This window comes from Scyliorhinus torazame, chromosome 14, assembly GCF_047496885.1.
Source record: "Scyliorhinus torazame isolate Kashiwa2021f chromosome 14, sScyTor2.1, whole genome shotgun sequence".
Classification (NCBI taxonomy): Eukaryota; Metazoa; Chordata; class Chondrichthyes; order Carcharhiniformes; family Scyliorhinidae; genus Scyliorhinus; species Scyliorhinus torazame.
Window position 1 is genome coordinate 43,428,559 of NC_092720.1, and position 1,153,433 is coordinate 44,581,991.

The 1,153,433-nt window shown below is 46.2% G+C and overlaps 8 protein-coding genes and 1 long non-coding RNA gene across 40 annotated transcripts; 5 read left to right on the forward strand and 4 right to left on the reverse strand.

Moving 5' to 3' along the window:
• Window positions 1-41,858: 41,858 nt before the first annotated feature.
• On the forward strand, window positions 41,859-528,296 carry LOC140389677 (disks large homolog 1). 26 transcript variants are annotated; one of them, XM_072474027.1, is made up of 26 exons: window positions 41,859-42,777; window positions 43,083-43,214; window positions 59,626-59,789; window positions 74,976-75,041; window positions 188,064-188,228; window positions 304,309-304,407; window positions 309,297-309,350; window positions 319,949-319,999; window positions 326,358-326,482; window positions 332,952-333,121; window positions 336,800-336,936; window positions 340,977-341,121; window positions 367,540-367,675; window positions 429,156-429,312; window positions 431,239-431,341; window positions 463,434-463,548; window positions 474,719-474,895; window positions 486,116-486,182; window positions 492,168-492,267; window positions 497,733-497,774; window positions 509,779-509,829; window positions 512,732-512,833; window positions 513,816-513,988; window positions 514,822-514,931; window positions 525,683-525,774; window positions 526,470-528,296. In XM_072474027.1, exons 1-26 carry the CDS (start codon window positions 42,759-42,761, stop codon window positions 526,574-526,576), a joined length of 2,859 nt encoding a protein of 952 aa, XP_072330128.1. In that variant the 5' UTR covers window positions 41,859-42,758; the 3' UTR covers window positions 526,577-528,296. The 26 variants fall into 26 exon arrangements, with proteins under 26 accessions (XP_072330128.1, XP_072330129.1, XP_072330130.1 ...); XM_072474028.1 differs by having other exon boundaries at window positions 492,171-492,267; XM_072474029.1 differs by having other exon boundaries at window positions 304,312-304,407.
• On the forward strand, window positions 78,967-90,170 carry LOC140389679 (uncharacterized). Its single transcript, XR_011934447.1, has 2 exons — window positions 78,967-79,197; window positions 85,307-90,170. It is a non-coding gene; the product is annotated as an uncharacterized lncRNA (long non-coding RNA).
• Window positions 528,297-577,367: 49,071 nt separating the features above from the next.
• Window positions 577,368-663,305, reverse strand: meltf (melanotransferrin). Its single transcript, XM_072474054.1, has 16 exons — window positions 662,949-663,305; window positions 656,353-656,507; window positions 639,235-639,334; window positions 636,937-637,122; window positions 633,804-633,960; window positions 631,412-631,479; window positions 625,022-625,209; window positions 617,530-617,704; window positions 614,370-614,521; window positions 611,151-611,247; window positions 606,591-606,785; window positions 603,276-603,432; window positions 595,075-595,139; window positions 586,858-587,045; window positions 582,114-582,303; window positions 577,368-580,734 (listed from the first exon to the last, which is right to left on the reverse strand). Exons 1-16 carry the CDS (start codon window positions 663,025-663,027, stop codon window positions 580,667-580,669), a joined length of 2,220 nt encoding a protein of 739 aa, XP_072330155.1. The 5' UTR covers window positions 663,028-663,305; the 3' UTR covers window positions 577,368-580,666.
• A 50,927-nt stretch (window positions 663,306-714,232) lies between these two features.
• On the forward strand, window positions 714,233-724,692 carry LOC140389681 (GPI mannosyltransferase 4-like). 3 transcript variants are annotated; one of them, XM_072474055.1, is made up of 4 exons: window positions 714,233-714,480; window positions 718,087-718,194; window positions 718,386-718,527; window positions 721,780-724,692. In XM_072474055.1, exons 3-4 carry the CDS (start codon window positions 718,410-718,412, stop codon window positions 723,414-723,416), a joined length of 1,755 nt encoding a protein of 584 aa, XP_072330156.1. In that variant the 5' UTR covers window positions 714,233-714,480; window positions 718,087-718,194; window positions 718,386-718,409; the 3' UTR covers window positions 723,417-724,692. The 3 variants fall into 3 exon arrangements, with proteins under 3 accessions (XP_072330156.1, XP_072330157.1, XP_072330158.1); XM_072474056.1 differs by having other exon boundaries at window positions 714,233-714,442; XM_072474057.1 differs by lacking the exon at window positions 714,233-714,480 and adding an exon at window positions 714,666-715,038.
• A 29,496-nt stretch (window positions 724,693-754,188) lies between these two features.
• On the forward strand, window positions 754,189-789,590 carry LOC140389683 (GPI mannosyltransferase 4-like). Of its 3 annotated transcripts, XR_011934449.1 has the most exons (4): window positions 780,301-780,391; window positions 780,477-780,660; window positions 782,188-782,305; window positions 785,199-785,326. XR_011934449.1 is itself a non-coding variant. In XM_072474058.1 (3 exons), exons 2-3 carry the CDS (start codon window positions 780,277-780,279, stop codon window positions 786,806-786,808), a joined length of 1,725 nt encoding a protein of 574 aa, XP_072330159.1. In that variant the 5' UTR covers window positions 754,189-754,245; window positions 780,262-780,276; the 3' UTR covers window positions 786,809-789,590. The 3 variants fall into 3 exon arrangements, 1 of the variants encoding a protein (XP_072330159.1); XM_072474058.1 differs by lacking the exons at window positions 780,477-780,660; window positions 782,188-782,305 and adding an exon at window positions 754,189-754,245 and having other exon boundaries at window positions 780,262-780,391; window positions 785,199-789,590; XR_011934450.1 differs by lacking the exon at window positions 780,477-780,660 and having other exon boundaries at window positions 780,260-780,391.
• Window positions 789,591-807,503: 17,913 nt separating this feature from the next.
• LOC140389685 (protein NCBP2AS2-like) lies at window positions 807,504-809,738 on the reverse strand. Its single transcript, XM_072474062.1, has one exon. It carries the CDS (start codon window positions 809,535-809,537, stop codon window positions 809,259-809,261), a length of 279 nt encoding a protein of 92 aa, XP_072330163.1. The 5' UTR covers window positions 809,538-809,738; the 3' UTR covers window positions 807,504-809,258.
• A 126-nt stretch (window positions 809,739-809,864) lies between these two features.
• Window positions 809,865-831,639, forward strand: LOC140389684 (nuclear cap-binding protein subunit 2). 2 transcript variants are annotated; one of them, XM_072474059.1, is made up of 4 exons: window positions 809,865-810,039; window positions 820,689-820,870; window positions 822,483-822,621; window positions 831,274-831,639. In XM_072474059.1, the coding sequence occupies exons 1-4, from the start codon at window positions 809,965-809,967 to the stop codon at window positions 831,370-831,372; spliced, it is 495 nt and encodes a 164-aa protein (XP_072330160.1). In that variant the 5' UTR covers window positions 809,865-809,964; the 3' UTR covers window positions 831,373-831,639. The 2 variants fall into 2 exon arrangements, with proteins under 2 accessions (XP_072330160.1, XP_072330161.1); XM_072474060.1 differs by lacking the exon at window positions 809,865-810,039 and adding an exon at window positions 810,111-810,303.
• A 10,062-nt stretch (window positions 831,640-841,701) lies between these two features.
• On the reverse strand, window positions 841,702-886,856 carry LOC140389686 (uncharacterized). Its single transcript, XM_072474063.1, has 10 exons — window positions 886,756-886,856; window positions 878,941-880,444; window positions 863,225-863,330; window positions 862,243-862,390; window positions 861,887-861,934; window positions 860,893-860,970; window positions 858,755-858,892; window positions 849,089-849,172; window positions 847,402-847,452; window positions 841,702-844,195 (listed from the first exon to the last, which is right to left on the reverse strand). Exons 2-10 carry the CDS (start codon window positions 880,427-880,429, stop codon window positions 844,085-844,087), a joined length of 2,253 nt encoding a protein of 750 aa, XP_072330164.1. The 5' UTR covers window positions 880,430-880,444; window positions 886,756-886,856; the 3' UTR covers window positions 841,702-844,084.
• Window positions 886,857-893,281: 6,425 nt separating this feature from the next.
• anos1b (anosmin 1b) lies at window positions 893,282-1,112,869 on the reverse strand. 2 transcript variants are annotated; one of them, XM_072474064.1, is made up of 14 exons: window positions 1,112,546-1,112,869; window positions 1,046,445-1,046,492; window positions 992,892-992,954; window positions 985,597-985,804; window positions 982,915-983,099; window positions 974,381-974,510; window positions 967,243-967,448; window positions 936,335-936,470; window positions 934,868-935,023; window positions 931,295-931,389; window positions 914,452-914,623; window positions 911,780-912,018; window positions 901,352-901,494; window positions 893,282-900,938 (listed from the first exon to the last, which is right to left on the reverse strand). In XM_072474064.1, the coding sequence occupies exons 1-13, from the start codon at window positions 1,112,720-1,112,722 to the stop codon at window positions 901,354-901,356; spliced, it is 1,956 nt and encodes a 651-aa protein (XP_072330165.1). In that variant the 5' UTR covers window positions 1,112,723-1,112,869; the 3' UTR covers window positions 893,282-900,938; window positions 901,352-901,353. The 2 variants fall into 2 exon arrangements, with proteins under 2 accessions (XP_072330165.1, XP_072330166.1); XM_072474065.1 differs by lacking the exon at window positions 1,112,546-1,112,869 and adding an exon at window positions 1,057,252-1,057,425.
• Between the last annotated feature and the right edge of the window lie 40,564 nt (window positions 1,112,870-1,153,433).

The following is a 1,153,433-nucleotide window of genomic DNA, read 5'->3' on the forward strand; positions in this document are numbered from 1 at the left end:
AAGGATCCGGAGCAATGCGGGTCATACAGGCCAATTTCTCTACTGAATGTGGATGCCAGACTGCTGGCTAAGATACTGGCCACAAGGATAGAGGACTGTGTCCCGGGGGTGATAGGGGAAGACCAGACGGGATTTGTTAAGGGCAGGCAACTCAAGGCCAATGTTCGAAGGCTTCTAAACGTCATTATGATGCCCTCAGAAGGAGAGGAGGCGGAGGTGGTGGTAGCGATGGATGCGGAGAAGGCTTTTGATCGGGTGGAATGGAATTACCTGTGGAAGGCGCTGGGAAGGTTTGGGTTTGGCGTGGGCTTTATTGACTTTATTCTCAAAGAAATTCTGATCAATTGTCTAAGCCCTCATTTACTCTCATTGGTTTCTAATTCTCAGCTGAAGCTACCTGATTTATTCAAATAACTGTATATCACTTAGAAAATGATTTGTTGTCCAAGCATTGGTCATTACTACAGATTTATTAATGTCCATCATATTAATTAAATGTCTTACCGCTATCAGGCACCAGTAGAGAGTATGCGTACGAACCGGCTGAGGTTGGGGTATTTTAAACTACACCGAGGGACGAGGCAAGGGTGCATCCTCTCCCCGTTACTCCCCATAGAGCCATTGGCCATGTCGTTAAGAGCCTCTAGGAACTGGAAAGAGCTGGTTCGGGGTTGGTTGAGCACCGGGTCTCGCTCTACGCAGGTGACCTGGTCTTGTACATTGCGGACCCGTTGGAGGGGATGGGGGAAGTAATGCGAATCTTGGGGGAATTTGGCAATTTTTCGGGGTATAAATTGGACATGGGGAAAAGCGAGATGTTTGCGATCCAGGAAAGAGGACAGGAGAAGAGACTGGGAGAGCTGCCACTTAGAATGGCAGGGAAGAGCTTTCGATATCTGGGAATCCAGGTGGCCCGGAAATGGGAGGCACTGCACAAGTTAAACCTATCCCGGTTGGTAGAACAAATGGAAGCGGACTTTAAGAGATGGGACATGCTCCCGCTATCACTAGCAGGGAGGGTACAGACCGTGAAAATGACGGCCATCCCCAGATTTCTGTTTGTCTTTCAGTGTCTCCCCATCTTCATCCCTAAGGCTTTTTTCAAGCAGGTGAATAAGGTTATTTTGGGCTTTGTGTGGGTGGGTAAAACCCTGCGAGTGAAGAAAGTGTTGCTGGAGCGCAGTCGGGGGGAGGGTGGGTTCGCGCTGCTGAACTTCTGCAATTACTACTGGGCGGCTAATATAGCCATGATTAGAAAGTGGGTAGTGGGGGAGGGGTCGGTGGGGGAGCAGATGGAGGCGGCGTCGTGTAAAGACACCAGTCTGGGAGCATTGGTAACGGCACCTCTGCTGTTTTCACCGGCCCGATACTCCACAAGTCCGGTGGTGGTGGCGGCTCTGAGGATCTGGGGGCAATGGAGGAGATATAAGAGAGTGGAGGGAGCATCGGTTTGGACCCCGATTTATAATAACCACAAGTTTGTACCAGGTAGGCTAGATGGCGGGTTCCGGAACTGGCAGAGGTCAGGAATTGGAAGAATGGTTGATCTATTTATAGATGAGAGCTTTCCCAGCTTGAAAGCTTTGGAGGATAAATTTAAATTGCCAGCAGGGAATGGTTTTAGGTATTTGCAGGTGCGAGACTTCCTGAGAAAACAGGTGCCGGCCTTTACTCTGCTGCCGCCACGGGGGATACAGGACAGAGTAGTCTCCAGTACCTGGGTGAGAGAGGGGAAGGTATTGGATATTTACCAGGAGCTTTCGGAGGGGGAGGAAACTCCGGTGGAGGAGCTTAAGGGCAAGTGGGAGGACGAGCTAGGAGGAGAGATAGAGGCGGGGCTATGGGTGGATGCTCCAAGCAGGGTTAATACCTTCTCATCATGGGCCAGGCTTAGCCTGATACAATTTAAGGTAGTCCATCGGGCACACATGACAGCGGCTAGGATGATTAAGTTCTTCGGGGTTGAGGAAAGGTGTACGAGGTCCACGGGAAGCCCAAGTAATCATGTCCACATAGAACATAGGACATTACAGCGCAGTACAGGCCCTTCGGCCCTCGATGTTGCGCCGACCTGTGAAACCACTCTAAAGCCCATCTACACTATTCCCTTATTGTCCATATGTCTATCCAATGACCATTTGAATGCCCTTAGTGTTGGTGAGTGTTTTGGGCATGCCCGAAGCTTAGAGAGTTTTGGCACGGTACTAAAAACACGGGTGGTGCCGAGTCCAGAGGTGGCGATCTTTGGAGTGTCGGAAGATCCGGGAGTTCAGGGGGCGAAAGAGGTCGACGTTCTGGCCTTTGCCTCCCTAGTAGCCCGGAGACGGATGTTATTAATGTGGAGGGACTCGAAGCCCCCGAGTGTAGAGACCTGGGTCAGTGACATGGCTGGGTTTCTTAGCCTCGAGAAAATAAAGTTTGCCTCAAGAGGGTCAATGTTAGGGTTCTCCCGGAGGTGGCAGCCGTTCGTCAACTTTCTCGGGGAAAATTAAAATGTCAGCAGATGCGGTATTCCAAGGGGGGGGGGGCGGGGGGGGGGGGATTGTTGTTGTATGGTTGAGGCGCGGGAAGATTGGGCTGGGGGGGGGAGAAATGTTTATTTTACTACGTTGATGTCATTGTTTATGTTACGGTTATAAACATTTTCAAATAACTTAACAAAATAGTATTTTTTTAAAAAAGTGGTTTCAAGGAACAATTTACTTTCTCCACTCTAATTCTTATTGCCTGTTCTGGACCACGAGTCCCCAATTTGTTTACCCTCTGTGGGAACAATATTAGCACGATGAGCTCCCAGTTTGGTTCCAATGTATATTCCCGGACGAGCTCCCAGTTTGTGGCGGCGAGCCCCAGTTGAGATTCACCGAAAGTTGTTGAGCTGGGTGAGACCTCTCGGTTCGTCCCCTCAGGGCTCAGACACCCCAAATTGTACAAACCCGGGTGAGGAGGAATAACCATCTCCACAGGTCTTTATTCAACCTGCCCTCTACTGGTAGCAACATAGATTTAAAATAACAGGGTTTCCTTTCTCTTCAATACCATTTCCAGACCCAACTGTTATGTTTACAAAGGAGCAAATGTAACCAGGCTTTCTTGAGTTAAGATCGAGTAAGTTTATTAAGTATTTAAAAGGTATGACAAAATGTTAAAATGCATGCATTTAAATTCATACATATGAGAAGGATCGAGTCCAATAGGAAGTAAATATTGATAATATGTTATCTGGAACAATTCTTGAGTTGCGAGGAGTAGATAATGACGCGTTGCGGCCGATGCAGGTTGATTCTTCAGTCCAGGTGTTCGGTAGTTCGGCAGAGAGATTTCAGTTATTTTCTAACTGTGATCCTTCTGCTGGCTGATCGACTTTCACAGTCAGAGAGATAGTTTAAGAAGTACCGGCAAAAGCTAGCTATTTTGCAGGGACCCTGCTTCGGTTACAGTATCACCTTCAGTGTGACAAACTTCCAGCTGCTTTTCTCACAGCACACACAAACGTAGACTGACAGACAGTCCCTGGACAGCTCTCTTGGCTATTTTTGAACCCCTGTCTTTCTATATTGGAACTAGAGTCCAGTAGTCAGTCTCAGCAATTATACCCAAGGTCTTCAGATGAGGCGGTCATTGTGTTCCTTTGTCTTTTTTTATAAATTTAGAGTACCCAATTCTTTTTTTCCAATAAAGGGGCAATTTAGTGTGGCCAATTCACCTACCCTACACATCTTTTTGGGTTGCGGGGGTGAGACCCACGCAATCACGGGGAGAATGTGCATACGCCACATGGACAGTAACCTGGGGTCTGGGATCGAACCCGGGTCTCAGCGCTGTGAGGCAGCAGTGCTAACCATTGCGCCACCGTGCCGTCTGTGCTTATTTGTTTTTACCAGAGATGGTAATCAGATTTGGATTCTTTTACGTTGTCTGGAACCACAGGGAGGGGTTCCATTGTTCCTTAGAGAAACCCCTCCCAGCCAATCCTCTCAGTGGCTATTCTCAGCCATCTTCAGTGTCTGTGTCCATTCTAAAAATATAAAACTCAGGTCTTTTTTAAAATGCAATATTTCCATGTATAATTTCAGGGTTTTTTTCCCCCTTCATCATAATAAAGTGATAGAAAATTAGAGAGACTGGCAAGATGAGGAACATCCTTGATGGGCTGAAACTATCAAAATAGTGCTGCTGGGAAGGTATACCAAATAAGTCAGTAACTTGACCTGTCCAGCAGCACTATAGCTACCACTTCCTCTGTTGTTCCTCAGCATCTGCAACATCACTATCATCAGTATTTCTGTTACCCCAAGCTTGTTCAATTCTTAGCTTTGTCTTCATGGGCAGTCTTACAAAGAGATTGCATAAGCCATGGGAGCATTATTGTCACCCGCATTCATACTGTTCTTAACCTCATGGTTGCAACAGGCTACACGTGGGGATGGCAAGAAAGGAGGAGCAGTTGGTGGCCATTTTGAATGGCCCAAGAACAGGGGCAGGCCCATTGGACAGGGTTGAGTATGGTTAACCCCACAGGACCGTCCCCCCTCCCCCACCCCCCCTCCATTCACTTAGCTACATGGAACATTAGGGGCCACAGTGGGCTGGTGAAGAGTTCCAGAGTCCTCGCCCATGAGGACGGACATAGCCTTCCTACAGAAACACACCTGAGAGAGAGGGATCGACAGCGGGTAAGGAAGGCTGTGTGGGACAAATGTTTCACTCATGTTTCGACACCAAGACGAAGGGGGTGACTATATTAGTTAGCTGGAGAATTTCATTCACGAGCACAGTGATGGACTCGGGAGCAATTCGTTATGGTTGGCAGAACCCTGAGGGGGTAGTTCTGGTAAATATATACGCCCCGAAGTGGGAGGACGAAGAGTTAGTCCAGAAAACTATGGCTGAAATCCCGGACTTAGCCACCCACCAACTAATCATGGAGGGCAACTTTAACTGTGTATAAGACCCCACACTAGATAGATCCGACCCCAGAACAGGTAACCTGACAAGCATGGCCCGCGAATTGAACACCTTCATGGAGCAGATGGGGTGGGGGGTGGGGGGAAATAGACCCATGGAGGTTCCACCACCCGAGAGAAAAAGAATTCTCCTGCTTCTCCTACGTGCATAATGCATACTCAAGGATAGACTTTTTTGTAGTGGAGACGAGGGTGCTTCCATGGGTCACAAAGGCAGAACACTCCGCAATCGTAATCTTTGACCACGCACCACATTACATGGACTTGTGGCTGGAGAAGGGACAGGCACAGCCCTCCCTTGGAGGTTGGATGCAGCTCTCCTTGTCGCTAAGGAATTCAACACTAAAATATCTCAAGTCATCAACAATTATATATCCTGCAAACAGAATGGGGAGGTCTCGCCCTCCACGTTCTGAGAGGCACTGAAGGTGGTGATCGGGGGGAATTTATAACTTATAGGGCCCTTAGGGATGGGGGGGTGGAGAGCAGCGCAGCCAAGCTGCGGCTGATCGACACCATACTGGAGGTGGTACTCCACGGCCCCAAGGAAAATACTACAGATGGAATTTGACCTGCTCGCCACACGGAGGGCAGTGCATCAGCTCCGTCAGGCATGGGGGGCCTTCTACGAACAAGGAGACAAAGCCAGCCACATGCTGGCACACCAGTTAAGAAAACAGGTCACTGTAAAAGAGATAGCTCCGATTAGGGACAGCGATGGTAGGATAGTAGCGGACCCAAACGAGGTCAATAAGGCCTTTACGAACTTTTACCGAGGGCTATACACCTCCCAGCCCCGGGTGAGGGTTTCAGAGACGGAACAGTTCCTCGACAGACTGGACATACCAGTGAGGGGGGGAGAACAAGAAACAGGCGCTGGAAGCTACTCTAGGGCTGGGCGAAATCATGGAGGGCATCAACTCTGTGCAATCAGGGAAAACAACAGGACCAGACGGGTTCCCGCAGACATTAACAAAACATTCTCAGCAGCGCTGGCCCTGCGGTAGATGTTTAACGACTCACTATTTAAGGGGTGCCTGCCACCCATGTCATAATATACATCTATGTATACAATAGAATGCAGACAGGCAGTGATTGACGCACAAGATGACCAGTAAGCACACAGAACAGAGCAGCCAATCACCAGACAGGACACGACCACTATAAAGCCAGAGGGCACCAGTTTTCCTGTTCTCTCGGGACACAGCCTCTGAGACAGTCAGAGTTAGTGAGCTGGCCAGTGCAAACACCATGTGGTAGCTAGTAAGTCTGGTTAGGCTAGTATCAGGTCTCCAGTCAAGTCAGCATAGTGTCAACCCACAGTTGAACATGTATAATAGTTTAGATGTTAAATAAAATCGTGTTGCATCTTATCAAGTGTTGGAGGTCTGTCTCTCACTACACTGCATCAGGTGCAGTCCACATCGACCCAGCCTACCCAACACATCAACCCACACTGGCACAGGCCTTGATCTACTTGATCCAGATGGACAAACACCTGACAGGGTGTGGATTATACAGAACTATCTCTGTCATAAACACGGAACCGAAAATCTTAGCGAAAGCTCTGGCAAGGTGACTGGAGAGCTGCCTGCCAGGTGTGATCGCAAACAATCAGACTGTGTTTGTTAAGGGATGATCCCTAACAGTGAACATCAGGGGCAGGATTCTCCGATCCCCCGCCGGGTAGGAGAATCCCCGGGGGGAGGGGGCGTGAATCCCGACCCGCCACTCTGACGCCGGCTGCCGTATTCTCCGGCGCTGGTTTTCGGGCAGGTGTGGGGTTTTGACCATGCCGGTCGGGGGCCGTTGGCAGCAGCCCCCCCGGCAATTCTCCGGGCCCCGATGGGTCGAGCAGCCGTCGGTTTCTGGCCTGTCCCGCCACGTGAAATGGACATTGTCCCACACGGCGGGACCTGGCTGGTAGGCCGTCTAGTGGAGTCATCACGGGGGCGCGAGGGGATCTGGCCCCGGCGGGGCCCCCACGATGGCCTGGCCCGCGGTTGGGGCCCACTGATCTGCGGGTGGGCCTGTACCGTGGGGGCTCTCCTTCCGCGCCGGCCTCTGTAGGGCTCCACCATGGCCGACGCGGAGAAGAACACCCCTGCACATGCAGGAACACACGTGGCCGGTCTGCACATGCATGGAACCATACCGGCGGTTCTGCGCATGCACCAACGCACGCCAGCCCTTCAGCGCCGGTTGGCACGGCACCAACCTCTCCGCCGCCGGCCTAGCCCCCGGAAGTGCGGAGGATTCCGCAACTTCCGGTTGGACCGACGGCGGAGTGGTTCGCGCCGTTCTTGGCGCCGACGCGGGCCATCCCGTCAATTGCAGGAGAATCCCGCCCCTGATGTCTGCTAAACGTAGTAATGGCCTCATCCGGGTGATCATCTCCCTGGATGCCCTGAAAACCTTTGATCGATTAGAGTGGAGGTACCGCGTGGAGGTGCTGAAACGGTTTCGGTTCCGAGCGGGATTTACCATGTGGGTGATGTTTCTATACAGCGCTCCTATGGCGAGTGTACAGATTATTGGCACCAGCTCCGAATGCTGTCGGCTGCACAGGGGAACGAGGCAGGGGCGCCTGCTATCCCGCTCCTGTTCGCGCTGGCAATTGAGCCACTGGCCATCACCCTTTGAACAGTGGATTGATGGACGGGCATTTGGAGAGGGCGCAGAGAGCACAGAGGCTGGCTCTATTCAGGTGACCTGCTCCTCTATGTGTTGAACCCCCGAACCAGCATGGTAAAGATAACTGGACTCTTCAGGGAGTTCAGCACCTTTCCCAGGTTACAAACTCAACCTGGGAAAGAGCAAAATCTTCCCGGTAAACCTTCCGAGAGGGAGGAGTAGAGCTGGAGGTGCTACCGTTTAAAGTAATCCAGACCAAGTTCAGATACCTGGGGATCCATGTGGCGTACATCTGGAAGAGGCTCCCAGTCGGCGGGAATCCCCTGGCGATTCTCCGGTCCGCGATGGGCTGAAGTCCCGCCGCTGTCAACCCACGCCAGCCGGCATGGACCTGCAAAGGTGGGACTCACTCCCCCTTACTCTAGCGGGAAGGGTACAGACAATCAAAATGAACCTGCTGCCTAGATTCCTCTTTGTATTCAGATCGTCATCCCCAAATCCTTCTTCCCCAAGATCGACAAATTAATCACGGCCTTCATCTGCGGGAGGGTGGCACTTGGGAGACCTGACCCTGCCGAATCTTCTGTTCTACCACTGGGCGGCCAACGCGTAGAGGGTAAGGGTGTGGCTAAGGGAACCGGAGGCCGACTGGGTCCAAATGGGGGAGACCTCCTGCACAGGGACCTCTCTCCAAGCGCTGGCCACCACGCCACTCCCGACACCCCCCCACATGCACTCCAGGAGCTCAGTGGTAGTAGCCACCTTAAAGACGTGAAACCAATTTTCTGTTTATAATTATACAATGCATCCTGAAACTTAACAGCAGCAAAACTAAGATAGTCGTACCCAGTGTTTTTGGCCCTGACAAAACTTTCTGGCTTTGCAAAAAGGCTTAGGCAGTGTCCAAACCCAGACCTTTTAGGGCCATTATATCCAAATCAATATCGCAGTAACACTGCCATTGATTTGATTTGGTAACATTTTGAAACATGAATTTGGCAGCTCACAACAGAACACAAAAGTAATGAGGGAGGTATTATATTGCATCATGTTCTCCTGTGAAACGCTAAATAAACAGTGTCTCTGTCTGGGACACCATAAACTGTTATATAAAAGCAATTAATACCGTGATATGTCTGTCCCTGTGATAAATAAACTGACTGCCTTGGGATCAAGTAGCATTTGGTGGAATGTATTGTTTATTTGCAATGCTGGACATACCACAGTAAAGTCTTTGTGCGGTACTATTGTGGGCAGCAATACTCGAGGATCTTTTTTTTAAATGTTTTTATTCAAGATTTTTCCATAATTTTTTACAACACACTACAATAGAAAATATAATGCAAATAAGGCAAAACACTGCGCCAACAAAACAACTTAACCCCCTAACCAACCAAGAATTTAATAAACAAAAACAAAGCAAAGTAGGGCATCCGCCCCTTACAAATAAAATTAGATCCCCCCCCCCCCGGTTGCTGCTGCTCTGACCTCCACCTAACGCTCCGCGAGAAAGTCAAGGAACGGTTGCCACCGCCTGGAGAACCCCTGCACAGACCCTCGCAAGGCAAATTTTATCTTCTCCAACCTGAGAAACCCCACCATGTCACTGACCCAAGCCTCCACACTTGGTGGTTTTGCATCCCTCCACATTAACAAGAGCCTTCTCCGGGCTGCCAAGGAGGCAAAGGCCAGGACTCCAGCCTCTTTCGACTCCTGCACTCCTGGATTGTCCGATACCCCAAATATCGCTATCCCCCAGCTCGATTTCACCCGAGTGTCCAAAACCTTGTACATAGCCTTTGCAAAGCCTTCTCAAAATTCCGTAAGTGCCAGGCATGTCCAGAACATATGGGCATGGTTTGCTGGGTCCCTGAACACCTCACGCACAAAATAGGGGCAGGTCATACAAAACTTAGGTAAGGAGGAATTTCTTCACTCAGAGGGTTGTGAATGCTTGGTGTTCCCTACTCCAACAGGCTCTGGAAACTCAATTGCTGAGTGTGTTCAACAAAGACATCGATATATATCTGCATACTGATGACATCAAGGGATATGGGGATAGTGTAGGAAAGTGGCATTGAGGTAGATCATCAGCCATGATCTAATTGAATGGTGGCGAAGGCTTGACATGCTTACTCCTGTTCCTATATTCCTCAGTGGGAAGGCTGGGTAGCATTAATTACCCATCCTGAATTGCCCTTAAGAACATGGTGGTGAACTGTTGCAATCCATCTGGTGTAGATATACTCACAGTGCTATTTGGGAGGGAGTTCCAAGATTTTGACCCAGCAACAGTGAAAGAACAGCAATACAAGTCAGGATGGTGTACGATTTAGTGGGGTGGTTGCAGGTAGTGATACCCATGTGCCTGCTGCCCGTGTCCTTCTACATAGAATTTACAGTGCAGAAGGAGGCCATTCGGCCCATCGAATCTGCTACGGTCCTTGGAAAGAGCACCCTACTTAAGCCCAAGCCACAATCCTATCCCTGTAATACAGTAACCCCACCTAACCTTTTGAATACTAAGTGGGAATCAAGCATGGCTAATCCACCTAATCTGCACATCTTTGGACTGTGGGAGGAAGCCGGAGCACCGGGTGGAAATTCACGTAGACACGAGGAGAAAATGCAAATTCCACACAAACAGTCACCCGAGGCCGGAATTGAACGTTGGACCCTGGAGCTGTGAGGGAGCAGTGCTAACCACTGCCACCTTGCCGCAGGTCAGGAACAAATGTGCTGCAATGCAGGTTTCACCATAGAGAGAAGAACACAACTGAACATGGTTGACATTCAGTTGCCTTATAATTATTAGGGTGTCCCTTCAGTCAGCCAATTGTGCTGACCTTGAACTCCACTCACTCAAAAAGACACTGCACTCGCTTAAAGAGAACTCATTGACTGACTAACTGCGTGGTCAAAGTCAATTTTGAAAAACATGATAGAGGTTACAGTTTTGAAAGGCTGATGGAAACAGTTGAAATATGAGTAGCCAAATGTAACCTTAATGAGATACTTAATATATTTCTGATAGGTAAATGCGTAAAGTTACTTCAAACTACGTTGTAAAAGAAAGACAAGTGAACACAGGTTCAATTAGTAAAGGTAAATTTAGGACTGACGTCAGGAGGGATGTTTTTCTTCAGGTATAGAGTTACCAATACATGGAGTGGACTTTCAGAGAGAATAATGGAAGCAAAAATATGGGATCTTAGAAGCCCACCAACGGTGCACCTCTGCCGCGGGCTTCACGGTGGTGAGGGGTGCATTCATGGGAAACCCCATTCTGACCAGCATCCTGCCAGTTTGACAGATAGCAATGTGTGTAAAGCTTCAATGATGTTGCTGAATAGGATGGCACAGTGGTTAGCACTGCTGCCTCACGGCACTGAGGACCCGGGTTTGATTCCGACCCTGGGTCACTGACCGTGTGAAGTTTGCACATTCTCCCCATGTCTGCGTGGGTCTCACCCCCACAACCCAAAGATGTATAGGGTAGGTGGATCAACCACGCAAAATCGCCCCTTAATTGGGAAAAATAAAATTGCATTGTTAAATTCAGCACAATTTACCATAGTAATTGATCAGTCCTTAGTTGTGTCACATTTGAGGGCGTTGTACTTCTAGGATTGCTGACATTTTCTTTGTGTAAACCATCTTTGTCAATAATATGACCAAAGTAATTTATGGATGACTTGAAACAAATCTAATTTTTCCTCTTTAACTCTCAGGTTGTGGCTCTGTAACCACTTCAGGGTAGCTTCCAAATTAATCGAGTGTTCCTGTTCACTCAAACTGATGAAGAGAATGTCATCTAAATAACATTGCACTCCATTCAACCCATGGGTCTTTGAAAAAGAGCAGCTCGGATGTTATTCCAAAGAGAAGTCTTCTGTAATGAAACAGACCTCTGTGCATCACTATGGTGAGCAGTGGCTGTGATTGGTAGCCACATTCATCTTCGGTAGCCACATTCATCTTCAGATATGCCTGTGATAGATCAATTTGACTGAATTTCTGTCCTCCAGATAGTCCAGCAAATACATCTTCAGTCAGCGACAGTGGATCAAGTTCTGGAGCACAAGTCTTCAGTACTACTGCCGGGATTTTGTCAGGGCCCATAGTCTTTGCAGTATCCGGTGTCTTCAGCTGTGGAGTAAATCATATTGGCTGAAGACTGACATCTATAATGCTGGGGACCTCCGGAGGAGACTGACATGGATCATCCACTTGGCACTTTTGGCTGAAGGTTGTTGCGAATGCCTCAGCCTTGTCTTATGAACATATGTGCTGGGCTCCTCCATCATTGAGGATGGGGATATTTGTGGAGCCTCCTCCAGTGAGTTGTTAAATTGTCCACTACCATTCGCAGTTGAATGTGGCACTGCTGCAGAGCTTAGATCTGATGCATTTGTTGTGGAATCGCTTAGCTCAGTCTATTACTTGCTGCTTATGCTGTTTGGCACACAAGTATTCCTGAGTTGTAGCTTCACCAGTTTGACACCTCATTTTTAGGTATGCCAGGTGATGCTCCTGGCATGCTCTCCTGCACTCTTCATTGAACCAGCGTTGGTCCTCTGGCTTGGTGGTAATGGTAGAGGGGGGGATATGCTGGGCCATGAGGTGGCAGATTGTGGGTGAGTAGAATTCTGCTGCTGCTGATGGCCCACAGCACCTCATGGATGCCCAGTCTTGAAGCTGGAGCATCCCCGGCAATGGTTTCTATCCAACATCACCTCATCATTATCTATGGAGTCCCCCAAGGTTCTATCACAGGTTCCTTTTTCTTCCTGGTATACATGATGTCCCATGGCAACATCATCAAAAAACATAGGGTCAGCTTCTGGAGGCTGATGACACCCAGCTCAGCTTGTCCATCACCTCTCTCAAACCTATCACTGACAGTACTGTCAATACTCCTCTGATATCAAGATAAACATTGGGAAGACTGAAGCTCCCACCATAAACTGTATATGCTTGTCAATTATTTCATACTGTTCCAGTCCTCAGTACAGCCCAACTGTTTGCAATCTGAGCTTTGCCGTCCAGTCCCTCACTATTACTTCCGCTTCTTTAAAATCACGCACCTTTACCACAACCTCAGCCCTTTTGCTGCTGAAATGCTTATGCCAACCTTTGTCTCTCTCAGGTGCAACAACTCCGATACTTTCCTGGCTGTCCTCCCATCTTCCACCATCTAAAATTCACCCAAACCCTCTGCTGCCCATTTTGTATTCTGTACATCATCCCAATAACTCATCAGTCTCATTCATAATGGGGCATAAGGCAGCACGGTAGCACAGTGGCTTCACAGCTCCAGAGTCCCAGGTTCGATTCCCGGCTTTGGTCACTGCCAGTGCGGAGTCTGCATGTTCTCCCTGTGTCTGCGTGGGTTTCCTCCGGGTGCTCCGGTTTCCTCCCACAGTCTAAAGATGTGCAGGTTAGGTGGATTGGCCATGATAAATTGCTCTTAGTGTCCAAAACAAAAGGTTAGGTGGGGTTACGGGGTTACTGGGTTATGGGGATAGGGTGGAGGTGTGGACTTAAGTGGCATGTTCTTTCCAAGTGCGATAATAACCGAACATTGGGAACCAGTTCCCCCCAACGTCTCAAATTGAAAATTCTCGGGCGCAATTCTCCCATCGGGAGTCTAAGTGCCGACACTCCGGTTTTCACTCCGGCGTCGGAGCCCGCTCCCAGCCCCCAGTCTCCCGCCCCCAGGGGGCTAGGACCGGTGTTGCGTCATTTACACGCGCCGGGCATTGGCGCTGCGTAAAAGCGGTGCCGCGTAAATGACGCGGCCGGCGCCATGTAACTGGCGTCACCCACGCATGCGCGGGTTGTCCAGCGCCAACCCACGCATGCGTGATTGCAGTCCTCCCCGAGGGCGCCCCGCAAAAAGATGTCGGATGGATCTTGCGGGGCAGCAGAGGAAAGGAGGCCCTCCTTCAGAGAGGCCGGCCCGCCGATCGGTGGGCACCGATCGCGGGCCAGACCCCATTTGAGACCCCCCCCGGTGCAGAAACCCCACTCCCCCCCACCACAGACTGCCCCCCAGCGTTCCTGCGCTGTTCCCCCCTCCCCCCCCACAGACTGCCCCCCAGCGTTTCCGCGCTGTTCCTGCCGGCAGTGACCAGGTGTGGACGGTGCCGGTGGGAACCCGTCATATTGGGCAGGCCACTCGGCCCATCCGGGCCGGAGAATCGCCGCTTGCCCGTTGCAAACGACGAGCGACGATTCTCCCAGAGGCCAGCCGTGATTCTCGCCGCGCCGGTTTGGGGGGGGTGGGAAAATCGCGTGCGGGCATCGGGGCAGGGTGGCGGGACTTGCGTGGCGCCCCGGCGATTCTACCACACGGTGTGGGGGGGGGGGGGGGGGGGGGGAGAATTCCACCCCTCATTCTGCTTAAATCTCTTCAAGCACTTATCGTTTCCTATTGTGTAACTTCTCTTGTTCGATAACAGCCTTAAAATTCCCACAGTTTGGTCTGTTCTGCATCCATGCCTCTATTTGTCCCACTACTGTATACGGTGTTCCACATTCTGAAATCATCTCCCTTTGCTTCTCCATTCCCTTTCCTCTTTTAAGATCATCCTTACAATAACAACACCCACATCTTTAATCAAGTTTTACGTCACTCTTTTTTTTATAATCCTTTCATTGGTCTGATCTATTAGTGAGTGTCCAGTTAAGCATTTGCAAACAGCAAGAAAATAAATAAATAATAAAGCATGGTTCATGGCCTTAAGGTGTTCCAAACTGCTCAACAGTCAATTAAGTATTTTTGAATTACTGTTCAAATGTAGGAAATGCAGCAGTCGATTTGTACACAGCAAGCCTCCACAAAAAGCAAAGAGATAATGGCCAAATAATCTGTTTTTGCGGTATTGGTTGAGGAATAGGTATTGGCCAGGATACCGGGGCAAACACCTCTGACCTTCTTCAAAATAACGTAATGGGATCTTTTTTGTCAAGCTCAGAGAGATTGTCCATTGTCTCTTCTGAAAAATAGCACCTCTGACATTGCAGCGCACCCTCAGCATGCACTGAAGTTTCAACCGATATTTTGTGTTTGTACTAATGACTGAATACGGTGTAATTTATTTTAGGCTCCATGGATCACATTCTACTCAGTTTAAGGAGTGCACACTGGAATGTGTATATTGGTTGATGGATACTAATTGAAGACCCAACAGAGGTTAGAAGTGTGAGTTACAAATATGTATTCGAAATAAATCAACCCAACAATGAAAAATTAATGAACTGCGATCTTATAAGATATTCCCCAAATGTACCAACATACAATAACAATACAGAGAACTTTTTATTTAGTCCAAGGAAATTGGAATTCAGATTGCAATCACCACACCAGTATTAACTTAATACACATGCTGCAGCAGCTAGCTTTTCCTTTTAATAGCAAAACAATGTAAATCTTGCCATAACACCCCATATAGCACCATCTGGTATAACAATACTTTGGAGACTCTCTCCTTAATAAAGAAACCACATAAAACACCACCTTTACAACTTTGATATAACCTATTTATAGCTTGCTTGATCTCTGTTTTATTAATACACAAGCCCTATGAAACACCCTCTCATTAACATATCTTATTTAGGAAAGGAAATAATGCATATTCACTGTGACAATCAAAAATACCAAAGATTCAGTTTTATTCCCTCTCTAATATCATGTGTGTTATGGAGGCGGTATTTTATCGGATTTCTATAGAACTCTCTGATATAACTTACATTCCATAGGTTTCACATACCAATTGAGAAACAATAAAAAATATCCTGTCTTTTATGCGCTATACGAATGGCATTTTACACTTCAGAGGTCTTTTGTGTTTCTATGACTCAAGATGCTTTAGTTTCTGTACTTCATGAGAAGTGAATCTTAACTCTCTGTGGTCTTGAAAATATCTTCACAGGCCTTGATGTCTGGGAAGATTCTGATTATCAAGCTCAATATGATGAATACATGACCTTTCAGTGACTTGCTTTCACTGCCGGAACTATTCTATCCCGACACTGGACCTTTCTGGTCACAATCTGATTTTAAACTTAACTATCAAGTGGATTTATTAATAAATAAATGAACAGGCAAACAAACAGGAACAGGCCCTTTGACTCTCCAAGCCTGTGCCAATCATGATGCCCTAACTAAAAAATAAACCTCTGCCCTTACTCGGTCCATATCCGTCTATTTCCTCCTAAAAAGAACAAAGAAAAGTACAGCACAATAAAGACAGTCCGGCTCACACAGCCCAGGGAGTGGGTAGCTGGTAGCCTCAGTGGCCAGGGCACCCGGCCATGGCAGTATGTGGGGCAGCGTGGGGGTTCGGCCGCCCTCCAAGTTTGGGGGGGTAGGGCTACGGGTGTGTGGGACGTGGGTTAGTGCCAGGGGCACAGTGCTGCCTACTCACCCTGGCCACCCTGAGGAGGTTGTGTAGTTTCTTCCAGCACATTTGTGGTTACAGTGCATCAACTCCTTGAAAGGAAATAAATGAATGAAATTTCTATAATAAATTAATGCCTTAACATTGAACTTTATAACTGCTGCTCTTCTTTTGGTCTTTCCACTTGTGGATATTAAGCAGTTTGATTTTTTCAGTCCATAGATTGTAAGCCAATTCACCAAATTGAACAGGCTAAGCTGCTGAATTACCCTCAAAAATGCACCAAGGTTTGGTTGATTTAAATAATTATTGGTTTAATTCAAAGGCAGCTGTCAGTGATGTACATAATTAAAGGTCCACATATTGTAGTGTTAGATCGACGCCACGAGTCGGTCGGGCGGTCTGGTCGTCCGTGTCGATCGCCTCGGCCCCGGTGGTGGTGGTGGTGCTTGTTCCGGTGTTGTCGTCTCCGGGAGCCTTACGGTTTCAGCTTGGGCTTCACTCCTGGCCGGGCCTGGGAGGAGGACCGATCCTCCTGGGAAGGGGGCGGTCGCGGGGTGCGGCGGTGACAGGAAGGGGGTGATTGGTGTCGGGGGGGTGTGTGTGTTGCCGGCGGGCGCCAGATCTCGCTGGGAGACCGTGTCCTGTCGGCCGTCGGGGTACTCCACGTAAGCGTACTGCGGGTTCGCGTGAAGGAGGTGAACCCTTTCGACCAACGGGTCCAACTTGTGCGCCCGTACATGTTTTCGGAGCAAGGTGGGTCCTGGGGCCGCCAGCCAGGTCGGCAGCGAAGTTCCAGAGGAGGACTTCCTGGGGAAGACAAGGAGGCGCTCATGAGGTATTTGGTTAGTGCTAGTACACAGTAGGACCGGATGGAGTGGAGGGCGTCCGGGAGGACCTCCTGCCACCGTGAAACTGGGAGGTCCCTGGACCGTAGGGCCAGTAGGACGGTCTTCCAGACCGTGCCATTCTCCCTCTCTACTTGCCCGTTCCCCCGGGGGTTGTAGCTGGTCGTCCTGCTCGAGGCTATACTGTTGCTGAGCAGGAACTGGCGCAGCTCGTCACTCATGAAGGAGGACCCCCTGTCGCTGTGGACGTATGCGGGGCAACCGAACAGTGTGAATATGGTGTTCAGGGTTTTAATGACTGTGGCCGCGGTCATGTCAGGGCAGGGGATGGCGAATGGGAAATGGGAGTACTCGTCCACCACATTAAGGAAGTATATGTTGCGGTCGGTGGAGGGGAGGGGTCCTTTGAAATCCAGACTAAGGCGTTCAAAGGGGCGGGAAGCCTTAATCAGGTGCGCACCAACCGGCCTGAAAAAATGCGGTTTGCACTCTGCGCAGATGTGGCAGTTCCTTGTGACTGTACGGACCTCCTCTAAAGAGTATGGGAGGTTGCGGTACTTAATAAAGTGGTAGAACCGAGTGACCCCCGGGTGGCAGAGGTCCTCGTGGAGGGTTTGGAGGCGGTTAATTTGTGCGTTGGCACATGTGCCGCGGGATAGGGCATCGGACGGCTCGTTCAGCTTTCCGGGACGATACAAGATCTCGTAATTGAAGGTGGTGAGCTCGATCTTCCACCTTAAGATCTTGTCGTTTTTGATTTTGCCCCGCTGTGCATTATCGAACATGAAGGCTACCGACCGTTGGTCCGTGAGGAGAGTGAATCTCCTGCCGGCCAGGTAATGCCTCCAATGTCGCACCGCTTCCACTATGGCTTGGGCTTCCTTTTCCACTGAGGAGTGGCGGATTTCTGAAGCGTGGAGGGTTCGGGAGAAAAAGGCCACGGGTCTGCCCGCTTGGTTAAGGGTGGCCGCTAGAGCTACGTCGGAGGCGTCGCTCTCGACCTGGAAGGGGAGGGACTCGTCGATGGCGCGCATCGTGGCCTTTGCGATATCCGCTTTGATGCGTCTGAAGGCCTGGCAAGCCTCTGTCAACAGAGGGAAGGTCGTGGTCTGTATTAGGGGGCGGGCCTTGTCTGCGTACTGGGGGACCCACTGGGCGTAGTATGAAAAGAACCCCAGGCAGCGTTTTAGGGCTTTTGAGCAGTGCGGGAGGGGAAATTCCATGAGGGCGTGCATACGTTCGGGGTCGGGGCCTATTATCCCATTGCGCACTACGTAGCCCAGGATGGCTAGCCGGTTTGTGCTAAAAACGCACTTGGCCTCGTTGTACATGAGGTTCAAGGCTTTAGCGGTCTGGAGGAATTTTTGGAGGTTGGCGTCGTGGTCCTGCTGATCGTGGCCGCAGATGGTTACATTGTCGAGATACGGGAACGTGGCCCGTAACCCGTGTTGATCAACCATTCGGTCCATCTCTCGTTAGAAGACCGTGACCCCGTTTGTGACGCCAAATGGGACCCTTAGGAAATGGTATAATCGCCCGTCTGCATCGAAGGCTGTGTACTTGCGGTCACTTGGGCGGATGGGGAGCTAATAGTAGGCGGACTTGAGGTCCACAGTGGAGAATACCTTATATTGGGCAATCCGATTGACCATGTCGGATATGCGGGGGAGAGGGTACGCGTCTAGTTGTGTGTACCTGTTGATGGTCTGGCTATAGTCTATGACCATCCTTTGCTTCTCCCCTGTCTTTACTACTACCACCTGTGCTCTCCAGGGACTATTGCTGGCCTGGATTATGCCTTCCTTTAGTAGCCGCTGGACTTCGGACCGAATGAAGGTCCGGTCCTGGGCGCTGTACCGTCTGCTCCTAGTGGCGATGGGTTTGCAATCCGGGGTGAGGTTTGCAAACAAGGATGGGGGTTGCACCTTGAGGGTTGCGAGGCCGCAGATAGTGAGTGGGGGTATTGGGCCGCCGAATTTGAAGGTTAGGCTCTGTAGATTGCACTGGAAGTCTAATCCCAGTAATGTGGGGGCGCAGAGTTGGGGAAGGACGTAGAGCCTGTAGTTTTTGAACTCCCTCCCTTGCACCGTTAGGGTAACTATGCAGAAGCCTTTGATCTGTACGGAGTGGGATCCTGCAGCTAGGGAAATCTTTTGTGCACTGGGACGGATGGTCAAAGAACAGCGTCTTACCGTGTCGGGGTGGATAAAGCTCTCCGTGCTCCCGGAGTCGACCAGGCATGGTGTCTCGTGCCCGTTTATCAGCACCGTTGTCGTCGTCGTCTGGAGCGTCCGGGGCAGTGCTTGGTCCAGCGTCATTGAAGCCAGACGTGGTTGTAATGGTTGAGCGTCTCCTTCGAACCCCGTGGAGCCGTCGACACTGGGGTCCTTTGTTGCCGTCCAAGATGGCGTCGGGGGTGAACAAGATGGCTGCCCCCATGCATCGCACATGGCTGGGGGGTCACAAGATGGCGGCGGGGGTGGACAAAATGGCCACCCCATGCGTCGCACAGGTCTGGGGTGGTCCAAGATGGCGGCGCCCTTCCTCCCCTCGTGGTGGCCGGGACCCAAAATGGCGGCGCCTGCGGGTCGCACATGGGGCGCTGGGGGGGTTGGGGAGCGTTAGGAACACGCAGGACTCCCTCTTCTCTGGGGACAGCGGTGGCCGGGACCCAAAGTGGTAGCGCCGGCGGGTCATACATGGGGCGCGGGGGGGGGTGTTGTGGAGCGTAAACGGCGTGCAGGGCTCCCTGTTCTCCGGGGAGAGCGGTGGTCGGGACCCAGAGTGGTTGCGCCTGCGGGTCGTACATGGGGCGCTGGGGGGGTTGGGGAGCGTAAACGGCGTGCAGGGCTCCCTGTTCCCCCGGGACAGCGGCGACCTCGCGGGACCGGCACACAGCCGCGAAATGGCCCTTTTTCCCGCAACTCTTACAGATCGCTGCGCGGGCCGGGCAGCGCTGCCGGGGGTGTTTCGCATGGCCGCAGAAATAGCAGCGGGCTCCCCCGGTGCGACTTGGCGTTTGAACCGCGCAAGCCTGTGGGGTGTCCGGGGGGGGTGGTGGGTTTGTCGCGACGGGTGCGTACGGAGCCCAATGGCCTGCCGCGCGGTCGGGGCCGTAGGCACGGGTATTTCACGCGGCCACGTCTAGGGAGGCTGCTAGGGCCCGTGCCTCTGAGAGTCCTAGCGACTCTTTTTCTAGAAGCCTTTGGCGGATTTGGGAGGAGTTCATACCTGCCACAAAAGCATTGCGCATTAACATGTCCGTGTGTTCATTTGCATTCACCGGCGGGCAGCTGCAGGCCGGTCCCAAAATTAGTAGCGCGGCGTAGAATTCGTCCATCGATTCTCCGGGACTTTGCCGTCTCGTTGCAAGTTGATAGCGAGCGTAGATCTGGTTTACTGGGCGAACATAGAGACTTTTTAGTGCTGCGAACGCCGTCTGGAAATCCTCTGCGTCTTCGATGAGGGAGAAAATCTCCGTGCTTAACCTCGAGTGCAGGACCTGTAGTTTTTGGTCTTCTGTGACCCGGCCGGGGGCCGTTCTGAGGTAGGCCTCGAAACAAGTCTGCCAATGCTTGAAAGCTGCTGCTGCGTTCACTGCGTGGGGGCTGATCCTCAGGCATTCCGGGATGATACTGAGCTCCATAGTCCTTTAGTCACGCTTAATAAATTGTAGCGCACAAAGACTCCGAGAGACGAATAGAGTGAAGTCGATGAGGCTTTATTAAGCGTGACTGTTCCCCCGCAGTTCAGTAGTAGACTGCCTGCGGGGGAGGACTCCTGGTACTTATACTCCGCCTTCTGGGCGGAGCTAGAGGTCAACGTCCAACCAGGACCCGGTATCTGTCAGCCAATGACATCACGGCTTCACAGTCCCACATGACCCCTAATGCATACTACCACATTGTGCTGTACCTTTCTTTGTTCTTTGTTATTTCATCCCGAGTCCCCCTTGAGGTCTCAGAGGTATACAGTCCCCGGTACAAGGCCTCAAATGCTTTGTTGACCTGTTTTGGGTTGGCTACCAGTCTGCCTCTGCTGTCCTTTACCTGGGCTATTTCCCTCGTGAATGCCTGCTTTCTCAGCTGGTGAGCCAGCAGGTAGCTAGCCTTTTCTCCCTTCTCCCCGTGTTCATAAAAGGTCTCCGTGCCTGGCAGAGTTGGTGCACTGCCTTCCTGGTGGTTAGCAGGTAAAAGTCCATTTGTAGCTTTTTCTTCTTCGCCAGAAGCTCTACGGTCGGGGCCTTGGAGTACTGTCAGTTGACTCCAGAACGGAGTTGATCAGTTGCTGCCTAGCCGCCCTCTCTTCCCTATCGCTACGAGCTTTGTAGGCAATCCTGTCGCTCTGGTTGGTCGACGCCTTCTCAAACTCCTGGATTGTCTTTCTGTGAGCTTCTTCCCCATTCCCCATGAAGGATCCGCTTTCAACTGGCAACAGCCTAACTTTAACAAAACTGACCTTACCGAAAAATACCAGACTCTAGATTCATCATTTAATCCATATACACATTTGTTCAACTTCCAGAGTACCCCTTCTGTGTTAGCTGCTTCTTTAGGAGGACAGAGAAAAATGTCTCTCTGGAGCTGATGCCCTTGCAAAAAGGCAGCTTTTATATCTATAGATTTGCATTCCCATGCCTTGTGGCTAATAGAGCCAAGAAGATCTTTAAAATAACCTTTCCTGGACTTCCGGTGACGGCCGGCGGGAGGCAGCCGCGTGTTGGAGGGCTCCCGTTTGGGAACGGCATTGTCGGGTGTTAACGCCCGGTCCGAGGGCCAGCGAAGGCAGTAAAAGTCGGGAGACAGCACAGAGGAGGGGAATGTCGAAGACCAGCAAAACAACGGCCGTGAAAAAAGCGGCTGAAAGTCCGTCGGGGAGTGGAAAGGTCACCGCGGGGTCAGTAAAGAAAATGGAGGCTGGAGCACCAGGGGAGGCCGAATTGCTTACGGCTGAAGAAATAACTAAGGTGATGGCTGCGGAATTCGAAAGGCAGTTTGCAAAATGCATGAAGACGGTGAGGAAGGAGATGAGGGAGGTTTTGAGTGTGCTGGTGGAGGAGGCGATTTCCCTGGTGACGAAGGCGGTGGCGAGCGCAGTGGCGGAGGTGCGAGAGCAAGGGGAGGCACTGAAGGAAGTGGCAGAGACGTTATTGCAGCACGGTGATCAACTTGCCTCGATGGGGAAGGAGATGCGGAAGGTGATGGACATTAACAAGGATCTGCGAGGAAAAATGGAAGACCTGGAAAATAGATCCAGGCGACAGAATTTGCGGATTGTGGGGCTGCCCGAAGGAGTTGAAGGACCGAAGCCGACTAAGTATTTTGCCACGATGCTGGCAAAACTATTGGGGGAGGGGGAGTATCCCTCCCGATATGAACTGGATTAGGCTGATAGGTCGTGGAGGCCTGTACCAAAGGCGAGTGAGCTGCCAAGGGCAGTGACTCTGTGCTTCCGTAGGTACAGTGTGAAGGAGAAGGTCCTGAGCTGGGCCAAGCAAAAGCGGGTGGTGCAGTGGGCTGGAGCTGGTATACGTGTATACCAGGAATTTACGGTGGAGCTGGTGAGTAGGCGGGCTGCCTTCAACCGGGTGAAGAGGGCACTGTACATTAGCAAGCTGCAGTGCGGCATTGTATATCCAGCGAAGCTGAGGGTGACTTATAAGCTCAGGATCTTTTATTTTGGAACGGCGGAAGCAGCGGAGGAGTTTGCGAAGGCAGAAGGACTGTGGCAGAACTGACAAATTGAGAAATGGCCATGTGCCGATGTAACCTCATGACTGTATTTTCTTCTTTTTTGTTTCACTGCGTGCGGGTGTAGGGGCTAAAGGAGCCAATGTTGTATATATTTGGACAAGGGAAGGGATGGGACTTTCACTTGAAATGAGGGCTCTTTGGGGTTTAGGTGGACATGCGGGGTGTGTGGGCTAAAAGGGGATCTCTGGGCTTTCCTAGGGCCGGGCAAAGGGGAAAAGGACCCGGGCGGGGGCCTCCACGCTGGCCGGTTTAAGCCGGCCAGTGAACGGGAGTGAGGTGGGGGGAGGGGCTGCGGCCATCGGAGCCTGGCAGAACAGGGTCCGAGTGGTCTAGCCGGGGTGGAAAGTTGGGGGGAAGGAACCGAGGTTGGGAGGAGGAGTTTTACAAGAGGCAGTGAACGGGAGGAGCTGGAGACTTGGGGGCGGGGGGGGGGGGGGGGGAGGGGGGGCGCGGTGTACAACTCTTGGGTATCATGTACGGTACTCTTTCAGAGGCTGGATGGCGTTGAGTGTAGGGGGGGAGGGGGGAGTGGACTCTGTAGGTCAATGGTGACCATGGGCGGTCCCGGACTCCTTTTTCTTTTTCTCCTTTGTTTTTTGTTTCCACCGTGGGAGGGTTTGGTTTACTGGATGCATATATTGACAGGTGGGCCGTTGTTTGGGGTGGTGGGAGGATGGGATCATTGGTATTGTTAAGGGGATTGATTTTGTATTTGTTACCATTTACTGGTAGTGGGTGGGGTGTAAATATTTGAAGGAAAATGTGAAAATGTAGAATAAAAAAATATTTTTTAAAAAAACCTTTCCTGCTGTAGGTGAATCTACCCTTAAATCCTGATCTTCTAAGTTTTCTTCAAATCCCCTTGCCACAAGCCTGGCCTTTGCCTTGTAAGTTCCATCCGGGAGAACCTTTTCCGTGCAAATCCATCTGTGGGATAGAGCTTTTTGTCCCCTATCTGGTACTTCCGTGTATACCCCAAATTCACTCCAACTATGTAATTCTTGCTGTTTAGCTTCTTTGATAACTTTTTCATCTAATTTATTTGAAGCCACCAAAATCTCACGTGCATGTGGGCTTCTACTCCTATTAGTATTCGTAGTCTTACTCATGTTCCGAGATCTTGATAAACTACGTCCCCTCTCCCGCCTGGTATCTCGTTCTGTACTGCTACTGCTTGATCTTTCCCTTCTGCTGTGGGGTGTCCTTTCAATAGTTCTCGACCTTTTTCTGCGGACCTGTTCACTATCCAATGTACTATCTGAACTGGCACTGCGTTTCTGTGCCCTCCATTTTTGAACTTCGTTTTCCCAATCCATTGTCTTGACTCCTTCCCCTGAATGCTGTACATTCAACCAATATTTATACTTTCCAGTGGCCTTTCCTGCTCTCCTAATAATAGTTGCATCCTTCCATTGACTAGACCCTTCAGGCAAGTATGTCATTTTTGTACCAACTTTTGGCAGTTGCCCTTTCGGAAAAATGGCCTTTTCTAATTCATCAGAAGTGTTGTGTTCCTCCACAGAAACCCTGTCTATATCAGTTAATTGGTCCTCATAGTTCTGTAACACATGCGTACCAGATGACTCTGGTTCCTTGTCATGTCTGTTTGCTCTGTCTAAATTTGAAAATTTGTAATCTGTACCCATTATCCTTGATGAATGGACCCTAACAGTTTGATTACCATGTTGCAAAATAATTGTTTTGCCATCTATGCCTATAATCTTCCCTGGGCCTTTCCATTCATTAGAATTGTCTCTCTTATAGTATACCATGCTTCCTTGCTGAAAAACGGCATCTGATGGCCGTACGTTATGTCTTAAATCTCTGCAAATTCTTTCAGAGACTTCTGCTTCCAAAAAAGCTTTTCTACTGCTATGTAATGTATTTAAATGTTCAGCAAAACCAGAGCTAATTGTAGTCCCCTCCCAAGCTGGAGGCTGGTCATCCAAAATGGACGGAATTTTAGGATTTCTACCAAACACTAATTGATAAGGACTATAGCCCCCAACCATCTGCAATGAATTCTCTGCATGTACTGCCCATGCTAAAGCTGAATTTAGCCTGAAATTTGGTCGATCTGGCAAGATTTTCCGAAGTATGTCATCGATGACAGCATGATTTATTTCGCAGACACCATTGCTAAATGGTCTTTCTGCAGCCATATTCATAACTCTAATATTCATGTTTTCACACATATCCCTAAACTCATCATTAGCAAATTCTCCCCCACTGTCCGTAAGGAATTTTGCCGGTGGATCCATTCCTGTCCCTATCCATTTTTCCACGATTTGATCCAGAATTACTCTCTTTTCTTTACTTCGTACAATCGTTGATTGACTAAATCTGGTTGCTAAATCTACAAAATGCAAAATAAATATATTATTTGCTTTATCCCAGATCTTAAAATCCATGGCCACAATGTTGCTAAAATCCCTGGCCAAAGGTAGGGTTACTATCGGTTGTGCTGGTGTCCTTCTGTACTTCCTACGAACTTCACAGCGGTCACTAACCTGTTCTATCAGTTTAGTATAGTCGTCATCCCTCACCCCTGCATCCTTTAATAAATTTTTCAGCCTCCGAGGAGACGGATGTGCAAATTGCCTAAGCAGTTTTAATACCACAAGCTTTTTATCAGCTATAGTCCCATTTTCAACTGCCATTAACACATCCTTAACCACTCTACTTGAAATATTATTTGTCAGTAATGGAATACAATAGTGTCCTGACTGTGTAAATTGTAAGTCCACCATCTTTCCAAAAACTGTTGTCTTATCCTGTTCCATATCCAGTTTCATGTGTGCTTTCTTCATCGACGGTCTGCTCAGAAGCAAAGATATCTCACTTGATACAACATCCGTGCTAATGAAATTATTCACTCTGGCAATATTTCAAGGGATCACCACTCTTTTCAGTGACTTCAGAGTATTATCATCCCCAAACCTGAAACTTGTGGAACTTTCAAATTCCTTAACCTTGTTACAATTTTCAGCATTCAAAGAGCCCAGGTAACATTTAACCAGTCAATTCCACACACAGTAGATGTGCAGCCACTGTCCAATACAGCACAGTTGAAGGATTCTGCAACCAACACCCTCATTACCGACGTAAAACTGCTTGTCAATCGGACAATGCCTTCTTTCTGGTCACTATCTTTTTCCTCTTCTGACTCTTCCATGTCATGTGTCGCTTCAAACACTCTATCATAACGAGTTGGACAGTTGAAAACATAATGGTATTGAGAGTCACATTGAAAACATCGATTTATCATGCACCGTGCATTTATGGGGTTCATCTTCCTATTGTAGGTTCTAACTGGGTTTCTGTCTTCATAATTTCCTTGTCTCGGTCTCCTTCTATAGTCTTGAGCCCTGTTCGTAGCCATACGATTTCGCCATCCTGTTAGTAGTGTATCTTCCACGGCTCTGATGTGGGTCATCAGAGCCATCGGAATTGAATGTTTCCCCAGAAACTTTTGTGAAGCTTTTGTTATCTGTTCGAATAAGGTATCCTTATCAGTAAAATGAACTCCCGTCAAAACCAGGAGCCTATCCATGTTGCTCACTCTAGCACAGTCAAGTAATTTAAAGGCCAACATTGACTGTGGAAATTCCAGGTTGTTTTCTGCAGCCTTTTATATAGTCTGCCAAATTCCATTATATAGTCTTCCATGGAGATATCCTCCATTTTCCGGAACTTATCAAAATCCGACCATGCTTCATACGCACTTAACAAGTCATCTTTCTTATAAATCTTATCCATATAATGTAATAAAGTCTCCAGACCTTCTTCTGAGTCTAACTCTTCCAATTCCAGCTCAGAAAGCACTTTGTTTCGGATTTTACTGCCATATGGTAGAGAAAGAGCCAATGCCAGACCTTGTTTTCTCTTTCCCAAGGCAGTTACCTTAGTCCACATAACTACTGCACTTCTCCATTGGTCGTATGATTCCCTTTCAGAAAATAAGGGAGGATAGTCATATCCAGCCATCTTCATCCTCGGTTCAGCCATATGTCCCTTTTTTTCTTCTCACTCAATCCTTGGTTTGATCTGGAAAAGTTGTATCTTTCAACCCTTCACATTTACACAGCAACCATCCTCTGCTACCAATTATTAGATGTTTTAGTTGCTGTGATATGAAGAGTCTAAAATTCTGTCCCTTTTTCACAAACACACATTTATTTCCTTCCAACAGCCTTTGCATAAATCTCTCACTGTACACCACCTGACAGAGGCCACCTGAAGCCCCTTTACATATCAGTGCCAATTAATGGATACTTAACATAAATAAGACAACTAATTGCAATGTCTCTTAACCCATTACTTAACATTTCTGACTCCGTTTAGATCAGAAAATTGTCTTGTAAATAAAGCAAGACGTTAAGTATATAAATCCTATCTGTTTTTATATCCTTGCTACCTCGTGCAATTTGTATGACCTTCAGTTTAACTTACCCAGATTTGTGCAGTGCTTTCACATGGCCATTGGTGTCACGTGGTGCACAGCCAGGAGTGTTTCTATATACCATGAAATACAGGACCTCCCATGAATCTATTTATGGTTTTTACAATAGTATTTCATACAGTGGTTATCACTTGCTTTACAGCGCCAGGGTCCCTGGTTCGATTCTAGCTCGGGTCACTGTCTGTGCAAAGTCTGCACGTTCTCCCCGTGTCTGCGTGGGTTTCCTCCGGGTGCTCCAGCTTCCTCCCACAAGTCCCGAAAAACGTGCTGTTAGGTAAATTTGACATTCTGAATTCTCCCTCTGTGTATCCAAACAGGCGATGGAATGTGGCGACTGATGTGTTCGGTGTTCTGGATCACAAACAGGTCACCAACGCTGGAAGTGGTGCAACTCTATTTTATTATAAGGTTAACTATATTAACATACTTGAACTGTGGGTAAATGCAGTACCAGCTTTAACTGTTGACCCTTGCCTAGTCCTAACCAGGTGATGCACTCAGCACATGGTGACTGTCTGTGTTGCAGGCTGTGAGCTCTGTGCTCTGAGCTGGCTGCTACCAGAATGAGTGGGAACTCTCCTGTCCCCTGTCTTTATAGTGCGTGTGCTCTCACTGGTGATTGGCTGCGGTGTTGTGTATGCTGATTGTTCCCACTGCATGTCCATCAGTGTGTGTGTGTGTGTCTGCACCATGATATACTGGTGTATCTTATGACAGCGACTACGGGCTTTTCACAGTAACTTCATTGCAATGTTATGTAAGCCTACCTCTGGCAATAAAGATTATTATTAAAAGTATTATTATTAATTAAGAACTTCAGCTGCAACATGTTATAATCACCAATACTCAGATCAATACAGCATAACAGCATAGCATATTGGTAAATGATGTGCCATGTTTTTGTTTCACTTTAAACTTTGCTTGCATTGTAATTGAGGCTTTCCAATGTAAAAGCAATTACAGGCTTTAAAAAACAAAGCTGTTGCTTAGCAACCAGAGGCTCACACTGAGCTCACACGAGATAGGGAGCCCGATGATCCGGACAATGGGCTGAGGCTCCCAGTAAAAGACAGCTGCAAGATATAGACCTGGAGATGTTGGCAAGCAACAGCTAAATATCCGAGGTGGTCCTAAGGTTGGTGACACCTTAATACAGCCTGTGAAGCAGTGGTGTTGTGTTGGCATGGCTGGGTATCTGAGAGATTATGTGGAAGCCTGAATGCACATGGTGTTCCAAGACAGAGGGATACTGAAATCCTGAATGTGGATCCTTAGTGAAGGCATCCAAGAGAACGCGTTTGGGAGAAGATACTTTATTTTTTCAATTACAGAGAAATTTAGCATAGCCAATCCACCTTCCATGCACATCTTTGGGTTGTGGGGGATGCAGACACAGGGAGAATGTGTAAACTCCGCACGGACAGTAACCTGGGGCCAGGATCAAACCCAGGTCCTCGGTGCCATGAAGCAGCAGTGCTTTTAAAAAATATATTTTATTAGAAACATGTATCAAAGCAGGTTGCAGCCAATAAACACCCGGGAAACATACTTCCCAACAATCAACTATATAGTCTGTACAGATTTCTCCCCTTTTTCACCCTCACCCCCCTCCCCCACCATCCAACCCCCACCCCCCTGCGACGAACAGCTCCTCAAACACGGTCACAAACATCCCCCACCTTTTCTCAAACTCCCCTGCTGAGCCCCTTAACTCATACTGTACCTTCTCCACTCGCAGGAAGAAGCAGCAGTGCTAACCACTGCACCACCGTGCACCCGGGGAGAAGGTTCTAAGTGTGTCCTTGGAGAGCAGAATTTGTGTGGAAGTCAGAGTTCCAGTGAGATCAGCTGGCCCACAATATGACAAGTATCTGGGGGTTTTTGATGTGAAATCCACAGAAGTTGGTTTGGGTGGTGTCTGTCATTTGTTTCAGAGTGTGGTGTGTCTGACTACATTTTGCCCATTGGTTTACATGGATTTGTATTTACTGAGAATATCAGAGGATAACATTTTGTAACCTGTGATATGCTTCTAAATCTGTATAAAAGTTTAAAGGGAGAGCTGGGGTGAAGGAGTAGTGTATGATAGTTAATCTTTTCTTGTTTAATAAATTTATTTTGTTAAAAGTTAATTGGCAGTCATGTGATTCTGTTCATCCTCGTCTCTAAACAAAAAATAAAAGTTAGGATCTATCAAACCAGGTTCCACTCTGGGATCCAATAGTAACATCAGTTGGGATTGTAAAAATCTACATACTGGTACTGAATCAAGGATAATGGTTATATCTATCTTATCACACACTGGGGTCCACTTGCTCTTTATCGTGATATACTTGCTAACCTAAGCTGGCTCCCTACCCACACCCACTCACTCTCCTCTCTTCTACCCACAACATGTTAATACAAAATCTTTGTCTTCATCTATAGATCCCTCCATGGTCTTGCCACATCTCCACAATCTCGTCCAACACGACATTCCCTTCAGAATGTTCTCTAATTTTGGCCTTTGAATTCCACAGGTGGGATTTTCTGGCCGTTTATGCTGGCGGGATCTTACAGTGCCACCGACGGCACACAAGGGGTGCATTCAATGGGAACTTCCCATTTACAACGACGGGCCCAGATGATCCCTCTGGCAGCCATTGGCCATGAAACACGCCGCAGAGGAGGAAAATCCCGCTCCATGTCTTTTGTCACCATTCTTAGCATAGAATTTGGTTGCCTTAATTCTTCTCTTTGGAATTTCTTCTCTAAACTTCGCCATTTCTAAAACTGTCTTCATCTTTAAAAACGTCCTCAATAACCAACTCTTTGCCCAGATGTTCAGTCACACACCTTCTCATCACCCAGATGTTCAGTCACACATCCTCTCCTCAACTCTATCCTTCCAGTTTCAGCAACTGTTTCCATGTGTGTATCTGTGAACCATTTTTACATTAAAGAGCTATAGAAATACAAACTGTTGTAACTTTGCATTCAATAGCAAGACTTGTAGATCAAAATCAAAAATGGAACAAGTTGTCGGCTGTCCTTTGCTTCGAGAATGACATCTACTCAGAATCATGAGTTTTAGCTATCGCTTTTCCTGTGTCTAAACTGGCCAATTTTTGACATGCAGATCACTGGCACATTGCTCAGAATGTCCCATGAGGTAGTGGGATCTGGAATGCAGAAATTGCTTCCTTTTGTTTCCTTCTCTGTCGCTGCTCTATCTGAGCATTATGATTGACACAAAGTGTGTTACAACCTTGTAGACAAGTTGATGCCATTCTGAACGATTAATCATACGCTCCTCCCAATTATTAATGTCAATGCTGCTGGGCTTCAAGGAGATGTTCAGTGTCTTGAAGAATTTTCTTTGCCTTCCCCCTGGAACATTGGCCATTTGAGAGTTGAGAAATCAGGACCTGGCTGGTAGATGCTCTTTGGCCATTCAGACACATGTCCAGTCCATCCAAGTTGATTTTACAGGCTTTTTACCTGAATGTTTGTGCAACTGCAGGCTTCAAGAAGGACACTAGAATTTGTTCAACATATCTCTCGTTAAATCCAGAGAGTATTTGACAGAGGTATTGCTGATGGAATTTCTCTTGCACTCTTATGTGCTGTTACAGAGTCCAGGTCTCATGGCAGTACAGGGTGTGGTGACGACAAGGGCTCTGTACACCAGGTGCCATGGATTTGCCTAGTACCAGCAGTAACACAAATTGAACAAGGCATCATCGGATACGATATGCCCAGCAACAGGTAGAAATCTGTCTAGCACAGCAATAGCCAGCCTGCAAAAGGCCTGATGAGATGCGTCTTTCCCAGTAACAAGATTGGAAGGCATTTAGATAGAATCAGATGTGAATAGTTTATTAATGGAAACAGCTTACCTGGGCGATTAGGAGATCAATGAGGTAAACATATGGTAGTATCTAGAGTAAAGGAATTTGATAGGAGCAGACAGTGAAATACACAGGAGGCAGAATAAAGGCCAAACAAAGGTATAATTGCCAGGAACCCCAAAAGCAAAGAAGGCCAGTTGACACCGAACAGCCTTAGAAGCAGGCAAGTCAGTCTCTAGCCTGGAGGCCAAGCTTTGTGTCTAACCGCCTCTAAGTCTTAGAGCCAAAGCAGTGCAGAAACCTTTGTAAAAGGAGTTTAACTATCTTTGCTGGACCAGGACAAGATGTTTCCCAGACTTGATTATCATCCCTGTTTCATGAGGTAACTGTAAACTGGTTTTAACTTATAATCCTATTTAATTTGAGGGTGACACGTGGAACAGTGGTTAGCACTGCTGTCTATGGCGCTGGGGACCCGGGTTCGGATCCCAGCTCTGGGTCACTGTCCATGTGGAGTTTGCACATTCTCCCTGTGTTTGCATGGGTTTTGCCCCAACAACCCAAAGATGTGCAGTTTAAGTGGATTGGCCACAATAAAATTGCCCCTTAATTGGAAACAAAATAATTGGGCACTCTAAAATTAAAAAAGCTTTTTTTTTTTTAAATAAGCTTAATTCTATTTACTTTGGAAGTTGTTTGGGGGAAACAGGGAAGTCGTAAGGAGTTCAGGGATTGTCGATATATTTTGGAACAAGGGATACGTTCTACATAAACTGTGTGTGTTTAGTAATTCATATACTATTGCCTTAGCGCAGTATAGTTTGTGTGTAGCTGTCTTTTCTTGAATGTAATAAATAGTCTTTAATACTTGCTATAAATAGTCTTTAATAACTGCTATAAATAGTCTTTACTAATTTCTATAAATAGTCTTTAATAATTGCTACATGACAACTGGACTGCTTATTCTTACTGGGGTTTCGCTTGACTCCTCACATCATTCCAAAAACAAAACTATACACCACCCCCACGAACCAATGTTCCAAGTTGGAATACCCTCATAGATAACATCAGTGTTCTTCGTGACATAGGATTTTGTTGACTTGCAGAGGTCTTTGTTGTCAAACACTTGCTACAGTAGGCTGAGCTGGCTTAACCGATCTGGTGTTTATGTCCTTGTCAATGGTGGCCTTTTGAAAGAGATGGCTGCTAAGGTAAGGGAAATGCTCCCCATATTCCAGAGACTCGCCTTCAACATTTATGGAGTTTGAATATTTGGCTGACCAGGTTTGGACAACATTCAAGGACAAATCAAGTTTCTTGTGTGCAGAATTGAAGAGATTGAGAGTGGCTTACAAATCTGATATAGATGGGCAACAAAACTGTAGTCATCCGCATACCATAGATCATGTATATCTATGGTGGTCAGTTTAGTTCTGCAATGGAGGGGACTTAAAGAGTTTTCCATCCAGGCAGTATTTAATACTCACACCAGAGGGCAGCTGATTTTTGTTGAGATGAATGGCCACTGTCGGGTAGATTGTGAACAGAATAGGGGCTATCACAAACTCTGGCTTGAAACTGGTCCATGTTCTGAAGACATCTATTTCAGATCACCCACTCAGGACATTTGCAGTAGTATCATGAAGCAATTACAGGATTGTGATGAAGTTTCTTGGACACCCACATCTTTGGAGCACAAATCACAGAACCTCTTGATTTACTAGGTCAAATGTTTTAGTTAGGTCAATCAAGGCAATGAAGAGTTCCTGGAGTTGTCCTTGACATTTTATTTGGATTAGTCAGACAATAACGGCCGTGTCAGAGATTCTTTTGGAAAGTCAAAAGCCATGCAAAGTTAAGAGCCCATGGTGTTCAGGGTAAGATCCTGGCATGGATAGAGGATTGGCTAACTGGCAGAAGGCAGAGAATGGGGATAAAGGGGTCTTTTTCAGGATGGCAGCAGGTGACTAGTGGTGTACCACAGGGGTTGGTGCTGGGACCACAACTTTTCAAATGGTCTGGAGGAAGGAACTGAAGACACGGTTGCTAAGTTGGCAGATGATACAAAGATCTGTAGAGGGGCAGGTAGTATTGAGGAAGTAGGCGGGCTTCAGAAGGGTTTGGACAGGCTAGGAGAGTGGGCAAAGAAGTGGCAGATGGAATACAATGTGGAAAAGTGTGAGGTTATGCACTTTGGAATGAGAAATGGAGGCATAGACTATTTTCTAAATGGGAAGATGCTTAGGAAATCAGAAGCACAAAGGGACTTGGGAGTCCTTATTCACAATTCTCTTAAGGTTAAAGCACAGGTTCAGTCGGCAGTTAGGAAGGCAAATGCAATGTTAGCATTCATGTCAAGAGGGCTAGAATACCAGACCAGAGATGTACGTCTGAGGCTATATAAGGCCAAGGTCAGACCCCATTTGGAGTATTGTGAGCAGTTTTGTGTCCCTTATCTAAGGAAGGATGTGCTGGCTTTGGAAAGGGTCCAGAGTAGGTTCACAAGAATGATCCCTGGAATGAAGATCTTGTCGTATGAGGACCAGTTGAGGACTCTGGGTCTGTACTCGTTGGAGTTTAGAAGGATGAGGGGGGGATCTTATTGAAACTTACAGGATACTGCATGACCAGGATAGAGTGGACGTGGAGAGGATCACTGAGTGTCTTTAAAACAGGGATAGATAGGTTTTTGATCAATAAGGGGATCAGGGTTTATGGGGAGAAAGCAAGAGATTGGGGACGAGACAAATATCAGCCATGATTGAATGGCGGAGCAGGCTCGGTGGGCCAAGTCATCTAATTCTGCTCCTATGTCTTATGGTCTTATGCTGTGGTTCTAGGAGGATTTGCTCAGCCGTAAGAAGTAGACGATTCCGGTGAATGCATGTCAGGATTTGTCTCCTTTCTTGAAGGTAGTTACAATGATGGTATTCCTGAAGTCGAGGTGAGGGGGGGAGGGGATTTCTTCAACTCTGCCTCCCAAACCCATAGGATGCATGGATCTTGATGTGAGCAATGGTCCACCAGCTCTGAAGACCTCAGCTGGAGTATCACTAGGACTGCAGGCTTTGTTTTTTTTCATCCATTTGATTACTTGTTGAAACTCTACCAAATGGTGGCTCACCCACACGTACTACCACAGGGTAGTTGGGGGATAGCCCAGAGAATATCAGCTACCACGGTAGATTTATGGTTGAGTTGTTGAAATTTGTTTTTCCAGTATTGACAATGTCATTGTCATTCTTTAGAAGAGACACACAATCCTGTAAGCAAAGGGGATTTTGTCCATTTGTTTTTGATCTACATATGGTTCTAGCAGTTAAAAAAATGTTTTGCATGTCATGGTGGTCAGCCATTTTATCGGATCTCTCAAGCTTTCTCTCTCATCCACGTTTTTCTGGATTTATTGTTAGGCATAATACTTGAGCTCTTGGAATGTTGCCTTCTTGACTTGTCATCCTGATTTGTTCTGCCACGGCATGAGGTCACAAACTTCGCCATATTTTTCTTTGAACCAGTCCTGGTGGTGGAGAAGCTCAAACCCAATTGTGCGGACACAGGCGTATAGGACAGGTGTCTTTATTTTATCCCATTGTTCTGGATTGCGTTGGATTTCCCAGATTCGTTGTGAGCTGCACTTAGACTTTTTATCTTTGGCTGGGTTGCTTTAGTGCTGAGACATTAGTCACCTCTCTCTTTAATTTTGGACCTTGTGATGATTTGGTGCTGGGTGATGTTCATTACCAGTATGAAACAAATGACCTTTAGAAAAAAGTGGAAACACTGAGTTGAGTTTTCATCCATCTTTAGTCTAATTAATGGAATACTTTACATCTTTTTGAATACAGTACATCAAACTTGTCAGGGGAGACAAAAGTGTTGTGTATTGAACTAGTAATCCAGGATCTTGGGGCAACCTCTGGGGGGGGCTGGCTTCAAATTCCACCAGGGCAAAAAAATCTGGAATTAAAAGTCTGAAGATAACCATGAAATCATTGTTGTGGAAATCCATCTGCTTCAGTAATTTTCCTTACCTGATCTGGCATACATGTGGCTCCAGATCAATAGCAAATTTAAAACAGAGTTGAGGAGAAACGTCTTCTCCCAAAGGGTTGTGAATCTGTGGATTTCACTACCGCAGATGTGGTGGATGCTGGGTCAGTTAGTCAATTCAAGGAGTTGGACAGATGATTTTTAATGGGTTGAAGGGTAAGGGAGAACGGGCAGGACGGTGGAGTTAAGGCCAGGATGAGATCAGCCATGATCGAATGGTGGAACAGACTTAACATAGAACATAGAACATTACAACGCAGTACAGGCCCTTCGGCCTCGATGTTGCGCCGACCTGTGAAACCACTCTAAAGCCCATCTACACTATTCCCTTATCGTCCAACCAAGTGGCCTAATTCTGCTCCTATATCTTACAAACCTATGTGGTTGACTCTTAAATGCCCTCAGAAATGGCCTAGTAAGCCATTCAGTTCAATTGGTGATGAATGGCAAATGCTGGCTGGCCCACTCATGAATGAATAGCAAAACATTTACATTAGATTTTGCTTGTAACTATCTTTAAAGTTTATCCAAATCAATACATGAAATACAAAGATTGTTTCAAAGAAAACTTCAGAATGCTACAATTATTTCCTTAACACGTTGTGAAATCTTTTGGAGTTTGTACAACATGGAACACTCCTTACAATATAGCATGCAATTATACTTCAAACGAAGAGTTACATTTAAAAGAATGTGCAATTTTGTATAATAGTAGAGCATAGTTGAAGGAACCATAAAGGGCATAGATATCTCATAAATGTGAACCGATAGTTATAGGGAGACAATGGGGAAATCGCCGCTTGCTAAATGCAAGCTTCAGGGTAGATGCAGCATGTGTAGTGCATAAAATTGCTCACAGAGCTAAGTTTTTACTGATGCCCAGTCTGCTACCAACATTTCCAACCATTTCCACAACTTTTTTTTTCATTGAATTTTTTTCATGAATGGAATACATAATTATCTAGTATGTTTGTAACCGAAAAGGTTGCAGTATCTGTTAAGAGGGTGAGCAACATCACAATCAATCATTCTTGGTCAGAGCAGAAAATGTTAGAAACTCTCAGCAAATCCAAACTGATTTTTGTTTTTATGCATTTTCTTGTTTTTGGTTCAGATTTCCAGCATTTACAGTTATTTTTATGATAAACAAGGGGCGGGATTCCCGACAAACCGCCATGTCGGAGAATCCCCGGGGTACCGCGCGAATCGCGCCACGCCGCTCCGACGCCGGGATGCAATTCTCTGCTCTGCGGAGAATCGGTGCCATTGGCGCCGGCGTGGTCAGCGCGGCGCCGGTCGGGGGCTGCTCCACGCGGCCCCCCGCTCAATTCTCCAGCGCGGATGGGCTGTGCGGCCGTAGCAAAAATCCCAAGTCCTGCCGGCACCATTCTAACATGCTCTGAGCTGGCGGGACCTTGGCATTGAAGGGTCTGGGGGCAGCCTGTGGGGGGGAGGGGAGTCCGATCCCGGGGGGGGGGCTCCGTTGTGGCCTGGCCCGCGATCGGGGTCCACCGATCGGCGGGCCGGCCTCTCAGGCTGGGGACCTCCTTTCTTCCGCGCCAGCTCCTGTAGCCCTACGCCATTTGGCATCGGGGCCGACATGGTGAAGAAAGCCACTGCGCATGCGTGCGTTGGCGCCATGAGGAGAAGAAAGCCACTGCACATGCGCGAGTTGCCGCCGGTGCCACTGCGCATGCACGGACCCCTCGGCGCCCAGTTGATGCATGGGCCACTCCAGCGCCATGCTGGCCCTCTGTGGCCCGGGGAATCGGGCGGCGGAAGGCCTGTTGACGCCGGGGTAAAACACTCCCGTTTTTACACCGGCGTCCAAACGTAGTCGCCCGATAGGAGAATCCTGCTGAAGGTTATTGATTAGGTTATTAGACATTTGTCTACAATCATTCAGTCCTACTTGCAGTCATTTGGTTGCAATTTGACTTTCGATGATGAGTTAGCCACCTTATTTAGGGTGGTATTTGTAGTAAAAAGAGGTAGCAGATGGGATATGTGAATGTATGATGCAGATGATGACTTAATACTGTCTCTGTAGAGAGAGATTGGAATCCTGCCTAGGAGCAACATGATCACACTATGTAGATGAAGTACGATTAACAAGTGTGAAGCAGATATTAGAGTATGACTACAGTCTGTCTTAGAACCAATTCCCACACCTAGTGCCCAAGATAGAAGGACCCATCTCAGAATAGTATTATCATCACTGAAGACATAAGCAATGCCACTTCTGAGGAGATCCACCAGATTACTGACAAGAATGAGATAAATTGTCTAATTGTGATCCCATGGGGCCTTTGTAGTGATCAGAACACAGATGCTCATTTATCTTGATCCTCTTTGAACTTCTGAAAAAAAGTCATCAAGAATTTTCTCTGGCAATGCACCAGATGGATCACAAAAGGTTTGTTTTCCCTAATGAACCTGGATGTTCAGAGGAGTGGGACTTACAGGGTATGGCCAAGGACCTTGATAAACTGTAATAAACTATAATACTTACTTTTTACGTCCAACATAATCAAAATACAACGGCTGCCTGAAATCTGAAATAAAAACATAAAATGCTAGAAATACTCAGCAGGTCTGGCAACATTTGTGGAGAGAGAGACAGAGTTAACATTTCAGGTCGATGCCCATTCATTAGAACAGATTACAGATGTGCCTATCTATCAGTGAAAGGAACTGTTGTCCCCGTTAAGCCTGATTTAAGCTGTTTCAAAAAAAATACCTCTCCCAAATCCTCCAATTTACCCTCTTTACTGGACAATCGCTTGCGTTTTTATAATGTACAATTACCTCACGAGTTTATTAGTTCACAGATATTGCAGATCTTTAATGAAAGTTTTGTGTGGCTCCGTGCTTCCAGAGGCTAAAGTTACTCTCCACTCCCTAACAAATCCTGCTTCTGCCTCCAACATTCAGGCGTTCTAACTTTATTGCATTTTTCGCTCAGGTGACCGCTGAGGGACCAAGGTGTTGAATTTTCACGCCTGACAAACATATCGCGAGACTGGCCTCAAATTGGGAAGGATTTGCATTTTACAGTCAGTCTTGTTGGCATTTGAGTGCGCGAAGGCAAGAAAACCTCCACGTCTATCGCTCTGGGATCAAGGCATTTCAAAGTAACAGCTTTAGTCGCCGTCATCTGCTTGTTAGAAATCTAGCTGCTTGTTAGAAATATAGCTGTCTCGCCTGGTTCCGTCATTTCCAGCTGTCGGGGGATTGATTTCCAATCCTATCCAGACAGCAGTGGAAAAAAAAGCGTCTGGTTACAATCCGGAGGGAGAGAGCCCGTTACCCCGAGGTGGCCACACATCCAGGTGCTTAACGTGTATGTGGTGTAGTAACACAAACCCACCGCCTACAGTCACTGTATCAAAAAAATATATCCTTACTTTGTAATTCACTAACAAACGAACGCTTTGTAAACAAAGTCGCACATTTAAAAGTGGATATTCACTGAGTGAATCAGCATTATCCTTTCCACAGTACAACGCGCGCAATTCCATCCATTTAAAATCATTTATTCCGTTGAACTCCTGTGATTCTTTTACGGAGCATTTCAGTTGCCTGAAGCGGCTTTGTAAAATAAAATAATGAAGGAAATATATCTCAGAGCAACATTTTATACTTAATACAATCTTTCCAAAGATTATTTCATGTCCATTTTTCGTGACCTTAACATAATCAGTAAACTTTCTTTTTTGATGGACAGACATTAGAAAAAGTGATTAAAATGTCATCAATGATGTGATGTTTAACCATAAGACACAGGAGCAGAGTTAGGAGCTAACAATGGAGGTGCTGGGGGTGAAACAGCTTTCAACTTCTTTCAAAAATATAATTGACAACAAAGACTGGGGCATGGGGTGGCGATGTTATTTGTGGGAAAATAATGTTGAAAGAAGTGTTTGAGAACGAAATGGGAACAAGGAAGCTTTTTCCAATTTGGTGCATGGTGTATGATAGCTGAGCAGCACGGTAGCAGTGGTTAGTATGGTTGCTTCACAGCGCCAGGAACCCGGGTTCGATTCTCGGATTGGATCACTGTCTCTGCGGAGTCTGCACGTTCTCCCCGTGTCTGGGTGGGTTTCTTCCGGGTGCTCCGGTTTCCTCCCACAAGTCCCGAAAGATGTGCTTGTTGGGTGAATTTGACCTTCTGAATTCTCCTTCAGTGTACCCGAACAGGCGCTGGAGTGTGGCAACGAGGGGATTTTCACAATAACTTCATTGCAGTGTTAATGTAAGCCTACTTGTGACACTAATAATAAAGAAGAAGGTGGAAGTAGGGTAAGTTGGGAGGGAAGAAGTGAACCATTGAGTTAAGAGAGCAATTAGATTGGTTTATTGTCACGTGTACAGTGAAAAGTATTGTTCTGCGTGCAGCTCAAACAGATCATTCCAAACATGAAAAGAAAATACATAATGGGGCAAACATAAAATACCCAATGTAAATACATAGACACGGGCATCAGGCGAAGCATAAAGGAGTGTAGTACTACTCATTAGAGAAGACGTGTGAAGAGATCAGATCAGTCCATAAGTCCATCAGTCCATGAGAGGGTCGTTTAGGAGTCTGGCAACAGCAGGGAAGAAGCTGATTTTGAACCTGTTAGTGTGTGTTCTGACTTTTGTATCTCCTGCCTGATGGAAGAAGTTGGAAGAGTGAGTAAGCTGGGTTGGAAGAGTCTTTGATTATGCTGCACGCCTTCCCAAGGCAGCGGGAGGTGTAGTCAGAGTCAATCGGTGGGAGGTGGGTTTGTGTGATGGACTGGGCGGTATTCACGACTCTGTAGTTTCCACGGTCTTTGGTCGAGCAGTTGCCATACCAGGCTTTGATGCAGCCAGATAGGATGCTTTCTATGGTGCACCTGTAAAGGTTGGTAAGAGTCAATGTGGACATGCCGAATTTCCTAAGTTTCTTGAGGAAGTCTAGGAGCTGTTGTGCTTTCTTGGTCGTAGCGTTGACATGGGTGGTCCAGGTCAGATTTTTGGTGATGTGCACACCTAGGAATTTGAAGCTGTCGACCATCTCCACCTCAGCCCTGTTGATGCAGACAAGTGTGTGCACAGTGCTTTGCTACCTGAAGTCAATGACCAGCTCTTTAGTTTTGCTAACATAGAGGGAGAGATTGTTGTCATTACATCACTCCACCAGGTTCTCCATCTCCCTCACTTGGGAAGTGAGTGATTGAGTTGAAGAGGCAGGGAGTGATTTATTTAGGTAAGGGAGTGAGGATAGAGTTAGAAAGGGAAAGAGAGTTTATTTATTTGTTCACATTATGTGGGCATTACTTACGAGGCCAGCATTTATTACCCATCCCTAATTGACAGTGAGTAGTGGTGAGCTGCCTTCTTGAACTGGTGCAGTGCATATAGCGTGGTGATCTGCACAGTGCTGTTAGGAAGAGTGTTCCAGGATTTTGACCCAGCAACAGTGAAGGAACAGCAATATAGTTCCAAGTCAGGATGATGTGTGACTTGCAGTTGGTGCTGTTCCATGCATCGGCTTCCTTTGCCTTTCTACAATGTCGAGGTTGTTGGTTTAGAAGCTGCTGTCAAGAGCCTTGGGGAGTCGCTGCAGTACATTATCACTGCTGCCTCTGTGCATCAGTGGTGGTGGAAGTAAATGTTTTAGGCGATAGATGGGGTGCTAATCAAACAGGCTGCTTTGGCCAAGATGGTGTTGAGCTTCTTGAGTGTTGTTGGAGTTGCACTCGTCTAGGCAAGTGGAGAGTATTCCATCATACTCCTGACTTGTACTTTGTAGATGGTGGGGGGTGGACAGATTCTAGGGAGTCAGGAGGTGAGTTACTTGCTATCGAATTTCCAGCCTCTGGCCTGCCCTTGTAACCATAGCCAAGGGCAGTCACTCTCACTTCACCTTAAGAAAGTTGCCCTGATCTTGCTGCATATGGACACAGATTGCTTCTGTATCTGAGGAGTCACGAGTGAGGCTGAACATTGTGCAATCATCAGAGAACCTCGTCAGAGAGCATCTCCACTTCTGACCTTATAATGGAGGGAAGGTCATTTTTGAAGCAGTTAAAAATGGCTGTGCCTAGGATATTATCCTGAGAAACTCCTGCAGCGATGTCCTGGGGCATGAGATAATTAACATCCACCAACAACGACCATCTTCCTTTTTGTTAGGTATGACTCCAACCAGTGGAGAGTTTTCTCCCTAATTCCCACTGACTCTAGTTTGGCCAGGGCTTATTCATGCCATACTCAAGCAAATGCTCTGTTGATGCCAAGGGCAGTCACTCTCACCTCAGCTTAAGAGGAGGGAAGGAAGGATTGGGTTAGAGTGAGGGATGGAGTGATTGAGTTGGAGGCAGGGAGTGAAAGAGTGATTGAGTTCAAGGCAGGGCGGGAAGGAGTGACTGAGTTCAAGGCAGGGAGGGAAGGAGTGACTGAGTTAGAGGTAGGGAGGGATAGAGTTCAAGGTGGGGAGGGATGGTGTGATTGAGTATAGGGAGGGAAAGAGTGATTGAGTTAGAGGGAGGGAAGGAGTGATTGAGATAGAGGCAGGGAGGGAAGGAGTAATTGAGTTGGCGGAGGGAAGGAGTGATTGAGTTAGAGGGAGCGAAGGAGTGATTGAGTTGGAGGCAGGAGAGATGGAGTGATTTAGAGAAAGGGAGGGCAGGATAGTGATGAGTTGCAGGGAGGGCAGGATAGTGATGAGTTGCAGGGAGGGAATTATAATGATTGAGTTTGGGTGGGATGGGGGGTATTGCCAGACGGTGAGAACCCCTCTCCCGTCGCTGAGCAGCATCTCCACGTACCTTCCTTTAAACCTCAGCGCCGCCCCCTCCTCGTCCAGCTCACTCCCGATTGGCGGGAGGCCGGTCACGCGGCGGAGATTCCCGGTCCCGGCCGCCATTTTGGTGGAAAGTTTGGAATTTCTCAGTCACTCACCGGGAGGAGGAGGAGGAGGAGGAGCGGCGGTGGGGAAAGTTTGTTGTTTCGGTGGGAGCTGGTTTCTCCCCTCCCCCCTACCCGGGGCACCAGGATCGGAGCAGGCGGCGGGAGGAGGACAACAACAACAACTCCCGGCCAACCGGGGAAAGGGAGCGCGAGCCCGGAGCCGCCTGAGGAGAGAGTCAGCCAGGCAGCCCCGCCTCAGGGCTGCACCGGGAGGGGAGGCCGCTGCTCCCCGGATACTGAGCAGAGAGGGAAGCCCAAATAAACCCCCTCCCCTCGGAGAGAGAGAGAGAGGGGGGGAAGCTCCCCATCCCAGTGGGTGACTCTGAGTGTGAGGAGGAGCAGCAGGGACTGGGACACCCCCCCTCAAGGTGGGGGAGGAGGGTCCCTCCAGAACCCTCCCGGAGTCACCTTGAGAAAGTAGGACAAGCAGTGAGCGGGCACCGGGAGAACTGGATCATCCAGGCTTGGGGAGGGACAACCCAGACGGGGATGAGGTGCTGAGGGCGGAAGACCTCGCAAACCGGTCAGCCCACTTGTGTCTATATAAAACAGACGAATGTTAAAGAGAAACTAAATAAAATCCCTTCCTCGAAACCGGCCAAGCCCAAGTTTGTTTTCCAGCGGGAGGAATTGCCAGCGATAACTAATTGCCCTCTGTGCACAGCTCCTTGGGGCAGAGCTGGAGTCAGTCTCCCTCTCTCTCTCTCTTCTGTCTGACACACTTGTCAGGACACTTTTTTTAAATATAAAGAGCCCTGAAGAAAGGAAACTGCCCGTGGGATTTCTCTGAGGATCATTTGGAACTGGGACTTCCCAACTGTGAACCTTTTTTAAAATCTGGAGGAGGAAACCTGAAGCAGGAGGATGCCGGTTCGAAAGCAAGGTGAGTTTCAAAATGTTAACTTTCCTGATCTCTATTCAGCAATAATTTGAGCTTCAGTGTTTTAATTTCAAAAAATAATTTCGCTTAAAGGTGCGGTAACATGTTTTGCATTTAACACCACGTTTTGCATTTAACACCACTGAAGTGACATTTAAAACGACCGGATTTTAGCCAAGGTTTCAAAAAAAAAAAGCTCAGACCAGGTGGTAAACAACGCTGGATAAAGTTGTGTTACTTTGCAGTTGCAGGAGCTGGTGTAGGAACGGGTCAGTAAATGGTCGTTTTTGCTTCTCTCTGTTACTCAGATGCTCAGAGAGCCCTGAAGCTCCTGGAGAATTACCGAGCCAAGCTGGGCAAGACTGAAGACCGTCAGCTCCGTGCCTCCATCGAGAGAGTCATCAACATATTCCGCAGCAATCTCTTCCAAGCATTAATAGGTATGTATGCAAACCACTCTGCACCTAGTCTTCCTTCACCTACATTAGTTTTGGGGATTAACAGCAGAACTGGTGCATGTGAGGTTTTAAAACATCAGTAGGTAATTCTGAATTGGAAGGGTTTTTAAAAAACGAATTCCTGAGGTTAGACGTTTTCAGACGCGGACATCCCGTGGCTTCTCTCGTCCAGTAACAGTGCCATTCCCTCCCCTCTTGAGCTGACAGCCTGTTGCCGAACGATTCTCCCTCCCACCAAGGAGAGGAAAGCGACCAGTGAAACACGGCAGATATTTTAGGCGACCCTTACCGAGGCATTTCTACTGCACTAACATGAGAGCAACAGGAGCGCGGCATTTCTGATCCACTCTGCCTAGTGTTGAACGGTCATATTGCAGGTTCACGGATGTCATGTGTTTGATGCCTTCATGAGCACTTGGGCGGTTTGTGTGCGGTGAACAGGAAGCATTGTGGAGTGAGGGGCGTGATTTGTGGATGTAAACAAACTCGGCTTGTGTGGCCCCTCTGCAGCTCAGGCTTTTGAGTTGCAGACATGTTGAGATGTTGCTGTGAAACGGGATGGCTACTGCATGGAAAATCCTATCATTTGATTTCAACCTTGACACCCCCCCCCCCCCCCCCCGCCAAATGATAGTTGCCGTTTTTAAGTAAAAACACGGATGTTGGAAGTTGCACTGAAATTCTGAATGTCACTTTAGATTTTGCCAAAATGTGAAGATCCTTTCCTCATTTGAAAATTCTTCAACGTAATCACCATCTCGCACTCGGACAGAGTACCGTGCAATTCATTCAAACCCCATCTCATTGTTCCTGATCAAGAGGAAGAGAAAATTGATATTGCAAAGTCTTTGCTTATTTGTATTCTGTAGTAACCTGACTCGCATTGGACAGTCAAATACATTGAAATAATCTAGCATTCAAATTGTAACTTCTTCATTCGTTCATGGGATGAGTATCACTGGCAGGGCTGCCATTTATTGCCCAAGCTCCAGTCCGCATTGTAGGGCCACCCACAGTCCTGAATGAATGACTTGTTAGTGCTGATATGAGGTGCATTTCACTGTTTAAATATAAGTCCAACATGCAATGTAAAAGGGCCAGTAGCTACGGTAAAAAAAAACTTACTTCACCTCCCAGGTATTGGTTTTTGTTTTGTGCTTTGTTACAATCAAATCAGCCATGGTTTTATTGAATGGCGGAGCAGGTTCGAGGGGCCGAGTGGTCTACTCTTAATTCATATGTTCACATTTTCTGATGATAAATTGTGGAATTTTGCCACTGACCCAGCCAAAATGAGCTTAGTGCAGACCTTTATCCAACAGAATGTGAGAATAGAAACCGGCTGATGGTGACGTGAGATTTCTATAAATTACATAGATTTTTCAGAAAGTGTTCGTCTCCGGCTTGATGTATGTACTGAGTTGTTTTTTTAATGAGGGAGAATGGATTCAAAGTTGGTTAGACCTCAAAAAAGGTAACGGTTAATGAATTATGCTTGGATTGACAAAGCTTTAGAAATTGTGTATTATAAACTTATGGGCTCAATTTTTCCTGTTGTAATTTGGATGGTTTGGATTTGGGCATAAGGAATATAAACTTGAATTTGTTGACTGCACAACAGTAGATGGCTTGGCAAATGGCAAAGGGGTTTGTCAAGGGTTATGGAAGGACATGACAAAGTTGGCCAAAAGGGCAGATAGGTGGCAGAAGCACGTTAAATGTGGAAACTTTTGATGCATTCTAAGAAAACATGAACAGTGTGATTATAAGCTCAACACAAAAACCTGTGTATGAATCTGAGATGTTTAAGTTCAGTTGCAGGTGCATAGCCGTAATAAAGGTAAATATATATTTTTGTTATAAGCAGGGGTGTAGATTGTATGGAGCTTTAGTTTCTGAAAGACACCAGTTAAGCACCAAGTACTGTCCACAGTTTACCCATAATAGAAAAGACAATAAAATCATAGTGATCACTTGTGTAAAATTGCAAGGTTGTCGCCTGGAATGAAAAGCCATGGATATGAAGAGAGACAGCCCCCCCCCCCCCAATCCGACTTGAACAGTGGAGGCTAAGAAGAAACTTTTAATGCTTTTTAATATTCTGAAGAGTAAAGACCATTGCTATTGGAGTGAGAGAGAAAGTCAGTGATGAGGGGCCATTTATTTAATATCACAAGATGAACAAGAAGTTAAGGGAGGTTTCTTTTAAGTACTGAAATATTTGAGAATGGAAATTGAGGATGAGGTGGTGCAGTGGTTAGCACTGTTGGCTAGTGCTGAGGATCTGGCTTTGATCCTGGCCTCGAGTCACTGTCTGTGTGGAGTTTGCATATTCCCCCGAGTCTGCGTTGGTTTCACCCCCATCTCAAATATGTGCATGGTAGGTGAATTGGCCATGTTAAATTGCCCCTTAATTGAAAAAAAAATTGTGTAATAAAGTGCTTGGATCAGGGAGCATATGGGGGGAAAAAGGAAGAAAGTGGATTGCTCTAGTAAAGAGCCATCGCAGACATGGTGCATTAAATGAGCTGTTGTAAATTTGTCATTCTTTGCCAAGTAATAGTGTTAGCATTTCTAATTCTGAATGTTTGTCCAATTAGCATTTGTTTAAAGACAGTTCTCTTCTGCTGAGCCAGAGGCTTAATTACAAATGGCCTTAATTTTCTGTGGAACTTGCTTTTTGATATGCACTACAGAATATAATAGAGATGGGGGAGCGAGAAAGATACCATATGAAAATGTTGATGGGTAATATCCTTTAGTAAGTTAACGACTGAACACCAATTCTAGACAGGTTGGGAAAGGTGACAACACCAATTCTGAATTGCACCGTGAGTATCCTTTAAAGGACACTTGATGGTACTATGATTTCCGATACCAGCACAACCCCCTGATTCAAATTCCTGAATGGTCTGAAGCTTTTCCCATTCTTTCCTCTAGCTGTAAAGATTGACCGGCGTATTTTGTTCCCAGAGGAAGTTGGGGTATTTAGCTTGGTGTGGGTTGCATCATGCATTCTTACTAGCTCACCATGTTGTTGCCTCTTTTGGGAAAGTGCATTCTCACTAGCTCACCACATTGTCTCTTTTGGGAAGGTGGCGATGTCACCTACATATTGCCCCACCAGCCAAAGCTGTGGTATAAACCCTATGAGGTTAGAAAAACAATTGCCTACAAAAGTGACTCACTCCTTGGCATTGTTCCAACAGACTGATATTTAAGCTCCATTGATATCAGTTATAAATTGGGTTACAAGGTGCCAAATATAAACAGGGCTGATGGTCTTTACTCCAGATACACACAAGAACAAAATGAAATCACCAATGAAGTAGTGTAAATTTGGTGATTCTACAAAATTGGGAGAATGGTGCTGGTTTAGCACAGGGCTAAAGAGCTGGCTTTTAAAGCAGACCAAGGCAGGCCAGCAGCACGGTTCAATTCCCGTACCAGCCTCACCGAACAGGCGCTGGAATGTGGCGACTAGGGGCTTTTCACAGTAACTTAATTTGAAGCCTACTTGTGACAATAAGCAAATTTAATTTAATTTCATTTTCATTCATTCATGGAGCAAGTCTGGGAGAAGTGATTTTTCTCATGCTTTTGCTATGCCCACAAAACTGCATTGAGCTCATGAAATATTGACTTGAACTTTATGCATTTTTGGCAGGGTTGACGGAAACCGAGTCCTGAATATTAAGGGGATCAACCAACATATTTGTTAGCTAGTGTGACTGTCCATTACAACCTAAATTGATTTATGCTCTTTAAACCAGAAACGTGAACTTTGCAGACCAGATTAATCTTTGGATTTTCAACATATAATCAAGTGGTTGATTGATGTCACCAATACAAAAGTAACATTAACAAATATTAGAAGCTTAATTACAACTTCTGGGAATTACCCTTAAGAAAAATAAAGTTGGAAGAGGTATTTAGTGAATAAGTCAACATAATAAAGTTGACTGACACCTTGTAGGATGATATCTGAAATGAAAATCGCTTATTGTCACAAGTAGGCTTCAAATGAGGTTACTGTGAAAAGCCCCTAGTCGCCACATTCCGGCACCTGTTCGCTAATGTAAAAATGCAATTTGTAAAATGATTGAAGTTGGGACTTTTTAAATGAACCACCTGTTGTAATTGAAGGTCATAGTTGTATCTTGGTAAATTGCACGGCAGTAATCCACTCAAGGTTTTACAACAGATGCATTTTTAATTGCAAAGCTTAAGGTCGGTACAGGACCATTGATTGGACTGCAGTGTTCAATTTACTGAAGGATATCTGTTGTAATGAAGTTGTGATTTAAAAAAAAAAAAACATTCATTCTTACTATTGTGGTGTTGCATTTCCATTTCTGTTTGAATATGCTGCATGACTTAGGACCAGAAGGTATGTTGACTTTTGTTGCATTATCAGGTTATTATTTGTGATGCATTAGGAATTTTCAACCCAAATCCAGATGGCCGATGGTGGAATGTATGGTGGGGAATATTGCCAGTGTCTTTTTTTTTTAATAGTTGGCAAATATATTGGAAAACGCACAGAATAACCATGTTGAATTTGATCTTAACCGTTCCATTTGCTTTGACTTGGTTTAGCTGCTGATCTTTTGGGATGGCGGGAAAACAAACTGTCTATTTTGTTTCATAAGTGCTAATATGTTAATATGTTTATAATTGTATGTTTTCCGTGCTGAATGATTGATTGCATTAAAATACAGTACATGTTTAAACCATGTACAGCGCATGGATCATAGATTTCACTGTGCAGAAGAAGGCCATTCGGCCCATCGAGTCTGCACCGGCCCTGGGAAAGAGCACCTACTTAAGCCCACGCCTCCACCCCATCCCGGTAACCCAGTAAACCCACCTAAACCTTTTGGACACTAGTGGGCAATTTAACAGAGTCAATCCACCTAACCTACACATCTTTGGACTCAGGGTGGAAGCCGAAGCACTTGGAGGAAACCCACGCAGACACGGAGAAAGTGCAAACTCCACACAGTCACCCGAGGCCGGAATTGAACCCTGGAGCTGTGAGGCAGCAGTGCTAACCACTGTGCCACCGTGCTGCCCTTTAGTGAATGCAAAGTCCCTAAACCAAGCAGTTTCTTTCAGTCCTGTTGTGTTCAGTGTGGATAGGCCTCTGCTGAGTCTGTGGATTGGACATTCTTCTAGGTTGTGGTGCATAGTTTGCGCTCTTCCACAGGCGCATAGGAGGCTGGCACTAATGCCCCATCTTTGGAGGTTGGCCAAGCAAGGGCCATGGACAGTCCTGAACCTGTTAAAGGTAGACCACTCTTTCCTTGGAAGGTCAAAACCAAACAGCTGTTGGGTTGGTTTGAGACAAGGTACATGTTTGTCATGTCCAATGATTCCCATTAATTTGTCTAGGTGGAATTTGTGTTGAAGTCCTGCATGGGACTGTTTTTTCACATTGACCTTCTTGATGGGAATCAGACCTTGGGTGGGCTGAATAGATCAGCATGAAGTGGCAGTGTGGGGCATTGTGAACTTTTATTATTTTGTGGCAAGTCGGTGTGGAGGAGTGATGTTTGGCAGCACCGAGAGCCATAGGAATGGTGTTGAGCAGAATGTTCCAATAATAATACACATGGTAGCATTCAGCTGGTTGTCAACTGTGTATGCGTGTGATGATCTTGACCAAACAGGGACGCAGCATTCTGCTACTGAGTATGAGCGTGCAAGTGTTAAGGTTTGGAGGGTGATGGTAGCAGCATCCCACACTGAGCCAGGTAGTTCGGCAATTAAGTTGTTTCTTGGTCCATTTTATTTTCTATAATTTATTGTTGGGAAGAGTAAAGCACCTTGTCATGGAGCTCTCTGCAATATTTTGAGTTTGAATTGCTCACAAGTCAAGGATGTCAGAAATTTCGTATAGGTTGGCAGTGCACACTATTCATTTTGTATTATGGAGCCACTTATAGGCGTGTTTTTTTATAAATAGCACCTCTTTTATTCTTGCCTTTTCATATATCTGTAATGTTACTGCTGCTTTGTAGTTTAAAAAAAAAATCTGTTATCTGACTCCTCCCATTAGAATTGAATTTAACTAGTTACACATAGAAAATGTACATTGTCTTGAACATGGAACTCTGTCTAGGGCCACTATTTTCTATAATTATAACTTAACTACATACAAACTTAAAGGAAAAAAATTGCAGGGCTCTGAAGAAGGAGTGTGTGAGTAGGACTAATTGGATAGCTCTTCCAGCTTGAGGCTAAAACAGAATGTTTGTGACCATAGTGCCCCATCTGACCTTAATTGAACTTCCAACCCCATCATCACCCAAGACTGCCTACTTCTAACTCTCATTGCCTGTCTCTGCTCCCACCTCAACTCATCTCATTATTTTTCTAGATATGACTACTCGTATGACTATTCCAGTGTTTGCTGGTCAGCCTTCTACCTTGCATCCTCTCAAACTGAGTTTATCTGAAATCTTGCTGCCCATATTCTAACTTGTCCCAAGTCCCATTCACTCATCACTTCCTGTACTCACTAACTCACTGGAAGAGATAGTGGAGAGTAGTCATGTCACTGGGCTAGTAAAGCTAATGCCCTGTCTGTGAGCTGGTGGAATTTAAATTCAATGAATGAATAAAATCTGGAATTGAAAGCTAGTCTCAATAATGACGTCCATGGAAACCATAATTGATTGCCATCTAAAATTCATCTGGTTCACTAATGTCCATTCGAGAAAGAAATCTGCCATCTGTGCCTGTATGTGGCTCCAACTGCCCTTTGAAATAACCAGCAAGCCAGTCAGTTCAAGGGCAATTAGAGATGGGCAATAAATGCCGACATTACCAGTGCTGCTCACACGCCATCAAAGAATATTTTAAAAATCCTTTTAATCCAACAATGCTTCTTGATCGACATGTTCAAACCCCCCCACCTCCATCCCTTATCTCTGTAACCTTCAACCTCTTGAGGTCTCTGCTCATCCAATTTTGTCACCTTCTCGATATTTGGGTACAGTTGATTGATTGGCCCCCTGCGTTCTAAGATTCACTAGCTCCAATACTCTTGTATTCAGGGTAAATGTGCTAAAAAAACATTTTGGAGACTCTGATCAGTTGGAGGGGTGGTGACATTGGATAAATGTTACAGGGTATGCTGTTTCATTGCACTGTAACCTGATATCACACTGCCGTTGAAATTTCATGTTCTGGTCATCAGCCAGTTGGTGTTGATCACGGCACCTGCTCCTGTGTATTTCTTGTGTGTGTGTGTGGGGGGGTGGGGGGTCTTTAAGGAATTGTTTATTTAATGCCAATTGGAGTTTGAAGGATGGCAATACTGTTGGAACTTCACTTGTAGCTTGATATCTGACCTGTCCCGCCTCCCGTTCCTGCTGCCAGATATTTGTGTTAATACTCACTCAAACCCAGTGTTCGATAAAGAGTAATGACTGTCACGTTTAATTGTGTATTGCATTATTAGGAGTTCATATTATTCTTATTGCATAATAATATTGAATATATTTGGATTTTTCTCCTGCTTTTAAGAACGTCCATTTTTTAAATCTTGGGAGTGATGGAGATATTTTTAGCCCACAGTGGACTGGAATAGATTTCCAGCTAGTGCACTTGCTGTTTTAATTAACCGCCTTCAGAAAAGAGCTGTTTAATTCTCCGATTTAGGAATGGTATTGGATTATATAAGGGCAAAGACCGAGTGAAATCAAATACTGTATGGAATTTGGTTTCTTAGGTACTCAGTAAATGGATATGACCTGCTCAGGCAAATCAGCTTTGGGTGCATGTTGTGGGATGTAAAGTTAGACGGTAAACTTTGAATTGTGTTCATTATCTTTTGGGTGCAGAAAAAAATTTGGAACTTTTTTTTAACCACTTTGAATGTTGAGGTTTCTTCAGTTGCTGATTACTTGGTGATTAACTTTGAATTTTTAATTGGGTGGTATGTAGTAACCGATTGTAAATACCATTATTTGTACAGAATATATTTGATACGTTCATTCCAGGATGCAACTAAAAATGCAGTGAATATGATGTGCATTAGGTAAAGAAAGCTAATTGAGGCCAACCAGACACAAATTGAGCAGATGTATCAAGTTATTTTATTTGCTGGGGCATCACGGTGGCACAGAGGTTAGCACTGCTGTATCACGGCGCTGAGGTCCCAGGTTCGATCCCGGCTCTGGGTCACTGTCCATGTGGAGTTTGCACATTCTCCCCGTGTTTGTGTGCGTTTCGCCCCCACAACCCAAAGATGTGCAGGGCAGGTGGATTGGCCACGCTAAATTGCCCCTTAATTGGAAAAATTGAATTAGGGACACTAAATTTATTTTTTGAAAAGTTATTTTATTTGCAACTCCAAGTTATGCACATGCATTTTATATGTATTGTTATTTTACTCTTGTTTGCTGGCTGGTGGTAAAATAAGAAATTCTATGTTTGTGCTGGACTTGTAGCTCTGTTACTTTAAGTTCCATTGTTCGCATTGAAGGAGCTTTATAAAATGGAGAGAAATTGCAGTCCGTTAAATACTGAGAATTAGAACATTGTTGTGGGAGTGGGGAAATAATGGACGTGAGCTCAAAAAGAAATGAATGCTACATTAGTTTTTAGTTTTAGGGAGTGGGAAGGAAACTTGAATTCAATTGGGTTCAGAAGTTGTCTGTGGGATTTTGTTCAAACCAAAACTCAGCGCACAAAAATATCATGAAGATTAGGTGAAGCAACAGGAAAAGTGCTTTTTACTTTGTACATGACAATTTTCGCTTTTAGATTTGTTCCCTTTAATAGTGTGTGAACAAAAAATGCGCTGATGAAAAGCCTATCCATGAATTGGTAGTTAGATGAACAAACAGTCTCTTTCCTAAAGAAGCAATCCTGCAGTTAAAATCAAGCTGACTTATGAAAACACAATTGGACTGTTAGTATCACATCCACTAATGGAATGATTGGTACAGGCAGATTTCAGCTTTAATACTGTATGGAGTTGATTACTTTCAGTGGCAGTGGTGCTGAAAAAAGTGTTGTCCTTGGGTTGGAGAAATGAGAAGTTGCACACACACTTTTCATCAACATTCGAGTAACCCCCTCTTTTACCAAATCGGACACTCCAGACTTCACTATAATTAATTCTTTCTTTTTACATTTTTAGAGTAGCCAGTTATTATTTTCCAATTAAGGGGCAATTTAACATGACCAATCCATCTAGCCTGCACATCTTTGGGTTGTGGGGATGAGATCCACGTAGAACTGGGAGAATGTGCAAACTCTACACGGACAGTGACCAGTGGCCGGAATCGAACCTGGGTCCTCGGCGCTGTGAGGCAGCAGTGCTAACCACTGCGCTATCGTGCCACCCGATTTATAATTTCTATTCACCATTTATCCACTTATCTCCTGCAACAGTAATTGCATAGTAAAAGTGCATCATAGGTTGTAGTGCTTTGAGATGTCCTTAAGGCATTATATAAATGCAAATTTATTCTTTCGCTCTGCAAGCTTATTTGTCATCTTGTACCTTGTTGCAGTTTCCACATTATTACCCATGCACTGCCTATCCTACCCCATCCACTCATAAATTTGGTATTGCCTGAAAATTGCAATGCTTCGGTAATATATCCTAATGCCTTTATCAATTCCCACTAGAATTCCAGCAAAGCATATGAGCAGTGTGATTCAAAGTGCAAAACACAGCAGAACGATCACAGATCTTGAGCACAAGGATGGACCACATGTGGTGCTAGCGAAGGATCAATTTAAAGTGTTAAAGCATCTTTCGTAAAGTGTTTCAGCAATGTTGTTTTCTTTTGTGGTTTGCTAATGAACTAAAGTCCTAGTGATATATTTTTTGGGACCAATTACAAGAGTAGAAGAAGATGACTTGACCTTTTGGTCTAGCTGGGAGAGGACCTGCAATGGGGTTCAGATTGGCAAAGCTGTATAATCGTGCTTTGTAATACCAAATGTGTGCTGCTATTCAGCATCCATCTATTATAGCTTTCTCCTTGTCCTGTATCTTGTATGACCCTCTTTGTGCAATTCCAATTCTCTTCCCTCAACTAGTGGTGCACTAAGGTAGACTTTCATCTGTTCCCATAGCTAGTAATCCCTGGGACAGGTTGCAAAGGGGTTTGTAGCTTGATGGGTGCCACTCTTATCAGGCGTGGCTGACCAGAGGCTGTCCTGCTCTTACCACCAGCCATTGGCATGTTTGGAAGGATTTTAACATGTTTGATTGTGTTTTGAATGCACCTTCCTTGGCCATCAAGTCCTGGGGTGGGACTCTAACTTTGTGAACTTGCCACACTCTAATTCCTGCTGTATTTATGTTGCTATTCCTTTTTATAAAAAAAAAAATGTACTCCATTCACTTTTTTCCAATTAAGGGGCAATTTAGCGTGGCCAATCCACCTATCATGCACATCTTTGGGTTGTGGGGGTGAGACTCACGCAGACACTGGGACAATGTACACACTCCACGTGGACAGTGACCCAGGGCCGGGATGTAACCCGGATCCTTGACGCCTTGAGGCAGCAGTGCGAGCCACTGTGGTACCGTGCCGCCCTGTATAATCTTTTATTGTCAGAAGTAGGCTTACATTAACACTGCAATGAAGTTACTGTGAAAAGCCCCTAGTCGCCACATTCCGGCGCTGTTCGGATACACACAGGGAGAATTCAGAATGTCCAAATTACCTAACAACACATCTTTCGGGACTTGTGGGAGGAAATCGGGGCACCTGGAGGAAACCCACGCAGCACGGGGAGAACGTGCAGACTCTGCACAGAGTGACCCAAGCTGGGAATCGAACATGGGACCCTGGAGCTGTGAAACAACAGTGCTACCCACTACTACCGTGCTGCCCTATGTGTGCTATTCCACTGCAAATCCAGTGTATGCCTTTGTTCCTTTGGTACACCATAATCAACCTTTCACCATAGGTGTGAAGGTTGATGTATCATACTGAAGTACAGTATGTGTATTAATTCTTCTTCCTAGCCCGTCTCCCCATCTACCACCATGGGTGCTATTGATTTGTCCTATTTCCCGATTTGGTAGGAACACTAATAATTCATATTATTCAACTAGATCTTCTTGGGTCTTAAAATAGCAGTAAGGAAATAATTCAGTTCTGATAGACTTACAAACTGCAACTAAGAAGTTTGAGCTTTAAAATGCATTATCGAAGGCCATGATTTTCACTGATTTCAAAAAGGGAAATTTCCTATCATCATCAGTTTGCAAAATTGAGCTTAAAACAACTTGCATCCATAACACTGCTATTGATGCAGAAAAGATCTTAATGAACTTCAGAGGCACAATGGGTTAAAAACAAGCCACGATTGGTCTTTTTTTGCCCAAGTTGACTTTTCACCTTTCTAGAGCAGTGTTCTTCAAACTCGGTGGCGTGACCCGAGGGAGGGTCAGGAAGCCGTCCTTCGCGGCGCTCCAGATCGCGCAAATCCCCGCACAGCAGCCGGCTTTTAATAACGTCGGCTGCAAGTGGCATTTAAATTTTTTTTTATTCATTTAATTTTTTTTTTTTTTTTTTTACAAGTTCGGGGGGGTTTTATTTAATAAAATTTTACGGAAAAAAATGCACAACTTTGGACGGATGGAGGCTCCATGCTTTCCGACACCGGAAGGCTTCCCCTTCATCCAACAGGTTCCATTGGAGGAGCATGTATGAGGGCCAAAGGGACCCAAAACCATTTCCTCCATTTTTATCAGCAGCAAGCAAGGTAAGAGAAAATGGTGGGTCGGCTGGCGTGGGTCACGAAGGCCGGCTGGCGTGGGTCACGAAGGCCGGCTGGCGTGGGTCACGAAGGTCAGCCGGAGTGGGTCGCTCAGGTCGGCCGCTTGGGTCCTGAAGGTTGGCCGGTTGGTAAAAATCGGTCCCCGGAAAAAAAGTTTGAAGAACACTGTTCTAGAGCACCTGAATAGCAAGTTGCTCGACTACTTTATTTCAACCTTCTGTGTTTCTGCAGAATATAATTACATTATTTACAAGTTCGTCTTTACACATACTTTGTTTGCACTTCCTTTAAAAGGAAATTCAAAATCTGGGCAGGATTTTTAAAAAAAAGATCCTGGATTTTTTTAACCCATTGTGCCTCTGAAGTTCATTAAGATCTTTTCTGCATCAATAACTGTTATGGATGCAAGTTGTTTTAAGCTCAATTTTGCAAACTGCTGATGATAGGAAACTTCCCTTTTTGAAATCAGTGAAAAGAACAATGTAATTGAGTATGCAAATTCAATTTAACCTTTGTGGTATTTCAAAAGAGAATCTTGCAGATCACGAAGGTATAAGATAAACAAGAGCTTTATTAGGAAGGTGTTGTCACACAGGCTGCTTGTGTAGACTTTCTGCTAGCCCCCTCTAACTGCTGATGACATCATCAATAGGTCATTTGATCAAACTCTTAGTGACCTTGTTCCAATTAGGAACAAACATGAATATGCAGCACCCTTGTGTTTGTCATTTCCTGTTGAAAACATTTGCAAACTTCAGACAAATTTTGATTGAGTTTGAGATTTATTTTAAGTGTCAGGGAAACAATTCTATGGCTTTATATTAATATTTTGTTATTCTGAAGTATAAATCGCCAGTGCATTCCCGGCTGTCGGCCATCTATTTTTGCCATTCCATTAACCTGAGATCATTGGCCTGTACTCCCAACTCAAGCCAAGCCCTGTTCACCCATTATCCATGTGCTCACTGACCTGTCCATCAATGCCTCAATTTTAAAATGTGTTCAATCCTTCCTTAGCCTCACTTCTGTCTAGCTCTGTCAGCTCCAGCATTAAAATAACTCTGCATTCCAAGAGCTCTGCCTTTTGTGGGTAACCCACTTTCTTTGTCCCATCATTTGGAGGCTGTTGCTTCATCCACCTAGGTCTTGAGCTCTGGAATTGCTCCCTCGATCTCTCTCCCTTCAATTACTCCATAAACCGTAGCGCCCTATTATACTTGACTGCGTGGCAAACATTTGGTTCCAACTCCATTTACAAGTTTGCCGACGACACGACCATAGTGGGTCGGATCTCGAATAATGATGAGTTCAGAATACAGGCGGGAGATAGAGAACCTAGTGGAATGTTGTAACGACAACAATATCTCCCTCGGTGCCAGCAAAACTAAAGAGCTGGTCATTGACTTCAGGAAGGAAAGTACTGTACACACCCCGGTCTGCATCAACAGGGCCGAGGTGGAGATGGTTAACAGCTTCAAATTCCTAGTGGTGTACATCACCAAAAATCTGTCCTGGTCCACCCATATCGACCCTACCACCAAGAAAGCACAACAGTGCCTATACCTCCTCAGGAAACTAAGGAAATTCGACATGTCCATACGGGCTCTTGCCAACTTTTACAGATGCACCATAGAAAGCATCCTATCTGGCTGCATCAAAGCCTGGTATGGCAACAGCTCAGCCCGAGACCGTAAGAAACTGCAGAGTGTCGTTAACACAGCCCAGTCCATCACGCGAACCCGCCTCATATCCATTGACTGTCTACACCTCCTGCTGCCTTGGGAAAGCGGGCAGCATAATTAAAGACTCTTCCAACTTCTTCCATCGGGCAGGAGATGCAAAAGTCTGGCAACACGCACAAACAGATTCAAAAACAGCTTCCCTGCTGTTACCAGACTCCTAACGACCCTCTTCTGAAGTGACCTGTTTAATACTACTCTCCTGTATGCTTCTCCTGATGCTTGTACCTATGTATTTACATTGTGTTGCCCTATTATGTATTTTATTTTATTTTCATGTACTAAATGATCTGTTTGAGCTGCTCGCAGAAAAATACTTTTCACTGTACCTCGGTACACGTGACAATAAACAAATCCAAAACCTAACGCAGGTTTTTCTCACCCGCTGTATTATTTCCTCTTTTGACTCGGTGGCTGATTATGCCCTTGTGTTGGATTATGCCCTTGTTATGTCTTAATGTTTGAGAGTTCAAATGCTAGTTGTTTTTTTCAGCAATACTTGGGATGAAATTGATATTTAAATGTGGAATAAAGTACCGGAGAACTATTCCTAAGTTTTTCTGAGATGTGCATGACTCCCTACAATGCGGCTATCTGATGTGGAATTAAGAGTATTTAAATGCTCTGTTATGTTTGAAAAGTAAGGTTTAAGCATACAACAATAGCAGTGTTTAATATTGTGTTAAAGATGGAGTAAGCACTGTCATATGTGTAGCATGAAAAAGCAGGAAAGGTAGTACAGAACACCTGAAAATTACTGAGATGGACGCAGGCTACGAATGTCTGTTCAATGAAGTTCTGATCATTGTAGATTTTTATGGGTTTTAAGAGTTTTTCAGTGAGGATCCGGTCAGTAAATAAAGCAGGATATGAGAAGAGACAGTGGATAATCCTAGTATCTAAATTATAGAATCTCTACAGCGCCAAAGGTGGCCATTTGGCCCATCGAGTCTGCACTGACCCTCTGAATGAGCACCTTACCTAGGTACACTTCCCCAACATATCCCTTCAACCCCACCTAACCTGCACATCTTTGGAGTGTGGGACAAAATCAGAGAACCCGGAGGAAACCCACATAGACACTGGGAGAGTGTTTGCACAGACACCCAAGGCTGGAATTGAGCTCTGGTCCCTGGCACTGAGGCAGCAGTGTTAACTATTGTGCCACCGTGCTGCCCATAAATATCAAACAAAATTGGACTCATTCATTGTCGGAAAATCTAGCCTTTTAAATTTGTTTTTCACACATGAGCAAGTCTAGTACAATTATTGCTTGGAAATGTCAGCAGGGCGGCATGGTGGCGCAGTTGTTAGCACTGCTGTCTCACGGCACTGAGGACCTGGGTTCAACCCCGGGAAAGCCCCGGGTCACTGTCCATGTGGAGTTTGCATTCCCCCCCGTGTCTGCGTGGGTCTTGCACCCGCACAATCCAAAGATGTGCAGGGTAAGTGGATTGGACATGCTAAATTGCCCGTTAATTGGGGCAAAAAAAGAAAATGTTGGCAGGTAGAAAAACTAGTGCAGGACTAATAGTGGAAAATTTCTCATGTTCCAGAACTGAGCACCAAATCTAGCTTTACACCTTAGTGCAGTGTGGAGACACTTAAATTCAGTGAGGCACTGAGGGAATTGTTACATTTTTGACTGAGATATTAATCTCTCAAGTCCTGTCCATTTGAAATCTCCAGGCACTATTTGAACAAGTGCATGCTGCCCAAAAATGCATCTCTCAACCAACACCAAAACGAGTTAACTAGATTCTCATCTCCATTTATGGGATTTTTCTGTGTAATTTGGCGACTGTTAGCCAATGTGGTTACTGTTAGCCAATATATCAATGAGAACGCTTCAGAAGTAACCCATTGGCTGTGAAGTGCTTTGGAAGATCCGAATATATGAAAGGTACTATGAATGCAAGTTAAATGTTCAATGGTAGGACTGTTTGGTAAACAAAAGTTTCAGCTGTTTCTTTGTTTCTGATGACTTTTTAAAAAGAAAAACATTTTGACTTTGTCAGATTCTGCAGAAGCCTGTTTGAATGTGTGGGATGTACACATGAAATTCAAGCTGACTATGACATAAAATTTTGATTGAAATTTTTTTGCGGAAAGTTCTTTAACTTAGCTGGGAATAATAAAGACATTTTGACCAGCATTGTTCACAGAAGCCTATGGGAGTTTTTACTCCTTGTGGGCATAGTGCGCCTCCTGCTTGAAAGCTTGTGAATTTTTTGTTTTAGTTTTATAAGTTTAATATTTTATTGTTACCACTTTGTCATCAACAGCTTTGAGTACTTTTTTTAGCTTAGTTAATGAGTGGCACCACATGAAGAATAGTATTTAAGTGAGACAAACCCTACCTCAAGAAGAAGTATTGAAAATTAAAATAAAGGCGTATTAAAGGATCTCAATTTTAATATTTTTATATTTGGCATTATGATGCTCAAGATAAATTGACACTACAAGAGCAGATATGTAGATGTCTAGCTGCATTTCTCTCTACAAACATACCAACGTTCAAATCCTAATACTATACCTTCACCGTGCCATTATGTAGCTTTATTGTTGGGATAAATCATTCGGCCAAGTAATTGTGAAGTGCTGTTCCCAATAGATTAGCACGAGGATGTTGCTTCTGAAGGTGCAGTGTTGAGCTAGAATATTGAAATGTTTTAAGGTTTGTTTACATTAATGGTGCTAGTGCTTAAAAGACTTTTGATAATGACTCAACAATTTAGCTATGTTTCCTAACTCGTGAAGTTTGGGTCATTTCGTAATTGCACTGGAATAAAGATAGGGAGACTATAGATGTAATAGATGCAAACGTGGAGATTCCTGTAGTATGTGTATCCTAATTTGGTTGTGGACTCTAGAAACATGTTCTTGTTTTCCAGATATTCAGGAATTTTATGAGGTGTCATTGCTGGATAATCAACCGGTTCTTGCTCAAAAGACAACTGGCATAGTTCCAGCAGTCCATATCTGGGATATTTCCAACCTTCCAAGCACGACTGTTACGTCGGAGGCAATCCCCATCAGCCTTAGCCCTAGTACAGAGGTAAGCATATGGTAAGGTAGACTGACCGAATTAAAACATATGTTAATGCAGTAATGTTTAAAGATGGTGTTTACCAAATGGGATCAAGTTGATTGTCATTGTGGTAATGGACTAGTGACTAGTTGAAGTAACTGATTGGAGCTCAAAAGGCTATTCCTAAGATCCCTACCTGAAACTTTCAACAGCTTAAGTTATCTTCAATAATGTAGCAGTGTTTGTGTATCTGTTTATCTGATCATTTTTAACTTCTGCCAATGTAATTCACAAGGTGAAGAGCTGGATGTCCAGCCATTGTTAAAACTTCACTATTGAAATTTCTGCAGAAATTAGATTGATCTGTAATCTCTTGCATGGCTGTTCTCTCCTAGCACATGTGAAGTGGTACCATCACCTTGTATAAGGCAAGTTGACAGATCATCTGAGCATGTACAGTTTTCCTTCAAAGTCAATGTATTGGATGTCTCTTCTGGAAAGATTCTATTCAATGTTTGTATTGTTTTTCAGAAGTGAAGTGATTTTTCTCCTGGATTGCTTCCTCATTTTCAGATTTGAGAAAATATAGCCTTCGTTAATTGCTGATGAAAACTTGTACTGTGTAGGCTAAGTTCAGTCTAGTTGTTCATATATCTGAATTTTATATAATTGATTCGAATCTTGACTATTTACTACCAGAAAATCGCCTGAAATGGCTTCTGTTTCCACTTCTTGCTCTCTTTTTTTTTTGGTGGGGGGGGGGGGGGGAAGAGGAGGGAGATGTCCCCAAGGATCTATCTTTGTTTCCCTTCTGTTTGTCATCCTATACTTGGAAGATATTATCTGAAAATAGATATGGTCCCATATTTATGCCTGGGACACTGAACTCTATTTCTTCACCATCACTGAGCTCTTCAGTTGTCTCTGATTTGCCACATTCTTGCTAACATCCAAAATTCAACGGAAGATAAAACTTCCTTCAACTAAACATTGGGAAGACTGAAGCTGTTGCCTTTGGCCCCCATCATAAGCTGTCCTTGTTCACTGTTTCTATTGCCAGTAACTCTCATGAGCTGAACAAGGCTGTTTGCAACTCCCCAGGTGAGTTTTCCAATCTCACATTCGCACCAGCACCAAAAGTGCCTCCTTCCCCTTCCTGTAACATTGCTTAACTCCAACCATACCATGGTTCATCTGCTGAAATCTTCATCTATGACTTTGTCACCATGAGACGACTATTCCAATGCTCTCCTGGCCGGTTTTCCGTCTTTCACCTGGCATAAACCTATACTCCCAAAACTGACTGCAATTTAACTAGATCCAAATTTCATTCACCCATCACCCCTGTGCCTGCTGACCTGGTCTAGCTCCCTCTTTGACACTGCCTACATTTAAAGATATACATTTTCAAATCTCTCCAGAGCTTGGTCCCTCATCTAGAACCCAAAGGCATAGCCTCAGACTGAAGGGACAATCCTTTAAAACAGATGAAGAATTTTGTCAGCCACAGGGTGGTGAATCTGTGGAACTCTCGGCTACAGAAGGCTGTGGAGGCCAAATTACTGAAGGTCTTTAAGACTGAGAGAGATAGGTTCTTGATTAATAAGGGGATCCATGGCTGACGAGGGAAATCAAGGACAGCATAAAAGCAAAAGAAAAAGCATACAAAGAGGCTGGAATTAGTGGGAAGCCTTTAAAAGTGAGTAGAAGACAACTAAAAAAGCAATAAGGGGGGAGAAAATGAAATATAAATGCTAGCTAGTAATATAAAGGAAGATAGGAAGAGTTTTTTTTTCAATATATAAAAGGTAAGAGAGAGGCAAAAATAGACATTGGACCACAGGAAAATGTGGCTGGAGAAGTAATAAGGCAGAGAAATTGAGTAGTTACTTTACATCAGTCTTCATGGTGGAAGACACCTGTGGGATGTCAGAGGTCCAGGAGAATCAGGGGGCAGAGGTGAGTGCAGTGACCATCACCAAGGAGAAGGTTCTAGGGAAACTGAGGTCTGAAGGTGGGTAAATCATCTGGACCAGATGGACTACACCCCAGGGTTCTAAAAGAGATGGCTGAGGAGATGGTGGTGATCTTTTAGGAATCACTGGAGGCAGGAAGGATCCCAGAGGACTGCAAAGTGGCTAATGTAACACCCCTGTTTAAGAAGGGAGGGAGGCAGAAGATGGGAGATTATAGCCCGGTTAGCCTGACTTCAGTCATTGGTAGGATTTTAGAGTCCATTATTAAAGATGAAATCGCGGAGTACTTGGAAGTGCATGATAAAATTAGACTGAGTCAGCACGGCTTCATCAAAGGGAGGTCATATCTGACAAATCTGTTAGAGTTCTTTGAGGAAGTAACAAAGAAGTTAGACAATGGAGAACCAATGGGCGTGATTTATTGAGATTTCCAGAAGGCCTTTGACAAGGTGCTGCATAGGAGATTGTTAAATGTTAAGAGCCCATGGTGTTGAGGGTAAGATCTTGGCATGGATAGAGGATTGGCTGACTGGGAGAAGGCAGAGAATGGGGATAAAGGGGTCTTTTTCAGGATGACAGCCGGTGACTAGTGTGTGCAACAGGAGTCTGTGCTGGGACCACAGCTTTTCGCAATATACATTAATGATCTGGAAGAAGGAACTGAAGGCACTGTTAAGTTTTCAGATGATACAAAGATCTGTAGAGGGACAGGTAGTATTGAGGAAGCAGGTGGGCTGCAGAAGGACTTGGACAAGCTAGGAGAGTGGGCAAAGAAGTGGCAGATGAAATACAATGTGGAAAAGTGTGAGGTTATGCACTTTGGAAGGAGATACGGAGACATAGACTATTTTCCAAGTGGGGAAATGCTTAGGAAATCAGAAGCACAAAGGAACTTGGGAATCATTGTTCATGATTCTCTAAAGGTTAACGTGCAGGTTCAGTCGGCAGTTAGGAAGGCAAATGCAATGTTAGCATTCATGTCGAGAGGGCTGGAATACAAGACCAGGGATGTACTTCTGAAGCTATACAAGGCTCTGGTCAGACCCCATTTGGAGTACTGTGAGCAGTTTTGGGCCCTGTATCTAAGGAAGGATGTGCTGGCTTTGGAAAAGGTCCAGAGGAGGTTCACAAGAATAATCCCTGGAATGAAGAGCTTGTCATATGAGGAATGGTTGAGGATTCTAGATCTGTACTCGTTGGAGTTTAGAAGGTTGGGGGGGGGGGGAGAATCTTATTGAAACTTACAGGATACTGCGTGGCCTGGATAGAGTGGACGTGGAGAGGATCTTTCCACTTGTAGGAAAAACTAGAAGCAGAGGACACAATCTCCGACTGAAAGGGCAATCCTTTAAAACAGATGAGGAGGAATTTCTTCAGTCAGAGGGTGGCTAATCTGTGGAACTCTTGCGGCAGAAGGCTATGGAGGCCAAATCACTGAGTGTCTTTAAGACATAGATCGATAGGTTCTTGATTAATAAGGGGATCCGGGGTTATGGGGAGAAGGCAGGAGAATGGGGATGAGAAAAATATCAGCAATGATTGAATGGTGGAGCAGACTCTGTGGGCCGAGTGGCCTAATTCTGCTTCTGTGTCTTGTGGATCAGGGGTTATGGGGATGAGAACATTTCGGCCATGATTGAATGGCAGAGTAGACTCGATGGGCCGAGTGGCCTAATTCTGCTCCCATGTCTTATGGTCTTGGAAGACCCTCCCTGAGTCCTGCTAGCCGTTGAGATCTCTGAGCTCTTCCAATTCTGATCCCTTGCGTATCCTTAATTTTAATCATTCACTCCACCATTGGTTGCTGTGCTTTCAGCTGCTTTATCTCTGATTCCTTTCCTAAACATCTCCACATCTTGCTCCTCGTTTATGCTGCTCCTTAAAACCTACCTCGAACATAAAGCTTTTGATCACCTGTCCTGATTTCTCCTCCTGTGGCTGTGTCAAAGTGTTTTTATTTTTATTGCCCTTGTTAAGCACCATTGGGACATTTGCTATATTAAATGTGCTATATAAAAGCAAGTTGTTGGTTGTACTGGACAGTTCCTAATTGATTGTGAAATACATGCACTGCTCATAATCTGGCATAAATGGCTCCTGTCCTATAACCAATACTACTTTTTAAGAGATGTACTGATTGGGTCGGATTCAATGATCTGAGGTTTAAGTTCTTTTTGTGGATGTATCCAGGCCAAGAAAGTGTGAACTTCTACCACTAGGTGTTTCAAATTCACTAAAGCACAATTTTTGAACCTCTTCTAAGATTTTTTAAAGTGTATTAATTAATGGGTATGTATCTGTTCACCTAATCCTTTTTGCCTTCTGTCAATGTAATTGCCAAGGCAAAGAACTGGATGTCAGCCTCATTGCCCTTTTAAGGTAGTGGTTTGCCAGGCCTTGAACTGGTGCAGTTTGTCCTCACGGTGTGATGCAACTGAATGGCTCACAGGTCATTTCAGAGGACCGGTAAGAGTCAACAATATTGCTGTTGGTCTGACACCTTATTAGGTCAGATCACGTAAGGACAGCTGAAGTTTAAATAAAAAAAAAAAAATAAAAATTGTTGAACTGTTTGGATTCAAACTGTTGGTTAATGGTCATCATACTGATACTTTTTTCAACAATTCCAGATTTATTTAATTCACTGAATTTAAATTCTCTGGTTGCTGTAGTGGGATGTTAATTCACGTTTCCAGATTATTCATCAAGGCCTTTGTCCAGTAACACAACCACTGTGCTACTGTACCTGATCCTTGATAGTATAAATGCTATTGCAAGAGTCAATGTGAAATCGGTAAAACTTTGGATTAATCTTTCAAATTAATTGGATATTTAAATTCATGTATATATGACAAATGTCCATTAACCAGAATGCTTTAACACAGTGTTAGAACATGCTGTTTAGTTTTTTATCTCGTCTGTCTGTCATCCTTCTTGGGGAGGTGACAGGAGAAGAGGGGAAAATGTATCTCACCCTGTGTGTGCGCAGGCCGTTTTTGCTGCAGCGCATCCCCACCACATGCTGCTTCTGTTCTAGAACTGGTTACTAGTGGCTGAATAAAATCAGTCCACTGTGACTTTTCATACCCTGATGCTATGGGCAAGCACCAGTAGATGTGAGCTTGTATTTTTTTTGTAATCGTCAGGGTTGCAACATGTTGGTAAAACAGCTAAGGCAATGATTGAGAGGTACAGATAACACCCTAAGCACACAATTATAGCTGGATAGCTTGTAAATTTTGTGTTTTAAGTTATGATGCCAATATTTAACATTTGCAATCTTGCGATTCTCAAAGAGAAAATCAGTTTGCATTTACAGCATGAAATGTTGTACAGTTTTCGTGGTGCTCTTGATTTACCTGTTCTCAGCACTAGAAAACTAGTATGTGTACTCTTTGCCTAAGATTATGCATTTTCAAAACCTGCATCTAATCTGTAATGCAGAAAAGCTAAGTCCAAAGTTGCAATGGCACTATACTTTTCTCCTAATCTGAAATTTTGATGCCATATCCTGTGCAGTACACATTTTATGGTGTTTACCTGACATTGGTAAAGAGCTAATTTGCAAAGAATTAGAAAAATTTAAATTCTCCTAAAAGAGCAGATATAAATGATGAAACTGAATGGCCAAGAAATAATGCAAAATATAAGTGCCAGTGAACAAATTTCTGCCACATGTTTAAATGTTGATTTTAAAATCTGAGCCATTTGATGTGTGTTGTGACGAGGAGCAATGCATGATGAGAACAATGAATAGTCTTAATGGACTGAGGCTGTTTTGGTTCCAATTTAATCGTTAATATTATAGGTTGTTGACATTAACATTTTTGTTTTTGATGGCTTTGGTGTAACAAGCTGCAAAGATCATATTGAAAAAAGCTCTTGATCCATTTCCTGGTCTATACTGAATTAGTTGATTTCAGCAGAGGCAGAATTGGAGTTGTAGAATCTCGTGGCTGATTTTGTTTTTGGAAAGTGAGCCAGGATCTACTTCAGTAGTAAGTGTGCTCAAATATGCAAACTGACTATTTGTTCAAGCTTGTGCAAGAAGAGGTCAATTGGACAAGGTACCGGTTGGTGTGTCTTGAGTGATGGAGTTGATGGATTTGTTTTGGCAAAGAAATGAAAATGGAATTTTTATAAGTTAGTTTTAATTTATTGAAATTGCTACCCATGTGGTGCAGGGTCAGTACTATTTTAAATATTGTAGTTTGACTTGAAATAGAGATGTCAAATAATCTTGTTCTTGTGGCTTGCTTATGTAAGTGACATTTTTTGCTGATGCAAATGATCTAAAATGAATAAAATCTGGAGGTGTTTCTTTGCAGTGTTAGATCTGCAGGATGGCATGTGTGGGCAGTGAGGTGTTAAGTATAGCTGTTCTGTGTTGATCTCTCTGGTGAATGCCACTCTTGTATTATGAGGAAATGCAATTGTATACTTTTGCTAATATATTTATTTTTAGTTAGTTTTCCAGCTATGTGGTTAACCTGTTGGCTGAATCACTGGGGATTGCATTTTCATTGAAGGCATTTGTTGGAATAAGCACAAGAACATGCTGCCTTATGGTTGAGAATCTTCAGCTATTTTGAGGGGTGTGGCGGGTGATAGTCCTTGTACTGTACTCTGTTGCATATGTAATGCAATTGTAATGAAGAAATACTGCATATAATTTGTGGTTAATTTGGGTGGGAAGAACCTGCACTGTTGTCACAGCAATCTCACAATGTTTTTGTGTTCTGATTACAATTTTGCAAAATACCCCCTCTGAAAGAATTGTTGAAAGCAGCTCCTTCCTCCCTCTTGCGTAACCCCCATCCCAGATATACATCTACTGTCTTCATAAAATCATAAAATTTACAGTGCAGAAGGAGGCCATTCGGCCCATCGAGTCTGCACCGGCCCTTGGAAAGAGCACCCTACCCAAGCCCGCACGCTTCCACCCTATCCCTGTAACCCCACCTAATCTTTTTTGGACACCAAGGACAATTTAGCATACCAATCCACCTAACCTGCACATCTTTGGATTGTGGGAGGAAATTGGAGCACCCGGAGAAAACCCACGCAGACACTGGGAGAACGTGCAGACTTCAATCTAATCACTTGGGGAGAACGTGCAGACCAATCTGGTCAGTTTTGGTTTGGCTCTTCAGATTTATAAATCTCCCTTTCCCATTCTTAATGATGCTTTTAATCCTCTTTACTGATTTCTTTTTGGTTGGGACTTGGCTTTTGCACTGATTTAATTTATTTTCTTGATTTACGAGGCTATCTTTACCAACACCTGAGTTTCACCAACTTACCATTGGCCTGCAATAGCATAAGTGCCAATTCAACAATTTTGTTTCTGGATGCAGATGAGGTCGCCATTATGCTGCTGGGTTTGGATTGATATATGGGGAGGGGGAATCTTGAATAGAAGGGCCACAAGTGATTGAAGATGACTCTTGTGCTGGGTGTGACATGAAGTCTGTGCGTAATTTTCAGTAATTTGACAAAATATCTGTAAACCAACAATCTCACGTAAAAATAATTTGCTCATCAATTCCTTTTCAGTCTCTCGGCTCTGCAAAAGTTTTCTAAATTCTGAGATTCTGTTGACCAGAGAAACAAATCACTTAATTTTAAAAATACAACTATTTGATTGCCCTACTGTAAAGCAATGACCGACATCTCAAGTTTCTGAAGTTGCCTCAATCAAAGCCCAAAACATAGTACAAAGCAAACCACATAACTGTTTAAACATTGTTTACATTGACATGCCTTGGAGATCCTAAATGTCCACATTGCTTACTTAAAAGTCCAAAACATTTTGTTGGTGAATTTATTTACTGAGGCCTGCAAAGGTTTTTACTTTTAAACTTGAGCAAATTTTCAACAATTCTCTGAAAATATTGGATACATGAACTCCATTTTACAATCGACATGCAAGTATTTTGAATAACAAATAAAATGAACAGCACGGTAGCCTTGTGGATAGCACAATTGCTTCACAGACTAGGGTCCCAGGTTCGATTCCGGCTTGGATCACTGTCTGTGCGGAGTCTGCACATCCTCCCCGTGTGCGCGTGGGTTTCCTCCGGGTGCTCCGGTTTCCTCCCACAGTCCAAAGATGTGCAGGTTAGGTGGATTGGCCATGCTAAATTGCCCTTCGTGTCCAAAATTGCCCTTAGTGTTGGATGGGGTTACTGGGTTATGGGGATAGGGTGGCGGTGTTGACCTTGGGTAGGGTACTCTTTCCAAGAGCCGGTGTAGACTCGATGGGCCGAATGGCCTCCTTCTGCGCTGTGAATTCTATGATAATCTATGATTGATTATTTACTTACATATTTTGAAACAACGATATTCCTAAATGCTATACACGTGTAATTCAATACTTCAAGCCGTGACACACTCGTATTGCTGTTTGTAATAGAATTGGTATTACAAGTGTGTGTAGTGAGTAACTACAAATGCTTGATGTTATGAAGTTCAATTCCTTGTGTCCCTGGATTCTAAGTTGGAAGCCTGTGTAGATTGTAGCCTCTAAGGTTTCAATCCTTGTTACATTGGTTTCTGCCTAGTAACAACGGTGGGACCCTCTAGGAGTATTTTGATAGGTCATCAGATCAGTTCAAAGGTCAGTGAAAGGCTAATTTTGAGACTACCTGTCAGTCGAAAGTGTCACAGAAATAGGTCCCAATTAATTGATGAAAGAGCTGTAGGAATCGGACATTGAGTAAAGAGTGATGTTGGGGCAAACGTACCTATTTGGAACAGTGGTGTTCAGCTTGCCATGGCCACACGAGTGCTTGTCAGCTAGTTTTGAGTGTAATCTGGAATCCAGGAAGAAGGAAGGTGTGATTGAAACCCGGTGGGCGATGTGGTTAAGGCTGCCTGAGTGGGAGTGACGTTTGGAGTGAATTCCAAGGAAAGATCTTCAAAGCTGGTTTTGGGAAACCCTCGTGAGACCAAGTTTTATGGGATGGTTTGGCTTGGTGTTTGTTGACGTTTGGGTGGTACTTGAGAAATCTGTGGCCTTTGTCCTGATTACATCTGTCATTTATTCTGTAGTGCGGTGTGTTGGACCAGTTTTTCTGTTTGTTCACACGTACCTCAACCTGAATGTCAGAGTATAAGATGCATATTTTAAATTATTTTATCTTTCTGAACTTGTATAGTAAAGCTAGTTCTCTTTCCCCCCCCCCCCCCCCCAAATGTCCTAGGGCCTGGTCAAGCATCTTGGTGTTGAACTCTTTCCCAGGCTTATTACCATTTCTCTAACTGCAAATATAATGCCATTTGGATACAGTGTTTTAATGCTACCCCCTATCATCATGTATATGAAATGGATGGGGAAAATGGAACTAAATGGGTAGCTTTTTAAGAGAACCAATGCAAGTTAGTGATCTTTTAGTTATACAATTGTTCACTCTGGACCCTTCAAACAAAGTTTGGGTGCCATTGTGCCACAAACTGTTTTCTCTTGCTGGTTAAAGTGATGGGTCGTTAATCTTCTTCCTTGATTGTAGTATCCTTTGTAAGTTTCGCGGTTTGCTCTTTTTAACCACCAGAATTGTCACTGGCTGTAGAGTGTCTCTATTTTGTTGATGTCAAAGTGATTGTGAATGCCCCCCCCCCCCCACACACTTTTCCCAGCTCGGCATACAAAACCGTACAAGGTTTTCATTCTCTTGGAACACTCAATAGTGAAATCTACAGAGATATTTAATTTCAATGGAACAGTTGAACAATTAAATTACCTCAGTTTCCATATTTTTATCACAATTTGATAGCCTGAATAAATGGTCAAAATGTTTGAGCTCAAAATGAGATGTTCAACCTGCTTCCTCCTTTGCTTCCTAGTTTTGGGCAGTAGTGGTACATTAATGTGAACTATGCACGGTAGCATTGTGGATAGCACAACTGCTTCACAGCTCCAGGGTCCCAGGTTCGATTCCCGGCTTGGGTCACTGTCTGTGCGGAGTCTGCACATCCTCCCTGTGTGTGCGTGGGTTTCCTCCGGGTGCTCTGGTTTCCTCCCACAGTCCAAAGATGTGCAGGTTAGGTGGATTGGCCATGATAAATTGCCCTTTGTGTCCAAAATTGCCCTTAGTGTTGGGTGGGGTTGCTGGGTTATGGGGATAGGGTGGAGGTGTTGACCTTGGGTAGGGTGCTCTTTCCAAGGGCCGGTGCAGACTTGATGGGCCGAATGGCCTCCTTCTGCACTGTAAATTCTATGATTAATGCCCTGTTGTGGTTGAACCAGATTTTTCTTTCTTGGGATGGTGACTACAGTCATACTTTATATATTAGACATCCTAAATGCATGGTTTATCAGTAGCATTGGTGAGGATGACAGTAAAATTGCTCCGCTGATGTATATAGGAGGGAAGGCATAAGAACATAAGCTAGTTGATGTCATGTGAGCCTAGAATATGTCCAGAGTATTTCCTTGTAACGTGTATAGGGCAAGCAATTTGTGGCAAGATTTATTTGTACCTAGCTTTCACTGCCTCCAGCAATTTTCCTGCTGAATTACATGATGGGACTCAACCAATTAGTGTAGATTTGTTTTGGAGGGGGGGGCACGCACACCTGAAAAGGTTGTGCATTTTGCCGATTTAAAGAATGTTGTTGCGATAGCTGATTAGCAAACATGGTCAAGACATTTTTTTAATCTGAATTCTTTATTAACTGAGCTCTTTATATGTGTGTGTGTACAAATGTAGATGATCCTCCCTTTGGGTAGAGGGGTGAGGAATAAATGTGATTATGCGATTCAGCCCATTGATCCTACTGTCATTCCGTATTCTGTCTCAAGACAGCTCAAACCGTACCTCCTTGACCAAGCACTTGGTTACATGTCCTAATATCTTCTCCTTTTGGGGTTAATTTTTGTCCGTGTCTCTCTCTCTCTTTCCCCCCCCCCCCCCCCCCCCCCGGTGGAATCCCTTGGGACATTTTGCAATGTTATGGGTGCTATGTAACTGCAAGCGGTCTGTTAGCTCAGTTAGCTAGATGGCTGGTTTGTGATGCGATGCAAACAGTGCCGCCTCAATTCCCACACTGGGTGAGGTTATTCATGAAGATCCTGCCTTCTGGCCTTCTGAACCTTGTTCCTTACTGGAGATGTGGTGAACCTCTGGTTAAATCACTACCACTCAGCTCCCAAAGGGGAGAGCAGCCTATGGTCCTCTGGTACTGTTGTGACAAAATGCAAGCCTTTGATTTCTGCTCATTCCCTGCAGTCGTCGTTTGTCTTTCAACTGCAACCAGCATAGAAAGTGGTGCCATCAGTAATCTGAGATCATCAATTTTGATGACACCCACAGAGTCACATGAAAATATGTTAAGCGTGCTTCTTGCGTAGATGCAGAATAATTGTGCATTGATCATGAAGTCTTATTTGTATTATCTTGAGAACCGCATATTTAAATAGGCTGTGATATTCCAGCCTCAAATGGCAAGCTTTCAGCATTACAACTGTAACTTAATAGCTATCAAATCACATTATGACTCTGACTTTTACTTTACAAGACAGAATATTGTTTACTAAGTTGGTACCATTGAGGTAAACTTGTAGGAGTTTGCTGCTGACGCAGCTGGATATGACTATAAGACATGAATTTATCTCTGTTATATTAGACTGGCAGATATTTAGTGTTTATTAGTGTTACTGATGGAAACTGTTACAAGATCACTATTTTGACACAAGTGCATGACTGCCTGCTAGTATTATTATGTTATGACAAAGTAGTTGATTAGGGTAACCCACCATTTCGGTCAGCATTAATTAAAATACCATTTTATGCCATAATTTTATGTGTGATTGCTGACTTCCAAATCCCTAAGACTGTAGGTGTTCCTGATTTGTTGTCCAGTGATCTCTCTTCCACTCAATTGAAATTGCTTGTTGGGCCTTGGATTTCTCTTGCATATCAATACCTCCAGGCCGTGCTTCCCCGAGGGTGTTGGGCAACTATGCCACTTGGCTGAAAACTTGCAGTCCACTTCCACCAGGGGAACAGCATTGTTCTGTGCCAGTTAAGGTCATTACGGCCTTTAATTTATTTGCCAGCAGAGCCTTCCAGGCCAAACTCTGGAGAGCCATTGTGATTTAGAGATGTGGATCAGGAATTGCTAGCTGAAAGAAGACAGAGGGTGGTGGTTGATGGGAAATGTTCAGAATGGAGTTCAGTTACAAGTGGCGTACCACAAGGATCTGTGTGGGGCCGTTGCTGTTTGTCATTTTTATCAATGACCTAGAGGAGGGTGCAGAAGGGTGGGTGAGTAAATTTGCAGACGACACTAAAGTCGGTGGTGTTGTCGACAGTGCGGAAGGATGTTGCAGGTTATAGAGGGACATAGATACGCTGCAGAGCTGGGCTGAGAGGTGGCAAATGGAGTTTAATGTAGAGAAGTGTGAGGTGATTCACTTTGGAAGGAATAACAGGAATGTGGAATATTTGGCTAATGGTAAAAATTCTTGGAAGTGTGGATGAGCAGAGGGATCTAGGTGTCCATGTACATAGATCCCTGAAAGTTGCCACCCAGGTTGATAGGGTTGTGAAGAAGGCCTATGGAGTGTTGGCCTTTATTGGTAGAGGGATTGAGTTCCGGAGTCATGAGGTCATGTTGCAGCTGTACAAAACTCTGGTACGGCCGCATTTGGAGTATTGCATACAGTTCTGGTCACCGCATTATAGGAAGGACGTGGAAGCTTTGGAGCGGGTGCAGAGGAGATTTACCAGGATGTTGCCTGGTATGGAGGGAAAATCTTATGAGGAAAGGCTGATGGACTTGAGGTTGTTTTCGTTGGAGAGAAGAAGGTTAAGAGGAGACTTAATAGAGGCATACAAAATGATCTGGGGGTTAGATAGGGTGGACAGTGAGAGCCTTCTCCCGCGGATGGAAATGGCTAGCACGAGGGGACATAGCCTTAAACTGAGGGGTAATAGATATAGGTCAGAGGTAGGTTCTTTACGCAAAGAGTGGTGAGGCTGTGGAATGCCCTACCTGCTACAGTAGTGAACTCGCCAACATTGAGGGCATTTAAAAGTTTATTGGATAAGCATATGGATGATAATGGCATAGTGTAGGTTAGATGGCTTTTGTTTTTTTGACTTCCCATGTCGGTGCAACATTGTGGGCCGAAGGGCCTGTACTGCGCTGTATCGTTCTATGTTCTATTGCCACATAGGCAGCAGTTCATTGTTATTGGGATTGAGCTAGAAATAATTAACAACTTATGTTGGGTATGAGCCCTTGCAAGCTAACCAGTAATACTTTAAAAAAAAAAGACTACTTCAGAATCTCATGTTTACAGGAGGTTCAACAGGACTAGTTAGAGAACATAGTAAGCAATAAGCACTTTACGTCATGCTATTACATTACTTGTGATGAGCAGCCAGGTGAGATGAGAAAGCTAACAACTGACTTTTGTTTTATGGAGTTTGCACTTTCTACCCGTGTCTGCGTGGGTTTTCTCTGGGTGCTCTGGTTTCCTCCCACAGTCCAAAGGATGCGCAGGTCCTGTGGGTTGGCCATGCTAAATCTTCCAGATGTGAGGGTCAGCCCCCCCCCCCCCCCCCCCCCCCCCCCCCCCCACTGCCCTTCAGCATACAAAATAACAATCTGTCAGCATGACTACTCTGAAATATAATTCAATCCTGTGGCTGTTTAACATTTATTACAGGTATTTTGTCTTGGCTGTTTCAGCCATCCTTTTCTCCTTCTTCTGCCCTCTAATACACCTGAATTTATAAGCCATTCATCAGGTTGTTGCTTGGCTGGGGATAAATGCAAAGTGGGTTTGTAAAATGTGTATTTCAAAATCTCTATGGGCTTGTGTGGTGGACAGGAGGTGGTAAAGATGGGGTGGTCATTATATAGTACCCAAGGACTGTTGTCAAAACTGAATCTCCATTGTATGACCATGTTCATAGGTTCCATCGCTTCAATTGTTCAATTTTCTCAAATGGAGCACATGCTCCGTTCCAGTGTACCAATTCCTTGACCGTGTCTTAGATTTTCTTTATGTTTACATTTGTATCAGCCTAGTTCTTTTGTTTAGGTATTTTGTGTGTAAGGACTATTGAAACGGAGAGTTTAACTTGCAGTTGAAGTCCATGTGATGACAGTAATTCTGGAACTTCATGACTGCTTGTTTTCACTGGTGCCTATAATTTTGATAAGCTTCAAGGAACGTTGAGCTAAAAGTTTTGGACAGAAACAACGAATGACCTGGTTTGATTGAAGGTTAAAATGTGCACAGCTGTTTTACACCTGAGAGATTTTACAAGACCACATGTTCAATAAATAATCAATTCTAACGATATTTGATAGGTAAGTGCTATTTTTGTGTAAACAAGTTGATGTTGTTTCTGAATATGTTGTGCCCTGCCAATGGACAGCATGTTTTCTGGTTACTGGACAACTAATTGTTGCCAATTCTTATTCTAAAAATCATTTTTGTATGTACTGTTCTCAACAGATTCTAGTTCAATTTCAATTATTGTACTCTTGTCATGATGAAATCTTTAAATCCAACGACAATGCACTTTGCCCCACCATACTTACTTTGTTTGCTTTGCGGAGTGAGTTGGGCAGCCCCTGCAGCATTCATTGGCCATAATAATTGAGAACAACATTGGCTAATCAAGCAATTGGGAGATTGCTGTGTTTCTTTTCTCTCCTCTTTTTATCCCACCTTCCCCAGAACTATCTTCCCATAACCAACTACTGTAAACTCCAACCAGTTATCTGCTCCTAACTTGAATTTGAAATGTTCATAATTTGAATTTTCTTGCCCCTAAATTTCTATTTTGCAGTAACTATCTTTAACATGAGTTGTTAGATAATTACATTTTTCCTGGTGGGGAAAATGGCTTTGTAGTATTGGGAGTGCACTATAATTGGATCAGGCGGGTTAAGAAATTACTTAAGATCACTAGCTTTTCTCATTGATCATCCCTGTTTATTTTGTTGTAATGCATTTTTTTGGGAGCCAAGGAGTAATATGTTCCTTGAAACGTGTGTGAGATCATATATGGCTATTCAGAAATTTGTAAGACATTTTCTGGAATGCTGCCCTTCTGGATTGACCAGATGTAATCAGGTATGTTGAGAGCACTTAACAAGAGTTAAATTGTTGGTGTATACTGATCCCTTCTTGCAGTGATAACATTAATAAGTTGAGACTGCTGGTCCCTGCTGACGTTTGTGTCAATTCTCTCACTGTCTTTTGCTTCTGAAGGACAACTCTCTGCTGAATGAAATACTTGATGTTCTTCAGACTTCTGTCCCTACTCAGGTTATGCATGTAAGTACAATGTACCTGTAACATTCTCCATCCTACATGTTCAGTGGCATTTGTTTCTCTCGAGTGTATGTTTTTTCACGAGCACTAAATTCATTCATTTTTGAGACAGTGTCAAAGAAAATAAAGCAGTATTAGTTAACACTATTTGTTGGATCTCATCACATATTTTATGAAGTGGAGTGGCAGGATGTAGTTTTCCCCTCGCTGGGGATGATGGGGGAATTCCTGCTGTCTGTTCTGCATTTGAATGTGCTGAAAAGCTGCGGAGATGCTGAATACCTGTAGATTTGTTTTACATTCGATAGGAGGGAATCAGTGAATTAATGTGAATTTTGGGCAAGTAAGAAATTAATACAGTAAGTATCGCCTAATTTAATTGCCATATATAAAATGATCAGTGCTCTAGATATTTGATGGGAAGGATCTCTTTCCCTTAGCGAGGTCCATAACCAGGGGACATCAATTTAAAGTTAGTTGCAGTAAGATTGTCAGAGAACAGAGAAATTCTTTCACCCAGCGAGTAATGGAGGGAAGGTGGAGATGCGCACTGGAAGCGCCATAACCTCCAGGGCTCTTGACCAAGTGCTGGGAAATGGAATTAGGTTGGATATGCCTTTCTTTGACCAGCATAGATATAGTGGGCTGAATGGCCCCTTATGTTTTTGTTTTAATGAACTTCTTGTACTAGAATGTAGTGAAGTTGTCTCTAGGTGGGAATGTTAATAATGCAACCAATAATATGATTATCCAAAACTGCATACAATATGAAATTTATTCACGTACAGGCAAGAGGGGGACCTAACTGAAACTTTGTTGCTGTAACGTTTTATCATTTGGGGAAATAACTCAAACACTTGTACATCAACATGTAGCTTGCTCTTATTCTTACATGGGATGTGGGTGTTGCTGTCTAGGCCAGCATTTGCCCATCCATTCTGCCCTTGAGAAGGTGGTTCTTAACCACTGACTTGAACCACTCCAGTCCATGTGGTGTAGGTACACTCGGAGTGTTATTAGCAAGGGCGTTCCAGTATTTAAACCCAAAGACAGTGAAGGTATGGCCAAATAGTTCCAAGTCAGGATGGTGTGTCTTGTTCCCATGCATCTGCTGCTCAAGTCCTTCTAGGTGGTAGAGGCCGAATGTTTGGGAAATGCTGTTGAAGGAACCTTGGTGAGTTGCTGCAATGCAGCTTGTATATGGTACGTACTGCTGCCACTGTGTGTTGGCGGTGGATGGGGTGCCAATTAAGGGCTACTTTGACCTGAATGGTGTTGAGCTCCTTGACTGTTGTAGGAAGTGCACACATAGAGGCAAGTGGAGAGTATTCCATCACTCCTAGCCTTGTAGATGGTGGATAACTTTGAGAAGTCAGGAGGTGAGTTGCTTGCTACAAAATTCCCAGCCTCTGACCTCTTGTGGGCACAGTATTTATATGGCTGGTCCAATTCTGTTTCTTGCCCATAGTAATCCCAGCTGCAACCACTAGTGTCAGGACCAAAAGGCTTGCTGGCTTCATGAAGCTGATGCAACTACAAGCACTGATTAATAGTTGTGTGCATTTTCCAATCTAGCAATCATAGTTCATAATATTAATATTGCTTTGGAGGCTTAACAGATGTCAACATTAATACAAAAGGTAAGTTTCTAAAATTTTCAACAGTGAAATTTGGATACATCTGTTGCATGAGAAACTTAGTGCTTGCTAAGTTCCACTTGGGAAGGAATTCTGTTTATGCTTGTTGCAAATAAACATCACGTTCAGAGCTTCCAGTGGCATATTTTGTATCTAATTAATATTTTGTAAATAGTTGTAAATCTGAAAGCTTGACTGGCCTGCCACTGTTGCCTGTCGTTTAAGACTGAGATACTTGTCAGTTTGCTTTTCTGGAAACTCATTATTTTGTCCCATCATATTTAAAAATTGCAACCGGCCTTACCTTTGAATCATAACAGCAACGTAAAGCAAAGAGTACAGATTTGATAAAGCATTGGCATTGCATCTAAACTCTATCTTGTAAAATTGAAATTGAGCATGCCAAACAATTATAAAGCGACTGAACATGTGTAAAGGTTTAATTACTGTGAATATAAACATGCAATTCATGTACCATCAACTAATTTTAAAACCCCCTGTAAAGGCATCTAATCCAGCCTATAAGAATGCAGAATTATTTTGCCCAGAAGTAGGAAATCGATTTCTCCATATTTAATGTGTAAATTTAGAAACTTCATTGCAGTGGTATTTCACAGCCGTGATTTTAGAAATTTGACGTTTTAAAGATGTTGACTGGACACCATTTGTAGTTCAGTGCTGTATTTATACTGGCTAATTGAAGCATCCCAATATGGTGCAGTTGGACAATGACCAACTGTTTACCCCATATAAATATACTATAACATATATGAAAATGAAGGGCAGGAAAAGATTATCGAAGCTACTCAATAAAGTCACGAATCTTGAAATATTGTGATTGAAAACTCCATACCGCCTACTAGAATACAAGAGTAGGGGATGTACTGTTGAGGCTGGTCAGACCTTGTTTGGAATTTTGAGAGCAGTTTTGGGCCCCTATCTAAGGAAGATGCTGGCCTTGGAGAGGATCCAGAGGCGGTACACCAGAATGATCCCCAGAATGAAGGATTTGTCATATGAGGATCAGTTGAGGATTCTGGGTCTGTACTCGATGGAGTTTAGAAGGATGATGGGGGGGTGATCTTATTGAAATTTACAGAATACTGAAAGGCCTAGATAGAGTGAACGTGGAGAGGATGTTCCCACTAGTAGGAGAAACTAGAACCCAAGGGCACAGACTCAGACTGAAGGGATGATCTTTTAAAATAGAGGTGAGGAGGAATTTCTTCAACCAGAGGGTTGTAAATCTGTGGAACTCCTTGCCGCAGAAGGCCGTGGAGGCCAAATCTGAGTGTCTTTAAGATCGAGATAGGTTCTTGATTAATATGGGGATCAGTGGTTATGGGAAGAAGGCAGCACTGTGGCTTCACAGCGCCAGAGGCCCAGGTTCGATTCACTGCTGGGTCACTGTCTCTGCGGAGTCTGCACGTTCTCCCCGTGTCTGCGTGGGTTTTTTCCGGATGCTCCTGTTTCCTCCCGCAGTCCAAAGATGTGCAGGTTAGGTGGATTGGCCATGATAAATTGCCCTTAGTGACCAAAAAAGGTTAGGAGGGGTTATTGGGTTACGGGGATAGGGTGGAAGTGTGGGCTTAAGTGGGTCGGTGCAGACTCGATGGGCCGAATGGCCTCCTTCTGCACTGTATGTTCTATGTTCTAAGGCAGAAGAATGCGGATGAGAAAAATATTAGCCATGATAGAATGGCAGAGCAGACTCGATGGGCCGAATGGCCTAATTCTGTTTCTATGTCTTATGGAATTATTGTCTTGTGGTCTATACCCACCATTAGCCAATCAATCTCTTGAGGGAGACAAAGACAGAGATACAACCCCAAAACCAATTTGGGGAAACCCACCCTCCTGTCCCAGCAATGGTGATAACTAGTCCAGGAGGCCACATTAACCATGTCTGATATTTGACATTTTCAAAAATGTGATCACCACCGCTACAGCTGGCAACTGGCCCAGCTTGCCTTTGAAGTATGCAGAGCGTCCGTATTTATTGCACAACCTGGCAATTTGTTCCTTGGGTGTACTAACCTCTGAGAAAGGCATATTTGCCTAATATCTATCTTGGTTCTCACCTTGCATGGCTTATATGCATGTCACTGTGTCTCTCCCAATCTAACAGTAGGTACAAAGGTTAGTACTTTGCATTTTTTTGTTTATATATCTGCAGCAAATCACCCCAAAACCCACGCATCCCAGAAGTGAATAGACTCTGTTTATTTAAGGCTTATATGGGTTTAAGATTGTTTCAGTTGGTAATCATTCTTGTGCTCCTTCAGAATTCTTATGAAGACTCTCATTCAGTATGTGACTGGACCAAGAATTACTGGAGTATTCTGAATGTGGTTTTACGAACACCATTACTTGTATAAAGATACAGTAAGAAGTCTTAGAAGCGCAGCGCTCTGAAAGCTAGTGACATCGAAACAAACCTGTTGGACTTTAACCTGGTGCTGTAAGACTTCTTACTGTGCTCACCCCAGTCCAACGTCGGCATCTCCACATCATATATAAAGGTAGAATTGTGTACTTCCAATTTATATTGAAAGTCAGACCCTGTGACAGCCAAACAATCTACACCCAAACAGCCTTATTTGTTTTGGATGTGGCTTCTTGACAATTGTCATATCTCAATTATAAACCATAATGCCAATATCTATTTTTCTATTTTAACTGATTTCAGATCTGTTTCATATGAAACAAGCATGTGCTTGGTGTTGGTCTTGCACTTATCGATGTTTCATCAGTGGTTAGCACTGTTGCTTCACAGCGCCAGGGTCCCAGGTTCGATTCCTGGCTTGGGCCACTGTCTGTGAGGAGTCTGTGTGGGTTTCCTCCAGGTGCTCCGGTTTCCTCCCACAAGTCCCGAAAGATGTGCTTGTTAGGTGAATTGGACATTCTGAATTCTCCCTCGGTGTTCCTGAACATGTGCTGAGTGTGGCGCCTAGGGGATTTTCACGATAACTTCATTGCAGTGTTAATGTAAGCCGACTTGTGACAATAAAGATTATTATTATTATTGCTCGCCATTGGTGGGTAAGCTATTCTAATTTTATCCCCAAAGCTAGGATCAACTAGCTGGATGTTTTTTAATGTAATGAAGCTACTAAATCTGCCTTTTAGCCAAAGGTTTAGATTTAGAGACCGTCTTACCTAGTGGCATACAAGGCAGTCATTTCATCCACTGCTTTCTACTAGAAAAATACATTTTAAGCTTTCTGCACACTGCATCTGTTGCAGCAGGTTGTTCTTTGCCCCCATATGCCTTTTTCACTGCAGGTGGAATTTAGCTTTGTGATTCTGCAAAGGGATACTTTGTTGACTTGACTGAACCACCACGATCTGCTTATTGAGTTCAGTCAGCTGACCTGTGAGCTCCATATTCTCTCATCGGTTACACGTAAGGTTCCCCTTCAAGCTGGTGCAATGCATTCAGATTCTTAGGGACTGTACCGAGACATGTTGGAAGACTTGTTTTCATATTACTGAAGTGTGATGGCAAGAGTGTAACTCCTGGTAAAACCATGCAAGCTAGTTCGCTCTTAAGAGGTGGAGACGAGAAATGAAAGTCCACATGTCATCTTGATAGGGGTTACGAGTCAGTTTGGTAGCTTGTTAGGGAAAATGGCTTCTGTTGTGAAAACAGTACTATATCCCCTTTGTTCAGGAGGAAAGTAATACCCAGTCCAAAGATGTGCCGGTTAGGTGGATTGGCTATGCTAAATTGCCCTTAGTGTCCAAAGAAAAAGGGTTGGTGATGTTGCGGGATAGTGTGGAGGTGTGGGCCTAGGTAGGGTGCTCTTTCCAAGGGCTGGTGCAGACTCAATGGGCCGAATGGCCGCCTTCTGCACTGTAAATTCTATGAATATAAGCCAAATCAGTTTCACATTTGGATATTAGTGATTATACCCAAATCTTGGTTAAAATATGCACTTTTCTAATTAAAAAAAAAAAAAAGTACCCAATTATAATTAAGGGACAATTTAACGTGGCCAATCCACCTAGCCTCCACATCTTTGGGTTGTGGGTGAGACCCACGCAAATGCGGGGAGAAAATGCAAACTCCACACGGACAGTGACCTGGGGCCGGGATTGAACCACTGCAAGACCGTGCCGCCCTTGTGATTTTCTAATTCAATCTTTGTACCCAAGTCCAGTTTTCAGAGTCTGAAATGTGCATTGAATATTAAAGCAATCTTTTGAACTGGTGACCAGGCTAAGCCCCCTGGATTGTATTATTTGTTGGTGCCTTCACAGGGTTGAAGCAAAAACAGTAAATCTTGGGCCATGCTAAAGAGTTGCGCATATTGCGTTGCGGAGGCAATAAATGATTTCTTTGCATTTTTATGTGCCGCAGTTGACTGTAAATCTTAAGCAATTATAGTATATGATATAAAGGATATGGGTTCTAAATTATTTTGGGGGCTTAGGCTTATGGCTTGTAAAGATCAGAGCTATTATATAACTGAATGAATTTGGTGCCAAGTGATATTTCAAATGTCCACATCTTTCTGTTCATTCTCCATGATTGACATTGCATGATCTGTGCTTGCTAAACTTTTGGAATCTTGTATTAGACTGGTTCCTCTAAGGATAGTTGATCATTGAGAAGGTATAATGCGATAGCAAAATTGTTGTTGTATTGCTTTCTGAGCAGCCAATTATTTTTAAAGGAGCAGTGGGTTTCCTGAATAATTAAAGGTAAACACACCCAGTGTCCCTTTAGAGGCAGTGCATTGACACAGAACCAAATCCAGTTCCATCATTTGTATTGATTCACTGGTACCTCTACTTGGAAGATGAATGGAAGAGAGAAAGCCACTTCAAAGCAGGTGGAATGATGCGCAATCACCATTCCTTCCACCCTTAAACACCAGAAATTGTGGTGTTGTAGGAGTAGCTGGAACATCAAGTACATTTTTGAAGGAAATTAATGAGTGGTGAAATCATAATCTTAAGTGTGAAATACTGCTTCTTTAACAAATTGGCGAATTGTAAAACATTCTCATTGATCAAAATCTATGTACACACATGAATAAGTTGCGGTAGTATCCTTTTCAACTTCCCCTTTTTCCCTTAGAGAAAATTACTGAGCAGTGATTCTTCTGTTATGAATGATTTGTTTTGATCACTTGAACTGAAATTCACTCCCATTTGATTAGCTGCTTTGATCAGCATGGCTTGGTTTTGTAATCAGTGGATGAGATTTCCTTGTATATGGACAATTTACCCTGCTCCCCTTCGCATGCTTGAGTGAGCCTAACCAGCTCATACTAAGAGAAGAAAGATTCAAGAAGAAAAAAGAACATTGAAAAAAGAAAAGCTCCATCTCTCAAGACGTTTTAATATCTAATGTTGGAAGTATCCACCTGCACTGTTATGTATAGAGTCACTAGAACATGGGAAAAAAACATTCAGCCCAGCAAGTCCAAATTGAGTCTTGGTAGGGCAGATCTGGCATCCCATTTCCCCCCTGCTATCCTCATAGCCCTGCAGGTATATTTCACCCCAGATGACTATCCAATTTCCTTTTGATAATCTCAACTTCTAATTCCCTTTGCCCCTACCAAGTTATATGCACTCACTGCATAAAAAAGCTTTTCCTCACATTTGTGTCTCTTAGTCCTTGGACAGTTAGCTTTTCATTATCTGCCTTACAATCTTCCCTACCTCTATTTGATCTCCCATCAATCTGCTTTGCTCCTAGCTTCTCCAACCTAGCATGTAGCTAAAATCGTTCATCCCTGGAACTGGTCTGGCAAATCTTGTTTGCATACTCTGAAGGACCCTCTCATCAAATTCTGGTGACGAGAATTTAATGCAATACCCTTGGGTTGTGGCCTAATCGGTACTTTATAAAAATTCAACATAACTTCCCTGCTTTTGTATTTAATATCTCTGTGAAACTGAAGATCCAATATGCTTTCCTAATTATATTCAATGTGTTCTGCCACTTTAAAACCATAGGAAGGTTACTGTGCAGAAAGAGGCCATCCAGCCCATTGTGTCTGCACCAGCCCCCCAAAAAAACTACCTGCTTGTTTTAATCCCATTTTCTGGCACCTTGTCTGTAGACTTGCAGGTTGTAGCCCAGATGCGGATTCAAGTACCTCAGTTTCAACCACCAACTTAGGCCAAAACATTGTATGTTTTTCAGAAGGAGTTGGATATAGCTCTTGAGCCAAAAAAGATCAAAGGATACAAGGGGAAGGTGGGAACAGGCTATTGAGTTGGATGATTAGCCATGATCATAATGAATGGAGGAGCAGACTCGAAGGGCTGAAAGGCCTTCTGTTTTCTATGTAGGCAGTGAATTCCTGATGCCCACCACCAACTGGGTGAGAGGCGTTCCTTGTGACCCTCTAATCCTCCTACCAATCACTGCAAATCTGTGCCTGCAGTAATTAACCCCTCAGCTATGGGAAATAAGTCTTTCTTGTCTAGATTAACATAGAATTTACAGTGCAGAAGGAGGCCATTCGGCCCATCGAGACTGCACCGGCTCTTGGAAAGAGCACCCTATCCAAGGTCAACACCTCCACCCGATCCCCATAACCCAGTAACCCCACCCAACACTAAGGGCAATTTTGGACACTATGGGCAATTTATCATTGCCAATCCACCTAACCTGCACATCTTTGGACTGTGGGAGGAAACCGGAGCACCCGGAGGAAACCCACGCGCACACGGGGAGGATGTGCAGACTCGCACAGACAGTGACCCAAGCCGGAATCGAACCTGGTACCCTGGAGCTGTGAAGCAATTGTGATATCGACAATGCTACTGTGCTGCCCCTGTCTACTATCTAGACCCCTCAGAATTTTGTACACGCTAATTAAGTCACCCCATAACCACCAATGTTCTAAGGAAAGCAAGCCTAGTCGATCCAATCTCTCCTCCTAACTGCAATTTTCAAGGACTGGCAACATTCTTGTAAATCTTCTCTGCATTCTCTCCAGAACAATTGTGTTTGCTGAATTGTGGTGACTAGAACAGTGTACCCAACTCCAGCTATGGCATAACCAGTGGTTTGTACAGTTCCATCATTACATCCCTGCTTTTGTATTCAATACCTCACCCAATAAAGGAAAGCATTCCAAGGTGTCTCACTTCCTCAACCCCTCTTAATATCTTCCTGTTAATTGAGGATTCGCTTGCTTTGTTTGCGTTCCTCAAACGCATTACCATTTTTTTTTTCTGGATTGAATTCCCTCTACCCACTCAACCAAACCATTGATATCATTCAGGAGTTGACAGCTAGCCTCTTTACTATCAACGACAGGGCCAATTTTTGTGTCATCTGCACATTTCCCAATTATGCCACCTACATTTAAATCTAATTCATTAATATATGCAACAAACAGCAAAGGCCCCAACATTGAGCCCTGAGGGACGCCACTGGAAACTGTTCTCCATTCACAAAAGCATCAATCGACTATTACCCTTTGTTTTCTGTCACAGAGCCAAATTTAGATCCAACCAGCCACCTTCCCCAGTATCCCGTGAGATCTCTTTTCTGACCAGTCTACCTCTAAACAATATCCACTGTACTTCACTCATCAATTCTCCTTGTTACTTCCTCAAAAAATTCTATCAAGTTTCTTTTTAATTCAAAGAACTCAATTCATTCTGTTTCCAATTAAGGGACAATTTAGCGTGGCCAATCCACCTAGCCCTCACAACTTTGGGTTGTGGGGGTGAGACCCACGCAGACACTGGGAGAATGTGCAGACTTCACACGGAAAGTGATCCGGGGCTGGGATCGAATACGGGACCTCCACACAGTGAGGCAGCAGTGTTAACACAGCACCACCATGCCGCCCTTAAAATTATTTTAAGCTAAAAGATCCATGCATATGATATTCATGTTCCCAATGATTAATGTATTTATCCTTTGCAGTCTGATAGTAATAAGTAAAATGAAAGGTGTTTGGATGTCTGTGGTGTGAAATACATGATTCAAATTTGTTATGAAATATTCAAATATTTTTACTATGAAGAGTGGCCACAGAACATCTGATTACTTTAATGCATGAACTTAATATGCCAAATTTTGGGGTTTTATTTGCAAGCAAACAACTTTTCTATTTGCAAATCTTTTTAAAGGTAAGTACAAGTCGGGTTTGGTGGGAACTCTGGTCCATTGCCCATACTGTCAAGGCTCCGTGACAGACAGCAACTGGTTGGCCTAGCACTTGTCATTTATTCACTGAGAGCGGCCATTGTTTGGTGCTTCCTATCTACTGAGCTCTGTGCAGTAAACCTAAATATTTAAATCATGAGAACATGAGAGCGCAGAATGACATTAAGTTTACGAAGAAATCTGAGAACCATTGAAGTAAACCGGTCTGTTTGCTCTACAAAACTGTCCAGGTGTAGAGTGCCCAAATGGTGAGTGGCACTCAGCCATCTTGCCAATAGGTGACCAATTGAAATGTCCTGGCATGTATAAGTTTGTTTTGTTATTGATGATCTTTGTAAACAGTGTTGTGTCCCAGGATTTCTATATTACAAGTCAGTGAGATAACCATCACTCCTTTCTATGTGAGTGGAGAGTTAGCTGAATAGTGACTGTCTCACAGGTCTGAAAACATTCTCTTTCCTTTCTATGTTTTTCTTGGACAGGTTGCAGCAGAAGATCACGGTGGTTCTGATATAGTAGTAGAGGAATGAATGTAAAATGCTCTATTTTGCCTTCAGTTCAACTTTCATCCAGAGAAGAAACAAGAGTTGAAGTTGATTTATTTTTTTTGTTGCCTTTTGGCCAAATTCAGAGTGGGGAATTTTACTTTTGCACAAAGTTGAAACCATCTAACGTACCAATGCATTTTATTCACCTTTTCTGCCCATAAAAGGGTACTGTGCGATCTAGAAATAGATGCAATTGTTGTCAAAAAATAAAGCTAGATACAAAGAAAGATGTATGGAGAAAGGAAGAAACCAATATCATTGTGTCCCTGCCCTTTACAATATTACATTCCCTGGTGGGACGTGTTTGTGTAGGTTGAGCTAGAGAGCAACATGAAACACCAATGCATGTGGCCTGTCTAAACTGGAAGCTTACTACACAGGTGGCAATAACTCCTAGTTGTTCAGTAATGGCTGCTTGGGACTAAATAAGGGAATTGTGCACACTGGGAACACCGTTCTATTAATCTATTAACTCACCTATTTCACCTTGGTAGCTGGATGATTTTGTTTTTACTGAACATTATTTCTGCTTGGTGTAACTAATGTCTATCTGAAATCCAGTACTGGATCAGCAGAAATTTCCTCAAATTAAATATTAGGAATGCATCATTGAAGCCAGTATTTTTGGCCCCTATTCCCTAGCTAGTGACTGACCCCTCTAGCTGGCCACCGAGTTTGAATGAGGTTTTGACTGCATACTGACCCATCACGAAGACCACAGATGATTACATTTATCATTTTTCTTCTGCTCCTGTCTCTGCTCATCATCTTCTGAAACCCTCATTCATAGAATCATGAACCCTACAGTGCAGAAGGAGGCCATTCGGCCCATTGAGTTTGCACCATCCCTTCAAAAGAACACCCTACCTAGGTCCAATCACTGCTGTAGCCCTGTATTCCTATCCAACTGTTAGACACTTTAGCATGGCCTATCCACCTAACCTGCACATCTTTGGACTGTGGGAGAAAACCGGAGTAGACGGAGGAAACCCACACACACATGGGGAGAAAGCGCAGTCACCCAAGGTCTGAATCGAACCTGGGTCCCTGGTGCCGTGAGGTGGCAGTGCTTGTCACTGCTGCCCCAAATTCATGCCTTTGTTCCCTCTAGATTCAACTATTCCTCTGCACTCCTGGTTGATCTCCCACGTTCTGACCGCCCCCCCCACCCACCACCACATATACTTGAGGTCATCCAAAATACGGTGTCCTAACTTGAATCTCATGTGATCAATTACAGAACCAGCCCCTGTTCACCCATCTCCCCGGAGCTCCCTGGTCTACATAGGCTTCCTGTCCAGCAACATCTTGATTTTAAAATTCCCAGCCTTTCCACCTTGCTCCATGGCATCAGCCCTCAATCATTTTTATCTCCTCCAGCCCCACAGCCCTCTGAGATTTCAGCGCATAACTAATTCTGGCCTCGTAAGATGCTTGAATTTTAGTACTGTTAGTTGCCCAAGCGCTGAGCTCTGGCATTTCCTCCTTGCACCTCTCTGCTTCTGTACCTCTTTGGCCACGCTTTAGGTCATCTGCTCTATTATCTTCTATGTATCTGTGTCAGATTTTGCTTAATAATGTGTCTGTGAAGGTTAAAGAAGAGGTACATAAATATAAGCTGTTGATGTAATTCTCCTACAAGGAGTATTTGGGGCCCAGCTGACCACTGGTGGATTCTTTTTGTTTTTTGGGAAGAAAGGGAGTTTGGGGGGAGGTGGTAGTGGTGGTGGAGCAGGGGAGTGGCGACTAGCTGTGTGATTTTTGAGCCTGAGATAGACCATTGTGCCATCAAATGCTGAATTTACTTTAACTAGAAATTTAAAAACCTTTTCTTTGGGTCACTGAGTCATTTCTTAACTGAGGATGTGTTGGTGACCTGAGAATTTTGCAAATGCTGTTCTGTAATTGACTACTTGAGGTGAGGTGTACAGGAATGACCTTGGGTGACTTTCCTTCTAATTTCCTTCTCTTTTCCAGAGATATATCCAAAATGTTGAGCAAGAAATTGCAAAATAAGCTTAATGATGCCAAAAATGTGGGTTTTAGCAGCAGTTGAAATGAGGCTAGAGTGCAATGAGATATGAATGAAGAATGGGTCATGTTGTGAAGGTTAGCTTGGGAAGGATAGATTATGGGTCATCTTGTGGATCTTGGGAAGAATTGATTATGGGGTCAACTCATGGATAAACTGGAGATCAAGGTTGCATTTTACCTGAAAGAGCAGCAAAGGAGATGGATAGAGTTGATGGCAACAGATTGGCGTTCTTACAAGGGCTGAAAATTGTACCACCCCCTCAGCATGTCGGGCAATTTGCCAGAAAAATCTGTTGAGGTCGAAGGATGTGGTGAGGTGATAAAGCTGGGAGAAAAGAAAGTATCTAACCCTAGTACAGTTTATAATTTCCTGGCATGGGTGGAAAAACTGGAAAGCGAGACTGAACAAGTTTAAAATGGATTCAAGATTCTAGTTAACCCTGGTGATGATCCTATTTGTTTTGTGTGCAGTTAAATCCCATAAGCATTCTGCCTTGTATTCTTTAGAGAAACCAAGATGGCCAGGGCAAAATGTTTTAATCCAAGAATTTTAATTTTGTGTTTATATAAAAAAAAAAAATAGCATTGAGACAATACTTTATGTAAATTAATTTTTTCTCGCGAAACAATTATGAATTTCTGTCTATCAACTGAATCTTGACCAGTCACTAAATTACATCCTGGTTAGAAGGGCTGGTCAAGCAGGCTAGTGATAAACTATTGCTGATGCACCAAGAAAGAGAAGGATTAATTTTAATACACTGCAAATTTCTCCGCCCCCCCCCCCAAACAAAACCCCAATCTTGCCAAAACGGAACAATGATTTTTCCATTGATTCCTGATGCTTCCATTTAAATTTAAAAAAAAAGAAGTACCCAATTTATTTTTTCCCAATTAAGGGGCAATTTAGCGTGGCCAATCTACCTACTATGCGCATCTTTGGGTTGTGGGGGCGATACCCACATAAACACGGGGAGAATGTGCAAACTTCACACTAACAGTAACCCAGGGCTGGGATCGAACCTGGGTCCTCCGCAGTAGGCAGCAGTGCTAACCACTGCCGCCCCCCCCCCCCCCCCACGTTGCTTACATTTTGCACTTATTTCAGAACCAAATATTTAACGTATGTTGAAAAAAGTTATTGTGAAAGCTGTCAAATCAAGCAATATAATTGTAATGTTGAAGTTGCATTTTTGTGAAACAAATGTTAGATTGCCTTCATACCAACACTTTGTCTATAAAGACGAGTAACAAAGCTCTCTTATTTGTACATCAGTTCAGGCTTGAAAGGTGACCTGTTCAGAACATAAGTGCTTGTGTCTAACTGGGAATGTTTGTAAAATATACCAACTATATGTTAATAAAAGACTATTTGAGTATTCTCTTATAGAACTTAAAACATGTTAAGATTTGAAGTACTGTGTACTGTTATTTTTGTTGTGTTAGTGGACATGGTCTACAAGCTTGTACGCTAATTGTTTCTAAAGTTTAACAATTATTGTTCAGCAACAGTATATGAATATTTGTAACATGTGCTCCATACGTTATGTGTAATTATGGAATCAAGTGGCTGGTCAAGATTAAATTACAGGCTTGAATGTGGTGCCCCTGAATTGATTTGGTAGTTGGTGGATGCATATACCCTGTTCCAGTTATACAAGTATACAAACCATATGTCATGGGTAATATGTTGAATTATTTTGCTTAAATTTTCTTAAAGCTTATGAAGTTTTTCTTATGAATTGCAGTCTTCAAATTTCATTTGCACGTTTTATGCATTTCCGATAGAATCCATTAACTTCCTCAATTTCCAACTTTTTGAATCACTTGTATTCCTTCCCTGATCGTTTAGTTACTGTATTATGGCTAAATGGTTGGACAGATGACTGACTCTTGGGATTCTGGACCCTCCATCTCCTCCTATACATCAGTGCTTAATGAAACCCGTGTCTATACAGGATGTGCTATTTATTGCTTGTGTGGAGAAGTTCATTGCACCTCTGACATGATCAGGTGTAATTATGATCATTGTCGATATCTGAAATAATTTATGCAATCCAGTGTTTTAAACAAAAGAGAATTTTGCATGAGTGCATTTGTATGGTACTTAATTAGTTTGGGGGCATTGTCTGCAAATGCACCTAGAAGTGGGCTTGCAAAAAAACAAAAACAAATCAATGCTGGACCCCACCACTCAAATACAGATTAATTTTAACCAGCTACTATTTTGTGTAAGATGTCTGTGTAATTACACCACCAATTACTTTTTATATTGGCCTTGAAATTAGGGTTAGTTTCTCTTGGTCTACTCTTGTGTAATGAGGTTGATTACACAGTGATAGTATGAGGAAGAAGCCTCACCTAATTTATACTTTCCTTCCAGCGCGAGCAGCGATATTACTGACATCAAGAGATGGCTTAAAGTGAGCAATCAAACTATCTCTCACTACATGGGTGAGGGAATGACTCACAATAAGTTTTCAATATTATGCAATGTTATAAGGTCTAAAGATAGAGAAGCAAAATAATAAGTCTTTGTATTCAGTAGGCTTGCTACATTTTGTTTTCTCTTCTAGCCGTATATATTTTGTGCAAGTCCAAATGAAGCATTATGTACCCATTGTGAATGATGCTGTTCAACTTTTATACCAAAAAGAATTTTGTGTATTTGACTTGCTGGTCTGGTATAAAGGAAAAATCTGAATTCTTCTCATGTGCAGTTAAATGTATTCTGTATACATGAATAAAATATTATTTCTCCAAAGGTGTATGCTTCAGATGAAATTTGTGTTGGTCATATCTGGTGTCAACACTTACACACTCGGATCCTGATCGAGTGATTTAATATACTAGCCATTGGTTTCCTTGTCGGCAAGGAACCATGGACTCCAGGCATCCTGCTAAATCTACAGCTTGTGCTAACTTAACTGGTTTTATAGGCAAAGATCTTAATGATCTATCTTGACTGAGTCAGATTCCTGTAATGTGTTAGATTGTTGAATGGGATTCCAGCTAACCTACATAACCTGTATCGTCTCTGAAGTATCCTCTGCAGGGTGAAATATCAGAGCAACAAGCCCAGAGAACCCTGGATGTCTAGGAATATTCAGGAGTGATGAGAAAGAAAGGAGAGGCTTTTAGCAGGTACAAAGAGAGCCAATCAGTGGAGGCCTTAGTGACTTATAGAAAGTGCAGGAGGGAACCTCCGAGAGCGAAGAGGCGGGTATGAAAAAGCTCAGGTGGGTGCTTTGTTATGGAGAATCTCAAGATATTCTGTAAGTATATTATGGGGAAGAGGATAAACCAGGGAAGAGTTGGACCCATTGGGGACCAAAGGGGTAATCTGTGCGAAGAGGACATTGGTAAGATCACTACTTCACATCTTTCTTCACTTGGGAGAAGGAGGATGTAGTTACAGAATTTGGGAGAGGGACTGATGTTCTTCAACAGTTTGACATAGGGAGTGAAGAGGTATTGGAGGTTTTGGCGGGCTTAAAAGTGGACACATCACTAGGCCTGGATGAGTTGTATACCAGGCTGCTGTGGGAGGCAAGGTAGGAAATTATAAGAACTCTGACCAAAATGTTCAATTCCTCTCTGGCCACAGGGGAGATTTCAGAGGATTGGAGGACAGCTGATGTGTTTCCACTTTACAAAAAGAGCGGTAGGGATGGACCTGGAAGGGTGGTAGGGATAGGCCAAGGAATTACAGACCAGTGAATCTCATCAGTGGGAGGGAAACTATTGGAGAAAATTCTGAAGGAGAGAATTAATCTCCACTTGGAGAGGCACGGTTTGAGCAGGGATTGCAGGAAGATGTAGACTGGCTGGGCAGATCAGTGGCAGATGGAATTTAACCCTGAAAAGTGAGAGATGATGCACTTTGGAAGGAGCAACAAGACCAGGGAGTACTCAAATGAAAGGCAGGTTACTTGAAGCTCAGAGGAATAGAAGGATCTTGTTGGTCCACAGATTCCTGAAGGTGGCAGGTTAATAGGGGTGTTAAGGCATGCAGGACCTGGCCTTTGTTATGGCATAGATTATAAGAGCAGGGAGATAATGCTGGAGCTGTACAGAATTTGGTTAAGCCACAGCTGGAGTACTGTGCAATACTGGTCGCCCCAATATAGGAAGGATTTGATTGTACTGGAGAGGGTGCAGAGGAGATTCACTAGGATGTTGCCTGGGATGGAGAATTTGAGCTATGAAGAGAGGCTGGATAGACTTGTGTTTTTCTTTAGCGCAGTGAAGACTGAGGGGGGGGACCTGATTGAGGTGTATAAGATTGTGAGGGGTATGGACCGGATGGAGAGGAAGAAACTGTTCCCCTTTGTTGAAAGGTCAAGAACGAGGGGGTATAATTTTAAAGTGTAGGGCAGGAGATTCAGAGGGAATTTAAGGAAAATCTTTTTACCCAGAGGGTGGTGAGAATATGGAATGCACTGCCTGGAAGGGTATAGAGGTGGGAAATTTCGCAACCGTTACCAAGTATGTGGATGAGAACTTGAAATATCACAACATTCAAGGCTATGTATGGGTCAAGAGCTGGAAAGTGGAATTAGTGTATTTGGTGTAGTTTCTGTTGGTGCAAACCTGATGGACTGAAGGGTCTCTTCTGTAATGTATGACACCCATTGCAGCACTGTTCTGGATTTATCGCCCACATTTATTTCTGTTTGTGTGGCACTGTTCTATATTTCGCCTTAATTAAAAGACCTTGAGCCTGAAGTTAGTCAAAGTTACGAAACAGCAAGAAACAAATGCATGGGTGTTTTCATGAGGCCAGTGTATAAAATCTGTTGAAGGGGATTGTGTTGGCTGCTTGAAATTTGTGATATTTTGGCTGAAGGTCGTGTGAGGTGAGTAAACTTAACTTTACCCTTGGCCCCCAAACAAAAGAGAGGCTGTTCAGTACTATTGTTCGTTTTAATGTTTTAATTTTGGTGAAGAACAATATTACTGTGCTCATCTCACCCGTGAATACTTAACTGATAAAATATTTTGGAATTCCATTGCACAGTATTATGAAATGATAGAAAGTGGTTTTCTGCCCGAGTACCAAGAGGTTTTGATTCCATCTGTTGCTTTTGGGGAAGGACACTATTTTAAAAAGAATTTTCCATCTGCTCTCATAAGAGATTGGTTTTCCCTGGAGGTGGTTACCAATTACTATGAGTACTTTTGTAGGAAGATAATCGATTGGATTGGATTTGTTTATTGTCATGTGTACCGAAGTACAGTGAAAAGTATTTTTCTGCGAGCAGCTCAAACAGATCATTAAGTACATGAAAAGAAAAATAAAATACATAATAGGGCAACACAAGGTACATAATGTAAATACATAGACACCAGCATTGGGTGAAGCATACAGGAGTATATCTTCAAACCTGCAAGGGAAGATAAAAGCGAAAGGTTAGTAATAATGTTAAGTGTTGGAATTAAATTTTAAAAGATTAGTACGATTATAAGAGATGCAAAAAGAGGATCTGTTTGGGAGAGCTCGCCGAGAGTCGCCACGCTCCGGCACCATCTTGGAATAATTAGAATTCTATTGTGCTTTGGCGGGGCCGGGGGGTGGGGGGGGGGGGGGGGTTTAGAGAGAAAGAAAACAAGTGCAGCTTCTCCATTTCCAGTGACACTTATTTCCTTCAGCATTGGAAATCAAGGAATGAACTTTATAAGTGCCTGAATTATGTATTCCAGGAAGGAATACTCCATTTTAATGAGGGTAATTCCGTGTAGGCAAAACAGATTGCCGGTCAGCTTCTTGGATAGCATAACCTTTTATACACTCTTGATTGAGTAGTTCATCCATGTCCTAACAGAATTGACTAATTGAATCTAAAAAGAAAACCTGCTTCTTGATTTATTATTAATGCAGTTCAATTCATTTCTCTTTTGACTTACCATTTCATTGAACTCTTGGTTAAATTTGTCAGTAGTTTTCTTTGAGGAATACTCCATGAAAAGGGTTGTCTGCGCAAGCCGTTGCCAATTACAACCAAGTCCGATATTTCAGCTGCATTATGACCTGATAATGTACTTATCAAAATAAAGTTTAGTTTAATTTTTAATGGTCCTATTTCAACCATTTAAAGGTGAGACATAATTGAGGGCCGTAGATCGCTCAGTAACCTGCACAGAAATCAATTAATTTTTCCTCCTACTTTTGCAATAACTTCATTTTCTTTCATTCAAAATGATATTTTCTTCACAATAATATTTTATAATTTGTCACTAAATTTTAACTCTCTTTCTCAACTCTATTAATGGGAACCAATCCATCTGGTTTATTGATGTCCTTTAGTGACCTTGCCTGTGACACCCACTTTCCATGAAAGAATACATTTTTACAAATGCCACTAATGACTGTACAAAACAATAATATTGCTGCACAAAATGTTAAAAGGTGAATCATTGACCCATCCTCTACTTATTGGCTGCATATGTTTAAATTATTCTACTCTTTCTCCCTAGTAATCCTTCTGCCGTTTTTAAGGTAATCTGCATAAAGTCGTGCTTCCTATTTTTGTCTCAAAAGATATTTGATAAATCTCTGCCCATGCATTGATACATTTCAGATTTGCTTCAGTGTAAACACTTCATATCCATCCTTGGGTATTCCTACACTGCATTAAAAAGATTTGTATTGCTTTGCAGGCTAGAAATGGGGCTGGTCTGAGACGAGCTGTCCATCCAGTACTAAATCTGAGAAATCAAATGAGCCACTCTGTTTTCCATTTGTATTAAATCCAAATAATTTTTTATTGTAAGAAATTAGAACAATGCTAATTCAGTGTGATTTGATTGACAATTTTTTCTAGACCTGGCCATCTTTGTTAACACAGGTGCACAATGCAGAGAGAGATTTTTGGCATATGGGCATAATTATGTGATTTGTCTTATGGTGAACCAAAAGCTGGCCTCTAGATCAGGGCTGGGGTGGTCAAACATTTTGACTTGATGCGCTTCTTGGTTACGTGCAATGTAACCCCGTATGCAGCATTTTAAAAACTTGAAATCCATTGCTAATTTTGCAGTGTTCAACTGTTGCTAATTATTGCTACTAATTGATCACCTCTGCTAAATTAAAATGTAATTGTACGATTAAATATAGCATCTCCAAGCTAATTGAAACAAAGATTTAATTTAGTATTCCGAATTTTTGCTCTGTTCTCTGCCTCTATCGTCTTCCCTTCTCTTCGTCCCATCATTCTCCCCACAACGTCCCAGTTAATAGCCAAGTTTTATACTGAATTTCAGAGGGCGCTTGAATTAACTTTTTGTTTCTGGTTACTTGGGTAGATCGCTGGTTTCTCTGTTTGAATTAAGTGGGGATGGCCTTGTTTTCAGTAATGCCTCCTTGGCACATTTAGGATTTACTTACTGAAGGAGCTGCATTATACTTGTCGTGCTGTCAAATTGCACTGGGCAATGCAGATACACAAATGAGTAACTGCAGATAGGTGAATGGTTAGCTACAAGTGGTCTCGAGACTAGTTTAGGAGCTACAGTTTTAGAGGCTCTGAGCCATACAAACCAAATTATTAGAAATTCAGCACTAATATATGTAAAACTTGATCCATTGGCCTATTATTTCATATTGTCTCTGATTGTGAATTTTATGCTGAGAGAATATCTGATCTCCTGCATTTCTTTGAGGAAGTATATCTGATGCTTAACAAGAAAGTTGTAATATTTCGTGAAGCTCTAAAGCACCTATATATTCCATTTACCTTTTGCTTCATCATCATGGCTTCCTCCTCCTCACTATTGCAAATGGCAGCCATGAGCTGGAAAGTAAAATTGCTTTGTGCAACATGCTTTTGTACTGTACTATAGATTTTAAGTGCAGATGGTCTGCCATCTAATGAATCTTTTTTTTAAATTTAGAGTACCCAATTATTTTTATCCAGTTAACAGTCAATTTAGTGTGGCCAATCCACCTAACCTGCACATCTTTGGGTTGTGGGGGTGAAACCCACGCAGACAAGGGGAAAATGTGCAAACTCTATACAGACAGTGACCTAGGGCTGGGATCGAACCCAGGTCCTCAGCGCTGTAGGCAGCAGTGCTAACCACTGTGCCGCCGTGCCGCCCTCAAATGACTCTTTTGCACCACTTCATCTTCAATTACATTCAAAAATACTGCATTGTACAGCACTTAAAAAAAAAAATAAAAAAAAAAAAATGAATTCCAATCAACAGTTGTATAGTGTAACTAAGTGATTTTCAGTTTGGGGTGCATGTAATTAATTTTTTGCTTTGAATTACTTTTATTAATTAATGAAGCTAGCTATCTTATTTGGAGTTGGAGCCAATCAGTGTTCTGCTAATCAGAGATGCAGTATTTTGACGTGCAGCAGCTGCCACGTGTAGACTGAGTGCTGAGAGCCAATCACTAGCTTTCATCTTTTAAATAGGTCTGACTTTTTAGCTGCCAGATTTGGATCTGTGGTCTTTCCTATCCAGTCACAATCTCTAGTTTTAAATCTTTCCCCTTGTGTCCCCGTTTAAAATCACATAGATTGTTCCATTGAATATAAGTTAATTATTTCGCAGACAGATAATATTTGCTTCCATTTATCATTTATTTCACTCTTCCTATAACCTCAGGTGCTAACTGGGATCGAAGTACAAGGCAGATAAAGCTTTCCATTGAGCTGGTTGGAAGACACTGATCCCATACAGTGACATTAAGTGATGAACTGAGTGGGTTAATGAAGCAGCAGAGGTGGGAGTTGTGGTTGCTAACCATTGCTGATAAAACTCTGTGTCTCCTCCGCTTTTCTCGCTGCTGCTGTATAAATTTAACCCTGTAGATCGGGAAAACTACAGCATCAAGTGGATGGCTTTTGAAGCCTTTTATATACTGTGCTGCTAAGGAACGAGTGAACAGCCATGTATGCTCTGGCTTGCATTGTCAGCCCACAGCAACGGTATCTGCTACAAGTTTGGATCTTTTAATCTCCACTGGGTCTTTCTCATCTTTTTCCTAAAATCTCCTGGTATTCCTTTGAGGCCACAAAGTTTTTAAAGGAACAATGAATTGTTGATTTTTTTTTTTAAATGCAGTAGAAATGCTCATAGGATGGACTGCCTTTGTATTGTAACAACAAAGGTAAGCATTTTCTGAGTTGTGAACAGAATGTGTGTCGAACTAGCGAGTGCCAAACTGTATCAAAATTGTGTGCTTTCTTATGTGGTCAGGTACATGTTGCATCAAATTATCCAAGGGGTTTATTGTGACTCTTGGCATTTGATTTCCATATGTAACCCCCACCTTTAGAATTGTTAAGACTGCTGTCAACACCTGTCGCCAGCAATTAATCTTCAGTGTCTGGGTGGGGAAAACTTGAGCAGGAGCAATTTGATTTCAAATTCCTTAATCAGTACAATGTGCAGGAAAGCAGCACAACAACTGGATCTCTGATTGTGCCGGTAAAAGTACATGTTGCCTATTATGTTTTAGCTTATCCTTGAATTGCTTGGCGATTGCAGTAATGCTTCATAAAGCATGAATAAATAGGATTGTTTATTAAGCTTCGATTTCCATTTTTAAAAGACCCCCAACTGCTTATGTTGAGTGATTTGAGTTCATTATACCAGCAGCTTTAGCTAAACTGCTGCATGGCTACTATTAGAGCTGGAACTCTATTGAAATAGGGTGAGAAGTGGCTGGGAATAATCTGGTTGTATGTGAGGCTGATGCATGATAGTGTGGAAATGAGATTTAAAGCATGTCATGAGCAATTCACTAATATGTGGGTGGAAGTGACCCCCCCCCCCCCCCCCCCACCCACAAATAAAATGCATGTTGAATGAAGGTAGAATATTGAGTTGCTTTACATCGCAGCAGCCATGGAAACTGCCCAAAAAAGCTGCTTGGTGATGTATGTTTTATTTCCTCCGAATAACATTATGCTTTTAGCTATATTCATCTGGTGAAGTAAAATACTGAAGCCTTTTTGAACCCCTATGTACCTCGGGGGGGGGGGGGGGGGGGGGGAAGAGAGAGAGAGATCTGTTTTAATTACCAGAGAAATATTGTACTTTTAATGTTCTTGCAGAGCTAAAAAAATTATGTTGCTACTTAAATTCCATTCCTTAAATTGTTTCCTGCATTTGCAATTTACATGGTTTCTGTTTTAAAATTTACAGCGTGTCAAATAACCAGAAGTTATTTTGCTCTGTGCTGGCTTAACTGCATAATTGTTTCAGTTGTTATACAGTTTTCATTGTTTCAATGCAACTTTGGAGCCTTTTTGTGTCACAATTAACCAAACTAAATTTTAGGTATTTAGTATTGTGGTTTTGAATTCAGCGATGTTTTGTTTTGTCTCTGGTGCATGTGACTAGGCATTTTCAGGATACTACATCTGTTGACTTTTTCCTTAATGGAATATAAATTCAAGAATAAGAAAAGGAGATTTGACCCATCAAGCTCCTGCTTCTAATATTTCAACTTGTTAACATTTCAACTGTATTTTAGACTTTCCTAGTATCTTTGGTACTTGACAGATCATTCTAAACGTGTTGTCCTTTTTAATTCAACAAAATGTTTCCTAATACTTGTTAGAAAAATATACTGTTTCCTTATTTAAGACATCCTGTCTTAAACTAATAATTTGGTTATTTCTGTATTGAAGCTTGCTAATTAACCCTCCACCTTTGGACCATTGAGTTTAAACTTTTACAACACTTTATAGGTAGAATCCTTCTTGTTCTTTACACTTTTTCCAATGCATTTGTACCCTTCATTTGGAACATAACAGTACATAATGTGAAAAGCCTCAAGAAATGACACACAGTGCAGGAGTGCCTTTGGTCATTGCAGGTGCTGCGTTCAAAAGGTGGTATGTAATTTGAACTGTCCTGGCAACAATTTGCATCTACATATGTCTATATATAGCACTGTTTCATGTGGTAAAACATCACATGGAGTTTTACAACATCAGTGTTAAAGTTGGACATTTGGCCAAAGAGTGATGGGGCTGTTGACTAAAAGCTTGATTAGAGGTAGGAACATCTTTAAAGGAAGAGAGGGATAAAGAGGCACAGATGTTTATTGAGGGGTGTACAGAGCTTGGGGCCTAGGCACAGCTGGAAATGCGAAATGCTCAAAAGTAGAATCTTGTTGTGGAGTTGCATGAAGCCAAGAGATAAGAGGGGGCAAGGTAGCCTTGTGGATAACACAATTGCTTCACAGCTCCAGGGTCCCAGGTTCGATTCCGGCTTGGGTCACTGTCTGTGCGGAGTCTACACATCCTCCCCGTGTGTGCGTGGGTTTCCTCCGGGTGCTCCGGTTTCCTCCCACAGTCCAAAGATGTGCAGGTCAGGTGGATTGGCCATGATAAATTGCCCTTAGTGTCCAAAATTGCCCTTGGTGTTGGTTGGGGTTACTGGGTTATGGGGATAGGGTGGCGGTGTTGGCCTTGGGTAGGGTGCTCTTTCCAAGAGCCGGTGCAGACTTGATGGGCCGAATGGCCTCCTTCTGCACTGTAGATTCTATGATTCTATGAAGGTCATGAAGAAATTTGGAAACTAAAATGAGAATTTTAAAATTGAGACATTGCTGGGCCCGGAGGCAATAAGTTGGTGAGCGCAGGGGTGAATGAGACTTGGTGAGAGTTGAGATCGTTTTGGATGAATTTCAGTTTATGTAGGATGGAAGATAGAATACCAGCCAGGAGAACATTTGAATAGTCAAATACTGAGGTAGAGAAGGCCAGGACAGTTCAAATTAGAAGTGTTTCAGCAGCAGATGAGTTGAGACTGGGGCAGAGACAGGAATAAGTAGTCTTAATAATGGTACACAAATGTGGTCAGACGCTCGTCTGAGACAAATATGGCACCAGAGTTCTGAACAGTCTGATTCAACTTTGAGTACAAAGCCGAAGGAGGAATTTTGAAACTCGGGGTCATGACCCGCAGGAGGTCCGCGGAGCGATCGGTTACGTTGTTCCCGATTACTCAATGGTCACGACCAGCTTTTCAGAATGCTGGCCACGACAGACCTTTGAACTCCGGAGTCTTCCTGCGACAGCAGAGAGAAGGTCAGGGGCCCAGCATGTACACGGATGTCAAGCGCCCTGCAAGTCCGAGCTTAGCCGCAATCCTCCATAGTTTGTTTTTGCTGCAAGCAACAGGACTGTGAAGAGCTGAAGATGGATCATTTTGTAATGAGGAAGAGGGGGCTAGAGACACAGGCCAGGATCTCACAATTGAATCTGCTGGCGAGAACCGCGAAGGAGAGTCCATGGCAGGACAAAGAAGTGCTGGTGTAAGCTGTATCCAGAGCTCCAGGGCCTCTGGTGAACAACTCTATTGAAATCAGGAACAAAGCAGTATAAATATGATTTATTAAGGTATGGCATTTTTAATTTGCCGATGCAAAGCCCATGTGTGTTATGTGCAGGGAAGTACTGTCAAATGAAAGTTTAAAACCCTCAACTTCAATGGCATTTGAAGACTAAACATGGTGAGTTTGAGGACAAACCTCTTGATTTTTCTTTCAACGGATGCAGCAAGAAGTTAATAGTCAGCTGAAGCCCTTAACAGAAATGTAACATTGAATGACAAAGCAAGTGTGATCGTGAGGACCAAGCAGGCTCACCTGTCACATTAAAGGTAAGCAAAAATGGCATGGGGTGCGAAGGTCGACGAATTGGTAAAAGTGGGTACCAGGGGGAAAAAGTTTGAAAAACCCTGGGTTGGGGAACTATTTATGGCAGGAACCAAAGGCAGTGGTTTGATTCTTGTCAGTATTCAGTTGGAGGAAATTTTTGGTCACCTAATGCTGAATGTGAAACAGATAGAATGACAAATCAGACAGTCGAGGGGTTGGTCCAGGTGGTGGTGAGTTAGAACTGGGTGTTGGCTGATTATACTTTAGAATGTGGCTTCTTTTCAATTGATAATTGAAAAAGGGTAGCATGTAGCTAGAAAAAATGAAGGCCAAGGACTTGGGGTACTTGAGAACTAATGATGCTGGTGTGGGAAGAGAAATAATTATAGTCTATTCTCTGGCAACAAATGGATTAATCAGAATGGACCCAGACCAGGGAAGACCCATGAAGCTGGGGAGTGGCATTGGAGAAGGATGGTAGTCAGCTGTGCCCAAGGCAGGAAAGGTGCAAGGTAGTTTACTGCGGTCACAGCCACATTGGTTGCCATTTTGACTTTGATGCGGACCATATCAATGATCTTTGTTGACCTGCCTATAGCCTGATTGATGGACTTGCTTTTGGTTGCTGTCTAACTGTCAAGCCCAAGTTATTATTCTATATTTAAGTTCGGCCCAATGGTGTAGATGGGGAAGGGGTGGAGGTGTGGTCAAGGGAAAGGTTTTCATTATGATCGCGGCAGAAACTAAATGTTGGCCAAAAGATCCAATTGTACATTTCTATCTGAAGGAAATCCATTGTTGGGAATGTGTGGTAAAGGTTGGAAGTGATGTGTCACGTATGAACACATGCTGTCACAATTTAACCTTTCAATCATAGCAACCAGAAATGGGGTAATTGTTATGAAAGGATTAATTGAAATTTTCATCGGATCATCGGATGTATTGTAGTTTGCAGAGCAACTAAGTGGTTAATGTTGGGCACCAGTTCAAGTCGCCATCAGAAATAGAGCTTTTAATTATTGAATGATTTGGGATTAAACTGTTAATGGGAATGAGTGAAGCCGCAATTGTATTTTATTTTGAATTAAATTTTAGGATTGAACAAATCATTGAAAAGACTTCTGCTATCATGCTTTGTGGCAAATCTGTTGCAGTGATCAAAATAACCACCCATCTGCCTTTCTGGAATAGCTAAAACTCTGCTGAAAGACTTGATTCATAGCCAAGATTTGTCTCCCATTAGTCCTTTTGGATACAGACGTTTGCTCAAAGGCTGATTTGTATCATTGATTTCCCCTACACTTTATTTACAAGATGTTACATTTTAGTTGCTCGTCATAATTTTTTATTGCACTCAATTAGATTAACTTTTTGTGACAGTTAACCCAAATTACTTTTGCTTAAAAGGAATCTGATCACTTCATTTTCGCAGCTTCACTAGGATTTCCAACTCTAGAGATTACATTGTCTAATTTCAGGTCTCGTAGCTACCCAATTAAGCAGGACGTAAATGATAGGGAGGAGTTGTGTACTCTATGCCTTCACAAAGTTCTGTTTAAATACAGTTGTAAAGTTATCTTGAAATTCAGTTAGTAACTGTGATCTGAGAAGGAATTGAGCACACCTATATTCTGAGTTTAGAAGAATATGAGGCAATCTTATTGAAACATTCAAACTTCCAGGGAGTTGTAGGTGAGATGTTTCCCCTGGATTTGGGGGGTGCCGGAAGGAAACTAGGGGACACAGTCTGTGAATAACGGGCAGGTCATTTAGGACTGTTAAGTATTTGTCTTCACTGAGGAGGTGGTGAATCATTGGAATTTTCTACCCCAGAGGGCTGTGGAAGCTCAGTCATTGAGTAGATTCAATGCAGATTTCTAGATCCGTAGGGATAGTGTGGAAAAATGACACGTAGAAGATCAGCTAGGATCTATTTGAAAGGTGGAGCAGGTTCAAGGAGTTGAATAACCTACTGTTCTTATCATAGAATTTACAGTGCTGAAGGAGACCATTCAGCCCATCGGGTCTGCACCGGCCCTTAAGAGCACCCAACTTAAGCCCTCACCTCCACCCTATCCCAGTAACCCCCATCTAACCTTTTTGAATAATAAGGGCAATTTAGCATGGCCAATCTACCTAACCTGCACATCTTTGGACTGTGGGAGGAAATTCCGGGGAGAAAGTGCAAATTCCACACACCAGTCACCCGAGGCTGGAATTCAACCCAGGTCGCTGGAGCTATGAGGCAGCAGTGCTAACCACTGTGCCACCGTGCTGCCCCTATGATCTTGTACATTCTGACATTTGGACGCCATTTATCTATATTGTTGCTGCTAAATGAAACATGTCTCATGAATAGGACATTGCTTAGTAATAGTGATGGACTCCCCGTATGGCATAGTGGTTAGCACTGTTGCTTTGCAGCGCCAAGGACCTGGATTTGATTCCCAGCTTGGGTCACTGTGTGGAGTCCGCACCTTTTTCCCGTGTCTGCTTGGATTTCCTCTGGGTGCTCTGGTTTCCTCCCACAAGTCCCGAAAGACGTGCTTGTTGGGTGAATTGGATATTCTGAATTCTCAGTGTGTACCCGAACAGGTGCCGGAGTGTGGCGACTAAGGGATTTTCACAGTAACTTCATTGTAGTGTTAATGTAAGGTGACACTAATTAAGATTATTATTGTTATTCACCCAGAAAATAAACTGTGTATATAATATATATATATGTATATATATATATATGTCAAATTGTCATCTGTGCAGCACCTGCTGATCTTATGAAGTAGCAAAACCACTCCACTTGACATGGCAGAAATATACGCCACATGGTATGCCATCAAGCAATAGATATCCGGAAAGTCTTTGCTGAAGTAGTCAGTTCTAGTTGTGGTGCAACATTTAGCATTGATATCTTTGCACATGAATGGAAAAAAAATATCTCCGGTTCCTGATTGCGATTTGAGTTGGCACCTCAGTATAGGATTGCACTCAACTGTGATTGACATTATGAAGTCGCCTGATAACATTGTGCTGTTAAGGCTAAAAAAGGAAGATGAGCCATGCTGGAGGGTCTTTGCCATCTGTGTCGCCAAGAGGAAACCTAGGTTACAGGGGCATAAACTTGCGGATGTTTGGCAGTTTCTACTTTCAGAAATTTTGGCTATTAAAGAATTCAAATGCTGTTGAAGATGTGAAGAGCTGTTTTCCCTAATTAAAGTTTTTCCTTTCTTCTTCCCGTGGCACTATAGCACCATTCTGCAGGTTCAGAAAATACTGGTATTGAGTTGACTACTGACGGGTGTGCATGAATTTCACTGGATAATTCTATCACCATTGCATGCTACCATTACCTATTTTTATTTCTATTTGGAGCTTCTCATCACCTATCAAAGTGAATTATGTTGCATCTAACTTTTCGTTCAGCAGAATTATTGGTTTATCAAAATACATGATGTGGAGATGCTGGCATTGGACTGGGGTGGGCACAGTAAGAAGTCTTGCAACACCAGGTTAAAGTCCAACAGGTTTGTTTCGAATCACTAGCTTTCGGAGCACAGCTCCTTCATCAGGTGAAGGAAGGAGCTGCGCTCCGAAAGCTAGTGGTTCGAAACAAACATGTTGGACTTTAACTTGGTGTTGTAAGACTTCTTACTGTATCAAAATGCAGACTTCAGAGTTTTAATTGGGTTAAGTAAATGTTTTCTGGTATTGATGGAATTTTTCATCAACCTGCAAATATTTTCATTTCTGCTGTTTTAAAATAAAAGTTTTGTACTGTACACTAAATGTCACTGACTAAATTGAACTGAGTAAGTAAACACCCATGGGGGACAATGTTTCAAAGTTTTTGTAATCTTTTTATAAAAAAAAAAAAAAAATTCTGTGGTTTAAATGGTGCATTGGCACTTTGGCTCAGTTGATGATTTCAAAACTGTGGATTTTGAGCTGCAGTCCAACAAAAGCTGTCACTTGTATGACAACTTGTATAGCACCGTTAATATAAACATATGTTTTACAAGGGGAAGACCTAAATGAAGGGATGAGGCAAAAGTAATTAACGTCTAACTTTCCTAGGCATGAATGCACAGTAATCGGTTACAGAGGGACGAAACGGAAGGGCTCTGCACACAAGATTGGATGGCTTTGAAATCTTTCTGTTTATCCTGGTACCCAATATGGAAGGCAGTAGATGTGCTTCTACTACTCAAGTCATTTGGCTTCTGCTACTGTCATGGAAACTGTTAAATATGGTTGTTTTCATAGCAGCAGTGATGGAACTTTGGTTAGTAAAACTACTATGTGTCACAGATCTATAGCAAGGTGGCCATTCATAAAAAGCAAGTTCAGACAGCATTGTGCATCCGAATGGCCACACGTTCATGTTTAACCTGCTGCATAACTCACTGACCCTGCTCAACTCTTATTCACTCATTATCCTGAGCATTTACCAGCCGCACGGTAGCACACGTGATAGCACTGTGGCTTCACAGCGTCAGAGTCCCAGGTTCGATTCCATGTTGGGGCACTGTGTGCAGAGTACATGTTCTCCCCGTGACTGCGTGGGTTTCCTCCAGGTGCTCCGGTTTCCTCCCACAGACCAAAGACATGCAGGTTAGGTGGATTGCCCATGATAAATTGCCCTTAAAAGTGACCAGAAAGGTTAGGACGGGTTGTTGGGTTATGGGGATAGGGTGGAAATGAGGGTGTAAGTGGGTTGGTGCAGACTCGATGGGCCGAATGGCTTCCTTCTGCACTCTATGTTCTATGTCAGAATTGTATATTCGTTCTCCCATAGGCCTTTCATAGATGTACAGCAAATTCAGTCTCTTGGTCACTAGAATTGTGTAACTGCAGAAGCACGAGTCAAATGCAGTAGTCAATTTTCACACCAAGATCTCAAATGACAATGACCATGTTTTCAATTTTTAGGTGTTGGCCCAGGTATTGGCCATGACACTGGGAATGACCTCTTTGAATTTACTGAAATAGTGATGGCATTGTTATTTATAGTTATTTATAGTTCAACCGTACACCGTTGTGATTTGTCAGAATCCCTGATTTCTTAAATTAGGCACAAGCAGGCTTCTCCAACTTGTACTAGGTCCTTCGCAAAATATGAATACTGGAAAATAATATCGCAATAATTGTTTTTCAGGAGCACTTCACTAATGAAATAGTATTTTCTTAAATAATTATGTTGCTGACAATTGGATATAACCTGTTCAAATGTAGACGAGATACAGAGCAGCCAAATTATGTTGTCTACCAAAGGATATGGGGTAAAACAATTCAAATGCGATTATTTTTGACTGAAAATTATGCAATATGTTAATGAATTCTAGCATAACCAACAGCTGAGAATTTACAGCATGCAGAATTCATAGTCAGCTATGTTACCCTTAATTCCTGTGACCTTAGTTGATAACATTTTCTGGAATTTGCTTCTCCAGCTGTGAGTTAATAAGCTTGAGAATATGGCATGACATGATTAAAATGTGAGCAGTTTGATCTAATTGTCCTGGAAGACCATGGACTGCTCATAAATAATTGTAGGTACAAGGAGCTTAGGTGGGCATCCCTTTCTTGTAAGGAATGACTATACCTAAAAGGAAATGAACTGCGTTTTTAATTATCAACTAAATAAATTAATTGAATTCTGATTCCACCAGCTGCCATGTTGGGATTCGAACCCTGAAAGAAAGACGCTTTGAGAAGGTAGCCTCATTGGTTAAATATGAGTATCAAATTGAAAGGAGAAGATTGTATAGACTGCATATGGGCACAAACTGCTTCAGCATCTAACGAGTTGGGATGACACTGAACACTGGGCAATCATCAGAGAAGATCCCTACTTGTGACCGTATGAGGAAAGATAATTGACAAAACAGGTGAAGGTGGTTGAGCCCAGGCCATATCCTGAGTAACTCTTGCAGCAATCTTCTGGGACTGAGATTCGCTCCCAACAGCCACCAACCATCTTCCTGTATGCTAGGTATGACTGACTAGTGGAGAATGTTCCCATTGACTTAAATTTGCTGGGGCTCCCTAGATGTCACATTTGATCAAATAATTGCAAGGGTGGTCAGTCTCTCCTCACCTTTGAGTCTTTTGTCCACGTTTGGACCAGGATAATGAGATCGGGAACAAAGTGGCCCAGGTGGAACCCCCACTGAACAGCAGTAAAGTCGCCATAGTCCCAGATGACCAGAGGTTGCTTTTCCCCTTTTGAGGGGGAAAGAGTTGATTGTTGGTAATTTAACCTAAGGATCACCACGCCTCAGGCGAGTGGCAAGTTTGAGATGTGGGTCTTCATGAATAACTTCAGCCGGTATGGGAATTGAGCCTGCGCTGTTGGCCTCGCTGTGCATTACGGACCAGCTCTCCAGCCAACTGAACTAAAAAGCAGGTTATTGCTGCATAAGTGGCACTGTTGACGACACCATCCATCATTTTGCTGGTGATCAAGAGTGGATTGGGATGGTAATTGGCCAGATTAGATGTGTCCTGCTTTTTGTAACCAGGCATACTTGAGCAGCTTTCCACAACGTTCGATAGATGCCAGTGTTGGAGCTTGGCTAGGGTGACGGCTGGTTCTGAAGCATGTCTTCAGTGCAGCTGCTGGGATGTTGTTGGGTTCCATCACCTTTATCGTCTCCAGTGCCTTAAACCATTTCTTGATATCCTGTGAAGTGAATTGCATCGGAGGAAACTGACATTTGTGATGCTGGGCCCGTTATGAGGAGGTGGAGATGAATCATCCAGTCAGCATTGCTGGCTGGAGATGGTTGTAAATGCCTCTGTCTTGCTCTATGCATTGTTTGCATTCTTAATATAAGGAACGGAGGAATTGAACGTCTCCCATTACTTTCTATTTATCCCTTTATTTTTCATTTTATAACTGTCTGTTGGATTTTGCTTGCATTTGTGTCAGCCTTTTCTATTGTTTTCATACTGTCTTTAAATGCACGAGTGAAGCTTTTTGCCATTTAGGGGAAGTATTGAGAGATGAAAGGGAATCCAAAGGTAATTTGAGTAATGAGTGTTCTTGCAGTTACGTTAACATCTTGTGCAAAGGCGGTTTAGTATCACACCCCAGTCCATTTCTGACTTCGCAGACAACTTGGCTTGGGCTACATTTCTGCATGATCCTTGTAGATTTCACCGCTCACAGCTGCATGTCTAACTTAAGTACAGTGTGTCTAATTGCAAATATATAATATATAATATATAATGTTTTTACCACATAATTCACCTCACTTAATTTCTTTTCGATCTGATAAGGCTCACAACACCTTATAAAGGTTCACCTACCACTGGTAACAACACTAAAACTTTACCTCCACTGGCAAAACTACAAACTTCGAATTTCTTGTCTGTTACCCGTTTCATCACTGTGCAACTTTTAAATGTTGTCTAGCCAATTCACCTGCTCTATTTAATCGTTCCCTAAAATTTGATACGTAATCCATATGTAATTTCCGATTTCTCAATCACCAATTTTTCCTTAATCAATTTAAGTGGTCCTCTTACCTCATGACCAAAAATTAGTTCAAAACGACTGAACTTGGTTGACTCATTAGCTGCATCCCTAATTGCAAACAGTACGAATGGAATTCCTTTATCCCAATCCTCTGGATAATCGTGACGATAAGCCCTCAACATTGTCTTTAATGTCTGATGCCACCTCTCTAACACACTCTGCGATTCTGGATGGTAAGCAGTTGATTTAAACTGTTTTCTTCCTCAGCTATTCATAGGTTCTTTGAATAACCTTGAGGTAAAATTTGCTCCTTGATCCGATTGTATTTCTGTGGGTAGTCCATATCTAGTAAAGAATTGAAGTAATTCCTCCACAATCTTTTTAGCTGTAATATTGTGTACTGGAATGGCCTCTGGAAACCTAGTAGGCACATCCATTATCGTCACAAGATATTGATTCCCACTTTTCGTTTTCGGAAGTGGTCCTAAGCAATCAATTAGGACTCTTGTAAAAGGTTCCTCAAATGCTGGAATGGGTATCAAGAGTGTTGGTTTTATCACTGCTTGGAGTTTCCCTATTACTTGACATGTGTGACATGATTGACAAAATTTAACTACATCTTTATGTAGTCCAGGCCAATAAAAATGTTTTTGGATTTTAGCTTGAGTTTTCCTTATTCCCAAATGACCTCCCACTGGTACCTTGTGCAACTCTCAACACCTCCTTTCTATACCCTACCGGCAACACTACTTGATGAACTTCTGCCTACTTTTCATCCGCCTGCATATGTAAAGGTCTCCATTTTCTCATCAAGACATCACTTTTACGGTAATAACATTCTGGTATACACTCCGATTCCTCTTCCGTGTATGCTTTCTGATACATCCGTTTTATTTCTATATTTTTTTGTTGTAACTCCGTCAATTTTCCTGAACTAAAAATATCCGCCTCATCCTCCACCTGTTCTTGTTCTTTTTCAACCATCTGATCAAAAATCGTTTCTGATAAGTGCACTTCAACTTCATCTTCACTCTTCCATTTCTCCTCTTGTCTTAACCTGTGACTTTGCGACCTTGTTACTACACAATCCGGAAAAATCCCAGGATATTCGTCCTTCAACACTTCAGTTGTCTGATTTTCCACTGGCTTATCAACCACAGTAGGCATTACTCCCACCTGCGATCCAGCTATATCATTACCCAAGATAAACTGTATTCCTGGACAAGATAGTTTCTCTATTACTCCTACCATTTCACCACTCTTCACTGGACTTTCCAACCTTACCGTATATAATGGAACACTACTCCTCTCACCCTGAATTTCACACATTACCACCTTTTCTGGCAACATTCTTCCCAACTACATAACTCCAACTCCTCATCTCTTACCATTAAAGATTGACTAGCTCCCGTATCTAAAGTTGTGACTTCTTTACCTACTCCTCCTGATACACATGAGTAAACTTTACCCACACAAGTAAATTCTTTAAAGACATATGGCACCTTCTTATTAATCACCTCTTGAGCAGGCTGTACTATCTTTTGAACCTCCTTCGCTTCACTTGGGCTTTCCTTCAGCACTTTCACAAACCCTACTTACTTATCCTGTTTTACCACATCAGCCTTCCCAGTGCTTTTCTTCAACCACCAACACTGACTTTACATGGCCTAGTTTATTACAGTGAAGACATTTGAAATTTTGCATTTCTTTTCCATCTCCCTGGATTTCTTTTTTAATCTGAGGTACACACTCATTATTATCTCCCATCAGATCACCTTTACCTTTACCACTTGAGTATTTCTCATGTCCCCTGTTTCTATCCCTCACAGGCTGAAACTGATGTCGGAAACCAAGCTTTGATTTATGAACTAATTCATAATCATCTGCCATTTCTGCTGCTAATCTCGCAGTTTTAACCCTCTGCTCTTCCACGAGTTCTCAATACATCAGGAATTGAATTTTTAAACTCCTCCAAAAATATAATTTCTCTGAGAGCTTCATACGTTTGGTCTATTTTCAAAGCCCTTGTCCACCTATCAAAATTACTCTGTTTGATCCTTTCAAACTCCATGTATGTTTGACCAAATTCTTTCCTTAAATTTCTAAACATTTGTCTGTAAGCTTCAGACACTAGTTCATATGCACCCAAGGTGGATATTTTCACCACCTCCTACATCTCAGATACCTCCTCCGGTAGTCAGGCAAACACGTCACTAGCCCTACCGATCAGCTTTGTTTGAATCAGCAATACCCACATGGCCTGTGGCCATTTCATTTGTTTAGCCACCTTCTCAAATGAAATGAAAAAGGCTTCTTCTTCCTTCTTGTCAAACCTTGGACATATTTAAATAAATCCCCACCAAGCCTTCGACTTTGACGCTCTTTCTCACTATCCTCATCACTATCATCCAACTGTACGTTTCCCTTTAGGTCTGCCAATTTTAACTGACTCCTGTTTCATGGCCATTTTCTGAAGTTCAAACTCTCTCTTTATCTTTTTCCCTGATCTGTATCTCCCTTTCTCTTTCTTTTTGTTCTGCTAGGGCTATTCTTTCTGATTTCCTTTCCTCTCTCTTTTTTCTTTTTCCTCTCTCTCTCTTTCGTATTCAAGCTGCTTTAATGCTTTCTCATATTCCATTTGTTTAATTTATAACTGACTTTTTGCCATTTCCAATGAGTCAAACTGTATCTCAGGCAACTTTAAATGCTTAGCCACCACCATAATTACCTCATCTTTTCGCATTTTGTCAGGTAATGTTAACTGCAATGTTAACAGTCTGCTTTTAGCCTCTGTCCGTAAGGTACTGCGGTGTGACCGTCTCCACCCCGAAAAACTTCAGAGCCTCTGAAAGAACCTACTTAAACTAGAATACCACACCTGAAAAGCACCCACAATATGCTCACCCCCTCACTGTCTTTAAGTTCACTAAGCCAATCCAATAGATAGACTTTTATCCCAGTCGAGCCCCCAATTTGATGTGGGCTAGGGTTTAGAGAACCCCAAAGTGTATCATGGAGTTTACCTGACCCACAACTTTTAATAGATTGTGGTATGGGGAGAACACGGCCCACTCTACAGGTGTGGTACAGCAGAAATGGAAAAGTATTTTTTTAAAGCAAAACAATGTTTATTCTATGAACTCAAGTTAACCTTTTTAAAACCTACAGTGAACATCTTAGCAACCATTAATTAAAATACAACCCCCAAAGAATACAACATTAAGTAATCCTTTAAGCTTTCCTTTTAACATCCATCAGACTTGGAACACCTTTTACCAGAAGCACATCAGGTTAACGTCACTACTATCATTAGTTTTAAATTACCAAAGGATCGATTTACATTCTTTAGATTACAGAGAGAGACTCTAATACACCTTCTGGCTGTGACTGCAGCTATCCAGCTCTGAAAACAAAACTAAAACACACCCTGCAGCAAACAGCCTAAAATGAAAGTTAAAAAGCTGACAGACAGCTTAGCTCCACCTACTCTCTGACTTCACTGCAGTAACAAACACCCATTTCTTAAAGGTGCTCTCATGACACAACCCCATTAGATTTTAAATAATTAACTTTATATTCATTGGTTAATATTATGTTCAACTGTGATTCCTAGAGGCTGGGCATTTCAAAATAAAAATATTTAAAGATGTCTGGTACGCAGAGAGAGGGTGCATGTCCGGGTAGGAAATAGTAAGTCAACAAGTGACTAAATTGACAATTGGAGGTTAATAAGTTAAGCACAACTGGTGCTTGTTAGGTGAATTGAACATTGAATTCTCCCTCCGTGTACCCAAACAGGCGCCGTGGTGTGGCGACTAGGGGATTTTTACAGTAACTTCATTGCAGTGTTAATGTAAGCCTACATGTGACACTAAAGATTATCAGTGGATCCCACACTGGAAATATTTGCTGATTTTAACCTCCCGTCAACTGGTTTGTTTGTCTTTTAACTGTAGTGTGTGTGGGAGCAAGAGGTGGGTTTTCCTCTGCAACTCGCCAAATGGTGCTCACGTATTCTATCTGCCAACAAAATGCAGACTTTGTGGATCACTACATTTGCTCCATTGACTATTGTATACAGTCTTGAGGAGTTGAAGGTCCCTGCAGAGATTGATAATTGGAAGTTAGAATTTTTTAAAGCAAAATATTATTGCAGGAAACTTGCACTTTAAACCATAGGATGAAATCCCCTTCCTACCGCCTCCTCCAACCTTTTCGCACAGCTGAAAAATTGCAATTCAGGCATGTTACACTGTCCTTAAGGAAGACATTCCGTTCTCCCAGAATCAGTCCAAAATGATACTTCCCTCCTGAGGGTTTATTTCTGATGTTTTCCTTTCTTAGCCTGGAAGCTTTTAACTCCAGAACTGTCTTTCACTGTGCAAGATTTCTTAGAGACTTCTCCCTCTAGTTAAAGCTCGGGAAATCTTCCAGCCTGATTTAACTCTCCACAAATTTAATCTTTTCAATCTGGCCACCAGCTTCCACCTGCGTTTCAAACTCGATGTTTTTGAGCTCCAGGCTGATCTGTCCCACCAGATCCAGGCAAACTCAAAACACCATCTATGATACTTAGTGATACTCTAGGAAAGCCTGTACTTGACCTTTTGCAATGGCTTCCTCTCAAGCTTTTCCCATAGCAATGTGAATCATACGCACCTTGCATACTAATGTAGAAATGCTAATCTATTCTTGACCCCAACTCTGTCATCTTTGAAGTAAATGAACAATTTACAGCACAAGACCTTTCTGGGACTTTGGGAGATTGAGTCTACCCAGCGAGCTGTCATTTTCTCCAACCTTGAGCACCATCACCATCATTTCATTATCAGAACTCCGATGAGTTGATCAAAATAGTTGGAACTTGCATTAAGTTTTCAGTATTTTAACTTATTTATTTTGCTCTTGGCCAACATGCATTAAAAATGGAACAGTTTCATTTGGAATTTAAGCTAATAACCTCGAGCCATGCATTTCTGATGCTGTTCAGTTAATCTGATTTCAATGCCACTTGTTTTTAGGCCTTTGTAGATTATCACCGTAAAATAAAAACTAGAGCAATGTGCAAACAGATTGAAGGAAAAGCACAGTACACTGTGTATCTATGTTCCAGTTGCAATAGTTTGAGTGTGAATTAAAAAAAAAAAAGCTGTGAAAAGCTATGAAATGGGGAGTCTGAATTCTCAGCCTCAGTTCTATCTTATTAGCCTGATGAAATATTTAAAACTAATAAAACTGGAAGATAAATATGGGTTGAAAAGAAAGTACAGTCACTGATACAAATTGCTAGATGCAGCAATGTCAAACTAAAGGAATAGCAGTAAGTGGGAAAGGGAAGAGTGCATTTCATGTACCATGTCTGAGGGAATGTTGACCATTCAGTCGTGGAGGCTGGACTCAATGATTGAAAATGACATTAATGAGTGGAAGTGGCATAGCATTAGTTTTCTGGATTGTGCTACCTGGAATTGCATCCTTTTGAAAATCGTTCAGTTGCATAAAAATTTCCTGGAAATCCATATTTGAGCCCCTCCAATTGGTTACGTCAGTACCACAGCACAAAATAATTCTCATGAAAGTCACCAGTGACATTCTGAGAGAATATAGCCGAAGGGAAATTATTTCTCCCCCCCCCCCCCCCCCTCTACCTGTTTGCAGCTTTTGACACAGTTGATCACACCATTCAGTGTCATCCAGCTGGATAGGACTACAATTGTCTGCTTCCATTATTCTCTATCCAATCGTAGTCAAAAATTCACCAACACCTTTTTCTTCCTGCTCCCACTATTATCTCTGGTGTTCCCAAGGATCTATATTGTCTCCTTTCTATTTCATCTCCATGCTTCCCATTGGTGGCATCATCCAAAAACCACAGCATTAGTTTTCACATGCATGCTGACTAGACCCAGCCCCCCCCCCCCCCGTCCCTAAATCATCAGACTGCTTCTCTGACATCCCATACTGGATGTAATTTCCTCCAATTAAATATTGGCAAGGTCAAAGCCATTGTCATCTCCAACGTCAATCAGTCTGCTCCCTAGCTACTGAATCCACCCTGACAAATATTTGAGGCAGAACCAGAGTGCTCGCAAACAAAATGAACTTCCAACTGCACACCCATTCCATCACTGTTTCCACTCGTGCAACATTGTGCAACTTCTTCCTTGATCAATTCAGTGCATGTGCTGCTGAAAATCTTTTGTTACCGTGACACTTGACCATTCAAATGCATTTCTGGCCATATCCAGGATTGAGTCTAGGTAGAGTCGTCTTTCGAAGTGTTGTTGCAGACTTGATGGGCTGAATGGTCTTTTTCTGCACTGTACGGATCATCTGATGATCACGCATTCTACCTTCTGTAAACCTGAGCCCAACATTGCCTGCTCCTGTCCTAAATTACACCTAATCCTGCTCGCCTATTACCCCTGCATTCACTGTTGTACACTGGCTCTCAGCTGTCACAATTCTATGTGCTGAAGAGGGACGGCACGGTGGCGGATGTGGTTAGCACTGCTGCTTCACGGCGCTGAGGACTCTGGTTCGATCCCAGCCCCGGGTCACTGTCCGTATGGAGTTTGCAGAGTTTGCACATTCTCCTCGTGTCTGCATGGGTCTCACCCCCACAACCCAAAGATGTGCAGGGTAGGTGGATTGGCCAAGCTGAATTGCTCCTTAATTGGGGGGGGGGGGTGGGGGGGGGGGGGGGGTGGAAGAATTAGGTATTCTAAATTTATTTGAAAAAAATAAATAATTCTATGTGCTGAAGCTGCTCTGTCACCAAAAACACACAATCCAGCTCCTTTCCCCACTCAGTGTTGCTTGGCGATACAGGATAAGTAATTTGTCCAACCCAGTAGCAGCTGAGTTGGGCAAGGTTGGAAATCTGCCACTGCATGCAGTTTTATTTCCAATTCCTTTTCGACTACCTCGCATTCCTCTTGCACATCTGGATTGTTAGACTGTTCCTGCATTTGGGCATGGGTGAAATTTGCCTGAAGCATCAGTACTTACTTTAAAATTGCAAAAGAACCCATTGATGCATTACCATTTAAGCCACCCGGATCTAGGTGAGCATGTCGCAAAAAGTACAAGACTTTAAAAAGCGCAGTCACCTTGGGATGGGTCATGTGTCTCCAGTTGTGTTTAAAGGAGAAATGCAAGCTGGTGGTTATTGTTATTTCCATTTAAATGCTAAATCTTGTTCTCCTGTTCACCTGATATGGTCAAACTTCAATCGAAGTGAACTCTTATTGTCAAATTAATGCAAAACAGAGGAGATTGGTTGTAATTTTCCAGTGAGCACTGTTAAAACCTCATTAGAAACTTGCAAAACATAAAATATTTCTGTGCTACTCTGAAGCAAACTGTAGTCAGACTAGGAATCATTAAGATGTTTTGTATTTCAACATCTATATATCTTTTGCATCTTCACACCCATTCTAATCCATTACCCATGTAAAATAGGTTTTTAATGTAAATTATGGGTGGCATGGTAGCATAGTGGTTAGCACTGTTGCTTCACAGCACCAGGGCCCCAAGTTCGATTCCTGGCTTGATCAGTGTCTGAGGAGTCTGCACGTTCTCCCCATGTCTGCATGGGTTTCCTCTGGGTGCTCCGGTTTCCTCTCAAAGTACCAAATGACATGCTGTTAGGTGAATTGGCCATTCTGAATTCTCCCTCCGAGTTGATTGGGCCCTATAAAATATACCTGAACAGGCGCAGGTATGTGGCGACTAGGGGCATTTCACAGTAACTCCATTGCAGTGTTAATGTAAGCCTACTTGTGACACTAATAAAGATTATTATTAAAGCAACCAAGTGATTAATCTCTAACCTGAGATTTTCAAGCGGTTTTCTGGTTTCTAATTGACTTCTGTGATTTTCAGGAAATACAATTAATTGCCTACATTTCCCCAGGGTTCCTACTTAAATGTTGAACGGTAGTCTAAAGGGGCAAACTTGGTTGGCTTAACTGTGTTGCAGAGCACAATCTCACAGATCCACTCAAGTTAATTTGAATTAGTGTTGTTTCTGTAATGGAACAAAATGTATAGCAAGTTCATGGGATTTATGATTTTAATTCACCTTGGGAGGAGTGAGGTACAGGTATTTTGAATGCAATTACAAAGTGATTGACTCGCTAGACGCACAAGGATTCTTCTACGTTTTCCAGGAGAAGAAAAAGGTAGGAAGGAGGGCTAACTGGGAAAACTGATTGTCAGAATTTGGCCTGTTTTTTCTATCCAAGTTGACTGGCATTTCCTAAAATAACAGTTGTGTGTGTTTCGATTTATTGTCACATGTACCGAGGTACAGTGAAATGTATTGTTCTGCATGCAGTCCAGGCAGATCATTCCATGCATGGAAAACATAACATATGGTATATACATAGACATTTGGTGAAGCATACAGATTATAGTTCTAACAACAGTAGAGAACATGCGTAGAGAGATCAGTTCAGTCCATTGGAGGGTCATTCAGGAGTCTGGTAACAGTGAGGAAGAAGCTGTTTTTGAATCTGTTAGAGCGTTCTCTTGTAAGAGAGAATAACCCAACTTGGAGGGATCTTTGATTATGCTGTCCGCTTTCCCAAGGCAGTGGGAGGTGTAGACCGTCCTGCCCCATCCCATCTCTCTCATTCTCTAAGTTCTCCAGATATGGCTGCTTGAGTGTCTTGAGATGCACTGAGTAGATTGCTTCATGTAATCTCGCCAAGGCCAGGCTTCCAACACCATACCCATTTATTTACATAAAGGAAAAGACTGCAGCCGTGGCTTGCAGTGCACAAGTCCAAGCCTGAGGACCTACATCAATATAAGCCCGCGTTGAAACGGCGGGTTTTAAACTCACTCTCTTCTCATTTCCCATTCGGCGAGCTGCCTGCATAATAGGGATGTTCATACTCTGACACCCACTGGGAGATGTACTGATGATCCCCCTGTGCCCTTCGTGGTCGTCATAACAGTTTATCTTCATACCAATAAGTGAAAACACACCCAAGTCCTTCAAGGAACAAACAATGAAGTATCGTTGTAATGCAAAACAAAAATTAGATAGTGACCATTCAGTTGTTTTTGAGCTTTATTTGGAAAATGAAATTTATACACCCAATAACAAAACATTCCTGGGATGAGTTTACATAGGAACAATCCTAGAGCTTACTCTGCCATTTAGTTACATTTTGGCCGATCTGCATCTTGGTATTTTTCTGCTACTGTTTCGTGTTCCTTAGTGCCCTTTTCTAACCCATCTGTTCTTTGAAAGCTCTAATTGGCTTAACCTCCACAACCTTTTAGGGCATGGGGTAGGGGAGTGGAAAGTTTCAAAATTTCTTTTGCTTCTGAATTTGTTAATGAATAGCTGAGCTCTAGGGTATTGCTAAAATTACATGCATATTGTTAATGTGGGAATTGTGCGGCAATAGAGTACATACGTTAAGGTGATAATCAAGGGCAGCAGTCCCAATTGAAGCGGGGGGCTTATTTTGGGCTTTATTACAAGAGTATAAAAAGATGTTCATACTGGGTATTGGGAGGAATTGGAAGAGTCTGTGTCTTTACTCTGCAGACTTGGAATTCCGGTCTTAAGGTACAAGCTGGCTTGAGATTCATTCTTTCCTCCAAACGAATATTGGATTTAGCATGTCTTCTATGATGTAACAACTTATCACAGGTTTACCTTACAGACAATCTCTACTGCTGTGCCTAATGTATCTGCTTGTTTTGACGTCCTTTAATTTTAACCAAGGCCCATGCTAGTGGCTTTTCCTCCTGATGCAGCCATCTTGTTTAGGTGGCTGCAAGCTAAATGTACTGAGATTCTTTTGTTCTTGTAGTTGGGAAGACCACTTTTGCCAGGCTACCCCACCTATTGGTTCTAGAGAAACCTGGAAGGTTTACTTTCAAGCTCTAATTCCTTTTTACAATTTACATCAATTACTTAGATGATGGAAGTGAAGGCATGGTCGCTAAATCTGCAGATGTTATGAAGAAAACATGGAGTTTCCAAATGGATATAAATGGTTTGAGTGAGTGGGTAAAAATCTGGCAGATGGAGTATAATTTTGGAAAATGTGAGGTTGTTCACTTTGGCAGGAAGAATAAAAAAGCAGAGTATTACTTAAATGGAGAGCGACTGCAGAATGCTGAGGCGCAATGGGATTTGCGTGTTCTTGTGCATGAGTCACAAGCTAGTATGCAGGGGCAGCGTGAAATCAAGAAGGTTAATGGAATGTTATCCTTTATTATGGGAGGAAATTGAACATAAAAGTAAGGATGTCTATGCTTCAGTTACACAGGCATTGGTGAGACCACAACTCGAATACTGTTTGCAGTTTTGGTCTCCTTATTTAAGAAAGGATGTAAATACATTGGAGGTAGTTCAGAGGAGATTTTCTTGATTGATACCTGCAGTAATGAGTAGGTTGGGAAAGCTGACCTTGTTTCCACTACAGTTTGGAAGAGTGAGGGCTGACTTGGATCCTCTATAGTATTGACAACATAGATGTTCAAAGAGGGTTTCCTCTTGTGGAGGGAGTCCAAAACGACAGGTCAGTTTTTAAATTAGTGGTTGCCCTTGTAGGACAGAAGTTAGGAGACCTGTTTTTGCTGACAGTTGGGGGGGGGGGGGGGGGGGAAGAGAGAAAGAGGGAATTTGAAACTCTACACAAACATCAGCCATAATCTTATTGAATGGCAGAGCATACTTGAGGGGCTGAATGGCCCACATCTCTATCGTCTGTTCAGAGTTGGTATATGTCTGGAGCTGGTGAGAGTCGGTGGGTTAGGAGCGGCAGGGTGGCCCCTGTATACAAAAAGAGACCAAAAAGAGGCATATACACTCGTCAAATCTTGAAAGGTTTTGAGCTATTTATTCGTTCTAAACTTCAGACTTTAAAAAAAAAACTTGAATTGTAATCCACCACCATGATATTCCGAATTTAGTTTGTGCTTACTCATTCCCAACACTTTCTTTCTGAAATTCAGGTTTGAGATGAAAAATAATTCTTGGTGGTGTTTCCTTTTGAGTAAAAGGTTGAAGTTGCATTCCTTCCGATTAGAATTTTCATATTCTTTTGTTAGGTATTTGCTTATAAATTCAAGCTGTTTTGCCCTGCTGCAGAAATCCTGTCTTGAGCTGTTATTATTGATTAAAAGCTTTTGCAGCATTGAATCATTCCCTAACCTTAGGTTTTAATCAACTGGAAGGATGGTGATGGTGGGAAACTGGAGCAGTTCTTACTCAAATGTATGCAAACACTCCTAGACTATGACCGAGTTAAGCCAGCAGAATGTATTTACTGCTAAAATGCTGTGAATTCTATTTGATATATTTCCTCATAGTAAAATTGTTTCAACCTTGTTCCAGTGTCTCGCTCTTCTCTTCTCTCTCTCTTTCCCCCCCCCCCCCCCAGTTAAGGCTATGAATGTCAACTGTTCCTCCCACCCTTTAATGTTTTCGACTGTGGGTGGGCTGGTCTGTTTTCCCATGTGTGTGGGGGGGTTTGTGTTCTCTCCCGAGGGTGGCCCTTTCCCCATTCTTTCTCCACTATTTGCGAGCTCCCTTCCATCGAGGTGGCGGTCCCTGCCACACCCCCCCCCCTTTTTTTGTAACTGACCCCTAGTTTACTGCTGGTTGTGAACATATCTGGGAAGAGGCTTGGGAACCTTTTCCACGTGTCATGGAATCTCTATTTGGACCCTCTTATTGCAAATTTTATTTTTTTCTAGTCTCAGGCACTTGGCCAGATCAGAGAGCCATTCTGAGTCCCAGGGTGGTGCTACCGACTTCCAACTTAGCAGGTCTCCGCCTGGCAATCAGTGAGGCGAAAGCCAGTCCACCCCCTTCCCTGTCCAGAGCTCTGGGGGCTTTGACACCCCGAATACCGCTACAAATGCGCACTGCTCCATCTCGACCCCCACCACCTTCAGAGAAGGCCGCCCAAAACTCCCGAGTCCGGGGCGGGGCCTGAACAAGTGGGTCTGGTTGGTCAGGTCTCCCTGACACCGCTCTCACTTATCCTCCACCTCTGGGAAGAACCCACTTATGCGCCTCTTGGTGTGGTGCACTCTGTGCACCACCTTGAGCTGCATCTGGTGTCGCCAGGAGCAGGAGTTGATTTTGTGCAGCACCTTGATCCATAGTCTGGCCCCCCCCCGCCCCCCAATTTCCGTCTGGTCTCGTCCAATGGGGTCCTGACCTTTTTCTATGAGTCGTAGGAAGATGTCACGACACTTGTCATCACCTATCCAATTCAGCCCTAACATTGTGTCCGGATCTCTGGGGGAACGCTTTTGTCTCCATACGGAGAAAGTTGTGCAGCTGCAGGTACCTGAACACGTTCCCTTTAGGGAGTTGAAGCCTCCGAGTTCACCCAGGGTCACCAGTCTGTCGTCCACGTACATGTCCTCCACCAAGGTTGTCCCTCTGTCCTCCCGCCATTGTCGACCCTGGCCAATAAGAATTTGGGGATGAAGATCGGAAGTGATCTGAATATGAAGAGGAACCTAGGCACCATGTTCATTTTGACCGTCTACCCTTCCAGCCAGCAAAAGAGGGAGCGAATCCCACCGTTGCAAGTCCCTCTTCACCACCTCCATCTTCCAGGTGTGGGCCACTTGGATCCCCAGGTACCTGAACTAGGTTTAGGTCACTTTAAACGGCAGTTCCTCCAGCTCCCCTCCTCCTTCTCGGGGGTTTACCGGGAAGGTTTCTCACTTTCCCAAGATTAGTTTGTAACCTGAGAAGGCGCCGAACTCCCTAAAATAATCCGGTTATCTTTCTTGTGCTGGCTAATGGGTTTGACACTTAGAGGAGCAGGTCATCTGCATAAAGCGAGACTCTATGCTCTCTGCTACCTCTTTAAATTCCTGTCCTCCAATCCACTGATCTAAGGGCGAAGCAGCTTGATTACCAATGCGAACCGGAGCGGGATAGTGGGCACCCTGCCTTGTTCCCCTGTGCAGCTGGAATTATTTGGAGCTGGTGGTGTTCGTCTGTAGAAGCGCTATCCAGGAGCTTCACCTGTGTGATGAACCCTGCTCCGAACTCAAACCGTTCAAGCACCTCCATTCTACTCGATCAAAGTCTCCCTGGACGCAGAGGAAGCCTATCACCTCTGGTGTCCTCTCGCCGGGTGTGGTCATTATTATCTTCAGCAGGGATCTTATGTTCCCTGTTATTTATCTGCCCTTGACAAACCTAGTCTGATCTTCCCTGATGACTTCTGGAAGGCAACTCTCCAGGCGCCTTGCCAGTGCTTTCGCTAGGGTTTTCGTACCCGTATTTAGGAGAGAGATGGATCCGCATTCTGTTGAGTCTGTCTTTTTTGGGGATCAATGAGATTAAGCCTGTGCCTGGGTGGCAGGGCCCCCTTTGACAGTGAGTCTTTGAACATCACTTTAATAAGTGATTTCTGAAAATTTTGCCACGTTTTCTCACTTTTTTTGTACTGGATATACTCTGTTTATAAGGTGAAAGATCCCAAATCCTTTTCAAGATTCCGAACTTGTCCTAAATGTCAAATATTTGTCAACGTATATCCCCAGGCCTTGATTCCTTCGCTCTTTTTAAAAATGTACAATTTACATTGATTGGAATTTAATGCAGGCAATGGATGCTTTTCCCATTTGTTGGAGAACCAGTGGGAGTACCTTCGTTCCAGGTCACTCCGCTATCTAATTCTATAAAACCAGCCGCATTCAATGTTCCATCTCCGCAGATGTGGGGCCAACGCTGCTGAGAATTTTCTGTAAAGGTCTACCGGCAACCCAACCGGCCCCGGTACATTCCCTGACTGCATGGAATTGATGCATTCCACGAGGTGCTTCCAGCCCTTGTTTCCTCTTCTCCCCCCACCATCGGGGAACTGTTCCATCCCTGAGCCCTCCAGGCCCGAAGGTGTATAGCCATCGGTAAAGATTCGTAAAGGCTTTGTCAACCCCGTTTGCGTGCGCTACCACCCTACCGTTTCTGCCCCTAACTTGTGCTATCTCTTTCGCGGCTGCCTGCTTTCTCAATTGGCCTGCCAGAATACAGCTGGCCTTGTTGCCATGTTTGTAGAAGACCCCCGTGTCTGGCAGAGCTGATGGACTGCCATCTGGAGAGCACGCCAATTTCAATCTGCAGAATGGCGGCACGGTGCAGTCGTTCGCACTGCTGACTATGCTGAGGACCAGGGTTTGATTCCGGCCCCAGGTCCCTGTCCGTGTGGAGTTTATACATTCACTCTGTGTCTGCGTGTGTCTCGCCTCCACAATCCAAAAATGTGCAGGGTAGATGGATTGGCCAGGCTAAATTGCCCCTTAATTGGAAAAATTTTGAAAAAAGAAAGCTTTTTTTAAAAAAAAAAAAAAAAAACGTTTTCTTTCCGCCAGCAGCTCAGTGGTTGGGGCCATGGAGTACCGCCGATTCCACCTCCAGAATGGAGTTGATCGCCCGCTGCTTGGCTACCCTCTTTTTTTTCTGTTCCGAGGGGCCCTTTCGGCTATAATAATAATCTTTATTAATGTCACGAATAGGCTTACATTAACACTGCAGTGAAGTAAGTGTCAACTTCAACCCTTGGAGAACTGAAGTAATTACAAACTTGGGTTAAATGAAATATTTTGGCTGAAAGTGAATAAGAGATGAGGATTAAGTGAATGTTTTCCACACCATGATTGGGCCTGTTGCTTTTTGAGGTAAGGGTCGAACCAATGTTGACAGCACCACCCCAGTACTATTCTGGAATTGTTGAGATTCTGGACTCCTGTTTCGGTTTGATTAAGAATGAGATTACACTGAGTTGCATTCCGTGAAAGGAAACTGTTGCCAAGTGAAACTGTTGTAGATTATATTCTCAAAATAAAAAAAACCTCTTGTGGGTATGGCACAAATGTAGAAATTGAGTTTACAGATGTGTTTCTCAGAGGCCTAAAGAACAATAAAATCCAGACCAAGCTTTTGAGGTAAGCTGATATGGAAGGAGGCAGGTGGAGCGGCCACAGCCATTGACATGGCAGAAAGAGAGAATTGTAAATTGCAAGAGTTGGGAAGTTCACTGGATTTCAGCGAAATCCAAGCCACAATCAGGTTTACAGTCGTAGTCTGAACCTTTGATGCCATTGTCTAAGCCACTGACCACCTCATTGCCTCCATGTCCAGTCGAAGTACTGTGCCTGTGTGAAGGTCTGTCATTCAGACAGTTCGCCAGAGTAGAGGAAGCAGTAATGGTTGGGTTGTGGTAAAGCTCCAGGTTGCAGTCATGAATCAGTTCAGGTTGAGATCGCGGTAGATCAAAAGCTGGTTCAGGTGTCTGGAAGCAATATGCATATGATGGATGGGGAAACAGAAGTTGATGTTATTGAGTAAGATCCACGTTGCAGAGAGCAAGAAGTAGCACGTGGACGATAAGAGTAAAAGGACTTGGTATAATTCTGGAAGTATAATTCCTACACACAGTAAAATTGAAAATCAAGTTTCACAGCATGCTTTCATCATTGATACAGCTGCAGCTGTGTTTGGTATCTCAAGAAGAGTGCAAGAAATCCCAAAGTCACATTCAGTCATGTAAAACTGGTGTGGAGGTGACTCTTTATTCCAAGGATGGAGAAGTTAGTGTTACGGTAGAATATGATGTTCCGTATTCCTCGTCATTGGAAGTAGTTGGAGGGAACAAATCATCCTGATGGGAAGGAATTGGTTTAAGAAAACATGGTTAAACCTGGCAGTTATTTACAGTGTAGATCAGTAAGAGTATGTCTTACTGAGTATGTAAGAATATTGAGTTCCTCAGGACTTCCCAGTATTGTGCCATTCATTGAAAGGAGCAATTTGTCAAGGAAATATTCAAAGTGTAGCACCTCACACATTTCAGGATTAAATTGTATCTGCCACTTTTCTGCCCATCTGACCATCCTGTCTATATTTTCCTGTAACCCAATATTCTCAGCCTCACTGTTAACCACCCGGCCTATCTTTGCGTCATCTGCAAACTTACTGATCCTACACCTCCCACAATCATTTCAGTCATTTATATAAAGGAGGAATAATAGGGGACCCAGCACAGATCCTTGTGGTACGCTATTGGACAATGGCTTCCAGTCACTAAAGCAGCTGTCTGTCAATACCTTCTGTTTCCTACAGCTCAGCCAACTTTGAATCCACATTTAAATTTAAAAAAATATATAAATTTCGAGTACCCAATTCTTTTTTTCCAATTAAGGGGCAATTTGGCATGGCCGAATCCACCTAACCACATCTTTGGGCTGTGGGGCGAGACCCACGCAGACACGGGGAGAATGTGCAAACTCCTCACAGACAGTGACCCGGGTGCGCGGGATCGAACCCGGGTCCTCGGCACCGTAGGCAACAGTGCTAGCCACTGTGCCGCCCCTTGAATACACCTTATCAAGTTCCCATGTATCCTATGGGCATTTGCCTTCTTTATACGTCTCCCATGTGGGACCATGTCAAATGCTTTGCTGAAATCCATGTAAACTACATCAACTGCACTACCCTCATCTACATACTTAGTCACACAAAATTCAATCAAATTTGTCCGACAAAGGCTGACTATTCCTGATTAAACCTTGCTTCTCCCAAGTGGAGATAGTCTCCTTCAGAATTTTCTCCATTTGTTTCCCCACCACTGACATGAGACCCACTGGCCTGTAGTTCCCTAGCTTATCCCTACAGCCTTTCTTAAATAGTGGGACCACATTTGCGGTTCTCCAGTCCTCTGGCACCTTCACCGTGGCCAGAGAAGAATTACAAATTTTGGATCGGGGCCCCTGCAATCTCCTCTCTCGCCTCCCACAGCAACCTGGGGTACAATTCATCCGGACTAGGAGATTTCTCCACTATTAATCCTCTGAACGCCTCTAAAGCGTTGTCCCTCCCCATGACAACTTGCTCAATAACTTCAGTCTCTATCCCCGAGTTCCATATCTGCCTCCTCGTTCTCTTGGGTGAAAACAGATGTGAAATATTCATTTAACACACTACCAATGTCCTCTGGCTTCACCCACAGATTCCCCCCTTGGTCCCTAATGGGCCCTATTTTTTCCAACTTATCCTCTTCCCATTGATATACTTCTAGAATGTTTTGAGATTTTCACCTACTTTTACGTGCTAGAGATTTCTCACATCCCTTCTTTGCTCTCCTAATTGCTTTCTGAAGCTTAATCCTGCACTTCCTGTACTTCACCAATGCCTCTGTTGATTTGCTCCCCTTATTAAAAGCCTCTCTCTTCCATTTCATTGTATCCTGAATATCTCTGGTCATCCATGTTTCTCTGGGCTTGTTACTCCTTCCTATTACCCTAGAGGGAACATGTTGGGCCCCGACATTTTTTCTTTGACCCCCCCCCCCCTCCGGTTCTGTCGACCTCGCCACCAGTAACCTGTTCCAATCTACGGTGGCCAGATCCTGCCTTATTTTACTAAAGTCTGCTCTGCCCCAATCCAAAACTTTTTCTGCAGTTTGTCTATTTCCTTGTCTATAGTGAACTTAAATTGCACCATGTTGTGGTCGCTGTAACTAAAATGCTCCCGCATCATCACATCAACCACCAGTCTGGCTTCATTCCCTAGAATTAGGTCCAGCACTGCACCATCCCTTGTTGGACCCTCCTCCACCTGTTGAGCTAAAAAGTTCTCTTGTATACATTTTACGAACTCTGCTCCATCTAAGCCCTGAACACAATAACTATCCCAGTTAATGTTGGGGAAAGTTGAAAGCACCCACTATAATTACCCTATTATTTTTTTTTTTACACACTTCTACAAATTGCGTACAGATTTGCTGCTTAATTTTTATTTGTTCATGGGACGAGGGCGTTGCAGGCTGGACCAGCACTTATTGCCCATCCCCAATTGCCCCTTGAGGGGCACGAGTCAACCACATTGCTATGGGTCTGGAGTCACCTGTAGGCCAGACCAGCATAGAACATAGAACATTACAGCGTAGTACAGGCCCTTTGGCCCTCGATGTTGCGCCGACCTGTGAAGCCACTAAAGCACATCTACACTATTCCCTTATCGTCCATATGTCTATCCAATAGCCATTTGAATGCCCTTAGTGTTGGTGAGTCCACTACTGTTGCAGGCAGGGCATTCCACACCCTTACTACTCTCTGAGTAAAGAACCTACCTCTGAAATCTGTCATATCTAGCTCCCCTCAATTTAACGGCATGTCCCCTCGTGCTAGACATCACCATCCGAGGAAAAAGGCTCTCACTGTCCACCCTATCCAATCCTCGGATCATCTTGTATGCCTCAATTAAATCACCTCTTAACCTTCTCTCTAACGAATGCAGCCTCAAGCCCCTCAGTCTTCCCTCATAAGATCTTCCCTCCATACCAGGCAACATTCTGGTAAATCTCCTCTATACCCTTTCCAATGCTTCCACATCCTTCCTATAATGTGGCGACCAGAATTGCATGCAATACTCCAAATGCAGCCGCACCAGAGTTTTGTACAGCTGCAACATGACCTCATGGCTCCGAAACTCAATCCCTCTACCAATAAAAGCTAACACACCCTACGCCTTCTCAACAACCCTCTCAACCTGGGTGTCAACTTTCAGGGATCTATGTACATGGACACCGAGATCTCTCTGCTCATCCACACTACCAAGAATCTTACCATTAGCCCAGTACTGTTATTCCTTCCAAAATGAATCACCTCACACTTTTCTGCATTAAACTCCATTTGCCACACCTCAGCCCAGCGCTGCAGTTTATCTATGTCCCTCTGTAACTTGTAACATCCTTCCGCACTGTCCACAACTCCACTGACTTTCGTGTCATCTGCAAATTTACTCGCCCATCCTTTTTTATTTATATGTCATTTATAAAAATGACAAACAGCAGTGGCCCCAAAACAGATCCTTGTGGAACACCACTAGTAACTGGACTCCAGTCTGAACATTTCCCATCAACCACCACCCTTTGTCTTCTTCCAGCTCGCCAATTTTTGATCCAAACTACTAAATCACCCAGAATCCCATGCCTCCGTATTTTCTGCAGTAGCCTACCGTGGGGAACCTTATCAAACGCTTTACTGAAATCCATATACACCACATCAACTGCTTTACCCTCATCCACCTGTTTGGTCACCTTCTCAAAGAACTCGATAAGGTTTGTGAGGCACGACCTACCCTTCACAAAACCGTGTTGACTATCTCTAATCAAATTATCCCTTTTCAGATGATTATACATCCTATCTCTTATAAACCTTTCCAAGACTTTGCCCACAACAGAAGTAAGGCTCACTGGTCTATAGTTACCGGGGTTGTCTCTACTCCCCTTCTTGAACAAGGGGACAACATTTGCTATTCCTCAGTCTTCTGGCACTATTCCTGTTGACAAAGATGACTTAAAGATCAAAGCCAAAGGCTCAGCAATCTCCTCCCTAGCTTCCCAGAGAATCCTAGGATAAATCCCATCCTGCCCAGGGGACTTATCTATTTTAACACTTTCCAGAATTGCTAACACCTCCTCCTTATGAACCTCAAGCCCTTCTAGTCTAATAGCCTGAATCTCCGTATTCTCCTTGACAACATTGTCTTTTTCCTGTGTGAATACTGACAAATATTCATTTAGCACCTCTCCTATCTCCTAGGACTCCACGCACAACTTCCCACTACTGTCCTTGACTGGCCCTACTCTTACCCATGTCATCCTTTAATCCTGACATATCTATAGAAAGCTTTAGGGCTATCCTTGATCCTACCTGCCAAAGACTTCTCATGACCCCTCCTGGCTCTTCCTAGCTCTCTCTTTAGGTCCTTCCTAGCTAAGTTGTAACTCTCGGATGGCAAATTTCCCCCCCCTAAAGGACATAGTGAACCACATGGGTTTTTACGACAATGGTTTTATGGCCATTATTAGACTTTTAATTCCAGATATTTTGTTGCGTTTAAATTAAGCCCCTAGTCGCCACATTCCGGCATCTGTTCGGGTACATGGAGAATTCAGAATGTCCAAATTAACTAACAACACCTCTTTTGGGACTTGTGGGAGCAAGCTGGAGCACCCGGACGAAACCAACGCAGACGCAGGGTGAACGTGCAGACTCCATACAGACAATGACCCAAGCCGGAATCAAACCTAGGACCCTGTAGCTGTGAATCAACAGTGCTAACCACTGTGCTACCGTGCCGCCAAGACAACCGGGGTCATGCTGCAGCTATCCAAAACCCTGGTTAGACCACATCATGCATAGTTTTGGGCACCACACCTTGGAAAGGATATTTTGGCTTTGGAGGGAGTGCATATAGGTTTACTAAAATGATACCTGGATTATGGGGGTTAAATTACAAGAAGAGAATACATAAAGGCTTGTTTTCACTAGAATTTAGAAGTATAAGGTGACCGGATTGAAGCATTCAAGATATTAATGGGGAAAGACAGGATAGATAAAGATGAACTATTTCCACTCGTTTAAGATTCTAAAACTAGTGGGTGTAGTCTAAAAATTAGGGCTAGGTGAGAGATGTTAGGAAGAATGCCTTCACTCAATGAGTGGTAGAGGTTGGAACTCTCTCCCATAATCAGCAGTTAAAGCTAGAAAAGTTGTTAAATTTAAATCCAAGGTAGATTTTTGTTGAGCAAAGTTATTCAGGAATACGGGCCAAAGGAGGCTACAAATCAGCCATGATCTCATGGTAGGACAGGCTCAAGGGGCTGAATGGCTTACCCCTGTTCCTATGTTCCTAAAAGTAAAGCAGGGCAAGGTTGAGTGGATTTTGTAGTCTGAGATCTGATAGCATAGCAAAGAACAACTTGGAACATTCATAAGCATTGTTGTGTATTATTCAAAGTTTATCTCTGATTTTAACTTGCATTCACTTCATTGACAGCTGCTTAAAGATGGAATATATTGGGAGTGATTTGTTGCATGTTAATTTGAAAAGTACTGGCTAGTGATGCTGTTTGAAATTACTATGATCCCCAAGAAACAATTGGTGTTAGTGTATGATGCCTCACATAATGGAAGACTGTGTGGAGAAGCCTGTAGCATATGCTTCACATTATTTTAATGATGTCTGAGCAAAATTACTCAAGATGGAAAAAAGGCATTTGTCATCATATATTGCATCACTATGTTCCACAGGTACTTATACAGTTCACTTTATTAACTGACTCTTTGGTTCAAAGGAGAGAGTATCATCCCTAGTGGCAGCATGACTTCAGAAACTGGGAGACCCAATGCACATGCAAAAAGAAGGAAAACGCCTTCTCGCTCTGGTATCTGAATCGCCACGCGCCCCCCCCCCCCCCCCCCCCCCCCCCCCCCCCCCCCCCCCCCCAAATCTGCTCCATAAACACTCTCAGCTCCCTTTTGCCACCCCCGATGTTGTAAAGGACTCCGGCCATGACCTATTTAGTCTGGTATCAAGCACATAATTAAAGTTTCCCCCCCCCCCCCCCAACCCCCTTTTTAACTGATGTTAAACATCCATATCCTCCCAGTTTGGTGCGTATACGTTCACCAAGACCACCGGATAACTTGCCAACACTCACTGACTACCTCCCATCTCCCCCCTGAATCCCCCAAAATATTAGCCACCTTCCTACCGATCAGCACTGCAGTCCCCTTTGTCCACGGGTCAAATCTCAAATGGAACACTTGCCCATCCACCCTTCCTCAGCCTTGTCTGATCTCAAACCTTCAGATGGCTCTCCTCGAAGAAAACCATGTCCACTTTCAAACTTTTTAGATAGGCAAACACCCAGGATCATTTAACTGGCCCATTTAACCCCCTAGCTATGATCAGCCATATCCCACCCACAAGGGAGTCCTACTGGGTCCCATCCCATCTTCAGGCCCACCCAATATGGGCACCGCCACCCCCCTCAAAACCAGTCAACCCTTGACAACGCCATGACAAACCTAAAACAAAGAACTTAGATACAAGATAAAGGACATAACGCGAACATGAAATGCAGAGAGAAAGAAATTTTAAAAAACAAAACGACCTTCTGGTGTAACCAATTATTTCATTCAATCTTCCCCCACTCAGTGTTTCTTTATAAAGTCATTCGCTGCCTCAAGCGTATTTAAGTAATGGTCCTCGACTCCGAACGTGACCTGCAGGCAAGCCGGGTACACCACTCCACTCCAAATCTCACTTTGCTCTTCTAATGAACACCACACGCCCTTTTGCCAGTTTTGCCCCAATGTCATGATAGATTCTGACAGAGCGGCCCTCCCATCTGCATCCTCGGGTGTCCCCTGGTCACCTCTGGATCTTTATCCAAATATATGTGGAGTCTGACTGTAGTCACCCATGGTGGCTCCCCAGATATGGGCCTCTGTTGTAATGACTGGTGGGCCCAGTCCACTTCGGGAGGGTTTGCAAAGCCCCCCTCCCTTGCCAGCTTCACAAACATCGTTGCCACATAGTTCATGGCATTCACTCCTTCTATGCCCTCCGGCAGTTCAATGATCCTCAAATTTTGAAGTCTGGAGTAATTCTCCAGGTCGACGAGCTTGACCTTCAATGTCCTCGGCCGCTCCACCAACAACATCACCTCTGCCTCCAACTCCAAGGAGACTCTGATCACCAAGGTCTGTGACCATCTCCTCCACCTTCTGAACCTCCAAACCCTGCACCTCCAACTGTTGTTCCACCCTGTCCAGAGCTGCACAATTAGGCTCAGTCATCTTCGCCAAATTGTCTGTAACCAAAACTCTTCCACCAGCCTCTCAGCTATCCACTGCGACAGCAATGACGACACCATTTTCTTCCCTCCTGCGACGCACGGGCCTTCTGAGTCAGACAAGGACTTCCTACGCTACCTATTCCTCGTGTTATCTCCAGACATCCCACACCGGATGAGGAATCCAAACTCTCCAACTACACCACTTCTCCACCTGAACAGCACACATTAAACAGGCTAAAAACAACCCCCCCCCCCAACAGCCGGAGCCACCGTATGTGCGACTGTTCACTTCATGGCTGGCACCGGAAGTCCTGTTTCCTTTTCAGCTGTGGCACTGCAGATGTGGTTTGCCTTTGCATCGGGGAGCGTTACCTGCAAAAATCATTTGCAAGGGTGTGCTGCTGCAATCTTTCCTCGTGTCTCATGCTGACACATCCAGCACAAGTCAACATTGGCCAAGTTTTGTCGCTGGTTCTTACCAGTCTTTGTATATCCAGGAAGGCGGAAATCCACAAACCGTTCGGTACGTAATTCTGTTTTCCCTCCATCATGACAGCTGCCGAGGTGTTTGTGTGAATGTCACATAATAGTCCACAGAAGAGTTTGAAATATTTCTGAATAACAATGGATATTTCTGAAACACACTGATGCTATCCTGTCACCCAGTATCAAATGATGCTGCAGAAAGAAGTGCATAAATTGGTTTATAAAGAGGCCTTTGAAGTGTTTGCTGGGGGACAAGCTCGACTGTAATTTCCATGTTTCTCTCTGACACGGGCTAGGCAATATTGTGTTGGTTTATGTAATAACTCTGCAAAAAGTTGGTCACCTTGCATGTTTAAACAGGCTCCTCGGGCAAAGTTTAGTTTGTTTAAACTTGACTTCAGTAGCAAAATAAGAGCAGAGCAAGTGAAAGTGAGTTCAGGCACAAAACTTGAGTGTTCATCGCTGATCAGAAGGTCAGGGTGAAAATCCACTAACATGATAGAAATGTATGTGGTGGAGTTGTTGTAAAGAAACAAGGCGCATTCACACATGTAGTGACAATTGGAGAGAGACTCCCAGTGTCATGCAAGATGATTTGGTTGAAAGGAAATATGAGCAAAATTCACCCTATATTTCCAGGTGAAAGTCAGAAAGGAAGTGAAAGTCATGAAGAAACAAAGTTTGCTCGTTCCATAGAATCCCAACCATTAAGTGAATTTGGTGCCAAAGTTTAGGTTTGACACAGTCAGATGTTGAGAGAACAGCTGAAATGGAAGAAGATAGCCAAACGGGAAGAGAAAGAAGTCAGATAGGTTATTTGAAAGTGCATGGGAAGGAAGAAGAATTATCCTGAGGGGTCTTGACAGAGTCGATGTGAAGAGGATGTGGTGCAAGTCAAAGAAAGTGAAAGTTGCAAAGCAACTGAAAGCTTGCTCGTACCACAGAATCCCAACCATTAAGTAAATTTGGTCACCAGGTTTGGCACAGTCAGATGTTGAGAGAATATAACCAAGCTGAAATGGAAGAAGATAGCCAGGAAGCGAAAGAGGTGCGATAGGTTTAAGTATATGAGAAGGAAGAAGAAAGATCCTGAGGGGTCTTGACGGGGTGGATGTGAAGAGAAATCTTTCTCGTGGAAGAAACGAGAACTCTAGCTCACTGTTTAAAATGCCCATTTAACATGAACATGGAGTTGAGGTGAAATCTTTTGAGGATTGAGAGTCTATTGGAATTCTCTTCTTGGAACTTTGGTAAAAGCAGAGACTTTGAATGTTTTTAGTAGAGGTGGATAGATTTGTGGTAAGCCAGGTTATAGGGTCACTAAGTTCTGCCGTGATTTTGTTGTGGCAGAGCAGGTTTGAGAGGCTGAATGGCCTACTCATTTGTACATTTGTATTTTCATTACTTTTGTCAAAAGATATGTTTGTTAAATATGACGAAAGGAAAAAAGTAAATAAATATATATTATATTATAATAATATATTTTTTAAGAGTATCCAATTATTTTTTTAATTAAGAGGAAATTTAGCATGGCCAATCCACCTATCCTGCACATTGGGTTGTGGGGTTGAGACCCACGAAGACACAAGGAGAATGTGCAAACTCCACACGGCCAGTGACCCAGGGTTGGGATTCGAACCCTGGTCCTCAGCACCGTAGGCAACTGTGCTAACTACTGTGCCACATGCTGTCCTTCAAGGAAAAATATTTTGCATGTAAATTACTTTGGAACAATTGGTAATATATTTTATTAAATTTTAGGTATTGATGCTGGGTTTGCCATGCTGTATTCTGAGAAATTATGTGCATCTACTATTTTACCTTTTAGTGTATAAATTCTTACTGTAGGGTATGAGTGCAGGATCGTAATAGCTGAGCATTTTGTTATACTCCCCTACTCTCTTTGTTGGGGGGGGGGGTGGAGAAATGCAAATAAAGTTGGTTCCATAATGACTTTCTGCAGTTGAGCATGTTAAACAAGTCTGTTGTTAAACTTTCCAACAGCAACACTTGAATTCAAGGAGGATTGAATAGGCGAGTGATGATGGTCCTGTAGCTGACCAACGACCTGGTCTTGTTGATGCAGAATTTCCAGCAACACCTTATAAGATATGGGATGAGAAAACTTCAATTTTGCTCAACCAGAGCTGTTTGAATATTTCTGGATCGGGTGTTCTAAGCCTTGGGTTTAGATGCATTGCCTATTATTATATTCAACTTAATATTGTAATAATCAGCATGGCTCTCATTGTTATAGTGTAATGGATTTCTCCATGTGGTTTGGGTTTATAGCTGTAGTATTATACATGGGCAATTTGATATTCCAATGATCATTGTGAGCAGAGATGAACATTTTCTGGAAAAATTGTCAATCCTGATTGCACTTGTGTACCTAGCGTTGCTAAAAGATTGAGAGAAATGTGCTTCGTGGGCGTTTGATCAAATGTTGAAAACCTTTTCAGGCTTTTTCTCCAAATATTAAACCAATCAGTCTCTGTTCATAAAAATGGCTTTCAGCTTTGTACTTTACAATTTGTCAAAAGTAGTACAATTCATAGTGCTAGTTTGCAGTTACTGTGAAATTGGGATGGCCCAGGGGCAAGCTAATAGTCTGTGATACATGTAATTCCTACGCTTTCAATGTGGTGAATTCAAGAAAAACTAGTTTGAAGTCACTGATCCAATCTACTACTGGTTCCACTCCCAAATCTGACTTAATATTCTCAGTCCCTAATTACTGTGTTCCCATGCTGCCATTCCTGTCTATAGGCAGCAAAGTCCTGACAATCTCCTGACTATGGGCATGCTGCTAGAGCCCCTTCATGTGCAAAATCCTTGTAGCCCCAAACTGCTATCACAGTATTATTTTCTTTGATTACCAGGTTTAATGGCAGCTCCTATGGTCCGCTCCCTACTTGCTCTCAGGTTGCACCTTCTACTGTCTCCCTCCCAGATTCCATTCCCGCTATCTTACCTCCTTCATTCTTATTTCTAGATTGTTTTCATCTCCAGCATTTTCTCAGCCTTAAAAAAAAAAAAAGTGCTCCCAAGTGAAACAATTATATATTTTTTTAAAAATCACAAAAAAAAACTTCATATACAAGCAATATATAAAAGAGATGAATAAAAACAGAATAAACTCAATAGAGGGCAGCATCTTTGGAGAGAGAAGCAGAGTTAACATTTTTTTTGGAGTCTGTATGATTCTTCAGAACTGAAGAGGGGTAGAAATGCGATGGATTATATAGTGGTCAAGAGAGGTATAGAAGGTCAGGGATGATGTGTTGGGTGTTCTGGATCACATACAGGTCATCAACACTTGAAGTAGTGCAACACTATTTTATTAAAAGGTTAACTATTTAAACATACTTGAACTGTGGGTAAATACGATACTAGCTTTAACTAAAGACCTTTGCCTTGTCCTAACCAGTTGATGCACTCAGCACATGGTGAATGTCTGTGTTGCAGGCTGTGAGCTCTGTGCTCCGAGCTGGCTGCAGCTGTGCAGCTCGAATGAGCGGGAACTCTGATGCTCCCTGTCTTTATAGTGCGTGAGCTCTTACTGGTGGTTGGCTGTGGTGTTGTGTATATTGATTGGTCCCACTGTGTGTCCATCAGCGTGTGTCTGCACCATGTTATACTGGTGTATTTTATGACTAGGGTTGGGTGGGAGCTATGGAGAGTGACAAAAATACCATGGACACAAGACAAAGGGAGTATTAATGGTAACATTATAGGCTAAAGAAGGTGCTGGTAGTGTCTTAAATGTAAGATATCCGAATCTGTTCACTGGAAAATACCGATCAATGCTCAGTGAAAGCAAAACTGAAGAACAAATGACAGATGGCTCTTTGGGGGTGGGGTGGTATTGGCATTGGAACAAAAAAAGGGTCAAGGTGGAAGAGAAAGTTCAGTCTAAAGTTGTTGAACTCCATGTCCAGAGGCTATAATGGCCTAATTAACATTTGCTCTGAAGAGCCACACAGACCTGACACATTAACTCTGTTTATCCTCACAAGATGCTGCCAGATCTGCTAAGTTCATGCAGCAATTTGTTTTTATTTCAGATTTCCAGCATCTGCAGTATTTTGCTTTTCTTCTATAAAAGAGATGCGGTGGGGGAAGAAAAACCTTCAGTTTGGAATTGAGGAACCCATTAAAAATATACAAATTACAAAAAATGTTTTTTCAATTTACAAAATAACTCCACACTGATCATTAAATATATACCTATACAGTACAAAAATAACATTTCAAACCTACTAACCTGTAGCCCTATAAGTCCTAACAAAGGAAACCCCAAATAATACCTAATAATCCCGCCCTAACAACTGACGGTGACTAACTCTCTGAAAAAGGAAATGAATGGCTGCCGTCTCTAGTAGAACCCACCTACCGATCCTCTCATGGTGTACTTTGCCACATCGAGGTGCTGGCCAGTCTGCAGCACCGGCGAGACTGACATCCAAAAATGGCCACCAGCGGACAAGGCACCAGTTGGATACAAAAATCCCTGACCAGGAGACTCCACTGCCGACAAGTTTCGAACAGAACAAGAATACCCCCGCTCCCAACAAAACCGGACCCAGTTTCCCCTGCCACTTCTTCCTAACCACCTCCAGGGGAGTGTGCTTCGCAGACAGGATCTGACCACGCATGTCTGAAATCTTTCCTTTACCCACCTTGGCCAGAGATAGGATCCTATTCATGAGAGAGGGTGAAGGTGCTAAAGGAAACAATGAAATCTCTTTACGTGGGAAATCTCACATCTGTATATACCTTTTAAAAAAGAAATACCTCGGGAGTTGGAATTTATCCACCAGCTCCTCAGATCTAATAAACCTACCCTCCACAGACATGTCCTTAAACCTCTACAGCTCCTCCCTTCCCCAGGACCCAAATGCGAGTCCAAATCCGCTGGCAGAAAGTGGTGGTTCCCACATATGGAGGTTGACAATGACAGAGCTGAGCTTAAAATGCTGCCTGAACCTTCTCCAAACCCTCAGCTTACCACCACCGGGCTCTGGGTAAATTTTGTAGGAGAATACTGAGAGGCAGTTACCAATGCTAACTTGAACCATGATGAGAGCCCGCCTCCATCTGTCCCCTTATGGAATTTGGACCTTTAAACCACGCCAGCACCTTTTCAATATTGGCTTCCCAATAATAGAATAACAAATCCGGTAAGGCTCAGTCCCCTGACTGTGTCTCTGCAGAAGCGCTCTGCGAAGTTGTGCTTGGAGTCTGAGGAGATAGGAGAGGTGCTAAATGAATATTTTTTGTCAGTATTCACACAGGAAAAAGACAATGTTGTCGAGGAGAATACTGAGATTCGGGCTACTAGACTAGAAGGGCTTGAGGTTCATAAGGAGGAGGTGTTAACAATTCTGGAAAGGGTGAAAATAGATAAGTCCCCTGGGCAGGATGGGATTTATCCTAGGATTCTCTGGGAAGCTAGGGAGGAGATTGCTGAGCCTTTGGCTTTGATCTTTAAGTCATCTTTGTCAACAGGAATAGTGCCAGAAGACTGGAGGATAGCAAATGTTGTCCCCTTGTTCAAGAAGGGGAGTAGAGACAACCCCGGTAACTATAGACCAATGAGCCTTACTTCTGTTGTGGGCAAAATCTTGGAAAGATTTATAAGAGATAGGGTGTATAATCATCTGGAAAGAAATAAGTTGATTAGACATAGTCAACACGGTTTCGTGAAGTGTAGGTCGTGCCTCACAAACCTTATTGAGTTCTTTGAGAAGGTGACGAAACAGGTGGATGAGGGTAAAGCAGTTGATGTGGTGTATATGGATTTCAGTAAAGCGTTTGATAAGGTTCCCCACGGTAGGCTACTGCAGAAAATACAGAAGCATGGGATTCAGGGAGATTTAGCAGTTTGGATCAGAAATTGGCTAGCTGGAAGAAGACAAAGGGTGGTGGTTGATGGGAAGTGTTCAGACTGGAGTCCAGTTACTAGTGGTGTACCACAAGGATCTGTTTTGGGGCCACTGCTGTTTGTCATTTTTATAAATGACCTGGAGGAGGGCGTAGAAGGATGGGTGAGTAAGTTTGCAGATGACACTAAAGTCGGTGGAGTTGTGGACTGTGCGGAAGGATGTTACAAGTTACAGAGTGTCATAGATAAGCTGCAGTGCTGGGCTGAGGGGTGGCAAATGGAGTTTAATGCAGAAAAGTGTCAGGTGATTCATTTTGGAAGGAATAACAGGAAGATCGAGTACTGGGCTAATGGTAAGATTCTTGGCAGTGTGGATGAGCAGAGAGATCTCGGTGTCCATGTATACATAGATCCCTGAAAGTTGACACCCAGGTTGAGAGGGTTGTTGAGAAGGCGTACGGTGTGTTAGCTTTTATTGGTAGAGGGATTGAGTTTCGGAGCCATGAGGTCATGTTGCAGCTGTACAAAACTCTGGTGCGGCCGCATTTGGAGTATTGCATGCAATTCTGGTCACCGCATTATAGGAAGGATGTGGAAGCATTGGAAAGGGTGCAGAGGAGACTTACCAGAATATTGCCTGGTATGGAGGGAAGATCTTATGAGGAAAGGCTGAGGGACTTGAGGCTGTTTTCGTTAGAGAGAAGAAGGTTAAGAGGTGACTTAATTGAGGCATACAAGATGATCAGAGGATTGGATAGGGTGGACAGTGAGAGCCTTTTTCCTCGGATGGTGATGTCTAGCGCGAGAGGACATAGCTTTAAATTGAGGGGAGATAGATATGACAGATGTCAGAGGTAGGTTCTTTACTCAGAGTAGTAAGGGCATGGAATGCCCTGCCTGCAACAGTAGTGGGCTCGCCAACACTAAGGCTATTCAAATCGTCATTGGATAGACATATGGACGATAAGGGAATAGTGTAAATGGGCTTTAGAGTGGTTTCACAGTTCGGCGCAACATCGAGGGCCGAAGGGCCTGTACTGCGCTGTAATGTTCTATGTTCTATGAATCCTCCAGGTCTTGTCTGCCCAAATGAATGAAGATATCAGCTTATTGATTCTGGCAAAGAATAATTTGGGAAGAAAGATAGGAAGACATTGGAAAAGAAATGAGAACCTTGGAAGGACGTTTGCTATGGACAGGAGGAGGTTATTGCACCTCTGTTAAAACAGAGGTGGGCCACCCAGATTCCCAGATAATGCAAGCTAGTTCTGGCAAGGCGAAAAGGCAACAACCCCAGATCGGCTCCCCTCTCTGGGGGGGTTCACAGAAAAGATTTGATCTTGGACAGATGCAACTTGTACGCCGAGAAGGAGAAGAAACTCCTCAGTAACTTCAATATCACATCCATTGTGGAGACTGGATCAGTGATATAAAGACGCAGATCATCTGTACACAGGGACACACTCTCCTCCTCTCTCTATTCCTTTACCCCTCGGGAAGACCTCAGCGCAATAGACAGTGGTTCAATTGCCAAGGCAAACAGCAGCTGAGACGGAAGTCACCCCTGCCTTTTCCCCCATCCCATTTAGACTGAGCTAAAGCCATTTGTCCAGACATTAGTGGTGGGAGCCCTATACAACAAACGGATCCAAGATCTGAACTTTGATCCGAAACCGAACCTCTCAAAAGTTTCAAATAGGTGCTCGCACTCAACCCTATCAAATGCTTTCTCGCCGTCCAATGGAACAGTCACCTCTGGATCATCGCTGGAGAGGGGCACAGGACCATATTTAATCAACGACCTATATTGGCCGACCCTTAAAACCTGTCTGTTCCTCTAATATCACCAGTGGGAGGCAGGCTACAAACTCATGCCAACACTTTAGCCATCAATTCAGCATCCACATTTAGCAACAAAATCGGCCGATATGATCCGCACTCACTCTGTCGGGTCCTTATCCTTATTCACAATCAAGAAGATGAATGCCTGTGACACTGGCTGGCAAAGCAACCCCGGGCAAAGGAATCGTTACAGATGTCCAATATCAATAGGTTCAACCGCCCCGCAAGTTTCTTAAAATTCAATTGGGAACCCATCTAGGCTTGGGGCTTTACCCAACTGCATTGAACCAATACAGTGGCTCCGATCTGTACAGCCTTTAATAAAACTCTTCAAACACTGCATTAACCTGCGTTGGGGCAGAGACCAGCCTGCCACGTGAGGCCCTCAAATGAGCAATTTCCCGGAAGGCTGCCTCAGTTGATGTGTAAAAACGATTGCCCTCCTCCCCATGTTCATAAAAAGTCCCCCTTGAGTGTCGCAGCTGGCCCACTGCCTTACCCGTTGAGAGTAGCTCAAATTCCAGCTGCAATTTCTTCCTAGACGCCAGCATCTCTGGTGTAGGGGCAATCAAATATTGGTGATCCACCTCTAGGATGGGGTCCACCAACTTCTTCCACTCCACCCTTCCAGACCTATCTCTATGACTTCAAAGAAATTATCTCCCTCAAATGACCACCTTAAGGGCCTCCCATAATGTAGAAGGGAAGATGGAGTCGCTCTTGTTGAACCTAATGTAGTCCCCAATGATGGAGGATATGCACTCGCACCCTTGTCCAGTCTCCACAGCGGGTGTTAAAAGTAAGATAACAATTACTGAGTATCCTGCCGCCTTCACTCCAGAAAGAAGAGACTTACCTAGCACAAAGCGAAGAGACCTGATGTACATGGGAGAAGAAGGGAAAATCCTTATCCCTCTGATGTAAAAACCGCCACGGGCCTGCCCCCATACATTATACAGAACACAATTAACTCGCCCCCAGTCCTTCCTCACAAAAGCATCAGCCTCTTCCGGAATCTCAAAATAATAGTCTTTCAAGTTATAAGTCACTCTGAGGGTGCAGGAGAAATCACTCCAAAACCGAACTCCACTTTTGAAAACACTGCCTTGACCTTGTTAAATGCCACTCTCCTTTTGGCAAGCTTCGCTCCCACATCCTGATATTCTAATGGTGTGGCCCTCCCATTTATAGTCACTGTGACCTTTCGCCCACCTCGGGACTCATTCCTCTGCTGGTAACTGTGGAACCTAATGACAATTGCCCTAGGTGGCTCTCTTGGCCAAGGCTTCTGACGGGACGGCCAATGAGCCCACTCCCGTAGTCGCCACATTCCGGCACCTGTTCGGGTAAGCTGGTACGGGAATTGATCCCGCGCTGCTGGCCTTAGTTCTGCCACACAAACCAGCTGTCTAACCCACTGAGCTAAACCAGCCCTTGGCATTTCCACAATATGAGACCCTTATCCCATCAAATTATCCCAACACCGTTCGATAACCAAGCAGAAAAGTTAAAAAGCGAAGTGCCCAGGCAGGAGCTGCCTCGTGCGTGGCCATTTTCTGTATGCCGCCACCGGAGTCGGAATCAATAATCTCGAGTGTTGCCAGTCAGAAGGATAGAAACGGAAGAAGTTAGAAAATAGAAAAGAAGCAGAGACAATTATCTCTGGGAGTTAACCTTGGATTATAATCTTTTTGTCTCCATGAGATTAACCATATTCTGTTATGAGGTATAGTGCCCTTGTCTTTATAAGATATCATTTTCTCACTCTCTGGAACACCTGCATTTCAATTCCACTTATGGCTGGTACTTCATGAAATTGTTTGGATGTGCGCCCCTGCATCTGTACAAAGCTTAATTTACAACTACTGCAAATTAGTTGGAATTTTAATGTGTTTCTTTGATTACATTTGGTGTCTTGGGTCCTTTTGAAAATGTTGGTTACCTGAGTGAGCATGGAGCCTGAATCCAAAGTAAATAATGAAATAATATTGGATTGTCTAGTAATTTGAGTTATAAGCAAGCATCTCTGAAATGTCTTGAAAACTGTAGTCATTGGGTCGTGAGCCACCGCTTGCAGTGTAGATATCCAGACTATAACCTGCAGGCCTCGCATCCTTCAAACGTGAAAGAAAGAATATGCAGTTGGATTGTGCTTTTTCTGTGTCCTTAACCATTGTAAACGTATCGCAAGAAATCCTATACTTTCAAATTATAGATTTGTGCATCAAATTATAGATTTGTGCAGACAAATGTGAAGATTAATTTGTCCAAGTGTGCTCAAAGAGCAAATCCAATAAATGACCAGTGAATGGGGAAATTAATGTTGAAGAAATCCTTGCTGTTTTTCAAGTAGTACCGTGGAATCTGTGAAGCTGCATCAGATGTGGTTTAGTATCTCGCCCAAAAGATAGGGTCACTAGCGATGCAATACACCGGCTGTTCTCCACTGAATTTATCAGCTTAGATTGTGCTCAAGTCTTGGGGCTTGCTCCATGACCTTTTGTTTCAACCAAGAATGCCATCATGGAGATGAGTTTTATTTGCGTTTGGTACTGTCTGTTTTTTGCAGGACTGGATTCTGATTAAAACTGAAAGAAAATTCACTCGTGCTTGAGGATTGCTGCCTTTTTTAGTTTCGGTTATCACTTTTACCAGCTTGACTTCAGCTAGAATTCCACAAATTTATTTATTTAAAAAAATATTTTTATTCTCCTTTTTTTCACATTTTCTTCAAAATTTACACCCACCAACAAACAACAAATGGGAATGAATACAATGTCAATCCTCTTATCAACAAAAACAATCCCATCCTCCCACCAACCCCCAAACAGCCCACATGTCAACACAAAGGTCAAATAAAAATTGAATCCGGAATCACCCATCGTCGTCACCAACATACACCGTACCCACCCCCAACCACGCCCCCCAAGTTTTCGATGTCATCCAATTATTGAAAATGCATAATGAATAACGCCCATGAATTATAGAACCCCTCCATCCTTCCCCTCAGTTCAAACTTAACCTTCTCGTGTTAAGAATTCCAGCAGGTCCCCCCGCCACGCCAGGGCACAGGGTGGAGAGGTTGACCTCCACCATAACAGGATCCACCTTCGGCAATCCAACGAGACGAAGGCTACAACATCTGCCTCCGCATTCGTCTCCAACCCCGGCTGATCCAACACCCTGAATGTGGCCTCCCGAGAACCCGGGTCAGGTTTCACGTGCACCACTTTAGAGATTACCGTCAAAACCTCCTTCCAGTAATCCTCCAGCTTTTTTCCCCCCACCCCCGCAATCTTCACACACATCTTCTACCCCCTCAAAGAGCCGGTCATCCTTACCCTTGTGAGGTGTGCCCTATATACCACCTTCAGCTTTATCAGCCCCCAACCTCGCACATGAGGTGGAGGCATTCACTCTCCGGAGCACCTCACATCAGAACCCCTCCTCCATACCCTCTCCTAACTCTTCTCCCACTTTGCTTTGACCCCTTCCAGTGGTGCCTTCTCCTCTTCCAAAATACGCCCGTAAACTGCTGACATTGCTCCCTTTTCCAGTCCCCCTGTCGTCAGCACCACCTCCAGCAATGTGGAGGCCGGTTCCACCGGGAAGCTCTGTATCTCCTTGGCAAAGTCTCAAACCTGCAGGTATTTAAACATTTCCCCTTGCTCCAGCCCATACTTCGCTACCAGCTCCTTCAATCCTGCAAACCGACCCCCAAGAAACACAACTTTTCATTTCAACTCCCTTCTCCTCTCATCTCCGAATATTCCCATCCCACTTCCCTGGCACAAATTTGCGATTCCCCTGAATCGGCATTTCCCTTGACCCTGCTCCCCACCTGAAGTGCTGGTGAAACTGCCTCCAAATTCTCAACGATGCTATTACTACCAGACTCCCCGAGTATTTCAGAATTTCAAAAATAAACAGTATTTCCATAACTAGATCCCGTGATTCATGTGTAGTTACTTAATCTTAAACATTGCAACTATTGAACCAGGGAGGAACTGCAATATTCAATATTTAGTTCTGATTCTGAACTTGGAAAACTATAACACTATGTAAACTGAATGAGCAGATATAACTTCTCCCTAGTTCCAATCCCTATGGTGCAGTAGATCCCAATAGGAATGTAGTAATTAGATATTTATGTTAATTATACTCTTCTGTCCCAAATTTCTAAATATACACTCCCAAATCTAGCTAATGTATATAATTATTAGATTGATGTTTTTGGTCTTGTGACATCATACATTTCTGTTATGTCAGGGTAATTCCAAACTCTTCCACAATGAACTATGGGCCTTGATGTACATTGAAAAGATTGGCAATTACAGTAATTTTTGAACAATACTTGAAGCCTAGTTTGATATTTCTTTCATGGCATAGTGTACATTATTTGGATTTACACTGCCCTCTACTGCATTGACAGAAAATTTACCAACAGTATTCTAAAGGTTGCTCATCACAACAAACGGATTGCTTATGAGTCAGTTGCTTTTAGATAAAACTTAGTACTAGTGCAGCACTGATTTTAAATCTCATCCTATAATACTACTTTAGTGCATCTTTAGGTGACAGTCTCGCATGTCATCTGTCAACTTTTTAATATGGTGCCTGACTACACTTGTGTAACACAAATGGACATTGGATTGCAGTGAAGTGTAGAAAACGATCTCTGGAAAATGAGATGCTCTAATTGTAAAATAATTAAAAAGACCTTGTTTTAAAAAGAAAACTTTCATTTGTACAGCACCTTTTGCAAATATTGGGTGTCCCAAAGCACTTTATGGCCAACAAAGTACTTTTTGAGGTGTAACTCTGGAAATAAAGCAGATGTGGAGGCATGGTAGATCATCACTTTTTAGGCATTGTTTCTTCTTTCCAAGACTACACATAGCTAATTGTCCATTGCATTTTGGTACCATCTCCTTGAATAAAGAACTGAGGCAAGCTTGAGAATAAGAACCATAATGTAAGCAGTTGGTGTCATGATATTTAGATCAGCATATCATGGTGCAATCAAATACACACTGATGGACATGCAGTAGGACCAACCAACACGCACACAACATCGCAGCCAATCACCAGTGAGAGCACACTCACTATAAAAACGGGGGACACTACAGGTCCCGCTGATTCAGCTCAGAGCCTGCCACTCAGACATTCACCATGTGCTGAGTGCCTCACCCAGATAGTAATAGCACAGGGTCCACAGATTAGCTGGTAATGCACGTACCCAAGTTAGCAGTGTGCTGTTATAGTTAAGTAGTAAATAAAATTTGAGTTACACCATCTTCAACCGTGCTGGATCGTTTGTACACCAGAACACCCAACACGACAGTTGGGTTTCAAGACATACTTGACAGTTCCTGATTGGCATCAGAGGTGATTTCCAGCTATACGATAGGAATGGTACTCCATTATCTTTTGAATTCAAGCCTGAGGAAGATTGTGTTGGAAGCTAATATACCTTTGGGAACTTTGTTTTAGCTGAGTGAACTGATCTTTGTAATGCTGAGGATGTAATGTTGGCCATTTCTCAAGATGATAGGGAAGTTGAATCTAGTTGGAAATTTGAGGGCTTGCCCAACGAGTTTTCTTTTCACCAATAGAAACTGAGGTTGTTTTAAATTATCTATTTGTATTTATCGGAATTAGAAATAAGGCATAGCTTTAAATATTTTTACCTAAGGGTTAATGACTTCAGTTTGGTGTAGATGCATGTATGATAATGAAAGTATATGATGTGAAAACAAATAGGGTTTTAAGAAAAAAATTATTGAAAACCTTTTAATTATAACATAATATAATATAAAACCGATGCATCAAGTAGCAATGTAAAAATAGCACAATCGACAATCAAGAACACGTCCAATCCTAACCCTCCAACATTAAACTAAAAAGCCTCTTAACAAATGGCAGTGACTTCCTCTTTAGAAGAGGAAATGAATGGCTGCCATTCACGGTAGAACCCTTCGACCGATCCTCTAATGGTATACTTGACTGTCTCCAAATGTATGAACTCCCATGAGATTACTCAATGAGATTACTCGGGCAGGCCGAGGCACAGTAGGAAACTCCGCCCATGCAGATCCTGCCTCTGGCCTATTAGCGAGGCAAAGTCGAGGACATCCGTCTACACCCCGAAAATGGCCACCAGCGGACAAGGCTCCAGTTTGACATTGAGAATTTCTGACATGGTGTTGAAGAAGGAGGTCTAAGAAACTAATAACTTGGTACACGACCAGAACATATGAGTATGGTTAGCCCGTCCCCGAGAACACCGCTCACACCTGTCGTCCATCCCTGAAAAAAAACTTGCGCATCCTCGCCTTGGTCAGATGAGCCCTGTATTCCCCCCAATTAAGGGGCAATTTAACGTGTCCAATCCACCTACCCTGCACATCTTTGGGTTGTGGGGGGTGAGACCCACGCAGACACTGGGAGAATCTGCAACCTCCACACAGGCAGTGACCCGGGGCTGGGATGGAACCCGGGTCCTCAGCGACGTGCGACAGCAGTGCTAACCACTGTGCCACCCTGCCCACCCTCCCATTTCACCGTTTCGTCATTCAACGGAGCCAACCCTGCTGGTGGGATTCGCCTGTAAATATCCAAAATACTCTCTTTCCCCCCCCCCCCCCAGCACCAACTGCACCTAGCTGAAAATAAGGGAGCACATTGGTGCCAAGGGAAAAGAAGGAAAGGCCTGCCGCAAGAAAATGCCAAATCTGGAAATATCTAAACAAATTTGGTCCCATGGAGTTTAAATCTTTTTGGCAGTTGCTCCAAGTTGGCAAACCTTCCCTCCACGAACAGGTCTCCAACCCTCTCCAAACCCTTCCGCTCCCATGACCTAAACGTTGAGTCTAAGCCTGCTGGCACAAAGATGGTTACAACAGATAGGTGCCAACAACTACATGGAGCTAAATTTAAAATGCTGCCTGAACTGCTTCCAGATTCTTGAGCTGGACACCATTACCCAATTTGAAGAAAATCTTGCAGGAGAGTACGGAAACGTGACAGGTACTAAAGCATCCGAACCAGAACCCGTACAAAAGCTCTCCTTTATTTTGCCCCCATATCGAACTCTGATCATGAAGCCGTCCCAGTACTTGGCAACTCAATCACAAAATAACAAATTGGGTAAAGCTAAACCACTTGTCCATCTCTCTGGAAGAACGCCCTACAGATCCTTGGGGTCTTGCCTGCCCAAATAAAAGAGGACACTAATTTGTTAACCCTGACAAAGAAGGATTTGGGGAGACACTGAAAAAGAAATAAAAGTCTCTGCGAGACATTATTTTAATAGTCTGAACTCTGCCCACCAAGGACAGGGGGAAATTATTCCACTTCGCCAAGTCCGATTTGACCTCATTCACCAGACTAGCATCATTTAATTTATGGGCCGAGGCTCAATCGTTGTCCATTCGGATTGCCAGACAACGAAAGCTAGATCTGCCAGGCGAAAAGGCAATATCCCCAGACAGACTCCTCTCTCTGGTGGCTTTAACCAGAAAGTATTTGCTCTTGTCCAAATTTAACTTGTACCCAGAGAAGGTGCCAAAACTCCTAAGTAGCTTCATTATCTCATTCATAATGGAAACTGGGTCCGGAATATAAAGAAGCAGATCATGTGTATAAGGACACCCTGTGCTCCTCCTCTCCCTGATTTATCCCCTTTCAATCTACTGGAAGATTTTGAAGCGATGGCTGAGTTTCTATTGCTAAAGCAGATGGAAGCGGAGACGATGGACACCCCTGCCCTTTTTGAGCGGAACATAACCTGAACTCCATACATTAGTGCAGACACCAGCAGTGGGGCGTAATACAGTAAACAAATCCAGGATATGAACTTTTGCCCAAAACCAAACCTCCCGCGAATCACATCCCCACTCCACTCTATCAAAAGCTTTTCGGCATCCATGGAAACAAACCGGTCCAGTTCGGTCACCAGAGTGGGAAAGGTCAATATTTAACAGCAGACATATAATGGCCGATATTTGACGAAGTCGGTCTGGTCTTCGAGATCACCTCTAGGAGGCAGGGCTCCAACCGCCGTGACAGCACTTTTGCGACTAGTTTAGTGTCCGCATTCAAAAGCGAGATGGATTAAATTGACCCACATTCTGTAGGGTCGTTGTCCTTCTCCAGAATCTGGGAAATAAGAGGCCTGTGCAAGTGTGTAACAGGCAACAAACCCTGGGACAATGAGTCATTGAACATATCTTAATATAAAAGGGATCGGCTGCCCTGTTGATGTCCAGAGGATGTCTATGTTTTGCAAACTTCTAAAACTCAATGGGGAATCCATCAGGGCTGAGAGCTTTAGCTGTCTGCAGTAACCCAATGGATTTCATAATTTCCTCAGGACCCAACGGGATTCCAATACTCCCTCCTCTCCCCCTCCACCAATGAGATGGTTAGCCCATCCAAAAACTCAGTAATGGCCAAAATCTTTTCTGGGGATTCCGACCAATCGAGATTCCGATTGAAAGTTTCAGAAGCCGTGTTGACCTGAGGTGGGGTGGAAACCAAGTCACCCGAGTCCCTTACCTGCACAGTATCCTGCAAAGCAGCCTGCCTCAGGTGATGAGCTAACAGGCGACTGGCCTTCTCCCCATATTCCTAAAACGTCCCCCCTCAAACATTGCAGCTGGCTCATTGCCTTATCCGATGATCGTAATTTGAATTGCGTTTGCTGCTTTTTTTCTACTCCTAAGCAACTCTGGGGTAGGGGCAAGCAAGTACTGATAGACTACTTCTTGCCGAGGGTGGTAAATTTGTGGAACTGGCTGCCCCATAGTACAGTGGAATCTGAGTCATTAAGTGGTTTCAAGAAGGAGATGGATATATTTCTACTTTTAAAAGAAACCGGTTAAAGGGATATGGGCAACACGTGATGTGTTCCTGTGTCCACCTCGAGGATGGAGTCAACCAGCCTCTGCCACTCCAGCTTCGCAGTCCTTTCCATGTGTGCTTTGTAGAAATTTACCTCCCCCTGATGACCACCTTAAGGGCTTCCCACAATGTAGAAGGTGGGATAGACTCAATTTATTAAACTTAGTATATTCCCTAATGATGGAGCACATGTGTTCACAAAATGTTTTGTCAGCAACATTGCTGTATCCAATCTCCATGGTGGGCATTGGGAGGAACCTGACTCTAGCAGCAAATGCACAAAATGTGGAGCGTCATCATTGAAATCACAATCTCCGAATACTCAATCCTCTTCACCCAAGGGAGTAGACTAGCAACTTGTTAATAAAACCTCTATCATCCCAATTTGATTTATAGACATTAATCAGGACTACTGAGGTGCTTGCCATTGACCCACTAACAATCACATGTCTGCAATTAGGATCCAACAAGATTTTAGTGATCAAAAATTGAACCTTTTTATTGATCAAAATTGTTGCCCCCCCCCCCCCACCTATCCACCCCTTCCATAACCCTGTCTGGTCCCTTACCCATAAATTAGTCTCCTGCAGGAAACGCCACATCAGTATTCAAACTTTTAAGGTGAGCAAATACCCTCAAATGTTTCACTGGGCTGACCTAATTGGGGGCCTCCCACCCCTCCCCTTGATCCGGAGTCGGCCATTTCCACCACGAGGGGTCATCTGACAACTTGGCCCACCCAAAATGGCTGCCAAACCCACCAGCGAGACAAAACAAAAAGATCTGTAATTCCCGTCAGCAACTATCTCTGCCCCCTTTCCCCATACAATACCGCACCAAAATGTATGTGCGAATAACAGCAAGACAAACATAAATCATTAAACTCTACTCCTAAGAACCCTAAAACCAACAGCTTGATAAAGTCCAATGGTGTGGCCCCCTCCCCCCATTTATTGTCGCGATGTTCCTTAGCCCATCTCAAGATTCCTTTTCCTGGAATTTGTGGAACGTCACAATAACAGCCCGTGGTGGTTCATTGTGACGGGGCTTCCGTCGGTGTGTCCGGTGGGCTCGATCCGGCTCAGGAGGGGATTTGAATCCACCCTCCCACATCATCTTCCCAAATTTCTTCGCCAGGTATTCTGTGGGAGTTGGGACTTCCATTCCCTCTGGCAAATCCACAAATCGACTATTTTGCCTCCTGGAATTAATCTCCAGATCATTCTGCCTCCTGGAATTATTCTCCAAATTATTCGGCCATCGGAGACCTCTCCGCTTCCAGACAAACAATCTGGTCGCTATACCTTGAGATAGCCACCTCCATGTCCTTTATCGCAGCACCGTGCTCTTTTACCGTTTCGTTCGTCTTCAACGCCGACAGGATGGGAGCCAGCGCATCTTCCATCTGGATGTCCCAGGAGACAACCCGCCATTCCTTCTCCAATCCGACCGCCAAGATGCTGGTATGCATCTCCGCCATTAGTGGAGTGGCTGAAGTCTTCGCAACAGCCTCTGCTATTTTCTCCACCGAAGAGCCCTAAGAAGCCTCTGATTCAGTCGCCAAACCTCTGCCTTTAACTTTCTTTGCCCTGTTCCTTCTGGGCATTTCCCTTATGTGGGCACCTTGTACGATAAATCAAGTGTGATTTTAAGCAAAAATACCCCCAGAAACTGGGTGAAAAGGGCTAGAAATACAGTACGCTAACAGGAGCTACCTAGTGTACGTCTTCTACATGCCAACAAAAGCCCAAAAACAAACAGGGTTTAAGGAAAGACTAGGCTGTTGCTCAGCAAGCAAGGGCCACCCTAGGTTAGAAAGAACCTTTTGAGTTTTTAGTTTGAAGATGGATCCAGAAGAAGCTGGACAGGACAAGGGAGCTGCAGGGGGCGGACTTCCCAATGGGACAGAAGAAGATCCAGAAATCAGAGTTCCATGTCTAAAGAAGATAGTTAAGTTAAGGAACAAGAAGTTGAACAAAGTCCTGTTGGGTAAAGTTGAAGTCAAAACCAGAGAAAACACTTGAGTTAGAGACCGCTGCAAGAACCAGATTTTCAAGTGAGAAGCCAGACAACCAAAGTAAAATCAAAGGTTTGGTGACATCTTAATACAGCCTGTGAAACAGTAGTGCTCGGTTAACATGGCTGAGTACCTGAGAGATTGTGTGGAAATTTAAATGTAATAGCAATCCAAGGCAGAGGAATACCTGAAAGGAGAGGTTGAAATCCTGGAAGGCATCGGGGGGGGGGGGATTTGGATTTGTTTATTGTCACGTGTACCGAGGTACAGTGAAAAGTATTTTTCTGCGAGCAGCTCAACAGATCATAAAGCACATGGGAAGAAAAGGGAATAAAAGAAAATACATAATAGGGCAACACAAGGTATCACAAGGGGGGGGGGGGCGGGGTCTTGTTTGGGAGAAGAGTCCAAAGTGTAGGTTTTTTTCATGTGGAGGTTGGAAACACTCGTGGAATTCCGATTCCAGTGAGACCAGTTGGCTCACAATGTAACAAGGATCTGAGGGGGGGGCGTATTTGATGAGGAATCCACAGTTGTATTGGGTGTTGTATTCTGCACTTGGTTTCAGAGTTTGCTGTATTTTACAACAGTTGGCCTGTTGCTTTACATGAACTGTGTACTTAGAGCACTATAGTGTTGGATGTATTTTATAACTTGTGTTATCCTTTAACCTGTGTACATCTGTGAAGATATTGGTAGGTTGATGGAGTATTGTAATGTAGTCACTCTTGTTTAATAAATGTATTTTTGTGTTTCTTAAAAGGTTAATTGGCAGTCCTGTGACTCTGTTCATCCACGTCTTTAAATTAAAAATGGAAGTTATGGTACATTGAGCTAGGGTTCCATTCTGGCACCCGACAGTCCAGTAGTAATGTCAGCTGGGGTCGTAACACCAGGTTCACCTGGTTATGGTCAAATGTCTGTCTTATTACTTGTTTAAATGGTACTTAATTGGTTGTAAATTGTTTGAGATGGCTGGTGGTTGCAAAAAGGCATTTTGAGAGCCTGATCCATTTTGAGGCTTGTATATTTTAAGCCTGCAATAGAACATAGAACATAGAACAATACAGCGCAGTACAGGCCCTTCGGCCCACGATGTTGCACCGAAACAAAAGCCATCTAACCTACACTATGCCATTATTATCCATATGTTTATCCAATAAACTTTTAAATGCCCTCAATGTTGGCGAGTTCACTACTGTAGCAGGTAGGGCATTCCACGGCCTCACTACTCTTTGCGTAAAGAACCTACCTCTGACCTCTGTCCTATATCTATTACCCCTCAGTTTAAAGTTATGTCCCCTCGTGCCAGCCATATCCATCCGCGGGAGAAGGCTCTCACTGTCCACCCTATCCAACCCCCTGATCATTTTGTATGCCTCTATTAAGTCTCCTCTTAACCTTCTTCTCTCCAACGAAAACAACCTCAAGTCCGTCAGCCTTTCCTCATAAGATTTTCCCTCCATACCAGGCAACATCCTGGTAAATCTCCTCTGCACCCGCTCCAAAGCCTCCACGTCCTTCCTATAATGCGGTGACCAGAACTGTACGCAATACTCCAAATGCGGCTGTACCAGAGTTCTGTACAGCTGCAACATGACCTCCCGACTCCGGAACTCAATCCCTCTACCAATAAAGGCCAACACTCCATAGGCCTTCTTCACAACCCTATCAACCTGGGTGGCAACTTTCAGGGATCTATGTACATGGACACCTAGATCCCTCTGCTCATCCACACTTTCAAGAACTTTACCATTAGCCAAATATTCCGCATTCCTGTTATTCCTTCCAAAGTGAATCACCTCACACTTCTCTACATTAAACTCCATTTGCCACCTCTCAGCCCAGCTCTGCAGCTTATCTATATCCCTCTGTAACCTGCTACATCCTTCCACACTATCGACAACACCACCGACTTTAGTATCGTCTGCAAATTTACTCACCCACCCTTCTGCGCCTTCCTCTAGGTCATTGATAAAAATGACAAACAGCAACGGCCCCAGAACAGATCCTTGTGGTACTCCACTTGTGACTGTACTCCATTCTGAACATTTCCCATCAACCACCACCCTCTGTCTTCTTTCAGCTAGCCAATTTCTGATCCACATCTCTAAATCACCCTCAATCCCCAGCCTCCGTATTTTTTGCAATAGCCTACCGTGGGGAACCTTATCAAACGCTTTGCTGAAATCCATATACACCACATCAACTGCTCTACCCTCGTCTACCTGTTCAGTCACCTTCTCAAAGAACTCAATAAGGTTTGTGAGGCATGACCTACCCTTCACAAAGCCATGCTGACTATCCCTGATCATATTATTCCTATCTAGATGATTATAAATCTTGTCCCTTATAATCCCCTCCAAGACTTTACCCACTACAGACGTGAGGCTCACCGGTCTATAGTTGCCGGGGTTGTCTCTGCTCCCCTTTTTGAACAAAGGGACCACATTTGCTGTCCTCCAGTCCTCTGGCACTATTCCTGTAGCCAATGATGACATAAAAATCAAAGCCAAAGGTCCAGCAATCTCTTCCCTGGCCTCCCATAGAATCCTAGGATAAATCCCATCAGGTCCCGGGGACTTATCTATTTTCAGCCTGTCCAGAATTGCCAACACCTCTTCCCTACGTACCTCAATGCCATCTATTCTATTAGCCTGGGGCTCAGCATTCTCCTCCACAACATTATCTTTTTCCTGAGTGAATACTGACGAAAAATATTCATTTAGTATCTCGCCTATCTCTTCAGACTCCACACACAATTTCCCATCCCTGTCCTTGACTGGTCCTACTCTTTCCCTAGTCATTCGCTTATTCCTGACATACCTATAGAAAGCTTTTGGGTTTTCCTTGATCCTTCCTGCCAAATACTTCTCATGTCCCCTCCTTGCTCGTCTTAGCTCTCTCTTTAGATCCTTCCTCGCTACCTTGTAACTATCCATCGCCCCAACCGAAACTTCACACTTCATCTTCACATAGGCCTTCTTCTTCCTCTTAACAAGAGATTCCACTTCCTTGGTAAACCACGGTTCCCTCGCTCGACGCCTTCCTCCCTGTCTGACCGGTACATACTTATCAAGAACACGCAGTAGCTGATCCTTGAACAAGCCCCACTTATCCAGTGTGCCCAACACTTGCAGCCTACTTCTCCACCTTATCCCCCCCAAGTCACATCTAATGGCATCATAATTGCCCTTCCCCCAGCTATAACTCTTGCCCTGCGGTGTATACTTATCCCTTTCCATCATTAACGTAAACGTCACCAAATTGTGGTCACTGTCCCCAAAGTGCTCTCCTACCTCCAAATCCAACACCTGGCCTGGTTCATTACCCAAAACCAAATCCAACGTGGCCTCGCCTCTTGTTGGCCTGTCAACATATTGTTTCAGGAAACCCTCCTGCACACACTGTACAAAAAACGACCCATCTATTGTACTCGAACTATATATTTTCCAGTCAATATTTGGAAAGTTAAAGTCTCCCATAATAACTACCCTGTTACTTTCGCTCATATCCAGAATCATCTTCGCCATCCTTTCCTCTACATCCCTAGAACTATTAGGAGGCCTATAAAAAAACTCCCAACAGGGTGACCTCTCCTTTCCTGTTTCTAACTTCAGCCAATACTACCTCGGAAGAAGAGTCCCCATCTAGCATCCTCTCCGCCACCGTAATACTGCTCTTGACTAGCAGCGCAACACCTCCCCCTCTTTTGCCTCCTTCTCTGAGCTTACTAAAACACCTAAACCCCGGAACCTGCAACATCCATTCCTGTCCCTGCTCTATCCATGTCTCCGAAATGGCCACAACATCGAAGTCCCAGGTACCAACCCACGCTGCCAGTTCCCCTACCTTGTTTCGTATACTCCTGGCATTGAAGTAGACACACTTCAAACCACCTACCTGAACGCTGGCCCCCTCCTGCGACGTCAAATCTGTGCTCCTGACCTCTATACTCTCATTCTCCCTTACCCTAAAACTACAATCCAGGTTCCCATGCCCCTGCTGCATTAGTTTAAACCCCCCCAAAGAGCACTAACAAATCTCCCCCCCAGGATATTTGTGCCCCTCAGGTTCAGATGTAGACCATCCTGTCTGTAGAGGTCCCACCTACCCCAGAAAGAGCCCCAGTTATCCAAAAATCTGAAACCCTCCCGCCTGCACCATCCCTGTAGCCACGTGTTTAAATGCTCTCTCTCCCTATTCCTCATCTCACTATCACGTGGCACGGGCAACAACCCAGAGATAACAACTCTGTTTGTTCTAGTTCTGAGCTTCCATCCTAGCTCCCTGAAAGCCTGCCTGACATCCTTGTCCCCTTTCCTACCTATGTCGTTGGTGCCAATGTGGACCACGACTTGGGGCTGCTCCCCCTCCCCCCTAAGGACCCGGAAAACACGATCCGAGACATCACGTACCCTTGCACCTGGGAGGCAACATACCAAACGTGAGTCTCTCACGCTCCCACAAAATCTCCTATCCGTGCCCCTGACTATCGAGTCCCCAATTACTAATGCTCTGCTCCTCTCCCCCCTTCCCTTCTGAGCAACAGGGACAGACTCCGTGCCAGAGGCCCGTACCCCATGGCTTACCCCTGGTAAGTCCCCCCCCCACAAGTATCCAAAGCGGTATACTTGTTTCTCAGGGGAACGACCGCAGGGGATCCCTGCACTGACTGTTTTTTCCCAGTCCCTCTTACAGTTACCCACCTATCTCCAATCTTTGGTGTAACTAATTCCCTGAAGCTGCTATCTATGACCCCTTCTGCCTCCCGATGATCCGAAGTTCTTCCAACTCCAGCTCCAGTTCCCTAACTCGGTCTTGGAGGAGCTGGAGATGGCAGCACTTCCTGCAGGTAAAATCAGCAGGGACACTAACTGCATCCCTCACCTCAAACATCCTGCAGGAGGAACATTGCACTCCCTTCCCTGCCATTCCTCTAACTTTCTACCAAGATCTGGCTAACAACTAAATTAAATTTTTATAAAAAATAATAATAATATAATAAAATATGGTACTTACCTCAGACCAATGGGTTTTATTATTAGGTTAGAGGAGGAGGGTGGGTGGGAGACACTACACGTGTAGTGTCTCGGGTTTCCTCTAACTTTCCAAAGCGGTATACAAAGGGAAATTTAAAATTTTATTTTTTGTGACAACTTGAGTACTTATTTACAAACCTATTAAGTCTTATGCCAAAACTAATTTAGTGTGGAGTTTGTTAAATGAAGGGGACATTTTATTTTTCGCTGAAGAAGTCTTGCTGTTTTTCAATGTTGCTTTACCACATGCAGACCTTTGAGAGTTGTGTACTGTTAACGACACCCTGAGCTATTCCACAGTCAATTCCTGCTCCTCTTGATCCAGAGTTGCAACACAGTTGAAATTAGCCCTCAATTTAAAAAATATCTGAAGTCTTAGGCTGCCCAATATCAGTCACCAGGTTTGTAAATTTAAACACAATTAATTTTTGTTAATAATTATAATTAAATAGGCAACAAATGCATTTTTAAAATGTTTATTAAGAATCTTTTCATAGTCGATACAACTTAAAACATTCAAACAGGGAGAAAAAAAAAAGGCAAAACATCACAATCAATCCAAACAAAAATGGCAAATAACACACCACACCTAATTAACCGAAATTCAAAAACATACCTGAAGCCCCGAACAACTGATGGTGACGAAAACAAATAAATAGTTGCCATCCTGGATAGAACCTCTCCATCGAAGGTAAACTTGAACTTCTCCAAATGCAGAAATAACATTGAGCCACCCAGCCAAGCAGAGGCACGAGGCGAAGTGGGGGACCTCCAAGCAAAGACTATTCACCTTTGGTCTATCAACTGTGCAAAGGTAAGGGGACATCCGCCGCCTTACTCCAAACTGTATCACCGGCGTGTCCGACACCCTAAATATGGCGACCAGCGGACACTGATCTAAATCTACATGAAATATCTCTGACATGGTGTTAAAATATGAAGCTCAGAAGCCTATGATTTGGGGGCAGGGCAAGAACATATACATATGATTAGCCAACCCAAGAGAACAGCGCTCACACCTATCCTTAACGCTTATGTCTATCCTCAACATCAGGGAAGAACCCGTTCATCCTTGCCCTGGTCAAGTATGCCCGATGCAATACCTTAAACTGAAAGTGGTTCAGCCGAGCACATGCGACATGGAGTTGACCCTATGTAGGGGGCCCAATTCATCCTCCCCTCACCTCTTTTAGGGAGTTAGCTGAGAAATTCTAGCTGCCCAATTCCAGTCTTTTTAAGTATTTCCAATTCGTGATTTTTCACTTTTACTTCCCTTCCTTTGGCACCACCCTCTCTTCCCTGATAAAGATGATCTCTTGGTCTCTCCCTGACTCTGTCTCTGGATATCTCTCTGACGGTCTCTGGATATCTCTCTGACGGTCTCTGGATCTCTCTCTGACGGTCTCTGGATCTCTCTCTGACGGTCTCTGGATCTCTCCCTGACTCGGTCTCTGGGTCTCTCTCTGACTCGGTCTCTGGGTCGCTCCCTGACTCTGTCTCTGGCTCTCTCTCTGACACGGTCTCTGGATCTCTCCCTGACTTGGTCTCTGGATCTCTCCCTGACTTGGTCTCTGGGTCTCCGACTCGGTCTCTGGGTCTCTCTCTGACTCGGTCTCTCTCTGACTCGGTCTCTGGGTCTCTCTCTGACTCGGTCTCTGGGTCTCTCTCTGACTCGGTCTCTGGGTCTCTCTCTGACTCGGTCTCTGGGTCTCTCTCTGACTCGGTCTCTGGGTCTCTCTCTGACTCGGTCTCTGGGTCTCTCTCTGACTCGGTCTCTGGGTCTCTCTCTGACTCGGTCTCCGGGTCTCTCCCTGACTCGGTCTCCGGGTCTCTCCCTGACTCGGCCTCCGGGCCTCTCCCTGACTCGGCCTCCGGGCCTCTCCCTGACTCGGCCTCCGGGCCTCTCCCTGACTCGGCCTCCGGGCCTCTCCCTGACTCGGCCTCCGGGCCTCTCCCTGACTCGGCCTCCGGGCCTCTCCCTGACTCGGCCTCCGGGCCTCTCCCTGACTCGGCCTCCGGGCCTCTCCCTGACTCGGCCTCCGGGCCTCTCCCTGACTCGGCCTCCGGGCCTCTCCCTGACTCGGCCTCCGGGCCTCTCCCTGACTCGGCCTCCGGGCCTCTCCCTGACTCGGCCTCCGGGCCTCTCCCTGACTCGGCCTCCGGGCCTCTCCCTGACTCGGCCTCCGGGCCTCTCCCTGACTCGGCCTCCGGGCCTCTCCCTGACTCGGCCTCCGGGCCTCTCCCTGACTCGGCCTCCGGGCCTCTCCCTGACTCGGCCTCCGGGCCTCTCCCTGACTCGGCCTCCGGGCCTCTCCCTGACTCGGCCTCCGGGCCTCTCCCTGACTCGGCCTCCGGGCCTCTCCCTGACTCGGCCTCCGGGCCTCTCCCTGACTCGGCCTCCGGGCCTCTCCCTGACTCGGCCTCCGGGCCTCTCCCTGACTCGGCCTCCGGGCCTCTCCCTGACTCGGCCTCCGGGCCTCTCCCTGACTCGGCCTCCGGGCCTCTCCCTGACTCGGCCTCCGGGCCTCTCCCTGACTCGGCCTCCGGGCCTCTCCCTGACTCGGCCTCCGGGCCTCTCCCTGACTCGGCCTCCGGGCCTCTCCCTGACTCGGCCTCCGGGCCTCTCCCTGACTCGGCCTCCGGGCCTCTCCCTGGCTCGGCCTCCGGGCCTCGCGCTCGGCCTCCGGGCCTCCGGGCCTCGCGCTCGGCCTCCGGGCCTCCGGGCCTCGCGCTCGGCCTCCGGGCCTCCGGGCCTCGCGCTCGGCCTCCGGGCCTCCGGGCCTCGCGCTCGGCCTCCGGGCCTCCGGACCTCGCGCTCGGCCTCCGGGCCTCTCGGGACCTCGCGCTCGGCCTCCGGGCCTCTCGGGACCTCGCGCTCGGCCTCCGGGCCTCTCGGGACCTCGCGCTCGGCCTCCGGGCCTCCGGGCCTCTCGGGACCTCGCGCTCGGCCTCCGGGCCTCCGGGCCTCTCGGGACCTCGCGCTCGGCCTCCGGGCCTCCGGGCCTCTCGGGACCTCGCGCTCGGCCTCCGGGCCTCTGTCTCTGTCGTTTTATGTGTTTTTAAAAAAAGTAAAAGGATAAGTGTCTGTTTCATTTGGGCATCTTCGAATTAGGTCTTCATTCTAGGCCTCTAGTTGGATGTCTTTGCTTTCAGTCTGTAGTAATGGTTTTCACTGTAGACTCATTAGGGTCTTCAGACTTTTCTTCAGACTCGAACAGCAGGCAGAAAACCTGTGTGTGAGAGAGAGCAACACAACCCCATCATGAGCGTCCAAGAGTTTTCTCTGCTGGGTCCTCTGAAAACCCCCACTTGCAGTCTGTTGCTGGGCCGAATACGGTCCTTGGCCAATCCATTGGCCACGAGCCAACCAGTCAAACCAGATCCCTTGGGTGCAGAAAGTATTTTCTGTTCAAAAACTAAAAATTCATAGCACAGTACTATTTGAAATGTTTGAGTTCCTCACTTTCTCTGCTCGACTTAAAGGTATATGACCATTAAAGATTTATGGACCAAAAATGATAATGCCAAAGTAAAGAAAATAGGAAATAAGGGTATCAATTGGAAGGGCCCTTTCAGTACTTCAAGACTCATCTGGATTCAACAAAATATAATCTATCCCAGGATACAACATGCCTGTTCTGTCCCTTCAATGAAATGATAGTCCGCTTTTGAAACTTGTGCGCACATTCTTCTGTAAGAAAATCTTGCAGTGCAGAGATACTGGGTGATCTTGTGTAAAAAGACTCCGTGATAATTGGAAGATAATACGCCGTTTCGTGTTTGTGTTAGCTGAGCGAACTGATCTTTGTAATGCCAAGAACGTAATTTTGGGTGTTTCTCAAGATCATCTGCTAAATGTTCGGTTAAGTTGAATTTAATTGGAAATTCGAGGGCTTGCACAAGTATGTTTCTTTGTTGCACTTCAAACTTGGGTCAACTAGCGTTATGGACCAAACACGCAAACTCTCAACCTAGTATCTTAACCAAGTTACCTCAAAAGTATCGAAACACTGCTATTAGAGGGTACCAGAAGCTCTGTTACATATAATATCCAAACTCTGCAAAAGGTATCAAAACTAACAACTTTGATTTAAATACTACTCGTTAAGAAGTGAGGTGATCAGACACATTTTTGGTGGACCCCACAGTTCAATCATTGTCTGTTCAAGGTACAGCAACAGCCGTTGTCCAATCAGCTCCTGTGCTCACTCCCAGGCTACACATCCTGTTCTTCACTGCAGACCCCCGCTGTTTATGTTGCTTATGCTGATAGAGATGGCCATTTCTTTTTAAAAAAATATATATTTTATTCAAATTTTTCGGCCAAACAAAACAATACAAAGGTTTTCCTTTTTACAACAATAAAACAATATAAATAACAGTGACCGTTTTAACAAGTAAATAAATAATATATAAACTAAATGGCAACTGCCATAACAAAAATAATAACTCTCCAGAAATAAAATCAAACAATCCAATATACATAACCAAGTACAAATATCTATACAAAAACACCCCTGAGGACCACCCTCCCCCCTGGGTTGCTGCTGTTACCTTCCCATTTCCTTTATCGTTCTGCGAGGTAGTCAATAAACGGTTGCCACCGCCTGGTGAACCCTTGAGCCGAACCCCTTAGTGCGAACTTTATCCGTTCTAGTTTTATAAACCCTGCCATGTCATTTATCCAGGTCTCCACGCCCGGGGGTTTGGCTTCCTTCCACATAAGCAATATCCTTTGCCGGGCTACTAGGGACGCAAAGGCCAAGACATCAGCCTCTTTCGCCTCCTGCACTCTCGGCTCTTCTGCAACCCCGAATATAGCCAACCCCCAGCCTGGCTCGACCCGGAACCCCACCACCTTCGAAAGCACCTTTGCCACCCCCACCCAGAACCCCTGCAGTGCCGGGCATGACCAAAACATGTGGGTGTGGTTTGCTGGGCTTCTCGAGCATCTCCCACACCTATCCTCTACCCCGAAAAATTTACTGAGCCTTGCTCCGGTCATATGCGCCCTGTGCAAAACCTTGAATTGTATCAGGCTTAGCCTGGCGCACGAGGATGACGAGTTTACCCTACGTAGGGCATCAGCCCACAGCCCCTCCTCAATCTCTCCCCCCAGCTCCTCTTCCCATTTCCCCTTCAGCTCATCCACCATGATCTCCCCCTCGTCCCTCATTTCCCTGTATATATCCGACACCCTACCATCCCCCACCCATGTCCCTGAGATCACACTATCTTGAATCTCCTGCGTCGGGAGCTGCGGGAATTCCCTCACCTGTTGCCTCGCAAAAGCCCTCAGTTGCATATACCGAAATGCATTCCCTTGGGGCAACCCATATTTTTCCGTCAGCGCTCCCAGACTCGCAAACGTCCCGTCTACAAATAGATCTCTCAGTTGCACAACCCCAGCTCTCTGCCATGCTCCAAATCCCCCATCTATTCTCCCCGGGACAAACCTATGATTATTTCTTATCGGGGACCGCACCGAGGCTCCCGTCCTTCCCCTATGTCGTCTCCACTGCCCCCAAATTTTTAGTGTTGCCACCACCACTGGACTTGTGGTGTATTTCTTTGGGGAGAACGGCAACGGCGCCGTCACCAGTGCTTGTAGGCTGGTTCCTTTGCAGGACGCCATCTCCAATCTCTTCCACGCCGCTCCCTCCCCTTCTCCCATCCACTTACACACCATTGAGATATTGGCGGCCCAGTAGTATTCACTTAGGCTCGGTAGTGCCAGTCTCCCCCCCCCCTATCCCTGCTACGCTGCAAGAACCCCCTCCTCACTCTCGGTCTTCCCGGCCCACACACAACTCATGACACTTTTCTCAATTTTCTTGAAAAAAGCCTTCGTGACCATCACCGGAAGGCATTGAAACACAAAAAGGAATCTCGGGAGGACTACCATTTTGACCGCCTGCACCCTACCCACCAGTGACAGGGGCACCATGTCCCAGCTCTTAAAATCCTCCTCCATCTGTTCCACCAATCTTGTTGAATTAAGCCTATGTAAGGTTCCCCAACTCCTGGCTATCTGAATCCCTAAGTACCGGAAATCTCTTGTTACCTTCCTCAGCGGTAAATCATCTATTTCCCTGCTCTGCTCCCCCGGATGCACCACAAACAACTCACTCTTCCCCATATTCAATTTGTACCCCGAAAATTCCCCAAACTCCCTGAGTGTCTGCATTATCTCAGGCATCCCCTCCACTGGGTCCGCAACATACAGCAATAAATCATCTGCATACAATGATACCTGGTGTTCTTCTCCTCCCCTGAGTACTCCCCTCCACTTCCTGGAGCCCCTCAGTGCTATGGCCAGGGGCTCAATCGCCAATGCAAACAGTAACGGAGACAGGGGACACCCCTGCCTCGTCCCTCTATGAAGACGGAAGTAGTCAGACCTCTGCCTGTTCATGACCACACTCGCCACCGGGGCCCTATACAGCAGCTGTACCCATCCAATAAACCCTTCTCCAAAACCAGATCTCCTCAGCACCTCCCACAGATAATCCCACTCCACTCTGTCGAATGCTTTCTCGGCGTCCCCCTCTGGTGGGGGCATCATCATTACCCCTAGCAACCTCTATGTTAGTGTTCAGCTGTCTCCCCTTAACGAACCCAGTTTGATCCTCGTGGACCGCCCCCGGGACACAGTCCTCTATCCTCGTCGCCATCACCTTGGCCAGGAGCTTAGCATCTACATTTAAAAGGGAAATGGGCCTGTAGGACCCACACTGCAGCGGGTCTTTTTCCTTCTTCAAAAGGAGCGATATCATCACCTCTGACATAGTTGGGGGCAACTGCCCCCTTTCCCTGGCCTCATTAAAGGTTCTCGTCAAAAGCGGGGCCAGTCGGTCCATATATTTCCTATAAAATTCCACCGGGAATCCGTCCGGTCCCGGGGCCTTCCCCGCCTGTATGCTCCCAATCCCTTTTACCACCTCCTTCATCTCAATCTGTGCTCCCAGTCCTGCCCTCTCCTGCTCCTCCACCTTCGGGAATTCCAGCTGATCCAGGAAACACATCATTCCCTCCTTCCCTTCCGGGGGCTGAGCCTTATATAACCTCTCATAGAATACCTTGAACACCCCGTTCACTCTCTCCGCTCCACGTTCCATCTCTCCCTCCTCATCTCTCATCCCACCTATCTCCCTCGCTGCTCCCCTCTTCCTCAATTGGTGGGCCAGTAGCCGACTCGCCTTCTCTCCATACTCCTACTGTACACCCTGTGCCCTCCTCCACTGTGCCTCTGCCTTACCCGTGGTCAGCAGGTCAAATTCCACATGTAACCTTTGTCTTTCCCTGTACAGTCCCTCCTCCGGTGCCTCTGCATATTGCCTGTCCACCCTCAAAAGTTCTTTCAACAATCGCTCCCTTTCTTTACCCTCTTGCTTCCCTTTATGTGCCCTTTTGGATATCAGTTCCCCTCTGACCACCGCCTTCAATACCTCCCAGACCACTCCCACCTGAACCTCTCCATTGTCATTAAGCTCCAAGTACCTTTCAATACACCCCCTCACCCGTAAACATACCCCCTCATCCGCCAATAAGCCCATATCCATTCTCCAGAGTGGGTGCTGTTCTTTTTCCTCTCCTACCTCCAGGTGGGTCTACCCAATGTGGAGCGTGGTCCGAAATGGCTATGGCCGTATACTCCGTCCCTGTCACCTTCGGAATCAGTGCCCTTCCCAAGACAAAAAAGTCTATCTGTGAGTATACTTTGTGAACATGGGAGAAAAATGAGAACTCCTTACTCCTAGGCCTACTAAATCTCCAGGGGTCTACCCCTCCCATCTGCTCCATGAAGTCCTTGAGCACCCTGGCCGCTGCCGGCCTCCTCCCGGTCCTGGACCTCGACCGGTCCAGCCCTGGATCAAGCACCGTATTGAAGTCTTCCCCCCCATTACCAACTTTCCCGCCTCCAGGTCCGGGATACGTCCCAACATACGCCTCATAAAATTTGCATCATCCCAGTTCGGGGCGTATACGTTCACCAGAACCACCGCCTCCCCTTGCAATCTGCCACTCACCATCACATATCTACCCCCACTATCCGCCACTATGGTCTTTGCCTCAAACAGTACCCGTTTCCCCACTAAGATAGCCACCCCCCTATTCTTCGCATCTAAACCCGAATGAAACACCTGCCCCACCCATCCTTTCCGTAGTCTGACCTGGTCTATCAGTTTCAGATGCGTCTCCTGCAACATAACCACATCTGCCTTTAATTTCTTTAGGTGTGCGAGTACCCGTGCCCTTTTAATCGGCCCGTTCAGCCCTCTCACGTTCCATGTGATCAGCCGGGGTTGGGGGGCTCTTTACCCCCCTCCTTGTCGACTAGCCATCCCCCTTTTTAACCCAGTTCCCACGTACCCGTATATCCCCCCAACGGTGCCCTCCCGCCTCGACCACCCCATCCCATAACAGCTCCCCCTTCTCCTTAGCAGCAGCAACCCAGTCAACTGCCCCCCCCCCCCTCTGCTAGATCCCCCTCTAGCGTAGTTGCACCCCCCATGTTGCTCCCAGAAGTCAGCGAACTCTGGCTGACCTCAGCTTCCCCCCCTTGTCCTCGGCCCCCACTGCGAGGCCCCCTCCTACCTGCGTCCCTGTTCCCGCCACAATCACCATAGCGCAGGAACAAAGCCCACGCCTCCCACTCGGCCCCGCCCCCAATGGCCGGCGCCCACAGTCTCCCCCCCCCCCCCCCCCCAAACATGGGGAAGAGAGAAAAGCCACCGGATCACAAAACTAACAAACTGAAAAATCATCCCCCCCCCTCCCCTTCCTCACCCCACATAATCACCCCACCACTTTGTCCCAGAAGCTCTTCTCTCGCCAGACTATTCCAGCTTCTCGTCCACAATGAATGTCCACGCCTCTTCTGCCGTCTCAAAGTAGTGGTGCTTCCCTTGGTGTGTGACCCACAATCTCGCCGGTTGCAACATTCCAAACTGAACCTTTTTATGAAGCACCGCCTTGGCCCGATTCAAGCTCGCCCTCCTTCTCGCCACCTCCGCACTCCAATCCTGGTATACGCGGATCACCGCGTTCTCCCACCTACAGCTCCGAGTTTTCTTCGCCCATCTGAGGACCGTCTCTCTGTCATTGTAGCGTAGAAACCTCACCACTATAGCTCGAGGTATTTCTCCAGCCTTTGGTCTTCGCGCCAGAACTCGATAAGCTCCCTCCACCTCCAAAGAGCACGTCGGGGCCTCCGATCCCATTAGCGAGTGAAGCATCGCGCTCACATATGTCCCGACGTCCGCCCCTTCTGCGCCTTCGGGAAGACCCAGGACTCTTAAATTCTTCCTCCTCGAATTATTCTCCAGTGCTTCCAACCTCTCCACACACCTTTTGTGCTGTGCCTCGTGCGTTTCTGCCTTCACCACCAGGCGCTGTATTTCATCTTTGTTTTCAGCAGTCTTTGCCTTCACGACCCGAAGCTCCAGCTCTTGGGTCCTCTGCTCCTCCTTTAGCCCTTCAATCGCCTGTAATATCGGGGCCAACAGCTCCTTCTTCAACTCCTTCTTCAGCTCTTCCACACAGCGCCGCAGGAACTCTTGTTGGTCCGGGCCCCATAACAAACGGCCACCTTCCGACGCCATCTTGCTTTGAGCTTCCCTTCCTTGCCGCTGCTCCAGAGGATCCTCCGCAATCCGGCCGCTATCCTCTCCCTTTTCCATGCGTGTCCGGGGGGATTCCCTTCTGGTTTACTGCACAGTGTTTTTGGCCGTTTAAATTGCCGTTGGGGCTCCGAAGAGCCCAAAAGTCCGTTCCAACGGGAGCTGCCGAAACGTGCGACTTAGCTGGTCATCGCCGCACCCGGAAGCTCAGAGATGGCCATTTCAACCATCAGTCTTCGCTGGTGTCTTCACTTTGCGGGTGTCTTTATGAATATCCATCAGGCCACACATTCAACCAGGTTCACTTGGTTATGGTCAAATGCTTTACCTGTTACTTGTTGAAGTGGTACTTCATTGGCTGGCACATCATTGGTTGTAAAGTATTTTGAGATGTCTGGTGGTTGTGAAAAATCACAAATAAATTATTTATTTTTCTATTTCCATTACCCAGATAAATTGCATTTGATTATACCACACTCTGATTATGGAAAGTACTCCCCTTTTGATCGCTTTTGTTTCTGGGATTAATTATTTTGTGTGATAGCTATCCTGTCTTTCCCCTGCAGTGCTTAAAGATGGAACATTGCTTTCCTTTCAGATTGCAATGTACTTAACTAGGATGGAATCTTGAACACAGTTCAGAGTAATTGAAAGTTGAGTCTCCTCTTAGCTTGCTGCATCATTTCTTAGTTTGTCAAATTCTTTAAATTTCACTCCCCGTGAAAATCCCCTTTAGTCTGCCAACGTTTTCAGTTTGCACATTGTCGAAGATTAAATCCCCACTTAAACATTTTGGTCCAGGAGATTTGACTACTGGAATGCACCCCTCCTATGCCGAACACTGGTTTATGCTGTACCCAGAGGTTAATTCTGAATGCTTATTTCACTCACTATCTGTCATATTGACTTATTGTGTAAACACTGCTGTCACTGGGACACATTAAAACTGAGCTTTCACACTAAATTTGTCACTTTGAGCCTAAGTCTTGAAAGTGTTTGCTAAGCTCTGCCTTTTATGAGACATTAAATACAGAACTACGGCTTGGTGATTTTACAGTATTATAGAGGATAAAGGCTAATGTCTGCAATTAACTGTTTGGCAGTGTGGAAAATACAAAATCTGTCAGTGGTGAGGGAAGTAGATGATCTAGCAACCAATTTGAGGATCTTCAATGGAAGATTTCACGTGTGCATGTGCATGTGGGACAGGTGGGACTGGAATTGACTGCGCATTAGCCCAGGGTGCCTTAACACAGCACAAGAGATGGGTAGAGACTGAATATTGTGCAATGAGTAACTTGTCTCATGATCTCAAAGTGCCTCCACTGTCTGCACAGTTCATCAGGCGTAATGTACCATTCTCCCAGCTCACTTGGATGGATTTTTGCTAACTTTTGGTTGGCTCTTGATTCGTAATTTGCTCTGTTTGTTTAACCTTTGCTCTAGAGTCGCCAGGTATCTTTATGATACCGCCACGAGGTTCAAGTAATGATCAATAACTCAACACACCAATTAGTAAGATTCAAATCAAAACACATTTATTATACACAGTAAATCACTACTTGTGCATAAACTCTACTTTCTAGACTATTCCTATCACTAAAAGGCCTATACTTCACTTCGGAATTGGCCCGCCAGGTCAGAGGAGCAAATGACCTTTTGTTCAGGTCCTGAGTCTGCAGGATTCAAAAGCTGGTATGGACTGGTAGCTAGGAGCGCCTATCTCGTAGCGAGCGTTGACTTGAGACTTACTTGGTTGGCAGCCGCTGGACAGTTCACTCTCAGGGGTTGCTTCGTGTTGCTGAGTGACCCTGTCAAGAAGGACGATTTGAACTTGGGGGCTTTACTTTATAGTCCCCAGGGGCTTCCCGCCCTTCGGGGCGGACCCCGTGCCTGGTTCCAAGTGATTGGACTGTGTTCCGATCACTTGGATCGATTTCTCCAATACTAGAGTTGTTCCCTGATCGCTGGACGGTCCCTAAATGTCCGTTGGCCTTCCTTTGTCTTGGCTCCTGCTGGCGCCGAGGAGTCTGGCTTGGCTTTATTCACCTTAACTGTTGTAATTGTGCCTTGGAATTGCTCATTACTATGCAGATGGCTGCTGGTTTCAGTGCTGTCTGGTTTCTTACAGGTTTCAATACACATGATTTCTGTATTTGCTAGTCTTTGCCTGTGTTGGCTGAATTTCCCTTCAGCCTTTGCGGTTCTCCCTTTTAAGTCAGGAAGTGGCTAACCCAGGTGGCTACAGGATACAACTGCAACAGTTTAGCCAAATCCAGGACAATGTCTGGAAGTAAAGATGGTTTTAAATGATCTATGGTTGTTCTGTTGGATATTAGAAATTAAGTGCAGATTTGAGTGAGTTCAGTTTGGTGTTTCTGAGGAAAAGGGGCAAAACACGAGTTAGATTCTTGTTAAACAAAGACATTTGTATGCATGGGGATTTTTTTTGCTGCAGTTGAAACTGTCTGTGCCTAAGAGTTTGATGTGCAAAGTAAATACTAACTTGGCGAATGGATGAGCTGTTGCTTAACAACGAGGGGCCATATTTTAGGTTGAGTTTAGTTTTAAACTGAAACTATAGCAGTCGGAACTACGAAGCCAGAGAGGGAACTGCTTTGCTAGAAGAAAAGCCATACCATGGAGTTAGGGACAAGAAAACAAGTACAGAAGCTAAAGGACAGTTAGTTCTCAACTAGGGAATGAAGAGCAGTTTATAGGAAAATTAAAGTAAAAAGGAACAAAGAAGAACAAACATTGAAACTTCATTGAAGTTAAGAGCTTGGAAAGTGCAGGCACAGCTAGTGAAAAGCCTCTATTGGAAGCACTGCTCAGGCTGGTGACATCTTCCTACAGCCTGTAAAGTAAAAAATTTAAACCAATTGTGAAGCAGTTGGTGGCTGGATCCCTGAGAAACTGTGACAGGTTTGAAAGCTGGCTATTCCAAGACAAAGGAATACTGGAGAGTTGGAAATCCTGCAGGTGGATCCTTGCTGAAAACTGCTGAAGGAAAGCATTGTAAGAAGATTTTAAAGCGTGGCTTTTCTAGAGTGCACTTTGGAAAAATCCATTCGACAATCATCTGGGAGGGATTTGAGGAGAAATCCATAGAAGATCGATCTGAGTGGCATCTGCCACTTGGTTTCAGAGAGGGGTGTTGTCTAACCCCAATGAGCTTGTTGGATTGCAAGGGCTGATTCCTGAAAACCTGACAGCATAAGATATATTTTGTAATCTGCATACATTTGTGAAGATAAGTGGGTGTGAATGAGTAGTGTAGTCTAACTTTGCATGTGTAATTTTTTTTGTTAAAGCTAATTGACAATCCTGTGATTCTCTCTTCATCTACATTTTCTTAAATACAAAGTAAAAGTTATCGTCTTTTGAGCCAGGGTTCCATTCTGGGGAATTTTTCATCCAGAAGTAATACAACAGGGATCCTAACACTACACAATAATCAAAAGAACATGAATATTCACCTTGCATTGTCAATTATGTTAAAGATGCTAAAAGTACAATCAACAGTTATTTCAAGCCAAACATGTTGGAATTGCCTTCTGCACTTTTACTTTTCAATGATCACCAGTCAGATACTTACTTGAATCTCTTGAAGCAGTACTCTGACCAGGTAGTTACTTTTCCAATTGAGCTCTCCGCTTCCAGTAAGATTACACATCAAATCTCCTGCAACTGTTCCACTGCTGCAGACTCCCTGTTTATCGGCGGCAGCAACTACCAGGGTTTCATGTTCTTTAACACTGGAACTCTTGTATCGAAGCTGCCCATCCCACTCTCATACTTGTGCCCGACAGCCTCCCTTGCCATGACTCCGCAGCTCCCCTGCTGCTACTGCAGCAGCCCCACAGTGCTGCCATGGCTCCCCTGCCACCGCCAACCTCTTGTCATTCTGGATCTTGGTTCAGTTGATCAGGCCCATCGCAGTAAGCACTTTTGTCTTGAGAGTGTGCATCAGTGGCAAATGTGCAATTTTCATACTGACAGCACTCAAACCAAAAGCTTGCTGACCTTCACAACCTAGATTTTAATGCATCTTCAGAACAACTCTTGAATTATGCAATTCTTGTCTGGACTAGCAAATGTAGAGAGCTAGCTCCACAGCTCGCCTGGCATCATGACCCTCTTTTATATTGCGTTACAGATGCTCAGAATTCCAGAATTTATTTATATGAACAGATGTGTTGTTCTGTAGTCTAACACTTCGAGCAGCAACTGCACTTCCAAAGGTACTTGGCTGTAAATGTGTCATGGGACATCCTAAGATCATGAATGACATTTATAATTGTTAGCTCTTTCAGCTGATTTTTTTCTCTTTTGGTCTTTTCATTTAAGCATTTTTGTAGACTAGACAAAATGTTAGAATTTAATCAATGTAAAGTGCTCTTCCCATGCAATCCAGGTGAAACCAGTCACTTACCTGTATGGGGAACTGAAAGGTTTGGTGGCATTTATTGAGGATTTCATCTTCGAAGAGTGCTTCCAGTTTACCAATATTATAGATCCCTACAGCCGGGATCGAAGTGTCCAGTGTTGTAGTTAACCTTTTTGTGGCTATTTACTGAGATTATTGGAGATTGACAAAATAGTGCTGTATAATGAGAGCACTGGAAATTAGTGCATGGTGACCGCTGAGGGCACTGGAACAAGGCCAAGGTGCAGCATGGGCTGGACTATCCTCTCCTCCGCAAGGACTGCTAGTTCCACTTGGATAACCTGGCCCTACCCCATCATTAGCCATCTTCTACTGAAACACTCACCTATGCACATATCACTGCCAAACTATTCCAGTACTCTTGCTAGCCTCCACCCTTGATGCAAAAACACCCATAACCAAACACTTCCTACATGTTCTTTGACGACACATAGTGGCTCCCGGTTCTCCAGTGCCTGAAAATGTAAATTCTCATGTTTTGTACTTGAATCCTTTTCATAAACTCCTCCAGCTCTATAAACCTGCCCCCATCTCCATTTCCCTTATTGGCTTCTGGTGCATCATCTACTAGCCGTACCTGTCTTTTAGCTGCCCAGACCCTGTTCTCTACAATTCACTCATCATTGCTGTCTACCACCTTCGCTTTGAAAACCCTCCTTCTTTGATCAAGTTTTTGATGATCGTATCTCACATCTTCTACCGTAGATCCACAAGCTCTGGAGTGTCTTGGGAAGGTGCTTTAGAAATGTTTTGAGTAATTGTGCATGTGTAATAAAGCTGTAGGAGTTGCATGCTGTCCATGGTCCTGAACTTCTTGACACGTAGATATTTTTACTGGGATTTCTCAATTCCCCTCGGTCTTTTCCCCTTGGAATCTTCAGGGACGAGGCAGTTCCCTGAGGAAATGTGACCTATCCCCCAGATGAATAATAATTGCTTGATGAATCCTGATGAGAAGCTTTGCCCCATCCGCTGTGTAGCCCATTGGTGTCCCAATTTGCTCCATCATGTGTCAAAATAGTTGTCTTGTGCATAGCTACACATGAATTTCTTCAGCCATTGGCTTCTATTGGTGCAGGATTACTGCAATTAACTTTTATCGATCTGAAACTGTGAATGTCTTCTCATTAAATTATACCTGATTGCCGTGATAACTGCTGCATTTGCTGCTCGGGAGGAACAAATCATGGATTTGATTTACAGTAAGGCAAGCAACTTCATATTTGAACAGCAAAATTGACAAAGTATTCAGCTGTTCAGTTCATGTTCCAATTTCCCTGCAGAGAAAAATTAGAATTTATTTTCTTAATATTTGGTCAATGAAGTTATTTCCTGTGCTTGCGTGGGTTTCACCCCCACAACACAAAGATGTACAGGATAGGTGGATTGGCCACGCTAAATTGCCCCTTAATTGGAAAAAATGAATTTTTTTTTTTTAAAGTTTGAAGTTACAGCTGGCAATAATTAAATTTTTCACACATGCACCTTCTATAATATATTTCTATTGTAATGCTTGTCATGTTTATTTCTGCACCATTCTATCGCACAATAGATTGCTAATACCTACCTTTTAGCTCATTCTTCCCACATGACTTGGCTTAGGTTGCACTGTTGTTTACAGATCTAATAAACTCTGTAAAATGGGAGTTCAGGAATGGAATACAACTCATCTTAACTTGAAGTGAACTTCGCAGCTCTTAAAATGGCACAAAGGCTGACATTTTAGTGCAACACATGTTCTATTTGTTGTATGTGCAGCCTTGTATGAATCTAGTATGGAGAAATTCATGTATATCTGATTCTAGCCAAAACCTGCTGCATGTGAATTTCCTCAATTTGTATTGGCTCCAGAAGGAATCTGTCTTCATAAACTCTGCTGATTTATAGAGATACATTCCATTTCAAAGAGCAACCTGTATTTTTATTACATTTATGCAAATGATGCAATTGCAGATATTTGCCCAGAAATTGAAGTCCAACGCAATGCAAAGTCATCTGGTACCTGCATGGTGGAACAGTTTCGGCCTGGGATGTGTTGCTAAACCTTGCAACTTTATTTCTGTGGTTTGAAAGCTTTTCTCTTCACTTGACCCACCTGCAGACACTTAAACAAAATGTTGCTGGTCTCTGAACCGAAGGCTTTGCAACCCGACAGCTGCCAGGTTCTCCCCTCCACACTTCACCCCACCTTATCGCTACCCACCCACCCCCCTCACTTCCCACCATGCTTTCGGGTTGGGCCAATCAGCTGTATTGGCCCCCAGGGTGACGCTGAGCAGAAGTGTGCCCACCGAGAAAAGGAACAACAGAGGCAGAAGAACCAAGAGTGAAACAACATTCTCGGAGACCGTGTCCCACTGGTTATTTACACCTATTCCCCACCCCAAATAACTGCTCAGTATGAGCGTGCGGCACATATTGTATCTGGACCTGCAAGAATAATGTACCTAGACACTGTTACAAAGGATGCCCTTGACCATCAAAGAGTTTTGGGGAATACCCCAAGCCATGGTCAGCTGGCAGGCTGCTACTTATCTGTCAAGGTGAAGATCACCATTGTTCTGGATCTTTGTAACACTGGATCTCTCCAGCAAACACTGGTTATCCCTGCAGCATAAGGCATGGTGTTGTACAAGTCTGTATTTGCCAGGCGACTGCTCTTTTCTGCAGAGCATCATAACTCCATGAGGCCTGTGACATGCCTGAAGTAAAGGGCAGGGCCATTCGGTTCTGTGTAATCGCTGATTTCCCCAGAGAGCAATTGACCAAGCCCACTGGTGCTGGAAGCACAAATTCCAAATCCTGTGCCGGGCAATGACGGAGGGTTTCCCTCTTTAATGTGAAAATTGTCTGTAAAAGGTGTCAGCAGCACCAACTGCGTTTTGTGTAAACTCGTTTAGGGCAAAATTTCACTCTGTGTAGTGGCTGGGTAATTGCCATCCAGGAGATTCCAGGGCTTGGTGTCTCAATCTTGGCTGTCAATAGATTTTATTTACAAATTAGTGAAATTATTTGAGTCGGGGGCTTCGAAGGAAATGTGCTGTTTGACAGGGAGATGGAATCAAAACTGGGTGTAATTCAAATGGATCACTTCACCCAGTTTCTCAGCATGTCCTGAGCTAACCTGTTTCAAAATTTGGGCACTGGCCCCTGGTTCACCAAAGTGCTTGAATCTTTTTACTTCAGTCTCCTCTCCTTCCTCTCCCTGTTTCCATTTATATTTTGTTTTATTAGCACTATCCACAGGATGACTGACCTGGACTGCTTTATTTGTGAAAAGGCTCATGGATCAGTTGATTCAGGGCATTGCACAGAGCAAATAGCAGAGTTGCTAATAGGTTGCACTCTTAAAAGAATGCATTAAAGTTTAAAAATAACTGTGCCAGACTAAATTTAATAACCACCCTCTGCCTGCTTGTCAGGTTATTGCTTGTGTAATCTGCTCAGCCACGGGAAAATTATGTGGGTGACAGGTCACGTGTGCCAGCTTGTGTCCAACACAAGGCAGTGTGATTTGATTGGCCAGTTCTGGGATGGAGTGCTGAGACGCGTTTGAGGATGGCATGAAGACGACTGGAAAAATTACCCAAGGGTTTGATATCAGGCTTGTACAGTCACAGCAGTGTGCTTATAATAATAGGACCCCTTAGGTTCAAAAGCTGTGCTGTACAATCCCCACTGTTAATCTCATTGTTATACACGGTTCTCTCGTAGCAATTTTTAAAGTCAGTTGAAACTAAACAGCTTTGATTTGTGGGGGTGGGTAGTGACACTATTAGATGTTAACAGCGTGAATTGATGCTTTCTGTTCAAATATTTCAGTTGATTTTTTAAAAAAGTATGTAAAGAAGCTGAGGGTTATAAAAGCACTGAGCATTCCAATTTAATCTGTGGTGTACGTTTAAAAAAAAAAAAGGCACTTTGTGCATATATGGCATGATCCATAAAATCACTCTGCCGCTTTGATTCTGATGATCTGTGGTTTCACCAGCTTCTTACAGCTCCAGTGATTTTGACATGAAAGTACCTTGCAGGGATGCTGTCGGGTTCATGACTACCAGGGCATGTAATGAGTTTCTCGCTGCAACAAGCTACCCCTCCCCCTCCCCCTCCTGCAATCCAGCATACCATGCCTTTGTGTCTCTGCTGTGCTTCTTATCCTATGGAGGAGATGACATTAGTTGCACTGCAGCAGGTGGAGCTGCTGCAGTGTGTTCAGTTCATCTGACTCTGGCATTCAGACCCGTCCGAGACTCTTTGCCTTGGACAAATTAAGTCCCAGACAGAAATGGCCCCCTTGGAAATGAAGACAACCAAATGATGGCAGATTTACTGTGAAATCGTTTTTGGAGCGTGCATCTGCGTCGGAAGGTGGACAAGAGTTTGTGTGTGTGTGTTGGGGAGGACATGGGGAGGAGAGAGAGAGAATAAAAGTAGAGAGAGGAATGCAAGTCCACCCAAGGAGCTGTCAAGAAGTGAGGATGCCAGAGATGGGAGTAGATGCTGAAAGAGGCTGTAAGTCGCTGTTTACTGAGCCGTTCAGTCCCTCTGTAATCTGTCATTGACCAGCCTGGAATTAACATGTCTCCTAGCATCAAAAACTTGGATTGTTTCTCTCCAATGCTGTGTCACTGTAAAGTGGCGTGTACCAACAGTACTGTATCACTGATGTTTGGATGTAAGGTGGGTGAAAATGGCATTCCTGCATGAGTGTTTTATATTAAAATACAATGAGAATCAGTGGTGCATGTGTAAGTTTTTCAGTGTGCACAAACTGATGTCAATATTAGTTCTGTAGATAACAAGCCATCCCTTTGGAATGGTGCTGACACTGTATACTGCAATTCAGTCAATGGGAAATCGGTGCATTCGACTGTTTAACTGCCTACAAACTATTGAATGTAAAGTGGGACACAACTGCAGCTCATCGTTATGAGAACCCGTTAAAACGGACCTTTATCTTGTTGGTTGTTGCTGGCAGAGTTTGATGGCCTTTTTAATTTTGTGGCGTGAAATTCAGTTGCCTGAGCATTAGTCTTGGTTCATGTTCTCTTCAGGATTTTATTTATGCAACCTTTCGACCAGCGATGAGGACACGCAATCTTTGAGATTTTGTTTTTAGATCCTATAATGTTTGGATGTACACTTGATTTTTAGAATAATGCCAAAGGCAGCTTGGCATTCTAAAACGGTTGGGTTCTTTACAATTCACTCTCAAAATCTGGAGAAAAACAGTAGAAAATCCTTGAAATTGGGAATAGTTTTGCATGCAGTTGCTTTTTTTTGCGGTTCTGTTTGATCAGCTGAAAATGCTGCAGTTGAAGGCGCTTGTGTTCTGAAGTCAGTTAATTAAAAACTAGAAGGCAAGTTTATTCAAACAAGTCGGTGATTAAATTGATTTTCAGCCGTAATCTCATAAGTGTGATAATTATGCATGACTGAACAATGTTGCAAATGTCGTAGGCATCCGTTGCTAGTTCTCAAAATAATTCATTTTAAATTGTAGACCATTCAATAGGTCTTGGTTCCGGTACACTATGTTCAGAGAAGTAAAATTAAAATGTTGGCAAAGTTTGTTGGCCTGAAAAATACATTGTGTTCTAAAGCTGCCATTGGCTCCCTCAGACAGGTACTGCTATTAAATCTGATTCCCAGAGCAAAAAAACAGTTTTTATTTTGTGGCACTTATTTTTTGTTTTGTAATTGTCCTGTGCAAGTGGAGATCTTTAATACTAATGATCTTTATTGTCACATGTAGGTCTACATTGCAATGAAGTTACTGTGAAAAGCCCCCTTTTGTGTTGTGCGGCAATCTGCCAAATGAGGACATATTCGAAAGTGAATGCTGCCTTTTAAAACAAAAGGTCTTCCCTTTATCTCTATGCAGTGGTTTGTGACCAAGAACTCAATTTGGTGAACCGTTGTAGAGGCGGAGAGTAACTTTGGTTCAGTATGTAAATGCATTGTAAGATGCATGCGACATTTTGAAGCAGTCAGAACCGACAGTTAGATTCAAAGTCTGCTTGTTGATATGACATGGGGTAGTGGTACAGTTCAGTTTAAAAATAAACTCGCAGGACTGGTCTGTCATCAGTTTCAAGTGCTAAGATATGACCAGTTCTGGAGCCAGTGACAAAACTGCTGGAATTGGCTAGTTCAGTATCTTGGATAGGCGGTTTAAATATCATTCATCTCCTGTATGAATCTTCGATGCTCTTGTGCGGTGTGTGTATCAACACTCTACTTTTATGATCGCTGGATCCAGTTTTAACTTTGCAAGGTATAGTACAGTTCATGAAGCTCCAATCTGTATGTGATAATTACTGGGATTACCTTTCAAGTGCCTGTGGTTGAACTGATAATATAACTAATCAGTACTTTCCTCTTATAATTGTTGCTGGCATATGTTTCCATGGCTGTTTGTGGCTACTTAGTAAACCAGCAAGGTACTTGATGCATAAGCTGAGAGTCCGTATCAGTGAGCGATTTGACAGTAAGGATAGCAGAGCTGAGTTTGCTGCTTTTTGTTTTGAGAGAGAACTTGCAAATTTTATCACCTTCCTGGCCATACTTTTTCAAGTTTCTTACTGTTGAAGGGGAAACACATCAGCTACTTTGCACACAGGAAGGCCTGACAAATAGCAACTATTTTGGGGTTTAAAATAAAAGCAAATTACTGACTATGCTGGAATCTGAAACAAAAACAGAAAATTCTGGACAATCTCTGCAGGTCTGACAGCTTTTGTGGAGAGAAAAGGGAGCTAACATTTTGAGTCTGGATGACTCTGTCAAAGTTATTTTGGGGGCTGTTGGTTGGAGGATCTGTGCAGTGGGCACCTCAGTTTAACAGCCCTGAAAAATGGCACCTCTGACCTCAGCAAGCCTAACTTATTTGTTGAAACCCTGGAGGATGGCTTGAACTCTTGACCTAACAGGGGTGAGACTTACGAAGCCTGGTAACTACCTGGTCGGTCTCTATGCTTTTCCAGCAGGTAGCAGTCAGGAACGTTTTTTTGCTTCCCAGCTGATGTTTGCTCAAACTGGTTGCTGTTTCCCACTTTGCAGACCCAGTTGAGGAGGGGTGTAACAGGACCATCTTGGATTTCTCATCGAACCATAGAATTGCCGCAGTGCAGAAAGAGGCCATTTGGCCCATCAAGTCTGCACCAGCCCTTGGAAAGGACACCCTTTCTCACCCCACGCCCCATCCTATCCCTGTAGGCTGGTTTAGCGCAGTGGGCTAAATAGCTGGCTTGTAAAGCAGACCCAAGGCAGGCCAGCAGGGCGGGTTCAATTCCCGTACCAGCCTCCCCGAACGGGCGCCGGAATTTGGCGACTAGGGGCTTTTCACAGTAACTTCATTTGAAGCCTACTTGTGACAGTGATTTTCATTTCCTGTTGAGCATTTTAGGAGAAACTTTAGCATAGCCAATCCACCTGACCTGCCCATCTTTGTGGCTGTGGGAGGAAACCCACCCAGGCATGGGGAGAATGTGCAAACACCCCACAGTCACCCAAGGCTGGAATTGACCCCAGATCCCTGTGCTGTGAGGCAGCAGTGCTAACCACTGTCACCATGCTGCTCCAATGTTGCTCATTATTTCACATTGTGATGCAATTGTCCATTCAGTAAGAGTCAGTGGTAAGGTATTTATTTTTAGGGAAGTCCAAGTAGGCATTATTTATGTTTTCTACTAGCTGTCTTCAGTGGAAGCTAGGAGTGAGCAAGAGCTGATTTAAAAAAAAAAAAAACAAGTGAGCTAATTGTGGGCCAACTAATGACATTGTTTATTTGATCATCGTTGCAGTATTTTGAATTATGATCACTAAATATTCACTCATCTGCTAAATTGTGATTAGAGCTTTGCACTGCGGATTAAATTCCAGTTGAAAAGAAAGTAAAGCACCACAAACCAGTTGGTAACATGAGACTTGTTTCATGACGAATGGCATTTTTTGAAGGGTGCAGACAAGTCTCTGTGTTTTTGCTCTGACAATCTCTTTTTTTGCTATCGCTTTTGCCTTGTATTTAGTTGCCTCTGTTATCAAGAAATCTCCTTGCCTGATGAATTGTCCCTGATAGTAAGTTCTGCAGAATCCATGTGTTTTTTTTTCTTTCCCTCCACACCCTCTTCCCAAAACGTATATTATGATATAATAGTGCTACCATGCTACTTGATCATGTTGGTCATCATTACTGGCCTATTGTTTAAGTATCCTCCATTATTTTTGCTGAACATGACTGAACAAGCTGTATGGTCTTTTAGTATCACCAGGTCTCTGACTAAGTTTTGGAATATTACAAATAGAATTATTATCATCAGGGCATGGTTAACCTGAATGTCGGCAGAGCTTTCCTTTTATACTGGTAGTGTTTTGACACTGGCTTTCAACCAGAAGATTTTTCTTCCACACCCATTAATGTAAAAGCTTTTCAAACCCTATCGGCAGAATACTTGATTTTAATAAATTCACTTGTGTTTTATTGTCGCTTCTGAAATTTTCACCAGTATTTTGTGGTATAGTCATAGAGTCACAGCACAGAAAGGGCACTTTGGCCCATCGCGTCTGTGGCAGTCAAAAACAGCCACCTAACCATTCTAATCCCATTTTCCAGTTCTTGACCCACAGCCTCATATGCCATGGCATCGCAAGTGTACATCTAAATACTTAAATGCTATGAGGGCCTCTGCTGCCGCCACCCTTTCAGGCAGCGCGCTCCAGACTCTCATCACCCTCTGGCTGCAAGTCTTTCCTCGCGTCCCCTCTAAACCGACTGCCCCTTACTGTAAATCTATGCCCACTAGTCGTTGATCCCTCCACCAATGGAAATAGTTTCTTCCTGTCTACTTTCATCGATGCCCCTCATAATTTTATACATCTCAATCATGTCCCCCATCAGTCTCCTCTACTCCAAGGAAAACAGCCCCATTCTATCCAATCTCTCTTCATGGCTAAAACTCTCCAGCCCAGGCAATATCCTGGTAAATATCCTCTGCACCCTTTCAATTGCTATCACGTCCCTCCTATAATGTGGATCCCAGAACTGCACACAATAATTTACCTGTGGCCTAACCAACATTTTATACAGTTCCAGCATTGACCTCCCTGCTCTTGTATGTCTTGGCTGATCTAGCTTTCTTAACCACATTATCCACCTGCTCTGCTACCATCTGCTTATGCTGGAGAAATTATTAGGGAAACTGGATGCTGATCTATCAATCTGAGCACGCGGGTGTGGGAATCAGCCGTCTTTGTCAAAGCTCGTTGCGAGATAAATATGCATTGCACCTCAATTTCTGAAACTGATACGGCTGGCACATTAGAAGCTGCCTCGTGAGCTTGTATTGCGCAGAAACCTGATCTGAGATATACAGTGGACAAGGATTCGGACCTGGGGTGCTGTCACTTATTGGCTGTTAATTGGAATATAGAACAAACCATTTCATGTCCAGGTTATGCAACCACCATATCTGTATTACAAGGAGGAAGGCTATGGTGAATTGTGCTCCAGTATTTTCTTGGTGAGTTGTGCTGCATGAGATACTTCAAGGTGCTGCTGATGATCGAGCAGCCAGCCTACCCCCATCTCTAATGGAACATGAATTTAATCTGAGACAAGGGAATATCTTGCAACTCTGCTCCAGGTGTCCATGCAAGCCAGCATTGATCTACTTTGTTCAACGTTCCTGGGCAGACAAAGAAATGATTTGACTCCAGAGAGCTCCTGCATGGACTTTGAAATGGCACAGCCTTGACTACTGCAGCATGCCCCATTCTCTTCATGGTGATAAATGAGGCCTTCACCTAATGGAAAGGATGCTGTAAAAGGAAAGGATATATTCCACGGCAGGCAAACAGAAGCTTGCCTTATGTTCTCAACTGAATTTGGGGACTGTTAAAACATAGTGAGTGTCTGTGTTTCAGGCACTTTGGCAAGAAATGGAGAATATTCATTACGTTGCTTTTTCCAGCCTACAGATGGATTTGTGTTTCATAGACAAACAGAAGTGACCGTATCTTAACCAATCTTTCATTTTCTCCTCTCATTTTAAGTCTGTTTCATAACTAATATTAACCTGTTCACCTGTGTTTGAAAGATTTTGCCTTTCAATAAAAACGAAACTTAAAAGTATCAATTGCATTACGAAGTTTCTGCAATATTTGTTTCTGTGGATGTGGCTGTTACTGGAGCTTAAGTGAAGCTCACAATTAATGTACCAATAAGACCAAGGATATATCCAATGTATGTTTCTGTAATTAGGTATGGATACATTTTCCTAAATATGTTACACTAACATACACATGTTAGTGTAAGTCTGCTAGGGAAGGAAAAAACAAAAGGGCAAGTCATCCATTTCAAAAAATAGTTTTTAATAACTGCTCAATGTCCAAATATGAGTAAGTGACCATATAGATTTGTATCTGCACTGCTGTTTGTATTAGTGTTGTGTTGTTGGTTGCCATGAGGATATCTGTTATGGCAAATAAGACTGAAGATGTAAAATTGCTAGGTTTCTTGATGTATGGTTGCTCGCCCTGCAGTGTCAGGGTATGGTTAATTTTAGATTCTAATTGCTGGTTGGGAATGCTGCAAAATGACATTTTAGTATTTTTAGTTAAAATGGGCTTGTGTATTTTGCCCCATCACTTGCCATTTAGTTCCACACTCCATTGCATTATTCAGCTGTAAAATATGATTGATTTTGTATGAAGGGTGATAAGTAGATGGGAGTGTATTTAAAAGACATTACTGCAGAGACTTTGGAGAAGATCCTGAACCAAGGCACCAAACCTTTAGTTTTATCACTCCCTAAACGGGTGTTTTTCAAACATCCCCCCCCCCCCCCCAAACCACGTTTGTCAATTGGCTGATCATCTTCGGAACCCACTTGATGGTCGGCATAGACCTGATTGGCCGAAGGGCCTCTTTCTGTGCTGTAAAACTCTATGACTATGATTCAATACCTTCACAACAACATGAGTACAAGAAACTTGCAGCCAATGAAGTACAGTCACTAACCAGCACTGGGAAATTTCCTTGTAAATGTATTGTTCTCAGTCGTGCTACCTCTCCTTGTACAGGTCCCATTGTTCCCAGTCGTGCTACCTCTCCTTGTACAGGTCCCATTGTTCCCAGTCGTGCTACCTGTCCTCCTTGTACAGATCCCATTGTTCCCAGTCGCGCTATCTGTCCTCCTTGTACAGGTCCCATTGTTCCCAGTCGCGTTACCTCTCCTCCTTGTACAGGTCTCACCTGTTTCAGAATCATCCCAATGTCTCAGAAATTTAAAACCTCCCCTCGCGCAACATCTCTCCACTCCACATTCATTTTCTCTATCCTCTTATTTCTTTACTCACTCGCACGTCGCACTGAATAATCTTGAAATTAATGCCTGAAGTCCTGCTTTCCCAGTTGTTTCGAAATTGCTTTCAGGAACTCATTCCTCTTTTCTATCTCTGTTTTTGCTACTGATGTTGACCATGACCTGGCTGTTCACTCCCCCATAAGAATGTCTACAGCCGGCTAGTTCCCCTTCATCTCTCTGGTGGTCTTCCATTGCCTTTCTGCCTGCACTGTCTTAACCATCAGTGTGACCATCTCCCTAAACGTGCTACCCAAGTTGTTCTGCGCCTCAAGGGTGCTCAAGTTCCAAAATCCAGAGCTCAAATTTCTGCAGCTGGTGACAACTCCTGCACCTGTGGTCATCTAATCGGTTAATAGAATAGCTCTGCGGGGGCAGCACGGTGGCACAGTGGTAGCACTGCAGTCTCACGGCGCCGAGGTCCCAGGTTCCATCCCGGCTCTGGGTCACTGTCCATGTGGAGTTTGCACATTTTCCCCGTGTTTCCGTGGGCTTCGCCCCCGCAACCCAAAGATGTGCAAGGTAGGTGGATTGAACACGCTAAATTGCCCCTTAGTTGGAAAAAATGAATTGGGTACTTTAAATGTATTTTTAAAAATAGAATAGCTCTGCGAATGAGTGATTCATACATACATCAGTAGTCATGTGCTCGAGACTCTACAGCAGACCAAACAGGCAGCACTTGGGAAAGATATGCCTACTCAGCCTACCTTGTATATATTGTACATGGTGTAAATAAACCAGTTTGCAACAACTACCTGAGTCAAGCTATTATCCCTCTACATAAAGGGCACCATATCGCAAGCATGGGAAACATAGGCCACATGAAACCTACAGTCATCACTCTGGAGAACAAGGGCACATGGGAACACCTGCAAGTTTCTCTCCAAAACACATGCAAATTGACTTGGAAATATGTCACTATTCCTTCACTCACTGGGTCAAAATCATGGAACTTTTGACCTAACAGCACCGTGGGTGTGCTTACACCACATGGACTGCAGCAGTTTAGTACCAGCTGCTTGAGGGCAGTTGGCACCACCCACCTCCTATGAATGAATGAATAAATAAAAGTGTTGCCGTGTTGTCCAATACAATAACAAAATGTGGTAAATTAGGAATTTGGATTGGTAAAATAAACATGAGTAATGGATGGAGTTGGGTATGTGATCTCAATATTGATATTTGTATAACTTATGAATCTGTACTTAATATGAGAGTTTGGTAAAATGGTATCAAGTTTTTCGATCTTTACATGCTCTAATTACTTGGTTACTGCTTATTGGCTAACTGCCAAAGGGGTGTGCAGTACAGATAAAATGTTGGACTTGAGCAACATGGAAACACAAGCATTGTATGGAGAGGGGAACTTTCATTGTCAGCTTGAAATAGTAATTATCCAAGGCCAGCAGAACAAACCAACACCAACTGGGAATATCATGGTGAAGGACAAACTGAATCCAACTGTGGGTAGAGTAGGGCCTGATCTAGTATGTGAAAGGCTGCAAGTCAAGGTTCTCAGCAAACAATGTGCTGAAGTCAAAATGCTGCTCGCATCTGCGAGACAAAGCTGGAGGTTGTAACATGATGTACTTGTTTGTTGAATGCATGTCATAATTCCAAACTTTGGGGAAAGAGGAAAGACTTGTTCACCGAGAAGTAGATGCTTGGTATATGAATACACGCATGGCATATTTATGGATATTGTATAGAAGGCTTATTTTAAAATTAGTGCATTTAGCTAGAGCAATATTGCTGTGGCTCATCGGTGATTTTCCCCCCCCCCCCCCCCCCCAAAAGAAAATACCCCTTAAGACCAACAGTACATTATAGAACTTGTGCCCAGGTAAAAGACACCAGAATGTAAAAAACTGCATGCGATGGTTGTATATTTAAATTGCTTTCTTATTAATAAAGGTTGAAAGATTTTATAGGATTATTTAATGCATTTTGCTGCACATTAGTAGTCCAATGGATTGAGATGATACGTGGGGTAGGGGATGTTGGTTGGTGGGGGCGGAAATATGTGACGGAAAAGGCTCCCCAAATGTTCTTGGTGTTCAATGTCCTGAGAACTCTTAATTCTGCTACAGCAGTTTGAAACCCAATTTTGTTTTGATAGAGACGGGACACAATTGTTGCATGATTATGAATTTGTTCCACTATTCGCAGTAGGTATGATTTCTCCATTCTGGAGGAGAATTAAGATGGTGAGATATTATTGGCCATTCGTATGCATGTCTGAGCACTGGTGATGCTATGTACCTAGGAACAAATCATTATCTCCACTAGGAGTAGGGTGTGCATTGGTCATACTAAAGGGCTGATAGAGAAATTTAGTCAGATTAAATTTTAGTGATAATTGAAAGTTTTTGAATACTTTATTACTGTAATTGTCTAATTTGTAAAAAGTTGTGTGCACCTGTTCACCCATCAAAACTTCAACATCGAGCATAACCTTCCTTCTCAGGAAGACATAATCACTAAAGATCATAATTTAGGAAAAACAAAGTGTGTTCTGTCATCTGATACTCACAGATGTGCTGCGAGGGATGCCTAAGAAAATGGGCACCAGTTCTATTAAGATAAAAGCATAAACTATTTGATATCAGATAAATTTTAGTATGGGCGTTACAGCATTTGTTAAATGATATACATGAACAGTTAACCACCATAGTTTAAAATATTTTCATTTTTGCTGCTTTACCTTGACTGTTGCATCTCTTTGCTTTCTATCATGCTACTCATCTGTCTTTTCATTATAGATATCATTCGGCAATCTCAACATTCACCAATAACTTTCTCAACTGATAGTCTGATCACCTCTGTACCCAGTAGCCAATACTAATACAGATAAAAATTATTACTTGGTGAAATAAATGTCACGCTGAGAATTGGTATCAGAACCTGAACTGGATTAGCCATGTCATTTTTATGGTGTTATGACAAGTAACTCCCAGCCATTTTCTGAAAGTAATTGCTGTATGGCGGTTAAACTAAAACAAAAATATCAAGATATTCAATGGATTATAATTACTTAAGTGTATTGGTTTGGAAAGGCAGTTCTATTAACAAGGCCCTTTTGAAATAAATTGTGATTTGATTGCATTGTATGTAATGTGTCTCGGAAGGCAAATCACTATTTTGGGAGACTTGATGACATGAGTGCACAGTTGCATTTCCTGATGATGCAGTGACCTAATTTTAGTGATGTTTTTGTTCATGTCCAACATATGGCAGGGTGGAAGTGAGTATAATTGATGCCAAAGAGGGAATAAATGACAATATTTGGATGTGGCATTGTTCAATGCTTTATGGCCGTAATCATTTGTGAAGTATGATTTTTTTAACTTGCTGTTTATGTTTTCAAATGTAGTAAAATGTTGCCACTTATCTCTTGACCTGTTCTTGCTAGTGCATTTGTACGAACTAAAATTGGAGAAGCTTAACGTTTGAAGCATGCCATTCTATGTACAGATTAGCTTAAATTTACAGTCATCAAACTTGTGTTGGTGGGAAGTTGCTTTGTGAAAGCTCAAAGGAAATCTCCTTTTGTTGGAACAGTTCCCTTTTCCTTTGACTTTCATACTAAATCCTTTCTTTTAAAAAAAAAAAAAAAAAAAAAAATTTTTATTCCCCTCCTTTCCCCTCGTTCGATTTTATCCAATTCTTGAAAATGCATAATGGATAACGCCTATGAATTGTAGAACCCCTCCATCCTTCCCCTCAGTTTAAACTTGACCTTCTCAAGAATCAAGAATTCCAGCAGGCCCCCCCCCCCCCCCCCCCCCCCCGGGCCATGCCAGGGCACAGGGTGGAGCGGTTGCTTTGATATACATTTGCGTCCACGTTTAAAAGTGATATGGGCCTATACGACCCACACTCCGTCGGATCCTTATCTTTTTTAACCTGGAAATCGATGCCTGCCCCAAAGTTTGTGGTGACACCCCCTTCCCTATCGCCTCCTCAAACATCCTCACCATGAGGGCTTGCCAACTTATCTTTGAATTGTTTATAATATTCCACCAGAAACCCACCTGGCCCTGCCACCTTCCCCGACTGATGCTAGATCTTTTCTAATAAAGGTTTATTTTTCTTGTCTTATTGACCTTGGATTAATCTTAAGCTTTCATGTAGTCTCTTATTTTCAGTTTTAAAAATATGATCTTTTTAAAAGCTATCCTTGCAAAATGACTTGCTGTGAAAGTAATCCAGGATAATTATTGTACTTCCAAAATAGTTTGCTAGTCCATGTGTCATTGATCAGTCTCATTTTGAAATTCATGCCAGAGCTATATGTACTGTACTATTATATACATATATAGGTATTGCCTATATTGACTTCAGAGTAATGTTACCCTCATTTAAATGCAACTATTTTGGTATAAAATGGAAAAGCTACTCCCCAAGACCTTTACTGTTCCTCTTGCTGCCAAGAGTGTCGAATAGGCCAGAGCAGTGCTTGGTGGGAGCATGGAGGTACAATCTATTTAACTTGTCTACCTTCAAAATGGCAGCGTTGGCAGGGATTTGGCGCATACCTGTATACATTAGTGTTTTTATACATTTGATAAAATGGCACGGTGAAAACCTGAGTCCATGTTTCATACTTTCTTGGTTATTGAGTGGTGATTGGTGTTAGGAGTGAAGTAAGGTACATTGTGAGGGTAGGTTTATATCTATTCAGTACAGCTTGAGCATCTCTTATCCGAAATCTGAAGAATTCCAAAATCCGCACTTTTTTGAGTGCTGACGTCACAAGTTGGAAATGCCACAGGGCTCCCAGGCGATGCACAGTTCCCAATGCATGACACGCGTGCACTGGGAATGCGCCGTTATCTGCGGGTCTTGACCAGTGAAATGTGCTGGACTGAATGCTCAGCATGGTCCCCCCCCCCAACTGAGGATAAGATATCTATAATGGGATTGCTCAATTGGCCCCTTAATGCCCCCTCTTGCACTAGTAAAATACTACCATGGGGATGGGTAGGCACCAGGATGATGCCCAATTTTGTGGTTCCATCCCTGGGGGAACCATAAAGTCTAGCCCTAGTTGGTGTTACAAATTCTCAAAAATAAATAATTTTTCAGGATTTCATGGGAATAACTGAGGAGAATTAAAAAGATAAAATAACATCATGGTGAAAATTAGGCACTTGGTAATTTTTAAAAAGTTAATTAAAATCCGATTAGAAATTTCATTAACCTTGCATTCACCAGTAAAATTTAAAAAAAATAAAAAAATTTAGACTACCCAATTATTTCTTTTACCAATTAAGGGGCAAGCTCGGCCTCAAAGACCCCACACTCAAGCATATTTTCTCCTTCCGGCGCTAGGTCTTTGTTTGTCTGGCCCGGGAGGAGGTCCTGGTAGGGACTTTTGAGATCCCATTTGGGGACAAAACCTACTGCATCTTCTGGTTCGCGGGTGTCGTGCGGTACCACGCCTGCAAGAAGGTGGGGCATATGAGAAAAAATTGCCCCACCTCTAACACTGCCACTGATGGTGCCGCCGCCCCCTCTACTTCCACTGGCGTGGAGGTGAGGGGACAGCCGCGTGGCCAGAAGGCTGAGAGGAAGACCAACAGGGCGATTTGCCAGTGGTCCGGTTTGGATCCTTGTGACCCTCTGACCCTGACTGACCCAGTGCCTCTGGCTACTTAAGAACAAAGAACAAAGAAAAGTACAGCACAGGAACAGGCCCTTCAGCCCTCCAAGCCTGCGCCGACCATGCTGCCCGTCTAAACTAAAATCGTCTACACTTCCGGTGTCCGTATCCCTCTTTTTCCCATCCTATTCAGTATTTGTCAAGATGCCCCTTAAAGGTCACTATCGTTCCTCCTTCCACCACCACCTCCAGCAGCGAGTTCCAGGCACCCACTACCCTCTGTGTATATAAAAAAACAACAACAACAAACTTACCTCCTACATCTCCTCTAAACCTTGCCCCTCGCACCTTAAACTTATGTCCCCTAGTAATTGACACCTCTACCCTGGGAAAAAGTCTGACTATCCACTCTGTCCATGTCCCTCATAATCAGGTCGCCCCTCAACCTCCTTCTTTTCAGTGAGAACAAACCAAGTTTATTCAGCCTCTCCTCATAGCTAATGCCCTCCATACCAGGCAGCATCCTGGTAAATCTCTTCTGCACCCTCTCTCTAAAGCCTCCACATCCTTCTGGTAGTGTGGCGACCAGAATTGAATACTATACTCCAAGTGTGGCCTAACTAAGGTTCTATACAGCTGCAACATAGAATTTACAGTGCAGAAGGAGTCCATTCAGCCCATCGAGTCTGCACCGGCTCTTTGAAAGTGCACCCTACCCAAGCCCACATCTCCACCCTATCCCCATAACCCAGTAACCCCACCCAACACTAAGGGCAATTTTGGACACTAAGAGCAATTTAGCATGGCCAATCCACCTAACCACATCTTGGGGCTGTGGGAGGAAACCGGAACACCCGGAGGAAACCCACGCACACACTGGGAGAGCGTGTAGACTCCGCACAGACAGTGACCCAAGCCGGGAATTGAACCTGGGACCCTGGAGCTGTGAAGCAGTTGTGCTAGCTACCGTGCTGCCCAACATGACTTGCCAATTTTTATACTCAATGCCCCGACCAACTTACCCGGGTGCAGCCGTTACGCCTCACCCTGCCACCACCCAGCAACACCCTCACCACAGTGACATTTCGCCATCAGATGCCGGGCCCGGCGACGCTTCTGCGCAGGCCCCTCTGGGTGGCGGAAGTGAGGTGCACGACCTCAAACCAGAGGGTGCTCTGTCCTAGCCACTAATTCTGGAGAGAAGCATTGAGGCACAAGGAGTCAGCCTGGAGGGGCCTCCAGAGATAGAAGTCTCCCCGGTGTGTGACCCTCTCCCCCACAAACCGCGTCAATCTAGGTTCTTTTCCATAGATGTCACGCCCAGTCCCCGAAAGAAAAGAGGTGGGGGGGACACTGAGGAAGCTGCCGCTGTCCCCTGAGAAGGGTGTTTCGGGCTCGGACAGGAACTTAGAGGGCCTGCTCCACTCAGTACAATTTAGCACCCCGGACGTGTTCAATTTCTCAGGGGAGGGGGTCAGCGATAACCCCCTGCTTCTTAGGTTCTGAGCAGGTTATAGTTTGGAAGACCCCCTGTCCCAACCGCTATCTTCGAGCACCTCTGCCACCATCCCAGTCCTGTATCTGGGGCCTTCCAGTGACCAGGCGACAGGGCGGAGCAGGCATCTGCACCACCGCCTCCTCCTGGCATGGGGCCCCATGAGGAGCCTGAGGAGATCCCGCCTGTCGATGATCCCGGTGGCGGGATCAAGGCAGCTCCTGAGTTGATTGGTGGGCCCCGTGTCACCCGCCACACTCCGTGTGATGGTGGATTCGGGCCTGGAGGGCGACTGTCTGAAGGCTGTCAGCCGCCCAGTGTCGGGAGCGCAGGGTGCATATGAGGCGCTCTGTAGCGGGGTGCGGGGCTCACTCGTGCCTGACACTGTCGCCCCTCACCCCCTCTGGGGGACTTCCGGAATCTGGCACATCATAATTGAAGGTTATTTTATTTTTCTGCCTCCGTAGATAGTTCAGGCAGTGCCCTATTGGGCCCCTCCTCCACCAACAACTTGATTTCCTCCCTCCTTACCACCCTCCTTTCCCCTCTCTCCCCACCACTCCCTTCCTTTCCCTTCTGTTGGTACAGAGGCGAGGGTGTCTGGTCTCTCCAGCGCAAAGTTTACTGCTTGTGCCATTTGTTGTTTGTAGAAATGTGTTGCGAACTGTTTTAATATTCAGAGTATCCACCCCACCCTCCCCGCACATTGGTACTGAGGGGAGGGTACCCTGTTTCTCCAACACAAAATTAGTGTTTGTACCGTTTGGCCTTGTATATATTTTTTACTGTTTTAATAAAAAGATATGGCCAATCCACCTACCTTGCACATCTTTGGGTTGTGGGGGGTGAGACCTACGCAAACACTGGGAGAATGTACAAACTCCACACGGACAGTGACCCGAGGCTGGGATCGAACCTGGGACCTCAGCGTTGTGATGCAGCAGGGATTTACCAGCAAAATTGCTCTTTTCATGAGGTTGCACTGAATGTTGAGTTGAATTTGATTGCATCAACGAAACTCCATTGAGAATGGGAATGATTTACAAATTGGGAAGGTCCATTCATGATCCGATATTGTTTGGACATTTCGTTGTTTAGTTTTGCAGTTGGTATGGTTGCACTTGTTTGAAATTATTTAATTGTTTGTTAATGTGCCATTTCTCTTCTGCCCTTGCAGAAGTATCGTTATCAAGATGATGACACATCTCCACAAGAACACAACTCTCCGCAGATTAGCAATGAGGTGAAAGGCCCGGAGCTTGTCCATGTGTCTGAGAAGAACCTGTCTCAGATTGAGAATATACATGGTTTTGTTTCTCAGTCACATATATCCCCGATGAAGGTAAGAGGTTCTGAGTTTTTTAAACCAGCAATTTGACAATTGTGGATCAAAGCTAATTGATATTTAACACGCTCGACTAACATTTTTTGACTTTATTGTAATAAAAGATATATTAGTGTGGAATCATAATTTAATGAACCACCTAAAGGAGATTATGGTATCAAATCACTACCTCCCCATATATTGTAAACGTTAAAACGCTCAGTTTAAAAAAAAAAAAAAAAAAAACCTGATTCATGGGGTAAGTTTGAAAATATTGGCATTTAGCAGACCTTTAACAGTTCTGCAGTGCTCATCTTGCTATGGTGGTAACGTGGTTATTTCAAAGTTTTCAGAGCGGGTTGCTCTACTTGAGGCAAGCTGACAGGCAGCCTCTATGCAGCAAGTGCAAAACTGGGGCATTGTCCTCAATCCATTTACTAAACCACATTTCGAACTAGGGTGGGAGAGTCACTGGTTTGCTATCCCAAAGGCAACTTTTTTCCTTTTTGATCAGTGTTGCACAAAATTAGAGAAATATTTTTAAAAACTTGATCTGAGAGGAATTTAGTTGGATCATGATATTTTGCAATGTTGGTTGCAGTCAAATTAAGAGAAGTCAAGTGATCTCTTTAGATTATATCGGGTCTAAGATCAAGCATAGGATCAAGTGTGAGATCGGGTGTAACGCTTGTTCTTGTCAGTTTGGATCTAGTGTATTTCTTTTGCTGGGTCCATGAATTGGATTCAATTTAAATTGTTTTTTGGTGCAAGCAAGAAGATGGGTTCGGGGCTAATCCAGTCAACTCTGTGCATTGACTTTGTAACTCCTGAGAAAGGAATAAAATTTTAAAATTATATCAGGCCATGTGGTAAAAATGAGATCTCTGTTGAGAGCTGTATATAAAAAAAAAATGTAGTGTTAAAAGTTTTATTTAAGATGGAGGTGGTAGTATTCCATTGAAACTGTTTACAGTCTGCTACGTCTGTAATAGAAGCGGATCAACAGGTGAAGCACCAACCAATTTAGAAACCTCTGGCTATGAAGCTATGATTTAGAGCAGTGGTTTTCAAACTTTCTTTCCAGGGACCCACTTTTGCCAACCAATTGACCTTCAGGGTGACATTCAGGCCCACGCCATGTTCACTTACCTTTAATGCAACAGGTAAGCCTGCTTGGTCCACATGATCTCACTCCAATCCGGTTCACAGGAGGAGAGGGCAATGCGCATATCAGGGGCAGAGTCCAGCTAGTTCCTTTGTGCCGTCTTCACCTTTGTGAGAATGAGAAATACAACCTTGCACATGTTGGTCACTGAAGGAAAATAGCAACACAATGCTCGTTTTACTCAGCAGTGGACAATCCTGGAGGTTGTTACTCCAGAATGCTGACGTTCATGGAAATGCCGCAGGTCGGGTGCAGCAGCTCCGTTTCCTCATTTGAAGTCAGCTGTAAGTTAATAACAGACTCTGGGGGCCTCCAACTCGAAAGGGATTTTTCACCCATCACTTCTCTTTCAAAATCTGAAACTTCTCTGGAAGGTAGCGACAAAAACTGTTGAGCACAGCCGGATGCGACTGAATAAGACACGCCAGTCTACTGACAGTCCCTTTACTAACACTGTTCCTTTGATGTGCCATAGCAGTGTGGGGACCATAAGATATAGGAGCAGAATTAGGCCACTCGACCCATCGTGTCTGCTCCACAATTCAATCATGGTTGATCTCATCCTGGCCTTAACTTCATCCTTCAACCCATTAACAATTAAAAATCTGTCCAACTCTTCAAATTTACTCACTGTCCCAGCATCCACCGTACTCTGGAGTAGGGAATTCCACAGAGTCACAGCCCTTTGGGAGAAGTAGTTTCTCCTCAATTCCGTTTTATATTTCCTACCTCTCATCCTGCGGCTATGATCTCTTGTTCTAGAATGCCCCACAGGAGGAAACAGCCGCACCATGTCTACTTTATCCATACAGTTTATCATCTAGTACACCTTGATTTGATCTCCCCTCATTCTTCTAGAGCGTGTAGGCCTAAATTGTTAAATCTCTCTTCATATGACAAACCCCTCATCGCTGGAATCAACCGAATGAACCTCCTCTGAACTGCCTCCAATACCACTACATCTTTCCTTAAATAAGGGGACCAAAATTGCGCACAATACCCCAGGTGTGGTCCCACAAATGCCTTTATAGTTGCAACATGTGGTAGTTTTGGCCTTGTACTCACACTTGCCAAATTTTCAATGACTTTTGACAAATATTTATTTCTTCAGTGCCGAAAGCCATCATCCTCCTTCCCTTGCAATTTGTGGTTCAGTTTGTTTAGAATTGAAAAGATGTCTACATGATAAGGCATCCAAGTTTCATCATCAAATGAATCAGTTGAGGGCACGATTTCTCAAGGTGGAAAGTGTGGATTTCACAGCTCAGTTAGTAAACTCTGCCAAGCAACTGAACTCTTTATGGAACAATAAATGTGTGTGCTCGATCCCCATATTGGAACACAGAGCCTCGAAATTGAGTGTGCTGTGTTTAATGAAATTCACAACTTTCACGATTTCTTTCAACACCATTTCAAGATCGGATGAAGTTCCTTTTGATGCCAATGCCTCCTGGTGAACAAAGCGATGATTCCAAACAGCGTTCTGACGAGCTGCCTAATTTCTTATTATGACTCCGCTGTTTTTCCCAGTTTTATGTTCGCTGCCCCATTACTTGTGATTCCTTTGCAATGAACCCAGTCAAGCCTGCACTTTCCAACCACGTAACGACATCATGCTTCAATGATCTGTATGCCAGTCATTCAGGTTGGTAATGTCAGGCAGCACAGCAATTCCTCAACAGATTAATTGTGCCAAACGTACCTAATGTAAATTAGCAAGGTTGCACAATCTGAAAAGTCTGTACTTTCATCCAGTTTTATTGAGAACTCCTGTGCTGACTTTTTCCAAGAAATAACTTGGACTTCTAAATTCTCAGCAATATCACAAATTCAGTAAGCCACTGTGTTACCACTAAGTGGAATGAATTTCAGTTTTCCGGCTGACCCCTCTAGAACTGTATGAGCTATATCTAATGCTGCAGGGAGCATTGATCTCTGTTATTGTGTGGGCATTTAGCTACATGGTAAGCTACCATGTAAGAGGATAATTGTGCAAAGGTTTTACATAGAAGCTATCTATGTAAGCTCTCCATGATGTCATGGCAAAAACCACGTACATCTGAGGCGCTTGGCGTCAAGTGTGCATGCAGGGCGTGTGACCTGATCACTGTTGCCTTTCATGGCTGGAAGACTGCAAACAACCTTTCTCAGTTTTAATGCTGGTAGTGATTGTTGGGCACTTCTTTTGGGATCGGAAAAACCGCAGGAACACCGCGACCAATCGCACTTTGAAAAACCGTGACTTAAAGTTTGCTACTTTACAAGTCAACTCAAGTTAGAATCCTCAATTGAATAGGAACACAGCTGAGTTCCTCTGCTTGCCTTTAAGTAGGTGGCATATTTATTTATAAATTTACTTTTCTAACATCTGTTTTGGAAGTCCCTTGAGTCTTTAGATATTAATATTACATGGGATGTCTGCTCAAATCATCACAAACTCCCAGATGTTAGCTTTGAACATTTTAATGGTTTATTTGATGAAGCTTTTAGTCATTTCTGTCTTGGCGCTCAAAGACTTTAAAACTAGTCATGCATGCTATTCACAATGTATATTTTATTTTCCACAATGTATATTGTATTTTTTATTTTCCGCTCACCCCAGTGCCCCTGTAATATGCACTATTTTTTGTGCTAACAAATTGTTACCTTGTTGCCCGATGCCAATTTTAGTTTCTATCTGGTTAAGTCCTGCTTGAGAGTCACCAATGACGGTCAGTCCACCTGTTTCTCACCTTCAGACCTGAAGTATCCGATCTGACGATTGGGCATTTAATTCATGACAATTTACAAAGAAGGCCCAGATTTTCAGATTGCATTTGTGGTTTGCCATGGTTGCATCTTCCAGATCTCCCAACAGGCGCAGAAATAGAAAGAGGTGATGATTAATCTGCAGCAATGCAGACCAATTTTTTTTTAGGCTCTATCCATTTACAATGAATGTAGTCGCTGCGTAAGCAGGAGGCGAGGGCTGTGCGTAGGTTTTTCATTTTCAATTCCCGCTATGGACAAATTTACCAGTCACCATCATGTCAAATTGTAATTGTGCTACTTTGCTTCTGAAGAAGGTGTAGTTAAGTTGTGTGTGTGATGATTGACCACTGCTGTGCATGCATGAGATGGTCCCAATAATACATGAGGGCAATATTCAAAAACAGAATGATCAGCCTCTGATTTGCATTTGATTCGTAGAAGCTTAAAAAATCATTTAATTAAAATTGTAATTTGAGAATTATCTGGTACATGCTTTATGGGTGAAGTGTTGTATTCAAAGCAATGTTTAATGTAAAGGCTTTGAATGCAACACAACCCTATGGCCTTGTTTATTGAGCCCTTGCATGATTAGTGGATGCGACAGCCAGTGTTGCTTTAATTAAAATATGGTCTTTAATTCATTTTGTATTTGTTCCCACCATTGTGGGGAAGAAGACTAGCCATTCCTATTAAAGAATGGAAGAGCTTGTACTTTTATACCCTCCAAAATATGTTTTACAATCTATGAATTTGGGGTGGTCATGCAAGCAGATTTTTGTTTTGTAAAAACGGCATTGGAAGCAAATTTGTACAGTGACATGTGGCACCCTTTAGCTACTGTAGTTATTTATGCATTTGTTTAGGGAATGTAGGGAAGAAAGGTTTTTGAAAATTAAACTCTTAAAACTTCCTAATAGCTCTTAGTGTTATCATATATTTTGTCCTGCGAATTCAATCTTGGTTGCAGACGGAATAAGAGAAAACTACTGAAATTCATGTTGCCTTCCTTACTGTCCGTAATTTGAAAGGAAGATGTGTGCTTTACAATCACCGAGTGTGGGGGCAATTTGAATAACTTTGCATGGGTTAAAATAAGGAGGATAGTTTATTCATGCATGCTCACCCTGAAATCCTCTCATATTACAGCACAGTCTCTCTCAAACACCTGGGGAAAGTGCAGTTGAAGAGAATAGTGCACTTTTACAAGTTATGAACAAAATAAATAGTTCAGAATTCACGTGATTGTGTTATTCTGGAAAACATGCGTTGTAGGTTTGTTTGAAAAAATGCAAGTTTAACAGCTGGAGTTGCTTTTAAGATAAAAGTCAGTTCCAAAATATTCCACACGAGTAAAAGTTATTGAACAAGACTCCTTTAAGAACTAAATTTGATTCAGTAGTAGAATCTTTAACTTGAAAATCCACCGTGGTGCAAGAACTTTTATTTAGTGCCTTCGACATAAGAGACCTTGCAAGGTGCTTCATGGGAGAATTGTCAAATAAAATATGACACAAGCCACTTGCAGAAATATTCAGTCAAATGACCAAAAGCTTGGTAAAAGAAAGGTAGAACGTTGTCAGGATGTTATTCCAGAATTCTATGTTTAGGCGTGGCCATCAAAGGCGGAATTATTAAAATCGGTGGTGCTGAATGGCCAGAATTAAAGAGGTGAAGGCATCCCGGAGGGTTGTTGGGCTGGTGGAGATTACGGAGATGGAAAATTCTGAAGCCATGGAGGGCCTTGGAACCAGGGATAAATTTAAAATAAAGGCGTTGCTTGGCCGAGAGCCAATGTAGGTCAGTGAGCATCAAGGTGATTGGGACTAGGTGCGAGGTTACAACTAACTGTCATGTTATGCCTGTAAAGCAAAGCAACATGGAATGATGGGCACTGTCCTCTCAAAATGAATACCTGAAACTCGGGTGGTATATATTTTTGGTTTGTGGACAGAGATAATATATCTCGGAAGTTAGTTAAAAATGAAAATAGAGAGGACTTCCGGGTGCGGCGATGACCAGCTGAGTCGCACGTTTCGGCAGCTCCCGGTGAAACGGACTTTTGGGCTCTTGATAGGAGCCCCAACGGCAATTTTGATGGCTAAAAACACTGGTAAACCAGAAGGGAATCCCCCCTGAATACGGATGGAAAAAGGAGGAGAAAGTGGCCGGATTGCAGTGGATCCTTTAGAACAGCAGCAAGGAAGGCAAGCAAAAACCAAGATGGTGTCGGAAGGTGGCAGTTTAACATGGGGCCCTGAACAACAAGAGTTCTTGAAATGCTGTGTGGAAGAGATCAAAAAGGAAATGAAGAAAGAGCTGTTGGCCCCGATACTACAGGCGATCGAAGGGCTAAAGGAGGAACAAAAGACCCAGGAGCGGGAGCTTCGGGTCGTGAAGGCAAAGGCAGCCGAGAATGAGGACGACATACAGGGCCTGGTGGTGAAGACGGAGACGCAGGAGGCACATCAGAAACGATGTGTGTAAAGGTTGGAGGCACTGGAAAACAACGCAAGGAGGAACAACCTGAGGATTCTTGGTCTTCCTGAAGGTGTGGAGGGAGCGGACGTCGGGGCATATGTGAGCACGATGCTGCACTCGTTAATGGGAGCGGAGGCCCCGGCGGGTCCGTTGGAGGTGGAGGGAGCATACCGAGTGATGGCGCGAGGACCGAGAGCAGGAGAAATTCCCAGAGCCATAGTGGTGAGATTCCTCCGTTTTAAGGATAGAGAAATGGTCCTTAGATGGGCGAAGAAAACTCGGAGCAGTAAATGGGAGAACGCGGTGATCCGCGTTTATCAAGACTGGAGTGCGGAGGTGGCGAGAAGGAGGGCGAGCTTTAATCGGGCCAAGGCGGTGCTTCATAAAAAGATAAAATTTGGAATGCTGCAACCTGCAAGACTGTGGGTCACATATCGAGGGAGGCACTACTACTTTGAGACGGCGGATGAAACGTGGACTTTTATTGTGGAAGAAAAACTGGAATGAGTGGGTTATTAAAAAGAACGTTTGAACAAAGTGGTGGGGCAAAGAGGGGGGTTAAAAAGGGGGGAAAGAGGAGTTTTATGTACTAATCCTGCGATGTGGTAACTTTTCTCTCTCCCACAGGTGGTGATGGGGGGAGGAGGGGAGGTGGAGGAGATGGGGCATTGGCCATTGGGGGCGGGGCCAAGGGAGAAGCGCGGGCTTGGTTCCCGCGCTATGATAATCATGGCGGGAATAGAGAAGCAGGAAGGAGGGGGCGTCGCACGGTGCGAGCCGAGGTCACGGGGGGAAGCCGAGGTCGGCCAGTGTTTGCTGACTTCTGGGAGCAACATGGGGGGGGAGTAATTACGCTAGCGGGGGATCTAGCGGGGGGGGGGGGGGGGGAGGGAGGGGGGAATTACTGGGTTGCTGCTGCTGGGGAGAGGGGGGAGCTGGTATGGGGGAGGATGGGCGGGGGGGGCACCGCCTGGGGGAGATACAGCTGCGTGGGAACCGGGTGAGGAGCTGGAAAAAGGTGATGGCTAATCGACAAGGGGGGGGGTAGGAAGCCCCCCAACTCGGCTGATCACGTGGAACGTGAGAGGGCTGAACGGGCCGATAAAGAGGGCACGGGTACTCGCACACCTTAAGAAACTTAAGGCAGATGTGGTTATGTTACAGGAAACGCACCTGAAACTGATAGACCAGGTTAGGCTATGCAAAGGATGGGTGGGGCAGGTGTTCCATTCGGGGCTAGATGCGAAAAACAGGGGGGTGGCTATATTAGTGGGGAAGCGGGTAACGTTCGAGGCAAAGACTATAGTGGCGGATAACGGGGGCAGATACGTGATGGTGAGTGGCAAACTACAGGGGGAGACGGTGGTTTTGGTAAACGTATATGCCCCGAACTGGGATGATGCCAATTTTATGAGGCGGATGCTAGGACGCATTCCGGACCTAGAGATGGGAAAGCTGATAATGGGGGGAGATTTTAATACGGTGTTGGAACCAGGGCTGGATAGGTCGAAGTACAGGACTGGAAGGAGGCCGGCAGCAGCCAAGGTACTTAAAGATTTTATGGAGCAGATGGGAGGTGTAGACCCGTGGAGATTTAGCAGACCTAGGAGTAAGGAGTTCTCGTTTTTCTCCTATGTCCATAAAGTCTACTCGCGAATAGACTTTTTTGTGCTGGGTAGGGCATTGATCCCGAAGGTGAGAGGAACGGAGTATACGGCTATAGCCATTTCGGATCACGCTCCACACTGGGTGGACTTGGAGATAGGGGAGGAAACAGGAGGGCGCCCACCCTGGAGAATGGACATGGGACTAATGGCAGATGAGAGGGTGTGTCTAAGGGTGAGGGGGTGCATTGAAAAGTACTTGGAACTCAATGATAATGGGGAGGTCCAGGTGGGAGTGGTCTGGGAGGCGTTGAAGGCGGTGGTTAGAGGGGAGCTGATATCAATAAGGGCACATAAAGGGAAGCAGGAGAGTAAGGAACGGGAGCGGTTGCTGCAAGAACTTTTGAGGGTGGACAGACAATATGCGGAAGCACTGGAAGAGGGACTGTACAGGGAAAGGCAAAGGCTACATGTAGAATTTGACTTGCTGACTACGGGCACTGCAGAGGCACAATGGAGGAAGGCACAGGGTGTACAGTACGAATATGGGGAGAAGGCGAGCAGGTTGCTGGCACACCAATTGAGGAAAAGGGGAGCAGCGAGGGAAATAGGGGGAGTGAGGGATGAGGAAGGAGAGATGGAGCGGGGAGCGGAGAGAGTGAATGGAGTGTTCAAGACATTTTATAAAAAATTATATGAAGCTCAACCCCCGGATGGGAGGGAGAGAATGATGGGCTTTTTGGATCGGCTGGAATTTCCCAAGGTGGAAGAGCAGGAAAGGGTGGGACTGGGAGCACAGATCGAGGTAGAAGAAGTGGTGAAAGGAATTAGGAGCATGCAGGCGGGAAAGGCCCCGGGACCGGATGGATTCCCAGTCGAATTCTATAGAAAATATGTGGACTTGCTCGCCCCGGTACTGACGAGGACCTTTAATGAGGCAAAGGAAAGGGGACAACTGCCCCCGACTATGTCTGAAGCAACAATATCGCTTCTCTTAAAGAAGGAAAAGGACCCGCTACAATGCGGGTCCTATAGACCTATTTCCCTCCTAAATGTAGATGCCAAGATCCTGGCCAAGGTAATAGCAATGAGAATAGAGGAATGTGTCCCGGGGGTGGTCCACGAGGACCAAACTGGGTTTGTGAAGGGGAGACAGCTGAACACGAATATATGGAGGTTGTTAGGGGTAATGATGATGGCCCCACCAGAGGGAGAAACGGAGATAGTAGTGGCGATGGATGCCGAGAAAGCATTTGATAGAGTGGAGTGGGATTATTTGTGGGAGGTGTTGAGGAGATTTGGTTTTGGAGAGGGGTATGTTAGATGGGTGCAGCTGTTGTATAGGGCCCCAGTGGCGAGCGTGGTCACGAATGGACGGGGATCTGCATATTTTCGGCTCCATAGAGGGACAAGGCAGAGATGCCCTCTGTCCCCATTATTGTTTGCACTGGCGATTGAGCCCCTGGCGATAGCGTTGAGGGGTTCCAAGAAGTGGAGGGGAGTACTTAGGGGAGGAGAAGAACACCGGGTATCTTTGTATGCGGACGATTTGCTACTATACGTGGCAGACCCGGCGGAGGGGATGCCAGAAATAATGCGGATACTTGGGGAGTTTGGGGATTTTTCAGGGTATAAATTGAACATGGGGAAAAGTGAGTTATTTGTGGTGCATCCAGGGGAGCAGAGTAGAGAAATAGAGGACCTACCGTTGAGGAAGGTAACAAGGGACTTTCGTTACCTGGGGATCCAGATAGCTAAGAATTGGGGCACATTGCATAGGTTAAATTTAACGCGGTTGGTGGAACAGATGGAGGAGGATTTCAAGAGATGGGATATGGTATCCCTGTCACTGGCAGGGAGGGTGCAGGCGGTTAAGATGGTGGTCCTCCCGAGATTCCTCTTTGTGTTTCAGTGCCTCCCGGTGGTGATCACGAAGGCTTTTTTTAAAAGGATTGAAAAGAGCATCATGGGTTTTGTGTGGGCCGGGAAGACCCCGAGAGTGAGGAAGGGATTCTTACAGCGTAGCAGGGATAGGGGGGGGCTGGCACTACCGAGCCTAAGTGAGTATTATTGGGCCGCTAATATTTCAATGGTGAGTAAGTGGATGGGAGAGGAGGAGGGAGCGGCGTGGAAGAGATTAGAGAGGGCGTCCTGTAGGGGGACTAGCCTACAGGCTATGGTGACAGCCCCATTGCCGTTCTCACCGAGGAACTACACCACAAGCCCGGTGGTGGTGGCTACACTGAAGATTTGGGGACAGTGGAGACGGCATAGGGGAAAGACTGGAGCCTTGGGGGGGGTCCCCGATAAGAAACAATCATAGGTTTGCCCCGGGGGGAATGGATGGGGGATATGGAATGTGGCAAAGAGCAGGAATAACGCAACTGAAAGATCTGTTTGTGGATGGGAAGTTCGCGAGTCTGGGAGCGCTGACCGAGAAATATGGGTTGCCCCAAGGGAATGCATTCAGGTATATGCAACTGAGGGCTTTTGCGAGGCAACAGGTGAGGGAATTCCCGCAGCTCCCGACACAAGAGGTGCAGGACAGAGTGATCTCAAAGACATGGGTGGGGGATGGTAAGGTGTCAGATATATACAGGGAAATGAGGGACGAAGGGGAGACTATGGTAGATGAACTAAAAGGGAAATGGGAAGAAGAGCTGGGGGAGGAGATCGAGGAGGGGCTGTGGGCAGATGCCCTAAGCAGGGTAAACTCGTCGTCCTCGTGTGCCAGGCTAAGCCTGATTCAGTTTAAGGTATTACACAGGGCGCATATGACTGGAGCATGGCTCAGTAAATTTTTTGGGGTGGAGGATAGGTGTGCGAGGTGCTCGAGAAGCCCAGCGAATCATACCCATATGTTTTGGTCATGCCCGGCACTACAGGGGTTTTGGATGGGGGTGACAAAGGTGCTTTCAAAAGTAGTAGGAGTCCGGGTCGAGCCAAGCTGGGGGTTGGCTATATTTGGGGTTGCACAAGAGCCGGGAGTGCAGGAGGCGAGCGAGGCCGATGTTTTGGCCTTTGCGTCCCTAGTAGCCCGGCGCAGGATATTGCTAATGTGGAAAGAAGCCAAGCCCCCGGGGGTGGAGACCTGGATAAATGACATGGCGGGGTTTATAAAGCTAGAGCGGATTAAGTTCGCCCTAAGGGGGTCGGCTCAAGGGTTCACCAGGCGGTGGCAACCGTTCGTCGAATACCTCGCAGAAAGATAGACGGAATGGAAAAAAGAAGGCAGCAGCAGCAGCCCAGGATCGGGGGAGGGGGGGGGGGGGGAGAGGAGGAACCAGAAGGACTCTCAGGGTTGTTAATATATACTGTATAGTATGTATAGGTCGTTGCTACAGATAATTATATATTGGACTGTTAAATTATATTTTTGGAGAGTGTTACTTGTGACAAGGCAGTTGCCAATTAGGGCTAGTTTTCATTTTTGTTATTTATTATTTATTCATTTTTTGTTTATAAAATAGGTCATTGTTATTTGTGTTGTTATAATATTGTGTAAAGAATGCACAATGTACTGTGTTGGTTGACCAAAAATTTTCAGTAAAATATTTAATTAAAAAAAAATGAAAATAGATTTTCCAGGTGCAAATTTAACTGGCCTTCTATTTCGAAGACAGTGGCTGCCAGATTTGTTGACCCCCTGAAGATGAAATGTCCAATAAAGTCTTTCAGTGAGCTAAACATAACTGATATGGTGATGGGATGTCAATCTTTCTTCCCATCGTGTATCAATCACATTGGCTGTAACCTATTGTTTGGATAATAGGATGTGTTGATACTGTCACACATGACTGAAACTAGTAAAGCGGTCATTATGTATTTGTTTTTTAAATTTAAAGTACTCAATTCTTCTTTTCCAATTAAGGGATAATTTAGCGTGGCCAACCCTGCACATCTTTGGGTTGTGGGGTTGAGAACCATGCAAACTTGGGAGAATGTGCAAAACTCCACACGGACAGTGACCCGGAGCTGGTATTGAACCCAGGTCCTCAGCACCATGAGGCAGCAGTGTTAACCACTGCGCCACCGTGCCGCCCGGTGGTCATTATTTATTAGTCCAAAAAGGGAACCCGCAGCACAAAGAGCTCGCACCCGGAGAAGAAAAGAACTCAACCTCTTAAAAACAGTGATCACAGGCAGTGAAAGGGGCTAATTAGTTTTCACCTCCCAAGATCACATTTTTTCTCCACAAAAGTTTGGTTGCAATTTGGTATGAAAAACCCAGACACTTCCAATCTCTCCTCTTAACCACCAACACATGATTTGTTTCTTGTTATACTGTTAGTAGTTTCTTGTTATACTGTTAGTAATCTAAGTGTAAGTTCACCTCCAGAACTAATCTTTTCCTTTTTGAATGTGTGTGCCAGCTATCCCGGTATCCTGGCCACTCCTCAACCTTGAATCGTCATGACGGCAAAAAAACGATTATCTTGTCGTTATTACATTGTTGTTTGTGTCATTGGCTGTAAAACATCATTTGTGATGAGCTGGTACTGTATTTCAGTGATCTGGTATGACATTGAGTTATATACCTCATGTCTGGCAGCACGGTAGCACAAGTGGATAGAACTATGGCTTCACAACGCCAGAGTCCCAGGTTCGATTCCCCGCTGGGTCACTGTCTGTGCGGAGTCTGCACGTTCTCCCCGTGTCTGGGTGGGTTTCCTCAGGGTCCTCTGGTTTCCTCCCACAGTCCAAAGACGTGCAGGTTAGGTGGATTGGCCATGATAAATTGCCCTTGGTGACCAAAAAGGTTAGGAGGGGTTATTAGGTTACGGGGATAGGGTGAAAGTGAGGTCTTAAGTGGGTTTGGTGCAGACTCGATGGGCCGAATTGCTGCCTCCTGCACTGTATGTCTATGTCTATGTCTATTTTGCCATCTGCAAGGTTGAATTAGTACCACTAGATGTCAGTTACTTCCACATCAGACGATATTGCACCAAAATGTTGTCAAATGTTTTTTTAATCAACGTGATACTTTAAAGGAAAATCCATCTTCAGTACATTAGTTTTTACTCAGCTGAAATATATCACTAAAATTAACATAATTACATAACGCTTTGAGCCTTGTGAATTGTGCTCAGTGGTGTGAAATCCGGGTCCTGTCACAGCTAACAAATTTTGTGCCTGGAGCATTGTTTACAAAAAGCTTTCAAATAGAAAAGTAACTGGCATAAATGTTTTAAAAAAAAAACATCAAATTTCAGAAATGGCTTTGTCATCTCACCAACCAACTTTGGAATTGACGTAGCAATTCCAGCTAATCAGTTAAATTACCATGTCCATTGTATATAATCTGTAAACTTGTCAAACCTGACTTGCAAGCTTCAAAGCCATTTTTTTTGCTTAAAAGGAATTGGACGTATTAAGTATTTCAGCTTCATTGCATGAAGTTTCTTTAGTGGGTGCATTACATATTACAAATAGTAGTCATTTTAAGAGCTTTCCTGAAGGAGACGAGAACAAAGTATTAAACCCCCTGATTGCATAAGTATTGTAAATTGCTTTTGTGACTATTAGTTGTCCCCATCTTCCTTTCTGTAAACTGCATTATGGAAGTAAATTCAAGCCAAAGTTTATACTTGGATAAAGTCGATCTAGCTTTCAATATTTGGTGTATTCCAGATTGATGGGGACATGGTTGAGACATCAAGTGAATTCTAACATTGCCAAATTTTGTATTTGTTGGAGACGGTAGAAAATACTGGGAATGCACAACCAGTCTGAAAGGTGATGAGATGCATTTAGTGATGCAAGGTAAAAAATAAAGTTGCCATAGTCCCAGATGGCCATAGACTGATTTCCTCATTGAGGGGGGAGAACTGACCGGTGGTGATTTAACCTGGGCATCACCACACCCTGGGCGAGACGCAAGGTTGAGAAGGCGGGCCATGCACTCTTGATCCAAGATGGAAAGAAAACTTGTGACGTGATTGGAAAAAGTCAAAAGAGATTTTTTGTTTTAATGGTGCGGATAAACCAGGAAATTCTAAACTAGTTGGTCTTTAGTTGCTGGAAAATTCTTAATCTGAGGTACCGAATTAAATGAATAAACACTCAAAGAAACAAGGATGCTATTCCCCCCCCCCCCCAACCCCACACGCTGGGTAGGAGAATCGCCGGGGCGCCGCGCGAATCATGCCACGCTGCCCCGACCCGGCCCCCACACGCGATTTTCCCACCCCCTGGAAACCAGCGGCGCGCGATTTGCACCGGGCCGCTCGGAGGAGCGGAGATTCTCTGGCCGGATGGGCCGAGCGGCCGCTACAACACTAAAGGTTCCCGCTGGCACCGTCCACCCCTGGTCGCTGCCGGCAGGAACTCTGCGGGAACGTTGGGGGGGGCGGCCTGTGGGGGGGGGGGGGGGGCTCCGATGGGGTCTGGCCCGTGATCCGGGCCCTGTTTGTGCCGTCGTGAAACGCAATGGTGTTCACGACGGCACGGGCACTTGGCCTCAATATCGGAGTATCTCCCCCCCCCCCCCCATGACGTAACTGGTGCCGTTTGCTCTGGTTGATATACCTTTTGAAGAAAGGGAGGGGTGAAAATGCAATCCATTGAACGTGTTTTATGTGGATTTTCAAAAAGCACCTGACAACTTGTTACCTGAGCAACCTTTGCAGTGGGAGATGACGCATGGAATTATCTGTCATTTGGCCATTGATGGGAGAACCGAAAGCAGAGTGAAAGCAAGTTATTTGGAATACAAATGTTGCTATCTTTATTAACAAACCGCAAGCAGCGAATATGTTTCTTGTATTGACCAAATGACCCCACAACCAGTATGTTAGTTCAAAGACTTATATCCATGTGCAATGATACACACGGCTATGCATTAAACTACACCAATCAACTAAGATGAGCTTTACTTACCTTCTGGATGACCGGCTCTATGCAGGTAGATAAGGCCTTTATCTGAATCCCCACGTGTGTTGGCGGGAAGTCGTCGGGTTCGTCTCTGCTGCGGCTCGTCATGCTCAGGTAGCTATCGTGGGTCTTGAACTTGGCTGGTCGTTATGCTGCAGTTGGTGTGGGCAGAGGCTGGTCCCAAAAGAGCGATCCCGAGTTGCGCAGTGCCTCTTATCCTTCTCCTTTTTTGCGCCCTTTTGGGCGGTCCCAACTCTGGATGTAATGGATCGATAGGGTCTCGATCACCCTAATCAATTCTGGCCAATTAGGGGCGGGTACCCGATGGCTGGGCCGGTCCTAGTTACCATTGTCCCAAGCATGTATGCCTTTCCAAATAAGGGGAAGCGCGCCGTTGAGTGTGCTACTGTTGCTATCCCTTGATTTGAGTCTATTGTCCTGGAGAAATCGGCGATTTAACTTTAACAGGTGCAAGTTTCAGTTTGGTCTGGTTTTCCTTTGCACAATACACCGGGGCTGTGTACTGTCTGTGTCCCAACTTGGTCACAATTCCCATTATCCTTTGCGGGCGGCCATTTTAGATGCCCACACAAAGTATGGTGATTGCTTTGCAAGGGCCATGTTAAGACAGTTTTTGTTTACATGCATAAATAATCTGGCTTTGAGAATTAAAAAATTAACATCTGGTTGTGGAAGACTGCAGACCGGCAAGCATAGTAATATATGCAGAGTAATGTAGAAAAGGGTGTATAATATAATTTTGAAAGGAATAATGCAAAAGGAAATGATGGATTACAGAAACAGTGGAAAGATGTACATGAATAGTGGTAATTCAAGACAATAGAGCAAGTGGATAAGGCATTAAAATTAAACAAAATCGGGACCAAAATATAAAGCTATGGATTTATTGTTTAACTCCAGCCACAGCTGGGACATGGTATGCAGTTCTTGGCACTCCCTTCATGGGAATGATGTGAAAGTAATGGAAAAGTTAATATACGTTCAGTGGGGTGTTCCTAGAGATATAGTCTTGGGTTAGACAGAACTTGAGTTGGCCAATGCTCAGGGACCAGAGGGTCTGTGAATCAGGCAGATATAGGGAATTAGCATGTAGTGATGGGGACTCTCACTGACCAACAGATACTGTGCAGATGAGAAGGGCTGCAGGGTGGTAGAGCGAACTGACCATGGTGCAGGATGTCAAGTGTGTGAATGAGAAAGAATGTGGTCGTGATGGGCAGTATAATCAGTGGGAAAGATGCTGGTAGCGAACAGGAGCTCCATTGATTGTGTTGGCTGCCCCATGGCAGGGTTGAGGACATCTTGTGACTTGAGAGGACCTTTGAGGGGAAGGGAACCAGTTGTCCTGGTTCAAGTGGGAACGAATGGCATGGGTAAAACAGGAATGATGTTCTGCTGAGAATTTGAGACTTTAGGATCCAAATTAAAATGCAGAGTATCATAAGTAATTATTTCTGGTTTGTTAGCAGAGCCATTTGCCAATTTCTAGAGTCAAGCAAGATTAGAGAATTAGATGTGTGGCTCGAGTCACGTGAGAAAGCGGGGTCTATTTCGTAGGGCACTGGCTTTGGTACTCGTGAAAAGGGAGCTATTCCGTTGGAATTGGCTCCACTTAAACTGAACTGGATACTGTATCCTCGTCAATTTATAACTCGGGCTTTGGATAGAGCTTTAAAATAATGGGGGTGGGGGGCTGTCAATATGTTTGTGTGAGGTTAGTAGGTTTTCTTACCCTGAGAATGATTTCCAGCAGAAAACATTTGTGAATTTACAGATTAAAGGTCATTTATTAACACACACTTCCCCGGAGGTTTATATGCAACAGCTTGCGAACACACAAAGAGGAGATACAGATGAAGAAAAATATACAATCCAACCTGGATTGATTTCAGTCTCTTTTGTAGCAGGCCAGTTTCTTGGATGAATTATTGCTTTAGCTGGAGTGCTGAGGATGCTCAGTAAGGTGCAAGGCTTGTAGTTGAATTCAGATGAAGTTAGAACAGGTTGGGGGTACAGCCCTCCTTCACTTTCGAGGTATAGCTGTTGCATTACCTTGACAACTAGTTGTCTTGCAGCTAGTTCGATGACTTAAGATTCCCCCCAATGTTCGATATAATCCAATTCTCGAAAGTGCATAATGAATAATGCCCATGAATTGTAGAACTCCTTCATCCTTCCCCTCAGTTCAAATTTGACCTTATCAAGAATCAAGAATTCCAACAGGTCCCCCTGCCACGCCAGGGCACAGGGTGGAGAGGTTCATCTCCAGACCAACAGGATCTGCCTTCGGTCAATCAACGAGACGAAGGCTACAACATCTGCCTCCGCATCCATTTCCAACCCTGGCTGGTCCAACATCCCGAATATGGCTTCCCGAGGGTCCGGGTCCAGTTTCATGTGCACCACTTTAGAGATTACCTTAAAAACCTCCTTCCAGTAATCCTCCAGCTTTAGACAGGACCAAAACATATGAATGTGGTCCCCCCCCCCCCGCCAACGTTCACACACATCTTCTAACCCCTTAAAGAGCCGGCTCATCCTCGCCCTTGTGAGGTGTGCTCTATATACCACCTTCAGCTGTATCCCAACCTCGCAGGCGAGGTGGAGGCGTTCACTCTCCGGAGCACCTCACACCAGAACCCCCACCTCCATACCCTCTCCCAACTCTTCCCCCCCACTTTGCCTTGATCCCATCCTGCGGTGCCTTCTCCTTATCCAAAATAGCTCCGTAAACCAACGACACTACCCCCTTCTCCAGTCTCTTTGCCGTCAGCACCTCCTCCAGCAATGTGGAGGCCGGCTCTACCGGGAAGCTCTGTATCCCCTTTCTGGCAAAGTCTCAAACCTGCATGTATCTAAATATTTCCCCCTGCTCCAGCCCATACTTTGCTCCCAGCTCCTTCAATCCTGCAAATCGACCCCCAAGAAACAAATCTTTTAGTTCTCCTCCCACCTCCAAAAATTTCCATCCCCCTTCCCTGGCTCAAATCTGTGATTTTCCCCGAATTGGCATTTCCCTTCACCTTGCCCCAACCCGAAATGCTTGCGAAACTGACTATTTCCCCAGGGCCATCAGGAGCGGCGCTGTTGCTAGCGCCTTCATCCCGACCCCCTACGCAAACTCTCCACCATTCTGACCACTGGGTGTCAACCCTTCTGATCCAGCTCCATACTCATTCGCCGCCCAGTAATAATATAAGATCGTGTTTCTGATGGTATCTGTCAGCTTCTGCTGCTATATTTTAAAAATCAGGTAGCAGACATGGCAGTCTTACCCATGTGACCTGTGACAAGTCTTTTTCCAAATAATGGATGCTAGAATGATAAACAGGTTGTGGCTTTTAGGGAGGCACGGTAGCACAGTGGTTAGCATTGTGGCTTCACAGCACCAGGGACACTGGTTCGATTCCCAGCTTGGTTCAGTGTCTGTGCGGAGTCTGCACGTTCTCCCCGTGTCTGCGTGAGTTTCCTCCGGGTGCTCCGGTTTCCTCCCACAAGTCTTGAAAGACATGCTTGTTGGGTGAATCGGACATCCTGAATTCCCCCTACGTGTACCCGAACAGGCGCCGGAGTCTGGCGACTGGGGGATTTTCACAGTAACTTAATTCCGTGTTAATCTAAGCCTACTTGTGACACTAATAAAGATTATTGTTCACACACTGAAAATTTCATCAGCCAGGGTCTTTGTGTTTGTGGAAGGTCAGTGGGATCCGCTCCATAATCATCTGGCACCCATTGTGTTTCAATGTCTCTATTGGCCAGGCTGCTTTCTGTTGACAGCATATCGTTAACAAAGGGAGATGTGGATTTTAAAGTAGCTGCAGTTGGCCATATGTAATTAATTATTTGCTTGAGTTTCATGACTATTTGGAGCTGTGTATATTGCCAGGTCATGTGATAAGCCACAGCCATTTTAAACCGCTTTGATGCCCACGTTTGAAAATATAGCATTAAACGTTTGATGCCTTCATGCCTGTACTGGGCTGGACAAAAGAGAAGAGTAAGGGAATGGAGTAGCACAGCGATCTGGGTAAAGACGAGCAGAAATTAAATGTGTGTTCTCTCTCTCCATACACAAAGCACTTGCAATAAAATAGTGACACTAAAACAATCCATATCCAAAGACCGCACTATCCAGGCTTGGGCTGAAAAGTGGCAAGTAGCATTTGCGTCACAAGTGCCAGGCAATGACCACCTCCTACAAAAGAGAATCTAACCATCACTCCTTGACATTCTATGGCATTACCATCGCTGAATCCCCCACTGTCAACATCCTGTGGGTTACCTTTGACCAAAGACTGACTGTACCAGCCATATATATATTATGGCTAGAAGAGCAGATCAGTCACGATAAATCCTGTGGTGAGTAACTCTCCTGATTCCCACACAAACCTGCCCACCATCTACAAGTGATAAGTCGGGAATGCGATGGGGTACTCGCCACTTGCCTGGATGAGTGCAGTTCCAACAAAACCCAAAAGAAGCTTGACACCATCCAGATAATTTGGCCCATTTGATTGGCACCCCGTTGGGACAAAGATTCACTCACACCACCGATGCACAGTGGCAGCAGTGTGTACCATCTATGAACGCACCTTTTAACTTATCACCACTACCAACTAGCAGAAATAGGACAGCAGAATCATGAAGATCAGAAAGTAATGTATCTAAGTTTGTTGTTGATACAAAACTAGAGGCAAGCGCCAGGAGACTGCGAAGGGATGTAGATAGGTTAAGTGAGTGGCAACAAGATGGCCGTTTTTATTCATTTATGGGTAGTGAACATCATCGGCAAGGCCATCATTTGTTGCCCACCCCTAATTGCCTTGAAACCGAGTGGCTTGCAAGGCTGTTTCAAAGGACAATTAAGAGTCAACCGCAATGGAGTTGCATTGAGGCCAGACCAGACAAGGACAGCAGATTTCCTTCCCTCAGGGGATGTAGTGAAACAGATAGGTTTTTACAACAATCAACAGTAAAGTGGTCTCAGCCATAGTGACCATGAAGCTAACTTTACATTCCAAGTTTATCAATTGAATTAAATTTCTACCAGGTGCTGTAGTGGGATTTGAATCCATGTCCCCAGAGCATTAGCTGCCACATGACCACCCCACTGTGCAATGTGGGGGAGCGTGCCACATCACCCCCCCCCCCCACTTTACAATGTGGGGGAGTGTGCCACATCACCCCCACCACTGTGCAATGTGGGGGAGTGTGCCACATCACCCCCCCCTACTTTACAATGTGGCGGAGTGTGCCACATCACCCCCACCACTGTGCAATGTGGGGGAGTGTGCCACATCACCCCCACCACTGTGCAATGTGGGGGAAGTGCGCCACATCACCCCCACCACTGTGCAATGTGGGGGAGTGCGCCACATCAGCCCCCCCCCCACTTTACAATGTGGGAGAGTGCGCCACATCACCCCCACCACTGTACAATGTGGGGGAGTGCGCCACATCACCCCCACCACTGTACAATGTGGGGGAGTGTGCCACATCACCCCCACCACTGTGCAATGTGGGGGAGTGCGCCACATCACCCCCACCACTGTGCAATGTGGGGGAGTGCGCCACATCACCCCCACCACTGTACAATGTGGGGGAGTGTGCCACATCACCCCCACCACTGTACAATGTGGGGGAGTGTGCCACATCACCCCCACCACTGTGCAATGTGGGGGAGCGTAACACATCACCCCCCCCCCCCCTACTTTACAATGTGGGAGAGTGCGCCACATCACCCCCACTACTGTGCAATGTGGGGGAGTGTACCAGATCACCCCCAGAACTTTGCAATGTGGGGGAGTGTGCCACAACACCCCCACCACTGTACAATGTGGGGGAGTGTGCCACATCACCCCACCCCCTACTTTACAATGTGGGGGAGTGTGCCACATCACCCCCACCACTGTACAATGTGGGGGAGTGTGCCACAACACCCCCACCACTGTACAATGTGGGGGAGTGTGCCACATCACCCCACCCCCTACTTTACAATGTGGGGGAGTGTGCCACATCACCCCCACCACTGTGCAATGTGGGGAAGTGCGCCACATCACCCCCCCCTACTTTACAATGTGGGGGAGTGCGCCACATCACCCCCACCACTGTGCAATGTGGGGGAGCGTGCCACATCACCCCCACCACTGTGCAATGTGGGGAAGTGCGCCACATCACCCCCAGCACTGTGCAATGTGGGGGAGTGTGCCACATCACCCCCAGCACTGTGCAATGTGGGGGAGTGCGCCACATCACCCCACCCCCTACTTTACAATGTGGGGGAGTGGGCCACATCACCCCCACCACTGTGCAATGTGGGGGAGCGTGCCACATCACCCCCACCACTGTGCAATGTGGGGAAGTGCGCCACATCACCCCCCCCCCCTACTTTACAATGTGGGGGAGTGGGCCACATCACCCCCACCACTGTACAATGTGGTGGAGCGTAACACATCACCCCCACCACTGTGCAATGTGGGGGAGCGTAACACATCACCTCCCCCCTACTTTACAATGTGGGGGAGTGTGCCACATCACCCCCACCACTGTACAATGTGGGGGAGTGTGCCACATCACCCCCACCACTGTGCAATGTGGGGGAGTGCGCCACATCACCCCCACCACTGCAATGTGGGGGAGTGCGCCACATCACCCCCACCACTGTGCAATGTGGGGGAGTGCGCCACATCACCCCCACCACTGTGGAATGTGGGGGAGTGTGCCACATCACCCCCACCACTGCAATGTGGGGGAGTGCGCCACATCACCCCCACCACTGTGCAATGTGGGGGAGTGCGCCACATCACCCCCACCACTGCAATGTGGGGGAGTGCGCCACATCACCCCCACCACTGTGCAATGTGGGGGAGTGCGCCACATCACCCCCACCACTGTGCAATGTGGGGGAGCGTAACACATCACCCCCCCCCCCCTACTTTACAATGTGGGAGAGTGTGCCACATCACCCCCACTACTGTGCAATGTGGGGGAGTGTACCACATCACCCCCAGAACTGTGCAATGTGGGGGAGTGTGCCACAACACCCCCACCACTGTACAATGTGGGGGAGTGTGCCACATCACCCCACCCCCTACTTTACAATGTGGGGGAGTGTGCCACATCACCCCACCCCCTACTTTACAATGTGGGGGAGTGTGCCACATCACCCCCACCACTGTGCAATGTGGGGAAGTGCGCCACATCACCCCCCCCCCCTACTTTACAATGTGGGGGAGTGCGCCACATCACCCCCACCACTGTGCAATGTGGGGGAGCGTGCCACATCACCCCCAGCACTGTGCAATGTGGGGGAGTGTGCCACATCACCACCAGCACTGTGCAATGTGGGGGAGTGCGCCACATCACCCCACCCCCTACTTTACAATGTGGGGGAGTGGGCCACATCACCCCCACCACTGTGCAATGTGGGGGAGCGTGCCACATCACCCCCACCACTGTGCAATGTGGGGAAGTGCGCCACATCACCCCCCCCCCCTACTTTACAATGTGGGGGAGTGGGCCACATCACCCCCACCACTGTGCAATGTGGGGGAGCGTGCCACATCACCCCCACCACTGTGCAATGTGGGGAAGTGCGCCACATCACCCCCAGCACTGTGCAATGTGGGGGAGTGCGCCACATCACCCCCACCACTGTGCAATGTGGGGGAGTGCGCCACATCACCCCCACCACTGTGCAATGTGGGGGAGTGTGCCACATCACCCCCACCACTGTGCAATGTGGGGGAGCGTAACACATCACCTCCCCCCTACTTTACAATGTGGGGGAGTGTGCCACATCACCCCCACCACTGTGCAATGTGGGGGAGTGCGCCACATCACCCCCACCACTGTGCAATGTGGGGGAGTGCGCCACATCACCCCCACCACTGCAATGTGGGGGAGTGCGCCACATCACCCCCACCACTGTGCAATATGGGGGAGTGCGCCACATCACCCCCACCACTGTGGAATGTGGGGGAGTGCACCACATCACCCCCCCCACTTTACAATGTGGGGGAGTGTGCCACATCACCCCCACCACTGTGCAATGTGGGGGAGTGCGCCACATCACCCCCACCACTGTGCAATGTGGGGGAGTGCGCCACATCACCCCCACCACTGTACAATGTGGGGGAGTGCACCACATCACCCCCCCCCACCGTGCAATGTGGGGGAGCGTAACACATCACCCCCCCCACTGTGCAATGTGGGGGAGTGCGCCACATCACCCCCCCCACCACTGTACAATGTGGTAGAGTGCGCCACATCACCCCCACCACTGTACAATGTGGGGAAGTGCGCCACATCACCCCCCCCCCCCTACTTTACAATGTGGGGGAGTGCGCCACATCACCCCCACCACTGTGCAATGTGGGGGAGCGTGCCACATCACCCCCATCACTGTACAATGTGGTGGAGCGTGCCACATCACCCCCAGCACTGTGCAATGTGGGGGAGCGTGCCACATCACCCCCACCACTGTGCAATGTGGGGAAGTGCGCCACATCACCCCCAGCACTGTGCAATGTGGGGGAGCGGAACACATCACCCCACCCCCTACTTTACAATGTGGGGGAGTGGGCCACATCACCCCCACCACTGTGCAATGTGGGGGAGCGTGCCACATCACCCCCCCCCCCCTACTTTACAATGTGGGGGAGTGGGCCACATCACCCCCACCACTGTACAATGTGGTGGAGCGTGCCACATCACCCCCACCACTGTGCAATGTGGGGGAGCGTAACACATCACCTCCCCCCTACTTTACAATGTGGGGGAGTGCGCCACATCACCCCCACCACTGTACAATGTGGGGGAGTGTGCCACATCACCCCCACCACTGTGCAATGTGGGGGAGTGCGCCACATCACCCCCACCACTGCAATGTGGGGGAGTGCGCCACATCACCCCCACCACTCTGCAATGTGGGGGAGTGTGCCACATCACCCACACCACTGTGCAATGTGGGGGAGCGGAACACATCACCCCCCCCCCCCCCCTACTTTACAATGTGGGAGAGTGCGCCACATCACCCCCACTACTGTGCAATGTGGGGGAGTGTACCACATCACCCCCAGAACTGTGCAATGTGGGGGAGTGTGCCACAACATCCCCACCACTGTACAATGTGGGGGAGTGTGCCACATCACCCCACCCCCTACTTTACAATGTGGGGGAGTGTGCCACATCACCCCACCCCCTACTTTACAATGTGGGGGAGTGTGCCACATTACCCCCACCACTGTGCAATGTGGGGAAGTGCGCCACATCACCCCCCCCCTACTTTACAATGTGGGGGAGTGCGCCACATCACCCCCACCACTGTGCAATGTGGGGGAGCGTGCCACATCACCCCCACCACTGTGCAATGTGGGGAAGTGCGCCACATCACCCCCAGCACTGTGCAATGTGGGGGAGTGTGCCACATCACCCCCACCACTGTGCAATGTGGGGAAGTGCGCCACATCACCCCCAGCACTGTGCAATGTGGGGGAGCGTGCCACATCACCCCCAGCACTGTGCAATGTGGGGGAGTGTGCCACATCACCCCCAGCACTGTGCAATGTGGGGGAGTGCGCCACATCACACCACCCCCTACTTTACAATGTGGGGGAGTGGGCCACATCACCCCCACCACTGTGCAATGTGGGGGAGCGTGCCACATCACCCCCACCACTGTGCAATGTGGGGAAGTGCGCCACATCACACCCCCCCTACTTTACAATGTGGGGGAGTGGGCCACATCACCCCCACCACTGTGCAATGTGGGGGAGCGTGCCACATCACCCCCATCACTGTACAATGTGGTGGAGCGTAACACATCACCCCCACCACTGTGCAATGTGGGGGAGCGTAACACATCACCTCCCCCCTACTTTACAATGTGGGGGAGCGTGCCACATCACCCCCACCACTGTGCAATGTGGGGGAGCGTGCCACATCACCCCCATCACTGTACAATGTGGTGGAGCGTAACACATCACCCCCACCACTGTGCAATGTGGGGGAGCGTAACACATCACCTCCCCCCTACTTTACAATGTGGGGGAGTGTGCCACATCACCCCCACCACTGTGCAATGTGGGGGAGTGCGCCACATCACCCCCACCACTGTGCAATGTGGGGGAGTGCGCCACATCACCCCCACCACTGCAATGTGGGGGAGTGCGCCACATCACCCCCACCACTGTGCAATGTGGGGGAGTGCGCCACATCACCCCCACCACTGTGGAATGTGGGGGAGTGCACCACATCACCCCCCCCACTTTACAATGTGGGGGAGTGCGCCACATCACCCCCACCACTGTGCAATGTGGGGGAGTGCGCCACATCACCCCCACCACTGTGCAATGTGGGGGAGTGCGCCACATCACCCCCACCACTGTACAATGTGGGGGAGTGCACCACATCACCCCCCCCACTGTGCAATGTGGGGGAGCGTAACACATCACCCCCCCCCCACTGTGCAATGTGGGGGAGTGCGCCACATCACCCCCCCCCCCCCCCACTGTGCAATGTGGGGGAGTGCGCCACATCACCCCCCCCCCCCCCCCCACTGTGCAATGTGGGGGAGCCTAACACATCACCCCCACCACTGTACAATGTGGTAGAGTGCGCCACATCACCCCCACCACTGTACAATGTGGGGAAGTGCGCCACATCACCCCTTCCCCAACTTTACAATGTGGGGGAGTGCGCCACATCACCCCCACCACTGTGCAATGTGGGGGAGCGTGCCACATCACCCCCATCACTGTACAGTGTGGGGGAGTGTGCCACATCACCCCCCCTCCCCCACTTTACAATGTGGGGGACTGTGCCACATCAATTCCCCACCACCACTACAATGTTGTGGAGTGTGACTTTTTTTGTTGTAAGAATGGAAAAGTAAGCAGAATATTTTTAAAAGGTGTGAGACTTGTAAATGTGTTTTTTTTAAAATTCCAATTACGGGGCAATTTTGGTGGTCAATCCGCCTACCCTGCGCATCTTTGGGTTGTGGGTGTGAAATCCATGCAGACACTGGGAGAATGTGCAAACTGCACTTGGACAGTGACCCGGGGCTGGGATCGAACCCGGGTCCTAGGTGCCGTGAGGCAGCAGTGCTAACCACTGTGCTGTCTGAGACTTGTAAATGTTGATGTTCAGAGTGTGCTCTTGGAAGGAAAGCAGGATGTTAACATGCAGGTGCAGCAAGCAATTAGGGAGGCAAATGTCATGTTGGCTTTTGTTGCAAGGGAATTTGAGAACAATGTGGGGGTGTGCATGGAGGGCAGCACGGTAGCATTGTGGATAGCACAATTGCTTCACCGCTCCAGGGTCCCATGTTCGATTCCCGGCTTGGGTCACTGTCTGCACGGAGTCTGCATGGGTTTCCTCCGGGTGCTCCGGCTTCCTCCCACAGTCCAAAGATGTGCAGGTTAGGTGGGTTGGCCATGCTAAATTGCCCATAGTGTCCAAAATTGCCCTTAGTGTTGGGTGGGGTTACTGGGTTATGGGGATAGGGTGGAAGTGTGGACCGTGGGTAGGGTGCTCTTTCCAAGAGCTGGTACAGACTCGATGGGCTGAATGGCCTCCTTCTGCACTGTAAATTCTATGATCTATGATCTACAGGAATAAAGAAGTATTTTCTGCAGTTGTACAGGCCGTTGGTGGGACTACACTTGGAATGCTGTGTGCCGTTTTGGCCTCCATATTTTAAGGAAGGATGTACTTGCATTGGAGGCAGTACAGTGAAGAATTACTAAATTTATCCCTGGAGTGAAGGGGTTATCCCATGATCAGAGGCGGAATAATTTGGGCATTATCTGGAGTTTAAAAGAACGAAAGATGATCTCATTGAAATCCAGCTAAATTGTGAAGGTAGATGCTCTTTACGAACAGGCTTGTTGTTATGTAAAAATCATTGCCTTTAATGCCTTCAAACAATACACTCACTTGTGAAACAAAAGCACAAAATGCTGGACAATCTCAGGTCTGACGGCATCTGGGGAGAGACAACGGAGCTAACGTTTCGACTCTGGATGACTGTCAAAGCTAGGTCCTGGTCATATTTGCAATAGCCTACTGTGTTTGATTAATTGATTGTAGATGGTCAAATGTTTTTACAAGGGCATTGAATGCAGCAGAATGGTTTATCAATACCCAATCTATATTTTAAGTTTTCTACAAACTCTTTCCCCGAACTCTAGCAGTAGTTTATTTCTGCAGACCAAACGGAGACATGATTACCTCAAAATCTGCAAAACACCCAGCAAATATACCGTTAAACCCATTTCCCTGGTCCTGATGGCAGGAACCCCCCAAAAATGGGCTTTTAATTCTGCTGGAATAAGGGAACTGATTTAGTAGTTGTAAATCAGATCTGGCTCATGGACACCTGTATAAAAATGACTTGGACTCTTTGATGTGTTTTAATAATTGTGCTTCTTGTGCTTGCCAAGAAGCGATATAATCCCACTACACTCTCCACTTTGCATGTAGGAAGCATTTATTTTCCAGGGCACGCATACTGTCACTTTGTGGAAAGAAATACTCATTCAGTGTTGTAGAATAAAGAACCTGCTAAATTTGCAGAAATATTATTTTAACCGCACTTTATAATTATCTCAATTATTTTCACTTTAAGACTTTGGAATGATGACTGGCAGTAGCAAACCAATTAACAGTGTGCTCATAAACCTGAGAAATTGGCAGCTTGAGACAAGACTGCTCGGGTACAAAACTACTTTATACTGTAAAATTGCTTCTGGTAATTAAATTGTATTTTATAAGTCTAATAAAAATGGAGTAGCATTGCTAATACAGTAAGTAATGAGAGCACTCCAGATTTTTCCACGTTCCATTGTTTCTGAACCGGTGTGTTTTAATTCGTGAATGACTGCTATTAAAACAGAGGACCAGATTACCCTGGCAGTAAATCTCAGGCACTAACTTTGCACCCAAGTGAGGGATGTTTGAGTTTCAGTGAAGGCAAATGGCAATGTCTGACCGATTTAATTGAAAAAGAATTGACAAGTTTAGAATATTCCGATTCAATGTTTAATTTGGGTGTATTACAATGTAGCACGAGCTGTGTTTTTTTACTTTGAATTTAAGACACAACAGGGTGCATTTGATTTCTGAAACTGCACTTCCATGCGTAAGGTGAACAAATTTGGAACGGGTTAAAGCTAAACTGTATTTTACAAGATGTGTTTTGTGAATTATATTGGCTTCAATGATTCAAACTGCGTGGACGAAATGGGGGAAAGCGCCAGAGTTCAGTTGAAATGATGTTTCATTTGTTGTAATATAAACAGTCAATTCAATTTCCTATTAACAGCTCAGATTTACTTCACAGGAGCTGAGGTACAAATTGTCTTGCATTAGAGTATCTAAGTAGCTAAGATTCTGTCTGGTCCAAACACTCTTGTTATTCGTTTTATAGATGGGTCAATGACTTGATTAACACAAATTGAAATGCATATTGAATTGCATGGGTTTTTCACTTGGCTTTTATTCACAAGTGTTCTAATTCGGTCCCAAACTTAGGAGCACAGAAATAAAGCACTGCTGGAATAAAGAGCATTTAAGTTGTGCACCCTGAACATTTCCAATACAGCATCTGCTTACTGTCAAATTATTGGACTGACAAGCTTGCTATCATATTTGGTATTTCAATGTTGAAATGTCCCTTTCAACTTTACTCGAGCATTCACTACCTCCACTATTGCTGCTCCATGGTAGTAAGGTGTGCTATATACAAGATGCACTGCAGTAACTTGCCAAAGCTCCTTAGCAGCACCTTCCAAATATACAAACTGCACCACTTAGAAGGCCAAGATGTGGAGATGCTGGCTTTGGACTGGGGTGAGCACAGTAAGAAGTCTTACAACACCAGGTTAAAGTCCAACATGTTTGTTTTGAATCACTAGCTTTCGGCGAAACAAACCTGTTGGACTTTAACCTGGTCTAGAAGGACAAGAGCAGCAGACGAATGGGGGCACTATCACTGCAGGTTTCCCTCCAAGCCACACATCGTCCTGGCTTGGAACTTTGTTAGGATCCTTGACGAGAACCCAACTATTTTTCAATTTGTAAAACTGAGGAAATGCGCCACAGGAGTGATGATACTGACCCACAGGTATCTTTTATGTTAAAACCAACTTTAATTTAAACATAGAATTAACCACATTAGCAGCAAAGAAATAGCGTTACAGCAGTTATAGAGAAAAACCGTAACTTCCTATACCTGCCACTCTATTCCAATTCAGCAAACCAATGTATTTTAGGTACCACTCGGGAGTAAAGTTAACAACCAGGTCTACTTGCTTCTCTCTTGTTGCTCTCTTTGATTGTTTCTAAATATGGCGGTCGATATGGTCGCCTTCCTTAATTCTAATTACGTTTGCTTTCGAGTTGCCAGGTATCTTTCGATACCGCCGCAAGGTTCAAACCCGAATACTGATCAAAGAGTCGGTACACCAGTTAGTTAGTTGAAAGTCAAGACTATTTATTTACATACACAGCAATATCTACTCGTGCATGAAATACTACAGGCTAAACTATCACTACTGCTAAAGCCTATATTTGGCTTCGGGCGCCCACTCAGTCAGAGGAACAATGACCGTTGTTCGGTTCTGAGGCTGCTGGGGTCGAAGTGGTAGAGGGGAACAGCTAAGGTCGTCCGTCTGATAGCGAGCATTGACCTTGGACTTAATTGCTTCTGGTGTAGCTGGTGGAAGGATCTCTCCGCTGTGAGAGCCGATTCCAAGAAAGCGATTCTCTCTTGGGGCCTTCTTCTTATACCCGAAGGAGGCTTCGCGCGCTTTTGGGCGGGCTTTGAACTTGGCCCCAATCAATTGGATCATTTCTTGATCATTCGCATTGATCCTGACAAATAAAGGTGGCCAAGGTGACCAATAAAGGTTCCTAGGTGGCCGTTGGCCTGCTTTGTTTTCTGCTTTCGGTTTGGGGAACTGGCGCCGCGAGGTCTGGGGCCAGATCGGTTACTTAAGTATCTTCCTTTGTTCCCGGAGATGGGCTATCCATGTGCTAATAGGCCTACAGTTTCAGTCTCGTCTGGGAGCTGTTTCTCCAATATTCAGACAGGCTCTGTGCCTGCTTGCTTTCTTAACAACGTCCATTTTTCCCTGCAATCTTTGCAAATGTCCATTTTGTATTCTGGACGTTGCCATCCCAGATGGCTACACTCTGTGCAGAATCTTTGGAGAGCGAGCCTTTCAGGACGAAAACTGAAACGCCTCTGTTCAGATGAGTTCTGGAACTAACTGACTTTTCAGACAGACCTGTCTCCTCCCATTAGTTACACCATCTGTTCCCAAAACATAAGGCATTCTTTTGTCTGTTGCAAGATGCCCCTTGACTTGTTTAGCCAGGACCAAATGCAATACCACTTATAAATTATCTACACCCCTTGGGTCCTTCAAATGTAATCAATACTCCTAGCTATCTGGAAAACAAGTAGAAGGTTCTTGAGCGATTAGCAGAACACTTCACCTGCAAATCAATTATTAACTCACTTTGAGACACCTTAATCACAGCTCTGGCAGTCATACTGTCTGTATGTATCTTATTTAATACATTTGGAGTACCCAATTCTTTTTTTTCCTCCATTAAGGGGCAGTTTAGCATGGTCAATTCACCTAGCCTGCACATCTTTTTGGGTTACGGGGCTGAGACCCACGCAGACATTGGGAGAATGTGCAAACTCCACACGGACAGTGACCGGGGCCGGGATTGAACCCGGGTCCTCTGCGCCATGAGGCAGCAGTGCTAACCACTGCTCCACCTTGCTGCCCTGTCAGCATGCCCTGCCCATGACAATTTCTTGCATTCATTACAAACAATTGCTGTTCCTTTGCTGTGCTGGATCAAAATCCTGGCACTCCCTCCCCAGCACTGTGGGACTACCTATATCACTTGACTAGCGGTTCAAGAAGGTGGGTCACCACCAACTTGAGGGCAATTTGGGATGGACAACACATGCTGGTCTTGCCAGAGATGCCCACATCTCATGAAAGAATATAATAAAAAATTGACTTTGATGTGATGCTTATCAAGTTCAAGCTGTTTGCAGTGATGTCTTCTGTTGAATGATTAAGACTTGAATCTTCTTATTAAAATTGAGGGAAACCCAGGGAAATTGAGACTTTGTTGCAGTCTAGCTCTTCCAACAGTAGATGGCAGCCTTATACATACAATGAGGAGAATCCTATTCTGTTCATACAAACCTTCAGTTCCTTCCCTTTATCTGATTATGTAGAGAGGTATTGCTGCCCAACTGGCCAGCAATATCTGAATCTAGGCAAGTGGGATAAGACGAGGCAAAGTAATCAAACGCAGCCTCTATTACATTTGGATTCATCCATGTTCTTTACAGACCTCTGACAAGTAAAGGTTAAGGAATAAGCTTCATCGGAAATGTCTAGCACAATTTGTGATCTTTGTCACCGGTTATTCCACTGATTTTCTTTTCTTTTAAAGTTGTATTGTTGGGCTCCTCTAGGGTTGGCAACTCTCCAGGATTTAAACATTGATTTTTCTGGAATGAATAGAGAAATACTCAGGTGAAGCAGCATCTGAGGAGAAAGACGGGGATGTACGGTTACAGTTTTTAAAGCCACTGCAGAGGTAGGAGGGGTGCAGGAAGAGCAAGGAAGGTTTGAAATACGACGGATGTGCAGCACAGAGCCTTGTATTCCGTATAAAATTTATGCGCATGTTCCCACTGAAATGTACATCTAAGACTAAAAGAAACTGCTGTCATAATTTAGGATTTATCCATTAAAACAGTATTAATAACCTTTTTGGAAACTCTTGAGTACAAAGTCAAACAGGCCAACCCACAAATTTATGTTACCTGAACTTGGATTGTCGTAGTGTGACACTACGTTTTGGCCTAATTCATGATCCAGCAAATGATTAATTTAAATTCTGTATGTAAAAGGCACATCAAGTTGTAGCTGCTCATTTTTCTAATGAACTTTTCTTGATTTTTCAAATTCAAAACAATTTCTATAATTGCACAAACCTGCATGGTAAACTTGATTAACTCGTCTACAATATCAAAGAGGTATCCTGCTCCCAGGTTGCTGCTGGGAGATGCAAACAGTTTGCATATTAACTTGTATCAACAAGAAAGCAACTCTTGGGCAAAAACCTACAAGCGTAAGTTGGATCAGTCCTTTTAGGCCGAACACCCTTGCAAATGTATTCTGTTTACAAATCAGCCAATCTTTTTTATTTGTTTTAATCATGTGAATCTGGGTACAGCAATGCCTGAAAGAGTCTCCAGAGCAAACAAAAAAACAGTTCAATCCATCCCAAGATATTGAAGAAAAAGCAACATTGAACATTGCTATGCCCGGTTCATGAAACTCCATCTGCCAGCACAGACTGTATAGTATACTGTTGGGATGTGCATTACAACTGCTGGGAAAGACTTTGAACGCTGTATCAAAATACAGCTCATTCATAATTTCTGCACATTCCATCAGGAATCATCAATAAGCAGACACCATCTGTACTGCCAGGTTTATTGCAAAGATTGAATAATTTTGGGTCCTGTAATCGAAACCAAAAATGCAAAGACCAAAAGAAAGGTGTATCCTCATGGGTTCCAGCCTGTCTTTTTGTGGGTTATGTGAAACGCTCCTTGTTCCAGGCCCGCTCCTGCAACTCCTTTTTCCATTACATCGGTAACTGTATTGATGCTTCTCCATGCTCTCGTCTGGATCTTGAAAAATGATCGATTTTGCTTCCAATTTCCACCTCTTAAAACTAGAACTTAATTTCCAGAATGCTGCTTAATTAAGCAAAATATCCCAAAATGTTGAGTGGGAAGAAAAAGCACGCATTATTAGCAAAGGAGGCATGAACAGAAATGAGGTTGGGAGAGAACCTGAACAAAGGGAGACATTTTATAAGGTTCTTGTTGGGAAATGACACTCTTGGTATTCTAAAATTAACAAAGTACAGAACCCAAAGGAATCTTTGTGGGGTTTGCACTTGCAATTATATTGATGATTTATTGAAAAGATACCTTCAACCTGGCTGAGAGTCAAGAGAATTTATCCCAAGCAAGCAACCAGTTTGAGTGATGAGCAACATTGAATATCAATCTTTGCCAGCTTGCTCCTTCAGAATCATTTATTTCTTTATGAGAAATGTGGTTTCGTCAGCAATAATTTTCTCATTTGTCATTTTTGTGCCTTTTGTGATACATTTATACCATATGGGACAGTAGTAGACTGATATCTACTGAGGCTACTGTCCATACTGCTCTTGAGTTGTCTCAATGTTATAATCATAGAATTTACAGTGCAGAAGGAGGCCATTCAGCCCATCGAGCACCCTACCCAAGGTCAACACCTCCACCCTATCCCCATAACCCAGTAACCTCAGCCAACACTAAGGGCAATTTTGGACACTAAGGGCAATTTATCATGGCCAATCCACCTAACCTGCACATCTTTGGACTGTGGGAGGAAACCGGAGCACCCGGAGGAAACCCACGCACACACGGGGAGGATGTGCAGACTCTGCACAGACAGTGACCCAAACCGGAATCGAACCTGGGACCCTGGAGCTGTGAAGCAATTGTGCTATCCACAATGCTACCGTGCTGCCCTGATGATGAAAGTTATGTAATGATGAAAGTTGAAATCCAAGTTATTTATCAAAGGGTCAACTTTGCTCCTTTTGAAAAGTAGTAGGAGGCAAGTAAGGGTAATTTGGCAGCTAAGGTAGCTCCAGCGCAACATGTCCGATGGTGGCAGGCTTAGTTATTGGATACCTAAGACAAGCTGCTCTACAGATCCTTGGGGCTTCTTTCACTAATGGGACCGAGAGGCATGGATCTGTCAGAGATTGGAGATTATTCCTACTGTGCTCGAAACAAAATTGAAGGGCTCTGGCTAATCGAGCAGTGGGGCGATTACCAGTGCTTTATGCCGATAAACGATATGCAATTTTTTGCAATTTTTATTAATTAAGCTCCAGCAGTACGCGTGTGTGCACTTGGCCCTGATGCTGCTGACCTGACTCTCTTCTCAGTTTGAGAAGAGGGATCTATCTGCCTCTACAGGGAGTAACTGTATCATTCGTATCTTGCAAATAATCTCTAGATTTTTAAATCTACCTTACCTTAGTGATGGGTTCTTTATTTTTATTAGGATATTTGCAAGTTTTTACAATTGCAGCAATAAGAGCGACATAAACATGGTACAATAAACATTTCCACCCCATCACAATCTTCATACACCCCAACCACAACAACAGTCCTGGCGCCCCCCCCCACCCCCTTGCCCCCGGACTTTGGAATTCTGCTTTTGCTGACATTTTAATTTTCACCGAGAAAGTCGACGAACCCAACCATGGACCCTCTTATGGTAAACTTTAATTTCTCGAGACTGAGAAACCCAGCCATGTCACTAACCCAGGTCTCTACACTCGGGGGGGGGGGGGGGGGGGGGGGGGGGGGGGGTGTGTGTGTGTGTGTGTGTGTGTGTGCTTTGAGTCCCTCCACATTAATAAGATCCGTCTCCGGGCTACCAGGGAGGCAAAGGCCAAGACGTCGGCCTCTTTCGCCCCCTGAACTCCCGGCTCTTCCGACACTCCAAAGATCGCCACCTCCGACTCGGCACCACCGTGTTTTGAGTACTGGGGGCATTGCCTTAGCGAAACTCTGCCAAAACTCTGAAGCTTCGGGCATGCCTAAAACGTGGACATGATTTGCTCGGCTTCCTGTGCACCTCGCAGACCTGTCCTCTACACCAAAGAACTTGATCATACCTTGAATTGTATCAGGCTATGCCTGGCACATGATGAGGATGTATTAACCCTGTTTAGGGCATCCGCCCACAGACCCGCCTCCATCTCTCCTCCTAGCTCGTCTTCCCACTTGCCCTTAAGCTCCTCCACCGGAGTTTCCTCCGCATCCAAAAGTTCCTGGTAAATATCTGATACCTACCCCTCTCCCACCCAGGTACTGGAGACTACTCTGTCCTGTATCCTCCGTGGCGGCAGCAGTGGGAAGGCCGGAACCTGCCTTCTCAAGAAGTCTCGCACCTGCAAATACCTATACCTGTTCCCTGCTGGCAATTCAAAATTATCCTCCAAGGCTTTCAAGCTGGGGAAGCTCCCGTCTATAAATTGATCTCCTATTCTCCTAATTCCTGCCCTTTGCCATCTCCGGAACCCACCATCCAGCCTACCCAGTGCAAACCGATGGTTATTATAAATCGGGGTCCAAACCGATGCTCCCTCCACTCTCTTATATCTCCTCCACTGCCTCCAGATTCTCAGAGCTGCCACCACCACCAGACTTGTGGAGTATCGGGCTGGCGAGAACGGAAGAGGTGCCGTTATCAGTGCTCCCAAACTTGTGTCTTTATATGACGCCGCCTCCATCTGCTCCCATACCGACCCCTCCCCCACTACCACTTCCTAATCATGGCTATATTAGCCGCCCAGTAGTAATTGCCAAAGTTCGGCAGCGCCAACCCCCCCCCCCCCCCCCCCCCGACTACGCTCCAGCAACACTTTCTTCACTCGCGGGGTTTTACCCGCCCACACAAAGCCCAAAATAACCTTATTCACCCGCTTGAAAAAGGCTCTAGGGATGAAGATGGGAGGCACTGAAAGACAAACTGAAATCTGGGGAGGACCGTCATTTTCGCAGTCTGTACCCTTCCCGCCAGTGATAGCGGGAGCATGTCCCACCTCTTAAAGGCCTCTTTCGTTTGTTCTACGAGCCGGGATAGGTGTGCAGTGCTTCCCATTCCCGGGCCACCTGGATTCCCAGATATGGCAAGCTCCTTCCTACCATTTTAAACGGCAGCTCTCCCAGTCTCTTCTCCTGCCCTCGTGCCTGGGTCACGAACATCTTGCTTTCCCCCATGTTCAATTTATACCCTGAAAAATTACCAAATTCCCCGAGCATCCGCTTAACTTCCCCCATCCCCTCCAACGGGTCTGAGATATACAAGAGCAGGTCATCTGCGTAAAGCGAGACCCGGTGCTCCAACCCGCCTGCCACCCCTCCCCGAACCAGCCCTTTACAGTTCCTGGTTACTCTTCATGCCATGGCCAATGGCTCTATGGCCAGAGCAAACAGTAGCGGGGAGAGGGGGCACCCTTGCTTCGTCCCTCGGTGTAGTTTAAAATACCCTGACCTCAGCTGGTTCGTACGCACACTCGCTACTAGTGCCTGATAGAGCAACCGCACCCGGTCAATGAAGCCCTCAGCAAACCCAAACTTTTCCAGCGCCTCCCACAGGTAATCTCACTCCACCCGATCAAAAGCCTTCTCCGCATCCATCGCTACCACCACCTTAATCTCACCTCCTTCAGAGGACATCATAATAACATTTGAAAGCCTTCGAACATTGGCCGTGAGTTGCCTGCCCTTAACAAATCCCGTCTGGTCTTCCCCTATCACCCCAGGACACAATCCTCTATCCTTGTGGTCAGTATCTTAGCCAACAGTTTGGCGTCCACATTCAGTAGAGAAATTGGCCTGTATGACCCGCATTGCTCCGGATCCTTCTCCCGTTTCAGGATCAATGAAATCGAGGCTTGCGACATTGTTGGGGTGAGGATTCCCTTCTCTCTTTCTTCATTAAATGTTCTACCCAGCAGTGGGCTCAATATCTCTGAAAACTTCTTATAGAATTCCACCGGGTAGCCATCCGACCCCGGGGTCTTGCCCGACTGCTTGTCCTCCAGCCCCTCAACTATTTCCTCAATTTCAATTGCGGCTCCTAGCCCTTCCACCAGATCCTCATCCACCCTTGGGAACCTCGACTGACCCAAAAACTGCCTCATCCCCTCCACCCCAGCCGGGGGTTCCGACTCGTATAATTTGCTGTAAAAGTCCTTAAATACTTCATTCACCCCTACTGGATCCAGGACCGCATTCCCACCTCTACTCTTTACTCTCCCTATCTCCCTGGCTGCCTCCCTTTTTCTGAGCTGGTGCGCTAACATTCTGCTAGCCTTTTCCCAAACTCATAAATCGCCCCCTTTGCCTTCCTCAGCTGTTGCACCGCTTTCCCTGTAGTCAACAGCCCAAACTCCGCCTGTAATCTCCGCCGCTCCCTCAGTAGCCCCGCGTCCGGGGCCTCCGAGTATCTCCTGTCCACCTGGAGTATCTCCTCAACTAACCTAGCCCTCCCAGCCCATTCCGCCTTTTCTCTGTGGGCCCATATCGAGATTAATTCCCCTCTGACCACTGCCTTCTAAGCTTCCCAAACTGTTGCTGCAGAGACCTCCCCGTATCATTTGTTTCCAGGTCGTTTTGAATATACTTGTTCACCCGCCCACAGATCGCTTCGTCCGCTAACAGTCCCACATCCAGCCTCCATAGCGGGCGTTGTCCTCCTCCAAACTAACCCGTAGATCCACCCAATGTGGGGCATGATCCAACCCTGTGATTGCCGAGTACTCGGTATCCACCATTCCCGGTATTCGAGCCCTGCTCAGAACAAAAAAGTCGATGCGAGAGTACACCTTGTGATCATGGGAGAAAAAAGAAAACTCCTTCGCCCTTGGCCGTGCAAATCCCCATGGGTCTACTCCCCCCCCCCCCCCCCCCCCCATCTGTTCCATAAACCCCTTCAATTACTTTGCCGCGGCTGGCACCCATCTTGTCCTGGATTTTGACCGGTCCAATTCCGGATCAATGACTGTATTAAAATCTCCCCCCATGATCAAGTTATCTGGGATCTTACCTAACACCCGCTTCATAAATTCCACATTTCCCAATTCGGAGTATATACGTTCATGAGTACCACCCGCACCCCTTCCAGCTTCCCACTCCCCATTATGTACCTACCCCTCATGTCTGACCTGATTCTCCCTGCCTCGAATGCCACTTGTTTATTGATCAAGATCCCTACCCCCGTGGTCTTTGAGACCAGCCCTGAGTGGAATACTTGGCCAACCCACCCCTTTCTCAATCTAGTCTGGTCTATAGCCTTTAGATATGTCTCTTGTAGCATTGCCACATCCGCCTTCAGCCCCCTCAAATGCGCAAACACGTGAGCCCTCTTGACTGGCCCATTCAACCCTCTAACGTTCTAATCACCCTTTTTAGGCCAGCCTCCAGCTCGTGCCCCCAGCCTCCTCGCCCCCCCCCCCCCCCCTCGGGCATTCGCCGTCCCCAACCTCCCATTCGTCCCCTAGTAACAGTTCCTCCCCTGTCAGCAAAGCAGCTCCCCCCTCCCCCGCCACCTGGTAACAGCACTAGAAACCCAACCCGCCATATCAAGCTCCAGCTTAACACCTGCTCATCCCCCACTGTGCTTCTGTGAGTCAGTTGGCCCAAGCTGACTTGATAGCGCCCACCCATGGCACTAAACAGTCTGTCTCCCCATTGCTCTCTCCCCTCTCCCCCTACTTGGACAAACATATTCAAAGCATCACATTCCCCAGTAAACAAACATCAGAAAAAGCAGTGGAAAACAGCCACAGAAAAAAACAACCACAGAAACCACCCCCCCCCCCTCCAACCCGCTCCCAGTAAGACAAAGTTAACTTTAGCCATCGAAACAGTCCCTTATTGCACATAACACTACTTATTCAAACCAGCATAAAAGTGGTTTTCAACAAATCGCCACTACAATACTCTCCAAGGATTCAGTGTCTTTAATTCACCTCCAGTCTTTTTTCCTTGATGAAAGTCCATACATCGTCTGGTGTTTTGAAATAAAAATCCCGTTCCTCATATATGACCCACAAACGGGCTGGGTACAACATCCCGAACTTCATTCCCATCTTAAAGAGGGCCGTTTTTGCCCGATTAAACCCAGCTCGCCCCTTGGCCAAATCCGCGCCCAGGTCTTGATAGACGCGCAGCTCTCAATTCTCTCACTTGCTGCTCCGTTCTTTCTTGACCCACCGCAGAACGTGTTCCTTGTCCAGGAATTGGTGAAAACGTACCACCATTGCCCTCGGCGGCTCGTTCGCTCGGGGCCTCTTCGCAAGTGCTTTGCGTGCACTGTCCACTTCCAGGGGCCAAGGGAATGCCTCTGCCCCCATCAATTTCACCAGCATGTTCGTTACATAGGCCCCCGTGTCCGATCCCTCACTGCCTTCAGGGAGGCCAGCGATTCTCAGATTCTGCCTCCTGGACCTGTTCCCCAGGTCCTCCAGCTTCTCCTGCATTCTTTTCTGACGGTCATTCATCATCTCCACCTTGGTCTCCAGCACGGTTAGGTATTCCTCGTGCTCAGACACCTTTTTCTCCACCTCCTGAATCGCACGTCCGTGAGCTTCTTGATTCTGCACCACTTGATCAATTGAAGCCTTGATCGGGTCCAGCGTGGTGTTCTTAAGCTTGGCGAAGCAATCTTCAAACAACTTCACCAGCTGCTCTGTCGACCACTGTGCCGTCTCCCCGTGGCCCTGCTGCTCCGTCATGCTTTCCCGCGTTGCCAGCTCTGCTCGCGTCTTCCTTGTAGAACTTTGTCTTCTCTCACTGCCACTTCTGGTCCAATTCTCCATACATTGGAGGGGGATTTCTACTCACTGTCTCACTCTTCACCGATTTACCCAATAAAATCCAGAAAAAAACAGGAGAAAAAGGTCCAAAAGTCTGTCACAGGTGGGAGCTATCAAATGTGCGACCTACTCCTCCATGTCCCTAGTGATGGGGTTCTGACAGGATCAGGCACCCTGCTGACCGATTTCCACCCTACATAACCCCAATGCATGTGACAAAGAAAGAAAGCACTAGCGTATTTAGATGGTGCGTTTCATGACCCCAGGACAACCCGAAGCTCCCTTGCACAAGAATATAAGAAATGGGCCATTTCACCCCTTGGGACCTGCTCTGCCATGCAACAAGATAATGGTTCCGCTTTGACCTCAGCTTGACTTTCCCAACAGTCATTGATAAACTTTTGAAGTGTAGTCACTGTTATAAAGTAGAGATTGTGGCAGCCAATTTGCACAAACCCAGGCCCCACAAGCATTAATATAAGATCAGTTTCTGGTGGTTTTGGTTAAGGGATTAATGTTGCCCAAGAAACCAGGAGGGCCCTCCTACTATTTCTCAACCATTTGAGGATCTTTGTATGACTGCAGATAGTTTAACAACAGTGCAGCACTCCTGATACACTGGAGTGTCAAATTGTGTGCTCAACTGGAGCTTGAACCTGTGGTGTGTTGATTTGAGTGAAGCTGCCATTCAACCAAGGCAAGCTATGTAAATTTAGAATGAAGATTGAAGGCAAAGGGGTACCTCAATGTAAAGGTACCTCAAAAGAAATGTGAAAGCATTGCATGAGAAACTGCAGCATTTAACAGGTTTGAATTGTCTGTTGAGGCTTCTTGCAACCATCTCAATATCTGAAATTAGACTAGTTGAAGTTAGACTTCTGTCTGTCCAACGCTGAAGCTGTGTAAAACGCGCACTATACGTTTTAAACTCCCTGTTATGAAGGCGAATCTTCCTTCTGCATTGTACTTCATCAAATCAAAGCTGGTAGTCAATTAGTATTGTCTACAAGGTTGTATTGTGGTTTTGGGATTCACCACTGTATGGCAGTACTGTACAGTGCAAACAGGCACATGCTGCTTTTAACCAGTAACTGTTGGAAGTTGATTGCTTTTTTTTCTGGTTTGTAACAGTCCTTTTAAGCAGCAGATTTGTAGACTATCCTGAATGCCTTGACAGTTTTGTTCTTCCACGAGATGTGGGTGTCGCTGGCTAGGTTTGGTCAGTATTTATTGCCTCTTCCATAAGTGCCCTTCAGCAAGTGGTGGTGACCTTGCATTAGTAGCTGTCATCCCTGTGGTGTAGGTACACCCACAGTGCTGTTAGGGAGGGGGTTCCAGGATTTGACTCGGTGACGGTGAAGAAACGGCGGCGATATAATTGTAAGTCTGCCTTGGATGGAAACTAGCGGGTGTTGGTGTCCTTGTGCATTTGCTGCTCTTGCCCACTTAGGTGGTGAACGTGCTGTCGACGGAGGCCAGGTGAGTTGCTGCAGTGGTTCTTGTCTATAGTGCACACTGTTCCTCGGTGGTCGAATGAATGGTGGATGCGGTGCCCATCAAGTGAGCTGCTTTATCCTGGATTGTGTCCAGCTTCTTGTGTGTTGTCGAAGCTGTACTTATAGAACATAGAACAATACAGCGCAGTACAGGCCCTTCGGCCCACGATGTTGCACCGAAACAAAAGCCATCTAACCTACACTATGCCATTATCATCCATATGTTTATCCAATAAACTTTTAAATGCCCTCAATGTTGGCGAGTTCACTACTGTAGCAGGTAGGGCATTCCACGGCCTCACTACTCTTTGCGTAAAGAACCTACCTCTGACCTCTGTCCTATATCTATTACCCCTCAGTTTAAAGTTATGTCCCCTCGTGCCAGCCATATCCATCCGCGGGAGAAGGCTCTCACTGTCCACCCTATCCAACCCCCTGATCATTTTGTATGCCTCTATTAAGTCTCCTCTTAACCTTCTTCTCTCCAACGAAAACAACCTCAAGTCCATCAGCCTTTCCTCATAAGATTTTCCCTCCATACCAGGCAACATCCTGGTAAATCTCCTCTGCACCCGCTCCAAAGCCTCCACGTCCTTCCTATAATGCGGTGACCAGAACTGTACGCAATACTCCAAATGCGGCCGTACCAGAGTTCTGTACAGCTGCAACATGACCTCCCGACTCCGGAACTCAATCCCTCTACCAATAAAGGCCAACACTCCATAGGCCTTCTTCACAACCCTATCAACCTGGGTGGCAACTTTCAGGGATCCATGTACATGGACACCTAGATCCCTCTGCTCATCCACACTTTCAAGAACTTTACCATTAGCCAAACATTCCGCATTCCTGTTTTTCCTTCCAAAGTGAATCACCTCACACTTCTCTACATTAAACTCTATTTGCCACCTCTCAGCCCAGCTCTGCAGCTTATCTATATCCCTCTGTAACCTGCTACATCCTTCCACACTATCGACAACACCACCGACTTTAGTATTGTCTGCAAATTTACTCACCCACCCTTCTGCGCCCTCCTCTAGGTCATTGATAAAAATGACAAACGGCAACGGCCCCAGAACAGATCCTTGTGGTACTCCACTTGTGACTGTACTCCATTCTGAACATTTCCCATCAACCACCACCCTCTGTCTTCTTTCAGCTAGCCAATTTCTGATCCACATCTCTAAATCACCCTCAATCCCCAGCCTCCGTATTTTTTGCAATAGCCTACCGTGGGGAACCTTATCAAACGCTTTGCTGAAATCCATATACGCCACATCAACTGCTCTACCCTCGTCTACCTGTTCAGTCACCTTCTCAAAGAACTCAATAAGGTTTGTGAGGCATGACCTACCCTTCACAAAGCCATGCTGACTATCTCTGATCATATTATTCCTATCTAGATGATTATAAATCTTGTCTCTTATAATCCCCTCCAAGACTTTACCCACTACAGACGTGAGGCTCACCGGTCTATAGTTGCCGGGGTTGTCTCTGCTCCCCTTTTTGAACAAAGGGACCACATTTGCTGTCCTCCAGTCCTCTGGCACTATTCCTGTAGCCAATGATGACATAAAAATCAAAGCCAAAGGTCCAGCAATCTCTTCCCTGGCCTCCCAGAGAATCCTAGGATAAATCCCATCAGGTCCCGGGGACTTATCTATTTTCAGCCTGTCCAGAATTGCCAACACCTCTTCCCTACGTACCTCAATGCCATCTATTCTATTAGCCTGGGGCTCAGCATTCTCCTCCACAACATTATCTTTTTCCTGAGTGAATACTGATGAAAAATATTCATTTAGTATCTCGCCTATCTCTTCAGACTCCACACACAATTTCCCATCCCTGTCCTTGACTGGTCCTACTCTTTCCCTAGTCATTCGCTTATTCCTGACATACCTATAGAAAGCTTTTGGGTTTTCCTTGATCCTTCCTGCCAAATACTTCTCATGTCCCCTCCTTGCTCGTCTTAGCTCTCTCTTTAGATCCTTCCTCGCTACCTTGTAACTATCCATCGCCCCAACCGAAACTTCACACCTCATCTTCACATAGGCCTCCTTCTTCCTCTTAACAAGAGATTCCACTTCCTTGGTAAACCACGGTTCCCTCGCTCGACGCCTTCCTCCCTGTCTGACCGGTACATACTTATCAAGAACACGCAGTAGCTGATCCTTGAACAAGCCCCACTTATCCAGTGTGCCCAACACTTGCAGCCTACTTCTCCACCTTATCCCCCCCAAGTCACGTCTAATGGCATCATAATTGCCCTTCCCCCAGCTATAACTCTTGCCCTGCGGTGTATATTTATCCCTTTCCATTATTAACGTAAACGTCACCGAATTGTGGTCACTATCCCCAAAGTGCTCTCCTACCTCCAAATCCAACACCTGGCCTGGTTCATTACCCAAAACCAAATCCAACGTGGCCTCGCCTCTTGTTGGCCTGTCAACATATTGTTTCAGGAAACCCTCCTGCACACACTGTACAAAAAACGACCCATCTATTGTACTCGAACTATATCTTTTCCAGTCAATATTTGGAAAGTTAAAGTCTCCCATAATAACTACCCTGTTACTTTCGCTTTTATCCAGAATCATCTTCGCCATCCTTTCCTCTACATCCCTAGAACTATTAGGAGTCCTATAAAAAAAACTCCCAACAGGGTGACCTCTCCTTTCCTGTTTCTAACTTCAGCCCATACTACCTCGGAAGAAGAGTCCCCATCTAGCATCCTCTCCGCCACCGTAATACTGCTCTTGACTAGCAGCGCCACACCTCCCCCTCTTTTGCCTCCTTCTCTGAGCTTACTAAAACACCTAAACCCTGGAACCTGCAACATCCATTCCTGTCCCTGCTCTATCCATGTCTCCGAAATGGCCACAACATCGAAGTCCCAGGTACCAACCCATGCTGCCAGTTCCCCTACCTTGTTTCGTATACTCCTGGCATTGAAGTAGACACACTTCAAACCACCTACCTGAACACTGGCCCCCTCCTGCGACGTCAAATCTGTGCTCCTGACCTCTATACTCTCATTCTCCCTTACCCTAAAACTGCAATCCAGGTTCCCATGCCCCTGCTGCATTAGTTTAAATCCCCCCCAAAGAGCACTAACAAATCTCCCCCCCAGGATATTTGTGCCCCTCAGGTTCAGATGTAGACCATCCTGTCTGTAGAGGTCCCACCTTCCCCTGAAAGAGCCCCAGTTATCCAGAAATCTGAATCCCTCCCGTCTGCACCATCCCTGTAGCCACGTGTTTAAATGCTCTCTCTCCCTATTCCTCATCTCACTATCACGTGGCACGGGCAACAACCCAGAGATAACAACTCTGTTTGTTCTAGTTCTGAGCTTCCATCCTAGCTCCCTGAAAGCCTGCCTGACATCCTTGTCCCCTTTCCTACCTATGTCGTTAGTGCCAATGTGGACCACGACTTGGGGCTGCTCCCCCTCCCCCCTAAGGACCCGGAAAACACGATCCGAGACATCACGTACCCTTGCACCTGGGAGGCAACATACCAAACGTGAGTCTCTCACGCTCCCACAAAATCTCCTTTCTGTGCCCCTGACTATCGAGTCCCCAATTACTAATGCTCTGCTCCTCTCCCCCCTTCCCTTCTGAGCAACAGGGACAGACTCCGTGCCAGAGGCCCGTACCCCATGGCTTACCCCTGGTAAGTCCCCCCCCCCCCCCCCCCACAAGTATCCAAAGCGGTATACTTGTTTCTCAGGGGAACGACCGCAGGGGATCCCTGCACTGACTGCTTTTTCCCAGTCCCTCTTACAGTTACCCACCTATCTCCAATCTTTGGTGTAACTAATTCCCTGAAGCTGCTATCTATGACCCCTTCTGCCTCCCGAATGATCCGAAGTTCTTCCAACTCCAGCTCCAGTTCCCTAACTCGGTCTTGGGGGAGCTGGAGATGGCAGCACTTCCTGCAGGTAAAATCAGCAGGGACACTAACTGCATCCCTCACCTCAAACATCCTGCAGGAGGAACATTGCACTCCCTTCCCTGCCATTCCTCTAACTTTCTACCAAGATCTGGCTAACAACTAAATTAATTTTTTAATAAAAAATAATAATAATATAATAAAATATGGTACTTACCTCAGACCAATGGGTTTTATTATTAGGTTAGAGGAGGAGGGCGGGTGGGAGACACTACACGTGTAGTGTCTCGGGTTTCCTCTCCACCAGAATTTATTGGTGAGGGTCTTCCCAGACGTCCGCGGGTCGACTTCCTGTTCCCGCCTAAAACACTAATTTAAAAAAAAAAAAAAAAAAAATTCTCAGCTCCTGCTGAAATTGACTAACCAGCCAGCTCCACTCCCGCCAAAATCGACTGGCCTGCCCCTGCAAAGACAAGTGCTTTTAAAGGACAGACTTACCTCCCAGCAACCACTTCCGCACTGCTCCCGCTGAAACTGACTCACAGCTGATTCTCCCGCCGAAATCGACTGGCCTGCCCCTGCAAAGACAAGTGCTTTTAAAGGACAGACTTACCTCCCAGCAACCACTTCCGCACTGCTCCCGCTGAAACTGACTCACAGCTGATTCTCCCGCCGAAATCGACTGGCCTGCCCCTGCAAAGACAAGTGCTTTTAAAGGACAGACTTACCTCCCAGCAACCACTTCCGCACTGCTCCCGCTGAAACTGACTCACCAGCTGATTCTCCCGCCGAAATCGACTATTATCCATGCAAGTGGAGAGTATTTCATCACATGTGTGCCTTGAAGATGGTGGACTGGCTTTCGGGAGGCAGGAGGCAAGTTACTCACCACCGAATTGCCAGCCTCCAACTGGCTCTTATCTTGGCTCCTGTGGCCACAGTATTTATATGGCTGGTCCTTTAAGCAATGCTATCAAATGTTATAGGGAGATCCAGATTTTTCCTTGTTGAAGATGGGCTTTGCTGACACTTGTGTGATGGGAATGCTACTTGCCAATTTTAAGCCCAAAGTTGAATGTTGCCTCGGTCTTGTTGCAGTATGGACATGGACTGTTGCAGCAGGAATCATGATTGATGCTGAACATTGTGCTGTCATTAGTGAACATCATTAATTCTGCCCTTATGATGGAATGAATGTCAATGATGAAGCAGCTGAAGATGGTTGGGTCTGGGACACTACCCTGAGGAACTGCTGCAATGATGTCCCTGGAGAGAGATGATTAATCTGGAATAATTATTACCATCTTCCCTTGTGCTGAGTCTGACTCCAACCAGTGGGGAGTTTTCCCCCAAATACTCTTTGACTTCAGTTTGCTCCATAATGCCACACTGTCAAGTACTGCCTTGATGTGAAGGCAGTCGCTGTCAACTCTTTGTTATGATTGCAAAAATGAAATTGGTGTAGTTGTCCTCAATACATTTTAAAGCTGAGGTTTAAATACCTCCAGCAAAATAACAAGGTTTATAGGGGTTATGGTTGTGGGCAAAATGGATTTGCTTGGTGGGAATCTTTGAATACAACACAAAAAGAAGCCCCTTATCAGCAAGTAGTGACCAGGAATAGGAACTCTAGCGATTTCTCTCCTCCCATGTGTGCTCAAGACTGTTATGGCCAATTGGGCTTGAGTGCATTAATAGGAACAACTTTATTTATGTTGTGCTTTTAACAAAGACATCTTGAGGTTTTTCACTGAAGCACAAGGAAAAGCAGATGTGAAGTCAAGGAAGGAGGAATTGGGAGAGTTGAGTGAGGTGATCTTTGTGGAGACTCTTTCAACTCCCTCTGAAAAGTGAAATTGGATTTCATAGAATTCCTTACGGTGCAGAAGGAGACCATTTGGTCCATCGAGTCTGCACCAACCCTCCAAAAGAGCACCCTACCCAGGCCCACTCCCCCACTCCATCTCTGTAACCCCACCTAACCTGCACATCTTTGGACTCTTAAGGAGCAATCTTTTAGCATGACCAATCCACCTAACCACATTTTGGGGACTGTGGGAGGAAACCCATGGAGTCACTGGAATAACTTGCAAACTCCACAAAGTCACCAAAGGCTAGAATTGAATCCAGGTTCCTGGCGGTGTGAGGCTGCAGTGCTAACCATTGTGCCACAGTGCAGTCCTAATTGTGTGTAAATTTCCAGGGAGAAGTACTCATTCGACTGAACGTATGGCCACAAATTGTGTGCAGAGGGATGCATATAGAGACCAGCATGTTGCATGCATTACTTTGCCATATAAGATGGTAGATGTGTCTTATAGGCAGGAATTGTTAGCCATTTTGAACTGAGCATGGGGGGGGGGGTCAGAAAGAGGTTGGTTGAAATGGGAATCGGGGGTGGTGGAGTGAAGTTTGGGAGGCTGAAGTGAAGGAGTGGGGAACAGGTAGAATGATAACATGTACAAAAAAGACTGAAAGTGGAGGGACTGCCTCCGTGAACTGTCTAGGTGATGAAGTTTGTGCATGAGATGGGATTGGTCATCTGTATGAAGTAAGGCCTGAGGAGGGGAGGAAACCACTTGGGAAAGTGATAGTCTGGCTGTATAAAACCGAAATATGTCATGTTTCGTACAGCCACATACTACACTCCATTCCCTCCCTTCTTATCTCTGGCTGAACAAGTCATCTTCAACCCCCAGCTGAGCTGCCAATGACACACCTTTGTTAAACTGCTAATTTCCACCTCAGCATCTCATCTCCATCCCTGTCCCAATCTGCCAAAACCTCATTCGTGGAGCACCGCACCCAAGCTCACTTTTTTTTTGGAAAGCTTTCCTGGTCTTTTCACCTCTACCGTCTAAAATCCAGTTCATCCAAATCTCTGCTATCCATATTTTATCTTGTATCAAGTCCTGCTCATCCAATTGTTCCATCCTTGCTGATCTACATTGGCTCCTGGTTCCACAATGTTTCACGTATAAATATTATGTGAACATGGAAAATAGGAGGAGAAGTATGCCATTCGGCGCCTCGAGCCAGCTCCTCCATCCAATAAGATCATGGCCGATCTGCCTGTGTTTCAATCCCATCTAATACTGATAACTTTAGATTCCTGTTAGGCAAGGGACCCTATGTACCTCCGCCTTAAAAATATTCCGTGACCGAGCCCCCACCACCTGAGGCAGTGCGTCCCAAAGTCGCACAACCCTCTGAGAAAAAAATTACCCTCATCTCTATCCTAAAAAGCTGACCCCTAATTTTAAAACAGTGACCCCTAGTTCTGAATTTGCCCACAAGAGGAAACATCCATTCCATGTCCACCTTGTCGAGGCTGGTAAGGACCTTATGTACTTTTAAAAAAAAGTTTAGAGTATCCAATTCCTTTTTTTTTCCAATTAAGGGGCAATTTAGCATGGCCAATCCACCTACCCTGCACCTCTTTGGGTTGTGGGGGTGAGACCCACGTAGACACGGGGAGAATGTGCAAACTCCACACAGACTGTTACCCAGGGCCAGGATCAAACCCGGGTCCTCAGCGGTGTGAGGCAGCAGTGCTAACCACAGCGCCACCGTGCCGCCCACCTTTTATATATCAAGCCAACCTTCATTTTTCTAAACTCCAATGGAAACAAGCCCAGTCTGTCCAGCCTTTCCTCATAAGACAAGCACTCATTCCAGGTATCAATCGAATAAACATCGTCTGAACCACCTCCAAAGCATTTACAACCCTTCCTTAATTAAGGAGACCAAAACTGTACACCGTAGAGATGTGGTCTCACCAATGTCCTGCATAACATTTTTTATGTTCAATTCCTCTTGTTCTAAAGGATAGTATTCCACTAGCCGCCTTAATTACTTGCCATACCTGTGGACTAACCTTTGCACGAGAACACCGAGATACCTCTGCACCACAGGATTCTGAAGTTGATCTCTAATTAAATAATGCTCTGCTTTTTTTATTCTTCCTGCCAAAGTAAACAACTTCACATTTTCCCACATTATACTCCATTTGTCAGATCTTTGCCCGCTCACTCAACCGATCTATATCTGCCAACTCCCTCCGTATGTCATCCTCACAACATAATTTCCTACCTATCTTAGCGTCTTCTGCAAATTTAGCTACCATGCCTTAACCTCCCCTCATCTAAATCATTGATCTAAATTGTAAAACTTTTGAGGTACCAGCGCAGACTCCTGCAGAACGCCTCTCATTGCATCCTGATTATCAGAAACAGACCTTCTTGACCTTGGCTTTCTCTATCTCTGTCTTTCATCCATCTCGTGCGCGCTCTCTCTCTTGCCGCTCCCGCTCGCGCGCTCTCTTGCACGCACACTGTCAATTTTCTGTATCCCTGTCAATCCTGCCAGTGAACATGACGCATCAAACCAGATTTGAACATACGGCTGTATTTTTAAACAATTAATATCTTTTGATCAAGAAAATGACAAAAGACTGAACCTTAGTCTGGCGTTTCAAACCCACACACTGCTTTTGCTTTGACAGTAATGAATGAAGTGGCATACTTAAAATTATTGGTAAAGGTATTAGACTACTGATGATGTTTTGGAATGCTATGAAATCAAATGCTTGTGCGATAAAGCCATTTTACCGATCTGGGGACAATTTAGATGCCCAGGATAATTTCTGGTGGCATGGGTTTAAATCCCACCATGACAGATGTGGAATTTCAATTTGGTTAATCCAGTCTGGAATATAAAGCTAGCCTCTGTTATGGTGACCATGAAACTGTCATTGATTGTTGTAAAAGCTCCTCTGGTTCATTAATGTTCATTAGGGAAGGAAATCTTCTATCCTTACCTGGTCTGGCCTACATGTGACTCCAGACGCACAGCAATGTGATTGATTCTGACTGCCCTCTGAAACGGCCTAGCAGGTCACCCATTTCCGAGGCAATTAGGAACGGGCAACAAATGCTGGCCTTACCAGCGACTCTCTCATCCCATGAACGAATAAATAAAGCCAAATGAATTGTTGTTTAAAACATTTTGAAACCTGCTACCTTAAGTGCAATATTGAAATGTCAAATGGTTGGTTATCACACCAGCAGTGAATAATTTCTTTATGCAAGGCTGTATTGTTGCCATTTCATTAGCTACCATATCTTGGCACAATCACATTGATATTCCAAAGCAATCTCATGTCCTTTATGTGGAAGATGTAAGTATGCGACTGATTATCAGGACTCCCCAGCTGCAGCTCTGATTGAGGGGGAAAAAAACATCCGTTTCAGCCAATCGGAACCACTTTCCCATTCTCATTAGATTGAGGCAATGCTGGCTTTTTTGTTCAAAGTGAATGACACTGCAAGTCGTAGAAGTGCCCACATCTTCTGTATGCTTTATTTATACATTTTTATCACTTTTAAAAATGTGTCCTGTTTACACTTGTGTCTATAGGTCCACTGACCCTCACCCACCTTCTCGGTTTCAGTACTGTTACTGTAGGAGGCTCTGAACAGATTGTGGAGAATGAGTCCCGCGGAGCAGCTTGATTGGGTGACATGGAAGGAGAGCAGGAAGCAGATGCTTTTACGTTGTTGCTTTATTATTGACCTCGAATAGAACATTAATCTTCCATGTGTGTTAGTCTTCAGTTGGGTGTTGGTTTAAATTTCAATATAAATATGGTTGTGGGTTCCCCATATTTACTGGGATCAACTTCCTAACAACACCCTAATTTTCATGGGTCTGCTGTGCTATCCATTCTTTAAACAACTGGTTGTCTCTACTTCAAACTGAAAGAACACCCTACCTAGGTCCACTTCCCTGCCATATCCCAGTAACCGAACCTGTACATCCCTGGACAATAAGGAGCAATTTAGTGTGGCCAATCCACCTAAACTGCACAGGAAACCGGAGCACCTGGAGGAAACCCATGCCGACACTGGGAGAACCTGCAAACCCTGCAAGGACAGTCGCATTGGGCCGGAATTGAACCTGGGTCCCTGTCGCTGTGAAGCAGCAGTAACCACTGTGGTGTGTGCAAGATTAAAGTGACTTTAAGGGTGTGTTTGTTATGCTGATAAAGTGAGGGAAGAGAATTGCAACTTCCAAAATTAAACCTATTTAGTAAACACTTGCCTGGAATATGTGGAGCATATGTTATCATACTGACAAGTATATATATTGAATTTGAATCCGTACTTTTCTGGCTCAGTTTGTGACCAAATCAGAGTCCAATTGGTCTTGGGCTGAGCTGAGACTAGATTGAAATGGAGGTTACAGAGAGCAGGGATCTCAAGCATGGATCACATGTTGGAAGGGAATGAGCAATTCTATCTCGGATCAAATCCAGACCTGGCCCAGAAGCTGGCTGTGTTCATTGTTGGGAGGGTGTGTTGTGTTAGTCCTGTTGGAGAACTGAGCACCCCAGTTCTGAGAATGTGCTGAAGCTATTTCCAGGATCTACGACTGCCTGCAGTTCATGTGGTCTGAATGCCTGGATTTTGCTGGGATTGCAAGTGTAGAGCTGGTTTTGCATTTTCCTGGGACAGAGTGAACTAATGAAGCTTTCATGTTTTGCATTTCTTCAACATTTGGACAGAAAACTGGCAAATGATGCTGACCACACTTCAAAGGAAGATACCCAATATCTGCCTGTTGTGTTTTAGTTTTGGCTAAGATCCCAAGATTTGATTGTAAAGTATCTTGGGCAGTGCTAGTAAGAGCCCCCTTTGTGATGTCTAGGTCCTCATAATCATATAACTATATATTTGCAATCTAGTGGTTAGCAGGGACCAATCAAATGTGAGAAAATGGATATTGGAACCGACCAAGATAGTGAGATTGCTGGGTTCAACCACACAATGTGAGATTTCTAGGTAGTGCTTTCTCTCTCTCCCTGTCGATGATGATTATGACTTGCTGCTGTATTCTCAGCCAGCAACTTGGGATCTGATTACTGTTCTCATGGCAGTTATTTTGTGAGTGTGAAGCTAGATATATTTGTCCTGAGGAATCTCATTCACTGCTTACGATTTGTTCTAAATTTAGTCCCTCAGCAAGCGTCTGATTAAATGCTGCTCTGTTTTCCTCCCCCCACCCCAATTAATCATGGCTGTTAATGCACACTTCAATCAACACATCTCTTCCATTTCCCTCAATCCTATCCCCAAACCCAGTATTATATTTTCATTCTTGGTGGGCTCAGAATTAAAAACAGCAAAGTGCTACCTTTCTACTTTATGCATTACCTGAGGGGTTAATTTTTCAATCACCCCATTGCTTCTCCGTATTGGTGCGTGCATGCTATTTGCCGTCACTGCTGAGTAACAAAGTGTTTCATCTCAAGGTGTGACCCTGGTGAAATATTTTGAGTAAGCACAATGCTGTCTAATAGACAGTATAGCCTGATCTAACATGCAGTGTAGTTATGTCTTAACTAAGAGCTGAATAAAATGCCCCTGTCCCCCTCTAATATGCCTTCCACTCTTAGCACTACATGATACTGCACAACCCCTCATAACATGCTTATAACTCTCAAAATTGTCCTCTAAGGCTGTTCAGTCAAACTTTTTTGTCCAGCGCAACGTACTACTTTAATAGAGAAATTGTAGCGTCTCTCTCTCTCTCTCTCTCTCTCTCCCCCCTTCTTTCTTCCCCCCATCCCCCAAACAGGTTTCTGCATTGCTCCTGACATTTTTTAAAATCATGAATTTAAAGTGTTCAGGTCACATGAGCCGGAGTGAAAGCTGTTATAGATATCTTTATTTTATTCATTAAACTGGTGGTGTTAAAATGCTGCTGACAGCCAATAGCTAAATGGATTCTGCCGATGCTCAGACAGCTTACGTTTTAGTAATTAACCTATAGTGCTTGGTGTAGATGTAAAGCTCGAGTGTTTTTGCTGATAGAAAAAGCACACATAATAAAGCATTTTTGTTGCGATCCTTTAGCTACCCATGTTTACATTCAGTTTTGTGCCACAAATTATTCTGCATAAATAGTTGATCAGTTTACCTAATGGATGCAGAAAAGTCACATGTCTTTTATGATGTTTGACAGAGGATTATCTAATGGCAAAGGTTAACATGTGCTCAAACTGCAGTCAAGAATTCCTGAGTGGACAGTGAGCCTACAGAATTCTCATTTGCAGAGCTGATCATGCATCTTATGGTTGCCTGGCATAAGACACCTCTTGTGACTAAGCAGCCTTCACATTATTTAGTCAGCATTCGTAAGACTTACTTGCTGAATCACGGATGCCTCGAGGAACCTAGCTTCATTCACTGCCAGAGCATTACCAGACTTGTTGCAGCCCACCACCTCCTCGCCTCCTAACTGCTGTCTTTAAATTGGATTCAGCAGAATTGTAAATTAAATCTGCTTGTAATCACATCAGCTCATTCTGCAAGCGAGCTCTCATCAGGCTCTGTTTCTAAAGGCAGAAAAACATTAGTAATATAAAGTGGGCATGGGGTTTTGGCATTAGCTGTGTTTGCCATGGTTGCCTGGTGGATATGCAATATAACATAGAATCTGATTTATTGCAAGGAATTGGGTCCCCCTCCCTCCCACAAAAAAAAAACTGACTGTGACGCAGCTCAATCTACTTTATCTTCCTAAAGTACCAGCTTTTGTCAGATGCTTTGCAATAAAGTGAGATCTAATACAGCAGTACTGTTGAAGAGGAGGTGGAATAAAACAACACTAGGAAAAGGATGTTTGCATCTGTATGGTATGCCAAAAAGATGGGTCGTCGGTTTATCAAGAATGTACGGAAATCCAGACAGCAACAACATCTTCTGTCGGTAAGTTAATTAAAACGAGCAGTAAATGCCTGGACATTTGTTCTATATAGACTTCGAATTAAGAGGCATCAAATTGCTATCATGAAGGTAGTGTCGTCTTCAGGAAATAACACAAGTGCTGTATCACTTAATGCTGCTAAAAATTTTAAAATCAGAAATGGTGTTTTCTTTGAAAGCTTCTAGTTTAAATATTTCTGCAGTGGGTTTGGTCTTTTTCTTGGTTCTCTTTCGGTTCTCTCATGCCTATGATGTGTTTGCTTGTTTTCTACATTAAAAAAAAAAAAAAAATTCCAATTAGCAATTTATAGCTAAGTTGCAGACAGAAGCTTGCATGTTCATTGAAGGTGGGCTGCTACTTTGAAGATAACCTTACCTGTGGAAATGCTGAGGAAAATATGAACGGTAGAGACTATTTACCAGAAAATCAGAGGCTGTCAGCATACACTTAAGTTGCTAACCTAGTTTATGTTGAGATATATTTACAAATTGGAACAGGCTGTGAGGTTGGATAAATTCTATTGAAAACTATATATTGCATCTAATCGCAAGAAGCATATATGTATTTCTGGAGCGGTATCTGAAATGCTTGGGTAATAGTGCGTTGCTGTCTGGAGTCTTAACTTGCTTAGTTTTAAAAGTTCATTGTCCACCCAAGCCTCCAGGGTAGTTTGCAAGCTGTATGTTTCAAAAGGCCTTCTGCATCTGGATCAATTACATATGCAGTGTTATAAGTGGCAGCGGTATGCACAGCAAACAGCTTGATAGACCTTTTGACAGATTGTAGGAAGGATGAGTGCTGCAATGGGACGTGCACACAGCAAAAGATCAAGCAACCGCTTGGCTTTTTTGAAACGGGCAATTTAAGTTGGGCCACCTGACAAAGCACTTGATCATTTTTTGTAATGTTGAAATTCAGTGTTTCCATTGCATTAAGTTTTTGCACTTTCATGTTGGAATTTCTGAGTATGCATTCTACTATGTGTTAAAAGTTTACATTTTCTGGACTGAATAATCAGCTAATTTAGAGGTAAGGATTCATTTGATCTTTCATCAAGGGAATTTGAATTTTTTTTTAAGCAAACTAGGAAGGTGCAATTGCTAGCCAATCTGCTGTAGTTTTATTTGTTTGGTGCCAAACTCAATCCAACTATGATAGGCCTTGGAATAAACTTTCAAACCTCAAGGCAAAAGTTGCATTGCTTTAACTGGTTAATGGCTGACCTGCATTTTGAATAGCAGTGCCATAACTCAGCGTGAAATTATACAGCAACTTTTAGATAGTGGCGTGAAGTGATTTTAGGGTGGGCATCAATGAAAAAGTGACAACACAACTCTACCTCACCAGGCTTTAAAACTGTCAGGTGTAACGGCTATTTCACTCCATTTTTGTTTGTCCACAGGGCCATACATATCTACGTTAAATTCTGATTATATTGTCAAATTCCAAAGTCCATTCAGGTGCCTTGTCAATTTTTAGATGTCTCGCATTACACGCGAGTAGTCAAGTTTGAGAAAAAACTGCATGAAGTGGAAGCTACTGTTTTGTCAATCTTTTGAAAGTAGATGGTAGAACCTGGAACTGAGGCTAGAGAACTTTTAACAGATCTGGTCTGCAATCCTTTTTACTATTTGAGGTCATCCAAAACTCTTCTACCAGTGTTTTAATACACACCAAGCCCTGATCGCCATCATCCCCTGTGCTCGCTGACTACATTGGCTCCTAGTTAAGTAGCTTCTTGATTTTTTAAAATTCTCTTCCAGTTTTCAAATACCACCTTCTGATCACCGTCACTCCCATTGACCCTCAGATATATGCACTCACCTAATTCTGACCTCTAGAAAATCTCTGCTTTTTATTACTCCACAATGGACGGCTGTGCCTTCAGCTGCCAGGGCCCTAAACCTGCGGAACCTCCCACTAAGCTACTTCATCTCCCAACCTTGTTTATCATCTCCAATTTGCCCCATAAAACCTACTTTTAGACATTTTATTCCATAAGACATAGGAGCAGAATTAGGCCACTCGGCCCATCGAGTCTGCTCCGCCATTCAATCGTGGCTGATATTTTCTCACCCCCATTCTCCTGTCTTCTCCCCATAACCCCTGATCCTCATAAAAATAAAACTACAGATTCAGTTAAGGATGCTACATAAATCCAAGTTGCTGTTGCATTGGTCACAGAATTAGTTTGCTTCCTAATTTTTCTCTTCCCAGGATATATGTTAACTCCTGTTGAGGTACAATTCCATGGATACTGGCAGCCTCCTGGCACTTCATCAATTTAACATCTATATTTGACAATTTGTCGAGTCTGGATACTGAATGTCAACATGCTGTTCTTTTCTTGAGCAACACAAAGGCACTCGATCCTGACTGCCTGACCTTGGCTCAGTTCATAATTGTATTTGTGCATAAAGGTTTGAGACCCCTTGTATGAGTTCGAGCTCCTCATCTAAGTGAGCACTTTGCTGTGTTCGTGATGGAATGTTGCCTTCTGAGTGATGCCATTTTTTTAGATAAGACATTAGACCAAGGTTCTGATGAGTTCAAGTGGACCTAACTGACCCACTGAACTAATGTTTAAAAAGTAGAAGGTTCTGTATCTCGTCATTCGACCATTCTCAAGTTTATGCATGATGATGTTTCTGAAGGTTGCGATAATGCTCTTTAGAAGTGTAGTTTTTAGCTGCATTTGTATTTGAAGTGGCATGCAAGTGTGACCGGCGTCACTAACTGACACGAAACTAGCAAATACCATGGCAAATCTGGCAAGTTAATAACTATTTCCAACTAAAGATTATAATTACATCCCCATGCCATTCAATGGAATTACCGTGACCATGAAATCGAATTGGATTAGTCACTGGCTGCCTGTCAGGAGTCTGCATTGTTGATGAATCTTGCACAGCATAGAATCAGCATTAAACTTTTTGATCCAATCGGATAGTGATCAGGAATGAGACAAGAGTTTCCTTCTCCCCTTAGTTTGGGTTCTGCCAGAGCCACAGGACTCCAGACCTCATTCAGCCTTGATCCCAACATGGCCGCAATAGCCGAATTCCAGCGTTTGACTTGAGTGTGACATTAAAGAACACTTGGAAAAAGTCAATAGAGTTGGGGAGAAACTTTCCATTGGTTGGAGTCTTACCTGGCACAACTAAAAATGGCCATGGCTGATGAATAGCGAGTATGCATTCTTGAGCTGATTACCCTTTCCAACAAGAGAGTATAATCCCCTCTCCATGCTATAACAATGGCATTACCATTGTCAAGGCCCTCCTCAACATTTCCGGGATTATGATTGACCCAAAACTGAACCAGATCAGTCATATATGTTCCGGAGCTACTAGACCAAGTGAGAGGTGGGGCATTTTATGGCAAGTGGTTCACCAAAGCCTACCAATGATCTAAAGGACACAATTCAGCAATGTGATGGCGAACCCTCCACTTCCCTTGATGGGTGCAGTTTCAGCAACATTCAATGATTGAGTATCCAGAAAAAAAAAAATCTACTACCTTAAACATTCATTCCCTCCACCACCATTTGTGTTTTGGAAGTTGCATAGTGTCGTATATGCAGGATGCATTACGGTACCACACACTAAAGATATTTCAACAGCATCTCTCAAACCAGTGATCATCACCACCTAAAAGGACAGCAGGTGCATAGGAAGACATTCATACAAACATGCAAATTAGTAGCAGGAGGAGGCCACTCAGCCCCTTGAGCCTACTCCACCATTCAAAAAGATCATGGCTGATCTGATTTTAACCTCAACTCCACATTCCTGCCTACCTCCAGTTACCTTTCACCCCCTTACCAAGAATCTATCTAGCTCTGCCTTAAAAATATTCACCTCCGTCACCTTTAGAGGAAGAGTTCCAAACATACTCAGCCCTCAAATTTTTTTTTTTTTTCCTCATCTCTGTCTGAAATGCACAACTACTTATTTTTAAATACTAACCCCTAATTCTAAATTCTCCCAGAAGAGGAAACCTTCTTTCCACATCCACCCTGCCAAGTCCCCTCGGGATCTTGTATATCCTCATGCGACAGCCCACCCATTCCAGGTATTAGTCAAGTTGAAGCATTTATATCTTTTCTTAAATAGTGACTAATACTATACATAGTACTCCAGGTGTGAACTCACTAATGCCCTGTATAACTGAAGCATAACCTCCATACTCTTGTATTCAATTCCCCTCACAAGCAGTAACATTCTGTTAGTTTTCCTAATCATTTGCTGTACCTGCATACTAATCATTCATGCATAGAACACTCCGATCCCTCTGTATCTTAACTCTGCAATCTCTCACCATTTGGAAAATATGCTTTTTATTCTTCCTATCAAAATGGACAATATCACATATTTTCCCACATTATACTCCCATTTGCCAGATCCTTGTGCACACCCCTAACCTATCTATATCCTTTTGTAACCTCTTTATGTCCTCTTGGTAACTTACCTTCCTACCTATCTTTGTGTCATCAGCAAATTTAGCAACCGTGCCTTTAGTCACTTCACCCAAGTCATTTATATAAATTGTAACGGGTTGTGACCCCAGCACTGATCCCTGTGGCACACCACTTTTTACATCCTGCCAACCAGAAAATGCCCCATTTATGCCTACCAGTTTCTTATTGGCTAGCCAAACTTCTATCCATGTTACCCACCTACACCATGAGCTTTTATTTTCCACAATACCTTTGATGTGGGACCTTACCAAATGCCTTCTGGAAATCCAAGTACAGTACACCCACCGGTCCTTCTTTATCCACAGCACACGTTACTTCCTCAAAGAATTCCAAAACATGATTTCCCTTTCACAAATTCCTGTTGTGTCTGTCTGATTACTTTGAATTTATCTAAGTACTCTGCTATAATGTCTTATTAACTTCTAACATTTTTCCCAATGACCGATTGGTCTAGTTTCCTGCTTTCTGTCCCCTTCCCTTTTTGAATAAAGAAGCTACATTTTCTATTTTCCAATGGAACATTTTCAAAATCTAATGAATTTTGCAAAATTAAAACCAATTCATCACTTTTAAGACCCCAGGATGATATCCATCAGGACCTGGATTCTTGTCAGTCCACAGTACCAACAATTTGCTCAATGCTACTTGCAATTTTCTGAGTTCCTCCCTTCCAATTCCTGGTTTGCTACTTTTCTGGGGTATTATTTGTGTCCTTGGTGAAGGTCGATGCAAAATACCTGTTCAATTCATCTGCCATCTCCTTATTCTCTCTGATTATGTCCCCAGACTCACTTTCTATAGAATCAGTGCTCCCTTTGTTAACCCGTCCTTTAAAAATATTTATAGAAACTCTTATTTTCTGTCACTTTCAAGATCCTGTCGAAGTCACCTACCATTTAAACTTGAACATGTATTGCTGTTCCTTTGTTTTCCCTGGTTGAAACTCTAGAACTCCCTGCCTCACAGCATTGAGGAGCACCATCACCATAGGGGCTGCAGTAATTAAAGAAGGTACATGCACCATCACTTCTCGAGGATAAATAGGGATGGGTGACAAATGTTGGCTTTGTAAGTGGTGCCCATATTTGATTTTTGTTTTCAGTTGGCCTTGGGGAGATGAAGCCAGCTGCTGACCTAATTGGCATTTAACTTGGAACAAACCAGGAATTGAACATGGTTATTTTCTTTTTGCATTCAATATCCTCTGCCTGATTGGAACCACAGTACAGTTAATATGTCTTGAACTATTCAGTGATTTCATTATGCTGCAATGCTCACTGGTTTACTAGGTGTCAACTGTGAAGACCATCAGTTCGAGGCTCAGTTCATAGACCTGAATGCAAAATCCAGACTTGTTCGGTAATGAGAGGTGTATTATCAGAGGTGCTGTCTTTCAAATGGGACATAAAATCAAAAATTTGCCTGTTCTATCAGGGGGATATAAAAAACCCACAATGTTATTCACAGAACAGTTAAGTTGACCTGGCTGTACCAATATTTATCCCTTAATCTGCATTGTTTAAACTGATTATCTGATCATTTAACTCATTGTAGGTCCGAGCTGTCTGTAAATTGGTTGACCCATTTCCAAGGTAGCAATGATTATAGTTCTGAAGCACATAATTGGTTGTAAAGGAGTTTAGGATGCCCTGAGATCTTGCAAGTGGCTATATAAATGCGAGCTTGTTTATTGAATATTTGCTTTGGTCTAGCCCATTGTTGCGATTAGTTTTAAAGTGAATGGTTAAAAAATAGAATTGTCCAATTTGGCCAGTTTGGAACTTCTAACTCCAGTCTTGGATAGTACCAGACTTTATCTATCTAGATTCTGTAATTCCACTTCTTTGGCAAATCTTTTTGCCCATGATCATGATGCCTTATTTGCATCTACTGCCTGTAGCAGATGATTCTGGATCAGTGTAGTGCAATCAAAGTGCTCGCTACACTGGCTTGGATACCAATGCATGGATTAGAAGAAGGTTAAAGCTCTTTCTGTTTTATTCCATTAGTTCCTGGGTCCAGCCTCATGCCAACAAATTAGATATAGGTGAAATGTGCCTTGGCTATTACATTACAATAACCTTGAATGCACCGTTTGGAATTTTGTATTTCTTAGTGGGGCTGACAAATGAATGCCAACATTGATGCAGTTAAATAAAAAATGCTGAAACCACTCGACAAACGAGGCAGCATCAACAGACGAGCAGAAGATTAGGTTAATGTTTCAGGTCTTTGTCAGAACCGGCAGATGTTGTCGGCAAACAGATCAAAGAAAAAGAATGATCTGTAAAGCGATTAGGTGGAGAACAGGAAATGATTAAATGTGCATGTGGTCATTTTCCCTTGCTCTGTTTTTCCTCCTAAGCTCGTGATTCGTAATAGCTTCCGGTTCTGTTGAAGTGTAATTCAGTTTCTCTCTACACAGATCCTGCCTGACCATCTGAGTGTTTCAAGCATATTCACAGCAATTTTGTTCAAATTAGAAGCTGTTTTGTACACAGCCAATTGGAGCTTGCTTAAAAGCGAACTAATCTTCATGGCTCTCTTAGCCATCAATAAGGAAACTTTGTGAATTTGCAACCCACTGCACCACGTTTGGCCAAGAAAGAAACTAGGCTATATGCTTTCCAGACAATGATGCAACAGGTTGGTGGCTCAACATACTGTGCCAGCAGTAAGGTATGGGTTTTCCCTTACGATTTTACCCCACAATCCACTTCACAAGTATGTGGGATGGAGGGGTGGTAGAAAATAAGAAAACACTTCTGTAATTGGTATATTAATGTGTTTGTAAATATTCATTTATGGGATGTGGGCATCGCTGGTTAGGCTAGCATTTATTGCCGATCCCCAATTGCTCTTGAGAGGATGCTGGTGGGTTGCCGCCTTGAACTGCTGCAGTCCTTGTGGAGTCGGTACAACCACCGTATTGTTGAGGAGGGAGTTCCAGGTTTTTGACCCAGCAATGGTGAAGGAATGGCGATATACTTCCAGGTCAGGATGGTGAGTGACCTGGATGGGAATTTCAGGTGGTGGTGTTCCCATGTGCCCGCTGCCTTTGTCCTTTTAGATGGTAGTGATTGTGGATTTGGAAGATGCTGTCTAAGGAGCGTTGAAGAGCTCCGGCAATGCATCTTGTAGATGGTGCACACTGCTGCTGCTGTGCATCTGTGGTGGAGGGGAGGGAGTGTGTTTGTGGAAGAGGTGTCAATCAAGTGACTGCTTTGTCCTGATGGTGTTGAGCTTCTTGAGTGTTATTGGAGCTGCACTCATCCGGGCAACAGGAGAGTATTCAATCATAGAATTTACAGTGCAGAAGGAGGTCATTCGGCCCGTCGAGTCTGCACCGGCTCTTGGAAAGAGCACCCTACCCAAGTCCACACCTCCACCCTATCCCCATAACCTAGTAACCCCACCCAACACTGAGGGCAATTTTGGACACTAAGGGCAATTTAGCATGGCCAATCCATCTAACCTGCACATCTCTGGACTGTGGGAGGAAACCAGAGCGCCCGAAGGAAACCCACGCACACACGGGGAGAATGTGCAGACTCCGCACAGACAGTGACCCAAGCCGGGAATCAAACCTGGGACCCTGGAGCTGTGAAGCTGACCACGATGCTACCATGCTGCCCACAATGTTACCGTGCTGCATTACAGTCCTAACTTGTGCCTTGTAGATGGTGGAAAGGTTTTGGGGAGTCAGGAAGCGAGTTACTCGCTGCAGGATTCCTAGCCTCTGATCAGCACTTGTAGCCACAGTATTTATATGGCTAGTTCATTTTTGGATGAGTGGTAACCCCCAGGATACTGCTAGTCGTAGAGCAATGTAATGCCATTGAATGTTGAGGGGATATGGTTAGATTCTCATTTGCGCGATGGTCATTGCCTGGCACGTGGCGTGAGTGTTCATTGCCACATCTGTTAAAATTTCTCTACTAATTTTCGAGCTTGCACCTTTGCAATAATTTCTAGCAAATTAGTTTTTGAATCATTTTTGCATTGACTGTAACTTCATTATAACTGATGCTACTTTAAAGTTTATGGATCATGAAGAGTTGTACTGGGTTGATGGAAACTCCTCCAGTATTTAGAATATAATCAGATTAGCTATAATTCACCGCAGCACGGTAGCATTGTGGATAGCACAATTGCTTCACAGCTCCAGGGTCCCAGGTTCGATTCCGGCTTTGGTCACTGTCTGTGCGGAGTCTGTACATCCTCCCCGTGTGTGCATGGGTTTCCTCCGGGTGCTCCGGTTTCCTCCCACAGTCCAAAGATGTGCAGGTTAGGTGGATTGGCCATGATAAATTGCCCTTAGTATCCAAAATTGCCCTTAGTGTTGGGTGGGTTTACTGAGTTATGGGGATAGGGTGGAGGTGTTGACCTTGGGTAGGGTGCTCTTTCCAAGAACAGGTGCAGACTCGATGGGCCGAAGGGCCTCCTTCTGCACTGTAAATTCTATGATCTATGAATTCCATTGTCGCCACTAAAAGCAATGTAGTGCAAAGTGGTGTCGTGTAAATCCATAGATGGATGAGAATTTTGTTTTCCAAAAAGGAAAGCAAAATTTCTTGGGCTTGATGGTTTTGACTGTGATTCAGGATAAGCAAGCATTTAAAATCTAATTTCATCTCTAGTTCCTCATTCTACTACTGGCCTAATGATAGTCAGAATGTCAGTGATTACTTTGTGACCTGCTGGTTACAGACTGCATCGGTAAAAGCCGGTGATCGAGCAGCTTTTAATTTTGTGAATGATATTTGGCAGGAAGGCACTTAGAATGGCAGCATAAATACTTCCTTAATAAAAAAAAAATTATTGTGCCCGTTCAAAGGGACATTACGAATTTGAGGAAGCTATGTCACTTTGAAGTTTGAAATTTTAACAGCACCGGTGAGGGATCGGGACAAGGGAGGCTTCGTACCATCGTCTTGTAACTGGTGGAGCATAATGATCGCCTGGGAGAAAGCTCTGAGCCCATTATCTGTCTTTCAGATATTCAAATCGGTGGATGAGGAACACATGACAAAGTTGCAAATGGGGAACTCTGTGCAGCAAATAATTTAATGGGAGAGCCCCAGAGCTAATACTAAAATTGCTCTGCACCCCGATGCTTGAAATGATGTGCTCTCAAAAAAATAGACTTTAAAAAAAATGTAATGCGGGCCTGTTGCACGTAATGGTGTCTCAATTGAACTGAATTGATTGCAACAGAAAAGGCAGCAAAAGTAATTGGTACTGGCTGCAGATTTTGCAGCACATCATTTTATGAAGCAATTTATCATTTTACAACAAGAGCTTGTGTATATGTCGCGCCATTAATAGAGTAAAATGTTCCAAGGTACTTCTTAGGAGCATTACTAAACAAAATTTGGGACCAAGCTACTTGTGATATTAGGACAGGTGACCAGAAGCTTGTCCAAAGAGGTAGATTCTAAGGAGCATCTGAAAGGGGCAAAAAGTTTAAACGTTTAGGGAGGGAATTCGAACTGGGAGTTTGAGGCAGCAGAAAGCATAGCCATCAATGAGTGAGAAATTAATATCAGCGATGCATGTGGCCAAAGTTGAAGAAGCCCAAATATTTCAGTGGTTTGTGGGGATGGGTGGGGAGATGTGGAGGGGTGAAGCGATTGCGGGATGTGAAAACTAGGATGAGAATTTTAAAATTGTGGTGTTGTAAGGCCAGGAGCTACAGTCGATCAACGAACACTCCTTGGTAAACTGGTCTTTGTGTGATTTAGGGCATGGGCAGCAGAATTTTATATGGCGTCATGTTTATGGGAGATGAAAATTGGGAAAGGCCAGCCAGGAGTGCAATAGTCCAGCCTTGGGTTAGCAAAGGGATGGATGAATGTTTCAGCAGCAGATCAGCTAAAACGGGGGTGGAGACTGGTAATATTAGAGGTGGGGAATAGATTTTTTTTTTTTTTAAACCCCCCCAATATTGCTGTATTTAAATCATGCAAACATCGTTGAATCGCTGGAAAAATTGCGAGACAGATTACTAAACTTTTGAATCAACCATTGTTTGACTTGGGATGCCACTTGCGTCTAGTGAGTGTGTCCACATTAGCATGTTCTACACTTTTTTTCCCATGTTTCCAATCAGCTCCTAATCGCATAGAATTGCAGGGCGATCACTGCTTTTATTGTTTTAAATATTCTCTGTTTAGATATTCTCTGTTTAGAACTGAGCCAATCTACATTCAGTCGAACCTCACCTAATACTTGCCAAGTGTTCACTGTATTTTTGCTTTCTGTGGTTTTGTTATTTGAGGGATTCTTGCAAGAACTATGGAATATTTCTTGAATTTTTGTCCCCATATCAGTTTCAAACAATCCACATCAAAATGATCACTGGATTGTTGCTAAGTTAAGTTTCCCCCACCTCCAAACATTCCCCAACTGTGACTGCTATTTTCCAAAATTTACATCTTTGCAAAGGTCAAGGTTCTTTCAGACTTTTATCCAACCTAAATTCAAAACCAGCTTCCAAAAAATAAAAATGCTCTTAACTGTACCAGTTAGCATCTCTTTGATCCACTTCTTAACGGAGGGAGTCGGTTTTAAGAAATTTAAAAAAAAAATTAAAAAAAATTTAAGAGTCCCCAATTTGTTTTTTCCAATTAAGGGGCATGGTCAATCTACCTACCTTGCACATCTTTGGGTTTGTGAGGGTGAGACCCATGTAGACATGGAAAGAGTTAAGAAAATGCCTCACTCACTTCAAATTTCTTTGACAGCTTTTTACAAGTTTTGTTACTAATGTGAATACCTTTGAGTGAGATCTGGGGTGGGATTCTCCGCAGTCGGCGCGATGTCCGCCGACCGATGCCAAAACGGCACGAGTCAGTCCGGCATCGCGCCGCCCCAAAGCTGCGTAATTCTCCGCATTGAGGGGCCGAGCCCTCACCGTGAGGGGCTAGGCCCGCGCCGGACTGATTTCTGCCCCGCCAGCTGGCGGGAAAGGCCTTTGGTGCCCTGCCAGCTGGCGCGGAAATGACTTTGCCGTGCGGCGCATACGCGGGAGCGTCAGCGGTTGCTCACGGCATTCCCGCGCATGCGCAGTGGAGGGGGTCTCTTCCGCCTCCGCCATAGTGGAGACCATGGCGAAGGCGGAAGGAAAAGAGTGCCCCCACCCGTGGATCGGTGGGCCCCGATCGCGGGCCAGGCCACCGTGGGGGCACCCCCCGGGGCCCAATCGCCCCGCGCGCCCCAGGACCCTGGAGCCCGCCCACGCCGCCTTGTCCCGCCGGTAAGAGAGGTGGTTTAATTCTCGCCAGTGGGACAGGTATTCCAGCAGCGGGACTTCGGCCCATCGCGGGCCATAGAATCGCTGGTGGGGGGGGCGCCAACCAGCGCGGCGCGATTCCCACCCTCGCCGAATATCCGATGCCGGAGAATTCGGCAACCAGCGGGGGCGGGATTCACACCAGCCCCCGGCGATTCTCCGACCCAGCGGCGGGTGGGAGAATCCCGCCCCTGCTTCTTGCTCAGCATCAAGAATTATGTCAAATTGCAGGTGCGTTGCAAATAGCGGTGTGTACCAGTTTAAAATGACCTTGAAGGCCATTCTTGAGTCACCTGAAGAAAGCCAGGTTAAAGGCCCGGAGTGAAAATTTCACAGTGTTCACTGTGGAATTGCTCAGTAATGTGCAGGGACAGTCCTCCAGGTTGACATTGCCAAGCAACCAACAAGATGGTCGAGCTACTTCATAGAATCATAGAATTTACAATGCAGAAGGAGGCCATTTGGCCCACCGAGTCTGCACCGGCCCTGGGAAAGAGCACCCTACTTAAGCTCACGCCTCCACCCTATCACAGTAACCCCACTTAACCTTTCGGGCACTAACGAGCAATTTAGCTTCGCCAATCCACTTAATCTGCACATCTTTGGACTGTGGGAGGAAACCGGAGCACCCGAAGGAAACCCACGCAGACACTGGGAGGAACTGCAAACTCCACACAGGCAATCACCCGGGCCCCTGGAGCTGTGAGGCACTAGTGCTTGCCACTTTGCTGCCTTCAAGCTGGCAGCTGTAGTGATCTGTACATACATCTGTACATACACCAGGGACTGCAGCACAGATGTAGCAGCCACAGCATCACTAGAGGGCAGCATCAGAGACTGGTATAAAGGTCGAGCCCAAGGGAGGATCCGCCTCTTTTAGAAGCACAGAGCTAGTGAGCAGCAGCATACAGAGACAGCTTAGCATAGGCAGTTTACCTTAGTTTCACTGGTGATACCTCTTGACTGTTTTACATCTAGTGAGCTCTGGAAGCAGAACAAACCCTCTGAATAAAGTATTTGTGTTAATTGTAAGTCTACAATCTTTATTCAGACTTGGAGAATAACATAGCAGCAGTGTGGCATTTTCAAAAAGTATTCATGGAATTTCAGATAAAAGCATTTTCTTTAGTAAAGACAGGAATTATATTGAAAATGAAGTGGTTTCCTTAAATAATACTTTCTTTCAAAGGAGTGAGCAAGAAAGACTGATTTGTAATTCAAAAGTGCCAATTATGATCTGGGGTATCCCAAAGTTGCTTTGAAAAACTATTTTCTGATATAGAACTAAATTTGAAATGAATACATCATCCCATTGTTGTCTTATCAATCCAGGAAAATGATGCATCGCTGTCCTGACTCCTTTCTCTGAAATATATATTTTCACCAAGTACTCAGTTTTGTTCTTTTCCAGCTTTGATCTAAAATTGCAATAATCGGAGCAGAAAGGAAGTCATTTGGGCATTTAAAAAACTGATCAGAAGATAACTATAGAAATTATTTTCTCAATGTTTTATATTTGTCTATCCAGTTCAACCCCAGGTGCCCAATTAAAAATGGATCTCACAAAAATATTGCTGAACACAAGACTTTGTCTCCTCCTTGAATATAATATTTATTGAAAATGACTTTGATCCCTCTTGGGACAAATGCTGCTGAAGTGGTGGTTTGGCATCTAGCATTCATGTGTTTCACCCAAATCCATTAAAACTCACTTTAAGGAGAAGTTTCACTGCATTATGGATTGTTCCTGTGAAATATTGATTCAGTCTCATGGCACTGAAATGGGAAGGTTGACCGCATTGTTCATTTCTAAGAGCTTGATCGTTCCATGCGGTTGATGTTTTAGCCTAAATAGTCCTTAAATGTGCTTTGTTTCCGGTGTTTATTCTCTGTTAAGTTATCATTGGAAAGGATTGTCAATATCTGGGCACAAGCACGATACAAAGTACATCGGGGAAGATGCTTCTTGTGGATTCTGTACATTATACACGCGTCATAGCCAACATTTTAAAACACTAATGAGATTTATCTTTTCGTATTGCAATGAGATAAAATATTCCGAGTTGCAGTTCATGTGACATGGTTGCCACAGGGAGCTTTCGCTTTGTTTTTCTGAAGCTTTTTTTTTCCAAGTGCATGGAAGGATATCTGTCAAGTAACTGCAGTCCATTCTCCTCTTCTTTCACCTCTACCTCACCACCATCCTACCGCCCCTCTGGAAGATTTGGCAGTTCTAAGTTTAGTCCAATGTCTGTTCCTACCTGTTAATTGACCTGCGTTTCGAAATTGTTACAAAGCAACAGGGAACAACGGATTTTATTCTTCTCTAGCTTCTCTGGAAAGGAGAAAGCAAAGCTAAATTAATTAGCACCCTCTGATGCGCTGTGATTTTTCAGGAGCTGCTATTGTGTGAAGCTTTTGAACTCTCATGTATTCTCCAGCCCTGAGGAACTTGCAGTCAAGGTTTTCAATTGCTGCAGGTAGCTAGGTTATGTCTCCTGCACTTAAAAAGTGATGCTGATGTAATTCTACCTGCAGTTGCTTGTATATACTCCAAGCGGCAGCTGGTAGTGGTAGACTCTGCCTGGCAACCACCTGCAGTGCTGCAGAGATGAATTACATCTTCGGCAACAACACGTCGCTTTTGTACTCTCGCCCCAACAGAGGCAATGCTGGTGCCGGGCTGAATTCTGCTGGGCTAAAGCTGAAGCAATGCGCGAAGAGGAGTTCAGCGGATGAGCTGAACTCGCGTGAGAATGAAGCAGAATCTTCTCGCTGGAGGACACTACTTGCATTCTTTACCCGCAGACACTACTTCATTGACTGTTTCTCCACAGGTGGTGGGTGTATTCAGGTAAAACTCTTGCTAACTGAAATACTCAAGTCTATATTTCTAATAAGATAGGCTAAGGTGCAATAATCTGGTGTTATGGTGAGGTGCAGTTAGTCAATTGCTGATGAGATGTTTGAAGGAACAGAAAGCAACTGTTAAACCTATTTTTCATTTTTGCTCTGCGTTTGTGCAGCAAATATATTATCTGCCATGATAACCAGGCCTCCTATAATTCAACTCCGTAGTTTACTGCTGTGATGACGTGCACACAGGCTTCTGGGGGTGTTTGCAATGATCAATGTATTTGAAAGGAACAGTCGTGTTATTCCAATTCTTTGTGATTATCTCAATTTTGAAAATAATTTGAAATAGCTGTTGCTTGCATTGTCCTTCCCTCCAAAGGACTGTCTGTCATCATTGAAGATGAATTAAATTGTACTCTGTGCTAGAGTAAATGCCCTCGTGGCCTCAGATTGGGTTTCAGTTGACAGTACTTGTATTTCAACACAACAGATAGAGAATGTATTAAACTTGCTGGTGCACTGCTTAATGCACTATGTAATTACGTTATCTATGTTCCTGTAATTTCCATATTTGGTTTCCATGTATTCAGAAGACAAGTGGTCATTAAAGTTGTAGCAAGATTGTAATAACATCTTGCATCATATTGGTAATATTATACAGATACGCTGCTGCTGTTTTTGACTCCTTTGTGTTCTCTTCAAAATTTCTGTACAACAGAAGCATGTACATAATACCCTATTAGCAATACGAGAGAGTCGGAGATGACAGCTAGTACAATGCAGCCAGTTGGCTGAAGGCCTTTTTTTTTTCTTAGCAAAATTAATAATAAATAATTTATGTTGATACGCCTCTTGGAATAGGTTTGAAGTTAAATGCACAGGCGGTAATTATTGTCCAATCTAAAGATGCCATTTCACTGAAGCTTGAAACCATCCAGCGCAGTTTGGGTTTTGGCCAGGCAGAATCCTGTTCACACCTTAACTTTCCAGTTAGGTAGGAGCTAACAATTCTGTCTAATAGAGGCTTTTGTTTATGCCTGAATACGTCCATGCACAGAGCTACCTCAAAATCTGAAATGTAAATGTGTAGATAATAAGCGATTTCTTTACCTTAAACTAGTTAAATTAAATCAGATGACTTTACAAAATGTTCAGTGGATCTCTTGCAGACTTTGGCAACTGGGTTCACCACTCCATGTAGTATTTCCATTCTATTTTGACACTTCTCTGATTTGCTCCATGGCTAAGACTGCGTTTGTCTCCTGTATCTCCCAGTGTTGGTGTGAAATGGAAACCGCTTTACACCTAACTGTGATAGTATAAAATGTTCCCGAATCAGTAAGTGTGCACATTATACAATGAGCCAGTGAAATCTCCTTGCCAATTGTTGGCTGAATATCAAAATATATTGGTACCAATTTTGATTATTGGGTAAAATGAGCATTATATATTTTTTAAAGTACACTTGAATTATGCAATGGCAATAAGGTCCTGCCACTGATTAATGTTATTCAACATCTTTGAACAGTTGATCATGGAGGATGAGTATTTCTATTTGAGTGTGCTTACAGTAGATGCATGCATTTCAGCCAAAAGCAATTCCGTATAGATAAAGAAAGAGTTTTAGTGCAATATGTTTCTGAAGTTTCCATTCTGAGCAGGCTAGCTTGTCAATCACCCCGCCACTCCACTCATTGGCATTCAACGATACTGCTACAATGTACAATGACATATAAAGGAAGAAAGTTCAGATGCCGTGACCTCCCATGTAATTGAGATGGGTGTGGCAATGGCCAAGCAATTTTCATTGCTGATAAAGTGATTGTTTTAATATTTTTAGTTGAAAAGTGGATGGGTATCTCTTTGATTTTTGTCTTAAAGTCCTGTGAAGTGCCTGGAGACCTTTTCTGACATTAAATATGTTATTTAAAGGTTAGATGTTGCGGATTTGTTCGAATTAAGCTGGCCATGTAGAACACCATTTGTGGGCAGCATTTTCCGGCCCTTCACGCTGTCGGCATCTTGTGGTCACCCCGCCGGCATACTCCTGCTGTAGGTTTCGCTGCAGCGGGAGTGGGGGGGGGGGGGGTCATTCACCTGGAAACCCCGTTGACAACAACTGGACCAGAAGATCCTGCAGCCGGCCACTGGCAAGCAGAACGCCCCGTGATTGGGGGAGGAAAATTCTGCCCTATAATTTACTAAAATGTTGAGTGTGTAAATTTTTGAATTTGTGGAAAATAGGAATCCAGATGTCCCTTTTCACTGGAAACATCCCCACCATTCTAAATTTGAATTGGCATCCAATTTCCCCATGTGTGCCCCTCATGCGAATGTGCAGTTTCAAAGAAAAAGTTTCTTCTTTAGTTTTGGTGCCCAGATTCAGGCTAAGCGGGGCATCTGCAGTAATGTCCTTGTGTGTTTTGTTTTTGAAACTGTCCTGTGGTATAAAGGGTGTAGTTTCATGAGCCAAGGAGTACGAATTTACAGTTTGTAACTACAAACCTGTAAATGAAAGCCCAGATAGTGATCAGTATGCTGAGCTTTGATGTAAATTCTGGATTTTTAACATCCCACAGCTCACTTTAAGTAAATAACTCATGAAGGCTAGGCAGGAGCCAGGTAGACTTGGCAAGAGGCAGCTTGGTAGCTGGCTGGAGGCGTAGGGGAGTAGTGGGACAATGGTGTAAGGTGATTGTGGTCAAGGAGGGAAGTTCCAGTGGGACCTGCTCCCTCTGACCTGCAGGCAAACATTCACTCTTTGGTCCCCTGCTGGGCCGTCTGCTTCCTTGCACTTGGTACAGCTGCTGAGGCCAACACTAGATGCTGACTGTGACTGCCCAGAGTTAAAATATAGCCAGCATTTGTACAATGCCACTAGACCTTGCCTTTTAAATTTGGTCACGCTGTAGGGATTTAAACCTCATTCCTATTGGGCATCGAGAATGGTGGGCCGACTTCCGGTTGCGGCTATGCGGAGCTAAGTCGCACATTCGGCAGCTCCCGCAAAAAACTGACTTTTGGGCTCTTTTCAGGGCCCCCAACGGAACTTTTTCGACGTTTCCCGCGGTGGGAAGGAGAGTACAATAGTTCCCCGACAGTATATGGCTTTTACCAGGATCGGGGCGACTAAAAAAGTGCTGGTGGACCCGAAGAAGGTGCGAGGGAAGAAGAACAAAATGGCGGCGGGCGGAGACCAGGCAGCGTGGATGTAGTGGGCGCAGGAGCAACAGGAGGTTATCCAGCGCTGCTTCAGGGAGATTAAAGCGGACCTGCTTGAGCCGATGAAGGCTTCTATCGATAAGCTGCTGGAGACACAGATGGCCCAAGGGGTGGCGATCCGCTAGGCCCGGCAGAAGATCTCCGACAACGAGGACGAGATCTTAGGCCTGGCGGTAAAAGCACGAGGCGCTCCACAAGAAATGGCAGGAGTGGTTCGAGGAGATGGAGAATCGGTCGAGGCGGAAGAATTTGCAGATTCTGGGCCTCCTGGAGGGGCCGGATGTGGGGGCCTATGTGGTCACCATGTTGAACTCGCTGATGGGAGCGGGGTCCTTTCAGGGACCCCTGGAGCTGGAAGGGGCCCATAGAGTGCTGGCGAGGAGGCCCAAGGCTAACGAGCCGCCGCGGGTGATGCTGGTGCGGTTTCATCAGCTCGCTGAGTGAGAGTGTGTGCCAGGTGGGCCAAGAAGGAGAGGAACAGCAGGTGGGCGAACGTGGAGGTTCGAATATACCAGGACTGGAGTGCAGAGGTGGCGAAGAGTAGGGCCGGGTATAATCAAGCAAAGGCAGTGCTGCACAGGAAGGGGGTGAAGTTTGGCATGTTGCAGCCGGCGCAACTGTGGGTCACCTACAAGGAACGGCACCATTATTTTGAGTCTCCAGAGGAGGCGTGGACCTTTGTTCAGGCCGCGAAGTTGGACACAGATTGAGGGTCGGGATGGGCGGTTGGGAATTGCGGTTGATATGTTACTTTTTGAGGGGGGTGCTTTGCTTTTGTTTTTCTTTTTCCTTTCCTGATCGATGAGGGTGGTTAGGGCGGGCTGGGCACTGTTTGGGTTGGGTTGGTCAGGGGGGCTCTTGGAGGGGGGTAAGCAAATGGAACAGGGTGGATAGCTGGCAGCGAGGTGGAGGCCCGAGTCGGGGGTGAGGGGACTGGGCCTGTAAAAGGAGCTGCATCAGAGATTGCGGGGCCGGGTAGGTGGAAAGCGCGTTTTTTTTTCTCGCGCTGGAGGGGGTGGGGCCGGGGTGGGGAAGCGAGGGTTGTTTCCCGCGTTTGGGAGGGGAGGGGGAGAGCCTGCGGATGGGGAATGGAAGAGGAGGGCGTGTCACACAATGGGCGGAGTCTAAGGAGAGGCGGGAGTGGCCGGGGTCAGCAGGAGTCAGCTGACTTGCGGAAGTGCAATGGGGGGAGTAAATCAGCTAGGATGGGTCCTAGCTGGGGGTGGGTGGGTGGGTGGGGAGGAATCGAGTTGCTGCTGCTATGGTCAAGGGGGAGCTGGAGCGAATGGGGGGGGGGTTGAGACGGGGGTCTGCCGCCGTGGGGAACGGGCCGTGGGGAACGGGCCGGACGTGGGGTGAGGGCGCGTGGCTGGCCGAGGAGGGGTTATGGCTGGTCCGCGGGGGAGGGGGGCGGGTAGCCCCCTGATCCGGCTGATAACCTGGAATGTAAGGGGACTGAACGGGCCGGTCAAGCGGGCCCGGGTGTTCGCGCACCTGAAGGGGCTGAAGGCGGATGTGGTTATGCTCCAGGCGACACACCTGAAGGTGGCAGACCAGGTAAGATTGAGGAAAGGGTGGTTAGGTCAGGTGTTTCATTCGGGGCTGGATGCCAAAAATCGAGGGGTGGCGATCTTGGTGGAAAAGAAAGTGTCATTCGAGGCGTCGAGCACTGTGACAGACAATGGCGGTAGGTACGTAATGGTAAGTGGTAAGCTGCAGGGAGAGAGGGTGGTACTGGTCAATGTGTATGCCCCGAACTGGGACGATGTGGGTTTTATGCGTCGCATGTTGGGTCGGATCCCAGACTTGGAAGTGGGGGGTCTGATAATGGGGGAGACTTTAACACGGTGTTGTATCGGTTCGAGCCCCCACTGGAGGAGACAGTGATGGGCTGCTTTCTGGACCAACTGAGGTTGCCGATGGTGGAGGAGGGACTGGTGGCGGGATTGGGCTGGAGGAGCTGACCAAAGGGATAGAGAGCATGCAGGCGGGGAAGGCACCGGGGCCGGACGGTTTCCCGGTCAAATTCTATAAAAAATATATGGACCTGCTGGGCCCGTTGCTAGTTAGGACCTTCAATGAGGCAAGGGAGGGGGGGGGTGGGCTTTGCCCCCGACCATGTCCCGGGCACTGATCTCCTTGATCCTGAAGCGGGACAAGGATCCCCTGCAGTGTGGGTCTTACAGGCTGATTTCGCTGCTAAAAGTAGATGCCAAGATGCTGGCGAAGGTCTTAGCCACGAGGATTGAGGATTGTGTGCCGCAGGCCATCCACGAAGACCAGACGGGGTTCATGAAGGGGAGGCAGTTGAACGCGAATGTGAGGAGGCTTCTGAACGTTACCAACGATGCCGGCGAGGGAGGGGGAGGCGGAGATACTGGTGGCGATGGACGCTGAGAAAGCCTTCGATAGGTTAGAGTGGGGGTACCTGTGGGAGGTGCTGAAGAGCTTTGGGTTTGGGGAGGGGTTTGTCAGGTGGGTTAGGCTGTTGTATGATGTCCCGGTGGCATGTGTGGCCACGAACAAAAGGAGGTGTGAGTACTTTCGATTGCACCGAGGGACGAGGCAGGGGTGTCCACTGTCCCCCCTGCTCTTCGCACTGGCGATTGAACCCCTGGCTATGGCACTGAGGGAGTCGAGGAACTGGAGGGGGTTGGTGCAGGGTAGGAAGGAGCATAGGGTGTCTCTCTCTGCGGACGACTTGCTGCTATATGTGGCGGACCTGGTGGGGGGAATGCCAGAGGTAATGAGGATCCTCAGGAAATTCGGGGATTTCTCTGGGTACAAGCTCAACATGGGGAAGAGTGAGCTGTTCTTGGTTCACCCAGGGGACCAGGAGAGGGGGATAGAGCTCCCACTAAAAAGAATGGAGAGGAGCTTCAGGTATTCGGGCATCCAGGTGGCCAGGAGCTGGGGGGCCCTGCATAGGCCTAATTTCACAAGGCTGGTGGAGCAAATGGAGGAGGAGTTCAAAGAGGTGGGACGCGTTGCAGCTGTCCTTGGCGGGTAGGGTGCAGTCAGTCAAAATGACGGTGCTCACAAGGTTTTTGTTCCTGTTCCAGTGCCTCCCCGTGTTTATCCCGAAGGCCTTTTTTAGGCGGGTCAACAGGTGTATAATGGGGTTTGTGTGGACGCGAGGGACTCCGAGGGTGAGAAGGGTGTTCCTGCAGCGGAGTAGAGATAGGGGGGGGGGCTGGCGTTGGCATTGCCCAACCTCTGTGGGTACTACTGGGCCGCCAATGCGTCGATGGTGCGCAAGTGAGTTGTAGCCACCTGAGTTGGCCACTTCCCGACTTAAAATGGAGAACCGCAAAGGCTGAAGGGAAATTCAGCCAACACAGGCAAAAACTAGCAGGTGCAAGTTTACTGTGTATTAGACTCTGCAGAAACCCAGATAGCAGCGATACAAGCAGCCATCTGCATAGTAATGTAGCAGCCATATACATAGTAATGTAGCAGCCATATACATAGTAATGAGCGATCCCCGAGAACAATCGAAACATTTTAAGGTAAACAAGGCCAAGCCAGACTCCTCGGCGCCAGCAGGAGCCAACACAAAAGAGGTTAACGGACACTTAAAGACCGCCCAACGATCAGGGAACCGCTCTAGCATTGGAGAAATCAAACCAAGTGATTGGAATGAAGTCCAATCACTTGAAACCAGGTACAGGATCCGCCCCAAAGGGCGGTAAGCCCCTGGGGACTATAAAGCAAAGCCCCCAAGTTCAAATTGTCCTTCTTGACAGGGTCACTCAGCAACGCGAAGCAACCCCTGAGAGTGAACCCCTGAGAGTGAACTGTCCGGCGGCCTCCAAGCAAGCAAGTCTCAAGTCAACGCTCGCTACGAGATAGGCGCTCCTAGCTACCAGTCCATACCAGCTTTTGAACCCTGCAGACTCAGAACCCGAACGAAAGGCCATTTGTTCCCCATACCTGGTGGGCCAGTCCAAAGCTAAGTATGGGCCTGTTAGTTATAGAAATAGCCTAGAAAGTAGAGTTTATGCATGAGTAGCAATTTACTGTGTATAATAAATGTGTATTGATTTGAATCTTACTAATTGGTGTGTTGAGTTGTTGATCATTACTTGAACTTGAACCTCGTGGCGGTATCATAAAGATACCTGGCAACTCTAGAGCAAAGGTTATAAAACACAGCCAATTGAAACAACCAAAAGTTAGCAACAGGGTGATGGAGGGGGAGGGGACTGCATGGAAGAGGCTGGAAACGGCGTCTTGTGTGGGTACGAGTCTGGGGGCGCTGGCAACGGCGCCATTGCCGTTCCCTCCAAGGAGGTATACCACGAGCCCGGTGGTGGCGGCTGCCCTCAAAATCTGGGGGCACTGGAGGCGGCACGGGGGGGAAGTTGGGGCCTCAGTGTGGACCCCAATACAGGGGAATCACCGGTTCGTCCCAGGGAGAACAGATGGAGGGTTTTCGGGGTGTCACAGGGCAGGGATACGAAGGTTGGGGGACCTGTCTGTGCACGGGAAGTTCGCGAGCCTGGGTGAGCTGGAGGAGAAGTACGGGCTCCCCCTGGGGAACACCTTCAGGTAGTTACAGGTAAGGGCGTTTGCCAGGCGGCAGGTGGTGGAATTCCCGCGGCTGCTGCCACGCTCAGTACAGGACAGGGTGCTCTCGGGGGTGCGGGGGGGGGGAGCGGGGAAGGATCTCAGAAACTTACCAGGATGCCTCAGTGGTGGAGGTGAAAGGTAAGTGGGAGGAGGAGTTGGGAGAGGAGATCGAGGAAGGGTCATGGGCAGATGCCCTTGGGAGGGTGAACTCTTCCTCATTGTGCGCGAGGCTCAGCCTCATACAGTTTACGGTGCTGCACATGGCACACATGACCGGGACAAGGATGAGCCGGTTCTTTGAGGGTGATGATATGTGTGGTAGGTGCTTGGGGAGTCCAGCGAATCACACGCATATGTTCTGGGCATGCCCTGCGCTGGAGGAATTCTGCAGGGGTGTAGCGAGGACGGTGTTGAGGGTGGTAGGTTCCAGGGTCAAGCCGGGCTGGGGGCTCGCAATATTTGGGGTGGCAGAGGAGCCGGGAGTGCAGGAGGCGAAAGAGGCCGGTATTCTGGCCTTTGCGTCCCTCGTAGCCCAGCGGAGGATTCTTCTTCAGTGGAAGGATGCGAGGCCCCCAAGCGTGGAATCCTGGATCAATTATATGGCGAGGTTTATTAAGTTGGAGAGGGTGAAATTCACCTTGAGAGGGTCGGTACAAGGGTTGTTTAGGCGGTGCCAACCGCTCTTAGACTTCCTGGCAGAACGGTAGACATTGGTCAATGGCCGCAGCAACTCTGGGGGGGTTTAACTTTATTTTTTGTTTTTGTTATTTACACTGGGGGGTGTAAATATTTGTTGTGTTAAGTTGGGGTGTTAACGTTAAATTATTATTGATGTACAGTGGGGAGGGGGATATGGAGGGTTGCTTTTTTGGACTGTTTTGTATTTAACCCTGTTGGGTTCCTTTTTCATTTTATTATTGATATTTTATGAAAACCTTAATAAAAATTATTTTAAATTAAAACAAGAATGGTGGGCCAAAGTTAAAACCGGCTGCAAATCTGTCATGTACTTGATTTGTGTTTACTGCAAACCATATTTCACCACTCAGCTTCTGTACATTCAAGAGGTGAAGATGAAGCAATACAATGTACAGAAACAATGCCACATGCCTCGGTTTGCTGTTGATCTGACCATCATTAACTGATAAAGGATGAAACCGTCACAGGGTGTGAAGGCATCAAACCAATTTATGGTACTTACTCAGCATTTTCGCTCTCGTGTGCACTCGTAGGATATTTTCTCCATTTGATGAAGAAATCACTGCAGATTTTCTATATTTCAGGCAGCAAAGTCCCATTTCATTCCTGGTGAAGCGAGTATATCATCAGTCTTTTCTTTTCCCTCAAGTGTTTTGGGCAATAACTACATTTCCTCTTTGTGATGGACAGAATATGCATTGTATGTTATGAAAACAATGTTTTTAGGACTGATTTATGTTGTGAATGTTATGAACCTTAATTAAAGCCATGTCTGAAACCACAAAGTCTGCTTTGGATTCAGTGCAATCTGAGCAAACTAAAATATTAGAATTCTCAGCAAGTTTTGACCATTTTAGGGTTTTTGAATTTTGGTACATTTTTAATATGCATTTTAACCAAAGGAGGCAATTTATTCCCAGAATTTCTAACAAAATTGTGCAATAGCTGCCTGGAAATCTAGATACTTAAAGGTTTATGGTCCTGCCTCTGGGTTAGGAGAACAGGATTTAACAGTGCAAAATGCAGCAGCGATGTCGTCTGGATGCCAGCCTCCAAAGAGTTGGATGAAATGAATACTAATAGTTTTTTTATTAATCTGCTTCCTGCCTCCGTTTATATCCGTAATCACTTCGTAGTCAGTTGCTGTACCAGCACGTGAACAGATTTCTCTAAAATTAAACAGATTTCTTGAAATTTGAACTAATTATTCGCTTTAAATTTTGGAATTGACTTACATTTGTCATTTTACTGCACTGCCAAATAGGATTAAAAAAATTATGGAAGATGCAATATTGCTGGTTAAATGTTCAGCTGTTATTCTGCCTCCACCTCCACCTGATTCACGATATATTTAACAAAAAACTGTGATTATGCAACTTTCCGTTTTGTTTCTTCACACCCTGCCTTCTAATACAAGCCTCATTAAAGTTAACAACTTCAAGCTCATTGATTCAGGATATTGGCATGAAGGGAAAAGGAATTAATTATATTTCCACAGATAAACATTTGAAGCCAATCATTTGGAGAAGGTGGTGTGTTGAGGCCTGTTGTCCCTCCTGACTAACGCATTGAATGCACACAAATAAAAGGTTCTTAACTGCAGGATTGGTTTTACTAGATAGTTTGAGGACTGCAAATGCTGAAATGCTTACCCACTTAATGTTTTTCTTTTATTTCAAATTGCTAAAAGTTGAAATTTCTTTCAGTATTTTATGTTAACTGGACCACGCCCAGGCACATTTGGAAAGGAGATTGTATGGCCGAATTGTGTTCTGTATGATGGAGAACTGCTTCTGATGTTGGGTAGTGGAACATAAGATCAATTAGATTTTCACAAGAATACTGAAGTATATCAGAAACCGTTTCCATTGTTACATTAGAGTTGCCACTATGGTCAGCTGGATAAAGGGACATGTGATCAGAATTATTTCTGTTTAAATATTAGGAACTCAGAAAAAGATTAATATGTACTGGGAAAAGGGAAGGGTAGCAGATATGTTTTTGAGAGCTCAGTCCCTGGTCGGGTTGAATCATACTATTGGCAATGTTGGAAGCTAATTCCGCCTGAGCTTCCACATGCTCTCTTACACAGACTTATTATTTTTGCCTCCATAACATTGTCCATCTCTGCCCCATCTCAGCTCATTTATGAACTAGCTGCAGGTGAAATATTTTATTGTCCTTCTAACCAGTTTCCCATCTGCCGCAGTCTAAACTTAAGCTGATCCAAAATCTAGTGCATGTTTCCTGTCCAGCACAGTGTCCTGCTCAGTCATCAGTCCTGCCCTTGCTGACCTACATTAGCTTTGGGCCCTCCTGACCCTTTGATTACAATTCTCACACCCGTATTTAAATCTCAATGTCTCTTCTCTCCCTATATCTCTAGCTTTCATCTACACAGGACTCTTCTTTTGTCTGGGGGTCCTCTTTTGCATCCCTTCCTCCTTTCAGCCCATCATTACAGCTACATCTTCAGCAGCTTCAGCACCACATTCTGAAATTCTCTCCCTAAACCCTTCTGTCTTCCCCTCTCGGCTTTTAAAACTGTACTTAAATCCACCTCTCCAACCAAGCTTTCAGTCTCCTCCTCCTAATATCTCCTTTAGCTCAGTGTCAATCTTTGTCAGGCGGCGTCTCGGTGAAGTGGCTTGATACTTTTCGGTTTGAAATGTTATTGTTGCTGCCGAATTTCTAGAATCCAACTTGTAGCCAGGTGCTTGCAAAAAATGCATCAAAAATATTTTAAAAGTTATTAGGCTTATTGGTTTGAGTGTGTTTTATGAGCTGCAAACCCATTGATTTACTTGATAGAATAGTAAAATCAGCTAATGGGGAGCTAGAGGGTGAAACATTAAGTTCTTGCACTTCTGGGACCTGAGATTAATTGGCACTGAACTGGTTGTCTCATTCAAATAAGCCACAAGGGTGGCTGGAGTGGAAAATGGAAATATCACACTGGTGCAATAGGTGCACTCCGCTGAGATAAAGGTGGTATTGATGCAGAAAGCTTTACTCGGTATCTAACCCATTTTATACCTACCTTGAGAATTTTTGATGCTGATCGCGAGCACCTGAAATGGAAAACTGTTCCATGTGTTGCTTGTATCATCTGCTGCTAGGTTATGGCATTTGAAATGACGGCCTTATTTGCTAGGAGGGCAAAAGCACGATGAAGTACTGCACAAGCAATGGAATTGCATAAATAAAAACAGAAAATGTTGGAAAAAACAGCAGGTGAGGTTATACCTGACTTATGGCTATTAACATGAAATGTTAACTCAGCTTCTCTCTCCACAAGTGCTGCCGGATTAGCTGAGTCTGTCCAGAATTTTGTTTTATTTTAGATTTACAGAATCTGCGGTATTTTCCTTTTGTATTAATGCAATGTTTTGAACATTTTCCAATGGATGCAGTATTTATGTTGACGTTTTTCCTGCAACAGTTCAAAGCTATTCCCACTGCCACGCCTTTCTCTCATTTTTAAGTTATTTCTTGCGGTAAAGTATTCTATGTTTTGGCACCCTTCTGTTTAACTTCTAACTCTTCTTTCAATCGTTTCCTAGTGATTTATTTCAGTTTAATGACACCTCCCTCACTGACTTATACAACTGTTGACCCATCAAACCAATTTAAAATTCCCATTATATCTTTAAATCTCGTGTTCACTTTCTCTATTTATTCTCCGTTTGAGAATCTCTGTTCTCTTATAACTATAATTTCCCATCCATGGTATCTTGATAAATGTCAGCTCTGTAACTGTATTCAACTTCCGGTGGCGGCCATGGAGTGAGTGGTCTCCTATTTGGCAGCTCCCGCTCAAGGTGGTCTTTTTGTGGCTTTACGCCGTTTTGGAGGAAAAAGTTGCAGAAGCGAGTGACCCCTAGTTTATGGAGCTGTGGTTTAGAAGTGTCCGGGAAAAAAGCGCACCAGTTGGTTGAGAGGCGAGTGAGGAGCGGACAATGCACGCGGAGATGGTGGACGGGCAGGATCCGGCCCTGCCGGCTCAGTGGTCGATGGACCAGTTGGTGAGCTTCCTGAATGGGAAGTTCACCCAACAGCGGAAGGAAAGTTTTGAGGACCTGGCCCGGGCGGTGGACTCTATCAAGGCGGTGGTTGACCGCGTGGAGACGAGACTGGCAGCCCAGGGACAGGCGATCCAGAGGTTGGAGGAGCTGGCAGGGTGGGCATGAGGAACAGTCCACCTTGATAGTAGCAGAGAATGGACTGATGCAAGACTAGCTGAAGCAGCTGTTGGACAACCGTTCTCGTAGGCAGAACATCCGGATTGTGGGCTTGCCTGAAGGAACGGATGCGGGTGTGTATGTTGGGGAGAAGCTGCATAGGTAAGGTGTTTAATCAGCCATTGGAGGTGGCTCGGGCCCACAGGGCACTGATGTTCAAGCCCCAGGGTGTGAGCCGAGGACAATGGTGGTACGACTGTATTGGTTCCTGGATAAGGAACGCATCACGAGGTGGACCAGGCAGACAAAGTGATGCACCTGGGAAGGTGTCGAGATTCAGGTGTACCAGGACCTGGGTGCAGAGCTCGCGAAGAGGAGGGCGAGTTTTAATAAGGTCAAGTCGGCCCTGTACAAGAACGGCGTTACGTTTGGTTTACTGTAACCGGCTCACCAAGGGTGACCTATGGGGGCCGGGAGCTGTACCTTGGCTTGGCGGAGGAGGCAGTGGACTTTATGAAGGAGAATGATCTAGCAAAAGAAAAGAGGAACTTTGATTGAGGGGAACTGAAGTGCGTGGATTGTACTGTGAAAAACTTTTTTTCAGTTTTTCTGTTCTGTTTGGGGTTAGGCTGGTTTACAATCTTTGTTAAGAGATGAGGGGTGGCTCTCTGGGTTCGGACCTTGGAGAGGGGTTGTTTGTTTGTTTTAACTTCTTGCCTGTGTTTTGATTGTTTTGACTGTTTGCACCAAGAGTGGAGGGAGGGGAATCAGTGGGGGGTCGGATGCTAGGCTCCATGGGTGAGGGCTGGCAGGCTAGTTGGGCGGGCTAATTCACTGAGGTAAAGTGGGGGGTGAGCTGAGGATTGATGTGGTGGTGGGGTGGGGGGGGGGGGGGTGATGGGATTATACTGCTGACGGGAAGGGGACTTTCAAAGTGGAGGAGGAGGAGGGTTGATGATGGTAGTTGCCAGACGGCGGGCCAGGGTCAGAGTGGGGCATGGGCCGAAGGCTGGCCCAGGAGAGGTTATGGTTAATCATCAGGGGAGGCAGGCTGGTCACGTGGAACATTCGGGGACTAAATGGGCCAGTTAAAAAGGCCCGTGTGTGTTCGAGCACTTGTGGCACCTGAAGGCGGACGTGGCCATGTTGCAGGAGACACATCTGATGGTGGGGGATCAGATTAGGTTAAGGAAGGAATGGGTTGGACAGGTGTTCCATCCAGGGCTAGACTTTAAAACCAGGGGGGTGGTGATCCTGGTTAGAGTCAATGCATCCTTTTCGTGTGCCAGGCTTAGCCTGATCCGATTCAAGGTGGTCCACGGGGCTCGTATGACTTTGGCCCTGATGAGCAGGTTTTTTGAGGAGGTGGAGGACAGGTGTTGAGCGCTGTGGGGGAGGTCCTGCGAATCATGTACACATGTTCTGGGTGTATCCGAGGCTGAGGGGATTTTAGCAGGGATTTTCGGATGTCTTGTCAGAAGTCCTGGAAAGGAGTGTGCCTCCGAGTCCGGAGGTGCAATTATTGGAGTGTCAGAAGATCCGGGGGGGGGGAAGAGAGGAAAGAGGCCGACGATTTGGCCTTTGCCTCCCTGGTGGCTTAGAGAAGGATTTTGCTGGGATGGAGGGACTCTGAGCCTCCAAAGTCAGGTGTTTGGGTCAGTGACATGGCAGGGTTTCTTAGTCTAGAGAAAACTAAGTTTGCCGTAAGAGGTTCATTATAGGGGTTCCCTCGGAGGTGGTCAGCCATTCATCGACTTATTCAAGGAGAATAAACTGCCAGCAGGGGGGGTGCGGTGTGGGGGGAGGGGAGGCATGGAAGTGACAAATAAGGGCAGGGAATCTAATGTATGGGTAGTTAGGGTGCAGGGCTGGGGGGAGTGGGTAGTTAGGGTGCAGGGCTGGGGGGAGTTGGGTATGTTATTGTGGGTTTTTTTGCGTGTGCTGGAACACTTGTTTAAAATGTTAAAATTATAAATGTCTCAATAAAATATCATCTTTAAAAAAAAAAAAAATGCGCTGCAACTGTGGTTTTAATATTTTTATAATAGACTGCCTAAAATGTCTCGCCTCCTGTAACTGCAGCCTAACCAATATTTTGCGCACATTCATTGTAAGTTCTTTATTTCTGTGCACTCTGTCACCTTGTATAAAACTTCCAAATGCCATCAATTTGGCTGCATTTATCAGCGATTTAAGGAAATCAAATATTGTACTTCTAGGTCCCTAATCATCCTTCTGGCTTGTCATTGCTGATATAAAGCATCTATGACTCTATAACTCCCATTTCTTATTTTTTCCTCCCAAAATTCAGTATTTCCCACTTGCCTGCACTAAATTACAATTGTTTCCTTTTATTCTTTCCTGGGGCATGGGCATCACCAACAAGATCAACATTTCTTCCCCGCCCCTAATTGCCCGTGAGAAGGTGGCAGTGAGCTGCTCTCTTGAACTGCTGCAGTTCATGGGGTGTAGATACACCCATAGTGATGATAGAAATGGAGTTCCAGGATTTTGACCCAGCTGCAGTGAAGGAACGGTGATATAGTTCAAGTCAGGATGGTGTGTGGCTTGGAGGGAAACTTGCAGGTGGTGGTGTTCCTATGCACCTGCTGCCCTTGTCCTTCTCGGTGATAGAGGTTGTGTGTTTGGAAGGTCCTGTTGAAGATGCCTTGGTGAGTTGTTGCAGTGTATCTTGGAGATGGTACACACTGTTGCCATTGTGCACCATTGGACGGGTGCATGTTTCTATCACCACTTTGGGTGTATCTACACCCATGAACTGCAGCAGTTCAAGAGAGCAGCTCACCGCCACCTTCTCACAGGCAATTAGGGGTGGGGAATAAATGTTGATCTTGTTCGTGATGCCCATGCCCCAGGAAAGAATAAAAGGAAAAAAATTGAAATTTAGTGCAGGCAAGTGGGAAATACTGAATTTTGGGAGGAAAAAGTAAGAAATGGGAGTCATAGAGTCATAGATGCTTTATGTCAGCAACGACAAGACAGAAGGATGAATAGGGACCTAGACGTATTCCTGAAAAAAGGTGATTTTTAAACAAAAAATATCATTTTAGCGAACCATGACAATTGATAAGTTGAGTTTTAATTTCAAAGCATTAATCAAGGCATAATTTCTTCAAATGTTGCCTCTACAGTTAGCCTTCCACTTCTAAACCCTCGCACCTGAATTTGAAGCCCCATGAATCTCCTTCAGACCCAGTTCATGCAGCTGAGGATATCCTGTCCCAGTTCTCGTGCTTCCATGGAGAGAGAGACACTCTCGGACCCCTCATTTTATTCTGACCCTCTTCTCTCCTTTGATGCTGCGTGCACTCTCCTGCTGCTCCCCCATGGTTAATGCTGGCAATCTTCTTTCATTTCATTACACTGCTCCAGGTTCTGCACTGCACGCTCTCCTTTAATGGTGTGCATTTTCCTCTTCACTGCCATCAATTATCCCCCTTATTACCATGTATTGATCCTTCCTATGTTGTCATTACTTTATTGTAATGCATTTATTATTTGCCAAGAACAACATCTTTTGCCAAAGTTCCCACCTACACTATGCAGTGCTCTTGATTGCTGCCTTGAGTAGCATTGACTAACTCACTCATTACTGCCTGGGCACTTCTGAAATTCTGGCAAAAAACCTGATCTGAGGCTCAGCAACAGTTGTGATGTTTCCACACCTTAGGCTCTGAAGCGTGACCCATGTGGTGCACTTGGATGTTAGCCATCTTATGATTTTTTAATGAGCATATTTTTATACTAATTCTGAGTTGGGAATAAGCCCATTCCTTGCAAGACATCCTGGGAAAACTCAGTAATGAATTTTCTGAAGTGTGCCGGAAATAAAATTGGAAATGCGGTGTCGAAAAAGTTCAGATAATTTTATACATTTTCAATTTATTGCCCCGCAGCATGTACAATTCAGAAGGTAAAATGCCTGTCACACCACCTGTTCCTGTGCCTTTTAAGCCAGCTGGTGATGACTCTGACTATATTAGAGAATAGTTCAAGGTGCCCTGTTGACTCTGCTCCTCTCTCTCTGCTCAAACTCCTTACCTTCACTTAACTCCCTAACAGTAAAATCTTTACACTTAACTATTGTATCCGGCATAATCCAGCTCCTAATTAATGGAGCATTTGGGAAGGTGATATATCAGGCCGGTGAATAAATATCTGCATTTGTTAAAATTAGGGATTATTAAAGTTTGTCCTGTAGAGGTCTCAACCTGCTCTCTCCTACAGAAAATGCAGCAGAGACTGGCCTGCAAGTGTGTAGCGCCCAAGCCAGACCAGGTAATGCTTACCACCGTTGGCCATCCCAGCACACACCCATCATCCTAGATGGAAGGCTACCACCACTAATCCGTAATACTGTGAATGGAATTTAGCGGTGGAAAATGGTTTGGAGTTGTGGTGGAGCTGGTTCAAGGGTGTGGACTCTTGCATTGAACTTGTGATCAGTCTGTGAAAAGATGTTTAGATGCTTATTGTACTAAATAACCGTTACAATCAGTGTACTGAAATATTGTGTTTTTTTAAATCTTGGCTTTGAGTCCTCAATCTGATTTCACAGTGAGTCCAGTCCATTACGTTTAACTAAATGGGACCAATTTTTCTACCTTTCCTCTTTTTCAACTCTCTCTGATAGTACTGAGATGCTGAAGAAAGAATAGAATCCTACACCATCTGCTGCTTGGTCCCCACCCAAATCAAGCCAGTAGCTATGAGAAAATTCCTTCCTCGATCCAATCTGTTGCCACTTTTTATTTCTTAAATGCCAATAATATCCATAATATCTTCTATGGCAGTGACTCAAATTTTCTGCTTCATTTGGGGAAGAGAAACCTAAAAGAGTTGAAAAGCTTAAAGGAACAAACAACCAAAATAGACCATTTGCCTAATATATATGCCAAAATGTAGTTTTAACCATGATATATTTGAAGGAAGATATTTCAAATGTCTGTCCTTGCCAGTTCAAAGGGAAGAGCATCATTCTTTGTGAAGTTGCTAACACTGTTTAAAGTGAGGTTTAAACCTCACTTTGTGAATTATGCTGAAACAGATAATTAAGCTTATGTGGTTAGTAAGCAAGGGTAAAAAATAATTTCAAGTTTGGAGTCCCCTTCATGTTGATTTCAGTTTCTGTGGCAAAAGAGTGCCCTTCTCCCACCTTGAGTCAGGATATTGTATTGCTTTTTGAAGCAAATCTAATCCCAACACCACATAAGGAAGACTATATTGCAACATGTGCATAGTTTAATAATATTCAAAACTGTATTGTCTATGCGTATGATCTCCAACATAACTTGATGTATGATGACCTTTTGTGACGTTTTGTGTGCTGTCATGATATGCAAACATACAGCTGATGTACACGACCAATGAGCAGTCAGGACACTCGGGTGGCGTCTCACTATAAAAGAGATGAGGCACTCACACCCTGCCTCTTTCCACAGACCAGCATCTACAGAGTGAGACAGGGTGTATCCTCAACATCACACCCCAGCACGTGGCTTAGAGCAAGGTTGGTTCAGTTAGACTGAGTTACTACATTTAGATTAGCAGAGAGTCGAACTCATTAAGAACTGTGCTAATAGTTGAATAAAACATATTGAACTCACTTCAAAGTCTGGAGCATCTTTTACTCAAAACTGTATCAAGTAGCAGCTTGTGTTATTCCAAATTACATAACGCAACATGATACCAGGAGTCTGTTCAATCTAGTTAGTTCAACTCAGCAAGATCTGTGACGACCAGCGAATGTATACCGGCACAATGGAAAAGTTTCCGGCTCCTCACCAGCTCCGAGACCTCCGGCAATCTCAGTGCCAACTGGCAGACATTCAAGCAGAAATTTCAGCTTTACGTCGAAGCATCAGACCTCAATGCTGCGCCTGATGCATGGGAGATAGCTCTTTTCCTCAACCGCAGCGGGTGATCACTCTTTGGAAATATTCAACTCCTTTCACTTCGCCGAAGACCAGGACAAGACAAAGTTTCAGACCATCCTGGACATGTTTGACAGCCACTGTGAGGTGGACACCAACAAAATCTTTGAGCGCTATTGCAAGATAAAGACTAATCCTTCAACTCATATTTAACTAAGCTTAGACTGCTATCGCAATCCTGGAACTCGATGATATCACTGACTCCATGATCAGAGACCAAATCGTTTTTGGAGTTCACTCTGATCCTCTGAGAGCAGTTACTGAAGATCAAGCATATGACCCTGCCAGTCGTGATTGAAACATGCACAGTGCATGAGCACGCTGAAAATTGCTATTCCCAGTACAAAACGGCAGCAAATGATAAACTAGCCTCCCACGAGGCGGAGAGGGTGCAGGCCATCTACCGGATGCAGCGCCTCAACATTGCCGAAAGCGGCCATTTCGCGCGCTCTTCCCGGGGCCCAACGCATGTGCGATGCGAATGGGATAACGAAGCGGCCGAAACCCGCAGGTGCAGATGTCTGAGAACCGCATTCGGAGTGTGCAACAACGCCTACAGGATTCTGATCCCGACAGTGCAATGGATCCAGATGATGAATGCCTGGACAATGCCTACTGTGTGGGCATTATTACAACGTGTGAATATGCCACACCAGACTCATCGCAAGTCCAGTCAATCCTAGCTGTGGATTCCGAGGACGAATGGCGAGCAGTGATGAAGATCAACCACTGCCCCATCCAGTTCAAGCTGGACACAGGTGCCTCTACCAACCTCCTCTCACAGGCAGACTTCAGACGCATTAAGAAGCCCCTCACGGTCCTTCCAGGTGCCTGCAAGCTCCTGGATTACAACGGGAATGCCATCACGGCACTGCGATCCTGCCATCTGCACGTATCCAACCGACACACGCAAGCATGGTTATGCTTTGAAATTGTTAAGCCAACAGGGCATCACCACTAGGTGTGCACGCCTGCAAGCAGCTGAACCTCATTCAAAGGGTTTACACCATGACACCCTCCCATGTGGATCTTCAGGCTGGCATCGACGACATCCTCGCCCAGTATCCAGATGTGTTCAATGGGATGGGCACGCTGCCGTATCGATACAAGATTCTGCTACTACCTGATGCCAAGCCAGTGGTCCACGCACCACGACATGTCCCTACTCCACAGAGAGCGACTGAAGGCACAGCTCAAGGATCTTCAGCAAAAAGGCATCATATCCAAGGTCACCGAACCGACTGACTGGGTCAGCTCGATGGTGTGCGCAAAGAAGCCTTCGGGGGACATGCGCATCTGCATTGATCCCAAGGATCTCAATAAGAATATCATGCGAGAACACTACACCATCCCGAAGCAGGAGGAACTCATGAGCGAGATGGCACACATGCGCTTCTTCACCAAATTGGATGCATCACAGGGATTTTGGCAAATCCAGCTAGAAGAGTCCAGCAGAAAGCTCTGCACCTTCAACATTTCTTTTGGCAGATACTGCTACAATCTCATGCCATTTGGCATCATCTCGGCATCGGAAATATTCCATCGCATCATGGAGCATAAGATGGAAGGCATTGAAGGGGTTTGTGTGTACGTGGACGACGTCATCATATGGTCCACGACCCCTGAAGAACACGTGTCCCGTCTCCAGAAGGTATTCCGCCGTGGACATGCCAACGGCCTAAAGTTAAACGGGTCCAAATGTTGTTTTGGCACATCGGCGCTCAAGTTCCTAGGCGACCAGACCTCTCAGCATGGTGTGCGCCCGGACACAGACAAAATCAAGGCCATCGAGGCGATGAAGGTCCCTGAGGACAAAAAGGCTGTGCTGCACTTCTTGGGTATGTCAATTTTCTAGGCAAGTTCATTCCAAACATGGCCACACACCCCACGGCCCTAAGCAAGCTGGTGAAAAAGTCAACTGCCTTTGAGTGGAAGGCGGCATACCAGACAGAGTGGCTGGAGCTGAAAGCCAAGCTCACCACTGCACCAGTCCTAGCATTCTTCGACCCAGACCGGGAGACACAGATATCCACAGATGTGAATTAGGATGGCATCGAGCGGTGTTGCTTCAACGAGATGACACATCATCCTGGGCACCAGTAGCCTACGCATCAAGGGCGATGACGCCCACTGAAACCAGATATGTTCAGATTGAGAAGGAAGTGCTGGGGTCTTCTCACTGGCATCCTCAAATTACATGATTATGTCTACGGCCTACCGACATTCACTGTCGAGACGGATCATAGGCCTCTGGTCCACATCATCCACAAGGACCTGACATGATGCCTCGGTTGCAGAGAATCCTGCTTAAACTTAGGAGGTATGACTTCAACTTGGTGTACACACCTGGCAAGGAGCTCATCATTGCTGATGCATTGTCCTGCTCCGTCACCTCGCCCAGTGAGCCGCTGGAGATCATCCAGCACATCGAATCACAGGTGCAGCTGCGTGCTAGCATTCTCCCGGCGACAGATGAGAAGGTAGTTTTCATCTGTGATGATACAGCCAAAGACCCCCTCTTGCAGAGCGTCATCCACAACCTCCCCAATGGCTGGCAGAAAGGGCAGTGCCCACAATTTTACAATGTGAAGGATGACCTGACGGTGATTGATGGTATCCTCTTCAAGCTGGACAGGATTGTCATTCCGCTCAGTCTCCAGAGCTTGGTGCTGCGCCAGATTCATGAGGGACGCCTGGGCGTCGAAGTGCAGACGCAGAGCCCGGCAGGCTGTCTCCTGGCCCGGCATCAGCCAGGACATCACGAACATGGTCCTGAACTGTGCTACCTGTCAGCGGTTCCAGCCAGTGCAGATCAAGGAGATGCTCCAACATCATGACATAGTGATCTCTCTGTGATCCAAGGTTGGCATCGACCTCTTTCATGCGAATGGTCGCAATTACGTATTGATCATTGACTATTTCTCAAATTACCCTGAGGTGCTGAAGCTCCCGGACCTCACCTCTCGGACCGTCATCAAAGCCTGCAAGGAGACGTTCTCAAGGCATGGCATCCCATTCACAGTCATGAGCGACAATGGCTTGTGCTTTACCAGTCGAGAATGGTCCACGTTTTCCAGATCATACAATTTCCAGCATGTCACCTCCAGTCACCTCCAGTCTGCACTATCTGCAGTCTAATGGAAAAGTCGAGAAAGGGTGCACATTGTGAAACATCTCATCTGCAAGGCCGCGGACTCTGCTTCCGACATACACCTTGCACTGCTCGCCTACAGAGTGACTCCATTGTCCACTGGCATGTCGCCGGCTCAACTGATGAACAGGGACGTGTAGACGACGCTTCCAGCCATACACGTGCCCAACCTGGATCACCTCCCGGTGCTGCAGAAGATGCAGCAGCTCCGAGACCGTCAAAAGCAGGGCTATGATGCCCATGCCACTGATCTGGCCGTGCTATCCCCGGCAGACACTGTCAGGATCAAGATACCGGATGGTGGGTGGTCTGCCCCGGCTGTCGATGTTCGACAGGCCGTGCCCTGCTCTTATGTTGTACGTATGGCTAATGGCTCCATCGTGCGAAGGAATCGACGGGCACTGCGCAAAGTTGCCTGCCCTCAACCATTTTCTCCTTCATTTCTTCATGTTGAATTGCCACCTCCTGATGTCTCGCACCATGAGGTCACCAGTCAGGTTTCCATCCCGCCTGTCAAGGCGCCGTCGTCCCCTCCGCCACCTCTCCGGCGGTCGACCAGGATCAGACGCAAGCCTCCGAGACTGGACTTGTGAACGCTTGTTTTGTTTGCTCTGTTCTGTTGTCCTCCGTCAGTCACGTTGGACAGACTCATTCACATGTAAATACATTCACATACGCCAACAAAACATTTTTAAAAAGGGGGAGATGTCATGATATGCAAACATGCAGCTAATGAACACATAGAATAGGACACGACTAGTCAGGACACTCGGGGGTGGTATCTCACTATAAAAGGGATGAGGACACTCACCCCGCCTCTTTCCACAGACCAATATCTACAGAGTGAGACAGGGTGTATCCTCCGCATCACACCCCAGCACATGGCTTAGAGCAAGGCTGGTTCAGTTAGACTGAGTTACTACATTTAGATTAGGAGAGAGTCGAACTCATTGAGAACTGTGCTAATAGTTGAATAAAAGACATTGAACTCACTTCAAAGTCTGGAGCATCTTTTACTCAAAATTGCATCAAGTGGCAGCTTGTGTTATTCCAAATTACATAACACAACAGAAGACTATATTGCAACATGCGCATAGTTTAATAATATTCAAGAACAGCATTGTTTATGCATATGATCTCCAACATAACTTGATGTATGATGACCTTTTGTGTGCATAAGAGTGGCTCAGTGGCCGCACGCTTACCAATCTGTGGTTTGGAGGTTCAAACTCTACTGCGCGATTTGAGTAAATCATCTAAGGTGACATTTCAACACCGCGTTGAGGGAAGGTACATTTTCTTTTGCATGAAGTGTTGCGAACTAAACAATGACTACCTGTTCGACTGGATATAAAAGATCTCGTGGCACTGTTCAAAGAGCAGGGGTGTTCTTCCAAATGACTGAGCCAATACTTATCCAGCACCACCAAAGCTGACGAACAGATCACTGATCGTGTTGCAGCTTGTGGGACCTTGCAGCTTGTGAATTGGCTGCCATTTCTGACAACGTAACATCGTGACAGCCAAATAATTACTTCCGAAAAGATTCCTGAAGAATTAAAAATTGCTATTTATTGCAAAGTTTGTTTTTTAATCCATCAGGCAATAATACTGGACCAGAGTACAATATGGTAATCCAGTTAGAAATACAAAGTGCTGGAAATGCACAGGACGTCAGAGCACCAATGGAGAGCGAAACAGTTAACATTTCAGGTCATTGACCTTTCATCAGCACTCTTTCTCTTTCACATAGGCTCTCTGATCCGCTGAGCATTTACAGCAGTTTTTGTTTCTATTTCAGATTTTCAGCAGCATCAGTGTTTTTGCTTTTGTATGACAGGATATACAGCACAGAAACGGGCTATTTGGCCCAACCAGTCCGTGCTGGCGTTTGTGCTCCACTGACCCCCACCTCCATCTTGCCTCATTTCCCTTAGTTTCCCTCAACCACTCAACATTCTTGCCAGAGTGCTGTGGATGCTGGAGATCTGGAATAAAAATAGAAACTGCGGGAACATCTCAGCAGGTCTTGCAGCACCTGAGAAAAAGTTGTGTTCAATATACAGTCTTTTTCAGAACAGGTTCTGCAGAGTCATATTGACCTCCCAACATGAAGTTTGTTTCTCTGCCCAGGTTTTTCCAGCGCACTGTTTTTATTCCACAATCTCACCACTTTTTTGTGAATTCCCCATTGAATTCCCTGGTGACTATATTATTTTGATCACCACTTCTCCAGAAGGGGAAATATTCTCTCTCTATCTACACACTCTATCAAAACCTTTCACAATTTAAAATTCTTCCATTAGTGCCTCCCTCTGCCTTTTTTCAAAAGAAAAGCGACCTAGCCCGTCAGTCCTTTCCTGATGTATATCAATTTCTGAGATTATCCTTTTAATCTTCTCTGCACCCTCCCAGTGCCGGCATATCCATTTTATTATATGTCAACCAGAACTGCATGCAGTACTCAATGTGGTCAAAAAGATTTAATACCATCTTCCCTACTTAAGCCAGCTGGCTAAATTGTGATTGTTGTGTTTGTACTCTGGAATCCCTTTGTTCCTTTAGCCCACCCAGACTTCCACCTTCCAAGTAATGTGACCCCTCTATTCTTCCTACCAAAATGTATAACCTCATGTATTTGTGTGACGAATGCAGGATTTTGGATACATTGGATTATAACCATTTGGCAATTTAAGCGTTAAAAGCCTGAGTTAGTCAGTCGTCAGGTTTTTAAAAAGAATCTTGCTTTGCAAGACCAGAATGCTTTTAGGAGCTAGAGGTGAAATTGACCAGAGTAAAATGCCTGGGCTAATGCACTGTTGTTTGACTAGGGGAAAACATTGGGGAGTTCATTAGTTAACCGTGCAGTTTTGCTCTGTTGGCTAGACAGCTGCTTGTGATGCAAAGCGAGGCCGACAGCATTGGTTCAATTCCCATACCGGCTGAGGTTATTCACGAAGGCCCGCCTTCTCAATGTTGCTCTTCATGTGAGGCGTGGTGAACTTCAGGTTACATGACCATGAGTCAGCTCTCCCCCTCAAAAGGGGAAAGCAGCCTATGGTCATTTGGGACTACAGTGACTTTATTTTTTTAATGTGTTTTCAGCCGGGTGAGTTCATTTGTTTTCAGCTGAAGGAGATGATGTAATTGCTGTGTGAAGGCAAGGTATTCAGCCATTTTGAGAAAGCTTTTAAGTTGAGTTTGGATCTGGCTACCCTTCAGACCATAAATGAAGTATTTTGCTCTCACAGTAGGATAGTTTTTGAAAAAGATCAATATTATTTAAAGCCATGCAGACTTGTCTGAGGACAAGGAAGAAACTAAAACAAATGAGTTGAAATGGATTTTTGAAGACATCCAGCAAGAATGTTGCAGGAGTTCTAACAGGAGCCAAATCTGTTCTAGAAAGCCAGTATTACTCTGTGCCATTGGGATGTAGGGTGGATTGAAAGCTGCATGATCTTGTTGTTTAATTGGGAATAAAGATAATAATTAAGGATATTGTATTTAATGTATTGAGTAGTATCGTTTAAGGCAACTCTCTCGTGGTTTGGATAACTCATGCTGAAAATCTTCAAATTTATATTTTGGAGAGTGTGTTTCTTTAATGTAATGTTCTTAAATTAAGGGCCTGATGTTGAGTGAATAATAATCTTTATTAGTGTCATAGGTAGGCTTACATTAACACAGCAATGAAGTTACTGTGAAAAGACCCTGGTCGCCACACTCCACGCCTGTTCGGGTACACTGAGGGATAATTCAGAATGTCCAACTCACCTAACAAGCACGTCTTTCGGAACTTGTGGGAGGAAACCGGAGCACCCGGAGGAAACCCACACAGACACTGAGAGAACGTACAGATTCCGCACAGACAGTGACCCAAGCCGGGAATCGAACCCGGGTCCCTGGTGCTGTGAAGCAACAATGCTAACCACTATGCTACCGTGCTGCCCCTTAAGTGCAGTTTTTTTCTTTTCGCCCCTTGACCTTTTGGGTCATGCACGGATTTATCTAGAGAAACTGAAGAAATATGTCTTGGGAACAAAAAATAATCTTTGCAGGTCTTAAGTAAAATAGGTGAGTGTGAAGACTTAATTGCTTCTCTCAAATCTGCCACAGATCGAAGCAGTTAAACCAATTCCATCTCTGGGCAAAGGCGCTCATGCATGTGTGTATTTATAGTTTGGTTAATTTTTCTTTGGTCGAAATGTATTTACTGAATTTGGAAAGACTGGCTTGCATTTATATAGCACCTTTCACAGCTGCACGCTGTCCAAGAGCTCTTATTTACAACTTTTGAAGTATTTTTGAAGTATAGCCATTGTAATGTAGCAACGGCAGCAGCCAATTTGTGCACCGAAAGCTCCCACGGATCACAATGTGATGATGTCCAGATAATATGATCCTGTGATATTGGTTGAAGGGCAGGCATTGGCCAGGACATAAGGGATAGCTCCCCTGGAGCTCTTCTGAATAATCCCATGTGATCTTTTACATCCACCAGAAAGGAGAGTCTAGGCGTCAGATAATATCTCAGCCAAAAGATAGTACCTCCAAAAGCGCGCGGCCTTGCTTCAGTGCTACACTGGAGAGCAGCCTTGGTTTTGTGTTCAAGTCCTGGAGTGAGACTTAAACCCACACCCTTCTGACACTGAGACGAGTGTGTTACTAACTGATGGTGCTAAATTGAAATGTTGCCACAAAGCAATCACATGACTTAATGAAATAATTCTAAAATACTACATGTGACCTGTCATTATTGGGAGTGATGGGGAGGGGGGGAAGAGAGAGAGAGAAAGGGGCAGTATTTATAAACTTGTGTCATAACATCTTTCACATCCTTGAGGTGTCCCAAGTTGCTTTCGAATAGACTTTTGAAGTTACTAAGTAGGCAAACGCATTGGCCAATTTTCCATGCACTGCAAATTTAACGAATAACCAAATTATCCCATGATGGCAATAAAAATAAAATACTGCGAATGCTAGAAATCTGAAATAAAACAAATAATGCTGAATAAACTCAGCAGATCTGGCAGTACCTGTGGAGAGAGAAATGGTTAACAATTTTGAGTACATGTGACCATATCCCACGATGGTGACAGGTGATGGAGGAGAACTGGCCAGGTCAGAGGGTGAACTCCCTGTTCTGATGGGGCTCTGGAACTTTTCTGTCAACTTCAACAGGAAATTGGGGCAATCAAATGGTTACCTGAAAGATGGTGTCTCCAGCGCTGTTTAAGCTGAAAATGAAATGAAATGAAAATCGCTTATTGTCACAAGTAGGCTTCAAATGAAGTTACTGTGAAAAGCCCCTAGTCGCTACATTCCGGCGCATGTTCGAGGAGGCTGGTACGGGAAATTTGTGTTGAAGCCCTGGAGTAGTGCTGCAACCCTCAATTTTCTGACTGAGATGTGAGCATCGCTAGCTCAGTCAAGCTGATGTTTATTTTGCCCCTTTAAGAAAGCCTAACGTGGCAGTGGTTTTTGATAATGATATTCTAAGGGTTAGTCCGTCACTTCAACACTGGATTCGGCTGATTTTTAAATTTAATTGCCTGTTTACATTTTTTAGGCAAAAAAATTACATGGTTCAGTGATCACATTGTCTCTTTTGGATGAGTAACAGCCACAAGTATGATGTGAAGTGTTTTAGATGTCAGGGAACGGAGAGGGTAAGAATTTGAACTTCTCTGGAAGAGAGTGATTCATTGCATATATTAGTTTGATGCCTGTAGCAGAAGCCATACTGTTATTATGTTGCATGCTGTAAATCTCAGCAGTAAAATCATACCATATGGAGTGCTGCAATGGAACATTTTTTATGATTCACAAGATTAATATAGATTTCAGCATCTTTTGTACAGGGTAAGTAGCCACAGCCCATTTAATAAATTATTGTCTGCAAGTTTTGAAGCACCCACTCACAATGTTTTTCAACAAAAGCAGTCTATATATCAAATGCTGCATTAATAACTGAAAGATAAATATAGATATTGTTATTAGTGTCAGCAATCCTCTGACAAATGGAACCTGATGGGGCTATGGAATTGATGCAGTCAATAAGATTGATGATTCAATATTTGGTGAAACTTGCCCCAAGTGGTATGAATGAAGATGCTGTATAAACGATGCTGTACCCACTTGACTTGTGGGTACTGTTTAGCTTCTGCAGAAGGTGGTGCATATACACAAAAATTAAAGGCAATGACCACTGATATGTGCATTTACCACAAAATGGTGGTTGTCAGTTAGCAGCTATGATTTTCTTGCACACTGTTCTGAGCTTTGGATCTTTGTCTGGGAAGTGTGAAGTTAAAGCTAGGCACTTCTCCACTCCGAAAGAGATTGCTCACCCAGCTACATTTTGTGTAATGCAGATGATTCTGCTTGGTATAACTGAAGGACTTGAGGCAGATTGTCTCTGTGCTCCCCTGAACTGCGCTTGAAACATGACCCAAACCAAACAAAGGGACCTGTTTCAGCCCTACCATAGTGAAATACTGCAGGACCTGGAAATCAAATTAAAACCAGAATGCTGGAAATATTCAGCCTTTCTCTCTCTCGCTCTCTCTCACACTCCATCTCTTCTCTTCCCCCCCCACCTTTCTCTCCACAGAATCCCCACAGTGCAGAAGGAGGCCCTTTGGCCCATCGAGTTTGTACCAACCCTCCGAAAGAGCACTCTACCTCGGGTCCAATCCCCCATCCACCCCACCCTATCCCATAATCTAACCTGCACATTCCTGAATACTAAGGGGCAATTTAACATGGCCAATCCTTTGGCCCAGTAACCCCACCCTTTGTGTTGGGTGGGGTTACTGGGTTATGGGGATAGGGTGGAGGTGTTGACCTTGGGTAGGGTGCGCTTTCCAAGAGCCGGTGCAGACTCGATGGGCTGAATGGCCTCCTTCTGCACTGTAAAGTCTATGAATCCACCTAACCTGCACATCTTTGGACTGTGGGAGGAAACTGGAGCACCCAGAGGAAATCCACGCAGACATGGGGAGAACTTGTAAGCTCCACACAGTTGCCCAAGGCTGGAATCTAACCGGCCCTTAGCGCTATGAGGCCGCAGTGGTAATCACTGTGCTGTTGCTTAGCAGATCTGACAGCACCTGTGTGTTTCCAGCTTTTCATGTTTGTATTTTAGTTTGATAGTGTTGGTTGAGGAATAATATGTTGTCCTGGACACTGAGGGAGCTCTTTCTCTTTGAGGGTTGCTATGAAATTATTTCCCTTCGCCCAAACAGTGAGACAGCACCTCTGACAAAGCATCCGTTCCTGCATAAACACTTTTAAGCACTTGACCATTCGCCTTGGATTGTGTTCTCAACATGAGGCAAAAGTACCGCCAATTGAGCCAAATTCTTAATCTGTAACGTCCTATTCCTCAGCCACTTCTATCACTTTTTTCAATTTTTTAAAGACAAGACTGCATGAGTAAAAGTACTTTTTAGGCTGGGCATTGCATGCATAGTTTTGGTACATGTGTAGCCAGGTCTGTGTATACCAAAATATCACTCACTTCACCAGCTGCTCTTTAAATATTCAGCATGGCTAGAGTAAACATTCAACTTGCATCGTAAAGATGTATGAACGTTTTCAAAGTATGAATGATGTATTTTCTTAGCAAAGAAGATATCGTATTTGACAATATATTCTGTAGTCAAACTGAATGCTGAAATCTGAAACATGCAGAGTAAATGTTGGAAATACTCAGCAGGTTTGTCGGCATCTGTGGAGAGAGCACAGAAGATGAACACTTCAGCCATTGAGCAATCACCTGAAATGTTGTCTGCTCTGTTCTCTAGGGCACTTTCAGTATTTTCTGGTTGTGTTAATGCTTCGTATCTATTTCTGGTTTCCACGTTATGGAATATTTGAACCATTTGTTCCAGGACACAAACTAGTCCACGTTTAGGAAATGTGGTGTTTGATTTTTTAAAAAATAGTTAATGGGAGGTTCAGCCATTCAATGCAATTGGACTTGTACCACATAAGGTTACCACAGAGATCCTCTAATATATTCCAGTAAAACAAAATTGCTCCTGTGACCCATGAATTGAATCGAATTGAATCAATGAGATTGAGTTTCTGTCTGTAATCATGGGCAGACAGAGAGCTTTTAAGTAACTTTGATTTCATTTTTAAATGTGGATAGGAGGAGGTTCATGTGGAACAAAAACACCAACATGGATCAATTGGGCTGAGGCCTGTTTTTCTGCTGCTAATACTTTGCAATACATTATATTGGAATGTTGATGCTTCTCGAACCCAATGATCACATCCAACATAGGTGTTATATGTGAGAGCGTCAAATTCTCACAATTTGCAATATGTGTTTACCGTAGATTATAAGCACATCTGATGTGAAAGATGATGAAACTGGCAATCCTCTTCTGAGTTAGATTTCTAATTTGTATGGGACTATGAATTGTTTTGTGCTGTGGACCCGTGCCCATGAGGGACTCGATTGGGGACTCCGTAAGCTTGGTTAGGATCCTTCGCAGCCCTTGTTTGAAAGGCTTTGTGGTCTCTTTCTGTGCCATACGCTTCTGTGGAATCACAGAACCTTTGCGTAAATGTTCATTACCTGAAGATACTAACTTATGATGTAGTGCAATTTCATAGATGATTGAAGCCATTTTGCCTAGTGGAAATTTTCAGTTGAGCCTGGAATCCAAAGAATCCTCAGCGCAGAAGGAGGCTATTCGGCCCATTGAGTCTGCACCAACCCTCCAAGAGAGCATTCTACCTCGGCCCACGCCCATGCCCTATCCCCACAGCCTGTAACCGAACGGATACAAAGGGGTAGTTTGGCATTGCCAATTCTCCTAACCTTTAGACTACGTGGGAAGAATGAGTAGTATGGGCATTATTAGGCTGTTTGGTTATGAGACCCATTAAAATCAAGCCGAACACACACTTTTCGATGTACATGTGTGTACTTTTCAGTAGATCCCACTAGGTATCAGATATTATGTAGCACATTGTTTTTGGTCAGGTATAGATCTACAATCGCACCAATCCGCGAGCTGATGGGCTTCAGTCTTGGGATCAAATGTATTAGCTGAATCCTGTAATGGTACCTGTGCTCAATTTTATCTTGTTCAAAGCATTTTTTATCTAAGAGCATTGTAGTTGTATGGAATTATGTACTTAAACCTGGTTTAGGATGATCAAATCTACAAGTAATAATAGTTTCCTGTCTTTCTAACAATGAAAACATAATGTCACACCTTTAACCTAGTGAAATAGCCCAGGATGTTTCTCAAGAGCCTTATCAAAAAACATTTGATGCTGAACCGCCGACGGCAGTAATATAGAGCAGGTGATCAAAATCTTAGTCAAAAAGATAAGTTTTAAGGATTAAGGAGGGAATAGAGGTAGAGAAGAAAATAGGTTTAGGAAAGGAATTCCAGATGAGGTCTAGGCAACTGAAGGCATGGCCACCACTCGTGGAGCGATGAAAATCAGGAATGTCTGAGGCCAAAATTGGTGGAGGGCAGAGATCTTAAAAGGATTCCAGGGTTGGGAGTGGTTAGAGATGGGAAGGGCAGTGGAATGATTTGAAAACCAGATTGAGAATTCTCAAAAAATTGTGCCTGGACTGAAAGCGAATATTGGTCAGTGAGCAGATAGAATAAGGGTGAATCGGACTTGGTGAAAACAAATATGGGCGGAGAGTATTGGATGAGGTGAGCTCAGAGAGTATTGGAATTATAGCCTGCAAGGGGTGTTGGGGTTTCAGAAACACATGACCTGAGGTGGGGCAAAGATGGACAATGTTACGGAGGTGGAGGTAGATGGTTTTGGTGACTGGGTTCAGCCCTATTAAAGTGGTAAGATGTGAGCTCACTATGCAGCTTGCAAGTCCCGTGTGTACTCATGGTCTCATTCTGAATCAACTGGAGTGTCAGGAGGGCCAAATATTTTTCCACAGGGAGAAAACACGGATTTGTTGTGACGTTTTTATATCCTCTAGTGCTGTTTAAATTGCCATTGGCAGGGATTGGCATTAGTAAAATGCATAGGACTGTGAGCATTGAAATATATTGTGCTCTGATCCAATTGGAATCAGCTGTTTTTCTCTTCTAATTTAATAAGACTTCCTTTCATTAAGTACTGGCTGTGTGCCAAATTATAATGTGCTGGAAAATGCCAAGCACCTGATTGAGCGGGTGTGGAGTGCCAATTAAGTTTCTAATTTGTTTATAAAACGGTAGCATTAAAAATTTGTTTTCTATTTCTCTGCAAAACACTATTGACCAGGAAGTGAAAAATCAATGTCATGAAATGAAGCTGACCAATCAGTGTTGGCGTGATTGAGAACACGATTGCATTGCTTAGTTCTCATCATTCCAAAACAAAAAGATGGCATGCAAAAGACATTGCAGTGTAAACTGCAGCGAAGTATATTGTCTTGTCTACTAAGTCACAACTGCTGGGAAGTTGGACATTTTGGCGAGAGTAAGGTTTTCTGAGGGTGACCCTGACTCAGTGGCTCCTATTGGATTAGACACTGTAATTGGAATAGGAAGACGGAATAAAGCAAAATTCCTGTTTCTAAGCTGGACAGCACAGTTAATGTTTGTGCTCGTGGGTCCGAAGTTACTAAATTTAAGTACAACCAATAAGTTTGCACGGCGTGCTATGAGTGGCACCTAAAACTCTATTTGATTTTTAAAAATCAACCAAATCGTATGTTGTTCCGAAAAGTATAATAAAGGAGAGGTAATTATGGAGTTGTCTAATTTATGAGCTGCAATTTTGCCTGAACAGGGTGATGAGGTGAGCAGAAAGACACGCCCAACAACAATAAACGGAAAGTCTTGAAACATAAATAACTTCAAATAGCACAGTTATTCAGAAAGCGCCAAGTGAACTGGCAGATACCACACCTCTGTGCTCGAGGAATATCTAGCCTTGAATCTTAGATTTCTGGAGTAATTAGATCACATGCATTTTACATGTGCTGGGAATTGGAGAACCAATGTAAGGATAGATGAATGACAGCTGAGCACCGTGGGATAGTATATGGGCGGCAGCATTCTGCTCAATTAGGTCTTGTGTAATGTGGAGTAGTAGCTAATCAAGAAAATTATTGTATTTGAGCCTGGAAGTGACACGAATATTTATGAAAGTTACTGGGGTGGCAAAGAATGATTGATGCAGATACCATATGGAGTTACTAATAGCCAGTCATGATGCCACTACCTTCATCTGAAGGCAGATTCTTGCATAAGATGTCTAGTTTAGCTATCCAGTCAGTGGCCTTGTTAGATGCTGCGTGGAAAGAAAATTGAGGTTGCCCCCGCCCCACAGCAGGCTTCTTGGACAAGTTGGTCTGAACAGAGAGCCTTAATCACACTTTGGTCATGCTCATCTCCTACTTGTGGAACAGTTGAAAGCATTGCCCATGTTGTGTGCAGATTTCACTTGAGTGCTGGATCCATTCAAGGGAAATTGAAGCCAGGAACCTCTGCTCTTAGGTCAGTTGGTTCTTTGTGTTGCCACAATTCTGTTCTTCTGGATAGGGTTGATACTAGTTTTATGAACATTAGCTGTTATTTCCCAGAACGACCAGTGGGATTTTAATTGCTTTTGTGGTGAATTTTTCTGGTCTTTGTGAAGGGGAAGGTTGATGGTGCTCACACAGAGCATGATGGTGTTGAGATGAAAAGCAGGCAGGACTCTAAGGGACTGCACTGGGAACTACTCCGTTAACCCAGTGGATTTAATTATCCTTGATGCAGCCCTCGTCACAGTTTAGCTGTACATCCACAGTGGCAGGATCATGAGGCAGAGCAGTATTATATCGCAGAGTAGATTGTAGCTGCCGTGTTCTGGTCGTGCTCCCTAATGATCCAGTGAATTTCCAGCAGTGCAGGGGTTGTAGCTGAAATCCAGAATTGAACAGGTCACTCCGATTGTCCGCCATTGAGTTCATAATGAGCCAGTTGTCGGACAGGGTGATGGAATTGGTGTCTAAGGTGTGAGGTTTTTGACTTCATTTTGATCTTGTCAGATTTACATTGGAACAAGCATTCGTTTGTACGTGATTTACGGTTGCACATCACCGCAACGGTCACAGAGCTAAAGATGGTGGTTGTCAGCATACTTGCCGGACATGAATTCACGCTTGAGGTTAACATCACTCTGAAGGAGCATGAGAATACACACTGGCCGATAGAAAATTGGGAAAACTGGGATGAGCTTGAAGACCCTGCGAGAAAAACCGTCGCAAGAGTCGTTATCTTGCATGAACACTATAGAAACGTTTCAGTGAAACCAGCAAAGCATCATGGCAGAAAGAATAAATTCTCCCTGCATCTCCCTCTGATTGCCACCCGTCTAGGGTTGACCTGGAGTTCCCAGCTACTTAAGGGATGCTAGATAAGGCATCTGAAGTGGACCGAGAGCTGGGGACCCACCGCGGGCGGTGATCGTGAGACTCCATAAATTTGTGGAGAAAGAGAAAATTCTACGGTGGACCAGGGAGTAGCGTAGCTGCGACTGGGAGGGAAATAACGTCCGGATTTATCAGGACATCGGAGCCGAGTTGGCAAAACGGCAGGCAGGGTTCAACAAGGCCAAGGTGGGCAGATCAGGTTTGGGGTGCTCTACCCGGCGAAATTATTCTGAGGCCGGAGTATTATTTTGAGACTGCAGAAGCAGCCGAAGACTTCATTAAGGAGCATAAACTAGGGGAGAACTGAGTGGATAATGCTTGGGAACCGGGGTGCTGACCCTATGTAATGGTCAGGAAGTTGGTGTAGGGATTGGGGCACTTTAGCCTTCTTTTGTGGGGGGTTTCTGTTCAATGTTGAGATTGTTAGGAGTTGTACGGGTGAAAGGTTTATGTGGGGATGGATGTTCCCATCCCTCCTCCTGTTTTATGGGACTGTTTGTGTTTAGCATCTGTTTGTTTGCTTTTGGAGAAGGCTACCTGGAGTTCAGGAGAAGTCCTTGTTTGGGTGGGGAGGGTAAGGCCAGCAGGAGGCTGAGAAGAAGGAGGGGGGAGGCAGAGGTCATTAAGATGTGCCTTTGGGCAGGGACAGCTGCGCTAGCAGGTTGTGCTGGTGAACGGAAGTGAGGTGGTGGGGGAGAAGGGCAAGAGGGGTGGGAGGGGGGAAAGGGGAAGTGTGGGGGGGAAGAAGGGGAAAAGCAGGGATGGAGGGTTTCTGCGATGTGGCAGGGGGTGAGAGGTGACATGGTCAAGGGCGAAGAAAGGGGCCTTCTGGGATGCGCTAGGTACAGAGTGGAATTAAAGGCGCAGGAGTTAAGTGGGGAAGATGACCGACAGTAGAGGAGATTGGAGGCGCAAGCATCCGGTAAGGTTGGTAACGTGGATGTCCGGGCTCTGAATGGGCCGGGTAAAAGGTCGCGGGTGTTCGCGCACCTCAGGAGCTTGAAAGCGGGGATTGTCTTTTTGCAGGAGACACACCTCCACGTGAAGGACCAGGTTAGGTTAAGGAAGGGATGGGTCAGGCAGGTTTTTCACTCTGGGTTTGATTTGAAATCGGGGGTGTGGCGATTTTAATGAGCACAAAAATGGGATTCATGAGTGCGAAGGAGGTGAGGGATCCATGTGGGAGATATGTAATTGTGAGTGGGGTATTGAAAGGGGCACCGGTGGTGTTGGTAAATGTGCATGCCCCAAATTGGGATGATGTGGGTTTTATGATGGGGTTGCTGGCAGCAATCCCGGATTTGGCAACGTACCAGTTGATCATGGGAGGAGATTTTAACTGTGTCCTGGAGCCAAGGGTGGATAGATCGAGCCCCAGGTCGATGGGTAGGGTATGAATGGCAAGGGAGCTGGGGGGGTTTATGGAGAGGATGGGTTTGGTGGATCCATGGCGCTTTCAGAATCCAGGGGGAAGGGAGTATTCCCTCTTTTCACACCTCTATAAGGTGTATTCGAGGATTGATTACTTTATAGTGAGTCGGGCGATTTTGGTTGGGGTGGAGGGGGCAGAGTATGCGGGACAGTTATGTCGGACCATGCACCCCACTGGATGGATATTGGGTTCAGTACGGGAGGAGAGCAGAGGCTGGGGTGGAGGTTTGACTCAGGGTTGTTGGCAAAAGGAGGAATTTGTGTTAAGGTGCGGTTGGCGATTAGGGATTATGTGACGTTCAATCAGAATGGGGAGGTGTCGGCGGGCATTTTTTGGGAAGCACTGAAGGCAGTGGTCCGGGGTGAAATTATCTCATTTGCGGTTCATGCGAATAAGGAAAGGAGGGTGGAATATGACCGTCTAGTGAGCGAGATAGTGGAGGAGGACTGGGAATATTAAAGGGTGCCCACTGTGGAGGGATTGGCGAGGAGGAAAAGGTTGCGGTAGGGCAAGAGGGGTGCAATACGAGTATGGGGAGAAGGCGAGCTGCATGCTGGTGCACCAGCTGCGGAGGCAGGCTGCATCCAGGGAAATATTGAAGATCCGGACTGGAGCTGGGGATGTGGTGTCAGAGCCAGGAAAGATAAATTAGGCATTTAGAGAGTATTACCAGGGACTTTGATGAGGCAGACCCAGGTGGAGAGGAGGGGGACATGGGGTGGTTTCTGGACGAGCTGGAATTTCCCCAGCTGTAGGAAGCAAAGAGGCAGGCATTGGAGGAGCCCCTGGGGCTGAGGGAGGTGCTGGATAGTATCAGGAGTATGAAGTCGGGGAAGGCACCTGGGCCGGATGGGTACCCGGCAGAATTTTATAAGACATTTGCGGCGGACCTCGCACCAGATCTGTTGGGGGGGTTTAATGAAGCACTGGAGAAGGGGGAGTTGCCGGAGATGATGAAGCAGGCAGTAGTCACACTAATCCCCAAAAAAGGGAAGGATCCAGTGGAATGTGGGTCGTATAAACCCATATCACTATTGAACACGGATGTGAAAGTATTGGCTAAGTTGGTGGGGAGGATGGAGGATTGTGTCCCAGGGGTGGTTGCAGAAGATCAAACAGGCTTCATGAAGGGCAGGCAGCCCGCGAGTAATATAAGACGGTTGTTCAATGTGGTGATGAATCCGTCGAGAGCTCTGGTACCGGAGGTGGTGGTGTCCATGGACGCGGAGAAAGCATTTGATCGGGTGGAGTGGCGGTACTTGTTCGAAGTTTTGGGAAGGTTTGGGCCGAGATTTGTGGCATGGGTGCGGTTGCTGTATGTGGCGCCAAGCGTGAGGGTGAGGACGAATGATATGAGCTCACGAAGCTTTGACTTACACAGGGTTACGAGGCAGGGGTGCCCGCTGTCGCCGATGCTGTTTGCGCTGGCCTTGGAGCCATTGGCGATGGCTCTCGGGCTCGGCAGGGGATAATGAGGGGACAGAAGGAGCATCGGGTGTCGCTCTATGCCGATTACCTCTTGCTGTATGTTTTGGATCCGCTGGAGAGTATTGGAAGGATTATGGGCCTGTTGGGGAGGTTTGGAGGGTTCTCTGGATACAAGCTGAATGTAGGGGAAAGCAAGGTATTCCCGGTGAATGAGCTGGCACAGCGGGCTAATATAGGGTGGATGCCATTGACGATAGCGAGGGATAGGTTTAGGTACTTGGGGATTCAGGTAGCGAGGGAATGGATGGGGCTCCATAAGTGGAACTTAACGAAGCTGGTGGAGAAGGCCAGGGAGGATTTTAAGAGGTGGGATACACTGCACTTAACATTGGCGGAGAGGGTCCAAGTGGTGAAAATGAATACTCTGTCAAGGTTCTTGTTTATCTTTCAGGCTCCCCGATCTTTATACCAAAGGCCTTTTTTCGGAAAGTGGACACAATCATCTCTGACTTTGTATGGGCGGGGAAGGTGCCGAGGGTGGGGAGGACCCTGCTACAGAGGCAGCAGGGGGGGTTGGCGTTGCCAAACTTGCTTCATTATTATGGGGCGGCGAATGTGGACAAGATGCGGCGGTGGTGGGAAGGAGAAGGGGTAGGATGGGTTAGGATGGAGAAGGAATCTTGTAAGGGGTCTAGTTTGAGGGCTATGGTGACGGCAGCATTGACAATGGCTCCGAGTAGGTATTCAGGGAGCCCAGTGGTGCAGTCCACGGTGAAGATATGGAATCAGCTGAGGCGGCATTTGAGGGTGGAAGGGACATCAGTGCTAACGCCGCTGTGCGAGAATCATGGGTTTGAGCCGGGGGGGATGGATAGTGTATACAGGGGTGGAGGGAAGTGGGGCTGGTCAAGGTGAGGGATTTGTATTTGGAGGAAGGGTTCGCTCGTCTGGAGGAGCTAAGAGAGAGGGTAGAGCTGCCGAGGGGTTAGTGAGTTCGGGTATCTACAGGTTAGGGACTTTGCACGAAAGGTCTGAAGGGCTTCCCTAGATTGCCGGGATACACCCTGCTGGAGCGACTGCTGCTTCCGGATGTGGAAGGGGAGGGAAGAATTGGGGATATGTATAAGTGGCTGGGGGAGCAGGGAGGCGAGTGGGTGGTGAAGATCAAGGAGAAATGGAAGTGAGTTGGGAATGGAGATCAATTGGGGAGTATGGAGTGAGTCACTGCGAAGGGTAAACGGGTCCTCCTCTTGTGCAAGGATGAGCCTGATACAGTTTAAGGTGGTGCACAGGGTGCATACGACTCGGGCCAGAATGAGTGGGTTGTTTCAGAGGGTAGCAGATGAGTGTGAGAGGTGTGGGCAGGGGCCAGCGAATCATGCGCACATGTTTTTGGGGTTGTGAAAAATTGGCAAGATTCTGGGCGGGAGTGTTCGCGGTCTTAGCCAGGGTAGTGGAAGAGGGAGTGGACCCGGACCCTTTGGTGGCGATATTCGGGGTTTCAGAGAAGCCAGAGCTCATGGAGAGGAGGAAGGCCGATGTCTTGGCCTTCGCCTCTCTGATTGCACGGCGACAAATTTTGCCGGAGTGGTGGTCGGCATCGCCACTGGGGTTAGCAGGATGTTTGGGTGACATGTCTGACTTCCTGCGGTTGGAGAAGATAAAGTATGAGTTAAGGGGCTCAGCATGGGAGTTCGCGAAAAGTTGGGGGATGTTTGTGACCGTGTTTGAGGAGCTGCTTGTCGCAGGGTGGTGGGTGATGGGGAGGGGAGGGGGGTGAAAAGGGAGAAAAATCTGTACAAACTGTATAGTTGATTGTTGGGAAGAATGTTTCCTGGGGTGTTTATTTGCTGTAACCTACTGTGATCCAAGTTTGAATGAAATGCGTTTTAAAAAAATAATAAAATAAAATTAATCTGCAGCACATTTCTGAAAGCAACCAGGGATAAAAATTATTGACGCATTTTAAACAAATTACAGATTATATGTATTTTCTTTTGAACACTTTTGCTTATTAATTATACAGATATTGGGGCTGGGGGGGGGTAGAGAAAGAAAGCTGGCTACTTGATGGCAGGCGAAAAATAGTCATCAAATAGTTTTTGCTTCCTAATCGTCCCCCCCCGTCCCTCCCCCCGCCGGCTCAAATACAGAATAAACCCATCTCTTTTACTAAGGCAAGGGGAGAGAAAGAGATCACGATACAGCTGCAGTTTTTAAGGAGGCAAGTTAAGCAACTTGCAGGAGCAGAGGTAATGGTTTTAATTATTAAAGATATTGTGCTGGTAGCTACATATTATTTTGCGAGCGTCAAATTGCAAACATCACACGTATGCAGTTTTGCAATTATGCAGTTTTCTTCCAGTGATTGAAATGAAGCAGTCTGTTTCTATAGGTCTGTGCAATTTTACATCAGCGAGCTGGTCTGGGGCTGTGGACAAATACATCAGTGGCTTTCAAAGATTATTTTTCAAGCTGCAGCATATTGAACTATAACTCTATACTGATGGAATTAACAGTTTTTCATTGTAATAAGTAAGATTTCTCGTGTTATTAGTTCAGTAGCGCCCCCCCCCCCCCCCCCAGCCAATGAGCACAATCTCAATTTATTTCAGTTTTCTTCTTTCATTTTCAGTGGGAACCTTGACAAAAATGGTGAAACCGCTGTAAAAAATCTACGATAAATGAGAATCTGACAGTAGTTCAGACTGTGGTGTCTTAATTTGTGGTTATTTATTTACCATCCTTTCCTTTTCAGAAATAATTCACCTTTCTGTCGATATTATGGGGATGATGCAGAGTGGCTAGCGATCATGTGATGACAATGAAAGGATCATTTAGGGCCTGAATATTACTTTGACGGATACTAGTTTTAAGCCTTTTGCTCTAAATAACAGATTACGAAGAAATAAACTGAGCCCTTATTATATAGATGGATTTTTGAGTCTAGTGTTTCCCCCACAGCAGCACATCTGCTTCCGTTTGTGCGTCGTTGTTATCAGTCATGAAATACTGGAAAATTCTGTAAGCTGCTGGCAGAGTCTGAACCACCTCTCTGGCTGTTTATTCTCTCCTCCTCCTGGCTCATACTGCTATGAATATTGCATTAGAGAGTGGCTTCTTTAGCCTCTGATTACATCTATGTAGCAAGGAAAATGAGCTGTGGCAGCTCCATGGTGATGAGTGAGGATTGTTGTCACTTTCTATTCATCCCTGAATCGCCGTTCCCAACTGACTGTCCGTTATTTGCACACACCGAGATAGCTCCCAGTGTCTGTTTCGGAGCTGCAATTTCATGTTCTCCGCAGAATTTGAACAAAATACTTTCATTACTTTCTTGTTACTTTTCAAATCACTAAATCTAACTCGTAAACAAGGCAAACAAGATCAAGGTCTGTGATTCTCAGTATTTGGCATATTACCACTGCACAGCGAAGAGGAGAATTTAATTGTGTAGTTAGATCATTTAATGAATTGGGTTCTAAAGGGTATTAACTATAGAATTGAGATATGTAGACCAGAAAGGACTAACCTCGTTTGATGCTTTTTTTTCTCTCCCTCCTTTAGACTGTGTCCGTGAGACAAAGTTGAATACTTTAGTTAACAAATCCCAAGGCTTCCTTGGAAATGTGCTGTTTATAATTGGGGAATTTTCATTTTTGAAGGGGAGTAAAGTACGTTGCCATGTTTAAAACCTTGATTCTATAGCTGCAGCACCTTCAGCTCTGAGCTTTTATTCCTTTTGGGGGAAAGGGGGTTGCTAGTGATGAGTGCAAGCACCTTGTGGGACAGTTGCATGTTAAAATGTGTTGACACTACGTATGTACGGTGACCTTTGCCACCTACATAACAAAATCTGTGCTGTGCATTGATTATTCATGCCTGGAAAAAGAGGGCCGTGATGTGCAGTGCCCATTGGTGCTCATTAATTGGAGAGAGCTACTGGCGAGAATCAGATTCTGCTTCTCTGCTTTTCCTCGCAGTGCCATCCTCTGATAAATGCCCCGTTAAGAGTATTTTTATTTGATTTCAGGCTGACTTGGCAATAAGTGAAGAATTTTTTTTCTTTCCAGACAGTAGTTTATTTTTCTCTCCTCGAGCTGCAAAATGACGACTTACTGTTACAAACACGAATACTCATGTGTGCCAGAAGGTTGTGAATTGGAGAGATTAGTTCATTTTTCAAGTAACCCTAGGTTGCAAGTGAATCAGAGGCAGCAATATCCGGAGCCTCAGCAGCAGCACTTGACTGCACACAAGTATTACACCTCTGCGACTCTGCCTGTGTCCTCCACTAAACATAGAAGCAAGTTTACAAACCTACGTGACAGTGTTAAGAAAAGTCCTACTAAAAGTACTGCCAAAGTGAAAGCAACCAGCGGCTGGTGGTCAGACAGCTCACGGTCGACCCGTTCCTTTGATAAGGTTAGTGTCTTTGGAGCTGTTTGCTGTATTGTCGGTGGCAATGTCATTCCAGTTTTGTATGTACACCGGAGTGGAGGCCGTGGAATTACATCTATGGCAAAACACCCTGATCAATGGAGTGAATCAATTCTAATTATGGGAGCATGCTTCAGTTTGTGTCTGGTATCTGATACCTAGGAGAGATGATGAACTCTTGACTTACTCATTTGTAGTATACGCGTTCATCGTGCAATTTGCATCACACTGATATTCTAATACTTCCATTATTTGGAAAAAGTTGTTTTTTGCTTTGACTTTGTCTGACTGGCTCTCTGCCTACAACAGAGAGGGCAGTTGCATACATGCGCGCGCACGCACACACACACACACACACACACACACACACACACCTGCTGCCAGTGTCCTTTTTCTAGATGTCAGGAAGTACCAAAGACCACCTATGCTTAAGTCACCTTTTGATTTTCCCTTCCCCTCCTACAGGCCTGTGTACTCTTTCTTTATTGCCTCCGATTGTGAATTCAGTAAAGAAACACCTGAACCCATTGATAAATTTTGAAATAGTTGTGCGTATACTGGTAACATGTCGGTGAGGTGTTTCTCAAATGTTGGCATGTGGCAAAGACCATTTTCATATTTGCCAAATAACAGGCATGGTAAGGCAGCACGGCAGCCCCAAATAAGGGCAGCACGGTAGCATTGTGGATAGCACAATTGCTTCACAGCTCCAGGGTCCCATGTTCAATTCCGGCTTGGGTCACTGTCTGTGCGGAGTCTGCACATCCTCCCCGTGTGTGCGTGGGTTTCCTCCGGGTGCTCCGGTTTCCTCCCACAATCCAAAGATGTGCAGGTTAGGTGGATTGGTCATGATAAATTGCCCTTAGTGTTGGGTGGGGTTACTGGGTTGTGGGGATAGGGTGGAGGTGTTGACCTTGGGTAGGGTGCTCTTTCCAAGAGCCGGTGCAGACTCGATGGGCCGAATGGGCTCCTTCTGCACTGTAAATTCTATGGTAAATTCTATGGTAAAAACATTATCTACCCATTTTTATTTTTGTCCATAGGCAGAAATAAAATTAGTAAGTAAACAAAAGCAGAAAAATGATTGATGGGCAGAAATCTTACCACATTGGACCTGTTCGGTTTCAGTTGTTGATTTCCCCAGTGTTCAGTAGTCCAGTTTCAAAACCTGTTCTGTCGATCACTCCTGAACTAAAGTTGTACTGGCTCCATCGTTGCAATGCTTGATTTTGCATAGGGACTTGAAAGGTTTCAGGATTGGGTTGCTTTTTGTAATGCACTTGTATCTAAAGTTCAAGGGACCCGCAGTATTTGCTCCAAGGAGATCTTTTTTATATCCGACTTTTAAATATTATAAAGGATTTAATGAAACGGGACACTTTTTTTCAATATTTAGTTGGATACTTTGTTTTTTCTGGTTATTCGGCAAAGTTGTCATGTCCCAGGGGAGAAATAAAGGCCTTGTCTTCCGATCTTGGGATCGTCGGAGACTGGGCATACCCCCCAAAATTCGCTCCAAGACCCCTCCGACGTCCCTAAACACAGCGTACAGACTGAAAACTCCTAATGTAACTCTTGGGTAACTATAAAATAGTTTCCCCCACCCCCTCCAACTTGTCCCTTGACACCCCAATCTGACTCTCTTCTTCCACTCCCCCAACTCAATGTCCTACCCCCTTACTCGCCCCCAACTCCTTATCCACTTACCTAGCACTGAGAAGCTTAGGGATGTTTAAGCACAGAATGTGGCAGTTAGTGCCACAAGAAGTGGGTTCTGCACAGATTCTCTCTGCTGCTCCCTCCTGAGGTTACCTGTGCTGAGTGAGTTCTGCAGGATCCCCCAGAAACATCGAGGGAGGTTTGTGGGTAGTGCTTTGTCTGTTCAGGGTGTTCAAGGTTAGAAATAGTGGTTCTGACCCTAATCAGACAGCGCTCTCTCTCTTTGTTCCCAAACGAGTGAATAAGTAGTCACTGATTCTTGAAATAAACTCGAAGATAAGCAAGTGGTGGGGGCTAGTTGGACAAATGTGACCATAGGATTTTGTTTTTCAATCAGTGACATTGATTTTTAAAAGAAAGTAATTTGAAAGAGAAAATGAGACCAGCCATGCCTGTATACTTTGCAGTACTGAGATAATTTGACATCAATGCGTCCCATTGTAACATGAGTTGAATGTTGAATAGAAGGTTTGTAGGAAGCCTGAAGGTTTATAATATAGCTGGCTATTTATTAGTCTTCGCATCGGATGTTTAGATAGTGGATTTGATTAGACCGTGAAAATGGTATGTTTTAGGATTACCAAGCTCAGCAGAGTCATTTCCTATTGTTGGAGCAGCATTTGATCCTGGCGTTCCCATTCGCCGTTGGCTGGCATGGTTTCAGATCCAGTGTTTTGGACATAAACTGTGATAGAATCAATATTGCAAAAAAAGTTTAACTAAATTTTACCCATCTCACTTCACTGTTTTATTATTCATTAACCCATTGCTGACCAGTCTAATGTTGCTCCTTGATTGACTCCTCCTTCCAAGGGCAGGCATAATTCCCCTGTCATGTGAAAGGGATGTTTGTACTTTCCGAAATAAAAGCAGAAATTGCTGGGAAAACTCAGTTACTCTTGCTGCATCTGTGGAGAGAGAAACAGTTAACGTTTTGAGTCCAATATGATTCCTCTTTGGAGTCTTTGAGTTCTGAAGAAAATTTCTATTGGACTCTACTTCTCTCTCCAGGGGTGCTTCCAGACCTGAGCTCTCATGGCATTTTATAATGTTTCTTCTGGCATTTCTTTCCCCAGAATTTCTGTAATTTCAAACTTCCTGCATTCACATTTTGTGTGTGCTTTCTATTTCTTGGGTTGGTGGGAAGCGAAAGGAAGGGAGGAGGAGTCTTTATTTTTTTGTTAGTGAAGTGATGTTTAATTGTGTTCACTATCAAAGATTCCAATACCTGGCTTCACATTTCTTGCCAGACTCTGGGCTTTTCACAGTAACTTCATTGCAGTGTTAATGTAAACCTACTTGTGACAATAAAGATTATTTATTTATTTTATTAAAGTAACTCGAGACTATATTGAGTGACAAAATGTTTTAATATTTTGTTTGTATTTACCAAATGAAGCAGTTACTTAGGTTGGATTTTGATGTAAGCGAAGTCTACAGATTTGTTTTAATAACTTAAAAAAACTTTCATTTTTGTCATTGTTGCCTATTGGCTTTCATACATTTAGGTCAGTGGAACTAGACCGTGTTGCCTTTCTTTTGGCAACTCTATGACCAGGCACTGTGGACAATAATGTTGCGTAGCGCCACATTCCCTAATGGCCCTCACCCATGACTCCCCAGAAAACACATCATTTCAAAAAGAAAAACGACTCTCAAGGGACTAGTCATTTTAAACTTTATAAAGGGGGCATGTTTGTACTGTCTATCTTGTAATACCATATGAGCAATGGAATGTTCTTCATGTACAGTTGACATAAAAAGCTTACATTAGTCGTAGGTATGGTAGCTATATGTCCGATGTCTTCAATGCAATGAGTTCTTCAACATTACCAAAGTTAATTTGGTGAAATTATTTGGTATGAAATACAACTTTTCTGTTGTTTGGGAACTTCACTGTCTGAAACCACTCGTCCTTTAACTGCTTCCGAGTAAATGGATTGAGGCAAATGTTGGAGTTTGCTGGTTGAGTGTCTCAAGGTTTTATGCTTACTCCATCCCAAACACACGTTCAGCAATGTTATGTAATACTTCCAGTTTCATCTACTTGTTTTATTTACAATGCTTTATATTTAAAAAATTCTAATTAGTTCAACATGTTGAGAGAAATTCCTGGTTGATGCTTTTATCCCAAGACAACTTGAGTCACCTCCAGGTATTTTGGCCATCTGCTCATTTTTGCTTTGTATTGTTCTCCGGCTGTGTCTCTGCTGGAAAAATATCTCTTAAATTCAATGAACCTAATCAAATCAGATTATAATAGGGCTTTTGGATAAAACTATAGCTCAAGTCTAAGACAAGTTACTTTCAGCTAAAGGAACAGCATGTTATGCACAACTGGAATGTTGCATAAATGTAAAAAAAAAAACGTTTTACAGTAACAAAATCCAAAGAAGATCTCGCAATATTTCAGATTGCCTCATTTAGTCCACTAATCTTTACCAGGTTGTAGATTCATGCTCTTTCCAGGTTTAGGTATGTAAAGTATAGTTGATTTATTTAATTGGGCACCATTTCACTATTCAGTGGAGTAAGGTCTCTTGGTATCCTGGCCAACATTCTTCCCTCGCGTGTTGTGCTGAATGCAAAATGGCTGTCATATTTGCCCAAGTATTAGTTATTGCATTTTGAAGTGATTCAATGTATGCAAAGTGTTTTGGAATTCTCCTGAAAGGCTCGATAAGGCAGTATATAAATGCATCATGCTTGCATGCTCAAAGCGATTTAACCGCTGCTTTTATACGAGGAAAAGATAGCCCCAGTTGATTGCATTGGATATTTTATGTGGGAGTAAATATTTTAAAATGATCATTTATCCAGTCTACACGTATTGAGATAATTGCAGTCAATCTATTCAAACTCCTCATTTGAGTAATGATGTGTTGTTGAACCCACCACACATCAAACTAAATTACTGATTGAAATCAAATTGCTGTGACAATGTATGCTGGTCCTAAAACTCTTTGTGGATTAGTATATCTGTTTTTAAGACTAATCAAGTTGATGCATTTTTAAATCAAATGCCTGACTGATTCACAGTCCATGGCCATTTTCTGTTGACCTTTCTTCCCACTTTGTTGTCCTTGCGTTCCCTCCTTGTCTCCTTGTCTCCACAGTACCTGTATTACGTACCAAAAATGTTGAGTTTGAGGACTAGTGAGATGACTAGAAACATAGAAAATAGGAGCGGAGGAGGCCATTCAGCCCTTCGAGCCTGTTCCACCATTCATAACATTCATGGCTGATCATCCAACTCTGGGTCTAATCTCCCCCCCCCCCCCCCCCCCCCCCCCCCCCCCAAGTGCTATATCAAACTGCTTCTTGAAAACATAATGTTTTGACTTCAACGAGTTCCTGTGGTAACAAATTCCACAGGCTTCACCACTCTGGATGAAGAGATTTCTCCTCATCTCTGCCTACCCTGTGTCGTCAGACTGTGACCCCTGGTTCTGGGGACACCCACCATCTGCATCTACCCTATCTAATCCTGTTAGAATTTTATAGGTTTCTATGAGTTCCCCTCTCATTCTTCTGAATTCCATGAAATACAATCCTAACCTATTCAATCTCTCCTCATACATCAGTCCCGCCATCCCAGGCATCAGTCTGGTAAACCTTTGCTGCGCTCCCTCCAAAGCAAGAACATCTTCCAATAAGGAGACCAAAACTGCACACAATATTCCAGGTGTGGTCTCACCAAGGCCCTGTATAATTGCAGCAAGACGCTCCTGTACTCAAATCTGAAACACCATAAGGAGCAAATGGTGGCATGTGTTTCCTGAATCTAAAGTTAATTGAAAAATTACCACCGAGTAAACAGTAGGACCAGATGGGAGAATTTTTGTTGCTTTTCTGTTGAAGGCATTGCTTAATTATAGAAGCACTGGCCTCATCCGGTTTAAGAGCGCCAATACTGCATGAATAAAACATATTTGTGGATATTAATGCTGAGATTAACTATCACGCCTGGTCTCAATGTTCTACACCCAGTTTGGAGTTTACATAGATAACTTGAAATTTTTTGTTTCTTGTAAAAGCATAGATATTTATAAGGAATGTTATATTTTACAGTGATATTGGTCCATTGACATTTCATGTGTTTAACATGTCAACATAATCACTAACCTAATTTAAACTAATTATTTAATCATTGAAATCGAAGATGCATCAGAGAGAAAATTATTACTATAGTTTACTGTCCAACAACTTTAAGATGGTTCGATTTTAATTATATTTGAAACATGATTAGTTTAAATTGGTTATGTCCAGTATAAAGAATGTTTTATACTTGCCCACTTGACTGCCATGAGAGAATAAGATCTCATGCTTTGGACCATACTTTGGAGTATGGATCTATATTTCATTATTTCAGGAACATTGCTGCCTTTGTGCAAAATGTTGCATATGTATGCAGTTATGGGGAAAGCTATGATTTTCTTAAGGGAGAGGTAGTACATATTTGAACTGTGCAGGAGGGGCTGACCATTTTAACTCCGTTCATCAATTTGATTTTGGTTGGCATTTAATTTTTTCTCATCCCTCAAAAAGGCAAGACCTTCCTGATTGTTCTCTCGTTTTTATTGAGTTTGCCATTATGCTGTAAGATTTTGATATATGCTTATTATGTTCAGTTAGATTTGCTTAAATGTTTTGCTCTGCTGTTGTGTCTTGAAATTTGATCCCTTGCTATTGTTTAGCAGATAGAGGCTACTCCTCCCTCTACTCCTGTAATCCCTGTGATCCCTGTTATGCCAGTCCCTGCTGATGCCAGTGTCTTCTCGTCTGACAGTCAACAGGTTTTGTTCCTATTTCTTTTTCTTTTGAATGTTTTGATTTTGCTGCTGTACATTCAAATTTATTTTGTGCATTGTTTAATCCTGATTAATGTTATTTTGAGGATCACTGGACTCCTATGGTGAGCAAATTAAACCAAGGGGATATATAAAAGCAAAATACTGTGGATGCTGAAAATCTGAAATAAAAACAGCAAAATGCTGGATAAACTTTGACAGCATCTGTGGAGTAACAGAGTTAATATAGAGTCCAAGTAGCCCTTCTACTGAAGCAGATATGTGTCAAACAGTATTTTTGCATTAATCTGCAACTATAAAATTCACTTTTGCTCCAGTGTGTTGCAAGTTATCTGACCCTTTTGCTCCAATGGTTAAACTGAAAATATTCACAATCTCGTTCAACGTGCGAGCCATCCTGAATTTAGGACTATTTCAGTTGAAAATCTACTTTGCTCTTTGGTTCTGGCTGCCCATCATCAGAAATGTGATGAGAGGCAAAGTTTTAGAGAAAAACTAGTTTGATCACAGCAACAAGCAAAATTTGGTTATATTTGAAAATCGATTGAACTCTATATGCAAGTTAAATCTGTGTGATGGCAAAGCAGAAATGTTTGTACAAATCAAATCAAAGTCACCAAATATAGAGAAGATAAAGATGTGAACAACAGTTTTAAATTCTTAAGCAAATTGGTTGGGAGTCCAATCAAAAAAAAAGTCACATACCCATGCTGTGATATAAAATTTTAGCAAGTAGAACATTACAGCGCAGTACAGGCCCTTCGGCCCTCGATGTTGCGTCGACCTGTGAAACCACTCTAAAGCCCATCTACACTATCCCTTATCGTCCACATGTCTATCCAATGACCATTTGAATGCCCTTAGTGTTGGCGAGTCCACTACTGTTGCAGGCAGGGCATTCCATGCCCTTACTACTCTGAGTAAAGACCATAAGACATAGGAGCGGAAGTAAGGCCATTCGGCCCATCGAGTCCACTCCACCATTCAATCATGGCTGATTTCAACTCCATTTACCCGCTCTCTCTCCATAGCCCTTAATTCCTCAAGAAATCAAGAATTTATCAACTTCTGTCTTAAAGACACTCAACGTCCCGGCCTCCACCGCCCTCTGTGGCAATGAATTCCACAGGCCCACCACTCTCTGGCTGAAGAAATTTCTCCTCATCTCTGTTCTAAAGTGACTCCCTTTTATTCTAAGGCTGTGCCCCCGGGTCCTAGTCTCCCCTGCTAATGGAAACAACTTCCCTACATCCACCCTATCTAAGCCATTCATTATCTTGTAAGTTTCTATTAGATCTCCCCTCAACCTCCTAAACTCCAATGAATATAATCCCAGGATCCTCAGACGTTCATCGTATGTTAGGCCTACCATTCCTGGGATCATCCGTGTAAATCTCCGCTGGACCCGCTCCAGTGCCAGTATGTCCTTCCTGAGGTGTGGGGCCCAAAATTGCTCACAAAATTTTTCCAAAGTGCAAGACCTCGCACTTGCCCACGTTGAATTTCATCAGCCATTTCTTGGACCACTCTCCTAAACTGTCTAAATCTTTCTGCAGCCTCCCCACCTCCATACTACTTGCCCCTCCACCTATCTTTGTATCATCGGCAAACTTAGCCAGAATGCCCCCAGTCCCGTCATCTAGATCGTTAATATACAAAGAGAACAGCTGTGGCCCCAACACTGAACCCTGCGGGACACCGCTCGTCACCGGTTGCCATTCCGAAAAAGAACCTTTTATCCCAACTCTCTGCCTTCTGCCTGACAGCCAAACGTCAATCCATGGTAGGTAAAGAACCTACCTCTGACATCTGTCTTATATCTATCTCCCCTCAATTTAAAGCTATGTCCTCTCATGCTAGACATCACCATCCAAGGAAAAAGTGGATGTATGCAAGCAACATCCCAGTATTTCCATGGCATGTCTCTTCTCCGCCCCCCCCCCCCCCCCCCAAACATACTCAAACTTGTCCCAATATAAATGATTTAAATTATGGGTGCTGTAACTCCCCCGGAATCCAAAGCAACTCCCATGCCCTGGCTATCTGTCTAATAGCACTACCTGTGTTTTGCATTTGCTGGCTTTCCCTGTTGAATTGCATAGGCCCTGCAAGTTTGGAAAGGGTTGTTTCTCACCCTGTCATCTCATTGGATAGAATATATACCCAAACAGCAAGATCTATTAGCCACCGAGACCTCACATAAATGCAAATTAATTGGAACAAATATTTAAATTGGGCTACCAAGGCCCCATGTAACGGACCAATGTGGCCCATGAGCTTAGATAGCCATGATTCAAATTACATGGTTATTGGTGGCACCATGCATACTAAAGCAAGTGCATAACACTATTAATGAGGGTAGATTTATTGCATTTTCTTTGCAGTTAAGCCCAAAACTTTAACATGTTAATTTTCTTGAACACCAAGAGACCACCCCTAGAAAAAGCATTGAAATGTTTCAACCCCTTACTCCCCTTTTTTTTTGTTAACGATGTAATTTCTCATGTAGGTGATCGTAAATCAAGCTTGGTTATTTCCATTTTAATCCTGTTGATCCTTGACTGCTTTCCTGTCCATGCAAAGAGCACTGTATCCATTTGAGTGCATAATGGAACTCAAAAGCTAACTTGACTAAACTCTCAGCAATTGAAGGATTGACTTCACTAGTTGGAGCGACACAATGCTGAATTACAGCATTTAGTTATTTGTTTTTATCTGGTTCGAAAGTATTGATTTAAAAACTTTTTGCAGAATTTGATTTCTAAAAATACCACCTTCAAATGAACTCTCCGCATATTTAAACTGATCAAACAGTTTTGTCCATTTTTATCTCCAGATATGTGGAGGAGGAACATTACTGCAGTAGTTTTTTTGCATGATTCTAATGAGTAAATGCATTGGTTATAAATATTAATTATATTTGGCCCAGATTGGTGGAACAAAGAAGCTTTAACTGAATTATTAATGCTCAAAAATTCCCATTTCCCAATATGAATGAACAGATAAATGAAATACATTCTTTATATCTTCAAAAGGCTCCAAGGGTGAATTATTTATGTTGAATTTTTCAACTAGTATGTGTCACTCCAAGGAGTTTTTGTGGTTATTCTGGGTCCACCCACTCTGTGCATAAGGCAGAATATCCTCAAATTGAGGGATCGAAAGGTAATTTATTCCCTAGCCTTTTGTGATGTCTGCACAATTCCAAACAGTTGTTTGAAGTTTACTTGCCCTCTTCTCATTCCTGTATCCGTCCCTCTAAGGAAGCATTTCACATTCATTCAATGCTCCCCTTGACAGATTCTGCTCAAATCCAGTTCGATTAATGTCAGCTGCAGACATTTTATTTTAATCATCTTGACGTGTGTAGTTCAAAATAAAAATAGAAGAAGCTGGCACAGAATCCAAAAGAAATCTGCATCCTTGACCAACCTCTTTGAACTTACTGAGGAGATAATGGTTATAGGGAGAAATGTATTTGGATGTAGTGTACCTGGGCATTAGGAAATCTTTTGACAAAATACACTTTGGTGATTACTGGACAAGATTAAGGGGTAAGGAATTAGAAAGAGGATGGCAGACTGGATTTTAAAATGGGGTTTGAAGGGGGAAAACATTTAGAAAAGGCAGTTTAGCAGAGTGATTGGAAGTGGGTACTAACTAGTATCCCTCCGGTTTCAGTATAGCGGAAAATTCTGTTCACTGTGAATATCAGTGATTTGGCCAAAGACCTAGAGGGAATGGTGTCAAGATTAGCGGATATTGCCAAAATATGTTTTTTTAAGAAAACCAAAGGAAATTGCAAATGAATATTAACATGGGTGAAGAGATTAAACTGGCAGAATTCAAAGTCAGAAACTGAAGTGAGACTTCATTTTTGTTAGCACATGAGCCTAATTGATACTTTTTGTTGAGAGAGAGTGAGGGACTTGGGAGGACATGTTCACAGTATTCAATGCAGCATCTTGCTCGATAAGGCTGTTTATCTTTTGGCAAATAAAATTTTAGATCTTTTTTTATAAGGTACAAAAGCGAAGAGGTAATCATGAATGTGTAAAAATAAAAAACCTTGAGCTAAGCACTATATAGCATGGGAGTCCATATTTGTCAGAAGACTTTAGAGAGTGTAGGGCACATTCACAAAGATTCTGCTTGTATGAGGACGTACTTTAGTTAGGAATATTTTGTTGGAACAATACAGATTTTGGGGCAATACAAATATTTTTAGAATCATGAAAGTATGGGGCAGAGTTGATGGAAGCAGATTGGTTCCAGTTTTTGAGGTGTCAAGAATGCGGATCCATAGATTAAATGTATGACAGGACGAGGATAGGACATGTTGGCCTATCGAATTCACCATCCAGGTGAAGCAGAAACTGTTGACTATTCAAGGGTAAATTAGATACGTTGGGTGAAGGAGTAGAGGCTGAAAGGATATGGGAACAAGAGTAGATAAGTGTGATTTGCTCACAGTGAATCCCGTCAAGGAATGGTTGGACTAAAAGGCCTAGTTGTGTTGAAATTTGTATTTTAAAGCCCATAACCTAAAAAGGGACTGTGTAATACTACACCAAAGTGTTACTTCAATTTTGAATAGAATATGGAACTGAGTTCCGATTTACACAGAAAAAAGCTAGAGATTCATGCAAAGTTTGTATTAACTGATGCACTGTTTAAACCATTTCCCAGCCAGGAATGGCAGGCTGGTTTGCAATTCACATTTATCTTGACCGGTTTTGAGTGGGAGGGAATAGTTAAAACTGATGTAATATTGAATTTTGCAATATTGAATTTTTTGCGTTATAAATTGGAATGGAAGGTTATCTGCATTTCTAACATTGTTCAACTGTACCTTCTTCATCTTTTCTTTAAAGGCTAATCCACCCCCAGTTGTGGTGAATGCAGATAGTTTGGAATCTCAGCCTTATGTAAGTTTTCAATTTTCATTCTCGTGTGAAAATATTTTTTTTAATGCAGTTGAAAAATGAAGAGGCCTAAAGCAGCAGAAAGGCCAGTGGATGTTTTCCAGATACAAACTCATTATTTCTGCATTGCCATTTCCATGAGGAAGAAAACTCTTGGGCAAAACATCAAAATCCATGCCCTGGTCCACATTTTCAGTTAAAGTTTACAATTTGTGAAATTTGATTGCAAAGCAGCGACTTTGTCAGCTGGCAGTCTATGGCTTTGGCATTTAATTTCAATACATTGTTGATTTAAAGTGCAGATGGGAAATGGCTTCATTGTATTTGTGCTTCTCAAGTTGATAAGTTGTATCTGGCTCTCCAATCACAATATCCTCTTACAGATAAACTGTCACATTAGATTGCTCCAAGTCTGCTTGTTTATTACATTAAACATTCAGAAAAAATATGCTTCTTACAAAGTAAGACTCGCCACTTGTGAACGAGTGCTTTTTTTAAAAAATGTGCTTTCCTATAGAAGCTGTGACAAATTTAAGTGATCACCTCCTTGAGTGGTAGATTCCTTGGAACCTGCTGCAGTTGCTAAGCAGGTTACTTTCAGGAAATATTCCAGCAGTTTTAATTTTTCCGGTTACCTGGTTTATAATCAGAATATCTGCGGCCAAATATTTCTTCAGTGAACCTAATTTTTAACGTGTCTCGGGAGCCCTACCCTCAACACATTCCATGAAAACTTAAGATTTCTTTGCATGCCTAAACATAAAGAACATTTTTGTGGCCTTTTCTAATTTTCTTACAATTCTGTGTAAAAACATGCTAAATGACACAGCTAATAATTTCTATATTCTATATCGAATAATTTTATTCTTGGTAATCTCAGTTATCATTCTGCTACTGCCATTTTTATTACTTGCCCTTGTACATTATGCTGCCTTCAATGTCTTCATAAAAATAAAACATTTGAGTATCTTGTTTAAAGCATGTAGAATTTCATTTTTATGGGCCGGTCATTTGAACATCTCAATTTAAATTATCAATTGACAGCTGCTCTTGCTGTCAAATGTTTTTCAATGTTAACTTGCAATAGTGGCAGTAAAGCTGTACTATTGTAGTGTCTGCAGTTTTTCCATTTTCCAACCATCATTACATTCAACATAAGACATCTGTCCTCATTACACGTACTCTCTCTTCCTGTTTTAAGCATTTTGAGGTGTTTTACTTTGTTATGGGTGCTATATAAATGCAACATATATATTTAAAGAAAACTATCAGCTGTCATATCCTGTGTAATGACTGCACCTTGTCTTGTGTTCATCTCTGCACCAATTGAATGACAACCATTTCCTAAGGCCTTTTAGAATTTGTATCTTGCATTCTACCATTTCCACTCATTCTCACAAATTCCTTGGGTAAGACCATAAGACATAGGAGCAGAATTAGGCCACTCAGCCCATTGAGTTTGCTCCACCATTCAATCATGACTGATATTTTCTCATCCCCATTCTCCTGTCTTCTCACCATAAGCCCTGATCCCCTTATTAATCAAGAACCTATCCATCTTTGTCTTCAACACACTCAGTGATTTGGTCTCCACAGCCTTCTGTGGCAAGAGTTCCACAGATTCACCATCCTCTGGCTGAAGAAATTCCTCCTCATCTCTGTTTTAAAGGATCGTCCCTCAAGTCTGAGATTGTGTCCTCTACTTCTAGTTTTTACTACTAGTGGAAACATTCTCTCCATGTCCACTCTATCCAGGCCTCGCAGTACCTTGTAAGTTTCAATAAGATCCTCCCTCATCCTAAACTCCAATGAGTACAGACCCAGAGTCCTCAACCGTTCCTGATACAACAAGCTCTTCATTCCAGGGATTATTCTTGTGAGCCTCCCCTGGACCCTATCCAAGACCAGCACATCCTTCCTTAGATACAGGGCCCAAAGCTGCTCACAATACTCCAAATGGGGTCTGACCAGAGCATTATACAGCCTCAGAAGTACATCGCTGGTTTTGTATTTTAACCCTCTCGACATGAATGCTAACATTGCAATTGCCTTCCTAACTGCTGACTGAACCTGCAGGTACTTCTCGGTTTTTCTATGCCAGTGACAGATATCAATTTTATGATGAGGGAATTGTGATTTATTTCCTTGCAGTTTAATGTTCAACTAATTTTAATGTTTACTGCTTTGCTTTTGCGCCTTTAAACAATGGATGTCAAGATGGCTAGGAACATGAAGAACAAGAGTAGACCGTTTCGCCCCATTTACCTGTTCCGCCATTCAATAAGATCACGGTTGATCTGTGACCTAAATCCATTTACCTGCCTTTGCCTCATATCCCTTAATACTTTGGACTAATGATTATCTATCCATCTTGGTTTTGAAATTAGCAATTGACCTCACATCAATTGTCTTCAGCAGTAGTGTGCCAAACTTCTACCATCCTTTCACTTGTGAGGCCTAGCTCGAATTATGTTATGCTCCCAGTCTTAGTCTCCCCAACCAGTGGAAATAGTTTCTCTCTACCCAACTGTTCCCCATAATATCTTCCCCATAATTTCTAAATTCCAGGGAATACAACCGTAGTTTGTGTAATGACTCCTGGCAATTTGACCCTTGGAGTTCAGTTATCATTCTGGTAAATCTATGCTGCACTCCCTCCAATGGTAAAATGTCACAATCTCTGTGGTATTAAGCCTCCATCCACATTGCTTACTATGCCACCTATTTCTGTTACTCGCAAATTTGGATGTTTAGTGCCCTATTCCATCACCCACGTCATAATAAATATGGTGATTGATAAGGCTCCAACACAGATTCCTGTGACACATCTTCGGTTTTTTAAAGCAGAGAGTATCTGGCTTTTGTAATATTCTTTCAGGGCTATGGGTTTGCTGACTGGGCCAGCATTTATTGCCCGACCTTAATTGTTCTTGGGAATGTGATGGCGAGCTGCTGCCTTGAATCACTGCAACCCGAGTGATGTGGGAACACAATGTGATGTTAGGAAGGGAGTTCTCGTCTATAACTGTACTCTACACTCTCTCACTGCTCCTCTCCAGCCTCCTCCCAGAATCCTGTGAGTCACTGCTTTATATAGTTCTGCATCTAGCTCTATCTAGTGGTTAATTATGATATGACATTAACCCTTTGTATTCTGAATAGTTCACATAATGTCACAGGTTGCATCATTTGTAGATGGCACCCACTACTGCCACTGCATTGGTGGTGTAGGGAGTGGATGTTTAAAGTGGTAGATAAGGTGCCAATCATGCAAGCTGCTTTGTCCTGAATGGCATTGAGCTCGAGTGTTGTTGGAGCTGCACTCATCCAAGCAGGTAAAGAGTATTCCATCAGACCCCTGACTCACGCTTTGTAAATTATGGTAGAAAGGCTTTGGAGACTTGCAGCATTCCAAGCCTCTGACCTACTCTTATCATCGAATCCCTATATTGCAGAAGGAGGCCATTCAGCTCATTAAATCTGCGCTGACTCTCCGAAGGAGCACCCCCCCCCCCCTCCCCCCAGAAGTTTTCATCTTGTGCACAAAATGGTGTCAGAAAATTAATAGATGATCCACACCCCGCAAATTAGGGAACACAAGTAAAACTGATCTCTTCAGTGGAGAAACCCAAAGCATCAAACAGGACAGTTACTCCGATTGTGCTGCCATTTTTCGACAAACGATGATGAATTATACAGATCGTGTATTTTTTTTTTTTTACATGGCTTGATGTAGTTAGCTAGAATTGAATGATCGCCAATGTGCTGTTCTGGCTAAAATTGATTGCATGAAATTAGGCTTCAAAAATGATGACGGGCTTGGCTGATGGAAGCCACCCTGAGATTTGAGTTCTCCCATGATGAGAGGCAAAGTCCCATGCTGGAATTGATGAATTGGACTGGTGCAAGACCAGGTAGGCAGAGTAACCAATCACTAAAAGTTGCACCGCAGGTTAGCAAGACCATAAAAGCAAACCAAGCACTGGGCTTTGTCTAATGACATAGAATTGAAAAGTAGGGAAGTCATGCTAAACTTGAATTGAATCTTGGTCAGTTAACACTGGAGAGGATCAAGAAATTGCAAGGATGATAACAGAAAGGAGTGAACATACCAGGAAAGGATCGACTGGCTAGGTCTCTTCTCTTTTTTAAAAAGACCTGACAGAGGCCTCTAAAATTATCCAGGGTTTTCATAAGTTGAAATCAAAGCCATCAATATAAGATAGTCACAAAGAAATTCATAAGAAACCTCTTTACCTAAAGAGTGGTGAGAATGTGGAACTCGCTACCACAGGGCGTGGTTGAAGCGAATGGTTTCAATGTAATTTAAAGGGAAACTGGACAAGCATGTGAGGGAAAATGGAATAGTGTTAGTGATGAATTTTGATGAAGAAAGATTAGAGGAGGCTCGAGTGGAGCATATAAACACCTGCAATGACTGGGCCAAATGGCCTGTTTCTCTACTGTGTATAGCGTGTATAGTTTCATGGTTTGGGGAAAAATCTAATCCACCCTTAACTTCATTCTTCAATAATTTTCTTGATCTGCGCACTAAAAGTCTCATTGTGTTAAGAACCCTGTGAGAGTGTCTCAAAACGCCCAAGAATAACTTGAAACACTGGTTCTTAGTGGTGTACGTTTGTTTGGAATAAGGTGAGGAGCAATGCACAACCCAGTGAGGAACCAGTTGTTGTGTAAGCAATTAATAAAGAATATTTATTAAAGTAAAAGAAAAAAATGACAAATGGCTAGTACAAGCTAGGACACCTAAGTATATGAATAACAGGGCAGCAGCATGGTGGCGCAGTGGGTTAGCCCTGCTGCCTCACGGCGCCGAGGTCCCAGGTTCGATCCCGGCTCTGGGTCACTGTCTGTGTAGAGTTTGCACATTCTCCCGTATTTGCGTGGGTTTCGCCCCCACAACCCAAAGATGTGCAGGCTAGGTGGATTGGCCACGCTAAATTGCTCCTTAATTGGAAAAAATGAATTGGATACTCTAAATTTATTTTTAAAAAGTATGTGAATAACTAAACAGTGTTATCTGAAGTTACCTCTTGTTCCCAAAATATACCCACATTCCATGAACTCGCTGACCCACCCCTTTTCCCAAGCAACATCCAATATTAGTAACTCTGTAGGTCAAACCCAGCTAATAGTTACCACACAATACCGCTTAGGTGACCAAGTCTGGAAAAAGACTCCTCCTGATTGAGGACATATTCTTCTCTTTCTGATGGACAATTCTCCTCTTTTAGAGGCGAATATCTGCATTATACCATGGGTTCTGAATGTTGATGGAACAGGTCTCTGTGTCTTGGGTCATAGATGGAACTGGCCTGTCTGACTGGATGGAGAACTAGCCTCCTTCCCCAATGAGAGTGCTAGAAGTTATACCGTTTGTTTCTTTGATATCCTACCCTGTGGATTCGGCTGTCTACACGTCTCAAATTTATTCCCTATAGAAGTTATGTTTTGTATAGCCCCACTGATCTCTGGTAAACAATGTTTTTTATATGACCATTTGTACCTCCACGTCTCTAAACACCTGCTAATCTTGTTATTGGGCAAATTTAATTTTGCTTGTTACTTGTCTGTTATTTTGTTTTCATCTCAGTTCACTGTTATCCTTGTTAATTCCCAAATTCCTAACACTTGTTTGTTTGTGGCTGCTTGTGTTTGTGTATACTTTACAGAGTTAAAATGATGACTGTCTTGTTCCAGATATTATTTATTATTGTAATACTACCTCTATTTTTACTAATTTCTTTGGGTGCCTACAACAACAGGTATCATCTAAGGAAGTGACCTGTCAGAGTTGTATGATCTTGGAAACTGGCTGAGATATAAGCTCACAGATTTAACCATGAGCCTCTTTCAGTTTCTCAGACTGGTTGTAGCATTGTGGTCATCATGAAGGTCCACCCAGCTGCTGTAAACTGGATTGAGAAGTTAGCTCGAATTGTGAAATTGCAACCAGGTGCTCAGATGCCCTCCCACATTAAATTAGTTTAAGATTTATTATCACGTGTACCTACAGTGAAAGGTATTCTGCGTACAGTTCAGGCAGATAGTTCCATACATGAAAACATAGAACATACGATAAATACACAATATAGATACATAGACATAGACATTGGGTGCAGCATACAGAGTACAGTGCTACAACTGTAGAGAAGATGCATAGCAAGATCAGTTCAGTCCATAAAAGGGCCATTCAGGAGTCTGGTGACAGTGGGGAAGAAGCTGTTTTTGAATCTATTGGTACGTGTTCTCAAACTGTTGTGATTGGATAGCATCACCTTCCCAAGGGTCATTATGGATAGGCAACAACTGCTGTCCTTGCAAATGATATTCAAGTACCATGAAAGAATTTTTAAAAATTGAGCATTAAACCTAATCAGTTGCCCTCTAACTATCCCTAACATAGTGGATATTATGAGCTGATAGTTCACTCTTCACCCCTGTTAAACTCGAGGGTTTCTTTTTAGAGCAGCAAAAGAAATTTAGTTTTTAATACCAACCCATGGGTTTAATTTGAGTATCTAGTAAATTTGGTTTTGTTCTATTATATTTACTCAAGCAGACCAACCATTACCTTAGGATACCTACAGACAAATGGACAATTAATGCCAACCGTGCCAGAATTAATTTCTAAAAATGTAGATTTTCACCCAGTAGGTAGGGAATGGAGAACAAATGTAATAATTTACCATGTATCACTGTACAATGTGCCAACTGCTGTTCCAAAAGTGGTATTAATCATACACTGCAACATATTTGTAGAATCCCTATAGGTGATTCGGCCTATTGAGTCTGAACCAATCCTCTGAAAGACCACCATGCTTGGGCTCACTCCTCCATCCCTGTAACTCTACCTTACCTGCACACCACTGGACACTGAGGGATGATTTTGCATGGCAAATCCACCTAACCTGCACATCTTTGAACTGTGGGAAGAAACTGGAGCACCCGGCGGAAACCCACACATATACAGGGAGAAAGTGAAAGCTCCACACAGACAGTCACCCGAGGCCGAAATTGAACCCGGGTCCCTGGCGCTGTAAGGTGGCAGTGCTAACCACTGTGCGGCCCCTAATACGGCAATAGATTTTTAATCGTTTTATTTCCCTTGTGTACTGCAATCACACATGAACTTTGAAATTTTTCAAAAGCAACACTTTGACAACTCTGAGCAGCTAGGGATGGGCAAGAAATGTAATAATCTGAAATCAAAATTAATGTATCTTTGCACAAAATTGAAAATTTGATTATTAAAAAAACTACAATTAAGTTTACGTTTTCTTTGTGAAATATCTATAGCACTATTCTGCTGCAACGATATTAAAATCGAGGACTTTATTCAAACATCGCTCTAAATTTGAGACTACTCTGACTTCTCCCCTTTTCCCTCCTGTCCCCTACCCCCCTCATTCTAGTTGATTTGATAAACTTAGAGCAGGTTGTTAAACCTCACATTTTACTCCTCTCCGGAAGTGCTTGTTATGACTTCCTTAGCATTGCCAACCGCTCCAGGTCACAATTCTTTCACAACGGAACCCTCTTCTCCAAACTCAATTACTCCAAAGTATCTTCTCTCCTGCCTCCTATTATCAATAAATTTCAACTTGTGACAGAAGTATCCTGTCCTGTACTAAGTTCAACTTGCCAGCTCTCTCTATCCTCACTGGCCTATATATATATATATATATATATATATATATATATGGCTTCTCATTTCCCAATGCAGTAAGTTATTTGCAGTCATCTACAAGCGATTCCAAAGTCTTGCAGTATTTGCGTGTGCAATCTTAAGCCATGTAACCCGTCCCCATATAATCAGACCCTCAGACTCTGCTTTTTCCTCTTCCACCACGTATTTGGTGACAGAACCTTTAGTTACTGCAACCCAAGTCTTGGGGATTATTTCCATAATTCATCTACTTCAAAAACTATAGCACGTGTATCCATATCTGCATATTTCGGCCAAGGCAGTGTTTGAATGCCAATAATTGACAGCAAAATGTGATTTTACAAGACCTTACCGTAAAGAGCTGGAAACTAAATTTAGATTTAGATCAAGTTCTCCATGGTTCACTTTCAAGTGTTAGATAGTTAACTTTAGAAAAAGAAATTTGAACTTCTAGTTCATAGCTGAAAGGATTACACAGCAATATTTCATGTTTTTTTTACTGTAACAAATTAAAAGCATTAGTGACTAAACATCACTTTTGTAGGCAGATTATTTTTTAAACTACAAAGCACCATTTCTCCTTTTACTTCCAACATAACTGAAAAACCTACTTAAGAGATATATGTTAATTTGCTGCATATTCCCGGTCTGAAGTATCCCATTCTACTGAGAACACAGATCTGTTTCTAACTCACTTCACATCTTATTGCATGGACATCGTCCTTGCTTGGAGAGGAGTATAAAGCAACATCGCAATCAATTTATCTTCTCTTAAAAATCTGCAAAATTCCTACTCTCATCTGATATTGCAGGCGCTGCTGAATGCTTTCTGTGTGTGAGAAGTGTTTCATCTGAAAAAAGTAAAAAAAGTTTCATATTTTCAACATTGTGCTTGTAACATTGAGAATGTTATGACGGTTAAATGGTATTGAGTTATGAATATCTCGGCTATCAATCAAATGTACTTTTAAAAATGCAGCGGCTGGCTGTTGTGATTCTTCGAGGGGACTACTGTAAAGTAGTGCTGAATAAACCAAGTGTCTTGATGTGCTTTACTGTGTTCCGTACACCATACAGAAAATATCAAGTTGGATGCTGAAGTGAGGCTCTCCCATCATTTCTGAATGACTTGAATGTGCACAACACTGGGATTTTGGGTCAGTTGCCATTAGCTCAGGCCAAGTTGCTTCTTAATTCTATTGTTAATTTGTACTGCTGAATAATTCAGACCTGAAAGAACTCATTTAAAGTGGTTCTGTAGTTCTCACTAGAGCCAGTTTAGTGAAAAACTAAACACAGTACATCACTATTGATTCATTAGCTAAATGTGACTCTCAGTGATGCTTTGTAACTTTGTGCCTGTACGCAATTCTTCAGTAAATCCATGATTCGGTTTCTTTACAAAGTTATATTCCGCGTTTCTAAAATGGCCAATAACCTGTTTTATGGCCTATTGGGAAATAGGTGTACATTCTGTAGTCTTCTATGGTGATCAGATCGAGGACAGTCAGAGCAGGAAACGCCGATATGACAGGGAGGGAGAATTCCTACGCAAGCTCCATTGGATAATTCTAGCAGAAACTGCCAAGTGTCCACAACTGGCGTCTGTCTTCAAAGTCTTTTCAGAGTCCAGATTTTCATTTTACCGCCAACTGATGAAATTATGATCCTACTGGCAGCACAGTGGTTAGCACTGTGGCTTCACAGCTCCAGGGTCCCAGATTTGATTCCCGGCTGGGTCACTGTCTGTGCAGAGTCTGCACGTTCTCCGTGTCTGCGTAGGTTTCCTCCAGGTGCTCCGGTTTCCTCCCACAAAGTCCCGAAAGACGTGCTGTTATGTAATTTGGACGTTCTGAATTCTCCCTCTGTGTAGCCGAACGTGCGCCGGAATGTGGCGACTAGGGGCTTTTCACAGTAACTTCATTCCAATGTAAGCCGCCTTCTGACAATAAATTATTATTAGATAGAGTGAGATGCTGTTTCCACCTGGTCAGTGTAGATCTGCAGCACTCCCACCACCGACTCTGGAAATCTCTGCAGTAAAGGAGGAATTGTTGTGCTTATCCATGTTTGGTAAACAATCCAGCCAACCCATGAAAATGTTTGGTAATCAATCCAGCCAACCCATGAAGTAAATATTTTTATTTTATTACTCCATTTTTGGTTTTCACGTCCTTAGATTCTGTCGTTTGGCGGTGAAATTCCTGAACACTGTGCTTTCCCATAACCAATTGTGCAGTCTGCAAGTGTAAATTTCCTTGCTGTGAAGGAAGGACATAGCTTATCCAATTTGCAGCACAGCCAGCATTAAAAACTATTATATTCGACATACCATAGTTAACATTTACCAAGTGGTTATTGGGTATTACTGGAGTAATGTACAATATTTTTTTCACCAGCTGCTTTTAACTAGTCGACAGCAATTGGGTTACAATGCAATTCGTCACTTGGCTACATTGGTTTTTGGTGCCATACAATCTAACATATTCGTATTGGTGTGAAACTTGCTGTTGTGATTTCCATTTGGTTGTCTTAGTGTTATACTGTTGCACAAGTACCTCATTCCGATTTGCAGATTAGGAAAGCCTAGAGAAAGGAGTAATTCATGGATAGAAACGAATGGTAAAGATTGATCAATGGGAATCATCAAAATACTGTATTTATAATTAAGTTCAAGGATGCAAAGTCAGTCATATCAGGTTTGAAGTGCAATCCGTTTGCTAAGTTTCAATTTGTGTGCTGTGAACGTGAATCCACACCCGTGGAAGTAATCAGTGCAATTTTATCACATTTCCTGACCAATGGATCCAAAAGCTTTCCTCAAATTGTGAAGTGTTTTTAGTGTTTTATCCAATGTGACTAATTACTGTTTTCTAAATTGACATTTTACTTGTCTTTGATTCTTTTACAGGTTAATGGTACAGATGCAGATTATGAATATGAAGAAATCACACTTGAAAGGGTAAGATGGTGATTTCTTTTGTACTCTTGAATATTCTCCAGTTATATTCTTGAGAAATTCACCTGAATTTGCACCAAATCGAAATACATTTCATGTGACTAGCAATTATTTAAATATATATATTTTATTAACATTTTTTTGATTTATAAAATGCAAAATAGAAAAGATGAACAAATTTACATACATCAACCATAAAAAAAACAGAAAAATAGCACAACCCTACCAAAACCTATTTCCCCCTCCCCATCAAAAAACAAATGGTGGCCAATCCCTTGAAATAAACAATAAAGGCTAGAAACCCCTCAATTGCTCCCCTCACGGTATTCTTGACGTATAAGAACTCCATCAGTTCCCCCAGCCACACCAAGGCACTGGGTGGAGATGGAGACCTCCACCCAGCTGTACTCTCCTCTGAGCAATCAGCAAGGGTATCGGCCCCGTGCACGTCTGCATCTCCAGCGAGTCTGACACACCAAATATGGCCACTAAGGGACAGGGTTCAGGCTCAATCTTCAGAATCGCCGACATGGTGCTAAAGAAGGAGACCCAAAACCCCACAAGCTTGCGACAAAACCAAAGCATGTGTGCATGGTTAGCCGGACCTCCTAAACATTCCTTACACGTTGTCCTCCACCCCTGAAAAGAAGCAACTCATTCTGGACTTGAGGTCAGGTACACCCTTAAAAACTACCTTAAGTTGGATCAAGGGGCACGGTGGCATAGTCGTTAGCATTGCTGCCTACGGCACTGAGGACCCAGGTTCGAATCCCGGCTCTGGGTCACTGTCCGTTTGGAGTTCGCACATTCTCCCCGTGTCTGCGTGGGTTTCACCCCCACAACCAAAGATGTGCAATGTAGGTGGATTGGCCACGCTAAATTGCCTCTTAATTGGAAAAAATAATTGGGTACTCTTTTTTTAAAAAAAAAAAAAAAAAAAAATTTTAAAACATTTTTTTTAAAGTTGGTTCAAACCAAGCCTCCCGCACGAGAATGTGGAGTTCACGCTACGAAGGGCTTCACTCCACCTGCTCATCCGATATGGGCTCGAACGTCTCCACCTAGTCTTAGCCCCCTTCACTGACACTGAATCATCCGACAAAATCCACCCATAAATAATGGAAGTGCTCCTTTCCTCTGACCCTGCGAGCAAAAGGACCCTCTCCATTAGAGATGTTGTCGGTAAACGGGGAATGTCAAAAAATCCATTTCACAAAGTTGCGAACTTGGGGGATATCTGAATGAATTTAAACCTGAGAGCCCAAGCGTTTCTGTCAATTCCTTTAGACCGGCAAATCGCTCCTCTATTGGAACAAATTGCTCACACTCTCCAGCCCCTTCACTTCCCACCCCCTGGACGGGGTATCTAATCTCGCTGTCTTGCACAGATGGGAGCCAGCTTCGACACTGACCACAGTTTAAAATTATGTTGAAATTGTCTCCATATCTTCAAAGTGGAATCAACCACTGGATTTGACGAATACTTTCAGTGAGAACTAATGCCCCCAGACCACACCCCCTATATGACCTCGATTCGATTCTATCTGCACCAACGTAGCCATGACTTCCAATGATTTCCTCCAATTTCATCCGCTACCTTCCCAGCAAAAAATAGGTCCTTGCTTGATGGCAATGATTACCTTCCATCATCTCAGTCACATGAACCTTTAGTGGTGATTATCAGCAGTTATTGAATTACCAAGTGTGCCAGGTTATCCTGATCCTGCTGTTTTCTGGCACTCATGCGGTGGGGGGCTGGTTTGTTTCTCCAGGCCCCTCCACCCCTTTCTCCTCCTCCCACCTCATAATCCCACAGGCACATGCCACCCGCTCATCCCAATTGAAGTCAACAAACTCGAGACAAACCAGAAATTAAATGTTGAAACCTGGGAGTTTTATGGCTCCGATGCTGAACCATGCAGAAAGCACTTTCTTTTAAAATATTCCACATTTATTTCAAATTATTTGTATTTATCAATATGACTACCACATTTAAGCATGTGAAAATATTCCAATTTTCAAGCATTTGGTAATCTGCTGTAGTTGTAGTCACCGGAATATGGCAACAAATTCTCAAAACTACTGTGCCCCTTTGCAATTGAGTTTCGTCTGTGATGTGTTATGCATAACCAAATGATCATTAAAATTTATTTTTCTGAGAAAGACATTGGGGGATAAAAAGGGATTTGTGTTTTCACTGCAAAGGATATGTCGATGAACAGGAAAAAGCCTGGCCTGGTTTATGGCTACAAATCACCATGTGGTTAGTTCCTGCTCATCAAGGGGATCGATTGAGGAGGATCATTGAAATTAGGCTACATGTCTGACCTTTTATTTCACAAGTGGTACAATGCATGTTAGAGTCTAGGGAGAATTATTCAACCTGTACTAGAGCTGACAACCTGCCCACGTGATATGCCAGTAAACCAATTTGATCTAACTGTTAATTCATCTGCAGTTTGAATATTTATAGAACAAACCGCTTGCTTGCAAATTCTAAACATGTCTGAAAAGGATGTCACAAAAATATCCTCACTTTTATTTAAAAACTCTGAAATTCATCAAGTCTCCCATTATTTAAAAAGCACTATGAAATTCATCAATCCTCCCATTGCTGTAATGTACTATATAGTGGGAATTTTGGTCTGTCACTCGCACTTGATTCATGCAAACGTGACTGTTTTCTATTGTAGGCTTGAGTTCACATTGGTCATTTTTGGTCAACCAGGGCCTGAATAATATGGGAGCCAAATTTCACTGTATGCTTCATGTGACCTTTGCGCAAGGGGATTACTAATTTATGTTACTAGAAAATTTGTTGAATTATTCTGCAGTTGCTTGCTTGAAAATCTTGTGTCCAACTGCATTCCAAACAACTGTGATAATTATTTAATAAAGTTTGTATTTTTGAACCGCCCCTCTTGTTTTTATCCTCCGTAGAATAGTTGTCTCACATGAAGGAAATCTGTGTTTACATTTTTCTTTGAAGATTTTGCAATATCCAGATCATGTTTATCTCTTTTATAACATGCTAAGTCCACATGGTTGCTCTCCCTTGTAATCATCATTTCTTTCCCTTGAGTGAAGCTGAAGTGGATAGAGCACTTGGAAAATTAAGAAATCATTTATCAAATCCAGTGGGGACTGAGAACGAGGCCATTGCCTTGGGGTTCCAACTATGCTGTTGACTGGTACATTGTCATTCAGTCGTAATTGTAAACTGTTGCCAGATAGGAAATAGGTCCACAAATATCATCCTTGCCCGACACCATAAAGTCACATGGTAATCGTAGAACCTACCTGAGCAAGAGTCATTTCAGTGTGTAGTATTTGACCGTGAATCTTTGGGGGAAGGGACCCTGCTTGGCAAATTGCTCAATTGACAAATTATAAAGCCAACATTTCTTTGAACTGAATGCTTGTCACTATCTAAATATCTTTTAGGCCAGTCCCAATCAAAATAGTTTGACATTTATCAACTTTTTAAAAACTTCCCATTCCCAAAACGTCCAGCATACTTCAGCAAAAGCAAAATCGTCTATTGATGAGCTTAATGGCAACCGAGAAACTGAAGTCTACACATGCCATTTATTTCCTCCTTTCTAATTGCTGCATGGTAATTCAAATGTATCCAACATGAGGGAGTTTCCCTTGAAGACTAAGACATTTGCAATGGAGCATTTGCAAAACCTAAACCAGCTTAATTTTCAGCAAAATAAACACAAAATCAGCCATCCTTCTTAACTGTTGGGAGCTGTAAAAATGATGGTGCTGTTGCTAGTGGAAGAATAAAAGCTGCCAGCTGAAAAAAGGCTTCATTATTTCCCCGTCCACAAACAGCATATGCTGAGAACTGTGTTCTTTCTGCCCCTAGAGGAATGTCCCACAAGAGTGACTAAAACTAGAAACCACAAGATCTCTTCATCCTTGAAGTTTCCTTCAAATGGATGGAATGCTTCTATCTTGGGTATAAGGCACACAATAGAACCCAAGATGGTAACAGTGACTAGATCATTCATGTGTCATTTACTGTCTGCTGTTGGAAGTTGCATGCTTTTGACATCAGATAAAGTGGTCCACTCTTCGCCTGTAGGGAGCAGTACTGGTCAGAATAAATCTGTTTGGACGATAAATCTCAGAAATGAAGGGAATATTATCTGCCTGCAAAGACCCATTTCCACCTCTGGAGCATCACCTAACTCCGCCCCTAACTCAGCTCATCTGCTGAAACCTTTGTGCCTTTGTTATATCTCAACTTGACTCAACTATCCCAATGCAGTTCCGGCTGGCACCTCACATTCTTCCCTCTGTAAATATTAGGTTATTCAAAGCTCTGCTGCCCACATGCTTACATGGCTCCCTCATAAGCTACTTGTTGGTTTTGAAATCCTCATTCTTGTTTTCAAATCCCTATATGGCCTTGCCCCTCCCAACTTTGCAATCCCTTCTGGCCCCACAACTCTGAAATATTGCCTAATTCAGTCATTTTTTAATTGCTCTATCATTGGTGGCTGTGGCTTCAGCCGCATAGGCCCGAAGCTCTGGGGTTTGCTTTGTAAACCTCTCAACATCTTTTTCTTCCTCTTAGCACCTATCTCTTGGTCTAAGCCATCTTCCCCAGACATGTTTTATTGTTGATATTTCTGGGCAGTATCTAGGGACGTTAAAGGGACAATATAAATACAAGCCATTGTTGATTTTTCTTGTGTAATTCCTTCCCTGACGTGTGCCAATAGTCAAAAGAAGTGTTTGGTGATTCACGTGTTTGAGTGATGTAGCAGAGAGCAGATTTGTGAGTGTATTTGTAGCATAAGAAAACTGTGGCCAACGTTATGACACCGCTTCACCTTAAAGGACAGGAAAACCTTTCACTCCCAACTTGGGCTTATTTTGCTTGTGTACAAAACTGAAATAACATCTCATTCCTCAATGTCCCTTACTCCTTCACGAGTTGGAGAATCAATTTATTTCCGCCCTTTCGTGTGTGAGCACAGTGGTTAGGATTAATGAGCAGCAGAATCTGCTGATGTTACCCCTGGAAGAGTGTATATTTTACTTCTGAATGGATTGTAGGGTGACTGCATGTGGACTTAGCCAGTGAACGTAGCAAATGAGATTTGAATATAAAATGACCAATATTGAGACTAAAATTGTTATCCTCACTTTTGGACAATTGAGAACTCATAAAAGATGGCCATCAATTTGAATTAAATATTTTCAATAACATCCCAATAATTCAACAGCAGTTTTTATGTCAGATATTTAGATTAAGATTTGGGATATATGTTTACCAGAGCAGCAATGACCTCTAATGGCCTATTCCAGCTCCAATTTCTTAAACTCGTCTCTGGCATGTATTGCAGGGGAATTGACACCGGTGAGAAATTAATACTCAAAGGAGCAATCCACAGCTCACTTGAGTGTACTGGTGAAGCCTGTAGTCTCTGTCAACGATTGCACATGTAATAACCAGCAACAAAAAGATTTTGGGGGGGGTAAAGAGACTTTTAAAAATTATTTAATAAATTCAAATATTGGACAGGTAAATGAATGTGCGAGCAACTTGCCTTTTCTTGACAGTGCATGATTGTTTTTAAGTGAAGCTCTGTCAAATTGGAAAAGAGCATGAATTCAAAAAGTTGTGTTTTTTTTATGCAGCATCAGGAAAATAGAAAAAAGGTGATACATTTTTTTCAAATTAACATTGTTTTTTTAACATTAATTTTCGAAGGTTCAACCTTCCAAAAATGTCGTCTTGGGCATAACCAAAACTTGCTGATCCATGACTCAAATTTATTAAATTACTTGGGTGATGGGCAGTGGGGGGATATGAATACAAGTGACCTCTTTCCAAACCTGTAACACAACTTTTTGTCAACAATCAATGTTATAAGTAGTCTTTTTCCTTTTTGGGAAGCACCTGACCTCTGCTAAAGGAATGAGGAGGAGTCATATGGATGCAAAATGTTAACTCTTTCTCCCTCCACAGATGCTGCCAGACCTGCTGAGTTTTTCCCACGTTTTGTGTCTTTACCTCTGCTAATGGCTATGTTAAGATCAGGTTCTCAATGGGGATTGTGAAGCCACATTTTACTGTCTGCCAAGGAGTGCTTTAGTGCACCAAAATGTTTCACCAGAGCTTCTGATTTGGTGCTATCCTTTTAATATTTTGTTACGAATTCTCAGTTAACGCCATAAAAAGGTGAAACGAAAATATAAGGTACCTTGTTGGCGAATACCCTGCTGCCAACAAAAATGCAGCCTTCACTGATTCCCACTAAAGCATTTTCATAATGACTTATTTTCTCTTTTCAATAAATGAGTTTTATGCCTGATTTTCTATTTGTGCACTTACACATAGGGAAATTCTGGCCTCGGCTTCAGCATTGCAGGTGGCACAGATAATCCGCACATTGGTGATGATCCCAGCATATTCATCACTAAAATCATTGCAGGAGGTGCAGCTGCACAGGATGGAAGACTGCGGTAAGTCCAACTATTAATCCATTGCCTTTTGCTTTCCTACATAAAACAAAGATTGATTCTGTCATGTCTGCTACACAATGTTTGATGGGTCTTATCTTCACAGAAGGTGCTGTTGAGATGTGTCTTTGACTTTCTGAGAGGGGTTCAGATTTTAACCATGAATGAAGCTGTAAATGTAGCCATTAGAATTAGTTCATTATTAAAGGAAAGTCATCATTGAGGTTGTGAATAATTTCAAGATAACCAAAAGCAAGAAATGCATAACCCCCCCCAGTTATTTGGAATTTACAAAACTCAATTAGTAAAATGCATCTTGGGACAAGAGTCTGAATTTCTGCAGCCCATGATTGAAAATTGCCTCCCCAATCTTATTTTATCTTCGGTATTTACTAGCAGTCTTAACTGTAATTAAACTCGAATTGAGCAGAAGCTTGCTTTGTGGCCTCAATAAAGTAATAAGCCTATTAAGCTTTTGGGCATTGCCTGAATGTAGCACTTCCATCCGTATAAAACAACCTGCTGTCTGACTTACTGCGAGTGGTGTCAGAGGGATGATTGTGTGCATGTAGTGTTGCTCATTGGAAGTTTGAATTTGTGCTGTTTCTCAAAGTCAAAGCTGTGTGCCATTTTTGAGGCAGGAATGTGGAATTGCTGTTCATTCTTGAAATGAATACTCCGGTCAAGTAAGTTGCACTATACATCAGAACACATCTTTGTGTGATTGACACATCAGTAACATTTGGAGACATTGTGGAGCCAGTAGGCTCTTAAAGGGAACCGGGGCCGGCTTAGCTCAATGGGTTGGTTTCTGGTGCAGAGCAAGGCCAGCACCACCAGTTCAATTCTCGTACTGGCTGAGGTTATTCATGAATGCTCCGCCTTTACAACCTTGCCCCCTCACCTGAGGTGTGGTGATCCTCGTGTAAAACCACCCCACCTCAAAGGAGAAAGCAGCCTATGTTCATCTGGGACTATGACAACTTTACCTTATCGTAAAGGGAACAATGGTGAAGCATTTTTGGATTGTTTAATTTTATATGGAAGATAACTGAAAAAAGCATTATTTTCAAAATGGTGAGAAAGAAACTCTGGAGGAGCCAATGGATTTGGCTGTCCACGTATGCAAATCACAAAAACTTGGTGGACAGGTACAAAAAGCAAGAAGGCTTTCTTTTGGCACCACCCATGAATTCACGGATGCCCTGAACGCCCAGGCAACTGACTATTAACTTTGGGCTGGAACATACCCATCAAGATGCCAGGTAGCAGGATTCTCTGCCATCTCTGGGATGCCCCAGGTCCAGGGAGTAATAGATGGCACGCCTGTCGCCTTGCATGCACCGAGGTACCAGGAAGTGCACTTCATTAACAGGAAGGGGTTCCACTCCCTGAATGTTCAACTATTGTGTGACCAACTTCCCTGGGAGCATGTTGTCCTGGGAAACTTTGAGATCCCCAGTGTCTTTGAGAACCACCCCAGGATGATGGGTTAGCTCTTGTGGGATAAGGGATACCCGCTGAGGTCCGGAGGCTGATGATGCCTTTGTGGAAGCTGTAGACAGAGGCGAAGATCCAATATAACGAGGCCCATCCTGCCACCCATGCTGTCATTGGGCAGTGCATTAGACTGCTGAAAATGCGGTTCCAATGCCTGGACCGCTCCGGTGGTGCAATGTACTACATCCTCCAAGGCCTTCCTGCTTTGTGGTGATCTGCTATGCCCTCCACAGCCTGGCACTGCAGCGGGTGACATGCTGGAGAAGGAAGGACATGCGGCCTCTGGATGATGGGGAGTAGCCAGACCAGGAGGGGCTGGAGGACAAGCCAGGGGAGGACCCGCGCATCATAGAACGAGGCTCTGTCGATCAGCTCATGCCCTTCACTCTTCTCTCTCTCCACCCCCCTCTGGCCCGGTTCACCCCCACCTCTATTCCCCTCCCTCTCATCATTTCCGCTCTTCCTCTTTTTCCTCCATTCCCTGACCCTCCGCCACCCCCCGCCCCCACTGACTACCCTTTACCACCCTCCCAGGGCCTGTCGAACATCATTCCAGGGTGTTGTGCCTATGTCGTCGGGTGAATATACAAGGCAGTAGAGTGATGATCACCTGCTGTGAGGTTAGCTCCTCAGTTCAAGCCAAAGTCTGACTCCTGTATTTCTGCTGACAACCTGCTCCCCGGCCCCATCCTGAGGTTGTGCTGGTTGGGAGTGGGTTGTGCTGGTTGGGGGTGGCTGGAGGTGAAGTTGTGCTCAGATTACATGAGTGTCTTGCTCAAATATCATCTGGAGTACCAGACTCAGTCCTCAGCACTACACCTGAGGAAAAAAGGGGTGCAGTGCAGATTCACCAGAATCCTATTCCATCTTTGTGAGTTAATTTATGAAGGTGGGCTGTGTTCCTTTAAGTCAAGGAGATTGAGGAGTGATCTGATTGAGGATTTGCATAAGATTTAGAGGATAAACTACTTAAATTTGCCTGGACTCCTTGCTCACAGGATCGATCAAAATCTGGAACCAATTGTGTTTCCATCACAAAATCTGAATGTTTTAGATTAATTTGCTGGTGATTTAAGGCAACTGTTGAACTTCATGCAAAACTGACCCAAAATCATTTCCTAACATTGTCTCCCATTTTTTGTTATTAATTTAGAGTATCCAATTCTTTTGTTTTCCCCAATTAATGGGCAATTTAGCGTGGCCAATCCACCTACCCTGCACATCTGTTTGGGTTATGGGGGCGAGACCCATGCAGACAAGCGAGAATGTGCAAATTCCCCACGAACAGTAACCCGGAGCTGGGACCGAACCCAGGTCCTTGGCGCCGTGAGGCAGCAGTATTAACCACTAAGCCACCTTGCCGCCTTCTCTCCTATTTTAAGAAAATATTATTGTTGTCTCTTGGATCACGTGGCTTAGGTTCATAGCCCTGCCTGAGAAAATTTACAGTGGCTGCAATATGTGATCACTCCAATAAAAAGCAAAGTTTGTGCATTTCTGCATAAAATGCTCATAATGTTTCCTCATCTCTCCTATAGAAATGATTTCTCAGCTTTATATCTGGCACATCTTAACCCAGTTAGTTCTGCTTCATCCTTAAGTAACTCAAAGACAAATGTCAGTATTAAGCTTATTATATTCATAATTTTGCATTGTACTGCCATGGATGTTAGAGTTTACAAATGAGCAAGATGGAAGGACCGCGACAATCTGCTTAGTTTTACTCACTTTAGAGTTATTCTGCTGTTATCTATTTGACATTAATGGTGGAATCTATCATTGCTATTAACTGTATTATATTTTTATATGGTGTACTTAAAATGGCTTTTAGCATTGGCATTCATCAAAGTTTGAAATTTAATAATGGTGTAAGGAAATATATTGATACAGAAATTCTGTGTAGAATACCAGTGATAAAACTGCTCATAATCCAAGCAATGTAGTCATTTGAAGTGCTATGTAGAAGCTTACATGCAGAGTTTAGCAGCACTTGAGGACATTGGAATCTCCATATATCGACAGGACTCTGGGTTAAATTGATCTTCCAACAGTAGTCAATGGAAAAGAAAATTGGGCATGTTGTAAAAACAGGCTGCTATTTTGGTATTAGTCCATTTTTCATGAATGGCGAAGACCAGTTTCTCTCCTTGAAACTTCAGTTTTTAAAAAATCAAGTTAACACGTTCTGTTATCTGGTTAGGGACCAGTAATTTTTTTTAAAAGTAGGCAAAGTTTGAAATCCCAGTTACCCACTAGTAGAATAAAACCACAATATTCCACAGTTTTAAACAAATAAACTTTACAAAGTTAAAGATTGCAAATTTATAAAATCTATTTCATATTGTGACAAACCGAATTAACATGATGCAAATATAAATTAACAGGCACACTTTGGTTGAACACACCACACTTCACATTAAATGGCAGTTGCGATCAAGACCGATCCCATGGATTTTCCAGAAACCCACCCAGATATCAGTGATTATTGAGAGTCATAAAATTTCATTACAACTCCATCTCCTTCACGAGGGATTTTAACTCTCCACTTTCAAAGATCTAACCTCTGAATTCCCTCAAAAGTATCTCTGACTTGGACTATCTCAATCTCTCCGCTTGAGACTACTTTCCATGGGATTCCCAAGTTGCACTTCTGCTTCTAATATGGCACACTTCCAGGTCTCTTGCAGGCTGCAAGCTTTGTTAAGGTAGCACTGCCCCTGGATTTCTCTGAACTCCAGGCTCCCATCTGAACTGAGCTAAAATTGGTTCTCTGGGATTCTCTCGAACCCGAACTGATTCCAGCACAAACAAGCAACCTTCCGCTGCCACCTCACTCCCAGGACTTCTCCTGAGTTCTAACTGCACCTAGCGGCTCTCGGGACTTCTCCAAACTCTTAACTGTCTGGAGTCTGCTAACAACTGCAAATTTTCGATATGGAACACTCCGATAAATTACAATCCGGGTACCCGCCTTATCTCCACCCATCACAATGATAAGACCATAAGACATAGGAGAAGAAGTAAGGCCATTCAGCCCATCGAGTCCACTCCACCATTCAACCATGGCTGATTTCAACTCCATTTACCCGCTCTCTCTCCATACCCCTTAATTCCTCGAAATCAAGAATTTATCAACTTCTGTCTTAAAGTCACTCAACGTCCCGGCCTCCACCGCTCTCTGTGGCAATGAATTCCACAGACCCACCACTCTCTGGCTGAAGAAATTTCTCCTCATCTCTGTTCTAAAGTGACTCCCTTTTATTCTAAGGCTGTGCCCCCGGGTCCTAGTCTCCCCTGCTAATGGAAACAACTTCCCAACGTCCACCCTATCTAAGCCATTCATGATGGTGCAGCCTTTAGGGATTAATTGAATGCTTTTGAATAAATTTAGTTCTAACTCCCAAAACAAAATATCTCGTGGGCTGCAGTTCTTTGCGAAGAGTGTAGACATTACGTGTCCATTTCTCCAGCTAAGTAAGCCCACCAACTGTTTTCTGGCTCTATCTCTTATCCTGACTCAACCAAATATGGGTATCCTTCTGAAGTGTAATTTTCTTCTAGGTGTTCTGGCAATCTCTAAAGCCCAGCAGTTTAGTTAACTTCACAACAGCAATTTTCCAAGCATTACCTCTAAAATATTAACACAAAATTTCCCCTCAAATTGATTTTATTCACCTCTATGAATCTCCCATGCATGGTCTCCAAGGTAGGTAACAGTCATAAAAGTCCAGCACCAGACTTGTGTTGTTTGAGAGATTATTGCAAGGTGAAAGCAATCAAAACTGGCTGAAAGATATCCTGAAAAATGATGACCGCTCCCCATGAATAATCTGTAAAACTTCAACAGTTGCTCCAGTATCTCTGGGTCCATCAATATATGATATTCAGATGCTGTGCTAGTTCTTCATTCTGTTTTCTCCCTTTTTGCACACCTCCCATTCTTCCTCACAACTTATTTATTTTCAGCTCACCTGCTCGCCCCTGCACTGTGTTCAGCAGAGAATAGAATAAAATAAACAAAGCAAAAAAACAAAGCCTGGCATTCACAGACCACTGGGGTTCTGTAGGGACTTTCCAGAGTGGTCCATAAAATAGTGTCAAAGTGCTTATGAAGCAGAGTCGGATTTATGGGTGGGTGCGGTTGTCAAAGCTTTTTTCTCATCATGCCACCATGTCGTCACTCCAGTCCTCCTGCCTCTGCTCAAGACACTGAGCTTTTTGGCTAAAAGGTTCACGTAGGATGATATGACAAATAGATTAAGAGCCTGCAGCCTCTTGCATTGGTGCATTGTTACTCAAATTGGCACAAAGCTGTCAAACTAGTCTCTAACCATCCTCCAGCCAGTTTCCCAGTGCTCTACTGTGCCATTGCTTTACCACACTTCACTAAATCAAATTCTATTTTTAATGACATGGGATTTTCGAGTGTATTTTGGGGGTCGACATTCTGCAATTTTGTTTACTTACTCTCTGTAAAACAAGAAACACTGGCTTTAATGTAGAATGATTTATGAATTTTGTTAAATCTCACACTGCGGACAAATATCTGGTGCAGCAATATGTCTTACTGATATCCAAGTAAATACCCGTTTTCTTAAAAACATTACTATGTCACTGTAAATGCAGCATTTTCACTTTTTAATTTAGATGGAGGACCCATGAAAATTAATCCATTTAAAAAGAGAACCTTCAAACAAAAAATTGAGGCAAACAACTTGTAAAACGATAGCACCCAGCACTGATGCACGGGACAAGGAAGAATAAAATAGCAAGGCTATTGGAGGCAGGAATTAAATTCAGTCATGAAAATAAGTTGCATGTGCAAAATCATAATATAAGACTGACATGAGATTTTTTTTTTTCAGAGACGGTTTCATTAAATGTTTCTTTACATTTTGGCACTAAATTGATTTTCCTTACAAAGGCTGTCCGGCTTGAAGATGATTTGGATATCAAATCTTTTTTATTCTAGGGTTAACGACTGCATTCTTCGGGTAAATGACGTAGATGTGAGGGACGTAACTCATAGCAAAGCAGTAGAAGCCTTAAAAGAGGCTGGATCGATTGTGCGATTATACGTGCGGCGAAGGAAACCAATCACAGAAAAGATCTTAGAAATAAAACTTGTTAAAGGGCCGAAAGGTAGGTTCTACATCAGGTACAAAAAAATGTTTTTGCACACGTTTCATAGATTGCAAATGTTAGTTTGAAAGATTGTCATTGTTTTTTAAAATAAATTTAGAGTTCCCAATTCATTTTTCCAATTAAGGGGCAATTTAGCGTGGCCAATCCACCTACCCTGCCCATCTTTGGTTTTGTGGGGGCGAAACCCACGCAAACACTGGGAGAATGTGCAAACTCCACACGGACAGTGATCCAGAGCTGGGATCTTTGAGATTACCATGAATTCTGAAACGGGCTCCAGTTTAGATCAGAAGCATAGTGTTGACCGAGACCTTGCTCGATCGTCTTAGACAGACACAAGAAAGTCACCTGAATTTAGTGCAGCTACTTTATTCAGAAGAGCTAACTTAATTGCGATTTATGGGAATATAGTACCGAGATGACTCTGACTCACTACTGTATTAGTGAAGGAGGCTGACCAAGGTACGATCACTTGGTGTGGATATCTTCTTCTCTGAGCTCCGAGCCCAGGACTCCTCTGCAATCGTTGCTCCTGGGGGTTTGCAAGTTATCGCTGACAGTGTTCCGATGTCCCTTCTTAAGTTGCGCTAGTGCTGAGACATGATGCGTGTGCACGCACACGCGCGCGTGCACACACAGGTACACGCGTGCACACGCACAGGCACGCACACACAGACACACAATCAACATTTGTTTGACCAGCTATTCGCCCCTTATGGAGTCTGATGGTCTCTTTGTTTTGTAAACTTATTTTGTTACAAACTTGTATCAACGCAGGTTACAGCAAGTAAACACCCCAGGAAACATACTTCCTGACAATCAACTATACTGTCTGTACAGATTTTTACCCTTTTTCACCCCCACCCTCTCCCCATCACCCACACCCCTGTGATGAATAGCTCCTCAAACACAGTCACAAACGCCCCCCACCTTTTCTCAAACTCCCCCGCTGAGCCCCTTAACTCATACTTTAAACTTCTCCAACCGCAGGAAGTCATACAGATCACCCAACCATGCTGCTACCCCAGTGGCGATGCCGACCGCCACTCCAGCAAAATTTGCCGCCGCAAAATCAGAGAGGCGAAGGCCACGACATCGACCTTCGTCCTTTCCATGAGCTCCGGCTTCTCTGAAATCCCAAATATCACCACCAGAGGGTCCGGGTCCTCCTCCTCCTCCACTATCCTGGCTAAGACCACAAACACTCCCGCCCAGAATCTAATTTTTCGCCACCCCAAAACATGTGCGCGTGATTCGCTGGCCCTCGCCCACACCTCTCACACTCATTTGCTACCCCCTGAAAGAACCCACTCATTCTCACCTGAGTCATATGCACCCTGTGCACGACCTTAAACTGTATCAGGCTCTTCCTTGCACAAGACGAGGTCCCGTTTACCCTTCGCAGTGCCTCACTCCATACTCCCCAATTGATCTCCATTCCCAACTCCGCTTCTCATTTATCTTCACCACCCGCTCTTCTATAGTTAATACTTCTTCCTGGGACTCCATTCCAGACGCGGTCTTCGCAAAGGCTCTGTACAAGTGCAACATCACGTCCTCATTTTTCCATTCGAGCTTTCTTGAGCTAATGGCCACCATTCTATTAACCTGTATGTACGTGTGCACCAACTTTTAATGCACATGAAACACCCAAATCGCTATGCTTTTCTTACCATTTAGAAAATAATTTTATTCCACTTTTTCAGAACTAAAGTAGACAGCTTCTCACTTGATTTGCATTAGCTGTTATTTAGCTTGACCCTTTAACTTCCTCCTCCCATGCAGAGCTTACTGTGTCTCCTAACATAGTGCCACTGCAAATTTGGATATACATTTCTCGGACTGCTTCAGATTTACAAATAGCTACTTTATGCGAAAGGTGGTAAATGTGTAAAATAGACAGTCCACATTGGAGGCAGGTAGTGAGCAAATATTTAAGGACGGCACGGTAGCACAGTGGTTAACACAGTTGCTTCACAGCTCCAAGGTCCCTGGCTTAGGTCACTGGCTGTGCGGAGTCTGCACGTTCTCCCTGTGTCTGCGTGGGTTGCTCTGGTTTCCTCCCACAGTCCAAAGATGTGCAGATTAGGTGGATTGGCCATGCTAAATTGCCCTGAGTGTCCAAAAAAGGTTCGGTGGGGTTACTGGGTTCCGGTGATAGGGTGGAGGTGTGGACTTCGATAGGGTGCCCTTTCCAAGGGCCAGTGCAGACTCGATGGGCCAAATGGCGGCCTCCTGCATTGTAAATGATATGATTCTATAATTAAGGAAGAATTGGACAGACTTTGTGGAAAGAATTAAATGAGAGTTAGCTTTGGAACCAGCCAGCTAGATTTTCTGGTTCCATACTTTCTCTGTCCTTGTAACACAATCAAGCTTATTGGAATAATTATTTGCCAGTTACACTCCAGGTGAGCAGTTTAAATTTGCATTATTAGATTCAGATGCCCTTGCTGTGGCGAGTTCTGTTATCTGTTCTGTAACTGGCATCAAAATTGGGCAGATGCTTTCTGGCATTGATCAGTGAACAAGGGAATGACTTGTGATTCACTGATGTAGCTAAAGGTCTTGTCACTATTAAGAAATTAATCTGAGCTGAAGTGTGTGATTTAGAATTGTTCAACTTGTACGAAACAAATCTGTTTTCATGTACATCAAGAAATAGCAGTAGGGCTGCGCAGTGGTTAGCACTGCTGCCTCATGGCTCCAAGGACCCGGGTTAGATCCTGGCCCGGGTCACTGTCCGTGTGGAGGTTGCACATTCTCCCCGTGTCTGCGTGGGTCTCACCCCCACAACCCAAAGATGTGCAGGGTAGATGGATTGTCCACACTAAATTGACCCTTAATTGAGGAAAAAAAAGAATTGGGTGCTCTTAAAAAGAAATAGCAGAAGTAATGTTTATATTTTGATTTGCATTCCATATCCTTTATATCTGGATTTTGACTTCAGATATTGTTCACAAATGGATTAATTTGTTTTTCCTAACAGCTTTTTTATTTCTGACGCTGATTTTCTTGATTCCATTCAGTTGGGAATAGCATATTCCCTTTTAGCTCCCTGTACTGTTTCCCAATAAAATCCTGAGTTGACACAATTGCGCTTGGATTTTACAGATTGCTGGACCTGGAATGCTGGCTTTTACAGAAAGCATTTTGTTGGAATACCAGCATACCTCATCAGGTGACACTTGTCTCCCTAACTAAGATATGAGAGCATGCTGTGCATTTCACAGAAATTTAGAATGTGGAATAAGTGTCATTGAAAGTAAAATATAAAGCTGAGGAGTAGATGATTCATATTTGCAAGTCCATTGGTTTCTATCAATGGGGGAAAGCGGCTATTGAGTTGGATGATCAGCCATGATCATAATGGCGGAGCGGACTGGAAGGGCTGAATGGCCTTCTGCTCCTATTTTCTATGTTACTCCTCTGTAAATTTATTACATTGACGGATCATTGAATTAATGCAATATTGAAAATCAGAGTTGTATGTCATGATCGATTGACATATTTGACACACGCCCTGTGGTTCTGTGTGAGGAATAGATTTCTGCACAATGCCCTGTCACCCATCCCTACAACCTTATCAAGTGTTTTAGTTGAAATGAAATTCAAATTGTACCCTGACTTTATTAATGTTGTTGTTGTTTTGCCTCCTTCTCCTACAAATAAAAGGTCTTGGGTTCAGTATAGCTGGAGGTGTTGGAAACCAACACATTCCAGGCGATAACAGCATCTATGTAACAAAGATCATTGAAGGAGGAGCAGCGCACAAAGATGGACGGCTACAGATAGGAGACAAGATTCTGGCGGTAAGTTCCAAGTGCTCCTGCCAACAGGTTAACCAGTCTTTGTTGCAGAATTTGGTGCGCTGGACTAAATGTAAGCAGTCCATGGATTATACTCTTGCACCTCAGTATTTTGTAAACCACATATCAGGATAACGATAATCAATTTTTAGAGAGGAATTTTAGTTGAAAGGTTAAGATTTCAGTGCATCACATTGAGTACCTTTATTGAGCAAGATTCATTTGGTCATTGCTACTTAGAGATTTATAGCATTGCAGTCATTTCCAACAGACTGTAGTGAGGGAAAATATGGTAGCCAGTTATTCTGGCAAGATGCATAGACCTCTAATTTATGAGGATTCTGACCATTCAATTTACTACTTCAGGTTACTTAAATTATGCGATGATGTTTCAGTGCATTTTTTCCAATGTGTTATATGAACCTCATTGTATAATTGGCCCATTTATTTCCAGCTGTCAGCTAAGGACTTGCCAAGAAAGACTAAGCAATAATAATGCTGATTTTTACTGGATTGATCTGGTTCTTCTGAGAATTCCCATTACGGAGGTAGAGCTCCCCCTCATGAAATTTGATTTCTATAATCATCACTAGTAGCCGATTGGAAACAACAGTACTCGCACCTCCCAAATGTTGACACCACAATTTCCAAGGATATAATTAGTTTTGCAAGAATTTTTTGCTAAACCTATGAAAGCTCACCAATATGATGGGAAGTATTTGTGAAGGTGATGACAAAAATGGTTTTAGTGACGTTTCCTTTCCCAAACGGAACATTTCTGAAACCTGAAAATTCCTTGTGGAATGTCCATTGTCCCAGCTAACCTTTTGTAACTTTGCAGGCATATGAATTCAATGCTGAACATGTCAACATAAATCCTGTGCAACAATGAGTGGGTTGACTTGCAAAGTGGCGTTGGGAATGGTGGAGATATCTGATTGCCAGTCCAAAAAGGAATTATTGAGCTACATATGTGCTCTCTCTCTCTCTCTCTCTCTCTCACACCCCTCTCTCTCTCTCTCTCTCTTTCTCTCACACGCGCTCTGTCTCTCTCGCACTCTCGCTCGCGCACCCTCTCACTCTCGCGCGCCCCTTCCCCCTCGCGCCCCCCTCTCGCGCCCCTGCTCTCTGTCTCGCGCGCGCCCTCGCTCTCTGTCTCACGTGTGCCCCCGCTTTCTCTCTCTCGCGCGCGCCCCCGCTCTCTCGCGCGCGCCCCCGCTCTCTCGCGCGCGCCCCCGCTCTCTCGCGCGCGCCCCCGCTCTCTCGCGCGCGCCCCCGCTCTCTCGCGCGCGCCCCTGCTCACTCGCGCGCGCCCCCGCTCTCTCGCGCGCGCGCCCCCGCTCTCTCTCGCGCGCGCGCCCCCGCTCTCTCGCACGCACGCCCCCGCTCTCTCGCGTGCGCCCCCGCTCTCTCTCGCGCGCTCCCGCTCTCTCTCGCGCGCTCCCGCTCTCTCTCGCGCGCTCCCGCTCTCTCTCGCGCGCTCCCGCTCTCTCTCGCGCGCGCCCCTGCTCTCTCTCTCGCGTGCTCCCCTGCGCTCTCTTGCGCGCTCCCGCTCTCTCTTGCGCCCTCTCTCTCTCGCGCGCGCCCCCTCTCTCTCTCTCTCGCGCGCGCGCCCCCCTCTCTCTCTCTCGCGCGCGCCCCCTTTCTCTCTTGCGCGCGCCCCCTTTCTCTCTTGCGCGCGCCCCCTTTCTCTCTTGCGCGCGCCCCCTTTCTCTCTTGCGCGCGCCCCCTTTCTCTCTTGCGCGCGCCCCCTTTCTCTCTTGCGCGCGCCCCCTTTCTCTCTTGCGCGCGCCCCCTTTCTCTCTTGCGCGCGCCCCCTTTCTCTCTTGCGCGCGCCCCCTTTCTCTCTTGCGCGCGCCCCCTTTCTCTCTTGCGCGCGCCCCCTTTCTCTCTTGCGCGCGCCCCCTTTCTCTCTTGCGCGCGCCCCCTTTCTCTCTTGCGCGCGCCCCCTTTCTCTCTTGCGCGCGCCCCCTTTCTCTCTTGCGCGCGCCCCCTTTCTCTCTTGCGCGCGCCCCCTTTCTCTCTTGCGCGCGCCCCCTTTCTCTCTTGCGCGCGCCCCCTTTCTCTCTTGCGCGCGCCCCCTTTCTCTCTTGCGCGCGCCCCCTTTCTCTCTTGCGCGCGCCCCCTTTCTCTCTTGCGCGCGCCCCCTTTCTCTCTTGCGCGCGCGCCCCCTTTCTCTCTTGCACGCGCGCCCCCTTTCTCTCTTGCGCGCGCGCCCCCTTTCTCTCTTGCGCGCGCGCCCCCTTTCTCTCGCGCGCGCGCCCCCTTTCTCTCTCGCGCGCGCCCCCTTTCTCTCGCGCGCGCGCCCCCTTTCTCTCGCGCGCGCGCCCCCTTTCTCTCGCGCGCGCGCCCCCTTTCTCTCGCGCGCGCGCCCCCTTTCTCTCGCGCGCGCGCCCCCTTTCTCTCGCGCGCGCGCCCCCTTTCTCTCGCGCGCGCGCCCCCTTTCTCTCGCGCGCGCGCCCCCTTTCTCTCGCGCGCGCGCCCCCTTTCTCTCTCGCGCGCGCCCCCTTTCTCGCGCGCGCCCCCTTTCTCTCTCGCGTGCGCCCCCTTTCTCCCTCGCGCGCGCCCCCTTCCTCCCTCGCGCGCGCCCCCTTCCTCCCTCGCGCGCGCCCCCTTCCTCCCTCGCGCGCGCCCCCTTCCTCCCTCGCGCGCGCCCCCTTCCTCCCTCGCGCGCGCCCCCTTCCTCCCTCGCGCGCGCCCCCTTCCTCCCTCGCGCGCGCCCCCTTCCTCCCTCGCGCGCGCCCCCTTCCTTCCTCGCGCGCGCCCCCTTCCTCGCGCGCGCCCCCTTCCTCGCGCGCGCCCCCTTCCTCGCGCGCGCCCCCTTCCTCGCGCGCGCCCCCTTCCTCGCGCGCGCCCCCTTCCTCGCGCGCGCCCCCTTCCTCGCGCGCGCCCCCTTCCTCGCGCGCGCCCCCTTCCTCGCGCGCGCCCCCTTCCTCGCGCGCGCCCCCTTCCTCGCGCGCGCCCCCTTCCTCGCGCGCGCCCCCTTCCTCGCGCGCGCCCCCTTCCTCGCGCGCGCCCCCTTCGTCGCGCGCGCCCCCTTCGTCGCGCGCGCCCCCTTCGTCGCGCGCGCCCCCTTCGTCGCGCGCGCCCCCTTCGTCGCGCGCGCCCCCACCCCCCCTCGGCCCCCGCCCCCCCTCGGCCCCCTCGACCCCCGCCCCCCCCTCGGCCCCCTCGACCCCCGCCCCCCCCTCGGCCCCCTCGACCCCCGCCCCCCCCTCGGCCCCCTCGACCCCCGCCCCCCCCTCGGCCCCCTCGACCCCCGCCCCCCCCTCGGCCCCCTCGACCCCCGCCCCCCCCTCGGCCCCCTCGACCCCCACCCCCCCCTCGGCCCCCTCGACCCCCACCCCCCCTCTTCCCGCCCCCCCTCGCCCTCGCCCCCGCCCCCGCCTCGCCCCGCCCCCTCTCGCCCCGCCCCCCCTCGCCCCCGCCCCCCCTCCTGCCCCCGCCCCCCCTCGCCCCCGCCCCCCCTCGCCCCCGCCCCCTCTCACCCCCGCCCCCTCTCGCTCTCGCCCACCTCTCGACCCCGCCCCCCGCCCCCTCTCGCCCCCGACCCCACCCCCCCCGCCCCCCTCTCGCCCCCGCCCCTGTCATCTGTACTTGTGTATGTTCAGATCTTTTCATTTCTGTTAATCATCTTCCTTGGTCTTCTAATAAGACAGCAGATTGAATGTTACATTTATTTCCTGATTATAATGTTGAGCTGATTGAGTTGGCATGGATTTGTTCTGCATTAATAGCAAGTATGCTATTAATTACTCATGTTAGCTAACTTCCATTTAACTGACATAATGTCATTGAACTGTTTTTTTTTTCTATCAAGTGTTTATAACTACACTTTCTGCATGTGAAAGCTTCAATATCATGAGATACTGCAGATGCCAATCTTCCTGTGGATTTACAGATTTTGTACTTGTTATTTCTAGGCAGGTACAGCTACACTGCAAGATACATAGTCATTTGGGAAGGATGGGCAATACATGTTGTCCTTGTACTCCCATCCTGAGATCAAATATATAACAAAATAATATTTTTGTGAATTTCAGGTCAATACAGCCAGTCTAGATGAAGTTAGCCATGAAGATGCAGTGACAGCTTTGAAAAACACAGCAGAAGTTGTCTATTTGAAGGTTGCAAAGCCCACCAGCATGTATATGAATGATGGGTATGCACCTCCAGACATCACCAATTGTAAGTCCCTCTTTCATCTGCTTTACTGAGTTCAGATTAATTGTGAACATGGAAGTTAACCTTTGAAGGACGTGTTATTGTCTTTAAATTGTGTGTTTTAGAACACATACCAGGCACCAGTAAGTCTGTATCCATCACAAATATTTATTATAAAATAGAATGTCCAACACTACGGTCGTGCACTGGTTAATGTTATTTTATGAAGTTTTACACTTTTCATCAGTGGTTCCCTTCCTTGTGAAGTAGAAAATGTCACTGATTAACAGAGAAAATCCGAGATCCCCCACCTTATATCTTTACTCACTTGCAATTGCGAGTTCTATATAATCTTGCCTAGTCCCATGCTGCACTGAATCTGTGGCTCCAGGCTAATACTCAGTATTTGCCCAATTGGACACTGTGCACCCCTGCTCTCCCAGCAGTAAGAAAGAAAATCAGATTTTGAGGTTTGGCTGAAATTACAGGATTGATGTTCACCGCTGGGGCATTTATTGGTTCAAAGTCAAGGTTCTAGATTTTATGTTCTGTTCTGCCCAACTATTATCCCCTAAAAAGAAGCAAGAATTATCCAAAGAATCCTTCATTGAAGCAGATCTTCAAAGCATGAAATTTTGCCTACCTCCCACTAGAAAAGCATTGCAAGGACTAATACCTTGGTAATAGTATATGAAGAAAAAAATATACATGTTTTCTGAGCAGAATTCAAACGTATTAACTCTACACTACACAGAACAATACTTCCAGAAAGATGATACAATCTGTTGGACTGATTTTTCACAGGCAGTTGGCTGATAGTCTTGGGTTTAACTATGACACTTGAAGGAGAAATGAGGCCCAGGAAACTAGCTACAGTTTTTTAACATCTGTCCATCCGTTAAACAGAAGAATGCTTTCTGGCCCCCTAGGCTGAGCTATAGTTCTTTTGTCAAGTTAAATGTGTTATAATTATGCATTGTCATTAAAGGACAGTGTTTATTTAAATGGAATTAAGTTTTAATTACGAAACTGCTTCTTTTGCTGCATTAATCATGCCAGCATAATTGCTTCGAATGTTTAGGCTGTTTCTTATTTTGGTCAAAGAACTAGATGCTTGCTTAATTAGATCAGCAAGGCATCTTTAGCCAGATGAGAATCGAACATGCCAGTGTTTATTTAAGAAACAATTAGCAAATCCTGCTCAATTTCAGAGCTGACAACTCGGATAATCCTAAACATAAAATCAGCTGCAACCCTGAGGTCAATGACACCCCACTGATGTTGACTTTTGGTAGCGTTGCACTATTTCCATGGCAGATTTATCAATTTTGAAAGTGATGGTCAGCTTTGAAAGCGTGAATTTTGTTTCCGGGGTGGTGCTGAGGAGGTGTCATGTGCATTGATCTAACTATGTTGAATACTGATTAAAATCGCCAGTTTTGAAATCAATCTATTATTTGTCCATTTTGCATTGTTCTTATGTAGTCTTATTCCCAGTCTGAAGGCCAGGTCAAATTACATTTCCTGATTTTTCCCAAATACCATTTTCTATCTATACACAAGACTGTGCTCAGTTTCCTTTTGTTTCCTCCCCTCTTTACTGCCCCCACTGTTCCCCAGAAGGAAGTGAACAGAATACCTGCCAATGCCAGGTCAGGAACAAGAGTGACCAATGTGGGGAATTATACAGATTGCTATTATAATGCTATAGGAGTAATCTAGACATTCATTTAAATCAAGGAAAGTAATTTAAAATATCTCCGATTTTGATCCACTTTAAAGAAAATTATGGATGAAAATGTTGATGTTGAAGGTAAGGGACGGCACGGTGGTGCAGTGGTTAGCACTGCTGCCTCACGACACTTCAGGAACCGGGTTCAATCACGGCCCTGGGTCACTGTTTGCACGTTCTCCCCATGCCTGCGTGGGTCTCTCCCCAACAGCCTAAAGACGTGCAGGGTAGGTGGATTGGCCACGCCAAATTGCCCCATAATTGGAGGAAAAAAAAGAATTAGGCACTTTAAATTTAAAATAAGAGAAGGGTGGCACAGTGATTAGTACTGCTGCCTCACAGCGCCAGGGACCCTAGTTTGATACCGGGCTTGGGTGACTTTGCGGAGTTTGCAAGTTCTACCTGGGTCTGCGTCGGTTTCCTCCGGGTGCTCCGGCTTCCTTCCACAGTTAAAGATATGCAGGTTAGGTCGATTGGCCGTGCTAAATTGACCCCTGGAGTCCAACGTTTCGGTGGGGTTATGAGGATAGGGCCTACATAGGGTGCTCTTTCTGAGGGTTGGTGAAGACCCAATGGGCCAAATGGCCGCCTCCTGTACTGTAGGAATTCTATGATATGTGACTATATTGTTACAGACAGTAAGGGGGATTTAATTTAAATATCCCTGATTCTCCCCTCACCCTTCCATAAACAAAGATATTTTGATTTTCTCCTTGTAAGCAGTGGCCTATTTCCCAACCCCTCAGTTTTGGTTTGATCCAATTTCTATTGATAACCACCCAACAAACTTGAGATGGGGAAAATCAGAGGGCTAGCTGCTTATATACATAATATGTGTGTGTGAGGTCCAATGTCAAAGTACACTTAAAGCATGAAACTATAGTTCAACTAAAACATGAAAGCAGGCTGGCAGTGTTTGGAAATACAAGGCAACTATTTCTGTAATCCCAATTCATAGCTGTGGCAAGCTTTAAAATATCTTCTTTAACCGCAGATGGATTTTATTGATCTGTTGCTGCTCTTTGCCAGACAGGGAGGGCGATTGAAAGGGAATAACAGTGAATTTCAAGCCCTATTGATTGTGTTTGTGTGGCATTTTCTCCCAGCCACCATGTAATGAAATGGTTACAAAGGCTTGATAAGAGACCAGGGAAATTTCAATTTCTGATTTACAGTATTTTTTGACACAATATTCGAACAGAGTTAAAACTGCAATGCTGTACCATTTAGAGATGGAAGGTGTTAAACCTTCAAACCAAGGAACAATAGACATGCTTAGATTATGCTTCTTTGTTCAGTTTAGTTCACGGATTTTAATTAAAATTTAAAGAGGACTGGAATTAATATTACCTTAACGCTTTGAGTGCTGGCTGGTCATGGCAATTTTCAAAGAGCACATTTCACTTCGCTCATCTATTATGAACATTGCATTGTGATTGCTGGCTGTTTACACAAATTATGAAATCAATGTAATTAAACTGAACCATGATACTTGCATGTACAATCTCTCGTGTCAGATTCTATGATAGTGTTTGATTTGATTTTATTGTCACATGTATCGAAGTACAGTTGAAAGTATTTTTCTGCGGCCAAGGGAACATACACAGTGCGTACATAGATTTTAAAAAAGAATAATCAACAGAGTACATTGACAAATGGCACATCGACAAACAGTGATTGGTTACAGTGAGGAACAAGGGACCAAACAAAGCAAATACATGAGCAAGAGCAGCATAGGGCATCGTGAATAGTATTCTTACAGGGAACAGATCAGCCCGCGGGGGAGTCATAACTGTGGGGAAGAAGCTGTTCCTATGCCTGGATGTGCGAATCTTCAGACTTCTGTACCTTCTGCCTGATGGAAGGGTCTGGAAGAAGGCAATGTCTGTGTGGGAGGGGTCTCGGATAATGCTGTCTGCCTTCGTGAGGCAGCGGGAGGTGTAGACAATCAATGTGTGGGTGGCAAGCTTGCGTGATGCGTTGGGCTGAGTTCACCACACTGCAGCTTCTTGCGACCTTGGACCAAGCAGTTGCCATACGAGGCTGTGATGCAGCCAATGTTCCTCACCAATGTTGCTGTTCTCAAATATATGTATAAAATATTGATGTGGACTTGGGTGTGAGATCAAAATATCACAATCAAAGTTTACAAACAAATAAAATAAGTAATTTGTTTTGAAGAGGACAATAAGGATATCGGGTGGGCTTGTGGTGGTTTGTGGTTTAAGCAGATACATGGAAGATGAAATTTAACAGAAATGTGAGCTGATGTTTTTGGAAGAAAAAGCGAAAATGTAGAGACAAATGGTAAAACTTCAAAAGGATGCGGGTCATTAGGTTTTGTAAATGGGGGCATTGGGTAGGAAAGCAAGGTGGCAATGCTGGTCCTGAACATGTCATTGGTTAGGACACAGGTGGAATATGATTACCGTTTTTGGAGATCATAAAGAATATTGAAGTAATGGGGGTACAGAAGAAATTGGCTACGTTGATGATAAGAATGAGAGAGTTTTGTTATAAGTAGAGACTGGAAAAACTTCCTAATAGTCATTTAAAGCATCAAATCCATGGGAAATATCATTTCTATTGGTCAGAGAGCTGGTCATTGTTAACCTAAATTTATATGAGTGCCTTAAATATAATGAAAGGCGCTTCACAAAGGCATTTGCAAAAATGACGACCCTCACATAAGGAGATACACTTGGCCAGATGAACAAAGCTAACTGCATGTCTTGAGGGAAAAATGTGAGGAACAGAGATAGAGGTGTTCAGGCAGGAAATTCCAGAATTTAGGGCCTAGGCATTTGAAGCCATGGTGGGGGGAGTGAAATCCAGGATGCTCAAGCGACCAGAATTAGAGAAGTGCAGCCATCTCAGGATTGTAAGAGGTGGAGCAGATTAAAGAGATAGTAAGGGGCCAAGGCATGGAACGATTTGGAAAATATGGATGAGAATTTAAAAATTGAGGTGCTTTAAAGCCAGGAGCTGGTGTAGGTTAGCAAGTACAGGGATGGTGGACGAATGGTATTTGGTGCGAGTAAGAACGTTGGTGGGAAAGGTTTGGATAGCTTAAAGTAGAATGTGCTGGAATAGTAAGGCACGGCAGGCATGGAAGAGGATTTTAGCAGCGGACAGGGACTCAGATATGCGATATTACAGAGATGTAAATAGTCGGCCTCAGTGTCGATGTGGATATGTGGTTGCAAACTCATCTTTTTTAAAATAAATTTAGAGTACCCAATTAGTTTTTTTTCCAATTAAGGGACAATTTAGCATGGCCAATCCATCTAACCTGCACATCTTTGGGTTGTGGGGGTGAAACCCATGCAGACACTGGGAGAATGTTCAAACTCCACACGGGCAGTGACCCAGGGCCAAGATTCAAACCCGGGTCCTCAGCGCCGTAGTCCCAGTACAAACCACTGTGCCACATGCCGCCCCAGTTTCAAACTCATCTTGAGGTCAGACATGGCATTGAAGTTGTGAACTCTGGTTCAGCCTCCAGAGTGAGGGAAGGAATCGGTGTCTTCATATATAATTGCAGGAAATTTCTGCTCATCTTGTACTGGATGTTGGGTAAGCAGTCTGACCATGATGGAAGCGTCCACAGCAGTAGTATTGAGATAGTGCTACGTGTACTCAGCGAAAGGAACGGTGAAAGAGATGAGAGGGCTGTTTTTAAGCAGCATTTGAAAAATAGCTGTGAAAACAGAATCCATATGGGGGCAGCACGGTAGCATAGTGGATAGCACAAATGCTTCACAGCTCCAGGGTCCCAGGTTCAATTCCTGGCTTGGGTCACTGTCGTGTGGAGTCTGCACGTTCTCCCCGTGTGTGCGTGGGTTTCCTCCGGGTGCTCCGGTTTCCTCCCACAGTCCAAAGATGTGCAGGTTAGGTGGATTGGCCATGCTAAATTGCCCTTCGTGTCCAAATTTCCTTTAGTGTTAGGTGGGATTACTGGGTTATGGGGATGGGGTGGAGGTGTGGGCTTAGGTAGGGTGCTCTTTCCAAGAGCAGGTGCAGACTCGATGGGCCCAATGGCCTCCTTCTGCACTGTAAATTCTATGAAGTCTTTAAAAAGGGAGTGGATAAATCAGGGCAAAAAGTGTTAAGGTTGGGGAACGGTACATGAACAGCTCTTTCAGTAAGCCAATGCAGGCACAATGAGGCGATTAGCCTTCTCTGCTGTAAAATTCCCATATTCGTTTGGCATGTGTGCAATGTGATATCAGGATTGTTTATGCAAAATTCATACGCCATGGCACAGATAATACTCATGAAAAGATAACGTGCAATAGCTCCATAACTATAGCAATATAATTAAAACCAAGAGAAAGATTGAGAATATTTCAATCAAGCAGCTGTACCTCACTACCATTTAAATAAGGGGTATGATAATAGTGAGGCAGTTTGCATCACCTTCCAAAGCTGTTTCTTCCTGCTTTTGGGGGCTGAAAATTGCTGCTAGTTTTCATGCTAATTGACAGCAGGCAGGCTGACCCCTTTTCCTCTTCTTGCAGCCCATGTTACTAGGCTGCACAGAAGATCTGTGACTAATCTGTAAAACAGTCTATGGTATCTGACTGCAATGCAGTATGTATAGTCCCAAAAAAGAATACATTCCTCCCTGCACCAACATTCTATTCTCCAGTGAATTCTGCCTCAATTAACATCTGATTCAATAGGGGTATAAAGGTTCCAGAATAGAAGAGGGAGGAATCATTTTGTTTTGCATGCATTAAATAAGGGGCTTAGCTTGGTAAACTGATATTCCTGCTCCTCATCGCCTTGTATTCCAATTCCTCATGGCATTAATTGTTCTGTTGAAAGACTTTTTCAACATATTTCGATCTGTATTGTATCCAGACCCATTTTTTAACCGCTCAAGAGGGCGAACTAATGGACAGAAACTGTTTAACTGCGAAGCTAGGATGGTTGTTTGGTTTGTGTGATGTGAATAGTGATGAATGTCACATGTATCTCCTCGTTGCGAGCATTCATCACCAGTCTAGCGATGACTGTGGGCAGTAAGCACCAAAGCCATTAGCAGTGGTAAAGTGCTGAGCCAGGGATCAATTTAATGAACAAAGCATTGATTAGTTTTCCCGACTGTCAGGCAAACAGTGAGTCATTTGCTATGATTCAACATTGAGACTTAACTCAATAGGTCCTGAGATCAAGTAAGATGCTTTTTTTAAAGAAAGAGAATTTCAGTGGCTGATTTTCCACCCCTCTTTTCCCTCATCCCCCCCATCCCCAAATAAAAAGACTATGTCCTTCTGGCCTACAGGCACAAGAGAAGACATGATGCACTGGAGAACTCACTCCTTTGATCCCTGTCGGTACTGAGTTAACCAGGCCACTGTTGCATATCAATTGGCATATACATCCCGGGGTATGAGAAGGGAAGGACTGACGAGGGTTCCATCCCAGAGTGTGATCCAGTTACCCCCTGTTCCCAACCAAATGTGTGGTTGTGTTGCGAGGGGAAATTGCAGCATTCCTTTTCACCTACATTGAAGGGCCTGATTGCACACACTGTTCAGGATCTCCCATGACTGAGCATTTGAGCTGGTTGCTGAGGTACTGATGGCCACAGCTCTGTTACTGTATTAGGCATTCTGAGGGAAAATTTGGATTCAAATATATATATTTATATTCTATTTTATATCTAATATATATATATTACATTGATTTTTGCAACGTGTAATAATTTAAGGTGCTTCTGACTTTGTTGAAAGTAGGTAGTTCCAAGCATGTCATGCATATGGAACAATGTGCAGCCCAAAGAATGATTTTGCAAGTTCTTGTATTGTGAAGAACGATGACAGATGCATTTTGAAATAAAATAATTTGATCCATTGTGCAGCTATTACGATATTAACAACCTTGGTGAATTCACAAAAAAAAAGCATTTCAGCTATGTGTTGTGACTGTCTCAACAAACGTATCTCCTTGACTTAACTAATAATGCATTTTAGCAGTGACAATTCAGTAAGATATTGATGCGTGAAGGGTGTCCTGTTACCAGTAATTATGTGGAATGCTGCATGCCAGCACTGATTATATTTATTTCTAGGGGGAGGCAGTGACTAGTCACTGGACCCAGGCAAATGCTCTGGGAACATGGGTTCAAATCCCACCATGGAAGCTGGTGGAATTTAAATTCAAATAATAGGGGATGGCACAGTGGTGCAGTGGTTAGCACTGCTGCCTTAAAGCTTCGAGGACCCTGGTTTGAACCCGGCCCCGGGTCACTGCCCGTTTAGAGTTTGCATATTCTCCCCGTGTCTGCGTGAGTCTCACCCCCACACGCCAAAGATGTGTAGGGTATGTGGATTGGCCACGCTAAATTGCCCCTTAATTGGGAAAAAAGAATTGGATAAAAAATTCAAATAATAAATCTGGAATTTGAAATCTGAAGCTAGTTTCCTTAATGGTGACCATGAAACCAATGTCTACGAGACCTGCCATCCTTGCCTGGCCTACATGTGACTGCAGACCCACCACAATGTGACTGACTCTTAACTGCCCTCTGAAATGGCCCAGCAAGCCACTCATTGTATCAAATCGAACTCCTTAATTGACAGCAGTGCATCCAGTCCTGTCGGAAATTGTCCTTGCTAACAACTGGGGGCTTGTACCAAAATTGGAAGAATTATTGCACAGACTAGTCTGACAGGGAATGATGCCGTGTACACAATGTTTCAGACCCCACCATCTCCACTCTGGATGGAGTTGCCCTGTGAGTCCTCAGCATTGACTCCAAATCCTACGCAATCTGTGGCATCCGGTCAGACATGGGCAAGGAAACCTCCTGATTACCATCTACCTCCATGTTGAATGCCACTTGGTAGCACTGAATGGCGAGTCATTCATCTACTTACTCCCCAAGGTCTGTCCACTATCTACAAGGCACAAGTCAGAAGTCTGATTGGAATACTCTCCACTTGCAACTACAAAAACACTCTAGGCTTGGCACCACCCAGGACAAAGCAGCCTGCTTGATTGGCAGCCCATCCGCAAACATTCAATCCCTCCTCCACCAATGCACAGTAGCAGCATAATATACCATCTACACCATACACTGCAGGAACTCAGCAAGGTTGCTTCGTACCTTCCAAACCCATGACATCTAAAAGCCAAGAGCAGCGGAAAAATGGCACACCACCTGGAAGTTCCCCTCCAAGCCACACGTCATGCTGACATGGGAGATATAAAGCCGTTCCTTCATTGTCACTGAAATGCTCTCCCTAATGGCACAGTGGGTGTACTTACACCACATGGACTGCAGCATTCAAGAAGGAGCTCATCACCACCTCCTCAAGGGCAATTGGGGATTGGCAATAAATGCCAATGAAGCCCACATTGAATGATTTTTTAAAAAAAACATTGAAGATACCCTCCATTATGTTGTGTGGCATAACCAACATTCTAAATGGGATAGACCTGGAACAAATCTAGCAACTCATGGGTATCCATGAGGCACTGTGAGCCACCAGTAGAATTGTATTCAACCACAATCTGTAACCTCAAGGCCCAGTGTATTCCCCACTACCATTACCACCAAGCCTAGGGGTCAACCCTGCTTCAGTGAAGAGCACAAGATGGCATGCCAGGCGCAGCACCAGGCATACCTAAAATAGGGTGTCAACCTGGTTAAGCTACAGCACATGACTAATTGCATGCCAAGCAGCAGAAGCATCATGCAATGACAGAGCTAAGCAATCCTATAACCAAGCTCTACAGTCCTGCCACATCCAATTGGGAATGATAATGGACAATTAAACAACTAACTGGACGAGGAGACTCCATATATATCCTTAATGATGGGGGTGTCCCACACATCATTCAAAAGACACATTAGCAACCATCTTCGGCCTGAAATGCCGAGTGGATAATCCATCTCTGCTTCTTCCTGAGCTCCCCAACATCACAGATGCTAGTCTTCAGCCAGTCTTCACTCCACATGATATTAAACGACAGTGAAGGTACAGGATACTGCCACGGCTATGGCCCCTGACAACATTATGGCAATAGTACTGAAGACATGTGTCCAGAAGTAGCCTGACCCCCAGCCAAGCTGTTCCAGTGCAGCTCCATCATTGGCATATTCCCGGCAATGTGGAAAAGGTATGTTCTCTACGCAAAAAGCAGGAGAAGTCCGACCTGGCCGATTACCGCCCCATTAGTCTACCTGCAATTATCAGTAAAGTGATGGAAGGGTCGCCAGCAGTTCTATTGAGCTGCAATTACTCAGTAATAACCTTTTGACTGATGAACAGGGCCACTCAGCTCCTGACCTCATTACCGCCTTGATCCAGACACACATGGTCAAAAAACCTGAACTCAAATGAGATGTAAGTGACTGCCCTTGACATCAAGGCAGCACTTGACTGAATGTAGCATCATGGAGCCCTAGCTTCAGAGTTGATGGAAATTTGGGAGAAATCTCCACTGGTTGGAGTCGTACCTGCACAAAGGAAAACGGTTGTGGTTGTTGGGGTCAATCATCTCAGTCCTGGGACATAGCTACAGAAGGTCCTCCGTAATGTCCAAGGCCCCACCATCTTCCGCTGTTTCATCAATGACCTTCTATCATCTAGAAGGATAGAGTCAGCAGATGCATGGGAAACACCACCACCTGCAAGTTCCCCTCCAAGCCACACAGCATTCTACTTGGAACTATATCGTTGTTCCGTCACTGTCGCTGGCTAGGTCAAAATCTTGAAGCTCCCGAATAGCACTATGGCTGTACCAACGGCACATGAACTACAGCAGTTCAAGGCAGCACACCACCTTCTCAAAGGCAATTGGGGATAGTTAATAAATGTTGTCCCCAGCGACATCCACAGCCTTTTAAAGAATATAAAATCAATATTCATAATACCATTGATGCTATATCTGTGATTGACGACCTTGAAGGTAGTTGTCATTGTTAGCTAGCAACCAATTCAATGGATAGCAATTACTGAATAGTTTTTTTTTGTGAATAGGCCTTTACACACATGGTGAAAGTGTAATATTGTTTTTAATATCAAGAGCACCTACACAGCGGAGAACCTTTCAGTCTGCTGATGGTTATAATAAATAATTGAGTGTGTTCTGCTGGAATAGGTAACCTTTACCAACAAAAACAATTAGGTTCCTGGTCCCAAAAGCAAGCCCATTTGTTTTTATTTTAATCATATTAATATTTAAAATGTAATTTCACACATTCATTTCTCTAAGTGGAAAATATTTCTTTTTTCCACTTCCTTACCCCTAGACAGCATTAATTTGAGGATGCAGTCAGGAAATGGCGAGAAATTCAATAGTGCCAAATGTTTCCATTAATGAATAAGTGAAACAAATAGGTAGGCTTGTCATAAGAGGATTTACACTCGAATGATATTACGTTACTTAGTACCTTCTCAAAACAGACATAATGAAGCCTTTCAAAAATATAACTCGAGGTTTGTACAGATTACCTTCAATTAACTAGTTAGAGACACATTTAATATTTAAACTGCATGTGTTGTGTTCAACAAGGGTTAATAAATTTTAAATTCATTCTCAATAATATAAGCAATGTTCAGAAACAACTTTGCAGATGTATGATTGTTGCCACAAAAGCTTTTGAATTAATTCGAACAAGCAGAGAGAGATGCGCTTCTGGATTTAAAAATAAATAAAATGAAGCCCAGCCTAATGAAGATTCAGTATATTGCGAATCAATTCGTTAACCTAGGTCACCAGACCAGTTTCAGAAATGTGCTTGCTTCAATCAGGCAAAGCATTTCTTGTTGGTGAAACAAATGGCTGAATTTTTCGAGGCTTGCTAAAATATGGGCAGCACGGTAGCACAGTCGTTAGCACTATTGCTTCACAGCACCAGGACGGCAGGTTCGATTCCTGGCTTTGATCACTGTCTGTGCGGAGTTTGCACATTCACCCCGTTTCGGTGTGGGTTTCCTCCAGTTGCTCCGGTTTCCTCCCACAAGTCCCGAAAAGCGTGCTGTTCGGTGAATTGGACATTCTGAATTCTACCTCTGTGTACCTAAACAGGTCCCGGAATGTGGCGACTGGGGGCTTTTCACAGTAACTTAATTGCAGTGCTAATATAAGCCTACTTGTGACAAAAGAGATTATTATTATACGTATTTCTCAAAACAATTTCAACTATTTTGATTTATTTGTGTGTTCCTTGTGACTTATTTGAGCAGGTAATGAGGAAGTTAGATAAAGGAGAACCAGTGGGCATGATCTATTTGAATTTCCAGAAGGCCTTTGACCAGGTGCTGCATAGGAGGCGGATAATTCAGATCAGAGCCCATGGTGTTAGGGGCAAGGTACTGGCATAGATAGAGGTTTGGCAAACGGCAGAGAATGAGGATACAGTGGTCCTTTTCAGGATGGCAGCCGGTGATAAGTGGTGATCCGCAGGGGTCAGTGTTCGAACGACAGCTATTCACGATATACATTAATGATCTGGAAGCCTACCTGTGACAATAAAGATTATTATTATATTCTTAAGTGCAGCATGGTGACGCAGTGGTTAACACTGCTGCCTCACAGTGCCGAGGTCGCAGGTTCGATCTGGCTCTGGGCCACTCTGTATGGAGTTTGCACATCCTCCCCATTTTTGCGTGGATTTCGCCCCCACAACCCAAAGATGTGCAGGTTAGGTGGATTGGCCATGCTATATTGCCCCTTAATTGGATTTTTATCTAATAAAAGAAAGATATGTAGAGGGACAGGTAGTGTTGAGGAAGCAGGGAGGCTGCAGAAGCACTTGGCCAGGCTAGGAGAGTGGGCAAATAAGTGGCAGATGGAATACAGTATGGAAAAGTGTGAGGTTATACACTTTGGTAGGAAGAATAGAGGCATAGACTATTTTCTAAATGTAAGTGAGGGCAGCACAGTAGCACAGCGGCTAGCACTGTTGCTTCACAGGTTTGATTCCCTGCTTGGGTCACTGTCTGTGCGGAGACTGCACATTCTCCCTGTGTCTGCGTGGGTTTCCTCCGGGTGTTCCGGTTTCCTCCCACAAGTCCCGAATGACATGCTGTTAGGTAATTTGGATCTTCTGTATTCTCCCTCTATATACTCGAACAGGCGCTGGAATGTGGCGACTAGTGGATTTTTACAGTAACTTCATTGCAGTGTTAATGTAAGCCTACTTGTGACAATAAAGATTATTATTATTATAAATCAGAAGCACAAAAGGGACTTGGGAGTCCTAGATCAGGATTCTCTTGAGGTTAACATGCAGGTTCAGTTGGCATCTAAATATTGAACAGGGCCTTTAAGAACAGCCAAGCTGACAGCTACCAGTATAGTTCCTGATTTTGGAAATTGTTTCATGCTACTAAATGGCAACACCATATTTTGCCTTCATAAAAACTGTCAGCAGACTATTGGTAGTGAAATCCACAATTACTATTTCTGCAAATAATTACAAATCAAAGAAAACAAACCCTTCAATTTTCTTTTGTGCAGGTTTTATTTTAAATGTATTTAAATATATGCACACAACAAAACATAGAATTCCATAAAAATTCATGTTCTTAATCAGAGACCTTCTTGGTAACCTAGCGAGACTTAACAGCTGTTGTGACAAACCTCAGGTGATCTTTTATATATAGACAGACCGCTTCACAATTCCTAGTTCATTTACTTTAGCACTAGGACTAAAGGAGGCATTCTGTCTTCAATAATTTGGTGTGTAACATTTAGATTCTTAATGGCATGAGCACATCATCTGTGTTTGTTGGGCTGCCTCTGTCCAGTGTCGTTTTATAATCATTTAAATAATACATGAGCTGACGTGATAATTAGGTCTAATGCTGAAGCTGTCATAAATCATGGTGAATATTGCAATGCTTATTTGTACACTTGGTCCTATGTCAGTATTTTAACCAGATTCCAGTGCCAGCCTCCCCGAACAGGTGCCGGAATGTGGCGACTAGGGGCTTTTCACAGTAACTTCATTGAAGCCTACTCGTGACAATAAGTGATTTTAATTTCATTTTTTAAATTTCATCTGTTGTAAAATAAGAATTTTCTAAGCCTCTTAGTAATACATTAATCTTGCAATCATCTCCAAGTACAATTTGCCATTGTAATTATATGTTAAACCTTTTCTTTGCCCCCTACAACCAACACTGGTTGGTCAGTTATTGGCTGGACGGCCAGGTCATGATGCAGAGAGACGCCTACAATGCCTATTCACTTCCCTTACCAACTGAGGATATCCATGCCTTATCTAGCCTTCTCAACCTTGCCCCTTGCCTGAGGTGTGGTGACCCTCAGGTTAAATCACCACCAGTCAGTTCTCGCTCAAAAAGCAGAGCAGCCGATGTTCCTCTGGGATTATGGCGGCTTTCATTTCACAATCAACACTTGATAGCCTTGGATAGTTTTTCTTGTAGAGAAGGCTGAGGGAGTACCTGATTGAGGTGTATAAGATTGTGAGGGGTATGGGCAGGAAGGAGAGAAAGAAGCTGCTCCTCTTAGTTGAAGGGTCAGTAACAAGGGGACATAATTTTAAGGTGAGGGGCAGGAAGTTTAGAGGGAATTTGAGGAAAACTGTTTTCACCCAGAGGGTTGTGGAAATCTGGAATACACACTGACTAGGAGGATAGTCAAGGTGGGAAACCTCACAACCTTTATAAAGTACGTAGATGAGCACTTAATGTCATAACATTCAAGGCTATGGGCCAAGTGCTGGAAAGTGGGATTAGTGTCGATTTGGTGTAGTTTTTGTTGGTACAGGCTCAATGGGCCAAAAGGCCTCTTTTGTAGTATGACTCTATGACTTAAGTACTTTTAGAGTAGAAGAATTCTTTGATTTACTGCTTATATTTGGAAAACTCTGAATCAGTTGCCATAAAGAGCTAAATCTACTCCTTTAGGTGATTCAAAAACGTCAAACTTTAGAATTGAATAGATAGCAGGTGCCAGGTTAAATATTCCTGAATTATAATACCTTTAATGACAGAAAATTCACAGAGACATAATCAGGCTTTAATACATAGCAAGCCAAATATGAGACGGGGTGACCAAAAACGGTGAGAGAAATCAGTTGTGAGGGAGCTGGAAGAGACCGAAGTGTTTAGGGTCAGACTTCCAGTGTATGTGGCCTAGATAACTGAATGCACAGCTGCCCGTGGTGGGCAATGGGATGAGAGCATGCATGAGAAGTTGGGGAGGAGGCAGGCCTGGAGTAGGTTAAAAATGAACAAGAAAGTAAAGGAATTCCAGCAAGAGGATGATAATTTCACATCAGATGTTGGTGCCATTGTAAGCCACCATAGATCAACAAGGTGTTATGGGCGAGGCGTTTTCAGAACCCCAAAATGTATCATGGAGTTCAACCAACCTCTCCCTTTAATGGATTTGTTTCTTTTCCTAGCACACGGCTTTTTCCCTTGGTGTGGGATTACAATTATGGACACGTGGATTTTTAAACACAAAACACTGTTTATTCCATGAACTCAACATCTTAAATAAACATTGGATCTCTTAACACCCCTTACTTCAAAGATAACTCAGAGAATATTGCAACAGTAAATAACTCCTTAAAATGTTCCTTCAAACTTCCAAGAGACTTCACACCTTTAAACAGTATCACATCAGGTTAAAGGATATATATATTTTCTGTAGAATGGCAGAGATATATTAGCTTGGTTGACTTCAGCTCCAGCACCTTGCTTTCTTCCTGCAGCTCTCTGGACACACACAGACAAACACAAACTGCTTTTTCCAACTGGCTTTCTCCCTTCAAGCAACTCACAGCAAACCAGAACTTCTCAAGCTGCTGTCTCAAACTGCTTTCTCCTTTTAATCAGCTCACAGCAAAACAGCCAGGCACTTTTAAACTGCTCTCAGCAAAACCAGCCAGGCACTTTTCAAATTGCAAAACCAAATTGCAAAATGGCTGAACTGAGCTCAGCCCCACCCACTCTCTGACATCACTGTTTTCTTAAAGGTACATTGCTTAAACATCCATGTCTTAAAGGTACTCTCACATGACAAAGGGGATGAGTGACATTTGGTGCAGGCGTCAATGTTTTGGATGAGCTGAGGTTTATAGTGTGCAGGATGTAAATCTGGCCTAAACAGCATTGAAATAGTTGAGTTTGGAGACTATGGACATGGGTGACAGTTTTAGTAGCAGATGGCCTGAGGCAATGTCACAGCAATGGTAGTGGGCAATCTTTGTGATTGTGGGCATGAGGTTCAGAAGCTCAGCTCACATTGGCTGAGGAAGCGGTAATTCAATCCGTGGTGGGAGACCGTATTTGCCATTGCTTTTGCCGATGTTTAAGCAAAGGAAGTTGCAATTTCTCCAAAATTTAATGATGGACATAAATGTCATAAGAAAAAGGGACAGGAGTGGACCGTTCGACCCATCAAACTTATTCTGTCATTGAGTAAGTTGTGGCCTCAACTAACTTTCCTGCCTGCGCTCCATAACACTCCCTGCAGCTCAATCGCCAAATTTTTGCCCATTCACTTAACCTATCCATAATCCCTTTGTGGACTCGTTGCATCCTCCTCAGAACTTGTTTTCCTCCTCCATCTTTAAATTGTAGCCAAATCTGCAGGTGATATATCCAAGTCCTTAATATAGATTTTTTTTAAAAATTCATTTATGGGATGTGAGGGTCACTGAACAAAGAATATTACAGCACTGGAACAGGCCTTTCGGCCCACCAAGCCTGTGCTGATCCAGATTCCTTATTTAGACTGACTAATTGCCCAAATGATCTGTATGCCTCCATTCCCCGTCCATTCTGTCTATCAAGATACATCTTAAACGTTGCTACTGTGCCTGCCTCCACCACCTCCACTGGCAACGCGTTCCAGGCACCCGCCACCCTCTGCGTGAAATATTTTCCCCGCGCATCTCCCCTAAACTTTCCCCCTCTCACTTTGAACCTCTGTCCCTTCTAATTGAATCTTCCACCCTGGGAAAAAGCTTCTGACTATTCACCTTGTCTAGACTTCTCGTAATTTGGTAGACCTCAATCAGGTCTCCCCTCAGCCTCTGTCTTTCCAACGAAAACAATGCAAGTTTATTCAACCTCTCCTAGCTAACACTGTCTTGACCAGGCAAAATTGTGGTAAACGTTCTTTGTACTCTCTCCAAAGCATTCACATCCTTCTGGTAGTGTAGCAATCAAAATGCACGCAATATTCCAAATGTGGCCTAACCAAAGTTTTATACAACTGTAACAAGACCTGCCAGCTCTTGTACTCAATGCCCCGGCCAATGAAGGCAAGCATGCCGTATGCCTTCTTGTCCGCCGTATGCCTTCTTGACCACCTTATCCACCTACATTGCCACTTTCATGAAACTCTGCACCTGAGTATCAATGCACCTAAAGGTTCTGCCACTTACTGTATAATTCACACCTGAATTTGATCTTCCAAAATACATCACCTCACATTTGTCACGATTGAACTCCATCTGCCATTTCTCTGCCCAAATCTCCAATGTTTTTTTAAATAAAATTAGAGTATGCAATTCATTTTTGCCAATGAAGGGGCAATTTAGCATGGCCAATCCACCTACCCTGCACATTTTTGGGTTGTGGGGGCGAAACCCACGCAAACCCACGGGAGAATGTGCAAACTCCACATGGACAGTGACCCAGAGCCGGGATAGGACCTGGGACCTCGGCGCCATGAGACAACAGTGCTAACCACTGCACACTGTGCTGCCCTGCCCAACTCTCCAATCTATATTCTCTGGAGAGTCCCCATCACTATCTGCAACTCCACCTATCTTTGTATCATCTACACACTTGCTAATCAGATCATCTACATTTTCCTCCAGATCTATATATATAGAACACCACTAGTTATAGATCTCCATTCTGAAAAACTCCCTTCCACTGTTACTCTCGTCTCCTGTTGCCAAGCCAATTCTTTATCTATCCATCTAGCTAGCACACCCAGAATCCCATGCAACTTTACCTTTTGTAGCAGTCTGCCATGAGGGACCTTGTCAAACACCTTACTAACTTCCATTTTGACGACATCCACAGCCTTTCCCTTATCAATCAATTTTGTCACCTCAAAAAAACTCTTATCAAGTTCGTAAGGCAGCACGGTAACATAGTGGTTGGCACATTTGCTTCACAGCTTCAGGGTCCCAGGTTTGATTCCCGGCTGGGTCACTGTCTGTGCGGAGTCTGCAAGTTCTCCCCGTGTCTGAGTGAGTTTCCGCGGGTGCTCCGGTTTCCTCCCACAGTCCAAAGATGTGCGGGTTAGGTGGATTGGCCATGCTAAATTGCCCTTAGTGTCCACAAAATGTTAAGTGGGGATTACTGGGTTACGGGGATGGGGTAGATATGTGGGCTTCAGTCGGGTGCTCTTTGCAAGAGCCAGTGCAGACTCGATGGGCTGAATGACCTCCTGCACTGTAAATTCTATGATTCTATGACCTTCCTCACACAAAACCATGTTGCCTATCACTACAGTTCATTCGCTTCCAAATGTGAATAAATCCTGTCCCTGCGTATCTTCTCCATCCGCTTCCCCACCACTGACATCAGGAACACCGGCGTATAATTACCTGGATTATCCTTTCTTCCCTTTTTAAAGAAAGGAACAATATTGGCTATTCTCCAGTCCTCTGGAACCACACCTGTGGTTAAAGATGGTGCAAAGATATCTGTTTAGGTCCCAGCTATTTCCTCTCTTGCCTCCCACAGCAACCTGGGATATATCCCATCTGGTCCAGGGGACTTGTCTACCTTAATGCATTTTAAGATATCCAAAACTTCCTCCTTCATTATGCTGGCACGTCCGAGAGTATTCACGCATCCATCCCTCACCTCAATAACAGTCATGTCCCTCTCCTTGTTGAATACCGATGCAAAGTACTCATTAAGGATCTCACCCATTTCCTCTGAGTCCATGCATAACATCCCTCCTTTGTCCTTGAGTGGGCCTGCTCTTTCCCTAGCTACCTTCTTGCTCCTTGTATATGTACAAAAGGCCTTGGGACTTTCCTTGACCCTGTTTGCCAATGACACTTCATGGCCTCTTTTAACCCTCCTAATTCCCCGTTTGAGTTTGTTCCTACTTTCCCTATATTCTTCAAAAGCTTTGCCTGTTTTTAGTTGCCTCGACCGTATGTTATCTTTTCGACTTGTCTCACAATTTCCCCTGTCATCGATGGTTCCCTAATTTGCCATTTCTGTCCTTCATTTTCATAGTGACATGCCTGTCCTACACTCTAATCAATTGGTCTTTAAAAGACTCCCACATAATTTACACTCAAACAGCCACTCCCAATCCACATTCTCCAGCTCATGCTGAATTCTGTTGTAGTCAGCTTTCCCCCAATTTAGCACCCTCACTCGAAGATCACTCTTGTCCTTATCCATGAGTATTCGAAAACTGACGGAATTGTGATCACTATTCCCAAAATGTTCCCCTGCTAAAATGTTGGTCACCTGGCTGGGCTCATTCCCCAATAAGAGGTCCAGTAAGACCCCCTTCCTGGTTGGACTATCAACATATTGTTCAAAAAACTCTCTTGGACACCTAAAAAATTACTCTGCATCCAAACTTCTGGCACTAAGGGAGTCCCAGTCAAACTTGTATCAAAGTAGGTTACAGCAAATAAACACCCCAGGAAACATTCTTCCCAACAATCAACTATACAGTTTGTACAGATTGTTTTCCTTTTTCACCCCCCCCCCCCCCCCCCCCCCCCCCCCCCCGCAACAAACAGCTCCTCAAGCACAGTCACAAACCTTTTTTCATCTCCCCTGCTGAGCCCCTTAACTCATACTTTATCTTCTCTAAGCGCAGGAAGTCATACAGGTCACCCAACCATGCTGCGATCCCCGGTGGCGATGCTGACCGCCACTCCAGCAAAATTCGTCACCCTGTACCAGGGGATTGGAGAGTGGTGAATGTCGTGCCCCTGTTCAAAAAAGGGACTCGGGATAACCCTGGGAATTACAGGCCAGTTAGTCTTACTTCGGTGGTAGGCAAAGTAATGGAAAGGGTACTGAAGGATAGGATTTCTGAGCATCTGGAAAGACACTGCTTGATTAGGGATAGTCATCACGGATTTGTGAGTGGTAGGTCTTGCCTTACAAGTCTTATTGAATTCTTTGAGGAGGTGACCAAGCATGTGGATGAAGGTAAAGCAGTGGATGTAGTGTACATGGATTTTAGTAAGGCATTTGATAAGGTTCCCCATGGTAGGCTTATGCAGAAAGTAAGGAGGCATGGGATAGTGGGAAATTTGGCCAGTTGGATAACGAACTGGCTAACCGATACAAGTCAGAGAGTGGTGGTGGATGGCAAATATTCAGCCTGGATCCCAGTTACCAGTGGCGTACCGCAGGGATCAGTTCTGGGTCCTCTGCTGTTTGTGATTTTCATTAATGACTTGGATGAGGGAGTTGAAGGGCAGGTCAGTAAATTTGCAGACGATACGAAGATTGGTGGAGTTGTGGATAGTAAGGAGGGCTGTTGTCGGCTGCAAAGAGACATAGGATGCAGAGCTGGGCTGAGAAGTGGCAGATGGAGTTTAACCCTGAAAAGTGTGAGGTTGTCCATTTTGGAAGGACAAATATGAATGTGGAATACAGGGTTAACGGTAGAGTTCTTGGCAATGTGGAGGAGCAGAGAGATCTTGGGGTCTATGTTCATACATCTTTGAAAGTTGCCACTCAAGTGGATAGAGCTGTGAAGAAGGCCTATGGTGTGCTAGCGTTCATTAACAGAGGGATTGAATTTAAGAGCCGTGAGGTGATGATGCAGCTGTACAAAACTTTGGTAAGGCCACATTTGGAGTACTGTGTACAGTTCTGGTCGCCTCATTTTAGGAAGGATGTGGAAGCTTTGGAAAAGGTGCAAAGGAGATTTACCAGGATGTTGCCTGGAATGGAGAGTAGGTCTTACGAGGAAAGGTTGAGGGTGCTAGTCCTTTTCTCATTAGAACGGAGAAGGATGCGGGGCGACTTGATAGAGGTTTATAAGATGATCAGGGGAATAGATAGAGTAGACAGTCAGAGACTTTTTCCCCAGGTGGAACAAACCATTACAAGGGGACATAAATTTATGGTGAAAGGTGGAAGATATAGGAGGGATGTCAGAGGTAGGTTCTTTACCCAGAGAGCAGTGGGGGCATGGAATGCACTGCCTGTGGAAGTAGTTGAGTCGGAAACATTAGGGACCTTCAAGCAGCTATTGGATAGGTACATGGATTACGGTAAAATGATATAGTGTAGATTTATTTGTTCTTAAGGGCAGCACGGTAGCTTTGTGGATAGCACAAATGCTTCACAGCTCCAGGGTCCCAGGTTCGATTCCGGCTTGGGTCACTGTCTGTGCGGAGTCTGCACATCCTCCCCGTGTCTGCGTGGGTTTCATCCGGGTGCTCCGGTTTCCTCCCACGGTCCAGGGATGTGCAGGTTGGGTGGATTGGCCATAATAAATTGCCCTTAGTGTCCAAAATTGCCCTTGGCGTTGGGTGGAGGTGTTGAGTTTGGGTAGGGTGCTCTTTACAAGAGCCGGTGCAGACTCAAAGGGCCGAATGGCCTCCTTCTGCACTGTAAATTCAATGATAATCTATGATTAATCTAGGACAAAGGTTTGGCACAACAACGTGGGCCGAAGGGCTGTTCTGTGCTGTATTTTCTATGTTCTATGTAATCAGAGAGGCAAAGGCCAAGACATCGGCCGCCTTCCTCTCCATGAGCTCCGGGTTCTCTGAAACCCCAAATATCGCCACCAAAGGATCCAGGTCCACTCCCTCCTGGCTAAGACCGCGAACACTCCCGCCCAGAATATTTCCAATTTTTCACAACCCCAAAACATGTGCGCATGATTCGCTTGCCCCCGCCCACACCTCTCACACTCATCTGCTACGCCCTGAAAGAACCCACTCATTCTCGCCCGAGTCATATGCACCCCGTGCACCACCTTAAACTGGATCAGGCTTATCCTTGCACAAGAGGAGGTCCCGTTTACCCTTTGCAGTGCCTCACTCCATACTCCCCAATTGATCTCCATTCCCAACTCCGCTTCCCATTTCTCCTTGATCTTCACCACCCGCTCGCCTCCCTGCTCCCCCAGCCACTTGTACATATCCCCAATTCTTCCCTCACCTTCCACATCCGGAAGCAGCAGTCGCTCCAGCAGGGTGTATCCCGGCAATCTAGGGGACCCCTTCCAGACCTTTCGTGCAAAGTCCCTAGCCTGTAGATACCTGAACTCGGCAGCTCTACCCTCTCCCTTAGCTCCTCCAGACTGGCGAACCCTTCCTCCAAATACAAATCCCTCACCTTGACCAGCCCTACTTCCCTCCACCTCCTGTATACACTATCCACCCCCCCCCCCCCCCCCCCCGGCTCAAACCCATGATTCTCACATAGCGGCGTTAGCACCGACATCCCTTCCACCCTAAAATGCCTCCTCAGCTGATTCCATATCTTCACCGTGGACTACACCACTGGGCTCCCTGAATACCTACTCGGAGCCATTGGCAATGTTGCAGTCACCATAGCCCTCAAACTAGACACCTTACAAGATTCCTCCACCATCCTAACCCACACTACCCCTTCTCTTTCCCACCACCGCCGCACCTTGTCCACATTCGCCGCCCAATAATAATGAAGCAAGTTGGGCAACACCAACCCCCCCCCCCCCCCCTGCCGCCTCTGTAGCAGGGTCCTTGGCACCTTCCCCGCCCATACAAAGTCAGAGATGATTGTGTCCACTTTCTTTGGTATAAAGATCCGGAGAGCCTGAAAGATAAACATGAACTTCAGCAGAATATTCATTTTCACCACTTGTTCCCTCCCCACCAGCATTAAGTGCAGTATATCCCACCTCTTAAGATCCTCCCTGGCCTCCTCCACCAGCTTCGTTAAGTTCCACTTATGGAGCCGTGTCCATTCCCTCGCTACTTGAATCCCCAAGTACCTAAACCTATCCCTCGCTACCGTAAATGGCACCCCCCCACCCGAAATTAGCCCGCTGTGCCAGCTCATTCACCGGGAATACCTCGCTTTTCCCTACATTCAACTTGTATCCCGAGAACCCTCCAAACCTCCCCAACAGGCCCATAATCCTTCCCAAACTTTCCCAATGGGTCCGAAACATACAGCAAGAGGTCATCCGCATAGAGCGACACCTGATGCTCCCTCTGTCCCCTCATTATCCCCTGCCACTCTGCCGACCCCCTGAGGGCCATCGTCAATGGCTCTATGGCCAGCGCAAACAGCAGCGGCGACAGCGGGCACCCCTGCCTCGTACCCCTGTGAAAGTCAAAGCTTTGTGAGCTCATATAACTTGTCCTCACGCTTGGCGCTGCATACAGCAACCGCACCCATGCCACAAATCTCGGCCCAAACCTTCCCAAAACTTCGAACAAGTACCGGCACTCCACCCGATCAAATGCTTTCTCCGCGTCCATGGACACCACCACCTCTGGTACCAGAGCTCTCCACAGATTCATCACCACATTCAACAACCGTGTTATATTACTCGCCAGCTGTCTGCCCTTCACGAAGCCTGATTGATCTTCTGCAACCACCCCCGGGACACAATCCTCCATCCTCCCCGCCAACAACTTAGCCAATACTTTCACATCTGTGTTCAATCGTGATATGGGTCTATTCCACTGGATCCTTCCCTTTTTTGGGGATTAGTGTGATTACTGCCTGCTTCATCATCACCGGCAACGCCCCCTTCTCCAGTGCTTCATTAAACCCCCCCCAACAGATGTGGTGCCATGTTCGCCCCACATTCCTTATCAAATTCTGCCGGGTACCCATCCGGCCCAGATGCCTTCCCCGACTTCATACCCCTGATACTATCCAGCACCTCCCTCAGCTCCAGGGGCTCCTCCAACGCCTGCCTCTTTGCTTCCTCCAGCTGGGGAAATTCCAGTTCGTCCAGAAACCACCCCATGTCCCCCTCCTCTCCTCCTGGGTCTGCCTCATAAAGTTCCTGGTAATACTCTCTAAATGCCTAATTTATCTTCCCTGGCTCTGACACCACATCCCCAGCCCCAGTCCGGATCTTCAATATTTCCCTGGATGCAGCCTGCCTCCGCAGCTGGTGCGCCAGCATGCAGCTCGCCTTCTCCCCATACTCGTATTGCACCCCTCTTGTCCTACGCAGTTGCCCTACCGCCCTCCCCATTGTCAGCCTGTCAAATTGCCCCTGCAACTTTTTCCTCCTCGCCAATCCCTCCACGGTGGGCACCCTCGAATATTCCCTGTCCACCTCCACTATCTCGCTCACTAGACGGTCATGTTCCGCCCTCCTTTCCTTATTCGCACGAATTGTAAATGAGATAATTTCTCCCCGGACCACTGCCTTCAGTGCTTCCCAAAAAATGCCCGCCGACACCTCCCCATTCTGATTGAATGCCACATAATCCCTAATCGCCAACCGCACCTTATCGCAAAAACCTCCATCCGCCAACAACCCCGAGTCAAACCTCCACCCCGGCCTCTGCTCTCGTCCCGCACTGAACCGAATATCCAGCCAGTTGGATTGCATGGTCCGAGATAACTATCCCCGCCATACTCTGCCCCCTCCACCCCAACCAAAATCTCCCGACTCACTACGAAGTAATCAATCCTCAAATACACCTTATAGACGTGTGAAAAGAAGGAATACTCCCTTCTCCCTGGATTCTGAAAGCGCCATGGATCGACGATACCCATCCTCTCCATAAACCCCCCAGCTCCCTTTCCATTCGTACCCAACCCATCGCCCTCGGACTCGATCCATCCACCCTTGGTTCCAGGACACAGTTAAAATCTCCTCCTATGATCAACTGGTACGTGGCCAAATCAGGGATTGCTGCCAGCAACCCCTTCATAAAACCCACATCATCCCAATTTGGGGCATACTCACTTACCAACATTACCGGTGTCCCTTCCAATACCCCACTCACAATCTCACATCTCCCACCTGGATCCCTCAGCTCCTTCGCACTCACAAATCCCATTTTTTTGCTCATTAAAATCGCCACCCCCCTCAATTTCAAATCAAACCCCGAGTGAAAAACCTGCCCGACCCACCCCTTCCTTAACCTAACCTGGTCCTTCACGTGGAGGTGTGTCTCCTGCAAAAAGACAACCCCGCTTTCAAGCTCCTGAGGTGCGCGAACAGCCGCGACCTTTCAACCGGCCCATTCAGACCCCGAGCATTCCACTTTACCAACCTTACCGGAGGCTTGCGCCTCCAATCCCCTCTACCGTCCGTCATCTTACCCACTTAACTCCTGCCCCTTTAATTCCACTCTATACCTAGCCCATCCCAGATGGCCCATTTCTTCGCACTTGACCATGTCATCTCTCACCCCCTGCCACGTCGCAGAACCCCCCCCCCCCCCCGCCGCTTTTCCCCTTCCCCTTCTTCCCCTCCCCCTTCTTCCCCTCCCCCTTCTTCCCCTCCCCCTTCTTCCCCTTTTCCCCCTGGCCACCCCTCGGCCTTCTACCCCACCACCTCACTTCCGTTCACCAGCAGAACCTGCTAGCGTGGCTGCCCAAAGGCACATCCTAATGACCCCCCCCCCCCCGGCTCCTCAGCTCAACGAAGAAGGCCTCCTGCTGGCCTTACCGTCACCCACCCAAAGAAGGACTCCAGGTAGCCTTCTCCAAAAGCAAACAAACAGATGCAAACAGTCCCATAAAACAGGAGGGGGGTGGGAACATCCATCCCCACATAAACTTTTCACCCCTACAACTCCTTACAATCTCAACATTGAACAGAACCCCCCCCCCCCCCCCCCCAACACAAAAAAAGGTGAAAATCCCCCAATCCCTGCACCCACTTCAAACATGCTTCTGACCATTACATAGTGCCAGCATCCCGGTTCCCAAGCATTGTCCACTCGGGGTTGGGCAGGGAATCAGTAAAGTCAGCTGAGTGGATGGACTCCATCTTGGTATCAAAAGTCCTTGAACATTTTGCATTTGTTGAAGGAGGGAATTGACCTTGCAGAGCACGTGGAGATATGGCAATGGCTAACAGTGGAGGAAAGAATCTTGGCTGGGGTGGGGAATATCCTTGACTTCCAAGTTGATTCTTGATGTTATCCAGCCAAATCTGGTAATAGATGGCTCAAACAGTTGCACAGCCGTTGGACTTGAAAGAATGAAGATGAGGATCATATTAGAGGGAATGATAGCGAGCGTAAAAGTTTTAAAGGGGGCAGAGGCATCAAAGGTGGAGGTGAAAGTGTTTGAGCTGATTAACATTTGCAGCTGAATGGAAGATCAAAAGCAAGTTTTGAAAGTGCTATTTTGAGCAGCTTGGAATGTTTTCTTCAATTGGCGAACATGGTAGGAAGTGCAGAATTACACATTCTTTCCCTGTACGGTTATGCAGCCACTTATAAAGTCTAGTAAGTTTTCTCCTCTTCATCTCTGTTGTGTTCTCTCTTTCTCTCTCCTCCCATGGCCCTATGCCATGTACCACTCTGAAATAAGGTGGGTGACTTTCTTTAACTGACACAAGTCGGGGTGACACAATTAATGGCAGTTCTCTGAAATGCAAGACAGAAGCCACTTTTAATTTAAACTTGCGAAATGGATCACAGAGCAATTATTTTTATTTTAAGTACATAAATTGCATTGATTGTCCTGAGTGTATTGTAACCATAATGTAAAAATGTTTGAAAAATATAATTGTGTTACCAATGCACGCTCTTTTGATTTGTGTTCTTCCAGCCTATTCCCAGTTGGAAAATCATATCACACCATCAAACTATTTAGCGAATACAGAATACAAACAGACTCTTCCTCCATCATCACCAGGCAGGTACTCGCCAATTACCAAAGTCATGGGTGATGATGAAATGACCAGGTAAAGTTTCATTAATTTACAATGCATTTTCTATTTGCTCAATGACTGACATAAAGCAGAAAATCTTCCTTTCCTGTTACTCTTTACACCAGTAAAAACATAATTTTAACAAACACTTTCTCCCCAAAAGGGAGCACTTTGTCCTCATTAGCGAGTAAATCTCATTATAAGGGAAGTGTAGGCTTTGAAGAAAAGCTTTAATGTGCAAAACACTCCCTGTAGTTGTTTCTAAACATATATTCACTTTTACTTTGTTTGGACATGAAAATAGTTTCACAGTGAATGCCCATTGATGAGCAGAAAATAGTGGACAGAATGCATGTGCTCTTACAGCCCATAACAGTACATTTTGTATGTAAAGACATGGGGCTGGATTCTCCGCACCCTCGCGGCAAAATATCAGCTGGCGCGGGGGCGGAGAATCCATGTTCGCGCAAGAAATCTGGACCGGCACCGGTTCACCAATTCTGCGGCCCCGAAAAGCGGCGTACTCGGGGCGTACTCTGCGCTGCCTGGTGCCATTGCCAGAAGCCCGCTCCGCCCCCGACCAGCCGAAATCCCGACGGTGTGGAACTAATGTGCTCCAGCTGGTCGGGATACTCACATGGCGGCTGTTGACTCACTCCACTGGGCGGGGGGGGGGGGGGGCCTTATAGGCGGCCAGGGAATGTTCGTGCGGGGATTGAAGGTCAGGCGCGCAGCTGATCAGGAGGTCTCCTTTGTGGATCTAGCTCCGCTGCCGTGCGCATGCGCGGCCTCTGACCCAGAAGTGCGGGGGGCCCAAATCTGCAGCAAAAACTGAGATCTACTCCGGGTCCTTGCTAGCCCCCTGAGGGGCTGGGAATTCGTGTCTGTTTGTTCCAGGATTTTGATGTGTAAAACTACCGTTTTGAGGCCGGCGTGGGGACATAGGCTGATTCTCCATTATTGGGCCTATGTTTCTTTTCTTACTCTCAGAATGTGTATTGTAATTAAATAATTCCGTGTAAGCTTTCATGAGTTTAAAATAAAAGAAGGTTGTTCATTCTTGTACAGTTGCCCCGAATTAACCTAACATCACATACTCGCTGTTGTGCAAACTCGTTCACGCTGGATACAGCTAAAGATAGTGCACTTTTACATAAGAACTAGGAGCAGGAGTAGGCCATCTGGCCGCTCGAGCCTGCTCCGCCATTCACTGAGATCATGGCTGATCTTTGTGGACTCAGCTCCACTCTCTGGCCCGTACACCATATCCCCGAATCCCTTTATTCTTTATCATAGAATTTACAGTGCAGAAGGAGGCCATTCGGCCCATCGAGTCTGCACCAGCTCTTGGAAAGAGCACCCTACCCAAGGTCAACACCGCCACCCTATCCCCATAACCCAGTAACCCCACCCAACACTAAGGACAATTTTGGACACTAAGGGCAATTTATCATGGCCAATCCACCTAACCCGCACATCTTTGGACTGTGGGAGGAAACCGGAGCACCCGGAGGAAACCCACGCACACGGGGAGGATGTGCAGACTCCACACAGACAGTGACCCAAGCCGGAATCGAACCTGGGACCCTGGAGCTGTGAAGCAATTGTGCTGTCCACAAGGCTACCGTGCTGCCCAATAATAATAATTGCTTATTGTCACATACCTTTAGAAAGGTATCTATCTTTTTCTTAAAAACGTTTAAAGAAGGAGCCTCAACTGCTTCACTGGGCAAGGAATTCCAGAGATTCACAACCCTTTGGGTGAAGAAGTTCCTCCTAAACTCGGTCCTAAATCTACTTCCCCTTATTTTGAGGCTATGCCCCCTAGTTCTGCTTTCCCCGACCAGTGGAGACAACCTGCCCGCATCTATCCTATCTATTCCCTTCATAATTTTATATGTTTCAATAAGATCCCCCCCCGCATCCTTCTAAACTCCAATGAGTACAGTCCCAGTCTACTCAACCTCTCGTCATAATCTAATCCCCTCAACTCTGGGATCAACCTAGTGAATCTCCTCTGCACTCCCTCCAGTGCCAATATGTCCTTTCTCAGGTAAGGAGACCAAAACTGAACACACTACTCCAGATGTGGCCTCAACAACACCTTATACAATTGCAGCATAACCTCCCTAGTCTTGAACTCCATCCCTCTAGCAATGAAAGACAAAACTCGATTAGCCTTCTTAATCACCTGTTGCACCTGCACGCCAACGTTTTGCGACTCGTGCACCAGCACACCCAGGTCCCTCTGCACAGCAGCATGTTTTAACATCTTACCGTTTAAATAATAATCCATTCTGTTGTTATTCCTCCCAAAATGGATAGCCTCACACTTGGCAACATTGAATTCCATCTGCCAGACCCTAGCCCATTCACCTAACCTATCCAAATCCTTCTGCAGACTTCCGGTATCCTCTGCACGTTTTGCTTTACCACTCATCTTAGTGTCGTCTGCAATCTTTGCCACATTGCACTTGGTCCCCAACTCCAAATCATCTATGTAAATTGTGAACAACTGCAGGCCCAACACTGATCCTTGAGGGACCCCACTAGTTACAGGTTGCCAACCAGAGAAACACCCATTTATCCCCACTCTCTGCTTTCTGTTAGTTAACCAATCCTCTACCCATGCTACCACTTTACCCTCAATGCCATGCATCTTTAGTTTATGCAGCAGCCTTTTGTGTGGCACCTTGTCAAAAGCTTTCTGGAAATCCAGATATGCCACATCCATTGGCTCCCCGTTATCTACTGCACTGGTAACGTCCTCAAAATTCTACCAAATTAGTCCGACACGACCTACCCTTTATGAACCCATGCTGCGTCTGCCCAATGGGACAATTTCCCTCCAGGTGCCCCGCTATTTCCTCCTTAATTATAGATTCCAGCATTTTCCCTACAACCGAAGTTAAGCTTACCGGCCTATAATTACCCGCTTTCTGCCGACCTCCTTTTTTAAACAGTGGTGTTACGTTTGCTTCTTTCCAATCCTCTGGGACCACCCCAGAGTCTAGTGAATTTTGATAAATTATCACGAGTGCGTTTACAATTTCCCTAGCCATCTCTTTTAACACTCTGGGATGCATCCCATCAGGGCCAGGAGACTTGTCTACCTTTAGCCCCATTAGCTTGCCCAATACTGCCTCCTTAGTGATTACAATCATCTCAAGGTCCTCGACTATCATATCTTTATTTCCATCAGTCACTGGCATGTTATTTGTGTCTTCCACTGTGAAGACTGACCCAAAAAACCTGTTCAGCTCCTCAGCCATTTCCCCGTCTCCTATTATTAAATCTCCCTTCTCATCTTCCAAAGGACCAATATTTACCTTAGCCACTCTTTTTTGTCTTATATATTTGAGGAAGCTTTTACTATCTGCTTTTATGTTCTGAGCAAGTTTACTTTAATAGTCTACCTTACTCTTCTTTATAGCTTTTTTAGTAGCTTTCTGTTGTCCCCTAAAGACTTCCCAGTCCTCTAGTCTCCCACTAATTTTTGCCACTTTGTATGTTTTTTCCTTCAATTTGATACTCTCCCTCACCTCCTTAGATATCCACGGTCGATTTTTCCCCTTTCTACCGTCTTTTTTGTTGGTATGAACCTTTTCTGAACACTCTGAAAGATCGCTCGGAAGGTTCTCCGCTGTTCCTCAACTGCTTCACCATGAAGTCTTTGCTCCCAGTCTACCTTAGCTAGTTCTTCTCTCATCCCATTGTAATCGCCTTTGTTTAAGCACAAAACACTAGTGTTTGATTTTACCTTGTCATCCTCCAACTGTATTTTAAATTCCACCATATTGTGGTCGCTCCTTCCAAGAGGATCCCGAACTATGAGATCATTAATCAATCCTACCTCATTACGCAGGACCAGATCTAGGACCGCTTGTTCCCTTGTAGGTTCCATTACATACTGTTCCAGGAAATTATCCCGGACACATTCTATAAACTCCTCCTCAAGGCTGCCTTTACCAACCTGGTTAAACCAATCGACATGCAGATTAAAATCTCCCATGATAACCGCTGTACCATTTCTACATGCATCCGTTATTTCTTTGCTTATTCCCTGCCCTACCATCCTGTTACTATTTGGTGGCCTATAGACTACTCCTATCAGTGACCCTTTTCGCCTTGCTATTCCTGATTTCCACCCAAATTGATTCAACCTTGTCCTCCATAGCACCAATATCATCCCTTACTATTGCCCGGATGCCATCCTTAAACAACAAAGCTACACCACCGCCCATGCCGTCCATTCTATCCTTTCGTATAGTCTGATACCCTTGGATATTTAACTCCCAGTCGTGACCATCTTTTAACCATGTTTCAGTAATGGCCACTAAATCATAGTCATTCACGATGATTTGCGCCATCAACTCATTCACCTTATTCCGTATACTACGAGCACTCAGGTAAAGTACACATATGCTGTTTTTTATGTCTTTGTTATGAATCCTAACACCTTGATCAGTAACTTTTCGCAAATTATTTTTCCTCTTACACTTTCTCCTAATTTTCCTGTCTTTGAACCCATATCTCTACATAATAACCTGTCACGTAACCTGCTGCCTTGCTCTCCATTAACCATTATACTTTATACCCTTCCCTGCCCCCCAACTTGCTAGTTTAAAGTCCTTGTGACCAACCTATTTATCCTATTCGCTAGAACACTGGTCCCAGAATGGTTCAGGTGAAGACCGTCCCAACGGTACAGGTCCCTCCTCCCCCAGTACTGATGCCAATGCCCCATGAAATGGAATCCCTCTTTCCCGCACCACTCCTTTAGCCACGTGTTAACTTCCCTAATTTTCTCAACCCTATGCCAATTGGCACGTGGCTTGGGTAGTAATCCAGAGATTATAACCCTGGAGGACCTGTTCTTTAATTTAGTCCCTAGTGTTTGATAATCCCCAAACAGGTCCTCTTTCCTAGTCTTACCTATGTTGTTAGTCCCAACGTGGACCACAACAACTGGATCCTCCCCCTCCCTCTCCAAAATCCTTTCAAGCCGATCAGAGATGTCCCTCACCCTGGCACTGGGCAGGCAACATACCATGCGGGACTCTCGATCTGGCTTACAAAGGATGCCATCAATCCCCCTAATTATAGAATCCCCTACAACTACCACTTGTCTTTTTGCTCCCCCCTCTTGAATGGCTTCCTGTACCACGGTGCAGTGGTCAGTCAACGCATCCTCCCTACAGCCCTCTTCCTCATCCACACAGGGAGCAAGTACCTCATACCTGTTGGACAAGGTCAAGGGCTGAGGCTCCTCAACTCCTAAACTCAGGATTCCTCTACCTGCCTCCCTTGCAGTCACACCACTCTGTCCCTGACCACTGATCGAATTAACAGTACTTATTCTACCGGGTGTGACTGCCTCCTGAAACAAAGCGTCCAGGTAATTTTCCCCCTCCCTGATGTGCCGCAGTGTGTGCAGCTCGGTCTCCAGCTCATCAATTCTGAGCCGAAGTTCCTCGAGCAGCCAACACTTGCTGCAGATGTGGTCACTGACGGTCTCAATGGGATCCACCAGTTCCATCATCATACAGCAACAGCACATCACCTGTCCAGCCATATTCAACTAGTTAATTAATTTAAATAATTTATTTTTTATAGAACTTCAAGGATAAACCCGAACACCAACAAAAACACAGCCCTCTCTCGTCACTCACCCGAATTCAGTCACTCACCTAAACTCAGATGCACTCTGTTCCAATCAGCACTCAGTCACTCACCTAAACTCAGATGCACTCTGTTCCAATCAGCACTGTCACTCACCTAAACTCAGATGCACTCTGTTCCAATCAGCACTCTGTGTCTAAAGGCACTCCTGCCACACCTTTTGTACCCTGCCTGATTTCCAATGAGCCAATAGGCCCGCTCCAGGAAGTGAAGTCTCCAACTGCCACTCGACCTGTAAATTAAACACTTTTAAATAGATTATAATTAGTACAGATTACAATTAATTCAGTCACTGATTTATGATTTTCGGTTTCCCGTGCGCCAGGCTTGTTGAATAGATTAGATTAAAATTTAAGGTGAAGCAAAGGCTTCGCAACAGGTTGAGGTTTCTTGTCGTCAAATATCTGGGAGATTGTTTCTCAGTTGTACTTTGAAACTGAAACAGGTAAAATACCCTAGCTGCATGATGACTTGCCGCTAGTTTGAGTCTGGGTTTCAGACTGGCTGAAAAACGTAATGCTTCTGGTGTAATAAGAGTATAGTCCCCGAGAACCGTTTCAATCATATGATTTCTGGGTTAACACTTCTGAAGCCCACATAGCCTGCTTTGGATGGAGGAGGACATTGTAACACAATGGGAAATTGGTTGCAGCCATTTATTTTGATTTTTCCTTGTGTCCAGTATCAAACATGGAGACAGGCAGCCTGGAAATTCCATAGTCTTTAGGTCTTGGCTCATCCTTAAACAATGAGATGTGTGAATTCTTACAGATGGCTGTGAGGTATCCTCACCTATGTCCATATTTAATTACATATTGTTGATACAGTGTGTAGTCCAAATACCAAAGGTTTCATGACTTGTGGCAGCTATCTTATTACTTGGTGTCCAATTTTTTAAAATAATGACGGAAAATCATGTTTCTGCACGGGGCAAGGTGACAGCAATTCGCTCCTTTGGAAAGGTTTTATCAGCAGATAGTGTTGTCAACATGCTGCTTGGTGCAGCAATTGATGAACTTCTAACTCTCCAATCTAAAGTATCTGTGACTGTCCCCACTCCTGATGTCTCCTGGCCAGTGTGGCCAACAACGTATGTTTTACAATTTGATCAATTGGTAACTAAGTCATGTTGCCGGTCAACAGACGTTCCAAACTTGGTTTATTTGGCTGCTGGGAAATTGACTGATTAATTTTGTTTTCTCAATAACTGCACTTGGCTGGTCTTTTCTGCAATTTAATCATAAAGTCTCAAAGCCACCTGGTGAATAAGAGGGACCATTTCTTCCCCACCCCCCCTTATTTTACATTTGTAATCCCAACCTGATATCGTGAATAAAATCACTTGCAGGGTAAATAATCATCTACCTTCAAAAACAAAAGTACAAAATCCCTCCTGGTCTCTTATATAACCAAAAGTGTTGGAAAAAAAATCAACAGACTTGGCAACATCTGTGGCGGGTGAAATTGAAGTGGAACTCTGAAGAAGAATCATATTGACTTGAAACTTTAGCTCTGTTCCTCTCCTCATGGGTGCTGCTAGATCTGCTCAGTCTTTCCAGCATTTTCTGCTTTTATTTCACATTTCCAGCGTCGACAGTATTTTGCTTTTATTACACTTGAAACCCGCGCGAGGACACGAACGTGCCGCAAGGTATTCCCATGCCCGCAGAACGCCGGGGCCCATCCGGATCGCAAACATGCCCCCCTAGCTACTCCTCTACCTCAACCAGCGCCCGGGACCCTGCCAGACGCGACTCCAAAAACGTAACCAGCGCCCTGGACCCCGCCAGACGCAACAACCTACCTTACAGAAGGTCGGACTTCTCCCATCGGATCCCGGGATCATCCAGCCGCAGCCGCCAACCGAGGAAACGAGGGAAACGCGGCGGTCTGCAGGTTAGGCTGAAGCAACGCGGTTTCAAGACCCCTCTCCCCAGCATACTACTGGCAAACGTCCAAGCGATCGAAAACAAGCTGGATGAACTTAACGCCAGAGTTACATCTCAGAGGGAAGTAAGAGACTGCTGTGTGCTCTGTTTCACAGAGACATAACTCACCCAGCCTCACCGGACTGTGCCATACAACCTGAAAGCTTCTCAATTCTCCGAGCGGACTGCCACGCGTCATCAGGCAAAGCGAAGGGTGGAGGAGTGTGCCTCCTCATCAACTCCTCCTGGTGCTTGGATGTGGCGACCCTGGCGACCTACTGCTCCCCGGACCTAGAATACCTGACCGTGAAGTATCGCCCATACTATCTTCCACGTGAGTTCACTTCAGCCATTATCACAGCGGTGTACATCCCACCCCAGGCGGAAGTGAGGAAGGCCCTGGATGAACTGCACACAACTACGAAACAATGTCCGGAGGCCTTGTTCATCGTTGCCGGAGACTTCAACAAGGCCAACCTCAAGAGTGTACTGCCAAAATTCCGCCAGCGCATCTTCTGTCCCACCAGGGGCAACAACGCTCTTGACCACTGCTACTCAAAATTCAAGGACACCTACCGTTCCATCCCCCGACTGCACTTTGGGAAATCAGACCATAAGACGGTGCTCCTTCTCCCGCCATAGAAGCAGAAACTCAAGTGGGAGAATCCAGCTAAGAAGGTTGTGCAGTGCTGGTCCAAGGAAATAGAAGAGCTCTTGCGTCACGTAAGAGACAGTGGACTGGTCCATATTTAAGAACTCAACGACCAACTTAAATGAGTGCCACCACCGTCACAGACTTCATCAGCAAATATGTGGACGACTGCGTGCCAAAGAAAGCAGTACGTACGTTCCCCAACCGGAAACCATGGCTCTGTCGTGAGATTGACTCCCTACTGAAGGACAGATCTGAGGTGTTCAAGTCAGACGGCCCTGACCTATACAAAAAATCCAGGTACGACCTCCGCAAAGCTATCCGAGATGCCAAGAGAGAATATCAAACCAAGCTTGAGTCACAGACAGGCTCTCAGCGATTGTGGCAAGGACTAAACAACATAACGGGCTACAAAGTGAAGCCAAGCAGTATCTCTGGCAGCAGCGCACCCCTCCCAATGAACTCAATGCATTCTATGCTCGGTTTGAGCAGGTAACCAACAATCCGCTGTCAAGTGTCCCAGTAGCCCATAACTCGCGCATACCTACCATCACAGCTTCCAAAGTCAGATCGACTTTCCTGAAAGTGAACCCTCGGAAGGCGACGGGCCCGGACGGGATCCCTGGTCGTGCACTCAGAGCCTGCGCAGACCAGCTGGCAGAGGTATTCGCGGACATCTTTAACCTGTCCCTACTCCACTCCGAAGTCCCCTCCTGCTTCAAGAAGACCACTATTATACCATAACAGGCCAAAGAAGAACCAAGCAACGTGTCTCAATGACTACCGTCCGGTGGCCCTGAAGTTCTTCGAGAGATTGATCATGAACCGCATCACCTCCATACTCCCAGAACACCTTGATCCACTGCAATTCGCATACCGTCGCAACCGGTCCACAGCACACCATTTCCCTGGCCCTACACCCATAACCTAGAGCATCTCGACAACAAGGACTCCTACATCAGACTCCTATTTATTGACTACAGCTCCGCCTTCAACACCATAATCCCAGCCAAGCTCATATCAAAGCTTGTTTTGAAAGAGGGGCTGTTTAGCACAGGGCTAAATCGCTGGCTTTGAAAGCAGACCAAGGCAGGCCAGCAGCACGGTTCAATTCCCGTAACAGCCTCCCCGAACAGGTGCCGGAATGTGGCGACTAGGGGCTTTTCACAGTAACTTCATTTGAAGCCTACTTGTGACAATAAGCGATTTTCATTTAATTTCAAGCTCCAAAACCTAAGACTTGGCTCCACTCTGCAATTGGATCCTTGATTTTCTGACCAACAGACCACAATCAGTAAGAATGAACAATGAATGAATGAAAAAATGAAAATCGCTTATTGTCACAAGTAGGCTTCAAATGAAGTTACTGTGAAAAGCCCCTAGTCGCCACATTCCGGCACCTGTTCGGGGAGGCTGGTACGGGAATTGAACCGTGCTGCTGGCCTGCCTTGGTCTGCGTTCAAAGCCAGCGAATTAGCTCTGTGCTAAACAGCCCCTGTACCCAACAACACCTCCTCCACAATAGTCCTCAATACCGAGGCCCCGCAAGGCTGCAAACTTAGCCCCCTACCCTACTCCCTGTGCACACACAACTGCATGGCAAAATTTGGTTCCAACTCCATCTGCAAGTTTGCTGACGATACGACCATAGTGGGCCAGATCTCGAATAACGACGAGTCAGAATACAGGAGGGAGATAGAGAACCTAGTGGAGTGCTGCAGCGACAACAATCTCCCTCGATGTCAGCAAAACTAAAGAGCTGGTCATTGACTTCAGGAAGCAAAGTACTGTACACCCCTGTCAGCATCAACGGGGCCGAAGTGGAGATGGTTAGCAGTTTCAAATTCGTAGGGGTGCACACTCCAAAGATCTGTCCTGGTCGACACTACCACCAAGAAAGCACAACAGCGCCTATACTTCCTCAGGAAACTAAGGAAATTCGGCATGTCCACATTAACCCTTACCAACTTTTACTGATGCACCATAGAAAGCATCCTGTCTGGCTGCATCACAGCCTGGTATGGCAACTGCTCGGCCCAGGACCGCAAGAAACTTCACACAGTTGTGAACACCGCCCAGTCCATCACATGAACCTGCCTCCCATCCATTGACTCCATTTACACCTCCCGCTGCCTGGGAAAAGCGGGCAGCATAATCAAAGACCCCTCCCACCCGGCTTACTCACTCTTCCAACTTCTTCCATCGGGCAGGAGATACAGAGGTCTGAGAACACGCACGAACAGACCCAAAAACAGCTTCTTCCCCGCTGTTACTAGACTCCTAAATGACCCTCTTTTGGACTGACCTCATTAACACTGCACCCTGTATGCTTCATCCGATGCCAGTGCTTATGTAGTTACACTGTATACCTTGTGTTGCCCTATTATGTATTTTCTTGTATTCCCTTTTCTTCCCATGTACTTAATGATCTGTTGAGCTGGTCGCAGAAAAATACTTTTCACTGTACCTCGGTACACATGACAATAAACAAATCCAATCCAAACTTGTAAAATATCCAACCCTCTACCAGATCTGTAGGCCGCATAGCGCACACCTGCCCTTATCATCTAGTCTGTGATGATCTCTATGTTTGCATGTACACAAGGGGTTAATGTGTCATCAGTATGTACACAAGGGGTTAATGTGTCATCAGTAGCACCACATGATCACTAGAGGGCCGGACCAACAGGGGTATAAAAGGCAGCCACATTGTCTGTCTGTCTCTCTCTCTCTCTCTCTCTCTCTCTCTCTCTCTCTCTCTCTCTCTCTCTCTCTCTCTCTCTCTCTCTCTTGGGTGCACTGTGATCAAAGCAACAGCAGACTAGTTTAGATGGCCAGTGGAGTTACGTATAGTTACCATAGTTAGATCTTGTTAACCTTATCACTAGTATCAAAGTTAAAATAAAGAACTCATGTAAATATTGTTGTAGTTACTCAATAAACTTTTGTTGCTACTGGAAGAGTTCAAATCATCTTCATCGGGATTCCGAATACCTCATCACTAACCAAGGATTGAGTTACCCACCATACAGGTAACAAAACATGGTACCAGTTGAGTGGCTTTAACAGAACTAGTTGGATTAGGTTAGACAAAAAGAGAAGACTGGACATTCGACTGTGGAAGACTTCGCAGCAAATGGATCCTCGACGACTAACTATGGGACTCATTGGACCTCTAGGGCAGCTGGGAACAACCCGTAATTTAAGTTATGACTGGAAAAGATTTGAACAGATATTCCAAATATTTATCGCAGCTAATGGTTTAAGCACTGTCTCTAACGCAACGAAAATAGCACTACTACTCTCAATAGGAGGGCATGAAGCTAGAGCAATCTATAATTGCTTTAATTACTTAGAAGGTGAAGACGACACCAAAATAGAAGTAATACTCAAAATTTGATGAACACTAAGAGTCACTCTGGTGAGATGCTGGAAAGATTTAACAATTGTCATAAATGCCAGAGAAACAAGAGGCCCATCACTGATTTTATTACAAATCCCAAGTTAATACCACAAGGCTGTGATTATGCTGATTTCAGAGACACTGTGGTAATGAATCAATTAATTTCTGAACTATCTGATAAAAATTTGAGGGAAGAACTATCACAAATTAAGCATCTAACTCTAGAAACTGCTATACAAAAATGCCTTGCTTATGAACAAAATCAAACTGAGTCTTTACAAACACAGAATCAGTGTCTCGAAAACAAAATCGGTAAAAACTGTGCCAAAACGTATCACGAGGCAGAGGCAGGATCTCACTCGATGCAACAAGTCTTTTTGCTTGGCAGCCATCTTGAGAAAGGAGCCGCACATGCGCACTTCCCTAAAAGACTCAAACCGGCAAAACAGTGTTCTTTCTGCGCATGCGTGAGAAGCCGCACATTCGCAGTTGTGAAAAGAGCGCACAGTACAGGAAACTCAGAGTGCACATGCGCAACCGAGTCCTACGCATGGTGTCATGAGCGTCATGACGTCAGAGGACCAGGACCACGTCCACTTAAGGGAAATGTACGAAAATGAACAAAAAGGAATTTAAAGCTGCAAAACCCAATTTTCTTACCTCAAAAGACAAAACAATGCCCAAACTTACACCGACAGTTGAAAATAACTTTCACAACACCCTGGAACAAGCAGTCTGCACCACCCAAAGTGAAGAGCACAATGAAAAATCTGAAACCAAAGAAGATGATTTGTTCATTGAACATCAAGAGAACGATAACAACTCCGAAACAAAAAGGGATGATTTGTCTATCGAACAATACACACAATACTGCTCAGACATGGCTGAGTTATTCGGATATGCTGATCACAGCATCAGCAACAAGGTTCAAAAGCTCAACACTACTCTTCTCATGGTAGATGAATCCAACACCATGGTGCCATGGCAGATCGTCGATACAGTGAATGACAGCAATACCCAAGACGACGCCACACAGCACAGAACGACTCTACCGCGAGAACACTGCACGACTCCACAAAGAGAGCGATGACAGACTCCACAGAGAGAGCAATGAAAGACTCCGCAAAGAGAGCGACGCAAGCCTCCGCAAAGAGAGCGACGCAAGCCTCCGCAAAGAGAGCGACGCAAGCCTCCGCAAAGAGAGCGACGCAAGCCTCCGCAAAGAGAGCGACGCAAGCCTCCGCAAAGAGAGCGACGCAAGCCTCCACAAAGAGAGCGACGCAAGCCTCCACAAAGAGAGCGACGCAAGCCTCCACAAAGAGAGCGACGCAAGCCTCCACAAAGAGAGCGACGCAAGCCTCCACAAAGAGAGCGACGCAAGCCTCCACAAAGAGAGCGACGCAAGCCTCCACAAAGAGAGCGACGCAAGCCTCCACAAAGTGAGCGACGCAAGCCTCCACAGACAGCTCGGTGACAGATTCAAAAATGGAAGCAAGCAAACACTCTATAGCGAACGCCATGCATGAACAAGACCATGAAGATCGATCAAGCTTATTTGAGCCACCAGAAGAAGACTATGACAGTCTACCCAGCTTACGCGAGCCACCAGAAGAAGACTATGAACGTCTACCCATCTCATTTAACCAACAAGAAGACACTGAATGTCAACCCACTGTATGTGAGACAAGTGACGAAGAAATCACAATTACCATGCAGGATGTGCAGGATCACAGCGAGACTGACATATCTCAGCTTGTCTACACAGAAGCACTCAACAATCAGAGGACGGCTACTCATGAGTCCAGAGATACCACGTCAAATGAAATTGTGAAGGTTTTGACTCCAGAAGAGGAGCACCAAGAGATCACCAGAAATGACTAGAAGAGGAGTAGCAAGGAAGCAAAGAAGAGGAATCAAATCCACCACAAATGATTGATGTCACCAACATCAATGCAACATCAGATCATTCTCTCAATTCTCCAAGAAGAAACGCTCAATGTAACAAAGGACACTGACACCAATAACTGTGACAATGACTCACATCATCCAAACGGAACACTCATTGAGCGCAACAGCAACAACGAAAACAACAGGCAGCGCAACAAGAACAGCAACAAACACAACAAGAAGCATAACAAAAACAGAAACAATGAGCACGACGAGAAAAACAACAAGAACAACAGCGAAAACAACAAAAACAGAAACAACAAGCATGACGAAAACAACAACAAGAACGACAACGAAAACGACCAAGACAGAAACGACAACAATGAAACAACGACCTGTACAACATGGTACAACTCTGCACATGGAGGACAATGTCATAGCACACTGCAAAACAATGGCAAGTGTACAAACATGCCATGGCATGGCAACAAATCTCACAAATTCACGTTTGCTTCACAACAAACAAGCAAACCAGCTTTCAAGAAAGATGACATACAGAATCAATACCACAAACACAGGAAAAAATCCAGGTCAGACAACAAAGATGTAACACAGAATCGCTACCACAAGCATAGAGAAAAAAAAGCATAAATCAGACAACAAAGTGATTCGACCATTCAAATACCTCATTGATTACTTCTTGGCTACTTAAACACAGGAACACTGACGACATTCACAAAGACATAACAACATCAACATCACCACTTCAACAACAGAAGACGAAAGCAACTCGACCGAACAAACTCATAAAATATGGACTCACAAAATTCTTTATTAAGATTGGACTCATAAATATTAATTGGCTTTGTATAATCGTCAAGATATTCACAACTTGTACATAACGTCATTTGTCTACCTATTTTACGCAAGCAAAAAACAAAAACTTAAGAGACAAAATGTATTAACATTTAACGGTCTAACTCATTGATTTCCTGTAATGCTTTTGCAAGCTGCATCCATTATGTTTTCAATTTTCTTTACAACATACAGAAAATATTTAACATGGAAAAAAGGGGGATGTGGTGATCACTGTGTGCATGTACACAAGGGGTTAATGTGTCATCAGTAGCACCACATGATCACTAGAGGGCCGGACCAACAGGAGTATAAAAGGCAGCCACATTGGGGCTCTCTCTCTCTCTTGGGTGCACTGTAATCAAAGCAACAGCAGACTAGTTTAGATGGCCAGTGCATTTACGTATAGTTACCATAGTTAGATCTTGTTAACCTTATCACTAGTATCAAAGTTAAAGTAAAGAACACATGTAAATATTGTTGTAGTTACTCAATAAACCTTTTGTTACTACTGGAAGAGTTTGAATCTTTTCATCGGGATTCAGAATACCTCATCACTAACCAAGGATTGAGTAGCACATGTTACCTACCATACAGGTAACAAAACACAGTCCAGTTCTTCATTGACTACCCCGAGCAATATCTCCTCCTCTGTCGCCAAAGTTTCAGTATTCCAGGATCATCTGGGAGTCTAGTACAATTTTGAGCCCCTCCTCAAGACAAACTGTTTCCTTTTATTGTCCTTCTAATCTCAAGTCATGCAAGTGTTACAAGTTTATAGTTTTATCTGTCTCAAGTTAATCCGCTGTGCTGTTCTGGCTGGCTAACATTGGCCCAGCCTGAGCATGGTCTCACTCATTTTACTTTAGGAACTCTCTCAACCATCACAATTCTCCTAATCTCCAGGGTTTGTTACATAATAATAATCATCACTTATTGTCACAAGTAGGCTTCAATGAAGTTATTGTGAAAAGCCCCTAGTCGCCACATTCCGGCGCCTGTTCGGGGGGACTGGTAGGGGAATTGAACCCGCGTTGCTGCCTTGCATTACAAGCCAGCTGTTTAGTCCAGTCCTCCTAGCTTCACAATCCTTCTCAAACCTTGCCTCAAACCATTCCTTAAGTAGCTTTTTCTGATCCCACTTAGTTTTGGTTCTTCTGCTTCCCCCGCTCTTTGTGATGTTCTCTAGAAAATATTCTATGCTAAGAGAGCTTTATAATTATCACTGCATATGATTATATGTCTGTTTTATTCATATCAGGCTGCTCTATGTAATTTGTTGTATGCCAAAGTCTGTCGATCATTAATTCAAGTGCATTTAATCTATTTGCACCATGTTTACAACACTTGCTCGTGAAACCAATGGAGTAGATCTTTGTCTTCACTGCCTGGTAGTCTTTTGTGATGCATCAGTAGCCTTCTGTAGAACCTGCCTGATTCTCATTCCATTGATTTCACTCGAATGAATATCAGGTGGATTCTGTAAAATGTGGGAGACTTGTTCTGTCATATTATTATTTAGACAGAAAAGACAAATATTTTCACTGTGGAACTTCAAGGTTAACCACATGAACCCCGTAGAAAAAGAGACTTGCATACATACAGCATCATTCATGACCTTGGGATACCCCAAAGAGCTTTACAGAAAATTAAGTACTTTTGAAATATAGGAAACGTGGGTGTGAAATCAGAGTTAGTTAATTTGATCTTTATTTTGTGGTGGTAGTAACCAATGCAACTACCCCTCCATCCCATCTTAAAGTAGCTGACAGTTACCTTTGGTCCCAAGAGGAATAATATTTTCAGTTTACATTTCTGTGCCCTTCCTTTTATATACTTCAAATTGCCGTAAAGCTTCCTGTTGAACTAACAATTGTGCTTCAAACCACCGTGAAGTTGATGTGTCACAGCTGCAGCATGTGGGGGCTCCTGGATGCCATTGTGATCCAGGGCAAACATGTCTACAGTAAATGTTTGGGGTTCGGGGAGCATCAGCTGGAGGCTGAATTATTAACACTGCAGTGTATCGGGGGGGAGAAGTTACCTAAACACTTTGTACCAGGAGGCAGTCACATCCCTTAGGATAAGGTTCTCGATTTGGTCAGAAACAGAAGGGTATGACTGCAAGTGAGGCAGGTAAGGGAATCCAGAGGGTAGGAGTGCAACCTTTGCAATTGTCCAACAGCTTTTGAGGTTCTTTCAGCTCGTTTCAATGAGAGTGGGGCTACAGGGTGCAGGAGCTGATGGCCATGGCCGCCTGGTACAGGAAGCCATTCAAGGTGGAGGGTTTGCAAAAAGGAATATAGTGGTAGGAGGGAACAGTATAATGAGGGACTGACACTGTTTACTGCAACAAAGAGCAAGAATCCAATCCTGCTCGGTGCCAGGGTTCGCAACATTTGTTCAGGGCTGGAAAGCATCCAATTGTCACGATCAATGTAGGTACCAACAACATAGGCAACACAAGAAATTACGTTTTTGCTTAGTCAGTATGAAGAGCTAGGCACCAAATTAAGAAGCAGAACCTCAAAGATAATCTCTGGAATATCACCTGAGCTAAATACTAATTGTCAAATTAGGGAAGGCGGTGTTGTAGTGCTATTGTCACTGGACTAGTAAACCAGAGACTCAGAGTAATGATCTGGGGATCCAGGTTTGAATCCTGCCACTAGAGATGGTGAAATTTGAATTCAATAAAAGTTTGGAATTAAAGTCTAATGATGACCATGAAACCATTGGCGATTGTCGTAAACACCCAATCTGGTTCACTGATGTCCTTTAGGGAAGGAAAACTGCTGTCCTTACCTGGACTGGCCTACATGTGACTCCAGGCCCACAACAATGCGGTTGACTCTTAACTGCCCCCTTGAGGGCAATTAGGGATTGGCAATAAATGCTCCGCCCGCCCCCCGGGCTACCTACCCTGGTAAACCTACTTATCCTTTTGGATACTAAGGGACAATTTAGCATGGCCAATCCACCTAACATGCACTTCTTTGGACTGTGGGAGGAAACCGGAGCACACTGGGAGAATGTGCAAACTCCATACAATCACTCAAGGTCAAAATCAAACCTGGGTCCCATGTGCTGTGAGGCAGCAGTGCTGACCACTGTGCCAATATGCAGCCCAGAAATATGAATGCCAGTGGAAGAAGTGGATTCCGGTTCATGGGGGAAAGTGATGACTGTACCGATGGGTCAGTCTGCACCTGAGCCATGCTGCAACCAGAGTTCTACCAAGCCGCATAACTAGGGAGGTAGTGAGGATTTTAAATTAAATCATGAGAACAATTTGGGAAGATTTGGCAAATCAAAGAGTAATGACCAGTCAAGACAGAAAGATTACAAATATAGGAAAGGATAATCAGACCTTGACAGGAAGGGATATTGAGTAAATCAACAGATAAGGCTTAAGGTTACAAAAATAATGAAAGGACAAAACTAGTTTTATGTTCCAAAATTTCCTAGATTCGGGGAGGTCCCATTAGATTGGAAAATAGCAAATTTAATTCCTTGATTCAAAAAGAGAGAGACAGAAAATAGGCAATCACAGGCCAGTTATCTTGAGATCTGTCATTGGAAAATGTTAGAAGCTATTATTAAAGACATTATAACAAGGCATTTAGATAAATTCAAAGTAATCGGGCAGAATCAGTATGGTTTTGTGAGAGGGAACTCGTGCGAAACCAATTTATTGAACTTCTTTGAAAAAGTAAGGTGTGCTATGGATTAAGAGGGACTGGTGGACATACTGTACTTAGATTTCCAGGAGGCATTTGATAACATGCCACATCAAAGGTTATTGCAGAAAATAAAAGCTCATGGTCTAGGGGGTAACATATTAGCATGGATAGAATGTTGGCTAGCTAATAGGAAACATATTGTGGTCCCTAGTAGCCCGGCGCAGGATCCTACTCATGTGGAAGGAGGCGAAACCCCCCGGACTGGAGGCCTGGGTAAATGATATGGCGGGGTTCATTAAACTGGAGCAGATAAAGTTTGCCCTGAGAGGATCGGCTCAAGGGTTCACCAGGCGGTGGCAGCCATTTCTCGACTACCTAGGGGAACGTTAGAGGGAAGACAGATGACCAGCAGCAGCAACCCAGGGGGAGGGGGGGGGGGGGGAGGGGGGGTTTAGTTTAGGTCAAAGATAAAGGGGTTTTGTTACTTGTGTATTGTTTAAAATTTCTGTATTGTTATTGTTGCGTTTGCTTTGTAAGAGGGGAAAAATTGTTGTTTGGGAAAAAATTTTCAATAAAACATTTATAAAAAAAAAAATTAAAAAAAAAGGAAACATATTGTGCATGAATGGATCATTATCTGGTTGGCAGGAGATAACAAGTGATGTGTCACGGGGATCAGTGCTGGGGCCTCAACCCCGTTACAATGTAACAAATGACTTGGATGAAGGGACTGAAGCTATGGTTGCTAAATTTGCTGATGACAAAGGTAGGAAAGTAAGCTGTGAAGAGCTCGTGAAGAGGCTGCCAAGGAATATGGATAGGTGAAGTGAGTGGGAAAATGGAGTGTAATGTGGGAAAATATGAAATTGTACATTTTGATCGGAAGAATAAAAAGCATATTATCTAAATGGTGAGATATTGCAGGGAGATCTGTGTCCCAGTGCAAAAGGTTAATATGCAGGTACAACAAGCAATCAGGAAGGCTCATGTCATGTATTGCAAGGGGAGGGGAGTAATGCAAATGTAAGAAGGTTATGTATGCTTCAGTTATACAGGGCATTGGTGCGACCACATCTGGCGTACTGTGTACAGTATTGGTCTCCTTATTTATGGAAGGATGTAAATGCATTGGAAGCAGTTCAAAGAAGGTTTACTAGACTGGGTTTACTAGACCTGGAATGGGTGAGTTGTCTTTTGAGGAAAGGTTGGACTGGCTCAGCTTGTAGCTACTGGAGTTGAGCAGAGTAAGAGGAAACTTGATTGAAATGTATAAGATCCTGAGGGGTCTTGACAGGTTAGTCATGGAAAGGATGTTTCCTCTTGTGGGGAACTAGTGGGTCACTGCCTAAAAATAAAGATCCACCCATTTTAAGATAGAAATAAGACTTTTTTTTTGAGGGGGGTGATTTTTGGAATTCTCTTCGTCAAAAGTTGATGGAGGCAGAGTCTTCGCATATTTTTAAGGCAGAGGTGGATAGATTCTTGATAAGCAAGGTGGTGATAGGTTATCAGGGGTAGGTGGGATGCAGATTTGAGGTTGCTATCATATTGAATGGCAGAGCAACCTTAGAGGCCAAGTGGCCTACTCTTAATTGTATGTTCATAAGCTTAAAATATGGCGATATAAAATTATGTCCCCCAGTAAAGACATTTTTTGTATTCATTTGAGCCAAAGGCATCTGTTGAGTGATATCTGCCCTGCATATGCTGAAATGAAGAGCTTTAATCAGAAATTGAATGCCCCTCGTGTCACCCCCTTTGATCATCTGCAGTTCCTGCTTGGTGTGCGGGCCCTTTATAAAGCGCCTAAGGACACCTTGCTATCTTAACAAAGTTATTTATGGCTGTTCTCAAGCAGGTGTCAGAAGCCTCTGTATTCCTGTGAAATGGAACTGAGAATTAGTTCTGGAGCTATTTGCTTATTGGCATATTGAATTTGCCTTTCATCTCTAGCTCTAATGATTAAAATTAATCAATTTTAATAAAAGATGTACAGATTTTCTATCAAAAGGAGACCTTTAGAAAATATGATTTCATATTTAACTGTGGGAATAAAATGTAAATTTATTCCCTGTTCAAAGCTCTGATTTCTCGTTGTTCTCGTGTCATCCAGTGAAGTAATCTGTGCCCCAGTCTCCTTTCTGCATTTCTATTTAAAATGATCTAGTAGCAAATAACAGGAAGCAACAGTTCAAACCTCTGTGGAGTCGTCCATCTTCTGCCTCTGCTTTATATTAAGCTAATATTTTCAGGTTGAAATTGTACTTTGGGTGTATATTTTCTATGCCACAAAAGTGCTTTTTATGATGGAGGAAGGAAAAGCCCATAAACATTCTCTGTTTTTACAATCACCATTTAATTTACTCAGAATCCTGACATTCTCTGTCTAAGAGACATAAGTTCCTCTCTATTTTCCTCCCTCTTATGGGGAAGCGCCAACCTTACATTCAGCAACTTGAATTGCTGGTACCAAAGGCTGACATTGTTGATGGAGAATCACAGGGCTAGGACCATGTCCATCCTTAAATGCTGCAACATTGTTGACTGGCCATTGATCCGCCAACTTTCTGATGTCGGTCCTGCTTAGCAGTTTGCCCCTGTATTAGTGGATGTTGTCCATTTTTCATTGGCTAGGCAAGCAAAATATTGTGGATAAAATAAATTACTGTGGATGCTGGGAATGTGAAATAAAAACAGAAAATACTAGAAAAACCCATCAGGTCTGGCAGCATCTGTAGAGAGAGGAGCAGAGTTCCTGTTTCAAGTCCATAAGACTCGAGTGCTATTGCCACCTTGTTTGTGTGAGGTAGGCAGAAGGATAGTTTCCTCTGGAGTGTTTCACTCAAAAGTGAACTGACTGGACCAGGTGACACTTTTACCACAAAGCTGATAACTGACCTTCGGTCCCACTGGCAGGCGGGGGGGTTACTATAATATACATTTCAAGGAGTGTAACCTTAGAGGAGTCCTTACTGTGGATCCTATGAAGTTTTCATGTCATCAAGTCGAACATGGGCAAGGAAATCGCCATCTCTGCCACCTAGTGCCCTCCTCCAGCTGATGAATCCGTACTCCCCCATTTTAAACACCACTTGAAAGGAAGCACTAAGGATATCAAGGGCACAAAATGTACTCTAGATGGTGGACTGCAATGCCCATTACCAAGTGTGGCCCTGTAGCCCTACTATGACCAAACTGAGTGAATCCTGAAGGATATAGCTACAGGACTGGACTTGCAGCAGGTGCCTCGAGAACCAACAGAAGGAAAAACCTATTTGACCTCAGTCTTGCCAATCTACCTGTTGCAGATGCATTGGAACGACTGCCACCCAGCACTCACTTTCAGACTGAGAGCACCACTTCATGTTGCTTGGTATTACCACCATGCTAAATGGGATAGATTCCGGTTAGCTTAAAGTCCCAGGTTTCAAAACTTCTACAGAAAATCTAGGCAACACTCAACATCCTGAGGACGGATCAGGGAAGATGAGGCCATTTGCTGCACAAGTAGACCATGAGGAACAGCTCAAATTGTGACCGTGGGTATCTAAGTCAGACCATTGACCACACATTGAACTTCTACCCTGATTCCTGGTAACATCACAATCATTCACACTGTCAGCTGAAACCTTGAATGGATTGTTAACCTTCATGCCGAACTATAACTGCTTCCCAAGCCATATGACTAATTTTTTTAAACTTAAAAATAGGCATACACATCCAGTCGTGAATGGCAGTGGACAGTAAAGGGAGGAGGAGGCTCAAATTCCATGTTGGCAGAGCCCAGTGCCAATGACGAGACTGAAGGCTTTGCAACCATCTTTGGTTGGAAGTGCCAAGTGGACTATCGATCTCTGCCTTCTCTTGACAGCTGCTGCATCACAGATGCCCATTTTTAACCAATTCCATTCACTCCTCCTGATATCATGATGCTTTCATAGAAATGACCTGCTTACTGATGCTCAGTTTGGGTTCCACCAGGACCACTCTGCACCAGGCCTCATTACCACCTTGGTCCAAACATTGATTAAAAAGAGCTGAATTCCAGAGGTGAGATTTCATCCAGCGTGGCATCAAGAAGCCCTAGAAAAAAACCAAAATCAATGAGAATCGAGGCAACGTCTCCACTGGCATAAGTCATTACAGAGGAAGATGGTTGTGGTTGCTAGAAGCCAGTCATCTCAACCCCAGGGGAATATCTGCTGTGGTACCTCAGGGTTTTATAGTATACCCAATCACCTTCAGCTACTTTATCAGTGACCTTTCCTCTGTCATCAAGTCACTAGCGAGGGTGTTTTCTGATTGAAAAGGTTCTGTTTGCAGCTCTTCAGATAATGCTGCATGCAAGCACAGACTGTTTCAGGTTCTGGACAGCATTCAGACTTAAGTCTACCAAGTGGCCTGCCTGGCTGTGACCATCGCAACAGGAGAGACTCTAGACATCTCCCCTGACATTTGTCGAATTCTCCATCAGCATTTTGGGGTCCCACTGATCAAAAACTTAACTGGACCAGTCAAATCAATTCTGTCACTGCAAGAATTGGTCAGAGGCTGGGTATTCTGTGATGAGTAACTCACTGCATTACTCCTCAAAACCTTCTGCCATCTACAAAGCAAAAATCAGGAATGTAGTGGAATACTGTACACTTGTTTGATTCATTGCAGCTCTCCGTATTCAAGAAAGTCAACCATCCAGGATGAAGCAACCTGTTTGATTGGCACACTGTACAGTACCTTAACATTCACTCTCTCCTCCATCAACACATTTACTACAGTGTACACCATCTATATCATTCACTGCAGCAACTTATGAAGCTGCGTTTAACAGCACCTTCCAAGCCTGCATAAAAGGACAAGGGCACAGGCACATGGGAACATCATCTGTGTGTCATCCACCGTTGTGACTTCAAAATATGTTACTGTTCCTTCATTGGCACTGGAGTAAAATCCTGGAACTCCTTATCTAGTTGCATTGAGGGACTACAACTGCAGCAGTTCAAGAAGGCTGCTCGGCACCACCTTCTCAAACACTCTGGGAATGGGCAACAAATCCTAATCTTGCCACATCCCATGAACTATAATTTTTTAAAAATCAAGTGCAGTGGGGTGGCACGGTGGTTAGCGCTGCTGCCTCACGCCGCTGAGGATCCAGGTTCAATTCCAACCCCGAGTCATTGTCTGGGTGGCGTTTGCACATTCTGCCCGTGTTTGCGTGGGTCTCGCCCCCACAACCCAAAGATGTGCAGGCTAGGTGGATTGGCCGTGCTAAATTGCCCCTTTAATTTGGGGAAAAAAGAATTGGGTACACTAAATTTATAAAAGAACAAAAATAATCAAGTGCAGCATTCATTGCACTTTAGGACCACGGGAACCCACTGCCATTCTGTCCTTCCCACCATTCCATTCTACAGTATAAAAACACACACTTCATGGAAAGGCAAAGTGTGTTTCAACCGACACTTGGGAGCTCGAGTTTCCAATTACTTGACAAGTGTAAGCAAGGGAGCTTTGGATTTTAAATGTGGGTGTACAAGAGGAAAGAAGTAATTAATTCATATAAAGAATTTGTTAGATCACAGTTCGATTGTTCTATGCAAGTGCCCCATTTTAGAGCCCCATTTTTAGAAAGGATATTGTGTGAAGCATAACTTTACCAGGATGATATCTGGGATGGGAGACTAGAGATGCAGAAAGCAATTTGAGATAGGACAACTATAGCAGCTGGAGGATACAACGCTGGGAGAAGGCAGAATAGAGATTCTAAAATAATGACGGTTTCTGATCTAATAAGGAAAGAGTTTCTCCTAGTTTGGTATTCAGTCGGGAGAAGTCATCAATTTAAAATTATCAACAAGCAAAGATTAATTTATATGCAAAGAGGGTTGTTAAAGTTTGAATGCTCTATCACAGGGCAAGGTTAAGGCAGAAGTATAAGTTAAATATTTAAAACTGATGAAATTGTAGCTGTGTGGGGACAGAGCAGGACAATGGCCTTAGTTTTAGAGAGCTGCCATAATAGATCAAATGATCTCCTTCTGTGCTTGAACCATCCAGTATTCTGTCGTGGTTGCAAAATAACTTGGTTTCAGAATTAACTAGAATATCTATTAAATCTATCCATCATCCTAAAATTTGTTACATTAATATTCCAATTCCATACCCAGTTGCAGAGGAGATTTGCTTGTGTGGGCGTATGTTTATTTAATTGGCAACAGGATATTCATTTTTGTAAGACATTTTGCTTGGAGTTAACAATGAATATTCTAGAACTAAGTAGTCTAGATCCAAAGGAGTGTAGAAAAATATCATGCATTATATGAACCATATAAATTATAAGAATGAATAATTTTGAAACCGTATGAAGTAGGTTTTCTCTACTTGTAGGCTGAAAAGTGCAATTTCAAAATATATTAATTCATTTCATCACTCTGCTAAAATGATTGAAATATTGTGACAATTTTTTCCAAAATTGCATGCCGCCTTTAATTCAGAAAATTCAGATATGTTTGGGAGAGTCCTGAAACATAGATAATTAAAATCACATTTTTACACTTGTTTTAATCTGTAATGTTCTATTCCAGCTAAGACACTTGGTGATACCTTTCGATCTGTGAATCTGGACTTGGTGTTTAAATAAAATGTCTTGCTAACTTGATATTGATTCCATGCTTGGATCAGTGCCAGGGTTGAGAGAGTCCCAAGATGTTGGTTATGGGTAGGGCGTTACACAGATAATGTTGAAATGACTTGGGTGTATTTCATAAATATAAGCAACACTAACTGCCTTCTCCCCATAACCCCTGATGCCCCTATTAATCAAGGATTGATTGATCTCTGTCTTAAAGACACTCTGTAACTGGCCTCCACAGCTTTCTGCAGCAAAGAGTTCCACAGATTCACCATCCTCTGGCTGAAGATATTCCTCCTCATTTCAGAATGTGTAAACGTCACACGGGCAGTGACCCGGGGCCAGGCTCAAATCCGGTCCTCAGCGCCGTGAAGCAGCAATGTTAACCACTGCGCCACTGTGCATCTCCGTTTTAAAGGATCAGCCCTCAGTCTGAGGCTGTGCCCTCGGGTTCTAGTTTTTTCTCCTAGTGGAAACCCGTCCACTCTATCTAGTCATCTCAGTATCCCGTAAATTTCAATGAGATTCCCCCTCATCCTTCTAAACCTCAATGAGTACAAATACAGATTCCTCAACAGTTCCTCATCTGATGAGCTCTTCAATCAGGGATCGTTCTTGTGAACCTCCTCTGGACCCTTTCCAAGGCCAGCACATCCTTCCTTAGATATGGAGCCCAAAACTGCTCACAGTAATCAACAAATAGGGTCTGACCAGAGCCTTGTTCAGCCTTTGAAGTACATCCCTGCTCTTGTATTCTAGTCCTCTCAACATTAATGCTAACGTTGCATTTGCCTTCCTAACTGCCAACTGAACCTGCATGTTAACCTTGAGAGAATCCTGTGGCATCTTTATCTAACATATCTATCAATCTTAGTCTTGAACATTTCAACTGATCCAGTATTCGCAATCCTCTGGAGGAGTGAGTTCTTGATTCCCACTGCTCTTGGCGCTTATTGACTCATAATGTAGACAGAGCCCGTAATGCAAAGAATAATGCCACCAGTTGGCCATGAAGAGCTTCAGCTGCTTTGTTCTGTGTCCAACCTGTGTCGCACCAAACCCAAACTGAGTGCACTTTCTCAGTTTGACTGCAGTAAAGCCATCTAGCAGTTCTTTTTAAAAATTAAAAATAAATTTAGAGTACCCAATCTTTTTTTCCAGTTAAGGGGCAATTTAGCGTGGCCAAATCACCTACCCTACACACCTTTTTGGGTTGTGGGGGTGAGACCAACACTGATATGGGGAGAATGTGAAAACTCCACATGGACAGTGATCCAGTGTCGGGATCGAACCTGGGTCCTCGGTGCCCTGAGTCAGCAGTGCTAACCACTGCACCACCGTGCTGCTCTCTAGCAGTTCTTGACATGAAGTGTTGGAATTGGTCTATGGATGATAAGACTGACATCTGCCTTGAATGTGGAGGAAGTGCTTAGAATGGATAGTTTTTTGGATGGAGTCCTAACTTAGAATACAACTGGATGAAACACACTTCTTTTCAGGTCACATTAAGCAGTTGTACAGTGAACGGGCTGTTTGAAAGTGTATCAAGGAACTATTGACCTAGATAAATTTAGTTTTGGAAGTGTTCACGTATTGCCAGATTTGATTTGTTGCCATTTATCGGGTTCTTTCTGCCTCCAGGTCCCAGCTGGAAGATCGTTGCGGTGGTTCATTAATATTCTAGGATTCAGATTTTATTTTGTTAATGCTGTTGGATTTTTTTTAATGAGTTAATTGATCTTTGCTTGTAATAGCTTTGTAAAGAGGCTTCAGAAATACCATTTTGTGCTTTCTGTAGTAATTGGGAGCATGACCAGTACAGTCCAGCTTCTGTATCATTTTCTATTTTAGTACTGACCATTGAAAATATGTTGAATGTTATCCATTGATGTGTTTCATATCTATTTAGCTATCTTTAATTCAGATTGTACTGATTGGGATGCATCACTGCACCTGCACTGTTTATGCTTGACTTTTTCAATGAACCAGAACTGGTAACCACACTTAAACGGTCAATATTTAATTCTTTGGCCTATCGTTCTAATCTAATCAAAGGGAGATGTCCGAGGTGCCCTGATTACCATGTAATATATGCAGATGCCTGTTATTTTCCACGTTTTTTTTAATGTCGGGCACTAGAAAGGCAACTAATCACCATACACAATGTGATAATGGAGGAATGTTCACAAATGGATATGGTTATGGTGCTGGTCCATTTTGTGAGATCTCAAGCCTATCTATTTATTCACTTTCTCACTATATTCCTCCATGCAGAAACACATCCAAATTGTTCTCAAGTGCTGTTGCTTGCTGTTTGAAACTTTGCTGTGCTAAGCACTTTGTCTTGATCAGTTTTATACTTGGCCAGTTGTAGCACACTCGCCTCTTGAGTCAGATGGTTGTGGGCTCGCTGGCACTCCAGTGCAGCACTGGGGGAGTGCTGCAATGTTTGGATGAGACATTAAATTGAGACCAAATCTGCTCCCTCAGATGACACAAAAAATCCCATGGCACCATTTTGAAGAAGAGCAGGTCGGTTATTAATGGTTGTCTGCCTGATCGATCAATGTTGATCGCCAAAAAATCTGCTTAACTGATGCTTATCACACTGCTGTATGTGGGAACTGGCTGTGTGAAAATTGGCAGTTGCATTTCTTACACTACAGCAGTAACTATATTTAAAAAGCTTCATTGGCTATGTACTTTGGGATGTCCTGAGTCGTAAAAGCCACAGTCAGTCTTCTTGAAACTTTGAGTTGGATCTTCGTTTTTTTTTTCTTTTCAAAAAAGCCCAACTTCATTTACTTTTCTTCATAATTTAGATTCCTCAAAAACACCTGTAACTTGTCTCTTTACCCTCTCAGGAAGGTATTAATTTCCATTTCCTTAAGCGGAACACCCCATGTTACGTACAAGTGGGATTTTACTGAATACTCTAGTTGACATTACCAATAATTTCAATTCATGACACCTTCTAATTAACGAAACGCCCCAAGGTGGCTTGCAGTCGCATTATAAGACACAGTACGAAACCGAGCAACAAAGGAGATATTGGATTAGATGATCAAAAGCAGCACAGTGGTTAGCACAGTTGCTTCACAGCTCCAAGGTCCCAGGTCTGCACGTTCTCCTTGTGTCTGCGTGGGTTTCCTCCGGGTGCTCTGGTTTCCTCCCACAGTCAAAAGACGTGCAGGTTAAGTGGATTGGCCATATTAAATTGCCCTTAGTGTCCAAAAAGGTTAGGTGGGGTTACTGGGTTATGGGGATAGGGTGGTGGCATGGGCTTAAGTAGGGTGCTCTTTCCAAGGGCAGGTGCAGACTCAATGGGCCAAATGGCCTCTTTCTGCACTGTAAATTCTATGATTCTATGAAAGCATTGCAAGAGGTAGGTATTTAAACTTAAAGCAGGGAAGGGAGGTGGAGAAGTGTAGGGAGGACAGATGAAAGCATGACCACCAATAACAAAATAATTAGAATTGGGAATGCACAAAAGGTCAGCTTTAGAGGAGCAAAGATATCACAAAGTTGTGGAGTTGGAGGAGAATACGGAGTTGGGGACGGGTGAGAATGTGTAGGGATTTGAAAAAGAGGATGAGAATTTTTAAAATCAAGACGTTGCTAAATTGGAAATCAGTGAAGTATTAACTTCCTAGTTGATTTGTTTTTACTCTTTTTGTTCTTCGTTCCCTCCCGTACCAAAAAAATATCCAGTATCCTGGCCTTGAGCCGTGTTCTGCTGAGAGGGCAGTACAGCATAAAAGATCCATTGAGCTGATATTGCACCATCATTGATCGTCAATCATCTACTTGCATGTGTAGCCAGCTCTGCAAAACAGCACTTGTCCTGAAAAGCAACAGTAGCAGCACTGTCATAAATAATTATACAAAATGGGAGGTGAATTATAGACATGTTCAAATCTCTGTCATTTTTGCACTTAGTATTCACATCTCATCATGAATGAACGTATACAAACTTCCCTTTCACTGTTAGCCTTGGTATAACCGTTCCATTGAAAATCTCTCAGCAACTGTTTAATCTCAGGCAGAGCCACTTTGTCCCTGTTGGAGAACTGCGCTCTTTTTTTATATACTGGATGGCATAATGGAAATATGTAGTTGTCTTGTACAGTATGATGACCTTGGATCCCCCAATGACTCAAATAATCCTGATGCTTAACAACACACTCCTTTTTCCTATAGGTGCAACATGTGATTCGATTATTCTCGAGGGGGTTAGGGATAATGAAGTCAAGGGCACTGTTGAGCATAGATTTGACCGGCTGTTATTCTTTGGAGCTGCAAATCAAATGAAAATGAGCTGCTCTTGTAGTGGCCACTTAGCAAACTGCTGTGTTTTTATTTATTTAAACTTTCTGTGGAGGAAGATTTTTTTTTTTTTTTTTTTTTTTTGTCTTTTCAATTTTTCTGCGTTCAGCTAGGACTGTGAGCCAGCATCCATTTGTTACAGAAGCAAAATACTGAGGCTGCTGGCTATCTGAAATAAGAACAGAAAATGCTGAAAACGTGCAAAAAGTCGGGCAGTTTCTGTGGAGATGAGTTAATGGGCACAATTTAACACCCAAAAAACAGGGGCCAGGAAATGTCCCGCTATCAAATGAGGCAATTTTTTTCACCTTGGCGAGGAACATCCAGCTGACGCTGCACGTAAGCGTGTCAGTGCAGGAAGAGATCGTTTTTAAATGCCACCCCGATTTCCCGACCCTCCTTGGACTCCCCACCAGGGTCTCCGGATGCCCCTCCCAATGCCCCAACTTAACTCTTAGTGGGTCCGCAAGCCCCACCTCACCTCATCAGGCAGCACAGTGGCACAGTAGTTAGCACTGCTGCCTCTCAGCTCCAGGGTCCCGGGTTCAATTCCTGCCTCGGGTGCCTGTCTATGTGGAGTTTGCACTTTCTCCCTGTGTCTGTGTGGGTTTCCTTCGGGTGCTCCGGTTTCCTCCCACAGTCCAAACATGTGCAGGTTAGGTGGAATAGCCATGCTAAATTGTCCCTTAGTGTCCAAAGGTTAGGCGGTTTTGCTGGGTGACAGGGATAGGGTGGAGGCATGGGCTTAGTAGGATGCTCTTTCCAAGGGCCGCTGCACATATGATGGGCCAAATGTAATGGGCACTGTAAAATCTATGATCTATGACCTCGTTTGGACAGAGCATGGGCAACTTGCAATCCGGGGGCTGGGCATGGTGGCCTGGGCAATGGTGACGCCCCAGATGGCCTTGGCCGGGGTGCCTTGGCCAAGGGCTACAAGCCACCACCCTACACCTGCTAAATGTTTGTGTGGACCAGTGCAATGGTGCCATGGCAGACGTTCATTCCCGGGACTCGGGAGAATTGGGCGCTGACATATTTAAATTAGCTGCATAGCTCACTTAAATATGCATATGGGCAAGATTCAGATTGCGCGTCTTTCGAGATCTCAGTAGATCTCACAAGGCGTTCCGAGCATCTCCAATATCGCAAGAGGCCTCAAGACTTAACGGCCTAGTCACGTCACCGAGTCGGTCACAACAATGCTGTAAGATCGCACACGATGTTTCAGGTCAGTGAGATTTCAGTGGGACAGATCTAATGAAAAACCCTCTCCCTGAAACATTAGCACTAGTTCTCTGTCCACAGATGCTGCCTAATCCATTTCTTATTACTTGGTAGGGGGTGTGCCTTTAGCATCTTCAGAAGTAACGCATTTAGTTTGACTGCAGTAGCAATCTACATTTTTTCCTGCGGGGGTGAGGAAAGAGCAGAATGTCTCTTGAATGCTTCCATTCAAAGCATTGCAGCTAGGAGAGATGCCTTTCTTTTCGTGCTGTTCCTGTAGCAGAATATTCTGCTGGGAAATTAAAGGTGCTGTGATGTTGGAGCAATTCAACTTGCTCGCATTGTCATTTTTAATTCATTCCATAATAATGAACAGACAGTGCAATCAAACCCAAAACTCTTGTGGGTAAATGTGTAAAACACAAACTCAAAATTTCCAATCAAAACCAGGACCCCTGTGTCTTTTCTATCCATTCAAGGGATGTGGGTGTTGCTGGTTAGGCCAGCGGTCATTGCCCATCCCTAATTGCCCTTGAGAAGGGAATGGTGGTGGTAAGGCCTTGTTTAACCTCTGCAATCCATGTGGTGTTGGTGCACCCACCATGCTGTTATGGTGGGAATTCCAGGATTTTGACCCATGAAGGAACAGCGATATGAATCCAAATTAGGATGGTGAGTGGCTTGGGGGATCTTCCAGGTAGTGGTGTTGCCATGCATTTGCTGCCCTTATCATCCTGGGTGATGAGGTCACTAATTTGGAAGCTTCTGTTAAAGGGGCCATGGTGAGTTTCAGCAATGGATCTTATAAATGGTACACACTGGTGAAGGGAGTTAATGTTTGTGGATGGGGTAACATACAAGCGGGTTGCTTTGTCCTGTATAGTGTTGAGCTTCTTGAGAGTTGTCCGGCAGCATGGTAGCACAAGTGCATAACACTGTGGCTTCATAACGCCAGGGTCCAAGGTTTGATTCCCCGCTGGGTCACTGTGCGGAGTCTGCACGTTCTCCCCGTGTCTGTGTGGGTTTCCTCCAGGTGCTCCGGTTTCCTCCCACAGTCCAAAGACGTGCAGGTTAGGTGGATTAGCCGTGATAAATTGCCCTTAGTGACCAAAAAGGTTAGGAGGGGTTATTGGGTTACGGGGATAGGGTGGAAGTGAGGGCTTAAGTGGGTCGGTGCAGACTCGATGGGCCGAATGGCCTCCTTCGGCACTATGTTCTATGAACTCAGTGGATGAGTGGAGAATATTCCATCACACTCCTGACTTGTGGCTTGTAGATTGTGAACGGGCTTTGGGGAATTGAGAGAGTTACTTGTCGCAGAATTCCCAGCCTCTGATCTGCTCTTGTAACTGCAATATTTACGTGGCTAGTCCAGTTAAGTTTGAGCTCAATGATAACCCCCAGGATGTGAGGCATTCAGGTGAACTATAATCAAACAGTAAAGTACCATTTCCCTGCATATGCTGAAAGCACACTGCCCTCCAATGGAGAATTCTGCAGAACCCCCTCAGCGCAGGAATCCTCTCACAAAGTAGTGATGAGAATCTGTGCATTTGTCCCGACCACTGTTTAAGGCACTAGCTGCCATATATTTTTACAGGTCCCCAAGAGTCTCTGAAGGGCTGTCAGGTCTGGGAGTCGGGTGGATGGTGGAGGCTAGTCAGATTGTGGTGGGTGAGTTGAGGATAGTCGAGTCAGGGGGGGTTCTAATGCAAGGGAGTCAGGTGGTGGGAGTCAGTTGAGTCGAGAGGAGTGTCAGATGGTAGGGGCTAGTCGGGTCGGGTCAAGTGTTATGTGGGTTATGAGAGGTTGCCGGGTCGGGAAGGTGAGTGGTGGGGACTAATCAGGTTGTCTAAGGGGGAGGGAGGGCATCAGATGATGCGGGCTAGTCAGGTCGAGGGATGTCAGTTGTATACTTTTCAAAGAGCTGGATTAGGACTTTTCTCTCTAACATTTCCTGAGATCTAATGAGGGAAGTATCGCAGAACTGTCCAAAGTCTCCCATTATAACTCTGTGATGGAGACTTTTTCAGAGGGTCTTGGGGAGCAGGGAAATTGCCCTTCTGGTAGTTCAAACTTCTTGGCAAATTCCATGGTGTCAGTGATTGGGTCGTCCGCATGCTCCCAAAGCACATTTTGGGGAGTATGTCCAGTCTCCCAGTGACCTAGAAATTGGAAGATCTGGGCCATAGTTTCCTTCCAACCTAGAGCACAAATGCTGCATCAGAGGGACATGCAGGTAATCTATTTAGAGACATTTTTGGATGAATGTTAATAACATAAGCATATGGTGTTACAGGCGCCTGAGGGCAGCACGGTGGCGCAGTGGTCAGCACTGCTGCCTCACAGCGCTGAGGACTCGGGTTCAATCCCGGCCCCGGATCACTCTCTGTGTGGAGTTTGCACATTCTCCCTATGTCTGTGTGGGTCTTACCCCGACAACCCAAAAGATGTGCAGGGTAGGTGGGTTGGCCAAGCTAAATTGCCCCTTAATTGGAAAAAAATAATTGGGTACTCTATAATTTTTTTTTTTTAAAGTACAGATGCCTGGCCAGCCCTCAACAATAGATAAGATACTGAACCAGATGCATAATGTTTTTAATTTTTAATGCGGTGTGGAAAAGTTGATTTGTTCCAGAAGTGATACTATACGAAATGGGGCTTGGTTATTTTAAAAACAAACTTTATTTTTAAAAAAAGGAAAAGAAAACTATTTAAACTTTTACTTCAGTTCTAACACTAACAGATTACATGTAGGTTCTGAACCTTAACACACTAGTTACCATTCAACAACACTGTAACAGAACATGCAGCTCTTGTGCCGCTTTCACAGGCAATATTTGTACTTACAAAGCAATTTTCCTTCCAGTAGTGACATTTGTTCGGAATCCTTTTACAAAGCCTGCTTTGGTGGCAACTTTCGTGGCGCCTCTGCTCGGTTTCCAAAGCCTTCTCCTGTAACTGTTCACTAAAACATTTCTTCCTCTCTCTCTAAGCTCCTCCCACCCCTCAAACAAAGGTTCTAAGACTTGAATCCCTTATCGTTATCTTGGCTGAGTGGCTGCTCCCGGTCATACAAAACAACAGACTATTCCATTCATATGCAACCAACCTTCCCACTGCAGACAAGTAGGTAATCAGACTCTATGATGGGTTGATAGCTGGTCAAACAAATTGTCCTGAATGACAATGAATTTTGAGTGGATCATCCTGGCAGAACCAGAGAATCCTCGGTATTCTCACTAACTGGGTTAAGTCTGAATAGGACATGGTAACTTGGGCTGTGGGCATATCCCTCTATCTCTGCTGCTAGCAGTCTTTTTAACCCCCTAAATTGCCTGCTACATCTTGGACCCTATTTCTGGTCCCAAGTTCTTAATATCTCACCATCGTGACGATGCCCAAGACGGTGCCGCAGGGTAAATAATGCCCTATGTTTTCTATGAGGAATTACATAGCTTCGACTACCCCACTTAGGAGCATGCAGGTGGCAGAAAGCGTCATAGATAGGAGTTAGAGAAATGGTGCAAACAGACAGATGGGTGACCGCTGAAGAGGGCAAGCAGACAGGGCAGGAATCCCCTGTGGATGTCCCCCTCTCTAACGGGTATACCGTTTTAGATACGGTTGGGGGGAGATAGCTTATCAGGGGAAAACAACAGCAGCCAGAACAGTGACACCACAACTGGGGTTGTTGCTAGGCAGGGGAGGGCAAAGTGCAGGAGAGCGATAGTTGGAGGGGACTCTATAGTAAGGGGCACAGATAGGCACTTCTGCGGACGTGCAAGAGACTCCAGGATGGTAAGTTGCTTCCCTGGTGCCAGGGTCAAGAATGTCTCTGAATGAAAAATGAAGGGGGAGGTGAACAGCCAGAGGTCATTGTACACATAGGTACTAACGACATAGGCAGGAAGAGTGATATGGTCCTGCAGAAGGAGTTAAGGGAGTTTGGCAATGAGCTAAAATGCAGGACCTCTAGGGTTGTAATCTCAGGATTACTTCCTGTGCCACGTGCCAATGAGGCTAGAAATAGGAGGATAGTACAGCTAAATACATGGCTAAACTGGTGGTGTAGGAGGTAGGTTTCTGATTTCTGGACCACTGGATCTCTTTCACGGCAGTTGTGATCTGTACAAGAGAGACGGGTTGCATCTAAACTGGAGGGGCACCAATATCCTGGCTGGGAGGCTTGCTAGAATCACTCGGGAGGATTTAAACTAGAATGGCAAGATGGTCGGAACCAGAGCGCCAGCTTAGAAGGTGTAATAACAGAAGGTGTAATAACTGAAGGAGAAATGGAGAACAAAAATAAGAGAACAACATCGCACCCTGTTTGCTCAAACGCAGTGATTATGAAGTGTATTTATTTCAACGCCAGAAGTATAGCAGGTAAGGCAGATGAACTTGGAGCACTTATTAGTACTTGGAATTATGATGATGTGGCTATCACAGAAACCTGGTTAAAGGAAGGGCAGGCTTGGCAGCTGAACGTTGGGGGATATAGGTGCTTAAGGAGAGACAGAGGGGGATGTAAAAGGGGTGGGGGAGTAGCATTAGTGGTTAAGGAGAGTATTACAGCCGTACTGCAGGAGGATACCTCGGAGGGCTCATACAATGAGGCAATCTGGGTAAAGCGCAGGGACAGGAAGGGGGCAATCACAATGTTGCGTGTTTATTACAGGCCCCCCCCAACTGCCAGCGAGAAATAGAGGAGCAGATAGGTAGAGAGATTTTGGATAAGTGCAAAAGTAACAGAGTTATTGAGGTAGGGGATTTTAATTTCCCCTATATCATAGAATCATAGTCATAGAATTTACAGTGCAGAAGGATGCCATTCGGCCCATCGAGTCTGCACCAGCCCTTACAAGGCTGTCCTACTGAAGCCCACGTGTCTCCCCTATCCCAGTAACCCCCACTTAACATGTTTTGGACACTAAGGGCAATTTAGCATCGCCAATCCACCTAACTCGCTCATCTTTGGACTGTGGGAGGAAACCGGAGCACCTGGAGGAAACCCATGCAGACACAGGGAGAACGTGCAGACTCCGCACAGATAGTGACCCAGCCAGGAATCGAACCTGGGACCCTGGAGCTGTGAAGCAATTGTGCTAATCACTATGCTACCGTGCTGCCCATATTGACTGGGACTCACTTAGTGCTAGAGGCTTGGATGGGGCAGAGTTTGTAAGTTGTATCCAGGAAGGCTTCTCAATGCAATATGTAGGGGCGGTACTGGATGTAGTATTTTGGAATGAGCCTGGACAGGTGGTTGAGGTTTCAGTAGGGGAACATTTTGGGAGTAGTGACCACAATTCTGTACATTTTAGGGTACTTTTGGACAGGGATGAGGGTAACCCTCGCGTTAAGGTGCTTAACTGGGGAAAGGCAAATTACGGTAACATTAGACAGGAATTGAAGAATTTGGATGGGTGCAGCTGTTGGATGGTAAATCAACATCGGAATGTGGGAGTCTTTCAAATGACAGTTGATTAGGATTTAGGAAAGTCATGTTCCTAAGCGAACTAAGGATAAGTATGGGAAGTTTAGTGAGTCTTGGATAATGAGGGATATTGTGAACCTCGTCAAAAAGAAAAATACTTTTGTATGGTCTGGAAGGGTGGGGACAGTCGATACCCTAGAGTACAAAGAAAGTAGGAAGGAACTGAAGCGGGAAATTAGGAAGGGTCATGAAAAGTCCTTGGCAAGTGGGATTAATGTGAATCCCAAAGCTTTTTATTCATATGTAAAAAGCAAGAGGGTGGCCAGGGAAAGGATTGGACCACTTAAGGACAGAGGGGGGAATTTATATGTTGAGCCAGAGGGAATGGGCATGGTACTAAATGAGTACTTTGCATCAGTGTTCACCAAAGAAAGGGACTATGTGGAAGATGATTATTGGGTAGCGTGTATGGACAGTCTGAATCATGTTTTTTAAAAAATATTTTTATTCTCCTTTTTCACATTTTCTCCCAAATCTACACCCAACAGTAAACAATAATCAGTAATGAATGTAATGTCAATCCCCATATCAATAACAACAATCCCATCCTCCCACCAAACTCCCAAACAACTGCCTGCATGTTGACATAAACAAATGACAAAAAGGAATGAGGAATCACCCACAGTCGCCATGAACACATACTGTCCCCCCCCCCAATGTTCGATGTAATCCAATTCTCGACGGCGCATAATGAATAACGCCCATGAATTGTAGAACCCTTCCATCCTTCCCCTCAGTTCAAACTTGACCTTTTCAAACGTCAAGAATTCCAGCAGGTCCCTCCGCCACGCCAGGGCACAGGGTGGAGAGGTTAATCTCCACCCTAACAGGATCCGCCTTCAGGCGATCAACGAGGCGAAGGTTAAAGCATTTGCCTCCGTGCCCGTTTCCAACCCTGGCTGGTCCGACACCCCGAATATGGCCTCCCGAGGACCCGGGTCCAGTTTCACGTGCACCACTTTAGAGATTACCCTTAAAAACCTCCCTCCAGTAATCCTCTAGCTTTGGACAGGACCAAAACATGTGAACGTGGTTTGCGGGGCCCCTCCCGCAACGTTCACACACATCTTCTACCCCTTCAAAGAGCCGGCTCATCCTCACCCTTGTAAGGTGTGCTCTCTGTACACAGTCTGGGTCATGTTAACATTGAAAAGGAGGTATTGGGCCTTGGGTCTTTTAAAAGATATCAAGATAGGTAAGTCTCCTGGGCCGGATGGGATTTACCCCAAAATACTGAGGGAAGCAAGGGAGGAAATTGCTGTGGACTTGACTGACATCTTTGTATCCTCATTGGCTACAGGTGAGATCCTAGAGCACTGGACAATATCTAACGTGGTACAACTGTTTAAGAAAGGTAGCAGAGATAATCCTGGAAACTATAGGCTGGTGAGCCTCATGCCTGTAGTAGATAAATTATTGGAGAGAATTCTCAGGGACTGGATTTATACCTACTTGGAAACAAATGGACTCAATAGTGATGGACAGCATGGAATTCAGTAAAGCCCTTGACAAGGCAGATTGGTAAAAAAGGTGAAGTCACACGGGATCAGAGGTGAGGTGGTAAGATGGATACAGAACTGGCTCGATCACAGAAGGCAAAGGGTAGTAGTAGGAAGGGTGTTTTTCCGAATGGAAGGTTGTGACTAGAGGTGTTCCACAGGGACCTGTGTTGGGGCCTCTGTTGTTTGTAATATACATAAACGATTTGGAGGAAAATGTAGCTAGTCTGATTAGTATGTTCACTGATGACACCAAGATTGGTGGAGTGGCAGATTGTGTTGAGAATTGTCAGAGGATACAGCAGGACATAAGTTGGAGACTTGGGCAGAGAAACGGCAAATGGAGTTTAATCTGGACAAATGTGAGGTAATGCATTTTGGTAAGTCTAACATCGAGGGGAAATATACAGTAAATGGCAAAACTCTGGTATATAGAAAGTCAGAGAGATCTGGACGTGCAGGTCCGCAGATCTTTGAAGGTGACAATACAAGTGGACAAGGTAGTCAAGAAAGCATATGGAATGCGTGCCTTCATTGGACAGGGCATCGAATATAAAAGCTGGCAAGTCATGCTACAGATGTAAGGCCGCACTTAGAATATTGCGCACAATTCTGGTCGCCACACTACCAGAAGGTTGTGGAGACTTTGGAGAGGGTGCAGAGGAGGTTTGCCAGGATGTTGCCTGGTCTGGAGGGTGTTACCTATGTGGAGAGGCTGAATAGACTGAGACTGTTTTCATTAGAAAGACTGAGGTTGAGGGGTTACCTGATAAGAGGTCTACAAGATTATGAGGGGCATGGATAGAGTGGATGGGCAGACACTCTTTCCCAGGGTGGAGGGGTCAGTCACCAGGGGCCATAGGTTTAAGGTCAGTGGGGCAAAGTTTAGAGGAAATGCGCAAGGCTGGTTTTTTACGCAGAGGGTGGTGAGTGCCTGGAACGCATTGCCAGGAGAGGTTGTGGAAGCAGATACATTAACGGTGTTCAAAAGGCACCTTGACCAACACATGGATAGGATGGTATAGAGGGATACGGTACAAGGAAGTGCTGACGGTTTTGGCAAAGGTTGGTATGACAGGTACAGGCTTGGAGGGCCGAAGGGCCTGTTCCTCTGTATTGTTCTTTGTTCTTAATAAGCTGCCTGTGTGGAGACTTGTGAATTAGAATGTTACGATCTATTTGAACGAGGCTTCATTTTCCACTTATGAAGTTAAAACTCATCAGTTCACTTTATGTGCATCACTTTTATTGTGCTGCTTGTGAAATAGTTTTGATTTAAAACAAGTGACAAGGAGGATGCTTAGGGTGATGATGTGTAAAATGAATGTGACCAATAAATGTTCCCAGGGGAAATTAATGCAAATACAATGGAAAGTCGAATTCATTCACCAAATAGTTTTATTTTCTCTGTATATATTGCACCAGGAGAAATACTTTCACAGATATATTTGTATGATAAATAAAGTATATTTCGTTAAAATGAATTGGTATTTTTTTATGTCACCTGTGGTATGCTCAGACGGTAAGCCCTGCTTGTGACTATCAATGAATATTGGGTAAAAATAAGTTTGAGTGTAACATGTAAATGTTAATAGTAAATGGCAGGTGTTGCAGCGCTCTGGATATTTCACTCCTGCTTAGTCCTACTGCTTTCATGTCCCCTCATTCCCAGTCAGTGGGAGTAACTTTGTATACATTATCTGGAATACTGCAACATTGCCCAGAGTCAGACCAAGCACCCTCATTGTTTTAATTTGTGATGCACGATCAATGACCATTAAAGCGAGGTTGTAGTCCAACTGAAGGCTTTAATAAGCTAGATGTTTCCCCCAGCAGCTCAGGTACAGAAAGAAGGCTGCTGGGGCGGCACGGGCTCTTATACCCTGCCTTTCAGGGCGGAGCTACCATACAGCTTGACCAATAGGAAACATACAATATCTACCAATGGTGTTCAAGCATAAGCAGGTACCGTAATACCTCTACACAGACTACCACATTCACCCCCTGTTAAAAAAGAGTACGGCGGGGGTGGTGGCTTGATAGTACAACATGTAATGTGGTACCGTAATACCTCCGTACAGCGTTTTGTAACTATTTACAGATTCACAATTAACTATATACACTTTAAAATGAAGCTATCAGTCGATTGGGGGCGCTGGCTGTCCTCTGTGATCGTCGAAGCTTTGGTGGTGATGCCGGTGGAAGCTCGGGCGTCTCTGTCTTCGGGAGTGTGGCCTCGATCTCTGTGCCAGCTTCAACACCCCTAGACAGCGCTGGTGGGGAAAACGGTTGACCTGGGAAGGGAGCGTCTGCGGGGTGCGTCGGTGGGTGGGGGGGGATTAGACGGGGCTGGCGGAAGGACCAATCCTCCTGTAAGGTGCACCGGTGGGAGGGAGGGTGGGACTGGTGGCTGGGGTGTGCGTGGGGATCCGGCGGGCGCCAGGTCTCGTAGGGAGGCCGTATCATGTCGGCCGTCGGGGTACGCCACCTTTGAGCTCCAAATGGAGAAATGGAGAACAAAAATAAGAGAACAACATCACACCCTGTTTGCTCAAACACAGTGATTATGAAGTGTATTTATTTCAACGCCAGAAGTATAGCAGGTAAGGCAGATGAACTTGGAGCACTTATTAGTACTTGGAATTATGATGTTGTGGCTATCACAGAAACCTGGTTAAAGGAAGGGCTCTTCATTGGAAATATGGGCCTTTTGGGGGGGGGGGGGGGGGAGCGTCCTTATTTTGAAAAGATTTCATTGCATATTTTATTCGGACATAAATTATTATAAGAGTGTGGATTAATTGAGGCCTAGGCTGTGGGAAAAAATGACAATTTGAATAAGCACGTTATGTAGCAGACATGCTCACTGTAACAGAAGACAATGAATTTTTTTTTCACACGATACCAATATGTATTTTTCCATCTCAGCACTTCACAAATAATCTGCCATACTGGTGATATATCTTGCAAAATGATTTACCATGTTCTAATATTGAAAATGCAACAGCACAGGCTACACTGCAGATAGTGTTTAGTGTTTTCGGAGCAGGATGGGTCTGGGGGCTGCCAGCCAGGTCGGGAGCGAGGTCCCAGAGGAGAACTTCCTGAGGAAGACAAGGAGACGTTCGTGAGGTCTTTGGTTGGTCGTGGTACAAAGCAGTGACCGGATGGAGTGGAGGGCATCCGGGAGGACTTCCTGCCAGCGGGAGACTGGGAGATTCCTGGGCCAGTAGGACGGTCTTCCAGACTGTTCCGTTCTCCCTCTCTACCTGTCCGTTACCCTGGGGGTTGTAACTGGTCGTCCTGCTCGAGGCAATGCCCTTGCTGAGCAGGAACTGACGCAGTTCGTCACTCATAAAGGAGGACCCCCTATCACTATGTATGTAAGCGGGGAACCCGAACAGTGCAAAGATGCTATTGAGGGCCTTGACGACAGTGGTAGCGGTCATTTCGGGGCAGGGCATGGCGAATGGGAACCGGGAGTACTCGTCAATCATGTTCAGGAAGTACGCGTTGCGGTCGGTGGAGGGGAGGGGGCCTTTGAAGTCCATGCTGAGGCGTTCAAAGGGACAGGAAGCCTTTATCAGGTGCGCTTTCTCTAGGCGGTAGAAGTGCTGTTTGCACTCCGCGCAGATTTGGCAATCCCTGGTGGCTGTCCTGATCTCCTCCGATGGATATGGGCAGTTGCGGGTCTTGATAAAGTGGAAAAAGCGAGTGACCCCCGGGTGGCAGAGATCCTCGTGGAGAGTTCGGAGGCGGTCCACTTGTGCGTTGACACATGTGCCGCGGGACAGGGCATCAGGAGGCTCGTTTAGCTTCCGGGGACGATACAAGATTTCATAATTGTAGGTGATGGGTTCGATCCTCCACTGCATGATCTTATCGTTTTTTATCTTTTCCCCCCTGTGCATTATCGAACATGAAAGCAACCGACTGTTAGTCAGTGAGGAGAGTAAATCTCCTGCCGGCCAGGTAATGCCTCCAATGTCGCACAGCTTCTACTATGGCCTGGGCCTCCATTTTGACTGAGGCGTGGCGGATTTCGGAAGCATGGAGGGTACGTGAGAAGAAGGCCACGGGTCTGCCCGCTTGGTTGAGGGTGGCCGCCAGAGCTACGTCAGACGCGTCGCTCTCGACCTGGAAGGGGAGGGACTCGTCGATGGTGTGCATCGTGGCCTTTGCAATGTCTGATTTGATGCGGCTGAAGGCCTGGCGGGCCTCTATCGACAGGGGAAAAACTGTGGATTAGATCAGGGGACAGGCCTTGTCCGCATAGTTGGGGACCCACTGAGCATAGTCAGAGAAAAACCGTAGGCAGCGCTTCAGTGCCTTGGAGCAGTGAGGGAGCGGGATCTCCATAAGGGGACGCATGCGTTCAGGGTCGGGGCCCATAACTCCATTTCGCACTACGTAGCCGAGGATGGCTAGGTGGTCGGTGCTAAACACGCATTTATCCTTGTAATACGTAAGGTTAAGGATCTTTGCGGTCTGGAGGAATTTTCGGAGGTTCGTGTTGTGATCCTGCTGGTCGTGGCCGCAGGTGGTGACATTATCGAAATACGGCAATGTTGCCTGTACCGGTCAACCATTCGGTCCATAGGCATTCTGGTCTTTGCGTCCCTAGTAGCCCGGCGAAGGATCTTGCTAATGTGGAAGGAGGCGAAGCCCCCAGCCTGGAGGCCTGGATAAATTATATGGCTGGGTTCATAAAGTTGGAGAGGATTAAGTTCGCCTTGAGAGGGTCTGCGCAGGGGTTCTACAGGCGGTGGCAACCATTCCTAGACTATCTCGCGGAGCGTTAGAGGAAGGCCGGTCAGCAGCAGCAGCAACCTTGGGGAGGGGGGGGGGGGGGCGGGGACGTCTTGGGAGGGGGATGGGGAGAGGGGGGACTGCCTGGGAGGGTGGATGAGCACGAGATAACATGAAGGGTTGGGGAAACTGGCACGTACGGGTGAGGGCCAGTGTACAAAGCTGTGTAAATATATCATTTTGCCATGTATATATCTTGCTCTGCGCCATTTCTCGTTTTTTTTTTTTTTGTTACGGGGGGGGGGGGGATTATTGTTTGTATGGGAGAAAAATTAGTGTTAAAAAATTTTAATAAATATATATTTTTTTAATTAAAAAAAAAACATTCGGTCCATCTCACGCTGGAAGACCGAGACCCCGTTAGTGACACCGAAGAGAACCCTTAAGAAGTGGTAGAGCTGCCCACCTGCCTCGAAGGCAGTGTATTTGCGGTCACTAGTGCGGATGGGGAGCTGGTGGTAGGCGGACTTAAGATCCACCGTGGAGAAGACCTTGTAATGCGCGATCCTGTTTACCAGGTCGGATATGCGGGGGAGAGGGTACGCGTCCAGCTGCGTAAACCTGTTGATGGTCTGACTGTAGTCGATGACCATCCTATGCTTCTCCCCGGTCTTTACCACCACTACTTGAGCTCTCTAGGGACTGTTGCTAGCTTCAATGACTCCTTCCCTCAGTAGCCGTTTGACCTCTGACCTAATAAAGATCCGGTCCTGGGCACTGTACCGTCTGCTCCTGGTGGCGACGAGTTTGCAATCCGGGGTGAGGTTCGCAAACAGGGAAGGCAGATCGACCTTGAGGGTCGCGAGGCCGCAGACAGTGAGGGGGGGTATAGGGCCGCTGAATTTGAATGTTAGACTTTGGAGGTTACACTGGAAGTCTAAACCTAGGAGTGTGGCCGCGCAGAGGTGGGGAAGGACGTAGAGCCGTTAATTTTTAAACTCCCTTCCCTGGACTGTGAGGTTTGCTACACAAAACCCCTTTATCTCTACTGAGTGGGAACCGGAGGCCAGGGAGATTTTTTGATTATTGGGGTGGACGAGGAGAGAACAGCGTCTTTCCTTGCAGGTGGATGCGCGGGCCGGGCAGCGCTGCCGGGGGTGCTTGGCCTGTCCGCAAAAGTAGCAGCGGGGCCCCCCGGGGTTGCCAGGCCGCCTTGCAGCACAAGCTTGTGGGGGGATGGGAGATGTCTCGGGATCGGCTGCGGAGGGGTTCCACGCTGCCCAGGGGGCTGCCGTGCGGTCGGGAACGTAAGCGCGGGCATTTTGGGAGGCCACGTCCAGGGAGCCTGCAAGGGCCCGTGCCTCCTTGAGGCCTAGGGTATCTTTTTCCAGCAATCACTGGCGGATTTGGGAGGGCAGCATACCTGCCACAGCATACCTGTGGGCAGCTGTAGTTTCTCCCCAACACACACGTTCTCCCTGTGTCTGCGTGGGTTTCCTCCGACAAGTCCCAAAAGACGTGCTGTTCAGTGATTTGGACATTCTGAATTCTCCCTCTGTGTACTCGAACAGGTGTCGGAATGTGGCGACTGCGGTCTTTTCACAGTAACATCATTGCAGTGTTAATGTAAGCCTGCTTGTGACAATAGAGATTATTATTATTATCTGCGTGTATATTTTGATGAACGGGACCTGCTTTGAAAATCCAGCCATAGAGTGACTGTTTTGCTGGCACACACATTTATTACCGCCCTGCCAAGGGCTGAACAGTTAGTCAAAACAGTTACGCTAATGACTTATCAGCACCGACCTAACCCTACCTTTGGCATTTCCAGCCTCATTCAATGCATGTCCTCTAAAGTGCAAATAAGCCAAGTTTGCAGTGATTAATTTGATATGGTATCTTCACAAATCATAATAAAATTGAGGTTTTCTATAACATCAAGCATGCTCCCGAGTTGTTGCTGGAAATTTGTAATGCCTTCAACGAGTGAAGCTATTCTATAACTAACAATGCAGGGGGAGTCAAGTGGAACCTTCCTTGTGAGTTTTGGCCTTTACATCTGTCTCTGTCGCTGTTAAGAAACATGCTGAAAGATGTAACTTTGTTTGCCTGGTTGCCAAGCAGCTCTTGGCTTTGTTGGATATAACCTACTTGGTTTGACCACAATTGATGTTTGTAGCTTTTGACTGGTCGGTAGGAAAGCCTGCATTAAACTCACTGACTAATTCTTCTGCACGGTGTTGGATATGCATATTGTGTCAGTGTAGTGCCTCGCCTATAAGGGGTGCATATCAGGAAAATATGAACACGCTTTCCAGAAAGCGTGCAACTTGTCCTTGTGTGCTGCAAATGAGTGAAGCTCTGTGCCAGAAGCAGGCATTTGGGAAATCAGCCCTGTAGTTTGTTACCTGTGGCTCATCAACAGGTTGTGAAATAGTACTTCAATAAAATACAGTATTCCACCATCCTGTATTCAGATCAGCAGAATCAGTGGGCCATTACTCCAGTGAAATGCTGAATTATCTAAATTATTGTGCAGTATAATTTACCATGATCCTAATGACCAGGATTATAAATTGTTTATTTGCTATCTTGTATATTTTATTTAATATGGATAGTAATACTAAAAAGCTTTTGCAATAAGAAAAATGAAATGCCTGTAATACAAATTCTACAATCTATTGAACGAAAATGTAAATGATTATTAGACTGAGTGTCTAGATGGAACCACCATAAATATGCTTAGAATCAATCGAGAATATTAGAAGCAATAAATCCAGGCTCCCTCCCAGGAAAGTGGAATACACTGATATTGATTTTTCCCCAGTCCAAGTATCTGAAACTACTTTGGCTTCTCTGAATTCAGTGGTTTAGCTGGTTTCAGTGAGTAACTGGTCAACGGAGCCCTCAGTCTGTACTGTTGATTGTTCCCAGCTAGGGAGTGGTGGGGTTGGTATATTGGGACCTCATTTGAAAGAGAAAAAACAGAAAATGCTGAAAATACTCAGGTCAGGTGGCATCTTTGGAGTGAAATGGAATTAATGTTTCAGGTCTATTGGCTTTCATTAGAACTGGGAAAAGTTAGAAGTGTTTTAAGCAGGTGAAAGTAGTTTTTCTGCCTTTCACACTTCCCAAGATGGATTTTTTCTTTCTTTACTTTATTCCATTACCATCAACCATTTTTGTCATTTAATTTCTCCTGTCACAGACATTTCCTTTTGCTCTTTTTCCAACCTTTTCCCTTTCACTTGCTTTGCAACCTATTACCTTTCTGACTTTACCCAGGTCTGATGAAAAGTCATTGACCTGAAAAGCCATTGTTCTGTCTACAGAGGTGCTGCCAGATCTGCTGAGTGTTCCCACCAGCTACAGTATTTTGCTGCTAAAAAATCATCAGGTCACGTGGACTCAAAATATTGACTCTGTTTCTTTCCACAAATGCTGCCAGACCTGCTGAGTTTTTCCCAGCATTTTCTTACTTTATTTCAGGTTTCCTGCATCTGGAATATTTTGCTTTTATCTATCACTTTGGTTGGCTGCGAAACGCTCCTGTAAATTGTCAATCCCATGGCAATTGATGCTTGTGTTAATTCACGTGGATGCTCCTTTTCAGTTGGTGCCAAGGCTTATATTCTTTTGGTACTTGTGTTCTTACATTCACCAGGGTTAATTTCATAAAACATTTATCCTGGGGCTGTTTAGCACAGGGCTAAATCGCTGGCTTTGAAAGCAGACCAAGGCAGGCCAGCAGCACGGTTCAATCCCTGTAACAGCCTCCCTGAACAGGCGCTGGAATGTGGCGACTAGGGGCTTTTCACAGTAACTTCATTTGAAGCCTACTTGTGACAAGCGTTTTTCATTTTCATTTTCCTTGTTAATATCAACCTTCATCTCTACACTGGCATGCATGAAATGAATATAAAAATGATTTTTTTCTTTGGCCAGGAGAAGAAAAGCATTCAAATGTTCCTCGCAAATGTCAGAACAATTGCACATAAATGTTAACACCCCCACCCCAAATATTGTGTAGGGGCAGAATGCATCTGTTAATTGCTACTGACTTTGAGAACATGGACCGCCGCCAGTCAAGTGCAGAGTTTGCCAAGGATGTGTGGCAGTGTGCCAGTTTTCAATGAAACGCAGGTGTGCAGAGTGTATTCTATTCAGGTTGGCAAGTTTTCACATTTATTGCTGTTTCACTGCCCTGAGTAACTGGATGTGAACAAACCGTACAAGGCAGAAAATACAAACCGATTATTTAGTTGAATCCATACAGCACTGCTCAGCAGAAAATATTGCTGCCAACGTGGAAAAAGCATCTTAAAGTTGTTTGTTGGGTGAGAAGGTGCACTCAATTTAGAAAAGGTTAAGCTCGGAGATGTGCCTATTTAGCTGCTGTTCCAACCCATCCACTGATTCAAAGCAAAGCGTCCATTCTGCCCACTTTGAGGGACACAGTCAATTTGGCACACATTTGTTTTGACGTGTTTGCCAGCGAGGAAGCTGCAAAATCCCTTTAGAGGTCCTTAGCTGGTTTCCTTTAAGTGGAGTTTGTGTAAATCAGTTGGAAGCGTGCTTGATTCATCATGAATGCAAACTGAACTTTTGAACACCGCATCATCTGGTGCCTTGGGCAACTGTGACTCAGATGCAAAATCACCACGTTAGGATTTTTCTAATGGGCAAAGCTCCAGCAATGTCCTTTGTGGAAACTGTGCAGATGGTACATCTGTTGCAGAATGCACTTGAACCGTATGATTTTATATTTTTAAAGTTAATTTAATGTTCTAAACACTATCTGCAGTGTAGCCTGTGCTGTTGCATTTTCAATATTAGAACATGGTAAATCATTTTGCAAGATATATCACCAGTATGGCAGATTATTTGTGAAGTGCTGAGATGGAAAAATACATATTGGTATCGTGTGTGAAAAAAAAATTCATTGTCTTCTGTTACAGTGAGCATGTCTGCTACATAACGTGCTTATTCAAATTGTCATTTTTTCCCACAGCCTAGGCCTCAATTAATCCACACTCTTATAATACTTTATGTCTGAATAAAATATGCAATGAAATATTTTCAAAATAAGGACGCTCTCTTCTTCCCCCCCCCCCCCCCCCCCCCCCTCAGTGTTTGGAAGCACCAAGGCCCATATTTCCAATGAAGAGCTGAACGGGTTGGCTGGAGTTTGGGGTTCAAAGGTGGGATGTCATTTGCCTGCTCAAAGCTCCACCAGTTCCACTCTTCCTATGATTAATTTACAAAAGGTGGCTATGTCAAATTGACAGTGGGAGCTTAACCTCATTCTCTCAATTGAAGTCTCACTTGCTATTAGGAAAATCTGTATTAATAAATCGTGCCACTTTTCTTTTTAACACCTGCTGAAAAATACTGAAATAAGGAAACAGATCCCTGATTCAAGATTTGGCCATCCTGATTGCATGGATGTGCCAAAAGTATTTCCAGACTATTTCACAAATCTAACCAAATGTTTCTCATGATCTTTGAACTGACTTGAGCCTTTGAACTGCAGCGCTGGTAGCAAACATAAAATGTTCTAGTCCCTGGGTCCCTGCTGCGCTTAGAAGAAATGGATCATGCATTTTCTCCTCCAGTCCAGTTGAGGGCTATGTTTTATGCTGAGTCCCTTTTAGATATGGAATCACTTCTGCCTTCCACCCTATCACAATAGATAGGTTGTCAGCTTGAAGTGTTAACTATTCTGTGTTTAATTCCGATTTCCAGCATCCTCTGTACTTTTGTTCATGCTGAGTATGTTGACCTCAGTTGAGACAATGATTGAAGCACTACAGTTGGCAAGGAGACCATGGCTTCTGAGGGCCAGGACGAGAAAGCCAGATCCTGAAGGTTGAGAGGGCCAAGACTCTACTACTATTTCAAAAAGAGAATGGAATCTTTCATAGCCTATTAAGTTGATGGATGGCAGGCTTTTTCTGAATATAACTACATTCAGAAATGCTGAGCAATGGAAACAGCTGAGTGGGGAATTGTTTATGCTTGTGTCAGGATCACGCATTGAAGTGTTCTGCCTTGAACAGTGATTACATGTACTGAAGGTGATTAAATACATTGCTTTACTTGGATCAGATAATGGGATTCTCTGGAGTCTGCTGCCCTCGACATTTGATATTTCAGCACATATAAAGACAATTCCTCCACTACATGGCAGTGGTCAAGCTGCCTTGTCCCCACTGATCATTTCAGTTCTGATCCCAAGTGCTGAGTTTTGGGAAACATGGAGGGGGAAGAAAGCTGACCAGTGATAATCAGAATTTGGTTAGCTTGCAGATTGTTGGGATTTAAAGTTCTGAAGGCAAAAAGAAATGTAGATAGTGCAGTGACAATTGCCTGTAGAGAAATTAAGTGGTTTCCATATCCTTGAAAGATTACAAAGGTTTATCTGTACTGCCAGTTGGTTCTCATTATATGCTTCTAAAGGATAATTATAGTTGCTGTTTCTGGGGCCTTTGTACGTTGCGATGCTGTGTCGTAGCTCTACATTGATGAGATATTAATGTTGGCAGAGATTTGATTATAGTATTGAAAAAGTGGTTGTGGTGATGGGATGCTTGGTCCCTAGCCACTAATTCCATTCCCCCACTTTAAGCCACACTCAGGCTGAACCAGACTAGTTTGCCACAGATTGAGATTAAGCCTGCCAGTTAGCAAGCTTGGTGCCACATTTCATCCTGAGATGAGTTTCCAACTGCATACATTTCATCTCTTAAGACCACTTATTTCCACCTACATAATATTGATTTTGCCCCAGTTCAGCTCAGCTGCTTCTGAAACCCTCACTTTTAAGCCTTTGTTACCTCTAAACTCAGCTATTCCAGTGCACTCCTGACTGGTCTCCCATATTTCATCCTCTGTAAACTTGAGGTCATGCAAAACTCTACCCATGTCTTAACCTACATTCCCCTTTCACCTTGCTCATTGAGCTTCATTGGCTCCCGGTCAAGCAATATCCTGATTTAAAAATTCTCATCCTTGTTTTCAGATCCCTCCATGGATTTGTCCTTCCCTATCTAAGTCACCTCCTCCAACCCCACAATCCTCTAATATATCTGCACGCCTCTAATTCTACCCTCTTGAGCATCCCTGATTTTAATTGCTCTGCTATTGGCTGCTGTACCTTCAGCTGCGGAGGCTGCAATCTCTGGAATTCCAGTCCCATGCTTACCTCACTAAGGCATTTCTTAAAACCTTTTTAAAAAATAAATTTAGAGTATCCAATTATTTTTTTTCGAATTAAGGGGCAATTTAGCATGACCAATTCAGCTTCCCTACACATCTTTGGGTTGTGGGAGTGAGAACGTTGCAGACAAGGGGAGAATGTGCAAACCCCAGATGGACTATGACCTGGGGCTAGGATCGAACCTGGGTCCTCCGTGCCATGAGGCAGCAGTGACATTGCTTCACGGTAGCACAGTGGTTAGTACTGTTGCTCCACAGCACTAGGGTCCCAGGTCCAATTCCCGGCTTGAGTCACTGGCTGTGTGGAGTCTGCACATTCTCCCCGTGTCTACTTGGGTTTCCTCCGGGTGCTCCGATTTCGTTCCACAAGTCCCAAAAGACGTGCTGTTGGGTAATTTGGACATTCTGAAGTCCCCCTGTGTACCTGACAATAATGATTATTATTATTATAAAACCTACCTGTTTGACCAAGCTTTTGGTCATCTAACCTCTATCTCCTCATGTGGCTCGGCATCATCCTTTGTTTAATAATGCTTCTGAGAAGTATCTTGTGATGTTTCATTCAGCTAAAAGTGCTGTATAAATTTTATCTGACCCTGTTCTGAGCTTTTGACCCCGCTTTCTCTCGACCACCAAGACAGCCTAACTTCACCTCCATCCATACTTTTGTTATATTCATAATTCACTATTTCATGCTTTCCCAGTCAGCCTTTCATCTTTGACCCTCCCTTCGAAAGTTAAAAATTTATCTTAAACTCTGTTGGCCATTTTGTAACTCAACATGAAGTTTCATTCTTCCATTGCCCCTGTGCTCAGACTTTTATTGGATCTTTGTCCCTCATGTTAATGGTTGGTTGATAATGTTGTTAAAGGTACACAGGCAATGGGCATTGTTTGATTAAGGACTGAGAATACAGTGTGGAATGCTGTCAATAGTTAGGCAGAGATCTATGATGCTGCATCCTGTGAATAAACCTATTAACAAGGAAACATATCTGACCTGTTTCGGACTTCATAATTTGTCTTGGATGCATATAACACCTCCATCTAAGATTCACAACCCCATGTTTATATTATCACTCCCCGTGTTTATAAAGTTTAACTGTATAAGGGCTCTGCATTCCTCCAACCCTGATCTTTTGTTCATCCCATCACTGACAGCTTTCAGCTGTCTCTGGAATTTCCTGTCCAATGCTCTCCGAGTTGAAAACCCACTTTATGACCCACCTCTTTGACCAAATTGCCTGCCCTAATGTCTCCTGCTTTGGCCCATTGCCATTTTGTGTCTGATGCTCCTATGACGCATCTTTACTATCCTCTGAGTATTATACAATGCAAATTATTTTTGATGGGTTTTGATATCCTTGTGTTTAATGGCTTATGTACTTTGGAGTGTCATGCAAAACCACATATTCTGGGAATGAGATTGAGTTTCTTCTGAAAAGGTTCTCTGCCTCGCAGCTATGAAATGGGTCCGCTGGCTAGATTTGTTTTCCATTTTTATCTGATGAGTATGAATTATTTGAATCAACATAGCTGCAGAATGCAAGCTAACCTTGTTGCAGAATGGAATAGAGGAGAGTTTGCTTTCAGCTGCAGGGAGGCTTGAGGTCTGGACATAGCTGCCTGTTGCTGGGGAATAAACAAAACCAATCCAACTCTGCGAGAGTTTGCGATTTGCCGAGTTAGTAAGTGATGTATCTAGAAACAATTTTTTTAAAAGTATGTTTATTAAGGTTTTACATTTTCACAAACAAAGCGACATAAGCACAAGAATGATACAGCACAGCAAGCAAAACAAAAAGGCTCAGCATACATGGATACAGAGGGCGACAGGAGAACAGCAGCATTACCAGCTCAATACAATCATTAGACATAACTTTATAAGCCCAACTAGAGAACAAGGGAGAAGCAGGGTAAGGTCATGAAAACATGGTAAGATGGTGCACACCTTCCCAGGCAGCGATTGCTCACCACCACCACTGGAGTTCTGGATAAATGTTTTGCACCATATTCAGATATGCCCCAATATACATCCCCTACACTCCAGTGCCAGAGGCACCATTAATGCACTACAACCTCCTCTCCTCGAATACCCGGCCCATCTGCACCCATACAGGAACCAATCGCTAATTCTTTAGCCCCATTCTCTGAAAATAAGGAAACCTACAACAGAAGTAATAATAATAATTTATATTAGTGTCACAAGTAGGCTTACATTAACACTGCAATGAAGTTACTATGAAAACCCCTAATCCCCATGTATGATGCCTGGTCAGGTGCACTGAGGAAGAATTCAGAATTCCAATTCACCGAACAAGCACATCTTTCAGGACTTGAGGGAGGAAACCGGTGCACCCGGAGGAAACCCACGCAGACACGGGGAGAACATGCAGACTCCGCAGAGACAGTGACCCAAGCCGGGAGTCGACGAACCAGAGTTCCTGGCGCTGTGATGCAATAGTGTTAACCACCGTGCTACCGTGCGCTACGTACATATATCTCAACGCAAAATAACCCCAGTCTCGGGCTTAGTACAGAATCAACATCATTCCATACATTTATACAGAGGGCCAGTAGCAAAATGTTTGGATTATGATCTGTGTTGTCAACACCTCTCAAAAACAGAAAGGAAAGAGAACTAGAACAACCAAGAGTGGGTCACAGGATAACAAAGGATCAGGACCACACCATGGGCCCATATTCCCCCAGTGCATGCCTATAACCCATTAATGAAGAAGAGAACAAGCTTTCCATTCAAACAAGGAAGCGTCCTGACCATTAGGCGGAACAGGATATCAACCAAATTACAGGACTCTGCTCAATCCCAGGACCCCCTGCATAGAAGAAGCAAAACCCAGCCTCACGGGATATCCCAAATAAGTGCCTTCGACAAGGCACATCCCGAACTCCAGAAGGCAATAGGGTACCAACCAGACCTGGCCTAGCCAAGCACATTCTGACACACTGGAATCTGTACCCCCTGCACACCCCAAAACCGATACCTCAACCAATCCTGCACCTCACCCATACCCAGTTCAGTGCACCACCCCCATTTACAGTTAAGGTTTGCTCCAGTCCAATCTGGGGGGTGCCCGGACCAGGATTTGCTCACCCAGATGAAGAGAAGAAGAAAGACAAACCCTTAAGTGAACAACGCCCAAGCTGACCTGGGAATATTAGCCACCGTCTTGCACTGCATGCCAACACAAGAAGGGTATTAAGGAAAATGACAGCGTTGTCTCAACAGAGACACAAACACTGTTTCCACATGGAAACCCCAACCATAGCACCAGACCTGACCTAGCCCAGGATACTCGTATAAGACCACTTGGAGGAGGACGCCTAACACCCCATCAAACCGACCCCCACACAATGGAAGGACTCCAGTAATGTGGAGGCATGGAAAACCTGCATGGCAGCGGTGACTACATTACAAAGATAAATCATTTGCTGCAAAGCACTTTGGGGCAGCCTGGGGTCATGAAAGATGCTATAGAAATCCAAGATTAATCTACCTACATCTATGTATCTATCTTTGAAGAGCTGTGGTTGGATTGCCATTAACTTTTATAAAGCAGCACTTGATCAATAATGCAGAAATTTGCTGCCCTCTGATGTTGATCATGCTGAACAGCAGTTTCGAAGGAGAAATGCAAGAGTACTTCTTGCTGTGAGTGATCATCTTCCGCTTTGACCTCCTTCAATGCATACTGCCGAAAGATCGAGCATATTTTAGCATTCTTGGGGGTGACTCCTTTCTCTCTCTTCTCCCACCACCCCAGCCACTTATTCAGATTCCACCTCTCAATCCAATCCAAACTAGTGTTGTGAAATTCTTTGAGGGTGAAACAACCAATCTCTCAGAAACTCCAGTCAGTTTTCTGATTCAGCAAGGACTGACCATCAGCATCTTGGATATCATCCTTGACCAAAAAGGTAACCTGGGCCAGCCACCTAAATCAAAAAGCATAATATTGCAGATGCTGGACACCTAAAATAAACACAAAGTGCTGGAAATATTCGGCTGTGGAAATATTCAGCTCAGGCAGCACCTGTAGAGAGAACAACAGAGTTAACATTTCAAGTTGATGACCTATCATCAGAACTAGGAAAAGTCAGAGGTTTTTATCAAAGAGTGGGTGGGATAAGGCCAAAATAAAGTAGTAGCCAGGAGAGATAGCAACGAGACCAAAGGGAATGGTGATGGGCAATAAAAGAAAGACCGAAACCAATGATGTGCCCAGTCTTCCTGCATGACCCCCGAGCTTCCAGAGACCTGCCATTTTAATTCTTCAACATGCTCTCACACTGACATCTCTGCCCTTGGCCTCCTGTACGGTTCCAGTAAAACGCAACATGAGCCTGAGCAACAGCACCTCCTCTCTTGATTAGGTACTTTACAGCCTTCCAGACACTGTAATCTCAGACCATAAACTTTGTTCTTCCCCCAACTCCCAATTTTGTTTCCTTTTCTTTGCATGCTTCAGGTTTTATATTCTTTTCCTTTCAGAGAGGAGGCCACATACTCTAGGCCTATCATTTGTTTCTGTATTTCTTGGCCAATCATAATTCTCCCTGGTCCTCTCTGGTTCAGTGTCTTCCGTCCTTTACCCTATTACAGTTCTTCCTTTGTCCTTGTCCCACCCACCCTTTATTCAAAACCTATTACATCTTTAACTCTTCCCAGTACTGATGTAAGGTCACTGACCTGAAACGTTGCTCTGTTTCTCTCTTCACCGATGCTGCCTGATGTGCTATTTTGCATGCCAGTGCAATACAAGTGGCTACAAGAGCAGCTCAAGAAGCTGGGAGTTCTGTGCCAAGTAACTCTGATCCTGACTCTCCAAAGCCTGTCCACTATTTACTATGATGTGGAAATGCCGGCGTTGGACTGGGGTGAGCACAGTAAGAAGTCTTACAACACCATGTTAAAGTCCAACAGGTTTGTTTCGATGTCACTAGCTTTCGGAGCGCTGCTCCTTCCTCAGGTGAATGAAGAGGTATGTTCCAGAAACACACATATAGACAAATTCAAAGATGCCAAACAATGCTTGGAATGCGACCATTAGCAGGTGATTAAATCTTTACAGATCCAGAGATGGGGTGACCCCAGGTTAAAGAGGTGTGAATTGCATCAAGCCAGGACAGTTGGTAGGATTTCGCAGGCCAGGTGGTGGGGGATGAATGTAATGCGACATGAATCCCAGGTCCCGGTTGAGGCCGCACTCGTGTGCGGAACTTGGCTATAAGTTTCTGCTCGGCGATTCTGCGTTGTCGCGCGTCCTGAAGGCCGCCTTGGAGAACGCTTACCCGGAGATCAGAGGCTGAATGCCTTTGACTGCTGAAGTGTTCCCCGACTGGAGGGGAACATTCCTGCCTGGTGATTGTTGCGCGATGTCCGTTCATTTGTTGTCGCAGCGTCTGCCAGCGTCCGCCAGCTCTACAGCAGACGACGCAACCTGGAAACCAAGATAGAGGCCATATTCTCAACTTGTGCTCAGGACGCAGCAGACCAGCTGCGGAACACCGCCAAACAGATGAGACAACGATACTATGCCACCTATATGCACACCAAGAACAGAAAGCTTGAGAAACTTGGCATCACCACCGGCAGCAACCAAGCCACCCCCAGTGCCACAGTAGAAAACAATACAGGGAAATCTATTGTCAACTTGTCAGACTACACCCTTCAACCAGACGAAATCGAAGTCCTCAGCAGAGGGCTCAATTTCTGCACCACCACCAAAATGGACCCCATCAGTCTCGTGGCAGACACGGAGGAATTCATCAGGCGAATGAGGCTCCGGGAATTCTTCCACAGACCCCAAGAGGCCAACAGCGAACCCAAGCAGACTATCAATGAACCGGAACAGCAGACCGAGAGATCTGTGGTGTGGCAACTGAAGAGGAAAGAGTCGAATTGGACCCCTCCGGAAGGCCGCTGCCTTAGACTCGACATGTATGCTCAAGCCGTCAGGAGTCGCATCAATGCCAGATTCATCAGTCGCATTCACAAGACAGCCCCGAACGTCACCCAAGCACAACGCAATGCCATCCGCGCTCTCAAGACCAACCGCAGCATCGTCATCAAACCAGCAGACAAAGGAGGGGCCACTGTCGTACTGAACAGAACGGACTACTGCAAAGAAGTATACCGACAACTGAACAACCAAGAACACTACAGACAGTTACCCGCAGATCCGACCAAGGAACACATCCGCCAACTTAACAGACTAATCAAGACCTTGGATCCAGATCTTCAGAGCACCCTCCGTGCTCTCATCCCACGTACTCCCCGCATTGGAGATCTCTACTGCCTCCCGAAAATACATAAGGCCAACACACCAGGCCGCCCTATCGTTTCAGGCAATGGGACCTTGTGTGAGAACCTTTCTGGCTACATCGAGGGCATCTTGAAACCCATCGTACAAGGTACGCCCAGCTTCTGTCGCGACACGACGGACTTCCTACAGAAACTCAGCACCCATGGACCAGTTGAACCAGGAACATTCCTCGTCACAATGGACGTCTCGGCACTCTACACCAGCATCCCCCATGATGACGGCATTGCTGCAACAGCCTCAGTACTCAACACCGACAACTGCCAATCTCCAGACGCAATTCTGCAACTCATCCGCTTCATTCTGGATCACAACGTCTTCACCTTCGACAACAAGTTCTTCATCCAGACGCACGGAACAGCCATGGGGTCCAAATTCGCACCCCAATACGCCAACATCTTCATGCACAAGTTTGAACAGGACCTACTCACCGCACAGGACCTTCAACCGACGTTATACACCAGATACATCGATGACATTTTTTTCCTTTGGACCCACGGCGAAGAATCACTGAAACGACTACACGATGACATTAATAAGTTCCATCCAACCATCAAACTCACCATAGACTACTCTCCAAAATCAGTTGCATTCTTGGACACACTCGTCTCCATCAAGGACGGTCACCTCAGCACTTCGCTTTACCGCAAGCCCACGGATAACCCCACAATGCACCAGTTCTCCAGCTTCCACCCTAAACACATTAAAGAAGCCATCCCCTATGGACAAGCGCTCCATATACACAGGATCTGCTCAGACGAGGAGGAGCGTAACAGCCATCTACAGACGTTGAAAGATGCCCTCGTACGAACGGGATATGGCACTCGACTCATCGATCGACAGTTCCAACGGGCCACAGCGAAAAACCGCACCGACCTCCTCAGAAGACAAACATGGGACACAACCGACAGAATACCCTTCGTCGTCCAGTACTTCCCCGGAGCGGAGAAACTACGTCATCTTCTTCACAGCCTTCAACACGTCATTAATGACGATGAACATCTTGTCAAGGTCATCCCCACACCCCCACTACTTGCCTTCAAACAACCGCGCAACCTCAAACGAACCATTGTTTGCAGCAAACTACCCAGTCTTCAGAACAGTGACCACGACACCACACAGCCCTGCCATGGCAATCTCTGCAAGACGTGCCGGATCATCGACATGGATACCACTATTACACGTGAGAACACCACCCACCAGGTACGCGGTACATACTCGTGCGACTCGGCCAACGTTGTCTAACTCATACGCTGCAGGAAAGGATGTCCCGAAGCGTGGTACATTGGCGAGACCATGCAGACGCTGCGACAACGAATGAACGGACATCGCGCAACAATCACCAGGCAGGAATGTTCCCTTCCAGTCGGGGAACACTTCAGCAGTCAAGGGCATTCAGCCTGTCATCTCCGGGTAAGCGTTCTCCAAGGCGGCCTTCAGGACGTGCGACAACGCAGAATCGCCGAGCAGAAGCTTATAGCCAAGTTCCGCACACATGAGTGCGGCCTCAACCGGGACCTGGGATTCATGTCGCATTACATTCATCCCCCACCACCTGGCCTGCGAAATCCTACCAACTGTCCTGGCTTGATGCAATTCACACCTCTTTAACCTGGGGTCACCCCATCTCTGGATCTGTAAAGATTTAATCACCTGCTAATGGTCGCATTCCAAGCATTGTTTGGCATCTTTGAATTTGTCTATATATGTGTTTCTGGAACATACCTCTTCAATCACCTGAGGAAGGAGCAGCGCTCCGATAGCTAGTGACATCGAAACAAACCTGTTGGACTTTAACCTGGTGTTGTAAGACTTCTTACTGCACTATTTACTAGGCAGCAGGCCCCCGCGAACTCCCCTCCAGGTCATGCTGCATCTCCATCCATTCACTTCCATTGCGTTAAAATCCTGGAACTTCCTAAGGTATCCACTTCACATGGGCAACAGCACTTCAAGAAGGCCTCCTCATTAGTTTCGAGGACAATTGGGCAATTAATACTAACCCAGTTATTAAAAAAAGTACATTTTGTCAAATCTTTTTGTCTTGCATTCATCAGAACAGTAATACCAATGTCAGGGTAAACAACTTTAAACTGTATGAGAAATGTCGGAAAGACCAAGGAGCTGATCATCGACTTCAGGAAGCGAAGCAGGGCACACACACACCCCATACCCTACATCAAATGGCTCCAAAATGGAGATGGTCGATAGCTTTAAGGTCCTGGGGGCCACCATCACCAACAGTCTGTCCTGGTCCACTCATGTTGATGCAACAGTCAAGAAAGCCCAAAAATGTCTTTACTTCCTACAGAAGCTAAAGAAATTTGGCATGTCTGCATCCACTCTCTCCAATTTATACAGATGTGCTACAGAGAGCATCCTAACCAGATGCATCACAGCTTGGTATGGCAACTGCTCAGCCCAAGATCGCAAGAAATTACAGAGTGTAGTGAACTCCGCCCAACGCATCGCACAAGCTTGCTACCCTCCCATTGATTCTGTCTACACCTCCCACTGCCTCAGGAAGGCAGACAGCTCACGACATCCTATGCTGTTCTTACTCATGTATTTGCTTTTTTCTCCCTTGTTCCGCACTGTAATCAATCACTATTTGTCGATGTACCATTTGTCAATGTACTCTGTCGATTATTCTTTTTGTCTACTATGTACGTACTGTGTACATTCCCTTGGCCACAGAAAAATCTTTTCACTGTACTTCGGTACATGTGACAATCAATCAATCAAGCAAATCAACAGTTCAGTACCACCAAACGACTATTAAAAAAACAAATAGAAAATTAGCACACCAGCTTTTTTGCATTAAAGAAATAGCATCATCAACTCAATTATTCTAATTGGTGTACCTTCAGCTTCAAAAGGAGTCATATCTAATCTAATGTCTTCAAATCAATATCAGCAGAAACTGCATTTCAGCTTTGTTATCTTAACCTACAAAATGCAATGCTCAAATCATATTTATTTTGAGCCATAGCGTGATATTATAGCCATGAGATGCTTAAATGGATTGCTTCATCCTTTTAAACCAATGTGAATTCATTGATGCATTCTTATCAAAAGCACAGTACGATATTTATTTAAAATCAAGTTATGTTTGAGTTTTGGAAAGCCATGATTTCCAAGCATCAAAGGATTAAGAGACCCATATAGAATCGTAGAATTCCTACAGTGCAGAAGGAGGCCATTTGTCCCATCGAGTCTGCACTGACCCTTAGAGCACCCTACCTGGGCCTATGCTCCCACCACATCCCCATAATCCAGTAACCCCACATAACCACTTGGACACTAAGGGGGAATTTAGCATGGCCAATCCACCTAATCTACACATCTTTGGACTGTGGGAGGAAACCGAAGCGGCCAAACTCACGCAAATACTGAGAGAAAGTGCAAACTCCACACAGGTAGTCAGACATAAGGCTGGAATTGAACCCGGGTACCTAGCGCTGTGATGCAGCAGTGATAACCGCTGTGCCACTGGCGACTCCGCATATAAGAAGTAGGGATATAAGGAATTTATCATTGTTAATAAAGGAAGATTTTTATTTTTAGTTTTGTTCAATCAGGGTGTTGGCCTTGCCAGTATTTATTGTCCATCCCTAATTGCTCTTGTGAAGATGATGCTGAACTGCTGTTGTCAGTGTGCTGTCACAGTGCTTGTAGGGTGGGTGTTCCAGGATTTTTACCCAGCAACAATGAAGGAAGTTACATATTTTTAAGTCCGGATGCTTCATGACTTGGATGTAGTAGTTGGCATCCATAGAGAGAGAAACCGGTTTAGCGATTCAGTTCAATAGATGAGATTACCAAACTGTTTCTTTCTCCACAGATGCTTCCAGTATTACCAACATTTTCTGTTTTTATTTTAAGTTTCCAGCATCCACAGTATTTTGTTTTTTTCTTTTGGAGGTATCCTGCCCTTGTTCTTCGAGGTAGCAGGGGCCATTGGATTGGAAAATGCTATAAAAGGAGCTTTAGTCAGGTTTTGTTTTAGTGCATGTTGCAGATGGTGCAAGTTGTCCATGTGGTGGAGGGCGTGAATATTTAAGGTTGGGGTGGAGAGCCAATCAAGCGGGACTGCTTTGTGATATGGTGTTCAGCTTCTTGAGTATTGGAGCTGCGTTTGTCCAGAAAAGTAGAGAGTATTCCACAATGCTCTTGAGTTACGCCTGGTAGATGGTGGACTGGCTTGGGGAGTCACTAGGTGAGTTACTTGGCACGGAATTCACAGTCTCTGACCTGTTCTTGTAGCCACAGTATTTATGTGGCTGGTCCAGTTCAGTTTCTGGTCAGTGATGACCGCCAAGATGTTGATGGTGGTGAGGGACAGCACAGTGGCGCAGTGGTTAGCATTGCTGCCTCATGGCACCGAGGTCCCAGGTTCGATCCCGGGTCACTGTCCGTGTGGAGTTTGCACATTCTCCCTGTGTTTACGTGGGTTTCACCCCCATAACCCAAAGATGTGCAGGGTAGGTGGATTAGCCACACTAAATTGCCCCTTAATTGGAAAAAATAATATTTTTTAAAAAGATGTTGATGGTGGTGGATTTTGGTGGTGATGTCACAATGGCAAGGGAAATTATTTAGATTCTCATAGAATCATAGAATTTACAGTGCAGAAGGAGGCCATTCGGCCCATCGAGTCTGCACCGGCTCTTGGAAAGAGCACCCCACCCAAGGTCAACACCTCCACCCTATCCCCATAACCCAGTAACCCCACCCAACACTAAGGGCAATTTTGGACACGAAGGGCAATTCATCATGGCCAATCCACCTAACGTGTACACCTTTGGACTGTGGGAGGAAACCGGAGCACCCGGAGGAAACCCGCGCACACGGGGAGGATGTGCAGACTCCACACAGACAGTGACCCAAGCCGGAATCAAACCTGGGATCCTGGAGCTGTGAAGCAATTGTGCTATCCACAATGCTACCGTGCTGCCCATGACCTCTTGGAGATGGTCATTTCCTGCACTTGTGTGGCAAAAATGTTACTTGCCTCTTATCAGCTCGAGCTTGAATTTTGTCCAAGTCTTGCAGCAAGTAGATCCAAACACTATAACATTCAGCAAAAGTCTGCACTTCTGGAATCGTGTGTACCTTCTGCCCTTAATTGCAGGTACACACGATTCCACGACCTTGTTGAATCGTTTAGATTAGCTTTCTTCTTTCTCCTCTTTCCCTTTGCCAATATAACAACAATTTGTTCACTCCACATGCTCTGCACATCATACAAATGAACAATACAATGGTCTGGAGAGAATCCAGATCTCTGGTTAGGAGTTACAGCATGTATAGTTCTTTGATTCATATTGCCTCTCTGGATTCCTTTTGAGCATTGGAGGAAATATTGTTTTAGTGCACAGTCAGAGCACTCTGTGCCAAACAATCATTATTTAGTTGCACCTTGATGTGAGGGTCTACAAGCCATTTGACAACATCTCAGCTGACCCTGATTCTGACTTGGTCTATCTAGTAGGTATCAGTAGCACGAATGCTGGCTCATTTTCCCTGTTGCTGTCCCGACTTGGATTAGGTAAAAATTTGAAGCCCTTCCACAAATTCTTATTTATAATTACTTAATGTCATGTTGAAGAGCGAAATATAGTTTCCACTGATCAGTCTAGCTTGTTGTTTCCTAACTTTTCCTCATTCCCTTCTGCCCCCAAAAGTGGGAATGATGTGGATGGAAGCAAGTCCAGTGAACTAATTTATTGAACTTAACTCTTACCACTGTATAATGCTCTTTATCTATTTCAGCAAGGACTTTCTAAGAATCTCTCCAGCCATTAACGCTTGTTCAGCGAGTTTCTCCCAATGCAGGAGAACGCATTTTGCTGCAATGTTAACTCAATGAAATTAATTGTGAGGGATGTTGGGTTAGCTGCATCTTTGATTTCCTTTGTCTTTCCAGGGAACCCAGAAAGGTGGTGCTGCATCGAGGGTCAACAGGCTTAGGTTTTAATATTGTCGGTGGTGAAGATGGGGAAGGAATTTTTATTTCCTTCATATTGGCAGGAGGCCCAGCTGACCTGAGCGGTGAACTGAGAAAAGGGGACAGGATTATTTCGGTACAGTCTCATATTTTTGATTTATCCTTCTGCCCTTCAGAAGTTTGAATTTTGTTATTTCCTGATCACCTGGTGCATTTGCTGGAATTCCCATACCCATGAGCTTGTTCCTACCTATTTTAACACACTTTCCCAAGCCCATCAATGAACTCCCATTAATTTTTTATACGTCCATTAAAATCTCAATGACCTCTATATACTGAGGAATTTTCTGCTATTTGTGCGTTGAATAGAAAAATCCCATCACAACTGCGCATGAACTGGGGGAGCATCTATGAAATGTATAACCAATCCGTATTGTTCAATTTAACCTCAACTTCTTTTAATATATAGATTTCCACAAGCATAGGCATTATATATAAAGTGATATGGTCACCACTAGCATTGAATGTTATGAGCCAGCAGTGAGAGAACAGTACTGGATTCCTAGAAAAAAAACCAACCGATCTGATGACAGTAATGTTAGTTTCCAGTCCGCAATTCAAAACAAATTTCAAACGAACATGTTAAATTTGAGACTGAAATAGTAAAACCTAGCACTTTTAGTGTGCTATCTGTGTTGGTTATGGCAATGCATATCTCTTTATCAGTTCTAGAGGAATTAAAAAATACGTTTAGCTACAAAAGACAATTGGTCTCAATTCCGTATAAAGTTGAGACTGAAAGATCATCAAATTATAATAATAATCTTCATTATTGTCACAAGTAGGCTTACCTTAACACTGCAATGAAGTTACTGTGAAAATCGTGGCTTTTGCTGATGGTTGTGGAATAACTGAAGCAGAATGAAGTACTTTATTATTGAACACAACCACTTCTCCATCACCAAAAATCCATGTTTAAAAAAATAATTTCTTAGCACTAAAGTGGGCAGCACGGTAGCATTGTGGATAGCACAATTGCTTCACAGCTCCAGGGTCCCAGGTTTGATTCTGACTTGGGTCACTGTCTGTGCGGAGTCTGCACATCCTCCCCGTGTGTGCGTGGGTTTCCTCCGGGTGCTCCGGTTTCCTCCCACAGTCCAAAGATGTGCAGGTTAGGTGGATTGGCCATGATAAATTGCCCTTTGTGTCCAAAATTGCCCTTAGTGTTGGGTGGGGTTGCTGGGTTATGGGGATAGGGTGGAGGTGTTGACCTTGGGTAGGGTGCTTTTTCCAAGAGCCGGTGCAGACTCGATGGGTCGAATGGCCTCCTTCTGCACTGTAAATTCTATGATAATCAAGGCGATCTGCACAAGCTCTATTTAAGGCGATCTAGACCACTTTAATCCTGTGCCTTTTGGGCATTTTGGGTTTTTTTTTTTGCAAAGCACCATCCAACTGAAATATGGAATTGTTGAATTGGGTAGTTCCTCAGATCAGCAATCTATATGGTTTAGGATGTCAATTGAAAGCCATCTAAATCGAACAAAGAATCAATTCAGAATGCAGGCACACCACGTTCCCTTCACACCAATTTCTCCTGCCCCTTCATTTCTTCTACAGATCTCGGCTCTGGTGTAGCAAGGCTCAGTACATTCCCATTTCTAGCTGATGTTTTAAATCACAACACTGAATGTGAACTGATCACTTAATTGCAGCAGAGCCTGATCATATCCTCACTCGACATTCACACATTTCTGAATTAGGAGCGGTAACATTAGTCAGTTTCTTTTTGATCTCAATGGGTTGACTGAAAAAAGCTGCTCCCCCTTTGCACTCCACTGTTGGGAGACAGTGAGCTTAAACTGTTTCGGAATATTGATCTCTCCTATGTAAAAGATAAGTAACTTCTGTCTCAATTTAAAAATCCAGTTTAATACATAATTATAATGTGATTGATATATATGCTGCATTTTTTGAGTATTGGAAAGACAAGAATCGTGAAATAATCAGATCAGGATAATTTTGAGTGTTCACTTCAAAATGTAGACTGTCTTTGATGCAGGTGAACGGTATTGACCTGCGGAGTGCCACCCACGAACAGGCTGCAGCAGCACTAAAAAATGCCGGGCAAGCTGTCACTATTGTAGCACAGTACAGACCAGAGGGTGAGTATTCTGGATCGGTTAATCTGCATTCAAAGGACAAATCAATATTTTGCTTTTAGTTTTGTAAATGTCCGTATGTGACAGCTGTTTACTGAGAAAGCCTTGAGCAAAACATTAAAACACTAAATTTGGAATTTAGCTAATTGTGTTTGCTATTGGTTGTATCCTGATGCGCACCTCTAGAATGTCCAATGATGACAATATTTGTTTCCCATTAGTTACTAACCAACATAGTTGGGGTTTTAGTCTGTCTATGTTGAAGGTATCCTTTCCAATGTATTAATTCTATATCTATAAATTGTTTAGTGAATCATTTCTCGACAATTACACTTGAAATTAAATGTTTTTCACCTATGTGGCTTTTAGTTGGTTGGTTCATGTTCAGAGATTGTAAATTAATCTGCATGTGGTTATTTCTTTTGCATTTAAGCTTCACCTAAATAAACATATTATTGTGGCCCGTCAAGAAGGCAACTGGAGACTAAAATTACTGAAATGGGTCTGAAAAGTGGAGACAATATACAACCACAAAGTCTCTTCTGCAACCACTAAACACCTTGATATTAACATTAACACCTGGATATAACACCGGCATGGCAGCACAGTGGTTAGCACTGTTGCTGCACAGCCCCAGGGTCCCAGGATCGATTCCCGGCTTGGGTCACTGTCTGTGCGGAGTCTGCACGTTCTCCCCATGTCTGCGTGGGTTTCCTCCGGGTGCTCCGGTTTCCTCCCGCAGTCCAAAGTTGTGCAGGTTAGGTGGATTGGCCATGATAAATTGCCCTTAGTGTCCAAAATGGTTGGGTGGGGTTGCTGGGTTACTGGGATGGGGTGGAGGTGTGGGCTTAAGTAGGGTGCTCTTTCCAAGGGCAGGTGCAGACTCGATGGGCCAAATAGCTTCCTACTGCACTGTAAATTCTATGATTCTATGTCAGTACAGTATTAATAATACATGGGAAAACAACTGTATCTAGCAAGTTGATGCACTCTGCTTTTGATTGAGCTCATTAAACTCCATATTTTCGCTAGTACTACTGTTGCTCTTATTAGCCTTAGTTTTATTAGTTCTAATTCTGTCACCTTTGCTCACGAGTCGCCAGGTATCTTTCTGATACCGCCACGTGGTTCAAGCTCAAGTTATGATTAATAATACAGCACACCGCTTAGTAAGAGTTAAAACAACGATCATTTATTATATATACAGCAATAAATACTTATACAATAATCCTACAGTCTATATCAAAACCCACCACTACTGGCCAATACTTAATTTTAGGAATGGCCCACCAGGTCAGGGAAACAAATGGTTGGTCGAATTGGGTCTGGCCTGCGGGATTCAAAGGCTGATACAGGTCGATGGCTAGGAGTCTCTATCGGGTAGCGATCACTGGAGTCAAGCTTACTTGTTTCTTTGTCGAAGGTTCTTGCGAAGGTTGCGAGCAGGAAGAGAAGGGAGAGAGAGAGCGATCTGAACTTGGCCCCTTACTTTATAGGGCCCAGGGGCTTCCCGTCTCTCGGGGCGGCCCTTGACCCTGAGTACCAAGTGATTCGACTTGTTCCCAATCACTGGGTTCGATACGTCCAATAACGGGGCGATTCCTCGATCGGGGGGTGGTCGTTCGCCTGTCTTTGTTTCGCCCACTGCAGGCGCCGACAGGTCTGGCCCGGCATTCAATTGCTAATATGTTGCAATTGTTCTGGGGATAGCCGATTAAACTGCAGATGTCTGGGTTGATGTGCTGCTAATGGTCTTGAGTATCGATCTGGGCCGACTTCCCCAGAGCCGAATATGCTATTCTGTCTGCAGCTGTCCGTTTATGTCCTGTTGGCTGCTTTTCCCATCAGCCTTTTCGGTGAGCCATTTTAAATCGGGTTTTGGCCAAATTAATAGGGAATCAGCCATTTTAGGTGGCTACACTACCTTGGCATTGGTAGACATTGTAAACATACTGGTGCAATAAGAAGGCCCAACCTTTGCTTACTGACAGAGGTATGACTTTGCTTTAGAAGCTGATAGTTTGCCACAGGCCTTGAAATTGAGGGAGATCATAAGCTGAAATTTGATGCAGCCAATCCACTTTATGCTTTGCAGCAGAAAATGCAAGTAGATGAGGAATTTTTTTTCAAGATAATTCAAGATATGTCACCGCCTGTAATTGCAGTAACCTAGCCATTAGCTTATAGGTTATGATGAATGTCTAATCTGCTGTATGTGCTGCAATTGTCTTGCATTTGCTGCTACTAGGGGCTTTTCACAGTAACTTCATTTGAAGCCTACTTGTGACAATAAGCGATTTTCATTTCATTTCATAATTAACAGGTTACCTAAATAATTTTGGAAATCTGTTGCTCCACTTTACATCTGACTGTTTTCCCCCTTTATAACATCATTCTGTTGAAAAAGCCTCAGGCCCCACCACCTGTCGTGCCTGTATAATGTTTTCCCCTGAAAAGCAGGGTTTAGTGGGAAAAATACACGATTCATGTATAAACCAAGGATGAGACCCCAAACTCATTTTTGGAATGGGGCAGGTCAGTATTGATACAGATTTATTTTAAAAAATTATTTTAACTTCTCTCAAGTGAGTTCAATTGGCCCAACACTTCAAAAGCAAAAGTATTTTAAAATGACTTCCTAGCCTCATAATTGGCTGAGTTCTTTGAGGGAGTAACAAACAAGGTGGATAAAGGGGAACCAGTCCATTGTATCCTCCAAAAGGGAGTTGGTAAGGTGCCACATAAAAGGTTACTACATGTGGTGTTGGGGATGATTATATAAGCATGGGTAGATAATTGGCTAACTAACAGGATAAGGAGAGTCGGGGATGACCATCTGTAACTAGTGAAATATCACTGGTGTTGCGGTCTCAACTATTTATGGTCTATATTATTTACTTGGATGAAGGTGCTGACTATATTGTAAGCAAATTTGCTGATGATGTAAAGATAGGTAGGAAGGTAATTTGTGATGTTGTGTTTGGTCCTTTGTGCCTTACGAAGGAATCCACCAAAGACTTTGGTCCAAACCAGAGCCTTTTATTGAGTCTCATGTGGTAGCAATCTGTTACAGAGCATGTTATCATGGAGTCTGCTTATTACTCTCTGGAGTCTGCACCTAGCACCGACCATTCACTTGTATGTCTTATTGCCTGCTCAATCTTCTCAAGGTGGCCGGATGTGTCTCCCCTCATATGGGAGTCCCTTGTCACAAGACCTTGGTCTAGAGATCGCATGGTGTGTCTGCACCACCACCTGCTGGTTGGAGGTCGCACACCATCCATCAATGTGCTGGGCATATCACCACAGTGAGGAGGTTACAGAGTGTGCAAAGGGATGTAGATAGGTTAAGTGAATGGGCAGAAGTTTGACAGATGGAGTATAATGCGAGGTTATTCAATTTGTTGGGAAAAATAAAAAAGCAGAATGTTATTTAAATTGGGAGAGACAGCCACAAGTTGTGGTGTCTGGCTCGCAGAAGAAGCACAAGTTTGCATGCAGGCATAGAAAGTAATTAGGAAGGCAAATGAAAAGTTGGCCTTTATTGCAAGAGGTTGAGGTATAAACATAGGGAAGTCTTGCTACAGTTGTTCAGGGTATTGGTGAGACCACACCTGGTGTACTGTGTACAGCTTTGGTCTCCATAAGGAGGGATATACTTGCATTGGAAGCTGTTCAGAGAAGGTTTATTAGGCTTATTCCTGGGATGAATAGGCTGTCATATGAAGGAAGGTTGAATGGGTTAGGCCTATCCTCATTGGAATTTAGAAAAATGAAAGGTGATCTTATTGAAACATAGAAGATTCTGAGGGGGCTTGACAGGGTAGGTGCCAAATGTGTGTTTCACTTTTTCAGAAAATCTAAAACTAGGGGTTAGGTCTCCCACTAGATGAGGAGGAATTTATATTCTGACGATCAAACTTCTCCCCAGGGAGCAATGGAAGCTGAATCATTGAATGTATTCAAGGCTTGAGTGCTCTGGGAGAGGGTCAGGCAGAAAAGTGGAGTTAAAGTCAGAATGAGATCACTGATGATCATCTTGAATGCTGGACCAGCCTCAAGGGGGCTAAATGGCCTCCTCCTCCTATTTCTTATGACTGTCTACCTGTTAACCTGACTCATTATCCTTTTTTCAGATGTGCCCATGAGTAATCATCAGTTAGATGCCAGCTTCTGATAATTACACTGTATAGTTGACCCTTGCAATTGTAGGGAATTACTATTCCATCTCTTGATAGTTTGTTGCTGTGTACAATTTCTCTCTCCTCCAATGATGTCCATAAACCAATCCCAATTTAGGCCCTGTCGCAACAATGTGTACTTGGACATATGTGTTCTCATGTTGTGAAATTCCTTGGCACCACTCCCAGATGCAGCGATCTATCCCTGTTTAGTGCATGTGACGATGGTAAATTTGCAGAGTATCTGACCTAACCCACATGTCTGGAGCTGTTTATTTGCCAGGCTTCCACAGATATACAAAACACTGCACGGGGGTGAGGAAACTTCTGAATTGGAATTGGTTCAGTTGTCCTCTTCCTGTAATAACTCGCTCAGCTCCTTGAGTTCAATACCGTCACATGGGTTCACTAGCAAAATTGGTTGTTTTGTGTTGACAAAAAAGAACTGAAGGAGAGAGTGAGCAGTGTTTGCAGCTGTTCCCCAAGTACTGCACAATGGATAAGTTATTTAAGAATCTGTTTGACAGTTACAAGGTTAACAATAGATATAAAATGGCATACTGTACTTGTGGCTTCATGTGCTTTCATGACCATTGACTTACCATCTTCAGGATACAGCTGTCAGACATTAATTGTGAGCTGCAAGTTTGAATGCCTGGAGTTTGACCCAAATGTTTGGGAGTGGAGAAGTTTCTTGAAGGCTTCATCTGTGGGAAGGCCACGTAAAGGCAAATAGTGACTGGTCGAGGAAAGTCAACTCTTTGGACTAAATAGCCTTTTTCTCATTCTATGATAGTCAAACAATTTGAAATCTGTAGAGTGCCTCCCAAAGCGGGGTTCATGGTCTTCCATTCCATTCTCATTTACAGACTTTTCCTGTGCCAACACAAGACATCTCATTTTCTCAACTCGCATGTAACAATGCTGGTGATGCATTTTTGCCCCAGGGAAAGTTCATTAATTTGAATATTACATTATCTTCAGCTGAGCAAATTGCTTTGAGTAGCGGGTGTTGAGGAAAGGAAATGACTTATGAATCTTGCCCAGCATGCCATCAAGGTCCATATGTGAACAACACTGAGTAACATGCCAGAGAAAAATAAATATTAACTTGCACAGTTGGTTAAATTGTTTTTGTTTAATTAGAAATGGCATTTTGGTTTGTACGGCAGTTACGACAGCTGTCTGCTCACAAGACACAGTGCAGCAACTCAGGGCCATCTGTTAAACATAGTTCTTGATCCTCAAAGCATTTACTTCAGGTTCACTTATAGACCAACCAAAAACATTATTAGGCCACCAGACAGTTGTCCAAACAAGTGTCTATAAGGGGGACATTTCCTTCAAATTTCCAGAACTGTGTACATGTATCACTGTACTTGGCATCCGATCATATTCATTTTGTTCAATTAATACAACTGCCCACTAGTGTTACAACACAGTGGCTGAAATGGTCATAAACATGGTTTGCAATGACAGTAAACATGCATGAAATACTCTGAACCTGCTGTTAAAGCATATGTTTAAAATTGAAATGTAAAATTGGAATGTTGTAGCTGGGAGTTGATGAGTATTCGACCAAAGGATTATACGCCGTCTGTTCACGGTGTTCTGTGTAATTTCTCTGTAATTGTCTGCCAGCCACGGCATTCACAGTCCTGTCATAATTGCATTACATTTGTCCACAGTGCCTTGTACCAACTGCTGAGGAGTCTCGTCCAGGTTTGGGGTGCTGTGGTTAGGACTTGCTCAGTGTTTAGCCATTGCACCCCAAGTGCAGCGCTTGTCTCCTCAACGACTCCCCCTCGGACTGATCTGCTCCCTGTAAGAACACTATTCACGATGCCCTATGCTGCTCTTGCTCATGTATTTGCTTTGTTTGGCCCTTGTTCCACACTGTAACCAATCACTGTTTTGTCGATGTACCATTTGTCAATGTTCCCTGTTGATTATTCTTGTGTCTACTATGTACGTACTGCGTACGTTCCTCGGCCGCAGAAAAATACTTTTCACTATACCTCGGTACGTGTGACAATAAATCAAATCAAAGTAAATTGTATTTATGGTCAGTCGGACAGTGAGCTCCACTCATAACAACACAATCTCTGATAGCACCGCAGTGCAAATATTTTACTAATACAGTACATGTTTTGCAGGCAGAAAATCTTCTGAGAACCATGCCTTTAATTTATAACTCTCCTTTGATTAACTTTCTTCTGACCGTATCAATCCCGTCACGTAACATTAAACTTCCGTTCACACATGGAATAGTTACTTGATAGGTATGCTGTTAAAGATACTGTTTAAATCCTGTTGAAGGTGTCATCTGAAACCAAGTTGCTGTTGCCCCCACTGTATGTGTTGGTTTCAAGTTGTGTTAGGCAAGTGGAAGACTTGGGGTGGCCCAACCTGCTTTAGCACAATAAATTTAAGAATTTAGAATTTACAGTTTACAGTGCAGAAGGAGGCCATTCGGCCCATCGAGACTGCACCGGCTCTTGGAAAGAGCACCCTACCCAAGGTCCACACCTCCACCCTATCCCCATAACCCAGCAACCCCACCCAACTTATCATGGCCAATCCACCTGACCTGCACATCTTTGGACTGTGGGAGGAAACCGGAGCACCCGGAGGAAACCCACGCACACACGGGGAGGACGTGCAGACTCCGCACAGACAGCGACCCAAGCCGGAATCGAACCTGGGACCCTGGAGCTGTGAAGCAATTGTGCTATCCACAATGCTACCGTGCTGCCCCAAAGTTCTTGTTGATCAGAGATATTTTAATAAAATTCAGTAGAGAACTCTAGCATATTAACACTGCGTTTTGGGTTGATTGCACGCCAGCTTTCTGCCCGAGTTCTTGATATTCACTCAATCATTCATCTCCACATAGTGTAATCATTGCTGTTGACAGAATGTACATTTTTTTCTCTGAGTAAGTTGTAGTTAATTATAAGGAAATTGTATTTAATGTATATACTAAAAATAGATATATCGTAGAATTTTCAGTGCAGAAGGAGGCCATTCGGCCAATCGAGTCTGCACCGGCTCTTTGAAAGTGCACCCTACTTAAGCCCACACCTCCACCCTATCCCCGTGACCCCAGCTAACCTTTTTTGGACACGAAGGGCAATTTATCATGGCCAATCCACCTAACCTGCACATTTTTGGGCTGTGGGAGGAAACCGGAGCACCCGGAGGAATCCCACGCAGACACTGGGAGAATATGCAGACTCTGCACAGACAGTGACCCAAGTCAGGAATCGAACCTGGAAACCCTCGAGCTGTGAAGCAACTGCGCTAACCACTGTGCTACAGTGCTGCCCTAGTGTTATGATGTGCAGTTGTTTTAAACACTTGGGGTACAGCTATAGTGTGGTGGTTCCTTAACTTCAACTTTATGCCAGGGAGCAAAAAAGCTCTCATTTTGCTCACTCTGCCCTCTGTTATCGCTCAGGACCAAATGAAGCTAGTATTATACACTCTCCTCTTTATTAAAGTTTCCAGTTCACAGTGCTTAAAGAAAGAAACTGTAAGATAAATTCCTACTTTGCTATATTATTTGTTGTTTGTTTCAATTTATAGAATTTCTATACAGCAAAGTAAAAGGCCTTTAGACCCCTTCAGTGGTTAGCACTGCAGCCTCACAGCGCCAGGAACCCGAGTTCTATTCCAACCTTGGGTGACTGCCGTGTGGAGTTTGCACGTTCTTCTTGTGACTGCGTGGGTTTCCTCCGGGTGCTGTGGTTTCCTCCCACAGTCCAAAGATGTGCAGTTTAGGTGAATTGGCCATGCTAAATTGCCCCCTTAGTGACCAATAAAAAAGGTTCAGAAGGGTTTTGGGACTAGGGAGGGGCTTGGGTGGAGTGCTCCTTCGGAGGGTTGGTCCAATCTCGATGGGCCGAATTATCTCCTCCTGCACTAGTATTTCTATGATTCTAGTCTTGGCGAGTTCCATTGCATCTTGTAGATGGTGCACACTGCTGCTCGTGTGCATCAGTGGTGGAGGGACTGAATGTTTGTGGAAGGGATGCCAATCAACCTGTTTTCTTCGTCTTGGACAGTGTCGAGCTTCTTTGAGTTGCTGGAGCGGCACTCATCCAAGCAAGGGGAGAGTATTGAATCGCACTCCTGATTTATGCCTTGTAGATGGTGGACAGGCCTTAGGGAGTCGAGAGGTGCTCTGATCAATGATAATGCTAGGATGTTCATAATGGGGGATTCAGCGATGATAATTGAATATCAAGGGACAGTGGTTAGATCCCCTCTGTTGGAGATGGTTATTGCCTGATACTTATGTGGCACAAATGCTATTTGCCTCTTGCCTGGATATTGTTCAGGTCTTGATGCATTTGGACATGGACAGTTTCAGTATCTGAGCAGTTGTGAATGGTGCTGAACATTGTGCAGTCATCAGTAAACATCCCCTCTTCTGACCTTATGATAAAAGGAAGGTCATTGATTAAGCAAATGAGCCCCCCCCACCCCCCCCCCCCCACCCCCCCGCCGCCGCCGCCCCCCATCGACTCCAGTTTTGTTCGGATTTCTTGGTACCATACTGGTCAAACGCAGCCTCGAATGCACTCTTGCCTAGCCCCTGGAATTCAGCCCTTTTGTCTATGTTTGAACTAAGGCTGTAATGAGGTCAGGAGCTGAATGGCCATGGCAGAACCCAAACTGAACGCCAGTGCGGGGGTTATTGCTAAGCAAGTGCCGCTTGATTGCACTGTTGATGACCCCTTACATCGCTTTACTGATGACCAAGAGTAGACTGATGGGGCTGAAATTGGCCAGCTTGGAATCGCCCTGCTTTTTGTGTACAGGACATACCTGGGCAATTTTCCACATTGTCAGGTAGATGCCAGTGTGATAGCTATACAGGAACAGATTGGCTTGGAGCACAGTGAGCTCAGGGATACAGCTCTTTGTTACTATTGATTTGATTGGATTTATTATTGTCACATGTATTAGTATACAGTGAAAAGTATTGTATCCTGCATGCTATACAGACAACGCATACCGTACATAGGGAAGGAAGGAGAGACTGCAGAATGGAATGTTGCAGTCATAGCTAGGGTGTAGAGAAAAGATCAACTTAATACGAGGTAGGTCCATTCAAAAATCTGATGGCAGCAGGGAAGAAAGTTGTTCTTGAGTTGGTTGGTACGTGACCGTAAACTTTTGTATCTTTTTCCTGACAGAAGAAGGTGGAAGAGAGTACGTCCGGGGCGCGTGGGGTCCTTAATTACGCTGGCTGCCTTTCCGAGGCAGCAGGAATTGTAGACAGACTCCATGGATGGAAGGCTGGTTTGCGTGATGGATTGGGCTACATTCACGACCTTTAGTAGTTTCCTCCGGTCTTGGGCAGAGCAGGATCCATACCAAGCTGTGATACAACCAGAAAGAATGCTTTCTATGATGCATCTGTAAAAGTTGGTTAGAGTCGTAGCCAACGACTAAGGACATGCCAAATTTCCTTAGTCCTCTGAGAAAGTAGAGTCGTTGGTGGGCTTTCTTAACTATAGTGTCGGCATGGGAGGGGACCAGAACAGGTTGTTGGTGATATGGACATCTAAAAACTTGAAGCTCTCGACCCTTTCTACTTTGTTCCCATTGATGTAGACAGGGGCATGTTCTCCACTATGCTTCCTGAAGTCTGTGACAATCTCCATTGTTTTTTTGACATTGAGGGAGGAATTATTGTCGTCGCACCTGTTCACCAGATTCTCTCTCATTCCTGTACTCTTGTCTCGTCATTGTTTGAGATCTGACCCACTACGGTGGTGTCATCAGCAAATTTGAAAATCGAGTTGGATGGAAATTTGGGGTCACAGTCATAGGTGTACAAGGAGGGCTTGGGTACAAAGTAGGGGGCTGAGGACACAGCCTTGTGGGGCACCGGTGTTGAGGATTAACGTGGAGGAGGTGTTGTTGCCTATCCTTACTGATTGTGGCCTATGGGTTAGGAAGTTCAGGATATAGTTATGGAGGTAGGAGCCGAGGCCCAGGCCACGCAGTTTGGAGATGAGTTTTGTAGGAATATTGGTGTTGAAGGCTGAGCTGTAGTCAATAAATAGGAGTCTGACAAAATAATAATACTCTTTCATTGTCACAAGTAGGCTTACATTAGCACTGCAATGAAGTTACTGTGAAAAGCCACTAGTCGCTACATTCCGGCATCTGTTCAGGTACAAAGAGGGAGAATTCAGAATTCTCAGCCGCACTGCTGGCCTTGTTCTGCATTACAAACCAGCTGAGCTAAACCAGTCCTCTGTAGGTGACATATTGCCAGAATGTTGTCAGGGCCCATAGCCTTAGCAGCATCCAAAGCCTTTAGCTGTTTCTTGATACTATCTAGAGTGAATCGAATTGTCTGAAGACTTGCCCGGATGTTGGGGACTTCCGAAGGAGGCAAAGATGGATCATGCACTCGGCACTTTGGCTGAAGACTGGTGCAAATGCTTCAGCCTTATCTCTTGCAATAATTTGCTGGGCTCCCCATCAATGAAGTTTGGGATATTTTTGCAGTCTCTCCCTCCATTGAGTTTTTAATTGTCCACCCCCATTTGCGGCCTGGATGTGGCAGGACTGCAGAACTTTGATCTGATTCATTGATTGTGGGATCACTTGGCTCTGTCTATCAGTTGCTCCCTATGTTATTTGGAACACAAGCAGTCCTGTGTTGTGGCTTCACCAGGTTGGAACTTTTTTTTAGGTATGCCTGATTTTATTCCTGGCATGCTGACCTGTAATCTTCATTGAACCAGGGTTGATCCACTGGCTTGGTGGTAATGGTAGAGTGGGGGATATGCCAGGCCATGAGATTACTGACTGCAGTTGAGTACAATTCTCCTGCTGCCAGTGGCCCACAATGCCTTTGGATGCCTAGTCTTGAGTTGCTAGATATTTTTGAAGTCACATTTTAGTGGCTCACAATACAATGGGAGGACATCCTCCATGTGAAGATGGGACTTCTCCACAAGGACTGTGCGATGGCCAATACTGTCATGAACAGATGCATCTGCGGCAGGCATGTTGGTGAGGATGAGGTCAAGTATGTTTTTCCCTTTTGTCTGTTCCCTCACCACCTGCTGCAGACCCAGTCTAGCAGTTATGTCCTTTAGAACTCAACCCGCTCTCGTCTGTGGTGGTACTACCAAGCCACTCTTGGTCGCACCCTTGATGGACATTTTAGGCCTCCACCAAAGTACATGCTGCACCCTTGCCACCCTTTGGTGCTTCCTCCAAGTGGTGTTCAACCCAAGTGGGTTCCATTGTGGCCTTGGCTGACTGACTGGAGTTTGCATATTTTCCAAGTGTCTGCGTGGGTTTCCTTCGGGTAATCCCATTTCCTCCGACAGTCCAAAGATGCACTGGTTAGATGGATTGGCCATGCTAAATTGCCCCTTAGTGTCCAGAGATTAGGTGGGGTTACGGGGATAGGGCAGGGAAGTGGGATACTCTTTCAAACTCGCATCGGTGCAGACTCGATGGGCTGAATGGCCTCTTTCTGCACTGATACTATGTTTTCATTGTCACCATTTGATACCCAATTGTTATCCACTTCTCTGTCGCAGAAAGTTCTTGGATATTCTTTGATACACGGAACATTATAAATCCAAGTTATTCCTGATCAAAGATTGCTTACATATTTCTATAAAAAATAAATATACAAAAAAAGGAGAGATATATTGCCTTTTTATTCTTTCATGGGATATGGGCACCACTGGCAAGGCCAGCATTTGATATCCTCATGAATTGCCCAAGAGAAGATGGTAATCCTGGCAGAATTCAAGCGAGCAGGTCATTGCCGTGTAAGTGTCACCTGAGACCACTGCCGATGTCACCTTCCATCATTTTACTCATGAGAGAGTGCAGACTGATGAGGCAGCAACAGTCCAGATTGGATGTGTCCTATTTTTTTTTTGTGGACAGGACATACTTGGGCAATTTACTACATTCTTGTCTAGATGCCAGTATTGTAGCTGTACTGGAACAGCTTTGCAAGAGGTACAGATAGTTCTGGAGCACAAGTCATCAGTACTACTGCCAGGCTGTTGTCAGTGCCAATAGCTTTTGCTTTATGTACTGTTCTTTTTAAATAAGAGTATCATTTGATTTTCTGTAAAATAGTCTGTTTTATTAACACATGGAGGCCCTGAGCTTAGGTCCTTTTCACAGGCAGAGAATGTCCACGTGTATGTTGCTCCATGGAAAATAACAGACAATGTCTTGGCATTGACCAGAGTCAATTTAGACCCTCAAGATCCTGGCTAACACAATATTGGAGGTGGTGAGATTATTCTTTTTTGTAGCAGGAGAGGAGAAAGTAACATTAAGATTTTACTATTCTTTAACTGTTGCACAGTATTTCCAGTTTCACGAAGTATGAAATGAATAAACAATTACAAAATGATGCTCTAACATTTGCATTTTTGCCAATTGTCAATCAATAATCCACCAACAAATTCATTGTTGCCAGCTGCTTTAAAGACAGTAAATCATGACCACAAGTGAAACATGTCATCGTCCTCTTCTGGCACATGACGTACTTTATTTGGTTCTTCAACTCAGTCCGTAGCAGTTGCTTTAACACCATTAGAAAGGAGCCACCAATGCAATGGCTGCACTTCTAGCCCAGAGCAACTGCTGTTTAAAGTTTTTGCATTAGCTCCAAGGAGTGCGTCCTTTTTAATTTTAGACCTTAATTTTAAACTATCGGTCTTCCAGAAGCAGATTTACATCACACTAAATAATGGACCATGGGACAGGGAGGCAGTGATGTAGTGGTATTGTCTAGTAATCGAGAGGCCAAGGGCAATGCTCTACGGACCTAGGTTTGATGCTGGAATTTGAAATCCATAAATCTGGAAATAAAAGTCTAATGATGACCATGAAACCATTGCCAATTGTCGTAAACCCCATCTGGTTCACTCGTGTCATTTAGGGAAGGAAATCTGAGTTCTTACCTGGTCTGGCCTCCATGTGACTCCAGACACACAGCAGTGTGGTTGACTCTTAAATGTCGTCAGAAATAGTCTAGAAAACCACTCTTTTATCCGACTGCTACAAAGCCTACAAAAAGGAATAAAACCGGACGATTAGTTTTGTTTAAGCTTGTTTTGTTTTGTTTAAGCTTTGGAATCTTGTGGCTTCATTCTTCCAACTGTAACTGAGATTTCATATTCTCCTAAAACACAGTTCCTGGTCTCGACTGCGATCATAACATAAAGTAATGATGATGTCAGCTTATATGGCTGATCTGGGAGGGAGGGGGGGACGGGTCCGACTAAGGGATGGTGTGGGTCAGGCCTGAGGGACAGGGCCCGGGATTATGATAATGGCGGATAGGAGGGGCGAGGGTTGAGAAGACCCCCTGATCAGAATAGTGACGTGGAACGTGAGGGGTTAGGGGGACTGGTGAAGAGATCGAGATTTTTACACATTTGAAGAGCTTAAAGGCCGACGTGATGCTGCAGGAGACCCATCTGAGAGTGAAGGATCAGGTGCGGCTTAGGAAGAGCTGGGTGAGTCAGGTCTTCCACTTGGGTTTCAATAGCAGGGTTCGGGGGAGGGGGGGTTGCGGTATTGGTGGGTATGATAATGAGGTTTCAGATGGAGGAGGTGATGGCACATGGTGATGGCACATGACCATGGAGGTACGTGGTAGTGACAGGGGGGGGGCTATAGGGGAGGTTGGTGGCACTGGCAAGCGTATTTGGCCCCAACTGGGATGTTGCCGGGTTTGTGAAGAGGGTCCTGGGCACCACCCCGATCTGGATACCCATGAGTTGATAGTAGGGAAGGGGATGGGAGGGAATGGAGCATGGTGCAGGAACCGATCGTGGATAGGTCTCAGCCGCACTCGCTGGCTCAGTCGGGGAGGGCGAAGCCGTTGACTCGGCTCATGAGGGAGATGGGAGGAGTGGACCTGTGGAGGTTCTTGCATCCGAAGGAACTGGAGTATTTGGTTTTTCTCCCCAGTACACAAGGTGCACTAGAGGATTGACTTTTTCATGGTGGGGAAGGCACTATTGGCCTGGGTCAAGAGGTCTGAGTATTCAGCAATCGTGATTTTGGATGGATGTGGTTTTGGAGAAGGGGATAGCCTGGAAGCCGGGATGGAGGATGGACGTGGGGTTGTTTGCTTTCCAGACCTTTTGTGATGAGATTGGGAAGGTGATTGATGAATATGTGGAGTTCAATTGCACGGGAGAGGTCTCGCAGTCAGTGGTTTCGGAGACTCTGAAGACAGTAGTGAAGAGGGAGGTGATATCGTTCAAGGCCACGGTGGACGAGGAGAGAGAGGACCGCCAAAAACTGATAGGAGACTTTAGAGGTGGTTGAGAGGTATGTGGGGGATTCGGAGCCGTGTCTGCTGCCAAGAGGAAGGAGTTGCAGGCGAGGTTCGAGTGGTGCGCCATTTGAGAAGGGCGAAGGGGGCTGTCTGAGTACGGGGAGAAGGCAGGACATATGCCAGCCAGTCAGCTCCGGAGGGAGGCAGCGGTGAGGGAGATGGTTCGGGATAGGACGGTGAAGCTAGTGGTGGCCCCGGAGCAGATTAGTAAAGTATTTGAGAAGTTTTATAGGGTCCTGTATAGGTCGCAGCCACCGGGGGGGAGGAGCGGGGTATGAGTGAGTTCCTGGATGGTTGGCGTATCCGAGGCTAGGAGAGGAGGGTAGAGCAGGGTTGATGGGGCCAGTGGGGGAGCAGAAGGCGATTGGGGGGGATGCAGGCAGAGTAGGCGGCGGGGCCAGATGGGTTCCCAGTTGAATTTTATAAGAAATGTAAGGACAGGTTGGCGCTGTTGATGGAGGCAATGTTTGAGGGTGCAATAGGTAGGCATATCTTGCCACAAACAATGAGGCAAGCTTCTATCTCATTGCTGCCAAAGAAGGACAAGGAACCAGTGGAGTGTGGACCGTATAGGCCCATATCTCTGCTGAATGTAGACGCCAAGGTATAGGCAAAGGTGTTGGTGTCAAGTTTGGGAGGGTGTCTCCCGAAGGTGATTGGGGAGGATCACATTTGTGACGGGAAGGCAGTTGTTCTCTAACTCGAGAAGGTTGTTGAATGTTGTCCTGTCTCCGGCGGAAGGAATGGAGACAGAGGTAATTTTAGGCCGGGTCAGGGGGATGCCGATCAATGGGAAATCATGGGTTCAAGCCGGGGGCGGATGGATGCGAGGTTTGGGAGATGGGAAGAGAGGGGGATTAAGGAAGTGAAGGATTTGTTCCTTGGGGGGCGATTCGCGAGCCTAGAGGAGTTGGGAGTGAAGTATGGGTTGGCGCAGGGGGAAGGGTTTAGGTACATACAGGTTCAGGACTTTGCAAGAAAGGTATTCCCAACCTTTGCAATAGCGCTGGCCCCCTCGTTGCTGGAGGCGGTGCTGTCAACAAGGAGGATTGGAGAGGGGGTCATTTTGACGTTCTACAGGAGAATCCTGGAGGAGGATAGTGTCCATGGAGGGGATTAAAGCGCTGGGGGAGGCGGGGTAATGGCGCTGGAAGAGGGACTGTGGTGTGAGGTGCTGCAGAGGCTAAATGCCTCGACTTTGTATGTGAGGTTGGGGCTGATAAAGCTGAAGATGGTGTATGTGGTGATATGCATCACTGTAAATACACAAGGGGTTAATGTAAATACACTGCTACTAAGTAAACACTAGAGGGAGCACCAGAGACATCATGACATGCGGACATACAGCTAATGAACACATAGAATAGGACACGACGGATGGGTAGTCAAGACACCCAGAGGTGACACTACCACAAGGGGGCATTACACAACCCATAGAAAAGGACAGGGCACACATGCCGTGTCTCTTTCCACAGGCGACACTTGTCGAGTAGGACAGGGGCAGATCAGAAGCATCACACTCACCACGTGGCTTAGAGCAGACTGGTTAGTTAGACTGAGTTACTATAGCAAGATTAGCAGGAGAGTCTAACTCAAGAGAGAACTGTGCTAATGGGTCAATAAATCACATTGAACTTACTTCAAAGTCTGTAGTATCTTTTGGTCAAAGCTGCATTGAGTTGCAGCCTGTGTTATCCCAGAGTACATAACACAACAGTGTGCAGAGCACACCTCACAAAATCAAGGATGAACCAGCTGTTCGAGGGGGTGGAGGATGTCTGTGAGCGATGTAGGAGACCATGTTCATATGTTTTACCTGCCCGAAACTGGAAAGGTTTTGGAGGTCGATATTCAGCACAATCTCGGGGGTTTTGCACGTGGATGTGAAGCCCAATCCACATTTGGTACTGGGCTCCATATTCGGGGTGTCGGACCGGCCTGAGTTGCCAGACGGGAGCAGGGGCAGATGTCTTAGCCTTCGTCTCACTGATCGCTCGTTGGCGGGTCTTGTTGAGGTGGAGTTCGGCTTCTCCACCTCGTATCTTGATGTAGTGGGGGGGAACCTGGAGATTTTGACCCTGGAGAAGATGAAGTTCAAGCAGAGGGTGAAGTTCTACAATTGTTGGTTACCGCTGACTGTTGAGGGAGTTTCGGTATTTGGTTGAGATTGTTTTTGTATTGCTGGGGTTGTTGTTTTTTTTTTTTTTGTTCGGTGAAAATCTGTCGAATAAAAATACTTTTTTAAAAAAATGATATGGCTGATTAGGAACAACAGAATGCATTGTTAACCTTGGTTGTGCCAAAGAATGCAATACTTGGAGCTAAAAGTAATATAAGAAATAGGAGCGGAGCGGTGCCATTCGGCACCTTAAGCTTGTTCCGCCATTCAATACAATCATGTGTTTCGAATTCTATATTCCATCTCTCCCAAATCACCTTAGATTGTTGTTACACAAGGGAATCAATCTCTGCTGTAAAAATATTCATTGAACCCACTTCCACTTTCTTCTGAGGCAGAGAGTTCCGAAGACGCACAACCTTCTGAGAGAAAAAAAATTCTCCTAATATAACCTGCTGTCTGGTTGGTTTTGGAATGTGCTGCTCTAAAACTATCTCAAAAGCATTCTGTGCACACCCCATCCAGCCTACTACCGCCAATCTGATTTTTCCAGTTTATTTGTAGATTAAAGTCATTCATGATTATTACCATCCCTTTATTGAAACCACACTATTTCTTCTTGTATACTTTGTCCTACATTGTGGTTATTGTTAGGGGACCTGTAGTCTACTCCCACTCGTGATTTCTTTCCCTGACTTTTCTATCGTCTCGACCCAAACCAAACCTTCCCAGGATATCCAAGAGCCTGGAAAGTTGCTGGGTAAGAGTTCAGCAGGGTATTGGCAACAGCTAAAACAGCAAGTGAACAAGGGAAAGCTGCAGTGATTTGAGAAGAGGGGATGAGAAGACATCAGCAGAGCAGTGGACACCCTCTAGTTCAGAGTAGCAGCTATTAATCGTATCTAAATGGTCATGGATGTACAGTACCTACAACATCAAACTAAAACATCAAATCTGAGCTATTTATAAAATATATGTGGTGAAACAGTGCAGGTAGAGGAATGGAGACATGGTTTGCAGCATATGAAGCACATACATACCAAGCCCTTGTGCATATGACGAAGTATTGGGATCACAAGTCTAATTAGCGCACACCTGTTGCGATCTCCATTACAAACCCAATACTACAAAGAAATAACCTTGGAATGTTTTCCTATCTGCCAATAAACCATATCCAAATTTCATTTCACATCACAATGATTCACAAGGACATTATCATTGATTGTTGTCAACCCCACTACCAATATGCAGACATTATATTGAAAAACACTAGTGTTGCTGAAGCATTTGTACATTTGAGCTGGGATGAATAACAGCTTCAGTTTTGTGATCAGACTGTTTTGATGCTGTCAGTTTAAAGTTGCTGCCTTACAAGTTGTAGAACGAAAATTTATGATGTACGCACCAAATGTATTCTTACTGTGTGATGCTAATTTAGTGAACTTCAATTTTGTATTTATACAGAAATTGCGTGCGAGTTGCATTAAAAGATTAGAATGCCATGAAAGCGGTTTATGCAAAGAGATTTGATCAACTGAGGCTATTTGGAAAGGAGGACAAGAAATTTGTGTCTCGTGATTCCTGTGATACCTGATTACAAGATTAATTGAGTGACATTTTGCTCATCAGTGCAGCTTGTAATTTAATCTTGATTGGATTTATTTATACTTGCTGATGTAGGAAATGTATTTAGTTCTATCCGATGCCCTTTTAAGTAGTGATGGCATTTTAATACTTGATGTGAGCAAATCTCGGCTGCAAAATCACTACTTCTCTCTGGTTAAAGTTAAAACCCAACCAAGGCCTGATCTGGCCTGCAGATCCTTCATTTTCAGCACTTTCCCTTGTTCACAAAAGTAATGAAATAAATAGCAATTAGTTAGCAGGAAGTCTTTTAATCTGAACTTGATAAATTTACAGACCAAGAAAGGCTGTTTCTTTTATTAGTCTCAGTAATGATGTGGAGATGCCGGCTTTGGGCTGGGGTGGGCACAGTAAGAAGTTTTACAACGCCAGGTTAAAGTCCAACAGGTTTGTTTTGAATCACTATCTTTTGGAGCGCAGCTCCTTCCTCAGGTGAGTCATCAGGTCAATAATTAAGCAATTCTCTGGTGGAGTGAACTGCACAGGTGTCACTACTTATGCTAATATTTCTAATCTACATTGAGAGCTGCATTTCAAAACCTTGTCAAAATTGCTGAGGACAACAAAATAGGAAGTGCAGGACAGATGGATGATCCAAAATACTTACAGAATGATGTAAGTTGCTTGCATAATTGAGCATTCAAATGGATAATTAAGTTTTACATTAATAAATACAACCTCTTTCACGATGTTCAAATATTCACAACATATGTACAGAGTAAATGGTCTGTGCAAGAGGATGTAAGACATTAAAAAGAGCTTCGGAATGACGGTTGATTAATTCATTCAGTATCTGCCTTGGTAAATGTCGGACTTGAGAAGATTGCTGAAGCATATATCATCAGAAGGGGTTTCAGAGATTGTACAATGAGCAAAAAGACTGGCAAACATTTCAGGCCATGGACTATAACAAAATATTACATCAGTGTATGGACCCTTCTAAGAGGTACCTACTACAATATTAAATGGTATAACAACATAAATGCAAAACTACAGTCAAAATTGAGCCAGTAAGTAAAGCCGGAGCATGCAAATTTGAAACCGTACTGGAAAGAATTCCTTCATTTAGAATTTTCACCTTTTTAGCTTAATGCTTATGTTACAGGACAAATTATCGGAGGTCTGGACAAATGGTCCAAGATGGGAATTCAAATTCCCTCCACAGCGGTTGGTGAATTTCAATTCATTTTTATAAACCAATCTGAAGTTTAAAAAAATATATAATAATACTGGTAATAATGAGCATGAAGCTACTGGATTGCCATAAACAGCCATCTGGTTCCATTAAGGAAGGGAATTCGCTGATCTTACCCAGTCTGATCTTTGTGAGAGTCCAAACCCACAGCAACATGGCTGACTCTTAGTTGCGCTCTGAAATGTGCTCATCAGAAATGTGCTCGATGCACTCAGTTGTATCGCGCTACAATTAAAATGCCTACAAGAACCGATCGATCGCCCAGGTACTGGACACAACAAAGGCACACTCAACCCAGTTGACCTTGTCAAGTCCTGCTCGCTAACATCAAGAGATTTGTGCCAAAATTAGGGGAGCTGTCCCATGGACTAGTCAAGAAACAGCTTGACAGAGTAATCCTCACCCAGTCAGACCTTTCAACCCATGCCCCACATTTTTACCATCATCATCCCCGGGGTGTCTTTTCCCATCATAGGTGGCAGCATTATGGAATGTCATCATGAGAGAGTGGTCCTGGGAACACTCAGCATTGAAGCCAGACCCCATGAAGTCTCATGGCATCAGGCCAAATGTGGGCAAGGAAACCTCCCGTCCTCCCTCAACTGAGATATCAGTACTCCACATGGAACATCACTTGGGAGAAGCACTGAGGTAACAAGGGCACAGAATGCACTTTGGTTTGTGGCATTAGTGGCTCAGTGACACTGCAATTGGTTGAGCTGCCAGAGTCCTGAAGGACGTAAACTGCAAGACTGCCCGTGACAGGTGGTGAGAGAACCAACAGGAGGGGGAAAACACCACTGAAATGCATCCTTAACCTGTTGCAGATGCAGGGCAGTATCTGTGCCTGCTGCACAGTCCTTATGGAGACCAAGTCCCACCTGCACACTGAAACAATCCTCCATCATGTTGTGCAGCACTACCACTGCTAAATGGGATAGATTCAGAACAGATCTAGCAACCCATAACCAGGCTTTCATGAGGTACTGAGGGCCATCACTCGTAGCAGTATTGCACTCGACCACAATTTGTAACCTCATGGTCCAGTACATCAGTTATCCAAGCTAAGAGATCACCAGCCCCAATTCGATGAGAAGTGTAGGAGAACATGCCAGGAGTTGTCCCAGGAAGCTTTTAACTAAGAATCCAATCTGGTGAAGCTACAACATAGGACCATATGCCTATGAATATTTGGAAGCAGCACGTTGTAGAAAAAGCGAAACACTCACACAATCAACAAGTCAGATCAAAGCTCTGCATTTGTGCCACATGAGTCCTGAATGGCAGTGGACAATTGAACAATTAGCAGATGGTGAAGGTGCCTTGAACATCCCCACCCTCAATAATGACAGGCTAAAATGAGTGTGAGGTCAGGTGTAATGCCTGGATCTGGTATGTTTCTCTTGTGGGGACCATGAATTGGATTCCATTTGAATTTTGGAGCAGGCAAGGAGCTGGACTAGGGGTTTGCGCCTGTCCACACTCTGAACTCTGGCTTTGTAACTCTGATAAAGTAATAAAAAACTAGGCTGAAACAATTATAACCATCTAGGCAAGGAGTGATTAGTGAGTGATGCGTCTTGGCCTACTGCGGTGCCCAACATCACAGATGTTAGTTTCCAGCCAATTTGATTAATTGCATGTGTTATCAAGAAAGAGCTGAGCAGAGTTCCGGTGGCGACCATGACCAGCTAGGTCACGTTCACGGCAGCTCCCGCTGAGATCGGTATTTCGGGTCGCTGAACGGGACGGCGGCGGCGCTTGGAAGCTGAGACCGGTGTGGTAGCGGATGCTGGAGAGGTTCCCCCCCGGTGCTGCATGGAGAACTAGGAGTGGGGCCAGCAGCCGCGCAAACGCGGGGAACAAAGCAGAGAAGGTCCGGGAAGACAAAATGGCGGCTGGAGAAGATCGGGAGGTGTGGCCCAAAGAACAACAAGAATTCCTTAAAAACTGCTTTATGGAGCTTAAAACGGAGATGTTGGCCTCCATGGAGAAGATTGTGGTGGCCCAGAAGGCGCAGGAGAAGGAGACCAAGGAGGTGAGGAGGAAGGTGGCGGAGAATGAGGATGAGATCCTAGGCCTGGCGATGAAGGTGGAGGCGCACGAGGCGCTACATAAGAGATGGCAAGAGAGGCTAGGTGACCTTGAGTACAGGTCTCGGAGCCATAATCTGCAGATCCTGGGCCTTCCCAAAGGAGCGGAGGGGGTGGACGTGAACACGTACATGACCACTATGTTGGGGACACTGTGGGCACAGGGGCATTCCTGAGGCCCTTGGAGCTGGATGGGGCGCACAGGGTTCTCGCCAGAAAGCCGAGAGTGAATGAGCCACCGAGGGCGATGGTGATACGGGTTCATCGTTTGACAGACCGGGAGCGAGTCCTGCGGTGGGCGAAGATAGAGCGGAGCAGTAAGTGGGAGAACGGCGAGATCCGCATCTACTAGGACTTGGGAACTGAGCTGGCGAGGAGGCATGCGGGTTCAACCGGGCTAAGGCGGTCCTCCACAGCAAAGGGATGAAGTTTGGGCTCCTTCATCCGGCGAGACTCTGGGTAACATACCAGGAGAGGCACCATTACTTTGATACGTCGGATGAGGCGTGGTCGTTCATCAGGCATGAGAAGCTGGACCTGAACTAAGGGACTGTTGTATGTGGGTGAAATGTGCAGGTGGGGATGGACCGGGGGAAAGATGGCGGGTAAAGCATAAGATTATTTTCTTGTCTGCTCCAGTTTGGTTGGTGGTTTTGTTGTTTGTTTTGTTTTCCAGGGGTTTGGTTTCAGGGGGCGGGAAACGCCCGGGACGGGTTGTCCGGCGCACAGGAAGGTCCCGGTTGGCGCTTGCCCCTCTACCCTGCGGGGGAGGGGGGGGTTGGGTGGCCCGAAGGAGGCAGCAAGTTTAGGGTCAGCATATAGAGGTGGGAGCGGCCGGGGTCAGCATGGGTGAGCTGACTCACAGAAGCTCGCGGAACAGACGAGGCTAAGGAAAAGATGGGTGTGACAGGTGTTTCACTCGGGGTTAGACTCAAAGACCAGAGGGGTGGCAATTTTGGTTCGTAAACGAGTGGCATTTGAGGCGGGGAGCATCGTGGCGGACAAGGGGGGCAGGTACATAATGGTGAGTGGCAAGCTGCAGGGGGCCCGGGTGGTGCTAGTGAATGTGTATGCCCCGAACTGGGACGATGCGGACATCATGAGGCGCGTGTTGGCTAGGATCCCGGACTTGGAGGCAAGTAACCTGATTATGGGAGGGGACTTTAATACAGTCTTGGATCTGAGCTTGGATCGTTCCAAGTCCAGGTCGGGAAAAAGGCCGGCGGCGGCCAGGGCCCTGTGGGAGTTCATGGGCCAGATGGGGGGTGTGGACCCGTGGAGGTTTGTGCAGCCAAGGGCAAAGGAGTTCTCCTTTTTCTCCCACGTCCATAAAGTCTATTCGCGGATAGACTTCTTTGTGTTGAGTTAGGGCGCTGATCCCGAGGGTAGAGGGGGTTGAATACTCGGCCATTGCGGGTGGACCTGCGACTGGGGGCGGAGCGGGGTCAGCGCCCTCTCTGGAGACTAGATGTGGGGCTGCTGGCGGATGAAGAGGTGTGTGGGCGGATAAGGAGGAGCATTGAGAACTATGTGAGAACAAATGACACGGGAGGTAATGGTGGCAGTGGTGTGGGAGGCTTTGAAGGTGGTCGCTAGGGGAGAGTTCATCTCCATCAGGTCCCACAGGGAGAAGAGGGAGAGGCTGGTGGGAGAGATACTCAGGGTAGACAGGAGATACGCGGAGGCCCCAGAGGGGGGGGGGCTGCTGAACGAACGTCGGAAACTGCAGGCGGAGTTCGACTTGCTGACCACGGGGAAGGCGGAGACGCAGTTAAGGAAAGTGAAAGGGGCAGTCTACGAGTATGGGGAGAAGGCAAGTGGATGCTGGCGCACCAGCTGCGCAAGAGGGAGGCGGCTAGAGAGATTGGGGGAGTGCGAGATAAGGAAGGCAACACGGTGTTGAGCCCAGAGGGTCAATGTAAAAACGTTGGTTGAAAAAGCTTTAATAAAACATTTATTAAAAATAAGAGCTGAGCACGTTGCAATTGGCTATGAACCCTGACAACATCCTGGCTGTAATGTTGAAGACTTGTGTCCGAGAGCGAGTTGCACCTCTAGCCAATCTATACTAATAGTGCAACAACATTGGCATGTGTTCAACAAAATAAAATATTGCCTGGGTTTGCCCTGTCCACTAAAAGTAGGACAAACCCAATCCAGCCTATTGATCTACTCTCACTCATCAGCAAAGTGATGGACAGTATCATCGACAGTGGTCTGGATGGATTGTACCTGTGCATTTTAAAAGAATCTCGAGGACAGGGCGAAGATGCACTATTGCACATACTTAATTATTTGGTTTAAAAAATAGTGGCAGATTATTAGCATGAATTTCTAAAGGTTGAAGCCTTGCTTGACCAAATTAATTGAGCTCTTCAAAGATGGAATTAGGAGCAGATGTAGGCAATTCAGCCCTTTGAGCCTATAAGTGAGGGTAGAGAAGGGTAATGGAGTGAATACAGCTTGACTAGATCTCTAAATTTAAATTTCTAATAGACTTTCAATAAGGTGCCACGTAATAAAATAATTAATAAAATGAAAGCATATGATGTTCCATCAGATATTTAGCTACCTACAAGACAGAAAGCAATGATGGGGTAAAGGATAGCAATTCAGAAGGTGAAAAGCTAGGATCCCACAAAAATTGATGCTGGAACTTGTCGTGTTGGGTGCTCTGCTACATAGACGAACCAACACGGTTGCGGATGGTACAACTCAGTTTTATTACTAACAATAACAACATCTGTAAACTGGTTACTGTGGTTCGTTCATTGCCCTCTAACCTGTGGACCTAGCCCTAACACTATCTTGGAGAAGCACTCAGCACATGGTGCATGTCTGAGTGGCTTGCTGTGAGCTCTGTGCCCTGAGCTGTCTCCTGCTGGAATCAGCGGGAAGTGTCGTGTTCCCCATTTTATAGTGTGTATGCTCTTGGCTGTGATATTGTGTGTGTATTGATTGGTCCGTTGATCTGTCCATCAGTGTGTATGTATGTTTGCACTATGATGTTTATCTGAATATCATGACAGAACTAAATCATAATTTATGTTAACGGTTTAAACTTTGGAATCTAATCATAATTTCTAAATTTCTGCTGAGCACCAAATTGAGGGTGATGGTCAATACTGCAAAGGACTTCATTAAACTTGCAGAATGGGCATATAATTGGGACAAATGAATTTAAATCGAGGTAATTGAGAGTTATTACACTTTAGTAAGAAAAAAATAAAGTAAAATAGTGTTATGTGGAAAATAAGAATCTAAATGGAGCAGAGGAGCAATGGGGCCTGGTAGTACAAATACACAAATCACTAAAAGCAGTGATACAATTTCATAAAGCCTTCATAAAACAGTTTACTTGTCGAGGAGCAGGAATGAAAAGCGAGGAAGTTATGCCAACCGTGTATCAGACTTTGATCACTGTACACTTGAATTACTATATAACGGTTCTAGAAATCATATAAGATGCATTTTGATATTGAAGGCGAAGCAGAAAATATTTGCTTGTCATTCCAGAATTGCTGCAATTTTATAACCTATCAATAAAGGATGAACGGTCTAGATCTCTTTCCTCTTGAAAGAAAACTGAGGGTTGATCTATTAGATGTCTTTAAAATTGCAAAATGCAGTCAACGGTGCTTCCACTTCGGGTGGGGTGGGGACAGGGGGGAGAACAAAATTTGGGGCCATTTTTCTCTCAGTATAAACCTTTACTTCAACTAAATGGTAACCGAAAGGAATCTTCAAGGAGCTACTGGAAAACTGAATTCAGTGAGGATGAAGGAGAAAAAGCTCCCGTGGCCTGAGTCACATCTGATGTAGTAGAACATGGCTTTGGTCATAGTTGTAAGAAATCAATAATCATAGCCCAAGGATATCAATGCAGGAGTTCCTCAGATAAGTGTCCTTGGTGCAAATATCTGCAGATGCTTCATTAATGACTTTCCTCCCATCCTAAAGTCAGAAGTAGTTTGTTTGCTCAGAATTCCACAGCTTTCCGCTGCACTTGCAATTCATCCAGCAATTGGGCATCTCATGCCAACCTATAGCAGGACCTAGGGTCGGTCTGGCAAGTGACTAGGAATATTTATGCTAATCATTGAATGCTTCCCATGACATTTACCATCATTACCAAGTCTGACACCATCACCATTTACTTTTGGGGATGGGGATGGATAATCATTCCTTTTTTATTTGAAATTTTTTATTTAAAACAAATTTGTAACATTTCCAGAGAGAAAACAGGCCCTATGCAAAGAGCCTTAACATAGTGAAAACAAAGTGGGAAAGAATAAATATGTTAATAAAGCACTTCCCCTGTCAGCTCTGTTTGCCCTGCCCCACGTGTTCAATAAAACTAACGTGGCTCTAAACCCCCCCCCCCCCCCCCCCCCCTCCTCGGGTGCTGCAGCTGTCGGTTTCCTGCGCTGTTCCCTGAGAGTCTGCAAGCAACCTTCTCCCCCGGGGGATCCCTAGACACCCCCCCTGCCCACTTAAGTCTTCTCTGCTCTCCTACCCGGCTGCTCTCCCTCTCCCCCCAACCACCCCTACCCCCCGAGGCCTGACCTGCCAGGCCAGCCCTGCGCTTGGCCCTAGCCTGTCCCTCCTCCTACTCTCCCTGGGGCCCCCTGACCTACGCTAGCTATGCTGACCCCTGCCCTTGGCGCCTGTCTGTCTCCCACCCGAGGGCTCGCCCCCCCCCCCCCCCCACACACACACACCAAGGACCCATTAACCTGATTGTATCTCACCGTGCCCTTTCAAGTCCCTTAACCTGCCCCAAGCCCATCTCCCTCTCCGAGGCCCCGATCTCCCGCCAAAATGTACCAAACGCAGGGCCCCCTTTGCAGGGCCCCTCTCTCTACCCCCTCGATGCTATCCCCAAAAAACACCCTACACAATGTGCCCTCTAGCCCCCACTCTCTGTCCCCGCTGAAAACCATCTTGGATAGAACATTACAGTGCAGGATAATTTAACAAACCGCCGCCACACAAAAGCTCTGAGAGCCCAGAGTCCTTTAGTTCAAGTCCAGCTTTTAATAAAAGTTCACACCTAGTCAGAGCAAATTAGGTTAACAGACTGCTGCCACTGTACAGCACTGAGAAAACTAAGTGCCCGTTAGTTCAAGTCAGCTTCTTTAATAAAAGTCCAAACCTGTTCTGGTGTCTCAAAGTAGTAGTGGAGTTCCTCAAACGTAACGCAAAGCTTCGCAGGATACAGCATTCCAAACCTCACCTTTTTGTAGAGGGCTGCCTTTACCTTGATGAATCCTGCACGCCTCTTGACCAGCTCCGTTCCCAAGTCCTGGTAGATGCGCACCTCATAATTCTCCCATCTGCTGCTCCTCTCCGCCTTGGCCCATCACAGCACACATTCCCTATCAACAAGCCGGTGAAAGCGGACCACCAAGGCCCTCGGTCGGTCGCCCATCCTGGGCTTCCTTGCGGGGGCTCTGTGCGCCCCATCCAACTCCAGGGGTCGGGGAAGGCCTCCGGCCCCATCAGCGCCTCGAGCATACCTTTCACGTATGCACCCACATCCGACCCCTCGCAGCCCTCTGGGAAGCCAGCGATCCTCAAATTCTGCCTCCTGGCTCTGTTCCCCAGCTCTTCAAGCTGCTCCTGCATCCTCCACTGGCGGGCGTTCAGCTCTTCCACCTCATGCTCCAGCTCCGCCACCGTGTCCGCCTGGCTGGAGAGCTTCACCTCGACCTGCCTGAGTGCCTTCTGGACCGCCTGCGCCTCGACCATTCAGTCCATTACCGCCCTCATCGGGTCCAACGTGTCCCTCTTCAATTCGGCGAAGCAATTCTTAAAAAAACTCCATCTGCTGTTCCCTTGGCCAGTGAGCCTCAGCTCCCTGGTCCCTGCCGTCCGCCATGTTTTGTCGCCTGGCCTGGGGTACCCGCTGCTCCCGCTTCGAGCCCTGCCGCTCCACTCGACCACTTCTTCTCCAGCTGCTCATACCCTGGGGGGGGGAAGCCTCTTCCCTATCGTCCCCTCAACCTATCCAGGTTGCCAGGTCCCGCAAAAGTCCGTTTAAAAGGTCCGTTTGCCCATCGCGGGCGGGAGTGATCCAACCTGCGACCTGCTTCCTCGAGGGTGCCACCAGAAGTTCGGATAATCATTCCTGAGCAGCTGATCAAGGTCGGTTATATCAAGGCTACAAGAGTAAGGCAGAGGCTGAATGCTCTCACCTCCTGACGCTTGAAAGATTTTCTGCCATCTACAAGGTTCAAGCCAGGAATATGATGGAATGGGGTAGCAATGGTTAGCACTGCTGCCTTACGACACCGAAGACCTGGGTTCGATCCTGGCCCCAGGTCGCTGTCCATGTGAAGTTTGCACATTCTCCCCATGTCTGCATTGGCCTCACCCCCACAACCCAAAGATATGCCAGGTAGGTGGATTGGCCATGCTAAATTGCTCCATAATTGAGTACTCTAAATTTATTTTTTTAAAAGGAATATAATGGAATACCCACAACCTAACTTGATGGGTGCAGCCACAGCAATACTGGAACTCAACACTGTGATATGGTACGAATAAAGTAATGGCATGATGGGAAGACTGGTCAAAATATTTGATACAATGTAAGAAATACTGCCCTAACCATTTCAGATCCCTGTAAGACTAATAAGGCCGACTCTGCATAACTTGAAGTATGAATAAGATCAGGGAAGATCAAGCCATTCCAAAATACCGGACCTTGGCAACTCCTGATAAGACTAACTCGTCATAACCCAGGGCCGTAGGAATAAGACAAGATAAGGTCAGGAAGAAATAAGTCTCCTCCGACCTCTCCATGTTCCCTCCAAGGACAAGATAATGATATGAGTGATGGGACAAAGAGCCCAATAAGGTCAGCAGGCATTGCTTCCGTTTCTACTTCCGATCGAATTCCTGACTAAGCTGTAGTCACGCAATCTTGATAATGATAATGTATAAATACTGAACTGATTTTCTGTAAAAGCACGGACTTGAGAAGGAATCCGCAGTTTCACTAACTGCTCTCTGACCAAGTTTCAGCCATTACTGCATGCAGTCTCTTTGTAAATAAAGCTTTGTTATTTTGTCTCAACGAGCGTTGTTGAATCTTTCTACTACAGAAGCAGGAAAATATTGACTACAACAAGACCATCTCGGGTGGTGGAGTTTGCATGACCGGTGTTCCGACCACTGGGCTCAAAAGCTACCATCTCCATCACCAGAACACTATGGATGTGTAGTATGCACGATCTGCAGGATATACTGTAGTGTTCCACCAAAATTAATTGGAGAGCATTTCCCTCCTTCGTCGCAATCGTCAGTGACGGGCATTGTTGTGGGAACGATATAGCATCCTTAAAGATACACACTATACTGATTTGGATTTGTTCGTCACTACATCATCCTCTGATCCATGCATCTATTAATATTGCGTGAGCACACTCACCACAATGACTGCAGTGGTTCGAGAAGAATGCCCACCACTTCCTCCAGGATAATGGCTAACCGGGTTGAGCAGTAAATAAGGCCTGTATCCAGTGTCAGTCACATCTCCAGAGTAAATTATTAAAATTTACTAAATCTTTGCATGCATGAACTGTGGCCAGTTTATTTTAATAACACCAGTCAACTTGGATGGCATGGAGTGCACAAGGTGGTTCTTAACAGTTTCAAGTTTTTCAAGGAAAAAATGAGAGGGGGAAATCAAATTATTTTTATGGGGAACATGAACACCTCAAGTTTCTGTCTGAATCACATCATTCTGACTTGGACATGATCACACTTCTCGGTCAAAATCGTACAGTACAGAATAGGTCCTGCGGCCCATCAAATCTGCACCAACAAAAAAATACTCTAAATCTACATTAAGCCGACTTCCCAGCACTTGGTCATAGCCTTGAATGTTACGGCATTTCAATTGCTCATCCAAGTACTTTTTAGAGATTGAGGTTTCATGAGAATGATGAATCCCACAATGGGAAAAGGGAGGGCAGACAATGACTTACTGGCTAAAATGCTTGCAGTTGGGAAAGAACCACTTGTTGTGTCAATAGTTAACAATTCCTGGTGTAAACATCACAAATAGAACACAAAATATCTCATGTATATTCAAATCATTCCTGTTTCTTTCAAGTGAAAATCAATGTATGTTGTTGCAACGTAAGCTACCTCTAGCTTTACATTTGAGTTGGGGCGGAAGGTGGTGCAGTGGTTAGCACTGCTGCCTCATGGCGTTGATGACCTGTTTTCGGTCCCGGCCCCAGGTCACTGTCTGTGTGAAGTTTGCACATTCTCTCTGTGCCTGCGTGGGTCTCACCTCCACAAACCCAAAGATGTGCAGAGTAGGTGGATTGGCCGCGCTAAATTACCCCTTAATTGGAAGAAAAAAAAATTGGTACTCTAAATTAAAAAAAAAAAAAACATTTTAAGCTTTACATTTGAGTTATGATTATCTAAATTGTCTGCAAATTAATTAGCAGCTTAGCGTATTAATATTGCATTTCCTGGACATTTATTCCAGATGATTGGATGCTAACTGATCACCCTGCCGTAAACCGAAACAATGCGTGTCTGTAGAGTCCGGAGTCTGGTTGCATCTGTTACGATGTTTTAGTTTACAGTCTGTGACCTCGATTGTAGCATAGACAATCGCTGCTTATCAGAAAGCTGGTTGTGACTGCGCATGCAGTGATCAGATGTTCTAATTGAATACCAGTAGGAGAAAGGGTGGAATTTCAGGAGTGAAGCTGAAAATGATGATCCATTAAAGGTGCTTTTAAGGTAGTTTCTAGTGCGGGTGAATAATTAATTTGGTTCAACAGAAAGCAAGTGATGTTGGCTGTGTGAGATTTCTTTTGAAGGAATTAATGTGAGTATCATACAGTAAAGCCTTCATCCAGAATGGTTGTACTTGAGATTACCAAACTGTTGCGGATTGCAGCATTTACCCTACCAAAATGTGCTTCATGGTGTTTGTGTTGATGCTTTTTTGAGACCCTTCAAAAGAATACTATTAAACAAGACCCGTGGTTTCAAAATCCTAACACAAGTGGCAGGCTCTCAGCCACTATAATAAGTCAAATACTGAGTGACATTGGCAAGTAGTTAAAATATTCTCTGTACCTAATTCTTTTCAGAAGAGCTGTTATATTATTTAAATTTAACGAGTGTGGGATTGTTTTCATGTTCTGTATTCATCTGTCGTCACTGTGGATGACGGTTAAACTGTAGCATAAAATTCCAGATCAACTTCAGAAATGTTGACAGCTGGTGTGTTCTGTTTCATCCTCTTGCCTTGAAATGCTAAGGTTTTTTCGGTTAATAATGCAGAGTTGCAAAGTGTGATTGTTTGCAGTACATGCAGTGCCAACCTTCTAATTACAGAACAGTAAAATAATTCAGTGCAGCAGCTTGTTTCTTTCCCTTCTATCCTGTTAACATTTTAATATTGTTCAGAATTTTATTTTGATTGTTTTCACTGGTTCAGTCATTTAACCACAGTTGTTCGCCCTGCATGAAACACCTGGTTGTTAAAAGCTATGACAAATATATTAATGGTTAAGTATAAGTGAGTTACAGGCAGTAATTTGAGAAGCTCACGTGAGCCATGCTAAAGTGGATTATAATGAAATTTGGAGTCCCAGGATTTTCCACCTTTGGGGGAAATCCTCTTGTTATTTGCATAGTATTTCTGTTTGCAGGTGACTTTATTTTGTCAATAATGGCAGATATTTCAGATGGCACCAATCAATGTGATGCACATCTTTAATGCACCGTGACTTTCATACAAAAGCACTAACCTTCTTCATTCTTCGAGAGAAAATCCCAAATTTACTATCCAAGCAGTTTTATTTCCAATGTACTTTGCAATGTCTTCATGGAAATTAGTGCCTGGATTCAGCCGATATCTATCTAGACTGATGTATTGTTAATGATATGTATAATGGGGGCAGCACGGTGGCGCAGTGGGTTAGCCCCCTGTTGCCTCACGGCACCGAGGTCACTGGTTCAATCCCGGCTCTGGGTCACTGTCCGTGTGGAGTTTGCACATTCTCCCAGTGTTTGCGTGAGTTTCGCCCCCACAACCCAAAGATGTGCAGGCTAGGTTGATTGGCCATGCTAAATTGCTCCTTAATTGGAAAAAAAAAATGAATTGGGTACTTTAAATTTTTTTTTTTTTAAATGATGTGGATAATGATGGAGCAGAAATCAATCAGTTTCCAGAGATGGTTTTAACTTTGCTCTCACTGTAATTGATACTGTTGCCATTGTATCAAAACTTCTGTACCTGATGCAGAGCCAATACCTAGCTGCTTGCATAAAAGTGAAAGATACCTTGATTGTTTTAACAAATTAACTTTAACAAAGGTCAAGGTCTTTTGTCAAGGAGTGACAAAACCAAAAAGCAAACAGTTGCTTTTACTGGAGAGGAGCATGTGTTTATTCATTGTTTAGCTTAGCTCGGAGGTGGGTAAGAGAAATGCATATTGATTTACGAAATCTTTTCTTCTCCAGAATACAGCAGATTTGAAGCCAAAATCCACGATCTACGTGAGCAGATGATGAACAGCAGCATTAGCTCAGGATCAGGGTCGCTGCGCACCAGCCAGAAGCGTTCCCTTTATGTCAGGTAAAAGAAAAAGGCAAACTTGCGCTCTACTTTTGAAAAGAGGGCCCCCAGTACGTGTTGTGCTCTTTAAACTACAAATTGTTCAGAGCTGCACTGCAGTTCCCAAATGTCTTTAAGCCTCACGCAGCTCGAAACCTTAACATTATGCTGTTTTCATTGCCAGAGCATTGAATATTTCATGTTATGTATGCGAGTATCAGGTGCTTGACATCAAAGGAGGAAATGTTCTCTCCGAGATGGATTTGTGTACATAAATATGCACGGTCTCTTTGTAGTTGACCAACCTCTTTTATGTTGCCATGTTGATTATGAAAGTTGCATCTTAAATTATTTTCTATTCAGTTGAGTGAACGATCTTTCATTGTATGTTCTGTAAGTATTTTCCAGAAATAGCTTTATCACAATTATCTACTTTTTGAATAGACCATCACAACCTGAATTGGAGTTTAATTGTTTTTTTGAAAGTCCACTGGATCATTTTCTGATTCAGTAATAAGTAGAAATGTGTGAAAAATAATGCAACTGCTGTGACGTCTTGTGAAATGTATGTCACTCTGATATCTGTTCGAGTTGCATTTTGAGTGCTGGTCCTATGGGCGTTTCTCTAACTTATTGCCTCAATGCCTGCTAGCATGCTTAGGATTTCTTACAACGCCGCCTTTCATTTAAAACATTTTTAATTGGCTATTTTTGAATATGATACTGCTCATCTCCAGCCCCTTGATTATTGCCTTAATTTGCTAATTACGGAGAATCTGTTTCATTCATAATGCTGGGTACTTGTGAATGCTGTTCGCAGAAAACAAAGATTGTCAACAGAACCATTACTTGCATCTGTCTAGCAGTGTGCCACAGGTCTGTTGTACAACACCAATCAGTTATTTTAAAAAGATATACTTATATGAAACATAAGTTTGTTTTTTAATTTTTATATACAAGATTTTTTAAATAAAAGGTGGGTGTAGTCACACCAAAAACATTTAAAATTACCTGAAGACTGTTTCAGTTTGAGCAAAAAGTAAAGATAAATTGGCAAATAGTGAAATTAAGGAAAGCAAATGTTGCTTGAGGCATATATATAGGCTAGAACCTAACAAAGAGTTCCCTGCTCCTCTTTATCCTAAGATCTTTTACATTCAACCAGAAGGCAGACAAGCTAGCAGAAATTCTGAACCGAAATAGAGAAAGTGTGATTTGCCCAGATTCACTTTCGAATATACAAATTAGGAGCTGCAATAAGCCACTCGGTCCCTCGAGCCTGCTGCACCATTCAACAAGATCATGGCTGACCTGATTGTAACCTCAATCCCACATTCCCACCTTTCCCCGAGTAACTCTTACCCCCTTGCTTATCTAGAATCCATCTACCTCTGCCTTAAAAATATTCAGACTCTCTTTCTCAAAAGGGGGAGGAAGAAATTTCCAAAGACTCAACACTTTCTAAAATAGAATTTCTCAACACCTGTCTCAATGGGTGACCCTTTTTAAAAAATATTTTTATTCAAAGCAGAGCATGCATAAACATGAACACATGATCATTCAAAAACCATAAAACAATCCCCACAATTTGACATTTTCTCCCCTTAACCTCCCCCAAACCCACTGGCAACAAACAAGTTCTCAAACAGAGACAAGAACAACTTGTACATATATGTGCATAGATCATTGAAGCTGGCAGGACAGCTGGAGAGAGCAGTTAATAGAACTTATAGTATTCTGGTCTTTATTAATAGGGACATAGAGTACAAGAGCAAGGAGATTATGCTGAACTTACACAAGACAACACATGGACCTCAGCTGGGATATTCTATACAGTTCTGGGCACCACATGATAGGAAGGATGTGAAGATATTGGAGAGAGTGCAGAAGAGGTTTACAAGAATGGTTCCAGGGATGAGAAATTTCAATTAAAGAGGATAGATTTGGGAGGTTGGGATTATTCTCCTTGGCGAGAAGGTTAAGAATAAATGTTTAAAATCATGAGGCAGCTCGACGGAGTAGACAGGGAGGAACTGGCCCACTCGTAAAAGGATCAAGAATGAGAGAGTATAGATTTAAAGTGATTTGCAAAAGAAGCATGAAGACTTCTAAGCTGCTTTCAGCCTCAAACTATTTTCCACGTTACCTATGTTCTCTAGTCTATTTATTATGAAATATTCAATCCTACCTGGTGAAACAGATTTTGACCATAAGGCAATGTCCTCAGGGTAGGTTTCTTCCCTATCTTCAGTAGACAGTGTGCTTGAGCAGCGTCTTGTAGTTCCATTCGTATTTCAGAGTGCACATCGTGTTCATGTTTTTCAGGCAATGTGTTTCTTGAAATTGGCAAGTCAAAGTCATCAGACAAGTCACCAAAACCTTTTGTGGATGTTGTTGTTGAGGATGAATGGGCACTGCTCAATGCATCAAACCTTTTAAAGTAAAGTGTGAAACATTATTTTTCCCTAGCTTTGTCCTCTTGCCAGACCCTCAACGTCCTGTTTTTGACTGCCATATTCATCATGTCTCTTCATATTGATTTGGGGATGATCTGTCTTGATTTAAACGATTCATGAATAAGTCTTCAGAATCTTTTTGATTCATTTTTTATTGGGATGTGAGCTTTGCTGCCTAGGCCAGCATTTTTTCCCCATCTCTAATTGCCCTTCAGAAGGTGGTGGTGAGCTGCTGTCTTGAACCGCTGCAGTCCACGGTGCTGTCCAGGATTTTGACCCAGTGACAGTGAACGAGCGGCGATATATTTCCAAGTCAGGATGGTGAGTGACCTGGAGAGAAACCTCCAGGTGGTGGTATTCACATTTATCTGCTGCCAACGCCCTTCTAGATGGTCATGGCCGTGGATTTTGAAGGTGGTGCCCTGGTGAGTTCCTGCAGTGCATCTTGTAGATGGTACACACTGCTGCTACTATGCGTCGGTAGTGAATGGAGCAAATGCTTCTGGAAAGTGTGACAATCAAGCCGGCTTCTTTGCCCTGGATGGTGTCGAGCTTCTTGAGTGCTGTTGGAGCTGCACTCATCCAGCCAAGTGGGAAGTATTCCATCACACTCCTGACTTTGCCTTGTAGATGGTGGACAGGTTTTGAGGAGTCAGGACGTGAGTTACTCGCCACAGGATTCCTAGCTTCTGACCTGCTCTTGTAGCCATAGTATTTGTATGGTGGTCCAGTTCAGTTTGAGGTTAATGGTAACCCCCAGGATGATAGGGGATTCGGTGATGGTAATGCCATTGAATGTCATAGGGCGATTGTTTGATTCTTCAGTCGAATGAAGCCTCCTTAAACAACCGTAACCGATTGTCTAAGCTGCTCAAAAGCCGTGACAAATTAAACAACGCTTATGAGTTGGTAAGGGGTAGCCTTTGAAAATTGTGAAAAGAATTGATGTGAGGATGAGAGTCAATTCACTGTCAAAATCCTACCAGAGTAACTGGCTGCTGGCAATTTTTGGGAAAGCTGTGATTACGATGGATGGTCAAGGCAAGCCGGGTACCATAAAATACACCATAACCGATCAGAGAGAAATGGCTGACACCAAGGCAGCAAGTTCAAACATGCAAAGCAATAAGAAGAAAGAAGATGTTAGTTGCTGCCCAGTCTCCTCACTAAGCGCTGCTTGACTGGCCTCTGGTTCTGATCGAGGAGCCCCGCTTCCACTGGCCACTGCTCCCCGATTCTCCGAGACACGATGCCAGCGCTTGTCTGGCCTCCTTTGCATCGATTGCTGCTCTGCTCTCGCTTGGGTGGCCAGGCCTCGAGCCTCGATATCTGTGTGTGCTCCTGCCTGGCGGCTGGCTGTCTGGCCTGATGGTCACTGTTCTTTTTGGTTGGTTGCCTTCCCCCTCAGCCCTGGAGGTCGAGAGCTGCTCCCTTTGACAGCTGTTGGCCAGCGCTGCCGCCTCTGCTCGTTCAAGGCTTTGCAGGCTTGCACCCGATGTTAGGTCGGCAACCTCACTTTTTTACTCAGGCTACCTGGCAGACTCAATGCCAGAAGCCTGGCTGCTGCTTTGCACCTTTAGTCAGTGAAAGTTCAGAAACTTCACACCAATTCAGGAGATCCATGTCTGAACTGTTCTAAGTCACCACCTCTCAACGTATGGCAAATTCTTTTCCTGCTCCAAAGGGAAGTCCACCAATCACAGTCCGCTGTTCTGTATTGCCTGCTGATAGACTCGAGTCTATCAATACATTTAGATCTACAAAGACCCTGACTGGTGTTCCCATCACAACAGTCACCTCTCCCTATGGGGCCCCATGCAGCAGCGTTGTGTATTATTGAAAGTTTGCCTCTGATAGACTGGTTCAGTGAGTGGCAAGAAGGTGGCAATGGAGTATAATCTGGGGAAGTGTACGGTTATTACTTTGTAAGAATAAAAAAGCCAAATTTTTCAAAAATTGTGAAGCATATAATGTTGATATTCAAAGGGACTTGGAGGAACACAACGTTAGCTTCCATGTCCAGCAAGCAATTAGGAGAGCAATTTGCATGTTGGTCTTTACTGCAAAGGGATTGGAGTATAAGAATATGGAGGCCTTGCTACAATTGTGCAGGACTTTGGGAGAACATATTTGGAATCATGTGTGCAGTTTTGGTCTCTATACTTAAGGAAGGATATACTTGTGATGGAGGTGGTACAGCGAAGGTTCACTAGATTGTTCTCTGAATGACAGGGTTGGCCTCTGATGAGCGGCTGAGTACATTGGACTTGTATCCTCTGGAATTTAGAACAATGAGCATTGATCTCGTACGAGAGCCTGAAGGGGCTTGACAGAGTAAACACACAGGTTGTGTCCCTAGCTGCAGATGGGCATAGCCTCAGGATCATTTGGAATGAGAAGAGAAATTTCTGCACTCAAAAGGGTGTGAATCTTTGGAATTCTCTGTTTGGATGCTGCAGCGTTGAATATAAGTTTGAGACGGACGGAATTCAGGAGGTGGGTGGGAAAGCGGATCAGCTATATTGAATGGTGGAACTGGCTTGTCTTCTGCTCCTATATCTTATGACCAGATAATCAGATGTTGATTGATAGTTAAATATTAGACAGGGCAACAGGGATAACCCCGCTTCTCCTTTTCAAAATAGAGCCATCGATCTTTTACATACACCTGCGAGGGAAGATAGCACCTCTGAGAGTGCAGCACTCCCTCAGTAGTGCCATTCTTGATTCTTTCTTTGTGCTCAAGTCCTGAAGTGGATCTTGAACCAAGAACCTGATGACTGAGGCGAGAATGCTACTAACTGAACCACATCTGACCGCTTGACTGTAAAGTAGTGATTGAATTGCATCCGCATGCCCTTGTACACTCATTGACTGTCGTCTAATTCCGCCTTGACTTAAGATGATATAACATAACATAGAATTACAGTGCAGAAGGAGGCCATTCGGCCCATCGAGACTGCACCGGCTCTTGGAAAGAGCACCCTACCCAAGGTCAACACCTGCACCCTATTCCCATAACCCAGTAACCCCACCCAACACTAAGGGCAATTTTGGACACTATGGGCAATTTAGCATGGCCAATCCACCTAACGCGCACATCTTTGGACTGCGGGAGGAAACCGGAGCACCCGGAGGAAACCCTCGCACACACGGGGAGAACGTGCAGACTCCGCACAGACAGTGACCCAAGCCGGGAATCAAACCTGGGACCCTGGAGCGGTGAAGCAATTGTGCTAACCACTATGCTACTGTGCTGCCCTCTGTGCACACCCCCACATTGTACTCCAATTCCCTTGCAACAAAAGCCAACATGACATTTGCCTCCCTAATTGCTTGTTGCACCTGCATGTTAACTTTCTGCTTTCCTTCCAAGAGCGCACTCTGAACATCAACATTTACAAGTCTCAGACAGCACAGTGGTTAGCACTGCTGCCTCACGGCACCTAGGACCCGGGTTCGATCCCAGCCCCGGGTCACTGTCCGTGTGCAGTTTGCACATTCTCCCCATGTCTGCATGGGTTTCACCCCCACAACCCAAAGATGTGCAGGGTCGGTGATCTCAGGAAAACACCTGGCAAGCATTCAACAGGTATCAGTATATTAAAGATCCTTTGCATGATCAGAAACTAACCACAGACACTATTTCTTTGGCTTCCGGATAGATGCCATTTGTTGTAGCTTTAAGAAAAAAATGTTAGCAGCAGCTGACTTTTAACGTGTCTGTTTACCAAGGAGAAACAATCCAAATAAGTACCATACTTAGTTTTTGTGACACCAAGCATCAATGTTGGGGCCCTTTCCATGTTCCCTGGTCCACCTCAACAGTGTTACATGGTCACAGGTGAACTTAGAAATTGTGCAAATGCATTACACTAATCTGGTTGATAGTGTCATGTCTGTCTTCGAGGCGGGGTAACCTCCCCCTATCCTCAGCGGGCAGGGTTCAGACTATTAAGATTAACGTACCAAGACTTTTATTTCTTTTTCAATGTCTCCCCATTCTTCTCCCCGAGTCTTTTCCTGATAAAAGCAACCAATTAATGTCCTCCCTTATTTGGGCGGGTGAGATACCCAAGGACCCATGGGGCCTTGCTCCAAAGACAGTCAGGGGGCTTTGCTCTACTGAATTTATTGTTTTACAATTGGACAGCCAATATTCAGAAGATATTGTTGTGGTTCAGTGATCCTGGTTCCATATGGGGACGAATGGAAGCGAGTTTCTAGTCTTGTTGCAATGATTACTGCATTGTTGTCTTTCCTCCTGATTTTCCCTGAATCCCGTGGTGGTGTGCACCCTGAGAATTTGGAAGCAATTGAGGCTGGATTTTATGCTCTGTTCGCTAGCCCCCATCTGAAACAAACATGTTTTTCTGTCAGTGGGTTTGGACTCAATATTAAAGTTTTGGGAGGGGAAGGTTTTGGAGACCTGTTTATGGAGGGAAGGTTTGCCAGTTTTAAACAGTTGGTGGAGAAATTCCAACTGCCTGCTACTTTCAGGATTTGCGATTTTCGCACAGAGGGGATCCTTTCCCTTGGAACTACCATCTTCCCTGTTGAAGAGGATTTTGTCTTTGGCTGCGTCTGATGGGGGACTATTTCAAGCATATATGGCCGTATCCTCTCAGCTGAGTCAACTCCATTGAGTGAAGTGAGGACGAAATGGGAGGGTGAATTGGATCCCATTCTGGATGGCGAGGTGTGGAGTGAGGCCCTTCGCAGGGTCAATCACATATCTTCATGTGCTTGGCTGATTCAGTTGAAGGTGGTGCACAGGGTGCATCTGACTAAAGCGAGGATGAGTGGATATTTCTCTGGGGGCGGACAAGTGTGAGTGCTGCTTTCGGGGGCTGGCTAAGCACACTCCCATGTTCTGGCCTTGTCCCAAGTTGATAAGCTTCAGGGCAGCACGGTGGCGCAGCGGGTTAACACTGTGGCCTCACAGCGCTGAGGTTCCAGGTTCGATCCCGGCTCTGGGTCACTGTCTGTGTGGAGTTTGCACATTCACCCACAACCCAAAAATGTGCAAGCTAGGTGGATTGGCCACGCCAAATTGCCCCTTAATTGGAAAAAATGATTGGGTACTCTTAAATTAAAAAAAAAAGTTGGTAAGCTTCTGGGCCTATTTCTTCAACACCATGTCAGAGATGCTCAGATGTTGATTTGGATCCTTGTCCACTGGTGGCCACATTTGCGGTCTCGGACTTGGTGCATCCAGCCTGGGATGAAGGTGGATATCATTGCCTTCACCTGGTTGATAGCCCGGAGATGACTTCTGGCTTCGGTGGAGGCCTCGTACACCGCCTAGTGCCTCAGCTTGGTTGGGTTACCTCGTGTCTTTCTTACATTTGGAGAAAGTTATGTGCACCATTGAGGGTTTTACCGAAGATGGCAACCATAAATTCATTTTTTAATGAGCTAATCACCGTCAGCTGTGATGGGGTAAGTTAAGTTTCGGGGGTTAAAGTTAATTTGTGCTTTTGTTTGTTAGTCTCTCTTCGATTGTGTAATTTTGGTTAATTGTGTTGTATAGTAATTGTGTTGCTTGGTTTTGTTTGTTATGGGGAAAAAACATTTAAAAAAGAAGAAACTGTGCAAATGCTTTCCCACCTACCAATTGTTCGGGTGCAAATGAGATGAAATTGGAGATTGTTGTGCACTGACTGCATTTGAGGGAGAAAATTCATGGCAGATTCCTGATGCACAGTTTCCCAGTATCTGGTATTTTGTTATTGGGATGGGTTGGTAATTGAAACCCAGAAAATAGGAGTAGAATATTCGGCCCTTTGTGCTAGCTCCTCCATTCAGTATGATCATGGCTGATTCTCAATCTCAATGCCATATTCCTGTTCTCGCCCCATAACTCCTGATGCCTTTAGAACATAGAACATGCAGTGCAGAAGGAGGCCATTCGACCCATCGAGTCCGAACCGACCCACTTAAGCCCTCACTTCCACCCTCTCCCCATAACCCAATAACCCCTCCTACCCTTTTTGGTCACTAAGGGCAATTTATCCGACAAAAGCGAGGATGAGTGAATATTTCTCTGGGGGCGGAATCTATTTCCATCTTAAATATATTCTTTGTCATGGCCTCCGCAGTCTTCAGTGGCAGAACATTACACAGGTCCATCACCCTATGAGAGGAGACAATTCTCCTCATCTCAGTCCGAAATGGCCTGCCCCCATTACCCCCCTATCTTCCCCACCCCACCCCACTTGCTTCTGCACTAAAATCCCAACGCAGGAATCTTGCACTCAAGGTACTTGTGAGCCTTGCTTAACAGAGTGAAAATGTGCAAATGAGCTCCCACCCTGTCCACCACCTTTTCTGAGATAGAATTTTTGACCATATCAGAGAACTCCCATTCTGATCTCAAATATATGTGTTTCTGGAATATACCGCTTCATTCACCTGAGGAAGGAGCAGCGCTCCGAAAGCTAGTGACATCGAAACAAACCTGTTGGACTTTAACCTGGTGTTGTAAGACTTCTTACTGATCTCAAAGAAAGCAGCAGACTTTATGGTGGCATGGTGGCTAACACTGCTGCCTCACAGCGCTATGGAACCGTGTTCAAATCCGACCTTGGGTGACTCTGTGGAGTTTGCACTTTCTTCCCGTGTCTGTGTGGGTTTCCTCCGGGTGCTCCAGTTTCCTCCCAGTCCAAAGATGTGCAGGTTAGGTCGATTGGTCATGCTAAATTGCACTTGGTGTCCAAAAGATTATGTGGGGTTATGGGGATAGGGTAGGGCACGGGCCTAGGTAGGGTGCTCTTTTGGAAGATCGGTGCAGACTTGAAGAGCCGAATTACCGCCTCCTACACTGTAGGGATTCTATAACTTGGGAAATTAAACAGTTGCTGGGTGTACCAATTCTAGAGCCTGAAGTTTCTAAGAGGAAGGACAAAGTGAAGGGTGGCAGCATTTTGAGATGCAGGAAATACGGAGTTAAAATTGAACATGTTCCAATCATCTATTTCAGTTTATTAAATTAGTGCTTGAACATCACATGAACTAAGGTAAATGAATTCTCCCTATCTGCGGTAAAGTCACTTTTATTTTAAAATTAAGTATCCAGAGAAAAAAGTTTTGTAATGTTGGCACCCAAGATAAAATAAGCTAATTTGTGATAACAAATTGGCTTTCAAATCTGGAGGATGGGAAGGAACAGTGTAGTTGATGGGCTTATCCACACATGGTGACAACCCCCAAGTTGTCTGGAGTTGAATTAGAAAGAAAAGTTTTTATATTCTTGAACAATGACAATGAATATTAACATTAACCTCCTTGGATCAGCAAGCTATAGTTTATCATTGTTTTTACATTTTCTCATTTATTTTGAGGGGAAGTTAACCATGAGTGGTAAAAACTGAAATTGGCAGTTGAACGATCGTTTTCAGATAATAAGTTTGCTGAAGCTTGCAGGGTTAATGACTATAATCTTTATTAATGTTAAATTCGCTCCCTTGGTACCATTATACATTTTTAAATAAATTTAGAGTACCCAATTATTTTCTTCCAATTAAGGGGCAATTTAGTGTGGCCAATCCACCTAACCTACACATGTTGGGTTGTGATGGGAGACCCACGCAGACATGGGGAGAATGTGCAAACCCCACACAGACAATGACCCAGGGCCGGGATCGAACCCGGGTCCTCAGCGCCGCAGGCAGCAATGCTAACCACTGTGCCACAGTGCCGCCCTACATTTTAACTAAGATGAAATTTAACTAAAATGAGAAAAATCTTATATCCTAGTAAAAGATAAAAGTAAAGTGAAAATTCAGAATGCGAAAATAAAATTTTTAAAATGCAGGAGATAGAATAGAAGGTAACCGATTTTAGTATGGTTGCAAAGAGAAGGGAATAAAATCAGCAGATATGTCAATCAGAGAGACATTTGAGTTAAATATTACCAGTTTGTCGGTCTGCTTATTCTTGCCCTCATCCCATATAAACAATTTTTTGCAAACTTATCAAATGGCCCGTTTACCTTTATCTTCCGTTGCAATGAAGTAGTGGTAATGTCAGTGGACTTGAAAGCCAGAGACCCAGGATAATGCTCTGTGGTCCTGGGCTCAAATCTCACCATGTCAGATGTTGGAATTTGGAATCAATAAAAACATGAGATTAAAGGTCTCATGATTTTCTTTTAATTTAGAGTACCCAATTAGTTTTTCCAATTAAGGGGCAATCCACCTAAGCAGCACATCTTTGGGTTGTGGGGGTGAAACCCACACTGAAATGGGGAAAATGTGCAAACTCCACAAAGACAGTTACCCAAGGCCGGGATTGAACCTGGGTCCTCAGTGCCGTGAGGCAGCAGTGCTAACCACTGTGCCACCGTGCCACCCTAAAAGTCTAATGATGACCAAGAAACCATTGTCAATTGTCGTAAAAACCTATCTGGTTCACGAAGGCCATTTAGGGAAGGATATCTGTTATCCTGACTTGGCCTGGCTTACACGTGACTCCAGATTCACAGCACTGTGGTTGACTTTTAAATGCCCTCAGGGATGGGCAATAAATGGTGGCCCAGCCAGTGACACCCACATCCAATGAACAAATAAAAAAAAAATGCACACGTCGATAATAAACTCTTTCTCTCTGCAGATGCTGACTGACATTTGTATTACGAGCATTTTGTCTTTTCTATTACAGTATCTTGTATGTGGTGATGAATTTTGTGATGAATTGTCGTTACTTACTTGTGTTCTTCGCTGTGTCTCTTTTAGAGCCTTGTTTGATTATGACAAGACCAAAGACAGCGGTCTCCCGAGCCAAGGCCTTAATTTCAGTTTTGGTGATATCCTGCACGTGATCAATGCATCAGATGATGAATGGTGGCAGGCTCGACAGGTAACGCCAGAGGGGGAGAGTGAAGAAATTGGAGTCATCCCAAGTAAAAGGAGGTGATTACCTTTTGTCAAGTGGGAATATGGGCATTTGGGTGGAATATCTTTTAAATACCAGGTGCTCTTTAACTGCAGGACTGCAATAGCATTTCATCATTAAAACCAAATTTACTTTTGGCAGATTAATAAGCAATACTGCACACTATTCCTACCTTTGATTAGTGGGATGTTTTGTGACTGATGCGAGAAATGAAGGAGAGGCTGATATTTTGAAAACTAGAAGAGTGCCTGCAGTCTTCAAAGTGACAAATTTAAATTGTATGAGGGTGCACTGGTGACCCAAGCTGTTGGTGCTGATGTGCATTGCAGACCAGGACTAAATTGGTCTGATGTCCTTCATCTTCTTTGTATTCTTTCACCTTTAAATAAATGTTGATCCCAGTTTTGTACCAGTTTTTAATATCATCTTCCATCATGTGGTACATAAAGACTTGATGCATATAAATGCTACAAATACTGCTGAAGTTGTACAGTGATCATTATTTAATCTAGCCATTATAATAATTGACTAGATTGTACCTAACAATTTTAACATTGACTTTGAAATTTTATAACATCAAATGACAGACATCATAGGATGATAGCAAACTAAAGGTAATATGATCATAAGGCCATTACATCCTGTAGCTTTGAATCCAAAGTTAGGTACTAATCAGATCTGATAAGATTAAAGGAAGTGAGCTTTTTGCTGAGGTCATAGTTCCAGTTATTTCAGCTTGTGTGTAATTTAATTAATTGTTCATGTGGGAAGATTGTATAAACCTGTAAGTAGAACAATAGTCTAACAAGACCCATCTCCAGCACATTGTGCCATGAAATTAGTTCCCATTTTCCCAGGTCAGGAATATTCAAGTTTGTTGACGATGAGGAAAAGGAAAGTGACTACTCTCGTGCACCTCCTAGCATCCAATCGGAAATAGTCAAAGAAATCTACAAGGAAATTAGAGTTGTAAAACTCCGATTTTGTTTATTCATTTAAATAGAGACTATTTGCAGGGGTAAAGGTGAATTTAATGCAGATTGAGAATGTGTGTTATGGACAGGGGAGTAGGGATAAACTGAAACCCCAATTCTCTTCTGTCTATAATCAGTGTGGTTTATTTTTTATTTGTGTGTTTCTAAACCCCTGTTAGTGTGTGGTCAATTTAAAGGTTCCGTTGGTTGAAACACCCTGAAAGATCTTAATGTTACGTCAGTCACACACCGCACACTCCAACAAGATGCAATTAAAGAAGATAGTGCACTTGTACAAGGTTTAAGCCAAAGGAATAGTTAACAGTTCACATGTATTTGAGAGAACAGTGACAAAAGCTTTGTTCTGCTCTTTAATTGTGGGTACGATAATTTCAAGTAGCTGGATTTGGAATCCTTCGATGAGAAGACTGTCCAGTAGGGCACTTGTGGTTGTTGTATAAATTGGTCCTGTTTCTTTATAGATGAACCCAGAACTTTGTAATCAGATTGTTTAAGCCCCTGTGTTCTTAAAGGGCAACGGTGACACAACCTTGGTCTGCAGCTGATATCTTGTCAGTATCATCCTGCCCCTAGGCCGCCTTGTGAGGTTTTGGATAAAATAATTTCAGTATCAGAGAACCAGCTTTTGTCGCATGTTCAACAGTCATTGATATGCAGGAGTAGGTTTTTCACACTTGTGATAACTGGTCTTGTCTGCTTTCCTTTATTACATTGCAAACATGGAGACAATGGACTCCGAGACTCTCTATTTAGGAGTAAGCTTCAAATAATGGCAGGTGTGAATTCCACAAAGGAATGCTGGCTAGGCATCTTTGATCAAGAGTGGACCCCCATCCATTGTGATTCAATTTGAACTTTCTAGAAGCTTGATAGGCTATGTTCAAGTTGCAATGGTCACCGGACTCCTTTGGCGGGCATTAACAGTTCATTAGTGTCCATTTTTAAATAAATGAAGGCAATTCCAAAAACTTTTATACAAGCACAATTAAAGTTATGAATATGACACCTCTTTTATTGGGCATGACATATGTATGAAACAAAAGGGTTCTCTACACATCTAATTAATGATCATCTTCTGTCTCGTAACTAACAGCAATGGTATTTTGATTGTAGAAAATAATGCTGGCTATAGGCGGAACTAGTAATCGTAAGCAGTTATTTTTTTAAAACCCACCGGAAATCTGAAATGAAAGTATAATGTTAAATACACGGCAGACCCTTTAGTATCTAGAAAGATGTTGGCCCTCCAGCATGAAAACTGAACAATGATAAATGCATCTGAGAAAATGCGGATGCAAGAGAGAACAAATGCCAGTTGGGGCTAGTGAAATTGAATTGTGCAATGGAAAGATAAACTGTAAGCATGCGCAGGTTGATATTTCTAGATGTTAATGGGGCAAGTTACCTAATGTTTTTTTGCTTCATCAGAGAGTGGGACTTACCCCCCATCTAAATTCAAAGGTTCACTTGTGGCCTCACATCAATATCCTGAGGATAACCATTGTCCAGAAACTGAACTGGGCTAGCCATATAAATACTGTGACTACAAGAGCAGGTGAATGATTGGGAATTCTGTGGAAAGTAACTCGCCTCCTGACTCCTAAATCCTGTCCATAAAGACCATAAACAATAGGAGTAGGCCGTTCGGCCCCTCTAGTCTGCTCCACCGTTCAATAGGATCATGGCTGATCCGACATTCCTCGTGACTACTTTCCTGCCCTTTTCCCTCATCTGCAAGGCACAAGTCCAGATTGTGATGATATGCTTTCCACTTGCCTGGTGAGTGCAGCACCAACAACACTCATGAAGCTCAACATCATCCAGGACAAAGCAGCCGCTTGTTTGTCACCCTATCCAGCACCTTAAACATTCAGTCCCTCCACCATCAATGTGCAGTAGCAGCAGTGTAAACCATCTACAAGATTCACCATAGCAACTCAAGGCTCCTTCCACAGCACCTTCTAAGCCTGTGACCTCTACTACCTAGAAAGACAAAGGCAGCAGTTGCATGGGAACATCGCCTGAAAATTCTCCTCCCAAGTTGCACAGTTTAAAACTGTTGGTCACAATCCTGGAACTCTCTTCCGAACAGCACTGTGGGTGTACCTGTACCAGATGGGTTGCTGTGGTTCAAGAGGCAGGTCACCACCACCTTATTAGTGGTGGGCAGTAAATGCTGGTTTGACCAGCGGCGCGTTCACCCTATGAATATTTTTTTTAATGTTATTGGAAAGCACCAGATTTATATCAAATCACAATTGTTATCCTGTTATTAATTAGTATAACTTAAGTCAATTCAGGGCGGCACAGTGGTTAGCACTGCTGCATCACAGAGCTAGGGACCCGGGTTCAATTCCGACCATGGGAATTGCCTGTGTGGAGTCTGCACGTTCTCCCCGTATCTGCGTGGGTTGCCTCCAGATGCTCCGGTTTCCTCCCACAGTCCAAAGATGTGCAGGTTGGGTGGATTGGCCAATATAAATTGTCCCTGAGTATCCAAAGCTTAGTGGGATTATGGGGTTACAGAGATGGGGCAACGGAGTGGGCCTAGGTAGGGTACTCTTTCAGAGGGTCGGTGCAGACCTGATGGGCCAAATGGCCCCCTTCTGCACTGTAGGAATTCTGTGATGAAATTAGCATTTTGTCATGGAGTCAGCAGATTTTATTTCCATTGGCAAAGTGTTATAGAACATAGATCAGCACAAATTAGTAACCTGATCAGTTGCCATACTTGGAGTGAGTGTCAGTGAATTACTTGTTTGCTGTTTCTTGATATGGGTACTACAGAAGAAAAAATTGAAAGTTGTGCTAACCCAGCTCTTCAGTAGTTCAGTGGGTGCAGAATGGACCATCTAGGATAATCTACATCTGCCATTAATAATTAAGGCACCATGCTAATTTTGACCATTTCTTCCTATTTTATATTTCCCAGAAGAATTGTCAGTTACTGCAAAATTTAGCTATTTGCAGGATTTGGGTGGCACAGTGGCACAATGGTTAGCACTGCTGCCTACAACGCTGAGGACCCGGGTTCGATCCCGGCCCCGGGTCACTGTCCGTATGGGGTTTGCACATTCTCCCAGTGTCTGCGTGGGTTTCACCCCCACAACCCAAAGATGTGCAGGTTAGGTGGATTGGACACGCTAAATTGCCCCTTAATTGGGTAAAAAATAATTGTGTACACTACATTTTTTGTTTAAACAATTTGCAGCATTTTCTTTACTCGGAAGCAAATTTGCCACCAGTCAATTTTAGTAAGTGTCTAACACTGGGTGTCATTTGGTCTTCTGACTGTCTTCAAAACGTCCAATTTTCAAGTGAACTTTTCACATCCTCCAGGTGATTTGCTGTCAATGCATCATGTTGTACTTCTGAAAGTAAGATTGCTTGTGAAGTTGCTTTGATGTGTTTTCTTTTTAAGCATTTAAATCTTAAATTAAAGCATTTCACATTTTGATGGTTGTTCCTTAGTCAAGTTATGAATTTCAGATTTGAAATGAGACTGGGTGCATGCTAAACAAATATCATCCATTTTAGAAAGCGAACAAATCAGCCAACCTGTAAAATTGATGAAAAAGGTCAAGATTTTTCTCAATAAAATGGCTGTTTTAAAAACAGAAAATAGTTTAAATTCCTCCCATAGAACTAGTGTAGAAGTCAAAACAATCACATTGAAAGTTAGAGGAAAGGGCACTAACAAAGAACCAGCTCCATTCACCAGACTAACTCTGATCAAATGTTGCCAACAAACCCCAAAGCCCCTTCTATTTAACTACCCACAGTGCCATCAATACAAGTGATTGAAAACCCACCACTCCTAATGTAATGCAAATCACAACCAGCTACAGTGAAATGAAATAAAGTAAACAACTTCTGCCTCCCCTCCCTCCACAGGGGTTCTGTGGTTTGCTTCAGTGAGATTTGTTCTCCATGAACTGTACTAGTGTCTCAATTAACAAAATTCATTCATTTGGAAAGGAAAATACAGTGTTGGACCTTCGATACTTCTTTCAACCTAACTTTCACAGGTTTACATGTAAACGAGGTAACATTCATATTCCATCTTAGCAACAGAACAAAACCAGGCAATATAAAACTGTTAATTGAAACTTAAATGCATACTACTTTAGGAGCTTTGGAGTAGGCTTTACAACTATTTTACCTGCTCTTTTGGATTGCTTTGTCAGCATGTTGTGTACCTTGGAAGCTGAATTTGAATGTTCAACATTAGCTGACTGCTGTGCAATGAAATTTTCATGTGAATGCAGAAGGGACAATGGAATCAAGATGCATAATGCCATTTGCTTCATGTTATCTTTGCCATCTGCCAGTGAGCTGTTATTTTTAGTCCAAACTTAATGCATCAGGCAAAATGAGTGGAATATGTAACACCTTCTGAGAATAATCTTGAACGAGATTCTAATTTCTGAGGATTCATTATAAATCAATGTCAAAACCCAATGAACATAGAACACAGAACGATACAGTGCAGTACAGGCCCTTCGGCCCACGATGTTGCACCAAAACAAAAGCCATCTAACCTACACTATGCCATTATCGAAGACGAACAACCTCCTCACTAATATATAATAGAATGTGGAACACACGTGCTGCCAGTTGTAATCTGTTTTACAATGACAAACAATTATTTGGATTACAATAGTCCTAGCTAACATCAATTTTCGATTTGACACAGCAATGTTGATTCTAATCAGACAATTGGAGATTAAAGCTGTGAAGTTCTGCATCTGACATCTGGAGATTTACAGCATTTTCCTTAGTCCCCAAAAAGCACAATTTAGAAATTGGTTACATGGCGACACACTAGCACAGTGGTTAGCACTGTTGCTTCACAGCGCCAGGGACTCGGGTTCGAGTCCAGGCTTGGGTCACTGTGTGGAGTCTGCACGTTCTCCCTGTGTCTGAGTGGGTTTCCTCCGGGTACTCCAGTTTCCTCCCACAAGTCCCAAAAGACATGCTTGTTAGGTGAATTTGACATTCTGAATTCTCCCTCCATGTACCCAAACAGGCGCCGGAGTGTGGCAACGAGGGGATTTTCACAGTAACTTAAATTGCAGTGTTAATATGTAAGCCTACTCGTGACACTAAGAAAGACACTATTTTCCCATTCTATCTGTGTGTTGTTTAACTGGTTATAAAATATAACCAGCAAACGTCTTTTTCAGATGGAATGCTCTGGTTCACTGGGTGTTAGCTTTGGCTCAGTGGTGGTGCTCTTGCCTCAGAGTCAGATAGGCATGGGTCCATTTCCACAAAAGGCAAGCACATGATCTTGACTGAGTGCAATTCAGAGTGAGGGCTGCATTATCATTGATGCTGCATTTCAGAGGAGGTACAGAAATACTGGCTGTGCTTAAGATTGGTATCTCACCAGGACTGCATCAGTCTGAGGGAATTTGCAGATGACACAAAACTTGAAAATCGTGTGAACAGTGAGGAAAACTGGGACAGACTTCAAGAGGACATAGGCGGGCTGGTGGAACGGGTGGACAAATAGCAAGATGAAATTTAATGCAGAGAAGTGTGAAATGGTTCATTTTGTTCGGAAGACGAGAGGAAACAATATTAAATAAAGGGTGGATTCTGAACTGGATGCTGGAACAGAGTCCGGGGTGTATATGTGCACAAATCATTGAAAATAGCAGGGGAGGTTGCGAAAACCGTTATTGAGATATACAAAATATTGTTTTCTTCTAATTAAGGGGCAATTCAGTGTGGCCAGTCCACCTACCCTGCACATCTTTGGGTTGTGGGGGTGAGACCCACGCAGACACTGGGAGAAGTGCAAACTCCACAGTGACCCAGGGCAGGGATCGAACCCGAGTCCTGAATGCTGTGAGGCAGCAGTGCTAACCACTGCTCCACCTTGCCACCCTAGATATACAGAATCGTTGGCTTTTGAAATATACACATAGAGAAAAGTGAACTTTTATAAAACACTGGTTCATCCTCTGCTAGAACATTGTGTCTGCTAGAGTATGGTGTACTTTTATAAGATTGTGAAGGCATCCAAGGAAGTGCATAAAAGATTTATGAGAATGGCTTCAGTTATGTGAAGAAATTGGGCAACCTGGGTTTTTATCCTTTAGAGAACAGAGGTTTGAGGGAAGATTCTATAGAAGTGCTCAAAATCATAAGGGGCTGAGAGAGAGCAAAACTATTCCCATTTGAGAGAGCAAAACTATTCCCATTTGTGGAAGAGTAAAGAACCAGATGACACTGATTTAAGGTGACTGGCAAAAGGACCGAAGGTAATATGAGGAAAAGCATTTTTTAACAGTGAGTAGGATCTGGAACATATGACCTGAGAGCATAGTGGAGGCAACTTCAATTGTAACTTTCAGAAGGAATTGGGTAATTATCTGAATTTTTTAAAATTGCAGGGCCACAGGGGAGAAAGGTGGGGGAGTGGGACTATTTGAGCTCTTCTTGCAGAGAGCCACCATAGACATGATGGGCCAAATGGCTGCCTTCTGTGTTGTGACCGTTCTATGATTCCCTAGGCCCTACTACCTTCTCAGGTGGACTTAAAAGACCCAACAGCATTAACTGAAGTAGAACAGGCTAGTTTAATAGTGCACTGTCCAATATTTATTCCTCGCCAACACACTTAGCTGTTCCAATGTCCTTTAGTCTGGGCTCCTGCCCTTTCTAACCGTCTATAAATCTGAGCTCATCTTTTTCTCACCTGCACTAGTTCCCACTCCCTAGCACTGCCAGCCACCACCATGCTCACTGACCCACAGTGGCTCCCAGTCTCCCATCCTTGATTAATCAAATTCTCACCCTTTTGTCCAAATCATTGCTCCTTTTCCAGTCCTACCCTTCCAAGCATTTTATATTTTCTTTGCTTAACTCTTTTGGAAGCTCCACTCCGTGCCCTGCCCGGTGACAGTTATGCCTTCAGCCACCTAGGCCTAATTTCTGGATTTCCCTAACTACTACTACTTTGGTAATGATTAACAAGTTAGGCCATTCATCTTTAAACTTTTTTAATTCTCAGTTCTATGAATCGTGATCAAGGTGAGGGGTGATCATCACTGCAAATTTGCGGAATACATTATTTTCCTCCTTTACAAAGAGCAAATAATTAAAGGGTCTTAAATGTATCTGAAATTCAGACCTGCTCAGATATTTTGGGCTGTGGGTCCACTTGAAAATTTGATTCCCTTTTTAGATTCTGGATTGTTTTCATATTTTTAATAATTATCCAGCTTGACTTGCTATTTTCTAAAAACGTGGCTGACAGCCTCGGAAACTGTTGTAAATACCACTAGAACTTCTTATAAACTTGGATTTATTTAAACTTGATATGGTAGCAATTATCTAAATTACACGTACCTTTGTTCAATCTAAAATGGAGTTGCACTGCTCTGACAGTCTGTGCTGCAGGGTTTCTGTGTTTCTGTTAATTAACCATGTAGCTGAAATGTCATTCAACCCCAGTTCAGCGCCATCACTTGCCATTTTTACCCACCTTGTGAAAACGATTCTTCCTTATTTGGCTTTAACAAAGATCAGCTCATAGACGTTCATAAAGGGAATATTCCAGGGTATGGGTCTTTAGTGGTCACCTAGCTCTCTTTCTCCCAATGATCCATTTTTTTGGAAGTAGCCAAAGCAAATATTATCCCATGGATTGATATTTCTAGTCAAGTTGAATGACTCTTCACAGTGGCTTTATTTTATTTGTTCCTGGGATATGGGTGTCGCTGGCAATACCAGCATTTATTACCCATCTCCCGTTCCCCTTGAGAAGGTGGTGTTGTGCTGTTTTCTTGATCTGTTCAAGTTGGTGAGGTGCATGTGCACCCACCGGACTGTTATGTATGAAGTTACAGATGGACACAGGCTCAGGAGTAGGCCATTCAATCAAGGTTGATCATCTACCATAGTAATCATAGAATTTACAGTGCAGAAGGAGGCCATTCGGCCTCTATGCCATTTTTCCTCACCAGCCCCATTTCCTTAAATGACTTGCCCCATATTCTAAGACTGTATCCCCTGGTTCTAGATTCACCAGACAGGGAAAACATCCTACCTAAATCTACCCTGTCACGTCCTGTAAAGATTCGGTAAGTTTCAATGCGATCACCTCTCATTCTGCAAAACGCGAGAGGATACAAGCCCAATTTCCTCGATCTCTCCTCATAAAACAATCCCAGAAATTAGCCGGGTAAACCTCCGCTGTACTCCCTCAATGGCAGGTTCCGGGATTTGTCCCAGCAATAGCAAAAGAACAGCGATATTATTCCAAGTCAGGATGGTATGCTTTGTTGTGGATGGGGAGTAGCATATCATACTGAGGAATGCAAAATAATGTAATAATGAAAGGTTTCAGTGCGTAGCAACTATAGTGGGTATGTAATCCACTAAGGATAAGTCAAAGCAGGTCTTCAAAGCACTGAGTTAGGTTTGAAATATTGCACTCAGTTTTGCTCATCAACTCTGGAAAAATCTGACCATTAGAAAAAGTTTAAGTACGAACAAGAAGGCATCATAGGTCTGGGTCTTAAATTACAAACCGAACAATGGAAGACAGGAAAGGAATCTTTGTCCATGCAACCTGTGTAATACAATTGTGATACCTTATCTAACACAATAAATTGACTCCAACTCTCCAAAAGCCAAAAGATGATTTACCAATTTGAGCGAAAACAAATTGGGGAAATTCATTGAAACAGTCAAAACTTTCCCAAGCGGTCACCCAAACCGTGAATTCTCTGCAGTGCCTCCACTTTTATAAGAGGTGATCTCCACTTCAGCCAGAAATGTACCCAATTCTTGCTTCAAGACATTCAGTGAATCGACATCCATTGTGTGAGCTCGCAGCCTGTTTCCGAGCACCTCTATTTTCGGGGGGGGTGGTTTAACTCGGTTAGCTGGATGGCTGGTTCGTGATGGAGAGCAAGGCCAACGGTGCGAGTTCCAATTCCTGCACCAGCTGAGGTGTTATATGTGAAGGTCCCACCTTCTCAACCTTCGGTGATCCTCTGGTTAAACCCCCACCAGTCGGCTCTCCCCCTGTCCGCGTGGAGTTTGCACGTTCTCCCCATGTCTGCCTGGGCCACATCCCCACAACCCTAAAGATGTGCAGGGTAGGTGGATTGGCCACGCTCAATTGCCTCTTAATTGGTTACTCTAAATTTATTTTTAAAAACTCTGTTTCTCTCTGCACAGATGCTGCCAGACCTGCCATTTAGTATTTCACCATTACAATTTGAATGTAAAAGAGTTTGATTCTTATTTTTAAAAAAGTAGCATCTGTTACAGTGAATTTATTGATTTATTTGAAGTTTTTATTAAAAAAACACTTTGTTCAAAGCCTGATGGATAATGAATGCAATTGCTGTGCATAGTCAAATGGGATAGACTGGATGCACCTTTTTGACTACTGACTACCATTTTTAGATAATAGTATGAAAATCACCACTTTTTGTCACTAGAAGAAATTGTAGCTATCAGAAGGATATCAGCTCCTAAATAATATCAAAGAACTCAGAGAAAATTGATTAGTGATGTTCTAGTGTTCTCTGAAGTTGCTGTAAGTAAATCAAAGAACACTACTTTTGAATGGTGCTTATTCATATTTTTATACACTTTATTTTCCTCTTTCTGCATGTTCTTCCCAATAATCCACACCTATGCAGGTCAGTAGAAAGAGCCAGAGACCTTGTTACATCCTTAATTAATTGCTGCATGATGTGGGAGGGCATCCCTACTATGACTGCCCAATTGTGAGGGGGGAGGGGGGGGGGGGGGGGGGGGCGTTGTACTACATTCCCTGTTGCCAGTTGATGCTGCTTGTGGTAGCAAGGTTTGGGTTTGGGAATTCTACTCTGAAAGTCAGGAATTGATTTGCAAAGCTCATGCCATCCCACAATTTGGTTTCTAATAAAAAAAATAGATATGCCCCCAATAAGTTTCAGATATGTTTACTAAAATGGTAAGTGAAACAGATTTTGCTGCCAGTGCTTTTTATAGGTATTGTTTCTAGGCTGTAGAGTCTCGAGTCTGCTCAGCAGTGAGTGGTTAATTTTTATGTGCCTTTCTTGACCGCATTATTAGTGAAAATACTGCTGTGTTCATCTGTGTGTGCTCGGTAATGAAGACATGAGCTTCAGCTTTAAAATGCCAAAATGAAAGGTGTTTTACGAGTATTTTATCATGCACTGTTCCATTCTAAAATTTTGGGTTTCTTATTTTGTTCTCAATCATAAGAGTTGAGAAGAAAGAACGAGCCAGGTTAAAGACGGTGAAATTCAATTCAAAATCAAGAGATAAAGGGGTAAGTGGTGGAGATATTTTTATTCCATGTTGTGTTTCTCTGAATGTAAAAGTGCTTGCACACATTGAGGATCTGAAAGTCTATATTTGATTAAAATTGCCTAATTTATTTGAAGATTTTTTTAAAATAGTCTCAGAAACATTGAGTTGTTTCTCTGTGTATCTTGTATAATAACTTGCACTTCTGAACTGAGAAAACAAGCTAGGGGGATTGCCCAATAAAGTATTATTCCATTAAATTTGACCGTGAATTTACGGATGTAATTTCTTTGAACTAGTTTCCACAGAGTGCAATTAGTCTGTGGTTTGAAGGGTGAGCATCGTGGTGCAATTTTCTGTTTTAAAGGTGCTACATAAATGTAAGATATTGAGTTCCAGCAAAAATCTAAGCATATTCCATATAATTCTGCAGCACTTTTCACTGAACATTATTGTGCTTTGTGGCTGAGTTCTCTCATGGATGGGGCAGTTAAGAACCTATGTATCTGCAAAGGTGTAGTGTTAGTGTTCTATTAGAATAGATAACTGGGTACAGCAATCCAATTGAACATTAATGAATAACGGCTGAATTGCTGACCACCTCACCACTTGCAGTTACAAAGCACTACCTCTGCAGGCAACTTGTTTTATTATCATTTTCAACAAATTGCAGATAAGGGTGAAACATGTTTACGTTTTTTTGAGAAACTCCATAGCAGTGCCACATCGAACTAAAGGTAAAGTACAAGGTTATAAGCAGATTTCAAAATTAGATCTCTATATCCCCTGTTAAATTTTAAACATTTAATTTTTTTTAAACCTGGCCCAAGGTTCTTCGGGCCAACATAAGTTGTGTGTGTTTTTTAATAAAGAAGCATTCCCGTCAGATCCTCCACTGCAATCTCTCTGATCGCATTTCCACTGTCATTATTGCAGTCAGGTTGGAGTAGGGAAGGAAAGAGAGCGAGGGTCAGCCAAGCAAATAACTTCTAAATAATTGCTATTTAATGCCACTCCTCGGTCCTCCTCTAACCTGAGAGATTGGAATTTTAATTGGGCGAAGTTTGCTCTGAACAAGTTTTGTAATTATGATTAACCCTAGAAACTCCACCCAAGATGACAACAGCTTTGTTGATCCAGCGTTCATCCCTGCCACTGCTCCCTCTAAATATCATCTCGCACCTTTAGCAGTCAGAACTAGGAAAGAAAAAGGATCCCTGGAATCCTGCAACTATATGGTCAATCCTGTCTCCAAGGACAATGCAAACATGGACTGGGTCTTCAACCATCCTATTATTACTTCCTTCCCTATCCATGGTGACATCTTGACAACACATTCTGTTCTCCTATAGTGGATTATACATTCGATCACTGATTGTTTATTTTTTATTTCATTTCAGCTGTCCAAATGTGGGTGCCCTCTTTTTTTTCCCAAACAAAAATACATAGAGCAAGCAAGACAACTCCAGAATAAAGACACAACCTTAATTCCTTAACATGTTGCAAACTTCCAAAAAGAGAGAGACTTGCAATTATGTAGCATCTTTCACATCCTCCAGATGTCCCAAAGTGCTTTACAGCAATGGAGTAAGTGTATTCTCTGATGTAATGCAATGCGGCAGCTAACTTTCCCACAGCAAGATCCCACAAACAGCAATGTGATAAACGACAGATACATTTTGGTAGGTCTAACATCGAGGGGAAATATACCGTAAATGGCAAAACTCTTGGGAATATAGAAAGTCAGAAAGATCTGGGCGTGCATGTCCACAGATCTTTGAAGGTGGCAGCACAAGTGGACAAGGTAGTCAAGAAAGCATACGGAATGCTTGCCTTCATTGGAGGGGCATCGAGTATAAAAACTGGCAAGTCATGCTACAGTTGTATAGAACTTTGTTAAGGCCGCACTTGGAATATTGCGCACAATTCTGGTCGCCACATTACCAGAAGGATGTGGGGGCTTTGGAGAGGGTGCAGAGGAGGTTTACCAGGACCTGGCCTGGTCTGGAGGGTATTAGCTATGTGGAGAGGCTGAATAGGCTCGGATTGTTTTCATTAGGAAGATGGAGGTTGAGGGGTTACCTGATAAGAGGTCTACAAGATTGAGGGGCATGGATAGAGTGGATGAGCAGGCATAGGTTTAAGGTCTGTGGGGCAAAGTTTGGAGAAGATGTGCGAGGCAGAGGGTGGTGAGGGCCTGGAACGGTTGCCAGGGGAGGTTGTGGAAGCAGATGCATTAACGGCGTTCAAAAGGCATCTTGACAAACACATGGATAGGATGGGTATAGAGGGATACGGCACAAAAAAGTGCTGAGGTTTTGGCACAGGTTGGCATCATGACCGGTACAGGCTTGGAGGGCCGAAGGGCCTGTTCCTGTGCTGTATTGTTCTTTGTCTGTTTGCACTGTTGGTTGAGGAATAAAATATTGGCCAGGGATAACACCCCTGCTCCTTTTTGAAATATTTCCATGGGATATTTTATGTCCGCCTGAGAGGGTGGATGGCGACTTGGCTTAAGATCTCATCCAAAAGCCAACACCTCTGACAGTGCAGCAACCCCTGATTACTGCACTGGGGTGTCAGCCTAGATTGTTGTGCTCAGGTTCTGGAGTGCAACTCAAGACAAGCTACCAAGTTCAATGTTTCGTGATTCACTTTCTTAAAGTTCCGTGACCAGTGAATTGGAAAAATAATTTTTTAAGGATGGACTGCTCTTCTAATGTGTGTCAGCAATGATGTCGTGTTCATGTACAATATGTTTGTTTAGAGTCAGGCATTAATGAATAGTGACTGTGTATTTATCTTGGATTCTGGACACAAGTGTCTCTTCAGTGGCATGGGGAATTCTGAGATCAAAACTAATTCCAGTGTCCTGGAACCAAGATATAAACACATCTTTAAATGTTAATTATTATCATTAGATTATGGGTATTGCATTTCTGTAAGCATTTTTGGGTAACTGGTGGCTCTTGCTCTCAATTAGTGCATTTGGAGAAAATACAATCACCTTAAATAATGCACATTTATGATCTCATATTCTGCACAATTTTGTAGGAACAGTTTTCTGTGTAAAAGTTTAGAATACTTCTCGGGTAAGTTCTAACAATTTTTTAAAAAAAAATTTAGAGTACCCAATCAATTTTTTCCAATTAAGGGGGAATTTTTTTTTAGCAAGGCCAACCCACCTAGCCTGCACATCTTTTGGGTTGTGGGGGCAAACCCACGCAAACACGGGGAGAATGTTCAATCTCCACACGGACAGTGACCCAGAGCCGGGATCGAACCTGGAACCTTGGCGCCGTGAGGCAACAGGGCTAACCCACTGTGACACCGTGCTGCCCACGTTCTAACAATTGAACTTTCGCATTTGTATATGTTTTTCGTTCCTGAAGAGTTCTAACTTGCATTCCTCCAGCTGCGTATGTGATCTCACATGGTGGTTGGGCCAGGCCTGGGGCAGGAGTTTGGTATGGGGAGGTTGGTGGGGGGGGGGGCTGGGAGGGAGGCCAAGCCAGGTCTGGGGCGGGAATAGGTTGGGGCCTGCTGTGGAGGGTTGGGCCTTTGTGGGGATGGGGGTGAGGTTCAGGCCTAGTAGTGACAGGAAAGTGAGGAGAAGTGTCCCCTGGGGTTTTATGAGGGTGGGGGTTGGAGTCCTCTTTTGGAGGGAGGGGGTTGAATGTGAGCCAAGTGTCGTGTGGGTTACATCAATAGTTACCCAAAACGTAGAAGTGATTTTAATTCTTCTAACATTTTCTGGGGAGCTATGATGTTACCCAGTCAGGGACTGTCTGACCTTTATGATTTAAAACACATTTCTGGATTATTCCTAGTGCAGGGCAATTGCCCTGGGGAAGTTTGCACTTCCAGGCAATTGCTGTGTAAACCTTACCTGTGAACTTCCCGGGGCAGTCCCCCAGCACATATTTGGGGTACCCCCAATACAACAATCTGGAGCTTGGAAATTACTGCCCTTTAAGTTCCTTTGAAGCTGATTAAGTGCTATTGTTGGGGAAGGATTACATTGCTGAACAGAAATCTTTTACTTACCCATAATCTAAAAATTACAAAGTCAATGCTTTTAAATGATACTTTTTGATATATAAATATTGGAATGTCAGATGTTTTTATCGGTGTCTCTGCAGAAATCTGAACTGCTGTACTTCAAAAACATTTAGCCAAGGAGTGACCAAAAGACTTTAACAGCATGCTGCACTGTTCTTCCAATTGCTGTAGATTTTAGAAAATGCTTTATGGTGGTAATTCCTGCTAAACTGAAAAGCAACTTTGTAGATCTGTGTGCATATGTGGTTGAAACAGTTGTGTACTAACGTGCGCAAAAAAAATGCATGTATTACATAGCAAAAGGAATGAGGAAAAAAAACTACGCTTGCCATTGATGAAGATCTGCATCCCATAGGGCTGTATCATTTACCCACATTCAAACACTGGCATGGCTTCACTGATGCCAGGCTCTAGCACGTTACGCATGCTCTCTTTCTTGGAAAAAAAAACTTCTTCAGCTCAAAATCCAATTTCGCTCTCGGTTTGGGTCTCATCTTTAGTCAGACACCTGATGCTAGTTTTATATTTAAGTTGATGGCCATGATTTTTCCATCGCTGTTTAGATTGGAACAATTTGGAGACTAGTTTCAGCATTCTGCTGTTGTTAGAGGTAAAATGGATGAATTTAAAATTGATTACCAAGTATCCAAATGGAGACTGCTTTAGTATTGATTCACGCATTTGATGTTTTCCAAATCTTAAATTGAGGGGAAATGACTTGTGTTTCAAGCAATGCAGGCAGAATACAACATTGAACAATCAATGTCACAACTACTGGTTCCTACCTGCTTCTTAAGTTTTGTCACATAAATATTTGTGCTATATATATCAATAAAACATATTCTCTATATAAAGCCCTTGTATAAATCTTCAATAATTTCTTGCCCTCTATTTAAGATAATCTGTACAGATAGCGGTCTCATTCAATAAGTTTCCAATGCTCTCCGTTTCCCTTACACACACTCTTGTGTATTCTCACACACTTACTGTCTTCTTTTGTCTGTCCCTCTCTCCCTCTTCCACTTAGTTGGCTCTTTTGCAACGCTGTCAAGTTTCTTTCCTTCTCTTTTGTCTTGCAATGTTTTAAAGCATGACGAACAAAATTTTTGAATTTGATTTGATTTTAATCATCTTTGTGTGAATTGCTTGTTATCCACTGATATCTGTTTTCTAATATGAAATTACTAATCTAGTTTTAGATTCACCTGAAATCCTTGAGAAATTGGATTTTTATTATTTTGGTGCACAAGCTCTCAATCTACTACATTGGCTATAAATTAAATTAATGAACTTTCTGCTAAAAGTCAACAACTTTAAGTTTAAAGTTTGTTCATAGCCAAGAATTTAATTTGTACGACAGCATACAGGCAGCCGCATATCTCGTCCTGTCTCCTCATTTCAGTCTTGAAAATTAAGCTTGGTTCACGTCAATCCAGCTGAGTTTGTCATGTTTCAAGAATATTGTTTCCTTATCTCTTGCAAAAAATATTTTTTTTAAATCCCTACTTTTGCCAACTTTAAAAAAAAAAATCCATCTTGACCATTCTCTTCTATTTTATTTTGATTATCTCCGATGCAGAACTTGACCAATCTCACTCTTTTGGAAGTGACTCTATAGCCAGCGCATTTCTATCTAGCCTTATAAAGATTTGAATGGCATCACAGCTATAATCTGCATTATTTTTACATATATTTTACAAAATGTCCTGGGGGTTTCTCTAGATTGCTTTTTTATATAGATTTCCTTTGCAATCTGAAGGATATTTGTTTTTGGAGCAGAATACATATTGTGCATCATTTTCTTGGCAAAGTTAGCATTAAAAAAAAATTATATTTAAAATTTGCAAGGATGGTGCCCAAGCCAGCTTTCCTGCATTTCTAGGGTCGGGCGTTAATCGCGTGGACATTAGACACCCCTTTTTTTGCCACTCCTTCTCTTCCTCAGCAGTCATTCAATGACAAGCGTAAAAAGAACATCTTTTCCCGAAAATTTCCCTTCTACAAGAACAAGGAACAGAGTGAGCAGGAAACCAGTGATCTTGAACGTAAGTAACTACAAACAGATACACCTGCAGAGAAGGTCAATCTCCAAGTAGGGACCTTTACTGTGTTACCATGGCAACATGCTTTTGCGGAATACAACTGGTCCCCTCTTCCTTTATAAAAAAAATTGGTGTGTCTGTTCCAAGTCACTACTTGTGCCATTCCAACTTTTAATATATCTATATACTGAGACTGTGTGGTTAAATCCTGGGCTGAGAAACACCCAAACCAGTTACGTTCACTCAAAACTGTCTTGTCATGGTAGTAGCCTTGTTATGTGCCACTGACGGTTTTTTTTCTGTGACTGTTTTTTTTTCTTATTGCTTGCTGTCTGGGGACTACTCTACAGGAGATCCCCGGGTTAGGTGACGACGTTATGGGAGCAAAAGGCCTGAGTAAGTCCCGGAAAATCCTCTCCATTCACATTTGCCTCCATCTGTTTTCTAAGCTAATTTTTGTTGCTTTCTCTAATGGTTCGTAGGTTTCTGCTGGCATGGGGGAGGTTCATGGTTATTGGTTTTCCATCTTTATTTTTACTTTTTTAATCATTACCATGCAAAGACAGGTTGTAAAATCTCTGGCAATGTTTCCTATGTAAACGTTTTAGATCAATTTTATAAATTTGTTAACCGGGAGGACCTAAATGTGGCCCCTCTGTTTAAAAAAAAAAAAAAAATGTTTTTTAAACATTAGATGGAAGCTGAAGTTTCTTCTAAGTGTTTGTAGCTGGGTCATTTCTCTCGCATCCATTTATAAGTAAACATGCCAGCTTGTGTTCTGAACTGAAAATATCAGTTCAGTATTTAACTAGAACTGGAAGATCAGACATTAAATGTTAACATAGGAAATACTTGGAGACCATTGCAAATTATTCCTTTTTTACATAATGACATCAGTGCAATCACTATACTGTGAACTGGAGGAAAAACAATACTAAATATGTTTCGGGTTTAGTTTTCTTAAACTAGTAAACCTCACTGGGGTCAGACTTTATTTTCTTTGAGCCAAAACAGTTATGTGCCAGGAATTGTATTTTGCTCTCGTGAAAGAGAATGAACACGGACATTCAAAGGTCTAGAAATTGAAACCTATTTGCTCTTCAGCTCTACAGTTAACTACATTAGGTGGTTCTCTTGTTAAGTGCAAAATATGTCGCCCCTCCCCCATTGTTCCATGTTTCCGAGATGAGCAGACTACTATCAGGGTTGTTGTTGACTAGTTGAAGGGGGTTTGATGGAGACTGATTTCTTCCTGCCCCCCAAAAAATCATCCAGCCCAGCTCTGCACCTTCGTGCAGGGTGAGATCAAAATCTCAGCCAGTGGACTCACTCTGTGTCCTTCCTCTCTACAGGGCTATTTCTGTGCCAGTGCCGCCCTGGTTATCTTCTACTTTATTGATCAGTTTCTTGAGATTGATTAATAAAAAAATACAGTGGTTAATTTGGTTAGAAATGGAAACCGATCTGTAAAGATAATAAAGGAGAGCGAAAAGAAACCAAATTTAAATAGTCAAAAGTTCTATCCATGGGTATCCTTGTATTTCCCTTATCTGTGAGCTTCGATAGCATTATATTTGCAAAAAATGACTTATTAATGAAAGATGGCTTCAAGATTTCTTATGTTTCATTAAGAGCAAGCAATGTCAGGTTTTTACTATGTGGGTTCATGTTTTTATTCAAGTTCAATATGTTCCTCCATGTATGTTTTGTTATACTTATTCACTGATTTTCAGATTATAAATAAGAGTATTCGGTTTTTGCTTACATGATTGAATAGCGTTAGTCTTTTGCACCTCTTTTGCATTTCTCTCTGACTGGGGCTCTTAGTCTGGCTAACATCTTTCACTTTGTTTGAGGTAAGGCTGTGAAGAATTGCATACTTTTGCATTGCATGTTTATTTTTATTTTTTAAGAGTCTTGGGCATTTTTTTCTTAAAACATTTATTCTGCAAGCATACTTAAATCATTTTGGTTTTGTGCTAAACCTTTGTGGAGTGGTGGTTGGGTAGAAGAATATTGCCACAGATGACGGGCCAAAAAGCATTTTGTTATTTTTGATAGGATTGAATGCTGGCATTTTGCCTTTCTCAATCAAACAAATGGACACTTCAGAGCAAGTGTTTATGCTAGAAATAGCACTTCTGCACCCCATGTAAAAGCTTTATCAGTCATAACAGCCAAATCTATATAATATCCATTGTGAGCTCTGTACCTCCTGTTTCCTGTAAGTATTGTCCCAAGTGTGCCAATCTCAATATCCATTGCCCCAAAATGGACTTTTATATATATTTTTTATTCCATCCATAAAGTTACAAAGCCAATGCGCAGAGTGGCTGGGGCAATCCCTTAATCCATCTCATTACTTGCTCCAAAAAACAGTTCAAATTCAAATTGAAGCCAATTCATGATCTCCACAAGAGAGACATGCAAGATCCAAGCTGACAAGAAAAGGCATTGTCCCTGATCTTGGGCTTGATCTGACGTTTGATCTTAGCCAAAAGGCCAAGAAACAGTGACTTTAATATATTTTATTTGGCGTCACAATTCTTTAAAGAAAACCTCTTGAAATACATACAACAAAGACTGCCTTTTTATGTTGAATCAATGGATAAATACACCACCTTGTGCATTACTAAGCTCTATAGATTAGGAGGGTCTTTTGGTTACTGTCAGCTCGCGAGATGGTTTGCGATAATTGGCCTCCATGTCTGGTCTAGGAATGGGGAAAATGTCTACCTGCAGGTTCTTGCTATCTAATGGCCCTTGCTGGAAAGTGCCCAAATATGGATGTCAGTGGAGGACAAAATGCTGTTTGGTTATAAAGCCCCTGTCCTGTTGATATAGCTGGTTTAATTTGTAAATGAAGAGTCGTCACAAAGACAGAATATTGGAGTCAAAATACTGGCACTGTGACAAGGCTGGTGCCTTATGGAGAGAAAAAAAGGCAAATTATTGGGGAAAATTATACTAATGTTAAAAATGTTCCTCCTTTCACTAAGGTTCAAATTTGTTTGTCTAAAAATCATTTTGCATTTTTCAACATTCCTTTTGTTTCTGAACTTAATTGCATTTACTAAATGAAAAATAGTAACAACAGAATGAAACCTTTCAACCTGTTCTCATTTTGTTCAGAAACGTTCCTTTTGCTGCTAGTTGGAACTCTGGTGATACATGGTCTGCTGTATAGCCTAATCATTCTACAGTCATAACTTGATGAAGCCTTAAAATGTGTAATAAATAATAATTGAAGTATTAAAACATCCAAATCAATGTTTAAGCAGTTATCCTGGCCCAATCCTGCTGAATTGGCTCAAACTCACCTTAATTTAATTTCATCTCTGGTTATTGTAAAATTTCCTATTGAAATTTATACAGAGCACTTATTAATCAGATGTGATTTATCACAAAATATTACATTAAGCACTTGGCACCAATAAACCTATAATGTTGAAAGAGGAAACTGTTTTAAGCGAGAGCTTTAGAGCTTTAAAACAAAATGGATGTTTTGTGAAGCACTCCAAGGATACATTTATCCTTTACAAAAAATGTAGAGAGATTGTAGAATGTTTCGTTCTCAGTGACGCAGTGGTTAGCACTGCTGCCTCAAGGCTTCGAGGACCCGGGTTCGATCCCGGCCATGGATCACTGTCAATGTGGAGTTTGCACATTCTCCCCGTGTCTGCGTGGATCTCACCCCTACAACCGAAAAGATGTGCAGAGTAGGTGGATTGGCCAAGCTAAATTGCCCCTTAATTGAAAAAAAATGAATGTTTCGCTCCCAAGTATTGGAGATAGCTGATATAAATACTTCCCAGAATATCTGAGATTTGCAAATACGTGAAGTATTTCTTTAAAATGAACAATCTTCTAAATTATGAAAGAAAAGTTAAAATGGGAATAAATCAGTTTACAGTACAACCACTTTACCTGCTGACCAATCATTAAGGTTTGTATTACTCCTGTGTGACTTGAGAAATTTCAGTCTATTTATTCTTGGTTATAAATGTAGCTGGCAAATGTGGAGTACAAACAGAAGATTTCAGTATATTATACACCGTAGGGAGAGATGACAAATGTGTTTTCTAGCTAGTCCTAGCTAGTTCCAAAATCTCAGACCCAGCATTATTTTTTAAACTAATGGTATTAACAAACATTTATACTGTGTCTTTAGCATAATGAACTCAAGGTGCTTCACAGGGGCAATATAAAACAAAGTATAACACCAAGCCTCATATGGAGATATTAGTTCAGTCGGTCTATTTACAACGTAAAACTTAAATCATTATTTGTGCTGCTTAAACAAATGTCCCGCCTCTTCCCTCCTACAAAGGATGTATTTAGTCAATAGCTGCAGGATGAAGAAGTAAAATACTATTAGCAAGCTGAGTGAAAAGTGAATAGTTCTTCCTATTGTATGGTTGGATTAGCTGAACTAATATCTCCAATTGTCAAGGCCTTAATTGACTATGTCTCCTATTCGCTCAATCCTAAGTATAAAGACCAACAGTAAACTAGTTAATCTGTTGTCAAGTCATAGGAACCCTGCAAAATAAATTATAGCATCCTCAATAAGTTAGAAACCCTCAGATAAATGGGCGAAAATGTTGTTGGAGGGGTTGCACAGTGGTTAGCATTACTGTCTCACGGCATCAAGGACCCGGGTTCGATCCCGGCCCCGGGTCACTGTACATGTGGAGCTTGCACATTCTTCTCATGCCTGTGTGCGTCTCACCCCCACAACCCAAAAAGATGTGCAGGGCAGGCAGTGAAGTGGCCATGCTAAATTGCTGCTTAATTGCGGGTAGGTGAAATCTATATAAGAATCTGAAATGCTGAAGTATAGTATTGAGTTATTGCCATTATTTAAATGCAGATATGCAAATGAGTATTTGCATTTTAAAGGATTTATTGTGGGGAATGTTTTGCGATAATAATTGATGGCGAGTGCTGTTTCTCACCAGATAAGCAGACCATTTGGTCATGCTGTTCTTTTATGGCCACTGGGTAGTTTAAGAATAAAAATGGGATTATGCGTCATGTGGCCATACTGAGCTCTGTGCTGGATTGAGTGGCACTGTTACATTGAGCAGTCAGGTGGTATTTGGTAAGGCTATGTCAACAGCTTATGGCGGGGCCAGTATTGCTGAATGCATGGCATTGTATATTTATGTGGTAGTACTGCTATGTTCATTTTAAGTTATGGGGCTTGGATGCTGGTTGTGGTTATCAGTCTACTACTGGGTGGTTTAAAGGTTTTCCCTTAAATGTACTGTGTGTGGGGAACACTTTAGAACTGAGGGGTCAAGTTTTCTAGTTCACAGTAGTCACACCATCCAAACGATTGTTATGCATTTCATCAGTTCCATGATTTGCTTTGCTTGTTTTTGAAATGCATATTTTTATCAACCAGTGTTTGTATCAATGTTGCATTTGATTATGTTGCTTATATTTTTTTATTATGATTTCAGAGCATGTAACCTCTAATGCCAGTGATAGTGAAAGTAGTTACCGTAAGTTTGTTTCTTGTTCACTGTTTGCTGTTTGAGTTCAGCCTAGACTCCCATGTTAACCTTGCTGAATGTTAGGTGCTGCTGTCCACTGATTCATTGGTACTCTCCAAACAAAGATTGGAAGCTATTCCTATATGGCTGTTTTATATTACCATGCAGTTGTTGACTTGCTGACTAAACATATATTGGGCCCATCTCATGCACGTTCACGCTGGCACAATATTTACACTGAAATTCAAACTCTGTTTATACTTGGAAATTTCAGATGGGTTTATTTAAGAGCAAAGTAACTAAATTCCCTGTGTCTTCTGAAGCTGTTTTGTACTTCTTAGGTATCCCCATGATCTGCCCCATCTCCTATTTGAGTGGACTGATTACATGTTCCCAGATACCTCTCAATGTCTTAATGTTTGCCAGACAGAACATGTGCAAGTCTTGTGTGGATTGGCCTGTACTCTAGTTTTTAAACCCTCTTGTCTTATATCTATTGCAGCAGGCTGAAACCCTCTCGAACTCTGTGATTTCACCCCATTCTATAACTTGAGGGTCTTTGGTTATTTACAAGTTATGGTGACAATCTGGTTAAGAACACAATGTTTTCGGAAAAAGTGTAAAGAGCTGAATCTTGAGAGAGCGAGAAGCACAAATGTTGAGTTTGGGAAATCTTGAGGTTGGCAAGTCTGTCATTAAATAGCTTGTGGGAAAATTTAGAAAATTTATAAACTTATCTATCCAAATCGGTTCATAAGTTTCTCAGTTTACAGCAATCACAAATTAATGTTGTCTGGGTAAACATTTTGTCAACATTTTCTGTTCTAAATTCCTATATCCATATTTACAATACCATGTATCTTTACAGCACTGTACATACTCTCCTGCCAGTGCAGGTGCTGTGATGCTACTACTGGCAGATGGGCAACTACAGCTTGATAAATTAAATAGGAAGTTTTATTTTAAATGTAGGTTTATGAAATTCTAATGTGGGAAATTAAGAATAAAGACAGATTGTATGGCTTTAAACTGTGGCTAAATTATGTCTGCATGCCCTGGTCCAATTATCATCTTGTCACACCTTGCTTAATCTGAAGATTAGGTTGGCCTAATCTTTCTGCGTACAGTGCCACGGGAGACTGATGTGATGCATGAGAGCCCTGCTCGCTCGGAGATAAGTTCTGTCATTGTTCCATGAGGAAAGGTTCTCATTCACTGATCGATAACAGACCAATTTCAATTTGTGAAGCTTCCCTTTTCGTGCCTTGGCCAAGGAGGTTTTGTTACTGACACCTCGTTACTGACCATTTGTTTTACGTTAAAAGTTCTCCATTTGAGGAAGTAGAAGATCGAGAGGGATAGGATATTCCACAGTTTTGAGGTTCTGGGAAAGAATGTACTATGAGTATATAAGAAGGAGGAAGATACATGGGACAACATTTCAGGAACTTGGGGAGGGGTGAGACCTATCATGGAGCCAACATGGCAAAGTTATATGAAAATGTAATAGACTGAGTACCTGTTCAGATCTAAAGGAATCAACTTTACGATCCAGTAATCTGATTGGGTACGTCAAAGTAAAAAGCGATCCTATTTACTGTTGGGATAACCAGTCACAAGAAAGAAAATAGAGCATGTTTGGGTGCTACTATCTATCTCAATGACATCTTATAAATTTGCCATCATGACTTCCGGGTGCGGCGATGACCAGCTAAGTCGCACGTTTCGGCAGCTCCCGGTGGAACGGACTTTTGGGCTCTTGATAGGAGCCCCAACGGCAATTTTAACGGCTAGAAACACCGTGCGGTAAACCAGAAGGGAATTCCCCCTGGACACGGATGGAAAAAGGAGAGGAAAGTGGCCGGATTGCAGCGGATCCTTTGGAACAGCGGCAAGGAAGGCAAGCAAAAACCAAGATGGCGTCGGAAGGTGGCAGTTTCATATGGGGCCCTGAACAACAAGAGTTCTTGAAATGCTGCGTGGAGGAGATAAAAAAGGAAATGAAGAAAGAGCTGTTGGCCCCGATACTACAGGCGATCGAAGGGCTAAAGGAGGAACAAAAGACCCAGGAGCAGGAGCTTCGGGTCGTGAAGGCGAAGGCAGCCGAGAATGAGGACGATATACAGGGCCTGGTGGTGAAGACGGAGATACAGGAGGCACATCAGAAACGATGTGTGGAGAGGTTGGAGGCACTGGAAAACAACGCAAGGAGGAACAACCTGAGGATTCTTGGTCTTCCTGAAGGTGTGGAGGGGGCGGACGTCGGGGCATATGTGAGCACGATGCTGCACTCGTTAATGGGAGCGGAGGCCCCGACGGGTCCGTTGGAGGTGGAGGGAGCGTACCGAGTTATGGTGCGAGGATCGAGAGCAGGAGAAACTCCCAGAGCCATAGTGGTGAGATTCCTCCGTTTTAAGGATAGAGAAATGGTCCTTAGATGGGCGAAGAGAACTCGGTGCAGTAAATGGGAGAACGCGGTGATCCGCGTTTATCAAGACTGGAGTGCGGAGGTGGCGAGAAGGAGGGCGAGCTTTAATCGGGCCAAGGCGGTGCTTCATAAAAGGAAGATAAAATTTGGAATGCTGCAACCGGCAAGACTGTGGGTCACATATCAAGGGAGGCACCACTACTTTGAGACGGCGGATGAAGCGTGGACTTTTATTGTAGAAGAAAAACTGGAATGAGTGGACTATTAAAAGAACGTTTGGACAAAGTGGTGGGGCGAATGTGGGGGGCGAAGAGGGGTTTTATGTTTTAATCCTGCGGTATGGTAACTTTTCTCTCTCCCACAGGTGGTGATGGGGGGAGGTGGGGAGGGAGAGGAGATGGGGCGTTGGCCATGGGGGGCGGGGCCAAGGGAGAAGCGCGGGCTTGGTTCCCGCGCTATGATAATTATGGCGGGAATAGAGAAGCAGGAAGGAGGGGGCGTCGCACGGTGCGAGCCGTGGTCACGGGGGGAAGCCGAGGTCAGCCAGAGTTTGCTGACTTCTGGGAGCAACATGGGTGGAGTAATTACTCTAGCGGGGAGTCTAGCGGGGGGGGTGGGAGGGGGGAATTACTGGGTTGCTGCTGCTGGGGAAAGGGGGGAGTGGGTACGGGAGAGGATGGGCGGGGGGGCACCGCCTGGGGGAGATACAGCTGCGTGGGAACTGGGTGAGAAGCTGGAAAAAGATGATGGCTAATCGGCAAGGGGGGGGGGTGGGAAGCCCCCCAACTCGGCTGATCACGTGGAACGTGAGAGGGCTCAACGGGCCGATAAAGAGGGCACGGGTATTCGCACACCTTAAGAAACTTAAAGCAGATGTGGTTATGTTACAGGAAACGCACCTGAAACTGATAGACCAGGTTAGGCTGCGCAAAGGATGGGTGGGGCAGGTGTTCCATTCGGGGCTGGATGCGAAAAACAGGGGGGTGGCTATATTAGTGGGGAAGCGGGTAATGTTCGAGGCAAAGACTATAGTGGCGGATAACGGGGGCAGATACGTGATGGTGAGTGGCAAACTACAGGGAGAGATGGTGGTTTTTGGTAAACGTGTATGCCCCGAACTGGGATGATGCCAATTTTATGAGGCGAATGCTAGGACGCATTCCGGACCTAGAGACGGGAAAGCTGATAATGGGGAGAGACTTTAACACGGTGTTGGAACCAGGGCTGGATAGGTCGAAGTCCAGGACTGGTAGGAGGCCGGCAGCAGCCAAGGTGCTTAAGGATTTTATGGAGCAGATGGGAGGTGTGGACCCGTGGAGATTCAGTAGACCTAGGAGTAAGGAGTTCTCGTTTTTCTCCTATGTCCATAAAGTCTATTCGCGCATAGACTTTTTTGTGCTGGGTAGGGCATTGATCCCGAAGGTGAGGGGAACGGAATATACGGCTATAGCCATTTCGGATCATGCCCCACATTGGGTGGACTTGGAGATAGGGGAGGAAACAGGAGGGCGCCCACCCTGGAGAATGGACATGGGACTAATGGCGGATGAGGGGGTGTGTATAAGGGTGAGGGGATGTATTGAAAAGTACTTGGAACTCAATGACAATGGGGAGGTCCAGGTGGGAGTGGTCTGGGAGGCGGTGGTTAGGGGGGAGCTGATATCAATAAGGGCACATAAAGGGAAGCAGGAGAGTAAGGAACGGGAGCGGTTGCTGCAAGAACTTTTGAGGGTGGACAGACAATATGCGGAAGCACCGGAGGAGGGATTGTACAGGGAAAGGCAAAGGCTGCATGTGGAATTTGACTTGCTGACTACAGGCACTGCAGAGGCACAATGGAGGAAGGCGCAGGGTGTACAGTATGAATATGGGGAGAAGGCGAGCAGATTGCTGGCACACCAATTGAGGAAAAGGGGAGCAGCGAGGGAAATAGGGGGAGTGAGGGACGAGGATGGAGAGATTGAGCGGGGAGCGGAGAGAGTGAATGAAGTGTTCAGGACATTTTATAAAAAACTATATGAAGCTCAACCCCCGGATGGGAGGGAGAGAATGATGGACTTTTTGGATCGGCTGGAAATTCCCAAGGTGAAAGAGCAGGAAAGGGTGGGACTGGGAGCACAGATCGAGGTAGAAGAAGTGGTGAAAGGACTTAGGAACATGCAGACGGGAAAGGCCCCGGGACCGGACGGATTCCCAGTTGAATTCTACAGAAAATATTTGGACTTGCTTGCCCCGGTACTGACGAGGACCTTTAACGAGGCAAAGGAAAGGGGACAACTGCCCCCGACTATGTCTGAAGCAACGATATCGCTTCTCTTAAAGAAGGAAAAGGACCCGCTACAATGCGGGTCCTACAGACCAATTTCCCTCCTAAATGTGGATGCCAAGGTCCTGGCCAAGGTAATGGCAATGAGAATAGAGGAATGTGTCCCGGGGGTGGTTCACGAGGACCAAACTGGGTTTGTGAAGGGGAGACAGCTGAACACGAATATACGGAGGCTGTTAGGGGTAATGATGATGGCCCCACCAGAGGGTGAAACGGAGATAGTAGTGGCGATGGACGCCGAGAAAGCATTTGATAGAGTGGAATGGGATTATTTGTGGGAGGTGTTGAGGAGATTTGGTTTTGGAGAGGGGTATGTTAGATGGGTGCAGCTATTGTATAGGGCCCCAGTGGCGAGTGTGGTCACGAATGGACGGGGATCGGCATATTTTCGGCTCCATAGAGGGACAAGGCAGGGATGTCCTCTGTCCCCATTACTGTTTGCACTGGCAATTGAGCCACTGGCGATAGCGCTGAGGGGTTCCAAGAGATGGAGGGGAGTACTTAGGGGAGGAGAAGAACACCGGGTATCTTTGTATGCGGATGATTTGCTACTATATGTGGCGGATCCGGCGGAGGGGATGCCAGAAATAATGCGGATACTTGGGGAGTTTGGGGATTTTTCAGGGTATAAATTGAACATGGGGAAGAGTGAGCTGTTTGTGGTGCATCCAGGGGAGCAGAGTAGAGAAATAGAGGACCTACCGTTGAGGAAGGTAACAAGAGACTTTCGTTACCTGGGGATCCAGATAGCTAAGAACTGGGGCACATTGCACAGGCTAAATTTAACACGGTTGGTGGAACAGATGGAGGAAGATTTCAAGAGATGGGATATGGTAGCCCTGTCAATGGCAGGGAGGGTGCAGGCGGTTAAGATGGTGGTCCTCCCGAGATTCCTCTTTGTGTTTCAGTGCCTCCCGGTGGTGGTCACGAAGGCTTTTTTTAAAAGGATAGAAAAGAGCATCATGGGTTTTGTTTGGGCCGGGAAGACTCCGAGAGTGAGGAAGGGATTCTTACAGCGTAGTAGGGATAGGGGGGGGCTGGCACTACCGAGCCTAAGTGAGTACTATTGGGCCGCTAATATTTCAATGGTGAGTAAGTGGATGGGAGAGGAGGAGGGAGCGGCGTGGAAGAGATTAGAGAGGGCGTCTTGTAGGGGGACTAGCCTGCAGGCTATGGTGACAGCCCCATTGCCGTTCTCACCGAGGAACTACACCACAAGCCCGGTGGTGGTAGCTACACTGAAGATTTGGGGACAGTGGAGACGATATAGGGGAAAGACTGGAGCATTGGGGGGGTCCCCGATAAGAAACAACCATAGGTTTGCCCCGGGGGGAATGGATGGGGGATATGGAATGTGGCAAAGAGCGGGAATAACGCAACTGAAAGATCTATTTGTGGATGGGAAGTTCGCAAGTCTGGGAGCGCTGACCGAGAAATATGGGTTGCCCCAAGGGAATGCATTCAGGTATATGCAATTGAGGGCTTTTGCGAGGCAACAGGTGAGGGAATTTCCGCAGCTCCCGACACAAGAGGTGCAGGACAGAGTGATCTCAAAGAAATGGGTGGGGGATGGTAAGGTGTCAGATATATATAGGGAAATGAGGGACGAAGGGGAGACTATGGTGGATGAACTAAAAGGGAAATGGGAAGAAGAGCTAGGGGAGGAGATCGAGGAGGGGCTGTGGGCAGATGCCCTAAGCAGGGTAAACTCGTCGTCCTCGTGTGCCAGGCTAAGCCTGATTCAGTTTAAGGTAATACACAGGGCGCATATGACTGGAACACGGCTCAGTAAATTTTTTGGGGTGGAGGATAGGTGTGCGAGGTGCTCGAGAAGCCCAGCGAATCATACCCATATGTTTTGGTCATGCCCGGCACTACAGGGGTTTTGGATGGGGGTGACAAAGGCGCTTTCAAAAGTAGTAGGAGTCCGGGTCGAACCAAGCTGGGGGTTGGCTATATTTGGGGTTGCACAAGAGGCGGGAGTGCAGGAGGCGAGAGAGGCCGATGTTTTGGCCTTTGCGTCCCTAGTAGCCCGGCGCAGGATATTGTTAATGTGGAAAGAAGCCAAGCCCCCGGGGGTGGAGACCTGGATAAATGACATGGCGGGGTTCATAAAGCTAGAGCGGATTAAGTTCGTCCTAAGGGGGTCAGCTCAAGGGTTCACCAGGCGGTGGCAACCGTTCGTCGAATATCTTGCGGACAGATAGATGGGGGAAAAAAGAAGGCAGCAGCAGCAGCCCAGGATTTGGGGGGGGGGGGGGGGGGCGGGGGGGAGGGATGGGGGTGGGTGGGCGGGGGGGGGGGGTGTAGCTTGTGACAAGGCAGTTGCCAATTAGGGCTAGTTTTTATTTTTGTTATTTAATATTTATTTATTTTTTGTTTTTTGTTTATATAAAATAGGTCATTGTTATCTGTATTGTTATAATGTTGTGTAAAGGATGCACAATGTACTGTGTTGGTTGACCAAAAATTCTTAATAAAATATTTATTAAAAAAAAAAATTTGCCATCATTGGAATCTTGTTGGCAAAAATGCAAGTCATGAGGATAGATGTATGATTTAAATTTAATTAAAAATGCATCCCTAGCATACATGTGTCTTTTTATTGGAAGTGTAAGCCACCCAAGGCATGAGGAAAATAGGGGCAAGAGGAGGCCCATTCAGCCCTTCGAGCCTGCCCCGCCATTATGGTCATGGCTGATCATCCAACTCCGTAACCTGTTGCAGATTTCTCCCCATATCCCTTTGTCTCGAGCCTCAAGAGCTATATCAAACTCCTTTTAGAAAACATGCAATGTTTTGGCCTCAGCTGCATTCTGTGGTAATGAATACCACAGACTCACGACTCTAGGTGAAGAAATGTCTCCTCATCTCAGTCCTAAATAGTTTGCCCTGTATCTTTAGACTGCGACCCCTGGTTCTGGACACCCCGTCATTAAGAACATTCTTCCTGCATCTCCCCTGTCTAGTCCTGTTAGAGTTTTCTGGGTTTCTATGCGCTCTCTCCTCGTTCCTTAAATTCGAGCAAATATATTCCTAACCAACTCAATCTTTCCTCATGCTTCAGTCCTGCCATCCCAGGAATCAGTCTGGTAAACATGTCCTGCACTCCCTCTATAGCAAGCATATCCTTCCTCACATAAGGAGATCAAAACTATACACAATGTTCCTGGTGTGGTCTCACCAAGGCGCTGGATAGTTGCAGCAAGACATCTCGGCTCCTGTACTCTAATCCCCTCGCAAGAAATGCCAACATACCATTTGCCCCCTTTACCATTTGCTGTACCTGTATGCTTACTTTCAGCAACTGGTGTCCAAGGGCACCCAGGTCTCAATGCACATTCCCCTCTCTCAATCTATAGCCAATCTCTCTCAATCTATAGCCAATGTACAAGACAAGCAAGCAACAGCATATGCACACGCCACTAAAACAGCTTGTTACACTTCAGAAATGTGGCTCCAACACCAACAAAAACAGCTTGTTCAATTACTGTAAGAAGCACAAACTCCTTTACTGCAGTCTGTACGTAATGTACATGCACTAGTGGTAAGATACTAGCCATATATGAATTGCTTCCTTTTAGCTCCGTGTACAGGGTGATTGGTATTGGACTTGGAAGAGCCATAGACATGAAAGTGCATCCAACACTGAAGTGAGCATCGCTGATCCAGTTTTGTGGGATGTGCTGCGCAGCAAGATCAATGGATAAAAGGACTGAACCTCTTGAATGCTTTTAAACTGTACTATTTTGCAATTTTTACTTTTTCCCTTTCTCCTTCTGCCTTCCTTCCTTCGTAACAGAAATCATGATTACAGATGAGTATGGTGAAACAAGAGGTTAATTTCAGCGAGTTCTGTTTATGTATCTCTCCTCAAATGTACATTGTTTCTCATCAGCCCTGCTTTTGCATGAGTTGCTTGCGCTCTCAATTTTGTCTTGTATAATTTGTTCATTACTTGATAACTTTTGAATGAAATGAAATGAAAATCGTATATTATCACAAGTAGGCTTCAAATGAAGTTACTGTGAAAAGCCCCTTTAATAAACAGAATGGTTCTCCTATGCTTGAACAGTTAAAGTTGTACATTCACCTAGCTAGTAACTTATGAAACTAAAATGTGCTTTCTGACACCTGGTCCTGTAGTTCAAAAAAAAACCTATCCCCACCTGCCCCAAGTAATCTTCCTGGTTTCTTTTTACCAGCCCCTTCACTCCCCTACCACCCCAACACAGTGTGTGACTTAGATTGGGAATTGTTCTCGATAGGCCAGAATGTTCTCCTAATGTCTAACACAATATATTGGTACCAGACAACATATATTTAAAGATGTACCAACTGAGAGATGAGGCATTTTATGATAATTTGCAGTGAAAAAAGTGGCATCTCGTCAGTGGTGATATGGAATCATTCTAGCCTTGTTCACTCCAGTGTCGCTAAGCCAACTAGCTCTCAACTCTTTGCCAGCTGTAATGTGGAAACAACACTACGCCAGCAAAGATTTTTGTGTAGCAAGTCAAAGTCAGCAGGAAGTATTTATTTCAGTTACAAAGCTGCATTCTTAGAAAACAACTATTTTCAGTTTTCTGAGATTCAAGTTTTCGGGTCAGTTTGCGAATGTACCACTTCAACTGTCGAGATAAATGCCCTTCACCTGCCATTCTGAGATGTAATATGGACAATGGTCGACAGGAGAGGACCCTTTGGCCTCTCCAACCTTGCCCACATAATTCATGATGTCTTGTGCATCACATTATATAAACGGCATTACCATCCCCAAACCATGTGATCTTGGCAAGGTAAAAAACATTCCTTTGGAGGGCAGAGGAATCTGGGATTGCCCACATTTTGTCAGGAATAATTAACACTTACCCAGAAGCAGCTCTCTTTTGAAAGAATTCAGTGAATTAGCATCCACCCACAAGCCTATTCCAGAAATCCACTGTTCTCTAGGGAAATAGGATACCTCCGCAACTCTTTTTAAAAATATATATTTATTAAAGATTTTCAACACAATTTTTCTCCCTTACAAACAATAACCCCCCCCTCGTAACAAAAAAAACCGAGAAATCACGCAGAGCAAGATATATACATGGCAAAATGATATATTTACACAGCTTTGTACACTGGCCCTCACCCGTACGTGCCAGTTTCCCCAACCCTTCATGTTATCTCTTGCTCATCCACCCTCCCAGGCAGCTGCTGCTGCTGACCGACCTTCCTCTAACGCTCCGCGAGATAGTCTAAGAACGGTTGCCACCGCCTGTAGAACCCCTGCGCAGACCCTCTCAAGGCGAACTTAATCCTCTCCAACTTTATGAACCCAGCCATATCATTTATCCAGGCCTCCAGGCTGGGGGGCTTCGCCTCCTTCCACATTAGCAAGATCCTTCGCCGGTCTACTAGGGACGCAAAGGCCAGAATGCCGGCCTCTTTCGCCGCCTCCACTCCCGGTTCGTCCACTACTCCAAATATTGCTAGCCCCCAGCTTGGCTTGACCCGGACTTTCACTACCTGAGATATTGCTCCCGCCACTCCTCTCCAGAACCCCTCCAGTGCCGGGCATGACCAAAACATATACCTCCTCAACTAAATTAGACTTTGCCCAACCTATTTTAATTGGAACAAACTGTCAAAGAACCTTCTATTCCTATATGAAGCTTGATCAATGAAGGCAATGCAGATAATGAAGTTTAAAAAGTGATAAACCTCATGCCAGCTGCAATTTGTATTATTGCTACTTGTATTAAAGGCGTAGGGCTGTTCCTCTTCATATCTTTAGTAATTGTAGACAAATAAGAAAGTGTCACACGACTGAGTTAAGTATCTCTTCAGTGGCAGGTGAAGTGTTCATCTGAATTGCAATGAGCACCTGTACCAAATAAGGACATGTTTTAACCAGCTGACCACTGATTTGTTGGTCTTGTTTGTTGCTGATGTGCAACTGTTTAGTACTGTGGAGTGAATAGTTTGTCCTTTTGGGCTTTGAATTATACTTTGTGGTGTATATGCCTTTGTGTTAAAATGGCATTGAAAAACTGAAATAATACAACAACATAGTGTAAACAATCAGGCTTGGGCCAGCTGCCAAATTTAATCCCATTACCTTCACTTCCCATCCCTATTAATATTCCTGATATAAATGACTTATTTTATAAAATATTTATATGAAATTATTACAATCCCAGACCAGACCCCAACATTTGCTCGGATACCAGACCGGAACACTAATCTCTTTTTAAAAAGTTTGTAAAACAGAGGAAAGGATACTTTGCTCCAGGAGTGACTCCACACACATTAAAACAAACTTTATTATTAACACAGTATTAAACTACCCTAACATCTCACAAATATAGGTTACAATTACCAGTTAAACAATGCTTAATAATATATTTTTTTATATATTTAAAGTACCCAATTCATTTTGGTTCCAATTCAGGAGCAATTTGGTGGGGCCAATCCACTTAGCCTGCACTTGTTTGGGTTGTGGGAGTCAGACCCACAGAGACATGGGAACAGGGCATTATTAATATGTCAACATTTTCTGTACTTTCTCTTATTCGAATCAGAATCATGAAATCTAGACCTGGGACCTGGATCAGAGTCCTTGATTTTTTGGGGGGTTGATTTTATCCAACTTGCCTTCTCTGGATTGGATGCAGAGCTGACTGGCACTGCCCTGCAGCAAAAATATCTTGAGACTTGGACTCTTGTATAATCTAGACCTCAAATCACAGTCTCAACTGATATTCCTTCAGAGATTACACACCTCCCATAGCATGCACAATTTGCTTTCATCAAAGTCTGCTATTAATAATCTGACTTAAATATTCTACTAAAATTTAATACCTGTGCAAATCCTTTCTCAATTAAATCTGGAAGGCAGGGCAGGCCAGGGAAGCATAGTTTATGCGCTGTACTTCATAAATCTAATGTGGTCAAAACGTGTTTTAATATCAATAAACAGCAACTTACAAATCCTGAACTAAACTTGCATTCAATAACATTAATTGTAGCAAATAATTGTGTAAAAGCATTTCAGCAAACAACTGATTTGGAAAAGCTTGATTTTTGTACTAGGGTTACAACATCAGGCTTTGTTATCGTGCAGTGCGTTATCTTAGTGAATGAGAATTCAGTACCAATCCTCCCCTGTACCCCCACCAGAGAAACAATATTTTAACACCATGCCTTTTGCTATTGCTATCTTATTTTAAAGTGGTGAAGGTGATTTTAATATTGTATGTTTTTTGCGATAGGTGGCCAGGAAGATTATGTTCTCTCCTATGAACCTGTTGGTCAACAGGAGGGTAAGTAAAAGCTGAAAAAAGGGATGCAACAGTAAAAGAAAGTTGGGCAATTCTTGTCACTTCTCCCTTCTAATCAATCTATATCGCTTTTTGAAACACATTTTATTCTTTATCTATGTTTCCACTTTCCACACATCAAGAGGCTGTGGATGCAGATTCTCACAGCAGAGCCTCTGCGATTGCTATCCTATGATGAACTGCGAGATGGAAAACATTAGTCCAAGATGATTTTCCCATCCAGTTTTCTCTCTTTAAGTGAAGAGTTGCTATCTGCTCTGAGCTCCTTAATAGTTGTTTGAAGAATCACAGCACAAATCTTTTTTTTCCCCAATTAAGGGGCAAATTAGTGTGGCCGATCTACCTACCCTGCACATCTTTTGGGTTTTGAGGGTGAGACCCAAGCAGACACTGAGAATGTGCAAAAACCCCACATGGAACAACATAAATCTTTAGTAACTTGCCACACTGCCAGTTAATGCAGTGGCTACATTTTGTTGCGGTGCCCATCTTTGCATTGACTGCAGTCTTGTGACAATAAAAAGATTATTATTAAAAGTAGGCTTACATTAACACTGCAATGAAGTTACTGCGAAGCTGAAGCCAGTTTTTTCCTTTCACCTTTAAGCCTCTCTCATTTTTTAGTTATGCAAGAACACATCGTGCAATTGTTCATGCTGAGTGTTGTCTTTGGGCAAGCTAGATCAAGGGAGTGCCCTTTTGCCCTCTTTCTGTAAAGAAAAAAGCAAGACATCACTTTAATGTTCAAATCCCTTCATTTTGACTTCCATCCCAGCATTAAGGCCACCTAGTCAAAGTCATCAACAATAACCTGTGAGAGCTTCCAGCTACATAATCTTAGCCCTTCTCTCTATTCTCTGTAGCCTTCAATACTATTCCATTCTTCTTCACAACCACTATCCCTGTAGCCCACCTCCACCACATTGTACTGTCAACATCGCCACCAATCTGCTGCGATAATCTCTTCATTGCACATAATCTCCTCTCACATGCTCAATGGTTTCATCCTCAGGCCCCTAATCAACTTCACCTTTCAGAGTTATCATTTGCTAGTACAGGGTCAGTTTCCACCTGTGACACCCATCTTCAATTTTCTGCTAACACCCTTGACTCCACATCTGGTGCTCATCCAACATCAAGTCATGGAAGACCAAGAACCTCTTCAACCTAAACGTTGGTGAGATCTATAAAGGAATTCTATTTGGCTCTCACGAGACACTTCTCACCCTGGTCCCTGATCTTGCCTAATTCCCTAGCTGCCAACTCAGACTAAATCTGGTCCATTTTCTCGGTGTGCTGCTTAATCCTGAACTGAGATCCAAACACAATCTAGTCAGTTACTGACTCATTCTGTCTTTGCATTACAGTCTTCCACATCATCATCAGTACCAGAAACGCTTCTTATCTGAAATCTCACCTTCTCCAGCACTCCTCAGCAATTACCAGCTACCCAAGTTCTACTGTACAAATTTCAAATCCACCAAAATTTCATAAGCCTGCATTTGTTGTGTGCAATGTCTCACACATTCACCCGAGTCTCCACTAATTTCCTAACCTACAATGTTATCTTCCAGCTCCTTCTTCTCCATACATCCCCACATGACCGCATTCATCCCTGTAATCGTCTCCGGTACTGCTTCCAAGTTGAGAGCCTCCCTTCTTCAGAATATGAATTATTTACCACCTACATTTTCCTCCACTCCCAAGTATTCCTGTCCTTGTGCTTCACCATCTGAGGCAGAACCATCAACCATTCTAACCCTGTGCTCTGGTAACTTCTTCGCAGTGTTAATGTAAGCCTACTTGTGTCACTAATAAAGAATATTATTATAAGAAGAATCATTATGACACAGAAGAGGTAATTCAGCCCATCAAATCTGTCGGCTTTCTGTAGAGTAATCTAGTAAGTCCCATTCCTCCATGCTATTCCTGTAGTCCTGCAAGTTTATTTCCCTCAAATGCCCACACAAGTTCATTTTAAAATCATCTCCACTTCCACCGTTTTGCAGGCAGAGTTCGAGGTCATTACCACGCACTGTGTAAAAAGGTGTTTTCTCACATCTCTACATCTCTTTCCCAAAACCTTGAATCTGTGTCCCTACGTCCTTGTGTGACCAGCTAATGGGAGTGGTTTTTCTTTGTCTACCTTATCCAAACACTCAATCTTTTACACCTCTATTGAATCTCCCCTCAATCGCTTGCTGAAAGGAGAACAACCCCAGTGTCTCCAACCTAACTTGCAGCTAACATCCCTTGTCCCTGGAACTATTCTGGTAAAACTTCTGCACCCTCAGAAAGCTACCTGAAAACATGATATGGCCACGTGGCTGCTAGAATTAAGTAGCTGGAACGCAAAGCAAGTCAGTTCATTCATTACACTATTGGAAATAACCCTGCTGTACACAATTGCTTCATTGCTCTCATCTTCAAAAGATTGCCACTTCGCACTCATCTTTGCCAACCTTCTCTAACTCTATCGCTCCCTCCCTCTTCTGGTGTCTTTGAAGCATTTTGACATCTTGAAGGTGTCCAAAAATTAATCATGTTAGTTGGGGACAAGTCTGCTGGAATGGGAGAGGTTTAATGGCCAATCTTCTGAGGAGGTGATACTTTAAGGGTCTGCGGTGTGGAAAAGGGTTGAAGGCTTAACTTTAGTCAGAGGGTTGGCCGGTTAATTTTCATAGGAATGTCGCTTACCAAAAGTCTAACGGCACTTGGGAAATGTTCAAATATTTGGTGAAAACTTGTCATCTTAATGACAACTATAAGAGAAAGGAATGTCCATAACTACTGCCAAAATATTCAGCTTAAGTATGATCCGTTAAACTAGATTTGAATGTTGTAAATGCATGACCTAACTTGAGTTTCTGTTTTTGTCATGTAGTCCGTTACTCTCGTCCTGTTATAATTCTGGGACCCATGAAGGATCGAATTAATGATGACCTGATCTCTGAGTTTCCAGATAAGTTTGGATCTTGTGTTCCACGTACGTACATTATCATTGCCAATGAATGGAATATATTCTGCTGAAATAGCCATTGTAAGGGAAGATATCTCTACTCATACAGGTGTGTCTCAGTGAAATAGCCATTGACTTTCACATGCAAGACATCACTGGGATGAGCCAAATGTTTGTGCAGGCATCAGCTCCCAGACTGGGTATTTAAGCAGTTAAGATAGTATAGAGCCTTGTGATACAAACTGATTAAGGCATCAGGGACAATTTGAATATCAATTATAAATTTTAGGATAATGGGGGAAATTTGCAATGTAGCCATTTTTTAAATTTTAACCTATCTTCTCAACCATTAATAGTGTATGGTATCATTTTAACAACATTTTTAGAAATTTATGTATTGAATTATTAAAAGCCAAGTTATGATCAGACAATAGTTCCCACTCTGACTGCTTAGTGATCACTGCGCCACACGCCAGATGGCTAGCTGGCAAATTACCATTAATATTTTCAGACTGCTATAATTATGAAACATTAATATCTGCACTAGAGCACATCAGGTGAAGTAACTGAATGCATTTGTCTGTAATGGAATAAAAGGCTTAAACGTGGAAAAGTGCTCTACTACCTCATACCCACAATTATTCTCCATGTCCCACCATTACCTTTTGCACTCAGAAATTAGATCTGACTCCGAGTTTTGCCAACTTTAATTTGATATCTGTATCTTTTTAAAAAAACATTGCTTCTGTGTCTTTTAAATTAACTCATGTCTATGGCAAGGCCAGCATTTATTGCTCAGCACTTTCCCTGAGAGAGAGGTAGTGGCAGATTATCTTTTTAAATCGTTACAGCTAATAGGTTTGGTACAACTGGGTGGCTTGATAGGCCTCTTCAGAGGGCAGTTAAGAGCCAATCACATTGCCATTGGCGTACAACTTTCTAAGCATGAATTGTGAATATTTGCAAGGAAAGAGAAACGGTTTTGATGGAAGTGCTTTGCTTTCTCCAGATACAACTAGACCAAAGCGTGATTACGAAGTTGATGGACGAGACTATCATTTTGTTACATCTCGAGAGCAAATGGAAAAGGACATCCAGGATCACAAATTTATTGAAGCTGGACAGTACAACAACCACCTGTATGGCACCAGTGTGCAGTCTGTAAGAGAGGTCGCAGAAAAGGTAAAGGACATCCTTAAGTGTTATTAAAATATTTTTTTTAAAGAAAAATTTAGAGTACCCAATTCTTTCTTTTTCAATTAGGGGGCAATTTGGTATGGCCAATCCACCTACCATGCACATCTTTGGGTTTTGGGAGTGAGAGCCACACAGACACGGGGAGCAACCTTCACACAGACAGTGACCCGGGGCCGGGATTGAACCGGGGTCCTTGGCGCCCTGAGGCAGCAGTGCTAACGACTGCGACAGCGTGTTATTAAAATAAACACGTTTAAAATTTGCCCTCTAAATCAAGAAGAATATATTTTGCATCGTTTCCACTAGTTGATACATCAGTGACTAGGGGGGTCACAATTTCAAGATGGTCAACAAGAGACTCTGAGTGAAATGAGGAGAAACCTCTTTTCTCAGAATTGTTGGGTTGGGAATGCACTGCCTGGGAGAGTGGTGGAGGAGGATTCCGTAAGAGGTTTCAAAAGAGAGATGGATACATATTTGAAAGTGAGGAATTTAGAAGGCTATGGAGATGGGGTTGGGGAATGGGACTAGCTAGGTTGCTCTTTTGGGAGCCGGTACAGACACGATGGGCTGAATGGCCTCCCTCTGTGCTGTAAGTAACAAACAAAAATAATAATTGCATTTTAAAATATGATGCTTTTATTCCCAAGGAAAGTGTTAGTTCTAATAATGCAAGTCTGTTATTGGATACAAAAGTATCTCTTTCCAAAAGAGCTACATTGAACAAAATACTGTACCTGTGAAGCTTCCTTTGCAGACAGATACCCATGTTAATTTTGGTACTCTTACTTTAACATTTTCCTTTGTTTATACTTTAGGGTAAACACTGCATACTGGATGTGTCGGGAAATGCTATTAAGCGACTTCAAATAGCCCAGCTGCACCCAATTGCTATCTTCATCAAACCAAAATCAATTGAGAACATCATGTGAGTGTGGATAACAAGGTTTTTCTAATTCATTTTGGGCTATGATTCTTATTTTCTTTACAGCTTAGCTCTATCTCTTTCAAGGAATGCCCTAGGTTGAAGGCCACCTGCGATTCTTCAAATTATTTGAGTTACACCTGACTCCCAGCTCGAAACTTGAATTCTGTTTGAACCGCATAGTGTTGCGAAATGCACGCAATCTCTTCACTTCTCAGATATGAGTTCAAGTCGAACACAAGCTGCCAACCTAAATACTTTTTCCTGATTTCTGGGCAGCCTAAATCCAGTTTCAGCAGGCGAGACCAGAAGCACTGCCTGCAGTGGGAGTGAAATTGTGACTAAATGGCCTCTACTTAGAGCAAAATCTAAACTGGTGCCATCCAGAATCCTCTATTGCAGTTGCAACGGAGCAGACTCGGGAACAGTTTGATCAATGTTTACCTCACCTGAAAATTGTTGACTTACAATTCCCCAGCACTAAGCTCTCGAGTAAGCGGAATTCTCTATCGGGGTAAGGTTTGGAGTAAGAGTGAGATGGATCTTGTGCTGCGGTTAGCTTCTGAATAGGGACTGCCATCTTCAGTACCCTCAAGGACAAAAGTGTCATAGTTTGGAGTCCCATTTCCAAAAACATCAGAAAGAATAGCTGGTGACCCCAACTGGGCCAGGTACTTTTGCGGAATTTCTGAATTAACTTGACAGCACTTTTATATGCAGTGTTTTTCTGGAGCAATTGTATCAAATCTTCAGTGGCCCATAACTTTGAGGAGGAGGGTGGAATTGATGGTGTGAGCTGAATAGAAAACAGCAGCCTAAACACAATAGGATAGCTCCTTGTTCCGCATCCTGCTTTTGACAGGATGTAACGAGTGGTGCTCCACAGAGATCAGTGTTTGGGCCTCAACATTTTACAATTCACATCAATTACTTGGATGGACGGACTGGACATATGATTGTGAAATTTGCTGACGAGACAAAGATAGGTAGGAAAGTAAATTGTAAAGAGGACAAAAGGAGGCTACAATGGGCACATGGGTAGATTAAGTGAGTGGGCAAAGATCTGGCAAATGGAGAATAATGTGGGACAATGTGAAGTTGTCCATTTTAGCAGGAAGAATAGAAAAGCTAAATGGTGAGGGACCTGGGTGTCTTTCTGTATGAATGCATGAATCATAAAAGGCTTGTGTACAGTACAGCAAGTAATTAGAAAAGCTAATAGAATGATATCATTTATGGTGAAACGGTGGAGAACTTTCCAAGCGATTTTGCAGTGCTCAGCAAAGGTTTATACCAACAAAAAGGAAGGACGTTAGAAAGAGGGAAAATCGACCGTGGATATCTAAGGAAATAAGGGAGAGTATCAAACTGAAGGAAAAAGCATACAAAGTGGCAAAGATTAGTGGGAGACTAGAAGACTGGGAAATCTTTAGGGGGCAACAGAAAGCTACTAAAAAAGCTATAAAGAAGAGTAAGATAGATTATGAGAGTAAACTTGCTCAGAATATAAAAACAGATAGTAAAAGTTTCTACAAATATATAAAACAAAAAAGAGTGGCTGAGGTAAATATTGGTCCTTTAGAGGAGGAGAAGGGAGATTTAATAATGGGAGATGAGGAAATAGCTGAGGAACTGAACAGGTTTTTTGAGTCGGTCTTCACAGTGGAAGACACAAATAACATGCCAGTGATGATGGAAATGAGGCTATGACAGGTGAGGACTTTGAGATGATTGTTATCACTAAGGAGGTAGTGATGAGCAAGCTAATGGGGCTAAAGGTAGACAAGTCTCCTGGCCCTGATGGAATGCATACTAGAATGCTAAAAGAGATGGCTAGGGAAATTGCAAATGCACTAGTGATAATGTACCAAAATTCACTAGACTCTGGGGTGGTCCCGGTGGATTGGAAATGAGCAAACGTGACACCACTGTTTAAAAAAGGAGGTAGGCAGAAAGCGGGTAATTATAGGCCAGTTAGCTTAACTTTGGTAGTTGGGAAGATTCTGGAATCTACCATCAAGGAAGAAATAGCGAGGTATCTGGATGGAAATTGTCCCATTGGGCAGGCGCAGCATGGGTTCATAAAGGGCAGGTCATGCCTAACTAATTTAGTGGAATATTTTGAGGACATTACCAGTGTGGTAGATAACGGGGAGCCAATGGATGTGGTATATCTGGATTTCCAGAAAGCTTTTGACAAGGTGCCACACAAACGCTGCTGCATAAGATAAAGATGCATGGCATTAAGGGTAAAGTAGTAGCATGGATAGAGGATTGGTTAATTAATAGAAAGCAAAGAGTGGGGATTAATGGGTGTTTCTCTGGTTGGCAATCAGTAGCTAGTGGCGTCCCTCAGGGATCAGTGTTGGGCCCACAACTGTTCACAATTTACATAGATGATTTGGAGTTGGGGACCAAGTGCACTGTGTCCAAGTTTGCAGACGACACTAAGATGCGTGGTAAAGCAAAAAGTGCGGAGGATACTGGAAGTCTGCAGAGGGATTTGGATAGGTTAACTGAATGGGCTAAGGTCTGGCAGATGGAATACAATGTTGACAAATGTGAGGTTATCCATTTTGGTAGGAATAACAGCAAAAGGGATTATTATTTAAATGATAAAATATTAAAACATGCTGCCGTGCAGAGCGACCTGGATGTGCTCGTGCATGAGTCGCAAAAAGTTGGTTCACAGGTGCAACAGATGATTAAGAAGGTAAATGGGGTTTTGTCCTTCATTGCTAGAGGGATGGAGTTTAAGACTAGGGATGTTATGCTGCAATTGTATAAGATGTTAGTGAGGCCACACCTGGAGTATTGTGTTCAGTTTTGGTCTCCTTACCTGAGAAAGGACGTACTGGTGCTGGAGAGTGTGCAGAGGAGATTCACTCGGTTAATCCCAGAGCTGAAGGGGTTGGATTACGAGGAGAGGTTGAGTAGACTGGGACTGTACTCGTTGGAATTTAGAAGGATGCGGGGGGGATCTTGTAGAAACATAAAATTATGAAGGGACTAGATAGAATAGATGTGGGCAGATTGTTTCCACTGTAGATTTAGGACTGAGTTTAGGAGGAACTTCTTCACCCAAAGGGTTATGAATCTATGGAATTCCGTGCCCAGTGAAGCAGTTGAGGCTCCTTCATTAAATGTTTGTAAGATAAAGATAGATAGTTTTTTGAAGAATAAAGGGATTAAGGGTTATGGTGTTCGGGCCGGAAAGTGGAGCTGAGTCCACAAAAGATCAGCCATGATCTCATTGAATGGCGGAGCAGGCTCGAGGGGCCAGATGGCCTACTCCTGCTCCTAGTTCTTATGTTCTTATATTGTGAGGGGAATTGATTCCCCTGTTCTGCAGGGCACTGGTGAAACCACATCTGGAGTATTGTGTACAGTATTAGAACATTGCAGCGCAGTACAGATCCTTCGGCCCTCGATGTTGCGCTGACCTAAAGCCCATCTACACATTTCCCTTATTGTCCATATGTCTATCCAATGACCATTTGAATGTCCTTAGTGTTGGCGAGTCCACTACTATTGCAGGCAGGGCATTCCACGCCCTTACTACTCTCTCTGAGTAAAAAACCTACCTCTGACATCTGTCTTATATCTATCTCCCCTCAATTTAAAGCTATGTCCCCTCGTGCTAGACATCACCATCCGCGGACAAAGGCTCTCACTGTCCACCCTATCCAATCCTCTGATCATCTTGTATGCCTCAATTAAGTCACCTCTTAACCTTCTTCTCTCTAACGAAAACAGCCTCAAGTCCCTCAGCCTTTCCTCATAAGATCTTCCCTCCATACCAGGCAACATTCTGGTAAATCTCCTCTCCTCTGTATTGGTCTCCTTGTTTAAGGAAAGATGTAAATGCATAAATTCTGAGGGGTCTTGACAAGGTGGATTTGCTCATTTAAGGCATGAGATTTTTTTTTCCTCTGAGGGTGATCAGTGTTTGGAACTTTCTTCCTCAAAAAGGTGGTGGAAGCAGAGTCTGAGTATTTTTAAGGCAGAGATAGATTCTTGTTGAGCACGGGGGTAAGGGCTTTTCGGGACTAAGTAGGAATTTGAGGTTACAATTCGAGCAGAATGTCAGAGCAGCCAGGAAAGGACAAGTGGCCTACTCCATAATCCTTATTCGTATGTTTGTAGTATTTTTTTAACCTGGTTAACATTTTACATTTCTCCTGCATTTTTGCGGCCTGCAGGAGCTGGACCTGCAGCAGCAATTTTCCTATTTGTTTGTGAGATGTGGATGACATTGGCTAAGCCAGTATTTGTTGCCCATCCCAAATGATCCTCGAGAAGATGTTGTTGGTATTTTTAAAAAATAAATTTAGAATACCCAATTATTATTTTTCTAATTAAGGGACAATTTAACGTGTCCAATGCACCTACCCTGCACATCTTTGGGCTGTGGGGGTGAAACCCACATAAACACGGGGAGAATGTGCAAACTCCACACGGTAGTAACCCAGTGAGACGATGTTGTTATGACCAGTTGAGGAAGGGGGAGCTGGTTCCCCTTTATTTCAGTCCCCTCGGTTGGTTGCAACAAAGTTTTTTTTTTTTTAAACGTGCCTTTTCCAATCCAGATGCATTTGTTATTAAGGAATCAATCAAACCAGATTTTTGAGTGAAAGAAAAAATAAGATTTCTAATTTCCCTAATCCCTGACACTGAATATGAGCAGTGTACGTGAAGCGTACTGACACACCAGATGTAAGAAAGTTAAAGTCCAAATAAAAGTTTTTAAAATGTATTGTGGTTAGCACTGCTGTCTCATGCCGCTGAGGACTCTGGTCACTGTCCGTGTGGCGTTTTCACATTCTCCCCGTGTCTGCGTGGATCTCACAGCCGCAACCCAAAAAGATGTGTGAATTGGCCACGCTAAATTACCCCTTAATTGGGGGGGGGGGAAGAATTGGATACTCTAAATTTATTTTTAAAAAGAATGAAGGGTTCAGTCCTTTTGAGTGTCTATGTGGTGTATTGTGTTGAATGTTGCAGCCGCTTGAGGTGGGTTAGTTTCCTTTAAAATCCTAGAGTGGAATTGAAATTCATGACTTTGCTGGAAACACTTCTCTTCAGAGAGAGAGAGAAAAAATACCTCCTCCTTTTTTGAGCAGTTCTTTTCTTGATGATTTTTAGCTGTTCTGGTTTTGCAAAACCAGTTCATAAAACCTGCTTCTGTTTGTATATTCCCAGGGAGATATTTGATTAGCCTGACGCGCAGTAATCTGCTACAGAACAAGTAATCACATTTCTGATCTTTCATCTTGGGAACATTTTGAGATGGTAGAAACCAACAGGGTATGGGGCTATTTCTCCTCTGCAATGGAATTTGAGGCTCTGGTGCATTGTAACTGGCTGGGTAGCAGTTCCCAATGTCTTGACATAATTACAGGGGATTTAAAGTCTAGGACTGTGTTTTTTTTATTTTAATAAACATTTTATTGAGGTATTTTTTGGGTGGACAACAACGACAAAATAAACAATGTACATGAATCTGTAAACTTAGTGCAAAAGCCGTCTTCCTCCCTTACAGGTCCCACCTTTATTAACCCACCACTCTAAACTAAACTAACCCCTCCCCCTTTCTGCTGACGATTAATTTTCCACAAAGAAGTCGACGAACGGTTGCCACCTCCGGGCGAATCCTATCATTGACCCTCTCATGGCAAACTTGATTTTCTCCAAACAGAGAAAGCTATCTATGTCAGATAGCCAGGTCTCCGACTTCGGGGGCTTTGAGTCCCTCCAAGCTAATAATATCTGTCTCCGGGCTACCAGGGAAGCAAAGGCCAGAATGTCTGCCTCTTTCTCCTCCTGGATTCCCGGGTCTTCCGACACCCCGAAAATCACCACCTCTAGACTCAGTGCCACCCTTGTTTTTAACACCGTGGACATGACATCTGCAAACCCCTGCTAAAATCCAGAATATGTGGACATGGTTCGCTGGCCCTCCTGCACACTTGCACACCTATCTTCTACCCCAAAGAACCTGCTTATCCAGGCCACTGTCATGTGCGCCCAGTGAACGACCTTGAATTGTATCAGGCTGAGCCTGGCACATGTTGCGGACGCGTTGACTCTGCTCAACACGTCTGCCCATAGACCATCCTCCATCTCTCCTCCCAACCCCTCTTCCCACTTGCGCTTCAGCTCCTCAGTCTGCGTCTCCTCTGACCCCATAAGTTCCTTGTAAATGTCAGAGACCCTCCCTTCTCCCACCCACCCTCTGGCAACTACCCTGTCCTGTATCCCCCTTGTTGGTAGGAGCGGGAAGGTTAAAACCTGCCTACATAGGAAGTCCCGCACCTGCAGGTACCTGAATTTGTTTCCCTTCGCCAATCCAAATTTCTCCTCCAGCTCCCTCAAGCTAGGAAAGCTCCCTTCTATAAACATAACCCCCATCCTCTCAATCCCTGCTCTCTGCCATCTCCGAAACCCCCCATCCATCTTTCCCGGGGCAAACCGGTGATTATTACAGATTGGAGACCAAACTGATGCTCCCTCTGCTCCCACATGCCTCCTCCATTGCCCCCAGACTCTCACGGTCGCCACCACCATGGAGCTGGTGGAGTGCCGACGGGAACGGCATAGGCTCCATTATCAACGCCCCTAAGCTGGTGCCCTTACATGAAGCCGCCTCCATACCCATACGCTCCCATGCCGACCCCCCACCACCCACTTCCTGATCATGGCTATATTCGCCACCCAGTAGTAGTTACTGAAGTTTGGCAGCGCCAGCCCGCCCTCTCCCCGGCTCCGCTCAAGCATCCCCCTCTTTACTCGTGGGGTCTTGCCCGCCCATACAAAGCCAGTGATCACTTTGTTGACCCGTTTAAAAAAGGACCACGGAATAAAGATGGGGAGACACTGAAACACAAACAGGAATCTCGGGAGGACCATCATCTTCACCGTCTGCACCCTCCCAGCTAGTGACAATGGGAGTGCGTCCCACCTCTGAAAATTGTCCTTCATTTGGTCTGAGTCGGGCCAGATTTAGTTTGTGCAGCCATTCTCATTCCCGCGCCACTTGGATGCCTAGATACCGAAGGCTTCTCCCTACCACTCTAAACGGCAGCACCCCCAGACACCTCTCTCGTCCCCCCGCCTGGATCGCAAACATCTCACTTTTCCCCATATTCAGTTTATACCCTGAAAACCGGCCAAATTCCCCTAGAATCCTCATGATTTCTTCAATCACCTCTGCTGGGTCCGATATATGCAGGAGCAGGTCGTCTGCATAATGCGAAGCTCTGTGTTCCACCAACCCCCCCACCCCTCCCAACCAGCCCCTTGAGGCTCTCAGTGCAATTGCCTGCGGCTCTATGGCGAACGCGAACAGCAGTGGGGAAAGGGGGCATCCCTGTCTCTTTCCCCCAATGCAGCCTAAAATAGTCCGATGTTGGCCTATTCATCCATACGCTCGCCACAGGTGCCTGATACAGCAATCTGACCCAGTCAATAAAGCCCCGCCCAAATCCGAACCGTCCCAGTACCTCCCACAGATATTCCCACTCGACTCGATCAAAGGCCTTCTCTGCGACCACTACCACCACCTCCCTACCTTCCGGGGGCATCACGTTTAATTCTTACATTGGCCACCAACTGCCTTCCCTTAACAAACCCCGCCTGGTCCTCCCCAATAACGTCCGGAACACGATCCTCAATCCTAGAAGACAAAATTTTGGCCAGCAGTTTGGCGTCCACGTTCAATAGGGATATCGGCCTGTAGGACCCACACAGCTCCGGGTTCTTGTCCTGCTTCAGGATCAGCGAAATCGTGGCCTGTGACATCGTCGGGGAAAGCACCTCTCTCTCCCTTGCCTCATTGAATGTCCTCCTCAATAACGGCCCCAATATCCCAGAGAACCTTTTATAGAACTGCACTGGGTACCCGTCCGGCCCAGGGCTTTACCCGACTGCATAACCTTCAGACCCTCCGCTATCTCTTCCATCCTGATCTGGGCCCCCAGCCCTTCTACCAGCTCCCTGTCCACCCGGGAAATTCAGTCCCCCTAGGAAGTGCCTCATCCCCTCCGGCCCCGTTGGGGGTTCCGACTCATACAACCTACTATAAAACTCCTTAAACGCCTTATTCACCCCCGCTGAGTCTCCAACCAGGTTCCCATCTCCATCCTTTACTTTCCCTAGCTGCCTCCCTCTTTCTAAGCTGCTGTGCAAGCATTCTGCTGGCCTTCTCTCCATGCAAGTCCTATTCAAACAGTTCAATAAGGCCTGGAGAGATTCAGCACACTGCAGGTAGTCACCTCCGATTCTGTCCATGCAGGGATTTGGAAAATCGGCCCAGAAACCTGTTGTGCAGACTGCTAATGTCCCTGTTTTGCCTGTTGGTGGTGCTAAACAGCTGCTAGTGCCTTGTGCTACTATCAAGACTCGTGTCTGAATTCTGTTATTTTGGCCCATTTGTTTTGCTTGACACTGATTTTAATAATGTCACAAATGATAGAAAATTGGACTTTGCTGAATCTACTCGCTATAGTTCTGGATAAACTGATTTTAATATTAAACAGGCTTGATGTGTTGGGTGTTCTGGATCACAAACAGGTCACCAACACTGGAAGTGGTGCAACTCTATTTTATTATAAGGTTAACTATATTAACATACTTGAACTGTGGGTAAATGCAATACCAGCTTTAACCGTTGACCCTTGCCTAGTCTTAACCAGGTGATGCACTCAGCACATGGTGAATGTCTGTGTTGCAGGCTGTGAGCTCTGTGCTCCGAGCTGGCTGCTACTAGAATGAGCGGGAACTCTCCTGTGCCCTGTCTTTATAGTGCGTGTGCTCTCACTGGTGATTGGCTGCGGTGTTGTGTATGTTGATTGGTCCCACTGCATGTCCATCAGTGTGTGTGTGTGTGTTATACCATAATATACACGTATATATTATGACATCCCCCCTTTTATATAAAGAACATGTGCCTGCGTGACAAATATCGTGTAGTGAATGTACCTGACTATGTGTGTGCGTGTTATTTACATGACTGTACATGAGGCTAATCTATTTACACGGGAAGGTGCTTGGTGCAGAGAAATAGGGTGTCACACCAACAACGAAATGAACATTATATACAAACTACTGGAACGATGAAACAGGATAACAGAACAGATCAAAGAGTCCAACATTGTAAAACTCATAAGTCAAGTCTCTGAGGTGGGCGACGAATTCTGGTTGACCGTCAGGGTGGCACACCACTCGTCGTCTGGATCAGTGCTGTGCTCCGACAGCGGCTGGTGGTTTTGATTCAGGGACAGCCTGTTCTTTGTTATAACAGCGACTCGAAAAGGCTCCCTCGGGTCCTCGGTGTCACTGATCTGCGGGAAGTCGGAATCGGACTCGGTGAACATGGGTTGAATTGCCCGAACGTTCCTGCGAGGCTGGCTGAAGCGATGCGAATTGGCAGGCTGAGCTGCTCGTCAGCAGGCAGCATAGTGGCCAAGTCTGCCCATTCGTAGGCATTGTCGCGATTTTGCAGGACATTGCCATTTTAAACGGGCGGAGCCACAGTTGCCGCACGTCGTGACATCAGTACGCTTGTTGCGCCACCGCGCATGCGCGGTGCGGTTCTGCGTGGTGCACGCCTGCGCATCATGTTCCTCCACGTTGCCGTCCCCTCGCTTGCCGTGTACAAGCGAGGGAGGCCGCGAAAAGCGCGTGAAATGGCCGCCCTCATCCAGGCTGCAGCCTTGGAGGTGTTCAATTGTTTGGACCCGTTCCGCCTCGTGGGGACCTTGCCGCACGTTTCAGCCATCTGTATGTGGGAGTACCACATTCAGCCGCCTGTATGTGGCATTTTCATGCAGGACACGGGTCTCGATGGCAGTCGCTAGGGTGAGTTGCTTAATTTTGAGGAGCTGCTGACGCAGGGGGTCCGACAGAACACCAAATACGACCTGGTCGCGTATCATGGAGTCGGAGGTGGGCCCGTAGCCGCAGGACTGCGCAAGGATGCGGAGGTGTGTTAAAAAGGATTGGAAAGGCTCGTCCTGCAAGCGCTGCTGGAACAGGTATCTTTCGAAGCTTTCATTGACCTCTATGCTGAAGTGGGTATCGAATTTGAGGAGAACCGTCTTGTACTTTGTCCTGTCCTCGTCGTCTGCTAATGTGAGGGAGTTGAAGATGTGGATGGCGTGTTGCCCGGCCGTGGAGTGGAGCAGAGCAATCTTCCTGGTGTCCGAGGCATTCTCCCTGTCCGTGGCTTCGAGGAAGAGCTGCAAGCGCCGTTTAAAAATCTTCCAATTGACCCCGAGATTGCCAGCGATGCGGAGGGGCGGCGGCGGGTTGATGTTCTCCATACTTCAGGATGCCGGAATGCTGATTAGTTGCAGGTGGGTCTCAGAAGTGCTAGTATGCAACCACTCCTTGTACCACGATGTGTTGGGTGTTCTGGATCGCAAACAGGTCACCAACACTGGAAGTGGTGCAACTCTATTTTATTATAAGGTTAACTATATTAACATACCATAATATATTGGTGTATATTATGACAAGGCTATGCATGAGATTTTAATTAGGCTACATAAGGGAACTGAATATTTTTTGTGGACGAGGAAGCAGTACTGGTATTTGGTATTTCTTAACTTTGGGGTGCACTAGACCACAGTGGGCCTTTGCAATAGTATCCATTTCTTTATTCCTTATCTGCCTTGTGTTATCATAGACTTCACTTTTTCTGATCAGAGTATACCTGTTTCACAGACTGAGAATAAAGGCTTCTTCCTTTCCAGGGAAATGAATAAGCGACTAACAGAAGATCAAGCAAGAAAAACGTTTGAGAGAGCCATAAAACTTGAACTGGAATTTACAGAACACTTCACAAGTTAGTATCATATTGCCTCCTGCCACAACTGTCTGTGCGGCTAATTGAAAATGTGTCCAAAGTCTTGTTAGTTCATTTCTCCTGGACAAAAATCTGAGAATGCTTCATAAATAAATTGTTGAGAAAGCTTGATTGAAATCCACCAAGAATTGCCTGCACCCTTGTGAATAAGGCTCTCAGTTATAACATTATAGATGGCTTTCTGTTATGTTGATCACTTCTTGTATGAAGTTCTTCCTGGCAGCCTGCTTATATTTCCCTTTCACCAGTTTCAATCTATAATCCCCTTGTTCTAGCCCTGCAGTAGTGATTCAGATTAATCGGCACCTAAATTCACATGGAACCTTACAGTAAAATAGAGACGGCTTTTCATCACTTCAGTGTGAATTTGATGTGCCCTCCCAGTTCCTCTTGCCATCATGAAATAAAACCGTAAATGCAAAACCAGTCAGTCAGTATATATATATATAAAGAGTAGAGACTTTGGAGTGGGGACTCATCAGAATTCATTTCCAACCTTTCTCTCCTTTTATACATGGGGATTGATGTGTTTCTCCAGAATTTTTGTTTTTTTATTTCAAATTTCCAGCATGTATTTTTTTCTTTTGCTATCATGCCTTTGGATGTAAAGATATAAAGAATGTCAAAAGTCCAGACTGCCAGATATTAACTCTTGTTTCTGCTTTGGTGGTCAGGTATTGTACAGGGAGACTTACTGGAGGAGATTTACAACCAGGTGAAGCAGATTATTGAAGAGCAGTCGGGGCCTTACATCTGGGTTCCAACCAAGGAGAAACTGTGAAGTCTCTTCATAATAATCATCCTCCATTACTCGCGATGAGTCTGGACCCCTTCTGCAGGACTCACTCTGACTCCTGTTGATCACAGATCTCTCTCTCTTTGTGTGTCATGAAAAGTGATTTGTCTTTTACCTGGGGGCGTTCACATCTCCTGTTTGTGAAAATTGCTTGTACGTGATACCTGATAAAATTACCACCATAGTTTTTTTTAACTGAAGGGGAAAGGCCTGACGAACTGTTGAAGGGAGATTCTATGGTACAGTTCCTTAATGTTTAAGGGCAACAATTCTTCAGCAATTTTCAGAAAAGCTTTATATATATTTTTCTTTTAATAATAAACTGAAAGAAAGGAAAAAATAATCTTCATGTTTAACATTGGGTTTGGAAACGAAATAATTCTAAGCAGCTTTTTGCACGATGAACTTTGGAAGCATGGTTTTGGCAGCAGAAACCCTGATCGTTTTATCGTTTGTTGGCTCCTCCTGCGTAACTTATGCAGGTCATTATTGGAGCTGTCTAATTTTTTTCATTTCTGTGTTTCAGTAATTTCAGGTTTTGTTGAACGAGTTATAAAACATGAGCCTTTAAAGTGCAACGGAATTTTTATTCACTTTACAAATGTTCTTTACAGACCATGCTTTTATTTTTTGTTTTTCCTTTTGCCAATTGAAGTGCACGATGAATAAATAAATGTTTATATTGAATGCCGATCAGAATGTGTTCAAGTGACATTGAGAATAATTACTTTCGCTCTTGTAGAGAATCTACTTTTATGAATTTGATTATTGAAGGGGAGAGGGGAAGCAAAGAGAAGCCAGTAAATATGACTATTTTAAGTGATAACTGACATAATTTTCAATAGGACTTTTCAAATACGAATGATCTGGGAGATGGGAGTATAAATAAGGATTTGGATTTGGCTGAGGAATGGAGCTGAAACCTAATCATGACTATTTGTAATGGGCTTAAGACTTGAGATTTTAAGATATATAAATAATTAACTCACAGTAACTATGTATTTTGATATAAATGATCAACTATATTAAGCATACTTTTAACAAAATACACTATATAACTCACCAGGACTGTGTATCTTTAAAATAGCTGCACATATATTTTCTTTCTGTCTAGCCATCTTTCTCCATCAATGTTTTCTTCTTTTATTCCAAGTAGACATAAATTAATGTTTATCATTTTTAACCATAAGGATCATGTGGGAAATGTGGTGATGGGGGTTAAACAGTATTTTGAGAATAACTGCAAGAAATAAAAAGTAAAATGAACCAGTTCTCCTCTTTCCCCCCCACCCTCCCCTGTGAATTTTGTGTGAGGTTATTCAAAGTGATGTGCATGTTTTCAAACTGTTAAGAGCAATTTTAAATAAAATAATTTTTACATTTTGTGTACATTTGCAAGTGGGAATTGCAAAAATGTCATATCTTCCATTGTAGCTCTCAATCAGAGGCTTCTGTGTTGAGAAAATATATTTTAACAGTTATAGGGTATGTTCTCAAATGAAACTTTAACACTACATTTAGATTAACTGCCTGGTACCCAACCTTTGCTAGTAATTTGGAGATGACTTGTTTTATATAGGAATAATGTGCTTACAAGCAGTTCGGTACACCTGACCTTTCTGGTGCTGCTGTTTGTACAGACTCTCATCTATATCCATTCCATTGTCAAGAGGGGAACAGCTAATAAACTTTAATGTACAATTTACTTCTTTGTGATGTTTTTTTTAAACTGTTCCAATTCAAAATCATCCATTTGAAAATAGCAAGGAATTGTGATGATTCAGGCTGCCACCAGAATAAATTGACTTTTTGGTTGACGTAAACAAAAAAGTCCCAGGTTCCATCCTGGCCTGTGTCGGATGTGCTAGTGTCGGCTGGGTAAGGATAATACTACAGGGGGCTTTGTTCCTTGGCTACAGATAGAAGAGTCAGGCAGGCTCAGTCGTCCTGTTTCAAGCCCAGCAATATTTGCAGCAAAGACTAAAGGGATACAGGCAAGATTGTGTTTTACTGTGGTGTCCCTCTCAGCAAATTGCCTTTCAAAATTCATGTGGCTTGTACTGGGTGTTGGGTGTTTAAAACTCTACTCCAGCACGTGTGTGCGACTGGCATAAAAGGCTAGTTAAATTAATCTAATGATTCCTCACATTAAATGTTAGATATAGATGGGAGCATCAATGCTTGCTATTGTAACCTCGTGAAGGCTGCATGATTGGTTTGGGGTGGGGTCAGTTGGTGAGGAGTTTTCCAGAGTAGCATTCCTATATTTATGACCAGAGAATTTGGCTGCAGGTGCAGATGATCACAATACAGGTAAAACTGCATGCCTGCTAGAAGAACTAGTTGATCTTTTTTTCATGGTTTGTAAACCCACTGTTGCCCAAGATGAGATTGGTTTTAACTGAAATGATGCATATAAATATAATAAGCATCATATTTCTACATAAACCAGATGTGTATGTAAAAGGAAGAGTAGAAAGATGTATGCTGAAAGACTGAGGAGAGTGGGACGAGACTCATGTGGAGTATAGACACTGGCACAGACTAGTTAGGCTGAATGGCCTGTTTTTGTTCTGTACCTGTGAATGCAATTCTATACGATTAATGCAATGTAAATCGGGCATTGACTTTGAACTTCCTTGGAAGCTGCATATTGAGCCAGTGAGGGCCTTTCCTGGCCTGGCGACATTCCTCTGCCATTGGAGGCACGGTAGCACAGTGGTTAGCACTGTTGCTTCACAGCACCAGAGTCCCAGGTTCGATTCCAGCTTGTGTCACTGTCTGTGCGGAGTCTATACGTTACGCCTGTGTCTGCGTGCATTTACTCCGGGTGCTCCAGTTTCCTCCCAAAAGTCCTGAAAGACGTGCTTGTTAGGTGAATTAGACATTCTGAATTCTCCCTCAGTGTACCCGAACAGGCACCTGAGTGTGGCGACTAGGGGATTTTCACAGTAACTTAATAGCTGTGTTAGTGTAAACCTACTTGTGACAATAATAAATATTATTATTATTCCTTATTTCATCAACTAAACATCCTTTTTTTAAATTCATTGATGGGATGTGGCCTTTGCTGGTTAGGCCAGCATTTAATGCCCATCTAGTTGCCCTTCAGAAGGTGGTGATGAGCTGCCACTTTGAACTCCTGCAGTCTAGGTGTAGGTATACCCACAGTGCTGTTGGGGAAGGAGTTCGAGGGTTTTACTCCAACGACAGTGAAGGAACGGCGATATATTTCCAATTCGGGGTGGTGAGTGTCTAGGAGGGAAGCCTTCTGGCGGGGGGGGTTTTCAGGTATCTGCTGCTCTTGCCTTTCTAGATGGTAGTGGTCATGGGTTTGGAAGGTGCTGCCTAAGGAACCTTGGGCGAGTTACTGCAGTGTATCTTGTAGATTTACATACAGCTGCTACTGTTTGTCGGTGGTGGAGAGGTGAATGTTTGTGGAAGGGGTGGCAATCAAGTCGGCTGTTTTGTTAGTGTTGTTGGAGCTGCATTAATCCAGCCAAGTGGAGAGTATTCCATTTCACTCGTAACTTGTGCCTTGTAGATGGCGCTCAGGATTTGGGGGCCCGGAGGTGAGTTACCTGCCATAGGATTCGTCGCATTTGAACTGCTCTGATAGCCACAGTATTAAAATTGCTAGTCCAGTTCAGTTTCTTATCAATGGTAACCCCTAGCATGTTGAATATGGGGGATTGTGGGTAATGCCATTGAATGTCAAGGGGCAGTGGTTCGATCCTCTCTTGGAGGAGATGGTCATTGCCTGGCACTTGTGTGGCGCGAATGTAACTTGCCACTTGTAGGCCCAAGCCTGGATATTGCCCATTTCTTGCTGCATTTGGACATTGACTGCTTCATTAACTCAGGAGTCACAAATGGTGCTGAACATTGTGCACTCATCTGCAAACATCCCCACTTCTGACCTTATGATGGAAGGCAGGTTATTGATGATGCAGCTGAAGATGGTTGGGCTTAGGACACTAGCCTGAGGAACTCCTGCAGTGATGTCCGGGAGCTGAGATGATTGACCTCCAACAATCATCTTCCTTTGTGCCAGGTATGTCTCCAACCAGCATGTCTCCCCGATTCCCATTGACTCCAATTTAGCTAGGGCTCCTTGATGCTATACCCAGTCAAATGCTGCCTGATTTTTTTAATACATTTACGGGATGTGGGTGTTGCTGGTTAGGCCAGCATTTATTGCCCATCCCTAGTTGCTCTTCAGAAGGTGGTGGTGATTTACCTTCTTGAACCGCTGTAGTCCTTCAGGTGAAGGTACACCTACTGTGCTGTTTGAGAGGGAGTTCCTGGATTTTGCCCCAGTGACCATTAAGGAACGACGATATATTTCCAAGTCGTGGTGAGTGACTTGGAGGGGAACCTCCAGGTGGTGGGGTTCCCAGGTATCTACTGCTCTTGTCTTTCTAGATTGTAGTGAATCATGGGTTTGGAAGATGCTGTCTAAGGAACCTTACTGCAGTGCATCTTATAGCTGGTGTACACAGCTGCCACCGTTTGCTTGTGGTGCAGGGTTTGAATGTTTGTGGAAGGAGGCTGCTTTGTCATGGATGGTGTCGAGCTTCTTGAGTGTTGTTGGAGCTGCACTCATTCTGATCAATGGTAACCCCCAGGATATTGATTGTGGGGGATTCAGCGATGGTATTGCCATTGAATGTCAAGGGGCGATGGTTCGATCCTCTCTTTTATGAGCATTGCCTGGCAGTTCTGTGGCGCGAAACTAACTTGCCACTTGTCAGCCCAAGCCTGGATATTGTCCAGGTCTTGCTGCATTTGGGCACTGACTGCTTCATTATCTGAGGAGTCGTGAATGGTACTGGACATCATGCAGTCATCTGCGAACATCCCCACTTAATGATGGAAGGGAGGTCATTGGTGAAGGAGCTGAAGATGGTTGGGCCTAGGACACTACCCTGAGGAACTCTTGCAGTGATGTCCTGAAGGTGAGATGATTGACCTGCAACAACCACAACCATCTTCCTTTGTGCCAGGTATGACTCCAATCAGCAAAGCGTTTTCCCCTGATTCCCTTGGCTCCAGTTTAGCTAGGACTCTTTGATGTCATACTCGGTCAAATGCCACCTTGATGTCAAGGGCAGTCACTCTCGCCACGCCTCTGGCATTCAGCTCCATGTTTGAACCAAGGCTGTAATGAGGTCAGGAGCTGAATGACTAAATCACTGAGTATTTTTAAGACCGAGATAGATAGGTTTTTGATCAATAAAGGGATCAGGGGTTATGGGAGAAGGTAGGAGATTGAGGATGAGAAAAATATCAACCATGATTGAATGGTGGAGCAGACTCGATGGGCCGAGTGCCTAATTCTGCTCCTATGTCTTATGGTTCTATGGACCCTGGCGGAACCCAAACTGAGCATCCATGAGCAAGCAATTGCTGAGTAAGTGCCGCTTGATAGCACCGTTGATGACTCCTTCCATCACTTTGATGATGGAGAGTAGACTGATGGGGTGGTAATTGGCTGGGTTGGAATTTCCCTATTTCATGTACAGGACACACCTGGGAAATTTTCACATTACTGGAAAGATGCCAGCGTTGTAGCTGAACTGGAACAGCTTGGCTAGGGGTGTGGCAAGTTCTGGAGTTCAAGTCTTCATTATTGCCGGGATATTGTCGGCTCACAGCCTTTGCAGTATCCAGTGCATTCAGCCCTTTCTTGATATCACGTGGAGTGAAAACTGAGATCTGATGCTGGGGACCTCCAGAGGAGACTAAATTGGATCATCCACTCGGCACTTCTGGCTGAAGATTGTTGCAAATGCTTTGTCATTTGCACAGATGTTCTGGGCTCCTCCATCATTGAGGATGGGGATATTTGTGGAGCCTCCTCCTCCAGTGAGTAGTTTAATTGTCCACCACCATTCACGACTGGATGTGGCAGGACTTAGATCTGATGCATTCATTTTGGAATCACTTCGCTCTGTCTATTAATTGCTGTTTATGCTGTTTGGCACACGAGCAGTCCTGTGTTGTAGCTTCACCAGATTGATACCTCATTTTTTAGGTATACCTGATGTTGCTCCTGGCATGCTCTTCTGCACTCTTCACTGAACCAGGGTTGATCCCCTGGCTTGGTGGTAATGGTAGAGTGGGGGATGTGCCGAGTCATGAAATTGCAGGTTGTGGTTGAATACCATTCTGCTGCTGCTGATGGCCCACAGCGTCTCATGGATTTCCAGTCTTGAGTTGCTAGATCTGTTTGATGTCTACACATTTAGCATGGAGATAGAGCCACACAACATGATGGAGGGTATCCTCAATGTGAAGACACAGGACATTGTCTTCACAAGGACTGTGCAGTACAGATGCATCTGCAGCAGGCAGGTTGGTGAGGATGAGGCCAGGTACGTTTTGCCCTCTTGTTGGTTCCCTCATCACCTGCTGCAGTCCCAGTCTGGCAGCTGTGTACTCTGGGACCCTGCCAGCTCGGTCTGTGGTGGTACTACCGAAGCACTCTAAGTCCCACACCCAGAGTATGTTCTGTGCCCTTGCCACCCTCCGTGCTTCCTCCAAGTGGTGCAAAACATGGAGGGTATTGATTCCTCAGCTGATGGTGGACGCTGCATGATCAGCAGGAGGTTTCCTTGCTCATGTTTAACCTGAAGTCATGCGACTTCATGGAGTCCAAAGTCGATGTTGAGGACTCCCAGGGCAACTTCCTCCCAACTGTATACCACTGTGCTGCCACCTCCGCCGGTGAGACAGGGCATACCCAGGAATGGTGTTAGTGGTGTATGGGACATTGTTTGTAAGGTGTAATTCTGTGAGTATAACTATGGTCAAGCTGTTGCTTGACTAGTCTGTGAGACATCTCTGCCAACTTGGGCACAAGCCCCCAGATTTCAATAAGCAGGACTTTGCAGGGTCGACAGAGTTCAGTGTGTGGTTTCTGGGGCCTAGGTCAATGCCAGGTGGTCTGTCCGGTTTCATTCCTTTTTTGTGTTTTCATAGCGGTTGAATACAACTGAGTGACTTGCTAGGCCATTTCAGGGGCATTTTAAGAGTCAACCACATTGCTGTGGGTCTGGAGTCACACAGAATCATAGAAAAGTTACAGCATAGGAAAATCCATTCATTCCATCTTGTCCATCCGAGCCCAAGGACACTCGGGTGCCCTTTCTAATTTCACCTTACTGCATCGGGTCCATAGCCCTGTAGCTTAGAGCACTTGAGGTGCTGATCCAAGTGCCTTTAAGAGTTTAGGGTCTCTGCCTCCAAGGCGGGCAGCAAATTCCAGACTCCCACTACCCTCTGCGTAAAAAAAGGCTCTTGCTCATGTCCCCTCGACACCTTCTGCCACTTATATTGAATTTGTGTCCCCTGGTTCTAGAATTCTCCAAGGGAAAAATGTTATCCTGTCCACCCTACCTCTTCCCCTCATAATTCTGTACACCTCAGTTAAGTCATCCCTCAACCTATTGTTGCTAACTTTGCCTTAGTTTAATTGCTCTGTTTTATCACCTTTACTCTTGAGTCACCAGGTATCTTTATGATACCGCCACGTGGTTCAAGTCCGAGTAATGATCAATAATCCAATACACCGCTTAGTAAGATTTAAATTAAAGCGCATTTATTATACACAGTAATCACTACTCGTGTACAAATTCTACGTCTAAGCTACTTCTACAGTTAACAGGCCAATACTTAACTTGGAACAGGTCCACCAGGTCAGGGAAACGAATGGCCTTTCGTTCGGGTTCTGAGCCGGCGGGATTCGAAGTTGGTACAGATTGGTAGCTAGGAGCGCCTATCTCGTAGCGAGCGTTGAAGTAAGACTTACTGGATATCGGCGGCGGCTGAACTGGTCACTGTCGAGGGTTGGTTCATGTTGCTGAGTGACCCGGTCAAGAAGAACGATTTGAACTTGGGGCTTAATTCTTATAGTCCCCAGGGCCTTCCCACCTTTCGGGGCGGCCCCTGTACCTGGTTCCAAGTGGTTGGACTTTGTCCCAATCACTTGGTTCGAGTTTCTCCAATGCTGGAGCGGTTCCCTGATCGATGGGCGGTCCTGAGGTGGTCGTTCACCTCCCATTGTGTAGGCTTCTGCTGGCGCCAAAGAGTCTGGTTTTGCTTTGTGTGTCTAAATGTTGCTTATTGTTCCCGGGGATTGCTCATTAATATACAGATGGCTGGTGTTTTGTTATGCTGATGGTTGCTGGTATCGATCTTGTCTGGCCTTTCCAGAGGTAAATACACACTCAACCTGCAGCTGCACGTTTGTGTCCTGTTGGCTGACTTTCCCATCAGCCTTTGCCGTTCGCCATTTTAAATCGGGAGTTAGCCAATTTAAATCGGGAGTTAGCCATTTTAACTGGCTACATTTCCTCCTTGTGATCCTAACGCGAAGCGTGAAGGATCACATAACTATGTTGCTTTCCATTCCCTGGCCTGGGGGGGACACATCCTTCATGGCCTCTGCACTGACCATAGCTATGCAAAAAAAATTTTAACTAACAATTCTAAGGGCGCTATGTCAAACAGGGACGTGCATTACAAAACAGTAAACTGGGAACCTCTAACTATTCTTAATACACTACACTCACTTAAACATTTCATCATCCTAACTTCCTCAACCATACAAACAAAATCATAGCATTTTTTATATCAGTCTTAAGGCTTGGCAGTCAAGCTCAGAATCGTACAATTTACTCATGAACAGCTCTTTACATTTCTTTATTTACAATAAACGCAAGTGAATGCACTTTATTATAGATCGCGGGGGTCGGGGGTCTGGTCGTATCCGAACATAGGGGATCTGATCCTATATACCGGGGTTCGAGCGCGGTAGGCTCTCCTTCTCCATTTCCGTAGACGCATAGTCTGCACAATGCAGCAGAGTATCGCTAATACCAGTCATGTTTCTATTACATAGGACAGGGAGTACCAGGTTATAAACCTGGCACACCAAGATGATGTGGTGTCGCTGGTGACTGGGCTCTGGGTATTGTGGGGAAGTGAAACATTAACGGCTGAGGGGCTTGAAGTCATGGGGTTCGCGTTCACGCGCAACCAAAAGTCCATAAAGATGATCCATGTGGAGGAAGTCCTCATGGCTCTTTTTCCTTTTCTTTCTTCTCTTCTCCGGTCATGGAGCTTCTGGAGTTCTGTGGAAACAAGCATAGTGTCTGTAACTATCTTTGTTTAATATCACGTATGATAGTGTGTCTGTCCTGTAGTGCCAATTACTCCCTTTATAATTGGTCACTATGTGTGACTCCCTCATTTTTTTTTCAAAAATCGAATTTTAGGGCAAGACACACTTCCCAATAATGAACCAGTGCGAGCCGTCTCACAGACTGCGCAATTTACCATCCAAATGTTTCAGGATGTAAATAGCATGTGGTTGGCAACCTAAGGGTTACCTAAAACAAAACACAACTTTTTGCACTGAAAGTGCCAAAATGAGGTACATATGGGCCGCGATGGGTAAGAGTTGGGTGGAGTCCCCGGGTAGGACGGCTACCAATGCCGTGTTTCTCCTACCCGAGCGTAGTTGACCACGGGGGGTTCCCAGGAAGGGCGGGTCCCAAGCCGTTTCTCCACTGCCTGAGCAACCAACAAGAAAGGGCAAAAAATGTAGTCATCGTGGTGGGGCTGCCGTAGTGGTTCTACGTTCGAACCAGAAGGGCAGTTACGAACAGGCGTCTAGTTCCTTAACCAGTCTCTGCAGACAAGTCCTCAGAGGTTCCTGTTGAACTAGTGTCTGGCAACGGTGAGTCTCTGGAGGCAAGTCCTCAGAGGTTTCAGCCGAATAGGCGTGGGGCAGTGAGAAAAAAATTTCTCCTGTCGGACATACAACATTTAACAAACTTACAAACAACATAAAACATTCTGCAGGTTCCATCAGAAAGGACAACACTTCTCCCAAGCGGTTCCTTTTAAAACATCATCTGGACACCTCAGTTCTCGGTTGCGAACAGGGTCGCAAAGGGGTTCTCGGTTTGGGAGTCAGACCCAAGGTCGTCCTCTTCTCCTGGGTGCCACACTCTTGAGTGTATCAGGGCTGAAAGGGCTGCATGGTGTGAGGTGGGGTTGCTCTCGTCGTTGCGGACAAGTCGGAACGAGTTATCTCGGTGCCAGTAATTGGTGTCTAGTTGTGTGGGGACAAAATCGGGGTCGTCAGTGTGGTTCGGTGGTCGGTGGTGGGGTTTATTTAGGAAAGTGATCATGAAGGGATCACTTGGATCATAGTCGGAATCGCTGGGTGTGGATCCTGTTGCATGGGAATAGTAGGGAGGCGTGCTGTGGCTATCGTCCGAGTCACAGTCGCTGGATCTGCTGCTGCAGTCTGTGGGCGTTCCGGGGCGGAGTGTATATTTCGGGGGTGGAATCGAGGTCGAGTCCGTGGCTGGGCTGGATGTGTTGGGGGATGGTAGGGTTATGTTGGCTGTGGGCGGGGTGTGGTGTGCTGCGTCAAGCCTGACTGTGTGCATGGTTCGACTGTGTTCCATATGCCTTCAGCTGGTTTATATGAAACCACGCAGTCTTACCGTTGGGATACTTTATTTTATAAACGGAAGGGCTTACTTTGACGGAATGGAATACCGACCCGAGTATTTTGGTGACGGGAATGTGCTGGGGTTATATACAGAGAGCATGACTTGCTGTCCTAGACTGAACTCAGTCGCATGCACTGTCTTATCGAAACAGGCCTTGCTCTGTTTCTTTCTGGTGCCCAATTTTACTGCGGCTGCTAGCTGAGCCATTTTAACATTTTCCACTAATTGTTCTACTGCATTCTCGTGTGTGAGGGCCGTCACTTCGGGGCTGGTCAAGTCCAAACCTAATAAATATTCTGTGCCTTTCATGGGGCGTCCGGTCATGAGGGTGTGTGGGGTGTAACCTGTGGAAGTAGAAATTGTGTTACGCAAAAACATCAGCGCAAAAGGGAGGACTGAGTCCCAAGTGGTGTTCTGCTGGACCATTTTTCTGAGTGGATTTTAGGGTCCAATTCATGCGCTCCACGATACCACTCGACTGTGGGTGGCATGCTATGTGGAATTTTTGGGTGATGCCAAATATCGTGAGGACGTTCTGCATGACACGTCCCGTAAGATGGGAGCCTTGGTCGGATTCAATGCTGCAGGGGAGTCCCCATCTTGTAAAGATGTGGTGGGTCAAAATCGTGGCTGTGGTTTTTGCAGTGTTTGTGTGGGCTGGGAATGCTTCCACCCATTTCGTAAATGTGTCAATTACCACAAGTACATATTTATAGCCATTCCTGCAAGGGGGCAATGGTCCTATAAAATCGATCTGGAGGTTAGTCCAGGGGCCATTAATGGATCGGGTGTGGCTGAGTTGAGCCTTTTTGGCATATCTGTCCGGATTATTCTGGGCACAGATAAGACAATTTTCTATGTAATGGTTTACATCTTCCATTAAATTCGGCCACCAACAAAGCTGCTTGAGATGGGCTGTAGTGGGATTGATTCCCTGATGTCCATGACCGTCATGGAACAAGCAAATCAATTGATTCCTGTCCTGTTCAGGAACCACATAAAGGGTGTCTTTTAACACCACACCGTCATGTGTGGTCAGTGCATTTCTAAACCTCTCATAGGGAGCTGGATATTGTCCTTTTACAATCACCCTGAGATTGCTGTCCTGCTTCTGGGCCTGCACTAGATCCTCGATCTTAGTCTGTGAGACCTGAACTGCACTCACTGGTGCGCTTTCGGGGGGTGTCCAAAAGTATCCATGCCTGGAACCTGCTTTAGCCAGTGCGTCGGCTTTCACATTTCCAGGGGGGGGAGGAACGATGGTGACTGCGGACTTTGATTATCCCATAAGTCCTGTTCTGTGCTCTCTCTAAAATTTGACGGAGCAATGGGGCTGAGGGGAGGGGCTTTCCGTCTGCAGAAACAAATCCTCTTGCTTTCCACAGGGGCAGAAATTCCGTGAGGCTGTTGCAGACATAGAGGCTGTCCGAGTATATGTCTGCTGGGCTGGGGAAGGAATCTGGGTGCTCAACTATATATGTGACGGCCGCAAGCTCTACTGCCTGCGCGCCTAAGTGTCCGGGTAGTTTTAACGATATTTCCTCGAGGGCACGCCCCTGCGCATCCTCGACATAGATACCGCAACCTGTTATGCGCTTCCCATCCAAGACTGTGGAAGATCCTTCCACATCGATCTTTATGGGCTCACACGTGTCCGTGTGCTGGGGCTCTGGTTTGAACTACCTATCTTTCTGGGGGGTGTTTTCGCAATAAAGGGGCCTGTGTTGTGGTGTGAAGTGATAATTTCGCATTCATGGGGGGTTCCGGGGTGCTGTAAGTTGTCGGCTAAATAGGTGTGTGACTTTGTCCTTTTAACAGTGATGTCCCGTCCCTGCAAGAGAAGGGTCCATCTCGCTGCTCGAATCTGACTAACTGTACCGTCCTTGCGTCGTCCGTCCAGTAAAAGTTGGGTGGGGGTGTGTTCGGTCAGAATGGTGATGGGGTTCAGTCCGGTAATGTACGAAAAATACTGGACTGCCCAGAATACTGCGAGCAGGTGCCTCTCACAGGCTGAAAATCCCTGCTCCACAGCATCTAACAGTCTGGAGGCGTAAGCCACAGGCCTTAACTGGTCGTGCCATTCCTGCAGGAGCACGGCCGAAAGGGTGCAGTCTGTGGTCGCTACCTCTATAGCGTAAGGGGAAAGCGGGTCTGGAACTTGTAGTGCGGGGGCTGCTATGAGTGCCTGTTTTAAAGAGTCCACAGCATCCGTATGCTGCGGACGCCATTCCCAGGGGGCTCCTTTCTTTAGGAGGTCTGAGAGGGGCGCTGCCTTGCTGGCGAAACCGTCAATGTGGTTTCGGCAGTAGCCAATCAGTCCTAAAAACGACCGGAGGGCTGAAACGTTCTGGGGAAGGAGCAATTTAGCGATCGAGTCAATCCTTTTATGCTCAATCTCGCGTTTACCGTGTGTGATAATTGTTCCCAAATATATCACTTTATCTTCCAAAATCTGGGCCTTTTTGGGGTTGACTTTACAACCGATTGAGTGTAAGAGTTCCAGGAGTTCGGACAGAAGCTCAATGTGCTCTTCCCTGGTGTCTGTCTGCAGTAGTAGGTCGTCTACGTACTGAACCAGACATTCGGGGCGAGAGAATTTGGCTAAACCATTTGCCAGCTGTCGGTAGAAAATGGAGAGGGAGTTGTGGAAGGCATGTCCACGTGTACTGCTGTGCTTTAAAGGTGAAGGCAAATTTGTACTGGCATGCCTTTGCCAATGGAATGGACCAGAATCCATTACTGACACCCAAAACCGTAAAGAATCGGGAATTGAGTTCCTGCTTGAGCATGGTCTCGGGACTTGTTGCTACTGTGGGGACTGCTGCGGGGGTGATTTTGTTGAGTTCCCGGTAATCAATGGTCAGTCGCCATGATCCATCGGGCTTTCTCACTGGCCAAATCGGGGCATTATTAGTGGAGGCTACTGATCTAAGTACGCCCTGCTCTAATAAGCTTTCTATTACCTTAGAGATTTCTCCCTCTGCCTCTTGGGGAAATCCATATTGTTTTGGGGGTCTAGGGTCAGGTCCTGTTACTTGTACGGAGCCAGTCATCCGTCCACAGTCGTGCTTGTGGGTCGCGAATGCTGCCCTGTTCTTTTGCAGAACTGCCCTAACCTGCTTGTCCGTACTAAGCGTGGTCGGGTTGAACCAAAATTCGCCTACTGCACTAATTTTGTTCATGTACTCCTATGTTGAGCGTTGCGGGGGCTCTTGCGGATTTTGCCATCTTCCAGACACACTGGTTGACTGGATCGAATGATAAGTTGTGGGAATTCATTAAATCAATTCCCAGAATGTGTTCTGCTGTGTGGGGCAGGTCAACTAAAACTACGGGGTGCTTGGTGGTGATGGTACCGATTTGAATGGGTACAGGGGCTATGATGTGTCCCTGCTGTGAGTGGCCTGTAAAGCCGCTGAGGGTGATAGTGGCTGTAGTGGGCCACGTGTCTTTTTGAAACAGGGTGGAGGAATTTATTGTGGTGCGCGACCCTCCTGTGTCCCAGAGAAATTTGATGAGTTGTCCACGAATTTTTGCTGCAACTACTGGTCATCCGGGCCTATCCCAAAGGGTGTCGCAGACCCAACTGGGGGAGCCCGTACACCGTCAGTCCGTTCCAGTCAAGTCCGTCTGATCCGAACGGGCGCAAAAGCTATGAATGGGCTCTATCTTTTTCTTACTCAGACTGCCCAACTGCTGGGCTCTCTGTGGCTTTTTAGGGGCATTGCACTCTCTTGCGAAGTGTCCCAACTGTCCGCAGTTGTAACACACCTGTGACTTTGGTGGGGGAGCTGTTCTTTCCCTCATTCACCCACGCGGGGGCGTGGTGTGTTGTCTTTACTGCCTGCATATCTGCGCGGGCCTGCGTTTCCTCAGTATTCTTAACTGAGGGTTTACTTTGAACAGATTGCTCCCAAGCGCGGGACAATCTTTTCACTACCCACTTCTCATTATGGGCCTCCTCTGAGGGATCATAGCTCGTGCAAGCTTTCTGTCCTGTTTCTGTGGCATGGGAGATAAGGCTGCCGGTCCATTTGGCCATGTTGTCTGGGGACAAATGGGCACGGTCTCAGTCTCCAAAGACTGCTGCAAAGTGAATCCACAGGCGTCCAGCAAACGCTGTGGGGTGCTCGGATTTCTTTTGCCTACATTTGTTGAGACCATCTACGGGGTCACCCCGGTTATACCCGATCGCATCCAGGATCGCGGTATGCATTTCTGCAAGGGTGCCTCCTCCTAACTTCTGTGGGTCGGGAAGGGCTGCTGCTACTGACGGGTCGAAACTTAAAACGGTGAGCTTTACATGCTCTAGCTCATCCAGGCCGCACATGGTCGCCTGATGTTTAACTGTGGCAAAGAAATGGTGGGGGTCTGAGATGGGGAGGAACGGTGTGATCTTATCGCAAGCGTCCCGTAATTGGGTCACTGTTCAGGGGGTGGAATATAGAAATTCCGCATCGTCTGATGTGGCTGTGCGGTGGGTGGTTACTGGGTTCATTGGAGCTTGAATTATCTGCTCTCGAGGGGGTTGGGGCGCTTTTCTCTTTTGTGGCTTTCCCTGCGCGCATGTTCCCTGAACATATCTCTGCGCTGTTTCATTCAATTCTTCCCAATCAGGGCCGTCTTCCTGATCTAATCTTTCTCCAAAGGTTTCCTGAAAACCTTTTTGAACAGAAAGCAGTGATTGCAGCTCTGCAATCTGCTTCCGGCACTTTGCGTGATCTAATGTGCTTTGTCTTTGTTCTGTGGTGGCAGCATGGAGTGCTCTTAATGCTGCCTTGAGGTCACTACACTGTTTTTGTAATGCCTCTACCTGTTTTTCCATTTCTTCTCGTACCAGGACTGCACGTTGTGTGTGCTGATAGGCCTTTTCGTATTGATACTGGAAGCTGCTTAGGTGCGCCAGACAAGACTGGTGAGCCCTTTTGGCGTCATCTACCTCTCCATCTTTTGCTGCCAATTTCCTTCTCAAGTCTAAATTCTCCTTTTCTACCTGGCTTACATCGACCGTACTCATCCGATGTATGCCCTCTACTTCTTTCCGGAGCGTCCTAACGACCTCCTCTGTGCCTCGCAATTGTGCCAAGCAGGACACGATTGCCATCGGCTTGCGAGCTTTCCCTAAGCTCTTTTTGTGGATCTCGCTCAGGTTCTCCCACCAAGTATGTCCTATACTCCCGGGACCTGATTCCTCGTTGTCACAGAATTCATTCCAAGGGGGCCATCCTTTCCCTTTGAGATATTTCCTGATCTCTTCCTCCCAAATGGGACATTGTCCCACTCTACTGCTGCTGGTCGCTGCGACGGCAAATTCCTCGGGGTTCATTAGGCGCTGCATTGCCATCCTTCCTATCCAAATGCTTATTTTAAATTTGAAACAGGGGAGCTAAGGCGGTGCTGTAAATACGGGTACAGCTTTCACTACTTTCCGATATACAAACTTCCGACAGTTTTGACGCAACAAAAATCTATCAGTTTTACATGATCGCCCTGTTAGTTACGCAAGCATACACACACTTCCGAATGGTGAGTATGGATCAGAACAGCTTGAACACTTGTCATTTTCTGTTTCCAATTGGATCTCTAATTCAAATTCTGGGTTCTCCCGGAGTGGTTTTCCACTTCTAGATCGGGTCCTGGCGGAGTCGCCAAATAATGTTGCTAACTTTGCCTTAGTTTAAGTGCTCTGTTTTATCACCTTTACTCTTGAGTCGCCAGGTATCTTTATGATACCATCACGTGGTTCAAGTCTGAGTAATGATCAATAATCCAATACACCGATTAGTAAGATTTAAATCAAAGCACATTTATTATACACAGTAATCACTACTCATGTACAAATTCTACGTCCAAGCTACTTCTCCAGCTAACAGGCCAGTACTTAACTTGGAACTGGCCCACCAGGTCGGAAACGAATGGCCTTTCGTTCGGGTTCTGAGCCTGTGGGATTCGAAGTTGGTACAGATTGGTAGCTAGGAGCGCCTATCTCGTAGCGAGCGTTGAAGTAAGACTTACTGGATATCGGCGGCGGCTGAACCGGTCACTGTCGAGGGTTGGTTCAAGTTGCTGAGTGACCCGGTCAAGAAGAACAATTTGAACTTGGGGCTTAATTCTTATAGTCCCAGGGGCTTCCCGCCTTTCGGGGCGGACCCTGTACCTGGTTCCAAGTGATTTGGTTCGATTTTCTCCAATGCTGGAGCGGTTCCCTGATCGATGGGCGGTCTTGAGGTGGTCGTTCACCTCCTTTTGTGTAGGCATCTGCTGGCGCCAAAGAGTCTGGTTTTGCTTTGTGTCTAAATGTTGCTCATTGTTCCCGGGGATTGCTCATTAATATACAGATGGCTGGTGTTTTGTTATGCTGATGGTTCCTGGTATCGATCTTGTCTGGCCTTTCCAGAGGTAAATACACACTAACCTGCAGCTGCACATTTGTGTCCTGTTGGCTGACTTTCCCATCAGCCTTTGCCGTTCGCCATTTTAAATCGGGAGTTAGCCAATTTAAATCAGGAGTTAGCCATTTTAACTGGCTACACTATCCAATATCTCGTCATAGCCACACTTTCCCACATTCTTGTAAACCTCCTCTGCACTATCACCAGAGCAATAACGTCCTTGTTGTAATGTGGCAACCAAAATCTCCCACAATATTCCACTTGTGGCCTTTGCAGTGTTTTATACAGTACTAGCATTATCTCCTTCCTTTTATGGGCGGCATGGTGGCACAGTGGTTAGCACTGCTGCCTACAGCGCTGAGGACCGAGGTTCGATCCCAGCCCTTTGTCCCTGTGTGGATTTTGCACATTCTCTGCATGGGTTTTCTCCTCCACAACTCAAAGATGTGCAGGTTAGGTGGATTGGCCATCCTAAATTGGCCCTTGGAAAAAAAATAATTGGGTACTCTAAATTTATTTTAAAAGAATATCCTTACTTTTATATTCTAGACCTCGGCCAATGAAGGAGAGAGTTCCGTATGCTTTCAACAATCTTGTTTACTTGAACTGCTGCCTTTAGGCCCCTGTGTACCTGTATACCAAGATCTCTCACTTCATCCATCCCTCTTAGTATTGTGATTGATTGTTTCTTGTAACTGATTGACCTCGCTAAATGCATGACCTGACACTGTGTTAAATTCCATCTGCCACTTTATCGCCAGTTCATCAATCCATCAATATAATTTTAAAGATTATGGCTATCCTCTACACTGTCTACCACTTGGCCAATCTTTGTGTCATCTGCAAATTTCCGAATCATGCTCCCCATGCATCATACTCCCCATGTTCACATCCAAATCATTAATATTTAACACCAACAGTAAGGGTCCCAACACTGAGCCCTGTGGAACACCACTTGAAACAACTTTCCAATTGCAAGGCAGCCATTGACCATTACTCTTGACCGTTACCCTTTGTTTCCTGTTCCTAAGCTAACATTTTATCCAGTTTGCCATCCATTCTATGGGCTTTCACTTTCTTGACCAATCTGTCATGTGAGACTTTGTCAAACGCCTTACTAAAATCCATGTACGCTTCATCCACTACCTTCATCAACCTTTCTTGTCACTTTCTCAAAGAATTTGATCAAATTTGTGAGGCACAACCTTCCTTTAACAAATCCATGCTGACTATCCCTGACTAATCGAGCTTTTCTATGACAGTTATATCTCTCGGGATTCATTCTACTAATTTGCCCACCACCTACGTAAGACTAACTGGCCTATAAGTGTTATGCATTTCCTTCGATCCCTTTTTAAATAATGGTATCATGTTTACATTCCTCCGGTACCTCCCCTGTGTTTAGTGAGTATTGGAAAATCATCCTCGGAGCATCTGTTATCTCCTACCTGACCTCCTTCAGTAGCCTCGGAAACAATCCATAGGCCCTGGCGACTTCTCAACTTTCAAGGATGTCAATCCTTCGAGTAATTCCTCTGCCTTTATGATTATCCCACCCAGTATCTCTGTGTTCCTCCTGGACTACTATATCTGGATCATCCATTTCCTTTGTAAACATGGAGACAAAAACCTTTCCCACAGCTCTGCATCTAAACACAAGTTCCCCTCTTCATCTCTAACAGGTCCCACTTTTTCTTTAACTACCTTTTACCATTAATATATTGGTAAAACATCTTTGTGTTTTCTTTAACTTTACTTGCTCATCTTTTTTCATGCCCTCTCTTTGATTCCCTTCTTTCTTTTTGGAGATGGAGATGGTTAGCAGTTTCAAATTCCTAGGGGTGCACATCTTCAAAAATCTGTCCTAGTCCACCCACGTCGACGCTACCACCAAGAAAGCACAACAGCGCCTATACTTCCTCAGGAAACTAAGGAAATTCGGCATGTCCACATTAACTCTTACCAACTTTTACAGATGCACCATAGAAAGCATCCTATCTGGCTGCATCACAGCCTGGTATGGCAACTGCTCGGCCCAGGACCGCAAGAAACTTCAGAGGGTCGTGAACACAGCCCAGTCCATCAGACGAACCTGCCTCCCATCCATTGACTCCATCTACACCTCCTGATGCCTGGGGAAAGCGGGCAGTATAATTAAAGACCCCTCCCACCCGGCTTACTCACTCTTCCAACTTCTTCCATCGGGCAGGAGATACAGAAGTCTGAGAACACGCACGAACAGAGTCAAAAACAGCTTCTTCCCCGATATTTCCAGATTCTTAAACGACCCTCTTATGGACTGACCTCATTAACACTACACCCCTGTATGCTTCATCCGGTGCTTATGTAGTTACATTGTGTACCTTGTGTTGCCCTATTATGTATTTTCTTTTATTTCCTTTTTTCATGTACTTAATGATCTGTTGAGCTGCTCGCAGAAAAACTACTTTTCTCTGTACCTCAGTACACATGACAATAAACAAACCCAATCCAATCCACTTTCAATACTCGTCTAGGCTATCTACAGTGTTTAGTTCTTTATGCCTATTGTATGCTTTCTTTTTCTGTTTGATCTTCCCCTGTATTCATCTAGATTTGGCAGTACCACTCTTATTCATGGAGGGGACATGTTTATTTTGTACAGTTAGGATCTCTCCTTTTCGTGCTTCCCACTGGTTTTCCATTGATTTATCGTCTAGCAATGCTGGCCAGTCCACCTCAGCCAAGTTCCAAGTCCCTTCTCATTTTTACAAAATTCCGGTTTACTATAATCATCCCTTCTCACAACTGGAATTGATTCTTTAACCATTCGTGCTATCTCCTTTTTTCATCTCCCCCCTCTGTCCTGCCTGAAAATTTTGCCCTCCTTTTGGCAGGTTTCCGTTATAGCAATGATATCCTACTGCCATGTGTCGACCTGTGCTTTTAACTTGATAACATTGTTTGTAATACTCGTATTGAAGTATAAACAGTTTAACCCCACTATTTTCCCTTGCTGGACACTTTTTAAACTTTGCTTCCCCTATCATTCCAAGTCTATCATTACATCACTAACTAATGTTCTGCCTCTATTTTCCTAATGTGAGTTTGACCTATCCAATCCTACTCCTGGAATCTATCCCTCTGCCACACTAGTTTAAATACTCCCCAGTAGAACTAGTGAAAGCCCCTGCTCGGATATTGGTCCCAGCTCTGCCTGGGTGCAACCTGTCCGGTTTATACAGTTCTCAACAGCCTAAGAACTGGTCCCAGTTCCTTAATAATCTGAATCCCTCCTGGCTATACCATCTCTCCAGCCACACACTCATCTGATCTATCCTCCCATTCCTGCTCTCTCTGGTGCATGGGAGTAATCCTGAAATTACTACATTTGAGGTCCTGCATTTTAGTTTATCCCCAACTTCCTGTACTGTGCTTGCAGTTCTTCATCCTTTAATTTATCTATATCTTTGGTACCAATGTGTAGCAAGACCACTGGCTGTTCACCTTCCCTCCCCAAAATGCCCTGCTCAGTGACATCTTGGACCCTGACACCAGGGAGGCAACATACCATCCTTGATTCACGTTTGTAGCTACAGAAGTGTCTGTTTGTGCCCCTAACTTTTGAATCTCCTATCACTATATCCCTACCACTTGCTTTTCTCCCTCGCGTCTGAGCAGAAGAGCCACCCACAATGCCGTAGATTTGGTTACTGTTGCTTTCCCCTGAGAGGTTATTCCTCCAACAATATCCAAAGCAATATATCTGTTTGAGAGGGGGATGAACACGGGACTCCGAGCCTTCTTGAGTTTATTACTGTTCCTGATGGTCACCCGTTCTCTTTCTGCCTGTGCAATTCTCGCCTGCGGTGTGACCATCTCGCTAAATGTGCTGTCCATGACTTCCTCAACATTGTGGATGCTCCATAGTGAGTCCACCCGCAGCTCCAGCTCCGAAATCTGGTTAGCAAGAGGCTGCATTTGGACACACCTGCACACGTGGTCACAAGGGATGTTTCCCACATTATGCAGGAGGAGCATATCACAGGTCTGAGGTCTCCTGCCATGATATCCTTCATGATTAAACTAGTTAATCCCTGAAAAGGAAAATTACGTTAGCTAGGGAACTTATTTACGTTAGTTAGGAACCTTATTTCTTACTTAACACCTATTGTGATTGTGCAGTACTAATCTATACGCTTTTCTATTTTTTATTTATTTTTAGTCCCAACTAATCTTTAAGCAATGAATTTGATTAAAAGATGGCAGATTTCCTTCCCTAAAGAACATTAGTGAACCAGAGGTGTTTTATGGCAATTGTTTCATGGTCATCATTAGACTTTTAATTCCAGATACTTTATTGAGTTTATATCCACCATCTGCCAGGGTTCGACCTCGGCCACCAGATTATTACACTGGGTTTCTGGATTACTAGTCCTGCCTCGCCTGGTTCGATAGTCTATTGACAAGTATATTATATAGTTTTAGAATTTTAAAGACCAAGATTTGTTCTTGGTTAGCTTCTTCAATTCTATCTTCATTTATTAATTGAGTCATGGAAACATTCTCCTTGTACCTATTTCGGTATCCTTTTTGCAAATATGATTCAAGAAGGACAGCATGGTGGCACGTGGTTAGCACTACTGCCTCTCAGCGCCAGCCTTGGGTCACTGCCTGTGCGGAGTTTGTATGTTCTCCTCGTGTCTGCATGGGTTTCCTCCGGGTGCCCCAGTTTCCTCCCACGGTCCAAAGATGTGCAGGTTAGGTGGATTGGCCATGCTAAATTGCCTTTTAGTTTCCAAAAAGGATAGATGGAGTTATTGGATTATGGGGATAGGATGGGGGCATGGGCCTAGGTAGAGTGCTCTTTCAGAGGGTTGATGCAGTCTCGATGGGCAAAAGTGATTCTATGATTCTATCATGTTTCAAAGGTGCACAGTTGTGATATGTTGAGGAATTTTGAATCATATTGAATGATGGCCTTTGGCAGGATTCCCAAGCAACACCTGTGAAGTTTAAACTAAGGGCCTCTTAAGGATACTGAAAGGGGAACTGAGGGCTACTGAAAGGGTACTAATGAGTTATTAATGGTTAAACATTAAGGTGTAGGGCAGCACGGTGGTGCAATGGACAGCACAGCTGCCTCACGGCGCCGAGGTCCCAGGTTCGATCCAGACTCTGAGTCACTGTCTGTCTGGAGTTTGCACATTGTCCCCATGTTTGCGGGGGTTTCGCCCCCACAACCCAAAAGATGTGCAGGGTAGGTGGGTTAGCCACACTAAATTGCCGCTTAATTGGAAAAAATAAATTGAGTACTCTAAATATAAAAATAAATTAAAATGTAGAATTTGTGCTGGGGTTGTCCTCTCTTGCCATATCTTTAGTAGAAGCCATACACACGGTGTTGATGCGTTTACGCCAAAGTTGCAGTCGGGGACTGCGAAGACTCCTGCAGAAATTACTGATGGTCTTAACAAAGCTCGCTTTTGACATGGGTCAGATGATTGAAGATTCAAACTGCAGTTGAGACTTGGCATTCAGTGCCTATTTGGTCCCACAATTACCCCACATTTTGTGTTCCGGGTCTGTTGATGAAAATGGGTATGGTTTTATCAATTCTTTCTATTACTAATAATTCTGCTATCCATTCTCTTCAGGAGATTAAGCAGCATATCTGTGATAAAGCAAAGACCAATATGTTGAATGATAAATTGCGAAACCAGTAAAGCGGGCAGGATACAAAATCAAGGAAGTCTAACTAAGATCATGCCATTGGATCATTAGGTGTGGATGTAAATTGATACTGAGACTGGAGATCAGCTTAATGTGTTTCACCCAGTTCAGCTATGTAGGAATGCTGGCCTTTGGCAAGATTCCCAAGCAGCACCTGTGTAGTTTAAACTAAGGGCCTCTTAATAAGGATACTGAAAGGGTTTAGAGTTACTGAGTGATGTGCGAGCTACCAACCCAGAAAAAGATCTGCTGGAATAAAAATTGCCTCAAAGTTCTCGACCACAAGCAATCCTTAAAATTAAACTGGACGGCACAGCGAGCAGATAAAAACAGATTTCTGGGAATGCTGAAGCAAAAACAGAAAATACTGGAAAATTGCAGCTGATCTGACAGCATCCTTGGAGAGGAAAGAGCTAATGTTCCCAGTCTGGGTGGCTCTTTGTCAAAATGAGCAGAACCTGTTACATCTGCTGAACCAAGAAAGCAAATCTACTTTAGAGGCTGGGAGACAGTTTCCTCCAGCTGGCGAATCTGGAACACAGGGTCACAATCTCTTTTTTTTATTAAATATATTTATTCAAAATTTTCAACAGATTTTGCCCCCCCCCCAACAAAAAGCAAGAATCAAGAACACAACAATCAAAAATTATACATTGGATTTCCCCCATATACATATGACATTTAAAAGCACCAATAGGGAAGATCCCCCCCCCCCCCAAAAGAAAGCCCCCCCCCCACCCCTGGGCTGCTGCTGCTGTTGACCTCCTCCTAACGCTCTGCGAGATAGTCTAGGAATGGTTGCCACCGCCTGAGGAACCCCTGCACAGACCCTCGCAAGGCAAACTTTATCCTCTCCAGCTGGATGAACCCTGCCATGTCATTGATCCAAGCTTCCACACTAGGGGCTTTGCATCTTTCCATAATAGCAAAATCCTCCGCCGGACTACCAGGGACGCAAAGGCCAGAACACCGGCCTCTTTCGCCTCCTGCACTCCCGGCTCGTCCAAATAATGCCAACCCTCAGCTCGGCCTGACCCGGGCTTTCACCACCTTGGACATAGTCCTCGCAAAGCCCCTCCAAAACCCATCCAGCGCCGGGCACGACCAGAACATATGGACGTGATTTGCCGGGCTTCCCGAGCACCTCCCACATCTGTCGTCCATCCCAAAGAACCTACTCAACCTCGCCCCTGTCATATGCGCTCTGTGAGTAACTTTGAACTGTATCAGGCTGTGCCTGGCGCAAGAGGAGGAAGAATTAACCCTACTCAGGGCATCAGCCCACAGACCTCATCTATCTCCTCCCCCAGCTCCTCCTCCCACTTGCCCTTTAACTCCTCCACCGAGGCCTCCTCCTTTTCCTTCAGCTCCTGGTAAATCGCCGAAACTATGCCTTCTCCAACCCATACACCCGAAATCACCCTGTCCTGAATCCCCTGTGCTGGGAGCAGCGGGAATTCCCTCACCTGCCGCCTCACAAACGCCCTCACTTGCATGTACCTGAAAGCGTTTCCCAGGGGTAACACAAATTTCTCCTCCAGTGCCCCTAGGCTCGCAAACGTCCCATCGATGAACAGGACCCCATTCTTCTAATCCCTGCCCGATGCCAGCTCCGAAACCCCCCATCCATCCTTCCCGGGACGAACCGATGATTCTCCCGAATCGGGGACCAAACCGAGGCTCCCACCTTGCCCCTGTGTCGCCTCCACTGCCCCCAGATCTTAAACATCGCCGCCGCCACCGGACTCGTAGTGTACCTTGTCAGCGAGAGCAGCAGCGGTGCCGTAGCCAGTGCCCTCAGGCTCGTGCCCACACAGGACGCCATCTCTAACCTCTTCCACGCCGCCCCCTCTCCCTCCATTACCCACTTACGGATCATCGCCACATTGGCTGCCCAATAATAGCCGCACAAATGCGGCAGTGCCAGCCCCCCCCCCCCCGCTACTCTCCAGAAACGCACTCTTCACCCTCGGGGTCTTATTCGCCCACACAAATCCCATGATGCTCCTGTTTACCTGTTTGAAAAAGGCCTTGAGGATCATAAAGGGAAGGCACTGGAACACAAAGAGATACCTCGGGAGGACCGTCATTTTGACCGACTGCACCCTATCCGCTAGTGAGAGTGGCAGCATATCCCATCTTTTTAAATCCTCCTCCGCCTGTTCCACCAACCACATCAAATTGAGCTTGTGCAGGGCCCCCCAACTCCTAGCTACTTGGATCCCTAGGTACCAAAAGCTCCTTTCCGCCCTCTTCAACGGTGGCTCGTCTATCCCCCTTCCCTGGCCCCCTGAATGCACCACAAAGAGCTCACTCTTCCCTATGTTGAGTTTATACCCCGAAAAGTCCCAAACTCCCTTAGGATCCGCATGACCTCCGCCATCCCCTCCACTGGAACTGCCACATACAGCAACAGGTCGTCAGCATACAACGACACCCGGTGTTCCTCTTCCCCCCCGCCGGACCAGTCCCCTCCATTTCCTGGACTCCCTTAGTGCCATGGACAGAGGCTCAATTGCCAGTGCAAACTACAAGGAGGACAGGGGGCACCCCTGCCTCGTCCCCCGGTACAGCCGAAAGTACTCCGACCTCCGCCGATTCGTAGCCACACTCGCCACCGGGGCTCTATATAGCAGCCTGACTCAGCTGATGAACCCCTCCCCGAACCCAAACCTCCGCAATACTTCCCAAAGATACTCCCACTCCACCCAGTCAAAGGCCTTCTCCGCATCCATCGCTGCCACTACCTCTGCTTCCCCCTCCACCGGGGGCATCATAATCACATTGAGGAGCCTCCGCACATTTGTATTTAATTGCCTACCCTTCTCAAATCACCCCCGGGACACAGTCCTCAATTCTCGTAGCCAGCACCTTTGCCAGCAACTTAGCATCAACATTGAGGAGCGTGATCGGTCTATACGACCCACATTGCAGTGGATCCTTGTCCCTTTTCAGGATCAAAGAAATCAGCGCCCTAGACATTGTCGGGGGCAAGGTCCCCCCCCCCCCCCCCCCCCCCCCCCCCCCTCGCCTTATTGAAAGTCCTCACTAGCAACGGGCCCAGCAGGTCCACGTATTTCCTGTAGAATTCAACCGGGAACCCATCCGGCCCCGGGGCCTTCCCCGCCTGCATGCTCCCCAATCCTTTAACCAGCTCCTCCAGCCCAATCGGCGCCCCCAAACCAGCCACCTCCTCCTCCTCCACCCTCGGGAACCTCAGCTGATCTAAGAATCGTCGCATCCCCTCCTCCCCCGCTGGGGGCTCAGACCTGTACAGATCCCCATAGAAGTCCCTAAATACCTTGTTTATTCTCACCGCACTCCACACCGTATTCCCCACTCTATCCTTAACTCCACCAATCTCCCTCGCTGCCTCCCTCTTACAAAGCTTGTGTGCCAGCATCCGACTCGCCTTCTCCCCATACTCATACGTCGCCCCCTCCGCTTTCCTCCACTGTGCCTCTGCTTTCCCTGTGGTCAACAGGTCGAACTCTGTCTGGAGATTCCGTCGCTCCCTGAGTAGCCCCTCCTCGGGAGCCTCTGCATACCTCCTGTCCACCGTTAAAATCTCCCCCACCACCCTCTCCCTCCCCTCTCTCTTCTCCCTGTGGGCCCTAATGGAGATTAACTCTCTCCTGACCACCACCTTCAGCACCTCCCAGACTACCCCCACCTGCACCTCCCCGTTGTCGTTGGCCTCCAAATATCTTTCAATGCACCCCCGCACCCACCCGCACAGCCCCTCATCCGCCAATAGTCCCACATCAAGACGCCACAGCGGGTGCTGGTCCCTCTCCTCCCCCAACTCCAGCTCCACCCAATGTGGGGTGTGGTCCGAGATGGCTATGGCCGAATATTCCGTTCCCTCCACTTTCAGGATTAGCGCCTACTCAAAATGAAAAAATCTATCCGGGAGTAGGCTCTATGGACGTGGGAAAAGAAGGAAAATTCCCTGGCCCAGCGGCCTGACAAACCTCCATGAATCCACTCCCCCCATCTGGTCCATAAACCCCCTGAGCACCTTGGCCGCAGCCGGCCTCTTGCACGTCCTGGACCTAGAGCGGTCCAGTGCTGGGTTAGCACCGTGTTGAAGTCCCCCCCCTCCATCCTCAAGCTTCCTACCTCCAGATCCGGAATCCGACCCAGCATGCGTTTCATAAATCCGGCATCATCCCATTTCGGGGCATATACGTTCACCAGTACCACCCGCACCCCCTGCAACCTACCGCTCACCATCACATATCAACCTCCATGATCCACTACAATATTCATTGCCTCAAACGACACCCGCTTCCCGACCAGTATTGCAACCCCTCTGTTCTTCGCATCCAGCCCTGAATGGGAGAAATGCCCTACCCATCCCTTTCTCAGCCTAACCTGATCTGCCACCTTCAAATGTGTCTCCTGGAGCATAACCACGCCTGCCTTCAGTCCCTTTAAGTGCGCGAACACCCGGGCCCTCTTGACCGGCCCGTTCAGGCCCTTCACATTCCAAGTTATCAGCCGGATTGGGGGTCTACTCCCCCCCCCCCCCCCCCCCCACCCCCCCTGCCGACTAGCCATCTCCTTTTCTAGGCCAGCCACGTGCCCGTGCCTCCCGCACCCTCCAGTCCCCAGGCGGCAGACCCCCGCCCCGACTACCTCTCCTACTTCCAGCTCCCCTTTGGCCAATGCAGCAGCAACCCGGTTCCCCCCCTCCCCCCTACCCCCTGCTAGATCCACATCTAGCCATTTTGCTCCCCCCATGACACTCCCGTAAATCAGCTGACTCCTGCTGACCCTGGCCTCTCCCACCATTCCATCGACCCCCCCAGGGTGAGAATCCCTCCTCCCCTTGGCAGTCAGTGTGCGCTTCTCTCCAGCACCGTCCTTCCACCCCCGGCCCCACCCCCCTCCTTCCCTAACGCGGGAAAAAGCCCGCGCTTTCCTGAGCCGGCCCCACCCCCTCTGGCACAGCTCCTTTTTGCGGCCTTATCCCAACTCCCCATCCCCGGGCCTCCACTCCCCCTCTTCCTCCGTGGGGGCCTGCCCCTCCAACACCGACTCCCACAGCCCCCTCATCAAATCCATTCACCCATCCCCACCCAGCACTCAAACCAAAAGAACATTCCCCAAACGTAATAAACACAGTGAACACAGTATACATCCCCCCAGGACAAACCCTCAATTTGAGTCCAACTTTTCAGTCTGTATAAAGTTCCATGCCTCATCGGGCTTTTCAAAATAGTGGTGCCGATCTTGGAACGTGACCCACAATCGCGCTGGCTGCAGCATACCGAACTTCACCCCCTTCCGATAGAGCACCGCCTTAGGCCGATTGAAACCAGCTCTCTTCTTAGCCACCTCCGCACACCAGTCCTGGTAAATTCGGATCTCTGTGTTCTCCCACCTGCTGCTCCGCTCTTTTTTGGCCCATCTCAGGACACACTCTCTGTCCATAAAGCGGTGGAACCTCACCATTACAGCCCTTGGCGGCTCGTTGGCTTTGGGTCTCCTTGCCAGGTCCCGATGAGCCCCATCCAGCTCCAGGGGCCTCGGGAAAGCTCCCGCGCCCATCAGCGAATTTAGCATCGTGCTCATATATGCCCCAGCATCGGGCCCCTCCACTCCTTCAGGGAGACCCAGAATCCGAAGATTGTTCCTCCTCGACCTATTCTCCAGGTCCTCAAATTTTTCCGCCCACCTCTTGTGCAGCGCCTCGTGTGCCTCCACCTTCACCGCCAGGCCCAAGATCTCATCCTCGTTCTCCGAGGCTTTTTGCCGCACCTCCCGGATCGCTGCCCCTTGGGCCTTCTGGGTCTCCACAAGCTTCTCAATCGCCGCCTTCATTGGCGTCAGCATTTCTGTCCTCAGGTCCTCAAAGCAGCGTTTAAGAAACTCCTGCTGCTCCTGCGACCACTGCGCCCATGCTGCTTGGTCTCCACCCGTCACCATCTTGCTTTTCCTCCCTCGCACTTTTCGCTGCCCCAAGATCACTTTTTTCACCCCTCCACTCCTGGTCCAATCCATATAATGTTGGGGCGACCTCGCTGTCACCTTCCCACACTGGAAGCCGTCAAACAATTGCCGTTGGGGCCCCTCTGGAGAACCCAAAGGTCCGTTCCCGGCGGGAGCTGCCGAACGTGCGACCTACTTGGGCATAGCCGCAACCGGAAGTCCCAGGGTCACAATCTCAATAATGAACCAGCCATCAAGAACTGAGAGAAGAAATGTCTTCATTCAAAGACTTGTGAAGCTTTGGAATTTTCCACCATAGAGGGCTGTGAATGGCCAGTCTTGAATATAGTGTTATGAGAAGGGAATGAACTGACTCCCCTCTATTCAACCTCCTCAGCTGGTCCCAAGAAAGCTTTAAGTTTCTCTTTTAGAGGGGTGGGTGGCGCGTGGCGCAGTGGTTCGCATTGGGACTACGGAGATTAACTCTGATCCAGTTTAAGGTGGTGCATAGGGCCCACATGATGATGCCAAAGGTGAGCAGGTATTTTGAGGAGATGGAGGATAGGTATGGGTGGTGGGGGGGGGGGGGCGGATCCCGTTCACATGTTTTGGGCGTGTCCAGGATTGTGGGGGTCAGGGGTTCTTGGACGTTATGTCCGAGTTTTTAGGGGTGAGGGTGGCCCTGAGTCTGGAGGTGGCGATATTTGGTGTGTGCTGGGGGAGGACAGAGGTCACTGTATTGGCCTTTGCCTTCCTGATAGCCCGGAGATGGATTTTGTTATTTTGGACAGACTCTGAGTGTGGGTCCGTGACCGGGCAGAATTCCTGCGGTTAGAGAAGATCAAGTTTGCTCTGCGGGGGTCGGTAGAAGGTTTCACTCGGAGATGTAAACTCTTCATCGAGTTCAAGGAGGATTGAAGTGTCAGCGAAGTGGGGGCATTCGGGGGGGTTAAAAAGGAGAAGGCAGGACGTGGTTGGGGACTGGAGGGTTGTTGGTTGGGTTGATGTGATGGTCCTTTCCTACTCTTTGATTGTTCTTTGGATATTTTGTAGATTTATCATTTGGCTGAAAAGCCTTGAAAAAAACAAAATCTCAGTTTGCCGGTTGGCTTCTTGAACCAGGCGACACTCTTAATCTATAAGTGAGAGCAAGCAGCCATCAGCTTGTTTCCCTGCTGAAGATGTGACGCTGCCTGTGTCACTTGCAATCTCTCTCTATTGGTTGGCAACCTGACCTTGAAATACTTTACCCATTGTGTATTTCAAAGACATTTTGGTCTGTCTCTGGCAGCCGTTGTTTCGATACCCTGCACTTTTAATGTCTATTCCTTAGACTGTTACATGGGTGTCTGGATATTAGGAAATTTTAGGAAATCACTTCCTTGAGGATGATTTGTTGGTTTCTCACCTTCACCTTGGAAATTGACCTTGCAATTTAAAAAAATAATTTAGAGTACCCAATTCATTTTTTCCAATTAAGGGCAACTTAGCGTGGCCAATCCACCTAGCCTGCAAATCTTTGGGTTGTGGGGGCGAAACCCATGCAAACACGGGGAGAATGTGCACGGACAGTGACCCAGAGCCGGGATCGAACCTGGGACCTCGGCACCATGAGGCAGCAGGGCTAACCCACTGTGCCACCGTGCTGCCCTGACCTTGCATTTTTAAGCAGATTGCTCCGGTCTCAGTTCAAATTGCAAAATTTCCAGTCAGTTGAAAACTGAAGAATCATATTTTCAAAAATAAGCAAGTATGGCCGTGTAACATGTTCTCCTACTCAACAATGTGTTAGTGTTGTACAAATAAACAGTAAATACTTATCACAAGTTCTTTCTGGTTTTAAAAAATGTCTCTAAAAGTGTTGCTATTCGTAGGATTTTCCTCCAATTTTGGGTCCCTGATTTCAGCGACAGAATGTACTAGCTAGGATAACGCAAGCTGAGAGGGGTTCCAGTTGAGTATTTCCAATTGCTGTCAATGTAAAACATTAGCAAATGTTTAGTGAAGTTTTCTTTTAAAAGCCTACCAGTCCCTGAACAATGAGAAGTGTCTGTGACAAAAATACATGCAATTTGTCTATTAACCAGATTCTATCTTGATGAATACTGCACACATGTAACTTGAGTCAATCTCATTTCACTTCTTGGGACATAGCAGCGATATGCATCATTCAGGTAGTCATTTCCCTGTGTGGTTTAATTGTTCTCATTGGTACCTAGGTGGAGATCTGACTATCAATTTAAAGCATTTGATACATATCAAATGAATCAAGACATTCCAGTCTATTCATCTGATCACCTCCGCTACGGTTGAATAGAGAGGAGCAGGAAAGTTTTTTGAGCAATACTAGAAAATGCTGATGTACTGTAGATTGCAGTGTATAAATTGACTCAGCTTACAGAATGACCCCACTTTTCCAGACGCAACACTTTTGGAGACATTTTTAAAACCAGAAAGAACTTGGAACTTGTGATAAGTATTTACTGTTTATTTGTATAACACCAACACATTGTTGAGTAGGAGAACATGTTACACGGCCATACTCGTTTATTTTTGAAAATATGATTCTTCAGTTTTCAACTGACTGGAATGCTTTTTGCACATTTTGAACAAACCCCCTCTTCAGCCTGAACATGCTAAACTCGCATTAGTAGTGAGCCTCAATTTTCCATCCTGCAAATGTATGTTTTTCATCCCAGTACCTTAAAACTGGGTGCAAGGGACCAGGCAGGTGGTAAAGCTTGTGTGCAAAGATCCGATAGGTTGTGTGTGAAGATGCGCAGGAGTTTAAGACTCGCCCACAAAGACCAGACACCAAATAGCGAACGTCAGGTGTCTTAACAACTAACCGACTCGTCAAATAACGGATGCTCAGCAAGGGAATTTGGTGTTGGTGAAAAACTGGTGAGAGGAGGGCAGCACGGTGGTGCAGTGGGTTAGCACTGCCGCCTCATGGCGCTGAGGTCCCAGGTTCGATCCCGGCTCTGGGTCACTGTCGGTGTGGAGTTTGCACGTTCTCCCCGTGTCTGTGTGGGCCTCACCCCCACAACCCAAAAATGTGCAAGCTAGGTGGATTGGCCCCGCTAAATTGCCCCTTAATTGGAAAAAATGAATTGGGTACTCTAAATTAAAAAAAAAAAACTGGTGAGAGAATGGAGGAAAAAGGAAAACATCCTGCAGTTTCCCAAGAACAAAGGCACAATGAGAGCAGGGACCAGTCACTGACGTGAACTTGAAAAGCGTGTATCAGAATGTGCCTTCGGAAATAGTTAACGTTTATATTGTCACTAGAAATCCAATGTGTATGTACGCAGTTCAGTGGGCCAAATCAAACCCGGAGATCAGCAAAGATTTCAAAGCATAGAATCATAGAATTTACAGTGCAGAAGGAGGCCATTCGGCCCATCGAGTCTGCACCGGCTCTTGGAAAGAGCATCCTACCCAAGCCCACACCTTCTCCCTATCCCCGTAATCCAGTAAACCCACCCAACCTTTTGGACAGTAAGGGACAATTTATTTTGGCCAATCCACCTAACCTGCATATCTTTGGACTGTGGGAAGAACCGAATCAGCAAGTTAGTGTCGCCACTTTATAGAACAAAGAAGTCTGGTTTTGAGACTGGGGACCAAGATTGCTCAGAATACCAAGTGACCTCTGCCAGAATTATCAGTTTCCAGCGATTCATCATCCGAGATCACCAAGAACACGAGTACCCATTATGTCACCTCTAGCGGGTTGATTGCAAGGCAGAATTCTGAAACCAAGAGCAGCAAATCAGATCCAGAGTGGGGTCCTTTTGAGGATGTCTTTGTCAAAGTGATTCAGAATGAATTTGCTGAACTCTGCTAAAAGCCAATTACTGCCGATGCAGGGATCTGAAACAAAAGCAGACGATACTGGACAATCTCAGCAGGTCTCACCCAGACTCCAAACGTTCGCTCCCCTTCTGCCTCCACAGATGCTGTCCGGCCTGCTGCGATTATCCAGCATTTCCTATTTTTGTTGTTGATGAACTCTGCATTGGATGCCAAAGTCAAACAATTTGATGAGTTTTAAAATGCATTGATTGTGATTAAAAGCATCTCTGTTCAGTTAATTTATTCAAGGAACTGTTTGTCTTGATATGCAGATAATGATATACAGAAAGGCAATGAATGAACACAGAGAACAGGACATGACCAATGAGCAGGCAGGACACTCGGGTGGTATCTCACTATAAAAGGCACGAGGCACTCACACTCCACCTCTTTCCACTGATGAACATCTACAGAGTGAGTCAGGGTGTATGTACAGTATCAGACCTCCAGCACGTGGCTAAGAGCTAGTCTGGTTCAGTCAGCCAGAGTAACCACACTTAGGTTAGCAGAGAGTTAAACTCATAGAGAACTGAGCTAACTGTGCTACTGGTTCAATAAATTAGATTGAACTAACTTCAAGGTCTGGAGTATCTTTTGGTTAAAGCTGCATCCAGTTGTCGCCTGTGTTATCCCAGAGTACATAACACATCATGCTACCAGGTGACTGCTTAATCTAGGTGGTTTACCTCAGTCCGTTCCGTGACGACCAGCGACTGTATCCCGGCACCATGGAGAAGATTCAGGCTCCTCACCAGCTCAGGACCTCCGGCAATCTCAGTGCCAACTGGCGGACATTCAAGCAAAGGTTGTACATCGAAGCGCCAGACCTCGTGGGTGCATCTGATGCAAGGAAGATCGCGCTTCTCCTCTCAACAGCGGGTGATCAAGCCATCAAACTCTTCAACTCTTTTCACTTCACCGAAGGCCAGGGCAAGACAAAGTTTCAGACCATCCTGGACAATTTTGACATTCGCTGTGAAGTGGACACCAATGAAATCTTTGAGCGCTACATATTCACACAGCGTCTACAAGGTAAAGATTAATCTTTCAACTCCTTCTTAACTAACCTCCGCCTGCTATCGCTGTCCTGCAACTTTGGTGATATTGCTGACTCCATGATCAGAGACCAAATTGTTTTTGGAGTTCACTCTGATCCTCTGAGAGAGCAGCTACTGAAAATAAAGCATATGACCCTGCCAGTCGCGATTGAAACATGTACAGTACATGAGCACGCCAAAAATCGCTAGGCCCAGTACAAATCGGCTTAAAATGAGCGAACGGGATAACGAAGCGGCCGACACGCGCACTGCGCATGTGCGACGACGCGCGGAGCGTCAGGACACCGACGTCATGATGTGCTCGAACTGTGGCAACGCCCACATAAAGAAACACTGCCCTGCAAGAGGCAGGCGATGTTTAAACTGCGGGAAGCCTGGACACTATGCAGCCTTGTGCAGGTCTGCACCACTAGTCAGCGGCCAGCGCTCCCAATTCCACCGACGGCGCGTTCAGAGTTTGCAACAACGATTACAGGATTCTGATCCTGGCGGCACACCGGATCCAGAGGAAGAATGCCAGGACCCCGCCTACTGTGTGGGCATCATTACCGAATGTGAATATGCCACATACAACTCATCACAAATTCAATCCATCCTCGCTGTGGATTCTGCGGACGAATGGCATGCGGTGATGCAGGTCAACCACTGCTCCATCCAGTTTAAGCTGGACACAGGTGCTTCTGCCAACCTCTTCTCACAGGCAGATTTCAAATGCATCAAGAAGCCCCCCAAGGTCCTTCCAGCAGCCTGCAGGCTCCTGGACTACAACGGAAATGCCATCACGGCTCTGGGATCCTGCCATCTACTCGTCTCCAACCGGAGCACCCATGCACGGTTACGTTTTGAAATTGTCAAGCCAGACAGGGCATCCCTACTTGACGTGCATGCCTGCAAGCAGCTGAACCTCGTGCAGCGGGTTTACACAACGACATCCTCCAATGTGGATCTTCAGGCCGACATTGACGACATCCTCGCTCAGTATCCGGATGTGTTCAACGGGATGGGCACGCTGCCATATCGATACAAGATTCTGCTACGACCTGATGCCAAGCCAGGGGTCCACGCACTACGCCGGGTCCCGGCTCCGCTGAGGGAGCGCCTGAAGGCACAGCTCAAGGATCTTCAGCAACAGGACATAATTTCCAAGGTGACCGAACCGACTGACTGGGTCAGCTCGATGGTATGTGTTAGAAAGCCTTCGGGAGACCTGCGCATCTGCATTGATCTCAAGGATCTCAATTAGAATATAATGCATGAACACTACCCCATCCCGAAGCGGGAGGAGCTCACCAGTGAGATGGCACACGGATGTTTTTTCACCAAGTTAGATGTGTCACATGGACTTTGGCAAATCCAGCTGGATGAGTCCAGCAGAAGGCTCTGCACCTTCAACACACCGTTTGGCAGATACTGCTATAATCGCATGCCGTTTGGCATTGTCTCGGCATTGGAGACCTTCCATCGCATCATGGAGCAGATGATGGAGGGCATTGAAGGGGTTCGTGTGTACGTGGACGACATCATCATATGGTCCACGACCCCTGAAGAGCATGTTTCCCGTCTCCAGCAGGTATCCCGCCGTGTCCATGCCAATGGCCTGAAGCTGAACAGGTCCAAATGTTGCTTTGACATGTCGACACTCAAGTTCCTAGGTGACCAGATCTCTCAGCAGGGCGTGCGCCCGGACACAGACAAGGTCAAGGTCATTGAAGCCCAGAAGGTCCCTGAAGACAAGAAGGCGGTGTTGCGCTTCCTGGGCGTGGTCAATTTTCTGGGGAAGTTCATCCCAAACCAGACCTCACACACCACGGCCCTACGAAACCTGGTGAAAAAGTCCACTGCCTTTGAGTGGAAGGCAACACATCAGGCAGAGTGATTGGAGCTGAAAGCCGAGCTCACCACTGCACCCGTCTTGGCATTTTTCGACCCAGACAGGGAGACGAAGATATCGACAGATGCGAGCCAGGATGGCATCGGTGAGGTGCTGCTTCAACGCGCTGACACTTCGTCCTGGGCACCGGTAGCCTACGCATCGAGGGCCATGACACCCACCGAAACAAAGTATGCGCAAATAGAGAAGAAATGCCTGGGTCTTCTCACTGCATTCTCAAATTTCACGACTATGTCTACGGCCTGCCGACATTCACCGTCGAGACGGATCATAGGCCTCTGGTCCACATTATCCACAAGGACCTGAACGACATGACGCCTCGGTTGCAGCGCATCCTCCTCAAACTCAGAAGGTACAACTTTGACTTAGTGTACACTGGAGAGAATTCTTAGAGACAGGATCTACTCCCATTTGGAAGCAAATGGACGTATTAGTGAGAGGCAGCACGGTTTTGTGAAGGGGAGGTCGTGTCTCACTAACTTGATAGAGTTTTTCGAGGAGGTCACTAAGATGATTGATGCAGGTAGGGCAGTAGATGTTGTCTATATGGACTTCAGTAAGGCCTTTGACAAGGTCCCTCATGGTAGACTAGTACAAAAGGAGAAGTCACACGGGATCAGGGGTGAACTGGCAAGGTGGATACAGAACTGGCTAGGCCATAGAAGGCAGAGGGTAGCAATGGAGGGATGCTTTTCTAATTGGAGGGCTGTGACCAGTGGTATTCCACAGGGATCAGTGCTGGGACCTTTGCTCTTTGTAGTATATATAAATGATTTGGAGGAAAATGTAACTGGTCTGATTAGTAAGTTTGCAGATGACACAAAGGTTGGTGGAATTGCGGATAGCAATGAGGACTGTCTGAGGATACAGCAGGATTTAGATTGTCTGGAGACTTGGGCGGAGAGATGGCGGATGGAGTTTAATCCGGACAAATGTGAGGTAATGCATTTTGGAAGGTCTAATGCAGGTAGGGAATATACAGTGAATGGTAGAACCCTCAAGAGTATTGAAAGTCAAAGAGATCTAGGAGTACAGGTCCACAGGTCATTGAAAGGGGCAACACAGGTGGAGAAGGTAGTCAAGAAGGCATACGGCATGCTTGCCTTCATTGGCCGGGGCATTGAGTATAAGAATTGGCAAGTCATGTTGCAGCTGTATAGAACCTTAGTTAGGCCACACTTGGAGTATAGTGTTCAATTCTGGTCGCCACACTACCAGAAGGATGTGGAGGCTTTAGAGAGGGTGCAGAAGAGATTTACCAGAATGTTGCCTGGTATGGAGGGCATAAGCTATGAGGAGCGATTGAATAAACTCGGTTTGTTCTCACTGGAACGAAGGAGGTTGAGGGGCGACCTGATAGAGGTCTACAAAATTATGAGGGGCATAGACAGAGTGGATAGTCAGAGGCTTTTCCCCAGGGTAGATGGGTCAATTACTAGGGGGCATAGGTTTAAGGTGAGAGGGGCAAGGTTTAGAGTAGATGTACGAGGCAAGTTTTTTACGCAGAGGGTAGTGGGTACCTGGAACTCGCTACCGGAGGAGGTAGTGGAAGCAGGGACGATAGGGACATTTAAGGGGCATCTTGACAAATATATGAATAGGATGGGAATAGAAGGATACGGACCCAGGAAGTGTAGAAGATTGTAGTTTAGTCGGGCAGTATGGTCGGCACGGGCTTGGAGGGCCGAAGGGCCTGTTCCTGTGATGTACATTTCTTTGTTCTTTGTTCTTTGTACACGCCTGGCAAGGAGCTCATCATCGCTGATGCATTGTCCCGCTCCATCACATTGCCCAGTGAACCGCCGGAAATCATCCAGCAGATTGACCCACAGGTGTAGGTGTGTGCTAGCACCCTCTCGCCATCTGATGAGAAGGTGATTCGTATCCGCGAAGAGATAGCCAAAGGCCCCCTCTTGTAGCGTGTCATGCACCACCTCGCCAATGGCTGGCAGAAAGGGCAGTGCCTTCAATTTTACAATGTAAAGGACGACCTGATGATGATTGATGGAATCCTCCTCAAGTTGGACCGGATTGTCATTCCACTCAGTCTCCAGAGCTTGGTGCTCCGCCAAATCCATGAGGGACACCTGGGCGTCAAGAAGTGCAAACGCAGAGCCCGGCAGGCTGTCTACTGGCCCGGTATTAGCCAGGACATCTCGAATATGGTCCTCAACTGTGCGACCTGTCAACGCTTCCAGCCAGCGCAGAGCAAGGAGACGCTCCAGTAGCATGAAATCGAGACCTCCCCGTGGTCCAAGGTTGACATCGACCTCTTTCGTGCGAATGGTCGTGACTACGTGTTGATTATTGACTATTTCTCCAATTACCCTGAAGTCGTGAAGCTCTCAGACCTCACATCTCGGACCGTCATCAAGGCCTGTGAGGAGACATTCTCCAGGCATGGTATCCCACTCACTGTCATGAGTGACAATGGCCCGTGTTTCAACAGCCACGAGTGGTCTATGTTTGCCAAGTCAAACCATTTCAAACATGTCACTTCCATCCCACACTATCCGCTGTCCAATGAGAAGGTTGGAAAAGGGGCACATTGTGAAACAGCTCATCTGCAAGGCCGTGGATTCTGCTTCTGACACCTACCTCGCGCTGCTTGCGTACAGGACGACCCCACTGTCCACTCAACTCCTGATGAACAGGGACCTGCGGACGACACTTCCAGCCATACACTTGCCCAACCTGGATCACCTCCCGGTGCTGCAGAAGGTGCAGCAGCTCCGAAACCAGCAAAAGCAGGGCTATGATGCTCATGCCACCGATTTGCCCGTGTTATCCCCGGCAGACACTGTCAGGATCAAAATACCGGATGGTGGTTGGTCTGCTCCAGCTGTCGTTGTTCGACAGGCTGCGCCTCGTTTGTATGTTGTACGTATGGCTGATGGTTCTGTTGTGTGATGAAACAGACGGGCACTGCGCAAAGTTGCCTGCCCGCAACCGCTTTCTTCTCCATTTCCATCCGTTGTTTTGCCACCTCCTGATACCTCGAACTACGAGGCCACCAGTCAGGCTTCCATCCTGCCTGTCAAGGCGCCGTCGTCTCCGGCGGTCAACAAGGATCAGACGCAAGCCCCAGGGACTGGACTGATGAACATTTGTTTTGTTTGCTATATTCTGTTTTCTCACATTAGTCAGCTGTCTTTGCATGTAAATACGTTCTCATGTGCCACCGCTTGTAAATATGTTAATATATGCCACCACATGTAAGTACGTTCCCATGTGCCAACAAAACATTAAAAAAGGGGAGATGTCATAATATGCAGACATGCAGATAATGATATACAGACATGCATAGGCCGGCAGCTAATGAACACAGAGAACATGACATGACCAATGTGCAGGCAGGACACTCAGGGGTGGTATCTCACTATAAAAGGCACGAGGTACTCACACTCCGCCTCTTTCCACTGATGAACATCTACAGAGTGAGTCAGGGTGTATGTACAGTATCACACCTCCAACACGTGGCTAAGAGCTAGTCTGATTCAGTCAGACAGAGTAACCACACTTAGGTTAGCAGAGAGTCGAACTCATTGAGAATTGTGCTAACTGTGCTACTGGTTCAATAAATCAGATTGAACTAACTTCAAGGTCTGGAGTACCTTTTGGTTAAAGCTGCATCCAGTTGCAGCCCGTGTTATCCCAGTACGTAACACATCACTGTTGTTACAATAACTGTATTTGAATTTGCCAGTGTTCTGTATTTTTGAACCACATCAATGTATTTGTTCACATTTTTTTTCCAATTAAGGGGTAATTTAGCGTGGCTAATCCACCTACCCTGCACATCTTTGGGTTGTGTGGGTGAAACCCACGCTGACACGGGGAGAATGTGCAAACTCCACACGGACAATGACCCAGAGCCGGGATCGAATCCAAGTGGTTCACATTTTTTTTACCCAGCATAAAATTTGATCTCTGATTTTGAGGGATTTTCTGACGCTTCAAAGGTCAACTCGTGCCAACATCAATAGTGCTTGGATATATATCTTGGTTAATTAACGTTAATCTGATGAAATTGCAAGATCAGTAAATGTTCAAAGAATATTGAATAATACATCTCATTACATAGAACATACAGTGCAGAAGGAGGCCATTCGGCCCATCGAGTCTGCACCGACCCACTTTCCTCACTTCCGCCCTATCCCCGTGACCCAATAACCCCTCCTAACCTTTTTGGTCACTCAGGGCAATTTATCATGGCCAATCCACATCACATTGAGAAAGTGATTTTGTAATTCATGTTTTCGGAACGAGCTTTTAGTTTAGGAATTGAATTTAAATGTAGATAAATTGAAACACTTGATTTGGTAACTGGTAACCATCCTGAAGTAAGTGCAGATCAAGCAGACCTGGGGTAATTGCAGTTAAAAGGGTAACTTTTGTGGACTTCCGGTGGTGGGAGTGGTCGCACATTTGGTGGCTCCCGTTCAAGGTGGATTTTATCGACCCGAATGGTGTGGTAGTTGAGGACAAAAGGTGCGTGTGTGCTCTGGGGCGGTAATAATAATACTGGTGAGGCTGGTGCATGGATCAGTGGACGAGAAGTGCCACGGGAAAGAGAGAGTTAGAGCAGGAATGTTTTTATGGTGCGAGAGATGAGATGGTGGAGGTCAAAGGGGCAGCGCTGCCTGTCCAGGGATCGACTGAGCACCTGGTGGAGTTTTTGAATAACATTCCAGCTGCAGAGGAAGGAGCATTTGGCCAAGGTGGTGGAGACGCTCAGGGTGGCGATTGAGTGAGTAGAGCAGAGGCAGGTGATTCAGCAATCCAGAAGGTGGAGGAGTGGGTTGGGGAGGGTAAGGAGTGGCTGGCCTCGATGGAGCTGGGGATGGTGTTGAGTAGCCACAAGAGGCTGAGAGAGAAATTGGAGGATCACGAGAACCGCTCCAGGATGCAGGACTTGAGAATTGCCGGGATGGCTGAGGGCATTGAGGGAGCAGAGGCCAGCATGTATGTGGCGAGCATGGGGGAGAGGGTGATGGGGGAGGGGGGGCCTTCGACCGGCCCCTCGAGGTGGATCGGGTGCACAGGCGCAGAGGAGGCCGCAGGTGGCGGAACCGCCGAGAGCGAAGGTGGTGAGGCTGCAGCGATCTTTGGACAAGGATAAAATTCTGAAGTGGGCGAGGCAGACCAAGAAATGCACCTGGGAAGGGACTGAGCTGCGGATTTACCAGGACCTGGGTGCGGGGCTGGCGAAGCAGAGGGCTGGATGCAACCGGATAACGGCAGCTCTCTTTTAAGGGGGTGAAGTTCACGGTTTGTACCCTGCCCGCTTGTGGGTGGCCCGCCAAAAGCAGGAATTTAATTTTGACTCGCCAGAGCAGGCAATGAACTTTGAGGAACCATGGACGGGAGCAGTGTAAGAGCGTTGTACTTTGGAGAGGAGGCTGTGTCCATTGTAAGACACATGGGGTGGGCAATGGGGGCAGGTTTCCACGGGGGTGCGTGACGGTGAGCGTGCCATTTGTTTCTCTCAAGCGTTGACGCATTTGGGGAGTCTAAAGGCAGACATTGTGTTTCTACAGGAGACAGACCTCAAGCTGGGGGATCAGACCAGCCTGAAGTAGGGATGGGGTGGGGCAGGTGTTCCACTCGGGGCTGGAATTGAAGACGAGGGGGGTGGCAGTGTAGATTAATAAGAGGGTGGCTTTTTAGGTGGGCAGCATTGTGGCCGATCCGGGGCTTACGTCTGGGAAGCTGGAGGGAATGCCTTTTGTCATGGTAAATGTCTATGCCCCAAATCTGGATGACAAGTACTTTATCCAGCAGGTGTTAGGGATAATCGTGGACCTGGAGATCCATTGGCTGATTATGGGGGCGATTTCAATACGACCCTGGACCCGAGTCTGGAACGGTTGAGGGTGTCGGCAGTGGCGAGAGATTTGAGGGGGTATATGGAGTGCATGGAGGAGGGGGGGTGGGGGGTGAACCCATGGACGTTTGGGAGACAGAGTGCGAAGAAAATTTCATACTTCTCTGTACACTGGGTGTACTCCTGGATCGATTTGTTTGTGATGGACGAGGCTGCCAGTGGGGTTGCCCGCTCGCGGGTATTCGGCATTTGTATTTCTGACCACGGGCCACACTGAGTGGATTTGCGGGTGGTTCAGGGGCAGGCCCAACAGCCGCAGTGGAGGTTGGATGTGGGGCTGTTGGAGGATGAGGGGGTTTTTGAGTGGATGAGGGGGTGTATTGGCGGGTGAGGGCTGCCATTCGGGGTTTATGTGAAGTTCCAACGATACGGGAGAAGTCACGACCGCCATGCTGTGAGAGGCATTCAAGGTGGTAGACAGGGGGAATTTATTTTGATTCGGGCGCATGGTGGGGGTGGAGCAGGAAGAGAGGGCAACGTTGGTGGACAGGATTCTGAGGGTGGATCGGAGGTACTCTGTGGCACCAGAGGAGAGGTTGTTAAGAGACAGAGGCTCCACTGGAGTTTTGATTAATGTCCACGGGGAAGGCAGTGAGGCAATTGCAGAGGGCCAGAGGGGCACTGTATGAGTACGGGGAAAAGGCGGGTAGGATGCTGGCCCATCAGTTGAGGAAGTAGGCAGTGGCAAGGGAGATTGGTGGAGTGAGGGATGAGAGGGATAAGGTGGTGTTGGACCCGGAGGGGATGAATGGGGTATTTGAGGCAGGCTGTATGAATCGGAGCCCCCGAGGGGGGATGAGGGGATGAGGAAGTTCCTGGATGGATTGGAGTTTACCAAGGTGGAAGGGGGTGCGTACATGGCCTGGAGGCCCCGATTGGGATGAGGGAGGTGATGGATGGCATGGGGGCGATGCAGACAGGGAAGGCCCCGGGGCCGGACCTGTTCCCAGTAGAGTTTTATCAAAAGTTTGGCGTGGAGCTGGGGCCACTCCTGGTGAGGAGATATAATGAGGCAAGGGAGAAGGGGCTTCCATTTCCCTGATTTTAAAGAAAGATGAGGACCCGGAGCAGTGTGGGTCGTACCGCCTGATTTTGCTACTCAATGTTTACGGTAAAATGATATAGTGTAGATTTATTTGTTCTTAAGGGCAGCACGGTAGCACTGTGGATAGCACAATTGCTTCACAGCTCCAGGGTCCCAGGTTCGATTCCGGCTTGGGTCACTGTCTGTGTGGAGTCTGCACATCCTCCCCGTGTCTGCGTGTGTTTCCTCCGGGTGCTCCGGTTTCCTCCCACAGTCCAAAAATGTGCAGGTTAGGTGGATTGGCCATGATAAATTGCCCTTAGTGTCCAAAATTGCCCTTAGTGTTGGGTGGAGGTGTTGACTATGGGTAGGGTGCTCTTACCAAGAGCCGGTGCAGACTCAATGGGCCGAATGGCCTCCTTCTGCATTGTAAATTCAATGATAATCTATGATTAATCTAGGATAAAGGTTCGGCACAACATCGTGGGCCTGTTCTGTGCTGTATTTTTCTATGTTCTATGTTCTATGTTGATGCTAAGGTGTTGGCGAAGGTGCTAACATCACAAATTGAGGACTCTGTGCCGGGGGTGATAGGTGAGTACCAGATGGGATTTGTGAAGGGAAGGCAGTTGTCAGAGAAAGTGCGGAGGCTACTTAATGTAATTGTGATGTCCTCAAAGTGGAGGAGGTAGAAGTGGTGGTGGCAATAGTTGTGGAGAAGGCTTTTGATCGGGTGGAGTGGCCGTATTTGTAGGAGGGGCTGGGGCGGTTTGGGTTCAGGCAGGGATGTGTGGTCTAAGTACAGCTGTTTTACAGGGCGCTGGTAGAGAGAGTCCGGACAAATTGGATGAGTTTGGGGTATTGTGGGCTGCATCGTGGGACGAGGCGGGGGTTCCCGCTCTTCACCTTGGCGGTAGAGCCGTTACTAATGCCGCTTCGGGCATCAGAGAGGGATTGAGCTAGGGGGCTGCCAAGCATAGGGTTTCGGGATGATTTATTATTATGTATCTCAGACCCGGTGGACAGCATTGGAGGGATTATGGAGATTTTGGAGGAATTTGGCCCATTTGCGGGATATAAATTGAACATGGGAAAGAGTGAGAAGTTCCCGATCAATGCCAGAGGGCAAGAGAGGAGATTAGAGGCATTGCCGTTCAGGGTGGTGGGGACGAGCTTTAGGTATTTAGAATTTCAGGTGGTGCAGATCTGGGCCCAGCTACATAGATTAACTTGGCTTGGTTGGTGGAAGGAATGAAAGCAAATTTTAAGAGGCGGGATGATTTGCCGTTATCGCTGGCTGGGCGTGTGCAGATGGGGAAAATGACGGTGCTGCCCAGGTTTCTGTTTGTGCCCATCTTTGTCCCCAAGTCTTTTTTTAGGAAGGTTAAGGGGATAATTTCAGGGTTTGTGTGGGCGGGGAAGACTCTGTGGGTGAGGCGGGTGTTTTTGTACGGGGGCGGGGGCTGACGATGCCGAATTTGTTAAATTGCTATTGGGCGGTGAATATAGCGATGATGAGGAAATGAGCTGTGGAGGAGAGGTCGGGTTGGGGACGAGTGGATGGGGTGTCATGCAGGGGAATGTTGTTGGCACCAGCCAGGTTCTCTGTGAGCCCAATGGTGGTGTCGGCATTAAGGGTGTGGGGACAGTGCAGGAAACATTTAGGGCATGAGGGCATGTCGTTATGGGCGGCGATGGTTTATGTCAGCAGGTTGGATGTGAGGATCTGGGCTGGCGGCAGGTGGGGTAGAATAGTTTAGGGACTTTTTTATAGGGGGCAAAGTCACGGGGTGCACGGGTTAGAGGAATTGTTTGAGTTTCCCAAAGGGACAGACCTAGGTACCTGTAGGTGAGGGATTTTGTGAGGAGAGAGATGCCGTCCTTCCCAGGCTGTCGCCTCTGGTATTACAGGATAAGCTGTTGTCGGAGGATGAAATAGGGGGATGTAAGGGGGCAAAAATGGGGAAGGCACGATGTGGTGCAGTGTTGATATCAGGGGACCTTGGAGATCTGAGGTTGTTGTGTTGATCTTGTGATAGATTGTGTGTATATATGTAAAAAGCCTTGAATAAAAATATTGTTTCAAAAATCAGAATTAGAGCTGAAAACATTAAACAATAGATGATCCATCTCTGAGCTTTCAATACCAATGGGTGGTCTAAAGTTATTTCAGTAAGGTACTTAAATTATTCATGTTCCCAGCTCAAAGAAACTAAAAGCACTTTGCACATAAGGGGGTTTCCTGGTAGAAGCATCAAGATGGAAAGAGAGCTGTTAACTCCAATAGAAATATAAATTATCCATGTGGGTCCTAGAATCACAAAGTTCTTTTAAAATAAAAAATAACTGAGTTATATTGCTGTTTGGGAGCATCCCGAGTGTGCCCCATTGCCATGGAGATGTGTTGTGGGAGTGAGGGAAATTCATATGTTTTAATTTATCTGTTTGTGTTGCTCATTGAAGCAGGCAGTCAGCAGTCAGTGTCATTGGAGCTTAGAGGCAACAAGATCAATCTGTTTGGAGCAGTAAAGTAGCTGTTGAGCCATAGGCTGTACAGGAGCTGTGATGGACACACTGAAAGAACGCAATTTGAGTCTGTCCAAAGCCAGGACAAGAAGCAAGCCAGGACAGTAGAACCAATTCGGAACGAGGGGTGTTCCTGATTTTTCCATCACTAAACATGAATGCAAGGAGGCCCAATATTGAACAGAGAAGTCCCCAGTTGTGAGGTTTTGAAGAAAAATTGGAACACCGCTGAGCCAAAAGATAACGGAAGAATCCTCATGAAATTTCGTACCTCAGAGAATAGCTGGAACACAGAGGTGACCTCCAAGTGAGTCCAGGAGAACTGTGGCATATTTGGTTTGATTCTATAAGATCTCCTTCTATAAGGAAATTCGTGCGGAATTAGGAGTAAAATGGGAACTGGATTTATATTTTTGAGTCTTGAAAATTATGGGCTTGATTCAACCAAATGGGAACAAAATCCCAGAGCGAGCGCACTTAGCTGCCTGTTTCCCAGCATAAGCAGTGCCAAAAAACACAGGCTATTCAAAATGACTTGCATTGTATAAGGGGCCTCAACGGGGAATGTTCAGCTGAGGCCGCACAGAGCCTGCTTTTGTACACTGGAGCTCCCCAGTGTAGCGAGAGATGTGGACGCCATTTGTAAGTGGTGTCCCGATTTCCGAGGCCCCTAAAGTGATCCCTGACCTTCCCCCCTCCCCCAGGCTGAACGCTCCATGGGAGGGTTACCGGCCCCCTCCAAACACCCACAAAGGGCACCCCCAGCCCGATCACACATGCACAAAATGCCAGCTTGGCACTGCCAAGCCGGCATCCTGTCAATGCCCCTGCCAGGTGGCATTGCCTGGGTGCTGCCACTGCCAGGGTGCCAGGCTGGCAGTGCCAAGCTGCCCAAGCAGTGCCAGGGCACCATGCTGCCAAAGGGCATGCAGCTGGGGGGCCTCTGATCTCCTGGGATACCTCCCACAAGTGTTTGTTGGGACCAGTAGTCCTGAGGTCTACCTCAGGAATCTGCACATTAGAGTGAAACTGTCTCGCCCTAATATGTAGATTTGCCAAAAGGTGATCCATAGGATCATAGAATTTACAGTGCAGAAGGAGGCCATTCGGCCCAACGAGTCTGCACCAGCTCTTGGAAAGAGCACCCTACTTTTTGTTTTTCATTCTTTAAAATAAATTTAGAGTACCCAATTCATTTTTTCCAATTAAGGATCAATTTAGCGTGGCCAATCCACCTAGCCTGCACATCTATGGGTTGTGGGGGCGACACCCACGTAAACACGGGGAGAATGTGCAAACTCCACACTGACAGTGACCCGAGCCAGGATCGAACCTGGGACCTCGGCAACATGAGGCTGCAGGACTAACCCACTGCGCCACCGTGCTGCCCAAGAGCACCCTACTTAAGCCCACACCTCCACCCTATACCTGTAACCCAGTAACCCCATCTAACCTAAGGGCAATTGAGCATTGCCAATCCACCTAACCTGCACATCTTTAGACTGTGGGAGGAAACCGGAGCACCCGGCGGAAACCCACGGAGACACAGGGAGGATAGAACATAGAACAATACAGCGCAGTACAGGCCCTTCGGCCCACGATGTTGCACCAAAACAAAAGCCATCTAACCTACACTATGCCATTATCATCCATATGTTTATCCAATAAACTTTTAAATGCCCTCAATGTTGGCGAGTTCCCTACTGTAGCAGGTAGGGCATTCCACGGCCTCACTACTCTTTGCGTAAAGAACCTACCTCTGACCTCTGTCCTATATCTATTACCCCTTAGTTTAAAGTTATGTCCCCTCGTGCCAGCCATTTCCATCCGCGGGAGAAGGCTCTCACTGTCCACCCTATCCAACCCCCTGATCATTTTGTATGCCTCTATTAAGTCTCCTCTTAACCTTCTTCTCTCCAACGAAAACAACCTCAAGTCCAAAAGCCTTTCCTCATAAGATTTTCCCTCCATACCAGGCAACATCCTGGTAAATCTCCTCTGCACCCGCTCCAAAGCCTCCACGTCCTTCCTATAATGCGGTGACCAGAACTGTACGCAATACTCCAAATGCGGCCGTACCAGAGTTCTGTACAGCTGCAACATGACCTCCCGACTTCGGAACTCAATCCCTCTACCAATAAAGGCCAACACTCCATAGGCCTTCTTCACAACCCTATCAACCTGGGTGGCAACTTTCAGGGATCTATGTACATGGACACCTAGATCCCTCTGCTCATCCACACTTTCAAGAACTTTACCATTAGCCAAATATTCCGCATTCCTGTTATTCCTTCCAAAGTGAATCACCTCACACTTCTCTACATTAAACTCCATTTGCCACCTCTCAGCCCAGCTCTGCAGCTTATCTATATCCCTCTGTAACCTGCTACATCCTTCCACACTATCGACAACACCACCGACTTTAGTATCGTCTGAAAATTTACTCACCCACCCTTCTGCGCCTTCCTCTAGGTCATTGATAAAAATGACAAACAGCAATGGCCCCAGAACAGATCCTTGTGGTACTCCACTTGTGACTGTACTCCATTCTGAACATTTCCCATCAACCACCACCCTCTGTCTTCTTTCAGCTAGCCAATTTCTGATCCACATCTCTAAATCACCCTCAATCCCCAGCCTCCGTATTTTCTGCAATAGCCTACCGTGGGGAACCTTATCAAACGCTTTGCTGAAATCCATATACACATCAACTGCTCTACCCTCATCTACCTGTTCAGTCGCCTTCTCAAAGAACTCAATAAGGTTTGTGAGGCATGACCTACCCTTCACAAAGCCATGCTGACTATCCCTGATCATATTATTCCTATCTAGATGATTATAAATCTTGTCTCTTATAATCCCCTCCAAGACTTTACCCACTACAGACATGAGGCTCACCGGTCTATAGTTGCCGGGGTTGTCTCTGCTCCCCTTTTTGAACAAAGGGACCACATTTGCTGTCCTCCAGTCCTCTGGCACTATTCCTGTAGCCAATGATGACATAAAAATCAAAGCCAAAGGTCCACCAATCTCTTCCCTGGCCTCCCAGAGAATCCTAGGATAAATCCCATCAGGTCCCGGGGACTTATCTATTTTCAGCCTGTCCAGAATTGCCAACACCTCTTCCCTACGTACCTCAATGCCATCTATTCTATTAGCCTGGGGCTCAGCATTCTCCTCCACAACATTATCTTTTTCCTGAGTGAATACTGACGAAAAATATTCATTTAGTATCTCGCCTATCTCTTCAGACTCCACACACAATTTCCCATCCCTGTCCTTGACTGGTCCTACTCTTTCCCTAGTCATTCGCTTATTCCTGACATACCTATAGAAAGCTTTTGGGTTTTCCTTGATCCTTCCTGCCAAATACTTCTCATGTCCCCTCCTTGCTCTTCTTAGCTCTCTCTTTAGATCCTTCCTCGCTACCTTGTAACTATCCATCGCCCCAACTGAAACGTCACACCTCATCTTCACATAGGCCTCCTTCTTCCTCTTAACAAGAGATTCCACTTCCTTGGTAAACCACGGTTCCCTCGCTCGACCCCTTCCTCCCTGCCTGACCGGTACATACTTATCAAGAACACGCAGTAGCTGATCCTTGAACAAGCTCCACTTATCCAGTGTGCCCAACACTTGCAGCCTACTTCTCCACCTTATCCCCCCCCAAGTCACGTCTAATGGCATCATAATTTCCCTTCCCCCAGCTATAACTCTTGCCCTGCGGTGTATACTTATCCCTTTCCATCATTAACGTAAACGTCACCGAATTGTGGTCACTGTCCCCAAAGTGTTCTCCTACCTCCAAATCCAACACCTGGCCTGGTTCATTACCCAAAACCAAATCCAACGTGGCCTAGCCTCTTGTTGGCCTGTCAACATATTGTTTCAGGAAACCCTCCTGCACACACTGTACAAAAAAACGACCCATCTCTTGTACTCAAACTATATCTTTTCCAGTCAATATTTGGAAAGTTAAAGTCTCCCATAATAACTATCCTGTTACTTTCGCTCTTATCCAGAATCATCTTCGCCATCCTTTCCTCTACACCCCTAGAACTATTAGGAGGCCTATAAAAAACTCCCAACAGGGTGACCTCTCCTTTCCTGTTTCTAACTTCAGCCCATACTACCTCGGAAGAAGAGTCCCCATCTAGCATCCTCTCCGCCACCGTAATACTGCTCTTGACTAGCAGCGCCACACCTCCCCCTCTTTTGCCTCCTTCTCTGAGCTTACTAAAACACCTAAACCCCGGAACCTGCAACATCCATTCCTGTCCCTGCTCTATCCATGTCTCCGAAATGGCCACAACATCGAAGTCCCAGGTACCAACCCATGCTGCCAGTTCCCCTACCTTGTTTCGTATACTCCTGGCATTGAAGTAGACACACTTCAAACCACCTACCTGAACACTGGCCCCCTCCTGCGACGTCAAATCTGTGCTCCTGACCTCTATACTCTCATTCTCCCTTACCCTAAAACTACAATCCAGGTTCCCATGCCCCTGCTGCATTAGTTTAAACCCCCCCCAAAGAGCACTAACAAATCTCCCCCCCAGGATATTTGTGCCCCTCAGGTTCAGATGTAGACCATCCTGTCTGTAGAGGTCCCACCTTCCCCAGAAAGAGCCCCAGTTATCCAGAAATCTGAATCCCTCCCGCCTGCACCATCCCTGTAGCCACGTGTTTAAATGCTCTCTCTCCCTATTCCTCATCTCACTATCACGTGGATGTGCAGACTCCGCACAGTGACCCAAGCAGGAATCGAACCTGGGACCCTGGTGCTGTGAAGTCATAGTGCTAACCACAATGAGTGGGATTTACATTCCAATGGCTCGCGAGAATGCATTGATCTTGCGAGACGTTACGAGCCGGATAAATCCCGAGAGTGGGGGGTCTTCCAGCTGTTATTGGCCACATTGCGTAGCGGCGAGCTGCTTTTCCGGCACAGCATGACCATTGAATCGCGCCATATATGTTGTTAGGAATGTTTGCTATGTTTAATTTTTGTTATATACGGAAAACAGGAAACCTTGTGGCATAATTTCAATTGATACTTGGGTGCTCGAATTCCTGGTTAAATGTTAACAGTCTCAATGGAGACCGTGACAGCCTATATTTTGTTTTGTTGCTTTGCAACTATTTACAGTCTAAAGCTATCAGGAAAATTGAGTTACATCAGCGGTTCCATAATAAACATTTGGCATTTAATAACTCAGTAGCTGAACTTAGGTTGAGATTTTTTTTGTTGTTTTTTAATTTATAATTTTAGTGTACCCAATTCATTTTTTCCAATTAAGGGGCAATTTAGCGTGGCCAATCCACCTACCTTGCACATCTTTGGGTTGTGGGGGCGAAACCCACGCAAACACAAGGAGAATGTGCAAACTCCACACGGACAGTGCCCCAGAGCCGGAATCGAACCTGGGACCTCGGCGCCGTGAGACTGCAGGGCTAACCCACTGCGCCACTGTGCTGCCACTTTTTTTGTTGTTGTTGTTTTGACATAAACTTTGCAAGTTGCTGTAAATGCACCATTTGTCTTGAATGTGCCTGTTAAATATTTTAATAATGTCTTTTGGTTTATAGCGTGAGCCTCGGTCTGATAAAGTCTGTATTCAATTTGAAGATGGCTATAACATGATGGCAAGTAAAATTTTCCAGAAAGCCAGATTACAGATAGCAAAGTTCAATCTTAAGTCTCATTATAGTTTCCTAGAAATTGGGAAGAATTTGGTCAGTAAGGAACTGAGGCCCACTTAGCAAGAGTGGCCACTGACACTGAACCAGGGTTGTAAATCAAATATGATATTCTCAAAAACATATGAGGGCACATTCCAGATGGATGCACTTGTCTACTCCATTTGTTGATCTAGTGAAGCTCTACAAGAAGGATCACTGAAAATAGGGGGGAAAAAAATAGTAAAATTAATTGTTCAAAAATAGATATTATACATCGTTGAATATTTTAAAGTATTTATTAAAAGTGCTTCTACAAGCCAGGGCTGCCTTTGGTGCCCTTTCTGCAATATGTTCAAATAAAAATGACATCACTGGGGTCTCCATCAGTACTGCTAAGTTTACCACAGAATATTAACTTGTAAACAAAAGGGATATCAAGTTATTGTTTATAAACCAACATTCTCTGGAAAGTTTGTTGTACTTTGGCATGGCCATAGTACATGCTGCCTTTAGTGTCAACCTTGTAGTTGGTAAATGATCTACATTGGCGACCTGAAAAGTGAATTGGTGGGAAATAAATACCTTAAATTATAACCACAAAAAGGTTAGTGCCAATATTAGGAACATAATTTTTGTTGTGAGGTTTACTAAGAGCATCAATCACACATAGAGGATACAATGTTGTACATTATGTGGCATACACATTAAAACGGCATCTGGATGAAACTAATCATGTGTTACAAATTAAAGAGTAGAACTCCCTCAATTGTTCCAGCAATATGCCTTCATCCACCCCCTGAAGAAAACCTTTGGTACACAGTCACATCCTATCCCAGGCATACTTGGGGACATTTTGAGCAAGCTGCCAACTTGGATCCAATTTATTAGCAGTTCTATGCTGTGGATTCCTGACCCAATTTAGTTTATTGAAGCTCTTTGACTAGGATCTTACATTCAGAAGAGACTGGATTGAAAACCAAGTGTTAGAACTAAATGGTGGGATGCTATTTCTTTTGGTCAAAAGCCATGAAAATGCCCAATGAAAAAAGAGGAAATGGATTATTTCTCACAAGTGAACGCCAAGATTTTCTCATCTACTTGTGGAAAAGATGAATCCAAGATGAACTTTTAGTCTGTTTGGGGGGGGGGGGGGGGTGAAGCTTTAAATAGGACAGCTAGAAACTGTGCCTCAAAGAATATTACAGTGACAAAGGGAGCCATTCAGCCCGAAGCTTGATGCTGTGTCCTTTCTTCAATTCCATCCAAATTTATCTTTTCATTTTTCAGGACTGCAACGAGCCATGGGGCAGGATTCTTCCAAAATAATTCTAAATGTGGTCTCCGGCGGGAAACGATCTGCGATTCCCGCCGTGTAGATCGGTGTGATCCAGATTGCAATCCACCCACACTTGGAAATATTTTTTGGATCCGGGGTGATTTGCACCTTGGGACCTGAAGATGTTGGCACAGTTGGATCCTCAGAGAACAGAATAATACTATAGCACTCCCCCAAAATCACTGGCAAGGCTACCCCCACCCCACTAACCCATAGTGAGAAACACCCCACCATGGGTTTGGCTCAGGCTCCCTCTTTCAGGCCCCACCCTTTGGCAGTGCCAAGCTGGCACTGTCAGGGTGCTGGAGATAGCACTCAGAGCAACTGGTCTTTCTAAGACGGACTTCAGAACAGAGAAACCCCAGCAGAAAAAAAGCAGTCAGACAGAGCACATGGTATATCTAGGAAGGACCTAAGCGAGGAAACCCCAGCAGGAAAAAACTAGTTAGAAATAACACTTACTCTTTCTAGTTAGCTCTTCAGAACAACAAATAGCCTCTTTACAACAAAACTGCGGTTAGAAACCACATCTAATCTTTCTGGGAAGCACTTCAGAGTTACGGACCATGAAGAGCTATAAAAACAAACAAAGCTAATCCCTCCTTTGAAATATTTTGTACCAATAAATCAAGAGGCTTGTAAAAGGTAATGGACTGTGAAATTGAATGTAAATCATGCAGTTCAAAGCTTTTAGACTTCGCAGCAAGAGGATTGAAAAAGCTCAAGTGGAATCAAATTGAATGTGTAAAAGGCATTTCCAACAGATCAAAGGGAAGACGTTTACCTTCATCTGACAGATCATTGAAATTGACATACTGAGAATTTTCAAGGCTACAGAGGGAAAACTTGCCACATGACCTTCATCCCAGGAAAGAACACCGACCTGTGCCCCTCTAGCCCAAGTCCCCCCGCCCCCCCCCCCACCTACCCTGATGGTCTCCCTTGGCACCCTGGAGGTAAGTGTAGGGAGAGTACTCAGCCCCTTGCTCCTCCTCGGTGATCCTGGAGCATCGGGATCAGTAGCGATTCGTGCCCGACTTCCTGCTTGACGGAGGGGAGTGAATACTGGGAGGCTGCTTCATTCAACTTTAATCTTGTTAATTAGATTAAAATGAATGTAAATGAGTTGTGATCAGGTTCTTCTGGAGTGGAGCAGGAGAACGGAAAACTGATTTGCGCCCCGCACAAATCCCGTTTCGGGACCCTCCCGCAATTCTCCCGACATAGCAGGATTTGCGCTGGGTGCAACGAGGATGGAGACTCTCTCCCCCCCCCCCCCCCCCTCCCATGTCTATCTTCTATGCTATCCAGGCCCTGACTCTACTCTATAGCATTCCATTTCTCCTCTCTACCAGCACTACAATTTTCTCCTCCAAAAACAAAATAATGAATAGCATCTTGGGAGTAGTCTCCAAAGTTTCTGAAAAGATAAAACAGATTTGCAGGAATCTTCCATTTAACTAACACATGTTAGTGAGTAGAAGCTGACACAAACAAAGCAACTATGACTGCTGGAGAACAATTCTACTAGAAGGTACGATACTATTGTGTAACAAGCAATTGCATATACACTGATATGGCCGTTGCGGTTAGAGATGGTATGCACAGGGTAAGTAACAGGCAATGTTTACCCTCTGATATATTTGCCTAAACAGAAGTGTTTCAGACAGTTTCTATTGAAGATGCTGTATAAGCCCTACATATATTGTAAGGCATCCTGCATAAATCATTTTGTTGTATAAGTTGTTCCATTAAATGTAAACAGTATCAACTAAGTATTTCTACAGCAGTATTTAAAAATAATATGCAATGTACACACACTGATGTAGCATCTGCTTTTACAGAAACTGCTGATAAGTAACAAAATCTGAATGCAACTAATAAATTACTACATACAACGAAAGGCCTCCTCTTTAAACAGTCATGATCAATCCCAAATCATTTTTCTACCACTTGTACATAAGTCTACAAATTACTCTTCTTAAATCAGCTGTTCTGTGACATCTCTGAGCTGTGGTGGCATTACAAAGCTGGGGAAAACGAGCCATCCTTTATTGCTTTCAGTGTCTAAATCGTTGCAACTCGGTAGCAGATTAATTTGTGAACTCCATTTTGTCCGATGCAGAGTGTTTTCATGCTTGTTTCAGTTCCTCTCTTCGAGTAGCTTGGATCAACAAGGACAAATTGCCCGCACATCTCTGATTTGAAACGGGTCGTGTGGCAGGTCATGGACTTGGCGATTACAAGAAGAATTTAATGTGTAACATTAAAATGAGTAGACACAACGATGACCTTGTGGATGGAATCACTGGAAGAAAGAGGGATAATTTGAGTTAAGTCTCAAATAAAAATAAAAGTCAGTAATTTATCAATCTAAAAATCGCATTTGATAGTATTGTCAAAATGTCACAAAGCCCTTCACAAGATAAATTAGATTTTGGAATGGAGAGTACTTCTTCAAAAAAAATAGGGAGAAACAGGGTGACAGCTGTGGAACTGAAAATACTAACAGCTGTAACCCCTTCAGTATTGTTTAGCATCTATACAAAGTGCTGTCTGCGCTATTTTAACTTGCGCCTTAATCTTTTTAATTCACTTTTTATATAGGCTATAAATCAAAGTGAAATTAAAATGCAATTTTAAAATTGTATATGTTTACGATGTATGTAACTTGGTCCCTATAATGACATGCTATGCAGAAAGCAATGCACTTCGTAAACAGAGGTAAACTGAGCTTTCTGCTAAAGAAAGTGCAGCTGAGACATAGAATCTGTGTGGCACAGACACAGGTCCTTTGGCCAAACTAGTCCATGCCAACCAAACAGCCCATCTAAGCTAACCCCATTTGCCTGCAGTTGGCCCTGTTCCCACATGTGGGGTAGGACATTCCAGAGTTCATTCTTCATTTCTGTCAACTAACTTAAATCATCCAACTGGCAGAGCCACAATAGCTATCTGCCTTCCCAGGTCAGAGGTGGGATCAAAAGAAATAGGCTTGGTTCCTAATCCTGATAGCCATCCAACTCTCTGCTGGAAGTATACACATGTAGACGTTGGTCAGGACGGAAATCCCGTCAGGCTCAGAGCTTTTCTATGGGTGGCATGGTAGCACAGTGGTTAGCACTGTTGCTTCACAGCGCCAGGTTCAATTCCCGGCTTGGGTCACTGTCTGTGCGAAGTCTGTACGTTCTCCCCTTGTCTGCATAGCTTTCCTCTGGGTGCTCTGGTTTCCTTCCACAAGTCCCGAAAGACGTGCAGTTAGGTAATTTGGACATTCTGAATTCTCCCTCTGTGTACCCGAACAGGCGCCGGAATGTGGTGAGTAGGGGCTTTTCACAGTATGTTCATTGCAGTGTTAATGTAAGTCTACTTTTGACAATAAAGATTATTATATTATTATAAAATAACTGTGGTGGCTTCCAAATGTCTGGTAGCCTACTAATATTCATTGCCTGTGTTCTCACGTCAGCAAAGTTTACTTGGATGATGTGTGGAACCACCACAAGGAGGAAATACTGCAACGCCTGTGGATCTATAATCCAATATGAATCTATGTTTTCAGGTTAAAAGTTAAGGGGAGAAAGCTGGCAGATAAAAATAAGTAACACATTGAAAAACAGAATCAAAATATGAGCACTCCCCTTTAAATATACGATAATTGCAGAAATAGATGGGTGTATAACTCACTTGCACCAGAACATTCAATTCTTTTAATAGCCTCCAGGTAGTTCTTTCCAAGCCAATCCTCATAAGTAATTTTCTCCCCAACTGAAATGATTCTCTCAGTAGAATCTTTAAAGAGCAGATCACTTCCACCGTAATCTGACGAATTAAACATCTTAAAACCATTGGGATTATCGTCATGCCCAAAGAAATCCTAGAAGAAAAGTGCACTTATGTACCATCTCACAGGGCATTGCATACCATGGATTACTTTGAAGGGACTGTCATACAGGAAAGCCGCTTGCCATTTATTGAACACATAGTAGACAAGATACCACCAAACGTTTAAACTAGACTTAGAATCATAGAATTTACAGTGCAGAAGGAGGCCATTCGGCCATCGAGTCTGCCCCGGCTCTTGGAAAGAGCACCCTACCCAAGGTCAACACCTCCACCCTATCCTCACAACCCAGTAACCCCACCCAACACTAAGGGCAATTTTGGACACTAAGGGCAATTTATCATGGCCAATCCACCTAGCCTGCACATCTTTGGACTGTGGGAGGAAACCGGAGCACCCGGAGGAAACCCACGCACACACGGGGAGGATGTGCAGACTCCGCACAGACAGTGACCCAAGCCAGAATCGAACCTGGGACCCTGGAGCTGTGAAGCAATTGTGCTATCCACAATGCTACCGTGCTGCCCTGATTGACGTTACCAGTCAATTTTTGATGCTGTTATTTGAGGAAAGTATGTTGGCCAGAATACCAAGGGATCTCCCTATTTTTCTTTGACTAAATCCACCTAAACAGTAGAAAGGCTGGCAGAGATTAATGTCCAATCTGAATTGCAGTACTTCTGATATTGTAGCACTCTCACAGTACTTTTTTGGAAGATTAGTTCAGAGAATGCACTGAAATCAATGGTTAACCAAGGAGATGGAACTGTAAGCTTTAACTAAATGAATAGTGCCTTGCCTTGAACTTTAACAAAGATGTGCAGGTTAGGTAGATTGGCCATGATCAATGTGGGGTTACGGGGGGTGGGAGAGGAAGACCCATCAGGAAGAAGCAAGGTCAGAGATAGCCCGACAGTACCACAGCTCTGATCCTCTGACCTGTTTTTATTGAGCACAGTTCCCTACAGAGTGTGCAGAATCTATCAGTCTTTCTCAATGCATTTGATTTTTATTCAGAGTTTTCATACTTACTAGAATGGCTACAGTATTGACATTGTTTGCTTTACATTCACTTTGCTTTTAAATCATTCTGGACAACAGCCTTCCTTTCCTTGCCAATAAAGTGAATGAACTCCAATATTTTTTATTCTACTTCAGAACCTCAAAAGTGCAAAGCATAAAATATAAATATTGTAAAGATTAGCAGCTCTAATTGTGTTTAGCAATGACAAATACACACCAGGCATAACAGAAAATCTGACAAGTAATATAAATTCTGGGATATTCATATTGCTAAAACTGGTTATTCCAATGTTCAAGCCAGAAAATTACTGATTGCAGGTTTAAAAATATCCCTTTGAGAGTTGTGGGCACACTGGCATTTGTCACCCACTTGCAGAGGGCAGTTCAGAGTCAACCACATTACTGTGGCTCTGGAGTTGCACGCAGGCCAGACAAGGTAAGGATGATTTCCTTGGGGAACAAGATGAGTTTCTACAACAATCAATGATAGTTGTCATGGTTACCACTCCTGAGACTAACTTTCAATTCCAGATTTATTAATTGAATTTGAGTTTCCCCAGTTGCCATGGTGGGATTCGAACCCCTGTTCCCAGAGCACTAGATTGCTAGTTCAGTGACATGACCACCACGCCACCATCTCTCCTTAATTAAAATGAACTAATTAGTTAAATAAGGCCAAAGCTTTTGTCACGCCTTTTTGGCTGTTATTACATCAGGTGATTTTGATTTCAAGATACATGTCTTGGGCCTGATCCTGCTCCGTAGGAAGTGTGAATCTCATTCACATCCCAGCCCGACATAGCGTGTGCTCAGGCTTTTTGAACATTGGTCTTTGATAAAGCCTTGACTGCGTTTAAAACGTTCAAAGCTTCACTCTATGCCGCACAGAGATAACCTCCACGCTGGAGTTTAATTTGCATTGTTGAGGCACTGTTCTAACAGGTTTGTGTAAAATCCTCTTTGCGCACTACTTTATAACTGCCCGTATCCTCTCATACAGAACAAATTAACTTCTATTAATTTGTAGTCCTATATGCTATTGGAGGGTTAGCAAATTTCTGTGAACAAAGGCAGGTTGCTTTCCATTGAGAAGAAAGGAAAATTACTCCCTGTGTGTGCAGGAATTGCTGTTATTCTCATTGGCAACTGCTAGCTTATTTAACAGCAACTGATGCAACAATAACTAGTATTCACAGAGCACTTTAATGTAAAGGAGCATCGCAAGGCCTTTGACAAGTAGATGTAAATTGATATTTGGCATAGGTAGCGTGAGATTAGGAGGGATGACCAACTGTTGCATCAGTGGGATGGGTCTAGGCAAGAATTTTGAAGAGGTGGGTTCAAGGCAGCAGCAGGCTCCTCCACAAAGGAAGGAGAGAATGCGTAAACGCTGGGGATGGAGGAATAGAGCATTTCTAGTGAGGAAAAGTACTGGAGGAGATGTGTGTGGGGGGGTGGGGGATTTCAAATGTAATGCATTAAGAGGATGAGAACCAAGATAAGTCTGTGATAAGAAGAATTGTGAGTGAGACTTGGGACAAAACTAAATTAGTGCGGTAGAATTATGGCTGAATTTGGAGCTTATGGAGTCTGTAGCTAATAAAGGCTGCAAAATAATTTCAGTGATATGGGGATAAAGTAGGGGCAGAGCTAGGCAAAGTTACAGAAATAGACATATGTTTTTAATGGATAGAAAGTGGGTTTAAAGTGGCACCACGGTCAAGAATGGTTTGATCCTAGCCAAGACAGTGGCTCCAGAGTAAAATAAGTCAGAAGCTTAGGAGTGAAGTTTATGGCAGGATCAAAAGCAGTAACTCCAAAAGCCCTGATGTTGAGCTCCAGAAAGTTTTGACTTAAGTAAAACAGCATGCAATGTACAAAAGGATATAATCAAGATACATGTGAAAGCTAGCCCCATGCCTTCTGGGGATGCCACTGGCATTATTTAGATGAGGAAGAGACTAGAGATATATCCTTGGGAGAGCTCCAAATATAACTGTGTTGAAAGAGAAAACCCAGAACCTATATCAATACAGCATTTTTAACATAATTGGGAATGCGCAACAGGCTGAGATTAGAGGAGTGCAAATATTATGGAGGGTTGTTGGGATGGAGGAGATTACAGAGATAGGGTAGGATGAGATGCTGCTAGACCAGGAGCACAGCGAGCATCGAGGTGATAGGGCAATGGGACCTACTGCGAATTAAGACATGGTCAGCTAGGTTTCGGATGATCTCAGATGATCTGAGGGCTGGATGTAGGAGAGTAGTCAGCATGCTGGAGTAGTTGAGCCTAGAGTGAACGATGGCATAAATGAGGGCTCAGCAGCAGAGCTCAGGCGTCAGTCTGGAGCTGGAAAGAGACAATCTTTGTGATAGCACAATGAAGTGTAATCAGAATTTCATCTTGGAATCAATTAACCATTGCAGGAGATGCTTCCAAACTTGGTTAGGCAGAATTGGAACGATGTAAGGGTAGCAGCATGGAGCTGGATGATAGCACAATCATTGGAGGAGGATAATAAAGTCAACTGTCTCCTTTCCTAACAGCATTGTGGATATACCTACACCACATGGTCTGCAGCAGTTCGAGAAGGAGGCTCTCTCCCACACCCTTGAGGGCAGTTAGTGATGGGCAATAAACGCCGACCTAGCCAGCAATGCCCACATCCCATGAAAGTCAAGGCCAATGAGGAAAGATAATGCACCATGGTCGCGAATACATAGGATAATCTTTATGTTTTGGCCATTCAAGTGGTGGATGAAGGCCAGAAACCAAAATGCAGTTATTCAAATAGGGAGTTTCAGGGGAATTCGGCATGAACTGGGGCATGTTCAAGAATCCGAGAGAGAAACGCAGGATGCAGTAGGGCAGGAGTTGTAGGCAGCAGATGTATAGATGATGGGTCTTTGACAAAGGGATGATGATGGAAATTCTGAAAGGGAACTATTATTCATATCTGCTAACAGAAGGCCACAATGGAGAATTGAGTAGGATAGAGACCATGAGATAAGGAAAAGCAAGTAATTGGCCTAATGGATAAAGATGGACTTGTTGGCGCCGAGGTCCCAGGTTCGATCCCGGTCCACTGTAAGTGTAGAGTTTGCACATTCTCCCCGTGTTTGCATGGGTCTCACCCACACAATGGTGGATTGGCTATGCTAAATTGCCCTTTAATTGGGAAAAAAAACAATTGGGTACTCTAAATGTTTTTTTTAAAAAGATGAGCTGGGAGAGATGAGGCGAATCTCCAGTAAGCAAAATTCAAAACTGGTGTGAGTGGGGCAATGTTGGAAACCAGGGCGAGGGCAAAGGAGAGACAGCTGCACAGATTACATCAATCTTTGAGATAACAAAATACAAACTCCTCAAAGTTGGTGTTTAAGTTAAGAGTACAGAGGATTAGCATGAGTGATTTATAAAGATGACTAATCGACAGTTGTTGAGATAGCACACAAGTCAAGTTGTTCATTCTTCTACCCTTGAGTGAGGCATTTACTTTGTTGTTCTTTTATTGCTTGGAAAAGCAACTGAAGTACAAAGACAGTGCCTGAACTACTTACCTGTCCTTTATCAAGTAACCCAAAGACCGCAGTGATGGACGTGGAAGGATTAACCATCACTGCGTGCGATGGAACCCGAGCCAAATTACACTCATTCCACTGCCCCACTTCTGCCCGTGCACCATTCATGCACAGTAGCTGGTAGTCATTGGATTTGAGGTTCACAGCCCATGGTTCCTGATTTGTTCCTAATGAAAAAAGATCACATTCATTATGTATGAAGTTTGAATATCTGGTGCAGCTAAACAAGTACAATTTAAAGCAATAAAAAGGTTCTCCCAGATTAGAGTGCATAGGTGAAAGGAATGCATGGATTTTTAGATGCTTAATTAGTTATAAAAATTACATCACTTAGCAGTAAAAAAAATAAATTGACTGCCTGGCTTAGAGAATTGTAAAGGAACTGAAAGCAAAGAATGCAGCTAAATATCTTTGGCTTGGCAGCTTGTGGGTATTGGTATGCCCTGGGAAAAATGGCAAGCTGTGAGGACGAATGTAAAGATTGGAGGCTGTTGGAGTGGGCAGTTATGTGGCAGATTAATTTCAATGCAGGGAAATGTGAAGTAGCAGGTTTTTTTAAAAAAGAGCAAAATAAGGTGGAAGTGGTCGAAATATATTATTTTATTTATGTGTGCATTTTAGAACATATTTTACCCTGGCAGGATCTGGGGTGGAAACCTGATCCACAATAGCTTTTGAAAGATAAATATTTGAAAATAAATATTTAAAAGGGATTGGAGAAAAAGTCGGGGGGAGGGGGTGCAAACAAGTGAATATCTATTTCAGAGCCAGCATTGGCATATTGGGCTGAATGCTGTAAAGATCTATAATTCTAAACAAATATGTGACAGCAGTTTGTGTAGATGGAAACAAAGTCACCATACCACAAGAGGCACAACATGATATTGAAAATGATATAGCAAAGTGCTAAGTCTGACACGGGCGTCATTCTCCGACCCCCCAGCGGGTCGGAGAATGGCCGTTGGCCGCCGTGAATCCCGCCCCCGCCGGTTGCCGAAGTCTCCGAAGGGAGAAAAGTCGGCGGGGCGTTAATGGCGCCGCTGACGTCGGAGAATGGCACGGGTCTGCGCAAGGCAGCCGATTTTTGGCCTGCCGATATTCTCCCTTCCGGATGGGCCGAAGTCCCGTCGACGTGATGACCGTTCACATCGACGTAAATCAAACCTCCTTTTCATCGGCGTGACCCTGTGCTCCAGGTTCACGCCGACCAGCGTGGAGGTGAGTGACGGCCTGGGGGGTTGGCCGCTGGGCAGGCGATGGCGTGGCCGCAGTCTGAATGTGTGAGGAGAGGTGTGTCTTGGGTTGTGTGTGTGTGTGTGTGTGGCGGGGTGGTTAGAGTGGGCTGGGCTCCGGGGGAGTGCCGGGAGGGGGGTCCGTGCCGGGGAGGAGGATGGGGGGTCCGTGTCGGGGAGGAGGTTGGGGTCCGTGCCGGGGAGGAGGATGGGGGGGGTCCTTGCCAGGGAGGAGGATGGGGGGGTCCGCGCCGGGGAGGAGGATGGGGGGGTCCGTGCCGGGGAGGAGGATGGGGGGGGTCCGTGCCGGGGAGGAGGTTGGGGTCCGTGTCGGTCAGGGGGATGGGGGGGGTCCGCGCCGGGGAGGAGGTTGGGGGGGGTCCGTGCTGGGGAAGGGGATGGGGGGTCCATGCCGGGGATGAGGTTGGGGTCCGTGCCGGGGAGGGGGGTCCAGGCCGGGGAGGGGAATGGGGTGGTCCGTGCCGGGGAGGTGGTTGGGGGGGTCCGTGCCGGGGAGGGGAATGGGGGGTCCGTGCCGGGGAGGAGGATGGGGGGTCCGTGCCGGGGAGCAGGATGGGGGGGTCCGTGCCGGGGAGGAGGATGGGGGGGTCCGTGCCGGGGAGGAGGATGGGGGGGTCCGTGCCGGGGAGGAGGTTGGGGTCCGTGCCGGGGAGGGGGATGGGTGGTCCGTGCCGGGGAGGAGGTTGGGGTCCGTGCCGGGGAGGAGGATGGGGGGGGTCCGTGCCGGGGAGGAGGATGGGGGGGTCCGTGCCGGGGAGGAGGATGGGGGGGTCTGTGCCGGGGAGGAGGTTGGGGTCCGTGCCGGGGAGGGGGATGGGGGGGGGGGGGGTCTGTGCCGGGGAGGGGGGGTGCGAGGGCAAGTGAGTTGGTCCACCTGGCCAGGTGCCAGCCTCCAACAGTTGGACCCATACGGTCCATGCCACCTGGCTGGGGGGGAGGGGATATGGGCAATGATGACATGTCGTAGTCCCCCCCCCCCCCCCCCCCCCACCCCACCATGCTGTCATGTTTTCCGATCATCCAGCGATGTTGGCCGCCGTGGCGGCAGCCGCTAATGTCCATGTTGCCCTGGATGAGGAGGAGGAGCGTGCCAGAGAGGCGGCGCAGGCTGCCGCAGAGGGGCAGGCGGCAGCCGCCCAGGCTGGAGGGACACCTGACCGACAGGACGAGGAGGGGAAGGAGGACGTCGCGGCCCCACGGCAACGGAGGCACCCAAGGGCGCCCCGTGTGTACCGGCCCCGGCAGTCATACCAGGACCTCACGGACCGGGAATGCAGGAGGAGACTCCGGATGAGGCGGGAAACCATGGCACACATCTGCCACCTGCTGGCACACCTGTCACCGCATGGCACTGGCGGGGGACACCCTCTCCCCGTGTCCGTCAAGGCTACGGTGGCCCTGAACTTTTATGCAACGGGGTCATTCCAGGCACCGAGTGGGGACCTGTCCGGCATATCGCAGACATCGGTGCATCCGGGCAGTGACAGATGGCCCATATGCCATGGCGCACCGCTACATCCGCTTCCCTGTGGACCGGGCCAGCCAAGATGCCCGGGCCGTGGGCTTCTCTGCCGTGGCTGGGTTCCCCATGGTCCAGGGCACGATTGATGGGATGCACGTCACCGTGCGGCCACCTGCAGATAACAGGGCCGTGTTCACCAATTGGAAGGGGACCTATTCGATGAACATACAGGTGGTCTGCGACCACCGCATGATGATCCTGCAAGTCTGCGCCCGTTACCCAGGCAGTGTACACGACTCATACGTGTTGTCGCGGTCATCCATCCCCAGCATGTACGAGGGACGCCTTCCCCGGCTGAGGCGCTGGTTGCTGGGCGACAGGGGCTACCCATTGCGATCGTGGCTGATGACGCCTATACGGAGGCCACGCAATGAGGCGGAGAACCGCTACAATGATGCCCATGTTGCGACAAGGGGAGTGATAGAGAGGTGCTTTGGAGTGCTGAAGATGCGTTTCAGGTGCCTGGACCTCTCTGGGGGCGCCCTCCAGTATCGGTCAGATAGGGTCGGCCGCATCATTGTGGTGTGCTGCGTCCTGCACAAAATAGCCCAGCAGAGGGGCGATGTGCCGCAGGCAGAGGAGGGCGGAGTGGAAGAGCAGCAGGAAGAGGCGCAGTCCTCCCCAGATGAGGGGGATGGGGGGTAATGGTCAGGGCAGATGGGGTAGACACAGGCGGGTGGCTGTCCACCGTTACCGGCTGGCCCAGCGGGCACGGGACAGACTGATAGCCGCCCGCTTCACTGACTAGATGGGCGTGGGAATCGGGTAGTATGGCCACAGACCGCACACCATGGCAACAGCCGACCACCCACACCCCCCACCCATCCACCCACCCAGCACCCTCACCCCCCCTCCCAACCCCACCCACCCCACCCGCATGCACACCCCCCCCCCCATGCCGATCCACCTGCGGCACAACGGGTGCGGGGTGGACGCGTGTCACACAGTTGCGGGTGGACGCGTGTCTATTGCAGGCCATGGAGGATGATGACAACCCGCCCTGCGGTGAGCTCCTGGCTCCACATCGTTGGACTATGTCTGACCCATGGCCACAGTACCACCATCCACCCAGACCATCCCTGCATGCGGCTGTGACACTGCAGCGCACGGTCCCGTCCTCTGCCCGGGGGGATGTTGATGGCGGCCCAGGGGAACGGGGCAGACTCACCTGGGGCTGAGGTAAGACCACCCCCTCACACACACACTTGCGCTCAACGTACATGCACCCCCGCACGCTTTGGACAGAGCACAAAGGCAGCTTCTGTAGGTGTAACATTGACTTTAATAACCAAACGAGTTCATGCACGTGCCCTAGCCCCTAAAACTCATCTGTGCCCTGCACCCGTGCCAACTTACTCAGTGCCTAATTGTTTGGCCTTACGGGCCCTTTGACTACGTCTACGTGGTTCCCCAGACGGTGCAGCAGAACTGGAGGTGGACTCCTGTGATTCCTGCCCTCTGACACTGGATCCCTTTGGCGGCCGTTTCCTGGGGCGTCCTGGCCTAGATGGGCCAGGCTGCGGCCCGGGCGACTGGGATGGCGAGCTGCCAGCCTGTCCTGCCCGTTGCCCACCCGATGCACCTGGGACGGAAGGGGGGGGGGGGGGGGGGAGTCCGAGGTGTCGCGGTGTTCCGGGATCTCCCCTACAGGGGGAGCCGGGACGGACCATACCACCTCCTCCTCCCGCGGGGTGCCCGATGGCCCCAGGCCTCTACATGGGTGGGGGATGCGAACGGACTGGCCATCCGACGCCCCCCCGACATCTGGCGCTGCCAGTTCTGGAGGCCCGTGCTGGTATCGACAGGGGTCTGCAGGTTTGCAGCCATGGAGCACAGGGGGTTGGCAAACCCTGTCTGTGACAGTGTGATGCCGGCTCGCACATGGCCACTGGCGCCGATGCCCTCAGCGATGGCCTGCAGAGACTGGGCCATGGCCTGCTGAGACTGGGCTATGGTGTTGACCGCCTCTGCCATCTGGCGCTGGCACTGGCTCATGGCCTCCTGTGAGAGGGCAGCCATGTCCTGGGCCACAGACGCCGCCTGCACGGAAAGCCCCAGGCCTCGCAAACCGTTCCCCATGTCTGACACCGTCGCACCCATTGCCTCCACCGCGGACGCCACCCGTGCGGTGTCGGCCTGGGTGGCACGCATGACCGGCACCACTTCCAGCTCCTGGACGCGGGTGGACTCCTCCACCTGCGACTGCAGCCGCCGCAAGCCGGCCGTCACCCTCTTCGCTCGTCTCCGGGTCGGTGGTTGCATCGGATCTATGTGTGGGTGTGGAAACTCCAGGAACCCGGAATCCATCTGGGCGGCAGATGTTCGCTTGGGCTGGGCTGCCCTCCGACCGCCCGGCCCCTCTGCTGCTCCTACCTCCACCTGCTGTACCGGGACGGCTGTGTTGTGCGCACCAGTGAGTGTACCAGACGCCTCATCACTAAAGTGCCCAACCGAGGTGAGTGTTTCTGCGATGGTGGAGGGTGTTGGTGACAGCAGTGGCGTTGTGTCGTGCTCTTCGTCCCACTCTGAGTCCATGGCACTTTGGGGTGGGGGTTCGTCTCCACCCATCCACTCTGAGTCACTGACCGGTATTTCGTCTTCCTGGGTAGTGGTGTCCCGGGTAGGGGTGTCCTGGGCAGTGCTGTCCTGGGTAGTGGTGTCCTGGCTCGGATGTGACGGGGGCCTGTGGCTGCCCCCCTCGTCGCTGGGTGGTCGCTCCCGCACGTGACGGGGGTGTCGTCTCCCTGTTGCTCCAGGTCTCTCCGTCTCCCGTGGTGTGCGAGGGCATCCTGCGGGCGTCGCATGCTGGAGGGTCCGGGTCTCTCTGTCTCCCGAGGCCTCCGAGGGGCATCCTGCGGGCGTCGCATGCTGGAGGGTCCGGGTCTCTCTGTCTCCCATGGCCTCCGAGGGGCATCCTGCGGGCGTCGCATGCTGGAGGGTCCGGGTCTCTCTGTCTCCCGTGGCCTCCGAGTGGCATCCTGTGGGTGGTCTGCATCTGCGGGGATGGGTGCCTGGACGTTTGGTCCTGCGATACACAATGAAGCATGCATGGTTAGACACGCAGGCAGTTATCAGGTGATATGGGGAGGGGGATATAGGGGAGGGGGGGATATGGGGGAGGGGGGGGATATGGGGGAGGGGGGATATGGGGGAGGGGGTATATGGGGGAGGGGGGATATGGGGGAGGGGAGGATATGGGGGAGGGGAGGATATGGGGGGAGGGGGGATATGGGTAGGGGGGATATGGGGGAGGGGGATGTGGGGAGGGGAATATGGGGGATGGGGAGGGGGAGATATGGGGGAGGGGGAGATATGGGGAGGGGGAGATATGGGGGAGGGGGAGATATGGGGGAGGGGGAGATATGGGGGAGGGGGAGATATGGGGGAGGGGGAGATATGGGGGAGGGGGAGATGGGGGATATGGGGGAGGGGGATATGGGGAGGGGGGGATATGGGGGTGGGGGGATATGGGGGAGGGGGGATATGGGGGAGGGGGGATATGGGGGAAGGGGGATATGGGGGGAGGGGGGTATGGGGATATGGGGGAGGGGGGATATGGGGGATGGGGGATATGGGGAGGGGGGATATCGGGGAGGGGGGATATGGGGATGGGGGATATGGGGGAGGGGGGATATGGGGGGAGGGGGGATATGGGGGAAGGGGGATATGGGGGGAGGGGGGTATGGGGATATGGGGGAGGGGGGATATGGGGGATGGGGGAGGGGGGATATGGGGAGGGGGGATATCGGGGAGGGGGGATATGGGGATGGGGGATATGGGGATGGGGGATATGGGGGAGGGGGATATGGGGGAGGGGGATATGGGGAAGGGGGGATATGGGGGAGGGGGGATATGGGGGAGGGGGGATATGGGGGAGGGGGGGGAAATGGGGGGGATATGGGGAGGGGGGATATGGGGGAGGGGGGATATGGGGAGGGGGATATGGGGGAGGGGGGATATGGGGGAGGGGGGATATGGGGGAGGGGGGGATATGGGGAGGGGGGATATGGGGGAGGGGGGATATGGGGGAGGGGGGATATGGGGGAGGGGGGATATGGGGGAGGGGGATATGGGGGAGGGGGGATATGGGGGAGGGGGGATATGGGGGAGGGGGGATATGGGGGAGGGGGGGATATGGGGGAGGGGGGATATGGGGGAGGGGGGATATGGGGAGGGGGGATATGGGGGAGGGGGGATATGGGGGAGTGGGGGATATGGGGAGGGGGGATATGGGGGAGGGGGGATATGGGGGAGGGGGCAATTTAGCGTGGCCAATCCACCTACCCTGCACATCTTTGGGTTGTGGGGGCGAAACCCACGCAGACACGGGTAGAATGTGCAAACTCCGCACGGAGAGTGACCCAGAGCCGGGATCGAACCTGGGACCTCGGTGCCGTGAGGCAGCTGTGCTAACCACTGTGCCAACTTTCTGCCTGCCATCCACGATAATAACAATGAACGGACATGATTCTCCCTTTTGGGGACTAAGTCCCCATGCCTGCCAGAAAGCGGGCGAGAATCACTCTGGACTTTTTCCTCGAAAGTCCGGAGTGATTCTCCGTTTTCCAGGGGGCTAGCGGTGCCCGGGCATGCGTCCCGCAGCTCTGGCCAGACCGCGCAGCCGTGCGTAGGCGCCGCCGACATGACGGAGCCACACAGCGGGTCCGCGCGGAGTAAGGTAGGTCCCCCACAGATCACAATGGCCTGCCGATCAGCGGCCCTCGATCGCGGGCCTGGCCACCGGTGAGGCCCCCACAGTCAGATCTCCCCCGCCGCCCCACCAGCACCATCACCGTGGCCGTGGGTCCGAGCTCCCGCCGGGTGGTACCAGATGTACACCATGCCAGCGGGAGTTCGGCCGGTAGACCGCAGAGAATCGCCGCGGGGGCCTGTTCCAATTGCCCCCGATAGGCGCCGCATCGAGCGCGTGCGACTAGCGGGTCCATGAATAATCGCAGAAGGGCCGTCGCACCGGAGTGAACGGCTATTCTCCACCCCCGCGCCGAGCGCGATTCCAGCGTGCAGGGTCAGAGAATCCCGCCCCAGAAGAGGAGACGGACGATAAAATCAGTCATTTGAAAATGGAGTTGAGATTTATGGTGAGACTTGTTGAGAGATTATAGGTAGTGAACTGTGTATTCTGCTTTTGAACTTCAGAGTTTGCTAGACAGATCAATGATGGTATTTGGATTCCAACGTTCCTTTGACCAGGATAGAGGAGTAAAAGTGAGGCGAGGAAAAAAAATACATGGGCAGGAAGATTGTGGAGGAGACTAGAATGGGAGATAAGACATGGAGAAGGAATATATACATAGCGCAAGTGTGGGAGAAAAGTGGCCAGGATTGTAATTGAAAGGAAATTAGAGGTCGAAATAGAGATTTGGGATATCATGGAAGATGGAGAAAGAAGAGTAGACTTACCATCAGTGTTAGCAAAAACTGTTGTGTGTTTAACAAATGCTACATCTCCTACTTCTGCAAGACACCTATTGATTTCAAAGAAAATAAGTTACTTTCATGTAATTTCTACAACATACAAAAATTATGCTGGCACAGTAGTGCGATGTGCTGAGTGATAATGTGCAGCCTACAAAGTTTCTAAACATTAATTTTCCCCTGTAACCCGATATGCAATGAGTTCCCAATTCTTGAGTTCTGTGCTTGAAAATTCAGTGCAGTAAATCCAATTATTTCATTCTCCTTCTCATTTTGTGCCTTTTCCAACTCCGTCAATATTTATAAGCAATGTAAAGCATCTTATGCGGGTGGTACACTGTACAATTGGATTATATGGTCAGCAACAAAACAACACTACTCGCTGCTGACCTTGAAGAAAGCTCTCGAAAAAATCCAATGATCTTTGTGTCATGGACATCCTGTTTCCTGATAATGGTGTGAGTCAAGTCATGGGAATTTCCAGGGGTGCAGCAAAATTGATGTCAGAAAACAAGACATACAGCCAATCATACTGAAGTAGTCTCACAGACAGCAAACCAGTAAGTTAGAAACATCTAATTTAAAATCTCAGATAGTGAATTAATTGGATTAAGATGGAAACTAAAATATTATCAACATACTTCAACCAAATATATAAACACATGGCATCATAATAGAGAAATTTGACATTCCATTATTACAAAATTTCAGGCCTTGTGAGGGTGTTTGGCAATAATTCTGAATTTTGTATGTTCCTGTACAATGCTCCTGGGAAACGCTTTGGGGTATTTTATTATTTATATAGCACATTTAAAGTAGAAGTTGGGGTGATTCTCCGGGACCTTTAGCCTTAGCCGGGATTCCCACTGGCCCTTTGAATGGGTCGCGAGGTCCAAAAGTGGATTCTCGCCAGGGGTCAAACATATCGAGTGTCTCCCGGCTTCTCGGACCCCCCCCCCCCCCCCCCCCCCCACCCAGCGAGATCAGGTTCTCACCCAGAAACGGTGATAATCTGATCAGAACACATTAGCCTCCATTTCAATCTCATTAGCAAGACTGAAGTGGAATGCAGTGGCCTCCACAAATCACTGCTGGTCACTAAAAGCAGGGACCGGGCGCCATGGACAATGAGGGGGAGCAAAAGGGTGTGTACCCTCTCTACACTTACCTCCAGGGTGCTGACAAGGGTTCTTCAGGGGAGGTGCGGTTTGGGCTGGAGGGGTTCAGGTCAGGAGTCTTTCCCAGGCCAGGAATCAAGTCTTCCCACTGTCACCTTGAAAACCTTTAAACTCTCTTTCAACATGTAAATTTCAATGATCTGTCAAATGAGGGTAAAAGTCTTCCCTTTATAACCTTCAAGCAGGTCAAGTTCAAAGACATATCAGATGAATGTAAAATCTTCCCATTAATGTGTTAAAACCGTTGAAGTACTTTTTTCACGGTCAATTTCATTCAGCTTTAACTTTTTCAAGTCTCTGGGCTTGCTGAGAATCCAACAAGTTTTGAACTGGATAGTTTACATTCAATTTCATGGTCCATTACCTTTTATAAGGTAATGGACTATACAGGTTCAGGCTATTTCAAAGGAGGGTATAGCTTTGTTTTTATAGCTCTTCACCATCCATTACCTTTTACAAGCCTCTTGATTGACAGATCCAGGCTATTACAAAGGACAAATTAGCAGTGTTTGCATGTATTTTTAGCTCTTCCCTGTCCATTAACTCTGAAGTGCAGGTTGCTTCTGACCACAACTTTTTTCTGTTGTGGTTTCCTCAGTTCTGAAGTGCTTCCTGGAAAGACCAGTTGCTCTGTCTGAGTGCTGCACCCTGGCAGTGTCAGGTTGATGGTGCCGGGGTAGTGCCATGTTGGTACAGTCAAGGTGTGGGACCTGAGGGGGAGCCGTTGGCGAACCCATAATGGGATGATACTTACTTTGGGGGGGGGGGGGGGGGGGCAGTGCCAGCAATTGGGGTGGGTGGGGCCTTGCCAGTGGTTGGAGGGGGAAGGAGGTGGGGGCCTATCCAGAGATTTGGAGAAGGTGGGGGCCTTGCCAACGATTTGGAAGGGGTGGTGCTGTAGTGGTCTTCTGAAATCGGGGGCGCATCATCCATGCTGCAACTCACCCTAGCTCCAAAACATGTCTAAGTGTGGGTGGATTGCGATCTGGATCACGCCTATCCACCCGGTGAGAATCGCACCTCATTTCCTGCCGGAGACCGCACATAGCAATTTCTGGGGAGAATTCCGCCCGTTGTTGCTGATGTGACAACTCATTCAACAAGATGTAACTTCTTCAAGGGTTTTTACAGTGAGAATAAATGAAAGTTGTTTTTATAAATTTAGAGGACCCAATTATTATTTTTTTCCCCAATTAAGGGGCAATTTAGCGTGGCCAATCCACCTACATCTTTGGGTTGTGGGGGTGAGATCCATGCAGACAGAGGGAGAATGTGCAAACTCCAGACGGACAGTGACCCGGGGCCAGGATCGAACTCGGTGCCGTGGGGCAGCAGTGCTAACCACTGAGCCATCCTAAACGAAAGATTTTTTAAAAAAATATTTTTATTCTCCTCCTTTTTCACATTTTCTCCCGCATTTACACCCATCAACAATAAACAATAATCAGCAAGATATGTCAATCCCCATAATAACAATGATCCCATCCGCCCACCAACCCCCAAATATCAGCCCGCATGTTTACATAAACAAATGACAAAAAGGAATCAGGGATTACCCAGAGTCACCCTGAATCTACACAGCCCCCCTCCCTCCCCGCCCCCCCCCCCCAAATAATGTTTGATGTTATCCAGTTCTTGAAAGTGCATAATAAATAGTGCCCATGACTTGTAGAAACCCTCCGAGCTTCCTCTCAGTTCGAACTTAACCTTCTCAAGGGTCAAGTATTCCAACAGGTCCCCCCGCCACGCCAGGGCACTGGGTGGAGAGGCTGCTCTCCATCCCAGTAGGATCCGCCTTCGGGCGATCAACGAGGCGAAGGCTATGATATCTGCCTCCGCTCCCGTTTCCAACCCTGGCTCGTCCGGCACCCCGAATATGGCCTCCTGGGGACCCGGGTCCAGTTTCACACGCACCACCTTGGAAATTACCCTAAACACCTCCTTCCAGTACTCCCCTAGCTTTGGACAGGACCAAAACATATGAACGTGATTGGCGCCCCCCCCCTCCTCCCCGCAACGCTCACACACATCCTCTACTCCTTCAAAAAATTGGCTCATCCTCACCCTCGTGAGGTGCGCTCTATATACCACCTTCAGCTGTATCAACCCCAACCTCGCACATGAGGTGGAGGCATTCACTCTCCGGAGCACCTCACACCAGACCCCCTCCTCTATAACCTCTCCCAGCTCTTCCTCCCACTTTGCTTTGATCCCTTCCAGTGGTGCCTTATCCTCTTCCAGAATAGCTCCGTACACCGCTGACACTGCCCCCTTCTCCAGTCCCCTTGCCGTCAACACCTCCTCCAGCAATGTGGAGGCCGGTTCCTCTGGGAAGCTCTGTATCTCCTTCCTGGCAAAATCCCGAACCTGCATGTACCTAAACACTTCTCCCTGCTCTAGCCCATACTTCGCTTCCAGCTCCCTCAATCCTGCAAACCGACCCCAAAGAAACAAATCCTTTAGCGTCTTAATCCCCTTCTCTTCCCATTTCTGAAAACTTCCATCCCACCTCCCTGGCTCAAATCTATGGTTCACCCGAATCGGCATTTCCCTTGACCCTAAACCCAACCCGAAGTGTTGGTGAAACTGCTTCCAAATTTTCAATGAAGCTATTATTACCGGACTCCCTGAATATTTCCCCGGAGCTATCGGGAGCGGCGCTGTTGCTAGTGCCTTCAGCCCCGACCCCCTGCACAAACTCTCCTCCATTCTGACCCACTGAGAATTAACCCCTCTGACCCAGCTCCGCACCTTCTCCACATTCGCCGCCCAGTAGTAGTACAACAGGTTTGGAAGACCCAAACCCCCTGCCTGCCTTCCCCTCTGTAGCAGCACCTTTCTCACTCTGGCCACCTTCCCTTCCCATATGAACGAGGTAACCCTTCCCTCAATCTCCCTGAAAAAAGACTTTGGCAGGAAAATCGGTAGGCAATGAAAAATAAACAGGAATCGCGGCAACACATTCATTTTAACCGCCTGTACCCGACCTGCCAGTGACAGAGGAAGGCTGTCCCACCTTGCCAGATCGGCTTTCATTCTCCCCACCAAACTAGTGATGTTGTACCTGCGAAGCCTCCCCCACTCCCGGGCAACCTGCACCCCCAGGTACTTAAAAGAGTCCCTGCTCTACGGAATGGCAGCCCCCCCCTCCCCTGCCCCCACCCCCGGCCGAGACACCACAAAATACTCACTCTTGTCCAGGTTCAGCTTGTAGCGAGAAAGACCCAAATATCCGCAGTAGCTCCAATATTCCTCCTATCGACGCACTCGGCTCCGACACATACAGCAGCAAGTCGTCGGCATATAAGGACACCCTATGCTCTATCCCCCCCACCCCCCACACTATTCCTTTCCATGCTCCCGTCATTTCACCACTTGCTTTGGAATTACAGCCTGGTAGACATCAACAGCTTATTTCTTGGAGAAGGATAGGATCACTGACAGCAGTTTCTGCTGATCTAGGCAGTTTCTGCTGATCTAGGCAGTTTCTGCTGATCTAGGGTTATAAGTGGACAAATCATTAAAAGTAGCATCGCAGTCAGCAAAGCACTGACACTTATTTCTAGAGACAGAATTCAAAAGTAGTGACATTATGTTAAACTTGTATAGGGCCCGGATCAGGTTATACATCGGGTACCAAGTACAGTTCTGCTCTCCATACAAAAAGGGCATAGAAACGTTCGGGAAAATACAAAAAAAAGATTTACCAGACATATTACAGCAATTGGGGAAAAAATTGCACAGGTTAGAGCTTTTTTCCTTTAGAAAGGTGAAGACATAGAAGAGACCCGTTATAAGTCTTTGAACCAATGAGGTAGATGTGGAGAAAACCTTTCCACTTGTGACAGAATCGAAAACCAAGGGCGATAAATACGAGATAAACCAAGGGCGATAAATACGAGATAGTTACAAATAAATCCAATATTGAAATGAGAAATTTATTTGCTCAAAGAGTAGTTAGAATGGGGAGCTTGCTACTACAAAATGGTTGAGGTTAACAATTTACATGCCAGAAAACTTGGATGTGCCACAAGAGGAAAGGGATATGCAGCAAGGCGAAGGTAGGTAGGTGGAATAGGGAGAGGCGCATGTGGATTACAAACACCAGTACGGACCCTCTGAAGCTGCGTGGCCTGTTCCTATGTGACGTATTCTTTGGATCTAATTCTGGATTTCAGTATTATTCTAAACACATGCAAACACCTGAAGTTGCTATAAGTTTCATGGAATAATGAAGGTGATAGCAGATAGTTTCAGTCATTATCACCCAAAGTCCACACCAATATGTCACTTACTGGATACATGCGTTATCTGTAAATTAATGCAGGAATTACTATATAATTCTGTACACAGAATCTCCCCTTTCAATTATTTTACTGCGAACAATGTCTGCCTAACGCCCCTCCCCCCATCCAGTTAATCATTAAGCCATGTTTTAAAGCATGTGCACCTTTAGTTAAACTGTGACTGCTAAGATTTTACTGTTTTATTGTTTAAACAGTATTTTATAGTCATGGATGCTGACTGAGTTTTGTCTTATGCAGTATAAGGTAGTTGTCTTGTACAGCCACAAGCCTTTTTTAGTTACCACCGTTGGTCCTGACCTGTGATCAATTTGCCTTCATTAGCTTCAGATAAATTTCCACCTCACTGTTTTACATGGGTCTGCCAGTTCTGTCTAAGCTGTCACATTCACCATCTAGATAAACTCATCAAACTTCATGCAGAGAGACCAGCAAAATATTGAACCAAATTTTACATGGAGAACAGGGCCGAAATTCTCCAGAAACGGCGCGATGTCCGCCGACTGGCGCCCAAAACGGCGCAAATCAGTCGGGCATCGCGCCGCCCCAAAGGTGCGGAATGCTCTGCATCTTTGGGGACCGAGCCCCAACCTTAAGGGGCTAGGTCGGCGCCGGACGAATTTCCGCCCCGCCAGCTGGCGGAAAAAGCCTTTGGTGCCCAGTCAGCTGGTGCGGAAATGACATCTCCGGGCGGCGTATGCGCGGGAGCGTTAGTGGCCGCTGACGGCATTCCCACACATGCGCATTGGAGGGAGTCTCTTCTGCCTCCGCCATGGTGGAGATCGTGGCGAAGGCGGAAGGAAAAGAGTGCCCCCATGGCACAGGCCCGCCCGCGGATCGGTGGGCCCCGATCGCGGGCCAGGCCACCGTGGGGGCACCCCCCGGGGCCAGATCGCCCCGCGCCCCCCCAGGACCCCGGAGCCCGCCCGCGCCACTGTGTCCCGCCGGTAAGGTAGGTGGTTTAATCTACGCCGGCGGGACAGACATTTTAGCGGCGGGACTTCGGCCCATTCAGGCCGGAGAATCGCGCGGGGGGGCCCGCCAACCTGCGCGGCGCTATTCCCGCCCCCGCCGAATATCCGGTGCCGGAGACTTCGGCAACTGGTGGGGGCGGGATTCACGCCAGCCCCCGGCGATTCTCCGACCCGGCGGGGGGTCGGAGAATCTCGCCCCAGATATCAAAAGCGTGCTCTTCAATTTCTTTGTAACTGTTACTTCTCCTGAACGGTAAGGGTCACAGAAGAAATAGTGATCTGTTTTTTTTTTAAAAAAGAGTTGTTTCCCATATTCCCTCTTTCCCAATATTGATGCGGTGGTTGATGAAGCAGTGTAAATGACAATTATTAATTGGATATTTTTTTTTGTTTTATTAAAAATACAAGCACCGAATTTTTTTTCCAATTAAGAGGCAATTTAGTGTGGCAAATCCACCTTACCTGCACATCTTTGGGTTGTGTGGGTGAAACCCACGCAGACACGGGGAGATTGTGCAAACTCCAGACAGACAGTGACTAGGGGCCGGATCGAGGCGTTTGGACAGGGTAAATAGCAAGCTGCTGTTCCCTATGGTTGGGTCAATCACAAGGGGCATAGTTTTAGCGTGAGGGTTGGGAGATTCCAAGGGGATTTGAGAAAAAAAAAATTCAGAGGGTAATGAAAATCTGGAATGCACAGCCAGGGAAGGTAGTGGAGGCTGGAAACGTCACAACCTTTAAAGAGAACTTGGATGTAACACCATCACATTCCAGGTTGAGACAAAGTGCTGGTAAATGGGATTAGCGTGAGATTAAGGGTAGTTGTTGCCGGTGCAGACTCGATGGGCCTTTTCTGTGCTGTACGACTCTATGACAAACCTTGCCCTGATCTAAAGCTCCACTGAAGTAAGGTGTACAGATCTTGGTGAGGGATAAATGATAATTGCAAGGTTATTGGTCCTCTGTAATAACAAGGTTCAAATGTTGCAATGATTTCAACAAAACCTAACTAGGGAGGGAGCTAGGAAATGTTAACCCTTTAGATCGCTTTTAGACTCTTCTGCGCCTTTAGTTTGTAATTCCCACCCTTATTTTTGTAATTATTCTCCCCATTTCTGCGGTTAGAAAGGGAGTTTGAAGATTGTCTTGAAGGGCCTTGCCAGTGATGCACCAAATTAGCATGGGTAGATCCTTGGCGACATAAGCTGTAATGATGTGGAAATGCACAGGGAAGTCATAGACAGAAATGGAACCAGAGAAGAGCAGCCCTACTCAGATGGTGTCGAGGCGTTGGACGAGGATGGTGTGGTCAATCAACAAAGGTTACAGACAGGACGAGGAGGGACACTTGTGGTGCATGAGAGGTTACACAGGTTGCCATAAGGTTACCTTCCAGTTTTTCTCCCAACAGCGCGACAAAAAAGCCTAAGATTGAATTTCTACTTGCCACTGGGCGTAAATGGAACGAAAATCAGGTGGTTTCAAAACCAGGTGACTCATCCAGAAAAATGGATGAATTACCCCTTAGATTCTGAAATTGGAAGTGGAATAATGCCACTCGATACATATCCTACCACCCTGCAACTCTCAAGAATTCATATGCCAATGGATCCCAGAATATGACTTTTGCTCCTTCAGTTTACAGTGCCACTGTAAACAGTTGACTGTGACATCTTGTAAAAAGATTCAGACCCAGCTATTATTCAAGTTACCTTATTCTATCAGATTACCTGAATGCCCCTGAATAGCCACTGTATCGTTCTTCTGCACTGAAGGCACACTTTGACTTCCCTGTGTCATCTCCAATGCACAATTCACAAAGGCTCGATGGGTAACCTGGCTGGTCAGCACCTGGCACACAGCTCGCAGAAAAAAACTCACTGACTGCTGTAAAAGGGAGACAATGGAATTGTCAACCATCTCCATATTTGTTACGGTAACTCATGTTACTCTGCATATGAACTTAAAAGATCGCTTGCACAGACTAGAATGCATGTTGGGACTACTGTCATTTTGATTGGCTCTGCAGAGCTTGCATGAATTTGGGCACAAATTAGGTGGTGGTGGTGGTAAGACTGAGCTGGGTGTCATCGGCATACATATGGAAACTGATGCCATGTTTTAGGATGATGTCACCAAAGTGGCAAGGGTAGATCCTTGGGGACATAAGCTGCAATGATGTGGAAATGCATAGAGGCCATTTCAGGCGAGTCTTTAGCCATGGTTAGATAGACAGAAATGGAACCAGATGAAAGCAGCCCTACTCAGATGGATGATGGTGTAGAGGATGAGGATGGTGTGGTAAATCATGTCAAAGGTTGCATACTGGTTTAGCACAGGGCTAAGTCGCTGGCTTTGAAAGAAGACCAAGGCAGGCCAGCAGCACGGTTCAATTCCCGTACCAGCCTCCCTGAACAGGCGCCGGAATGTGGCGACTAGGGGCTTTTCACAGTAACTTCATTTGAAGCCTACTTGTGATAATGAGCGATTTTCATTTCATTTCATACAGGTTGCGGAGGGATAATTTATCATGGTCATAGTCACATAGGTTATAACTTATGCCTCCAGTAAGGTTCATTTTGTGCTGTGGTGGGCGAAACCTGATTAGAGATGTGCAAACATGGAGTTCTGGCAATGGTGGCCAGATTTGGGAGGCAACAACATATTCACTGACATCGGAGAGGAAAAGCAGGTTGGAAATGGGGCAATAATTTGCAAGGACAAAAAGTTCAAGCTTCTAGTGCATGAAAATCCATTCTATAGTACAATGACCAAAATCAGATTTGCTACTTCAGGTGTAGTATTGTTCACCTGGAATGTATGCTCTTTACTTGAAAGGGAAGGATTTGCAGAGCTTTGAGGTAAGGACAGGTGAACAGGAATAAATAGAAATCTTTATTAAAGAGCGAACACTGACACAATGAGCCAAGTTGTCACCTGTGGTTGTGTCATTTTTTGATTCTATGATCCCCACTGGATATGGTGGTTAGCCTTCAATACTGATGCTGCATATTGTACCGTTACATTATTGGTTTCAACAGCCCCATTTTATGTGTTATCCAATGCGACCTACAGTCATATTGTTTATATTCCTATTTACTTCCATCCCTCAATGTCATTCTCTTGAATTAATGCATTTTAAATGATACTTGCTACTGGTTACGCCCTTCGACATCCATATCTTTTATAATAGATATGCTTGTTCCCTCTTAAAGTAAAAAGTTGCCATAGTCCCAGATGACCATTGGCTGCTTTCCCCTGTGAGGGGGGGAGCTGAGTGGTGGTGATTTAACCGGAGGATCACCACACCTCAGGCGAGGGGCAAGATTGAGAAGGAGGGGCCTTCATGAATAACCTCAGCCGGTACGGGAATTGAACCTGCGGTGTTGACATCACCCTGCATCATGAACCAGCTTTCCTCGGCCAGTGTTCGCACCAGTGCCTTGAGCTCGGGGTACTTCCAATTAAATAGGGGGACAAGGCAGGGATCTCCAGTGTCCCCCCCCACTCCCCTCTGAACCCTCAGCTATTGCTTTGAGGGCTTTGGGTAAGTGGAAGGGGATAAATAGGGAAGAGGTGGACCATAGGGTGTCCCTATATGCTGACGCTCTGCTGCTTTAAATGACGGACCCGTTCCCCACTATGGGTGAAATAATGGAGATACTGAGGAGCTTTAGTTCTTTTTCGGGACACAAGTTGAATTTAGAAAAGAGAGCGTACGTTCTGGTTAACCCCCCCTCAGGGAGGTGAGCCAACTTGGGGGTGCTGCTTTTTCACCTGGCCAGCTCTAGCTTCAGGTATCTGGGTGCTCAGGTGGCCCACGATTGGGCCCTGCTCCATAAATTGAACTATAAATTGGGAGGTTGGAGGCCTTGGTGGGGGCCACCATGCTAGCTGGGCTAGTTAATGGGAGTGCCATGGGGATTGTCAGGGGTAGACACAGGGGAGGGGGAAGGGGCTGATGGTTTGTTTGGGAGAGATGGGGGTGACTGGAGCCACGGTTGGTGTGTGGGAAGGGGCTTGAGAGATTCAGGGATTTGTTTGCTGAGGGATGGTTTGCCAGCTTGAGAAAACTTTGGGCACAGCTTGACTTTTGGGGCCGAACTCGTTCAGGTACCTCCAGATAATTAATTTTGTACGAGGGGCCTTCCCGACATTTCCCCTGGCACTGCCATCGTCTCTGATGGAGAGGATCTTTTCACCAGCAGAGTTGGAGGAGGGTAGCACATCCGGCATTTATGGGAGGATTCTACCAGAGGATTCAGACCTGGTCGATGAGGTGAACGCAAAGTGGAGAGGGAGTTGTGTTCAATAGTGGGTGATGAGGTGTGGAGTGAGGCCCTATGTAGGGTAAACTTTATGTGCACAGCTTGGTCTGATCCAGCTTAAGATGATGCATAGGGCGCACCTGACCAAAGTTAACATGAACAGCTTCTTTCTGGAGGTAGAGGACAGGTAGCAAGTGGTGTTCTTGGAGGCTGACTAACCACACCTACATGTTCTGGTCTTGTCCCAAATCGTTAGGGCTTCTTCTTTAGCACCATGTCAGCGGTTCTGAATATTGATCTGGAGCCATGTCCATTGGTGGCCATTTTCGGGGTGTCAGTGTGGCCAGGCTGCAAATGGGGGTGAAGGCAAATGCCCTCACCTTCGCCTCATTGATTGCCTGGAAGAGAGGTCTACTGGGGTGGAGAACTCCTACTATGCCCAGCTCCAGGGTATAGTTGGATGACCTAATGGAATTCTTGTACCTGGAAAAAGTGAAGTACATCGTCAGGGGGTCGGGTGAAGGGTTCTACTGGTGATGGCAGCCATTCATTGCCTACTTTAAGGAATTAGTCACCATCACTTGCTTGGGGGGGGGGGCGGGTTGAATTTGTATGTCTTTTTTCTTTGTTCTGGGGAGAGATGTTTGATTATAACATTTATTGTAAATGGAAATCTTTAATAAAAATGAAAATATATTTTTTTTTAATGAACCAACTGTCCAGCCAGCTGAGGTAAACCAGCAATTACATTAATTGCAAAAAAGAAATCTTCCTCACCTTTACCAACATTACATTTTTTGAACTTGATGTCCCCTTTCTCAATCAAGGTACCAATGGGGATGTTCCAGCCCGCTGTCCTGGCCAACCCAGTGTGACAGGACCTCTTTCCTTTCAGTTGATTGATGGTGAAGGAGTTATGACTCGACTTTTTTACTACTGCCACAGCATAATATGATGCTCCATCATGATCACCTAGAACGGGAAATACAAATAAAGACATTAATGAATGGCATTGGGAATGAAATTCAACTTTGCAATGCGTACAAAACAAAGTAATGGGTCAGCCAACTTTGGCAGGAACCTCAATGGAAAGGGAAATCAGTCAGGATGTGCAAAGGACTGTCGATTCACTACCACCTCTTTTGTCTATCCGTTAAATTAAATTTAACCCCCATTGTAACTGGTAAGACATCAAAGTGCATTGGTTGAATGAGACACAGATAGTGGCCAGGGACAGATTTGTTCCCACCAGGACCTTTATAATTCAAAATTCAATCCACCCTCATCTTATTTAACTTTATTCAATATTTATTTAAGTAAAACATGTAAGAGAACCAACATTTCACTATTGGTTGCCCGATCCAGCATCACTAGCTTCCTACCCAGTTAGCACAGTTGTTTCACAGCTTCAGGGTCCCAGGTTCGATTCCCGGCTTGTGTCACTGTCTGTGCGGAGTCTGCACATTCTCCTCGTGTGTGCGTGGGTTTCCTCTGGGTGCTCCGGTTTCCTCCCACAGTGCAAAGATGTGCAGGCTAGGTGGATTGGCCATGCTATATTGCCCTTAGTATCCAAAAGGGTTAGGTGGGGTTACTGGGTTATAGGGTGGGGGGGTGGGCTTAAGTGGGGTGCTCTTTCAAAGGACAGGTGCAGACCCGATGGGCCGAATGGCCTTCCTCTGCACTGTAAATTCAACCATTTCTACCCCATGGCCACACTGTCTATCCTACTGAGAATTGCCATGTACATCAAATCACGGCATTGTCAAAAACCCACAATTGTCAGGGAATCCTCAAATAACTGTTTCTTAAATTCAGAACGAGATGGTCTTGTACTGAACTCTAATCAACGAGCTTGGGTAACTCGCATCTATATTAAAATCACTTGAAAGAAAATTGAAGCTGCAAAGTAATGAAGGAAATCCTCTTGCTGAAAAGCCAACTGGATCTGGCAATGCACAGGGATACATGCTTAGTTTCAAGCAGATCTTGCTTTTCCAAACTAGTGCTATCTGTTTAACATTGTACAGTACTAGCATAGCACCACTGAAATACAGCAGGTGTTGCAGGTAAATGTGAACACTTTTACAATGGAAGAGTTCACAGAAGAGCCTCAAATAGGAGTTTTCCATTTATTTTGAAATGGAAGGTTGCAGCTCCTGCAGAGATGTTAATATACACCTGTGACATTTGAAAACATGACTACTTTTGGCGAACAGGTCTGTCCACCTGATGTCCAAACTGGAATTTTTGGCCTATATGGAAATACCTATTCTTTGGAATAAAATATTTTTCTAATTGCACTCAGCTGACTATTATGTCTGATTGAGAAAAAAACTGACAAGCCCAATGCCAAAAGATTGCATGGAAGAGCAAATGGTTGTCTACTTTGAAAGCAGTGGCAGGATCAGTCAGAGTCAGCATGGATTTATGAAGGGAAAATCATGCTTGACAAATCTGTTGGAATTCTTTGAAGAGGTAACCAGTACAGGCGACAAGGGGGAGCCAGTTGATGTAGTATATTTGGGCTTTCAGAAAGCGTTTAACAAAGTCCCGCGTAAGAGATTATTGTGCAATTGGGGGAAATGTTGGATGGAAAACTGGTTGGCAGAGAGGAAACAAAGAGTAGGGATTAATGGGTTATTTTCAAATTGGCAGTCAGTAACCAGTGGGGTACCACAGGGATCGGTGCTGGGACCCAGCTATTCACAATATATATTAATGATTTGGATGAAGGAACAAAATGTAACATCTCAAAGTTTTCAGATGATACCAAATTAGGTGGGAGGGTGAATTGTGAAGAGGATGCAGGAATCCTACAGCAAGATCTGGACAGGTTGGGTGAGTGGGCAAACCAGTGGCAGATGCAGTATAATTTGGATAAGTGTGAGGTTATTCATTTTGGAAGCAAAAACAGGAAGGCAACTTACTACCTGAATGGTTGTAAATTGGGAGAGGGGAGTGTGCAGCGGGACCTGGGTGTCCTTGTGCACCATTCGCTGAAGGTAAGCTTATAGGTGCAGCAGAGGGTAAAGAAGGCTAAAGGTATGTTGGCCTTCATTGCAAGAGGTTTCGAGTACAGAAGCAGGGATGTGTTGTTGCAATTGTACAGGGCCTTGGTGAGGCCACACTTGGAGTATTGTGTGCAGTTTTGATCTCCTTCTCTGAGGAAGGATGTTCTTGCTCTTGAGGGAGTGCAGCGAAGGTTTACCAGACTGATTCCAGGGATGGCATGATTGTCATTTGAAGAGAGAGTGACTAGGTTGGGATTGTTCTTGCTGGAGTTCAGAAGAATGAGGGGGATCTCATAGAGACTTATAAAATTCTAACAAGACTAGACAGGGTAGATGCAGGGAAGATGTTACCAATGATGGGTGTGTCCAGAATCAGAGGTCACAGCCTGAGGATTCAGGGTAAACCATTTCGGACAGAGATAAGGAGACATTTCTTCACACAAAGAGTTGTGAGCCTGTGGAATTCATTACCACAGGAAGTAGTTGATGCTAAAACTTTGAATATATTCAAGAGGCGGCTGGATATAGCACTTGGGGAGAATGGGATCAAAGGCAATGAGGAGAAAGCAGGTTAGGCTATTGAGTTGGATGATCAGCCATGATTGTGATGAATGGCGGAGCAGGCTCGAAGGGCCACAAGGCTCCACCTGCTCCTATTTTCTACGTATCTATGTACATGGAACGCCATCTTCTCCTTTACCGCATCTTTCTTTCCCCATTGACTCCAATTCAATTTTCCAAACCAGAAGCAACCAGTCTTCCAATCTCAAAGGCAATTTGTTGTTCAAACAAAGACCTCCACGCCTGCCAATGCCATGCTATGTAGCCTTGAACTGAACAATCTTTAATACTGGCGAAAATATTCAACAAAACAGCTCACAATTTATGGTCCTTTGACGATATGGTCAGCAACATGTCTTAGTGTTTGAACAGGTTGAACAGGTTGTTCTCAGTAAGAGTACAATCAATTAGGTAATTGGGTTTTATCTACACATCAGTTTAGCCTAAGTCAATAATTACACTGCCGTGGAGATAAAGACTGGCCTGTGGACCGCTAGCAATTTATAAAATCAGTATCTTGACAAAGCCTTGAAGCAAATCCTTCCAGAGGACAAAGGGGATAGTTAATGAGAACAAGAAAATAAATTCATGGATTTTTAAAAAATATATAAATTTAGAGTAGCCAATTCACTTTTACCAATTAAGGGGCAATTTAGGGTGGTCAATTGAGGGCAACACGGTAGTATTGTGGATAGCACAATTGCTTCACAGCTCCAGGGTCCCAGGTTCGATACCAGCTTGGGTCACTGTCTGTGCGGAGTCTGCACATCCTCCCCGTGTGTGCGTGGGTTTCCTCCGGGTGCTCCGGTTTCCTCCCACAGTCCAAAGATGTGCAGGTTAGGTGGATTGGCCATGATAAATTGCCCTTAGTGTCCAAAATTGCCCTTAGTGTTGGGTGGGGTTAGTGGATTATGGGGATAGGGTGGAGGAGTTGACCTTGGGTATGGTGCTCTTTCCAAGAGCCGGTGCAGACTCCATGGGCCGAATGGCCTCCTTCTGCACTGTAAATTCTATGATAATCTATGAATCCACCTACCCTGCACATCTTTGGGTTGTGGGGGCGAAACCCACGCAAACACGGGGAGAATGTGCAAACTCCACACAGACAGTGACCCAGAGCCGGGATCGAACTTGGGACCTTGGCGCCGTGAGACAGCACTGCTACCTACTGCGCCACCATGCTGCCTCTAAATTCATGGATTATTAATGGACAAAGTTCAAATGAATAACCTTTTGACTCGCTTCTCTGAAATATTTTCTTGCTTAATTCCTCAGCTTAATATTTTGTCTGAAACAGTGCCTTTTGAACAATCCCATGCTGCCGAACCAATCCCACTGGATATCTGTGTGATACTAATTATGCAAACAAATTCAGTTTTTTAATCAGTAAGAGACCTTGAAATTCTAATCACTCTTGTACAAAATGCTTTCTCAGTTTGTTGCTGAACTGCTAATTCTATGATTCTAGGGATTATGTGATTCGATGAATACCTGAAGGAATGATTGAAAATCAATCTATTAATTATCTGCATCAATTTAGATCCAGCAAGGGGTCCCTCATTGCACGTTTCAAAACTAACCTACGCTAAATGTATCTGATGGAGGTAGAGTGTCTTAGCTTGCCAGGAGGACTCAATGACCTCTTCTGGCCGTTATTGTTTCAAGGTTGCAAGGCAGTTCCAGAGGTAGAAGTGCAACTCCCGCATCGTTTAAGTGCAGTTTCTCACTGGAAGTATGAGTTCAGAATTACCCTTTATTTTCTTACCAGTATAGCTTTCAGCTGCAGCAGGCACCAGTTCATACAGCTTTCCAGCTGTGTAAACCTGTCCGGCATCCAATGTAACTGCATCAATGTCCTTATTCTGAAAGAAGCAAATAAATTAATCAGCACTGCAATTAATGAAAGCTTTATCAAGGAGGTTAACATAAATATAAATCTCATTACATACTTAAGGAGAACATAGAACATTACAGCGCAGTACAGGCCCTTCGGCCCTCGATGTTGCGCCGACCTGTGAAACCACTCTAAAGCCCATCTACACTATTCCCTTATCGTCCATATGTCTACCCAATGATCATTTGAATGCCCTTAGTGTTGGCGAGTCCACTACTGTTGCAGGCAGGGCATTCCACGCCCTTACTACTCTCTGAGTAAAGAACCTACCTCTGACATCTGTCTTATATCTATCTCCCCTCAATTTAAAGCTATGACCCCTCGTGCTAGACATCACCATCCGAGGAAAAAGGCTCTCACTGTCTATCCTATCCAATCCTCTGATCATCTTGTATGCCTCAATTAAGTCACCTCTTAACCTTCTTCTCTCTAACGAAAACAGCCTCAAGTACCTTAGCCTTTCCTCATAAGATCTTCCCTCCATACCAGGCAACATTCTGGTAAATCTCCTCTGCACCCTTTCCAATGCTTCCACATCCTTCCTATAATGCGGCGACCAGAATTGCACGCAATACTCCAAATGCGGCCATACCGGAGCTTTGTACAGCTGCAACATGACCTCATGGCTCCGAAACACAATCCCTCTACCAATAAAAGCTAACACACCGTACGTCTTCTTAACAACCCTCTCAACCTGGGTGGCAACTTTCAGGGATCTACGTACATAGACACCGAGATCTCTCTGCTCATCCACGCTGCCAAGAATCTTACCATTAGCCCAGTACTTTGTCTTCCTGTTATTCCTTCCAAAATGAATCACCTCACACTTTTCTGCATTAAACTCCATTTGCCACCTCTCTGCCCAGTGCTGCAGCTTATCTATGTCTCTCTGTAACTTGTAACATCCTTCCGCACTGTGATATGATAAGAGAAGTTACTTCCAAAATGAAGACTAGCCCACATTGTTAGGAGTACCAGGAAGGAGAAAAATGCAGGTGTATTCTGCTATATATCATTCAAAATCTTTTGCGTGAGTCACTGCCTAAAGAGCTGCCTTTGGTAGGCCTAGATGTGGGTAACCTGTCACTCGGTTGATGGGTTCATCAGTGAACGAATGTCATACCATACTTGGTCCAAGATACTCTTCATTTGCCTATCATTGAGTTTCTTTTACACTCATGAAGCTCCAGCATTGGGATCAATGGCTAAGGATGCAAGCTGTGTTGATCAGTTTCACTCAGCAATTGACTTATTGGGCAGGATTCTCCGAAATGGAGTGTTTGCGCCGTCGTGAATGCCATCGAAGTTCACGACGGCGCGAAACGGCCCCTGTCCCGACCGATTCAGGGCCCGATAATGGGCTAGGAGCGGCGCCGTGTCATTTCCACGCCCCAGGCCTTGGCGCCGCGTAAAGGCGGTGCCGCATACATGACGAGGCCGGCACCGCATAACTGGTGTCACCCGCGCATGCGTGGTTGCCGTCCTCTCCGAGTCCGCCCCGCAAGAAGATGTCAGGCGGATCTTGCGGGGCTGCGGAAGAAAGGAGGTCCTCCTTCAGAGAGGACGGCCCAACGATCGGTGGGCACCGATCGCGGGCCACATCCCATTTGAGGACCCCCCCCCCGGTGCAGGATCCCCCCTCCCTACCCCGCAGGCCGCCCCCCCCCCAGCGTTCCCGCGCTGTTCCCGCCGGCAGCGACCAGGTGTGGACGGCGCCAGGGGGAACCCGCCGTTTTGAGCTGGCCGCTCGGCCCATCCGGGCCTGAGAATAGCAGGGGTGCCGGAGAATCGCCATTTTGGGTGTCTCCGGCGATTCTCCGGCCTGCGCCGCGCGGAACTCGATGGGGCCTTCCCGCCACTTGGGAGAATCGCGGGAGGGCGTTGGACCGGCGTCACGGGAAAATCTGGCGACCCAGGCGATTCTCCCAACCGGCGCGGGAGCGGAGAATCGCGCCCATTGTTTTTGAACCAAGCAGCTCTTTAAAACACCAAAAGTCTGGTAATCATTAGTCCTATAACTAACATTTTAAACTGCATTGGCAAAATTTTGACGTGTTCTCCATTTTTCCTCTTGCCAGTTACTTAATATGGAAAACGTTTTGAGGGTGTTTATACCTACACAGAATCTTATTGATGAAATACCACAGATCTGAAACACTGAGCTGGATTTAATGGCCACAGTACTGGCCACCATTAAACATTGACATAGAAACTAGGAGCAGGAGTAGGCCACTTGGCCCTTCGAGCCTGGTCTGCCATTCAATATGATCATGGCTGATCCTTGATCTCAATGCCATATTCCCACTTTCTCCCCATACTCCTTGATGCCATTAAAATCTAAAAATTCTCTCTCTCTTTCTTAAATACATTCAGTGGCTTGGTCTCCACAGCCTTCTGTGGTAAAGAATTCCACAGGTTCATTAAGTGAAGAAATGTTTGAGTGAAGAAATATTTCCTCATCGCAGTCTTAAGTTGTCTCCCCCATATCCTCAGACTGTGTCCCTTGGTTCTAGGTTCCCCAACCAGTGAAAACATCCTTCCTGTATCTAGTCTGTTCAGCCTGGTTACAATCATATACGTTTCAATCAGTATACGTTTCAATCACATCTCATCCCATCCTTCTAAACTCTAGGAGAGTTTTCTAGATTCTCCTAGTCTGGGCTTAAAGTAAAAAAAAGTGTGAAGCATAACATTATTTAACCATTTATAATAAAAACAGAGAATGCTAGATAAACGTTTATCCAGCATTTGGTGTTTTATGGGGCTGCACGGCGGCGCACTGTTGCCTCACGGTGCCGAAGTTCCAGGTTCGATCCCGGCCCCGGGTCACTATCCGTGTGAAGTTTGCAGATTCTCTCCGTGCCTGCATGGATCTCATCCCCACAACCCAAAACGATGTGCAGGGTAGGTAATTTGGTCACGCTAAATTGACCCTTAATTGGGAAAAAAAAGCATTGCGTACACTTAATTAAAAAAAAAAAATTGTGTTTTTATTTTTATTTTCAATATCTACAGGAACACGAAACATAATTATCCACCCACCTTGAACTTTTACAGTTAGTGGCATTGTACAGATGTGGATCCCCCTACCTTGATCTTTTTCATGCAGTCACTGGGATTGTCACCTGACACACACTGAATTGACGGTGTCAGGTTTTTGTTATTGAAAGCTTCCGCCATATCTCCACATTTCAGCAATTCACCTCTGGACTGTGTGCACCAGCGCAGAACGTTGGGCATTCCTGTAGTAAGCAAAGCAGCACAAACTTACTGCTTCTCTGGTACAATCACAATATCACAATTGTCTTTTTACATAACAAATGTAACATACTTCCATTTTACGGCTTTCGAATTAGCTTCAATTCAAGCATGGCGCTGGCAAATGCATATCTCTGCACCATAAACTATCACATCGTTGCCCAAGCTCACCAAAAGAAAATGTCAAGGAGGGACTTAAAAACTGCTTCACAAGCCCGGCGCAGGATATTGCTAATGTGGAAAGAAGCCAAGCCCCCGGGGGTGGAGACCTGGATAAATGACATGGTGGGGTTTATAAAGCTAGAGCGGATTAAGTTCGTTCTAAGGGGGTCGGCTCAAGGGTTCACCAGGCGGTGGCAACCGTTCGTCGAATACCTCGCAGAAAGATAGACGGAATGGGAAAAAGAAGGCAGCAGCAGCAGCCCAGGATCGGGGGGGGGGGGGGGGGGGGGGGGGGGGGGAACCAGAAGGACTCTCAGGGTTGTTAATATATACTGTATAGTATGTATAGGTCGTTGCTACAGATAATTATATATTGGACTGTTAAATTATATTTTTGGAGAGTGTTACTTGTGACAAGGCAGTTGCCAATTAGGGCTAGTTTTCATTTTTGTTATTTATTATTTATTCATTTTTTGTTTATAAAATAGGTCATTGTTATTTGTGTTGTTATAATATTGTGTAAAGGATGCACAATGTACTGTGTTGGTTGACCAAAAATTTTCAATAAAATATTTAATTAAAAAAAAACTGCTTCACATGAAAGAAGGGAAAACCATTGCCTAAATCCTAGGAAATTGGCACTCAATGGGCATTCGTGGCTTGCCTATGCATCTCCTGTCTATCTAACGCATCCCTACAGTTAAACCCCACCTGCAGCCAGAGACTTCAATTCTCATGTATAAAGGGCAGCACGATGGCACAGTGGATAGCACTGGGACTACGGCGCTGAGGACCTGGGTTCGAATCCCGGCCCTGGGTCACTGTCCATGTGGAGTTTGCGCATTCTCCCAGTATCTGCATGGGTTTCACCCCCACAACCCAAAGATGTGCAGGTTAGGTGGATTGCCCATGCTAAATTGCCCCTTAATTAGAAAAAAAAAATTATAGTAGTTGGGCACTCTAAATTTAAAAAAAATTAAAATTTCTCATGTATAAAAGGAGGAAATGCAGTTGTACAGTTTTAAACTTTAAGTTGAGATCCAGGGGAAATCCGCAAGTCCTCGGAAAATGTGCCTCTCTGTTCTGCAGTATTCCTTTGTATCGACTGAGGGAGTACCACATGCTTGCAATTAAGAGCACTCAGCCAATATCCTGATTATTAAAACAAACTCAAAAATATATATACAACTATAACACAGCCAACGTGTCCAAGACCAGAGCATTCAACACTTTATTTAAAAATCTGCTGGACATGTTTTGCTGTGACCATGGTGGGCCTGGGACCTAAGAATTTGTAATGAAGGGATGGTTAATGGTAATGGCTTACTCAAAGGTTGGAGGGGGGGTGATCAAAGCTGGCCCCCATTAGTGTGAACCACTTGTTCGAGCCAGCGCAGTTGGATGCTACGTTTAGGGGGTGGAAGGGGAAAGGGCTGGAGAGAGTGAGTGATTTATTCCTGGACGAGCGATTTGCCAGCCTGGAAAATTGATGGGAGAATCTGGGGCTCGGACCCGTTTAGGTACTTCCAGGTACGAAATTTTATTAGGCGGTGTGGTGATATGCATCACTGTAAATACACAAGGGGTTAATGTAAATACACTATGACTAAGTAAACACTAGAGGGAGCACCAAAGACGTCATGACATGCAGACATATAGCTAATGAACACATAGAATAGGGCACGACCAATGGGCAGTCAAGACACCCAGAGGTGACACTACCATAAGGGGGCATTACACAACCCATATATAAGGACAGGGCACACATGCTCTGTCTCTTTCCACAGGCGACACTTAGAGAGTAGCATAGGGGCAGATCAGAAGCATCACTCCCACCACGTGGCTTAGAGCAGACTGGTTAGTTAGACTGAGTTATTATAGCAAGATTAACTGGAGAGTCGAACTCAGAGAGAACTGTGCAAATGGTTCAATAAATCACACTGAACTTACTTCAAAGTCTGGAGTACCTTTTGGTCAAAGCTGCATTGAGTTGCAGCCTGTGTTATCCCAGAGTACATAACACAACAGGCAGATGTTTAGAGGAAGTGAGGGACCTTGGAGTGAATGTCCACAGATCCCTGAAAGTAGCAAGACAGGTTGATAAGGTAGTTAAGTGGTTAAGCGAGGTATAGAATATAAGAGCAGGAAGGTAATGCTAGAAATATATAAAATATTAGGCTGCAACTTGTTACAGGCGTGCAATTCTGGTCACCTCATTACAGAAAGGATGTAATTGCACCAGAGAGGGCACAGAGTATATTTAGAAGATTGTTGCCAGGACTGGAAAATTGCAGCTAAGAGGAAAGCTTGGATCGGTTAAGATTGTTCTCCTTGGGTCAGAGGAAGCTGAGGAGAGATCTGATTGAGATGGACAAAATTGTGAGGGACCTGGACAAAGTGGATGGGAAGAGCCTATTTACTTTAGCAGAGAGGTCAGTGACTAGGGGCATAAATTTAAAATGGTTGGGAGAAATATTGGAGGGGAGATGAGGAAAAATGTTTTCACCCAGAGGGTGTCTGGAACTCGCTGCCTGAAAGGGTACAAGCGGCAGACACCTTCAACTCATTTAAAACGTGTCTGGGTATGTGCCTCGAGGGGACCATGACTTCCGGATCATGGACCAAATGCTGGAAAGTGGGATTAGGCTGGGTGGTTCATTTTTCTGCTGGTGCAGAGACAAGGGGCCAAGTGGTCGGTTGTCAGTGCTGTAAGCCTTCTATGATTCTATGAAATTTCCACTGCTGGTAAACCTGCTGCCGCTCAGTAACAGGAAGATCCAGCTCAGTGTTAGTGATTCTGAACTATCTTCAACAGAAAGAAATCACTTACTGTAGCAATCAAGTCCATTCAAGGATTGTAGATATTCTGAGCCCAGCCAGGCCTGATAAGTTTGATTCTTGATGAGTACGAATTCTTTGGTGGAGTCCTTAAACAGCAAGTCTCTGCCATCATATGAAGCAGAATCAAACATCTTAAAGCTAGTGGAAGTAATGCCAAACTTTTTCTGAAAATAAAGGATTTTTTTCAAGTGAATGGTTTGATAGAATCGACTTTCTTCAGAGTTATATAATTCATTGCCACCAAAAGAGGTGGGCTTGCCTGCATGTTGGCTCAGGGTCTACATAAATCAGTGAGATTGAAGAACTTACATTTTTGTTGTTTTAACAAAGGCTAACTTACAAATAGACACGGAAATAGAACATTGCAATTGTATTGCTTCATGTGTGCTACACAGCAATAATTCATGTTATTGTGCTGTTAACGCTCAAGAGGAAACATCACTCCCAAACTTATTTTAAATGCAAATAGATCTAACTTACACTCCATATGGGGATGTACAAATGACAAAGTATAATCCCTGCCACTTTATTGCTAAAACCAAGGGCGGCATGGCGGCGCAGTGGTTAGCACTGCTGCCGCATGCTGCTGAGGACCCAGGTTCAATCCTGGCCCCGGTCACTGTCCGTGTGAAATTTGCACATTCTCCCCATGTCTGCGTGGGTCTCACCCCCACAACCCAAAAAGATGTGCAAGGTAGGTGGATTGGCTACACTAAATTGCCCCATAATTGGGAAAAATATGAATTGGGTACTTTAAATTTATTTTTAAAATGTATTGCTAAAAGCTGCCTCACCTACTTGCTGATTGTAGCGCACAATGACTTACGAGAGAGACAAATAGAGATGAAGTTGATGAGGCTTTATTAAGCGTGACTTGTTCCCCGCAGTTCAGCAACAGACTGGAGCTGCGGGGAGAAGCCAGTGTTCTTATACTCCGCCTTCAGGGCGGAGCTAGGGATCAACGGCCAACCAGGACCCGGGATCTGTCAGCCAATAGCATCACGGCTTCACAGTCCCACATGACCCCTAATGCATACTACCACATTCACCCCTTGTTAAAATGAACCCGGCGGGGTGGTGCTTCGCATGGTGGTAGGGGTTTACAAGGCTGGTCCTGGGAGGAAAAAAATTTTTTGGCATGTCCTTTCAATGCCCTACACTTTGCCCTACATTGGGCTATGTACAGGGTTTGTGAACTATTTACAATATTCGTTACAGTCCAACAACATTCTTGTGTTACACCGATGCCACGAGTCAAGCGGGCGGTCTGGTCTTCCTTGTCGATCGCCTCAGCCCCGGTGGTGGTGCAGGTGCTTGTTCCAGCGTTATCGTCTCCGGGAGCTTTTCGGTGTCTGCTTCTGTTTCACTCCTGGTCGGACATGGGAGGAGGACCGATCCTCCCGGGAAGGGGGCGGTTGCGGGGTGCGCCGGTGGCAGGGAGGGGGTGATCGGTGTCGGGGGGGTGTGCGTGTTGCCGGCGGGCGCCAGGTCTCGCAGGGAGACCGTGTCCTGTCGGCCGTCGGGGTACGCCACGTAGGCATACTGCGGGTTCGCATGGAGGATATGAACCCTCTCGACCAACGGGTCCGACTTGTGCGCCCGCACATGTTTCCGGAGCAAGATTGGTCCTGGGGATGCCAGCCAGGTCGGCAGCGACGTTCCAGAGGAGGACTTCCTGGGGAAGACAAGGAGGCGCTCATGAGGCGTTTGGTTAGTGGTGGTACACAGCAGCGACCAGATGGAGTGGAGAGCGTCCGGGAGGACCTCCTGCCACCGTGAAACTGGGAGATCCCTGGACCGTAGGGCCAGTAGGACGGTCTTCCAGACCGTGCCGTTCTCCCTCTCTACTTGCCCGTTCCCCCGGGGGTTGTAGCTGGTCGTCCTGCTCGAGGCTATGCCCTTGCTGAGCAGGAACTGGCACAGCTCGTCACTCATGAAGGAGGACCCCCCTGTCGCTATGGATATATGCGGGGCAACCGAACAGTGTGAATATGGTGCTAAGGGCTTTAATAACTGTGCCGCTGTCATGTCGGGGCAGGGAATGGCGAAAGGGAAACGGGAGTACTCGTCCACCACGTTCAGGAAGTATGTGTTGCGATCGGTGGAGGGGAGGGGCCCTTTGAAATCCAGACTGAGGCGTTCAAAGGGGCGGGAAGCCTTGATCAGGTGTGCTCTATCTGGCCTGAAAAAGTGCGGTTTGCACTCTGCGCAGATGTGGCAGTTCCTGGTGACTGTACGGACCTCCTCCACAGAGTAGGGGAGGTTGCAGGACTTTATAAAATGGTAGAACCGAGTGACCCCCGGGTGGCAGAGGTCCTCGTGGAGGGTTTGGAGACGGTCTATTTGTGCGTTGGCACATGTGCCGCGGGATAGGGCATCGGACGGCTCGTTCAGCTTTCCGGGACGGTACAAGATCTTGTAGTTGAAGGTGGAGAGCTCGATCCTCCACCTTAAGATCTTGTCGTTTTTAATTTTGCCCCGCTGTGCATTATCGAACATGAAAGCTACCGACCGTTGGTCAGTGAGGAGAGTGAATCTCCTGCTGGCCAGGTAATGCCTCCAATGTCACACAGCTTCCACTATGGCTTGGGCTTCCTTTTCCACTGAGGAGTGGCGGATTTCTGAGGCGTGGAGGGTTCGGGAGAAGAAGGCCACGGGTCTGCCCGCTTGGTTAAGGGTGGCCGCTAGAGCTACATCGGAGGCGTCGCTCTCGACCTGGAAGGGGAGGGACTCGTCGATGGCGCGCATCGTGGCCTTTGCGATATCGGCTTTGATGCGGCTGAAGGCCTGGCGAGCCTCTGTCGACAGGGGGAAGGTAGTAGTCTGTATTAGTGGGCGGGCCTTGTCTGCATACTGGGGGACCCACTGGGCGTAATATGAAAAAAAACCCAGGCAGCGTTTCAGGGCTTTGGAGCAGTGGGGGAGGGGAAATTCCATAAGGGGGCGCATGCGTTCGGGGTCGGGGCCTATTATCCCATTGCGCACTACGTATCCCAGGATGGCCAGCCGGTTTGTGCTAAACACACACTTGTCCTCGTTGTATGTGAGGTTCAAGGCGTTTGCGGTCTGGAGGAATTTTTGGAGGTTGGCGTCGTGGTCCTGCTGATCGTGGCCGCAGATGGTTACGTTGTCGAGATACGGGAACGTGGCCTGTAACCCGTGTTGATCAACCATTCGGTCCATCTCCCGTTGGAAGACCGAGACCCCGTTTGTGACGCCAAATGGGACCCTTAGGAAGTGGTATAGTCGCCCATCTGCCTCGAAGGCTGTGTACTTGCGGTCACTTGGGCGAATGGGGAGCTGGTGATAGGCGGACTTGAGGTCCACAGTGGAGAAGACCTTATATTGGGCAATCCGATTTACCATGTCGGATATGCGGGGGAGAGGGTACGCATCTAGCTGTGTGTACCTGTTGATGGTCTATGACCATCCTTTGCTTCTCCCCGGTCTTTACTACTACCACCTGTGCTCTCCAGGGACTATTGCTGGCCTGGATTATGCCTTCCTTCAGCAACCGCTGGACTTCGGACCGGATAAATGTCCGGTCCTGGGCGCTGTACCGTCTGCTCCTAGTGGCGACGGGTTTGCAATCCGGGGTGAGGTTTGCAAACATGGATGGCGGTTCAACTTTGAGGGTTGCGAGGCCGCAGATAGTGAGTGGGGGTATTGGGCCGCCGAATTGAAACGTTAGGCTCTGCAGGTTGCACTGGAAATCTAATCCCAGTAATGTGGGCGCGCAGAGTTGGGGAAGGACGTAGAGCCTGTAGTTTTTAAACTCCCTTCCTTGCACCGTTAGGGTCACTATGCAGAACCCTTTGATCTCTACGGAGTGGGATCCTGCAGCTAGGGAAATCTTTTGCGTACTGGGACGGATGGTCAAAAAACAGTGTCTTACCGTGTCGGGGTGGATGAAGCTTTCGGTGCTCCCGGAGTCGATCAGGCATGGTGTCTCGTGTCCGTTGATCAGCACCGTTGTTGTCGTCGTCTGGAGCGTCCGGAGCCGTGCTTGATCCAGCGTCACCGAGGCCAGATGTGGTCGTAGTGTCTCAGCGTCTTCTTCGGACCCCGTGGAGCCGTCGATGCTGGGGTCCATTGTTGTCATCCAAGATGGCGGCGTCCATGAATCGCACGTGGCCGGTGGTGGACAAAATGGCCGCCCCCACGGGTCGCACGTGGTCGGGGTGGACAAAATGGCCGCCCCCATGCATCGCACATGGCTGGGGGGTCACAAGATGGCGGCGCCCATCCTCCCCTTGTGGTGGCCGGGACCCAAAATGACGGCGCCCGCGGGTCGCACCTGGGGCGCTGGGGGGTTGGGGAGTGTTTGGGATGCGCTGGACTCTTTCTTCTCCGGGGACAGCGGCGACCCCCCGGGACCGGCACACAGCCGCGAAATGGCCCTTTTTGCCGCAGCTCTTGCAAATCACTGGGCGGGCCGGGCAGCGCTGCCGGGGGTGTTTCGCCTGCCCTCAGAAATAGCAGCGGGCCCCCCCGGGATGATCTGGCGCCTTAACCGCGCAAGCCTGTGAGGGGGTCCACGGAGCTCAAGGGGCTGCCGCGCAGTCGGGGCTGTAGGCGCGGGCGTTTTGCGAGGCCACATCTAGGGAGGCTGCGATGGCCCGTGCCTCTGAGAGTCCTAGCGACTCTTTTTCTAAAAGTCTTTGGCGGATTTGGGGAGAGTTCATACCTGCCACAAACGCATCGCAAATTAACATATCCGTGTGTTCAGTCGCGTTTACCAGCGGGCAGCCGCAGCCCCGTCCCAAAATTAGCAGCGCGGCGTAGAACTCCTCTAGCGATTCTCCGGGACTTTGCCGTCTCGTTGCGAGTTGGTAGCGTGCGTAGACATGGTTCACTGGGCGAACGTAGACGCTCTTTAGTGCTGCGAGCGCCGTCGGGAAATCCTCTGCGTCTTCTATGAGAGGGTAAATTTCCGGGCTTACCCTTGAGTGCAGGACCTGTAGTTTCTGGTCTTCTGTGATCCGGCCGGGGGCCGTTCGGAGGTAGCCTTCGAAACAAGCCTGCCAGTGTTTAAAAACTGCTGCTGAGTTCACTGCGTGGGGGCTGATCCGCAGGCATTCTGGGGCGATCCTGAGCTCCATAGTCCTTTAAGCACGCTTAATAAATTGTAGCGCACAATGACTTACGAGAGAGACGAATAGAGATGAAGTCGATGAGGCTTTATTAAGCGTGACTTGTTCCCCGCAGTTCAGCAACAGACTGGAGCTGCGGGGAGAAGCCCGTGTTCTTATACTCCGCCTTCAGGGCGGAGCTAGGGATCAACAGCCAACCAGGACCCGGGATCTGTCAGCCAATAGCATCACGGCTTCACAGTCCCACATGACCCCTAATGCATACTACCACACTGTATTAACAGAATGTGAGCTGATTTGATCTGTGTATGGTGTTCCATACATCGGGAGGAACTTCCCCCAATTCTTTCACAAGCCACCTCATCAATCAAATAACCTAACTCTTTCACATGAACTCTATTCTCGGGTTTTTCAACGTGTGGGTCGCGACCCGCAGGTGGGTGGGCTTCAGAAGGGTTGTGGAGCCAAAGATCGCATGTAATTGGATCGGGGTGGAGGGTAGAATTAAGTGTCTTTGTGTACTTGGAAGCATTGCCATGCGATTATTTGCATTCTGACAGGGCTGACAAAAACATTAGTTTCCTGTCTCCACAAAAATATGGTGAATCGAACAGCGCAGCACCCCCCCCCCCCCCCCCCCCCCCAGCACCGTCACAGTGACAATCAAACTCTTTCTTGTTTTGAACACATCACTGCGAGGCGTACAGCTGATGTTCCACGAAAAGCCAAAAGAAAACAAATCACTTCCAAGTTAAAGTTGGCAGTGAATGCAGAAACCAATCTATCGGGAATTTATATCACCGGCAAAATAGCTTCACTGGAAATCTTGCTTAAAAGTACCATTGTGTTATATTTTGTGGAAATGTATTTACATCTGCAGCAGCCAGCCAGGTAGGAATCATCAATGGACGCACAAACTGTATGGCCTTTGATAAATCTTTCCTCATGTTAGCGATTGAAAGCTTCAAGTTTGTACACAAAGGCAGTGTATTCATTCTACAGTTTTAGTGATGTGTCTCGTTTTTGCAGTAAGTTATCACTGCACATGAAGAACAGGCTTCCAGGTCACAGAAGAGAATTTTGAGGATAACATTGGCAGCAAAAAATAAATAAGTAGCCATCAATTAACTTCAGAATTCCCCAGTAGGTCGAAATGTAAGAGGTGACTATTTAATGCCCATAGCAAGTTTAAGTTGAGAATTTGATCGCAGCTCCCAAATGTCTGTTCAAATCATGAGCTTCAGTTAGAGGCAGAAGGACAATTTTCCAAGTCTCACATTTTCGTGGAAGAAGAAAATCAATCATTACATTTCACACTCAATAGGCATCTACTTACTGATTCAGCAGTTACAACAATTGACGTGGAAAGTATTTGAAATGAATTGCTGCATTTACTCGTGAAAACTGTATAACCACCCAATTTGTTGTCTGGAAATTCGATAGACTGAGCAGGACGTCAGTAAAATATTAAAGATTAAATCATAATTTTTATGTGCGGAAGCGGCGAGGTTATGAGTGTGCAATGTCATTACTTGGGAAAACTGAAAAGAAATTGGGAGACTGCAGGTCGGCATGGTGGTTAGCACTGCTGCCTCACGACACCGAGGACACAGGTTCAATCCCGACCCCAGGTCACAGTCTGTGTGGAGCTTGCACATTCTCCCGTGTCTGTGTGAATCTCACCCTCACAACCCAAAGATGTGCAGGGTAGGTGGATTGGCCGCACTAAATTGCCCCACAATTGAGGGAAAAAAAGAATTGAATACTCTAAAAAAAAAAAATTAAAATTGGGAGACTGCAGTTGTAATGTGACTGGACTAGCAAACTAGCAAACTGGACTAGCAGACAAATGGTCTGGGGGCACATGGGTTCAAAAATCGCACCGTGGCAGCTGGTGGAATTTAATTTTTGATGATTGGTGGCACAATGGTCATCACTGCTGCTTCACCGTACCAGGGGCCTAGGTTCAAATCCAGTCTTGGGTGACTGTGGAGTTTGTGTGGAGTTTGCTCCCCGTGTCTGCGTGGCTTTCCTCTGGTGCTCCGCTTTCCCCCCACAGTCCAAAGATGTGCAGGTTAGGTGGATTGGCCATGATAAATTGCCCCTTAGTGACCAAAGGATGTGCAGATTAGGTCAGGTTATGGGGATATGGCAGGGGAGTGGGCCTGGGTAGGGTCTCTTTCAAAGGGTAGGTACAGACTCGATGTGCCGAATGGTCTCCTCCTGCTCTCTGGGGATTCACTTGTGTGCTTTTCGTATTCTTTATGCAAAAGCTGTTTCAACTAAGTATCACGTCTAATTTTCTCTTGTTCGTAAATACTTCTTTAGAGGTTTTTAAAAAAATGTATTTAATTTTACAAATAGGCTGTCGGTAGAAAGCCTCCATACCTGAGCAGCATCCAGAGCATTGAAGACAGATGTTCCATCAGTATCCGATCTGACTACAACTGCATGGACAGGCACTCTGGCAAGGTGGCATGCCTTCCAATCTGTTACACCAGCACGGCTTCCATCACGACACAGAAGCTGATAGTTGCTCGAATTAAGGATTTTTGCCCATGCCATGGGATTTTTTCCTGTAAAACAGTTTATTGCCATCATTGGCCAAATCATACTATGTATAAAATTCTAACAGGAGTAGACAGGTTAAATGCAGGAAGGATGCTCCCGATGGTGGGTGTGTCAAGAACCAGGGGTAACAGTCTGAGGATATGGGATAGACCATTTCGAACAGAGATAAGGTGAGATTTCTTCACCCAGTGAGTGGTGAGCCTGTGGAATTTGTTACCACAGGAAATCGTTGAGGCCAAAACATTGTATGTTTTCAAGAAGCAGTTAGATATAGCACTTGGGGCGAAGGGGATCAAAGAGATGGGGGGAAGCAGGATTAGGCTATTAAGTTGGATGATCAGCCTCCTCCTGCTCCTATTTTCTGTGCTTCTATGATGCTCCACATAATTCACATTTCTCAACTACCAACGCAGTTACAATTTAGAGCAGCCAAGTAAAAATTGTAGCTGCGATTATTACATTTGCTGAGTCTGTAATACAAAGAGCAACAACTCGTCAGTGCTGCCTAAATCAGCACTCGTTTGATCATACTTTGGTGCAACGCCTGCCATCCTTTGACACTAAATGCCTAACATTGGCTCAAATGCGATTGACCTGAGCTCAAGTGCTCTACCACTTGAGCAGAGAGATTACATCAATCCCAAATCTGTTGTTAAGGAGTAAAATCAAGCATTTCACAGGCTTGGGAAACAAAACAAAGTCAGGAGTGGGGGGGGGGGAGGGAAGGAAGACGAAGAACAAGTAATCCTTGAACAAACTCACAGCTGTCCTAGTGAGACAATTACAAACAGTCATTTTCCAGTACCATAGTGTGCCATGCCTCAGTCAGGCACAGCCCCAGTGCTCTTGTGTATGTTACATAAGGGCTTATATCATCTCTGCCATACATCAGATCTTCAGGCTGTGCTAACACAGATTCTGAATGAGTTGGCTAAGTGTTTTTCTTTCAAGAACTCTGGAAGCAGGTGCAACCCAGAATCCCTTCATTGACAGTAACAAGCGTTAGAATTCGTAGGAAAAAAAATTCAGATAAGAACCCTACACATTAAGAGTATAATCAAAATAGGGCTACCACAATGCTTTTGATGCAGATTTATAAAGCAAAGTACTTTACAAAGATTTATAAACAAGGTAGGGGAACTGGCAGCGTGGGTTGGTACCTGGGACTTCGATGTTGTGGCCATTTCGGAGACATGGATAGAGCAGGGACAGGAATGAATGTTGCAGGTTCCGGGGTTTAGGTGTTTTAGTAAGCTCAGAGAAGGAGGCAAAAGAGGGGGAGGTGTGGCGCTGCTAGTCAAGAGCAGTATTACGGTGGCGGAGAGGATGCTAGATGGGGACTCTTCTGCCGAGGTAGTATGGGCTGAAGTTAGAAACAGGAAAGGAGAGGTCACCCTGTTGGGAGTTTTTTATAGGCCTCCTAATAGTTCTAGGGATGTAGAGGAAAGGATGGCGAAGATGATTCTGGATATGAGCGAAAGTAACAGGGTAGTTATTATGGGAGATTTTAACTTTCCAAATATTGACTGGAAAAGATATAGTTCGAGTACAATAGATGGGTCGTTTTTTGTACAGTGTGTGCAGGAGGGTTTCCTGAAACAATATGTTGACAGGCCAACAAGAGGCGAGGCCACGTTGGATTTGGTTTTGGGTAATGAACCAGGCCAGGTGTTGGATTTGGAGGTAGGAGAGCACTTTGGGGACAGTGACCACAATTCGGTGACGTTTACGTTAATGATGGAAAGGGATAAGTATACACCGCAGGGCAAGAGTTATAGCTGGGGGAAGGGCAATTATGATGCCATTAGACGTGACTTGGGGGGGATAAGGTGGAGAAGTAGGCTGCAAGTGTTGGGCACACTGGATAAGTGGGGCTTGTTCAAGGATCAGCTACTGCGTGTTCTTGATAAGTATGTACCGGTCAGACAGGGAGGGAGGCGTCGAGCGAGGGAACCGTGGTTTACCAAGGAAGTGGAATCTCTTGTTAAGAGGAAGAAGGAGGCCTATGTGAAGATGAAGTGTGAAGTTTCGGTTGGGGCGTTGGATAGTTACAAGGTAGCGAGGAAGGATCTAAAGAGAGAGCTAAGACGAGCAAGGAGGGGACATGAGAAGTATTTGGCAGGAAGGATCAAGGAAAACCCAAAAGCTTTCTATAGGTATGTCAGGAATAAGCGAATGACTAGGGAAAGAGTAGGACCAGTCAAGGACAGGGATGGGAAATTGTGTGTGGAGTCTGAAGAGATAGGCGAGATACTAAATGAATATTTTTCGTCAGTATTCACTCAGGAAAAAGATAATGTTGTGGAGGAGAATGCTGAGCCCCAGGCTAATAGAATAGATTGCATTGAGGTACGTAGGGAAGAGGTGTTGGCAATTCTGGACAGGCTGAAAATAGATAAGTCCCCGGGACCTGATGGGATTTATCCTAGGATTCTATGGGAGGCCAGGGAAGAGATTGCTGGACCTTTGGCTTTGATTTTTATGTCATCATTGGCTACAGGAATAGTGCCAGAGGACTGGAGGACAGCAAATGTGGTCCCTTTGTTCAAAAAGGGGAGCAGAGACAACCCCGGCAACTATAGGCCGGTGAGCCTCACGTCTGTAGTGGGTAAAGTCTTGGAGGGGATTATAAGAGACAAGATTTATAATCATCTAGATAGGAATAATATGATCAGGGATAGTCAGCATGGCTTTGTGAAGGGTAGGTCATGCCTCACAAACCTTATTGAGTTCTTTGAGAAGGTGACTGAACAGGTAGACGAGGGTAGAGCAGTTGATGTGGTGTATATGGATTTCAGCAAAGCGTTTGATAAGGTTCCCCACGGTAGGCTATTGCAAAAAATACGGAGGCTGGGGATTGAGGGTGATTTAGAGATGTGGATCAGAAATTGGCTAGCTGAAAGAAGACAGAGGGTGGTGGTTGATGGGAAATGTTCAGAATAGAGTACAGTCACAAGTGGAGTACCACAAGGATCTGTTCTGGGGCCGTTGCTGTTTGTCATTTTTATCAATGACCTAGAGGAAGGCGCAGAAGGGTGGGTGAGTAAATTTGCAGACGATACTAAAGTCGGTGGTGTTGTCGATAGTGTGGAAGGATGTAGCAGATTACAGAGGGATATAGATAAGCTGCAGAGCTGGGCCGAGAGGTGGCAAATGGAGTTTAATGTAGAGAAGTGTGAGGTGATTCACTTTGGAAGGAATAACAGGAATGCGGAATATTTGGCTAATGGTAAAGTTCTTGAAAGTGTGGATGAGCAGAGGGATCTAGGTGTCCATGTACATAGATCCCTGAAAGTTGCCACCCAGGTTGATAGGGTTGTGAAGAAGGCCTATGGAATGTTGGCCTTTATTGGTAGAGGGATTGAGTTCCGGAGTCGGGAGGTCATGTTGCAGCTGTACAGAACTCTGGTACGGCCGCATTTGGAGTATTGCGTACAGTTCTGGTCACCGCATTATAGGAAGGACGTGGAGGCTTTGGAGCGGGTGCAGAGGAGATTTACCAGGATGTTGCCTGGTATGGAGGGAAAATCTTATGAGGAAAGGCTGATGGACTTGAGGTTGTTTTCGTTGGAGAGAAGAAGGTTAAGAGGAGACTTAATAGAGGCATACAAAATGATCAGGGGGTTGGATAGGGTGGACAGTGAGAGCCTTCTCCCGCGGATGGATATGGCTGGCACGAGGGGACATAACTTTAAACTGAGGGGTAATAGATATAGGACAGAGGTCAGAGGTAGGTTCTTTACGCAAAGAGTAGTGAGGCCGTGGAATGCCCTACCTGCTACAGTGGTGAACTCGCCAACATTGAGGGCATTTAAAAGTTTATTGGATAAACATATGGATGATAATGGCATAGTGTAGGTTGGATGGCTTTTGTTTCGGTGCAACATCGTGGGCCGAAGGGCCTGTACTGCGCTGTATTGTTCTATGTTCTACTCCAACGGTAACTGCGTCAGGCCATGAACATCCCATGGTTTGTTCTTACCCTAGAAGACTGCATTTGCTTGGGCAACTTCTGATCATACCTTTGCTGTCATCCAACCATCGGATATAGAAACGGCTCTTTGCTCGCTAGACAAGAATTTTAACCGAGCGAAGCTGACAAGTTGATCTCTCCTTTCATATAAGATACAGGATTTGATCACATGACAAGTCTGACCATGTGATGTCAGCAACTGTTATTTCATTTTTCTCATGATGGACTGGGTCTCTGTGGTTGAGTTTTGTTTGTGCTTTTGCACCAACAGCTGTTGTGTGCAACGTTACAACAACCAGGTGGCCATCGGTGAGCAGGCAAAGAAGTGAAACCTAGGGCTAGGCCAGGGAAGAGGGGAAACTGTATATGGAGGGAGCCATTCAAAAAGTGAAAGTCAGAGATGGCAGAAATTTGGGATCCACCAGCAACTAACAATAGTTCGCAGAAATTGCACCGATAAGTAGTAGTAAGACCAAAATCAATCAAATTTCCCTTGAAACCAGTACTAACATAAAAGATCACTAAAAATCCACATATTCAGGCGGCACGGTGGTGCAGTGTTAGCACTGCTACCTCACGGTGCTGAGGACCCAGGTTCGATCCCGGACCCCTGTCTGTGTGGAATTTGTACATTCTCCCAGTGTCTGCGTGGGTCTCACCCCCACCAACCCAAAGATCTGCAGGTAGGTGGATTGGCCATGCTAAATTGCCCCTTAATTGGAAAAAAAAGAGAATTGGGCACTTAAATTTATTTTTTAAAAATAAAAAATAAAAATCCATATTCTATTAGTAATAGGTGTAATACCCCAAAGTCTATCTATATCTAATAGGAACAGTGGGGCAGCTAGTATTGAGGAAGCGGGGGGCTGCAGAATGACTTGGATAGGCTAGGAGAGTGGGCAAAGAAGTGGCAGATGGAATACAATGTGGAAAAGTGTGAGGATATGCACTTTGGAAGGAAGAATGGAGGCACAGACTATTTTCTAAATGGGAAAATAGTTAGGAAATCAGAAGCACAAAGGGATTTGGGAGTCCTAGTTCAGATTCTCTGTGCAGGTTCAGTATGCAGTTAGGAAAGCAAATGCAATGTTAGCATTCATGTCAAGAGGGCTAGAGTACAAGATCAAGGATGTACTTCTGAGGCTGTATAAGGCTCTGTTCAGACCCCATTTGGAGTATTGTGAGCAGTTTTGAGCCCCGTATATAAGGAAGGATGTTGCTGGCCTTGGAAAGGGTTCAGAGGAGGGTCACAAGAATGATCCCTGGAATGATGAGCTTGTTGTATGAGGAACGGTTGAGGACTCTGGGTCTGTACTCGGTGGAGTTTAGAAGGATGAGAAGGAATCTTATTGAAACTTATAGGATACTGTGAGGCCTGGATTGAGTGGACATGGAGAGGATGTTTCCACTAGTAGGAAAAACTAGAACCAGAGGGCACAACCTCTGACTGAAGGGACAATCCTTTAAAACAGAGATGAGGAGGAATTTCTTCAGCCAGAGGGTGGAAAATCTGTGGAACTCTTTGTTGCAGAAGGCTATGGAGGCCAAATCACTGAGTGCCTTTAAGTCAGAGATAGATTTGATTAATAAGGAGATCATGGGTTATGGGGAGAAGGCTGAAGAATGGGGATCAGAAATATATCAGCCATGATTAAATGGCGGAGCAGACCCAATGGGCCGAATGGCCTAATTCTGCTCCTATATCTTATGGTCTTATTATGATCTTATGGAACCCTATCATCCACTGATATTCACCCGAATCTCCTTGCACTGCACAAAGTGCAATCAGGTTCCCTTGTGGAGAACACTTTGACAGTTCTGATATCTCTCCCTGTCCTTTTAGACTTTGGTTTCGATTCAGTTTATGTGTGAAAATGAAAACTCTGAAGTGGAGGCCTCAGTTGGAGATGATTTATGCATAGACTTCATTCCTCAGAATGGTGCCTGCAGAAACTAATCTGAATCAACGTAAGATCACACAGAAGGGTTGTGAGTTTGATGTTTGGGCATCAGACAGGGGACACATCGTCCTAAAGCACATTCCATGTGTAAGACAATCAGTGAGAAAGGCCATGGGAGCTTGCAAGTATGTTTTAAACTTAAAGTTAGCAGAGGAAACATAAGGAGACTACAGATGTGTTCATCAATCATGTTTGAATATCATAATATAATACCATTCCTTTAACAGACCAAGCACAATGGAACAGAATATAGAAAGTTACACTGTTACTCACCATCTGTATTCTCTGGCACAGTAGAATGTTTAACAAAGGCAATATCACCCCTTTGTTCAGCCAGGCACCTGAAGTGAAACAGGGGTACGTTTAAATAGCCAGGTACAGGTAAAATGTATGTTGATGATAAGATGTAAAAGCTGTACCAAATGATACAGCAGTATGTTGTGATTCCTTCAGCTACCCCACCCTTTCATCTCCAAACCTAAGCCACCCACGAAAGTCACAATCGGCATCCAGAACAAAATATTTTGCAAAACATTTCTTTATCGAACAAGGATCAATATTCAAGAGCTTGTGGGCAATGTGTTTACATTAAATAACATTTTTCCACCAGCGCCATTTGCTGCTAATTACACAACTGTAACCTGGGGAGTAAGGAGCGGAGTTGTGCACAGTATTGATACTAGCGGGAGGAGGTAAGCGGGAAAAACTTGGGGGTGGGATTCTCTGAAAATGGTCCCCACGCCGGCGACAAAACAGGCGCGAATCACTCTGGACGTTTTTCTCAAAAGTTGTACTTTGAAAACTCATGCACTCACGGTTTCACTGTGTGATACAACAGGATGCAGTGCAGCAGAAAGCTTCAATCTCTACCTCTCTGCTGAGTTCCTAATCTCAGTCTGATTACCAGGAGGAGGAAATTTAGATAATAAAATCACTATTGGGCTACCTAGAAGTTCACTGCAGAGAGGTATTGGCAAAGGCTGACACTAGATCACCCAGATGTTCTTTAACTGCTGCTTGTATGATCCCAGTGTGAAAAATAAAAATAATGCTAACCAACTTTTATCCAGGCTAAGTTTCTCAATGATGTACTTGAGGATGGTAAATCACTTCAAAAATATTTATGCCTTGCCTCATGTTTTGAAGGTCTGGATAATCAGCGTACTCAATATTACTCAACCACCTAAAGTGCTTCACAGGTCAGCAGCATGGTATTCCATACAAAGGAACATAAATATGAATAGAACAGGGAAATATAGTGGGTGCCAAAGATCCTCCAAGGCAGCCAAGAACAAAAGCTGGTTTAGCTTGCTGTTTTGGCAAATGGGGTTGAAGTCCACACTTGGGTCAATTGCCCTGAGGCTCACTTAAATGCTGATTGCCATTTCAAATTGGGCTCATTAAGGAGGCTGCCGACTACTTTGGTCACAAGCCCTTGCCTTAACAGTAACCAGCTATTTGGGAATTAAGAAGATATGGATGTGGATTCACAAGCGCGACTTAAAGGGATACCCACCATTTCATGTTTACTTGCTACTGATGCTGTGAAAAGGACCTCAGGACCATTTCTAGGACACTTCCCGGAACTCTAACAATATTCTGTTAATTCCTTATAACTTCTTAAAGAGATTGAGTGCTGTCCTACTCCACTTTATAGGATCACCAGAGTGCTTGGTCGTCAGCATCTTGCTAGGGGTCTGCATGAGGGATAGAAGGAGGGCATGAGCCCAGGCAGATCTGCATCAATTGCTGCAGCAGAGAACAGGATGCTGAGGAGGATGAGATGGCATCCTTTCCTTCCGCACAGGCAGGACAGCCCTCTATCTCTGGATGGGCCTCTGTCACCAGGATCTCTGATGTCACATCCAAAGACCTGTTAGCACTGTCCCTTTAAGCCACCCTGCAGTTTGCCAGTGTGTGCTCACAGCACACTCTGCACCTTGAGTGGAAGTAGATGCCAGGAGCCTACGTAAGCAGCTTCGTGCAAATTACACCTAATCAGCACCGAGTGCTAAACCTTCAGGTTTCTGGTTTAGCACCTGCTGTCAAATTCAAATTATGATAATCAGCAGTTAGGAACCAAAACTACACGCTAAAACCTTTTTCAAAAACATTGACTTATTAGCACAGCGCCTGTTTACTGCCTATTTTCACCCGTTGGCTAAAATAACCCCAGTTGGCCTGGCAGATTCTAGAATAAGTCATAGCCCACTACATAAAACATTTTGTAATACCACATTACTGCTTCTCTTCTTGAGAGAATTTTGAGTGCAAATTCTTTGTTATATTAACCCTGCAATAACTGAGCTACAGTCATTAAACCAAAGGTTTGATCAAGACTTTTTTCCCATCATCATTTCATAACAGTTTTGTGGTGCACTAAACGTCAGGATAAATGAATCTATTCCCTCTTGAGTGAAACATGCAATGAGATGAACCTTTTTTTTACCAACACTGAAGGTAACCTATCAGTAGTATTGACATGGAATAAGCTAACTAAATATGGAGACGGGACTGAACCTGGGAACTTGCACTACACCCATTAGGTCAGTAAAAGGGATCAATCTTATGATCTTTATCTAACATACTGTCAAGTGCTTTAAATGGTTGTGAAACTATTTGTTACAGTTTACAATAAAAGAACACAGGTGTTGAAATTTTATACCTGAATGCCCCATTGTCGCCAAAATATCTCTCGTTAGCATTGTCTGCACATTTGTTTTCGCCTTTTTCATCACCGACACACAACTGGCAAAGACTTGATGGGAAATTTATCTGTTGTGCTCCAGGAATGCAACTTTGAGTGAAAAACTCACTCACAGCTGAAAAGAAGCACAATAAATAATTAAGCAGTAGTGATCAGGCTTGGAAGGATAGCCCACCTTGAATCAATATCTTCTGTCAAGAATTGAAATTGGATTATGAATTTTGTTGCACAAACTTCAGTCAGATTTTTTGTCGGATGACGGAATAAAGCTGCGAGACAAAGACGTAAAAGAAAATGACGGGTAATCTTACACTTTATCACAAGGTGGGAGGCAAGCTATCGTAAATGGGTTATTCAATTTATATGCTGCCTGATGGTAATTTTTATCCTTGCTCCCTAACTTACAGAGGATCAATGTCAAGTTCCTGGGTGCCTTACAAATAGTGGTGATTGCGTATATTTTCATTTCATAGACATAAACTCGGTTTAACTGATCGACTAAATGAGAGGTATTATGTTATATCAGGTTCCACCCATTTAGCCACCATTCCAATTTTACAAATGTATTTTATTTTGCACCAGCAGTGCCCACCAGTTTGTCGTTTGTTATATTATCCTTAGGTCTCAATTACAGCAGACAGATATTCACACATTCGTCCAGTCTTTACACTCAAAAAACATTCGATCATCCATTGTCCACTGACTTTTTTTTTAAAATTTAGAGTACTCAATTCATTTTTGTTTCCCAATTAAGGGGCAATTTAGCGTGGCCAATCCACCTACCTTGCACATCTTTGGGTTGTGGGGGCGAAACCCACGCAAACAAGGGGAGAATGTGTAAACTCCATACGGACAGTGACCCAGAGCCAGGATCGAACCTGGGACCTCGGCGCCGTGAAGCCACAGTGCTAACACACTGTGCCACTGTACTGCCCTCATTGTCCAATTACAATGGGTGTCCTGAAAAGGTCTGTTGCTTGTGATTCTCTACTTCTATGTTCCACCATAGACTTCTATGTTGACCCACTCAGATGAATGGCTATGGTGGCACAGTGGGTATCTTAGTGGACTATTGGCCTAAACTAATAACCCAGGGATCCTGAGTTTAAATCCAGTGGGGCAGTTTGAGAATTAGATTTTGGTTTTTGAAATAGCTATCATTTAAAGTGACAGTGAAGCCGTCAGATTTTTTTAAAAACCTAGCTGGTTCATTAATAGAAATACTTATTATGTAAACTGGGTGGCACGGAGGGGCAGTGGTTAGCACTGATGTAAGATTATTTTTTTAAATTTAGAGTACCCAATCCTCTTTTTCCAATTAAGGGGCAATTTAGCTTGGCTAATCCACTACCCTCCACATCTTTTTGAGTTTGGGGGGGGGGGGGGGGGGGGGGGGGGTGGTGGTGGTGGTGAGACCCACGCAGACACGGGGAGAATGTGCAAACTCCCCATGGACAGTGACCTGGGGCCCGGATCGAACCAGGGTCCTCGCCACCTTGCCACCCCCCGACGTAAGATGATTGACCTGAAATGTTAACTCTGAACATTTCAGAATTTCTATTTTTAAGATTTGCAGCAATATTTTGAGATAAATTTGAAGCTTTTCTCTTGTTATTGTTATTTTGTTTCTTTTCACCTTCTTGGTCAGAAGATTTTGTGTTCAGTGTTCTGGGACTATCATATTTTTGGTATATTCACTATACTGGGATAATGGCTTTTCCATTCGTGGGTCTTTAAACAGGCTGGTGAATAGTCTCCACACGTTGTGGAAACCTTCTTCTGAACCTCGGATGACGTATTTGACCTTTTCTAGTCTGAGAACTTCTGCTAGTTCAGACAGCGAGTCTGCGGCCGATCACTAGCCGAGCAGGAGTCTTTGGCAAGCGATAAGGTCTGCCCCTATCTCCATAAAGAGCTCTGGCTGTTTCGATACCCCAAGGACCTCCACTAGTGGGCACGGCTCCACCCTCATCACCACAACTTTGGACCTGGCCCAAACAAGGTTGTCCAGTACCCGACAAGCCTAGGCCAAGACCTGTGGGTGTGGTTGCCCGGTTGCTGAGGTTATTCATGAAGGCCCCGCCTTCTCACACCTGCCCATCTGTGGTGATCCTCAGGTTAAATCACCACCAGTCAGCTCTCTGCCTCAAAACAGGAAAACAGCCTATGGTCATTTGGGACTATGGCACCTTCACTTCATTTGGGCAGAGACTGTTTCCTGCCTTCACATTTGTCATGACAGCTACTGAATATTTGTTATCCAGTCGAATTATGTCCAGTTGAAAAATGTGTGGACATTCCCAAAGTTACTAACATTTTTGCTCCATGAGTGGCCTTATACATTTAAGGATGTCTTTAAATCTAGCCATCAGCTTTGTATCTTTAAGAATTGTTTACATGCACGTTCCTCATCTCCTTTGCAATGAACTCTTAATGGAAGGCTCAATATGGGCCAAGATCTCACCCATATTATATGACTGAAGTTGAACCTGTAAAATCAGACAATGTCAGCGTGCTCACACCCCAATTAGTGATCAGAGGCCTAATCATGTCCCTGATCAGTCACAGAGAACGATATTAGAAATGATAGGGAAATTCTTCTTTGCCCAATGATGTAAAGGCTCCTGAAGCCAAGTTTTTATCAATAGTGTTGCATTTATTTTTTTTTTAAACTTTGTTATATAAGAGGATTAATCATATCTGAAGAGTGCAATGGTTAAACGACTGTGCCTAAAGGGGAAAGTGTGAGAAAATGTAATTGTAGGAAATTAGGCAAAGCAGAATAGATGAAGACGGAGATAAGAAAAAGGACACATATGCAGAGCAAGAGTGGGTAATGGAGAGAGACACAAAATGACACAAAAGATTGTCAGAAAGATAAACAGATGAGGCAGGCAGCAAGATACAAATAGAATAAAGTAGGCAGATTGACAGAAACAGAAGGTGACGGAGGAGCGACAGAAATAGAAACAAATGGTTATAGAGTAGTTGATCAGGGAGAGAGAGGGAGACGCAGAGTGAAAAAGACGGGAACAGACAGAAAATGCAATCCACCGACACTGTCATTAAGAATCAATTACTTCAGCTTTACCTTGTGGAATGTTACAACCCATGACAGACATTTTTCCTGTGTTAATCAGATAGCCAACAGGAGCATTCCACCCTGCTGTTGTATTATATCCAGTGTGACAGGATTTTAGTGTTTTCAGATTGTTGATCGTGATTGAAGTGTCTGATTTTCTGACAACAGCCACTGCATAATAATGGGTTCCAGCTTCTAAAGAAGCAAGATAGAAACAGAAAATATAATAGCGCCAATATCAGTCCAAATAAATCACACAAACTATTGGAATGTATCAGAATTTTACCAGTGCAACTCAGTGCCACACCAAATATTGTTTTATGCCCACAAAACTATAGTGAGATCTCAGATATAGTTAATATCTCTTCACCCCGTCCCCTGTCCCAAATATAAAAGAATTTATAAACAAACCCAATTCTCTTAGAGATTCGCATACAGCTCTCAAGACTTTTTTCCACAAAAACTAAAAAAGTTAAAGGAGCATGTTCGCTGAAGTATCTCTAAACAGCCAGCCTTGGAACCATCCACTTCAGGTTTTAACATAGGGTCCCCGTGCCTCATCCCCACAACCCAAAGATGTGCATAGTAGGTGGTTTAGCCACGCTTCAATGGGAAAAAATGGTTTTAACATAGGAGGGTGTGTGTGTGTGTGTGTGTGTGTGTGTGTGTGTGTGAGGTTGGGAGTGGGGGGGGTTGTTTGGGCGTGGGCAACTAAGCAGGAAACCAAGCCACCGCAGGGAGGCAGATTTCTCATTCAAATATTTGAATTAACCCCAGACATCGGGAAACCCGTCAGCTACAGGGAGGTGAAGACTGCTTGTGGGCCATGAGGAACTAGAGCGCGTGTAAGACTACTTGAGAGGGGAGACAGAACCAGCTCTGCTGGTATGGGCTTGGAGTCGCGATTAGGGCAGACTGGGTAAAGCTAGCAGTGTTCCTAACATAAAAGGATATTAGGAAACCAACAGTAATATTTATTGTGATCCTACAGATTCATAATCACTGCTACTGGTACCAGCCTTTCATTTCCAGATTTACTGCCATGATATAGTTTGGACTCAGGTTTGCTAGATTATAAACTCACATTGCTGGATTGTTAATCCAGTAACAAGGCGAGCCCCAATCAGCTCCTGGCCATTTCAGCCTTAGTCCAAACATAGACAAAAGTGCTGAACTCAAACTCAAGAGATGAGGTGAAAGTGACTGCCGTTGACATCAAGGCAGCATCTGACTGAGTTTGGCATCAAGAAGCCCCAGTAAAACTGGAGCCAATGGTAATCAGTGGGAATTCTCTACACTGGTTGGTGTTATACCGAGGGTCCTAGGCCCACCCATTTTTACCTGCTTCATCAATGATTTTCCCTCCATCATAAGGTCAGAGTGGGGATAATTGCACAATGTTCAACACTGTTCACAACACCTCAGATACTAATGCAATTGTGTCCATATGCAGCAAGACCTGGACAAAATTAAGGATTGGGCTGATAAGTGGCAAGTAACATTTGCGCCACACAAGTGCCGGGTTATGGTGATCTCCAACAAGAGAAAATCCAATCATCTCCCCTTGTTATTCAATTGCATTACCGTCGCAGAATCCCCCATTGTCAACATCCTGAGGGTTAGCATTGACCAGAAACTGAACTGGACTACAAGAGTAGTGGCTACAAGAGCAGGTCAGAGGCTGGCAATTCTGCAGAGAGTAACTCACCTCCTGACTCACCAAAGCCGTCCACCATCTACATGGAATAAGTTAGGAGTGAGATGGATCCATTTGCCTGGAGTGCAGCTTCAACAACTGGAAGCTCAATACCATCCACGGTAAAGCAGCCCGCTTGATTAGCACCCCATCCCACACTTTCTACATCCACTTCCTTAATTCTTGACAGACTGTGGCTGCAGTGTCTACCATTTACAAAATGCACTGCAGCAACTCACCAAGGTTCCTTGGACAGCACCATCTAAACCCACACCACGACCACCTAGGACAAGAGTGGCAGATGCATGGGAACATCACCATCTGCAAGTTCCCCTCCAAGTCACTCTACCATCCTGACTTGGAAATATATCTCTGTTTCTTCACTGTCACTGGGTCATATTCCTGGAACTCCATCCCTACCAGCAATGTGGGTGTACCTACACCACATGGACTGCTGCGGTTAAAGAAGGCAGCTCACAACCACCTTCTTAAAGGCAACAAAAATGCTGGCCTAGCCAGCAAAGCCCACATTCCGTGAAAGAAACTAAATAGAACCACATTACCATACCCATTATGAATGGTATTAATCACTGGGTCTCTATGTGCTGTACCTTGATCATAGGTCTCACCAACGACAGGCTTTAGTTTATGCTCCTTTGCAGCCTGATAGAGAGTCACACCGTCCATTGACACTGCATCTGCTTCTTTGTTCTGATAAATGATTGTAGAAAGTTACAAATTAAATAAATAATTTTGAAAACATAATTTTAATATTTTCAACAGCAGCATCATACCATATAACAAAAAAGAGCTAGTATTCATAAAGCACCTTTCATCAACTCAGAACATGCCAAAGCACTTTTGAAGTGTATTCACTGCTGTGATGTAGAATGCACACCAGTCAAACTGCCCGCACAAGGTCGCACAATGAGCAGATATTTGTTTTCAGACAATGGTTGAGGGAGAAATGTTGACAAGGATCTTTTTCAGAAGAGTGCGGTGAGATACTCCTGCATCATAGCATTTACAGTGCAGGAGGCCATTCGGCCTATCGAGTCTGCACCGGCTCTTGGAAAGAGCACCCTACCCAAGGTCAACACCTCCACCCAACACTTAGGGCAATTTTAGACACTAAGGGCAATTTATCATGGCCAATCCACCTAACCTGCACATCTTTGGACTGTGGGAGGAAACCGGAGCACCCGGAGGAAACCCACGCACACATGGGGAGGATGTGCAGACTCTGCACAGACAGTGGCCCAAGCCGAAATCGAACCTGGGACCCTGGAACTGTGAAGCAATTGTGCTATCCACAATGCCACCGTGCCTGCATCCATTCTAGAAGACAGGCAGGCAGGCCTCACTCTAACAATTTAATTATGCATCACAATCCCCTTACTTAAATTCAGCAGCCATTCAATTTAGCCCTATTAATTCTAGAAGGCAAGGACACAAAGTCCTTAAGCTTTTAGTCCTGGGCCGAGCAGTTGCCATACCAGGCTGTGATGCAGCCCGATAGGATGCTTTCTATGGTGCATCTGTAAAAGTTGGCAAGGGTTAACGTGGACATGCCGAATTTCCTTAGTTTCCTGAGGAAGTATAGGCGCTGTTGTGCTTTCTTGGTGGTAGCGTCGACGTGGGTGGACCAGGACAGATTTTTGGAGATGTGCACCCCTAGGAATTTGAAACTGCTAACCATCTGCACCTCGGCCCCGTTGATGCTGACAGGGGTGTGTACAGTACTTTGCTTCCTGAAGTCAATGATCAGCTCTTTAGTTTTGAGGGAGAGATTGTTGTCGCTACACCACTCCACTAGGTTCTCTATCTCCCGCCTGTATTCTGACTCGTCGTTATTCGAGATCCGGCCCACTATGGTCATATCGTCAGCAAGCTTGTAGATGGAACCATATTTTGCCACGCAGTAGTGTGTGTACAGGGAGTAGAGTAGGGGGCTAAGTACGCAGTCTTGCGGGGCTCCGGTGTTGAGGACTATTGTGGAGGAGGTGTTGTTGTTCATTCTTACTGATTGTGGTCTGTTGGTCTGAAAATCGAGGATCCAGTTGCAGAGTGGGGAGACAAGTCCTAGGTTTTGGAGCTTTGATATGAGCTTGGCTGGGATTATGGTGTTGAAGGCGGAGCTGTAGTCAATAAATAGGAGTCTGATGTAGGAGTCCTGGTTTTCGAGATGCTCTAGGGATGAGTGTAGGGCAAGGGAAATGGTGTCTGATGTGGACCGGTTGCAGCGGTATGCGAATTGCAGTGGATCAAGGCATTCTGGGAGTATGGAGGTGGTGTGCTTCATGATCAACCTCTCGAAGCACATCATTACGACTGAAGTCAGGGCCACTGGACGATAGTCATTGAGGCATGTTGCCTGGTTCTTCTTTGGTACCAGTATGATGGTGGTCTTCTTGAAGCAGGTGGGGACCTCGGAGTGGAGTAGGGACAGGTTAAAGATGTCCGCGAATACCTCTGCCAGCTGGTCCGTGCAGACTCTGAGTGCACGGCCAGGGATCCCGTCCGGGCCCGTCGCTTTCCAAGGGTTCACTTTCAGGAAGGCCGATCTGACTTCGGAAGCTGTGATGGTGGGTAAGGGTGAATTATGGGCTGCTGGGGCACTCGACAGCGGATTGTTGGTTACCTGCTCGAACCGAGCATAGAATGCATTGAGTTCATCGGGGAGGGGTGCGCTGCTGCCAGAGATACCGTTCGGCTTCGCTTTGTAGCCCGTTATGTTGTTTAGTTCTTGCCACAGCCGCCGAGAGTCTGTCTGTGACTCTAGCTTGGTTTGATATTCTCTCTTGGCATCTCGGATGGCTTTGCGGAGGTCATACCTGGATTTCTTGTATAGGTCAGGATCGTCTATCTTGAACACCTCAGATCTGCCCTTCAGTAGGGAGTCAATCTCGCGATTGAGCCATGGTTTCCTGTTGGGGAACGTACGTACTGCTTTCTTTGGCACGCAGTCGTCCACACATTTGCTGATGAAGTCTGTGACGGTGGTGGCATACTCATTTAAGCTGGTCGCTGAGTTCTTAAATATGGACCAGTCCAGTGTCTCTAAGCAGTCACATAAGAGCTCTTCTGTCTCTTCGGACCAGCACTGCACAACCTTCCTTAGCTGGATTCTCCCACTTGAGTTTCTGTTTGTATGTCGGGAGAAGGAGCACCGTCTTATGGTCTGATTTCCCAAAGTGCGGTCGGGGGGTGGAACGGTAGGCGCCCTTGATTTTTGAGTAGCAGTGATCAAGAGTGTTGTCGCCCCTGGTGGGACAGGAGATGTGCTGGTGGAATTTTGGCAGTACACTCTTGAGGTTGGCCTTGTTGAAGTCTCCAGCCACGATGAACAAGGCCTCCGGGTGTTCTGTTTCGCAGTTGTTTATAACTGTGTATAGTTCGTCCAGCACCTTTCTCACTTCTGCCTGGGGTGGGATGTAGACCGCTGTGATAATGGCTGAAGTGAACTAACGTGGAAGATAGTATGGGCGGCACATCATGGTCCGATATTCCAGGTATGCGGAGCAGTAGGTCGCCAGGGTCGCTACATCCAAGCACCAGGAGGAGTTGATGAGGAGGCACACCCCTCCACCCTTCGCTTTGCCTGATAATGCCGTGCGGTTCGCCCGGTGAATTGAGGAGCCTTCAGGTTGTATGGCACAGTCCGATGAGGCAGGGGTGAGCCATGTCCCTGTGAAACAGAGCACACAGCAGTCTCTTACTTCCCTCGGAGAGGTAAGTCTAGCGTTAAGTTCATCCTGCTTGGTTTCAATTGCTTGGACGTTTGCCAGGAGTATGCTGGGAGAGGGGTCTTGTGCTAGGGGCTTGGATGGGGCAGAGTTTCAGAAGTATCCAGGAGTGCTTCTTGATGCAATCTGTACATAGTCCAACTAGGGAAAGGGCAGTACTGGACCTGGTATTGGGGAATGAGCCTGGACAAGTGATTGAGGTTTCAGTAGGGGAACATTTTGGAAGTAATGGCCACAATTCCGCACGTTTTAGGGTACTTTTGGATAGGGATGAGGGAAACCCTCGGTTAAGGTACTAAACTGGGGAAAGGCAAATTACAATAATATTAGTCAGGAATTGAAAAATTTGGGTTGGGTGCGGCTGTTGGAGGGTAAATCAACATCGGACATGTGGGAGTCTTTCAAGCGACAGTTGATTAGGATTCAGGAAAATCACGTTCCTGAGAGAATGAAGGATAAGCATGGGACATTTAGGGAGCCTTGGATAACGAGGGATATTGTGAACCTCGTCAAAAGAAAAAGGAGGCTTTTGTATGGTCTAGAAGGGAGGGAACATTCAAAACCCTTGAGGAGTATAAAGTAGGAAGGTACTTAAGCAGGAAATTAGGAGGCTAGGAGGGGTCATGAAAAGTCCTTGGCAAATATGATTAAGGTGAATCTCATAAAGCTTTTTATTCATATGCAAAGAGAAAGAGGGTGGCCAAGGAAAGGATTGGACCACTTAAGGACAGTGGGCGGAATCTATGTGTTGATCCAGAGGAAATGCGTGGGGTACTAAATGAGTTATTTGCATCAGTGTTCACCAAAGAAAGGGACTTTGTGGAAGATGATTCATGGGTAGGGTGTGTGGATAATCTGGGTCATGTTGACATCAAAAAGGAGGAGGTATTGGGTGTTTTGAAAGACATTAAGGTAGATAAGTCTCCTGGGCCTGATGGGATTTACCCCAGAATACTGAGGGAAGCAAGGGTGGAAATTGTTGGGGTCTTGACTGACATCTTTGTATCTTCATTGGCTTCAGGTGAGGTCCCAGAGGACAGGAGAATAGCTAATGTGGTACCGCTGTTTAAGTAAGTTACCAGGGATAATCCAGGAAACTATAGACCGGTGAGTCTCACGTCGGTAGTCGGTAAATTATTGGAGAGAATTCCCAGGGACAGGATTTATCCCCATTTGGAAACAAATGGACTCATTAGCATAGTTTTCTGAAGGGGAGGTCATGTCTCACTCACTTGATCAAGACTTTTGAGAAGGTGACAAAGATGATTGATGAGGGGAGGGCGGTGGATATTGTTTACATGGACTTCAATAAAGCCTTTGACAAGGTGCCTCATGGCAGACTGGGTACAAAAGATGAAATCACTGGGATGAGAGGTGAGGTGGCAAGATGGATACAGAACTGGCTCTGTCACAGAAGGCAGAGGATAGCAGTAGAAGGGTGTTTTTCTGAATGGAAGATTGTGACTAATGGTATTCCACAGGGATCGATGCTAGGGCCTCTGTTGTTGTAGTATACATAAACAATTTGGAGAAAATGTAGCTGGTTTGATTAGTAAGTTGGAGGATGACACCAAGGTTGGTGGAGTGGCAGATAGTGTTGAGGATTGTCAGAGGATACAGCAGGACATAGATAGATTGGAGTGTTGAGCAGAGGTAATGGTAGGTCTAACATAGAGGGGAAATCTACAGTAAATGGCAAAACTCTGAGGAATATAGAAAGTCAGAGAGATCTGGGTGTACAAGTCCACAGATCTTTCAAAGTGGCAACACAAGTAGACAAGATAGTTAAGAAAGCATATGCAATGCTTGCCTTCATTGGACAGGGCACAGAGTATAAAAATTGACAAGTCATGCTTCAGTTATATAGAACCTTGGTAAGGCCGCATTTGGAATATTGCACACAATTCTGGTCGCCACATTATCAGAAGGATGTGGAGACGTTGGAGAGGGTGCAGAGGAGGTTTACCAGGATGTTGCCTGGTATGGAGAGTGTTAGCTATGCCGAGAAGCTGAATAGACTCGGAATGTTTTCATTAGAACGACAGAGGTTGAGGGGTGACCTGATAGAGGTCAACGAATTAAGAGGCATGGATAGAGAGGATGGGCAGACACTCTTTCCCAGGGTGGAGGGTTCAGTCACTAGGGGGCATAGGTTTAAGGTCCGTGGGGCAAAGTTTAGAGGAGATGTGCAGAGCAGGTTTTTTTTACACAGAGGGTGGTGAGTGCCTGGAACGCGTTGCCTGGGGAGGTTGTGGAAGCAGATACATTAATGGCGTTCTAAAGTGATCTCGGCAAATACATGGATAGGATGGGTATTGGGAGATACGACACTAGGAGGTGCTGAGGGTTTTGGGCAAGGGTGGTATCATGATCGGTACAGGCTTGGAGGACCGTGTGAATCCTGTGCTGTATTGCTCTTTGGTTGTTCTATTCCTATATTTCTGCACCCCCTACAAAATTTCATATCTTTCTTCAAGTGCAGTGCGCAGAGTTGGACACAATACTCCAACAGATGCCAAACCAGTGTTTCATTCTAACTGCTTTGCTTTTATACGGCGGCACAGTGGTTCGCACTGCTGCCTCATAGCACCAGCGACCCGGGTTCAATTTCGGCCTTGGGTGACTTTGTGTGGGGTTTGCACGTTCTACCTGTGCCTGTGTGGGTTTCCTCAGGATGCACTGCTTTCCTCCCATGGTCTAAAGATGTGCAGGTGAGGTGGATTGGCCATTCTAAATTGCCCCTTAGTGGGGCAGCACGGTGGTGCAGTGGTTAGCACTGCTGCCTCACGGCGCTGAGGACTCGGGTTCGATCCCGGCCCTGGGTCACTGTCCGTGTGGAGTTTGCACATTGTGCGTTTGTGTGGGTCTCAACCCCACCACCCACCAACGATGTGCAGGGTAAGTGGATTGGAGATGCTACATTGTCCCTTAATTTAAAAAAAGTTGCCCCTTAGTGTCCAAATATGTGTAGGATAGGTGGGGTTACATGGCTATGGGGATAGGGCGGTGACTGGGCCGAGGTAGGTTGCTCTTTCAGAGGGTTGGTGCAGATTTAATGGACCGAATGGCCTCCTTCTGCACTGTAAGGATTCTATGTACTTATAGAATCATAGAGTTTACAGTGCAGAAGGAGGCCATTCGGCCCATCGCGTCTGCACCAGCCCTTGGAAAGCCCACACCTCTACCCCATCCCCATAACCGAGTAACCCCTCCTAATCTTTTTGGACACTAAGGGCAATATAGCATGGCCAATCCACCTAACCCACACATCTTTGGACTGTGGGAGGAAACCGGAGCACCCGGAGGAAACCCACATAGACACGGGGAGAAAGTGCAGACTCCGCACAGACAATGGCCCAAGCCGGGAATCGAACCTGGGACCCTGGAGCTGTGAAGCAACAGTGCTACCAAATGTGCTACAATGCCGCCCTTCTTCTATGCTTTATTTATTAAGCTCGGTGATCCATGTTTTTTCAACCACATTCTCCACTTGCCCTGCTGCTTTCAATGATTTGTGCACTTAGACATGTCCCCAGGTCTCTCTGTTCCTCCACCCCCTTTAAAAATGTGCCCTTTTCTTTCAATGTATCACTTCACACTTACCTGCATTAAATTCAATCTGCCACATGTTTGCCCATTCCACCAGCCTATCTATATCCTCTTGCAGTTTATCCCTATCCTATTCATGGTTCAAAACGCATTTAAAGTCCTGTGTAATCTACAAATTTTGAAATTGTGCTCTGGACACCTAAGCATGCGTCACTGACAAAAATCAAGAAAGCAGTGGTCCTAATACTGACTCCTGGAAATGGCACAGGAAACCTTCCTCCAGTTCAAGAAACAACCGTTCACCAGTATTCTCTGTTTCCTATCACTGAGCCAGCTTCATAGAATTTACAGTGCAGAAGGAGGCCATTCGGCCCATCGAGTCTGCACCGGCTCTTGGAAAGAGCACCCTACCCAAGTCCACACCTCCACCCTATTCCCATAACCCAGTAACCCCACCCAGCACTAAGGGTCATTTTGGACACTAAGGGCAATTTAGCTTGGCCAATCCACCTAACCTGCACATCTTTGGACTGTGGGAGGAAACCGGAGCACCCGGAGGAAACCCACGCAGACACGGGGAGAACGTGCAGACTCCGCACAGACAGTGACCCAGCGGGGAATCGAACCTGGGACCCTGGAGCTGTGAAGCAATTGTGATAACCACCATGCTACTGTGCTACCTGTGCTTCATATTCATCATGTCACTAACCCCATTTATTCCCTGGATTTCAACTTTGCTGACAAGCCTATTCTATGGCACTTTATCAAACACCATTTGCACCACAACACTTACAGTACGCTTCTCCTTTCGGTTATCTCATCAAAACAAAAATCAATCAAGTTAGTTAATGACAATTTGCCTCTAATAATTCCTTGCTGGCTGGCTCTCCTTAATTAACCACATTCTAAATTAAGTTAATTGATTACAATTGCACAGTTAACTGATTTTAGGATATCTGACGAAAGCAGACATTTTTGTGAGTGGTGCTGATGAATTGAACACTTGGGCCAAAGTGGTACCATCCCCTGTACACTGTTTAGTTGGGTTGTGAGGGTTGTCTGAGTAACACAGAAATTATGAGCTGCAGGACAAGCTGTTTACTACAGCAAGTAACCTTTTCATTTTTTTTCCCGCTGGTTGGTGGTTTCTGCTGACTTGTCTGATGTAATGTGAAAGTCTTTGTGGTTAGCAATTTGAATAATGTGGTCAGCTGGAGAATCCCAGTCATCTTGTTTTTCTCCCACCAGGTGCCTGTGAAAGGAATGGTCAGTCAGCTGTATTTTCTTAGGGCCGGATTTTGCACCAACAAATGGGGCTTCAACTCTGGTTATTTTTGTTTATTTTCTGTGGCCGATAGCTTTTTTGGGGGTGGGGCCACGACATCTATGGTGGAAAATAAATAACTCCACACAGCCGTGCAAATATCTAGAGGGAACTTGGAAAGCCCCAATAATAGGTGAGTTCGGGGGAGGTGGGACGGCAAAAATGTGAAAAGTTTCAAACCCCAAACCAATCGGCTGACGTCCAGTTTTTTTTTACTGGAGCTGGGATGGGAGGAGGGGAGGGAAGAAGCAACAATTCAACCTGTTCCGAGGAGGTGGGTTGCTCATTTAAATGTTTTACTAAGGCTGCATGCCTCAGATTTTCTTTCTCTTCCAGTTTTAAAGCTATCTGACTGGGTTTCCTGAGCCTCACGAATACCGGCAGCTAAAGAGAGGTGACTGTTCTCTGGAAGAGATAAGTGTCTTTCGAGCCCTGTATGTGGCCCAGGAAGAGAAGGAATGCTTTTCCTCTATCTCAATAAGCTATCCTGCTTCCCTTCCAACGTTCGCAACATCCCACAATGCGATTGATTCCCTGGAAATTGGCGAGACCACCCCCCGGGATAGGCTAGCCCCACCGCCCTACCCCCGCCCGCTCCATTGGAGGAATACGTGTAGCACAATCAATTACTCACGAGTCGAGAAGTGATGAAGTCAATCGAGGCTTTATTAAGCAAGACCTGTTCCCCAGCAGCTCAGTTACAGAATGCGGCTGCTGGGAGAACCCGGGCTCTTATACTCCGCCTTACTGGGTGGAGCCAGCAGGCGGCAGATCCAACCAGGACCCAGTGTCTGAATACCAATAGCCTCTTGGCATCACAGGTACCGTACTACCCCTAATATATACCACCACATTCACCCCTTGTTAAAAAGGAACCCGGCGGGGTGGTGGGTCGCATAGTGGTAGGGGTTTACAAAGCTGGTCCTGGAATTATTTTCCTACAGTGGCTATGCATTGAGCTCAACAGTTAACTATTTACAGGTTTTGTCAGAATTATTTACAGATTTTTGTCACACGGATTCCACGAGTCGAGGGGGTGCCCTGGTCGTCCTCGTCGATCGCCTGAGCCCCGGTGGTGGTGCAGGTGCTGGCTCGGGCACTGTCGTCTCTGGGAGCGTTGCGCTGTTCGTCCCTGTTTCCTTACTCCTAGGCGGGCACGGGAGGAGGACCGATCCACCCGGGAAGGGAGCAGCCGTGGGGCGCGCCGGTGGGAGAGAGGGGTGATTGGTGTTGGGGGGGTGTGTGTGGTTCCGGCGGGCGCCAGGTCCCGCAGGGAGACCGTGTCCTGTCGGCCGTCGGGGTACGCCACGGAGGCGTACTGAGGGTTTGCGTGCAGAAGGTGAACCCTCTCGACCAACGGGTCCGAATTGTGCGCCCGCACATGCTTTCGGAGCAAGATGGCTCCTGGGGCTGCCAGCCAGGTCGGCAGCGACGTTCCGGAGGAGAACTTCCTAGGGAAGACAAGGAGGCGCTCGTGAAGCGTTTGATTAGTGGTGGTACACAGCAGCGACCGGATGGAGTGGAGGGCATCCGGGAGGACTTCCTGCCAACGGGAAACTGGGAGATTTCTGGAGCGTAGGGCCAGTAGGACGGTATTCCAGACCGTACCGTTTTCCCTCTCTACCTGACCGTTCCCCCGGGGGTTGTAACTGGTCGTCCTGCTCGAGGCAATGCCCTTGCTGAGCAGGAAGTGATGCAGTTCGTCGCTCATGAAGGAGGACCCAACAATTCAGGAGAGTCAGGGGGCAGAGTTGAATATGGTAGCCATCACAAAGGAGAAAGTGCTAGAGAAACTAAGAGGTCTAAAAATTGATAAATCTCCGGGCCCAGATGGGCTACATCCTAGAGTTCTAAAGGAGATAGCTGAAGAAATAGTGGAGGCGTTAGTTATGATCTTTCAAAAGTCACTGGAGTCAGGGAAAGTCCCAGAGGATTGGAAAATCGCTGTTGTAACCCCCCTGTTCAAGAAGGGAACAAGGAAAAAGATGGAAAATTATAGGCCAATTAGCCTAACCTCGGTTGTTGGCAAGATTCTAGAATCCATTGTTAAGGATGAGATTTCTAAATTCTTGGAAGTGCAGGGTCGGATTAGGACAAATCAGCATGGATTTAGTAAGGGGAGGTCGTGCCTGACAAACCTGTTAGAGTTCTTTGAAGAGATAACAAATAGGTCAGACCAAGGAGAGCCAATGGATGTTATCTATCTTGACTTCCAAAAGGCCTTTGATAAGGTGCCTCACGGGAGACTGCTGAGTAAAATAAGGGCCCATGGTATTCGAGGCAAGGTGCTAACGTGGATTGACGATTGGCTGTCAGGCAGAAGGCAGAGAGTTGGGATAAAAGGTTCTTTTTCGGAATGGCAACCGGTGACGAGTGGTGTCCCGCAGGGTTCAGTGTTGGGGCCACAGCTCTTCTCTTTATATATTAACGATCTAGATGACGGGACTGGGGGCAGTCTGGCTAAGTTTGCCGATGATACAAAGATAGGTGGAGGGGCAGGTAGTATGGAGGAGGTGGGGAGGCTGCAGAAAGATTTAGACAGTTTAGGAGAGTGGTCCAAGAAATGGCTGATGAAATTCAACGTGGGCAAGTGCGAGGTCTTGCACTTTGGAAAAAAGAATAGAGGCATGGACTATTTTCTAAACGGTGACAAAATTCATAATGCTGAAGTGCAAAGGGACTTGGGAGTCCTAGTCCAGGATTCTCTAAAGGTAAACTTGCAGGTTGAGTCCGTAATTAAGAAACCAAATGCAATGTTGTCATTTATCTCAAGAGGCTTGGAATATAAAAGCAGGGATGTACTTCTGAAGCTTTATAAAGCATTAGTTAGGCCCCATTTAGAATACTGTGAGCAATTTTGTGCCCCACACCTCAGGAAGGACATACTGGCGCTGGAGCGGGTCCAGCGGAGATTTACACGGATGATCCCAGGAATGGTAGGCCTAACATACGATGAACGTCTGAGGACCCCGGGATTATATTCATTGGAGTTTAGGAGGTTGAGGGGAGATCTAATACAAACTTACAAGATAATGAGTGGCTTAGATAGGGTGGACGTAGGGAAGTTGTTTCCATTAGCAGGGGAGACTAGGACCTGGGGGCACAGCCTTAGAATAAAAGGGAGTCACTTTAGAATAGAGATGAGGAGAAATTTCTTCAGCCAGAGAGTGGTGGGTCTGTGGAATTCATTGCCACAGAGGGCGGTGGAGGCCGGGACGTTGAGTGTCTTTAAGACAGAAGTTGATAAATTCTTGATTTCTCGAGGAATTAAGGGCTATGGAGAGAGAGCGGGTAAATGGAGTTGAAATCAGCCATGATCGAATGGTGGAGTGGACTCGATGGGCCGAATGGCCTTACTTCCGCTCCTATGTCTTCTGGTCTTATGGACCCCCTGTCGCTATGGATGTACGCGGGGAAACCGAACAGTGTAAAGATGGTGCCGAGGGCTTTAATGACTGTGGCCGCGGTCATGTCGGGGCAGGGGATGGCGAAGGGGAAATGAGAGTATTCGTCCACCACGTTTAGGAAGTACGCGTTGCGGTCGGTGGAGGGGGGGGGCCTTTGAAATCCAAACTGAGGCGTTCAAAGGGACGGGAAGCCTTTATCAGGTGCGCTCTATCTGGCCTGAAAAAGTGCGGTTTGCACTCTGCGCAGATTTGGCAGTTCCTGGTGGCTGTTCGGACTGCCTCAACAGAGTAGGGGAGGTTGCGGGACTTCACAAAATGGTAGAATCGAGTGACCCCCGGGTGGCAGAGGTCCTCGTGGAGGGCTTGGAGGCGGTCTACTTGTGCGTTGGCACATGTGCCGTGGGATAGGGCATCGGACGGCTCGTTCAGCTTTCCGGGACGATACAAGATCTCATAGTTATAGGTGGAGAGCTGAATCCTCCACCTTAAGATCTTGTCGTTCTTGATTTTGCCCCGCTGTGCATTATCGAACATAAAGGCTACCGACCGTTGGTCAGTGAGGAGAGTGAATCTCCTGCCGGCCAGGTAATGCCTCCAATGTCGCACAGCTTCCACTATGGCTTGGGCTTCCTTTCCCACTGAGGAGTGGCGGATTTCTGAGGCGTGGAGGGTCCGGGAGAAAAAGGCCACGGGTCTGCCCGCTTGGTTGAGGGTGGCCGCCAGAGCAACATCGGATGCGTCGCTCTCGACTTGGAAGGAGAGGGACTCGTCGATTGCGTGCATCGTGGCCTTTGCGATATCCGCTTTGATGTGGCTGAAGGCCTGGCGGGCCTCTGTCGACAGGGGGAAGGTAGTGGACTGGATTAACGGGCAGGCCTTGTCTGCATATTGGGGAACCCACTGGGCGTAGTACGAGAAGAAGCCCAGGCAGCGTTTCAGGGCTTTGGAGCAGTGGGGGAGGGGAAATACCATAAGGGGGCGTATGCATTCAGGGTCAGGGCCTATCACTCCATTACGCACTATGTATCCCAGGATGGCCAGACGGTTGGTGCTAAACACGCATTTTTCCTCATTTATAGGTGAGGTTCAGGGCGTTAGCGGTCTGGAGGAATTTGCGGAGGTTGGCGTCATGGTCCTGCTGGTCATGGCCGCAGATGGTTACATTGTCGAGGTATGGGAACGTGGCCCGCAACCCATGTTGATCAACCATTCGATCCATCTCCCGTTGGAAGACCGAGACTCCGTTAGTGACGCCAAATGGGACCCTTAAAAAATGGTAGAGCCGCCCGTCCGCCTCGAAGGCCGTGTCCTTGCGGTCACTCGGGCGGATGGGGAGCTGGTGGTATGCGGACTTAAGGTCCACGGTGGAAAAGACCTTCTACTGTGCAATCCGATTGACCATGTCGGATATGCGGGGGAGAGGGTACGCATCTAGCTGCGTGTACCTCTTGATGGTTTGACTATAGTCTACGACCATCCTCTGCTTCTCCCCGGTCTTTACAACTACCACCTGGGCTCTCCAGGGACTATTGCTGGCCTGGATTATGCCTTCCTTCAGCAGCCGCTGGACTTCAGACCGGATAAACGTTCGATCCTGGGCGCTGTATCGTCTGCTCCTAGTGGCGACGGGTTTGCAATCCAGGATGAGGTTCGCAAACAAGGAAGGCGGTTCAACCTTGAGGGTCGCGAGGCTGCAGATAGTAAGTGGGGGTATTGGGCCGCCGAATTGGAACGTTAGGCTCTGGAGGTTACATTGGAAATCTAACCCTAAGAGAGTGGGAGCGCAGAGTTGGGGAAGGACATAAAGCCGATAATTCTTAAACTCCCTCCGTTGCACCGTTAGGTTCGCGATGCAGAACCCTTTGATCTCTACCGATTGGGATCCCGCTGCCAGGAAAATCTTTTGGGTGCTCGGACGAATGGAAAGAAAACAGCGTCTTACCTTATCCGGGTGGATAAAACTTTCCGTGCTCCCATAGTCGATCAGGCATGGCGTCTCGTACCCGTTGACCAGCACCATTGTTGTTGCCGTTTGGAGCGTCCGGGGCCGTGACTGATCCAGGGTCACCGAAGTCAGTCGTGGTTGTTGCATCGGGGCGTTTTATTCAGACCCCGTGGAGCCGTCTATGCTGGGGTCCTTGGCTATCAGCCAAGATGGCGGTGTCCATGGATCGCAGGCGGTAGGCGGCGGACAAAATGGCCACGCCCATGGATCGCACGTGGCCGGGGGGTCACAAGATGGCGGCGCCCATCCTCCCTTCGTGGCGTCCGGGACCCACATGGCCGCACATGGATCGTTGTGGGGGTTGAGTCTGCTGTCCCCGTTCTCCCCCGGAGATTGCGGCGACCCCCCAGGACTGGCACACCGCTGAGTAGTGCCCCTTTTTGCCGCAGCTTTTACATATGGCCGAGCAGGCCGGGCAGCGCTGCCGGGGATGTTTCGCCTGCCCGCAAAAATAGCAGCGGGGCCCACCCGGATGGTCTGGTGCTCTGGCTGCGCAGGCTTGCGGAGGGGTGGGGGGTGCCGGGGAGTCGGTCGCAACGGGGGTCCACGGAGCCCAAGGGGCTGCCGCGCGGTCGGGGTCTTAGGCGCGGGCATTTTGTGAGGCCACGTCGAGGGAGGCCGCAAGGGCCCGTGCCTCTGTGAGTCCTAACGAGTCTCTCTCTAGCAGTCTTTGGAGAATTTGAGAAGAGGTCATACCTGCCACAAAAGCATCCCTGATTAGGAGCTCCGTATGTTCGTTTGCGCTCACCGACGGCCAGTTGCAGTTCCTTCCCAATATCAGCAGCGCGCTGTAGAACTCGTCCAGCGATTCTCCGGGGATTTGCCGTCTCGTCGCGAGTTGGTGGCGTGCGTAGACTTGGTTTATGGGCTGAATGTAGACTCCTTTCTGCATGGTGAGCGCCGTCGGGGAATCCTCCGCGTCTTCGATGAGCGTGTAGATCTCCGGGCTCACCCTGGAATGCAGGACCTGCATTTTCTGGTCTTCCGTGGGCCGGCCGGGGGCCGTTCAGAGGTATCCTTCGAAGCATGCTAGCCAGTGTTTAAACACGGCCGCCGAGTTTGCTGCATGGGGGCTGATTTGCAGACACTCCGGGGTGGTCCGGAGCTCCATAGTCTCTTTAAGTCTGCTTAATAAATTGTAGCACAATCAATTACTCACGAGTCGAGAAGTGATGAAGTCAATCGAGGCTTTATTAAGCAAGACTTGTTCCCCAGCAGCTCAGTTACAGAATGCGGCTGCTGGGAGAACCCGGGCTCTTATACTCCGCCTTACTGGGTGGAGCCAGTAGGCGGCAGATCCAACCAGGACCCAGTGTCTGTCTACCAATAGCCTCTCGGCATCACAGGTACCGTTCTACCCCTAATACATACCATCACAATACGCTAGGGAAGTATTGTAGTCACGAGGAGTCCCGAAAAGGTTTGTCCAAATAGTTTCATTTCCAACATGAAGCGAAGCCACACAGTGGCAGAGAAGCACACCTTGTCCCAGCTGGAACCATCAAAAGATGCCCATTCTCCCTGTGTCTGAGTGGGTCTCACTCCCCACAACCCAAAGATGTGTAGGGTAGGTGAATTGGCCACGCTAACATTGCTCCTTAATTGGAATTTTTTTTAAAAAAACTGCCGGCCTAAGTTTTGTTTAACTATTTACATGTTGAAGCATCCTTGCGGTCTCCAAACTGCATCAGCAGTACTCCACTCTTGGCGATGCTGCCAAGGCTCCAGAGCTGCCAACCCTCTGATTGGCCTGCAGCATGGACGGTCGGTCGCTATCCACAATAGGATGGCAAAACCTAGGAGACTACCTCCCAAAAGATACTGAGCCAGTCTCGCTACAGGCAAATGTAGGTTCAGGCACCCCATGTGGTCCCAATGTCAGGGTCTGGAAAACCACAGAAAATCCTACCAGTAGATTCTTAGTATCCAGATGCATATTTTTTTATTAGCTTTACTAAGAGCACTCTGTATTTTAATGAATATATACTGCAATAACCTGTTGGTACATTACAGGCTGAAAAGTGTGCATATTTTGTGTTTTGGGTGACCAACCAATAACCCAGGGCTTTCCAAACTGTGGGCTATGATATTCCAGTGGAATAGCGAGATGAGATTTTGAGGTTGTGAACTACAAGGTGGGATTGGCCTACTTCTCTGAGGCTCAATTGCTGCTGCAATAAAAGCCTGTGAAAAGATAGATGTTGGTTTTTGTAAAAACCCTGAATTTTCATCAACTCCCCCAACTCATTAGCCAATGCCAAACCAACACAAACCTATAGTTTGGGTATTAAGATAGATGCAACAAGCTACCACCTCACTTGCCATTGCAATAGCTAAAGCTTCTGCAAATCCGTCAACATTTGACAGATGTACGTACACAGTTTTAAAAAGTATACTTACTACATTTATAGGGAAGAGAAGGTTTTTATGATTGTATATTACATCAATATTTTCTGTTGTGTATAACCAAAAGCTTATTGCAGTGCCTATTGAAGTTATGTAAATCAAATGTCCTGTACATGCGGAAATGAAACTTCAAGATTAAATGTAAATCAGAATTATAGATAGTTATAGTTAGAAAAAGTTAATTATGCACAAATCCAATTTATTTTAATTTTTTTATAATTTAGTGTACCCAATTATTTTTTTTCCAATTAAGGGGCAATATAGCGTGACCAATCCACCTAACCTGCACATTTTTTGGTTGAGGGGGTGAAACCCATGCAGACACGGGGGAGAATGTGCAAACCTCACACGGACAGTGACCCAGGGCCGGGATTTGAACCCGGGTCCTCAACACCGTAGTCCCAGTGCTAACCACTGCACCACCACGCTGCCCTACAAATCCAATTTATAATGTAAATATTATAAGACCTCAAATTTTAGATTTGATTACTGCAATTATTTAGCTGCTTCAAGTGCTCTGCGCAATAATGAGAGCACAAGCTGTCTGTCTGAATCCTCCCCAATCCCCTACCCATGGACCATGGATCAGTGGACTCATTAACATCAAGCAACAAGTTGCCTGGTGCCAAATGAGTGTTTCGATACAACTCACCAAATTGTTGCCTGCTCCAGCCAGCGGTGTGGCATTGGATCAGGGGAGGCAGAAGGAGATTATTTCTGTCGAGTCTGGGCTAGCGTTGCTGGCCCCATAAAAAATATCTCAATTATCTTTATTGTCCATGGAAACCTGAGGAGCATGCACAATGCACATTCTGGCCAACTGAAAATGGTATAGCGGTCCTAAAACCCCAATTTTCATACTTAATTGAACCTAGTACCAGAAGCAGCCAGGTTCTTTAAATGCCCAGTGCTGTGTCATTTCAAAGTGGTGCAGGTCGCATATTGGAATTAAGAGGACTGTCAGACTACCGATCATATTTTGTGGTCATTACAGGCCATACAAGTTAAAATCAACCCCACCACATTCGTTGTTACTCAGCAAAACAGGTAGATTGGCAAGAGCCTCTGCCGCTAATGCAAACTTGTATTTCGACAAAAGAAAACAATGTAAGAAAGTCATGGAAAATGAGATAGGCCAAATTGTTACTTTAGTAAAACATATCTATATAGACAAAGCAGTGAAAACCTAACAAAATATTACAGAGTAAATATGCCTGAAAGAAACCAATAAGACAAATCAAATCCATTTTGTTTTAGGAAAAGTAGAAATGGGGAAAATGACCAAAACATACCACTATCTTTTTCACACAGTCCAGTGCAGAGGCTGCTATAACACAGGATATTGAAGGATGTATTTCAGCAGATTCAAAAGCTCCTTTCATATGGTTGCACTTGTTCATCTCCAGATTGGAAGTAACACACCATCGAATTTCCTTTAACCCATAAGCTGCAGTAAAGATAAGAGAAAGGACAACTGATCAACTCATATGAATTCCAGGCTGTTTTTAACCAAGTGTGTTTCACTGCTGGTGAAAAGTCATTCTTGCAGTGACAACGTATAACTAACAGCAAGTTCCAGTTTGCAGAGAGAACCCACTTCTTTTTAGGGATATTTAAATTAAAATATTTGGATTTTTTTTCCCCCCAAACGCATAATCCACTGGATGTGAAAAGCAGATTTTGTTTCCTCAAGCTGCTTCAATAGATGTGACCTGAATCGGCCATTAGAAGTTGTCTTACTTTTAAAATGTTGTTTGTCTCCTTACTCACAATGTGGCAACCTAAAATGACAGGTTAGTGAATTATGGTTTGAAAGCATTTTCTTTCCCACATTTCACAAGTAAATCTAGTAACTTAACGCTTGCAGGGCAATGTCTTCATCAGAAGGAATGTGGGAGTGAGCAAGGGCTCAAATATCAAATTTGGGTCTTGCCGAAATTCAGACTGAATGAGTGCACAGGTTTGACAAATGGTGTAACTAATTCTTCAGTTGTATTGCTTCCATTCTTTTCCAAACTTGCTTCCATTCATTTCCAAACAGATTAACCTTACATAAATTGGAATATTGTGTGCCCCCACCCCCAGCATTCACAGCCCCACACCCCAATGATTAAAGTTAAGTCTTCAACAGGTCCTGTTCACAGAAATAAATTAATGCCAACTAACCTGGGGGTGCTGATGATTTTTAATTGTTTGTACAAATCTATTTTCATGGGTTGGCTAACTCCCAGCGTGACAAATTAATTTCCTGATAAACTATTGGATGTTCTTGGAATCTCCAGTGTGTAAATGGTTTAGCACTGGGCTAAATTGCTGGCTTTGAAAGCAGACGAACGCAGGCCAGCAGCACAGTTCAATTCCCGTACCAGCCTCCCCAAACAGGTGCCAGAATGTGGAGAGTAGGGGCTTTTCACAGTAACTTCATTTGTAGCCTACTTGTGACAATAAGCGATTTTCATATTTTTTCAAAGCCATAAAGTTACTTCAGCTCCACAACCAGATAGCAATTATAAAGGTGGTCCTGGAGGCTGTAAATTACACTATCAAATAGTTCAAAGTTCAAGTCTCTAACAATTTAGACCTGCTGAGGGATTTCAAAACTTGAGAAACTTTAATGATGGGACTGATCTGTATCTATTTTTTTAATCATTCGCAGGATGAGGTGCCACTGACAAGGCCACATTTAACACTCATCCAGATTCATAGTTCTCTACAGTGCAGAAGGAGGCCAATTCAGCCCACTGGGTTTGCACCCCACGTCCACCCCAGCCTATTTCCCGTAACCTAACCTGCACATCCCTAGGCATTAAGGGGCAAATTTGTCTGGCCAATCCACCTAACCTGCACATCTTTGGACTGTGGGCGGAAACCGGAGCACCCGGAGGAAACCCACGCAGACACAGGATAACGTGGAAACTCCACACAGACAGTGACTCGAGGCTGGAATTGAACCCGGGTCCCTGGAGCTGTGAGGCAGCAGTGCTAACAACAATGCCACCATGCCACCCCATCTTGGGAAGATGGCGGGTCCAACTGAGTGGCTCACTAAGCCATTTCAGAGAATACTTGGGAGTCAATCACTTTGCTGTAGGGCTGGAGTCACATGGAGGTCAAACTGAACAAAAAAACCTTCTGTAAAAAACATAAGTGAACAAGATGGCTCTTTATTACCTTCAAGCAGTATCTTTTTTTTTCTTTTTTATAAATTTAGAGTACCCAATTTATTTTTTCGAATTAAGGGGCAATTTAGCGTGGTCAATCCACCTACCCTGCACATCTTTGGGTTGTAGGGGCGAAACCCACGCAAACACGGGGAGAATGTGCAGTTACCCACAGCCGGGATCGAACCTGGGACCTCGGCGTGTGAGGCAGCTGTGCTAACCACTGCGCCACCGTGCTGCCCTCTTCGAGCAGCATCACTATTACTGATCCTAACTTTTTCTAGATTTATTTAATTCAAATGCTCCAACTATGTTGGGAGTTAAAACACATCTCTGTGCAGCAGATTAACCACTTTCTACATACCCTAACACACACTGAAAATATACAATTGGCAGCTGTATGATAAATAATGTCCTGAGTTCGCTATATTCTAAATTCTCGGCAGTCTTGCAGTGAACTGTGGGCCTTACATTCTATCAGCATCAGCCTGATTGTAATGCTTTTGAAATGAAAATCGCTTATTGTCACAAGTAGGCTTCAATGAAGTTACTGTGAAAAGCCCCTAGTCGCCACATTCCAGCACCTGTTCGGGGAGGCTCGTACGGGAATCGAACCGTGCTGCTGGCCTGCCTTGGTCTGCTTTAAAAGCCAGCTATTCAGCCGAGTGTGCTAAACCAGCCCCTTCTTTGATAAGCTAGTGCTGCTAGGAGTCTGAATCCCTTACGACAGTAGTTCTCAAACATCTGTGGTCATGTACGCCTATCAGATTTACGATCTTTCTGCATAGCCCTACAGGCAGTTTCTATGTGATGCTATGTTGCATGCTCAAGCTTTGTTTTTAAGCATCTTTATGAGGATTTTACGTTTTAGAAATTGACACAACAAAGTTACAAAACAATACTATGCACACAAAAAAAAAGTATCCAACCCACACCCCCAATGTCTCAGGCAACTTTCTCAGAAACATCAAAGAGGAGAGTCAGCCAATCCTCCAATCCTTGGGAACGATATCAGTCAAGGTTCTGGCCGGCCTAGCCCAGCACCGTCCAAAAAGAAAACTCAGGAAATCATGTCCCCAGGACCTTCCACACAACCCCAGAATCCACGTCCCACCAAATCTGCACCCACCCACCTCCACCCAGGTCAATGCACCAGCCCCACTCCACAAGGAGAAAAATCATAATCCCTCTAATCCTAGCCAGGAACGAATCCCAGTCTGGGAGAAGACGAACCGTCAAGTTCCATGAATCGGGTGCCCTGGGGGCGAGAGCCGGCCCTTTCCACCCATCTCCCTATCCTGACTCCGCTCATCTTCCTTTTAAAAAAGACAGGGGGTGATGATGAAGGGCACCCTCCCTCCCACAATCACAAGGATTATATGGCATAATTACATCCAGGAGTGAAACTGTGCACAAATCCCATTTCCCATTTGCTAGATCAGGATAAGTGCGCATACTTTTTATTTGCATTCATTGTATTCTCTTTGGTACATTTGAAAATCATTTAAATACTCCAGCTACATCTTTAATATATGATGAAGAAGCTAATTACAAAATTTTGATCAGCATATCGAAAAAATATTACTCCCTCCCTCCTCAGAATCAGTTACTCAACAGCCCCTCTTCCCAAACCTCCTTCTCCCACTCACTCACTCAGCAGCCCCCCTACCTGCACTTACTCCTTTGTGAGACACCTCCACCAGGGTGACAATCTTTGGCCGAGCAGGACAAGTCTACCGCGCGTCAAGCAGTGTCTTCTCCCACTCGGACATTGTTTGGGCCAGCAGCTCTAGCATCACCACCACACCAGTGCTCAAGCTCATGTGCCCCCTCTCACCTCCTTACTCAAGTTGCTTTTAACAGCAAGCACAAAGAAACAATCTGTGACTGGAGGAGCAGCAAGCAGCAGGAAGGTGAGTGGCAGCACATGAGCTTGAGCACCAGAAACACTTGCAGTTGGGAACTGGTGGACTACTAAGAGGGGGAGGGAGAGGTTGGGAAAAAATGTTATCCTTGAAAATCCATTATACCATTAAGAAAAAAGACATCTGACATACCCCCCAGGGGTATGTATACCCCACTTTGGGACCTACTGTCTTGCAATGTAATGGTGAGGATGTATTTTATTCTCAGGCAAAATACTGCTGGAGATTTGAAGCTTTAACAGCCTAGTTATGCATCAGGTTCAATATACTCAAACTTTACAATGATCTCACCAATCAGATCCCCGTTATTCAAAGAATTCTACCACAACCATGAAGAATGAGCCAATTAGTCAATTGATGTTCTCCATGTAAAAATGATACAGAATCATAGAATACTACAGTGCAGAAGAGGCCCTTCGGCCCATCGAGTCTGCACCGAAGCATGAAAAACATCTGACCTGCCTACCAAATCCCATTTGCCAGCACTTGGCCCATTGCCTTGAATGCTATGGCGTGCCAAGTACTCATCCAGGTACTTTTTAAAGGATGTGAGGCATCCTGCCTTTACCACCCTCCCAGGCAGTACATTCCAGACCGTCAACACCTTCTGGGTAAAAATGTTTTTCCTCAAAACCTAAACCTCCCACCCCTCACCTTGAACTTGTGACCCGCTGTAACTGACCTTTCAACTAAGGGGAACAGCTCCTCTCTATCCATCCTGTGCATGCCCCTCATAATCTTGCACAACTCAATCAGATCACCCCTCAGTCTTCCCTGCTCCAGCGAAAACAACCCAAGCCTATCCAACCTCTAGAACAAAGAGAAATGAAAAACTAGTCTTTCGTCAAATATGTAACCACGGATCTCAGTGCTCTGGTTAGATGAATTAACTCTTTATATGGAATTTTTAAAAAATTTAATATACCCAATTAGCTTTTTCCAATTAAGGGGCAATTCAGTGCGGACAATCTACCTACCCTGCACATCTTTGGGTTGTGGGGATGAAACCCACGAAGACACGGGGAGAATGTGCAAACTCCACACAGACAGTGACCCAGGGCTGGGATCAAACCCAGGTCCTTAGCGCCATAGGCAGCAGTGCTAGCCACTGTGCTGCCCTTTCTTTATACAGAAATAGTGATTTTTCTGTTGATCAGTTCACCTTCCAATTCTGCATGGAGCTATGTTGAATATTCATTTGTGCATTGTCTCTAAGGCTAATTACTTTTTTATGTAAATAAGTTCAGACAAACAATCTATTCAATGAAATTGTTTAGGTCATTAATTCAGGGTACATGTTCCTGATAAATGTTCATGCTGTTTTATATTTTTCAATTAATCTAATTAAATTGCACTGTGCAATATTAGCATGCGAGCAGTTAACAGATTTATGTAAAATGTCTTTGTCCACTATTTCAGCAGAGGCATTCATTTATTTTGAAGGAGCTTTTAAAAAAATAGTACACAAATAATTTTGTACAAATGTGTTGCATGTCCGTATGCAAACTTTACACCACATGATTCACCTTACAAAGGTGTTGAATTCTATTCCACATCCCCCCCCAAAAAAAAAATCAGGGCCTCACAGCATCTTTAAATGTTAAGCATATGGTTTATCCTCTGATTCTTCACAAAGTGAACTCAGAAGATTGCAGAAAAGTCCTGTAACGCAGATAAAGATAAAAGGTGCTTTCCCTCACATGGAAGGGGGGGGGGGGGGGCGAGGGGGACAGGAATGCTGAATTACTGCAGTGCATTGATGTGAATCTCCAAACAGCCAGCTAACAGAGACATAAACAGGATCCCTCTGAGCCAGACTGTCAAAAAAAGGTCTACATCTCAATTCGCTGCTGGGGCATGAGGCTGGCATGGTGGAACAATTGCCTGATTTTTATTCCCATTGAAATTAAAGTGGAACTATTATCTAATTTAATCAACTGAAATTGGGTGTACGTTGGTTCAATCGGAATTAACCAACAGCAAACATCAATGTGCATCAGCATGTGGAATGCTGAAGGTTCAGTCACCCAAAATTGGTTTTGAAAAGCTTTTTTTTTGTGTGATTCTTCAGTCCCACACTTCAGTTTTTAGCTTCCAGCCTGGAGCATCTTAAAAGCTAGTCGTTGGGAACTTAATGGTGAATAGGGTCCACGTTTTAAGCAGTTTAGTGACAGTGGCAGCCTGGATTCTAGATATGAAATCCTATTCTATCAGTTTACTGATGGGCTATCTGTCCAAGTTCCTCGTATGCTGATTGAGTGGTGGCTGTGTGTGGGAGCCTTTGGCAGGCTAGATGGAGTATGTATGACTCAATGTCTGCCAATCCAACGGGAGGTGTGAGTCTGTGTCCCAAGTTCCAGGTAATCTCATGGAGACTCGTCCTATTCAACTGTATAATTTTTCTGCTTCTGCTGCACATTCACAGAATTTGGATTAGGTACCAAGAGTGAATTTACTCCAGTGCTGGTCTTGAATATGCGGTGCCTCCGTGCAAAACCAACCTTAAGATCAAAGAGCCTTGTTTGTAAGTAGTGCAAAGTAGTGGAAAGTTTAAGCCATACAAACTCTTCACCATAAACACGGAATTTCGAAAAGATTGGTATTGACTAATGTTTCTACTTGTTATTTGCAGGATGCATTTGGGATACACACACAAGATGCGCTGAATGTTGTGAGTTAGTTATTTTGAAACTGTCCACTTGAATTCCTCCACACACTCCAGACTGAACTCCAAACAGACTCTTGTACCTTTAGCCTCAGATTACATCCCTACAGAGAAATGAAAGACTGTTTTGTACTTGCCCAAGTTGAAAATGCCGACTGCAATGCACACAGCCCATAGAGCGGATCCCTGCACGGTGCGTCCCATGTTAAACCCCATCGAGGACCAGCTCACCACCGATGATTTCCTTCAGCTCCCTTTGTACCTCACGGCGGTGTCCAGGTTCTTTTGTCAAGTTAATGATTGTAAGAGGCTGGGGTTAAGAATTGGACTTTCCTCCAGTCATATTGCAAGTTGCAAAATGTCCTTCGGAGGTTTTACTTGATTTATCGCTCCAAGAAAAAATTGTGCAATTTGTTTTCTCTCTCTCCTCACTCTCTCTCTCTCTTCCCTCCCACCCGAGGAAAGCGGACGCTCAGCTCAGCACATCTCTGATCACAGCGTGTCTTCACACCCTGATACACTGTGCACTTTGTGTTTCACAGAGTTTTTTTTTTAAAGGGGTATGACCTAGTTCGTCGCAATTTGGGGGGGGGGGGGGGGGGGGCATATCATATCAACTATTGGGAACGTGACATTCCTGCTGGATGGACCAAAGTTGTAAGAAACATAATTCATAAACAGTGAATCATTGGGGAAAATAGCAATTGCTTAACGGCATTGTAGAAAGAGGTAGTCTTTAAAGAAGAGTATTTTCAAACTTTTACCTAAATATCAAATACTTTAGGGAATTAATGACACCAAAAACAATCGTTCCCAAATATCATTGCTTCATTTATTTTTAAGGTCACCTCAATGGAAGTGCAAGCCTGACTGTTTTTGGCTTCTGTCCTTTCCCGGAACAATAAATGGTCTTTCTAATTAGGTTACGGGGTAGGCCATGCTAAATTGCTAAATGTGTTGGTTAAGTGGGGTTGCAGAGAGAGAGGGTGGGAGCCTGAATAGGGAGCTCTTTCAGAGGGTCGGTGCAGACTTGATGGGCTGAATGGCCTCCTTCTGCACTGTAGTGATTCTATGATTCTAATTATTTCTTCATGAAGATTTTCCTTTATTTGTTGGGGGGGGGGGGGAAATGGGGAGGTCACCTTGTTGCAAACACCTTTCTTGCCCCATGGACCGCGTGCAAATATTGCCCACTTTACAGGGACCATCAGCAAATATACTCCCAGGATCCCAGAAATACAGTGGCAGGTGAAAGTGAGGCACTCTGAAGGGGAAAGTGTGTTGCCTTCAGACAAAAGGTGTTTTTAATTAGGACACGGCAACAAAAATAATGCGTCAATGGAATCATCAAATACAGAAAGTCACAGAAATCTGTTAGCCTCACAGATCACCTGACTTCCCTTCACCAGCACTTTAGGATTAAGTTTGAGAACCTATGATGATGACTATCCTCTCTTTAGCCAATGATAACATTCTATTTGTCAGGAAACCACCTCTTGTATTTGCTGTTGGCATCAAGGAACCTAGGAAATAGGAGCAGGAGTGAAGCCATTTAGTCCATCCCGCCTACTCAGCACTCAACTAGACCATGACTGGTCTTCTAGCCCAGTGCCATTTTTCTGCACTGTCCCCAAACCCCTTGATGCCTTTAATATATAAAAATCTATCGCTTTCAATCTTGAACATACTCAATGACCCAGCCTCCACGGCCTTCTAGGATAGGGAATTCCAATGAATCTGAGTGTAGAAATTCCTCCTCATCTGAGTTCTAAATAGCCTACCGCTTATTCTGAGGCTGTGTCTCCTGGCTCTAGACCTCCACCCTGTCACCACTCAGCCAGTGGAAAGGTCCTATAAGAATTTTGTGGGCGAGATTATCCGTCCCACCAGCTCCGTTTTTCGCCGTGGCCGCCCCCGCCGGCAGCGGGATCGTCCATTCCGGCAGCCGGCCAATGGGATTTTCCATTGTGGAGTGATTGAAGAGACTAGGCCTATATTCTCCAGAGTTTAGTAAAATGAGAGTTGATCTCATTGAAACGGGAAACCCGCGAGCGTGGGTGCGCTTCCGGCGAAGCGGAGGATCCCACTAATGGAGAATCCTGCTGTGTATGTTTCAATGAGATCAACTCTCATTTTACTAAACTCTGGAGAATATAGGCCTAGTCTCTTCAATCACTCCTCATAGGGCATTTCTGCCACCCCAGGGAATCAGTCTGGTGTGCCTCTCCTGCACTGCTTCCATGGCAAGTATATCCCTCCTTAAGTAAGGAGACCATAAGTGTACACAATACTCTGGTTCAGTCTCACCAAGACTCTGTACAAATGCAGCAAGACCTCTTTACTCCTGCACTGAAATCCTTTTATAATAAGGCCAACATACCATTTGCCTTCCTAATTGCTTGCTGCACCTGCATGTTAGCTTTCAGTGATTCATGAACAATGACAGCCAGGAGCCTTTGGACATCAACACTTGCCAATCTTTCAATATTTAAGAAACTCTCTGCATTTCTGTTTTTCCTCCCAAAGTGGATAACTTCACATGTTTCCACATTATATTCCATCTGCCATGTCTTTTTATCCATTCACTTAGCCTGTCTAAATCCCCTTGAAATCCCTTTGCATCCTCCTCACAACTCATAGGCGGGATTCTGTGATCCTGAGGCTGAGCGTTGACACCGTCGGAAACATCGTCGCGTTTCTCGACGGCGTCAGCACGGCCTCAGGATCAGCAATTCTGACACCTACAGGGGGCCAGCACGGCACTGGAGCGGTTCACGCCGCTCCAGCTGCTGATCCCGGCGCAACTGGGCGCTGCGGGATCCACGCATGCGCAGTGGCACCAGCGCCAATGCGCACATGCACAGTGGCACCGGCGCCAACGCCACATGCGAAGTGGCTTCCTTCAACGCACCGGCCCCGACGCAACATGGCGCAGGACTACAGGGGCTGGCCCGGAAGAAAGGAGGCCACCAGCCAGAGAGGCCGGCCTGCCAGCCAGAGTGGCCAGCCCACATCAGAGGCCCCCTCCCTGCAGGCCGCCCCCAACCCTTCCATGGCGAGTTCCCGCCGGCTGAGAGCAGACGTGGACGGCGCCGGCAGGGCTCGGCGGTTTTACTACGACCGCTCGGCCCATCCCGGGCCAAGAATCAGCGGGCCGGCCTCGTCAAACGCCCCCCGACCGGCGCCACGCCAACCATGCTGGTGCCAATGCCACCGATTCTCTGTTCTGTGGAGAATTGCGTGCTGGTGCGGGGAGACATGGCGCGATTCGGGCCAATCGTGGGGATTCTCCGGCCCGGCCCCGGGCTGAGAGAATTCCGCCCCCCATTTCCACCTAATTTGTGTTATCAGCAAATTTAGAAATATTACAATTGATCCCCACATCCAAATGCAATAGATTGTGAATAGCTGGTGACCAAACACCTTGCGATACCCCCACTAGTCTCAGCCTGCCAACGTGAGAATGATCCATTTATTCCTACTCAATTTTCAGACGAGCTATCTTTAGAAATCTGAATTCCTGGGGAACAGCCACTTCAGTAAATTCTCCAACTTAGTATCAATTCAAGTTTAAACTTCTCTTCTCTCCATAGCCATCAAATCTATTCAAATACCACCAACTTTCTTTTATATAATGCGCAGGAAAACATGGCAAGACACTTCATTGGAGCATTATCGAACAAAATTTGGCACTGGGCGATACAAAGAGATATTCAGGCAGGTAACCAAAAACTTGATCAGAGGAAGGAGCGACTGAATGGAGGAGAAAGAGGAAGAAACATGGAGAAGTTTGGGGAAGGAAATTTTAGAACTTAAGGTTCAGGCAGTTGAAGACACAGCTGGTAGCCAGGTGATTTTCCTTTTTTTATATTTACGCAGCTTTTGTGGGCCAGGTGGACCTAGAGTTCCCCCCTCGGGTCTTGGAAAGAAACCATGGGCCTCCTTTGCCCTGACCACCCCCTTCCGCAAACAATTTCCTTCAGGGAACCGTTCCTACTTTTTTTACTCACAGCAACATTAGCACAGTGAAACTAACCATTTGACACAAATTCAGGTCAAAGTCCAATATTCACAGATCAGGTAAAAACCTGCTCTGTTGGAGATCTACAAGGATTCCTGCTGAAACAACAAGCAGTCTCATTTTAGTCCTCCCAAAACTGTCTGTGGCTCAGCATTAATTAGCAGTCTGCCTTGGGGAAAATACACAGATAAAGAAATATGGACGGCACAACGGAGCTCAGTCTTCTGACGAGGCCTAAAGCTAAATGTTGGAGCTGAGTAGGATAAGTGTGATTTGCATCTACCCCACAATCAGCCTGATCTGACAATGTTCGCAAAAGTGAGAAAATGTTTGATTTTCTATATTGATATCCCTCAACCAAGATTCAATATGAACAAAAAAAAATCAATAACTGCAATCGCACACGGTTTAAATGCAATTGATTTTACCCAATGTATCTTAGATTCAGTCCACTGAATGCTGCTGAATCGTAAAAATCCTGTGGTAAATTCATTACATTCCAAAATAGCCCCCAGCATCCCTTCTCCACTGCAAGCTATCTTCTTGCACTCTTCTCCCTGCCCAACTTCATTCTCACTTCCACTAATAAGCGAAAGGAGCTCATGACATCTTTATCATTAAGACTGTGACCATTCATTCAGCTGCCTCTCCGGTTACCCCCACTCCTAATTGTCCAGTGAGCCAAACGTTCTCCCAGGTTTTCCCACCCAGGACTTGCATTTTCTCTCAGTTCACTCCTTTCTTCGCTCATGTTCTCCCCTAGCTCATTTTGTCCATGAAACCAATCTCCTGCTCCGTCAACCGTATCCTCACAAACCCAGCTTCCCTTCCTAGCCTCCTTGTTCGCTGATATTAATGATTCCCCCTCCTCTGGTGCTGACCTCCCAAATTCCTTGAAAAATCAACCCTTTACACTCTTCCGGCCTTGAAATCTATGACCCCCACCTCCAACCTTCTTTTTCTCTCCAAGGCCTTAAATATGTTCTCACTTCCCAAATTCATGCCTATTTTTCCTACAATATATTTGGATCCCTCCATTCAGGTTTCTGTTGGTGCCACAGTATGGAAATTGTCCTTCTCATAGCCACAAATTACTTCCTATGTGATACCATGTGTTACTGTGGTAACATCCTATGTGAGGTAACTTTTTTGATTTGATTTGATTTATTATTGTCACATGTATTAGTATACAGTGAAAAGTATTGTTTCTTGCATGCTATACAAACAATGCATACCGTACATCGGGAAGGAAGGAGAGACTGCAGAATATAATATTACAATTAGAGCAAGGTGTAGAGAAAAGATCAACTTAATACGAGGTAGGTCCATTCAAAAGTCTGATGGCAGTAGGGAAGAAGCTGTTCTTGAGTCGGTTGGTACGTGATCTCAAACTTATCCTTCATCACCTTTCCCCATCTACTTGCAGATTTTGATGCCATTGACCATATCATCCTTGTCCAACACCTCTCCTCCATCATCCTGCTGGGAGGGATGACTTTTGCCTGGTTCCATATTCATCTATCCAGTCATACCTAGGGAATCACTTGAATTTTCTTCCCGCTTCTGCGCCATTATCTCTTGAGTCTCCAAGGATCGATCTTTGCCCCCTACTATTTCTCTAAATGCTGTACCTTAACGAGATCTTGCAAAAACTTATTACATTTCACATATATACTGTCAAAACCCAGCCCTATCTCAAACCACCTCTCCCACCTCCTCCAGTATCTCAGGTTTAACACAATGCAATATTAGATCAGCATAAATCTCCTTCAATTAAATATTGAGGAGACTGAAGTCATTGATTCCCACTATAGATTTTGTTTCCCCGCCACCAACTCTAATCCTCTCTCTGCCTACAGTCTGACGATGAACCACACTGTTTGGAACCTCGGTGTCTCATTTGGCTCAATTCAAATTGCCAACCCCATTTCCTCTCCATCACCAACACCTCCAACTTCTGCCTCCAAAAGATTACCCCTCTTCGCCCTGCCTCAGCTCTAATTTGCTGCTGTAATCCTCATCCATGCATTTGTTACCTCTAGACGTGACAATTACAATGCTCTCCTGTTTAATAACATCTTTCCTATAGCAAGGCGTCTAAAACTGAACACAATACTCCAGGTGCGGCCTCACCAACGACCTGTACAATTGCAACATAACTTCTCAACTTCTATACTCAATGCCCTGACTGATGAAGGCCAGCATGCCAAAAGCCTTCTTCACTGCCCTATCTATCTGTCACTCCACCTTTAGAGATCTGTGCACCTGAACTTAATTTCCACACCATTATAACCTGCCTCTTTAAATGTTATGAACATCAGATTTTGTGGTGCAGGCATTCATCATAACTCAAGTATAACTATAAAGAGTATAGCTTAAAAGTCATCATATCTATTGGAACACACTGTTCTTCATACTACTTCTCTTAACTGAATAAGAAATGTTTAAATGATATTGTATTACATTGATTAGAAATATAAATTCACAGACTGGTAATTATAACTGAGCAATGACAATTCAACTGCTGCATCCAAAGACCAGTGTTTGAATTTCAGTTTTAGCTATTCACAATCTGGTCATCGAGGGCAGTTCATTGCACAATGGTTGAATGTAGCTCTTGATAGTTTGACCAAAGAACAATACTGATGTCATGTAGGTGCTGGACTGTTAGCCTCCTTTGATTGCGAATGAAACTTGGGAGGAACTGAGAGGAGAAAGTAAAGTAGAAAATGTTCAAAAATATTAGGCAGATAAGTGGTATCAATCCAGCTTTAAAAAAGATTATCTGGTACGTTCTTTGTGTTTGCTTTAAAATTGCACTTTTGCTTGTTTAAGAATATGTTAATCAAGATATTCAAGGGTAGCTTTTCCAATGTTTCAATAGCTTCAAGTACAGAAAGAATAAGTTCTTTGTCTTTCTGGGAGCAGGCTGCATGGTAGAGTAATTAAAGTGAGAATGACAAGATGTCATACTGAACAGAACAAGCTATTGTATCAATGCTCCATATATATATTTAATAATAAAGTTCATTAAGGACAAAGGCTCAAAGTGAAAATGTGTTGAAAACACTAGAGATTACTTTGATTCCAATTATATTAGACTGGATAGGTTTAGAGTTCAAATCAAACCTCATGACATTATTTTTATTATTTTTAGCAATAGTTTGTGTTATTTTTGTAGCAATTGTCTATTTCAAAATAATGAAAACAGCTCATAAAAATTATCAACAAAACTTTAAACTTAATAATTGCATTTATTCCATTTCAAATATACAGATAAATGAATTGGCTTTGCACCACTCCATTATGAGGATATTAAATTATCATTCACTTTCAGTTCAGTCCAGCTGCACTGTACAAGTTGGAGTTTAAAGACATTTTCTTCCAGTGTTACAATGTGGAGAGTACTACAATTGAACTGTAGTGTTGTGCGAAGATGGGAGAGACCATTTTTTAATTATAAATTTAGAGTACCCAATTCTTATTTTTCAATTACGGGTCAATCTAGCATGGCCAATCCACCTACCCTGCACATCTCTTTGAGTTGTGGGGGTGAGACCCACGCAGACATTCTCCAGGGGAGAATGTGGAATCTCCATACGGACAGTGACCCGGGGCCAGTGATCCTCAGTGCCACGAGGCAGCAGTGCTAACCACTGTGCCACGGTGCTGCCCGTAGATGGGAGAGACATAGGTTTAAACTCCTACTCTGTTGTGTCCCTGATATTAGTCATATTCTGTGGGGCTGTGCTGGTTAGAAACTATCTTTTTAATATAAAATTAAAGTATCCCCTTTTTTTTATCCAATTAAGGGGCAATTTAATGTGGCCAATCCACCTAAACTGCACATCTTTGTTTATTTATTACAAACGTATATAAAAAGTTACAACACATAAACAATTCGGGGAAACAAGCTTCCCACCAAACACCTATACATTGTGCACATTTTTCACCCTCCCCCTCCCTCCCCTCCTCTCCACGAACAACTCCTCAAACACGGTCACGAACATCCCCCACCTTGCCTCGAAACCCTCTGTTGAACTGCTTAACTTGTAATTGATCTTTTCCAGCCGAAGAAAGTCATATAAGTCCCCCAGCCAGGCCGCTACCCCCGGTGGCATTACTGGCCGCCACTCCAATAAAATTCGTCGCCGGACAACCAGAGAGGCGAAGGCCACAACAGTGGTCTTCCTCCCCTCCATCAGCTCCGGTTTCTCCAATACCCCAAATATCGCCACCAAAGGGTCTGGCCTAACCTCCTCCCCCACTATCCTTGCTAGCACTGCAAACACTCCCGCCCAGAATCTCTCCAACCTTTCGCAGCCCCAGAACATATGTGCGTGATTTACTGGTCCCTGCCCACACTTCTCACACTCATCTACCACCCCCTGGAAGAACCCACTCATTCTTAACCAAGTCATATGTACCCTGTACGACCCTGAACTGTGTCAGGCTCATCCTTGTGTATGAGGAGATCGCAGTTACCCTTCATCATGCCTCACTCCGTCCTCCCCAGTTTATCTCCCCTCCCAGCTCCCTCCCATTTCTTCTTAATCGTCACCACCCGTTCACCTCCCTGTTCTCCCAGCCAACTGTGTATGTCTCCGATCCTGCCCTCCCCTTCCACATCTGGAAGCAACAGCCCCTCCAGAAGGGTGTACCTCGGCAACCTGGGAATCTCCTTCCAAACCTTCTGCGCAAAGTCCCTTACCTGCAGGTACCTAAACTCACTTCCTCTCGGAGGCTCTGCCCTCTCCTTCAATTCATCTATACTAGCAAGCCCTTCTTCCAGATACAAGTCCCTCACCTTAACCAGTCCCACTTCTCTCCACTTCCTATACATGCCAACCCTGCACATTTCATAGAATTTACAGTGCAGAAGGAGGCCATTCGGCCCATCGAGTATGCACCGGCTCTTGGAAAGAGCACCCTACCCAAGGTCAACACCGCCACCCTATCCCCATAACCCAGTAACCCCACCCAACACTAAGGGCAATTTTGGACACTAAGGGCAATTTATCATGGCCAATCCACCTAACCCGCACATCTTTGGACTGTGGGAGGAAACCGGAGCACCCGGAGGAAACCCACGCACACACGGGGAGGATGTGCAGACTCCGCACAGACAGTGACCCAAGCCAGAATCGAACCTGGGACCCTGGAGCTGTGAAGCAATTGTGCTATCCACAAGGCTACCGTGCTGCCCCTATGGTTATGGGTGTGAGACCCACGCAGACATGAGGAGAATGTGCAAAACCACAAACCTGGTTGGACACTGGGGGCCAGATTTTTGCAGAGTCAGGAGTACTCTGCAGACCTTTCAAAATGGTGAACAGGACCGAGATGCAGACGCACCACCCCACCATTTCTGACCGGTCTAATGTTTGCCAGGAGGGGTAAAGGGTGGGCAGGATTTGCACAGGAGGGTATGCCAAACTCAAATCGGACATTTGAAATCCATGCTGAGTTCAAACAGACTCCATTTTTACTGGTGTGAGGGCCTTAACCCACAGTGTGGGAGTCACAAATTGATGGAATAGATGTAAACATTCTTTTTTTGAAGTAGATTTAGAGTACCCAACTCATTTCTTTTCAATTAAGGGGCAATTTAGCATGGCCAATCCACCTACCTTGCATATCTTTGGGTTGTGGGGGTGAGACCCATGCAGATACGGGTGGAATGTGCAAACTCCACAAAGACAGTGACCCGGGGCTGGGATCAAACCCGGGTCCTCAGCGCCGTGAGGCAGCAGTGCTAACCAATGCGCCACAGTGCCGCCAGATGTAAACATTTTTGAAGGATGAATAAGGTGTTCATATCTGTCATGATACAAAGTTTTTTTTAAAAAGCTGTCGAGACCACAGGCGCAGGAAGTGCAGCTTTTCCATAGGCTCTGGCGCCACACGCTTTATAATCCATCATTTATCCTGATTGCCCAGCATAGACTTTCCTAATCTGTGAATTAACATTTGATGTTACATCTCTAGAAGACTTCTGGATTGGTATTGGTGAGAATATGCCGAAAACATGAAGGAATCTGACCATAAAGGGGCTCAGTTAGATTCAACGGGGTAGACCCGTCTCTTCAACATGGCGACTCGATGGGTGAGCAGTCTCTTGACCTGCCGCTCTCTGAGATACTCTCTGAGATGCTGAAAACGATGACTACCAACATTATCTGAGTTATTGATCAGAGACACAGGGTTTGAGTGCTCATGCGACCGAGTTGTAGAATAGCAATATAAGGCTCGATGAAACGGAAGAAAGAATCCTGAACATCAAAAATGTTGTTTCTTCAGAAGAAGCTCATATTCAATCCTGGGAAAACCAGCTGTGTGGCATGTCACATATCCTGGAAAGTTTAGAGAACCAAGGTCGGAGAAATAATGTCTGAGTCATCAGTTTGCCTGAGGGAGTGGAGGGTAAGTCTCTTATTAGGTTTTTTTGAGAACTGACTGCCACATTTTCTTAAGCTGGATGTGAAGGCTGGGCATTTCAAATTGGAAAGGGCGCACCATATCCTGTCTTTGAGACACGGAACAATCAACATCACAGGCCTGTAATCATTCACTTCCACAATTTTAAAGATCACCAGGCAGTACTGGAGACGGCAAAGCGTGACAGGGCCTGCTTCCACAAAGAAGTGAGGATTTCCTTTTTCAAGGGCTTTTTGGCGGCTACGCAATAAGGGTCGAAACTTCAACCAGGTTCGAAGACAATTTAAGGTGGCTGGGCGGGATTCTGCCGTAATCGGCGGGGCGGGCAACTCCGGCGGGAAGGAGTGGCGTGAACCACTCCGGCGTCGGATTCTGCACCTTTAGGGGCTAGGCCGGCCCCGGAGTGGTTTGCGCCGCACCGGCTGGTGGGGAAGGGGCTTGGCGCCACGCCAACCGGCGCCGAAGGGCCTCCGCCGGCTGGCATGAGTTGGCGCACATGCGGGATCGCCAGCATGTGCTGGCGTCATCCCAGCGCATGCGCAGAGGGCTTCATCTCCGCACCGGCAATGGCGGACTGCTACAGCCGCCGGTGCGGAAGAATAGAGTGCCCCCACGGCACAGGCCCGCCTGCGGATCGGTGGGCACCGATCGCGGGCCAGGCCACCGGGTGGGCACCTCCCTGGGCCAGATCCCCCCGCGCCCCCCTGAGAACCCCAGAGGCTGCCCGCGTCGCCAGGACCCGCCGGTAAGGACCTACTCTAATTTACTCAGCGGGACCAGCAAAAAACGGGTGGCCATTCGATCCATCGCTGGGGGGGGGGGGGGGCACTGCCAGCGGCCGCCGACCGGCGAGGCGCGATTCCCCCCCCCCCCCGCCAAATCTCCACTGCCGGAGAATTCGGCAGCGGCGGGGGCGGGATTCACGCCGCCCCCCGGTGATTCTCCGGCCTGGCGGGGGGTTGATCTCCACTATCCTGTGACGATCCGTCAATCAGTGATATCTGACGACTACATTACAGATAATCTGACCACTGCCTTGGCCTTCATTTAGTCCATGAAGGGCAGGGAATTGAACTGATGATCTGCACCTCAGGAAGCTCAAACGCTCTAATCCGGACTCTTTCCCTATCATGGTGTTTGTCTGATTTTATTGTCATATATCCTGCTTAATGAGAGATGTTAATATTTGAGCACTGTAACGAATGTCTTCTTCTTGTCCTTGAGTGCTTTGGGGACTCTTATTATCATTATTCATGGTAGCTGTGCCAGATGGAACATAGAACATAGAACATACAGTGCAGAAGGAGGCCATTCAGCCCATCGAGTCTGCACCGACCCACTTAAGCCCTCACTTCCACCCTATCCCCGTAACCCAATAACCCTTCCTGACTTTTTTGGTCCCTAAGAGCAGTTTATCATGGCCAATCCACCTAACCTTCACGTTTTTGGACTGTGGGAGGAAACCGGAGCACCGGGAGGAAACCCAGTGCAGACTCCGCACAGACAGTGACCCAGCCGGGAATCGAACCTGGGACCCTGGCGCTGTGCAGCCACAGTGCTAACCACTTGTGCTACCGTGCTGCCCATGCTAGTCTTGCCCATGTGCTGCCCATGCTAGACCGATGCTAGTCATCAGTCGAGTGGTGCCATTGTCAAAGGATGGGTGGTGAACACAGGTCTTCATGGTTGGACTTACAATGCGGGAGGGGCATTTGACTCACATTATTGCCTCTCTTATTCTCTTCCTCGTTGAGAGGTTGTAATCTGTGAGTAATGACAGCATGGCATAGGTTTAGTCCCAAGGGTCCTCATGTTTTTGAGGATTGTCCCTTTAGGACTATTGTGGTTGTGATTCTTTTGTATTGTTATTAGATTGGGGTCTCTATGTTGTTGACTATGGCGGACTTCCAAATGTGGCGTGGAAATCCCATCCTACCTTTTTTCTGGTGGTCTATGCAATGTCATAGAATCATAGAATGAACAGTGCAGAAGGAGGCCATTCGGCCCATCGAGTCTGCACCGGCTCTTGGAAAGAGCACCCTACCCAAGGTCCACACCTCCACCCTATTCCCATAACCCAGTAACCCCACCTTACACTAAGGGCAATTTTGGACACTATGGGCAATTTAGCATGGCCAATCCACCTAACCCGCACATCTTTGGACTGTGGGAGGAAACCGGAGCACCCGGAGGAAACCCACGCACACACGGGGAGGATGTGCAGACTCCGCACAGACAGTGACCCAAGCCGGAATCGAACCTGGGACCCTGGAGCTGTGAAGCATTTGTGCTATCCACAAGGCTACCGTGCTGCCCGAATGTCAGTAACTAATTTTAAACTTTGTTCATGGAATGTACGGGGAATTCACTATGCTATCACAAGGGGAAATATCCTCTCTTTTCCTAAGAAGGAGAAAGTGGACAGAGCCCTGTTACAGGAGACTCACTTGGATGACAGGGAGCATTTAAAATTAAGGTGGGGTGGGTCTTTTCACCTCTGTTTAAATGAGTAGTAGGGGTGTGGCAATCCTGATCAACAAGCATGTCATCTTGAAGACAGAGAACTGTGTTAAGGATAAGAGTGGCAGGTATGTGATTTTTAGGGGACTGGTACACAAGGAAACTGTCTCAACAATGAATGTGTATGGCCCACCGAATTACTCCACGGTGTTTGTCACTAGGCTTTTCCAGACTTTGCAGATTTGGTCTTAGCTAATTTTTTTGTGGGTGGTGAGTTCAATTGTCATCTGAATGCCTTGATTGACAAGCTTCTGGTCTTTAGAACTCCCCCACCCCCCGCCCCCAAGTCCTAAAGGCTAGAGCACTGGCCTCAGCGTGTGAGGAAGTGGGACATTTGGACATGCGGAGGACTTTCCATCCCAGGGATAAAGATTTTACTTTTTTCTGCCACCCCCCCCCCATCTGTGTCACACTAGAATTGACTATTTATTTGTGCCTAGGGCGATCCTACATTTGGTCTCCTCTTGTTCGAAAGGCAGTATTGTAATTTCAGATCTTGTTCCCAGAAATTTACTGGAATTTACTGCTTGAGGGTTCGCACCTCCCCAGGTCATGACGCCTTCCTACTTAGGGATATATCTTTCACCACATATTTTAAGAGAGAGTTTGAGTTTTTCTACTCAGTTAGTTCTACTTCTGACGTCACTCCTTCCACTTTGTGGGAGACTTGTAAGGCCTATGTTATGGGGCATGGTTATTTATTCACGGCCAACAAAAGGCATAGAATTCTGGAGCATCAGCATCGATTGGCTAATGCTGAGGAGAGGTATATGAGGGCCTCTAACAAGCAGTTATCAAAGGAGGTTAATGCAGCAAGGGTGGCTCTAGACTCCTTATTGATGTAGCAGGCTGAGAGAAGCTTCAAATGTGCAAGGCAGAATAAGCCGAGTAAGTACTTTGCTTGTCTGTCTCAGAAGAAGGCAGAGTCTAGGGTTATTCCCTCTGAGCGTTGTTCGGGAAGTGGGAGGCTAATGAAGACTGAGGAAATTAATGGGGCTTTTTGGGATTTCTATGCTGAGTTATATAAGTTGGATCAGTCTGGTGATGTGATGGCAGATATGGAATGTTTTTTCTCTTCCCTTGGGCTCCCTGTGGCATTGAAGAATCAGCACTTGGCCCTTAATGAACCTATCTTTAAAGACAAGGTGGCTGTGGCTATTAGGGAACTTCAATCGGGCAAGGCTCCAGGGCCAGATAGTTTTGAGCATGCAATTTGGGGAATTTAAGGATCTGTTGATGGAACCACTATTGGATATGTACTGTTGCTCTTTTGAGGCTGGGCGGTTGCCACCGACACTTTGGGAGGCCAACATCTCCCTGATTTTGAAGACCCGTGAAAGTCTGGAGGAATATACCTCTTACAGGTCAATCTCGCTTTTTATAGAATTTACAGTGCAGAAGGAGGCCATTCGGCCCATCGAATCTGCACCAGCTCTTTGAAAGATCACCCTACCCAAGCCCACACCTTCACCCTATCCCCATAACCCAGTAGCCCCATCCAACACTAAGGCAATTTTGGACACTAAGGGCAATTTAGCATGGCCAATCCACCTAACCTGCACATCTTTGGACTGTGGGAGGAAACCGGAGCACCCAGAGGAAACCCACGCATACGCGGGGAGAACGTGCAGACTCCGCACAGACAGTGGCCCAAGCCAGGAATCGAACCTGGGACCCTGGAGCTGTGATGCAATTGTGCTAACCACTATGCTACTGTGCTACCCCTTTTGAATGTCAATTTGCAATTGTTGTCCAAGATACTGGCAAGGCGGATGGAGGATATCTGGTTTATTAAGGGCAGGTTCTCCATTAACAATATTAGGAAATTGCTGAATGTGATTCAAGCCTTCCAGAAATGGGCTCTGGATGGTCTAGTACTCTCCTTGGCCATGGTGAAAGCCTTTGAATGGATTGAATTGAATTACCTGGTGTACATGCTGTGGAGATTTGGGCTGGGTGAGGACTATGTTAAATGGATTCAGATGTTGTACCATAGGCCTGTGGTGACTGCCTTCATGAATGGTTTCAGGTCTGAGAACTTTGGGCACCAAAGAGGGACCAGGCAGTGCTGCCCCATCTCCCTTGTTATTTGTGCTGGCCATAGTGCCATTGGCAGACGTTATTAGGCGGGACACCCTAATATCGGGACTGGAGTGTGAAAAATGAAACCACCTGAAGTTGATGGGTTTTTTTTCTTTTTCTTGGGGGGAGGTGTCATATGAGAGTACCTTTAAGAAATGTACCATTAAGAAATGGGTGTTTATCAGTAATGTCAGCGTGTGGGTGGAGCTGGGCTGTTTGTCAGCTTTTTAATTTCGTTTTAGGCTGTTTTCTGCAGGGTGTGTTTTAGTTTCGTTTTCAGAGCTGCATAGCTGCATTCACAGCCAGAAGGGGTATTAGTCTCTCTCTCTCTGTAATCTAAAAACTGTAAATTAATCCTTTGGTGATTTAAGGGTTAGGGTTAGGGTCAATAACTGCTCTCAGTAGTGACTTTAACCTGATGTGCTTCTGTCAAAAGTTCTTTTTTAAGTCTTATGGATGTTAAAAGGACAGCTTAAGGATTATTTAGTGTTGTACTCTTTGGGGGTTGTATTTGAATTAATGGTTGCTAAGATGTTCACTGTATGTTTTAAAAAGGTTAACTTGTGTTCATAGAATAAACATTGTTTTGCTTTAAAAAATACTTTTCCATTTCTGCTGTACCACACCTGTAGAGTGGGCCGTGTGCTCCCCATATCACTCTCTATTAAAAGTTGTGGGTTAGGTGAACTCCATGATACACTTTGGAGTTCTCAAAACCCTGGCTCATAACAAACTGGGGGCTCGAGGGGGATAAAAGTCTATCTATTGGATTGGCTTAGTGAACTTAAAGACAGTGAGGGGTGAGCATATTGTGGTTGCTTTTCAGGTGTGGTATTCTAGTTTAAGTAGGGAGTGTGTTGTGGACAATGGCTCTTTCAGAGGCTCAGAGGTTTTTGCGAGTGGAGACGGTCACATGCAGTACCTTACGGACAGAGACTAAAAACAGACTCTTAGATTTGTCAAAACATTGCAGTTAACATTACCTGACAAAATGCGAAAAGATGAGGTAATTATTGCGATGGCTAAGCATTTAAAGTTGCCTGAGATACAGTTTGACTGATTGGAAATGGCAAAAATTCAGTTACAAATTAAACAAATGGAACATGAGAAAGAATTAAAGCAGCTTGAATACGAAAGAAAGGAAAAAGAAAGAGAGAGAGCAGAAAAAGAAAGAGAAAGAGATAGAGAGGAAAAAGAAAAAGAGAGAGAAGAAAGGAGAAAAGAAAGAATAGCTCGAGCAGAACAAAAAGAAAGAGAAAGGGAGATACAGATCATGGAAAAAGATAAAGGGAGAGAGTTTGAACTTCAGAAAATGGCCATGAAACATGACAGTCAGTTAAAATTGGCAGACGTAAAGGGAAACATAAAGTTGGATGATAGTGATGAGGATAGTGAGAAAGAGCTTCTAAGTCGAAGGCTTGGTGGGAATCTATTTAAATATTTTTTAAGCATTGCCAAGGTTTGATGAGAAGGAGGTTGACGCCTTTTTCATTTCATTTGAGAAGGTAGCTAAACAAATGAAATGGCCACAGGACATGTGGGTATTACTGATTCAAACAAAGCTGATAGGTAGGACTAGTGAAGTGTTTACATCGCTACCAGAGGAGGTATCTGGGACGTATGAGAAGGTGAAAAAATCCATCTTGGGTGCATATGAACTAGTGCCTGAAGCCTACAGACAAAGGTTTAGAAATTTAAGGAAAGAATTTGGTCAAACTTACATGGAGTTTGAAAGGATCAAACAAAGTAATTTTGATAGGTGGGCTTTGAAAATCGACCAAATGTATGAAGCTCTCAGAGAAATTATACTTTTGGAGGAGTTTAAAAATTCAATTCCTGATGTAGTGGGACCTCATGTGGAAGAGCAGAGGGTTAAAACTGCGAGGTTAGCAGCAGAAATGGCAGATGATGATGAATTAGTTCATAAATCAAAGTTTGGTTTCTGACATCAGTTTCAGCCTGTGAGGGATAGAAACTGGGGACATGAGAAATACTCAAGTGGTAAAGGTAAAGGTGATGTGATGGGAGATAATAAGGAGAGTGTACCTCAGACTAAAAAAGAAATCCAGGACGGTGGAGAAGAAATGAAAAGTTCAAATGTTTTCACTGTAATAAACTAGGCCATGTAAAGTCAGTGTTAGTGGTTGAAGAAAAGCACTGGGAAGACTGATGTGGTAAAACAGGATAAGACAGCGGGGTTTGTTAAAGTGGTAAAGGAAAGCCCAAGTGAAGTGAAGGAGGTGCAAAAGATTGTACAGCTTGATCAAGAGGTGATTGATAAAAGATGCCAGATCTCTTTAAAGAATTTACTTGTGTGGGTAAAGTTTACTCGTGTATCAGGAGGAGCAGGTAAAGAAGTCAGAATTTTAAGAGATACGGGAACTAGTCAATTTTTAATGGTAAGAGATGAGGAGTTTTGTAGTTTGGGAAGAATATTGCCAGAAAAGGTGTTAATATGTGGAATTCAGGGTGAGAGGAGTAGTGTTCCATAATATAAGGTAAGGTTGGAAAGTCCAGTGAAGAGTGGTGAAGTGATAGTAGGAGTAATAGAGAAACCATCTTGTCCAGGAATGCAGTTTATCTTGGATAATGATATAGCTGGATCGCAGGTGGGAGTGATGCCTACTGTGGTTGATAAGAAAGTGGATAATCAGACAACTGAAGTGTTGAAGGACGTATATCCTGGGATTTTTCCGGATTGTGTAGTAACAAGGTCGCAAAGTCACAGGTTAAGACAAGAGGAGAAATCAAAGAGTGAAGATAAAGTTGAAGTGCAATTATCAGAAACGATTTTTGATCAGATGGTTGAAAAAGAACAAGAACAGGTGGAGGATGATGCGGATATTTTTAGTTTAGGAAAATTGGCGGAGTTACAACAAAAAGTAATAGAAATAAAACGGATGTATCAGAAAGCATATACGGAAGAGGAAGCTGAGTGTATATGAGAGTGTTATTACCGTAAAAGTGATGACTTGATGAGAAAATGGAGACCTTTACATATGCAGGCGGATGAAAAGTGGACAGAAGTTCATCAAGTAGTATTGCAGGTAGGGTATAGAAAGGAGGTGTTGCGAGTTCCACATAAGGTACCATTGGAGGTCATTTGGGAATAAGGAAAACTCAAGCTAAAATCCAAAAACATTTTTATTGGCCTGGACTAAATAAAGATGTAGTTAAATTTTGTCAATCATGTCACACATGTCAACTGATAGGGAAACCTCAAGCAGTGATAAAACCAGTGCCTTTAATACCCATTCCAGCATTTGTGGAACCTTTTACAAGGGTCCTAATTGATTGCGTAGGATCGCTTCCTAAAACAAAAAGTGGGAATCAATATCTTTTGACTATAATGGATGTGTCGACTAGGTTTCCAGAGACCATTCTAGTGCGTAATATTACAGCTAAAAAGATTGTGGAGGAGTTAATTAAATTCTTTCCCAGATATGGACTATCCACAGAAATACAATCGGATCAAGGATCAAATTTTACCTCAAGGTTATTCAAAGAAGTTATGGATAGCTTAGTAATAAAACAATTTAAATCAACTGCGTACCATCCAGAATCGCAGGGAGTGTTAGAAAGGTGGCATCAGACATTAAAGACAATGTTGAGGGCTTATTGTCAAGATTATCCAGAGGATTGGGATAAAGGAATTCCATTTGTACTGTTTGCAATTAGGAATGCACCTAACGAGTCAACCAAATTCAGTCCTTTTGAACTAATTTTTGGTCATGAGGTAAGAGGACCACTTAAATTGATTAAAGAAAAATTGGTGAGTGAGAAATCGGAAATTACATTATTGGATTACATGTCAAATTTTAGGGAACGATTAAATAGAGCAGGTGAATTGGCCAGACAACATTTAAAGGCTGCACAAAATGTGATGAAACAGGTAGCGGACAAGAAATCCAAAGTTCGTAGTTTTGCCATTGAAGATAACGTTTCAGTGTTGTTACCAGTGGTAGGTGAACCTTTAAAAGCTAGGTTTTGTGGGCCTTATCAGAATGAAAGGAAATTAAGTGAGGTAAATTATGTGGTAAAAACACCAGATAGAAGGAAGACTCACCGAGTGTGTCATGTGAATATGCTTAAAAGGTACTTTGAAAGGGAAGGAGAGAAAAAGGAGGAGGTTTTAATGATTCTAACTCAAAGTGACAAACCAAATCCAGGTGACTGTGAATTTGACAGACCTCAAATTAAATTGTAAAATGAGGATGTTCTTAAAAATTGGGATAAATTGTTGAGTTACCTTCCAGAGGAATAACGAACTAACCTGAAAGAGTTATTGATATCACATGGGCAAGTTTGTGGAGTACTAAAATGGCTATACATGATGTAGATGTGGGAAATGTTGTTCCAATCAAACAATATCCATATAGACTTAACCCTTTAAAATTGGCACAGGTTAACACAGAGATTGAGAGTATGCATAAAAATGGCATAATTAAAGTGGGTTGCAGCCAATGGAGCTCATCCATAGTGATGCTACCAAAACCAGATGGTACCCAATGGTTGTGTGTGGACTATAGAAAGGTTAATGCAGTTACAAGAACGGACTCTTATCCTATCCCATGTTTGGAGGATTGCATTGAGAAAGTGGGTCAATCAGCTTTTATTTCTAAACTGGATTTACTTAAAGGTTACTGGCAGGTACCTTTATCCGAAAGAGCAAAGGAGATTTCAGCTTTTGTGACTCCAGATGGTATATACCAATTCAAAGTTATGCCATTTGGCATGAAAAACGCCCCAGCCACATTTCAACGGTTAACTAACAAGTCGTTTCAGGATTAGCCAATTGTGCGGTATACATCGACGATCTGGTAATTTTCAGCCAGACATGGAAAGAACATTTGAAACATCTGGTGGAGTTATTCAATCGACTTCAGGAGGCAGGTTTGGTGATAAAACTAGCCAAAAGTGAATTTGGAAAAGCCCAAGTCACTTTCCTTGGCCATACAATCGGACGAGGTCGAATGGTCCCACGGGATGTGAAAACAAAAGTTATTGGGGAGTTTCCGATACCCTCGACATGATGGGAATTAATATGATTTCTTGGTATGAGTGGATTTTACCGGAAATTTGTACCGAATTTCAGCAGTGTGGTCGCTCCACTGACGGACTTGCTCAAGAAGCGTAACAAATTCCAGTGGACAGCGGAGTGTCAACAGGCATTTGACGGCCTGAAGGCTGTGTTAACCACTGCTTCTGTGTTAGCCATCCCAAATTATACGAAACCATTCAAAGTGGCTGTGGATGCGAGCGATGTGGGTGTAGGTGCGGTGCTTCTACAAGACGACGACGAAGGGCTATTGGTTATTTTTCAAAGAAATTGAATTCTCACCAGAAAAAGTATTCAACGATTGAGAAGGAGATGTTGGGTTTGGTGCTAGCTTTGCAACATTTTCACATTTATGTTACCAGTAATCCGTCTGACACCATTATATATACTGATCATAATCCGTTGATGTTTTTGGAGCGATTCCGGAATAACAATGCAAGACTGTTTTGCTGGAGTTGATTGTTACAGCCATTTCATTTAAAAGTAGTACATGTGGCAGGACGAGAAAACGTGATAGCCGATGCTTTGTCACGAATGTAATGAACGGAAGCAGTTTCAGTTGGAGGACGAAGAACGAGAAAAAAATGGACTATATTATTATACCTGTTTGCATGTGTTGTTTTTCTGAAACAAAAAATATATTTACTGTGTGCATTTCTTAACGGATAGTGAAAAGGTGAAAAATGAAACCATCTGAAGTTGATGGTTTATTATTTTTTTTCTTGGGGGGAGATGTCATATGAGAGTACCTTTAAGAAATGTACCTTTAAGAAATGGGTGTTTATCAGTGATGTCAGTGTGTGGGTGGAGCTGGGCTGTCTGTCAGCTTTTTACTTTTGTTTTAGGCTGTTTTCTGCAGGGTGTGTTTTAGTTTCGTTTTCAGAGCTGGATAGCTGCAGTCACAGCCAGAAGGGGTATTAGTCTCTCTCTCTGTAATCTAAAAACTATAAATCGATCCTTTGGTGATTTAAAACTAATAACTGTTCTCAGTAGTGACTTTAACCTGATGTGCTCCTGTTAAAAGCTTTTTTTACCATGGCAGCACGGTAGCAGTGTGGATAGCACAATTGCTTCACAGCTCCAGGGTCCCAGGTTCGATTCTGGCTTGGGTCACTGTCTGTGCGGAGTCTGCACATCCTCCCCGTGTGTGCGTGGGTTTCCTCCGGGTGCTCCGGTTTCCTCCCACAGTCCAAAGATGTGCAGGATAGGTGGATTGGCCATGATAAATTGCCCTTAGTGTCCAAAATTGCCCTTAGTGTTGGGTGGGGTTGCTGGGTTATGGGGATAGGGTGGAGGTGTTGACCTTGGGTAGGGTGCTCTTTCCAAGAGCCGGTGCGGATTTGATGGGCCGAATGGCCTCCTTCTGCACTGTAAATTCTATGATAATCTATGATAAAGTCTTATGGATGTTAAAAGGAGAGCTTAAGGATTACTTAATGTTGTATTCTTTTGAGGTTGTATTTGAATTAATGGTTGCTAAGATGTTCACTATGTTTTAAAAAGGTTAACTTGAGTTCATAGAATAAACATTGTTTTGCTTTAAAAAATACTTTTCCATTTCTGCTGTACCACACCTGTAGAGTGGGCCTTGTGCTCCCCATACCACATTCTTTTAAAAGTTTTTTAACAAAATATATTTTTATTCAATTTTAGCAAATTTCCAACAAACCCCCCCCCCCCTACAGAAAAAAGAAAAGCATAAAACACACAGATCAACATCGTACACTTATATCGCGAATTCCCCCAATGTACAAACCCCCCCATGAAACAATAATAAACACATACCCGAACCCCCCTTTCCTCCCCCGTCCCACCCTGGGTTGCTGCTGCTGCTGACCACCTCCTAACGTTCTGCGAGAAAGTCTAGGAACGGGTGCCACCGCCTGAAGAACCCTTACACAGACCCTTGCAAGGCAAACGTTACCCTCTCAAATTTAATGAACCCTGCCATGTTGCTGATCCAGGCTTCTACGCTTGGGGGCTTTGCATCCTTCCACTGTAGCAGAATCCTCCGCCGGGCTACCAGGGACACAAAGGCCAGAATACCGGCCTCTTCGCCTCCTGCACTCCCGGCTCGTCCGATACCCCAAATAATGCTAACCCCCAGCTAGCTTGACCCGGGTGTCCACCATCTTAGGCACAGTCCTTGCAAAGCCCCTCCAAAACCCATCCAGCGCCAGACATGCCCAGAACATATGAGCGTGGTTTGCTGGACTCCCCGAGCACCTCACACACCTGTCCTCTACCCCAAAAAACCTACTCAACCTTGCCCCTGTCATATGCGCTCTGTGAAGAACCTTAAATTGTATCAGGCTAAGCCTGGCGCAAGAGGAGGAAGAATTAACCCTACCCAGGGCATCAGCCCACAGACCCTCATCTATCTCCTCCCCAAGCTCCTCCTCCCATTTACCCTTTAGCTCCTCCACCGAGGTCTCCTCCTCTTCCTGCATCTCCTGATAGACCGCCGAGACCTTGCCTTCTCCAACCCACACCCCCGAGAGCACCCTATCTTGAATCTTACGTGCTGGAAGCAGCGGAAATTCCCTCACCCGCCGTCTCACGAACGCCCTCACCTGCATGTACCTGAAGGCGTTTCCGGGGGGCAGCCCAAATTTCTCCTCCAGCGCACCAAGGCTCGCAAACGTCCCATCTATAAACAGGTCCCCCATTCTTTTAATTCCTGCCCGATGCCAGCTCAGAAACCCCCCATCCATTCTCCCCGGGATGAACCGATGGTTCTCTCGGATCGGGGACCAAACCGAGGCCTCTACCTCACCCCTGTGGTGCCTCCACTGCCCCCAAATTTTCAGAGTCGCCGCCACCACCGGACTCGTGATGTACCTTGTCGGCGGGAGCGGCAGCTGTGCCGTCACCAGTGCTCTCACACTCGCACAGGACGTCATCTCCAGCCTCTTCCACGCCGCCCCCTCCCCCTCCATTACCCACTCACGGATCATCGCCACATTGGCAGCCCAGTAGTACCCACATAGATTGGGCAACGCTAGCCCTCCTCTGTCCCTGCTACACTCTATAAACGTTGTGGGTCAGGTGAACTCCATGATACACTTTGGAGTTCTCTAAACCCTGGCCCATAACAGCGGACAATATGCTACTGTTTGTGTTGAAGCCAGACGTCTTGGTTCCCGCTATCATTCACGTGGTAGATAGATTCTCCGGTTATAAGATCAACGTTACAAGTCAGAGGCCATGCCAGTGGGAGAGCTGAGGGGCTGACCTCCCCCCTTGCTAATTTCCCCTTTATGTGGTCCCCTTTGGAGTTTAAGTACCTGGATGCTGTGATTACAGCTTTTTTTTTAGACAATTGTATGGGATCAATTTCCCTCATTTGATTGTTTCAATTAGGTGGGACTTGGCTCTTTGGTCATCTCTGCCAGTTATATGGCTGGGACGATTTCCTTGATTAAAATGAACGTGTTACCTAGATTTTTAAACCCCATACAGATGTTGCCAATATTGCTGTCAGCTGGAGTTTTAAAGGAGATCAATGGAATGCTCAATTCAGTTACCTGGAATAAGAAGAAGTCTCGCCTTAAGTTTACTAAGCTCCAGCTCCCAGGGGCTAAGGAGAGTCTGGGTGAGCCGAATATTAGGCTACATCAGCAGGCGTCTCACCTCAGGTTCATAAGGGATTGGGTTCGGAAGGAGCCTACACTCATTTGGCTCAACATTGAAGCAGACAAGCCTGCTTACCCTCTGCAGGTCTTGTTATTTTATGGAGACATTAAGGCAGGAACTGCTAAATGTGATAATCCTATTATTTAGCAATTTCCTAATAAATAAATAAACCAGATACCCTCCAACCGTCTTGCCAGTATCTTGGACAACAATAAGAGTACTATTATTAATACTCTTAGCGCATGGAGGTTGGTCTGCCAAGTAGAAGGGAGATCTAAATTGCCTCCATTCTTTCTCCCATCCAGGGCAGCCCAGACTTCCCAACGGGTCTCATTGACCATGGATTCAATATATGGAGGGATAGAGGTATGTATATGCTGGAAGCTCTGTTCCTCCTTGTCATTCTCTGAGCAGACTTCCAGTGGCAGCCATGGTGTGAGTGGTCTCACACAGGGCAGCACCTGCTTGAAGGCACAGTAAAGAGCTCATTTTACCCAAATTTGGGGGCACCTTCGACAGAAAAGTGCAGCTGAAGGTTGGAGAAGAGGTTCCCCCCGGGGGCAGCACGGTGGTGCAGTGGTTAGCAATGCTGTGTCACGGCACCGAGGTCCCAGGTTCAATCTAGGCTCTGGGTCACTGTCCGTGTGGAGTTGCACATCCCCGTGTTTGCGTGGGTTTCGCCCTCACAACCCAAATGTGGAGGGTAGGTGGATTGGCCGCACTAAAATTGCCCCTTAAGTGGAAAAAATGAATTGGGTACTCTAAATTTTTTTTTTTTAAATGAAGTTCCCCCGAGGGTGGTATGCCTGCTGGTTACCAAACCCGGCAAAAGAAGGTGAAGGACCTGGCCAAGGGGTTGGAAGAGACCTGTGGGGCAGTAGCCAGTGGACGGATGGCAGAGGGGGAAGGGCTGGTGCAAGCGGAAAGCCCCAGATGGAACAGTTGATGGCTTTCATCAAGGAAGAGTTCCGCCAACAGAAGAAGGAGATGCAGGAGGATCGCTCGAAGGCCATCAAAGGGATTGTGGCACCCCTGGAAAGGGCAGAAAAGTGTCTGGAGGCACAGGGGCTGCAGATCCGAGAGATGGAGAGGGTGATGTCGGACCACAGCGATCGGGTGGTAGCATTGGAGGCGGAGGTGGGGCTCTTAGGAGACCGTTGCAAGATGTTGAGAGCAAAGGTGGGGGAGTAGGAAAATAGATCGAGAAGGCAGAATCTGCGGATAGTAGGGCTGCCTGAAGGAGTGAAAGGTGTGCCTGCCACAAGGTATGTTTTGAGGATGCTGGAGGGGCTGGTGGTGGAGGGGGTGTTGGATAAGGCCCCCGTCGTGGACAGAGCGCACAGATCTCTGAGGCAGAAGCCTACAGCGGGGGAGCCTCCGCGGGCGGTGATCGTGAGGCTCCATAAGTTTGCGGAGAAATAGAAGATTCTGTAGTGGGCCAGAGAGAAGCGCAACTGTGACTGGGAGGGGAACAAGGTCCGAATATAGCAGGACATTGGAACTGAGCTGGCAAAATGGAGTGTGGAGTTCAACAAAGCCAAGGCGGTGCTGTATCGACGGCAGATCAGGTTTGGGGTGCTTTACCCAGTGAAGCTTTGGGTGACGTATGAAGGCCGGGAGGCGGCCAATGACTTAATTATCAAGGAGCATAAACTGGGGGAGAACTGAACTGAACAATTCTGGGAGACGAGGTGCTGGCACTTTGAAGTAATTGGGAATATGGGTAGAGTGGGGGTTGGGGGGGTTTCTTTTCCTACAATGTGGAGGTTTTTTTTAACTGTTGGATTGACAAAGAGTAGTCGGGGTGAAAAGTTTGCAAGAGGACAGCTATCCCCATTCCCCCCCCTCCTGCTGCCTGGGGCTGTGTGTTTTTCTTTTCTGTTTGTTTGTTCTTGGGGAAGGTGACCTGTGGTTCGAGATGAGTCTTTGTTTGGATGGGGGAGGGGGAGGTCAGCGGGGAGCCTTCTTCACAGAACAGTGAGGTGAGGGTGGGAGAGGGTAGGGGCCAGTGGGAGAATCCTTTGGACAGGCGTTGCCACGCTGGCAGGTAGTGCTAGTGAATGGAAGTGAGGTGGGGGAGAAGGTAGAGAGGTGGCCGTAGGGAGGAGGGGAAGGGGGAGGGGGAGGTGGGGAAGGGAGGGTGACGCAACGAGGTGAAGTTGGAGAAGAAATATGGTCAGGGACGGAGAAAGGGGCCATTTTGGATGGGCCAGGTGTAGGGTGAAATTAACAGGAGTAGAGCCAAAAGGGGAGGATGGCGGACGGTAGAGGGGAATGGAGGCGTATGCCCTCGGTAAGGCTGATAACATGGATTGGATTGGTTTATTGTCAAGTGTAACAAGGTACAGTGAAAAGTATTGTTCTGCGTGCAGTCCAGACAGATCATTCCGTACATGAAAAGAAAATGCATAATAGGGCAAACATAAAATACTCAATGTAAATACATAGACACAGGCATTGGGTGAAGCATACAGGAGTGTAGTACTACTCAGTAGAGAAGATGGGTGAAGAGATCAGATCAGTCAATAAGTCCTTCAGTCCATAAGAGGATCGTTTAGGAGTCTGGTAACAGCGGGGAAGTAGTTGTTTGCGAATCTGTTGGTGTATGTTCTCAGACTTTTGTATTTCCTGCCCGATGGAAGAAGTTGGAAGAGTGAGTAAGCCAGGTGGGAGGGACCTTTGATTATGCTGCCCGCTTTCCCAAGGCAGCAGGAGGTGTAGACAGAGTCAATGGATGGGAGGCAGGTTTGTGTGATGGACTGGGCGGTGTTCACGACTCTCTGAAGTTTCTGGCGGTTTTGGGCCGAGCAATTGCCATACCAGGCTGTGATGCAGCCAGGTAGGATGCTTTCTATGGTGCACCTGTAAAAGTTAGCAAGAGTCAATGTGGACATGCCGAATTTCCATAGTTTCCTGAGGAAGTATGGGCATTAGTGTGCTTTCTTGGTGGTTGGGTCGACCAGGACAGATTTTTGGAGCTGTGCACCACTAGGGACTTGAAGCTGTCAACAATCTCCACCTCGGCACCATTGATGAAGACGGGTGTGTACAATACTTTGCTTCCTGAAGTCAATGACCATTTGCTTCCTGAAGTCAATGACTTTGCTGACATTGAGGGAGAGATTGTTACACCACTCCACTAGATTCTCTATTTCCCTCCTGTATTCTGACTCATTATTGTTATCCAACCCACTACGGTCATGTCATCAGCAAATTTGTAGATGGAGTTGGAGCCAAATTTTGCCACGCAGTCGTGTGTGTATTGGGAGTATAGTAGGGGGCTAAGTACACAGCCTTGTGGGGCCCTGGTATTGAGGACTATTGTGAAGGAGCTGTTGTTGTTTATTCTTACTGATTGTGGTCAATGGGTCAGGAAGACGAGGATCCAGTAGCAGAGTGAGGAGCCAGGTTTTAGGTTTTGAAGCTTTGAGATGAGTTTGGCTGGGATTATGGTGTTGAAGGCGGAGCTGTAGTCAATAAAAAGGAGTCTGATGTCGGAGTCCTTGTTGAACATTGAACATAGAACATATAGTGCAAAAGGAGGCCATTTGGCCCATCGAGTCTGCACCAACCCACTTAAGCCCTCACTTCCTCCCTATCCCCGTAACCCAATAACCCCTCCTAAACTTTTTGGTCACTAAGAGCAATTTATCATGGACAATCCACCTAACCTGCACATCTTTGGACTGTGGGAGGAAACCAGAGCACCCGGAGGAAACCCACGCATACACGGGGAGGATGTGCAGACTCCGCACAGACAGTGACCCAGCAGGGAATCGAACCTGGGACCCTGGCGCTGTGAAACCACAGTGCTATCCACTTGTGCTACCATGCTGCTCGGTTAAGATGCTCCAGGAATGAGGGTAGGGCCAGTGAGATGGCGTCTGCTGTGGACCGGTTGCGGCGGTCTGCGAATTGCAGTAGATCTAGGCCTTATGGGAGTATGGAGTTGATGTGCCTCATGACCAACCTCTCGAAGCACTTCATTACGATCGATGTCAAGGCCACCGGACGGTAGTTATTGAGGCACGATGTCTGGTTCTTCTTACAGGTATGATGGTGGTGTTCTTGAAGCAGGTGGGGACCTCAGAACAGAGTAGGGAGAGGTTGAAGATGTCTGTGAACACATCTGCCAGCTGGTCCGTGCAGGATCTGAGTGCAGGGCCAGGGACCCCATCCGGACCCGTCACCTTCCGAGGGTTCAATTTCAAGAAGACCGATCTGACTTCAGAAGCTGTGATGGTGGGTGTGGATGTGTCTGAGGCTGCTGGGGCAGTCGACAGCGATTTGATGGTTTCCTGCTTGAACCGAGCATAGAATGCATTGAGTTCATCGGGGAGGGGTGTGCTGCTGCTGGAGATTCTGCGCGGCTTCGCTTTGTAACCCGTAATGTTGTTTAAGCTTTGCCACAACCGACGAGAGTCTGTAATGCTAGTCTGTGACTCTAGCTTGGTCTGATACATATATATATATGTTTTGTTCTTTTTTATAAATTTCGAGTACCCAATTATGTTTTCCAATTAAGGGGCAATTTAGCGTGGCCAATCACTCTAACCTGCACATCTTTGGGTTGTGGGGATGAAACCCATGCAGACACGGGGAGAATGTGCAATCTCCACACAGACAGTGACCCGGGGGCAGGACCGAACCCGGGTCCTCAGCGCCGTAGGCAGCAATGTTAACCATTGCACCACCGTGCCGCCTGTAGCTTGCTCTCATACTGTCTCTTGGCATCCCGGATAACTTTGCGGAGGTCGTGCCTGGATTTCTTGTGTAGGTCAAGGTCATCTGACCTGAATGCCTCAGACCTGGCCTTCAGTAGGGAGTCAATCTCCTGATTAAGTCATGGTTTCTGGTTGGGGAACGTACGTACTGCTTTTTTTGGCACGCAGTCTCTGCACATTTGCTGATAAAGTCTGTGACGGTGGTGGCATACTCATTTAAGTTGGTCGCTGAGTTCTTAAATATGGGCCAGCCTTCTGTTGCCTTGGACCAGCACTGCACGACATTCTGAACCCGATTCTCCCGCTTAAGTTTCTGCTTGTATGTCGGGAGAAGGAGCACCGTCTTACGGTCTGATTTTCCAAAGTGCGGTCGGGGAATGGATCGGTAGGCTCCCTTGATCTTTGTGTAGCAGTGGTCGAGAGTGTTGTCGCCCCTGGTGGGACGGGAGTTGTGTTGGTGGAATATTGGCAGTACATTCTTTAGGTTGACCTTCTTGAAGTCTCCGGCCACGATGAACAAGGTCTCCGGGTGTTCTGTTGCGTTGTTGTTTATACCTGTGTACAGTTCGTCCAGCGCATTCTTCACTTCTGCCTAAGGTGAGATGTAGACCGCTGTGATAATGGTTGAAGTGAATTCATGTGGAAGGTGGTGTGGGCGGCACTTCACAGGTATTCCAGGTCCAGGGAGCAGTAGGTCGCCAGGGCCGCCACATCCGAGCACCAGGAGGAGTTGATGAGGAGGCACACCCCTCCACCTTTCACTTTGCCCGGTGACGCCGTGCGGTCCATCCGGTGTATTGAGAAGCCGTCAGGTTGTATGACACAATCTGGTGAAGCAGGGATGAGCCATGTCTCTGTGAAACAGAGCACACAGCAGTCTCTTACTTCCCTCGAGAGGTAAGTCTAGCATTAAGTTCGTCCAGCTTGCTTTCAGTCACTTGGACATTTGCTAGGAGTATGCTGGGGAGAGGAGTTTTGAAATTGCGTTGCTTTAGTCTCACCCGCAGACCACCATGGTTCCCTTGCTTCCTCAGTTGGCGGCTGCTTCTGGATGGTCCCGGGATCTAATGAGAGAAGACTGACCTTGTGGAAGGTAGGTGGTTGCGTCTGGCGGGAGCCGGGGCACTGTTTTTGTTTTCGGGGTCCCGACGGACAGGGTTCCGGGCGCTGGTTGCGATTTTGGGTTGCCGGGGGTGCATGTTTGTGATCCGGTTGGACCCTCGCCTTCTGCGAGGACAGGTCTACCTTGCAGCGCGGTCGGGTCCTCGTGCGGGGTCTCCGCCGTTCCGGGGGTCTTGGGATGCAGGCAGGTTGGGCAGGGTCCCGTGTTCTGCTCCAGCGTTGGTGGTCTGTTCGGGTTCCTGGAGTGGGGCCTTGGGGTAGGCCTGGTCGGGGCTCCACGTTAATTCTTCCTTCCACCCTTCGGTAAGTCGTGTCGCTGGGCGGGGCTCTCCAAGTCGGGACGGGTCTCGTGGCCAGGGTCTGGGTCATGTGCTCCGGCAGCAGGCTGTCCTGGGGCTTTGATTCCTAGGGCGGGTTGGGCATTCTGTGGACCGGGTCAAGTCCAAATCGAGGTCAGGGTCGGACTTCCGATTTGGGCCTCTTAAACTTCCAGGTCAGGTTGTTCTAGGAGTCCGGCGGGTTGGGCCGGGTCGAGTCATCAGCTCCATTCCAAGGGCCCCTGAGGATCTCCAAACTTGCAAGAGAACATAAAAGAGAAAGGTTACTGAGAGTGTTAGTGTTGGAATTATGTTTTAGAGATTAGTACGGTTGTAGCAGATGTAAGAAATGAATCTGTGTGAAAGAGCTTGTAGAGAGTCACCAGGCTCTGGCGCCATCCATGCGAGGGCTCAAAGGACTGGTCAAAAGATCTTGGGTCTTTGTCACCTTAGGAGCTTGAAAGCGGAGGTGGCCTTTCTGCTGGGGACCACCTCCACGTGAAGGAGCGGGTAAGGCTAAGGAAGGGGTGAGTGAGTCAGGTTTCCCACTCGGGGTTTGATTAAAAATGGCGGGGAGTGGCAATTTTGATGAGTAAGAAGACGGGGTTTATGACGTCGAAGGAAATGAGGGATTCGGATGGGAGATTTGTGATTGTGAATGGGGTATTAGAAGGGATGCTGATGGTGTTGATGAATGTGTTCGCCCCAAATTGGGATGATGTGGGTTTTATGAGGGGTTGCTGGCAACGATCACGGATTCGGCCACGCACCAGTTGATTATGGGAGGAGATTTTAATTGTGTCCTGGAGCCGAGGGTAGCTAGATCAATCACCAGGTCAAGGGTTTGAATATGAATGGCAAAGGTGCTGGTGGGTTTATGGAAAGGATGGATGTGGTGGACCCGTGGCGCTTCAAGAACCCAGGGGGGAGTATTCCTTTTTTTCGCATGTCTATATGGTGTATTCCAGAATTTGCTTTTCTGTGGTGAGGCGGGAGATTTTGGTCGGGGTGGAGGGGATAGAGTATGTGGGGATAGTAATCTCAGACCATGCGCCCCATTGGCTGGAAATTCAGTTTCGGCTGAGACGGGAGCAGAGGCCGGGATGGAAGCTCGATTCGGGGTTGTTGGCAGATAGAGGCTTGTATGGCAAAGTGCAGGCTGTGATTAAAGATTATGTAGAATTGAACCGAAATGGGGAGGTGTCAGCGGCCACATTTTGGGAAGTGCTAAAAGCAGTTGTCTGAGGGGAGAATATCTTGTTCATGGATCAAGCGGATAGGAAAAGGAGGGAGGTATATGAACGGCTAATGAACGAGACAGTGGAGGTAGATAGGGAGTACTCGAGGGTGCCCACCACAGAGGAATGGCGAGGAGGGAAAACATTAATGAGGCAATTTGATAGGCAGACAACGGGGAGGGCGGTAGGACTGCTGCGTAGGGCAAGAGAGTGCAGTACGAATACGGAGAGAAGGCGAGTCGAATGTTAGCGCATCAGCTGCGGAGGCAGGCCATGTCCAGTTAAATATTGAAGATACTGACTGGGGCAGGGGCTATGGTGTCGGAGCAGGGGAACATAAACAAGGCGTTTAGGGATTATTATGAGGAGCTGTACAGGGTGGACCCAGGGGGTAAAGAGGGGGACATGGGATGGTTCTTTGACGAAATGGAGTTTCCACAGATGGAGGAAGAGAAGAGGCAGGCACTAGAGGAGCCTCTGGGACTGAGGGAGACAGTATAAGGGGTATGAAGTCAGGGAAAGCCCCGGAGCCCGATGGGTACCGGCAAAATTTTATAAGGAGTTTGCGTCAGACCTGGCACCACATCTCTTGGGGGTGTTTAATGAGGCATTGGAGTAGGGGGAGATGCCGGAGACGATGCTGCAGGCAGTGAACACGTTAATACCAAAAAAGAGGTAGGACCCATTGGAATATCATAAAATCATAGAATTTACAGTGTAGAAGGAGGCCATTCGGCCCATCGGGTCTGCACCGGCCCTTGGAAAGAGCACCCAATTAAGCCCACACCTCCAACCTATCCCTGTAACCCAGTAACCCCACCTAACCTTTTTGGACACTAAGGACAATTTATCATGGCTAATCCAACTACCCTGCACATCTTTGGACTACGAGAGGAAACCGGAGCACCCGGGGCAAACCCACGCAGACACAGGGATAAGGTGCAGACTCCGCACAGACAGTGACCCAAGCCGGGAATCGAACCTGGGACCCTGGAGCTGTGAAACAACTGTGCTAACCACTGTGTTACCGTGCCGTCATATAGGCCCATATCACTGTTAAATGCAGACATGCTAGTGTTAGCTAAATTGGTGTCCGGAAGGATGGAAGGTTGTGACCCGGGGCTGGTTGCAGTGGACCAAACAGGCTTCGTAAAGGCCAGGCAGCTTTCTAGTAATGTAAGGAGGCTGTTAAATGTGATTATGACCCCGTCGGGAGCTCAGGTGCCAGAGGTAGTGGTGTCCATGGATGTGGAGAAGGCATTTGATTGGGTGGAGTGGCGGTACCTGTTTGAGGTCCTGGAAAGGTTTGGGTTTGGACCGAAATTTGTGGCATGGGTGCGCCTGTTATACGTGGCATTAAGGGTGAGTGTGCGGACCAATGACACGGGTTCACGGAACTTTAAACTACACAGGAGAATAAGGCAGGGGTGCCCGCTGTCGCCGCTGCTGTCTGCCCTGGTTATACAGCCTCTGGCAATGGCTCTTAGGGGGTTGGCAGAGTGGCAAGAGATTACGAGGGGATGAAGGGAGCATCGGGTGTTACTTTATGCCGATGGACTTCTATTGTATGTTTCTTGACCCGCTGGAGAGCATGGAGAGGATCATGGGCCTGTTGAGGAAGTTTGGGGCGTTCTCGGGATATAAATTAAATGTAGTGAAAAGCGAAGTGTTCCCGCTAAGTGAGTTTGGTCGGCGAGCCAATTTACGGGGAATGCCATTTAAGGTGGCTAGAGACAGGTTTTGATTCCTGGGGATTCAGGTAGCGAGGGAATGGGTGATGCTTCACAAATGGAATTTAACAAAACTGGTGGAGGAGGCTAGGGAGGATCTCAAGAGGTGGGACATGCTGCACTTGACTTTGGCAGGGATGGTCCAAGTGGTGAAGATGAACATTCTGCCGAGGTTCCTGACACTCCCGATCTTTATACCTGTAGAGATCTACCATGCGGATCGAATGGCACTTGTGAACACTAAATCTCAGTAGAAATTTGAGTTAGCACTTCTCGGGTGCAAATAGGAATCGTTTTATTGACTCTAGTTGATTACAATTGAGAATCACTTAAATCTTATTCTCTAATAAGTCCAGCTAGCAAAAGGACTCAAAGAGAAGCAATTTGTAGACAATATAACTTTCAAATAATACAGAAATGATTTTCTTGCTTACGGCAAACAGCTTGCATTTACTTCAAGATTTAGAGTGGAAAAGTGAAAATAAGAAAAATAGAGAGACAGCGAGTAAGTTAGATCAAGGTGTAGATGATTTGTGAATGGAAAATGGCCGTACGATCTATTATGGTTATACTAAATCATATCAGTCTTTAGCCATCTATCTACACCCCTATGTATTCCTAATTGGTTTGGGTTAGAATAAAATAAGTTTGATTTGATGGTTAGCTGTCTGCCTTTAATGTGCAAAATCAACTTGAAATGTTTCATAAATGAATTCTTATATGTGTTATGGAATGCGATTTGGTGCCGTTATCGCAAGCGGCTTGAACTGGATTCTTGCTGACTTGACTGTTAGGACAATGGCTCCTTTAGGTACTGTACCGTTGCTATGCTGTTGTCATGGAGCCTGCCCTGTCCTTGGACTGCTTAGCGTCACATTATCTTGCAAATGTATTTGTTAGCTGAATAAGAATGCCGTTTTAATCTATCATGAATTATGCTGTTTCTGCGTTCTGTTGAAACTATGTTTTAAAATGACATGAGGTTATGAGAGTGCTGAAATCCTTAATTTAAAATGGGTAAAAACTGGGGTTTAATAGTTATGCTATTACCTATCAGGTGTATTAGAAAATAGTTGGTTTCTACAATACCGAAGGCCTTCTTTCGGAAACTGGACACAATTATTTCGGACTTTGTATGGGCAGGGAAGGTGCCACGGGTTAAGAGGACCCTGTTACAGAGGCAGCAGGGAGGGTTGGCGTTGCCGAACTTACAGCATAACTATTGGGCAGCAAACGTGGAGAAGGTGGGATGGAGAAGGGGTAGAATGGATTAGGATGGAGGAATCCTGTAGGGGGTCCAGCTTAAGGGCTATAGTGACGACAGTGTTGCCAATGGCACCGATCAGATACTCAAGGAGCCTGGCGATGCAGTCCATGGTGAAGATCTGGAACCAACTGAGGAGGTACTTTAGGATAGAGGGGATGTCGGTATTAACGGCGTTGTGTGAAACCCACAGTTTTGTGCCAGGGGAGATAGATGGCACATATAGGAAGTGGAGAGAAGTGGGGTTGGTTAAGGTGAGTGAGGTACCCTCAATAACGACGCTTAGAGTATAAATGGTAAAGAAGGCTTTATTAGACTAAGAACTATGCTAGAGCTGAGACATGTGCTAACTGCTGTACAGCCCACAAGGCAGCCCTTTATATATGGCTCACAGATGGGCGGAGCCAGAGGCGGAGTCCCCAAGGTTCCAAGCCCGGTCTTAAAGGGGACATCACCTCACATGATGATAAGGCAGTAACTGTTCATCACATTCACCCCCTGTATAAAAAGAGTCCGGCGGGGGTGAAGTGCCATCATAGGTCCATCCGTTTCGGTGGCCGGATCGTCCTCATCGACCTCCTCAGTTCGGGCGGTGGTGCGGCGGGCACGAACGTCCCGGTTGAGGGCACATCCGGGAGAACAGCGGTCAGAGCTTCGGTCCGGGTCGGGGCAGGGGGACTAGGCAGGGCCGGGGGTAGCGGTGCCGGCGCCGGCGGGGTGTGTAAAGGGGTGGCGCGCGGTAGGTGCTCACCAACGGGGGTAGGGCCGGAAGGGGGTGTGTTGTAGGGGGCGCCGGGTCCTGCAGGGGAGCGGCGCGGGAAGGGGCGTTTGTGGTGGGGGATCCAGTCGGTGCCAGATCCCGGAGGGAAACCGTATCTTGCCTGCTGTCGGGGTACTCAACATAGGCGTAACTGGGGTTGGCGTGGAGCAGTTGGACCTTTTCAACCAGGGGGTCCGTTTTGTGGCTCCTCGTGTGCCTCCGGAGAAGAACAGGTCCCGGAGCCATCAGCCGAGGTGGAAGCGAGACCCCGGAGGTAGACTTCCTGGGGAAGACAAACAATCGGTTGTGAGGGGTCTCGTTCGTGGCAGTGCAGAGGAGTGACCTAATAGAGTGTAGGGCATTGGGTAGGACCTCCTGCCAGCGGGTGGTTGGGAGACTTCTCGACCGCAGGGCCAGAAGGAAGCAAAGTACTGTACACACCCCTGTCAGCATCAACGGGGCCGAGGTGGAGATGGTTAGCAGTTTCAAATTCCTAGGGGTGCACATCTCCAAAAATCTGTCCTGGTCCACCCACGTCGACGCTACCACCAAGAAAGCACAACAGCGCCTATACTTCCTCAAGAAACTAAGGAAATTCGGCATGTCCACATTGACTCTTACCAACTTTTGCAGATGCACCATAGAAAGCATCCTATCGGGCTGCATCACAGCCTGGTATGGCAACTGCTTGGCCCAGGACCGCAAGAAACTTCAGAGAGTCGTGAACACCGCCCAGTCCATCACACGAACCTGCCTCCCATCCATTGACTCCATCTACACCTCCCGCTGTCTGGGGAAAGCGGGCAGTATAATCAAAGATCCCTCCCACACGGCTTACTCACTCTTCCAACTTCTTCCATCGGGCAGGAGATACAGAAGTCTGAGAACAAGCACGAACAGACTCAAAAACAGCTTCTTCCCCACTGTTACCAGACTCCTAAATGACCCTCTTATGGACTGACTTCATTAACACTACACCCTGTATGCTTCATCCGATGCCAGTGCTTATGTAGTTACATTGTATATGTTGTGTTGCCCTATTATGTATTTTCTTTCATTCCCTTTTCTTCTCATGTACTTAATGATCTGTTGAGCTGCTCGCAGAAAAATACTTTTCACTGTACCTCGGTACACGTGACAATAAACAAATCCAATCCAATCCAAGGACAGCCTTCCACACTGTCACGTTCTCCCTTTCCACCTGCCCGTTTCCCCGCGGGTTATAACTGGTCGTTCTGCTCGAGGCGATGCCTTTGCTGAGCAGATACTGACGCAGTTCATCGCTCATGATTGATGTACCCCGGTCGCTGTGGATATAAGCGGGGAAACCGAACAGTGTGAAGATGCTGTGCAGTGCCTTAATCACAGTGGCTGAGGTCATGTCGGGGCAGGGAATAGGAAATGGGAGAACTCATCGATCACGGTGAGGAAATAGGCATAACGATTGGTGGATGGGAGGGGCCCCTTGAAGTCCACGCTCAGTCGCTCAAAGGGACCCGAGGCCTTCACGAGCCGAACCTTGTCTGGCCGGTAGAAGTGTGGTTTGCACTCCGCACAGATCTGGCAGGCCCTGACCATGGCCTTGACCTCCTTGGTTGAGTAAGGTAGGTTGCGGGTCCAAACTGGGTTTGTGAAGAGGAGACAGCTGAATACGAATATACGGAGGCTGCTAGGGGTAATGATGATGCCCCCACCAGAGGGGGAAGCGGAGATAGTGGTGGCGATGGATGCCGAGAAAGCATTTGATAGAGTGGAGTGAGATTATTTGTGGGAGGTGTTGAGGAGATTTGGCTTTGGAGATGAGTATATTAGATGGGTACAGCTGCTGTATAGGGCCCCGATGGCGAGCGTGGTCACGAATGGACGGGGGTCTGCGTATTTTCGGCTCCATAGAGGGACGAGGCAGGGATGTCCTCTGTCCCCATTATTGTTTGCACTGGCGATTGAGCCCCTGGCAATAGCATTGAGGGGTTCCAGGAAGTGGAGGGGAGTACTCAGGGGAGGAGAAGAACACCGGGTATCTCTGTATGCGGACGATTTGTTGTTGTATGTGGCGGACCCGGCGGAGGGGATGCCAGAGATAATGCGGATACTTGGGGAGTTTGGAGAATTTTCAGGATATAAACTGAACATGGGGAAAAGTGAGTTGTTTGTGGTGCATCCAGGGGAGCAGAGCAGAGAAATAGAGGACTTACTGCTGAGGAAGGTAACAAGGGACTTTCGCTACTTGGGGATCCAGATAGCCAAGAATTGGGGTACATTGCATAGGTTAAATTTAACGCGGTTGGTGGAACAGATGGAGGAGGACTTCAAGAGATGGGACATGGTATCCCTGTCACTGGCAGGGAGGGTGCAGGCGGTTAAAATGGTGGTCCTCCCGAGATTCCTCTTTGTGTTTCAGTGCCTCCCGGTGGTGATCACGAAGGCTTTTTTCAAAAGGATTGAGAAGAGTATCATGAGTTTTGTGTGGGCCGGGAAGACCCCGAGAGTGAGGAAGGGATTTTTGCAACGTAGTAGGGATAGGGGGGGGCTGGCACTACCGAGCCTAAGTGAGTACTACTGGGCCGCCAATATCTCAATGGTATGTAAGTGGATGGGAGAAGAGGAGGGAGCGGCGTGGAAGAGATTGGAGAGGGCGTCCTGCAGGGGGACTAGCCTACAAGCTATGGTGATGGTGCCGTTGCCGTTCTCACTGAAGAAATACACCACAAGCCCGGTGGTGGTGGCTACTCTGAAAATTTGGGGGCAGTGGAGACGGCATAGGGGAAAGACGGGAGCCTCGGTGTGGTCCCCGATAAGAAATAACCATAGGTTTGCTCCGGGGAGAATGGATGGGGGATTTGGAACATGGCAAAGAGCAGGAGTAACACAATTGAGAGATCTGTTTGTAGATGGGACGTTTGCAAGTCTGGGAGCGCTGACTGAAAAATATGGGTTTGCCCCAAGGGAATGCATTCTGGTATATGCAACTGAGGGCTTTTGCGAGGCAACAGGTGAGGGAATTCCCGAGGCTCCCGACGCAGGAGGTGCAGGACAGAGTGACCTCAAAGACATGGGTGGGGGACGGTAAGGTATCAGACATATATAGGGAAATGAGGGACGAGGGGGAGATTATGGTAGATGAGCTGAAAGGGAAATGGGAAGAAGAGCTGGGGGAGGAGATTGAGGAGGAGCTGTGGGCTGATGCCCTGAGTAGGGTAAACTCATCGTCCTCGTGTGCCAGGCTAAGCCTGATACAATTTAAGGTGTTACACAGGGCGCATATGACTGGAGCACGGCTCAGTAAATTTTTTGGAGTAGAGGATAGGTGTGCGAGATGCTCGAGAAGCCCAGCGAATCACACCCACATGTTCTGGTCATGTCCGGCACTACAGGGGTTCTGGGTGGGGGTGACAAAGGTGCTTTCGAAGGTGGTGGGGGTCCAGGTCGAACCAAGCTGGGGGTTGGCTATATTCAGGGTTGCAGAAGAGCCGGGAGTGCAGGAGGCGAAAGAGGGTGATGTTTTGGCCTTTGCGTCCCTAGTAGCGTGGCGCAGGATACTGTTGATGTGGAGGGAAGCCAAGCCCCCGGGTGTGGAGACCTAGATAAATGACATGGCAGGGTTTATAAAGCTGGAACGGATTAAGTTCGTCCTAAGAGGATCGGCTCAAGGGTTCACCAGGCGGTGGCAACCGTTCGTCGAATACCTCACAGAAAGATAGAGGGAATGGAAAAGAAGAAGACAGCAGCAGCAACCCAGGGGCGGGGGGGGGGAGGAACCAGAAGGACTCTCAGGGATGTTAGTGTGTAAGTATAATATGTATAGGTTGCTGTTATAGGTAATTGTATATTGGACTGCTGGATTGTATTTTTGGAGAGTATTTATTTGGGACAAGGCAGTTGCCACTTAGTTTTGTTTTTAATTTTGATGTTGTTTATATATTATTTATTTCTTGTTTAAAAAACTGGCCATTGTTATTTATATTGTTATATTACTGTGTAAAGGATACACAATGTACTGTTATGGTTGGCCAAAAATTTTGAATAAAATATATATTTTTTAAAAAGGTAGGTTGCGGGACGAGATAAAATGGACGAGCCGGGTAACCCCCGGGTGGCAGAGGTCATTGTGGATGGCTTGCAGGCGGTCGTCCTGCGCGTTGGCACATGTGCTGCGGGACAGGGCATCTGGGGGCTCGTTGAGCTCCCCTGGATGATACCTGATATCGTACGTGTAGGTGGAGAGTTCAATCCTCCACCTCAAAATTTTATCATTTTTTATTTTGCCCCGTTGCATGTTATCGACTGACCGTTGGTCGGTAACGAGGGTAAACCTCCTACCGGCGAGGTAGTGTCTCCAGCGCCGCACAGCCTCCACAATGGCTTGTGCCTCCTTTTCGACTGCAGAGTGTCGAACCTCGGAGGCGATGAGGGTTTGGGAGAAGAACGCTACTGGTCTGCCTGCCTGATTGAGGGTAGCAGCCAGGGTGATGTCTGATGCATCTCTCTCTACCTGGAAAGGGATGGTTTCGTCCACCGCGTGCATAGCGGCCTTGATGATGTCGGCCTTGATGCGGTTGAAGGCCAATTGAGCCTCAGCCGAGAGGGGAAAAATGGTGGTCTTTATGAGTGGGCGGGCTTTGTCCGCATACTTGAGGACCCACTGGGCGTGATAAGAGAAAAGCCCCAAGCACTGTTTGAGGGCCTTGAGGCTGCGGGGGAGAGGGAGTTCCTTAAGGGGGCGCATGCGGTCGGGGTCGGGACCTAGGACCCCGTCTTCCACGACATAGCCGAGGATGGCTAGCCGGGTGGTGTGGAAAATGCATTTGTCCTCGTTATAGGTCAGGTTAAGGCTCGGGCGGTCTGGAGGAACTTTTCGAAGTTAGCGTCATGGTCCTGCTGGTCATGGCCGCAGATGGTGACATTGTCCAAGTACGGGTATGTAGCCCGCAAACCGTACTGGTCCACCATTTGGTCCATCGCCCTTTGAAAGATGGAGACCCCATTTGTGACACCGAAGGGGACCCTGAGGAAGTGGAAGAGCCGGCCGGCTGCTTCGAAGGCAGTATAGGGGTGGTCTTTTGGTCGGATGGGGAGCTGGTGGTAGGCGGATTTGAGGTCGACCGTGGAAAAGACTCGGTATTGGGCGATCCGATTTACCATTTCCGCGATGCGAGGAAGGGGGTACGCATCAAGCTGCGTGAATCGGTTTATGGTCTGGCTATAATCCACGTCTATCCGTTTCTTCTCCCCGGACCGGACTACCACCACTTGCGCTCTCCAAGGGCTGTTGCTAGCCTCGATGACCCCCTCTCACAGTAAACGCTGAACCTCTCACTTGATAAAAGCCATATCTTGGGCACTGTAGCGCCGGCTCCTGGTGGCGACTGGCTTACAGTCGGGAGTGAGGTTCGCGAATAGCGAGGGAGGTGCGACTTTCGGTGTCGCAAGGCAGCATACCGTGAGAGGGGGGCAAGGGTCCGCCGAACTTCAGTGACAGGCTTCGGTGGCTGCACTGGAAATCCAATCTGAGCAGCAGGTGGGCACAGAGGTGAGGGAGGATATAAAATTTGAAACGGGTGTATTTGGCACCCTGGATCGAGAGATCCGCAATACAGTACCCCTTGATTTGTACCGAGTGGGACCCGGATGCGAGGGCTATGGTTTGGGATGCGGGATGGGTGCCGAGGGAGCAGCGTCTTACCGTTTCAGGGTGGATAAAGTTCTCCGTGCTCCCGGAGTCGAAGAGGCATGCAATGTCGCGCCCGTTGACCTGGACCTGCATCATAGAGTTTTGCAGGTGTTTTGGCCGGGTTTGGTCGAGGGTGATCGCTCCCACTCGCGGGTAGTCGGAGTCCTCAACCGAGTTGGACTCGTAAAATGGCCGCCGCCGTCGGTCGCACGTGTCGGGTCGAGAAGATGGCCACCGCCAAGATGGCCGCTCCCATGATTCACAGGAGGCATTAGAAGGGGGCGTGTCGGGTCGGTTCGCAGCCACATTGCGAGGCCTGCGGGCCTGAGAGCCTGATTTTCGGGCCGGCTGTTCTTTGTTTTCCTGGCCCCTGGGTCTGGCCAGGCAGACCCTCGCAAAATGCCCTTTCTTCCTGCAGTCGCTGCAGATCGCGGAGCGGGCTGGGCAGCGTGGGCGTGGATGCTGGCCCTGCCCGCAGAAGTAGCATGGTGTGCCCCCATGGTGAGCGGGTCGCCGCGTGGCGCAGGCCTGTAATACGGCTGAGTCTGAGGAAGTCCGGGGGGGGCTCGCAGAGTCCGCGGGGTACATACCCAAGTTATGTCGGGCCACCTCCAGCAAGGAGGCGAGCGTTAGCGTGTCCGGGAGGTCTTTTGCCCCGTTTTTGAGCAGCTGCTGCCGGATGTAGGTCGAGCGGATGCCGGACACAAAAGCGTCTCTGATGTGCAGGTTCATATGGACCTTCCCTGTCACATCCTGTGGCCACAGTCCCTGGCAAGCGCGGTGAGTTTCTCGACAAATTCATCTAATGATTGCCCCGTGTGCTGCCGGCAGGTAGAGAGCAGATGCCTGGCGTGTACCTCGTTGATGGGCTTGACAAACCGCTTGCGGAGTAACTCGACTGCCTCTTCATAAGTCGGCTCCTTTTCGAGCGTGGCGGAGATTCTGTGACTCACCCAGGCGTGGAGTAGGCGCAGTTTGCGTGGCCCCAGGATGAGAGTCTCTGCGGTGTCCAGGTAGGCCTCGAAGCACCGCAGCCAGTATTTAAAAATTTCCTTTGCCTCCGGAGTCCGTGCTCCCAGGTTGAGCTTCTTCGGTTTTAGGCCTGTGTCCATCCTGAATCTAGTTTAGTCTAAAAATTGAGGTACCCTCAATAACGACGCTTAGAGTGTAAACGGTAAAGAAGGCTTTATTGGACTAAGAACTATGCTAGAGCTGAGACGTGTGCTAACTGCTGAACAGCCCACAAGGCAGCCCTTTATATATGGCTCACAGATGGGCGGAGCCAGAGGCGGAGTCCCCAGGGTTCCAAGCACGGTCTTAAAGGGGATATCACGTTACATGATGATAAGGCAGTAACCGTTCATCACAGTGAGTGATCTGTACCTGGAAGAAGGGTTTGCCAGAATGGATGAATTGAAGGAGAGCTAGAGTTCCCGAGTGGAAGTAAGTTTAGGTACATGGCAGGTAAGGGACTTTGTGTGGATAGGTTGGAAAGAGTTCCCCAGGTTGCCGAGGTACACCCTGCTGGAACGATTGTTGTTTCCCGATGTGGAAGTGGATGGCAGGATCGGAGACATATACAGGTGGCTTGGAGAGGAGGGAGGTGAGCGGATGGTGAAGGGTAAGGAGAAGTGGGAAGGAGAGCTGGGAGGGGAGATAAGCTGGGGAGTATAGAGTGAGGCACTACGAAGGGTAAATGCGATCACTTTGTGCTCAAAGATGAGTCTGATACAGTTCAGGGTCCTACACAGAATACATATGACGTGGGCAAGAATGAGTGGGTTCTTTCAGGGGGTGGCAGACGAGTGTGAAAAGTGTGGGTGGGGACCAGCGAAACAACGCACATCTGTTCTGGAGCTGCAAAACGGAGAGATTCTGGGAGGGTGTGTTCATGGCGCGAGCAAGGATAGTGGGGGAGGAAGTGGAGCCGGACCCTTTGGTGGCGATATTTGGGGTATCAGAGAAGCCGGAGCTGATGGAGGGTTGTGGCCTTCACCTCTCTGACTGCCCAGGCGACAAATTTTAAGTTAAGGGGTTCAGCGGAGGATTTCAAGGCAAGCTCATGATCGTGACCGTATTTGAGGAGTTCTCTGTCGCGGGTGGGATGCGGTTGAAGGTGGAGGTAGGGGGATGGCGAAAAGGGGGAAAAATTTGTACAAACTGTGTAGTTGTGTGTTGGGGCGTTTGTTTTCCCAAATTGTTTATATGTTGTAACTTTTCATATGCGTTTGGAATAAAATACATTTAAAATGTCATTCTCTGAGCAGCTATGCCAACAATGTGACATTTCGAGACACTCCCTTTTAAGTATTTACAACTTAGAGACTTTAGCCTTAATAAAACAACCGTATGTCTTTCAAAAAAATATTTTTATTAAACATTTTTCGTTGCTAACAGACACATCAACATCAAGCAGCCCAGAGAACAGCTCCGACATAGTACAGTGTCATAACAGCAATATATATATTTAAAAATCCAATGAAAACCTCACAATTGATCTTATAACTCCCACCAGCCCAACAAAAATTACCTACCCGCAACAATAATAATAGCAAGGATAGCAATCATTAAGGAGGAAATAGCGGGGCACCTGGAGGGAAATTGGCCCATTGGGCAGACGCAGCATGGGTTCACAAAGGGTAGGTCGTGTCTGACTAATTTGGTAGAATTTTTTGAGGACGTTACCAGTGCAGTAGATAACGGGGAGTCAATGGATGTGGTATATCTGGATTTCCAGAAAGCTTTTTATAAGGTGCCACACAAAAGGTTGCTGCATAAACTAAAGATGCATGGCATTGAGGGTAAAGTGGTAGCATGGGTAGAGGATTGGTTAACTAACAGAAAGCAGAGAGTGGGGATAAATGGGTGTTTCTCAGGCTGGCAACCTGTAACTAGTGGGATCCCTCAAGGATCAGTGTTGGGCCCGCAGTTGTTCACAATTTACATAGACGATTTGGAGTTGGGGACCAAGTGCAATGTGTCAAAGTTTGCAGACGACACTAAGATGAGTGGTAAAGCAAAAAGTGCAGAGGACACCGGAAGTCTGCAGAAGGATTTGGATAGGTTAGGTGAATGGGCTAGGGTCTGGCGGATGGAATTCAATGTTGCCAAGTGTGAGGCTATCCATTTTGGGAGGAATAACAGCAGAATGGATTATTATTTAAACGGTAAGATGTTAAAACATGCTGCTGTGCAGAGGGACCTGGGTGTGCTGGTACACGAGTCACAAAAAATTGGTGTGCAGGTGCAACAGGTGATTAATAAGGCTAATCGAGTTTTGTCTTTCGTTGCTGGAGGGATGGAGTTCAAGACTAGGGAGGTTATGCTGCAATTGTATAGGGTGTTGGTGAGGCCGCATCTGGAGTATTGTGTTCAGTTTTGGTCTCCTTACCTGAGAAAGGACATATTGGCACTGGAGGGAGTGCAGAGGAGATTCACTAGGTTGATCCCAGAGTTGAGGGGATTAGATTATGCCGAGAGGTTGAGTAGACTGGGACTGTACTCATTGGAGTTTAGAAGGATGCGGGGGGATCTTATTGAAACATATAAAATTATGAAGGGAATAGATAGGATAGATGCGGGCAGGTTGTTTCCACTGGTCGGGGAAAGCAGAACTAGGGGGCATAGCCTCAAAATAAGGGGAAGTAGATTTAGGACGGAGTGTAGGAGGAACTTCTTCACCCAAAGGGTTGTGAATCTCTGGAATTTCTTGCCCAGTGAAGCAGTTGAGGCTCCTTCTTTAAACGTTTTTAAGAAAAAGAAACCTTTCTAAAGAATAAAGGGATTCGGGGATATGGTGTATGGGCCGGAGAGTGGAGCTGAGTCCACAAAGATCAGCCATGATCTCATTAAATGGTGGAGCAGGCTCGAGGGGCCAGATGGCCTACTCCTGTTCCTAGTTCTTATGTTCTAATAACCAGGGCAGCACGGTGGCGCAGTGGGTTAGCCCTGCTGCCTCACGGCGCCGAGGTCCCAGGTTCGATCCAGGCTCTGGGTCACTGTCCGTGTGGAGTTTGCACATTCTCCCCGTGTTTGCGTGGGTTTCGCCCCCACAACCCAAAGATGTGTAGGTTAGGTGGATTGGCCACATTAATTGCCCCTTATTTGGAAAAAATTAATTGGGTACTCTAAAATTATTTTAAAAAACAATAATAACTATCCCGCTCCCTTCGCCACCCTTCTAAACAGCTGATAGTGTCTAATTGTTTAAAGTAAGAGAAGAATGGTCACCACCTCAGGTAGAACCGCTCCACTGATCGCCTAACAATGTACTTGATATTTTCCAAATATAGAAATTCCGTGAGGTCACCCAACCAGGCCGAGGCACTGGATGGAACGGAAGCGCTCCATCCCAGCAAAACCCGCCTCCAGGCTATCAGCGAGGCAAAGGCAAGAAAATTCACCTTCATCCACAGTCTGTAGCACCGGCGTGTCCGGTGCTAAATTGTCCCTGAATTGGAGAAAAAAGAATTGGGGACACAAAATTTTTTTTTTAAGAGGTGGCAAGAGCGTGGTTTCAGTACCTCGAGATCCAGGTAATGCATCAGTAGGCCACAATACGTAGGTGGAACCTGATAGGGTTGGTGGAGGAGATTCCTGTTTGTGTTTCAGTCTGTCCCGATTTTTATCCCCAAAGCCTTTTATCAGAAGATGTATGTGCTAATCTCGGAATTTGTGTGGTAGCCAAGGGTGAAGAGGGCTTTGTTGCAAAGGCAGAGGCGGGAAGGGGGGACTGGCGCTCCTGAACCTGTTGCATTATTATTGGGGGGGGGGGGGGGGAGGAAATGTATGGGATGTATAGGTATTGGAGGGAGGAGGGGTTGGGGGTGGTTTAGGGTCATGTTTTCAGAGGGGGAGTGTTCGCTGGGCTAGAAGAGCTGAAGGAGAGGATTGAGTTACCAAGGGCGAGTTAGTTTAGGTACTGACTTGTGTGAGACTTTAAACATAAGGAGCTATCTTCGTTCCCTCCGGTGCTGGAGTATATGTTTCTGGAGAAAATGCTGTTCCCGGACGAGGTGAGGAATGGCAGGATTGGGGATATATATGGGTGGTTGGGGGAACAGGACAAGACATTAGTGAACAGGATCAAACGGAAGTGGGGGGAGGGGTTGGGGAGGGAGGTAGGATGGGGACTTTGGTGTGAGGTAATGCGGCGAGCGAACTCAGCCTCCTTCTGCACAAGAATTAGTTTGCTACAATTTAAGGTGGTGCACAGAGTCCATGTGAGTCGGGGGCTTGAGGAATTGGAGAACCTTTGGGAGGCGGTGATCGGGACTCTAGCGAGAATTGTAGGAGTTGAGGTGAAGCAAGTTTTGGGGTGTCGGAGGTGCTGGAGCTGCCGGAGGGGAAGGGGGTCGATGTTGTGGCCTACACCTCTCTGAATGCCTAATGTCGTGCCCTACAGCTCCACCTCTCTGATTGCCTGATTGCCCGGTGACAGATACATTTGAATTGGAGGTCGGGAATGCCACCGGCGCGGGGGGGGGGACCACGATCTCCCCAGCGAGACTTGTGTTTCCCAATTCTCACGAGATTGGCGAATGCAGACTCATGATTCTGCCCTGAACTTTGTTTGTCTCTCTCCACAGATACTGCCAGACCTGCTGAGTCTTTCCAACATTTTCTGTTTTATTTCAGATTTCCAGCACCCCCAGTATTTCCCTTTTTGTTTTAGTTCTGAGTTCACAGTTTGATTGGCAGCTTAACAAGATTAGCTGTCTTTGATATGGGGTCTGAGTAGAGATTGGTTCATTTTTAATAAGAGATCAACCATTTGAGGAGATTTGAAAGCTTTGCATGGATTTTATGAATGGATGTTTTGTCACCGTCAAGTCTGTAGGAGTGACAGCTGACTTAGATTGTTAGAAGATTCCGTGAGAAAATTGGTCTGTGGAACTGGAGAGTTCTGTGTGAGCTTGACACAACGTTTCAAGTCCAAATGACTCTTAGTTTGCTCCACCCCTGCTTAAAATGGATAACATTTCTCCTGAAGAAGAGTCAGAGAAACAGAGAGGTAAATTTTCCAGTCCAGTTGCAGGAATTATCGCAGGCGGGATGGAAAATTTGGCAAACCATTCAAAGGTCCATTGACCTCAGATGGAGATTTCGAGGCTGGGGTGTGTGTGACCAGAAAATGCCACACAGAGTTAATGTTTCAACATAATGATATCCCTCAGGGAAATAGCAACATAAAGCTCTAATAAAATCGCACAACCATATGCTACTTTTTTTCTAACTTACACCTGTCAATCAAAGCAGTCCAGCAGAGGTTGTGTTTAAATTTGCACTGACAGCTTTTTTTTCACTTTTTTTAGATTTTTAAATTTTTTTACAAATATCACAGCAAGCAATAAAAAGAAAGTAACTATCAATGCAAAACAGGTACAATACAGAGCAAGAATTATTACAAATATAGGAAAAACAAGACAGGATGAATTTAGAACAATATACGTAAGGAACCAGTGCCTCCAGTTTTGATACCAGATCAATCCACTAACGGGTTAACAACAGCTTAAGGGGGGGGAAGGAGGATGAAGCCATATAAGTACGAAAGGATAACAGTTGAGGCCACACACTTTCATGTATTGTGAGATGAAGACTTACAATATTGCTCATGGAAAGCCGAACAAGAGCATGTCAGACAAGGTGGAGCCTATAAATTTAAGATAGGGATCCCAGACTTCACAGAATGCATCTGACTTAGAACCAATGTCAGGAATTCCATAGGAATACATTCCATAACTAATTTATGCCAGTTTTGAATTGAAAGGTATTTGTCATTAATCCACGAGCATAGGATATTCTTATGAACTGCAAAAGTCAGGATATTGTACAGCCTTTTATCATTTATATTGGTAATTCGCCCATCTGGAAAACCCAGAAATTTAGCTTGGCCAGTCCACCTTCCCCACACATCTTTGTGTTGTGGGGGTGAGACCCACACAGACACGGGAGAATGTGCAAACTCCACACGGACAGCGACCTGGGGCCAGGATCGAACTCAGGTTCTCGGCACCATGAGGAAGACGAGAATTAGAAATATAGGATTAAATTGTAAGGCTGTCAAAGATCATCTCCAGCTCTCTGACTATACCAGACCAACAGGATTGAATCTTAACACAGGCCCGTATAATGTATATAATCACCTTCGACTACCAGGCCCTTTCGGCACATCGGCAATATATCAGGATCAAACCTCAGTCTAAGACTAGGAGTGGTGTGCAAATGATGCAGTATCTTAAATTGGGTCTCCTTCATTTTTTTGCAAAGCGAAATTTTACTGGCATAATCCCAAATATTACCTCATGTCTCCTCATCAGTGTTAGTTACCAAGTATTTTTCCCAAGACTGCAAGGTACCCAATGTACTAACTCATGATCTAGAACACAAAGTACTATAAAACTTGCTCATTAACTGTTTAGGATCCACAGAATTCAGTAATTCTTTCCACCTGGGAAATAGAGGAGTCAAGACGTAAGGTTGTCTTAGGACTTCCGATGGTGACATGTGAGGGAGAGGTCGCTCATTGGATAGCACCAACTAGGAACCATGTTTTTTAGGCATTTTTGCATGATTTTCTGAGAGATTTCTACAAGAAAGCATTCTGGATTAGTACTACGAGGTTCCCTCGTGAACACATGCCAAAAAGAAAAGGGAAAGGAAGCAAGAAACCCACAGTGGACAATCCTCAGCCGGACTTGGAGGTTTCACGCAGTTCCTCAGCGGAGAAACTGGCGACGGCAGCAATGCCAACGATGACCACCCGATAACAGCAGGCATGCTCTCTGGTGTGCTCGTAAAGGAGTTTGAAGTTTCCCGTACCAGCCTCCCCGAACAGGCGCCGGAATGTGGCGACTAGGGGCTTTTCACAGTAACTTCATTTGAAGACTACTTGTGACAATAAGCGATTTTAATTTTCATTGAAAAATTTTTCGACAAGAAGTGGAAGTTGGTGTCAGAGAGTCTATGCAAATCGATCGAGGAAGCACTGGGCCCCGTCTGGGTGAAACTTGATAAGACTGTCGAGGTGGTATAGAAGTATGGCGAGGTGCTAGAGGATGTGGAGAAGGTGCTCATGATACAAGGTGAGCTGCTTGGATCATTGGAGGCCAAGATGATGGTGGTGGCTGATGAAAATAAGAGATTGAAGGCAAAGGTTGAGAAGGCACAATCTCAGAGTCGTGGGGTTGCCAGAGGGGGTGAAGGGCCTGAATCTCACTGAATATCTGTTGCAGATGTTTAGGAATATGATGGGCGATGGTGGCCTCGCTCCCCCCCACCCCCCACCCTCTCCCTCCCTTCCCCGTAGCTGGACCACCAGATGCTTCAGCAGAAGCCTCGACTGAATAGGCCAGCTCGATTGATCATCATTCAGTTGCACAGCTTTTGGGAGGAGAGGGTCCTAATGTAGGGTATCACCCTGCCCAGATGCAAAGCAAGGCCATCAGCATGGGTTCACATTCCCGTACCGGCTGAGATTATTCATGAAGGCGAGATTATTCCCCTCGCCTGAGGTGTGGTGATCCTCAGGTTAAATCACCACCAGTCAGCTCTCCACCTCAAAAGGGAAAGCAGCCTCTGGGACTGTGGCGACTTTACCTTCGTAATGGAAGCAAGGGAATGACAGAGATTGAAAAGTATTGTGTATCTGTCTTAACAGTAGAAAATACAGAACATATCCCAAGAATAGTAGAAAAACAAAAGGCAGGGAGAAACTTAAAACAATCATGATCACTAGAGAAAAAAATACCAGGAAAGGTAATGGTCTAAAGATTGACAAGTCCCCAGGACCTGATAGCCTGCATCCTAAGGTCCTAAAAGAAGTGGCTGCAGAGATAGTGGATGCATTGGTTAGAATCTTCCAAATTTCCTGAGATTCACAATAGGTCCCAGCAGATTGGGAAGCTGCAAATGCAGCAACACTATTCAAGAAAGGAGGGAGAGAAAGCAGGATACTACAGGCCAGTTAGCTGAACACCTGTTATTGGTAAAATGTTGGAATCCATTATTGAGATTGTAGCAGGACATTTAGAAAACCTTAATACAATCAGGCAGAATGAATATGACTTTATGAAAAGAAAATCGTGTTTGACAAATTCGCGGATGTATCGAATAGGGTGGATAAAGGCAAACCAATAGATGTAATGTATTTAGATTTGCAAAACGCATTCAATAAGGTGCCACATCAAAGATTCTGCTCAGATAAGAGCTCATGAGTCACACTAGGTGATGCTTAACACAGAGTTATCCACTATTGCCCATACCATCACCTTACGGAAGGCTGCCACTTGCATTTATGGATCACTGGGACATGCCATTGATTTCCTTCAGTCACAAATAGTTAAACTGATTTTAAAATCATAGAATCATAAAATCCTGACAGTGCAGAATGAGGTCATTAGGCCATTTGAGTTTGCACCGGCCCCTTTGAAAGAGCACCTTGCTTAAGCCCGCGTCTCCACCCTATCCCTGTAACCCAGTAACTCTACCTAACCTTTTGGACACTAGGGGTAATTTAGAATGGCCAAACCACCTAACCTGCACATCTTTGGACTGTGGGAGGAAACCGGGGCACCTGGAGGAAACCCAGGCTGACACGGGGTGAAAGTGCAAACTCGAGTGAGGCATACAAGATGATCAGAGGATTGGATAGGGTGGACAGTGAGAGCCTTTTTCCTCGGATGGTGATGTCTAGCACGAGGGGACATACCTTTAAATTGAGGGGAGATAAATATAAGACAGATGTCAGAGGCAGGTTCTTTACTCAGAGAGTAGTAAGGGCGTGGAATGCCCTGCCTGCAACAGTAGTAGACTCACCAACACTAAGGGCATTCAAATGGTCATTGGATAAACATATGGACGATAAGGGAATAGTGTAGATGGGCTTTAGAGTGGTTTCACAGGTCGGCGCAACATCGAGGGCCGAAGGGCCTGTACTGCGCTGTTATGTTCTATGTCTATGTCTATGTCCACACAGTGACCCAAGGCTGGAATTGAACCTGGGACCCCGGAGCAATGAGGCAACAGTGCTAACCATCTATGTACGTAAATGCACTTTATTTTTAAAATGCCTCCATTCACAGCTTTTGCACCCAGAACAAAAAACTCACGTATCATGTTTGCAAGATATCATGTTTTATATTTTCATTATGTTGTTTTTCATCAGTTTGTCTTGATCAAATTCCAGTTATCCTCAGTACTTGCTGTAATTGGTCCTTTTATTATATATAGGGTGGCACATTATTATATACAGTTCACACTGCTGCCTCACAGCGTCGGGGACCCGGGTTCAATTCTGGCTTTGGGGAACTGTGTGGAGTTTGCACTTTCTCCCAGTGCCTGCGTGGGTTTCCTCCGAGTGCTCCGGAGTTTCCTCCCACAGTCCAAAGATATGCAGGTTAGGTGCATTGGCCATGCCAAATTGCCCTGAGTGTCTTGGCCATGGTCAATGTGCGGGGATAGCGGTGAGTGGCCAGGGGTAAGGTGCTCATTCAGAGGGTCGGTGCAGACTCGATGGGCCGGATGGCCTCCTTCTGCACTGTAGGGATTCTATGAAATCTGTAATATTATTTACCAGAGGACCTCGCTGCATTAGTTCCTCCTGCTGTCTTGATAGTGTGATTCAAGCTATGGCTGCTGTGCGCAATCTAAACATGCAATAGATGGAACATCAATCACGGTGAAAACTGCAGACAGCAAAGATTTATTGTCCGCCAGGAACAAACTATTCCCTCTGGAAAGCCGCGCCACTGCGCCTTTAAAAGGAAAAGAACCGTTGGCCAACACCTTGACAACGGAACCTGTCGACAACGGCACCTGACAACAAGCAGCCAATCGAAGCCACCTTCTTTGAATATATTAGCGGCTATTTCCGGCTATGGCGGCGATGCTGTGGTCAAGATAACCGTTCCACAGATTACCACCGGGGAACCGTGCCAGGCCCGTCCCGCAACCCTGTCTCCCTCAGCGTTTTAACACGGAGAGTGTGCGACGTGTCCGCCCCGGAAGCTTCTCAATGACACATGCAGCGGCGACTTCCTGCCTGGTCCGGTGAGGAGCACCCAACACCAATGTCACTGTCCAGTGAGGTACATTGTGCACATAACACCAATGTCACTGTCCAGTGAAGTGCATTGTGAACTTAACACCAATGTCACTGTCCAGTGAAGTGCATTGTGAACTTAACACCAATGTCACTGTCCAGTGAAGTGCATTGTGAACTTAACACCAATGTCACTGTCCAGTGAAGTGCATTGTGAACTTAACACCAATGTCACTGTCCAGTGAGATACATTATGCACCTAATACCAATGTCACTGTCCAGTGAGATACGTTGTGCAGCTAATACCAATGTCACTGTCCAGTGAGATACATTGTGCACCTAACACCAATGTTACTGTCCAGTGAGATACATGTGCACCTAACACCAATGTTACTGTCCAGTGAGATACATGTGCACCTAACACCAATGTCACTGCCCTGTGAGGTGCATTGTGCATCTAAAACCAATGTCACTATCCAGTGAGATACATTGTGCATCTAACATCAATGTCACTGTCCTTCCAGGTGCATTGTGCACCTAACACCAATGTCACTGTCCAGTGAGGTACGTTGTGCACCTCACACCAATGTCACTGTCCAGTGAGGTACAATGTGCACCTAATGCGAGTATCTCGTTTCCACTGTGGCCCCACAATATTTATTTATTTAATTTTTGATGATCTGTTTGAAGCAGTTTTTAATAAATTTATTCTTAAGTTTGACTGATTCATATTGTTATGGATTGGAGAACAGTCTCCCTGAATATACATCGGTGGAGTTGAAGCACAGTCCTTGCTAATCATGGAATCACTTGGGGCTACAATCTTACCAGAGAGGAGCATATTTAATTTTATTATCGTGCTATTTTACTTGTGTGATATTGAAGTGGGACTGATCTTGCCTGTGTGTTTGTGAGAATCATAACTCAAGCACCTAATCAAACATTATTTAGAACATGATAATTAAAGTGTCATTCTATAACATAGAAATTAGGAGCAGGAGGAGGCTATTCGGCCCTTCGAGCCTGGTCCACCAGTCATTATGATAATTGCATGCATATCTCTCTCATTATCTTTTCTGCTTTTGTCACTCTCCCTCTGCATGCAAGTCCCAAGGACATCCCTCGCTTTCTCCCAAACTCGGCTCCACTCCATCTCTCATCCTATCCCCTTAACTCAGTAACCCCCCCTAACTTCTTTTGGACACTAAGGCCAATTGAGCATGGCCAGTCCACCTAACCTGCACATCTTTGGACTGTGGGAGGAAACCGGAGCACCCGGAGGAAACCCATGCATACACTGGGAGAGCATGCAGACTCCGCACAGACAGTGACCCAAGCCGGGAATCGAACCTGGGACCCTGGAGCTGTGAAGCCACAGTGCTAACCACTATGCTACCGTGACTGTCTCCTCTTCCTGTGCTCCACACACTGCCTCTCACTGTCTGTCTCCCTCACTTCCTTTATCTCATCCCATTTTCTGTCTGTCTGCATCCAGCCTGTAATTTGTCCATTGCACTGTCCCCCGCTTCTGTTTCTGTCGTGTTTCATTTGTCTCCTCTCTGGCCATCTCCCTGCCTTTCCTCCAGTTGTTCAGTCTTTGTTTTCCCACCATCTGTTTCTGTCCCCCTTGTCTCTTCCCCGAATTCTGTCCTAATAGGAATAACTTTGGAGTGCTAAAGAGAAATTGTAGGGGAATAGGACTAGTTGAGTTGCTGTTGTAGACAACTAGCATGAACATGTGAATCTGTATGGCTTTCTATGCTGCAACTATTTTATTATTCAATATTTAGAATGCCTTTAATGTCATAAAATGTCCTAAGGCACTTCTCAGGAGCATTTTAATGCAAAATTTGATACTCCCAGAAGGAAGGATGATCAAAAACTTGGCCAAAGAGGTGTAAGTGCTTTAAAGAGAGGGGGGTGAGGTATAGAGGTTCACGGAGAACATTCCAGAGCTTAGGGACTAGGTTGCAGAAGGCATGTCACCAATAGGGAAGCAATTAATAACAGTGATGCGCAAGAGCCAGATTTAGAAGAGCGTGGAGAGTTTTTGGACTGGAGGAGGTTACTGAATTTGGTAGGAGATATGCCATGCAGGGATTTGAAGGCAGGTAAGACATGGTCCATGAGGGACAAAAGGCATCTCTCTCTGTTAGAGAGGACTGGAAGTTTTATAGTTTGAGGGACACAACTCTACATTAAGTGTTATCAAGGCGAGAGGCAGGCTTTCATGAGCTACCACAGTCGGTCTGAGGATTGGAATTATAGAATCCCTACAGTGTAGAAGGAGGCCTTCCGGCCCATCGGGTCTGCACCGATCGTCTGAAAGAGCACACGACCCAGACCCCCTTCCCGCAACTCCACCGAACCTTTGGGCACTAAGGGGCAATTTAGCATGGCTATTCACCTAACCTTTGGACTGTGAGAGAAAACCGGAGCATCTGGAGGAAACCCATGCACACACGGGGAGAATGTGCAAACTCGACACAGTCACCCAAGGTTGGAATCGAACCGAGGTCCCTTGTGCTGTGAGGCAGCCGTGCTAACCACTGGCACCATGGCACCCTCAGCCTGTGCAGTTGGTGTGATTCTGCAACATAGTCTAGCCAACTGAACTAACCCACATTTAAAACTGATTCACCGTTAGCCGACGTCGAGATCGGGAAAGGCAATTGGGCAGAGAATCGATTCCGATGCTGAAATCGCAATGCTCCAGCGCCTCGACAGCGGTGTCAATGCGCTCCAGAAGGCACGTATAGTAGACACCGTTTTCATATCATTAGCAGGCCCAACCTGGCATTCTCAGGGGCCTCCGCGATTCTCGACCTCTGATTGGCTGAGTTCCCGACAGCGTGGTTCACTTGCGCTTTTAAAAATTGTGGCGGCTGCTGAGAGAGAGGGGGTACAGAAAGTATCCAACATTGCCTTAGTGTGCTGACAGTTGTGCCGCTGGCTGGGGCGTTCTACCACATCTGGGGGGAGTAGTAGGGGTAGCCAGGAGGTGGGCTGTGGGGTCAGGGTGGACAGGCAAGGAACACCATTGCCACAGCTGGCAAGGCAGCCATGCAACTGCGCACACCACTAACAGCCCACATTAAACTGGCCCCAGCCGACCCATCAGCTGTATGGGCACGTTCCAGCGCAACCAGCAATCTTGTTGGCTGGGATGAGTGTGTGTGGGGATTGTAATGTGTATGTGTGGCTGGAGCTTGTCAGTTTCCCGAGTGTCGATCACGGACCCAGTGAATCCCGCACCATTTTTCATTGGAATCGATTGTGTTCCAGCGGCACTGGTGCCAGTCCCTTAACGGTAGCGGAATCGGTCCAGGTGCGGCGCCAGTTTTTCTGTCGTAAAAGTCCATGGATTCTGCATTGGCGTCAACACTTACTCTCAGAAACGGAGAATCCCAACCATTATCTTGTCATTATTGCAAAGCTGTTTGTGGGATTCTACTGTCTACAAATTGGTTGCCGTGGTTCCTACATTACAATAGTGACTTCAAAAAGTACTTCATTCGCTGTAAAGCATTTTGAGATGGACTGAGGCGATGGGAGGCATTATTTAAATACAAATTCCTTCTTTTGTGTAATGTGCTATTATTCAGAGATGACCTTCAGTTATTTTGATGTTAAGACCTACCTATCTTCACAGATATATTGTGAAGATAAATACAGTTCCATATGTTTAAAATAAAACAGAAAGCACTACAAGTGTACAAGTCCATCAGAATCTGAAAAACAGACCAATTAATGCTTCAAGGTAGGAACCTTTCGTTACACCTTATTTTTCTCTTTAAAGATCATGAATTACCTGTTATAATGGTCTTAACAATTTTCATTCTTGTACAATTGTTAAAATGTTTTAATGTAACTTTTAATTTCTTTTATAAAATTGATTCATCTGCTATTTCTTTGCTATTAAAAATTTAATTTTTTTTTTTTGTTGAACAGTCGTGTGAAGTTTTGAACCCGAGGATGGCACTCAAGTTAATGTGGTTGGTACTTGGAGGAGTCCGGGTGCTATGGTGCCTGGCACCACAAACAGGCTACATACATCCTGATGAATTTTTTCAGTCGCCAGAGGTTATGGCAGGTAAAATAGCGAATAACTTATTTATAATCTGTTGTTCAGAAAAAAACTCTACAATTAATTTCCTTTGTTTGCTTCTGAAACAAACCACTTCATCCCATGCTCATAAACTTTGTAGATATAAGGAACTCATTTGTAATGTGACGTGACTCAACCCAACCTGCTGACATCTGCATAAACTTGCGAAGTGTCCAAACGTAATGCTTTGTTGTGCTACTTGGCTGCAATATATTGAGCCTCGCTGGCTACACTAAAAAGCAAATGAGGCACTGATTGCCAGAAGTTCACAGACAAGAGTACAACCAAGATAAAGTTGAATACTTCAAAAACATACATAATAAATGAACTTTTTTATTAAATGGTTATCAATGATAATATTTTGCTATACAATTCCATTTCAGTTAAAATACTCTTGGCTAAATAATAATCTTGTGGTAAAATACTGCTTCACAACAAAAATAAAGTGCCGTTAACATAGTAAAATAATAATCATCTTTATTGGTGTCACAAGTAGGCTTACATTAACACTGCAATAAAGTTACTGTGAATGCTTCAAGGCACTGCATTGGAGTGGTATCAAACAAAATTTGACATTGAGCCACATAAGGCTAGAACATAGAATTTACAGTGCAGAAAGGAGGCCATTCATAGAATCATAGAATTTACAGTGCATTCGGCCCATTGAGTCTGCACCGGCCCTTGGAAAGAGCACCCCACTTAAGCCCCACACCTCCACCCTATCCCAGTAACCCCACCTAACCTTTTTGGACACTAAGGGCAATTTAGCACGGCCAATCCACCTAACCTGCACATCTTTGGACTGTGGGAAGAAACCGGAGGAAACCCATGCAGACACGGGGAGAACATGCAGACTCCGCACAGACAGTGACCCAAGCCAGGAATCGAACCTGGGACTCTGGCGCTGTGAAGCAACTGTTCCAACATACTGTGCTACCATACTGCCCTATATATTTATATATGCTGGATATATCAGGCAGGTGACCAAAAGCTTGGCCAAAAAGGTAGGGCTAAAGGAGCAAAGAGTGGTAGCGAGGTTCAGGGATGGAATTCTTGAGCTTAGGCCTCAGGCAGCTGAAGGCATGGTCACCAATGATGGGTATTTACAATCAGGGCTGCAAAAAAGACCAGAATCTGAGCAGCGCAAAACTCCCGGAGGGTTTTGGGGTTCCAGGGGATGAGTGAGATAGGGAGGGATTTGAAAACAAGGATGAAAACTTTAAAATTGAGGTGTTGCGGGATCAGGTGTGAATGTCAATCAGTAAGCACAGGTGATGGATGAATGGAACTTCGTGAGAAATAGGATAAGGACAGCTAAGGTTTGGATGAATTCAAGTTTATGAAGGGAGCACAGGCAGGTGAACATTGGGACGGTAAAGGCATAGCTGAGGGTTTCAATAGCAGGTTAGCTGAGGCAGAGCAAAAATAGGCAATGTTTCAGTGGTGAAAGGAGATGGTCTTGGGAGTAATGTTGATGGGATTGGAAGCTTATCTCTGGGTCAGACTGGATCCTAAGGCTGTGAATGATCTAGTATGGACTCTGACATTAACCCTGGAGAGGGGTGGCAAGGAAATGGAGTTTGCGGTGGGAACTGAACATAGCAGCTTCCTGATATTTAGTTGGAAATTTTTGCTTGTCCAGGTTTGAAGGTCTGACAAGCAATATGGCAATTCAGATGACGGAGTGGTCAAGAAAGGTGATGTTGAGGCATACATGTGGTAGCTGGCGTGATTGATATAGCTGAGGGGCAGCACATTAATGGAAATATTCAAATCATTTGTATGTTTTAATGATAGGTCCCACTCCTCATTTCGGAAGATACAATTTCACAGGGAACAATGGAATTCAACATTTTGTTTTCATTTTCATGTCTTTTTCAAAAAATTTAGAGCACCCAATTATTATTTTTTATTAAGGGGCAATTTAGCGTGATCAATCCACCTACCCTGCACATCTTTGGGTTGTGGGGGCGAGACCCCAAAAAACATAGAGAGAATTTGCAAACTCCACACAGACAGTGACCCGGAGCTGGGATCGAACCTGGATTATCGGCACCGCGAGGCAGCGGGGCTAGCCACTGTGCCACCATGCCGCCGCTCATTTTTATGTTTGGAAGCAACCTGTCTCAAACTGTAGCCAAAGACCTGTTTATGATGGGGAACACTGCGACACCCAATAGAAAATAAAAAACATTCCATGATGCAATCTGACATTTATCAGCAAAACACATGTAATTTCACTAAAATACGGGCATGACATTTGCATATAATCAATCTTCATGTCCAGGGGTTGCTTAAAAAAACACATTGTGAGAACCGGGTAGGTGGGTATTTTGTGGATGCTCTCTTACAACACGAACTTTCACAAAGCCAACCTACAATAAAGTACCATTTTATTTTCTTCAGTCTCTGTTTCGCACCCACATTTATTAGCTCTGTTCATGACTCCATCTTCATGGTGGAACAAGGGGAAATGATAGAGTAAAAAGGTATGGGCAATTTCCATGAATTGTCTGGTCCAGTAACTCATGCATTCTTGATTAAAATGCTTCAGATGTTTGTTCCCTGAGGTGTTTAAAGAAGCTGGAATATGTTTTTTCTTTGTTAGGATGAAACCTCCGTGAAGTATTCTACCATGACAAAAACAATAGAACAGAAGAGGAGTTCAATCAAGAAACAATGATTAGATGATCCCAAGTATTTTGAAAGCTTAGATATTGTAGGAGCAATTGAAGTCGGAAGGGGGTAAGAATTTCTATAGATTTTAAGTTTTGGAAAGGAATAATTTTGAGCACAAATTAGAATAGTAAGTCTTGATCTCAACACACTGAGAACACAAGGAAGACTGTGTAATTTTCATTTGAGAGGAAAAGAGTAATGACTATATTAGGTTTTCATTATATTGACAAAGGTTGCACATGAGGGAGCGTGGAGTCCAGAAGTGAGAGAAGGATCATCAATCAAATAGCATTTTCCTGTATCTCATATGCGTGAAAGAGAGGGAAAAAAGTGTTTACCACAGGAAAACAAATCTTGTTTCGTTGAGCCAGCTTTAGCAACAGAGGAGACAGAGTTCTATTAGAGATCAGTGGAGATAGTGAGATCAAGAATTGGTGGAGACTAAGATGAAATCAACAAGGTAAGAGGTGCTAAATTGATGGCGTGATTTTGTAGAGTATATAAAACTTTAAAAAGTTTGCTTTTCTCATTTTGGATGCATTTTTGTTTTCTTTACAGGTGACATTCTGAATCTCAAAACCTTCCGTACTTGGGAATTCAATACAAGCTACCCCAGCAGATCAGTTCTTTTCCCATTAGTCACAACTGGATTTTCATTCACAATACTTAAAGTTTTACACAATTCTGGCCTTTTTGGCAATATTATAAACAGCTATAGTTTGTTGGTTTTCCCCAGATTCTATCTAACATGCCTGTCCTTTATACTGGACTATTCTGTATACCATTTAGCTTACCTCTGGGGAGCAGATCCATGGAATGCATTAACACTGCTCAGTGGGTCACATGTGATGCTGGTTTTTTATACCAGGACATTTTCAAATGTTATAGAAGCAGCTCTATTTGCATTACTGATGCTGTTAGTGGCCATGGACATAAAGCAAGCAAACGTGGCACCGCGTCCTGGGAAAAAGGAAAGAAAGAACAATCAACATCTTATTGGGATTGTTTTAGTTTCTGGTTTTTTTAACAGGCCCACATTCATTGGTTACGCTTTAGTACCAATGCTCTTGTGGTTTTCTCGTGATCAGAAATGCACATTTCAATTTAGTTTAAGACAAATTATGAAGAGTTTCTTTGGTCTTTTGTCTTCTGTAATTGCAACCAGCTTTCTTTTCATTGCGACTGATACACTGTATTTTGGTTCATTGTTGTCTGAAACGGATTGGCTTTTGAAAGATGGGAATACCATGTATTCACTATTTGTCAACATAAGCCAATGTCTAGTTTTAACCCCTGTCAATCTCATTTTGTACAACTTGGACCAAAAAAGCCTTATTGCACATGGTAGTCATCCCTGGTTTACACATCTGACTGTGAATGGCTTTATGCTGTTTGGTGGTCTTCACATATCTGCTGTTGTGACTGGTGTCAAAACGATGGTCAACAAATTTGCCTGCAAAGCCAGCTGTCATATTTCTCACAAAGACAATGTGGGGAAGAAGTTGCCCGCACAATGTTCTGCTGCTACTCAAATTACTGAATATTTATTGTTGGTTTATTTTACCCCTCTCCTCATTTTGTCAATGTTTAATCATCAGGAACCAAGGTATATTAGCCCGCTCATTGTGCCACTTGTTATTCTCAGTGCTCCAAAATGTGAGATGCTGAGGTGGAAAATTGTAATAGTCCTGTTTAATGTCTTGGGGTCTGTGCTTTTTGGTTGTTTGCACCAAGGTGGGCTAATTCCTTGCCTGTCCTATTTAGAAAAAACTCTTCACTCACAGAATCCTCAGGCCAGCCCGCCTGAACACAGTTTAGTATTTTACCACACCTACATGCCTCCTAGATATCTCCTGAATGTAAAATCGGACCAAGAGTTTACTCGAATCATTGACCTGGGAGGGTCTGATGTGTCTGTGCTCAATAACACAGTGAATGGGCTACTTGACAATTTCTCTTCTGAACACATTGGGAATAATCAGGAAATGAATGTTTACATCATTGCACCTGGCACCGTTCAAGATGATATTGATAACTGTGGTTTTCAGTGGAAAACTGTAGCATCATTCTTCCCTCATTTAACAATGGAAGATCCTCCTGATATTCCATCTCTTCTATCTGAAGATGGATTAAACCAACTAAACCTTTACATTTTCAAAGCGCATATAAAGGGAAAGAAACTTGATAGGACTTGATTTGGTTTTGGTGTCTTCCTGTTGTAAGGGCGGCACGGTAGCACAGTGGTTAGCACTGTTGCTTCACAGCTCCAGGGTCCCAGGTTTGATTCCCGGCTTCGGTCACTGTCTGTGCGGAGTCTGCACGTTTCATAGATTATCATAGAATTTACAGTGCTGAAGGAGGCCATTCGGCCCATCGAGTCTGCACCGGCTCTTGGAAAGAGCACCCTACCCAAGGTCAACACCGCCACCCTATCCCCATAACCCAGTAACCCCACCCAACACTAAGGGCAATTTTGGACACTAAGGGCAATTTATCATGGCCAATCCACCTAACCTGCACATCTTTGGACTGTGGGAGGAAACCGGAGCACCCGGAGGAAACCCACGCACACGGGGAGGATGTGCAGACTCCGCACAGACAGTGACCCAAGCCGGAATCGAACCTGGGATCCTGGAGCTGTGAAGCAATTGTGCTATCCACAAGCCTACCGTGCTGCCCCGATGTTCTCCCCGTGTCTGTGTGGATTTTCTCCGGGTACTGCGGTTTCCTCCCACAATCCAAAGATGTGCAGGTTAGGTGGATTGGCCATGCTAAATTGCCCCTTAGTGTCCAAAAAGGTGAGGTGGGGTTACTGGGATAGGGTGGAGGTATGGGCTTAAGAAGGGTGCTCTTTCCAAGGGCCGGTGCAGATTCGATGTGCTGAATGGCCTCCTACACTAAATTCTATGAATCTATTTCTGCAGTATGTTTGTGGGTATTTTGGTGCAGGGTCGAATTGTTAAAGCATCAAGGTCCTTTCATAGAGGTTCACTTGTAACAGTATTTTTAGTAGTTGAAGCCTGAACATAATGGAGTAAGGCATTTTAAAATGTTTATGGTTTTAACAAATAATCATGGGATGTCAGTCAAAGAAACATACAGAAATAATGTACTTAAATATTATGGTTTAACTTCTCTTATCTGCAGAACAATTATCATGTAACAGTAGTCTTCAGAAAATTGGAGTAAAACTACAAGTATTAGATGATGGATCCTGGGCAATATGTTGTAATGGGTTTATGCCTCTGGTTTCCCTTCTGTAAACTACTCATTTTGTTGTTTTTAGACAGATCCCCAGTAGTTCACTAATTTGTGACGTTAGTGAAAAAGATTTAAAAACTTTATATTTTGCTATGTAATGATGTGGGGCAGAAGGGTGGAGGAATCTTAAACAGAGGAATAAAACTTGATATTTATGAGAACAAATGTATTTTGTGTTTGGGAAATAAATATTACAAAGCCTCTTTGTAATGCTGAGTGCATCATTTCATCGTGGTTCTTGTGATCAAATTACGACAATTGTAATATGGAGAAAACTGACATATCAATTGCACAGTCTATTTCCCTTCCAACCTTATTTTGTTTTTTGTAGCTGATATTAAATAAAGTATCTAAAGATGTGCACACCAGATAAGATAATTTTTCCGTTTTTTTCATATGATGATGAATGTGATCCATTTCCCTTCTTGTCTAATAGCGTATTGGTTAACATTTTGGAACACTTTGTTTGACCTACATGTGATGATAGAAGGTTTATATTCACTTTACAATTTGTGCTGGACTGAAGAGAAGGCGTCAAACTAAACACTAGGTACATGTCATCTTTTCAGGTCAAGTTATGTTCCAATTTTATGGATCAAGACATTGTGCAATTTGAGAGAGGTACTTTTCTTCCTTGCTTAGAATATACTTATGTGAAGTAGAAAATGATCACCTTCAGTATAATTTTAAATGGTGAAGAGAGACACTTCCCTTCCTACTGCACTAATCATGGAAAGTTATTCCATTATACTCGCAAGATGAATTTAGACCAATAATCTTGTTCCCATAAAGAAATAACCAATTATGACTTCCGGTGGCAGACATGGAGTGAGAGGTCGTTTATTTGGTAGCTCCCGCTCGTGGTGGACTTTTCCCTCAATTTATGGGGGATTTGACCGGTACAATTGGAGACTGGTGAGGCAGAGAAGAGGAATCCTCCACCAGTTTATGGAGTCGTGGACCTGGAGTGGTCTGCAAAGAAGAGATTGTTGGGCAAAGAAGATTGGATTGGATTTGTTTATTGTCACGTGTACCGAGGTACAGTGAAAAGTATTTTTCTGCGAGTAGCTCAACAGATCATTAAGTACATGAAAAGAAAAGGAAATAGAAGAAAATACATAATAGGGCAACACAAGATACACAATGTAACTACGTAAGCACTGGCATCGGATGAAGCATACAGGGGTGTAGTTTTTTAAAATAAATTTAATTACCCAATTAATTTTTTCCAATTAAGGGGCAATTTAGCATGGCCAATCCACCTACCCTGCACATCTTTGGGTTGTGGGGGTGAAACCCACGCAGACACGGGGAGAATGTGCAAATTCCACACAGACAGTGACCCAGAGCCGGGATTGAATCTGGGACCTCGGTGCCGTGAGGCAGCAGTGCTATCCACTGCACCAACGTTCTAGGGGTGCAGTGTTAATGAGATCAGTCCATAAGAGAGTCGTTCAGGAGTCTGGTAACAGCGGGGAAGAAGCTGTTTTTGAGTCTTTTTGTGCGTGTTCTCAGACTTCTGTATCTCCTGCCTGATGGAATAAGTTGGAAGAGTGAGTAAGTTGGGTGGGAGTGGTCTTTGATTATGCTGCCTGCTTTCCCCACACAGGAATGGAGGTGTAGATGGAGTCAATGGGTGGGAGGCACATTCATGTGATGGACTGGGTGGTGTTCACGACTCTTTGTAGTTTCTTGCAGTCCTGAGCGAGCAGTTGCCATACCAGGCTGTGATGCAGCCAGATAGGATGCTTTCTATGGTGCATCTGTAAAAGTTGGTCCGAGTTAATGTGGACATGCCAAATTTCTTTAGTTTTCTGAGGAGGTATAGGCGCATGTTGATGTAGCATCGACATGGGTGGACCAGGACAGATATTTGAAGATGTGTACCCCTAGGTATTTGAAACTGCTAACCATCTCCACCTCGGCCCCGTTGATGCTGACAGGGGTGTGTACAGTAATTTGCTTCCTGAAGTCAATGACCAACTCTTTAGTTTTGCTGGCATTGAGGGAGAGATTGTTGTCGCTGCACCACTCCACTAGGTTCTCTATCTCCCTCCTCTATTCTAACTCGTTATTCAAGATCCGGCCCACAATGGTCGTATTGTCAGCAAACCTGTAGATGGAGTTGGAACAAAATTTTGCCACGCAGTCGTGAGTGTACAGGGAGTAGAGTTGGGGGCTAAGAATGCAGCCTTGCGGAGCCCCAGTATTGAGGACTATTGTGGAGGAGGTGTTGTTAATTCTTACTGATTGTGGTCTGTGGGTCAGAAAGTCGAGGATCCAGTTGCAGAGTGAGTAGCCAAGTCCTAGATTTTGGAGTTTTGATATGAGCTTGGCTGGGATTATGGTGTTGAAGGCGGGGCTGTAGTCAATAAATAGGAGTCTGATAGAAGTCCTTTTTGTCGAGAAGCTCTAGGGATGAGTGTCGGGCCAGCAAAATGGCGTCTAGTGTGGACCAGTTGCGGCGGTATGCGAATTGCAGTGGATCAAGGCTTTCTGGGAGTATGAAGGCGATGCGCTTCATGACCAACCTCTCGAAGCATTTCATTATGACTGAAGCCAGGTCCACCGGATGGTAATCATTGAGGCACGTTGCCTGGTTCTTTGGCACCGGTATGATAGTGGTCTTCTTAAAGCAGGTGGGGACCTCGGAGTGGAGTAGGGACAGGTTAAAGATGTCCATAACATCTGCCAGCTGGTCCGCGCAGGCTCTGAGTGCACGACCAGGGATCGCGTCCGGGCCCGTTGCCTCCCGAAGGTTCACTTTCAGGAAGGCCGATCTGACTTTGGAAGCTGTGATTGTGGGTATTAGTGAGTTATGGGCTGCTGGGGCACTCGACAGCGGATTGTGGGTTTCCTGCTCGAACCGAGCATAGAATGCATTGAGTTCATCGAGGAGGGGTGCGCTGCTGCCGGAGATACTACTCGGCTTCGCTTTGTAGCCCGTAATGTTGTTTAGTCCTTGCCACAATTGCCGAGAGTCTCTGTGACTCTAGCTTGGTTTGATATTCTCTCTTGGCATCTCGGATGGCTTTGCGGAGGTCGTACCTGGATTTCTTGGATAGGCCAGGGTTGTCTCACTTGAACGCCTCAGATCTGTCCTTCAGTAGGGGGCCAATCTCGCGATTGTGCCATGGCGTCCGGTTGTGGAACGTACGTACTGCTTTCTTTGGCATGCAGTCCACACATTTGCTGATGAAGTCTGTGACGGTGGTGGCATAGTCATTTAAGTTGGTCATTGAGTTCTTAAATATGGGCCAGTCCACTGTCTCTAAGCTGTCACATAGGAGCTCTTTTGTTTCCTCTGACCAGCACTGCACGACCTTCTTAGCTGGATTCTCCTGTTTGAGGTTCTGCTTGTATGCCGGGAGAAGGACCACCGTCTTATGGTCTGATTTCCCAAAGTGAAGTTGGGGGATGGAACGGTAGGTGCCCTTGATTTTTGAGTAGAAGTGGTCAAGAGTGTTGTCGTCCCTGGTGGGACAGCAGATGCGCTGGTGGAGTTTTGGCAGTACACTCTTGAGGTTGGCCTTGTTGAAGTCCGGCCACGATGAACAAGGGTGTTCTGTTTCGTAGTTGTTTATAACAGTTCGTCCAGCGCCATCTTCACTTCTGCCTGGGGTGGGATGTAGACCCCTGTGATAATGGCTGAAGTGAACTCACGTGGAAGATAGTATGGGCGGCACCTCACCGTCAGGTATTCCAGGTTCTGGGAGCAGTAGGTCGCCAGGGTCGCCACATCCAAGCACCAGGAGGTGCTATGTCCAAGCTGGGTAAGAGAGTATGGAACAACAGTAACCTAACTGAAAACACCAAACTGCGAGTCTTCCAAACCTGCATTAGTGCACTATACAGTGCTGAGACGTGAACAACATATGCTAGGGTAGGAGAATAGACTGAACAATTTCCATCTACGCCGTCTCAGATGTATCCTCAGCATCTGTTGGCAAGACAAGGTCACCAACTCAGAGGTCCTGGAATATGCTAATTCCATCAACATACACTCATTGCCAAGCCAATGACATCTATACTGGCTTGGCCGTGTTTAGCAGAGGGATGATATCCGTATACCCAAGGACCTTCTGTTCAGTGAATTGACTGGAAGGGGCTAGTCCAGGGGGAGGGGTTTGATGGAACACAGACGACCTACTCTTATGCATTTCTGACCTGTTAGGGAGGACGGGGGAGATTATGTGGATCTTAGGGGAATTTGGCCAGTTCTTGGGGTACAAAATTGAATGTGGGTAAAAGAGGTTTTTGTGATTCAGGTGAGAGGGCAGGAGAGGAGACTGGCGGAGTTGCCGTTTAAAGTGGTGGGAGGGAGCTTCTGTTATTTGGGAATTCAGGTGGCATAGGGATAGGAGCAGTTACATAAATTAAATTTGACCCGGCTAGTTGAGCAAATGAAGGAGGACTTTCGGAGGTGGGTCATGCTCCCGCTGTCACTGGCGATGAGGGTACAAACCATAAAAATGACGGTCCTCCCGAGGTTTCTGTCTGTTTTCCAGTGCCTCCCTATTTTCATACCAAAGGTCTTTTTTAAGTGGGTCAATAGGGTGATCTCTGGTTTTGTGTGGGCGGGTAAAACCCTGCGAGTAAAGAAAGTACTGCTGGAGCGAAGCCGGGGGGGGGGGGGGGGGGGGGGGGGCTGCCGCTACCGAACTTTAGTAATTACTACTGGGCGGCAAATATAGCCACGCTCAGGTAATGGGGGGGGGGGGGGGGGGGGTCGCTGTGGGAGCGAGTAGAGGTGGCATCATGTAAGGGCACAAGTTTGGGGGCATTGGTAACGGCTCCTCTGCTGCTCTCGCCGGCCCGGTATTCCACACGCCCAGTGGTGGTAGTGGCCCTGAGAGTCTGGGGGCAGTAGCGGAAGGGAGCGTCGGTGTGGGCTCCAATTTGTGGTAATCACCGGTTTGTCCCGGGGAGGCTGGATGGGGGGTTTCGGAGTTGGCAGAGAGCAGGGATTGAGAGGCTGGGGGATCTATTTATTGATGTGAGCTTTCCATGTTTAGAGGATTTGGAGGAGTTTGAATTGCCGGGAGGAAATGGGTTTCGATATCTGCGGATAAGGGATTTTGTGCGAAGGCAGGTTGATACAATCTGCCTTCGCCACAGGGGATACAAGACAAGGTAGTTTCTAAAATGGGGGTGGGGGAGGGGAAGGTTTCGGATATCTATGAAGAACTCATGGAGTGGGAGGAAACTCAGATAAGTGAGCTAAAGCGTAATTGGGAAGATGAGCTGGGAGGGGAGGTAGAGGCGGGTCTCTGAGCAGAGTCAACACGTCCTCATCATGTGCCAGGCTCAGCCTGATACAATTCAAGGTGGTTCACCGGGCACACATGACGGTGGCCTGGATGAGCAAGTTTTTTGGGATAGAGGACAAGTGTGTGAGGTATAATGGAGGGCCAGCAAACCATCTCCATATGTTTTGGGCATGCCCGAAGCTTAGGGGATTCTGGCAGGGATTTGAGGATGTCATGTCCACGGTACTAAAAACAAGGGTGGCGTCGAGTCCAGAGGTGGCGCTTTTCGGAGTGTCGGAATATCCGGGAGTACAGGCGGCGAGAGAGGCTGACGTTTTGGCCTTTACCTCCTTGGTAGTCTGGAGTCGGATCTTATTAGCATGGAGGGATTCGAAGCCCCCTAAATCAGGGGTGTGGGTTACTGACATGGCGGGGTTTCTCAGACTTGAAAAAATGAAGTTCGCCCTGAGAGGATCAATGTTAGGGTTTGTCCGAAGTGGCAGCCGTTTATCGACTTCTTTGGAGAAAACTAAACACTCAGCAGATTCGATAAGACTGGGGTAGGTTAGGGGGTAGGGGGGAATTAGGCTATTTTGGGTTTAGAGTAGGTGGGAACAAGGGGAGATGGAGGCATGTGTTACGCATTGAACTAAGTGTACAGTTGTATTTGTATTGTTTATTGTTATAAAATCATAAATGCCTTAATAAAATGTTTTAAAAAAAAAGAAATAACCAGTTATTTTCCTTTACAGGAAAGTGGCTGACAATTGCAAAAAAAAAAGATTATCGTGTATTGGAAATGATCCAGTTATTAATGTAAAATGCATTGAGATGGAAAACAAAAATTAAATGACTCGGGGAGAAGAGAAAATGACACTAATGAATAACTGGCAAAATTGAAAGATGAAATAAATTAGTTGGTTTCTATAGTAGAATGATGCATGATAACAAATGTTATTTTAGGGAAATCTGCAGTATAGAATAGTCATAAATACCAAACATTTATGATTATTCTAAAGCCTGAGATTTTCAAAGCTTCACACAATCCAAGGACAGTGAATATCCTGATTAAATTCTATTAGAACATTCTCATTCAGTAAGGAGGCCTTTTACAGAAGAAGTTATAAGGAATGAATGTAGTTTTACATGGTTACATTTGAGGAAACAAAAATTAGTACCCCCACATGCTGGAAAGGAATGGAGATGATATTTTACAAATGTGAGATATGTTTTGGTAATTAATTCCTTCGACTATAGAAAATGATGCATATGCACAATTCCAGTAACAACAGATGGGACGCAAATACTGCTCTTGCCAGCAATGCTCACATTCTATGAAGGAATAAAAAAAGATTGCTAACAGAGTACCAGTATATGTGAGATCGTTGGAAAATATTACAAGCTAAAGCTTTGGGGGGGGGGGGGGGAAATGTGAATAGAATAAATAGAAGTACAACAATAAGGTTTGTGCTAGACAGAAAAAGTAGTCTGTGATTTTACATGAGCGATCGATGCGGAAGCAGGCTTGTCCAACATGCGACCCACAGGCTGCATTGTGGCCTGTGAAGCTCCTTTATGTGGTCCTTGGAGTCCTTGGAGCTACTGATCAAAATGCTGGTACTGAGGGCGGCACAGTGGTGCAGTGGTTAGCACTGCTTCCTCATGGCGCCGAGGGCCTGGTTTTGATCCCGGTCCTGGATTACTGTCCATGTGGACTTTGCATATTCTCCCCATGTCTGCGTGGATCTCACCCACTGTGGCAGTCACCACTAGTAGTATATTAAGGCGCTGCTCCCTCTCGGTAGACAACTCACCCTGAAAATCTCCCTGGCCTCCGGATCCCATTCTGTGGAAATCCGGCGGTACTGCATCGTGACCCTCACCGTCCAAGGCATAGAGTTCAGCAACTCCCGGCTCTACGTCCTCCTCCACCTCTGCGCTGCACTGTTACTCGGCCTGGACTTTCAGTGCCATCTCAAGCCCAACCTTAAAATTCAGCGGACCCCTACCCCATCCACGACCCCCGACCTGACACCGCCCCCCCCCCCCCCCCCCCCCCCCCCCGGTTGCCTCATTCACTCCTGCGCCACTCACCGTCCCTCCAGTGAACCTCATCGCAGCCCCCGCCCCAGTAGGATCCGTCCTCCCACTGGTTCCACTCAGGGGTGACGAAGACGAGGACAACACGCTCCCGTAGTCGCAGGTGACCAAGTCGGCGCCCACATCACCACCAGGACTGAGGCGATCGCAGAGGAGGGTCAAGGCCCTCGACAGACTTAACTTGTAATGTTTTCCACCACCCCCGCCGGACTCTTTTAACAGCGGGTGAATGTGGTAGTCACCACTAGTACTATACTACATGTATTACGGCACCGCCAGTACAGTAGAGGTACATGGGTAAGTCCCTGCCTGCTGGCTCCGCCCAGTAGGCGGCATATAAATGTGTGTGCTCGCCGGTGCTGCAGCCATTCTGGTTCCAGCTACAGGAGGCACAACATCTTTGCTCAATGAAACCTCGATTATTCCACTACTCTCGTCTTTGTGGTAATTGATAGTGCATCACCCCCACAACCCAAAGATGTGCAGGGTAGGTGGATTGGCCACATTAAATTGCCTCTTAATTGGAAAAAAATAATTGGGTACTTAATAAAAGAAATGCTGGTACATGGTCAATTAATTTGAAGAATTCTGCAAGGGCCACTCTCAAATCACAGCCTGTTCCTCTGCCATGATTTCTGGTGTTATGTGGAAACTTGTGGGGCGCACAGGACCCCAGTTTCTACCTCACATCCACCCGACTCTGCGCTTGACGCGGTTTTCACCTCGCTTCCACCCAGCTACACGCCCCACCCACCCTGTTTCCCTGAGTTCCCACCACATTCCTCCCACTCGGCACTTTCCCCAAGCTTACACCCTATTCCTCCCACTCTACATTTTCCCCGAGCTCCCATCACATTCCTCCCACTCTCGGCTCTTTCCTCGAGCTTCCATTGCATTCCTCCCACCCTTGGCACATTCCCTGCGCTCTCCCCCACATCTTGCCATTTTCTCTCCCTCTCTCCCCACTTCTCTTGGCCAGCAACATTTTCCCCTGGCTCCCACTGCTTTCCTATGACTCTCGGAGTGCACCTGCATTTGCGCCGCTGCCCCCAAGTTTCGCTCTTGCCCTTTCATTGCACTGCCTCCCACCCTTATTTAGTGAATGAGGATGGGTAATTGAGGGTGTGGGTGGGTGATTGGTTTCCACACAATGTCCCTGAACCATTCCATAGGTCAGTGTTTTTCAAACCTTTTTGTCTGGGACCCATTTTTACCAACCAGCCATCCTTTGGGACTCATGCCGGCTGGGCGGCTTTCACGACCCACACCACCCGAACTTCTTGATCCACCATTTGTGCTGACCTTTAATGTGACAGGTAAACCTGCTTGGTCCTCACTTGCTTTGTCATTCAATGTTACTGTGGTAAACCACTAGTATATTATATGTAATGTGGTAAACTGCTATTGTATTACATGTAATGTGGTAAACCACTGCCTGGTGGCTCCACCTCCCCTCGGGCTCGGTATAAAGGTGGCTGATCTCTGTGCCTGCCCCAGTTCGGGATCAGAGGCCAGGACGCTTTCTGTTTAGCTTATTAAAGCCTCAGTTACGTTCACTACTCGTCTTGTGTTCATCGATGGCACATCAATTTAATAAGCTAAACTTTTAAGATGAATTCATCGCTCATGCCAGATCACCTGGAGCTGGACCCACAGGCAGCCGACGCCACTGCAACATTCGAGCACAGGCTAAACTGCTTCGAACCTTACCTCGGATCCTCCACCGAAGATGTCACCGACCTCCAAAAGCAGCAAATACTCAACGCATGGGTGAGCCCGCAAGTTTTCCTTCTTACCGGCCTTGATGCGGCCTTCAACCACATCAAGGCAGATATCGCGAAAGCCGCGATGCATGCTGTGGACGAGTCCATTCCATTCCAGGTGGAGAGCGATGCGTCGGACTTTGCCCTGGCCGCTACCCTCAATCAGGCGGGCAGGCCCGTGGCTTTCTTCTCCCGTACCCTCCATGCCTCCGAAATTCGACACTCCTCCGTCGAAAAGGAAGCCCAAGCCATTGTAGAAGCTGTGCGACATTGAAGGCATTACCTGGCCGGCAGGTGATTCACTCTCCTCACTGACCAACGGTCGGTTGCCTTCATGTTTGACAATACACAGCGGGGCAAAATCAAGAAAGACAAGATTCTGAGGTGGAGAATCGAACTCTGCACCTACAACTACGAGATCTTGTACCGACCGGGGAAGCTCAATGAACCCCCAGATGCCCTATCCAGCGGTACATGTGCCAACGCACAAGTAGACCGACTTTGGGCCCTTCACAATGACATCTGCCACCCGGGGGTCACCCGTTTTTTTCATTTTATCAAGGCTCGCAACCTGCCTTACTCCATCGAGGAGGTCAGGACCATGACCAGGGACTGCCAGGTCTGCGCGGAGTGCAAGCCGCACTTCTTATTGGCCAGACAGAGCGCACCTGGTAAAGGCCTCGCGCCCCTTTGAGCGCCTCAGCATCGACTTCAAAGGGCCCCTCCCCTCCACTGACCGTAACGTGTACTTCCTCAACGTTGTTGACGAATACTCAAGATTCCCCTTTGCCATCCCATGCCCTGACATGACCTCTGCCACCATCATCAAGGCCCTGCACAGTCTCTTCACCTTGTTCGGGTTCCCCACCTACATCCATAGCGATCGGGGTTCCTCCTTCATTTTTAAAAAATATATATATTTTATTCAAATTTTTTTGGCCAAACAAAACAATACAAAGGTCTTCCTTTTTACAACAGTAAAACAGTATAAATAACAGTGGCCGTTTTTGACAAATAAATAAATAATATACAAACTAAATGGCAACTGCCCTATCAAAAATAATAACTCTCCAAGATAAAATCAAACAATCCAATATACATAGCCTAATACAAATATTTATACAAAAACACCCCTGAGGACCCGCCCGGCCCACCCCCCCCCCCCCCCCTGGGTTGCTGCTGTTACCTTCCCATTTCCTTTATCGTTCTGCGAGGTAGTAAATGAACGGTTGCCACCGCCTGGTGAACCCTTGAGCCGAACCCCTTAGTGCAAACTTTATCCGTTCTAGTTTTATAAACCCTGCCATGTCATTTATCCAGGTCTCCACGCCCGGGGGTTTGGCTTCCTTCCACATAAGCAATATCCTTCGCCGGGCTACTAGGGACGCAAAGGCCAAGACATCAGCCTCTTTCGCCTCCTGCACTCCCGGCTCTTCTGCAACCCCGAATATAGCCAACCCCCAGCTTGGCTCGACCCGGACCCCCACCACCTTCGAAAGCACCTTTGCCACCCCCACCCAGAACCCCTGTAGTGCCGGACATGACCAAAACATGTGTGTGTGGTTTGCTGGGCTTCTCGAGCATCTCCCACACCTATCCTCTACCCCGAAAAATTTACTGAGCCGTGCTCCGGTCATATGCGCCCTGTGTAAAACCTTGAATTGTATCAGGCTTAGCCTGGCGCACGAGGACGACGAGTTTACCCTACGTAGGGCATCAGCCCACAGCCCCTCCTCAATCTCTTCCCCCAGCTCTTCTTCCCATTTCCCCTTCAGCTCATCCACCATGTTCTCCCCCTCGTCCCTCATTTCCCTGTATATATCCGACACCCTACCATCCCCCACCCATGTCCTCGAGATCACTCTATCCTGAACCTCCTGCGTCGGGAGCTGCGGGAATTCCCTCACCTGTTGCCTCGCAAAAACCCTCAGTTGCATGTACCGAAATGCATTCACTTGGGGCAACCCATATTTTTCCGTCAGCGCTCCCAGACTCGCAAACGTCCCGTCTACGAACAGATCTCTCAGTTGCACAACCCCAGCTCTTTGCCATGCTCCAAATCCCCCATCCATTCTCCCCGGGACAAACCTATGGTTATTTCTTATCGGGGACCGCACCGAGGCTCCCGTCCTTCCCCTATGTCGTCTCCACTGCCCCCAAATTTTTAGTGTTGCCACCACCACTGGACTTGTGGTGTATTTCTTCGGGGAGAACGGCAACGGCGCCGTCACCATTGCTTGTATGCTGGTTCCCTTGCAGGACGCCATCTCCAATCTCGTCCACGCCGCTCCCTCCCCTTCTCCCATCCACTTACACACCATTGAGATATTGGCGGCCCAGTAGTATTCACTTAGGCTCGGTAGTGCCAGCCCCCCCCTATCCCTGCTACGCTGCAAGAACCCCCTCCTCACTCTCGGGCTCTTCCCGGCCCACACAAAACTCATGACACTTTTCTCAATTCTCTTGAAAAAAGCCTTCGTGACCATCACCGGAAGGCACTGAAACACAAAGAGGAATCTCGGGAGGACTACCATTTTAACCGCCTGCACCCTACCCACCAGTGACAGGGGCACCATGTCCCATCTCTTAAAATCCTCCTCCATCTGTTCCACCAATCTTGTTAGATTAAGCCGGTGTAAGGTTCCCCAACTCCTGGCTATCTGAATCCCTAAGTACCGGAAATCTCTTGTCACCTTCCTCAGCGGTAAGTCATCTATTCCCCTGCTCTGCTCCCCCGGATGCACCACAAACAGCTCACTCTTACCCATATTCAATTTGTACCCCGAAAATTCCCCAAACTCCCTGCGTTCCTGCATTATCTCAGGCATCCCCTCCACTGGGTCCGCAACATACAGCAATAAATCATCTGCATACAAGGATACCTGGTGTTCTTCTCCTCCCCTGAGCACTCCCCTCCACTTCCTGGAGCCCCTCAGCGCTATGGCCAGGGGCTCAATCGCCAATGCAAACAGTAACGGAGACAGGGGACACCCCTGCCTCGTCCCTCTTTGAAGACAGAAGTAATCAGACCTCTGTCTGTTCGTGACCACGCTCGCCACCGGGGCCCTATACAGCAGCTGTACCCATCCGATATACCCTTCTCCAAAACCAAATCTCCTCAGCACCTCCCACAGATAATCCCACTCCACTCTGTCGAACGGTTTCTCGGCGTCCATCGCCACCACTATCTCCGCCTCCCCCTCTGGTGGGGGAGGGGGTTCCTCCTTCATGAGCGACAAGTTGCGTCAGTTCCTGCTTAGCAAGGGCATCGCCTCAAGCCGGACGACCAGCTACAACCCCCAGGGCATCGGCCAGGTGGAGAGGGAGAACATGACGGTCTGGAAGGCTGTCTTGGCCCTACGGTCTAGAAGTCTCCCACTGCAGGAGGTCCTCCCCGATTCGCTCCACTCCACCCGGTCGATCCTGTGCACTGCCACCAATGAGACCCCTCACGAACGTATGTTTGCCTTACCTAGGAAGTCCACCTCCGGGGTCTCGCTCCCATCCTGGCTGACAGTCCCAGGGCCCGTCCTCCTCTGGAAGCATGTGAGGAGTCATAAATCGGATCTCCTCATCGAGAAGGTCCTGCTCCTCCATGCCAATCCACAATATGCCTACGTGGTACATCATGACGGGCGGCAGGACACAGTCTCCCTCCGGAGTTTGGCACCTGCAGGTTCTCCAGCGACCATCACCACCACTACCCAGCTGCTTCAAGTTCTGGCACCCGCAGGCCCACCGGCGACCATCACCACCACCCCCGCCCCAACACTGCCCCCCCCCCCCCCCCCCCCCCTCCACCGACTCAACGTCTGGGTGAAGAAGAGGACAACATGCTCCCGGATGCGCAGTGTCTCGACACCAGTGCCCACACCACAGCCGGGACTGAGGCGATCACGGCGGAAGGTCAAGGCCCCCAACAGACTTGATCTTTAAGTCCATTTCGCCCCCGCTGGACTCTGTTTTTAACAGGAGGTGAATGTGGTAAACTACTGTAGTATATTATATGTATTGTGGTAAACTGTTACTGTATTACATGTAATGTGTTAAACCACTGTCTGATGGCTCCGCCTCCCCTCGGGCTCGGTATAAAGGTGGCTGATCTCCGTCTCTGCCCCAGTTCGGGATCAGAGGCCAGGAGGCTTTCTATTTAGCTTATTAAAGCCTCAGTTACATTCACTACTCGTCTTGTGTTCATTGATGGCACATCAGTTACATTTCTGCTAAGGACTTGAGCTGATGATTTAAGATCTCACTGCATCCACTGAAAAAAATCCAAGAGGTTAGTCCTCGACCTCCCAATGTCTTGAAATGCCTTTGAACATTTGAGGGTTTTAATCCTTCATTTGCCAGTATTTCCCTATATATCATACACATGAACTTTGCATCCTGATTTTCAGTGGCACAATTAATACACCCATACCTCAAGTAATCATCTTTAAGCTGCTCTGTTCCTGTTTTAAGTTTCTTCATGGGTTGTTCACCAGCACTGCTGGCAACAACAAAATGGAGGAATCTCTCCTGCGCCCAGAGCACGTGACCTGCTCTCTGCCACCGCTTCAGGCAGGAAGTCTCCATCCTGGATCAGTGCGCGGACGTCAGGAGGAGGTGGTCTACCTCGCTGGGTTCTGGCCGCCGCGCACTGCTGAGGGGGCAGGAATGCCATGGGAGCTCAGGGAAAACGCAGAGTGGGAGGAATAGGGTGTAAGCCTGGGGAAAGTGCCGAGTGGGAGGAATGTGGTGGGAACTCGGGGAAACAGGGGGGTGGGGGGCTGTAGCTGGGTGGAAGCGAGGTGAGAACCGCAACAAGCGCAGAGAGTCGGGTGGAAGTGAAGTGGAAACTGGGGTCCTATGCTGGCATTCTGAAAGCCGGTCATGGCTGGTATTTTTAAAAGCTGGTTGCGGCCATAGGGCACTTCTTCCAGCGATCGGGAACACCGCAACAGATTGCCCCATGACCTTCCCGGCATCCGTGACCCACCCACGGATCATGACCTTGACTTTGAAAATGACTAATAGGTGGTTCAAGCATGTTCCAATTTGTCTTAGCAAAATGAGTGTTGACGACCCAACCACATGGATTACTGACATCACTTTTACTGTAAACATCCAATCCAGCCACCTGTTTGAGCGAATGTTTACTGTTACCACCCATCCAAATACAACTTTACCCATTCTTATATTGTTAGTTATAAGGGTGAATGTGTGAGGGAGGTGAATGTGTTTGTGTGGAATGGGGTAAGTGAGGGAGAGTGCCTGGCTCACTCCCAATCTCGAGGTTCTCATTCATCCTCACCTGCACACACTCCCTACTGAAGGTCAGATCTGAGGCGTTCAAGTGAGACAACCCTGACCTATACAAGAGGTCCAGGTACGACCTCCGCAAAGCCATCCGAGATGCCAAGAGAGAATAGCAAACCAAGCTAGAGTCACAGACAGACTCTCGTCGATTGTGGCAAGGACTAAACAACATAACGGGCTACAAAGCGAAGTCAAGCAATATCTCCGGCAGCAGCACACCCCTCCCCGATGAGCTCAATACATTCTATGCTTGGTTCAAGCAGGTAACCAACAATCCACTGTCGAGTGCCCCAGCAGCCCATAACTCACCAATACCCACCATCATAGCTTCCGAAGTCAGATCGGCCTTCCTGAAAGTGAACCCTCGGAAGGCGACGGGTCCGGACGCGATCCCTGGTCGTACATTCAGAGCCTGCGCGGACCAGCTGGCGGAGGTGTTCGCGGACATCTTTAACCTGTCTCTACTCCACTCCGAGGTCCCCACCTGCTTCAAGAAGACCACCATCATACCGGTGCCAAAGAAGAACCAGGAAACGTGCCTCAATGACTACCGTCCGGTGGCCCTGACGTGCTTCGAGAGGTTGATCATGAAGCGCATCACCCCCATACTCCCAGAACGGCTTTATCCACTGCAATTCGCATACCATCGCAACCGGTCCACAGCAGACGCCATTTCCCTGGCCCTACACTCATCCCTAGAGCATCTCGACAAAAAGGCCTCCTACATCAGACTCCTATTTGTTGACTACAGCTCCGCCTTCAACACCATAATACCAGCCAAGCTCATATCAAAGCTCCAAAATCTAGGACTTGGCTCCCCACTCTGCAACTGGATCCTCGACTTTCTGACCCAGAGACCACAATCAGTAAGAATTAACAACACCTCCTCCACAATAGTCCTCAATACTGGGGCCCCTTAAGGCTGCGTACTTAGCCCCCTACTCTACTCCCTGTACAGACACGACTGAGTGGCAAAATTTGGTTCCAACTCCATCTACAAGTTTGCTGACGATACGACCATTGTGGGCCGGATCTCGAATAACAACGAGTTAGAATACAGGAGGGAGATAGAGAACATAGTGGAGTGGTGCAGCGACAACAATCTCTCCCTCAATACCAGCAAAACTAATGAGTTGGTCATTGACTTCAGGAAGCAAAGTACTGTACACATGCCTGTCAGCATCAACGGGGCCGAGGTGGAGATGGTTAGCAGTTTCAATTTCCTAGGGGTACACATCTTCAAATATCTGTCCTGGTCCACCCACGTCGACACTACCACCAAGAAAGCACAACAGCGCCTATACCTCCTCAGAAAACTAAAGAAATTCAGCATGTCCACATTAACCCTTCCCAACTTTTACAGATGCACCATAGAAAGCATCCTATCTGGCTGCATCACAGCCTGGTATGGCAACTGCTCGCTCAGGACTGTAAGAAACTACAGAGAGTCGTGAACACTGTCCAGTCCAGCACATGAATGTGCCTCTCATCTATTGACTCCATCTACACCGCCTTTCTTGCGTGGGGAAAGCGGGCAGCATAATCAAAGACCACTCCCACCCAGCTTACTCACTCTTCCAACTTCTTCCATCGGGCAGGAGATACAGAAGTCCGAGAACACGCACGAACAGACTCAAAAACAGCTTCTTCCCCACTGTTACCAGACTCCTAAAGGACCCTCTTATGGACTGACCTCATTAACACTACACCCTGTATGCTTCATCTGATGCCGGTGCTTATGTAGTTACATTGTATACATTGTGTTGCCCTATTATGTATTTCCTTTTATTCCCTTTCCTTCCCACGTACTTAATGATCTGTTGAGCTGCTCGCAGAAAAATACTTTTCACTGTACCTCGGTACACGTGACAATAAACAAATCCAATCCAATATCATATGGTCTGACATCCTTTCACATTCTAATGGTCGTCTTTATTTAGTCCTGTTATTTAACAAGTATAGGGTGGCGGCGTGGGCTTGTGTAGGGTGCTCTTTCCAAGGGCCAGTGCAGACTCGATGGACCGAATGGTCTCCTTCTGCACTAAATTCTATGATTCTATGAAAAGTAACAATTTATTTCGACATTTTTATGCCCAGCAGGTTGTTTCTTTTCATATGTTAGCTTTTAAAAAATAATTCATGTTTAATGTTGTGTCAAACCGTATTTTTCTGAAATTTGCTCATTGGCCCCTTGAGTGAGAAAGAAAAGAAAATGTAGCCCCACCCCATGCAAAAAAGGTTGGACAAGCCTGGACTAAAGAATGAGAAAACTTTCCAGTTGATTACACAGTTGGTGAGGAATAATCTTATTGACATTACAGTTTGCATACAAGTGCTGGTAAACTGAATGGGAGCAGGTTGCAAACTGAGTTTGACAAGCTGAGTACTGAAACAACTGCATTTCCATTTGTGGAATAGGCAATTTGATTTGTTTTCTTGCACTTTACAAATGCCCAACTAGAAATTTAAAAACAGGAAAATATTAAGGATAAGAAAAGGCCATTCAGCCAAAAAGCTCTTCACTTGGTGTTTCTACTTACCCAGCTTGGCATTCAATTCCAGCTTAAACTTCCCTAGCTTCTTTGAATCCATCATTACTGGTGGATTACTCTTTGTGCATCATATTTTTTGAGTAAAGGCTTTTTTTTCATAAAATGTTTTAAAATGTGTATCATCCAGTGGGGATTAAGAGACGTTGAACACTTATCACTTCAAAACACCTTGGTACTTAGAAGTAAAGAGACAGTGGGTGGAATTCTAACAGGAAAGGAAAGGCGGGTTTGGGTGAATTTGGTGAGTTAAATCCTGTGAAGTGATGTTGGGTCCTGATCCCAACATCATCCTGCTGTCTTTGAGCTTTCACCTGGGCGGGTTTGAAGGCAAATGGAGAACCACTGTACGGTTGTCAGGTAAGGCATTTAAATGTTCTAATCTAATAGGTCATTGCGTTCTGTTTTAGTCAAAGAGCCTGGATTTAACAGACAGTGAACCTATTTCCCTGAGCTGTGTGGAACATGCCAGGGTCACCCAGTTCAGTGCACAACAAGGAGTGCTACTTCAGTGAAACTGAACAGCTGGGAAACATTTGATCAGTGAAACTGAAGAGTGCCAGCCATGGCTAGAAAAGAAGCTGCTGCTCACTGCACCTCTTCCTGGAGTGTATTACATGTATTACAGCACTGCCCGTATAGTAGAGGTACATGGGTAAATCCCTGCCTGCTGGCTCCGCCCAGTAGGCAGCGTATAAATGTGTGTGCTCATCGGTGCTGCAGCCATTCTGGTCCCAGCTACAGGAGGCACAACATCTTTGCTCAATAAAGCCTCGATTATTCCACTACTCTCGTCTTTGTGGTAATTGATAGTGCATCAATTTATTGAGCAAAGATTTTTTTAAATGATGGATCTCCGCATCAAGCCTGATCGCCTGCAGCTGAGCCCTCAAGCAGCCAACGCTACGTCCGCCTTTGACCACTGGCTAGCCTGCTTTGAAAGCTGCCTCAGGACAGCCCCTGAGGAACCCTCGGACTCGCAGAAGCTCCATGTCCTCTATTCACGAGTGAGCCCTGACATTTTTCCTCTCATCCGGGATGCGCCCATTTACTCCAAAGCGATGGAGCTCCTGAAGGGACATTATGTTCGACCAGTCAATCAAGTATACACCAGGCACCTGCTGGCCACGGGACAGCAACTCCCCAGGGAGTCTCTGGACGATTTCTGGTGTGCCCTGCACATCCTAGGTAGGAACTGTGACTGCCAGGCAGTTTCGGTAGTCCAGCACACCGAACCTTTAATTTGAGACACTTACGTTACGGGCATGAAGTCTGCGTACATCCGCCAGCGGCTACTGGAAGGGGGTATGCTTGATCTTGCAGGAGCTAGGCAGCTCGCTAATTCGTTAGAAGTGGCCTCCCGTAATGTCCAGTCCTACGCCCCCTACCGTGCGGCACCTTTGTGGGCATCGTGGGCGATGTCGTCCCAGCAGCCTTCACTTTCTGTATCGAAGCTGCTGGGGAAGAGTCCTAGCAGATTAAAGCCGATTAGTTATGCCTCATGTTGTCTTGAGAGTAATTGATTGCGCATCAATTTAATCTGCTACAACTTCAGTTGAAAGGATGGATCTCCGTATCAAACTGGAGTGCCTTCAGCTCAGCCCCCATGCGGACAACTCTGCTGCTATTTTCAAACATTGGCTGGCGTGCTTTAAAGGCTACCTCGACATGGCCGCTGACACCCCCACGGAAGGACAAAAGATGCATCTCCTACAGCCCTGGGATCTACCCTCTTATCGAGGAGGCGGCGCATTATGCTACCGCGATCGAGCTGCTAGAAGGACATTATATCCGCCCTATGAACAAGGTCTACGTTCGTCACCTGCTGGCGACTAGGAGGCAAAGCCCCGAGGAAATGTTGGAAGACTTCTACCGGGCGCTGCTGGTGCTGGGCCGAAACTGTGGCTACCCGCCAGCTTCGGGGAACGAGCACACGGAACTTTTGATCAGGGATGCTTTCGTGGCAGGTATGACCTCCTCCGATATCCGCTGAAGGCTCCTAGAAATGGACACTTTGGGCCTTGCAGTGGCACGTCCATGGACGTTGCATATAAAAACACGCTGTCCTTTGCTCCCGATCGCGCGGCGCTCCCCTGGGCTGCGTGGCACCCCGTAGCGGCAGCCCCTCAGACCTTTGCCCTGACCCCGCAAGCCTGCACGGCGGGACGCCCTGCTAACGACGCCGGACACCGCTTTTTCTTCTGCGGGCTGGCGAATCATCCCCGCCCGCGCTGCCCGGCCCGCACCGCCACCTGCAAAGGGTGCGGCAAGAAGGGCCACTATGTGGTGTCTGCCAGGCCCGCGCCGTGGCCACGGTCTCCAGCGACTATCGGCAACCCCCCTTTCAGGCCCCGACTGCCCAGCGCTCACCGCCCCCCCCCCATCCTAAGGCCACGTGCGACCCGCGGGCGGGGCCATTTTGCCCCCCCGGACACCACGCTGGACGGGTGAACGCCGCCATTTTGTCCCTCGCCGCTGCCATCTTCTTCATCCCCGGACACCATGTGCGACCCATGGGTGACTCCATCTGGGATGGGGCCTCAGGCCCTCAGCACAGCCGACTACATGCTGCCTGACCAGAACTCTCCATTACTGCAGCTGGCCTGGTGACTCGGCCCCGGACGCTTGCGAAAGCTACAACGATGATCTCCATCAACAGCCACGAGACGTTGTGCCTGATCGACTCTGGGAGCACGGAAAGCTTTGTTCACCCTGACACGGTAAGGCGCTGTTCTCTTGTCACCCATCCCGTAAATCAAAGGATCTCCCTGGCCTCCGGGTCACACACGGTGGAGATAAAGGGATTCTGCCTAGCGAACCTCACTGTCCAAGGCAGGGAATTCCACAATTTCCGCCTGTACGTCCTCCCGCACCTCTGCGCAGCCACCCTCCTTGGGCTGGATTTCCAGTGCCATCTGCAAAGCCCGACTTTTAAATTCGGCGGCCCTATACCCCCCCTTACTGTCTGCGGCCTCGCGACCCTTAAGTTTGACCTGCCTTCCCTGTTTGCGAACCTCACCCCGGATTGCAAACCCATCGCCACCAGGAGCAGACGGTACAGTGCCCAGGACCGGACCTTTATCAGGTCGGAGGTCCTGAGGGAAGGGGTCATCGAAGCGAGCAACAGTCCCTGGAGAGCTCAAGTAGTGGTGGTAAAGACCGGTGAGAAACATAGGATGGTCATTGACTACAGTCAGACCATCAACAGGTTTATGCAGCTGGATGCGTACCCTCTCCCCCGTATAGCCGACCTGGTGAACAGGATCGTGCAATACAAGGTTTTCTCCACGGTGGATCTCAAGTCTACCTACCACCAGCTACCCCTCCGTAATGGTGACCGCAAGTACACTGCCTTCGAAGCAGACGGGCGGCTCTATCACTTTTTAAAGGTCCCCTTTGGTGTCACGAACGGGGGTCTCGGTCTTCCAGCGAGAGATGGACCGAATGGTTGACCGGTACGGCTTACGCGCAACGTTCCCGTATCTGGATAATGTCACCACCTGCGGCCATGACCAGCAGGACCTCGACACCAACCTCTGCAAATTTCTCCAGACCGCGAAAATCCTTAATCTGACATACAATAAGGATAAATGCGTGTTTAGCACCGACCGTCTAGCCATTCTAGGCTACGTAGTGCGAAGTGGAGTCATAGGCCCTGATCCTGAGCACATGTGCTCCCTCATGGAGTTCCCCCTCCCTCACTGCCCCAAGGCCCTAAAGCGCTGCCACGCGTTCTTCAGCTATTATGCACAGTGGGTCCCCAATTACGCAATACTCGACCCCTGATCTAGTCCACAACCTTCCCCCTGTCGACGGAGGCCCGCCAAGCCTTCAGCCGCATCAAAGCAAACATTGCAAAAGCCACGATGCGCACCATCGACGGGTCCCTCCCCTTTCAGGTCGAGAGCGATGCGTCTGACGTAGCTCTGGTGGCCACCCTCAACCAAGCGGGCAGGCCTGTGGCTTTTTTCTCCTGTACTCTCCATGCTTCCGAAATTCACCAACCCTCGTTCGAAAAGGAGGCCCAGGCCATAGTAGAAGCTGTGCGACACTGGAGGCATTACCTGGCCGGCAGGAGATTCACTCTCCTCACGGACCAACTGTCGGTTGCATTCATGTTCCTTAATGCACAACGGGGCAAGATTAAGAACGACAAGATCTTGCGGTGGAGGATAGAACTCTCCACCTACAATTACGAGATCTTGTACCGTCCGGGGAAGCTGAACCAGCCTCCTGATGCCCTGTCCCGTGGCACTAGTGCCACCGCACAAGTGGACCGCCTCCGATCCCTCTACGAGGACCTCTGCCACCCGGGGGTCACTCGTTTCTTTCATTTTATCAAGACCCGCAACCTGCCCTACTCCATCGAGGAGGTCAGGACCGTCACCAGGGATGCCAAATCTGCGCGGAGTGCAAGCCGCACTTCTACCGGTCAGAGAGGGCGCATCTGATAAAGGCTTCCCGTCCCTTTGAACGCCTCAGCATGGATTTCAAAGCCCCCTCCCCTCCACCGACCGCAACACTTCCTTAACGTGATTGACGAGTACTCCCGGTTCCCATTCGCCATCCCCTGCCCAGACATGCCCACAACCACCGTCATCAAGGCCCTCCAGGGTATCTTTACACTGTTCGGTTTCCCCACATACATACAGTGATAGGGGGTCCTCCTTTATTAGTGACGAACTGCGTCAATTCCTGCTCAGCAAGGGCATCGCCTCGAGCAGGACGACAAGTTACAACCCCAGAGGAAACAGGCAGGTAGAGAGGGAGAACGGAACGGTCTGGAAGACCTTCCTGCTGGCCCAACGGTCCAGGAATCTCCCAGTCTCCCGCTGGCAGGAAGTCCTTCCGGTGGTCCTCCACTCCATCCGATCACTGCTCTGTACAACCACGAATCAGACACCTCACGAACGTCTCCTCATTTTCCCCAGGAAGTCCTCCTCCCGGACCTCGCACTCAACCTGGCTAGCGACACCCGGACCCATCATGCTTCGGAAACATGTGAGGGTGCACAAGTCGGACCAGTTGGTCGAGAGGGCCCACCTGCTGCACGCCAACCCCCAGTACGCCTACGTAGCGTTCCCTGACGGCCACCCGTCACCCCCTACAGGCGCCTTCCCCCCCTGTCCACCTTTTGCCCCAACAGCACCACCTAGGGGTGATGAAGCTGCCTGGGAGGACGACATCACGTTCCCGGAGTCGCAACCGCCGGGACCCCCATCAGAATCACCGCCGAAGCCCAGACGCTCCAGGACGACCAGGCCACCCAATCGACTGATTGCTGCACTATGAATACTTTGTTATTACTCTCGACATCACGGTACCTCCATACCTGGTCTTACCATGCGAAAGGCGACTATTAACGCTGGCCATCACCCCGCCGGGCTCTTTTTTAACAGGGGGTGAATGTGGTAATACCAGGTATTGCGGTACCTGAGAGGTGGATGACCATTGGTTAGACCCAGGACCGTACCATTGACTGATATACATAGCTCCGCCCTGAGAGGCGGAGTATAAGAACTGATGCCGTCCCAGCAGCCTTCACTTTCTGTATCGAAGCTGCTGGGGAAGTGTTCTAGCAGATTAAAGCATATTAGTTATGCCTCACCTTGTCTTGAGAGTGATCATTGATCAGCACAGCTTGAGTGGATTCTTGTGTTAGCACACCTTGATCTTTAGGTCGCCTAGTGGCGCAGTGGTTAGCACTGCTGCCTACGTCACTGAGGACTCATGTTCCATCCCGGCCCCGAGTCACTGTCCGTGTGGAGTTTGCACATTCTCCCCTTGTCTGCGTGGGTTTCACCCCCACAACCCAAAAAGATGTGCAGGGTAGGTGAATTAGCCACACTAAAATTGCCCCTTAATTGGAAAAAAGTAATTGGGTACTTTAAATTTATTTTTAAAAAGCAGATCTTGATCTTTCTGTTGTCAGCAGGAAAAATATCCTCCTCAAAGCTCACCACCGCTGACAGCTAAAACAAAGCACTCTCATTATCAGAGAACTTCAAAAATACTCCGCACGTGTCTGAAATCCCTTAGACCCCAACGGAACACATTCCACATGCTACAAACTGATGACAGCCCCACCTCTTGCTGGCACACCTCCTGATTGACTGCTGTCAGGTGAATGCCCCTTTAAGAAAGTGTTCGTCTCTTATCATGTGACTTGTAGCACATTGGGCTCAGGCTGTCAAGGTGAGAGGTTTTTTTAGATTTCAGTTTGACTGCTTTGGACTGCAGAAGGAGAAAGAAATGTAATCCCTGTTTTCATTTTAAAAGCTGTTCCAATAAAAAGAACATTGGTTGTGGCTAACTGCTCTGGTAACTTTAAAGATATAGTTGCTTTCTGGAAGGAGTTTGAAACTGCTGGTAGGAACTGGATCAGAATTTCAGGAAAACGACCAGTCCCATTCAAGTGAGAATACAGTGTGCTGGGCCACGCCCGTGATAAGTGGATTTTGTTATTGAACTGGAACAGCTAAGGGGGAAAGTGTTATATACATAGACTACTGTAGCTGTGTGGTGTCTTTATGTTTGTAATTGATAAAAATTCTTGCTGTGTTTATATATGTTAATTACATTCTTAGAATAGACCTTGTTTTGATTAAAGTGTCTAGGAAGTCTGATGAATCACACCTGCAGTGAAAGCTTTTGTGCTCATCCTAGCCAAATTCAACATAAAAGTTATAGGTTAGGTGAACTTCAAAATACACTTTGAAGTTTCTAAGCCCTGGCCCATAACATTGCAAACATCACTAAAAACAATCTCGCAACTGACATCTCTCGAGATGTCCCAGGTTTCAACCTTCCATGGAAAATTTGGACAAGCACTTGAGGATAGCCCAGGGATGTTGTAGTCACTTGCTCCATTTGAGGAACGGCTCAAATTATGACTGTAGCCACCCAAGTCAGACCATTGCCCATGTGCTGAAATACTGTCTTGAAAGATCCATTTCTCGCAGCATAACAACAGTTTGCACTGCACCGGCTGAGGCCATTGAATGGACTGTTAACTTCGACAATGACTGTTTCTCAGGGCATTTGGGGAAAAAAGTACCAATGGACAAAATCTGAGTGTCAGGATAGATTTCCTTATAACAAACCTTAATTTAACGACTCATCTGAAAGATGACTCCCTGACAATGCTGCACTCCTTCACTACTGCACGGTAGTGTCAACCTAGATTTGTGCCCCAGTTTCTGGAGTGGGAGTTGAAGCTACAACCTTCCAATTCATAAGTGTGAACGAGGGAGGCCAAGTGCATTAATAATATCAGATGCAATGGCCTCACGAGTGATGAGAATCACTTAGAGCTAGAGGACAGAATGGAGATGAGAGTTTAGCAAATTGAAACCTCAACCTAGATTTCTTGTTATGATAAAGCCAGAAAATGCTGGAAACAGCAAGATTGGCAGCATAGGTCGAGAGAGAGTTAAAGTTTCAGATGGGTGATTCATTAGAAGCTCCTCTTCTAGCACCCGGAAGATGGTGCTTTTGTACTGAAATTTATTGCTGTTTAAATTTCTTAAAATAGCTAGATCATAAAAGCAAATTACTGCAGATGCTGGAATCTGAAACAAAAACACTGGACAATCTCAGGTTTCACCAAAGCTTTGACAAAGAGTCATCCAGACTTGAAACGTTCGCTCCCTTCTCAGATGCTGTAAGACCTGCTGAGATTATGCAGTATGTTCTGTTTTTGACAGATCATTTTGTGCTCACTCAACAAAATAGTGGGTGGATGCTGTTATTTGTAAAGGGCTTGGAACTAACTGATAAAAGCAAATTACTGCAGGTGCTGGAATCTGAAACCAAAGAGAAAATGCTGTAAATATCAGCAGGTCTGGCAGCATCTGTAGGGAGAGAAAAGAGCTAACGTTTTGAGTTCAGATGACCCTTTGTCAAAGCTAAGAGACAGAGAAAGTGGGAAATAGTTATACTGTAGAGAGAGAATGAAAGATGAGTCATAGCCACAGAAACCAAGGGAACAAGGTGCTAATAGCCACAGAACCCTTGGGGAAAGAGTGGGAATAGCAGTCCCCAGAGAGAATAAAAGGTGTGAAAGGCCAAACAGCAGAGAAACTAACATAAGAGGGTAAACTGTGACAATGTAGATGTGGGGGAGGGGAAGCAAAGGGGAGATAAGGTAAGGAAAGGGGAATAAGATGGGGGGGGGGAGGGGATTTATATATAAAGAAAGAAATGGTAAAAGACAGTTAAAATGAAATGGGATGAAATCAAAGGGGTCGAGGTGAGGTAGAGCTAATCATCTAAAGTTGTTGAATTTGATGTTGAGACCGGAAGGCGTGCCTAACCGGAAGATGCAATGTTGTTCCTCCAGTTTGCGTTGAGCTTCACTAGAACATTGCAGCAGTGTGGTGCAACCAGTGTTGTATTGTGCTGCCACAGTATTACGTGTTGTACAGTATTGCCACTATATTACATGTTGTACGGTTTGGCTCTGCCCATGGCTCCTCCCCCTAGGACCTGGGTATATAAGCTGCTGACCTCTCACAGTGCCTCATTCTGGGGCACGCTGCCAGCTCTGTTGTAAGTCAATTAAAGCCATATTTAATTCGCTCTGCGTTCTCTGGTGACGGTGAGAGGGGCTGGGAGGAAGCAGTCAGTCCAGGGATCCCCTGTGGTCGTTCTCCTCAGTAACAAGTATATCGCTTTGGATACTGTTGGGGGGGCGGACTTACCAGGGGTAAGCCATAGGGTACAGGTCTCTGGCACAGAGTCTGTCCCTGTTGCTCAGAAGGGAAGGGGGGGAAGAGTAGGGCATTAGTCATTGGAGACTCCTTAGTTAGGGGGATAGATAGGAGATTCTGTGGGAACGAGAGAGACTCGCTGTTGGTGTGTTGCCTCCCAGGTGCCAGGGTGCGTGATGTCTCAGATCGTGTTTTCGGGATCCTTAAGGGGGAGCAGCCCCAAGTCATGGTCCACATAAGTACCAACAACATAGGTAGGAAAAGGGATAGGGATGTAAGGCAGGAATTCAGGGAGCTAGGGTGGAAACTTAGATCCAGGACAGAGTTATTATCTCTGGGTTGTTACCTGTGCCACGTGATAGCGAGACGAGGAAGAGGGAGAGAGAGGAGTTGAACACAGGGATGGTGCAGGAGGGAGGGTTTCAGATTTCTAGATAATTGGGGCTCATTCTGGGGTCGGTGGGACCTCTACAAACGGGATGGTCGACACCTGGACCAGAGGGGTACCAATATCCTGGGTGGGAAATTTGCTGATGCTCTTCGGGAGGGTTTAAAGTAGTTCAGCAGGGGCTTTGGAACCTGAATTGTAGTTCCAGTATAAAGGAGGTTGAGAGTAGTGAGGTCATGAGTAAGGTTTCAAAGTTGCAGGAGTGTACCGGCAGGCAGGAAGGTGGTTTAAAGTGTGCCTTCTTCAATGCCAGGAGCATCCGGAATAAGGTGGGTGAACTTGCGGCATGGGTTCGTACCTGGGACTTTGATGTTGTGGCCATTTCGGAGACATAGATAGAGCAGGGACAGGAATGGTTGTTACAGGTGCCGGGGTTTAGATATTTCAATAAGCTCAGGGAAGGTGGTGAAAGAGGGGGAGGGGTGGCATTGTTAGTCAATGACAGTATTACGGTGGCAGAAAGGACGTTTGATGAGGACTCGTCTACTGAGGTAGTATGGGCTGAGGTTAGAAACAGGAAAGGCGAGGTCACCCTGTTAGGGGTTTTCTATAGGCCTCTGAAAAATTCCAGAGATGTAGAGGAAAGGATTGCAAAGATGATTCTGGATAGGAGCGAAAGCAACAGGGTAGTTGTTATGGGGGACTTTAACTTTCCAAATATTGACTGGAAACGCTATAGTTCGAGTACTTTTGATGGGTCCATTTTTGTCCAATGTGTGCAGGAGGGTTTCCTGACACAGTATGTAGATAGGCCGAGAGGCGAGGCCATATTGGATTTGGTACTGGGTAATGAACCAGGACAAGTGTTAGATTTGGAGGTAGGTGAGCACTTTGGTGATAGTGACCACAATTCGATTACGTTTACTTTAGTGATGGAAAGGGATAGGTATATACCGCAGGGCAAGAGTTATATCTGGGGGAAAGGCAATTATGATGCGATGAGGCAAGACTTAGGATGCATCGGATGGAGAGGAAAACTGCAGGGGATGGGCACAATGGAAATGTGGAGCTTGTTCAAGGAACAGCTACTGCGTGTTCTTGATAAGTATGTATCTGTCAGGCAGGGAGTGGTCGAGCAAGGGAACCGTGGTTTACTAAAGCAGTCGAAACACTTGTCAAGAGGAAGAGGGAGGCTTATGTAAAGATGAGACATGAAGGTTCAGTTAGGGCGCTCGAGAGTTACAAGTTAGCTAGGAAGGACCTAAAGAGAGAGCTAAGAAGAGCCAGGAGGGGACATGAGAAGTCTTTGACAGGTAGGATCAAGGATAACCCTAAAGCTTTCTATAGATATGTCAGGAATAAAAGAATGACTAGGGTAAGAGTAGGGCTAGTCAAGGACAGTAGTGGGAAGTTGTGCTTGGAGTCCGAGGAGATAGGAGAGGTGCTAAATGAATATTGTTCGTCAGTATTCACACAGGAAAAAGACAATGTTATCGAGGAGAATACTGAGATTCAGGCTACTAGACTAGAAGGGCTTGAGATTCATAAGGAGGTGTTAGCAATTCTGGAAAGTGTGAAAATAGATAAGTCCCCTGGGCCGGATGGGATTTATCCTAGAATTCTCTGAAGCTAGGGAGGTGATTGCTGAGCCTTTGGTTTTGATCTTTAGGTCATCTTTGTCCACAGGAATAGTGCCAGAAGACTGGAGGATAGCAAATGTTGTCTCCTTGTTCAAGAAGGGGAGGTAGAGACAACCCAGGTAACTATAGACCAGTGAGCCTTACTTCTGTTGTGGGAAAAATCTTGGAAAGGTTTATAAGAGTTAGGATGTTTAATCATCTGGAAAGGAATAATTTGATTAGAGATAGTCAACACGGTTTTGTGAAGGGTAGGTCGTGCCTCACAAACGTTATTGAGATTTTTCAGAAGGTGACCAAACAGGTGGATGAGGGTAAAGCAGTTGATGTGGTGTATATGGATTTCAGTGAAGCGTTTGATAAAGTTCCCCACGGTAGGCTACTGCAGAAAATACGGAGGCATGGGATTCAGGGTGATTAAGCAGTTTGGATCAGAAATTGGCTAGCTGGAAGACAAAGGGTGGTGGTTGATGGGAAATGTTCAGACTGGAGTCCAGTTACTAGTGGTGTACCACAAGGATCTGTTTTGGGGCCACTGCTGTTTGTCATTTTTATAAATGACCTGGATGAGGGCGTAGAAGGATGGGTGAGTAAGTTTGCAGATGACACTGAAGTCGGTGGAGTTGTGGACAGTGCAGAAGGGTGTTACAAGTTACAGAGGGACATAGATAAGCTGCAGCGCTGGGCTGACAGGTGGCAAATGGAGGTTAATGCAGAAAAGTGTGAGTTGATTCATTTTGGAAGGAATAACAGGAAGACAGAGTACTGGGCTAATGGTAAGATTCTTGGCAGTGTGGATGAGCAGAGAGATCTCGGTGTCCATGTACATAGATCCCTGAAAGTTGCCACTCAGGTTGAGAGGGTTGTTAAGAAGGCGTACGGTGTGTTAGCTTTTATTGGTAGAGGGACTGAGTTTCGGAGCCATGAGGTCATGTTGCAGCTGTACAAAACTCTGGTGCGGCCGCATTTGGAGTACTGCGTGCAATTCTGGTTGCCGCATTATAGGAAGGATGTGGAAGCATTGGAAAGGGTGCAGAGGAGATTTACCAGAACGTTGCCTGGTATGGAGGGAAGATCTTATGAGGAAAGGCTGAGGGACTTGAGGCTGTTTTCGTTAGAGAGGAAGTTAAGAGGTGACTTAATTGAGGCATACAAGATGATCAGAGGATTGGATAGGGTGGACAGTGAGAGCCTTTTTCCACAGATGGTGATGTCTAGCACGAGGGGACATAGCTTTAAATTGAGGGGAGATAGATACAAGACAGATGTCAGAGGTAGGTTCTTTACTCAGGGAGTAGTAAGGGCGTGGAATGCCCTGCCTGCAACAGTAGTGGACTCGCCAACACTAAGGGAATTCAAATGGTCATTGGATAGACATATGGAAGATAAGGGAATAGTGTAGATGGGCTTTAGAGTGGTTTCACAGGTCGGCGCAACATCGAGGGCCGAAGGGCCTGTACTGCGCTGTAATGTTCTATGTTAATTGATGGCATATCAAGCAGGCCAAGGACAGACAGACATGTGGGCATGGGAGCTGGGTCTGGTGTTAAAATGGCAAGCAACGGGAAGGTCAGGGTCCTGAATGCGCACAGACCAAAGGGGCTCAGCAAAGTGATCACCCAGTCTGCGTTTGGTCTCTCCAATGTAGAGGTGACCACATTGAGAGCAGCGAATGCAATAGACCAAGTTTAAAGAGGTGCAAGTGAAACGCTGCAGACCTAATTGATGTACATCCAAGGCGGCCCGTTTACTGCTGCACTGTAGGAGTGAGCAAGTTTGTTCACCAGCCACCTGGGAAGCTGTGGCGAAGTTCCAACGTTTTGATTGTTAGTAAAAGTCTGATTATTTCGAGCCTCTGAGAACCAGAACGCGTGCTGACTTTAACATGAGCTCGTCCATTTACTGTCGGCGGTAGTTTCCTTTCCCCTTTAACGTTGTCTGGCTAGCCATCATTGGCTGGTCAGGCAGCCAATCAAATCCCCCTAATTGCCAACTGCCATTGAGCGCGCGCGGCGGTTGAGTGACGATTTGAATTGGCGGCGGCTGGAGTCTGGCTTCAGCCCAGGTGAATAAGCGGCAAGCTCCGCGATAATGGTAGCCGGTGAGGTGGAGATTGATACTCAGCCAACGACTCTCGTTTTTGAGGGTCAACGAATGAGAGTTTCCCTCTTTTGCCCCCTGCTCTCCCGAATGCCTGTTACTAGAGATACTCCGCTGCCCCAACCCCAGCCACTGGCCCTGGACGACATGTCACGCTGTTGAGAACGGTCAACGTCTCTGCTAATGGCGGATCGTGCGCGCACCTCTCGGGGCGGGGGTGTGTATGTGTGTATATATATCTGTGTGACGTGAAGCATGCTGGATGATGAATGCCTTGCTGCGTCTGACGTAATAAAGATGTCGGACGTGGACTACAATCCCCAGAGTGCCCTGCGGCCTCAGCCCACCTGTACTTCCACTGGGATTGGTGGTCACTGCATTTAAACTGAAGTTGCAGGCGGCTGGCGAGCCCCCCAGCATTGACCCAGAGTCTTCAGGGCGCCTCTGCCGCTGCAGCCCAGAAAAAAAATATCGGATAATTGAAGAAAAAGTGTTTTTTGAACATTTTCTTTAAAAAAAAATTTAGAGTATCCAATAATTTTCCCCCCCATTTAAGCAGCAATTTAGTGTGGCCTACCCTGCACATCTTTGGGTTGTGGGGGTGAAACCTGGGAGAATGTGCAAACTTCACACGGACAGTGACCCAGGGCCGGGATCGAACCCAGGCCCTCAGCATCGTAGGCAGCAGTGTTAATCATGTGCCGCCGCCTTTGAACATTTTCAATTGGTAATTGTAAAGATACTGGACATGGGAGGGGGAAATCCTGTCAACTAAACTACTCGGTTGATTTAGCCGGGGAACACAGTCTTTTGGTTTCCAATTGGTCTGGGTGGATAGTGTGCTTGGTGGATGGACTAATGGTGTGTGAGTGTGGGATGGTTGAAGTAGGGTGAGCGACTGTCCCATTTTTTAAGGGTTTGCCCCTTAAGGGATTTCTTTTGTCCCATGTTACGAGGGAAGCTTGTGGGAGAATGTTGGAAAATCTCAGCAGACCAGGCAGCATCTAAAGGAAGAAAAACAGTTAACAATTGGAATTGTTTTACAAAAAAATGACTCGCTTATAAAGGGCACCCCAATCTTCAGACAACTGTACAGCCCCCCACCCCAACTCACTGTTAGAGACCCTCCATATCACTGGTACCAGCACCACACCCCCAAATGATCGACGTCCTGCTATGAGGTCGCCGAAGGCCCCTCTTCCCCCCCCCCATACCTTCCCTTTCATTGCTATAACTTCTCTTAAACACCACCCCTTGGAAGTACCCTTGGCATTTGGCAGTGCCCCTTGGTACCCACGCAGTGCAAACCTGACACCCTCCCTGGCAATGCCCCCGGCTGCCTGGCAGTGCCCCATGGAACTCCAGACAGCCCCAAACTGACACCCAGGCAATTCTGAAACGAAGCCAGGACACTGCCCTGCCTTTGTCCCCAACCAGCCGGGAGCGTGCCACCGGGCCCCCCTTGTGGTTGCTGTTCATGGAGACCAGTAGTGATTCCCGCCGCCTTAGCTGCGCCCGTGGAAGTGGAGAATCCTGGGAGCTGGGAGACTCTGGTTTAAAGGCTCATTTAAATATGCTCACCTGGTTCACAGCCAGCAAGAATGTGAACCAGATCACGCCAGGTGCTGGTTTAGGGGCTCTTTGAATAGTGGGTGGTGAGCCGGGCAAAAAAATCGCCCCCAACATTTCGAGTCCGACTCTTCATCAGAATTAAAGAGACAAAATGTGTTGGATATTATATTGTATCTCAGAGATATTTCAACAAGATGTAGCAAACTTAAGAACAAGGGACAAGTAGCACAGTGGGGGTGGGTGGGGGTGGGGTGGGGAGTGAGGGTTCTTGCAGTGAGACAATAAATGTATAGGACATTAAAAAAATAGTTTAAGGTGGAGGAGAAAGGACGGCACAGTGGTGCAAGTTAAGTAATGGGTTAAGAGATTCCAATTAGTTATCTCATTTATGTTAAGTATCCAATAATTGACACTGGTATGTAAAGCGGCTTCAGGTGGCCTTTGTGTCAGGTGATGTGATGTTAGAGTTTTGTGCAGTGTCTGTTGAAGTAAATTAAAGGTGTTTCTGGAAAAGAAGCAGAACTTTTGACTCTATACAACAGCAGCCAAACATCTAACAAATGGTAGCAGAGGACGGTTGCTGTGCAAATGTGAAAGATCCAACTTTTCCAGACCAAACCAAGGAGTGACTGAGAAAAAAAAACCCAAAGTTATATGGCTGAACCTAGGATAAAGATGGCTGGATATGACTACCCCCCCTTATTTTCTGAAAGGGAATCGTACGACCAATGGAGAAGTGCAGTAGTTATGTGGACTAAGGTAACTGCCTTGGGAAAGAGAAAATAAGGTATGGCATTGGCTCTTTCTCTACCTTTTGAGAGTAAAATCCAGGGCAAAGTGTTTTCTGAGCTGGAATTGGAAGAGTTGGACTCAGAAGAAGGTCTGCAGACTCTATTACTCTATGGATAAGATTTATAAGAAGGATGACTTGTTAAGTGCGTATGAAGCATGGTTGGATTTTGATAGGTTCTGGAAAATAGAGGATTTCTCCATTGAAGACTATATAATGGAATTTGGCAGACTATATAAAAGGCTGCAGAAACACAACCTGGAATTTCCACAGTCTGTTGGCCTTTAAATTACTTGACTGTACTAGAGTGAGCAACATGGATAGGCTCCTGGTTTTGACAGGAGTTCAGTTTGCGGGTAAGGATACCTTATTCGATCAGATGACAGAAGCTTTAACAAAGTTTCTGGGGAAACATTCGATTCCGATGGCTCTGATGACCCAAATAGGTCAGCCGGCAACAAAGCAGAATATGGAAGATACACTACTAACAGGATGGCGAAATCGTACGGCAACAAACAGGTTCCAAGACTATAGAAGGGGATTGGGACCCAGAAATTATGAAGACAGAAACCCAGTTAGAACCTACAATAGGAAGGTGAATCCCAGAAATGCACGGGGCATGATAAATCGATGTTTTTGATGTGACTCAGTACCATTATGCTTTCAACTGTCCAACTCGTTATGATAGAGTGTTTTAAGCGACACATGACATGGAAGAGTCAGAAGAGGAAAAAGATAGTGACCAGAAACATGGCATTGTCCTATTAACAAGCAGTTTTACGCCGGTAATGAGGGTGTTGGTTGCAGAATCCTTCAATTGTGCTGTATTCGACAGTGGCTGCACATCTACTGTGTGTGGAATTGACTGGTTAAAATGTTACCAGGACTCCTTGAATGCTGAAAATCGTAACAAGGTTAAGGAATTTGAAAGTGCCACAAGTTTCAGGTTTGGGGATGATAATACTCTGAAAAGAGTGGTGATCTCTTGCAATATTGCCACAGTGAATCATTTCGTTAGGACGGATGTTGTATCAAGTGAGATACCTTTGCATCTGAGCAGACTGTTGATGAAGAAAGCACACATGAAACTGAATATGGAACAGGATAAGGCAACAGTTTTTGGAAAGACGAAGGACTTACAATTTACACAGTCGGGACATTATTGTATTGTATTACTGACAAATAATGTTTCAAGTAGAGTTGTTAAGGATATGTTAATGACAGTTGAAAATGGGACTTTTGCTGATAAAAAGCTTGTTGTATTAAAACTGCATAGGCAACTTGCGCATCCGTCTCCTCGGAGGCTGAACAATTTATTAAAGGATGCAGGGGTAAGGGATGAAGACTACTAAGCTAATAGAACAGGTTAGTGAACGGGACTTCCGGTGACGGCGGGCGGGAGGCAGCTGCACAATGGAGAGCTCCCGTTCGGGAACGGCATTTTCGGGCATTTAAGCCCGGTCCCAGGGTCCACGGAGGTGGCAAAAGAAGGGAGAAGGCACAGTGAAGGCACAGTAAAGGAAAATGTCGAGGGTGAGCAAAAAAACGGCCGTAAAAAAAACAGCTGAAGGTCCGTCGGGAGTGGAAAGGTCACCGCGGGGTCACCAAGGAAAATGGAGGCTGGAGCACCGGGGAGGCCGCATTGCTTACGGCTGAAGAAATAACAGGTGATGGCTGCGGAATTCGAAAGGCAGTTTACAAAATACATGGAGACAATGAGGAAGGAGATGAGGGAGGTTTTGAGTGTGCTAGTGGAGCAGGTGATTTCCTCGGTGACACAGTGGTGGAGATGCAGGAGCAAGGGGAGGCGTTGAAGGAAGTGGAGGAGACATTATTGCAGCACGGTGATCAACGTACCTCGATGGGAAAGGAGATGCAGAAGGTGATGGAGATTAACAAGGATCTGCGAGGAAAAATGGAAGACCTGGAAAACAGTTCCAGGTGACAGAATTTGAGGATTGTGGGGCTGCCTGAAGGAGTTGAAGGACCAAGGCCAACTGAGTATTTTGCCGCGATGCTGGCGAAACTATTGGGGGAGGGGGACGACCCCTCCCGATAGGAACTGGATCGGGCTCATCGGTCGTGGAGGCCTGTACCAAAGGCGAGTGAGCCGCCAAGGGTAGTGACTCTGTTCTTCCGTAGGTACAGTGTGAAGGAGAAGGTTCTGTGCTGGGCCCTGCAGAAGCGGGTGGTGCAGTGGGCTGGAGCTGGTATACATGTATACCAGGACTTTACGGTGGAGCTGGCGAGGAGGCGGGCTGCCTTCAACCGGGTGAAGAGGGCACTGTACATTAGCAAGGTGCAGTGCGGCATTGTATATCCAGCGAAGCTGAGGGTGACTTACAAGCTCAAGGACTTTTGTTTTGGAACGGCGGAAGCAGCGGAGGAGTTTGCGAAGACAGAAGGACTGTGGCAGAATTGAGAAATGGCCATGTGCCGATGTAACCTCATGACTGTATTTTCTTCTTTTTTGTTTCACTGCGTGCGGGTGTATGGGCTAAAGGAGCCAATGTTGTATATATTTGGACATGGGAAGTGATGGGACTTTCAGTCGAAATGAGGGCTCTTTGGAGTGTAGGTGCATATGCGGGGTTTGTGTGCTACAGGGGAATTTCTGGGCTTTCCTAGGGCCAGGCAAGGGGGAAAGGGACCAGGGCGGGGGCCTCCACGCTGGCCGGTTTAAGCCGGCCAGTGAACGGGGGTGGGTGGGGGAGTGGCTGCCACCAACGGAGCCTGGAAGAACAGGGTCCGAGTGGTCTAGCCGGGATGGAAAGTTGGGGGGAAGGAACCTAGGTTGGGGGGGAGGAGTTTTACACGAGGCAATGGACGGGAGGAGTTGGAGGGGGTGTGTGTTTACAACTCTTGGGTATTATGTACGGTACTCTTTCAGAGGTTGGATGGCGTTGAGTGTAGGTGGGGGGTGGAATCTATAGGTTAAGGGTGACCATGGGCGGTCCCGGACTCCTTTTTTTTTCTCCTTTGTTTTTTGTTTCCACCGTGGGAGGATTTGTTTTACTGGGTGCATATATTGACGGGTGGGCCGTTGTTTGGGGTGGTGGGAGGATGGGATCGTTGTTATTGTTAAGGTGATTGATTTTGTATTTGTTACCGTTTACTGTTTGTGGATGGGGTGTGGGTGGGGTGTAAGCTTTGAAGGAAAATGTGAAAATGGAGAATAAAAACATTTTAAAAAAAGAACAGGTTAGTGATCGCTGTGAAGTTTGTAGGAAGTACAGAAGGACACCAGCACGGCCGATAGTAACCTTACCTTTGGCCAGGGATTTTAACAACATTGTGGCCATGGACCTTAAGATCTGGGATAAAGCCAATAATACATTTATTTTGCATTTTGTAAATTTAGCAACCAGATTTAGTCAATCAACGATTGTACGAAGTAAAGAAAAGAGAGTAATTCTGGATCAAATCGTGGAAAAATGGATAGGGACAGGAATGGGCCCACTGGCAAAATTCCTTACGGACAATGGGGGAGAATTTGCTAATGATGAGTTTAGGGATATGTGTGAAAATGTGAATATCACAGTTCTGAACACGGCTGCAGAAAGCCCATTTAGTAATGGTGTGTGTGAAATAAACCATGCGGTAATAGATGACATGCTCTGGAAAATTTTGGCAGATAGACCAATTTGCAAGCTAAATTCAGCTTTAGCATGGGTGGTACATGCAAAGAATTCATTGCAGATGGTTGGGGGCTATAGTCCCTATCAATTAGTTTTTGGTAGAAATCCTAAAATTCCATCCATTTTGGATGAACAGCCTCCAGCTTGGGAAGGGACTACAGTTAACTGATATAGACAGGGTTTCTGTAGAGGAACACAACACTTCTGATGATTTAGAACAGGCCATTTTTCCGAAAGGACAACTGCCAAAAGTTGGTACAAAAGTGACATACTTGCCTGAAGGGTCTAGTCAATGGTAGGATGCAACTGTTATTAGTAGAGCAGGGAAGGCCACTGGAAAGTATAAACATTGGTTGAATGTACAGCATTCAGGGGAGGGAGTCAAGACAATGGATTGGGAACATGAAGTTCAAAAATGGGGGGCACAGAAACGCAGTGCCAGTTCAGATAGTACATCGGATAGTGAACAGGTCTGCAGGAAAAGGTCGAGAACTATTGAAAGGACATCCCACAGTAGAAGGGAAAGATCAAGCAGTAGCAGTACAGAACGAGATACCAGGCGGGAGAGGGGACGTAGTTTATCAAGATCTCGAAACATGAGTAAGACTACAAATACTAATAGGAATAGAAGCCCACATGCACGTGAGATTTTGGTGGCTTCCAATAAGTTGGATGAAAAAGTTACCAAAGATGCCAAATAGCAAGAGCTGCATAGTTGGAGTGAATTTGGGGTATACACGGAAATACCAGATAGGGGACAAAGAGCTCTATCCCACAGGTGGATTTGCATGGAAAAGGTTCTTCCGGATGGAACTTATAAGGCAAAGGCCAGGCTTGTGGCGAGGGGATTTGAAGAAAACTTAGGTCAGGATTTAAGGGTAGATTCACCTACGGCAGGAAAGGTTATTTTAAAGATCTTCTTGGCTCTTTAGCCACAAAGGCATGGGAATGCAAATCTATAGCTATAAAAGCTGCCTTCTTGCAGGGGCATCAGCTCCAGAGAGATATTTTTCTCTGTCCTCTTAAAGAGGCAGCTAGCACAGAAGGGGTACTCTAGAAGTTGAACAAATGTGTATATGGATTAAATGATGTGTCTAGAGTCTGGTATTTTTCGGTAAGGTCAGTTTTGTTAAAGTTAGGCTGTTGGCAGTTGAAAGCAGATCCGGCAATGTTTTACTGGCACGATAAAGGAAATATTTCTGGCATCTTTATGATGCATTGCGATGATTTTTTGTGGGGTGGGACCTGCCGAGGGGGAGTCAGTTCAGCTATCGACAGGTTAGGGACTTTGCGCGAAAGTTCTGTAGGTGGGTTTCATAGATTGCCTGGATACACCCTGCTGGAGCGACTGCTGCTTCCGGATATGGAAGTGGAGGGAAGAATTGGGGATATATATAAGTGGCTGGGGAGCAGGGAGGCGAACGGTGGTGACGATCAAGGGGAAATGGGAAGCGGAGTTGGGAGGGGAAATCAATTGGGGAGTATGGAGTGAGGCACTGTGTAGGGTAAACGGGACCTCCTCTTGTGCAAGAATGAGCCTAATACAGTTTAAAGTGGTGCACAGGGTGCATATGACTCGGGCGAGAATGAATGGGTTCTTTCAGGGCGTAGCAGATGAGTGTGAAAGGTGTGGGCGGGGGCCAGCGAATCATGGGCACATGTTTTGGGGTTGTGAAAAATTGGGAAGATTCTGGCGGGAGTGTTCACGGTCTTAGCCAGGATAGTGGAGGAGGGAGTGCAGCCAGACCCTTTGGTGGTGATATTTGGGGTTTCAGAGAAGCAGGAACTCATGGAGAGGAGGAAGGCCGATGTAGTGACCTTCGCCCCTCTGATTGCACAGCGGCGGATTTTACTGGAGTGGCGGTCGGCATCACCACCGGGGGTAGCGGCTCGGTTAAGTGACGTGTACGACTTCCTGCGGTTGGAGAAGATAAAGTATGAGTTAAGGGAGCGTTTGAGAAAAGTTGGGGGATGTTTGTGACCGTGTTTGAGGAGCTGTTCGTCGCTGTGGGGTTGGGGGTTGGGGCTGAAATAGGGAAAAAATCTGTACAGACTATATAGTTGACTGCTGAGAAGTATGTTTCCCAGGGTGTTTATTCACTGTAACCTGTTTAGAAGCATGTTTGTAATAAAATATGTTTTTTGTTTAAAGTTTGCCGAATAGGGTGAGGGCTGATTTGCAGAGGTGGGAGCCTTCCATTGTCTCTGGCGGGTCGGGTACAGGAGATTAACATGACTATGTTGTCAAAATTTGTTTTCTTGTTTTAGTGCCTTCCGGTCTTCCTGCCCAAAGCATTTTTCAAGGGGTTGGAGCAGTTTATAATGGGGTTTATGTGGGCGGGCCGACCGTCTGGGCTTCGGAGAGGCGTCTTACAGAGGGAGGGACAGTTGGGAGGGAGTTGGCGCTCCCGAATCTGTTGCTTTACTACTTGGTGGCCTTTGTGGAGAAGGTATTGGGTTGGTTCAGGGACTAGGATGTTATCTGGGTAAGGATGGAGTTGGGGTCATGTCAGGAGTTCTCCCAGTGAGCCAGATAAGACACAGCCAGAGTGAGGCACAGCGAAGAGTGAGTTTGGGAATCTGAAGCTAGGTGGGAATTGAATCGGTAAGACTGTTCCTTTTCAAATTTCAGGAATTTAAAATTAATCTAGAATTGTGCAGTGAAGGTTAACAAGGGGCTGCCCCACCCACTCACATAACTGGTTGGCAGTTAAGTGTCAGTCACCTTCAGCTACTTTGATCTAAAAGCAGGCGGGGGGAGTCAACTCAGGCCAATTTAAAAAGAGCAACTTTAACTCCCTCCCAGTGAGTTCTCCCAGTGAGCCAGAGAGGATACAGCCAGAGTGAGGCACAGCGAAGAGTGAGTTTGGGAATTTGAAGCTAGGTGGGAATTGAATCGGTAAGACTGTTCCTTTTTGAATTTCAGGAATTTAAATTAATCTAGAATTGTGCAGTAAAGGTTAACAAGGGGCTGCCCCACTCACTCACATAACAGGTTGGCAGTTAAGTGTCAGTCACCTTAAGCTACTTTGATCTAAAAGCAGGTGGGGCGGGGGGGAGTCAACTCAGGCCAATTTAAAAAGAGCAACTTTAACTCACTCCCAGTGAGTTCTCCCAGTGAGCCAGAGAAGACACAGCCAGAGTGAGGCACAGCGAAGAGTGAGTTTGGGAACTTGAAGCTAGGTGGTGAGGAGGTGGTTTTTATCCCTGGTAAGTGACTGGTAAATAGTTTTTCTTTTTATTTGTCTATTTATTTATTTTTTCTTTCGTTTTTTGGAATTGTAATTGTATAAGTTAACCTAAGGTTTACGACATGGCAGGAGATCCCAGACGCGTGTCATGCTCCTTATGTGCGATGTGGGAGCTCAGGGACACATCCACTGACCCTGGCTCCTTCACGTGCAAGAAGTGTGTCCAGCTGCAGCTCCTGTTAGACTGCTTGACGGCTCTGGAGCTGTGGATGGACTCACTTTGGAGCATCCACGATGCTGAGGACGTCGTGCGTTTAGCGAGTTGGTCACACCGCAGGTGAAAATTACTGAGGGAGATAGAAAATGGGTGACCAAAAGACAGAGCAAGAGTAGGAAGGCAGTGCAGGTGTCCCCTGCGGTCATCTCCCTGCAAAACAGATATACCGCTTTGGACACTGTTGAGGGAGATGGCTCACCAAGGGAAGGCAGCAGCAGCCTGGTTCATGGCACCGTGGCTGGCTCTGCTGCGCAGGAGGGCAGGAAGAAGAATGGCAGGGCTATAGTGATAGGGGACTCAATCGTAAGGGGAATAGACAAGCGGTTCTGCAGACGCAATCGAGACTCCAGGATGGTATGTTGCCTCCCTGGTGCAAGAGTCAAGGATGTCTTGGAGCGGCTGCAGGACATTCTGGGGGGGGGAGGGTGAACAACAGCCAGCTGTCGTGGTGCACATAGGCACCAACGATATAGGTAAAAATGGGATGAGGTCCTCCAAGCTGAATTCAGGGAGTTAGGAGTTAAACTAAAAAGTAGGACCTCAAAGGTAGCAATCTCAGGATTGCTACCAGTGCCATGAGTTAGTCAGAGTAGGAATGTCAGGATAGATAGGATGAATGCGTGGCTCAAGAGATGGTGCAAAAGGGAGGGATTCAAATTCCTGGGGCATTGGAACCGGTTCTGGGGGAGGTGGGACCAGTACAAACCGGACGGTCTGCACCTGGGCAGGACTGGAACCAATGTCCCACATCGCACCAATGTTTGCTAGTGCTGTTGGGGAGTGTTTAAACTAATGTGGCAGGGCGATGGGAACCGATGCAGGAAGTCAGAGGGAAGTAAAATGGGGCCAGAAACAAAAAGCAGTAAGGGGGAAAGTGCAAGGCAGAGAAGCCATAGTCAAAAATCAAAAAGCGCAACAGTACAGGGTAATTTGACTGAGGAGAGTGTGAAAAGGGAGGTGGCCAATGCAGGGTTGAGGGTGTTGTACCTAAATGCGTGCAGTACAAGGTAAATGAGTGTATTGTGCACATTGAAATTGGCCGGTACTATGTTGTGGGCATCACAGAGATGTGGTTGCAAGGGGATCAGGGCTGGGATCTAAATATCCAAGGATATATGTCCTATCGAAAGGACAGGTAGATGGGCAAAGGGGGCGGGGTTGCATTGTTAGTAAGGAATGAAGTTAAATCGATAGCAAGGAGCGATAAAGGATCAGAAGGCATAGAATCTCTGTGGGTAGAGTTGAGGAATCGCAAAGGTAAAAAGACCCTGATGGGAGTTATGTACAGGCCCCCTAGCAGTAGTCAGGATGTGGGGCAGAAAATAAATCAAGAGATAGAAAAGGCATGTAAAAAAGGCAATATTACAATAATCATGGGGGACTTCAATATACAGGTGGACTGGGAAAATCAGGTTGGTAGTGGATCCCAAGAAAGGGAATTTGTGGAATGTCTAAGAGATGTTTTTTGGGAGCAGCTTGTGACAGAGCCTACTAGGGAACAGGCAATTCTGGCTTTGGTGATGTGTAATGAGGCAGACTTGATTAGGGAACTTAAGGTAAAGAAACCATTGGGGAGCAGTGACCACAATATGATAGAATTTACCCTGCAGTTTGAGAGGGAGAAGCTGCAATCAGATGTAACGGTGTTACAATTAAATAAGGGTAACTACAAAGACGTGATGGAGGAGCTGGCCAAAGTTGATTGGAAAAGGAGCCTAGCAGGGAAGACAGTGGAACAGCAATGGCAGGAGTTTTTGGGGGTTATTAGGAAGGCAGAACAGAAATTCGTCCCCAGGAGGAGGAAACATGCTAAGGGGAGGACAAGGCATCCATGGCTGACGAGGGATGTCAAGGACAGCAGAAAGGCTAAAGAAAAAGCATATAAAGTGGCGAGGATTAGTGGGAAACCAGAGGATTGGGAAGCCTTTAAAAACGAGCAGAGGACAACTAAAAAAGCAATAAGGGGGGAGAAGATGAAGTATGAGTGCAAGCTAGCTAGTAATATAAAGGAAGATAGGAAGAGATTTTTTCAATATATAAAAGGTAAGAGAGAGGCAAAAATTTACATTGGACCACTAGAAAATGTGGCTGGAGAAGTAATAATAGGAAACAAAGAAATGGCAGACAAACTAAATAGTTACTTTGCATCAGTCTTCACGGTGGAAGACCAGTGGGATGCCAGAGCTCCAGGAGAACCAGGAGGCAGAGGTGAGTGCAGTTACCATTACTAAGGAGAAGGTTCTGGGGAAATGAAAGGTCTGAAGGTGGATAAGTCACCTGGACCAGATGGACTACACCCCAGTGTCCTAAAAGAGATAGCTGAGGAAATTGTGGAGGCATTAGTGATGATCTTTCAGGAATCACTAGAGACAGGAAGGGTCCCAGAGGACTGGAAGGTGGCTAATGTAACACCACTGTTTAAGAAGGGAGGGAGGCAGAAGACGGAAAATTATAGTCCGGTTAGCCTGACTTCAGTTATTGGTAAGATTTTTAAAAAAAATTTTATTCTCCATTTTCACATTTTCCTTCAAAATTTACACCCCACCAACAGGCAACAAATACAGAGTCAATACCCTTAACATCAACAACGATCCCATCCTCCCACCACCCCACCCAACTGTCAATATATGCCTCAAACAAAACAAACCCTCCCACGGTGGGAGAAAAAAAACCATAAGCGAAAAAGAAAAAGGAGTCCGGATTAACCGATAGAGTCTCCCCCCTCCACGACAACACTCAATACCATCCAACCTCCAAAAGAGTACCGTAAATGACACCCAAGAGTTGTAAACCCCCCAACTCCTCCCCCTCCACTTCCTCTTGTAAAAAAACTCCTCCCCCCCAACCTCTGTTCCCCCCAACGTCCACCCCTGCGAGACCACTCGGACCCTGTTCTGCCAGGGTCCGATGGCCGCAGCCCCTCCCCCCACCTCACTCCCGTTCACTGGCCAGCTTAAACTGTTGATTCCCAAATTTCTTTCTCTGTCAGTCTGGCCTCAATAAAAGTTGAGATGGATTCGCACGTAAAAAGAAGTTATTTATTTAGCTTGCAAGCTTATTTCATTTCATAGAAATATAAGAGACATCCAGTTTCCTATATCCCAGAAAGCGAATGAACAAAGAAACAAAGGGATCTCTGCAAATCAATTCAAATGGTATCAAGTTTCACATACTAGACGCCCATAGGTCAGCCTATATCCCTCCTGACCTGTTTGATCTATTCTGATTGGCTCACTTCCAATCCCTTTCTCTGGCCCCTATCAATGCAGCATCACTCTCATAGACACACCTCTTCCTGCTTTTTCCATGCGGTCTCAAATCCCTTTCTCCCTAACTGCCAGAATCAAAGTGGCTTATTTCTACATTACATTAACTAGTATCTCTAAAGTAACTATTTTATATCACATTCGTCAAAACCGGCCAGCGTGGAGGCCCCCGCCCGGGTCCCTTTCCCCTTGCCCGGCCCCAGGAAAAACCCAGAAGTCCCCTTTTAGCACAAAAACCCCACATATCCATCTATACTCCAAAGAGCCCTTATTCCGACTGAAAGTCCCATTTCTTCCCTTGTCCAAATATACACAACGTTGGCTCCTATAGCCCATACACCAGCACGCAGTGAAACAAAAAAAAAAATACAGTCATGAGGCTACATTGGTACATGACCATTTCTCAATTCTGCCACAGTCCTTCTTCCTTCGCAAACTCCTCCGCTGCTTCTGCCATCCCGAAATAAAAGTCCTTGAACTTGTAGGTCACCCTCCGCTTCGCTGGATATACAATGCTACACTGCACCCTGCTAACGTACAGTGCCCTCTTCACCTGGTTGAAGGCAGCCTGCCTCCTCGCCAGCTCCACCGTAATGTCCTGGTATACGCGTGTACCAGCTCCAGCCCACTGCACCACCCGTTTCTGCTTATCCCAGCACAGGACCTTCTCCTTTACACTGTACCTACAGAAGCACAGAGTCACTACTCTTGGCGGCTCACACGCCTTTGGTACAGGCCTCCACGACCGATGTGCCCGATCCAGCTCATATCGGGAGGGATCCTCCCCCTCCCCCAATAGTTTCGCCAACATCGCGGCAAAATACTCAGTCGGCCTCGGTCCTTCAACTCCTTCAGGCAGCCCCACAATCCTCAAATTCTGTCGCCTGGATCTGTTTTCCAGGTCCTCCATTTTGCCTCGCAGATCATAGAATCATAGAATTTACAGTGCAGAAGGAGGCCATTCGGCCCATCGAGTCTGCACCGGCTCTTGGAAGGAGCACCCTACCCAAGGTCAACGCCGCCACCCTATCCCCATAACCCAGTAACCCCACCCAACACTAAGGGCAATTTTGGATACTAAGGGCAATTTATCATGGCCAATCCACCTAACCTGCACATCTTTGGACTGTGGGAGGAAACCGGAGCACCCAGAGGAAACCCACGCACACACGGGGAGGATGTGCAGACTCCGCACAGACAGTGACCCAAGCTGGAATCGAACCTGGGACCCTGGAGCTGTGAAGCAATTGTGCTATCCACAAGGCTACCGTGCTGCCCCTTGTTGATCTCCATCACCTTCCGCAACTCCTTCCCCATCGAGGTAAGTTAACCACTGTGCTGCAGTACTGTCTCTTCCACTTCCTTCAGCGCCTCCCCTTGCTATCGCACCTCCGCCACTGCGCTCGCCACTGCTGTCCTCACCGGGGTAATCGCCTCCTCCACCAGCACTTTCAAAATCGCCCCCATCTCCTTCCTCATTGCCTCCATATGTTTCGTAAACTGCCTTTCGAATTCCACGGCCATCACCTTAGTTATTTCTTCAGCCGTAAGCAATGCGGCCTCCCCTAGCGCTCCAGCCTCCATTTTCTTTACTGACCCCGCGGTGACCTTTTCACTCCCCGCAGACTTTTAGCTGCTTTTTTCACGGCCGTTTTTTTGCCGGTCTTCGACATTTCCCTTCTTTGTGCTGTCTCCTGACTTTCACTGCCTTCGCTGGCCCTAAGACCGGTCGTTAACCCCCGAAAATGTCGTTCCCGAACGGGAGCCCTCCAATGCACAGCTGCCTCCCGCCCGCTGTCACCGGAAGTCCCACAGAGAGGGAATCCTTTTGGCAGTGTTTGCTTCACCAATCTGCCCCAAAAGTCTGTGGAAACTCCTGAAAAAGGTCTGAGAGTCCGTTCCAGACGGGAGCTGCCGAATGCGCGACCTACTCCTCCGTGGCCGCCACCAGAAGCCTCATCCCCGCTTCTTCAATGGCCTTGGTGAGATCTTTTCACAGTTGTTCCCTCTGCTGCTAGAATTCACCTTTAATAAAGGCCCTCATTTAAAGCTTGAAGTCTTTAAGCTTGCCCTTCCCCCGCCTGCATGCTGGAAGAGGCTTTTATCTTTACTGCAGCTCCAGCCAAATCTTTTACTGTTTCTGCCTGGTCTGGTAACCAAGAGACATACCATTCCTGGGGGAAAGTACCTCTCCGACATTCACCTACGTCTTTTCATCAAAACTCCACCCCGTATTGATTAAAAAAGAGCTCTTTTCTGTAACCTTGGGCAGGAGCTTGTGTGTGACCACTTACTCCATGGTCCACACCGGAAGTCGGTCATTGGTAAGATTTTAGAGTCTGTTATTAAAGATGAGATCGCGAAGCACTTGGAAGTGCATGGTAAAATAGGACTGAGTCAGCACGGCTTTGTCAAAGGGAGGTTGTGTCTGACAAATCTGTTAAGAGTTCTTTGAGGAAGTAACAAGCAAGTTAGACAAAGGAGAATCAGTGGACGTGATTTATTTAGATTTCCAGAAGGCCTTTGACAAGGTGCCGCATAGGAGACTGTTAAATAAGTTAAGAGCTCATGGTGTTCAGGGTAAGATTCTGGTGTGGATAGAGGATTGGCTGACTGGCAGAAGGCAGAGAGTGGAGGATAAAGGGATCTTTTTCAGAGTGGCAGCTGGTGACTAATGGTGTGCCTCAGGGGTCTGTGCTGGGTCCACAACATTTTACAATATATATTAATGATCTGGAAGAAGGTGCTGAAGGCACTGTTGCTAAGTTTGCAAATTATACAAAGATCTGTCGAGGGACAGGTAGTATTGAGGAAGCAAGGGGGCTGCAGAAGGACTTGGACAAGCTAGGAGAGTGGGCAATGAAGTGGCAAATGAAATACAATGTGGAAACGTGCGAAGTTATTTACTTTAGAAGGAGGAATTCAGGCATAGACTATTTTCTAAATGGGGAAATGCTTCGGAAAGCAAAAGCACAAAGGGACTTAGGGAGTCCTTGTTCACGATTCTCTTAAGGTTAATGTGCAGGTTCAGTCGGCAGTTAAGAAGGCAAATGCAATGTTAGCATTCATGTCAAGAGGGCTACAATACAATACTTCTGAGGCTGAATAAGGCTCTGATCAGTCCCCATTTGGAGTATTGTGAGCAGTTTTGGGCCCCATATCTAAGGAAGGCTATGCTGGCCTTGGAAAGGGTCCAGAGGTGGTTCACAAGAATGATCCCTGGAATGAAGAACTTGTCGTATGAGGAACGTTTGAGGACTCTGGGTCTGTACTCGTTGGAGTTTAGGAGGATGAGAGGGGATCTTATTGAAACTTGCAAGATACTGCGAGGCCTGGATAGAGTGGACGTGGAGAGAATGTTTCCACATGTAGGAAAAACAAGAACCAGAGGACATCATCTCAGACTTAAAACAGAGATGAGGAGGAATTTCTTCAGCCAGAGGGTGGTGAATCTTGGAACGCTTTGCCGCAGAAGGCTGTGGAGGCCAATTCACTGAGTGTCTTTAAGATAGAGATAGATAGATTTTTGATTAGTAAGGGAATCAGGGGTTATGGGGAGAAGGCAGGAGAATGGGGATGAGAAAATATCAGCCATGATTGAATGGCGGAGCTGACTCGATGGGCCAAGTGGCCTAATTCTGCTCCTATGTCTTATGGTCTTATGGAGTCATGCCTGGAGGCGTTGGCGACGGTCACTGCCGTTCACTCCAGTGAAGTATTCGTCAAACCCAGTGGTCATCTCCAAGTTAAAGATATGGCGCCAGCTCCGCCAGCACAGGGGTGTCAAGGTGGTCCCCTATCTGTGGGAATCATTTGTTTCAGCTGGGGAAACTTGATGCCACTTTTGGGGGTTGGAAAGGCAAGGGGCTGGAGCGAGTAAAGGATTTATTTTTAGAGGGTCGGTCTGCTGACTGGAAGGAGCTGAGAGGGCGGGCTTTTCTGGGGTGGGTATGTTCAGGTACTTTAAGGTGCGCGATTGGATCCAGTGAGCTTTCTCGACATTCCCAGTGGCGCAGCTGCCCACTTTGCTGGAAAAGATTGTTTCTTGTGTGGGGTTGGAGGAGGAGGTAAAGGCTAGGTAGGAAGAGGAGCTGGGTCCCATTTTGGAGGAGGATGCTTGGATTGTGTCTCTCTAGTGTGATTGCTACGTCATCCTGCGCGAGGTTAAGTTTGATACAACTCAAGGTCGTGTTCAGGGTACATCTCATCAAGGCCAGAATGAGTTATTTTTTTCGAGGGGGTTGAGGATAGGTGTGAGCGGTGCTCAAAGAGGGCCTCAGAATCACTTGCACATGTTCTGGTATTGCCCCAAGTTGGTGGGTTTTTGGAGGCTTTTAAAAAAAAAAAACCATATCAGCAATTTTAAATGTGGATTTGGAGCCCTGCAATATTCAGATTGTTGGACCAGCTGGAATTGAGGATGGGTGTGATGGTGGATGCGTTGGCTTTTGCCTCCTTGCTGGCTCGGCAACGGATTCCGCTATGTTGAAGGCAGGCAGCAGTGCCCAGTGCCGCAGCATAGCTGGGTGACTTGATGGAGGTTTATGCATCTTGAGAAGGTTACGTTCACAATGAGAAGAGTGATTAACGGGTTCAATGGCAGGTGGTGTCCATTTATATTGCATTTCAAGGATCTGGTCACTGTTAGCTGTTAGGGGGGGGCGGGTTTTACTGGGGGGGGGGGGGGGGATTTTGTTTTTGTTTGGTATGGTTTGTTGAGATTCTTGATGCATGCTTTATTGTTTGACTTAGTTATGTATAAAATGTTCAGAACTCAAATACATTTTTTAAAAAAGGGATTGTATTTGCTGGAGTTCAGAAGAATGAGAGGGGATCTCATAGAAACCTATAAAATTCTAACGAGCAATTGGGGATGTGTAATTAGGTGGCATGGTGGCACAGTGGTTAGCATTGCTGCCTCACAGCGCCAGGAACCAGGTTTGATTCTGAACTTGGGTGACTGTGTGGAGTTTGCACATTCTCCCCGGGTCTGCGTGGGTTTCCTCCGGAGGGTTTTCTCGCACAGTTAAAGATGTGCTATGCTAAATTGCCCCTTAATGTCCAACAGTTAGGTGGAATTTTAGGGATAGGGCAGGGCATGGGCCTGGGTAGGGTGCTCTTTCGGAGTGTTGGTACAGACTTGATGGGCTGAATAGCCCTTTCTGCACTGTTGGTATTCTATGATTCTATAAATGCCAGCTTTGTCAGTGACATTCACTTTCCAAGAACAAATAAAAAATGTAAAAAATAATATACCTACATATATATTTACAATTGCAAAATGATTGGCTTCATTCTTATGTACTGTCAGGCTGTATTCTTGTCACCTACAATCATAGAACATTACAACACAGAAGGGGGCCATTTTGCCCATTGTGCCTGTGCTGCATGCAATGACTCTCAGTAACTTTGTGGCTGAAATTACATCACTGTCACGCACTGCACAGTTGGCATTACATGATGTGCAAAGATCCTCTTCAATTGTCTCCTCCAAAATCCAGCAATAATAATAATAATCTTTATTATTGTCACAAGTAGGCTTACATTAACACTACATTACTGTGAAAATCCCCTAGTCGCCACAGCGCCTGTTTGGGTACACAGAGGGAGAATTCAGAATGTCCAATTCACCTAACAAGCACATCTTTCGGGACTTGTGGGAGGAAACCGGAGCAACCGGTGGAAACCCACATAGGCATTGGGAGGGCGTACAGATTCTGCACAGACAGTGACTCACCGCCAGTCGCGTCCTTTTCAACTTCAAAAAAGCCTTTCGTTCGGTCAAACATGAAGGCTTATGAAATGTGGAATATCCTCAAATTTTGCTACCGTACAAAATTTGTCACCTTACCAATGGGATCACCAGTCTCTTTTTCAGTGAAGACTGGGTAGGAACAGGGTTTGTCATCGTATTGACCCTCCTGTCATCTTCCTTGCTGCAATACTGCACCTCACCTCCAGAAAACTATCCACAGACATGGAGATTATTATGACAGGAAACTATGCCACCATCAATGCGAAACGAAAATTGCTGCAACTTCAGTCATTGAGCATTTGAAAATGAAATGAAATGAAAATTGCTTATTATCACAAGTAGACTTCAAATGAAGTTACTGTGAAAAGCCCCTAGTCGCCACATTCCGGCGCCTGATCGGGGAGGCTGGTACGGGAATTAGTGATTTGTTTGCAGCTGATGCTCGTGTGTGCATTAACTCAGAAACCAAGCTCCCAAGTTATTGACAAATCCTTCTCTGAAGCAGATGAGACAATGGTACTGTCGCTAAACACCCAGAAAACTAAGGTCTTCTTTCAATCAGCTCCAACAGCCCAAGATAACACCTATCCCACCGATTAAGATCAATAGTGAGATAATGGAAAATGTAGACAATTCCCCGTATCTTGGGATCTTCCTTTTGACAAAGGAAAACAATATTCATCATCATCCCCTCCGGTATGTCAGCTCAGCTTTTGGCTGACTGAGGAAAAGAGTATTTGAGGTTCTCAAACCTAAAACTAAAGTCATGATTTACTGGACAACAATGATCCCTGCTCTCACTGCTTCAGAGACTTGGACAAACTATGGCATGCACTACAAAGTATTACAAGTGGTGCCTTCACAAAATCCTCCAAATCAGATTGCAGGAGAGGCAGACTAGCATCAATTTCCCCTCAACATTGAGACACTAATCACGCAGAATCAGCTCCACTGGGCAGGGCACGTCACTCATTTGTCATCAGACCCCTGAGGCTTGGAACTGAGTTATGTCAGGAAACTCCCAGGACAGCGGAACTGCTTTAGGGATGCACTCAGAGCATCCCTGAGAGGTTAAACAGGCCCACAGACTCATGGGAGTCCCTGACTTGCGACCGACCAGAATAGAGATGGTTTATTAGGGAAGTCACCAACCACTTTGCTGAGAGACTTCATTGAGAACGCAAAAAAGGCAAAGTCGAGGTGACAGAGACAGCGTACAAAACTTCAAATAACTCATCTACCCAACCCTTCAAGCACCACCTGCCCACATGTGGCAAAGGTTGCAGATTGCTGGAGCCATCTCGGAAGCGAATTGGAGTGGAAGGAAGTTATCCTAAGACAAGGATTCCCAAGCTGGGTTCTGTGGAACTACCGGGATCAACAGAACTCGTCGAGAAGTTCTGTGGTAGGCCCAGCCATTTAAAATTTTTGAAAAAGCTGTCCTTCCAGTTGGACCAATGGAAGGTTTTTTTTTCAATTTGTTGGCTACTGATAGGCACTGTACCAGCAGCCTATGAACTGAGAAGCTGGCTTCTGATCAGTCTAGCTGGAAACACTGGCAAAGTCGGGAAATCTTTAAATTCAAAGGGAAGGCTTTTCACATTCATGGAGTGGATGAGGCTGGAGCCAGAAAGAGACTGTGGGGCTGAGAAAGGGACTGGAGACAGGGAGCGGGGCTGAGGAGGAGTGGGGGGCCTGAGAGAGGAAGTGGGGGTCCAAGAGAGGGAGTGGGAAATCGGGAGAAGGAGCGGGGACCCTGGAGAGGGATCAGAGGCCTGAGAGAGGCTGCGTGGCTGAGAGGCTGAAAGAGGATGTGGGGACTGAAGGAGGGAGCAGGGGCTCGAGTGGGGCTGGGGCTGTGGGGGACCCCAAGAGGGGTCTGTGTGTGTATGTATGAGAGAGGGGCAAGTATTTGTTTATGTGTAGTGAGAGTTGAGAGTTTGTGTGACAGAGAGGTGAGTGTGTGTTTGAGAGAGCGAGAGGTGTATATGGATGAGATGGAAAGTGTAAGAGTGTGTGAGTGAGAGAGAGATGATTGTGTGTGTGAGAGAGGGAGGAGTAAGTGTGTCAGAGAGGGAGAGGTGAATGTATGAGAGGGAGGTGTGAGTGTGTGAGAGGAGGAGTATGTGAGAGGAGGCGTGAGTTTGTGAGAGGCGGGGTGAGTGTGTTACGAGGGAGAGGTGAGTATGTATGAGAGAGGAAGGGGTGAGTGTGAGAGGAGAGAGTGTGTGTGTTCGAGGGGTGAATGTGTGTGAGAACAGGAGGGGTAAGAGGGAGAGGAGTGTGTGAGAGGGTGGGATGAGTGTGTGTGAGCAAGGGTGGGATGAGTGCGAATGAGAGAGAGGGTGGGATGAGTGTGTGTGAGAGAAGGCGTGAGTGTGCGTGAGAGAAGGGTAAGAGTGTGTGTGAGACAGAGAGATGATTGTGTGTGTGAGAGAGGGAGGGGTGAGTGGTGAGTGTCAGAAAGAGAGAGGTGAGTGTGTGAGAGAGGGATGAGTGTGTATGAGAGAGGGGTGTGTGTGTTTGTGAGGGAGGTGAATCAATGTGTTTGCATGTTTGTCTTTAATGAGAATCCAGCATTCCAGCAGCACTCCCAATTGTAAATTAATTTGTGAAAAGATCTACATCACTCCTCCCATTAAACATGACAAAAGAAGATAAGACTCAGAAGTATTTGTTGAATGACAGAATATTTTAATTAGAATAAATGGGTACATATAAGACATGATAATTTAAGTTTGTTTTTGTATGTTTTACTTAACGTGCAATAACAATTACTTAATTGTTGTTTAACTCTTCAAAATAATAAGAATGTTTCATAGGAGTTCCGTCAGTACTCTTGAGAGGCCAAAAGGGTTTCATGGCTGGAAAAGTTAGGGAAATCAAACCAGCCTAAGACATGAGTATTTCCAAACCTTCTTTGTTATCATATTTTAATTGATATGAATCCTGTTGAAGAGTAGCAGTTAACCCTTTGTGATCTGAGGTACAGTCAAATTAATATACTTTGATTGATCTTAAAATATTTTTTGCTGCAAAGGCTGTGCAAGTTGACAAATTTTATGAAACATGAACAACATTTATCACCTGGATCGGCATGATGTTCAGCCTTAGCTAGAAGAGCTTTGTTTATTATAGTTATTTGGATCATTTTTCATTTAAGCATTTACATAACTGGCTATTGCTCATATAGTTGGATAAACACTTTTACTCTTCCAGAGGTCTTGGGAAAATACATGGAATTTGCTGGAATCAACAGGACCCTGCCATTGTACTGCAAAAACTTGTATTTATATAATATTATTAAAATGCATCACAAAGTGAAATAAGTACAAGTCAATGGAAGAGACATTGGTAAAAGTGATCAAAAGTTTGGTGAAAGACATAGGTTTTAAAGAGCAGCTTAGAGGAAGAGCGAGAGGTTCAGGGAGGAAATTCTAGAGTTTATTTTTAAATAAATTTAGAGTACCAAATTCTTTTTTTCCCAATTTAAGGGGCAATTTAGCATGGCCAATCCACCTGCCCTGCACATCTTTTTGGGTTGTGGGGGTGATTCCCACACAGATATGGGGAGAATGTGCAAACTCCACACGGGCAGTGACCTAGGGCCGGGATCAAACCCGGGTCCTCGGCGCCGTAAAGCAGCAGTGCTAACCACTGCACCACTGCCACCCTGAAATTCTAGACTTTATGACTAAGATGGCAGGCAGCTTGACCACCTATTGTTGAGTGAAAGAAGTGAATGATGCATACAGGCCAAGGTTAGAAGGACAGTTTCTTGGAAAGTTATAAGGCCAGAAGAGATTACAGAGATATGTATGGGAGAGAGAGTTGAAGACTAGGATGAGATATTTTGAATAGAGGCATTTGTGGGTTGGGAATCGGGCTGGGGAATCAATGTCAACAGGGGTGGTGGTGACAAGGTCTTGGCACAAATTAGGATACAGGCAGTAGTGGTTTGGATTTCAAGTTAACGTAGGATGGAAGATGGTGACTGCTCAGGAGAATATAGGAAGTAACAAAAGTATGGATGATTGCTTCAACAGCAGATAGGCTTAGACAGGGAGTGAGACTTGGAAGAAATAAGGAGTCTTTGTGATGCAGAATCTTTCAGACCAGAAGGTCAGCTCAGGGCCAGATAGGATGCCAGCGGTGAAAACAATTTGGTTTAGCCTGACATAGTAGCTAAGGAGGTATTGGAACTTGTGGCTCGGAAAAGCGGTTTGTGATGAGAGCTGGATAATGGCTTCCAAATTCGCTGTGTTTAACTGGAGGACATTTTAGCCTCACAGCGCTAGGGACCCAGGTTTGATTTCAACCTTGGGTAACTGTGTGGAGTTTACACATTCTCCACATGTCTGCGCGTGTTTCCTCTGTGGTTTCCTCCCAGTCCAAAGACATGCAGGTCAGGTGGACTGGCCATGCGAAGTTGCACCTTAGTGTCCAAAGGTTAGGTGGGGTTTAAGGGATACTGCGGGGGCCTAGGTAAGTGCTGTTTCGGAGGGACTTGCACACTCGATAGGCTGAATGGCCTCCTGTACTGTAGGGATTCTATGATCTATGTAGCACTGGATGTCGGACAGGAAGGCAAAGGCATTTTGAGTGATCACTAATGGGACAGGGAAGTAAAGGAAAATGAAATGCCCCGGGGATGCGAAAATCCTTCACATCGCACAGAGTGTTAAAAGTATAATGTATTACTCTTCTTGTCCAACTGGCTGAAGCACTGCCTGGGTGCCAGGCTGCCAGTGCAAGGGTACCCGGGTACCAGGGTAGCACTGCTATGGGTCAGGGCCTGAGGGGGGCCATGCCCATGAAAGGAGAGTGGTGGGGGGGGGAGGGGGTTTAAGGGTGATAGTGTGCAGGGAAGATAAATAGGGGCCTCCAGGAGGTTGAGGGGGATGATGGGTAGGGGTCCTGAAAGGGAGAGGGTGCTGTAAAGGGGCTTGGAGGGGGCCTGAAGAGGGTGCCCCCCCAGGTACTCCATAGCGGGGGTGTCCTCGCTTGTGGATTGTGGGGTAGTGTCCATGTATGTGGGGGACCTACCAAGCTCACTTAAGAGATCAGGGCACCCTTTCAAAATGGCGGCTCGATCTCTGAGTTCAGCTCCCAGTGCTAAAAAACATAGAAACATGCAGGAGAAGAGCTTGAGATGTAATATATTGGCCTGGAATGGGAGCACAAATCAGGGAAATGGTGATTGCATGCGCAGGGTGCCCAATGTACAGTAAATCACAACAAAAAGAGGCACTTAAACCACAGTGTTCCAGAGAGTCCCTGGCAGAAAATTGTAGTGGATTTATTCACTTTTGACACCAGTGAGTACCTAATAGCAGTCGATTATTACTCTAAAGTTTTTTGAGTCTGAGAAAAGATAGTAAGAGCATCGCTGTAATTAATCATTTGAAATCAATTTTTGCTCATCATGGCATAGCTGAAGTGGAAGGTCGAAGGGCATGTTCCCGTGCTGTATTGCTCATCTCAGACAACAGCCCACAATTCTCAGGCACTGAGTATCTCAAAAGTTGCACAACTGGGAGATTTTCCTCACTACATAAAGTCCCAAATATCCAAAGATTGGCAAAAAAAACTTTTTTTTAAAAAACAAGGAGAAAAGCATGGGCGGCAGCATTCAGAGGAGTAAAAGCAAATTACTGCAGATGCTGGAATCTGGAGTCAGAGGAGTAACTTGGGTGAGAAGAGAGGTGGAGGCAGCAGTCGGACGAGTGCAGCACGGTAGCATTGTGGATAGCACAATTGCTTCACAGCTCCAGGGTCCTAGGTTCGATTCCGGCTTGGGTCACTGTCTGTGCGGAGTCTGCACATCCTCCCCGTGTGTGCGTGGGTTTCCTCAGGGAGCTCCGGTTTCCTCCCACAGTCCAAAGATGTGCAGGTTAGATGGGTTGGCCATGATAAATTGCCCTTAGTGTCCAAAATTGCCCTTAGTGTTGGGTGGGGTTACTGGGTTATGGGGATAGGGTGGAGGTGTTGACCTTGGGTAAGGTGCTCTTTCCAAGAGCTGGTGCAGACTCGATGGGCCGAATAGCCTCGTTCTGCACTGTAAATTCTATGATACTATGAACTGTAGTGGCAAGTGATCAGTTCCTCGGTTGGCAATTGTGGCTCATGAGTTACATACTCATGTAAAGACTCACCTTGATTGATCAGCCCACTTTTTTTCATCATCAATATTTAGAAAATAGCTAACTAATTGAAAAGATTTTTCGATATCTAAACATCTCCTTGGCAACAATTATTTAACAGAACAGCTAGAATTTGTGAAAGTTTTAATCACAAAAATAAAATTCTACTGAAAACTTGCTTTGATCAAAAATCATAAGTTACAGTTACATTATTTTGCAAAGCAAAATGACATCACGTATTATCATGTTAATGTTACCCGATCATGCAAGTCACTCACAGACATTGATGGTAACTAAAAAGCTTGTTTTATTTTTTGAAACATTTATTAACATTGTACTTAAGAGAAAGTATAATTCTATTAATAGTATTTTTATTAAAACTTTTAATGTTTTTGATAATCAAAACTTTCATTTATATTAATACATACTAATATTAACCCATCACTTCTCTTGAAACCAGATTTAACCATACTTTTATTTTTGGGTCACTTGCTAATTTTAATATCCTCATTCCCATTTATAGATATTGAGAATAGTAGTCCCAATACTCTCTGTTGTGGCCTAGCAGTGTTTTAATCATTCCAGCCCCAAAAGTACTACTCCCAGTTTGCTGTTGTTTAGTCAAACACATTTTCTGCTGCCATATTGACATTCATATCTTGTACCTTCACCAGACTTAATGTAACGTGGGCAGCACGGTAGCTCCAGGGTCCCAGGTTTGATTCTCGGTCTGTGTGGAGTCTGCATGTTCTCCTCGTGTCAGAGTGGGTTTCCTCTGGGTGCTCCGGTTTCCTCCCACAAGTCCTGAAAGACGTGCTGTTAGGTAATTTGGACATTCTGAATTCTCCCTCTGTGTACCCGAACAGGCGCGGAATGTGGCGACAGGGGGCTTTTCATAGTAGTGTTAATGTAAGCCTACTTGTGATAATAAATATTATTATTATTATTACTATAATGTGGTAAATTTAACAGGTTCAACATGAATAATTTCATTCAATCTCCAGAACTCTATGGAAAGCAGGTACCCAGTTTCTAAATGTGACAAGATATCAAGACCTTTTATGAATTGCTGGTTAACATTGATGACGTGTAGTGATTATATTAACTTATATTTTCCATAATCAATTGTTGATTACCACATTAATGGAACTGCTTCCAGGGAACATAATCGCAAATCACTATTACAGTTAGCACTAACGAGTAGAATCCTGATATGTGAATATAATAACTACCCCAGATTTTACAGCATGTATCAAATTTCTTTGCTAAGAAATATTCTAATGTAACTTTTCACATTTTCTTTTTCTGCACATCTGATCTACCTACATCAAAAACACTACTGTTTCTAGTGGGTGTTCTCAAAGATGCTCAGGATGGTATGGTTGGCACTTGGGTTGTTCAGGATACTGTGGTGTCTGGCTCCACAAACAGGCTACATACATCCTGATGAATTTTTTCAGTCTCCAGAGGTTATGGCAGGTAAACAAATTCTGATAGCTTCTTTAAAATATATTTTCTGCAAATTATTTTTGTTGTGACAATTCATTTTGTTTCCTCCAAGCAGTTAGCCTTTTTAATCACAGAGGTTCAGAAGACATAGCTCAACATGCCTGCTGTGCTTGACTGAAGGTCTACCTGTGACACCTGGGACTCTGCCTGTCCTCCACACTCAAAGCAAATGAGATTGAAAGAAATTGATTGAAATTGCACTACTCTTTGGGGAACACAGTTACAAATCTCAGTTAACGGTGGGATTTAAAGACAGTTGTCTCGATAAAATGTCTGTTTTCGGCTTCTTCCCAATATTTTTACTTATGTTCGGTGCAAATGTCAGCCTCTGTAGATTTGACCAAACATAGCCTAATGCATAAAATATATTGTATATTTATGTTTCTGACATTAAGTTATACATCTGGAAAAAATGCCATCAGATATGCTTGATCTCTTGGCAAGGACAGAAAAAAGCAACAGTGATAGACCATATTGCACAAGCTAAAATTACTGATTTAAACTTATGACAAGATGCAATTTTTTATGGAAGCAATGATGACTCTTTGTCAATATCCTTCAATATCCCTTCTAAACAACAAATCTTTAAAAAAAAATTTTTGTAATAAATTTTAGAGTATCCAATTCAATTTTTCCACTTAAGGGGCAATTTAGCATGGCCAATTCACCTAACCTGCCGATTATGGAAGCAATGATAAGTGAGGTTAAAAATATCAACACTCGAATGAAGGTATGAAAATGTGTGCACAACTTGTAAAGGGGGTGAGTGAACAGCAGGTGGCTGACTTGTTTAAAGATTTTGTATGTGAAGGGAAAGTAAGCAGAATGGAATGGGGAAAGAAATTAAAAATTTAAAAGCTACAGGAGCAAGTCAATCCCTAATGTTAAAGATATTTGTTGTGTGGGCAGCACGGTGGTGCAGTGGTTAGCATTGATGCCTCACGGCGCCGAGGTCCCAGGTTTGATCCTGGCTCTGGGTCACTGTCCGTATGGAGTTTGCACATTTTCCCTGTGTTTGCGTGGGTTTCGCCCTCACAGCCCAAAGATGTGCAGGGTAGGTGAATTGGCCACACTAAATTGCCCCTTAATTGGAAAAATTGAATTGGGTACTCTAAAATTTATTACAAAAAATTAAAAAAAAAGATTTGTTGTTTAGAAGGGATATTGAAGGATATTGACAAAGAGTCATCATTGCTTCCTTAAAAAATTGAATCTTGTCATAAGTTTAAATCAGTAATTTTAGCTTGTGCAATATGGTCTATCACTGTTGCTTTTGGTTTGCAGTATTCATCGGGTGGTTAAAATAATTCCTTTGGTTAAAGTGAACTTAAGTAGTTTGAAGATTGGATAAGTGATTGTAGGAGTGGTAGAAACGTTGCCCATTGTTGAGATGCAATTTATTCCAGGCAATTAGATAACTGGATCACAAATAATAGTGATGCCTATTGTGGTTGAACAGCCTGTAGAAAATCAAGCTGCAGAAAAATTGCAATGGATTATTCTGGAATGTTTCCTGATTGTCTGGTAACAAGGTAACAGGCACTTAAGATATAGGAGCAGAATTAGGCCATTTGGCCCATCACTCTGCTCCGCCATTCGATCATAGCTGATCTCATCCTGGCCTTAACACCACCGTCCTGCTCATTCTCCATAGCCACTCAACTCATTATCAATTAAAAATCTGCCTAGAGATTTGAAGAAAGCAGAGTTGGTACCTGGACACACACGGACATAAATCTGCTCACTCTTGTCTTCTCTCACTTCAGAAAGGCTGTGGGTTGATGTGTTCCTGAACCTACAGAGAACCTCAATGAATGAATCTACAATGAAACTATTATGGGCTGCAAACAGAGACCTGGATCTGAAAGCTTGCTTTGAAAGGAGGTCTGCTTAAAGACAATTATCTGTAACAAAGACTCTTTTTCTTTTTACTTATTATTTTCACCCCTCTCTTCCCCTCTGTGTTAATTTAATGTCTGTGTGTGTGATTGTGTAGAGAGAGAGTGGAGGGTAAGTTAAAGTGGGGGATTAGGAATTAGATGATAGTTAACCAGTTATATTTGCTGCATATTTCAATATAGTTAATGGGCGGATTCTCCACGGCAAAATCGTGTTCGGCGATTGGGCAGAGAATGGTCTCCAATGCCGAAATCGGGGCTGGCGCTGGTTTGACGCAGGTCAGCCATGCTCCACCCCCTCCAAACTGACGTCATTGCGTTGCGTGCCACGCGCCGTTGCAACGACATTGGCCCGTCACCGCCCGGCCCATCCGCGATGCTCCGCCCCCGATGGGCCGCGTTCCCGACGGTGTGGGAACCCGGCGTGGCGGCTGCGGACTGTGTCCAGCCCTGCCACATTTGGCCGGAATCCATGCCGCTGGCCAGGGAGGCTTCTGCAAGGGCTGGGGGGACTGGTGGAGGATAGCCAGGGGGTGGACTATGGGGTCACGGATGGCGGGTTGGGTCCGTACATGGTTGCTGCCATGTAGTACGGCGCGACCGCTGCAGGTCGTCAGCCATGAGCATGTGCGGCCCGAGACCCGGCCATTCTCCAGCCGTTTTCTGTGTGGGAGGCGGGGTTTCACCCGGCGCTGGTGCTGGCACCTTACCGGTCCCGGAATCGGTCAGGGTTTTACGCGATTTTCTTTGGTCGTAAAAGACACACATGCTCCGCTGGCGCCGGCACTTAGCTGCTGAAACGGAGAATCCAGCCCCTTGTTATTAATATAAAGTATGTGTTTAAATTTGCAAACCTGGTGACTGTAATTACTGGGTAGCCAAGGACCAGACTTTGGTATTTTCTAAGAATTATTTGTTAATTAGTTGTGTTGCGACTCTGAGACAAGACTGGAGCGGGCCTCCAGCAGTGGCAATGCCCCAGAGCTTGCTCTGGCCACAGCTCAGTCCCATGGAATAGCCGGGGTGCCATCGGCACCCATAGGGAGGTGATGGGTCCTGTGCTGATGGCCCCTCAAAGGGGAGGGGAAGGGGTGTTGCTAGAACACCACAGCGCCTTGGACTCCTGTCCCAGTGCATCCGATGGGCAGAACAGGGGGGCACCACGTCACCTGGGGTTCCCGAGCCAGGCCCGTCCAGGTCCGATCGTTCCAGAGGACAGTCACAAAGAGGACACAAGTCACGGCGGGAATTGCAGCAGGCCGCCTCCACCCTTATATACGTCTTGGAGATCCACCTAGACATAGCTTTAGGGCCCATAACACCTCAAAATTAGGCACCAGTTAAGTTGGCACGGGTGCAACACATCGGATAGAATTAGCGTTAGGGCACTGGTATAAAAATGTTCACCATTTCACAAAAAACACCCGTGCACAAACATCTCAATCTGCCTTGGTGCTCTGTAAGGATGTGAGAGATGGGCTTGGCTGGGCTGGCTGCAGAGGGGGCGCTGAGGGAGTGGTGGTGTGGAGATGGGCAGCTGTTGGACGGGGGCAAGGCCAGGGCCCCCAGTTCAGCCACTGTTCTCTGTCCCGGTACCCAGACTCATCCCCATCGCTCTCCACCCCAACCCCGTCCCCAAGGGTTCGATGGGACCTTGTGATGGAATGAGCAGCTCACATGCAGGGATCACCCAGGTGGAAAGTGCTACCGTGGGCATGATTTAGACATTGTCAAATCATCTAGAGCACCAGAACTCAATTGTGGAGCGGGTTGTGATCATCCTCCATCCCATGTATCTGACTCCCTGTTACTGCCATCCCAGGGCCCGCACCACATAGTGAGGCAGGTAGGAATCACGGAGGGGGTTGCAGGTGTAGGAGGGAGGGGTGGGGGTGTTGGTGCAGGCAGGGTGGACATGGGAAGGGGTGGTGGCTGGGGGTAGGACGGGATGTTCTCCTGGGCCCATGCCTTGCCCATCCTGGCCCTCCCCCACATTCTCGTCGGACGAGGCCTGCCGTTCATCGTCGTCCTCCTCCAGCATATCGCCCCTCTGCTGTGCGATACTATTGAGGACGCAGCAGGCCACCATGATGTAGGAGACTTTCTGAGAGCGATACTGCAGGGCCCTCCCAAAGCAGTCCAGGCATCTGAACCGCATCTTCAGAATGCCAATGCACCGCTTGATCATGGCCCTGGTTGTGGCATGGGCATCGTTGTAGTGGGTCTCCACATTGGTCTGTAGCCTCCGGATAGGTGTCATCAGCCATGACTGCAGCGAGCATCGGGTGTCGCTCTATGCCGATGACCTCTTGCTGTATGTTTTGGATCCGTTGGAGAGTATGGGAAGGATTATGGGCCTGTTGGGGAGGTTTGGAGGGTTCTTGGGATATAAGCTGAATGTAGGGAAAAGCGAGGTATTCCCGGTGAATGAGCTGGCACTGCGGGCTAATTTAGGGGGGATGCCATTTACGGTAGCGAGGGATAGGTTTAGGTACTTGGGGATTCAGGTAGTGAGGGAACGTTGTGCTTATTTTAAGGTAATAAACATTCTTTATTAATTGATTACAATGAGACTGGACTGTTCCTCACTGTTTGCATATCTTTCCTCACATTGTACCAAATTGAAATTATTCATCACTAAGAACCGGTGTTCTAATTTACCCTACTAGCTTTTGGAATACCCTCGCATTTAATATCATCAGGGTTTTTAACAGATGTACTTCAGATATTTATGGTTGCTGTTTTTACTTTCTGCAGTTTGCTAGCAGGCTAGAGCAAGACTTTAAATTGCACATACCGTATTTTTATTTACAAGTATTGAAAGTGTTTAAAATTGTGTATATTTTTTCATTTCAAACACGTCTTTCTTTTCTTTACAGGTGACATTTTTAATTTAAAGATATTTCGTCCTTGGGAATTCAATACCAGCTACCCCAGTCGATCAGTCCTGTTCCCACTGGTCACAACAGGCTTTTCCTTCATAATCCTGAAAACATTGCATAATTCTGGCCTTTTTGGCAGTATTCTAAACAGTTACAATTTGTTGGTTTTCCCCAGATTGTATGTAACATGTTTGAGCTTTATACTAGACTATTCTGTATACCATTTATCCTGTCTCTGGGGAACAAATCCATGGCGTGCTTTAATACTGCTGAGTGGGTCACATGTGATGCTGGTTTTTTATACCAGGACATTTTCAAATGTTATAGAAGGAGCTTTGTTTGCATTATTGCTGCTGTTAGTGGCAATGGACACAGCACAAGAACATGGAGCACCATATTCTAGGACAAAGGAGTGGAGGAACAATAAACATCTTATTGGGATCGTTTTAGTTTCTGGCATTTTTAACAGACCCACATTCATTGGTTACGCTTTAGTACCAATGCTCCTGTGGCTTTCTTGTGATCAGAAAGGCACATTTCAATTCAGTTTAAGAACAATATTAAAGAGATCCTTAGGCATTTTTTCACCTGTAATTGTAACCACTTGCATTTTCATTATTGTAGATACACTATATTTTGATTTATTGTTTTCTGAAATTGACTGGTTCTTGAAAGATGGAAGTGCTGGACATGAACATGCTTTTAATCTATGCAAACATCTAGTTTTAACTCCATTCAATTTTATTCGGTATAATTTAGATCCAGAAAACCTTTCTGCTCATGGCAGGCATCCCTGGTTTACACACCTGACTGTTAATGGGCTTATGATGTTCGGTGCTCTTCACTTGTCAGCTGTTATATCTGCTATCAGAATGATAACCCACAAATTTGTCAGTGCAGGTGGATGTCACATGCCAAAGAAAAAGCAGTTTGAAAAAAGATTACAAATGCATTTTCCAGCTACTCCTCCAATTGTTGAATATTTAGTTTTGGTTTATTTTGTTCCCCTGATCATCCTGTCCTTGTTTAGTCATCAGGAAGCACGGTTTCTTAGTCCACTCATTGCACCAGTTGTTATACACAGTGTTTTAAATTATGACATGTTGAGGGGGAAAACTGTAATGGTTGTGTTTAACATTTTAGGTTCAGTACTTTTTGGCTGTCTGCACCAGGGTGGATTAATTCCTTGCCTGTCTTATTTAGAAAAAGCTTTGCATTCAAAGGATCCTGTGCCTAACCAGCTTGAGCACAATTTGATATTTTACCACACTTACATGCCTCCTCGCTATCTCCTGAACATCAGAACAGACAGAGAATCTATCAAAATCATTGACCTGGGCGGGTCTGATTTTTCTGTCCTCAATGACATAGTGAATGGGCTACTTGGCAATTTATCTTCCAAACACATTGAGAGTAACCAAATAAATATCTATATCATTGCACCCGGTACTGTTGAACACATCATTAAATACTGTGATTTTCAATGGAGAACTGTTGCATCCTTCTTCCCTCATTTATCTATGGAGGATCCCCCTGAAATTCCTTTACTTTTTTCTAAAGATGGATTGAACCAATTGAGTCTTTATATTTTCAAGATACACAAGTGAAAGAACTCAGAATTGTAGTGAAACTATTTACATAAGAGCATAGGAAATAGGAGCTGGAGTCGGCCATATGGCCTTTCAAGTCTGCTCTGCCATTCAATAAGATTATGGCTGATCTCTGACCTCAATTCTACTTTTCTACCACATCCCCATATCCTTTTATTCCCCTAGAGTACAAATATCCATCCATCTCAGCCTTCAATATTCTCAATGACTGAGTATCCACAACCCGAAAGGTTAGAGAATTCTAAAAAAATAAATCTCAATTCTGAGTGAAGAAATTCCTCCTCATCTCAGTCTTGAATGCTTACCCTGAGACTATGGCCTGAATTTTCATGGGGACGAAAGGGTCTTCCACTTAGCCAAAAAGGTGCTGGCCTCCCGATTCCAGAGGTTGCATTCCTGGACCTGGTACCCACTATTTTTGGCGGGGGGCGGGGAAGAGGATGGGGGATGGAGATAATTGTAGATTGCACATTCGTGGTTCACGGAGACAACTGCACATGTAAGAGTGAAGCTACCTTTACACATATCATTTTTGTTTGTAGGATGTGCAAAACATGACTTGTGGGCTTTAGACGTTTGAGCAAAATGTCTAAAGCTGTTGGACTCACTTAAAGAGAAAGGATAGTCTTTTGGATAGATCCAAGGACATTTTTGGGAGAGGTAAGGTGCCCTGTGGGATTGCTAAAATTAAACATGAATGTGCATAAAAAATGGATAGTTGGAACAAGCAGACATAATTAAATATGCACTTTTAATTGTTTTCTAAAAGGAGAAACAGCCTGCTATGACTACTTACAATTTAATTTATTTCTGGTGACATGAGCTGAGAATTGTCATTTTAGGATTAGTGCTGCATGACTAATTTCATAACCATTCATTATCACAGTGAGGTGGGTGATGGGTGCTTTAAGTCCACAATTTGACTGACTGCTCCAAATGATTATATAATTTTTGATTATATATACAAATGCCAAAGAGAAAATGCTGGAAAATCTCAGCCAGTCTGGCAGCATCTGTAGGAAGAAAAAAGAGCTAATGTTTCGAGTCCAGATGACCCTTTATCAAAGCGAGTCATCTGGACTCGAAACGTCAGCTCTTTTCTCTCCCTACAGATGCTGCCAGACCTGCTGAGATTTTCCAGCATTTCCTCTTTGGTTTCAGATTCCAGCATCTGCAGTAATTTGCTTTTATATATACAAATGGTTGTCTTTATGTAGGATTAGGTACTTGAAATAATTTTAAGGTATTGAATGGGTTTTTAATCAATGAGAGTGTGTATTTAAAGTGAAGTAATTGGTAGACACCCGGAACTTAATTTTATTTAATTTCAGTATGGCTCCTGAAGTCTTTCCATGGTGGATTATGAGTGAGTTGGTATGGAGGGTGTAAAGGCAGTGGATAAGGGGTCGTGGGGTTTGCATAGGGACTATAAAGGGCTTTGGAGGGTGAGTAAATTGGCATTAAGGAAACGAGTGACTGGTGGGTAGGTAAAAGGGCATAGGTTGGCATGGACAGTATGAGGGGTCATGAAGGGTGGGTAAGAGGGGGATAATTTGGCATGGAGGAAATGGGCTATGGGGGATAGTTGGTCATGAGTTGGCATAGATAAGGCATGGGGAATGTGTGGGAGATGAGGGAAGGTTTTTTGATTTTATTATTCTTTTTAAACCCAGAGCATTGAGGCAGGCCTTTTCACTGGCCTGCTGGGCACCCAGCAGGCCCTGCGGCTGCCTCCAAATTCTTTCCTGTTTTGGGGAGAGCAGACTTGACTCCTGCTATTACTGATCCAACCCGGCCCCAGAGTGAAATTTAAACAAACCGCCAAGTTGGTTAGTGACATTGGGAATTTTCTTGACTCTGCACTCCAAAATTGGGAGCAAAGATTTGACCCTATGTCCCTCGTTCCACACTCTTCGGCAAGGGGAAACAACAATTCAGTATCTACCCTGTCAAGCCGCCTCAGAATTTCATTGAGGTCATCACTCATTCTTCTAAACGGCAGAGGGATTATTTTTGAAGACTTTATACTGGTTACTTCTGTGGTGTATTTGTGAGTGTTCTTACTTTTGCAAGAACAGGATATATCCGCTGAGAATTGAGAGAGCATAAAGAACTTGAAGGCTTGTGTGGCTGCAGGAGGCTACAAAGTCATCTAAAACAATCTAATTTGATGGAACTTTTCTATATTTAAAGTAATTGCTAAGCTCAGCTCTATGCTCTGATCACAGCTGCCTCTCAACTCCAAATGGCTTTTACATGACTTCACTGGAATTAATTGAAATTGTAAAATATAATTCATGGTTAAAAGTGGGAATTGTAGTTTAGCAATTTACTTCACAGACCCCTGTTAATTTTAGCAGATTCTGAGAAAAAAGTGTCCTAAACCAGCATAGATTCCAACTGCACTTAGTTTATTCATAGTCTCATTAAGAATTTAGAGATATGACTGTTGTTGCAGAGCACGTCTGTAGTAGAAATACACTAGCAATATAGAGCATTTAGTAATAAGACACTAGTGGCAAAGTTATCCTTAAGCAGTTACCTAACAATGTGTGTTGTACCTTTCTCATATCTGTTAAGTGAGTGCAAAAAACGACTAAATCCGGTTAAATAACCAGATGTTGCTCTTTACATTCTAGATAAGATGATTTAACGTTATGTAATCTTAATACAACTTGTTTGATTGATTTATTATTCAGTTTTTTGTTGAACTGTCACATTAACTTGTGGCATGTCAGTTGGAAAGTTTGATTAAACCATAAGGACAACAATAACCAAACTATATTGTCAGCATTTAATACAATGAACCAGCTGTATAAGTAGACATATCAGCACTGATTAACATCTGCAACTCAACATATTTCCTAAGCATTGTGCAGGAAATGGCCAAATTTTAGACACTTGGCTGTAACCAATATAATAATGAAAGAATCATAGAAACTTACAGCACAAAAGGAGGTGATTTGGGTGATTGTGCCTGTGCTGGCTCTTTGAAAGAGCAGTCATGTTTTGTCCCACATCACATTTTATTTCTGTAATCCACTAAGTTCCTCATCCTCAAACATCTATCCAATTTGCTTTCAACATTATTTATGGAACCAGCTGCCACAAGTTCAAGTAGATAAATCCAGATCTCAACAACTCTAAAACAAAATATAAAACCTCCCCCAGATCTTTTTCCAAAAATTGTGGATTTATGACATCTGGTTAATGGCTAACTTGCCAGAGGAAATATATTTTGCTATTTATCAAAACCTCGTATCATCTTAAATACTTCTAATTAGGTAATCTCTTAACCTCTTACAAGAACAGTCCAAGTTTTTCTGAAGCATGATGCCCAAAATTGTCCACAATACTCCAGCTGAGGCTTAACCACTGATTTATGAAATTCTTGTTTGTTCTCTTTTATGTTCTTCTATGTATAAACCCAGGTAACCCATACGCTTTTCTAACTGCCTTATCAACTTGTGTTGCCCCCTTTAAGGATTTGTGTATATGAACACCAAGGTCTGTCTCTGCTTATCTACACTTTTCAACATTGTCCCATTTATAGAATACTGCTTTTCCATCATTAGTCTTCCCAAATTGCATCACTTCACACTTCTCCACATTGAATTGCATCTGCTATCCTTTTGCCCAATTTACCATTCTGTCTATATCGTCCTGAAGCCTATAACTGTCCTCATCATGATCCACTACTTTACCAAGTTTTGTATGCTTTGCAAACTTTTAATGGCACTCCTTACATCTGATTGAAGGCCAATAATAAAAATGGCAAAATTGACCACAGGAGAACACCATCTCATACGATCAGTTTGAAAAACATAATTCTACCACCACCCTGTTTTCTTTCGCAGCTTTTAAAAAGTCTGTACCACCACTTTTCCCTTAATTTCATGGCTTTCTATTATCTTAGTAATCCTCCTGTATGGCACTTTGTCTAATCTCTTATGAAAGTTTGTATATGCAGTGTCCTAAACTACCTGTATAAACCTCCATTACCTCATCAAAGAATTCAATCGAGTTAGTCAGTCGGGACTTATCAGGGGAGAGAGGTGGCAGAAGCAGCAGGCCTGGGTGCCCTTGAGTTTGAAAAAGCGAGAGTAAAAGAAAATTCAAATGGAAGGAAGGTGTGTTGATTGGCTGGTGAGTATTACAGATGTGTTTCCCATCGACAAAGTTGCCAAGTAGGTCTAAGGACCTGGAAAATAAAAGAAAACTTTAAAAAAAATAAGGATTGAGAAAAACATTTCCGTAACCTGCCTTATATTTAAGTGATATCAGTTGAGGAGAAGTGAGTTTTTTAAGTCGTAGGTTTTATTATCCAATAGTTAGAGCAATGCCAGGGCAGCTCCATCTTTTGGTGTGCACATCCTGATAGTACGGGAACTCCAGGATGGTTACCACATCCTGGATAGCTGTATGCAGAAAATATTGTCAGCTGCAGCAGCTCAAGCTCTCCGTTTCCAAGCTTGTGCAGGATCTGGCATCACTGCAGCGCATCCATGAGGGTGAGAGCTTTGTGGATAGCAAGTTTATAAAATGTGGTCACCCCTCAGCTTAAAAGCATCAGGGAATGAGAAAATGGGTGAACATTAGGCAGTCAAGTAGAAATAGGCAAGTAGTGCAGGAGCCCCCTGGGTGCATCCCACTCTCCAGCCAGTATACTGATGAAAGTGGTGGCTTACCTTGCGAGTGCAGCCAGAGCTAAGTCCATAACACCATGGCTGATTCAGTTGTACAGGGGGCGAGCAGAGGTTTGGAAAAGCAATACTGACGGTTGATTAGGTAATTCAGGGAACAGACAGGCATTTTGCGGTTGCTGACAGGAATCCAGGGTGGTTGCGAGTGCAGCCAGAGCTAAGTCCATAACACCATGGCTGATTCAGTTGTACAGGGGGCGTGCAGAGGTTTGGAAAAGCAATACTGATGGTTGATTGGGTAATTCAGGGAACAGAGAGGCATTTTGCAGTTGCTGACGTGAATCCAGGATGGTAAGTTGCCTCCATGCCATGGCCAAAGGTGTCACTGAATGGCTGCAAAACACCCTCATGAAACCAGTAATGTGCTCTTCAGATTTAACCATACTTTATTTTTGGGTCACTTGCAAATTTTAATATCCTCATGCCGATTTATAGATATTGAGAAGAATAGTAGCCCCAATACTCTCTGCTGTGGCGGGCACTGTTTACATCATTCCAGCCCAAAAAGCTATTATTCCCAGTTTGCTGTTTATTCAAACACATTTTCTGCAGCTATGTTGACATTCATATCTTGTACCTTCACCCAGATTTGAGTAACGTAGGCGGCATGATAGCATTGTTGCTTCACAGCTCCAGGGTCCCAGGTTTGATTCCCGGCTTGGGTCTCTATCTGTGTGGAGTCTGCACGTTCTCCGTGTCTTTGTGGGTTTCCTCTGGATGCTCCAGTTTTCTCCCACAAGTCCTGAAAGACGTGCTGTTAGGTAATTTGGACATTCTGAATTCTCCCTCTGTGTACGCGAACAGGTGCTGGAATGTGGTGACTAGGGGCTTTTCACAGTAACTTCATTGCAGTGTTAATGTAAGCCTATTTGTGACACTAATAAAGATTATTATTATTAATAACACCATCCGTGTCACTTGGAAAGGCCAAGGCCATGACAGGATTGTCGAACAACACTCAGGGGGTGGGATTCTTTGAGCCGCGCTGGGTTGGAGAATCACCAGGGATGCGGGAAATTCCCGCTACGCTGCTCCGACTGGTGAATTGGCACCAATTGCACCAGTGCATCGCCGTGGCGCTGGTCGGGGGCCTCTTTGGCGATTCTCCGCAGTCGACCGGCCATCTATCCCCCCCAAAAAAGATAATTATGGAATTTGCACCAGGATAAATTAAGGATTAATAGATGGGTGGAACCGGAGCGTACGAACATGCAGCCGTTCCTGCACACACATCACGTGTCCGTCCTTGCAACTGTTTTTGTTCCTGTAGCAGTTGAACCGATAAGAATACATGGATCCTGCGATCCCAAAATGCAATGGCTTGCAAAATACAGCAAACCAGACACAACATACAATATGTAGCATTCTTTCCCATTTATTGGAAATGTTGGTTTAACATTACATTTTCTGAATTAGGGAAAGAGGGTAGACTGCCTAAAATCAAAACATGCATTTGCCTCAACTATAATTCAAACACTGAGGAGTCTTCTCTCTCAGTGTGGATTACAGCAGACCTCTGGTGCTTCTGCAGAGCAATATTCATTGAGGGCCGATAATTTAGGACTTGTAGCCGAATCTGATATTGTGCCTAATGCAGGTGAAGGTAAGATGACTTCAAGTTCAATCGAGCTAGGCTGAGGTGGGACTGGAGTCAGCACTCTTTGACTTCAAGGTGGCTCAGTTGAAGTGGTGAAATCAGGCTCTTCTGAGCTCCATCTTGGATTGAGCTTGACTTTGCAACAGTTGGTCAACATGTCTCCACCAGGTGAGATGATTCGCCGTTTGGACTGTGTACGAAACAGATCCTGTCTGAGCAATCACAGCAACAGGAACCCATTTAGCTCCGGTAGTATAATTACAAGATAGTACTTCAGAAAATTTGGCTTTTCTCTCCACTTGGTTGTGCTGTTGATCTTGCACAACCTGTCATGTTTTCATTGATTTCAATAGATCAAAGCAAGGGCCCAGTTGTCGTCCCATTAGTAGGAATGCTGGAGATGCTTTAATCATAGCATATGTCATGTTCCAGTATGTCAGCAGATACGTGACCAGGTGCTTTTGATCCCAGGAATGTCCTTGTGATGACTTGAAAGCACGTTTCATGGTTTGAACAAATCTCTCCGCTAATCAGAAACAGGAAAGGAGAGGTCACCCTGTTGGGAGTTTTCTATAGGCCTCCAAATAGTTCGAGGGATGTAGAGGAAAGGATGGCGAGGATGATCCTGGATAAGAGCGAAACTAACAGGGTAGTTATTATGGGAGACTTTAACTTTCCAAATATTGACTGGAAAAGATATAGTTCGAGTACATTAGATGGGTCATTTTTTGTAGTGTGTGCAGGAAGGTTTCCTGACACAATATGTTGACAGGCCAACAAGAGGCGAGGCCACGTTGGATTTGGTTTTGAGTAATGAACCTGGCCAGGTGTTGGATTTGGAAGTAGGAGAGCACTTTGGGGACAGTGACCACAATTCGGTGACGTTTACGCTAGTGATGGAAAGGGATAAGTATACACCGCAGGGCAAGAGTTATAGCTGGGGGAAGGGCAATTATGATGCCATTAGACGGGACTTGGGGGGGATAGGTTGGAGAAGTAGACTGCAAGTGTTGGGCACACTGGATAAGTGGAGCTTGTTCAAGGATCAGCTAATGCGTGTTCTTGATAAGTACGTACCGGTCAGGCAGGGAGGAAGGCTTAGAGCGAGGGAACCGTGGTTTACTAAAGAAGTGGAATCTCTTGTTAAGAGGAAGAAGGAGGCCTATGTGAAGATGAGGTGTGAAGTTTCAGTTGGGACGATGGATAGTTACAAGGTAGCGAGGAAGGATCTAAAGAGAGAGCTAAGACGAGCAAGGAGGGGACATGAGAAGTATTTGGCAGGTAGGATCAAGGAAAACCCAAAAGCTTTCTATAGGTATGTCAGGAATAAGCGAATGACTAGGGTAAGAGTAGGACCAGTCAAGGACAGGGATGGGAAGTTGTGTGTGGAGTCTGAAGAGATAGGCGAGATACTAAATGAATATTTTTCGTCAGTATTCACTCAGGAAAAAGATAATGTTGTGGAGAAGGCTGAGACCCAGGCTATTAGAATAGATGGCATTGAGGTACGTAGGGAGGAGGTGTTGGCAATTCTGGACAGGCTGAAAATAGATAAGTCCCCGGGGCCTGATGGGATTTATCCTAGGATTCTCTGGGAGGCCAGGGAAGAGATTGCTGGACCTATGGCTTTGATTTTTATGTCATCATTGGCTACAGGAATAGTGCCAGAGGACTGGAGGATAGCAAATGTGGTCCCGTTGTTCAAAAAGGGGAGCAGAGACAACCCCGGCAACTATAGACCGGTGAGCCTCACGTCTGTAGTGGGTAAAGTCTTGGAGGGGATTATAAGAGACAAGATTTATAATCACCTAGATAGAAATAATATGATCAGGGATAGTCAGCATGGCTTTGTAAAGGGTAGGTCATGCCTCACAAACCTTATCGAGTTCTTTGAGAAGGTGACTGAACAGGTAGACGAGGGTAGAGCAGTTGATGTGGTGTATATGGATTTCAGTAAAGCGTTTGATAAGGTTCCCCACGGTAGGCTATTGCAGAAAATACGGAGGCTGGGGATTGAGGGTGATTTAGAGATATGGATCAGAAATTGGCTAGCTGAAAGAAGACAGAGGGTGGTGGTTGATGGGAAATGTTCAGAATGGAGTTCAGTTACAAGTGGCGTACCACAAGGATCTGTTCTGGGGCCGTTGCGGTTTGTCATTTTTATCAATGACCTAGAGGAAGGCGCAGAAGGGTGGGTGAGTAAATTTGCAGACGACACTAAAGTCGGTGGTGTTGTCGACAGTGAGGAAGGATGTAGCAGGTTACAGCGGGACATAGATAAGCTGCAGAGCTGGGCTGAGAGGTGGCAAATGGAGTTTAATGTAGAGAAGTGTGAGGTGATTCACTTTGGAAGGAATAACAGGAATGCGGAATATTTGGCTAATGGTAAAGTTCTTGGAAGTGTGGATGAGCAGAGGGATCTAGGTGTCCATGTACATAGATCCCTGAAAGTTGCCACCCAGGTTGATAGGGTTGTGAAGAAGGCCTATGGAGTGTTGGCCTTTATTGGTAGAGGGATTGAGTTCCGGAGTCAGGAGGTCATGTTGCAGCTGTACAAAACTCTGGTACGGCCGCATGTGGAGTATTGCGTACAGTTCTGGTCACCACATTATAGGAAGGACGTGGAGGCTTTGGAGCGGGTGCAGAGGAGATTTACCAGGATGTTGCCTGGTATGGAGGGAAAATCTTATGAGGAAAGGCTGATGGACTTGAGGTTGTTTTCGTTGGAGAGAAGAAGGTTAAGAGGAGACTTAATAGAGGCATACAAAATGATCAGGGGGTTAGATAGGGTGGACAGTGAGAGCCTTCTCCCGCGGATGGAAATGGCTGGCACGAGGGGACATAGCTTTAAACTGAGGGGTAATAGATATAGGACAGAGGTCAGGGGTAGGTTCTTTACGCAAAGAGTGGTGAGGCCGTGGAATGCCCTACCGGCAACAGTAGTGAACTCGCCAACATTGAGGGCATTTAAAAGTTTATTGGATAAGTATATGGATGATAATGGCATAGTGTAGGTTAGATGGCTTTTGTTTCGGTGCAACATCGTGGGCCGAAGGGCCTGTACTCCGCTGTATCGTTCTATGTTCTATAATCAATTGATGGATGGGTGTATGGTGCGGAGGTGATGTGATGAATTCCGTTACATCTCAAAAAATTCTCAAACTCTTGCGAGACAAATTGAGGTCCATTGTCTGTCAAAAATTATTCTGGCAACCCGTAATGACTGAACATTTCTCTTAGCTTTTGAACTGTACTCTCAGCAGTAATAAAGGACATCATTGAAACTTCTGGCCATTTAGAAAGAGCATCCACAACCATCATGAACATTGTTCCTTCAAATGGACTTGGGAGGGTGCTTTGTGAAGCCCAGCAGCATCAATGACATGCCCCAAATGTTCGCAGAGGGTTGAAAAAAACTTGATTTGTCTTTGTGAACCCATAAGCCACACTCCCCTAGCCATTGTAGGTGCGTTACCAGGGGTTAACAGTAAATGCCAGCAAATGCGTATAGATGGTGTTGCCCATTGACTATGGGGGGAAGGGGGGAACAGTCTTCATGACTCCTAGCGTGGCCAGATGTTCAAGGTTATCTTTGACTTTCAGTCAAACGGCACAAAGCACAATTCTGGCCATTAGAAATTTTGATTGAGTTAGTTTGGAAATTCAATTTTACGGTAATTCCCTTCATGCTTCCCAAATCACCTTTGACAACAGCATGTATTTTGTATACCAGCTGTCAGAACAGTTTCATCTGTTGCAATGCTATGTATCCGCCATCTTGTCCAGCCATGTCCAGCGAAAGCAGGATAGTTGCCTTTTACCCGTGGTAACTTAGCAGTCTGTCCATATAGTTCCACTTTAACTTCCGTTCTGCCCATCATTGGTACAGATTTCCCTGTATGTGTTTTCAGAACAATTTTTGCAGGTGTCAAGAAAAGGTGTCAAGCTTTTCCTTATTCACAGCATCTGGGACCAGAGGAATTGCTGCCTCTATCCAATTCCATACGTATTGGTTGGCCCTCCAGCTGCGGTGTTACCCAGTAGCCCTGTGAACTACCTGTTATTGACAAGATGTGGAGGGGCCTTTCTTCTTCAGACTCTGTGTCACTCTGGTCCTCATGCTTGTTAACATGCAAATTATTCTTGTTACTCCAGAATGCAGATGGATTTCTTTGGTTTGTTTTTGTGATTCAGTACTTTTTTTACATGAACGCTTAATGTATCCCTTCTTGCCACACTGACGATATTCAAGGTCTCTGCACCAAACATTCAGATGGATGGGTGAGCAGGCTTTCCACAATGACAACATTCTCGGCTGCTTTCTATCTCGTGTGCATGGATGCTCAACTGGCATATTAGGCAGTCAAGTTGATGCATTCAGCTGCTGTGCTTCTTTCACAGCCAACTCCATAGAGACTGCAATCTCTATGGCTTTCTGCAAGGTGAGGTCAGGCAATATTTCTGGATTGCTTCACTATGAAAGCCACAGACCAACCTGTCACGCAGGATATCGTTCATTGAGCGGGTTGCGGTGATGCGGAGCTAAGCCGCGCGATTCGGCAGCTCCCGCAAAAACGGACTTTTGGGCCCGCTAACGGAGCCCCAACGGCACTTTTTTTAAAAACCAACCCGTGGGGAAGGAAGGAGAAAGTCCCCTACAGACCTGCATGGATCGGACCCGCAGCGAAACGGCGAAAAAAGCAGCCCTGGAGCAGCGGGAGAAGAAAGAAGAAAAAGAAGGAAAAAACAAAATGGCGGCGCCCACGGACAGAGAGGAGATGAAAGAGTTCATCAAGTGCTGCTTCGAGGAGCTGCGTAAGGAGATGGTGGCGCCTATACTGGCAATGGTTGAAAAACTTGGAGCAACCCAGAAAGCCCAAGAGGTGAAGATCCAGGAGATCCAGGAAAAAGTGAGTGAGAACGACGACGAGCTCGTGGGCCTGGCGGAGAGAGTGGAGTGGCACGAGGCGCTGCACAAGACGTGGGCGGGAAGACTCGAAGACCTGGAGAACAGATCAAGGAGAAACAACTTGAGGATCCTGGGTCTCCCAGAAGGAGTGGAGGGGGCCGATGCTGCGGCACATGCAGGCACAATGATTGGGACGCTGATGGGGGCGGACGCCCCCCCGGGATTGCTGGAGCTGGATGGGGCGCACCGAGTGCTAGCGAGGAAGCCCAAGGCAAAAGAGCCGCCAAGGGCGAAGGTGGTGAGATTTCACCGGTTTACGGACAGAAAGACGGACCTGAAATGGGCCAAGAAGGAACGGAGCAGCAAGTGGGACAATGCGGAGATCAGAATATACCCGGACTGGAGCGCGGAGGTCGCTAAGCGGAGAGCGGGTTTCAACCGGGCCAAAGCGGTGCTCCATTGGAAAGGAGTGAAATTTGGAATGTTGCAGCCAGCGCGACTGTGGGTTACACATAATGGCCAACACCACTACTTCGAAACGCCCGAAGAGGCGTGGACCTTTATACTAGCTGAAAAATTGGGACTCTAATTGAGGGTTTGTGTGGGAGGGGGGTGTTTGAGGGTTGAAGTATGATGGTTGTTGTACATAGGGGGTCAACCACGCGCCGGAAATGCTATATGGGCTGGGGGAGAGGGACAAGGCCATGACAGGAGCAGCGCCATGGGGGGACGGGGCAGGCTTTGGAAGGCGCGGGGTTGTCTTTCCCGCGCGCGGCAAAAAAGGCGGGAAGGGGAACAAAGGAATGTACATTGATTGGGAGATTCCCACACGGGGGGGGGGGGGGGGGAAGCCGGGGTCAGCTGACTTACGGGAGGGATATGGGGGAAGCAAAAAAGCTAGACGGGGATCTAGCGGGGGGGGGGGGGGGGGGAGGGAGGGAAGGGTTGCTGCTGCACTGGCCGAAAGAGAACGGGACACAGAAGAGGTGGCTGGGACGGGGGTCCCCCGGCTGGGGGACTGGAGAGTGTGGGAGACGCGGACAAGGGACTGGCCCAGAAAAGGAGATGGCTAGTCGGCGGGGGGGGTGGGTGAGAGTCCCTCCAATCCGGCTGATAACGTGGAACGTGAGGGGCCTGAATGGGCCGGTGAAGCGGGCTCGAGTGTTCGCGCACTTGAAGGGACTGAAGGTGGCCATGCTCCAAGAGACACACCTGAAGGTGGCGGATCAGGTCAGGTTAAGAAAGGGATGGGTAGGACAGGTATTTCACTCGGGATTGGACGCAAAAAATAGAGGGGTGGCAATTCTGGTGGGAAAGCATGTGTCATTTGAGGCCAAGACTATCGCAGCGGATAAAGGAGGGAGATATGTGATGGTGAGTGGTAGGTTGCAAGGGACGTGGGTGGTGTTGGCAAATGTATACGCCCCGAACTGGGATGATGCGGGATTTATGAAGCGCATGTTGGGGCGCATTCCCGACCTAGAGGTAGGAGAACTGATAATGGGAGGGGACTTCAATACGATGTTGGATCCAGCACTGGACCGCTCCAGATCAAGGACGGGAAGGAGGCCGGCGGCGGCCAAGGTACTTAGGGGGTTTATGGATCAGATGGGGGGAGTGGACCCATGGAGGTTTGCAAGACTGCAGGCCAGGGAATTTTCTTTTTTCTCCCACGTGCATGAGGCTTACTCCCGGATAGATTTCTTTGTTCTGGGCAGGGCGCTCATCCCGAGAGTGGAGGGGACGGAGTATTCGGCCATAGCCGTTTCGGACCATGCCCTGCACTGGGTGGAACTGGAGCTGGGAGAGGAGAGGGACCAACGCCCACTGTGGCAGCTGGATGTGGGACTGCTGGCCGATGAGGTGGTGTGTGGGAAGGTGAGGGGGTGTATTGAAAGGTACTTGGAGGCCAACGACAACGGGGAGGTGCGAGTGGGGGTGGTATGGGAGGCGTTGAAGGCGGTGATCAGGGGAGAGCTGATCTCCATCAGGGTTCATAGGGAGAAGATAGAGGGAATGGAAAGGGAGAGATTAGTGGGGGAGATCTTGCGAGCGGACAGGAGATACGCAGAGGCCCCGGAGGAAAGATTACTTGGGGAAAGGCGACGGCTCCAGACGGAGTTTGACCTGCTGACCACGGGCAAGGCGGAGGCACAGTGGAGGAAGGCGCAAGGGGCGACTTACGAGTACGGGGAAAAGGCTAGTCGGATGCTGGCGCACCAGCTCCGTAAGAGGGCGGCAGCGAGGGAAATAGGGGGAATCAAAGATGGAAGGGGAGCCACGGTTCGAAGTGCAACGAAAATAAATAAGGTATTCAAGGACTTCTATGAAGAGCTGTACAGATCCCAGCCCCCAGGGGGGGAAGGGGGGATGAGGCGATTCCTGGACCAGCTGGGGTTCCCGAGGGTGGAGGAGCAGGAGGCGGTGGGTTTGGGGGCACCAATTGGGTTGGAGGAGTTGAGTAAGGGTTTGGGGAGCATGCAGGCGGGGAAGGCCCTGGGGCCGGATGGGTTCCCGGTGGAATTCTATGGAAAATATGTGGACCTGTTGGCCCCGCTACTAGTGAGGACCTTCAACGAGGCAAGAGAGGAGGGAACCCTGCCTCAGACAATGTCGGAGGCGACAATCTCCTTGATTCTAAAGCGAGACAAGGATCCACTGCAATGTGGATCGTACAGGCCGATTTCGCTCCTCAATGTGGATGCTAAGCTATTGGCGAAGGTACTGGCCACTAGGATTGAGGACTGTATCCCGGGGGTGATTCACGAGGACCAAACGGGATTCGTAAAGGGCAGGCAGTTAAATACCAATGTGCGGGGGCTCTTAAACGTGATAACGATGACATCGGAGGAGGGAGATGCGGAGATAGTGGCAGCTATGGACGCGGAAAAAGCCTTTGACCGAGTAGAGTGGGAGTACCTCTGGGAGGTATTGCGCAGGTTTGGGTTCGGGGGAGGGTTTATTAGATGGGTTAAGCTCCTTTACAGCGCCCCGGTGGCGAGCGTAGTGACGAACCGACGGAGGTCGGAGTACTTTTGGCTGTACCGAGGGACGAGACAGGGGTGCCCCCTGTCCCCCCTGTTGCTTGCATTGGCGATCGAACCCTTGGCCATATCACTTAGGGAGTCTCAGAAATGGAGGGGGATAGTCCGCGGGGGAGAGGAGCATCGGGTATCGCTATATGCGGATGACCTGCTGCTATATGTGGCGGACCCAATGGAGGGGATGGTGGAGGTCATGCAGACTCTGAAGGAGTTTGGAGAGTTCTCGGGCTACAAGCTTAATGTAGAGAAGAGTGAGCTTTTTGTATTACAGGCAGGGGACCAGGAAAGAGGGATAGGGGACCTGCCGCTGAGGAGGGCGGAGAGAAGTTGGGGGGCCCTACATAAACTGAATTTGACGAGGGTGGTGGAGCAAATGGAGGAGGATTTTAAAAGATGGGACATGCTCCCGCTCTCGTTGGTGGGTAGGGTGCAGTTGGTCAAAATGGTGGTCCTTCCGAGGTTTTTGTTCATGTTTCAGTGCCTCCCCATCGTGATCACCAAGGGCTTTTTCAAGAGAGTAGGTAGAAGTATTATGGGGTATGTGTGGGCAAATAAGACCCCGAGGATTAGGAGAGGGTTCTTGGAACGCAACAGGGACCGAGGAGGATTGGCTTTGCCAAACCTAGAGAGTTACTACTGGGCAGCAAACGTGGCGATGATCCGCAAGTGGGTCATGGAGGGAGAGGGGACGGCATGGAAGAGGATGGAGATGGCGTCCTGTAAAGGAACAAGCCTGGGGGCGTTGGTAACGGCACCGCTGCCGCTCTCGCCGACAAAATACACCACAAGCCCGGTGGTGGCGGCAACACTAAGGATCTGGGGCCAGTGGAGAAGGCACAGGGGTGCAATGGGAGCATCGGTGTGGTCCCCGATCAGGGGTAACCACCGGTTTGTCCCAGGGAAGATGGACGGGGGGTTCCAAGGCTGGCATCGGGCAGGGTTAAGAATAGGGGACCTGTTCATTGACGGGACATTTGCGAGCCTAGGGGCACTGGAGGAGAAATTTGAGTTACCCCCAGGAAATGCATTTAGATATATGCAGGTGAGGGCTTTTGTGAGGCGACAGGTGAGGGAATTTCCGTTGCTCCCGGCACAAGAAGTTCAAGATAGGGTGATCTCGGGGGCATGGGTCGGGGAGGGCAAGGTGTCGGAAATATACCAAGAGATGAAGGAAGAGGGGGAAGCGCTAGTAGAAGAATTGAAAGGTAAATGGGAGGAGGAGCTGGGGGAGGAGATTGAGGAAGGGCTATGTGCGGATGCCCTGGGTAGGGTTACTACCTCCTCCTCGTGTGCCAGGCTCAGTCTGATACAATTTAAGGTGGTTCACAGAGCGCATTTGACGAGGGCGCAGCTGAGTAGGTTCTTTGGGTAGAGGATAGATGTGAAAGATGTTCAGGGAGCCTGGCGAACCATGTCCATATGTTTTGGTCATGCCCGGCATTGGAGGGGTTCTGGAGAGGTGTGGCGGGAGTAATATCCCAGGTGGTGAAAGTCCGGGTCAAGCCAAGCTGGGGACTAGCAATATTTGGAGTAGTGGATGAGCCGGGAGTGCAGGAGGCGAAAGAGGCCGGAATTAAGTTTGCTTTGAGAGGGTCTGCACAGGGGTTTTACAGGCGGTGGCAACCGTTCCTAGAATATCTCGCGGAGCGTTAGAAGAAAGTCGCTCAGTAGCTGCAGCAACCCTGGGGGGGGGGGGGGGGAGACGAGAGATTGTTCGAGGGGATGGACGAGCGGGAGATAGCATAGAGGGTGGGGGGAAACGGTACGTGCGGCCAAGAGCCAGTGTATAAAGCTATGTAAATATACCATCTTGCCATGTATATATTTTGCTCAGGGAGATTTTGCGTTATTTTGTTACCGGGGGGGGGGGGGGGGGGGGGGGGGGGTGTTACTGTTTGTAAGGGGAAAAATTGTGTTGTTAAAAAAACCTTAATAAAAAAATATTTTTTTTTAAAAAGGATATCGTTCATTGAATTTACAATGTTCGGGGAGCTTTTTAAGAACTCCAACATATATGCAATTGTTTCTCCCACTTGGTTTCTTTTGTGACACTGAAATCTTTCTGCTATGACAAGTGGCTTAGGTGGAAAATGTGCCTCCAGGACTTTAACAAAGTCCTTAAACGATTTTGTGCCAGTTTTGTCAGGCAGCACCAAGTTTCTTAATAAGCCAACGGCCTTAGGCCCCATCACACTTAAGAAAGTTGCCACCTTTCAATCATTTTCAATTCCATTTGCAAGGGCAATAAACTCAAACGTTCAGTGTCGGAGCTCCACCGTTCAACAATCTCATCAAAATGTGCCATAGGTCTGCTAAGTGTGGCCATTTTCAACATTTTATTTTCTCCTCTTTCAGTTGCGGTTTATAAATGTGCTGCCACTTTTAGTTTCTTGTGCTTCCGAAGTTCTTGGGCTCACCAGTAATGTGGCTGCTCTGTGTTTTAAAATGTTTCAAAACTTCTTTGTTGCTGGTTAAAGTACAGCAATGATCTCGGTTTTCTTTCTGGATGATTTGAGAGGGTGACGCCATTATTTTTAGTAAGAAGTCTTCCAACACCAAGTTAAAGTCCAACGGGTTTGTTTCAAATCACTAGCTTTTGGAGCACTGCTCCTTCCTCAGGTGAATGAAGAGGTAGATTCCAGAAACATATATATAGACAAAGTCAAAGATGCAGGACAATGCTTTGAATGCGAGCATTTGCAGGTAATTAAATCTTTACAGATCCAGAGAGAGGGGTAATCCCAGGTTAAAGAGGTGTGATTGTCTCAAACCAGGGCAGTTGGTAGGATTTCGCAAACCCAGGCCAAATGGTGGAGAGGTGAATGTAATGAGACATGAATCCAAGGTACTTATGTGTGCGGAACTTGGCTATAAGTTTCTGTTCGTCGATTCTGCGTTGTCGCGCGTCCTGGAGCCGCCTTGGAGAACGTTTACACGTTAATCAGTGGCTGAATGCCCTTGACTGCTGTAGTGTTCCCCGACTGGAAGGGAACATTCCTGTCTGGCAATTGTCACACGATGTCCGTTCATCCGTTGTCGCAACGTCTGCATGGTCTCGCCAATGTACCACGCTTCGGGACAACCTTTCCTGCAGCGTACGAGGTGGACAACGTTGGCCAAGTCACACGAGTATGTACCACGTACCTGGTGGGTGGTGTTCTCACGTGTAATGGTGGTACCCATGTCGATGATCTGGCACGTCTTGCAGAGGTTGCCACGGCAGGGTTGTGTGGTGTCGTGGTCGCTGTTCTGAAGGCTGGGTAGTTTGCTGCAAAAAATGGTTTGTTTGAGGTTGCGCGGTTGTTTGAAGGCAAGTAGTGGGGATGACCTTGGCAACATGTTCGTCTTCATCGATGACGTGTTGAAGGCTGTGAAGAGGATGTCATAGTTTCTCCGCTCCTTTCGACCAACCTTTCGACGAAGGGTACTCTGTCGGTTGTGTCCCATGTTTGTCTTCTGAGGAGGTTGGTGCGTTTTTTTTCTGTGGCGCGTTAGAACTGACGATCGATGAGTCGAGTGCCATATCCTGTTTGTACGAGGCATCTTTCAGCGTCTGTAGATGTCTGTTATGCTCCTCCTCATCTGAGCAGATCCTGTGTATACGGAGGGCTTGTCCATAGGGGATGGCTTCTTTAGTGTGTTTAGGGTGGAAGCTGGAGAAGTAGCGCATCATGAGGTTATCCGTGGGCCTGCGGTAAAGCAAGGCCCTTGATGGAGATGACTGCATCTAAAAATGCAACCGATTTTGGAGAGTAGTCCATGGTGAGTCTGATGGTGGGATGGAACTTATTGGTGTCATCGTGTAGTTGTTTCAATGATTCTTCGCTGTGGGTCAAAAGGAAAAAAATATCATTGATGTACCTGGTGTATATTGGTTGAAGGTCCTGTGCGGTGAGGACTTGTTCAAACTTGTACATGAAGATGTTGGCATATTGAGGTGCGAATTTGGTCCCCATGGCTGTTCCGTGTGTCTGGATGAAGAACTTGTTGTCGAATGTGAAGACGTTGTGATCCAGAATGAAGCGGATGAGTTGTAGAATTGCATCTGGTGATTGGCAGTTGTCGGTGTTGAGTACTGAGGCTTTGCAGCAATGCTGTCGTCATGGGGGATGCTGGTGTAGAGTGCCGAGACGTCCATTGTGACGAGGAATGTTTCTGGTTCAACAGGTCCATGGGTGCTGAGTTTCTGTAAGAAGTCCGTTGTGTCGCGACAGAAGCTGGGCGTTCCTTGTACGATGGGTTTCAAGATGCCCTCGATGTAGCCAGAGAAGTTCTCACACAGGGTCCCATTGCCTAATACGATAGGCCGGCCTGGTGTGTTGGCCTTGTGTATTTTCGGGAGGCAGCAGAGATCTCCAGGGAGTACGTGGCATGAGAGCACGTTGGGTGCTCTGAAGGTCTGGGTCCAAGGTCTTGATCAGTCTGTTGAGTTGGAGGGTGTGTCCTTGGTTGGATCTGCGGGTAACTGTCTGTAGTGTTCCTGGTTGTTGAGTTGTTGGTACACTTCTTTGCAGTAGTCCATTCTGTTCAGTATGACGGTGGCCCCTCCTTTGTCTGCTGGTTTGAAGACGATGTTGCGGTTTGTCTTGAGAGCGCGGATTGTGTTGCCTTGTGCTTGGGCGACGTTCGGGGCTGTCTTGTGAATGCAACTGATGAATCTGGCATTGACGCGATTCTTGACAGCTTGAGCATACATTTTGAGTCTAGGGCAGCGGCCATCTGGAGGGGTCCAATACGACTCTTTCCTCTTCGGTTGCTGCACCACAGAACTCTCGGTCTGCTGGCCCGGTTCATTGGTTGTCTCATTGGGTTCGCTGTCGGCCTCTTGTGGTCTGTGGAAAAACTCCCGGAGCCTCATTCGTCTGATGAATTCCTCCGTGTCTGCCGCAAGACTGATGGGGTCCATTTATGTGGTGGTACAGAAATTGAGCCCTCTACTGAGGACATCGATTTTGTCTGGTTCAAGGGTGTTGTCTGACAAGTTGTTATCTTCAATGGAAGGAGTGATGCTGGAAAAGTGGATTCTCATATTAGACACATGCATACACCGGTCTCTCACACACACACACACCTCTCTGACACCTCCCACATGCACACATTCACATACACTCACACCTGTCCCAGTCTTACACACCTCACACACACACATACCTCACACCCACCTCTCACACCCTTCTCTCTCACACACACATTCCTCTCTCTCACATACACTGTGCACCCACAGTTATCTCTCTCCGAGGCTCGAGCTCCTCCTCTCACAGCCTCCCCTTGCCTCTGCCGCCACTCAGTCACTGTTGCCCCCTTCTCTCTCCCGCTTCTCCGTTTCTGGCCAATCCATTTCCTGCTAGCTCCTGCCTCACTTTCAATTTTTGCTCTTGGCCATTGGCTTTTCTGTCCAGCAACAGCGAGATTGAATAAACCAAATGGGCCTCCTTACAAGGGCGAGGATGAGCAGGCTCTTTGAGGGGGTAGAAGATGTGTTCGAACGTTGCGGGGGGGGGGGGGGGGGGGGGGGGTGTGCGCACAAACCACGTTCATATGTTTCGGTCCTGTCCAAAGCTGGAGGATTACTGGCAGGAGGTTTTCAGGGGAATCTCTAAAGTGGTGCATGTGAAACTGGACCCGGGCCCTCGGGAGGCCATATTCGGGGTGTCAGACCAGCCAGGGTTGGAAACGGGCGTGGAGACAGATGTTGTAGCCTTCGCCTCATTGATCGCCCGAAGGCGGATCCTGTTAGGGTGGAGATCAACCTCTCCACCCTGTGCCCTGGCGACCTGCTGGAAATCTTGACGCTTGAAAAGGTCAAATTTGAACTGAGGGGAAGGCTGGAAGGGTTCTACAATTCATGGGCGTTATTTATTATGCACTTTCGAGAATTGGGTCACATTGAACATTGGGGGGGGGGGGGGGGGGGGGCGCGCGCTGGGAGGGTTGGGGAGAGGAGAGGGACTCTGTGTTAATGGTGACTATGGGTGATTCCTGATTCCTTTTTGTCATTTGTTTATGTTAACAAGTGGGCTAATGTCTGGGGTTTGATGGGAGGATGTGATCGTTGTTATTGATATGGGAATTAACATTATATTCGTTACTGACTATTGTTTGTTGTTGCGTGTAAATTTGGGAGAAAATGTGAAAAAGGAGAATAAAAAATATATTTTTAAAAAATCAAATGGGCCAATCAGAGTACGACCTCTTGGAGCACTAGGTGCAAATAAGATGACTGGATTTTTAAAAACTTTGCAAGGTCGAACCAGCATTCGCCAGTCAAGTGGTGGCTGAAATCTTTACTTGGTAAATTTCGCTGGGAGTTAGGTTAAATGTTGTCCTATATTGTTTCTGGTCACTTGATCTGCATGTCAGGGTGATTGATTTCTGGAGTTCCCAATGCCATATTTCAGATAAGGTGTTGATGTTCGGGTGGATAAAAATCCCAAGACACTTTTCAAGGAACAGTAAGTTCTTAGTTTATTGACCCTCAATAAATATCACAAAAATACTGTCTATTTGTTATAGTCCCCAACAACAGCACTTGCATGGTAATGTTAATTCATTGTGGAATTCTTGTTGTGAGATCATACAATACATCCTAGTACTCTTATTGATATCTTGACAGGTTTGACATACTGCAGACTGTTAGATCGGTCCCTCTCTTGTTAAATGCATTTTGCCACTGTTATTTAACTCCTGCTGAAATCTTGCATTTTGGCACCAATCGTAGTACTACCATACCCCATGATGTTACTGAACTATTAAGTCAGAGAATGTGAATTCAAATCCAATTATGGCTGAATTCAAATTCTGAATTTAGGGGATAATAAAAGCCCGTGCAGTAAAACGTGTAAACTTACATCAGTGGTCATTATATGCACTGTGGAAAAGTGAGTAAATACCCCAAATTCAGGTGGGTGGGTTGGGTTTAATGCCCTTCGAGCCTCTCTCCGGCCCCCTCTTTCCTCTGTTTGTTGCAGCTGTTTATGTTTGAAGTGTTGGTGGGGAAGGTCAGGAGGCTCGTCAGCTCTCGACATTCAGAAGGGAAATGTGATCCTCCGATCACAGCTTTACTTTTCCACTTTGTTCAGCTACTCACATTTTCAACTGGGCTTTGAGTGCCAAAGTCGTGCGTCGTGCCAGATCTCAGTCTGACTGAAACTTCCCCCCTGAGCAATTGCTTTCATACTCTGCAGCAGAGCACTTCTGCTGCAACGAATTTAAGAAAAAAAGTATTACACCACATGATGGCACTCCTGGACTACATTTTTACCCACAACTTCAGGAGTCTTAAGCTCTGGGATTCCCTCCCTAAATCTCTCATGCCCTTTACAAGCCACTCCTTCAAATCTACCTCTTTGACCAAGCTTTTGATTGCCTGTCCTAATATTTCTTCATGTGGCTCAGTCTCAAGTTATGACTGATAACAGTCCCATGAAGGGCCTTGTGACATTTAAGGTACTCGTGGATGCCAGCTATGAAAACAAAAACGAAAAGATTTTGTTCCTTCGCCTCAATCTCTCAATAAAAAAAACATTCTTGCATTGTGGACTCACCAATTAAAATAGGCTAGCAATTTTCCAAAGTCAAAGTGCCTTACTGTGAACACTGTAGAGCTATTATTTCCTGAACCGCACTGCCTTTTATTTCAAAATACCTTTCGACACAAATAGGAGCACTATGCAAGTTTTTCATTTTGTAAAAGGAAATGTATTTGCTAGAACAACTTGTCCATGTAATAAGGCAAATAAGATATCCCCCCCCACCCCGCCAAAATTCTTCGAAACAACCCAACTCCGCTCCAGTCTGTCTGTATCTGACGAACTGTGTGCATCTCGGTTGGTTCATATTGTCCCGAATGAAGCCTCGCGGTGTTTAAAATGCATCAAAACAGAGGGGATAACAGAGGCAAATTGTCAAATTAAACCAATTTCAAACCCTGGCTAGCTGTCCAATGTCGCTGATGATCCTGGTCTTATCCTTCACAATACATGTACATGAATCCTCAAGGATGTGAAGCTGAATGGGCGGTATTCCAATCCAAGCACCATGTGAAGACTGAAGGGGAGTTTGTCTGTTTTTGGGGGTGGGGTCTCTCTCCCCAGGACTGCTGCGTTATCCAAATGGGAACTCTCCGAAACATCCCTCCTGTCTCCAGTGCTGGCGGTTGGGGTGAAGAACCATTCCCCCGGCCTGGGCCCTTCCTTCATTTCTGCTTCTTCTGGCCCGATGCCTCCTTCGCGCCCTTCAGCTCCTTCGCCCAGGTGTCCCGGAGATGGGCCACCTTCTTGCTCAGCTCGTCCAGCCTGCGGGGCGCGTCCGTCCGCTCCCGCAGCCGCTCGGCCGCCTCCCGGCCGCCCCGCTCGAGGCGGCTCAGCAGGTAGACGGTGAGGCGGGCCGCCTGGCGGATGGGCGGCGTCTTGGACAGCTTCTCGATCAGCCGCGCGTTGTTGAGCACCGACATCAGCATCCTCCGCAGTACCATGGCGGGGCCTCACCGTCGCCCTCAACTCACCCTCCCGGCTCACTGCTCGGCCATCCATTCCCTCCCCTTCCCCCATCTCCATGGAAACGGTTCGACCGCCTCGGCGATCGGCAGTCCCGCTCCAGGACGAATCGTTTTTTTTAAAAAAAGATTCTCTTTTCATCTCTTTGCTCGATCGTTTTTTCTCCTGCTAGTCAACGCGCGCGACAAATAAGATAAAGAATAAAACTACGCAAACCGCCGATCGTGACCTTGTTCTTGGATTCTCGGATCGGGCGGGGACCATCGGCACAGAGCCGGTGGTGGCCCGGACGGGTTTAAGCGGGGGACGACGGGGGACGGAGATAACGGTCGGTTTCCGGTTGCGTGCGGGCGATTTCCTGGCTCCGGTTGCTGAGCGCCGCGGCTCTCTCGCCTGTCGGGCGCCATGGCTGTGGTGCTGAACGCCCTCAACAGTGACTCTCACGTGGAGCTGAGCCAATACCGGGACCAGCACTTTCGGGTAATGTGTCCGCATAAACTGGTAGCAAGTCAGTGACAACTGACCGCTAACCAGCCCACCACTACTTACCTCTTCTATCACAGTCAACGGGTAACTGTAGACAGTGAGTGAGCTGCACGAGTGCCCGCGGCTCTGATCCAGCCTCCCCGTTAATTCGGTTCCAATTTCTTGGGGGAAGCAAAACCCCCCCAAAAACATGACTTCCACCTGGCAATAAAATAGTTGCCTTTTACATCCCCAGCACGGCTTGGATGAAGGAACAGGGTTTGTATTTGACACTTAATATTACCAGGCACAGGAAGTTGGCAGAAGTAAGAAAATTACAAAGGGGCTAGATTAAAGGGAGTGAGGTGGGCGGGGAATGTTGGCGGATGGAGTTCAGTGTGGGCAAGCGTTGAGGTTGGATTTGGATCCCTGAGAGGCGAGCAAGAATATTTTCTTAATGGTAAGAAAGTTGGGACTGTAGAGGATGAAAGGGATTTTGGATGTCTTTATTATTAATGGAATGTTGGCCTTTATCTCCCAGGGATGGGAAGGAGTAGAAGCTGTGTCTGTGCAGAGCCTTGGTCAGACAGTATCCAGTAATGTATATGGCACTGCAACTCAGGAAGGCTATGAGTGAAATCCAGGACAAGGGGCAAAATCTTAAATGTAGAGATCGGTCATTCAGCACTGAAATCAAGACATGCTTTTCACAAAGATGGTGGAAATCTGGAACTCTTTCCCCCACCCCCCCGCCCCTGTAAAAGACCACGAAAAGACAGAGTGCCAGTACAATAAAAATATTCAAGACCAAATGTTGGCAACTTTTTTTTATCATGTAAGTGTATCTGGGGAGGTGGGTCAATTCAGTTGAGAAACCGATCAGCTATGATTCAGTAGAACGATGCAACAGCCCAAGGGCTGAATGGTCCACTTTTAATCTGATATTCTGATTATCAGCCATTTAATGAATTTTGAAGTGTAGTTTCTCTTGGGGATTTTGCATAGTAAGATCCCACAAAAATAAATGACCCCTTAATGTACTTTCAAAGGTGATGATTGAGAAGTAACTCCACTGTTCCTTTTCAGGTTGTGCCAAGATATCTTTAATACTAACCAGGAGCTGCTTTAGCACAGGGCTAAATAGCTGGCTTTTTTTTTCTTCCCTGCCGTCGTCTTTCCCCAAGTAATCTTTCCTCCGGGGCCTCTGCGTATCTCCTGTCCACTCTCAAAATCTCCCCCACTAACCTCTCCCTTTCCGTACCCTCTGTCTTCTCCCTATGAGCCCTAATGGAAATTAGATCTCCCCTGATCACCGCCTTCAATTTCAGTCTCTTTCCAGTCCTTGATTTGGAGCGGTCCAGTGCTGGATCCAACACTGTATTGAAGTCCCCTCCCATTATCAGGCCTCCTATCTCCAGGTCCGGAATGCGCCCCAACATGCGCTTCATGAATCCTGCATCATCCCAGTTCGGGGCGTATACGTTTACCAACACCACCCACGTCCCTTGCAGCCTACCGCTCACCATTACATATCGCCCTCCATTGTCCGCTACAATAGTCTTGGCTTCAAATGACACCCGCTTTCCCACCAATATTGCCACCCCTCTATTCTTCGCGTCCAGTCCCGAGTGGAATACCTGTCCTACCCATCCCTTTCTTAACCTGACATGGTCCGCCACCTTCAGATGTGTCTCTTGGAGCATGGCCACGTCTGCCTTCAGTCCCTTTAAGTGCGCGAACACTCGAGCCCTCTTCACCGGCCCATTCAGGCTCCTCAAATTCCACGTTATCTGCCGGATTGGAGGGGCTCTCACCCCCTCCACGCCCCGCCGACTAGCCATCTCCTTTTCTGGGCCAGTCCCATGTCCACGCCTCCCTCACCCTCCAGTCCCCCAGAGGGGGGACCCCTGTCCCGACCACCTCTTCTGTGTCCCATTCCCTTTCGGCCAGTGCAGCAGCAACCCTTCCCCCCCCCTCGCCCCCGCTAGACCCCTGTCTAGCTTTTTTGCTCCCCCATGTCACTCCCGTAAGTCAGCTGACGCCTGCTGACCCCGGCTTCCCCCGCCGTCCCATTGACCTCCCCGCGTGGGAGTCTCCCAATCCATGTGCATTCCTTCGTTCCCCTTCCCACCTTTCTTCCCGCGCGCGGGAAAACACCCCGCGCTTTCCAAAGCCCGCTCCGCCCCCTCTGGCGCAGCTCCTGTCGCGGCCTTGTCTCTCCCCCCCCAGCCCATGTAACATTTCCTGCGCATGATTGACCCCCTATATACAACAACCATTACACATCAAACCCCAAAACATCCCCCCCCCACCCTCACAAACCCTCAGTTAGAGTCCAACTTTTCGGCTTGTACAAAGGTCCACGCCTCTTCAGGCGTTTCAAAGTAATAGTGTTGGCCCTTGTATGTGACCCACAGTCGCGCCGGCTGCAGCATTCCGAATTTCACTTCTTTCCGGTACAACGCCGCTTTGGCCCGGTTGAAACCCGCTCTCCGCTTTGCAACCTCCGTGCTCCAGTCCGGGTATATTCTGATCTCTGCATTGTCCCACTTACTGCTCCGCTCCTTCTTGGCCCATCTCAGGATCCACTCTCTGTCCGTGAACCGGTGGAACCTCACCACCATCGTCCTTGGCGGCTCATTTGCCTGGGGCTTCTTCTCCAGCACCCGATGTGCCCCGTCCAACTCCAGCGGCCTCGAAGGGGCCTTCGTGCCCATCGTCGCCTCGAGCATAGTGCTCGCGTATGCCCCGGCATCAGCCCCTTCCACTCCCTCAGGGAGACCCAGGATTCGCAGATTCTTTCTCCTCGACCTGTTCTCCAGGTCTTCGAGTCTTCCCGCCCACCTCTTGTGTAGCGCCTTGTTCTGCTCCACTCTCATCGCCAGGCTCACGAGCTCGTCCTCGTCCTGACTGATTTTTTTCTGTACCTCCTGGATCTTAGCTTCGTGGGCCTTTTGCGTGATCCCGAGTCCTTCAATTGCCGAAAGCATAGGCGCCAACATCTCTTTGCGCATCTCCTCGCGCTGCTCCTCGAAGCAGCGCTTGATGAACTCCTGCAGCTCCCCTTTGTCCCTGGCCGCCGCCATTTTGTTTTCTTTCCCTCGCTTCTCCCGTTGCTCCAGTGCCGCTCCTTTGGCCGTTACACTTCTGGTCCGTTTCATAGAAGTTGGCAGTGTTTGCTTCACCAGTCTGCCCCAAAAGGTCTATGGAAACTCCTGAAAAAGGTCTGAGAGTCGGTTCCAGAAGGGAGCTGCCGAATGCGCGACCTACTCCTCCATGGCTGCCACCGGAAGCCTCATCCCTGCTTCTTCAATGGCCTTGGTAGATCGTTTCACAGTTTTTCCCTCTGCTGCTAGAATTCACCTTTGATAGAGTCAAGTCAGATTGCAGCTTTAAGCTTGCCCTTCCCCCGCCTGCATGCTGGAAGAGGCTTTTGTCTAAACCTGCAGCCAAAGCCAAATCTTTTACTGTTTCTGCCGGGTCTGGCAGCCAAAAGACATAACATTCCTGGGGGACACTGTCAGGGGAATGCTGCAGTCTTCTTCCCACACTGGGAAATGTCAAACAAATGCCGTGGGGGCCCTGTAAAAGAGCCCAAAAGTCCGTTCCAAGCGGGAGCTGTTGAATATGCGACCTAGCTCTGCATAGCCGCACCCGGAAGTCCAATAGCTGGCTTTTAAAGCAGGCCAGCAGCACGTTTCAATTCCCGTACCAGCCTCCCCGAACATGTGCCGGAATATGGCGACTAGGGGCTTTTCACAATAACTTCATTTGAAGCCTACTTGTGACAATAAGCGATTTTCATGTTCTTCTGAACAGGTGAATTCAGTTTAAGGTCTTATCTGAAAGATGACACTTCCAACAATGCAGTGCTCCCTCAGCACTGGCTGAAGTGTCAGCTTTGATTATGTGCTCAAATGTTTGGTATGGAGCTTGAATACATGAATAACAAGCTCAAAAGTGAGGCTGTCATCAATAAACCTGGTTATTTCACTCCATTGCATGTTACCGGCCAGTAGTTTAACTTGAGAACTTTAAAAAATATATATATATATATTTTATTGAAATTTTTCGTTCACAATTTTTTCCCCTTACACTTCAAACATAAAGAAAATTTAACAGTACATGTAACATGATAACCACACTCTTTAAAAAAAAAAGAGTAACTAACCAACATGGTAAACTAATCAATTAACATAAAATGAAACTTTCCCCTCCCTCCCCTCGCCCCCTCCCCTCCCCCCTGGGTTGCTGCTGCTGGTCATCTATCTTCCCTCTAATATTCCGCTAGGTAGTCGAGGAATGGTTGCCACCTTCTGGTGAACCCTTGAGCCGATCCTCTCAGTGCAAACTTAATCTGCTCCAGTTTTATGAACCCCGCCATATCGTTTATCCAGGCCTCCAGTCCGGGGGGTTTCGCTTCCTTCCACATGAGTAAAATCCTACGCCGGGCTACTAGGGACGCAAAGGCCACGACGTCGGCCTCTTTCGCCTCCTGCACTCCCGGCTCATCCGCAACTCCAAATAAAGCTAACCCCCAGCCTGGTTTGACCCTGACCTTCACCACCTTCGAAATCACTCCCGTCACTCCCCTCCAATACCCCTCCAGTGCCGGGCACAGCCAAAACATATGTGTGTGGTTTGCCGGGCTTCCGCCGCACCTCCCACACTTGTCCTCCACTCCGAAAAACCTGCTCAACCTTGCTCCTGTTATGTGTGCTCTATGTAGCACCTTAAATTGAATCAGGCTAAGCCTGGCACACGAGGAAGAGGAATGTACCCTGCTTAGGGCATCAGCCCACAGACCCTCCTCTATCTCCTCCCCGAGCTCTTCTTCCCACTTTCCTTTCAGTTCGCCCACCAGCTCCTCCCCCTCCTCTCTCATCTCTCGGTATATCTCTGACACCTTGCCCTCCCTAACCCACACCCCCGAGAGCATTCTATCCTGGATCCCCTGTGTCGGGAGCAATGGAAATTCCCTCACCTGTTGTCTTGTGAACGCCCTCACCTGCATATACCTAAAGAAATTTCCCCGGGGCAGCTTATACTTTTCCTCCAACGCTCCCAAGCTCGCAAACGTCCCGTCAATAAATAAATCTGCCACCCTCCTAATTCCCAACTGGTGCCAGCTCTGGAATCCTCCATCCATCCTCCCTGGGGCAAACCTATGGTTGTTCCTAATTGGGGACCCCACCAGGGCTCCCAGCACACCTCTCTGTCGCCTCCATTGTCCCCAGATATTTAATGTTGCCGCCACCACTGGGTTTGTGGTAAATTTTTTTGGTGAGAACGGTAGTGGCGCCGTCACCAGCGCCTCTAGACTCGTCCCTTTACAGGACTTTCTCTCTAGTCTTTTCCACGCCGCTCCCTCTCCCTCTATCATCCATTTACGGATCATCGCCACATTGGCGGCCCAATAGTAGTCGCCCAAATTCGGCAGCGCCAGTCCCCCTCTATCTCTGCTACGTTGTAAGAACCCCCTCCTTACCCTCGGAACTTTCCCTGCCCACACGAAGCTCGTGATGCTCCTGTCTTATTTTTTTAAAGAAGGCCTTAGTGATCAGTATAGGGAGACATTGGAATACAAATAGGAACCTTGGGAGGACCATCATCTTAATTGCCTGCACTCTGCCCGCCAGTGACAGTGGCTGCATGTCCCACCTCTTGAAGTCCTCTTCCATTTGTTCCACCAGTCGTGTCAGATTAAGTCTGTGCAAGGTTCCCCAGCTCCTGGCTATCTGAATCCCCAGGTATCGAAAGTTTCTTTCCACTTTCCTTAAAGGCAGGCCATCTATCCCTCTACTCTGGTCCCCAGGGTGTATCACGAAAAGTTCACTCTTCCCCATGTTAAGCCTATATCCCGAGAAATCTCCGAACTCCCTCAATATCTGCATGACCTCTGTCATCCCCCCACTGGGTCCGTCACATACAACAGTAGGTCATCCGCGTAGAGTGACACTCGGTGTTCTTCTCCCCCTCTAATCACCCCTCTCCATTTTCTGGAGTCTCTCAGCGCCATGGCCAGTGGTTCAATTGCCAACGCGAACAGTAATGGAGATAGCGGGCATCCCTGTCTTGTTCCCCTGTATAGTCGGAAATACTCCGATCTTTGCCGACCCGTGACCACACTTGCCGTTGGGGCCCCATAGAGGAGTTTGACCCAGCTAATAAACCCGTCCCCGAACCCGAACCTCCTCAGCACCTCCCATAGGTACTCCCACTCCACCCTGTCAAATGCCTTCTTTGCATCCATTGCCGCCACTATCTCTGCCTCCCCCTCTACTGGGGGCATCATTATCACTCCTAATAGCCGTCGCACGTTGACATTCAGTTGTCTCCCCTTTACGAATCCTGTCTGGTCTTCGTGCACCACCCCCGGGACACAGTCCTCTATCCTTGATGCCAGCACCTTTGCTAGCAATTTGGCGTCCACATTTAGTAGTGAAATAGGCCTATAGGACCCGCACTGCAGCGGATCTTTATCCCGCTTCAAAATTAGCGATATCGTCGCCTCCGACATTGTCGGGGGTAGAGTCCCTCCCTCCCTGGCCTCGTTAAAAGTCCTCACCAACAGCGGGGCCAGCAGGTCCACATATTTTCTATAAAATTCCACCGGGAACCCATCTGGTCCCGGAGCCTTCCCTGCCTGCATGTTCCCCAGCCCCTTGGTAACCTCGTCCACCCCAATTGGTGCCCCCAGGCCTTCCACCTCCTGTTCCTCCACCCTCGGGAACCTTAATCGGTCCAGAAACTGTTGCATCTCCTCTTTTCCCTCCGGGGGTTGGGACCTATAAAGTCTTTCGTAAAAGGTCTTAAACACCCCGTTTATCTTCCCTGCTCTCCGCACCGTAGCTCCCTTTTCGTCGCTAATTCCCCCTATCTCCCTCGCCGCTGTCCTCTTTCGCAGCTGATGGGCCAACAGGCGACTAGCCTTTTCCCCAAATTCATACCTCATCCCCTGTGCCTTCCTCCACAGCACCTCCGCCCTCCTGGTGGTCAGAAGGTCGAACTCCATCTGGAGTCGTCATCTCTCCCTGTACAGTCCCTCCTCCGGGGTCTCCGCAAATTCTCTGTCCACCCTTAAGATCTCCCCCAGTAATCTTTCCCTTTCCTTGGCCTCTGTTTTCTCTTTGTGGGCCCTGATGGAGATCAGCTCTCCTCTGACCACCGCCTTTAGTGCTTCCCATACCACTCCCACTCGGACCTCCCCGTCGTCATTAGCCTCCAGGTATCTCTCGATACATCCCCGCACTCTTCCACAGACTCCCTCATCTGCCAACAATCCCACATCTAATTGCCAGAGTGCACGCTGCTCCCTCTCCTCTCCTAGTTCCAGGTCCACCCAATGTGGGGCATGATCCGAAATAGCTATGGCTGAATACTCAGTTTCTTCCACCCTCGAGATCAACGACCTTCCCAGAACAAAAAAATCTATCCGGGAGTACACCTTATGAACATGGGAGAAGAAGGAGAACTCCCTGGCCCTCGGTCTAAGAAATCGCCATGGATCCACTCCCCCCATTTGGTCCATAAACCCCCTAAGCACCTTGGCCGCTGCCGGCCTTCTTCCGGTCTTAGATCTGGATCTATCTAACCCTGGGTCCAGCACGGTGTTGAAGTCTCCCCCCATTATCAAGTTTCCTACCTCCAGGTCCTGTATACGTCCCAGCATCCGCTTCCTAAATCCCGCATCATCCCAATTCGGGGCATATACGTTAACCAACACAACCTCCATTCCCTCCAGCCTGCCACTCACCATTACATATCTGCCTCCACTATCTGCTACAATGCTCCTTGCTTCGAATGATACCCATTTCCCCACCAGTATGGCCACCCCTCTATTCTTTGCATCCAGCCCTGAATGGAACACCTGTCCCACCCATCCTTTCCTTAACCTAACTTGGTCCGCCACCTTCAGGTGCGTCTCCTGGAGCATAGCCACGTCTGCCCTCAGTCCTTTCAAGTGCGCGAACACTCGGGCCCTTTTAATCGGTCCATTTAGGCCTCTCACGTTCCACGTGATCAGCCGCACTAGGGGGCTACCTGCCCCCTTCCCGTGTCGACTAGCCATCACCCTCTCTAGGCCAGTCCCACGTCCCGATTCCGCGCTCCCACTCGTTCCCCAGGTGGCGCATTCCAGCCCTGACCACCCTTTCTTTAGCCAATTCCTCTTTGATTTCTGCAGCAGCAACCCAGTTATCCCCCCCCCTCCCCCCGCTAGATCCCCCTCTAGCGTGATTGCTCCCCCCATATTGCTTCCGCAAGTCAGCTGACTTCAACTGACCCCGGCTTCCCCTGCTCACTCCTTGACCCCCCCGTGTGGGGAACTCCCATCTACCTTGCGCCTATCTTCCCGCCATCATCTTTCTGGCGCGGGAACATCTCTGTAGCTGACCCGCCCCTTGTGGCGCAGCTCCCTCTCCCACCCCACTCCCATTCTTCATCCTCCGCCTATGTCTCTTCTTTCCCCCCCCACCGGCGCCCACATTTCTTAGTGTCCCCCCCCTTCCCAATTTACATCTCTATATACATCGACAGTGACATTTCCCTCTAGTATCAGTCCCTCAGTTCCGATCCAAATTCTCATCTTTAATAAAGGTCCATGCTTCTTCCGCCGTTTCGAAGTAGTGATGTCTCTCCTGGTACGTGACCCATAGTCGCGCCGGCTGCAGCATCCCGAACTTCACCTTCTTGTGTAACACCTCCTTGGCTCGATTAAAACTCGCCCTCATTCTCGCCACCTCCGCACTCCAATCCTGGTACACCCGTACCACTGCATTCTCCCATCTACTACTCCGTACCTTTTTGGCCCATCTCAGAACCACTTCTCTCTCATTAAAGCGGTGAAATCGCACGATTGTCGCCCTAGGTGGTTCTCCCGCCTTTGGTCTCCTCGCAGGGACCCGATGACCCCCCTCCACCTCTAAGGGGCCCGAAGGGGCCTCAGCTCCCATCAGCGAGCTTAGCATCGTGCTCACGTAAGCCCCGCAGTCCGCTCCTTCCACTCCCTCAGGGAGTCCCAGGATCCGAAGGTTCTTCCTTCGTGCTCTGTTTTCTATGGCCTCAATCCTTTCAATGCACTTTTTGCGGAGCGCCTCGTGCGTCTGTGTTTTGACCGCCAGGCCCAGGATCTCGTCCTCATTATCCGTCACCTTCTGCTCCACCACGCGGAGCTCTGTCTCCTGGGTCCTTTGTGCCTCCTTAAGCCCCTCAATTGCCTGTAGCATCGGGGTCAGCACCTCCTTCTTAAGTAGCTCCACACACCGTCTTAGAAATTCGTCTTGATCGGGCTCCCATGTCGCCTTGGCTTTCTCCGCCGCCATCTTGCTTCTTTTTCCCTTCTGTCCCTATCGTCGAAGATTCCTCGCGATGTAGCCGCCGCCGTCGATATTTTTCTCTTTCGTTGGGGGGGACACCCTATTAACTCACCCCACACCGGGTTTCGTCGTGAAACAATTTCCCGTTGGGGCTCTTAAAAGAGCCCGAAGGTCCGTTTGAGCTGGAGCCGCCGAAACGTGTGGCTTAGCTGGGCATCGCCGCACCCGGAAGTCTAACTTGAGAACTTGATGTCAGAATTAGCAGATGATGAAGGGAAAATTCAACATACTCTGGCTTCTGATGTGCTTCAAAGCATTGGTGTAAATCACAGATTGATAATGCACAGTACTTAACATCTGTTTCAAGAGAACACCCAGCAGACCCAGATTCCACTTTGGCAGTTGGCATACTTTGGGTCTGGATGTTTGTGAGCTGAAATTCATCTCCCCTCCCAGCAAAACTAAAGAGCTGGTAATTGACTTCAGGAAGCAAAGTACTGTACACACCCCTGTCAGCATCAGCGGGGCCGAGGTGGAGATGGTTAGCAGTTTCAAATTCCTAGGGGTGCACATCTCCAAAAATCTGTCCTGGTCCACCCACGTCGACGCTATCACCAAGAAAGCACAACAGTGCCTATACTTCCTCAGGAAACTAAGGAAATTCGGCATGTCCACATTAACCCTTACCAACTTTTACAGATGCACCATAGAAAGCATCCTATCGGGCTGCATCACAGCCTGGTATGGCAACTGCTCGGCCCAGGACCGCAAGAAGCTTCAAGGAGTCGGGAACACTGCCCAGTCCATCACACGAACCTGCCTCCCATCCATTGACTCCATCTACACCTCCAGCTGCCTGGGGAAAGCGGGCAGTATAATCAAAGATCCCTCCAACCCGGCTTACTCACTCTTTCAAATTCTTCCATCGGGCAGGAGATACAGAAGTCTGAGAACACGCACGAACAGACTCAAAAACAGTTTCTTCCCCACTCACCAGACTCCTAAATGACCCTCTTATGGACTGACTTCATTAACACTACACCCTGTATGCTTCATCCAATGCCAGTGCTTATGTAGCTACATTGTATATGTTGTGTTGCCCTATTATGTATTTTCTTTTATTCGCTTTTCTTCTCATGTACTTAATGATCTGTTGAGCTGCTCGCAGAAAAATACTTTTCACTGTACCTCGGTACACGTGACAATAAACAAATCCAATCCAATTTTGGGTGCAGTGTTGAATTTCTCCCTTGATATCATGCAATAGATTGTAGAGTAGTGCTACTGTGCATAAATCTAATTTATTTTTATTGTCCTGGGTTTAAATTTAAAATCTTTGTTTTTAAGGGAAGCCGATATGAGCAGGACAAATTACTGAGATACAGCTGCACTCTCTATGTTGGGAATCTGTCGTTTTACACTACGGAGGAGCAAATCTATGAACTCTTCTCAAAAAGCGGTGATGTTAAGCGAATCATCATGGGTTTGGACAAAATCAAGAAAACATCATGCGGATTCTGTTTTGTGGAGTATCTTTTATGTGCTACTACGTCAAGTTTTTATACTCTGCTGTGCGAAGATCATTTTCAAATAGCAGTTAGTTTCATTAGATAAGTAAACTGTAGTGGACTAATATAAAGAGTTTTGGCCTTAAAAAGGCAAAACTTGCATTTCTACAATGCCTTTCATGACCACAGACATCCCAGGTGTTTTAGGCAGTGAAGTATTTTGAAGTGTAATGCAGGAAACCTGACAGCCAGTTTACGAACAGCAAATTCCCAGTACCAGCATTGGGATAACAGTCCAGTAATTTGATTTTGTAGTGTTAATTGAAGGATAAAGGTTTGTCAGGGCATTAGTGCTAACTTATCTACCCTTCAAAATAGTGCCATACGATCTTTTACTTCCATCAAGAAGGCGCCTTTGGTTTACGACCTCATCTGAAAGACGGATAGGAAGCCCTCATAAGTCTTTCCTTCCATTCAGTGCTATCATGGCTGATAGTTATCATCTAATGCTTTCTGTAGAGACAGGTTCACACTTTTGCATGGAGAAGTAGTGCCCAATGGCTCTCCTCAGTGCCCAATGGCTCAGCTCTTGTTTTTAAGATTTTAAAAATTTGTTTATGGGACGTGGGCATCGCAGGCTGTGCCAGCATTTATTGCTCATCTGCAATTGCCCTTGAGGGGGCAGTAAAGAGTCAACCACATTGTTATGGGTCTAGAGTCTCATGTAGGCAGCGATCCTTCCCTAAAGGGACATTTGTGAACCAGGTGGGTTCATGGTCATCATTGGACTTTTTAAATTCCAGATTATTTTTTTGTTAAATTCAAATTTCGCCATTCGCAGTGGCAGGATTTGAACCTGGATCCTCAGAGCATTACTCTGATTTACGAGTTGAATGATAATACCACTACGCCACCGCCTTCCCTAAATTATGTCTCTTTGTCCAAAACTTCCCAACATGGTTTCTCTTGATCTACCCCATCAAAACATTTCAGATTCCTAAAAAGTTGAATCAAATCACCCTTTAATCTATTCCAGGAAATATAAGCCTTTTTTTGTAATCGCTCCTCAGAATCTATCATTCTTGGCGCTCGAACATTCTGGTAACTCTGCCCAGCAATGCCAATTTTAACTTTGAGCTGCATTGCCCAGAATTAGTACACATCTGGTCTAACCAAATGTGGTCTAACCAGGGCTTTGTCTAGCTGCAGCAAAATTTACTTCTCTTTATATTCTAGCTACTTAGTACAATTATTTTTTTCTAATATGTCTTACTTTAGTTTTCTATACTGGACTACATTTTCTGAGGACATCCCCCCCACCCACACTTGATCATCTCAGAGCTCATTTAGAGTAGCGTTGGGCTGAGCCTGGAAGTAGACTTTCAGTTTCCCCTTGTCGGAAGAACCTAAAAAGGAGCTTTATTTTGCATGTGTGCCTGCATTATCCCAGGCTTCCGTGTATAACATGGGAACCATTTCAATGAGCATGGAAGTATTCTACTCCTATATCGATATGCCTCATCTAAAAACATGTAAATTTCACTGAAAAACATAGTGAAAAGTTAATTGCTGATGAATCCCTATCTTTATGCATCAGTACTTGTTCAAGTGGTTATTCTTAATGTTTAATTAGATATTACACACGTAGTGATGCTGAACAGTGCATGAGATTTATTAATGGAACGCGCTTGGATGATCGAATTATTAGAACAGATTGGGATACTGGCTTCAAAGAAGGCAGACAGTTTGGTCGAGGGAAATCTGGTGGTCAGGTACATTGTTTCAGTATGATACTGTGCATGCAATCAAATTTTGTAAAATGAAAACTCAAAAGATCAAACACAATCTTTTCAAAATATAGACTAAAGCAATTATCACCATAGTGTGAATTTCAAAAATGTTTAGACATAGGAGCAGAATTAGGCCACTCGGCCCATCGAGTCTGCTCCGCCATTCAGTCATGGCTGATATGTTTCTCATCCCCATTCTCGTACCTTCTGCCCATAACCCCTGATCCCCTTATTAATCAAGAACCTATCTATCCCTGTCTTAAAAGACACTGACTTGGCCTCCATAGCTTTCTGCGGCAATGAATTCCATAGATTCACCACCCTCTGGCTGAAGAAATTCCTTCTCATCTCTGTTTTAAAGGATGGTCTCTGAGGCTGTGCCCTCGGGTTCTAGTTTCTCTTAGTGGAAACATCCTCTCCACGTTCACGTTCACTCTATCTCAGTATTCTATAAGTTTCAATGAGACCCCCCCCCGCGCCCCCCCCCCCCCCCCCCCCCCATCTTTCTAAATTCCATCGAGTACAGACCCAGTGTCCTCAACCGTTCCTCGTATGACAAGTCCTTCATTCCGGGTTTCATTCTTGTGAACCTCCTCTGGACACTCTCCAAGGCCAGCATATCATTCCTTAGATACGGGGCCCAAAACTGCTCACAATACTCCAAATTGGGTATGACCAGGACCTTCTACAGCCTCAGACGTACATACCTGCTCTTGTATTCTAGCCCTCTCGGCTTGAATGCTAACATTGCATTTGCCTTCCTAACAGGCAGCTGAACCTGCACATTAACCGTAAGAAAATCCTGAATTAGGACTTGTATGTACCTTTGTGCTTTTGATTTCCAAAGCTTTTTCCCATTTAGAAAATAGTGTATGCCTCTATTCTTCCTACCAAAGTGCATAACCTCAAACTTTTCCACATTGTAATCCATCTGCCACATCTTTGCCCGCTCTCCTAGCCTATCCAGGTCCTTCTGCTTCCTTAACACAACTTGTCCCTCTACGCATCTTTGTTTTATTTATGTTTATAATAAGTGGAGCATCACTTACATTATCAACCAGTGGTTAAAAAATAACCAGTTCCGGCAGTTGAATTATGTTTGGAACTTGTCTGTTAACCCCTAAGAATTGAATGACAGTGTTATCATGTTATGTATTACTGTAAGGGTGTGTACGCCCCCCCCCCCCCCCCCCCCCCCCCCCCCACTGCTGACAGCTTATTTTTTCCAAAGAAGTCGATAAACGGCTGCCGCATCACGGCGAACCCTGAGAAAGCCAGCCATGTCACTAACCCATACCCCTGATTTTGGGGGATCTGAGTCCCTCCATGCCAATAAAATCCGTCTCCGGGCTACCAGGAAGGCAAAGGTCAAGACATCGGCTTCTCTCACCCCCTGGACTCCCGGGTTGTCTGACACACCAAAGATCGCCACCTCTGGACTCGGAACCACCCTTACCTTCAGTACCCCCGACATGATGTCAGCGAACCCCTGCCAGAATCCCCTAAGCGTCGGACATGCCCAAAACATTTGGACATGATTCGCAGGCCCACCCCCGCACCGCCCACACCTATCCTCCACCCCTTCAAAGAACCTGCTCATCCAGGCCACAGTCATATGCATCCTCGCTCCCATTCCATCAGCTCCTTATAAATCTCCCAATACCTTCCCGTTTTCGACTTTACCTTGTCCTTTAGCCCCGAGGGGTGATAGGTGCGTAAAGGTCGATACTTGCCTCCGCGCAAAGTCCCTCACCGGCAAGTAATGGAACCCATTCTTTCCAGGCAGCTCAAACTCCTCCTCCAACTCTTCCAGACACGGAAAGCCCTCGTCTATAAACAAAGGATAGTACAGAACAGGAAGAGGCCCTTCGGCCCCCCAAGCATGCGCCGATCATGGTACCTGCCTAAACTAAAACCATATGCATTTACAGAGTCCGCATCCTTCCGTTCACACACTATTCATATATTTGTCTAGATGCCCCCTTAACTGCTGCTATTGTATCTGCTCTCACCACCTCTCCATATATTTACCACCCTCTGTGTACAAAAATTTGCCTTACACTTCTGTTCTAAACTTTTCCCCATGCATTTTAGACCAATGTCTCCTAGCACTTGGCTCTCCAACCCTAGGAAAGAGCATCTGACTATCCACGCCACTCATAATCTTGTAGTCCTCATCAGGTCGCCTCTCAACCTCCGTTGTTCCAGTGAGAACAGACCGAGTTTATCTAACCTCTCAAATGCCCAAACCGCTCGATCCTCGCCCGCAGCCACCCCCGGAACCCCCCATCCAGCCCATCCCGGACCAAACTGATGATTACCACAGATCGATGCCCATACCAACGCCCTCTCCAGCTCCATGTGCTACCGCCACTGTCCCCACACCCTTAGGGCTGCCAGTACTACTGAACGTGTGGAGTACCTGGCCCGTGAGAACAGCAGCGGCGCCATTAACAGAGCCCCCAAACATGTGTCCCTACATGAGGCTGCCTCTACCCATAACCATCTCGTCCCCTTCCCCACTACCCACTTCCTGACCATCGCTATGTTTGCCAGCAAGGAATAATTTATTAAAGTTTGGAAGAGCCAGCCACCCCCCCACGACCCCGCTCTAGCAGCACCTTTTTCACCCACAGGGTTTTACCCACCCACACAAAACCTGAGATCACCACATTCACCTTCTTAAAAACGCCTTGGGTCACTGTCTGTGCGGAGTCTGCATGTTCTCCCTGTGTGTGCGTGGGTTTCCTCCGGGTGCTCCGGTTTCCTCCCACAGTCCAAAGATGTGCGGGTTAGGTGGATTGACCATTCTAAATTGCCCTTAGTGTTCAAAAAGGTTAGGTGAGGTTAACGGGATACGGGGATAAAGGGGTTAGGGTGGAGGTGTGGGGCTTAAGTGGGGTGCTCTTTCCAAGGGCCGTTGCAGACTCGATGGGCCGAATGGCCTCCTCCTGCGCTGTAAATTCTATGATTGGAAGGCTCTGGAAAACAAACAAGAACCTCGGGAGTACCGTCATCTTTACATCTGGACTCCCCCCACAAGTGACAGTGGGAGCGCATCCCACCCTCTAAAGTCCCCCTTTATCTGCTCTACCAACCGAGCCAGATTCCGCTTGTGCAGCTGCTCCCACTCCGTGGATGCCCAGATACCGAAAGCTCTGCCTACCACCTTGAATGGCACCTCCCCCATCTCTTCTCCTGCCCCCTGGCCTGAATCGGAAATACCTCACTTTTACCCATGTTCAATTTGTACCCTGAAAACCGGCCAAATTCCTCTAGGATTCCCACAATCCCTCCAATCCCCCCCCCTCCGTACTATCGCCTGCCAGTCCCCCGACGCTCTCAGCGCCACAGCCAATGGCCCTATAGCCAAGGCAAAAAGCAGTGGGGAAGGTGGACATCCTGCCTTGTCCCCCGGTGCAGCCTAAAATAATCCGAGCTCACCCGGTTCGTCCACACATTCACCACCGGTGCCTGATAGGGGCTGGTTTAGCACAGTGGGCTAAGAAAGCTGGCTTGTAATGCAGAACAAGACCAGCAGCGCCGGTTCAATTCCCGTTCCAGAATCCCTGCCCAAACCCAAACCATCCCAGGACCTCCCACAAATAGTCCCACTCTACCCTGTTGGAAACCTTCTCAGCATCCATTGCGACCACCACCTCCACCTCTTGTCCTTCGGAGGGCATCCCGATTAGTAACAATTATTCATTTCAACTTAAACTTCTCTTATAGCGAGAGTTTTATTTGTACTGAAGACTTAATATACATTGACATTTGGTATTCAGTCTGTGCTTAAGTCCAATCCTCTTGACAGTAGTGTGTTGGAATTCGCATACCTATAGGGATCTGTGACTTGAGGAATGTTCTGCAAAGTTGGGTCACTGTCTGTGCAAATTCACCCCGTGTTTACGTGGATTTTGCCCCCACAGCCCAAAGATGTGCAGGATGGGTGGATTCGCCACGCTAAATTGCTCCTTAATTGGTGAAAGTGAATTGGGTACTCTAATTTTTTTTATTTAAAAAGAAAAAAAAGGAATGTTCTGGAGGTCTCGTGATATAAATACAAAACTATACAACCAGGGTTAAGCCAAAAATCAATCCTATTGCACCAGTTCTCAACGAATAATTGTTTATATGATGCAGGTCATGTTGGTGCTGTTACAATTTTTATTTTACTGTCGGTTACAATTTTGTGAAGTTGTGGATTTATTTTTATTTTTTAAAATAATTTTTATTGAAGTTTTCACAAAATATCAACAACAGAATGAAAAAGGAACCCAATAGAACTAAATACAGAACAAAATAAAACAACCCCTGTGCCCCCCTCCCCCAGACAGAAGTAATAAATTAACACCCCGAATTAACACAAAGCAAACATAGCAAATATATACACCCCCTCAGATCCCCCAGTGTAAACAAACAAAAATAAAATAGAACTCCCCACCGCCTGAAGAACCCTTGCACCGATCCCCTAAAGGCGAATTTCACCCTCTCCAATTTAATAAACCCCGCCATATCGTTGATCCAGGATTCCACGCTTGGGGGCCTCTCATCCTTCCACTGAGGAAGAATCCTTCGCCGGGCTACCAGGGACGCAAAGGCCAGAATACCGGTCTCTTTCGCCTCTTGCACTCCCGGCTCCCCTGCAACCCCAAATATTGCGAGCCCCCAGCCCGGTTTGACCCTGGATCCTACCACCCCCGACACCGTCCTCGCTATGTCCTTCCAAAATTCTTCCAGCACTGGGCATGCCCAGAACATATGGGTGTGATTTGCTGGGCTCCCTGAGCACCTAACACACCTGTCCTCACCCCCAAAGAACTGGCTCATCCTTGTCCCGGTCATGTGTGCCCTGTGCAGCACCTTAAACTGTATGAGGCTGAGCCTCGCGCACGAAGAGGAAGAGTTCACCTCCCAAGGGCATCTGCCCATGTCCCCTCTTCGATCTCCTCTCCCAACTCCTCCTCCCACTTACCTTTCAACTCCACCACTGAGGCCTTCTCCTTCTCCTCCTGCATCACCTGGTAAGTTTCCGAGATCTTCCCCTCTCCAACCCACCCCCCCGAGAGCATCCTGTCCTGTACTGTACGTGGTAGCAGCCGCGGGAATTCCACCACTTCCCGCCTGGCAAACGCCCTTACCTGTAAATATCTAAAAGTGTTACCCGGGGGGAGCCCATACTTCTCCTCCAGCTCACCCAGGCTCGCGAACTTCCCATCCACAAACAGGTCCCCCAACCTTCTTAACCCTGCCCTGTGCAACCCCGAAAACCCTCCATCTATTCTCTATCTCCCATCTATTATTGGGACAAACCGGTGTTTCCCCCTTATTGGGGTCCACACCAAGGCCCCAACTTCCCCCCTGTGCCGCCTCCACTGCCCCCAGATTTTGAGGGTAGCCGCCACTACCGGGCTCGTGGTATACCTCATTGGACGGAGTGGCAGCGGCGCCGTTGCCAGCGCCTCCAGACTCGTACCCTCCCAAGACGCCGTCTCCAGCCTCTTCCACATTCTCCACCTTCGGAAACCTCAATTGGTCCAGAAAGAAGCCCATCCCTCCCTCCTCCAGTGGGGGCTCGGACCGATACAGTTCCTCAAAAGTCTCTGAAAACCCCATTGATGCCAACCCCACTCCGAACCACACTCCCTCCTCTATCCATAACTCCCCCGATCTCCCTAGCTGCGTCCCGCTTCAGAAGCTGATGCGCCAGAATCCGACTTGCCTTTTCCCCATACTCCTAAATCGCCCCCTGGGCCTTCCTCCACTGCGCCTCCGCCTTCCTGGTGGTCAACAGGTCGAATTCGGCCTGGAGGTTACGCATCTCCCTCAAAAGTCCCTCCTCAGGCACCTCCGCATACCTACTGTCTACCTTCACCATCTCCCCCACCAGCCTCTCCCTCTCCCTCTGCTCTCTCCTCTCCTTGTGGGCCCTAATGGAGATCAGCTCTCCCCTAACCACTGCCTTCAGCGCCTCCCAGACCATCCCCACTCGGACCTCCCCGTTATCGTTGGCCTCCAGGTATCTCTCAATGCTTCCTCGGACCCGCACACTCACCTCCTCGTCTGCCAACAGCCCCACCTCCAAGCGCCACAACGGGCGCTGGTCCCTCTCCTCCCCCATCTCTAGGTCTACCCAATGCGGGGCGTGATCCGAAATGGCTATCGCCGAGTACTCGGTATCCTCTACTCTCGCTATCAGCGTCCTACTCATAATAAGAAAGTCGATCCGGGAATAAGCCTTATGAACATACGAGAAGAATGAAAATTCCCTAGCCCCCGGCCTTGCAAATCTCCAAGGGTCCACCCCTCCCATCTGGTCCATAAACCCCCTCAGCACTTTAGCCGCCGCCGCCGGCTTCCTACCCGTCCTAGACCTGGAGCGATCCAGTGCCGGATCCAACACCGTGTTAAAGTCCCCCCCCCATTACCAGGCCGCCCCCCCCCGCTTCCAAGTCCGGGATCTGACCCAACATGCGCCGCATAAAACCCGCATCGTCCCAGTTCGGGGCATACACGTTGACCAGCCCCACCCTCTCCCCTTGCAGCTTACCACTTACCATTACATACCTGCCACCATTGTCTATCACAATGCTCGACGCCTCGAACGATACCCTCTTTCCCACCAAGATCGCCACACCCCGATTTTTGGCATCCAGCCCCGAATGAAACACCTTACCTACCCACCCCTTCCTCAATCTTACCTGGTCTGCCACCTTCAGGTGTGTCGCCTGGAGCATGAACACATCCGCCTTCAGCCCCTTCAGGTGCGCGAACACCCGGGTCCGCTTGACCGGTCCGTTCAGTCCCCTTACATTGCAGGTTATCAGCCAGATCAGGGGGCTACCCGCCTCCCCTCCCCTCCCCTGCCGACTAGCCATAACCCCTCCTCGGCCAGTCACGCGCCCGCACCCCACGCTCGGCCCGTTCCCCACGGCGGCCGACCCCTGTCCCAGCCCCCTCTTGACCATACCAGCAGCAACCCGGCTCTCCCCCTCCCCCCCCCACCCCCCCCCGGGCTAGGACCCCTGCTAGCTGCTTTGCTTCCCCCCCCCATTGCACTCCCGTAAGTCTGCTGACCCCGGCCACTCCCGCCTCTCCTTCGACTCCTCCCATTGTGGGACATACCCACCTCCTCCATTACCCATCAGCGGGCTCTCCGCCTCCCCCTTCCATCCCAAACGTGGGAAACAACCCTCGCTTCCCCGCCCTGGTCCCGCCCCCTCCAGCCTTCAACGCGGGAAAAAGCCTGCACTTTCCACCTACCCGGCCCCGCCACCTCTGACGCAGCTCCTTTTACAGGCCCAATCGCCTCACCCCCGACCCGGGCCTCCCCCTCCCCCACGGGGCCCCATTCCCCCTACCGGCCATCCACCCCTACTCCATTTACTTACCCCCCTCCAAGAGCCCACCCGACAGACCCAACCAAAACAGTGCCCTAACCACCCACATCGAACCAAAAAGAAACAGGAGCAAAAACCCCCCCTCAAAATGTAACACACCAACAGCAATCCCCGACCACCCATCCCGACCCTCAGTTTGTGTCCAGCTTCTCGGCCTGAACAAAGGCCCACGCCTCCGGAGACTCAAAATAATGGTGCCGGTCCTTGTAGGTGACCCACAGTCGCGCCGGCTGCACATGCCAAACTTCACCCCCTTCCTGTGCAGCACCGCCTTCGCCCGGTTGTACCTGGCCCTCTTCTTCGCCACCTCCGCACTCCAGTCCTGGTATATTCGAACCTCCGCGTTCTCCCACCTGCTGCTCCTCTCTTTCTTGGCCCACCTTGGAAATGTCGAAAAAATGCCGTTGGGGAACCTGAAAAGAGCCCAAAAGTCCGTTCCAAGCGGGAGCTGCCGAACGTGCGACTTAGCTCTGCATAGCCGCAACCGGAAGTCGAGTTGTAGATTTATAACGTGATCTGGTGACGACTATGAAATATGGTATTGGTCACTAACATCAATCAGTTTCCTATATCAGAAGCACCTGAATAAAGGGAATACTGTCATGTGTACCTGGTTGAGACATAGAACAGTTTTTAGTCAACAAGTGGTTTTATTCTGACACAAGAACAGAAAAGGCTGGATAAACTCTGCAGGTCAGGCAGCATCTGTGGAGAGAAACAGTTAACATTTCAGGTTGATGACCTTTCATCAGAACTGAAGAAAGATAGAAATATTAGAGCTTTTCAGCGAGTGGAAGGACAAATGTCTGTAATAGGGTGGTGGGCAAGGAAGATTGACTCTGATTTTTGACTTATATTTGGTGTAGTGGTATGTATGCCCTTAGAGAAATAGGTGGCAGTGAATGGAAGAGAGAATTGTAACAGCACCAACGTGAGTACAAATAAACCTCTCTCTATAATAGAAGTTTAAGTTGAAATGAATAATTGTTACAAAAATGGTTGTCACTTGATGAAAGATGAAGATTGAATTTCAGCAAAACTGGAGATCATAATCTTTTCATCATCCACTTAAGGGCAGGCTGACACTGACACTGTCAACATTCATCAAGGTGTAACAATTCAGGAATCCACGAAACAAAATACAAACTTAATGTTATACCATTAGATACATTCAGTTCTTCTGTACTTATGGGCAATATGCAGTTTGATTTCCGAATATATTTGTATTTTGCAGGTACGTGATGAATATAGGACAGATTATGACGCTGGCAGAGGTGGATTTGGAAAACTAGTCCAGATGCAGAGAGTCCCAGAACCAAGACAGAAATTCTAGACTTTCACCGACTGTACATTTGAGATAATAAAGCTAGAATCTTCATAGAAATCTGGGATTGAAGAATACAGCTGGGATTGAAGAAAACAGCTGACATGTTAATGCCTACAGCTTTGTGCTGTTCGTTCTTTCATCGGCCCAATGAACTCTTTTATCCAGTTTCAAAAAAGACCCACCCAGTTTCTGAGGTGCAATCATTGTGTCCAATTTTGGTTCTTTTTAAAGTTGTAATTTTTGTCACTCCTAATAAAAACAGAATAAAAATTAGATTGTTTAAAGTTGCCTTTGTAACCTGATGCAAAAGGCGTTGCAAACCTTGTGTGCATTTTCTTATAACCAAAGTTAGGATGATTGAAATAGCAATTTGAAATACTCCTGAAACCTCAAAAATCAATTTCTAAGGTTCATAGAATCATAGACACCCTACAATGCAGAAGGAAGCCATTTGGCCAATAAACTATGCACCGACCATTTGAAAGACCACCCTACACCGATCCAATCCTGCCCCATGCCTGTAACCCCAACTAACCTTTGGACACTTGGGGGCAATTTAGCATAGCCAATCCACCAACCTGCACATCTTTGGACTGTGGGAGGAAGCCGCAGCACCCGGAGGAAACCCACGCATACACAAACTCCACACAGCTGCACTCCCTGCTGAGCCTGAGAACAATTTGTTCTAGATCAGTCAGGTAAGGAATGGCCAAGGCAACATGCAGCCAATTTAAAGTGACACTGAGTATGAAAGCCATTGCATGCATTTCGTTGGTAGCTCCAAAGTCATTATCACAAAGGCCTGGATAGACTCCTCCAATTGCTCTGTAAAACCACGCAGTGCAGCTGGAAGTGCTGCTAGTATCTTGCACATTCTTTGCTGTTGCTCCAGAAGTATTCTTGTTCTAACATGGTCACCCTGCAGCTTAAGGAAGTGCAGTCAGAACAGATGGGTGACCAGTAGCCTGAAGAATTAGTAGGCAGGTGGTCAGGAAAGCCCCAGAGAGCATCTAGAGAACCATTTTTGTGTTGTAAAACGGTGATAGTTCTGGGGAATACAGCCAGAGCCAAGTTCATGGCTCTGGGTAGCTCAGTTGCATTAAGGGGGGAGGGGGGTGAAGTGGAAGAACAATAGTGGTTGGGGACTCAATAGTGGGGGTGCAAGCATGCATTTCTATGGCTGCAGATGTGACACCAGGGTGGTACTTCCCTGATGCCAGGGATGTCACTGAATGGCTGCAGGGCATTCTGAAGAGGGAAGGTGAATAGTCAGAGGATGTGGTTCCCACTGATGCCAATGACAGGTAGAAAGAGGGAAGAGGTCCTGCAACAGGAATTTAGGGAGCTAGACAGCAGATTGAAAAGCAGGACCTCAAAGTTTGTAATCTCTGGATTACTCCAGCTGCCACATGCACATTGAGTATAGGAATAGAAGGATAGAGCAGGTGAATATGAGACGGAAGAGATGGTGCAGAAGGGAAGGCTTTACTTTCCTGAATCACTGGGCCTGTCTCGGGAAGGTGGGACCTGGACAAGTTGGATGGGTTGCTCCTGAAACACAATGGGACCAACATCCTTGCGAGAACTTTTGCTAATTGCTGTTGGACGTAGGGCTGGTTAAACTAATTAGAAAAAAAAAAGAGCACCTAATAATTTAGGGGTAATTTAGAGTGGCCAATCCACCTAACCTGCACATCTTTGGGTTGTGGGGGTGAAACCCACGCAGATGGGGAGAATGTGCAAACTCCACATGGACAGTGACCCAGGGCCGGGATTCAAACCCGGGTCCTCAGCTCCATAGTTCCTGTGCTAGCCACTGTGCCACATGCCACCCTTGGTTAAACTAATTTGGCTGGCAATGGGACATTAAGTGGAGATAATAAGGGGCTGATGCATAGCCAAATTATAGATGAAAAACCAAGTCAGTCTGGAAGGCAGAGTGAAGTTAGACATGTTAAGATACAAAGGAATATGGCAAGGCTGCAAGGCATTTATTTTAATGCAAAGAATCTTGCGGGTAAGGCAGATTAATTGAGGGTATTGATTAACATAGCAGCATGATATTGCTATCACAGAGACATGGTCGAGGGAGGGGCAGGATTGGCAGCTCAATATTCCGGGGTATGGAATCTTCAGGTGAGATGAGGGGGTGTAAAAGAGGTGGGGGGGTCACACTATTGATCAAGCAGTCAATTAATAAATAACCTTTATTAGTGTCACGAATGATACCTTATCAGACCCTCAATTGAGGCCATATGGGTAGAACCTAAAAACAAAAGGGAAATCACATTGCTGGGAGTGGACTAGAGGGCCCCAAACAGTCGGGGGGGGGGGGGGGGGGGGGAAATCGAAGACAGATATACAGACAAATCTCAGGGAAGTGTAAAAACAATCAGGTAATAATAGTATGGGGTTTTCAACCTCCCCAATATTAATTGGGATAGTCAAAATGTGAAAGGCCTAGAGGGGGCAAAATTCTTAAGGTGCATCCATGAGAGCTTTTTGAGTCAGCATGTAGAAAGTCCTGCAACAGAGAGGGTGGTACTGGACTTAATTTTAGATAATGAAGCCAGGTAGGTGGTAGCAGTATTTGTGTGGAGCATTTCGGTGATAGTGACCACAACTTGGTAATATTTAGGCCAGAAATAAAGGTTCTCAACTGGGGGAAGTACAATTTTAATGTGTTAAGACAGGATCTGGCCAAAATGGACTGGTACCTGTCATTGAGAAACAGTGCGAAGAGATGGACCCGGCAAGTTAAAACAGTGGGGGAAAGGAGAGCAGCTTTAGAGTGAGAAACAGCACGGATAGAGGCGGACCCAGCGATTTAAAACTGGGGGAAAGGTGAGTAGCTTTGGAATGTGAAACAACGTGGAGAGCGACGGACCCGATGAGTTAAACAGCAGGGGAAAGGAGAGCAGCTTCAGAGCGATAAACAGTGCGGAGAGAGGCAGACTCGCCGAGCCATACAGCAGGGGGTGGGAACGTTCATTGTTTGGCAAGTAACTGCTAATTTGAATTACCCATTCTAAAGTGCTTTCAGATTACAGTGAATAGAAATATTTTACAGATGAAAAAACTAAAGACCAATCGGAAATTTAAAAATCAAATTAAAAAGTAATTAAGTAAAGTAACGATGCCAGGCCATGTGGTGTACCTGTATGATGTGGGAGCTGATGGACTGTATTCTGGTTAATAGTGACCACATCTGTAGTAAGTGTTGGTTGTACAAGGAATTTGGACTGAAAGTTGATGGGCTGGAATCTAAGCGTCAGGTGCTGCGACACACCAGGGAGGGGGAGAGTTACTTGGACGCTGTGTTTCAGGGGACAGTCACACCCCCTAGATTAGCTACCTTGAATTCGGCCAGTGGTCAGGGACAGGAGGCTACCTGAGCCATGAGCTAATTGGCACACGGTCAATAAGATTAAAGTGGTAAATGCATGGCTCAAAGATTAGTGTGGGAGAAATGGATTTGAATTCATGGGATATTAGCATCAGTTCTGGGAAAGGACGGAGCTGTACCGATGGGATGGGCTCCACCTGAATCATGCTGGGACCAGAGTCCTGGTGAATTAGAAAACTAGGGCTGTAGATAGGGCTTTAAACTAAATAATGGGTCAGGGGGGTGGGGGTGGGGGGGTGCATGAAAAATTAGTAAATTAAAGTTAAAGGAAAGGTATGAGTGCAACTTAGTGATATGGCTAATTGTTACAAAAAAATGAAAGGAAGGGATCAGAACATGTGAACGTCATATTGCACCAAGGAATCAGACAAGAGTAGGAAAATTTGATAACTTAAAGGCTATGTGTATGAGTGCACAAAGCATTTGAAATAAAATTAAAGAGTTAACAATGCAAATATAGACAAAGGAGCATGATTGGTGGCGATTATTGAGACATAGTTACAAGGAGACCAGGTCTGGGAGTTTACTATCCAAGGGTACTCAGTATATCTGAAGGATAGGCAGGAAGGCAAAGTAGGTAGTGTAGCTTTGCTCGTAAAGGAAGGGATCACGGTAGGGGCAGCACCTCTTGGTTTGTAAGACTTCTTACTGTGCCCACCCCAATCCAATGCCGACATCTCCACATCGTAGTGAGAAATTATATAGGCACTGGAAACCAAGATCAAGATTCTTTGGACTCTGGAATGGTTCTTACAGATTGGAGGGTAGCTAATATAACCCCACTATTCAAAACAGGAGGTATATAGAAAACAGGGAATTATAGACCAGTGAGCCTACGTCGGTAGTAGGGAAGTTGTGAGAGTCCATCAGCAAGGATTTCATAGCACAGCATTTTGAAAGCAGTGGTATATATAATCAGACAAAGTCAGCATGGATTTTTGAAAGGGAAATCATGCTTGACAAATATACTAGAATTCTTTGAAGATGTAACTAGTAGAGTTGACCAGGGAGAACATGTGGATGTGGTTTAATTAGACTTTCAGAAGGCTTTCGACTAGGTCTCATATAGCAGATTTACTATGTAAAGTTAAAGCACATGGGATTGCGGGTAGTGTCGTGAGATGGATAGAAAGCTGTTTAGCAGACAGGAAGCAAAACGATTAGCAGGCAGTGACTAGTGGAGTACCGCGAGAACCCCAACTTTCACATTATATATTAATAATTTGGACAAGGGAACTCCAAATTTGCAGATGAGACAAATTAGTTTTGGGAGGGTGAACTGTGAGGAGGATGCAGAGATGTTTCAGGGGGATTTGGACAGGCGAAGTGAGTGGGCAAAATGCAAGGCAGATGCAGTATAATATGGATAAATGAGGACATCCGCTTCAGTAGCGAAAATAGGAAGGCAGATTATTTGAATGAGTGTAAATTGAGAGGTGGATACTCAGCGAGACCTTAGTATCCTCGTGCATCAGTGGCTGAAAGTAAGCACGCAGGTACAGCAGGCAGTAAAGGCAAATGGTTTGTTGGCCTTCATAGAAAGGATGAGAGTTTCGGAATAGGGATGTTTTATTGCAATTGTATAGGGCATTGATGAGGCCACACCTGGAGTATAGTGTGCAGTTTTGATGAACTTATCTGAGGAAGGATCTTCTTGCTGTGGAGGGAGTTTAGCAAACGTTTACCAGGCTGATTCCTGGGATGGCGGGACTGTCATACGAGGAGACTTAGACGGTTAGGATTATATTCATTTGAGTTTAGAAGAGCGAGAGGGCATCTCATAGAAACGTAGAAAATTCTAACAGGGTTAGACAGGGTAGGTTCGGAAAGAATGTTCTCAATGCTGGAGGAGCCTGGAACCAGGGGTCATAGTTTGAGGATAAGGGGTAAACATTGTAGGACTGAGGCGAGGAGAAATTTCTTCACCCAGAGTGTTGCATCTGTGGATTTCACTACCACAGAAAGTAGTTGAGGCCAAAACGTTGTCTAATTTCAAGATGAAATTAGATATGGCTCTTGGGGCTGAAGGGATCAAGGGATATAGGGGAAAGACAGGATCAGAGAATTGAACTTGATGATCAGCCAAGATCATAATGAATGGCAGAGCAAGCTCAAATGACCTCCTCCTACTTCTATTCTCTATGTATGTTTCTATGCAAGATGTAGAAGTAGTCCGAATAGAAATAAGAGCAAGGGAAAGAAGTCCCTGATGGGAGTAATCTATAGGTCCCCAAACAGTAGTTCTACATTGGGGTGCAGTAAAAACCAGGAAATACTGGGGACTTGTAAGAAAGGATACAGCAATAATCATGAGTGACTTTAATATGCGTTTGGACTGGATTAATCAAATTGGCAAGGGTAGCCTCAGGGGAGAGTTCATTGAATGTATTAGATATTGTTTATCGGAGCAATACGTTGAGGAACCAATCAGGGAACAGGCTATTCTAAATTTGGTATTATGTAATGAGGGATTAATTAAGGATCTCATAGCTAAAGATCCTCTTGGGAAAAGTGATCACAGCATGTCAGAATTTCAAACTCAGTTTCAGGGTGAGAAACCAGAGTCCCAAACTAGTGTTCCAGAGTTAAACAAAGGTAATTACATCGGCATGAGGACAAATTTGGCCCTAGTGGACTGGACAGGAAGACTAAAAGGTAGGACAGTTGATGAGCAGTGGCAGATCTTTAAGGAGATATTCAATTCCTCCCAGCTGAAATATATTCCAGAGAGGAAGAAAGATTGTCAGAGAGAGAAAAAAAACCATCCATGGCTCAGCAAGAAAGTTAAAGATAACAAAGACAAAAACTAAACAAAAGATAACTAAAAGACAAATACCATATTACAAAGACCAGTGGCAGGCTGGATGATTGGAAAACTATTAAAGATCAATAAGTAATGAAAAGAGCAAAGGTAAACTATTAAAGAAAATTAATGCAAAATATATTAAAAGATAGCAAAAGTTTCTATAAGTATATACAAAGGAAGAGAGGAGCTGAAGTCAATGTTAGTCCCTTGGAGGATGAGACTGGGGAGTTAATAGTGGGGAACACAGAAATGATGGAGACATTAAATCAGTATTTTGCCTCAGTTTTCAGATTGGAAGACGCTAATACCATCCCATTAATAACAGGTAATGCAGAAGTAATAGAAAGGGAGGGACTTCGAACAATCATCATCAATAGGGAAAAAGTACGAAACAAACTATTGGGATTGAAGGCAGATAAGTCCCCAGGGCCTGATGGGCTACATCCTATGGTCTTAAAGGAAGCGACAGCAGAGATAATGGATCCATTGGTTATAATATTCCAAAGTTCCCTGGATGCGGGTAAGGTTCCAGTGGATTGGAAAATTGCTAATGTAGCTTGTTTATTCAAAACTGGAGGCAGGCAGAAACTTGGAACTTATAGACCAGTTAGTTTAACATCTGTCATTGGGAAATTGTTGGAATCCATTATGAAGGAAGTAGTAAGGGGACATTTGAAAAGTCAAAACACAATCCATCAGAGTCAGCATGGCTTCATGTTTGATTAATTTGCTAGAGTTCTTCAAAGATGTAACAAGCCAAGTGGATTATGGGGATCCTGTAGAAATAGTATATCTGGATGTCCAGACGTATTTGATAAAGTGCTGCACAAAAGGGTAATGCACAAGGTAAGATCATATGGGGCTAAGTGTAATTTGATAACATGGATAGAGAACGGACTAACCAACAGAAGAGTGCCGGGATAAATGGGTCTTTCTCTGGTTGGCAGGAAGTAACTAGTGGGGTGCCACAGGTTTCAGTCCTCAGGCCCCACCCATTTACAACCTATATTAATGCCGGAATAGAAGATACTTTACTCAATTTGCAGATGACATTAAAATAGGTGAGATAGTAAGTTGCAATGAAGAAATAATATTTACAAATAGATATAGATTGTTAGGTGAGTGGGCCAAAATTTGGCAGATGGAATTTAACATGGATAAGTGTCAGGTTATCCATTTTGGTTGGAAAAATAGAAAGGCACCTTATTATTTAAATTGAGAGAAAATTCAGAGTGCTGTGGTGCAGAGGGATCTGGATGTCTTCGTGCATGAATCGCTGAAAACTAGTATGCCGGTACAGTAGGTAATAAGAAAGGCAAATTGAATTTTGGTATTTATTTCTGATGGAATAGGGTATAAAAGAAATGCTGTTGTAACTGTACAAAGCATTAGTGAAACCTCACCTCGAGTAGTGTGTACAGTTTTGGTCCCCTTACTTGAGGAATGATGTAGTTGCATTAGAGTTCAGTGGTGATTCACTGCATTGATTCCCAGAGATGAGGGCGTGATGACTGAAAGACTTTAGGAATATTGAATTCTAAGTAGTAGGCAATTCAAGGGTTAAAAGCCTGGGGTTAGTGTGTGTTTGCCAGCAGTGGTCATGTTTAAAAAAAAAAAATCTCTAATTCTTTGCCTTCCAGTCTCATGTTGTGTGCTCTCTTCTACAGGGAGGGAAAGAAGAAATCAATGAGTAAAAGTAATGATGTGTTGGGAGGTTGAATGGATGCCTGCTGGGTAGACACATGGTGATTGTGAGGAAGTTCATAGGCAGATAGGGAAAGGTTCACCTGTAAGGTAAGTTGGTGTGAGGACCGATGTGCTGGAGTAGACTTGGAAAGGCAAAGCAAAGACAAATCAGGATGTAGAGGAATGTGTTATTTCTTTCGCCTTCTCTGCCTTGCTTAGGTCATTAACTTGCTTCCTGAATTATATCAAGGCACACAGTGGCATGTTCCTGCTGCTGACCTCTTCCCTCTCGCTGTTTCAGCACCCAGCAGCACATCCAGGGAGCCATCGCTGAAGGAGGATATGACCGTTAATCTTCCACAGTAAGACTTGCTTCTTGCTCCTTCTCATTTGCAAGTTCCAACTTGTTAGGATGAAATGTCACCTTCACAGAATCACTAAATATTACAGTGCAGAAGAGGCCCTTCGAGTCTGCACCGATGCATGAAAAACACCTGACCTGCCAACCTAATCCCATTTGCCAGCACGTGACCCATAGCCTTGAATGTTACGACGTGCCAAGTGCTCAGCCAGGCAAAGGATGTGAGGCAACCTGCCTCTACCACCCTCCCAGTCACCAGAATAAAAAATGTTCCTCACCTCGAACTGGTGTTCTCTCGTAACTGACCCTTCAACTACGGGGAACAGCTTCTCCCTATCCATGCCTCTCATAATCTTGTACACCTTGATCAGGTCGCCCCTCAGTCTTCTCTCCTCCAGCAAAAACTTCACTTTAAATCGTGAAGTTGAAATTACATCATAGAAGAATCATAGAATCACTACAGTGCAGAAGACCATTCAGTCCATCGAGTCTGCACCAACCCTTTGAAAGAGCGCTCTACCCAGGCCCCAGCCCTATCCCCTCAATCCCACCTAACCTGCATATCTTTGGAGACTAATTGGCAATTTTAGCATGCCCAATCCACCTAACCTGCACATCTTTGAACTGCGGGGGGGGGGGGGGGGGGGGGGGGGTTGAAACTGGAGCACCCGGAGGAAACCCACACAGACATGGGGAGAACATGCAAACTCCAGTTACCCAAGGCTGGAATTTAACCCAGGTCCCTGGTGCTGTGGGGCAGCAGTGCTAACCACTGTGCCACCATGCCGCCCATGATGGTGGCCCTCATGCCCCCTGAAGCCAATTGGTCAGGACATGTAGAAATCATGTTACTGTTGTGCGTTGGTTAAAAAGTCATTGCCAGACACATTGCAAACTTAAATTCCAGCTCTCTCTACCTGGTAATTGGTGGCAATTAAAATCCAGATCTTCATCTTTGATGTTGCCTGCTTGATAATCAGCTGAGATAATCAACTTTTTGAGGATGTGGAATACTACAGTACTAAGAGATCATTCAGCAGTGCATTTCAACATTAAGGTTTTCCTTAAGTTGCCTCTTTGCAAATCAGTGTCCTCCCATAGAATCATAGAATTTACAGTGCAGAAGGAGGCCATTCGGCCCATCGAGTCTGCACCGGCTCTTGGAAAGAGCACCCTACCCAAAGTCAACACCTCCACCCTATCCCCATAACCCAGTAACCCCACCCAACACTAAGGGCAATTTTAGACACTAAGGGCAATTTATCATGGCCAATCCACCTAACCTGCACATCTTTGGACTGTGGGAGGAAACCGGAGCACCCGGAGGAAACCCACGCACACACGGGGAGGACGTGCAGACTCCTCACAGACAGTGACCCAAGCCGGAATCGAACCTGGGACCCTGGAGCTGTGAAGCAATTGTGCTATCCACAAGGCTACCGTGCTGCCCCATCATTGAACCTTCCACCATTGGAAACCATTTCTCCTTATTTACTCCACTAAAGACTTAATTTTAAACACCTTTATCAAATTACCACTTAACCGTCTCTACTTTTAAGGAGAAAACCCCCAGTTTCTCCAGTCCCTGCCCATTCTTGCACCAGGAAGTGTGCGCAGACATAAGAATGTTAATATAGCGTATAGAAATGAAGATCGCCTGCAAATGGCAGGCATCAACTGCAGGCAGTTTGCCATGCATTAACAACTAGTTGCAAGTATCAACAAAATTCAAGATTAACAACTCTTGAAAGAAAAAAACCTCTTTCACATTTAAGTGGTTACCATTTAAAGTGCTGGAATTAACATGCATACACTGAACGTCAAATATTTACACCATTTTTATATTAGCAATGTTAATATTTCAGATTTGGGTAATTTAATCACGTGGATAACAGCAACGTACAAATACTTCTTGGTATTGTGTCATACATCATTCTCAGTTAAACACACAGCACAATTAACCAAAAACTCCAGACTGTGAACAGAAAATAGGCAAAAATAAACCCTTTCAAAAGGTCAACATCACACAATAAGGAAAAGATGCAGGGAAGACAATGAGAAGTCAGTAGGAAAGGGTTAGATACTTCTCAAATACTTTATTGTCCAATTTTCATAACAACATAGAACTAATTACAACAGCTCTCCTTGCGTGAGTAAAAAAAGTCTCTCCTACTTTACTCACAGCTTCTATTATTGCACTAATTTTATAATGTGACACATCTTTCCTCTCCTAATCTGTAAAAGACTTAGTGGGTTCTGGATACAATGGATGGTGTACCAAGATAGTTTTAGATCAGTACAAAGTAGCTCTTATAAATATTTAATTGCATCTTTGCACCCCCCTAAAGGGTACTGGCTGTGCGATGCACTGCCATTGCTCAACACCATGAATGCAGATTCAGTACAGCTAGATAGTTCCCGTGAGAGTCTGGAAATTCAGATTGAAAAGCTCCTTCCAGGATTGCGAAATCACAGTACCAAAATAAGGCAGTTTATTTTCAGAATCATAACCAGAACCTCCACCTGCAAGTATCCAGCACTTAAATGAGATAAAGATCAATTTCTGATGGAAATACTTAGTTCAAAGACTCTCACGCTTCCTAATACAGAAGGAAGTTTTAATCATTTTTCACTTACTGATTTGATTTCAAGTAATTGGGACAATCAACTGTCACAGTGGAATTCATGCTTTAACCAAAGCAATGAATATATATATTCTAGGTTTACTTGTTCAGACTGCAAAGTTATGGGCAAATTTTGAAAAGATTTAACTATGGGTGAAAAAAGTCAAATAATGAAAATCTGAAATCTATTTGCAGTATTGTTGCAGAGCAGTACGAGGTTAGCAGTCTATACTCTTTCCCCCCCCCATATTTGAAAACTGAGCACCATCCAGAAAAATTCTCACCCTCAAACACTGACTCAATTCAATCAAGAATGCCTCCACTTTGTTTCCATCTTTTTGTTTGAAAGAAAAGACAAAATTAAAAAAAGTTCATACTAGTCAGATACCAGTTTTCTAGGTTATAAATCACATGATTGACCAGTCAAAAAATATTAAATGGCAAATGGAACTATAAAAGTAGGTACAAGTTACAGTATTGTAATGGTTGCGCTATTAATTCTGAGCACATGCGCTCAAATTCCACCATTGCAGTTTGTAAATTTTAATTCATGTTAAAAAAAAGTATCAGTAAATTGAGAATGAAGGTGTCAGATTGTTGTTTAAAAAAAAGTCACAAACCTGAGGTCCTCATCAGGATTGGCCTAAATGTGACTGCAGTCTCATACCAGTACAGTTGACTCAAATGCCCTCAGTTGCATCATATTGCTTGCGGTTCATGGAGGCTCATCCCTACCTTCTCAGGGCAACTAGTGATGGATGATAAATGCTAACCTTGCCAGCCAAGTTCACAATCAAACAATTAAAAGCAAACGGTTACATTGGCAGTATCCAGGTTTTCAACACCTAGGTACTTGATGTTTAAAAGGAAAGAACTTCTATATTGAGCCTGATTAGTCCTTCAGAGCATAAGATCCAGAGTTAGAAATAAAATACAAAAGAATAATATTTTTGTTTAAGCAGGAAGGGAAAATGCTTTTCATCAATATCAAGCATGGCAAATACCAGGGGGGACGAGGGATATAATGTGGAAACATTTGTACAAATTGTGTATATTAATGGTATGTTTAATGTTCTCTGTAACTATAATTGATGAGAGTTTGGAATAAAATACATTTTAAAAAAAGCATGGCAAATACATACACCAACTCTGAGATCAAATTATAATGTCACTCTGGCAAATTCATTCCATTGTTTTACTAATGAAATGGGGAAGCATAGCCCATTGAACGGGAGAGGAAAATATAGAAAAACAAGTAGATTGAAAATATGCCTTGATTTAAACATGTAAAATTTATGGCATTGATGCCTAGTGTTACCATTGCCTCTGACATTCACAGTACGGACCCCAGAGTCACTGCGTTTTTTGAATGAAACTATTTTCACTTTTAAACATGCTGCAGGTCAACACCATGACCTAATGGTCATTAAACACCTGTGGAAAAAGTGAAACTCTCCCCAGTGAATATGAAGAGGGGGTTCTCACTTAATACCTGGAACAATTTCTACACTAAGACTTCAGTTTTCCCCTTAAGTTAATGTAAATTTTACTACTTCCTTTAGGGTTCTCAAAATATGCAGACGATAAGGAAGTCTAAATTTATAGTCTACTGCTACATGCAATTTGTCAGCAACAGGCCAATCGAGCAAAGTTGTGCTTTTGTTAAGTCTGAAGGTGCTCAGGCCATGCATGCACCTGGAAAGGAGGGGAACTCTGCCACTGTGCCTTCAGTACTTCCTCCCTGCCTTCCATATGTCATGTAACAGTACTGGCCACACCGTTCTTCTGGAATGCAATTTCCTGCGAGGAGTTTGAATCAGCTCTTTCCTGCCAGCTCACTCCAAAAGCTTGCACTCACACAGTTCTCTGTAGATCAGCTTTCTTACTTCAGGCATGTCTTTCTGAGAAAATTGAAAGGGTCTTCCTCGAGCCAGGCACTTGCAGTACTAGAACAGCAACAGAAATACAGCATCAGCATACTGAGAAAGTTTCAAATTCTTTAAAGAAATGGCAAGTAGCAGATGGGGAAACACACCGCCAGCCACACCCATGTCAATACATCAGAGAACAGAGGAATCAGGACACAGCAGAAAGGGGGAAAGGAAGTATTTATGTAGCACTCTATCAAATTTCTCCGAAACAATTGTATAAATAATACAGTAGGCTAATGTGGCATCCATATTGTGCACACCAACACTGCAGAAACAGCAATAAAATAAATTAAATTAGCAGAAGACATTGGTGGCATAATGGTTGCACTGCAGTGTCAAACTTGATTATACATTGGAATGGTGCACTGGAATGGGCTTTGAATCATAAATCCTCTGATTCAGTGCTACCAATGACACAATGACAAGCTGAAATATACTACTTGGGTTGAGTACACGTGCCCAAATGACAAGAGTTGGGTTAAATTGTCTTTACTTAGTTATACTTTCCCAAATTGAACCTTAACAGTCCATTCAGTTTATTGTGGAGAGACGTTTCTCACTTGTCTGAATCTTCCCACTAGCCTGCACATTTCATGCATTCCCAATACGATTTTACACTTGAGAACACAAGAAATAGAAGGAATATGCCACCAGGCCCTTCAAGTCTGCCCCATCATTCAATATGACCATGGCCAATCTATGCTGGTTCTCCTTCTCTGTACCATTTCCTCATAGACTTCTATTCCTCGATCTATCAAATATTTATCCACCTCCAGTTTAAATAATTCTAATGATCCAGCCTCCACCATCCACCGGGGTGGAGAATTCCCGAGATTCACCACCCTCGGAGAAGGAAATTCTATGCATCACAGTTTTAAATGACCGGCCCTTTATCTTGTAGCTATGACCCCCTTGTTTAAGACTCTCCCACTAGTGAAAATATCTCACCATCTACCCTATCATGCCCCCTCAGGATCTTGTATGTTTTAATAAGGTCACCCCTCACTCTTCTAAACTCCAAGGTATACAGACCCAAACTACTTAGTCTCTCTTGATAGAACAGCCTTCTCATCCTAGGAATTAGCCTGGCGAATCTCCTTTGGACTGCCTCCAAAGTTACTATATCCTTTTTAGGAAAGAGGACCAAACCTGTACGCAGCATTCCAGGTGAGGCCTTACCAACATCCTATACAATTGCAACAAACGTCCCCATTTTTAAACTCCAACCCCATTGCAATAAAGGCCAAAATGCCTTTTGCATTCTTAACTATTTGTTGGACCTGCCTGCTAGTTTGTGATTCATGCACTAGAACACCCTAATCCCTCTGTACATCACCCACCTTCAATCTCTCTCCATTTAGATAATCTGTCTTTTCATTCCTCCTTCCGAAGTGCATGACCTCACATTCCCCCACATTAAACTCCATTTGAGAGGTTTTCACCAATCCAATCTATTTATATCTCATTGCAGAATCACAACATCCTCATCACAACATGCCCTTCCACTATTTTCGTATCACTGGCAAATTTGGAAACCTTACATTCTGTTCCTTCCTCCAGCTTATTTTTGTAAATAGTGAACAATTGCAGGTCAAGTACTGATCTCTGCGGTACTCCACTAGTTACATCTTTCCACTCTGAAGAGGACCCATTTATTCCAACTCTGTCTTCTATATGACAGCCAGTTTTCAATCCATGCTAACACACTTCCTTAATCTTTCTTAACCATTATGTCCCTTATGTTAAACTTCCAACAACAATCTTTGGCTTGGAAGGATCTAGGAAGGCAACTCTATTACAAGCAGTAATTGTTTGTTGGTGCTGCAAAACAAAGGTGAGATGCAACCAAACTGAAACATCACAGCACAACCTGACACTGAAGTAGTAACTTATGATTGTCAACATAATCAACACAAATCAGGTTTACCACAGATGATTTAAAATAAAAGTAAAATTAAGGCTATTATAGTCAAGAAATCCTTAACTGTGGTCTTCGAAGGATGTTTTAGTTATCTCAGGAATGCTCAACAATGACCTGGATGTGTGAAGGTTTACATGGCCACTCCAGTGATGTGACTAGGTAAAATTCTTACATTCTGCCTCTCTGTCCTTTAACAGAAAGATTTTTTTAAAGTCAGCCAGAAGCCAAATGATACTTAATGTGGTTTCAGAGAAAATTGAGATACTGAAGAGAAACATGTTGCTCATTTAAACAAAACATTTAAGCAATACTTGGCAGAAATCAATACCAAAGACAAAGAGATTGTATCTAGATAATGATCACCTGCCTTACAAGTTGGTGCTATGGGGATTGTAGTTGGAACATATTTTTAAAGCTATAAATTTTTATTGAAGCATGCATTTTAGTACGATAACAAATCATCTTGCTATTTTAGCAACATAACCACAAATTATGGTGAGTTCTCCAGCAAAGTAAAGGTTCAGAGAAGCAATAAATGGCCGCTTTAGAGAGTCCAGAGTTCTGGTGCTTAATTTCTGCTTGTATGCTTGCATGCGAAAGCTTAATTCACTATATTACTTTGATTAATAATTTAAAAAACTTTTTTTTTTTTTTTTTTTTTATAAATCGAAAAAAGTTTAATGTTTCAAAGCTTGGTGACCATTTGCCTCGCTTTTCAGGTGCTGATATTTTCAGCATTTATATCAGTATTATCAGATTTAAAACATTTGCAGTTCTTAAAAAACCATGAAACAGCATTAAAATATTTTCTGGCACCACAAAGCCAATAGAATCAATAATATAACAGTACTTCAGCCTGCACCTTATTGGTTTTTGATTTTCTCCCAGGTACTCTCCTAAAACAGCACTTCAAATGCAACACAGTTAGTGAAACATTTTGACAGAGTTCCAAAATGTAACATGCAAAAGAAAGGCTTAATTTCCACTTTCTCCTTGTGAAGGTGGTAATCATTGCTGGGTTGCAGTTTCATTTGGGCCCTTGGCCCTACAAACCATCAAACACATTCAAAGAGTATTAATTTTAAAGCCACCACATGTCCTGAAAAGCAAAGATACATAGCAATGATAAAGTCCAAATGTGGCGTTGTTTCTGGTTATGTACCTAGTCTGCTGAGGTTCCAATTACTCCTCGCTAGAAACCATTTTCAGCCTTCACAGATGATTTGAATATTTTATTAGTCACGAAGCTTCACAACCACTTTACAAAACTAATTCAGGGAAAATGAGAAGTTATCCTTACCTGAAGAACAAACACACCACAGTCGCTATCATTTTTCTGTTGAGGAATACACTAGGGACGGAGAACACAGACATTAAGTATAATATGCAAGCAGCCAATTTGCTGAAACTGTCATTTTAAAGCAACTCTACTTTAAAAAAAAAATGTAACCCTCCCTCCCAATTTCTTCCAATGGAGTACAACCAAGTCCATGGGGAAAGCCAGCGATAGCAGTCAACCCAAACCCAATCTTCAAAATCAGATTCACACACGTGCAACTCCTCGGCAGATTTACAAACCGGTTTCTTGTGCAGAGGGTCGGAAATTAACTGCAGCAACCCAATTACCAACCTGATTGAGGTCAGTACAAGGACTAAACATTTGCTGGTGGTGTGGTGAAAAGCGAGGATTACAGGACAATATAGACAGGCTGGTCAGAACAGTGACAAATGGAATTTAACCCTGAAAAGTGTGAGATGATGCATTTTGAAAGAACTAACAAGGCAAGCGAATACACAATGAAGCATAGTGACCTAGGATGTAGAGGACCAGTGAGATCTTGGGGTGCATGTCCATAGATCCCTGAAGGCAGCAGGACAGATTGACAAGGTGGTTAAGGCGGCAGATGGGATACTTGCTTTTATTAGCCCAGGCATAGAATGTAAAAGCAGGGAGGTCATGATGGAGCTGTATAAAACACTTGGTAGCTCTAAAATGCTTGTTAGGCCACAGATAGTGTACTGTGTGCATTTCTGGTCATCACACTATAGAAAGGATGCGATTGCAGCACAAAGGATGTAAAGGAGATTCCGGATGTTGCCAGGGCTGAAATGTTTGAGCTATGAAGCAAGGCTGCTTAGCCTGGGATTGTTTTCCTTAGAGCAGAGAAGGCTGAGGGGAGCTGATAAAGATGTACAAAATTGAGGAATATGGATGGGGCAGGTGGAAGGAACATTTTCCCTTAGTAGAAGGGTCAATAACCAGGGGGCAGGAGGTCTAGAAAGGATTTGAGGAAAACCGTTTTCATCCAGAGGGTGGTGGAAATCTGGAACTCACTGCCTGAATGGGCTGCAGCAGCTGGAATTCTCACGACATTCAAGAAGCATTTAGATGGGTACTTGAAAATGCCACAGCATACAAGGCTACGAACCAAGTGCTAGAAAATGGGATTCGAATAGATAGGTGCTAGATGGCCTGTGCAGACACAATGGTCTGAAAGGCCTCTTTCTGTGCTGTAAAACTCTGACTGGAAATACTCAGGTCAGGCAGCATCTGACAGGAGAGGAACAGAGTTAATTTCAGTTCATGAACTTTCATCAGAACTGTAATGATAAAAAGGTCTTTTGACCCCAAACCCAAAACATTAATTCTAATTCTTGCTCCATAGATGCTGCCTGACCTGCTGAGTATTTCCAGCATTTTCTGTTTTTATTTCAGATTTCCAGCATCTATGGTATTCCGCTTTTCAATTAGTGTCCAGAAAGAGGAGCCAGAGTTGAGGGAATTAGTCAGCTTTCATGTAGAACCGAAATCACCCAACTTCAACCAACAGCAACGTAAAGGCAGACTACACTAAAGCTTCGTATTTATAAAGCTAAAGTACCATATGTACAATTTATGGCTACATCTGTAGTAATCAGTTAGTTAATTCCAGTCTGGAGCCTACTCGAAGTTGAACTTTAAGCAAGTTAATCTGCCTGAATCTTACCGTCGTGGCAAAAGCTTTCCACCCTTCCAGGAATGCAGGAAGATTTCTCTCACCAGCTTCTGTCTTTAAATACCTCAGAATGTTCTGTGAACCAGAAAAGTTGGGCAAATCAGACATAAGACAAGAAATAAGAAACAACATGCACCTTTTCGAAATTGCTCCAAGTTACTTTACGAGGAACAGAGAACTCAAACCTAGACTCACCACCTCACCCCCCACATCAATTTTAATTCCTCCCTGAAGGTGTTTACTTCAGCAACATGTTTCCACACGTGGCAGTTATCCTCTAGTACCTTACTCCAATTAGCTTGGGTAAAAAAAATTTAGAGTACCCAATTCATTTTTTCCAATTAAGGGGCAATTTAGTGTGGCCAATCCACCTAGCCTGCACATCTTTTTAAGTTGTGGGGGCGAAACCCACGCAAACACGGTGAGAATGTGCAAACTCCACACGGACAGTGACCCAGAGCCGGGATCGAACCTGGGACCTCGGCGTCGTGAGGCAGGAGGGCTAACCCACTGCGCCACCAAATCAATTTACCGTCATAAGGCAACAAAGGCACCCATGTCAACCTTATTGGAGTTTGATTTTTGCACCCCACAGCAGTTCCTAGAGTATTTATTCAAACTAAATATTTCAAGAACAACATTGCGTTCTACAGACGTGCTGTAAATATTTTAACAGGATTAGAAGGTGCCGTTGCTATGATGCTACAATATAGCCATGTTAAAGGAGGGCAGTAACCAGTTTGTGTTCAGGATTCTTCAAATAACAAGTTGCTAGTTTTGGTCAAGCCAACACAGAAGCTGGCAGATGGAGCTTGAAGTAATTGCATTGAGGCAGAAAGGTTTATATTTAAGTATTTATTTACTTGATAACTATTATACTCTAGGCTGCTCATGCTCATAAGTGGCTCATGGAACGGAGAGAAACAACACACTTCCTAGCTATGAAGTGAAGGCACTTCAGCAAAATAATGTAATTCAAAAAATAATCAATAATAAGTACTTTGAACAAACATATAAAATTCTGGAGACACTATTGGGTACAAAAGCCAATGTTCAGTGGTCAGCAATTTTCTTACTTATCAAGGAGTTTCATCTGGTAACATTTCAAAGACTTGGAGTATCTCTGTTCAGGTTTATTTCACTGGGATGATTTTACAACTCAGTCCACTTTTTGGTGGAATATCCTTATACCACTTCCTTACCTTGCAGGTCAGCTGTTCGGGAGAGAGAGGGAGCCAGGACCTTGGAAACAGCGCGGGAGTTTCAAAAAGCGCGGGAGCTGCGAGGCAGAGGGGACAGTTTAAAAGGGCGCGCTGTGGGTGAGGTAAGTACTGCATAACCACTTCCTTACCTTGCAGGTCAGCTGTTCGGGAGAGAGAGGGAGCCAGGACCTTGGAAACAGCGCGGGAGTTTCAAAAAGCGCGGGAGCTGCGAGGCAGAGGGGACAGTTTAAAAGGGCGCGCTGTGGGTGAGGTAAGTACTGCATAACCACTTCCTTACCTTGCAGGTCAGCTGTTCGGGAGAGAGATCAGTTTTGGGAGCAGGCCTATTGGCTGACTGTAAATCAGGAAGGATACAAAGGGTGTGGCTGAAGTGCCTTTAGAAACAGAGTGCTGAAGGCAAACAGAGTGTATCTGAGTTTGGGTAAGGCTGAGTTCGGGTAAGAGGGGAGTGACAAAAAAAAAAAAAAAAAAAAAATCAAGTTAATTAAGTAAAGTAATTAACTAGGTAAGGGAATTTGGTGCTCACCTGAAGGAGGTGCAGAGAAGCAGACCTGTGAGGGAGTCTCTGGAGCAACTACATCACAGCCAGCAGGTAAGTGTTTGGCTTGTAACTGGTAAGTGATTTCTCTCTCTTTGACTTTCTCCTAGCTGTGTAGTGTAGTTCAAATTTAACTTCAGGTTTAAGTCATGGCAGGTGAGCTCAGACCCGTGTCATGCTCCTCTTGTGAGATGTGGCAAGTCAGGGACCCTTCTGGTGTCCCTGACTCCTTCATCTGCAAGAAGTGTGTCCAACTGCAGCTCCTGTTAGACCGCTTGACGGCTCTGGAGCTGCGGATGGACTCACTTTGGAGCATCCGCGATGCTGAGGAAGTTGTGGAAAGCACATTCAGTGAGTTGGTCACACCGCAGATTAAAATTACTGAGGCAGATAGGGAAAGGGTGACCAACAGACAGAGGAAGAGTAGGAAGGCAGTGCAGGGATCCCCTGCGGTCATCTCCCTCCAAAACAGATTTACCGTTTTGGAAACTGTTGGGGGAGATGGCTCACCAGGGGAAGGTGGCAGCAGCCAGGTTCATGGCACCGTGGCTGGCTCTGCTGCACAGAAGGGCGGGAAAAAGAGTGGCAGAGCTATAGTGATAGGGGATTCAATCGTAAGGGGAATAGACAGGCGTTTCTGCGGACGCAAACGAGAATCCAGGTTGGTATGTTGCCTCCCTGGTGCAAGGGTCAAGGATGTCTCGGAGCGGCTGCAGGGCATTCTGGAGGGGGAGGGTGAACAGCCAGCTGTCGTGGTGCATATAGGCACCAACGATATAGGTAAAAAACGGGATGAGGTCCTACAAGCTGAATTTAGGGAGTTAGGAGTTAAACTAAAAAGTAGGACCTCAAAGGTAGTAATCTCAGGATTGCTACCAGTGCCACGTGATAGTCAGAGTAGGAATGACAGGATAGCTAGGATGAATACGTGGCTTGAGAGATGGTGCAAGAGGGAGGGTTTCAAATTCCTGGGACATTGGGACCGATTCTGGGGGAGGTGGGACCTGTACAAATCGGACGGTCTGCATCTGGGTGGGACCGGAACCAATGTTCTCGGGGGGGTGTTTGCTAGTGCAGTTGGGGAGGGTTTAAACTAATGTGCCAGGGGGATGGGAACCGATGTAGGAAGTCAGTGGGGACAGAAACAAAAGGCAGGAAGGGAGAGTGTGTAAAGCATGACCAGAGAAAGCAGGGCAGAGAGCAAGGAAGGTCTACATTAAACTGCATTTATTTCAATGCAAGGGGCCTGACGGGCAAAGCGGATGAACTCAGGGCATGGACGGGCACATGGGACTGGGATATTATAGCTATGACTAAAACATGGCTAAGGGAGGGGCAGGACTGGCAGCTCAATGTTCCGGGGTACAGATGCTATAGAAAGGATAGAACAGGAGGTAAGAGAGGAGGGGAAGTGGCGTTTTTGATTAGGGAGAACATCACGGCAGTACTTAGAGGGGATATATCCGAGGGTTCGCCCACTGAGTCTATATGGGTGGAACTGAAAAATAAGAAGGGAGAGATCACCTTGGTAGGACTGTACTACAGGCCCCCAAATAGTCAGCGGGAAATTGAGGAGCAAATATGTAAGGAGATTACAGATAGCTGCAAGAATAATAGGGTGGTAGTAGTAGGGGACTTTAACTTTCCCAACATTGACTGGGACAGTCATAGCATTAGGGGCTTGGATGGAGGGAAATTTGTTGAGTGTATTCAGGAGGAATTTCTCATTCAGTATGTGGATGGACCGACTAGAGAGGGGGCAAAACTTGACCTCGTCTTGGGAAATAAGGAAGGGCAAGTGATAGAAGTGCTAGTGAGGGATCACTTTGGGACAAGTGACCATAATTCCATTAGTTTTAAGATAGCTATGGAGAATGATAGGTCTGGCCCAAGAGTTAAAATTCTTAATTGGGGCAAGGCCAATTTTGATGGTATCAGACAGGAACTTGCAGAGGTAGATTGGGGGAGACTATTGGCAGACAAAGGGACGGCTGGTAAATGGGAGGCTTTTAAAAATGTGTTAACCAGGGTGCAGGGTAAGCACATTCCCTTTAGAGTGAAGGGCAAGGCTGGTAGAAGTAGGGAACCCTGGATGACTCGAGATATTGAGACTCTGGTCAAAAAGAAGAAGGAGGCATATGACGTACATAAGCAACTGGGATCAAGTAGATCCCTTGAAGAGTATAGAGATTGTCGAAATAGAGTTAAGAGGGAAATCAGGAGGGCAAAAAGGGGACATGAAATTGCTTTGGCAAATAATGCAAGGGAGAATCCAAAGAGATTCTACAGATACATAAAGGGGAAAAGAGTAACTAGGGACAGAGTAGGGCCTCTTAAGGATCAACAAGGGCATTTATGTGCAGAGCCACAAGAGTTGGGTGAGATCCTGAATGAATATTTCTCATCGGTATTCACGGTGGAGAAAGGCATGGATGTTAGGAAACTAAGGGAAATAAATAGTGATGTCTTGAGAAGTGTGCATATTACAGAGGAGGAGGTGCTGGAAGTCTTAAAGCGCATCAAGGTAGATAAATCCCCGGGACCTGATGAAATGTATCCCAGGATGTTGTGGGAGGCTAGGGAGGAAATTGCGGGTCCCCTAACCGAGATATTTGAATCATCGGCAGCCACAGGTGAGGTGCCTGAAGATTGGAGAGTGGCGAATGTTGTGCCCTTGTTTAAGAAGGGCAGCAGGGAAAAGCCTGGGAACTACAGACCGGTGAGCCTAACGTCTGTAGTAGGTAAGTTGCTAGAAGGTATTCTGAGAGACAGGATCTACAAGCATTTAGAGAGGCAAGGACTGATTCGGGGCAGTCAGCATGGCTTTGTGCGTGGAAAATCATGTCTCACAAATTTGATTGAGTTTTTTGAGGGAGTGACCAAGAAGGTAGATGAGGGTAGTGCAGTAGACGTTGTCTACATGGACTTTAGCAAAGCCTTTGACAAGGTACCGCATGGTAGGTTGTTGCAGAAGGTTAAAGCTCACGGGATCCAGGGTGAGGTTGCCAATTGGATTCAAAATTGGCTGGACGACAGAAGGCAGAGGGTGGTTGTAGAGGGTTGTTTTTCAAACTGGAGGCCTGTGACCAGTGGTGTGCCTCAGGGATCGGTGCTGGGTCCACTGTTATTTGTGATTTATATTAATGATTTGGATGAGAATTTAGGAGGCATGGTTAGTAAGTTTGCAGATGACACCAAGATTGGTGGCATAGTGGATAGTGAAGAAGGTTATCTAGGATTGCAACGGGATCTTGATCAATTAGGCCAGTGGGCCGACGAATGGCAGATGGAGTTTAATTTAGATAAATGTGAGGTGATGCATTTTGGCAGATCGAATCAGGCCAGGACCTACTCAGTTAATGGTATGGCGTTGGGGAGAGTTATAGAACAAAGAGATCTAGGAGTACAGGTTCATAGCTCCTTGAAGGTGGAGTCGCAGGTGGACAGGGTGGTGAAGAAGGCATTCGGCATGCTTGGTTTCATTGGTCAGAACATTGAATATAGGAGTTGGGACGTCTTGTTGAAGTTGTACAAGACATTGGTACGGCCACACTTGGAATACTGTGTGCAGTTCTGGTCACCCTATTATAGAAAGGATATTATTAAACTAGAAAGAGTGCAGAAAAGATTTACTAGGATGTTGCCGGGACTTGATGGTTTGAGTTATAAGGAGAGGCTGGATAGACTGGGACTTTTTTCCCTGGAGCGTAGGAGGCTTAGGGGTGATCTTATAGAGGTCTATAAAATAATGAGGGGCATAGATAAGGTAGATAGTCAACATCTTTTCCCAAAGGTAGGGGAGTCTAAAACTAGAGGGCATAGGTTTAAGGTGAGAGGGGAGAGATTCAGAAGGGCCCAGAGGGGCAATTTCTTCACTCAGAGGGTAGTGAGTGTCTGGAATGGGCTGCCAGAGGTAGTAGTAGAAGCGGGTACAATTGTGTCTTTCAAAAAGCATTTAGATGGTTACATGGGTAAGATGGGTATAGAGGGTTATGGGCCAAGTGCGGGCAACTGGGACTAGCTTAATGGTAAAAAACTGGGCGGCATGGACTCGTTGGGCCGAAGGGCCTGTTTCCATGCTGTAAACTTCTATGATTCTATGATTCAATAAGTTATCAAAATCCTGGTAACACAGAATTTATCACCTAAATGCCCATTGCTAGCATCAAAAAATATCCTGCAGCTCACCTGATTGTCTTTTTGGACACGGTGCTCGACATTTGACCCGTCATCTTCAGAGCCCCATTAGTTCCTTTACACCACTTCCTGTTTTGGGAATAACCAACCAAAAAGCTGGAATGTTTTTAGACTTGGACATTGCATTTTTTCATGTATATTGGGTGTTGAGAATTCTTATAAAGGGATCAAGGAGACCCCCCCCCCCTCAACCCACATTATATGAGATTAACTGCCTAACTCAAGGGTAATTTAGCCATGGGATGGTGACAAGTCCTCCGCTTTGCCCCACTACACTTTTCCCCCCTGCTTTCTGCATCCATTATTCTTCCTTTTCTTATTCAACTTTCCTGTTCAAAATATTGGCCTTCCATTTACAATTCCCCTTCTGATTTCGTCACTTAGATCTGGTTCTCTCAAAAATGTAATATTTTATTTATTTTTGAAATAGTGGTCAGCACAATCCAAATGGGGCAAGAATTACGTAATTACCATTTAGTAAGACAACATCAGAAGCTGAAAAAGATTATAGCCTCAGCGAGATCATCGGACTAATTCTTGACAACTGTTGTTACTGGACTGGCTCACACTTTGTAACTTTCTCAGGTTTATACAAAGAAACAAAACTGGGAACCATACTCGGAGTTGTCAGTAGCACATTAAAAAGGGAAAGTAGCCTAGGATAGCTCTGCAACATAGGTCAAATGTCTATTTGAGGAAATACCTATGTGTATATTGTTCTGTCCTATAAGGATGACATGAATAAATCAGAGACAAGGGCAATTTATTTTTGATTTACCCCAGGAAGTGATGCAAAGGAACTTCCTGTGCATATTTTAAAAGATAGTTTTAAACCCCTCCGCGGTTCATATTTCAGTACACAATGTTTCCATGCCGTACTACACATGGTTAGACAGCATCCTCTACATTTCTAAATATTAACAGAAGCTGTTTAAAAAAAATACAATATTAGGTGGTTTGTGAATAATACACTGAAGCCAACTGGATGATGCTTACTGTTCTTGCTGACAGTCTGAATCCAGTTTAAATTGATGCAATACAAAACTCCCCTTTCTACGTGGGGTAAGTGAAATGAGCACAGCAGCAGTTATCCACTTTTGAATCACTGTGCATTCACATTGCAGAACCAAGCACAAATTAGCAATATCATCTAGAGAGGACAGAAGGGCAACGGTTTGGCAAATCAGTGCCATTTTGGTTCAAGATTAGGGAACATTTTTAATTAAAAATAAATAAATTTAAGAGTGCCCAATTAAAAAAAAAAAAAAAAGAATTTAGTGTACCCAAATCATTTTTCCAATTAAGGGGCAATTTAGCGTGGCCAATCTACCTAGCCTGCACATCTTTGGATTGTGGGGGCGGGACCCACGCAAACATGGGGAAAATGTGCAAATTCCACACGGACAGTGACATGGGGCTGGGATTGAACCTGGGTCCTCAGCACCATGAGGCAGCAGTGCTAACCACTGCGCCACCGTGTCGCCCTATTAGGGAACATTTTTGATAGCTGGGGGAGGTGTAGGAAACAGAAAAGTCTTTGCTTTGCATTAACCTGTGCTCTACTTGATCTTTGACATGATGGTGACATCAGGGACACTGTAAATTACTCCATTCTTTAGTTAAGAACCATCACCTTGAGGATCACAAAACATCCTCCTCAAATATAGAGTAGAACAATCAGTACTCTCTCAAATTGTAATCAGCAAGTTACTGGGGTGAATTACAGATGTGTATGATAGAATCATAGAATCCCTACAATGCAGAAGGAGGCCATTTGGCCCATCCAGTCTGCACCGGCCCTCTGAAAATACACACTACCCAAGCCCACTCCCCACCCTACTCCAATAACCCCTGTACATCTTTGGACACTATGGGGCAATTTAGCATTGCCAATCCACCTAACCTGCACAATTTGGACTTTGTGAGGAAACCGGAGCACCTGGAGGAAATCCATGCAAACACGGGAAGACCATGCAAACTACAGACAGACAGTCACCCAAGGCTGGAATTGAACCTGGCGCTGTGAGGCAACAATACTAACCACTGTACCACCGATGCTCTCCTCCGAATTCTAGATGAATGGACAGAACACAGATGAAACATTATGCAGAAATGGACAGGTTGTGCCAAATGGACTGTTTATGTGCTATCTATCTTGTAGTATATCGATCCTGTAGTGTATCCTCTGTAATATTGCGTCAATGCTAAGTAAGTGCACCTTCTTTTTTCTACAATCTGGTAACTTCAGTTCCATTTGGGAGAGATCACCTATCACTTGAATCCTCATGCTTCATCCTCTTATGAAGCCACAATACAAAGTACTGTTATGTTTTGTCACACTGGATCACAGCTACAGGTTATAGGATCAATCAAACTAAATATTGAAACAAAGGCACCAGCAACCTGGAAATAAATTACCTGTTTTAAAAAAGTAAAGTTCCCACAAACAGCAATGTGATTGTCAGCAAGTAATTTGTTTCTGTGATGTTCATTGAGTGATAAATATTGGCCAGGATATGGGCGATAACATCATTGTTGTTCTTCTTCCAAATAGGGTCATCAGAGTTTTTGCACTCAGTCGAGAAAGCAGTGCAGCCTTGATTCAACATCTCATCTGAAAGATGGCTAGAACATAGGCCATTTAAGTCGAGGCTCTGACAGTAACACTCCCCCAGCACTGCACTAGAATGTTAGCCCTGATTCTTGTGCTCAAGTCCTGGAGTGGGACTTGAAATCACAACCTTCTGACGCAGAGGCAAGAATGTCACTGGCTGAGCTACGGCTAACCCCGTCATTAATGTTAACCATTACATTGCATGGTAGCACTCAACCAGAAGATTCAAAGTTTCAAACTCTGTGTTCACTTACTGAATAAATAAAAACTGTGACATGTAATCATTGATACAGCATAGAATTTAAGGTTGGTCCAAGAATTATTAGTTTGTTTGGTTACTAGCATATTTTGTAATGTATCAATAACAATGATTGACCAACAAATGGATTCAAACATTAAACCATCCAACAAAGTCCTGCTCCCAGGCAGAATCTTCCAATGGAGCTGTATACGTATACACCAACTCAAACCATTAAAAAAAATCTATTTGGTATCAATCTTCTGTTTAGTGGCTTTTATGGCTCTTCTACAAGGGTACACAAGTTTATCTGATTGTATATTATTGTGGCTGACAAGATCCCTTAACTCATAAGACAAATGGATTTTAAAACACCCCAGGAAGAAGTTACATTCCAATTGTAAATATGAAATGCTCATATATAAACTGAATTTCTGTATCCAAATATTTGAAAAAAACCTTCAACATCAGTCAGAACTCCATCTGGCCATTTTTCAACCTTGAAGAAAACTTCCGGAGAATGGCTACTCTGGGAAATGATATGCTGTGCAAGAAGAAAGGTTCACTCCTTTGCCTACATCGAATTAACTGCTCACACTGGGAATGCTATAACTGTCCTCACCATCCCTTCGCTAGAAAAGGATATCCATATAAGCAGAGGATCAAGCTCCCTGATTGAATGATCTACTGCTATTCACTGCATAGACTTACACATGAAAACACTGCCATTTAGGAGAGTTTCTATTAGTACTCATGTAACCATATTTCAGCTGGTCACTGCCTTCAAGAAGGGACAACAAAAAGGTGTTAAAAAAGTGACCAGAAATTACTTGAATGATTGCCTTACCTGAACACAGGAATTAAAATGGATGCCTTGAGAATCATAGAGACAAATTTTCCTATTTGGAAGATCAACTGTTAGCAACGACCAATGAATTTCCAAATGAATAGGGATTAGTAACAGGGCTTTACTGAATAAATCCACCTAAACAGAAATAACAAAATAAAGTCAGGCAGACAAATTGGCTGAAGAAAACAAGAACCTGCAGCTTGAACATAAGGTTCCGAGTTATGGAACAAAACTTGTGCAAAAGCAGAGGCAATGTATAAAAACATAAAATAGTTTGGGGGTTCTACTACTGGTTTTGGAATGGAAGAGAAAAGGACAACTTTTAAGGTCTTAAAATTATGAACTGGAAATAAGAAGTTATTTTAGTGTAGAATTAGTAGACATGATTATAAGCTGAGGATAGCCTGAATTTAATTCCATTCTTATGCGCGAATGACATTTTAACCTGACTATTCAGAGGTATTCTGCTTTAGCATGTCGATGATTAAAAGATTTTAATGGCATTTTGGTCCACTTTGTTGTTGCAATTTCCATCGAGGAGGTAGAATTAAGAGCTGAATATTATTTAAATGGAGAAAGACTGCACAAAATTGCAGTAGGGGGATTTGGAGATCCTCATGCATAAGTCACAAAAAGCTAGCATCCAGGTTCAGCAGGTAATTGGTTAGGCAAATGGAATGTTGGCCTTTATTTCACAGGGAATGGAGTATAAAAAATAGGAAGTCCTATCAAAACTGTACAAGGCACCAGTTATACCACACCTGAAATATTGTAAACAGTTATGGTCCTCTTAACCAAGGAAAGATACATTGGCATTGGAGGCAGTCCAGAGAAGATTGATTAGGTTGATCCCAGGTATTGAGGGATTTTCTGATGAGGAGAGGTTGGGCCTGTATTCATTAGAGTTTAGAAGAATGAGAGGTGACCTTATATGAGACATATAGAATTCTCAGAGGACTTGACAGGGTCGCTGCTGAGAGGATGTTTCCTCTCCAGGGGCTGGTTTAGCACAGGGCTAAATAGCTGGCTTTTAAAGCAGACCATGGCAGGCCAGCAGCGCATGTTCAATTCCCGTACCAGCCTCCCCGAACAGGCGCCAGAATGTGGCGACTAGGAGCTTTTCACAGCAACTTCATTTGAAGCCTATTTGTGACAATGAGCGATTTTCGTTTAATTTAGTTTCTTGTGGGAGAGTCTAGGGCCAGAGGCATAATCTCAGAGTAAGGTGTTGCCCATTTAAAACAGCGATGAGAAGGAATTTCTTCTCTCCAGAGGGTAGTGAATCTGTGGACTTCTTTACCGCAGAAGATTGTAGAGGCTGGGTTAAGTATGTTTAAGGCTAAGATAGACAGATTTTTAATCAGTAAGTGAATTAAGGGTTATGGAGATACGACGGAAAGGTGGAGTTGAGGATTATAGAAGATCAGCCAGAATCTCATCGAATGGTGGAGCAGTCTCAAAAGGCCTACATCTGCTCCTATGTCTTATGGTCTCAAGCACAAAACTTGACATTTCTGATACATTCATGTCTAATGAGTGAGAGAGAACAGGTCAAGTCCAAAATAAAGAAAAAAATAAAACTGGGGTGTTTAAAAATCGGTACATTAGTTAGAATTTCACACATCTGTTGGTTGGCTGTTACAATTCGGAAGTCTGTAAAAATGTGCGTGTGCGTGAGTTATGCTCAAGGTTCATCCTTTTAAATACCTAAATCTCGAAGGATCCAAATCAAAAAGGGTAAAATTCTCTTCAAAGTAATTAGACTGGAAAACATGGGAATGCTAGCTTAGATTGACTATACAACAACTTGGAAGTGGTCATCAGTTTTAGTATAGGGGTTGGGTTGGGTCAGAACTATCACCGATATTTGAAGGGGTCTGTTGGTGAGAATGCAGGCTTTCCACTCATGTAAAGACATGATTCCATCGGGACTGGTCAAGTCAATTCATCATACAAGTGGAAGACAAAAACATTATGCAGACATATATAGTGAACAACATTATAATTTGCAACAAAATGTTCGGAGTACCCCACGGTGTTCACAACATCGATAGCTTTCACAACAACTCATAAACTGTTTTCCTAAAATACACTGGACTTGCTGGTTGCCACAGTCCACTCCCTCAATGACTCACCTTTTTCGTCCACCTCTTAACTCCATTGTATCCTTTAGTTTGAAGCTGCTTGTAAAAGAAGCTATTGAAGAAGTGAACCTGGAAAGGCAAATAAGTAAACTTAATGAAGCAGAAACCGCTTAGCATGAGGCGTCCTTGCTTCTCCTGCCATCCAGAGTTTAAAAGGTGTATAATACAAGTCCACTTTTTGCCAGATTTATGCCCCCTACCTCTCTTGAAGGCATTAATAGCTGCCAAAGTAAAGTTCGATACAGATGACAACCACCCTTTCCTCAGTGGCCACGTTTCACAAGTATTGGCCAGCTACATGCCAGAATCACAGTTGAGCCTGATCCCGTCCTCACAGGCTAACCCATATACATGCAGCTGCAGCAGCGGTTACTGGATTTAACTCAAATATATTTTATAAAATATATTTTAACCAGGGGCACTAAAGCATCAATGTTGCCCATCCAGATGTGATCACCTAATTGAGAACACACTGGGGATTAGATTTGATGCTTCCTGTTATGCACAGACCAGCAATTCATTACTTTAAAGAACTGAGGGAGGTGCCTTTTATCTTAAACAAAATGCTTCTTTCCCCTTCAACCCCTCATCTCTCCCAATCAAGTAGGAAGGCAACATAAACGGCTGGTTTAGCACAGTGGGCTAACCAGCTGGCTTGTAATGCAGAACAAGGCCAGCAGCCCGGGTTCAATTCCCGTACCAGCCTCCTGAACAGGCACCGGAATGTGGCGACTAGGGGCTTTTCACGGTAACTTCATTGAAGCCTACTTGTGACAATAAGCGATTATTATTATGTTTCGGGGATTTTTTGTACTTTCTGGAACTGAATGAGCTGGCTAACTCAGTTGCAACACCGTAGTTTGTTATAATTGAAAGACATGAACACCAAGGAACTCTGAATGAAACAGTGAGGCATACTATCAAAACTATAACAATCAACCTTTTATAAAAGGTCAGCCTTTAGTATTATGATGCATAAACTCACCTTATCTGGTACTGCATCTACAATCAGTTCTCCATACATGTTTATTATCTGCAAGGGAACCAGACAGTTAGCTATTTGTTCACTACTACATACTCCATTTAGCTAAGGTGATACTTCCATTCAATAATGTTGAAAATATATCACACTAGCAGTGGAGATTACAAAATTATACAGGAGGTGGTAGAAGGTGGCTACTACAACCTTCCCTTAGTCTAAAAATAGCTCATTTTTATATGTTTACACCTCTACCTCACTCTAACAATAAACCAAATTGTCACCTTTCTGAAGTACATGTGACCCTCACAAGGGTCTATTACAGATAAACATTTCTGGCACAACTTGTCCTCTTGTCTGACCTGATCGTTCAACCAGTTTTCTCCATAAAGCGTAGCCAGGTCATCCAAAGTCAAAACATGCTTGTTGTAAACCACTTGGAAACTGGACACTGGTTTGTTCACCTGCGCTTTCTGATACTTTCGTACTTCCATTCGGATGAAGACCTTCCTGAAACACACAGAACATAGAGGATACAATTTAAAATGGTCTCTGTACTGAGAGGGGGGCCATATTTAGAATGAGCAATGCTCTTAAAGGACACTCAAAGTGGTCACATTTTTAATAGAAGCACAAGAGGAATTTTCCACCAGACTTGAAGGGTACTTATGCATTTTCTTCCCTTCTTAGCGGAAAGTACCAACTGTCACCAAGGTTTGGTTGCTCAGGCATGAGCAGAATAAAGTACCTCACACAAGTGGGAGCCTAGCCCGTGAATGTTGGCAAGTTGTTTCACTGTGGACAACATCACAGCCAAATCTCACTCAACATTTCAGCTGAAATAGGTTTTTCTGTTTGGTGGTGCAGGTGGACTTACAGAAAGTGAAATGTTTAGATTATAACCATAAGCAATGTTGCATGTCCCTGCACAAGAGTGGCTGCATTTCATAAGTAATTCTTTGGAAATTGAGCGATAAAGCATGTTATAAATGTGAGTTCTATTTTTCATGGCTTCATTAAGAAACATGTATAGTTACACATAACACGAGCCATATACTTGCTGAGAAATCACAGATGAAAGGTTTAATTTATTAGATATGTTTTCTTTGCAAAATCAAGCAGTTCCAATAATGCAGTCCAAATGGCTTTGGACTACTGAAATGAAGCATGTAAAAGCACATGCAGGCAAATGTCTTAGGGGACATTTTTGTTAATTAAGCCATTTGATAAATAAAATGTTACCCCTTTACAAAAGCTAAATCTCAAAGTCAAGGAGAATCTCAAATGGATCAGGAAAACAAACTATTCAAGCATTCATCACAAGGTGCTCTCTACCACACATACCTGTCGTGGAAATCTTGATGAAAGATCTGCTCTAGCTTCATCAGAACATCATTCTCGGTAAGTGGGATAAGACTCCCATACTTTCCCAAAAACTCATCTAGGAAAGCTGAGAAAAGCAAAATATAGATCAGAAAAGTACATTGTCCAGTATTACTCATAGCCTGGAGATAATCACACACTAAAACATGTGGTAGAAACAACCAGTTCTAGAGTTCACTGAACGTGGATCATGCTCACTAACTATTGAAGGAACCTGTGGCACCTACTGGCTTCGCGATCTACTACAACAGATAAGGTACAGTTAATATAGTTTGCAGTTTTGCTTTCTAAGCCCTGGTTTATAGGTGGTGCATGGTACAGCAAGAGATGTTCTTTGCTTCTGTTATATCAATAATGCCACCTGACCCAAAAGTAGCACAAAAGAGGAGAGTAGGGCATTGATATATGCAAGCAATTTAAATTTATTTAGGGTGTCTCCGCCCAAGGGGGGTAACTGAGAATGTGAGATTAAAATATTTCTGAAGATGGTAAGATTTTCTTTAAGATCAAAAATATCAACTATAAAAAGGATATACATATTCCTGGGATACAGGAAGTGATTTAACTTTCAAACAGACATGTAAAGAGAAACTGAGTTAGCGTTTCAAATTCGTATAACTCTTCATCAGAGCTCTGAAGTCACACAGACTTGAAACATCAACTTTGTTTCTCTCCACAGATAATGCCAGACCTGTTGAGGTTTTGCAGAATTTTCTGTTTTAGTTTCACATTTCCAGTACCTGCAGTATTGTACTTTTAGTTCAACGTTTGAGTACTTTGACTCATTGAGAACTTGTTTAACTAGAACGCTAGAAACTGTCACGACAAGCTAAAAGAAGATTCCATTTTCAAACTGAACAGCTTCAGTGATCCTTCTATTAATAAAGACCCAACCATATTTTGGGCGAGGAACTCACCAACCACTGAGTTTAGCTACACAGACCATGAAGGTTCAGTCCACAGTTGATTCTGAGTTAGCCTGGGGCATTACAATTAACCATAGGTACTCGATTAAGAAGAGGGAAATAAAAGCCACCAACAAAGAGAGCAAATTGGGGCCCATCTTTGAATGGCAGGTCAGACTTAGCTATTGTGCTCTCTACTGCTGTCACAAGAACACAAAAAAATAGGAGTGAAAAATGAAATGAAATTAAAATTGCTTAATAGGAGTGGACCATATGGTCCGTCGAGCCTGCTCTGCCAATCAGTATGGCCATGGCTGACCTTGGGCTTCAACTCCATTTTTCCACCTGCTCACCATGTCCCTTAACTCTTCGCAAAACCAAGAATCTGTCTATTCCAGCCTTAAATGTGTTCCAACGATAGTTCATCCACAACCTTCTGTGGTAGAGAATTGCAAAGATTCACAACCCTTTGAGTGATGCAATTTCTCCTCATCTCAATTCTAAATGAACAGCCCCTTATCCTGAGAGTGCTTTAATGTTTTAGATTTCCCAACTGGAGGAACAACCTCTCAACATCAACCCTATCGTGCCCCCTCAGAATTTTGCTGTTTTCAATCAGTTTGACTCTCATTCTTCTAAACTCCAGAGAATACAAGCCCAATTTATTTAGCCTATCATAGGACAGTCCCTTTATCCTAGGAACCAATCTAATGAATCTTTGCTCCATCCAATGCAACTATAGTCCTTCTTAAGTGTGAAGAACAATACTACACACAGTATTCCAGGTGTGGTCTCACCAAAGCCCTATACGACTAAAGCAAGACTTTTTTATTTTTGTACTCCAATCCCCTTGCAACATTCTATTTACCTTCAAATTGCTTGCTGCAGCTGCATGCTAACATTGTGTTCCTTCTACAAACACACCCAAGTCTCTGAACGTTATAAATGAAATGAAAATCGCTTATTGTCACAAGTAGGCTTCAATGAAGTTACTGTGAAAAGCCCCTAGTCGCCACATTCCGGCACCTGTTCGGGGAGGCTGTTGCGGGAATTGAACCGTGCTGCTGGCCTGCCTTGGTCTGCTTTCAAAGCCAGCGATTTAGCCCTGTGCTAAACAGCCCATTGTGAAACAGAAGTTTCACTACTTCTGAAAATTATTTCTATTCTTATGATCAAAGTGAATAACTTCACACTTCCCTGCACGATATTCCATCTGCCATTTGTTGACCACTAACATAACCTATCTACATCCCTTTGTAGCCTTTGTGTCCTCTACACAGCTTAGCTTCCCACCTAGCTGGGTATAATCAGAAAACCTTTAAAAAAATTTTGAGTACCCAATTCATTTTTCCAATTAAGGGGCAATTTATTGTGGCCAATCCGCCTACCTTGCACATCTGTGGGGGAGAAACCCACGCAAACACGGGGAGAATGTGCAAACTCCACACTGACAGTGGCCCAGAGCCGGGATCGAACCTGGGGCCTCGGCGCCGTGAGGCAGCAGCAGTAACCACTGTGCCACCGTGCTGCCTCATAATCAGAAAACTTAAATGCATTACCCTGTCTCTTCAACAAAGTAATTAATGTAGATTGTTTTAATATGATGCCTCAAAACTGATCCTTGTGGCACTCCATTATCCACTGCCTGCCAACTTGACAATCCAGGTTTATGCTCAATCTCTGCTTTCTATCCATTAACTAATCCTCTACCCATGCCAAAATACTGCCCCCAAATCCACAAACCCTTATTTTGCATATTATTCCCTTGTGTGGCACCTTGTCAAATGCTTTTTGGAAATCCAGACATACTACATCTATCGATTCCACTTTATCAACCCTACTAGTTTATCCTCAAAAAACTCCAATTTGTCAAGAAGGAATTCCCTGTAGTAAAACCATAATGACTTGTTGAATTGTTAAGGCCTCCTTATAATAGATTCTAGCATTTCCCAACAACTGATGTTAAACTAACTAACCTGTAGTTCACTGTTTTCTCTCTCCCACCTTTCTTGAAAAGTGTAGCATTTACTAATTTCCAATCTAATGGGACTGTCCCCAGATCGAAGAAATTTTGGAAAATCATTGCTAGCAGTTCACCATCTCTGCATCTACCTCTAAGAACGTAGGGTGTAGGTCAAGTTTTGGGGATTTGTTGCATTTTAGACCCCTCGCCATTTTCACAATAGTTTATCTCTGCTGATATTAATTACCCCAAATACCTCATTCATGTTAGCCCCTAGGATACCCTCTATTTCTTGTATTAAACGTGTCTTCTACTGTGAAGGCAAACAAAATATTTGTTCAATGCATCTATTATTTCCTCATTCCCTGTGATAATTTCATCTGTCCTTGCTTCTCAGGGGGCAGCGTTTACTTTAGCTACTCTCTTCCTCTTTATATGCTTACAAAAAGCTCTTAAAATCTGTTTTTATATTCCTGGTTAGTTTACTCTCATTCTATCCCCATTTGTATCAGCTTTTTCATTTTTAAAACACTTCCAATCTTCAGACCTGCTACTGTTTTTTGCAACATTGTAAGCCTCTTATTTTAATCTGATACTATCTTTAACTTCCTGAGTGAACAATACAGCACAGGCATAGTCCCTTCAGCTCTCCAAGCCTGTACCGGTCATGCTACCACGTTTGGCCAAAATCCTCAGCACTTCCTTGTGCCGTATCCCTCTATACCCATCCTATCCATGTATTTGTCAAGATGCCTTTTGAATGCCGTTCATGTATCTGCTTCCACAACCTCCCCTGGCAGCGCGTTCCAGGCACTCACCACCCTCTGTGTAAAAAAACCTGCCTCGCACATCTCCTTTAAACTTTGTCCCATGGACCGTAAACCTATGCCTCCTAATGACTGCCCCCTCCACCCTCTATCCATGCCTCCCTCAATCTTATAAACCACTATCAGGTCACCCCTCAACCTCCGTTGTTCTAATAAAAATAGTCCAAGACTATTCAGCCTCTCTGCACAGCTAACACCCTCCAGATCAGGCAACATCCCGGTAAACCTCCTCTGCACCATCTCCAAAGCCTCCACATCTTTCTGGTAGTGTGGCGACCAGAATTGTGCTCAATATTCCAAGTGCGGCCTTACCAAGGTTCTATACAACTGTAGCATGACTTGCCAGTTTTTAGACTCATCCAATGAAGGCAAGCATTGCATATGCTTTCTAGACTACCTTGTCCACTTATGTTGCCACTTTCAAAGATCTGTGGACCTGTATGCCCAGATCTCTCTGACTTTCTATATTCCTAAGAGTTTTGCCATGTGGGGCTGGTTTAGCACAGTGGGCTAAGCAGCTGGCTTGTAATGCAGAACAAGGCCAGCAGCGTGGGTTCAATTCCCATACCGGCCTCCCCGAACAGGTGCCGGAATGTGGCGACTAGGGGCTTTTCACAGTAACTTCATTGAAGCCTACTTGTGACAATAAGCGATTATTATTATTTACTGTGTATTTCCCCTCTATGTTAGACCTACCAAAATGCATTACCTTACATTTGTCCGGATTAAACTCCATTTGCAATTTCTCTGCCCAAGTCTCCAACCTATGTGCTGTTGAGTTTGTTTTTCAATGGAATATATTTCTCTTGAAGATTTTACTTGGTTTCTGTAACTGTTTCCCACTGTTTATTTCCCACCGCACATTTTAATTTGGTTACCCGATTAAACAACCGGTTCACCCCTCATACCTACGCAACTGGCTTTGTTTAACTTTAAGATTTCTGTTTGCGATTGGATGTCACTTTTAAACTTAACATGGAATACAATTGTATTATGATCATCATTTTCCAGAGGATCTTATACCAAGATATTACTAATTAACCCTGTTTCATTATACAATACTAGATCTAAGATAGTTTCATCCCTAGTCAGTTCCAAGTATTGCTCCAAGAAACTCACAAAAGCAATCTAACTCGCCTTCTAGCCCACTCTAGCCCAATTTGATTGTCCCGCTCTACATGAAGTTTAAAAACGCCCACAATTATTATATTATCTTTGTTACAAGCTCCGTTAATTTCTTGTTTAATGCTCTGCTAAACGGTATAACTACTATTAGGGGGTCTATAAACTGTTCCCAGTGTTTCCTGAATCTTGCTGTTCCTAATTTATACTCAGACTGATTCTACTTCATGACCACCTGAGGTAAGATCCTTTCTCATTTTGCCATATTTTACTATCAGAGCTACTGTTCTTCCATGGCCATTTTGTCTGACTTTCTGACATATTCTTTCCAAGTCTCTGAGATGGCGATCAAATCTAAATCATTTATCTCTATTTGTGCCACCCGTTCATTCATCTTATTGCAGATGCTTTGTGTGTTGAAATAAAATAAACTTTAATTTCTTACTTTTATTCCCTGCAATGTCCTTATTCGCTGATATACAAATTTTGTTAAGCTCTGTCCTGACCCACTCTGCTTGCCCTTACCCACATTGCTATACTGCTGCGATGCTTCTACCTTTCTCTTTAGATTTCTAAATCTCCCTTCACCCAAACTCTCTTTACCTCCTTTCTATCGCCTCTTACTTTAAAGCCCTGTCCGTAGCCCTAGTTATGCGACTGGCCAGGTCACTGGTCCCAGTCTGGTTCAAGTGGAGCCCAGCCCAAGGGAATAGCTGAGTACTGATGCCAGTGCTCCATGAATCAAAAGCCCTTCCTCCCACACCACACTTTCAGCCGTACATTTATTTTTTAAAAATCTGCTTGACCCTATGCCAATTTGAGCGCTGCTCAGGTAACAATTCAGGAATGATTATCTTTGATGTTATACATTTTAATTTGGTCCCTTGCTCCTCAAATTCTATTATATACAATGACATTGGTTCCTACATGAACCATGGCAACTGGATCCCCCCTTCCCACTCTCCAGCTGCGAGATGTTCTTAACCCTGGTACCGGGCAGGCAACACAATCTTCGAAGCTCCCAGTTGTGGCTAGAGAAAAATATCTAACCCCTGACTATACGGTTTCCCATTACCACATTCCTCTTCACTCCCCCTGCATGAATGGCATCCTTCAATAATAATAATAATCTTTATTGTCACAAGTAGGCTTATATTAACACTGCAATGAAGTTACTGTGAAAAGCCCCTAATCGCCACATTCCGGAGCCTGTTTGGTACACGGAAAGAGAAGTCAGAATGTCCAAATTACCTAACAGCACGTCTTTTGGGAGGAAACCAGAGCACCCGGAGGAAACCCCCGCAGGCACAGGGAGAACGTGCAGACTGCACACAGACAGTGACCCAAGCCCGGAATCGGAGCTGGGAACCTGGCGCTATGAAGCAACAGTGCTAACCACTGTGCTGCTGTGCCCCCATTACCATGGTGTCATAGTCAGTCCGCTTATCTACCTTGCCGTCATTCGCCTCATCTGCATAGCAAGCAACTTGTACCTGTTGGGACAAAGTCAGGGGCTGAGGCTGGTTCCCCAAACCTGCCTGACTCACAGACACACTCTCCGGTCCCTGACCACTGACCAACTCTAACGTTCTGCCTAACCCAAGGGTGTAACTGCTTCCTGAAACAAGCATCGAGGCAAATCTCCCCCTCTCTGATGCCTCACAATGTCCACAACTCTTGAGCTGAAATTGCCTAACCTGTAGCCATCTGGGATGGCCACTTACAAAGGATCCCGGAAATTCCGGCCAGCTGCAAAGGACCATGGGAAATTTGGTCAACCCAGGCGCTCAGAGCTTATGTATACTGGCAACTCAGATAACTAGACGCTATCGAAACCCCCAGCTACTTTGCATTCTAATGGCCCATTTCCCCAGAACAAAAGACTCAGGTAACAGATACAGATACAGACTCATCGGCGCCACTCCCTTTGCTCAGGGAGCCCAAAAAGCCAAGGTCAATGACCGCTCAGGACACGCCCCGCCATCAAGGTACCCACCCCTTTATTAGCTAAAATCGAAAGCAGTGATCGAAGCCTGCCGAATTATTGGGTCCAAAGTTAAGGACCGCCCAAAAGAGCGCGAAACCCAAGAAGGATAACGAGAGACACTGCCATGTGCTCAGTTTCTCTTGGTCCCGACCTATGCCTAAACCAAGTGTAGCATCACGACCAGAAAACAAGTTCAAGACCAATGATCGCTACCAGACGGTTGAGCCCAGCAGAAACAAAGTCAGTTCTCCAGACCCAGCCACGCAAGATCCGAACAAAGGCCTTGTTCCTCTACATAAAGCAGGGTGCCTGAAGTTAAGTACAGGTTGTTGTAGTGTTAGGTGTAATTTAGCTTGTAGTGTTTTATGTTGCATGTCAAAGTAATTCTTGTGTGTAAATAAACTATCATTGAACTTGAACTAACTAACTGGTTGTTTGGTCTTTGATCGATATCCGGCAAAACCTTGTGGTGGCATCATTTGATACCTGGCGACTCTGAAAAGCAATATCATCATTAATAATTGTCATATCAGTATCCAGTTAAAAAGAGCAACAAACCTAAGACGCTTTCTGCACAGAGGGTTGTCTGGGATTGCAGTGCATTCCAGATTCCCATATGGGGTAGTCACGGAACACCATGAGCCCTGTCATTGCTGTCCAACTGTATTTAGTCAATCAGCTAATAATTTACACAGCTAAGTTACACTCACCAAGCCTGGATCCAAGTAAAGAAACTCACCAACTACCGGTGACTGAAAAAAGTTTTTAAAAACTAGCACTTTTTGCCCCTCTGCACCAAATTCCCAACTCCTCACTCAACCTACATCCCATCCTAGCTGCATGCTCCTTTCTCTGTCAAACAACTAGTGTGTGAATGGGCTGTTTTTGTCAACATGGCCGCTTTGGCAATGGGACAACTCTATTCCTTCAGTCAAGGGCTCAAGGCTTAGAAACAGAGGAAAAACCCTTTGAATTGAAAGATGACTACTCTCAGCTGATTGGGCCGGAAATTCCTGGGCCTTGGAGGCCTTGAAATGGCCCAGTTCTGTTGGAACTTTGCCCGTTGCTTCCATGAACAGCTTTTCTGAAGGGGTGCAGGTGGTGTGAGGGGTTTAGACATGTCACGCACCCATCACCTTTTCGATGTGATCACTGAATGTCACTCTAAGTAGCGAGTCTAACAGGATGGCATCTCCCCTCAAACTGCTAGTAATTCCATCTTTAATGACACCATAATGGATATTTACTGGATCACAGTAGAAGAGGAGCCATCAATTGCACTAAGGAAGCAAGACCAGGAAAACAGCAATTTAGAAATTCTTTACTGAATGATCTGAAATGTTGCTCCAAAACCACCATCACCCAAACATGGAGCCAAGCTCCAGGCAGCACTGCGAACCTTTGGGAACTTATATCTTTTATGTAAATGAGCCCAGCTCTGAAATTTTGGATAGGAATCAATGATAAGACCGACTAGTGGCTGGAAGTGCCACTCTCTTACACAGCAGTAAACCAGGGCCCTAAGGGTTGTAGGCTCCAAGTCTTTATTGTGAGACAATAGACACTGGAACAGGCATAAATACTAGCTTTAGTACACTATTTTGTGCCGACCACTTATCCTAATCGAAGATCAACCTAACCTACACCCCTTCAATTTATTGCTGTTCATATGCCTGTTCTAGAGTCGCTTAAATGTCCCAAATGACTCTTACTCCACCACCTTCACTGGCAGTGCATTCCATGCACCCACCATTCTCTGTGCAAAGAACCTACCTCTGACATCTCCCGTATACCTTCCTCCATTCACCTTAAAATTATGTCCCCTCGTGACAGCCATTTCCGCCCTTGGGAAAAGTCTCTGGCTATCCACTCTATCCATGCCTCTCATCACCTTGTACACCTCTATTAATTCACCTCTCTTCCTTCTTCGCTCCAGTGAGAAAAGCCCTAGCTCCCTCAACCTTTCTTCATAAGACATGCCCTCTAGTCCAGGCAGCATCCTGGTAAATCTCCTCTGCACCCTCTCCAAAGCATCCACATCCTTCCTATAATGAGGCGATCAGAACTGGACAAAATATTCCAAGTATGGTTTAACCAGGGTTTTATAAAGCTGCAGCAAACTCTCGCGACTCTTAAACTCAATCCCCCTGTTAATGAAAGGCAACACATCATACGCCTTCTTAACAACCCTATCAATCTAGGTGGCAGCTTTGAGGGATCTATGTACGTGGACCCTGTATTAAGTATTCAAATTCAACATTCCAAAATGGATCACTTCACATTTATCTAGGTTGAACTCCATCTGCCAATTCTCAGCCCAGCTCTGCATCCTGCCAATGTCCTGTTGTAACATGCAACAGCCCTCAACACTATCTACAACTCCACCAACCTTTGTGTCATCGGCAAACTTACTAACCCACCTTACACTTCCTCATCCAAGTCATTTATAAAAACGACAAAGAGCAGAGGTCCCAGAACAGATACCTGCAGGACATTACTGGTCACTGACCTTCAGACGGAATACTTTCCATCCACTACCACTCGCTGTCTTCTTTTGGCCAGCTAATTCTGTATCTAGGCAGCCAAATTTCCCTATATCCCATGCCCCCTAACTTTCTAAATGAACCTACCATGGGGAACCTTATCAAAGGCAGCACGGTAGCATTGTGGATAGCACAATTGCTTCACAGCTCCAGGGTCCCAGGTTCGATTCCGGCTTGGGTCACTGTCTGTGCGGAGTCTGCACATCCTCCCAGTGTGTGCGTGGGTTTCCTCCGGGTGCTCCGGTTTCCTCCCACAGTCCAAAGATGCGCAGGTTAGGTGGATTGGTCATGATAAATTGCCCTTAGTGTCCAAAATTGCCACTAGTGTTGGGTGGGGTTACTGGGTTATGGGGATAGGGTGGAGGTGTTGACCTTGGATAGGGTGCTCTTTCCAAGAGCCGGTGCAGACTCGATGGGCCGAATGGCCTCCTTCTGCACTGTAAATTCTATGATTCTATGCAATGTCTTACTGAAATCCATATACACCATATCCACTGCCCAACCTTCATCAATGTGTTTCGTAACATCCTCAAAGAATTCAATGAGGCTTGTGAGGCATGATCTGCCCCTCACAAAGCCATGCTGACTATCTTTAATCAAACTATGTTTTTCTAAATAATCATAAATCCTATCTCTCAGAATCCTTTCCAGTATTTTGCTCACCACAGACATAAGACTGACTGGTCTGTAGTTCCCAGGGATTTCCCTATTCCCTTTCTTGAACAGGGGAACAACATTCGCCTCCTTCCAATCATCCGGTACTACTCCAGTGGAGAGTGAGGACGCATAGATCATCGCTAACAGCGCAGCAATTTCCTCCCTTACTTCCCATAGGAATCTTGGGTATATCCCATCTGGCACAGGGGACTTATCTATCCTGATGCTTTTCAACATTTCCAGCACATCCTCCTTCTTCATATCAATCTGTTTGAGCCTATTAACCTGGTTCCCTCGGTTCTCACGAGCAACAAGGTCCCTCCCTCTAGTGAATACTGAAGCAAAATATTCATTTAGTGCCTCCCCTACCTCCTCAGACTCTAGGCACAAGTTCCCTCCACTACCCCTGATCGCCCAACTCTCACTCTGATCATCCTCTTATTTCTCACATAAGTGTAGAATGCCTTAGTGGTTTCCCTAATCCTTCCCGCCAGAGCTTTTTCATGCCCCCTTCCAGCTCTCCTAAGTCCATTTTTGAGTTCCTTCCTGGCTACCTTGTAACCCTCTAGAGCCGTGCCAGATCCTTGCTTCCTCAACCTTACTTAAGCTTCCTTCTTCTTCTTGACTAGAAGCTCCACTTCTCTTGTCATCCAAGGCTCCTTCACCTTACCATTCCTTCCTTGGCTCAGTGGGACAAAACTATCCAGCACTCGCAGCAAGTGCTCCTTAAACAACCCCACATTACTGTTGTGCATTTCCCCAAGAACAACTGTTCCCACTTTATGCTCCTCAGCTCCCAATAGCAGTATAATTTCCCCTCCCCCAATTAAATACTTTCCCATACTGTCTGTTCCTATCCCTCTCCATGACTATGATAAAGGTCAACAGTTGTGGTCACTGTCACCGAAATGCTCTCCCACCGAGACATCTGACACCTGGCCTGATTCTTTGACGTGCACCAGATCCAATATGGCCTTCCCCCTTGTCGGCCTATCTACATATTGAATCAGAATCCTTCCTGGACACACCTGACAAAATCTGCTCCATCGAAACCATTTGCATTAAGGAGGTGCCAGTCAATATTAGGAGAGTTGAAGTCACAGCAACTCTGTTACTTCTGCCCCTTTCCAAGATCTGCCACACAATCTGTTCCTCCATCTTTCTACTGCTATTATAGAAAACTCCCAATAAAGTGACTGCTCCTTTCTTGTTTCTGATTTCCACCCATACTAACTTAGTAGACAAACCCTCAACTACCTCCTTTTCTGCAGCTGTGATGCACTCCCTAATTAAAAGTGCCACTCCCCCTCCTCTTTTACCTCCCTCCCTATTCTTCTTAAAACATCTAAACCCCAGAACATCTAACAACCATTCCTGCCCCTGTGAAATCCATGTCTCCGTAATGGCCACATCGCAGTTCCAAGTACTGACCCATGGTCTAAGTTCATCTCCCTTATTCCTGACACTCCTTGCATTGAAACAGACACACTTTAACCCATCCCACTGAGTGCAAAACCTTGTCCCATCAACCATCTATCCTTCCCACCTAAAAGGAGCTTATGGGGTTGGAGGAGACGTAGACTGAGGAGCTGAAGCGCAAGTGGGAGGAGGAGCTGGGAGGTGAGATAGAGGATGGTCTATGGGCAGACGCGTTGAGTAGAGTCAACGCGTCCGCAACATGCGCCAGACTCAGCCTGATACAATTTAAGGTTGTTCACCGGGCTCACATGACAGTGGCCGGATGAGCATATTCTTTGGGGTGGAGGACAGGTGCGCAAAATGTGAGGGAGGACTGGCGAACCATGTCCACATGTTTTGGGCATGTCCAAAGCTTAGGGGATTTTGTTAGGGATTTGCGGACGTCATGCCAAGGTTTCTAATAACAAGGGTGGCGCTGAGTCCGGAGGTGGTGATTTTTGGGGTGTCGGAGGATCCAGGAATCCAGGAGGAGGAAGAGGTTCTGGCCTTTGCTTCCCTGTTAGCCCGGAGACAGATACTATTGGCATGGAGGGACTCAAAGCCCCGAAGTCGGAGACCTGGCTATCGGACATGGCTAGCTTTCTTTGTATGGAAAAACTTAAGTTCGCCTTGAGGTTCACTGTTAGGGTTCACGCGGAGGTGGCAACCGTTCGTCGACTTCTTTGCGGAAAATTAATCGGCAGTAGACCGGGGGGGGGAGATGGGAGTAGTATATTTTAGAGTAGGGGGTCAATAAGGGTGGGACCTGTACGAAAGGTAAACGGCTTTTGCACTATGTTTATGGTTTCATGTATATTGTCTATTTTGTTGTTCTTACTATACCAAAAATACCTCAGTAAAATGTTTATTAAAAAAAAAACTATCTATCCTTCCTCACACACTCGCTGCATACTATTTCTGCCTGTTCAACAGCTACCCGATCCTCTGATCCGTAGCTCTGGTTCCCATTCCCCCTGCCAAACTAGTTTAAACCCTCCCGACGAGCTCTAGCAAACCTCCCGCTCAGGATATTGGTGCCCCTCCAGTTTAGGTGCAACCCGTCCTTCATGTACAGGTCCCACCTTGGCCAGAAAGTATCCCAATGATCTCCATATCTGACGCCTTCCCTCCTGCACCAGTCCTGTAGCCACGTGTTCAGTTGCACTCGCTCTCTGTTCCTTGCCTCACTAGCACATGGCACCGCTAGCAATCCTGAGATTACTACTCTGCTCGTCCTGCTTCCAACCTAATTCCCTAAAATCACTTTTTAGATCCTCATCCCTTTTCTTAGCTATGTCATTGGTGCCAATGTGCACCACGACTGCTGGTTGCTCCCCCTCCCCCTTAAGAATCCTGTAGACTAGATCAAGACAACCTCCTAAAAATAAAATGATCAACATCCATTATTTAAACTCAGACGTTTACAGCATAGGAGACCATTCAGCCCATGGTGACCACACCAGTCAACAAAGATCTGACTACACTAATCCCATTTCCAACACTTGGCCCTGGTTAAGGCAGTGCAAGTGAATATCTAAATACTTCTTAAATGTTACAAGGGGTTCTGAGTTAACCACACTTTAATGCTGCGAGTTCCAGACAACTATCACTCTCTGGGTGAAAAAGCTTTTCCTCAATTCCCCTCTTAGCTCTTTCCCTCTTACCTCAAGTCTATGTCCCCTGGTTAGTGACCCCTTGAGTAACAGAAAAAGTGCCTTTCTAGCCACTCTATCAATGCCTATACACCTCTATCAGATCCCCTCTCAACCTTTGCTGCTCCAAGGAAGATAGCCCCATCCTATCCAATCTCTCCTCATAGCTCAAACCCTCCAGCCCAGGCAGCATCCTGGTAAAATCTCTTCACCTGCTCCATGCGATCATTTCATTCCTATAATGTGGTGACCAGACCTGCACGCAGTAAGCACTCCAATTGTGGTCAAACCAGCGTTTTATAAAGTCCCAGCATGACCTCCCTGCTTGTGTACTCTGTGCATCTGTTAATAAAAGGCAAGTATCCCACATGTCTTTTTAGCCACCTTATCTACCTGCCCTGTCCCTTCAAGGAACCGTGGATATGCACTGCCAAGGTTCCTCTGATGTTCAGTAGTTTTCCAGGATCCTTCATTCATAGTGTAATCTTTGTCTTGTTAGCCCTACCCAAGTGCACTACCCCACTTTTCTGGATTGAATTCCATTTTTCATGGCTCTGCCCACCTGACTAGTCTATCGATATCCTCCTGCAGATTATGCTACCTCCTCACTATTTACCACCCTTCCAATTTTCAGGTCATCTACAAACCTCTTGATCATACCCCCTACATTCAACTCCAAATCATTAATTTACACCACAAATAGCAAGGGACCCAGCACCTAGCCCTACCAACCCCACTGCAAACTGACTTCCAGTCACATATATCCTCTACCATCACCCTCTGCTTCCTGGCTCTCAGCCAATTTTGGATCCAATGTGTCAATTTGTTTTGGATTGCTTGAACCCGTACTTTGACTGCTATGAGGGACCTTATCAAGAGTCTTGCCAAAGTCCATATAGACCAGATCAAAGGCATCACTCGAATCAACATTCCTGGCTACCTCCTCAAAAAATTTGATTAAATGTGTCAAACATGACCTTCCCTGAACAAACCCATGCTGACTATCCCTGATTAATCCATCTCTATCCAAGTGCAGATATATTTTGTCCCTCAGAATTCTTTCTAGTAACTTTCCCATGACCAAAGTTAGACTGACTGGCCTGAAATTTCCTGGTCTACCCCTACCTCCCTTTTTAAATAATGGGACAATGTTAGCAGTCCTCCAGTCCTCTCGTACCTCACCTGTGGCCAGAGAGGATTTGAAAATTACTGCCAGTGCCCTGAATATCTCCTCCCTTAGCAGCCTGGGATAAATCTCATCTGGACCTCTGCGTTTATCTACTTTTAAGGCTGCTAAACCCTGCTAGTACCTCCTCCCTCTTGCCATGCTAATTTTCTCTAATAAGTCACAGTCCTCCACCCTGATGTCTACATCTACGTCATCCTTTCCCATTGTGAAGACTAACACAAAGTATTCATTGAGGATGTACCCACATCTTCCGGGCCCACACACAGGTTATCTACATAGTCTCAATTGGTCCTACTCTTTCCCTAGTTATTCTCTTGCTCTTTATAAATTCAAAAAACCCTTTTGAGAGGTTTTCCTTTAATGTACCTGACAAAAGCTTTTTCATGCACTCTCGTAGCTTTCCTTATTAGCTTTTACAAATTTCCTTCAGAATTTTAGTCTTTCCCTAATTTCCTTTTCCTGTTTTACAAGAAAATGATATGATCAACTGTAACAAACTGTTTGTTTCTACATTAAAAAAAATATTTTGTTCAAATAATTTCAGAGGAAATAACAGCAAGGAGGTACCAAGATGAGGAAGCCTATTTGAAGCTCACAATTAAAGTTCCAGGTTGCACCTGAAGCATCAATGCAACTTCCTCACGCAGCAATCTCAGTAACTTCTCTCAGCTTGCCTCTCATTTTACAATGCCATTGGCTTTAGTCATCAGAACAATTGTTTGTTTAAAGATTTTTGAGAAACAGACAAGATATCAAAGCTCTGGAATTTCTTAATCGGGATTTCCGATAGAAGAATTGCACAATATGATTCACCAACCACCTGCTAAATAGAAAAGAAAGATACTCCCCCGCCCCCATTTGCTTCAAAAATTAAAAACATTAAAAAAAAATGTTTTTTTATAAAGAGTACCCAATTCTTTGTTTTCCCCAAGGGGCAATTTAGCGTGGCCAGTCCACCTAGTCTGCACATCTTTGGATTGTGGGGGTGAGACCCATGCAAACACAGGGAGAATGTGGAAACTGCACACGGACAGTGACCCGGGTCCGGGATCGAACCCGGGTCCTCACGTGTTGTGAGGCAGCAGTGCTAACCACTGCACCACCGCTGAAGCATATAATTTTTTTTAAAGTTCTTTCAAACTACTTAAAAAGTACAATGCACCTTTCGTTCAAAATAAAGATGCTTATGGGAGCACTTTTTAAAGTGACATACTCCTCTTCCCCCATTTGCATCTCATCTGCAGAATTATTGTGGCAAATGGACAACAGCCTGATTGCTGATTAATTTCTGTATTTCTCATCAAACTATTCTTTTAAAAAGTAGTATAATCTTAGAAAGAAATAGAAAAGGTTTTCTTAAACCGGCAACTGTACCATGAATACAGGATATTAATTGTTCACTGGCAACAGAGCAGGTATGAGATTCATTCTCCTTTCCCTTTTCGGCCAGACTTCTAGCAGGCAGTTCAGTCCTCACCAATGTGTGCTCAGTTTGTTCCTTGGTAGATCTATAGTAAATGTGGTCCATCAGCTGCGGTTGAAGCACAGGACATGGCTCACCACTTTGCAAACATACTGACTGGCCAGATTCATTAAGAGAAGAAGCGTTTGTGTGTCTACATGATACAGGACTCGAGTCCATTATAGCATCGATGACCTGCATCTCCCCATCACAGACTGGGGTTTGGTTTGAAAGTCTCCCCTGTGAGACAGTAAATAACTGGGATGTCCCGTCGGCTTTCGGCCACTTATCTGCACCCATAAGCTGGTTGGCACTAGTATCCAATCCAAGAGGGCTCAAGGGAGGTAACAATGTTTTTGCGATTTCGTCAACTGTTTGATTATTTTCAACAGGCTTTTCACTTGAATAAACAAAATCAGCATTTCCGTCCTGCGTTTGTGAAATGTCCATTCTCTCATCAAGGGGTAAAAGTGAAACTTCACGGCAATTAGACAGGCAGGAATTCTTGTCTTGTTTCATTGTCTCTGATGTACCACTATTCTGATCTTGATCTGAAGTAAACTGCAAGTTTTGGTTGGGATCTTCACCTTTGGGCGATGCCAGAGAAGTCATATCACATGCCATTTTATCCAAACATTGGCCAGCCTTTTTTGAATTTGAAGATTGCACCCAGTTTAGCTTCTCTTGCTTTTGACTGGTAGATTTTTTCCGCCTGTTTTGACTATTAAATATTCTATAATGGAAGCTAAAGAGAGACGATTTCCTGTAGAGCAGACAGATTTTGTGCCCTTTCAGCTGCCGCTTTGTCTTTCGAGGTAAATTGTTCACAGAATCTTTGCTCACTTGGAAGTCTATTCTTTTATAACCATTTAATAGCTTCTGATTTATAATCTTGCCTTGAAGCCCACTGTTGTTCTGTTGCTGGGATTTGGGGCAAGTTACCTTGGCAGGTGCAGTTAGATTTCTCGAGACTGCTTTACAATATAAAATCGATTTACAGTCAGAATCTGGGGCTACAGCATTGCTGTTCCAAACTTCACAAATTTCATGTCCCTTACTCTCTCCTTCCTCGTGGGGTGCCAAGGTTGTTGTACATGTTTCCTCGGTTGGTATGTCATTGATGTTCGAGTTCAACAATTCGTTCTGTGTCGCCTTCAAACATTTGGTGTCCTTCACAGATCTGCACTGTTGACAATCCAAAAGCGTTTTTCTGAGCACAGACCTGACCCGTTTTTTCCTGATTGACAGCCACAGACGTTGCTTCTGTTGATAATAAAACTGTCTTTGGGAGCACAGCGAGCCTTCCAGTTGCTTCCATTTGCTGTGGTGGGATCGCAGTTGCTCTCTAAGATTTGCCCTCAAGAATCTTTTACAGCATTTGCCATTGCTGTGCTCCTTCATAGTCTGACAGTCTGGCTGAGGAAACAGGAAAACAAAACTTTAAAGTATACATTGAAAATAATTTCTTAAATATCAGAACCAATACAGTGAGTTTAAACACCTTCTTTGGAAAGATATAGCTGATGTGGTGGCCTTTCAAAATCTGGGATCCGAGTTGGAATTCAGCCCAAACCGAAGGATGAAGCTCTAATCTGATTTCTTAATTGATTTCATGGATCCTGCAGGAAATAAGTATTGATAATCGTAACCCACATCTCACCAACAGGGACCCACACCACAAAATGTTAAAATAAACTGGCTGTATTAGTCACACAGAAGAATGGTCAATCTGGGAAACAGGAAACTTTACTTGTAGTCTGTTGTTTGTGCTTAATCTGAGGTTTAAAAGTGAATTTGAGCAAATTACTCCCACCAGTTTTATTTATTAATTATCTGTACGCTATCTCTACATCTACATCTATCAATTGTGCCTTATGTTGTCCATCCTAGAGAGCAGGCATGCAAATTGCTTCCGTCAACCACATCCTTTAAAGGTTTCAGATAGTTATCTCGAGTGCTGAGAGTTTCAATTGTCCTCCATTCCAATTGGAAAGCAAGTTGTGGTTAATCATCTTTTCAAGGAACCCACTTCCCTGGAAAAATGGATGGGCTGTCATCGGGAGAACTTTGTTAAACCACTGTGCAAACTGCACTAGTAATAGTTAATAACTATAGTTGCGCTATAAATTAACTCCATGAAAAATCCCACCCAGCGAAAAAGACTTGCATTTTTACATTGCTTTTGATGGCCTCAGTATGTCTCAAAGTGCTTTACAGCTTTTGAAGTATAGTCACTGTCGTAAAGTAGGGAAATTAAACAACCAATTTGCACACAGCCAGCTCCCATCTGTGGTGGCTGGCAAAGGATAAATATCGGCATGGAATCTTTAAGATCCATCTGAAGGGGCAAATGGAGCCTCAGTTTAACACCTCATTGGAATGTGTGGTTAATCATAGAATTTACAGTGCAGAAGGAGGCCATTCGGCCCATCGAGTCTGCACTGGCTCTTTTGAAAGAGCACCTTACCCAATCCCACACCTCCACCCCATCCCCATAACCGTGTAACCCGACACTAAGCGCAATTTTGGACACGAAGGGCAATTTTAGCATGACCAATCCACCTAACCTGCACATCTTTGGACTGTGGGAGGAAACCGGAGCACCCGGAGGAAACCCACGCACACACGGGGAGAATGTGCAGACTCCGCACAGACAGTGAACCAAGCCGGGAATCGAACCTGGGACCCTGGAGCTGTGAAGCAATGTTCTTAGTGATGGGAATAGAATTCTACCCATTTCAGGCATCCAATGGCAGTCACAACACAGCTAGATGCAGAGTAAGGCTCTCTGTGCCTTGCTCCAACTTGAAAAGAGTACCATCTATTGCACCAGTCTATATCCCCTACCCCATTTCCTTTTCCAGGTGAGGTTGCTAAACAGTGTTATATTCAGGGCAGTTTTGTGCTAATTTGGAACTGGATTGAGACTCCAAACTTATTTAACGGAGGATCCATAATTTGCAATCAGAAGTGGCTTTCAAAGTCAGTTTCGGCAGGAGTTCAATCCAGGTTTTATTTTTCTCAGAGTTCAAAAGCAGATATTATACATAGATATTATACATATTGTTGTCTCAGGCATACTGTGCTTTGGCTAGTTACAGAAGGCGAGCAAGCTGTGTGCAACCATCTAAAGTATAAAAAGTAAAACTGGCTGCAAACGTTTAAAATTAAACATAATTATAAAGGGCCACTTGCAGCATTGGAATAATGGCAGCAGAAATGAAGCACTCATTCACGTGAACATCAAAACCGTCTGAAAATCTGGACAGAAAAGGAACAACTGGCACTGTTAAAATAAAAGGCTCAGCCGTTTAACATTTTTTAAAAGCCATAGCTTAAGATGAGGGACAAACATTTTCATCAGAAAATGCATTGTTACGGTGCTTTGGGTCTGTATTTTCTTTTAGAAATAATGACATGATGGGAATCCTTCTGTGCATAAGATTCTATGAAATGTTCTACGAGAGTTAGCTGGACAGTGAGATATGAAAAATAAGAATGTTTCAGAAACATATTAGAGTTATTTGGAAAACAAAAAAAATAGTTTCTAGAATTTTCTTTCTGGTTAAACAAAATTCATTCTCAAATTTAGTTACAATGAGCTCCAAGTACAATGCTTTATTCCGGATGCCCATTTCAGTCTATTACATGATCTGGTTAATCAACAGTCTGTACTGTCTATCCAGTCAATTCTATTGCCATTCCAATTTTTAAAGTAATCATGCATATTTTATTACTGCCTGGCATTGATAGGAAATATTCATTAAACTTATTATGCTCTTGGAGCGTTATGATAGTTGAATATTCTTTGATCCCTAGATGGTTTGTGAACTTATGGTGGCCGAAGATCACCATCTATGACAAATTTGTAATGTTCACAAAGCAATATCCTTGGAAAATGCTGTGCTAAATAGATATCCACTATTCGCAGACCAGAACCACAGCTGGTTTAATTTATCTTGTTGTGCTGTTCACATGGAGCAGATCCGGTTTCCCCACATGTAGCCAGCTCACGGACCTGGCTCAGTTCTTAGACCTGATGCTTTGGCTCAGACTGGAAGGAAAGCCAGTGTGAGAGGTTAAAGATGAGTACTTAAACCACACATTCTTCAAACCAACTTCCTATAAGTTAAAGAACCATCAAACAAGCAATGCTGCCATAAGACATTCCAACAGCTGCCACCGTTGTTTTTTTTTTACAAATAAGGCAGAAATCCTGAAGTGGAAAACAAATACTTGCCCGCTATCTAAACCAGCAAATAACTTTGACTGGCCTGGGAAGTTGGGCATGTGATTAAGATTGCAGAAAGAAATTAAATTTTAGTTTTTCTACTCATTTTACCATATCTTCATGCTTCACTGTGGGAAGCAGACTTAAGTATTTGATATTCTTATTAACCCTATATCATAGAATCATACAGCACAGAAGGACACAATTTGACCCATTGTTTGTAAAGCAAGTATGCAGCAGATATCAATACAGAACCCCTCTGTACAGTCATCTTCACGCTCACCCAAAACCACACCACTCAGATCCATGCATTCCCCCCATCTTTAGGACACTCCACACACACACACACTATGCATTACGCCTCCGACCTTCAGGGCTCTCTGCATACAGTGTGCATGCCACTTCCCCGCCCCCTCCCCCCCTTTCCAGGGCTCTCGCTTTGCACCCTCCCGCCTATATTTCTGATGTTCCATGCACACTGTACTTGCACCCCACACCACGTGCAGTCTCTCTCCCAACATCTATCGGCAGTGTCCTCAATGCACACACAGTGGATCATTCCTCTTGTATCCAGGGCTTCTACGCTATTCATACCCAACCCCAATATCTGCTGGGCCCTATACACTATCGTGCCACCCAGCATCTGGTCCCTAGGGTATTGTGCCCGATCCCCCAAATCTCCAAGGCTCTCTAATTTTAATTTCCCCCAGACCCATCACCAGCACTTTATACAATATCTGTCCACTCTCCCCATATTTCCAGAGCTCTGCCCACTCTCCCCATATTTCCAGACCTCTGTCCATTCTCCCCACCTCCAGGGCTGTCCACTCTCCCCACCCCCAGGGCTTTGTCCACTCTCCCCATATTTCCAGAGCTCTGTCCACTGTCCCCACATTTCCAGGGCTTTGTCCACACTCCCATCGCCACAGCTCTGTCCACTCCCCCATATTTCCAGAGTTCTGTCTACTCTTCCCATCTCAGGCTCTGTCCACTCCCCCCATCGCCAGAGTTCGGTCTACTCCCCCCATATTTCCAGAGCTCTGTCCACTCTCCCCATCTCGAGCTCTGTCCACTTTCCCCATCTCCAGGGTTCTGTCCACTCTCCCCATCTCCAGGGTTCTGTCCACTCTCCCCACCTCCAGATCTCTGTCCACTCTCCCCACCTCCAGATCTCTGTCCACTCTCCCCACCTCCAGAACTCTGTCCACTCTCCCCATCTCCAGGGTTCCGTCCGCTCTCCCCATCTCCATGGTTCTGCCCACTCTCCCCATCTCCAGAGCTCTGTCCACTCTCCCCACCTCTAGGTTCTGTCCACTCTTCCCATCTCCAGGGCTCTGTCCACTCTCCCCATCTCCAGGGTTCTGTCCGCTCTCCCCACCTCCAGGGTTCTGTCCGCTCTCCCCATCTCCAGGGCTCTGTCCACTCTCCCCATCTCCAGGGTTCTGTCCGCTCTCCCCACCTCCAGGGTTCTGTCCGCTCTCCCCATCTCCAGGGTTCTGTCCGCTCTCCCCATCTCCAGGGTTCTGTCCGCTCTCCCCACCTCCAGGGTTCTGTCCGCTCTCCCCACCTCCAGGGTTCTGTCCGCTCTCCCCACCTCCAGGGTTCTGTCCGCTCTCCCCACCTCCAGGGTTCTGTCCGCTCTCCCCACCTCCAGAGTTCTGTCCGCTCTCCCCATCTCCAGGGTTCTGTCCACTCTCCCCATCTCCAGGGTTCTGTCCACTCTCCCCACCTCCAGATCTCTGTCCACTCTCCCCACCTCCAGATCTCTGTCCACTCTCCCCACCTCCAGAACTCTGTCCACTCTCCCCATCTCCAGGGTTCCGTCCGCTCTCCCCATCTCCATGGTTCTGCCCACTCTCCCCATCTCCAGAGCTCTGTCCACTCTCCCCACCTCTAGGTTCTGTCCACTCTTCCCATCTCCAGGGCTCTGTCCACTCTCCCCATCTCCAGGGTTCTGTCCGCTCTCCCCACCTCCAGGGTTCTGTCCGCTCTCCCCATCTCCAGGGCTCTGTCCACTCTCCCCATCTCCAGGGTTCTGTCCGCTCTCCCCACCTCCAGGGTTCTGTCCGCTCTCCCCATCTCCAGGGTTCTGTCCGCTCTCCCCATCTCCAGGGTTCTGTCCGCTCTCCCCACCTCCAGGGTTCTGTCCGCTCTCCCCACCTCCAGGGTTCTGTCCGCTCTCCCCACCTCCAGGGTTCTGTCCGCTCTCCCCACCTCCAGGGTTCTGTCCGCTCTCCCCACCTCCAGAGTTCTGTCCGCTCTCCCCACCTCCAGGGTTCTGTCCGCTCTCCCCACCTCCAGGGTTCTGTCCGCTCTCCCCACCTCCAGGGTTCTGTCCGCTCTCCCCACCTCCAGGGTTCTGTCCGCTCTCCCCACCTCCAGGGCTCTGTCCGCTCTCCCCATTTCCAGGGTTCTGTCCGCTCTCCCCACCTCCAGGGTTCTGTCCGCTCTCCCCATCTCCAGGGTTCTTTCCACTCTCTCCATCTCCAGAGCTCTGTCCACTCTCCCCACCTCCGGGGTTCTGTCCACTCTCCCCATCTCCAGAGCTCTGTCCACTCTCCGGGGTTCTGTCCACTCTCCCCACCTCCGGGGTTCTGTCCACTCTCCCCACCTCCGGGGTTCTGTCCACTCTCCCCATCTCCAGAGCTCTGTCCACTCTCCCCACCTCCGGGGTTCTGTCCACTCTCCCCACCTCCAGGGTTCTGTCCGCTCTCCCCACCTCCAGGGTTCTGTCCGCTCTCCCCACCTCCAGGGTTCTGTCCGCTCTCCCCACCTCCAGGGTTCTGTCCGCTCTCCCCACCTCCAGAGTTCTGTCCGCTCTCCCCACCTCCAGGGCTCTGTCCACTCTCCCCACCTCCAGGGTTCTGTCCGCTCTCCCCACCTCCAGGGTTCTGTCCGCTCTCCCCACCTCCAGGGCTCTGTCCGCTCTCCCCATTTCCAGGGTTCTGTCCGCTCTCCCCACCTCCAGGGTTCTGTCCGCTCTCCCCATCTCCAGGGTTCTTTCCACTCTCTCCATCTCCAGAGCTCTGTCCACTCTCCCCACCTCCGGGGTTCTGTCCACTCTCCCCATCTCCAGAGCTCTGTCCACTCTCCGGGGTTCTGTCCACTCTCCCCACCTCCGGGGTTCTGTCCACTCTCCCCACCTCCGGGGTTCTGTCCACTCTCCCCATCTCCAGAGCTCTGTCCACTCTCCCCACCTCCGGGGTTCTGTCCACTCTCCCCACCTCCAGGGTTCTGTCCACTCTCCCCACCTCCAGGGTTCTGTCCACTCTCCCCACCTCCGGGGTTCTGTCCACTCTCCCCATCTCCAGAGTTCTCGACACTGCCGAAATCCCCTCATCCGGGGGCCTGACTGAATCCTCCATCCCCAGGCTAGCTCCCTAGCGCCGTACAGTGGACCCGCAGCTCCGTGGCCCCCTTCAGCAGACGCAGTTTGATACCCAAGGGATGGCGTCCCGGTCCCTTCCCCGGGGGGGACTCTGAGTGTCACCGTTACCTGAGCACAGCCGTTACCACTGCCGCTTCCTCCGGCGCTGCCCCCAGGCCGCCGCCATGTGTCCCTCCGCCCTCCAGCCCCAGACCCGGCGCGCGCACGTGTCTACGCCCCGCCCACCCCCGGCGCGCGGCGCGCCATTCATGCGTCATCCACAGAAACAACGATCCGCCGGTGGACAGCAAGATGGTACCGACCGCGACTCCAGGAGACCACGACCCCTGCAGGATCAGCGGACAATGGGCGGAAGCGGCTGCTAACGGGCCCATTTTAACCAGTCTGGAAGAATAGATAAACAATAGCCATCATCTGTTTCAATGTCACAGAGGAAGAAGGCCAACCATAGTTCATCCTTTCAAAACGATCTTACAGTCCACACACAGCATTCAAATTGTTCTTAAATTAATCATTAGCCTAACTAAAATTGACTTTCTATTCATCACCCTTAATATGAGAAACTTCCCAACATCTAAATGTGCATTTATTAGTTTGAGCTGTGTGTGTGATGTTCTCTGTTGGGTCTATCAGGATGTCTTGAAAACGTAGTGTTGACAAAGAACATCAAGCTGAGTTATTGAACAAAGCTGATTTATTTACTAAATTATTTACTAACCAGTCAACAAGGAATAAATTATTAAATAAAACAATACAATATTCAACTAATCCATCTCACGCCTAACCACCATCTCCTAGAATCCTAGGAGTCACATGATATTTATATGATTGCTCCTTATCGCCATCTGGTGGTGAGAAGTACTAACATCTTATTGTTAACCCTTTGTATTCATTAACATACACATATTACAATGTGTGTCTTTGTTCTTCTCTCATGGTTTACTTTGCACTCTTGTTTCATATTTATGTTTCAGTACTGTTTGCTATCTTAATAGAATCCATACAGTGCAGAAGGAGGCCATTCAGCCCATTGAGCCTGCACCAACCCCCGAAAGAGCACTCTGTATAGACCCACTTCACTGCTCTATCCCCGTAACCCCTACATTGATCATGGCTAATCCACCTGATCGGCACATCTTTGGGAGGAAACGGGTACCTGGAGAAAACCCATCCAGACACAGGAAGAATGTTCAAACTCCACACAAACTATCACCCAATGCCAGAATCGAACCCAGGTCCCTGGTGCTGTGAGGCAAAAGTGCTAACCACTCTGCCACTGTGCCATCCGTGTGACTTGTATCACTGAAGTCAGGATTATTTCGCAGATGCTCATTTTTGTGCTGAATAGTGTAATAGTCCCTTATAACTCTGTTCTTTGACACTGGATCATGCTCATAGCTTAAATGACCCAGATGTTATTAGCTGAAACTGTTGTATCCAGGGTGCAGTCTTACAAGAGTATTAACAATGTGCTGAATTCCAATATGGGTAATGAGAATGTAGAACCTTCTCCCTCGAAAAGCTGTTAAGGATAAGCGAATTGAACATTTCAAAACCTTGATTGACAGATTTTAGTTAGGTAAGGGTATTAAGAAGGGAGGTCTTGTGGTGCAGTGGTAGAGTCCCTACTTCTAGCCCAGAAGCTCTGGGTTTAATATCCGGCTTCAGGACTTAATGGCCATGGAAGGTGCTTTCATAACATGACAGAATTTCACATTCAGTTTGCGGGTGAGAAGTGTGAGCCTAAGACTAGTGTCTTAAACTTAAATAAAGGCAATTAAAAAGGTATGAATGATGGAGTTTGCTTCAGTAAACTGGGAAAATAGGTTAAAGGTAGGGTAGTAGAGAAGAATGGATGACGTTAAAGGAGATATTTCATAACTCTCGGCAAAAATATGTTCCATTGAGAAAGAAAGACTCAATGAGAAAGAAGCACCTGGGTCATTTATGGATAAGGAAGTTAAGGATAGAATCGAACTTTAAGAAAAAGTGTATAACACAGAGAGGATTAGTGGTAGGTCAGAAGATTGGGCATATTTTAAAAAACAACAAAGGATGACTAAAATAATATAAAGGGGAAATTAGCGTATGAGACAAAACTAACTAGAAATACAAAAGATGGCAGTAAGTATTTCTACAAATGTTTAAAAAGAAAATAGTAACTAAAGTGAGTTTTGGTCCCTTAGAGGGTGTGACTGGAGAAATAAAAATGAGAAACACGAAAATGGCAGAAATATTGGACAGGTATTTTGTATTTGTCTTCACTGTAGAAGACAGGAATAAATCCCAGAAATACTTGAAAATCAAGAGATAAAAGGGAAAAAGGAACTTAGAATCACAATCACTAAGGGAAAGGTACCAGAAAAACGATTAGAATTAAAGACTGAACCTGGTAGCTTGCATCTTAGGGTTTTAAAGGAAGTGGTTGCAGTGATAGTAATTGCATTGGCTGTGATATTCCAAGGTTCCTTAGGTTCTGGAAAGATCTTCGTGGATTGGAAAATTGCAAATGTAACACTTCTATTCGAGAAAAAAGGGAGATAGAAACCAGGAAACCTCTGGTCAGTTAGCCTAACATTTGTCCTGGGGAAATGCTGGAAACCATTATAATGGAGGTATCAGGCAGGACAGTTCTTCTTCTATTTGTGTTTCCTGCCTGAAGGCAGGTCTGACCTACAGTGTCACGGCCTCCACCATGGGCTGAGCAAAGTAGAGTTTAAAAAAATATATTTTTTGACAGCAAAGTAATGTTGAAGCCACAACCAGATCAGCTGTGATTTTACGGAATGGGGAGCAAACTCCAAGGGCAGAGTGGCCTACAGCTGCTCCTAACTCTTGTGTTCTTGATCTAGCACATCACCGTCTTCAAGGTCCCTTTAGACGACCATGTTATGGAGCATGCAGCAGACCACCAAAAGGCATGAGATCATTACAGGACTGTACTGTAGGGCACCATCCAACTGGTCCAGTGACTGTAAACGCATTTTCAGAATCCTGATGGCCTGCTTGATGGCGATCCCAGTGAGCAGATGGCTTCTGCTGTAATGCATCTGTCTCAGGTTCTCATAAAGGGATGAATATCCATCTCTTCAAGGGATAACTCTTGACCCTAGAATTGATCAACATAGTTTGGGGGAAAGGTGGATGGAATTGTTGCAGAACCCTGGACTGCTAAAGGATGAAAGAGTCGTGGTAGCTGTCAGGAAATTGAGCACACACAGGAAGGAAACTCTTCTTTTGGTCACAGACCAGCTGAATGTTGAGGGAATGGAAGCCCTTGATGAATCGTACTCTCGGTCATCTGGTGCCTTGGTGGTCACATGGGTGAAGTTGCTGATACCCTGCACCTGCAGGAATTCAGTGATTAAGGCCAAATCCACTGTTATTTGTGCCTGTCTGGAATCAAATATACTGTCCTCTTGTAACTAGGGCATCAGTGACAGGTGAGATGCAGTATTGTGCAACCTCTGATGGAACATTACTAAGGTCCACAGCTGTAGGAACCAAAGGAAAATAAGTTGAAAGCCACAGTGAGACTGATGGCTATTGACAGGGAAAGGTGAGCTGTGCTCCATGGTGTGAGGCCTGCCACCACAAGGACGCAAATCTCTGTGACTATCTCCCTGGAGAGTCACGGTCTCCTGTGACACTAGTTCAGCCCTGTCCTCTATCCTCCTGACATCTGGGGCTTTTTCCTTCCTGAGAGGATACTGTTCCTCACTGCCCTGGACCCAAAATCTGGAAGTTATAATCTGTTTGCCAGCTGCTACTTTCTTTGTGCCCAGGTGGCCTTCCAATTGTATCTGAAAGCAGGATGACAGACCCCTGCACCACCCTTGTGCATGCAGAACACTCCCTCCGCAATCTACACAGACCTGATGACATTAGTGTGCCAATAGCTGACTGCCCCATTGAAGCTTCATTTTATGGCATCCACCTAATTTGTTTGGTCAGTCATGACTGACTCCTTACCTGATCTGCCCCTGATCCAGCATGCAATCTATGTACCCCCACCAAAATCTCAATATATCCCTTAACACACTTTCAATGAGCTCTTCAGCCTCCTGAAATTGACTCATTCATGGATTGCACAGGTTCCAGTGGCTGGCTTCCCCCATCCTGATGAAGCTTGCAGGAATGGCAATGGGAAACAGGCAGGCTGGTCTGCACCGCTGCTTTCACCACCCACCTGCCTCTATTCCTTCCCCAGCACAATCTTTAAATCCCCTCCAGGGAGCAGACCATCATGTTAATGATAAAGGATAACCCACAGCATTCAATTCATCAGCCTCATACATTGACCCACCCTTCTAAGCACCAAATCAAATATGGAAAATTAAGAGTTGTGTACATTGTTATGATGCTGGCCAGATCCTGGGTGAATCATAGAATTTACAGTGCAGAAGGAGCCCATTTGGCCCATTGCGTCTGCACCGGCCCTTGGAAGGAGTACCCTACTTAAGCCCACACCTCAATACTATCACTGTAAACCAGCAACCCCACCTAACCTTTTGGACACTAAGCGGAAATTTAGCATGGCCAATCCGCCTAACCTACACATCTTTGGACTGTGGGAGGAAACTGGAGCACCCGGAGGAAACCCACGCAGACACGGGGAGAAAATGCAAACTCAACACAGACAGTCACCCGAGGCCGGAATTGAACCCGGGTCCCTGGAGCTGTTGGGCAGCAGTGCTAACCACTGTGCCGCCCCATCTTGCACTCATCGGGTGTGGAGGGAGATCTGGTTAGATAGAGGGCTGGATTCTTTGCACCCCGGCGGCGAAATCACGGCTGGCGTGGGGGCGGTTAATCCATTTTCCCGCAAAAAATCAGGACCGGCGCCAGCTCCCTGATTCTGCAGTCCCAAAAAGCAGTGTACTCAAGGAATACGCTGCGCCGCCTAGGACCTATCTGCAGCCATTGCTGGAGGTCTGCTCCGCCTTCTCCGCCCCCGACCGGCCAAAGTCCCGACGGCGTGGATCTAATGTGGTCTAGCCGGTCGGGATACTCGTGTGGAAGCTGCGGACCCAGCCTGCGGCAGCCCTGGTCGGGGGCAGGTCATTCGGAGTGCGGAGGGGGGGGGGCCTTATAGGAGTCCGGGAAATGTTTGTACGGCGGAGAGGGTCAGTCGCGCGGCCCATTGGGAGGTTTATTTTTAGGGTCCAGCTCCGCGGTCCGAGTCCGCCATGGAGGATGGCGCGGCCGCTGGAGGCCGCCGCCGCCATGCGCATGTGTGGCCTCCGACCCGGAAGTGCGGGGGCCCGTATCTGTAGCAAAAGCTGCGAGATCTACGCCGGGTCCCTGCTAGCCCCCTGCAGGGCTAGGAAGTTGCGACCCTTTCACGCCAGTCTTTCTGGTGTGAAACTCTACAGTTTTGACTCGGCCGAGGGGACATAGTCCCAATAACGGAGAATCCAGCCAGATAGTTTGAGATTCAAGACACTTACTAAGTGAATACAGTCACAAGATTTTATTGGTTTGGAACAAATAAAATAAACTTTTTTAAAATAATAATCTTTATTGTCACAAGTAGGCTTACATTAACACTGTAATGAAGTTGCTGTGAAAATCCCCTAGTCGCCACATTCCAGCACCTGTTCGGGTACACAGAGGGAGAATTCAGAATGTCCAATTTGCCTAATAGCATGTCTTTCGGGACTTGTGGGAGGAAACCGGAACACTTGGAGGAAACCCACGCAGACACAGGGAGAACGTGCAGACTCCACACAGACAGTGACCCAAGCCGGGAATTGAACCTGGGATCCTGGCGCTGTGAAGAAATTGTGTTGCCCATTGTGCTACTGTGCTGCCTTTACTATACAAGTTCAGAAAGGTAAAACAATTTACAATATCTATCTTGCACTCTAACATTCAGGTTAAGTGTGAAGTACATGTAAATTAACAAGTCAACTGTGGTCGAATACACACTACAGAATAAATGTTAATTGCGAACAAACCTGATTCTCTGGCTTTTTCACTCATGCAGACGTTTATCACATTGTGAGTCAACAAATCTCACGGAAACTTTGTCTTTCTCACAGGGGTTTCCAATTTCCATCTTTGAAGATCTCGCCTGGGAATTCTCTCCAAAGGTCGCTTCTACACAGCTGACTTCAACAATGACCCACCTTGCAAGGTTTCAATCTTGCTTTCCAAGATTCATTTCCTCTGGATCTCTCAGTCTACTCTAGCTTCACCTTCCAAGCACAATTTCCAATCTTGGCTGCGCCAAGCACTCACATTTCCAAAGGAGTAACATGGAGTCACCAATCTTTCACTGCCTTCTCGGACCTCCAGGTCTTCCCTCCTGCCCACTTCACTCAAAGTCTGCTCCCTGCAGTCCTTCCTTCAATTTGGAGCATGGGCAGCACGGTTGCGCAATGGTTGTACTTTGCAAGCACCACAGGGAAGATAATCATTCCCATTCCGTAGGCCTCGTGTGTGCTATTCCAGCGACTTTCGAACTTCAGACAAAGGTAACTTGGTGCTTCTTAACAACAGAGACCCATCTGTCTCTGCATGCTTTCTCCCTTCTCTCTGACTATTACGGTCATTTATGCTTATTTATTTACACTTTAAAACCTTTCCCTTTCCCTCACCCATTTTACACCAGCTCATTTGTAGTCTGTAATTTATCAAAGTATGTTTATTGTCAGAATGATTACATACATGAAAGGGACACAAAGGAATATGTATCATAAACCTGAACACGTCATGGATCAGGCATAGTGTTTCTGCAAGGAAGATAAAAGGCCCAGGAAAAATACACAAAACAGCAACAAGCCGACATATAAAATGTATAAATATCAATTAATCATCACTAAGTAAAACAAATAAATAGACTAGATGATATAAAATAGTATATGATGAAGATATAAAGTTCCAAAATCAAAGTTCTTAAAAAAGGATCATTGCCTTGCTTTGATATATTTGCCCTGCATGTATTTGAAATACCTTCAAATGGGTTCATTGGGAGCAGTGCCTCTTCAATTTATTTAACTCTCTAAAGTTTCACTCAAGTCAATTTTCCTCATCTTCTGCCCCTTTTCTGAACATGTACCAGTTCAATTCCTTAAAATTCACCTAGAACCAAACTTTTAGATACCCCTCCTCATATCTCCCTTTCTGACTTGCAGTCATGTTTTCTTTACCCTATAATTGGCAGTCACGCCCTGGGGTGCTTTTCTACATTAAAGGTGCTATTTAAATGTAAGGCAGTTTTGTTGCCATTGTTGATGGACAAAGTACATGATTAAATAATGTCCAAATTGGAAAGAGCTTTGTTAAAGGCAAATCATATTTAATTAACTTTAGAGCTGGTAACAGAGGTGGCCGATGAAGGCAAAGCAGTTAATGTGGTGCATTTGGACTTCCAAAAGGCATTTGATAATGTGTTAATGATAAAAGCAAATTACTGCAGATGCTGGAATCTGAAACCAAAAGAGAAAATGCTGGAAAATCTCAGCAGGTCTGGCAGCATCTGTGGGGAGAGAAAAGAGCTAACGTTTCGAATCCAGGTGACCCTTTGTCAAAGCTAAAAGACAGAGAAAGTAGGAAATATTTATACTGTGGGGTGAGGGAATGAAAGATGAGTCATAGCCACAGAAACCAAGGGAAAAGAGTAGGTGCTGGTTTAGCACAGGGCTACATAGCTGGCTTTTAAAGCAGACAAAGGCAGGCCAGCAGCACGGTTCAATTCTCCTACCAGCCTCCCTGAACAGGTGCCGGAATGTAGCGACTAGGGGCTTTTCACAGTAACTTCATTTGAAGCCTACTTGTGACAATAAGCGATTTTCGTTTCATTCCATTTCATATTAGCCACTGAAACAAAGGAAAAAGAGAGCTAATGGCAGTCTCCAAAGAGAATAAAAGGTGTGAAAGGTCAAACAACAGAGAAACTAACATCAGAGGGTAAGCTGTGACAGTTGTAGGGGTGTAGGGGGAAGCAAAGGGAGAAAAGGTAACGAGAGGGGGAATAAGATAGGAGGGGGAAATATGTATATGATGAAATACAAGAAAGAAATAAAATGTAAAAGACAGTTAAAATGGATTGGTATGAAAACAAAGGGGTTGAGGTGAGGTAGAGCTAATCATCTGAAGTTGTTGAATTCAATGTTGAGACTGGAAGGCTGTAGTGTGCCTACCCAGATGATGAGATGCTATTCCTCCAGTTTGCGTTGAGCTTCACTGGAACATTGCAGCAAGCCAAGGCCAGACATGTGGGCATGGGAGCAGGGTCTAGTGTTAAAATGGCAAGCAACGGGAAGGTCAGGGTCCTGAATGCGCAGAGACCGAAGGTGCTCAGCAAAGCGATCACCCAGTCTGCGTTTGGTTTCTCCGATATAGAGACCACATTGGGAGCAGCGAATGCAATAGACCAAATTGAAAGAGGTGCAAGTGAAACGCTGCTTAACCTGGAATGAGTGTTTTGCGCCTGGGATGTTGAGCATGGGAGAGGTAAAGGGACAGGTGTTACACCTCCTGCGATTGCATGGGAAGGTGCCACGGGTGATGGGAGAGGTGTTGGGTATGGTGGAGGAGTGGACTAGATTATCTCAGAGGGAATGGTCTCTGCGGAACTCTGACAGGGGGAGTGAATGGAAGATGTATTTGGTGGTGGCATCATGCTGGAGTTGGTGAAAATGGTGGAGGAGTATGCTTTGCATACGAAGGCTGGTGGGTTGAAATGTGAGAACCAGGGGGACTATATCCTTGTTCTGGGAGGGAGTGGAGGGGGGTGAGGGTAGTGGCACGGGGGATGGACCGCATGCTGTTGAGGGCTCTTTCCACAACTGTGGGTGGGAAATCATGGTTGAGAAAGAAGGAACACATTTTTGAAGCATCACTTTGGAAAGTGGCATCATCGGAACAAATGCGACGGAGGTGATGGAGCTGAGAGAAAGGGATGGAGTCCTTACAGGGTGTAGGGTGCGAAGAGCTGTAGTCCAGATAGCTGTGGGAGTCACTGAGCTTGTAATGGATATTAGGAAGTAGTCTATTGCAGGAAATGGAGTCAGGAAGGTCAAGGAAGGAGAGGGGCGTGACTGAGATGGGCCAGGTGAAAGTGATGGAGTGGTGGAAACTGGAAGCAAAGTTGATAATCTTTCCAGGTCCTGACGAGAGCATGAAGCGGCACCAAAATAGTCATCGAAGTACCGGTAAAGAAGTTGTGGGAGGGGACCCGGGTAGGCCTGGAACAAGAATGTTCCACATACCCCATAAAAAGGCAAGGATTGCTAGGACCCATACGGGTAGCCATTGCTACACCTTTGATTTGGAGAAAGTGGGATGAGTTAAAGGAGAAGTTGTTGAGAGATAGAACGGGTTCAGCCAGGCGGAGGAGAGTGGTGGTGGATGGGAATTGTCCAGGCCTCTTTCGGGGAAGAAGCAAAGAGCTCTCAGGCCATCCTGGTGTGGGATGGAGGTGTAGAGGGATTGCACATCCCTGGAGAATAGGAGGTGGTTCGGGCCCGCGGACTGGAAACTGTCAATATGACTCAGGGCATCAGAGGAATCCCGGATGTGGGTGGGGAGGGAACGGACCAGGGGAGTGAGGATGGAATCATGATAAGAGGAAATAGGTTTGGTGGAGCAGGAGTATGCTGACTCAATGGGCCTGCCGGGACAGTCCTTTGTGTGGATTTTGGGAAGTAGGTAAAAGCGGGCTGTCTGGGGTTGGGAGACTATGAGGTTGGAAGCCGTAGGGGGAAGGCATCCAGAGGATATGAGGTCACTAACGGTGTTGGAGATAATAGCTTGATGTTGAGTGGTCTGGTCATGGTCCAGGGGGAGGTAGGAGGAAGTATCTGAGAGTTGGCGCTCGGTCTCTGCGAGGTAGTGGTCAGCACGCTAGACGACAACAGCACCCCCTTTGTCAGCAGGTTTGGTGACAAAGTCGGGGTTGGACCTGACGCAGTGAAGAGCGGAAAGTTCAGAGGGAGAGAGGTGTTAATGATAGTTTTGCCAGCAAAGTCAATGTAATAAAAGGAAAGTAGAAGTTAATGTAATAAAAGGGGAAGTGGCAGGGTGCATGGATGGGGAAGTGACTAGAAACAGGCAGCTGTGGTGAAGGACTGAAGGAAGGTAAACAGTGGAGTCAACAGAACTACTCCTTTTGGTGATATACATGAATGACTGCTATGGCGAACCTCTACAAAATACTAGTCTGACCACAAATGAAGTGGTATGTCCAATTCGGGGTACCACATTGTAAGAAGGATGTGAAGGCTTTATAGATGGTGCAGATGAGATTTACTGCAATGGTTCCAGAGATGAAGGACTTCATTTGGCCATGGGGAGGCAGTGCATAGTGGTATTGTCACTGGACTAGTAATCCAGAGATCTAACGCAATAATGCTTTGGGAACCAGGATACGAATCCCACCATGGCAGATGGTAAAATTTGAATTCAATAAAAATTGGGAATTAAAAGTCATGAAACTATTGTCAATTGTTGTAAAAACCCATAATGGTTCACTCATATCCATACGGAAGGAAATCTGTTGTCCTTACCTGGTCTGGCCTACATGGGACTTCAGATCCACAGCACTGTGGTTGACTCTTAAATGCCCTCAGGGATGGGCAACAAATGCTGACCCAGCCAGCAACACCCACATCCCAGGAACGACTAAAAAAACAATTACACGGATAATTTGGAGAAGATGGAGGTAATTGCTCTCCTTAGAGCAAAGAAGATGAAGATGAAATCATGAAGGCTCTGGACAGAATGGATTGGAAGAAACTGTTCCCATTGGTGTAAAGGTCAATAACCAGAGGACATATTTAAAACCAATTAGCAAAAGGGCCAAAAGTGATGCAAAAAGATATTGGAGGCAGATTCAATTGAGACTTTCAACGGGGACTTTCAAGCACATGAAGGGGGAAAAAGTACAGGACCAAGCAGAATGGGGGAGTGGAACTAACTGGATTGCTTTGCCAAGAGCCGGCATGAAGTCAACGGGACAAATTGTTTCCGTCTGTGCTGTAACCGTTCAACAATTCCATGGAATGAAAATGATTATCGAGCAGTGAAGCAGGGAAATAGGAATAGTAGTAAGTGAAAGGTAATCTATATTCAAAGAACATGGAAGACCAATCCTGTATAGCGAGTGGGCAATCACCATTGCTTTATCATTCAGTTCCTCTCCACATATGATAATATTGCCCTGGAGTCATACCAAATAATCGTGTGTTACCCATTATTTCAAGGCATTCCAGCATGGAAAGTGTTTTCTCCATAAGAGTCTGGATAGGAGTGTTTAGGAAATGTGAGGTTCCATGTGAAATCAATAAAAACAGTTCACATCACAGTGGGGATATCCATAGCTAGAGTGGAATAACTCTCGATGATTATCGACTTGCAAGTTACAGTGTAACATTCATCACGCATACTAATATGGTTAATACACACAAATCTTTATTTTTATATATACAAGCTGCAAAGGATGTTTGGTGATAATTATAATTTTATTAAAAGAGTTTGTTCAAGAAGGATGGAACTCAATGTTAGATGCTGATATGATCCAAATAAATGTAGCTGATTAACCCAACATGCCAAAACTGGATGGTGATTGGCTGAAGCATGAAAACTTCACATGTGAGGATATGTGCGTTTATGTGTCGCAAAAACAAAATATTTTTTATACTGAAAATCAGAAATAAAAACTGAAAATTCTGGAATTCTCAGATGACCAGGCAGCATCTGTGGGGAGAGAAACAGAGATAACATTACAGGTCAATGAAGGTTAACATCTATTTTTTTCTCTCTCCACAGGTGCTGAGAATTTCCAGCAATTTTCTGTTTTAACCCAACGTTAAGGGTTGCACAGCACATCCACAGATCCATGTTCCTCCTCACAGGCTATTAGCAGGTAGAGTTATAGATATTGGGGTGAGTTTCCACAGGGTTCCCAACTCCCATAAACAGCAGATACTCCAGGGAGATTAGGGAGTCCCTGCAGAAATTGAGGTGGAGAAATATGGGAATCAAATATTTTGTGCATTTGGATTAAAAGGAAATAACTGGATGTACAGATCAGAAAGAACTCTTGCTGCTAAAATCGGTCCTGTTCCATTTTCTAGATGGACCTCTTGTGGAAGCTTCATTATCATAATACAGCAGTTATTACACTTCATTGGCTGATAATCAGCTGGAGAATCCTTCCACCACCTCCCCTCACTTTCCCCCAAAGAGTAAAAAAATGTAGGTATGAAGATAAAAACAATTGGCTGTAATATCTTGAGTTCATGAAAGGTACTATAAAAATGTAAGACCTTCATTTTTAATATAAAAGGTTTGAGAAACGTGCTGTTCCATTTGCCGTCATGGGTGTGCTGAGCACCAAGTCTGATATGTGGACTATACATTCTTTGAAATGCCACAGATTTAAAAGCCTTCAGTGATATTTACTTTCTGCTGTGATTTATGTTCCCATGAGAATTTTTGTCTACCCTGACTCCAGCCAATTGGAATCCTCCAGCTGACATGTTTGGGTGGAAGAGAAGAGCCGGGAGAAGGGTACCCGTGCCGATCATCTTGCCTGATAGCTGCTCCTTACCCTCCTATTGGCACCTCTACTCCTGCATCTGAACAGAGGAGTGAAATTGCTGCACTTTAGTACAATACTGGCAAGACTTCACTTCCCGAAGGTGGATGTGCAGGCGGATCCTTGCAGGCACAACTTTGAGATGGGAATGCCTGAATAACCTTTATGCTAAAACGTTATTTAGAAGCTCCCCAGACACATGTTACACTTTGCTTAGTACTGTCAGAAAGGAGGCACTGCAGTCTTGTTTAACAGAGATGTACATGTAGAGTGGTGCCAGCTGCTGCAAGGACATCCACGGTGATCTGCAGCCGAGGATCTGAAAGGTGCAGGGTCAGCTTGAGACTTGGCTGAAGCCCCTCGCAGTTAAGTTCCAATGCTGATCTCTGGAAACTATTTCATGAAGTGGCACAGAAGGCAACTCTCGCAAATAACTCGTGTATCTGTAGATCGACTGAAATTATGCTGCTTTGCAGTCGTACTTGTGAGGACACATATAAAGTAACCAGACACTGCTTTGACTTCAACAGCTATCAAATTTAGTGTCAAATGTTGGGCTGCTTCCTCACTTGTTTGATGACTTATTCCTTCAGCTAAGATCTATCCCATAGTGTTGATCCAGGTGGAAAGGAAATGGGAATTCAGGATGAGAAGATTAATTTTCCAACTTGCTCCCTCTTCAGGTGATGTTCAGAGCATGAATATGCTGGATTGAATCTAGCAATCTAATTCCTTTCCAAAAGAAGCTCACATTCTATGAAAGTTAAAGATGTTACGAGTTTGAAATAATTGACTTTCCTATATACATATGACTCAGAACACACCAAGCAAAGCGCTGACAAAGATAATCTAATACCTGCAGAACATTATCACTTGAGAGTTTTGCTGTGGCATTGGGAACGTCACATGCAAACTCTAACTAGCACAATATATTAGGTTAATATTCAAGAGCTTTTATTGCATTTCAGACAGAAATTGCAATACCCCGCTCTCCCCCTGCCTTCCTGTGGTTAATTATTTTCTTGATTTAATTAACTGAGGGGCAGCGAGTCCGATACAGTGCAAAAGACAGACTTGTGACAGCTATTACAGTTAGCAGAAGTGGAGATGATAAGTTTTCTTTTCTTAAAGAAGAGAACTGATCATGAGACTCTCGCACTTGTAAAAGCTGTGTCCATTCAGTTTGCTTTCCTGTAACCACAGCTAGTTGTCTTTGGTATTGTCATTACCTGCAGTTTGTACAGTTAGCAGCTTTTCACTCGCTTATTCAATGACGCCTATTCCCATAGATCATATTCTACTGCGTTTTACCTCAGATTGTAATTAGTAGCTCTCTGCTTGATTTGTCTCACGTGATTGCTTTGCGATGTCAAGGGAAATATCAGACATGTAGCCTCTCTTTGCTCAACAATCGTTAAATTAATGAGAGATTGCCACAAGCTTGTTTCCTCAATTTTGGATTTTCCGAGACACTTGTGCCAGGATATTTAACTGTGAATGCCAAGTATACATTGAAGAACTGGTGAAAGACGAAAAAAATATAGATCTCAATAAACACGACAGATGAAACTGACCGAGGCGCAAAATCCAGGAAGTCCACTCTTTCAGGTTTCCTCATAAATAACTCTGTCGTTCTAACAGAAACAGCTTTGTTTACTGCAATGGTGAATCCAGATTTTGTTCAGATGCCATTCTTGTTGTGAGTTTCTTTACACCAGATTTGACCGATTGCCTTGGTTAGCACCTGTAGTAAAAAAACCACAAACTTGTATCAAAGTAGGTTGGTAAGTTTTACTCGCTGCTGCAATGAAATAAAACAGAAGTAGGTTGCAAAACATCAGCCGCCAAAATGAAACTGCAGAAACTGCAGAGAATGCCCTTGTGCAGTTGTCAAGTCTTTGATCAATTGCAGTTAAAACAAACTAAATTTTCAAAGTCATTTGGAGGCACAAAGTGGCTGGTCAATATTTTCAGGATGAATATGTTACGTAAGCTGATCAGCAATCTTTGAAGAGATATTTCCTCACGTACCTGCTGAAATCTGAAAATCTGATGATTTGGGAAGTGACACAGAAATAATAGTCTGGATGTGGTAACATTGTAGTTATTTTTGTACTGCATAACAACACAGAATTGATTGGGAAAGATGTGACTCACCTTTATGAGCCTGCGGTGTAAACCTGCGGTGATTGAAATGTTTTAACTGTTGCTGGGCCTTTGCCAGTAGTAGAAAGAACGTGAACTTGAATCTGATAAGTTGTCAAAGGCCGAAGATTAAGGATTGTCATAAAAGGTTGATCCTGGAAACAATAAAAGAATAGATCAGCTCAGCCATTACACAATTACCAGAGAGTAATCATCTGTAATGCAGCCAAGTGGATCAAATTATTTATATGTAGAAAAATAGTAACCTGGCTGTGTTTCTTTCCATCTGTCTCCCAGACATGTTAAAGACTGTAGCACAAATTTCCAACACTAGAGGGTGCTATTACTACAGCAAAGTGCAGTGCACCATTGGAAATTAACTTAGAATGTTCCAGCAATGTGGACTCACTGAATCAATTTTCAGCCTCTGCTGTATTTTGATTCCGGTTGAAAGTTATGGCAGGTTGGAAAGAGTTGACGGGGCATCGTCTGCATTTCCGCAGTGCCTAACGGCCCAATTTGCTTGTGAAGATGGTGTGGAGACCTAATTTGGACAGCACCCTTGAGTTTGAGAGGCCACGAGGAGAGGAAGATTTCCTTCCTGCCTGGGAGACAAGGTAATCTGGCTCATCTGGTCATGGGAAATTCGCAGTAGGAGCTCCACCAATTGAACTCTGCTACCCGGCTGGTTAGAGATCAGGGTTAAGCTCGCGACGGTCTCCATGTGGATCTGGAACTTTGGCGTTAATATCCATTGTAAATAGTTTGTTTCTCTAGGTTAAGCGGATTGAATGCATAATTTACAAACTTGGACCATGCAGGGTGATTTGTTATGTTTTCGGTGTAACATAAGAAGCTTCCTTGTGGTGCACTTGACAAAGGAAGGTTCAGACGTGGAGATAACTTCAACACGTTTATTAAACTATTTACACTTCTATTACTCGGGTTCGACACTACTGCTAATCCTACTATAGCTACCCAGACTGACTAACCAGTTGCTGCAATCCACGTGGTAGGTGTAATATTGAATCAACCCTGTGTCTGCTCTCACTGACTGTCTCCACTGGAAAAAGGCAGATCATGTGTGTGGTGTCCTTTATATATGGGTTGGTGTAATGCCCTCATGTAGTCGTGTCACCTCTGTGTGTATCGTGAGTGTCCATCGGTCGTGTCCTATCTAACTGATCTATTGGTTGAGTGTGTGTGTGTGTGATGTTTCTGGTGCTCCCTCTAGTGTCTAGCTAGCTTACATGCATTTACATTAATGCACATTACCATACAGGGCTCTTCACTGTTTCAATGTCACTCACCAAAGGACATTTGTTCAGCTGCAAGAGGGATCCACCACTAGTGTTATTTAATGGGCCAAGCACCCAACTTGCAGGTAGTGTGATTTACACTAACATCTGCTGCTGACAAATTTCTGGAAGTACTGTGGTTCTGGAGGTATTGTGGTGAGCAGCTCTATCTGGCAGGAAGTGCTGCTGTATCCTCAAAGGCGGGCAGAGGAATCAGTGCCGTGTCCACACAATGAATGCAACACACTACAGTTACGGTATCTCTGTGTCTGCAACATGACAGGGAGATGGAACAGAGGCTGTTGGAGAGGCCAAACTATACACAATATCCTTTACCAAGTAGGATCCAGACTCCTCCATTTTTCTTGACCGTGACAGGAGGTTGTCTGGCAAGCCAGCCAATGTCCTGAGCATCTCGGTGTGTATCCTCATCAGCACTCTTCTGTATGCCACCTCATCTGCAGCAGAACTCATCTGTCACCTTGCCCAGAATGAGCAACGCACAAACCATCCTTTCCCCTGCAGCCCGCTCGTGCCCATCTGGCTCACGACATGTGGTGCCCACCTCTATACAAGCGTCTAAAGTTCAAGCAGCGTCAGTATCTGAGCTAATGGCTCCTAATATCAGGTCAAGTGACGGAGTGGCTTGATCAGTGCTGTCTGGTTGCTCTCTTTCTTCCCCCCAGCTAGCTGTGGCTGAGCAGGTGGCGTTTCTTGGGTGTTTGAAAGCAGAGAATCAGAAAAGGGAAGGCTGGATTGTAAAGAAAGAGGGTCCTTGGTCACACCATCTACAGCTTTCTCATTATGCCAATGAGGCGGACTAGTGTGAGCTGAGAGCTGAGAAGGGGTGTAAGGTAGGAACATTGAAAATATCCTCAATGTTTTCAGTGATTGTTGGCTGTCATAGGCTGAGTCACAGCCAGCCCCATGATGCAGAGAACCATCTCCTGTGCCGCGTTCAGGAGATGTGAGTGTCCTTGCCCCTGATGGTTCTGCTCTGCTCTCTCCTATTGTGTGCTAACTTGCCCTGCAAAAGACAGGGCAAAATGTCACTACCTGCATTGTGTTGTGTTAGGGTGATGTGCCTTCCATAGTCGAACAGCTGAAGGTTGTGTAAGTAGTGAGAGCTGGGCGTGAGGCTGACAGCTCTCACGTAGGTAGGTATATGAGGATTAAGCGGTGCATCTGGATGATAGGCCTGAGTCATGACTTTGAGAGAATGCTCCTGGGGTTAGGATGCATTGGGCAGCGTCAGAGGTGCCACTGACCGTGACCAGCTGCATGAAGATCTTGTGCCCCTGCTGTCAGGTCCTCAGGGCCAGATTCTGGGAGGTGATCTCCTCGGCCATCTCTTCCCATTCACTTCCAGTCACCGACATCTGGCTGGATTTTTGGCCCCCCACAAAATCTGGAAAAAAGTTGGAGGGGCCCCAAAAATAGCAATGCCGGCAAACGGTTTCAGTTGTAGGATGCTGTTCCTGGCACTGGCGATTTTTACCAGGGAGCCCCATCCACTTACCACCCAACTGACACCAATTAAATTAGTTAAAACGCTGATTAAGAGCTAGTTGGAGGGAGAGGGTGGGATGTTTACAGGTTTCAAGAACAATCGGTTTCTAAGGTGAAGGGAGGTGGGTATGAAGTGGGGAGCCAGTTAAGCTGTGCCAGAATATCACCCCAGCCCTATAAGAGGATCAGCAGGAGACTCGCATTTGTTGAGGTGGTGCCCTGTGGAACAACACAGATGGCAGAGAGAGTGGGCACTCAGACCCTGGGCATAAAATGGGGCCAGCAGAAGGAAGGTTGCAGCTTATAAGAACATAAGAACTAGGAGCAGGAGTAGGCCATCTGGCCCCTCGAGCCTGCTCCGCCATTCAATGAGATCATGGCTGATCTTTTGTGGACTCAGCGCCACTTTCCGGCCCGAACACCATAACCCTTCATCCCTTTATTCTTCAAAAGGTGGGGGCGTGGCCGTCAGATTTTGCACCCAGGGGTGATGAAGGACAACATCCTCCACAGGAACGGTGAAGCCTCAAGCTGCAGAAAGGCAGAGGAGAGGAAAGAGGGGCAAGAAGGAATCAGAGGCTAAACCCGCAACACAGCATTGACTGCTGAAGGAAGAGCTACCTGGAGATGACCAAGACCTAATGCTGCAGGACACTCCAGTCAGATAGTCACCGACATCTGGTCCTTGTCGCCAAGGGTCTTGCACCCGTCAGCACTGTTGGCATGTCCTGCTATTAGCTGTCAAAGTTACTTGAACTGCTTTGCTTCTGGCTCTTTAAGGCTTCCCACAAGTGATTGCATCACACAGAACAAAGAACAAAGAACAAAGAAATGTACAGCACAGGAACAGGCCCTTCGGCCCTCCAAGCCCGTGCCGACCATACTGCCCGACTAAACTACAATCTTCTACACTTCCTGGGTCCGTATCCTTCTATTCCCATCCTATTCATATATTTGTCAAGATGCCCCTTAAATGTCCCTATCGTCCCTGCCTCCACTACCTCCTCCGGTAGTGAGTTCCAGGCACCCACTACCCTCTGCGTAAAAAACTTGCCTCGTACATCTACTCTAAAAACTTTGCCCCTCTCACCTTAAACCTATGCCCCCTAGTAATTGACCCCTCTACCCTGGGGAAAAGCCTCTGACTATCCACTCTGTCTATGCCCCTCATAATTTTGTATACCTCTATCAGGTCGCCCCTCAACCTCCTTCGTTCCAGTGAGAACAAACCGAGTTTGTTCAATCGCTCCTCATAGCTTATGCCCTCCATACCAGGCAACATTCTGGTAAATCTCTTCTGCACCCTCTCTAAAGCCTCCACATCCTTCTGGTAGTGTGGCGACCAGAATTGAACACTATACCTCGTACAACAGCCTAACCAACCTGACGAACCCCTCCCCAAACCCAAATCTCTTCAGCACCTCCCACAAATACCCCCACTCTACCCTATCGAAGGCCTTCTCGGCGTCCATCGCCACCACTATCTCCGCCTCCCCGGCGTCATAATAACGTTCAGGAGCCTCCGCAAATTCGCGTTCAACTGCCTCCCCTTCATGAATCCAGTCTGGTCGTTGTGGATCACCTGCGGCACACAATCCTCAATTCTCGTGGCTAAGACCTTCTCCAGCACCTTCAGCCCCTTCAGGTGCGCGAACACCCGGGCCCGCTTATATTCTAGGTTGTCAGCCAGATCAGGGGGCTACCCGCCACCCCGCCTCCCCCCGCCGACTAGCCATAACCCCCTCCTCGGCCAGCCATGAGCCAGCACCCCACACCCGCCCCCCACGGCGGCAGACCCCCATCCCAACCCCTCTACTCTACTCTACTACAGGTCAGTGATGCTCTTTTTGTCAGAGAATGGATACATTCAGTTCATGGCAGTCAGGGGGTTTTGCCTCCGTTTATGGATTTCTCCAGTCGGCTATGATCAATTGTAGACATGCGGCCATCAGGGCACCGACTGACTGGCCAGTGAGATTCATCAAGAGGCAGTGCAGGTCTGTGATCACAACAAGGGCTCCCTCCCATGACTACTTCATCCTACTCCACTGCAGACTGCCTCAGAACTTCACCCCCCCACCCCCCCCTCCCCCCCACCCCCCAAGGTTGGTTTGTTGGTTCCTATGGTTCTAGGGTAATCTGAGAATTTGCTCAGCAAGGCACCCATGGAGCAGACCATTGGGATTCTGAAAGTGTGATCCTGGTGCACTGACTAGTGGAGTGGTGCCCTCCAGTAACCGACTGCAAGGGTATCAGTCATTGTGACATTCTGCTGTATCCTTCATAACACTGCCCTCAGAGAGATGTGGACATTGAGGATGGTGAGGGCCTGAAATATCAGGGCAGGAGCAGGAGCAAGAGATAAGAGAGGAGGACGAGACAACAGAAATGGAGCTGAACATAGAGGTGCCACTGCTGCCTGAAGTGCCCTCCTCTTGCCACCTTCTGGGTGGAGGATCTCCCCTCCTCTCCCTTATGGTCTTCACCATTAAATCCAGTTCAGCATCAGTGAAGAAAGGGTCTGCCCTAGTTTGGGTGCCAAGCCATAGGCAAAACTGGATTAAATACAGGTTAGAAAGGCGTGAAAGGCCACAGTTTATACGACGGCGTGGGGCCAAAGACCCCAAAACAGATAATCCAGCCCCTTAAGTGACACGCGCTCTGTATGTTATTCCCTGATTGGTCCAGGCATATGAGCCTCATCTACAGCAGCCCAATGGTTCTCTCAATCACTGCCCTTGTGGAGTCCTGACTCCTATTGTGTCTTTCCTCCGCTTCTGTCCTTGGGTGCCAGAGAGGTGTCATGAGCCACCTTTTGAAGGGATAGCCTTTATCACCGAGCAGCCAGCTTTCCAGCTAAGCTGGAGTGACAAATAGCCTTGGCATCCACGAGTGACACAAGGTGTAGGCATTATGAGAGCTGCCATGGTACCTTACACAGACTTGCAGAATCTGTGTCTTGTGACTGTAAAACATCTGCACATTCATGGAGTGGAAGCCCTCTCTGTTCACAAGGGCACTTGGCTCACTTGCTGGCCCCTCAACGGCCACGTGAGTACAGCCCATGGAAACTTGGATGTGGGAGAACCCAGTGATCAACTCAAAGCCTCTGGCTCGCTCAGCCTGGCTGATTTCTTCCATCCGCAAATGAGTGACTGCCATCACCCATCTGAAGAGAGTGTCAGTGCCCAACTTGACGAAACTGTGGACAACAGATTGAGGCACACCACATGAATCCCACACTGACTGGAAAGAACTGGAAGCAAAAGAGGTTGAGGTCTACTGTAATCTTTAGAGCCACTGGCAGAGGGTGGCCACCCACACAGTTGGAGAAGATCTCCGGCCAATCATCTGGCATATGGAGGTTGTAGTGATCTCTATGTGTGCATGTACACAAGGGGTTAATGTGTAATCAGTAGCACCACATGATCACTAGAGGGCCGGACCAACAGGGGTATAAAAGGCAGCCACATTGTCTCTCCCTCTCTCTTGGGTGCATGTTGATCAAAGCAACAGCAGACTAGTTTAGATGGCCAGTGGAGTTACGTATAGTTACCATAGTTAGATCTTATTAACCTTATCACTAGTATCAAAGTTAAAGTAAAGAACTCATGTAAATATTGTTGTAGTTACTCAATAAACCTTTTCTTACTACTGGACGAGTTCGAATCTTCTTCATCGAGATTCAGAATACCTAATCACGAACCAAGGTTTGAGTAGCACATGTTACCTACCACACAGGTAACAAAACATGGTACCAGTCGCATGGCTTTAACAGAACTAGTTAGGTAAGGTTAGACAAAAAGAGAAGAAAAAGAGAAGACTGGACATTCGACTATGGAAGACTTCGCAGCAAATGGATCCTCGACGACTAACTATGGGACTCATTGGACCTCTAGGGCAGCTGGAAACAACCGGTAATTTAAGTTATGACTGGAAAAGATTTGAACAGATATTCCAAATATTTATCACAGCTAATGGTTTAAGCACGGTCTCCAATGCAACGAAAATAGCACTACTACTCTCAATAGGAGGGCATGAAGCTAGAGAAATCTATAATTGCTTTAATTACTTAGAAGGTGAAGTTGACACCAAAATGGAAGTAATACTCAAAAAAATTGATGAACACTGTAAGAGTCACTCTGGTGAGATGCTGGAAAGATTTAACAATTGTCATAAATGCCAGAGAAACGGAGGGCCCATCACTGATTTTTTTTTACAAATCTCAAGTTAATCACTAGGCTGTGATAATGCTGATTTCAGAGACACTGTGATAATGAATCAATTTATTTCTGGACTATCTGATAAAAATTTGAGGGAAGAACTATCACAAAATAAGCATCTAACTCTAGAAACTGCTATACAAAAATGCCTTGCTTATGAACAAAAAGAAAATCAATACTGTGAGTCTTTACAAACACAGAATCAGTGTCTAGAAAACAAAAGCGGTAAAAACGGCGCCAAAAGTTACCACGAGGCAGAGGCAGGATCTCACTCGATGCAACAGCTCTTTTTGATTGGCAGCCATCTTGAGAAAGGAGCCGCACATGCGCACTTCCCTAAAAGACGTAAACCGGCAAAACAGTGTTCTGCGCATGCGCAAGAAGCCACGCATGCGCAGTTGCGAAAAGAGCGCACAGTACAGGAAACTCGGAGTGCGCATGCGCAACCGAGTCCTACGCATGACATCACGAGCGTCATGATGTCAGAGGACCAGGACCACGCCCACTTAAGGGAAATGCACGAAAATGAACAAAAATAAATTTAAAGCTGCAAAACCTAATTTTCTGACCTCAAAAGACAGAACAATGCCCGAACTTACACCGACAGTTGAAAATAACTTTCACAACACCCTAGAACAAGCAGTCTGCACCACCCAAAGTGAAGAGCACAATGACAAATCCGAAACCAAGGAAGATGATTTGTTCATTGAACATCAAGAGAACGATAACAACTCCGAAACAAAAAGGGATGATTTGTCTATCGAACAATACACACAATAATGCTCAGACATGGCTGAGTTATTTGGATATGCTGATCATAGCATCAGCAACAAGGTTGAAAAGCTCAACATTACTCTTCTCATGGTAGATGAACCCAATACCATGGTGCCATGGCAGATCGTTGATACAGTGGATGACAGCAATACCCAAGACGAAGACGATGCCACAGAGAAAGCACAGAACGACTCCGTTGAGAGCACAGATCAACTCTACAGCGAGAACACTGCACGACTCCACAAAGAGAGCAATGACAGACTCCACAAAGAGAGCGATGACAGACTCCACAGAGAGAGCGATGACAGAGTTCACAGAGAGAGCGATGACAGACTCCACAGAGAGAGCGATGAAGGACTCCACAGAGCGAACGATGAAAGACTCCACAAAGAGAGCGACACAAGCCTCCACAAAGAGAGTGACGCAAGCCTCCACAGACAGCTCGGTGACAGACTCAAAAACGGAAGCAAGCAAACACTCCATTGCGAACGCCATGCATGAAGAAGACTATGAACGTCTACCCAGCTCATTTAACCAACAAGAAGACAATGAAAGTCTACCCACTGTAGGTGAGACAAGTGACGAAGAAATCACAATTCCCATACAGGATGTGCAGGATCACAGCGAGACTGACATATCTCAGCTCGTCTGCACAGAAGCACTCAATAATCAGAGGACGGCTACTCATGAGTCCAGAGAGACCACGTCAAATGAAATATTGAAGATTTTGACTCCAAAAGAGGAGCACCAAGAGTCCAGAGAGACCACGTTAATAAAAATCTTGAAGATTTTGACTCCAGAAGAGGAGCACCAAGAAACCAAAGGTGATTCAAATGAACCAGAAATAACTCCAGAAGAGGAGCACAAAGAGATCACAGATGATTCAAGTGAACCAGAAATGGCTCCAGAAGAGGAGTACCAAGGAAGCAAAGCAGAGGAATCAAATCCACCGCAAATGACTGATGTCACCAAAATCAATGCAACATCAGATCATTCTCACAATTCTCCAGATACCACAAAGGACACTGACACTAATAACTGTTACAATGATTCACATCATCCAAATGGAACATTCATTGAGCGCAACAGCAACAATGAAAACAACATGCAGCGCAACAAAAGCAACAACAACAACACGAAGCGCTGCAGAAACATGAACAATGACAGCAACATCAAAAACTACAAGCACAACAACAAAAACTACAAGCACAACAACAAAAACTACAAGCACAACAACAAAAACTACAAGAACAACAAACACACCAAGCATAACAAAAAAAGAAACAACGAGCACGACGAGAAAAACAACAAGAACAGCGAAAAAAACAAAAACAGAAACAACAAGCATGACGTAAACAACACCACGAACGACAACAACAAGAACGACAACGAAAACGACCAAGACAGAAACGACAACAAGGAAACGACGACCTGTACAACATGGTACAACTCTGCACATGAAGGACAATGCCACAGCACACTGCAAAACAATGGCAAGAGTACAAACATGCCATGGCATGGCAACAAATCTCACAAATTCACATTTGCTCCACAACAAACAAACAAACCAGCTTTCAAGAAAGATGACATGCAGAATCAATACCACAAACACAAGGAAAAGTCCAGGTCAGACAACAAAGATGACATACAGAATCAACACCACAAACACAGGAAAAAGTCTGGTCAGACAACAAAGATGTAACACAGAATCGCTACCACAAGCAGAGGAAAAAAAGCATAAAGCAGAAAACGAAGTGATTTGACCATTCAAATACCTCATTGATGACTTCTTGGTTACTTAAACACTGGAGCACTGCCGACGTTCACAAAGAAATAACAACATCAACATCACCACTTCAACAACAGATGAAGAAAGCAACTCGACCGAACAAACTCACTCACAAATTTAAAAAAAAAATTAAGATTGGACTCATAAATATTAATTATATCCCACCCTGGAACGAGAAATGCATCAAAACAGAATGGCTGCCTCCCCGTGTTGCCCGTGTGACAATCGCACAAGCAACATAAAATTCTATACAATCGGCTTTTTAATGGGCTTAATTGCACAGTTAATTGTCGACAGGTGCAATTCCAAAACCCGCGCGCCCCTGCCGACTGTCATATTGCGCAAGAGTGTGATGACATCGGGATGCACCCCTGACATGTTCGCATGTGATTTCATGCGAGTTCAAGTCGGGTGTGTACCCACAGCAGCAATGTAAAATTCTAGCTCATGTGACGTTTGGCCGTATCGACCACAGACAGACCTGAGACTCATGCAAATACCTAAATGCATGGATAGTCACATCTATCCAGGATATTCACACACTCCTTTGTTTTAAGGATGGGACATGAACAAAAGGACTATAGCATTGCAGCTGACTTGCCTATCCAGTTCACCATGGACAATCCCATCACTTATCGATTTGGGGCGCAAAACCATTTTCACGGCCATTACCGCTATCTCATATTTTTAGTGGCTTTAGAGCAATTCTTTGTAAAATAGTATCTATTATTTAGAAGCAGCTTGTAAATACATTTACATATTTTTACCATAATTGATGGAGAGGTTGAACCCATTCTTCCCCCTCCACCACAATTCACCTGGATGCTGCATGCTGCTGGTAACTTACCGGGGGCAGTACTTGACTTTGGGAAATGACTGTGTCTGGTATAACAACAGGTCTGTTGGCAGTGGATATTTCCGTCCAGTTGAATTGGTACCCAGTGACTAACTGATGAGGTTGGTGCTGTGAAACCTGCCAATGGAACTCTCCAGTCACAGAACCATTTTCAGCAACAAAAGCAGCAGTTAGCTTCTCTGCTTTCAATAGGACCTTTCCAGAAGCTTGACTGGACATCTGGCGAAGCCCTGGTGTCAAGACAGAAAAAGATTTGCATCATTCGCTTCCATCCTTTATTCTTGAAAAAGGTTTAAATAATAAGAATTCTTAAAAATGATTTGAAGTTAATCAGAAACATACATTGCCATTCGGAATGAACAACCCGTATAGAATCTGCACAGAACCACACTGTGACAAAGTCATCCCTTGTCCCCCTATAATTAAATAATTAATTTTGTGTATGGGAACTCTGAGTATAACTCTAGCCATCTCGAGCATTATCGTCACCAGCAGATATATATATAATTGCTTATAAGTAGGCTTCAAAGAAGTTACTGTGAAAAGTCCCTAGTCGCCACATTCCAGCGCCTGTTGGGGAGGCCGGTACGGGAATTGAACCCGTGCTGCTGGCATTGTTCTGCATTATAAGCCAGCTGTTTAGCCCACTGTGCTAAACCAGCCCCTACTATTCTAGAATACAAATTCACTGACAATCCTACTTCAAATGATTTTAAATTTACTGATAATTCCATGCACCAATGATCTGCAACTAAGTATTCCAAATTTACTGTGTTCCAGATTTAGGTGGATCAAAATTCATCAACTGTTTCGTACTAAAAAACTCCCCAGTAAAGCACATGGGCTAGAATCAGCACTCTTATCATGTTCTCTACGAATAATCGATTTATGGATGAAACCAATGATCTAACCAGCAGAGAAATTTCATATCCTGGACAATCAGTTAGTACCCACCCCCTCCAATATTTGCAATGGTCTATGACATAATTCTCATTCTTCAGCGGATTACTAATTGAAACACAAGGTCAAAATATTCATAAAGGAAAAACATCCAATTTTAAAATGGCGTGGAAGACCAATGTAATGGACAGCTGTTGTTTTGCATTCAAATTTGTAATAATACATCCTTCTCGGTTACCTTATATTAGTTCTATTGACTTGCTAACCACCTATCACATATTTGGACATGTGACCACATCCAACCTGGTAATTTGTTAGGTCGAGGAGTCAGTCTAGATTATTTTTTCATATTCCCTTTTGCCTAAGCTCTATTTTTGCCTCTCCTTGGCGATCGTGTGTTTAATAAGGACATGGGGGGTCCACACCGAGTAAAATATGAACAAAGTTTTCTTCACACGAATAATATGTACCCGACCCGGTAGATCCCGACTGGATTCCTCCCTGGTTGGTGCATTACCGGCCAACCTTATATATATTAGGTAATTGAGATACCCCGCCCCTAGCGGGGGAGCTCGTACTTCGCAGAACGCATGGGGAAGACAAGTTTTACCACCCCGAAGGTCCCGTGCGGGATAGTACGGTATGGCTGGGTAGCTGGATTTGGATTTGGAGGATCTGTGTGAGAACACTTGCAGAGAGTCGCCACACTCTGGCGCCATCTTGCTTCAGTGCAAACTTTAGTTGGTGGGGTTAGGGTGGAATCATAGTATTATGTTGCCCCATGACAACATGACACGTTTGCTAGACCAGATCATCTTTTCCTGACAGTCATGCGTGCAACATTGGAGGGATCTGGGTGAGAACTACACACCAAGTTAAAAGTAGCAGATTATCGATTACATTTCTATTGAGCCATGATATGGGGATACCGGCATTGGACTGGGGTGAGCACAGTAAGAAGTCTTACAACACCAGTTTAAAGTCCAACAGGTTTGTTTCGAATCACTAGCTTTCGGAGCGCAGCTCCTTCCTCAGGTGAATGAAGAGGTAGGTTCCAGAAACATATATATAGACAAAGTCAAAGATGCAATACGATACTTTGAATGTGAGTTTTTGCAGGTCATTAAGTCTACAGGTCCAGATGGAGCAACTGGAGATCCCTCTCTCCAGTTGCTCCGTCTGGATCTGTAAAGACTTAGGACTTTAACCTGATATTGTAAGACTTCTTACTCTTTCTGTTGCGGTGGGTCCAGTAGCACTATGGATGTGTTCCAAATTGGTGAGGTGGTTCTTTGAGAATTGGTTAAATTGGGCTGAGTTTATTTTCCCGTTACAAAGCCTGAGTATATTGGGTCACCTTTGTGCAGTGCTCAGAGCAAATGTACTGTCCCCAGGTGATCAAAATGTAAATGGACAGAAAATCTGTCTGGCTTCATTACGTGTATATAATACTCTCACTAGATTTTCCTCCATGCACAATGCTCCAGTTATCCAATGGATTAATACAGGAAATGAGTTGAAGTATTGCATTGTTGTGTATGCAAATAAGATGATGATGTAACGGTTAGATTTTTGTTAGATCCAGTGTGAAATGAAGCATAAATATACCTACATAAGATTTTTTACAATGGATTGACAATGCTGGAAGTTGAAAACTCTGCTACATGCAGTAGATGAAGTATAGAAATTAAACACATTCAGGGAAATTTAGCTTAAAAGGGTCAACAACAACAATGCTGTACAATTGTTTCACCTCCACTCACCATTTCTCGCACAAAGTAGACGTTTCAGCACTTTGAGTTTAATTGAACTGCTGCAATGAGGAGTTGTCACATAGGTCACAGCCTGTCTTGCCTGACCCTGGAGAACGATGGGTTGCACTGTCACCTTATACTCACAAGCAAATAAGAGGCCAGTGATAACGAAGTGAGTGCCCTGAGGGGGGGGAAATAGATAAATAGCAAGGTGGAGATTAATGCCTTGTTTTCCTGGTTACATTTAACAGTCAGTGGGCACAAAGAGGAGAGATAAATAAAGCTGAACCATATCTAACCAATGGCACAGGAAGTGTAAATAAAGCAGTCTTCAGTCTGGCTACAATGCTGTGCTTCTCATACGTTGATTGTTCGCCTCAGTGATCTCAAACACACAGGTGATCCCAGTGCAGGTTACAATTTACCGTTTTAAAAAGAAACAAGTCGCTCTGTTTAAAGGTTGCATCTGACATTGTGTCAAAAGATGAAGAAATTGAGTTGAATGATGCAATTTGGAGATGAAGGATAAAGTTAGTATGAAGCACTTCCATGTGTTAAAAATATAAAGTTGTTATCTGGCTATTTAATTTCAAATTAAATATTACATTATTATTTCAGAGCGTCACAGTAGCACAGTGGTTAGCATTGCTGCCTCACGGCACCGAGAACCCGGGTTCGATCCCGGCCCCGGGTCACTGTCCGTGTGGAGTTTGCACATTCTCTCCATGTCGGCATGAGTCTCACCCCCAGAACCCAAAACGTTGTGCAGGCTAGGTGGATTGGCCAAGCTAAATTGCCCCTTAATTGGAAAAAAAAATTGGGAACACAAATTTATTTAAAAAAAAGTACATTGTTTTTCTTACCCAAAAAATCAGTCATGAACAATAATGTGTCGGTTTCAAAGCTGTTGCAGCAATGATTTCTTACAAGTGACTATTATTGGAAAATAAATGGGGTAGATACTCCTATTTTGAGGCTATGTCCCCACGCCGGCGTGGGAACGGTGGCATTTTACGACAGAAAAAGTGGCATAAAACGGCCACCGATCCTCCGTTTGGCTGGGATGCCGGCAGCGTAGAGCACCCGGCACTAGTTGCTGATATGGCCCGGAGAATTGCCACGCATGCACACGGCGGCGGCCTGCACCGGCCGCTCCATGCTACATGGTGGCCACCACTCGCAGACCCGGTCCACGAAACAGTGCCCCCCCCCCCCCTTTAGCCGGCTCCCACACCCCAGACCACCCTCTTACAGTGCCCATAGCCCCTGATAATGTCCCCCCTGCCCGCAGATCGGCCCTCCCCCAACTATGGCGGTGCTGGACTGAGTCCGCAGCCGCCACACCGAGTTCCCGACGGATGCGACCATGAGAGACTCACGCCATTGTGAACTTGGCCGGTCGGGAGCATAGCATCGGGGAGTGGGGGGGCCTCAGGCAATGTCCTGAGCCCTTCGATATGTTGCACGGCGTACACTCCGAGTACGCCACTTTGGAGGGGGCGGAATATCGCGAAATCGGCACTGCCTCTGGTTTGGTCGGGAACTGTGATTGTCTAGCCGATCGCCGAACGCGATTTTGGCGTCGTCGACCGGAGAATCCAGCCCATGATTTTAAATGCATTTTAGGTGTCAAATCAAAGGAGTTGGACTAAAACTGCAAGCTTATAAATTTCATACATTAAAAAAAATCTTTCTGTTTTGCAATCTTTAATATTTCAGCTTTGCAGCAGCAGCTCACATCTTCCCTATTCTCACCAAATTAACCTGCTTACAGCATCAGATGGAGAAAGAGATTTTAAGTAAAAAAAAACACTTTTTGCATGGATATCAGTAAAGAGTAATTAGTTCAGAACTGGACCAAGTGATGAAAGACTGTACCGTGCAGCCAAAAAACATCATCGTAAACATCTTCCTTACTCTTTATCAGAGTGACCAATGTGGATGAGGTACCATCCAACCAATCCTCCTAATAGAAATGTAAGGGTTATATCTAGGAGGAGGTGGGGGAAGAAAGGCAAAGCTAAACATGTCAAATGGGGAAAGGACTAAAGACCACCAGGAATCTGAACATAGCTGAACCTTTGCTGAAAAAAGAGACATGCTGTTGGAGGTCTTAGTCTTGCATGCATCAGGACAGATTTGCAAGAATCTTTGTTCCCTTTACAATTGGTATTCTTGCGAATCTGTTCTGTTGAGTGCAACACCAACCCCTTCGCTGGCATGACTCTTTTTTCAGCAGTACCTGACCCTGTCAGTTTTAGTCTTGACTGAGGTATGTTTTTGTGTTGGTAATCTCGCATTGGCTTTCCCAAAATTCCGAGTTATTCACATCGATTTAAATGATGTATATGCACCCTGTTTGTCATCTGCACTATGACAATTGAATCTATCAACTTTCTCCTTCCCCGTTGATTAATTTTCTGGACCTAATGTTCTATTAGACCATTTATATCAGCGTTGCCTCCTGACCTCAGGTTTACTATCTTTTTTTAAAGTGTTTTTGTTGGCATTTCATTATTTACATTAGTGCAGATGGAACATAGTGCGAAAAGCATGGTAATATAATAACGGGGAAAAACATAACAACAAACTAACAATAAATAACAGAGAATTAAAAAAAACAAATGAAATGAGCTGGCAAGTTAACATACAAATATCAATACAACTACTACAGTGATTCTACTCCCAGAAAACGGGCGCGAATCACTCCGGACTTTTTCTAAAAAGTCCGGGGTGATTCTCCGTTTTCAAGGGGGCTTGCAGGGCCCCGGCATGTGCCATGCAGCTCCTGCTGCCGATACGGGGCACTGCACTATCCGTCCACGCGTCCGCGCATGTGCGCGGCAGCCGCCCACGGCGCGGCCCCGTGAAACATGGCGGTCCCCACAGTGGGCCGACATGGAAGAAGGTAGGCCTCCCCCAGATCGCGTGCGCCCGACGATCGGTGGCCCCCGATCGTGGGCCTGACCGTCGTGGAGGCCCCCCCCCTGAAGACTGATCCACCCGCCCCCCCCCCCCGGCCCCGCGAAACATGGTTGTCTCACACAGTGGGCCGGCACGGAAGAAGGTAGGCCTCCCCCAGATCTCATGCGCCCGACAATCGGTGGCCCCCGATCGCGGGCCTGGCCGTCGTGGAGGCCCCACCCGGAGACTGACACCCTCCCCAACGCCCCCCCCCCCCCACCAGGACGGCCACCGCAGCCACGACGCCGAGCTCCCGCCGGGTGGAGCCATACGAGAACCACGCCAGCGGGAACTCGGCCGGTCGACTGCGGAGAATCGCCGCAGGGGCCTCTTTCAACAGCCCCCGACTAGCGCCGTGTTGACCGCGCACGCGCAGCTGGCGCCGATTTTCCGGTCGCCGGAGAATCGCGCGAAGACGTCGCGGGTCCGACGCCCCATTCTCCGCCCCTGCGCCGGGTGCGATTGCGGCACGGGAGCTCAAAGTATCCCGGCCCCTATCTCTCAGAATCATTTCCAGTATTTTGCTCACCACAGACGGAAGACTGACTGGACTGTAATTCCCAGGGATTTCCCTATTCCCTTTCTTGAACAGGGGAACAACATTCGCCTCCCTCCAATTATCCGGTACTACTCCAGTGAAGAGTGAGGACCGCAATTATCATCGCCAAAGGTGCAGCAATCTCCTCCCTTGCTTTCCTTAGTAACATTGGGTACATCCCGTCTGGCCCAAGGGACTTGTCTATTCTGATGCTTTTCAACATTTCCAGCACATCCTCCTTCTTAATATCACTCTGTTCGAGCCTATTAACCTGGTTCATGATGTTCTCACGAGCAACAAGGTCCCTCTCTCTAGTGAATACTGAAGCAAGATATTCATTTACGGCCTCCCCTACATCCTCAGACTCTAGGCACAAGTTCCCTCCACTATCCCTGATCGGCCCTGCTCTCACACTGATCATCCTCTTATTTCCCACATAAGTGTAGAACGCCTTGGGGTTTTCCTTAATCCTTCCTGCCAGGTCTTTTTCATGCCCCCTTCCAGCTCTCCTAAGTCCATTTTTGAGTTCCTTCCTAGATACCTTGTAACCCTCTGGAGCCGTGCCGGATCCTTGCTTCCCCAACCTTACGTAAGCTTCCTTCTTCCTCTTGACTAGAAGCTCCACTTCTCCTGTCATCCAAGGCTCCTTCACCTTACCATTCCTTCCTTGCCTCAGTGGGACAAAACTATCCAGCACTCACAGCAAGTGATCCTTAAGCAACTCCCACATTACTGTTGCGGGTTGCCTGCACCCTTCAGTATGTAAGGCCTATTTCCACTTTTCCCCTCTATGCTGTGGGTGCTCCCTCCCACCCTTCTTCCCTGGTTGTTCATCCATCCCCTGCCCATTCCCCCCTTGCTCCCTCCCCCTTGCTCCCCTCTTACCTGCTTTCCGCCAACCCCCCCTCGCTAGACATGAGCAGGGTCCTCAAAAAGGCTGGTGAATTTTTTCCATGTATAGTAGAATCTTTCCTCAGATCTCTAATTGCGAATTTTATTTTTTCCAGTTTTAGGAACTCCGCTAGGTCGGAGAGCCATTCTGAGGCTCTGGGTGGTGTAGCCGACTTCCATCCGAGCAGAAGCCTCCGTCGGGCAATCAGGGAGGCGAAGGTCAGGGTGTTGGCCCCTCTTCCTATAAAGCGTTCTTGATGCTTCGATACCCTGAAGACCGCCACAAATGGGCACGGCTCCATCTTCACCCCAATCACCCTGGACATGTTCTTGAAGAAGGCGGTCCAGAACACATCGAGTCTGGGACTTGTGGGTGTGGTTGGCCGGACACCCCGACACTACTCACTCTTATCTTCCATCTCTGGGAGCAGTCCGCTAATGCTTCTCCTGGTTAGGTGTGCTCTGTGCACCACCTTTAGTTATGATAGGTTCAGTCACATGAAGAGCTGGAGTTGATCCTGTGCAGTGCCTCGATCCACAATCCGCCCTTATCTCTGTGCCCAGCTCCCCCCTCATTTCTGTTGCGTTTCATCCAGGGGGGCCCTTACTTCTTCCAAAAGTCGTCCATATATTTTGCCACACTTATCTCCCCCTAGCCAATCCGGTGCTAACATTCTGTCAAGTAGGGTGTGTCCAGGACACCGGGGGAACATCTTGGTCTCCTTGAAAGTCTTGCAGCTGTAGGCATCGAAGCTCGTTCCCTTTCGGGAGCTTCTCTGTTAGTTCCCCAGAGTTGCTTCTCTACCATCCACGTACATGTCCCTCATCGTCAGTATCCCACCATCTTCTTTCCATGTCTTGAATGTGGCGTCTATCCTTGCCGGTGTAAATTTATGGTTCTTGCAGATGGGGACTGTAACAGACATGCCACTGAGTTTAAAGTGGTGCCTGAACTGGTTCCAGGTCCTTAATGTGGCCACTACCACCGGTAGTTTGGGGGGGGGGGGGGGGGGGGGGGCTGCGGGAGTGAGGCGGTAGCCAGTCCCCATACAGGTGGCCTCCTCCATCTGGAGCCATTCTGTCTCCCAACCACTCCCGCACTCTCTCCATGTTCGCTGTCCAGTGACAGAATAGAGGGTTCGGCAGGGCCAGTTCTCACATGTGTCGCCCTCTTTGTAGGATGGCTTTTCGTATCTAGGATTCTTTCCCGTCCAGACAAAGGCTATGATTAGTTTGTCAACTTTGGTGAAGAAGGATTTGGGGATGAAGATGGGGACTGTTCTGAATAAGAAGAGTAACCATGGCAGTACGTTAATTTTTATTGTCTGCACCCTTCCCACTGGGATAGTGCGAGTGAATCCCATCTTCGCAGGTCCCTCTTCACCTCCTCCACCAGGCTGGACAGGCTCCACTTATGGAGCCGCATCCAGTCATGAGCTAGCTGTATCTCCAGGTACCTGAATTTGGTTTGGGGCAATTTAAACGGTAGCACCTCCAGCTCCGCTCCTCCCTGTTGGAGATTCGCCGGGAAGATTTTGCTCTTAGCTGTGAAGGCTCCAAGCTTCCTCAGGGGTTCTGTTATCTTGCCCATTCTGACCAGAACAAAGAACAAAGAACAAAGAAAAGTACAGCACTGGAACAGGCCCTTCGGCCCTCCAAGCCTGCACCGACCATGCTGCCCGTCGAAAGTAAAATCTTCTACACTTCCGGGGTCCGTATCTCTCTATTCCCATCCTACTCATGTATTTGTCAAGACGCCCTTTGAACGTCACTATCGTCCCTGCTTCCACCACCCCCTCCTGCAGCGAGTTCCAGGCACCCACTACCATCTGTGTAAAAAAATTTGCCTCGTACATCTCCTCTAAACCTTGCCACTCGCACCTTAAAGCTATGCCCCCTAGTAATTGACCCCTCTACCCGGTGAAAAATCCTCTGACTATCCACTCTGTCTATGTCCCTCATAATTTTGTAGACCTCTATCAGGTCGCCCCTCAACCTCCGTTGTTCCAGTGAGAACAAAACAAATTTATTCAACCGCTCCTCATAGCCAATGCCCTCCATACAAGGCAACATCCTGGTAAATCTCTTCTGCACCCTCTCTAAAGCCTTCACATCCTTCTGGTAGTGTGGCGACCAGAATTGAACACTATACTCCAAGTGTGGCCTAACTAAGGTTCTATACAGCTGCAACATGGCTTGCCAATTTTTATACTCAATGCCCCGACCAATGAAGGCAAGCATGCCACATGCCTTCTTGACTACCTTCTCCACCTGTGTTGCCACTTTCAATGACCTGTGGACATGTACACTAGATCTCTCTATCAATACTCTTGAGGGTTCTACTATTCACTCTATATTCCCGACCTGTATTAGACCTTCCAAAATGCATTACCTCACATTTGTCCGGATTAAATTCCATCTGCTATCTCTCCGCCCAAGTCTCCAAACGATCAAAATCCTGCTGTATCCTCTGACAGTTCTCATCGCTATCCGCAATTCCACCAACCTTTGTGTCATCCGCAAACTTACTAATCAGACCAGTTACATTTTCCTCCAAATCATTTATATATACTACAAACAGCAAAGGTCCCAGCACTGATCCCTGCGGAACACTACTGGTCACAGCCCTCCAATCAGAAAAGCACCCTTCCATTGCTACTCTCTGCCTTCTATGACCTAGCCAGTTCTGTATCCACCTTGCCAGCTCACGTCTGATCCCGTGTGACGTCCCCTTTTGTACCAGTCTGCCACGACGGACCTTGTCAAAGGCCTTACTGAAGTCCATACAGACAACATCCACTGCCCTACCTGCATCAATCATCTTTGTGACCTCCTTGAAAAACTCTATCAAGTTAGTGAGACACAACCTCCACTTCACAAAACCGTGCTGCCTCTCGCTAATACGTCCACTTGCTTGCAAATGGGAGTAGATCCTGCCACAAAGAATTCTCTCCAATAGTTTCCCTACCACTGACATAAGGCTCACCGGTCTATAGTTCCCTGGATTATCCTTGCTACCCTTCTTGAACAAAGGGACAACATTGGCTATTCTCCAGTCCCATGGGACATCACCTGAAGACAGTGAGGATCCAAAGATTTCTGTCAAGGCCTCAGCAATTTCTTCTCTTGCCTCCTTCAGTATTCTGGGGTAGATCCCATCAGGCCCTGGGGACTTATCCATCTTAATATTTTTCAAGACGCCCAACACCTCGTCTTTTTGGATCTCAAAGTGACCCAGGCTATCTACACACCCTTCTCCAGACTCAACATCCACCAAATCCTTGTCTTCGGTGAATACTGATGCAAAGTACTCATTTAGTACCTCGCCCATTTCCTCTGGCTCCACACATAGATTCCCTCCCCTGTCCTTCAGTGGGCCAACCCTTTCCCTGGCTACCCTCTTGCTTTTTATACACGTGTAAAAAGCCGTGGGCACATAGAGGAGCAGGTCATACGCATAGAGTGACACTCTGTGCTATCTGCCCCCCTTTCTGAATCCCCACCCACCCCTTTGCTGATCTAAGAGTAATGGACAGTGGCTCAATTGGCATTGCGAATAGCAACGGGTACAGCGGACATCCCTGCCCCATTCCTCTAAGCAGCCGGAAATATTTAGAACTGGAGGCGTTCGCCATGGGAATGCTGTGCAGAAGTTTCACCCATGAGGTGAACATTGGCCCAAACCCAAACCACTCAAGCACCTCCATGAGGTACCTCCATTCTACTTGATCAAAGGCTTTCTCAGTGTCCAGGGAGATGATCACTTCTAGTGTCCTCTCCCCAGGTGGGGTGATAATTATGTTCAGCAGGCTTCTCATGTTTGCTGTTAGCTCTCTGCCCTTAACAAACCCGGTATCGTCTTCTGCAATTACCTGGCAAGCAACTCTCCAGCTGCCTTGCCGGAGCTTTCGCCAGGTCTTTGGCGTCACTGTTGAGGAGTGAGATGGGTCTATATGACCCGCACTCTTTCGGGTCCTTGGCTTTTTTTGGGATCAGTTAAATTGCGGCCTGTGCCAGCGTCAGTGGCAGGGCCATCGTCGACAGTGAGTCGTTGAACATCTCATGCATGTGTGGGGTCAATGCTGTCACAAACCTTTTGTAAAAGTCCACTGGGAACCCATCCAGTCCCGGTGCCTTTCCTGACTGCATGGAATTGATGCATTCCATTGTCTCATCCAGCCCTAATGGAACTTCCAGCCCCTTTTTCCTCTCCTTCCCCACCACTGCTAGGTCCAGCCCTCTGAGGAACTGTTTCATCTCTGAGTCCCCCACTGGGGCCTCGGAGGTATACAGTCCCTGGTAAACGTTTCTGAAGGCCCCATTGATCTCATCTGGGGCCATGGCTATCCTACCATTCCCATTCATTACCTGTGCTATTTTCTTTGAGTCAGCCTGTTTCTTTAGCTGGCGTGCAAGCAGGCAACTGGCCTTGACTCCATGTTGGTAGAAGGCCCCCTTGTGACTGGTGGAGCTGGTATACTGCTTTCCCAGTAGAGAGCAGGTCAAATTCCATTTGCAGCTATTTCCTCTCTGCCAGTAGCTGCATGGTCGGGGCCGTGGAGTACCGCTGATCCACTTCCATTATGGAGTTGATTAGCTGTGCATGGCCACCCTTTCCTTCCTGTCCTTAAAAGCCTTATAAACTGTAATTTCCGCCCCCCACCCCCTAATCTCTGCATTCAGTGCCTCCCAGAAGGTGGAGGTTGAGACCTCCCGTTCTGGTTGCAGGATACATATCCATCGATGACTTGTGCTATTCTTTCACAGAACGTCTTGTCAGCGAGGTAGACTGCGCCAGCCTTCATGGGGGTGGGGGGCTGGGCCTGGCCCGTCTCCAACCTCATGTTCATGTAATGTGGAGCATGCTCAGAGATCATTATCGCGGAGTATTCCGCCCCTACTACTCCTGGAAGCACCATTTTCCCTACTTCAAAGAAGTCTATGCGTGACTGGCTTTGTGCACATGGAAGAAGAAGGAGAACTTCTTCTCCCTCAGATGGTTGAAGCTCCATGGGTCTACCCGCCCCATCTGCTCCATAAAAGCGTTTAGCTCTTGTGCCATTCCTGATATGGCTCCCGTCCTAGAATTGGATCTGTCTGTTTTCGGGTCCTGCGTGCAATTGAAGATCCCCCACCACGATGAGTTGGTGAGAGTCTACGTCGGGGATTAATTTTTTAACAAACCCTGCGTCGTCCCAGTTTGGGGCGTTTTTATTTAGAAGAACCACAGATGGGGTGGGGCCCTTCCAGGTCCATCACCGTGCTCGTTGTTGTGAACACTACTTTTTGTTAAATAGTATGGCCACCCCTCCTTGCCCTTGTGTCGAAGCACGTCTGAAATGTCTGTCCCACCCAGCTTTTCCTTACCCGCAGTTGGTCCTTCTCTCTCTCAGGTGCGTCTCTTATAGGAAGGCTACGTCCACCCTCAGGCTTTTGAGATGGGTGAAGACTGTCGGTCTTTTCACTGGTCTGTTAAGACCCATCACGTTCCAGGTGACTATTCCGATTGGGGGGGGGGGTTCTGCCTCCCCCCTCCCCCCTGCAGTCAGCCATACTCACCTTGTGGACATGCCCTGCGTGCCTGCCCTTGTTCTTGAGCCATTTAAGATGACCGCCATTCCCTTCCTCTTTCCCACCACCTCCGCGTGAGACCTGTTGTGACCAGCATTTTACCCTCCTCCTCCCCTCCCTCTACCTCTCTCCTTACTCTCCTTCTGAGCCCTTCTACCCGTGTACCCCCCTTTCCCGGTCTCCTTTTCCTTCCCTGTCCCCTCATTCCCTCACCTATTGCCCCTTGCCCCAATGGTGTGTTGCTTCCCACCCGCCCTCCTGCCAGGCACTCTCTTCCTTTGGGGATGGGCCGTGCCACCATCCTTCTTTTTAGTTACGTACACCAACTTGTTCGCTAGTGTAGTGGCTCCCCCCAAAGACCGAATTCCCATTTTACAAACCCGACTGATTCGCCCCTCTCCCCCATCCTCTTCCATGCTCCCAAGTACGGTTACCCCTAGCCCCCCTGGATCGTTAAAGACCACGTTCAGACCGTAGTTCTTTAATGATGTTTCTCGAATTCGTTCGGGTTGGCTTCCTCCGGCGAGCCAAAGTAATGTTCCTTTCCCCAGTATGTGACCCATAGTCTGACGGGATAAAGCATACCAAACAGCACCTTGTTCCTGAACAGTGTGGATTTGGCACCACTAAGTTATGCCTGGCGTTTGGCCAAGTTCATTCCAATGTCCTGATACAAGTGGATGGTGTGTCCTCCCCACTTACATGCCCTCTTGTTTTTTGCCCACCTCAGGATCCGCTCTTTATCTTGGAACCTATGGAGTCTCACTATCATCTCCTGCGGTGGTTCCCCTGCCTTGGGCCTCTACTGGAGTGACCTGTGGGCCTCGTCCACCTCTGGGGGCTTGGCGAAGCCTTCCTCGCCGACCAGCTTTCCCAGCATTACTGGTACGTACTCTGTGGGGTTCCTCCCCTCTGTGCCCTCTGGTAACCCCACGATCCACAGGTTCTGCCGGCGGGACCTGTTTTCTTGGTCATCAAATTTTTATTTCTTCTGGGTCTTGGCCAGCCTTGCTACCTCGGCTTCGTGTGAGGCGATCCGATCTCCCTGATCTGTGTCTCATTCAAGGTCCCACAGGCACAGGGAAGTGATGAAGGAGGACCTCTTGGCAGTGGTGGGGCTAGCAGTAGAGGCTGCGATGGCCCCCATAAAGGAGGCAATGGGCAAAGTGGAGCGGAGGCTGGAGGCCCAACAGTTGATAACATTGATCTTACTGCAAATTGCAGAGTTAGTTAATTTAAATATCAATTGGTGCTTTGGGAGAGCAAGTCCTTATAATGTGGAAGCAATGCACAAGGTGGAAATTGAAATTTCAACCAATGAAAAGCCAAGAATGGCTGAAAATTGTAGTCGCAGGCCAAGGAGGAGCAGGTCGGTGGGGAGTAGAGAGTTGGCCAGGTGAGTTGACTATCAATGGACAGCTCCTGTGTAATTTTGTGCAGTGTCTAAAGTATGTCTTCAAACCTGCCAGAGCCACCCAAAAAAAGTACAGCTTTGCAAGGAAATAGGATAGAGGGCATTATTTCAATGAGAACAATCCTGGATGATGCATAGCCAAAGAGAGAAGGACTACTGGGTGCTTGTAGGAGGAAACCATAGAAACATGTCTCTAATAATAATAATCATTATTGTCACAAGTAGGTTTACATTAACACTGCAATGAAGTTACTGTGAAAAGTCCCTAGTCGCCGCATTCCGGCGCCTGTTTGGGTACACAGAGGGAGAATTCAGAATGTCCAAATGACCTAACAGCACATCTTTCGGAACTTGTGGGAGGAAACCGGAACACCTGGAGGAAACCCACACAGACACAGGGAGAACGTGGAGACTCCACACAGTGACCCAAGTCGGGAATCGAACCTGAGACCCTGGAGCTGTGAGGCAACGGTGCTAATCACTGCGTTAATGTGCCGCCCAGTGTACACGGCATTGCACTGATTCATTCCCTATCAGTGTGCTGGGAAACTGCCTAATGTGGACAAGTGGGGATGCAAAATGAGGTTGAGAATGCATTCACCATGTCCTATTGCCTTTTTACAACAATCCAAAATTTTGCTACACCAAAAATAACCATTTGAGTGCTGGACATTGCAAACCTGTGTTGATGGAAATAATGCTGCCCTTAATGGTGGCCTCGCTGGACTCTGCCCAGCTGATTTTTTGAACTTTAGGTTTGCACTGCGGCATCTCCCTGGTACCAGCATCTTCTGTGAATTATTACCAGCTTTCACTGACCTTGCTTCAGGAACAGGGGAAGATGGAATTCTCTTAAAAAGATTTCAATTACCTTTGGGGATTGTAAACAAACTTGAGCTGATTAAAAATGTTTTCTTAGCAGTACGGAAGACAATGTCAAGATTTAAGAATTGTGGCATGGATATTTATTCACCTATCTGCTGATTTTCTTCTTGGTGAAAGTTACTTTACGTTTTCTCTTTCTTTTTGAGGCTTGTCTGCATGTCACTATTATTCGGCTCCTGGGTAAGCACCTAAATCTCAAGTTGATGCATGCACAAAATCAGCAACAAGTCTGCAACCTGGCTCTTCAACTTCAAAAGCAATATGCCAGACTGCCTGTATAAATGCACTGAAAATGCAATTGAAAGAATAGTGTTTTTGATCTGACACAGAGGCCAGTGTCCGGTATGATAAATAATTTACTTTACCAGTTAGGTAACTCCTCGGTCAGTATAAGAATGATTGATGCTTATCCCAGGCTCGTTAAATAGTGTTGTATGATAGGTTTCAGTGAACAGTCAATTCATCTGTACTTTATTATAAACAGATGCCAACTTCAAACATGTTGTAATATACGACCAACATTACTGGCTGCAATTTCATAGTAAGCCATGGAAATAGAAGCATTGTTTTTGACAACTGCCCCCCCAACAAAGTGTTCAAATCACCGCAATGCATAAAAATTCACTACTACACATCCAGAATATCTGCAGTTTCCCACATTTCTGCCAATAATTTATGAGAGTACTCATAATTCAAAGGAATGTTTTTCTCTATGCCATCCATCAAACAGATTGACATTTAATAATACCGGTCTTAAGACGAAACGTTACACCTTGATTCACAGGCAGAACATTCAGGGATGGAAGAGGAGTGCAACAGCACCCATTAGATAAGACAAATGGATGAGGATTGATTGAAGTCCAACTAAACATTTGTCATGGGAGTTATTGAAAGGACAGTCACAATGTTCCCCTCAGGAAGTCAAGAACCAATTAAGGAATTAACAGGAAAACCAAAGGACAGATACTTATTTTTTTGCTATTGATACATTTACCGAAGATTTCTCTACAAATTAGATTTTAGTTCATGCTAACTCAGTGCCAACTCATGTCCCTTACATGCCCATTCATCTAGTATGCACTGTGTACATAACCAATGAGCCATATAATAACAAGGACATGTGGACATGCTCAGAAATAAAAACACCATTCACAGCCGCTTTCCTACATTCCTATAAACTTGTCAATCAGATCGACCAATAATTTATCAATAACAGTAAAAGATATTTCATTCCAAACAATACAAAAAATTCCACAATCATCTAAAATACACACAGTCATATAACAAACAGTTTGTCATTTTTACATCTTTGTAAATTACTTTGTAGTTTGTAAACTTTATAACCCCAAAGCAAACACCCAGTCCACCCCACCCCCCAACCTCTCCCTCCGCTTTAGTTGCCGGCGACAAACAGATCTTTAAAGACAGAGATGAACGGCCTCCATCTCGAATGAAACAACTCCTCCGATTCTCTAAGGGCATATTTGATTCTTTTCTAGTTGCAGGAACTCTGCCAAGTCCCCCAATCATGCAAAAGCCCTAGTGGCATCGCCGACTTCCATCCAAGTAGGATTTTACACTGGGCAATCAGAGAGGCGAAGGCCACGACATTGGCTCTCTCCCCCTCTAGCAGCCATGGCAGCTCCGATATGCCAAATATTGCCACCAAAGGGCATGGCTCCAGCCTCATTCCCACGATCACTGACATAGTCTCAAACACCGATGCACAGAACTCGACCAGTTTCGGACAAGACCAAAACACCAAAACACATACGCGCGATTTGCTGATCCACTTGAGCAACTCTCGCACTTATTATCCACAACAGGAAAGAACCCACTCATATGCGCTCTAGTAAAGTAAGCCCTGTGAACAACTTTAAATTGTATCAGGCTCATCCTGGCACAAGAGGAGGTCGAGTTCACCCAACACAATATTTCTTTTTTTTTTAAATTCAGAGTACCCAATTCATTTTATCCAATTAAAGAGCAATTTAGCGTGGCGAATCCACCTACCCTGCACATCTTTGGGTTGTGGGGGCGAACACAGGAAGAATGTGCAAACTCCCCACAGACAGTGTCCCAGAGCCGGGATCGAACCTGGGACCTCGGCGCAGTGAGGCTGCAGGGCTAACCCACTGCACCACCGTGCTGCCCTTCCAACACAATATTTCACTCCAGACCCCACCCCCCAGTGCCATTCCAGCTCCTCCTCCCACTTCCCTATCATCACTGCTAACAGTACCTTCTCCGTATCCTGCAACCACCCATATATATCCGAGATCTTCCCCTCCCCCAGCTAATTGCATGATAACAATCTATCCATCAACATATGACTCGGGAGCGGAGGGAATGAATGGAACTCTGCATATACCTAAACTCGCTCTCACTCGGGAGCTAGAATTTCCTTCAACTCCTCCAACCCCGCAAACCTAAACTCCACAAACAGATCCCTGATCCTCTTGATCCCCTCCCTCTTCCAAATCCTATAAGGTGTCGATCCCCGACAGTGCAAATCTATGGTTTCCGCAGATTGGCGACAATACCGACATGCCCAATCCGAAGTGACGCCGAAGCTGATTTTAAATTTTAAGGGATGGCACCACTACCGGGGTCGCTATGTACCTGGATAGGGAAAACGGGAGAGGGGCAGTGACCTATGTCTTTAAACAACCCTCAACACAGGAGGCCTCCTCCATTTGTCCCCACCCCGACCCTGCTCCCCCCACCACTGCCGCACTTTCTCTACGTTTGCCGTCCAGTAGTAATAAAATAAGTTTGGCAGTGCCAGCCCCCCGGGATGCCATCCCCTCTTCGGATCGTGGGTGTCCTACATGCCCACACAAAGGCCGAAATGAACTTATCCACCCAAGCAAAAAAAGCTTCTGGGAGGAAGTTTGGAAGAGTCTGGAACATGAATAGGAACCTCGGGAGCATGTCAATTTTATCGTCTGTAAATTATCCGCCAAGCAAAGCGGGAGAGCACCCCAGCTCTTCAGGTCCCCTCTCATCCCCTCCATCAGACTGGCCAAGTTCAATTTGTACTGCATGGTCCACTCATGAGCCACCTGAATACCAACATACCTGAATTTATTTTTGGCCAGCTTGAATGGCAGGGTTCCCAGCTCTGCACACTTACCCAGGGAATTTACCAGGATTACCTCACTCTTGGACACGTTGCGTTTGTATCCCGAGAAGGCTCAAAACTTCCTGAACAACTCCATTATCTTCCCCATACGTGAAAGAGGGTCCAAGATGTACAGCAACAAACTGCGCATAAAGGGACACCCTATGTTCTCTACTCGCCTTTCAATACTTCTCCATTCCTTCAACGACCTAAGCGTGATGGCCAAGGGTGCAATAGCCAGTGCAAACAGCAATGGGACAGTGGGCATCACTGTCTAGTGCCCCTGAGCAGCCGGAAGTATCCTGAGCTCACCGCATTAGTCTTAACACTCGCCATGGGGCAGTATATAACAATCTCACCCAGGAGATAAACGTTGGTCCAAATCCAAATTGTCCCAGGACCTCAAAAAGATACAACCAGCTCACCCAATCGAAAACCTCCTCTGTGTCGGTAAGAGATAATTACTTCTGGCACCCTCCCCCTAGATGGGGTCATGACCATGTTCATAAGCCGCCTAATGTTAGTCGATAACTGTCGCCTCTTGACAAAGCCAGTCTGAATTCGGAGGTAGGGATGCTACCACAAGACCTCCTTGAAATATAAGCCAGAGGAACCAAAGAGTATGATTGTTTCATAAGATGGTCCATGTCATGGTCAATGTTTTTCTTTCTAAAATGCAACGCTCTGTCCAGATAGAACATTTTGATAAATGCCATTAACTCTATTTCTCTCTCCACAAATGATGCTTGACCTGCTGAAATGAAAAGAAATGAAAATCACTTATTGTCACAAGTAGGCTTCAAATGAAGTTACTGTGAAAAGCCCCTAGTCGCCACATTCCGGCGCCTGTTCGGGGAGGCTGGTACGGGAATTGAACCGCGCTGCTGGCCTGCCTTGGTCTGCTTTAAAAGCCAGCTATTTAGCCCTGTGCTAAACCAGCCCCTGCTGAGCATTTTGACATTTCCTGATTTGTTTGTTAATGAACCATTCATGTTTCTACTGCAAAATAAACAGGATTTGACAAAATGGAAAGTGAAATGAAAATTGCTTATTGTCACAAGTAGGCTTCAAATGAAGTTACTGTGAAAATCCCCTAGTCGCCACATTCCGGCGGCGCCTGTTCGGGGAGGCTGGTACGGGAATTGAACCATGCTGCTGGCCTACCTTGGTCTGCTTTCAAAGCCAGCGATTTACCCCTGTGCTAAACAGCCCCATGTACATCATCATTCAGCGGATCAGAAACGTTATAAGACATCAGACTCCACTGTAATGCTTTGTGGTTTCAAAAGTTTGTTTTCAAACAAATATCTGAGATCAATGTTGTCAAGCCAAGTCATTTAACCTGGGAGGAGAAACACTACTTAGGTAATGTGCTTTTATATGGAACATTCATATGCAAGAAATTAGAAAAAAATCTATTGTCTGTTTTTACATTACTCAGAAACTAAGCAGGTGCATTTCTAACCTTGACGGTTGTATGTCGTTGTATTTGTGAATTGTTCTTGGCACAGGATTCGGGTACCCATGTTAACAGGTAGGTATTGTGATTCTTGAGACTTTCTGGAGGAACCAAGGAAAAGTTCTATAGTTATATAACACAACACACACACACACATACACATAGGCACACAAAATTCACAACCTGCTATATCCTGTCTTTTTAAGGGGGTAATGTTGGTCTCAGCTGGGTACCAGGAAAATATGATGCCCAGCTTACATTGCTGACTGTACACAGCACTCAGCTCAGCCACAAAGTTGTTCTAGGCATCAGTGCTGATGTACATGTGCTGCTCTTCAGCTTCACCTCCCACCTAACCTGTTTACATTTGGGAACAACACTGCCCACCAACCAGCATTAATAGAATTTGGAAAGCAAGTTGAAAGAAGGCCCAGTTTTTTTTTGGAAGTGTGGCTTCACATGAGAGGAAATCTCCAGGAATTGAGTCTACCTGGGTGGTCTGACTGCTGTTGCCTTTAATGAGCTGTCAAGAATCAAGTTGCCTATGTGACTGCCGACTTCCCTGACCACATTTGCACTGACAGACTTTGGAAGCCACACCGCACTGATACAAAAGAGGAAGCAAGAAGCCATCATTCATTTTGGAGCCTCTTTTGATGTTAAATTTGCTCCTTGCAGTAATACCACTTTGTAGTCCAATTCACTAAAATGAGCTAAAATTGCATACTACTTGGCAGAATTGTTAACCCTTTTGACATTCCAGAGGAACATTATACCTGTACTTTACTGTAATTTACATGGTTTTGAAGATTGGCAAGCTGCCTAACAGTGAATAACCCCTTTTTTGAACTGCAGCCTATGTTTCATTTCTGATTCAGGATAACAGTGAATCTTTTATGTTGAAATTTCACATCATTCCAGACTGAATATTTTGGCAACACAGGTGGATTTAATAAATTAGCACCCCATTACCGCGGTTTCTGCAATGGGAGTGTGTATTGGGAATTTGGAAGATTAAGAATTGAAAATTGGATAGGGTGCACTGTGCTCTGCACCCATATAGACCTCTCATAGAACATACAGTGCAGAAGGAGGCCATTCGGTCCATCGATCTGCACCGACCCATTTTAAGCCCTCACTTCCACCCTATCCCCGTAACCCAATAAGCCCTCCTAACCATTTTGGACCCTAAGGGCAATTTTAGCATGTCCAATCCACCTAACCTGCACGTCTTTGGACTGTGTGAGGAAGAAACCCACGCAGACACGGGGAGAAGGTGCAGACCCAGCGGGGAAGAGATACCTGGGACAATGGCGCTGTGAAGCCACAGTGCTAATCACTGTGCTACCATGCTACTCCCGCATACCCCACATGTGCTCCACCACACTGTTATCCTAGCTCAAACCACAACAAATTGCAAAAGGACTACTCTTTCTGTGGGTTGTCATCCTGGTGTTCTGCATATTCAATCCCTGTCAGGAAAAATTGTTAGTTCATTGTAGATCTCAGGTTAAAAAAAACATGTTATTAAAAAACACCTCTGGTATCACTGTGTCAATTCTAGAATAGGATGCCACCAAGAACACCTGGGCTGTGGTTTAACTTTAATGGGGCGGATATGGGAAGCAGATGGAAGATCATGGTCTACCTAGTGATGGTATGTAAAACACCTCTCTGATCCAACTAGTGGAGAGAAGAACATCACGGCAAAAGAATGTACCGTTCAGGCTATACTATCAACTTGAATTTATTTGGAGACATAGGGCGGGATTCTCCGGTCTCCGACGCCAAAATCGCGTTCGGCGATCGGCCGGAGAATCCATGTTGGCACCAAAATCGGGGTTGCACCGCTTTTGCGATGCTCTGCCCCCTTCAAAGCGGCGTACTATAGGAATATGGCCTCAGGATGTTACCCGCACCCCGATGCTCCGCTCCCGATGGGCCGAGTTCCCGACGGCGTTGGTCGCGTGTGATATTTATTTTCGGGACTTAGTCCAGCGCCACCACAGTCGGGGAGGAGCAGTGGGGGCTTTGGTGGGGTTGGTCGGCCAGTAGCGAGCCTGGCCAAAGGGGGTCACTATTTGGCAGGCCGGGTCCGCATGCAATTCTCCGGCTATATCCGCAGTTAGAGCCTACACTGCATGCCTGCTAGCCCCCACCAGACTGAAGAACGGTGGCCGTTTTGCTCCATTTTTTCAGTCGTAAAACGTCACCATTCCTATGCCGACCGGCGTCAGCACTTAGTCTCAAAATTGGAGAATCCAGCCCTATTTTAAATGGTGATCAGGAAGTGCGGCTGATCCAAGACTACAGCAATTATCTTAGCTAGGACACCCCTACGTGCACAGTTATCATTAAAGAACTCGCAAATTCACACCACAGCACCTTGTCTGTGGCACCAGCTTGATCATTTATTAGTGCTTTGGAACTCTTGAATCCCCAACATCTACTTTAGCGAGGCAGCATCGTATTACACGTGGAGATATCTGGCTGATCAGCAAATCAAAGCCCCGGCTTACATTATATAGTTCCTCACATGTCTAGCATCACATTCTCTACATTGGACAAGAAAACATGGGGCAATTCAAAGACATTCACATTTCTCCCACTATAATTGAAATGAAAAGAGACTTTGAATGATGCACTAATTTATGAACTATAATTCAAAGATTACCAGAGACTGAAACCTGACAACAGACAATACCCCCCACTCAGCCCCAGAAAGACACATCGACAATAGAAATCTTTTCCAGAAAGCAGTCAATAGCAGCCATTTGGAATTGTGGCTATGTGGAGCATTGTTACAAATTAAATAGAAAGGCATGGGGCTGGATTCTCCGGTCTGCCAGCCATGTGTTCTCGATGTCGTGCCGTGGGATACTGTCCCGCTTATTAATGGGATTTCCCATTGTAACCACCCCAGGCCGCTGGGAAACCCGCGGGCGGGCGTGCGCTGCCGGTGGGAAAAGTGAATCGCAACGACCAGAGAATTCTGGCAATGATATGCAATTTACTGTAAATAAAAAGAGATTGAATCATAGGTCAATCAATTTACCTTGCTGCAACATCATAAAATTCGGACTTCATAAATGAGTGAGCAGTGTCACTTATAATCCTCCGTTCTGATCCATAATCTCATTAAAGTAGAACTTTGAGAGATCTTTCTTCCCAGTATAGCTAGCAACTGTAAAGCACAAACTGGTAGCATAGGATGGCCAATCTGGTAGTAAGTGTATTGATTATGGAGCCATTTAGGAGACCAAAAGATCATAGGACTTTCTACAAAATGATTAACAAATACCAAGGATAGGGACTAGATGGCACTCTTACACATCGCTACCCTTGTATAAACCTAAACTACCTCTTAGTTGTGAGGCTTGGCCCTTAAATTTCCCACACCTAGATTTGACAAACATGCAAAATTGTTCCAGTTAAAGTGAATAGTTTAGCACAACTATTTCAAAAGCTCCAGGCATAAAAAGTAGTAAAACGTGAGTTAAGTTACATGAAACAAATGCAAGTTCTGAGGTCCACATTATGAGAGTTCATTGCAGCAGAAACTTGGTTGACTTGTCTTACCTTCTTCTGATCTTTTCCAGTGTACTTTAACTTGCAGCTGGTTGCCATGGAAATAGGGGACTGCTGCCTCCAGACTTCGAATGTCAAACATCTCATCAATAGATGGAAGTTCATTGGACACCTCATCTGTAGTGTGAGCGTGATGTGACTGGATGGCTAGATAAAGGAACTCTAGTCAAGAGCAATTTTACTTCCGATACTCCCTTCCCAAACATTGGTTTGTACAAGAACTTGAAATATTTGTATACAATGTAAATGTAACAGTTGTAAAGTGGCTTAAAATTAAGATTCACACCATTTTTGTCTCAACCACACTGTTGAGAATGCTATCATTAAATATTTTCCAGGCTACATTTTTGTGTAATGTCAATTATTGATGTGGTGCAAAGTTCTATCATAATTTATTTCAACTAAACTTCAAAGTGTTTTAAACATTCTCCCTTTCCAACCCCCAGGCAGCATATTTACAAGACCTCAGACATAAATGTTTGACCTGCGGAACGGATCAGACAATGTGACTGGCACTGTTCAAATCTCTTTGTACTCTCTCGGCCACATTTCCTTTTCTTGGGTTCAAGCTCCATTCCCCACACCAGAACAGATGTTTCAGATTCAAACGCTTCGCATGCTTCAACCACTGTTACAATACCAAATGTCCTAACAATTACTGCCCACTGAATGTGAATTCATCACACATTTATCAAAACCAAAATATGCACGCTATAATTATACTTTCTAGTGCTGACAAGTAAAAGATCAGGGAATAGCAACTAAGTTGTTCGCTTCATCACAGTAAAGACACTGAAAACCTGTGTTTAGAAATAACTAAACACGTCTATGAAGAGATCTGGAGTTGGCCAAGTTCTCAGTCAATGTCACTTGATAACTAAAACAGTTATTATTAACAGGCATGGAAGAGGCCAGCAAAGTACATGAAGTCATTTGATGGTGCCATACTAGGCAGTAGTTTGTGACTCTGGGTACCATACATTCGAGCTCAATTGCATTGCCGCATAGAAAGATTTCTGTCTTTCGGTCAGCATTCTGGTGAGTTTCTGTTCTCGGCCAATCTTATCGTAGAATCAGAGAGTTTACAGTGCAGAAGGAGGCCATTTGACCCGTCGGGTCTGCACCAGCCCTTGGAAAGAGCACCCTACACCTCCACCCTATCCCCGTAACCCGGTAACCACACCTAACCTATCTATGGATGAGATTGGGTGAGGATTGAGTAAAGATCTATTTCCCATAGAAGAGGAGATTGGAAAAAGACCCAGGGCTCTCAGACGTCCACTTTTAACATGTACTCCAGTTCTATTAGAAAAGAAAATCTCTCATCTTTGAGTTTAACCAATAGCAAGAATTATTTCACTCTTGGTCTAATCTCCAAGTGTTAGCAATAGCAGATATGGTTTAATTGCTCGAAGCCATGGGTAGTATTAGTGGCTGGAAATGTTTCATTGCTCTTACCTGTGGAAGGGGTATTAAAAAAAAACAAAGCTTTGCTGCTCTTCAAGCGTTTTTGCCCCCAGTTGGCCACTGCCTGCATTTGTACCAAATATTCGGTGTTTGGTTGCAGACCTTCAATCTCAACTTCATTCTTTCCCTATAAAAGAAATGTACAAGTAAATGCAAGGTTATGAACTGGCTGGAATCTCTATTAAGGTAAAGGAAATGTCCTGAATGTTGCCATGTTCCGGTATTCTAACAGTGCTTGGACTGATATTTCTACTGACTCCCATTCTCACCGACTGGAAGGATGGGCTAAGCTAGGCATTAAAAATCTGCAAAGCCAATACACAATAAGGTCCGATGTTGGGCGAATTCTCCGATCCCCCAGCCACGAGTTTCTCGGCGGCACGCCGTTTTGCTGACAGCGGGATTTTCCACTCCCGCCGCTCGTCAATGGGAAGCCTACGCCGAGTAACTCACCTTCTGACCCCCCAAAGCCTGTCCACCATCTACAAGGCACAAATCAGGAATGTAATAGAATACTCTCCACTTGCCTAGATAAGTGCAGCTCCAACAACACTCAAGAAGCTTGACACCATCCAGGACAAAGCTGCCCGCTTGATTGCTCCCCCTTCCACAAACATTCAAACCCTCCAGCACCAATCAACAGTGGCAGCCACGTGCAACATCTACAAGATGTACTGCAGTAACTCACCAAGGTGTTATATTCCTTGTTTTGTTCTCCAAGATAGCCAGATATGTAGTATTGACAAAGAATATAAAACTAAGAAGTTTAAATCCAAACTAAATTATTTTACACTACTTAAACTTGATTAGATGAGCCCACTTTACTGAGTAACAGATAACAAAATAAAAGTACTGAATCTGTGATACAGTAATCAATATTCTCTCTAACTTCTAAACTACACTCTAACTCAACTTCATGCTATCCTTCTACAATGAAATCTCCATCAGCTTCTCCCATCATGCCTAGAGATGCAGCCTTTTATATGATCACTTAGTACTTAGTGCTGAGTTACATGTAGTCTCTCTTGTTAATCCTTTACTACACTTGTCCTAACATATCATTACACAAGGTTCCTTTGAGAGCACCTTCCAAACCCATGACCACCGCCATCTAGAAGGACAAGAGCCGCAGAAATCTGGGAATCCCACCACCTAGAGGTTCCCCTCCAATCACTCACAGTCCTTCACTGTCATTGGGTCAAAATCCTGGAACTCTCTCCCTAACAGCATAATGGGTGAACTTACAACTGAAGGACTGCAGCACTACAAGAAGGTAACTCACCACCATCTTCTGAAGGGCAACTAGGGATGGACAATAAATACTGGCCTAACTAGTGATGCCCATATCCTGTAAATGAATGAAAAAAAACCATAACAGGGCCAACCATAGCTACAGCCTGTCTGTCCTACTATATTCTCCAGAACAGAACCCTGCTGTGGCTTCTCTCGTGAATGTTAATTTCACTCCCTTTGACTGTGAGCAGCCTCTAGCTTCATAGCTGAAGGCTATTTCAAAGGAAGGGGTTAGCCTTGTTAGTTGTGTTAGCACTTCATGCTCCTGAACTCTCCAATGTCTCCTTGAAGGAACACGTGCTATGTCTGAGTGGATGAGAAGTGAACTTTGATGCCTGAACAGTGTGCTTGTACTCTCAGAGAGCTTCAGCGCCATAGAAGCAGCTGCTAACAATGAAACAATAAAGAGCAGGGCTTCACCACTGAGGGCACTCTCGCGGCTAACGGGTAAATGTCTGAATGAGCAGAGCATGACCTCCCTAATGTTGCTGACAGACGTCTCGGGTCTAGGGGCTCCTGATCTGGCCAGGGGTGAGTGTCCATACCAAGGTTTTCCAGCACAACTGGCTTGCTGTATGGCACTCAGAGAAGGTGGGACAGTCATGGTAAGGGTGGGGGTGGTTTGGGAGGTATGAGAGACGGAATACCGAACTGATTGTCGGTCTCTCTCCTCCAATTCCTTGCAGATACAAATATGTTTGCTGGTGTCAATGCTGTGCATACTGTCCTCGCTCTGCTTGTTGCAGCTGAGGCGGGCAGACGCCAAACACGACAGCAAGGCCGTCTCAGGCTGGAAACGGCACCACATGTGCAGGGGGGCCGCCACACACCCTGAAGTCCCAGCTGACCATCAGGCTGCGGAGGGGGGCGGGCAGAGGGGAGTCCAGCGACGTGCCAAGGTGTACAGGAATTGTTGCTCCATCAATGAACTGACGGACAGCATATGCCGCAGAGGACTGAGTCTCAATAGGGAGAGAGTCCACACGGATGTGGCATCCTGTGGAGGAGGAGGGCACCCGCTTCCGGTGTGTGTCACTGCTGCATTATACCTTTACGTCACCGGGTCATTCCAGGAATCGAAAAGGGGACTTGTGTGATCTATCGCAATCTTCAGCTCACAGGTGCATCCTGGAGATGACGGATGCTCATTGATGGAGCAACCTTGGCACATCGCTGGACTCCCCTCTGCCCGAGCACTCGACTATATCACTTCCGACCTGGACTAGGCCCACCAAGATACCTGGTTGCAGGATTCGTTGCCAAAAGTCCAGGGGGCCATCGATGGCATGGATGTCACCCTGCGAGCAGCAGGGCATCAGGAATTTCCCTATATTAACAGGAAGGGATTCCACTCCTAAATGTTCAGGTCATGGGTGACTACCGCCTCAGAATCATGCATGTGTGGGCCCGCTACCCTGGCAGCATACATGACTGCTACATCCTGGAGCACCCGGAGATCCTTGATATCTTTGAGGACCATCGCAGGATGATGGGTTGGCTTGTGGGGAACTAGGGATACCCGCTGAGACCATGGCTGACGACGCCATTGCGGAGGCCTTAGACCGAGACGTTGTCCTGGTGGATGCCATGAGTTTCTGAGGAACAAGCTTGAAGATCATATGTTTTGAGGGTGCGAGTTGTCGGCCAGTGTATTGGAGGGCTGGACGGGGTGGTTTGCGAAATTGAGTGGTGGTAGGCCAGACCTGATGCCATGAGAGAGGCGGCAACTTATCCTTGTAACTCTTTGCAGATCGTTTGTCTTCTTCCGACATTGGACAGTGATCCTTCTGGTCATGCTGCCCGCTACTGCCTCTGGATGGCATTGCTGACCCTGCTGCTGGTTCTCTGACCCTCTTGGGGGAACAGGGTGCCCACAGTGTTGAGAAGCCTGGCCAGGTCGGCAGCCCCCAAGCAAGGAGCAGGTCTCTATGCTGCCATCCTTTGTCTTGACTGGGAGTGAGTGCTGAGGGAGCATTTAAAAGCCGCTCCCCCCATGTTAGCAGTGAGCAGCTGAGGTGCAAGCCGGGTGCATCAGATAGCGAGGGAGCCCGGCATGTGAAAATTCGGATGGGAGCTCATTTTTGGAACTAAGTGTGGGTGAATACAGGTCACGATCTCGCCACTGCAGCCGACGCGAAATTACGCAGACAAACTGGCCCAGAATGACACTTCATATTTTTTGGTTTAATTGCACCTTAGGGTATACCTGGCAATTATAACAAAATGTTTCAGTGAACAACATAAGTTACGAAAAGAAATTGAATTACATCCATCTGTTAATCCCAATTTGCATTAAAGATAAATTTGTTAACACAATAGATATATAACTGTGCTACATAATATACAAAGCAGTTAAAAACAGATCAAGTAGTCTGCTCAGACTACAAAATGTAAGAATTTCTGGACATTGAAATTGTCGCGGATGATCATTGTGGGAAATGGTCATAATCTTACCAGAATTTGGCAAAGTGCCAGGCTCAGATAGAAACCTGGCGAGGAACTCTCCAGTTGCACAGACCAGTTTTATTGCCACATCTTGAGCCTCTTAGACAAAAGAAAAAATGAGTGGCCGTTGTGCACACCATCACTCTGGTGGGGCAGGGCAGGGCCTCATAGAGCCGACCACCTTGAAAGGGCGCCCCGATCAGCACTGCTACCTAACGGCCCCATCATGGAGGTATTGGAAGTATTGTATTGGGAGCTTTAGTTACTCTTTATCTATTCAAATACTTTTAGAAATTCTTATTGTTTTTATATATCTAGCTAGCTTTCTCTCATTTCTAATTTCCCCCATTTTTAAAGATATTCTTTGCTGGTTCTTTTAAAATCTGTCCAATCTTTGACAAAGGTCCATCTGGACTCGAAACGTTAGCTATTTTCTCTCCCTACAGATGCTGCCAGACCTGCTGAGATTTTCCAGCATTTTCTCTTTGGTTTCAGAGTCCAGCATTAGCAGTAATTTGCTTTTTTCCAATCTTCACAGAACACAGTGTTCCTTTCAATTCGATACTATCTTTAACTTCCTTATTTAGACCATAAGACAAAGGAGCAGAATTAGGCCACTCGGCCCATCGAGTCTGCTCCGCCATTCAATCATGGCTGATATTTTTCTCATTCCCCATTCTCTTGCCTTCTCCCCATAACCCCGTTCGCCTTTTTTAGCCACAGATGATACATCCTTTCATGGGAGTCTATCTTTTTCACTGGGATAAATTTTTGCTGAGAGTTATTAAATATCTCCTTAAAGGTTTGCCTCTACTGCATTTCTACTGACCTACGTTTTAAGTTTGTTGCCCAGTTCTCTTTAGCTACCTGATGCTAGTACAAGGGGTATTTTGATGTGACTTGAAATGTGACTTAGAAAAGGAGGGGTAAAAACATCTGTTGTGATCCACTTTAACATGGAAACAAGAGGGAGAATGTCCCACTATAGGAGTACTGGCAGCAAGAACTAAATTAGCAAAACTACACAGGAAGGCATAAACAGGTTTGCATAGTGGCTGCATAAATAGCACATCCGATTAAATATTGTGGTTTGCAAAGTCATTGATCCACAATCTCTTAGAATGATTAATTTCAACAAGTTAATCTAAAAAAAGCTCAACAGAAACAGATCTTACAAAATATGTAAAATCCTGGACAAAACTAGTTAGCTGGTTTCTTACTAAAAGCAGCCTAGGAGTGAATTCCACTGACTTGAGTCTGGCTGAACCACCAGCCTGGATGTTGTTGATCAAATTAGTATAGAAAACTCTTCAAATTAGTCTATCACATATGTGCTTTGTTAGAGGTTGGGCAAGTCTCTTTATAGTTTTTATTCATGGACTAGCATGAGGAATTTCCTCAAGTTGTTTAATGTGTTAAAGCAAATTACTTTAAGATGGTCACAGATCATAGAATTTACAGTGCAGAAGGAGGCCATTCAGTCCATCGAGTCTGCACTGACCCTTGGAAAAGCACCCTGCACCCACGCCTCCACCCTATCCCTGTAACCCAGTAACCCCACCTAAACCTTTAGACATAAAGGGGCAATTTAGCATGGCCAATCCACCTAACCTGCACATCTTTGGACTGTGGGAGGAAAGCGGAGCACCCGGAGGAAACCCACAGGGACACAGGGAGAAAGTGCAAATTCCACATAGACAGTCACCCGAGGCCGGAATTGAACCCGGGTTATTGGAACTGTGAGGCAGCAGTGCTAACCACTGTGTCATCGTGATCTCTTTGACGTCTTTATTCTACGTAAATCATCAAAGCTGCAGGGTTTTAATGTACAAATAATCAGTCTGCAAGTAATCAGATCGAACACAATACCACAAAATTATCTAATGCAAATATTGATTGTATGAACTATGTCAACATATAGATCATGGAATGTAAAATTATACGTGAAATGTAAGGCTAACTGCATAATCCATAACTTCCTAAGTCTAAGCAAGTAGTAGAATGAAGCTGAAAACTGTCCAAATAAAACAAACCATAAACAGGAAATGGTTTTGTTTTATGGTAGTTAGCCAGTTAACACTCAAGAATTACTCTTCTGTTTCAAGAAGCTAGTGTTGAACATCTGTTCAAAATATGAAGACTAAAGTAGCCAAAACAAAACTGATCCATGTCATGCCAGTTAATGAAAATAACTCATTCACTTATAACTGATCTCTCAATTATACGTCAGTCAAAATAAGAAAATATTAACCACACTCTGAAAGATAATATGGAGAAAGCTTCCAAAACATTGATGTGGAATAGTTATCAAGGACCATAAAGAAAAACTTTAATTATAAGAGGACAATATTTCTTTATTCTTTCAGATTTCCTTCCCGAAAGGACATTAGTGAACTAAATGGGTTTTTACAATATTCAGTGATGCTTTCATGGCCACCATTACTGAGACTAGGGGGGGATTTTTCTGCTCCCAATTTGGCCGGGGGGGGGGGGGGGGGGAAATCAGCAGTGGGAGCAGGAAATCCCAAATGAGTCCCAAAATGCGGTTTATGCCGGCGGGATTTCCCGTTCCGATTGTCCCGGCCAACCCCACCGTCAATGACGTAATGGGAATTCTGACGTTCCATGTTGAGATCCCCATTTGAATGCATTTGTATATAATTATCAGGCCTTTATGCCTGACCATCCCTCCCTGTTGGATTGCTCCATTGGTGTGCCATGAATCATGATAGGCCCCCAAGATGTGCACCTGGTGAGCAGCACCAGCTGGAGACGCGGTGAGCACAGCCCAGGCAGTGCCAGGGTCTGTGCCAAGGGAAGTTCCATTGGGGGGGGCGGTGCAGATACATGGTGGGGAGCAACTCCTTGAGGTGGTGAGTATTCTGGGGGGGGGGAGGTGGTTCTATTTTTAATTTGTTTTAAAATCGGGGCACCCTTCTTTTACAGACTAATTGTGTCTGCCCCACCCATGTGATCCTGCGGAACCCAGCACGGTAGCACTGTTACTTCACAGCTCCAGAGTCGCAGGTTCAATTCCCGGCTTGGGTCACTGTCTGTGTGGAGTCTACACTTTCTCCCCATGTCTGCGTGGCTTTCCTCCGGGTGCTCCGGTTTCCTCACACAAGTCCTGAAAGACGTGCTTTTAGGTGAATTGGACATTCTGAATTTTCCCTCTGTGTACCGGAACTGGCGCCGGAATGTGACAACTAGAGGCTTTTCACAGTAACTTCATTGCAGTGTTAATGTAAGCCTACTTGTGACAATAAAGATTATTATTAATAACTTTTTTCTATGGCCCCAAAAATTTGGAGGTAGAAGCTGCCTTTGGGGCTGGCAGCTTACATGCCAGTTTTCCCACTCTGCCTTAAAATTACAAATCCCACCCGAGCTTTTCAATTCCACATTTATCTATGAATTCAAACCTGCCGCTCTGGTGGGGTTTGAACCCAGGTTCCAAGAGGATTCACCTGGACTTCTATATTGCTAGTCGAGTGACATTACCACTACGCTGCCGTTTCGTCATTGCAGATGCTAGATTGTTGGCTGTGACTTGCAGTAATACGCTGGCTGTGAAATCTAAAAAAACAGAATTCCCCAATTTGTGATTATAATTATATTTAGAAAGTCATTTTTCCTTAACTTTTGCTGTTGTTGAGACAGGAGGAAATTTAGCGTGCTTCTCTGGCATCACTTATCAGCTCCAACAGAATTGAACTCTTCCTAGGAGTTGTGTCAAACCATAAGCGCAAAGCCCCAGCATTCACCACTCTGGCATAGTGCCTTCCTGCTTCTACCAGGCACCGTATTGATCAGGTTTTCTTTTCAACACTTTGCCTGAAACAATGAGACATTTCTTCACCTAGTACTCTAAAATTATCTCTGCCTTTGGTGTTGTTTGAACTCCCCCTCAGTTTAACAGAACTATTGCACCAAATATCAGAGTTGACCGGAACATTTCAACTCTTCGCAGCTGACACGGGTCAAACAGCATTACAACAGGCGTGAAAACAACATTTCAGTAACTGATAGCTATGTGATCCTGCAAATTATTCTCATATGTTTATCTTTTAAACAGAAGTGCAACTGAGGCTCTCTGAAGACTTTTGATGGTGCAGTAGGAATATTTTTAAGGGCCTTTGAAATATCAAGAAGCATATTATCAGTTTCCATAGTGACATAAAAATACGCTTGTCGATAAACTTTCTGGAACTGGCTCCATCATTGCCCACAGAACCATTCCACATTCTTGATGTTTGGCCACTTCAGGTGGAGTCAGCTTGTGGGATCTCCCCATGGGTCTGTGTAATTAAAAAACATTTTATTAAAAATTCCAATTAAGGGGCAATTTAGCATGGCCAACCACTTATCCTGCACATCATTGGGTTGTGGGGGTGAGATCCACGCAGACATGGGGAGAATATGCAAACTCCACATGGACAGTGACCTCGTGGCTGGGATTGAACTCGGGCCCTCTGTACCGTGAGGTAGCAGTGCTAACCACTGTGCCATCCTCGGGAAAACTGCAACAGATCTTCCTGTGGGGCTTGTGAAATATGAGATTCCCTGGTAGTAGATGGAGGTCTATTCAGCTGGAGCTTCTAAGATCGAGCATAAAAGCCGGCCCGAGCAGGGACCAGCATGCTGGTTGTCTCAATGGGGACTGTGAAGTATAAATAGTTACTTGTGGTAGTACCAGGTATTGTGGTACCTAAGAGGTGGATGACCATTGGTTAGACCCAGGAGTCTACCATTGGCTGTTGTACATAGCTCCACCCTGAGAGGCGGAGTATAAGAACCGGTGCCGTCCCAGCAGCCTTCACTTTCTGTATCGAAGCTGCTGGGGAAGAGTTCTAGCAGATTAAAGGCTTCAGTTATGAATCACTTCGTCCTGAGGGTAATTGATTGTGCATCATTACTGCCGTTGGCAGACTTTATGTTAAGTTAAATAAATCCTTTGTTATTCATACTGATGGCTTCCTGGTCATTAAACTCTGTTCCTGGGCCTGGCCAAGGTGGTCATCCCCAACCCTTGTTTGGACATGACTCTGTGGCCATGATCTGGCTGCCTGCTTTTTATTTTTATTGAGTTTTTAACATTTTATACATAAGTAACAGTCAAACAATACAGCTTCAATCAACAACCTCAACAAACCATAACAAACAAAAACAACCCCCGACAGCAATTATAACCTCCCCCCTCCCCAATAAAACATCCTCCCCCCAAACAGCTAATACTGACCAGCTCCTAGAAATGCAATTTAAACGGATATCCCCTGTGATTGAACCGGTCAATCACTCCCCTCATTGTGAACGTAACCTTCTCGAGATGCAAAACCTCCATCACGTCACCCAGCTATGCTGTGGCACAGGGTGCTGCTGCAGGACTCCAACTCAGCGGAATTCTTCGCCGAGCCAGCAGGGTGGCAAAGCTAATGCATCCAACATCATACCCGTCCTCAAGCCCGGCTGGTCCAACAGCCTGAATATTACAACTAATGGGCATGTCTCCAAATCCACATTTAGAATTGCCGATATGGTGTTAAAAAAGGCCCCCAAAAGCCCACCAACTTGGGGCAGGACCAGATATAATGTTCACATGTTCTCGAGCACCGCTCACACCTATCCTCAACCCCCTCGACACAAATGGCTCCTTTTGGCCTTGGTGAGATGTACCCTGAACACCACCTTGAGTTGCATCAAACTTAATAATAATAATATTCTTTTTTAGTGTCACAAGTAGGCTTACATTAACACTGCAATGAAGTGTGGTAAACCACTGTTGCACCTGTATTAGGTGATGTAAGGCAGGACCTGTACTACAGGTTCGCCGGTAGTCCCTGCCTGCTGGCTCCGCCCAGTAGGCAGAGTATAAATATGCATGTCTTCCATTCAGCAGCCATTTCGCCAGCTGCTGTGGGAGGCCACACATCTTAGAGCAATAAAGCCTCAGTTGTATCCAACTCTAGTCTTTGTTCAATTGATCATGCATCAATGTATTGCTCAAAGATTTTCTAAAAGATGGACCTCCGAATCAAACCAGATCGCCTGCAGCTGGATCCGCAATCAAGCGACGCCAAAAAAGACTTTAATAACTGGCTAGCTTGCTTCGAGGCGTACATCAACTCAGCGACCACCCCTGTTCCGGAGGCTCAGAAGATACAGATCCTGTACTCAAGGTTGAGCTCCAGCGTGTTTCCGCTGATCCAGGACGCCCCAAACTATGCCGAAGCCATGGCGCTTCTCAAAGAAAACTACGCACAGAAAACGAACACGCTCTTCGCCAGGCACGTACTCACCACTCACTCTCAACTCTCTGGTGAGTCCATAGAAGACTTCTGGAGGGCCCTAATCCCACTCATCCGGGACTGTGACTGTGAACATTCCAACCTTCTTATGCGGGATGCGTTCGTAACTGGGATTGGGTCGGACCTCATACGCCAAAGACTGTTAAAACCTAGCTGAAACAAAGAAGCTAGCGCTCTCCATGACGGTTGCCTCACGTAACATTCAGGCCTACCCCACCAGCCGCGCGGCCCACCCCTCCTACCCCTCGTGGACCCCACAGACGGCTGCCCCAGCGGGGGCATTACCCAGCCAGTACGCCTGCGCCACACGCCCCGGAGGTCCCCGATGTTACTTCTGCGGCCAGCAGAAGCACCCTCGCCAATGCTGACCGGCCCGCGCTGCCCTTTGCAAGGCTTGCGGCAAAAAGGGGCACTTCGCCGCGGTGTGCCAGGCCCGCGCAGTCGCCGCTATCGCCTCCACCCCTCTAGCCTACACACAATGGGCGCCGCCATCTTCATCTCCCTGGACCACGTGCGGCCAGTGGGTGCCGCCATCTTCACCTCTCGGGGCCACACGCGGCCAGTGGGCGCTGCCATCATCACCTTCCGGGGCCACGCGCGGCCAGTGGGCGCCGCCATCTTCTCCCCCTCAGCCCACGTGCGGCTCATGAGCGCCGCCATCTTGTTCAACCCCTGCAATGTGCGGCCTATGGGCGCCGCCATTATGTCCCCCGCAAGATCTTCATCTTGTCTCCCCCACGGGACATGGATAACGACAGCATTCCAGGACCTGAGCCCCCCAGGCTCCCCATCATCCGATGTCAGCGACGTACGACCACGACTCGCCTCAGTGACGATCGACCAGTCTCGCCGGCACAACCTGGCCACCGCATCGACCAGTGTGAAAATCAACGGCCACGGGACCTCTTGCCTGCTGGACTCCGGGAGCACCGAAAGCTTCATACACCCGGATACGGGAAGGCTCTGCTCCCTCGCGGTACACCCCGCCAACCAAAGAATTTGCCTGGCCTCCGGATCCCATTCCGTCACAATCCGGGGGTTCTGCACGGTCACACTCACGGTCCAGGGCGTAGAATTCAGCGGCTTCCACCTCTACGTCCTCGCTAACCTCTGCGCTGCCCCACTACTCGGCCTGGACTTCCAGTGTAACCTCCAGAGCCTAACCCTCAAATTCGGCAGCCCCTACACCCCTTACTGTGTGCGGCCTCGCGACACTAAAAGTCGATCCACCTTCCCTCTTCGCAAATCTAACCCCGGATTGCAGACCCGTCGCCACCAGGAGCAGGCGGTACAGCACCCAGGACAGGACCTTCATCAGGTCCGAGGTCCAGCGGCTGCTTCGGGAAGGTATTATCGAGTCCAGCAACAGCCCCTGGAGAGCCGAAGTGGTAGTCGTTAAAACTGGGGAGAAACACAGAATGGTCGTGGACTACAGCCTGACCATCAATCGGTACACGCAGCTTGATGCATACCCCCTCCCACGCATATCTGATATGGTCCATCAGATTGCACAGTACCGGGTCTTCTCAACGGTAGACCTCAAATCCGCCTACCACCAGCTCCCCATTCGTAAATCGGAACGTCCATACACTGCCTTCGAGGCAGACGGCCGCCTCTATCACTTCCTCAGGGTTCCCTTCGGCGTCACTAATGTCTCGGTTTCGGTCTTCCAAAGGGCGATGGACCGAATGGTCGACCGGTACGGTTTGCGGGCCACCTTCCCATACGCAGACAACGTCACCATCTGCGGCCATGACCAGCAGGACCACGATGCCAACCTTGCCAAATTTCTCAACATTGCCACTCTCCTCAACCTAACCTACAACAAGGAGAAGTGCGTGTTTAGCACGACCCGCTTAGCCATACTCGGCTATGTGGTCCAGAACGGAGATGTGGGGCCCAATCCCGACCGCATGCACCCCCTCATGGAGCTTCCCCTCCCCCACTGCCCCAAGACCCTCAAACGCTGCCTGGGGTTCTTCTCGTACTATGCCCTGTGGGTCCCAAACCATGCGGACAAGGCCCGCCCACTCATTCAGTCCACCCATTTTCCGCTGACGGCCGAGGCACAACAGGCCTTCGCCCGTATCAGAGCCGATATCGCCAAGGCCGGGATGCATGCAGTAGATGAGACACTGCCCTTTCAAGTAGAGAGCGACGCATCGGATGTCGCCCTAGCTGCCACCCTCAATCAGGCAGGCAGACCCGTGTGGCATTCTGTTCCCGCACCCTTCATGCCTCAGAAATTCGGCATTCATCCATCGAAAAAGAGGCCCAGGCTATCGTTGAAGCTGTGCGACATCGGAGGCATTACCTGGCTGGCAGGAGATTCGCTCTCCTCACTGACCAACGGTCGGTAGCCTTCATGTTCAATAACACACAGCGGGGCAAGATCAAAAACGATAAAATCTTGCGGTGGAGGATCGAGCTCTCCACCTATAATTACGTGATTTTGTAACGCCCCGGCAAACTCAACGAGCCCCCAGACACCCTATCCCGAGGTACATGTGCCAGCGCACAAGTAGACCGACTCCTGACCCTGCACAGCGATCTCTGTCATCCGGGAGTCACACGGTTGTATTATTTCATAAAGGCCCGCAACCTGCCCTACTCTGTCGAGGAAGTACGGACAATCACCAGGGACTGCCAGGTCTGTGCGGAGTGCAAGCCGTACTTCTACGGGCCGGACCGTGCGCGCCTGGTGAAGGCCTCCCGCCCCTTTGAACGTATCAGCGTGGATTTCAAAGGGCCCCTCCCCTCCACCGACCAAAACACGTATATGCTCAGTGTGGTCGATGAGTACTCCAGGTTCCCCTTCGCCATCCCATGCCCCGACATGAGTCTGCCACCGTCATCAAAGCCCTAAACATTATCTTCGCTCTGTTCGGTTTCCCCGCCCACATCCACAGTGACAGAGGATCCTCATTAATTTTTTTTATTTTAAAAATATAATACTTTTTATTAAAGTTTTCACAAAATATCAACAACAAAATGTAAAAGGAACCCAAAAGAATTAAATACAAAACAAAACAAAACAACCCTGTGCCCCCCTCTCCCCTATACATAAATAATAAATTAACACCCCAAAACACAGAGCAAACATAGCAAATATATACACCCCCTCAGATCCCCCAGAATGACAAACAAAAATAAAATAGAATCCCCCCCCCGTTCTGCCAGGAAGTCCAAGAACGGTTGCCACCACCTGAAAAACCCTTGCACCGATCCCCTTAAGGCAAATTCCACCCTCTCCGATTTAATAAATCCCGCCATATCGTTGATCCAGGATTCCACGCTTGGGGGCCTCGCATCCTTCCACTGAAGAAGAATCCTTCACCGGGCTACCGGGGACGCAAAAGGCCAGAATACCGGCCTCTTTCGCCTCCTGTACTCCCGGCTCCCCTGCAACCCCAAATATTGCGAGCCCCCAGCCCGGTTTGACCCTACCACTCTCGACACCGTCCTCGCTACGCCCTTCCAAAATCCCTCCAGCGCTGGGCACGCCCAGAACATATGGGTGTGGTTTGCTGGGCTCCCTGAGCACCTAACACACCTGTCCTCACCCCCAAAAAACCGGCTCATCCTTGTCCCGGTCATGTGTGCCCTGTGTGTGGTAGTATGTATTGGGGGGTCATGTGGGACTGGAAGCCCTAATGTCATTGGCTGACAGATCCCGGGTCTGTATTGCCTTGTGAATGTTTTTTTCCTCCCAGGACCAGCCCTGTAAACCCTTACCACCATACGAAGCGTCACCCCGCCGGGTTCATTTTTGACAAGGGGTGAATGTGGTAGTATGTATTGGGGGTCATGTGGGACTGGAAGCCCTAATGTCATTGGCTGACAGATCCCGGGTCCTGGTTGGCCGTTGACCTCTAGCTCCGCCCTGAAGGCGGAGTATAAGAAGCCGGAGTCTTCCCCCGCAGGCCAGTTTACTATCGAGCTGCGGGGGAACAGACACGCTTAATAAAGCCTCATCGACTTCACTCTATTCGTCTCACGGAGTCTTTGTGCGCTACAATTTATTAAGCGTGCCTAAAAAGGACTATGGAGCTCAGGATCATTCCGGAATGCCTGAGGATCAGCCCCCACGCAGTGAACGCGGCAGCAGCCTTCAAGCACTGGCAGACTTGCTTCGAGGCCTACCTCAGAACGACCACCGGCCGGGTCACAGAAGACCAAAAACTGCAGGTCCTGCACTCGAGGGTGAGCACGGAGATTTTCTCCCTCATCGAAGACTCGGAGGATTTCCAGACGGCGTTCGCAGCACTGAAAAGTCTCTATGTCCGCCCAGTTAACCAAATCTACGCTCGCAACCAGCTCGCGACGAGACGGCAAGCTCCCGGAGAATCGATGGACGAATTCTACGCCGCGCTGCTGATTTTGGGACGAGCCTGCAGCTGCCCGTCGGTGAACGCAAACGAACACACGGACATGTTAATGCACGACGCTTTTGTGGCAGGTATGCAATCCTCCCAAATCCGCCAAAGACTTCTAGAAAAAGAGTCGCTAGGACTCTCAGAGGCACGGGCCCTAGCAGCCTCCCTAGACGTGGCCGCGCGTAATACCCACACCTACGGCCCCGACCGCGCGGCAACCCATTGGGCCCCGTACGTACCCGTCGCGGCAAACCCCCTACCCCCCCCCCCCGGACACCCCACAGGCTTGCGCGGTCCAAACGCCGAGTCGCACCGGGGGCGCCCGCTGTTATTTCTGCGGCCAAGGGAAACACCCCCGACAGCGCCGCCCGGTCCGCGCAGCTATCTGCAAAAGCTGCAGGAAAAAGGGCCATTATGCGGTTGTGTGCCGGTCCCGCGAGGTCGCCGCTGTCCCGGGAGCACAGGGAGCCCTGTAAGCAGTTTACGCGCCCCAACCCCCCCAGCACGCCATGTACGACCCGCAGGCGCAGCCGCTCTGGGTCCCGACCACCGCGGTCCCGGGAGAACTGGGAGCTCTGCACGCCGCTTACGCTCCCCAACCCCCCTCCCCGCAGCCCATGTATGACCCGCCGCCGGCGCTACCGCTTTGGGTCCCGGCCAACACTCTCCACGGAGAGGAGGGAGTTTTGCGCGTCCCTAACGCCACCCTAATCCCCACCCCGCGCCCCACGCCTGACCCGCCGGCGCCACCTACTTGGGCCCCGACCACCGCTGTCCCCGGTGAGGGAGCGCGGTCCTAGCGCTTGCGGTCCTAGCGCTCCCCAGCCCCCCAGCACACCATGTGCGACCCGCAGACGCCGCCATTTTGGGTCCCGGCCACCACGAGGGGAGGAGGGGCGCCGATGTGCGACCCGCAGACGCCGCCATTTTGGGTCCCGGCCACCACGAGGGGAGGAGGGGCGCCGCCATCTTGGACCGCCCCAGACCTGTACAACGCGTGGGGGCGGCCATTTTGTCCACCCCCGCCGCCATCTTGTGACCCCCCAGCCACGAGCGATGTATGGGGGCGGCCATTTTGTCCATCCCCGACGCCATCTTGGACGGCAACAACGGACCCCACTCCACTACTACAACCACGTTTCGCTTCAATCACGCTCGATCAAGCTCGGCCCCGGACACTGCAGACGACGACGACAACGGTGCTAATAAACGGCCACGAGACGCCATGCCTAGTCGACTCCGGGAGCACGGCGAGCTTTATACACCCCGACACGGTAAGACGCTGTTCCTTGACCACCTATCCCAGCGCACAAAAGATTTCCCTAGCTGCAGGATCCCACTCCGTACAAATCCAGGGATTCTGCATAGTTACCCTAACGGTGCAGGGGAGGGAGTTCAAAAACTACAAACTAAACGTCCTTCCCCAACTCTGTGCCCCCACCTTGCTGGGATTAGATTTCCAATGCAATCTACAGAGCCTTACGTTCAAATTCGGCGGCCCAATACCCCCACTCACTATCTGCGGCCTCGCAACCCTCAAGGTGCAACCCCCGTCCTGGTTTGCGAACCTCACCCCGGATTGCAAACCCGTCGCCACTAGGAGCAGACGGTACAGCGCCCAGGACCGGACCTTCATTCGGTCCGAAGTCCAGCGGCTACTAAAGGAGGGCATAATCCAGGCCAGCAATAGTCCCTGGAGAGCGCAGGTGGTAGTAGTGAAGACAGGGGAGAAACAAAGGATGGTCATTGACTATAGTCAGACCATCAACAGGTACACACAACTAGACGCGTACCCTCTCCCCCGCATATCCGACATGGTCAACCGGATTGCCCAATATAAAGTCTTCTCCACCGTGGACCTCAAGTCCGCCTACCGTCAGCTCCCCATCCGCCCAAGTGACCGCAAGTACACAGCCTTCGAGGCAGACGGGCGATTATACCATTTCCTACGGGTCCCTTTTGGCGTCACAAACGGGGTCTCGGTCTTCCAACGGGAGATGGACCGAATGGTTGATCAACATGGGTTGCGGGCCATGTTCCCGTATCTCGACAATGTAACCATCTGCGGCCACGATCAGCAGGACCACGATGCCAACCTCCAAAAATTCCTCCAGACCGCCAAAGCCTTGAACCTCACGTACAACGAGGACAAGTGCGTTATTAGCACCGATCGGCTAGCCATTCTGGGCTACGTAGTGCGCAATGGGATAATAGGCCCCGACCCCGAACGTATGCGCGCACTCATGGAATTTCCCCTCCCGCACTGCCCAAAAGCCCTGAAACGCTGCTTGGGGTTCTTTTCATACTACGCCCAGTGGGTCCCCCAGTACGCAGACAAGGCCCGCCCCCTAATACAGACCACGACCTTCCCTCTGTCGACAGAGGCTTGCCAGGCCTTCAGCCGCATCAAAGCGGATATCGCAAAGGCCACGATGCGCGCCATCGATGAGTCCCTCCCCTTCCAGGTCGAGAGCGACGCCTCCGACGTAGCTCTAGCGGCCACCCTTAACCAAGCGGGCAGACCCGTGGCCTTTTTCTCCCGGACCCTCCACGCCTCAGAAATCCGCCACTCTTCAGTAGAAAAGGAAGCCCAAGCCATAGTGGAAGCTGTGCGACATTGTAGGCATTACCTGGCCGGCAGGAGATTCACTCTCCTCACGGACCAACGGTCGGTAGCCTTCATGTTCGATAATGCACAGCGGGGCAAAATCAAAAACGACAAGATCTTAAGGTGGAGGATCGAGCTCTCCACCTTCAACTATGAGATTTTGTATCGTCCCGGAAAGCTGAACGAGCCGTCCGATGCCCTATCCCGCGGCACATGTGCCAACGCACAAATTAACCACCTCCAAACCCTCCACGAGGACCTCTGCCACCCGGGGGTCACTCGGTTTTACCACTTCATCAAGTCCCGCAATCTCCCATACTCTTTAGAGGAGGTCCGTACAGTCACAAGGGACTGCCACATCTGCGCGGAATGCAAGCCGCATTTTTTCAGGCCAGATGGAGCGCACCTGATTAAGGCTTCCCGCCCCTTTGAACGCCTCAGTCTCGATTTCAAAGGGCCCCTCCCCTCCACCGACCGCAACGCATATTTTCTTAATGTGGTGGACGAATACTCCCGCTTCCCTTTTGCCATTCCCTGTTCTGACATGACCGCGGCCACAGTCATTAAAGCCCTGAACAGCATCTTCACACTGTTCGGTTACCCCGCTTACGTCCACAGCGACAGGGGGTCCTCTTTCATGAGTGACGAGCTGCGCCAGTTCCTGCTCAGCAAGGGCATAGCCTCAAGCAGGACGACCAGCTACAACCCCCGGGGGAACGGGCAAGTAGAGAGGGAGAACGGCACGGTCTGGAAGGCCGTCCTACTGGTCCTACGGTCCAGGGACCTCCCAGTTTCACGGTGGCAGGAGGTCCTCCCGGACGCTCTCCACTCCATCCGGTCGTTATTATGTACGAGCACTAATCAAACGCCGCATGAGCGTCTCCTTGTTTTCCCTAGGAGGTCCTCCTCTGGAACGTCGCTGCCGACCTGGCTGGTGGCCCCAGGACCCATCCTGCTCCGAAAGCATGTGCGGGCACATAAGGCGGACCCGTTGGTCGAAAGGGTTCACCTCCTCCACGCGAACCCCCAGTACGCCTACGTGGAGTACCCCGACGGCCGACAGGACACGGTCTCCCTGCGGGATCTAGCGCCCGCCGGCAACACGCACACCCCCCCCGACACCATCAACCCAACCCCCCCCCTTCCTGCCACCACCGCACCCCGCGACCGCCCCCTTCCCAGGAGGATCGGTTCCCCTCCCCTCAGCACCGACCAAGAATAAAGCCCAAGCTGAAACCGTAAGGCTCCTGGAGGCGACAACACCGGTACAAGCACCACCACCACCGGGGCCGAGGCGATCGACACGGATGACCAGACCACCCGACCGACTCGTGGCGTCGATCTAAAACTAAATATGGACTTTTCACAAGAACATTTTGCTTTTCTTCCCATACCCTCTGTAAATAGTTGCAACAGGACAAAATTGTACAATACTGTATTGCCTTGTGAATGTTTTTTTCCTCCCAGGACCAGCCCTGTAAACCCTTACCACCATACGAAGCGTCACCCCGCCGGGTTCATTTTTGACAAGGGGTGAATGTGGTAGTATGTATTGGGGGTCATGTGGGACTGGAAGCCCTAATGTCATTGGCTGACAGATCCCGGGTCCTGGTTGGCCGTTGACCTCTAGCTCCGCCCTGAAGGCGGAGTATAAGAAGCCGGAGTCTTCCCCCGCAGGCCAGTTTACTATCGAGCTGCGGGGGAACAGACACGCTTAATAAAGCCTCATTGACTTCACTCTATTCGTCTCACGGAGTCTTTGTGCGCTACACTGTGCAGCACCATAAACTGTACGAGGCTGAGCCTCGCGCACGAAGAAGAAGAGTTCACCCTCCCAAGGGCATCTGCCCACGTCCCCTCCTCGATCTCCTCCCCCAACTCCTCCTCCCACTTACGTTTCAGCTCCTCCACCGAGGCCTCCTCCTCCTCCTGCATTACCTGGTATGTTGCCGAGATCTTCCCCTCTCCAACCCACACCCCGAGAGCACCCTGTCCTGTACCGTGCGTGGAAGCAACAGTGGGAATTCCACCACTTGCCGCCTGGCAAACGCCCTTACCTGTAGATACCTAAAGGTGTTTCCCGAGGGGAGCCCGTACTTCTCCTCCAGCTCACCCAGGCTCGCGAACTTTCCATCCACAAACAGGTGCCCCAACCGTCCTGTGCCACCCCGAAAACCCTCCATCTATTCTCCCTGGGACAAACTGGTGGTTCCCCCGTATCGGGGTCCACACCGAGGCCCCCATTTCCCCCCTGTGCCGCCTCCATTGCACCCAAATTTTAAGGTTGCCGCCACCACCGGGCTCGTGGTATACCGCATTGGAGGGAGCGTCAGCGGCGCCGTTGCCAGCGCCTCGACTCGTACCGTCACAAGACGCCGTCTCCAGCCCCTTCCATGCAGCCCCCTCCCCCTCCATCACAAACTTGCGCACTGTGGTAATACCAGGTATTGCAGTACCTGAGAGGTGGATGACCATTGGCTAGACCTAGGAGTGTACCATTGGCTAACGTATATAGCTCCGCCCTGAGAGGCGGGGTATAAGAACCAATGCCATCCCAGCAGCCTTCACTTTCTGTATCGAAGCTGCCGGGTACAGTTCTAGCTGATTAAAGCCTATTAGTTATGACTCACCTTGTCTCGAGAGTAATTGATTGTGCATCAATTTAATCAGCAATTACTTCTGAAAGGATGGATCTCCGCATCAAGCCGGAGTGCCTTCAGCTCAGCCCCCATGCAGACAACTCCGCTGCTATTTTCAAGCATTGGCTGGCGTGTTTTAAGGGCTACCTCGACACGGCCGCTGACACCCCCACGGAAAGGCAGAAAATGCACCTTCTACTCTCGCCGGTCAGCCCTGGGATCTACCCTCTGATCGAAGAGACGGCGAACTAGGCTGCAGCTATCGAGCTGCTAGAAGGACATGACATCCGTCCTGTGAACCAGGTCTACGCCCGTCACTTGCTGGCAACTAGAAGGCAAAGCCCTGAAGAAACACTGGAAGACTTCTATCGGGCACTACTAGTGCTGGGCAGAAACTGTGGCTGCCCACCAGTTACGGGGAGCGAGCACACGGAACTTTTAATTCGGGATGCTTTCGTGGCAGGTATAACATCCCCCGACATCCGCCGAAGGCTCCTTGAAATGGGCACACTGGGCCTCACTGAGGCACGGGCCCTGGCGGAGTCCATGGACGTTGCGTATAAAAACGCACTGGCTTTTGCTCCCGGACGCACGCCGCCCCCCTGGGCTGCGTGGCACCCCGTCGCGGCAGCCCCCCAGACTTTCCCGCCAACCCCACAAGCCTGCGCGGTGAGACGGCCAGCTATCTCCGCCGGCTAACGCTGCTTCTTCTGCGGGCAGGCAAATCATCCGCGTGCGCGCTGCCCGGCCCGCGCCGCCACCTGCAAAGGGTGTGGCAAGAAAGGCCACTATGTCGCGGTCTGCCAGGCCCGCGCCGTGGCCGCGGTCTCCAGCGACTATCGGCAGCCTTTCTTTCAGGCCCCGGCCGTCCAAGGCCCACCGCCGCCCTCCTATCCCCAGGCAGCGTGCGACCCACGGCCGCGGCCATTTTGCCCCCCGGCCACCACGCTGGATGGGTGGGCGCCGCCATTTAGTCCCTCGCCGCCGCCATCTTCAATATCCCCGGACACCATGTGCGACCCGTGGCTGACGTCATCTTGGATGGGGTCTCAGGCCCCCAGCATAGTCGACTACTCGCTGCCCGACCAGAACTCCTCCTTACTCCAGCTGGCCTCCGTTACCCTGGACCAGAGTCGGCCCCGGACGCTAGCGAAAGCCACCACAACGATCGCCATCAACTGCCACGTGACGTCGTGCCTGATCGACTCCGGGAGCACGGAAAGCTTTGTCCACCCCGACATGGTAAGGCGCTGTTCTCTTATCACCCATCCCGTAAACCAATGGATGTCCCTGGCCTCCGGGTCACACGCGGTGGAGATAAAGGGGTTCTGCCTAGCGAACCTCAGTGTCCAAGGCAAGGAATTCCGCAATTTCCGCCTGTACGTCCTGCCTCTGCGCAGCCACCCTCCTTGGGCTGGATTTCCAGTGCCACCTGCAAAGCCTGACCTTTAAATTTGGTGGCCCTATACCCCTCCCTTACTGTCTGCGGCCTCGCGACTCTTAAGGTCGGCCCGCCTTCCCTGTTTGCGAACCTCACCCCGGATTGCAAACCCGTCGCCACCAGGAGCAGATGGTACAGTGCCCAGGACCGGACCTTCATCAGGTCCGAGATCCAAAGGCTGCTGAAGGAAGGGGGGAAGGAGTCATCGAAGCAAGCAACAGCCCCTGGGGGGCTCAAATAGTGGTGGTAAAGACCGGGGAGAAACATAGGATGGTCATCGACTATAGCCAGACCATCAACAGGTTTACGAAGCTGGATACGTACCCTCTCCCCTGTATAGCCGACCTGGTAAACAGGATTGCGCAATACAAGGTTTTCTCCACGGTGGATCTCAAGTCTGCCTACCACCAGCTACCCCTCCGTAATGGTGACCACAAGTACACTGCCTTCGAAGCAGATGGGCGGCTCTATCAATTTTTAAGGGTTCCCTTCGGTGTCAGGAACGGGGTCTCGGTCTTCCAGCGTGAGATGGACCGAATGGTTGACCGGTACGGCTTACGCGCAACGTTCCCGTATCTTGATAACGTCACCATCTGCGGCCATGACCAGCAGGACCACGACACCAATCTCCGAAAATTTCTCCAGTCCGCAAATATCCTTAATCTGACCGACAATAAGGATAAATGCATGTTGAGCACCGACCGGCTAGCCATCTTAGGCTACGTAGTGTGAAGTGGAGTCATAGGCCCCGACCCTGAACGCATGCGCCCCCTCATGGAGTTCCCCCTCCCTCACTGCCCCAAGGCCCTAAATCTCAGCCTCGGCTTCTTCAGCTATTATGCACAATGGGTCCCTAATTACGCTGACAAGGCTCGACACCTTATCCAGTCCACAACCTTCCCCCTGTCGACGGAGGCCCGCCAGGCCTTCTGCCACATCAAAGCGGACATCGCAAAAGCCACGATGTGCGCCATCGACAAGTCCCTCCCCTTCCAGGTCGAGAGCGATGCGTCCGACGTAGCTCTGGCGGCCACCCTCAACCAGGCGGGCAGGCCCGTGGCTTTCTTCTCCCACACTCTCCATGCTTCCGAAATTCGCCACTCCTCGGTCGAAAAGGAGGCCCAGGCCATAGAAGAAGCTGTGCGACACTGGAGGCATTACCTGGCCGGCAGGAGATTCACTCTCCTCACGGACCAACGGTCGGTGGCCTTCATGTTCGATAATGCGCAACGGGGCAAGATTAAGAACGACAAGATCTTGCGCTGGAGGATAGAACTCTCCACCTACAATTACGAGATCTTGTACTGTCCCGGGAAGCTGAACGAGCCTCCTGATGCCCTGTCCCGCGGCACTTGTGCCACCGCACAAGTGGACCGCCTCCGAGCCCTCCACGAGGACCTCTGCCACCCAGGGGTCACTCGTTTCTTTCACTTCATCAAGACCCGCAACCTGCCCTACTCCATCGAGGAGGTCAGGACAGTCTCTAGGGACTGCCAAATCTGCACGGAGTGCAAACCGCACTTCTACCGGCCAGAGAGAGCGCATCTGATAAAGGCATCCCGTCCCTCTGAATGCCTCAGTATGGATTTTAAAGGCCCCCTCCCCTCCACCGACCGCAACACGTACTTCCTGAACGTGATTGACGAGTACTCCCGGTTCCCATTCGCCATCCCCTGCCCGGACATGACCACAACTACCATCATCAAGGCCCTCCAGGGTATTTTTACACTGTTCGATTTCCCGCAATACATTCACAGTGATAGGGCTTCCTCCTTTATGAGCAACGAACTGCGTCAATTCCTGCTCAGCAAAGGCATCGCCTCCAGCAGGACGACCAGTTACAACCTCTGGGGAAACAGGCAGGTAGAAAGGGAGAACGGAACGGTCTGGAAGACCGTCCTGCTGGCCCTACGGTCCAGGAATCTCCCAGTCTCCTGCTGGCAAGAAGTCCTCCCAGTGGCCCTTCACTCCATCCGGTCGCTGCTCTGTACTACCACAAACCAGACACCTCACAAATGTCTCCTTGTTTTCCCCAGGAAGTCCTCCTCCGGGACCTCGCTCCCAATCTGGCTAGCGACACCCGGACCCGTCCTGCTGCGGAAACATATGAGGGCCCACAAGTTGGACCCGTTGGTCGAGAGGGTCCACCTGCTGCATGCCAACCCCCAGTACGCCTACGTAGCGTTCCCCGACAGCCGCCAAGACACGGTCTCCCTTCGGGACCTGGCGCCCACCGGAGCCCCACGCGCACCCGCACCATTGCCCCACCCCCACCCTCCCCGCAGCACCTGACCGGAGGGTCAGTACTGCCGCCGCCCCTACCCTGCGCCAAACAGGCACTGTCGCCCCTACAGGCGCCCCTCCCCCTGCCCACTTTTCGCCCCAACAGCGCCTCCTAGGGGTGACAAAGCTGCCTGGGAGGAAGACACCACGTTCCCGGAGCCGCAACTGCCGGGGCCCCCACCAGGATCATCGCCGAAGCCCAGACGCTCCAGAAGGACGACCAGGCCACCCGATCGTCTGATTGCTGCACCATAAACACTTTTTCGGTTACCCTCGACATCACGGTACCTCCATACCTGGTCCTACCATGCAAAAGGCGACAGTAACGCTGGCCATCACCCCGCTGGGCTCTTTTTAACAGGGGGTGAATGTGGTAATACCAGGTATTGCAGTACCTGAGAGGTGGATGACCATTGGCTAGACCTAGGAGTGTACCATTGGCTAAAGTACATAGCTCCGCCCTGAGAGGCGGGGTATAAGAACCAATGCCGTCCCAGCAGCCTTCACTTTCTGTATCGAAGCTGCTGGGTACAGTTCCAGCTGATTAAAGCCTATTAGTTATGACTCACCTTGTCTCGAGAGTAATTGATTGTGCATCACGCACCATCGCCGCATTGGCGGCCCAGTAGTACCCACAGAGGTTGGGCAGCGCCAGCCCCCCCCCCCCCATCCCTACTCCGCTCCAGGAACACCCTTCTCACCCTCGGAGTCCCTCGCGCCCACACAAACCCAGTTATGCTCCTGTTGACCCGCCTAAAGAAGATCTTCGGGATAAGAATGGGGAGGCACTGGAACAGGAACAAAAACTTTGGGAGCACCGTCATCTTGACTGACAGCACCCTACCCGCCAGGGACAGCGGCAATGCAACCCACCTCTTAAACTCCTCCTCCACCAGCCTCGTGAAATTAAGTCTATGCAGGGCCCCCCAGCTCCTGGCCACCTGGACCTCCAGATAGCTGAAGGTCCTCTCTGCCCTTTTTAGTGGGAGCTCGCCAATCCCCCTCTCCTGGTCCCCTGGGTGAACCACGAACAACTCGCTCTTCCCCATGTTGAGCTTATACTCTGAGAAATCCCCGAACTCCCTGAGGATCCTCATTACCTCCGGCATTCCCCCCACTGGGTCCGCCACATATAGCAGCAAGTCGTCAGCACAGAGCGACACCCTATGCTCCTCCCCACCCTGCACCAGCCCCCTCCGGTTCCTCGACTCCCTCAGTGCCATAGCCAGGGGTTCAATCGCCAGTGCGAAGAGCAAGGGGGACCGGGGACACCCCTGCCTCGTCCCTCGATGCAACCGAAAGTACTCAGACCTCCTCTTATTCATGGCCACACTAGCCATCGGGACCTCGTACAACAGCCTAACCCACCTGACGAACCCCTCCCCAAACCCAAACCTCTTCAGCACCTCCACTCTACAAGTACCCCCAACTCTACCCTATCGCAGGCCTTCTCAGCGTCCATCGCTATCTGTGCCTCCCTCGCTGGCATCATAATAACGTTCAGGAGCCTCCGCACATTCGCGTTCAACTGCCTCCGCTTCACGATTCCCGTCTGATCTTCGTGGATAACCTGCGGCACCCAATCCTCAATTTTCGTGGCTAAGACCTTCGCCAGCACCTTGGCATCGGGCGAATGTGGTAATACCAGGTATTGTAGTACCTGAGAGGGCCCGCTTAACCGGCCCGTTCAGTCCCCTTACGTTCCAGGTTAACAGCCGGATCAGGGGGCTACCCGCCCCCCCTCACCCGCCGACTAGCCATAACCCCATCTCGGCCAGCCACGCGCCCGCACCCCACATCCGGCCAGTTCCCCACGGCGGCAGACCCCCGTCCTAACCCCCTCTACTTGCTCCAGTTCCCCTTGACCATACCAGCAGCAACCCGGTTCCCCCCCACCTCCCCACCCCCCCAACCTAGGACCCCTCCTAGCTGCATTGCTCCCCCCATTGCCCTCCCGCAAGTCAACTGACTCCTGCTGACCCCGGCCACTCCCGCCTCTCCTTCGACTCCTCCCATTGTGGGACTTCCCCTCCCCCTCCATTACCCACCAGCAGGTTCTCCGCCTCCCCCCTTCCAGCCCAAGCGTGGAAAAAAAAACACGCTTTCCCACCCCGGCCCCGCCCCCTCCAGCCTTCAGCGCGGGAAAAAGGCCGTGCTTTCCACCTGCCTGGCCCCACCTCCTCTGGCGCAGCTCCTTTTACAGGCCCAGTCCCCACACCCCCGACTCGGGCCTCCCCCTCCCCGCGGGGCCCCATCCCCCCTACCGGCCTTCCACCACCTACTCTGTTTACTTGCCCCCCTCCAAGAGCCCACCCGACAGACCCAACCAAAACAGTGCCCAACCCATCCTAACCACCCACACCGAATGAAAAAGAAACAAGAACAAAGAACCCCCCCCTCAAAATGTAACACAACAACAACAATCCCCGACCATCCCCACGCCTGACCCCCCATCCCGACCCTCAGTTTGTGTCCAGCTTCTCGGCCTGAATAAAGGCCCACGCCTCCTCCGGGGACTCAAAATAATGGTGCCGGTCCTTGTAGGTGACCCACAGACGCACCCGCCACAGGCTGCAGCATGCCAAACGTCACCCTCTTCCTGTGCAGCACCGCCTTCGCTCGGTTGTACCCGGCCCTCTTCTTCGCCACCTCCGCGCTCCAGTCCTGATATATTCGAACCTCCGCGTTCTGCCACCTGCTGCTGCTCACTTTCTTGGACCACCTGAGTACACACTCCCGATCAGTGAACCGATGAAACCGCACCAGCACCGCCCGCGGTGGCTCATTAGCCTTCGGCCTCCTGGCCAGCACTCAGCTCCAGGGCCCCTGGAAGGATCCTGCTCCCATCAGCGAGTTTAACATGGTGACCACATAGACCCCCACGTCTGACCCCTCTTGCCCCTCTGGGAGGCCCAGGATCCGCAGATTCTTCCGCCTCGACCGATTCTCCATCTCCTCGAACCATTCCTGCCTCGTGCGCCTCCACCTTTACCGCTAGGCCCAAGATCTCGTCCTCATTATCTGAGATCTTTTGTCGGACCTCACGGATCGCCACCCCCTGGGCCGTCTGGGTCTCCAGCAGGTCCGTTTTGAGATCCCTGAAGCAGCGCTGGATAACCACCTGCTGCTCCTGCGGCCACTGCATCCACGCTGCCTGGTCCCCGCCCGCCGCCATCTTGCTCTTCTTCCCTCGCACTTTCTTTGGCTTCACCACCACTTTTTTAGTCGCCCCGCTCCTGGTCCAAGCCATTCACTGTCGGGGGAATGTTGCAGTCTTCTTCCCACACCGGGAAATGTCGAAACAATGCTGTTGGAGGCCCTGAAAAGAGCCCAAAAGTCCGTTCCAAGCGGGAGCTACCGAACGTGCGACTTAGCTCTGTATAGCCGCAACCGGACGTCTCCGGGAATCCTCATTCATGCGCGATGAGCTGCATCAGTTCTTGCTCAGCAGGGGTATCGCCTCCAGCAGGATGACCAGCTATAACCCCCGGGGCAACGGGCAGGTAGAGAGGGAGAACGGGACGGTATGGAGGGCTGTCCATCTGGCCCTACCGTCCAGGAACGTCCCAGCCTCTCGCTGGCAGGAGGTCCTCCCTGATGCACTCTACTCCATTCGGTCACTGCTGTGCACCGCTACTAACATCACACCCCATGAACGGCTTTTTGCCTTCCCCTGGAAGTCCACATCCGGAGTGTCGCTCCCGACTTGGCTCGCAGCTCCAGGACCAGTGCTGCTCCGTAGGCAGGTCTGCCTCCACAAGGCGGACCCCTTGGTGGAAAGGGTGCTCCATGCCAACCCCCAGTATGCCTACGTGGCGTACCCCGACGGCCGCCAGGATACTGTCTCCCTCAGGGACCTGGCACCAGCAGGTTCCACACACACACCTCTCCGGCCCGACGCCACCCTCCCCTCTCCCGGCGCTCCCAGCATTAACCCCACCAGGACCATCAGTCCTTCCCCTGCCCACGCCCGAGGAGGAAGAGGATTTTGGCACGCTCCCGGAGTCACCGAACATCAGGCCAGCATCGACATCACCGCCACCGCTACGTCGCTCCCAGCGGAACATCAAGGCACCAGACTGGGCAAATCTCTAACTGGCACCGGACTTCAAAAGACATTATTTTTTCTGATCAAATACTGTAAATATAAATTCATTGCTGTATATAGTTCTCCACCCCCCCCGCTGGACTCAATTTTTACAGGGGGTGAATGTGGTAAACCCCTGTTCCACCTGTATTAGGTGATGTAAGGTAGGACCTGTACTACAGGTTCGCCGGTAGTCTCTGCCTGCTGGCTCCGCCCAGTAGGCGGAGTATAAATATGCGTGTCCTCCATTCAGCAGCCATTTCACCAGCTGCTGTAGGAGGCCACACATCTTAGAGCAATAAAGCCTCAGTTGTATCCAACTCTAGTCTTTGTTCAATTGATCGTGCCTCATAAAGTTACTGTGAAAATCCCCTAGTCGCCAAATTCCGGTGCCGGTTCCGGTAAACAGAGGGCGAATTCAGAATGTCCAAATGACCTAACAGCACGTCTTTTACGACTTGTGCGAGGAAACCGGAGCACCCGGAGGAAACCCACACAGATACAGGGAGAACGTGCAGACTCTGCACAGTGACCCAAGCTGGAAATCGAACCTGGGGCCCTGGGGCTGCGAAGCGACAGTGCTAATCACTGTGCTATCGTGCCATCCTTAACCTCGCGCTGGATAACGTAGCATTCCCCCTACGGAGCGACTCACTCCACACCTCCTCCTCCAAAGAGGGACCTAACTCCTCCTCCCACTTAGCCTTCACCTCCTCCACCAAGATCAGTCTATATATCCCGGATTTGCTGCCCTCCACAAACACCGCACAAGAAGCAATTCTTTCCAGCAAAGTGGATGGGGGCGTCACCAGGAATGTCGGAAAAGCTTGCTAGACCCAACCCCTCCCCCACCAAGGCCTGCCCTCACACCCTCAGCTCCTCCTAGTCAGCATACCGACCCTCCAAAAATAAATCCTTTCTCACTCCAGCCCCTTACCTCTCCAATCCCCAAAAGTGGCATCAAGTTTTTCCAGCTGAAACAAATGACTCCCATAGATAGGGGACCACTTTGACACCCCCACCCCGCAGGTTGAAATGCTGGCGGAGATGCTGCCATACCTGCTTCTCTTCTACGGTCCTTTCTGCACCTGGGTGGCCCTTCAGAAGGTGCATGCAGTGTTTGCTACTATGCCCGTGACCTTCCAAAACTGTTGGCTAATGCAGGGACTGGAATGCAGGTTAGAGAGGGTAAATGATATAATTTAGGTCAGTGATTCTCAAACCTCTCTGGTTGAAGGACTCCTTTTCAAATGGATTAGCAATCACAGAAGCCGCCCCCGCAATCTTATATTATTCAGAATACAATCGTGCTACATGTAGAGTGTTCTAATGATATTTTTAAGAAATCATGTATATTTTCTTAGTGAGATTAGTGAGATGGGTGAGCCTGCACAAATATTCAGTCGCACTTTCGTAACCTGCAACATATACTAAGTACAAGAATAAAGGCAGCGGGCACAGGACAACACCGCCAACTGCAAATTCCCCTTTAACTCACACATCAGCTGACTTGGAAATATGTCACCATTTATTCACTGTCATAGTAAAAATCCTGGAACTCCCTACCCAACCATACTACGAGTGTACCTCCGGATCAAAGACTGCAGCAGTACAAGGAGGTGGTGCACTACCTACTCAAGGTCAATTAGGGTTGGGTAACAAACACTGGCCTCCTTAGTGACACACACAGGCCATGACAGAATAAGAAAACCACACCTGGTGGCCTGCAGCCATATCTGGGCGATCCACTTGGGGCTCTCAACGATCCTCCATGTGCGCTTCTCCAGAGGAGACAGCCAGCCCAGGTTGCACTGCATATGTGGCAACCACGCTCTACAACCATCTCCCAACTTGCACCAAGCTCACTTCTGGCTGCTGCTCATTTGCTCACTCGCGGACCCCCAGAGAGTTTATGTGGACCCCAAGGAACCAATGGTCCCCAGTTTGAGAACCAATCATTGAAGTTAAATGTGTGCTTCATTCCTGTTGAAATTTTCTACTAGCTGTGTCCTTCTAAAAAGGGGCCACTTTTTGTTTGATGATACTGTACAACCCAGTATCTCCTCATAGTTTTAATTTAAAAAAGGCATTCAGAGTCATTCAATGTCAGTTGTTACAGTCTCCTCAACATTGAGTATGTACTGTACTTACAAACAAAGACAGAATAATCCATTAATCACATATGAATGTATAGACACGTTGCATGTATTCAGCTGGTCTAGTAATCAAGGACATGTACAGCTGCACCGAGAATGCCTACTGAACACCCACTCAGCTAACACAACAGGAATACATCCCACTCCCTCAATGTCCAGATAGTGTGTGACAACAATTAAAGTGTCCATTATGCCAGTACATGATATGCAGGAAGTTTCAATGATGCCTTCATCTTTTGTCACTCAACCCTTGCTGACCTCCTCAGAGAAAAGAATCATACCCGCAGCTGACTTCTCTGAGACAATGCATAACCCTTGCTCTCATGCCTAATGACCTCTGGGTGCCCTAAGTAGCAGCTGGTGATCCAGGGGACTATCAGGGCATTGAAAAGCACATTTCAGTGTCTGGATGGGTCAGAAGGAGGTCTGCAGTATGCTCCATTTTGGATGGTCAGAATGTTCTTTAACAACTTTGCCATTCAGGGAGGGTTGCGCTTCCTTCCAACGTGGCTTCCAACTCACACTGATTTTGATTCTATCCTCAGTTCTCCCTCCCTTTGACTTTTACTCCTTGTTTCATGAATCATCATTTTTGCCTTCTGAATTACTTTTTCATCAGATTTACGAGCTCTCTTTGTCATTTAGACTCTAACTGTTTCTCACTTTGCTTTAACTATCAGTGTTGGCTTCTTGACGGCAGACCTGGTGGGGTAGGTGTATAGTGGGCAGGACTCCAGGTAGATTTACACACCTTCTCTCTCCTTGCCTGGTTGCTAAAGCCATTTGTCAACCTGAAGTCAAAATGGTTGCTGAGGACCCGGGTTCAATCCTGGCCCTGTGTCACTGTCCGTGTGTTGTTTGCACATTCTCCCGTGGATGTCACCCCCACAACCCAAAGATGTGCTGGGTAGGAGGATTGGGCATGCTAAATTGCCCCTTAATTTGAAAAAAAATAATTGGGTACTCTAAATTTTGCAGAAGTTTTCCCATCTTGGGGCACTTAATTCCCCGAAAAGGCAGCCTGCTGCTGGAAGGACACCTACTTGCCCTCCAGCTTAGTGAGCCCACCAATTGCCCTTAATTGGACAACAAGCCCGTCCTCTGACCATCAATTGGTAAAATCAGGAGAAATCACAGCTGTGTGACTGTACCTTACACAATGCAGGGTTTTGACTAAGTCGGCAAGGGTTCTGAAACCTGAGGGGAAAACCTGCCCAGAGGTACAAAAAAAAGGCACAAATACCTTGCACACAATTTTGAACTTACTCCTTCAATTATCTTCCAGTTTTCTTTCTTTGTGAGAAAAACAGTTTTCCTGGAAACCCACTGACTCCAGTAAATTCTGTAATGGTGAATGAAGAGATCTTCCTCTTGGGGTGGATCCCAGTGAATGGGAAGACTGAAAACACCATTGTGGCTTGCAGTGAAGTTGCCTTTCCGCAGATTTCTTGGTGCAGCTGGTGTAGTGGGATCTGTAAGCAATGTTGAATAATGGAGAATTACGGAAACACAAGGAGAATGCAATTGAATCAAAGGACTGAATTACACTTGTTTGTGTATAGAATGTCATAAAACGCCAGACCTAGAAGTCCCAACATTTAATTCCCAGATTAGCAGCCAGATTAGATTAAAGGAAAAATTGCTTTAAACACAATAATGTTCACGCCAAACCCTGAGGTAAAATTTTGAATTAAAATAAAAAAGTGACTTATTTTAGTTGTTTCTACCATTTCCCGTCTGCTGACATTAGAACCTGGACAACATCGTAACAGTGTTCCTTTGTGAGGTGTCGGACCAAGAGGATCAAGTATTGCCTGGAAGATCAGAGTTGCTCTGCACAATTGACCAGGTCTGAATAAAGATCACACAAGCCTGGGGAAGCCTTTCTGCAATTTTGTGGGGAGTTAAGGAGTTTTAATTTTATGAGTCCAATCCATGGTAGACCAGATTGATCATTCAGATCCATAATGCAGTAGATATTTCAGTCAATGGAAGAAGCAGGCTTGATGGATTATTTTTAATTCTATAATATCGCCGATGTCATAAAACATTTTGGCGGGTGAAATTTGTCCACCCCAGCAACGTGAAATGGGTTTGTAGCAAGCCAACAGCCTGTTATAAATGCAGCAATTTGTTTTTTCCTGTGACTTGGAAAAGCATTGCCAAGATTTTTAATTTCACACCAAGTAAAAGCGATAGAGAGACTAGGAAACGAGTCTCCCAAAAGTGTTTGAACTAATTTCCGTGAACTTCAGTGGCAGGAAGACCAGAGCCTGAATTTTGCACTTGTCAGGCACACACAGAGGCAGATGCAGAATCCGTTCCCAGGTGAGGTTGTCACACGGTTTCATGCTGGGTGGCCAATTAAGACCTGCCTAGCGTGTAATGCACTCCCGCTAAGTTGGAAGAAGCAAGTGGGGGCAGGAACCAGTCGGGCTGGACTTGGCAAAGGCTACAAAACTCTGCAGGGGTTGTGGCCACGGGAGCATTCTTTACAGGATCAAAGAAGAGAAATCTGCTGCACTAATGGCTTCAGCACCCAGCAGGCATTGTAATTGATAATATGGAAAGATGTGTCATTTGAAACATGGAAGTCTGGCAATATCTGGTCTGAGAGAAACATGAGAGTGGCAAAGATCCCACAAAGGGAAAGATCCCACAAAGGGTTAACAGCAGCTGCAAAGAGCAGGATTGGAAAATGCAGATATGCTTGGTCAAGCAGGCTTAGCAAACACACAGGATTTTGAATGAAGCCAAAAACAATGGCTCACACCTTCATTGAAAGTAACTATCTTAGTAAGCATCTGGAAAAGCATGGATGATAGTTTCAGTTGAGCTAGGTGATAAATGTACACCTTTGAAGTTATAACCAAGTGGATTTTTAGCATACAGCTAAAAGCAATGTTTCACACCTTCGTTGAAATTAACTATCTTAGTAAGCAGCTGGAAAGGAAAGGATGAGGTTCAGTTGAATTTGGTGACAATTCTAGGTGTGAAATTTTGCTAATACCAGGTAAATTAAAGAAAACTGGAGACTATCAGTCTACGAGAAACATAATTCAAAGCCAAAATCAAAGTCAAAATTATGAGCTGAGGACACAATTGGAAAATAAAACTATAGAAATGACAGGAACCAAACCAAAATTCACACCTCTTGAAACCAAAGCATTTTTGAATATCACAAAGGAACTTTGAACATCACAAAGGAAACAATGTAATCAGAGACCTGAGGGCTGAAGTCATGTCAAAATGAATACTTAGTTGCATTAGAATGTTTAGATCAAAGATACTTTTTACAATCAATGTGAAAAAAGTTACTTTACAATAAAGTCACAAAACTTAATAACTGGTGGAAAAATATAGAAACCCAGAGACTAGACCAGAACCAGAACTCAGAGGGAGAGAGGGAGAAGCAGAGAAGGAACAAGCAGCTAGAGTCAGATTACAATCATCCCAGTTATGGGAAAGGGGCAGGGCAAAGCAGCCGAGCTAAAATAGCTAATACATCTAAAGAAGACCAGAATTTAAAGAGGAGGCAGAGTCAGCTCAGAGACAGCCAGCAGAGCCAGCTCTCACAGCTCGGTACATCGGAAAGATAGGAGGGAAAGATAGGACACAGCAACCAAGCTCATCAGCGAATACATCTAAAGAAGACCCGATTTTTAAAAGATTGATTGTCAAGTTGGGCCTGAAGGTCCCTTCAACCAACCAGAAGGATCCAGAAGCAAGATCTTTTTACCTTTCTTCAAAGACAGCAATTGCAGCTTTTAAAAGAAAAAATATAATAATAAAATAACTTAATTTAACCTGAAACAGTGGTTATTCCAAAGTCTACTTTACTTACTTAGCAATGTGGGACCCAGGATCGATGCTACTAAGTGGTAAGTAGATGAAATCTTTGGTGAAGGTATGGGTTATACCGGGGGATAACTTGAAAATATAGTTTGACCTGAATAGCACCCACTGAAGCCTGCATCGGAGTCGGGGAGTGAGAATCCCTGTTCACCATTTGAATGTCGGCCCTTTTTGGTATAGGGGGAATTTTAAGAATAGTGGTGAGTTTTCAACAACAGCATGGATGGTGGGAGAGCATATCTGGTGGGCACTCTGCCCCTGTGTCATAGGCGAGCGCCGCATAGAGGAGGTCAGTGCCAAATATGATGTCCTCATGTCCAGGGATGGGAAGAGGAGGCCGCCACATTACACAAAGAAGGCATGGACAAATGTAGCCACCTAGGTCAGTGGATAGACTGCTGCAAAAAAGGTTCAATGATCTTCTGAGTTTAGTAAGGGTGAGTACAGAGATGACATGGAACTGCAAGGAAATATGTATTTGCGTGGTCACCCTTGTCACCCTCAGGGGTCTACAAGTGTGTGTGCCAAATTGCACTGAAGCCTGTGCTGGCCATAACTGGGAGGTTTGACCATTTGGCCAGAGTGCATTGAAGACTGAGTTGTGACATGCCCCGCAACCTGATTCTCAGGGGGTTGGTGTGGTCCCTGGTGGAATGGTGCTACAAGGAGAGGGCTAGCACTAATAATGAAATTTGTTCTTCGCTTTCAGGAAAAGCAAAGCCATAATGTGGCGCAGCGCCGAAGAATGGGCAGTGGGGAGCCCAATCTGTTTATACTCAGCTGTTACAAGATGGATACCTGGGAGTTAGAATGCCACTGAGCAGCTCATTCCACCAGGCACAATGAGGCAGCGGTCTCTGTGGAAGGTAAGATTGCAGTGCGCAAATGCGAGAGTGGCAGGGAGAGCAAAAATTGTAGGATCTTCTCAGCTAAAATGGAGGTGTTCAAGGCACCAATGCTCAGTGATCCTCCAATCAAGATGGCACCATACTGCCATTCTTCATTGTCTCATCAGCCCGCCTAGCATGCACACTGACGATATGATAATTGAATGTACCAGCATGTTCTTTTCCTCCCACAGATGATCCATCTGCAAGAGGCTCCAGGGACCCCGAGGACCCACCCGAAGAGGACATACTCACACCTGTGCCTCCAGCACACCTTTTCTATGAAGCAGGCACTAGTGCAGAGACTATCACATTCATGGGCTTAGGTTGATTGGCTCCCATGGTAGTGCACATTGGGGAGGGCATGGCACACTCACATGAGGAGCTGACGGAGGCAGAGAGTGACCTGAGTGCCATCAGTCTGAGGGCTACTGGAGACCAGGAACATGCTGAGTTTGAAGATGAGGGGGCTTTGGAGTCATCCATAGAATCTACAGAATCCTGACAGTGCACAAGGAGGACATTTGGCCCATCGAGTCTGTACCGAGTCTCTGAAAGAGGCCCTATCCATGTAACCCCACCTAACCTGCACATCTTTGGACTGTGGGAGGAAACCGGAGCACCCGGAGGAAGCCCACGCAGACTCGGGGAGAACGTGCAAAGTCTCCCAAGGTCGGAATTGAACTGGAGTCCCTGGCGCTGTGAGGCAGGAGTGCTAATGACTATGCCACCCCATGCTCATCTAATGTCTTCTCACGTGAGTTCAGGTAGGAAAATTCTGGCCCAGGACTGGTGATAAATTGATTGTTGATTTGCTGTGGGCCCACTTCACACTGCTGGCATAGATCAATTTCAATTCCTTAGCTTCAATTCTTCACAAATAACTTGAGCAGAAAATGTAGGTGTGGGAAGACATTTTAAAAGTGGCGCAAAGATAAATCATAAAATATTGGTTTGTAAACATAAAGGTGAGGATTGTGATTCACAATTCACTCTATTATTTATAAGTTATAGGCCTATGTGCACAGCTAAGATAACAGATATAATCACATTTTATTATTACAGCTGAGTTTGACTGCTATTTTTATGATATTTCTTTTTCTCCTCATGAGGCAAGATTTTGTATGCTCCAATAAATCACTGACTGCAGTGAGTTTACAAGCCAGTGCACAGAACAATATAAAGTAAACATGTATATAATGCTTCAATAATTTTGTAATTAATTGTCCTCATGGTAGATTACTGGCTAGAGCCAATTGTTTTTTTGAAACTCAAGAGGATGAATTTTGGGGCATTTAGAGCACACACAATGTCATAGGAAATCTAATATTGTCAAATTAAGTAAGTAAATTTCAGAATTGGTTCTCTGATGTTTTTTCTCCTCCTGATTTATCAGCTTGTGTTGAGGAATAAAAGGCTGACAGCTCCTTTATCACTTGGACAAGGGCACTAGGTCCTCACAGTGGCCTATTGTCACAAATCAAACTTCAAGGCTTGGCCTCTTGCTCAAACTTGCTGATGTTTTTATTCCCCACTAGCAGAGTTTGTTTGAATGATGTTTCAGAAAACGGCAACTCTTTTTTGAAAAGTAGGCTAACGATCAATGAAACCTTTTTATAGTTAACAAGGAGACTTCTTCAATCAGTAGGGTTCTGCTAAAATCCTAATGCACCTGTTTGAGCTGTGATCCTCATTCAAGACTGGCTGAACTCTAGCCCTTTAACCTTGGGTTAAATGTTTCATGCGATGAAAAAGAAAACATCATTGTTGGAACAAAGGCCTATTTAATATTAAGAAAAATGATAAACCTTTGATAACGTCAAGGCCTGCTCTAGCTCGTGGTCCAAAATGCTCAGCTGTCAGTTGTATCTTTTCTTCACCGTATTATCAGTGTGGAGTTGTCTTTCATCAGGAGGACTTGTGGGGTCATGTGTGGGAGGCTGCAGAATGAAACCTCTAACCTGCCATTTTCTTATTCATATCAAAGTATGTAGAACAAGCTGGTCAGTGGAGCACTACTTCTGGTTCTGAAATTCTTCAGCAGTTTTCTCGTGGCTGGTCTTCCCCCACCACCCACCCAATTTATGGAGCAAAAATGTAACATGCAAATAAAAACAATGCAAATTCAATACTGTGTCTGCCAGGGATATGTTGGGTGGAATTTAATGCCCCTCCCCAGCCCCCATGGGTGAGTTCTGAGGTGGTGGGTAGTGCTGTTTGACTGGATAGGAGGGTGCAGGCTGGAGACCTGCGGCCTCCCCTGATTAATCTGGGGTAGGAACGCTTGCGAGTAGTCAGGAGTTGAGCGAGGAAGGGATAGAGACTGGGGGAATTCAGGAGTGGTAGGTTTGATCAGCCTCGTTAGGTGAATTGAACATTCTGAATTATTCCTCAGTGTACCCGAACAGGCGCCATAGTGTGGAGGCTAGGGGATTTGCACAGTAACTTCATTGCAGTGTAACAATAACTTGTAACAATAAAGATTGTAAGCGGAAGTGGTGGTAGAAACAATTGTCATACTTCTTCACCGTTCCCCTTAGATTTCTGAGGAAATACTTCAAATCTCAGAATGTCATATACAGAAGGAGGTCATTGGACAATGCTACTTATTTGAAAGAGAGAACAAATTAGTCCCATAGTCCTGAAAAAATGTAATTTTCATGTGTAGATCCACTTTCCCTTTGAAAGTTACAATTGAATCTCACCACCCTTTTCAGCAGTTCATTCATGATCATAACAAGATCATATTGACCCTTTTCCGTCTTCTCTGTCCACTAAGTGTTTTAAAACTCAAAGGAAAACCGGGAAGGTTAAGATCTTCGTCCAGTAAATCTCAAAAACACATTTAGTGGTTCGATCTCTGGCCCGGGTCACTGTTCGTGTGGAGTTTGTACATTCTCCCCTTGTTTGCGTGGGTTTTGTCATGATATTCAGATAAACATCATGGTGCAAACACACATACACACTGATGGACAGATAAACGGACCAATCAATACACACGCAACATCACAGCCAATCACAAGCAGGAGCAGACACACTATAAAACAGGGAACACGACACTTCCGAGTCATTCCAGCAGGAGACAGCTCAGGGCACAGAGCTCACAGCAAGCCACTCAGACATTCACCATGTGCTGAGTGCCTCTCCAAGATAGTGTTAGGGCTGGGTCCACAGGTTAGAGGGTAATGAACGAACCACAGCAACCAGTTTACAAATGTTAATAATTGTTAGTAATAAAACTGAGTTGTACCTTCCGCAACCGTGTTGGTTCGTCTGTGTAGCAGAGCACCCAACACGACAGGTTTCACCCCCAAAACCCAAAGATGTGCAGGGTAGGTGGACTGGCCACGCTAAATTGCCCCTTAATTGGAAAAATGAATAGGGTACTCTAAATTTATTTTTAAAAAAGAACACATTTAGCCAGTTTTATTTTGCGTTTACAAAGCTTACAAAAATATCTAGTCGTTAACATTCTGAAATGTGCCATAATTTTCTCGATTCTAGTGATGGTGAAAATTGGTCAGTCATCGGAATGCCCTCTGCAGATTGGAATGTTACTGGGGTTAAATGGACGGCAAGGAGGGGGTGGGGTGGCTGATATTTGATGGTTTTCTTTCACAATCAAGCACGCTTATTATCACTATTAAGCAGCAATAACTCACCTCGGGAGGAGTGGAAGTGTTTACTGGGAGTGGTGAAACCTCGAGTTCCATGGATGTTGACTGCAGCTACTCTGAACTGGTACCATATGTTTGGCCTCAACGTTTTCAGATCAACGTGCTCCTCTATTGTCTGGGGTATTGGAAAAAGGGAAATGAAGAGCAATTATTCACTATGGACTTCATTGCAACACATGTATGAACTCTGTGGGGGCCAAAATGATAAATGATGAGATTCAACGGACTTTGCAAACACTTCAAAATTAAGTGCCAATTGGTCTTTAAAGTATTGTATTAGAAGATGATTAAATGTTTTAATGGTAATACCTCCACATTGCTAAGGAATAGCATATTTAGTGGGACAATCAATAGTTGACGTACAGTCAAGTTTTATAAAAAAAGTCTTGCAGTGATGTGCTGATTTCAAGGGCAATTGTTGCCAGAAAATTGTTTATTCCAGCGTTCAACATACAGCAGTGTAATATCTCAATCGTTTCAGTAGAATCAGTGTGTTGCTTGTACTGGACATTACAACAAAAGTAATCTGCTTCAGCTCTGACTTTGCTACCATTTGTTACATTTTCAGACATTGTGATTCATTAATTTCTATTGTGAGATTTTCGATATTTTAATTAAAGTGCTGACCAGTGTGGGATGAGTATGGGAGGTAAAGAAGTGGGATTTGAGAAAAAGGAAACATCTCATGGGAAAAAGACAAACTTTTAAAAAACGTTGTTTGATAGACGTTTATGCATGTTCTTAAAAATGGTACATGTCAAATACAGTTGTATTGGTCTCAGAAATAAGGTGATAGTTTCTTCCACAGGACCAGCGTCACTTGTGGACATGGGATACTAGAAGCATGCAAAGGGCACAAGGAGCTGTATCGTATTACAGAGGTCCTTGCCAGGATTGTGTTGAGTGCTGAAGCACATCTCCTCAAGGACAGGTACCAGCCCAGTTATGGAAGACTTAATGGGTAGGGGGCAGAGTTATAGGGACCCTCCCATAGTGCATTTGGGCTTGGGGAGGTCGGGGGTCACATTGGGGACCTCGGAGATCGGGAAACCATTTTTAAATGGCATCTCGATCTCTCGCTATACTGAGGAATTCTGGAAAGTGGAGCTCCTTGGTATAGGAAATGGGGCTATGTGAGACCCCGCTGAGGCCTCTTATTTAACGCAAGTGCCGTTGTATAGCCATGTGTTTCCCGGTGCTGTGAGGGCCAGGAAACACGCGACTAAACGCACTCGCTTTGGGACTTCTTTCCCATTTGGTTGAATCGCACCCTCTAAGTGTGGGATTTTTCAGTGAGAAATTCCCAAGCTCCAAAAAAGCCTGGGTGAATACAGGTCTGGATCACGCCCAGATTTACCCCGCGAAACCCACCCAAAATGACATTTACTAATTTTTTGGGAGAATTATGCCCATAATTAGCCATCAATTCTGAATATGAAGTTGGTCCCAGCCTGCTTTAGGCAGGTGGTCAATGCCTTTTTGGGAGTCGGTGTTGGTAGAAAGGCATCAAAACTGCAGAGCAAACTCCCAATTGCCATTTTAACAACCTCAATCGGCATCCTCCCAGAGTAGGACAATATTGAATTCATGACTGGGATTTGCTGTGAGGTGGCTCTGTGTTGTAGAGGATCAGCTGTATGGTGATTGGTTTGTATTAAATATAATCTTGGATGGCGTGATTGGCACAGACAAAATTAAGCTCGGTGGAGAGGCTCTCTGTTGTGGCAAAAATAGTGGAAATGACCAAAAATCCGAAGACATACCTCCAACACAACATTTTCTATTTTCACGAGGCAGGACTCGAGTCATGTTTTATTCAGGCAGCTGGCAATTTAAATCATCAGTTAATTCCACTGAGGCATGATGTTCGTAGCTCGGAAGTGTTAAACTAGGCATGTGCAGATTAGACCATGCAAGGGCTAATCTAAACTTGGTGAATTCATTTGCATAGCCAGGGTACGTACCCCTTTGGAGAGGTAAAGTACCCTTTTCACATAGAAATTTGGCAACCTTGGAGAGAGGTTCGGCAACTTTTGGGAGAGGTAAGACAGCCTTTGGGATAGGTAAGGTACCCTTTCAGGTTGTTAAAAGTAAACATGATTGCGCGTAAAAAGTGAATAAACTCAGTGGAACTGCCAAAGCTGTCAAAGAACTGTTGAAACAAGGGGCTGGTTTAGCACACTGGGCTAAATCGCTGGCTTTTAAAGCAGACCAAGGCAGGCCAGCATCACGGTTCAATTCCCATACCAGCCTCCCCGAACAAGCGCCGGAATGTGGCGACTTTTCACAGTAACTTCATTTGAAGCCTACTTGTGACAATAAGCAATTTTCATTTTTTTCAAACTGCCAAAGAGCAGGACGGCACGGCGGCGCAACAGCTAGCAATGTTGTCTACGGTGCTGAGGAATTGGGTTTGTTCTGTCACTGTCAGAACGAACAGTGGGTCACTGTCCGTGTGAAGTTTACACATTCTCCCCGTATTTGCGTGGGTTTCACCCCCACAACGCAAAGATGTGCAGGTTAGGTGGATTGGTCACACTAAATTGCCCCTTAATTGGAAAAAAATAATTGGATACCATAAATTTATTTAAAAAAAGAAATCGTCAAAGAGATTTCTAAACTCTTTGGAACTGTCATGGGATTTAACTCAGATTCGCTTTAAATTTCAAAAAAATCTGGAATTCAAAAAATAAAATCAGTGCTTGACATTTCATTCTGCGATGCACACCATGCACGTTGGTATGGAGGGGGTAAGGGCAAAGGGTGGTGAGCATGGTGTGGTATTAGAGGTATTACGGTACCTGATAGGCTGGAGCACCATTGGTGGAAACTGTATGTTTTCTATTGGTTAGGATGGATGGTAGCTCCGCCCTGCTAGGCGGGGTATAAGAGCCCGTGCCGCCCCAGCAGTCCTCATTCTGTACCTGAGCTGCTGGGGGAAATATCTAGCTTATTAAAGCCTTCAGTTGGACTACAATCTCGCTTTAGTGGTCATTGATCGTGCATCAATTTAATAAGCTAGTTTCTTTTTTTTAAAAAAGGGATGGAGCTCTGAATCAAGCCGGGGTGTCTGCAACTCAGCCCCCACACGGCGAACTCAGCAGCAATCTTCAAGCACTGGCTGGCATGCTTTAAAGGGCATCTCCGGACGGCCGAAAACACACCCACTGGAGAGCAAAAAAAGCAAGTCCTGCACTCAAGGGTGAGCCTGGAGATTTACACCCTCATCGAGGAAGCGGAAGACTTTGATGCAGCAATAGAGCTACGAAAAGGACTTTATATTCGCCCGGTGAACCAGGTCTACGCCCGGCACCTGCTTGCAACAAAGCGACAAACCCCTGGGGAATCGCTGGAGGAATTCTACCGTGCATTCCTGGTGTTGGGGAGAAACTGCAGCTGCCCGCATGTTTCGGCGAGCGAACACACTGAAGTCTTGGTCCGGGATGCTTTCGTGGCAGGTATGCTATCCTCACAAATTCGCCAGCAACTCCTAGAGAAAGACACTCTGGGTTTCAAGGAGCCACGGGCCCTTGCTGGTTCCCTGGACGTGGCCTCCAGGAACGCCCATGCTTACGTTCCCGACCGCACGGCAGCCACCTGGGCAGCGTGGAATCCCTCCGCAACCGACCCCGAGACATCTCCCATCCCCCCACAAGTCTGCGCTGCAAGGCGGCCTGGCAACCCGGGGGGCCCCGCTTCTACTTTTGCGGGCAGGCCAAGCACCCCCGCCAGCGCTGCCCGGCCCGCACATCCACCTGCAAGGGATGCGGCAAAAAAGGCCATTTCGTGGGGGTATGTCAGGCCCGTGCGGTTGCCGCGGTCTCCGGCGGCGAATGCGGACCACCACCACAAACTTCTCCACGGTCCCCGTGCGGCCAGCGGTCGCCGCCATCTTCCTATTCCAGGGCCACGTGCGGACAGCGGGCGTCGCCATCTTGTCCCGCGAATGCCACGTTAGAGGGATGGGCGCCGCCATTTTGTGCAACCCCAGCCATGTGCGACCAATGGGAGCCACCATCTTGGATGAACCCCCAGGACCCCAGCTCGGCTGACCACGCATTCACCAACGGGCACGTGAAGTCCTGCCTAATCGACTCTGGGAGTACGGAGAGCTTCATACACTGCGACACGGTAAGGCGCTGTTCTCTCCTCATTCACCCCGTTAATCAAAAAATCTCCCTGGCCTCCGGTTCACACTCAGTGGAGATAAAGGGGTTTTGTGTAGCGAACCTCACAGTCCAGGAAAGGGAGTTCAAAAATTTCCGTCTCTACGTCCTTCCCCACCTCTGCGCGGCTACACTCCTGGGTTTAGACTTCCAGTGTAACCTCCAAAGTCTAACCTTCAAATTCAGCGGCCCTAGACCCCCCCCTTACTGTCTGTGGCCTCGCTACCTTTAAGGTCAACCCGCCTTCCCTGTTTGCGAACCTCACCCCGGATTGCAAACCCGTCGCCACCAGGAGCAGACGGTACGGTGCCCAGGACCGGATCTTTATTAGGTCAGAGGTCCAAAGGCTACTGAGGGAAGGGGTCATTGAAGCCAGTAACAGCCCTTGGAGAGCTTAAGTAGTGGTGGTAAAGACCGGGGAGAAGCATAGGATGGTCATCGACTACAGTCAGACCACCAACAGGTTTACGCAGCTGGACGCGTACCCCCTCCCCCGCATATCCGACCTGGTAAACAGGATCGCGCATTATAAGGTTTTCTCCACGGTGGATCTCAAGTCCGCCTACCACCAGCTCCCCATCCGCACTAGTGACCGCAAATACACTGCCTTCGAGGCAGATGGGTGGCTCTACCACTTCTTAAGGGTTCCCTTCAGTGTCACCAATGGGGTCTTGGTCTTCCAGCGCAAGATAGACCGAATGGTTGACCAGTACGGTTTACGGGCAACATTCCCGTATCTCGATAATGTCACCATCTGCGGCCACGACCAGCAGGACCACGACTCCAACCTCCGAAAATTCCTCCAGACCGCAAAAATCCTTAACTTTACATACAACAAGGATAAATGCGTGTTCAGCACCGACCGCCTAGCCATCCTCGGCTACGTAGTGCGAAATGGAGTTATAGGCCCCGACTCTGAATGCATGCGCCCCCTTATGGAGTTTCCCCTCCCTCACTGCTCCAAGGCCCTGAAGCACTGCCGAGGGGTTTTCAGTTACTACGCCCAGTGGGTCCCCAACTATGCGGACAAGGCACGTCCCCTCATCCAATCCACAGCTATTCCCATGTCGATAGAGGCCCGCCAGGCCTTCAGCCGCATCAAAGCAGACATTGCAAAGGCCACGATGCACGCCATCGCCGAGTCCCTCCCCTTCCAGGTCGAGAGCGATGCGTCTGACGTAGCTCTGGCGGCCACCCTCAACCAAGCGGGCAGACCAGTGGCCTTCTTCTCACGTACCCTCCATGCTTCCGAAATCCGCCACTCCTCAGTCGAAAAGGAGGCCCAGGCCATAGTAGAAGCTGTGCGACATTGGAGACATTACCTGGCCGGCAAGAGATTCACTCTCCTCACTGACCAACGGTCGGTTGCTTTCATGTTTGATAACGCACAGCGGGGCAAGATAGAAAACGACAAGATCTTGCGGTGGAGGATCGAACTCTCCACCTACAACTACGAGATCTTGTACCGTCCCGGGAAGGTAAATGAGCCTCCTGACGCCCTGTCGCGTGGCACATGTGCCACCGCACAAGTGGACCGCCTCCGAGCCCTCCACGAGGACCTTTGCCACCCGGGGGTCACTCGCTTTTATCATTTTGGCAAGACCCGCAACCTGCCCTACTCCATCGAGGAGGTCAGGACAGCCACCAGGGACTGCCAAATCTGCGCGGAGTGCAAACCGCACTTCTACCGGCCAGAGAAAGCGCACCTGATAAATGCTTCCCGTCCCTTTGAATGCCTCAGCATGGACTTCAAAGGCCCCTTCCCCTCCACCGACTGCAACACGTACTTCCTGAACGTGATTGATGAGTACTCCCGGTTCCCATTCGCCATCCCCTGCACCGACATGACCGCAACCACCGTCATCAAGGCCCTCCATAGCATCTTTGCACTGTTCGGGTTCTCCGCTTACATACATAGTGATTGGGGGTCCTCCTTTATGAGCGACGAACTGCGTCAATTCCTGCTCAGCAAGGGCATCGCCTCGAGCAGGACGACCAGTTACAACCCCCGGGGTAACGGACAGGTAGAGAGGGAGAACGGAACGGTCTGGAAGACCTTCCTACTGGTCCTACGGTCCAGGAACCTCCCAGTCTCCCGCTGGCAGGAAGTCCTTCCTCCACTCCACCCGGTCACTGCTTTTTACCACCACCAACCAGAGACCTCACGAACGTCTCCTTGTCTTCCCCAGGAAGTCCTCCTCTGGGACCTCGCTCCCGACCTGGCTGGCAGCACACGGACCCATCCTGCTCCGAAAACACGTGCGGGCGCACAAGTCGAACCCGTTAGTCAAGAGGGTCCATCTGCTCCATGCTAACCCCCAGTACTCCTATGTGGCGTACCCCTAAGGCCGACAATATACGGTCTCCCTACGAGACCTGGCGCCCGCCAGAGCCCCACGCACACCCCAGTCACCAGTCCCACCCTCCCCTCCACCGGGGCACCTTACAGGTGGATCGGTCCTTCCGCCAGCCCCGTCTAGTCCCCCCCACCCACCGACGCTCCCCGCAGGCGCTCCCTTCCCAGGTCAACCGTTTTCCCCACCTGTGCCGTCTAGGGGTGCCGAAGCTGCCATGGAAATCGAAGCCACGCCCCCGGAGACACAGACGCCCGAGCCTCCACCGGAGTCACCGCCGAAGCTCCGACGATCACAGAGGACGACCAGGCCCCCGATCGACTGATTGCTCCATTTTAAATTGTAAACTGTAAACTGATTGCTCCATTTTAAATTGTAAACTGCAAACTGTAAACTGTAAATTTAAATCATCAATTGTAAATAGCTATCAGAATTGTAAATAGTTACAAAACACTGTGCGGAGGTATTATGGTACCTCCATAACTAATTCTACCACGTTGCCATGTTTGTAGTATCAGGACACCACCCCTGCCGGACTCTTTTTTAACAGGGGGTGAATGTGGTATTAGAGGTATTACGGTACCTGATAGGCTGGAGCACCATTGGCGGAAACTATGTTTTCCATTGGTTCTGATGTATGGTAGCTCCGCCCTGCGAGGCAGGGTATAAGAGCCCGTGCCGCCCCAGCAGCCATCATTCTGTACCTGAGCTGCTGGGGGAAACATCTAGCTTATTAAAGCCTTCAGTTGGACTACAACCTCGATTTAGTGGTCATTGATTGTGCATCACATGGGTTGGCATGAATTGACATGGGGCTATAAAGGGACATGGGGATATGGGGGCACTGGGGTTATGAAGCACCATAGGGTTGGGTAGAGGGGCATGGTTTGGAACAGAGTGTATGAGGAGTTATGGGGAATGGGTGTGACCATGAGGTGGCATAGGCTGGTAAGGGTGCACCATGGGATATGTATGGAGGAGCGAGGAATCAGATCTGATTTTTGTTCTAATTGTTTTTACAAAGTAAACTCAACAGAGGCAGGCCTTCCATCCAGCCAGTCTCTGCACTTGTTCCAGGGGAGGTGAGCCTGATTTCTAATCCAGCACCTCCACAACCCCCTGCAATGAAAATTGGAGCTGGGGGCCACTATCTTTAAAGGTCGGGTTCGTAGTGTCGGGAATTTTCCCCACTTTGTGCACCTGACCCGGGAACAAAAATATGGACTGATGTGGAAGAGCTGTTGGTCACTTAGTGATGACTTTTTCATGTGTGCCCTGAAGAGACTTGCACATGGATTCTTTAGGAAGTGCCACTGCTACACCGTACATGGTCAAGATATCCCCCTGGATTATCAGGAATAATACTCTGTATTAAGGCTGCTGAGTATTTGTGCTTGAAGTTCTGCAGAGTCAGAGCTTCTTCAGACTTATCATTAGCCTTTACATACATTTTGAAGAAAAAGTGGAAAAGTTGCTTCAATGGACTTTTTTTCTCATAAATTTAGAGTACCCAATTATTTTTATTCCAATTAAGAGGCAATTTAGCATGGCCAATTCACCTACCCTGTACATCTTTTTGTGTTGTGGGGGTGAGACCCATGCTGACACAGGGAGAATGTACAAACTCCACACGGACAGTGACCCGGGGCCGGGATCGAACCCGGGTCCTCTGCGTCACGAGGCAGCAGTGCTAACCAGCTGCTTCAATTAATAAGAAATAATCACATTTTTTATATCTGCCCTGTTTGTAATACAGTTAACCAATCACAATATCATTTCATGACCAGTCGAGGGATTTTAACAACTGTTAACAAAAAAATAGACTGTACATTTTCAATTTCAAAGACAGGTGAGGAGAACGAATAGAAGGGAAACTGAAGCACCTCCTCAAATAATCTTCAGATTCTTTTCTTAAAACTATTTGGTTCTTAGGCATTTCAACAAAAAAAGAATCAAGAGGTGTCTGGTTTGAGAAATCAGCTTTGTGTCATAAGCTTACATAAGCAATTGTCTCCCACTTGCTCGCATCATCTTCGCTTGGATACATTCCAGAGTTCCATCTTGTCTGCAATATGTAAAATACTGGTTCCATAGAAATATTAAACTTTGACATCCATGCAACTGCTAGGTTCCCATTTTTGTCTTCTGTGAAACTCAATTCCTTCCTGGGCTTCAATGGGACACCTTCAGGACAAGGGAAAGTCTTAAAAACACAACACTATTCACAGCATCAATATGAGACCTGTTGCATTTGTACAAAAGATCAGTGCAGTCAAGATGATGAATAAGTATCATTATCACTACGTTACCCTCAATACCTACACTTATGCTGAGTAAGGCATGCTAGACACTTAGGATGTGTGCATTTGGTACATATACTGAGTCTTCTATAAGAAAAATAGCACCAGATGTTTACTAATACGCAGGGTGCAATGTAGAAAATAGGTTATTCATGCACATGCGATGAAGAAAATGAATTATTACTGTCAAAGACTGATTTCTCCCAAATGGAGATATTATCCAGTCAGGATCTTTATATGGTTTCTGTAGTAATGAGGGAGCCATAAAACAATGCCTGTAATATTATCCTGACAGGATCTTTATATGTGTTTTTAATTAATGAGTGAGATATATGTGACATACCATTTTAGACTATTTTATGAGGTGTGAGGCTATTTTAGAGAGGAGCCTTTGTATAGATTTTTTCAGAGAGGGTGTCAGAGGCCATGTTGTCATATGGTTTCCCTCAAACAAGCTGCAGGTTTTATGGGACACAGTTATGAATAAGCGTGTGGGGTATGCATATCGATAGATCAATGGGAGAATTCTATCTTGAAAATGTGAGAGGAGACATTCCTGGGTCTGTGTCAGAAAGTCGGGTCTTTCCTAACATTAAATTATTGGAAGGGTAATTGGGTGGGTTCCTTTACAGGTCTCTCACCTGCACAATTTTACGATGCAGTGTTTTCTATGACGAATCAATCCACTGCTCCTTGTCACGGACCCGAGAAAACTTATCCATTGATGGGAATCGTCCAATATAAAATATGTTTGGGCTATTTTAGTTACAATGGCTGTCTAGGCAATGATACAGTATATTACGATATATGTTTTAAAGGCATCATCGCAATTGCCATTTTTGAAGCATGAACTTGAAGAAAATAATTAGAAGGACCATTTCCTGTCTAATTTCTATGTATTTTGTTTGAATTGTGAATTTTAAGGGCATTGGAAGAACTGGATGGAGGAGATATTGAGACCAGTAAAATTAAGTTCATCGGTGGTGTAATAATTCCAGGAATTGTGGAGTGAAAGGCCAAACTGGTTTATTTTAAATTGAAAATAAAGCTGATACTGCAGCACAAATGTCCCAGGCCAGGACTGTCGGGAGCTGCCGGCCCGGCTCTGGGAGCTACATTTAAAGGTCCCGCTAATCAGCCCCAGTTGGGTTGGCCTCTGCCCGCTCACAACGACTCTCCGGGCCCCCATTGGCTGAGACCCCTTGCCGGAGGTAGTTGCAACAGGCGCCACAGATGTCTCTGCTGAAAGCATCGCCACTGAAGTGGGTTCCCTGCTTCTCAGGTGGCCCAGGTGTTTTTTCACAGCCTTCCCTTGGACTTTGACTTTGTCCGAAACTCGACAAGTGGGACTCTCAGTCCTAGATCGGCAGCTCCTGACAGTTCTGGGCTGGGACCTTTGTTTGTTTTGTGTGCCGCACTAGCGGCTTTATTTTCAGTTTAAAATAAATCAGTTTGGCCTTTCACACGTCCTCTCCTGGAATTATTACAATGGCGACGAGGATTAAGCATGGGATTCCGAGCAGCCTTTTTGAAATTCCGACGACAACTCCAGCAAGAAACAAAGCAAAAAGAAAAACCTGGAAATGCCCTTGTTTGGGAAGCCTGACCATTATGATGCGGACGTTGAGGGCTGGTCCCAGTATGCCGAACGTGAGGAGTCCTCGTGAGGGCTGCCACAAGTGGAGACAGCTTTTAACCTAGGGTTGCTTTCTTTTTCTTAACCTAGTGTGCTGCCTATTTTGGAAATCCAGCTTGGTGCTTTAAGGTATCTTCTTTGTGCTTTGGTGACACTTTGCCAAAATTGTCACAAACATCATCAAAAACAAAAACAGATTGAAAAGAAAATGTTAACAGCCTGATTTCTTCAAAAAAACAGAGGCATTGATGGCAACTGTGTGGACCCAGTAGAAGTCAACGACCTATAGAAACCGGGCATGGGGGTCTATCAATTCTGTATCAATGTGTTCCCCAATGAGCCACTCTCTAATTGCACTCTCCTTTTGCTCCCCTTGAATATTCCTCTTACACCTGTATTGAGATATCCTGCTGTCTAATTGTCGATTTTTATGAAGGCCAAATTCCCCCGATTTAATCCTGGGGAAGGTTGCTTTGTTGTGTGTCATAGATATTTGTGTATTGTTTTAGCCCAAATCATTAGCATCGCCGCAAAAAACAAATTCTATAATGCTTCAGATGAACAAGAAATAAAACATATACCCAGTACATAAATATACAGGCTCTTGAATGTAAAGTAACTACAAAAATTATATTTTGGCTTAAACTGTTGTACAGCATACATAGTCTGAATTATACAGCCCCATAAAGGCACAAAAATCAACTGTGTTCAAAGTGGCTTAGCCCTGTGCCTGTCTGTTCCTTACCTTTGAACATATTTGCTGGTGCTTGGCAGGTCTGGCCACAGCCATTAGAACAGCACTTTCGAGAACTTGGGCACTCTGTGTCTGAGTTGCAGCTCTGGACACAGGCTGCCGCAAAGCCCCAAGCTTTCTGCGGTGCTGGACAGTCACCTTGCTTCACCATCTGAATGGATTTCAGAAACTCACAGCTAGTCAAGCATTCATGGTGCTTCTAGAATGCAAAAACAAGATTAAATTCACTGAATTTAAAAAAAACTTGTTTAAATTGCTCCTTCAACGTATATGGGTTATGGAACACTTGGTTGAGCAGGTGTGAGATGATATATGAGCTTTGTTTTGGAAACACAAGGACAGGTCAAGTTTCCTGTATGCAGAATTGATGACATCGAGAGTGGCTTGCGAATCACGTGCAGAACGGCTAACAGCACTGCGGTCATTCGCAAATTGCAGATCATTATGTCTATGGTAGTCAGTTTGGTTTGTTACGGAGGTGACTGGGGTTAAAGAATTTTCCATCTAGACGGCATTTAATACTGACACTAGAAGGCAGCTCGGATTGGATTTGTTTATTGTCATGTGTACCCAGGTACAGTGAAAAGTATTTTTCTGCGGGCAGCTCAAACAGATCATTTAGCACATGGGACATAAACTAAAATAAAAAGAAAATACATAATAGGGCAGCACACGGTACACAATGTAAATACATAGACACCGGCATCGGGTGAAGCATACAGGAGTGTAGCTGATCTCTGATAAGGTGAATAGCCATTGCCAGGTAGAATGTAAATAGTATGCGGCCATCACATAGCCTTGCTTGACAGTCTGCATTTGGTAGGCATCTACTTCAGATCTCCTACTCAAGGCAGTGGCAGTATTTTTGCCAATATAGAAGTTAGAAATGGGTAAAGCAGATAGGAATTGGGCAGTCACTGTTTTGCGCAATGCCTTCTGAATCAGTCTCCACAACAGTGAGCTGCAGAATAGTATCAATTCACATATTGACTTTTTAATTCCATGCCAAGGTAAGGCACATTTGAAATTGATGGAATCTTTATAAAAACAAATGTTTTGAACTGTTAAACCTGCAGGCACTTGATGGAAGTTAAAAAAAAAAGAACACTAGCCTAGTTCTCAAATTATGTGGAATCAAAGCAGATTGGTTTGTACGCGTCCCTGGAAATTACTCATTATAAAGTTGGAAACATGCATTTCACTGAGTTGCAGTGTGCAATACAGTAGTTGAACAAAAAATAAAACATATACCCAGTACTTTAGCACACAGGTTCTTAAATGTAAAGTAACCACAAAAAATATATTTAGGCTTAAACTGTTATAGTGCGTAATCGTGGCCAGCACAGCTTTCCTTTATAAAATAAAATCTACGCACTTAACGGCCTGTAATTTATCCAATTCATTGCCATAGATCTCAAACTCGAGCTGAGTATAGGTCTGCATTCATGACTTCTGGGTGCGGCGATGACCAGCTAAGTCGCACGTTTCGGCAGCTCCCGTTGGAACGGACTTTTGGGCTCTTAATAGGAGCTCCAACGGCAATTTAAACGGCCAAAAACACTGTGCGGTAAACCAGAAGGGAATCCCCCCGAACACTCATGGAAAAGGGAGAGGATAGCGGCCGGATTGCGGAGGATCCTCTGGAGCAGCGGCAAGGAAGGGAAGCTCAAAGCAAGATGGCGTCGGAAGGTGGCCGTTTGTTATGGGGCCCGGAGCACCAAGAGTTCCTGCGGCGCTGTGTGGAAGAGCTGAAGAAGGAGTTGAAGAAGGAGCTGTTGGCCCCGATATTACAGGCGATTGAAGGGCTAAAGGAGGAGCAGAGGACCCAAGAGCTGGAGCTTCGGGTCGTGAAGGCAAAGACTGCTGAAAACGAAGATGAAATACAGGGCCTGGTGGTGAAGGCAGAAACGCACGAGGCACAGCATAAAAGGTGTGTGGAGAGGCTGGAAGCACTGGAGAATAATTCGAGGATGAAGAATTTAAGAGTCCTGGGTCTTCCCGAAGGCGCAGAAGGGGCGGACGTCGGGACATATGTGAGCACGATGCTTCACTCGCTAATGGGATCGGAGGCCCCGACAGGCCCTTTGGAGGTGGAGGGAGCTTATCGAGTTCTGGCGCGAAGACCAAAGGCTGGAGAGATACCTCGAGCTATAGTGGTGAGGTTTCTCCGCTACAATGACAGAGAGACGGTCCTCAGATGGGCGAAGAAAACTCGGAGCTGTAGGTGGGAGAACGCGGTGATCCGCGTATACCAGGATTGGAGTGCGGAGGTGGCGAGAAGGAGGGCAAGTTTCAATCGGGCTAAGGCGGTGCTTCACAAAAAGAAGGTCCAGTTTGGAATGTTGCAACCGGCGAGATTGTGGGTCACACACCAAGGGAAGCACCACTACTTTGAGACGGCAGAAGAGGCGTGGACATTCATTGTGGACGAGAAGCTGGAATAGTCTGGCGAGAGAAAGAGCTTTTGGGACAAAGTGGTGGGGTGATTATGTGGGGCGAGGAAAGGGAAGGGGAAGGGGGGGGGGTTGATTTTTCAATTTGTTAATTTTGTGTTCCTGTAACTTTTCTCTCTCCCCCATGTTGGAGGGGGGGGGCTGAATATGAGGAACTGTGGGCGGCGGCCAATAGGGGCGGGGCCGAGTGGGAAACGCGGGATTTGTTCCCGCGCTATGGTAATTATGGCGGGAACAGGGACGCAGGAAGGAGGGGGCCTCGCACAGTGGGGGCCGAGGACAAGGGGGGAAGCCGAGGTCAGCCAGAGTTCGCTGACTTCTGGGAGCAACATGGGGGGTGCAACTACGCTAGAGGGGGATCTAGCGGAGGGGGGGGGTTAACTGGGTTGCTGCTGCTAAGGAGAAGGGGGAGCTGTTATAGGATGGGGTGGTCGAGGCGGGAGGGCACCGTCGGGGGGATATACGGGTACGTGGGAACCGAGTGAGGAGCTGGGTTAAAAAAGGGGGATGGCTAGTCGACAAGGGGGGGGCGGGGGGGGGGGTAAAGAGCCCCCCAACCCGGCTGATCACGTGGAACGTGAGAGGGCTGAACGGGCCGATTAAAAGGGCACGGGTACTCGCACACCTAAAGAAATTAAAGGCAGATGTGGTTATGTTGCAGGAGACGCATCTGAAACTGATAGACCAGGTCAGACTACGTAAAGGATGGGTGGGGCAGGCGGGGAGGTGCTGAGGAGATTTGGTTTTGGAGAAGGGTTTATTGGATGGGTACAGCTGCTATATGGGGCCCCGGTGGCAAGTGTGATCACGAACAGGCAGAGGTCTGACTACTTCCGTCTTTATAGAGGGACGAGGCAGGGGTGTCCCCTGTCTCCGTTACTGTTTGCATTGGCGATTGAGCCCCTGGCCATAGCACTGAGGGGCTCCAGGAAGTGGAGGGGTGTACTCAGGGGAGGAGAAGAACACCGGGTATCTTTGTATGCAGATGATTTATTGCTGTATGTTGCGGAGCCAGTGGAGGGGATGCCTGAGATAATGCAGACACTCAGGGAGTTTGGGGAATTTTCGGGGTACAAATTGAATATGGGGAAGAGTGAGTTGTTTGTGGTGCATCCGGGGGAGCAGAGCAGGGGAATAGATGATTTACCGCTGAGGAAGGTAACAAGAGATTTCCGGTACTTAGGGATTCAGATAGCCAGGAGTTGGGGAACCTTACATAGGCTTAATTTAACAAGATTGGTGGAACAGATGGAGGAGGATTTTAAGAGATGGGACCTGGTGCCCCTGTCACTGATGGGTAGGATGCAGGCGGTCAAAATGGTAGTCCTCCCGAGATTCCTTTTTGTGTTTCAGTGCCTTCCGGTGATGGTCATGAAGGCTTTTTTCAAGAAAATTGAGAAAAGTGTCATGAGTTTTGTGTGGGCCGGGAAGACCCCGAGAGTGAAGAGGGGGTTCTTGCAGCATAGCAGGGATAGGGGGGGCTGGCACTACCGTGCCTAAGTGAATACCATTGGGCCGCCAATATCTCAATGGTGTGTAAGTGGATGGGAGAAGGGGAGGGAGCGGCGTGGAGGAGATTGGAGATGGCGTCCTGCAAAGGAACCAGCCTACAAGCACTGGTGACGGCGCCGTTGCCGTTCTCCCCGAAGAAATACACCACAAGTCCAGTGGTGGTGGCAACGCTAAAAATTTGGGGGCAGTGGAGACGACATAGGGGAAGGACGGGAGCCTCGGTGTGGTCCCCGATAAGAAATAATCATAGGTTTGTCCCAGGGAGAATAGATGGGGGATTTGGAGCATGGCAGAGAGCTGGGGTTGTGCAATTGAGAGATCTGTTCGTAGACGGGACGTTTGCGAGTCTGGGAGCGCTGACGGAAAAATATGGGTTGCCCCAAGGGAATGCATTTCGGTACATGCAACTGAGGGCTTTTGCGAGGCAACAGGTGAGGGAATTCCCGCAGCTCCCGACGCAGGAGATTCAAGATAGAGTGATCTCAGGGACATGGATGGGGGATGGTAGGGTGTCGGATATATACAGGGAAATGAGGGACGAGGGGGAGATCATGGTGGATGAGCTGAAGGGGAAATGGGAAGAAGAGCTGGGGGAAGAGATTGAGGAGGGGCTGTGGGCTGATGCCCTACATAGGGTAAACTCGGGTGGGTCCTCAGGGGTGTTTTTGTATAGATATTTGTACTTGGTTATGTATATTGGATTGTTTGATTTTATTTCTGGTGAGTTATTATTTTTGTTATGGCAGTTGCCATTTAGTTTATATACTATTTATTTATTGTTAAAACTGTCACTGTTATTTATATTGTTGTAAAAAAGAAAACCTTTGTATTGTTTTGTTTGGCCGAAAAATTTGAATAAATTTTTTTTAAAAAAGGTCTGCATTCATAAATACGTTGCTCCTTGGTCAATCTGGGAAGTGTGGTGTTCTTTGTGATTCTTATTATCAGGATGGATGTAGCAGTGTTCACAAAGGCCACAGAAGCTAAGTTCAATAACAAAGCTAACATTTATTACATGACTTATTAAAGCTTGATCACTTACTCCTACAGCAAGCAATAATCTAGTAATCTACACTCTACTAACACTAGTCTCTACATTCTACAGAGAGCTGTGAACACAGCCCAGTCCATCACACAAACCTGCCGCCCATCCATTGACTCCACCTACACCTCCCGTTGTCTGGGGAAAGCGGGCAGCATAATCAAAGACCCCTCCCACCCGGCTTACTCACTCTTCCAACTTCTTCCATCGGGCAGGAGATACAAAGGTCTGAGAACACGCGTGAACAGATTAAAAACAGCTTCTTCCCCACTGTTACCAGACTCCTAAATGACTCTCTTATGAACTGACCTGATTAATACTACACTCCTGTATGTTTCACCCGATGCCTGTGTCTATGTATTTACATTGTGGACCTTGTGTTGCCCTATTATATATTTTCTTTTTATTTTATTTTCATGTACTTAATGATCTGTTTGAGCTGCTCGCAGAAAAATACTTTTCACTGTACCTTGGTACACGTGACAATAAACAAATCAAATTCAATAACTGTACTCTGCACTCTGTAGACCTTTCCTCTGGACTCTCTCCAGCCCTCTCCCAGAAGTCTGCGAGTCAGTGCTTTATATAGTTCTGCATCTAGCTCCCTCTATTGGTCAGTTATGATCTTACATTAACCCTTTATATACTAGACATTGTACATAATGTCACAGGAAGGAATGAGACTTGAAATCATCCTTCAGCAGGATTCTTCCCCATCCCAGCTCATTCTTGGCTCTTTACTGTAACAAAAGCTACTTCTTGTGTACTTTGTTCATCAGCCCAGGTGAGATAGATGCTCACTGTATAGGTGAGTCCAAGTCAGAACATGACTGAGGCCAAGATTTTAAAGTTGGTCTTCTGATCTGTGACATGAGCAGCAATATAATTCATTAATGCTCCAGCATAACACTTATACCTTTGTAGATCAGTTTCATTATAGACATTAGTGGTATTCAATAAATGAGCCCTTCTAGATGCACACTGTGTTATTTATTTCATGATCGGTAAAGTACTGAAGCGGTAAACTTGCTTCCCGTACACCCATAAAGGCCAGGACTATATTCGTTTCTGAGATATTCCGAAATCGATATGTGAAATATTGATGTTTTAAACTGCAAACATTTCCTCAAACTTATTTAATGGAAAGTTTTCTCACCTTCCTCCCCCATATAGAACATAGAACATAGAAAATACAGCACAGAACAGGCCCTTCGGCCCATATGATCTCTAGAATTCAACTGACTCTTCTGAATGCTGAAAACAGAAGGTTTATGTTTCTAAAGAAAGAAATTCAGCGGAAAGGGAAATTCTTTGATTTGAAAACTTTGATTTTTAGTTAATATTACAGTGGTGGGTGTAACCAGAGGGAAGTTTGGCAATCTCATTCTCTGCCTTACTGGTTTATGGCTGTCGGTGGCAGTGTGAGAGGTAATTGCATCAATCAGAACAGGCGTGACTGCTTGCCAGAAGTAAATCTACACCCCATCCTGACTAAACAAATATCCATGTCATTGCACACCCTGACCATTGGGTGTAACTCTGGCACTGACCATTCTGCTTCTCAACGCAGTATTAGGGGAAAGGGTGTGGCCTGGTAAGGGAAGAAATGAACCAAGTATAAGTTTAGTCTGGTTATTTAAATTCTCTCCATTTATTGGTAACTTTGAATCTCCCAGCCTAAAAGGTCTGCAGTATACTAGACCCATTGGCCCAATCTTTGATCTTGAGAGGCTTGCCTCTCCCGCAAATCACCTTAACGGAATGTATTTGAGCAGCTTCATGCCTTGATTGGCCTCCCTTGTGTGCTCAACGATCCTCTTGCATTTAGCCCCTCTGCATTATTATTGTTAACCCTTCCTTTGGAGCACATTTTGACCATTTCGTATGCTCCTTCTATCCATGTGCTTTCCCCTGTTTCCTATCTCCTTCCTCTTCTTTTGTCAATTTCATCTTTTTCATCTCCTTCCTCTCTCAGCCAAGACCAATTTTATCCTGACCCTCTGACTCTGCATTGCCTCTAAACTGCACTTGATCTGATTTCCTGCTTTCAATTCCATGGGGGATCATAAGTATAGATTAAAGATAAAGATGTGCGTTTGGGAGTTTTTAATCTTCTTCCTGTAACTTACCCAAGGAAACACAAGGGGGTTTGTCATTCTGGAAAGTTCAGAAACATTTGCAGAATTAAAAACCATTGTGACGGGATTTGGAATGAAAGCAACACAAAGATACAATTAACAAAGTAACCATTAGACATTCTCTCTTAAATGTTCTCCTACCTCACACTGTCGCTGGCACTGGTTTTTATCAGAGTCCCACAACTCTTTGCAAGGCTGTAGGCACTACAAAAAAGGAAAACAAAATGAGCTAACAGTGCATTAATTACATTACAATTCATTCCCATAACCTTTGATCTTTTTTTTCTTTTTCTAACCAATTCAACTTAGTATTGCATTGTAACGATAGTTTCTGATGCTGGTCGAACACCCGAGGTGGCATGACAACTTTTACTTCATCTCCAAGTTAGTTACAAATTCCCATATGTAATATATCACACACGCACATCTGCCTGTATCTACCAATATTCCTGTTTATCACAGTTAAAATACCCATTGTGGTAGTCACCACTGTTGTATTATATTGTCCGTACTGCACTGCATACGAGGGTATTACGGTAAGGCCCCTGTACTACAGGTACGGGGGTAGATCCCTGCCTGCTGGCTCCGCCCAGTAAGCGGAGTATAAATGTGTGTCCTCTCCAAACTGCAGCCATTTCGGCAGCAGCTGTGGGAGGCCACACATCTGTGTAATAAAGCCTCAATTACTCTCTACTCTCGTCTCGTCATAATTGATAGTGTATCAATTTATTACACAGAGATTTTACAAAGATGGATCTCTGCATCCAGCCGGATCGCCTGCAGCTGCCTCCTCACGCAGACAACGCCAAAAAGGACTTCGCACATTGACTAGCATGCTTTGAAGCATACATCGGATCTGCGACAGACGCAATCCCAGAAGCACAGAAGCTCCAGATTCTGTACACGCGGCTGAGCTCCGATGTCTTTCCCCTCATCCAGGACGTGCCTACCTACACAGAGGCCATGGCGTTACTGAAGGAGAACTACGCTCAGCAGACCAACAAGATCTACGCCAGGCACCTCCTGCCTACGCGGCACCAACTTCACGGTGAGTCTGTGGAATATTTCTGGCGTACTCTGCTCGCCCTGGTGAGAGACTGTGATTGCCAGGCCATTTTGGCCGCTGAACATTCTAACCTGCTAATGAGAGACGCATTCATTACGGGCACAGAGTCGGCCTACATCCGCCAGCGCCTCTTAGAAAGGGCTACGCTTGACCTCGTGGCGACCAAGAAACTAGCACTCTCGCTCACAGTCGCCTCACGCAACGTACAGGCGTATGCCCCCGACCGCACGGCTCACCCCTCCTGGGCATCATGGACCCCGACAGCGACCACCCCATCGTGGACCCCATCAGCGATGGCCCACGTCTGCACCGCGTGGCAGCCAACCAACCCTGGGGGACCCAAGTGCTACTTCTGCGGACAGACTACTTTTGCGGAGCCATCTTGCCTGCCCCAGGACACGTGTGGCCCGTGGGCGCCGCCATCTTCCCCGCCTCAGGACCCCTGCCCGTTGGGCACCTCAATCGGGCCGCTCATCGCCTGCAACCGCTGTCGACCAGCCGCGTCTCGCCTCCGTCACGATCGACCAGTCCCGACCGCACAACCTCGTGACCGCGTCGACAAAGGTGAAGGTCGACGGGCATGAGATATCCTGCCTTCTGGACTCCGGGAGCTCTGAGAGCTTCATCCACCCCAATATGGTAAGGCGCTGCTCCCTTGCGGTACACCCCAATAACCAAAGAATCTCCCTGGCCTCCGGAGTCCACTCCGTGGCAATCCGGGGGTACTGCATCGCCACCCTCACCATCCAGGGCGTAGAGTTCAGCGGCTTCCGGCTCTACGTCCTCCCCAACCTCTGCGCTGCCTTGCTACTAGGCCTGGACTTCCAGTGCAACCTCCAGAGCCTAACCCTGAAATTTAGCGGGCCCCGACCACCACTTACTGTCTGCGGCCTCACGACCTGCCTTCTCTGTTTGCAAACCTCACCCCGGATTGCAAACCCATCGCCACCAGCAGCAGACGGTACAGCGCCCAGGACAGGACCTTCATCAGGTTTGAGGTCCAGCGGCTGCTGCGGGAAGGTATCATCAAGGCCAGCAAAAGCCCCTGGAGAGCACAAGTGGTAGTGCCGAAAACGGGGGAGAAAAACAGGATGGTCATTGACGACAGTCAGACCATCAATCGGTACACGCAGCTCGACACGTACCCCCTCCCACACATATCTGATATGGTCAATCAGATTGCACAGTACCGGGTCTTCTCGACAGTGGACCTGAAATTTGCCTACCACCAGCTCCCCATTCGCAAGGCGGACCGCCCGTACACCGCGTTTGAAGCAGACGGCCGCCTTTACCATTTCCTTAGGGTTCCCTTCGGCGTCACTAACGGGGCCTCGGTCTTCCAACGGGAGATGGACCGAATGGTTGACCGATACGGATTGCGGACCACTTTCCCGTACCTGGATAATGTCACCATCTGCGGCCACGACCAGCAGGACCACGACGCTAACCTTTCCAAATTTCTCCACACCGTCAAACTCCTTAACCTAACCTACAAGGAGAAGTGTGTGTTCAGCACAAACCGATTAGCCATCCTCGGCTATGTGGTTCAGAATGGAGTTCTAGGGCCTGACCCCGATCGCATGCGCCCCCTCATGGATCTCCCCCTTTCCCACTGCCCCAAGGCCCTCAAACGATGCATGGGGTTCTTTTCGTACTACGCCCAGTGGGTCCCTAGCTATGCAGACAAGGCCCACCCACTCATCCACTCCACCAGTTTCCCACTGACGGCCGAGGCTCACCAGGCCTTCAACCATATCAAGGTCCACATTGCCGAGGCCGCGATGCATGCGGTCAAGGAGACGCTCCCCTTTCAAGTTGAGAGCGATGCATCAGATGTCGCTCTGGCCGCCACCCTCAACCAGGCATGCAGGTCCGTGGCATTCTTTCCCCGCACCCTCCAAGCCTCCAAAATTTGGCACTTCTCCGTCGAAAAGGAGGCCCAAGCTATCGTTGAAGCTGTGCGGCACTGGAGGCATTACCTGGCCGGCAGGAGATTCACTCTCCTCACAGACCAATGGTCGGTTGCCTTCATGTTTAACAACACACAGCGGGGTAAGATCAAAAATGATAAGATCTTGCGGTGGAGGATTGAGCTCTCCACCTTTAATTACGGGATTTTGTATCGCCCCGGTAAGCTAAACGAGCCCCCGAGGTACATGTGCCAGCGCACGTGGACCGACTCCGGACCCTGCACGACGATCTCTGTCACCCAGGGGTCACCCACTTTTATCACTTCATTAAGGCCTACAATCTGCCCTACTCCATCGAGGAAGTCAGGGCTATCACCAGAGACTGCCAGGTCTGCGCCGAGTGTAAACCGCACTTCTACCGGCCAGACTGTGCATGTCTGGTGAAGGCCTCCCGCCCCTTTGAACGCCTCAGTGTGGACTTCAAAGGGCCCCTCCCCTCCACCGGCTGCAACACGTATTTTCTCAATGTGGTCGACGAATATTCCAGATTCCCCTTCGCCATCCCATGCCCCGATGTGACGTCTGCCACCATCATCAAAGCCCTCAACACCGTCTTCGCTCTGTTCGGTTTCCCCGCCTACGTTCACAGCGACCGGGGGATCCTCATTTATGAGCGATGAGCTGCGCCAGTACCTGCTCAACAGGGGCATTGCCTCGAGCAGGACGACCAGCTACAACCCCCGGGGAAACGGGCAGGTGGAGCGGGAGAATGGGACGGTCTGGAAGGCCGTCCAACTTGCCCTACGGTCCAGAAATCTCACGGCCTCCCGCTGGCAGGAGGTCCTCCCCGATGCACTTCACTCCATTCGGTCGCTCCTGTGCACGACGACTAACGAAACCCCCCATGAACGTCTCTTTGCCTTCTCCAGGAAGGCCACCTCCGGAGTTTCGCTCCCAGCGTGGCTGGCAGTGCCAGGACCCGTTCTCCTTCGCAAGCATGTGCGGCTCCACAAGGCGGACCCATTGGTTGAGAGGGTACAGTTACGCCACGCAAACCCGCAGTACTCCTACGCAGCGTACCCCAATGGCCGCAAAGACACAGTCTCCCTCAGGGACCTGGCACCAGCTGGGTCCCCACACACCGCCCCCTCCCCCCCCCCCCTGCCCCGGCACCACCCTCCCTTCCCCCAGCACACCGCACCACAGCCCCCGCTCCAGGACAATCCGTCCTCCCCTTGGTTCCACCCGGGGATGAAGAGGATGTTGACATGCTCCCGGAGTCACCGACGACCGAGCCGACACCTGACTAGCCACCAGCACTGCAGTGCTCTCAACGACGGATCAAGGCGCCCGACCAGCAAAATTTGTAACCTTCTCTGAAATTTTAATGACAAACTGTATGTAAATAATTTTCCATCACTCACCCTGGAATCATTTTTAACAGGGGGTGAATGTGGTAGTCACCACTGTTGTATTATATTGTATATACTGCACTGCATACGAGGGTATTACGGTAAGGCCCCTGTACTTCAGGTACGGGGTAGATCCCTGCCTGCTGGCTCCGCCCAGTAGGCGGAGTATAAATGTGTGTGCTCTCCGAACTGCAGCCATTTCGGCAGCAGCTGTAGGAGGCCACGCATCTGTGTAATAAAGCCTCGATTACTCTCTACTCTCATCTCGTCGTAATTGATAGTGCATCACCCAATCAATGTAAAATTCTGTGCACATAGATTATATAAATCAAGTGCAGTTCCTTTATAAACAAGTGACGGGCGAATACAATTTAAACAATGGAACTTGAGAGCAATTCCACTTCTGGTGGGCACAGTGAAATGCTCACATTGTTTGCTCCTTCCACATGTTCAGTTAACCCACTAGTTTCCTTCTCATTAGCAAGTTTATTCTTTGCAATATGTTTTGAGTCAGTGAATGACATTTTGACCAATTTCATTGCAAATGACTTTTTGAACTAATTTTTCAAAGTTGCATTAAGGTGGACATCTGATCTGGATTATCTAAATAGACTATCTGCCATATATATAGCATTTACATAGATACATAGAACATACAGTACAGAAGAGTCTGCACCGACCCACTTAAGCCCTGACTTCCACCCTATCCCCAATAACCCTGCCTAACCTTTTTGGACACTAAGGGCAATTTAATATGGCCAATCCACTTAACCTGCACATCTTTGGACTGTGGGAGGAAACCGGAGCACCCGGAGGAAACCCACGCATACACGAGAACGAGCAGACTCCGCACAGACAGTGACCCAGCAGGGAATCGAACCTGGGACCCTGGCGCTGTGAAGCCACAGTGCTAGCCACGTGTGCTACCATGCTGCCCAAAGTTAGTTTTATTTATTATTAAATGGAGCAACTGAAAACTGTCCATCAAAATAAAACAAAATCTAAAATTTCTATAATCTAATAACACAAGAGAAACAATCACCTTAATCATCCTTCGGGTCTCTGGACTAAAAAATGTGAAAGAATCTAACAAAGCTATTTTTAATAGAACCTGAAATGAAATTCTAAATCTGTGCCCGAATGCTAAATGGTAATGGTAAGTTAAAGTATCATTAAATAAATGATACATTTACAACCTTGGTAATTTTGTACAAACTAGAATTACTTGTGAGTCATTAGTATTTTATCAAATGTTTCTCATAATACATGTATGTGATATAGTTCTCGTGTATGTATGGAATACAATATTTATTCAATGAACACAAGACAATAACCTACTTTCCCACATTTTACTTGCAGTTTCAAACAGAGTACAACACAAACATATAATCACTTCAGCCAAACAATATCATATTCATTTTGTGCAGGCGAGATAAAGAACTTGGCACCAAAGAGAAACAGAAAACAGTTACACAAGACCAAACATTCCAGACCTTACCAGCATCAGCACAAGGCATACCCACTTTGGGGAATTATAAGTGTCAAAGTATAGAAGCAAAAAAAAAAAAAAGCAGTTTATTTCATTACGGTTTCTTCTGATCTGGCACTGGAAATTTTCAAGTAACTGCCCATCTGTAAACTTCGTTCAACAACAGCAATTAACCCTCAATGACCTCCAGATGTCCTATAGAGACATCAAATGAAGTTTCTTTACCTTAAAGGGACAGGCCAAGTTAAATGCAAATGCACCTCTGCAGCGCAATGACACACATGAATTACATTGCATATTACCTCTGTGAAAAACATCATGGGACCTCTGGTAGTACATATAAAACTATTACATTTAACACACTTTAAATATTTAAAAGTGTAAAAAAAGAGGGGGGAAGGGGGGACTCAATAATCTCCTGACTGATTTCCTGCTAACCTGCTTTCCTCTCAACAGAAGTCAGGATCTACGAATCACCACCAATTTACAATTTCCAAATAATTAGTAATTTAACTTTACTCTGAAGATTACAATTGTGTCCTACTGTGCATCAGAATTAGTTGATACAATAATTATTACACACTAAAATAGACCTGTGGAGAGTGTTGGGACATCTTCAGACGAGAACTTGGGAGAGTTTCAATGGGGCAGTTTGGACCCACCTCAGCGCCAATCATGAAGCACAAATACTGAACCTCATTGGCTGATGAACATGATTGTATCATTCATAAGCAACAAATGTTCAGTTATTTACAGTGGTCTAACTTATAAGTGGAATATTGCATTTGGCAACATGGGGGGGGGGGTAATTTTGAGCAAGCGTAAATAGTGATGCAGACACAAAATCCTGTTCCTCATTTTCCCCGTCCCTTTCCGGTGATCGGTGATGCAATGAGCTTCCCCCCATTCATTTCCAGATATTTGAATACATTAGCGTGCCATTAAAGGGCTCTCCATTCACATGATCACCCCTCACTAAACCTTTACGTCAGCGAGATTTACAACAGCTATATCAAAAGCAGGAATCAGTCAAGGGGAACCCACCGAGGGCGCCAAAGCCAGTGCCAACCTGGGCCAGAGGGCAGTGCCTCGAACAGTGTTGTTGCTAACTTTAGTCTTAGTTTAATTGCTCTGTTCTATCACCTTTGCTCTTGAGTCGCCAGGTATCTTTCTGATACCGCCACGTGATTCAAGTCCGAGTAATGATCAATAATCCAATACACCGCTGAGTAAGAATTAAATCAAAGCACATTTATTATACACAGTAATCAATACTCATGCATAAATTCTACGTCTAAGTCACTTCCTACAACTAACAGGCCAATACTTAACTTGGAAATGGCGCACCAGATCAGGGAAACGAATGGCCTTTCGTTCGGGTTCTGAGCCGGCGGGATTCGAAGCTGGTACAGATTGATAGCTAGGAGCGCCTTTCTCGTTGCAAGCGCTGAAGTAAGACTTACGGGATGTTTCGCGATGGCTGGACCGGTCACTGTCAAGGGTTGGTCTGCGTTGCTGAGTGACCCGGTCAGAAGAAGAAGCAGGAGGATGCAGAAGGGGTAGCAGCAGAAGGGTCGATTTGAACTTGGACTCTATTCTTATAGTCCCCAGGGGCTTCCCACCTTTCGGGGCGGACCCTGTACCTGGTTCCAAGTGATTGGACCTTGTCCCAATCACTTGGTTCGATATTCTCCAATGCTGGAGCGATTCCTTGATCGATGGGCGGTCTTGAGGTGATCGTTCACCTCCCTTTGTGTAGGCTTCTGTTGGCGCCGAAGAGTCTGGTTTTGCTTTGTGTGTCTAAATTGTTGCACATTGTTCCCGGGGATTGCTCATTAGTATGCAGATGGCTGGTGTTTTGTAGTGCTGATGGTTCCTGGTATCGATCTTGTCTGGCCTTCCCAGAGATGAATACACAGTCTACCTATAGCTGCTTGTTTTAGTCCTGTTGGCTGATTTTCCCATCAGCCTTTGCCGTTCGCCATTTTAAATCGGGGTTAGCCATTCTAAATCGGGAGATAGCCATATTAACTGGCTACAACAGGCCCTCTGGGGAGTCCCATTTAGGGAGGCTCCCCTATGTATGGTGGTGGGGGGGGGGGGGGGGGGGGGGGCGATGTCTGAAAAGGGGGGATGGCGATGCCTGTGAACAGAGGGTGGCAATGTATGTGAAGGGGAGGAGGGCGAAGCCTGAGCAGGGGTTGGGGTGACGCCTGTGAACAAGAGGATGGTGATGCCTGTGAGGGGGGGCAATGTCTGAGAAAGGGTTGGGGCAATGCCTGTGAGGGTGGCAGCGATGCTCATGAAGGGAGGGGTGATGCCTGTGAAAGTGGGGGGTGAGATGTTGGCAGTGAGGGGGGGGACAATGGCAGTGAGAGGGTGGTGATGGCATTAATGGAGAAGAGTGATGGCGATATTACCGCGGAGTTGGAGGGAAAGATCCCCCGATACCTCCGTGGCGGGGCTCGCCCCAATGTTTGTTGGAGGGGGGACGGGTCGTCCGTGTACATGGGACGGGGCGCCCTTTAAAGATGGTGCCCCTGTTTGCCCTGGCAGCTGACTATATAAACTTTGACCTGGCCCAAGCCCATCAAGATGCCTTGGCAGCTGGATTCAACGGGGTGCCTCAGGTCCAGGGGGTAATAGATGATATACAATTTGCTTTGTGCGCACCAGATAGCCCGGGAGCACCCTTCATTAATAGGAAGGGCTTCCACTCCCTGAACGTTCAACTTGTGTGCAACCACCATCTCAAGATCATTCACTTGTGCATACTTCCCAGGGAGTGTGCAGGACGGTTACATCCTGGCGCAGTTGAAGATCCCCAGCATCTTTGAGGAACACCCCAGGATGATTGGTTGACTCTTAGGGGAAAAGGGGTACCCCTGAGTTCCTGGCTAATGATGCCTGAAAGAGGCCGGAGACCGATGCGGAGACCAGATACAGTGAGGCCCATGTGGCCACCTGGGCTGTCATTGACCTGGGCGATGCATCGGACTGCTCAAAACGCGGCTCCGATGTATCGGTTGCTCTGGTGGTGCACTGCAGTAAATGCCCTGGAGGGTCAGCCGCTTTGTGGTAGTTTGCTGTACCCTCCACAACCTGGCACAGCAACGGGGCGATGTGCTGGAGGTGGAGGAGGAGGATCAAGTGGCCTCATGTGAGGAGGAGCATGAGGAACAGCCAGACCAGGAGGGGCAGGAGGACGAGCCCGGAGTGGACCAGTGGGAGCAATTGGATGATGGAGGACAGACGGCAGCGGCTTGGGTCCGGCAAGAACAGTGGACCAGGGAGTCCCTCATTATAGGATGTGGCTTTGCCAATCATCCCAACCCTCTTCTCTTCCTACCCACTGTCCCCCCTCAACCCACTCCCCCACCCCACCTGTCCGCCTCTTCCCCACACCCCCGCTGGAGTAGCTGGAGTGAGCTCCCGAGGCCCCTGCATCATCTGACTCTGCCAGAGCTGGCGGCTCCCCATTGTCCTCACCATGGTGTTGACGCCCACAGCGATGCCCCTCTGTGACCGGGATACGTTCTGCCTTGCTTCAACAATGTCTATCTGTTTCTGGGACACGGTCCTTAACAACTGCGATGTGTTCTGGAGCTCCTTGACAATGCCCACCTAAGATTGGGACATTCTCCAAAGTGCCTTGGCCAGGCCCAGCTGCATCAGGGATGCGTCCCCCAGTGACTGAGGCATGCTGGGACTGACTGAGCAATGCCTTGGAAACCACAACTCATGGTGCTGACGTCGTGCCCCAGGCTTTCCACTGTGGTTGCCACCCTAGCACTGTTCGCCTCGGTGCCATGCATTGCTGGCGCCATCCACTGTGCCCGTAGCCTTTGTGACTCCTCCAATCAGCGATGGACCTGCTGGAGTGGACATACCCCTCTGAATCAGCTCCGGGATAACCTTGTCCAGACATCAGACTGGGACCCAGCTAGGTCCTGGAATCCAGAAGACCTCTCACTGCTGTCCCCACTGGACGCTCCTGCCTCCACATGATGTGTATCAGCAACTGTGTGATGCTCATCAGATTGTGCCCCAGGAGCCTGTCCACCACTTTGCCCACCGAGGTGAGTGTCTCTGCGCTGGTTTAAGGTGGGGATGACAACGGTGATGCCTTGATTGTGGCCGTCTCCTCTGAGTTGTTCTCTTGGAAGACAGGGGACAGGGGGGGCAGTGGACCACCTCGGATGGGCCGGCAGCATCAGATGGAGATCATGTGGGAGAACGGACATGTAGTAAGTGAGAGGGAAGGATCATTATGTCTGGCATGAACAAGTCACGTGTGAAAAGTCATCTGTGTTGGGACCGTTGGATACCCACCTCTGCGGCGTGGCCAATCTTGACATCCGTGACCACTCTATCCTCGGTCACACCACATACTCCAGGGTACGTTTCAATATGATCCCCTCTCATCCTTCTAAACTCCAATGAGTACAGACCCAAAGTCCTCAAACGTTCCTCATACGACAAGTTCTTCATTCCAGGGATCATTCTTGTGAACCTCCTCTGGACCCTTTCCAAGGCCAGCACATCCTTCCTTAGATATGGGGCCCAAAACTGCTCACAATACTTTATACAGCCTCAGAAGTACATCCCTGGTCTTATATTCTAGCCCTCTTGACATGAATGCTAACATTGCATTTGCCTTCTTAACTGCTGACTGAACCTGCACATTAACCTTAAGAGAATCGTGAACAAGGACTCCCAAGTCCCTTTGTGCATCTGCTTTCCCAAGCAAGTTATCGGTGGAGGGACCTGTGCCGGGGTCCGATGCCAACTCACCCGTGCGGCCTGATTATGGAGCTTCTTACGGCACTGCGTGGTGGTCCTTCTGAGAGACGGCAGCTGCCACTGCCTCCCTCTGGCTGACCTGTGGCTGACCCTCGAACCCCCTCGGGGAACAGGGTGTCCTGTCTAGACTCCACTGCATCCAGGTCAGGTCAGTCTCTCTGAATGGTGGAGCAGGTCTGTGTAGTGGCATGGCTGCGTGCTGTCTGGGATCGGTTTAAGAGCTGCTCTCCCTTGTTAGCAGGGAGTTATGGGGCACGGTCCAGGCGAATCATTACTGGCTCTAATTAACGTCAGGTACCGGTCGCGGTCTCGCGGGTCGGCCGTTGGGAAGCACCTGGCAATTGTCGCTCGCTACCACACTTAGTGCTTCTCCCATTAGATTGTGCCCATAGAGTATCAAACTGTTTGTAAAGATCTTTAGTTAGACAGTCTTGCGCAGCCTGGACTCCAGAATGGACACTGACAAAGGCATTAAGGATTAGACAAGAAATGAACTGACATTAGCATTTATCCCCAAAAGGTACAGCAACTTTAATGTTTATGGGATTTCATAAACTGATCCTCTATGGGTACCGGAGACCTGAGTAATGTTCCTGTGGAAGCAGGATTGCGTTAATTAAAATTGTTCTCTTGTGAAAATTCTGCTTTGGATGCTGAGGACAGGCTTATAGAGGTCATTTTAAAATCATAATTCTATTATTCCAATGATTTATTAAAGGCAGTGCATTGTGGCATACATTATGTAAACGACTCTTGCATTTTCCATCTACGTCTTGTTACCCAGGAGTTCAATCAGAAGATCAGAAGAATTAATTTCTTTTGTGAATAATTTTGTTTTCACCCTATTTGGTGGCCTTATCCCTTAATCACAGGAATAATCTTTTTTTTTAAATATTTTTTATTCTCCTCCTTTTTCACATTTTCTCCCAAATTTACACCCACCAACAATAATCAATAATCAGTAACAAATATGTCAATCCCCATATCAACAACAACAATCCCATCCTCCCACCAAACCCCAAACGTTAGCCCGCATGTTCACACAAACAAATGACAAAGAGGAATTGGGGATCACCCATAGTCGCCATTAACACACACAGCCCCCCTCCCCCCAACCCTCCCACCTATCCGCCCCAACTAATGTTCGATGTTATCCAGTTCTTGAAAGTGCATAATGAATAATGCCATGAATTGTAGGACCCCTCCATCCTTCACCTCAGTTCAAACTTAACCTTCTCAAGAATCAAGAATTCCAACAGGTCCCCCCGCCATGCCAGGGCACAGGGTGGAGAGGTTGTTCTCCAACCTACCAGGATCCGCCTTTGGGCGATCAATGAAGCAAAGGCTACAAGATTTGCCTCCGCACCCGTTTCCAACCCTGGCTGGTCACCCCGAATATGGCCTCCCGGTGGCCCTGGTCCAGTTTCCAGCATGCGCTGACCGGTCGGCGTATTCTGATGCATGCGCAGGGGGGTGTCTTCTCCGCGCCAGCCATGGCGGAGCCCTACAGCGGCCACGCGGAAGAAGTGCCCCCACGGCACAGGCCTGCCCACAGATTGGTGGGCCCCGATCGTGGGCCAGGCCACCATAAGGGCCCCCCCCGGGCACCCCCCCCCCCCCCCCCCCCCCCCCCCCCCCGAGGACCGCACCAGCCAACTTACCTGCCAGGTCCCGCCTTGTGAGACCATGTCCAATCCATGGCGGCGGGACTGGCCAGAAACCGATGGCCGCTCGGCCCATCGGGGCCCGAAGAATTGCCAGGAGGGGGCCGCTGCCAACAGCCCCCCGACCGGCGTGGCGTGATCCCCGCCCCCGCCTGAAAACCGGCACCGGAGAATACGGCAGCCGGTGTCGGTGTGGCGGGGCAGAATTCACGCTGCCTCCCGGGGATTCTCCGACCCGGCGGTGAATCGGAGAATCCCGCCCTCTCTCTTCAGGAACTGATATTAGGATACACTTCTACAAAGAATGGTAGAAGTTTGGAACTTTGTTTTGTAATTAGCAAATGCTGCTCGATCAACTGTAAATTTTAAATCAGAGATTGATAGATTTTTGTCATTCAAAAGTATTACGAGGTGTGGGACATGGATTATGTTGCACATCAGCCGTGATCACATTGAGTGGTTGTGGAACAGGATCGGGGGCTAATTGCCCAGCTCTGTTCCTATGTTCTTTGATTGTATCAGGATAAGCCCACTTTGGAGAAGGGACATCAAACAGGCTTTCAGCATTAAGAAGATTAAAGCTTATTGCAGATTTTGGCAAATGACATAATTCTGGTGGGTACCATTTGCACCAAGTGACTGGAATAAACTAATAGAGGGTGAAGTCCATAGTCACCAGGCCCTCCCTCTCAAATAGAGCGGGCATGGTGTGCGTAGCATGAAGAAGATAACTTGGAAGACAAAAAACAAAGAAGCAAAATAAAATTAATTTAGGAGCAGCAAGGTTAATAGATGTGCCTCTCAACAGCATCACCTTCCAACTTATTTTGTTACTCAACATTTAATAATACACATTTGACAGTAGTTAAGAGAAATTCCATTCTTTGCCCTTGATCTTCGATAACCACAGACTCATCTATTGCAGAACCTGGTAATTCAGACAGCAGAGAGATGGATCATGGGAATCCATTGCCTTGTGTTTATGTTAGATTTTATACCAGTTATTATGTAATTATGCCATTTTCTTCATAGTTCTACAAAATATGCTATTTGCCTTTCACAGTCAAGACCTAGAATTGAATTTAACCAAAGATCGATGGGACAGAACTCTCGTCTATCAGCTGTAACTGTCATAGGCAAAATTAATTACAACCCGGTTCATATAAATAACAGCGACTGCGCTATATAATAATTCATTTCACATGAAAGCTCTTGGAGATGTTTCTGAGAGATAAAGTACAATACAAATATAAGCCTTTCTCCTCTCAGTTTGAATGGCCTTATTAAGTAGAGTAGTAGAAAGGAAAGGGAAAGATAGAGGAACTTTTGCAACCTTTTTCTCTTATTGTCTCCTCCTTTTGCATTGGATTGCAACAGGCATCCTGGCTGAAATTGGTAACTGAACAAAAGTGACTGAAGCATGACCAATTTGAGTAAAATTAACTGATCAATAACTTATCCCATAGTTCAAACATCCATCCCGCAAGTAGTGCCAATCTGTGGATGCAATGTTACATCTATGAGATGCACGATAGTAACTTGCAAAGATTTCTTCAGCAGTATCACTCAAACCCTGACCACCACAACCTTGATGGACAAGGGCAACAAGCCCAGGATTACACCATGACCTTCAAGATCCTTTCCAATAACACATCATCCTGATTTGGGCACATATCATCATTCAATGTTCAATGTCCTGAATCTCCCTACTGAACATCATTGTGGGAAAGCCCATACCATACAGACTCCAGTGGTTCAAGAAAAAGATGCACGCGGTATCCTTTCTAGTTAATCTTTCATGGGGTGCAGTGCACAAAACCAAGCATAACCTTCTCCACTGGATGTCAGGCCCCCCGAGAAGAAAGCTAATATTCTATTAGCATTTAGGATCACACTTTGTCCTATCTATTGGCTTTCAGTGATTGCACATGCATACTGAATTCCCTTTCCCACATTCTCGCTATTCCCTATTCTCTCCCCATGAGGAAAATATTCAGATTGGTCTTTCTTGGATCCAAAGTGGACAAACTCACCCCCCCTGCCCCCACACTGAACTTCATCTCCTACAGTTTTATTCACTTACTTTTTAAAAAATTACTTTATTAGAGTTACAAAGTGAGAGCACAGAGTGTGGTCAGGGGCAAACCCCTAATCCAGCTCCTCGCCTGCTCCAAAAAACAATTCAAATTGAATCCAATTCATTGTCCCCACAAGAGCGACTTACCAGATCCAGGCATTACACCTGACCAAAAGGCGAAGGAGCGACTATTCACTTATTTAATCATCCACTTTGTAACTTTCTGCTCCTATCTATACAACTTACTATAGAAACAAGAAAATTGAAGCAGGAGGAGGCCATTCGGCCCTTCAAGCGTGCTCCGCCATTCACCAAGATCATGGCTGATCATCAAGTATACTTCCTAATTCAGCATCATTTGTAAACGTGCAGGTACAACTCTCAATTCCTCCATTCTTGGCATATATGGCAAAAAGCTGAGGCTACAGTACAGGCTCCAGGGAAACACCACTTGCCACCTCCAGCAAAGCAGAATCCACTCCATTTATCTTGACCCTGTGTCTCCTACTCCCCCCACCCCCAATCAATTACCAACCCATGTCACAAGGTTAGCTCCAATTTGCTGCACTCTCACTTGTGCTAATAATCGCTTTGAAAAGGCAGTTCGGTAAGAAGTGTTAGGGTTGACGATGGGAGTGAAGGGAAGAACAATAGGGAAGAGGGAGAGCATAAGATGAGAGTGAGAGGTGGGAGGAATCATGAGTGATGGGGAAGGAATGTTAAGAAAACCACGTTGGTCAAATCTTTTGCACAACCCATCCATATATATTGCTCTCCGCTATTGGTGGTTACCTTTTTGACCATACCATCCACCGAAAGGAGCAAAGAAAAAGGCAGAAAGAGAAGCAGAAGATGACAGGAAAAGAAGCCAACACAAATAAATAGAGACAGAAACAGTAGACGGGAGGTAAGGGAAGACAGACGGAGGTAGAAAAAGCTATCCAAAGTGAGAAGCGACAGACAAGGGCATGACCATATGTTCCAGCTAGTGCACAATGTCACAGGAGATTGTCTTGTACTTTTGAAAATGCTTCTGTAACATCAAGACAGAAAGCACTGCACATCAACTGCAGAATCATTCATCTAAGCATTAACTTGGATCAAATTTTCCTACATCAAACAACTAGGAGAAATGTAAAGTCACCATAGTTCCAAATGACCATATGCTGATTTCTCCTTTGAGGGAGAGAGCTGACTGGTGGTGATTTAACCTGAAGATCACCACAACTTAGGTGAGGGGCAAGGCTGAGAAGGCAGGCCTTCATGAATAACCTCAGCCGGTACGGGAATTGAACTCGCACTGTTGGCCTCGCTCTGCACCAGACGACAGCTGTCCAGCCAACTGAGCTAAACTGACCCCCACAACTAGGAAATCAACTGCACTCATGTGCCATCTGGCGTGAGTGTATAAATAATTCTTCATGCAACAGGAATTCTGACGATCGTATCCTCGTGATCTAATGACCCCATCTGTATCACAGAATCATAGAATCCCCACAGTGCAGAAGGAGGCCACCCGGCCCATTGAGTCTGCACCGACCCTTTGAAAGAGCACTCCAGCCAGGTCCATCGCCCTGTCCCCTTCTCAAACAATCCACAAAACACACTAGGGGCTGGATCCCAGACAACCAGAGACTTTTACAATGGCAGGTAGAACCTACATGCGGAAGTCCTACCCCCATTCAGACAGATTTAATTTTTGTTGGAAGGGAGAAGATAACGGGATGGGAAACATGCAGGCAGAATGCCCAAACTTAGCAAGGCCATTTGAAAATGAGTGATGAGTCCAAACAGACTTCATTTTTTGCTGTTCCAAGGACCTGAACCTGGAGAGTGGAAGTCATGAATTTATGGAGGAGATGTACATTTTCTTTAAGGGTGGGTAAGGTGTCTTTAAGTGTCGTGATATGAAGTATTTTAAATTCCTAGTGCTTTAAACATGGAAAAGAAACAGGCTGATGCTGGGTGTTGGAGTTAAAGAATACCCTCTGCTTACTGATTGACAGGCGAACTGGTGTAGATTAGAAAAAAAATTCAATCTGTTCCTAAAGTTTCAACAGAGTCCTTCATTCACATTTCCAAGAGATGTTATTATAGCTGAGGTCATTGTGAATGCATGGCTGAGTATCAAAATCTACAAAAGCAATTATCTCAGCAGAGGGAATGCGCTCATATTTTGATTGACAGTTGAAAGAGGCTACTAATGATTAGCTGTCTTTTACGTGGTTACTGAAAATCAATTGTTTTTGTAACATATAGAACACTATAGGGGATTTAAGATATTTTAATGGTTTTCATGAATGTTTTATTTTTCAATCTCCAGTGTATATGAGTGAGAGTTCTATTAGATCAGTCATTTTCAAAGCCGGGGTCATGACCCACTTGGGAGTTGGGAGGGTCGCAGAGCCATCCACTGCAGCGTTCCCGATCACAGGAATTAATGCGCAACGGCCGCAGCATCCGGCTTTTAAAATTGCTGTCTGCGATCGACTTTAAAAATGACGGCCCCGACCGGCTTTCAGAATGCGGGCGCGCTGCACTTGCGTGCCCGCACATCAGTGCACATGCCCCGAATCCAGTAAGAAACACCGCCTCCTCCTGACGTCAGAGTGCTGACCCAGCAGAAGATTTTATTTTAATTCAGTGCAGTCTTCCTTCCTGAAGAGAGGCAGAGAACAGGTCACAAGCCCCGAACACTGATGTCACATGCTCTGGGTGCGATTGTGACTCCTCCTTTTTGTCAGCAGCAAACAAGCAACAGGACTGTAACATTTAAAATGGATTGTTTTGTAATAACGAAGAGAGGGCCAGAGACACAAACAGGCAAGGATCTCACAACTAAACCTGCTGGAGTGAATGGCTCAGGAGAATCCACAGCAGGACAAAGCAGTGGTGGTGTGAGCTCCAGGATCTCTGATGAACAACCCATACAGAAATGTTACATTGAATGACAAATAAAGTGGGATTGTGAGGACCAAGAAGGCTCACCTGTTGCATTAAAGTTAAGTGAAAATGGTGGGTCACGAAGGTCGGCCGGCATAGGTCGCGACGGTCAGCCAACGTGGGTCCCGAAGGTTGGCCGGTTGATAAAAATGGGTTACCGGAAAAAAAGTTTGAAAAGCACTATATTAGATAGTCATAAATTTAACTTTTTCCATTTCTACAAGACTCTTGAGGTCTGTCCATAGTGGATATTGGGTGAGTGATCATGGAGGTGGATTAGGGGTGTGGGGAGTGGGTGGTGGGATAGGCAGGCTCGACTCTAGCCTGTCCCCACCTTACCAGAGTGAAAATTGGGTGTAACGAGGCACTTTAAACTAAGGCTGGTCTGCCAAGTCGGGATATTTCCCGATTCAAGCTACCCACCTCAGTAGTGAAAATTCCGCCCTTGATATCAATTTAGTGCTTCTCATCTGGAGATGAAAAACAGGAAGTTAAAATGTTGTAAAATGTACTGGTGGACTGAACGTAACATTCCTCCTCAACCACTAATTATATTCTGAGCAAAATGAGCAACAACTGTGATACAGAACTTCATCAGTACTTTTTAAAAATACAACTCTTTCGAGCCTCAATCACCTTCAGTCCATCTGATAGCGAACCTAGGGCCTCGGTTTAACATCCCATGCAAAAGACTGTACTTCCTCAGGACTTCACTAAAATTAGCCTAGATTATGTATTTAAGTCCCAGAGTGGGCTTTGAACCACAGAACCAAGACAGACACCCAGAAGTAACAAGAAGATTCAAAATTTGCTTGATGTGTTGGAGATGGAGTAGCATGGCTATTTTCATTACCATGATGCTACATGTAAATTATAATGCATTTTTGAATAATGTCCATGTGAACTATTAACTAATATTCAATAAGAAATCTCAGGTTCAAACCCAAATAATGACGGGTGGGTGTAAAAAGGTATTGGCTATAAACAAAAGAATCATACAAGACATCAACTCTATTGAAGCAATTGATTAATTGGAGCATCATAACAGTTCATATTTTGACAGAGCAAGCCATCTTGCACCCACTATGTTGCCCATTTTACCTCACCATTCTGCCCCCCCCCCCCCAAATTCCTTTAAGCTGCTGGAAGCGCCAACAAAGTATCTGGGTCATTGAAGAATGAAGGGTGCAACAGTCTATCTTCTCAACCAATTAGATTTAAGATTTCTGCTCCTCTGTCTTATGGTCTAATTGTGATAGGAACAGAGGAACAAAACAAAAGGCAGATGAACTAAGCTCAAATCAGAAACAGAAAGTGAAATAATACCATTTTTAAAGGAGGAAAAGAATGATTGGAATAGGAGAGAATGGGGAAAGGGTAATTTGTGCCATAACATTGGCCGAGAAGCTGTTCTACTGAATTTTGCACAACCTTTAATTGGAAATCCATAAATATGGATGTGCATAGTATCCAGGTACGCAATAATGCCTGATATGTGGAAAACTCTATTGAAATGCACATGGACAAATGCAAGAAATCTCCAGCATGAAGCATAATTTTTCCAGCAGCTGGTGGTATGTTTGTTATGGGAATGTACCATGTGGAGCATTTAAAAAGCAGAGAAATATCAGCTATTCCAAGAGCTTGGGTATAAAATCTGCATTGCTTAATTTCTGAAATGAATCAGAAACTGCAGGTCTGTCAACATTGAGAAAGAGAAAGATAATAAATATTACATTTGAAATCGTTCATCAAAACTGGGTCTCAAACCTTCTCTTTCCTCTTCCCTTTTCAGATACTGTCTGACCTTCTGTGTAGTTTGGGGTATGTAGCATAGTGGTTATGTTACTGGGCTAGTCATCCAGAGCCCTGATACATAAATGAAATGAATCCTCCGACCACCAGTCGGAGAATTAAAATTCAAACTATTAAATACATCTGGAATAAAAAGTGAGTATCAGTAATGGCGACCGTGAAACTACCAGATTGTTGTAAAAACCCATCTGCTTTACTGATGTTCTTTCTTAAAAAAGGGAAATCTGTCGTTCTTAACTGATCTGGCCTGTTCATGACTCTCGACCCACAGCAATGTGATTGATTCTTAGTTGCCCTCTGAAATGGCCACTCAGATGTTCTGGCAACAAATGCTGACCTTGACAGTAATTCCCACACTGTGATTGAATAAATAAGTTGTTTGTTTTCAGGATTTTAACCTGCTCCAAACCTCAATGACAAAATAACTTATTCCACGAGGGGTAGAACGGGGGAGGGAAATCAAGAACAATAAGGGAGTTGATTAAAAATAAAAAAAGTGCGACGGATTTTCATGAATCAACGCATTAAAAACAATGCTCAAAGCTGAACGTGTTTTATCCTGTTGTAAGTTCCTCCGTTACATCTCCTCCTGTCCCCTTAAAAAGATAACCAATAGCTGAACATACTACAGTACATCATTCCAGTGCCAAATCAATTATACCAGGGAGACGGGCGTCAGTTACAATCACAGTACTGACATTTAATGTGATCCAGTATCCGCAATATGGGTGTTGCATGATATACACAAGGCCAGGCCATACCCCCTCAAAGATTACATTAATTAGCACTGACAGTTTTTGCTGGATTTTGTTGTTTTGTTGGACAACTCAAGGTGGTAAGAGTGCTACGGCAGGTCTGTCAGCTATCAACACTATCAGCATAATACTGTGCTTACAATGCACACACAGGTTGCTGAGCATTGCATCTCCATGAATTCTAACAGTTATCAACAATGAACTGGCACCACAGCTTACCCTTGAAGCAGATTTTTGCATCTGCATCCATACTTTTTATTGTTTTATGTAACTTCTATGAATGTTTTATGAATGGGTGGACTTTTTCTGAAATAGACCCACTCACAGTAGGTGGGGTGTGTGTTTGGGAATGGGTTAGGACCCAGCAGGAAAGCAGCTTTGCCATGTCTCTTCAACTCAGACAGGGCATGAGCATCCTGCTGCTAGATTTCCCGACCAATCACAGAGTGTGAGCATGATGCCAGCTTGTACTCGGTCAAAGGAAGGATTTCCGCTCACATAGAGCCCGATTAGGGTCAGGATGGGTGAATTTTACATTGCTTCCTGAGGCTTCAGTTACCACAGGGATGGAAAGGAAATGTGGTACGGTTGGCCCGGGGCTCTTCCCTGGAGGTCTTGCTGTGAGCTGAGGGACTGAAGTGAAGTGTTGTTTCCCACTGGTAGAAATCAAGCCTATCAAATCAAGCAGAATAGGATGAAAATGGTTGATGAAATAAGCAGCAGGAGCGTGGCCCCCCGATTCACGAAACAATGTTCCGAGAGGTTCAATGTAAGTACAGGAAAGGTGTGTTCTGCAACACTTTCAGGGTATCGACTCTCACACTCTGACTTCCCCACATTCCTTCTACGCAGCACTCCTTACACCAACACACCTTGCAGCTCCACTCATTTCTCTCACTCACATCCCCATCTCAACAGCCCAAACTCACACTCATTTTATTGATATCTTGTACCCATCCCTCAAAGTCACCCTCCACAAATGTCATTCCGTCCACTCCACACAGTCCGTTTCTCCCACTCATAACTCTCTGCTTTCTGTTCTTTATACAGAAAAGAGTGCACAACCCCAGACAGAGTTAGAGAACTGGGGATGATCCTCCAGTGTAGGCCACCTTGATGGCCATTGGCAATGTCTGCCCACCTAGTCCACTGGGAAGGTTTGAGGAGATTTCAGCAATGACCTGTTGTGGAAGTCTGTGCCTCAAGAGGCGCTGTTGCTTACACATGTTGAAAGAGCTGATCTTCCTCCTGTGGATCCTGTATTTGGTATATTGTCTCCTTTGATCAGGATCTCTGTGTTTGGTCCCTCTGTCTTGTAGAGTGGCATTGGGTTGAGCAGCAGACTGCTGCAACTAGTGTTGCTCCTGCTGCTCCTCTTGCCCCTCATCAGAGGTCAAAGTAGAGTTGCATAAGGTGCAGTGAAAGCTGACACAGAGAAGTTGAGATCAGTGTGACTGAAGTCCAAGGTAGGTGAAGGAACTTTCAAAGCACTTACTCATCTTGTGCAAACATCATCCAAACTGGCGCTTCAGTTCAAGACTCCACTTGGGTCATCTCAGAGAATCTGGGTGATGAAAGTAAACGGGGAAAATTGCCCCCTGCGATACTTAATTAGAGGGAATTGTGGCTTGTTCAAAATCATATGTTGTACAAGTTGTCTGACAGCACAGAAGTAGTGTAGGGATTGAGAAAGGTGGTGATGTTTGAGTTGGATGTCAGTGTGTATGCAGAAGCTGTACCTACAGTTTCAAATGAAGACCCCGAAGATAAGCATTTAAATGAGGAAGAGGAGGGAGTCAAGGCAAAATTGGTGTTGGAGCAGGGAAATGCCAGAGATGCTCTGACTATGATTTGACAGGTATGAGTGGAACCAATTGAAGGTCGTCCCATTGTGCTGGGCAAAAGGCTATGGGCCAAGTGCTGGCAAATGGGATTAGGTAGGTAGGTCAGGTGTTTTTCATGTGTCGGTGCAGACTCGATGGGCTGAAGGGCATCTTCTGCACTGTATTGTCTGTGATTCTGTGAACAAAGGAAAGGCATTGGAGTAGGATAGCATGGTTGATCAAAGGATGCAGAGGATGAGAAGGCACAGTAGCACAGTGGTTAGCACTGTAGCTTCACAGCTCCAGCATCCCAGGTTCGATTCCCAGCTTGGGTCACTGTCTGTGCGGAGTCTGCATGTTCTCCCCGTGTCTGCGTGGGTTTCCTTCGGGTGCTCCCGTTTCCTCCCACAGTCCAAAGATGTGCAGGTTAGGTGGATTGGCCATGCTAAATTGCCCTTAGTGTCCAAAAAGGTTAGGTGGGGTTACTGGGTTACAGGAATAGGGTGGAGGTGTGGGCTTAAGTCGGGTGCTCTTGCCAAGGGCCAGTACAGACCTGATGGACCGAATGGCCGCCTTCTGCACAGTAGATTCTATGAGAAAGGAATGTGCATCATGGTTAGAGACATATTGTTAGAGCTGTTTGAGTGCAAACAAGGGCAAAAACTTAACCAGAGAGATTCAAACATGGGGTTTGGGGAAAATGGCCACAGGCTTGGAGGAGGTTATATATTCAAGTTTGGAAAGAAAAGGGAGGGTAGAGCTAGAGCAATAGTTTGTAAAGATAGAAGGATTGAGAGTGCTGGATATAAGACCATAAGACTTGGGGGCAGAATTAGGCCACTTGGCCCATCGGGTCTGCTCCGCCATTCAATCATGGCTGATATTTTCTCATCCCCATTCTCCTGCCTTCTCCCCATAACCCCTGATCCCCTTATTAATCAAGAAAATATCTTGAATAAAAATAGAAAATGCTGGATAAACTCAACAGGTCTGGCCGCATCTGTGGAGAGATGCAGAGTTAACGTTTCCAGTCGAAATTACCCTTCTGCAAAACTAAAGGTAGAAATGTAATGAATCATATAGTAGGAGAGCTGGGTGGAGGAGGTAGGGCATTATAGAACAGCAATAGGTCAGGGCATAGTAGTGATTGACAAAGATGTCATGGATATTCTTTTATTACTCTTCTGTAGTATGTTTGGTTATACTACTGAACGTAACATGTGCTACTCAATCTAGTTGCTGATGAGGTTTTCTGTATCTTGATGAAAAAGACTCGAAGTCGTCCAGAAGTAATGAAAGGTTTATTGAGTAACTAAAATGAACAATTTTGTGAGTTCTTTACTTTAAGATTAATACTAGTAGTAAGGTTATAAGATCTAAATACAGTAGCTATGTTTGACTACACTAATCACTCTGAGCTAAATCTATGCTCCTGTACCCATTAGTGCTGCCCTCTAGTGATCTTCTGACTACACATTGACCCTTTTAATGCATCTCTCCACAGATGCTTTCCACATACAGAGATCACTACAGACATAAGACAAAGAGTGGTTCATGGTGTCATTGGGGATGAAGAGTGCGAATAGTGGCAAAAGGTAAGATAGCAGAATGTGTTGATGGGAGCAAAACTGAACAACAAGGGCGACCATGTGGGCGAGGGGTGGGATTATTTTGGGGTCGGCCAAGAGAACTGCAAAACAACAAACTACAAAAGGGGTGGGGGTCAAGATAGAAGGGAAAGGTCAGTCTAAAGTTGTTGAACTCAATGTTGAGTCCAGACACTGTAACGTGTCTAATTGTAAGATGGGGGTGGGGACAGATTCTCCGGTACTCCGGCTGTGTGTTTCTTGGACCCACGACATTCGCTGGTGGCGCGATTCTAACACCCAATCAACGGGATTTTCCACTGCCACCCCAAGCCGCTGGGAAACCCACGGGCGGGGGAGCGCTGCTGGCGGGAACCGTGAATCACAACAGCTAAAGAATTCCAGCCGAGGAGTTGTTCTTCCAGTTTGTGTTGGCCATCACTGGAGCATTGCAGCAAGCTTAGGACAGACATGTGGACAAGTTGAGGGTAGGTTTTTTGATGCAGTTTTGAATGGGAGGGAAGAGTGACTGAGGAGGAGGAACTACTTACAATGTCAGCTAACATGGGGGCCAAGAAGGCAAATTGTGCGGTCAGTGGTTTTGGTTAAATAGAGCCAAGGGAGCAGGAAGGTGGCTCTCAATGACAAGATGAGTTCTGAGATGAGGAGAGATCAGAGATACATGAGAAAAGACCTGGGGTTAGGACTTGGGTAGGAGGGAATCTGGGAGGACTTTGGTTTGGTGTCCAAGGGTAAGGGAAGAACAGCTGTCTGGATGATCTCAAGCTTAATGAGCTTCTTGAACTTCAACACATTGCTTGTATGAATTTGATATTCTTGCTATGTTGCACGGTATAGACTGGAACATAGATAGCCTTTATGCTATAATTGCCCCTATACTATAACTGTACAATCGGAACTCAACTCGATTATGGATTTTAAAGAGAGAAACACACACGACACATACAACACAAAGAACACATGCATTTTAAACAAACTAAACATCATTTTGCATTCCTGGAAATTATTGTTACATTTGCTGGATTTACAAAATTGATGACACAGTAATCTCTTTACAAGCTGTGGCACTGACACACTGGACATTTCAGCCCCCTTTCTATGTTTACCTGCTCTCAAGAAACAGTGGGTTCACATATACCCATCCAAACACATCTACCATAAGGTCACAGATTCCTTCAGTGATAATATAGTTCAGAATTACATAAAGTGTAATTCACCAGGGGCTGGTTTAGCACACTGGGCTAAATCGCTGGCTTTTAAAGCAGACCAAGGCAGGCCAGCAGCACGGTTCAATTCCTGTACCAGCCTCCCCGAACAGGCGCCGGAATGTGGCGACTAGGGGCTTTTCACAGTAACTTCGTTTGAAGCCTACTTGTGACAATAAGCAATTTTCATTTTGTTTCATTTCATTAAGTGTAGTGGGCTTTTCAACATAAAAATGATACGCAAAGTCTTAAATGTGTCTGAAAAAGGGTTGCTCTCATATCAGTTACCAATAAGCTTTACAGGTGGAAAGGTTCAAAGCAGAAGGAAACCATATCCTCAGCTTCAAATTACAGTGAAATAACTGGCAACATTCCAGACACATATCTCACAGGGGTCAATAAGTGAAGGTATAACTTACAATAAGAAGCTGCAGGTGGACTGGAGTCGAGCAATCACCAAAACACTGGTCTTTATGAAAATATATACAATGGTGCAGCAGTATGAAAAAAATAAGGAGCATGCTTATTGCTTCCTATAGTATTTTGGGTATTTGTTTTCTTCATTCATCAGATGACTTATTAGCAAAGTCTCTATTCCTAAATGTCCTCGAGAAGATGTTGGTGAGTAGCCTTCTTGGCCTGCTGTAGTCCAGGGGTGAAGATACACCCACAATGTTGTTAGCTATGGAATTTGAGAGTTTTGACCCTGAAGGAATAACAATATATTTCAAAGGTAGGATGGTGTTTGACTTGGTTCTGTATTCATGTGCGTTGCTAGATGGAACAAGATCACTTTAAGAATTTGATCATGTGATGTACTGATGCAGTCATTGATGGTTTTGGTGGCCTAACTGTCTACCTATCTTTACAGCCTGCTGTGTAAACACCGTTCCAATAAAGCTCTTGTTTGTTTGTACCTTTGTGGTTTGCAATCCTATCTTTTAAAAATACCACAAAGAAAACAACTGTAGAAGACAGTACCCCAGTTGAGGACATTTCCAAGTCTTCCTGCAAGCCTATCCCTTAAAAATACCACAGAGAGGTGTGTGGTGTTCCATGCATTTTCTACCTTTGATCCTCTCGGTGATAGAGGTCGCAGGTTTGGGGAAAAGACTTGCTGTATTGTAGCAGTGCATCCTGCAGATGGATTACACTGCTGCAATTACACACTGGTGGCAGAGGAAGTGAATGTTTAAAGCAGTCCAAGGGGCATAGGCTCAATAAAGAGTACTCCTGTATTACACAGTATAGCACAATCACACCTATATGTGCCAAAATATGTCCTCTTAATGTGTTGGAAAGTTGTGCTCACTCTGGGCAAAGTTTTCTGAGTACCTAATATGGACAGTTTCAATATTTGAAGGTGTTACAACCCTACAAGAGGCCCAGGGATCTGCAACATCAGAGTCCCTGTGGCCTCACCTGATTGTGATCTACCCAGAGGAGGTGGACCTCTGTTCAAAGGACTGCTGGGATATAAATACTCCAGCCCAGGTGAGGTCCAGGCATGGGAGACCCTCGGGGGAGTAGGAGGAGTGTAGAGTAACCTGAAAAAGCCCACTTTTGTTGCTAGACATTGCTTCCGAGTGGTTGCTTGCTTTTGACTTTACACTGGCGACAAGGATGGGATTAGCCATGGTCCCTCCTCCATGTGGATTTTGCAGGCCCCTTCCAGGGGGCAATGTACCTATTGATAGTGGACGCGTACTCTAAATGGATGGATGTACAGACTGACAACGACCACGTCGCATGCCACCGCCCAGCAACTCCGGCAGACATTTAGAGTTCATGGACTCCCAGAAGTCCTCATGTCGGACAACGGCACTGCTTTCACTCGTTTGGAGTTTGCAGATTTTATGAAGTAAAATGGAGTTTGTCATGTCCACACCGCGTCCGATCACCCATCCCCCAATGGGTTGACAGAAAGTGCCATATAGACTTTCAAACTGAGGATGAGGAAACAGACTGTGGGCTCACCAGAAACCCGCCTCGCCCGCTTTCTAATCTACTGTAGGACCATGCCGCAAGCATGCACCAGGGTGACGCAGCGGAGCTCTTGATAGGTTGTCGGTTGCGCACGCGGTTGAGCCTTGTTTTGCCCGTCTTCAGGGATAAGGTCCATGACCAACAGAAACAGACCGGGGTGCAGCGAGCCAGACCCGTGAGAGAATTCAACGCTGGTGACTCCCTTTACGTCCGGGATTTTACTGACGGGGCATTATGGATTCCAGGAACAGTCGTACAATGCACCGGGCCGGTCTAGTACATGGTGCGGGTGCAAGTGAAGGACTCAAATCAGCGCGCGGACTATCTCCGGAGCCGGTGGAACAGGTACTCGAGGATCACCCACAGAACCCGAGACCGGTGGTGACGCTCCCTCTGGAGCAGTTGCCGGTGGTACCCAGTGAGGCAGCTGGGCCCGGTGACTCGGAAATGCGAGAGCTCGACCAGTCCGACCAGGAGTTGGACATAGAGATTTTGCTGACGGATATCGACGTAGGTCCAGGGGTGACCGCAGCTCAACAGGCAACAGAACCTCCCAGGCAAATAACAAGGAAGTGTCGCTCTCTGGTCCATTATACCCCTCTGGGCCCAGAGCGGCAGATGCCGGATAATTGGCCTTTGGCGAAGTGGGCAAAGGATTTCCCCCTTTCTTTCGGGGAGTAGGAGGAGTGTATAGTAATCCAAATAAAACCAAATATTTTTGCTACGGACATTGCTTCCGAGTGGTTGCTTGCCTGAGACTTTACAGAAGGAGACACAAACTCTCCTCCCTCCATGTCATAAAGTAAAGGGAGCCAACTTACATTTATGCAGTTGTTCTCAGAGCACCTCAAAACATTTGACATCACTGAATTATATTTGGAAGTGATATCCTATAAAACAACAAATAAGAGTGCAAAATACGAAGGATGCTGGAAATCTGAAATGAAAACAAAAAGCACTGGAAATAATTGCTCTTGCTCCTACTCTGACCTTTTTGCCTATGGCCCAGCTGCGACCGTGTTCCAATTTAAGCATAAAGCCTGCTTGAGGAACAGCCCCTCATCTTATCGCGGCACTCTTTCGTCTCTGGACGCATTATCAAGGTAAACAACTTCAGATCATAACCTTTGCCTTCATCGTGTTCTATGGGGGTTATTTTGCTGGCTTGTTTCTCTCTTTATTCCTTCAAGTTGCATACAGATGGCTGGTATTTACGATACCTATTACCACTCTCTTTGGCTTTTACAACATGAAATCTTTTGTTAGTTAATTTCTCCTGACCTCCACCCTATTAAAGATCTTGGGTGGGGATTCTCCGTCCCATTGCACCTGTTTTCTGGTGCGGCCCCCCCCCCCCCCCCCCGCTGGCAACAGGTAATGGGGTCTGGTGAGCGGGGGTTACCGCTGCCGCCGTGTGTGTGTCTGTGGGGGGGGGGGGGGGGGGGGATTCAATGGGAGAATGGAGGATCACGGGGTGGAAGACCGTTGTTTGTCAGCCTCACACTGTCTCCCAATTCTTTATAGATATTGAACGGTATGGGCGATATTTTGGACCCCACTGAACTTGCCCTAGTGGTGCTGTAGGCAGGCCAAGCGGCCAGGCGCCGGAGAAGACGGCAACAGCAGTGCCGACAGAGACTCGAGGCGGTGGCCCATCCGGTAGGGCCTCGCCCCACACCCTGAGGGCCCGACCACCTATCAGGCCAGGAAGAGACACAGAGGGGGAAGTCGTGAAGGCACAGGGTGTACAAGCATCGCTGGTCTTTCGAGCAAATGATGGATAGCACATACCGCAGGAGGCTCTGCCTCAACAAGCAGACAGTGCTGCACCTGTGGCATGTCCTTACGGACTTGGCACCACGTGGAGGAGGAGGACACCCGATCTCGGTGTCCGTCAAAGTCACCTCAGTCCTGAAACCTAATGCCTCGTGATCAACCAGGGCTCGAGCGTGGACCTGTGTGGCATCTCTCAGGCTACAACCCACAAGTGCATCCGACAGGTCACTGATGCCCTGTTATCCCAGACAGAAAATTATATAAACTTTGACATGGACTGAGCCCAACCAGATTGTCCGCCATCGCCGGGATGCACAAGGTCCTGGGGCTGATAGACTGCAAGCATGTTGCCTTGTGTTCACCAGGCCATCTGGGAGTGCCCTACATCAACAGAAAGGGATTCTACTCCCTGAACAATAAGCTTGTGTACGAACACCACCTTAGGATCATGCACATGTCTACACATTTTGCAGGGATTGTGTACGACAGCTACATCCAGTCACTCCATAGAACGGGTCCAGGTTGGCACCCAGTGCCCCCTCCTCCCAATGCCCATAGGGTCCTGGGGTTCACCTTGGGACAGAGGGGCAGCTGGATTGAGCCCCGGCTGCCCCTGTGTCACCTAGATCTGCCAGTCCTGGTATCTCCCAATGTCTGCACCATGGGTCGACACCCTTGGCGATGCTCCTCAGTGATTGGGACATGTTCTGGAGCGTCCTGGTAATGCCCACCTGCGAGTGGGACAAGCTCCGCAGTGCCTCGGCCATTCATATCTGAGAACGGGACATATCCCATAGCACTTCACCAAGGTCCGCCTGGTACTGGGTCACGTCCCCCAGTGAGTCAGACAGTCTACCAATGTCCTCAGTCATGGCCGTCACCGACTGCGCCATGCCCTGGACACCTCCACTCATACTGCTGACGTTGTGCACCAGGCTCTCCACTCCGGTTGCCACCCTAGCAGTGTTGGCTTCAGTTCCACGCATTGCCGGCGCCATCTCCTGCGCCCATAGCCTGTGGGACTGATCCAATCGGCTATGGGCCTGCTGGAGTGTTGCTGATGTCCTCCTCTGAATATCACGGCCTCACCCTAGCATCTGCATCAGCTCTGGGCAAACCTGCTCCAAAGGCTCAGCATGGGGGTGGAGAAGGTTTTGGGTGGCATGGGCAGCATGAGCGGGGGTGGTGCCAGGCACATTCCCGTGGAAGGAATGGGTAGTGCCAACTCACCGGTGCGACCAGTTGTAGGTCGTTGACCTTCTTGCAGCACTGGGTGCTGGTCCTCCTGCTGATGCTGCCCGAGCGGACGGACGCTGCACCACCTCCCAGGCAGCACTGGCTGCCTATCCCCAAGGACCCTCGGGGGAACAGGACAACCTTCCTGGGCTCGACCCCCTCTAGTAGTCTTCCCAGGTCTGCACCCCCGAATCGTGGGGCAGGTCGTCTTGGCACCGTGGCTGCGAGCTCTTGAGGAGTTGGCTGTGCAGGAGCAGTTTATGTGCTGCCCATCTTGTTATCAATGGGCGGGCGAGGATGGTGATTTGCGGTGTGAAGCCCGTGGGGCCTCCGTAAGTGGGATTGTGGTGACGACTTCGCATCGGGAAGCTCGCGGCAGTTTACGAATTTTCCATTGAATCATGCCCTCTGTTTCTCTCCACAGATGCTGCCCAATCTGCTGCACATTTCCAACAAATAAAAGTAACCAATTAAACGTTTTTTGGTGATGTTCACTGAGGAAAGAATGTTCCTCTGTACACCTGGAAAATTCCTTGCTCTTCTCTGAAAAGTCCTGGGCCGGATTATCTCCGTCCCGCCATACCCGTTTTTTGGTGAGACGCGCCCCACCCCCCGGAAGCGGGCTCCTCCGTCCCGGCAGCCAGCCAAAGGGTTTTCCCATTGTGGGTACCCCCACGCCGTCAGGAAATCCAGGGCGTGACAGTGCTGCCAATGAAACGGAGGATTCCGCCGATGCAGAATCTAGCCCCTGGAGTTTCTACAGGTTTGGTTGAACATCTATCACTCCAAAGGCAGCATTTCTGACAATGCAGCATTCCCTCAGGCTTGCACTGATGGGGCAGCCTAGATTATGTACTCAGGTTCTGAATTAAGCTGGAGCTGACAGATTTCTTATTGTCAAATACTTGGCTGAAGGGGACTAAATTTTATTTTAAAAATGAAATATGTTTCCTTCCTGCTGAATTGCTTGCTTTCCAGCCTTCAAAGTCTAGACCAAGTAGTCATTTTTCATCTGTAACTTTAGACGGTGGAAAACAATAGGACGTGTATCACGGCTAACCCAAATTCTCTTTTTACACAATGTCCACACACCTGCATTTCCAGAATTGGCTATTGTACAGCAATCATGTAACTACAGAAGTCTTATAGTATGGAGGTCTTTTGGCCCACTGCAGCTGTGCCAACCTCTAGCCAGAGCAAACCAAAACTTTTTCCATTGCCCTCCTCTCAAGAACAGAAGATCTCTCGGATTTCCCTAATTTAGGTTATTGTGGGAAACTAAAATGAAGTGGTGTAATTGAAATAATTTAACATTAAATATTAATAGTTTAGAAGTGGGCAAATGTAATTATGAACATTAACATCTTAAAAAAAAGTTATTACAGCCCTTTCTGAGCATGCTGATGTGGGAAACTAACATTTTCAAACTTAATGTCCGGGTCGGAGCATCCCTGGGGGGAGGAGCGAATCCCACCCCGCCGCCCCAATGCCGGCTGCCCTATTCTCCGGCATCGCTTTTCGGGCGACGGTGGGATTCCCGCCACACCGGCCGAGGGCCGTTGACAGCGGCCCCCCCCGGCGATTCTCCAGGCCCCAATGGGCCGAGTGGCGGCCCAGTTTTGGCCAGTCCCGCCGCCGTGAATTACTCTCCTCACGCAGGGCGTGACCTGGCCTGGGGGGGGGGGCAGAATTCAGGACACGGCGGGGGCGGGATTCACGCCAGCCGCCGGCGATTCTCCGACCCGGGAATCGCGGCGGTCATCGGGCCCACCGCCGGCGATTCTCCGGCCCACGATGGGCCGAAGTCCCGCCGCTGTCAACCCTCGCCAGCCGGCGTGGATTAGACCTCCTTTTGAATGGTGGGACAAGGCGGTGCGGGCAGCCTCCGAGGTCCTGGGGGGGGGGGGGGGGGCGCGGTGATCTGGCCCCGGGGGGTGCCTCCACGGTGGCCTGGCCTGCGATCGGGCCCCACCGATCCGCGGGCGGGCCTGTGCCGTGGGTCCACTCTTTTTCTTCCGCCTTCGCCATGGTCTTCACTATGGCGGAGGCAGAAGACCCCCTCCCCTGCGCATGCACGGGGATGCCGTGAGCGGCCGCGGACGATCCCGCGCATGCGTCGCCCGGCGAAGTCCTTTCGGCGCCGGCTGGCGTGGCGCCAAAGGCCTTTCCCGCCAGCCGGCGGAGTGGAAACCGCTCCGGCGCGGGCCTAGCCCCTCAAGGTGAGGGCTTGGCCCCTAAAGGTGCGGAACCGCACCTTTTGGGGCGGCCCAACGCCGGACTGATCCGCGCCGTTTTTGGCGCCGGGTAGCGGACATCGCGCCTTTTGCGGAGAATCCAGCCCCTGGTGTGAGCCCATCCTGGGTTTAGGAAAAAGGATGATGGTATCAGAAGCATGGGAATAATCAGGGCTATTGTCAGAACAGATGAGGTGTGTAGGCAGCTGTGCCAGTCAGTGGGCTGATGGTGGATATTGGGTGTCCTTTTGAGATTTTGTATAAAATTTGACATAAATTTATCAGAAATTAAAACTATATTTCAAGCATTGCCTATAGCAGATCTAAGAACTCCAATCATTGTCACCATAGACATTAAATTACACTTTTAAAAGTCTATTTTTGGAGCTGAGCTGACTTAAAGCACTGCCATCCATTTCACCAGGAGCAGTAATAGCTAAGATAATTTCTAAAATTTCAGGATATTAAGTTCGAAACATTCTCCTTAGCTCAATGGAAGTGAATGCATTTACTGCTGAATGGATGAAACGGTTGTCTCAAATGCACAAACATCAGCTCGAACAGGAGTTTTCAAAGTGCAGTCATGACTCACCCGGGGGGGGGGTAGTAGTCGCAGGCAAGTGTCGGGAGGGTCGTGGAGCGAGCGATTGGTCATGGCATTCCCATGGTGCTCCCGATCGTGGGAGAAGCATCCAAAGGCCAGTCCCAGCATTTAAATTGAGAATGGTGGCCGCTACCTGTTTTTAAATGTGAACGAAATGAGGCTGTGTGCCGTCTTCCGACCATAAGTGGCAGCAGTGAACAGGTCACGCGCCCTGCACATACATTTAATGTCAACCGCCCTGTATGTACATGCAGGAAGAGAGCTTCTATTTCCTAGCTGCTAGCAAGAAAGACTGTGAAGATGGATCGTTTTGTTACAAGGAAGAGACTGAGAGAGACACAAACAAGCAGTGTATCTCACATCTGAATCTGCTGGAGAGAGCTGCACAGCAGAATCCACGGCAGGACAGAGCAGTGCTAGTGTTAGCTCTGTACAGAGCTCTAGGGCCTCTGGTTAACAGCCTACATAGAAGAAACTTAACAGTGGAACAAAGCAGTATAAAGATGATTTCTTTAGATACGGTTTTGTCAATTGTGCCAATGCAAATAAGGATGCAAAGCCCATGTATGTTATATGTAGGGAAGTACTGACAAATGAGAGGAGTTTCATATTTTGAATGAGAAGAAATGGTGGGTGAAAAATTCCTTTTGTGGTTGGGATCCTAGTATCAGTTATCAACTTACAGCTGACTCCAAATGAAAAGACTACGCTGCTGTACCTGACCTATGACAACACGTTAAAAACATGCCAAAATTCCATGAAGCTGTCAGCCCTCTGCAGTAGCATCCCCAGGAGTATTCAGTGCTGAGTAAAATAAGCATTTTATTACTATTGCCCTTCACAACGACCTACATGTGTGACGTAGGCTTTTCCATTCTCACAAAGATGAAGATGACACAAAGGAACTGTCTGAAGTCTACACCTGATATGCGCATTGCCGTTTCCTCCTGTGAACCTGGAGTGAGATCGTGCGCAACAAGCAGGCTCCTCTCTCACAGTAAAGGTAAGCGAACGTGGCGTGTGTCGCCAAGGTCAACCAGCGTGGGTCCCAATGCTCGGCCGGTTGGCAAGCGTGGGTCCTGGGAAAACACGTTTGAGCTAGAACATCTAAAGCAATGTGAAAACATTTACAAATTTGCAGATAATGCTAAGTTTATATTTATTGGAGGAATATTTGCATAATTTGAAAGGTGCTCAGGAAATTCCTCAGGGAGGACATGTATACAAAGCTCTCGTCAGTAACTGCCCATCTGGTACATTGATAATACTTGGGCAAAGGAAGTAAATATAGTAAAGTGATGAACTGTTGACTGCTACTGGAAAACCCGAGAGTACAACTGTCACATATTTGTAATATCTGTGAAGCTGAGAACATCAATAATGAGGAAGGAAGCCACGAAATAAGAGAAACCTTACCAAAATTACCTTTTTATACATATATATATATATGATATATAAGAAATACAATTTTTGTTTTGGGAAAATGTTAAACTCATTGATATTTTAGATAAGAGTTTTTATCTGCATTTGTGGGGTAAGACCTCTAAACCTCACCCAGATTGAATTGCTTGGAGAACCTCCCATCTCACGCAGTTCAATTGAATCCAGATTCCCCCTCACAGAGTTGGAGGAAATACCTGAGGGACAATTGCTGCAGCAATTACTACGTGTCTTCTGGTCGTTAGCTGGAACATCAACACATTACAGGGAGCAGATGGCGTGCCAGCCATCTCAGATCCATAGTAGGAAGTAAATCACTCAAACAGGGCAGCGTACAAACATTTACAAAGTGGTTCAAAACACTCACCTCCTTCCCCGATTGTAAGTGTTCAAGTTATTCCCCTGTACTTAAATGATCAGTGAACATCAATTTAGTTGTGTTTAGAAAACAAAATGTTTTACTATATTATTTAAACAATGTTATATAGCAGGTATCATGCTACCATTTTTGTTGATTTGTAAGGGAAAAAATTGTGTTTGAAAACTTTAATAAAATATATTTTAAAAAAAAAGAAAACAAAATGTTATGTAGTACTGAATTTATATATCTGAACTATCGTCAAATCTTACTGAGATGGACTCAAGAACTTGTCAAAGCCGTCATCACAGGTTCCAGCTTGCACTATAGACAATAATGGGAGTTCTGTAGGGCTCAAGTTTATTTTTTTGTAGATAGGTTTCCATGGTAAGATCCTTTCTTCCTGACTCCAATTTCTCTGCACCATACACCATCGATGATCAAAAAACTTGCTTCAAGGTCTGTGTCAAAACCGATGAAAAACAACTGCTGTGAAGTCTACACACAGTCTCAGATCTCTCCAGTTTTTACTGAGCTCGATGGAGTGAGTTTGCAGGCTGTTATAACCTGCCTGCTTACCATTGGCTGGGGACTAATGACAATCCCACAATCCTCTGGGAGTATGAGCTTCCCCAATGAGGGGGGGCGGAGAAATCATTAGCAGACTCCTGGTATAAATAAAGCTGGCCAGTTTGGAACCAGCAGGAAGGAGTAAGCAGCAAGGGAATTTGCTGTTGCATATATATGTTATTGTAAACAGGCCTTCCCACTATCATGTAACAACCCCAGGAGCATCATCGTTGGAAGATTTTAGTTGTCATCTTCATTGTAGACTTTCTCACGCTACTCCTTCCTGCACACTCATCAGCACGTCTTGGATTGGCACTTAAAACCAACCTGAGTGCTTCTGGCTGAGGCCAAAAAATATTTTCTTCCATAATCAAAAGGTATTGCTTAAAGGTATCTTGCTGCTCACTGCTTTCCTCACTCCCAAGTAGTCATTTCTGGGCTCTTCAAAATGGTTTTGGATACATTTTTTCTTTTGGTTCATCAACAACCTCTTCCTCAAATTTATGCAATTACTATTACGGAAATTATATACAGAAATAATAAGGGAACCAAAACCTCAAAAAGACACTCTTTAAAGGAAAGGTTTCCTGAAAACTATGAATGTTGCGAATATGTAAATGCTCAAGTACGAAAGATTCATCAATGTGCAGGCACAATTCAATAACAATGAAAAAGACCTGCATTTCCCGCCCACCCCAACGACTGCCAGAGTAATCCTAAGTGAACTGTGCTGAAAAATAACGAGGAAGTTCAGTACTATGTGGCCTCCAGCCCTATACAACTACTTTGGCACAGCACAGTAATCACGTGTTTGGCAGAAATTTGGTGATAAGATTGGAAGAGATAAGTCATGCTCCCTGACAGTGAATAAATGCTTCACTGATTTCATGACACAAGACCCCAAAACAATGTGCTGCACCTCAGAATGGTAAAACCAGAAACAAATGTTGAATCCGAAAGCATATAGCACCACACAAATCACTAGTTTATTTAAGGAACACATTACAGTTTTCAGGGAAGTTTAGCTTTCGTATGCGCGTAATAAATCAAGATGAATAACCTTCTGGTTAAAGGGGTTCAGATTACCTTCATTTGCAACAGTCACTGATGACAATCAGTTTTCAGCAAGCATAGAGGAAAATATGTGCAATGTCCTTGCAAAGTATTTGCAGTGTTGAAGACCAGCACAGCTACAATTCAAAAGGCTAATACCACCACTGCACCGTTCAAAGAAAGGTAGTGCCAACCATGATCAAAGTGGCTCACAATACGTGTCTGGAATTTGTATGTGGTTACAGGTCTTACTGCAATCATTATAACAATTTCAAAGACGTCAGCCGCTGATGGAGCACACTGTCACGCAAAGCCGCACAGATGGAAGATTTGTTGCGTTAAAAGCTACAGGTCATTCCACATCTGCCACCTCAACATGCTCAGCAGACGACAATTCCCTTTCTTGACAGCATGAAATGATTTACCAATGTGCTGCAATAACGCTTTTAGTAGAAAGGCTGCACTAAAGATCACACAACACTACTCAAAAGTCTGGAAAATTGGTAGCAATCTTCACAAGCTACAATACCAAAATGACTAAAAATCTGTGCTTACCACAGAACCATCTCCCCACTTGGTGGATTTAATCCCCTGAAAATTAGATAATCTGTCATGGGACAGCACTTTTGAGAATAATGAAGCCTAAAAAAAAATCATTTCTGAATGGAGACCGATAAGCCTTGTCAAACAGGATACGGCATTCAGAAAGAAATGAAAGGATCTGCTGAAAATCTAACTCTCCCCCCCCCCACCCCCAAGATATCGGAAATGGTTTCTGGGTGTGCATTTAGTGAAGATTTTCTTTTCAAATATACAACTTTTACGTGATGGGTTACACTTTATTCTGTCCCTTAAGTGGATGCTTCACTCTCCAGCAACCTCAGCTCGCGATTGCTTGCTTCTTTTTTCCCTTTTCAGACAGATAACTTCTAATCCCTGAAGTTACTTTCATAGTGAGGGTTACCCTGGAAATTCCAGCTAAGGCTAGGTGAATCTTCCAATCTCTTTTAAAGCTCATGAACTTGATCTCTTTGATTTGAATGTGGGCTCCCACCCGCATTCTGCATGGTGAACAATAGAGGCTGGATGTCTCTATCTCGCAATCTCCCTCTCCCTCTCTCTCTTTCAGATTCTTGCAGACTGACTGTGTCTGGGAGGTTTAGGGATGTCTTAGGAAAACCTGAAACCTGATCCTACAATGGCTTCCTATAGATCTCTCCCTTCCCAAAGCCCATCTCCATAGCAATATGCATCACATAGGTCTTGTATCCCGGTAAAAATGGTAATTAGCTATTCTTTAGACTGCTAACTCCATTCGATCAAAAGATTTAATTGTTTAAAGTATAAATGTTTATAAAACTGGACATTCCTTTTTAATTTTTTTTTTTTTAAGAGTATCCAATTAATTTTTTTCCAATTAAGGGGTAATTTAGCATGGCCAATCCACCTATCTGCACATCTTTTGGGTTGTGGGGTGAAACCCAGGCAAACACAGGGATAATGTGCAAACTCCACATGAACAGGGAGCCGGGATCGATTCTGGGACCTCAGCGCTGTGAGGCAGCTGTGCTAACCACTAGGCTACCATGCTGCTCTAAAACCTGACATTCCTAACACCTCACTGTGGGACATGTAGATTACAATTCTGCCAGTCATTAAGATGCCCTTGCCATTGTCCACAAGTGTGAACATCTTGCACCTCTTCCGAATAAAGCAAGCTGGGCACCTTTTAAATTTGAACACCCAAGAAACCAAAATTGTTGTTGGGTAGAATTCAGAACAGATCATTGATTCCTCAATTTTACCCTAAATTAAAGAGATAGTCCTAAAACATAACAATCTTTTAAATATATTAGTCACCACCTGCCTTGCACGTCACTTACCTTGAGCTACATTTCCTTGTTGCCAGCCTTCAGCACAGCATGGGAGAGGTTTATACAGCTCTAACTTGCACCTCTGATGAGGAAAAAGAGGAGCAGCAACAACAATAGCAGCCAGACACCTCCGCAGCCACTGCCCCTCCACAGGACAGAGGGATCCTGAATTTCAGCTCCAAGAAGACGAGGCTCCCAAGGTCTACAGGCAGAGAATCAGCTCTCTCGAAGTCTGAGCATCAGTGCCTCAGGAAGCTCAGGTTATTGCTGATATTTGCAGTCTTCCCGAACAAGACCTCCTTTCCACTGGATCAGTGGCTTATGGCCATCAAGATGGCTACCACTGGAGGGATCACCCCCCCCCCCCCCAACCTAGTTCTTTGTCTATCCCTCAAGTTGTGCTTTTTTCCCCTGCAAGGAGAGAAAAGCAGATAATTATGGGTGCGGGAAATGGATTGTTTGGAAGGGGGAAGGGCAACCAGGGGCTGTTTAACACAGGGCTAAATCGCTGGCTTTGAAAGCAGTACAAGCAGGCCAGCAGCACGGTTCGATTCCCGTAACAGCCTCCCCGAACAGGCGCCGGAATGTGGCGACTAGGGGCTTTTCACAGTAACTTCATTTGAAGCCTACTTGTGACAATAAGCGATTTTCATTTCATTTCATTTCATTTGTGTAAGGTGATTGTGAGGCATGGGTGAAAGAAGGCAAAAAGATGAGGGTGCGTTTGAGTGCTGTCTGCCATGATGGGTATGTGAGGTGGTGTGTGGAGAGAGAAAGGTGGGTGGAGCTGCACGGTGAGGAATGCTGTACTGGGGAAGTCAGAGTGCGGGATTTTATGCCCAGAAATGTTATTCCTGCCCCTTGAGGTTCTGGATCAGCTTTTTGCACTGCCTCCAGTTTGGAGTGATGCACATTCCTGTTGATAACATCCTTGGCCTCTTTGTTACACACCTGATTGGAGGGAGAAACTGTTCCTCTCTTCCTGGGGAAAGATCATTTACTCCAGTCCCCTGGAGGTTGGGGGGGGGGTCTACCTTCCAAGCAGTCCTATCCATTCCTGTGGTTGCAGCAGCCTCAGGAAATCATGCCCAGTTGAGCCTTTCTGACCCATGCCCTTCATTCAGAAATCTTTCTTTTAAAAGATTCAGCATGCCACCCTGTCCTAACAATCGAAACTAGAGATTGGGATGCAGCAGGCCATAATTCATACCTCACTGGACATTGGAGCTCCTATGTATTCTGCCACTTTGCTGCAAATCATGATTTCCCCTTGAATTTATTTATTTTTGGTTCAGTCCAGACAATGTAAAAGCAGCTTTAATTAAAAATGAAATCTGCCATATTGCAGACGGATAATCAAAAAGTAATCTTGTTTGGAATCTCCACTGCTTATGCCCAAAGCAGTTAAACACGTTCCTTAATTTGCCTTGAACTGTGCACGGAAACTGGGAGATTCTAGATCTATTACATACCCGTGACAAACTGCCTTGAAAATTACAGTAACAATTTATATTCTGTAATTGAATTAAGCCCCAGTAAAAATGAAATGTCAAAGGATTGGGTTTATTTTCATCGGAAGCACAACATTTACTTTGTCTATTACTTTTAGCTGGTTTAGGATGATCAACGTAACCTGAAAGCAATTAGACAATTTCAGTTTTGATGTGAAAATTCTGTCCACACCCATGGAGTCCACACCCAGATCAGTGAGGTGTGACACGTTGATCTCCGCCCTCGAGGATGAAGAGACTGAAAATCTAGTCGTGAATTTAAGCTGACTTCAAGTGGTGGAAACCAGGCAGTGTATTGATACATTTCACCAGGAGATCCACAGATGGTCTGCTCCATTCCTGCTGTCTTTCATTGGAGAATAGAATTGTAGAATGGTTACAGCACAGCAGGACGCTATTTGAACCATTGGGCTAGATTTTTCAGCCCTTTGCCAGTGTGTTTGAAGGTGGGGCGGGTGGAACTCATAAAATGCAGCGCTTGGCCTGCCCGCTGCTTTCCTGCCTGAACTTGACCTCTCTCCCATTTTGCAGGGAGTCCTTGGGCCTTTTGAGGCTCTTTCATGACCAATTCATAGCCAACTAAGAGCTTCATCCTACCCTGTCGCTATTTCACTTGTGGCAGGGGAATTGCAGGACCAAACTGTTGCCTGGCAGATTTTACTGGGTCATCTTCTTGAGATGGTTACCGTAGGCACCCCCCTCCCAAGGACATACCACTGGCTTTCTTAATCAGCACAGCTAACAAGAAGACTAACCAAACCCACCCCAGGTACCAGTTTTGAGTTAAAGACAGAGGGCAGTAAAGCGGAGCTGCTGATTGGTGTTGCAAGGGAAATTTGCATACCTCCGTCGTGGTCACCCTAAATGGAAGGTGTACCTGAGCTAGAGACCCTAGCTGTTCGAGTGAAGACAAGCATCCAGCAGAGGGCAGTAGAGCGGAGCTGCTGATTGGTGTTGCAAGGGAAATTTGCATACCTCCGTCGTGGTTACCCTAAATTGAAGGTGTACCTGAGCTAGAGACCCTAGTTGTTCGAGTGAAGACAAGCATCCAGCAGAGGGCAGTAGAGCGGAGCTGCTGATTGGTGTTGCAAAGGAAATTTGCATACCTCCGTCATGGTCACCCTAATTTGAAGGTAGTTTGTGGAGGAGCTGTTGTGAAGTGACACTTAAACCCGAAACACTTCTTCAGTGTTTCCCTCCCTACCCCCTCTAACCAAAAAAAAAAACAACCACTGTGAAGATCAAGAGGAAGGCTCGTGGTCAGTGACTGCGAAAACAGCGTGAGAGGAGAGAGAGCCGGGACAGCGAAAACAGCACGGGAGGAGAGAGCCGGGAGATTTTAAAAGCGTGGGAGGAGAGAGCCGGGACAGCGGAAACAGCGCGAGAGGAGAGAGAGCTGGGACAGTGAAAACAGCACGGGAGGAGAGAGCTGGGAGATTTAAAAAGCGCGGGAGGAGAGAGCCGGTACAGCGAAAACAGCGCGAGAGGAGAGAGAGCCGGAACAGCGAAAACAGCGCGGGAGGAGAGAGCCTGGAGATTTAAAAAGCGCGGGAGGAGAGAGCCGGGACAGCAAAAACAGCGCGGGAGGAGAGTGCCGGGAGATTTAAAAGACGCGGGAGGAGAGAGCCGGGAGAGCGAAAACAGCACGAGAGGAGAGAGAGCCGGGACAGCGAAAACAGCGCGGGAGGAGAGAGCCGGGAGATTTAAAAAGCGTGGGAGGAGAGAGCCGGGACAGCGAAAACAGCGCGAGAGGAGAGAGAGCCGAGACAGCGAAAACAGCGCGGGAGGAGAGAGCCGGGAGATTTAAAAAGCGCGGGAGGAGAGAGCCGGGACAGTGAAAACAACGCAAGAGGAGAGAGAGCCGGGACAGCGAAAACAGCGCGGGAGGAGAGAGCCGGGAGATTTAAAAAGCGCGGGAGGAGAGAGCCGGGACAGCGAAAACAGAGCGGGAGGAGAGAGAGCCGGGACAGCGAAAACAGCGCGGGAGGAGAGAGCCTGGAGATTTAAAAAGCGCGGGAGGAGAGAGCCGGGACAGCGAAAACAGCGCGGGAGGAGAGAGCCGGGAGATTTAAAAGACGCGGGAGGAGAGAGCCAGGAGAGCGAAAACAGCACGAGAGGAGAGAGAGCCGGGACAGCGAAAACAGCGCGGGAGGAGAGAGCCGGGAGATTTAAAAAGCGTGGGAGGAGAGAGCCGGGACAGCGAAAACAGCGCGAGAGGAGAGAGAGCCGGGACAGCGAAAACAGCGCGGGAGGAGAGAGCCGGGAGATTTAAAAAGCGCGGGAGGAGAGAGCCGGGACAGTGAAAACAACACAAGAGGAGAGAGAGCCGGGACAGCGAAAACAGCGCGGGAGGAGAGAGCCGGGAGATTTAAAAAGCGCGGGAGGAGAGAGCCGGGTCAGCGAAAACAGAGCGGGAGGAGAGAGAGCCGGGACAGCGAAAACAGCGCGGGAGGAGAGAGCCGGGAGATTTAAAAAGCACGGGAGGAGAGAGCCGGGACAGTGCTGGGAGAGGTGACTGCACAAAAGGTATGGCAGGAGTGCCTTTAGACACGGAGTGCTGATTGGAACAGAGTGCATCTGAGTTTAGGTGAGTGACTGAGTTCGGATGAGTGGCCAGAGAGGGCTGTGTTTTTGTTGGTGTTCGGTTTTATCCTTGAGGTTATCCAAAATTTTTTAAAAAATTATTATTTAAATTAATTAACTAATTGAATATGGCTGGACAGGTGATGTGCTGTTGCTGTATGATGATGGAACTGGTGGATCCCATTGAGACCGTCAGTGACCACATCTGCAGCAAGTGTTGGCTGCTCGAGGAACTTCGGCTCAGAATTGATGAGCTGGAGGCCGAGCTGCACACACTGCGGCACATCAGGGAGGGGGAACATTACCTGGACGCTTTGTCTCAGAAACATACTAAGTCACACCCGGTAGAATAAGTACTGTTAATTCGGACAGTGGTCAGGGACAGAGTGGTGTGACTGCAAGGGAGGCAGGTAGGGGGATCCTGAGTTTAGGAGTTGAGGAGCCTCAGCCCTTGACCTTGTCCAACAGATATGAGGTACTTGCTCCCTGTGTGGATGAGGAAGAGGGCTGTAGGGAGGATGCATTGACTGACCACTGCACCGTTGAACAGGAAGCCATTCAAGAGAGGGGAGCAAAAAGACAAGTGGTAGTTGTAGGGGATTCTATAATTAGGGGGAATGATGGCATCCTTTGTAAGCCAGATTGAGAGTCCCGCATGGTATGTTGCCTGCCCGGTGTCAGGGTGAGGGACATCTCTGATCGGCTTGAAAGGATTTTGGAGAGGGAGGGGGAGGATCCAGTTGTTTTGGTCCATGTTGGGACTAACAACAGAGGTAAGACTAGGAAAGAGGACCTGTTTGGGGATTATCAAACACTAGGGACTAAATTAAAGAACAGGTCCTCCAGGGTTATAATCTCTGGATTACTACCCGAGCCACGTGCCAATTGGCATAGGGTTGAGAAAATTAGGGAAGTTAACACGTGGCTAAAGGAGTGGTGCGGGAAAGAGGGATTCCATTTCATGGGGCATTGGCATCAGTACTGGGGCAGGAGGGACCTGTACCGTGGGGACGGTCTTCACCCGAACCATTCTGGGACCAGTGTTCTAGCGAATAGGATAAATAGGTTGGTCACAAGGACTTTAAACTAGCAAGTTGGGGGGAAGGGAAGTGTAAAGCTATGGACAGTATAATGGTTAATGGAGATCAAGGCAGCAGGTTACGTGACAGGTTATTATGTCGAGATATGGGTTCAAAGACAAGGAAAATTAGGAGAAAGGGTAAGAGGAAAAATAATTTGTGAAAAGTTACTGATCAAGGTGTTAGGATTCATAACAAAGACATAAAAAACAGCATAAGTGTACTTTACCTGAATGCTCGTAGTATACGAAATAAGGTAAATGAATTGATGGCGCAAATCATCGTGAATGACTATGATTTAGTGGCCATTACTGAAACATGGTTAAAAGATGGTCACGACTGGGAGTTAAATATCCAAGGGTATCAGACTATACGAAAGGATAGAATGGACGGCATGGGCGGTGGTGTAGCTTTGTTGTTTAAGGATGGCATCCGGGCAATAGTAAGGGATGATATTGGTGCTATGGAGGACAAGGTTGAATTAATTTGGGTGGAAATCAGGAATAGTAAGGCGAAAAGGTCACTGATAGGAGTAGTCTATAGGCCACCAAATAGTAACAGGCAATAAGCAAAGAAATAACGGATGCATGTAGAAATGGTACAGCGGTTATCATGGGAGATTTTAATCTGCATATCGATTGGTTTAACCAGGTTGGTAAAGGCAGCCTTGAGGAGGAGTTTATAGAATGTGCCCAGGATAATTTCCTGGAACAGTATGTAATGGAACCTACAAGGGAACAAGCGGTCCTAGATCTGGTCCTGTGTAATGAGGCAGGATTGATTAATGATCTCATAGTTTGGGATCCTCTTGGAAGGAGCGACCACAATATGGTGGAATTTAAAATACAGTTGGAGGATGACAAGGTAAAATCAAACACTAGTGTTTTGTGCTTAAACAAAGGCGATTACAATGGGATGAGAGAAGAACTAGCTAAGGTAGACTGGGAGCAAAGACTTCATGGTGAAGCAGTTGAGGAACAGTGGAGAACCTTCCGAGCGATCTTTCACAGTGTTCAGAAAAGGTTCATACCGACAAAAAAGAAAGACGGTAGAAAGGGGAAAAATCGACCGTGGATATCTAAGGAGGCGAGGGAGAGTATCAAATTGAAGGAAAAAACATACTAAGTGGCAAAAATTAGTGGGAGACTAGAGGACTGGGAAGTCTTTACGGGACAACAGAAAGCTACTAAAAAAGCTATAAAGAAGAGTAAGGTAGACTATGAAAGTAAACTGGCTCAGAACATAAAAGCAGATAGTAAAAGCTTCTACAAATATATAAGACAAAAAAGAGTGGCTAAGGTAAATATTGGTCCTTTGGAAGATGAGAAGGGAGATTTAATAATAGGAGACGGGGAAATGGCTGAGGAGCTGAACAGGTTTTTTGGGTCAGTCTTCACAGTGGAGGACACAAATAACATGCCAGTGACTGATGGAAATAAAGATCTGATAGGTGAGGACCTTGAGATGATTGTAATCACTAAGGAGGCAGTTTTGGGCAAGCTAATGGGGCTAAAGGTAGACAAGTCTCCTGGCCCTGATGGGATGCATCCCAGAGTGTTAAAAGAGATGGCTAGGGAAATTGTAAACGCACCAGTGATAATTTATCAAAATTCACTGGACTCTGTGGTGGTCCCAGAGGATTGGAAAGTAGCAAACGTGACACCACTGTTTAAAAAAGGAGGTTGGCAGAAAGCGGATAATTATAGGCCGGTAAACTTAACTTCGGTTGTAGGGAAAATGCTGGAATCTATTATTAAGGAGGAAATAGTGGGGTACCTGGAGGGAAATTGTCCCATTGGGCAGACGCAGCATGGGTTCACAAAGGGTAGGTCGTGTCTGACTAATTTGGTAGAATTTTTTGAGGACGTTACCAGTGCAGTAGATAACGGAGAGCCAATGGATGTGGTATATCTGGATTTCCAGAAAGCTTTTGACAAGGTGCCACACAAAAGGTTGCTGCATAAACTAAAGATGCATGGCATTGAGGGTAAAGTGGTAGCATGGGTAGAGGATTGGTTAACTAACAGAAAGCAGAGAGTGGGGATAAATGGGTGTTTCTCTGGTTGGCAACCTGTAACTAGTGGGGTCCCTCAAGGATCAGTGTTGGGCCCGCAGTTGTTCACAATTTACTTAGATGATTTGGAGTTGGGGACCAAGTGCAATGTGTCAAAGTTTGCAGACGACACTAAGATGAGTGGTAAAGCAAAAAGTGCAGAGAATACCGGAAGTCTGCAGAAGGATTTGGATAGGTTAGGTGAATGGGCTAGGGTCTGGCAGATGGAATTCAATGTTGCCAAGTGTGAGGCTATCCATTTTGGGAGGAATAACAGCAGAATGGATTATTATTTATACGGTAAGATGTTAAAACATGCTTCTGTGCAGAGGGACCTGGGTGTGCTGATGCACGAGTCGCAAAAAGTTGGTGTGCAGATGCAACAGGTGATTAAGAAGGCTAATCGAGTTTTGTCTTTCGTTGCTAGAGGGATGGAGTTCAAGACTAGGGAGGTTATGCTGCAATTGTATAGGGTGTTGGTGAGGCCGCATCTGGAGTATTGTGTTCAGTTTTGGTCTCCTTACCTGAGAAAGGACATATTGACACTGGAGGGAGTGCAGAGGAGATTCAATAGGTTGATCCCAGAGTTGAGGGGATTAGATTATGATGAGAGGTTGAGTAGACTGGGACTGTACTCATTGGAGTTTAGAAGGATGCGGGGGGATCTTATTGAAACATTTAAAATTATGAAGGGAATAGATAGGATAGATGCGGGCAGGTTGTTTCCACTGGTCGGGGAAAGCAGAACTAGGGGGCATAGCCTCAAAATAAGGGGAAGAAGATTTAGGACGGAGTGTAGGAGGAACTTCTTCACCCAAAGGGTTGTGAATCTCTGGAATTCCTTGCCCAGTGAAGCAGTTGAGGCTACTACTTTAAACGTTTTTAAGAAAAAGATAGATACCTTTCTAAAGAATAAAGGGATTCGGGGATATGGTGCACGGGCTGGAGAGTGGAGCTGAGTCCACAAAGATCAGCCATGATCTCATTAAATGGCGGAGCAGGCTCGAGGGGCCAGATGGCCTACTCCTGTTCCTCGTTCTTATGTTCTTAATGGTCCCAGTGTTAACAGGGAAGTAGGGAGGGTGTGGAGGACCGTAGCATGGTGGGAAAAAAAACACATTTAAATAATCTCCTGCATAGTCCTCCCATACAGCCAAACAAACCGACAGTCTGCCTCAGTATGTGAGTTAGCAAGACCACTGGTGTTCTCCAATCAAATTATTTCCAAGTGTCATTCTGGTCCTGTTTCACGTCGGCTGCAACGGCGGGATCGCGTCCAGTTTTCACCCACACTTAGTTGTAAAAATGAGCTCCCTGAACCTCAACATGCCTGGCTTCCTCTCCGTCTGATTCGCCCGATTCACATCTCAGCCGCTCACCGCTAAGGGGGGGCTGCTTTTAAATGCACACTCAGCACTTACTACCAGTTATCTGGGGTGCAGGTTGGGGAGGGAATGGGGGGTTGGGGGGGGACTGTGTATGTTGATGGTGACTGTGGGTGATTCCTGATTCCTTTTTTTATTTGATGTTTGTGTTGACATGTGGGTTGTTGTTTGGGGGTTTGGTGGGAGGAAGGGATTGTTGTTGTTGATAAGGGGTTTGACATTGTATTTGTTACCTTTGATTGTTTGTTGGTGGGTGTAGATTTTGAAGAAAATGTGATAAAGGTGGAGAATAAAAAATATTTAAAGAAAACAAAACACTCACAACCAGTTAAGACACGGGGTTGGCAGTGCAGAGACCTGGACTTTGGGGAATCTGACCTGGCAGGCTTCTCGACGCTGCGGCCGAGAGGCGGGGCACCCTGTTCCCCCGACAGGTTCGGAGAACCAGCAGAGGGAAGCAATGCCGCTTAGGAGGCAATGGCAGTTTCGTGAGTGCGTGCAGCATAACCAGGAGGACTGCCGCCCAATGTCATAAGAAGACAAATTACTTTCAATGGGCAAGGGAAAGGTACCATGTCCCTCATGGCATGCGTCCCGCCTGCCATCCCTCAATTACCCAATCCCCCCTAAATCCATTGGATGACACCTCGCACACTCCCAACATCCGATCTTGAAGCTTGTTCCTCAGAACCCCTGGTACCCACCAGTAAAACCCCTTCATGTCCAGGTGCGGTGCCCACATACCACCTGCTGGACACCGCTCGACCCATCATGCCTGTGACTCACAATGTCCTCTTTTTGTCCATGCAGGAGAAGATAGCCCATCATAAGAGAGAAAGAGTGAAGGTCGGGGGAGGAGTTCCGAGTCCTCACCCACTATGAGGAATGGCCCTGGAAGTCACGGGGTTGCCCGAAGAGAGAGAAGTGAGTGATAGCGAGTTTGGCCTGCATAAGAGTGCTGAGGATCCAATGTCCCTTCATCCAGATGACGGTGAGTTGCTGATGTCCCACAAAATTATTCTTCCCTCTCACTGACCACATGTCCATTATCTTGCAGGATCACCATCTGATGAGACCAGGCCAGATCCCGAGTAGTAGCCCCCCTGCCACTCAAGAGTACACCTTGGAGGAGAGCTCTGAGGAGAACACCAGCAATGCATCACAGTTACCACCCACACTGCCCATCAGCGCAGAGACACACACCTTGGTGGGCGACATTAGTGGATAGGCATGGGGAGCACTACCTGGTGAAAACCACACAGTTGCTGATGACTCATAGGCTTCTGGATCTCATTGCAGCAGTCCATCCTCCAAGGGCATCAAAGGCCATAAGTTTCAGAAAGCAGCAGGCTGCCTCCACCTCTGATCTGCATCCTGGAGACATAGCCGGGCATACGTAATACTGGACCACGGAAGATCAAGAAGAATGAGGGGCACAGAGTGGACACTGGTCAGGTCACTATCTGTTGCTGGGGAAAATCTGATGAATAAAAATGTTCACCTTTAAAACATTTCACACCTGATACACATGTCGTTTTGATCTTCACAGTAGGTCTGCGCACACCCCTACCCCCTATTCCCCCTGCTCCCACCACCCCTTGGCAGAGTGGTCCAAGATCAAAAGCCCTGATGCAGACTCCGTCGGGCGGATGAGTGTAAGTGCTGTTAGCAGAAAGATGGGAGTCAGACTTAATCAGGTCCTGAGCAGCACCAGAGCTTTCCTCACAATGAGTGGTCTTCACTCTCCTGCCTTGGATAAGTGGCCTGCTGACAGTGCCAACACATGCTCATCACCCTGGAGTAATGTTACATAGACCCTTGGAGGGGGTAACAAGGTGGTCGGGGAGGGGAGGGGGGTTTGATTGGGAGGGGGTGGCGGGGGGGGATGTTGAGTTTATGGATACAGTCTTGTCTTACGAAAATCTGGAGGGCTTCCCTGATCATCCTGGCATGTTGGACCCTTGCTGCCACCTGTCTTTCATCCTCCGCTACATCTCTAGCTCGTCCTCCAGCCCGCCCTGGTTCGCCTCCTCCTCTTCAGACATGGCCGCAGGCACCTTCGTCTCCTCCTCCTCCAGCATGTCGCCCTGCTGCTGTTCCAGATTGTGGAGGCGAGAGCAGACCACCATAAAGTGAGAACCCCTCACGGGAGTGTACTGTAGAGTCCCGCCAGAGCAATCCAGACATCGGAACTGCATTTTGAGCATCCCAATATACCGCTCAGTGACAGCATGGATGGCAACGTGGGCCTTATTATATCAGGGCTCCATCCTGGTGTCAGGCCTCCGCACCGGCGTCATCAACCATGCCCTCAGCGAGTAGCCCTTGTCCCCCACAAGCCAACCCATCATCCTGGGGTGGTCCTTGTCATAACATACACCAGTATATCATGGTGCAGACACACACACTGATGGACACACAGCAAGACCAATCAACACACACAACACAGCAGCCAATCACCAGTTAGAGCACACTCACTATAAAGACAGGGGGCATCAGAGTTCCCGCTCATTCGGGATGCAGCCTCTCAGAAGGACAGAGCTTACAGCTTACAGCACAGATCTTCACCATGTGCTGAGTGCATAGACTGGTTAGGACAGGCATAGGTCTTTAATTTAATCTAACATCGTGTTAACCCACAGTGAAAGTATGTTCAACAGTTTCTAACTTAATACAATAGTGTTGCACTATTTTAAGTGTTGGTGGCCTGTATGTGTTCCATGGATCCAGAGCACCCAACACATCAGTCCTCAAAGGCACCGGGATGTAGCTGTCATGCACGCTCCCAGGGTACCGTGCACACAAGTGCATAATCGTGACCATGACTGTCCCGCCTTCTTTCAGAGTGCTATCCAGTGAGACAGTTGTGCTGGCAAACCTCATTCTGCACACTCACCCCTCACCACATCAGGAACCCCTAGATCCTAGACCTCTGTCAACAACATTAGGGAGGCGGTGTTGAGCTGTCCTCCTCTCATCCAGACACTTACCCTTTAGCCACGAATGGGTCCTCAGTGGTGAAGCCTTGCTCTTTAGTGTTAGTTTGTTGGCAGCTGCTTCTAAGAGTACAGGCACGCTGTTCAGGCAGCAAAGGTTTGGCCTCTCAGACATGGGGGGGGGGCGGGAGTCTGTGATCCTGAGGCTAAGTGTTGACGCCGTCGGAAACGCTATCGCGTTTCTCGATGGCGTCAACACGACCTCAGGATCAGCAATTTTGGCCCCTACAGGGGGCCAGCACGGAACTGGAGCGTTTCGTGCCGCTTCAGCTGCTGATCCTGTCATGAACTGGGCGTCGCGGGATCCGTGCATGTGCAGTGGCACCGACACCAACGTGGGTATGCGCAGTGGCTCCCTTCAACACGCTGGCCCCGAGGCAATATGGCGCAGGGCTACAGGGGCCGATTGGTGGTGCCTGCCCTCCTCCCCTCCCCCCCCCCCCCCCCCCCCACAGGCCGCCCCCGACCCTTCGGCGCTGAGTTTCCGCCGGCTGAGAGCAGGTGTGGACGGCCTGGCTTTTTACGATGACCGCTTGGCCCATTCCGGGCCGAAGATTGGCGCGGGTGCCGTGTAGAGCGGCCCCCGACCGGTGGCGCGCCAACCTTGCCAGCGCCAATGGCGCCGATTCTCCGCTCTGCGGTCGGGGCGGTGTGGCGCGATTCACGCTGGTCGCGGGGTTTCTCCGGCCCGGCCCCTGGCTGAGAGAATCCCACCCAGGGGCACAGATTTAAGGTAAGAGGAAGGAGGTACAGAGGGGTCGCAACTTTTTTACCCAGGAAGGATGCACAGAGGGGTCGCAACTTTTTTGCCCAAGGGGTGGTGGGAGTTTGGAATTTACTGCGTGAAAAGGTGGTGAAGGCAGAGATCCTCATAACACTTAAGAAGTATTTAGGTGTGCAGTTGCGATCCCAGGGCATACAAGGCTATGGGCCTGGAAAATGGGATTAGAATGGTTAGGTGGTTGTTTTTGACAGATGCAGCCACAATGGGCTGAAGGGCCTTTTCTGTGCTGTATGATTCTATGACTCTATGACATGGCACCTGTTCCTTCAAGGACGCACTTGTGAGTTCAGGAGTGTGAAGTGCTATCACAACCAACAAGGCTAATCCTTCATTTCAAGTAGCCTTTAGCTGTGAAGCTAGAGGCTGCTCACAGTCAAAGGGTGTGAAATTGACTTTCATGAGAGACGCCGCAGCAGGGCTTTGTCCTGGAGAGTTTGGTAGGACAGACAGGCTGCAGATGTGGTTGCCCCTGTTATGGGTCTCCACAATATTTAATGATAGTTTGAAGGCTTCACACACGCTTAGCCCCTCACCACCCCCGGCCTGAACTGAACCGCTCCAGTCACCAAACAACTCCAACCTCCATGAAAGCCCCCCTACCCCCCTCCACCGAGAACTGGGGCAGCAGCTGCAATGCCTTTGAGCTGCATGCCAGTAAATGGAAAAGGCTACTTACCTCCTCATTTCCCCTCAGTAGCCATTGTGCCAGGTCCCCGTTTTTGTAATTGTGTACTAAATGACGCCCGCCATGACTTCTTGCTGGGAAGTCGGTTGACTCCCGGGTGGCCGCTGCTTTCGACTTTAACCTCGTTAACGAGATTGAAATGAATGCAAATTAGGTTCAATAACCTTCTCGCCATTTTTGTGCGAGATCCAGAACTCGGGAGCAGGCCGGGTGAATTTCAAAATTGTTTGCACCCGGCGGGAATCTCGATTTTCGCCTCCCCGCGCTGGGCACAACGCAGTGGTTGAATCGTGACTCACAGCTGGAAAACTGGCATATGGCATAAGAGGAATTGTAGCAGCATGAATGGAAAGTTTAAGATGGAGAGAAAATAAATAAGATAAACACAAATGTTGCTGAGATCAGAGAAGAGTTGTGCCTATTTTTCCTGGAAAAATAATAGCTTATTATTGACACATTTGCACAAAAGTTCCAGAAAGTCCAGGGGAAGAAGTGAAATGGCGAGAGTTGTGAGAGTTTTCAGAGTATCAGCTTTCCTCTGAAACTCAGCCTGTACCTTTCCAGCTGCACAGCTAAGCTTTTGGCACAGATTTTGAGACTCTCTGGAAAAAAATTAAGTACCTCCCCAGCCTGGCCCTCCCACAGAAATGGGGGATCATCCCCCCCCCCCCCCCATAAGCTTTGGGTACTCTTCTCCCACCACCCCCAACCACCACCATCAGCATCCGGGTTCTCAACCCACTCCCCTCCACCACCATCAGTATCAGGGCTCTCTCCCCCAACCCAAGCCCCACACAGCATTGGGGCTCCACCCCCTTCCGCCACCATCAGCATCGGGGCTCCACCCCCCTCCACCATCATCAGGGCTCTCACCCTCACCCCACCACAAGCATAAGCATTAGGGGCTCCTCCACCCCAACAAACATAGCGTGAAACCCCACCCCCAATGGGACTCCCCAGAGGGTCTGTCCCTGGCATTGCCCACTAACACAGGTTGGCACTGCCTCGTTCTTTTCCCCAAAACATTACACTACACTTATCAATAAATTGCATCTGGCACCTTTTTGCTCTGATTTTTTTTTTTTAATGTGCTCTTTGCCATTTGCCAAATAACCGTTTTTCTGTCATCAGCAAGACACGGATTATTTCAGAATTTGACAAATCATAAATGATACTGAACATTGTGCACTCATCAACCTACTAATTACATGGGCTCTTGATAAACTATTTTATCGATAAAACCCCTAATAAATATCCACTGAAATAATGATGCCCTTTTTCTGGAGGTTATTACACATGAAGAATATACAATGACTGATAAAGTTTAACACCACCGAATCTAGCAGCAGAGCAAAAATATTTGAAATTCTCCCTGCAGGCAGAAACAGGACATACTGATAAGACAGTACAATGTTCAAGAATGTCTTTTGAATATAAAAGATTTGATCACAATTATGAGCTCTCCAGCTTTACAGGTTAAATATGTCATTTGAACCATTGAGTGGGTCACAATGCTTCAAATCATTCCCAGGCGTGTGCATACAATATGTATTGAGATATGGGAGTAAGTTACAGACTGTAATTTGAAGCAGGGAATTTAGTTGCTTACTTATAAACCATCTAAACCCTGCCTGTTTGACCAGAATGCTTGTGACTCACTATGACTTATCCACCTGTATTCTTCAAGTAATCCATCTGAGCCCCATCAATTGGATTTCTATCAAAGCCAATAATACTTCCTATTATTCTCTATAGAGACAAGTTGGCGGGATTCTACCGTAATCGGCAGGGCGGGCGACTCAGGCGGGAAGGAGTGGCGTGAACCACTCCGGCATCAGGGCGCCCTAAAGGTGCGGAGGGCGGGATTCTCCCCTAACCAGCGGGGCAGGTGGTCCTGGCGCCGAGGAGTGGCGTGATCCACTCCGGCGTCGGGCCGCCCCAAAGGTGCGGAATCCTCCGCACCTTCAGTGGCTAGGCCAGCCCCGGAGTGGTTTGCGCCCCACCGGCCGGCGGGGAAGGGGCTTGGCGCCACGCCAAACGACGCCGAAGGGCATCTGCCGGCCGGCTCGAGTTGGCGCATGTGCGGGAGTGCCAGCGTGTGCTGGCGTCATCCCCACACATGCGCAGAGGGCTTTGTTTCCGCACCGGCCATGGCGGACTGCTACAGCCGCCATTGCGGAAGAATAGTGTACCCCCATGGCACAGGCCCGCCTGCGGATCGGTGGGCCCCGATCGCAGGCCAGGCCACCGTGGGGGCACCTCCTGGGGCCAGATCCCCCCCATGCACCCTCGAGAACCCCGGAGGCCGCCCGTGCCACCAGGTCCCACCGGTAAGGACCTACTCTAATTTACGCCAGCGGGACCGTCAAAAAACACAAGAACATAAGAACTAGGAACAGGAGTAGGCCATCTGGCCCCTCGAGCTTGCTGTGCCATTCAATGAGATCATGGCTGATCTTTGTGGACTCAGCTCCACTTTCCGGCCCATACACCATATCCCCGAATCCCTTTATTTTTTAGGAAGGTATCTATCTTTTTCTTAAAAACGTTTAAAGAAAGAGCCTCAACTGCTTCACTGGGCAAAACGGGCGGCCACTCGGCCCATCGCGAGCCGGAGAATCGCCGGGGGGGACCAACACTGCACGATTCCCGTCCCCGCCAAATTTCCAGCGCCGGAGAAGTCGGCAGCCAACGGGGGGGGGGGGGGGGGATTCACACCGCCCCCCGGCGATTCTCCAACAAGGCGGGGGGTTGGTTAATCCCACGTTCAACTATGCAGGCACTATGCTGGAAGCAAATACAAGAATGAACATTTCCACAAGCTCATATTAAATAAACAAATTTCCAAAGTTGCAATAAAATGGGATGTGGTGAATTTGGATTGTTCCTAATTCAAACAGAATCTCCAGCTGACTCACCTGAGCACATCTCCTGTGACCTTCGCACCAAGTTAGAATCTGACCATTCTGCAAAACAAAATTAATTAAATAACTTACTAACAACCTCTTGTGTGATAAATAATGCATTCAGACAAATAGAATGGCAATCATTTAAAAACATGTACTGATTTAATTTGATTGTGCTGGATATGCTCCTGACTGCTTTCTAACTGTTTGTCATTTCTGGTAAAACTGTTGTGATTAACAGGCCAAAAATGTGACAGCTTCTTGCTAAAGGCCATTTCAAAAAATAATCAGAATTATCTTGTTGACTGACCGAGGTAAAATATCGTAAAAATAAACACAAATGAGTTACACCGAAAATCATTAATGTACGGCTTTCCATGATCTTTTACGCTGGTTCAAGATCAGTTCACCCAAATCAGATTCCAGCAATAAAACTGGCCATGCTCTGTCCCACATTGACACGGGAATATCCCAACAATTACACTGATTTGGGAAGGCTCTTCAAATTGCACCATGTGGTCATGCATTCGTCGGCATCATAGTTTTCATATCAAAAACATTTAATTTACTAAGAAACCGAAAAGTGTACATCAATGAAAATACAAAACGTCCCTGCACAGCTTTTTCCAAGTCCTTTCTAGTGATTTTCAGTCAGGTCACTCACAGATGGAGGACCTCGTACTTATTATAAAACGCTTAGGTTTTGTGACACTCATTTTCAGTTGTATTATAAAATAAAAGTGGACCAGGTTACCACTCTCAAATACATCAACGGAAAATAGAAACAATTATATCCTATTACGCTAACCGATTTTGGATTCATAGAAGGTTTTGCGTTTGTGATAATGCAAGTGATTTCTTTTTAAATTGGAAGCTCGAACTGTAACCTAATCAGCACAACATTGGCTCACAATTTCCCACTTGCACCCAAAGCAGAAACTCTAGCCCGATATTCAGAGAAAAAGTGCTTGCCAAGGTGAGAACCCTGCATGTGCACAATAAACCTGTCCAGACTTCATTGACTTTCATTCAAAATTGGTTTAACATCTTCAGATCACTGCACACAGAATCAATTTCGCTTGACAAAAGCAGATGAATCTAATAATGAGATCAGCACATTCACAGTTGGCTGCTTAGATTACTTCAGAAGGAGTTTACAAACCTGTAACACATTTGGTAATTTGAGATTTGACGTATGATGACATCATAAATGAAAACACTGCATGCAGCAAAAAACTTCAAACAAGACCTTGAAAAATGTCAATTTTTATTTATCACCAAGACTGTTTTGCAAATACACAGTCACTTTCAACTAATATTATAATTTTTTTTCTATTCTAGTAACAAAATTTGGCAATTTGACTTTCAATATAACTGCAAAATGCAAAGCCTAAAAGCAACACAGCAGTAATGCTAACCACATCTTGAGTTGGTGTGTGGTTTATGAAGAGATTATTACAGGCAGAAGATTTCAGTTTACAGATAATGGACAAAAATCCAGACCAGAGGGAAGAATTTATTTTACACAAAGGCGGATAGTGTTTGCGATAGGGGTTCCTGAGCCAGGGAACTGACATCAGTTTCTCTCTTGCAACCAATTATTTTGCACCGTGAATTAGAGCCCACCAATGAATTACTTATATTGCAGACTTCGACTTTGTGCGCTCTAAGTATTAGTACTATTTGTAATTTAATAGATTCCCTATATGACCTGCCGTTAAAACTTAAATGGACCATTGTTTTGACTTCATAAAAATACAATGTTTTAGATATCATAAGCTGACATTGAAGCAATGGCCTCACGTAACATTACATTAATGTTGTGGAGATAATAGGCTCAATTTTCCACAACAAAATTTCAGGCAGTAGCAAAGTGGTCAAGGTTGGGTGACTGGTGGGGGAAGCTGCTCGACTATGTCCTCAGTACAACAGTGCATATTTGTGCCAATTTAATAATAGTAACGCAGCTTTCAACACATTTCTCATCATTACTGCTTTGACAACGATGGGCATCAGGATTTAATGCAATCCTGATACCCGTTTTGCTACTAGAGATGTGGGGGTGGGAACTGAAAATTTAAAGGGCCAATTTGCTTAGTGACAGGAGAGTTGTAAAAATGTTTAGTTTTTTTTTAAACTGCAGCCAGCATGGTAACTATTTCAGGTGAGCTCAGCCCTTTTCCCCAACCACAGGTTGTAGGCAAGTCAGTGACAGTGCAAATACTGCTAGAAGCCCAAGATCTAAATGACTGTGACCTGTCACTACAATAGGCGGGCACAAATCCTGCACTGCCACTGATTTCCACCAGATTGGAAAATTCAGCCCATTGCGTCATTAAACATACAACGAATTTCGTACAAATTTGGGGCACGATTCAACCAAGAAATGTCGAAGTCTCATTTTGGGCGGGTTTGGCGGGGTGTTTCTCATCGGCTTTTTGGGTGAGATCCACACTGCTATTTTAGTCATATTTCGGGCCTCAGGGAGTTTCGCCTCAGCCTAGCCTACACTTAGAAATGTTTTCAACAGCTGAATTCGCTGGTGAGACCGGCTCCCCAGAGATCAGGCCACCATTTTGGAAGGGTGCCCCGATCTCTAAGTGAGCTTGATGGTCCCCCACACCCTCCCCTCCACCCACGGGTATTGTCACCCCTTGCACACTTGTGCATTACACCCCCCCCCTCCCCCTCCCCCTCCCCCCATCAAGTGTGGACACCCACTATGAGGTTGCTGAGGACCCCTCCTTTTCAGGCCTCCTCATCTCCCTTTTGGGCCCCACCCTTTCAGGATCCCCCCCCCCCCCACCCGTCCAACATTTATGAGGTCCCTTCATATCCGTCCTTCACTTCCCACCCTTCATATCCTCGTCATCCTCCCTTCATAGGCATAGCCCCCCTCAGGCCCAGACCCTTGGCAGTGCCAGGGTCCCAGACAGGCCGTGCCAAGGTGCCTGGATGCCACAAAGAGAGCCAAGGGCCACATTGGCGTTCCCCAACAATCCAGGGGTCTCCGATAGCCTGGGAAACCCCCAAAGTGCCAATGTGCTTGGTCCATATTTGTGTGGACCAGCACTGGTACCTGGTCCAGGCCTTGCTAGGGAGGCTGTTAGTTCCCGGGCTGTGTGAGAATCCGGTGCAGATATATTTAATTGAGCCTAATGACGAAGGCGAGATCTTGTCTCGCAAGTTTCGGATGAATCTTGCAAGACATCTCGAGTGTTGCAAATCGCACAAAAGGCCTCTCGCGAGGTTTAACCGCCTCGTCGCATCACCAAGTCGGGCGCGGTGAGACTGGTAAATCGCGGCCATAGCTTCTGCAGAAATACAGCTCCCGTCCCAAAAAAAACGTTGTCAATAATTTTGAGGTCATCATTTCCTAAAAATTTTGGAGATGGTTCCACAGGTCCCTGAAGGTGGCAGGACAGATAGATAAGATGATAAAGAAGGCATATGGAATGTGTGTTCCTTTATTGCAGGAGACAAAGGGCGGGATTCTCCGGCAATGCCCGTCCAGCGACTGGAGAATCACGCCCGAGGTAAATGGACTTCTTCATTGTCTGCGTCTCGCCCGTGGCGATCTTGTGGCGGGCAGGGCGGAAGAATCCAATCCATACAATGGGATTCTCTGTCATCGGGAGCCTCCATTTTACCGGCAATGCACTCACGCCTGCGGTTTTCCCGACGGTGTGGGGGTGGCCACAATGGGAAACCCCATTGGCCGGCTGCCGGGAATGAGGATCCCTCTGCCGGCAGCGGCGTGCTGCACCAGAAAACGAGACTGGCGGGATGAAGAATCCTGCCTCCAGAACACAAAAGTAAGAATGTAATGTTGAAATTATAAAAATGCTGGCTCGGTCACAGCTGGAAGTTTGAATACAGTTCTGGTGATCACATTACAGGAAGGACATAATTGCTCTGGAGAGTGTCATAGAGTCATAGAACACAGAAAAGGCCCTTCGGCCCATCAAATCTGCGCCAGTGAAAAACCACCAAACTATTCTAATCCCATTTCCCAGCACTTGGCTCTTAGCCTTGTATACCTTGGGATCATAAGTGCGCGCCTAAATACTTCTTAAATGTTATGAAGGTCTCGCCTCCACCATCCTTTCAGACAGTGGGTTCCACACACCCACCACCCCTGGGTAAAAAATGTTTTCCCCACATCCCCTCTAAATCTCTTGTCCCTTACCTTAAACCTATGCAGAAGACGTTTTGCAGTAGTGTTTGCCATCATTACTCTGCAACTGACACCAACTTCTAGTATCCCCACGTACAGAGTTAAATGTGGAAATCCAGAAGTTCCTGTCAGTGATTTCCAACTCCTCCACAAAGGGCACTTTTAATATCCTCATCGCTGAAAAATCTTGGAAAGCACTTGAGCTTGTAAAAACCCTTGAAAAAGCTATGCCTTGTTGGATGAGGGGAACTGGGTCTTTAATGATGCACTGGGAAATCAGTAAAAAACATCTTGGCCCCCGTAAACTAGTTTTATATCTGTGGAATGTCACATTTCTCCATGATAAAACAAATTTTTAAAATAATAATTTTAAAAAAGAATTATAATATTTCAGATTCTACCTTAATCCTATGTGTATGTCCCAATCTAATAATAATGATCTTTATTAGTGTCACAAGTAGGCTTACATTAACACTGCAATGAAGTTACTGGGAAAATCCCCCAGTCGCCACATTCTAGCGCCTATTCGAACATACTGAGGGAAAATTCAGAATGTCCAATTCATCTAACAAGCACGTCTTTTGGGACTTGTGGGAGGAAACTGGAGCACCTGGAGGAAACCCACGCAGGCACGGGGAGAACGTGCAAACTCTGCACAGACAGTGACCGAAGCCGGGAATTGAACCCGGGTCCCTGGCACTGTGAAGCAATAGTGCTCACCACTGTGCTACTTTCTTTCCATGTAAAGTGGATAAAAAGTGAAGGATAATCAATGCCTGTTATTTCCTGGCTTGCTGCCTGTCAGAATTCTGCAATTTATTGGGGTTGCATAGCCTGCTTGATGACAACACTGGTGAAAAATTGAAAATTGCTTATTGTCACAAGTAGGCTTCAAATGAAGTTACTATGAAAAGACCCTAGTCGCCACATTCCAGCGCCTGTTTGGGGAGGCGGTATGGGAATTGAACCCGCACTGCTGGCTTTGTTCTGCTTTACAAGCCAGCTGTTTAGCCCGCTGTCCTAAACCAGTCCCTAATATGTGCTGGAAGCTGTAAATCACCTTGACTTGGTGCCTCAATGAAACTAATGCTGGAAAGGGGAAAGCTATGCCACTGAAATTCATTGATATTTGTGATATTTAGGAGGTCAGCGATGAGCTCCAACATGTCACCACTCACGGCAAAGCACAGGCCAATATCGAAGTAAACACACATTGGTGTCAGGCCATCCGACTGGAGAATTAATTTTTATCTTCTGATATTTTCCGTTTTTTTTCATGAGAATTTAGTTATAGAAGCAGTTAATTGTCCTAAACAAGATATGAAGAAGCTCTCTTCCTGGGAGAGAAAGCTGAAGTGCAAAAAATAGGAACCAAATAACAAGAACTGGAATGAATGACGGCAGGAAGGAATGTTATTTCCTGGTGACCATGGGATATGAAGGAGGAGCTAGTGGCCCACTCTTCAAATACAGTCAACCAATGCCCGTTAGGCTTATTCAGTGATGTAAAATGTTGGGATTGTATAATGAAATGCTGCGTTTTCATAATGATCGCATGATTTAATACTTCTCAGCTTCTAACTGACTACCTTTATTATCTTTCAAATTGCAATTTTGCAGCATCCATATCCCGCACTGCAAATATATAAGGAAGAGATTTCCTTGGCAGTGAGTTTTAGGCTGCTAGTCACCCAGAGAATTCTACAGTTTAAGATATCATCAGCACCATATAACCGAATAGCAGCAATGTGCTTTACTGCTTCAGATGAATATCACCATCACAGCCTGGACCTTTAGCTTGAGCAAACTGTGCTGTGCACAGCATAGGTAACTTCAACTACATGCAATATTTAGCGAGTGCTGTTATGTATTAGGAATACATTCCTGCTGGTGGAACGTCATGTGATCTGTAGTGACATCAGCCGAGTGTTTGCGTGTACTTCAGTTTGCCATCTTAGAATGCTGAGCAGCACCTCCTGAATGAACCTCACATTGTGTCTGGAAGAAACCCAAGTGTGTGGCATCTCCATACCTTTTCTCTCTGCTGAACATTGAGAATATAACAAAAGAGAAAACTGGCGATGAGGATTGAAGCAAGAAAAAACTACTGAGGAACAAAATCATCAACGGAAAAAAGTGAAAACGATGGAGGAGAAGATTCTCGGGACCGGACTCAGACTTGGTTGATCTAAGGAAAAGCCGCCAATTCAGAAGATTTGAAAAAAAAAAATAAAGTTCAACCATGTGTAAACAGAAAAAAAGTTTCAAAAAAGCCTGCTTGCCCTCGGAAGTGGGTCGACTCTGGGTTGCAGGGACCACGCACATGGCAAAGTCTATCCTTGAAATCAGTATCATTAAGTGATCTTGCCTCAGCTATCATAGCTATGACCTAGCCTCATGTGAAAATCCTGCAATGGTCGCTAAATCTCCCGAGCAGCCAAAAAAGGGGTTTACGCCAGAAGATTTCAGTTTGAGATCATGCCCGGCGTCTGCTGATTACATTATTAGTTTCACTCCCAGTGAGGGGGAGAACCTGATTTCCTTAAATTTAAATACATTTTAATCTAATTAATAGGCTTGGCACCGTAATATCTGCCCTCAACGTCTCTTCCCCACTAGTAACGTGACGTCAAAAATGAAAACCAGTTGTGATGGCCATGCCAGGGTGCAGAGATGCCTATAGGCCCCGAGGGCTCAGGGAACATTGGCATGGGGCACTGCCAAGGAGGCACATGAATGGGGCACATTCACCAGGGGTTACCCTCTTCCTTTGGGGGCTTTCCCCTTCTGCGTGTGAGGGTGGTTTCCCCTTATCCATGGTGGGGGGAGTAGGGGTGGGGGGGGGGGGAGGGGGGGAGTTTGGGGGTCCCCTTCTGTGTGCAGGAGTTGGGGGATGTTCCCCATGTCGTTCGGGAGGTCCCGATGTTTGTGAGGGGAGGTCTTGATAACCATGTGGGGGGGGGGGGGGCGGTTGGAGGTGTCCCGATGTCCATGGGGATGGGGTTTAAATTTGTTTGAGATCGGGGCACCCTTTAAAAATGCACCCTGATCTCAGATTCCTGAGGTTGCCAGCGTGACTAGGCCCTGCCTCTCCATGTGGCTGTGTGATCCCCGGCAGCACTCTGAAATTACACAGAGTGCAATCAGGCGAGTAAAGGCGGTTGTGCATGTGGTATCTTTCACACAGCTTTTCTTGCCTGATCCCACACTGTACAATTTTGGGAAGATTGCACCCCATATATTAATAAGTTTAACATAAGAAAACTAACTTTGGAAGGAATAGTAGCAGTGTTTTATTACTCTGTGGGGAGCCATGGTCACCACTGACAAGGAACTAAACTGGTACAGCTACCTACATACCATGGCTACAAGAGTTGGTTAGGAATTGGGAATCCTGTTGTGGATAACTCACCTACTGACTTCCCAAAGTTTTCCTACGATAGACAGCACAAGTCAGGAGTGTGATGGAATACTCTCCCTTTGCCTGGATGAATGCAGATCCAACAACACTCAAGAAGCTCAACACCATCCTGGACAAAGCATCCGCTTGATTGGCACCCCATCCACCATGTTAAATATTCACTCCTTCCACCACAGTACATACATGTACCTTGGTACATACATGTACCATGTATAGGTTGTTCCAATTCCATTCGACAGCTCGTTCCAAACCCACAACCTCTACCATCTGGATAAACATGGGTAGCAGGTGCATAGGAACACTTGTAAGTGCATTCCCTCCAAGTCAGGCAACATTGGAAATCTATTGCTATTACTTCACTGTCACTGGGTTAAAATCTTGGAACTCCCTTCCCAACAGCATATGGATCGTTCAAGATGGCAGCTGACCACCACCTTCTCCAGGACAATTACGGTTGGGCAATAGATGCTGCTCTTTGCAGCGCCGTTCACATCGCACGAGCGAATAAAACAATTGGTCAGCTGAATGATGGATGCTAGAAAGACAGACAGTACTTTGTGCTGGATGGCCTTCTACCACTGGCTACTGTTCCAGTTCTGTGAACACGAACCTAGGCAGCGAGGAAAGATCAGTGGCAAGAGCACACAAACTGCACATTCCTGAAAATGAATCTGACTGCAGAAAAAACACTTTGATCTCGTCAGGGCAAATGGTGCTGGGGTGTAACAGTTCAGTTCTGCTACATCAAGGGAACAAGAAAGCAATTGTGGGTCAGTGAGACTTAAAAAGAATCCATAAACAGAATACTTTGTTTTATTGTAGTGATGAGATACATTTATTACTCAGCTGGATTTCATTCATGTTGTGGCAACATATATATTTCTTATTTTTATACTTCAAGTATAATGATATATTTTCCTGCTATTTGTAAAATGTGTTTACATGGTCAATATTCACTATACATAAATAACCACATAAATAAAAAATGTACTTGCTGCAGGAAGTGCTTCAGAAAATATACCTCAACTACATTTAGTTAAACACTGTTGGGACAGAACACATAGCCTCGCTATATTGAATCCAAAATTTGCTTGAGACCGCTCCAGCTAGTATTCATGACAGCTTCATAATTGATTTCACTGTTTTGTCAATATGTATTCGAATTCAAAAGGCTCTCAACAATATGATGCTGATTTGGTTCATTTCCTGTCAGGTAAAAGCTTAAAGATATTTATGTTTAGTTTGGATGCTACATGTTAGAAGGTTACACAGAGCTTTATGAAGTGAGAGGTAGATAAACATGTGTGGTGATTTTCAGGTTAAATATAACAATTCTTCCAGTGTCTGAATGGCACAGGTATCTGCATGGAAAACAAAAGACTGGGATAGAAATACAACCTGGTTACAAATAACCAAAAAAATCCTTAAAAAATAAAATTGTACATGTCGCAAATCTAAAATAATTACTGGGAATACACAGTAGACGAGGCAGCATCTGTAATGAGGCAGGTAATGATGGTTATCATTTACTGGCCACATCGCACCGGCCGTAGCGTGGCGAGAAACCAATAATAATCAATTAAGACCAATCTCCATCCCAATAATGGGAAGGACTCCCTATCGAACGGCCTCCCGTGATCTATCCGGCTCCCCAGCGAGCGGTCAGATGGTATGACCATTCAGTACACCGATTTAAAACTGACTGCTGGCGAACTGGCTGGGGATCCAAGGAGGTGTGCAAACATCTTTGAAATCGGGCAGTTAGCCCTGTTGCACTGGGGCCGCTGCCTCCGTGTTCGGAGGTGGGGTGGGGGGGGGGGGGGGAGTGGGGGAGCCCTCGGAGGGGATGGGGGAAACCCCCGGGAAAGGGGAGGGGGTGGCTCAGTTTGGGAGGCAGGTTGTCCGCCAGTGGTGTGGGGGGTCACCCCTGGTCTGGGAGGGGTGGAGGCGCAGAGCCCACGGGCCTGCCATGCCACCAATCGGATAATTTGGGGCAGCTCCAGCTGCTGCCTGTCCGTCCCACAGGCCGCACAGCTGAAGGCTTCTGGTAATGGATATTGGCACTTTTAGTAATGTGAGTACTTCACAGCTCCCAAATGGATCCCTTTGGGTACACGTGCTGCGACACAGGTGGTTGTTACTGCCTCACAACCCAATCAGAATGTGAGGCCTGGACAATTGTCCTGAAGTCCAGAGGCATCAACATCACAGAGGCAGCAGCCAACATTAGAACATCCAAGAGCTGGGCCTCAGCACTGGGGACATTACCATGTTCAGAGGGTGGGCGTGTGGACCGGGGAAGGAACCAGCGTCTGATCTAGGTGACGTTACCAGCTGGTGTCTGGGGTAAAGGGTCTGGGGTCAGATGCCCAGGTGGTGCATTTGCAGGGTGTGTTGAAGACCACTGCAGTTCTGAACTTCTGCGCCTCATGATCATTCCAGGACTCAAGCAAGGACTTGTGCAGCATATGAGGTCACAGATGCCCTGTTTGCCTGGGCAGCCAACTATATTAACTTTGCCCATCAAAATACCCGGGCAGCAGGATTTGCCTCTGTCGCTGGGATGCCCCAGGTCCAGGGGGTAATAGATGGCTCGCATGTTGCCTGGTCTGGGAGCGCCTTTCATTAACAGGAAGGGGTTCCATTCCCTGAAGGTCCGACTTGTGCGTCCACCATCTGAAGATTATGCACATGTGCGCGCACTTCCCAGGGAGTGTGCACGGCAGCTACATCCTGGGGCAGTCAAAGATCCCCAGCATCTTTGAGGGACTACCTGGGATGGCCAGTTGGCTCTTGGGGGATACTGAGGTGCTGGCTAATGATCCCAGTACAGAGACCGGTGACTGATGCGGAGGACCGGTATAACAATGCCCATGTGGTCCCCTAAGCTGCCATTAAGTGGTGCATTAGACTGCTCAAAATGCAGTTTCGATTCCTTGACCGGTGGTGCACTGCATTACACCCCTGGAGGGTCGCTTGCCTTGTCATGGTCTGCTGAACCCTCCACAACCTAGCATAGTAGTGCGGCAACCTGCTGGAGTTGGAGGAGTAGGGACATGTGGCCACCTCTGAGGAGGAGCTGGAGGACGATCCCGTGGGGGGACCCATGGGTCCACTGGAGGATCACCATTAAATAAATACCTACCATATTTTGTTTACCTCATTTTCCTTCAAGTGCTAGCGTTTGCAATACAATGTTCGAGCAGGAGAAAATAACTCACAACATGCGCAGCTGTCTGTAGCCATGGGCAGGATTTTCCGTCGCCTTCACCCACTCCCCCGCAGCATGTTTTCCGACGGCGGCAATTGCTCGCCATTGCCCGCCAGCAAGGTGTTCCGTCTCGCCGATGTCTGCAGCATTTGAATGGCTTTCCCATCTCACGTGGCGGGGGGAGAGGGGTGTTGCCTTTGGCGGGACGGGCCAGAAGATCCTGCCCAGCATGTGTCAGATTACTTTTGAAAAACAAGCAAGGTTTGCCTTCCGTCTAAAATATATTTTAAATCTCTCCTAATCCCGGTTTTACTACTTTATCCAACTTCACCGTACTGCTTTCAAAATGACACCATGGTTATGTTCAACAATGCCACTGTTCCCCATCCCAGCAATTTTGTTCTAATTGGCTCCCCACTTCTCTCTCTTGTATCTCCGTTATACATACTGGTTCCCAGATGTGAAGGACTGACAATGGGCTTCCAGGCCACAGCCATGTCAGCGTGTAACAAGACACCAGCAAGCGTACAAGATTTTTATTTAATTCCTCTGGGGAAGTGTCTTAGTCCCCTTGAACAGTGTCGCCATAGTTTCCTCGTCTCTGCTTCCCTAATCTCTCCACGTACACAAAATGCTGTTGAGTGTGGAGTTTAGGAAACCACTACATGCAGAATTATATGCCACTGAATCACGTCACTTTTACCTGTCGCTCATCTTTACAATGCTAAGTTCACAGAATTCCTCTTAGAGTTAAAGAGATAAAATATTAATTTAATATAGAATCCCTATAGATTCTATGATAGAGGGAGGCCATTTGGCCCATCAAGTTCACACCTGCCCTTGGAAAGAGCACCTTATTTAAACTCATACCTGCACCAATCCCCGTAACCCAATAACCCCTCCTAACCTTTTGGACACTAAGGGCAATTTAGCATGGCCAATCCACCTAACCTGCACATCTTTGGACTGTGGGAGGAAACCGGAGCACCCGGAGGAAACCCATGCAGACACGGGAAGAAAGTGCAAACTCCACACATATCCTGCTTAAAAGATCTTGTTGTAATCTTCATCTTAAAATCAGTGGTTTTATGGTTTTGTTATTTTAAAACATGGCTGGCAGAATTAGCGTTGCTTTCAAGTCGAATGATAAAGCCAGACTCTGTGCCTCAAAAATTGTTTCTTTTTCATTTAAAGTTACATCTCTAATTTAAGAAGATTAGTCTAATTACAGATGCTAACTTCAATGGGAAAGGGAAAAACCTAACAGGGTCTTACGCACCACTAACTGCCTTAATCACAGGAAATACTCCCAAGGATTAAAGAATCCCTTCTATCACTGAGACCAGCTTTTAATTGTAAAAACACCAAAAGGAGCAATACGGTAAAACAGCCAAACGCTTTGCAAACAGTAGAACATTGTTCGACAAAACAATTAAATCATAAATATCCAAAGAAAACACGCTTTCGAGTGCACACTAATTTTGCTTCAGTCCACACTGTTAAGTAACACCATCTGCATTCACAATTGAACATAATTAATTTTCCATGGGCCCTGTCCTCCTCCACTAATTTTGAAGTTATCTTATTAAGAATCAAGTGCAATCACTGAAGGAGCTTGGACTCCATCAATTACAGGAGTGAGATCTGGAACACATTGCCACAGGGCTTAAAAACCCTGCCCAACCCAGGTTAACCCCTTCTGTACAAGGGTGGAAGAGGATATATATATTTTTAAAATTCTTTTATAAATTTAGAGTACCCAATTCATTTTTTCCAATTAAGGGGCAATTTAGCGTGCCCAATCCACCTAACCTGCACATCTTTTGGGTTGTGGGGGCGAAACCCACGCAAACGCGGCGTGAATGTGCAAACTCCACACGGACAGTGACCCAGAGCCGGGATCGAACCTGGGACCTCGGCGCCGTGAGGCAGCAGTGCTAACCCACTGTGCCACCATGCTGCCCAGGAAGAGGATATTAATGATTCAACAAACAACATTTGATCAACTCAATTTTGTCCAATTGAGTTTCACTCAACACTGCAGTAGTTTGATTAGTAATGGATGAAATCTCAGAAGCAATTTAACTTCTCAAAGAAAATGAGCATTATTCAAGAGTAATATTTAGAGAAATAGATAGGAGAATGGATGTCAAGGCTTGAAGGAATAGATTGGAAAGTGTGTCCAAAAGAAGAGATTCAAATATGTGTTGATGGGTGAACTGGAAAGTCAAAAGAGTTTGGCAGAAAGTTTGAGCGAGATTTAAAAGGTGTTAAAGGCTTTTGGACCAATAGTGGGGTAATTGGAAGAGGGAAAATGCTCAAATAGGTCAGCATCACAGAGGACTGAGGGGTGCTGGGAAGTCAGAAGAGGTTGCAAAAATTGGAGTGTAAGATTCTAAACTACATAGAAATATAATAAAAATAAAGCAGCTCTGAACTACGAGATATTACAGCATGTTGGAATTTGGGCTATTTACCATGAATAAGGAATTAATTCATGGCTTGCAAACCCAAACAATATGGGATGTTATGTTTTACTTCCCTTGATACAAAAAAAGGATAAAACTACTGGATCGGTGAATTTAAACATGTGATATGATTTGCTTTATTATTAATACAGCATTCAGAAATTCTATAGAACTATTTCTTCATATATTTTCCTAGGTTCTTGTGTTCTACTGGACCCAGATCGGGGTGGGGGGATTTGTAGTAGGTCCTGAATTTTCCTGGTTCCCAAGTACCCAAGAATTATTAATCTAGTTCTGCATGGCTTGTTTAAATGGCACACATGTTAAACTCACTTTAATCCCAAAACTGTGGCCAGGATTTTTAGGCTGGTAGGGTTTCCCTTCCCGCTTTACAACTAGTCAATGTGACGCACACCCGCCATTGCTGCCTGCTCCATTTAATGCTCCAATGAGTGACTTCTGCCCCACATTCAGGATGCCCAGGACCAGGTAGGATTTGGCGGGCTCAGTAAGTGGAGGGGAGGTGAGGCTTGGAGGGTAGACAGAGGATTTGGGGTGCTAGTGGAGAGGCCAGGAGGGTGGTGGGTGGGGTTGCTGATGGAGGCAGAAATTTTGGGAAGCGTGCCCAATGTTAAAAGGGGGCTGCTGAAGGAAGAACCCTCCCACTGCCACCTCCCCCCCCCAACCCCTCTGCCCCTGAACTCCCATCAGCTTGAAATTGAGAGTTTGTGGACAACTGCATGTAAGTGGTTAATAATTGGCTACTTACAGCCCTAATTAAGGACTTATGACACGGGCGTGTGGACTTTCCAAAGCCTCGCCTGACCCAGTATAAAACTGCTGAAAAGATTAGGGTGGGCAGCAAACCGGCGGGAAGGCCCTTCAAAAAAACGTTGCTGTCACCTCCCACCTGCAAACCCACCGGTGGGGAACGTAAAATTCTACCCTATATATTTGATATAAAAGAAACTTAATTTACATTGGAGCAGTGATCAGGATCTAACAGGACACATGGAAACCTGGGCTTTATGAATAGAAGCATAGGCCTGGATTTTCCAGCCCTGCCTGTGCCAGGTCCCACAGAAGGTTTGGCGGCACGGATTAGAAAATCCCAGCCATGGAATACAAAGGCCAGGAAGTTATGAAAAACAAATGGGCAGAAGTTTCCATTCTTTGCACAGAGCTGCCTGAGATGAGAAAACCCGGGTGCAGCTCACAGGCTGCCCAGCCAGCTTCTCTCTCCAGAAATTGCAGAACTCTGTGCAGAAACAAATGTGGAGGTGTGGGTCACGCCGTCACACTGGCGGTGCGTGACTGGAAAAAGCCGGCACCTTTTTTAAAGGCCGCTCTGATCTCCGACAGGCAACAAAGGAAACTCCCACACCTACACAGAGGCGGTCAACACCCCCCCCTCCCCCCCAACAAACAGAGGGACCCTCCCCCATGGACAGGGGGGACCCCCCACAGGCACAGGTAAACATGAACACTTACAGGGGAACCCCCACCCAAGCAATATGAAGAATACTCCCTCCTATGGAATTGCCCAGAGGGCTCCCCCACCTCGGCCCACTGGCACTATCCCCTGGGGGCAGTGCCAGCGGGAAGTGCCAGGGCCGTGCTAAAGTGTAAGGTGACAGTTCCAGGGTGCTTGGGACAGTGCCAAGATACTGCCCGGGCATGTCCTGCTCCATGTGGGGCTATACTTAACTCTGCGCCCCGGCAGGTACCTTGGGCAGGATTCTCCGATAATGGAGCTAAGTGTTGACGCAGTTGTAAACACCGGAGCGTTTTATGACGGCGTCATCTGGCCGTTTCACGCAGCTCCAGCTGCCGATACGTGCCCCGCCACGGCCATCGCATGCGCGTGGGTTGTCGTCTCCGCGCCGGCCCCCGGGCAACATGGTGGAGCCCTCCAGAGGCCCGGCGGGGAGGAACTCGGCCCCCTCCGGAATTAGCCTGCCCGCCGATCGCGGGCCTGGCCACCGTCGAGGCCCCCCCCCCCCAACCAGGACGGTCCCCGCAGCCAGAATGCCGAGGTCCCGCTAGGCAGGACCACACGCAAACGACATCGGCGGGACTCGGCGGGCATTCGGCCCGTAGAGCGCAGGGAATCGCCGGGGGGGGGGCGTTGAGCAGCCCCCGACCGGCGCCACGGCAACCGCGCCGGCACCTTGGGGCAGATTCTCCGGTCACCGGAGAATCGGCGGCCCGGCGTTGGAGTGGCGTCGTGGGATTCGCGCCAACCCCCCGCCGATTCTCTGACCCGGCGCGGGTTCGGAGAATCCCGCCCCTTATGCCTGATTCCCATTTTTAAGAAGCAATTGTCCCTTCGGCAAGGAGAGATTTCCAAATGTGTGGGAATGATATTGCAGGGAAGTCCACTAATTATATTAAAATGTGAAAGTGAAATGTGGTTCCCAAATTTCCTGGGTGGGAATCTCATTACATCACAGGCGAGCGGCATAGGAATCGAAAAATTAGATCTCACTGGCGATAGATTCTCGCTTTCCGAGTCTCACGGTATTTTGCACACAGATCACAGAATCCCTACAGTACAGAAGGAATCCATTTGGCCAATTGAGTCTGCACCGACCCTCTGAAAGAGCACCCAACCTAGGCCACTCTCCCACCCTATCACTGTAACCCAGTAATCCCACCTAACCTTTTGGACACTAAGGGGCAATTTAGCATGGTCAACCCACCTAACCTGAACACCTTTGGACTGTGGGAGGAAACCTGAGCACCCGGAGGAAACCCATGCAGACACAGGAGAACATGCAAACTCCACATAGTCACCCAGGGCTGAAATTGAACCCAAATCCCTGGCACTGTGAGGGAGCAGTGCTAACCAGAACTAACAAAGTCAGTTCCCCAAAAGACTGAAAAAAATATCTTGTACCCTTGCTAGGGTCTTGTTCCACCCTGACATGGCTGTGCTGGAAGAAGTTCGCCAGTCATGCTGGATGGATGGATTGGATTTGATTTGTTTATTGTCACGTGTACCGAAAAAAGTATTTTTCTGCGTGCAGCTCAAACATATCATTTAGTACATGAAAAGAAGATATGTAATAGGGCAACAAGGTACACAATGTAAATACATAGACACAGACATCGGGTGAAGCATATAGGACTGTAGTATTAATCAGGTCAGTCCATCAGAGGGTCGTTTAGGAGTTAGAAAACATGCATTCTCTCTGGGAACTAGTATTTGGAATGGAGATACAAGAGAAGCGGGTAGCCAATTAAAACAGAAATTCTGCAATGGGGAACAGTGACATTGTTGAACGTATCTACCCCCTGGCACCATTCCCTGGGATGCTCCATTGGGGTGATTCCCCTTATTTGTTGGGGGGATTTCCCCTAGTACGCGTGGGGATGGGAAGTTCCCTTGTGCATGTAGGGGTGGTTTCCCCTCGCGCCTGTGTGTGTATGGCGGGGTTATCCCCGTGTCTGTGGGGGAGACCACCATGTCCTTGGGGGAGGTGGGGTTAAGGTGCGTGTTAGCGGGGTGGGTCCTGTGGCTTATATCGGAGATGAGCAGCCCCGATCCCGGGATTCCCGCCTGCAGGCATTTTCCTGCCCCATCCCACCAGCGTGAGCTACACCTCCAGATTTTTTCTGCACAGCGTGCTGGACTAGCTGGAGAGAAATCCCAGTTGTGCAGCCTGCGACCTGAACACCGGATTCCTTGCCTCAGCCAGCACTCTGTGCAGAGAATGGAAAGTCCTGCCCTTTTTGTCCAATTCTGGACAATGTGCATTAGGAAAGATGTGAAGGCTTTGGAGATTGTGCAGAAACGTTTTACTGGAATAATCCCAGGAATGAGGGTCACCAATTACATAGATAGAGTGGCAAAGTTGGGATTGTTTTCCTTCGAGAAAATAAATTTGATAGGGAGGTTCAAAATCACCAAGGGTCCAGACTGAGCAGATGTTGTGAAATTGTTCCCATTGGCGAGTGTGTTGAGAACCAGAGGTCATTGACTTAAAGTAACTGGCATAAGAATCTATGGCAAAGTGAGGAAAACTTTTTTTACTTAGGGACTAAGTAGGATCCAGACTGCACTGTCTGAGAGTCTGATGGAGGCAGATTCAATTGTGGCTTTCAAAAGGGAATTGGACAAGCACTTGAAGGGAAACATTTGAGTGCCACGGGGAAAGTGCTGGGGAGTTGGACTAACTGAGTTGATCTTGCTGAGAGCTAGCACAGACTCAACAGGCCAAATAGCCCACTGTACTGTAACCATTCCATAATTCTATCAGTTAAATATACCCATAGCACCTAGCCTAAGTACTAATAATATGAGCACGGAAGCAGTAACTAGTCAATTAATGAGTGATTTATATCACTATCACACCAATACAACAGATGGTTATGGTTTCTTTTACCTCGGAGCTCAGCCTGTGTTATGAATGTCAACATTAAGATACTTTCCACATTATGTAGTGTGATTGCTTTGCAGTTCATTAAACCATCAGTAAAAATTATCAGAATGTCTCCAAAAGGCACAAACAGGTGTCTCATCCATCTCCCATTTACTGGCAAAAACATTTACAGTAATTTGGAGGGTAGTTTAGAATCAGGTTTTGCTGAAGAATTCATTCTTGCTTCACAGTAACAAAGCCTCGTCTTGAGGGGCAGAATTACTGAGAGACTCAACTCATGGAGAAGAGAAAAAACACCGGAGGGGGAAGCAAAGGTCTGGGGTCATGGAAACACTATTAATTTTCAAACAACAGGAAATTATTTTTCATAAAGCTGCACTGATTAGGTCAAATTCCTTACGGCGTACGAGAAACTAAATGCTACATTTTTCATTTAAAAACCCATAGTGATCTAATCTCAGGGTTCACTCAATGAAAGCTTCTTTACATTATCTGAACTTTCACTGAGGTTACATCCTGTAACTCATTATCTTAGAATCACATACAAAATGTGGATTATATTCTCTCCGAGTGCCTTGTAGCAGCTACAAGCAATCTGTCTCTAAGCTGCCAACAATCGCGCTTTGGACTAGGTACTGGAAAACACATATTTAATCAATGGAATTGGGGGGAAAAAAGGGTTGGATTTTCAAAGATGTAGCGAGTAGGTCGAATTGGGAAACCCCACGGCTTAGTAGACGCGTCTCCCTCAAAAAAGGCACTAGCCTTCACCCTGTAGTATTTCAGCTCTGGGGAAGATGGAGGCAGGATGGAGTTGGGCCTGCTGGCTGTGGAGGCATGCCCAAGGTAGCATAGGAGGTGAATAGATGGTGAGGCATCTGGGCATTTAAATCACTTCAAATTATTACACCAGAGTTCAAAAGTATTGTTTTCCTCAGTTTTGAATGCATTAAGAGCATTTCCTAAATGGGAACGGTACTCATGCATCTCAAGATTTACAAATACTTATCATACATAGAAACATACATAGAAAATACAAACCAGGAGTAGGCCATTCGGCCCTTCGAGCCTGCTTCACCATTCATTATGATCACAGCTGATCATCAAATTTAATAACCTGGGGTGAGATTCTCCGACCCCCCGCCTGGGTGGGAGAATCGCCGGGGGCTGATGTGAATCCCGCCCCCGCCGGTTGCCGAATTCTCTGGCACCGGATATTCGGCGGGGGCGGAAATCGCACTGCGCCGGTTGGCGGGCCCCCCCCGCGATTCTCCGGCCCGGAAGGGCCGAAGTGCTAAAATGCCTGTCCCGCCGGCGTAGATTAAACCACCTACCTTACCGGCGGGACAAGGCGGCGTGGGTGGGCTCCGGGGTCCTGGGGAGGGGCGCAGGGCGATCTGGCCCCGGGGGGTGCCCCCACGGTGGCCTGGCCCGCAATCGGGGCCCACCGATCCGCGGGCGGGCCTGTGCCGTGGGGGCACTCGTTCCCTTCAGCCTTCGCCACGGTCTCCACCATGGCGGATGCGGAAGAGACTCCCTCCACTGCGCATGCGTGGGAAACTGTCAGCGGCCGCTAACACTCCCGCGCATGCGCCGCCCGGAGATGTCATTTCCACGCCAGCTGGCGGAGCACCAAAGGCCTTTTCCGCCAGATGGCGGGGCGGAAATTTGTCCGGCGCGGGCCTAGCCCCTTAAGGTTGGGGCTCGGCCCCCAAAGATGCGGAGCATTCCGCACCTTTGGGGCGGCGCGATGCCCGACTGATTTGCGCCATTTTGGGCGCCAGTCGGCTGACATCGCGGCGATACCGGAGAATTTCACCCTTGATCCCTGCTTCCCCCAATATCCCTTGATCCCCTTAGCCCCTAGAGCTGGATCTAATTCCTTCTTGAAATCACGCAACGCTTTGGCCTCAACTACGTTCTGTGGTAGTGAATTCCAAAGATTCACCACTCTCTGGGTGAAGAAACCTTTTCTCACCTCAGTCCTAATCATCAATCTATGACCCTTAGATCTGAACTCTCCCACCATCAGGAGCATTCTTACTGAATCTACCCTGTCTAATCCTGTTAGAATTTTATAAGTTTCGACGAGATGCCCTCTCACTCTTCTAAACTCCAATTAATATAATCCTAACTGATTTAGGGTGCGATTTAACCACCGCGTTGCGCCCGGCATGCCGGTTAAATAGCGGCAAAGCCGAAATTGAGATTCGAGCCAGGCACAAATCAGTTTGCTATCTAACCAGCCGACTCCTGAAGGCAACTTCTGGATCATCGCCAAATATGGCGAGCATATCATTAACCCTCATTTGAATTGCTATCTCATTAGCGAAATTGAAGTCGAATGGAACGGCCTCCCAGAGAGAATTAACCAGCCCCCAGCGAGAAATCACGGGGGCGTCATTTAGTACTCCTTTTTAAAAATGTGAAGCTGCGCAATGGCCACTGAGGAGATGAGTGGCCATTTCCTGCACGCAGCTCAAGGGCACCGGAACTGCTGCCCCAGTGCCTGCGGTGGGGGCGGGGGGACCATTCAGGGGGGTTGGGCTTGGTTCGGGGGGCTGAAGCATTCCAGGTCGGGAGTCGCACTGGGCCAGGGTATGGTGAGGGACTTTTCATCTGTGAGGCCGTCGAGCCATCTTTAAAAATTGGATACCTAATCAGGAGCAACTGCAGCTGGTGCCTGTCAGTCCTACCAAAAACTTCCAGGACTGAGCCCTACTCTTGGTCCTATGTTGAAAGTCACTTTAACTCCCTTTGACTGTGAGCAGCCTCTAGCTGCACAGCTGAAGGTTATTGCGAATGAGGAATTGGCCTTGCCAGTTGCTCTCAAGTGGTGCTGCAGTCTGTGTTTGCTACTTGCTCCTGCTTACAGCTGCAAATGCCTGGAGGCTGCTGCTGTTTCCTTCTTTTTCAGTAACCTGAAAGAAGGACATTTTTTTCTAAGATACCTGGATGACAGGGCTCAGGGGGACGTACAAGTCCAGAATGCAATCAGGTTTGGAGCAAGAAGATGCTGCGTGACCTGGTGCGCAACAGTGATCCAAATGAGCAACCTGATGAAGATGTTGAAGAAATGCTTTCGCAGATTGCTGATGCTTTTGTTGCTGGTTTGGTGAGTGCTGCAGTAACTGGCCCATCACCGCGGGTTAAACACGCTGGAAGTCAAGGATATTCAACTGCACCTTGAGCGCAAGTGGAATATGTGGATGCCAGGGTTTGGTTCCGATAAGATTAGGCCATGTGGGAGGGCCTGCACAGCTGCAGCTCATGGACGGAAAATGGTACTGATACGTGGACCAACCAACAAGTCACTCATTGCTGAACAGATCATTTCTATGACAAGGTTATGGACATGATAACATATTCTCAGGCTTATCCTCCGTTTCCGTTGAGGATCTAAGAGGGGTGATACCATGTGTTCGCTTTTGTTTGTGAAAATTAACTGATATAGCTTTGCATTGGTCCCAATATGGAACAGGGAGGTTTCCTTCTTGATTGATGGGTAGCATAGAATGTTAAACAGTTGATTTTCAAATCTTTGTTAATGTTGATCGTTATTGCCAATAAAAATATTACTCAAGTGGATTCTCATGGGTACATGTGTCACGTCTCAGACAATGATTATTGCATCGCATTTCAATCAAACTTTGATGCCTGAACTCTAGAAAAGTCAGCACCATAGAGGCAGCAGGCAACAATCAAACACTAAAGAGCTGGGCTTCAGCACTGGGGATATCCTCGCGACCATAGGATACTTGTGTGAATCAGTGGAGGGCACCGGAGCACAGTCTCCCTAATGTTCATGGCAGGATGCCTGGGTTCGAGGGGCTCCTGCTGTGGCCAGAGGTGAGTGTGCAGAGAGAGGTTCTCCAGCTCGCTGGATGGCACTCAGAGAAGATGGGACACATAAAGGCGGGGAAGGCTTGGGGGATTTGAAGGTCCCGGGGTGGAAGCCCTAATTGATTGCCGGTCTCTCTCTTTCTCCAATTCCTTACACATATATGAAATATGGCTGGTTATGTCAATCCTGCAGAGGCTGCCCTCACGGTGCTGGTGGCAGCCCAGGTGGCCAGACGCTGGAGAAGGCAACAGCATCGGCGCAGGCTGGAGGCGGCACCACATGTGCAGGGGGCCGCCGCACATTCTGAAGACTCGGCCACCCATCAGGCCGAGGAGAAGCCCAGGGATTGCCCAAGGTGTGCCGCAGGAAACTGTCTCAACAAAGAGACAGTACTTGACACCCCGTGGAGGAGGAGGACACCCACTCCTGGTGGCCGTAAAGATCACCGCAGCCCTGAACATCTATGTAACTGGTTCATTCCAGGGCTCGACCAAGGACTTGTGTGGCACTTCCCAAGCTGCAAACCACAAGTGCATCGGAGGTCACGGATGTCCTGTATGCCCGGACAGCAGGCTATATCAACTTTGAACTGGACCAGGCCTACCAAGATGCCCGGGCTGCAGGATTCTCAGCCATAGCCAGGATGCCCCAGGTCCAGGGGACAATAGATGGCATGCATGTTGCCTTGTGCGGACCGGGGCATCAGGGAGTGCCCTTCATTAACAGGAAGGGGTTGCACTACCTGAATATTCAACTCATGTGGAACCACCGCCTTCGTATTGTGCATGTGTGTGCACACTTCCCAGAGAGAATGCATGACAGCTACATCCTTGGACACCAAGAGATCCCCGCTATCCTCGAGGTATGAGAGGATGACGGGTTGGCTCTTTGGGGACAAGGGGTGCCCGCTGAGGTTCTGGCTGATGTCGCCAGTGCAGAGGCCAAAGACCGAGGCAAAGACCCGATTTGTTGAGGCCCATGTTGCTACCTGTGCTGTCATTGAGCAGTGCATTGGACTGCTCAAAGTGTGGTTTCGATGTCTGGACTGCTCTGATGGTGCACTGCAGTACAACCCCCCCAGAGGGTCGCCCGCTTTTTGGTGGCCTGCTGTGCCCTCCACAACCTGGCACAGCAGTGGGGCAACATGGTCCCCACTCCTCCCCCAATCTAACTTACCCCCTATCCCCCCCTCCCTCTGACCAATTCCCCTCTCCTTCCAATCCCTCCTTCCCCCAATCCCTCCAGCACCCCAATCCCTCCAGCACCCCAATCCCTCCAGCACCCCAATCCCTTCAGCACCCCAATCCCTCCTTCCCCCAATCCCTCCAGCACCCCAATTCCTCCTTCTCCCAATCCCTCCAGCACCCCAATCCCTCCTTCCCCCAGTCTCTCCAGCACCCCAATCCCCCCAGCACCCCAATCCCGTCTTCCCCAATCCCTCCTTTCCCCAATCCCTGCAGCACCCCAAGCCCTGCAGCACACCAATCCCTCCTTCCCCCAATCCCTCCTTCCCCCAATTCCTCCAGCACCCCAATCCCTCCTTCCCCCAATCCCTCCTTCCCCCCAATCCCTCCTTCCCCCCAATCCCTCCTTCCCCCCAATCCCTCCAACACCCCAATCCCTCCAGCACCCCAATCCCTCCAGCACCCCAATCCCTCCAGCACCCCAAACACCCCCCAATCCCTCCTTCTCCCAAACACCTCCCAATCCTTCCTTCCCCTAATTCCCGCTCCCACTTAACTCCTTCCCACCCATTCCCCCTGAATTCCCCTGGCCCTTCCACATCTGCAACCCCTGCCCCACCCCAGAATTACCCTGTTCCACCCTCCAAGGATCTGTGTAACATCACCACAGGCTGATGGACCTGTGTCAGTGGGCCAATAAAGAAGGCGTTAAAGTGATGCTAACTCTAGGTTAGCTTTGGTGCTTTACAGTTTATGTCTGGCTCTGCCAGTCCTGGTGGATCCCCATTGTGTGCACCATGGTGTTGACGCCCTCAGGGATGCTCCCCAATGACTGGGCCATGCTCTGCAATGCCTCAGTAATGTCCACCTCCATCTGGGACAGGTCCCTCATTGACTGGGTCATGATGCCAGGGCCCTCAGCCATGGTTGTCACAGATTGAGCCATGCCTTGGCTCAAGACGCTGATGTTATGCTCCAGGCTTTCTACTGCGGTCGCCACTCATTGTCGGCATGATCTCCTGTGCCGTAGCCTTTGGCACTCACTGGAATGTCGCTGACATCCCCTCCTATACCTCACGGCTGTGTCCTATCATCTGCATTAGCTCTGGGATAACCTTGTCCAGAGGCTCGGCATCTGACTGGGACTCAGCTGTGTCCTGGGATCCAGCAGAACTCCAACTGCTGACTCTCTTGGATGTTCCTGCCTCCACCTGATACCTTCAGCAACTGTGTGGTGCTCACCAGACTGTGCCCCAGAAGCCTGTCTGCTGATGTCACCCACCGAGGCGTGTGTCTCTGCACTGGTGGAAGGTGGGAGTGATAGCTGTGAAGCCTCGATGGTGGTCTCCTCAGAGCTCTCCTCCAAGGTGGTCTCTTGGGTGATGGGGGGAACAATTCCGGATGGCTCGGCCCTATCAGATGGACATCCTGCGAGACAATGGGCATGAGGTCAGTGAGAGGGAAGGATCATTTTGTTTGACTTGAACAACTCACTTGGGACAGGTGATCTGGATGAAGGGACAGTGGATCCTCATCTCTGAGGCGCAGGCCAACCTTGCTGCCGATGACTGTTCTGTCCTCAGACAACCTTCAGGGCCCGTTCCTCACAGGGGGTGACGACTCGAATCGCTGGTACCCCTCCTCTGTCTTGGCCCTTTCCTGCTTATTATGGGCTCTCTTCTCCTGAAGAGACAAAGAGAGTGCACTGTGAGCCGAACACGTGAAGGGTCGGGGGAGTCTATCGCAGGTGGAATGTGTGGCCCCTGCACTTGGGATTGATGGGGTTATGCTGGTGGGTGCCAGCGGGTTCTGAGGAGCAAGCACGGAGATCAGATGTGGGGAGGGTGTGAGGCGTCAGCCAGTGATTTGCGGAATTTAGTGGGTGGTAGGACTGATGCGAAGAGAGAGGTGGTAAGTTACCCCTGCAGTTCGGTGGAGGCCATTGGTCTTCTTCCCACATTGGGTGCTGGTCCTCCTTGTCATGCTGAAGGCCAAAATACAATCTGCCTTCTTTATTGCCTGCTGTACCTGCATCGACTAAATGTCGCTGAATGTAATGGTTAATTTTCTTTCCTAGGACAGAGCCCTATAATCAATCACTGCAGTAAAAACATATTTATCTTACACTACATCATCTAACTATTGAACTGAAAGAGCAATTTCTTTTGTATTTAAAAGCGTGTCAGTGAAAGGATTCTGGAAGCAAGTAGCTATTTCTTTTGCTTACCCATTTGGGACTTGGGTTTCCTCATTGTTCAGGAGTTTTTGTCTGTGAACCAGGTCTCTTTAACAAAACAGGCCCGTGAAAATAGCGGGAGGTCTAAAATGCCCACCCCAGCAATGGAGTAGGCAAGAACGTGATGTGGGTGCTCTATCCGCATCATTATCCTGGGGCCATACAAATCTCAGACGATGATTGTGGAATCTGGTCCCTCCCTGCCTTTTTAAAACCTACCCAGCTCCGTTTCAAATGGACTGAGGCATGAAAACCCGGGTCCGTGGTACCTCTGATTGTTCACTTCCCTATCCCTGTCATGGGTTTCCCTGTCATCCTCCATGAGTACATTCTTGTTCTTAATTGAGTCTTACCTTTGGCAATGGAACAGAACTGATCAACTCAGTGACTGGGGAAAAATCAACTGTGTGGTGTTCCAAAAAGCAGAACTTTGCAACTACAATGACTTGAACTTTGCAGTAGTAACATGGGTGAAACTGGCATGTCTGCTGTCTTCAAAAACTGAAAGCTTCTTCTGGAATTAGCACATGCGCAGTTAAACGTATATTGAATTCTCCCTCTGTGTACCCGAACAGGTGGCGGAGTGTGGCGACTAGGGGATTTTCACAGTAACTTCATTACAGTGTTAATGTAAGCCTACTTGTGACACTAATATAGATTAGAATTATTATATCTGGATGCTTATATCTCCCAAACTGCAATCAATTAGAAATCACTGAACTGACTAGAACTTCCCTTATCACTAGTTATACTGTAAAACTGTAGAATTTACACCTTGTTGAATAAAGTATAACTGGCCTTTTAGCAGTGCATTCAGCGATTATTGCTGCCGAGAAACCTCTCAGGCCCTGAATAATTAATTTTATCTTTTTAAACATCAACTTTCTCCTTTATGGTAAAAAAAAGTGATCTTTTTCAAATTTAATACAATTTAAAAAAATGTTATATCTTAATTCTGTATGCACGACATTCACTGTAAAATTTTAATTAAAGGTGAAGGATGATCGTTGCATTTTATTTCCCATATTTTCGGCTGCTTACCCGGTTTGCCAACATCACCTGGACAACCTTTCAATTTCAAATTCAAACTAACTTTGGGATGGAGGAAATCCACAGCAGCATGATCACTCATTCTTTATAGACAGCTTTCTTTGAAACCAGTGGTGAAAACCCTCACTTTACCGCTGACTGTGAAATCAGTCAGCGTGCTGTACTACTTTTCCTTAATTCAGCTTTAAAAAAAATCTTGTTATTGTTTGACGCTGACCAAAACAAGAGGACAAAATGTAATTTTTTTTTTTTAAACAAACAATTTTATTGAGGTATTTTAAGCATATAGAAAAAGTGACATTGTACAGTACAAAAAAAATAAGCAGACAAAAATTAAACATAGTGCAAACCACAGCTCTGTTCACGCAAAGACCTGCCTTAATATCCCCCTACTCTACCCGACCTTAGCCCCCCTCCCCCCCTCTGCTGATGCTTACTCCTCTGCGAAGAAGTCAATAAATGGCTGCCACCTTCAGGTGAACCATAGTAGCGAACCTCTGAAGGCGAACTTGACTTTCTCTAGGCCAAGAAAGCGCGCCATGTCCGATAGCTATACCTCAGCCCTCGGGGGCTTGGAGTCCCTCCATGCTAACAGTATTCGTTGCCAGGCTACCAGGGGAGCAAAGGCCAGAACGTCGGCCTCTCTCTCTTCCTGGACTCCCGGGTCCTCCGAAACCCCAAAGATTGCCACCTCAGGGCTCATTACCACCCCAGTTTTCAATACCCGGGACATGACATCTGCGAATTCCTGCCAATACCCACTGAGTTTAGGGCATAACCAGAACATGCGTACATGGTTATCCGGCCCTCCAGCGCATCTAGCACACTTGTCCTCCAGCCCGAAGAATTTGCTCATCTGGGCCACCATCATGTGGGCCCGGTGCACGACCTTAAACTGGATCAGGCTGAGCCTGGCGCATGTTGCGGTCGTGTTTACTCTGCTCAGGGCTGCTGCCCAGACACTGTCCTCCATCTCGCCCCCGAGCTCCTCTTCCCACTTAAACATCAGGTCCTCGGTCTGCATATCCTTAGCTCCCATTAGCTCCTTGTAGACGTCTGAGACTCGACCCTCTCCCACCTCTGCCCTAGAAACTACCCTGTCCTGGCTCCCCTTCGGCGGGAGACGTGGGAAAGACGGCACCAGTCTGCGTACAAAATCCTGCACCAGTAAGTATCCAAAGTCGTTCCCTCTCGCCAGCCCAAACTTTTCCTCCAGCGCCCTCATGCTCGGACAGCTCCCTTCCAGGAACAGATCCCCCATCCTCACAATCCCCGCCCTCCTCCACAGTCGATGCCCCGGGGAACATGGACGGGGGGGTAAATCGGTGGTTGCCTCAGATTGGGGTCCACACCGATGCTCTTATTTCCCCTACATGCCTCCTCCATTATCCCCAGATCCGAAGAGCCGCCACCACTATCGGGCTGGTGGAGTACCGTGCCGGCAGAAGCGGCTGAGGGGCCGTGACCAGGGCTGCTAAGCTAGTGCCCCTGCACGAAGCAGTCTCCATCCACTCCCAAACCGACCCCGCACCCACCATCCATTTCCTTATCATGGCTATGTTGGCCGCCCAGTAATAGTTGCTGAAGTTCGGCAACGCCAGCCCCCCCTTCTCTGTTCCTTTCAAGTATCACCCTCTTCACCCGCGGGGACTTCCCTGCTCATACAAATGACAACATTTAATTTTTAAAACATCAATTTTAAATCACAATTCTTGAGAAAGGGAAAATGTACTCATAGTGTAAAAACACTGGAGCTACAAGGCTAACTCTGCAAAATAGTGCTAGTGTGCTTTTACCCAGTGCACAAGACTATTTACTGCAATGAGTGCTTGGTTACTTAAACATACTTAATTTCAGCCTCATGCACTGGCTTGTGTGTGTCAACACTGGTAAGCTGAGCCTTGGGAATGTGTATGATTCATCTTAAGAAAGTTAGTTTAATCAGTCAGGTTTTCTGAACACATATCTGAAGCCAGTTAACATCTCATTGACATGCACTAACAACCTGGAATCAATTCCAGTCTCTCCCATTGGAATAGCATAGAACATACAGTGCAGAAGGAGGCCATTCAGCCCATCGATTCTGCACCAACCCACTTAAGCCCTCACTTCCAGCCTATCCCCGTAACCCAATAACCCCTCCTATCCTTTTTGGTCACTAAGGGCAATTTATCATGGCCAATCCACCCAACCTGCACGTCTTTGGACTGTGAGAGGAAACCGGAGCACACGGAGGAAACTCACGCAGACACGGGGAGAACGTGCAGACTCCACACAGACAGTGGGGAATCGAACCTGGGACCCTGGCGCTGTGAAGCCACAGTGCTATCCACTTGTGCTACCGTGCTGCCCACGTGCTGCCCACGGTAGCACAAGTGGATAGCACTGTGGCTTCACAGCACCAATAAAAGGAAAACAATATATTCAGTACTTTCAATCGGAAATTGGTTGGAAGGGTAAAATTCAGGTCAGCACTGGGCATGATATAATGTTCTGAAGAACTGACAAATCAACTCATGTAACTCACTTGAGTGCTCTCTATGTGAAACCTGTTTCTTTTCTCAATGGGTACATTTTGATGTTGATCTATCCCAATCAAAGACAAATGATTGATAAGTCATGATTAATTGCACTCCGTTAGCATATGTAGCAAGATTTTTTTAATGAGCACATTTCAAACATAGCCCTGAGTGAATAAACATGTATCGCCTAATTTAAAATAATGGGCATTCGATGTTTTTAATTTTTGTCTGACTAAACTTCTGTGAAGCACTTTGGAACATTTTCCTATATTAATAATGTTCTCTAAATGCAAGGTTATTATCGTAGATCACTCTGGCCTTGATCATTCAAGCAATGACAATGATTGTTGGATTGCTGCTGCACTCATATTTTGCTCCCAACGCAATACTTCTATGCATTTGAACCGGGGTCTTCCGAGCCTGCCTTCCACAGAAATGCACAGCACAGCATCCACTGAGAACTCCACTGGAGCACAGTAGACTCAGGGAAGACAAGACATGCCTTCTTTTCACGGCACTAGTTGCCTTATGGTAAGTTTAAATATGCAGTGTGAACATCAGTGAGTGGATTATTGGGTAGATGGATGAGGTGGGTAGGGAGTCGGTGGGTCAGGTAGGTGAGAGCTATATAAAAGGTAGGTGTTGGTAGGTTCATGAGGTCGGTAGGTGGATGAATTGGGTAGGGGTAGATGGCTGAGTTGAGTAGGTGGGTAGCAGAAGGGGGTAAGGTGGTGAGGTGGATTGTTGAGTAAGTGGGTGTGAGTAGCAGGTAGATGGGTTTAATAATTAAGTGTTTTCCGATCACCTCCCTTCACAGTTAAGTGACTATGGTCAGCTAGAAACGGACAGCACATAACAGTTTGAAGTGGTCCAGGAGCTGTCAATCAAAGCTTGATGTTTATAAACATTGCAGTTAGAGCACTTCAAAGTTATTCATACGTGAAGGGAGATGAATGGAACAATGCTGACAGCTGTGTGTGTGGAAGCTGTCAATCACAGTCGAGTAAAATCAATATCAAAGAGAAAATAATGAATGGCTTGCTGATCAAAAATATCGGGAGGTTTAAACCCAGCTGACTGGATTTCTCTTTCCCGGAATTGATAGGTGCTGTTTCTTGTGTCAGAGCCAGTGTTAAAGCAGCGATTTCTTTCACTGTCTGGACTGCTCTCTAGCTTCCAAACCAAGGTCTCTTCTCCGGGGTGCTTCCTGACGGGGTTGCTCTTCTGAGGGGTCTGGGAGGAGTCTCCTTATTATGGGGTCTCTGTGGGGGGGGTCTCTTTATTTAGGGAATCTCTGGGGGGGTCTCTTATGGGGAGGCAGTGGGGGGGGGGGGGTCTAGTGGGCAGGTCAAGCATTGTGGGAGAGAGGGTGGTCCTCTGATAGACTTTGGGGGCAACTGCCTTAAAGAGTCACCCCTTTGGCCCACTGCAAGATCCACCATGTGACGTTTTTCAGGGCCAGTAGTAATGCTCACTTATGTGATTCCTGACCCAAAGGACTGGAGAATCACGCATGCCCAGAGAAAAAGGTGCACAGCCTGCTAAGTGGATGCGAATGGGTCTTAATGACTCACTTTCATCTTCCCGCTGGCGCAGGGCACGAACTTCGATCCCAACACCAGCTGGGGGCCGGTGCATCAGAAGGGCGCCAATCCCGTTTTCTCTCCGATGCTGGATTCTCAGTCTCATCAGTAACTCTGTCACCGGCGGCACAAGGCGGAGATTGCAGCCCACTGTTTTTGTGGGGAATAAGGAAAAGCTCACTCTTATAAAGCACGTTTTCAAGATGCCCTGACGTGCTTCTTACTCAATTAACTATTTAGCTAACACCAGAAAGGCAGAGGTGCTGTGGAGCAAGGCACAGGGGAGGAGGTATGAATATGGGGAAAAGGCTAGTCGCCTGCTGGCTCATCAGTTGCGAAAGAGGACAGCGGCGAGGGAGATAGGGGGAATTAGAGACGAAAAGGGAGCCACGGTGCGAAGAGCAGGGAAGATAAACGAGGTGTTCAAGACCTTTTATGAGGGACTGTATAGGTCCCAACCCCCGGAGGGAGAGGAGGGGATGCGGCAGTTCCTGGATCAATTGAGGTTCCCGAGGGTGGAGGAGCAGGAGGTGGAAGGCCTGGGGGCACCGATTGGGGTGGACGAGGTTATTAAGGGGCTGGGGAACATGCAAGCAGGGAAGGCTCCGGGACCAGACGGGTTCCCGGGGGAATTTTGTAGAAAATACGTGGACTTGTTGGCCCCGTTGTTGGTGAGGACGTTCAACGAGGCCAGGGAAGGAGGGACTTTACCCCCGACAATGTCGGAGGCGACGACATCGCTAATTTTGAAGAGGGATAAAGATCCGTTGCAGTGCGGGTCCTATAGACCTATTTCATTATTGAATGTGGACGCCAAATTGCTGGCAAAGGTACTGGCATCGAGGATAGAGGACTGTGTCCCGGGGGTGGTGCACGAAGACCAGACAGGGTTCGTAAAGGGGAGACAACTGAATGTCAACGTGCAACGACTATTAGGGGTGATAATGATGCCCCCAGTGGAGAGGGAGGCAGAGATAGTGGAGGCAATGGATGCAGAGAAGGCATTTGATAGGGTGGAGTGGGAGTATTTATGGGAGGTGTTAAGGAGGTTTGGGTTCGGGAACGGGTTTATTAGCTGGGTCAAACTTCTTTATGGGGCCCCAACAGCAAGTGTAGTCACGGGTCGGCAAAGATTGGAGTATTTCCGATTATATAGGGGAACAAGACAGGGATGTCCGCTATCTCCACTGTTGTTCGCGTTGGCAATTGAACCTCTGGCCATGGCGTTGAGAGACTCCAGGAAATGGAGAGGGGTGATGAGAGGGGGAGAAGAACACCGCGTCTCGCTATACGCGGATGACCTACTGTTGTATGTGTCGGACCCAGCGGGGGGGGGATGATAGAGGTTATGCAGATGTTGAGGGAGTTCGGAGATTTCTCGGGATATAGGCTTAACATGGGGAAGAGTGAACTATTTGTGATACACCCAGGGGACCAGAGTAGAGAGATAGAAGGCCTGCCTCTAAGGAAAGTGGAAAGAAACTTCCGATACCTGGGGATTCAGATCGCTAGGAGCTGGGGAACCTTACACAGACTTAATCTGACACGATTGGTAGAACAAATGGAGGAGGACTTCAAGAGGTGGGACATGCAGCCTCTGTCATTGGCGGGCAGAGTGCAGGCAATTAAGATGATGGTCCTCCCGAGGTTCTTATTTGTATTTCAAAGTCTCCCTGTACTAATCACTAAGACCTTTTAAAAAAAAATAGACAGGAGCATCACGAGCTTCGTGTGGGCAGGGAAAGTCCCGAGGGTAAGGAGGGGGTTCCTACAACGTAGCAGGGACAGAGGAGGATTGGCGCTACCGAATTTGGGCGACTACTATTGGGCCGCCAATGTGGCGATGATTCGTAGATGGATGATGGAGGGAGAGGGAGCGGCGTGGAAAAGACTGGAGAGAAAGTCCTGTAAAGGGACGAGCTTAGAGGCGCTGGTGACGGCGCCGCTACCGCTCTCACCAAAAAAGTTTACCACGAACCCGGTGGTGGCGGCAACATTGAATATCTGGGGACAATGGAGGCGACAGAGATGTGTGCGGGGAGCCCTGGTGGGGTCCCCAATCAGGAACAATCATAGGTTTGCCCCAGGAAGAATGGATGGAGGATTTCAGAGCTGGCACCAGTTGGGAATTAGGAGGGTGGGAGATTTATTTATAGATGGGACGTTTGCGAGCTTGGGAGCATTGGAGGAAAAGTATAAGTTGCCCCGGGGAAACTTCCTTAGATATATGCAGGTGAGGGCGTTCACAAGACAACAGGTGAGGGAATTTACGCTGCTCCCGGCACAGGGGATTCAGGACAGAGTGCTTTCGGGGGTGTGGGTCGGATAGGGCAAGGTGTCAGAGATATACCGAGAGATGAGGGAGGAGGGGGAGGAGTTGGTGGGCGAATTAAAAGGAAAGTGGGAAGAAGAGCTAGGGGAGGAGATAGAGGAGGGTATGTGGGCTGATGCCCTAAGCAGGGTAAATTCCTCTTCCTCGTGCACCAGGCTTAGCCTGATTCAATTCAAGGTGCTACATAGAGCACACATAACGGGAGAAAGACTGAGCAGGTTCTTTGGAGTGGAGGACAAGTGTGGGAGGTGCGGCGGAAGCCCGGCAAACCACGCACATATGTTTTGGTCGTGCCCGGCACTGGAGGGGTATTGGAAGGGAGTGACGGGAGTGATTTCCAAGGTGGTGAAGGCCCGGGTCAAACCAGGCTGGGGGCTAGCTCTATTTGGAGTTGCGGATGAGCCGGGAGTGCAGGAGGCGAAAGAGGCCGACGTTGTGGCCTTTGCGTCCCTAGTAGCCCGGCGTAGGATTCTACTCATGTGGAAGGAGGTGAAACCCCCTGGACTGGAGGCCTGGGTAAACAATATGGCGGGGTTCATAAAACTGGAGCAGATAAAGTTTGCGCTGAGAGGATCGGCTCAAGGGTTCACCAGGCGGTGGCAGCCATTCCTCGACTACCTAGGGGAACGTTAGAGGGAAGACAGATGACCAGCAGCAGCAACCCAGGGGGGAGGGGGGGGGGGCGGGGGTGGAAGTTTTAGTTTATGTTAAAATATTAGATTACCATGTTGATTAACCATTTGTTTATTGTTAAACTTTCTTTACCGTTATGTTTGATCTGTAAAGGGAAAAAATTTCGATCGAAATATATTTCAATAAAATATATTTTTTAAAAAACTATTTAGTTAACGGCATTCACTGTTATTACGTCAACAAATGTTGTGGTCATTTTGTGAAATCTCCCAAAATGAATGATCAGTTTGTCTGTTTTTGAGGGTTGATGAGATAGGAAGGAACGGTGACCAGAAGAACACTTTGTTCTTTAAATATCGCTACCAAATCTTTTACACTCAGTTTAACATGTCGACAGGCTTCACTTGAATGTCTCATTCAAAATACCCCGTAATAATCCTATCAGGACTGCACTGAATTTTCACCTTGGATCATGTGTTAAAATTCCTGGAAAGGCAAGAACTGAAGATTTCCTACGAAAGGGAAAATGCTGGAAAATCCCAGCAAGTCTGGCAGCATCAGTAGGGAGAGAAAAGAGCTAACGTTCCGAGTCCGATGACTCTATGTCAAAGCTAACAGACGGAGAAAGTGGGAAATATTTATACTGTGGAGTGAGATCGAAAGATGAGTCATAGCCACAGAAACCCAGGGGAAAGAGTGCTAATGGCAGTCCCCAGAGACAACAGAGTCATCGGACTCGGAGACCCCCCTGCCTGGTCCACGTTTGTGCAGACCAATGCTAAATAGTGCCAAACCGCGGTCTCCGAGGCGAGATGATTCAATCCCGGGTGCTGGGTAGATCTGGCGTAGACATGTTCAAGTGACGCCTCGTTAGATCTCGCTTGGGTAAATACCGGCTGCGGTGCGTCCCGAGTCGGGAGCGGTGCGGCCGTCACATTGCACCCAAAATTCATAAGAGCAGCAATGCTTGAGAACATGTCCCCACCAAGTCACACAGTGGGGACAAGAACGGCGGCGTGGACGGAGAATCGGGAAGCAACTGCCAATCCGGCAATGCCAACAAGTGCCACGGGCAATGCCAGGATGGACCCTCAGGGAAGCCATATGTGGGTGGGGGGGGGGGGGGGGTGGAGAAGGTTCCCGTTATATATGGAGGGGCATGGTGGGGGGGGAGGGGGAGAAGAGTGCTGAGGACTTTGAGGGGAGAGCTTGCAGGCACAAGGGTGGGAAGGGGAGCAGGCAGTGAGGCATGTGGAACCCAGTGGGGAGTGTAGGGGGGGAGAAGCTGATAACTGTGTGTGGGTGGGGGGAATCATCAGCGCCCGATGATTGTCGGGGAAGGGGAAGAGAGTCCGATAATTGTGTGGGGGGCCGGTAGTTAATTTTCAGTTTTGATCGGGGCACCCTTTAAAGATGGTGCCCCGATTTCTGTGTAGACGCTTTGCCGACTCTCTCAGGCCCCGCCCCGCCAGGCTGACCGTGAAAACTCTGCCCACTCTTTTTTTTTCTTCAGAGAGGCTCACGACCCGGAGTGAAAACTGGTTTGTGCAGCTGGAGAGTGACACGATTTTCAGTCAGAGCCTAACTCTTTTGAAAAAATAGGACAAGATTCCGCCCATGATTCCTGACTCAGAAATTTATCGCCATTCCTTTTACTGGATCAATATGCTCACATTTCCTCCCAATATTATTGTGGGAGCACCGTAAACGGAAGTACTCTGGTTCGAGGAAAGCCGACCAACACCTTCACAGGGCAACAAGTGAGGGCAACAGCCTCATTAAAGCTGTCCACACACCATGAATGATACATTAAAGAGACAATGCTACGAAGTAACATCACCTTGCAAACTTCACGACACCAAACAGACCAAAACACTAATCAACGTTGCAAATTGAACTGAAATTATTTGGATTTGTTTATTGTCACGTGTACCGAGGTACAGTGAAAAGTATTTTTCTGCATGCAGCTCAAACAGATCATTTAGTACATGAAAAAAAAAAATGTAATAGGGCAACGCAAGGTACACAATGTAAATACATAGACACAGGCATCGGGTGAAGCATACAGGAGTGTAGTATTAATCACGTCAGTCCATAAGAGGGTCGTTTAGGAGTCTGGTAACAGCGGGGAAGAAGCTGTTTTTGAATCCGTTTGTGCGTGTTGGGGTTTTGGATCAGATTTAGAGCTTGTGGGCCACTGCTTGGGAAGCTAATAACAGAGCTCCAATGGAAAAGATCCATCTTCAATGTGTGCAATGATAAAAGGGAATGTATAAAGAAGGAAAGATGAGAACCAGAACTATGTAGCGCCAACATAAGTATGCTTTTTTTATATTTGAATGCTGTTGTTACAGTTTTGTAGATTCTAAAACTTGTGCTTTTACACCATCAAGACACCATTCCTAAGCTAAAGATCACATGGAATCATACAAAACCAAATGAATTACCTACATAGAAGTACAGATCCACCCAAGAAAATCAAACACACCTGCATGCCATGGCCTGCCAAATAGCTCATAATTTGAATGGATATGACTGAAAGGGCTTTTTAACTATGCTGAGGAAATTTAACATTAAGCTTCGTGAGTACATTAAAAAAAGGTTGTGTATGCCTGATGTTTCACAAAAGTAGTGTGAGGGACCGTTTTTTTTCTTGTCGATCTTCATGGTATTTTAGAGTAATCCTTTTAAACGCGTCAAACGCCAGTCAAACAAGTGCTCTGCTTAGTTGAATTATTATGGCCACCTTCATAAGATTGATCCTGGCCGTGAGAGAAAGATTTGGGTCGACCTCCCACAACCGTTTCTCTCTAATTAACATAAGCTCTAGTTATTTCGCAAAAAAATGTATTTTATGCTGCAGCTTGTAGCTACATACTTTTGAGCGATGGCTGTGTGGCAATTTTAGCAGAGGAATTTAGGACATTATTCATCAATTACATCTTCTTCCTTGCGAGATCAGGTTTCATCAGCAATTTCTATTTTTTGAAAGAATCACATTTCTCCCCCTTGAAGTGGAAACTATAGAAGGGAACATGATTTAATGAACAGATGGAGAGGATTCCTTGAGCTCAGTACCAGATACTTATATTTTCTTTGCTCTCCCGCGGCAACTGTAACCTGTAAAATATATTACACTCATCACTGTACTCATCTATTAGGAGCGGTGCTTATGTTTGAGTAATGTAAAACTAATTTGGTAGCAAGAGGACAGTTAGAAAGGCATCAGCACTTCACTGGCAGAAACCTTTCTTTTAGGTGCATGGAAATTGGGGATTGGAAATAATATTTGAGAAACAGTGGCACATTAAAATGTTGACTGGTGTCTGAGAAATTTCCACAATGTGAAAGGTATGGCAAATGTTTTAGGAACAGTTGGAGATTATCCAGCCTCTCACACCCGGCCTGCCATTCAAAGAAATCACGTCCGATTTGTAGCCTATCTCCACATACATGCCTTTGCCCCATATTCCTTAAGACATTTGTTTAACAAAACTCTTATCGCTTGCAGATTTAAAATTAACAATAAATCTAGCATTGCCAAGAGCGGAGGAGAGCTCCAAACTTAGACCACCCTTTGTACCTCAAAGTGTTTCCCGAATTCACAGCTGAAAAGTCTGGGGCGGGATTCTCCCAGCCCTGGACCGGGCCAGAGAATCCCCGCGACCGGGCCACGCTGCCCCAACGCCAGCACGTGATTATCTGCAGAGCGGAGAATCGGCGCCATTGGCACCGGCATGGTTGGCATGCCACCGGTCGCGGGCTGCTCTATGTGGCCCCGCCCCGTGATTCTCAGGCCCTGATGGGCCGAGTGGCCGTGAAAAAAAAACCGAGTCCCGCCGGCGCCGTTCTAACCTGCTCTGAGCCGGCAGGACCTTGGTGTTGAAGGGTCGGGTGGCAGCCTGTGGGAGGGGAGGGGGGTCCGACCCTGGGGGGGGGGGGGGGGGGGGGGCCTCCGATGTGGCCTGGCCCGCAATCGGGGCCCACCGATGGGTGGGCCAGCCTCTCTAGCTGGGGCCTCCTTTCCTGCGCGCCGGCCCCTGTAGCCCTGCGCCATGTTGCATCGGGGCCGGCGCATTGAAGGAGGCCACTGCGCATGTGCACGTTGGCGCCGGCGCCACTGCACATGCGTGGATCCCGCGGCGCACAGTTCACGCCGGGATCGGCAGCTGGAGCGGCAGCGGCCCGTTCACGCCGTCGTAAAACGCGGAAAGGGGAGAGGTGAGAGACGTTAGAGCGAGAATCACCATAGTCATTCTTGTGCACTTTATAAACATCAAAAATTACACTGGAAAATACTTCTGAGCAGGTAATTGCCTTGTTGGCTGGGAGAATTCAGAGAATCATAGAATCCCTACAGTTCAGACGGGAGACCTTTCAGTCCACCAAGTCTGCACCAACCCTCTGAAAGAGCACTCCACCCAAGCCCCCCCCACCCCCTCCATCCTAATAACCCCTTAGCCCAACTTGCACATCCTTAGGCACTGAGGGGTAATTTAGCATGGCCAATCCATCTAACCTGCAGATCTTTGGACTGTGGGAGGAAACCAGAGCACTCGGAGGAATCCCACACAGACACGCAAACTCCACACAGTCAGTCACCCAAGGCCGGAATTGAACCTGGGACCCTCACTCTGTGAGGCAGCAGTGCTAACCACTGAGCCACCATGCCGCTCCCGGTTGAGAGGAAATTGACAGCAAAATAATTATGATACATGAAAAAGAGATACACCATGTTTGGTTTTCACAATAGCAACACAATCTAATAAAATAATCCAACTAAAATTGACAAAAACATCAGTGGCAGCAAGCAGCTAAGCAAAAGCATTGTTATTTTTTATAGTAGTTTACAGCAGTGATAATCGCATGTTATGTGTGAGCACCAGGATGAAATGGCAGAATGGTACTGGGAAATTCATTGCCATTTCACCTGAAAATATGTTTTAGAACGGTCATTAATACTGGCATAATTACAACCTTCAGGGTGATCTGATCAATGTGCCACAGCTGTTCAAATAGGTGAAGAACACTTGATACACCATAAGATTAAGTTTTTCATAATTCCTCCCAATCACATGACAAAACATTACCAAAGAAAATAAAGAAGCAGATAGGTATTTCATATCATGAAATCCACTTGGCTAATTGCTAAATAAAGTAACAGTTGTGTTCACTTTCCATTGCAGCAAAGCTTCAGTGCCCAAATATCTAGGAGGGAAAATTAATGCAATTAGTGTTATACTGTTATATTATTCAAGGGCGGCTCGCTAACACAGTGGTTAGCACTGTTGCTTCACAGCGCCAGGGTCACAGGTTTGATTCCTGGCTTGTGTCACTGTCTGTGCGGAGTCTACACATTCTCCCCGTGTCTGCGTGGGTTTCCTCCGGGTGCTCTGGTTTCCTCCCACAGTCCAAAGATGTGCAGGTTAGGTGGGTTGGCCATGTACTTTTCTTTGTTCTTTTGTTTAAACTGTCCTTAGTGTCGAAAAAAGGTTAGGTGGAGTTATTGGGTTACAGGGATAGGGTGGAGGTTTGAGTTTAAATAGGATGCGCTTTCCAAGTGCTGGTGCAGACTCGATGGGCCGAATGGCCTTCCTCTGCACTGTAAATTCTATGATTCTATGATTATTCATAAAGGGTTAGGAACTGATTATTATGCAAATGTATAACTGGAGTGCTACATTTACTGCAGCACTGCAATCTGGTGGCAAGTTACAATATTCAGTCCACCAGTCACATGGAGAATGGCAAGAAATACGCTCAGTGAAACTCCAGCACTTGAAGTGTAAAAATATGATTGTTCCGAATTCTGGAAACCAGAAGATTTAACATGGTGGCAGCAGGTGTCAGTGAGTAAGACTCAAACATTGAAATGGATTTAATGCTGAACGAAATTGAAATAGCGCCAGAAAGAGAGAGAAAAACTGAGTGAATTGTGCATAATCTAAATGGTGACCACCGTAGCAATAAACACACAGCTCCAGTCAATGATGAATCGTGAGGCTGATGATGTTTTGAAGGCATTTGAGAAGTTTAACCAAAAGTGCAGACTGAAATTCAACCATTTTCTAAAAGGCACGAATGAAGGTGAAATAGTCAACGTCATCCTTTTGGAGGCAAGGGAGGAAATGGTTAAACTTGTTGAATAGCTGGGAGATGAGTGAGGACAACGCTAAAAACTCATTAAAATATTTGAAAAATCCAGCATACATCTCCAGCCAAAGTCAAATAATTAAATCCATCATATCCATTTCACAGCTTGAGGCAGGAACCTGGTGAGCCTGTTGACAATTTCTCAACAAAATTGGAAAATGCAGCCTGAAATTTATATTTATAGAAACAGATGAAATATTGGTAATCAGCTCATATGGGGCTCTTCACACGCTGAGGTACAAAAATATTTGATTGGAAAGAAAAAACTCACAATATCACAGGCACTCAAAGGTTCACATTGCCTGGGTGCCAGTGCCCTATCATGTCTCTGCCTACCCGAAGGCTACACTGGCCTCTGTGCCCCCAGCGTGGTCATCTTGACTGCTGGAGAGCAGTAGCGATTCCCACTGGCGTGACATCATGCCAGTGGGTTGGAGGGAACCTCGGCCTTCCCCGGAAGATGTGGCGATATGTCATTTAGGCATTTTTAAATCCATGCAAGTTGATGGTAACCGGGTTCACACCCTCGCTGGCATGAGCCTGATTATGTCACCGGGGTGCAGGGAGATCTTATGCGAGATTCTCTGGCCTCCCGCGTCGTGTTTCTCGGCGGTGGGAGGTGGCCCGCTTCAGCTGGCAGCGGGATCTTCTGGTCCTGCCACTACCAATGGGATTTCCCATTGAATCCACCCCACGTCATCGGGAAACACACAGTCGGTGGACCCGAAAGATCTCGCCAGCATGACCAGCTGGAAGATCTTGCCCCTCATTCTGAGATCCCCCATCTCAAATTGCCGTTATGGTCCTCATGCGAGAGTTAGCGACCTAAACAGGATTAGTGACTGCCGCGAACGGGCCGGTAAGATCGCGGCCAACGTAAAAAAAAGTTAATAACTGGACCACTTATAGAGTATTTTTTAAAGCATCTATTTTAAAGAAAGAAGTATGTTACTTTGTTATATTATCGTAAAGAGTTAGGAACTAATGGTTATGCGAATGTATGTTTGCAGTAGCAGATATTTGAGGCACCGAACTGCAGTGAGGCAGTAATGTTCAGTCCACCAGCTACATGGAGAACTACAAACCACCAACATTTGAGTCTGAAAGCTTTTTAATTTTGTGTATCGGAAGACATAACATGAATGATTCAATATACCCGTTTATAGGGAAGTCTTGTGCCACAGTGGTAGTTCCACTGCCTCTGAGCAAGAAGATGTAGGTTTGAGTCCCACGCTAAGACTTACTGGCTATGGAAGGTGCATTTGTATCAACCTGCTATTCCTCCAAATATGCCTATGGCAGTTGATAAGAGTGGGAGAGTCTCTGGTCAGCCTACGGAAGGCTACAGCAAACCACTGCAGTTCCTTGCCAAACATAACCACAAACCAATACATAAACCAATACATAGAAGTCCATAGTCGCCTCTTAGGAAATGGTACCTGAATAAAAGATGATCATTGCAAAGGATTAAGTAGACTGACTTCTTGAATTGAACTCAGGAGACATATAAAGAACAGAAAGTTTCAGAAACAATTTACTCGGGTGGGGCCTGAGCATATCTGAAATCGTTCCACTAAAACCTCATTAAAAATATATATTTATAGATCCCTGAGAGATCAAAGGAAATACTGTGTGCATGATTCAAATGAACATGCATTTCCGTGGCCTAAGAACAAACTCAAGCATGAAACCACCTACAATAGATTACGCAGAATGTTACAATATTAACTGGGATAGGAATCAGACATAATTTGCCTCCTGCTTTTCACAGACCCTCGCTCTTCATTACAGGATAAAAACTTTGGCTGACTCATTCATTTATACAAGATCCATAGGTTACGAAAACACTTTTAGCCACAAGGTTTCTCGGGTTGCAGCTATGCATTCCCATCTACTTCTGAAATAGCTGCCAGTTGATTCAAGTAAACCCTCTGGCCAATTGTTGCCACGGGTCACTTGTTCCAGTGAAAAGGGTGAATTAGCAGCCAATGATGAGTTAGAGGAACACGCCAAGTGGAACTGTCCAGTTCCAAGGCCAAAATTCCCAGCAGTCAAGACCTGCATTAAATGCCAATCACTGTGGCATGTGAAATTCCTATACAGTCTTCTTGAAGGACAGGCATACTTTTTTTCCATTTTTGAAAAGATTGCCACTAAGTTTAGTTCAATAATAATAATCGCTTATTTTCATGAGTTGGCTTCAATGAAGTTACTGTGAAAGCCCCTAGTCGCCACATTCCGGCGCCTGTTCGGGAAGGCTGGTATGGGAATGCCAAGTCGTAAATGAGAGCACAGCTTTAAAGAGTTCCTCAGAAAATTCCACAAGTATTCCGTGAGCGAGTAGAGCATTCTGGTTTGAAGCAAAGAAAGTCACTCGGTCCTGACCTTTCCGCCTGGACGCAGCCTAATTTGTGTTCAAATCAACACTTTTAAAACTTTACTCTGGCTCTTCAAAGCAGAAAACAATGTGTTCCCCCAGTGAGTTACAAAGGGGGAAGATATACATTTTTAAAAATCAGATGTCTTTAACCTTTCCACACTGAAGAATACAGTTGGAATTTCATGATGAAAGAAGCCGGACAATCAAGACAGCAAAAAGTTGCATCCGATTTAATATATAACAATATTATTTTCTTCCTAATGTGGCTGGCAACACAGTTTGGGTGGAATCTTGTACAATGACATCAGGTGAGAATGGAGGAAGGAAGGAAACGGAGAGGCATGTACAAACAAAAAGCAAAACAAGCCTCCGCAAAAGCTTTTTGTAGGTGTTCATTGAAACTACAGATTTGTAAATTCTGTTTAATCTCAAGGATAAGCAAACCAAGAACAGCTCCTTAAACAGAGAATTACTCTGATCACACTACTAATTTAGATTAATTAGTACATAACAATGTGATGAATGATTGACTATTGCTGTGCCGTAAAGCAAAACTACATTGCAATAATACCTGAGGCGCCCGCTTGCTAACCCTAATTGAATGGTCAGCCTGCCAACTGGCCATCCCTGGGACGATAAAGCATGTGTGCAAGACTGACATCATTGGGGACGAGCGCCATATACATATTCCAGACGCCCATCAGAATATTTAGCTCACTAACTCTGTGGCTGCCTGACCTGTTGAGTATTTCCAGAATTTTATTTTTTTAAATTTCGTTTAATGCAGGGAATGGGAGTAAGTTAGCAAGTAGAAGTGAAAGTTAACAAGTGCAGTAGAAAATATATTGAATGTGGAATTCATGAAACACTGTGCTCAAGGAATGTGTCATCATTCCAGATGAACAGAAATGTAATGGTGTCATAGTCCTGGGGATCTCCTTGTAAACAACATGCATCAGCATCTAGTCCAAATTCAAAACCTAGGATGCGATTCTCCAGCCGCGTTCCGATCTGGCTCAAGCCAAACGAGGCGGGTGAACCGCGGCAGGCGCCAAACAGTTTGCGATGCAACCGGGATCTCGCCGTAGCATGGCGAGAAACCAATTATCGCCACTTAAGCCCATTTCCATGCAGTTAACGGCAGCCACCCCTTATCCAATGGGCTCCCATCATTCAGCGGCCTCCCCAGCAAGTGGTCACGCTGGCGCCGATTAGTACTCCTTTTGAAAAATTTGAACCTAGCAGAAAGGGCTTCTGTGGGGAGCCGAGGAGGGGAGCAGCCATCTTTTCTCACAGGCAAAGAGCTCGGGGGTGCTGGGCTTGCCACCCCAGTGCTCGGTCGGGGATGAGGGACCCTCAACAGGGGGTAGGGGATCCTCCAAGCGGTTGGGCCGATATGGGAGGGTGGAGGGAGGCGCTGGGGGGGGGGGGTGGGGGGGGGGGGGCAAGCACTAGATTGTGCTTACCCGTTCTGGGGGCAACTTGGAGGCAACACCACACACGCAGCAGCCAAAATCCGAACACTCAGGGGATGGGACACAGTTCCGGGGACATGTTCACAGCCGGAGGATGGTTGGGTGCCACGGGAAGGGGGAGCTGCCTGGAGAGGTGGGCAAAGGGTTCGGAGGTCAGCCCACATTGCAGAAGTGACAGAGGCATCATACTGAATCAGAATCATAGAATTTACAGTGCAAAAGGTTGTGCACAAAGGTGTTTCTTGTGTTTGACAAATCCCCACCCTCCCAATGGTGCTGCCTCTCCCCCACCCACAGCCCCCTCACCCCCTACCTACCCCCTCCCCTGGTGCACTCACTGATCCTCAATGTGCTTTATCATCCTAGCTCTACCACTATATCTAGGTGTCCTCAGGATGCCCATGTGAGGTGGAGGCAGCCAGCTGCTTACCTCGTTCCATGGCCTTCGATGCTCCTGGAAGGAGTCCATGGTGCCTCTTGAGGCCGGAGGGCCCCGGCTCACTTGTCGGCAGCACATGCACAGCCGTGCCACCTTGTCCTGTGTGCTGACCTCAATATGCGGCCTCATCAGAGGGGTGGAACCTGGGGGAGCTGGTGGCCACCGTCGCCTCTCCATGAGATGGGTCCAGGTTGGCACTCAGCACCCCCTTCTCATGCTTGGTGCCCCGGCTGCCCCTGCATCACCTGGCTCTGCCAGCCCTGGTGGTTCCCCAAAGTCTGCACCATCGTGTCGATACCCTTGATGATGCTCCACAGTGACCGGGCCACACTCTGCAGCGCCTCGGCAATGCCCACTTGCGACTGGGACAAGCTCCGCAGTGCGTCAGCCATGCCCACCTGAGAACGGGACATGCCCCGCAGAATCTCATCAAGGTCAGCCTGGTACTGGGTCACATCCCCCTGCGAGGTGGACATTCTATCGAGACCCTCAGTCATGACCATCACCGACTGCGGGTTGCCTTGAACACCTTTACTAATGGTGTCAATGTCGTGCACCAGGCTCTCCACTGTGGTCGGCAGCCTAACAGTTGGCCTCGGTGCCACTCATTGCCGGCGACATCTCCTGCGCCCGCAGCCTCTGGGACTCCTCCAAGTGGCTATGGAGTCTGAATGCCCCGGGCGTTCTCTAACGTCTCCATCAGTTCCGTGTAACCCTGTTCCACAGGCTCAGCATCAGACTGGGACCCAGCTGGGTCCTGGGATCCAGCAGCCCTCCGACTGCTGTCTCTCCTGGGGGTTCCTGCCTCCACCTAACATAGATCAGCACCCAACCCTTGCTCAAAATCTATTTACATTTCTAAATTTTCCCAGTTCTGATGAAAAGTCAAAGACCTAACTCTGTTTCTCTCTCCACAGATGCTGCCTGACCTGCTGAAGACCCCCAGCTTCCACAGTATTCTGCTTTTTGATTAGGCTCCTTGTCTATCCCAGCCAGAACGGGAGTCAAACCGGTGCTGTTGTTGCCGCTAATCTGAACCACATGCTAGCTATCCAACCAACTGAGCTAACTGACCCTCTCACACAAACAGAGCTAACCTAAATGTGGAACCCTAAGGGGCCAAACTACTTCCCCTTTCCGACACAGAATTCCAGTGGAATAAGCATTTTTCTTCTTACTTGCCCCATATAGAATTACCAATGCTAATATATAATGCAGAAAGCATCTGTTTTTTTAAAGTTCAGCACCATACTAAATCGAACCAATTCACCGCAAGAGTTCTACTGAGCTTGAAGTCTCATGCAGATTAAAAAGGCTCAAAGCAATAAATCCCAAGGGATGGACAACATTCATCCCAGCATGCTAAAGCCGACTATTGAGAAGATTTGTGAGACATTGACAATCATTATGAGGGAATCATTCAAGACAGGTAAGCACCAATAAATTAGAAAGAGGTCAGTGTGGTGCTCATATGCAGAAAGTGTAAATTATCTTACTTCAATTCCCATATAAAATGCCATCAATTTTCAGTGCAAGGTACAATCTGCAAAACAATCATTCGTAACAGTCAACATGAGCTCAGAAATTGAAGCCGCTTGACCCGCTAAAATTCAAGGTGAAGAAGAAATTTGTCAAAGGTTTAAGCTACACGCTCTCTTAGCCGGCGCTGACTAAAATGACCAGCACCTTTAACCTTGGAATTGAGTCTGGCCTGTCACTTTAAAAGGTCGCCGGAACTGTTGCCTCACGGCGCCAAGGACACAAGACCCAGCCACGGGTCACTGTCCGTGTGGAGTTTGCACATTCTCCCCATGTCTGTGTGGGTCTTACCCCCACAACCCAAAAAATTGTCCATTAATTGGAAAAAAATAATTGAGTACTCAAAAAAAAAATGTTTTTTTTTAAAAAAAAAAGGCCTGTGGAGTGGGCCTGACTGCAAAAATCCAGCCCTCAGTGGTCAAAGTTTCTGACCAACGCAGAGCTGAAATTAATGAAACCAACAGAGTTCTAAACTACATAGTCAGAGGACAAAAAAGAATACAAATCAGTGGGAGTTGTGATCGCATCTGAAAATTTGACTTCCACTCCTCCCTCCCAGACACAATACTGAAATGGACCATAGGCAGTGCTCCCTTTGAGAGACTGGTGGTGATTTAACCAGAAGATGACCACACCTCAGGCACGTTTTAAAAGGCGGTGCCTTCATGAATAATCTCAGCCAGTACAGGAATTGAACCTGCACTGCTGGCGTCACTCCACATCATAGAATCCCTACAGTGCAGAAGGAGGTCATTCAGCCCATCAAGTCTACACCGACCCTCTGAAAGAGCACCCTATCTAGGCTCACTCCACCGCCCTATTCCCGTAACCCCACCTTACCTTTTTGGACACTAAGGGACAATTTAGAAAGGCCAATCCTTGAAAAAAATTTTTTTTTACGGGATGTGGGTGTCGCTGGTTTGGCCAGCATTTATTGCACATCCTTAGTTTCCCTTCAGAAGGTGGTGGTGAGTTGCCTAGTACGCAGATCTTTGGACTGTGGGAGGAAACTGGAGCACCCGGAGGAAACCCACGCAGACACGGGGAGAATGTTCGAACTTGACACAGACAATCACCCAAGGTTGTAATTGAACTCGGGTCTCGGACGCTATGAGACAGCAGTGCTAACCACTGTGCCACCGTGTCGCCCAGAACCAATTGTCCAGCCAAGTGAGCTAGCCGACACCCACAGAACACTGGCAAACAAGTGGAAACCAGGTCAAACTGTTTTTTAGGCACACTCACAACCAAAGCCAATTAGATTGAGAGGTGAAAACCTTAGGATTAAGTCTCATTAAAAAGCCTGCACGGCACACGTGCATATAAATGTGAATTGCAATAAATCAAATGTAAAAACTTTTCACAATTAGAAATACAGGAGTAAAAATGACAAGTTAGAAATAAATGGGTACAACAGTATATTTAAACTTTATAATGTTGGTTGTTGACATCAGCTATAAAAGTGGTCTCATTCTCCAGCATGGATATCACTCATTTGATTGACAAAAATGACCTCCCGACCCAAATGTAACTGTAACCATCTCCCAGTTACTTACACCTAAATGCATTTCTCGCATCAAGACAATTATAGCACTTTTGAATCACTTTGACCTTGTCATTACATTTTTGTTTGCAGCTCAATATTTACAGCAAGATGGTTTCCCGCCAAGGAAATTATCCCAAACACCACAACTCCATCCACCCCCCCCAACCCTCCCTCACCCCCACCATCTTGCTGAACCTGAATAAGGTCGAGTCAGGGGAGAAGGGGCACAGAAAGGATATAAATTGGTACTTTGGTAACCAGAGCACCTGGAACACAACTGACCTATTCAACATCTGCTGCAATACAATATTCTGCAATAGAATTCTAAATACTTTTAAATAAGGTTTTCATTTAAACTATGTCATCAAATACAAGAATCAAGTGGCATTAGAGTATTAATATCTGTATAAATATTCATTCAATTGACTAGAAAGAAGGGACAACTATATGACCAACCCTGCATAATGGAAAGAAAATAGAATTAAATCAACACATATTAAATTAGTAATCTGAGTTCCTGGAACTCAACTGTTTAGAGTTAAGGGGCGGGATTTACTGACCAACCCGCCGCGTGTTTTTCAGTGGCAGAAGCGACCCGCCAGCGGGATTTTCTGGCCTCGCCATTGTCAATGGGATTTCCCGTTGACCGCACCCTTCGTTGCCAGGAAAGCCGTGTGCCATCGGTGGGACTGGAATATCCCACTGTCATGAACAGCCGGTAAATTCCTCCCGGAAATTGGGTTTGAAGTAATAAATTTGTTTCTGTGCACTTCATATTACATTGCGCCACCAGCTTAGAAATAAAATTGTCTCACATTTTCCTCCTTCTTCAAAAAGGAGCTCAATGTCCTTTTTTCAAAGATTTATGATCATAAAAGGGAACGTTTCAGAAAGTTGTTATCTTTAAAGGCCACCTCAATCTGCGTTTAAAATAAACTCCTACCCCCCCCCCCCCAACGGATTTGGGGGACCCCCCTTACAAGCTTTAGGGCGGCCCCCCCACCATGCAAGCATCAGAGCACCCCTCCCACCATGCCAACATTTGGGCAACCCTCCACCGAGCAAGCATCTGATCGCCTCCACCACGCAAGCATTGGGGTGACCCCACCTCCCCCAAAAGCACAACACAATGGGGTTCCCAGAGGGCCTGCCCCAGGCACTGATAACCTGTTCCTCACCACCCACCCAGGAGCTATGCTTACCTAAGCAACCCCGGTGTGGTCATCTTTTGTAAGGGCCACGAAGAATCCAGCACGAGTTTTAAGGATACAAAGTAATAACATTTATTTACTATAACATATATACAAACCAGTAGCAGTAACTTCCCTTGCTACATACTCCTTCCTGCTGGTTCCTGAACTGGCCAGCTTTATTTATACTAGGAGTTTACTAGTGGTTTCTCCGCCCCCCTCATTGGGGAAGCTCATACTCCCACAGGATTGTGGGATATATGGTCATTAGTCCCCAGCCAATGGTAAGTAGGCAGGTTATAACATCATCCCAACTCGTTTTTGTTTTTGAAAACCAGTAGTGATTCACAACTGAGTGGGATGATACATTGAGGGCAGAAGTATTGGCAGTAGGCCAGTTTAATAACCCACCTCTGGGTTGGAGCAATCAGCCTCCCGTGGATCTCGTCAAATACGAGCTCCCTCGCAAAGGGGATGGAGCGACCGAGAACATTCATTGTTAAGATCAGTATAAAGGTGACCAGGTATGGAACCCACAGAGCAGACCCGGATGGGATCTGATTTTTATTGTATTGCTTTGCAATAAACCAAGTTTTCTTTGTACTAACTTGGTCGGACACGTGGGGCGGGTTTCTACGCCAGCGGAATTCTCCGTTTTGCCAGTGCCTGGGGGTTTCCCAACAGCGTGGGGCTGCCCCACAATGGGAAACCCCATTGACCGGCCGGCGTAACAGAGAATCCCGCCGGCAGGTTGGGGCAGAAATGTGGTGCAGCGGAGCGGAGAATCCAGCCCGTAGTCTCACAAAAGCGAGCTAATGTTTATAAAATTTACTGGCTGTTCACGCCGGCGAGATATTATGGTCTCATTGATGGTGTGCGGGTTTCCCGGCGGCGTGGGGTGCGGTCAAAGGGAAATCCCATTGACAAAAGCGGGACCAGAAAAACGGGACCAGAAAAAACTAGTGGGCAACCTCCGCCACCGTAAACCAGGTTGGTCGGTAAATCCCGCCCATATTCTACTATATGCTAAGAAGGCTCACATTCTTCCTGGGCGTGAACCTGATCATGTCATCGTAGGAGGGCTGGGAAAATCATGTTCGGAAATCTCGCCGGCACAAATCCTGTTTTTGGCCTCTCACGACATGTAACATCTATTACGGGATTTGAGCCTACGGCTAGCACGGCTGCTAAATCATGGCCGAGACTCCCAACTAGCATAAATTGTTTTTTTATAACTGTCCCATCAGTATCCTTTCACATCTTGAAAACTTGAATCAACTTTCTTAACTTTCTAAATTCCAGGGAATATAACCCTGGTTTGCATAAGCTATTCTGGTAACTTATTCCTTGGAGTGTGGGTATCATTCTGGTAAACCTCCATTGCCCTCCCTCCTCAGCCAAATTTCTCCTTCTGAATATGTGGTGCCCAGAACTATTCACTCTACCCTTTGTGGTCTAGCCAGGGCTTTGAATAGCTGAAGGATAACTTCTATCCCACTACATTATATCCTTCTAGATATAAAGGCCAGCATTCTATTAGCCTGTGTGATTCTTTTTTGCACCTCTTGGTGGTATTTTAGTGATCTATCTATGATTCCCAATCCCTTTTGACCTCCACTGCTTCTAGCTTTTCATCATTTTTTCAAATTCAAATTCACTTTCAATTTATTGTTCAAACGTAAACCCATTTGGGGTACATTGCTCGGTCATTAAAAAAAATCTATGTAAGTGAAGAATAACACTAAATAGAAATAAAACTACCTTATCACAAATGTCTAACTTCAGTTAAAGTATATTAAAAACCATTACATTAAAATAATGAGTCAGTGAGTCCCATCATGAGTGCATATTCTCATCCATTCATGAAATTCCTGTTGAGAGCTCTTACAGAGAAGGGCACAATTGAGTTCAAGAACTGACTTATTCTCATTTATGGGTTTTAGCCTTTTCCCTGAGCTCATCCAACAGTAATACCGTGGCAAGGGGTGATTCTCACTCTTCATAGCACTCTTAACTCTCAGCAAAATTCAAGAACAAATTTCTTCAAGATTTTGTCATCGAATGCCATTCCTGCCTGATTCAATCATCTCAGTACCCTTAAAAAATGCATTTTACGAAGATGTCAATACCACAAAGAACATCCAGAAAGGTAGCACTCTCAACCATATAAAAGAGTCATATAAAAGAGTTCTGTAACTTTCTAAGGTAGTATATCACATACATCCCTTGTTCACGACAACTTTACACGATTCCTCCCAATTCAACTTATCTACTTTGCTACCTAGATACCTGCAGCTGGTAATTATTTCAATGTCCACATCATCAATCTTCACAGGAACAATATCGTTTTGTTCAGTTTATGAAAATTACCATTGCACCATTTTGCGAACCTCTCCACTGGGTTCCTGTAGTTTCCTTAATTAGTTGTTCCTGATTAGGCCCGTAAGTGCTGTGTCATCAGCACACTTCAGGATCATTATATTGTCATGTGCTGATCAACAGTTATTCATGTAGAGGATGGGAGGCAAAGGTGAAAATACACACCCCTTAGGAGATACAGTATTGGCTAACATGTGCTTTGAGTAGATCCTGTAAACCAACACCCATTTGGTTCCTGTTGAGAAGGAAATCACTGATCCAAAGTAAGTTCCTTCCTCTTTGAGTCTAAAATGGATGACTTCATATTGAAAATCTATTTGTGAACATCTTGCCCGTTCGCTTATTCTACCTCTTGGGCGAAATTCTCCCGAAACAGCGCGATGTCCGCCGACTGGCGCCCAAAATGGCGCCAATCAGATGGGCATCGCGCCGCCCCAAAGGAGCGGAATGCTCCGCATCTTTGGGGGCCGAGCTCCAACATTGAGACGCCGGAGGAATTTCCTCCCCGCCAGCTGGTGGAAACGGCCTATGTTGCCCCGCCAGCTGGCGCGGAAATGACATCTCGGGGCGGCGCATGCGCGGGAGCGTCAGCGGCCGCTGACAGTTTCCCACGCATGCGCAGTGGAGTCTCTTCCGCCTCCACCATGGTGGAGACCGTGGCGGAGGCGGAAGGGAAAGAGTGCCCCCACGGCACAGGCCCGCCCGCGGATCGGTGGGCCCCGATCGCGGGCCAGGCCACCGTGGGGGCACCCCCCGGGGCCAGATCGCCCCACGCCCCCCCCAGGACCCCGGAGCCCGCCCACGCCGCCTTGACCCGCCGTTCAAAAGGAGGTTTATTCCACGCCGGCGGGACAGGCAATTTATTGGTGGGACTTCGGCCCATCCGGGCCGGAGAATCAGGCGGGGGGACCCACCAACCGGCGAGGCCCGATTCCCGCCCCCGCCGAATCTCTGGTGCCGGAGACTTCGGCAACCGGCGGGGGCGGGATTCACGCCAGCCCCCGGCGATTCTCCGACCTGGCGGGAGGGTCGGAGAATGTCGCCCCTTATTTTATCCTTCCAACTGCACTGCTGAGAATGCCTATCTTTGTGTGATCAGCAGATCTGAATGTGTTTTATAATCCCATCATCTAAGATGTTAATAAACACTGTGAATAGTTGAGGCGCCAACACAGATTCTTGTAGAACATCACATTAGTCTCTTCCTGCCAATTACCTGGTCATTATTCCTACTCTCTGGTGTCTCCTGTCGCTGAGCCAAATTCCGAATCAGACCAATGATTTGCATTCAATTCTATGCACTTCAAGTTTAGCTAACAGTCTCTTACAAGAGACTTTAACAATTGCCTTATGAAAGTCCATGTAAATAAATCCATAGACATTCCCCTGACTGCCACCTGTTCATAATTTCAATCAGGATCACCAGGTATGGTTTACCCCTCACAAATTCATGCTGGCTCTCTTTGAAAGATTTCAAGACAGTCAGTCACCCTGACACCAACAAGTTCCTTGCAACAGATTTTAGTCGAACTGGTCTATAATTTGTGTGACTGCCACAGCTCAGTTGATAACACTTTCACCTCTGAGTCCAAAGTTCAGGGTTCAAGTCGAAATCCAGAGTTTGAGCACCGAGACCTACAATGGCACTCCAGTGCAGTGCCGAGGGCATGCTGCACTATCAGAGATGTTGCCTTTTGACGAGACACGAAGCTGACGCCTCATCTGCCTGCTTGGGTAGATGTAAAAGATCCATGCCACTATTTTGAAGAAGGTCAAGGGAATTATCTCTGGTATCCTGGTCATTACTTATCCTTCAAGCAAAATAACAAACAACACCCCAGATTATCTGGTCACTATCACATTGTCGTTTGTGGGAGTTTGCAGTGTGCAAATTGGTTGCTGTGCTTCTTACATTACAAAAGTGACTACACTTCAAATAGTGCTTCATTTGTTCTAAAGTGCTTTGAAACATCTAATGGTCATGAAAAGTGCTACATCAATGCAATTCAATGGGCTGGATTTGAAAGAGCAGCCAGGAAGGTTGAGGCAGGAAACTTGGTAGATCTTTCTCCTTTAAAAGGGTCCTTGCCTACCATATTGACATTTCAGGTTGGAGGTGTTACAATGTGGAATCAATCTCACAGCTTCCGGGGGCAGTTCGGAGGCAAGCACAGAGGCTGGCTGCTCAGAAGGCTCACCTCAATTCACTGGGACTTTACCCCAGTTGTATTGAAGGCTTTTAGCACCCGTGGCCCTCACCCATTAAACACCTTCCCCCCCCCATCCATGTCTCCTCATACATCCTATGCCACCTCCATGCCACCTAGCCACCTCCATGCCACCTTATACCTCCATTCCCTCTCTACACCCCCTCATATCCCCCAATGCTACCTCCATGCCCTCATATCCTCATGTCACCACCCTGCCCCCCATGTACACTCCACAGCCATACACCAAATGTCCACTATGAGCTAAACGCCAGAGTCATGTTGAGGTGAAAAACCAGGCTTTAACAATCTAATAGAGCTCTCACTCAAACATACTTGATACTTAAAAAAACACTCATTCGTGAAACCCATTCAAAAATGTAAATCTCCTAAAGTGGTCAATCTATTGTAAAAACAAACACATATCCAATTCACTAAGGACATCAAATCTTTTAAACCAGTCAAACAAAAATGTGTGCACAGGTCCTTGCTGGTCCTTGCTGAGATAAGTGAACCTGGACATTTAGAAATTCAACCAAGCATTCATAATGGGTTCAGCTATAATAACAAACCTCAGAAAATTTAAATAATCGTGTCTATTGCAAAGTCAAAAACAGATGGCTGTTTTTTTTCTAAGCTATATCAGATGGCCTGTTAATCAAAGCACTCCAGCAGTAACTTTGTGTCTGTTTTTTAATCTAAGTGAAAGCTGCAGACTGTTTTTTTTATTTTAGTGGTCTGAGAACTTAAATCACTTCAAACCATGACATTTAAACAGACCTTAAATCACTTTTATGCATCTTCTGTAAGATCATGATTCCCAAACTGCAGGTTAAGATCGTTAGAGCAATGACAACTCTGTGTGCTTGTATCCAGCATTCAAATCAAAGGGCCATGGTGAGTTTAGGATTCCCCTTGTGTGATCCACACCCCACTCTGCTCTATCCACATCCCGCCCTGCTCTATCCACATCCTGCCCTGCTCTCCCGGCCTGAAAAACTAAGATCTGGTGGAAATGGCGGTGGGCCTTTCACATCAGAGTCCAGTTTGCATTTCTAAAGGTCTCCTGAGTTGTTCCAACTTGGCAAAACGTGGGCCCTTCTGGTTTCCTTCTGTCACCTTTCTTAAATAGCAGAATGCATAATTATCCAATTCAAAGGACTGGTCCCTAAATGGAAAGAACTTTGGAATACTTCTGAAACAGTTGAATAGCTGCTTAATTGATTCAAATGGTAAAGTTTGGCATAGGCTGTGCAATTGTTTGTACTCGCTGAAAGAAGAATGCAAAAGTATAGATTTATTTACAAAGTCACGCACTAAAGATATCAGTAAAAAGACAGAGATTATTTTCTTGGATGGATAATTCAATTAAACGTGTGATTTTAACACTATCCACCCAGGGGGAAGAAACCTATCAGTCAACATACTGGTTTGCTCTCATTCTTTCCTCTGTTCTTCTGGGCAGACCCCAAAGACAGCCAAGTGAAGGCAGTGGGGTTCCCCCTCAATAATAAGAATATAACAGAATGCTGGATCTACTGAGGAACTTGGACTGCTAATTTAACCAGTGCCCTCAGCAGGTAAGCCGTAGTGGCTGCCCCAAAACCTTGCTCCCACACTTAATGCAGCACTAGTGACCGTCCCTTTGGTTTTGACCAATGGTTTTCTGCCGCCTGACATTCCACTGTCACCCCCTAACCAGCTGCCCGTTCTCCTCTGTGTTGAGTGGGTAATTGACTAGATGGGTGGGATGTGGTGTTTACCTCGACTGCACTTTCTCCAGGTCAAAATTGGACCCTTGGGTTATTAAAAATCGTAATGGCATCTTTACACAAAAGGGATTTTTTTTTAGAAACAAGAATTTTATTTTACTTATCGATCATGCTATAGTGAATGACATTTGTGCACCTTTCACAAACAATAATATCAACAAGGTACAGCGAAAAATAGTTGACGGTGATTTAAAAAAACCACTACAGCAACTGCATTCGCGCCTGCCTATACAGATGGTTTAGGCGCAAGTATAAAATATAGCTATATTGTCATTTCCATTCTGCAAGATCATATTGCTGCTTTGAACTTTTGCAGTCAGTTTATTGCATAGAATGATCATAGAATTAACAGTGCAGAAGGAGGCCATTCGGCACATCGGGTTTGCACCGGCACTTGGAAAGAGCATCCTACTTAAGCCCATACCTCCACTCTATCCCCGTAACCCAGTAACTCCACCTAACCTTTTTGGACATTAAGGGCAATTTAGCATGGCCAATCCACCTAACCTGCACATCTTTTGATAGTGGAAGAAAACCGGAGCACCCGGAGGAAACCCACGCAAACACGGAGAGAATGTGCAGACTCTGCATAGACAGTGACCCAGCGGGGAATCGAACCTGGGACCCTAGAGCTGTGTAGCAACAGTGTTAACCACTGTGTTAACGTACTGCCCATAAAGGTATTTCCAACCCAAAAACAGGCCATTTGACCTAATCGGCCAGTCTTTATGCTCCACATAAGCTTACTTCTCCTTTCTAAAATGAAAATGAATTTGTTTATATCATGCATTTGATTCTGGAAATGCAAAGGTCAATTTTACAAATCCCTGTTCCTGTCATTTCTGCATCAGGAGAAACTATCAAGGATTGAGTTCCGTGGGTCAGTGCAAAATTAGAATTAATGGACAGAAAATCCCGTGGGGCTCAGTAACCTCAAATTCCTAATATGCGTTCCTGACATGACTATCTCCATGTTCTTTTCCAGATTTGTAAAATCAACCCGATAATGTATAATGGCATACAAACACACACTGGAGAGGGCTATTTAAACTGTGCTTCAAATGTTATTTGTGATTTGTTGCTGGACTACCGTAACTTGTCCCGCATGTATTCAATCTAACTTGCAGTAAATTATAAACAACATTGAGAAATTTAACAAAGAGCTCTTGCTTTATTATAACCAAACATTGCTGCCCCCGCCCCCCCCCCCCCCCCGCCCCCCCAACCATCAATATAACTAGGCTTCAACAGATTTATTTTCTTAGAAAGAGAAAGATGAAAGTTCTTTTAAAAACCTGACCTAGTGTTCAGTACCCACTTTTGTTTTCATCCTTTCTCCCCCATGCATAATTCTGCACAGCTTTCTCCTGACTGGTCCTTAACAAGCAAAAGATGTGTTTGTCCTTGTTAATTTTTATGAAGCTATTTCAGAGCACTGGTATGCTAAACAGAGAAGTAGTACAAAACCACATTATTCCTGTATATGTGCTTATTTTTCAGTACAACTTAACAGGGAGTCTTTTGGTCCATATTAATTTTAAACCATGATCAATTATCCACATTTTGGCCTTGCAGGTATTTGAGGAATAGTTAAAGAAGTAGTTAGGGTAACACTGGGGCTCTGAAAAGCTGAAATTTAATGCAGTTACATTAACAATTATTATCTCTGTGGACAACCCCACCAGTCAAACAATGGACACAGAAAACAATTATATACAAAGAACAAAGAAAATTACAGCACAGGAACAGGCCCTTCGGCCCTCCCAGCCTGCGCCGATCCAGGGGTGAAATTCTCCCGAAACGGCGCGATGTCCGCCAACTGGCGTCCAAAACGGCGCCAATCAGACGGGCATCGCGCCGCCCCGAAGGTGCGGAATGCTCCGCATCTTTGGGGGCCGAGCCCCAACATGGAGGGGTTAGGCCGGCGCCGGAGGAATTTCCGCCCCGCCAGCTGGCGGAAACGGCCTTTGTTGCCCCGCCAGCTGGCGTGGAAATGACATCTCCAGGCGGCGCATGCACGGGAGTGTCAGCAGCCGCTGACAGTTTCCCACGCATGCGCAGTGGAGGGAGTCTCTTCCGCCTCCGCCATGGTGGAGACCGTGGCGGAGGCGGAAGGGAAAGCGTGCCCCCACGGCACAGGCCCGCCCACGGATTGGTGGGCCCCGATCGCGGGCCAAGCCACCGTGGGGGCACCCCCCGGGGCCAGATCGCCCCGCGCCCACCCCAGGACCCCGGAGCCCGCCCACGCCGCCTTGTCCCGCCGTTCAAAAGGTGGTTTAATCCACGCCGGCGGGACAGGCAATTTATCGGCGGGACTTCGGCCCATGCGGGCCGGAGAATCCAGCGGGGGGGCCCGCCAACCGGCGCGGCCCGATTCCCGCCCCCGCCGAATATCCGGTGCCGGAGACTTCGGCAACCGGCGGGGGCGGGATTCACGCCAGCCCCCAGCGATTCTCCGACCCGGCGGGGGGTCGGAGAATGACGCCCATGATGCTTTATCTCAACCTGTCACTTATTTTCCAAGGATCTACTTCCCTCTGTTCCCCGCCCGTTCATATATCTGTCTAGATGCATCTTAAATGATGCTATTGTGCCCGCCTCTACCACCTCCGCTGGCAAAGCATTCCAGGCACCCACCACCCTCTGCGTAAAAAACTTTCCACACACATCTCCCTTAAACTTTCCCCCTCTCACCTTGAAATCGTGACCCCTTGTAATTGACACCCCCACTCTTGGAAAAAACTTGTTGCTATCCACCCTGTCCATACCTCTCATAATTTTGTAGACCTCAATCAGGTCCCCCCTCAACCTCCGTCTTTCCAACGAAAACAATCCTAATCTACTCAACCTTTCTTCATAGCTAGCACCCTCCATACCAGGCAACATCCTGGTGAACCTCCTCTGCACCCTCTCTAAAGCATCCACATCCTTCTGGTAATGTGGCGACCAGAACTGCACACAGTATTCCAAATGTGGCCTAACCAAAGTCCTATACAACTGTAACATGACCTGCCGACTCTTGTACTCAATACCCCGTCCGATGAAGGCAAACATGCTGTATGCCTTCTTGACCACTCTATCGACCTGCGTTGCCACCTTCAGGGTACAATGGACCTGAACTCCCAGATCTCTCTGTACATCAATTTTCCCCAGGACTCTTTCATTGACCATATAGTCCGCTCTTGAATTAGATCTTCCAAAATGCATCACCTCGCATTTGCCTGGATTGAACTCCATCTGCCATTTCTCTGCCCAACTCTCCAATCTATTTTTGCTGTATTCTCTGACAGTCCTCCTCACTATCTGCAACTCCACCAATCTTAGTATCATCTGCAAACTTGCTAATCAGGCCACCTATACCTTCGTCCAGAACCATTATGTATATCACAAACAACAGTGGTCCGAGCACGGATCCCTGTGGAACACCACTAGTCACCTTTCTCCATTTTGAGACACTCCCTTCCACCACTACGCTCTGTCTCCTGTTGCCCAGCCAGATCTTTATCCATCTAGCTAGTACACCCTGAACCCCATACGACTTCAGTTTTCCCATCAACCTGCCATGGGAAACTTTATCAAACACCTTACTGAAGTCCATGTATATGACATCTACAGCCCTTCCCTCATCAATTAACGTTGTCACTTCCTCAAAGAATTATATTAGGTTTGTAAGACATGACCTTCCCTGCACAAAACCATGCTGCCTATCACTGATAAGTCTATTTTCTTCCAAATGTGAATAGATCCTATCCCTCAGTATCTTCTCCAACAGTTTGCCTACCACTGACGTCAAGCTCACAGGTCTATAATTCCCTGGATTATCCCGGTTACCCTTCTTAAACAAAGGGACAACATTAGCAATTATCCAGTCCTCCGGGACCTCACCCGTGCTCAAGGATGCTGCAAAGATATCTGTTAAGTCCCCAGCTATTTCTTCCCTCGCTTCCCTCAGTAACCTGGGATAGATCCCATCCGGATCTGGGGACCTGTCCACCTTAATGCCTTTTAGAATACCCAAAACTTCCCCCTTCCTTATGCCGACTTGACCTAGAGTATTTAAACATCCATCCTTTGCCTCAACACCCATCATGTCCCTCTCCTTGGTGAATACCGATGCAAAGTACTCATTAAGAATCTCACCCATTTCCTCTGACTCCACGCATAAATTCCCTCTTTTGTCTTTGAGTGGGCCAATCCTTTCTCTAGTTACCTTCTTGCTCCTTATATCCGAATAAAAGGCTTTGGGATTTTCCTTAACCCTGTTAGCCAAAGATATTTCATGACCCCTTTTAGCCGTCTTTATTGCGTGTTTGAGATTTGTCCTACTTTCCCGATATTCCTCCAAAGCTTCATCAGATTTAAGTCGCCTAGATCTTATGTATGCTCCCTTTTTCATCTTAGCTAGTCTCACAATTCCACCCATCATCCATGGTTCCATAATCTTGCCATTTCTATCCCTCATTTTCACAGAGACATGTCTGTCCTGCACTCTACTCAACCTTTCCTTCAAAGACTCCCACATTTCAAATGTGGATTTACCCTTAAAGAGCTGCTGCCAATCCACATTCCCTAGCTCCTGCCGAATTTTGTTATACTTGGCCTTTCCCCAATTTAGCACTCTTTCTTTAGGACCACTCTCGTCTTTGTCCATGAGTATTCTAAAACTTACAGAATCGTGATCGCTATTCCCAAAGTAATCACCGACTGAAACTTCAACCACCTGGCCGGGATCATTCCCCAATACCAGGTCCAGTATGGCCCCTTCCCGAGTTGGACTATTTACATAATGCTCTAAAAAACTCCTGGATGCTCCTTACAAATTCTGCTCCATCTACGCCTCCAACACTACATGAGTCCCATTCAATGCTGGGGAAGTTAAAATCTCCTATCACAACCACCCTATTCCTCATACATTTTTCTATAATCTGTCTACATATTTGTACCTCTACTTCACGCTCACTTTTGGGAGGCCTGTAGTAAAGTCCCAACAATGTTACTGCACCCTTCCTATTTCTTAGCTCTACTCATATTGCCTCAGTGCTCGAATCCTCCATTGTGCCCTCCTTAATCATAGCTGTGATATCATCTCTTACCAGTAATGCAACTCCTCCACCCCTTTTGCCTCCCTCTTTATCCCTCCTGAAGCATCTATACCCTGGGATATTTAGCTGCCAGTCTTGCCCCTCCCTCAACCACGTCTCCGTAATACCAATAACATCATATTCCCAGGTACTAATCCAAGCCCTAAATTCATCTGCCTTACCTGCTACACTTCTCGCATTGAAACAAATGCACCTCAGACCACCTGTCCCTTTGCGTTCATCATCTCTTCCCTGTCTACTCTTCCCCTTAGTCACAATGGGTTTATTATCTAGTACCTTACTGGCTTTAGTTGCTGCCTCTTTACTGACCTCTAACTTCCTAATCTGGTTCCCATCCCCCTGCCACATTAGTTTAAAACCTCCCCAACAGTGTTAGCAAAAGCACCCCCTAGGACATTGGTGCCAGTCCTGCCCAGGTGTAGACTATCCGATTTGTAATGGTCCCACCGCTTCCAGAACCAGTTCCAATGTCCCAAAAATCTAATCCCTTCCTCCTGCACCATCTCTCAAGCCACGTATTCATTCTGACTATTCTTGATTTTCTACTCTGACTGTCTCGTGGCACTGGTAGCAATCTTGAGATTACTACCTTTGAGGTCCTACTTTTTAAACTTATCGCCTAATTCCCTAAATTCTGATTGTAGGACCTCATCCCGTTTTGTACCTATATCGTTGGTGCCTATATGCACCACGACAACTGGCTGTTCACCCTCCCCCTTCAGTATGTCCTGCAGCCGATCTGAAACATCCATGACCCGTGCACCCAGGAGGCAACATACCATTCGGGAGTCTCGTCTTCGACCACAGAAACACCCGTCTACTCCCCTTACGATTGAATCCCCTATGACTATAGCCCTGCCAGTCATTTTCCCGCCCTTCTGTGCAGCAGAGCAAGCCACGGTGCCATGAGCCTGGCTACTATGCCTTCCCCTGGTGAGTCATCTCCCCCAACAGTATCCAAAACGGTATACCTGTTTTGGAGGGAGATGACCGCAGGGGATACCTGCACTGCCTTCCTGCTCTTTCTCTGCCTTTTGGTCACCCATTCCCTGTCTCCCTCACCAACCCTAATCTGCGGTGTGACCAACTCACTGAACGTGCTATCCACGACCTCCTCAGCATCGCGGATGCTCCAAAGTGAGTCCAACCGCAGCTCCAGAGCCATCATGCGGTCTAACAGGAGCTGCAGCTGGACACACTTCCCGCACATGAAGAGGTCAGGGGCATCGGCCGCGTCCCTGAACTCCCACATTGAGCACGAGGAGCATAAACACGGGTCTGGGATCTCCTGCCATTTTTACACTTTACCTTAACTGATTACAAATATAATATCAAATAATGAATAAGTGAAAGGAATAAGGATTTTACTTACCAATCACAATACTTACCAACCCAGGAAGAGTTAAATTTCTCCCAGCTACTTACCTTCCCGATAGACCCCTGGCCACTGCGCCTGCCGAAAATCTGAAGGCCGCTTCTCCTGCAAGGTAAGTTTTTAAAGGGTAAACGTACCTTCCCGACAGACCCCTGGCCACTGCTCCCGCCGAAAATCTGAAGCTATAACTTGCGGATAAAAGAAAAAGAAGAAAAGAGCGAGCTTACCTGATATTCACTCACCCTCTTTGGTTAGAGGAGGTGGAAGGGTAGGAGACACTACAAGTGTAGTGACTCGGGTTTAGCAACCGCCCAACTTAAATAGAGGTAAAAATCTACACTTAAGCACCTACCTGATTCCCAAGCTGCACTCCGGCTCCCTCTCTCTCTCCCGTTGTCGGAAATGAAGGCCGCTGGAACCTGGGGGCAAGTTTAAACACGTACCTGAATCCCAAGCTGCACTCGCTGCGTTCCGGCTCCCTCTCTCTCTCCCACTCTGAAAAATGAAGGCCGCTGGAACCTGGGGGCAAGTTTAAACACCTACCTGAATCCCAAGCTGCACTCATTTGTATATATATATATTGTATATATATTATATAGAGTTGTTTTGGTGAATCCTACAAGGGTGTTAAACCATGTAAAGTGAAGTCTCTTGTGGGGTTTATGGTAATGGAATATGTCAAATATGTCAAATTTTGTTTTAATCGCATGCTACTCTGAGATTTATAAACTGTATTTTGGGGATTAAATTGCATGATTTCGTTGAGTTTTCTATGGAAGCAATGTTAGCAGCCTTGATTATTATTATTATATGTTTCTTCAAGGGCTAATTCCATACTGCCAGACAGCATGTTGCAGATGCACAGCCCATACTTTTCTACTCATTTAAAATTGATAGATGCAAAGTCACACACTCCGTTCCTACAATGCTGTCTCTGTGAGCACCACTCCCTGCTGACTGCATGACAGCACAGAACTGGCCCCTTCATTTTTATCTGTTACCTTTTTTTGAAGCTCTAGATGCAGAGGACGATAGTAAGCAACAAGTAGCATTTTAGAGATTGTGCATTTGTTAATAGTGAGGTGAGGGAAGATCGCAGGGCTCAAGTCGTGGCCCTGAATGTGGCAGCATTAGGATGGCAGGGAGCAGAAAAATTGGTGTGGTATAGGGGGTGCTTGGATGTGTCAGCGCCTGGAGTTAGCTGCTTAGAGTGCATGAATGGGACTTACCAGATTCTGATGTCTCTGGGGATGGGAATTCTGAGGAGTGGAATCGCAGGTGTGGTCCCAAGGGTTGGGAAGGGTGCTTTAGATATAATGGTACTTGGAAACGTCTCAAAGTCTGGAAATTGGGAGAAGGCATTATAAGTCTGGAAACATTTGGAAGATATCTCTAGCCTCTGAGATAGCCTATGCAACAGTTCTGGTTTGGGACACAATGATAGACCTGTCAATACAATAAGTGGGCAATTGCAGTGTCTTGGACTGGGCCAGAATTGAGGGAGGAGATGAGAAGCAAATCTTTTAAATCGGAGCACTGAGAAGTTGGGGCCCCATAATTTGGAATTGGTTAGGGAAATGCAGACTTTTGGAACACCAAGAGGGTTGTTCTGGTGTCTGGGAGTATGGTCCACCAACAATTTGACCAAGTTTCCCATTGTCTGGTAGCATTTGAAACAGATGTGTTGAGAATGAGTCCTCTGTACCACATCCACCTTTGTACATCTCATCCATGAACATAATCTAGACTAACACTTCAACACAGTACTGAGGAAGTGTTTTGGCGCTGCTTGATGCATTGTCAGAACAGGTGGCTTTCTTGTGTTATATTAACTTGAGTCCCATTAGAATGGTCAGGTGGGTATGAAAGATCCTATGGTATCATTTAAAAAAGAGCAGTAAGTTCTTCCAGTGTTCTGGCCAACATGCATCACTCAATCAACAATTCCTAAACAGATTAACTGGTTGTTTACCTTATTCCTGTTTGTGGGATCTTGCTGTGCATAATTCAGCTGCTACATTTTTCAACAAAGTCACAGTGACCACAGTTCAAACGCATCCTCAGAATATGAAAGGCGCTATATAAATGCAAGTTATTTCTTTATCTTTTGCATATATTTATTCCATTTGCTGTACACGTCCCCTTTTAAATTTTCACATGTGATAAGGAACAAACATTAGAATAGACTGGAGGTGAAAGTTCAGTCGAACGAGGAACCCCAGTCATGACTTTCTGCACTAGACTTGAATGTCAACAGCTGTTGGAAGTAAAGCAGGTGCCGAAGAATTAATGAGCTATGAGAAACTTTCATCTTTAAATTAATTTTAAGTAAGTGGCTAGATTTCAAAAGACTTGCACGAGCTGCACAATAATAACCGGAAAGGTTATTAAAGATAAAAGCTGTGCAGGCTGCTACAAACACTGCATGGGGATCCACCAGTTGATGTTAAAAGGAATTCTGGCACCTGAAAATTTCAGCAGGATATTTTTCTAAGGAAAAGAAACCTTATTCAATATTACAGGTAAAACATTCGAAAACATATTAAATATAAACTCTGATAATGAGATAATGCATATTAATGTTTGGAAGTCTCTCCCAGTTTGCAGAGGTCTCAGGCCCGTCCATTTATCTCAGTACAAAAACCTGTCCCCATTCTTGTTTCAGGTATTTCCCTTCTCTCAGACTGACAAGTCTCACCTATTCCTATTCCAAATCAAAAACCAGCCCTTCCATTTTCTGTTTCAGGGGGCTTCCTTCTCCAGTAGACATGTTTGCTTTATAGGGTTGCCAAAGTTGGGTTAAGGGACAGAATCCAGCCTTGATTGTGCACTGCGTAGGCCCTAAGATCATCCATGATAACACTGAAGCTGGAGATGATTCATACAAACGGGTTGTGGAGAAAAGGAATACATTAAACTCAAAGCCAAGCCCACGCTGTCAGTGGTGGCCAGTTATGGAGACTGGATCCACTTGGGATCACTGCACTGATAGGGTGGCCGAGGTGCTGCTGCATCACTTCTCCCCGTTTCTGGGGTCTCTCTCCCTCCAATTTCAGTATCTCCCAATTCACCTTTCATCCTTTTTTAAAATTCATCCATAGGATGTGGGCGTCGCTGGCTGGGCCTGCATTTATTGCCCACCCCCTGACGGCTATGGATCTGGCATCACGGTAGCACAGTGGTAAGCACTGATGCTTCACAGCACCAGGGTCCCAGGTTCGATTCCCCGCTGGATCACTGTCTGTGCAGTCTGCACGTTCTCGCTGTGTCTGCATGGGTTTCCTCCGGGTGCTCCGGTTTCCTCCCACAAGTCCCGAAAGGCACGCTGTTAGGAAATTTGGACATTCTGAATTCTCTTTCTGTGTACCCGAACAGACGCTGGAATGTGGCGACTAGGGGCTTTTCACAGTAACTTCATTGCAGTGTTAATGTAAGCCTACTTGTGACAATAAAGATTATTATTATTGTTATTAGCGGCAGCACGGTGGCACAGTGGTTAGTGCTGCTGCCTCACGGCGACGTGGTCCCAGGTTCGATCCCGGCTCTGCGTCACTGTCCATGTGGAGTTTGTATGTTCACCCCGTGTCTGCGTGGGTTTCGCCCCCACAACGTAAAAGATGTGCAGGGTAGGTGGATTGGCCACGCTAAATTGCCCCTTAAATGGAAAAAACTGAATTGGGTACTCTAAATTTGTTTTTAAAATATTATTATTTTATTATTGCTAGTCCAGTGACAATACCATTCTGCCACTGGAGCCCCAGTACTTGTCCCAGTATTGAGGAAGTGGATTTGGGATGGAGTGGGTGATGCCACTTTTTGGGATCAGCCCCTCCAATCCCCAGTGAGATATCTCCCTCTCTATTCCATACTTTTGGGATAGTTCACCCCACTCCGGGTACACACCACAATCACAGTATGGTCACAGTGAGATCTCCCCAGGCCCCAGTCTAATGGGGATCTGTTCCCTCTCCATGCCCCAGTATAAGGGACAATTGGCTCTTCTCCATGTCCCAGTCTGTGGGGGATTTGCCCTCTCTCAATGCACCAGTCTTAGGGACATTTTCCCCTTACCTTATCTCAGTCGAAGGAGAATTAGCCCTCTCTCCATGCCCCAGTCTAAGAGGAATTAGCCCTCTCTCCATGCCCCAGTCTAAGGGGAATTAGCCCTCTCTCCATGCCCAGTCTGTGGGAGATCTGCCCCCTCTCCATGCCCCAGTCTTAGGGAGATCTGCCCCCTCATCATGCCCCAGTCTAAGGGGAATTAGCCCTCTCTCCATGCCCCAGTCTAAGGGGAATTAGCCCTCTCTCCATGCCCAGTCTATGGGTATCTGCCCCCTCTCCATGCCCCAGTCTATGGGGATCTGCCCCCTCTCCATGCCCCAGTCTAAGGGAGATCTGTCCCCTCTCCATGCCCCAGTCTAAGGGAGATCTGCCCCCTCTCCATGCCCCAGTCTGTGGGGATCTGTCCCCTCTCCATGCCCCAGTCTAAGGGAGATCTGCCCCCTCTCCATGCCCCAGTCTATGGGGATCTGCCCCCTCTACATGCCCCAGTCTAAGGGAGATCTGTCCCCTCTCCATGCCTCAGTCTAAGGGGAATTAGCCCTCTCTCCATGCACCAGTTTTATGGAGACCTGCCCCCTCTCCATGCCCCAGTTTAAGGGGAATTATCCCCCTCTCCATGCCCAGTCTAAGGGGAATTAGCCCCCTCTCCATGCCCCACTCTAAGGGGGATCCGCTCCCTCTCCATGTCCCAATCTAAGGGAATTAGCCCCCTCTCCATGCCCCAGTCTAAGGGGGATCTGCCCCCTCTCCATGCCCCAGTCTGTGGGGATCTGTCCCCTCTCCATGCCCCAGTCTGTGGGGATCTGTCCACTCTCTATGCCCCAGTCTATGGGAGATCTGCCCCCTCTCCATGCCCCAGTCTATGGGAGATCTGCCCCCTCTCCATGCCCCAGTCTGTGGGGGTATCTGCCCCCTCTCCGTGCCCCAGTCTGTGGGGATCTGCCCCCTCTCCATGCCCCAGTCTGTGGGGATCTGCCCCCTCTCCATGCCCCAGTCTGTGGGGATCTGTCCCCTCTCCATGCCCCAGTCTGTGGGGATCTGTCCACTCTCTATGCCCCAGTCTATGGGAGATCTGCCCCCTCTCCATGCCCCAGTCTATGGGAGATCTGCCCCCTCTCCATGCCCCAGTCTGTGGGGGTATCTGCCCCTTCTCCGTGCCCCAGTCTGTGGGGATCTGCCCCCTCTCCATGCCCCAGTCTGTGGGGATCTGTCCCCTCTCCATGCCCCAGTCTATGGGGATCCGTCCACTCTCCGTGCCCCAGTCTGTGGGGATCTGCCTCCTCTCCATGCCCCAGTCTATGGGAGATCTGCCCCCTCTCCATGCCCCAGTCTATGGGGACCTGTCCCCTCTCCATGCCCCAGTCTGTGGGCTATCTGTCCCCTCTCCATGACCAGTCTGTGGGGGTATCTGCCCCCTCTCCATGCCTCCCCTGCCCCATCGCTCTTACCTGCAGGCTCCTGAAGCTGGCGCTCAGGTGTGCGATGTGCAGCGCGAGGCAGCGCGAGGTGCACCTGGCCCGCGAGACGCTGGGTGCCGCCGCCCCGCTCCCCGGCCGCCGCCCGCTGCCCACCGGCAGCACGGAGCACAGCAGCCCGGGCAGCAGCATCCAGAGTCCGCTCGGCATCCCTCCTCCGTCCGCCTGGCTAGCAGCCACACACACACAAACCGACAGCGCTGCAAGCTGCACCTTTCAATCCTCCTGTTGCTGCTGTCAGATTCCCTGCTGGAAGCAGACTGGCACCACAAGTTTGTGTACTGAGGGAGCAAAGTGGCTGCATGTGGGCTTTGGCCTCGCCTCCTCTCTGCAACCACGCCCACCCACGTCTTGCAGCATCCTGAACCACCCTCACAGCTTACCCGCCCCCGGGCTGATTGTGTAGGTGCTGTGGCTCATTTGAATAAGATTTGTAGAATTAGATCCCACTGGACCACACTCCAGGGGAGTACTAATAGGTAAAGTTGCCATAGTCACAGATGACCAGAGGCTGACCTGGGTGATTTAACCTGACGGTCACCTGAGGGAGGTGCTATGAGGTAACAGTGCTAATCACTGTGCCCAAAGATTTTGTCTGGGATTCTTTCTCTGCCTCCAATATATATGGAATCATGAATGTTTGATGGAATATTGCAACGCGTTTTGTGGCCACAAATAACTTATTATGCCCCTAAATGACTCACGTATGACCCCATTGAATCTTGACACCATGGACATAATTACCTATTCCCACCCACTTCCAGCAGGTAGCTGTTACTGAGGGAATGTGTTCATTCAGGCTTGTGGTACCCTACTGTATTTAAAAGACTGCAGTAACCCTTCATGAAACATTTGAAATGTTTAGCTAGTCAACGTTTGTATAATGCAGAATGTTGCTGTAAATTTACAAAAAATGGGCTTTCACAGTTCACTAGTTACTAAAGGGAACAATACTGAGCTGAGCATTTTGGCCTACTGGTAGTGCGCACTTACAAAATGGGCAGGTTAATGTCTCTTCCATAAGTGCTATTTCCTGGCTGCAAAACTATTACTGCAATGATTTGATCATGGTTTCGGCAGTATTATCCTTGGGTGCTGTAGCAATTGAGGCCTTTCCTCCACAATCTCTTTGGGCACTTGCATTTTGAAAAATGTCGTCGGTAGCAATAATCTTAGAATCTCTGAATGGATCTTGCTGTCAGATCCACCTCCCCAAATTACCTAAACCTCCAAAGAGCTGTTTTATGGTGCCAATTGCCTGTCCTTGACCTTGGGAGATGCAGGTATACTGTTATATCTACACACACTTTCTGGCCATTAGTGTAACCCCTGCAGATAGGTTTTGTCCCTTAGTATCACCCTTCTTGCCGTCATTGTCTTTTAAACAACTGGGGCACAGGACATAAACATCACTGCTGCTTAGAAGCATTTGAAGCAGAGGAAGATGAAAATTATGGGGAAATAACAAGACAGTTATTTGTTTCCACATTTTGCCATTGGTTCTTTTATCAATCACCTTAAATCTTTGTTCTTTGGCACTTGACCCTTCGGACAATGGGAACAGTTTCTCTCCATCTACTCTGTCTAAAACCCTCATGATTATGAACACCTCTATAAAATCTCCACTCAACTTTCTGGTAGCATAGTGGTTTGCACAATTACTTCACAGCTCCAGGGTCCCAGGTTCAATTCCCAGGTTGGGTCACTGTCTGTGCGGAGTCTGCACATTCTCCCTGTGTCTGCGTGGGTTTCCTCCGGGTGCCTCCTTCTGCACTGTAAATTCTATGGTTCTATGAGAGGGTACCATGATTAGGGTTTGAGGTTACAGTCAGAACTAAGATTACGATTGGGGAATAGAGTTAGGAGTATTTAGAATTAGGGTTGAAGTTAGGGTTCAGTCAAGGTCAGGATTCAGGGGCGGGATTCTCCGACCCCCCGCCGGGTCAGAAAATCGCCGGGGGCTGGCGTGAATCCCGCCCCCGCCGGTTGCCGAATTCTCCGGCACCGGATATTTGGCGGGAGCGCGAATCGTGCCGGTTGGTGGCCCCCCTGGCGATTCTCCGGCCCACGATTGGCTGAAGTCCCGCCGCTGTCAACACACGCCAGCCGGCGTGGATTGAACCACCTTTGGGACGGCGGGACATGGCGGCGCGGGCGGGCTCCGGGGGGGGGGGCGCGGGGTGATCTGGCCCCGGGGGGTGCCCCCACGGTGGCCTGGCCCGCGATCGGGGCCCACCAATCCACGGGCGGGCCTGTGCCGTGGGGGCACTCTTTTCCTTCTGCCTTCGCCATGGTCTCCACCATGGCGGAGGCGGAAGAGATCCCCTCCACTGCGCATGCGCGGGGATGCCATGAGCGGCCGCTGACGCTCCCGCGCATGTGCCGCCCGGCAAAGTCAGTTTCGCACCAGCTGGCGGGGCACCAAAGGCCTTTCCCGCCAGCTGGCGGGGCGGAAATCAGTCCGGCGTGGGCCTAGCCCCTCAAGGTAAGGGCTCGGCCCCTCAAGATGCGGAGACTTCTGCAACTTTGGGGCGGCGGGATGCCGGACTGATTCGCGCCGTTTTTGGCGGTGGCCGGCGGACATCGCGCCGATATCGGAGAATCCCGCCCCCTGGTTTGAGGCAGTTAGATTCGCAGTTATGGAGTTTGGGTTATTTTGAAGTTGGAGTTTTGTGTTTCAGTTGGGGGTTAGATTCAGGGTTTGCTTTGCTATTCTAGATTTATCATTAGATCTATGATTATGGTTAGAGTTATGGTTGGATGAAGAGGAGACTTGTACTTACCTGCCTGTACCAGCAACCTACCAGTCTCAAACTGTAAACTATTAAACCTAACCTCTGCCTCCAAAGCAACAGAACTGTTCATCTAAATTGTTTTCAACATGCAGTTTGGAGGTATTGCTCAATCAGGTATTATTACATTCTGTGACCCCCCAAATCCATACCAAACATAAGCGCGATCTAATCAAATACGCTCTAAGTGTGGTGGCGAGCAGGAATTGCCGGGAGTTTCCTGACAGCCGACCTGGCGAGGCCGTCACCAGCATTAAGGTTAATTGGTCCACTTAATGAAGCCTCACGGGCTTCTAATGATTGTCATGCTGGCTGATTCACCAGGATCGCACTCGCATGTCCCCGCCAACAAGGGGGAGCAGCACCTAAACCGATCCCGCCGAGCAAATCCCACTCAGCATGCAACTATTCCACCATGGAGACCAGCTCCAGGATTCGGAGGTGTAAACCTGGCCATACTGTTGGACGCAGTGGAAACGAGCTGGGTGACCCTGGGCGAGATTCTCCACTCCCGCGCCGGTTGGGAGAATCGCCTGGGCCACCAAAATTTCCCGTGACGCCGGTCCGACGCCCTCACGCGATTCTCCCAAGCGGTGGGAACGGCCCCGTCGAGTTCCGCAGGCCGCAGGCCGGAGAATCGCTGGAGAAACCCAAAATGGCGATTCTCTGGCACCCCCGCTATTCTCAGGCCCGGATGGGCCGAGCGGCCAAGCCAAAAGGGCGGGTTCCCCCCGCCGCCGTCCACACCTGGTCGCTGCCGTCGGGAACAGCGCGGGAACGCTGGGGGGGCGGCCTGCGGTGGGGGGGGGAGGAGGGATCCTGCACCGGGGGGGTACCTCAAATGTGGGATGGCCCGCGATCGGTGCCCACCGTTCGTCGGGCCGTCCTCTCTGGAGGAAGACCTCCTTCCTTCCATGGCCCCGCAAGATCCGTCCGCCATCTTCTTGCGGGGCGGACTCGGAGAGGATGGCAACCACGCATGCGCGGGTGACGCCAGTTATGCGGCGCCGGCCGAGTCATGTATGCGGCGGTGCCTTTACGCGGCGACAAGGCCTGGCACGTGTAGATGACGCGGCCTCGCTCCTAGCCCATTATCGGGCCCTGAATCGGTTGGGATAGGGGCCGTTTCGCGCCGTCGTGAACCTCGACGGCGTTCACGACGGCGTGGGCACTTCGGCGCGAGAGTGGAGAATCCCGCCCCCTGTTCCTCCGAGGGGCTCGGCTGGTCAGTCATGGGTCAGTCAGTGCTGCCTGGGAGAAAGTGGCAACAGCCGTCAGCATGGGGAACATGACCAGGAGGACCACCACACAGTGCCACAAAAAGCTGAACAACCTTCACCGGGCCGCATGGGTGCGTTGGCCTCAGCCCCCGGCACCAGTCCCTCCTGTCACACCCGTTCCCCCCGCGCCAACCATGTGCCTGGCACCACCCCCGCCCAGATGGGTGGCTGGGTGCCAGACATCAGAGTCCTCACCCACTATGTGGAAAGGACGCTGCAGGTTGCGGGGTTGGATGAGGATAGATCGATCACCGACGTAGAGGTTGGCATGCGATACAGAGGTGAGCATCCACCGTTTCCCATCCAGATGACCGGTCACATGTGAGTTATACATGCCAGCATGTTTATCCTTCACCCACTGACCACATGTCCATTCTCCCACAGGATCTCCATTCGATGGTGCCGGCCAATCCAGAGTGGTCTCTCCCATGCCTCCCTAGAGAGCTCTGAGATGCCACCATAATAGTCACATCACAGCTATCATCCTCACCCTCCACCAGTGCAGAGACACACATCTCGGTGGGCGAATGCAGTGGACAGGCCTCTGGGGCACATTCTGGTGAGCACCACACAGTTGCAGATGCACATCAGGTGGAGGCAGGAAGATCCAGGCGAGACAGCTGATGGGTCCCAGTCAGATGCTGAGTCTCTGGACCAGGTTTACACGGAGCTGATGCAGTCGACAGGGTGTAGTCGAGAAATTCAGAGGAGGATGTCAGTGACACTCCAGCATGTCCGCAGCCAATTGGAGCAGTCCCAAAGGCTGAGGGCACAGGAAATAGCAGCGGCATCTTTCAGCTTTCAGTCTTTTCCAGTCTCAGGGGAGGTGCCAGAGGAGTGGAAAACTGTAAACGTTACGCCCCAGTTCAAAAAAAGGTAGTCAGGGATAAGCCCAGCAATTACAGACCAATCAGTTTAACTTCAATGGTGAAGAAGGTTTGAGAAATGATTATTCAGGATAGCATTAGTAGTCACATAGAAAAATATGGTTTGATTAGAAAGAGCCAGCATGGATTTCTAAAGAAACCTGTTGAACTAATTTGTTGGAGTTATTTGAAGAGGTAACAGAAAGGGTCAATGAGGGTAATGCTGTTGACTTTCAAAAAGCATTCGATGCAGTGCCACACAACACACTTGTGAGAAAGGGACACAAATCGAATAAAAGGGACACAAAATTGGCTTAATAATAAGAAGCAGAGAGCAATGGTCAATGGATATTTTTTGGGCTGGAGGAAGACTTGTAGTGGAATTCTTCAGGGGTCAATGTTTGGACCCTTGCTTTTCCTGATATATATTAGTGATCTATATCTTGGTATGCAAGGGACATCTTCAAAGTTTGTAGATGACACAAAACTTGGAAGCATTGTAAACTATGAAGAGAACAGTGTAGAACTTCAAAGGGACATAGCCAACTTAGTGGAGTGGGCAAATCGGTGGCAGATGACGTTCAATGCAGAAACGTGTGAGGTGATGCATTTTGTTCAGAAGAGCATGGACAAACAATATAAAATAAGGGGCAACATTTTTTAAAGTGATGCAGGAGCAGAGGGACCTAGGTGTGGATGTGCAAGGATCATTGAAGGTGGCAGGACAGGTAGAGAGAGAAGTTAATAAAGCATAGAGAATCCTAATTTTTATTAATAGGAGCATAAAGTACAAGAGCAAGGAGGTTATACTGAATTTATACAAGACACTATTTGGACCTCAGCTGGAATATTGTGTACAGTTCTGGGTTCCACACTATAGGAAAGATGTGAAAGCATTGGAGAGAGTGTGAAGAGGTTTACAAGAATTGTTCCAAGTATGGGAGACTTCAGTTATGAGGATAGATTGGAGGGGTTGGGACTGTTCACCTTGAAGATAAGAAGGCTAAGAGGAGATTTGATAGAAGTGCTCAAAATCATAAGGGGTCTGGACAGAGTCGACAGAGAGAAATTGTTCCCGCTTGTAAAGGAATCACGAATGAGGGGGCACAGATTAATGTGACTTGCAAAAGAAGCAAATGTGATGTGAGAAAAAGCTTTCTCACACAATGAGTGATTTGTGCCTGGAATGCACTGCCTGGAAGTGTGGTGGAGGCAGGTTTAATCAAGGCATTCAAAAGGACATTAGATGATTACTTTAGTAGAAACAATGTACGAGGGTACAGGAAAAGGGCAGAAGAATGGGACTAAGTCATAATGCTCATTTGGAGAGCTGGTGCAGACACAATCAGCCGAATAGACTCCTTCTACACCATAACAACTCTATGATTCTGAGTACAAAATAATCGTACATTGGTTTGCAATTTCAAATATTCATTTTAAAAATGGTGAATTGTGAGGGGGGAGAAAATCATTGGCTCACTTTTGCATTCAATGCATCAAAATTATTTGGTTTAAGTGTAGCATTATTCAAATGCACTCCATTGTGCCTTAGATTGGTCCCTGACAGATACTTTCTTTTTCCATACATGCTATTTGGTACCCATTCTGATAGAAGCAACAAGTGGTAGATTGCTGTTAGTTTTACGCTGTTTCGAACATCCAAAATGCAGTCCAAACTAATTTCACTTAGGACTCTTGGAACAGTTGGAGATGATGCGGAACCCATGCATCATGTCAATTTAATTGTATCAGATAGTCTCCCTGTTTCTATTCACCTATGAAACCTGTTCTGAGATGTGACTTTTCATTCCAAACTTTTGTTCTTTGTTAAATGCTTCCCGTGCTCACAAAGAAAACACGATCACTCAGATAAAATTAGGATTTAAGTTATCATTTGTGATAGAATATTGTGATTTCTTCTTTAAGAATTATACCACATATATGAAATATTCTAACACATATGAGGATTTCCTCTTTAGATTAAGGTTTTCTCTCGATTCATAAATGTAAGTATCATATTTGACAACAGGACAATGTTATATGAAGTTCCAATGCTCATAATTAAGAAGTAAAACATGAAGAAAATTAATTATTGTTAGTCTTGAGAACGTATTTCAAGATGCTACCATTTATTACCTAAGTTTGTGGAGGCAATGAGAAATGGATATAGGGACTTCCTTATTTTAGTGGATGAGGTTGTATTTTACTTGGGTTTTCAAAAGCAATTAGCTTTTAAAAAAAATTTAGGGTATCCAATTCATTTTTTCCAATTAAGGGGCAATTTAGCGTGGCCAATCCACCTAGCCTGCACATCTTTTGGGTTGTGGGGGCGAAACCCACGCAAACACAGGGAGAATGTGCAAACTCCACACGGACAGTGACCCAGAGTTGGGATCGAACCTGGAACGTCGGTGCCGTGAGGCAGCAGTGCTATCCACTGCGCCACCGTGCTGCCCTGATCAAAAGTAATTTGTTAACGTTCTGCCCCTGAAGATTTTAATATATACCAAGGCCTGGATTTTTCTCTAGTACTGATATCAAAACAGTATGTTCACTGTTTTTACTCCTCCAAAACTGACAGCAAATTCTGCCCTGTGAAATGCAGAAATCCAGAAGTTGCTGTGAATGATTTAATGTTTTCCCAAAGGGTGATCCACAGACTGTGATCAATTAGAATCACTGAACTGAGAATATTCCCACGTACACTGGATTTGCTGAAAAGCCCTTGGAAATGATGCACCTTGTTCAATAGGATGTAATTGGATTTTTAACATACTAAGTGCATCGTTTGCTCGGTTGTCCTTTGTAGTGAAGGTGAATGTGACATTAACTAGAATTTAATGAGTTAAATTTCAGCTACATCATGTTCAGGGATTACTAATCTGTTCAATTTGAGCATGGAAAGATCTGTTGATGTTGAACACACATGGTGGATGAGGATAGAGATGCTTGTAGAGCTCGTGTTTCCTATTCATTGAAGGCGGTGTCTTTGCTGATGAGTCGACACCTGACAGAGTGATCCTGTGCAAGGTTCTCACATGTCTTGGGACAATGTTCAAACTCTTAATTGAGATCCTAGTGTAGTCTGGTGCCTGTTCCCCTGTGCTCAGGAGTCTGAGTGTTTATACTGGCACTGAAGCCTACCCTTCCATGGCTGGAATCTCGGGATGATTGGCCTCAGTGCATTGGAGAATGAGATGTGACACAGTGAAACGGCCCGCTTAATGTCCTAGTGGGGGTGAAGGGGAGCTCGAATGGGTCTTCAGGGAGATGGAGCACTAATGAGGCTTTCTATTGTTCCCTGTCAGGAGAAGACAAGTCATAATGCTACAGAGTGCCACAGAATCGTTGGGGGAGTGCCAAATGTGCTTGTCCTCATGAAACGTGAGAGTGATGCACTGGAGCAGGAGTGCCACCGGCCAGTTTGCTCCTCCGACGAGGTGGGGGCCTCGGAAGAAGGTAAGAATGCAGGTCACAAATGTGAGTATAGCAGGTACTGGAAACATTATGGGCTCCTCGCAGCAGAAGGTGAACTGTCACAGTCAGAGTGCCCATTGAAGCTCCAATGCAGATGGCAACATGAAGCAGGTTTCCATAGACTCCTCAGCTCACCTAGCATGCACAGTGACTATGACGATTGAATTGACAAATCTTTTGCCTTGGGGCAACCCCAAGGAGCCCCCTCGTTAAGTTCCAAGGAAGACATCGCACCTGCACCTGCATCACAACATCTCTCGGAAGCAGGCACCTGTTCAGATAGTCACACATCAGTGGGCAATAGGTCAGCAGTTCTGCGAATAGTGCAAAGTGACGTGCTCACATCACACTCGCCTGAGGAGTTGGCAGAGCCAGAGAGGTCCCAGGGAGTGGCCAGTGGGAACATTGCTGGAGACCAGGACCATGCTGCATCCAAACCACACGATGAGCCTCTGGAGTTGTCCATCAGGCGAAAGATGCGGGATCTCCAGGGAGTTCTGGAAGAGACCCATGAGGGTCTGCATGCCACGGTGTCTGTCATGGTGGAGTCTATGCAAAGCATGAGTACTGTATTGATCCTTAACAACGATTGCCCTGCCTTCTCCATGGAGAGAGTAGAGACTCTTCAGGAGCAGAATCAGGGGTTCCTGGGATTGCACTTAGACCTGAAAGCCCTCACACAGGCAATGACCTCAGGAGGTCACTGTCAGTGTGAGAGGTGGACGAGGCACCTACCCATCAATGAGCAGGGAGATGCAAACTCACCTCACACTGGTGGACGAGTTGCGGTCACCTCTTGGACTCCTCTCAGGGCACTCCGAATGAGGACATCAGCTCCTTCGCCCCTCTGTTAGTGGCTATTGCATCTGATGATGCAGCAAGAACTGTGGAATACATTTAAAAAAAAAGTTTTTTTATTAAAGTTTTCACAAAATATCAACAACAAAATGTAAAGGGAACACAATAGAATTAAATACAAAACAAAACAACCCCGTGCCCCCCTCCCCCCTATACATAAATAATAAATTAACACCCCGATTAGCAAACATAGCAAAGATATACACCTCCTCAGATACCCCAGTATAGACAAACAAAAGTAAAATAGAATACTGGCCTCTTTCGCCTCCTGCACTCCCGGCTCCCCTGCAACCCCAAATATTGCGAGCCCCCAGCCCGGTTTGACCCTGGATCCTACCACCCTCGACACCGTCCTCGCTATGCCCTTCCAAGATTCCTCCAGCGCTGGGCATGCTCAGAACATATGGGTGTGGTTTGCTGGGCTCCCTGAACACCTAACACACCTGTCCTCACCCCCAAAAAACCAGCTCATCCTTGGTCATGTGTGCCCTGTGCTGTATGTGTATGTGCCCTGTGACCTTAAACTGTATGAGGCTGAACCTCGTGCACGAAGAGGAGGAGTTCACCCTCCCAAGGGCATCTGCCCACGTCCCCTCCTCGATCTCCTCCCCCAAGCAGCACGGTAGCATTGTGGACAGCGCAATTGCTTCACATCTCCAGGGTCCCAGGTTCGATTCCGGCTTGGATCGCTGTCTGTGCGGAGTCTGCACATCCTCCCTGTGTGTGCGTGGGTTTCCTCCGGGTGCTCCGGTTTCCTCCCACAGTCCAAAGATGTGCAGGTTAGGTGGATTGGCCATGATAAATTGCCCTTAGTGTCCAAAATTGCCCTTAGTGTTGGGTGGGGTTACTGGGTTATGGGGATAGGGTGGAGGTGTTGACCTTGGGTAGGGTGCTCTTTCCAAGGGCCGGTACAGACTCGATGGGCTGAATGGCCTCCTTCTGCACTGTAAATTCTATGATCTATGAACTCCTCCTCCCACTTAAGTTTCAGCTCCTCCACCGAGGCCTCCTCCTCCTCCTGCATCACCTGGGATGTTGCCGAGAACTTCCCCACTCCAACTCACACCCCCGAGAGCACCCTGTCCTGTACCATGCGTGGCAGCAGCAGCAGGAATTCCACAACTTGCCACCTGGCAAACGTCCTTACCTGCAGATACCTAAAGGTGTTCCCCGGGGGACCCCGTACTTCTCCTCCAGCTCACCCAGGCTCGCGAACTTCCCATCCACAAACAGGTCCCCCAACCTTCTTATCCCTGGCCTGTGCCACCCCAAAAACCCTCCATCTATTCTCCCTGGGACAACCGGTGGTTCTCCCGTATCGGGGTCCACACCGAGGCCCCCACTTCCCCACTGTGCCGCCTCCATTGCCCCCAGATTTTGAGGGTAGCCGCCACCACCGGACTCGTGGTATACCGCATTGGAGGGAGCGGCAGCGGCGCCGTTGCCAGCGCCTCCAGACTCGTACCCTCACAAGACGCCGTCTCCAGCCTCTTCCATGCAGCTCCCTCCCCCTCCATCACCCACTTGCGCACCATCGCCACATTGGCCCAGTAGTACCCACAGAGTTTGGGCAGCGCCAGGATCCCCCCATGCCTACTCCGCTCCAGGAACACCCTTCTCACCCTCGGAGTCCCTCGCGCCCACACAAACCCTGTTATGGTCCTGTTGACCCGCCTAAAGAAGGCCTTCAGGATAGGAATGCGGAGTCACTGGAACAGGAACAAAAACTTTGGGAGCACGGTCATCTTGACTGACTGCATCCTATACGCCAGGGACAGTGGCAACGCGTCCCGCCTCTTAAACTCCTTCTCCATTTGCTCCACCAGCCTCGTGAAATTAAGTCTATGCAGGGCCCCCCAGCTGCTGGCCACCTGGACCCTTTTTAGTGGGAGCTCGCCAATCCCCCTCTCCTGGTCCCCCGGGAGAACCACGAACAACTCGCTCTTCCCCATGTTGAGCTTGTACCCTGAGAAATCCCCGAACTCCCTGAGGATCCTCATTACCTCCGGCATTCCCCCCACCGGGTCCGCCACATATAGCAGCAAGTCGTCCGCATAGAGCGACACCCTATGCTCCTCCCCACCCCGCACCAACCCCCTCCAGTTCTTCGACTCCCTCAGTACCATAGCCAGGGGTTCAATCGCCAGTGCGAAGAGCAGGGGGGACAGGGAACACCCCTGCCTCGTCCCTCGATGCAACCAAAAGTACTCAGACCTCCTCTTGTTTGTGGCCACACTCGCCATCGTGACCTCATACAACAGCTTAACCCACCTGACGAACCCCTTCCCAAACCCGAATCTCTTCACCACCTCCCACAAGTACCCCCACTCTACCCTATCGAAGGCCTTCTCAGCGTCCATCGCCACCACTATCTCCGCCTCCCCCTCCCTCGCCGGCATCATAATAACGTTCAGGAGCCTCTGCACATTCGCGTTCAACTGCCTCCCCTTCACGAACACCGTCTGGTCTTCGTGGATAACCTGCGGCACCCAATCCTCAATTCTTGTGGCTAAGACCTTCGCCAGCACCTTGGCATCTACATTTACCAACAAAATTGGCCTGTAAGACCCACACTGCAGGGGATCCTTGTCCTGCTTCAGGATCAAGGAGATCAGTGCATGGGACATCGTCGGGGACAAATCCTCCCCCTTCCTTGCCTCATTGAAGGTCCTAACCAGCAACGGGCCCAACAGGTCCACATATCTTTTGTAGAATTCTACCGGGAAACCATCCGGCCCTGGTGCCTTCCCCGCCTGTAGCCTCCCTATCCCTTTGGCCAGCTCCTCCAGCCCAATCGGGGCTCCTAATCCCGCCACCAGTCCCTCCTCCACCTTCTGGAACTTCAATTGGTCCAGAAAGTGGCCCATCCCTCCCTCCTCCAGAGGGGGCTCGGACCAATACAGTTCCTCATAAAAGTCCCTGAAGACCCCATTGATGCCAACCCCACTTTGCACCACATTCCCTCCCCTATCCTTAACTCCCCCGATCTCCCTAGCTCCTCAGCTTCCGAAGCTGATGTGCCAGCATCCGGCTTGCCTTTTCCCCATATTCATAAACCGCCCCCTGGGCCTTCCTCCACTGCACCTCCGCCTTCCTGGTGGTCAACAGGTCAAATTCGGCCTGGAGGCTACGCCTCTCCCGCAACAGTCCCTCCTCCGGCACCTCCGCATACCTCTTGTCTACCCTCACCATCTCCCCCACCAGCCTCTCCCGCTGCTCTCTCCTCTCCTTGTGGGCCCTGATGGAGATCAGCTCTCCCCTAACCACTGCCTTCAGCGCCTCCCAGAACATCCCCACTCGGACCTCCCCATTATCGTTGGCCTCCAGATATCTCTCTATGCTTCCTCGGACCCGCTCGCTCACCTCCTCGTCTGCCAACAGCCCCACCTCCAAGCGCCACAACGAGCGCTGGTCCCTCTCCTCCCCCAGCTCTAGGTCTACCCAATGCGGGGCGTGATCCGAAATGGCTATCGCCGAGTACTCGGTATCCTCTACTCTCGTTATCAGCGCCCTGCTCATAACAAAAAAGTCGACTCGGGAATAGGCCTTATGAACATGCGAGAAGAATGAAAATTCCCTAGCCCCCGGCCTTGCAAATCTCTAAGGGTCCACCCCTCCCATCTGGTTCATAAACCCCCTCAGCACTTTAGCCGTCGCCGGCCTGCTACCCGTCCTAGACCTGGAGCGGTCCAGTGCCGGATCCAACACCGTGTTAAAGTCCCCCCCCCCCCCCCCCCCCCCACCCCCCATTATCAGGCCCCCCACTTCCTAGTCCGGGATCCGACCCAACATGCGCCGCATAAAACCCGCACCGTCCCAGTTCGGGCCGTACACATTGACCAGCACCACCCTCTCCCCTTGCAGCTTACCACTTACCATTACGTACCTGCCGCCATTGTCTATCACAATGCTCGACGCCTCGAACGACACCCTCTTTCCCACCAAAATGGCACCCCCCCCCCCCGATTTTTGGCATCCAGCCCCAAATGAACCTGACCTACCCACCCCTTCCTCAATCTTACCTGGTCTTCTACCTTCAGGTGTGTCTCCTGGAGCATGACCACATCCGCCTTCAGCCCCTTCAGGTGCACGAACACCCGGGCCCGCTTAACCGGCCCGTTCAGTCCCCTTACGTTCCAGGTTATCAGCCGGATCGGGGCTACCCGCCCCCTTCCCCCACCGACTAGCCATAACCCCTCCTCGGCCAGCCACGCGCCCGCACCCCACGCCCGGCCCGTTCACCACGGCGGCAGACCCCCGTCACAACCCACTCTTCTTGCTCCAGCTCCCCCTTGACTATACCAGCAGCAACCCGGTTCAGGCCCAGTCCCCTCAAAACTGAGGAATACATTGCCATGGGACTGGACATACCCTTCCAGGCATAGCCTACTCAGGCTCCAGTGGCCAGAGGACAACTGCCAAGATCATCCCAGACACCAAGACCACAAAGTCAGCAGGCTGCTTCGAACGCAGCAGCCACAGACAGATAAAGGCACCTTGAGCACAACAGGAGCCTGCCACGGGTGATGTTATTTATGTTCATTATTTTGAAGTTTGTATTTGAGATGGAAACTTTGTATATTCATTTTCCTTTCATATGAGATAACATAAACATTTTTATACTTTAATGGACTGAGTTGGCTGGATGGTTTGAATAGGTGCCAGATGCTGCACAGGTTTGTAACTGTATGGCGCTGTATGGTGCTGGCATTCTGAGTTGGGCTCTCAGTTAATGATTGTTTGCAAAGGAGACAGTGCCATTGACATGAGGAAGCATTGATGTCTTGGGTGCCTAACTGAAGGTTTGCAGCATCAAAGCATCCCTGGTGTCCCTGTTCGCCTGAATGTTGCTCTTGACTACCTTGGCATCCTCACCTTGCGGGTCCCCAGGCTATTCCCCTAACCCATCCCTGGAGTCACCTTCTCAGACCTATGGAGCTTGCTTTCCTCAGCCTCCACTGGGTAGCCCTTGCCAGACCCAGGTTGTGTGGGGTACAGCATACAACAACTAAGAGGGAGACACACACTGGAGGATATTGCAATGCTACCTTGGATCGGTCCAGGCAGCTGAAGTGTAACTTCAGCAGCCTGATGATCCTTTCCATCACTGCTCTTCTGGATGCAGGACTCCTGTTTTATCTCTCTGCGGCCTCAGTTCTTGGAGTGAAGTCATCTGCCACCTCTTCAAGGGATAGCCTTTGTCACTAAGGAGCGAACCAGCTAATCGTGTAGAAGCCACTAAGAGCCTTGGTACCTGTGAGTGCCACAAGATGTAAGCATCGTGTGAGCTGCCAGGATAACAGGCGCAAACTTGAAGAATCTGCATCTGGTGGTCACAGGTGATTTTAACATTCACTGGGCGGAACCCTTTTCTATTTACATAAACTGCCTGCTCACCTTCTGGCACCTTGACGGCCAAATGAGTGAAATCTATTACACCCTTGATGCAGGGGAACACTGTCAACTCAGCGATGCCTCATGCTCTCTCTGTCTGGTTCATCTCATCTGTCTGGTAGTGGATGAATATGTAGATATGTCTAAAGTTGCATACAGTCATCAGATTGACACAACTGTGTGCAGCTGATTGGGATACATCACACAGACCGCCCACACTGAGCCCTGAAAAGAACCGGACGCATAGAAATTGAGGGTCACTGACCTTCAAAGCCACCAGCATGGGGTGTCCTCCAGTTCAGTTGGAGGCGATTTTGGACCTATCATGTCACATATTGCTATCAATGTGTTCCTGGAGAGGGGTAGCCTCTTGCTGCACTAAACTTCAGGCATTTTTTAAAAATTTGTTCATGGGATGTGTGCATGACTGGCTGGGCCAGCATTTATTGCCCATCCCTGAGAGAATTTCTTTCATATAAATTTAGAGTACCCAATTACTTTTTTCCAATTAAGGGGCAATTTAGCATGGCCAATCCACCTACCCTGCACATTGTTTTGGGTTGTGGGGTGAGACCCACCCAAGATAATGTGCAAACTCCACACGGACAGTGACCCGGGTCCGGGATTGAGCCCGGCTCCTTGGCGTCGTGAGGCAGCAGTGTTCACCACTGCGCCACCATGTTGCCCTTCCCTGAGAGAATTTAAGAGTCAAACCACATTGCTGTGGATCTGGAGTCACATGTAGATCAGACCAGGTAAGGATGGCAGGTTTCCTTTCCTAAACAGCATGAGTGAACCAGATATGGTTTTACGACAATCGACAAATGTTTCATGGTTATCTTTAGACTTCTAATTCCAGATTTTTATTGAATTCAAATTTCACCACCATTGAGCATCATTTGAACCCGTTCCCCAGAGCATTGCTCTGGAGCTTTGAATTACTAGTCCAGCGACAATACCACTGCACCACCGCCTCCCCTAGGAGGTAGGTGAAGCATTGTCTGTACATTCTAGCCACTGGGTAATGGCGTCTGCAACATATCCCCTCATCTTGCCCTCCCTGCTGGCCCTGCACCAACTGAGCCCCATTCGGTCCTCTTAAAGATATCTCCTGAGAACGCTACCCATGCTCACCTGGCCTTCTCTCCCTCTTACCTCTCCCTTCCTCTTCAGAGGAGTTCCCATGAGCAGCAGACACTGTTCCCATTAAATCAGATGCAGAGGACCAACATGTTGCAAATGAGGGATAATCAGACTCCAATCCTCAGGAAAATCTTCCAGGAAAGATAAGGTCCTGAAATGCTGAAAGGCAGATTTGAAATGCTGAAGAATTGCCAAGGAAGTCAGGGAGAACTCAGTACTCCCATAGCAACAAACTCATAATGACAGAGGAAGTGCTTCTGCTTCAGGGGCCTGTTATTCCGCCCTTGGTGGAAATGCAAACAATGTGATGAGTGCCCACCTTTTTTACCCCTGCAACAAGCTGAAATTTACAAGGGTAGCATAAAATCACTGTTCATTGGCTTAATCATGGCCTTAATTGGCCCTTTAGTTGTCAGCGGGCGCACATCCAATTCATGCACCCGCTCCTGCCAACCTCAAAATTGCCTGAGTGTGTGATGACATTGGGAAGCATTTTACATTTGGTCAAATTGATTGTGTGCCGGACCCCTGAATGTAAAGTTCTGCCAACAGCATTTCTGAATTTCAGCACCTCAGCTGGCAACAGTTTAGCAGGACTCTTGCAAGTATTTTCTGATCAATGCACAGTCGAAAAATTCCTTGATGGTTGTTGCAAGCTTGGCAGTTTCTATTTCTTTTGTAAAGGCGGGTACCATCATTGAATATCTGAGGAATGGCTTCTTGGTTCCATATGAAATGAAATGAAAATCGCTTATTGTCACAAGTAGGCTTCAAATGAAGTTACTGTGAAAAGCCCCTAGTCACCACATTACGGCGCCTGTTCGGGGAGGCTGTTACAGAAATAGAACCGTGCTGCTGGCCTGCCTTGGTCTGCTTTCAAAGCCAGCGATTTAGCCCTGTGCTAAACAGCCATATGATCTGGAATAGCTTGGTGAGTTAGGCACTGAGAGTTGTGATTCCTGTCTTGTACATTCTTCTTGGAAGACACATTTCACCTGGTATTACATCTGACCCAGGCACCTTGCTACTTGACAGGAGCTTTCATGATCTCAGCTTTGATGGAGGTATCAGCAATTGACGTGTTAACTTCAATATGGGGCAAGCTTGCAATTCCAAACATTGTTAAAATGCTATGCTCACATCTTGTCTATAATCTATATGGTTCCATCAGTAATGAGGAAAAGAGAATTTCTGGTAGCCTGCAGACCATAGATTGTCTTCAGAGCATGATAGAAGTGTTTAATATTGCTACTGTCTGCCTTTCTGCTTAAGTAGTGATCCTGCAATTAAGCCTTGACTGGATGTCTTTATAGGTGTTGTTGGAGGTGACTTTCTTTGAAGCAGATGAATGGTTGTTTTGTTATGCTGTGAGGAAATGGCACTCACACTAAATATATAGCTATTGCTAAGAAACCACTCTGGCCATAATAACAATTTTTACATTGATGGAATGTCAAATATTTTCTTTATGGTGAAAAATTAATGCTTTTGAAATAATGATCTTTCAAAAAATGTTAATGATATATCAACTTATACACAGTCCCATGCGGGTGTTCCAGTCATTTATCTGTCTTTGCGTAAAGTGATATTAAGAAGTAATAGACAATGGGCGGCACAGTAGCACAGTGGTTAGCACTGCTGCTTCACAGCTCCAGGGTCCCAAGTTCAATTCCGGCTTGGGTCACTGTCGTTCTCCCTGTGTCTGCGTGGATATTTTTCTGGGTGCTCCGGTTTCCTCCCACAAGTCCCGAAAGACGTGCTGTTAGGTCATTTAGATATTCTGAATTCTCCCTCTGTGTACCTGAACAGGCGCCGGAATGTGGCGTAGAGGGACTTTTCACAGTTACTTCATTGCAGTGTTAATGTAAGCCTACCTGTGACAATAAAGATTATTATTATTATACTTCCTGGTTTGCTGAAAGAATATCAGTGTTGTTGGGTGCCTGCAGAACCCCTTCGAGCCAACTTCAAATGACAAAAAATATTTACATTAACCCAATTCATTTTCTTTTTCCAATTAAGGGGCAATTTTAGCGTGGCCAATCCAGCTGGCCTGTACATCTTTGAGTTGTGGGAGCGAAACCCACACAAACACGGGGAGAATGTACAAACTCCACACAGACAGTGACCCAGAGCCGGGATCAAACCTGGGACCTTGGCACCGTGAGGCAGCAATGCTAACCACTGTGCCACCCTGCTGTCCAATATTTACATTAACAAGCCTGAGGTGACAGAGACACTGGGCGGGACTCTCCCGCAACTGGCCAGATGACCCGACCCCGGCGCCAAGAGCGGCGTGACCCACTCCGGCGCTGGGCTGACTGGAAGGTGCAGAATCCTCCGCACGTCTGGGGGCTAGGATGGCGCCGGAGGGATTGGCACCGCGCCAACCAGCGCCGAAGGGCCAGCGCGAGTTGGCGCATGTGCAGGACCGCCGGCGTGGTTTCGTGCATGCGCAGTCCGGCCGGCGTGTTTCCTGCGCATGCGCAGGGAGTTCTTCTCTGCGCCGGCCATGGCGGAGCCCTACAGAGGCCGCGCGGAAGGAAAGAGTGCCCCCAAGGCACAGGCTCGCCCGCAGATCGGTGGGCCCCGATCGCGGACCAGGCCACCGTGGGGGCCCCCCTGGGGCCGGATCCCCCCGTGCTTCCCTGAGGACTCACCTAGCCAGCCTCCAAGCCAGGTCCCGCCGTGACGGACCATGTCCATTTCACGCCATTGGGGCCCGGAGAATTGCCGGGGGGGCCGCTGCCAACGGCCCCCGACCAGCGCGGCATAAACCCCGGCCCCACCCGTAAACCAGCGCCGGAGAATACTGCAGCCAGGGTCGGAGCGGCGGGGCAGGATTCACGCCGGCCCACCCCGGGGATTCTCCGGCCTGGCAGGGGTCGGAGAAGCCCGCCCACTATTTTATACATTTCCATACTGGTCTTTCTGAACAGCTTCCTAACTGCACTCTGACAAAATTACTGAAGTGTCTTGACCTGTATTGCATGACACTACCATGCAAACAATAGTTGTAAATTTCCAGTGGTATTCTAAATTTAATGAATGCATAGTCAGAAAATGGCGGTGTGTCTAGATTGCAATGATACATTGACATTGCCAAAGTCTGTGGCTTTCTTTTTAAAAAAAAATAATTTTTATTGAAGTTTTCACAAAATATCAGCAACAAAATGAAAAAGGAACCCAATAGAATTAAATACAAAACAAAATAGAACAACCCCCATGCCCCCCTCCCCCCTATACATAAATAATAAATTAACACCCTGAATTAACACATAGCAAACATAGCTAGTATATACACCCCCTCAGATCCCCCAGTGTAGACAAACAAAAATAAAGTAGAAGCCCCCCCCCCAGGTTGCCGCTGCTGCTGACAATTGTCTACCGTTCTGCCAGGAAGTCCAAGAACGGTTGCCACCGCCTGAAGAACCCTTGCACCGATCCCCTTAAGGCAAATTTCACCCTCTCCAATTTAATAAACCCCGCCATATCGTTGATCCAGGATTCCACGCTTGGGGGCCTCGCATCCTTCCACTGAAGAAGAATCCTTCACCGGGCTACCGGGGACGCAAATGCCAGAATACAGGCCTCTTTCGCCTCCTACACTCCCGGCTCCCCTGCAACCCCAAATATTGCGAGTCCCCAGCCCGGTTTGACCCTGGATCCTACCACCCTCGACACCATCCTCGCTACGCCCTTCCAAAATTCCTCCAGCGCTGGGCATGCCCAGAACATATGGGTGTGGTTTGCTGGGCTCCCTGAGCACCTAACACACCTGTCCTCACCCCCAAAAAGCCGGTTCATCCTTGTCCCGGTCATGTGTGTCCCGTGCAGCACCTTAAACTGTATGTGGCTGTGCCTCGTGCACAAAGAGGAAGAGTTCACCCTCCCCAGGGCATCTGCCCACGTTGCCTCCTCGATCTCCTCCCCAACTCCTCCTCCCACGTACCTTTCAACTCCACCACCGAGGCCTCCTCCTCCTCCTGCATCACCTGGTAAGTAGCCGAGATCTTCCCCTCGCCAACCAACCCCCCAGAGAGCACCCTGTCCTGTACCGTGCGTGGCCGCAGCAACGGGAATTCCACCACTTGCCGCCTGGCAAACGCCCCGAAAACCCTCTATCTATTCTCCCTGGGACAAACTGGTGGTTCCCCCGTATTGGGGTCCACACCGAGGCCCCCACTTTCCCCCTGTGCCGCCTCCACAGCCCCCAGATTTTGAAGGTAGCTGCCACCACCGGGCTCGTGGTATACCTCATTGGAGGGAGCGGCAGCGGCGCCGTTGCCAGCGCCTCCAGACTCGTACCCTCACAAGACGCCGTCTCCAGCCTCTTCCATGCAGCCCCCTCTCACTCCATCACCCACTTGCGCACCATCGCCACATTGGCGGCCCAGTAGTACCCACAGAGGTTGGGCAGTGCCAGCCTCCCCCCATCCCTACTCCACTCCAGGAACACCCTTCTCACCCTCGGAGTCCCTCGCGCCCACACAAACTCCGTTATGCTCCTGTTGACCCGCCTAAAGAAGGCCTTTGGGATAAGAATGGGCAGGCACTGGAACAGGAACAAAAATCTTGGGGGCACTGTCATCTTGCCAGGGACAGCGGCAACGCGTCCCACCTCTTAAACTCCTTCTCCATTTGCTCCACTAGCCTTGTGAAATTAAGTCTATGCAGGGCCCCCCAGCCCCTGGCCACCTGGACCCCCAAATACCTGATGCTCCTCTCCGCCCTTTTTAGTGGGAGCTCGCCAAACCCCCTCTCCTGGTCCCCTGGGTGAACCACGAACAACTCACTCTTCCCCATGTTGAGCTTGTACCCTGAGAAATCCCCGAACTCTCTGAGGATCCTCATTACCTCCGGCATTCCCCCCACCGGGTCCGCCACATATAGCAGCAAGTCATCCGCATAGAGCGACACTCTATGCTCCTCCCACCCCGCACCAACCCCCTCCAGTTCCTCGACTCCCTCAGTGCCATAGCCAGGGGTTCAATCGCCAGTGCGAAGAGCAGGGGGCAGAGGGGACACCCCTGCCTCGTCCCTCGATGCAATCGAAAGTACTCAGACCTCCTCTTGTTCGTGGCCACACTCGCCATCGGACCTCGCCGGCATCATAATAACATTCAGGAGCCTCCGCACATTTGCTTTCAACTGCCTCCCCTTCACGAACCCCGTCTGGTCTTCGTGGATCATCTGCGGCACCCAGTCCTCAATTCTCGTGGCTAAGACCTTCGCCAGCACCTTGGCATCTACGTTTAACAACGAAATCGGCCTGTAAGACCCACACTGCAGGAGACCCTTGTCCCGCTTCAGGATCAAGGAGATCAGTGCCCGGGACATCGTCGGGGGCAAGGCCCCCCCTCCCTTGCCTCATTGAAGGCCCTAACCAGCAACGGGCCCAACAGGTCCACATATTTTTTGTAGAATTCTACCGGCAAACCATCCGGCCCCGGTGCCTTCCCCGCCTGCATGCTCCCTATCCCTTTGGCCAGCTCCTCCAGCCCAATCGGGGCCCCTAATCCCTTCAACTTCAGGAACTTCAATTGCTCCAGAAAGCGGCCCATCCCTCCCTCCTCCAGTGGGGGCTCCGACCGATACAGTTCCTCATAAAAGTCCCTGAAGACCCCATTGATGCCAACTCCACTCCGCACCAAACTCCCTCCCTTATCCTTAACTCCCCCGATCTCCCTAGCTGCGTCCGGCTTCCGAAGCTGATGTGCCAGCATCCGACTTGCCTTTTCCCCATATTCATAAATCGCCCCCTGGGCCTTCCTCCACTGCGCCTCTGCCTTCCTGGTGGTCAACAAGTCGAATTCGGCCTGGAGGCTACGCCTCTCCCTCAACAGTCCCTCCTCAGGCACCTCCGCATACCTCTGTCTACGCTCACCATCTCCCCCACCAGCCTCTCCCTCTGCTCTCTCCTCTCCTTGTGGGCCCTAATGGAGATCAGCTCTCCCCTAACCATCACCTTCAGCGCCTCCCAGACCATCCCCACTCGGACCTCCCCGTAATCGTTGGCCTCCAGGTATCTCTCTATGCTTCCTCGGACCCGCTCACTCACCTCCTCGTCCGCCAACAGCCCTACCTCCTAGCGCCACAACGGGCGTTGGTCCCTCTCCTTCCCCAGCTCTAGGTCTACCCAATGCGAGGCATGATCCGAAATGCCTATCGCCGAGTACTCGGTATCCTTTACTCTCGCTATCAGCGCCCTGATCATAATAAAAAAGTCGATCTGGGAATAGGCCTTATGAACGTGCGAGAAGAATGAAAATTCCCTAGCCCCCGGCCTTGCAAATCTCCAAGGGTCCACCCCTCCCATCTGGTCCTTAAACCCCCTTAGCACTTTAGCCGCCGCCGGCTTCCTACCTGTCCTAGACCTGGAGCGGTCCAGTGCCGGATCCAACACCCTGTTAAAGTCCCCCCCCCATTATCAGGCCCCCCACTTCCAAGTCCGGGATCCGACCCAACATGCATCGCACAAACCCGCATCGTCCCAGTTCGGGGCGTACACGTTGACCAGCACCACCCTCTCCCCTTGCAGCTTACCACTTACCATTACATACCTGCCGCCATTGTCTGTCACAAAGCTCGTTGCCTCGAACGACACCCTCTTTCCCACCAAGATCGCCACCCCCCGATTTCTGTTATCCAGCCCCGAATGAAACACCTGACCTACCCACCCTTCCTCAATCTTACCTGGTCTGCCACCTACAGGTGTGTCTCCTGGAGCATGACCACATCCGCCTTCAGCCCCTTCAGGTGCGCGAACACCCGGACCCGCTTGACCGGCCCGTTCAGTCCCCTTACGTTCCAGGTTATCAGCTGGATCAGGGGGATACCCGCCCCCCCCTAGCCTGTGGCTTTCTTGAATGGCACATTAGTGAATAGGCTTGCAATGTTGAACAGTGGGTGGAATTCTCCGGTCCCGCATCCGTGTGTTTCTCGCTGGTGGCAGGATTCTCTCTTCCCTCTGCTTGCGAATGGGATTTCTCATTGAAGCCACCCCATGCCGCTGGGAAACCCAGGGGCGGCGCTGCACTGTCAGCGGGAAAAGAGAATCCCATCGGCTGAAGAACTCTGGCCAACGTTGCAGTTGATGTGCAGGTCAGGGATGGGTCTTTGCGAAAGTGAAGGAATCCTTCACCGTGTAGTTTGGAAAACTCACTCAGAATTGGTTGTATACACCTCGAAAGATTGCTTCACCTTTGCGAAGATTATGCAAGACCTGCATATCGGTAATAATGCCTTGTCTATGAGCTTATTTGACACAGTGAGCCTTTTCACTAATATGTTGCTCATGGAAGCAATAAGCATTCCCGCCACGTCACTATATCATAACAATTTAGATATGCCTCCATTTTCTGAATTAATATTTTAAAGTTAGTTGATACCACGCTATGAACAAAGTGATCAGTGTTGGGAACATTGATATGCTTGAAAGGTGTTAGCTAATTTGGGGTAAAAAGAAAAAAGGCTGGAAATACTCAGCAGGCAACATATTACCTCATCCACCAAGATTTTCCAGCTTCTTCTCCTTATTTCAAACACTGCCATCATATTTTGTTTTTCTGAGTTAATCAAGCAGCTGGGCTAAAAAATGCTATTTGGAACATTATGGAGAAATTCTGTGAAATATATATGCGCATAGTGATTATGTAACAGTCATACACAATGTCCGAGTCTCCAATGTGAAATAAAAGCAAGATACTTTGGTACCTGGAAACCTGAAATAAAAACAGACAATGCTGCAAATACTCAGCAGGTCTGACTTTTTTTTTAACATTGTCGGACTGTTTTTCCGACAATGTTAAAAATGGAACAGAAATAGAATTGGTTGTATTTATCAATTAACCACTTCAACTATCTAGTCAAAATGAAGCTGCTGTCAGGAAGGCTAAAAACAATTGAAACAAGTTATTTTAAAGTAGCGTTACTCACCAATATGGCCACACTCAAATTATTAGGTAAAAATAAAAAAGCTTGGTTAATGACCCACTACATTTATTTGTGTTTTGGTTCAGTGCAGCTGGAAGATTTAGGGCTGTGACACAGCTGTGTTTTGAATATTTTCTTCAAAAGAATTTTCAAAGTAAAGTTAGTCTAGTAATTAGACTGTAAACTGATCTCTATAAAATCTATGGGCGTGATTGAGCGGATTCAAATTAGAGTCCGCTGAACGGCACGATTAGCGGATGTTTCTCGGTGGCTGCAGCAACGAGAAACACCCTGCTAAACAATGGCACCGTGCCATTTTTTTTGACCTAGGGGAGATTCTCCCCACGGAGGCCACACATAGGGGGATTTCCTGCTGGCGAACTAAAGGTTCCTCATAGATTGGGGCCCCATTTTGGAAGGCTGCCATGATCTTTCCCCCCCCCCCACTCCCTTTCAGGCACCCTCCCACTTGTTGCCCCCACCCCGCCACCCTCACCACCCTCCCAACCTTGGGCACTGCCAGAGTGCCAGGTTGGCAGTACCAAGATGCCCAGATGCCAGGGGGAATGCTACAATGCCACCCTGCCCTGGTCCCAACCACCTGGGGGCCTCCAGTGACCTGGGAAAACCCCAAATTGCCATTCCGATTGGTTCACGTTTGTGTGGACCAGCACTAAATGGCACTGCAGGTGAGTCCCGGGCGCTGGGTGAATCCGTGTCCAGGTATATAAATGAGCCCTGATCACACTGGGTGGAGCAAGTTGGGCGACTCACAATCGACCCAACGCCTGGCATGGAGCCCAATTTGGGGCTCACATGCGATTCACCAATGTGCTCAGATCTGGGCCGGGTGCAACAGGGTCACTGAATCATTTCCATTGATTTAATCTACTGAAGTACAGAAGAGTGTGATCATTTTCATCAAGTGGAATATAAAACAGTGTGCTAATCTTCATTGAGTGGAGTGTAAGACAGTGTGTCGATCTTCATTGAGTAGAGTGTAATACAGTATGTCAATCTTCATCAAGTGGAGTGTAATGTAGTTTGTCGAACTTGCGCAAGTGGAACGTAATACAGCATTTCAGACTTCATGGAGTGTAATACAGTGTGTCAATGTTCATTGAGTGGCGTGTAATACAGTGCATCAATCTTCATCGCGTGTAATGTTACTCAGTGTGTCAGTATTCATTGAGTGGGGTAAAATAGTGTGTCAATCTTCATTGAGTGGGGTATAATACAGTATCAATCTTCATCAAGTTAATACAGTGTGTCCATCTTCATCGAGTGGAATGTAACACAGTATTCATTGAGTGGGGTATAATAGTGTGTCAATCTTCATTGAGTGGGGTATAATACAGCGTCAATCTTCATCAAGTTAATACAGTGTATCAATCTTTATTGAGTGAACGTAAGATAGTGCGTCAATCTTCATCGAGTAGTGTAATGCAGTATGTCAATCTTCATCAAGTGGAGTGTAATACGTTTTGTCGACCTTGCTCAAGTGGAGTGTAGTAGAGTATTTCAGTCTTCATGGAGTGTAATCTAATGTATCAGTATTCGTTGAGTGGATTGTAATACAGTGCATCAATCTTCATTGAGTGGTGTGTAATACAGTGTGTCAGTCTTCATTGAGTGGTGTGTAATACAGTGTGTCAGTCTTCATTGAGTGGTGTGTAATACAGTGTGTCAGTCTTCATTGAGTGGATTGTAATACAGTGTGTCAATCTTCATCGAATAGAGTGGAATACATTGTGTCAATCTTTAGTGATTGTGCTCCTTTACATAACAGACCCGTTGGGGGGGGGATGGCTGGGATCATGGAGATATTGGAGGAATTTGGTCGGTTCTCGGGCTATAAATTAAACATGGGTAAGAGTGAGGTATTCCCGATTCAGGCACGGCGGCAGGAGAGGAGACTGAGGGAGTTACTGTTTAAAGTGGTGGGAAGGTGTTTTAGGTACCTGGGGATACAGGTGGCAAGGGACTGGGGTCAGCTCCATAAGTTAAATTTGGGCAGGGCGGTTGAGCAAATGAAAGGGGACTTCCGCAGGTGGGACATGCTCCCGCTGTCATTGGCGGGGAGGGTACAGACTGTGAAGATGACAGCCCTCCCGAGATTGCTATTTGTGTTTCAATGTCTTCCAATCTTTATCCCTAAGGCATTTTTCAGGAAGATGAACGCAGTGATCTCGGGTTTTATATGGGCTGGTAAGGCCATATAGGTGAGGAAAGTCCTTTTTGAATGAGGGCGCAGGATGGGGGGCTTGGCCCTTCCGAATTTGATTGTCAGGGCTAGAAGGCTGGGAACAGACGAAGCCTGTGTGGAATATAAGGAAAGTAGGAAGGAACTTAAGCAAGGAGTCAGGAGGGCTAGAAGAGGTCACGAAAAGTCATTGGCAAATAGGGTTAAGGAAAATCCCAAGGTTTTACAGACATAAAAAGCAAGAGGGTAGCCAGGGAAAGGGATACACAGGGCTAAATCGTTGGCTTTTAAAGTAGACCATGGCAGGCCAGCAGCACGGTTCAATTCCCATACCAGCTCCCCGAACAGGCGCCGAAATGTGGAGAGTAGGGGCTTTTCACAGTAACTTAATTTGAAGCCTACTTGTGACAATAAGCGATTTTCATTTCATTATTACTGGGTGAATATATCGATGGTTAGGAAGTGGGTAGTGGGAGAGCGGTCGGTGTGGGTGCGAGTGAAGGCAGCATCCTGTAAGGGTAAAAGTTTGGAGGCTTTGTTAACGACACCTCTGCTGTTCTCACCGGCTCGGTACTCCACAAGCCCAGTGGTAGTGGCAGCCATGAGAGTGTGGGGGCAATGGAGGCAGCACATGAGACTGGAGGAGGCGTCGGTGTGCTCACCGATCTGTGACAACCACTGTTTTGTTCCGGGAGGGCTGGACGGGGGCTTTAGGAGGTGGCAACGGGCAGGAATTGAGAGATTTGGTGATCTCTTCATTGAAGAGGGTTTCCCGAGCCTGGAGAGATAAGAGGAGGAGTTTGAGTTACCGGGTGGAAATGGATTTCAATACCTGCAGGTACGGGACTTTGTCCAGAGGCAGGTTCCAAGCTTCCCTCGCCTCCCTCTAAGGGGACTGCACGATAAGGTGATGTCAAAAACAGGGGTTGGGGAGGGGAGGGTCTCAGAAATATATAAGGAATTGATGGAGTGGGAAGGGGTCCCAATCGGGGAGGTGAAGAGGAAGTGGGAGGAAGAGTTGGGAGGGGAGTTGGAAGTCGGACTATGGGAAAAGGTCTTAAGGAGAGTCAATTCATCCTCGTCGTGCCCGGTTTAGCCTGATCCAGTTCAAGGTGGTCTATACGGCTTAACAGCTGGTGTAGGAGGGAGGGTTTCCGTTATCTGGACCACTGGGAGCTCTTCTGGGGTAGGTTTGACCTGTATAAGAAGGACGGGTTGCATCTAAACTGGAGAGGCATAAATATTCTGGACGCGAGGTTTGCTAGTGTCACACGGGAGGTTTTAAACTAGTATGGCAGGGGGGTGGTACCGGAGCAATAGGTCAGAAGGTGAAAGCATTGAGGGAGAACTAGGGAATAGGGCCAGTATGGCTCTGAGGAAGAGCAGATAGGGAGATGTTGCTGAAAACAGTGGGTGTGGTGACCTGAAGTGCATATATTTTAATGCAAGAAGTATTATGGGAAGGCAGATAAACTTAGAGCTTGGATTAGTACTTGGAACTATGATGTTGTTGCCATTACAGAGACTTGGTTGAGGGAAGGACAGAATTGGCAACTAAACGTTCCAGGATTTAGATGTTTCAGGCGGGATAGAGGGGGAAGGGGTGGCGGAGTTGTGCTACTGGTTAGGGAGAATATCGCAGCTGTACTACGGGAGGACACCTCAGAGGGCAGCAAGGCTATATGGGTAGAGATCAGGAATAAGAAGGGTGCAGTCACAATGTTGGGGGTTTACTACAGGCCTCCCAACAGCCAGCGGGAGATAGAGGAGCAGATAGCTAGACAGATTTTGGAAACGAGTAAAAACAACAGGGTTGTTGTGATGGTAGACTTCAACTTCCCCAATATTGACTGGGACTCATTTAGTGCGAGGGGCCTGGACGGGGCAGAGTTTGTAAGGAGCATCCAGGAGGGCTTCTTAAAACAATATGTAGACAGTCCAGATAACGGAAACCCTCCCTCCTACACCAGCTGTTTAGCCGTATAGACCACCTTGAACTAGGGAAGGGGCTGTACTGCACATAGTATTGGGGAATGAGCCCGGCCAGGTGGTAGAAGTTTCAGTAGGGAAGCATTTCGGGAACAGTAACCACAATTCAGTAAGTTTTAAAGTGCTGGTGGACAAGGATAAGAGTAGTCCTGGGGTGAATGTGCTAAATTGAGAGAAGGCTAATTATAACAATATTAGGCGGGAACTGAAGAACCTAGATTGGGGGAGGATGTTTGAGGGTAAATGAACATCTAACATGTGGGAGGCTTTCAAGTGTCAGTTGAAAGGAATTCAGGACTGGCATGTTCCTGTGCGGAAGAAGGATAAATACTGCAAATTTCGGGAACCTTGGATAACAAGGGATATTATAGGCCTCGTCAAAAATAAAAAGGAGGCTAGAAGGCTGGGAACAGACGAAGCCTGTATGGAATATAAGGAAAGTAGGAAGGAACTTAAGCAAGGAGTCAGGAGGACTAGAAGAAGTCACGAAAAGTCATTGGCAAATAGGGTTAAGGAAAATCCCAAGGCTTTTTACACATACATAAAAAGCAAGAGGGTAGCCAGGGAAAGGTTTGGCCCACTGAAGGATAGGCAAGGGAATCTATGTGTGGAGCCAGAGGAAATGGGTGAGGTACTAAATGAAGACTTTGCATCAGTATTCACCAAAAAGAAGGAATTGGTGGATGTTGAGTCTGAAGAAGGGTGTGTAGATAGCCTGGGTCACATTGAGATCCAAAAAGACGAGGTGTTGGGCGTCTTGAAAAATATTAAGGTAGATAAGTCCCCAGGGCCTGATGAGATCTACCCCAGAATATTGAAGGAGGCTAGAGAGGAAATTCCTGAGGCCTTGACAGAAATCTTTGGATCCTCACTGTCTTCAGGTGATGTCCCGGAGGACTGGAGAATAGCCAATGTTGTTCCTTTGTTTAAGAAGGGGAGCAAGGATAATCCAAGGAACTACAGGCCAGTGATCCTTACGTCAGTGGTAGTGAAATTACTGGAGAGAATTTTTCGAGACAGGATCTACTCCCATTTGGAAGCAAATGGACGTATTAGTGAGAAGCAGCATGGTTTTGTGAAGGGGAGGTCGTGTCTCACTAACTTGATAGAGTTTTTCGAAGAGGTCACAAAGATGATTGATGCAGTGGATGTTGTCTATATGGACTTCAGTAAGGCCTATGACAAGGCCCCTCATGGTAGACTGGTACAAAAGGTGAAGTCACACGGGATCAGGGGTGAGCTGGCAAGGTGGATACAGAACTGGCTAGGTCATAGAAGGCAGAGAGTAGCAATGGAAGGGTGCGTTGAGTCCGTTACTAAGAAAGCAAGTGCAATGTTGTCATTTATCTCAAGAGGCTTGGAATATAAAAGCAGGGAGGTACTTCTGAAGCTTTATAAAGCATTAGTTAGGCCCCATTTAGAATACTGTGAGCAATTCTGGGCCCCACACGTCAGGAAGGACATACTGGCACTGGAGCGGGTCCAGCGGAGATTCACACGGATGATCTCAGGAATGGTAGGCCTAATATACGATGAACATCTGAGGATCCTGGGATTATATTCATTGGAGTTTAGGAGGTTGAGGGGAGATCTAATAGAAACGTACAAGATAATGAATGGCTTAGGTAGGGTGGACGTAGGGAAGTTGTTTCCATTAGCAGGGGAGACTAGGACCCGGGGGCACAGACTTAGAATAAAAGGGAGTCACTTTAGAACAGAGATGAGGAGAAATTTCTTCAGCCAGAGAGTGGTGGGTCTGTGGAATTCATTGCCACAGAGGGCGGTGGAGGCCGGGAGCGGGTAAATGGAGTTGAAATCAGCCATGTTGAATGGTGGAGTGGACTCGATGGGCCGAATGGCCTTACTTCCGCTCCTATATCTTATGGTCTTATGATACAGACCCAGCAAGTGTAGAAGATTTTAATTTAGATGGGCAGCATGGTTGGCACGGGCTTGGAGGGCCGAAGGGCCCGTTCCTGTGCTGTACTTTTCTTTGTTCTTTGTTCTTTGTATGACTATGGCCTGGATGAGTAGGTTTTTTTGAGGAGGTGGAGGTCAGGTGTGGGCGGTGTGGGGGAAGCCCCGCGAATCACGGACACATGTTTTGGACGTGTCCGAAGCTGAGGGGATTCTGGCAGGGATTTGCGGACGTCATGTCAAACGTCCTGGAAGGGAGGGTTACTCCGAGTCCAGAGATGGCAATATTTGTGGTGTTGGAGGGTCCGGGGTCCCAGGAGGGGAGAGAGGCTGATGTTTTGGCATTTGCCTCCCTAGTGGCCCGGAGACAGATTTTGCTGGGATGGAGGGACTCGGAGCCTCCAAAGTCAGGGGTGTGGGTCAGTGACATGGCAGGGATTCTCAGGCTAGAGAAGATTAAGTTTGCCTTAAGGGGTTCAATTCAGGGGTTCGCTCGGGGGTGGCAGCCGGTCATCAACATCTTTAAGGAATACGGACCGTCAGCAGGAAGGGGCGGGCGGGGGGGTGGGGGGTGGGGGGGGTGGGGGAGGCATGGCATTGTAGAACAATAGGGAATCTAATATACGGGCAGTCAAGAGGAGGTAGGGCGGGAGGGAAGTTGGGTATGTTAATGTGATGTTGTTGCGTGTGTCGGTCTGCTCTGCTGTTTAGAATGTTTAAAGGTTAAAATTATAAATGCTTCAATAAAATGTTTTCTAAAAATAAAAAATAAATCTTTATTGAGTAGAATGTAATGCCGTGTGTCAATCTTCGTCGAGTAGTGTGTAATACAGTGTGCTGATCTTGATCAAATGGAATGTAATATCATGTGTTAATCTTCATTAAGTGGAGTGTAATACAATGGACTCATATTGATCAAGTGGGGTATAATACAATCTGCTGATCTTGATCCTGTAGCGTGTAATGCCTTATGTCGATGTTCATCATGTGGAGTGTAATATTGGGCCGGATTCTCCAATCGCGATGAATACCCGTTTACGCCGGAATCTGGGGCGGCGACGATTTTGTGATGCTCTGCCCCCAGACGTCACCTGAGGCCCTCCCCCGATGGGCCGAGTCCCCGACGACGTCACTCACGTGTGCTCACACCGTTCGGGGACCTATCGTGGCGGCTGAGGACTGAATCCAACACCACCACAGTCGGGAGGGGAGCCGTTCCACTGGCAGGGGGGGGCGCTTTGGCGGGGGCTGGGGAGACTGGTGGGGGGTGGTCTGGGGAAGATGAGGATGATCACAGGGGGGCAGTTTTTGCTGGGGGCGCCGTGGCCAGTGCCATGTTGCAAGGCGCGGTGTTGCCACAGGCAGCCGCCGAGTGCATGCGCGGCCACGGACCCAGCCATTCTCCAGGCGTATCCGTCGGTAAAGCGGGGGCTTTATGCTGCGCGGCTGCTAGCTTCCCACTGGATGGAGGATCGATGCAGGGGCGCCACCGACTTTATGGTCGTAAGACCAGACCGATCCTGCGGACATAGGCGCAGGATCGCAGAATCCAGCCCAAACTGTGTCAATATTCATTGAGTAGAATGTAATATCGTGTCAGTCTTCATCGAGTGGCGTGTAATACAGTGTGCTAACTGAAGCGGTACATATCCAAATGCAGCAAGACCTGTATGATATCCAGGCTTGAGGCATACAAGTGACAAATAACATTTCATAGAATCACAGAATCCCCACAGCTCCGTGGTCAATTCTGGCCTTGGGTCGCTGTCTGTGTGGAGTTTGCACTTTCTTCCCGTGTCTGCATGCGTTTCCTCTGCGTGTTCCAGTTTCCTCCCACATTCCAAAGACGTGCAGGTTCGGTGGATTGGCCATGCTAAATTGCCACTTATTATCCAAAGATGTGCAGATTAGGTGGGAACATAGGGAAGTTGTTTCCATTAGCAGGGGAGACTAGGACCCGGGGGCACAGACTTAGAATAAAAGGGAGTCACTTTAGAACAGAGATGAGGAGAAATTTCTTCAGCCAGAGAGTGGTGGGTCTGTGGAATTCATTGCCACAGAGGGCGGTGGAGGCCGGGAGCGGGTAAATGGAGTTGAAATCAGCCATGATTGAATGGTGGAGTGGACTCGATGGGCCGAATGGCCTTACTTCCGCTCCTATATCTTATGGTCTTATGATACAGACCCAGGAAGTGTAGAAGATTTTAATTTAGATGGGCAGCATGGTTGGCACGGGCTTGGAGGGCCGAAGGGCCTGTTCCTGTGCTGTACTTTTCTTTGTTCTTTGTATGATTTTGGCCTGGATGAGTAGGTTTTTTTGAGGAGGTGGAGGTCAGGTGTGGGCGGTGTGGGGGAAGCCCCGCGAATCACGTACACATGTTTTGGACGTGTCCGAAGCTGAGGGGATTCTGGCAGGGATTAGCGGACGTCATGTCAAACGTCCTGGAAGGGAGGGTTACTCCGAGTCCAGAGATGGCAATATTTGTGGTGTTGGAGGGTCCGGGGTCCCAGGAGGGGAGAGAGGCTGATGTTTTGGCATTTGCCTCCCTAGTGGCCCGGAGACAGATTTTGCTGGGATGGAGGGACTCAGAGCCTCCAAAGTCAGGGGTGTGGTTTAGTGACATGGCAGGGATTCTCAGGCTAGAGAAGATTAAGTTTGCCTTAAGGGGTTCAGTTCAGGGGTTCGCTCGGGGGTGGCAGCCGGTCATCAACATCTTTAAGGAATACGGACCGTCAGCAGGAAGGGGCGGGCGTACAGGGTTGGGGGGTGGGGGGGGGGGGGGGGGGGGGGGCGAGGCATGGCATTGTAGAATAATAGGGAATCTAATATACGGGCAGTCAAGAGGAGGTAGGGCGGGAGGGAAGTTGGGTATGTTAATGTGATGTTGTTGCGTGTGTCGGTCTGCTCTGCTGTTTAGAATGTTTAAAGGTTAAAATTTTAAATGCTTCAATAAAATGTTTTCTAAAAATAAAAAATAAATCTTTATTGAGTGGAGTGTAATGCAGTGTGTCAATCATTTATCGAGTAGAATGTAATGCCGTGTGTCAATCTTCGTCGAGTAGTGTGTAATACAGTGTGCTGATCTTGATCAAATGGAATGTAATATCATGTGTTAATCTTCATTAAGTGGAGTGTAATACAATGGACTCATATTGATCAAGTGGGGTATAATACAATCTGCTGATCTTGATCCTGTAGCGTGTAATGCCTTATGTCGATGTTCATCATGTGGAGTGTAATATTGGGAGGGATTCTCCAATCGCGATGAATACCCGTTTACGCCGGAATCTGGGGCGGCGACGATTTTGTGATGCTCTGCCCCCAGACGTCACCTGAGGCCCTCCCCCAATGGGCCGAGTCCCCAACGGCGTCACTCACGTGTGCTCACACCGTTCGGGGACCTATCGTGGCGGCTGAGGACTGAATCCAACACCACCACAGTCGGGAGGGGAGCCGTTCCGCTTTGGCGGGGGCTGGGGAGACTGGTGGGGGGTGGTCTGGGGGAGATGAGGATGGTCACAGGGGGGCAGTTTTTGCTGGGGGCGCCGTGGCCAGTGCCATGTTGCAAGGCGCGGGGTTGCCACAGGCAGCCGCCGAGTGCATGCACGGCCACAGACCCAGCCATTCTCCAGGCGTATCCGCCGGTAAAGCGGGGGCTTTATGCTGCGCGGCTGCTAGCTTCCCACTGGATGGAGGATCGATGCAGGGGCGCCACCGACTTTATGGTCGTAAGACCAGACCGATCCTGTGGACATAGGCGCAGGATCGCAGAATCCAGCCCATAGTGTGTCAATATTCATTGAGTAGAATGTAATATCGTGTCAGTCTTCATCGAGTGGAGTGTAATACAGTGTGCTAACTGAAGCGGTACATATCCAAATGCAGCAAGACCTGTATGATATCCAGGCTTGAGGCATACAAGTGACAAATAACATTTCATAGAATCACAGAATCCCCACAGCTCCGTGTTCAATTCTGGCCTTGGGTCGCTGTCTGTGTGGAGTTTGCACTTTCTTCCCGTGTCTGCATGCGTTTCCTCTGGGTGTTCCAGTTTCCTCCCACATTCCAAAGACGTGCAGGTTCGGTGGATTGGCCATGCTAAATTGCCACTTAGTATCCAAAGATGTGCAGATCAGGTGGGGTTACGGGGATAGGGTGGGGTGTGGGCCTCTCTCTCTCTCGGAGGGCCGGTGCAGACTCAATGGGCAGAATGGCCTCCTTCTGCACTTTAGGGATTCTGTGGTTCTCAAGGGCAATTAGGGTAGGCAATAAATGCTGGCCTAGGCAGCAGCAGCCACATCCTAAGAATGAATTTTGAAAAATCTTCACTGAATGTATAACAGCCTGTCCATCCCATATTGCTTGTTTTGTGATACTGCCAAGATAAGTTTCAACCCCTGGCAAGTTTCTATTTCCTTGGTGATTGATTTTATACAATAAGATTGTAATTCGGCAAAAGCAAACAACTGCTCAGATTTCTGTTGTGAGAGGCAAACAAACAGCTTTTTGCCATTTGTCTTGGGTCCAGTTACCCACAGGGGCTTTAAGAGTTTGTGAGTGGTGATCGCCGCTCTTCTGGAATCTTTTTGAATTTGGTGCCCTCTGCAGAGGAAACTGTGGTGTCTCAGGACAGAGCAAGAAGCAGGGAGATGGTTCAGATTGAAGAATCCTCATTGCGCATGCAGACAGCAGAGCAGGAAACACAAAACAGGAAATATAAATGATATTTAAATGATTGTGCAAGTAGCACAGCGAAGATTGGGACAAAGCTGTAGGATTAAGGGAAATTATTAAAAGAGCGAAACAGGAAAACTAAAATGCAATTATTCCAGTTACGTTTTTGAAAAAATCTGCAACGATAATTTTGTTCTGAGGGAATGGGAGTCCACACTCACCAAATTAATTCTCCAGGGCCAAGGAGTTTCTTCAGCAGTATTATCGCCTAGAATGAAGTAAAAAACGTTGTTATTCTTGATTTAACAAGCCCTAACATTTTCAGCTATTTTTGTGTGTCAAGAAATCACATGCAATGTAACACAGATCTCCATGCACATCCCGTGAGCAAATCCTGCACCAGCGGTGCCTGTGGAAGTGCAGACTATTACTGGCAACAGCGCCTAGGTTCTGGATTTGACTGTGTATGTGCCCACGTAAGGCATTGTTCCAAAATTGTTCAGAACTTTGAAGAAGAGGCATATTCAACTCTGTTGCTCAGTTGGCTGGACAGCTGGTTTGCGATGCAGGCCAACAGTGTGGGTTCAATTCTCATACCGGCTGAGGTTATTCATAAAGGCCCTGTCTTCTCAACCTTACCACTCTCCTGAGGTGTGGTGATCCTCAGGTTAAATCATTACCAGTCAGCAACCCCCTCTCTCCCCCCACCCCCCTCAAAGGCAAAAGCAAGCAGCCTTTGGTCATCTGGGACTATGGCAACATTTTACTAAGGAATGTGTGCATTGCAAGCTAGGCCAGCATTTATTGCCCATCCTTAATTACCCTTGGGAAGGTGGTGATGAGCTACCTTCTCCAATTGCTGCAGTCCATGTGGTGCAGATACGGTGCTGCTAGGGAGGGAGTTCCAGGCCTTTGACCCAGTGAAAGGACAGTGATACATTTCCAAGTCAGGATGGTGTCTGCCTTGGAGAGGATCTTGTAATACTGATAAGTGCTGATACAGCTTTAATACTGCAAAATTTGGGCCAACATGTCTATTGTATATGAGATCCTTTTGAAGGACTTACTGAGGAGTGTTTAGAAACATAGAAAATAAGAACAGGAGCAGGCCATTCAGCCCATCGAGCGTGCTCCACCATTCATTATGATCATTTCAACTCAATAACCTAATCCCCTTTCTCCCCCATATCCTTTGATCCTCTTCATCCGAAGTGCTATATCTAACTGCTTCATGAAAAACAGTGTTTTGGCCTCAACTACTTCCTGTGGTAACGAATTCCACAGGCCGACCACTCTCTGGGTGAAGAAGTTTCTCCTCATCTCTGTCCTAAATGGTCTACCCCCACATCCTCAGACTGTGATCTCTGGTTCTGTACACACCCTCATCCTTGGGAACATCCTTCCTGCATCTACCCTGTTTAGTCCCCTGTTAGAATTTGATAGGTTTCTATTCCCCCTCATTCTTCTGAATTCCAGCAAGTACAATCCTTTTTTAAAAAAAAATCCTTTTATTGGCATTTCTCATATTTATAAACAGTTGTTTATATACACATCACATTTTTCTCGCCTGCGCTAATTTCCTTTATTATACAGAGGTTTAGTTTGTCCTTTGTTTAACTGACCTTATGTGCCTTTCATTGCCCTCTGGATCGGTCTATGGTTCCTCCCCCTTCCCCGTTCACACACCCCCCCCCCCCCCGGCTTCGGCTGTGCTTTTCTTTTATTTTCCGGACAGAGTGGAATCATCTCTCCTGGTTTCCCTACCTTCCTTCCTTCCCCCCCACCCCCACCCCGGGTTGCGCAGTCTTTTGGTAACTCATCTATCTTGGTGTTTTAGTGATAAATTAAAAAAAAAAATTCTTATTAGGTTACTCCTTGCTGCTGGCCTCGAACAGGTTTTGGAACAGGCCGACGAACTGCCCCCCAGTATCAAGGAAGCCTTCCTCTGACCCTCGGGTGGCGTACTTAATCTTCTCCAGGTGGAGAAATTCCAAAAGGTCAGCGAGCCAGTCTGCAGCTGTGGGTGGTGCTGCCGATCGCCAGCCGAGCAGGATTCTCCGGCGTGCGATTAGGGAAGCGAAAGCAAGGGCGTTGGCCCCCTTCCCCATGTGTAGCTCTGACTGCTCCGATACCCCGAAGATTGCCACTATTGGGCATGGCTTCACCCACACCCACACAACCTTGGACATTGCCTCGGAGAAGGCTGTCCAGAACCCAGCAAGCTTGGGGCAAGCCCAAAACATGTGTGTGTGGTTGGCCGGGCCCGTCTGGCACCGCTCACATTTGTCCTCCACCTCCGGGAAGAACCTGCTCATTCGGGTTCTGGTCAGGTGCGCTCTGTGCACCACTTTGAGCTGCATTAGGCTTAGCCTTGCACAGGAGGAGGTGGAGTTCACCCTGTTCAGTGCTTCGCTCCAGAGTCCCCATCCTACCTCTGTCCCCAGTTCGTCCTCCCATTTTTGTCTGGTCCCGTCCAGTGGAGTCCGGGCTCTGTCCAGTAGCTGCCGTATATTTTTCCACATAGACCCCCCCCTTCTCGTTGCTTGTGCCTATCAGGTCCTCTAGTAGTGTGCTTTCTGGGGCCCCAGGGTACCCCACTGTCTCTTTGCGGAGGAAGTGTTTTATTTGGAGGTGTCTCATTTCCTGTCCTTTTGCTAGCCTCCACTTCCTCGTCAGTTCGTCTAGTGTCGCCAGTCTGTGCCCTACGTAGAAGTCCCCGACCGTCAATGTGCCCCCGTCCCGCCACCATCGTTTGAAGGTGGTAGCTAGCATGGCTGGGAGAATCTGTGATTGCCGCAGATGGGGGCCATGGGGGATATTTTAGTTATCCCGAAGTGTTGTCTGAGCTGATGATTAAACGGTCTACGTTTTGGAAAAAGGCCTTGGGGATGAAGATTTTAAATGGATCTAAACAGGAAGAGGAACCTTGGCAGTACGTTCATCTTGATCGTCTGCAATCTCCCCGCCAGGGAGAGTGGGAGTGAGCCCTACCTTTGAAGGTCTCTTCTTACTTCCTCCACCAGGCTGGTCAGGTTCCGCTTGTGGATCTGTGACCAGTCTCTGGCTATCTGGATCCCCTGGTGGCGGAAACCGTTCTGGGCTGTTTTGAACGGGAGCCCCTCCAGCTCTCTCCCTCCCCCGTTTGGGTTCACTGGTAATGCCTCGCTTTTGCCCAGGTTAAGTTTGTAGCCCGAGAAGGTTCCAAACTCTTTCAGCATTTGAAGTATTGCCTTCAGTCCCTCCTGTGGCTTCGAGACATAGAGGAGCAGGTCATCTGCATAGAGTGAGACTCTATGCTCTCTGTCTCCTCTCCGGATTCCCTTCCAGCTTTTCGCGTCCCGCAGGGCTATCGCACCTTTGGGGCGGCCCGACGGCGGAGTGGTTCCCGCCACTCCATTACGCCGGAACCCTCTGCACCGCTGGGTAGGGGAGAATCCCGCCCGGGATTTTTTAATTTTTTGAATGTTTTTTTTTCCCCTTTGAAAAAGTTTTTCTTTTTAAAAAAAATTTGCAGGAGAGGAACAAGGAAGAATTTAAAAATTCTTATTTTGTCCTTGTGATCCTCTCCGTGCTCCGACTTCCAGGCCATTTCTGAGCGATCCCCGCTCCTCCTCCACGTGCAGCTCACCGGGACCAGTCTCTCCTTTTTATTTCCTCTCCCTCTCCAGCTCCGTGGATCGAGCTTTGGCGCCTGGGCAGGGCCGAATTCGCGGGGCCTAAGGAATTTTTTTTTTTAAATGCCCCGGGAAAACCCCCCCAAAAAAGCCGTGATTTTGTGGCTGTGCGGGAGCGTCTTTGCTGCGGCCGCTCTGTTCGCGATCGCCACCGGAAGTGCAGCAAGTACAATCCTAACCGATCCAATCTCTCCGCATACGTCAGTCCCGCCATCCCAGGAATCAGTCTGGTAAATCTTCGCTGCACTTCCTCTAGAGCTCAGATAAGGAGACCAAAACTGCACCCAGTATTACAGGTGTGGCCTTACCAATGCCCTGTACGATTGCAGAAAGACATTCCTGCTCCTATGCTCCTATTTATCAATCATCTGGAAACTTGAGCTCATCCAAATCTTTGCTGCCCATATGTGAATTCGCACAATACTGTTCAGCCACCACCCACTTCCAGTAAAACCTCAAATTTATAATTCTCATCTTTATGTTCAAAACCCTCCATGGCTTTGCTCCCTCACCCCCAAACATCTCCAGCTTTACAATCTTCAGAAAACATTGTGTCAAAGTATACTGCTTCACACTTTGAAGTTATTTTCTAATTACATGCCCATTCTCCAACTTTATTAATATTTTCTGTAATTTTTTGCAGGCCATCTCTGCATAAATTATATCCCCAATTTGGTGTCATCTGCAAATATTAAAATTAATCTTCTGATTCAGGAGTCCAAAGTGTTTATGTAAGTGGTGACCGACAGTGATCCCAGCACCAATATGGTAGAACACTGATTCCCACCACAGGTAATCTGTGTCATGATATGCAAACATGCAACCAATGAACATTCAGAATAGGACACAACCAATGGGCAGTCAGAACACTCAGAGGTGGCATCACCACAAAGGGGCATGACATAAACACTATGAAAGGGATGAGGCACTCACACCCTGCCACTTTCCACAGACAGACATCTAGAGAGTTAGACAGGGTTGATCAGCAGCATCACACCCCAGTACGTGGCTTAGAGCAAGCTGGTACAGTTAGACTGAGTTACTACAGTTAGATTAGCAGAGAGTCGAACCCATTTGAGAACTGTGTTAATAGTTCAACAAACACGTTGAACTCATTTCAGAGTCTGGAGCATCCTTTAGTTAAAACTGCATCAAGTTGCAGCCTGTGTTATCCGAAGCAGCATAATACAACATGATACCAGGAGTGACTTTTCAATCTATTTAGTTCAACTCAGCAAGATCCGTGACAACCAGCTACTGAATACAGGCACAATGGACAAGATTCAGGCTCTTCATCAGCTCAGGACCACTGGCAATCTTAGTGCCAGCTGGCGATCATTCAAGCAGAAATTTCAACTATATGTGGAAGAATCCGACCTCAATGGCGCGACCGATGCGCGGAAGATAGCTCTTCTACTCACCACTGCGGGTGACCATGCGATAAAGATCTTCAACTCCTTTCACCTTTCCGAAGGGCAGGACAAAATGAAGTACCAAATCACCCTGGACAAATTCGACAGCCACTGCGAGGTGGACACCAACAAAATCTTCGAGCGCTACATCTTCAAGCAGAGGATGCAAGGTAAAGACGAATCCTTGAACTCCTATCTAACTAACCTTAGACTGCTAGCGCAATCCTGCAACTTCGGTGATATCACTGACTCCATGATCAGAGACCAAATCGTTTTTGGAGTCCACTCTGAGCCTCTGCGAGAGGAATTGTTGAAAATCAAGCACATGACCCTGCCAGTCGCGATTGAAACGTGTACTGTGCATGAGCACTCTAAAAATCGCTATTCACAGTACAAAACGGCAGGAAGTGAAAAACAAGTCTCCCATGAGGTGGAGAGTGTTCAGGCCATCTCCCGGATGCAGCGCCTCCACATTGACGAAAGCGGCCATTTTTCGCGTAGGGGCCTGACGCATGCGCAATGCGATCGGGAACACAAAGCGGCCGAAAATCGCACTGCGCAGGTGCAGACATCCGAGAACCGCACCGCGCATGCGCAATGACGCACTGAGCATCATGACGTTGACCATTTTAAAAAAAACATCCCTGCAAGAAGAAAACGCTGTTTAAACTGTGGGAAACCAAACCACTACGCACCCTGTGCAGATCTGCACCACCATTGGGAGCCAGCACTCCCAATTCCGACAGCGGCGCATCAGAAGTGTGCAACACCGAATGCATGACTCTGATCCAGGCAGTGTGACGGATCCAGATGAGGAATACCTGGACAACACTGACCGATTCGGCATTATTATGAAGTGCGAATAGGCCACAATGGACACATCGCGAGTCCAATCAATCCTGGCCGTGGATTCCGAGGACGAATGGCATGCAGTGATGAAGGTCAACCACTGCCCCATCCAGTTCAAACTGGACACAGGTGCCTCCGCCAACCTGATTTTGCAGGTGGACTTCAAGAGAATCAAGAAGCCCCCCACAATCCTTCCAGCTGCCTGCAAACTCCTGGACTACAATGGAAACGCAATCAAGGCACTGGGGTCCTGCCATCTGCAGGTGTCCAGCCGACACAAACAAGCAAGCTTACGCTTCGAGATTGTTAAACCAGACAGGGCGTCCTTGCTAGGTGCGCATGCCTGCAAGCAACTGAACCTCATTCAATGGGTCCACACAATGATGCCATTCCATTC

What these genes read in the sequence shown, in the direction of transcription:
- LOC140389684 (XM_072474059.1), top strand. Translation starts at nt 809,965, where the DNA reads ATGGCTGTGGTGCTGAACGCCCTCAACAGTGACTCTCACGTGGAGCTG. An exon ending in TGCGGATTCTGTTTTGTGGA is followed by an intron (nt 820,871 to 822,482) that starts GTATCTTTTATG and finishes ATGTTTAATTAG; the next exon opens with ATATTACACACGTAGTGATG. An exon ending in GAGGGAAATCTGGTGGTCAG is followed by an intron (nt 822,622 to 831,273) that starts GTACATTGTTTC and finishes TGTATTTTGCAG; the next exon opens with GTACGTGATGAATATAGGAC.
- LOC140389685 (XM_072474062.1), bottom strand. Translation starts at nt 809,537, where the DNA reads ATGGTACTGCGGAGGATGCTGATGTCGGTGCTCAACAACGCGCGGCTG.
- anos1b (XM_072474064.1), bottom strand. Translation starts at nt 1,112,722, where the DNA reads ATGCCGAGCGGACTCTGGATGCTGCTGCCCGGGCTGCTGTGCTCCGTG. An exon ending in ACCAGCAAATATGTTCAAAG is followed by an intron (nt 983,100 to 985,596) that starts GTAAGGAACAGA and finishes CTTGTCCTGAAG; the next exon opens with GTGTCCCATTGAAGCCCAGG. An exon ending in ACTGGAAGATAATTGAAGGA is followed by an intron (nt 936,471 to 967,242) that starts GTAAGTTCAAAA and finishes TTTCTTTTATAG; the next exon opens with GGAAAGAATGAAGTTGAGAT.
- LOC140389677 (XM_072474027.1), top strand. An exon ending in CACATATATCCCCGATGAAG is followed by an intron (nt 188,229 to 304,308) that starts GTAAGAGGTTCT and finishes GCTATTGTTTAG; the next exon opens with CAGATAGAGGCTACTCCTCC. An exon ending in AGCACAGTACAGACCAGAGG is followed by an intron (nt 431,342 to 463,433) that starts GTGAGTATTCTG and finishes TTTCTTCTCCAG; the next exon opens with AATACAGCAGATTTGAAGCC.
- LOC140389681 (XM_072474055.1), top strand. Translation starts at nt 718,410, where the DNA reads ATGGCACTCAAGTTAATGTGGTTGGTACTTGGAGGAGTCCGGGTGCTA. An exon ending in GTCGCCAGAGGTTATGGCAG is followed by an intron (nt 718,528 to 721,779) that starts GTAAAATAGCGA and finishes TTTTCTTTACAG; the next exon opens with GTGACATTCTGAATCTCAAA.
- meltf (XM_072474054.1), bottom strand. Translation starts at nt 663,027, where the DNA reads ATGGGGTTTAACATGGGACGCACCGTGCAGGGATCCGCTCTATGGGCT. An exon ending in TGGTGAGACCTATGATCAAG is followed by an intron (nt 637,123 to 639,234) that starts GTACAGCACATA and finishes TTGCTTCTTTAG; the next exon opens with AAGCTGGAACCCATTATTAT. An exon ending in GGCTATTCAGGGGCATTCAG is followed by an intron (nt 595,140 to 603,275) that starts GTAATCTGATAG and finishes TGAAATCAATAG; the next exon opens with GTGTCTTGCAGAAGTAGGAG.
- LOC140389686 (XM_072474063.1), bottom strand. Translation starts at nt 880,429, where the DNA reads ATGAAGGAGCACAGCAATGGCAAATGCTGTAAAAGATTCTTGAGGGCA. An exon ending in ATTAATATCCTGTATTCATG is followed by an intron (nt 863,331 to 878,940) that starts GTACAGTTGCCG and finishes TGCTTTTCTCAG; the next exon opens with CTTTCCTAGATGAGTTTTTG. An exon ending in CATCAAGATTTCCACGACAG is followed by an intron (nt 862,391 to 863,224) that starts GTATGTGTGGTA and finishes TGTGTGTTTCAG; the next exon opens with GAAGGTCTTCATCCGAATGG.
- LOC140389683 (XM_072474058.1), top strand. Translation starts at nt 780,277, where the DNA reads ATGCTCAGGATGGTATGGTTGGCACTTGGGTTGTTCAGGATACTGTGG. An exon ending in GTCTCCAGAGGTTATGGCAG is followed by an intron (nt 780,392 to 785,198) that starts GTAAACAAATTC and finishes TTTTCTTTACAG; the next exon opens with GTGACATTTTTAATTTAAAG.